The sequence below is a fragment of the Pongo abelii genome, chromosome 1 (genome assembly GCF_028885655.2).
Source record: "Pongo abelii isolate AG06213 chromosome 1, NHGRI_mPonAbe1-v2.0_pri, whole genome shotgun sequence".
Lineage (NCBI taxonomy): Eukaryota > Metazoa > Chordata > Mammalia > Primates > Hominidae > Pongo > Pongo abelii.
Genome location: NC_071985.2, coordinates 23,930,548 through 25,083,980, shown reverse-complemented (window position 1 = coordinate 25,083,980; position 1,153,433 = coordinate 23,930,548). Strand labels below are relative to the sequence as shown.

Here is a 1,153,433-nt window from a genome sequence, read left to right as displayed (position 1 = left end):
AGACCCCTTATATTTGGCCCCCACTTTCATCCCTACTCCCAAAGGTACCTGGGCTGGTTTAGGATTCAGCCTTCTAAGTCAGTGATCAGCCACTCATCCATCTGCTTTCCAGTTTCCGTTACCATTGTAAACCAAAAATATCTGACACAGGCCTCCATCAATGTAGAGGTTTATTTTGCCAAGGTTGAAGACATGCCTGGGAAAAGGAGACTTAAGCCACAGTAGGATCTGTAGCCTGTAGGTTTTCTGAAGAGGATTTTGAGGGCTTCAATATTTAAAGCTGAAAAGTGGGCAAAGGGGGAAAGGGCAAAGCAAAAAAAGGAGGTCGCATTCTTGTGAATCCACATGTTACACATGAAAAGGAGGGGTAGGCCAGTAATCCCAGCACTTTTGGGAGCCCAAGGTGGGCGGATCATGAGGTCAGGAGATCGAGACCATCCTGGCTAACATGGTGAAACCCTGTCTCTACTAAAAATACAAAAATTAGCCAGGCATGGTGGCGCATGCCTATAATCCCAGCTACTTGGGAGACTGAGGCAGGAGAATCGCTTGAACCAGGGAGTCGGAGGTTGCAGTGGCCACAGCCTGATGACAGAGCGAGACTCTGTCTCAAAAAAAAAAAAAAAAAAAAAGAAAAGGAGGGGTAGAGGGAACAGTTAATTATGTATTCACCTTGTGCTTAATGAATCTGCACTTTACATGAGATAAACATAGAGTAGAGAAAGCAGTCAAATATGTATTCATCTTGGGGTAGATGAGGACAATTCTAGTCTCCTCTTTTCCCATACCATGAGGATAGGTTGTTAATTTACGTCGTCAGGGTGAGGGAGGCCCCCGGTGGAGACATATAGCCTCTATCTGTGGCTATCAGTTTAGGAACAAAAGAAAATGCAATTGTTTTCTTTGTTTGTTTTTTTTGTGACTTGGCTTCCAAGCTTAATTTTTCCCTTTTGGCATAGTGAATTTGGGGTCCTGAAATTTTATTTTCCTTTCACACCATGTTGCTTTTGTCTTTGTCCTTTTCACTTTGTTCTGGGGATTTAGGCTTTACCCAAGTCTTTTTACGGTTTTGATGGTTTTTTTTGGAGAGATTGGAGCTGAGTGTGTTTAGTCTTCCATCTTTAACCAGAACCCTAACATTTCTTGAAGTAAAAAACGCATCATTACAGGGAAAAGACTGGAAATCATTGCTTAGTGATTCCTAATCAGTTCTCTTACTTTCTTCTACCCTTTTGAAAACCTTTTCCTTTCCTGTTTCTTTTTCACAGGTTTCTACTATGTCTTGATTAATCTGATTGTCTGTATTGACTAATTGAGTGGTACAAATAATAATCAGACACATGACAAAATGCTCCTTGCTCTTGAGAATACAATATGAAGAGCCCAAAGCATGTTGGATACCTGCTCCTGGGCTCCCTTTAAGAGAAGTAAATTGTGCTTCTTTTGAAAACAGCGCTATTGCATATAGTTGGCATCATGAGAGAAAAAAAGAATTGTCATTCTTATGAGCCCATTATTTTCTTATTGATTGGTTGGCTTTTTAAAGGTGACAGGCATCATTTTTCTTTTCTCAGAAGATGATTTAAGGTCATATTTAGCTCATCTTCTTTGCCAAGGATCTTTGGGGATAACATTTAAGTCACTTATAAACCTAGACTTTGAGAGACAGACTCCTCATACCTAAATTACAGGGGGATAAGGAGGACTCTGGGAAGCCTGGAGAGCAGGTAGCTGCAGCTGCACATCCTGGATGCCTTTTCACATCTCTGGAATCAGACTGAGTGTGTGAAAGGTTGTGACATTAAACATTTATCTGTACAGGTGATGGGGGTGGACATGCACAAAATAGGGAAAGAATCATGATAACAAAAATTGGACAGAGAGGGTGTAGGGAGGGCTGGGGAAGCTGGTTCTTCTTCCTGACAACCTTTGCATTTTCTTTCATAATGTTTACATACAATCCAGCTGTTTGCTTTGAGATGCTGAGGGCCTGGGGTTCCCTTCATCCTTTCTTTGTGCCTCCTCCGCCGTTCCTGGGTTTATTTATTTCTTTTAACTGCTATTTATAGTCCATAGGTAGCCACAGATGGCCAGGCCTTAAAGTGTGTTGGTGTATGAACAGAATTTTAGAGGTAAACATTTTCTTATTATGTGCAGAGACAGATGTGGCTGGGCTTTTCTTTTGTAGGGTTTGTCCATGACAAGTATGTTACATAAAAGAACAGAACATTTTTTTTTTTCCTCCCTGATGTAGCTACCAGCTAATTTTTAATCTAAAATAATGGTGATGGATCTTGAAGTGCTTGGGGCGGTAGCCTGTGTGCAATACACCTGGATCAATCACTGCAGAACTTCCTTCTTACGTGTACATGTAATGAAATGGAAGACTCTTTATTCACCCAAATTCCTCTTGGAGAGAAGGAGTATGAGTTTGGAAGAAATATTTTGAGAAGCCTGTTGAAATCAGGGTGGGGACTCCAAGTGGCATATTCAGGAATCAGAAGGTGTTCCCAATACCTTCTAAAGAGGCTGAGACCTGCCATCTGGAAGACTTTGGTTTTCTGATATTAAGATGGTCAGGTCTATAAGTCTGGAGGTTTGAAGCTGCCATGTATCTAAATTGCTCTTAATAATAGAGGGGAGAAAGAATTTGACTTTGTTGATTCATTTATCTATTCATTATTTCAGACATCTTTGTTGAGTCCTTTCTCTCCATGGTAATTGGCCATGTTACTTAAGCGGATGTGTTGCTGGGGGTTTACAGAAGCTTCAGAACATACATGGGCCATCTTCCAGGGGCATTAGTGGACTCCATAAATGGATTATGGAGATGCAACATTCATCTCTGTTTGTAAAAACATGACATTTAAAGAAGTTATTCTGGCTCCACTTGAGTCTGTGCTCTTAGATATTTCCTCCTCTTTCCTGTTATGTACTTACTGTCCCCAGGCACATGCAAAGTGCTGTAAGAATTCACAGGATGGAGAGAACATCTGTGGCAGTGGACAGAGTCATGAGTGACCACAGAAGGCTTTCTGGAGGCAGGACTTGAGGTGAATTTCAAAGGACTGGAAGTGTGTATTAGGGAGCAATTGGTGTATGTATGTTAGGGAGGGGGCCATGCCGGGTGAGGGAATGTCATCAGTCCCAGCTCAATGGTGGAAATGTCAACCAGAGTGGACCAGTTTGGCCAAACTATATGAGAGCGAGGGATAAAATCTGAATTGCATATGGAGATCAGTAGGTAAGAGACACCCATCAACTCTCCTGTTCATTATTAGAAATTTCTCATGATTTTGGACACCATCAAATAGACAGTTTAGGGAAGATAACAAGAGGATGGTAAGCTATGGTGGAGGGTGAGTTTAAATACCAAGTTGTTTGGTTTAGTGATTCCTAATCAGAGATGCACTTCAGACTTACCTGCAGAACATTTTAAACTAACAATGCTGGGACTCCTACCATTGGAGACTCCAGTTCAGTAGGTCTGTTGTAGAGCCTGTGGAGTCTGTATGTGGAAGAGCTCTTCAGCCAATTTTGTTATATTCCCTGGCTAAAAATCTGTGAAATAGGAGGTGATTGCAATGGCCTACTTTTAATGTAATGGAACTTGGATTTCAGGTGGTGGCAATGGAAATGGATAAGAAGGGTTGAATTTGAAAGACTTTGTAATACAAGAATAAGCAAGACATGAATTGATATTAGACCAGTCCCTGTTCCAATGTATGTGATGTTCTGGACCATACCCCACTTCCTGTCATATCTTCCAGATTAGCATAGCTAAGTTCTGCAACTCACTCACCACTGCATTAGCCTCGCTTATAGCCCTTTCTTTGGAAATAATTTCACTGACAGCATAGTTCTTTGAGAATTTAGTGGACAACTTTTAAAAAGGATATTTTTGCACATCATTATTGCTGACACTATTATTATTCATGTTTTAAAAGCTATTTTATTATAAATCTCAGCTTGAGTTTTGTTCAATTCTGCTCTTTAAAAGAAAGTCACAATACACAGAACAAAGGCATTAGAAAAAAGAAATTTTCAAGTTTCTATTGCATAGAGAAGTATACAGTCCCCATAAACATTCCAGGTCTAATTTGTCCTTGAACATCCTTAGAATAATGGGAGACTTAGAGACAATATTATGCCTGGCAGTATTTAAGATAGCAAGGCACTTCTTGATTTTGAACAAACTGGATTTAAGTTTTGTTTGGGGACTAGAAAAATAAATAACCAGTTCTATCACAAACCCTTTATGCCAGAGTAGACGATATTTCATTAAAAGACAGAGAAAAAGTGCTGATGTAAATCCTTCCTTTTTGGGAAGCTGATTCTTTTTGTCTTGGAACAAAGACTGGTAAAAATATTCACATTTGCAGTCATCAGGATGGCAAAACTTGAATTTGATGCAGAAATGCATTTATCATTTGATATATTTTTTCTGGCTGCATGATTCAGCATTTTGATTTGCATTGACCATTTTGGAAAAATGAAGCATTTCTTGGTTGTGAAATAATTTGTTTCTTTGGAATATTCCAGTTTGTGGCCTAGTTGACTATGTAGTGTTTTCCCCAGACTTAGTGTAAGATAAGAAAATGAGAATCTCAGCAATGTCATAGTGGGTTGGCCCAGCATTAAGTCTATGAGGATAGACCAAGGGACATCTTTAGGAATGGGAATGACACAGCTACATCTGCTGACATCAGCTTCTAAAGAACCCCTGAAACGTGCTGACTTATTCAATAATCTGTTAGAGACCAATAAAGCATGAATTCATGTGAAAAACTCTTGAAGAGCATTCAGTTTTCAGCCTGCATCACCTCTCTCCATTTCCCTCCCATTGAAACCCCAGCTCTGCAGCACATCACTTAAGTCCTTCAGGGTTTGCTGCAACTTACTTTTCCTTACCATTCCTGAGATGTCATTTTTGTTCATGCCTCATTGCCTTTGCACTTGCCCTTTGTTCATAATGCCTTCCTTGCCTGTTTCTCTAGATCAAATCCTACTCGCTTATTTTTCGAGGCCTGTCTTAACGTCTCCTCTACCGCAAAGCCTTCCAGACTCCCCAATCACTCAACACACGTAATGAGCATCTGCCATATGCCAGGCACTGTGCTGATGTTGTGACTAAAGATGCATAGGACATAGTCTCTTCAAGGGACCACATGTGTGCTTCCAGAGCCATATCCTATACATGCCCAGTAATATACCGGTGATATTAAACCAAAGCACAGCTCTTTTATTCTTTTTTTAAAATTATTTTTGAGACAGGGCTCTGCTCCATTGCCCAGGCTGGATTGCAGTGATGCAATCATGGGTCACTGCAGTCTTGAACTCCTGGGCTCAAGCGGTCCTCCTGCCTCAACCTCCCAAGTACCTAGGACTACAGGCACATCACCACACCTGGATAATTTAAAAACTTTTTTTTTGTAGAGATGGGGGTCTCACTATGTTGCCCAGGCTGGTTTTGAACTCCAGGGCTCAAGTGATCCTCCCACTTTGGCCTTTCAAAGTGCCGAGATTACAAACCTAAATGAGCCACCGCACCCAGCCCATTCATTCTTAAAAGTCTCCAGTTCCTGCACATACACATGAATCAATGGCTCAAAGGAGGATGTAGATAGCACAGGGGTCATGGTTTAGCTTTCAACTCCAAACTAGATTAGATTTTTAAAAATCCACAACCAGCATTAGTCTTGAAAGCCATACTTCGTTGAAAGAGAAAAGGGCTTTCTAGAGACACACATTTTCCCCTACATGGCAAGAGCCATGAATGAAGACAGAACTCAGGACATCATGGAGGAAAAAGGAAAGACTTCCTTCCCCTAGTACTGCAGAAACGAATGGGACTGAGTGGGAAGTTTTCATGTGAATGATCTGGTTCTCCCCATGGGATCTGAACCTTGAAAAGGGACCTGGTAACAACCAGATGATCTGGGGACTTTGGGAACTTTAGGGCCATGTATTAGCCTGTTTTCATGCTGCGGTTAAAGAGATACCCAAGACTGGGCAATTTACAAAAGAAAGAGTTTTAATAGACTTAAAGTTCCATGTGGCTGGGGAGGCCTCACAGTCATGGTAGAAGGTGAAAGGCATGTCTCACATGGTGGCAGACAAGAGAAGAAAGCTTGTCAAGAGAAACTCCCCTTTTTAAAACCATCAGATCACATGAGACTTATTCACTATCATGAGAACAGCATGGGAAAGACCTGCCCCCATGATTCAATTACCTCCTACGGGGTCCCTCCCACAACATGTGGGAATTCAAGATGAGATTTGGGTGGGGACACAGCCAAACCATATCAGGCCAGTACTTTGCTTCCCTGGGAGACTTTGAGCCTTAGAGAAAGTCTGGATTTGGCAGGACCATTGTCTCAGCATGATGTGTATAGCGGGTTGAATAGTGTCCCCCAAGTTTGTGTTCACCCAGAACCTCAGAATATAACCTTATTTGGAAATAGGGTCTTTGCAGATGTAATTAGTTAAGAATCTTGAGATAAAATCATCCTGGATTCAGGGTAGGCCCTAAATCCAATGACTGGTGTCCTTATAAGAAGAGGAGAGGACACCCAGAGACACAGAAAAGAAGGCCATGGGCAGATGGAGGCAGAGATTGGAGTGATGCTGCCACAAGCCGAGGAAACTGGAGAGCTGCTAGACATTGGAGGAGTTGAGGAAAGATTCTCTTCTAAAGACTGGCAGGGGAGCATGGCCCTGCTGACACCTCGATTTTAGACTTCCATCCTCCAGAACAATGGGAAGGAGAATAAAGTTCTGTTGTTTGGAGCCACCTAGTTAGTGGTAGTTTGTTGCAACAGCCCTAGAAAGTGAAAATTGTGTGGAAGCAGCAGGGCAGTGCTGGAGCTTTGGGTCATGCGCCTGGTTGCCTATACCCACACGCTCTGCCTGTGGGATTCACAATTTACACAGGCCTGAGTGAGAATGCAGGTGCGCTGAAGGAGCAGGCGATAGTGAAGAGTCAGGGTTCAGGAGGGGAACCAGAGACCCAGGACTTCAGAACTGCAGCTTTTGGGGTCAACACAACATCCAAGAACATCAAGACACCAAGACAGATCAGCTAGGACCCTGCAGTAGGATATCAGTGTCCAGATGAGACCAGAAGCCAAACCCAGTAGAAGCCAGCGGACAGTGTGTGGACCGCAGAATTCATGCTTGATGCCATCAAGGTAGGAAGCTGCTGCCTGCACTGAGGTACCCTCTTGGGAAGGAAGCGGGTGCCTGGCCAGAGCTCCTTTGGGAAGGGAGGGCACACCTGATGGAGAATTTGACCTTGGAAAATGAGTGCATGTTTATCTGAAAGAGGTATTTCTAACCTAGAAGAGCCTGGGCTACTTTTTATTGAAAAATTTAAGATCTGTGTGGTGTGCGTATATGTGTGTGTTGTCATTAAGGATTGATCACAGGCCGGGCGTAGTGGCTTACACCTGTCATCCCAGCACTTTGGGAGGCCAAGGTGGGAGGATCCCTTGAGCCCAGGAGTTTGAGACCAGCCTAGATAACATAGGGAGACCCCATCTCTACACAAAAATTAAAAAAAAATAGCGGGGCATGGTGGTGTGTGCCAGTAGTCCCAGCTACTCAGGAGGCCAAGGCGGGAGGATTGCTTGAGCCAGGAGGTCAAGGCCTTAGTGAGCTGTGATCGCACCATTGTACTTCAGCCTGGGTTACAGAGTGAGACCCTGTTTCCATTAAAAAAACAAAACAAAACAAAACCTAACAACTAACAAATAATTAATTACAAGATGAGACCAGTTATGGAAATGCATTTCTAGTTTTTGCCTATTTTAGTTACAGTATCTAAATATCAACTCCCATCTCACCCCATTCCTAGATATTTGCTGTATTCTGTTGTGTTTCCTCCCCACCCCCATGTTTGTTCCCTCCCTTGAACTGTCAGCCTCTTGTGGGTAGAGACGACATCAACTATCTTTTGACATATATTTGGATATCTGTGCCTGCAAGACCTAATAGGACAATTCTAACGCACGGTGTCATCTCACTGAATATTTGTTGAATGAATGAAAAAATTCAGAATGTATGAATAATTTTTAAAATTTTTCCTCAATAGCTTTCTTTTATATTTTAAAGGCTGTCTGGATTTTCTTAGGGCCTTTGCCTCAGACATGCATACAGCAGGAGTGTGAGATCTATGGAGTGGGCTCAGGTCATGGAGTAAGGAGGATGGCAGGGGCTCCGATGATGATGTCTGGGTAAGAATTCCCATTTAGGATCTTTCCAAGCACAAGAGTCATGGCCCAACGGCAGAGTGTCCTATGCCCACGAATAAATCAAGGACGAAGAGGATGTTTTTGAAACCAGCATAGTTTCTGGTAGGATCTTTGCCACTACTTAAAAAAAAAAACAACAAGCATTTAAACTCCCATAGTGTAAATTAATTCAGATGTAAATAGTCATTCAGAAAATCAGGAATCTGACAAGCAGAGGTGTCTGCCAACATGTCCTGAGTAATTAGCTGGATTTTTGCACTTTTTTCATTTTGCCGGCAGCAGTAGGCAACACTTACTTATTTCTTAGCTCCACTTGATGGTGCTGATTCTAGGAGTTAAAAAAAAGACTTTGGATAATAAAGGCCAGCTTCTCAGGCTTTGGAACCTGTTGTGGGAGTAAAGGCTGGGCTTCAAAGTTTCTGTTCTTAAGTCTGGAGGTGATTAGCATTAAGCCATGGGCCAAGCCACTACCTTCTTCCTGACCCCCTGTTTTTTTTTTTTTTTTTTTTGGAGCCATTTTACTGAGAATCATGACATCTATCAACTTCCCAGATCCCTGTGAGACTGGATTGAGGAGTCTGAGCTCCGGAGATCAAAGTGGCTAAGCGAGCACCATTATTGCGGTTAAGAAAACCTGCAATGCATGAGTTGAAACTTTCTAAGTTTGGATCTGCTTTTGCCTGACCTCTGCCTGGATGGTAAGGCAGCTGAGTGATTCACAGGCACAGAAATGCACCACGTTGCTATTCCCAGACCCTGCCACAAAAGACTGTTGAATTCCCAGTGTCTCCATGCTCACTTCCTGTCCTCACTGTGAATATGAGGCACTTTGAAGATTTAGCACATTATAGAAACACACAGCATCATTTTTATACTAAGTCTACATTCCGAATCAAAATAATCGTTTAGTCTTCTCAGATGAGAGGGAATATCTGGGGCTAAATGAGGGTAAGTCACGTACTTTTCTATGTGCAGGCAAAACTGATTTTGTTCTGAGTGAGCTGCAGCCTGCAGCCTCTTTTCAAAGCTGACTCCTAGGGGGTTTGGCCAGGGCTGCTTTTTGCATGAGTTGTTGACATTCGAACGCTTTTATCTCTGATGGCTGCTCTACAGCTTAATGTGATATTTCTGTCCAAACTCAACTTTTGATGAGAAGAAAAGATTTTTAATCCAAAGAATACACAAAACTCCCCAGCCCCAGGGAAAGGACTTCTTTGACTTAGTGAGAGCACTTCTTTGAGTGCTCTTTGGGTTGCTCTGTAGCTCACTTGCAGCATGGGATTGAGAAAGGAAAAGTGGAGCCCAGGGCAGGCAGGGGGTTTTCCAGCTCCTCTAAAGAGGGTGCTTACCAGTGGGACCTTACTGTTTTGCTTGGAAGTTTGAGAGTTACCAGTTCATCAGGATATCCACTTTTTTTTTTTGAGATGGAGTCTCGCTCTGTCACACAGGCTGGAGTGCAGTGGCACAATCTCAGCTCACTGCAACCTCTGCCTCTGGGGTTCAAGTGATTCTCCTGTCTCAGCCTCCCCTGTAGATGGGATTACAGGCATGAGCCACCAGGCCTGGCTAATTTTTGTAATTTTAGTAGATACGGGGTTTCACTATATTGGCCAGGCTGGTCTCAAACTCCTGACCTCATGATCCACCTACCTCGGCCTCCCAAAGTGGTGGGATTACAGGCGTGAGCCATCACACCAGCTGATATCCACTTTTAAATGCCAGTGCTGTACTTGGCATAAAGTAGACCGTGGATAAATGTTTGTTGAATAAGTGAATGAATGATTAAAGCCCAAATTCCACTATATGGCTGTATGAGAGATTTTTGGCTTATTGGTTCCTTTGGGTTGTTTTGCCTCTATAACTTCCTCCCTTTTTTGTGTAACTGCTCTCCAGCTTAACCTGAGCATGGATGTGTATGTGTGCCAAACAGTCTCCTTTTTCCCTGTTATCTTAGTTTGTTTGTGCTGTTATATCAGAATACCTGAGACTGGGTAATTTATAAAGAACAGAAGTTTATTATCTCACAGTTCTAGGGCTGGGAAGTCCCAGAGCATAGCACCAGCATCTGGTGAGGGCCTTCTTGCTGTATCATCACATGGCAGAAGGTGGAAGGTCAAGAGAAGGCAAGTGACCAAACTTGCAGTCTCAAGCCCTTTTTGTAATTGGCATTAATCTATTCATGAGGGTGGAGCCCTTGTGACCTAAACACCCCCACTTAGGTCTCATCTTCCAACACTGTTGCATTTGGGATTAAGTTCCTAACATGTGCTTTTTGGGGGACACGTTCAAATCATAGCTAATGCCTTTGTGCCTTTGGCCCTTGTTCCCCACCACCCCGCCCCCCCAACCCACCCAAGAGATAGATCCTGGTTATATTTCTGGCCTCTGTGTCCAGAGCCTGGTCGGACTTCTGGGGCTTCATTTGTACATTCCTTTTTCCTGTAAGACTTATAGGGTTCTTGCCTCAGAAACAGCTCCCACCCCTAAAGTTACATATATAGAAACATAATGTGGGAGGCAGTTGGAAAAGGTAGATCTAAGCTTCTCTTGAACTTGTTTTTATTTAATCCAGGTTAGCATTCAAGGCTACCTGATCTTACCTTTCTAATTATATTTCCAGTTTCACTTATTATTCACTCTAGCTAAGCAGGTCTGTTCAGTGATCAATGAAAACAACATGCACATTGACACCCTGCACTGCTTCACATATCTAAATTCTACCTGTTCTTCTAGCTGTGGTTGAATGGTTAGGTCCTCTGTAAAGTTTCTCCTCTATTCCAGCCACTGTTCTCTCAGTACTGGGAAGTCATTTATATTCTGCACTGGCTCCTTTGTGAAGTGCAAAGTTTGAGAACCCGCTCTTCAGTGGGACTCCCTGGGTTTGAATCCTAACCCCACTGTTTACTAGCTGTGTGTCCTTGGCAAAGTTACTCAACTTCTCTATGTACCTCTGGGTCTTACAATTGGCAGCTGAGAAGAGCTTGGTCTTACTGAAGAGATGAGTTTCTTGGAGGCCCATTTACATGATAAAGAGAGACCACAGACTGATCAGGCCCAGCTATCTTGGCAACTGCTCCTTCCCTGAACACCAAGACAAAAAAGTTGGAGAATGGTTCCAACTGGAGGACTTGTAGTTTTATAGGTTTCAGATACTATACCATAAAACAGCCCATTTTTATTCTCAGAGGCTTAAGCTGTCAGGTTGCTTTTACCTCTCTCCAGGAAGCCAGCATCCCTAGGCCTCCACCTCTGGGGTACAGGGAGGGAGGTTTAGAACTCAAGCTTTAGAGTCAGATGGATTTGGGCATGACTGCTAGCTGACTCTGCTATTTACTATATGACCTTGGTGCCTGATCTGTCTATCATTTTCTCATTGGTAAAATAGGGATGATAATACCCACGTTGCAGAGTGTGAGAATTAAAAAAGAGTGCAAGGCAAGTGCTTGCACAAGGTCTGATACCAGGAAGCAATCAGCATAGATTATTAATAGCCACTAATTATAAACTGCTTTTGTGGAACATAAAGAGTGGCTGTTGTTGTGGTTGGGTCATAATGACATCTGATGCTCATTCAGATGACACAGGCAGGACTTTTTTTTTGTTCCAATGTGAAAGCTTCTTCATTCCATGTGTCTGTATGTGTGTATGTGTGTGTGCATGTATGTGTGTGTGTATGGTATGTGTGTGTATGTGTGTGTGCATACATATATGTGCACAGACAGATCTTTATAACTGTTTCAGGCGTCCTTTACATGAACTGAGAAAAATGGAATAATTAAGCACCTCACAGCTTTTAAAAGCTGAGATTCTGGTCGAGCTTAGAGAAGTAAAAGACAAGAGAGCAGAACTCAGTGAGCAGAGAGGGCACTCTCAGGACATATTGAAGTCAGTGCCTAACAGGTAGAAAAAGGAAGGGAAATCACGGCAGTAATATTCAGACTGTAATATTAGATTTGACATCAGTCTTGTGAGTTGTGGACTTGTTAGTTGTAGGGTTAAACTTAGTAGCCTCAGATTTTCAGCAGGATGCCTGAAACAGTAATGAAAAATGGCACACCCGCTCATGGCTGATGGAAGAGCAGGAATATATTTCACATCTGACGGGAAAGCTCAGGACTTTAACTTTCCTACTGGAATTAGCAAATCAGAAAAACATGGCATCACAGAGTTATCATGCCCAGCCCTGTCTATTGACTACCTATGCTTTAGGATGGCAGAGGGCAGAACTGGGGATCTAGTGTTGACAGCTGAAGTTGGGAGGTATGGGCATTTGGCATGCACCAGGAAGCTCCCCTACTCAAGCTCCACGGGTTCTGAGTAGGACGATTCCCCTGACAGACATCTGCTTCTTAAGCAGTACCGTGAAAATAGATGATACATCTCCAGGTGTGGAAGGAGCCAGGGCCCAGAGCTAAATGGGGAGTTTCTAACAAAGGCTCATTGTGATCTGTTTACAGTGCCTGTTTAGTGGTGCTAATAATAGGAAAATCACTTAATTTTCATTGGTGGGAAGATGACATTTAGATGAGTGGGAAATGCAAGCAGGAAGCTACATCCCATTACTCTGTCTCCCCGGCCCGAGGACTCTCTGAAATGGTCAGTTCTGTGGCTAGAGGTTCTCCCCGATTCCCATCCCCAGATTGGCTATGTTACTTCTTCTTCTTTTTTTTTTTTTTAACTTTTTTTTTTTTTTTTTTTGAGACAGGGTCTCACTCTGTTGCCCAGGCTGGAGTGCGGTGGCATGATCTCAGCTCACTGCAACCTCCACCTCCCAGGCTCAAGCTATCCTCTGGCTCAGCCTCCCAAATAGCTGGGACCACAGGCATGTGGCACCATGCCCAGCTATCCACTCTGTTGCTTCTTAGGCAAAAACATGGCTTGCTGATTTGCTGCATCCGGTCCACACAGGCCAAGCTGGCCCATACCTGGTTTTCAGGTCATAACTGCTACACATCTGCGGGGCAAAGAGAAATTAAGTGGCTTGCCTAAAGTCACACAGCTTGAAAGTGGGAAGCTCAAAGCTTCCCAACTAGCTTGTCATCTGATTCAGTTCAGCTAAAAATGCCTCTGTTGATATTGAATGTTCCTAACACAAAGAAATGATAAATATTTGAGATAATGTTTATACTAATTACCTGATCTGATCACTGTACATTATATGTATCAAAACATCATATGGATCCCACAAATAGGTACAATTATTGTCAATTTTAAAAAAATTAAAAAATAAAAATAATGTCATTACAAGATGTGAGCAAATTTAGGAAAAAAGTACTTCCATTGAACACACACTCTATCCAGAGCCTTGTGCTGGGTGCATCCATAGACATTTGCTCCCCCCTGTTGCTGTTCTTATCAAGATAATAGATGGCTTCTGTGCATCTCTGTTAGATTTCAAGCTCCTTATAGGCAGGGATTGTGTTCAGTTTATTGTGCCTGCCAAGTAATAAGTGCTCTAAAGTGAATAAATGAAAGGTAGGCACTGCCCCTGCTAACCAGGTTACCAACGGCTGCGAGAAGGGGGAAATAGGAATTATTGTTTAATGGGTACAGAGTTTTAGTTTCAGAAGTTGAAAAAGTTCTGGAGATGGATAGTGGTGATGGTTGCACAACAATGTAAGTGTAAATAATGCCACAGAACTGAACACTTAAAAAGGTAAATTTTATGTTATATTTATTTTGCCACAATAAAACAAAACAGAAAAGTGCTCCACAGCCTGAGGATGAGTGACCCCTAGAGCCCAAGCCTGGCCCAGGTGGCCTGGACACTGCACGCTGACCCAGTCTCCGGAGCCCTTGCACCCCGGCTTGTCTGGAAGGGGCTGGAGCAGGTGTGGGAACTGGAGCAAATGGAGGTTTATGATTTGGAGCAGATCTTATCTAAGCTATAAGAGCTTCATTATACACATCCCCTTTCCAGAAGCCATGAGTTCTGTCTATAGTGGGTACTGTTCTATGTTATTTTATGTGATGGTTGGTCCAGTGCAGCCACATGGGGCAGGCTCTGGAAAAGGAAGTTTATTACACTCACAGGTCCTGGAAGCAGGAGGTGTGGCACACAGGGCCACAAGGGAAAGCACCAGTGTAGGTCAGGAGGCAGAAAGGGCCAGAGCGAGGGAAAATCTAGGCCATGGCCTTTACTGGGGTTTGCACAGGAAAGGTCAGGCAGAGCAGCGTAAACAGTTTTGGATTGGCCAATTTGCATTATAAATGGCAGGCTTTGGGCTCTCTAGGGATGGTCTTTAGTTGCCTGGTACCTGGCTCTGGGATGACTGAGGCAGAGGAATATTGCTTCTTGTAATGTACAGGTCCCATAGAAGAGATGTGACTACATAGGGCAGCCCCTGTAGGGGCAGTCTCTCTCTATCCAGAAAGAGTTTTAAGATAAACATCAAAATATACTGAAAATAAAAATATAAGCACACATTGTTTTACTGCACTTTGCTTTATTGTGCCTCGCAGATATTGTATTTTTTACAAATTGAAGGTTCATGACAACCTTGTGTTGAGCAAGTCTGTCAGCACCATTTCTCCAACATCATGTGCTTGCCTCATGTCTCTGTGTCACATTTTGGTAATTCTCACAATATTTCAAATTTGCCCTGTTGTCAGGCTGGAGTGCAGGGGTGTGATCACAGCTCACTGCAGCCTTGAACTCCTGGACTCAAGTGATCCTCCTACCTCAACCTTGCAATTAGCTGGGACTACAGGTGTGCACCACCATGCCTGGCTAATTTAAAAATTTTTGTAGAGTCAGAGTCTCACTATGTCACCCAGGCTGGTCTCAAACTCATAGGCTCAAGTGATCCTCCCACCTCAGCCTCCCAGGGTGCTGGGATTACAGGTATGAGCCACCATGCCCAGTCTGTGATCAGTGATCTTTGATGTCACTATTGTAATCGTTTTGGGGCACCACAAATTGTGCCTAAGAAGGCAAAGTTGATCAATAAATGTTGTGTGTGTTCTCACTGCTCCATCAACTAGCCATTCCCCTATCTGTCTCCTTCTCCTTGGACCTTTCTTTTCCCTGAAACACAGTAACATTCAATTTAGGCAAATTAATAACCCTACAATAGCCCCTGGTGGTCAAGTGAAAGAAGAGTCGCATGTCCCTCATTTTAAATCAAAAGCTGGAAATGATTTAGCTTAGTGAGGAAGGCATATCGAAAGTTGAGATGGGCCAAAAGCTAGGCCTCTTGTCAGTTAGCCAAGTTGTGAATGCAAAGCTGAAGTTCTTGAAGGAAAATAAAAGCACTACTCCAGTGAACACACAAATGAGAGGAAAGTGAAACAACCTTATTGCTGATGTGGAGAATATTAGATGGAAGATCAAACCAGCCACCACATTCCCTTAAGCCAAAGCCTAACCCAGAGCAAGGCCCTAACTCTCTTCAATTCTATGAGGGCTGAGAGAGGTGAGGAAGCTGCAAAAGTTTGAAGCTAGCAGCGGCTGGTTTACAAGGTTTAAGGAAAGAAGCCATCTTCATAACATATACGTGCAAGGTGAAGCAGCAAGTGCTGATGGAGAAGCTGCAGCAAGTTATCCAGAAGGTCTAGCTAAGATCATTGATGAAGGTGGCTACACTAAACAACAGATTTTCAATATAGATGAAACAGCCTTCTCTTGGGAGATGCCATCTAGGCATCTTTCATAGCTAGAGAGGAGAAGTCAATGCCTGGCTTCAGAGTCAAGCTCACTCTCTCATTAGGGGCTAATGCAATTGTTGACTTTAAGTTGAAGCCAATGCTCATTTACCATTCCAAAAAATCCTAGAATGCTTTATAATTATGCTAAATATACTCTGCCTGTGCTTTCTAAGTGGAACAACAAAGCCTGTGTGACAGACATTTGTTTATAGCATGGTTTACTGAGTATGTTAAGCCCACTGTTGAGACCTATTGCTCAGGGAAAAAGATTCCTTTCAAAATATTACTGCTCATTGACAATGTACCTAGTTATCCAAGAGTTCTGATGGAGATGTACAAGGATATGAATATTGTTTTCATGCCTGCTTGTACAACTCCATTCTGTAGTCCACGGATTGAGGAGTATTTTCAGCTTTCCAGTCTTATTATGTATTACATACATTTTGTAAGGTAATGGCTGCCATAGATAGTGATGCCTCTGATGGATCTGGGCAATGTAAATTGAAAACTGTTTTGTATATGTTTTTGCCTATGGTTCCTGGCTCATAACTCCCAGAACCCTTGTTATTTCCCAAATGACTAAAACAAGAAGAATATATTTTATTAAAGTATTTGGGCTTTTGTCCATGGGTCCCAAAGCAGCTTTGGAACAGCTCAGAGTGATAAAGGTGAGAGATAGTTTTTTGCTGTAATGTTGGGGCACTTTAGGCCACAGAAGCAGGCATCAAAAAACAGAATCTTGGCCAGGTGTGGTGGCTCACACCTGTAATCCCAGCACTTTGGGAGACCAAGGCAGGTGGATCACCTGAGGTCAGGAGTTCGAGACCACCCTGGCCAACATGGTGAAACCCCATCTCTACTAAAAATACAAAATTAGCCGGGCGTGGTGGTGCATGCCTGTAATCCCAGCTACTTGGGATGCTGAGGCAGGAGAGTTTCTTGAACCTGAGAGGTGCAGGTTGCAGTGAGCCGAAATCACACCGTTGCACTCCAGCCTGGACAAAAAGAGCAAAGCTCTGTCTCAAAAACAAACAAACAAAAAAAAAAAACAAAAACCAAACCAAACCAAACAGAATCTCTAACTGACCTTCTGCTCTCCTTTCACCTGCTCCTTTTTTACTTCAAAGGAGGGATCTCCCCGACCTTTCTGTCTTGGAGCTGGCCATAAAGAAATTATCTGACCTACCTTGTCTGATTGTGGATTATGAGACCTCCATTTCAGAAGAGGTCCCAGACCCTCAAGGAAGGAATGTTGCTCAGAGAGACCAAGAAGAATCTTAACAGACAGGCCTTGCTAGGTTTCCCTGCTCAGTCTATTAATATGAAATCATCCTCTTTTGGTCCAATCACATTTCTACACAGTTGTCCATGCTTCAGTCATGCCTACCCAAATAAGTCTTTATAAAAACCCCAAGAGTATGGGGGCGGAGGGTACAGAAAGCTTCCAGACAGCTCAGCTTCCAGACAGACTTGTGGAGAGTCCTAGAGGGTGATGTGTCCATGGAGGGCATGGAAGCTCCATCCCTTTCCCCATACCTTCCCTGTGCATCTCTTCATCTGTATCCTTTGTCATATCCTTTCTAATAAACTGGTAAATATAAATAAGAGTTTCCATGAGTTCTGTGAGCTGCTCTAGCAAATTAATCTACCCCAAGGAAAGGAGTCATAGGAGCCCTGATTTTTAGCTGGTCAGTCAGAAACACAGGTAAAACGACCTGGGGTTGGTAATTGGCATCAGAAGAAGGGGGTGGGGACTGAGCCCTCAACCTGTGGGATCTGATGCTATATCCAGGTACACAGTGTCAGAATTGAATTGAAGGACACCCAGTGAGAGTCCACGGCAGAACTGATTGCTCCCTTGGTGTGTGGGAAACCCCCACCCCCAACATTGTGTTGTGAGAGCAGAAGGAAGAATAGTTTGTTTTTGCCATGCAGAAACTTCCTGGAAAGGATTCACCATTCTAAGATGCCATTAAGAACATGTGTAATTCATATGAGGAGGCTGAAATATCCACATTAACAGAAATTTGGAAGAAGCTGATTGCATCCCTCATGGATGACTTTGAGGGGTTCAAGACTTCACTGGAGGAATTGACTGCAGATGTGGTGGAAATAGCAAGAGAACTAGAATCAGAAGCGGAACCTGAAGATGGGAGACAATTGCTGCAATCTCATGATCAAATGTGAATGTTTGAGGAGTTGCTTCTTATGGATGAGCAAAGAAAGTGGTTTCTTGAGATGAAATCTACTCCTGGTGAAGATGCTATGAATATCATTGAACTGACAACAAAAGATTTACAATATTACATAAACTTGGTTAATAAAGTAGTCACAGGGTATGAAAGAATTGACCCCAATTTTGAAAGAAGTTCTACTATGGGCAAAATGCTATCAAACAGCATTGCATGCTACAGCGAGATCTTTCATGAAAGCAAGAGTCAACTGAGATGGCAAACTTCATTGTTGTCTTATTTTAGGAAATTGACACAGCCACCCCAACCTTCAGCAACCACCACATTGATCAGTCAGCAGCCATCAACATGGAGGCAAAACTCTCCACCAGCAAAAGATTAAGACTTGCTGAAGGCTCAGATGACTGTTAGCATTTTTTAGCAATAAAGTATTTTCAAATTAAGGTTTGTACATTATTATTTTAGACTGAATACTATTGCACATTGAATGGACCACAGTATAGTATAAACATAACTTATATGCCCTGGGAAACCAAAAAATTCATGTGACTCCACTTTATTGTGGTGGTCTGCAACCAATCTCACAGTATCTCCTAGGTGTACCTGTATAAACAATACAGGTATCAGATAAAAGGTCACTTGGGGAATAAAGAACTTTTGCAGTTATCTATTGCTGCATAATAATATTTATTATTAACAAGTGGGACTATAAATCTGGACTGCAATGTATGCTTAATGTAGACATTATTATTTTATTGGCTACCATGCAGCAATAGATAACTGCAAAAACTATTTTAGATGCTCCAATTTCAGTTTTAAAAAACCACCACCCTTTATTTGCTCATAGTTCTGCAGTATGAAATGGGCTCAGCTGGGCACTTGTCTCTCCTCCAAGTGGTGTTAGCTGCACTTACCTATGGGTTTGTAATCAGTTGGCAGGCTTACTGAGCCAGGATGGCCTTCCTCAAATATGTGGCATCTTGGAAGCAAGACTGGGACAGCTAGGGGCTGGATGGGCCTCTTGTTCCTTATGGAATATCATATTTAATGAATTAGCTTTTATTAATTTTTGATTACCTTCAATCCATGGAGGTTTGCTAACAGCTTTTGGCAAAGTTGAAGCATTTAATAAATAGAAACAACTTAAAAACTCATTATGCCTTTTACATAATTTATTGGACAATTTAATAATTTGTCATTTAAATTATCATATTTATATTATATAGATTTATATAAATAAGTTCATAATTTATTTGATCACTTAATCATTTTACATAATTAGATATTCTAATAATTTTCTTATAATTTATAATTGCTTTGTTTCAAGTGGCATATTACATTTCTTTGCTTCTATAGTTTTTAAATTTATCCTTATATGCTTAATAACTTTTATTGATTGTTGAATTAAATTATTGATTTAACAGAAACATTTCTTGTAAAGACAGAGAAAGTATAGCTATCACTATTGGAATATTGTTTATTAAGGCTAATTCTCTAAAATATGGTTTAATTTTCCAAATGTTTACTCCCATTTCACAAGTTATGTTAAAATGAATATAAAATTTCTAAACTCTCTTTGCATTACAGCATTACAGGTTTTCTATTGGGGCTTCATAGAAAATTAATGAATGACATTTTACTGTATTGGTTCATAACTTCTCAAATAACTTACTTTCTCATTTTAGTAATGTTTTCCAACAAGTGGGTCCATAAATCTAGAATGCAATGTATGCTTATATAGATATTATTTCTTAATGCCTATTGAATATTTCATGTTTGAAAATGCTACTCTCAATTTTTAATTTCAATTCCAAGATTATCAGATATATTATTTAGTTCTCTGTTTTTCTCATGCACGGTTTTTTTTTTTTTTTTTTTTTGAGACATAGTTTCACTCTTGTTACCCAGGCTGGAGTGCAATGGTGTGATCTTGGCTCACCGCAACCTCCACCTCCCAGGTTCAAGTGATTCTCCTGCCTCAGCCTCCCAAGTAGCTGTGATTATAGGCATGCACCACCATGCCTGGCTAATTTTTTTGTATTTTTAGTAGAGACGGTGTTTCTCTATGTTGGTCAGGCTGGTCTCCAACTCCCGACCTCAGGTGACCTGCCTGCCTTGGCCTCCCGAAGTGCTGGGATTACGGGTGTGAGCCATTGTGCCGGCCATCTGTGGTATTTTTTAAAAGAGATGGGGTCTTGCTCTGTCGTCCAGGCTGGAGTGCAGTGCAGTGGCTATTCACAGGCACAATCATAGTGCACTGCAGCCTGGCCTCAAGTGATCCCCCCACCTCAGCTTCCTGAATAGCTGGGACTACAGGCACCTGCCCCTCTGTGCCCAGCCCCATTTATGGAAGTTTTTATGGGCTGAACTATGTTCTCCCAAAATTCATATGTTGAATACCCAACCACCAATGTAACTGTATTTGGAGAAAGTCCCTATAACGAGGTAACAAAGGTTAAATGGGGTCATAAGGGTGCAACCTTAATCTGATAGAACTCCTGTCCTTATAAGAAAATATACCAGAGATCTCTCTTTCTCCCCATGTGTGCACAGAAGAAAGGTTATGTGAAGGCACAGAAGGAAGGTGGCCGTCCACCTGCTAGTGTTACAGGCAGCGAATCCAAATGGGTCTGCAGCAACCTCAATTCTTGCCTCCTCAGAAGAGATAATTTGACTGAGAGGAATAAAGCAGAGTGAGAGATGGAGGCAAGTTTTAGAGCAGGAGTGAAAATTTATTAAGAAAGTTTTAGGACAGGAATGAAAGTAAAGTACACTTGGAAGAGGGCCAAGCGGACAATTTGAGAGATTCAAGTGCGCTGTTTGACCTTTGACTTGGGGTTCTATACGCTGGCATGTTTCTGGGGGGTTGCGTCCCTTCTCCCCTGAGGCTTCCCTTGGGTTGGGCTCTCCACATGCTCAGTGGCCTGCCAGCACTTGGAAGGAGCTGCATACAGAGTGTGCTTACTGGAGTTGTGCATATGCTTACTAGAGGTGTTTTTCCCTTACCACTCCAGAGTTCCCAGAGGAAGGAACACTGTATACCAGTGAACGCCGCCATTTTGCCTCTTAGTGCGCATGCTTGAGCCCATTCACCCAGCTCCTGAGATCTTATCGGGAAGCTGTTGATTGCACCAGTTTCAGGTCTTTTCTATCTATTGGGAGACTGGCTTTCCCTGGAGCTGGCTGCGACCAGTTATTATTTTAGAGAGACAGTGTGACAACTGCCTGACCATCACCTGATGGTCGCCTGACATTCCTAGTGTAGGGGGGTCATGTCTGCCTGACTACCTACTGTAACACTAGGATGAGCGCCCTCAAGAAAGACTTAATTTCACAGTACCTAGATAGTGGATTTCCAGCCTCTAGAGCCATGAGAGAATACATTTCTGTTGTTTAAGCCACCCAGTCTGTTGAGCTTTGTAACGGCAGTGTGAACAAAATAATATAGTAGTGAATAGAATGCTTATGAAGAAAAAATTAAAGTGATTTATTGGATTAACATCTTTCATTGTATCATCCAGTGGTGATTGAATACAGTGACTTAGTGCCAAATTAAAAATATGCAAAAATGTTTCTAAAACTTTGGCTGAAATGCCAAACTTCCTGTGTAGCATGCAAGCACTAGCACTATCTGAACAATATGCTTCCATGAAATATTTCTTGCTGGTACCATTCGTTTCCAACATTGACAATATAGTTTGTATATTATTTTGGATATTATTCCTTCCATGTTCAAAAGATCAACAAAGTTTTAAATGTCTCATTTAAAATACATTATTAAATGCTTTTATGTGAAACCATTTCATAGAAAATGAATGACATTTTACTGTCTTGATTTATAACATCTTAAGTAAGTTGCTTTCTCATTTCAGTAATGTTTTCTAAGAAGTGGGACCATAAATCTAAAATGCGATGTGTGCTTGCATGGATATTATTTTTTAATGGCTATTGAATATTTCATGTTTGAAAATGCTTATGTTTAAGTACATGCTGTATAGCAACATTTCAAAGGTTACTTCTATAATATTTTAAATTGTTTTATCAATATTTTGTCAAATTTACATTTTTTCTTTAAAATGCATTGTTTTCTGAAATTGATATTTTGATTGTTTTTGTCATTGATATTTACAGTTTAAAAAATTAAACTGTGAGCTTTGATAGAATGTGATTGCCATTCTGAAGAATATGTAAGTTGTCTGGGAAGAATAATAATTTTTCCTTCAACCCTCATAAGTCCTTACTTGGAAGTGACCCCTGTAACAAAAGACAGATTTATAAGAGAAAACAAAATAGAAGTGTATTAACATGTATATTTCATATGCACATGGGAGACACTGAGAGAATGAATAGTTCTCAAAGAGGTGGCTTTGAATTTCAGCCTATATAGAGTCTTCAACAAAAACCAGTATATTTTTAGAGAAGTAACAAGAAAAAGGAAAAGGACTTTGAATCTCTAGAGGTGGCAACTTCGGGAAAGGCAAATTAATGGCAGATAAAGGCTGGTTAGTAAAGCTTGTTAATGTAGCTTCCTTGGGTACCATCTTGGGCCTGTAAGGGTCTACAAACCAAAAGATACCTGAGACAGGTCTCAATAAATTTAGAGTTTATTTAGCCAAGGTTAAGGACATGTCTGTGGGGAAGAAAGCAACACAAAACCACAGAAACAATCTGTGAGCTATGCTTTTTTCCAAAGATGATTTTGAGGGCTTCAGTATTTAAAGGGGAAAAGCAGGCTGGAGGGGAAAGAGGGAGGGTGTAGTCACATTACTAAATCCACATGTTGCGAAAGAAAAGAAGGAGGCAGGCAGAGGAATAGTCCATTATGTATTTGTCTTGCATTCAGTAAATCAACACTTTACATGAGATGAACATAGAGTAGCTCCTGTGGAGATACCTGGCCTTTTATCTGCAGTTTATCTGCTTAGGAACAAGGAAAGGCAGTTTCTTGCATGACTCAGTCAGCTTCTGCTTAATTTTTCCCTTTGGCATAGTAAACTGGGGACCCAAGATTTTATTTTTCTTTCACAGTTTCAATGCTATCTTCAGTGATTAACCTTTGTTCTTCCTGGTAGAAGATGGGCCAGGATACCTTTTGTCTTTGTAGATCTTTGTCCTGCTTTTAGGCCAATAGAGGAAGGGCAGAGAGCTTTACCTGGATCTGCTTCTTCTTGATCACCTTCAGCTCAGCAGTCCATGTTTTGGGGTGGCATATGTTGGTCTCCCACAAAGCTTTTAACAGTGAACTCTGAGTGCCATTTGCATCTAATATTTACATCAGTAGCACCAGTGAGACACTTTTTTTAATGGTTTTTGTCAGTATGCAAGAGACACTTGTATTTTTGTTAAAATAATAAAATTATTTTGTATTGAAGAAATAAAAAGCATTGTGTTATTTTGTACTGACGCTTGCGTGGTGTAAAGGATGTCCGAGGTGGTTTGGATGATACTCTAGGCTGTGGTTCCTTATTACTATCACTACTTGTACTCTGTACAATCAGAAGATTGAGGTGTATGATCTTTAATGGAACATTAATACGTGTATCCACAGTTGGTTGTCTCTTTATTCTGAGAGTTCATTTTTAATATTTTATTCATAAATTCTTAAATGTATAAATATTGAAACACTGCCTTTGCAACTTACCCAAGAATTACAATGCACAGACAATACAAATAAAGTAACAACTATGTAGAACCAGTGGCAACCACATGATTTCAGTAGAGTGATAAAAATGTGATGTATATACGCAGTGCTTTGTGATTAATAAGCACACAGGAGGCCCATTTGTCAGTGGTCCTTGTGACATCCTATGACAATTAGCCTGAATTAACGAGTTTAATTTTGAATTTAATTATTAATAAATTCTACTGATTACTGCAATAGCCATTATATGATTTGCCAATCAGAACAGAAATCTTTCAATAGTATAGGAATTGCTGCAGTTATATTAATGAATATTGGCTGAATAAATTATAAGGTGGAAAGTAGAGCTTTAAAAACAAAGATTCTTTCTGGTTTGGCGAAAGGTTTAGGTTTTTGAAGAGATTCTGTCTCTGATGGGGAGGGGTGGGAGAGGAGAGAGAATGCCTTTGCCAACAGTCAGAGGGAAGTGAGAAGCAGCTTCCTGTGAACTGGACAGAGGATGAGGTGGAGCCTCTGAAGAAGAGGGGACCCCTACGCCGCTTTGTGCCAGTGACTTGTGGAAGAGACAAGTCCTCAGAGATGTGGTTATGTGGCACCAGGGAGGCTGGAGCCAGGGATGGGGCTCCCAGACTGCTTAGCTAGAGGAGAGCAGAAGGCCAGAGGTGAAAGGAACAAGGACCAGTCCGGCTGGTGAAACTGATGTAGGAATTTTCTTCTCGGTCACTTTGCAAGCCAGGGACCCTTGCCGGTGACACCTGGCCCAGGCGTCACTTGGCCATGCTGGCATGCCCCAGCTCGCCTGTGTTATAGCTTATACCCACATTCGGTGGTTCCTGAGCTCCTGTACTGTGCCCAGGAAGAATGAGGACACACTGGACATTGAACAGTGACGAGGGCAGAGAAGAGTTTTATTGAGTGACAAAATGGCTTTCAGAGGAGAGGGGACATGGGGTTGGTCCTGCTACCCAAAAGCAGGAAAGTTCCCTGTGTGGTTGGGTCCAGGGCCTTTTATGGATTCAGAATGGGGAGTGTGTGTGACTGGCTTGTGAGTAGGCAAAAAAGGCTAAAGCAAAGACACCACTCAAAGGTGGGCATGACAGTGTAGAAAACCAATTAGGAAAGAGTAGGTGTATGTAAAATAGGTGAAGGGTGGGGATCAGTCGGAAGAAAGTGCAGCAAACAGGAAGACAAGTTCTCAATCCTGTCTGAGAATTTAACTTGTAGCTTGGCTTTCAGGCTTTAAATTGTCTTTGGCTTGGAGGTGGGGTTTCACCAGGGACCCACCCTATCTGCCTCGGCATTTGGCTGCCTCCTGTTGCTATCAAAACTGCCTTTGCAAAAGTATGCCAGTAAGAGAAATCTGACATGTCTGACTCCATCTTGCTTCTAGCCCCACAGGCTGGCTGTCTTTGCTCATTCCTGGGGTGGGCCAAGCTAACTTTGGTAGAAATGCAGTTTATAGTTTAAATAATAGCCCTTCCCCAAAACTAAACTGTCCTTGTAAAACTAATGAAAGGCCACCAAGTTATGAGGATGAGAGAGGCCTGAATTCTACATAATTCCCAGCCATTATTCCAGAGGTCATAAGATTTGCAACTGCCCCAATTAATCTTGCAGATAACAGCACTACTACAGAACCTAAGATGGCCTTTTGAGATTTCTTTTCAGGTTTTTGCATTTCTGACAACTGGATGGCCCCACCGGGACCCGTGACTCAACCAGTCCTGAGGCCCTCCCCCAGAAGGGGACTCAGTGCATGAGGACTGTTTTCCACATCCCTATGATCGCCTCCCCTACCAATCAGCATTTTCCCTACCCTTGCCCCCTGCCCACCAAACTATCTTTGAAAAACCCCTAACCTCCAAGCCTTCAGGGAGATTGATTTGAGTAATAACTCTGTCTAATCTGTGGCTGGCCAGCCTTGTGTCAATTAAACGCTTTCTTTACTGCAATGCCAACGAGACAGGATAGTTCCCTTGACCACTCTGCAGGACTTGCAAAGGGGGTGACTCGTTTACTCAGCCCACAGCTCTCAATGCCTCTCAGGAAGGGGAACACGTAGGTGAGTGGGTGCCAGGGCCGGGATGAGTGCTTCTGGGTGCCGGCACGAGTAAATACTGTGTGGTCTCGCAGCAGTGTCTGGGGGTGGGTACTTGCGACCCCCCAGATCCCCAGAGAGCATGTGTTACAGTGTGCTCTTTTAGTTTTGCCATCCATGAATGGCTTAAGTGTTTAACAGCTCAGTGGAGGGTCAGGGTGACAGCCTTTGTACCTGCCCTCTTGGTACCTGAGTTCTTGTCTGGCATCCAGGAAGAATCAGGTTGTGTGAATGAACTGAAGGGTGGTGAATGTGGAGGATTTTACTGAGTGGTGGAAGTGGCTCTTAGTGGGATGGGGAGCTGGAAAGGGGATAGAGTGGGAAGATGGTCTTCCCCTGGAGTTTGGCTGTTCCCAGTTGAACTCCTCTCCAACCATAGTCTCCAATGTCCAGCTGCATCTTCTCCTCTTGACATTCAGTCACTTCTCTTCTCTCCTTCTCTGCTGCACCTCTGCCAGTGGAGCCTGGAATTTTTATAAATACAGGATGCAGGGAGGGTGGGCCAGAGTGGTTTTGGAAAAGGCAACATTCAGGTGGGAAAACATAAGTGCATGTTCTCATTTTGGGCTACAGATCCTGGCTTGAGGGTGTGGCCCTTGCTGGGGACCGCCATCTTCTACCCAGGATTTCCCTTCCTCCTATCCATATTGCCACGGTCTTGGTGAGTTGATTTTGTTTGTGCAGTGGGCAGGAGGAACCTGTTGGGCAGTTACACTGGGATGTCTCAGGAGGAACCAGTGTGGACCCAGGACCAATGGTGGAGGGAGGTGCTGCCAGGTGCTTTGGTGCTATGAAAGCCTCCCAGAAGATTTTCCCAACTTCTGGGGAGCCCCAGTGCAGGCTGATACTGAATTTCCTGCCAGTCAAGCGGGAAGGGAGCTCAAAGTTAGATTTAAGTTATTTTAAAGAAAAAGGTGATTTAGCCAGCACACATAAATCTGCAATTCATAGCTTCCCACACATGTGAATGTGTGCTAAGCAAGTTAAGTAAACAGAGTCCTAAGCCAGACAGTGCCATCTTAGGTATACAGGGGCATGCAGAGCAACAGACATTGGTTGGCAGTGAATTAAGTCCCTGTGCTTCCACACAGCTGACTGGCCCTTGGTCCTTTCCAATGGTACGCGCTGTAAATAAAAGAAAATGGTGGGAGGCAAGTCTCAATTGTTTTTAGAAGTTGATTTTGCCAAGGTTAAGGACACACCCAGGGAAAAGGCACACATAACCACTGGAACATCTGTGGTCCCTGCCTTTCCCAGAGGGTCTGAGAGCTTCAATATTTAAAGGGAAAAGAGCAGGCGGCAGGGGAAAAAAGAAGAAGAAAAAAGGGAGGATAGATAAAAGAGGCAAGCGGTTGCATTCCTTTGAGTCTTTTGATTAGCTTTACTGAATCCACATTTTTCATTTGAAAGGAGTGGTGGGGAAAGAGTCAATTATGCATTCCTCTGGTGCTTAGTTGGAATCTGCATTTTTACATAAGATAAAATAATCACAGAGTATAGAAAGCAGTCAGATATGCATTTGTCTCAGGTGAGTGAAGGGATGACTTTTAGGTCTGTTCATGGTCCTTACCTGTAAAAGTAAGTGGTTAATTTGCATTGTCAGGGTGAAATTCAACAGAACTGCTTTAGGGTAAAAGTCTTGGGGCCTACAAGAAGTTTCCTCATGAGCAGAAGGTGAGGGAGGTATGTAGCTATCTATTCAGGAAGAAAATGGGAGGTTGGTGTGTGTGACCCAATTCCCAGCTTGCCCTTCACCCTTTGTGTGATCCAGTTCCCACTAAGCCCTTCAGCTTAGTGAGTTTCTGGTCCTGAGATTTTATTTTCCTTTCACAGCACTCAAAAATTTTAAAAAGTTATTGCGTGGTAAATTACATGCAAGAAAAGGGTTAACATGTCCTGGTGTTAGCAGTTAGGGAATGTATCCAAGTCAGGCGGCACCAAAGCATGGGTCTGCAGCAACCTCAATTCTTGCCTCTTCAGAAGAAATGATTCAACCAAGGGGCATAAGGCAGAAGGAGATACTGACACAGGCTTCAGAGCAGGAGTGAACGTTTATTAAAAAGCTTTAGAGCAGAAACGAAAGGAAGTAAAGTACATTTGAAAGAGGGCCAAGCTGATGACTTGAGCCAGTCAAAGGCACGGTTTCACCTTTGACTTGGGGTTTTATATGTGGGCATACTTCTTGGGAGTTGCATCCCTTCTCCCCTTGTGGCATGACAAAACCCCTCAGACACTGAGTAAACAAGGAAGGGCTTTATTCGGCTGAGAACGTCGGCAAGACTCACGTCTCAAAAACCGAGCTCCCCAAGTGAGCAATTCCTGTCCCTTTTAAGGGCTTACAACTCTAAGGGGGTCCGCGTGAGAGGGTCGTAATCGATTGAGCAAGCAGAGGGTACGTGACTGGGGGATGCATGCACTGCTAATCAGAATGGAACAGAACAGGACAGGGATTTTCACAATGCTTTTCCATACAATGTCTGGAATCTATAGCTAACATAACCGGTTAGGTCAGGGGTCGATTTTTAACCAGGCCCAGGGCGCGGCACCGGGCTGTCTGCCTGTGAATTTCATTTCTGCCTTTTAGTTTTTACTTCTTCTTTCTTTGGAGGCAGAAATTGGGCATAAGACAATATGAGGGGTGGTCTCCTCCCTTACCCTGATGCTTCCCTTGGGGTGGGCTGTCCGCATGCACGGTGGCTTGCCAGCAGTTGGGAGGGGCCACGTGCACAGTGTGTTTACTGAAGTTGTACACGTGCTCACTTGAGGAATTCTTCCTATACCCAGTGTTCATATACCCTTTATACTCTGCCATTTTGCCTCTTAGTACGCATGTTTGAGCCCACTCGCCCAGCTCCTGAGATCTTATTGGGAAGCTGCTGATTACTAGTTTCAGGTGTTTCTATCTGTTGGGAGACTGCCATTCTCTGGCACCGGGCCACAACCAATTATTATTTTAGAGAGACAGTTAATCACCTGACCATGACCTGATGGTTGCCTGGCATGCCTGTTGTTGGGGCGAAGGTCCTCTCCTGCCCTGCTCATCTCTGCCTGCCTAGCTGCTGTAACACTGAGGGGTGAGAAAATCTTTAGATCCTGGTTTGAACAAACCAGCTGTAAAATACAATTTTGAAACAAAACAAAGCACAAAAATGCTAACAGTTGCTGAATCCAGATAGGTAGATGAATGTTCACTAAACTCTCTATTCTTCTACATCTTTTAAAATTTTATAATAAACACTCAAAGAACCCCAATTCTCAGGACATTCCAAACATCCAAACCCCACCAAGAGAGAAACAGTATTAGGGGTGGTTGCTTAGCCAGGGCAGAGTATCTTTGTGGTGGGGACTGGAGGGAGTGTTTGGATGGGGGTGTTGAGAGGTGGGAGTGAGAACTTGGTGAGCTGGATTTAAGCTGGAGGATGGGGAAAGCTTTCTGGGATTTCAACAGGGCTTGGCTGGGAAGCAAGAGAGTAACTTGATATATCATACCAGTTATTTATGGCACTGAAAAGTTTACAGAGTTCATTTATGGGGGAAAATACTGTTTAGGAGATACTCTCGAATTTTGTGTTAAATGAAACATATGGTCAGATTTTCCTGTGGGCAGAACAGGATGAGTGATGGGGCAGGAGGAGGCTCACAGCCCACTTAACTGAGCTTCCCATGAATCCAAAGGCATTCCCCTTTATGCTTTGACCATTTCTCTGATGGATGCTTGAGGGTAGGGTGGAGACAGGAATGTAAGGGGAGAGCAGATAGGAGATAAGGTTGGAAAAAGCTTCATGATAAACCAAGTCTTTAGTTGTGTGGGTACACTTTACAGACAGTCCCCGACTTACGACTGTTCATCTTAAGATTTTTCAACTTCACAATAGTGCCAAAGCGATACACATTCAATAGATATTATATTTCAAGTACCCATAAAACCATTCTGTTTTTTCACTTTTGGTACAGCATTTAATAAATGACATGAGATATTCAATACTTTATTATAAAATAGGCTTTGTGTTAGATGATTTTGCCCAACTGTAGGCTAATGTAAGTGTTCTGAGCACATTTTAGGTAGGTTAGGCTAAGTTATAATGTGTGATAGGTTCGATGTATTAAATGCATTTTGATGTACACTATTTTCAATTTACAAAGGGTTTATTGGGATGTAACCCTATCATAAGGAGCATCTGTGATATGGTTTGGTTCTGTGTTCCCACCCAGATCTCATCTTGAATTGTAATTTCCACGTGTGGAGGGAGGAATCTGGTAGGAGACGACTGGATCACGGGGGTGGTTTCCCCCCTGCTATTTTCCTGATAGTGAGTTCTCACAAGATCTGATGGTTTAAAAGTGTTTGGCAATTCCCTTTCACTCTCTCTCTCTCTCTCTCTCTCCTGCTGCCATGTAAGATGTGCCTTGCTTCCCCGTTGCCTTCTGCTGTGATTGTAAGTTTCCTGAGGCCTTCCCAGCCATGCTGAACTGTGAGTCAATGAAACTTCTTTCCTTTATAAATTACCCAGTCTCAGGTAGGATTTTCAGCACTGTGAAATTTCAGGTAGGATTTTCAGCAGTGTGAAAACAGACTAACGCAAACTGTATTTGCCTTCACCTTCAATAAACAGAGGTATTGCTATATATTAGGAGAAGGCAGAAAACCAAAACTAATTTATGTATAACAACTCAGGAGGACCAGGAATAGGTTAAGAATAGGTCAGGAAAACATGGAACATTCAGACTTACTTACAAGCAGAGAAAAAGTGTGATGTAATTTGTCTTAGGTTGCCACTTTGTGAACTTTCCCTGATCATACTAACCCCAAAGCACTGTATCTCTTATACACCAAGTTGTCAGCACAACTTGGGGCACCTGGAAATTGTATTAGGCTGCTGGTAATAGAAAACCTGACTATAGCAGTATAGCAAAAACGTGAACTGGCTGTTCAAAAGCTGCTCAAACTCCCCTTCCTTTGCCTTTCTATTTCATAAAGGCTGAAATGAGAAAACACTCACCTTCTCAGATTCACTTGCAACTAGGTAGTGGTGGCCAAATGTTAAGAGTTCTGGCCAATGAGATGTAGCAGATCTCTGGAGAGGGCTTCTTTTACTCTTCCCCAAAAGTTATGCCTTCAGACTGGGAGAACAAAATCCACATACTGAGGCTAGCAAGTCAGGAGGGCAAAAGAGCTTGGGACATTAATCATGTCTTAGAGCTGCTACAATAGCCATAAACTGATTATCTCAATTTCCTGTCATACCAGGATCCCTATTCCCGTTAAACCATGGCATCAGTTAAGAATTGTGTTCACCCATAAGTAACAGAATGCCTTACTTCCATGGGTTAAAACAAATGAGAAGTGTTATTGTCTGTTTCAAAAAGAAGTCAGGGAATAGGAAGTTAAGGCCTGGTAGAGTGGCTTGATCATGTTGTCAGTGGTCCTTGCCCTCTGTATCTTCTTAGCTTTTCCCTTCTTAATGCGTTGGTTTCCTCCTTATGGTCACAAGATGGCTGCTGTACCTCCAGGCATCAGGTCTGCATTTCAGGCAAAAAGAAATATTATCTAAAGAGTTCAAACTGTGTCATATGGCCTCTTCTGGCTGCATGGCAGGTGGGGAAAAAATCAAGTAATTGGCTTTTCAATGTCTACAGTAGAGAAAACAATGTAGGTTGGTCACTCCACTCAACATCCATTCCCAATCACCTTCTCCCTTGCCTTCCTCTACTGTGTCACTAGTACTTTTAGATTTTTTTAAACACTGCCTTGTGAAGGAATTACTGCCTCACCAATTAGACTAGAAACCTTGTGGATCCCTGACAGTGCCCAGAACTATGGACACTAAAATATTTTGAAATAACGAGCAGTAACTGCCTGGGGTTCTTATTTTCTGAAGTTTTGCAGTAACCTTTGCCAAGATACCGTTCTGTAACTAATAAAACAAGACAAAGCAGGGCCAGGTAAATGGCGAGAAAAGCAGTGGCTGAATGGAGACTTGAAAGTCACAGTCGTAGGGTAACGGATTCCATTTTTAAATTTGAAATTTTATTTTGATGTAGAGACTCCTGGTTCTGGTGATGCTGTGCTAGTGAATTCAGACCAGTTCTCCCACTGAGCACAACTTATAAAGCTCAATGAAATATAATAACATCTTCTTGAAAGCATCAGAGACCTAATAAGAGAGTATGGAATTACTGGGATCAAAAGCTGAGAGTGATTCAGAATCTAGAGGGGTTGGTTTAGCTCTTGGGGCCAGTTTTTTTTTTCTAGGGGCATTTCTTAATCTTGAGGAGGTGACTGAGGTATGCTTTTAGGGGCATTTCTTAATCTTGAGGAGGACACTGAGCTATGCCTTTAGTACTCTGTGGGGCTAGGGGCAAAAGTCAGAGTCCAAGGACCATCAAGGGTTGGGACTTGATAAGCCCTGTGTTTTGACTTGGGATCCAGAAGGACTGCTCCATGTGAGTAAGGCTGAACCAGAAATAAAGCAGCCCTCACACAGACCACAGTTATCTTGTCATCCTGGAAAATCTCAAATGCTGAATTTGGATTAAGGTAATCCTGAGCACTAGGTTCCCCTAGACACCTGGAAAAAGAAGTTGAAAATCCTCCCTGGAGAAAGATGACATCATTTTAGGCCTCAAATGACTGTAAGAAAACTTCAAAACAAGGCTGGCACAGTAAAAATCTACTAGATGGATAAGAAGCAAGGACTCCGTAAACAAGAACCAGCAGAAACAAAAGATCAGATTGGTCCCAAAGGGACTCAGAATTTTGGTGTCACAAAATTTTATGCAGTACAATTACAACAATAAAAAGAAATGATCTATATAAAATAAAAAGCAAAAAAACAGCTAGAAAGAAATATACCAGGATTGTGTTGGTGGTATCTGAGAGCAGCAAACTGTGGTGTTTATGTTTTCATTTTTAGATTTTCCAAATTATTTTATATTTTTGAGACAGGATCTCGCTTTGTCAGCCAAGCTGGGGGGCAGTGGCATGATCACAGCTCACTGTGCCTTGAACTCTTGGGCTCAAGCAATCCTCTGGCCTCAGCCTCCTGAGGAGCTGAGACTACAGGTGCGGACCACCATGCCTGGCTAATTTTATTTTCATTTTTGTAGAGACAGGGTCTTAATTATGTTGCCCAAGCTGATCGTGAACTCCTGACCTCAAGTGATCCACCCGCCTCAACCTCCCAAAGTGCTGAGATTACAGGTGTGAGCCACGGTGCCTGGCCTCCAAATTTTCTTTAATGACAATTTATACTGGAAGAAATACCTATGTAAAAGAGAAAGCAACATAGGGTATAACCCAGAGCAGGGCTAGATTCACAGGCATTCAGCTTCTACAGCTGTCCAGGGTCTTGTGCTCAGAAGGCCCTCATGCTTGGCTTAATGTTCTGCTGTTGCTGTCTTGAAATTATTAATTTTTAAACAAGAAGCTTGATATAGTTTGGGTATTTGTCCCTGCCCAAATCTCATGTTGAAATGTAATCCCCAGTGTTGGAGGTGGGGCCTGGTGGGAGATGTCTGGGTCATGGGGGTGGATCCCTCATGGCTTGGTGCTGTCCTCACAATAAAGAGAGTGTTCTCGCAAGATCTGGTTATTTACACGTGTGTGGCACTTCTCCACAACCCTCTCTTGCTCTTGCTTTTGCCATGTGACATGCCTGCTCCTGCTTCACCTTCTACCATGAATAAAAGCAGCCCTGAGGCCTCCCCCGAAGCTGAGCAGATGCTGGTGCCATGCTTGTACAGCCTGCAGAACGGTGAGCCAATTCAACCTGTTTTCTTTATAAAGTACCCAGCCTCAGGTTTTTTTTTTTTTTTTTTTTTTTTTTTTGGGACAGGGTCTGGCTCTATTGCCTAGGCTGGAGTGCAGTGGCGTGAACACAGCTCACTGCACCCTTGACCTCCTGGGCTCAAGCAACACTCTCACCTTAGCCCTGCAAGAAGCTGGGACTACAGGTGCATGCCACCACACTCGGCTAATTTTTGTATTTTTTGTAGAGGTGGGGTTTCTGCCATGTTGCCCAGGCTGGTCTCAAATACCTAAGCTCAGGTGATCTGCCCACCTCGGCCTCCCCAAGTACTGGGATTACAGGTGTAAACCACCATGCCTGGCCAGGTATTTCTTTATAGCAATGCAAGAACGGCCTAATACAAAGTCCCACATTTTCATTTTGCACTTGGCTCTCTAAAGTATGTAGCCAGTCCTGACCCAGAGGCAACAAAACGTTGATCAGTTAATTGTTCTGGTCATCAGCCTCTGGATTTGTTCTAGTTTCTCCACTTCTCACTGAAAGGCATCTAGTTTCTAAACTGGAGGAAGATATGAGGCCAGGCACTGTGGTGCACACTTATAATCCCAGCGCTTTGGGAGGCCAAGGCTGGAAGACTGCTTGAGGCCAGGAGTTTGGGACCAGCCTGGCCATATATTGAGACCTATGTCTGCAAACAAAACAAAACAAAAATTATCTGGGTGTGGTGGTGCATGCCTGTAGTCCTAGCAAGGAGTTTGAGGCTGCAGTGAGCTATGATAGCACCACTGCACTCCAGCCTGGGCAACACAGCAAGACTGTCTTCAAAAAAATAAAATAAAATAAATTGAAGGGCCGAGAGCGGTGGCTCACACCTGTAATCCCAGCACTTTGGGAGGCCGAGGTGGGTAGATCACGAGGTCAAGAGATCGAGACCATCTTGGCCAACATGGTGAAACCCCGTCTTTACTAAAAATACAAAGATTAGCTGGGCATGGTGGTGCGCGCCTGTAGTCCCAGCTACTCAGGAGGCTGAGACAGGAGAATCGCTTGAACCAGGGAGGCGGAGGTTGCAGTGAGCCGAGATCACGCCACTGCACTCCAGCCTGGCGACAAAGTGAGTCTCCATCAAATAAATAAATAAATAAATAAATAAATGATGTGGCCAAATAGCTGCAGGAATGTTGGGGCATAGTAGAAAGAGCCCAGGATTAGGAGTCCGCAGACAGGATTCCAGTTCTGTCACTGGAAAGCTGTATCTCTAGCTTACTGGAATTCATCCCTTCCAGCTCTCAAGGCATCGGAATCACATCTGTGAGCATGAAAGCTAGCACACCAGAGTCAGAATCAAGCCATAGTTATTTATCTAGTTCCCACTCTGTGCAAGGTACCAGGTGCTCTAAGATTCACTCCAATCCATGAGGTGCGTCTACTCTTTCACCGAGATTTGCCAGTCATCTTTCAGGGTATTTTTCTTTGCTTTCTGGATTTGATGACTTGTCTGAAACTGAAGTTCTATCTGGAATGACTGGACCTCTTTCACTGCAGCGTCAGGAATCTCTTGCAAAGCAAGCATGGGGAACTTCCAAGATGCTGGGCCACTGGGGGAAAAGGTGCAATTAATAATCCCTACCACTTATTGAATGTATACCAAGTGCTAGGTTTTTTACTTATGTTCCCTTTTAATCCTTTGAAATGGCTTGACTCTACTCTTATTTATGTTTTTCTGATAACGAAACTAAGGATTAAAGAGGTTAGGTAACTTGCAGCCAGAAAACGGTCTACCTCCAAAAGCATCCTCTTGACAATTCCACTAGGACCAACACCAATACCACCGAGCCCTCGTTGCTGCCTCTTCAGGCAGAATAGTCCACCAAGTCCACCTTTCCCTAGTCCCAAGGTCGGATGGCTGGGGAGGGTAGAGGATGCAACGGAAGGACGTTAATGGAGAATTTTGCAGGGTCTGGGAGCAGAGCAGTAAACGCAGCCCTAAGCACTGAGTATGCTACAGTTTGGTAAAATCCACCCAAGCAGCTTTGGGATCCAAGGCTTGTACTGTATCCCCAACCAACACCAGGCAACGCCCCAAGTCCCCACACTTCCCACTCCGATAGGCGAAACTGCAAGAACCGGGAGGGGCGGCTGCCGCGTTTAGGCGCGAGGCACACACCATACCCTTCCGCAGCTTCCCACCTCCTCCAGACGCACGTGTTTAAAGAGTCCCTGCTCCAACCGGTCCCGCCCCACCTCCGCTCGGCCTCCAGCCCTGTCTGTACTGCTGGCTTCAAGTTTCCTCCGAGAGGCGGGCGTGCACAGCTGCAGTGGCGGCGGCAGCGGCCACCAAGCGCCCGGCGGCGCTTCGCCACCCACCTTTCCTCAGCCCCCGGCGCTGCAGTCTCCGCCCGCCTGGGAGGGCGCGCTCAGCGGAACAGGAGTCGAGGGTGGGGCGCCGAGAGGAGGGAATCCCGGGTCGCACCGCTACAGTTCTCGCAGTGGCAAAGGCGGCGGCGGCGGCAGCGGCAGCAGCAGCAGGTGGAGCGAGCTACAGCGTTTGGCCTGAAACCCACTGCTACAGCCACCCGGGCGGGAGTTGGCCCGCTGGGTGGAGCCAGTGCTCGCCCCGGTCCGACCCCCAGTTTCCGGGACACTTGGGTTGCGGAGGCTGGCTGGCCAGAGTCGCAGTTGGGGACGGGCGCGCCTCGGAGCGCACGGCTGCGCTGGAAGCCGCGTCTGGGGCGCAGGACCAACGGGACCTACCTCCTCCCGGCTACCTAAAGACCCCTTCTCTCGGGAAAGAGCGCTGCCGGCTCTGGGATTTGGGAGGAGCTCGGAGGCCGCTCGGGCACCTCGCTGGACACTATCTGTTTGCGCCCCGGTGGCGCGGGAGGGTCCGGAGCGGAGCGCTCGTCTCTCCTCTGCGGTTTAGTGGAGGAAAGCAGAGAGTTCTTCCTGGGGCGGACGGGACCTCCTCCCTCTGTCCTCCTTGGAGTCGTCGCATCGCTTGTCGTGTTGGTCTCGAGGGGCTCACAGCTTGGCACTAATTTGCAGGTGTTCGCTGCTGATTTGGTTTCTTCTTCGATTTGCGGACGGTTCCCGCCGGCGACACTTGACACACATTTTCCTGTCTTCGCCGCAGGGCCGGGTCTGGGGTCGCCGGAGCCTGCGGGAATCCAGCGCTTATTCGCTGACCCTCGAGTCGCTCCGCTAGTTGTGCGCCCTCCTGGGCAGTAGCCTGGAGAGGAGCGTGCAGACGCGGCTCCTTTGAGGGATTGCGGTCCTCTAGGGAGACATCGGGTTCCTAGGGGCTTCTTGGAGTGTGTGGTGGGATTGGGGTCCGCCGGCCATGGCCTTCACTTTCGCTGCGTTCTGCTACATGCTGTCTCTGGTGCTGTGCGCTGCGCTCATCTTCTTCGCCATCTGGCACGTGAGTAACTCACTTTGGTCTCTCTTCTTTCACCCCAATTTCGCTAAATTTCCCCGATTTCACCCCACCTTTTCCACCTTGCGGGCGTGGGCGGACCGGAAGGTTGGACCTTCTGCCGCTCCTCTGTCCCGGGGCAGGAGGCAGTTCGCTGCATCCCGCCGGGCGGGCCTTCGGTGCCCTGGCTGGAGGCGGGGGGCCGCTGGTGCCCGGGTAGGACACCCTCTGCAGGGCCCGACCGCGGCTACAACCACATCTAACCCCTTCCTCTCCCGCCGCCTCCTCTCCTGCCGGCGGGAGGCGAAGGAGAAGCGCCGCCGTCGGTCCCGGCAATTAGTCAAGTAGCTATAATAACTAAACATTTAAAATGTCAACATCTGTGGTGGGTTGCATTTAGACATAATTGGAGACAAAGTGGAAACACGACGGGAGCGCCTTGTAAGAGGTAGGGAGAAGCCGAGCCCACGGAGAGGAAGGAGACCAGGCGATGGGGGTCGAAGTGGAAGGCGGTGGGGGAAAGGCGAGGAAGAGAAGAGCAAGGAGGCGAGGGAGACTGGGGAAGGGCAGGCATCATTAAGGCCATGGAGGAAAGTCACGAAGAGAGACCGTGGAGAGCGACGACGGTGTCCTCCTCTGCCCTCTTGGCGTCTGAAGTCCGACACCTGAAGACCCCCTGCAGCTGGCGAACCTCCGCTAGGCCCCCAGCGTCCCCAGCCCGCACAAGCTTCCTGTCACCCTTCCCGGGGCTACGCCAGGTGGAGGGCAGCCGTGGATCCCAGTTCTTTAGGTGTGGGTGGGAATAGAGGAGCGAAAGCTTCTGAATAGGGGAAGAGAAGTACTGAGAGAGAGCGCAGGAGTGCGTACGCCGGTCCTCTCAAAGACTGTGCAACATTTAGCGAGTGCATGCAACTCTCGAGCCTTCCTTCTCTGAGGTTGTTTAAGCCCCCTATCCTCACCCTCAGAGGGCTGGTGAGAAGAATGGCCAAGGCCAAATGTTTAGAAGGAGCACCCCAGTGCATAATTTCCCACCTTTGACAACCTTGCCCTGTCCAGCGTCTAGGTGACAGGGAAGGACCCTGAGACGAATTCCTGGAGGCATGGTTCTGGTGAGCATCACAGACTCTCATACTGTGGGGATGACCCAAAATGAAGACGTGAAGAAAATTGCAGGGTGGGTGAGATGCCCTTGTTTTCTATAAGTGGTTTGCAGAGTGAGAGTTTGTCTTAAAATAGAACTAAGCAGCTAGAGCAGCTCCTGCTACAGGGCTCTGACACAGAGGAGAGGGGAAACTCGGGGAGGAAGGTGGCTTCCGATTATGTAACCTTAGGAAAGACCCTTGCTGGCTTCCTTCCACGTCTCTAAAGTGAGAAAATTGACCTGGATAATCGCTAAGCTTTCCCCCATTTCTGAGATTGTGTAAATCCGTGCATCAGTAGACTTAGGAATCGGGGGGTGACAGGGAATCCAAACATAGATATTTGGGGGATGATTTAAAAAATTCCGCTGTTTAGAAGTAATGGGATTTTACACCGTCCCTTCTCTGCTCTGCAAGGCTGGGTCTAATCTATGGTAGAAAATTGAGGCTTGAAGTTGTTGACAGTTCTTAAGGGAAAAGGAAACTTACCTGATTTAGAATAGAAAGGAGTACAGATTAGATCATGCCCAAGCAGTGCAGCAAACCTCTGCTAATGTGCTTTAAAGGAACTTTCTCAGCTTCTTTGGATATGGGGAGTTACTTGGATTCTAGAAGGCCAACTACTCCCTTTTCTTCTGCAATACTTCATTTCCTGTTTTCTGTTTTTGCCTTGGCCAGAGGGTGTCAGGTATCAGAGAGCTCCCTCAAACTCGAGTCTGGCTTGGAGTTGTCTGAATTGGTCCCTGAAGCAGAGCAAGTAACCAGAAAGAATAATTTTCTCTCATTCAGGGGAAGATGATTAATAATTCAAGAACAGCTTAATTGAGTGGTTTGTGCAGCTGGTTGACATTTGAATGAAAATCAGGTGTTCCCTCATCCAGCATTGGCTCTGTCCTCCAGCTTCTCAATGCTCACCCCCTTATCGAGGGGTGGCTGAAGTGCAGTCAAATCCCAACTCAGGTTTTATCCAGATTCCTCGTGGAAGTGGCAAGATTCTTGTTTCTAATAATGAAAAGAATTTGTGCGTTTTGATTTCAAATTACAGTAATAATTTCATAGTCTCAGTCCCTCCTTTCCTAGTCTTTTCCTTCTCTGTCCCTTTCCCTCTCTCCAAATCAAACAACCCAAACCCCATCACACTGATTTGGTTCCTGAACATCGAACTGGGAAACCAGAGACACCCTGATTTCAGGGCACGGTTTGTATGTCTGGGTGTTAGTTACATGGTAGTAATTATTTCGACCAAAATTGAGGAGACTTGGTTTTATGTTAGACTGTTTGCCTTCTTTCCAGCTTCTTATATTCGTTATGTACTTCTTGATCGGACAAGGCATATTGATTGTGTGATATATATCAATACCCCAAAAAATGAATTGGGCACTTAACAACATATAGCAGTTAAAATGCCTGCCATGCTGCCATGCCTAGGCTGTAAGATATGAAGATGGCGTGCTTTTCTTGTTGAATTGTACGTACCTACTTAGGGGTAATGATGGTAGCTACTATGTATTGGCTGTCTGCTGTAGGACAAGTTTTAAGTACTTTACAGAGGATCTCTCAGTCCAATCGTTTTCCTCCCCTTTTTTTCCCACTGGATGTCTGGGAGTAAGGATAGATGTGGCCAGCCTTTCTTTCAAGTCTTGTTTTTTACTTTGAAAATTTATCTGCATTTGTTTTCAGTTGAAAATATTTCAAGTTACCCATTTATTTTATTTCAGCTACTATCTCTGAGTACATTTATCACATTTGGAAGAAGCAGAAGAAAACTGAGTTTTTTCTGTGGCTTTGCATATCCTCAGGCACCTGGCCTCTTACTGCCCAGGCAGCCCTTTAGTCCTCATAACGGACATTTCCCAGATGAGGAAACCGGATCAGAGAGATTACAAGGTTGCCTAAGGTTGCACAGCTGATATGTATTGGAGCTGGTATGCATGGACTTGAGCTAGGTCTGTGAGACTCTTAAGCCTAAGCCCTTTCTCTAACTGTAGTCACTATTTTTGGATTCATAACTTAGATAATAATTTATATCCAAAGGATTACCTTTCTCTGTATAAATGAAATTTTAGAGTTGGAATTTCTGATTGGGGTTACAATGGCAACAGCAACCAGACTCAAGACATGCTATATATCCTTTTTTAGAAGAGGAAAATTCTATTTATTTAAATTAGACTTCTGCTTATAAAATGGTACAGGTTCCGTGTCCAAAATTCTGAAAATACAATGATTTGTAATTAAATAAAATCATCAGTAATCTTATCCAGAAAAGATTATCTCTTGTGTACTTTAAAAAATTGCATATGGCTGGGCCCAGTGGCTCATGCTTGTAATCCCAGCACTTTGGGAGGTTGAGGCAGGAGGATCACTTGAGCCTAGGAGTTTGAGACCAGCCTAGGCAACATAGTGAGACCCCATTTCTAAGAAAAAAAATTGCATGTGGATGTTTAGAAGGAAAAAAAAGTGTTGTAAAGGGTTTTTGATGTGAAGTGATGTGTATTTCCAGCCAGTTTAAAATGAACAGTGTTTACTCACAAGAGCCTTCTCTGCTCCAGCTTGGTTAAGCCTGTTTGCAGCGTGTCTCGTTTATATAAACACAGATGAAGCTATTCTTTGAAAAGATCAAAGATTCATTACTGAATTTCAGGTTTTTAGCTTTTGAAGTTTTTATATTTGGAATCACTGTGAGTTTTGACAATTTACAAATAAAATTAATTCCCAATAAAATTCCCTAGAAAGATCTGATGCACCATCTCACCTTGAAATTTCTTTGGATTCACAGCAGCATTTGCTGTTTGAGGGTTTAAATGGCCCTGGACAGGGATGACATACATATTTGCTGAGAGGCAGTTTTGTTAGAGAAGATGTCTTCATGGTGGAGCCTTTTGCCAGTTCCACCTTGTCACAGACTCAGCCTCTGGAAATCTAGTAAACATCTCAGTTTCTCAGAGTACCCACCTGGAAACAAAAAATGGGTTTATGTGAAATGGTAGGATGCTTGGGGTTGACAATAAATAGCCTGTTTTTTTTATGACCCTGCCTTGGCCTACTCAGATGAGGGTACTGCACTCACTGCCAGGTCTTACTTGGTCTCCGCTTTTTGTTCTACTTGTGATGCCCCTGTTCGTTCTGGCATCTCACTTTCAGGTGGGATGTCTGCAGCTCCAGCCTGCTCCATCCCCCTTTTATCTCCTCCCTCCGTGACTGTCCATTGCCCCACAGCTGAAGTGGAAGGAAGCTCCATGAGAGCAGGGACGTTTTCTACTTTACCACTGTTTCTCCAGAGCCCAGAACAGTGCCTGACACATAGAGAGTGTTTGGTATAAATACTCGTAGGACAAATTCTTGTTTCCTTCTGGCTTGACGCATTTCCAGTTGACATAGTGATATGTTTTGGCTATGTTCACACCCAAATCTCATCTTGAATTGTAGCTCTCATAATCTCCACGTGTTGTGGGAAGGATCTGGTGGGAGGTAATTGAATCATGGGGGATGGGTTTTTTTTTGTGCTGTTCTCATTGATAGTGAATAAGTCTCATGAGATGTGATGGTTTTATAAAGGGCAGTTCTCCTGCATATGCTCTCTTGCTTGCTGCCATGTAAGACATGCCTTTGCTCCTCCTTCACCTTCTGCCATGATTGTGAGGCCTCCTCACAGCCATGCTGAACTGTGAGTCCATTAAACTTCTTTTCTTTGTAAATTACCCAGTCTCAGGTATGTCTTTATTAGCAGTGGGAGAACAGACTAATGGTAACTTGTTTCTGATTTGGCTTCTGGCTACTTTTTAAGGACTGCTTTCTAGGTAGTTTGGACAATGTGCATTTTCCCCCATGCTTGGCACTTTGAAACTTTGGAAGCTAATTATTGCAAAGAAGACTGGCCATTGCCATGGGGTACAGGACCCTTCTTGATGAGAGTGGAGCTGGTTCTCTTTCAGAGGAGCAGGCTGGGGAGAAGCACTGGCTATCCCTGGAGAGAACACCTGGAAAATGTAATGTCTGGGTTGATGCATGGCACCTTATCATTGTTTGCATTGCTTGCCACTTTATCCTTGTTTGCATTGCAATAACTCCCCCTGAAAAAGAAAGCTTACGTCATCATTGTATTTCCACTGCAGTCATGTGGGAGAGGAGAGGAGAGAAGTGTGCAGAATTCACAGGTCACCTAAAACAATCAGGCACCAGCCCCAATCCCAACTGTTTGGTGAGGTTTCAAGGCCTCACGGGTTGGATGTTAGAGACACTAAAGTAACTTGTCTTTGACTTTTGAGTTACTGAACAAACATTAAAGGCAGTGAATGTTGTGAGGCTCTTGCCAGGCAATTGGAGCTCTCGCCTACACTGGCCCTGAAGCTGTGCCCGGGCCCTTGCCTCACTCAAGCCCCTCTGGCTACCTGGTGCTTTTGCCTTCTGTATATCCACACGGCTCTGCGCTTTGCTCTCTGGACTTGTTTTCTGCTGTGGACCTCTCTCCCAGTAAGTCTGCAAACAGGTTCCTCTGGGGCCTCATTCTTCAGTAGCTGTGCTATCTGGATGGTGCCCTTGCCACCGTCATCTGACTCACTCCCATGGGCCCCTCCACTGGGCACCACTGAGGACTTGGCTCCTGGTCACTGTCCCACTGGGCACCACTGAGGACTTGGCTCCTGGTCACTGTCCTGTCCTTGCTGTCCTGCAAGGTGCTGAGTGCTGTTGGTTGTCTGACCTCCCCTCTGGTGACCACTTCCATCTTTGTGGTCCCTGGGCCCCCTGACCTGCCCTGGACCTGCCTCTGCAGTGAGCTCCCTGTTCTCTACTCCCGCACTCTGCTGCCCCAGGGGCTCTTGGCCCTCCTTTGACTGTGGCTTTTCCTTCTCTCAATGCATCGCTCCTGTAGGATTTACTTCCTCCTCTGTGTCATCACCCCTCATCATCCACCACTTAGCTCCTGCTGCTGCTCTCCACTGCTGCATCCTGTTTCCTGTTGCTCCTGTAGTGGATGCCTCAGTCTCCCAGGAATCCACTCTCTTCCCTCTCTTCTCTCACCCCAGGTACCCAGGAGCTGCTGGGACCCAGGTGGATGCACGGTTTGACATTAGCTGGCCTCAGTATTGCCTTCTAACTCATCAGCTGGATGTGAGTCAGTTCCTTCAGCTTCCACAACACTGTTCTAGATTGTTGTCATTTTCTCAGAGCCCCCTGAAGCTCCCCAAACTGCCCCCCACCCCTGGCCACCTCTGAGCAGATGACTTTAATTCCAGCTCCTGGAGAAGATAGAGATGATCAGACAGGGATGTCTTAGGATCCTGCCCCTCCCCAGACTTCTGATTAATGATTTATCTTTCCTTCTCAGACTCAGAAGCAGCAGAGTCTCTCCCTCATCTGAGGCCACTTCCTCCCCTCCTAGTTATCTGTGGACATTGCTCCATCACTTTTCCCCACCTGTCTGTGTCTTCAGCCACTGCCCTTCGCAGGTCCACCCGTCCCCACCCCCTGGCAGATTCAAAGGCTGTGGTGTCTCTGGGCTGCAGACAAGCCTTTGGTCCCCAGGCCCTCTAGATGCTGCTCAACCTCTCTTCCCTTGCAGAGCGGTTTTGTCTCACCACATCCTGCCTGCCATCACCTCTTTGGATTCTTACATCAGACACTCGGAAACCACAGAGACTAATAAAACAAAGCCCTCTGCATCCACCACTCAGAATTGGCAAGTGTCAGCATTTTGCTATTTGTGTATCTTATCTCTTTTCCAAAGACACTTATTTCCTTTCTGGCCACCTGGCTTGTGCCCCTGCCCCTTCTCAGCTCAGCACTTGATGATGACATCAGTGGTCTCCTGTGGCAATCTCTGGGCACCATTTAGTGCTTATCTTGGCCTCTCCATGGCTTTGAGACTGCTCTCCGTGTCTTCTTTGCAACTGTTTTCAAATGTTGTTTTTCTGGGGCCCTGTTTCTCCTCCATCTCCCCTGTGGGTTCTTCTTTCTGCACCTTCCTTTCCATGTTGGTAGTTTCCTGGCCTCCCAGACCTGTCCCCCGACACTGACCCGTGTGTCCATGGGGCCACCTGCCCCATGCCCTGCAGTTGGATCCCAGCCGAGCTTGTCTTCATGCCCTCCTCACTCCTCACGGCCCTAGTGGGTTTAGTCTTCACCCAGAGACCCTCTCTACCCCATCTGCTCCTTCTGTAGTCACCAGCCATGTCTGTCCCCTTCCTTCCATGCTTCCCTTCCTTGCCTTGGTTCAGGCCCCCATTTGCTGTTTCTCAGAGCATCGTGGTCCCTTCCAAGCTGGCCTCCTTGGTTATCATCTCCCCTGGACTAATCCTCCCCACGCATGGCTACCAAGAGTGATCTAATACCTGAAAGGATCCTTCCATGTTATTCCCAGACTAAAGCTTTTTCTGGTTTCTCTCACTTTCAAAGTTTAGAAGAGGGCTGGGAGGACCAGGTCCCAGTTAACTGTTTAGCCACATTTTGCATTTTCTGTGTTCCAGATATCCTCACCTTCTTGCAATTTCCAAATGGGCTATTCTGTCTCCCTGGAATGCTGTTCCCCACTTCATTCTTCACCTGACTGGCTCTGCTGCAGCCTTTGTCCTCTAGGAAGCCCCATTCTCCCTGGCGATCTGAGTCCACTTGTCCTCTGCACCTGTCCCTTGGTCTGAGTCCCACTGTTGTATTTGTCTCTGTGCTTGGACTGTAAGCTTCTGGAGGGCAGAAACTGTTGCCCTCACTTGTGGTCTCAGTGTCCAGCATGGGGCAGTATGGTGGGAACTCAGTGATTGCCGATAAATAAGTTAAGGATCTGGATAATTTATTACAGCCAGCTTAAGCTTGACAGACTCCTCCTGAATGAATACTTTCCAAGACTTACCTGGTTATGACGATCATCTGGATTCTTATTAAAAATGCACATTTTTGGCTGGGCGTGGTGGCTCACGCCTGTAATCCCAGCACTTTGGGAGGCCGAGGCAGACAGATCACAAGGTCAGGAGATGGAGATCATCCTGGCTAACATGGTGAAACCCCATCTCTCCTAAAAAAAAAAAAAAAAAAAAAAAATTAGCCAGGCGTGGTGGTGGGCGCCTGTAGTCCCAGCTACTCGGGATGCTGAGGCAGGAGAATGGCATGAACCCAGGAGGCGGAGCTGGCAGTGAGCTGAGATGGTGCCACTGCACTCCAGCCTGGGCGACAGAGTGAGACTTCGTCTCAAAAGAAAAAAAAAAAAAAAAAGCACATTTTTGGGCTCTGCTGAAGGCCCATGGAATCCTAGACTTGGTGGCTCTCTCTGTGTAAGGGAGGCTAACTGAGCTTCAGTCCAGAATTAAGTGGAGGGGAGATGGTGGATAGGATAGATCAGGGTGGTTGAAGGTGTGGAGGAGGGCACTGCTGGGGAGAGGCTGTGAACAACAGACACCAAAGAAGACAAGCTGTGACAGGAAAGGGCTGTCAGATGGTGACTGCAGCCCAGCAACCCATGTGTACGCCCAAAAGCAGAGGATGATGTCGAGGCTGACGCAGGGGGCTGCACGCTAGTCTCTCCAACATCACATATGTTGATTTTGTGCTTCAAGATAGCGATCCCACTGCTATCTTGTGGTACCCATTTTTTTTAAATCATAGATTGTGAAATACACCTTTCTTCCATCCTTTGACAACTAGGTGTAGATAGTCCCCTTGTGGGTTAGATAAGGCAGATATTAAATTCCAGGTTGAAATCCTTGCCATTCATATTGCTTCTGAGTTGCTTCTTCTTCTAGGACCTGGAGGGTGTTTAGAAAAATAAGCTGAACTGTTTTAATCTAGAGAAGAAGCATTAAATGAGCTCTGCTACAAATAGTGAGGTCATTTGCATGAGTGACCAACTCAGATCTGCAGGGTTGGAAGTGGTTGCTGTTTGGGATCATTCATAGCCAGAGTGTCTGCATCTTAACAGGGTTAGCTGAGGGTTGCCTGCATTTCTTAATGACACTTGGAATCTACGTAACTCCCAGAAACTGGTCACTGAAAACTCTAAATGCACAGCTAGATCCTGAACTGGTTTCTGAATACAAATCCAGGGCATAATGATCAGACTCGCAAATATTTTTAATTTGGCATAGAAAGAGAAGCAAACAGGAGACATTCTTGCATATGCTAAAATAAAGCCTAAATAAAAAACTAAAAAATATATCTAAAGATTAGGGTGATAGACTGTAACGGGGCCACCACCATTTCTGTGTGCACAGTGTCCTAGGCATTAAAAGACTTGAGAATCTTGGTTAAGATGATCCCTGCTCTAGGGCATGAGGATTGAAGACTAATCTTGGGGTCTCATGGGATCGACGTAAACTGCCTGTAGGATAACGTCCAAACCCCTCAATCTGGGGTTGGAAGCCTATTACAACGTAGCATTGACCTACCTCTCCAGGCAGTCTCCCACAACTCCCCATCTCACAGCCCCAACCCCACAGGTAGACTTTATTGCACCGTAGATATGTCTATTTATTCTTCTTTCTACAAGCAGAGCCTTCTTGCCTCTTGGATCTAAGTTTTCCATGTGCTGTCACTGACGAGCCTGGGTCTCACCATCAGCAACTTTACTCACTCCAACCTACCACAGGTTGTATGGGTTGTTTGTTCTTCTCCAGGTACAAACCTGTGTTCTTACACACTTCTGTGTGCCTGTGCCTGGACTTTCTAAGTGAAGCAGGGGTGGATGGAGAACAGGGCCCTTGGAGTCCAATATATGTGTTCACGGGACTCAGGAGGACTTGGTGGACACGTGTTGAGCGCATGACTGGTGGTGGCTCTCAGACTGACCATGAAAGCAGAGAAAAGTCACCTCTTTGGTAGCCTCATTCTGGCTTATGAACCCAGAAGCTTGTGGGTCTTATTCTTTTTTTTTTTTTGAGACGAGGTCTGGCTCTATCACGCAGGCTGGAGTGCAGTGGTGCGATCTTGGCTCACTGCAGCCTCTGCCCCCTGGGTTCAAGCAATTCTCCTGCCTCAGCCTCCTGAATAGCTGGAATTACAGGCACATGCCACCACACCCGGCTAGTTTTTGTATTTTTAGTAGAGGCGGGGTTTCACCATATTGTTCAGGCTGGTCTCAAACTTCTGACTTCGTGGTCCTCCCGCCTCGGTCTCCCAAAGTGCTGGGATTACAGGTGTAAGCCACCACACCTGGCCCGTGGGTCTCATTCTTTTAAAGAAAAGAGGGAGCTTGTGACTTTGGGGACGGTGGTGGCTGGCTGCAGGAGCCATGTCTGGCTAGGACGGTCTGTCTGGCAGTGTGCAGTGGGTCCTGTGTGCACTAGCAGACCCGTGGGGACTGAGGCCCGCTCCTGCAAATCTGCTCTGTGACTCTGGAAAGGGAGTCAATGCAGTGCCATCTCGGACCCACGAGTGAGTCTGATAATGAGGCTCAGAGGCCCAGGGTGCCATTGTGAGAGGAAATGGCTTCTCTCTCCAGGGGTTGCCTGCTTTCTGCCACTGCCACCATGGGCCTTGGCACTCCTGCTTGGGACAGGGGCTCTGAGAACAGAACCTTTCGTCACCACCTGAGTCTCAGAGGCCATTATCTTGAAAGAACAATTAGATTACTCCAGCCGAAGGACTGATACAGGCCCTGTTGCTGGTCAGCAAATGGAGGGCAGGGGCTGTCTCTTTTACCTCTGCCTCTGGAGTATGTATAGACACTAATTGAGTTTGAATCAGACTGGGTATTTCTGTTCAGACTCTATTGTTTAATAGTCTAGCCCAGGTCTAGACTTGACTAGACTTAGACTTAATAGACTAAGCCAGGTCTAGACTTAGCCCAGGTCTAAACTTAGACAAGTTATCCATTTTCTCTAGTTCTATCCTGCTTCTACGCTTCTCTCAACTGTCTCTATTCCCCTGGCTACCTGAGAGCGAAAGGGATCTCACCCTACCTTGCAGTTTCTACTTGGGGCTCAGTCTGGCTCCCTTAACTTAAAAAAATTTGTTGTAAAATACATATATGACATTTACTTTTTTTAAACCGTTTTTAAGTGTACAGCTTAATGGCACTAAGTACATTCACATTGTTGTATAACCATCACCACCATCCATCTCCAGAACTTTTTCCCTTCCCAAACAGAAACTCTGTGCCCATTAAACAGTAACTCCCCATTCTCTCCTCCCCAAGCCCCTGGCCACCACCATTCTACATTGTCCCTCTAAACTGATCTACTTCTAGACACCACGTATAAGTGGAATCATACAGTATTTATCCTCCTGTGATTGGCTTCTTTTACTCAGCATAATGTCTTCCAGGTTCATCATATTGTAGCCTGTGTCAGCATTTCTCTCCTTTTTAAGGTTGAGTAATATTCTGTAAACCAAAAATAAAACTCAAAGCCCACCCCCCCCACCAACCATCTGAATGGGCTCCCTCCCTGGCCAGGGCACTCAAAAGTTAACCTGAAAGGCTGGTTTAGGCCATGAGGGGAAGGGAGGTGGGACATGTGTCATTATGCCCTCCTCTCTTTTGGAATTCAGGAAACACCAACTAGCATTTAACATCAACACAGACCTTAAGTCTGATAAGCAATATTTACAGTCTGTTCTCTCTGAAGCCTGCTACCTGTCAATCAGAAAAAATTTAAATCTACCCAGGACCTGGAACCCCCTGCCCCAACCACCTGCCACCCCCACTTTGAGTTGTCCTGCCTTTCTGGACTGAAGCAATGTATATCTGTTTTTTTCTTTTCCCTCCCTGAGACAGAATCTTGCTCTGTCACCCAGACTGGAGTGCAGTGGCACAATCTCAGCTCACTGCAAACTCTGCCTCCCGGGTTCAAGCAATTCTCCTGCCTCAGCCTCCTGAGTAGCTGGGATTACAGGTACATGCCACCACGCCTGGCTAATTTTTTTGTATTTTTAACAGAGATGGGGTTTCACCATGTTGGCCAGGGTGGTCTTGAACTCCTGAACCCATGATCTGCCCATCTCAGCCTCCCAAAGTGCTGGGATTACAGGCGTGTGCCACCACGCCCGGCTGCAATGTATATCTTAAATGTATTTGATTGATACCTCATGTCTCCCTAAAATATGTAAAACGAAGTTGCACCCTCACCACCTTGGGCACGTGTTCTCAGGATCCCCTGAGGGCTGTTTCATGGGCCATGGCACTCATATTTGGCTCAGAATAAATCTCTTCAAATATTTTACAGAGTTTGACTCTTTCTGTCGACAGTTCCGTTGTATGGATAGACTGCATTTTGTTCACCACTTTGTCGACGAACACTGAGTTGCTTCCACCTTTTGGCTACAGTGGATAATGCTGCTGTGAATGTGGGTGTACAAGTATCCAGGGCTTGAGTCCCTGCCTCTAGTTCTCTTGTGTATGTATTCAGAGGTGGAATTGCTGGATCAAGTGTTTAATGTTTAATTTTTTGTGGCTCCTGTGATATTACAGGCAGAAACTCTTGTTCCTCAGTCTATGCTGCACAGACCCTCTGCTGTTTCTTGACCCTCTGGCCCCTGATGGTTGCTGTCTCTCTGCTGTCCTCTCTAGGCTAGAGCAACAGCAGGACCCACTTCATGCATTTGCTAAAGTATCTGGTCTGTTTTACTGCATTTCTTAGAACCTTCATGTCATAAGTGAACAAAATAGTTATAAAATCTTTATTGAAGTTTTTGCATTAAGGTCTAGTTGTGAGAAGTTACAAATGGTCCTTAAACAGAGATTTTATTGAAGACAACTCTTGGGCTTTGCCAGGGAGTTTGCCTCATGATTACAGTTGTTTCTTCCAGAGGATTTCACCAGGAAGAGAGTAGCGGTGTTTCCCGTGATTTTAGGGCTGTGAATGTTTTTGGCTTTGCGAGAACTGAGAAATGCACCTGCCATTAAGCACAAAGGGCATCTTGCCAAGAATTTTGTTATTGTTCATTAAAACCTTATTTGCATTTCTGTTCTCAGATCAGTGCAAAGGGTTAGCACATCCGTGGTTGAGGAGGAGAGAGTGTGGACCAGGCGGCCTTACCTGTGCTGCAGAGGAGCTGAAGTCTTACACTTCCATATTTGCCCCTAAGCTGGGGGTTGTTGGGGGTATGGAAATGAAGTAGGTTGTCAGCTCACTGGGAGACAATTTGGGGGATGATTTATTTTTTAATGTTTTTCAGCTGCCTTGAGTCACAAACGTGATTTAAAAAACAACCAGATTTGTAAAAAGGTAGTTTCTCTCTCACACATGTACACAATTACCACCACAACAAAAAATTCCATAGCAATGCACATCCCACACTTACCTGGCCATATATTTTGTGGAGGATAGAATTTGCTTTTCTTCTTCCTCCTGGGGTGAGGGTGGGAGGTGGAGAATGCTTATGTGCCCATTTGCAGTTAGCACTCTTTGGGCTGAATGCCTTAGTGGGAACAATTAATCACACATTTATTCAACCATCATTTGCTTCTCACTATCCAGAGGCTTCTGGCGAAGGGCTCCCAACTCTGTTTTTGTGGTTGCTTGTGAGTGTAATTAACACCTGAAACTGCCTTCACGTGAGTGAGGTGGGTGGTTTCTGCCCTTGGGGTATGTTGTCTGGCCAGAATGGAGCTGTAATTTCTGATCGTTTGCAGTGTCTGTAAAAACCGAATCCCAGCGCTTTGGGAGGCTGAGGTGGGCGGATCATGAGGTCAAGAGATTGAGACCAGACTGGCCAATATGGTGAAGCCCCGTCTCTACTAAAAATACAAAAATTAGCCAGGCATGGTGGTGCGTGCCTGTAATCCCAGCTACTCGGGTTGCTGAGGCAGGAGAATCACTTGAACCCAGGAGGCGGAGGTTGGTTGCAGTGAGCTGAGATTGTGCCACTGCACTCTATCCTGGGCGACAGAGTGAGACTCCGTCTCAAAAAACAACAACAAAACCAAAGGTGCATGCTCAGGACATGGGGATGACAGAATGACTCACTGATTCTCTTTTCACTGGATCCCTTTCATCCTAGTAAGGGAGGAATGGCAGGCCATGCCACCGTGAATCCACCTAGCGTTCCTCTCCATTCATCAGCTTTCCCATTCATATTCTTTCAAGGTTTTGGTTTCCAATTTGAACTCAGCTCCCACCACTGCTCAGTGGCTTCTCTGGGCAGTCTGGCTGGTTCAGAAGTCTGTGGTTGTTGGTGAGTCCCTGGCATTAGGGATTTCCCAGCCCTTGGGTATTCATTCTTTCTTTTCTCTCATTTCTTTTTCCCTCTTGTTCATCTTCCCTTCTTTCTCCCTTTCTCTTTTGCCCTCCTTTTATTCCTTTTCTTGTGCATACATCTTAGATCTGTGGAGGCTACACAATATTACTTAGCTTAGCTGGTGGGCCCTAGGGCTGGGAAGTAAGCTGACACCACCTCCCACCTCCACAGTGTCTCGAACCGTGGGCTGACATTTCCAGAGCATCAGTCTTAAGTATATTTTCTGGTTTTGTGTTCGCATGGTCCATTTTGACTCCGGGATGCAGCTCTCCTGCTGGGGAAGAATGCAGGGGAGGGAAGCAGAGTCTTGGCACTAACTACTTCTTTTTTTTCTTATTGGCAACTGATTCATGAACTCTAAAAAAAGAGTTGATAGCAACATAGCCAGCTAGCTGTAGCAGCCCAGATGGTCCCCTATATAATAGAGACATTTGTATCTTGGATTAAAAAAAATTTAACTGTGTTCTGTAAACCTTTTTAAGAAAAAGGAATTAGTAACTGCATTCCAGAGTTGTGGCTATGGAAATAGCCAAATGATTAGGTAGTTCCCCGGCATGCAAAGAGTAGGAAATAGGACTTGGGAGGTCCAGGGCCAGGGAATAAGGGGACACACATTGCGAGGGCACTGCGTTGTCCGTAGGTCTGAGATAACCCACTCTCGAGTGGGGCGCAGGGAGAGAGGTCCTGTCTGAACACACGTGCATGTGGATGTGGATGAGGAGCTACATATCTGGGCTTCTGTGTCTCCCTATGGCTACTGCAAACTGGGAGCCTTTAGAGCAGGTATAGGCAGACCGGGGTGGAAGAGAACACATTGTGTCAATAGCTTCTAAATTCTCCACTGAACAGATACCTAGGTTATCCTGCTTCCTTTCTCTGTGGTCGTTGGGAAATGGTACAGGCCACATTCTGCTACAGTGAATCCCATATCTAGCAGAATCTCATTGTTATTGTCTTATGTCATCAGCACGCCTTTGGGTGTAGCTTGAAAGTCCTTGTCCAATGGGGTTCTAATTGCAGTGGTCATTTCACAAGAGGATTGGGTAGGGGGCAGGTCTGGGAAGGGATTTGGAAGAGCCACTGGGATGCAATATGTGAGGGCGGGGTGGGGTGGTGAGGAGAGGTGGTCTCCCAGCTCATGTGAAATCATCTGGATCTGGGAACTGGCCCAGATGCTGTGGGATTTCAAGCCACTCGGTCATAACGAGATCATGACTTATCCTGGAATAATTTTTCTTACAGGTTCCGGAGAGTGATAAGAGAATTGAGCGGAGGCCAGCCAAGCATATGTGCGGACTGGAGGAAAATGTGTTCAGTTTTGACATCCTTTCCTCTTATTGGTTGGCAGTTTTAGTACCAAAAGTCATGCCCTAGAAAGGGGCTGGCAGCGAATGGGGCTGGTGGTGCTGCTGAGGGGCACTCCTTAGCAAACCTCTCTGTCTTAGCAAACCTCCCTGCATCCCCCTGGACCTTTTGTTTCCTTGTGTGTGAAATGAAGGAGCTCAACAAAGTGACCTCTAAGATCCTACCAGTCCCCAAATGCTGTGGTTCTCTATTGCTTGCTCCCTGCCCCTTATTCTTTCGTCTTTCTCCTGTTGTGTTTTGTTTCTTGATAGGCTTCCTGGTTATGAGGTGTCAGGTTTCTCAGTAAGGAATGTATCAGTTAAGATTTTTTTTTTTTTTTTTTTTTGAGACAAGTTCTTGCTCTGTCCCCCAGGCTGGAATGCAGTGGCGCAATCTCTGTTCACTGCAACTTCTGCCTCCCAGGTTCAAGCGGTTCTCCCATCTCAGCCCGCCAAGTAGCTGTGACCACAGGCGCCCACCACCACGTCCAGCAAATTTTTGTATTTTTTGTAGAGATGAGGTTTTGCCACGTTGCCCAGGCTGATCTTGAATTCCTGGGCTCAAGTGATCCGCCCGCCTCGGCTTCCGAAAGTGCTGGGCTTACAGGCATGAGCCACCAGGCCTGGCAGTTAAGATTCTTAGAAATCAGTTCTGGTCATCATAACCAAAAAAGGAACTTATGGGAAGGGAATTGGAGTACTCATAAAATGGATGGAAAGTCCAGAAAACAAGGCTTGAAACAATAGAATAGCCAGATTTAGATCTCTGTCCTTGAATCACTTTGAACGTCTAAGGCTGAGCTTGGGTGAGTGCTGCCTGTTGGCTGTACACAGTGGGAACTAGAAGTATGGCAGGGTCTCCAGGCATCCTTTTAATCTCTGCAGTGGAAGGGCAGGCCCCTGGATTATCCCCTCACCAGGAGTGCACTCAGTGGGAGAATTCTCCAGAGGAAATCAGACTGGTGTGGAAGTGTGGCATAAATGTGGGTGACCAAAAAATGCCAGATAATCACTGCTTCGGCTCTTTGGTTTAATTTTTTAGCTTGTCACCTCACCTGTGTTCAGGGAAAGCAAGATTTTCTCTAAAGTCAAGATTAACTTCTTGGTGCCACAGACTCTTTGATGTGTTATCCATGTGAGCTACAGAAAAACATCTTATTTCTCTTCCTTCTCAGCTTGATGAGGAGCAGCTGTGGTCTGGTGGGGGAGTATGGATTTACTGGACTTGTGGCCCTGAACATGTTTCCCTGAAAGGGGATGACTACCCACTGCCCCTTAGGAAAATCTCCACTTCTCATGAAAACATCCCCTGGCCGTGGAGGCAGTGTAGCATGCTTCCGTGGCACGTGTTTGTCCTTCTGAGCCTGCAGCTTTCACAGAATCCGCTTGGATGAGGGCTTTGCAGGACTTTAGCAGAGCATGTGCTCACTTGGAAGGAACAGCAGTTGTGTGAATTAAGAATAAGAAAAAAGAGGCCGGGCGTGGTGGCTCACGCACTTTGAGAGGCTGAGGCGGGTGGATCATGAGGTCAGGTGTTCGAGACCAGCCTGGCTAACATAGTGAAACCCCGTCTCTGCTAAAAATACAAAAATTAGCTGAGCATGGTGGCACGCGCCTGTAGTCCCAGCTACTCGGGAGGCTGAGGCAGGAGAATCGCTTGAACCTGGGAGGTGGAGGTTGCAGTGAGCCGAGATTGCACCACGGCACTCCAGCCTGGGCAACAGATTGAGACTCTGTCTCCAAAAAAAAAAAAAAAAAAGAAAAGAAAAAAAAGGTTTTTTGCTAGCTTGGTGTCTCCCAGTCAGTGCAGGCCCAAATTCTAGAGGATAAATGGTAAAGTGAAACCTAGCTCTTCCTTTCCTTTTCTTCTTACTGTCCCCCATGGAGCATAAGCCCCTGCCTCGCAACTCACTCCTCTTCCTAAGAAATGCCCCCCCGCCCAGTTACCCTGCATCTAGTCTGTGTTGAGCAGAGGTGCTCAATTTCACGTCCCTGATTCACACCAAGCCAGGGGTGGAGGCCCCTCCTCGGCCCTACCTGCACCACTTAATATGCCCCGCTGCGTCCCCGCCAGGAGCTGCTCACTCATAATTAGCAAAGTTGGTAGCTTCCAGCACTGTTCGGAGTATAAGTTGTTTTGCTCCATAAATGGGAGGCAGCATCCGTTGTCTCACGAGGGGTGTGTTAGTTCGTTTTCACACTGCTATAAAGAACCACCTGAGACTGGGTAATTTATAAAGAACAGGTTTAATTGACTCACAGTTCCGCCTGGCTGGAGAGGCCTCAGGAAACTTATAATCATGGCAGAAGGTAAGGGAAAGCAAGGGACATCTTACATGGTGGTAGGACAGAGAGTGAGGTGGGGGAACTGCCCTAAACACTTTTAAACCATCAGCTCTTGTGAGAACTCACTCACTATCATGAGAACAGCATGGGGAAATCCACGCCCATGATCCAATCACCGCCCACCAGGCCCCTCCCAGGACACGTGGGGATTACTATTCGAGATGAGATTTGGGTGGGGACACAGAGCCAAACCCTATCGGGGAGAGGTGATATTATGGCTCAGAGCTATACTGTGTGCTGGCACCTCTGTTAAAATGAGTTTCTTAAAGAAGCCAAATAAAGTTTGGTGTGGCAAGATTATTAAAATCAACAGAGAAATGACTGTAGGAACAGCAAGCATTTTCAAGAAGTGAGTCCTGCTGAGCAACAGGGAGGAAAATAAAGTGCCGGGGGCTTTGCTAGGACAGGGATGCTGACTCAGACCTCACAGCACAGCCGAGCCGGCCTTGGCCTTGGACATGAACAGTCAGCCCACAGCATGCAAAAGTTTGGTTGTTTCTGAGACCTACTTCTTAGCTTAGTCCATATATTTCTTCACTTTTTCCTCCCTTCCTTCCTTGTTAGAGACAGGGTCTCGCTTTGTTGCCTGGGCTAGAGAGCAGTGGTGTAGTCATAGCTCACTGTCACCGTGAACTCCTGGGCTCAGCTGGGCTCAAGCATTCCTCCTGCCTCAGCCTCCTGAGTAGCTAGGATTACAGGTGTGTGCCACCACACCTGGCTAATTTTTTTTTCTTTCTAGAGATGGGGGGGGTCTCACTCCGTTGCCCAGGTTGATCTTGAACGCCTGGCTTCAAGCGATCCTCCTGCCTCGGCCTCCCAAAGCACTGGGATTACGGGCGTGAACCCTCTTTTTTATATCAAAATACCAAGGGGAATGTTTCGTTCAAGAAAAGAAAAATCAACAATACAACGAGCCAAAACCCAAGACAGTAAAACGTCTGGGGTCAAGGGCTTAACCAGGAGCAGCTGTGGCACTCCGTTGTTAGAAGCGTTGGTTGCTCTGTGTTGGCACACCAGGTCTTAGCTGATGGCACCATCCTTCTGGTAATGGGGTTGGGTTGGGTGAGTTCGGGTTGCAGATTTGTTTTCTTTTAATTTGACTACATTGATGAAAGAGGATAGAGTCATGTAATCACATAGTCCTGGAATCCTGACACCTAAAGGGACCTAAGATCACCTGGTTCTGTCGTCTCATTTGGAAATGAGGATACTTTAACCCAGAGAGGTAAAGTGACTTGGCCGAGATCACGGCCTATTCAGGATGAAGCCCAGAGGGGAATTCTGTTTCCTAATTACCAGACCGGTGTCCAATCCCAGGAGCTTTCATCAGACAAGCTAGTGTGCTTTATAGCAACATCAATAAAGAACAAAAACTTGATCTTTTTGAGCTATGCTGTGTGCTGGCAGCTCTGTTAAAATGAGTTCCTTTAAGGAGCCAAATAAAGTTTGATGTGGCAAAGTTGTTAAAGGAGTCAAAGTTTGATGTAGTTACTTGATCTTTACAGCTGTGTGTACTTACTATTCCTCCTTCCTCCACGACTCTTAATTGGATTTTGTGGCATTGGTTGTTTTCTGGATGGGCTGAAGGAGAAAGACATTGATTGAATTAAAAAAAGAGGTACACATATAATATTCAGCCAATCTCCATATTTAAGATATTACTTAGCCCTGAGGAAGATGTGAATTAGAAGGTTGCTTTAAGATTTTTATTTATCTATCATCTATCTACACTATCTAATCTATTATCTATCATCTATCTGTTTTTGAGAGATGCATTCTTTTTTTTTTTTTTTTTTTTTTGAGACGGAGTCTCGCATGGTCACCCGGGCTGGAGTGCAATGTTGTGATCTTGGCTCACTGCAACCTCTGCCTCCCGGGTTCAAGCGATTCTCTTGCCTCAGCCTCCCGACTAGCTGGGATTACAGGCACATGCTACCACACCCGGCTAATTTTTTTTTGTATTTTTGGTAGAGACAAGGTTTCACTATGTTGGCCAGGCTTGTCTCGAACTCCTGACCTCGTGATCCACCCACCTCAGCCTCCCAAAGTGCTGGGATTACAGGCATGAACCACCACGCCCAGCGAGAGATGCATTCTTTACCAGTGAGCAGATGTTTCCATCTGAGAGGTCCCTGCACACACATGCAGCCCTAATTCAGAGTTGCGAGACAGGCAATGTGCTGCACCAGGATGCCAGTCTCCAACCCCCTCCCCCCGCCCCCAAAGTCAGTTCTCCTGTCTCTGCGTTGCATTCTCTAACTGTCAAACAAGGGGCAAAACAGTTGCTTCAGCCTCCTGATGTTCTGAGTCGGCGGGGTCACCCTCTCCTGCCTCAACATAGCAAGATGAAGATCGTGTATTTTCAGGAGCTGTTTAGCACTGGCCCCCTGACTTGCCTTCAGAAGATCTTTGTTAACCACCAACAAAACCACACCCTTTCTCCCTTTGTCATAGTGTTGTCTGGCTCAGTACAGTCTCACAGGAACGGATCATGAACAAGGTAACGGCTGGCTTATTACCAAGTGGCCAGTTGAGCTCTTATTGCTCACATAGTTAGCATGTTATGAATGTCACCAGCCGCTGGGTACAGGCAGTGCTCTGTGGTGCTGTCTTCTTGGGTGGCCTCTTGAGGCCCTTTCTATCCTCAGTGATCCCTTGGCCAGTCAACATCTTCTGTCTGCACCCCACCCCCCAGTCCCCCTGTCTGGCACTCCCTCTCTGCCAGTGGCACCTGTGACCCTTGCCTTGCGGAAGACAGATTTGCTGTGGCTTCAATGCTTTTAAAATTGATGAATAAGAAAAGTAAAATTAAGCAAATGGGCATTTCCTGTTTATAATGTCTCCAATGTAGAAAGCCTGCTTTTGAATGTAACTGAAATATTTCCTGCCCTAACAATAAAAGAAAGAAAAGTCTCATGCAGCGAGATGGAAGAATGCCTTGTGGCTGTACCTGTGAGCAGGTGCCAACATCCTAGAGACTGGGCAAGGCTAGCCTGCACTTTCCACTCCAGATTCCTTAGTGGCTGACCCGGCCCTTGGATGGCTTTACAGCCTGCGCACCCAGGGAGAGGCCGGGCAGTGTCAGCAGAGGATGCAGGTGAAGAGTTGAACACCATGGGGAGATTCCCAAGGGACAAGGGATGTTGACAGGGTTTTGGCCCAGCCCCTGCCTCCAGGATCAGCCTTTTTCAGGGGCCTCCAGAAGTCTCTGTGGATACCCCCGAGTCCCTCCCAGCAGGATGTGCATCCTGACAGGTGGATTCTCCTGTGGTTCATTCTTCCCCATGCCATTGTCAGACCTGAGCTTCTGAATTTGGGCTCTAGAACTCTCCTCTGGTTTGCCTTTCCTGACTTTACCAGCGGTGCCGTAACATTCTGGGCCCCAGTTTCCAGCTCTGTAAAAGGAGGGGTGGCAGGGTTAGTGGTTCCCATAGCTGGCACATCCCTAGATATTATCTCTCAGGAAGCCTTATGGGGGTTCAGGACTCTGAATTTTTAGCTCCCAAGTGATTAGAACATGCAGGTAGCATTAGGAAGCTTCAGGAAGCACTGGCCACGGGATCTCTCCAACATTCCATGATACTCCGTCTTATCCTCTCACGATCCTGCCCTAGGACCTCGCATTAAATGAAGTTCATCACCTTGTCAATACTTTATACTTGGTGTCACCTCTGTACCTGTAACATGCCATTATTTATTTTATTTGCAGTTCTACTTTTTACCAATCCATATTTCCAATTTCCTTCCTCCTCCAGGAAGTTTCTCATGATTTGCTTCTTAACCTGCCGGTTTGCCTTTTGACTGGGGCCTCCTGTACATCCTTAAGGTGATATGTATCTCTCGCTGTGGAAAGTGAGCCTTACTGTTTTGCTCAGGAATTGTATTCTTATGGTTGTTTGGTCTGCAAATTCTCTTTCCCCGATAGGAAGGTAAATTCCCGAGCAGCCTTCTCCCCTCCCAGCAAGGACCCCAGGGTCATGGGAGGCTCAGTACATACTATTGACCTTTGAGCTCTCTCTTCCTTAGGAAATTGGCAGACACTGCCTAGCATTCTCTTCAAGTGGATTTTCAAATACAAGAAGCCCCATTACCTGATGATGATGTGATTCAGACCTGGATGGAGTCCTCATGTCCCCCTCCTCCTTCAGGCCTTGAAGGAGATATGGCTGAAAAGGAGAAAGACCTGGTGTCTGTCTTGTGAGCCCTCTTAGGGGCCTGCTGGTCCCACCCTTGCAAGCTTGAAAATAATGGAAAGTCTTGAGTTCCTTCAAGGAAAATTCCAAGTACCTAGCTAGCCTTGAAAAGTAAAGGAACAGCCTGATAAGCAAGAAGGTGATAATAGCTTAAAACAATAGCCAAGGAAATTAGAGCCAGAACATGTTTGGTTCCTTTTAGAAAGTAAAGATAACATCTTAACATATGTCCCTGAGTTGTTTTTCAGAAACCTGGACCCCTACCAGATGGAAAATGGAAAATGCCATCCGCTGGCAGGTAGACCTCAGATAAAGGGGAACTGAGGACCGAACTCTGTCTGTCATTCTTTGTTCTAAATTTCTTCCTGAGGGCCTGGGGGGAAGTCACCCACAGGCCAGAGCTTAACATTCCTTTCTGCTGACCCCAAGATTATAGACAAAGCCTTGCTTCCTTAACCCGACTGCAGATCAGAGAACCTTTAATTCCACTCATGACCCATAAGGCTCCAAGATATCCCACCTTTTGAGGCCGAAACCGTGTATCACCTCCATGCATTGAATTAGGATTTTGCCTTTAACTTCTGTTTTCCTGACATGTAACCCTGCCTTTAAAAACCCTTGCCTGTAAACTGTAGACGAGGCCGGGTCTTGAGAGTGAGCTGCCCAGTTTTCCTTGCTTCGTGCCTTGCAAATAAATGCCCTCCTTTCTCCCACTGCAAAACCTCGGTGTGGATGTGAGATTTTACTGTGTGGGGCAAGTGGATTCTAGTTCAGTAACACCTTTCCATTTCCTCTCGCTATTCATGTGTGTGTGTGCAAACATGACAGGACACCCTCTGCTCTGCGACAGTGAGTGTGTGCTCTTTCACCAGCCTCCCCCACCTCTCTGAGCGGCACTTTTCTCATCTGGGTGGCTGGGCAGGTGACAGAACAGCCCCTTTCGGCTCTTGTGCTGTAGAGACGCTGTGACTCCCTCTTCATTCCTCACTGCTCCCAGCCCTTCAACAACAGTTGCCTTGAGAGGCAATTTGAAGCACGATGCTTGGAAAAGCCCTTTCTTTGCAAAGGAGGTTGGTGTCAAGTTTGGAGAAGGCACATGTGATCTTGGGTGATTCAGAGCTTAGCAGACTCTCAGACCCCTTTGTGTCTCTCCTTTTCTGTGATCTGAATAATTTATTTACTCATCAGCATCACCACTTCCTCTTCTAGCTATCCTCTGCTCATTAGTGTCTATGTCCAGTGTCTGTGCAGGCAGGGGCTGGAGGAACAAGTGAAGTGAAAAGCCCTTCACTGGCTCTCTGGCTGCTGTGTTGTGAGTTGGTGGGGGTCATGGCAGAGCCGAACCCAGAGGTGTTTGGGAGATAACAAGGGATCTCTGCCACCATCTGCCAAGGTTCCCCTTGTGTGTGTCACCCCTGAGACATGGCTGAGTGGTCGTTAAGGGGCAGGGACTGTTTGGGGCAGGCTGCAAGCCAGCTGCTTGTTGTGTTCTAAGCAGCAGATCTAAAGGTGAGGGAAGAAGGAGCACTTGATCGTGAGCAAGTGTGGAGGTGATATGTTTCCGGGAAAGAGTTGACATTCAGCAAAGATTACACTATAATCTTTTACTTTGCATTTGCTATATTTGCTTTTCCGATCAGGCAAGTGCAATTCCTCAGGGGCTCTGAGGTTCATTTTCAGTATAATTGGGATGTGAAGACGCTGTGATTGGAGTCTTCAGCATGGTAGCAGAGGGACCCAGGGGAGATGCCTGGGCTAAGCCTCGTCGGCATACGTCGGCACTACCCTGCGGCTGCCCTGAGCTGCAGCACCTGCTGTACAGCAAGAGGTTTAGCCCCACCTGCTGGGGAGGGGAAGAGAAGTTTCCCTTCTGAGGGAATGCTCATCCTTGCCCACCAGTCAATTCCCCGGGGGAACAGTGCCTAAGCTTGACATGTATGACTGGGCTGGGAACCCTCCCCTCCATCCTTCCCCACCTGGCCTCTTTGGATTCCCCACTTTTATTCACCGATGCCCCCTTCATCCCAGGCACCCAGGTGCAACACCCTGGGGTCATCTCCAGAGAACTCTTCATCTGGAGAATCGGGGTCTGGTTTGTACCTTCCAGCTATTGCTTCCCATTCTAGTCACCAGCCCAGCCCAGACCCTGAAGAAAGCCAGGAACCACCAGCCCTGGGACAAATCAACATCCTGGTGTCTGAGTGGACGATGTTGCTAAGAGCACAAATGCTGCAGATGTGGCCTCTGCCTAGGCAGCTCTATCTGGACTCCAGGGTCTATTTTGGGCACTGGTACACTTCTCAAAGGAAAATCGGCCAACTCTCAGAGGATGGGGCCTCTACCCACAACACACTTCCTTTTTTCTTTGTCATGTTCTGATTCCTTAGCATCTGTGTCATAGGATCTAGGATTGGGATAATGGCTTGCAACCATGTCTAAAATTTTCCTGATGCTCCCAGGCCCCCACCTTGGAAACTCGAGTTGTATTTGTAAAACTAGTGAAAACCATTGGTCTGTTCCTCATGCATTCAGGGTATTCCTTGAAGAGAAGTTTGTACACTTCAGCATGTGCATATGAATCACCAAAAAACATCTTCAAAATTCAGACTGTAATTCCTGCCCTTAGGATTCTGGTTTGGGAGGGCTGGTTATGCTCAGGTTGGACATAACAAGATTTGTTACGTGGTATTTTACTTATATTGCTATTTTGTTCAAGGATGTGAAGGATGGGCACCACCATAGTAATAGCTGATATTGATTGCATATTTGCTGTATCAGGCACTGTTCTAACTGTAACAACTCGTTTAATTTTCCCAGTGTTCTATTATGCAGATACTGTTTTTTTTTTTTTCCTTGAGGGTAGGGTCTTGCTCTGTCTCCCAGGCTGGAGTGCAGTGGTGCGATTATGGCTCACTGCAGCCTCAAAGCCCTGGGCTCAAGTGATTCTTCTGCCTCAGCCTCCTGAATAGCTGGGACTACAGGCATATGCCACCATATCCAGCTAATTTTTTATTTTTTGTAAAGACAGGAATCTACCTATGTTACCCAGGCTGTTCTCGAACTCCTGGCCTCAAACAATCCACCTGCCTTGGCCTCTCAAAGTGCTGGGATTGTCGGTGTGAGCCACTGTACCTGGCTGTAGCTACTATGATGGTGTCTGTTTTTCAGATTAGGAAGTGGAGGCACAGGTAGTAAATAGCTGAGCCTGGACTGATTCCCGGCAGTCTGACCCCAGAGCATGGCTCCTTACCACAGTGCTCCTCTACCTTTCTGCTGTATATTCTGGGTGACTCAAGCTCTCTGTGCTCTGTAGGTAGAGATTTTATTTTATTTAAGAGAATGCTTTGCGTTTCTGATTTCTCATTGTCTTAGAACTGCACATATATCAGAGAGGCTATTATGAAAGAAAACCCAAAGATATCTGGGTCTTGCATCTCCGCATTGAAAGCCTGGCCTTATGAAGTAAGATGCTAGAGAGCTAGGCAGGAGGAACAGCCGGGACACTGTGAACTGTTGGTGCTCTGAGCTGTAAACTCTCTGGAGAGAGCTCTAAAGGAGAGTACATTGTATCTGAGCATGCAGGCCAAGGTGTAGTTCTCCTCTGAGATTACTAAAGGGTCCTCCATTTCTGCCTGTGTCAACCAGCTAAGATCTGGCAGTGTGGACACATCTGCAGCCCTTCTGTGGCCTTGTTGATGGCCGAGGCATGTGTTTGGAGTGTATGCACTTTGGTATTCACTTTGTATTCCTGTCCTCAAACGCACCTGCTTATTTCACAACTATCAAATACCTGCCAAGGATCCTGGGCCTTGGGAATAGAGGGAGAAACAAAACAAGGCCTGCTCTGAAGGAGATGGTAGTCGACTAGAGAAAACAAATGTAGTATGAGAAATTACACTCCAGTACGGTGGTTTCTGTGTCTACAGTGCATTTTATTTGCAGCATCTTCTGGACATCGGTTCCAGTCACATCTACATGAGGCTCATCTAGATTTAAGGAAACTAGGGAAAATGCAGCGAGGTGTTCAGTGTAACCTGGGCCCCGCAGCCCAGTCGGCTTGGCTGGAGAGACCCTGGCAGGACAGTGAGTGGGTCATGAAGGCAAGGCCTGATGTGGTGGGTCTGGTGTGTGAGGAGAGAGCCTGCCTTCATGGAGGCCGGGCAGCCTCCCTCCTGTTATGGGACTTTTCCTTAGTTCAGCTAAAGATGGGGTCCTTGTCACACAGCCACAAAAGATTACACTCACAGACAATTGGAAGGGTGAGAATAATGGGATTTATTGGGCAAAAAGGAAAAAAAGCGGGGAAAAGGGACTCAGCAGAACGAGAGTCCTTCTAGTACAGGCTTCCTGCGTGATGGATGAAATCCCAGGTTCTACCCAGGAAGAGGAGGGGCCGGGCTCCTTCCTGCTGCACATGACGGGAACTTCTGAGGCTCCACCCCAGGGTGCATTCCTCCCAGTGCGCAGGTCGGCTGGAGTTTCTCTGGGGACCCCTTCCTCCCTGGCTGTCTCACTGCTATGGCTCAGACCAGTTGAGGCCGTCCTGGCGTTTCTGAGACTGCAGGTTGGGGGTTGGCAGCAACCCTGGTGGATCTAGTGGGGTATTAGAATTGTAGTAGAGGCCAAGTGACCTTGGGGACCTCTTAGACTGAAAGCTTCATGAAGGCAGGGCCGGAGTGGGGCTTATTCGTAGCCGTTGCTCCAGCACCTCAGCAGGGCCTGCACATTCAATGCATGCTTGGTGACCGAATGTGTTGAATGCCTTGGGGAGTGTTCCCTTTGGCCTTTGTTACAAGCATGTTGTTTGTTTGTTTTTGGTTTTGGTTTGAGACAGTGTCTCACTCTGTCTTCCAGGCTGGAGTGCAGTCATGGCACAGTCATGGCTCACTGCAGCCTCGACCTCCTGGGCTTTAGCAATCCTCCTACCTTAACCTCCCGAGTAGCTGGGACTACAGGGGTGTGCCTCCACGCCCAGCTAATTTTTGTATTTTTTGTAGATCTCTAGTGGATGATTCCCCATCCAAGGTGGCAGCTATGGAGCTAGACTACAGGATATCGGGGAGTGTGGGGTTGGACCAGGTGATGTCCGAGGCAATGTCTGGCTCTAATATTCTGCCTGGCATGCAGCAGGATGTATTTGTTGAATTAAACAAATTCTACAAATCAAGGGAGCAAAAAAGCATCCCTATGACCCTTATACCTTTAGCTTTGTTTTCATCCATTCTTAAATTTCTCCTGGCTGCCACAAGCAACAGTCCTTTATCCCACGGACACCTGACTGCTGTATGCCAAACAATTTTTTTTCTTCCACCAAGCTGTAATGCTCAACCATTGCCACTAGAGGGCTGAGGTTTTGCACAGCGGTGGTGCTGAAGACGCCTCCAAGTTCAAGGTCTTCTGAGATACCCAGAGAGGCTCAGGCAAATGCCAGTGCTGGAAACTTGCTTAAGCGTAAGCAGCCAAGTGCATGCACCTCTGAGCTGGGGGCACTGGAGAAGGACAGTGGCTTCTGTACTGCTAACAGACCCCGTGCAGGTAGTGGCTGAGATCTCTGTGTGGCCGACTAAGGACTGTGGAAGCATTTCAGACCCTGGGTGAGGATGGTTATGGAAGGCAATAGAGGCTGCCTCACCACTGGGAGCGGCGAAAAGTGTGAATCTCTGCTCGCCTTTTCTTTGAGTGCTGGGCATCTTTTATTTCAGTTTTAAAGATGCAGAAATACACAAGAGGGAGTGAGGTCTCTACCAAGGAAAAACTGTATGCTTACCTTGTGCCTCTCCCTACCATGTTTGATCAGCTCTCTCTCTCTCCTCCCACCACCTCCCCACTGCCCTGCTCTGCCCCCTCTCTCCTATGTTACTTTCTTGGGTCTTGCCCTGTTTGGTGTCTGGCCATTGCTTGGTGCTGCAGAGGAGACTCAGCCCCCAAGAGGCGGTACACTCACCTCTCGAAGGGCAATCCCCAGAGAAGTGGCAGAGAGACCTGGCTTGGCCTCCTTTCCCCTGCACCTCTGTTTAGCGTTGTACTGGATTGCACTCCTGTTACAGAGCGTGCTGTGGAAGATGCTGAGCCAGCGGTGCCGAGCGTTTCCAGCTCTCTGAAGGCAGGGCTGCGCAGCCCCCCATCACGTGGTGACGCTCCCTTTGTGCTCCTGATGTGCTTATTTCCAAAATATGGTGGGTGATGAGGTTTAGGCCCTGTTCCAATTCAAGGTAACATGTGGAGCAGGCTCAGCCCGGAAGGCTGTGCTATGGCAGCAGGTGCAGCACTCATTGTGGCCAGCGGATGTTCACATCTGTTGGAGCCTAGAAACCTAAAGAAAACCGCATCCAAGCTCCAGTCATTTCCACCACTCCCTACTGCCACTCCCCACCCCACAACATGGAGGAATTTATGTTGCAGTACATTTTCTTTCTGTGGCCATCTTGCTCCAAGGGAATTAATAAGGACCAAATGGCCAAAAGGCAGGAAGCAGTGGGGAGATGCAGTAGAGAAGCGTGGCCCATGTTTAATTTATAGATCAGATCATCTCTTCCCCTTGGCAGTATGCGGGCTATTTTGGGCATTGTGCTGGGTAGCCCTTTAGGGAATCCAGTTGTGTTTAATTGTATTCATATTTATTGAACACCCATTGATCAGTCACAGCAAGCACATAATTATGTGGGTTATAAAGAGTTAGATAAAGGCCCAGTCCTCAGGGTCTCACAGTCTAAGATAGTAACTCTAACATAAGACAGCAGAGGTTTTCAGTGGAGGTTCAATTCAAGGTCACGTTTGATCGGAGACATCACAGAGAGGTGGCACTTATATGGGCCTAACAGCATTTTGACAGATGAAGAGAAAGACAGAGGGATTAGTTCTGCCAACCTAAAGAAAGAACTGAGGCAACGTTAATACAGACAGTTTATCTGAGCCAAGGTTGAGGACAGCTGCCCGGGACACAATTCCAAGTTGCCTTGGGGAGTGCTCCCTTTGGCCTTTGTTACAAGCATGTTGTTTGTCTGTTTTTGTTTTTGTTTTTATTTTGAGACAGTGTCTCACTCTGTCTTCCAGGCTGGAGTGCAGTGGCACAGTCATGGCTCACTGCAGCCTCGACCTCCTGGGCTTTAGCAATCCTCCTGCCTTAACCTCCCGAGTAGCTGGGACTACAGGGGTGTGCCTCCACGCCCAGCTAATTTCTGTATTTTTTGTAGAGACAGGGTCTTGCTCTGTTACCCAAGCTGGTCTCCAACTCCTGGACTCAAGCAACTCTCCTGCTTTGGCATCCTAAAGTACTGGGATTACAGGCATGAGCCACCGTGTCCAGCCTATTACAAGCAGGTTTTTAAAGGCAAAAGGGGACAAGGCTGAGCCGATACAAAGTTGTTTGACAGAAGTTCTCACCGGTTGACAGAAATAACATTTGTTAGTGATTGGCCCTACACTGGTGAACTATAGAGTATGAGTGCTGGTGTCCAGTGTGTGACATTTTATGACAATCTGGTGTCAGTTAGCCTAGAGCCCATATAGCACGTGGCCTCAAGAGGAAATGATTTAGCTCAAGAGGGGAATGAGACATGACTGCTGTCACACATGGCCCTGTCACTTTTTTTTTTTTTTTTTTTTTTGAGACGGAGTCTTAATCTGTCATGCAGGCCGGGGTGCAGTGGTGCAATCTTGGCTCACTGCAACCTCCGCCTCCTGGGTTCAAGCGATTCTCCTGCCTCAGCCTCCTGAGTGGCTGGGGTTACAGGCACCCGCCACCACACCTAGCTCACTTCTGCATTTTTAGTAGAGACGGGGTTTTACCATGTTGGCCAGGCTGGTCTTGAACTCCTGGCCTCAAGTGATCCGCTTGCCTCGGCCTCCCAAAGTGCCGTAATTATAGCCGTGAGCCACTCTGCCCATCCTGCAGTGACATTTCAGTGCCTCTCTGGGCTTGATAATTAAAGGGGGCTTGAATTCCTCTGATAAAAAGTTTATTCTTCAGACCAAATAGTGAGGGTGTCTTGTGGAAACCCTGAAGTAGTCTGGCTTGCTTGTCCATGGAGGTGGAACAGGAGTGTCTGACCACCCCCCTGCCTGGGCCTGGGTGTCTGGGTAGAGACTGGGGATGGGCAGAAGCTGGGACAGCAGTCACTGCCAGGGACTGGGTTCTGTGTGGCCAAGGCTGTGGCAGGAAATTATTACCTGAGACCAAATGTTCATGATGAGAACCAAAGCAGTGAACTGGGTTAGGACCCTGTGGAGAAAGTGAAGCCTGGAAACTTGGGAGAATGTGTGTTAACCCCGCTTCTGGAGAGGACAGAGGCTGGGACAGAGCGAAGGATGTGTGGCTGGGCGGCGCAGGGGAGAAGAGAAGGTGGGCTGGGAGCCAGCAGGGCAGAGTGGAGGGAAGGACAGCAGCTGTGGTTCCCAGATCGGCATAAGGAGCCTGCAGGCACAGGGGCTGGGTGGGCCAGGCAGCTGGACAGATAGTGGCAGGTCGGTAAGAACAGAGTTAAAACTCAGCCAGGCTTTGGAACTGTTCTATCTTAGGGTACTGGTTATGGGAACGGGCAGGAATTTTTGGAGACATATACTGATGAATTCTATTTCGGGCATGTTGAGGTTCTGGAGGAACCTGGGATGGAAACTGGATCTGGAGCTAGGGAGAGAGTGAGGAACCAGCCATGTCCAGGTAGGAGTGAAGCAGGCTAGAAATGGTAGTGGGCGGCCGGGCGCAGTGGCTCACGCCTGTAATCCCAACACTTTGGGATTCTTACCAAGACCCCTAGGTGGGTGGATCACCTGAGGTCAGGAGTTTGAGACCAGCCTGGCCAGCATGGTGAAACCCTGTCTCTATTAAAATACAAAAATTAGCTGGGTGTGGTGGCGGGTACCTGTGATTCCAGCTACTAGGTAGGCTGAGGCAGGAGAATCACTCGAACCCGGGAGGCAGAGGTTGCAGTGAGCCAAGATCATGCCACTGCACGCCAGCCTGGGTGACAGAGTCAGACTCTGTCTCAGAAAAAAAAAGAAAAAAAAAATGGTAATGGGACCTGCGGGAAGGGATGAGTTAACCAAAGAAAAGAGCACAAAGGGAGAATATTTTCTGCTCATTTACTCATACATTAAATGTCTGTTTCATACCAGGTACTGTAATAGGCAATCTTCATTCTTCAGAGTCATTTAGGAGCAAAGTACACTGTTTGGGCTTGGGGAGTTTGCATATTGAGGCGAGATTAGAGAAGGATATTGGAATACCGATTTTGCCTTGGCCCAATTACTTCCCACCATGATGCTTCTGAAGATGGTGTAGACATAAGGAACAACCTGTAAGGCCTTATGAATATCTTGGTGCACAGTGATCCTGCCCATCAGTAAGCAAGATCTAGTCTGCAGTCAGATTAGTAACTATTCCTTCCTGGTAGGACAAGAGCAAAAGGAGGTTCTCAGTCCTGCTACAAGCATGAACTCCAACTACTACTAAAAAATCCCCCTTAGCAGAGAGGGAAATAGAATACCGAGAAGGTGTGATTTATCCTGAGTTGTGAAGAATCTACCACCCTTTGTTCCTAGAATTTCTTCCTTTCTGAATCCCTGGCTTCTTCAGCCAGCCCATCAGTGGTGGCTCCTTCCTTATTTATGGGGCTCACCAGTTGCACTAGGCAGACTGTGGGACCCCCAAAGATGTTCATGTCCTAATCCTTGGAACCTGTGACTGTTACACCTGGAAAGTCCCTTCTGCCATATAAGGTGATTAAGTCAAGGGTCTCGAGATGGGGAGATTATCCTGGATTATCTGGGTATAGCCAATGTAATCACAGAGGTCATTATAGGTGGCAGAGGGAGGCAGGAGAGACAGAGGAAGAGATGTGACATCGGAAGCAGAGGTCAGAAAATGCCGGTGGTCTCCGAGAGCTGGAAAAGGCAAGCAAACGGCTTCTCCCCTAGGGCTTCCAGAAGGAAGTAAGCCCTGCTGACACCTTGATTTTAGCCCTCCAAGACCCATTTTGGACTTCTGACCTCTAGAACTGTAGGATAATAAACTGTGCTGCTTTAAATTACTAAATATGTGGTAATTTATTATAGCAGCAGTAGGAACTAATACTATAATGTATACCTAATTTCCGGCACAGAGCCTGTTACACAATAGGTGCTCAGTGGAATTTATTGGATGAATTATGAATCCCATATTTAACTCTAACCCCCAAGTAGGGCTCTCTACAGTGGTTTTTGAAATCTACTTGGCTTCATTTGGATAGCTAGAAACTTGGGGAAAACTTTGCCCAAGGAAAGAAATCCCAGCGGTTCCTCCTCTGTAAATTGCAAAATGATCCATTCTCCAGCCTAGTCCACCAAATGCAGGGTCTGCCTGGGCAGTATTTACACCTGTGAGGATGGCTTTATTGCTTTGCATCTAGCTTGCTCTTCACTGTTTGTATAATCTCTCTGTTGTAAATCCAAATCGAGGAGAATGCGTGCAAGCTTAAACAGCCAGACAGAAAGACAACTGCACTAAATTGTTGTTCTTAACAGAATCTTAGAGGTCTTAGAGGTCTCTGAAATAGCGGAAAGCTTAGAGGTCTTTGAAATAGCAGGAACTTTGAAATAGCAAGCTGTGGTTTCTGCTTTCAAGGATGGTAGGTGTTATGCACAATTATCTACAAAAATGCTCTTCCTCAGGCACGAAGTTTTGTGTGTCAAGTGCAAGAGCTGAAGTTCTGCATTATACACAACCTAAGTGTCCTAAAAGTGACTAATTCTCCAACAGCAGACCTGTGGCCACACTGACCACACCCTTAACTAGCTTTTGAGGCTGGGGCGCATCTTCAGGGGTGGCTTGGGAGACTGGATAACCTATTCCAGGCTAAGGATGGAACCTCCACTGTGAAGACTGAGGAGTATGGGGCCAGGGCGCTCTCTGCCTAAGTAGTATTTTTCCACGGGATACAAGTTTCTCTGGACTCGATCAAGCAGGGAGACTGAGTACATACTTCCTGGAGGTTGCACAAACTAACCAGTTTGATTTTAAATATTCATACTTAGAGTAAGGCTTCTGGAGGCCAACATGCAAATTTATGTAAAAGAATGTGCAAATGAACACCAGAGCCAAGTGCCTGGCTCTGTTCCCTCACACAGGATAGCAGCCCCTGACCTGGCTGACCTTGTGTGTAGTTCTGTTCTTGGCTCTGGGACTTTGGGGCTGTTGTGTTGGCAAAACTTGGTGGGGGTGGAGGGGTGGGCAGTGGAGGGAAGGACTCCTCCAATTTAAACACCCGCAACAACAAAAGTTGTTTTAGCAAATTGGCATGCTGTTCGTAAACGGCTTTCTATGTATGCGAGGATTTAGAGGCTTTATAAACTCTCTTTTTGGGAGTAAAAGTCAGGAAAGATTCATCAGAACCCAGCTCGTGAGAGGATGACGGGGGAGAAGACTCCTTGGCTCTCTGGTGGAGCCCCCTGTTGTTGCTGCTGGAATTCAGGCAAAGCTCCTCACAAGGTAAAGATCTGGACTCCTTGGGCAAGGGAAAATGAGGTAAGTACAGAGCCCAGGTGCTCAGTGTAGACACTGGCTTGATGGGGTCTTTTGGAGCAAGTCCTCAGTTTTCTGTGTGGTTGTTCTACGTGGGGAAGCTCAGTTTTCCAGTAGATAGTGAGCTGGAGTGAAAGTGAGAAACAGAAAGAGGGACATGGACACACACGCGCGCGCACACACACACACACAAACACACACACAAACACACACACACGCACACACCCGAGCCCCAGTGAACATCGAGCCCAGTGCAGTGGGCAGCTGTTTCTATGATGTAGTTAATTTAGTGGGAAGTAGTGAGTTTGTAGTGACCATAGAGTTAGAAAAGCAGGGAAATAAAAAAGAAAACAGTGGTAACATAGTGTGGGGAGTATTTTCCTGATTATAGGAAAAAACATCACTTGTGCAGTGCAGGAATAAGGAAACTATGTAGTGGTCACCTCTGTTAGCATTCTGGTGACTGTACTTTCATGTGTCTTTTTACGGGCACACACGTAATTTTACATAATTGATAAGGGATTACATCACACATTCTGGTTTTCTTTACCATCACTTTAAAAAAGTTGTAGTTTTTGTTGCTGTCATTGCTTAACTCTTTCCTCCAGCCACTGTCCCCTCCATCCTCAGGGTTGCCGGTGTTAGCAGCCTGGTGTATATCCTTCATTTGTTTCCTCATGTTCATGTAATCTTACATAAACACTAATGCTTTTTAGAGTGTGTCTTGATTTTGGTTTTGCATCTCTGCATCTTGCTTTTCTCACTGAATAGCTCAGGGAGTCCCTCTGAGTTAATCGGTAAAGGTCTAACTCAGAACTGCGTAATATTCCAGATTTAGATGTGTCACTGTTTATTCAATCATGCTTTTTTTGATTGGACGTTGTGTGTTTCTAGTTTTTTGTGATCTCAGAAAGTACCTGGGCATATATTCTTACCTAGTGGTGTCTATTTCCGTGGGATAAATCCTCAGGGAATTGCTGAGTGAAGGATATATGTATTTTCATTAATAATAGATATTATTAGATTGCTTTCCAAAGGTTTTAGCAGTTCACATTTTCACCAGCCATGGGTGGGGGCTCCTTTTTCCCTGCTTCCTCAACAGTAACTTATCACAAAATTTTTTTAGTCCGTTAGGTGTAAAATGATATCTCCTTGTCACCCTTGTCGCACTCTCTAGCCAACCAGTGAGGGTGAGAAACTTTCATAACATTATTGACCTGTTGGATATTCTTGCAAAGCAGGGATACTGGCCTGAGATTTCGACCTGGAATTTCTGGGTTTTGAGGGATGGCAGGTAATGGGCCTTGTGACCTCACCCAGACTTTTCTTCCCTGTGTGCTGCCTCTGGCCAGAGGCATGACCAGATGGGAGCAAGCAGATCTGTATGGCGGACTGGGGTAACTTTAACATTCCTGGACTGGGACTGGACATAAGGTGGGGGAATATAACCTGGCTGCAATCCAGAGAGGCTATGGAGTGGTCTGTGCACAAGAGCTAACAGGTTTGATGAGTTTAGCAGGCAGGACTCAGACCTAGTGGTAGGGGAGTGCTATTGAAAATTTGGTTGGCAGAAGTGTCGGTTCCAAGCAGTGAGTCAGCTTGCCGTCAGCTGGACTCTAGCCAGTTGATTAGTGTAGGAAGAAAGGAAGTGAGGGAAGACGAAGGGACTTAAGGCTCCTTAGGAGAGGGGTAGGCAAGAGCTAAGTGGAGTGTCGGGCCCCTGATAGGTGTTCCAGCTATGGCGAGCCAGTCCTCTACTAGGTGGGCGGCTGGTGATGTAGCCTGGCTGCACACACCACATCAACGTAGAAGGAGCAGGAAGGACAGCAAGGGGGCTCCACAGATGCCCAGGGCTCATTTCTGGACTTCCAGAAACCAAGCCCACGGAAGCAAAACTAAATCCAGGTTGCACGAATTGGTGGGGCTGAGGCTGCTAATGGGTTTCTGTCCCTGGTGAGGGTTGGCACAGCACATGTGGGCTTCTTCTCTCTGCCTAAGCCCACATGTGAGGGTCTCAGCAGCTCTAGCTGCACAGGTGTTCAGAGGGTGAAGGTATTGGGAACGCGGCAGGAGCACAACTCACCGGAAATTCCCAGCTGGAGGGAGGCCACCGGAAGGCCAGCTGGAGGAAGGGGGCACATTTTGTGCCAGCCCTGGTGAGTCACTAGCCTAGGTTTGACAACTAAAATAAATTATTAATTAGGCTACATATTCCTTGTCAACCATATTTTGGCTCTCATTTTTCAAACTGGGAGGACCTCATCGTTAACAGACTGTAGTGGCTCATGCCTGTAATCCCAGCACTTTGGGAGGCTGAGGCAGGCAGATCACTTGAGGCCAGGAGTTTGAGCAGCCTGACCAACATGGTGAAACCCCATCTCTACTAAAAATACAAAATTAGCCTGGTGTGGTGGCGCACTCCTATAATCCCAGCTACTTGGGAGGCTGAGGTAGGAGAATCACTTGAACCCAGGAGGCAGAGGTTGCAGTGAGCCAAGATTGCACCATTGCACTCCAGCCTGGGCAACAAGAGTGAAACTCCGCCTCAAAAAAAAAAAAGTGACTATAGTTTATTAGACATTTCATCTAAATTTTATGTTTTTCTTCCTTGAATTTTGGAATCTGTGTTTCTCAGTCCAGTGTTTTAGATGAGGAGCAATGGGGTTTTGGGTATTTCTGTATTTTTATTGATCATTTTTTATATACTTCTCCTGTGAAGAAATCTATTAAGGAAAATACAAGTACTTTGCAGTCTCTCTTTAGTATTCACTCTGTGAACTGGTGAAGCTGTACAAACTCAATATAAATTCTCAGTTACTGTTGCTTTTTAATACTACCTCAAGAGTCAGTATGGCCTCCTATATCTGTTTTGAACAAAGGAAGGCAACTGGGCCTTAGCCTCTCTTCCTTTAAAGAATTTGAGGCTGGGCATAGTGGCGCGCACCTGTAATCCCGGCACTTTGGTAGGCTGAGGCAGGCTGATTGCTTGAGCTGGGAGTTTGAGACCAGCCTGGGCAATATGGTGAAACCCTGTCTCTATTAAAAAATGAAAAAATTAGCTGGGACTGCAGGCATGCACTACCACACCCAGCTACTTGGGAGGCTGAGGCGAGAGGATCACATGAGCCTGAGAGGTCAAGGTTGCAGTGAGCTGTGATTGTGCCACTGTGCTCCAGCCTGGACAACAGAGTGAGACCCTATCTCAAAAAAAAAAAAAAAAAAAAAAAAAAGATTTGGCTGGATGCAGTGGCTCATGTCTGTAATCCCAACACTTTGGGAGGCCAAGGCGGGCAGATCACCTGAGGTCAGGAGTTTGAGACCAGCCTGGCCAACATGGCAAAACCCTGTCTCTACTAAAAATACAAAAATGAGCTGGTTGTGATGGTGCACACCTGTAATCCCAGGTACTTGGGAGGCTGAGGCAGGAGGATCACTTGAACCCAGGGGGTGGAGGTTGCAGTGAGCCAAGATCACACCTCTGCACTCCAGCCTAGGCAACAGAGCAAGACTCCATCTCAACAACAACGAAAAAAAGATTTTAAGTTGCTTTTGAATAGCCCAGATACATGCCTCCTTGCTGTAGAGTTGGGTTTTGTTTGTTTAATAAAGAAGATATTCTATATGCTGATAAACAGCTTTTTCTTCCTTTCTTTGGTCATAAACTAGGTGTGACCTCAGTAGACACTGAGTTTAGCCACTGTTGATGCCTGTTTCTAAAAACTGAATCAGCAAATGCCTTGCAGGATTTAATTGGCTATACACAATAACTCCATACAGCAGGTCACTTCGTTTAGTTACTTAGGGACACACTTTGCAAATAATTCATTCTGGAGAATTCATTAAGAAGCTCTATTGCCCAAAGCCAGATAGTCTACAGGAGCATTACCAAGATTTTTAATAAAAAATACCTCTGCTTAATAACTAGTAACAAGTAGTACCTGCTTTGAAACTTTTCTAGGCCAAACTAATTCCAATCCCTATGGTGTAGAATGTTGAAAACTTTGATCGGCCATCCCTTTACATGCTGGAATATATCCGGAGTGTTTAGGAAATGCAACTTGACCTAACCTTCAGGTCTCTCTTTGGCTCATGTATCTTTTAGGGTCCCATTAGAAAACAGATCGCACATGCAAAGGGGGTAATTGAGGAAAGTTTAATGAAGGGACTATTTACAGAGGAGGTATAGGGTTAAGAAACCACCAAGGATGATGTGGCGCCAGGATCTAGCAACCCATGAAGCTGTTACCACCCCTGGGTGTGAAGGGGTGAGGGGAGGAGGCTGTTACTAGAACTTCATGGGAGCTGTAGTGGGTGGGGCTGTCTTCTGAAGGAGCTAGGGCCTCATGTGGAGAGGTAGAGACACCGTGAAGCCACAGTAGCAGGAAGGGAACTGGGCAAATAAGTACCCTAATAAGATCCTTGTGTCTTCAGCTGTTGCCTCCTGTTGGCCTAATGTAATGGGAAGCAAGAGGGCAAGGAAGGCCAGATGACGCATTCTTCAGAGCCTGCCAGGGCCGTGGGCAGGGTGGAGAAGGGTGAAGAGGATCTGGAAGGGTAAATGGAGGCTTTTCAGCACAGTTAACTTTTGGGCTGAAGGAAAATGGACATGCAAGCAGGAGGGAGAATCCTAGTTAGACTCCTCGGTTTTCACAAGTCATTGTCAATGTCACTGTCAGTGTAGTGGGCCTTCAAGCTATAGGGAGCCACTCCTAATGAGCAACACAGAACACTAGGCCTTTTCTGGAGAACCTCACTTCCACTTGTTTGTTCTCCAGCTTTCCAGACACCTAGTGTTAGCAAAACACCCAGGGATCCGTTGCTCACTGCATGGAAAGCCAATTACTGAGATAACAAGTATTGCCAGGGAAGAAGCCTTTTTATTAGGGTGACATCAATCAGTAAGATGAGAGATCAGCCCCAAACCCATCTCTCTCTACGGACTAAAATTGGAGGTTTGTATAGTGGGGAAGGAGTGTAACTATGCATGGGAAAGCAGGAATTAGGGAGGGGTAGTATGGAAGCAAACATGAAGGTTGTGGGGACTGGCGTCTCACTGGACGTGGTGATTGTGTGAGTTTCAGCTTCTTGTCCGATGGTCAGTTTCCTGAGGAAGGAACTCAGATGAGACAAATGTAAATTTCACATGTTAAAACCCGGGAGTGTCAATTTCCATGTTTATTCAAAAAACCAGAAGCATCAGTTCTGTTGAACAGTTGGGGCAGTTTCAGTTCCTCCCCTTTCTATTGATCAATTCCTCAATCATGGGGAATCTGACCATCAATCCTGGATGCTTCATGCCAAGGAAGGTCGTTGTGGGATAATGAGAAGGAATGAAAGCATTCCACTTATAATGGGAAATACTCAGAGTACCTGGCTGGCATCTGGCGCACTGGAAGACCATGATCTGTGTACTTTTATTTTGCTTTTTGAACAACATTTGAGGCCACATTGAACGAAAGTGATTAACAGCATAGATAAACCAAATTTTAAAATATCAGAATATGGAGTGAATCCACTGGGGAATCCAAGAGAACAATCCTAAGCCTACCAAAAACATCTTCCTGATTCGTTACATCCCACATGCAAAAAGCTAGGGTCTAGGGGAGAACAATGACTGGAAGAGTGCATGTTCCCTTTATGATTTCTTATCTAGGATCTTTGGTTGGGTATAAGGGTGGCGGGTGGCGGGGGGGCGGTGGTTGGGGGGCGGTGTTCACAAGACCATGACTGTTTACTCCAGAGGGATCCCAGAGGGACTGACTGGTTTCACCCAATCTGTGCTGGCTAACTTGACAGATGAGTGGGTGGTCAGCAGCATTTCAAAAGGGCTGACTTATTGTGCTTGTGGCTGGTCTTCAGCCTGTTGGGATTTCCAGGTCTTCAACCAGACTGGATCCTCCAGTTTCAAAGAGTGGAGAGGCACATCTATAGGGAACTGGAGCTTGTTGGGAGCAAGCTCAGAGACAGTAGTTAATATATTTCTTAATTATTTTATATATGATCTAGAGTTAGGAGTTGGAGAAATGGTCTTCCATACATTTCGAAGGGGCTAAGAGCCAACCCACTTCTGGGAGCTACTTGTATCTTCAGCAGGGCAAGAGGCAAGACCTTTTCCTAGACAAGATTTGTCTCTTGGCAACTGGAGTCCCCTTGGCTACAAGTGGATCCATTCAGTTGATGGGAGGCTTAGGACTTTGTTTTCATTTTGGTCTCTTTCGGTCTGGATATGCCAGAGGCAACATGGCCAAGCTTTTATTTTGTCCCATATCATTGCCAGGGTGGTATGGCTACCTGCCCTGGGTCCATCCTGTCCTTCAGTAGGATACCTATAGCCAATGCTTATAGCCAATTAAACATTCTAGGCCAGACAGGAATGGAGGTGAGCACACAGTCCTTAACCCTTAAATCAACATAAAAGCCAAAACCCCAGAGCCAAAAAATAAGGTTAATATGCTTGTCATCATAAAGCCAGTCCCCTATGGTTTGCGTACAAAGCATATATTAAGCCATAAAGTAAGAACACCACAAATAGTTTTCAAATTCTGGAGAAATAGGGGAGAGAGAGAGAGAGAGAGAAATATGCTTCACATTTTATTGATAAGAGTTTATTTTACTCAATTGTTAAAGGCTATAAATAGCCCCAAAGAAAAAGTGTTCTTGACCCTGAAAACCAAAACAAAAACAATTGGCAATATTTCAAATAAAAGACATAATAAAAAATTATTTCAGTCCTCTACTAGTTCAGTCCATGCAATTAGTCCTGTTCTGCTTGATATTGGGCCAGCAATCCTCATGAACACATCAGCCCTCCAACGAGAGTCCTGGATGTTTTCTCTCTAATCCAGTGGCACAATCTCCAAAGTTGTCAGAAATCTGCATTCAAGAGTCCTTTTCATGAACTCCCCTAAAGAAGCAAGTTTTTGACTGTAGCTGATTATAAACTGCTTTTTGAGAAGAATCAAAGTAAAACAATTGTGGATGACAAAAGTCTTAGGACAGTCAGGGTTGAAGACACAATTGACAAGGAAGATTGGTTATTTCTGTGGCATGCAACAATTTAACATAATCATAATTATTACTGATAACATATACTAAGATCAGAAATTTAGGAATTTCACATAATTTTGGAATATACATTAATAACACATTTATATAAACATAACCCAAAGAAAGTTAAACATTTACTACATGACAATGCTTTGTATATAATTTTAACATACCAAATAAGCCCAATATGTCTCTCTTGGAATTCAAGGGACCCTAATAGCTAAAAAATTAGTTTGTGGTCAAAAAGACTGAATGTATTTATTTATTTGTTTATTTTTGAGATCAGGTCTTGCCCTGTTGCCCAGGCTGGTGTGCAGTGGCACAATCATGGCTCACTGCAACCTCAACCTCCCTGGCTCAAGCAATCCTCCAACCTTAGCCTCTCAAGTAGCTGGGACTACAGGTGTGTATCACCATGCCCGGCTAATTTTTGTATTTTTTTTTTTTGTAGAGGTGAGGTTTTGCCATGTTGCCCAGCTGGTCTTGAACTGGGCTCAAGCAATCAGCCTGCCTCTGCCTCCCAAAGAGCTGGAATTACAGGTGTGAGCCCCTGTGCCTGGCCAAAAAAACTAAATTTAAAACTTGAAATTTTGCTTTTGGAAAATTTGTCAAATATCAAAGGTTTAATACACCTGATTTCACAAAATAGGGTCACAGTCACTATAGAATAGTTATTCATTTAGCCAGAATGGTAATTCAAATATTAAAAAACCCACCAATTCCTGACCTTTACTTTTTGATAGGAAATCCACTTTCCCAGATAATAAGACAGCAAAGACAGCGTGGGGCCAGCTAAACCTGTCTCTCTCTCCCCTCTTTTTTTTTCCTGCAGCTAACTCAAAAGGTAAACAGAAATCTCCCATTATCTCTTATTAATATTACGCATTTTGTTCAAAAGAGAAAATCGAATTTACCTCTGTATAGTGTATTATTAATGTTAAAGCTAAGTTCAATAAAACCTTATAAACAATTTTATCTAATTTTAATCAATTTGACATTTACATAAACCTTTTATAACCTTTTATAATTTTCTATTAGAGCAGATCAATGCTTCAAGAAAATCTTGTTATTCTGACACAGAGGCCCAGATGCTGGCCTTGCATCAGTGTGCTTTTGATGTTAATGTTTAGTTTTGAGAAAGACGGAACTAATTTTACTCCTCAAAATTGGCCTTGCAGTCTCACGTGCCCACCTCTTCTGCTATAGTCCCTGGGCCTAGAGGGATTGAATAGTTTTAATTTCTGGCCCTGTGTCTCATGAAAGCAGTTTGTTTTGTCACCCTCTCCTGGGTCTGAAGACGAGGCTTTGACTGGTGTCAGTGTTTAGGATGTAGCAGGAGTAGGTGCCTTTTTCAGACCCAGGAGTCAGTGCCCTGTAACTTAATAGCACAAGGACTTTAAAAGCAATACAGAAAGTTACATGGATATAAAAACCTTAATTCTTTTAAATTTCGGTTTTCCTAATTAATCAAAAACTTAATAATGATGAGATAGAAGCAGATTTACATTTTACTAAGAGAATTCCTTAGGCCAGTTACCCAAAGGCAAAGAAAGACCTTCTGCAGCATGATTGCTTCTCCTTATGGGAAGCTCATTTAGATAACCTGAAAGCCAAACCTGATGGGAAAAGAGTACTTGAATTAATCAGACACAGGAAGAGTGTGTCCAGGGTCATGAGTGAACCTTACAAAGGAAAGAAGAAACCGGGAAACTAGTACTTTGAGCAGGGGAACAACATGAGAAGTTTGCCAGTTACATGGAACAATTTAGACATAATCAAGAAAAGCCAAGAGTGCAGAATCAAGTTATACTGGAAGAAAACATTGCTTTTCTAGATCTTACAGATAAACATTTCAGCATCAGGCCACTGCAGTAGTTAGAACTGGAGGAAAAAAACTTAAAAGAGCTAGCAAAAAGGTTGAAGGAGAGAGTTAGCATCTCAGGCCTTTTCATGGGGAGAAAAAAGCTGAAAGCAGCAAGACACATTCTGAGACATGAATATGAGAAGTTTTCAAAAAGAAACAGTATAGAATCAAAATCAAAACCTGTTGTGATTTTATTAAGAGCAAATCGATATTTTAAGGGAAATTTTTTCTAACATAGGAGACCAATCTTAACTTTTTCACATCTCTCTCCCCTACCACTGGTTCCTTTCTACCTTGTTTCATAAATAAGCTTTCCAAGTCCATAATTAAACCTTTAGATAATGTATTAGTCTATTTTCATGCTGCTGATAAAGACATACCTGAGACCAGGCAATTTACAAAAGAAAGAATTTTAATTGGACTTACAGTTCCACATGGCTGGGGAAGCCTTACAATCACGGCGGAAGACAAGGAGTCCGTCACATCTTACATAGATGACAGCAGGCAAAGAGAGATCAGATCTCGTGAGACTTACTCACTACCACGAGAACAGTGTGGTGGAAATCACCCCCATAATTCAGGGATCTCCCACTGGGTCCCTCCCACAACACATGGGAATTATGGGAGCATAATTCAAGATGAGATTTGGTTGGGGACACAGCCAAACCATATCAGATAACTTCTGAATTAAACAAAATTATTACTTTTCTCAATAAGAACACATCTTCTTTGGCACATTTTATATACAATTTTTTTTTTCAGGAAAGAATGCACTGAACACATTTGTGTTTCTTTGTTTTAAAGCAAATGACAAAGACCCAGCTTACCAGCTTTACTTTTTTAAAACCCAAGCTTAACTTTGCATGTTTAAACAATTGTCAAGACCTACTAAATTGCCAGCATTTATGCACAAGTAGAAAACATCGTTAATTTATATTAAGCCAGAAGTATATTACCATTAACGCATTAATATCTTTCACTACTAAACACTGAAAAAAAATGAAATTGTTTCTATAGAAGGCTTGTCCTGGCAATATTAACGTCATAACAGGCTGACACTGCTTGCCTCACATTTCCAGACGTGATGGAAAAGCAGATCCATGCTGGTGTTAGTGTACAATCTTGTCCTACCACTGAAGAGTCAAGGCTCACCTTGGAGTATGTTTAATAAAAAAGCAATGTGCATACAGAGATTTACATTGATTTTTAAAACAAAAAGTCCTATTTTGTTGTCCCAACAATAAACTCAAAAGTCTATGACAAATAGGAGCTCGAGAAGCTGTTTATAAATACTTTAGGTACAATTATACTGAAAGTCGAGTTCATTGGATATCTTCAAAAACTGTTTTTGTTAATCCTCTAATGGTGCTTGTTATAGTTTAACATTTCTGTTAAGTGTGTGCATTGAATTCCTGGTTATCCAAGCGCAGCTGCTGCTCCTCACCATGTATCGTTAAGGACTTTAATTGGCCCTCTTCTTCAACTTCTGCTCTTTCTTGACCATTCTTGACAATCCTTTTTTTAGTAATTTTTTTGCCATTAACCATTTCAGTAGAAGTTGATACACATTTGAAGTTGCCCATCCCACTACTACCAAATGATGTGGAAGAGAATGAGTCCACTGTGACCTAGTGACCAGAATGAAGTAAATCCTGTATCAAAAGAAGAAAATCCACTTCCAAGGTATAGAAATCTACTGAATGCTGAGAAAAACAACCCATCCCTCAGCTTCTGCTCCCTCGGGGACCCCTTTGATTCCCAAAAAAGTCCTCAAATAGGTTTTCAAAGTAGTTGAATGGAAGTGGGTCTCTTCCACCAAAAAATTCACTGAAGACATCATCTACATTATGAAATGTGATGACAAACTCAAACGACTGTCAAAATGACTTCCGCCGCCTCCTCCACCATTTAATCCTCCTTCTGGTTTAATATAAATTAAGCTATCTTGTTTTCTAGCATCTGACACCACCTCACATGTCTTGGCTACTTGTTTGAATTTTCTCTCTGCTGCTTTATTCTCAGGATTTTTATCTCGGTGCTACTTCAGTGCCAGTTTCTGGTATGTCATTTTAATATCCTCCGGTAAGGCACATCTGCACACCTAGAACTTCATAGTAATCCACCACGTTTTATCAGATTGTTGGAACAGGTCGGAGGATGTGGGCAACTAGTGGGAAGCAGGGGAGGTGGGGCGGCAGCATGGCTGTGTTGGTGATTGTGGCCCAAAATTATATATTAGCTAGAATTCCTATTCTTAGTAACCTTAAATTTGAGTGATGATCTAGGAAGCAAGTAATTCTGAACTGTCTATCAGATGTTAGCATTTTATAGGTAAGAACATTCCATAATTTTTTACAAAAACATGTTTTGCCTATATTATAACCCTTTCTTAATTGGAAATGACTTAGACATCTAGTGAGCATCCAAAATAATTCCAAGATTTTAAATTACATAAAAAGTTCACTTATAGCAATTACCCCATTTACATTTCACTCATTTTTAGCAGTCTAGATTCTGTATGAGAGCTGAGATACTAGACAGAGCTAGTCATTATTTCCTTGTTGATTATTTTTATAACCTGTGCATATTAAGTGCTCACTCAAGAACCTTAAATATATGGGTATTTTCACCAATAACTCAGAAGATTCAGCTCTTTCTATTAAACTAATGATATTAGTCTTATAAAAAAATCACACAAAGATCATTTTGTTTTGGCTGGGTTTATAGTTTTATAACCTTCTGTGCCAAACTCTGACACTTTAAAATATCTAACAGAGACAAATATAAAACCCAGAAAAAATATGTTGACAATGCTGAAAACATTTCTATTTTAATCTTACCAATAATTTTAAAGCCCGCTTGTTTAGGATTTACTTAAGTCACATGAACTTGAAAAAGGCTTGGACTTATTTACTTAATTTGTGGGTTCCTTTTTATTTATAAGCCAATTTGGTACCATGTAAAGACAACACATGATATCCAGACACATATGTACACATATAAACAAAGATCCAATAGCTTTTACCTTGGAATTCTAGCCGTGAGATAGTAGTGCAGACTCACCAGTTTATGAACATGTTCATGTGGCTAAATTTTGCCCTGGTAGGTAATCCAGTGAAGCCTGTGAACCAAAATTTTGGGTTAAGCAATTTCCAAGGCAGTTTGATTTTTAAAGGCCAAACCTTCCCAGACTCCAAAGAACACTGGGGCCAAACAGCACCACAGAAGAACATCATGTATGAGGTTGGCGCAAAAATAATTGTGGTTTTTGCCATCTGAAAGCAATGGCAAAAACCGCAATTACTTTTGCACCAACTTAATACTACTCAGTCCTGACGCTTTTTAGATGAGCAGCATACAAGCCTGGATACAAGGAACTCCGACCCAGTTTCCCATTTAACAGTAAAATGAATCCAATTGTAAGACAGCCCTATGATTCAAAGACCTTCCAAGATGAGATGAGATCAGGCAGTCTGGGGTGGTATGGGTATGGCCGTAGACTTTCCCTTGCTCTCTTGGCCCACAGCTACATTCATACCAACCTTAAGAATGCATCCAAGCAGGCCGCACTGTGGGATTGAACCTCGACCTCCCACAGCTATGTTGACATATGCACAATCACCAATACACAATCCAACTGCAGCAGCAGCCACCATGCCCCAAGAGTGTCCAAACTGAAATAGTTGGGGTGCTTTCCTCCCTTGGTTGGGCTCATTCAACCTGCAAATGGAAATTTCTTCAGAATTCCCAAAATTGAGAGGAGCAGTTGTCACTGTTTGGCCCCACAAAACATACTTGTCCAGGCACAGATGTGTATACACACAAACAATTACTAACAGGCCCCAAGAGTGTCCAAACAAATAGTTGGAGGGCTTGCCTCTGTGTTGGTTACACTTGTTCAACCTGCAAATGGAAATTTCTTTGGAATTCCCAAAATTGAGCCATTCCCCTCGTCTGGTACCCACAAAAGACACTCACTTATCCAGATGCAGATGTCAAATTTCAAAGGCTGTTCTTCATAGGCAATCAGAAATGCAGTAGGGGCCACAGTAACAGAGTCAAAGAGAGAGACAGAAATCCACCTCCAGCCAAAAAAGGGCCAGGCAGCTGCTTAGGAGGGCCTCTGAAACTCTCCTGGCCCACGGCTGCAGAGCCATGAACAGGGCCTTCTGGAGGAACCAAAATCTGTTACTGAAATGCTAGGGGTTTGGTCTAGTCCTGTTACTTGCTGCACAGAAAGCCAGTTACTGAGACAACGAATATTGCCAGGGAAGAAAGCTTTATTTGGGTGATGTCAGCCACAGTGATGGGAGATTGCCTTAAATCAATTCCTCTCAGCCAACTAAAATTGGGGGTTTATATAGTGGGGAAGGAATGCAACCGCGTGCAGGAAAATGGGAATTAGGGAGAGGTATGGAAGCAAGCATGATGGATGAGGGATCTGGCATCTCACTGGATGTGGTGGTCTAGTGAGTTTCAGTTCCTTGCCTGAGGGTCGGTTTTCTGAGGAAGGAATTCAGATAAGACAAATGTAAGTTTCAAGTTTTAAGACCAGGGAGGGTCAATTTCCATGTGTATTCAAAAAACCATCAGCATAAGTTCTATGGGCAGTTGGACTGGTTTCACTAGTTGTGAAATAGATTGATGGAAGATGACTCAAGCACATTCAAAATTTGGACCACATTGCCTTGTCTTGCCTCCTCCATCAAATATTTTTGCTGGGTCATATTTTGTATTCAATACTTAGTCATTATTGAGGAATGCTACAACAAACAGTTTAATCCCTATTGCTGTGTGTGCTATGAGCGTGCAGTATTCTCCATTGTAGTTAAAATTTGTACAGAAAATAACTTTTAAATATGAGTTTGGAGAATAGTTTGTTTCCCCTGAGAAACTGGTATCCTTTTTCTTTATGGACACGAACAGCTAAGTAACTGATTTCTCTTTTCACTTCAGCTTCTGGGAAACTTATTTTTAATTTTTATTTTGTTTTAGAGACAAGGTCTCACTCTGTTGCCCAAGCTGGAGTGCAGTGGTGCAATAATAGCTCACTGCAGCCTTGAAGTCCTGGGCTCAAGCGATTCTCTTGCCTCAGCTTCTTTAGTAGCTAGGACTACAGGTGTGCACCACCACACCTGGCTATTCTGGGAAATTTAGATCCAAATTTTCAAGCCAAGGAATTTGGCTCTTCGGGGGCCCTGTGGTCTTGGTATCTCTCTCTCCCTCCCACCTCTGTATTTATTCCTGGGTCAAATTTTTATTTTCAATTATTTTTCTCTATTTTGTGTATTTCTGATCAAACCATCTGAAATAATTTTTTATAAGGTAGAGTGTTACACACTCTTGAATATGTATACATTCACTTAGTTAATTAGTAGGTCTTGGACAGCATGCTCTGGATGGAGGTTCTGAATCCTGGGACCTGCTGTGTGATGGATAGACATGTGACTGGGCCTCAGAACTGCCCTCTTGTATGCTGGATACTCCCAGGCTTTATCTTTAGTGAAGAGATAATTTGCCCTTAAGCACACTAGGAAGACAGTCTGGTGTAGAGAAGGAGCTAACCTACTTCATCTAAATGAAGAACTGGGTGAGTTGCTGTGATCAACTAATGAGGGATTTATGAAAGCATTTTAAACAGTTTAAAACGTTTTATATTTGCTCATTTAACATTTATTGCAAGCACTGGGCCAAGGATATGAAGATGGGTAAACTCATTCATTCTTTCAATAGATACTTATTGAATAAACACTGTGTGCCTTGCTCTGATCCAGGTGCTTGGAATGCAGCAATGAGCAAAACAGTGTCTCCTTATCTGGAGCAATACCTCCTGCAATCCTCAAGGCACTCATAACCTAGTGGGATTCTTTGCATGTGTTCTTTGCATTCTTTGCATCTACTCATATGTGGTAGGACTCACTTATGAGATCAAAGCTGTGTTTTAGATTTAGGGTTTATGGACCTAAGTTACGACATGGAAGATGTTTGTATTTGCAAAGAGATTTACAGTTCCTCCCTCCCCACTCTCTTTTTCCCAGCACCGTGGAATGATATCTACAGGTTAGAGTCGATAGGTTTAGTGATAAGCCCGAGGATTCTGTCTGTAGGTTCCCGAGGAGCCTAGTGTGCTAGGGATGCTTCAGGTGATGTGCAAACAATCCCCAAGTCACGTGTAACCGGTCAGGTGGCTCTCAACCGGCCTGGCCAAGCCACCCTCTGGTTTTGATTTAGCAGGTACAGGGCAGGGTGTGTGCTGCCTTTTATTTTGGCAACTTTCCCAAGGAGTTCTGAAATGTTTCCCACCCCTGTTCCATGTTCAGAGATACTGATGCAATGCAACGTGCTAATTTTGCACATGAGGACCTGAGACATAGGGAATAAAGGGATTGTTCAAAATCACACAAAGCCAGAACCCAAATTCAGGTTCCTGACTCCCCCACGATGCCCTTTTGATGAGCCCAGGTGACGGACCTTTCTCTGAGCATGCAGACAGCTGGTACTGTGAAGTGTTAATGGGCTGTGAAATAATCCATCCTGCTTTCTGACTGGCCTTGGCTCAGGTCTGGTAAGGGTTCCAGCAGGGTTGTGTCCTTTATGCTCTGGTTGTACTCAGAGTTGATACTGTGGTTGCTATTTTTCCATTGAAGTATTTTAATAAATTTGTAATGCCTGGCTCTTAAAATTTCCCAAAGTGGATAGTGCTATTTAGAAGAATCTTAATAAAGTACATAGGTATCCTCCTGGTTGGGGCGAGTTTTTCTGCAGGTGATCATTAGAGAGGGCACTTGTCTTAGGAGCCCATGGAGGTTTTTACAAAGGGCCATGGCTCAGCCTTCAATCGCCAGTTTGTGGGTTTCTGCAGGTTTGGAGGAAACTGCTGCCAAAGATTGTCTTTATACAGAAGGAGTCTGTCCATTGGGTACAACATGGAGTCTGAACCACTGCATTTTAGAAGTTTCTTCTTAGTAGTTGATTCCACATTTGGTTTTGAGAACTTTAGCCTTTATCATTCAAGTCCTAGTATAATTCTTCTAGACTAGGAAAGGAATTCTAGATCCCCCAACAATAGTCTTCTCCACTCTTGGGCTACCCCAAATGTTTGCATGGTTGTCATGTCACGTGCATGCGGTTGACATATGCCTGCTGAGATTGTGGTCTCTTCCTCCTGGGCAGTTTGCAAATTGAAATTTCATTCCTTCTACTTGAGGTTGCCCTTTCCTGACCCCTGTCATCTCCTGTCACATGGAGTTCTTAGTCACTTCTGTCATCCCGTCCAGGGACTATGCCTTGCCTTCTGTCTGCAGCTCCCAGAACAGGGCCTCATACGTAATACGTGCTCATTAAATATTCACTGAACGAAGTAACTCTGACTTGTGAGTTGACCTGGCACAGTCCCAGATACTGGCATCTGACGACAGGAGAGGACTAATTAGAATCCTCGAATTTCATAAAGAAAATATAAAATAATGTAAGAGTCTATCTTTGTGTCTTAGGGGCAAGGAAGAACTTCTTAAATAAAACTTCAGAAAGTATAAAATATGAGGCAAAAACGAGTGCAATTGATTTTCATTCAGTGAAGGACACCATAGCCACAGTTAATTAATCAACAGGTGACTGATGAGAGAAGGTGTTTAAAATGTCTAAAATTGAAAGGGGATTCACATCTACAACATACCAGCAACCAGTACAAATCAAAAAGAGAAAAAGGCAGCGATCTTGTTGAAAAATGATCAGAGCATCTAAGCAGACAATGAGCAGAAAAGGAAACCCCAAAGGCTAACGCTTTATTTAAAGAGTTGCTCCAACTCATATCTGGAGAGTTGCAAATTAAAACAAGACAGAGACTGCACTTTACCTATTAGACTGCAAACGCCAGAGAGCTGGATTCTGCCAAGTGTCTGAGGGGATGTGGGACAGAATCCGCAGCTCTGCTGGGGGAATGTAACCACTTTGAAGGGCAGTCAAAGAGGGCAGTCAGTCCAATTAAAAAAAAAACAACCCATGACCCTACAGTTCCACTCCTAGGTATAAATCACAAAGAAATTGGCATACCAATCCCTAAGGTGACATGCATTAGGGTTTTGTGACATTATTTGAGGTGACATGGTCAAGTCTGTGTTTCTCACTGGTAGCATGGATAGACAAAGTATAGTGGCCGCTCCCACAGAGCCCTGCAGCTACACTCCTGAGGGCAAAAGGTAAGAAAGAATGGGATACAAGTTAGGTAAATTTAAAATCTATGCACACATACAGAATACACATTTTGTAAGAACACAAGGAACAGAAAGATACACATGATACATAAACCAATAATTGCCAAGGATGGAGCAAAATGGCTAGTGGGGATAAAAGGAAATGAATGAATGAATAAATGAACAATTATATATGTAAGAGAGGGCCTTGCTCAGATCAATGATGATATCTCAAAACAAACTACAAGCAACCGGTCATCTACAACTTTTAAGTTGTTTTAACTTTTAAGTAATGCCGGAGCTGGCATTACTGCGTTCCTTTATACATATTCTGTCTTCAGTTTGATTAAAATAATCCATATTTAGGTGAGCAATTGATGCCTTGCTAAATAGGCTACCATGCCCAGAAGCCATTGTGTTTTCAGAGTCAACACAAAATGAACGGCAGCTGGTAGAGGCCAGCTCCTGTCTGCCTTGCTTTTTGTTGTATCTCCAGCTGCTACCACAGTGCCTGGCAAATGGTAGATGCTTAGTAAGTATTTTTAGGAATGAGTAATGATGGATCTTCTTGGAAGATACTTTGGGGAATCTTTCTGATGCACATCCACACTTGGGTGCATGCTCCCCCAGAGCTGGGCTAGGCTGGCCATGGACCCTTGAGGCCTAGGTGTCGGAGAAATACCCAAGGAGGTAGAGGACGCTGGACCAGAAGAAGGAGGGAGGCTGAAAACAAGGATCCCAAAAGGATGTGTGGAAGGTCACCAAACATTTGGGCCAGAAGTTGCTCCTGCATTCTTATGTTTGAGAACCAAGGATGCCAGAGGACGCACAAGTTTGGTGAGAGGAGGGGGAACCTGGGGCTGGGGGTGGTTACCTGGGGTAGGCTCTGTGGCCCCAGTGTACTTCATGTGCAGGGCCAGATGTAGTGCTGGTGGGTTGGCTGAGTTAGGGGGCTGGTGGAGCGGGGGGATTCTAGCCTGACTGCCCCAGGGAAGGTCCCAGCACACTGCAGGCTGCCCCCACTTCTTCCCAACCCCTCCCTCACTGCTTGAGCTATTCAGAGTGGCTGCCCGGCCTATGCCTATGACAAGTTAGCAGAAAAGGGCCTTCTCATTCCCTTCTCCTCTGTGGATTTCACCCTGACCCAGATGGCTGCTGGCTGGAGTTGAGGACGGCTGTGCTGTCACCTGAAGCAAGTCAGCTGGGGCTAGGTCTGCCTGGTGTCCTGCTCATTTGGCTTTAGTCCCAGAGTTGCACAGCTCTGGGGTGTCTTTGTTTCCTGTTAACTAGACGGGAACCAGGGAAGCTATGTCAGAACCAGCTGTGTCTGCAGATTCTGGCACACGATGGCAAATAAGCCAACGTGTCCCGTGTTTCCCAATTTGTACTCATCATTCAGGTCTAGGGACTCTTCCAGGGGCAGCTGATGCCTCTCTCCTCAGCTCACCTGCTGGTCTCCAGCTTCCGTCCTGGCAACCCTGAGTGCATGTTTCCACCTGTAACAGGATGGGCCATGCTGGCTTTATCATCCACCTGAGTCCTCAGAGGGGCTCTGCCGTGGCTTTTACCTACCCCCTCTACCCCAGCTTTCCCCTGCAGTGACTGGATTCTCCTGATTCAGAGGATGTGTTGCTAATGATCATGCTGAAGGCCAGAAAGGGGAAGAGAGCCCTGAGACCAGAGGGTTGGGCCTGAACATCTGCATGGTAATAATTATGGAAATAAAAGTGATAATATTAATGTTTTAACTTTACATGCTAGGCATTGTGCCCAGTCTTGTTGTACATTATTTCATTTAATCTTCAAAGTATCACTATGAAGTAGGAACCACTACTGTCTCCTCTTTATACTTGAGGACACCGAGGCTTGGAGGGATTAAACACCTTGCCCATAGTCACACAAACAAATGAGGTAGAATTTGGATTTGAACTGAGACATGCCAACTCGTGTGGTATGCGTAACAATGACACTGTTGTGCCTTTTACACAATGGCATTCCCCCCACCCCCGCACCCAACAGTCTTTATTTCTCTCTATCCTGGTGCTATAGTCTGTATCACCCCATTTTGCATTCATAGGAACCAGTTGAGGTGGAGATTATTCTCATTTTATGGATAAGGAAGCCATGACCTGGAGGAGTGAAGTGACAAGCTCCAGGTCACAGAGCTGGGAACTGGCAGGGTCAGGATGCAAGTGAGACCTCCTTCAGATCCAGGACTCTTCACTCTAAAGAGGCAGCACCTGTTAGGGGAGAGAGGTGTGGAGCCAGGGGTGGTCCATTTTGTGATGGTGTGAGGAAGGGATGTAGCAATGCAAGGACTTAGAAGATGGTGGCATGGGACGATCTGGACACTCGGGGCTGCTGCTCAGGTGTGGAGGGCGTGGTGGCAGAAGGGCTGGGTCTCATTTTCCTGACCAGCGGCTCTCCTCCTACAGAGTCTAAGAGACTCTTTATCCTTAAGGCTTAGCTTTGGAATTTGCCCAGCCCCATCCTTTTGTGGAGCCTGTTATGGGTAGCCCACAGCACAGATGGTCCCCACTCATGATGAGGGTGGACACTGCTCTTGAGACAATGATAAGCTACCCTGTGCAGGCTCTGAGGGTGAGAGTACCAGGACAGGTCTTCTTCTTCTCTGGTCCTGAGGCTCCTCATCCCTAAATGGAGGAGGCTGGGTCACACACTTTTCCCAACTTATTGTAAGGCAGCTTCCTTCCTAAGATGAGTGTGTGCCAAGATGTGGGATGCCATGACTCATGATGGTTTCTCACACGTGAAAAGGACCCATTGGTCATCACTCTGCCATTTTCCCACCAAGCCCCACTGGCCAGGGCCCAGCCTGGAGCCTGTGACAGTCCCTAGTATTGGGGGTTTGTGGTGGTTAACTTTGCATGTCAATGTGACTTGGCTATGATGTCTAGATATGTGGCCAAACGTTGTTCTGGATGTTTCTGTGAGGGTGTTTTTGGATGAGATTAATATTTAAATTGGTAAAGCAGATTGCCCTCCCTAACATAGGTGGGCCTCATCCAGTCAGCTGAAGGTCCAGATACAACGAAAGACCAACTTCCTCCGAGCAAGAGGGATTTCTGTCAGTAGACGGCCTTTGGACTTGAACCACGGCACTGGCTCCTTCCTAGGTTTCCAGCCTGCTGGCTGATTCTGCAGAATTGGGACTTCTCAGCCTCCATCATTGCATAAGCCAATTCCTTAAAACAGATCTTTTTCTGTGCATATATCTACACATATCCTGTTGGTTCTGTTTCTCTAGGGAACCCTGACCAATACAGACGTGAAATGGGGTGGAATTAGGGCAAGACTCTGAGCCTCTCCAACCAGAGCCTCTGTGCTGGTTGGACGTTTAACTTCCTCTCCTAGACTCTTGGTCATACGGGGATAAGCAGACCATTCATTTGATTGGGGGCCCTTAAAAGGCAGGACTCTGGTGCTAAGCCTGCTGTGTCCTGCCCTGCATGGCACCCCGTGTGGATGGATGCATTAATGAAAGTTCCTCACTCCCCCTTACATAAGAGGGTGAGACTGCATGGCCCAATGGAGTAAGCACAAGGAAGAGAAATGGGGAAGGTGAGGACTGGCCCCAGCTCTGCCCTCTATAACCAAGTAGCCCTGGACATTGCTAACGACCTCTCATTCTTCTTGATTCTTCATTTGCAAAGTGAGTGTCACATCATTTGGGATATTATATACAATGAACATAAAATCAATAAAACATGTGAAAACACTTTGGAAAGCTTCAACTACTCCATGACGTCTGGCATTGCACTTTTTAGAAAAGGGAGTGGGTTGAGAGACCCTGAGTCTTTTTCTAGACCACTTGGTGATGGGAGCTGAGCAAGGACTTGAACAGGTGGGTGGTACCCATGTAGAGTCCCCAAGAGGCTTTTGAGTTTGGAGCCAGTGCCACTTGCTTCTTGGAGGCTCAGAGATGACTAAGCAAACACTTGCATGTAGCAGTTTAGAATCAGTGTACAGAGAGACTTTAGGACTCTAGGCTATACTAGTTTCAGGCATAAAACTTGGACTAGATATAAGATGTATGTTATAACCAATAAAATCACTCTCATCTCTCATTTTTTTTCTCTCCAGTGGAGCTCTTTGTGCTTTAACAGGACCTTAGAAAGGGTCCCTAAAACTTGGGCTGTGGTTTGAAGACATTGCTCTTTGGGGGACAAGACAGAGGAAGTAAAAAGCAGAATTCTCTCTAAATTAGAATTGTATTCTGAGCGTGGGTTTGGGGGACTTACAGCAAGGTTTGGGGTGAGTATAAAAGCCTGCTTCCCTGGGGAGGTGTGTATTTTGGGTCAGAAATGCTCTTGTTTGCATCTTTCATGCTAACATTCTCAGGTAGCACCAAAAGCCATTCCTTCCAGATCTTAGATAACAGCAGCAGTAGTTTCAGGTATTTTGCAAATGGAGTGTATTTGTTCCCTAGGGCAGCCTTAACAAATTACCACCAGGTGGGTGGCTTAAAACAATAGGAATTTATTCTCTCAAAGTTCTGAAGGCTAGAAGTCTGAAGACAGATGGGCCATGTTCCCTCCAAATGCTCTAAGGAAGAACCCTTCCTCACTTCTTCCCAGCTAATGGTGGCTCCTGGCAGCCCTTGATGTTCCTCGGCTGATAGCTGTGTCCCTCCAATTGCAGCCTCTGTCTTCACATGGCCTTCACTGTGTGGCTGTTTTTCTATCTCATAAAGATGACCCCATCTTTTCTAATTACACCTGCAAAGACCCTATTTCTAAATAAGGTCACATTCTGAGGTTCCACGTAGATGTGAATTTTGGGGGTCACTATTCAACACACAGCATGGAGAAATCAAGAGAGAAAGGTCCGTTCAAAGTGGCCCTAATGCAAATAGGAGTATGAGCACAGAACTGGGTGAGGGAGCTGTCCCTATTCACAATTGGACCTGTAGTCAGAGTTTTTAGGAGGTTTGGGGCATGTGCCCACTCATTAGAAAACTGCGCAGCTTTTCTCAGTGCCCAAATGCTCTCTGAGAGGGGTTAACCCAAATCCGTCCTCCGAGTCCCTGGGTATGACTTGCTAGGATTCATGATCTCTTTAAATATTGCCCCTGAACATTGAGTTTTCATTTGGGTCAATTTGCTACTGCTCAGAACGGACTTGAAAACTGTCAGCCCAGCACCTGTTCCTCAGTCTGCACAACTGACACCAGTTTCACGCTGATCAACCTGTATCAGCAGTGGCCCCCTCGGTCATGTCCATGCAACTCCTTTTGTTAGAGTGAGAGACCACAAGCAGCAAACACAGTCCTGCAAGTCACGTAAGGGCCGCATCACCAATGGAATAGATGGGCTAAATGGCTTCATGCCACACCGTCTATTTTGGGGAGCTGCAGTTGGATGAATCCCGCACAGTTGGGATCCTGGCCAGCCCTGAGCCTCGACCTCCCCTCCCCCTGCTGTCTGTCTCACTCTCTGGCTTCCCCTGTGCAGGCCTTTCCGTGCCTCACACCTGCCAAGCTTATTTCCTGCTCTGGCATCTGCAGCATAATTTCTGTCTCTGGAAATTTCTTCCCAGACCTTTCCATGTCTGGCTCCTGGAAATTTCTTCCCAGACCTTTCCATGTCTGGCTCCTGGTCATTCAGTCCTCTCAGCTTAAAAGATACCTCATCAGAGAGCCTTCCTTGATCACTTCCCTCTCTACTCCCAATTCTGTTTCTTCCTATCAGCTGTTTTATTTTCTTCACACAGTCTGCCATTTTCTGATGCTTTTCTTACCTATTTGTTAATTATCTCTTCTGCCCTTACCATTGATTATAACTTCTGTGATGACAGGGACCTTCTCTTCTTTCTCACTCCTGTCCTAGAGAACCAAAAATGGTGCCAGGTACATCGTGGGTACCTAGTCAGTATTTGTTTTTGGCCTCTTCAGTAACCCAACATTTTCTTTTTACCCGTTCAAGTCACAGAGGGGCAGCACAGCATGCTGGATGGAGCACTAACCAGTCAAAGACTCAGAGACCTGGGTCCAGTGTGGGTTGTCCTTCATTCATCATGCAAGGTAAAGTACATCATTCAAACACTGTAACTGGGTCTCGGTCTCCTGAACTGTATGCTAGGGGGAGATTCCTATCCAGTTCACAAGAGTTCTTATGCAGATCAAGTTATGTTAATAAGATAGTGCAGTACACCTGCAAGGTAGTGAGGTCTCAACCATTTAAGAGCTTTCAGAAATAAGAAGAGCAAATGCAGGGAAGAGAAAGTCCCAGAGAAAACCAGCCTCTCCTAATGCTAAGCTCTCTGATGGGGCAGCCCTGGGGACTCATTAGCTAATGCATGTTGACATTTCAATTGTTTCTTCATCTTCCAGGAAGGTTTTTTTTTTTTTTTTTTTGCCATAGTACAGCATGGTTATTTTTAGCAAAATAATGATTTCAGACAAGTGAGATAACTTTTAATCTCCTAATTATAAATTCTGTGGACCCAAAGACAGAAGCATGAGATGCTTAATAGAGTGTTTCTATAGTTTCCCACCTCTTGAGGTGGGTCCCCCCTGCTTCCCTGCTGGTGTTCAGGCTGGATGGAATCCAGGCAGTCTAGACCTAGGGCAGGCCCAAGCAGGACTGACCTTGTTGTAGTCCTTGGTGAGGCTCCGCACAGTGAGCTTCCATGGATAGTTGCTTCATGGTCCTGTGGTTGGGGGAACAGGGAGGGGCAATAGGCTAGAGGGTTGGAGCAGCACCTTTTGGGCTGAACTTGCCTAAGCCTAGTGGTGGTAGGGATAGGGTTCAGTGTTCATAGAAACAGCTTCACTTCTAGCGTGTTCTCTGTTTGTAGCTGCCTTCCTTTCTGGACTTCTCGCTGGCTTCCTCTGGCTCTGCCTCTCCTGCAGCCTCCATCCAGGCTAGTACTCCACTAAGTTCTAGTTTGCCCATGTATATTGCATTATCTTACTGATATAACTTGATCCTTCTGTCTTCCTCTGGTGCTGCATCTCCTGCAAGACCTCCAATTTTCTACCCCAGAGCCTCACCCTTGCTCCACTTTTTCAGGCAGGGCCGGGCTCCAGGCAGCGTAGAGGCAATCTGGCTTTCAAGGACCTTAGTTATGCGGCTTGGGGAAGAACAATAGCCCTTGCTTTGTTTCCACTGCTTTGCTGCCAACTTTTCTTACATTTTCTGTGATCACTTAAACCTCCATCTCAAAAGTCTGGTGAGAAAAAAAGCAGGGGAGATGCCTGATGAGGGAGGATGAAATACAAAAATAGGGTGGCTCTGAATATAAATCTGCAGATTTGACAACTTTGATGAAATGGGCCAATTCTTTGAAATCACACTGTTAAAGCTCATGTCATAGGAAATAGATAACTGGAATAGTCCTAAATCTATTAAGTAAATTGAATTTGTAGTTTAAACCTTCCTACAGAGAAAAGTCAAGTTTTAGAAAAATATGTAAGTGAAAACCTCTGTGATCTTAGAAGTTCTTAGATTCAAAAGAGTTCATAGGTTGAATACCAAAATATGATCCATGAAAGAAAAACTGATAAATGGGATAAACTAGTGTTAAAATGAAAAATTTTTGCTCTGAGAAGCATACTGTCAAAAATGAAATGACAAGCCACAGCCTGAAGACAATATTTGCAAATTACATATTTGATAAGGGACTCGTATCCAAAATTTATAAAGAACTCTCAAAGATCATCAATAACAAAAAAATCAGCTAATTTTGTTTTAAAAGAGAAAATGATTTGGACACACATTTCATCAAAAAAGATGTACAGATGACAGCTAAGCCCATGAAAAGTGCTCAGCGTCGTTAGTCACTGGAGGAATGCAAATTACAGCTGTGACGATACCTTGACACACCTACTGAAATGACTAAAAAACCAAAACTAGGCCAAAAAACCCCCAAAACTAAACTGACAGTACTTCTGGCTAGGGTGTGGAGTAATGGGAACACTCATGTTGCTTGTGGGAATGCAAAATAGTGCAGCCACTTTTAAAACAGTTTTGTCAGTTTCTTATAAATTAAATCTACACTTACCACATGGACCAGCAATCCCCCTATTTGTCCAAGGAAATTGAAAACTTATGTTTAGATAAAAGGCCTTGTGTAGATGTTTATAGCAGCTTTATTCATAATTGTCAAAATCTGGAAACAACCCAAATGTCCTTTAACAGGTCGATAAATAAACCGTAGTTCGTTTGTATAATGGAATACTACTTGGCAGTAAAAAGGAACAAACCATTGATATAGGCAACAGTGTGGTTTAAACTTAAACACATCGTGTGTTTACATATGCTTACAAAAGAAAGCAGGCTCAGAAGCCTCCATACTGCATGATTCCATTTATGTGACTTTCTGGAGAAGGCAAAACTAGAGGGATGGAGAACAGATTAGTGGTTGCTGGGCAGGGGACAGGGGTGAGACATGGCGGGGGAGTGTCTTGATTTTGGAGGTGATCACATGACTGCATTTGTCAAAATTCACAGAACTTTTCACCAAAAAGAGTGAGTTTTACTGCATTAAATGTAAAAATGATTTTTAAAACGGGTGAGATATGAAATGATCTTATCGTTGGTTTAGCAGTTAAAGTTCACCTAAAGTTCAGCAGTTAAACCTGTACTGTCAGTTGCTGGGCTGAAGGGTGCAATGGAGCCTTGTAGGACACACACAGAGGCTGGTCTGTGCATTCAGCTGAATTAAACTATGTTGGCCGTTCATCTGCCCATCCTTACATCATTGTGTTTATCACACTCGCAGTCCATTGCCGATGCTAAGGCTTAGCTCTACATAGAAGTCTGCCACATTCAAAGGATGATACTACACTGTGGGGCCCATGGCTTCTATCCTCAGACAGGTCAGGAGGCTGAGACTGGGAATCTATTTATGAATTAGTGCTAAGTGGGGGGTAGCCTAACCCCTGCCTCCTCGGGGAAGCTTTGCTTTGTTTCCATGGGGACAGCTGTTCATTCTTCTGAATGTCTTCTGACTCCTTATTTACTTTTCTCTGTATGTACTTGGAGGCAGAATAACGTAATGGTAACACTCAGGTTTTAGTGTTAGGCAGGCCTTGGTTTGGATCCTGGCACCAAAGAGTAATCGTGAGCAAGTAACTTAACTACTTTGGGCCTCAGTTTCTTCTTCTCTGAAATGGGACCAGTAATAGTGAGGTAGGTACTATTAGTGGTTCCATTTAATCCTTTGGGTGGTCAGAGGATTAAATGATAAAAAAGCATGTGCAGCATATAGCCAGGCAGCTGACATGGTGAGCAGGCAATACATGAGAGCTGTCATTACAATCATCTTGATAGCCCTCATCACACTGTAGCACAGTGGCCTATCTACATGGGGGTCTTCCCCTCTAGACTAGGAAGTTGGTGAGGACAGGCACCGATCTTGTTGATTTTTGTGTCTCCAGTGGTTAGCCCATTGCCTGTGTATAAAGGATGCTGGCTGGATGTTAGGTGAATGGATGGATACGTTAGCGAGTAGCCACTGGGTGCAGGGACGCTGAAAGCCTTTGTCCTCATGGGTACACTGCCATCACATCATCAGAAAGCACCCATGAAGGACCTCTTATCTCATGGAGCTCAAAGGCATAAGCCACACTTCAGGCCTCCTTCCTCTGCGCCATCCTCTAGGTGAGGCGATGAGGTGGGCCAAGGTAGGGGTTGCCGGCTCTCAGCCTGGCTGAACAGCCCCAGATCCCATTGGCTCCTCTCTGCTGCTTCAAGCTCCAGCTACTTTTGCTCTATTCAGTCTAGACCCACCTCCCTGCACTCAGACAGAGACACAGGCCCTAGAGCAGGACTGGGGTTGGGGATTGCCCACAATGTGGGGGCTTGGCTCCCTTTCCTCCATGGGTGCCCAGTCTCTTTGTGGGGGGCCTATATGTGGAGCACTAACAGTTGTGGAGTTCTGCAGCTGTCCAGATACTTGCTTTCAGTGACTGGATCAAAATATAGTAAACCGTCTTTATAACTGGATAGATAATAGGTGCCAGGAAAACCGATGTCAGCCTCACAGGAGCTAGGAATGGTGAGCTCAGAGCTCTGGCCTTGGTCCTACTTGGTCTACATTTATATCAGGGTGAATGTAGATGTGGGTATTGATGATACTGTGTTTATTAGGATTTATATAATAGTTGGGAGATAGGTCATGTCTCAAAAGATTGGACCAGTAGACCAGATTGAATAGGGAGGAATTAACCAGGATAAATATTAGTTCCTGCTCTTAGGCCTCCAAATCCAACAATGCTTGTGCAGAATGAGGTGTACTGAGTTTAACTGAAGAACATGAAAAGACCTAGGGCTTTTAGTTAATGCGAATTCAGTATAAAACCAGGAATGTGATATAGCCACATAAAAGCTAATGCAATCAGATTGTATTAAAAGAAGCATAGACTATAGAACAGAGAAGGTGAGTGACATCTCTACTGTCTGTGCCAGCCACCCTCACCTTGAATCTAGTGTTTGGTACTGACAGTCACACTTTAGAATGGACATTTACAACCCGAAACATCCGTGGTGGACAATCAGGATGATGAGGCAACTTAGCGCCAGTTTATGTAAACAATGGTTGGAGAGATTTAGCTTGAAGAGGAAAGATTTGCTGGGTTCCCTGTAGCTGACAGTACTTAAAGGGGTTCTTTGTGGAGGAGCGATTTGACCCATGCTATGTGCCTCTAAAGCAGTGCTGTCTGATAGCACTTTCTGTGGTGATGGGGATGTTTTATATCTGTGCTGTGTAATAGCTACTAGATAGATAAGGTTGTTGAACAACTGAAATGTGTCTATGAACTGAATTTTAAATTTAATTTTAATTAATTAAAAGTTTAAGCTTCAATAGCTGCATGTGGCTAGAGGCTACCGTAGTGGAGAGGATAGCTCTAGAGGGCAAATGAAAGAATAGGCTGGGGTCAGCAGATTTTTTTCTATAAAAGGCAAAATAGTAAATATTTTGGGTTTTGTGAGCCTTACATCCTGTAACTACTACTCAACCCTGCCGTTGTGCAAAAGCAGTATCGATAAAAGAATGAATGCTACTATATTCCAATAAATCTTTATGGATACTGAAATTTGAATTTTAGTATAAGCTTCACATGCCACAAAATATTCTCCTTTTGGTTTATTTCAATTATTTAAAAAAATGTTAAAAACATGAAACCCCATCTCCGCTAAAAATATAAAATTTTTTTTTTTGTATTTGTATTTTTTTTGTACATGGTGGCACACGCCTGTAATCCCAGCTACTCGAGAAGCTGAGGCAGGAGAATTGCTTGAGCCCGGGAGATGGAGGTTGTAGTGAGCCGAGATCTCACCACTGCATTCCAACCTGGCTGACGGAGTGAGACTCTGTCTCAAAACAAAAACAAAAACAAAAAAACAAACCAAAACTTTCTTAGCTCACAGGTTGAACAAAAATGGGTAGCAGGCTGGATTTGGCCTTCAGGCTGTAGTCTGCTGACCCTGGCTTAGGCTGTGGGTGGAAGCTTCAGGGAGTCAAAAATTAGTTTAATAAGGAAAGTAATGATCAATTAGAGGAAGCCAGAAATGGAATGAGCATCCTCAGTAAGTGGTGAGTTTCTTATTACTGAAGCGTTTAAGTACAGGCTAGATAATTATCTGGCAAGGGATGATATAGAAATGTGTTGGTTTAATACAAGTTATACTGGAATTTTCTTTAAATTCTGTAGGAGGATTGAAATCAAGATGACATATGACTGCTTTAAAATTCTACTTGCTTTGTAGAGGGAAGTTGTTTTCTCTCACTTAATGCTTCCTCTCAGCCCCATGTTGCTGGATTGGGGACATTTGGGGGTGGGAAGCTGGCTTCCTTGCTTCAGCAATTCTACCAAGTGTTTGGGGACCCCTGGGATGTGCCTTCCTGGGGAGTTGGTTATGTCTGTTTATTTTATTTTCCTTTTTTTCTCCTGCCTCAGCCTCCCAGATAGCTGAGATTACAGGTGCATGCCACTACACCCAGCTAATTTTTGTATTTTTAGTAGAGACGGGATTTCACCATGTTGGCCAGGCTGGTCTAGAATTCCTGACTTCAGGTGATCCACCCGCCTCGGCCTCTGAAAGTGCTGGGATTACAGGTGGTCATGTCTGTTTATTTTCAAAAGGAGAGACTTTACTGGGAGCACCCAAGGCTTCCACACCCTAAGAAAGGACACTCCCCTGGCCAAATCCCACCTTGTTCTATTATGTATTCCTTCTGTAGCAGACAAGGTAGCTGTGGTGAGGATGTGGGCTTGTGAACCTTCGCCTGTCAGTTAGGTCCTTCTGTGGAGGGCCATGCCTCGTTCTGTGACTGGAAAAGGTCCTCTCCAGCATTCTTTCCGCCAGGGATATTGGGAAACTGTTGTTCTCTGGGGAGTTCTGAGTCTTCATCCAAAATGAACTGTAGGACCGAAGTCCAAAGGACTGTGCTTTGAAGCGCTGACTGCCCAGGAGCTGACCGTCCAGGCTTGTGGACATCTAGAGATTTGGTTATTTCTATTACTGTCAACTCTACTGCCTTGTTTTTCTCTTTTCCCTCTCACCTGACTTCTGTCTGTCTCACTTCCAATCACCTTTTCTGCCCAAATACACACAAATAAAAAATAAATAGTACTTCCTGGAAGGAAAGGGGCTAAAAGTAGTGGTTTGAAGTTTTAAATTTTTTGTGCTTTTATCTAAATCCCTACCTGCCCTCAGCACAGTAGACTTTCTGTACATCTTTGTAAAGCACAGAATACTTAAAAAAACTTACTGGGGACAATTTTAAGCATACACAGTAGATAGAAGAATATAATCAACCCCATGTGCTTATTGCCAGCTTCGACAGTGACCAGCTGCTGGCCAATCTCATGCCATCTACAGCCTCTTCCTTTCTCTTGTGTTATTTGGAAGCAAATCCACAGAAGCTTTAGACACGGTGTATTGATGCATGTGTGCACTAACACCTCAAATCTCTGTATTCTGTTTCAGATAATTGCCTTTGATGAGTTAAGGGCGGATTTTAAGAGCCCCATAGACCAGTGCAACCCTGTTCATGCGGTAAGTAGCCGGGTACTGGTGAGGGGAAGGTGCTGTCACCCCAGGCTACCCAGGGCCTGGGAAAGAGGGCGAGAATGTGAATGCTTTGAATGGGTAAAGAACATGCTTGCCCTCACTGTGCCTCTCTACCTGGCTCAAGGTTGTGGAGGAGCCTTCTCATTCTTGAAGTGTGCTGAGGTCTTGAGATATGTTGCAAATCAGATGTGACTGTCCCAGTAACCCAGGGGAATAGTCTACTGTGCTGTGGCCCTTGAGTCCTCAAAGCCTGGTGCTCATGTGTTTTGGTTACTCATCCTTAAACAAGGGGAGGCTCCATGTTGGCCAACATGCTTGCAGGCACGTGAGCACCATGAGTGGATGTCCGTGTTGCACTCTCCACTTGGGCACCAAGTGGAGATGTGGAGGGTGGGTTAATGCACAAAGTCCCTAGCACCATATCCATCACCCAGAAAGCATTCATCTCAGGTGGTTCTGTGGGCCTGAGGTCAGCTCACCTCTGCCTGGAGGATTTGGTGCAGTCTGATTTTCCTGGTCTGGGTTCGGGATGTGAAAGGCCACCTACCCCAGCATGCGTGGCTCCTGGCGTCTTCTGCTTGTCTGGCTTGGCAGGCCCTACATGCTGCCCTTCGCCTGTGCCCTGGCTGTGCCTCTGACTGGGAGCTTCTGAATGGATGCTGGGTGGGGATGGGTGTTTTGGCTGTTTGTTTCCCTGGTCAGTGTAGTCCATGTCCCGGAGCCAGAGACCAACCCTGTATGTGGACAGAGCCTTTTCCAAACTTACACCAGACCTGCACTTCTGAGTTCAAAGGGTGGTGCACATATAGTTCATTCAAGTGTGTTTCTCAGTCCAAATTCAGTGGTTCTGTGTTTAGTTGAAGTTCCTTCCAGGCCATGGTTTCCAGCGCTAAGGCAACTTTTTGCCTCTTTGAGTAGCTTTGTTGACCTTTTCAGCCAGAAGTTGTAGAGAGAACAACAGGCTCTGCTAGCATGATACCATCTTAGCTTGGAATGTTTATGGCGTCATTCGGCAGGGACAAAGAGGTCTCTTCTCCTTAGCTGCAGGCCCTATGAAGAAGGATATGCTTTTAGGGAAGTACCAGAAGACCATATGGAAGAACCAGGATTCAGTGTCCCTTTCTATAAATTAGAGAGTTATTACTGGAGTTGTCATTTTTTTGAGTTTTTATTATGTGCTAGGAACTTTATATACATAATCTGTAATCCTCACAATAATGCTGTGAGACAAGCATCATTAACCCAATTTATGAACCACAAAATGGACTCATTTGTACAGGGATTTATAGCTCATGAGTGCTGCAGCTAGGACTTGAACCCAGGCTTGCCTGTCTCCAGAGTCTCTCATCCTACCATCTACCCTGTGTTGCCTCTTTAAGAGACCTGATTTGATAATATCTGAGGCACACTTTGGCATCATATTTTTTGATTCCATGAAATAGAGATGAACTTTTTCAAGGCAAATTTTAATGCAAGTTTAAAGAACCTGCAAGATCCACTTGAAAACTTGCTGTATTTCATGAATTTATAACTATTAAAATCCATTTTGTTTCCATCTACCAGCCTCACCATGCATCTGGGATAATTTGGATCTGTCAGGCCTGAAAGGTTTCACTCTGGGTCTCATGTCTTTCTGGATGTTTTTGTGTTTGGCACCAACATTACACGCCTGGCCTGTCAATATCTACCAGGTGCAGTGAGCGGCTCTAGTCTGAGAGACACCTTCATTTAGGAATGCCAGGGAAGACAAGAACCTACTTTCCTTCCTTCTAATTGTTTGGGCTCAAATTAATAGGCAGCTCACTGAGAACACCCAGAGCTTTCTTGTCTGATTCCAGGGCAAATGCTAGGGAAGGAATTTGTCCTACCGCTCAATTCTATCATGCAAATTCCATGCTGGGTTGCAGGTGATTGGTGAAACCATGAAATATTTTTGTGGAACCCTTTCCATCTCACCATGGCAAAGAATAAGGAAATTTAGACAGAATAAAGAAAATCAGGACTAGTATATGCTCTCCAGGGAGCTTCTGTGAAAGGCCAGTGCAGGAATACAATTTGCACATAGTAGGTGCTCCATAGCTATTTGTCGATTAAACAATGGGTGAATATTGAAGTGGTGGCATAGAAGTTAAATCTCAGTTCACTTTTTTTTACTCCTATTATTAAAGGCATACTTCTAATTAGTAAACTGATTAATTAAGGAGCCTGGGCCCTATGAAGCTCATGGACAGAATAAAGACTTTAGGTGTCCCATGGGGAAAAGACTCTTGTCTCAGATTAAAAACAAAAACAAAAACAAATAAAAACCCTAAATGGAAGACTGCTAGACACATTTTCCCAGTTCTTATGCTGTTACTCCCTGGCAGGAAGTTAAATGCTTCAGATGCCTCATTTAACTCTTCTGCGAGCTCTTAGACCTCTATAGAGCCCCCAAAGCAGCATTTCAGACTCAGGTGGCTTAAAAAAGCTACTTCACTGATTGGTGACTCCAGCCCTGGAAGGACTTGTGTGTCACAAATAATTCCTGATCCGTAGGATGCGTCTCTCAATGAGGGCATGAGGCTCATTTGGATTTAAGATGCCCTGAAGCTCTCAATATTGTTGGACCCTCTGGGATGGAAAGGAGGAGGAATGCTCATTTTACTCCTCGTTTCTCATGTTTTCCCTTCCTTTTACCAGCTGGGCATTCAGTATTACTTTAAAGTAATGGTAGATGTTGTCCTTCAGGGGCTCTGGCTTGCTGGAGAAGGAGCTAGTGCGTGTCTTGTAGCATTCCCTTTTGTGTGTGTGTGTGCACATAAGTATGTGTGCTTGCGTGTGCACACATGTGAGGAGGATGCAGTGTATCTTTCCAGCCGTGTGGACACTAATTTGTCCTGATGTGGGCTCCTTCCTCTGGGCTTACAGGATGCACAGGAATCACTATATTTATGATTTAATTAGGGAAATGAAGTCCCAGCCACCTGTCCTTTCCAGATCCACGAGGAATCTCATTACCATTCCATCTACAGCAACCAAATTGCCTCAGTAATGAAGCACCGGGAGATGCCACAGCTGTGTTCAGTGTGGCTTTGGAAATCGTTAAAGTCACTGAAAGAAAAGGGAGGCAACGGCATTTAGTGCAGGATGCGGGCATCATCACCTGCCCAGCCGTGGGCCATCATCTCATCTTCCCTTGGCAGTGAGCCAGGCCTTGATAAACTCGAACTTCTTAAAAAGCCTTAGCCTGGGGGCATCATTGGTGTCTAATTTAGTAGGGAGATTACTTCCTCCAAGTAGACTCACTTTAGAAAAATAAAACCAGCAGGCAGAGAACTTGTCTACCTTAGATACTAATGAGGGCACATACTGTCTTCGAGACCTAAGTGGGAAGGCCTCCTGGGAGGGCCGGCTGCAGGCTTTAGGATGCTCCATGAACACGAGGTCCCATTCAGCAGTTTGACCACCTTATATGTACATGGAGGCTGAGAGGGACTTTGACTGTAGATAAAAGAACAGAAATCCGTGCTGGACTGAGAGGGCAGGTGAGCCCATGCTGTTTGCTGGGAGAGTTCTGTTAAGAGCAAATGACCATGACAAGGTACAGGAAAGAAAGTCAGAAACTCTGTTAGAAAAAGCCATTGGGTGGGAGCATGCTGGCCATGTGCCCAGGAGGGCTCTCTGGTGGCTTCTGCCTCCACTATTGGGGCTGATTGCGGGGCCTTCTCATGCTGTTTTAGCAGAACCCCTAACCTCCCTTCTCATTTCTTTCTTGTGCATCCTGATAGAGGGAACGGCTGAGGAACATCGAGCGCATCTGCTTCCTTCTGCGAAAGGTCAGTGTGGCAGCTTCATGCCGAGGAGGGAGGATCGCATGGTGGTGGGTGGGCACACAGTGAAAGAGGCTGGTGAGGCTCAGTGCCTGCTCCAGTCCTGTCCACCGGGGAGGCAAATGGTGGCAGGGAAAGGGGGAGGTGGGAGCAAGTGATCAGTTCTTTGGAAACCTCCAGAGACAAGAGGAGCTAATTAAAGGAGGTGGCCATCAATCAAAGTGTCAGGACAGCACTGGATATTTGCAAGTGCCCTCTGGTTGGAGTTATAAGCTCTTTATCTTTGCATGATGATGGATGGCATTTCCAGCTGCTATTGCCACAGAGCCTTTGTTCCTGTCTGGGGCTGGGCTCAGGAACACTCCCTGCCGACCTTGGGAAGTTTTTAACTAGATGCTGGGTTTCCTTTGAGGTTGCAGCCTGTCACGCAGCTTTGCAATTTGATTGTCAGCATCACTGGGAGTGCTGGATGGGTGGGATGAGGCGGTGTTATTAAAGGCAGAGTCACGTCATTCAGAGAGTTGCTCTGAATGGATGGGTAGTATGTTACACCTTCCCCAGACTCATTCAGGAAGCGCATGTGGGCACACACCGTTCAAACTTGGTATTTAGCGTAGCTCTGTGCCATAGCTGGGGGCCCCTGTGTCTCTTTCCCAAAAAAGTGTGTGCTTTTTGCAGCAAAATATGGAGAACGGCAACTTGAGGGTAAAATAACCAAAGGACATCCCTAACCTCTGTACAGAGTGGATGAACTACAGGCCATAAGAAAGCCACCGGTCAGCCCAAAAGGAGTTTTTGAGCCTTACATGAATAGGACAGAAATAAAATGTTATGCCAACATTGATAGAAGGGGAAAATACTTTGCAAGCTTTTAAAGTTTTTTCTGTATTTCAGTAATGATACCTTTCATTGAGAGAGAGCTTAATCAAGCAGCCAGTTATTTTTCTAGCTAACTACTTGTCTTTTAATATCTTCTAAGAGAGCCAGTGTGTTAGAATCCCATATCTTGTATGATACAGCAGGGAAATATGCTTGGATAAAACCTATATATGAAAATATTTGTGATCCAAGGAATAAAGAATGATTAGGAAAATAATGTAATATGAATTCACAAATTTATAAATTATTTTTCCAGATAATATCTTGGAGACCCATAACCTGCTCCAGCTAGTACTACTTTTTTTTCATACTTTAAGTTCTAGGGTACATGTACACAACATGCAGATTTATTACATATGTATACATGTGCCATGTTGGTGTGCTGCACCCATTAACTCGTCATTTACATTAGGTATATCTCCTAATGCCATCCCTCCCCCCCACCCCATGACAGGCCCCGGTGTGTGATGTTCCCCTTCCTGGGTCTAAGTGTTCTCATTGTTCAATTCCCACCTATGAGTGAGAACATGCGGTGTTTGGTTTTCTGTCCTTGCGATAGTTTGCTGAGAATGATGGTTTCCAGCTTCATCCACGTCCCTACAAAGGACATGAGCTCATCCTTTTTTATGGCTGCATAATTTCCATGGTGTATATGTGCCACATTTTCTTAATCCAGTCTATCATTTATGGGCATTTGGGTTGGTTCCAAGTCTTTGCTATTGTGAATAGTGCCGCAATAAACATACGTGTGCATGTGTCTTTATAGCAGCATGATTTATAATCCTTTGGGTATATACCCAGTAATGGGATGTCCAGCCAGTATTTCTATAGTCTCTGGTTTGTTTTTTAAGACTTGATGCCTAAGTGACATAGAATGGATCGAGACAAAATCAAAGTTTTGCCTTTCAGACTCCAAATTGCCCCTTTTTCTCCCATCCTGAATATACCATCCTGTATTCTCTGGCAGAACAATGTTCCATATCCATCACCTTTTATCCTTGCTTATTCTTTTATGATGCTTAACCACTGACTCCAGCCAGGCAGCAGGCAATGGCTAAGGTCCTGTGGCCCACAGACTTGCAGCCCAGAGCTAAGGGTATGAAAGTAAGCACACTATGCAAGAATTAGCGTTGCTTTTTGCAAATTTGCATATTGTTTGTATAAGCTTCTATAAACAATAAACTGAGGCATTTTACTCCAAGGAACACTGTACTCTACCTTTTCCTGCCTTTTGCCCCTTTCATTTGTACATGCTCGTTTTCCCCATGCCACTGCCTCTGCTGCAGCTTCTGGGAGGTCAAATGCAGTTGCTGCTCATGGTCATGGAAAATACCAGGGAGAAAAGGTAGACATCAGAGGACATGAGACAGTGACTTCAAGACTTTAGGTGTTGTGGCTGCGTGATCACACCTTCTGCAGCCTGACAGTTTTCTAGCTCCCACGGGGAGTGGCACTGGAGTGGCCAGCACCTCTTCACTAACTCAAGGCAGAAATAAGCCATGTACCTACAACTTTATTTATTTATTTGAGATAGGGTCTTCTCTGCCACCTAGGCTGGAGTGCAGGGGTGCAATCATAACTCACTGCAGCCTTGAACTCCTTGGGCTCAAGTGATTTTCCCACCTCAGCCTCCTGAGTAGCTGGAACTGCAGGCATGCACCACCACGCCTGGCTGACTTTTTTTTTTTTTTTTTTTTTTATTAAGTATTTATTGATCATTCTTGGGTGTTTCTCGGAGAGGGGGATATGGCAGGGTCATAGGATAATAGTGGAGAGAAGGTCAGCAGATAAACACATGAACAAAGGTCTCTGGTTTTCCTAGGCAGACGTCCCTGCGGCCTTCTGCAGTGTTTGTGTCCCTGGGTACTTGAGATTAGGGAGTGGTGATGACTCTTAAAGAGCATGCTGCCTTCAAGCATCTGTTTAACAAAGCACATCTTGCACCGCCCTTAATCCATTTAACCCTGAGTTGACACAGCACATGTTTCAGAGAGCACGGGGCTGGGGGAAAGGCCATAGATCAACAGCATCCCAAGGCAGAAGAATTTCTCCTAGTCAGAACAAAATGGAGTCTCCTATGCCCACCTCTTTCTACACAGACACAGCAACAATCTGATCTCTCCTTCCTTTCCCCACACTTCCCTCTCTTCTCTTCAACAAAACCGCCATCGTCCTCATGGCCCGCTCCCGATGGTCGCTGTCTCTTTGGAGCTGTTGGGTACACCTCCCAGACAGGGCGGCCGGGCAGAGGCGCTCCTCACTTCCCAGACGGGGCGGCCGGGCAGAGGCGCTCCTCACTTCCCAGACGGGGCGGCCGGGCAGAGGTGCTCCTCACTTCCCAGACGGGGCGGCCGGGCAGAGGCGCTCCTCACATCCCAGACGGGGCGGCCGGGCAGAGGCGCTCCTCACTTCCTCCAGACGGGGTGGCGGCCGGGCAGAGGCGCTCCTCACCTCCCAGACGGGGCGGCTGGGCAGAGGCACTCCTCACTTCCTCCCAGATGGGGTGGCGGCCGGGCAGAGGCACTCCTCACATCCCAGACGGGGCGGCCGGGCAGAGGCACTCCTCACTTCCTCCCAGACGGGGTGGCGGCCGGGTAGAGGCGCTCCTCACCTCCCAGACGGGGCGGCCGGGCAGAGGTGCTCCTCACTTCCCAGACGGGGCGACTGGGCAGAGGCACTCCTCACTTCCCAGACGGGGCGGCCGGGCAGAGGCGCTCCTCACTTCCCAGACGATGGGCAGCCGGGCAGAGACGCTCCTCACTTCCTATACGGGATGGCGGCCGGGCAGAGGTGCTCCTCACTTCTCAGACGGGGCGGCCGGGCAGAGGGGCTCCTCACATCCCAGACGATGGGCGGCCAGGCAGAGACGGCTCCTCACTTCCTAGACGGGGTGGCGGCGGGGCAGAGGCTGTAATCTTAGCACTTTAGGAGGCCAAGGCAGGCAGCTGGGAGGTGGAGGTTGTAGCGAGCCGAGAGCACGCCACTGCACTCCAGCCTGAACAACATTGAGCATTGAGTGAGCGAAACTCCGTCTGCAATCCCAGCACCTCGGGAGGCCGAGGTGGGCAGATCACTCCAGGCCGGGAGCTGGAGACCAGCCCGGTCAACACGGCGAAACCCCATCTCCACCAAAAACACAAAAACCAGTCAGGCGTGGCGGCGCATGCCTGCAATCCCAGGCACTGGGCAGGCCGAGGCAGGAGAATCACAGGAGCCCGAGGCAGGGAGGTTGCAGTGAGCCGAGATCACGGCAGTACAGTCAAGCTTCGGCAACAGAGGGAGACCGAAAAAAGAAGGAGAGGGAGACCGAAGAAAGGGGGGAGAGGGGGAGGGGGAGAGGGACCTGGCAGACTTTTTTATTTTTTGTAGAGATGGGTTCTTGCTTTGTTGTCCAGGCTGGTCTCAAACTCCTGGCTTCAAGTGATCCTCCCACCTTGGCCTCTCAAAATGCTGGAATTACAAGGATGAGCCACCATGCCCAGCCCAGCTTGCTTTCTTTCTTTGTGGAATCTCCCTCCTCCTCCAGTCCTCTTGCCCTAAGCACATCCACTTTTAACAATTAGTTGTTAGTTCTTCTGTGTACCCTGGATACCTGAGATTGTTTTCAGTGATGTCATCATTGTTGCAGGACCACCAGCTTCATACCAGGACCACCAGCTTTGCACCCTTGCACAGTAACAGACCAATACACTGAGACGGTGGGAGTTGCAGCAGAGAAAGAGCTTAATAATTGTATGGCAGCCAAACGAGGCATGAGGGAATCTCAAATCCACCTCCTTGAGAAGTTTTGGGCTGGGATTTTAGAGGGAATTTTGGTGGGCAGTGGGCTGAAGAACTGGGGGTTGCTGATTGGTTAGGACATGGGAGATGAAATCATAACGACATAGAAACTTCATTCATGTACTAAGTCAGTTCCTTGGAGGGAGTCCGCAGACTGGCTGGTGTCAGTGGGCCTGATGGAATCAGGATCTAGAAAATATCTCAAATGGGAAACTTGAGGTTTTTTAATGTTAAAGATGTTACCTATAGATGTTAGGACCTTGTGACAGAGGCAATGGGACTAAGCAGTAAGTGGCTATGAGGAGATGGGCTATAGGGCAAGCTGGCTAATGCTTAGTTATGCTTCTGTTTAAAGCTTATGCTTTTGTTAAAAGTCAAGCAATTTTGTTTTCTTAACTTTATGAGGATGATTTCAACATAATGTCTTTCTGAATGTAATTTCAAATTATAGGTGCTTCTGTCTGTCTGGCCCTTGAGGTCTGGCTGTAGCTCACATGTTATTTAGCTTAAGTTGGTAACACTATTCTCCCAAAGGCATTTAGGTCCTGGGCATGCAGGTCTGTCTTCTCTCACTAGAATGCCAGTTCTGGATGGTCAGCAATTTTGTTTCATTCACCAACACGGGCTGTGACATAGGATGTAGAGGAACGCATAGACCACTGAAGGTGCTCAGTGAGTATTTACTAAGTAAGTGAATGAATGAGTGCCAACTTTCTGGCACTTCCGTCATCTAAATCCTTCTTCTTGGGAACACTGGCTTAGTCAATAATCTTTCCATTTCTTCATTTCAGTACTGTCCGTGACATACTACAAAATTTACATATTTTACTACTTTTACTCCTTGTATAAGATTTATAGGCCAGGCGCGGTGGCTCACACCTGTAATCCCAGCACTTTGGGAGGCTGAGGTGGGCAGATCACCTGAGGTCAGTGACCAGCCTGGCCAACATGGTGAAACCCCCACAAATTAGCCGGGCGTGGTGGTGGGCGCCTGTAATCCTGCTACTCGGGAGGCTAAGGCAGGAGAATCACTTGAACCCTGGAGGTGGAGGTTGCAGTGAGCCGAAATCGCGCCATTGCACTCCAGCCTGGGCAACAAGAGCAAAACTCTGTCTCAAAAAAAAAAAAAAAAGATTTGTATTTAAAAATTGAATTTAACTCAATATTGTATTCATTATTGACACAGAAGATCTCTGACCTACAGTTTCTTCTGTCCGATTTTCTTCCATAATGCTTATACCCTCTGCCCCCTTGTAGTCTGTATTTCAACCATCCTAATATCTGCTCTCAGCCACTTCCGGGACTTTTATATTTGGAAGGTTTTGGTGAAGTGTGCAAACGTCTACTGCTTCCAAATCCTGCCTCTGCCCTTATTATCCATGTAACCCACGGTGTGTGCCTCAGTGTGACTGTAAACTGGGGTAAAAATAATAGGACCGTGCTCATAGAAGTGTGTGAGAATTAAATGAGGTAATATGGTACATCTGGCTCATAAGTGTGCAATGCATATTAAATGTTATTATTATCATCCTGACCCTTAGATTCTACCTAAAACCCTTTATAACATCGCTAAGCACACACTTGGCCAGCCGAGATAATCCTCGGCTGGTTGCACCCCCTCTTACCATCCCCTCCCATTTTCTTAGGTAAGTGCTGTTTGGTGTTTGAGAAGCATCACAAGGTGGGCCAGCCTGGGCCTCCTCCCTCTTGTCTCTCTCATTTTGAATGGGCTTCTGAGTTCCGATTCCCAAGCTGTGAGCACATGTTGGGGATGGCGGGGAGGGTTAATGGGTCTAGTTAGCAGCACCACCTTCTGGGAACTGCACCTTCCAAGAATTTCTTGGAACTAGCCTCCTAAACACCCTAGAATGTGATGCATCTCAGCAGCTGATTGTTGTTAAACCACCTCCTCAGCTTTCTTGGGAGAAAGGAAGGGATTTTCAAAGTGGATCCGTTTTTAGCTCTGTAATTATCAGAAAATGTGTTCTTTGGGTAATTGTCTGAACTGCAGGATTCTTGTGTTGACTTGTGCTCATGATTCATTTTTTTGTGGCAAAAGCCACTTGCCTCTTGAGCAGCTCTCCCCACCAGAGCACATCATAAGCTCTGTGGGGCCTCTATAGAGTGCAGGTTTGGGAGCAGGAAGCATCCTGGAAGGCAGAGGTTGGTGTGACTGCCGCTTTTGGGCATATAAAGGGTTCTTGTGAGGAGGAGGCTGACTCCTGTTGCATCTGCAAGTTTAGCGAGTGGTTCAAGGAAATTAACTTAAATGTGAGCCCAAATGATTGGTATGAGAATAAGGAGAAACGTGCTTCATCAGTGGTAGTCATCAAACTTTGGGACTGGTTGTGAAATGTTCACATCCCTTAGACCAAGTTAGTTATTTTCATTTTTATTTTTTATTTTTTGAGACAGAGTCTCACTTTGTTGTCCAGGCTAAAGTGCAGTGGCAAGATCTCGGCTCACTGCAACCTCTGCCTCCCAGGTTCAAGTGATTCTCCTGCCTCAGCCTCCTGAGTACCTGGGACTACAGGCATGCACCACCATGCCTGGCTAATTTTTGTATTTTTAGTAGAGATGAGGTTATGCCATGTTGGCCAGGCTGGTCTCGAACTCCTGACCTCAGGTGATCCAGTCTCCTCAGCCTCCCAAAGTGCTGGGATTACAAGCGTGATTACAGGCACCCGGCCCCTTAGATCACATTAGACAAGTTCATGTCTGAGATGATTTTGAGTTAGACTGAGGCTGCCCAGTGTTGGGGACATTTAGTTGCATAGTTTGGGATGTCCCTTCTGGTTTGACAATTCTGTGATTCCCCAATTCATGTCCCAATTTCCCCAAGGATTTGTCCAGTCCCACTGCAGGTTTTCCCTGACATTTGTGAATATAAAAATCTGTAGTGGGTGGATTATTTTCATTCTTCATTGGGCATTCTCATCACCACATGGAGGAGAAGGGTGTGTGGGTAGGGTTTGAGGGTGAGTGGGCTGTTGAGTTCATTGGAGAGCCTGGTGGGAAGGGGCAGGTACTCCAGGTTTAGTACCAGAAATGCAGTGGCGATATGACCACAGGTGTTCCCACTAATGGGCACCTGTGTCTGTTCCTTGTTAAAGCTTCCCAGAGCCACAGCTCTGTCTTATGGAGGAGTTGTGATGTGAAGTGAGGCTGCCAGTAGCAGCCTGAACCCACTGCAGAAATTCCATGATGTGGTTCTGAAAGCAGGGGTTGGAGGAGATGGGGAGTGGATATGACACTTTCACAGTGAAAAGTCAGTCTTGTTAAATGAGGAGATTGCATTATTATTAATGCTTCCTTACCCTCCCCTCTCTCCAGGACTGTCTACATAATTGGCAGGGCCTGGTGAAAAATGGCAATGTGAGGCTCCATGTCAGAAGCTGATGCCAAACATTCAACCAAAGATGGGGCCCTTCCCAGCTCAGGGCCTTGTGCAGCTGCACAGGTCACAGGCCCCTGAAGCAACTCAGCCTGGTCTCCGTGACCTTTGCACTATGATTTTGCAGTTCCTCCTCCTATAAGCAGAGTATGTTTCCTCTCCCCACTGATACTTGGCTCTTCCAGGTGACAGGACTTGTCCACTGCAAAGTGGGCAGGCGTGGGAGTGTGTGTCAAGGCTGTGAGAGTCATTGGATATTCCTGTTCTCCCTTCTGAAATTCTGTCATTGGCAAGACCAATGCACTGGTTCAAGGAGGATGAGAGGCATGGGGAACCTACCTGAGCCCACCTGTATCTCAAGGCCAAGCCTGCTAGAGCCAGTGACTGCCAACCATCCTTTAGAAGTGTGAGCAAGTATAAATGGTTATTGTTTTAAGGCACTGTATTTTGGAATGGTTTGTTACATAACATTCTTATGGCAACATTCCTGACATGCGTAGATGTAAAAAGCTGTAGTGGATGGATGATTTTCATTCTCTCATTGGGCAGAGTATCTTAGCTCCTGGTATCTCATTGATACTGTAAGCATGTGGCACTTCTAAAAGGGGAAAACTTTTTTCTTAAAGTGATTTTATTCTTTGCCAGAGGTCAGCCATTCAAATTTATAAATAGATGGTTTGTAAAAATTTACAAATAGATGGTTTCAAGCTTTGTCCAAATTTCTTTGACCTAAGTGGGGGCTACTAAGTACATTTATAAACCAGAACTTAGAGAAAGATCCATGTTGCTTTGGTGCACAGTATTTGTCATATGCTAACAACTGGAAAGGGCAGGGCACAGTGGCTCGTGCCTGTAATCCCTGCACTTTGGGAGGCAGGAGGATTGCTTGAGCCCAGGAGGTTGAGATCAGTGTGGGTAACATAGTGAGACCCCCATCTCTACAAAAAATTAATAAATTAAAATAAAATTAGCCAGGCATGGTGGTGCACATCTGTAGTCCCAGCTACTCAGGAGGGAGGGTGAGGTGGGAGGATCACTTGAGTCCAGGAGGTTCAGGCTGCAGTGAGCCAAGGTCATGCCACTGCACTCCATCCTGGGACAGTGTAAGACCCAGTCTCTAAAAACAACTGGGAGGAATGGAGAAGATGGTGCCTTTTTTCTCTAATTATTGGCACTCCTCGCCACAAGGGATTGACTTGATTTCAGTTCTTTTTAGCTGTTAATATGGTTCTTCCTACAGGGCTCTGGAGGGAATGGCATATTTTAATTGAGGGACATGATACAGTGAAAAGGGATACGTAAACTCAAAGGCAGTTGTGTGGAGTGCCTTAGAGAGACCATCCTTGACGCAGAAGTTTTCTAGATCAGAATTCTCTGTTTCTTGGGAGGGTTTCTAAAGCATGGAAATAGTGATGCTGACTACTGTATGCCTTTAAAAGTATTAACTCCTTTAATCTCAAAACAACCCTATGAAGTAGTCATTATTAAAAGCCACACTTAACAGAAAAGGAAATTGAGGCTTAGAGAGGTTAAGTATATATCCGAGAGTCTCCTATTTCTTAAGTGGTAGAGCTGGGATTTGAAGGCAAGTCCATGTGACCAGAGTCCACATTTCTGATCACCACATTATAAGGGAGATTGTTGCTTCTTTTCAAAACATGCTCTTTAAGGACCACCGCTACAGTAACATGGCTCAGCTGTTTTAAAGAGAAGCTACGGATACCGAAACCACATAGGGCCTCAGGGAGCCTGTAAGATGTTTGGCTCACTGTTGATGGGTCCGAGTGGATTCTTTTAAGGCTCTTTTTCTAATTTCATTTAACTTCTTGGTAGGGTAGTTCACTCCTGGAGGGAATATTTGAAGAGAAGTAAAAATATCCTGGAACAAAAGTTGTAACTAGTTCAGAAACCATGTCTCATGTATAATTTATTTTCAGACGCTTTCCGTGGCAAACTCCTTGTTAGTCAGAGGGAAAGAGGGAACATTTTCCTTGATGCGTAAACTGTGGTGCTGTCATGGGGTTGCTGAACCAGAAGTTGGAGGGGACTTGTCCTCACCTCACTCCTTCCCTAGGGCCGCAGCAGGTGAACTGAAGGACTTTACAAACAAATCCCTAACACATGGGCACTGGCTTTTCACTGGGGATCTGGGTAGCTGGTTGGCCCTATCCTTGTTAGTTCTCTATTGCCCTGGTAATAAGGTATCAAACCAGCTTACAGCAACCACCATTTATTTCTCATGAGTCCATGGGTCATGTGGTCAGTTCTGTTGACCTTGGTTGCGCTTGGGCAGGGGAGATGTTCTTCTGGTCTTGGCTGGAGCTCATTCTTGTATCTGGTGGGCAGAAGGTCATTAGCTCATCTCAGTCAGCCTCAGACAGACATATCTCGTCCTCCAGTGACCACGTGAGGCTTATTCTCCTGGTGTCATAGAGAAGCAAGAGAAGACGTGGAAATGCGCAAGCACCTTTTCAAGCTTTGGTCAGCATGGGGGGACTACAAAGTTAGGGGAAAAGGGTGTGGATATTCTTCTGTCAGACCTTGCTGCCTTGATTGTGAAAATTCCTGTGCTAGGATCGTATCAGGAAGTAGCAAATGTTAGAGTCTGCTGGTCTCCAGTATTCGTCATTAGTGGAACTGGTGGTTTCTAATTTTTTTGCATATCAAGATCACCTCTGGAGATGTTTCTACATATATCTGCTTAAGAATCACTTCCAGAAGATCTGCTCCAGCAGTTCTCGCGAGGGTCTAGTCATCTGTATTTTGAAAATGCCCCATGGGGGGCCACGGTAGAGAAACACTCTGGGAAATATTTGGTGACTTGAGTGTTTGGTAGATGTTCTGGTGATTCCTAAGCAGTGCCAGGATGGCTCCCCAGGGTCTGGAGAACTGGATCTGTGGAGGAGGAGAGGAGAGGGACAAGAGCTTCCACCCAGAAGGTTGACAGCAGACAGATGTTGCCAGCTGCCAGCTCCTTTGCAGACAGCCCAGGATGAGCTGAGCCCTGGACTTGAGGAGCATTTCCACAACTTGCTATGTCCTGGCTGTGTGTGGAGAGAACACCTTCCTCACCTGAGACACAACAGAAGGTTGGTTTTGAGATGAATGTGGGGCCGTCACAACCAGTTTCAAAAAGTAAAGAAGTCTAGCAGGCCTCATGGCAGCAGGAGGAGAAACCCTAAAACTGTCAGGGACTTTAGGATGTGTCATTGAGAGGGTCCCTAAACCTGGCTGTGCCTCACGTTGAATCTGGATTGATGATTAAACATACGACTCTGAAAGGTACATTCCTATCCACCCAGGATAGTTAATTTTATCTGTCACCTTGGCTAGGTCACGGTGCCCAGATATGTGATCAAACATTGTTCTGGTTGTTTCCGTGAGGGTGTATTTTTTGGATAAGATTAACATTTAAATCGGACTTTCATTATACGAAAAAGACACATGCACACACATGTTTATAGCAGTATAATTTGTAATTGCAGAATTACGGAACCAACCTAAATGCCCATCAGCCAACGAGTGGAAAGAAAATGTGGCATGTGTACACCATGGAATACTACTTACCCATGAAATGGAATGAAATAATGAAGTAAAGCCCTTTGCGGCAACTTGGATGGAACTGGAGGCCATTATTCTAAGTGAAGAAACTCAGGAATGGAAATCCAAATATCATATATTCTCACTTATAAGTGGGAGCTAAGCTATGAGGATGCAAACGCATAAAAATGATATGCCTTTGGGGATTTGGGGGGAAGGGCGGGAGGGGGTGAGGGATAAACGACTACATACACATTGGGTACAGTGTGCACTGCTCAGGTGAGGGGTGCACCAAAATCTCAGAAATCACCACTAAAGAACTTATCCATGTAACCAAACACCACCTGCTCCCCAAAAACTATTGAAATAAAATTTAAAAAATAAATTGGACTTTGAGTAAAGCACATTATCTTCCCTTCTGTGGGTGGGCCTCACTCAATCAGTTTGAAGGCCTTACTGGAGCAGAAAGACTGAGCTCTCCTGAGCAAGAGTGGATTTGGCTAGCAGTCGGCTTTCAGACTTCAACCACAACTTGACTCTTCCGTGGGTCTCCGGCCTGCCAGCCCACTCTGCAGATTTTGAACTTACCAAATCTCTACAGTTGCATGAGCCTGTTCCTTAAAATCTCTCTCTAACACACACACACACACACACACACCCCAGTTGGTTCTGTTTTCCTGGAGCACCCTAACTAATGCACTCCCCTCAATTCTGGTAAGTTCAGGTTCAGCAGGTTTACAGAGAGGCCTGGAATTGCTGTGAACTGAACCTTCACAGCAACCCTGTGAGTTGGGTGAAATTATCTGCTCACCAGATGGTCAGTACCTTGTTCAAGGTCACCCAGCTTATAGGTCTGGTCCCAGAGTCCACGTTCACAGTCCTCAATCCTTGCTGCTTCCAATTCCTCACATTCATAGGAGTCAGTTATTTTCCATAACTTTATAGAGCTTCTTACCACTACCCTAGGGGCCAATCTCTGCAGGGCCAGCGAAAAGAATGATGATCGCTCAGGCTCCCCTGTAGTCTGGACCAGATGAAAGTAGGCTGGTCCCCTTACTGCATTCATTGGCAGAGGCAGAGCATATTGTCACAGCCTGACCTTCTCAGCAATAAAGATTTATGGACTCTTGGGAGTTTTGCTATGATAAGTCACCAAATCATTGATTGTTCTGACAGAAACAATTTGGGTTTTCATAATATCCTTCTCCTCTCATTAATGTAACAAGGAACTCTGGGATTGTAGGATGTGTGAGAGGCAGGAAAGCGTATTGGGATATGGGTTTGGGGCTGTGAGTAACAGAGATCCACTATAACCGTGACTGAAACATGATGGGGCTCACTCTGCCTTGGGAGGCCTGTCCAGGCTGGAATGGGGTGGGTGGGACTCACAAAGCTGTCTAGAGACCCAGGCTCCCCCTATCTTTGGAGCTCTGTCATTTTTAGGGAATTTCCTTGTCCGTGTGGACCATGAGGACGTCACATCATGACCTCCTTTCAAGTAGCAGGATGGAGGAGGCAAGAGGAAAAGGGCCATTTCCTTGAAGGAAGTGACCCAGAAGTCACACACACCACTTCTCCTTAACTCTTTGGCCAGATCTTAGGCAAATGGCAGAATGTAGTCTTGATTCTATGGGGCTGTGTGCTCAGCTCAACATCAGGGACTTTATTCCAGAGAAATGGGAGTGAGGACATAGGAGGACAGCTGCAGATCTCTGTCTCATGGGGGAAGTCGGTCAGCAGCGCAGCCTGTAGGGCACACAGCCACTGATGTGCACTTTGGAAAACTAAGGCAGGAATGTGAGGTGGGAGAGGAGCAAGACGAGGTGTCACAGGTTGAATGATATTAAATGGGACCTGGAGGAGGCTGGGCATGGTATGGGTTGTGGGGAGCTGAGAAGTGCTGGCTGTTGGCTTTGCTGGAACAACCCAATAGGTACCAATCTGAATTTATTCATTCATTCAACTGGAATTCATTTAGCACCTACCATGTACATAGTTGGTTGTTATGTGCTGAAGGGGATTTGTGTGTGTGTGTGTGTGTATGTGGTGTGTCAGTTGTGAAGACATGCTCAGTACAGCTAAAAGAAATCTTGCTTTTTCTCTGCATTCCTGCCTGAGAGTCCCTCAAAGCCCTGATCACCTAACACCTTATATGATAGTTGCCTGTACACGTATCTTACACAGTTGTATTCTTGAAGACAAGGATCCTGTCCTTCTGGTTTCTGCAACTGCTACATTGCTTAGCATGGTGTCAGATTCATGTTAGCTAGCTGCAAGGATTAGTCAACATGAGACTGGCAACCACAAATACCATGGGCTATGATTTTTGTAATGCGTGAGCAGGAATTCCCACTGTTGAGCATGGGATAAAGGCATGTGGAGAAGACCAGAGAAAGGCCATGACAAGTGTGACGTGCTTGTCACATCAGAGCACCCTCAGTGCCCAGTGGGTGAGCATTGCAGTGGACATAGTTAGAGCGCTAGTTTTCAACCTTGGCTGTATGCTGAAATTGCTTGCGGAGGTTAAAAAATCCTGTTGCCTTTGTCCCACCCGCCGGAATTTCTGAAGTGCAGCTTGGCACTTGTTTTTTTAACAGCTCTCCAGATGATTCTAACGTGTAGCCAAGCTGAGGTTCACTGAGTAGGAGAATAGTGCAGGTGGGGAGGCATTTTCACTTTCTCCGTTCTCCAGGGTATGATTTAGAGAGCCATAATTTTCAAAATGGTAGCAGAGTAAAAGCAATAATTTGCCAACAGGTGCCCAAGTGGACTGAAGGAGTTACTTCCCAAATTCCAGGGAGATGGTCAGCCCGGCAGGATGACTCATTACGAGTCATCCACGAGCCACGTGCTTTTCATAGTGGGAACTCTGCTTCCAGATGCTTCATTTTCCAGAATGTGATGAGAAGTAAAGATTCTGTTTTTCAGCCCCCAGAATGCTCACCCTTCCAGGCACTCATTCTTGCCCTTTTCCAAATCGCTGAAGAAGCAAGAAACATTTCTGCGTCCTGTTTCTGGGCCACAAAATGGGCCAATCTTACAAATCCTAATAACCTCTTATTCTCGGTAGCATTATCTAGTCTCTGCCTCTCACTCTTTCCAACTCCTACTGCCTCTCTCTAAAGGTAAAACCATGCCAGCCTGTACCTAGGTGGGGACAATAAGAGAGAATTCCTCTGAGCTCCCGGCTTGTGCTGAATTAATTCGCATGCTCCAGACATATCTTCTCCCCGCGGAAAAGCTGCGTTGCCGAGTTATCATGCTGGCTCCATTTGTAACTTCTATGGGACTTGTTATTCCTTAAGCGATTTGGGACATTGGTCCTCCTCCAGAACTGAGTTTCACTGGCTCTGATTTCTAAGCTGTCTCTGCGGCACAGACAATTACACAACTCATGGAGTTTTGTTTCATTAGGATAAGACCCGGCAGTAGACAAGAAAATGCACTGAATAAGTTAAATGTGCTATACAAATGCAAAGTGCCATTATTATAAAGGGACAGAAAAGCCATCCTGTTTCCTTTCTGTATCAGCCAAATGGTCAAAGCAATGATGAGATTCTGGAGGACAATGATCACCAATTATAACACAAGGAGGTAGGTGGGGAACACGCAGCAAGAACAGCTCTGCTATTGTGGCCTTTTAGTGGTGACATCACTGCTGTTACCACTTAGCGCACCAGCATAAGGTAGCACTAGTGCCACTGGTGTCCTGGTGGGAACCAAATAAAGGAACCATTTAGGCAGGATTTACTGATAAATGACAAACTGTATGTCTTCTGAGAGAAACTGTAGAATTCTCCGCATGAGCTAGACTTTAATACATGCCATTGGGTACTTCACGTTTTTTGACAGCGGTGATACCAACTGCCAATGTTGGGTCGTTCTGAGTTATTGATAATGTATTTCAAGCACACATATTCTGGGCTTTAAAAGGAAGGTGGGTATAGGCAGAATTCAGAAGGTATAATAATTTGTAAAAAGTGTGCTTTCATTAGCAGACTAGAAGATGAGTAAGGGCACTAATTGTGAATCTCGTTCACTTGCGGAACTCTGCCTACAGCCAGCGCAGCACATAGCCAGTAATGCTTTGCTGATGGAATGAATGAATGAATGAGTGGAACAAACTCCATGGTGACTGCTACATGCTTTACATGTGCTATGTGCTTTACAAGTGTTTCACACTTGTTCTTACCACACTGCTGTGATGTGGAGATGGGGAGCTGAGACTCGGAGGGCTATGGGGTCACTTAGTAAGTGCAGGGTCTGGATTCACACCCAAATCCCTGCCCTTTCTAATAGTCCTTATGTTTCCATGCTCTAGGGATTAAAGACACGTTTCCCTACTTTTCCCAGAATACTTCCACATCTTTGAGTTTTTCAGACCAAGCTTGGCACCATCCCTGGACATTCCCGGGCATATCCATTCCCAGGATCCACCATTAGCCTCATGCGGATGGGCCCTGTTCTCTTCTCTACCATCTCTTCTCCACTGATTCTCACCCTCCAAGTCAAAAATGGGCTAAGAGGTTTTGACCAAAGGCATTGTTTCAACCTCAAGAGACTGTTGAAACTGATGTCTTGAGAGAAAGAACCTTCAGAGGACACTGCACCCTCCTTCTCCTGGCCCTTCGGCAGCTGCATGTCAGCCAGGGCTGCCATAACACAGCAGCTAGGTGGCTTTAGCCACAGGCATTCATCTTCTCACAGGTCTGGAGGCTGGAAGTACTAGATCAAGGTGTCAGCAGGGTTGGTTCCTTCTGAGGGTTCTCCGCTTGGCTTGTGGATGGCCACCTTCTCACTGTCTCCACATGATCATTCCTCTGTGTGTCCGTGTCCTAATTTCCTCTTCTTTAAGGACACGAGTCATACCAGGTTAGGGTCTACAGGGTAAATCCATCTGACAGCAATAATTTAAGCATAGCTTTAGAATGGCCCTATATGGCAGACGCATCTGAATGTGTGTTCCAAGCTGGGGAACCTGTGTGTGGCCAACCCAGAGACTCATACCTTATCTATGATAAAAATCTGAGCCCCTCAGCCCCTACCTGTCCCACTTGTCAGGGACATGCACTGCACAGGGGATTGAGGCCCTGAGCTTTGGGTTGAATGAGGGTTGCCATGTGGGGGTCATTAGGGGACAGTGTTAAGTGAAAATGTCTTATAAGCTGCATGATGTTTGCAGGAGGTTGTGGTTTTCTTGCCTACCCTGCTGCCACTGGGCCCTGTGGTTATCCTGTCTGGCCCACCGCCTACTGGACTGTAGGAAGGTGGATGTGTTGTCCAGCCCACTGCCACTGCACTGTAGGAAGGCGGATATTTTGTCTAGCCCATCACTGCTGGACCATTTTTGTATATAAGGCAGTTCTCCTGTCCAGCTTGCCGCCACTGGACTCTCTCCCCTGTATGGAGGCCCCTAATAAAACCCCATGTCTCATTTGCTAGCTCTGGGTCTCCTCTTCAGACTCTTGAATCTGGTACCCTCCCTACTGAGGTTAATAGGGTTTTGGCATAATAGGGCCCACCCTAATGACCACATTTAACCTAATTGCCTCTTTGAAGACTCTGTCTCCAAATACTTACTGTCCCATTCTGAGGTACTGGGGGTTAGGGCTTCCACATATAAAATTTGGGAGGACATGTTTCAGTCTGCAGCCAGATCTCTGCACCAGAGAAGAGTTTTCATGGAAACAACATCCCATTGGTTAGGAGAAATGATTTACCTGCCCTTGAATTCTGTTCTTTGGTGAATGGCAAATAGAGTGAATAGTGAGCTTCTGGGTTTTAATTTTCCTAGCACTTTCTCATTATCCCAGATGTGCTTCAGAGAAAGAAAGGGCAAGACTTGGATGCTCTTTCATTGGGTTTTATTGTGTTTATCAAGATCAAAAGCAAAGTTATCCTCAGTAAAGTCTGTGAAGACTTTCCCCCACCATTCTCCTGGAGAAAGGGCCCAAACAGAAGGGACTGGGTCCCGCCTCTCCATGCTACCACACCTCTTGCAGGGAGCAGAGTGCAGAGCCTGTGCCTTGGACCTAGATGGTTGGCTCAACACATGTTGGACAGGGCATGGGTCATTCGTCATTCTAATTAGCTCCAGTGCCTGTCTCCCCAGCAGGCACAGAGTCAGGACAAAATCCACATCTGCCATGTGAACTTCTGCAGAGGTGCCAATTGCTGAGTAGGGCCAAAGTCATGTCATTATTGTAACTATTTCTGTTTATAGGATGTCACTTCCCAGGAGATCCCAGGCACTTCATTGCCCAGAAGTTGTCACTTGAGAGCAGGACAGCATTGACCCATGCTGGGGCTGAAGGAAGTGATGAAGGGCCCTGACCACCCGTGGTGCTATGCTGGCTGCCCGGAAGCCATGGCATGCATAAGCTTCTGGAGAGGCCACTGGGGGGTGTCACACTGCTATGCAGGGAGTGGAAGGGGGGCTCGGGTTCTTTTTTTTTTTTTTTTTTTTTTTTTGCTGGAGGAGGCGAGGTTAGCTAGACGTGGAAGATTGGTTCTCAGTGGCTATCTTTGTGCTGCTATAACAAAATACCCTAGACTCAGTGGCTTAACAACACAAATGTATCTCTCACAGCTCTGGAGGCTGGGAAGTCCAACATTAAGGTGCCAGGCAATTCAGCATCTGTAGAGGGCCACTTCCTGGTTCATAGACAGCTGTCTTCTTGGTGCAGCCTTACGTGGTGGAGGGGCAAGCTCTCCTGCACCCTTTATCAGGACACTAATCCCATTCACGAGGGCTCCACCCTCACGTTGTCATCTAATCCTAATCAACTCCCAGAGACCCCACTTCCTAACACCATCACATTAGGGGGTAGCATTTCAACATGTGAATTTTGGGGGGAGATGAACATTCAGCTCGTAACAGAGGCTTAAGTGTTTTTTTCTATAACAACATTTATTAAGGTCTTATATGTGGTATAATATGCCAGACGTTGTACAAAGTGCTTGGTTGGATGATCTTACTCGCGACAGCCCTGGGATGTAGACATCATTATGGTCCCCTTTACACTGAGGAGGAAATTGAGGGACAGAGAAGTAACCTAAGCTAGTACATGCAAAGCCGGGGTTTGAATCCAGGCAGTCTTTCCTTGGGGCATGCTATTTCATTTTTTGTTATTAATTGTTTTAGTTATAAAAATAATGTGTTCATATTTTCACTAGTAAAATGGTGCAAAGTTGATATGAAGAAAATATTAATAAGCTGCCCCACCCTTGTCCTTCCCAACTCTCTGACACAAAAGCTGGGTTTGTATCCTCCCATCATGCTGTATCTCCACGCGCATTTAGACAGACAAATACGTGTATGCACAGATATACACTCCAGCTCAGTTTTTTTGTTTCTCTTTCCTAATAATGGAAAAGTTGTTTTCTTATAACTAGTTTTTTCCCCACATACCATTATATCACCGATACCCCTGTAGGTCAATAGCTATAGTTTTCTCTTAAAAATAATTATACAAGCTTTCATAATATTCCATAGTACACACAATTTATTTAGTCATTTTCATATTTATGGACCTTCTGTATATTTTCAGTTCTGTTTGTTTGGCCCCAACCCTGCAATAAACACCTTTGTGGGCTTATATCCCAGGAGTGACATTGTCAGGCAAAAGGGTATATGAATTTACACTTTTCTTTTTTTTTTCCTTTTTTTTATTATTATTATACTTTAAGTTTTAGGGTACATGTGCACAATGTGCAGGTTTGTTACATATGTATACATGTGCCATGTTGGTGTACTGCACCCATTAACTCGTCATTTAGCATTAGGTATATCTCCTAATGCTATCCCTCCCCCATCCCCCCACCCACAACAGTCCCCGGAGTGTGATGTTCCCCTTCCTGTGTCCATGTGTTCTCATTGTTCAATTCCCACCTATGAGTGAGAACATGCGGTGTTTGGTTTTTTGTCCTTGCGATAGTTTGCTGAGAATGATGATTTCCGGTTTCTTCCATGTCCCTTTATTGCGGCACTATTCACAATAGCAAAGACTTGGAACCAACCCAAATGTCCAACAACGATAGACTGGATTAAGAAAATGTGGCACATATACACCATGGAATACTATGCAGCCATAAAAAATGATAAATTTATACTTTTCTAAAAATTGTCAGATTACTTTCTCAAAAAGGTCAAAGCAGATGTATTCCCACCAGCAGTATAAGAGGGTGTCTTTTTCCCCACACCAGCATCACCATGACTGGATGCTCCGGGGTGCGGGCTGGCCTGTCGCAGAGGCAGCCTTCTGTCCTCAGCCCCAGGTGCAGCCCGAGGTAGATGCAGAATTGAGCAGTCAGGAACTTCTTCTCAGAGACCAGCTTTCTCAGTCTCAGCAGCACATTTCAACCCACTGGGGGATGTTTAAAACCCAAGGATCCAGATGCAGGACCCCACCCCCAGAGAGTCTCACCTGATTGGTCAAGGGGGCACAGACAGTGGTGTTTTCAAAGGCTCTCAGAGGATTCTGATGGCCTGCCAAGGTGGAGACTTCTACTAGAGACCTTGCAGACACCAAGATCCTAACTGCTCTTTCCCCTCTCTTCCCTTCCCCCTCATTTCTTCCCCACTCCTCGGGCCCTGTCCTTGCTGGTCAGGGGAGACTTCGATGATATAGCATCCTCTACCTTTACTGTCCTGGGCCTGCGGAAACACATTGGTTGTAAGGGCTAGCTTTTAATTTCCAAGTCCGAACCTCATCATTGAATTGGAAACTCAGAGGTGAGATTAGGGCCTCAGCATTTTATAAATGCTGCCAAGATAGCTCCAGTGTGCAGGCAGGGGCAAACCATTGCCCTGTTTCTTTCCAGAGCAGGAAACACTTCTGACCTCTCAAGGTCCATCTGTCCTGGCTGGTCAAAACCTTTTTTCTACCTGTTGGAGGGGCCAGGAGATTTTGAGGAGCCAGTGACCTAGTGTCTGCATCCCACATGGGCCTGCACTCATGAGGGGAGAGGGCTGGCCAAGGTAGACGTGACCACCAGACCAGCTGAGCCACGATGGGCAGCTTGAATGTGTTAATGAACATGAAGCCTGCTTAGCAGAGGGGCTCAAACTTTGCTGCACATTACAATCACCTGGGGGAAATTTAAAAAATCCTGATGCCCAGAATTCATCCCAAGCCAATTAAGTCATAATCTCTGGGGATGAGACTCAGCATCAGTATTTTACAAAACTCCCCAAGTGACTCCACTGTGCAGCTAAGTTGGAAAAATCAGTGCCCTAGGGAGCATTTTGCAATGTTAGTTATCATGGTTAGGGCACTGAGTTTCATCAGCCTGGCTGTGCTGATGGGCAGCTACTGCTTTCCTATTAGCATTGCTGCCTTTACCTGCCTGGTTGCCTCTTTCAAGCCTCCCTACCCAGTTCTTGAGCTAAGAATAGAGTTTCCAAAGCAATTTATTTCCTAAAAGATAGAAGTTCATCTTTTTTCATGAGGCAAAAATATTCCTAGTATTTTTATACATGTGAACATTTCCTGGTTCTGCAGGAATCTGTTGACTCTGTTAGCCCCATCACCCACTGCCAGCTCATTCAGCACGCAGCAGGTATTTAGGCAGAACAAGATGAGCACCTGCATATTCTCCCTGCAGCACACCTGAGTCACTGCTGCTCTGCAGGCCTCCCACCTCAGCCTGCAACGTATTCCAACTCAAAGCGAGCAGCGGTGTACCAATCATGTGATGAATGAGGCCAGAGTTTCAGTGGATTGGATTCTGTAATACACCTCTCAGAGGTGCGCCTTTGGTGGAGTAAGAACATGAACTGCTGTTCAGGAGGTAGGGGCATGGGCCACACCAGTGCACACTGCAGGTAGTGAGGAGGTAGGTGCGTGGGTCACACCAGTGTTTAGGAGGTGGGGGCATGGGCCACACCAGTGCACACCGCAGGTAGTAAGGTGCAGGGTGGCAGGTGGAAGGACGGTGTGTGTCCCGCCTGGTGTGAGCAGGCTGCATCACCTACAGAGCAGGACCTCCATGAGTCTCAGGTCATCAGAGAGGAGTGGAGACACAGCCCCTTTTCTCCTAGAAGCAGCGGCATGGGAACAATGAGAAGGCTCTCTCCAGGGCAGCGTGGCCCTGCAGGGTCCTAACAGCTCTGAAAGCCAGCAGGGGCTTTCTGCAAAAGCTAAAGTCAGCAGCAGATAATATGATGCAGGATTATGCACACTTGAATCCCCTGGGGAGCTTTTAAAACCCAGGGATCCAGAGGCAGGGCGCCATCCCCTGAGTCTCATTTAACATTTTATTTTGAAAAATGTCAAATATAAGGGGATGTTGGAAGAGCGGCATAATGAACACCTACGTAGCCTTCACCAAGATTCGCCGCTTATTCAGTTTGCCACATTTGCCTTCTCGGCTCTTCCCCATCCCCCGTGTATGTACAGCACATACTTTTTTTTTTGCTGGACCATTTAATTGTACACATCATGGATCTGCATCCCCAAATACATCCTCCGACATAACCACAATACCACTGTCACACCAAAGAACATGGCTATAATATTGTCACCTAGTCATAGTCACATTTCCCCTAGTTTCCCTATAGTGTTCTTTATGGTTGTTGTTGTTGTTTTTTAAATTCAGGATCCAATCAAAAAATCACACATTGCACCAGGCACGGTGGCTCATGCCTGTAATCCCAGCACCTTGGGAGACTGAGGCAGGTGGATCACCTGAGGTGAAGAGTTCAAGACCAGCCTGACCAATGTGATGAAGCCCCATCTCTAGTAAAAAATACAAAAATTAGTTGGGCGTGGTGGCAGACTACAGTAGCCTGTAGTCCCAGCTACTCAGGAGGCCAAGACAGGAGAATTGCTTGAACCTGGGAGACGAAGGTTGCAGTGAGCCGAGATCACACCACTGCACTCCAGCCTGGTCAAGAGTGAGACTCCCTCTCAAAAAAATAAAAATAAAAAAAATCACACATTGCATCTAGTTGTTGTGTTTTCCATAGTTTCCTTTAATCTAGAACCATTTCTCCACTTTTTTTGTGACACTGACCTCTTCTGAAGAGTGCCGAATGCGGGTAGTTTTTAAAAGTTCCCCATGTATTTCTAATGAGCAGCAGGATTAGGAAGCACTGCAATCAAAGGCTGCATGCTTTGCTTTCCCCATATAAATATGTGGGAAAATGAACAGGAAGCAGGGCGCTGGCCTGGGGCCCCCTTCATTCTTGGGAAGAGCCGCATGTGCCTTCCATGCACAGCCCTGGCCCCTTTCCACAGTGGTGTTTAGTTTTAGTTATGCAGAGTCACAAGCCACTCTGATCAATACCTTTTCTGGTGGCTCAGCACCTTCGCCTCTTCTTTTCCCCTCCCTCCTGGGATCCCCGGCTCCCATTCTGTGATTTTTGTGCTGGATGTTCAAGGTATTGAGCCTGTGACAGGAATCGCTTGAGCAACCTCACAGAGGACGGTGAAGGGAGGGGACATGGTGGTGTCTGCTCTCTCTGTAGCAGCAGCAGTGAGGGGTTGTTGTGAATGTTCTGCAGAGAGGGATATCTCTCCCAGGCTGCCACAGTACCCTACTCCAGCCATACTGAATTAAGCACCATTCACTTGCCCTTCGTCTTCCTTCTTCCTTCACTTTTTTTCTCTTTCTCTTTTTCTTTTCTTTTCTTTTCTTTTTTTTTTTTTTTTTTTGAGCTGAACCTACCCATTCTTTAAGACTCAGCTCACATCATCACTTCGGGGAAGCCTTTTGCTTCCTTCCTCAGTTGGAGTCTGTGTACTTCTGGGGCTCCCCTAGTACCCCAGGCTGATGACTACCCTAGCACTTACTAGGGAGCACTGCATTTTTCTTTCCGCAGCTAGACCAGGAGCTGCCGGAGGACAGGGACTGAGTCTGTTATGAGTCCAACACCAGTGCCCACACATTGTAGGTGTCCAGTAAATGTTTGGTGAATGAAAGCAAAAGAGGTGTGTTCAGTTCTGAGAATTCTACAGTCACAGTTCTCCAGGTTACAATAATAGAATATTAGGGCTAGGGTGGGGACAAAAATGACTTCATCTTGGATGCTGATCCGCCATGTTCACTTCTGATTAGCCCTAGTCCCAGGAATGGCTCTTAATTCCCACTTTACTTACTGTCTCCACAGTAAGAACATGTCAACCTTGATGTCATCAGACAAATTACAGGCAATGACGCACATAGCATCCTTGCCTGTTCTGGAGGGTCACCTTTGATTGTCTTGCTAGAGCACGTGTACCCTCTCCCTGTGGTATATAAGCCTTGGGTCTGAGGAGTAACAATGCAGAGATCTACCTGTCTTGTGGCTGCCCAAGACCACACTTTTATCTGTACATTCCCTCAGTCAATGACCCGATACCAACAAACTGGATTTGTCTGCCCCCTTCTTTGGTGTCTCAGCTCCTTCAGCATTTGGGAGGTTTGCATGTATGTCTCTTTAATGGAAAAGCTAGAAAGGATCTTAGTGAATTCTGGCCTCGCTCTTTCATTGAAGGTAAACAAAAGTGCAGAGAGAGAGACCTGCCTCAATGCCACAAAGTGGTAGAGTTAGTCAGGACTAAGCCTGTCTCGTGTTTCCCTGACACCAGTGTTTTTTCCCTATGATACCATTCACCTTTATTTCATTAGACTGTTTATTGATTTCATATGTCCAAATCCTATTGACTTTTCATTATTCACATGTGGATAATTTTTCATATTATTATGTACTTTAAAAATCCAACCTCTAATTGGCTGCCTCTCCTTTCCTTTCTTTTTTTTTTTTTGAGACAGAGTCTTGCTCTGCCACCCAGTCTGGAGTGCAGTAGCGTGATCTTTGCTCACTGCAGCCTCTACCCCTCTACCTCACGAGTTCAAGCAATCCTCCCATCTCAGTCAGCCTCCCAAGTAGCTGGGACCACAGGTGTGTGCCACCACACCCGGCTAATTTTTGTATTTTTAGTAGACATGGGGTTTCACCATGTTGTCCAGGCTGATCTCGAACTCCTGACCTCAAGTGATCTGCCCGCCTCAGCCTCCCAAAGTGCTGGGATTATAAGTGTCAGCCACCGCTGCCTTTCCTTTCTGACCACAAGAAAGAAAAGTTCATTTGAATCAAAGTTTAAGCACAATGTAATCAGGAGAGCAAATCTATTGGATGAAAAGCAATAAGCCCAAAACACACTTCAACCACCCCCAACCTCAAATAAGGAATTCTGTACTGCTTTGAAACAGCATGGAGAGACACCCCCTGCCCCCGCCCCACCCTCAATTGGTGTGGATGATTGAGAGTTAACCACAAAGTTCACAGAAGCAGCTTTTCTTCTCTCTCTACCCCATTGTGGGCTTGGCCAATGAGCAATGTGGGTCCTGGGATGGTCCGAGAATATTGCTATTCAAGTGGTCCATGACTTGAATAGCTTAGTGAACCAGCAGCTTTGGCATCACCTGGGAGCTTGTTATAAAGGCAGAATCTCATGCCCCACCCAGACCTGTGGGATCATAATCTGCATTTTAACAAGATCCTTGTATGCACATTATTTTGAGCAGCATGGCCGAGAACCCCAGCTGTCAAGTTCAGAGCTGGTAGGCTGTACCCGCTCTTCAGCACTTACTGGGCATCCACCTTGTGTGGCCTTTTTAGACGTCACCAAAGAAATGAACATCCTGCCCTCATTGTTATCTTGTCCTTATTGACATACCTTTCCCACCTCATCAGTTTCACTCCTCTGGGTGTGCCCCTGGTGCTGCTGAGACCCTCTCTGTCCACTAGAATTCCCACCATCTCACTGTTGCAGGGTCCTCCTGCCATGCAACTATCCTCTGACTCACCCCATCCTGCTCCCTGTCTCTGGTCATGCTGCCTCCATGGGCAGCTCTGGTTTTCTCTATCTTCCTTAAGTTCCCCAGCAATCCTGCCATCCCTCAACCCCTTCTCTCTCAGCCATGGATGCTCTTGAGTAAGTGGAGGTTGTTGATGCTGAGTTCCCTATTTCCCCCTTCCACTTCCTGTCCTCACCTCTCCAATCCTCTCCCATCTCAGGGCCCCTCTCCTCTCAGGGCCCCATTTTAATGCTGCCTCATGATTCAGTCCCCCTCTGACTCACTCTGGAACATATCCAGACCAGCTCCATCTTTTGAGTACCTTCTCTCTCTCATTGTTATCCAGCTCCTCTTTTCCCCTGTCTTAAAACACATTTCATCTTCCTTGTTCTAAAAAATTGCATTGGCCTTAGTAACCCTTCACGCTACCAACCCACACATTTCTTTTTTCATATGTTGCCCAATTCTGGAAAGAGTCCCTTGCACTCCCTGCCTGCGCTTCCTGACTCCTACGCATCTCAGAATCCCTTGCAGTCCGGCAGATGTGCCTCTCCTTCTATTGAAACTGCTGATTGAAGGTCACCAGTGACGTCCCAATTGCCAAATCCGATAGACTGACTTGTTTGTCCTGTTCCCCTTTGACCTCTCTGTAGTATGAGATGACTAGTCTCCTGCTCCTCTTTGGCTTCCTGGCATGAGACCATTTTAGTTTTCCTCCTGTCTTGTGCACTCATGTCTCTCCTTTTTCTCTCCTCCTTTCTCACACCCCAAATACAGGTGTTCATGCACCTTCTGCCCTTGTTTTCCTCTTGCCCTGTACTAAGAGTTTCTACTGGCAGCCTGTGGATCAGAGATGTCCTGCAAATTTGTTTTCATTTGACTCATTTAATATTTTAGGAACCTGAAAACCCCACACAAAAATCTGGGTTTCAAGCTGCTTTTGAAAAAACAAAACAAAACAGAACACAGGACCTGGAAATAGTGGATTCGTATTCTTCAGGACAACAATCAGCTGGAGTGGGTAGCTGATTAACCCTTTAGATGGGGTGTCTGCCCTCAGATCACTTCCATGACCACCATGTGCGTCTGTCTAGCACCACATGCTTTTGAGTGTGAGCCACTTGTGCTCCTGAGTAAGTGTGGGCCCTCGCCTAAGTGTGGGCCCTCCCCAGGGCTCATCTCCTCCAATGCCGAAACATCTATCATCGTTCATCTTCTAGCGGCTCCAAATCTATGCATCTTCTCCTGCTTTCTCTCTCTCTTGAACTCCAGGAATGTGCTTCTAACTATCTTGGGCATCTTTACCTGGTTTTTCTTATTGTACCTCAAACTCAGTCTTGGAGTTAGGAGTGCTTATGAATCACACTTACCCACCTCTTTGAGTTTTGAATCAATTGAGAACAGACACAAGAGACTAGATGAGAGCCGAAGAACCATGTGGTATCCAGCCAGCTGCATGGAAGGGCATGGCAGGACTCCAGCACCTTCAAGTGTAGGAGAGAGAGAGTATTGAAGAGGGGTGGGCCCGCTCCAGGCTTGTGTTGCCAAGGAGGCAGTCTCTGGACCTGACCACGTAAACCTACCACATACTTGCAGGAGTAGAGAAAGAGGGTGCCTGCAGTTTAAGGGCAGGCAAGTCCAGGAGCAAGAGAAGCCAGGCCACAGGCTTCCTGCCTAATACTTCCCCAAGATGTGGAAAAGTTGGTGGAAATTCCTATTTTATGGGTTGAAGCAGGAATACAGAAAGAGGAAGAGAAGGGTTCAGGGTTCTCTCTTCCTCCAACCTGCCGTCTACTCATTACAGTAGTACCCCCTTATCCATGGGGCATATGTTCTGAGATCCCTGGTGGAGATTCCTGAAGCTGCAGATAGTACCAAGCTGCGGTATATCCTATGTTTTTCCTATCCATACATATCTATGATAAAGTTTTACTTATAAATTAGGCATAGTAAGTGATTAATTTTATTAGTTATTATTAATAACTAATAAAATAGAAAAATTATAACAATATACTGTGATAAAAGTTATATGAATACGGTCTCTCTCAAAATGTCTTATTGTACTGTACTTACCTATTTTCAGATGTGGTTGATCACAGGTAATTTAAATAGTAGAAAGTGAGACTACAGATAAGGGGTACTGCTGAATTGCTTTACAGCATGTTCGTTCACCCATTTTAGTTAATTGAGACACTGTCTTCCATGTTACTTGGGATTTACACCACATCTCTTGTCTTTCTGTGGATTCTATTTCCCGAGTGCTTCGTGAATTACAGCCTCCTCCTCCAGGCCACTGCTCGAAGAGCTCAGACTCTCATTTCTTTGCCTGGACTATTACAGAGGCTTCCTAGTTTGTTTGCTTTTTGTTTTTCTTGGTCTTTGTTCAAGTCCTTAGGTCTCCTCCTCCATTCACCCTTCACATTGTTGGAATGATCTAAGCAAACCTTGATCATATATAATTTCCATACCCAGAAATCTCTGGATCCCAGTTTTGGAGAATAAGTGACCACTAAAGGACTTGGCATGGCTCCTAAGGTGCTCTGTGACTTCCCCTAACATATCTTTTAACCTTATTGCAATCTGCTTTCTTTCAAACACCCATTTTCTCAGCCAGCATTTATCAAGTATGTATTTGCTATGTGCCAAGGAGGGTGCCAAGTGCTGGGAAGAGAGATGCATAAGTTACAGTCACTGCTCTGTGATTTGCGATCCTCATGCCATTACTGACACCATTTTATCACTTGGAATGTTCCTCTCTGTTGGCTAAAATGTTATCTTTACATTTCAACTCAAGTGTCTTCTCTTCTATGAAGCCTTTTCTATTCCACTAAAGAAATAATTTCTGCCCTCTCTATTTTACTGGATTTTTTAAAGCATCTTCTTCCTGCATAATGATATCTTGTGTACATGCTTTATCTCCCTTACCTGGCTGTAGTCTTCCTGAGGGCCAAGGATATATCTTTTTCAACCTTGAGTTCCCCACACAGCCTGTGCAGTCCTTGCGCATTTGGGGCACTCCATAGATGAGTGTCTTTAAAATTGCATCTCCTCTGAAGCAGAAAATGAAACAAACCCAGAGAAAAATGTTTTAACACACAAATAGATTAAACGTGATCCTGGGTATTACTAAATATAGCTGTACAGAGATGAATATGTCATAATTAATAACACATTTGTGAGCCATCTACTATCCCTTTTGAAACAAAATGGTATTTAACATATTTAAATAACGTTTCTTCATCTCTTCCTTTTCATTCCTACTGCAACCAACTTAGGTTTTTAATCTTTCTCTCTCTCTCTTTTTTTTTTTTTTTTTTTTTGGAGACAGGGTTTTTGCTCTGTCGCCCAAGCTGGAGTGTCATCATGTGATTTTAGCTTACTGCAGTCTTGAGCTACTGGGCTCAAGTGATCCTCCCACTTCAGCCTCCTGAGTAGCTGGGATTATAGGCATGAGCCACCATGCCTAGCTCTAATCATTTTACTTTTAAGAACCAGAGGGTGGGCGCAGTGGCTCACATCTGTAATCTCAGCACTTTGGGAGGCTGAGGTGGATGGATTGCTTGCATCTAGGAGTTTGAGACCAGCCTGGGCAACATGGCAAAACCCTGCCTCTACAAAAAATACAAAAATTAGCCAGGCATGGTGATACCCGACTGTAGTCCTGCCTACTCAGGAGGCTGAGGTGGGAGGATTGCTTGAGCACGGGTGATCAAGGCTGCAGTGAGCCTTGATCATGCCACTGCACTCCAGCTTGGGTGACAGAGCCAGACCCTGTCTCAAAAAAAAAAAAGAACCAGGAAGTTTTGTTGGCTTCTCTAAAGCCTGTTGCCAACTTTTGCCAATCCATTTATCACGACTCCAATAATTATTTCTGCTAACACTACTGTGCATGTCACTCTCATGCTTAGGGGCCTTTGATGGTTCCTCACTGCCTGTTGCATCAGGTCCCAACTCCTTAGCCTGACCTTCATGGCTGTCCCCAAAGGCCCTTTCCCCAGGCTGTTGCCCTGGTTCTCCCTAGCTTCAAGCCCGGGCCAGCCGGGAACCTCCCCTCCATTCAGGTGCCATATCTTCCCTAGATGATAAAGGCTTGTCTAAAGTCCACTCACTTTCACGACATTGTTAATGACCATTTCAGCTGGGAATAGGTTCTTCTCTCACCTTTAGCAGTTGTTCCCAAACCTGGTTGCATATGCACAGCATTTAAAATACAAATCCCTGGGCCCCACCCTCTGGAAATTCTGAAGAGAACTTGGGAATTTGCATTTTTATTAATATCTATGAAGGGATTCTGATGTGCAACAGTTTTGGGAGCCAGTGACTCTTGGGACCCTACAAGCTGAAGGTCTTGTCCTGCTGTGTGTTGTGGGTATTTACGTATCTTTTTGATCTCTCCTTCTGGATTGTACTCTTCCTAAAAGCAGGATTGCATTTGGATCACCTGGCAGGATATCTATCTGGCTGTCAGTAATAGGATAAATTACTCAACAAATATTTATTCAATGAATGAATGAATACATGCATGAGAGACTCCTTTGAAGAGGTGAGACTTGAAGGGTAGCAGGAACTTGTAATGTAGCTGGGAGTTGAGAGGAGGAAATTCAAGCAGAAAGAAGAGTGTCTAGTATGAATATTTTGTGCAAGATGCAGGTGATAATCAGACCCCTGGAGACTCACTTTGAAATCTCTTTGCTTCCAGGGTTTAAAATATTCCTCATCGATTAAATTATTTCCAGTTTGGGAAGATGCTCATCATTTTAAGAATTTTCAATATCTGTCTTATTATTTGGTTGTTTCATTCTGGCTCTCGATGATCAACTGGGTGTTTTTAAAATAGAATGTTTCAGCTCTTCCAGGATCTAGTCCCTGAGGTTGCTCTGGCAACCACCTTGAAAACTCCAGAGAGCATTATCCTAAGTTGCCAAACTTCTCAGATTTTCTGGCTGCCACACCATTTTTCAGTAGTGCCCTGACAAAAGGTTAACATGAAATAATCTCAATTAATTAGCTCAATCTCCTAAAATCCTTTCAAAAAACCCAAGCATGCTTAACATCCTTGTTGTTGAATGTTCCTTTCTTGACTGTACTGTTATTGAGCTCTGGATCTTTAGCAGCTGGTCAACCAGGTATCAAACACACATTGCCCAGGAGACCTGCTGCAGTCCAATAGTTTATTGAAATCATAATCAGTGCACCTGTAGCTTCCAGAAAGTGTCTTTGGTTTTACTGAAAAGCCAACCAGAGAAAGAACATTTATCTGCTGAGACGTGTATGTGATTTTGATTATCATGGCAAAGTCTTTGCACAGTTCCAGGTATTGTTATTGACACCTCAGCTCTCACCTTGCTTTGATTATTCAATGTGCACATGGTGTGTGCAGGTTCAGGGGTTTATTTCTGTAAGTCCACATGTGCTGTTGGTACCAGAGTCAGGGCTGCAGTCCTGTTTGAGTCACTAAAAGGCAATATAACTTCAGGAAAGTTACTCTGAGTTCTCTGAGCTTCACTTTCCTATCTGTAAAGTAGGGATTATAAAAGCACCTACTTCATAGGTTGTTGCAAGGAATACATGTGATAATATAATAAAACACCACAGTGGTTGGGGCTGAATAAACATTAGCCACTATTATTATCAAGCAGCTTATATACATATAGCCCAGTTTATTGGAAGAAAAGAGAAAAGCATAAGCTCTTTTCTACCAAGATGAAATCTGTTTATTTTAGTATTAATACTTTAGCCTCACTGAGTTTTGCTCCTCTGGTTTCAATGCAACTTTTTTAAAATTAAAATTAAACTTTTTATTTTTTGAGACAAGGTCTCATTCTGCCACCTAGGCTGGAATGCAGTGGCATAATCACAGCTCACTGCAGCCTCAACCTTTTGGGCACAAGTGATCCTCCCACCTCAGCCTCTCGAGTAGCTGGGACTACAGGCATGCACTACCACACCCAGCTAATTTTTGTATTTTTTGTAGAGATGGGATTTCACCATGTTGTCCAGGCTGGTTTTGAACTCCTGGGCTCAAGTGATCCACCCCACTCAGCTTCCCAAAGTGCTGGGATTACAGGTGTGAGCCACCGTGCCCGGCCTCAGTGCAACTTTTAACTGGTGTATAACATAGAGCATTAATGTTGGCTGTCTTTTAAGCAGCCTCTACAAGGCCTGCACTCCCTGAAATTAAAGCACCCTTTAGTTGGAAGGTCCCAGACGAGATGACACTGTTAGCTCTGATTTTTCAGAGTTTTGTATCAGAACAGTGTCACAAAAACATATGTCTTTGTAAGACCCCACCCCCACCACTCCTTAAACTCACTGAGAATCAGCTTGTTGGGACCAACTTCTCAGGTGCCACCAAGGGAAAATATGAAAGATAATGGGGAGTCACCAGTGGTGGGAGCAGAGACAAGATGTGTGCTGGCTGTTTCCTTTGCTCTCTTCAAGGGAGCAAATATGCACATGGAGCCTCGCTTGTCATGGAGTGTTGGGAGCAGCTTCCTTTACACTTCCCAGTGTGTACAGAGGACATGTTCCATTGTGTGCCTTGCACACATTCCTTGTGCCATGGTTTGAGGTGATATAAATTCTGCCAGGCCCAGGGCTCTGGTACTGTTAGGCCCTGAATAATGTCTGTTGAGTGTGGATGGATGGAATGAGCTGCCCATGATTGAAATTCCAGGGAGAAGTGATTAATCAGACCTCAGGGTCACTCCATTCATCCACCAGTTGATTAAGTTATTATTGAACACCTACGCTAGGACCCATGACAGCCACGTCCCAGAGAGCTGTGGGGGCTCCAGGAGAAGCACGGACTGTCCCCAGCTTATAAATGGTTGTTTGCATTCCAGAAATTTACCTGTGGGTTGATCATTTCAAATGAAAACCTAACGTTCAGTCTTCAGACTAATCCAGATCTCACCTTACGTAGTAAGGAACAGGATCAATATTTCTGCAGCTGTCCTATCTCCACATCAAGTTGTGCTCATCTAATATGCCTTCTTGAAAACAACCAATCAACAAAAAACCCCTTGTTCCCACGCATCTCCCTAGTTACTGCCCTCTTCCTGCCTGCTTTCCATGGCCACACTTTCCTAAATGATGTGTGAAGTGGCAGTGACTCAGCGTCACCAAATCCAGGGGGCATTTTTCATTCTGCATGATATTCATCTTCATTAGCAGTGTCTGGCAGCCATGTCTCCATCTTTAAACTTTCAGTCCCCCTGGCTTTCCTGACTCCACACCCTCTGGTTTTCCCCTGTCCTGTGTCTTTGCTGGTCTTCAGCCTCCTTTTTCTGTGCTGCTTTCGCTACTCATTCCTTGAAGGTTGGTGACCCCAAGGACTGTGTCCTCCATCTTGTCTCACTCTCCACTCTCCCACCAGCCCAGGGTTTCATTTACCATTGATGTTTCCAGAACCTTCAAATTCCTCTTCTGAGAACCAGTCCTCAACATCCAACTGCCTTGGATGTCCTACAGGGACTTTGTCTTAGTCTGCTTTGTGTTACTATCAAGGAATACCTGAAGTTGGATAATTTATAAAGAAAAAAGGTTTATTTGGCTCATGGTTCATCTGGCTGAAAGGTTGGGCACCTGGTGAAAGCCTCAGGCTGCTTCCACTCGTGGCAGAAGGCAAATGGAAGCAGGCGTGTGCAGAGATCACATGGCGGGAGAGGAAATGAGAGGGTTGGGGAGGTGCCAGTCTCTTTATGATAACCAGCTCTCATGGGAACTAATAGAGTGGAGAATTCACTCATTACTGCAAGGACAGCATCAAGCAATTCATGAGGGATCCGCTCCCATGACCCAAATGCCTCCCATTAGGCCCCACTTCCCAGTACCACCACATTGAGGATCAAATTTCAACATGAGATTTGGAGAGGTCAAACCTAACTGCAGCACACTTCACACAGTGGCCCATGCTGAGTTCTTTTCTTTCACCCCTAAAAATATTTCTCCTCCCAATGCTGCTGCTCATTCCAGTAAATCGTTCACACTGATGTTCAAGATTTCTGAGTAATGCTCATACTCACCCTCTCATCCAATCAGTTACTAAGTTCTGTAGATGGTACCTCCTAAGTATTTTTCAAATCCATCAATATGACTCCATCATATTCTGCCCCTAACTACCTGTCCTGACCATCACCATCTCTTGCCTGGAACACTGCAAAGAAAGGTAGGGCCAAAGGATTACTCTTCTACTTCAGCTTTGAGTATTATTCTTCAGGGCAGTCTTCCTAGAATCCCAGACTCCAAACTCTGATCATACGTTTCTTCATGCATAACACCAACATTCTCCTTCATAAAAACATGTGTTTTCTACACTAGCCTATGAGCCTATAACTTCACGCAGACAAGGATGGTGTCTTACTTCTGTATACCCCACCACCACTACCACATAGGACCCAGTATATGATAAATGCTGAATGAGTGAGTGAATAAACACATGTCCTGCATTTTGCTTGGGAATCATAGAAATTATCTGTCACTTGCTGTGTCACTTGCTCCAAGAATGGGGGTTTTGGGGGCTGAGGGAGATGCATGGAGGACAAGATTCTTGGGATTAGCAGCAGGAATGGAAATTTGGGGAAGGAATGGGATGCAGTATGGGGACACTGGGAGTTTGGAAAGCAGGCTGATAACAGGGAATTTTGAGGCACCCAGGAGGGAACTGGGAGGCACTGTGATGGAGAAGAGGGAACTGTGGGGTGGGGGGGAAAGTTCCCAAGTAGAGTCTGCCTTCCCCTCCCTCTCTTGCCCTTCTCTGCTATTGTTGTGGTCACCTAGGGAGTGGGTGTAATGAGAAATGGAAATAAGAGAGGACGGGAAGTGCTGTCTTCTGGCAGTGATGCCGTAAAGCTCCTCATCCGGCCCCTTCAGAGCACCCACTTCTGCCACTGGAGAGAGGGGAGCCCTGCCAGGGTTCTGGAGTGGGGATATCAGGAGCTGTAGAGGGTTCTTTGCAATATCTGGGGACAGGTGACCTTTCCTTCCCTTCTCATAACACTGGCCAGCCTTTTCCTGCAGCTTTTCCTTCACCCCTTGTGCCGCGACAGTGGGGAACAGTAGGAGGAAGCTCCAGTGAGGCATTTGGTGTGTGTGTCTGCGTGTGTGCATGCACATGCGTGCTTGGGCTGCTGCAACGAAAAGACCATAGATTGGTGGCTTAACAGAAATTTATTCTCACAGTTCTGGAGGTTAAAACCTCAAGATCAGGGTGCCAGCATGACTGGGTTCTGGTGAGGGCCCTCTTCCTGATCTGCAGATAGCCACCTTCTCACTGTATCCTCACACGGCAGAGAAGAGAAGCTTGCTCCTTAGTGTCTTTCCTTATGAGGGCACTAATCCTATTCATAAGGGCTCCACTCTGATGACCTAATTACCTCCCAAAGACGCCACCTCCTAATGCCATCACAATGGGGATTAGGACTTCAGTATATGAATTTAGCGGAGGGCACAAATATTCAGTCCATAGCAGTGTGTATCCCAGCAAGGGCCAGTGTTGGCTGATCTACCTCCCTCCTTCTTTGACCCTACTATGCTTATCCTTCTATTTTGCTTCTCCCTATATTCAGCCTTGGATTATATAGTCACTTAGGTTTTCGGTTTATCTCTCCCGATCTATTGTAAGGTCTTTGCTGGGCCTCCTGCCATATTTAATCCAGAGCATTGGGTGCTCAAAGCTTGGAGAGTTGAGCTGAGTTTGAATTTGCGTGGATTCTTCTTTGTCCACACCCTTTGTGACCAACTGTACTCACCTGTAAGGGACCAGCCAGAGCTACAGCTTCAGCCTGTGGATGTACAACAGAGAGATACACTGAGGCCAGACCTACTGAACCTGGGGCCTGCTAAATTAGTGTCGAGTCAACACCATTTCTTAGTTACTGGGATGGCTGTTATGGCTTTTCATATTCAGAAATCAGCTCAATGATGGTGATAGCTATGCTTGTGTGGGGAATGACCAAAGGGCCAATTTGTTTTCTCACTCAACAACAACAAAATTGCACCGTGTGCCAGCCACTGTTCTAGGAATTGGGGGTAAAGTAATGAAAAAGACAAGCTTCCCTATGGAACATTCAAGTGTGGGAAATAGACAATAAGCAAGTAAACAAACGCACAATAGGTACATTTTCAGATAATGATGCTAAGAGCCATGGAAAAATTAAGGTAAATAAGGAGAGGGACGATACTGGATCGGCAAGGAGGGCTCATCTAAGAAGGTGACCTTGAGTAGATTCTTGAATGAAGAAGGCACTGCCATGCGAATATCTGAGGAGGAGCTCCCCAGTCAGGGGCGACAGCACGTGCTAAGCCTCTGAGGTGGGAACAGACATGCTGGGTTTGAGGAACAACAAAGGGTCGAGTGTGGCTGGGTGGAGTGAGCAGGGGAGCGAGTGGCGAGTTGTGGGGCCCAGGGGCACAGAGGCCAGATCCTGTGGGGCCTTAGAGACCATTGTAAGGAGTTTGGGTTTCGTTCTAGGAGGAGTGGGAAGACATTGGAGGGTTAAGCCAAAAAGTGACATGATCTAATTTATGTTTCAAAAAGATCACTTTGCCTACTGGTGAAAAATAGCTTACGGTGGAGTGAAAGTGAGGGGACCAGTTAGGAGGAGACTGGTGGCTCTGGTGGGAGGAGGCAGTGACGGGGGATGAGAGGAGGAAGAGGTGACACTTCAGGAGAAAGGGGCAGTTCTTTCCTCCTGCGTGAAGCCTGTTCTTTGATGTGGGAGCAGAGGGTTTTCCCGGGACTCGTGGCAGTTTGTCATAGTGATTCTCAAGACTCACAGATGGCCCCAGGTGTTTCCACCATTCTGCAGCGGGATCCCTCTCCATGTGTGCCTGCCAGGTTGCGTGTCTGCCTCTGGTTTCCCCACTACCTGTAGTTTATAGGCTGTGGCTTTTGACCCCTTTGCCTACTCACCAGTGTGTGAGTGCTGGCTGCGGCATGGTCCGGTGTTCAGCTGTCGGTCTCTCCCATCAGCCTGGGGGTGCCTGGAACATTGTCACCAGGCTCATTGAACTCATCCTGGCACCTCCAGTGCCTGCCACAGTGTTTGACCCTCTTAGTAGGCTCTTGATGCATATCTGTTAAGTGAATAAATGGGGAGTTTGCTGAACACCTACTATGTGCTGGCCGCTGTGCTGATGGAACAATTTTATGGAGAGAGACCCACAAAGACACACACAGACAAACCAATGGCACAGACACCTACACCTGCACAGTACTGACTCGAGAAGTGAGAAAAATCCTCCTTCAGGAGCATGGGGAGCTTTTATTACTTAGGAGTGGTAATTGCTGACACACAAAATGGTCAGACTCCCCAGAACACATGGTGTTTCTGGGGATAAAAATTATTGGAGGAAGAGGGTTTTTAAAATTTGCAAGCACTAGAGAGTGAAAAGGAAGATCTATTGATTTAATTTTCAAGGGAGTTGAATTGCTGCTTTTTAAAACTATATGGAGTATTTGAACTGAGAAGGACTGTAGAGATTGTACAGGTCAAATGCCTCCTCTTACAGGTAATAGTTATTATTTATAAAGTGTTACTCTGTGCCAGAAACTATTTTAAGAGCTTCACAGGTATTAACTCATTTAATACTCATAAAAGTCCTATGAATTAGATACTACTATTATTATTATCATTTTCATTTTGTAGATGAACAGACTGAGCCTATTGAGGTTAAATGGTTTACCAAAGTTTCTGTAGTTTCTTAATAGTCCAGGCTACAGCCCAAGCTTCTTGTTCCTTAATCTACTACTGTTTTCACTAAGACACTGGCACTCAATCCCTTGCTGGAAGCAAGTTACAATATTATTTTGTCTTTTCTTCAAAATATTAATTTGCTAAATCAGACTTGTGGTAAAGCTTGGCACAGTCCAGCTAATAGGAATTGTTGCCAGACTTTGGACAAACACATATGCATGTGCTCGAATTCAGACAACCCCCTTTGCCTGGGCCACGGGAGGGAGGGCTGTGTCCATTCGTCTTGTTCTTGCAGTTAGGGCTCTGGGTCAGGACGTTCAGCAAATTGCCCATTCCCCTGTACGTGCACTCGATAAATATTAATTGATGATGATGACAGCTTGTGTTTCTTTTGCGAATGCCAGAACTTCCCATTCTCATTCAATTCACCCTCTTTTCTTTGTTAGGGCAAAATTTTTCCAACCTGCTGAGTGTAACAGGTAATTAACACCACTTAATAAGCGTTAAGTAGGATAATCATCTTTTTTTTTTCCTGGAAAAGTTTCTTTAGAAGTTAATGGTGCTGCTGAAGACTCAGGCTTATACCAGGTTCACTCTGTTAAGGAGCACAGCGGTGCATGAGGTCAACTCCCTCCTCTGGAAACATCAGGTTCTTGTTACATAAGAGACCTGGCAGCAGAGCCTCACCTGGGAAATGCGGCTGTAGCGGGCAGTGGAAGTGGGGAGGTGTGGCCCTGGGGACTTGGAACCCTCTTCTCTAAGCAGAGTTGGGCTTCCTTCCCTTCACTCTGGGCTGGGTGGGCACCGTGGGTGGGACAGGTTGGAGAGGAGGGCGGAGCTCTCAGCTGTGCTAAATTCCCAGCGAGCTCTAGGCAGGTGGGGCTGATGTCGAGGCTCATTATCATCTGCCCCGTGCTGAGTAACTAAAGGCAGAAGATGACCTGTTTCTGCCCTTGTTCCCCTTCCTGTCACCATGCTCTTCCTTGTCAGGTAAAATCACTGTGACTATTCCCTGGAAGTCTCCCAGGTTTAAAAAGAGACTGGCAGAAAGGATTTCCAGTCGCCATGTCGTTTCCCTGGAAGATGTATAAGGGATAGCCCACGTGATGGAACGGAGATTTTCTTTCCAGGACTTAAAGGAAAAAGTGATTGTCTCAAGCCCCTGAATGAAAGGATAGCTCTGAGTGTCCCTTGGGAGCAACTTTGGCCACCACATTCTGCCTTCCATAGTGTAACTCATCCTTTAAATCTCCACTTGAGAGGCCGTCACCTCCAAGGGGCCCTCCTTCATTTCCTCACTCAGAACAATGGTTTCTTCTCTCCTTTCCTCCTGCATTGAGTGCTCCTGTGCTGCCTCGGTTTGTCCTCTGGCTTCCGTGTTTGTTGTTCATAGAGCCTGTGGTAAACCTGTTCATTTACATTGAGTCTCCCCAGCTGGATGGCTTTGCATTCACCACCTAGTAAGTGCTTCTAATAAATATTTGCTGAATGAGTGTGAAAATGGGGCTCTCCAGCACCGGAACAAGGCTTGTTGAACCCTTAATCCCACTGCCCTCCTCATTTTGAGAGGACAGGTGAGTGCCTGTCCTCTCAAACCATCTGAGTCTTTGCCTGATCACTCCCTATAGTCTGGGCATGATTTCTACTCCCTTCATCTCTGGCTCAAAGTAAAGAAGAAAAGGAGTGGGAAGCTACAAGTGTTAAGAAGCTCTGAATTGCCAGCAAGTTGTAGGAGAATTTTGTCCCTTAAAATATGTGGTATTATTTGAGAAAGCGCTTTTATTCTCATCTCCTCCCTGAGTGAAATCTTAGGTAGTTCAGTAATTTAACAAGCGTGTGAAGAAACTGTCAGAGGCTTTTGAAATTCAAGTGTGTCTTGATGCTGTATGAAAACAATTATAAAAGGAAGGCTGGGAGGAGTGGGCAGAGCACGGCTGGAGTCCAAAGGTTTGGTCCTAAAAGGAAGCTGTCCCCTTACAGATCTATAAAGTGTCCATTGAGACACCAGGAGGGCCAGAGACAGGTGGAAGGAGCTTGTGAGGCTGAATGAAGAGGTGGCCTGTGGAGGGTGGAAAGAATCTGGCCAGAACTGGAGTGGGGATTCTGGAGGTGGAAGGATGCTGGAGAGCTCACCTCCATCCCAGGAATATGCCAAAGTCAACGCCCCAAGACTAGAGACCACCAGCTGCAGGGCTGCAGGACCCCGGGGAGCCTCAGGGGTGCTCTCCCACGGGGTGGTGTGTGGGAGAGCCAGGAGCCAGAGACAACTGCTTTTGACTGCAAATGCTGGTTGCCCAGACTTGAGCCCCTGAAGCAGTAGTTAGTGAGCAGGGCTGTGTGTGCACAGGACCCTCATGATGTGGGCGAAGACCCACAGCCTCTGGGAGGGTTGGGTGGGAGGAGGCCTCATACCAGGGGTTTTAAAAAAGAAGCATCTGCCTCGTGTGCTCTTCAGATGGGATTGGGCATATTCCAGGTGTTATGGCCCGGCGACCCTTGTACGCTCTTCATACCTTGGGTCTATGAATCTCAGCTCAAGTGTTTAACAAAATCACCTGGAATGCTCTGAAAAATGCAGATTCTTGACCCAGAGAGTCTATCTAAAGAGTCTAGAGTGGAACCTGGAAATCTGCATTTGTAACAAGTGCCCTAGGCAATTTGGATGCAGGTGGCTGGGGGACCGTATTTTGGGAATCAGTGCTGGGCAGCCACTTCTCAAACTTTCATGTGCATGTAAGTCATCGGGGATTTTGTTACACTGCAGGCTTTGATTCAGTAGGTCTGGGATGGGGCCAAAATTCTGCATTTCTAACAAGCTCCCAGGAGAAACTGGATGCTGGCGCAGGGACCACACTTTGAGGAGCAGGGTTCTCAGTGGCTTACATGGGACCTTGTTAGAAAGGGGGACTCTTAGGCCCCACTCAGATCTACTGTATCTGAAACTTGGGGGGAGTGCAGTCAGCAATCTGGGTTTTAGCAAAAGCTCCAGGGGATTCTAAAGTACCATGAAGTTTGAGAACCACTGCTAAAAGATGGGGAAGCTTAAAGAAATGGGTGGGAGGCAGGGTGGGAACGGCCAGGCTGCAGAGCAGGGCACTAGGCCCAGTCAGTCACCTCCTGCCTTGGTTTCCTTCTCCTCCAGAAACAAGCTGAGACCCGTGAATTCTGATGGAAGAAGGCTTCTTCCTCATGGTGTTGTGCATACATGCTTTTCCTCTTGGATCAAAGCGGGAGAATTTCCCCAGTCGACTGGCTGGGATCTGTAATTTATGCAGGATGGTTGGGCTGCATCCCCTGCACAGGGTACATCTGGCGGTGAGGGCCCCAAGGGAAATGACAGTGGGGCTAGAGGTGCCTGAGCCAGTCAGTGTCAGTCAGGCTGGAAGCTGGTCCCCAACAAGCAGTGAGGACAAGAAGGGTCAGGCAGCTCCCAGGGTGCTGGGCAGGGCAAGAGCGGAGCCTGGAGCAGTCCACGAAGACAGTGTCTGGAGCATGTGTGGCCGGTTACAGATGTGTCAGGCACAGCTAAGTCCCAACAGGGGCCTCTGGGCCATCACACCCTGGGTGGCCAGGAGCAGTGGGCAGCAGGGGTGCTGGTTTTAACCCTCCTTCTCTCTCTGTGCCTTTTCCTCCCTGTGCTGCCTTCTCTCAGTGCAGAGGTGGAAATGAGTCCAAGTGGGTGCCAAGAAGCAACAGGAACATCCACAGTGTGGATTACATGTGCTCAAGGAGGGTAAGCGAAGAAAACATAGGGAGAAACCAGAGGCCCCATGGGATGGAAAAGTGGAAGGCCTGGAGAGAAAGCCCCTCTGGGGCTGGAAGCAGCCTGTCACTCCTCTGCCCTTCATGCCGTCACTGACCACTGGGCCTCCCCAGGCCAGGAGGAAAATTCTTCTGTCTTCAGGTCCTGGGTCACTCAGGAGGGCAACCGTCTCTTGCTTTCTCTAACTTATTTTCCTTCGTGTTCCTGGTGCAGGCCCATGGGGACAATAATCTGCCACTGGTTTCCCTTGAATAGTGGCCCAGGCCCCAGTGGTCAGCCATGAGGGTCCAATTCTGGCCATGGAAGGCCAAGATCAAAGCAATACTTGGTCCAGGCATTTAGGAGAGCTGCTAACAGCAAAGGGCTCTGAGTCACATCCACAGTTCCTGGTGTACATAAAATCAGTAGGTGTCATATTAATTTTATGGTGACTTTTTAAATTATTCTAGGACCAGACATGGTGGTTCACGCCTGTAATCCCCACAGTTTGGGAGGCTGAGGTAGGAGGATCACTTGAGCCCAGGAGTTGAAGACTAGCCTGGGAAACATAGACCACATCTCTTAACAAAAAAATTAAAAAAAATGTTAAATAAGATTATCATTCTAGACTAGGTGATTCTGTGTTAAGTTGCTTATGTAGCAGAGCCTTTGTCTTATGGCTTAAAACTATTTAATAAACTTTGATGCAAATTCCAGGAGGTCAAAATATTTAATATGCCAGCACCAACAAATAGGGAACACTCAAGTCGACCCAACCCAAGTCCCAGCTGGCGGAGTGTTCCTACTGTATCGTGCCATTTGAGGTTGGGTGCTAGTCCCTGACACAGCAGGGCCTACGGGGCTGGGCAGCCCTCCTGGATGCCCAGGCTGGTGCAGGCGGTCCAAAGACGACCTTCATCCAGAGTGATTAAAGAGCATGTGGCCTCCTGAGAGCAAAGGGGCCCAGAATGTGGTTTCCTGACAGTGCTTGGAGATACTCACGTGCATGATATTCATTTGGGAACAAATGGAGAATGATCTCCATGCTGGGAATATTGACTTCGTCCTGGGCATCCCAGAGGGATCCTCTGTTTTAGGGCCAGTTTAGTATGGGCTGAGGAATCAAATAGAAGATATATTATCTTTTTCTCCACACTCATTGGCTCCTGGGGCAAATAAACCTTAGGGCAGACACACAGAACTGGATTATTGCTGTTGAAAACAGGCAAGGACTGAGGTTTTTTATGATTTGAGAGGCAGGCTGTTGAAACAGCCCTTGGTTTCTCTTCCTACTTGAGGAAGCTGGAGCTTGGTTCAATCAGAGGGAGTCAGGAGACTGAATCGAAAAATCAGGAAACCAACTTTGGTTCTGGTCATTTCATTGCCTTTCACAGTAAGAGCAACAAGTTATCCACCTGAGAATGGTCATCATCTAGTGTATGATTATTAAAAATAATAATGACCGGCCAGGCATGGTGGCTCATGCCTGTAATCCCAGCACTTTGGGATGCTGAAGCGGGTGGATCACGAGGGCAGGAGTTGAAGACCAGCCTGGTCAACATAGCGAAACCCCAATCTCTACTAAAAATACAAAAATTAGCCAGGCATGGTGGCACATGCCTGCAGTACCAGCTACTCGGGAGGCTGAAGCAGGAGAATCACTTGAACCTGGGAGGTGGAGGTTGCAGTGAGCCGAGATTGTGCTACTGCACTGCAACTTGGGTGACAGAGCAAGACTCTATCTCAGAAAAAATAATAATGATAATAATGATTATGACACAATAGTGGTGTCATCTTTTGCTGGAGGCTTCTTCACTTTTGAGAGCACTGTCATTCATAGTATATCCTGTGTCCCTGGCTGGTAGGTATGGCATTTTACAGATGGGGAAAGTAAGACTCAGCATGGGTAGCTGCTTTTCTAAATAGTACACAGTTGAGTATTATATAACTGTAGGAATTTATATAATGCTTTGAGACACTGGGCTAATATATTGAGACTTATGGGATTACAGCTGTAAAGCTTGTTGTCTGAGTTGACAAGGGCATTCAGAGATGGGTGGAGACTCAGAGTCTCACAGCTTCCACTCTCTGCAAGATAAACTCAGCGCCAGGAGCTTCCCTGTGGCTTCCATAGTTGTGACTTTTAATGTGTTTGGTCCCAGGCATGCTGACACCAGCCCCTCAGAAATCCTGTGCCCTTGGAAGGCATGATGAGAGCCAGGAACAGACAGATCTCCAACAACAGGGGTGCTTGCTGCCTCTCCATCTCCCTCATCTTCTCCCTTCTCCTGATCTTAGGGAATCCCTTTTCTCCACTAGGAACATTATTCACTTGCTTCAACTCCAAGCATCCCCTTTCTACTTCTTTTCCTTTGGGGGTAAGAAGAATCTCTCCCACAACCCCTGATGCCCCTCTCCACCACAGTAGTGAAAATAAGACAGGACTTGGCACATGATTCCATTGTTTTCATAATCTATAAAGGGTACCAACCAGCTGCAGGTCATTGATAGGACAAAACAGCAAACAAATGGATACATGAATGAATGAGAGGATTCATAACTAGAAATAAAATATTTAGAATGCAGACAAGTAAAATTCCTGGAAAAACAAGATTGTGGACAACAGCTTAGAGTGAGCATGGCATATACTGCTCTGTTGGATGGAGGGCACATGTGTACAGGGATGGAAACCTGCTAGAAGGTTCTTGCACCAGCCTGGAGAGGAGGTCCAGGGGCAGGATAAATAAAAAGGAAGGAACAAATGCAAGTGGCTGTGAAGAAGCAAGATTTGGAAACAGACTCATATGGAGACTGATGAGAAGAAGGAGTCAGAGATGGTATGGTTAGTAGAAGTTGAAAATTTAGGAGATAAAGTTTGCAGGTACTGGCAGGAATGTGAATTTTAGCACAAAGTGGTTGTGGGATATCCAGGTGGAAATGTTTGCCAGCAAATGAAAATTGACTATTAGCATCTGGGCAGGAAGTCAGGACAGGTGGAATAAAGTTAGCATTTACACAGTCCTTACTGGTTATCATTAATGTCCTTTAATAAGGGCCCTTTGATGTGGCCTTGTTGAGGAGCCACCCCAGACCAGTGACTTCCATCTCTCTATGCTTTTGCTTTCACTGTTCCACTTCTAGGATGCCGACCTCCAGTTCCCATACGTGATTAAGTGTTACTCGACCTTTCCAACTTCCCTTTGATCACAAACCTTCCATGATCCCCGTGGTTGGAATGAATTGCAGTCTTTCAGTAATCCCATAATACTTATATTGAGATTTAGGATTTATGACTCTAGAAAGCAGGGTAATAATACATGGCAATTCAATAGGCTGTGGCTTGCATGAAACAGTTTCTCCATTTGTTGAGTGAAAGAATGAGATTGGCACCATTCAACAGCTTCTCTTATTAAAAAAAAAAGTGTTTTCCAAAGCTAAGGGATGACTCAGGGTCATGGGGCTGTGGTGAGTGCTTGCATCAGCATCTCTGTATTTTGCTTGGAAGCTTTAGGGGTGGTCTTTGTATAACAGACACTCTCAGAGTTGGGAGGGAACTCCTGGTCTGACTGCCCACACAGATGAATGAGCATTATGCCTGCCTGGTGGTTATTCAGCCCCTGCCCGAGCATATCCAGTGACAGGGGAGCTGTGTCCTGCCAGCCTCGATGGCTTGTTAAGGAAGGGCTAAGTGGATGGTTGGGGGAGGATAAAGAGTGAAGAACACAACTTTGCTTTTCCCATTGATTACTCAGTCTGGGGCTTGCTGACGGTATCATATGAGATAGGTTAAATCATGCTATGGCAAAAAAACAACAACACTCAACTCTTGGCAGCTTAAAACAACACAAGTTTCTTTACTGCTCACACTCTAGTCCATCATGAGTTGCCTGGGGGCCTCTTTCCTTACTTGTGGCTTCAGGATGATGGAGTACCCACCATCCTAAATGCTTTTTGCTTTGTCAGAGGAAAAGGAAAAGAGACTCTGGAGAATTTTGTATCAGCCGTTAAGTGGTCTGGCCTTCTCTCCACATCACTTCTGCCCACAGCCCATCAGCAGCCCCAACCCCTGAGAGCTGGAAAATGAGACCTTACCACCTTCCAGAAGGCTGAGTGCTGGGTGTGAGTGGAGGCAGCCGTAATGGCTATGGTGCAGGCCTCATGCAAATGGCCTGGCTGATTTCCATTTGGTCTAAAAGGAAGAGGTTCCTTACCTCTTCCACATCATTGTGACAAGAAGCAGCTGGGGAAGTAGGCAAGGATCAGTATGTGTATCAAAAGGTCACTGTCACTCCTAAAAGTCTCTGGATTAATTGGAGGAGCCTCTTCTACTTGTAAAGATCCTGTTCAGTGTTCTAGGCAGTAAGAGGTCATCTAGAGAAGCCACCTGAAATGGCAGAATAAATTCTTCAGCTTTTTTCCCAACCTCCAAAAGGCTGGAGACCTCCGTGACTAGCTGGCCTGCATTAAGCAGTTTTCCTCTACATGGAGACAGTGATAAATCCTCCCTGCTTGGAAGGTTGCAGCCTCCACAATAAATCAAGCCCCAAAGAGAGAAGAAGCAGTGGTGATTAAGAGTGGGACCTGAAATCCAAAGTGTAATCAGTCCGAGATTTGTCATTGGAATTGGAGATGGAGATGGAGAAATAATGGATGATTCAGGCCCACGGTGGCTGTCTCTAAACATGTTAATTGCCTCAGCTTAAGTGGCTGAAACTGATGATTAGAAAATGTAGAGATGTGCACAGCAGAACTCACAGCCACTGCCTCCCGGGGCTGGCGCACCCAGCTCTGAGAAAGTGGGCTTTCTCTTTGAATGGGAGGGGGTAGGGTGATGCCTTGGCTGGGGGTAGATAGGGTTGGTTAGCACAGCTCTGAGGTCCTGTAAGGAGATACAATAGGGACATGGCGTGCCCCTTCCTGCCAGGTGGTTGAGATTCACAGGGGCTGGTGGTACCCGCTTCACCCACAAAGGGTCACCACCTCTGGAATGATGGCTCCTTTGCTCTGATTCCTCAGGTGACTGCCTGAGAAGTCTAAGGTGAGGGTTAATGCAATTCATCTACACTGGACTTTGAGAATAAAGAAGGTGCCCCATAGTTACAAAATGTCTTACACGTGTGCTGTGCATGTCTTTATTTTTAATGTGTGCGTATGTGTTTCTCCCTCTGTGTCTGCCATCTGGGGTAGTTAGCTCATCTAACTAAATTGAGAGACCAAAGTCATGGTCCATACCCAAATGGGATGGTTTGAGGGAGTTTGTTCTCCACCCAAAGAAATCTTAGTTTCTAACCACAGGCTGCATATCTAATGCCAGCCAGCCATGTTGTAAACATATGCTCTTGGTCAGTTCAGTGCACTTTACCACGTATTTGTTAAGTCTCTCCTAACTGCCATGCATTGTACAAAGGCGCTTTGCAAATGGAAATGAGAAAAGAATAGACGTTGGCTAAGATGGCTTGCAGAATGCTGGACAGAGGAGTCTATCTGTATTGGAAGATGGGAAGAGGATGATGACTCCACAATGGATAGATTATGGAAAGTACCCCTGGGAGGGGGTCAGAAAACATACTGTGGGGCCCAGAGGTACAGGGGAGGGTGGAGGAACAAGGGAGGGTGGGCAGAGCTCCCGATAGAAAGTGTCATTTGAGGCTGGGGACGGTGGCTCATACCTGTAATCCCAGCACTTTGGGAGGCCGAGGTGGGCAGATCACCTCAGGTCAGGAGTTCAAGACCAATCTACATGGTGAAACATGGTGAAACATGGTGAACATGGTGAAACCCCCTTTCTACTGAAAAATGTGAAAATTAGCTGGGCGTGGTAGCAGGCGCCTGTAATGCCGGCTACTTGGGAGGCTGAGGCAGGAGAATTGCTTGAACCCAGGAGGCGGGGGTTAGAGTGAGCCAAGATCTCACCACTGTACTCCAGCCTGGGCAACAGAGCAAGACTATGTCTCCAAAAAAAAAAAAAAAAAAAAAGTAAGTGGCATTTGAGATGGGCCTTGAAGGATGTTTCAAAAGATTTTGATGGGAAGATCAAAGTATTCATGATAGCCTAAACAATACAAAGTATATTTATATATGACATAAATAAATATATTTAGTAATATATATCTATATCTCCCTATATAACTGGGTAAAATGGTGCATTTATATCTGTAGCCTTCCCTACTGCTGGTCTAGGTGCCAAATTTCTTCCTTACAGTTACCCTTTAGCTTACAACTTGGATTTCTGATAAAATGAAAGTACCCTTGGGAGCAGCTTTTCGATGATTTTAAGCTCCTTTCACCCATTTATACCAGGGTGGCTGGATTGGAGGTGGGAGAGCTTAGTCTTCCTGCTGGTCACACTTCCCACCATCAGGTCTTTCTCGGTCAGGATCAGTTTCTTCCCTTTTCCCCCAGAGGCTACACTGTCCCTCTTCATCATTGCTAATTGTTGTTTTTCTTTCGTTCCTCTTGCTCCATCCACCATCAGGCAAAATGCCACTGCCCCCTGAGGCTGGCCATTTTTTCCTGACCCTCCTATATTTGTGATAAATGTACATATTCACTTTAGGTTTGTGAGTTACTATAGGAGGATACACAGGGGCCAGAAAAACAAGAGCGGGGCAGTTGTGGATTCATTAGAAACCCTTGCAGTATTTCTCCTAGTGGTCCTGCCTTGGGTCAGATGACACATGGGCTGGACCAGCTCTTCCAGTCTTCCCAGTGGCCACCCATGGGTGACCCCTAGGAGCAAGCGTGGTATTCTATTAATAGTAAGTAGTGCACTGAGGATTTGTGTCATTTGGATTTGGGTATAATAAAAAGAGGAGTGCCATAAAAAGAAGAACTTACCAGAAATGGATCTGTGTTGGGGCAGTGGCTCTATGTTGCTGCAGGGAGGGCCTTTGTGTCAACCGCCTGTGAGAGGCAGTGTCCAGGCAGAAGTCAGCTGCCATAGGAGCAGGAGTGGCGTTTTCCTCCTCTAACTCAGGGCTGTGTCTCTGCTCCCTCTTCAGCTGGTGCTGCCAGAATACTCCATCCATAGCCTCTTCTGCATTATGTTCCTGTGTGCGCAAGAGTGGCTCACGCTGGGGCTGAATGTCCCTCTACTTTTCTATCACTTCTGGAGGTAAGTCAGACTGGGACTGGTCTATCCTTTGTCTTTTCTGCCAGGGAAGCCTGCTCTCCAGTGATGATGTCACCCAAATAGACAGCTTCTAGTGCCTTCCAATCATCCCTTCCTTTCTGGGTCTCTCTCTTTAAAGCCTGTTCCCAAACTGCTCTTAGGCAGCAGGTCCAATAAAGAAAGGCCCTTTTTGTTGGTTTCATTAGCCACAACCCCATCCCTTGTAGGTCAGTGTTAAAAGCATCTATAGTTGCATTCACAACAGCCAAAGAGTGGAACCAACCCAAATGCCCATCAGCTGATAAATGGAGAAACAAAATATGATCTATCCATACAATGGAATATTATTTGTCAATAAAAAGAAATGAAGCACTGATACATGCTATAACATGGAGCCCTAAAGAAAGTATCAGTGAAAAAAGCCAGACACAAAAGGCCACAGATTTCATGATTCTATTGATATGAAATGTCCAGGATAGGCAAATCTATAGACAGAAAGTAAATTCATGGCTGCCAGGGGCTGGGAGGGAATGAGAATAGGGAATGACTGCTAATGGGTCAAACGTTTTCTTTTTAGGGTGATGAAAATGTTCTGAAATTAGATAGTCATGATGATTACACAACTCTATGAATATACTAAAAACCACTGAATTGTACAGTTGTACACTTTAAAAGGGTGACTTTTATGGTATGTAAATTATATCTTAATAAAAAAAAAAGCACCTACCAGATGGGCTGGATTTTCTGGGACAGTTATAATTTCATAGATTCTATTCCCTGCTAAGACCGTGCGTCAGATCATGTGATTTTTGGCTTTTTGTAAAATAGAGTCACCATATGGACACAGGAGGCAGAGGTGGGGGAATATCAAAATAGTAGAGAAGGTATTTGTGCAGATAAGTTGCCTGCCCTTGACCCTTTGCTGCCAGAGCATTGGACCCCAAAGTGTTTTATCATTTTTATTGTACCATAAAATCTGGCTTGAATTTAGCCACACCTAAGACATGCATTCCTTCATTCAGAAAACATACGGGATACATACTACACACCAGGCATTGTGAGGGATTTCATGTTAAGTGTAAAGCAAAACTTTTACCCTTAAGGAACGTACATCCTAGTGGTGGAGGGAAATATGTTCTTAACAGACATATGAGGAATACTGGTAGGAGCATAGAGAAAGAAGCACTGAAATTAGACTCAAGAGTGACATTGGAAAAGCACATTCCAGGGCGAGGGCCCAGCATGTGCAAAGACCCAGAGTTAAGAGAGCACTTGTTGTGTTTGGGAAACAGTAGTTGTTCAGTGAGGTTGGATGGAGGGTTCTTGGAGGGAAATAAGAAGAGATAGGGTTGGCAGGCAGCTGAGAGTATGGTATGGAGGGCCTGAAATGATTTGATGGGGAAGGTGGAATTCATTTATTCTCTAGGTAATGGAAAATGATCAGAAGCTTTAGAAGAAGACGATGGCATTACCTGATCTGATTTTTAGGAAGGTAGCCTGGGAAGCAGTGTAAAGGATGGCTTAGAGGGTGAAATATTGAGGATGAAATCCAACGAGGGGGTTACGATGGGAACTTTAGGTGGAGAGGTGAGACAGCCTCGACCCAGGTAGTGGGAGTCAGAATGGTGAGAGAACAAGAGAACCTGTGGAGGTGAACTGGATAGGCCTTGGCCCGTAACTGGGTGCAGGTGAGGGAGAGGAAGCCTCCAGGCTGGGTTGCCGGGAGGTCGATGGTGCCATTGACCAGGGCCAGCAGGGTAGAAAAAAATCTCAGGTTTAGGGAGGAAGGAAAAAGATTCGGTTACATCGAGAAGCCTCACTTTAAGTAAAGGCAATCTGCTCTCATCTGAATTAGAGAGAAGTCAAATAGAAGATCCAGGATTCACAACAACCAAGTGAGCTGGGTTTCATTTTCTGTGTTTGATACATGGGGACACAGAGACTCACAAAGGTTAAGTCAACTTAACCTGTCTTGCTCAGCTCAGACGTGGCAGGGGTGAGGTTACGCCCCACCTCTGTACGAATTCCAGTCTGAGTCCCTGCCACCTGACACACTGCCCCAGGGGCTGGCCCTTCTCCCCCAGGAAAGGAGTTCGTCCCAAGGTCCTTCAAGTAGGGGGCTGTCAAGGCAGGGTATCAGAAATGTGATTAATGGACAAAACATCGATCAGGGCACTGCTTCGTGGGGCTAGCGCTTGTCCAAAATGGAGGAAAAGGAGAGGCAGCCAGTGTCCGTAGACTTGGAAAGTTGATCTCTATGGAGGAAGGGAGGGGCTGTAATCTCCTTGCCAATAGGGACTTTGTCTTACCTTTTTTCTGAATCCCTGACAGGATCTAGTCTAGTTCCTGGCAATTAGTAAGTTCTCAGAACATGAAAGAAAAAAAAGAATGAGGAGGGGAGGAGTCCTTTAAAAATCAGAGCCCTTGTACACCCTTTATCCCCCTTTTCACTCCCTCTCCTTCCCAACAGGTCCAGACCAGTGACGTTTCACATACAGAGAAAGTCCCCTCCTGCTCTGGCTCTTAGTTTGCTTAAAGGAAATAGAACTGTCTGCTGTTGACTCAGTACCTGTTCTTCCCAGGTTATTTGCATACATCACCTCACGTAATGGTCACAACAGCCCTTTGCAGTGGGCAATTCCATCCCCATTTCACAGATGAGAAAGTTGAGGCTCAGATGGGTTAATGACTGACCCAAGGAAAGTCAGTGTGGTGACTGGTGACTGGCAGGGCCTTTGCTCTTTCCATGGAGCCACATGGCCACCCTGCCCTTCTGCCTCTACTTAATGAGGTCACCTGGGAATAAAACCGCAGTGACAGCAAATAGCTTTTGAGATCGGCTCCCAGGAAGAGGAGAGATGAGTGGCCTGGAGGGCTGTGAGCTGGCAGTTGTCATCGAATCTGGCTTGTGATTTCTTTTCAGCACAGTGTCGGTGACAGATAACGTCAGTGCAATTCTCTGAAGGGGAAGGAGGAGGGAGCTGAGATGCCGGATCTGCGAGTTGCCACATTGCAGGATGTTCTTCAAAGCCAGTGTGATTAATCTCCCGGTTGGAGCCCTCTCCCTGGGCCCTTTACCACCGTTGAGAACCACTGTCTGTCCAGAACCCAGGGAAGCCATTTATTTGCACTTCTGGCCTCTGGGTGGCTTTACCAGAATGACTGAAAAAGGAACTCACTGAGAGATTCCAGTTGGACTTTGTTCTTGGGCTCGGCAGGAGGCTGTGGCCAGGTCCCTGGGGGCAGTGTCCTGGGGGCAGTGACCACTTCCCAAGGGACTCAGGAGGCTCAGACTCCTGCCCCAGGTCTCACCAAGCCTGACGGCTCCCCTCCTCAAGGGCTGTGGCCAGGTGAGCCTGGGGAACGTAGTATTTTGAAGTACACACAGTTCGCATTAGCTGCTCCCCCTCCTCCTCTTTCCCACCTACGTTCTACTCACCCAGCTGCCGTCTGGGGCCCACTCTCTCCCGACAGATGGCTGATGTTCTTTTTGAGTTCTAGGTCCCACTATCAAGAAGGAAAGCACCTGTAAACTGCTCTACACTCAAGTGAGAATAGGATGTCCCAAAGTATTCAGGATTTTCAGTAAGGGTCTGTGTAAAGTAGTTTTAGGGTAGAATGGAGGTATGGTGGTGTCCCAGCAGTGGTGGTATAGCCCCGTACCTCTGCCTGCACTTGTCCTGAGAGGCGGCTCTTCCTCAGACTCCCAGGCAACGCCAGGTGACACATTTCCCCTTCTATTGGAGCAGCTTTGTATATGGGTGAAATTGCCATGATGCCAGTGGATCGGAGTATTTGGGGATTTACTACCTGCTGGAAGATAGTGGCTGAGCCACTCTTCAGTGGCGCTTCAACTGTGATTTGGGCAGAAGGCAGGCAATTGCTTGGCAGGGATTGCTCAACAGAAGCCCTGCATCAGAAGGGCTTGCCCAGGTGACGCCAGAAGTACCAGGACCTCAGAGACAATGATGTCCTCTCTCCCTGCAGGTATTTCCACTGTCCGGCAGATAGCTCAGAACTAGCCTACGACCCACCGGTGGTCATGAATGCCGACACTTTGAGTTACTGTCAGAAGGAGGCCTGGTGTAAGCTGGCCTTCTATCTCCTCTCCTTCTTCTACTACCTTTACTGGTGAGTATCTGCCCCTCCTGGTGGTTTTGACTCCTGCAGCAAAAGGAAGAGAATTTCAGGCTGGCCTCTGGGAGGGGGCCTTTGGGAGATGGCGTGCGAGGGTGGGAGTCATGGCCAGTCGGGTGTGGTCCCAGCTGTCTGACTCTGGCTCAGGAGCAAGGGCTTCTGTATAAACAAGGGGGCAGGAGATCCTGCAGGAGGCCTTGCCTGCTGATTGGCACATCCTTAGGGCCACGCAGTGAAAACACCCTCTCAACATCCCTTTGGAGATAACTGGTGAAGTGCAGTTGGCTACTCCTTCTTCCCTATAGGGCTTCCTGCCTCTCACAACTCTGCAGCTCAGCCCAGCAGGTTGCCTGTGGCCACAGGGGCTCGGGCTCATCCTCACTGTCCCTTGCCCCGTGGCCTGTTTGCAAGGATTCTTGGGAACCATAACAGAGGCCCCAAACTCCCCTCCCCAGCCCCACAGTGGCTGTCACGGTTCATAAAGTGGCATTTTGGGTCGCTAAATGCTTCATTTACAGTTTTCCCAATATTACATAACACCATTCCAATTAAGAAAAACCTGCTGACTTTGCAGTCCCGTTTCAGGAGTCTCCCCTCTTTTCACCTCTCCGCTCAGAACATCCTAACTAAGCAGATAGCTATAAACAGACCGTCTTGTGGTTTGACACCCCAGAGAGTGCCTTTTCCGCAGATGTCTCCTCCTTCCTGCTCGTCTTTGGCTCATCTCTGGGGACTCTCACCTGTCACTTGTGATTCCATCATTACCTGTGGCAGGGCCATGGTGATCTCCAAACCTCCCGGTGATGTCTTCAAAAGGGCATGGTTGACAGCAGCCAGGTGAAGAGGAGAAAGGGTCGGGATGCTGGACTGCACACCACCCCTAGGTTTGGATTGGGCTGTGGCAGGCCAGAATGTGGCTGCATTTGTCCAGCATTTTTTATTTTTTATTTATTTTTAAATTTTTATTTAAAGATGGGGTCTCACTGTTTTGCCCAGGCTGGAGTGCAGTGGTGCCATCACTGCTTACTGCAGCCTTGAACTCGGCTCAAGTGATTCTCCCACCTTAACCTGAGTAGCTGGGACTGCAGGTGTGTGTCACCATGCCCGGCTAATTTTTTTTTTTTTTAATTTTAAAATTTTTTGTAGAGATGGGGTTTCACTGTGTTGCCCAGGCACGTCTCGAACTCTTGGGCCCAAGTGACCCTTCTGCCTCAGCCTCCCAAAGTTCTGACATTTAAAGATGAGCCAGGCTTTGTGCTCAGAGCTTTGTATGTATTGCTCAATTTATAGGATAAATACTATCCTCACTCACATATGAAAAATGAACTGAATCTGAGAAGTTAGATAATTTTCCTGAATTCCAGCTAATAGTGTCACAGCTGTAAGAGGTACATCTTGAGTCCGATTTCAAAGACTGAACTCCTTTTCCCTTTTTCCTTTTTTCTTTTTTTGAGGGTATCACTCTGTCTCCCAGGCTGGACTACAATGGCAGGATCATAGCTTGCTGCAGCCTTGAACTCCAGGCTCAAGGGATCCTCCTGCCTTAGCCTCCTGAGTAGCTGGAATTATAGGGATGTACCACCATGCTCGGCTAATTCTTGTATTTTTTTGTAGAGACAGGGTTTTGCCATGTTGCCCAGGCTGGTTTTGAACTCCTGGGCTCATGTGGTCTACCCGCCTCAGCCTCCCAAAGTGCCGGGATTACAGGCATGAGCCACCGTGCCCAGTAGCTCTTAACTGCTGGCTATCTTAGAAAACCTCTAGAAAAGTCTTTATCAAACTGCGGGGTAAGGAAAGGAGGAAGGTGTGCTTTTTAAAAATGCAGATTCCTGGGCTTATAGCTACCTATTCAAACTTTCCAGGGCTGGGCTCTGCGTTTTAAACAAGCTCTCTGGACAATCCTGAGGCGCACCTTGGTGGCTCTGGAGCATTCTACTTGGTTCTGCCTTCTCTCCCCTTTACATCCCCAGTGTCCGCAGACTCTGTGGGGTGCTCTGGGTTGTTTACTGCTCCAGTCTGCAGGGAGCCTGACGGTCTTTGAAGCCTCCAGAGATTTCTACGGTGCCCAGTGGGTTCACCTATGTCTTTCTGACTCCAAGTCTGAACTATTTAACAACCAAAGGCTTGTCAGATGGGTTCCTGTCTTGGGAAACCTACAGAGCGTGGACAAAGCCGTTGTGGGCTTAGGGACTTGACACCTTGGAGGTTAGGTTTCTTCCCTGCAGTGTGCTCAACACTGTTTTCTTTGTGGAGCCACAGACTTCCCCTTCTGCTGAGTCATGGGCTGAGTGGCCTGTCCCCAGAGACAGCACTGTCTCTCCTCTAAGCCAACAGAACGAGACCATTGTTTTCATTTGCTCCTGCCCCTTTAGCCTGGGATCCACCTCAGTGTGGATGAAGACAGAGGCGAGACATTCCCTCATTTCAGTTTTGTTGCAGTAACTGCTGGAGCTGAGGCGTCGCGGGGAAGAAGGCATATGAATTCACAGGGAGGGAAGCGGCTGTGTGCGCTCCGCTGCGGGGGTGGGAGGGGGCGGGGTGGGGAGGTCTTGGCAGCTCCTCTCAGTTAGATGGGTGTGATTGTTCTGTAACCGAGTGTGTTCCAGACAGTCTGTTTGACTGTTTGTCCTCTAGTTCATTACTTCAGTTTGGCCCTGCCTTCATGATACATGTGTTAATCGCTTTGTTTCTAAAACAAAATTGGAAACAGTTCCTGCAGCCTCACTGGGACCCTGGGTGGCCGCCACGGGCACGCACATTCTTTGTTGAATCTGGCCCCTTGGTACTCTTTAGGGCTGCTTAAAAGACTCTGTTTCTCCCACCTTAGGAGCTGCCAGCCCCTCAGATCCGGAGCTGGTGGAGAGCACAGCAGCGTCAGCGCAGCCCACCGTGGGAGGGAGGGAAGAGGACTCGTGTATGCAGAGCCATGTCTGAACTGAGCTCAGGGGCTAGAGACCCACACAACAGCAGGGAAGACGGGGTTGATAGTTTATAGTTTGAGCTTCCTGAGGGGCTCCTGAGGACTTTGGAGAGGTTAAGAAATGTGTCTCAGGTCCCTGCTAATCATTAGCAACATCTGGCTTCAGAGCCTGTGCTCTTTCTTCTATCCTGTTTGGACCGCATGGCGCCCATCGCCCCACTTCTCGGGTTGCCTTGTGGACCAGGTGATATTTGAGGATTGTGTTAGAAGAGGACTAGCTAATGCAGATACTAATACTAGCTAGTGAGCCCAGTGTGAACAGTGTCTGCTCTGTAGAAAGACTTTTTTTCAAACCTGAGGTAGTAGGACCACCCTCCTGCGTGGTTATTCTGGATCATGCCTGTCCCTCCTCAGGTTTATTTCTCTCCATCTATGTTATTTATGGTTTACTTGTTCCCTGACACTGGAGACCATGTTGGTTTCATTCACCTCTGCATCTGCAGTGTCCTGGCCCGTGCCTGGCACTCACTGAATCCTCGTGGTTTGTTGTTACAGCTTAGCTGTATGCTTCCTCAAGGCAGGAATTGGGGCTGCACACTCACCATTTTCCCCAGCACTGAGAATAGTGTCTGGCATAATGAATGAAAGTGAGTAAACAAAGGTATCCACTTGAGGCTTAGTACTGTCATGCAAAAAGCACTGGCTTTAGAGTTAGAATGTGGCTTTTCCCCCTGCTGTCACTCCTCATCTGGCCCTCAGCTTCCCCAAGTAGAGTAAGTCCCTCTTGCTCCAGGTCTGACCAGTGGTTCTCTGTGTACATGAGGTGTGTGAGGTTCCTGAAGATGGAACTTCAGCTACTCAGAGGAGCTTATTGGGCATCCACAGCTGCATAGGGTTAGAAGTCAAACCTTTTCTTTTCTTTCCTTTGGTTTTACTTCTTAGATGAATCTGTTTGTCTCACTATAATGTGAAAAGATAGTTGGTTTCTTTTTCTGCGAAATAGACAAAGAGGTATATTTTGGTGCAGATCATTCCTCAGCCTTGCAAAATTAACCTGAAGCCCTTACTAAGAGCACAGGGATACATGTCCCCTTCACCCCACTCTTAGTAGTATTGGGGTAATACTTTAGGTCACACACTTTTAATGCATGTTTAATTCCTGGAGTCCATTAAAAATAGGAGGGCCAGGGAGTTACCCAATCAAGAATTCATTGAGTTCCGGTGCCCAGAGGGCTTATGTTCCCACGCTGGCCTTTGCAATAGCGATGATGATCTTTCCCCCACCACTAACGTATTATCCAGCGTCATCTGGGAGCCCCTGGACACAGCCATCACGCAAGCACATGGCAGCTGGTGGCATAAAGAATCCACTGCACCCCCACCTCCACCCCTAGACCTGCCCTGCAATTGCACAAAAAGGAAAACAACATAATAATCATCCTGATGAGAATGATAATAGGCACTTAGAGCACTCACATCTTTTATCCAAGGGATACAATATGCTCTCCCAAAAAATGTTTATTCCAGTGTTGTGGGAAGTAGAAGGGCACAGTAGTGGAGTCGGCGAGATGCTGTAGTGACAGGAATGAGGGAGAAGCCAAGGGGTCTGGCCTCTGGAAGGTCCCTTTCCTGAGGGGCAGCCTGAGTCCTCTGTGGGCTTCTACTAACACCTTCTTCTTTTTTTTTTTTTTTTTGCATTCAGCATGATCTACACTTTAGTGAGCTCTTAACGCAAAGACCATGCACGTCATCAGAGACTGAGATGGGAGAGGCCTGAGACGGAGAGGTGTGTTTCTGCTGGTGACTGGAGGAGGGACCAGAATGAGGATATGTGAGAAATAGACCCGGCAGGCAGTCAGACTGAATGGGAGCTGGGATCACGCAGCAGCCGGGAGCCGAGTTAACCCTGCGTGTCTGTGTCACCCTGTTTGTCAATCTTTGGCATTCGAATTCCACACACGGGGTCCTAGAGCCCTTCTGAGCATCAGTGGTGTGGGGGAGTAGGTGACGAAACACTAGACCTTTCCTGAGAGAGAATTGCTGCTTCCTGAATCCACTTCATTGAACAGCACCTTGCAAGTTCACACTGAGTTCCTGGGCCATGGGAGCGGAGGCTGGAAGGCCGCAAGGTGCTTGCTAAGGAACAGAATGACCCAGAGTCAAGGCCAAGTCTGCAGGGACCTGTTGAAAGCCTCAAGAATGTCTTGGCTGCCCAAGACTCTTGTTGCCTTTCTTCCAAGCCGTGGCCACGCCCTTTTTCTCAAATGGGAGGGGCTGGAGGGTGTATGGGATTTGCCTTCAGCTGTAACCAGCCTTGAGCCTGCTGGGCTATTTTCAGCTGAGGAGGGGTGAATGTAGGAAAAATGGATTTTTGAAATGTTTGCAACATGTTCAAGGTGTTAGTTCTCCACCACATAAGTTGTATTCTTCTTTTGCCACCTCAAACCATCACAGAGCCATTAAATGCAAATCAATTGGTCAATGCTAGTCAAAGCTATGTTCTTACAAAAACCCCAGACAGCTCAGAGCTCAGAAAATCCTGTGGAGTGGCTGCTCTGTACCGTGGGCATCCGGCAGCCAGGAAGTGAGACAACATAATTATAACTTCGTTTTATGATGCTGCATCATTTGTACTGTTTAGGTCGACGTGGGGACATCATCTTATTTAGAATTTTCCATTTGGCATTCTCTTTTGGGTGGGAGTTATGCTGGGGGTTGTAAATAATGACAAGGCTGAGATTTTTATGATGTTTAAATTGGGCACAATGATTTTGACCTTATTCCCCAAACTTCTTTTCTTTTCTACTGTTTAACATACACAGGCTATTTATACACGTCCCCAGCTCCCATCTGAAACCTGTGACTCAGGTTTATGAATGGTGTTTGTGTAGCAACACATTGTGTGCTATGTTTATTAAAATGCAGCGACAACTTGAGTGTCTCACTTAACTGGCTCTCTCATTTCAACCGTTACAGCTGAATTTGTCTACATATGGTTGGAAAACTGATAGGAAGAAAAGGCAAATTTTCAAAAAGACATCATGCTGCTAAAAATTCTGTGGAAAACAAAATGCAGACTTTTACTCCGAGGTTTATGGTATAAAACTGGAGAATTTGAGGTGATGATTTTGGGAGAAGGCTTCCTCTTGGCCAGTGCCCTTTCTACCGACTAGGTAATTGTTGTTAGGGATAGAGTTACCTTTCGGCTGCTTGGGCCTGGCTTTGGCTTCATTCCTGAGAAGACTAGTGACCCTCATCCAGAGAGGCAAGCCTTGGATGGCAGGCTGCAGACGCTAATCTAACCACACAGCCGTCCTGCAAATGCAACTGGATGTAGAAGGTAAATGGTCCGTGTTACTTCTCACCATGGAGCTGTTTTGTTTCTATACTCTGCCTCCTTTCAAAAAGATTTGAAGTGGCTCATAATAGGAGACACAAGTACACAAAGACCATTAAAATGGAAGTAGAAATGTCTTTTTTTGTTTTGAGACAGGGTCTCACTCTGTCGCCCAGGCTGGAGTGCAGTAGTGCAGTCATGGCTCTCTGCAGCTTTGACCTTCCCGGGCTCAGGTGATGCTCCCACCTCAGCCTCCCGAGGAGACTACAGGTGCACACCACCATGTATGGCTAATTTTTGTATTTTTTGTAGAGATGGGGTTTTGCCATGTTGCCCAAGGCTGGTCTGAAACTCTTGGGCTCAAGCAGTCTGCTCACCTTCACCTCCCAAAGTGCTGGGATTATAGGCTGAGCCACTGCCACTGGCCTGACAGCTCCTATATTTACGAAAGAGAAACATCCAGATATTTCCCTCCCACAAGTTGTGACTGGGAAATAATTCTCGTGATCTGTTGGGAGTTTCAGTGAATTATCAGTTCCTGGGAGAAGCTAATCATGATGATAAAGATAAGAGTAAAGGGCACAGTTGATGGGGCACGTGCTGTGCGCCAGGCACTGTGTTAAATGCTCACACGGTGACCTCACCCACCCCTCACAGTGATCATGCACAGCAGGTAAACTGTTCTCGTCCCCACGTCACCCATGAGAGAACTAGGGAGCCTCAGGGAAGGTGAGTCCTCCCTAGGTGAAGTAGCGCAGAACAAGGGCTTGATGCTATGAAGAAGTGGCCAAATAATGACAGTTATAAACCAAGGCACCTGGCAGTGATCTAGATGCTTCATATGCTTTTCCCTGATCCTCATGACAGTACCACAAGGTGGATATGATCTCTCTTTTATAGCTGAGGAAACTGAGAAGAGGAGTCACTTGCAGAGATCCACAGCTAGCGACGGGTATGTCTAGCTGTAGCTGGGATTTAAACCCAAGTCCGCCTCTTCTCACATAATTTTGTTCTTATTGCCCAGTCTCTTATTGTGTATCCCACAGAAGTGACCGAAGGGAAGAAGAGAGGAAAAGCAGGAGAAACTCCTCTGTTTCCCAAAATACAAAGTGAATATTTTCCTTGAGAGACAAAGAGCTCACCTTTCCAAGCACGCGTCAAGGAGAGAGCTTCCCAGTGGGGCAGAGTCATCTCCTGAAGGTGGTGTTGGTGAACTGGTTCCCATTCTTCAGAGAGGTAGAGCTATAGACCTGGTGTGGCTATGCCCAAGGGGTCAGAGGGGAACCTGGAAGAGTCACTTAAAGCTCACTTTTCACTTTGCTAAGGTGGAAGAATAATGGCACCTACCACACTGGCTTTCTATAAAGATTAGATGAGTTCATACCTGCAAATAACTTAGAACAGTACCCTGCGTGTGGTCAGCACACTCACTGTAGAGGGCGAGTCTTCCCTGCCATCTGGGCCAATCCATTGTTGTGTTGCTATAAAGGAATACCCGAGCCTGGGTAATTTATGAAGAAAAGAGATTTACTTGGCTCACAGTTCTGCAGGCTGTACGAGCATGGCTCCTGCCTCTGGTGAGGGCCCCAGGAAGCTTCTAATCATGGTGGAGGACAAAGGGAGAGCAGGCGTGTCACATGGTGAAGAGCAAGAGAGAGAAGGGAGAGGTTTCAGATGCTTAAACAACCAGATCTCATGTGAAATGAGCGAGAGTGCACTCATCCGCAAGGGGATGGTGTTAAGCCATTCATGAGGGATCTGCCCCCACAATCCAGTCACCTCCTACCAGGCCCCACCTCCGATATTGGCAATCAAATTTCAATATGAGATTTGGAGGGGACAAATATCCAAACTGTATCACCATCCTTACTCTGCCCTGTGCCCATTCCAGGGCAAGGTCCCTCCCTTTGGGAGGACCATGAAGCCAACTGGCCACGTGGACCAGGAGTGAAGATTCCTGGATGCTGCCGCCCTCCCGAGGCCCCATTCCTGTCTATAGTATCCTGAATGGAGGTCAGGCTGGGACCCGACCCCTCTTTTCAGTGTCATATTCTCTGCTAATAATGATAACCGTTGCTGTCGAGTACTTGCTATGTGCTGGATGCTCTGCAAAGCACTTGACATATGCAGTCTCATTTAATCCCCACATCAGTATTATGGAATGGGAATAATTGTTGTCTTCAATGCATAGTTGAAAATATTAAGGCTTATAGAAGTCTAGCAATTGATCCAAGGTCACAATTGCTAATAAGTCATGGAGCCTAGACTTCCACCCAAGTCCTTTTGACTCCAAGGCTTTGACCATTTTCTCATTCCTAAAAGGGTGATAGAATCCAGGAGGACAGTGGGATGTGAGATAGAAGAGAAAAGGGAATGACGATGGGACAGCAGTGTGGCTCTGCTGAGCTCACATGTTTCACAGCAAGCAATTCTATGTGAATGATTATAATCGGAAGGATTTTGGCTACAGGATCTTGTGCAAACTTCTTAACCTTTAGAAACTCAACTTTCTTATCTGTAAAATGAGGCTAATAATACCTCCCTTTCAGTATTCTTGTGATAATTTAAGTAAATTATGTACAGAATGCTTGTTGAGCCTGTCTCACAATTGGTGCTCAACAAATCTCGATCGTCAGCGCTCCACCCGATGGCACTTCCATTCAAAGAGGGGAAGGGAGGATTATGTAGATAAAAATGGGTAAAATGCTTCTTCTGGTAACACATGACGACAGTCAATGAATCTTAGCCCTCTCCATCTTTGGGGTGGACCGTTCCAGGCATGCAACATGAGTAGCAGAGCTCAGCCCTCTCAAGAAAATCTCCCCTTTGCATCCTATTTTTAGGTTTGGTAATTGCACCAATGTTGAATAAAGTTGTCATCGTTACGACAGTTTTGTTCTCCTACATAAGAGATGAATGCAGCCAGCAAAATGCTTTGACAACAATTAATTGCACTCATGCTGTGTCGTTACACAGATCCATTTCCCTAACCCTTTCTCTTCCTGGACTTGGGCTGTTCTGTTTTCATCTGTGCTCTGGCAAATGACTGTTTGGACAGAGCCTTCTCCAGGCCTTGGAGCTGCCAGTCCAAGCTGGATATCTTGGGGCTGCCTGTGTTCCTGAGGCTCAGGCAGAAGGCAGTACTCACTGTGGGCATTTGAAGGGGGCATCCTGGGACATGCCCTGTGACTTGGCTCATCCCAGGCAGAGGAGAGGAGGAGCTGACCAAGGGAGTAAGCCTTCAGGACACACTCACACATTCTAGGGAAAGGTGGGGGTAAGTTTTAGCTTTTTTTTGTTTGTTTTTTAGACGAAGTCTTACTTTGTTGCCCAGGCTAGAGTGCAGGGGCATGATCTCAGCTCACTGTAACCTCCGCCTCCTGGGTTCAAGTGATTCTCCTGCCTCAGCCTCCTGAGTAGCTGGGATTACAGGTGCCCGCCACCATGCCCAGCTAATTTTTGTATTTGTAGTAGAGATGGGGTTTCACCATGTTGGCCAGGCTGGTCTCAAACTCCTGACCTCAGGTGGTCCACCCGCCTCAGCCTCCAAAAGTGCTGGGATTACAGGCATGAGCCACCATGCTTGGCCAAGTTTTAGCTCTGTCCAGTTTAGCAGGGGGCAGGCTTTCCTTGTGGGGAGCGGCACGTGATGGAAGCATTTCACACAGCTGCATTTGCAGAGGGAGACCTCAGTGCCCACATGTCGGATTGGGTTTCAGTTGCTGCCTATGAACCAGAAATAGAAATAGAAACAGGGTCAAAACAGCCACAACAAAATAGCATTTTCCAGGCTTTGCTCCCACCCACCCACTCTGTGGTCATTTCTGCCCCTGTTAAATTCTGCCCAGATAGTTTTGGATACACCAAGGATGCTATGAACTTGACCTCTTAGCTACCATGTGATGCCCACATTTCTTCCCAGCCAGTGGCGTGCTAAAGCTGACTTGTACAGGCTTATGCGAGCCAACTGTTTAGTTTTTTAGGGATTTTACTAAATAGTTATTAAACAGAGCCATTATTAAAACTGAAGTTACGTAAACTTACAATTAAATAAATAATTTTAAAAACAAAGGTAATACCTAGTCAAACTCACCACTTCCCAATTATTTTACTACATTTTACTTGAGGTTATGTCTATTGTATCTGTGGCAGAAATGCTGTGTGACGGTATGCTGCTGTGTATCTCTTCCCAGCTTTGCATTCAGTGATGACCCATTGATGGCTTGAAATTGGCCATGGTGAGAGTATTTACTCTCTGTGGATGTCCCCCTCCCTCGCCATTCTTAGGGCTATTCCTCTACATGCACGGCCTCCTCTAGGCAGGCCAGTCTCCTCACTGGACCCCAGAGTACCTCAAGGGGCAGACACATACCTTTTGGCTTAAAGAAGCAACAGTCTGAAAAGGTGGTTTTATATCCTGGAGTTTGACTGCCTGACAGCCAGCAGAGAGACTTAAATGCCACCACAGTGTTTCTGTTCAAACATCAAACAGGAGTCTGAGCAGTAAACCTTGTCCTTTTCAAAAATGCTTGACACATCGGAAAAACAAGATCACCTTTCTGGTGGTTTTATATTTCTGATCTTCTAGAGCAGAGGAGGTAGGGAAAATGAGAGCCCCACTAAATACCAGTCCCCACATCAAATTATAACGAAACCCATCAATCAGGCCCCCATGCCTGGGACAGTCTGTTTTGATTGCTGCAATCAAAACAGCAGGGCAGCACTAGAGGCTTTGGGGGAAGTTTTGTAAGTGGCTTCCTAGGACACATCTTGCGATGCTGTTCTTATTTTCCCAGAGCTAAGTTGAAAATAAATGTGATGTCGAGGTCACTTCCTAGACTCTATAAGCCCTCTCAGTGAAATGGAGATGCCCAGCAGATGAGCCAGATCCCCAAAGGACGGTTAGGAACCCTGCACTGTAGCAGACCAGTCTTTAAAATTGGCAGTTCTATGTTCTTCAGTAATATTTTATGCTTGCATTCAAAACACCTGTGCCCCGAGATGTAGCACATACCTGATGGTGTTACAGGTACTAGTGGAAAAATTAGTCATAAGGACCCAACGGCAGCTCTAGCATAACCACTTCTAGGTGAAAATAAGAAAATGAGGCCAGATCACATTTTTCATTTGAGACACATGCCCCCCAGGTCTGCATTACTGGGAAATCCCAACATAGATTTCAGCCTCACAGTTTGAGGGAGCCCAGCCCATGCCAGGTGCAGACATTCAGCCCCAGTTGGATAATGATACTTTCTAGGGAGCTAAGTAGTGGTAACCCAACAGCGCTGGTTCACGGGAGGTGGAAGGCCATCCTGAATGAGTACCGTGGGGCTTTGCAGTTGACCCTGTCCTCTTCACTGCTTATTATCAGTGACTTTCAGATGAAGGCAATTGATCAATTCTGGACTAACACAAAACTGAAAAGGATTCAATCAGGGCAGGAAGAGATTTTTTAAAAAATATCATAAGCTCAGACTCACTAGAGGAAATACAGTAGGCATACATGAAAGATCTTAAGATTGGGCTCAAAAAAGTCAGCAGCAAAATATAGAAGGGGTGAAGGCAACCATGTGCTTTAGGAGGGACATTGAGAAATCTGAGCCTGCCCATAGCAGGGCATCCAGAGTCAATTTCACAGGACTGGGGAGAGAAGTCTAAAAGACTGTCTTCAAAGACATGAAGGCTCCAAGAGGGTAGAAACCAGGACTTGGGTGAAAACAGCACCCCCACCCCACCCCTTGCTCTTCAGATGGTGTTGGTTGAAGCAGTTGCTTCCCAATGAGGATTCTGGAGAGGTGTTAGACGAAAGGACTGTTCTGTGGTCAAATGTGTGTGGAACTGTTGGGCTAAACACAAGCAGTCCTTTTCAAATCTGTCTCAGCGGGAACCTTTGGTCAGAAGCACCAAGAGGGGCACTGTTTGCAAAGCGCTTTTCTGTGAAAGGCAGCAGTGGAGACTCAGCAGAGAGAGGCATGAGGCAGAGCTTTCTGGGGTTGATGGAAGACTGAGGGATGAGTGTGTAGCATGGGATGGAATGGTTCCAAATATGGAACCAACTATCAGAAGTACTGTAAAGAAATAGGACTTGCCCCAAATTGAGCAAAACACAAGGACAAACTGCATAATTCAAATGCAGAAAAAATAGAAAGGGCTGAATTCAGGATACCATCAATTATAAGCCCTTTGAGGATAGGTATTTATTTAGAAAACTCCAGAGTTGGCTTTGTCCTTACTAGGCCCACAGTAAATATATGTTGAATTAAATTGAATTTTCGATGATTAGAACCAGCAGAAGGCAGAGATAACTTCATAGTAAATAGGAATCAGTATCCCAGGGAGGAATGTTAAGGCAACGTTGCAGCCCCATGCAGGCTGTGTCCTGGCAATATCCTGTCAGGTTCAGTAGCAGTAAAACAGGCAAGGGCATGCGAAGGGCATCAGCAGATTGTCCTTTACCACTGCAGAGATCACTCCAGACTAACGTGGAGTGGTTTCTTCTTCTGAATTCTTCTCTTTCTTCTCTGAATCACTAAAACATATGACTCCTAGGCCTAAAGGAACAAAGACGACTGGCTTTCTGGAGTTGCAGAGTGACTATCGTTAAACTCCATCACTTTTTTTACATGTAACAATTTAGAAAACATTAACCAAAAACAAAAACCCAAACAAACAAAAAGGCCAGGCCTTTGCATGTTGTTTATTGGCATGAGAGAGTCTGGCTTATGGCCAGGGGAGCAGCAGTTGGGGAGTGACACACAGGAAACCCGCCCACAGTGCCCCAGGTGTATAAGAGGTGGTCTGAAGTCCTTCATTGGCTCAGCTCTTGTCCAATGTTTCTGACAGAAATGGCTCAGTGGCTCCTGCTCTGCCCACAAACCCTTGGAAGTTCTCCAAGCTAGGGCTGTGAGAGGGGAGGGAGGGGATGAGAGCAGAGTATATGGACAGCAAGAGTGACTTTAAACTAATCACCTCTACAAGGTTTCCCTTTTTTCATATCCAACATTTCTGAGGGTTGGTTGGCCTGGTCCCAAGGGAAGCAGGGGAGAAGGCAGGATTGAGCTAGTTGGGTAATGTCATCTGAACTGGGCTCAGTCAAGGCACTACATGCCCCCCTCCTCCTGTACCTGGGAGAGGCCAGAAGCCTGGGAATGGGAGTGGTGGTGCTGAATGATGGGTGATCCCAGGGGTATACAGTTGACTCCAGGGTCCAAGGCTATTTGGGAATGATTGGGAACTCTGGGGTTCATAATCTGCTGCCTTCCTGAGCCTGGAGTTCCAACTGGGGCTGTGATGTTAATCAGGTGATCAGTGAACTCCTACCTCATGGAATGAGCTCTGGTCTTGGAATGAGAAGGACCTAAACTGGAATTCTGACTCTACTTCTTGTCAGTTGGGTGATGTTGGTCAAATTTCTCAACCTTTCTGAGTCCCAGTTTACTCAACTACAATATGGGAGCGGTAATGCATAATTTTGTGAGGATGATGTGAATACTAAATAAGCTTATTTACATGAAGTCAATTTACAGTATAGAAAATGCAATACCGATATGAGGGGTTGTTACTATTATAGTCACAGAAGGAGCTGACTTTTCTTCTGCTTTAAGAGTATGCTTAAAATATGGCTGTATCTGAGAATATTGGATGAAAGTGCTTTAGGAATTGGCTTTGGGACAAGAGGGAAAGAAATTGCTGCCCAGCTCTTGTTTGTTTTTTTTTTTTTTCAGGGGCCATCCTTGTCTTGTTAGAGGGTCCTAGACCTCTGTAAAGGTTGTTGTCTAGTTGGAATACAGGGCATCTTTGACACTGCAGTTTTGAATCCCCCAGGTCAATTTTTTACTCTGTATCTAAAAATACAAATTTTAAAATGAGAACCTTAGCAATCTTGATAGCTTTTCACTGAGAAAGATATTTCTAGAGTGAACTCCATTGGGCCAGTTTAATTCCTTGGATAATTTTTAATATAGAATTAATAAACTATTTCTAAATTTTTCCATTTTCATTTTTCTAAAATTATTTCCCTGAGATCGATTATTTTCTGTGTAAATTTTATGACAAAGATTAAATTTATTAGTCAGTTTTTGAAAGTTATAGCTTCTGCCATTATGAGTTTTCTATGAAACCACCAATTTACCAAGTTCAAATCCCCAAAGTCAAATTTTGCAACACCACATTCTTTTATCAATGTCTAGTCATGAACACATTTTATTATGGGATGTTTTAGCCACTGGAACTATTATTTGAACGTTTTACTAATTCCATTCTCTCTCCATATCAAATTGTGCGGTTTCCATTGTTATCAGTCAGAAGCAGTTCTTCAGTACATTCATCTGTCACACATTTTATCATGGGCTACTTTAAACATTGTCAAATTTATTTTATTTTGATTATTTCTACCAGAAATATCATTGTATTCAGGAATGCTATTTCATTTTTACTTCTTAACTCTCGTGTGTTACTGTTATTAGCAGTCGTCTTTGGACGTTTCTTGATGGCTCCTTTGGCTGGGATTGGCTGTGTCTTTGGCCAATAATCCAGTTCTGTTGTGCCCTTTCCGGTAGAGAAAGCGAAGAGGTCAGAGTCAATGTAAGGGAGGGTTGGAATGTCCAAATTTGATTGGAGCTTTAAAATAAGATGAGAAACATGGTCGGATTTGGCTTTAGAAAGTCCATTCTAGCTTTCAAATGGAGAATGAATTGGAGAAAACAAAAGTGGTTGGGAGATGGTTAGAAACTACTGCAGAAACCCAGGTGAGAGAAAAATTGCAAACATTTATGTAGCACTTACTGTGTGACAAGCATTAGTTTAAGCATTTTGTAAATTTTAACTCATTCTATCCTGATGACAACTCTGAGGAGGTAAGTATTATAACTATTTCCATTTTACAAATGAAGAAACTGAAGTACAGAAAGATTCAGTACATGTCCAAGATTACAAACTAGCAAGGAGGTAGGTGTGGATCTAGAATTTAAACCTGGGTAGAGGGACTTCAGGGACTCAGCCCTTGACCCCTCCAGTGGTTTTCTCGTCCAAGAAAGAAAAGGGTGGCAAGGAGGAGGTTTTTGAGAAATGCTATGAGAAAATGGAAATTTTGGGGCTTGGTGAAAAGGGTACGTTTCTGGCTTTGTATGTGGTAGGTGGTAGGGCTATTCCTTGAGAAAGGGAAGTTGTTTAGGGGAAAGATAATGTGTTTGGTTTTGAAGCTGAATAGGAGAATTCTAGCTATAGCATACTAAAGAGACTTACTCTGTTTTTGATGTTTGACTACTGACACCTTTCAAGCCCCATAACTCCCCCTCTTCCTTCTGTTTCCCATGTGAGCAAACTAATAAGAAAGTTTTATGCTCCCTCCCTTGACACCAAGGAAGTTCAAAACCTGGCCTACGTTGGGAACCCTCACCTTGGACCCAACCCCAAGCAACAGCAAAAGCCAGAGCCAGTCACCCCTCCTTGCTCTCTCAAGCCATTTTTGGACATGCTTGGGAGCCTGCCCTGCTCTCCCTGAAAGCCTCATTACGTGAGTGATGAGTCTGTTCATCCTCTCTTGGTGCATGTGAGGCATTAGTCAGTTCTCAATGTGCAAACCAAATTTTGGGTCAGAAGTTGGTACAACCTTCATCCCGCACAGCAGATTGGGAAATGTAGTCTAGGTGGGTTTTGGTGAGCATGTAGCTGTCCCCACCACGGATATGTTGAGTTTAAATGTCAATTGGTCATTGAGATAAGATGTTTAGAAGATTGTAGAATAGAAGTGTCTGAGGAAAGAGTTTTGAGCTGGAGCTGTACATTTATAAATCACCTTCTAGGTGATGAAAGGAGAAAAAGGAAAGAAAAGGAAAAAGAATAATTCTGTTCCTAATGTCCTTTTTGTTTAATTTTCATGTTCAAAGATTGCTTTCAAGAACCCCACCAGCAGTAGTTGGTGTTGGGGGGTGGGCGGTGGGGATTGAGTAGGAAGATGTTGAAACCATTTCAGAATGAGCAGCATTTATACACACACACCACACACACACACACACACACAAACACACACAGGCACGCACTTTAAAAAATGATTTGGCCCTTCCAGTTTCCTGCTCTTTTAAGCCTCCAGTGAGAAGAAAAAGGAAGTAGCAGGCTAATTGGAGAGAACTGTGAGGGAAAGGCAGAGTTGGTAAAAGAGAGAGGAAATCAGTTTGCTATTTTAAGGATATAAAAGTCTTCCCATAAGCCATTATGTCTTCTTGGCAGTTAATTTCATTTTGAATGAAGTTGAGAGGTAATCTGATAGGTTTTGTTATTTCTGCAAATAATTCATAAATTCAAATGAACTCAGAACTCTGGCATAGAATGAAGGAGGATTTCAAAGTCTGACAAGGTGATAATTACCAGGACTGCACTGGGACTGACAGCTGGTATTGGAATGATCTCCTTTTTATTGAAATCCTCGATTAGGAAAAAAGACAGTTAAATTCAGTTAATCTGAAGCAGTCAGCGGACCTGAATTGCTTCAGTGCAGACCAGCAGAGCTGATGTGTGTGGAGATGGCAGAGTCTTTGTGGCTGATTTAGAACATCATACATAGAAGACTCTCACATTTTACTGATGACAAGAACAGTTCAGATATTCAGAGAAGAATGGCATGTTTACTTCCAGAATCCTGGAGCAGCCTTAGAAAGGGAATCGGAATACATTTATTGCACTAGCAAGCTCATTTATAGTAGCTCCCACTTTGCTCAGGCTGGAGACATATTGATGCCTTAGTTGGTTACATTCATTCTGCCATCTCTCCCCTCTCCATTGCTCCCCTAGCAGAAAGTGAAGACAACATAAATATTTGTCTGAGGAACCAGAGGAAAGATGGGCTTTTGTAAGCAATAAAGTATTGCTTTATGGTAAGGATACTTAAGCAGATAGAATATCTTCTACAACCTGAAATATGTGTAACCTTATGAAAAAAACACAGTTTACGTAAGTTTAAGTTTCAAGATGACCATACAGGCATTGGATAGAGTGTGTATATTAGAAAATTAGTACCTGCAAGTTATTCATCTGTTTATTCATTCATATATTATTTGTCCACTCATTCATTCATTTATGCCATACAAGTTTATAAAACCTCTGCCATGTACAACATAAAATGCATAAAGATGAATAAGATGAGGCTTCTTCTCTCAGTCCCCCAGGAGTTCACACCTGTCCATTTCTCTGCCTCTGTCTGCATCCATCCATTCATCCATCTGATATGCCCACTGGGACCTCAGGGTCCTTAGAGGTTTAACCAAACTTCAAATCCTCACTATCATAGCTCTGTGAAACTCCGAAGTCCTCTTTATGGTTTCTCTGTGTCCCTGAGGCTTACTCCTTTTCCTGCTCTCTGCCTCTGTGCTTTAGGGTTTCCTGGGCGGTCTTTATTCCAATACATCAGCATGGACACAAAGGCTTGCCCCTTCACTAGTTTCCACTTCTCCAGTTGTGTCTCACCTATTTTGTGAGTTTAATAATTTTACCCAAGATGATAGGGAGGGGCAAAGGGAAGAGTCATATCATAGAGCCTTTGCTCTTCACCCCTTTCTTCTCCCTTTATCTCATTCTTGTGTTTCTTCTCCAGGTGCACAAATAAATGTGACTTCCAAACTCCCTCCCTCCATATATCCTATACTCTTTTTTTTTTTTTCTGAGACAGAGTCTCACTCTGTTGCCCAGGCTGGAGTACAGTGGCACAATCTCGGCTCACTGCAACTTCTGCCTCCCAGGTTCAAGCAATTCTCCTGCCTCAGCCTCCTGAGTAGCTGGGATTACACGCATGCACCATCACACCTGGCTAACTTTTGAATTTTTAGTAGAGACAGGGTTTCACCATGTTGGTCAGGCTGGTCTCGAACTCCTGACCTTGTGATCCAAGGTATGAGCCACCACGCCAAGTCTATATCCTACAATCTTATACCAAAGTAAATCATGCCCTGGAGGCTCAACTTTTACCCCAAGTCAGTTGATCAAAAAACCATTTTCTGAAAAACTTTTCCCCAAAAGGATTTCTAGAAAAGAAAATTTCTTGCCCCCAGTACCGTATATTTATCCATGTACTTCTATCTTAAAACCCCAGTCTTAAGACATAGCATGGATAGATGAGTGAACGTGAATGAAAATAGGTGGTTGACAGGCAGGTGAATAAGCAGTAAGCTTTGAAACTAGTGTCAGCTTCTGTGTATCTCAGAAAAAGAAAATGAAAAACTTTAACAATTATAGTTCTGTTCGCATTTCTTATTAAACTAATGTTTTTAAAGTAAGTATCTTGGCCTGAAATCATAGATAGCAAGGTACAGAAATGCACTCAATTCTGTTTAAACAAAAGAGCGTGTATCAGTTATCTATTTCTATGTAATAAATCACTACAAAACCTTGTTGCATAAAACAGCAAGCATTCATTATCTCATAGTTTCTGAGGACCAGGAAACTGGGAGATGCGTTGCTGGTGGTTCTGGCTCAGGAGACTTCTTGAGGTTGGAGTCCAGATGTTGGCCAGGACTGCAGCCATCTGAAGCCTTGATCAGGGTGGAGGATTTGCTTCTGAAGTGGCTCCCTCATAGGGCTGTTAGCAGGAGGCCTCAGTTCCTCATAATGTTGGCCCCTTTTCACAGCGTGGTACGTGGCTTCTACCAGAGTGACTGGAGAGAGAGGGAGAAGTCAATGTGTTTTATGACCTAGCTTGGGAGGACCCTGCACATGGGCCTGGTAGCTAGGAGGTGAGGATCAAGGGCCATCTTGGATCCTGGCTACCACAAGGCATTTACTTATGAGCATCAGAGTCAATTTTATGAACATCTGGGAGCCCAAAATCAGTTTTATAGGTGGACTGGGAAGACAAGAACTTGTGATCTCTTCCATTCTTGCTTCTTTTTAGTTCCTTTTCTTCTCCTAGTGCTCACAGCTTAACATGACCACTTCAGGATCCAACTTCATATGCTTTTCAGTTCAGCATTAGCAACAACCATAATAACAATGTGTTTTACTATAATTTTTTTTTGAGACAGGGTCTCACTCTGTCACCCAGTGCAGTGTTGCAATCTTGACTCACTGTAGCCTCAACCTCCTGGGTTCAAGTAGTCCTCCCACCTCAGGCATGGTGACAAATGCCTGTAGTCCCAGCTACTCAGGAGGCATGAGCCATTGTGCCCGGCCTCACTAATGTACTTTACGATTTTTATTTTTGCAATGGCTAGCATTTCTTTAGCAGTTGTTTGTCTATGCAGTATGTTAACTACATTGCCAAAGTGATTACATTTAATTCCAAAATCGTATGCCTATTTTGCAAATGAGGAAACTGAGAATAAGTGATATGTCAAAGGTTACAGTGCTAAAATTTCTGTGCCATTCATTTCAAGTTTCTTTACATAGAATCTCACTGGTCATTGCCAATCAAGTTTCCCTGTGTGGCCAGAAAGATGCATGTCATAGCAGAGAGGCTTCCCGGTTCTGAGGCTGTGGGCACAAATACTAAGCTAGATGAAAAAATTGAGCATGGCAGGAAAGTTGATTAGCATATCTGCTACAGGAAAAAAATCACTTCGTTAAGCCTAAGACCTTGCCTTAATTGCCACCATTAGTAAATAGAAATCTGCTTGCAGAGTGTGTAGATAGCAGCTAAAAGCATTAAACGTACTCTGAAAGATTTTCTCTCAGGATATCAGCAGTTTAAATGTATGCTACTTTTTTTTTCATGTTAATTTTTTGCCATCCTGTGGCTTGCTTTACAGCTAGTGAAGAAGCAGGGGGTTTTTGAATGAGATACGAGCAAAAATTCTAGAGGATGGGTCTATGGTGGGTGTGTTTTTCAAATATACCTCTAGCTCCCCCACCAATAGAGCAGATAAGAAGCCAGGATATCCCCATAAGAAGTAAAAAAATAACTTAAATACCAAGCACTTCATCCAACTCTATCATATTTTTGTCTCATTCCAACTTTATATGTATTTTTTTTGTTTTTCAGAAAACCAGGGTGGCGAATATCAGGAATGTGGATAAGTAGGAGACAGGAGTGAACGTTCATTCATTCATTCATTCATTCAACAAACACGTGTTGAGCTTTAGTGTGCAAGGTGTCATGCTGGGGGACGGTGTATTCAGAATTCATTCACCGTCTTTTGATAGTATTTACTGAGTACTTTTTAGCTCCCTGACACCCTGATAGGTGCTGTGAAGGTTTAGGGGAAAAAAAGTGAGTGAGTAAGTTAAGTGAGACAAGCTTCTTGTTCCAAAAATATCTTGAAATATCATTGGGAAAAGAGAATCAACATGAACCAATTGAGGAATGAAACAAAGTAGTCATTAAGTGCAAATTTTTGTGGTACAATCTCTGGGAGCACCAGGAATTTTTAGAGGAGGCTGATGAGGAAGGTAGGAGAGCTGGGGAGACTTCTTGGTGGAGGTGTCACTGCAGTGGGGCTCTGATAACATGCAGACCATGCTGCTGTTCTCATAGGGGGCTGCTGCAAAGAGCCAGGACAGAGAGATGGGGTCGTAAGTAAGAAAAGGGACACTCTGGAGAAAGTCCCATGACTCTGACTTGGTTTCGCCCTGAGTCAGACATTTTCCTGTGTACATCTCCCCTTCCCATTCCCCTCCAAAAGTCCAGAGCGAAACTGGGTGCTTGTGATGAACACTCAAGTTCAGACTAGGCCAGGTTAGAACCTTGTGAGCCCTGACCCTGCAGCCCACACTCCCCACTGGACTCCAAAGATGAGAATTCCACCCAGAGGTGGGGACAATCCCCTGGAGCCTTTGGTCTTTCTCTGGTTCTAACTGAGGGGCCAGGGGCCAGGATGGGGTGGGGTCAGAGGACAGTAACCAGGGAATATGGCATGACAGCACAGCTGGAAGGGACTGGTATTATTCAATCCGGAGAACACAGGAAGAGGAATAAAAATGATTCTTAATTACATCAAAGCTCTTATACAGTGAGAGGCTGGTGAATTGTGCTGTTTTCTCTGAAGGCATTTGAATAAATCAAAAGGGCCATTATAAAACAGTCAGAAAGTTTGGGGTTAGCACTGTTGGGCTTCCCCCCCACCTTTGACATGACCTGACACCTTGGCACAATCCACCTACGAGGGGACCTTTAGGATTTTCCTAGGGTGGCCAACCATCCCAGTTTGCCCAGGACTTTCAGTGCTAAAACTGGGATGGTCCTGGGCAAACCAGGGACCAAGAACACCTCTTGTATACTTACCTTCTCAGTTCTGCTGCTCCTCCTGGCCCTGGCTCAGGTGTGGTCCCCTCTAGCACTGCCCAAATAAGGGAATGGTGACCTCTCCAGATGGAAGAGAGTAGTCCCAAATTGAACTGAGAGGGAATTTGCCCAAGAGCACATGATCCGATGGATCAGGACAGATTCCTGGTCATAGCTGGAACCCACTGTGCCTTGCAGCAGACCTGGAGGGCACCAAGAGAATAAAACTGGAATAGTGAGCAAAGTCTGACACCAGGGGTGTTGGGCACAAGGAAGATGACACTGCAGAAAATGAATCTATTCTTTTTTTGTTTGTTTGTTTGTTTCGAGACGGAATCTCGCTCTGTCACCAGGCTAGAGTGCTGTGGTGCGATCTCGGCTCACTGCAACCTCCAACTCCCTGGTTCAAGGGATTCTCCTGCCTCCACCTCCTGAGTAGCTGGGATTACAGGCACGCGCCACCACGCCTGGCTAATTTTCGTAGTTTTAGTAGAGATGGGGTTTCACCATGTTGGCCAGGATGGTCTCGATCTCCTGACCTTGTGATCCGCCCACCTTGGCCTCCCAAAGTGCTGGGATTACAGGTATGAGCCACCACACCCGGCCGAAAATGAATCTTATTCTTGTGCCCAATTACCCCAGGGCGGGAAAACAGCCCCTGACAAAATGGGCAGATCCGCAGACTCCATTTTTCTCATTCTCACACGAGTGAACTTAGTCACGAATCTCGTGGCTCCTGCGAGACTTGTCAGGCACAGTTTCTGACAGTTAACAAGACTGACTTTCTACTGACTGAACTTACTTTTCAAGGGACCAAATTTCTTTGGGATAGTTTTAATTTTATCTTAAACAGAAATAAATTTTTAAATTTTTTAAATTTTATTTATTTACTTACTTATTTTTAGACAGAGTCTCACTGTCATCCAGGCTGGAGTGCAGTGGTGCAATCTCAGCTCACTGCAACCTCTGCCTCCTAGGGTTCAAACATTTGTCCTACCTCAGCCTCTGAGGTAGCTGGGATTATAAGCACCTGCCACCATGTCTGGCTAATTTTCATATTTTCTGTTGAGATGGGGTTTCACCATGTTGGTCAGGCTGGTCTCGAACTCCTGACCTCAAGTGATCCATCCGCCTGGCCTCCCAAAGTGCTGGGATTACAGGCGTGAGCCACTGCGCCCAGCTTGATTTTATTTTAATTGAGTAATTTTAATTACACTTAAGCATTTCTAAATGCTTGGCAACATGCTGAGTGCTTCATTTGAATTATTTTACTAAACTCTCACAATAATCCTATAGGTAAAGTGCCAATATATTCCCTGTATTTGCAGGTGAAAAAACTCAGGTCAGGGAAGAAATCACAAGGCCAGCAAGCTGAGAATCAGCCAGTGAGTCTGGCTCCAGAGCCCATGTTTTGAACTATGCCATGGGCCTGGGTTAACCTGTTGGCTGAAATGAGTTTTAGAGATTCTGGATTTTACTTTGCTGTCCAAGAGATACCCTGTATTTATAGTTGGCTTCAGTAATCAAGTTAATAACCAATAACAATTATATTTAGCTAATTTTATTAGAAACTATCAACAATCCTAAAAATAGTCTCTGTTGGTGATCATGTTGATTCTCTCTTTTTTTTTTTTTTTTTACCCCGAGGCAGAGTCTCACTCTGTTGCCCAGGCTGGAGTGCAGTGGTGCAATCTCAGCTCACTGCAACCTCTGCCACCTGGGTTCAAGCAATTCTCCTGCCTCAGCCTCCTGAGTAGCTAGGACTACAGGCGTACACCACCATGCCTGGCTAAATTTTTTTTTTTTTTTTTAGTAGAGACAAGATTTCACCATGTTGGCCAGGCTGGTCTTGAACTCCTGACCTCAAGTGATCCTCCTGCTTTGGCCTCCCAAAGTGCTGGGATTACAGGCATGAGCCACCGTGCCCGGCTGTTAATTCTCATTTTTAAAGGCAAGGACATGGTGGCAAAGAGAAACAAAGCTATGATTCTATTTAAAGGATCATTACTGTGATTTTGAACAATTTAAGATTACACTGAGGATGAGAGTTTACTAGTTTAAATGCTATTTTTCATGCATATAATTGAAAGGAACCAAGCTTAGGCTGTCAGAGGAGATGAAAGAGTGATTTGGGACCTGAGTGCTCACTTCAGGAAACTCGCAGCTACATCCTCCATGTTTAGACTTCAAGTTCCCAGACAGGATGCAGGAGAAGGAACTCGGCCTGTGCAGGCCTTTAGTTTGAAAAATTTTCAGTGGTTTGAGCCAAACCAAGCACCCCAGGTTACATCCCAGTGATAAAACTTAACTGGATTGTCTAAAACAGTCTAGTCTCTGGGAAAGCCTAAAGTTTTAAGATTCGGCATGACTATGTGTCAGGTCCTAAACAGGGGACAAGGATGTAAAGCCAAATAAGACATAGTCCCTGCTTCCAAGAACCATATAAGAACTTGTTTCCTCTGCGGGGAGCATGCACATAAACAAATGAAACAATGCAGCTGTGACCAAGATTTGTCCTGGCCCTAGAGGAGCAGATGGGAGGGCCTTCTAAACCAGCTCAGGGGTGAGAAGGCTTGGGATTAGGGAGAGTATTCTGGAGGAAGGGGGCCTGAGCTGAAATATGCACTTGGCCCATCTTGGAGCATCTGTAGCTACCCAGAGTTAAGAGTAGTGAAGAGCTTGGGCTCTGAAGTCAGCTAGAACTGAGGCTGAATCTTGGCTCTGCCAGTTATTAGCTATGTGACTTAGGTGAGCTACTTGTCCTCTCCAAGTCTCAGTTTTCTGATCTTATAGGAAGATGATAATACCAACTTTTATGGGGGTATTGTGATGAATCAATGTACGTGAAGCTCTTAGCTTCGCAAGAAGTGCTCAATTGATGGCAATGTTATAGTTGCTATATGGTTGTCTGAGAGTCCCATTGTTATAGGACCAACAGGTTCATGTGCTCCCTGTGCAATAATAGACCAATGCACTGAGACAGCAGTGTTTGCAGCAGAGAAAGAGTTTAATGATTGCAAGGCAGCCAAGAAAGGAGATGAGAGTAGACCATCACATTCATCTTCTGGAGGAGTTTTGGGCTGAGGTTTACAAGATAATTGTGGAGGGCAAGGGGCTGGAAAACTGGGGTTGTGGATTGGTTGGAGTAAGGAGGATGAAGTTATTAGGATGTTGAAACTGCATTCTTTGCGAAGTCAGTTTCTCATGGGGTCCTTCAGACCAGCTGATGTCGTAGTGTCACATGGTGTGCAGGACCTGAAAGAATATCTCAAATAGAAAAATTAACATTTCATAATGTTCAAGTTGTTATCTATAGAGCAGTAACGGGGAACTCTAATCTAGGCTCCATGTGATTCTGAGGCACTAGGCATCAAACAGCTCTGAGGAAGTGGGCTAGAGAGCAGGCTGGCATCACGATGAATGCTGAGTGTATTGCAAGCTGGATTTATTTTCATTTATCTCCCCCTCTTCTTCCCTGATTAACTTTATAAAGTTTATAGGTATGGTTTCACCATGTGATGGCTGCTGGGCAGGAGCTCAGTCTCCTGTGTGGGCAGCCAGGGCTGTAATTTCAGAAGAGTCAGGGTCACCAGATCCCTCTGGAGCCCCTAAGCCCCTCCTTTATCCTCTCTTGATGTTAGAACGCTATTGACACAAGACAAAGCCTTCCATTTTGTAATCCCATGAGCATTAACCAGGAAGCCATCCAGGAGAAGACAATTTCAGAGGATAAATCTGCTCCAGGCTTTTTTTCCTCAAAGTAGTTTCTGCACAAACAGTGTTACTACCACGTGGGGCATGGTGGAAGGTGGAAAGACAGGAAAAGAATGAGGAGAAAGACAATTGGGGGACACAGAATCAAAATTCCCCTGGATTTGTCCAGGTATATGCTTGGTGGTAGTGTGCTTGGGAGGAAAACAGATGGGGGAGCTGGCAGGGTCACTCCCTGGATGACTTGGGTGGACTTGTGCTCCTGGCTACCAGTCAGGTCTCATCCTAGGACCCTGCAGCCTAAGCAAGCGGCCAGCTCAGTGGGGGCTGGGAGTCTGGGCTCCTTGGGATGCTCCCTTGCTTATCTTGCTCCTCTTGGCCAGGCCCATTTCCTCATTTTTCCAAAGCTAGAGTCCAGGGATGTGGGGACAGACTGGTCAGACAGTGGCTCCTTCAGCTAAAGATTCTGTTGCCAACAGAAGCCTGAAGGATATGATACCAAAGGGCTGGGCAGGGGTGTGGGTTTTTCCTGATGGCAGCCTTGGGCATCGATTTATCTAATTTCTTTGACATTTTCTCCCAGTATTTCCCCCTCTTGGGGTAAAACGTTTCCCTGAATCACTGCTATTGCTTTCCTGCAATGGACTCTAAGGTATTGGCCAGTGACTCGCAAATTGCAACTGAACCAAGAAGACCTCATTTCTGGGGTGGCACTGTCCCAGTGAAGATCCTGGTCCTGGCCACGTCACTATCTCTGTCAATTCCCAGTCCTGACCTTCTGGTCTTTCATTCTCATATAGCCTTAAGTTGTGCCATAACACCTCTCTCCACTTGGAGTTGATTGCTTTTCTGTCCTTTGAGGCCAAGTGGAGTTATATAAATCACCCATTGCAGGTGAGCAGGAAAATATTTTACTGGAAGGGCTGACCTGTATCCAAATAGTCATGTCTAAGATGCAAAAGTGGTGGATAAAAATAAGCCATGCTCATTAGATGGCTCCCTGCCCTATATAGCTGCTCAAAAACCTACGTCTTGTTCTGCCCAAGTGTAAATAGTCTCCCTATTTAGAAATGGCACAGTGGGAGGTAAATGAATTGGCTAGGAGCAACCAGTCATAACTCATCACGTTGAGAAGCTTAAAAACTCTTTATGTGAAAAATACTAATGCTGTGAGTTGCTGAAAGCCAGGCTGTGTGCTAGGAGCTTTACATACATCATCTTATTTAATCCTCCCACCAACTCTGCAAGGTTCTTCTTATTCTATTTTACAGGTGAGGAAAGTAGGCTCAGTAAAGTTAGGTTAAGCTTGCTCAGGGTCATGCAGATAGTGACAGTGAAATTGGCAATCAAATATTGGTCACTCTTGTTGGGACAAAGCCCAGTGTTCTTCTCACTGGACCTCACTGCTAGGGATTGGCCAGGATGATGAGGTTATCAGGTGCATTTAGAGACCTGGTCTCTTATTATTGTCAGATGACTCTTGGTCTGATCCTTGGCTGAAAGGTATTCTGCAGTGAGGCTGCTTGTATGGAGAATAAAGCTTGAAATTAAATTCCCTCTTGCCGTGGTCATGTCCATCCCTGGCTTCCCTGGATCTCAGCCCGTTGGCAGGGCTCCTGTACCCTAAATGATGATCCATGTGGTAATGACACTATTGTACCCTGCCTGCCTCTATGCACTGATCTTTCCTGGATTTCCTAATGAGAATGGCCATTGGGATTTTGAAGCAGTCCGATAAATAGTGCCCGTATTCCCTGTCCATATTCTGAATCAGAAATAAGGCAGAGAGTAAGGAAGCTGTAGGCCAAATCTCATCTTAGTTATAAATAAGTGCTAGATCGGAGAATGTAGTTTACTGCAGGAGCAAAATGAATTTCTGTTGCAGAGGAGTAGGACACAAAATCCAAGATGAAGGTTGGCTTGCAGAAGTTTATTAGAAGTCCTTTTGAGATCTATACCAACAGGAGGGGAAGGAATGGAAGCAGGATTGGCAGAGGGAAAAGTCAAGCAGTGCTGCAGTCTTATCAAAGATCTCAACCGATTCTGTGGAGCATGTTGGGTCTTTATACTTTTTTTGTTGTTGTTTTAATCTAGTCTTCATTTTTACTGAAGTTACCATGTTGAAAAACTCTCAATTGTTGTCCTAGGGTTACTACAAACAACAGATCCTGGCTATGACCACTGCACCAATTGCCAGCTACTATGAGGCAATGACTTACAACTCTTCTGGCTTTAAAAAAATTATTAACTAAAAAAATGCTAATACTGCTATATGTGAATATTTTAGTTTGAAATAGTATCTGTTCATATTTTACTTTGGAAGATGACTCTCTGACACCCTCCCAAATGAGTTATATCGTCTTCTTTATTTGCAGCACTCACAGTTGTATTTATTACTTTTTTCATTGACAAATAAAAATTTTATACATTTCTTGTGTACAACATGATATTTTGAAATATGTATACATTGTGGAGGGGCTAAATTGAGCTATTTAACATATGCATTACCTCACGTACTTACCTTTTTTTGTGGTAAGAACACTTAAAATCTACTCTGTTAGCAATTTTCAAGACTCCAATAGATTGTTATTAATGATAGTCATCATGTTGTACAATTGTTCTCTTGAATCTTTATACTTCTATATGGGCTGGTCATTGCGTTCAGGCTGCTTCTGAAAAGGAGGTGTGACCTGGGGAGGCAGCAATCTTTGGTCAAAGGCAATTCCCAGAGAGGGCTATTCGCTGAGGGCTGTCAGCCAGCAGCACTCACCATGCAGGGAGAGAAGACCTTCAGTCCCCAAGATGGATCTTGGAGGCTCATGACAGCATTCACTGCATGGACCTCTATTTCATACATTTCCGGAAGCAGCGTCTCCAGCATTCCCACAGCCTTGTTCCCTGGCAGGGTAAAATAAAGATTAGTGGGACAAACTACAGCTTCCATCGCAACTGATATTCATTGTCTCCCTCATCCTCAGGAAACACCTCTCCTGGTTGAGTCACACTTCTTGACAGTTGGTGTGACTTAGACCCTCATCTCTAATGACTCCAGCCCCTGGACATTATGCCTTCCTCAGGCTCTGGTTGATGAACTTGCCCATTGATCATCAAAACTGGTCAGAGGAAGTGCCAGGAGGTGCACAGTGGATCATCTGGGTGCCAGATTTCTTTGTGTGCCTACTGGGCACAGCAGCTCTCTTTCCTCCTGCTGGTCAGGGCCAATTTCCTCTGCCAAGATGGTGACTCCACTTCTTGTGAGGTTCCTTGGCACAGGCCCCAAGTGTCCTGGCAGCATGTGCTACATCCTTTGGTAGGAATGTTCCCCCTCTGGAACCTGGACCTCTACACCTGAAAAGCCCAGAATAGAAGGGATAGGAAGCACAAAGTCCCCAGTGGGTTACGAGCAGTGACGGTAAATGGGGCCATGCCACTATGGTTTCCTACTACTGAACCCTGGAATTAGGTTTGGTAACTCACCCAATCACAGCCCAGCCGGGCCTGGGAAGGGTGAAGCAGGGTGGATCAGAGTTACATCAGCTTCCTCCTCCTCCCTTATCCCTGACTTCATTCTCATACAAGGAGTTCGCTCCTGGAAGAACAATGGAGGATGTGTACTCTTTGGGGACAGTCCCTTTTTTTTTTTTTTTTTTGAGATGGAATTTTGCTCTTGTTGCCAGGCTGCAGTGCAATGGCACGATCTCAGCTCACTGCAGCCTCCACCTCCCGGGTTCAAGCGATTCTCCTGCCTCAGCCTCCTCAGTAGCTGGGATTACAGGCATGTGCCACCATGCTCAGCTAATTTTGTATTTTTAGTAGAGATGGGGTTTCTCCGTGTTAGTCAAGCTGGTCTCGATCTCCCGACCTCAGGTGATCCTCCTGCCTTGGCCTCTCAAAGTGCTGGGATTACAGGCATGAGCCACTGTGCCGGCTGACAGTTTTATTCTTAAGAGGAAAAGGGAGCAACTGAACCAAGTATGTCCAATTTGCTCTTCCCAAGTTAATCGATGAGGTATCACATGACTTTCCCTGTGGCAGAGTGAGTGCAGTGGAGGAGAGATGCTGACAGTGTTGTGCTAATGGGGCTCCCTCCACTTGGAAGGAAACAGCAAGGATTGTGAAGAATTTTCTTTCTTCAAAAGCTCTGAAGTGTTGTTTATTGAGCACTTACTCTTTGCCAAGCTCCCTGCTCAGTATTTTTCTTATCTTCACAACAGTCTTTTGAGGTGGGGACTATTTTTGCCTCCAGTTTATTGATGATTAAGTAAAGTACAGGGAAGTAAATAAATTGGCTGAGAGTCGAACCCAGTCAGGCCCCCAGGCCTGGGTCAACAATGGTTGACCCAGGCTCCGAACCACTAATTTAGTAGCTCTTTGGCTGGTTTGCTTAGGAATCATCTGGGGTAGTTTGTGACAACTCAGATCCTGGACCCAGCTTCAAAGATTCTGATGGGCTTGAGGCAAGGCCCAGAAATCTGAATTTTTAAAAAAATTTAATTTAATTTAATGTTTTACGTTCTGGAATACATGTGCGGGACATGCATGTTTGTTACATAGGTAAACATGTGCCATGGTAGTTTGCTGCACCTATCAACCCATCACCTAGGTATTAAGCCCTGCATGCATTAGTTATTTATCTTGATGCTCTCCCTTTCCCTGCACCCCCCATGACAGGCCCCAGTGTGTGTTGTTTCCCTCCCTGAGTCCATGTGTTCTCATTGTTCAGCTCCCACTTATAAGTGAGAACATGCAGTGTTTGGTTTTCTGTTCCTGTATTAGTTTGCTGAGGATAATGGCTTCCAGCTTCATTCACGTCCCTGCAAAGGACATGATCTCGTTCCTCTTTATGGCTGCATAGTATTCCATGGTGTATATGTACCACATTTTCATTATCCAGTCTATCATTGGTGGGCATTTGGGTTGATTCTATGTCTTTGCTATCATGAACAGTGCTGGAATGAACATATGAATGCGTGCATCTTTATAATAGAATGATTTATATTCCTTTGGGTATATACCCAGTAATGGGATTGCTGGGTCAAATCGTATTTCTGGTTCTAGGTCTTTGAGGAATCACCACACTGTCTTCCACGATGGTTGACCTAATTTACATTTCCACCAACAGTGTAAAAGCATTCCTATTTCTCCAGGAATCTGAATTTTTAACAGGTTCCTCTTTACCCCTCTGCCAGGAGAATATGATTTAAGTGACATGACTTCCATCCTTTGAGAAATACTTCATGATACTATACTTTCTTCTCATGTGTAAGCCCAGGGCATGAAAATGAATAAATGCTACCCAATAATTGGGCATCTTTTCTGTTTCCACTGCTGGAAGGAGGGGCAGATGGGTTGGAGGAGCACAATGTGAGAATAGGCAGGCTCAACTTGCTTATGGAGCACAGATCACCAAAGATAATGCAGCACACCGTTGGCAGAGGGGCTAAACCATGTGGCTCGGACTGGAAACACACTAAGAATTTAGAAAGCGGAGCCGCCACTTTAGTGGGACCTGAGTGGTCAGCGAAGGAGTTAGTAGGCAAGCTGGGCTGGTGAAGGGGATACAGCATGTGGGAGAAGGACAAGGAGGAGCTACTTGGAGAATATGTCTAAGGGAAGGAGGTTAGACGTGGGGAGCTGTAAGAACAGATGTGATATGGGAAGAAGTAGAAGCAGAGACACATGAGATCATGCCGGCAGTAAGCAGGTGCACAGTAGCACGGGGGTGTCAGCCTCCTCATTGTGGAAAGCATGAGCCTCAGCCCCAGAAGAACAAGAAACATCCACAGAGAGCCTGAGAAACCGTGAAGACCAAAGAAGGGACAATGGAGCAGCAGCATCCGGTGGATGTTCAACAAGCATGTATTGCGCGTCAGGCATTGAGCCAGTACTTACGATGCAGAGAGGACTAAGACTGTGTTCCCACTCTCCATAAGACACTACCAAAGTGTAGAGTTAGGGAAGACAGCTTCAATGTGTTCATTTCTTTCATTTATTTAACTAAGCTTTTTTTTTTTTTAAGTTTTATTTTCTAAGCACATAAGGCAGACTTTGTTAGCTTTGAGGGGAATCTGTGCTGGGTAGAGAGGTGGTAAGAAAAGGATGAAAAGAGAAACAGTCCTTTCTCCAAGCAAGTTAATGCTTGAATAGGGGGAATAAGACATAGTAGGATGTAGACGCTAAGACTGGATTCTAATCTTCTGGGATTCCAAGTTCTTCTGCATGAACTTAATGACAATGAGATTGCTTGTGACTTCACTCCTCACCACACAGCTGGAAGTTTCGGCTGTGTTAGGTCAATGCATGGGGAAAGGTGTCAGCTTCCCCACCATGCAGTCAGTGTTGTGCAAAAGCAGAGGCAGGATCTGAGGGCAGGACAAACTGGAGGCTCCTGCTTGATTGTCTCACCTGCCCCTCTTTGTGTGTCCCTGGCCTTTTAGACCTAAGCAGAGAGGGAATTTCAAGTCAGGTGGTGCCTGTACAGTCTACGGAATAGGTAGGTAATGAGGTCTGGAGTTGATGCTGCCTGCCTCTCCTTTCTCTGATCACTTTCATGTCACTCACCCATCCCAGATGCCATGGTGTTCTCAATGCCCCAGTTCTGGGGTTTCCTGGCCCACTCCACCTTTCCCTTCCTGATCCTCAAGAAAACTGACTTCTTTTCCTAGGCCCCCCATCTCCACTTTGTGAGGGGCATTCTGAGCATGGAGGTTAATCAATATATTCTCAGTATCCAATGGAAGCCTAACGTGCCACCTCTTCCAAGGGCAGTGCATTTTAACTCAGACCCAATGCTCCAACCAAATGAAAGATCTCTAATCTGGAATTTTCAACAATGGGGCTGGTGGGTCAGGGTGCACCAGATCTCAGGAGGTTTTTCCAGAAGCCTTTCAAGTGCCCCGAGAGGCTGAGTGGTCCACCAAGTGCCTGCGTGTGTGCAGTCAGGAAGCTTGAGTCTGGGTTCTGCCTGGGGCAAGTCATTACAACTACCAGAGCCTCATTTCCACTATTCGTAAAATGGAGAAGACACCTCCTATGATATCAAGTCGCCAACTTGTTCCCAGGTAAAAATGAGATGGAAAGCTGTTTTGTGAACCAAAATGCGTGCTTTTCTTACAGTGCGGGGATGCTGACTGGCAACGGCTGTGAAGCGCAAGGCCGGGGGAGGCAAGAGGGTGCTGGTGGGAGGAGAGCTGCAGAGGCAGAGTAATCTGCAGAGCTAAAGCAGGCTGTGCAAGGAAGGGGAAGGTGGCCTTTCCAGAAATCTGTACACGGCTGTCTAATTGCACACAGAATGGGATTTAATGCAACCTGCATGACAGTTCCCTGCCTCCAGCCCCTCCTTCCATCACCCCTGCAGCTGATGGAGAAGTTGAGTTTAGGCATTAAAAGGGTGATTTTGCAGGAGCAGAAGTTATTTCTGCTACCATGTCTCTTATCATTAAAAAAAGAATAGAGAAACTTCCAGAAACGTTATTTTGAGGAGAGGGGCTTGGTTCACCTGCTGACAATGAGGCAGTGAGAGGAAGACACTAGAGAAGGCAGCTCCACATGTACCGTAGGCCTGAAGGACCCCACAGGACTGCCCGCTTGAGCTGACCTTAGCAAAGACTGGACCAGCTTGGCAATTATTCAGAGACTATTAAGTGCATGTTGCTTGTGGATTAATTAGTTTAGAAGAATGAAGGAATTAAGTGGCATCTTAACATGATGGGAGGCTTTACGATATTATGAACCACAATTAATCTAGCCTCTCTGGTAAATTTGTAAGCACACTTAGCAAATAATTGCATCCAATTATAATTGCAATTATGGCTGGAGGTAGCCACAAGTGGTCTTAACACAAGTAAGTCCCAGTCTCAAGGATGTGTAATTCACATCAAATATACAGGGCATTTCAGAGCCAGTGGGGTTGGGGGAAGGAGGAGGGGAAGAGCAGGAGGAATTGAACAAGGATGCAAGAGAAAAAAATGAAGAAACAGAGAGGGCATAACAATGTCCTTTCCTCTGCTGATTGAAATTCAGTAGAGAAGCAAAGAAACTGTGAAAACAGATGGAAATGCAGAGTAGACAATAAAGATTTAATCCCCAAATGAAATTAGGGTGTGGATCTTCCATCACAATGAACACAATGAACCTGTATTGACCTCTGAATTAATTTTCATCTCAGTTGAAGAAGCACTTGTTCTTTACCAGCTATCCAGAGACGACACACACAGTTGCCTTCATTTGGGTTGTGTTGATCCCAGGTTTCTGGAAAGCTTGTCCTTACTCACTTCAAAGGATTATAGTTTTTACCTTGACACTCGAAGAATAATCCGTTCAGCGGGGCGAAGAGAAAACCTCGCTGACTACAATCAGATAATGTTGTTAAAAGTCCTTCCAATAAGCTGTCTCATTTAAAGCTACATGAAACCTGAAGAAAAGGGCTGATAAAATTGGAACATACGGTCTTTCCACTGTGTCCAGCATGGGTAACAATGATGCCCTAGTAATACCTTAAATTATAAAGGGATTTCTCCTTAAGAAGATGTTTAGAGCTGGTGGTTTCCACCATTAGAATCACCCAGAGAGAAAAAAAAAAAAAAAAAAAAAGCCAAATGCCCCCACAGCTCCACTCCTTAAAGATTTTGATTTAATTGATGTAGGGTGGGTTGCGAGCATGGGTATCTGTTAATCTACCCAGATGGTTTTTAATACAGCTGAAGTAGGGAAATGCTGACTTATAGAGTTTACATGACTGCAGTTCCTTATTGCAGAGGCTGGGCTCACCCTTAGACGTTGATATTTAGTAGGTTTAGGGCTGGCCTGAGGATCTGCATTTCTAACAAGTTCCAGGGTTGTGGTGATGCTGTTGGACCTAAGAAACTCTCTTTGAGAACCACTGTCCTATAGTATTGTATATGGACCCTGGCCCTTCAGCTTTCTGATGGTTAAATGTGGCCATGCCCAGTGGCCTGCAAAGGTGAACTATGGCTACGGTTCCAGCACCATTTTGGATCCTCCCTGAGTTGCTCCAAATTGGCTTCTTTTCTCCTCTGGGTTCTACCTGGCTCCTGACCCATGGCATCCTTTCCCACTGACCAGCAGCGTTTGGCTTTTGGCTTGGCTTCCCTGGCTCAGACTCTTTCAGCACTTCTTCAGGTCTTGGCTTGGTCTTTCCCCTCTAACTCTGCTCCTGGATGGCTAAGAATGGATTCCTGGCCGGGCGCTGTGGCTCATGCCTGTAATCTCAGCATTTTGGGAGGCCAAGGTGAGCAGATCACCTGAGGTCGGGAGATCGAGACCAGCCTGAACAACATGGAGAAACTCAGTCTCTGTGAAAAATACAAAATTAACTGGGCATGATGGTGCATGCCTGTAATCCCAGCTACTTGGGAGGCTGAGACAGGAGAATCACTTGAACCCAGGAGGCAGAGGTTGTGGTGAGCAGAGATCACACCATTGCACTCCAGCCTGGGCAACAAGAGGGAAACTCCGTCTCAAAAAAAAAAAAAAAGAATGGATTCCTATCCCAAGCTGCTGTCCCTGGAGCAACCCTCCAGCACTGGCTCAGTTGCCATGCCTCCTTTGCCCCTACAAGGGCTGAAAGGAAGATGGATTGTGACATTGCAAACAGTGAGGGTACTGGTGTGTTTCTCAACATTGTTCTCATGTTTCTGACAGTAATCTTATATTCCCAATAACAATCATAATAATACTGATAGCTAAAGCTCTTTGAATCCACACCATGTGCCAGGCATATGGTATGCTAAATACTTACACGGATAACTTCCCATTCTGTTTTCTTGTTTGCCAAACTTTACTATAAGTCACCTGAGGCCAAGGGTTATGTAATACACAGATTGCCGCTGTAATATAATGGAGTGTCTTGTGTGTCATTTAGTCAGTCCCCTCACTTTATAATATGTAGTACTTCTCTGATTGACTTGAGAAGTTAAAAGAGAGAGGAAAATATGAAGCTATGTAACAGGGCAGTCATTTGCCACTGGACATTGCTGTGAATGTTCATGCTACTCCCACCAGCTGGGAGCATGCTGTTGACTTCCTGTCTTCTTGTGTAGTGGATACACCGCTGAGGCTGCTGTGCTGAACACAGGGCTGGTTGCAAGGTGGACTGGAATACTTCCCTTCACACTCTATTAGGGATCCACTACCCTCTGCAGTAAACACTGACGGCATGCATAGAAGTGACATCTATAACTACATCTCTCTTCATCTTGGGGCATCTGAAACATGAAGAAAGCCCGATGTTGATAGCAATTGTGTGGTTTAGCTGATAGGCAAAGACCCTCAGATTATTTGGTAGTCAAAGTTCTGGAGTTGCTCCCATCAACTCTCAGGGCAGCAAAGCCTTGTCCTAAGGCACAGAGTGAATGTCCAGTCTCCACTCTAATTTTGTGTTTACATATTTGACATGTGACTCACCCTTCTAATGGATTCGGGCTGTTTCTGAGAGTGATATCTGAAGGGCTTTCAAGTAGAGATAGTTTATAAAATTGGCTAAGGTGACATTAAGGAGAATAACTGTACATAAATTTCAAGTTAGTAGGTTTTAATTAAAATTTTAAAAATTGTGCTATGGGGCAACATTTGATTCCTCTGTTAGACTAAAGTAGAAATGACTTTTTTCTGGCTAGGGAGTACCAGTCTTAACATGTATGGAAACAATCGTAGCTGATTCTATTTTCATTTTATTCTATCACATCAGAGACTACATGTAGGGGTATCCAGGGATGGAATTCCCCTACAGTGGGTCTCCTAATTAATCCAGAGTCCTAGAAAAAGATCACAGATCTTTTCTTCAGCTCATTCACTCAGTCTAACCAGCATGACAGGCCACCTGTGCACTGGGCCAGCCCTCTGGTTAATAGGGTCAGACATCTGGACAGCAAGCTAATTTGAAACCCCAGTAGTGTGAGCACCTCAGGAGTTAGATTCTAAGGTAGGACTGGGAATGGGTTAGAAAGGAGTACCTTAGTTAAAATTTTTGTATTCAACTTGGGTTAGAGTAAGTGAATGGAATAGAACAGAAAAGATTCTGGAGAATGGATGGCAACTAATAACATGCGTTTTTAAAAATCTTGGAAGACTTCTTCACATTGTTACCTATTGTTTGTTATGCTTAGTCAATTTAAGTCTCAGTAAAGTTTTAAAAAATGTTTTAAGGCATGGAATTTTTTCAAGCTTTTAAGAAACAAATGACTTCCATGCTAATTTAATTTATAGAAGACGCAAAGCCCCGAATCTGTTCTACAAAGCAAAACAAAAGATAACAACAGAAAGCAAACGACCAGCTTCACTTCTGAATATAGACGAAGACATTCTAAATAAAACATTAGCAAATAGAATGCAATCTTATTTCCTGTAATGCAGTAGGGTGGATGCCAGGAATGATAGGAGAATTCAAATCAGCAAATACATTCATAGAGCTCATAAGAAGGACCTTAGTGGTGTTGAGGGCTGTCGGGACTACAAAGTGGGAGCCCTCACAAGGTCTTGAGCACAGTGAGGTGATGTGATACGTGGTTAAGTGGACTACTTTGGCTGCTGTGTGAAGAAGTGATTTAAGGGAGGCAAGAAACTGGGAGTGAGTTAAGAGGTGTGGTGAGCAGAGTAATGGCCCACAAAGATGTCCACATCCAAATCCTCGGAACCTGTGAAAATGTTATTTTACATGAGAAGGGGCAATTAAAGTTACAGATGGAACTATGGTTGCTAACCAGCTGACCGTGAGGTGGGGAGACAATCTTGGATTATCCAGGTGCATAAGGAAATCACAACGGTTCTTATAAGTGAGAGGAAGGCAGGAGAGACGGAGGCAGGGTGATGCAGTGTGAGAAAGACTCGCCCAGCCATTGTTGGCTTTGAGATGGAAGGGGCCATGAGCCATACAATGCAAGGCATCTGTAGAAGCTCAATAAGGCAAGAAAATGACTTTTGCCTGGAGTTTCCAGATGGAAAGCAGTCCTGCTGACACCTTGATTTTAGCCCAGTGAGATCCACTTCAGATTTCTGACCTCCAGAACTGTGAGAACATAAATCTGTGTTGCTTTAAGTTGCTCAGTTTGAGGAGTTTGTTGCAGTGGAAATAGGCTACTAACACAGGTTGGCTACTGCAATAACCCAAGTGGGAGTTGGCAGCGGCTTGGATGGGAGTGGTGGCAGAGAAAGTGCCAGGAAGAGGTTGGATTTTGGACATGATCTGAAGTGAAGTCAATGAGATTTACCAACAAACAATGTATTCGATTGGGTTTGAGAGAACGAGAAGTCAATGTGAGTCTCAGCGGAGAGGAGACTTTGAGTTTCTGTAAAGAGGCAGTAGAATTTGAAAAAGTGCCCCTAAGAGACTGAGCACTTTCTTTTTTCCCCTTCCAGCCCCACCCCTCATCATACCCAAAGACCAGTGATCCGGACTAAAACCATGCCCAGTGGGTTTTGTGGGCCATTTTTCTAGACCTACCCCCAAAGGTTGGCCTTTAAGATATTGTCACCTTGATGAAAAGAATGATCAAGAAACAAATTATTGAATTATGCGATTTACAGCATCGTTCCTATCCTCCTGACTGTGAAAGAAAGAGAATCCTTGAACCTCCCTCCTCCCTTTCTTTCCAAGGGAAACTTTGAATTTGTTAGCTCAATGCCTGGGCAGGAACATCTACTGGGAGAGGCCAGAACATTTCCATCAAAGAGGAGGCAAATATCTAGTGAGAGAAAAAAGTAGTTCCAAGAATGGGGGATGGGGCACCAAAGGAGTTGAGAGCTGCCTGCATGGTTTACTGGAGAAGTGTTGGCAGCAAGCTGGAAATGAAATGGAGAGAGACTCTTTGATCCACAAGGTCTATGAGCAAGATTGAAAGGAAAGAAAGGAAAAGAGGGTTTTAAGCCACGTTGTCATGGATTGGAACTGTATCTTCTGTGATATTCTTTGAGAACATCGGTAAACATTGGAATTGCTTTTAAGTATATAGGTGAAAAACATCTTATGCCCTATAACTCATTTGTTAATCCTCCTGTGCTACCCTTCTTTTTACAAATTGTAAGTCCACAGATTGTCAGTCTGTTCTGTTTTCTTAGATGCTAAAAAAATGAAATTACATTGCTTAGCATTGAAACTGTGCAACCTTTCAACTGCTGATGAAAACAACCTCAGCAAAATGAAAATTTCTCCATTTTCCTGAAACTATTCTGCATCATAAAATTCATTGCAGGTGGTACCTCTAAAAATAAAAGACTTGTAAAAAATGTTTTTGTAATTCTTAATGGTTGTCTTACTTAATAATTAGTTGTCCTGGTAAGGGAATAATGTTTAAGTCGATATCTCTGTTTTCTGAAAGGTGTCCATGTTGTAAGTTTTCACTGATACTTTCTTCTTCCACATGAATGGACATAAAGATAGGTAAAACCTAAGACTTTGTTAGGTTTCTTATTTTGAACAAAATGTTTGGGTATCTGGGTCTCATCCTTTGTTAGCAGACACTTGTGTTTGCTGAACCATGTTTCCTGGAATATAATGCTGAGCAGAGACTGGCCTCTGTGATCAACTGATGGGCTCAGAGAAATAACAATTTTTGTAAACCTGGGAGAGAATGAGACTGAGCTGACCTCTCTGTACGTCCTAGGGAGGTAAATAAGTCATCCTGAGCAGTAGATTTTCACCACCATTCCCACCCCAAGCTGCATAGGAAAGAAGGGCTGGAGGGCTCCCGAAGCCACTTGAAGAAGGGCCATTTGTCACCTGCTCCCACTAGAGGCTCCTCCTCTAGCCATAGCCCCTCAGCTCTGTCCTTGAAGCTGTCTCTGGTTTTGACCCATTTCAGGGAAGAGTAAAATCAGGGGAGCAAAAGCCTCACTTCTCCTGAGGGTAGTCAACTTTTCTCCCTAAATTTTTTCTTCTATTGACTCAAGGACTTCTTAATAGCCTGGACTATTGATGCCCCAGTTAAGAGATATCAATGGAATAGCAAGAAATTTTTTCCAAGTATTTTCATGAAACTCTTCCTCTGACCCTTCTCATGGCTTGCAGTATCACCTTTCTCATTGAAAGCTCTATGTATTAATCATGCATTTTAATCTTCTGTATTTTCTGGTATTTTGACATCAGTGGCTTTGCTGATCCCAAGGAGATGTTTACTTCCAGGGCTAACTAGTTCTTAGAGATAGAAAAGGATGGGTCTGCAAGTGTACTCCTCATCTGGCCACTAACAAACCCCAAGCCCATATTCCCCAACCACCACCTTTATCAGACACTCACAGGGCTCTCACACTCTGGGCTGGTATTCCCCTGTCCTAACCATCCCAGGACCAGGTCCCAGGCAACTCCAGACAGCTCCTAAACCTCACAGCCTGCCAGACTTATTCACGCTAACCAACCCCAAGTCCAATTATCCTGCCTTTCCTGTTCCTTCCTACAGACACCATTGTAAAGGCCCTTCCACACTTCCTCCCTCTCTCTGCCTGCTGACTGACCCTGGTGCTTCCCCATGTGGCCCTGTGTGGCATGGCATGCACCCTCCTCTGGGGAACTGTGGGTGACATACTATCTTTTCAGTGGCAGTCAACTCCTGATCCCAAATCATAATAAACTCACCATGCCCATATAATAATAAAGCTTGCATTTTGAAACACCCCAGCCTAGTGCTGGACACATAAGTGGTGCTCAATACATGTTCATTGAATCAATGGCCAATGAGATGAGCAACTCAGCAAATCAAGGCTCTTGGATGTAGCTGTTAGAAGACTCTGAAGGTGATCAGGAAATTATTTCAAATAGGCTCTACTCCAAGTTGACTAAATACCAGACCCAAAACTTACAGCCAAGGTTTATTTCACATCTCAAATTTTGTTTGGCCATGTCCTTCAACCAAGCTTGCCAGACCAAACTATACAAAGGTCCAGGTATGCATGGAAAGCTCTGGCACCCACAGCATTACAGGAGCAAGACATCATGTCCAAAATTTTCTTACACTCAGCAACACTGAAATACTCCTACCATTATCAAATCAATTCATTATTCTCTTAGAGGAACAGAGATCCGCCCCCCCTTCAAATTATAGAACATTTATGCCCTGTGGGGCCTTGGATCTCTTCTTCAGGAGCCTTGGGCATCTTCTACTTGAATTCACAGGGCTGTTTCTGCACTTTCAAGGTGGGCTGAGTCTAGGCCCAAGCCTCTTCCGAGGCTCCAGGGTGCTGCCATGGTACTCAAGAATGTTGCAGCATTATTTAGAAAGAAAATCACCAAATATCTCAACCAAATGTGACTGATGCAGTAGCTAATAATCTGAAGAAATAATTATCTTACATAAGAGATCATTAAGAAAAGACATCAAAATGGATATGATAAAATTGAACATCTGTTACTAAAAAACCTCTTAAAAATTAAGAATAGCTGGATACTTTCTTCAACTAATTAAAAAGTATAACATTTAATCATCAGCCAGCATCATATGAAACGGAGAAATAATGAAGAACTAGGCACAAAGTAAGGATGTTCATAGCCACCACCGTTTATTTTTTTGGGTGTTCTGGCCAATTTGATATAAATAGAATAAAAAAGAAAGAGGCCTAAATATTGTTAAGGAGGAGAAAAAGCTATTATTAATTGAAGGTAGAAATGCATCTATTGAAAATCCAAAGGAGTAAAACTGAGAAAAAAATATGAGAATTAACGAGCTCAGTAAGGCAGCTGATTGTGTAATAAATACATAAAATCAATAGCTTGCTTCTACAGTATTAAAAACAAGTTATAAAATATAATAAAAACTGGGATCCTGATTATAATAGCAGAAAAAGTACAAAATGCCTACAAGCAACCTTAATGATAAAATTGAATGATGTATTTGGAGAAAACTATAAAATTACAAAATGTTATTGAGAATTATAAAAGAAAATGGGTAGAATTTTGGAATATGTGAAATATGTCAATTCTTTACAATTTAATTGCCGTATTTAATATGTATTTAACTCAATAGTACAATGTGATATTTTCATAAGTTGAAAAAAATCATTCCTACTTTCACCTGACAGAATAAGCAGGCAAGAACAGCAATGGGTTAGGAAGGGAATATTAAATTATTAGATATTAAAATTCAGAAAACTTCAGAAATTGAAAGTGTGATATTTGTGCAAGAGTAAATCAGGTACTCTTGCTATGAGCCACCATGGCATTCTTCATATATTTTCTTCAAAGCTGTTAGAAATACTATAATTAAGTAATTATTGATTTAATTATTTGTTTAATAAGTCTGCTATCATCCTCCACTGTATCCAGACACTTAGACCGGTATCTGGCATGTATAGGCACTGAATAAATATTTACTAACTGGGTGAGTGGATACATAAAAGAAAGCAAAGAAACGTATTCTACTACATATAAGAATCTAATATTTGTCAATGGGAAAGAGAATATCTGTAATAAATGGATTTAGGGTCTATGGTTAGAAAATCAAGAGATAAATTAGTTTATTCTCATTCCACATACTAAATTCCATACCTTCACATGGTAGACTGAATTCCTCATGGAATAAAAAGTTAGATATTAACAAACTCAAACTATAGAAAAAAGCAGTGGATATTCACCAACCCTCCAAGTTTAGAATAGAAGGAAAATACTGACATTTGACAATATAAACTTTAAAAACTTTTCTAGGTCCAACAATCCTGTACACAAACATAAACAAATGCCCCAAATTAAAAATCTCCAAATGGAGGAAAAGACGGCAAAAATACTAGAACACAATGTGTGTCAAGATCCTTAAAAAATATTTACATCCTCTGATACAGTAAAGTACCTGTATCATCTGGACCAAAGGGAAGGGATCTTGGAACAATAAAGATCTGGGTTTAATTATTGCTTAGCTTTGCGTCTTAAAGCAAATTAATATCTGAATCTCAGTTTCCTCATCTACAAGATGGGGATATTATTATTTACTTTGAAAAGTTGTGAGTAGGGGTAATGCAAGTAAAATTCCTATAGTAAATGCTCAAAAAGTGATCATTATCATTAGCTATATTACTATTTTGTATCTAAAACTCTATTTTAGAACAAAGCTAACTATGAAATTAGCTTTATGCAAAAAGAATTGACATGAATTATTTATAGTAGGAAATATCCTAAATGTTCTCCTAAGGGGAACAGCTACATAAATTAATATTCATCTTCTCACTGGAATATCATCCAGCCATAAAAATGAATGTTTATGAGGGTTATGTAATATCATGGGAAAATGCTTATGGCCGTTTAGTGGGAAAAAGCTGAGTAAGAAACTGCATTTGTAGTATGTTTACAATGTTGTAATATATATATATATATATATATATATATATGCCTAGAAGGAAATATAATAAAATGTTAACAATGACTGTGTTTGTGAAGACTATGGATGGTTTATTTCTAATAGTATTTTCTGCATTTCCAGCTTTAAGACTGAGTATAGCATATTTTTGAAATAAAAATATATACATTTAGAGAAGGAAAAACAAAGACACTGAAAAAAATTGCTTTTGTAATCTGGATATTATTTAAAGCGTCAGTTTTGAGCAGTATTACTGAGGCTCAATATGACATCTCTCACCATCTGAAATGTTCTGAAAAGGGAGAAAAAAAACCTCTTAAGTTTTAAAACTGAAGACTTGTAAGTGACTTCATACATCATTAGAATCTCTGAGAATTCAGATGGGAATTTGAATTCCTGGGGAATTCAGAAGGATCAGAAGCACTGGTCAGTAGGAGCTTATTTTCTAGGAACCAAATTCAAGAAAATTGATTGGCATCTTTAAAGTGTACTTGGGGAGGGACAAGCTTCCAGGATTCATAAAGAGTAACTCAATAGTGCTGTCTGCATTGCGATTCTGTCTTTTCCCTGCTTTCTTTTTCTCACCTTCTTCCCACCCCTCTCTCTATCATCCTCCACCCCTACATAGTCTAGGGGAGAATGTAAAATAGTACAGAATTTCCAGAGGGCAGCTCAGCAATATACATTTTTACCCTTTAATTTTTAAATTTCAATTTATCTATTTATGGTTATTGTAGAGATGGGGGCTCACTATGTTGCCCAGGCTGGTCTTGAACACCTGGACTCAAGAGATCTTCCTAAAGTGTTGAGATCATAGGTGTGATCCATTATGCCCAGCCCCTACATCCTTTTTTTTTTTTTTTTTTTAGAGGGAGTCTCTCTCACCCAGGCTGGAGTACAGTGGTGCGATTTCAGCTCACTGCAATCTCCGCCTCCCAGGTTCACGCCATTCTCCTGCCTCAGCCTCCCAAGTAGCTGGGACTACAGGCACCCGCTACCATGCCTGGCTAATTTTTTGTATTTTTAGTAGAGACAGGGTTCCACCGTGTTAGCCAGGATGGTCTCCATCTCCTGACCTCGTGATCCACCTGCCTCGGCCTCACAAAGTGCTGGGATTACAGGCGTGAGCCACCGTGCCCGGCCTACATCCTTTAATTTAATAATTTCACTGCTATCAATCAATCCCAGTGAAATAAACAGAGAGGCATAGGGGAAAAGGTATTAAAAAAGATGCTGTTAATCAAGCTGTTTATCATAGCGGAAAGCAAAACACAAGATAAGGGCCAACATTGCTGGGGGAAGCCTTGGTTAAATAAATTAATGTTTATGTATTTGATGAACCAGTGTGTAGCCATTAAAATGGTTTTTATATTATTTTATATGTTAAATGGGAAATGCAGTAAACTAAATTCCATATACAATAGGACTCCAACTAAGTAAAAGAAAAACACACAAAATCACTAGATGTGTGCCTATGTGAGTATGAGTTGACCAGAAGGAATACCCCAGAAAGTTAACAATAGTTCTGTCTAGGTGGCATCAGGATGAGAGATTATTAATTTCTTTATTTTTTTCATGTTTTCAAAAATTCTTCTTACAATAAGGGCCAGCAGCTGAAAGATAAGTGTTGCCGACAGACTTTGTCAGTGTCTAGGAACCATCTGCATCAATTTGAGGCTAAGAAACATAGTATCACCCATAGCTGGAGAGGAGACTGTCCCTCTACTCTGCTCCCCGAGCCCACTTGGCTATGGCCATGGTACTTCTGGTACCCTGAGGACTCTGGGTTCAGCACTGAAAGAGACCTGAGTTTTGGAGGGAGAGTGTCTTCATATCTTCCTGGAGGCCACCAGCAGTGGAGGGGTCAGGAGGTTTGATGAGGAAACTGGAGGAGGGGACATGGGCAGACTTGTTTCTGATTACACGTGAGACACTCTCCCAGGGAGATCCAGAGAGAAGAACCGAGGGAGCTCTCAAAGGGCTTGTTTCTGTGTAGGTGGGTGGGTTAAGAGCCATGTGCATTAGGACAGATGAGGTCTGGGATATTCAGGTGACCTATACAACGAATAGATCTCTTCTAGCAATCCCATCAAAGAGTGTGGGCTTGAAGATGTAAACACTGATTTCACAGCCCACCTCCAACACAAATAAGGTGTGTTGGTGACACATCACAGAGTGAAGTCACAGTGTCTGCATCTGTGAAATGGACATGATAATGAATGTTTATCCAGTTGTTATTGAATTCCCAGGGTTTAGTCTAGGTCCTGTTGCTTGCTGCATAGAAAGTTAATCACTGAGACGATGATTATTGCCCGGGAGGCTTTATTCGGGTGATGTCAACTGAAGAGATGGAGACAAGCCTCAAGTCTATCTCTCCTCCCAACTAAAATTATGCGTTGATACAGCTGGGAAGGAAAAGAGAAGGGGCAAGGAAGAGGAGTTGGTCAGCAGGCAGCAGGTGGTCAAATGAGGGTTCTGGTGTCTCATTGTAATCACATGTGGGAAAACAGGAATTAGGGAGGGGTAAGGAAGAGGAAGTGGTCAGCAGGCAGCAGGTGCGTTTCATTGTACAAAAGTAAGTTTCTCAAGCTTCAGTTCTATGTCCGTCTGGCTGGTTGGAAAATTGGGCTAGTTTCACAGTTTGCAGAGCAATTTTAAATAAATGAGAGTCTCTAAGTCAAAGAGCAAGACTTTGGGGGAGGAGGGGGGCCAGGTACCAATTATATCTATACCTTTGAAAACATTTACTGCCTTAGCCAGTACTAGGAAAGTGAGAGGCATCACATGGTAAAACTTTAATCTCCTTATATTTGCCTCTAAACGTGATCTACACATGTTTAGAGCATTTTAACCAGGAATCCTGTCCTTTTTCACTGAGAAGCCTTTGGTTGGAAACACAGTAGAGTGGACATCTGTTTTTGTTTTTGTTTTTAATTGTTGTTTTTTCTTTTTGAGGAGGCACAGCATCCCTTATTTAGGGAAACTGCCTCCACAAATCCATGTAGTTCTGATGAGGCTGACAATGTCAGTATTCCAGGGTCCTGACCACAGCAATTGGCATTTAGCCTAAGCAGAGAATGTCAGTTTCTCTGGAATCTAATCTGGAACAGAGACACACAGGGCTAAAGCCCATTGGTGCCACATACAACGGCAATACCTCAGAGAAACAGAGACCATAAACTCCCACTGCTGTCCGTGCTGTCGCCATCGTTTCTGTATTTCTGAAACCATTTGTTAGCTTTTCCTTTTTATATAATACTTTGGATAACTCCCTCTTCCTGTTTATGTTAGAGTTTACTTGTGCCGCTCAAACCCAAAAATATCTCAACAGATAGATTTTTAATTTACGTCATGGAGAAAGAAATGCTATTTAAAACTAAAACTATAAAGCAGCTTTTGAGTTTAAAGGGGAGGGTGGTTTCAAGATGATGGTAACATATTTCTAGGCTGTCCCATTCCTCTTGCAGAGGCTGGTGGGAGGGTGAGAAAGGGAAGATGGTGCATCTCAGAGCAGAGCCGTGCAAAGGGAGGTGTGGGGATGGGTTGAGATAAGGGCTCGATTGCTCTGCCTAACAGAGTGGGAAAAGTTGCTGGAAGACAGTAGGCCAAGCCATATGGCAGGAGACTAGAACTTAAGGAGAAAGTGGCCAAAGGAATTTTGAGAAGGAGGATAACATATTTAAAGTTAAGTAGTTTGAATTGTTTCAGTGTCAATCCGACATCCATTTCCTTCTGGGGAAAGTCTGTTGCACACAACTTTGTGTATGATCAACTCTGTGTGTGTGCGCCTGTGTTGTGTGTGTTTTGTATGCATGCATTGAGGAAAAGGGGGCTAGAATCTATGTCTGGCATGATGTGGTGTGGGGTAGGGATGGAAAACAGAGGAAGGCAAGATGATTCATAAACGAAACCACTTTAGCAGAATGGGTGACTTCATTCCCCCGGAGAGATTGAGAAGCACGCAGCTTGCCTCTACATGTGGTTTCATTTTAATCTCAGAGGGCACAGTACTTTAGCTAACATCTGACTCACATGATTATATATTCACAATCAATACATGTACACTTTGATGCTCTGGAGAAGAACTTGGAAAACAAGTAGGAAAGAATCTTATTTCTCTAGAGAAGGGGCTGGCAAACTACTGGCAATTGATGTAAATAAAGTTTTTCTGCAACATAGCCAGCTCATTCCTTTGCGTCGACTTGCCACAGAGACCTTATGGACCACGAAGCCTAAAATATTTACTCTCCAGCCCTTCAAGGAAAAGTTTGCCTACTTCTGCTTTAGAGGCCAAATGAGGCCTTACAGGAAGGAATAGGTTAGCCTTGTTCTACAAGTTGGACAACTCAAACAATGTACCGTTGGCTCAAGGTTTAAAGGTCCTTCATATTTGGCCTATAAACCTGAGTTGAGGTCCCACTGTTTATTTCAAGAGAAATCAGATAAAATCTAAACCAAGTACAGAAATGCTTTTTACAAATTTTATTTTAACTTTTGTCTATGGATTTCTTAACTCTCTTCTTCTCTTTTCTACTGTTAAAAGCAGCATGGTAGACAGTCAAGGGCATGGGTTTGGGATTAAATAGTTACACATATGCAAGCTAGCTTCTCCATGTACTGCTTGTGTGACCTTGAGCAACTTTCCTAATTGAGAGCTATACCACTGTTTTCTCATCTGTAAAATGGGCAGCATAATGCTCATTTCATAGGGCAGTCGTAAAGATTGTAAAGACAATGTTCATTGGGTGTCTAGAATTTTGAAGATTCTCAACTTATTTACTCACACCCCTCCCCATCCTACTCCTGGTTCTTTGTTGTACTTTGCGCATGCAATGGAGGGCTTTGTACTCAGCTGGTTTCCTCATGGTCATCTTTTTGCTACTAAACACTCATACTGTCAATTGTTTGGATCTGTGCCAGCAAGAAAATTGGGAGAGGCTGAGGGAATAATGTTTACCTCCATTTGGAATCTTCATGTTATTCTAAGGAGGAATGAGAAATCAGACCTGCCTGGCTCCCTGGGAGTTCTTTAACCTACTAAGCCTAGATTTCCAACTCAGGGCCTCATTGTGAACCTGGAGAGGAGGAAGTCACGGTCAAGAAGGGTTTGGGGCCAGGTCTGTAGAAGCACTAGTGTCCTGGTATAAGAAAAGCCCAGACAGAGCATTTAAGATGATTTAGGTCAAACAACTTCCTTCTCAACTTGTGGACCAGGTTTAAGATCCCAGAGACCCAAAATAAATATAGGATTTCTGCTTGAGCAAGGCCGTACCCCAAATTATCCCCCACAGAGAAATTACCAGCCTAATGCTTGGAAAGCACTTCACAGATGAAAGTGAACAAATACCTTAGATACTAACGTGGCTAAAAAGTCTGGCCTCTTGGACTTGACTATGTCATGAAACTTTCATGCCCTCCACCATGACTCTGTGAGATAGGAAAGGCCTCTGCCACCTCAGGGCTCTTTTTTTGCCAAGCCAGCTCCCAATAGTGTTGAAGTTAAAGGAAATGCAATATCTTGTGTGAAATCCAAGTCTCTTCATTCCTGAATACAAATTAAGACCCCTTTGGCCTAATAAACATCGTTGTCATGATTACAGTACTGATAGCTACCATTGGCTGAGCTCATGGTAGGTATGCACCAGGTATTTTACACAGCTATTATTTCCAGGCTTCACCCAGCCTGAAAGTTTGGATTTGTTATCCCCATTTTAGAGAGGAAGAAATTGAGGCTCTAAGACATTAAATTCATTAAATTACTCACCTGAGTCAATAGGTAGTCAGATCTGTTTAACCCCAAAGCCACTCTCCCAAGCTTCCTTGCCTAAGCTGTTTTAGCTTTGCTCACAGAGGTCTAGCAATGCCCTAACTGCTCTGACCATTGTGGCAGGCACAGCTTCCCAGGTTCCTCTGCAGGAGAGTCTGATTCAGGGAATTTGGGGTGTAATAGGTGGTTCTTGTCATCGGGGAGCTTGAAAAACACTGGTAGTCACCACTCCCCTCCTCTTGCAGCTCCAAATGTGACTCATCCTGAGACCAAAGTGTAGACCTGTTTTTGAGACATGAAGCAAACAGGCTTCCCAAGACACCGTCTGATATGGTTTGGCTCTGTCCCCATCCAAATCTCATCTTGAATTATAATCCCCACTTGTCAAGGGAGGGACCTGGTGCGAGGTAATTGTGGTTTCCCCCATGCTGTTCTCATGATAGTGAATGAGTTCTCTCAAGATCTGATGGTTTTATAAGTTTTTGACAGTTCCTCCCTCACAGGCTCACACTTTCTCTCTCGCCTGCCACCATGTAAGATGTGTCTGCTTCCCCTTCTGCCCTGATTGTAACTTTCCTGAGGCCTCCCCAGCCATGTGGAACTGTGAGTCAATTAAACCTCTTTTCTTTATAAACTACCCAGTCTCTGGCAGCTCTTTATAGCAGTGTGAGAACAGACTAACACACCATCCCTATAAACTTTGAACATAAGGAGATAGAGAAGCCTAAGTGTGATAAGTTTCATTTCCTATGTGCTTGCCTTGATTTCTTGGGGATATGAGATGTAAGACATGGACCAATAACACAGGTGAGATAACTGTGCTAACTTAGTTGTTGTGGACTGGCTTTAGCAGTTGACAGCTGTGAAAACCAGCCAAAATAAACTGAGCAAAGCCTTCGAATGACTGAGACAAGCAGACTTCTCAGCTGTATGAACATTGTGCACTCTGTGATTGGTTGTAAATTGCTGAGATGATGAAGCTGCACAGAAGTTGACATTCTACAGGATGCTATTCCATCAGTGGAGAGCACAGAGAGAAAAGATTTAGAAATGCCTTTAAATCCAAACTTATGAGAAGTCTTCCATGTGGAGGCAATTACAAGGATTAAAACAAAATCACAATGTTTATCTCCCAGCAGATACAAGCCTTTCAAAAATAAAACAGAAAAAAAAAAAGGGATGTGGAACCAAGAGAAATTTTATCTCATGTTCTGAAGTGGCAAAAACAGAGATTTTTTCCCCCCGATTATCCAGAATAAAAATGTTTGGTCCTCCAACCATCCAGATAGTCTTCTCTAGTGGTATTTGGTGGCCGTAATAATTCTTTCTGAGTTAGAAGATGTATCTGTTAGGATTAGGTTCAAATGTGTATGATGAAAATAAACAGGTAAGCAAAACTGGCTTAAACAAGATAGTGTAGTTTTCTCTCTCATAAAAGAAGTTTGGAGGGATAGTCCAGGGCTACTGTGACCATTCACAGCCTCAAAAACCCGGGCTCCCCGGCTCCTTCTATTCAACTATTCTTCCATTAGAGTGTGGCTTGTACCCCAAGAAGGCTGTCTAAGATCCAACCATCATGTCCACATTCTAGTCCACAATAATGAGAGAAAGAAAGTGGCAAAAGGCATATGTTAGCTATATTTATTTTTATTTTATTTTATTGAGAAAGGGTCTTGCTCTGTCACCCAGTGATATGGTCAGGCTTTGTGTCCCCACCCAAATCTCATCTTGCATTATAAGCCCCACATGTCAAGGGAGAGACCAGGTGGAGGCAATTGAATCATGGGGGCAGTTGTTTCTCCCATGCTGTTCTCATGATAGTGAGTTCTCACGAGATCTGATGGTTTTATAAGGGGCTCTTCCTCCTTCACTGAGCACTTCTCCTTCCAGCTGCCTTGTGAAGAAGGTGCCTTGTTTCCTCTTCGCCTTCCACCATGATTGTGTGTTTCCTGAGGCCTCCCTAGCCATGCCGAACTGTGAGTCAACTGAACCTCTTTTCTTTATGAATTACCCAGTCTTGGGCAGTTCTTTATAGCAATATGAAAACAGACTAATACACTCAGGCTAGAGTGCAGTGGTGAGTGGTGTGATTATGGCTTACTGCAACCTCAACCTCTTTGGCTTGAGAAATCCTCTTACCTCAGCCTCCCAAGTAGCTGGGACTGCAGTACTGGTTAATTAAAAAAAAAAAAAAAATCTTTTTTTTCTTTTGTAGACATGGCAAGGGGGGGTGTGTGGTCTTGCTTTGTTGCCAGGCTGGTCCAGAACTTCCGGCCTCAAGTGATCCTTGCACCTCAGCCTCCCAGAGTGCTGGGATTGAACCACTGCACCCAGCTGTAAAGAATTTTCCTGGAACTTGCCACCCGGCACTTCTGATTTCATCTAATTGGCCAGCACTGAGCCACATGGCAACGGAAAATGGGAAATTGGTTTTTGGGCACTCATTTGCATAGCTGAAAATTAGAGATGCTATCACTAAGGCACAAGGGTTAATGGATAGTAGAGTAGGCAAATTGTAGTTTTGCAACAAAATGTAATGTCCAACCCACAAGGAAACAGGTTTGAGGTGATCATGTTACTGCAGTGATCATGCTTGAGGTGATCACGTTATGGTGAGACTATGAGAAGTATGGGCCAGGCAACTACAGGGACCTGAGGATAAGCCTATCGCTACCTGTTGGTTTCACCTGTATCATATGAGCAAATTACTGATTCAGAAAGGAAAGTCTTATCTGTGCACTGCCAGGTGCATTCAGACAACAGGTGCTACTCTAGTGCACTGACTGGCAACCCCATTGGTAATTATACCACTGGTTCTTCTCACTAGGACACTAGCTGCCAACCCAGCTGGCCTGAGATCTGGAACTCACACTGCCTCTGTGGCAGACATTGGCCAACCTGTTTTCTCTGGCCCAGAGTGTAAGGATTGGTCACTTAGCTGCCCCCGAGAAGGTAATATGATGAAGCGGCTAGAGGAAGAGGGTTGCACAGCTCAAAGGGTTGAGTTTTCAGGTTAATAAAAACATCCAATGAGCCTTTACTCTATGCCAAGCATCACTCAGCATTTTCTATTTAGTTCTCATAATAATACGGTGGAGAAGACGAACTCACCACACCCATTTTACAGTTGAGAAAACAAAGGCTTAATGAAGCTACTTGCTCCAAGTGAATAAGTGATATAGTCAGATTTTAAGCCTTGGGTGCCTCTGACACCAGAGAGAGCCCTTCATCCCTACATTATGCCTTCCAGCATCCTAAGGGGCATCTCAAAAACTCATGAGGCAGGCAACAAACTTCCTGATGCTGTTGACAATTCGATGCAGCCACAGCAGAAGAACTGCATGGCTGTGAGTGTTGTGGTAGTGGCAGGCTTCATTCTGCATTGCCATATAGGAGTCCATATAGGGGATTTTTAAGCAAAACTGATGCTGGCTAATTGCTCTAAATAAGACTCTGCCCAAGGTAAGCTTGAAAGTGGCAACTTTTTTTTCCCACTTTAGATTTCCACCTCTCTTGCTCTGCTGCTTTTGAGCAGTTGTCAGTGATACTAACAAGCTAGCAGGGGATGTCAAGAAAGGGATAATTTATTCCCCTTCTGCAGCAGTTGAGGACATCACCTCCCTGATGACAGACACTCTTTCTACAGGGAGAAAGAGTAAAATCTGGCATTCTAATGAGTGGTCAGCCAGGGTTTCCTGACTAATACTCATTGTGTCGAAAAGGGAAGGGGAAGGTTTTACTCCCAGATACGTTTCCATGCTGTCTGAAAGATGTTGGCTTCTGAGGCCCAAGGGCTGGCTCCTGGGACCACCAGGAGCAGAGACCCAACCGCCCAGTAAGATAGCTGAAGAGGTCTCTAGTCCAGCCAGCCCTGAATTCTTCTCTGAAACCATTGAAAAAGGATTGGCTTGGAAAACAAGAGAGTTTTTGTTTTTTTGCTTCCTTTTGTTTTTTTTCTTTAAGTTTGATAACAGAATTTGTTTGGTTTATGTAGCCATTTTCCTCATTGTTTATAGCCAGTCAGTACAACCATCTGATAGACTGGTGACTCTATCAGATTCAAACCAATGGGTAGACTTCATCAGAGTAACAACTTTTTGATAAAAATTCTCTTGTCCGAGTTGATTCCTCTACATGGTTCCTAGTGTTCACAAGGAAAAAAAAAGTGCATTAGTTGGCCGGGCACGGTGGCTCACACCTGTAATCCCAGCACTTTGGGAGGCTAAGGCAGGTGAATCACTTGAGGTCAGGAGTTTGAGACCAGCTTGGCCAACACAGTGAAGCCCTATCTCTACTAAAAATACAAAAATTAGCTGGGCATGGTGGCTCACGCCTGTAATCCCAGCTACTCAGAAGGCTGAAGCAGGAGAATGGCTTCGACCCGGGAGGTGGAGGTTGCAGTGAGGAGAGATCATGCCACTGCCCTCCAGCCTGGGCAACAGAGTGAGAATCTGCTTCAAAAAAAAAAAAAAAAAAGTGCATTAGCTGCTCAGAAGATAACATTACTCTTTCTGGATCTGAGACTTTAAAGGAATTTATTCTACAGCTCTTTACAAAGTGGCCTCTGTAGAACAGTGAACAAGATATCTAGTGATATAGTATTTTCATGATTAGGTTTGCCAGATTTAGCAAATAAAGATACAGGACAGCAGTTAAATTTGAATTTCAGATAGGCAATAAATGACATTTTGTTATAAGTTTATCCCTATGTAATACTTAGGACATAATTGATACCAAAAATTATTTGATGTTTATCTGAAATTCAAATTTAACTGGGGTTTCTGTATTTTATCTAGCAACCTGACTTATGATTAAAAAAACACTGAGGCTCATGAGGCTGCTTTTATTTTGTTTAACATTTTATTATCCATGCTATGTATATGCAAAGTTCAGGAAGTCATAGTTCCATATGGCTTGCTGTAAAACCCCACTTCCTCCATTATTTCCTTCCTTCATTCCCCACAGTCCAAAACAACCTTTTCGGCTCCCCTAACTGATTTCTTTCTTTTTTTTTTTTTTTTCTGGCAATGGAGGTTTAGCTCCATTTCTCTAAATGCCATGCTTGTATTGCAACATCTTGACTTCCTTCTATGGGAGATGAGAATTTAAACTTGTGCCACCCCCTCCTCAAGCTTACTTCCCTTCTCCACAACTTCCCAATATAGTTAGATGGTAATTTTAATCTGTTCAATATGCAGGGTTTACATTATTATGACCACGTATGTCCTATTCATAGCTGAGCCATTTACATTTCCTTTGTGGCATAACTTTTTGGTTTTTTTTTTTTTTAGAGTCAATAATTACCTTGCTTTGCATAGTTTTAAAGGTACTGATCACTAACTTGGCCCCAAACTCTCTCCTAGTTGTATAAATCTCCTAATATATTCAAAGCACGTTAGGTATCCTATCAATTTTATCTTCTTGAAGAAGTCCTACCCCCTTCTTACCTCCTCCAATTTGAATTGGTTGATCTCTTGTTCAGCTGCATTAGCCTCATCCTAGAATTCTTCATTACCAGTTGGGATATTCCCTTTGCCTCTTGTACTGCATCACCTATCCCCTGGAGGCAATCAATGTCTCCTATTTCTTGGATCATTCCTCTATCTTGACATAGAACATCTTCTAATAACTACTCAATAACTACTTGAAGAAAGAGTGCACGAGTTAATGAAAACCATCAATGTGTGATGAAGATTGCAGTCCCTTAAAAGTTGCTATAGGGCCCTTCATCTTGCTTTGAACATGTTGTTGTATCTAAGACATGCTCTAGATCCTACCTTTCTGTTGTCATCACCAGCCCCCTCATTCTTTTTGTCTCCCCAGAAGCAAGTATCAAGTTAGGATGTCTTCATTTTCCATATGAAATGTCAGGGCAAACGGTACTAATGAGTTAATTGATAAGAGGACCCCAAGGACACCTGAATGCTTTGCTGGGTTGGGTACTGCTGAGGGATGCCCAGCTTCTCAATTCTTCCTGAGCCTGAGTAGAATCTCACCTCTTTACTGCCCAAATCTTGATTGACTCCCACTATTTCAAACAAAACAGTCTGAACAAAGAGTCATTAAAATGCCATTAGAAGCAGTGGGCACTAGGTGTTGAAATTGATGAAATTACATTGAGAGTGATGAGTAATGGAGGTAAGAGGACACTTTCTGTTTTTTTTTTCCTTCTTCACTAGTAATTCATGAGTAATTGATTAAATAAAGGCCTAGCAATTTAATGGCCTTTAATGATTTGAGTGTGGATTGCTGTAAAGGGGATAGATCAGTTTCTCTTCTAATTGAGTGTGGATTGCTGTAAAGGGGATAGATCAGTTTATCTCCAAATTGTAGCTTGACAATGTTTCTGTTTTCTGATTGAAACTCTCAATTTTTGTTCATTCACTTTTCCTCCCCCAATAGAATAAACATGGTGCAGAATGAGAATCTGAATACTTCCCTCTTTCAATATGCCAGAGATGTGACCCCAACATCACCTGGTCTGACCAGCACTGTTGGCCACATTTGTCTAGTTAATAAAGATAATATGGCTTGGCTCCATGACTGCAGTGAAGATGTTTTATGGTCCATGCTATCCACATAGATCAAAATTTGATTTTGTTTTTTAAAGAGTAGAAGGGACTTTCTTACCTGGAATTGACAAATTGGTCATAAAAGACAATAGGAATCCAGACAAATTTTTATTCTGGTCTCTCACAGTCGAGCAAGGGCTAGGCCAGCCAGTTTTGTGGACTGAAGAGAAGCCAGTTTCGTGGATTGCAGAGACAGAGGCAGAGAATTCACATCTGCATTGAGAAGAAGCACAGAGAATTTCCTCTGGAACAACATAGTTAGAATGAAACCATGGAGCCCTGCTGGTGGCTGAGATTGCGCAACTTAGAAACCATGTTCACTGATGAACACTGTGAATTTCCATCTATTTAGGGAAAATAACTAATATACCTGCTTGTGTGGAATCTTGTTCTTGGAGGAAAGTATCTGCATGAAATTTATTTTATTAAAAAAGCACAATCTAGCTGCCTTTGGTTGTTAATAATAAAGTCCCAAACACAAAGACAATAATTTTTGGAAAAAATACTTTTTAGTTCTGTAGCCAGTTAGAAATGTTGAGTCTTTCCCTAAGGCCAGCTAGACAAAATGTCATAGATACTATCTGAGGAAAGAGGAAGGCAAGTTTTTAAAAGCAAAGAAAGGAAAAAAGAATGAAACATGGATGACAGCAAATGTTGGATGACAAAGAATATTTAGCCACGGTATTATTTAAAATGACAACAAATCCAACAAAGACCGGGAAATTGAGACTGATGGATATAAGTAGAGATAAGCCCTCAAACCACCAGCAAACTGGGACTAATCTCTCTGGATGGGCTTTTCCACTCTCTCTGTCTTTGCTCTCACTGTGTCTTTGGCCCAGGGCACCCTTCTTGCCTTGCTCCAGCTGGCAGGATGACACTCATTCTTAGAGGCCTATTTCAAATGTTCTCTCAACTCCAGAATTTCTGCTTGATTCTTTGTATATCAATTTCTTTGTTAAATTTATCTGATAGGATTCTGAATTCCCTTTCTATGTTACCTTAATTTTCTTTGAGTTCCCTCAAAACAGTGATTTTGAATTTTCTGTCTGAAAGGTCACATATGTCTGCTTCTCTGGGGTGGGTCCCTGCTACCTTAGTTTGTTTGGTGAGGTCTTGTTTTCCTGGATGGTTTTGATGCTTGTGGATGTTTGTTGGTGTCTGGGCACTGAAGAGTTAGGTATTTATTATAGTCTTTGCAGACTATAATAAATATCAGTGCATTTATTATGCACTTTGCAGACTATAATAAATAGGGCTTGTTTGTACCTGTCCTTCTTGGGAAGGCTTTCCAAGTATTCAAAGGGATTTGGGTGTTGTGATCTAACTTTTTGGTTACTGCAGCCATATCTGCATTAAGGGGAACTCCAAGCCCAGTTACACTGTCGTTCTTGCAGACTCAGAGGCACTGCCTTGGTGGTCTTGGATAAAATCAGGAAGAAGGCTGGGCGCGGTGGCTCACACATGTAATCCCAGCACTTTGGGAGGCCGAGGGGGGCGGATCACCTGAGGTTGGGAGTTCAAGACCAGCCTGGCCAACATGGTGAAACCCTGTCTCTACTAAAAATACAAAAAATTAGCTGGGTGCAGTGGCACGAGCCTGTAATCCCAGCTACTCAGGAGGCCAAGGCAAGATAATTGTTTGAACCTGGGAGGTGGATGTTGTGGTGAGATAAGATCATGCCACTGTACTCCAGCCTGAGCTACAGAGTGAGATTTCATCACACACACACACACAAAATAAAAGGAAGAATTATCTGGATTACCAGGCAGAGAATTGTTTTCTTCCCTTACATTTTCCCAACAAATGGATCTCTGTCTCCTATGCTGAGCTGCCTGGAGTTCGGAAAGAAGGGTGACAAAAGCACCCCTGTGGCTACCATTACTGGGACTGCGCTGGATGACTTGACACCAGCAAAGCGCTGGGTCTTGTCCAAGGCCTGCTGTAACGACTGTCTGGCTACTATCTATGTTTGCTCAAGGCCCTAGGGCTCCTTAAGCAGCAGGTGGTGAAGCCAGCCAGGTTGTGTCCTCCCGTTAAGGACCACAAGTTCCTCCATGCCCTGGGCAGGTCCAGAGATGCTACCTGGAGCCAGGGCGGGGCATTAGAAAACTTAGGAATCTACCTGGTGCTCTATACCACTGCAGCTGAGCTGGCACCAAAACCACAAGGAAAAGTTCTTCCCACTTTTCTCTGCCCTTTCCTTAGGCAGAGGAGTCTCTCCCCATGTCCACCACCACCACAGGCCCATGGGGAATACTGCAAGAGTACCATCAATGTTCACTTAAGTCTCAAGGGCTCTTTGTCAGCTTGTAGCAAATGCTGCCAGGCCTGGGACTCACCCTTCAGGGCAGTGGACTCCCCTCTGGCCCATGTTAGGTCCAGAGATGCCATTGGCCAAGGCCTGAAATCAGGGACCCCAAGATCCTGCTCGGTGCACTTCCCTATTGTGGCCAAGTTGGTACCTAAGCTGCAAGATAAAGTCCCCTTTACTGTTCCCTCTGCTTTTCTTAAGCAGAAGGAGTTTCTCCTCTTAGCCACCACAGCTGTGAATATGCTGGGTCACACCTGAAGCCAGCATGTCTCAGTCTCACCCAAGGCCTATGGCATGTACTACCTGGGTACCACTGCTGATTATTCAGGGCCCAAGTGCTGTTTAATCAGGAGGTGATAAATCCTGTCAGAAATGGGTCCTTCCTTTCAAGGCAGTAGATCCCCTTTGGCCAAGGTTGTGTCAAAAAATGTTGTCTGGGAGCTAGGGCCTGGAATGGGGGCCTCATGGCTCTGCTTGGTGCCCTATCCTACTGTGGCTGAGCTGGTATTCAAGTTGCAAGACAAAGTCCTCTTTACTCTTCCCTCTCCTCTTGAGTGGAAGGAAGAGTCCCTTTCAGAGCTGCAAGCTGCACTGCCTGGGGTTAGGGGAAGTTGGTACCAGCACTCCCTTAGCCACTCCAGCTGGTGTGTCACTAGGTTTTATGCCCCCCACATCTACTGTCTTAAAGCCCAGTACAGTACTAGGATTTGCCTAAGAGTTGCAGTCCTTGTCACCTAGACTGCCTGTCAAGTTTGTTTAGAACCTCAGAGCACTTTAGCCCGTGGGAGTGAGGCTTGGCAAAACTCAAATTCTGACTGCTGGGATGGTTGACTCCCCTCTGGCTAGGGCGGAATCCAAATGCTCCCTCCATTGGCATCAGCGGAGTTCCGTCCAGTGTCGACAGCACTGAGTTCCAATGCAAAGACCCACAGTCGCCATGCTATCCCTTCGCCAACTGCACAAATTCTCTCTCCATGTCATATTGCCACTGCCTGAGGGGTAAGGGGGGGTGGTGTTGGCAGTTCAAGACTGTCTTTCCTACCCTCTTCAGTGCATCTTTCAGTGATATGAAGTTAAAACCAGGTACTGTGATCACTCACCTTATTTTGGGGTCTTATGAAGGTACTTTTTTGTGTAGACAGTCATCAAATTTGGTGTTCCTGTGGACAGGACAATTGATGGAGGGTTCTATTCAGACCTCCTGCCTCACCTCCTCTCAAATGGCCTCTCTTCCGGAGAATCCTCATAAGGTGACTTGGGAGCTGCTGCAATATCTGTACCCACCTCTAATCTCACTGTGCTGTCACTGTTCATGTGTCTGCTTTCTGCTAGAAGTGTGCTACCTCTGAGACCATCTTATTCATTTTTATAGCCCTAGCAAATGCTATAATACTTGAAAAACAGTACTTAGTAAATAATTAATGAATGATTTAATAAATGACTTTACTTGTTATTTAATAATAGCTTGCTTTCTAATTGCACTTTATAATTTTCAAAGTACATTCACACACACTACCTCATTTGCTTTTTGGAGCCTACTGTGAAGTAGGCAAGGCAAGTGTTAGTATTAAATAGGGCATAAAACAAATTCAATCACTCCCTCCTAAGCTTTTAGAGAAGAAATGTGATATAGCCCAACTTATATTGGTTATTGTACAATGAGAAAAAACTGGGAACACTATATGCTTGATCAGATTCCCTTTTGTGGGATTATTGAAAAAAAAGTCTAGGTCATGTCTATATTCCTTCTAATTATCTTTAATTAGGAGCATATGGCCCTGCTTCCTGAGTCACGCTCTGTGAAGCCTAGGCACACACATAGAGATTATAAAACCAGTAGTAATGGTCCAAGACTTAAAAAAAAAAAATCTGTGTTCTTATCTGGGGTGTGAGCTATGGAGAACACTAAATTATACTCCCATTTCTTCATTCATCCCTCTGGGCACAGGAGAGTTGTGTGGACCACATGTTATGTCCTACTTGACTCCAAAGAAAGCTACTATTACAATGGAGAGATCCTTGGGATTGATGCTGAACTTTTTTTATTTACTTATTTTTTGAGATGGAGTCTCACTGTGTCACCCAGGCAGGGTGGAGTGCAACGACACATCTCAGCTCACTGCAACCTCTGCCACCTGGGTTCAAGTGATTCTCCTGCCTCAGCCTCCTGAGTAGCTAGAATTACAGGCGCATGCCACCATGCCTGGCTAATTTTTGTATTTTTAGTAGAGACAGGCTGTATTTTGTATTTTTAGGAGAGAAACCATGTTGGCCAGGCTGGTCTTGAACTCCTGACCTCAAATGATCTGCCCGCCTTGGCCTGCCAAAGTGCTGGGATTAGAGGTGTGAGCCACTGGACCTGGCCCAGTGCTGAACTTTAATATAGCTGTCTTTGCTCTGAGTTGTGAGAAGACGCTATAAAATCAAGATTCCAAAGAGATAATTGAGAAAAAAGAAAATGGGAATTAAATAAGGTAATGGACTTTTGTGCTTTTTTTGTGTCTATTTTTCATTCCTTCTTCTGACAATAACTCTGATTTTCTTTGAAGAAACACTGTTCACCCCATACAGTTTTGGTGGGGCAGATTTCCTGGTAAGCTGATAGTTGGGGTGGACTAGTTCCAAGGGCAACCATGTGACTTCAGCCTGGCCAATGAACGTCTTCCACCTCCATAGCCAATGAGCGTCTTCCACCTCCATAGCCACATTGATTGCCTCAGTGTTGTGCACATGATTCAAGTTTCTCCACTGAGATTGAGTTTTGAGGCTTTGTTAGAACTATTCTCCTTCTACTGGAGATGCTAACTAAAAGGAGACTACAAACCCAGAGCTGGCCAGGGGTCACTCTGGAGAGGTCCTGACTAAGATGAAGCCAACTGAGAGCTGAGAAGAGAGAGATGGGCATGGTCTGAATGATTTTTTTGAGCCCCTGTATGCAGTTATACCTAACTTTGGACTTTTCAGTTATATAAGCTAATACTTTATAACTGATATTTTTTTTTTTTTTTTTGAGTCAGAGTCTGACTCTGTAGCCCAGGCTGGAGTGCAGTGGTGCGATCTCGGCTCACTGCAAGCTCCACTTCCGGGTTCACGCCATTCTCCTGCCTCAGCCTCCCGAGTAGCTGGGACTACAGGCGCCCGCCACTACACTCGGCTAATTTTTTGTATTTTTAGTAGAGACAGGGTTTCACCGTGTTAGCCAGGATGGTCTCAATCTCCTGACCTCGTGATCCACCCGCCTCGGCCTCCCAAAGTGCTGGGATTATAGGCATGAGCCGCCGCGCCTGCGCTATAACTGATTTTTATATTTTTGTTTTGTTTGTGTATTTCTGCTGTTCAGAATCGTGACCAAAGCATGCAACTTGCAGTGGTATGGTGAGAAGGTCACATGAAACAGGAAGTTGTTCATCCCGGGTTTCCTATCTCACAGCATCTAGGTAGAAAATAGGAAAGGAAGGGGGATTAGAATTCTTATGCATCTTAAGAGGATAGTGTGGGTGTGTATAAATGCAGAGGCAGAAGCGAGTGATACAGCTAAACAATCACATGGCAATGTTATTGGCTGGTGCTGCAGGTGGGCACAATGCTAAAGGGGTGTATGGGAATGGTTCGTAAAGACACGTGGTTGGCATTGTCAATTTGAAATTAGAGGCAATATAGAATTGCTGTTGCTGTGTCTGTATCCAAGGAGCCTTCTTTTATGATCGAGTTGTAAGAAGTCCCTCTGCAATTTGAACGTTTACTTTGTGCAAATCATATTCATGACTAACTTTCCTGCATCTGTCACATATGGGAGAGGTAGAGGAGGTGCATTATAATAATAAAACTCTCTTGACCAGGGATGCTTCATCTGGGGTTCATGGCTTATGTCTATGCTTTAGAGGATCTATAAACCCCTTAAAAGTAGGTGTGAAAATTGCACATATGTGCATTTTTCTGAGAGGGCCCAATGCTGCAAAAGGTAGAATAAAAGACAGTTACTTGGACCTGGGATGAACACCTGACCACATTGGCCAATTGGCCGCCGCCTCTTGTGCATTTAAGACTTGAGAGTGAGCAACTTCCTGTCAGTTTCTGAGAGGCTGGAACTGAGGAGAGTAGACACGGGCTGTGAGCTGTTGTGATGGGGGAAAGCAGACACGACACTGCCCATCTGCGGGGGAGAAAGGCAGAACGGATGTCACAGAGTGAAGACATAAGGACGTGTGGCCCCGGAGACAGATGGTGAGAGCTGCTCTCTGAGTTGAGACAGCTTGCCAGCTCTTGGTTCAGGTGCCACGCGATGCCCTGAAGTCTGACTCTGCCCCTGTTTTGCCATCTGTGAGTTGCCCCTGTGCCTTTCCAGTACCATTTGATTCTTTTTTTGAGAGGTTGGGGGTGGATTTGGTTACGCCATTTGCAAGTAAAAGAGTCCCCAATGAAACAAGGAGTTACAGTAAAAAGACATAACAAAATCCTTGCTGGAAGGCAAAGGGGAGCAAGTGGGGGCTTTCCTGCACCCTTTCTCATTTAACCTTCCTGCCATTTTACAACTGAGGAAATGGAGCCTCAGAGTGGTTAAAAGCCTTCTCACGTTACATAGCTAAGAAGGAGAACATTATAGTGATGTTCTGGTAAACTTTGATGAATGCCATTTTTATTATAACAATAACTTTCTAGTGACTCAGGTATTCCTATTGCCTCCTTCTGGGCAATATGAGTGCAAATCGACACTCCTGGAATCTCTGGCTCCTCCCAAGAACTTTTCAACTCATTTCTGTCAAAAATTACTGATCTTCTTTCCTTATTTTAAAATTAATGTTGTCTTTTATCTACTAACTTTAATAACTACTTATTTTATTTGAAAATATAGTTATATGTTCATCATACAAAATTTGAAAAATGGGGGAATAGGAAGAAAAGCCACCATCCCATTATCCCAAATCAATCACTACTAACATTTAGATATATTTCCTTCTAACAGATTTTACTGTGCATAGTTTAGGATATTTTGTATTGTATTTTGTCTCTTGTCATTAGGAACATACTGTAATTATAAGTGTGCTTTACCAAGTTCCTGAGTGCAATAGAACTTTGAGATTGTAGGAAGCATTGGCTATTACTATTGCTACTGTTTTTTCTACTGCTATTGCTACTAGTATTCTTCTTCTTACGACCACTACTATCTCAATTTGGAAATGTGCCTTATATTTAGAAGGCACATTTATTTATTTATGTTTTATTTATTATTTTTTACTTATTTTATGTATTATTTATTTCCTTATATAAATATATGGGAATGTGCCTTATATTTATAAAAAGCTTTCTTATATGATCTTAACTCGTATTCATCATTCCATGATGAATATGAAGAATATTCATATTCATATGGGAACAATAAGGTAAATCCTTTTTGTTCCCATTTTGAGAAGAAGAAACTGGTGCTTACAGAAACCAAATGACTTGCTCAAGTTCATGTGTATTGAGAGAGAACTGGGACTAGACCCAGTCTGCTCACTGGGAGTGTAGTGCTGTTTCCATAGAACCACCCACTGCTTCTTTGTCCCACCGTCTCCTACAGCCATGGGAGGAACTGCTGAATGCCCAGTGTTCCTCAGAGGTGGATCACAAATACAAGATGAGGAGTATAGTTTCAGATGAAAGGGCCACATAAAGCCTTGGACACTTGATATAGGTTGGATTTTTATCCTCTCCAAATCTCGTGTTGAAATGTGATCCCCAGTGTTGGAGGTAGTTCCTGGTGGGAGGTGTTTGAGTCATGGGGTCAGACCCTCATGAATGCCTTGGTGCCCTTCCCATGATAATATATTCATGCAAGATCTCATTGTTAAAAAGAACCTGGGACTTCCCCTGCTACTTGTCCCCTCCCTTGCCATGTGACACACCTGCTGCCTCTTCACCTTCTACCATGAGTAAAAGGTCCTGACCAGAAGCAGATGCTGGTGCATGCTTGTACAGCCTACAGAACCATGAGCCAAATAAACTTTTTTTCTTTATTAATTACCCAACCTCAAGTGTTCCTTTATAGCAACGCAAAACAGACTAATACAACACTTCAGACATCATTTTGTATCTTCAGTCTCCTGTCTTAGTGGTTCCATGCTAAAAAGCTTGAGGAAAACATAGTGAGTACATCACCATGGTTCTGGCCCTCAAGAGATTAGGTGCCATTACCTGTCCTTTTTCTTGTGCCATTTGCTGCCCTCTTATTATTATTAAGCGATATCAAAAATTAAGTGATCTCCAGCCTATCTTGGTGGTTGCCATGGAACTCGACTGTGCATCTCTTTAGGCTGGTAAAACCAATTGAGACAGTAGTTGGCTGAGGGGGAGCTGCCTGCGATTGCCAACATGGGGAAGAGCTCTTCAGCAAGCCCACGAGATGATGCTTTCCAGTGGGAGGGAGCATGGGGCATAGCCACCCTGCCTGAGCCTGGCAGCATATTCTAAAGCAGAATCAGGGCCAAACATGTTCAAGGAAATTTCCAAAGAATCTTGAAATAATTTGGGAAATTTATTTTTTTGAGGAGACTGTATAGAAAATAGAAGAACAGATTGGGATTTGAACAAACCAGTGGCTTTCATATGTTTTCTGACATGACTCACAGTAAGAAATATATTGCGACTCTCTATATGTCTGTGTATGTAAATGAAACAAAAGCTTCAGCAAATAATACTTTTATTACATGCTATGTACTCTGATCATTCCATCCCAAACCAATCCATTAAGATAAATGTTAGTTATGGCCCACTAAATACATTTAGCACCCATTAATCCAGCAATGGGTAGTGACCCACAAATCAAAACATATTGAGATAAACCCTAGCTCAAGTTCTGCTCCTCTACAACTTTTCCATCAGTAAAAGGGAGAAGATGATACCCTCCTCTAGGTGGTTATGTTAATAAAATGCCACCCACATTGCATTAATACAAGAGCTGAGCTCTGCGCTTTGTTTTTTTCACAACAGTATCCCCTGCACTGAGTATACAGCCTAGTGAACAGAACGTGCTCAATATGTGGTAGCTATTTTCATTACAGTCCAGGCTGTTGGAAGCATGCAGGCCACATTAGGGCATCTCCAGCGGGATACAGGGCAGGAGACTTGAGACATAGCATTCTGTGGGCCAATATGAGGAGGAGTATTACAGAGGTTGTTGTAATCAACCAGTTAGCTAAATCTGTATCTATCAAGTGTAAGACCTTGGAGTGGGACCAGGCAGGACTCAAAATAAACCCTATTTTCTGTAGTCCCACTTACTAGGAGTTTACCTGGTTGAAGAAGTGACACAAACACTGGGAGATGAGTAATGGCACCAGACAAGCTAATCAGTACTGTACACAGAGGACACAGGGATAAAGACTGGAGGACAGAGAATGCCAGCATTTTTGAGTTGATGCAATTTTTGTACACAATTGACTGAGAATATAATAAGAAAGCTCCAAGGAATATATTAGTGATTAGATGAATCTATATGTTATTATTCTGTATAGAATATGTATATATTTTGTACTTAGTCCGTAGACAATGGATTTGAGGACTCCTAACAATGCCAGGGAGACATCGAGGTCTTACTGCTAAGAGTAAGGGCTTTGGAATCATTCTGATGTGGGTTTGTCCCAGTTCTAACACTTTCTAGGTCTGTGGCCTTTGGCAGGTGACAACCTCGGAGTCTCCCAACCTGCTAAATGGGGCTGGTAACTATACCTCCCAACAGTGTCTTTGGGATGATTAAATAGACAAAGGTGTGTAGAGCTCTCAGCAGGGCTTCTGGCAGAGTGAATTTGCAAGAAAGTTAGCTGGTGCTCTTGTTGCTGCCCTTCAGGGGCCAAGGCCCTTAGCAGTAGGAGATGAAAGAAGGGGAACACACAGCCAGGTGGCTGGCTTCCTCTGGCCCCAAAAGCATGTGGTTCTTTCAGAAGTCCTGCAGCTCTGCACGGACATTAGTCATCCTGTAGCAGGGAAGGTAGGAGGCAGCAGAAATTGTTTTCAAGATGGAGGGAATCTGGCACAAAGAGGTTGACTGAAGTTTCACATCTTAAAGAAAGTGGAGAAATTGAGCCACACTGAAAAAAGAACAAAACAACAATGGGTTTAAGCTCTGATTTCTCCACTTCATGAACTCTGTGATCCTTGGCAAGTCACGGAAACCATTTTGAGGTCCAATTTCCTCATCAATAAAGGGAGGATAACGACCCCTTCCAGGAACTCTTGGAGGGTGACAGAGGTGAGGGAGATGCAAAGAGAGTACAGTGAACAATTTTATTTTTGGTGACACAAAGTGGGTATAGTCAGCTTGTGCGTTTTCCCGGAATAATGCTCTATGTGTAATGCCACTCTGGATATATCTGCTTTCAACGTCCTTGTATCCTCCTGCCCTGCACTACTCTGCTTGCCTCACTCTCTCTCCTAATGAACTAAACTCCCGCCTCCACACCAGTACCTGTCCCACCCTTGGGAATTGCTTCTTCCTGCCTCAGGTTCTTCTCCAGCCCTGCCTGTGAGCCTGGAAAACTGACTTCATCTTTTCTTTTCTTAATCAAATCCCGCCCAGCCCCACACATGTAGGAGCTCTACATATTTAAAGCTCTTTTCCAGGGGATGAATTACTGAGGGGCCCAAAGGGGCTCTACTCTGTTTTGTGGGAGGATACATGTGAAGAAGAGGGACCCGCAGAAGGAGAGCCACACATACCCCAAGCAAACCACTGCCATCCATTGTAGGTGAGGTGGGGCTAAGGAGCTTGGTCTCAGGTGGCCGCACTGATGCTGGTCCGGAGGCAGTCATGGGATTCTTCACATCCAGCTATTCACTGCTAGGAAGATGGTTTTTGGGGAGTGAGAGACCTGCTCTGGGGAGACGGCTGCTGACCACCATCAGGAAACAGTGTGCTCTCTGAATGACATGGGAATCCAATGTATGACTTCTATTTCATTAGCACCTCTACAACCTACAAAGCTAATTAGATTAAATATGGCCACACATTCTTTGCAACAATCCCCATCCAAAGGGGGAGTCTTATTTCTCTATTCCTTTGAGCCTGGTTTGACTTTGTAACTTGTTTTGACCAATAGAGTGTGTCAGATGTGGCATACTATAATGTACAAACCTTGACCTCGAGAGGCTTTGCAGTTTCTGTTCTTATTCACTTGTAATGTTGCCGTTCTGAAATTGTCAAACTGTGAAGAGGACTGGGATTAAAGACCACGTGGTGCAGCCACCCAATTCAGCCCAGCCCCATGCCATCCCATTGGCTTTATGCGGCAGCCTGAGTGAGTCCAGGCAAGACTGGCAGAAGAACCACCCAGTCAATTCACAGAATTGTGAAAAATAAATCACTTAAGCCACTAAATCTGGGGCTAGTTTGTTATGTAGCAATAGCTAACTGATATGAGTACACCTGTAAATTAAGAGAAATGTGGTGTGTGGGCCTAGCTGGCAGTTAGTCCATGAGATTTAGGGGTAGCACAGGCTCAGAACCCAGATTTAGTGGCTTAAGTGGCTAATTTCACATCACTGTAGTAAAGCACAGGTCATGCCACAGGCCCCAGGGCAGAGATCTCAGCGGCTGAGCTGGTTCTCCATTTTCACTTAGGGGATCCAGCTGTCAGTTGGGTTCTAGTCTTGTGCTCTAGCATGCATTTCTTCTGCATGGGCTTGGGTCAACATCTATGGGTCTGCTTCTTTCACTGTTAAATTAGGATGATGACAGTGATCTTTCAGTTCTGTTATGATCTTGGGCAAAGGACTTTCCTTCTTTGAGCTTCTATTTCCTTGTTAAAATGAGAGGTTGGACTAATTGTTCTTCTGCATCCCTTTCGGCAATGAGTTTGTTTCTTTGATTTCTTGACAGGAACATGTTATGGTTTTTTTATTAAAAATATATCAAATGGTAAGTGTTGGGGAGGAACTACATTACACCTCAGCTTTAAAACCATTTTATGTGCTGTTGTCAGTTTAAAAGTTACATTCTAATCAATTTGAATAGAAATACCTTAAAAAGATGCATTTTTTTGGTAATGTGAGCAACTAGCATCTGTATTATATTTTTTTAACTTTATTTTGAAATAATTTCAGGCTTAAAAAACACAGCACAAAGAATTCCCATATACCCTTCACTTGGATTTCTCCCAAATTGACATTTTACCACAATTGCTCAATCATTTGTTCTGTCCACAGAAACACACACACACAATTATTTTTCTAAGATGTTTGAGAGTAAGCATTGACCTCTATATACTTGAGTGTATAGAGGTCAGTACTTCCCTAAAAACATGGACATTCTCTCACCTAACCACAGTGCAATTATCAAAATCACAGAATTAACATTGTCACAATTCTAGTGGAAGACCTTACTTAAGGTTTGCCAATTGTCCTACTAACATCCTTTCCTTGGTCCCTGATCACAAGCTGCATTGACTTGTCTTGTCTTCTTAGTCTTCTTAATACAGAAGAATTCCTTGGTCTTTCTTTGTCCTTCCTGACCTTGAGATTTTGAAACAGTACTGGCCAATAGTTATCTACAGCATAGACTTCAAGTTGGATTTGTCTGATGTTTCTTTAGGCTTAGATTCAGGTTATGCATTTTTGGCAAGAATGCCAAACAAGTGATGCTTTGTTCTTCTCAGTGCATATCAGGAGTCATAGCCTGTCAATTATTTTGATTACAAGTGATGTTGACTTTGATCATATGATTAAGGTGCTGTCAGCCAGATTTCTAAATTGTAAGTTAATGTTTTTCCCTTTCCAATTAATAAGTAGTTTGGAGGTAAATACTTTGAAACTATTAAAAATCCTGTTTCTCATGCTTTCTCCCACTACACTTACTTATGGATGAGTCTAGCCTGAAGCAGTTATTACTGTAGTGGCTTCCAATGTTGATTTTCTAATTCTATCATTTCTGCAAGAGCTGTTCCTTCTCTCTATCTATTTACACACTTATATCAGTATAGATTAATGAATTCTTTTGTTTTATTGGATACAGTCCATTGTTGTGTTGGTGGTGGTGGTGTTCAAAATGCCCCATATTGGGCCAGTGGGAACCTCTTCAAGCTCCCGCCCTGTTGTTTTGACAAGCCCTCATCCTGTTTTAAGCTTTCCTTAGCTTCTGACATCACAAGATGTTCCAGGCTTATCTTGTATTTTCAATGTCTCACCCCTGGAATTAGCCATTTCTCAAAGAAGCCCTGGTTCTTCTGAATGGAAAATGGTCTTAAGAAATCAAGTTCTAGGCCAGCGTGCAGTGGCTCATGCCTATAATCCCAGCATTTTGGAAGGCTGACACAGGTGGATCACTTGAGGCCAGGAGTTCGAGACCAGCCTGGCCAACACAGTAAAACCCTGTCTCTACTAAAAATACAAAAATTAGTTGAGCATTGTGGCCTACACCTTTAATCTCAGCTACTGCGGAGGCTGAGGCATGAGAACTGCTTGAACCCAGGAGGCAGAGGTTGCAGTGAGCTGAGATCACGCCACCAACAGAGCAAGACTGTCTCAAAAAAAAAAAAAAAAAAAAAAAAGAAAGAAAAGAAAAATCAAGTTCTAGGCACTAGGTATGCCAATGAGTTTTCCCTTTCCTTGGTGTCATTGTTTCTAGGCCCCCTAAGCAATCAGAGCTAGAAAAATATTTCTCATGTATATATGTATTTATCAATGTACACATATTCATTTCTACATTTGTGCATGTGTGTCTGTGTGTGGGGTGAGAGAGAGAGAATGAGCACTATGAGCCTAAGGTCATACTGATATCTCCCTAATTCCCCCTCCAAACCGTAGGGTTCATTCTAGCTTCCTCACTTTATTTATTTGTAACTCTTTGCCAACAGTGAGAAAGCTGGTTCTCTCGTTATCTGCACTATATTTAATTATTTGCTCAGTCTTACAACACACTTAGGGAAGTTTTGGAATTGGTAACGTATACCACTCTGAAAACAAATCTAACCTGAGTACATTACAGTGCTTCAAAATGTGTTCCTTGTATTTGTTCTGTGCCCTCAGATTCCCTAAGTGTAGTTATTTTACTCATTTGGAATATAGTTGGGGTCATTTGTTTCTGTTTGTATTCCATTTTGAATTCCCCCACCTTGCCCCAGTCCTTGATGATTTTGCTTATTTTTTTGAGTATACAAAATATTCTAAAAGTCAGAACTAGGCCAGGTGTGGTGGCTCACACCTGTCATCCCAGCACTTTGGGAGGCCAAGGCAGATGGCCAGGCACTTTTGGCCAGGAGTTTGAGACCAGCTGGGCCAACATGGCAAAATCTCGTCTCTACTAAAAATACAAATATTAGCCGGATGTGGTGGCGTGCTCCTGTCATCCCAGCTACTCAGGAGGCTGAAGCATGAAAATTGCTTGACTCCTGGGAGGCAGAGGTTGCAGTGAGCTGAGATCGTGCCACTGCACTCCAGTCTGGACAACAGAGTGAGACCCTGTCTCCAAAATTAATTAATTAATTTAATTAACTAAAAGAACTATAAAAAATACTGAGAAACGTGTTTACCCCTCTCCCCCCCATCTTTTCTACCCCATTCCCATCCTCCCACCCTTTCCTCTCTCCGGCAGGTAACCAATCTCATTTTTTTCTGGTTATCCTCCCTGTGATTCTCTTTTGTCAGATTAGCAGATACACATATAATTTCCAGTCCCTGCTTTCTTACACAAAAGACAGCGTACTATGGATACTCTTTTGTGCTTTGCTTTTCTCACTTAGCACGGTGTCCTGGGAAGTGCTCCACTTCAGTTTGTATAGCTGCAGGCTACTCCATTGCACTTCTGCTCATTCAACAATTCTCCAACATATGGGCATTTAGGTGGTTGCTGCTCTGCCACCTAGAACCCGCTGCTCACTGCCAGAGCTCCTAGCCTGCCTGATGTCTACCCTTGAGTATCACCTTCCCTGGAGTCCTCACTGTCTGGTCCAGCCCTCCAAGGCCTTGCTCCACCAGAGCTGCCTGTGGGCACCCCTTGACTTTGAGTGAGTCCAGGAGTGGCAGTGGCAGGGTTCACTGGCTTGACAAAGCACCTGGCCGAGAGTGTGAAGTGCAAAACATAAACAGGACCTAAAGGAGGAGGGTTGAGAGTTGGGAGAGGTGAAAAAGCGGGTGGCCAAACTGGAAGGTGTAAAAAGGATCAGAAACCAGAGAAACAAGCACCAGTTGAAATAAGTCAGGGAGAAATGAGTCTGGGTGTTGAAGTTTTGATCAATAACTATATTATGAGATTCTCTGGGCCAGAAGCATCTAAACTGTACCAGACACCCACAGCTGTGCTTGGTGTAACTATAGAGACCCTGCAGTCCACTGGCTCCTGGTGACTGTGACTTGCTGTGTCATGTGTCTGTGCACACCAGCGTGGCCAGGCTGAGCCCCTTTTGGAACAAGAAGTGCCTTGCTGGCTTCTGTCCCACCCCAGAGAGCTGGCCTATTTCCATTTGCGGTCTCCCAGGTGAGGCCGTAAGCACTAGGCTCTGCTTGGCTGAATTCTGAGCAGTGCAGTTCCCTTCCATGATCAGTACCACTCTCTGTGGAACAGGCAAGCCAACTTTGCAGATAAAAGGATGGGAACTTGTAAAGGTCATCTGACTTGCTCAAGGTCACCCAGCTACTTTGTGACACAGGATCAACTCCTCCATATTAGGAACAGTAGGTGCGGTGACTAAGACCCGTGACAGAGGTCTGCAAAAACGTTTTTATTTTCATTTCTTTTAAAATCAAAAGGAAGAAAAGAATATAATTCCAATCATAATGAATATGTGATAATGAATTCAGCCTGGATTATATTCATCTCTATACCAACACAGTTGTAAAATATAATCATTAATACTTTTGAATGGAGGAAGAGAATTGCAAAGGCACAGAAGTGCCTAGAGTCTCTGAAAGTCATAGCGTGGCCCTGTAGTGCCAGAGTGGGGACTAGAAATTTCCCTGTTCTGCGTGCAGTATTCTTTGGCCTTAACCGGTGAGGGTCACTACCTCTTGGGTCTTTAAAAACAGGAATCTGAGGACAGTGTCCATCAGAGCCACACAGGGACCAGGAGAGCCAAAGAGGAGAGGAAACTTCCCCTCCCCTGGCAGAGCTCTTCATTCCCATCCCCTGTGGTGTTGCCAGCAGCCTCAGGCCCCAGGTCAGAAGTGCATGTGGGAGAGTAGGACAGGTTACCCCGGTGGCACTGTGGCCCCAGCATGTGTTTTGAGTATATATTGACCATATATTGAAATGTACATCTAGTTACTCTTACTTGCTATTAGCTTTTGGAAGATTTTTAATCTGTAAAACAGATAATAATAATGATATGGTTTGTCTGTGTTCTCACCCAGATCTCATTTTGAATTATAGCGCCTACAATTCCCAAGTGTCGTGGGAGGGACCAAGTGGGAGGTAATTGTATCATGGGGGTGGGTCTTTCCTGTGCTGTTCTCATGACAGTGAATTAAGTCTCACGAGATCTGATGGTTTTATAAAGAGTTTCCCTGCACAAGTTCTCTCCCTTTGCCTGCTGCCATCCATGTAAGACACGACTTGTTCCTCCTTGCCTCCCACTATGATTGTGAGGCCTTCCCAGCCACGTGGAACTATGAGTTTATTAAACCTCTTTTTCATGACTAAAGACATACCCAGTCTCGGGTATGTCTTTATTCAGCAGCATGGAAATGGACTAATACAATTTCCCTCACATAATAGTTCAGAAGATAAAATGAAGTAAAGTGGGCCAAGTCCTGAGTGCTCTTCTACACAGCAGGTGAAGTTTAGCTCTTTTCCTCCCTCCTCTGTGCTTGCCACAGCCTGGGCACGGGGGTCAGTCTCTCTCTCCCTCTGCCTCTCTCTCCCCATTCTTTCCTCTCCCCATCCCCTGTCTTTGGCTGCCTGCAGCTGTCTGTGCTGAAGTTCTTATTGCCTTCTGTTGTACCTGTGACAAGTGGAATGTGAGAACACTCCACTGGATTCATTTTAGATTATAAATAGAAGAATTATTTACTTTTTTCTCAAGTCACTTGCATTTACTCCAACAGTTTGTTACTGAAACATGCAGTCCTGAACACAACAGGACTTGACAATAGAAAATGTAGCCTGAAGAATAAGTAATTATTTGCTGCAAAGAACCAAAATAACCACATCAGGTAGATACGGGGGGACGTTTTCAGGTTTCAAACAGCGCTGCTGGGTGGTGGAGAGGGAGAGGTAATTATAAATGTGACTTCACGTGGTTTGATGCCATGGCCTTCCACGTCGTTTGGTAGACTGCTGCCTCTTTGATTTCAGTGTGTTTGTGTGAGAAAGCGAACCTGAAATGAGACACAAGCCTGGAGGGGGGTCCATCTATTTGCCCTCTTGCCCTCATGCCTGACTAGAGAGGATGTGGTAGCTGGCTTGGTCCGGCCTACACAGGGACTCCAGCAATCCATCTTGCAGGTTTCTCCTGGGTCAACCTGAATGACAGGATGGTGATTTTTCAGACACATGGTAGCAGGAGAAAAACTTTCTGTGACTTCACATGGAGGCAAGAGCGAGCTGCCATTGTCACATGTGCTCCTTGAAAGAAGTGTGATGTCTTCCCGGTCAGGAGATACAAAACTCAACCTTGCATGAAGCACGGGGGCCAGTTCTGATGCCTCACACAGCTCCTCTCACCCACGGAAACTCAGCCTTGATGAAAGAGGACCAAAAAGCAGGCAGGAGAGGCCCAGGCTGGGCCCTTGGCTCCCTTGCACCATGGTAGTTGGCTGGTCTTCCACCCTGGGCTGTTCGTCCCAGGAGAGTGCTGGGAACACATCAGGAAGATTTGAATGTCTCTGTTCTCTCCAAATTTAGCTTCTAAATTATAAGGTGGCCTGACTTTCTACCTGTAAAATGGGAGTTTATTCAGGTTAACTGAGAAATAGAAAATAACCCAACCAGGTGTGGTGGCTCATGCTTGTAATCCCAGCACTTTGGGAGGCTGAGACAGGCAGATCACTTGAGGTCAGGCATTTGAAACCAGCCTGGCCAACATGGTGAAATCCTGTCTCTACTAAAAATACAAAAATTATCTGGGCATAGTGGTGCACATGTGTAATCCCAGCTACTCAAGAGGCTGAGGCAGGAGAATCGCTTGAACTTGGGTGGTAGAGGTTGCAGTGAGTGGAGATCGCACCACTGCACTCCAGCCTGGGTGACAGAGCAAGACTCTCTCCAAAAAAGGAAAAAAAAAAGTAACCAACAGGTCGCAGCAGCATCCTTGTCCTGCAACCCTGACTCTGCCCTGGCTTTCTGTTCCAGGTTGGCTTTGCCCTTCATCAAAACAGTTATAAACCTGGCTCCTTTCCTGGTACAAAAAAAGCCACTCACTTCAAGCACTGGGTGAGTGCATTTACTTTCATGAAGATTCCAGGGCCCCGAATGAGGTGCCCCAGAGCACACACATATCTCCTTCATGGCCTCCCATGGAGGAGGGAAGATCTATACTCCACACTGTAGGGTAGATTCCCCATCTTCTCAGCATCTGGGCATCACCACTATCAATGCTGTTCAGAGCCTCTGCCCCCGCTCAGAGCTTATTTGTCAAGATTTTCCTTCCTAAGTACATGAGGCTGTTTCTCTCTACAGATATCAACTACTTTGAGATTTATTGAAGCTTGTCTGTTTGGCTTTGTTCAACGTGAGGGACCATTTGTTCTTCAAGGTCAAATCAAATATCACACGGCAGAAACAAAACCTAATTGAGGGAGTTATTCACTATGTATTTCAAGTTCAAATACAGAGGGTTTGTAGCAATCCTGTGTCAAGATCGCTCACTGATTTTATTACAAATTGTTGAGAAGAAACTAGAAATCATTTGTTTCTATGTTTTTTTCAATTTGTGGTTTGCAAAAGCAACTAGTGGGTCAAGGACAGCATTTTAAGAAGTGAAGTAAAATGGAATAAAAACAATACAAAATAACACTGTGCTATGTTCTGAATGTTTGTTCCCTTCCCACCTCCAAATTCATTTGTCAAAACCTAATCATCAATGTGATGATATTAGGAGGTGGGCCTTCAGGGAGGTGATTAGGTCATCACAGTGGAGCCCTCAGAAATGTGATCTGTGCCCTTGTAAAAGAGGACTGAGGGAGCTTGTTTTCTCCTCCACCATGTGAGGGCACAGCAAATGAGAAAGCTGCCCCTCCCCCAGATACCATATCTACTAGCACTCTGATCTTGGGCTTTCTGACCTCCAGAACTGTGAGAAATAGGTTTCTGTTATTTATATGCTACCCAGTTTATGGGGTTTTGTTATAGCATCTCAAACAGACTAAGACACTGAAAACTATAAAACATTGCTAGAAGAAATCAAAGAAGATACAACTAAATGGAAAGACGTGCTGGGCTAATGGATTGGAAGACTTAATAATGTTAAAATGTCCATACTATGCAAAAGCAATCTACAGATTCAATGCAACCCCTGTAAAATTCTAATGGCATTAAAAATTATTTTGTTTTAAGTCCTGGGGTGCATGTGCAGGATAGGCAGGTTTGTTACATAGGTAAACGTGTGCCATGGTGGTTTGCTGTACCTATCAACCCATCACCTAAGTATTAAGCGCTACATACATTAGCTATTTATCCTGATGCTCTCCCTCCCCTCACCCCTACAGACAGGTCCCAGTGTGTGTTGTTCCCCTCCCTGTGTCCATGTGTTCTCATTGTTCAGCTCCCACTTATAAGCAAGAACATGCAGTGTTTGGTTTTCTGTTCTTGAGTTAGTTTGCTGAGAATAATGGCTTCTAGCTTCATCCATGTCTCTGCAAAGGACATAATCTCATTCCTTTTTATGGCTGCATAGTATTCCATGGTGTATAAGTACCACATTTTTGTTATCCAGACTATCATTGTTGGGCATTTGGGTTGATTCCATGTCTTTGCTATTGTGAATAGTGCTGCAGTGAACATACATGTACATGTATCTTTATAATAGAATGATTTATATTCCTTTGGGTATATACCCAGTAATGGGATTGCTAGGTCAAATGGTATTTCTGGTTCTCGGCCTTTGAGGAATCACCACACTGTCTTCCACAATGGTTGACCTAATTTACATTCCCCCCAACAGTGTAAAAGCATTCCTGTTTTCTCCACAGCCTCACCAGCATCTGATGTTTCTTGACTTTTAAATAATCAATCTAATAACATTTTTTAGAGAATAAAATCCTAAAATTTGTATGGAACATCAAGGGACCCTGAATAGTCAAAACAATTTTGAAAAAGAACAAAAAGTTTGAGGCTTCACATTCTCTGGCTTTAAAACACAGTACAAAGCAAAAATAATTAAGATGATGTGGTAGTGGTATTAAGATAGATATAGATGAATGAAACAGAATAGAGAATCCAGAAATAAACCCTTGCATATAGGTCAAATGATTTTTGACAAGAGTAGCAAAACTACACAATTGGAAAAAGACAGTCTCTTCAACAAATGGTACTGGGAAAACTGAATATCCACATACAAAAGAATGAAGCTGGATCCTTACTTTATACCATATACACAAATTAACTCAAAATGGATTAAAAACCTAAATCTAAGGCCCAAAACTATTAAACTTCTAGGAGAAGACATAGGGGAAATCTTCAGGGCATTGGATTTGGCAGTTTCTTAGATATGACACCAAAAGCACAGACCACAAAACAAAAAATACACAAATGGGACTATATCAAGCTTAAAAACTCCTGCACATCAAAAGAAACAGTGACAAGGCAACCTATGGAATGGGAGAGAATAATTGCACATCATATATCTGATATCTAGAATATATAGGGAACTTCAACTCAACAAAAACCAAACAAGCTGATTAAGAAATGGGCAAAGGATTTGAATAGATAGTTCTTTAAAGAAAGTATCTGAATGGCCAATAAGTACATGCAAAGATGCTTAGTATCACTGATTACTAGGAAGGTGCAAATCAAAACCACAGTGAGATACTACTTCTCACCCATAAGGATGGCCACTATCGAAAGAACAGAAAATAGCAAGTGTTAACAAGGATGTCGAGAAATTAGAACCTTTGTGCACTGCTGGGAATGTGAAATGGTGCAGCCATTATGGAAAACAACATGGGTTTTTTTTTTTTTGGAAAACTAAAACTGGAACTACCAACTGATCCAGCAATTCCACTTCTGGGCATATATTCAAAAGAACTCAAAGGAGGACACCAAAGAGATTTCTGCATGGCAATGTTCATCATGGCATTATTCACAATAACCAACATGTAGAGCAACCCAAATACCCATCAACAGATGAACGGATAAATAAAATGTGGTACATAAATACATACAATGAAATATTATGCAGCCTTAAAAGAGAAAACTCTGTCACATGTTACAACATGGATGAACCTTGAGGATATTATGCTAAATGAAATAAGCCAGTCTCAAGGACAAATACTATATGATTTTACTCATGAATTATCTGAAGTAGTCAAACTCAGAAACAGAAACTAGAATAGTGTTGTCTTAGTCAATTCAGGCTGCTATAACAGAATACCATAGACTGTGGCTTAAACAACAGAAATTTATTACTCACAGTTCTGGAGGCTGGGAAGTCTAAGATCAAGGCACTGGCAGGTTTGGTGTCTTGTGAGGGCTGCTCTCTGCTTCCAAGATGGTGCCTTGCTCTGTGTCCTCCAGACGGGAGGGATGCTGTGTCTTCACATGGTGGAAGGCAGAAGGGCAAGATGCCTGAATGCTGCAAGAAGCTTCCTTTATAGGGGCCTTAATCTCACTCGTGAGGGAGGAGCCCTTATGGTCTAATCACCCTTTAAAGGCCCCACCTCTTAATATTATCACGTTGGCCTTAAGTTTCAACATCTGAATTTTGGAGGGAACACATTCAAACAAGAGCAGGTGGTTTCCAAGGGCTGTGGGGAGAGGAGGAGAAGTTAGTGTTTAACAGGTATAGAGTTTCAGTTTTGCAAGATGAAAAAGCTCTGGAGATCTGTTACACAACAATGTGGATATACTTAACACCACTGAACTATACACTTAAAATGGTTAAGATGGCACATCTAATGTTATGTATTTTTTTACCATAATAAAAAAGTACAAAATAAATTGAATGCTTCATACAAGATGAGCCTTTTATATTACTTTTAATATATCTGTTTTGATTGTGTATATGTGAATATCTTTTATATATCGGATCATTGGATCATGATATAAAACTGGTTTCTTATTGAGATCATCCTGAGAAAAGTTTGAAAATCACTGATTCTATTTCATTATTTCTCAAACTGTTCTCTGGATTATTCACTTCAAAATTGCATTAAGGAAAGCTTGTTAAAAATGCAGATTCCAGGGTCTGCCTGCTTGGAGTCTGTGAGGTGACCCTGGGAATATGCACATTTAATAAGTTTCCCCCAGTTGAGTTTTATGTTTATGCACTTAAAATCTACTGGGCTTCTTACACTGTGGCAGGAACAGCTTCGTGCTTCATGTGTATTACCAAGTTGTTAATATGAATGGGAAGGCAAGATGTGGAAGGCTAAGCAGTGGGCTGGTATACAGATCAGCCTGGTGCTCAGTGCCACTTCCCTATGTTTCGCTGCCTCTGCATGGTGATAACAGCACTCAAATTTGTGGTCCTCCCATTTAAAAAATCATGGAGCAGAGATCCAGAGAATCCCGTGTAGCAATTGCCCAGAGTCACATTAATAGTTAATAGAAGAACCAAGACCAGGACTCAGGCTCCAACTACAGGCCCACCCCTCTGCTTCTGAGGGGCTGTCTTTCCCCCATGACTCTCTGGCTCCCTGCCTGGGAGACTGTGGTCTTTGATATCTCAAGGGATGTCAAGACAGACTTCCTGAGTAGCCTGTCCACAAGTGGCATTCCCCCTTCCCTCTCATTCCAACCTCAGCTGCTCTCTTGGGTGACACACTCAATTTTCTTCTAGAGAAAAGCGCTTCCCCGAGATCCTTCTACAGAATGGTCTCATTACCAGAGTCACCTCAGTAGCCATTTGGAGTTCCTGGAAACTGGCAAGTGTCTGAACTCAAAGAAGGACAAAACGTATTTCCTTCCAACTCTTGAAATTGAGGTTAGGAATGGTTGCCTTCATTTTCATATCCATGATTTTTATTTAGATATGACTCCCTGGAAGGATGGACTAAGTCATGGTAATTTATTCAAAAATTGAAACCAAATGCTATTCCACTCAGTACTTGTGATTTGCATTGCTTTGAAACAGTATGAATATGCAGAACTAACAGTGTGTCTTTAAATTTCCCCCAATGTTGAATCCCTATATTGCATGTAAAGTTTGTCCTTGAATTCCGTTAGCCGAGGGCCCCCATCCAGCTCCCTTCCCTTGCACTCTCCTGCCCATCAGACACTATGTGCAGGTGCTATCAGTTAATTCTTCATCAGCTGAGCCTCTTGGGGTGATGGGTGACTTGGGATTCTTGAGAGCAGGGATGTGATGATTAATTTATGTGTCAATTGCCTGGGCCAATTCAAACATTATTTTGAACAAAAGTTTCTGTGAGGATGTTTTTGGATGAGATTAACATTAAAATTAACAGACTTTGAGTAAAGAGGATTGCCTTCCCTAATGTTGGTGGGCCTCATTAATCAGTTGAAAGCTTAAATGGAACAAAATACTTCCCTTGAGCAAGAGGAAACTCTCTAGCAGACAGCCTTTGGGTTTCATCTGCGACATTAGCTCTTCCTGGTTCTATAACAGACTGTCTATAACTCAAACTGCAACTCCTTCCTGAGTCTCCAGTCTGCCAGATTCCTCCATCAGATTTTGGACTTGCAACCTCCACAATTGTATGAGCCAATTTTTTATAATAAGTCTCTTTCTGCCTTTCTATATATATGCACACACATCCTATTGGTTCTGTTTCTCTGGAGAACTCTGCCTAAAACAAAGGACAAGTGTGTTGCCACTGCTGTAGTCTTCTCCCCCATTAGGGGAACTGGGAGGGTTCTTGTGTTTTCTGTCTTTTGTACATGTAGTCAGAAAAACATTGTTAAGCTCTCAGCTGTTCCCTAAGTAGCCCAATATTCCCTAGAACTCATCCCCCATGAAGGAAATTAACAGGAATAATAACATTCCCTGATTTGTGTCCCAAGCAGCACAAAGAAGGATCCTCAGCTCTAATTTAAAATCTTGCCAGTGATTCCTTGAGGTTCCTAGGGGTTCTCTCATGAGAACCCTCAAAAGTCATGTCATGCACCCCTTGTTAGCCCATGAGGCTCACAGCTGCCACTCCAGGAAGGACCCACCCTCAGGGAGGACACACTGCCCATGAAGAGCAGCATCTCTGCTTCCCTGCAGTCTTCCCTGGGCTGGTTACCCAAGTCCCAAGCAGAAAGGACATGCATGCCCTTTCCACGTTCTGGTCAGTGTGTGTTCTCCTGTATTGTACAGAAGCCCCCTGAAACTACACCCTCAGCTTCTCCATGCAGCAACTCTCCATGACTGTGGAGTCCATGAGACCCAGCCTCTTTCCATCCCTTTCTCTTCCCCAAGCCCTGTCCACAATCATGGGCCACACAAGCTTCTTCCTCCCTTGCTAGATCACTCAGGCAAACAGATGCCTACAGATTCCCCCACTCTATACTCCTCAGATATGCCCAGAAAGGTCTGGATCCCAGGTGCAGGCACAGTGCAGACTGAGCCAGGATCCTCATTTAGCTGGGCATTGCATACATGTCCCAGTTGTCTCCCTAAGGAGTTTACAAGCACAGCGAGGCACCTACCTCTCCTAAGTACCAAACAGAGTGCTAGCACAGGCCTTCAGTTGTCTGTCATTGAGTGCAGGAAGCTCTACTTGTGCCTAGAGAGACAGAAAGTCATTGCCATGAGAAATAGGCAGTAAAGGGAAGCACCATCTTAGCATTTCTGTATGAGCTCCACTTCGGAATACATACAGTTTAACCTCTCAAAACCCAAATGCCTAACCAGCTTGTTGTATTCTTTTGCCTTTTGTACCTTGTGGAAGGGGTTGGATATAGCCAGAAGGAAGGAAATGGCACATAATCAGAGCTTCTTCCTAGCAGCCTAGTTTACTATAGTTGTGGGGGTGGAAGGGGGTGGAGACAGGTGGTTCCATGGCAGGGGAAGTAGGAAGTTGATTTTTTCTCCCTGAAAGTGTGTACTGCCCTCAAAGACCAAAATTATCTTCTCAAAAGTACCATTCTAATTGTGTCATTTCAGTGCCTAAAACTCTTCAATCACTTCCTGGGGCCTTAAGATAAAGACTCAAACCTTTAAAGTGACCTACCAGGCCCTGCGTATCTGGCCCCTGCCTCTTTCTCCCTGGCCATCTCATCCTGGGTGTCCTCTCCCCCAGACTTTCCTTCAGCTCCTTGAGTGCGCTCTTGTGCCTTCTCCCCACAAGCCTTTATCCTCTTAGCCCAGCACTCCTTCCTTGAGGAAGTTTTCCTTTATTCCCAAACCATCTCCCTGGTATACGGCCCTCGCAGTACCATGTGCCTCTTTTTGTTCTTATCACAGCGTTAATGTAAAATTCAGTGAATATCTGCCTGCCCGGTTAGCTGGCAAGTTCCAAGAGACTGAGGACACGTCTCCGTAGCCTCATTGTTTTCAGTTCCTAACCCAAGGTGGAGCACAAGGAGGCCTTCCATGAGCATCTGCAGATAACAACACTGGAAAAGTTATTTAATATCTTGCAACCTCAATTATGTTATCTTACTTGTAAGATGGGGATGATAATATTATCTACCACATAGGAGCATTGTGAGGCTGCAGGCTGATAATGTATAGAAAGTGCTCAGACCAGGGTCTGCCTCCTTAGAAAGCAAGCAACAAATGGCAGCCAATATAGTTCTGTTTACTTGGGGGTAGAAGCAGTGGTAGCACTAGAGATAGCATTATGATACAGCCCTTGCAACATTTTACATCAACCAAACACATTCTGAGAGAGTTGGTGTTCTGCTTAACAGACCACCATGGAACAGTGGTTTAAAATAATAATTAATATTTATTTTTGCTCATGTGTCTGGGGTTTGACTGGGCTTAGCTATGAGGATTTTGCAGACAGATGGTGTCTGCATTCATGTGTCTGGGGCTCCTCAGGATCTCTGTCTCTCTGGTCTCCCCATGTGGTGGCTTCGGGGTAGTTGAACCTTCTCACATGCCAGTTGGACTGAAGATTCCCAGAGCAAATGTCTCAGAAGATCAGCTGAAGCTGCAGGGCCTTTTCTGAGCTAGCATTGGAAATGACAGCATCATTCTGCTACATTCTATTTGTCGAGGCAGACAGAGGTTCTGCCCAGACTCAAGGGAAGGGGACATAGACTCCACAGCTTCGTGACAAGATGGCCAAAGAACTTGCAGACACGTTTTGAAACTTCCATGGATGTGGCAGGTGTGTAATGGGCAGATAATGGGACCACAGTCTCTTGGCATTCCAATGATGTTTCTGGATTAAACCCCTAAACATGAACTTACAATTTTAACAGTCTCATGCATGAGCCATAAAAATCAATCTTACCAGTCAATAATTCACAATCTTCATTAGACTTTAAATTGGCAAGACTTCCACTGTCAAGTCTTGGGCCTCAGTGGGACTGTTTCCTTAGATACAAGAAAGAAACACAACTTGCCTTTTAGCACATTTCTGTGTCTGTGAAGTGGGTTATTTTCCATCACAGGCAATTAGTTAGGTTTTGTTGCTTTTTTCCTTAAATGAAAAGTATCCCAAAGCATTCAAAACTACTACACAAATAAGTGAGCTTGTAAACACAGGGCTGGAGAGAGCTTTGGAAACATCTGTTAGGTGCATGGTTGTAATGTTACACTGAGAGCCAAGGATGGAGGCGCCAGCAGGTGGTTTGTGGCTAGTTATCTCCTGGTGGCCTGATCTCAAGGGGCTTGGCTCAGCCTGCTTTAGGACCGTATTGCTCATCTGGCTTCTCAGAATCTAGGCGTGAGGTTCTATACAAGACACTTAGTAACGTTTAAAAGCTACGCAGATGGAGGCAGTTTATTACTTTCCTTCCATAGCTCCTGATTCCAAAAGAAAGCCAAGCAAGGAATTCTTTAGTTACTGGGGGAAATTCAGTCCCCGATATTTCAACGTGGGTACTTTTCTATTTTCCCTAAGTGTCGGCCGGTCTGAGAAATAAAGGGAAAGAGTACAAAAGAGAGAAATAAAACTGGGTGTCCGGGGGAGACATCATATGTTGGTAGGTTCTGTGATGCCCCATAAGCCGCAAAACCAGCAAGTTTTTATTAGTGATTTTCAAAAGGGGAGGGAGTGTACGAATAGGGTGTGGGTCACAGAGGTCACATGCTTCACAAGGTAATAAAATTTCACAAGGCAAATGGAGGCAGGGCGAGATCACAGGACCGGGGCGAAATTAAAATTGCTAATGAAGTTTCAGGCACGCATTGTCATCGATAACATCTTATCAGGAGACAGGGTTTGAGAGCAGGCAACTGGTCTGATCAAAATTTCTTAAGCAGGAATTTCCTCATCCTAATAAGCCTGGGAGTGCTACTGGAGACTGGGGCTTATTTCATCCCTTATCTACACCCATAAAAGACAGATGTTCCCAAAGCGGCCATTTTAGAGACCTCCCATTGGAAACACATTCTCTTTCTCAGGGATGTTCCTTGCTGAGAAAAAGAATTCAGCAATATTTCTCCTATTTACTTTTGAAAGAAGAGAAATATGGCTCTGTTCTGCCCGGCTCTCAGGCAGCCAGACCTAATGATTATCTCCCTTGTTCCCTGAACATCGCTGTTATCCTGTTCTTTTCTCAAGGTGCCCAGATTTCATATTGTTTAAACAATTTGTGCAGTTAACGCAATCATCACAGGGTCCTGAGGTGACATTCATCCTCAGCTTACGAAGATGACAGGATTAAGAGATTAAAGACACGCATAGGAAATCACAAGAGTATTGATTGGGGAAGTGATAAGTGTCCACAAAATCTTCACAATTTATGTTCAGAGATTGCAGTAAAGACAGGCATAAGAAATTATAAAAGTATTAATTTGGGGAACTAATAAATGTCCATGAAATCTTCACAATTTATATTCTTCCGCCATGGCTTCAGCTGGTCCCTCCGTTCAGGGTCCCTGACTTCCCACAACATTTATTTTATTCCTTCAAGCCAAAAATAATAGGCCCTAGTTCATTCCACATCAATCTCTGGCCACATGAGTAGGATTCCTGGAACAGGCATGAGCAAAAGTAGACACTGACTCCCTTACTAAAAGTGCCAAGGAGGAGCAGAGCATTAGATGGAAACCTAGAAAGAGGTTGAAGTCTTGGTCAGGAGGGAAGGCCCATGAAACGTCTTCCATTTGAAACACAGCTCCCCTGATACAGATGAACCAGGTGTGTGATTGAATGCAGCAAGGTCAGTGAGTGAGCTGGTTTAGTTTTGACCCTGATCCACAGTTGCTAACTAAATACTAATTTGAGCCATTATTATATTTTTAGGATAAAATCTGTATCACTTATTCCTATCTAACATACTTTTTTTTTTTTTTGATACAGAGTCTCACTCTGTCGCCCAAGCTGGAGTGCAGTGGTGCGATTTCACCTCACCCAGCTTCTGCCTCACAGGTTCAAGTGATTCTCGTCCCTCAGCCTCCTGAGTAGCTAGGATTACAGGCATGCACCACCATGACTGGATAATTTTTATATTTTCAGTAGAGATAGGGTTTTGCCATGTCGGCCAGGCTGGCATTGATCTCCTGGCCTCAAGTGATCTGTCCACCTCAGCCTCCCAAAGTGCTGGGATAACAGGTGTGAGCCACTGCGCCTGGCCCCTATTTAACATACTTTGAATGACATTGTCGAAATATGACACTGTTGAAATCGCTGTTTCTCCTTCAGCACCACAGAGCTTCCTTTTAGGGGCAAATCACTTCTTAGGGATGCTTTCTCTGTGTGCCTTTATTATATGTTGTTCACCTAGGGCTTTTGACTTAGCCTCCCTGATTGATAGATGGTGTTGACTTCAGGATTTTCTTGCCTCCTAGGATATTAAAGGAGTAGTTTTTCTAAAAGAGCTTTTCCTGATTAAATTATGATTACAATGACTTGCAGGACTTAATAGAATGGCTAAATTGAAAACTCTACTTTTCTGTTTTCTTCTAAACTCTCTCCAGGTAAGACATGTAAGTTTGGAAAGAGATAAGTTCAAAACTATTCATCTGTATTCTGAGGTACAATAATGAATTTAAAGAAACTTATATCTTTACATGGGATAGAGGAGAGTATTCCTAAGAAATCTAAAAACTCTGTTAGGAATGCATAGAAGTGTTGATTAAATTCAATTAAACAAATGCTGTCTATTGTCTAAATCTATAGTGTATTCTGCTAGCCCTCGTGAGGGCAACAAAAAAATTAAATGGCCCTGTTTGTTGGATGCTTATAGTTTTATTGGAGAGATCACCAAGGGAACACACAGCATTAAATGATCATCCAAGGCAACTTGAATGAGTCATTTAACCCACCTGACTGAAGCGGGTACCTAGCAGTGCTCTAGGCAGTAGTTAAGGGTGCATATCAACATCACTCACCAATGGAGCCTTTGATAATATACATGCTCCATCTTAGAAGATTTTAAAAACTTCTTATTTTAAATTAATTTTAGACTTTAAAAAGATTGCAAACATAACATATAGAGTTTCTGCATATTGTTCACTCAGCTTTCCCCAAATAAGATCCCACTGCACACTTATATATTTTTTTTATTTCAATAGATTTTGGGGTATGAGTGGTTTTCAGTTACATGGATGAGTTCTTTAGTAGTGAATTCTGACATTTTGGTGCACTTTTCACTGGAGCAGTGTACACTGGACCCAATATGTTGTCTTTTATCCCTCATCTCTTTCCCAACCTCCCCCAACCAAGTCGCCACAGTCCATGACATCACTCTGTATGTTTTTGCATCCTCATAGCTTAGCTCCCACTTATACATGAGAACATGTGGCATTTGGTTTTTCATTCCTGAGTTACTTAGAATAATGGCCTCCAGTTCCATCCAAGTTGCTGCAAAAGACATTATTTCATTCCTTTTTATGGCTGAGTAGTATTCCATAGTGTATATATACATTTTCTTTATCTACTCATTTGGGTCAATGGGCACTTAGGTTGGTTCCATATTCTTGCAACTGTGAGTTGTGCTGCTATAAACATGCATGTGCAGGTGTCTTTGAGTGGGATTGCTGGATCGAATGGTAGATCTACCTTTAGTTCTTTAAGGAATCTCCACACTATTTTCTGTACTGGTTGTACTAATTTACATTCCCAGCAGCAGTGTAAAAATGTTCCCCTTTTACCATATCCACAACAACATCTATTTTTTGACTTTTTAATTATGGCCATTCTTGCAGGAGCAAGGTAGTATTTCATTGTGGTTTTAATTTGCATTTCCCTGATGATTGGTGATGTTGAGCATTTTTTCATATGTTTGTTGGCTGTTTGTGTATCTTCTTTTGAGAAATGTCTATTCATGTCCTTTGCCCACTTTTTGATGGGATTATCTGTTTTTTCTTGCTGACTTGTTTGAGTTCCTTATAGATTCCAGATACTAGTCCTTTGTTGGATACATAGTTTGTGAATATTTTCTCCCAATCTCTGGATTGTCTGTTTACTCTGCTGATTATTTCTTTTGCTGTGCAGAAGCTTTTTAGTTTAATTAGGTCCCATTTATTTACTTTTGGTATTGTTGCATTTGCTTTTGGGGTCTTAGTCATGAACTCCTTGCCTAAGCCAATGTCCAGAAGTTTTTCTGACATTATCTTCTAGAATTTTTATGGTTACAAGTCTCAGATTTAAGTCTTTGATCCATCTTGAGTTGATTTTTGTATAAGGTGAGAGATGTGGATCCAGTTTCATTCTTCTACATGTGTCTTGCCAGTTTTCCCAGCACTATTTATTGAACACAGGGTCCGTTCCCCAATTTGTGTTTTTGTATGCTTTGTTGAAGATCAGTTGGCTGTATTTGGCTTTATTCTGGGTTCTCTATTCTGTTCCATTGGTCTAAATGCCTATTTTGATACCAGTACTATGCTGTTCTGGTAACTATAGCCTCGTAGTATAGTTTGAAGTCAGGTAATGGGATGCCTCCAGATTTGTTCTTTTTGCTTAGTATTGTTTGGCTATCCAGGTTCTTTTTGGTCCATAGGACTTTTCAGATTGTTTTTTCTAGTACTGTGAAAAATGGTGATGGTATTTTTATGGGAATTGCATTCGATCTGTAGATTGCTTTGGGCAGTATGGTCAGTTTCACAATATTTGTTCTTCCTGTCCATGAGCATGATATGTTTGTTTTTCCATTTGTTTGTGTCATCTATGATTTCTTTCAGCAGTGGTTTGTAGTTTTCCTTGTAGGTAACTTTCACCTCCTTGGTTAGTATATTCCTAGGTATTTTATATATTTATTTATTTTGCAGCTGTCATAAAAGGGATGGAGTTCTTGATTTGATTCTCAGCTTGGTCATTGTTGATGTATAGCTGTGCAACTATTTGTGTGCATTGATTTTGTAACCTGAGACTTTACTGAATTCACTTATTATATCTGGAAGACTTTTGGATGAGTGTTTAGAGTTTTCTAGGTGTATGATCATATCATTGGCAAACAGCAAAGTTTGACTCACTCTTTTCCAATTTGGATGCCCTTTATTTCTTTCTCTTGCCTGATTGCTCTGGCTAGGACTTTTGGTACTATGTTGAATAGAAGTGGTGAAAGTGGGAATCCTTGTCTTATTCCAGTTATTAGGGGGAATGCTTTTAACTTTTCCCCATTCAGTATTATGTTGGCTGTGGGTTTGTCATAGATGGCTGTTATTACTTTGAGATAAGTTCCTTCTATGCCTATTTTGTTAAGGGCTTTTATCATAAAGCATTGCTGGATTTTATCAAATGTTTTTTCTGCATCTATCAAGATGATCATATGGTTTTTGTTTTTAATTCTGTTTATTCTGTTTATTGCACATTTATTGAAACCAAGAGATTAACATTGACATAATACTATTAATATATGGACTTTATTTAAATTTTTGCAAATTAGCCCATAAATGTCCTTTTTTTTGGCATAAGAATTTGTAATACATTAAGTTATAATGTCTCCTTAGTTTCCTCTAATCGGTGTTGATATGGTTTGGCTCTGTGTCCCCACTCAAATCTTACCTTGAATTGTAATAACCCCCATGTCAAGGAAGGATGGGACCAGGTGGAGATAATTGAATGATGGGGGCAGTTTCCCCCACACTGTTCTCTTGATAGTAAGTGAGTTCTCACAGATCTGATGGCTTTATAAGGGGCTTCCCCCTTAGCTTGGCACTCATTCTCTCTTCTGCTGCCCTGTGAAGAGGTGCATTCCGCCATGATTGTAAATTTCCTGAGGCGTCCGTAATCCTGCAGAACTGTGACCCAATTAAACCTCTTTTCTTTATAAATTACCCAGTCTTGGGTATTTCTTCATAGCAACTGAGAATGGACTAATACATGTGTCCTAAGACATTCTTATTTAATAGGTTTGCGGTGAGTCCTAGGAAGTTCTGTTTTTCTAAAGCTTCACAAAAAGCTTTCCCCAGTAGAAAATCTCTGCTCTGGCATATAAAGATAAATAATATTAATATTAATACTACTAACATTGCTACTTCTAATAATATTTAATATTTATTAAGTGATTTTTGTGTGCCAGACACTGTTGAATTGTGTTGTATTTTCCACCCACTTAAATCTCACTACAACCCTTAAGTTAGGCACTGTTATACAAGCCTTTCAGAAGAGGAAACAGAAAACTTTAAGTAACTTGTCCCAGGTTACATAGTTGCTTAGTGTTAGAGCTGGGACTTGAGTACAACCAATCTGGCTCAGAAGTCATACAAGATCTTAACTGCTGCAGTGTATACTTTCTCTGGTGCGAAATGGTCTTTTCTAGATTGCAAACCTCAAAGATCTGTAGTGTAGTAGACAAGATATGAAAGGTAAATAATTATAGCCCTGCTGTGACAGAATTATATGCACAAAAGAGCTCATATCTCTGCCCTAGAAAAACTACAAATGCTCCTCGACTTACGATGGAGTTTACATTTCTTGACTTACAGTCCGATAAACCCATTATAAGTTAAAAATACTATAAGTAAAACATATATTTAGTATACCTAGCCTACCGAACATCATAGTTTAGGCTAGCCTAACTTAGATGCGATCAGAACACTTTTATTAACATATAGATGGGCAAAATCATCTAAAACAAAGCCTGTTTTATAATAAAGCATTGAATATCTCGTGTAATTTATTGAATACTATACTGAAAGTGAAAAACAGAATGATTATATGGGCACTGGAAGTATGGTTTCTACCAAATGTGTATTGCTTTTGTACCATCATATAATTGAAAAATTGCAAGTCAAACCATCATTAGTCAAGGATTGTCTATAGTAAAAGCTTCCCAGAACAGACAACGGAGCTCATCATCATCGGATGAGGTGTTTACCTCATAAGAGAGTAAGGCAATAGAAGAAGGACCTCCCAGGAGGAGAAAACAGCACAAAAGTGTGGAGGGAGGGAAAGCAACCCACAAGGTTGGCCACAAGTAGGGTGGTGGAAGAGAAACAGGGGATGAGTCCAGAAAGGCAGGCATGACTGCTGGATAGATATGAAAGGGGCTTGAATGCCATGTGAAGAGCTTGGGCTGAACTCTGCAGGGGAAAGATCTGAAGCAGGGGAGTTTTATAAAGATCTCTCTGTCCACAGAATGGAAGACAGATCTGAGGGGTGGGCCTGAAAAATCCTATTTGCCTGGATTACATAGATACATCGTAGTACCAGAGGAGGCCAGAAATGAAAACCACTCAGTCTGAAATGGACACTCATTATAGTTGTCTGCAGGGAGGAGGAGAAGAGAGAAGGAACAAACCTCACATTAAGCCAGAACTCTGAATATAACGCCCTCACAGAAACCTGATGGGAAGTGCATTAGCTTTCTCATAAGGTAGCTGTTAGCTCTGTTACATGGTGTCCTGGTTTGGGTTACCTCAGAAGTAGACCCAGAGACAAGGACTCCAAGGCAAATGGTTTATTTAAGAGGGGCAGGAGGCACCAGGAGGAAAGAGTGGGTGATGGCACAGGGAAGAGAAGACAGCCCAGAGATAGTACATTATCAGGCCAGCTACCTTTGTGGGTGCCTGGAACTTAATCGCAAGAGAACATTGGATAATTATGTAAGACATATTCCTCAGATTATCCCACCTAAGGGGTGAGGGACTTGGGGTGTGTATACACCAGCTCCTGTTGGTTGTTGGTTGAGAGCTGCTCCAGGGAAATGGACTGCTCCTTCCTCAGGTCTCTTGGGCCACAGAGAAAGCTTTCAGGCAGAGAGATGCACATGTCTGTACTTGGAAGTTGGCAGGAGTTCCCCCAAATGGTAGATGCCCAAAGAAATGTTCAGGATCTGCTAACCACAGGATGGCTAATCTAGCAAATATGCTGTGTTGAGTGAAATAAGATTTAAGAATATGGATCTAAAATATTTAGAAATTGCATATTAAAATGACCTATTTTAATAATTCTACTTGTGAAAGTTTAACTTGTTAGTCACAGATTGTCATACAATGTGTAAAGGGCTGGCTTGCAGGGTAATCCCTACAAAAACTTTTATAAGTTTTTGTATAAGACCTGAGCAAAGGCAAAGACGGGCTCTGAGAGATGTAATGTGATAAGAATCACCAGAATGGGGCAATCTGGTATATCCAGACAGAACTTTTAGATGAGAGGATCTGAGAAGGTCTCATGAAGGACGTGGAATTTGGCCCAGGATCTAGGATGGTTAGGATTCTAAGAGGCAAGGGTGGAATCCAGACTGCAACAGCCCAAGTGATGGGAATGAGGTCAAGTGGTGAAGAAGTCTTCAGTTTGTTAGGGGAAAGGGTCTGGTGTAGGAAAACTGGGAGATAAACCTAGAAAGGTCAGGGCGAGACTAGGGAAGACTCTCAAATGCCAGATTAAGGTCTTGGGACTTGTGTGGCAGGCAATTGGGGATCACCTAAAGCTGAGAAAGAGAGGTATGCACGTGGAACAGTATTGTTGGAACACTAAGCTGGTGGCTTTTTAATCAGATAAATTTGAGGGTAGAGATGAAGGCCAGAACATCTTATTACATTATTAAAAACACTCAGGTCATAAGAAAGTAGAGTATGGAAGTAGCAGTCGAGGGGAATGCAATGAAAAACAGATGCGTGGGGCTTATAAAATAAAAATCAACAGGAAAGGGGTTTGGTTTGGTGGGGAAAGTGGTACTATCAGTGTCGAAAATGGACGGCATCGTTAGCAGAATAGAGAAGTCAGAAGAAGGGACAGATTTGGAGGGGGAAGCAGATGAGTTTGGAGTGGTAAATGTTGAATTGAAGCCTCGTGTCAAGTGCTTTGCTAGATGCTTTGGCAATTTCAAAGCTGAAACGTAGACATATACGCTATCTGGAAGAAACTCCTAGTCTAATAAGAAAATTAATACCTGTTCTTAAATTACTATAACACAAGGTAGGAAAGCTAATTGTGAGTAACTAGAGAGGTACAGATGATAAAGAGTCCACAGGAGGGAGGGAGAGGGAAGGGAGGGATCCCTTTCAGCTGCAGGGATTCGGGAAGGCTGCCTGGAAGCATTTTATAGGTAGGATTTGAACAGGTCAAGAGAATAGTGCTGAGGGAACATCAGGAACCAAGGTATAATGATTTTTTTTTAAGTGGACTCTGTTAGGAGATCTCAGTGGTTCATTTTGGAGGATTGTGCATGAAAAGAAACAACAGGAGACGAAGTTGGAACACAGTCTGGGACCAGATGTCAAGGGCCTCTACTGCTGGATGAATGAATGTAAGTTTTAATTTACAGCTACTGAAGGCTCTTGAACCGGAGACCACCCCTGTCAGAGCGTGGACTGGAGAGGGGACACAGAAAGCCCAGTCAGGTGGTTGCATGAGGCATGAGATAATAAGGCCTCTAGCAGAATGGAGACAGTAGAAATTGGGAACAGGATCTATTTCAGGAAGATTAATGAGCAGGTGTGTTCAATAAGATGAGTTAGCAAGCCAGAGTACATCTGCATTAGATAAACAGCCCACTTCCAATTTCATGGTGTGCCTTTGAAGCACACAGCAGAGCTTTGGCTTTACTTTTGAGGCAAATTCACTGGGGTTGGCCAATCTTGAGTATGTCTTGTAAGTTAATTAGTTTAGGTTTCCTTGCTTTCCAAAGTTTTCATTTTTACAAACATAGCCGTGGACTATGCTGAATCACTGCTTCATTCTCAGTGGGAAGCTTTAGACAGATCCAAGAGCACCGTTGGTTGAAGTGCACTGACATGCCTTCGACCAGTAATTCTGCAAGTAGTTTTATCAAGTGTTCACTGTGATATAACGAAAGTTTGCTGCAAATGACCTTGAAGAGAATTGGAGCACTGCCCATGTCAACCATGAACAGATGGAAATTTGTGTGCAGACAGCAAGAGAAAAATTTGTTTTGAAAGCTCTTGAAAAATCATGTCACCTACAACGTCAGAACAAGCATCAATGTAAGATCATGCTCTGTGCTGGCATAAAAAATAAGAATCTTATTTTATTCCTGACAAACTGTTTTTTTTAAGAAAGCATATAAATGTGTGTTGGTTTTCCTATAAATTATTGATAATTTTTGTTTTAATTTTGAACATGTAAGTCAAAGAGCAGGACATTTGAAGTTTGCAATTTGAGGTTGACCTAAGTACCCTTATGATAATATAAAATGTAAATAAATAAAATATCTTGATCAGGAGAGCATACAACATCATCACAAGAATCCCTATGGCTGACTGTATTTTCCCTAAATTGAACAGCAATATTTCTGCTTCCACATGTGCTCCCAGAAATTGCCAGTCCCCCATGAAGAGATGGAATCTATTTTTCCTCTTCTTGAAACTGGGGCTAGGGGAACATTGCAATTGCCTCAATCAGTAGAACGTAGTGGACGTGACACTGTGGGACTTCTAAAGCTAGGTCATAAAAGGTGATATGACTTCCATTTGGCGCTCTCTCTCTCTCTCTCTCTCTCTCTCTCTCATGACACTCACCTTTGAGACCCAGCCACCATGTGTGCAGAAGCCCAGGCTGCACGGGGAAGCCACAGGTGGTAGTTTTAGCCAACAGCATTAGACAAGTTGACAGCCAGCCTCAACCACCAGACACATGAGTAAGTTAGCCTGCAGCCGATTCCAGTTCCCAGCCTCAAATCATCCCAGCTGAAGCCAAGTGGAACAGAGGCAAGCCTTCTCCACCCAGCCCTGCCAAAATTGCAGATTCATGAGCAAAATAAATGTTGGTATTTTAAGAAGCTGAGTTTTGGGGTAATTTGTTATATAGAAATAGGAACTGGAAAAGTCCTTTAATGCCTAAGAGGAAGAGCATGCTGAAAGGGTGCCAGTAAGTGGTATGTGTTGGGCTGAAATTCTTGATCATAAAGAGGCCAGGCAGCAGGTGAGAAACAGAATAGTTACAGAGAGGATATGTAGCATTCCAGGCCACAAGAAACTTATAGTCTGGCAAGAAAGGGATACTTGTGGCTTCAGGTGAAACCTCCTAACCAAAGCATGTGCATGAGCAAAAGAGAATTCAGGGCTGCAAGGGTCACAAATGCCTGAGAGGATAGAGGCACCTGGTAACAAATATCCGTTTTCCAAAAGGCCCTAGTCACAGATCTTGAAAAGAACATTACCTAAATGCTCCAGGGAGGATAAACAAAGCAGGAAAAGCAAAAGAAGTTTTTTCTGTTCTCTGTCTAAATTGCAAAGGATAGAGACTTGATGGGAAAGATTAATCAGTAATCAATGAAAACATGACATCCACAAAGGCTCCTCTGGTGTGAAATATGAATGTAATAGGTAACAAATGGTGGGACAAAACCATTGCTTCGTGTTCACCTCCATTTCACCGCCAGGACAGCTTAGGCAAGTTTAGATAGTTTACCCCATCAGTAAAAAGATTTCAAATACATACCACCAATATATGTATTTTATTTGTAAATTATATTCATATACAACTCTACTGATATGGTATGTACATTTAAAAATATACACAAAATGAAGATACAAATTTGAATAGTATTTTTTAGTTAACAATGTCTTCCTCAATATTGAGTTATCTTGTGTCCCACTTTGGAGACTAATGGATTAAGAGTTTAGATTTTAGACTTAGACCTTAGTAATAATCATGATCAGGACACCACATTTCTGTATGGTTTTGTGTATGTTACTTAACCATTCTAGGTTACATCTCATTATAATAGGAAAACTAAGCACTGTACAAATAGATGCCATTACATGATGACTGAAAAACTATAGAGGCTTACCTTGTGCTCAGTTAATAGTCTAAGCAGCTGTTTGGATAGGCTGGAGGCTTTCTTCCATGCTGTGACTCAGGGAACTGGTTTCTTTTCTCTTGGGTCTCTACTCTCCCTAGGGGTCTTACATTACATGCATCTAGTCAGTGGAAGAAGAAACAGAGGGTTGAGGATACACCCTCTCTTAAAAGCTCTGCTCAGGAAGTGGCATCCATCACCTCTATTCTGCAGGAGAAAATTTAGTTATGTGCCTAGCTGCAAGGGATGCTGGAAAATGTAGTCTAGCTTTCTATGCCTGGCCATAGTTCTATAATTATGGAAGGAGGGAAGGATAGATGTGACTTCCTCTTTATAAATTATTATCTGCCTATAAATTATTATAATTTTACAAGGGAGCAAATTGAATGTGATCTCCTCACATTGAATGTGAGGAGATTATAAAATTATAAGTAATAATGCCTTATCCATGAGATATATTTGGAGGATTAAATGCAGAATATCCATGTAGACCCTTGGCCCAGTCCTGGGACATTCAAGATGCTAAATAAGTCTCAGCCTCCTGGGGAGAGGGGAGAAGCAGGAATGCTGGGAAGGAGGTTGATGAAAGGAGGAATTGTCTCTAAGGTGGGAGGCCTGGATCTTCAGTGTGACTTTGTCACCAGCCTTGGACAACTCACTTTCCCTCTGGGCCTCAGTTTTCTTACCTATGAAATGAGAATATTGAGCTTGTGATTTATGGGTTTCCACATCTTTCCACTTTTAGCCTTCCATTATTATCTCTTATGTTTTTGGGCCATCACTAGACTGACTCCCTTGAGGACAGAGCCTGGATCTTTTATCCCTAGAACCCTGTGCTGGGCTGGCTTTCTGCAAACCTGACACCTTTTCTGTTCTCTCCATTTGCTCCACCCCCATCCCGATCCTCAGGCCTGTTATGCTATCTAAGGCCATCCATGATGCAGGAAAAATCATTTGATGCCTACCTACCTATCTTATCTGCATGTTACAAGTCCTCATCCCATTGGGTTCCATTTGATCAAAAAGGCCTGAGGTTGGAATTTTGGGTACTTAATGACTGCAGGATCTTTTAGAGCTGGTGGCAGGGGGTGGGGAGTCTTCCTTCAAATTCTACTGCAGTGGCCTTCGCTGCTGAGACAGCATGGAAGGTATGCAGCCCAGAGGATCACAGCCTACTATGAGAAAAGACGTTAACTTCACTTTTCTTTCTCTTCCAATTAATCTTTAGAGTAAAACACTGTTTATCGATAATTTGGAAGCTCAGGCCTCCCTCCTTCCTCCTCCTGTGCCTCTGGACAACACGCCCATGTACACACTCTAGTTATAGAGCAAGAAAACCAAGACCAAGGTGGGGACAAACCCAACACTGCTTATAGTGTCCAGATGGCTCACCTATCCCTTCCACATGGGTTCTGAATCCACAGGCAGAATAGAAAAATTAACAGAAGGATAGAGTGCAAACATTTCTATTATTAGCTGGCCCATGATTTCTGTCAGACTCATTTTCATAAGGGAAATGTCTTGTCTCCAGTTTATCTCATCAGCAGGGAGCAGGGCTGTAACAAGCAATAATAATTGCAACATTCTACCATTTACAGAGAGCACTTTCACACTGATTACCTTATTTGAGACTCATCAGTGAGACTTATCATTGTGACTTGCCCAGCGTCACAGAGCTCATACATGGCAAAGACAGGACTGGCATCCATGTCTTTGGGCTCAAAGCTACTTTAAAATACAAAACTATTCAAATCAAACATTTTCCTTTCCAAAGGAAGAACCAATCAACGATGTAGAAAAATTGTTTAAGCTCATTGGCAGAACTTTCCTACCAAATTCTCATCCTAAACACAGTATTTATAGTCAATTGCCAGGCTGACAGTATTTCCTGCAAATGACAAATGTTTCCACCTGCTTCCTAAGTGCACCTGTGAAATCTACAAGACACCACTGTCATGATTCAATTACCGACCGATGTGAGGCCTGCTCCTATCCAGCTCTTCTCTCCCTGTTTCCCCACCCCTATCCTTTTGTTTCATGTAGGAAACAGAAAATATTCTTATTGGGTAAAGCCAGGAGATGGGAATGCAACATTTGCTACTACATCTTTCATTAGACTCCAAAGTTAAAATAATTCATGTAGATGGCAAGGTCATCAGGGCTCTGCCAGTGTATTTTAGAAGAGTCATTTTCTACAATTTAGATGACAGGCTAAATGTCAACTCTAATAAGGTAGAAAATTCTTACAGTGGAAAACTCAGTGTGTGCGTGTGTCTGACTACAAACTCTGAGGACCCACTGTGCATTGCCTTATTTAGAGATCATTTTTATTTTGTTCTTGCATAATGAAGAGGCTCGATTCCAATCTCAAAGGCAAATGCATATGGAGATATAAAGAATAAAAGGGGTAAGAGGGAGAAGCAATTTAAAACCCAACAGTATCTCTCTCAGCAAAATGAATAATTAAATTTCAGATTTGTCTTCTATCAAAAATGGTAATATGGGCAGACATTGAGGGAAGTGTGGCCATGGAATACTAATGATGGATGAAATGAAACATTATATCATTCTATTATTACTATGTGAAGCTAGGTGTGAGAGAAGAGGACCAGCTTATGGAAGCAGAGTGTCCCGGGAGATGAAAGTACACTATAGTTTTGTGATCCTACCTTGCCCTTGAGTTCCATTTGGACTAAGGAAAAATTTTATTCGGGTTTTATTATTATTGTTCCTTTCTCTCTCACTCTCTCCATAGCCCTTCACAGCCCTCTGTGTGTGAGTGCTTTTTTTTTTTTTTTTTTTGAGACAAAGTCTAGCTCTGTCACCCAAGCTGGAGTGCAGTGGCATGATCTCAGCTCACTGCAACCTCCCCTCCTGGGCTCAAGTGATTCTCCTGCCTCAGCCTCTGAGTAGCTGGGACTAGAGGTGCATGCCACTACACCCAGCCAATTTCTGTATTTCTAGTAGAGACGGGTTTCACCATGCTGGCCAGGATGGTCATGATCTCTTGACCTCGTGATCTGCCTGCCTTGGCCTCCCAAAGTGCTGAGATTATAGGCATGAGCCACCGTGTCTGGCCCAGCCCTCTGTGTTTAAGATTAGATTGGCTAAATTCAGGCCTGGTTAAAAAACTTTGACCTAGGCCAGGGGTGGTGGCTCACACCTGTAATCCTACCACTTTGGGAGGCCAAGGTGGGCAGATCACAAGGTCAGGAGTTCAAGACCAGTCTGACCAACATAGTGAAAACCTGTCTCTACTAAAAATACAAAAAATTAGCCGGGTGTGGTGGTGTGCACCTGTAATCCCAGCTACTCGGGAGGCTGAGGCAGGAGAATTGCATGAATCCAGGAGGTGGAGGTTGCAGTGAGTCAAGATTGTGCCATTGCACTCCAGCCTGGGGCGACAGTGTGAGACTCTGTCTCAAAAACAAACAAACAAACAAACAAACAAATCAAAACAAAACAAAGCAAAAAAACTTTGACCTATTCCTTGATGCCAAATAAATTAATAGTTTAGGAAATAAGAAACGTAGAACACTAGTTTTCATATTAACAGCTAACTGGATGTGTCATAGCAGCACTATTCACAGTAACTCGAAACTGGAAATGACCCAAATGTTCATCAAGAGAAGAATAGACAAATTCTAGCATATTCATCCAATGGAATGCTATGTTCCAGTGAGAACAAATGATCTACAACTTTTTGCTACAATATGGGTGAATGTCACATACACAATGTTGAACTGGAGGAGCTGGGCCCCAAAGAGAATCCACCATGGGAGTCTGTCGATAGACATGGAAAACAAAAACGGGTGAACCGAACTGAATCTCTCCTGTTAGAAGCAAGGGTTGTGCTTATCCTTGCAAGTCAGCAGTGACCAAAAGAGCCCAACAGGGGCTTCCTACGTGCAGATAACATTTTATTTCTGGATTTGGGTGCTGGTTAGTCAGGTGTATTCAGTTGGTGAAAATTCATTGAACTGTTCACTTCAGTGTCCTTTTCTGTATCTATATTCCAATTAAAAACCAAAAGACTTCACTGGGTGGACCTTTAAATGGTGTCTTTCACAAAGAGACTTCGCAAATTATAACATATGTTCATCTGGGACCCAGGATGGATCGATCTTGGTACAAACATAGTCCCACCAAGAAGTAAAGGTAAACAACTAAAAATAATTAAAATGCAATTCTGGTCTTTCCTCTCCTGTCCTCTCGTTTTTCCTCTCTCACTGCTCTGCTCTGGAGCCTCCTGTTCACTCAAGCCTGATCCCCTCTTTCCTCCCAGGCCCATCCTTGAGTTCTAAGCCCCATGGCCCTCACAGCTGCTCCTCTGCCTCTCTCCTGATTTTCCAGTCCTGTCTGTTTCAATGCATTCTCTCTCTTATTTCCTATTCTTAACACTTCTCTATGCTGCTTCTTTATTAAAATGAGGTATACAAAACCATTACAATAAACCTCTGGAGTAGAGCATTCTGAAAGTCTAAGGGACAAGTTAGCAAGCAAAGACATTTTAAAGGTCTCATCCAGGGAGGTAACCATGGGGGATTAAAAGGCCTTACTGTGCCGAGATAGTTTGCATCTTGTTTGATATACAAAAGAGAAGAGTTTGTTTGTGAACTTTGGGTGAAGGAAGTCAACTGCTAGAATAATAAGTATGATGGTTAAGTTTAGCTTAGAACTCAAGGACTGGATTAAGAAACACCTAGAGCACTAGCAGCCAGGCACGGTGGCTCACACCTGTAATCCCAGCACTTTGGGAGGCCAAGGTGGGCGGATCACGAGGTCAGGAGATCGAGACCATCCTGCCTAACATGGTGAAACCCTGTCTTTACTAAAAATACAAAAAAAAAAAAAATTAGCCGGGCGTGGTGGCGGGTGCCTGTAGTCCCAGCTACTCGGGAGGCTGAGGCAGGAGAATGGCATGAACCCAGGAGGTGGAGCTTGCCGTGAGCCAAGATAGTGCCACTGCAGTCCAGCCCGGGTGACAGAGCGAGACTCTGTCTCAAAAAAAAAATTAAAATAAAAAAAGAAACACCTAGAGCACTGGCAAAGCATTCCTTCTTGGTGTGTCTGTCAGGGTTACCAAAGGAGACTGGCATGAGAGACAGTGGACTGAGTGGGGAAGTCCTCCCTCAATGTGAGCAAGCACCATCCAATCAGCTGGGCATCCCAATAGAACAAAAAAGGCAGAGAAAAGGCAACTCCCTCCACCCCTAACTCTCTCTCTCTTGGAGCTTGGAGATGAGCACTCTAGGCTCTCTGGGCTTTGGATTCTAGGACTTACACCAGTAGTGCCCTGGATTGAGTTCTCAGGCCTCTGGCCTTGGACTGAGAATTACATCATTGGCTTCCCTAGTTCTCAGGCTTTCAGACTTAGGGTGAGCCACGACACCAACATCCCAAGTTCTCCAGCTTGCAGACAGCCTGTTGTAGAACTTCTCTACTTCCATAATCACGTGAGCCAAATCCCCTAATCCCCACTCAAGTTCTGTCTATATACGCTATTGGTTCTGTCTCTGGAGGACCCTGACTAATACAGTAAGCACTTGCAAGTTAACCAGAGGAAGAAACGGATGAATAGTAATAGGATGAAGCCAAAAAAAAAAAAAAGAAAAGAAAAAGAAACAACATTGTAAGCATAAGGTAAGATGAAATAAAAAGTTCTTGCCTGGATGAGAGCAATTACCTTCTAATTACTCTCCCTGCCACAAGTCTAACCTGTCACATACTTGACCTCCACACAAGACCATGGCAATCTGTGATCACGACCCGACTCCCCCTGTGCCCCTACCTTGTATGCTGAGTCATCCACTGGGCAAAGCCCAACTCTGGCCACACAAGCCTCCTTAGCTTGCAGGCTTGCCTTTTGTCACTCTCCTCCACCTTGGAACCTATTGCCAGGACCTCCTTTCTTCTGGGAATTGCTACCCCCCACACATCCACATGGTTACCATTTGAGCTGTGGTGTCTGTGTAACCTTTGGCCACAGTTGGTTGGTTCTGGGATGGGCACTTGACCAAATAGGGACCAATTACAGTCCCTTCTCCACATGACACCTCCCATACTACAGTTGGTTGGTCCAGAAGTCAGAACTCAGCTGAAGTGAGCGAATTACAATGCTTCTCCAGGACGTTTTGGAACTCGAATGGAGAAGGAGAAATAAGTCTTTTTCAGAAGTTAAAGCTATTGTGTTAAAATTTTAAGAACCTTGGCATCCATGTGTCCTGACGTCTGGAACGGAAACATCATTAGGAGAAAGAGAGGTTAGAAAGGAAAGAGAGAAAGAGAGATACCAGAAGAAAGCCGAGCTGAAGGTCGAAAGGACCTGACAGTGTTCAAGTTCTTCATTATATCCCTTTCTGAAGGCCTGTGGCTTCCTTGGAGTCCACAAGAAAGCCCAGTATGCTGGCTGGGCGCGGTGGCTCACGCCTGTGATCCCAGCACTTTGGGAGGCTGAGGCAGGTGGATCATGAGGTCAGGAGATCAAGACCATCCTGGCTAACACAGTGAAACCCCATCTCTATTAAAAATCCAAAAAAATTAGTCAGGCGTGGTGGTGTGCGCCTGTAGTCCCAGCTACTTGGGAGGCTGAGGCAGGACAATGATGTGAACCTGGGAGGCGGAGCTTGCAGTGAGCCGAGATTGTGCCACTGCACTCCAGACTGGGCGACAGACAGAGTGAGACTCCATCTCAAAAAAAAAAAAAAAAACGCAAAAAGCCTAGTATCCTGAGTATAACCTTCTGTCAGTTCTAACCAAGAGTCTTGTTACCTGTAAGATTTGCTTTGGTTCCTTGCATATAGTGTGCCAGTAAATGAGCTCTTCAGAAAACAAAAACTAAGAGCCAGCACCAGCTGCCACTGCACTGCCCCAAGGTTTCTGGCTTCCTTGTCTTGGTTTATCGGGTTCTCTCTCCTCCTAATGCCCTTCTCATCAGCTTTCTCCCTTGGCTTGGATACCTTTTCAAAGCATATTTCCTCTACCAGCTCTCCTGGGAAGCCTTTTCTAACTCCCTCCCTGTTCCCTTAGCTCCCTTTGTTTGCCATTATTGTAGTACTCAGCACATTAAACTGAATTTATATAAAGACTTATGTTTTCCACTCACGTCCGTGTGAAGAGACCACCAAACAGGCTTTGTGTGAGCAACAAGGCCATTTATTTCACCTGGGTGCAGGTGGGCTGAATCAGAAAAGAGAGTCAGCGAAGGGAGATGGGGTGGCGCCGTTTTATAGGATTTGGGTAGGTAAAGGAAGATTACAGTCAAAGGGGGGTTCTCTGGCTGGCAGGGGTGGGGGTCACAAGGTGCTCAGTCGGGGAGCTTTTGAGCCAGGATGAGCCAGGAGAAGGAATTTCACAAGGTAATGTCATCAGTTAAGGCAGGAACAGGCCATTTTCACTTCGTTTGTGATTCTTCAGTTACTTCAGGCCATCTGGATGTATACATGCAGGTCACAGGGGATATGATGGCTTAGCTTGGGCTCAGAGGCCTGACATTCCTGTCTTCTTATATTAATAAGAAAAATAAAACAAAATAGTGTTGAAGTGTTGGGGTGACGAAAATTTTTGGGGGTGGTATGTAGAGATAATGGGCGATGTTTCTCAGGGCTGCTTCAAGTGGGATTAGGGGCAGCGTGGGGACCTAGAGTGGGAGAGATTAAGCTGAAGAAAGATTTTGTGGTAAGGGGTGATATTGTGGGGTTGTTAGAAGAAACATTTGTCATATAGAATTATTGGTGATGGCCTGGATACAGTTTTGTATGAATTGAAAAACTAAACAGAATAAGAGGAGAAAAATGGGTATTAAAGGACTAAGAATTGGGAGGACCCAGGACATCCAATTAGAGAGTGCCCAAGGAGGTTCAGCATAGCCCTGCCAGCAAAGATTACTTATTTACTTTAAGAGGGAGTTAAGAGTGGCGGTTTGGGGATAGCACCAGGAGATATCAGCTGTGATGGCTTGGAGAAACAGTGTAAACCGGCAGTGTAAACAAGAGCAGGGCATTTATGAGTAATTGAGAATGGTGAATAGGAGTATGACTAGATAGAAGATATTAGGGATGACAAGTTTTTTTGGGTGCAGTCCAAGTTGGTCTGGTGTCTGGAATGAGACTGGGGCCTAATAAAAAGGAACGTCTATACAGGAGCTCAAATGGGCTGTACCCTGTAGCATTCTGAGGACAGGCCCGAATTCTGAGAAGGGCAAGTGGTAAAAGTATTGTCCAGTCCTTTTTAAGTTGGTGGCTGAGCTTGGTGAGGTGTGTTTTTAAAAGGCCATTAGTCTGTTCTACCTTTCCTGAAGATTGAAGACAGTAAGGAATACAGAGGTTTTACTGAATACCAAGAGCCTGAAAAACTGCTTGGGTGATTTGACTAATAAAGACTGGTCCATTATCAGACTGTATAGAGGTGGGAAGGCCAAACCGAGGAATTATGTCTGACAGAAGGGAAGAAATGACTGCATTGGCCTTCTCAGACCCTGTGGGAAAGGACTCTACCCATCCAGTGAAAGTGTCTACACAGACCAAGAGGTATTTTAGTTTCAAGGCATGTGAGTAAAGTCAATTTGCCAGTCCTGGGCAGGGGCAAATCCCCGAGCTTGATGTGTAGAGAAGTGGAGGGGCGGGAGGGGGTAATGCCGGAACAATCCCTGAGGAGTAGTAGAATAGCAGATGGAACACTGAGAAGTGATTTCCTTAAGGATAGATTTCCATGATTGAAAGGAAATGAGAGCTTCTAAGAGGCAGGCTAGTGGCTTTATAACCTCCATGGAAGAGGTTATGAAACAATGATAGAGTAGAATGGGCCTGTGAGGCTGGAAGGAGATATTTTCCTTGGTCCAAGAACCATTTGCCTTGTGTGGGAAGAGATTGGTAGGTGGAAGTCTCAGTGGGAGAGTAGGTGGGAGTGGCCAGGTGAGAAGGAGAAAAACTGCCATGAGGGATAGAAGTTGGAATGCTAGCTGCTTTTTTAGCTACCTTATCAGCATAAGCATTGTCCTGAGTGATGGGATCTGATGCCTTTTGATGGCCCTTGCAGTGAAAGACTCCAGCTTCCTTTGGAAGTAAAGTGGCTTTGAGAAGAGTTTTTATTAAAGAGATATTAATGATGGAGGACCCTTGCATAGTGAGGAAATTTCTTTCAGCCCATATAACAGCATGGTGGTGCAGGATATGGAAGGCATATTTAGAGTCAGTATAAATATTGATGCGTAGTCCTCTTGTAAGAGCAAGGGCTCAAGTTAAGGCAATGAATTTGGCTTGTTGAGAGATACAGGTAGTGGAGGGGGGCAGAGCAGTAGCCTCAGTGATAAGTGTGGAAGATACTATAGCATAGCCTGCCTTTGCTGGTAAGTGGCGATTAGGCCTGGTGGAGCTGCCATCAATAAACCAAGTGTGTTCAGGGTGAGGAACAGGAAAGAAGGAAATATGGGGAAATGGAGTGAATGTCAGGTGGATCAGAGAGATACAGTCATGGGGGTCAGGTGTGGTATCAGGAATAATGTGGGAGGCCGAACTGAAGTCCGGGCCAGGAACAATGGTAATTGTGGGAGACTCAACAAAGAGTGAGTACAGCTGAAGGAGCTGAGGAGCAGAAACTATATGCATCAGGTGGGAGGAAGAAAATAGATTTTGGAAGTTATGAGAACTGTAGAGAGTGAGTTGAGCATAGTTTGTGATTTTGAGGGCCTCTAAAAGTATTAAGGCAGCAGCAGCTGCTGCACGCAGATATGAGGGCTAGGCTAAAACATTAAGGTCAAGTTGTTTGGACAGAAAGGCTACAGGGTGCGGTCCCGACTCTTGTGTAAGAATTCTGACCACACTAACCATGCCTAGGAAGGAAAGGAGTTGTTGTTTTGTAGAAGGGATTGGGGTTTGGGAGATTAGTCGGACAGGGAGAGCACATGTGTTTTTATGAGAATTATGCCGAGATAGGTAACAGATGAGGAAGAAATTTGGGCTTGACTGAGCCTGTCTGTGAAGGCTTGTGGCAGTACAGCCCAGGAAATTTGCTGAGCCTGATGGGTGTCAGGGTCAGTCCAAGTGAACACGAACAGAGGCTGAGATGAAGGGTGCAAAGGAATAGTAAAGAAAGCGTGTTTGAGATCCAGAACAGAATAATGGGTTGTGGAGGGAGGTATTGAGGATAGGAGAGTATATGGGTTTGGCACCGTGGGGTGGATAGGAAAAACAATTTGGTTGATAAGGCACAGATCCTGAACTAACTTGTGAGACTTGTCCGGTTTTTGGACAGGTAAAACGGGGGAATTGTAAGGAGAGTTTATAGGTTTTAGAAGCCCATGCTGTAGCAGGCAAGTGATAACAGGCTTTAATCCTTTTAAAGTGTGCTGTGGGATGGGATATTGGCATTGAGTGGGGTAAGGGTGATTAGGTTTTAATGGGATGGTAAGGGGTTCATGATCAGTCGCCAAGGAGGGAGTAGACGTGTCCTATACTTGTGGTTTAAGGTGGGGAGATACAATGGGAGGATGTGAAGGAGGCTTTGAACTGGGGGAAAAGGTGGCAATGAGGTGTGGCTATAGCCCAGGAATAGTCAGGGAAGTGGACAATTTAGTTAAAATATCTCGACCTAATAAGGGAGCTGGGCAGGTGGGGATAACTTAAAAACAGTGCATAAAAGAATGTTGTCCAAGTTGGCACCAGAGTTGGGGAGTTTTAAGAGGTTTAGAAGCCTAGCTGTCAATATCCACAACAGTTACGGAGACAAGGGAAACAGGCCCTTGAAAAGAAGGTAATGTGGAGTGGGTAGCCTCCATATTGATTAAGAAGGGGACGGACTTACCTTCCAATGTAAGAGTTACCCAAAGCTCGGCGTCCGTGATGGTCCAGGGGGCTTCTGAGGTGATTGGGCAGCGTCAGTCTTCAGCCACTAAGCCAAGCAGATCTGGAAAGGAGTCAGTCAGAGAGCCTTGGGCCAGAGTTCCAGGGGCTCTGGGAGTGGCTGCTGGGAGAGTTGGACAGTCTGATATCCAGTGGGGCCCAGTACAGATGGGACATGGCTTAGGAGAAATCCCGGGCTGTGGGCATTCCTTGGCCCAGTGGCCAGATTTCTGGCACTTGAAGCAAGCTCCTGGGGGAGGAGGTTCTGGAGGAACCCCTGGAAGCTGCAGTTCAGGCGTTTGGAGTTCTTGTGTGCTGGAGATGTGGCTGGGGTTTGTTTCACAGTGGAGGCAAGGAATTGCAACTCAGAAATATATTGCTTCTTGGCTGCCTCTACTGTATTATTGTACACCTTGAAAGCAAGGTTAATTAAGTCCTGTTGTGGGGTTTGAGGGCCAGAATTTAATTTTTGGAGTTTTATTTAATGTCAGGAGCTGACTGGGTGATAAAATGCATATTTAGAATGAGACAGCCTTCTGACCCTTCAGGGTCTAGGGCTATAAAGAGTCTAAGGGTTGCTGCTAAACGGGCCATGAACTGGGCTGGGTTTTCCATATTTGATGAAAAAGAGCCTAAATGCTAGCTGATTTGAGAGAGGTAGGATAAAGAAAAAGGAGCATTAACCTTGACTATGCCTTTAGCTCCAGCCACCTTTTTAAGAGGAAATTGCTGGGCAGGTCGGGGAGGGCTAGTTGCAGAATGAAACTGTAAGCTGGACCAGGTGTGAGGAGGGAAGGTGATAAAAGGATTATAGGGTGGAGGAGCGGAGGCTGAGGAAGAATTGGAACATGGCTCGGCCTGGTGAGGAGCAGCCTGGGGAGGAGGGGAAAGGTCAGATGGGTCCTTAAAAAAAGGAAGATTGGAAAGACTCAGCAACATTTGGGGTCGGGACTGAGGGGACAGGTGGGAGGGAAAGAAGGAAGATTTGACATGAGTTGCATTGGGAACAGAGACTAGGGAGGGACCAATGTGTAAAAGAATGCCTGGACATCAGGCATCTCAGATTGTTTGCCCATTTTATGACAAGAATTATCTAGATCTTATAGGATGGAAAAATCAAAAGTGCCATTTTCTGGCCATTTAGAGCCATTGTCAAGTTTGTATTGGGGCCAAGTGGTGTTGCAGAAGAAAAGGCATTTAGGTTTTAAGTCAGGTGTGAGCTGAAGAGGTTTTAAATTTGTGAGAACACAGGCTAAGGGAGAAGAGGGAGGAATGGAAGGTTGCCCATAGTGAAGGAGGCAAGCCCAGAGAAAAGAGAGGGTAGAGACATGGAGAGAAGGGCTGGGGGGGAGTGCTTGACCCCCAGGAAAGTGGAAAAGGGGTAGAGACACGGAGAGAAGGAGTGGGGGGGTGCTTGTCCCCCAGAAAAGCAGTGCTTGCCTCCAAGGGTGAAGAACCAAGGCAGAAAAGAGAGGGTAGAGACACAAGAGAGAAGGGGTGGGAGGTGCTTGCCCCCCAGGAAAGTAGAAAAGGGATAAAGACACGGAGAGAAGGGGTGGATGGGTGCTTGCTCCCCAGAAAAGCAGTGCTTGCCGCCTAAGGGTGAAGGACCAAGGCAGGCGTCCCTGCATGGTCAGACACCTCTGAAACGTGGGTGAATAATCAGGCAGGTGTCCCTGCATGATTAAACACCAAGGGAAGACTGTTTTCCTGAGTCCTTGACCGGCACCGGAGCTTTGGGTTCACAGATAAAACGTGTCTCCTGTCTCTACCAGAAAATGAAAGGAACTGAAATTAAGAGAAAGGAGAGATTGAAAGATCGCGCCAAGATTGAAAGGAGAAAGAGGTTGAGGGATAGTGAGAGAGGTTAGAGAAAAGAGTAAAAAGAGGCAGCTTACCCAATTTAAAATTGGTGAGATGTTCCTTGGGCTGGTTGGTCTGAGGACCTGAGGTTGTAGGTGGATCTTTCTCATGGAGCAAAGAGCAGGAGGACAGGGGATTGATCTCCCAAGGGAGGTCCCCCGATCCGAGTTATGGCACCAAATTTCACTCGTGTCCGTCTGAAGAGACCACCAAACAGGCTTTGTGTGAGCAACAAGGCCATTTATTTCACCTGGGTGCAGGTGGGCTGAGTCTGAAAAGAGAGTCAGTGAAGGGAGATAGGGGTGGGGCTGTTTTATAGGATTTGGGTAGGTAAAGGAAAATTACAGTCAAAGGGGGTTGTTCTGTGGCTGGCAGGGGTGGGGGTCACAAGGTGCTCAGTCGGGGCTTTTGAGCCAGGATGAGCCGGGAGAAGGAATTTCACAAGGTACTGTCATCAGTTAAGGCAGGAACAGGCCATTTTCACTTCTTTTGTGATTCTTCAGTTACTTCAGGTCATCTGGATTTATACATGCAGGGGATATGATGGCTTAGCTTGGGCTCAGAGGCCTGACATTATGTGTCCCTCCAGGCTACCAAGGCTATGTCAGTCATCTCTGTAGCCCCCATGCCAGCCCACATACTTGCTGCCCAGGACTGACTTAGACTTGGAATAGCTCTGGGCGCTCTTTGGCAGAAGATCCCTGGCTGAGACATTGCAGTAGGAGCCAGGCCCTTAGGGGACAGCCAGCAGAGTAAAGCCTCAACTGGCCAGAGCCCTGTGTGATGCTTAGTTCAAGACAGCCCTGCTGAAATTGCTGGGGGCACTAATGAATCCAGTAAATAAATTATTGTCAGATGGAGCTTAGCTGTTCTCCTTGGAAATTGGCCATGGTCACAATGCAAGCAGTACCAGATGTGTCAGGGTGTCATACTCCAAGTATCCAAAAAATCAGTCTTTGTGGCTTGATATTACAAACCAAAAATAAAATCCTAAACTCCCCCAACCACCTGAATAGACCCTTCCCCTCCTGGCCAAGGATACCCCAGAGAAATCTGAAACACTAAATTCCAGGTCACCGATGGAAGGGAAGTTGGACATGCCTCTCCCTCTTGGAGTTTAGGCACAAATGACCAGCATTAACATTAAAATAGAGACAGAAGACTGACAAAACAGGCTCTTTGTGACAATAAGATACCAAATTCCAACCTGACTCTAGTATAGCATCACATGCTGTCTGAGGGCTGCTAGCTAAGAGCCTTCATCTACATAACAAGGGCCTTGGCTTCCACCACCCTCTTATCTTAGCTCAAATATTCCTTGCTACTGACTTCTTAAGTCTTTAGACAAAGCTTAACTCTTTCAAACAATTGCCAATCAGAAAATCTTTGAATCCACTAATGACCTATCTACTTCCTCCCACAAACCCCTGCTTACCCACCACCTTCGAGATGTCCTGCCTTTCTTGTAAACCAATGTATCTCTTACATGTACTGATTTATGTCTTTGCCTATAACTTTTGTCTCCCTAAAATGTATAAAACCAAGCTGTAACCTGACTGCCTCAGGCACATTTTCTCAGGACCTCTTGAGGCTGTAACACAGGCTGTGGTCACTCATATTGGCTCACAATAAGCCTCTAAATATTTTGCAGAGTTTGAGTTTTTTGTTAATAATATATAGGATAAAGGATGTGATGCTATTCAGTTCACAAGTCTGTGCACCCTTGAGGGCTGTGAGGCCAAGCCAGCTAGTCTGATTTATAGTGACTCTGTTTGCTAACATCTGAGGGTTTTTATCTATAGCATTCAGTTGCTAATTAATCATTAATTGATAATTAGTATTTGGATAACTACATACATAATTATTTTACAAACAGAATTTGTTATTACAAAACTTAATTTTTTTTTTTTTTTTTTTGAGACAGAGTTTTTGCTCTTGTTGCCCAGGCTGGAGTGCAATGGCACAATCTCAGCTCACTGCAACCTCCGCCTCTTGGGTTCAAGTGATTCTCCTGCCTCAGCCTCCCAAGTAGCTGGGATTACAGGCATGTGCCACCACACCTGGCTAATTTTGTATTTTTAGTGGAGACAGGGTTTCTCCATGTTGGTCAGGCTGGTCTCAAACCTCTGACCTAGGGTGATCTGCCCACCTCAGCCTCCCAAAGTGCTGGGATTCCAGGCATGAGCCACTGCGCCCAGCCACAAAACTTAATTTTTTATGTAGTTCTCATGGTGGTGCCAAATTTTTAAAGATCATGTGACCGTGGTTGCATCTTTCTCTATATAGTATTCCTCAGTGTCTTTCAGCACACATTGTAATCGGTTTTCTCCTTGAGTGCTCACCTGGGATGATGTTGATGGGCCTCCTCTTTGTGCGGGTTGGACAGCTGGGGGCCTAGGGGCCGGGAAACTGGAGAAAGCATTCAACCAGGCTCATTCATACTTCAGTGTGGCTGGAGTTTTCAAAATATGAGTTGGTCCTTTCTTCATATCTGAATTGAGTGTCATGCAAGACCCCTAAAATGCTGCCCAGTGACTGATTAGATGGAATAATTAATTTTACATGAGAGTGGAATTTCCTTTAACCTTCACACAGATGTCACATTATGATAATGTTGCTTAATGCCGTGGTTCTAGTTCTGAAGATGGTTTCAGAGGGAGAACTATCACAGAGACTTTCACCTCAGGTGAGACATTTGCACATGTAGGGTTTTGTCACAATCTGCTTAATTGTCTTGCAAATGGGGTTTCAAAAACAAGAGTGTGTAAATTAGTACAGCTGTCATGGAAAACAGTATGGAGTTTCCCCAAAAAGCTAAAAATAGAAGTACCCTATGATCCAGCAATCCCACTGCTGGGTATATATATCCAAAGAAAATGAAGACATTTGCACTCTCATGTTTATTGCAGCACTATTCACAATAGCCAAGATATGGGATCTACCTAAGTGTCCATCAACAGATAAATGGATAAAGAAAATTCAGTCTTAAAAAAGAAGGACATCTTGTCAGTTATGACAATATAGTTGAACCCGAAGGACATCATGTTAAGTGAAATAAACCAGGCACAGAAAGACAAATACTACATGATCTCACTTTTATGTGGAATCTAAAAAAGTTGAACTCATAGAAGCAGAGAGTAGAATGTTGATTACTAGGGGATGAGGCAGGGATTGGCAGGGATAGAGAAAGGGGAGATAATGGATCAAAATGTACAAAGTTTCAGTTAGGGGGAGTAAGTTCAAAAGATCAATCATACGTCATGGTGACCACAGTTAATAATAATATATTGGGTCAGATGTGGTGGCTCATGCCTGTAATCCCAGCACTTTGGGATTTAGGAGGCTGAGCCAGGAGGATCACTTGAGCCTAGGAGTTCAAGACCAGCCTGAGCAACATGGTGAAACCCTGTCTCTACAAAAAAATACAAAAATTAGCCGGGCATGGTAGTATGCACTTGTAGACCTAGCTACCCAAGAGGCTGAGGTAACAGGATCAGCTGAGCTTGGTGAGATTGAGGCCGCAGTGAGTTGTGGTCATGCCACTGCACTCCAGCCTGGGCTACAGAGGGAGATCCTGTCTCAATAATAATAATATATACTTGAAAATTGCTAAGAGAGTAGATTTTAAGTGTTCTCACCACAAAAAATAAGTATGTGAGGTGATACATATGTTAAATTCTTGATTTAGCCACTCCACATTGTATACATATATCAGAACATCATGTTGTATCAGAGGCTTTGAATCAGAGCTATTCCATCTTGAATAGAGGCTGGGTAAAATAAGGCTGAGACCTACTGGGCTGCATTTACAGGTGGTTAGGCATTCTACATCATGGAATGAGATAGGAGGTCAGCACAAGATACAGGTCATAAAGACCTTGCTGATAAAACAGTTTGTGGTGAAGAAACCGGCCAAAACCCACCAAAATCAAGACAGTGACAAAAGTGACCGTCTGGTCGCCCTCACTGCTCATTATACACTAATTATAATGCATTAGCATGCTAAAAGACACACCCACTAGCGCCATGACAGTTTACAAGAGCAATGTCAATGTCAGGAAGTTACCCTATATGGTCTAAAAAGGGGAGGAACCCTGAGTTCTGGGAATTGACCACTGTTTTCCTGGAAAACTTATGAATAATCCACCTCTTGTTTAGCGTATAATCAAGAAACAACCATAAAAATGACCAACCAGCAGCCCTTGGTGCTGCTCTGCCTATGGAGTAGCCATTCTTTATTCCTTTACTTTTTTAATAAACTTGCTTTCACTTTACTCGATGGATTCACCTCAAACTCCTTCTTTCACGAGATCCAAGAACCCTCTCTTGGGATCTGGATTAGGACTCCTTTCTGGTAACAGTTTTTACTTGTCAATTTAAAAAACATTTTAAAAGAGAAGAGAATGAGAGACTGAGTCAGCGATCATAATTCAAAAGCGGGTGGATCATGAGGTCAGGAGTTTGAGACCAGCCTGACCAACATGGTGAAACCCCGTCTCTACTAAAAATACAAAAATTAGCGGGGGTGGTGGTGTGCGCCTGTAATCCCAGCTACTCAGGAGGCTGAGGCAGGAGAATCACTTGAACCAGGCAGGCGGAGGTTACAGTGAGCTGAGATTGCACCACTACACTCCAGCCTGGGTGACAGAGCAAGACTCCATCTCAAAAAAAAAAAAAAAAAGCATCTTCCTTGTTGACATGGTCATTTTCCAAAATGAATGATACCATCTTTACACTTATCATCTGGTGCTAGATTGAAGGTGCTCTCCTCTGAAGCATTTACCTACAAATCTTACCTGATGGCTGCCTTTTTGAATTCTGTGTCTGACGACTGAGGGGTCACCATGTTATTGCACCCACACACACGGTTGAGATGCGGCCCAGGTAGCAAGGGTCTTTGCCTACTGTATCATTGAAGCTCAAAAGCACACGTGGAGTTTCCATATTGTATTTGGATCACTTTGGTGAACTGGAAACAATAATCTGGACGTGAGGGTAGTAGGTTTGTGGGGAAGATGCCCCCCTAACCACAGGCATCCCATTGGTGTGAAGAGAAATGAGCCAGTAGCTTTCATTATCATCAGACCATCAGATCACACACATGCACCCTCACACTCTGCTTCTAAATGCCCCGAGTGCCTTAATGGGAGAGAAAACACATTTTCTTTGGTTATGAATCTGTGGTATGAACATAAGCAGAGGGTGCTATCTCCTTTGCCTTGTTTTGATATTCATTTGTTCAGGGACCATTTATTGAGAGGTATCTACAAGCAGACACTGTGTTAAGCTGAGAGCAAATTTGGGGTAGAGCACAATAAATAGTCAGTGTTTGTGGCTTTTAGATTGGCGAGCAAATATTCACACAAATAAATGTTCAATTCATCGGGTTGTCACCCTTTTCCACCTCAGACTGAGCTCCAGAATGGGGACCAGGCCATTTCACCTCTGCACCCCAGCATGCAGCCCAGTGTTTGGAGGAGTGTGTGCTGAGAAGTCAGCTGAAAGCACCATCCTCGTGCTGTCTAATGTCAGCTCCTGCAAGGGAAGCTCTTGGGTCCCAGCACCAAGGGTAGAGGTCACTGTGGTTGTCCTGCCAAGATATGCTCTCCTGAGGTGGCTGTTGGAGGAGCGGCGTGTGGAGATATGGAGTGCATCTCAGACCTCAGACCTTGGCCGCTCCTCTGGGATGGTCGCAGCATCTCTCTTTCTGACCACACTACAAGGGTTGGTGACCTAAAGGAATGTTCTTTGAGCCTTCGGTAGTTACAGAAGTGAGGCCCTAAGCACTGCCCATCCAGTGCAGGCTTGGAATGGGGGTCGTTCCAAGGTGTCCACAGTCAGAGCACCTGCTCCAGGGTGGCTGAGAGCATGAGAAAAGGTAACTTGCTCAGAGTGCTCAGTACTGACCCATGCTGGTCAGTGACAGCTGCCAATAAACAAGGGGGTGGGGGCTGTGCCTCCCAAGATAGGCCAGCCTAACTCTGTAAAGCACTGTTAGTTTAACTGTCCCAAAGCGAGCTATGGACAAGAGCCTTAAAGTCCAGTTTTATAATGGGCATAAACACAAGGTGCCAGCTTGGAGGACTTTCTGCTGATGCCCTCAACAGAGCCAGCTCTGGCATCGTGCCCTCTGCTGGTGATGTGGATCCATGCTCAGCAAGCCCGGGGAAAAAAGGCAGGTCAAGACACTTTGAGACTCCTTCTCAGGCCACCACGTGGTGTTTAATGATTATTGTTATATTCTAAGTTGACAGAAGGGCACTCTGGCCCTTAGCTGGGGACCAAAGCAAAGGAGTGGAGAGGAGCTAGGAGGGCAGTAGCGGCACGGGGACACCCTCTAAGCAGCAGCTCAGCCCGTCCCTGCCCTGGCCTTTCAGCCCCTCACTCCTCCTGAGTCCTCTCAGCTCACTGCCATGAGGTGTTCTATGTTTCCTCCACTGGGCTGGGGGATCCAAGGGCAGGCACTACTTTGACTTTCTGCATCTGGAGGCCACAGTAGGTACTGAATACACCTTTGATGGAACGGCTCATCACCTGTTCCATTCCCACACTGTTTCCATGACAAATGACTGAATGCAGACTGTGCTCCAGAGGCTCGCATAGCAGGGCTGCTCCCACTGCCCTGTTGCTTAAACAGGAAAGGGTCCAGCCTAGGGCACTGAAGGCAAAGGAGCAGAGGGGGGTTCTCTCAATTCAGTGAGGGGCACAAAAGGCAACCCACCACTAGCTCATCCCTGGGAGCCCAGAAGCCCATGAAGAAGGCTTTCTGGAGTGTCCTGGTTGCCCAGCATGGTACGGACAGACAGTGGAGCTAGTGAACAGTAGCACACCTTGGTCTCCGTTGGATCTGGGTTTGAATCCTTGTGCTTTCACTTGCCAGCTCTGTGCCTGTTAACATCTCTGACCTCTGTTTTCTCATCTAAAAATAGAAATGATGATAATACAGTCCTTTTCTGAGGACTACGTGAATTTAGCTATGTAATGTGTCACCTAAAATGATGCTTAACACACGATAAGGGCTCAAAACCTGTCATGGCTGCCGATATGGCTATTCCTAGGAACGTTGTAGAGATGTGGGAGATTCAAATGAATCCAAAATTTTAAATTCCAGCCTACTGTTACCTAGAGTTACCTGCAATACACCATAGATATCATGAAATGGAATAGAACAATTTCAAGATGACATTAATATTTTAGTTTTTAACCCTTTCATAAATCACTTTGTATCTTTGGGTCTTGATTTCTTCATGAGGAAAATGATGTAGTATATGATTCAGTAATCACATGCTACATATAGTAATCATGCTAGGATCCTGAACATGAAATCATATAATACAAACCTAATCTAGGCATTCCCAGCTTCTTGCAAAGTTGCATTTCCCCTACTCAATTATTCATTTCTGAATATATATATATTCACATACATATATTCATATATATATTCACATACATATATTCATATATATATTCACATACATATATTCATATATATATTCACATACATATATTCATATATATATTCACATACATATATTCATATATATATTCACATACATATATTCATATATATATTCACATACATATATTCATATATATATTCACATACATATATTCATATATATATTCATATACATATATTCATATATATATTCATATACATATATTCATATATATATTCATATTCATATATTCATATATATATTCATATTCATATATTCATATATATTCATATACATATATTCATATATATATTCATATACATATATTCATATATATATTCATATACATATATTCATATATATTCATATACATATATTCATATATATATTCATATACATATTCATACACATATATTCATATATATATTCATACACATATATTCATATATATATTCATACACATATATTCATATATATATTCATACACATATATTCATATATATATTCATACACATATATTCATATATATTCATACACATATATTCATATATATTCATACACATATATTCATACACATATATTCATACACATATATTCATACACATATATTCATATACATTCATACACATATATTCATATACATTCATACACATATATTCATATATATATATTCATACACATATATTCATATATATATTCATATATATATTCATATATATATTCATATATATTCATATATATATTCATATATATATTCATATATATATTCATATATATTCATATATATATTCATATATATATTCATATATATATTCATATATATTCATATATATATTCATATATATTCATATATATATTCATATATATTCATATATATTCATATATATATTCATATATATATTCATATATATATATTCATATATATATTCGTATATATATATTCATATATATATTCGTATATATATATTCATATATATATTCGTATATATATATTCATATATATATTCGTATATATATATTCATATATATATTCGTATATATATATTCATATATATATTCGTATATATATATTCATATATATATATTCGTATATATATTCGTATATATATTCGTATATATATTCGTATATATATTCATATATATATATTCGTATATATATTCATATATATATTCATATATATATATTCATATATATATTCATATATATATATTCATATATATATTCATATATATATATTCATATATATATATTCATATATATATTCATATATATATTCATATATATATATTCATATATATATTCATATATATATTCATATATATATATTCATATATATATTCATATATATATATTCATATATATATTCATATATATATATTCATATATATATTCATATATATATTCATATATATATATTCATATATATATTCATATATATATTCATATATATATATTCATATATATATTCATATATATATTCATATATATATTCATATATATATTCATATGTATATTCATATATATATTCATATGTATATTCATATATATATTCATATGTATATTCATGTATATTCATATGTATATTCATGTATATTCATATGTATATTCATGTATATTCATATGTATATTCATATATATATTCATGTGTATATATTCATGTGTATATTCATGTGTATATTCATATGTGTATATTCATATATATTCATATGTGTATATTCATATATATATTCATATGTGTATATTCATATATATATTCATATGTGTATATTCATATATATATTCATATGTGTATATTCATATATATATTCATGTATACATTCATATATATTCATATATATATATATATATATATATATATATATATATATATGTATGTTACTGCCTGCTGCCTTACTTGACTGGTTTAGAAACCAAGCTTCAGCCTGATTTATGCTTCCTGGTTTTTCTTGGACAACTGAGTCAGCATTTCATCTTATAAGGTCCCCATCTAGTGGTGGTAAAAGAAAATTGCAAGGTGGTAAGCCCCCTTTTCCCATCTGCATTCCTGGTCCTTAGGAAAAGTGGGACAGTTATGAATGAACGAATGCTAAGAATGGGACGAATCAGGTAAAACCAACTCAAGATGTGAATTCTGAGTTGGGTCTTGAAATAAAATGGCAAACATAGATTGCTAAAGAAGCATTGTGAACTTTCCAGTTTGGAGGAAAGTCACGCACTAAAGCTCTGCATTGAGAAGAAGGGGAGTTTGGCATTCTTGGCCGAAAAAGCAACTGTTTGGGTGACAGTGGACGGCCCATCTTGGTTAGTTGGGAATGACAAGAATGGTGTAACTGGGCAGAAGAGTTTAGACTTGATGTGACAGTTTTCTAAGATGCCAAGTTGGTCTGTTACAGAATCAGCAACATATCAGTGGGGTTCCAAATCACACTCTCAAAAGCAGTGTGGCCAGTGCCCTTCTCTATGGGTCTAAGGCTCTCTTCTTAATGGCTTTTATAGAGCTGTTACCCTCCCTCTCAACTTCTGTTAAGTGCATGGGTTTTGGACTCAGAAAGTCACCTTATGTTCTTGAGAAAAGTATTAACTTCATTTTTCTCATCTGTAAAACTGCAGGAGGATGCAGGTTGATGTGAGGATTAAGTGATGTGGTCTGAGCATGGAAACTAGTGTACAGCCTGACACAAAGTAATAGCCCAATAAACAGCATTATGAACGCTTTTCTTTCCTCTCATGGATCACTTCATTTTCCCCTTCCTTTGAGTTGCTTATTTTTATAAAGGTCTCTTTTGTGTCATGTTTGTGTAACAGGATGTTAAACACAACTTTTTGTATCCTCTTAACGCTTTAGCAAAAGCACTGGGGGCCAAGAACAACAGGTGCTGCACTATAAATGCAAAAATTATGAAACCAGCTTTGACCCCTATCCCATCAGCCACCTGGCAGATATGTAAGAAAAGGCAAAGGTTTAATCAAGGGGTTCAAGAGGCCAGGAGAGGGCTGCCAGGATGCAGTGCACCACCCGCTGCCCCACCCATGGGGGCTGAGGAGGGGAGGGCCTTTTCCTTCTCTGTCAGCTCAAGAGAAAGAAAACACCAAGAGAAAACTCACCTGGAGACATTGACATGGGCTCTCTGGCGTTTGAGGGATCAACCTGAAAAGAACTGAAAGAACACTGCCCCCAAAAGCCTTTCTGCCAGGGTCAGGGGCCTACAGCAGAGAGAAGCTGGGGACACTGTTGAAAGCAGTGGCTGGGTTGGGGTGGGGGATGAGAAGCTTGTACACGGTCAGCTGGAGGACCACCTACACCAGGGAAGGGGATCCCCAGGAAGAGCATTCTTCTAAACCCATCAAAGCTCTCAGCCACACCCAGAAGGCCTTTTCTGTCCCATGCCTCCCCTCCAAACCCCTGAACCACACTGGAAAGGCCCCCAGGGAGGTAGAGAGTGAGAAAAAGAGGAGTCTAACCCCTGAGGGAGGTCCACGCTGGAGCAGGAGGGAAAATTTAGATTGAATGGGAGTCTAGGGTTTTGATAATAATTGCTGGAAGTCTAATTTTATTAGATTACATTTTATTAACTGTAAGTAGTCAGAGGAACTGTTATTACTAAAGAGTAATTAGAAAAGCTATGATACAAATCCAAGGTTCTATCCAAGGGTGGAGTGGTAGGGGTAATGAATTCTTCAGGAGGGGTGGGTTTAAAGGGTGATTGTAGCCTCAGAGTCCAACTTATTTAATAAACTGGTAACAGGTGTATTTATCCCATCATTGTTAGCTTTGCTGTAAGTTTAGGAGTTGGCTTTTATCCTGGGAGGACTATGTTGACATGACTCTATTATAATAACATAAATCTTCATGTCTCAGGAATTGTTGCATAATCCTGCCTGGAAACACAAAGATGAAGCAGACTTGATTATTCATTGATATTTATTGTTAATCTGCACTGTAATCAGACAATTAATACAACAGAAGAAGGGCTTTGGGGCATATAGAGCCCAGCTCAAATCCAGTCCCATTACTTCCTGTGTACTTATGTGCCCTGGGTTTCATCACCTGTGCAATGGTTATTATTCATGGGTTACCCTTGAAGAGTTGCAAGGATTTGATGAAATAATGTGTGTCAGAGACCCAGAATGACGGCTGACGTGAGTACAGTGCCTAACCTAGTCAGTGAATAAATGTGCCTGCTATTACTGTATAGGGTAGAGGGTTAAGCCCTATGTGTTACAGAATAATGCGTAGTCTCTCTGTTCAAAGAGTTTACATTCTGGGGAAAGGTAGATGAAATGTGTATATGTATAACTTATGCTGTCAGTTTTTGATGTAGGCTATTTATTTACCAAGGCTTTACTGATTTCTTTGTAGACAAAGTGGATAATTGGCTGGGTGTGGTGGCTCACACCTGTAATTCCAGCACTTTGGGAGGCCAAGGTGGGCAGATCACGAGGTCAGGAGATCAAGACCATCTTGGCTAACATGGTGAAACCCTGTCTCTACTAAAAATACAAAAAGTTAGCTGGGCGTGGTGGCAAGCACCTATAGTCCCAGCTACTTGGAAGGCTGAGACAGGAGAATCACTTGAACCCAGGAGGCGGAGGTTGCAGTGAGCTGAGATCGCACCACTGCACTCCAGCCTGGGTGACAGAGCAAGACTCCGTCTCCAAAAAAAAAAAAAAATGTGGGTAATTAGCATTGGGTGTCCATTTTCTCAGGCGAATTTGTAGCTGAATGAAAGACTAAACCCAAATAATCTTTAATTAATAGGTGTGATGCAAGAGACAGAATTAAGCAAAAATGATCCTGGGAACTTACCCTAAGTTGTCTGAACAACAAGCCAGCTGGGATTTGGGGCATCCCTTTCTCTAGTAGGGTGTTCCCATGGCGTCCTCCCTGGAGCAGATGGGACTGCAACATCCCACGGGCCTTAGGGTCTTCAGGCACTGGCATCTTGCTTTCCCCAGGAAGCTCCTGAGAACAGCTGGCACCCAAATCCAGACTGCCCAGTGCCCAATAAGTTTGTTCTCAGACTTGCCCCAAAAGAATAGAAAGCAGCTGGGGGCCAGGTCCCTCCCCTGGAACAACCTCCATGGTGGAGTCAGCTGTAATGCCCTGGTACCACCCACCTCTCATGAGGACAGTGGGAGAGAGGGAGCCCTGCCTTCCCTTGTTAGCTGTCATTTTGTACGTTTGCTTCATTTTCTAATAAAGTCAATTTCTTCCCCAGTCTACGTTATGTTGTGAAATTCAACGAAGCCTTAGTACATGACTCTGAAGGAATCTGCCTCAGATGAAAATGGGTTAGTTTTAACTGGAGAGGCAATTTCTTACAGCCTACCACGGGCTTTGTCCATCACAATGCTCTGCTAAGTGATTCAGCTTGGGTAAAGATTTGGAAGGCAAGCTGCTCAGATCTGTAGGGGATATGAAGCTAGGACAGCGTGAACAGAGAAACCCCTGGAGGACCAAGTCAAAATGCTAAAAGAGCTCAATAAGATCTTTTTAAAATGCTGGGCCCATACATTAAAGAGAAAATATCACAAGATCAAATGTAAATTAATTTGGGTTAAAAACATTATAAAGTACAAAATGGGTGATATGATTTGGCTCTGTGTGCCCACCCAAATCTCACCTTGAATTGTAATAATCCCTATGTGTCAAGAGCGGGACCAGGTGGAGATAATTGAATCATGGGAGCAATTCACCCGTATTCTCATGACAGTGAATTGAGAGCCCCCTTCACTTGGCTCTCACTTCTCTTGTCTGCTATCATGTAAGATGTGCCTGTTTTGTCTTCTGCCGTGACCGTAAGTTTCCTGAGGCCTCCCCAGCCAAGCACAACTGTGAGTCAATTAAACTTCTTTTCTTTATAAATTACCCAATCTCAGTTATGTCTTCAAAGCAGCATGAAAATGGACTAATACAAGAACTTATCTTAACAGCAATTCTTATGAAAAATATCTGAAAGTTTAGCAGACCCAAGTTCCATATGAACCAATAATATTATGTGGTTGACAAAGAAGCAAACTCAGCCTCTGGTGATGGAAAGAAGAGAGACAGAGTTAGTTCCCCCAAGCTCTCCACTGGCCTGGGCCAGATCTGGAACCAGTGAAAACCTGATCAACATTCTGGGGAGTGCAAAAAGAATGTTGTAGGGTTTTATGGGGAAAGATTTAAAGAGCTGGAGAAATTTAGCTTAAAAAAGGCAAAACTTCACTGTCACCAAACAGCTTTCTTAAAATATTTGAAGGGCTGTTATTCAGTTGCTCTGAATAACAATAAAAACAATAACAATAAAAAAAATCTACTGTCACACTGAAAGAAAAATGTAGATTTTTTTCAGTATGGTTTCATGGAACAGAACAAGTACAAATTGGTAAAAGCCATAGGAAAACAATCACCAGAGCCAAAACCAAACCAAAACAAAAGCTTTTAGACATTTATTGCTCCAAAAATGTGACAAGCTGATTCACAGAGAAGTGCCCTCCTTAGTGCTGAGCCTGGGGAATGGCCATCACAAGAGAGAGTCTGGAGAGGTCTCTGAGCTGTACCAAAAGGGAGACTGTAAGTCACCAACCCAATGTACATTCTTCCCTTCTTCAGTACAGAATCCTCATTTTATATGGGGCATCAATGTGCCTGGCCAAAAACCAGTGCCTTATTGCTAGGTGTGGCCACATATCTAAGTTCAGGACAAACAGTTATAAATGGAAGGGTTTTGTGGGAGGACTCATTAAAGAGGGATTAGCAGGGAAGTACACTTTTTTGCCCTGCCTATTTTATAAAAAGCTTAGAGTATGGATGTAATGGCTGGTGCACCAGCAGCCATCTTGGACCATGATGTAACTGTGAGGATAGAAACCTTGGTCAGGATAGTGGAGCAGAAAGATGAAAAGAAGCTGTGTATCTAATGATGATGGAGCTGCCATTCTGTACATATTTTGGGGGGTATTTACTGTTTTCCAAGCAGTGTTCTAGGCACTTGGTGAACAAAATAGTGTCTGCTTTCGCAGACTTTACACTTGTGAGGAAGGCAGGGCTCTTGCTGCATTATTCAAACTCTGGAGATAGGGAGCATTATCCTAGAATGCAATGATGGCCTCTGAAGTTATGCAGAGTGGTCCTGAGGGGAGCTTTCCTCATAGTAGTACACATATTTATTTATTTATTTATTTTTTGAGACAGAATCTCACACTGCTGCCCAGGCTGGAGTGCAATGGCATGATCTCGGCTCACTGCAACCTCCACCTCCCAGGTTCAAGCGATTCTCCTGCCTCAGCCTCCCAAGTGGCTGGGATTACAGGTGTCTGCCACCATGCCTGGCTAATTTTTTGTATTTTTAGTAGAGATGGGGTTTCACTATGTTGGCCAGGCTGGTCTTGAACTTCTGACCTCATGATCAGCCCGCCTCGGCTTCCTAAAGTGCTGGGATTACAGGTGTGAGCACTTATAATCTTGACTAGATAGATGAGAACATTGAGATTTACAGGTATTATTTCCCCAGGTTACTCAAAGAGTGATCAGACTGAGATTCAAACCCAAGTGTGTTGGCTCCAACCTCACTTTTGTAACCACTTCTCTCAACTTGTTCAAAGGCAAGAGATGGGAGAAAGAGAGGAACACACTCAGAGAAATAAGGAGGAGAACCAGGAGAGTGCACATTTTAGAAGAAAAGGAGGAGGAGAATTACAAGAAAGAGAGAGGTGAAGAGAAGGAAGGTGAGGACCAATAATGGGTGACAGGATTTGGAGAGTGGACATTAGTGACCTTCAAGAAAACAATTTTAATAGAGAATCTTCCTGGCTTACTTTAATTCTTTAAACCTGAGTCTTTTTTTCTCTCTCTCTGTAACAGGTTTACAAAATCTTTCATTTTTATCTATTATTGAGATTTATGTTAAAAATAGATTTCAGCAACTGTTTAGTAGTATAATTATTCCTATGACATCAGTAGTACATCCAGTACCAATTTTTTTTTCAAGCTACCAAATGCCACCAAGAATTGCATATTGTACAGTGGCAGCAGCTGTTTTGCAGGCATTTAAGTATAGAACTGAGACATTTTTCACAAAAAACTTCTTGTATCCATATCCATGGACCTGAAAGGTGTTTGCGCACCATATGCTTCATTTTCTTCAACTGTAGAGTAATAACATTGTCAAAATCACTACTGAAAAGTATGTGCTCATTTTCTTGGGGGTGGAGGGAAGTGGAGTTCATGTTTCTAAAACTATTTCCTCATTTGAATTTATCTTCATTGCTCAGGAGAAAACTGCCCTTCTAGTTGTCAAGGAACTGTGGTAGGTTGTAAACATCCCTGGAAATTCCAGTTTTGAATGATGTTTCCTATAATGTCTTGAGTCTGAAGGATGAAATGGAAGGAGAGGCAAGGTAAGCCGCAAACTACCCACGACTCTTTTCTCACCCTATCGTCTCACCTCCACCACCTTCGTCACTGATTTCCTCCCCCTCTACATACCCACCCTAACAAATTAAAACAGCAAGTTTATTTTCATATTTACCATTGAGAATGAAGGCTCTTTAGCATAACAGGTGTTAGTGCCACAAAATATTTCTTGGAAGACAAAGACCACACTTGTTTGGGGTTTGATGAATAAGATGCAGGGCATCTTAATAACATGCCCTGTGCCCAGACGATAGTACATGAGTAACTCCAGAAGGAGATACTTGCTTTCCTCCTAAGAGCTCGTGAAAGGGCTATGTAAATGTGCAGTGGGTGTGTGTAGCGGATGTGGGTGGTAAGATAAACTCTATCCTGATGAAGGGACCCATGCCAGTCTCCTGCTCAGGCTGTGGTCACCTGCCATGATGGTGATTGATTTGGTGGGGTCTGAGTGGTTACAAATTAGTCAAACCCAGAGTGGAAAGTACTATTGAATTTAAGATGAAGTTGGTTTTTTCCTTTTTAATTTTGTTTCTTTTTGTCATTTCACCCCGCATGAATTTATCTTATTATATTAGGGTTCTCTAGAGGGACAGAAGTAATAGGATAGATGTATATATAAAGCAGAATTTATTAAGGAGTATTGACTCACATGATCACAAAGTGTGGTCCCACAATAGGCTGTCTGCAAGCTAGGAGCAAAGAAGCCACTCTAAGTCCTGAAGCTGAAGAACTTGGAGTCTGATGTTTGAGGGCAGGAAGCATCCAGCACGGGAGAAAGATATAGGCCAGAAGACTAAACCAATCTAGTCTTTCCAGATTCTTTTGCCTGCTTTTATTCTGGCCATGCTGGCAGCTGATTAGATGGTACCCACCCAGATGGAGAGTGGGTCTGCCTCTCCCAGCCACTGACTCAAATGTTCATCTCCTTTGGCAGCACCCTCACAGCACCCAGGAACAATATTTTGCATCCTTCAATCCAAACAAGTTGACACTCAGGATTAACCATCACACTTATACTAACAAAGAGGAATTAAATGAGTAAATTCCCTGTTGGTTAGCCTACTGACTGATGCACTGGGGGTGGGGGGTGGTTCCTTTGCTGTGAGGACAGGTGCAGTGAGAGGAAGAGGGAGGACTAACTTTGCCTTCTTGAAGATGGACACTTGATACTTTGATGTATTACCTCATTTAATCCTCATGGCTTTGAGGTAGACATTATCCTCTCCATTTTTAGATTAATGAACTGGAATATCAAAAAGGTTAATGAGGTTCTTATGGTCACACTGTTAATAGACGTGAGCCAGAACTTAAATTTAGTATTTTTTCTCCCTGCTTTTAAACATATTCTTCTGCTAGACTACAACATCACCATGAAAGAAAAGAGTTTTAACAATGGGGAGGGTCTTCTAGGTAACACTCAGACCAGAATATATTCAACATCTCACTTTGTGTGGCAGAAAACTTCAAACCCTTTTCTTTCGCTGCAGTGGCTCAGAGGATATGGGAATTTAATTCACAACTCCTGCAGTGCCAGCATGGCACTTTTTCAATAGCAATTTGGGACAGAAATAAAAATAGCAAGGACAATGGCAATGCAGTTGCTGAGCACTCAGTAGTTGAAGTAGAATATCTGTTTAAGGAGAGGACATGGAAAAGTCACAGACAAGTTAGCACGGTGGATCAGCCTGGAAGCCAAATGGAGATCCAGACAGAGGACCCTGATTGGAGAGCTGGTTAACAAACTAGGAGACTCCAGATGGATGAGAAACACCGCTCCAGCCTCTTTTTTAAGGGCTTCATCAGTCCATTAGCCAAATATTTTGTACTAACTCTTAGAACTGCGTATGGCTCATTTCCAAAGAGTAATTTTGATTTCTTCACAATTCATTCTTTTGTTGCCTTTGAGAACAATGTCCAGATATTCTTAGGAGATAAGTGAATTAGATGGGCCCTCGTGACATTTATAACTACAATATCATCCCTCACAGAACAGTGCCTGAGCAATTACTGTCATTCCCATTTAACCAAATTAACCCTTACTTGGACACAACTTTTAATGCAATTTGACTTAAGGGTTGCGTGACTCATTAGGCATGTCTCAAACAGTTCCCTTTCATCTGTAATTCCATAATTAAGGTTTTGTTTTGTTTTTGGTTTTTTTTTTTCGAGACAGAGTCTAGCTTTGTCGCCCAGGCTGGAGTGCAGTGGTGCAGTGGCATGATCTTGGCTCACTGTAAGCTCTGCCTCCCAGGTTCATGCCATTCTCCTGCCTCAGCCTCCCGAGTAGCTGGGACTTCAGGCGCCCACCACCACGCCCAGCTAATTTTTTGTATTTTTAGTAGATGGGGTTTCACTGTGTTAGCCAGGATGGTCTCGATCTCCTGACCTCATGATCCGCCCGCCTCGGCCTCCCAAAGTGCTTTTTTTGCCTTTTAAAACCTGAGTCATCTTTTAAGACCTAGCTAATGACTTACTCCTTCTAGTTCCATTCTATAGATCTTATTTTCCTTGAACTTGCTATTCTTTCCACACAATGAATACTTAATCATATAGTGCAGGGGACCTCAGCTATCAAAGCATATCTGCAAAAATGGTCCTTCAGCTTCCTTGCAAAGAAAAGGAGAGACACGCAGTTCAAGGATGCTTGTTGATTGGCTCTGCTTGTCCCTGAATGTGGATATGGCCTGGTTGATGCTGAATTAGGTTCAAGAACCAGAAGAGTCCAGAATTTCCTTCAGTGGAAATGCATTCATTTGTGTAAGTTCTTCTTAACCAGTGATGTGAGCCCTCAGTTAAAAAAAAAAAAAAAAAAAAAAAAACCCAGGTACGGTGGTTCACGCCTGTAATCCCAGCACTTTGGGAGGCTGAGGCGGGCGGATCACGAGGACAGGAGATCAAGACCATCCTAGCTAATGTGGTGAAATCCTGTCTCTACTAAAAATACAAAAAATTAGCCAGGCGTGGTGGCGGTCACTTGTAGTCCCAGCTACTCGGGAGCCTGAGGAAGGAGAATGGCGTGAACCCGGGAAGCGGAGCTTGCAGTGAGCTGAGATGGCACCACTGCACTCCAGCCTGAGCAACAGAGTGAGACTCTATCTCAAAAAAAAAAAAAAAAAAAAAGGCATAGCTGGAGATAGGCTTCTCTGACCTAGCAAGACCTTCCTCCCATGAGCTGCGGCACAAACAGCTAGACACCTGTTAGGGACTTTGGGGACCCAGGGAAGTGTTATCAAGACAGGTTTCCTTTGCTTCTGTTGTGTGGGACCTCTGCATATCAGCTGCATTGTTCTGTCTTTTTAAAAATACATTGAGAACTTGGTCTAATCTTTGTCTCCCTCTCTCTCTCCACTCCCTATGCATTTATAGGTCACTGAAATGTTGCAGTAAAAAGCTAAATTAGCAACTTAATTTCTTTACCCAACATTATGTTTTTGAGATCTATCCATGACATAGAATGATAGATATACATACAGCCCATTCTCCTTTTTAACTGCTCTATAATAGATCATTGAATGACTCTACCAGATTTTATTTATTCATTTCCCTATGATGGACATTTAGATTGTTTCTAGTATTTTCCTAATGCAAGCAATGTAGCTGTCCATATCCTCATACCAGGTTCCTGAGAGTGGTTGTATGATTTATTCACAATTACTTATTTTCTCAGTCCTTGTCACTGAGCAATGGGTTTACTGTCTAATGTACATAGAAGCTAATACTATGGTACCAGCCTTGGGGAAAAAAAAGCTTTATTGCAAGGTTGACTGGCAAGGAGACGAGGCAATGTTGAAATGTGTCTCCCCAAGCAGGGGTCTTGTGGAAGGCTTTATAGGGAGGGATTAACTATGAGGAAGAAAGGAAAATGCAAAGTCATGATTTCTTTGGGTTTTGCAGAGAGGTGGTGCCTGGCCCTTGGCTCTTAAGTTCAGACTGCAACAAAACAGTGCTCCCCTTGCTCCTTAATTTGGTCTGTGCTCCGGAGTCCAGGTACTTAGGTTCTCTATGTGGTTAACTTTTTTTGTTCCAGCCACCTCCAGGGTCACTAAACAGGCATGCCTGGTTCAAGTGCACATGCTCAGGTTATGTGACTTGCAGCCTAGGAGTTCATTGCAACTGAAAAACAACTTATTCTGTTATTGACAAAGTTGAATCAGTTGGAATTGGTTCTGCAGCTACACCCTCGCTAAGCTTCCCTATGGGTGGAATATCCTTCCCTTCTGCATTGACTTTGGGCTTGGCTGTATGACCTGCTTTGGCCAATGGAGCTTATGCCATGTCTAAGCAAAATATTTCCATGTATTTAGTGTGGTTTGGCTCTGCTTCCATTGAGGGTCTATTCTCTGTTATAAGAACATCATACCCCAAATACTAGCTGTGCCTTTAGCCTGAGAGGCAGTATGAGATGATACACGCATCCATTTGTATAAGTTCTTCTTAACTAGTGATGTGAGTGCCCAAAAAGAACACAGGTCGAGATTGGACTTCTCTGACAAAGACCTTCTTTGCATGGACCACATCCCAAATGGCTGCCAAAATGAGCCCAGCCTACCCCGGTCAAGCCAAGCTGAGCCCAGCGACGCCCAGGGGAACCACAACCAACCTGCAGCCCTCGTGCTACACAAGGAAGAGAGAAATGTTTGTTGTTGTAATCCATTGGAATTTGAGGATTGTTAGTTGCTGCAGCAAAAGCTGATTGCTACAGACATAGGTCCCTAAGAGTAAGCTGACGTCATAATAAAACCTAAAATATGTGGCTTTGGCTTCAGGATACTGCTGATGTGGCAATCTATGTTATGCAGTTTATATGGTAAAACCATAAAAAATGTACCTAATGAACTTCTGGGTTTGGGAAAGGAGATTTCAAGGTAGAAAGCTCAGAATTATGAGTTGGTTGTTATTAGCTATATTAGATAAGGTACTGAAAGAAAGGGATATTCATAAAATAACCAGCCTATTTGTTTTGGGTTTTTTTATTTATTTTATTTTTTTTTTAGATAGAGTCTCACTCTGTCGTCCAGGCTAGAGTGCAGTGGCATGATCTTGGTTCACTGCAACCTCCGCCTCCTGGGTTCAAGTGGTTCCCCTGCCTCAGCCTCCTGAGTAGCTGGGATTACAGGCATGCACCACCGTGCCCAGTAATTTTTGTATTTTCAGTAGAGATGGGGTTTTGCCATGTTAGCCAGGCTGGTCTTGCACTCCCGACCTCAGGTGATCCACCTCCCTCAACCTCCCAAAGTGCTGGGATTATAGGCATGAGCCACCACACCCAGCCACCAGCCTATTTGTTTTATTGTGCTTTTTTGTTTGTTTGTTTGTTTTTTGGTGATGGAGTTTCACTCTTGTTGCCCAGGCGGGAGTGCCATGGCATGATCTCGGCTCACCGCAACCTCTCCCTCCCAGGTTCAAGCAATTCTCCTGCCTCAGCCTCCCAAGTAGCTGGCAGGCACATGCCTGACTAATTTTGTATTTCTTTTTTTTTTAGTAGAGATGGGGTTTCTCCATGTTGGTCACAGCCTATTTGTTTTAAGGTAGAATTTATTACAGTAAAAACCATCCTTTTTAGTGTACAGTCTGTGAGTTTTGACAAATGCATATAATCATGTGACTATCACCAAACTCAAGATACAGAACCATTCTATTATACTAAAGAATCCTCAAATTCCCTTTGGAGGCAGCCCCCTGGCCCAGCCCCAGCCCCTGGAACTACTAATTTGTTTTCTCTATATAATTTTGAATTTTCCAGAATGTCCTATAAATGGAATCACACAGTATGTAGCCTTTGAGCCTGGACTCTTTCATTTAGCACAATGCATTTGAAATGCATCCACGTTGTTGCACGTATCAAGAATTCGGTCCTTTTTATTTCTGAGTATTATTTTATTGTATAGGTGTACATTGATTTATCCACTTGTTGAAGGACATTTGAGTTCTTACCAGTTTGAGGCTTTTAAAAATTAAGCCACCATAAATATTTTCATACTGATTTTTTTTGTGAACTTAAGTTTTTATTTCCCTTTATAAGCATATAAGAGTGAGATTGTTGGGTCATAAGATAAGTATATGTTTAACTTTATAAGAAATGGTCAAATTGTTTCCAAAGTGGTTGTATATTGTACATTACCACCAGTAGTTGCTCTGCATTCTTGCCAACACTTGTTATTATTAGTCTTTTCCATTTTAGCCATTCCAGTAGCTAAGTAGTTGTATGTCATTGTGATTTAAGTTTGCATTTCCCTAATGACCAATGTTCAAATTATGTTGAACATCTTTTCATGTGCTTATTTGTCAACCATATATCTTTTTGGTGAAGTATGTGTTCATATCTTTGCCCATTGTCTTAGTTCATTTGTGCTATAATAACAAAATGCCAGAGACTGGGTAATTTATCAACAATAGTAATTTATTTCTCACAGTTCTGGAGGTGAAAGTCCAAGATCAAGCTGCTAATAGGTTCAGTGTCTGATGCAAGACCCAGTCTCTGCTTCCAAGATGATGCCTTGTTGCTGTGTCTTCCAGAAGTGATAAACACTGTGTCTTCACATGATAGCAGGGACAGAAACAGTGAACTCACCTCCTCAGACCCTTTTATAAAGAACTAATCCTATCTGTGAGGACAGAGCCTTCATTGTTTAATCATTTCCTAAGGGCCCTACTTCTTAATACTGTTGCATTGGGGATTAAGTTAAAATCAAGGGCATGGTGCCACAGAAACCTAAAGTATTCGTAATTAATTTAGAGAGAGAGAGAGGCAAGTCTCAAAAAGAACTATGGGTCTCCCTTTTGCCACAGGAAACCAACAGAAACCAAATAGATAGCAAAACAGGAAAGTTACTGAGAGAATGTTTTGACAAAAATGTTACCTGCCTGCATTAATACAGACAGTCATAGTTCAAGAAGTAAAAACATCTCTTGGGCACCTAACTTTCTATAGATGAGGAGCAGGCCAAGAAAGGTTCTCAGCTGCCAAGCTGGGCATATTCTGCAGTGGTCTCTTCAGACATAGCCAAAGAGGATGATGGAAAATAAAGGACATCTCAGAGGGCAGAGCCAACAGCTATGGAAAAAATGATTAGAAAACCACTTCCAGGAGTCAGAATCAGGGCCCAATCTAAGACCATGTTTTTACCCCATTTAAAGATTTTTAGAAAGGTAAAATAATGCCTCTCACACAGGTATAAAATGAACAAATGTTAAAAGATTTTATTTAACTATTATTAATGAGGAAACCCGGCAGATGTTGCAAAGAAAATTCTCAAAGAAGAATCTGAAAAGAAGACACCTTTATATATCAGGAATGTGCAAGTGGAGATGAAATCGGCATCTTTCACAGTTGGAGAGAAGTCAGTTAAAATTCTATTGGACAGAATTTTTTGCATGTCTATAGGTAAGAATTATTTTGCATTACTATCATTCATCTACAATTTACAGAGTTGTAAAACAGCTTAAAGACAATGAAAGACACAGAGCTCTTACAGCATCAGAGTCAAAGAAGAGTATATGCTCAACAATGGATCATTTTCCAATGAAGTATACATTTTTCCCTATAGCCCCCAAGATTTGTCCAGCAGGATTTAAGAATTGCTATGGACCAGTGACTGGGCTATTGTGCCTCCTTTTGCTCCCCTTTTCAACTGGGAGTATTTATTGCAGTTATCTGGTTCTACCATTGTATGATGGACACAGATTGAGTATCCTTTATCTGAAATGCTTAGGACCAGAAGTGTTTTGAATTTTGTATTTTTTCAGATTTTTAATTATTTGCATACACACAATGAGATATCTTGGGGATGGCACCCAAGTCTAAACATGTGTGGAAAACTTATAGCACAGGTGAAGCGGGTGGAAGAGTCTTCTTCCCTTGGAAATACTCAATAAACTGTGCATTGTGTGCCTGCATTTTGACTGTGTGACCCATCACATGTGAGAGGTCACATGTGGAATTTTCCACTTGTGGCCTCATGTTGGCACTCAAAAAGTTTCAGATTTTGGAGCATTTCAGATTTTAAGATTGTTAGATTAGGGATGTTCAACCTCTACATAGGTCTTTTATCGCTGGAGGGGAACAACCACTACAATCAGAGCCTGATGAAGGTCATGAGGTCCTGGACTTGAAGCCTGATGTGGAATTGGATGAGGCTCTTCTTGAGGTATCTTGGAAAGAAGATTAGTAAATTTTGTGGAGAGAAGTGAGTATTTGTGTCCAAGAAGGTAGACTGAGTAGACTATATCATTTTAGTAATTATTCATTAGAATGCATTGGGACAGATTCTTTAAAGGCATTTTCGTGGTTTGGCTCTGCTGCCCTTGATCTTCTGTTCTCCATCATAAGAATGACATGTCCCAGATAGTGACTAATACTCCAACCTAGGTCTCTGAATGGAAAGACACATGAAAGCTGGCTAAATTCAGTAGATCTCAGTCAAGCCCAGTGGAGTCCAGCTTAGTCTAGTAGAACTTCAGCTGACCTGTAGTCCTCAAGTAAATGAACAAGAAAGAAATATTTGTTGTTGCAAGCTACTTGTGGTAGTAAAAGCTAATATATTTCTTACTTGCATCCTTTTTAAGATAATTTCAAGGCATTTATCACATTTTAAAATGTTATCAGATATTGAAGAATTACTCTATGAAGTACTTACAGAAATTTACATGCCCAGCAGTAGTATATGGATTTCCAGACTCATCAACCTTTGGTATTTTCACGTATTTTTATTTTTGCTCATGTAGTAGTTGAATGTAACACTTTTATAATCTGAAACAACATTGAAATGTTTGCTTTAAAAATAAAGTGATGAGGTTCAGGCTGGGCGCGGTGGCTCATGCCCGTAATCCCAGCACTTTGGGAGGCTGAGGTGGGCAGATCACAAGGTCAGGAGTTGAAGACCAGCCTGGCCAACATGGTGAAACCCCGTCTCTACTAAAAAAAAAACAAAAATTAGCCAGGCGTGGTGGCAGTGGCCGGTAGTCCCAGCTACTCGCGAGGCTGAGGCAGGAGAATTGCTTCAATCTGGCAGGCGGAGGCTGCAGTGAGCCAAGATAGCACCACTACACTACAGCCTGGGTAAAAGTGAGACTCTGTTTCATAAATAAAAATAAATAAATAAACAAATAAAGTGACGAGATTCAAATGAAGGGAAGCCAACTCTGACGCCAGATCTAAAGGATGAAGATGGGGCTGACCCTGCCCTGGGAAATAGAAGACAGAAGGGAAAAATCTGGAGTCCTGCAGATGAGGACCGTGTGGAGGCAGTAGGGATAGAGAAAGCTCAGAAGCAAAGGTGGAAGCTGGTGACAACAGGGTCCAGGACGTGTATCATGAAAAGAACCAGCTTATCTAGCGCTCTCAACCCTGGGATGCCAGTGATGGATTATGGGCCTGCCCCTCAGATGTAAAAGATGCACTGGCTTAGGTACACATTGTTTTAATCTAAACTTGTTTCTCACTTTTTCATACCACAAGATTATTGTGGGATGAATGGTAGTGTCAAGAGAACCAGACTGGAAGTTAGAAGACCTGGGTGTAGGTCCCTCCTGATAAGCCGTGTCTCTCAGCAAGTCAGTGATCTCTACGAAAACGAGGGATTTGAACCATTTGACTTCTAAGTTTCTTCCAAGCCAAAAACAATGATTTTACTATTTAGTGAATCAATTTTTCTAGTCCACAATTTTGCTATGCTAGAACAGTAACCTGAAAATCTTCAGGGTCTAAAACACCCCAATCTTATTTCCTTTCACTTGTTTACCTTGCTGGATTACCCTGAATAAAAGGACAAGAAGGCATATCTTTTTAAAAGTCAGAGGCATGTTTATCCAAGTAAAAGAATATGTTCACAAAAAAACTAATACAAAAATGTTTGCAGCTGCTTTATTTATAATAATTGGAAATGGACCAGGTGTCCATCAACAGGAGAATGAATAAACAAAGTGTGCTGTAATCTTACAATGGAATACTACTTAGCAATAACAAGGAATGAACCATTGATACATACAACATAGATGAATTTTAAAACATTGTGCTAAGTGAAAGAAGCCTTACAAAAAACGGTACATTATATGATCCTATTGTGATTATAGAGCAGTCCAAAGAAATCTATGGTGGATGGTAACACTTTTATAATCTGAAACAAACAACATTGAAATATTTGCTTTAAAAATAAAGTGATGAGGTTCAAATGAAGGGAAGCCCACTCCAATACTAGGTTGGTGATTGCATCTGAGAGGTGGGGGCAGGGATTGACTGCGAAGTGGCGTGAGGGAATTTTCTGGGGTTTATGGTAATGTTCTGTATCTCAACAGAGGTTTGGGTTACAAAAGGTACAAAGGTTAATGCATTGTTCCAAATGCAGTGAATGTACTCTTTCAACGTATATACATTGAAAGTCTGTAAAATTTACATAAAATACTGCAAAAAATCAAACTTTATTATGACCTATATTACTTATATGCACACTGAAGTATTTCAGAGGAAGTCTACCGATGTCTTCACTTTACTTTGAAATGCATCAAGCAACAAGATGGATTCATGCCTGAATAAAAGGATGGCTAGACAGACATGTAGTAAAGCAGGCATAGTAAATATTAATAACAGTATTTAAGTGGTGAGTATACCAACATTTACTGTAGCATTCTTTTAACCTTGTTATTTGCTTGTAATTTTTCATGATAAAATATTGAAAGAAATCAAGGTAGTTTTTGTGTTTGTAATTTTAAGAATTGCAATAGATGATGATAAAAAGACATATATATGAGTATCATGAAGTCAGATTAAGAATCACTATTGTCTTATTTCAAAGGTCCATTAAAATCTGTTATTAAAATTAACAGATGCTGATGAGAATGTGGAGAAAAGAGAACTCTTACACACTGTTGGTAGGAATGTAGATTAGTACAGCCACTACGGAAAACAGTATGGAGATTTCTCAAAAACTAAAAATAGAACTACCATATGATCTAGCAATCCCACTACTGGGTATTTATCAAAAGGAAGAGAAATCAACATTTCAAAGATATATCTGCACTGCCATATTTATTGCAGCAGTATTCACAATAGTAAAGATATGGAATCAACCTAAGTGTTTGATAGATGAATGGATAATGAAAATGTGGCATGTATACACAATGTAAACTATTCAGCCACAAAAAAAGAATGAAAAATCATGTTGTTTGCAGCAACATGGATGGAACTGGAGCTTATTATGTTAAGTGAAATAAGCCAGATACAGACAGACAAATATTGAATGTTCTCACTCATAAGTGAGAGCCAAAAAGTTGATTTCATCGAGATAGGGAGTAGAATGATAGATACTGAAGGCTGGGAAAGGTGTCTGGATGGGATGGGGGAATAAAGAGAAGTTGGTTAATGGGTGCAGACAGTGAGATAGAAGGAATAAGTTCTAATGTTTGATAGCAAAGAAGAGTGACTATAGTTAGCAACAAAGTATTGTATAGTTGAAAATAGCTAGAAGAGAAAACTTGAAATGTTCCCAACACATAGGAATGATAAATACTCGAGGTAATGGATACTCCAGATACCCTCACTTGATCATTACTCGTTCTTGCATATAATAAAATATTACATGTACCTTATAAATATGTACAAAATTATGTATTGATTAAAAAAAACACCTTTGCAGAGGCAGAATTATGTATCTCTACATCTCCCAACAGTGAGCACTTTATTCCCGATTTGCCAGGGAGCTAGTTTGATGGACAGAAAGAAGTGTGGTAGACCTTCTCTAAGGTGGTCCTCATCTCCTGGTATTCCTGCACTGTGTCAGCAGTCCCCTTCTCTGCAGTGTGTCTGGACTTACCAATTCAGTTATCATGAATAAAACATAGCAAAAGTAATTGGATGTCATCACCAAGCTTAGGTTATAAAAAGATCATAGTTCTCATCTTCGGCATTCTCTGGCTTTCTCTCTCTCTCTCTCTCTCTCTCTCTCTCTTTCTCTCTCTCTCTCTCGGATCAGCAGTTTCCATGTAGTGGGGACACTCAGGTAGGTAGCTACCTGGGCATGCTACTTGAAATCTCTGAGCCTCAGTTTCTTTTTCTGTAAAATGGGGACAATACCCATGCCTACCTCATAAAGTACTAAATGAGATAAAGCATATAAAGCACTTAGGATGTGCCGGCATAGAATATGTGTTCAAGCAATTCATTTGTTCATTCAGTGTAGACTTCGTGGGCATTTAGTAGTCAATAGTAGATGCCTGATGCCATTCTAGGCCATGGGGATCCCGTGGTGAGTGAAAAAAGTCCTTGCTCGGATCGAGCTTACAGTCTGGCGAGGGGAAACATGTTACAGTGCAGGTAGCAATAAGGTCTGTGAAGAAAAGGTCCAGCAGGGGAAGGGGATCGAGTGTGTGAGTTTATAGAGGATGGTCACATTTGGGTGTGAACCTCTGCCTGCTTTGGGGAAAGGTGCTCTAGGCAGAGGCAACCACAGCTGCTAAGGTCCTGGGTTGGGGTCTTGTTTAGTATGTTTAGAATAGGAAGGAGCTGGGGCCAAAGCAGAGAGAGATGAGGGCAGAGAAGTCATGGGGGCCAGATTCTGCAGGGCCTTGAAGGCCATTGTTGAGAGTTTGTATTTGACTCTGAGTGAGAGGAAGCTATTGGAAGGTTTAAGGTAGACCAGTGATATCATCAGACTTATGTTTTAAAAGCATTACTTTGTCAGAGCAGGTGGATGGAATACAGGTTGATTGTTGTTTTTATTATTATTACTAGTATTCTTTTGTGTATCTTTCTTCTCTGGGAGATCCAAGTGTCTTTCTTTCCCTCAGAACAGGTATAAAAATGTGAATAAATCCCCCAGAGGTGCTGTCATATGGTAGAGAGCAGTATTTTGGGGCTGTCTTATTTTCTTATAAAGCTAACTTCTCTTCAGAGCCTATTATAATCTTTTAGTCTCTGGTTGAGGGACTTGAGAACAATATATTTAGATTATTTTCTCAAAGAGCTATTGGTACAGATTTTAAACAACAATCAGTGTGTTCAGTAAAATAACTCATGGCCTTATTAGTCATGCAGCACTTGTGGATTGGTCCAGAAAACAGAATTTAGAGGATGGGTGCATATGTATACGTGCAGGCTTGTTTATGTGCATAAGTGTGCATGTGTGTGCAGACGCACAGGTACGTGTATGCGTACTGCAGTCCTGGTGTAGGTATGTGAGTGAATGTGTTTCTATGTGCACACATATGGTACATGCATGTGTGGCATATGCATGTGTGTGCATACATACATGTGTGCGTATGGATGGCTGAGAGTGTATTCTGTATGTGTGTGCACGTATGTGTGCTTTATGTGCATTGTATGGCTGGGGTGTTGCATATTTATAAGCATGTGCAGTGTTCATGGGCCTCTGTTTGACGCAAAACTAAGAAGTGGCTCATCATCATCTCTGTCCTTGATATATTTTCAATCCAGTTGGGGAGATTCAATATAGAAGGAGCTGTGAAATAGCACTGCCATCAATAGGTCATCTTTTATTGGAATTTTTCTACAAAGTGTGTCATTATTCATGAGAGTATGCTGCAATAAAATATGGTCTTTGTTTTCTTTATCCATAAAGTTAAAAGGTGGAATTGAATAAGTTTTAGGTTCCCTCCTGTCTAAAGTATGATTTAAACACTCATTTTCCAGTATTGCAACCATCTTTTAAAAGTCTTTGAGAAAAGCAGCAACTGTAAAAATTTTGCAGTGTTGAGCACCCTGGCCAGCCTTCTGCAGTTTGGAGCATTTTCTCCAGCCTCCAAAGGGCTGTGGGGCTGCAGAGCTGAGGCAGGGTGGCTCCACCTCCTTCTCCAGAGAAGTGGCTAGAGCACCTTGAAAGGCTAGGGCAAGGCTAGAGGCTTTAGGGACTCATCCAGCTACTTCTGCCCAGGTCCACTTGTCACCAGGCTTGATGAGTGTGAGTAACCCATCACCTTCACTCATTGACCTCCCTGCATCACTCATTCATTACTCATTCATTTATTCCCTTTCCTTTCTCTTCTCTCTCCTTGTCTCCTCTCCTATTCGCTCCCTCTCCTTTCACCAACTCTCCCCTCTTCTCCTTCACTGAGGAGGCAGGCAAGATCAGACACCCAGGTGTGGGCTGGGCATAAAGAAACATGCTTCTGACTTTTCTACGTGATAACTGTGGAAGTTGCTGCTAAATCTTTCATACGATCTGCAGTTCCTTTCTCCCGCCTACAGATTACTCCACGCTTCCTATCTCTTGTCATAAATCCACAGATGCCTCGTTTCACAATAAGGAAAACTGAGCCGAGATGGGTTTTAGTGACTCATTTAAAATCTCACTGCTGCTTATGGCACCTCTGATTATCATCCCCAAATAAAGTTTAAAAGCCACCACATCATGGGCTATTTTAAAAGAGAAACTTAGGCACATTAAAACTTTAAAGAGTATATTTGAGTAGACAGGAATTCATGAATCAATAACACTAGACCACCCATGGTTCAGCACTCTACTGTGGGGGACCCGGGAGGCAGAGAGAGGAAAATTTGATAAGGTGTTTGGGGAAGTAAAAAATATTTACTTTTATATAAAAAAAATTTGGCTAAAGTGGAAAGTTCCTAGTTAGAGGTTAACTGGTGGTTTCTGATTCGTTAAGCTTAAGTTTCATTTTTCTGTTTATATTGAGCTTAGGTTTGCTTTTGCAGGAATCTGAGGCACAAGAGTCATTTCAGCCTAATGGACTCACAATTTTTTTTTTTTTAACAGCTACAGTCCATTTACAGGTTAACCTTTAGGTGAACTCTGGAGCTGAGTTCAAAGTCTTCCTTGTAATCCTGGGAAAGAAGAAATGAGAGGCCAGACCTGGCAATTTCTGAGCCATGGTCAGAGAGCAAAATATGAGGATCATGTTGACTGTAGACCTAATGCGTTTTTATTTTAAAATCCTTTTTCTTAACGAATCCAGACCATTGAAATCTATCTGTAATGGGTTTGCGATTCTACTGGATTTCCTACCCTCGCTCTTTTAAATATTGATTTGATATTGCCTTTAAAACTTATATTTGGGGCTTGGAGGATTTTAGACTTCTAATATAATATTCAGTAAAAACTGAAATACAGAGGAGATGTGATAATGAAATAGCTGGTGACAGCAACTTCCACAGTGTTCAGTTCATTTTAGAAACAATATGAATGATTATTAAATGAATATGTTGCTCTGTGTATATACATTTATATATAAAGTCCCATCAAAAGTGGGCAAATGACATTTATAAATAGTAATATTAAATGTAACTATTAAATATAAATATTGAGTCAAATTAACAACTAGTAGGGTTTTTATTTTTCTTTTGCAGTGATTTTTCTTTTGACATGAATGCCTGAATCGTTTCTGCCCTAAGCTGAATAAAGGGCAAGGCTTCCCCTCTGGCTGCCTGGCTGGGTGACCAGACTGCACACTTCAGTGCACCTGTGAAAAGCAGATTATGAGCCGTGTTAGTCTTGCGGCATCTGTTCTGGAGAAGGCTGTATTAGTCTTAAGGCCCCGAGAAGGCTATGTTAATATTAAGGCACCTGTTCACTGTTGGGAGAGGAACAGCCTTTTGCTCAAAATGCTTGATTTATTGCAGGAACAAGCCAGCTTTCTAAACAAGTCTGTCTGGCTTCTAGGGTGAGTTAGAAAAATAATCTAAATGGATCTATTACAAGCATAGAGACTGAGGCATGTCAAACAAGACAGTAGAAACCTAGAGCACCAGCCATATAGAAAAGAAGGGGCTATGGGCATTTGTTCTAAGTCTATAAAAAGGGTAATTACTTTGGAAAGTAGTTCATTTTCTGCCCCATAAAGGCAGCAGTAGATTGGTTATAAATAAGTAATGGCTCATAATTCATTAAAAACAAGAGGATGGAAAAAGTTTTAAGGAAGCATGAGTTTTAAGGATAACCTTTAAAATTCAAGACAATGCACTGGGACAGCACAAGTCCCTCCCCAAACAGGCATCAAAATAACCAAAAGGAGACATTGAGCTCCACATAGGGCAGTTTCTTCCAGCTCCCATCTGCAGTGGGCACATTCCTGGGTGTTGTCCTTCTTCCGTAGGCACAGGCAGAACACCACACTTGGAATCAGAGGAATTAAATTCAAGTTGCTCCCTGTAATCTTAGACAAATCACTTAATGTCCTTGAGCCTCAGTTCTTCAATTGCAAATGAGATAACAGCACCTGACTGACAGAGGGGTTTAAAGCTGCTTGTTTTATTCACTCAACAAATTCATGATTTGTAATTGAAGTCCTATTTTGTTCCACGTCCTGGGGAAGGTGCTGAAGATGAATCCAGTGCCCCAGAATTCAAAGTACCTCCCTCCAGGGCTCACCCTAGACCAGCAGGGTCTGAATCTCTGGGAGTAGGGCCCAAGCGTTGGTTTTTGGCTTTTTGTTTTTGAGACAGTCTTGCTTTGTTGCTCAGGCTGGATTGGAGTGGTGTGTTTGTGGCTCACTTTAGTTTCGACCTCCTGGACTCAAGCAATCCTCCTTGCCTCAGCCTCTCAAGCAGCTGGGACCACAGGCATGCACCACCATGCTCAGCTAATTTTTAAAATGTTTGTAGAGACAGGTCTCACCGTATTGCTCAGGCTGGCACTAGTGTTTTTTACAAGATCCCAAGGTGAGCTCAGGGCTAAAGATTACTGGTGTAGGCAATGGTGGTAAGTATCCCAATGGAGGTAACATTAAATGGAAGTCAAGAGAGGCTTCAGTGAGCTAAGTCTTGAAGAAGGAGTGAGAGTTTGCCAGCAGAGGGAACCCAGTGAACAAAGGCAGGGTGCATTTGATCTGGTAGTTCAGAGTGGCTGAAGCCTGGGATGCATTTTCTCAGGCTTGGGAGATGAGTTTGAGGTAGCAGTGAAGGCATAATGCTTGGGCAAAGGAGTGCTGGGCTCTCACAAAGGCAATGGAAGTCCTTGCAGGTTTTGATATTGATATACTACTAGGAAACTGGGGAAAGGATGCCCTATTCAATAAATGGTGCTGGGGAAACTGGCAAGACACATGTAGAAGAAGGAAACTGTATCCTCATCTCTCGCCTTATAAAAAATCAACTCAAGATGGATCAAAGACTTAAGTCTAAGACCTGAAGCCATAAAAATTCCAGAAGAAAGCATTGGAAAAACTCTTCCAGACATTGGCTTAGGCGAAGAATTCATGACTAAGACCCCACAAGCAAATGCAACAAAAACAAAAATAAATAGATGTGACCCAATTAAACTAAAAAGCTTCTGCACAGCAAAAGAAATAATCAGCAGAGTAAACAGACAACCCAGAGTGGGAGCAAATCTTCACAATCTATGCATCCAAAAAAGGACAAATATCCAGAATCTACAAGGAACTCAAATCAGCAAGTAATCCCGTCAAAAATTGGGCAAAGGATAAGAATAGACAATTCTCAAAAGAAGATGTGCAAACAGGCAACAAACATGAAAAAATGTTCAACATTACTAATCAGGGAAACACAAATTAAAACTACAATGAGATACCATCTTACTACTGCAAGAATGGCCATAATTAAAAAATTAAAAAATAAATGTTGGCGTAGATGTGGTGAAAAGGGAACATTTCTGCACTGCTGATGGGAATGTAAACTAGTACAGCCACTATGGAAAACAGTATGGAAGCCAGGCACGGGGGCTCACGCCTGTAATCCCAGCACTTTGGGAGGCTGAGGTGGGTGGATCACCTGAGGTCAGGAGTTCGAGACCAGCCTGGCCAACATGGCAAAACCCCATCTCTACTAAAAATACAAAAATTAGCCACACATGGTGGCTGGTGCCTGTAGTCCCAGCTACTTGGGTGGCTGAGGCAGGAGAATCACTTGAACCTAGGAGGCAGAGGTTGCAGCGAGCCAAAATTGCACTACTGCACTCTAGCCTGGGCAAGAGAGCGAGACTCCATCTCAAAAAAAAAAAAGAGTATGGAGATTGCTGAAAGAACTACCATTTGATCCAGCAATCCAACTACTGGGTATCTCCAAAAGAAAAGTCATTTTATGAAAAAGACACAAGCACATGCATGTTTCTTGCACAATTCGCAATTGCAAAGAAATGGAACCAACCTAAGTGCCTATCAACAAACCCAGTGTATAAAGAAAATGTGGTATATATATACACCATGGAATACTACTCAGCCATGAAACGGAATGAAATAATGGCCTTTGCAGCAACTTGGGTGGAGCTAGAGGCTGTTATTCTAAGTGAAGTAACTCAGGAATGGAAAATCAAATATCATATGTTCTCACTTATAAGTGGGAGCTAAGCTATGAGGATGCAAAAGCATAAGAATGATATAATGGACTTTGGGCACTCTGGGGGAAAGGTAGGAGGGGGTGAAGGATAAAAGACTACATATTGGGTACAGTATACACTGCTTGGGTGATGGGTGCACCAAAATCCCAGAAATCACTATAGAACTTATCCATGTAACCGAACACCACTTATACCCCCAAAACTACTGAAATACAGAATTTTAAAAGTTTACATTACATATATATATATATACGTTTTCATATACTAGGAAGATTGTTCTGACTCTAGAAAAGGAGTGCAAACTGAAGGCAGAGCACCCTGTTACAGTCTTCCAGGTGATATGGCATAGGAAACAGGTACACAGATGGGAGGAATTATTATCCCCAGTTAGCACTGCTCGTGCTCTTTCCTTGACAGGAGACACAAGGGGTGGAGAGGACTCCACACATTCTTCTTTTCAAAATCTGGAGCATCCCTAGGGAGCTGCCCCCGACCCCAAGGTAGGCTTCCTCTCAATGCAGCTTCTCTTCCAGACCTGTCCCTCTTCCTCCTTATTCCCAAGGAAATGATAATCTGTGCCTCTTGCTTTCAGAGCCCATTTGTGTGGAGTGGGTTTGGAGAGGTGGCCATGGCCCAAAGAAATGATCCTGATAGCAGAAATTTTGAGTACCTTTGTTCATACTTTTGTGAGATCGCAGTTTATTGTTTGTTTTGTTGTTTTATTTTGCCAAAGCATCTTGCTCCACCCAACACCAGAACGTGAATGACCCAACCACTATTCCTGTGACTCTGGGGGTTTTGTTCCCCCGTATGCTCTAGCAGCAGTGTTCCCCAGTTTGAGGTTGAAGCAGGACCACAAGGATGGGGATGGACATCTCTGTGCCTCCTGGTGGCTGCACCCTTCCCAATCCTCGACACATATACAAACACTGGTCCAGCTCCCTGCAATGTCCTTGCTTTCTCCACCTGGGCAGATAAACTGACTCATTAGAGAAGAAGCTTAGGAGTTAAGGGTGCACATTTGAGCTCCAACTGCATGGATACTATTTCTGGCTGGGTCACATATTAGCTGTGTTAACATTGGGCAAGTTTCTTAACTTCTCTGTGCCTCTGGTTTCTCACCTACAAATGTGATTTTTAAAAAACCCAACGATTGGCAGGGCACAGTGGCTCACGCCTGTAATCCCAGCACTTTGGGAGGCCAAAGTGGGTGGATCACTTGAGGTCAGGAGTTCGAGACCAGCCTGGCCAACATGGCGAAACACCGTCTCTACTAAAAACACAAAAATTAGCCAGGCATGGTGGCAGGCACCTGTAGTCCCAGCTACTGGAGGCTGAGTGGGGAGAACCTCTTGAACGCAGGAGGTGGAAGTTGCAGTGAGCTGAGATCGCAAAACTGTACTCCAGCCTGGGTGACAGAGCAAGACTCCATCTCAAAAAAAAAAACAAAAAAACAAAAAAAACCACGATTTTTATTATCTCATGGCAGTGTGGTTAAGACAAAATGAGCTCCTAATCATAAAGCACTTAGGGTAATGCCCAATACAGAGCTGGCAGTATGTATTTGTTATTGTCATTTCCAGTCCCAGCTCTAAAGCCCCTTCCTCTGTGAGGTTCATCAGTGTCCTGGGATGAATGGCCCCTCTGTTATCTCTTACCATTTGTATAGAAATTATCTGTCTATAGTAGTTCCTCTATCCACAGCTTTGCTTTCTGCAGTTTCAGTTACCCGCAGTCAACCACAGTCTGAAAATATTAAGTGGAAAATTCCAGAAATGAACAATTCATAAATTTTAAATTGCACATCATTCTGAGCAGTATGGTGAAATCTCATGCTGTCCTGTTCTGTCCTGGGCATCTCACTCCATCCTGCCTGAGACATGAATCATTCCTTTGTCCAGTGTATCCAGCTGTCTCTACTCTCCACCGTTAATCACTTAGTAGCTGTCTCAGTTATCAGATTGATTATCACTGTCTTGGGGTGTTTGTGGTCAAGTAACATTGTTAGCAATCAACAACAATCTTTCATTGTATTTTAAAGACTAAGATCTGATTCTTTCATATGTTGACAAAGGGCTTAGAAAGACAAAGACATTTCAATACTTCATTTTTTTTTCCATTAAAACTTTGGCCTTACTTGTGGCATTTTCTTGCTGCAAATCCTATAAAATATTTAGTTTCCTAAGCACCTTGAAATTGAATCCTCATAAAGGAACTTCCGTCTGGAAATGTCAGGCATAATTTATTAACTCCTGTTTTTTGCATGTTGATTGTGATAGTACTGCAAATTCTGCAGCTCTAATTGGGAATGGACTGCAAATACAATATAGATATTGAAATAGACCAATTGCTTTCAAGGTAGAGGTAGAGGAAGTGGCTTGGAATGACTTTCAACTTTGGTGAATATGAGATCTGATGCACAGGATAATTTCAGCTCTCCAGGGCCTTAGCTGTTCCCTCTCTCTGGTGCCAACTGGCTAATGCCTTCACTCCTTGTAGGACTTTGCTCAAATCTAACATTATTTCACCTACAACCTATTTCATCCTCCTCAGGCACTCCTGACCTCCCCACCCCCTGCCACTTATGCTTTCTACTTTTTCGTTTTTCCAAACCATTTTAATACCTTCTATAGTCCACATAATTTATCTCCTTATGTTTATTATCTGTCTCACCCCACTAGAATGTAAGCTCATGAGGGCAAGGACTTTTTGTTTTGTTTCAGGATGTAGCCCAAGTGCCTAGAGCATTTCCTGGCATGCAGTAGGTGCCCAATACATATTGGTGGTATCAAAAGAAAAACTTATAACAAATTTAATTTAAAGATCAAATTGGCTTTTATTTATGATTTCAGAATTAGGCGACACCTCATTCTGAAACAGCCAGGTTCAAAGGGCTCCCGGGAGAATCTCAAACCAGTTTGCACACTGGGAAGATGGGGTGGAGCCTCGGGAAGTTTGCGCAGTTTGTAGGGTGAGGAGCCTGGCCTCTGCTGTTTCTGAGTGGTAACCAGGGATTCAATCTCTGAGGTGGGAAGACTGCTAGCAGGATTCTCGCATTGCTGAGATTCCTTGTTTCCTTTTTTTCCTTTTCACCCAATAAACCTTGCCCTTCTCACCCTTCAAAGTGTCTGCGAGCCTAACCTTTCCTGGTCATGTGACAAGAACCGAGTTTTCCCTACAACAATTCTATAAAATAGAATGAATTTCCAATGAGCTGAGCAGAGGATGTTGGCTTTATAGACAGACAAGGGCTGAAGAAAGCAGATTGGTCATTTGAAAGTTACTTTCCATTTAGAATTAAAACAGAGGGGACTTTATTATACTGACACATATTGACCGGAATCTCCTGGTTTTCTTTGGGAAACTGGCCTGTTTCAAAGTTCAGTTTGATTAAATGACACAGCACAAGTGACTCCATTCTGGTTTGGTTTGGTCTGCCAGTGCCTAGTGCAGGAGATAATCTAAAACAATGGCCTATGGTATTAGTTTGTTCTCACACTACTATAAAGACATACCTGAGACTGGGTAATTTATGGAGAAAAGAAGTTTAATTGACTCACAGTTCTGCAGGCTGTGCAGCAGGCATAGCTGGGGAGGCCTTGGGAAACTTACAATGATGGTGGAAGGCAAAGAGGAAGCAGGTACAATCCTCACATGGTGGAGCTGGAGAAAGAGAAGGGGGAAGTAGTGCTACACACTTTTTTTTTTTTTTTTTTTTTTTTTTTGAGACAGGGTCTTACTCTGTTGCCCAGGCTGGAGTGTAGTGGCATGATCTTAGCTCACTGCAACCTCTGCTTCCTGGGTTCAAGCAATTCTCCAGCCTCACCTCCCAAGTAGCTGAGACTACAAGTGTGTGCTACCACACACAGCTAATTTTTGTATTTTTTTGTAGGGACGAGGTTTTGCCATGTTGCCTAGGCTGGTCTCGAATTCCTGAGCTCAAAGTGATTTGCCTGCCTTGGTCTCCCAAAGTGTTGGGATTATGGGCATGAGCCACTGCGCCTGGCCAGTGCTACACACTTTTAAACAACCAGATCTCATGAGAAGTCAGTCACTATCATGAGAACAGCAAAGGGGAAATCCACTCCCATGGTCCAATCACCACCCACCAGGTCCCTCCCACAATACTGGGGATTACAATTCAACACGAGATTTGGGTGGAGACACAGACACAAACCATATCACCTCTCATAAATTTTGTTTAACAATTCCCCCTTTTGGTCACTCTCACCTAGACCATTAGTGCTATTCTCAGTTACCATCACTTTGGGTTTCTAGTCTGAAAACATTACTTATAGGTTACAGTGTCCTCATTAACATACTTTTTTGGAGTTTTCTCAGAGCAAAGATAAATATCTAAGAGGGAAAAGCCACAGGGTTGGGTAGTGTAATGTTTTCACAATGTTTCTTTAATGCACAGAAGTTTTCTTGAGGCTGGCATGTACCCTAGTGTCAGAACTAACCCTTGCTGTGACTCAGCTTATCCTAACACAGGAGACTTATTTTTAGGTGGCAAATGCTTTAAGCAATGTGTGGGTGCCTAACACTTGCCCAGCAGTCAAGTTGTGGCTTTGGCCCTGAGATCCCTTGACCAACATAGCCAATGATTTCTTCCTACATGGGCACACAAGAAAAATAAACGAAGAGGAAAGAAGTGAAATCGCTCAGAATTTCTGAGCGCCAGAGTTGCATACCTCCTGTAGTAACAGACACTTTCTGCAACTGCTGTCAGTTACCTTTAAAACTGCAGCTCTTGCCAGTGACTCATCAGCCACCACAAATCCCAAAAGGTCATGTGCTCTGTCAGTACAAACTAACCCTGGATTTGAAAGCGAAAAAGATTGGAGAATTTCAGGGGAGGGAGGCAATGCAAAAAAAAAAAAAAAAAAAAAAAGCGAGTCCAACCCTAGAAAAACTTATTTACAACCCTTGGGGCTCAGTGAGGAAGGCAGGGGACCTGAAAAGGGGTCAGCAGTGCCTCTCCTGCACTCCCCAAGGGGGCTCAGGAATCATCAGCAGTCTCCCTTGGTTCCTTTTGTGGTTGCCCAAAATGGTCAAAAGACAAAATTATAACAAATTTAGCTTAAAGATATAATTGACTTTTTAATTGTTTTTGAGATGGAGTCTCACTCTGTCGCCCAGGCTGGAGTGCAGTGGCACAATCTTGGCTCACTGCAACCTCTGCCTCCCAGGTTCAAGTGATTCTCCTGCATTAGCCTCCCTAGTAGCTGGGAGTATAGGCATGCAGCATTATGCCTGGCTAACTTTTGTATTTTTAGTAGAGACGGGCTTTCACAGTGTTGGCCAGGGTGATCTCGAACTCCTGACCTCAAGAGATTTACCTGCCTCGGCCTCCCAAAGTTCTGGGATTAACAAGTGTGAGCCACTGCGCCCGGCCAGCTTTTATTTGTGATTCTAGAATTGGGCAACACCTCATTTTAGAAAATAGAATGAGTTCAAGGAGCTGAGCATATGAATGCGACTTCACAATAGACAGAAAATGGCTGAAGAAGGCAGAAATACTGAACAAAGAGCAGATCTGTTGTTTCAAAGTTACTTTCTTTAAAAAGATAAAACAGAGGGGATTTCTTTATCACACTGTCTGGTTGACTGAAATCTCCTATATTTTTGGAAAACTGGCCCCTTTCAAAGTTCAGTTAGATTATGTGACACTTGGCAAAAATGACTGCATTCTTATTTGGTCTGGTCTGCTGAGGCCTCATGTCAGAGGCTACGACAAAACAGTGACCTCCCATAAAATTTGTTGAATAGTTATATCAACTGCCAGGTCCCCAGCAATTGACCGTATTACCTACTAATAAGGCAAAGCTGAGTTTATTGCTCACTGTAGTGAAGGAGGCCACCTTGACCCATCTTACATAGGGTCTTGAAGGGAGAAAGAAAGACAAATTTATTGAGAACTTGAAGTTTGGTTTAAGGCAAGTCTTTCAATGGAGGGAGGAAAGCTGTTGATAAGGTTTTAATATCTTTATCTGTTTCTATTATCCCGCATGAAAATATAAGGATTCTGATATAGGGAAAGAATAACTCCCCTAGGTTCTAAACTGGATTAGACCCTGTTACAAAAGACAGATTAAATCAGAGGAAAACAAACAGAAGTGTATTAACATGTATATTTCATATATACATGGGAGACACCCAGAGAATGAGTAGTTTTCAAAGAGGTGCATTAGAATTCCAGTTCAAACAGTACATTTTTAGGATGTGACAAGACAAAGGAAAAGGACTTTGAGTCTCTAAGGGCAGCAACTTGGAGGAAGGAAATGAGTGGCAATAAAGGCCAGTAAGTAAAGCTTGTTAATGTAGATTCTTCTGGTATCATCTCTAGACCAATAAGGGTCCGAAGTTGTCTTTGATAGTTAATATTTTTGCTTTTCCCAGTAGAAGGTGGGGCAGGATACCTTTTGTTTTTGTAAATCTATGTCCTGCTTTTAGGCAAATAGAGGGAGGGCAGAGAGCTTTCTTGCATCTGCTCCTTCTTCACTGCCTTCGGCTCAACAATCCTTCATATGTTCCTATGGCATATTTCTGGTTTCCCACACTGGATCAAGGAAAATTATTATTACTTATTATAGCCGTAACTGCTGCAGTTCCCCACACCCCAGTTATTCCCTCTTCTGAGGTGATGTGATGAGGGCCAGATGGCTGGGCTCTGTGTATAAAGGGGTCTTCTTGTACTACAAGAGAGGAACCCTGAAATTATCCATCTGGCAGTTTACATAGGACAGCTTGCCCAGCAGCTTTTCTGAGAGAAAAAAAAAAAAAAAAAATCTCTGCTATAAAGAAAATCTCCTTGGAAAGAGAAGGGGAAGAGCCCTTTGGAATGTAAATACATGTCTCTGGGGAAAGATAAGACAAGCTTGGCAGAGTTTACAACCTTGGAATGGCTCCATGTCTGGGTTTTATTCTCCTTTGAATCTGGTTCTTACTCTCCTTTGAAATGTAAACACATACCTCCATGGAAGTACCTCCAGGGAGATAAATCTTTCAGGAGTTCTCCGGTGATCCAATTACCCTTTAACTTCCAAGATTTGTCCTTTAACCCAGATTCCAGTAAAATTTACTCAGGAAGAAGCCTAACAATGCAGAAACATGAAAATGTTTACTTCCTGACATGACCTTGATTAGGACTGGATAAGGATCATGATCTAACAGTTATGGAAATAAATGAAGGCCACTCAAGGGAGAAGAGGCAAAGGCTGTTTATCTGGAGCTTACTATAGCAAGGAAATCAGCCACCATCACTTGCAGTTGGCATTGACTCAAAGGAAGGCAGAGGAGTGGGAACACTTTATACTGGGAAAAAGGGCATTCATGCATGCCCTGATTGGAGGCTGTTGGCAATGGGAGGTTAAAGGCAGATTGATCAAAATTGGGGCATTCGATGATCAAAATTGGGGCATTCTATTGATTGGTTAGGGGTGCATATTTAGCTTTCTCCATTTGGTCCTAAGTTGGAAGCAGGAACAAAAATGAGGTAAGTTGGCAGTTATTAGTAAGTCCTGGCTGTTTGGGGTCAATTGTGACAGGGTTATTTTTTGGCTTCTTGGACTGTTTGTAGAGATAGTGGTCTGATTTGTTATATGTATGTATTAGTCTGTTCTCATACTGCTAATAAAGACATACCCGGGACTGGGTAATTTATAAAGAAAAAGAGGTTTAATGGACTCACAATCATGGCAGAAGGTGAAAGAGGAGCAAAGGCATGTCTTACATGGTGGCAGGCAAGAGAGCATGTGCAGAGTGTAAGGTCCTCTGAGCTGGCCGCACCATGGTGAAGCCATCGTGACATTCCCCCGCCCTTGTGATAATGTGCTTTGTGATATTCCCAGTCCTTGCGAATGTACTTTGTAACATCCTCCTGGCCCCTGTGACATACACCCTCCCCTACCCTTGTGAATGTACTTTGTAACATCCTCTCCACCCTTGTGAATGTATTTTGTAACAGCCTCCGCCCCCGCCCCCACACCCCCCCCCCATTGTGAATGTACTTTGTAACATTCTCTCTGCCCTTGAGAATGTACTTTGTAACATCCATCCCCTGCCCCCAAAAAATTGCTCCTAACTCTACCACCTACCCCAAACCTGTAAGAACCAATGACAGTCCCACCACTCTTCGCTGACTCCTTTCTCAGACTCAGCCCACTTGCACCCAAGTGAATAAACAGCCTTGTTGCTCACACTAAGCCTGCTCAGGTGGTCTCTTATACAGACGCACGTAATATTTGGTGCTGAAACCCCGGACAGGGCAACTCCTTCCAGAGAGCAGTCCCCTGTCCTCACACTCCCTCTGTGAGGAGATCCACCTACGACCTCAGCTCATCAGACCAGCCAGCCCAAGGACCATCTCACCAATTTCAAATTGGTAAGCGGTTTTTCACACTCAGGTAAGTGGTTTTTTCACTCTCTACCTAACCTCTCTCACTTCCCTTCAATCTCTCTCCTTTCAACTTCAGTTTCTCTCCCTTCCTGGTAGAGACAAAAAGCAGACACACTTTATCCATGCATTCAAAAACTCCGACGTCGGTCATGGACTTGGGAAGACAGTCTTCCCTTGGTGTCTGATCTCCGTGGGGACGCCTGCCTTGATCATTCACCCACATTCCCTTGGTGGCAGGTCAATTGCGGGGATGCCTGCTTTGGCTGCTCACCCACATTACAACCTAGGACTCAGTCAGGGATGCCTACCAAAGCCTGGTAGCTGCCCACCTCCATTTCTCCGTGTCTCTACCTTCCTCTTTAAACTTACCTTCTCCACTCTGGGCAACCTTCCGCCATCCATTCCTCCCTCTTCCCCCTTAGCCTGCATTCTTAAAAACCTAAAACCCCTTCGACTAACACCTGACCTAAAACCTAAATGTCTTATTTTCTTCTGTAATACCGCTTGGCCCCAATACAAATTCAACAATAGTTCCAAGTGGCCAGAGAATGGCACTTTTGATTTATCTATCCTACAAGACCTAGATAATTTTTGTTGAAAACTGGTCAAATGGTCTGAGGTGCCTTACATCCAGGCATTTTTTATACTTCGCTCCCTCCCTAGTCTCTGCTCCCAGTGCGACTCATCCCAGGTTTTCCTTCTTTCTCTCCCATCTGCTCCTTCAGTCTCCACCCCAAGCTCAGAGTCCTCTGAATCCTCCTTTTCCACTGATCCCTCTGACCTCTCTCCTCCTCCCCCAGCCACTCCTCACCAGGCTGAATCGGGCCCCAATTCTTCCACAGCCTCTGCTCCCCCACCTTATAACCCTTCTATTACCTCCCCTCCTCACACCCATTCTGGCTTACAGTTTCATTCCACGACTAGCTCTCCCCCACCTGCCCAACAATTTCCTCTTAGAGAGGTGGCTGGAGCTGAAGGCATAGTCAGGGTACATGTGCCTTTTTCTCTGTCAGACCTTTTCCAAATCAGCCAGTGTGTAGGCTCTTTCTCATCAGACCCCACTAATATACACAGGAATTCCAATATCTAACTTAGTCCTACAATTTAACCTGGAGTGACTTAAATGTCACCCTGACCTCTACCCTCTTCCCAGATGAACGAGAAAGAGTTTATTTTCTAGCCCAGTCCTATGCAGACACCTGCGGGCTTCATGAGCCACGCCTTCAAGAGGGCACCAGAGCAGTTCCCCGAGAGGATGGCCATTGGCAATACCAGATGGATTCCCCAGGTATAGCTAGGTGAGATTACATGGTCTCCTGCCTAGTTTAGGGGCTCAAAAAGGCAGCATACAAAGCTTTTAATTATGACAAGTTAAAGGAAACTACCCACGGTAAAGATGAAAACCCCGCCCAGTTCATGGCCCGCTTGGCAGCTACCCTTAGATGCTTTACAGCCCTAGACCCAGAGGGGCCAGAAGAATTCGTTATCCTTAATACGCATTTTATCACCCAATCCACTCCTGACATTAGAAAAAAACTCCAACAGTTGGATTCTGGCCCTCAAACCCCACAACAGGATTTAATCAAACCTCGCCTTCAAGGTGTTCAATAACAGAGAAGAAGCTGCCAAGCCGCAATGTATCTCTGAGTTACAGCCACTTGCCTCTGCTGTAAGACAACCCACAACCACATCTCCAGCATACAAAACCTTCAGAACATCCAAGCCACAGCTCCCAGGGGCTCCTTCAAAACCTCCTTGTGGACCTTGCTTCAAATGCCAAAAGTCTGGCCACTGGGCCTCATAATGCCCACAGTCTGGGATTCCTCCTAAGCCGTGCCCTATTTGTGCAGGCCCCCACTGGAAGTTGGACGTCCAACTCACATCGCTGCTGCTCCTAAAGCTCCTGGAGCTCAAATCCAATGTTCCTTGGCTGACTCCTTCCCAGATCTCCTCAGCTTAGTGGCTGAAGACTGACACTGCCTGATCGCCTCAGAAGCCGCCTGGACCATCACCGATGTTGAGCTTTGGGTAACTCTTACAGTGGAGGGTAAGTCCATCCCCTGTTTAATCAATACGGGGGCTACCCACTCCACATTACCTTCTTTTCAAGGGCCCGTTTCCCTTGCCCCTATAACTGTTGTGGGTATTGATGGCCAGGCTTCTAGACCCCTTAAAACTCCCCAACTCTGGTGCCAACTTGGACAACATTCTTTTATGCACTGCTTTTTAGTTATCACCACCTGCCCAGTTCCCTTGTTGGGCCGAGCCATTTTAACTCAATTATCTGCTTCCCTGACTATTCCTGGACTACAGCCACACCTCATTGCTGCCCTTTTGCCCAATCCAACGCCTCTCGTGTCTCCCTACCTTAATCCACAAGTATAGGACACCTCTATTGCCTCCTTGGTGACCGATCAGGCACCCCTTATCCCATTAAAACCTAATCACCCTTACCCTGCTCAATGCCAGCACCCCACCCCCACAACAGGCTTTAAGTCCTCTTAAAGCCTGTTATCACTCTCCTGTTACAGCATGGCCTTTTAAAGCCTACAAATCCTCCTTACAACTCCCTTATCCTACCTGTCCAGGAACTGGACAAATCTTACAGGTTGGTTCAGGATCTTCACCTTATTAACCAAATTGTCTTACCTATCCATCCCATGGTGCTAAACCCATATACTCTCCTATCCTCAATACCTCCCTCCATAACTCATTATTCCATCCTCGATCTCAAAGAAGCTCTCTCCACTATTCATTTGTACCCCTCATCCCAACCTCTTTTCGCTTTCACATGGACTGACCCTGACACCCACCAATCTCAGCAACTCACCTGGACTGTACTACCACAAGGCTTCAGAGACAGCCCCCATTACTTTAGTCAAGCTCTTTCTCATGATCTACTTTCTTTCCGTCCATCTGTTTCTCACCTTATTCAATATATGGACGACCTTCTTCTCTGCAGCCCCTCTTATGAATCTTCCCAACAGGATACCCTCCTGCTCCTTCAGCATCTGTTCTCAAAGGGGTATCACGTATCCCCTTCTAAAGCCCAAATTTCTTTCCCATCCATTACCTATCTCAGCATAGTCCTTCATCAAAACACACGTGCTCTCCCTGCTAACCATGTCCAGCTAATCTCCAAAACCCTAACCCTTCTACGAAGCCACAACTCATTTCCTTCCTAGGCATGGTTGGATGCTTTTGCGTTTGGATACCAGGTTTTGCCAACATAACTAAACCACTATATAAACTCACAAAGGAAAACCTGACTGACCCCGTAGACCCTAAGTCCTTTCCACACTCTTCTTTTCATTCCTTAAAGATGTCCTAGAAACAGCTCCCACATTAACACTCCCTAACTCGTCCCAATCCTTCTTCTTACATACGGCTGAAATACATGGCTATGCGGTCGGAGTTCTTACACAGGAACCAGGCCCACAACCTGTAACCTTCCTATCCAAACAACTTAACTTCACAGTTGTAGACTGGCCCTCATGTCTACGTGAGGCGGCAGCTACCACTTGAATACTTCTATACTTCTAGAGGCCCTCAAGGTCACAAACCATGCCCCACTTACTCTCTACATCTCTCATAACTTTCAAAATCTATTTTCCTCCTCACACTTGGTGCATATACTTTCTGCCCCCCGACTCCTCCAACTTTACTTACTATTCATTGAAACTCCCTACGTCACCATGCTGTCATATGGGCAGAAAGAGGTTTTGTCACTACATAAGTGTCCTCCATCATCAATGCTTCCTTAATAAAAATCCTCCTTAAGGCTGCTCTACTGCCCAAGGAAGCCAGAGTCATTCACTGCAAGGGGCCTCAGAGGTCACCAAATCCCATTGCTCAAGGCAATGCTTATGCTGATAACGCAGCAAAAGAAGCAGCTAGTATTCCCACATCTGTCCCTCATGGCCAGTTTTTTTCCTTCTCGTCTATCACTCCCACCAACTCTCCCACTGAAACTATTATCTATCAATCCCTTCCTACTCAAGGCAAATGGTTCTTGGATCAAGGAAAATTCCTCCTTCCTGCTTCACAGGCTCATTCTATCTTATCTTCCTTTCATAACCTCTTTCTTGTGGGTTACAAGCCAATGGCCTGTCTCTTAGAACCTCTCATTTCTTTTCCATCATGGAAATCCATCCTCAAGGAAATTACTTCTCAGTGTTCCATCTGCTACTCTACCACCCCTCAGGGATATCTCAGGCCCCCTCCCTTTCCTGTACATTAAGCTCGAGAATTTGCCCCCACCCAAGACTGGCAGGTTGACTTTACCCATATGCACCGAGTCAAAAAACTAAGATACCTTTTGGTCTGGGTAGATACATTCACTGGATGGGTAGAGGCCTTTCCCACAGGGTCTGAGAAGGCCACTGCAGTCATTTCTTCCCTTCTGTCAGACATAATTCCTTGGTTTGGCCTTCTCACCTCTATACAGTGCAATAACAGACCGGCCTTCATTAGGTCACTCAAGCAGTCTCCCAGGCCCTTGGCATCCAGTGGAACCCTCATGCCTCTTACCGTCCTCAATCTTCAGGAAAGGTAGAAAGAACTAATGGTCTTTTAAAAACACACCTCACCAAGCTCAGCCTCCAACTTAAAAAAGACTGGACAGTACTTTTACCGTTTGCCCTCCTTAGAATTAGAGCCTGTCCTCGAGAAGCTACAGAGTATAGTCCATTGGAACTTTTATATGGATGTACCTTCTTGTTGGGCCCCAACCTTGTACCAGACATCAGCCTTCTAGGCGACTATCTTCCAGTCCTCCAGCAGGCTAGACAGGAAATTCGCCAGGCTGCTAATCTTCTCTTGCCTACTCCAGATTCCCAGCCATATGAAGATACCCTCTTGCTGGATGATCAGTTCTTGTTAAGAATCTGACTCCTCAAACTCTACAACCTCGATGGACTGGACCCTACTTAGTTATCTATAGTGTCCCAACTGCCATCTGCCTGCAAGACCCTCCCCATTGGGTTCACCATTCCAGAATAAAGCTATGTCCGTTGGACAGCCAGCCTGATCTCTCCTCTTCCTCCTGGAAGTCGCAAGTACCCTCCCCTACTTCCCTTAAACTCACTTGCATTTCTGAATAACAGTAATAACCCTTATGAGCCTAATACATCCCTTCATTCTATTAGGTCTATTCATCCTTACCCTACTTTTTGCAACAGGGCTTTACACAGTCACCTGCACTACTTGGACTGCACCCCAAAAACTTGTCATCCCTACTATCTTCTGTCTAGTCATACTCCTATTCACCATTCTCAACTACTTGTAAATGCCTTGCCCTTGTTTATACTGCTGGTTTACACTTTTCCTCCAGACCATCATAACTGATATCTCCTGGTTTTGCCTCAAACTGCCACCCTTAACTCTCTCTTGGAGTGGATAGAAGATCTTCAATGGCAAGATACACTCCAATTCTTCTATCCTGATGAAGTGCTTTTTTTTTTTTTTACTTTTCTACTCACTCTTATCCTTAACCTCCATTCTCCAGTCACTCTCTACCTCTCTCTAGTTACCTCCAGCATACTATCAATCTCACCCACTCTCTCCTCACTGCCTCCAATCCTTCTCTATCAAAGAATTGTTGGCTATGCATTTCCCTTTCTTCCTGCTCTTACACAGCCATCCCCGCTCTATAGGCTGACTGGACTACCTCTCCTGTCTGCCTGCACCTCCGAACCTCCTTTAATAGCCCTCATCTTTACCTGCCTGAGGAAATTCTTTACTTTCTAGACAGATTTGGTGAGAACTCCCCAGACTTTTCACACCAACAAGCTGCCACACTTCTCCACATCTACTTACAGCACCTTTCTCCTTATGTCAATTCCATCCTCACCCCCCATATTTGGACCCCTCACCACACAAACAACCATCCCTGTGGCCGCTCCTTTATGCATCTCCCGAAAACAGCCTACTGGAATCCCTTTAGGCAACCTTCCACCGTCCAAATGTTCCTTTACTCTTCATCTCCAGAACCCAGCCACACACATTACCAAACAGATGGGAGCATTCCAACTTCGCATTACTGATAAGCCCTCTATCATTACTGACAAACTAAAAAACATTGGCAGTCACTATTGTTTAGGAAGACACCTACCCTGCATCTCACTCCATCCTTGGCTACCCTCCGTCTGCTCGTCTGACTCTTCTCCTGGCCCCTCCTCTTGTTTGCTTATACCCAGCCCCATGAATAGCAGTGAAAGGTTACTCGTAGACACTACGTGCTTTCTCATACACCATAAGAACCGAACCTCTCCCTCTACGCAGTTGCACCGTCAATCCCCATTACAACCTCTAACGGCTGCTGCCCTTGCTGGATCTCTAGGATTTTGGGTGCAGGACTCCTCTTTCAGTACACCCTCTCACCTTTTCACTTTATATTTCCAGTTCTGCCTGACACTAGGTCTCTTCTTTTTATGTGGCTCTTCCACCTACATGTACCTACCTGCCAACTGGATGGGCATATGTGCTTTAGTATTCCTTACCCCCAAAATCCAGTTTGCAGATGGGAATGAACAACTGCCTGTCCCCCTCATGACACCAACATGACAAAAAAGTCATCCCACTAATCCCTTTACTTGTGGGTCTAGAACTTTCTACCTCCACTATTGCACTTGGAACTGGAATAGCAAGCAGGCATCTCAACCTCTGTCACAACATTCCGCAGCCTCTCTAATGACTTCTCTGCTAGCATTAGAGATATATCACAAACTTTATCTGTCCTCCAAGCCCAGGTTGACTCTTTAGCTTCAGTTATCCTCCAGAACCACTGAGGCCTCGATTTACTCACTGCTGAAAAAGGAGGACTCTGTATATTTCTTAATGAAGAGTGTTGTTTTTACTTAAATCAATTTGGCCTGGTATATGATAACATCAAAAAACTCAAAGACAGCTCAAAAACTCACTAATCAGGCAACTAATTATGCTGGACCCACCTGGCCACTCTCTAACTGGGTATCCTGGCTTCTTCCAATCGTTAGTCTTCTAATACCCATCTTCCTCCTTCTTTTATTTGGGCCTTGTGTCTTCCGATTAATCTCTGAATTCCTATGAAAGTGCATCCAGGCTATCACTAATCACTCTATATGACAAATGCTGCTTTTAACAGCCCCACAATATCACTCGTTACCCCAAAATCTTCAGTCTAATCTCTCCCACTTTAGGTTCCCACACTGCCCCAATCCTGCTCAAAGCCACTCTGAGAAACGTCACCCTCACCCCTCCATACCACCCCCAAAATTTTCACCCCAAGTTTTCACTACTCTTTCTCGTTTTATTTCTTTATTATTAATATAGAAAGACAAGAATGTAAGGTCCTCTGAGCTGGCCGTACCATGGTCAAGCCATCGTGACATTCCCCTACCCTTATGATAATGTACTTTGTGATATTCCCCACCCTTGTGAATGTGCTTTGTAACATCCTCCCCACCTTTGAGAATGTACTTTGTAACATCCATCCCCTGCCCACGAAAAATTGTTCCTAGTTCCACCACCTACCCCAAACCTATAAGAACCAATGATAAACCCACCACCCTTTGCTGACTCCTTTCTCAGACTCAGCCCACTTGCACCCAAGTGAATAAATAGCCTTGTTGCTCACACTAAGCCTGCTCAGGTGGTCTCTTATATGGACGCGTGTAACACAGGGGAACTACCCTTTTTAAAACCATCAGATCTCATGAGAATTATTCCCTATCATGAGAACAGCATGGGAAAACCCACACCCATGATTCAATTACCTCCCACTGGGTCCTTCCTACGACACGTGGAGATTATGGGAGCTATAATTCAAAATGAGATTTGGGTGGGGACACAGCCAAACCATGTCAACATCTAACTTGTAGATGGCAGTTTGGATTTCTAGGCTGCTTAATGTCATCAATAAGTTGATTTCCTCAGCTGGCTGCTATGGATTGTAGATTGGAGTTTTATTTTTATGTATGGTCTGGCCATTGTCTATTTTCCTATTCAGTCTCTCACAGTTTAGAATTGGGGAAATAACAAGGCAAAGATTTTAAAGCAAGGAAGTTTTAGGACATAAGCTGTCTGTTGCTGTTCCCTATTGAAGAATTGATGAATACTTTGCAAAGTTCCTAGAATGAACAATCAGTTTGCTTGCTTGAGTGAGACTATCCTGAAATGGTAAAGTTGTGCTAGTGAGATAATAAAATAGTAAAGTTATGTTAATGTAGACAGTATGGTAGGGGACAGAGGCAGAAAGATAGGCAGTTTTGGTTTTCAGTTGAGTGAATTGAAAGCATAGGGACACGCATCTGTCTAGTTTAGCAGATATTCCTCAATGTTACTTCCTCTTCACTTCCACGTAGCTGTGCATGATGCTGTAAGAAAGGTGGGAATATTCCCATGTTACATAGATGAAGATTCAGAGCTTAAATAAGTTGTTCAAGGTCACACTTGAATTGTAGTAAAGTCAGAATTCAAGCCCAGTTCTGCAGGACTCCAAAGCCCCATGTTCTTTCCACAATACCATCATGCTACCTTACATAGATTTAAATATTACCCAAATCACCTTTTCATTGCTGTGCATGTGTGTGAATGTGTATATTAATATGTATGTTTTTTGGGGAAAGAAAAATAGTGAGATGGACCTTGGTGTGCCAAAAAATACATGCTTTTTGAATTTAGGGGGTTTTTTTCTGAGTTTTTTTGGGAGTGAGCTCAATATTTAAACTTGTATTAGCCCTTCATTTTAAATATTCTCTGTTCTAATAGAAGGCCCTTTTAGCTACTGAACTATAACATATATCTTCTTAATACATGCTTTCTGCCTTTTATTTAATTAAGAACAATTGGTAAAAGTAGCTAGATTTAACTTCAAATAATTAAAAGTTTGTAATTCTTGGGAATCATTTCAGATTTTGCAAGTACTATGCAGTTTTTAAGAACTATGGAAATTAGGCTGTGCCTAGATTTATAGTCTTCACAGTTTGTAGTCTATGCTGCTGGCAGTTTTACTTAGCTGGCACACACTCCACAGAACATCATTTTATCTTTTAAAAACAATTACAATTATAATTAGTATTTTTATTACTTTCTTAGCCACGGCAGGAGAATTTAATGATCCAGGCTCCAGTTTATCAACGTGAAATGCTGAGAATGCAGCCACGTTAGGCTGCCAGAATGGACTCCATGTTGCCTTCAGCTGAGCTAAACTCTGAAACGATGGGTAGGAAAAAACCTCAGGAAGAATATCACATTTGAGCAGAGGGAGTCCCCCCTAGAGACTACACTTGTAATTTTCTTTTCTTCTTCACTGAGAGGTTATCAACTTCATCAGTTGCACCCAAACCTGGCTGTACATTGGGAACACCTGGGGAGCTTTGAAAATTTCTGATGCCCAGGCTGTACCCCAGACTAATTAAATCAGAAGCTCTGTGGGTGGGGGCCAGGTGCGGTGGCTCACGCCTGTAATCCCAGCACTTTGGGAGGCCAAGGTGGGCAGATCACCTGAGGTCAGGGGTCCAAGACCAGCCTGACCAACATGGAGAAACCCTGTCTCTACTAAAAATACAAAATTAGCCGGGTGTGGTGGCACATGCCTGTAATCCCAGCTACTCGGGAGGCTGAGGCAGGAGAATCACTTGAACTCAGGAGGCAGAGGTTGTGGTGAGCCGAGATCACGCAGCATTGCACTCCAGCCTGGGCAACAAGAGTGAAACTCCATCTTAAAAAAAAAAAAAAAAAAAAAAAAAAGGCAGCTCTGTGGGTGGGGCAGGCATTAGTAGCTACTAAAGCTCCTGTTAAAGGAAATATTATTCAATGATATTTGTTTAAGTATTCCAAAGAAGACCTCATTCAGGACCATCATGACAGGTGTAAGGACCACTGCAATGGAATTTTGCAGCGTGGAAGAGAGATTGGGCTCAACTTTGACTACAGCATGGGCAAGTGGAAATGTAAAGCCAAGGAGCAGGGTGAGGCCCATGGATGCAAAGTTACTAAGAGGAAATATCAGGAATAAAGGAGATTCTAGCTAAACCAGCTTAATAGGATTCTTGCTGAAGACAGGCCTGGATGTCTTCAACCAGTGGGATGGTGGAGGATGAGGAACCCAATCCAATATTGAGGTTTGATCAGACATCAAGGGTGAAGGGATGACCTAGCAGGGATCTTTGCTAAAGCTGAATTGTATAAGTGCACAGATAGGCTTAGGAAGAGGTTCAGGAGTCTGACTAAAGTTTGATCAGGCAAAGAATCTTTGTCACTCCCTAGATGACTCCAACTTGCAGTCAAGTTGAAGAACCAGTGAATGACAGCACATTGCAGCCGGATTTCAGAAACTTGCTGAGAATCTCTAAGGGTAGCTCTAGATAATATCCTAGACAGAGGTGGACGATGGGGAGGCAATCATAGTGGATCTGGGCTGTGAGCTGTCAGATGCTGGTACCAGTCCTAAGTCTGCACATAGGGCTGGCTCGTGCTCTGGGATGTGGCTGCATGTAAGCATTGGACAACCTGACCACTACAGTACTCGACAGACACTGGATCCAAGCCTGCAGGACCTAAGGACTAGTGGGGATTGGCCTTCTTTGGAATACCTGCTTCTGTAGTAGCTGGCAGAGCTGCAGGTTACTGCTTTATAAGAGTGAGCACTACCTTGCATCTCCATAACCCACATGTCAGGTTGGAGAGACCTGACATCCAGGTTGGCCTTGGGCACTACCATCCATCCACATACCCAACACTTCTGAGCAGCCCCGGCCAGCCTCTACAGCCAGCTGTCCCCAGCTTCTGTGACCATGTTCAGGGAAGGAACCAAACAGGCAGCTTACAGCTGAAGGTTCGCATTTGTCTACTTAGGAGCAAGGACACATAGCCACATGGCATGCAAGGCAGCTTTTTAATAGAAGCAGTACACCTCCTCAGTAGACACACGTCCAGATGGGGCTACACCACACAGGATGCACTAATGACTTACATGCACTAGGCACCCCAGGCACATCAGGGAGAGAGATGTGGGGGCCTTGTCAGGGTAGCCTGGACTTTTAGATTTCCCTTCTTACTATGGTTGATGAGAAAGATCAAGTATTTACACACTGCAGACCAATGGTGCATATTTGTTGTATCCAAATGGAATAGAACAATTGTTTTCAATCTGTACTATTCTACAACATTAAGACTTTTTTCTATTTTCTCAAAGTTTCAGCAGAAGTGTTACAAAAGAGGCCCCAGAGAGCTGCTTTGCCCTTTCCACAATGTGAAGATACAGCAAGAAGATACAGTTTCTATGAACCAGGAAACAGGCCCTCACCAGACATCCAATCTGCGGTGTTTTGATCTTGCACTTCCCAGCCTCTAGGACTGTGAGAAATAAATTTCTTTTGTTTATATTCTACCCATTTTATGGTCTTCTGTTACAGCAACCTGAACAGACTAAGACAACCCTCATGACCAAATTACTTCCCAAAGGCTCCACTTCCTAATATTATCACATTAGGGGGTAGGATTTAAACATATGAATTTGGAGGGGACACAAACATTCAGTCCATAACAGATGAAAATGAGATTAGAAGGTTAGAGGAGGCAGTTGATCATAAATTATTTGAAACCATTTCTAGTATTCTGTGATTAAGAAACAGAAGCTATTTTAGAGATACAGTTTATGCCTCCACTATTCCCACTTTATAACTAGAGAAACCTAGCTCTCCAGCAGCCACATGCCCAGAGTCACAAAGTGATTAGCAGTGTGCTGGGACTACAATAATCATCTCTTAGCTCCAAGCCTCATGTGCTTTTCATGCCACTGGACTGACTCATAGTAACCTGACTGTCATAGGAATACTACTCCTTTCAACTGGATTCAGAAAATAGTTAAGCAGATTCTAAATCAGGCTAGGATATTAAATCCAAACAGCCTGTGTGGAAATAAAGACCAACCACATGAGAACAGGGAGTGGATATGCATTCAGAGATTACTATAGTGAGGGAGTCATCCCTTGCATTTTGGCAGAGATTCAAAGGCAGGCAGAGGAGTGGGAAAGCTTTATAGTAGGGAAAAAGAGAATTCATGTGTACCCTGATTGGAAGCTGTTGGCATGGGGAAGCTGCGGACAGACTAACTATAAATGAGGCATCCTATGTAATGTTTATGGGTGCATATTTGACTTTTTCTGGTAGTTCCTAAGTTGGAAGTAGAAAAATTAAAGAAGCTGTCAATTATTGAAGCAAGTGCTGGCCATTTGAGGCCAATTGTTACAGGAGTTATTGTTTGGGTTCCTGGACTGTTTCTTAGAGATAGTAGTCAAATCTCCAGCAAGTCTGACTTGTGGATCATAGACTGGCTTCCTGGGCTGGTTATTGTAGATAATAGGGTTGTTTCCTGGCCTGATTGCTGCAGGTTGTGGATCAGAGTTCTATTTTTATATATGTTCTGGCCATTGTCCATTTGTCTATTCAGTCTCTCACTTGTCTCAATCCATTTACCAGCCCCATTCTCTCACAACCCAGAATTTTTGTCATGCACTACATCTTCTGATTTATGTACTTGTGGTTTGCAAAGTTGTAGTGGGTGGGAGATTGTTTGGATCTTCTTATTCACAATGCAATGAATGTTTTAATGGGCAAGCAAAGATTGAATCACAAAAATCTAGCAGCTCTGAAAAGCTTCACTCTCTGAGAACTGCTGCTTGCTGTTCTCATGAGAACAGTTGCTAAGATAAAATGCAGCTTTTCTTTGAAGTATTATTGCTTTATTCATTCATTATGTCTTTGGAAAATACCTACATCACACAAAGAACTATTGCAATAGGGACTATAGGGTTATAAATATGTGTGTCCTTCAGGGGGCATACATATGTGAAACACCTAGATAAAAATAATGATGGTGGATTGTTCTGATTTTTAAGTAAATTGGAAAGCATGAAAACTGTTTTATTGGAAAAAAAAGCCTATTGGAAGAAACATCCTAAACAAATAAGAGATGGTTGATTATCCAGAAAAAATCATTTCCTCTCAATTTTATCAGACAAAAGATTATGCATTCCTTAGCCATCAGGGAAATGCAAATCAAAATCACAGTGGCATACCACTTTACACCCACTAGGATGGCTGTAATAAAAAGAGAGATAGTAACAAGTGCTGAAGAAATCAGAACCTTCATATACTCCTGGTGGGAAAGTACAATGGTGCAGCTACTTTGGAAAAATTTTGGCAACTCAAAAGATGAAGCATAGAGTCAGTTACCATAAGACCCAGCAACTCCTAGGTATCTACCCAAGAGAAATGAAAACATATATCCATATCATAACTTGTACATAAATGTTCATAACAGCATTATTTGTAATAGCCCAAAGTAGAAATCACCCAAACATCTATCAACAGATGAATACATAAACAAAACGGTATATCCATACAATGTTATGTAATTCACATGTGAAAAGAAATGAAGTACAAATACACACTACAACATGGATAAATCTTGAACATATCAGGCTAACTAAAGAAGTCAGTCATAAAAGACCACATATTGCATGATTCCATTGATATGAAATGTCCAGAATGGGTAGATCTACAGAAATAGAAAGTACATTAGTAGTTGCTTCATGGCTATGGGCTGGGAAGAAATTGAGAATGATTGCTAAATAGTATGGGATTTCTTTCAGGTATGATAAAAATATTTTAATATTGATTATGGTGATGGTTGTACAATTTGGTGACTATATGAGTACTAAAAACAACTGACTTGCACACTTTAAATGAATACATTTTATGGTATGTGCATTATATCTCAATAAAACTTATTTTTAAAAAGATGACATATTGTAGCACTATCTTATGTAGTGAACATAAGTAGTGAACAACACTTCTGTTAAGGAACATTACACAAAACTTTAGGGCTTTAAGAAGAACATTCATCTTATTTCATCATTATCATAGTCACATGCACATAGGAGCACAGTACTAACAGATTTGGTGAAAACAAAGTATATGAGGGAGATTTACATGGAATAAGAGTTGGCTGAACTACGTACGTATTTCCTGTAAAGTTCTTGTGTGTGTGTCCATTTTATTCACGGAGTCAGAATTTTCGGATCATCAATTGTCTATCAGATACTATGTTTGGTGCTGGGGAATAAGTAAACAAATGGAAAAAATATATAAGTATAAAAATATACACTTTGGAGGGCCTAGGTGGGAGGATTGCTTGAAGCCAGGAATTCGAGACCAGCCTGGGCAGCAAAGTGAGACCCTGTCTCTACAAAAAATAAAAAAAACTTAGCCGGGTATGGTGGCATGCACCTGTGGTGCAGGGACTTGGAAGGCTGAGGTGGGAGGATAGCTTGAGCCCAGCAATTGGAGGCTGCAGTGAGCTATGATTGCAATACTGCACTCCACTCTGGGTGACAGAGATACCTTGTCTCATAAATAAATAAATAAATAAATAAAGTGAGTCAATGCTATAGCACATGTGAAAGTAAAAGCTACTTGCTCTCAAAGAGAGCTTCCCATTTGAGAAACAAAAACACAGTTTCATGACCCTACTGGTTGAGCACCGGCACTAATTAGGATTATTTAGTAGCAGGTTGCATAAATCAGTTTGAGCAATCGTAAGTCAAAGGGTTTTTCTAAGAGCAGGAATGCAGCTGGGTCTCAGAAAGGGATGGAACTGGAAACCAGAAAACCTTCATCACCACCCCTGCCACTGCCCATAGTGTTTTCTTCCTGCCTCTTGGTTCTGTACCTCTCTTCCTGCTGCTGCTCTTTCTCTACAGGCTTCTGCTAATTTATCCACAATAAAGAGTATGGTCTCTCAGTTTATATGTCCAGCCACAGAGACAATCTATTTTCTTTCTTTCCTCTCTCCCAGCATCTTCAATTTTAAATTCCTTCTATAACCAAAAGCAAATTAAGTGACATTCTTTCCACTGAAACTAACAGAAAGCCCAGGAAAGAGTGGCTTTAGTCTTTGCTACTCCAAGTCTGTGGACCAGCATCATCAGCATCATCCATGGGCTTGCAAGAAAAGCAGAATCTGAGGCACTATTCCAGACCTACGAAATCAGGCTCTCTGCTTTCACAGGACCTCCAAGGGATTTGAATGAACATTAAAGTTTAAGAGCTGGGTTAATCAATTTAAAATATTTATTATCTCATTTAACAGGAAGGCCCAAGAATGGTGGTTCCAGGCTGGTTGATTCAGAGGCTCAACTGTGTCATCAGGACCAGTGATGACCAACAGCATCCTTCCACTCTGTTGTTTTCCTCTCAGTTCTTAAGAAGGTTGCAGCCTTTCCAAGCTTCCATCCATGCATAACAACGTCCAATAGCTGGAGGAAAAGGTATTTATTCTTTGGATTCCTTTTTAAGTGTGAGAAAAATCTTCCCAGTGTCCCCTCAGCCGACTTCCTATCACATATCACTGACCATATTGTGTCACACACCTGTTCCTAATGTAGCCACTAGTAAAGGAATGGAATTCTCATGATTGACAGACTAATCAAGATTCACACCCTGGATCTGGGGAGGGTCTTAAGTTCCCTAGAAGCACCTGGCCTCCTATTCTCTTAACAGAACTGGGATCTATAAGCAAGGAATGAGGGGAGAATGGGAGTTGGGTAGGCACCCAACAGTGTCTGCCACACCACTCCAGCAATAAGCACCCATGTGTGAAGCATAGCGTAGGAGGTATGAAGCAGAAAGTGCCTACGTGTGAAGCATTAGTAGCAGAAGAGTTGCTCTATCAAATGGAGACCGCACAGAAGGGTTCTTTGATCATTTCACACAAATTCCTCAGCAACCCCCATGTTCATATACTTGCCCAGCAGCCTTTGCTTCCTCATTTGAAAGCAATTTCTTCAAAGACAACCAGATTGAAAGCTCATTGCAACTATACTTTGGAGAGCTGGGAGAGGAATGAGTGAAACTGACATGGATATTTTCTGACATGTAAGTTCCCACAATGGGAGGTGGAATGTTTTAGTTACTCCATAACATCTTAATAAGCTGAACATTGGACTGATATATAAAATAATGGAAATTAAAATTTATTTAACATTCATTAGGCACTTGGCAGTATTCTAAACACTATACATAAATTAGGTAATTTAATCCTCCTAACAACCCTATAAAGTATATACTATTATTATCTCCAATTTATAGAGGAAATGCTGAGGCGGAGAAAAAAATAACTTGCCCAGTTACATACTGTGTAAGACACAGAGGCAGGATATTGGAAAAATGAGAAGCTATAGGCAGGCTAACTGGAAGTGGGGCATCCTATGTCATTGCTTAGGGGTGTGTATTTGGATTTCTCTGGCTGGTCCTAATTAGGGAAGCTGTCAACTATTAAGTACTGGTCATTTTGCAGGGGTTGCAGGAGTTATTGTTTGGCTTCCTGGACTGTTTCTTAGAGATGATAGTCTGGATTTAAACCCAGAAGGTCTAATGCCAGGGCTTGTGCTCACAATCTTTGCAGCAAACGAGCATTCAGTGGTTTTTATGCACATCTCCTTCTGAAACTGGAAAAGTCACTAGCTAAAAAGATCTCAGGTACCGTTACAAGAATCTGGGATTAACAGCCGAGGAAGATGTCTTTCTCTTAAGCCAATATTAAACCACACAAAAATTCATTGCAAAGTTATGAGCTTTAAGGAGCTTGCTGCCAATTTTATTTTACTTCATCCACCTAACTAGTGGTGTTATAGTTGATTTGTTCAATCAACTCAAGGGAAAGAAATGTGCTTGTTATCTAATAATGCTACCTACCAATTTGAACACTTGATAGCCTCTAAAAGCCTACATTTATATATCCCAATTACTGGATAATAATGTGGGGGAAAATGTATTAGAGCTAAAACAGCCAAGGGTTAGTATCCCCAGTTTTTTTCTCTCTTGGCTGCTGGTTTTTAGTAGCTACATTTGGAGGTGATTTAATAAAATTTGAAGCTAATTTAATCTGTACTGTATATGATAACTATAATTTCATTATTCTTAGGTTGTTTTTGTAAGAAAAAATTTAATAACCTTGTTGTTTTTCAATAAGAATGAAAAACCTTGCTATCTTGACTCAATAAACTCATTAGTTTTTTTTTGTTTGTTTCATTTTGTTTTTTCCTTATAGTACTTAGAGTTACCTAAAGTAATAATATATAATTCTTGGATCTTAGTTAGAAATTTTATTCTGTTAATCACATCCCTTGTCTCTGTGGTGAATTCCAATGGGCAAATATAAATTGAGTTATAAAATTTATGAGTTTGAAAAAATACTAGAGGATCTATTGGTTCACACATAGGAAATTGTTAAGGTATTGGCTAATCACTTATTCATAGAACTAATGAGGAGAAAATTTTATTGACCTCAAATTAAAAGGAAAAAGAAGAAAGAGAAGGAAAAATGTGGAATATTTTATACTTAAGTTATTTATTAAGTAATGATCTACCTAAGAAAGAATATTTGGTAGAATTGCATATGTAAATGATCTCATTTAAGTTATAATAACTAAATTTTTATTTGAGTACAGGTTTTTTTTTGCCTTTAGAGCATCTCTAACATCAATTAATTTAGCAAGGTAAAAACTAACCAAATAGTTTCTAATCACTTAGAGGTTCATTCAACTTGCCAAAGACTCCTGGTTTTATCTTCCCTATCATTATCTGGTTCACTAAGCACTCAAAGGAACTTTCTTTTGCAGAAACTGGAAATTTGATACAATATAAGGAAAGGTCAGATGTGGGCAAGTGTTCATAATCTAAGAGATAAACTGAAAAAAACACATATTAAAATTAGCTTATGAATATAAAAGCAGGGTTCCTTTCCTAAGTACATTGTTTTGTTTTATTTATTTATTTTTAGAAATCAGCCTAGGATGGTCTTGAACTCCTGGCCTCAAGTGATCTCCCTGCTTCAGCCTGCGGAATAGCCAGGATTACACGTGAGAGCCACCGAGAGCCACCGCACCTGGCCACACTTACTTTATTTAATTCAATCTTAATGGATTGATCAAATGGAATATAGCATATTAATTTTTTAATGGAACCTGAAAGCTTAATGTGAGACATTGTTGACAGTGAAACATCTTTACATGCTGGTTGGCCCCCCTGCGATGAGGTTGATATTATCATCTCGTATTATCAAACACTTTATTTTCAACCTCTTTTCCATCACTCAGTTTACTCAATGCATTTGCTTTACTCCTTGCAGAGTTTAGACTCAAACGGTAGCCTTTGAGGTTCACAGATAGTATGCCTGTGGCTCCTATGTCGTCACCCTTTCCCTTTTCCCAGACACTGGCAACCCTGCAGACGTAGCCTAAGAATTCTCCAAGTGTGCTCTGGGTCACCATGACCAACCTGTCAGGGTTAAAATGAAACTTGGCACTGGTTGCCCTTACTGCCCTAGAGCCTATCACAAGTTTCTCTTTCTGCTGAGCATGGTCTCAGCTAAGAATCTTCAATCTTGTCCACTTTTTCTTTCTCATTCTGGGTGACAGAATAACCCAGAAAAAAAATCAACTAACTACCAATGCACCCAAGCCTCTGCTTGGAAATTCTCTCATTGGTTTCTGGTTTATTTTATAGCATTTCCTTTTTTCTTTTCTTTATTTTCCATCACAACATCCACGATTCCTCTCTGTTGCTTTTTTTTTTTTTGAGACGGAGTTTCACTCTTGTTGCCCAGGCTGGAGTGTAATGGCTTGGTCTTGGCTCACTGCAACCTCTGCCTCCTGGGTTCAAGTGATTCTTTTGCCTCAGCCTCCTGAGTAGCTGGGATTACAGGCATGCGCTACCACGCCTGGCTAATTTTGTATTTTTAGTAGAGAAAAGGTTTCTCCATGTTGGCCAAGCTGGTATCGAACTCCTGACCTCATGTGATCCTCCAGCCTTGGCCTCCCAAAGTGCTGGGATTGAAGGTGTGAGCCACTGTGCCCAGCTTTCTCCATTGCATTTTTAACTGTTTCTCCTACATGTATCATATTTTGTTCTATGTTAACTTTTTGGTCTACCTATCTCTTCTCAATGGTAAAGACTTTGAAGAAATGTAATTGGTCACATCCTCATTGTTTGTTTCACAGCCCCTAGCATAGGCAGTGTTCAGTAAATATTTGACAACTATATTGTTGAATGTGAGGGCAGGACCAATTTGGGAATATCAGAGTTTGGGGTTCCGTGCAGCATGCCTGCATTCATTCACTCATTCATTTATTCATTTAATAATCATGCCCCAGGTGCTGCAGTGTGTGATGGCTCTTATGGAGTTTCATGATTTAGAGAAGTTCCACAAATGGGAAGATGGAAGACTCTTAGAAACAAACTGTTCCCACCATAGAACTTTGTCCAGACATTGTTGAGTGTGGAAGGACTGATGGAAACTGAGTAGGCTCACAGATTTAATTGCAAGTGTCTTGTGGCATTAGAAAGTTTAACATATTCTTCACAGTGTGATGAAGGGTTGTAAAATCTCGTTTCTAACGATTTCATGAAATCGTTATAGCATGTAAGAAAAATTTTTTTGCACCTACTGTCTAGATATACGGTTTCACAAGATTTTTTGGTTGGTTTAGTATCTGCTCTTCAATGCTGTGTTGAAAATACTCTTAAAAGAACCCCATTTTAACCTTGCAGAATGAGTTGCAGGTGTTTTTCATTTCTTTGCCCAAATATCAAGTTAAGAGAATCTCAGCCTTGTAATTATATACTAATACTACATGAGCTGCTGATTATCTGCATGCGATTCACTAATTATATTGTCTTTCCTCTTCCCTTATCTAAAGGTTACATTTACATAAAGGATATTCAAAGATAACACTTTATCATCAAAGTGGCTTCTGCCCTTAATATTTAAATTACAAAGTGTAATGAGAAGGACTAATCTGAGAGACATCTCAGTGATCCTGGATACAGGCTTTTTGACACTGTCATGAAATTATCTTCACTGAATAGCTATAAAATCCTAACGTCTCAATTACAAGCCTCCCTTCCCACACCTTCTGTCTTTCTACTCTGTCTTTTGTAATCCTCCACTCAATTAAGATCACAAAAGTGGAAGAATTACAGCAAACTTTTGTGCAGTTCCCAAAGTGAGCTGTGCATCAGAATCACCTGAGGGATTTACAGACACACACACACACACACACACACACACACACACACACACACAGAGAGAGAGAGAGAGAGAAAGAGAATATTTTGTAAATCTAAGTTGCGGCCCAGGAATTGTATTTTAGAAAGCTTTTCAGGTGCTTTTGAGGCAAGCAAGGATTGTAAAATAATGGCTTACTTAACAATGAAGCAAGTTACGTACAAGCTGCAAAAAAGCAGGGGTTTAATGGTGATACACAAATAATATCCCAGAATCCAAGGACTTCTAAAAAAATAAGGTGGCCTTTTTTTTTTTTTTTTTTCCAGTTGGGCTCATGCTATAAGCAAACGATTTCTCTCTAAGTCTTTTGGGGTATAAGTATCTCTCTACATCTTCCCTGCCCCTAACTACTACTGACTATAGCACCAGAGAATAATAGACGCAGCTGTACACAATATAAAAGACATCATTCCCTTAGTAAAAGAGGCAACCTCCATTTCAGAAAGATTCTGTGTTTGATTTTACATTTTTCTTAGCTCAGTTTCCCTCAGACCTCAAGACAAGGACTTAGATGCAAGAGAGAGAGTAGGGAAAGTGAGACAGGGAAGGGAGAAAAGCCAATAAAAGGTGCATCATTGAGCAGGCTGCTTCTGTAGATAACTGGGGCTCAGTCACCCTGGCTGGGGGATCTTCAGGGAACACTGTTGCCGCACCCCAAGAGTTCTCCATCAGAAACTGAGAAAGCTAGAGTATTTATCCAACAGTAGCAGTCTCAGGCTAATTGATGGTTGCCCCTGGGGGCATTAAATCCCAGTCCCCTATTCTTGGGGGATGCCCTGTCATGAACTAGGCATGCACCTAGAGTGCCCAAAGAAGCCTGGAGCAGAGAAGCAGAGGTGTGGGTCCTTGAGTGCGGAAATTGTCCATGTGCATAAACTGTCCACCACTGCTGCAGGTGACTTCAAAGTGGGCTGAGGGAATATGGGGCAAGGTGTCTAACATCTGTGACAACATCTAAAGCCTTCATTTCGAGACATTTCCAACTGGATATGTTGTATGGTGTTTAATATCAAAGGCCCAGGTGTACAGAAGTGATTCTGCCAGTACAGACTGATTTGGGACATGGTCAGCAGGAAAGAGAAAACAGGGGAGCACCAAGATAGAGACAGTTCCCTTCACTACAGCCATAGAAAGTGTCACTTAGTCCTAGGTAGGAGATAATGGATGGTGTTCTATTATTGGACTGTCTGCTCTCAGATCCTGTCTTTCCTATGTGCTGTATGTCAAGGAATACATTTTCCAGGCACATTTGCTTTCTGGCTTTCTAGATAGGTTTGGTGTTGCCAAAGACTGAAGGGCAGGAGGAAGGGAATGTCAGAGCATTTTTTTTTCCCATTTTTCCCTTCTTTGAGGGCTGTCTCCAGCAGTTCCTCTATTTTCTCTGTGATTCCTGCTCCCACAGGATAGCCCCACTCTCCTGGTCTCAGCTCCCGCCAGGCAGCCCTGGCCAGATATCTAGCTCCTGTTGGAAAGCCCCACACTCTGGGCTCTGGAACCCCATTCTCTACCTTACTTTATAGTTCTGGAGATCAGAATGCCGAAGTGATTCTCACTGGGCTGAAATTGAGAGGTTGGTAGAGCTGCATTTCTTTCTGGAAGATCTAGGAGAGAATGTGTTTTCTTGCCTTTTCTAGCCTCTAAAGGCTGTCCTCATTGCCCCTTACATTTTCAAAGCCAGCAATGGCTGGTTGAGTCTTCGTTACACGACACCTTTATGATCTATTTTTCTGCTTCCCTCTTCCACATTTAAAGACCCTTTGATTTCTTTGGTCCCACCAAGATAGTCCAGAATTATCTCCATATTTTAAGGTCAGCTGATTAGCAACCTTAATTCCATTTACTACCTTAATTCCCCTTTGCCATATAATGTAACATAGTCATAGTTTCTAGGAATTTAGACGTGAACATCTTTGGGAAGACGTTATTTGGCCTGCCATACCACATTTCTCATATATCAGCATCTCTGTTTCTTCTAAAAAACAATGCCTTCATGTCCTGGAAGTGTGCATAGTTATATCCCAGGAAAAAGAAGAGGCAGCTATGAGGAGCACAATGCAATAGTATTAAGAAGTGGGGAATTTAGGGGGTGATTAGGTTATCAGGGCATAACCCTTGTGAATGGGATTAGTGTCCTTGTAAAAGGGGCTCAAGGGAGATTATTCTCGCCTTCCACCATTAAGGACACAGCAAGAAGTCACTGTCTTTGAAGCAGAAAACCCTTGTCAGACACTACATTTGCTGGTGGCTTAATCTTTGACTTTCCAGCTTCCAGAACTGTGAGAAATAAATTTCTGTTATTTATAGATTACCAGTCTCAGGTATTTTGTTTGTAGCAGCACAAATGGACTAACACAACTAGTGATTCATGTATTTTCTTTTAGCTTAAAAGGAAGATGAATTCTCATTATATGTTTGTCAAATATTTAGTTCACATGAACATGATGTTTTGTATAAAACATCTTCCCAGTGTAACATGGAGTATATGAAGTTGGATCTGAAATGCTTTTACACTCAAGAAAACTTTAAATCTACCATAGACTTAAACATGTACACAATATAGAAAACCAAATGGAGGGAATGAGAAGAGATGAGTGAAATTCTGTGTGTTATCACAGAATTGCTAAATCAGTCTCAAACTTCTAAATTCAAACCCCGGTGATTTGTCGATAACCTTAGAAATGTCTTTTAAATATCATCCTGGGGAGTGGGTAAGGGAAACAAAAGCTCCTGGGAGGTTTGGTTACAGGAGGTGAAATATATTACTCTATTTGAATTTCAAATTAAATGTGGGTTTTATTTTCTAATCATTTGGAGTAAATAGGATGCTCCCTTTTTCTATCTCTTTTTACTCCTTATGAATTCATCTAACAAATAGTTATTATCATGTGCCAGCCATATGGATTTCTCTGTATCGTTTTTTCCTACTCTTTCAGGTTAGTCTCCTGCTTCTCAGTAACTTGCCTTTTACTATTCCCTGCTTTAAATCCTATTAGCTACCCCTCCTTTTGCCCTTTTCGATAGCTATCTGTCCTTCATTTCTGAATAAAGTATTCCACTTTTGAGAAAGAAAAGAAACTTGCTATCTGAAGAATGAAATCCCCCTTTAATGATTAGGCCCAAAGAGGCATTGAAATGCAATAGCAGGCATCTCACTTCTCCCCTTGAGCTAAATAACAGGTCATTGTTATGTGTGCTCTAGATTAACTGACACCAAGTACTCATAAAATGCCATATGCTGGACGCCATAACTCATATCTTATAGTTCAGCAATGCACAACTAATCACTAACTGTATTAGTCCATTCTCACACTGCTATAAAAATACTACCTGAGACTGGGCAATTCAGGAAGAAAGGAGTTTTAATTGACTCACAGTTCTGCATGGCTGGGGAGGCCTCAGGAAACTCACAATCACAGCGGAAGGTGAAGGGAAACTCAGGTACATCTTACATGGTGGCAGGAGGGGTGGGGAGGACACTGCCAAACACTTTTTTTTTTTTTTTTTTTTGAGATGGAGTCTTACTCTGTCACCCAGGCTGGAGTGCAGTGACACAATCTCGGCTTACTGCAACCTCCACCTCCTGGGTTCAAGCAATTCTTCTGCCTCAGCTTCCCAAGTAACTGGGATTACAGGTGCCACCATGCCCAGGTAATTTTTTGTATTTTTAGTAGAGACACAATTTCACCATGTTGGCCAGGCTGGTCTGGAACTCCTGACCTCAAGTGATCCACCCGCCTCAGCCTCCCAAAGTACTGAGATTACAGGTGTCAGCCACCGTGCCTGGCTGCCAAACACTTTTAAACCATCAGATCTCATGAGAACTCACTCACTGTCATGAGAACAGCATGGGGGAAACCACCCCCATGATCTGATCACTTCCCACTGGGTCCCTCCCTCCACGCATGGGGATTACAATTTGAGATGAGATTTGAATGGGGACACAGGGCCAAACCATATCATTCTGCCCCAACCCCTGCCAAATCTCATGTCCTTTCCACATTTCAAAACCAATCATGCCTTTTCAACAGTCTCCCAAAGTCTTAACTCATTCTGGCATTAACTAAAAAGTCCAAGTCCAAAGTTTTATCTGAGAAAAGGCAAGTCCCTTCTGCCTATAGCTTGTAAAATCAAAAGCAAGTTAGTTACTTCCAACATACAATGGGGTTACAGGCATTGGGTAAATGATTCCATTCCAAATGGGAGACAGTGGTTAAAACAAAGGGACCACAGACCCCATGCAAGTCTGAAATCCAGACAGGCAGTCATTAAATCTTAAAGCTTCGAAATTATTTCCTTTGACTCCATGTCTTACATCCAGGGCACGCTGATGCAACAGGAAGGCTCCCAAGCCCTTGGGAAGCTCTGCCCTTGCAGTAATGCAGGGTATAGCCCCTTTGGCTGGTTTCACAGGCTGGTGTTGAGTGCCTATGGCTTTTCTAGGCTCATGGTGCAAGCTGTTTTTGGATCTACCATTTGGGGGTTTGGAGGATGGTGGCCCTCTTCTCACAGCTCCACTAGGCAGTGCCCCAGTGGGGACTCTGTGTGGGGGGTTGCAAACCCACATTTCCCTTCTCCACTGCCCTAGCAGAGGTTCTCTATGATGGCTCCACCCCTGCAGCAGACTTTTGCCTGCACATCCCGGCATTTTCATACATCCTCTGAAATTCAGGCAGAGGTTCCCAAAGCTCAACTATTGTCTTTTGCTCATTTGCAAACCCAACACCATGTGGAGGCCACCAAGGTATGGGCTTGCACCCTCTGAAGCAATGGCCTGAGCTGTACATTGGCCCCTTTTAGCCACAGCTAGAGCTGAGCAGCCAGGATGCAGGACACCATGTCCCAAGGATGCAAGGAGCAGTGGAGGCCTAGGGCCCAGCCCATGAAATAATTTTTCCCTCCTAGCCCTCCAGGCTGTGATGGAAGGGGCTGTTGCCAAGATCTCTGACATGCCCTGGAGTCATTTTCCCTGTTGTCCTGGTGATTAACATTCGGCTCCTTGTTACTTATGCAAATTTCTACAGCCAGCTTTAATTCCTCCTCAGAAAATGGGTTTTTCTTTTCTACCACATGGTCAGGCTGCAAATTTTCCAAACCTTTATGCTCTGCTCCCATTGTAATCATAAGTTCTAATTTCAAATCATCTCTCTCAAGTTCAAAGTTCCATAAGTCTTTAGGGCAAGGGTAAAATGCCACCAGTCTCTTTGCTAAAGTGTAGCAAGAGTGACCTTTGCTCCAGTTCCCAATAAGTTCCTAATCTCCATCTGAGACCACCTCAGCCTGGACTTCATGGTCCATATCACTATCAGCATTTTGTTCGAAACTATTCAACAAGTCTTTAGGAAGTCCCAAACTTTCCAATATCTTCCTGTCTTCAGAGCCTTCCAAACTGTTCCAACTTCTGCCTGTTATTCAGTTCTAAAGTTGTTTCAACATTTTCAGGTTATCTTTATAGCAATACCCCACTCCCGGTACCAATTTTTTGTATTAGTCCATTCCCATGCTGCTATAAAGATACAACCTGAGACTGGGTAATTTATAAAGAAAGGGGGTTTAATTGACTCACAATTCTGTGTGGCTGGGGAGGTCTTAGGAAACTTACAATCATGGCAGAAGGTGAAGGGGAAGTCAGGCATGTCTTACATGGCAGCAGGAGGGCACGGGGGACACTGCCAAACACTTTTAAGCCATCAGATCTCATGAGAATTCACTCACTATCATGAGAACAGCATGGGGAAACCACCCCCATGATCCAATCACTTCCCACCAGGTCTCTCCCTTCACATGTGGGGATTACAATTCGAGATGAGATTTGGGTGGGGACACAGAGCCAAATCATATCACTAACCAATGTCATTTCTATAAATCAGTGAGGATTCCTGTCAAACAACTTTGTACAAGCCCATTCCTTGTCCCCTTTGCCTTTAAAGTCCTGTTTGTTGTATCAAAGGCCAAAGGGAAAACTCACTCCCTAAGGCAATTTGGAAGTGTATCCCAGTCTTCAATCTTGGCTTACATAAACTGTCTATATTAATTTTGCCTCAGTTTCTTTCTTTCGGTTGACACATCTGTTGTAAGTCAGCAGGATTCAGTGATCCTTCCACTCATGACCACTCAGCATTTCCTCTTGGACTTGGTGCTTGGCACCAGCATGAACCCATTGAGCTCCTCTAATTCCAGAGTTTCATTGGGTGGAAAGGGCGAGACCTCCTGAATCTGGAACCTCTCTTTCTTTTCAGGTGAGTTCTAGATTTTATTTGGGCTGATCTTTCCAATCCTCCCTTTCTAGAATGAAGGTTCCGTCTTTGTCTTGTGGATAAAAGATTAGGATTTCAGGGAAAACAAAAAGGAAAACTGCCTTTTCCACCTCTGCCTTAGGGCCTGAAGGTCTGGATGAAGGTACTAGAAGTTTTGCATAGATTTTTTTTCCTTTACATGGCACACTTTTAAAATTGAAGATGTTTCCTGTTCTTTAAAATATAGACTTGGATATTCATTTATGACCAATTCCTTAGTTTTAAACTGAAAGGTGAATAAAGATGAGTTCTTTTGCCCTGATGTTAAGGAATTTGAAAAAAATTGTTTTAGAGAGCTCTCCTTTAACTCCCCAGAAAAACTCTTTAAATTCCCAACCTGCCTGCAGGCTTTTCTTAGTCTGTTGGAGATGTAAATCTTGCCATGTCATTGAAACATTAACATCCAGAGAATAAGCTAAGCAATGTTCCAGCTGAGATCAGATTTGAAACAGAGTTAAAGTTCTTAAAATCCATCAGGAAATTCCTTTTCCTAAAGGATATCTTTAGTTCAGGAGAGAAACATATAAAAATTAATTTGTTTTAATTTACTTGTATGAATCTTGACTTTTCAAGGCATATGTTTGTAATCCTTTCCACTGAAGGAAACTAAAATATTTCTTTCTAAAATACTGAGGATTGTTGGGCTGAAAAAAGTTAAAATGCTGGGAGAAACATTATTTCTTACTCTGTTTGTCTGATGGCAGGATAGCAATTTACAAAGAGAAAGGGTTTCCTGCCTGCTTATTCCCACATAAAGATAGACCCATTTACAATGCTTGCTCATTAGCTAGGAGACAGCAATGCCAGGGAATTTAGGAGCAGACTTAAGTCTTCCCACAAATGTACCATCCTATATTTCCCTGCCTTTTGGCACTACCTCACGGGCACCATTTCCCCCCTACTTTACCAACTCTCTCTGTAAATATTCCAACTGGACTTTGTGTGTAGATGGTCACCTGAGAAGCTGAGACCCCAAAGAGTATAGTCAGGCAGATGTGGGTTGTACCTCACTTGCAACTAGTGAAACTTTCTTTTCTTTGAGCTGTCTTTGGGGTGGTTCTGGATCTTTTGAGGATTGCATTGCACATCTTTGGAGATGCCTGGTAAGTCCTTAATTAAGTCATAACCTCAGTTAAGGCGTATTGGTCTGGATGACTCATTTGAAAAGGTATCTTTGGTTTAAAAAGGAAAAAAAAGAAGTAGGAATAAGGCTGTTTGTTCTGGCTGAAATCTGATAAGAGTTTTGAAAAATTTTTTAAAGAGCTCTATAGCCAAAAGATGATTTAGGCTGGGTGCAGTGGCTCATGCCTATAATCCCAGCACTTTGGGAAGCTGAGGTGAGGATCACTTGAGGCCAGAAGTTTGAGATCAGCCTGGGCAACATAGTGAGACACCATCTCTAAAAAAAAATTTTTTTAATTAGGTGGTTGTGGTGGTGCATGCCTGTAGTCCCAGCTGCTTGGGAGGCTGAGGTAAGAGGATTGCTTGAGCCTGGGAAGTTGGGGCTGAGCCATGACCACACCACTGCACTCCAGCCTGGGTGATAGAATAAGACCCTGACTCAAAAAAAAAGTTGACTTAATTAAAAGCTGGCATTTAGTAGATGTGTGTGTGTGTGTGTGTGTGTGTGTCTGTGTGTGTGTGTGTGTGTGTAGACCTCTGTTGTCTCTATAGAAGCTTATCAGTAACTGAATTCATTTCTTCTTAAGCCTTTAATTATAGGCACTCCTTTGTTCTGCTTCTCTTTTGATGACATAATTTTTGCCAACGATAATGTAAAACTTCCTTGACCTTTTGGAAAGCTTAAATTCTCCCTCTATGAAATGTAAATTTGCTATCCTGTTTTCTCTAAAATTCAGTAAGAGCTTTGGACATAACTTGTTCCATTTACAGAGGTACAATTTAATCCAAGTGTTCTTTTAAATGAGTGAGTTTTACTTGTCTCATGGCAGAAATTATAAAATCTATACTATAAAATATTTATTTTATATTTTTACTATACATATATGCATGTCTGTGTTTGTATATTGCCTACCTGGTACCAAATTGACTTGTAAATAAATGAGTACTCATAAATTAAGTAAATATGTGCAAAAGCTTTTCAAGTTCACATGACTTTAGTAATCTTTGATAAATAAAGCTAGTTTTAAAACTGCTGATAAAATAAAACTTGAATGTCTTCAGAACAGTCAGTATTAAATACAATTCAGACATTTTGCCTGGGACTACTGGTCAGAAAGGTTTAGACTGTCTCTGATGAAAGTTTTCAGGTCATAAAACTGTTGTTTTCTGTGATATTTTTGATAGCTGTTTGGTTTATCTACGATCTTATGTGTTTGGTTTTGAGCCTTCAGATTGTAAGGTCTAGACAAGTGCCCATAGTGAGGTCTGGTGACTTAGGCCACCCCAGCTTTGGTGCAGAGCCAAGCCCAGGATGTCCTCCCTGACTCAGTTGTGCCTTCTAGCCATGCTGGGAGGAATCAGATCCTCCAGGACTTGTCTTCACAGCCTTCTCTGTCCTGGGTTCTACCACCTGGTACATAACAATTAAAATTGCTTACTTCCTAGGTTTTTCAGTAAGAATTAGGGTTACTAAGAGTTAACATTGTAATTAATATATGTGATTAAAACTACTAGATGTAAGAGAAACAATTCTGTATATAAAGTGCAAAAGAAAAATAGGATGTGTTTTGGTAAAGAAAGTTTTTTAAAAAGATGTTAAAATGTTTAACAGATAAGTACGTTTGCCTGACTTAAAGGTAATTTAAAAGTTATTTTAAAAAGATAGACTAAACAGATATAAAAAACTGGGGAAAAAGAAAATGGGAAAAATTGTAATAGGTTATAAAAGGCTTATGAAAATCTTATGCTGTGTGATCAAAGCTGATCAAGATTTGATGGATCTGTATATAAGGTTTTATTAAAATTAGATTTAATAATAATACATTGATACAAGGGTTACATTTGTTTTTTTCTTCTGAACAATATTTTCATATAGTATTAATAAGATATAGTAAAAGATTTTTGTTCACCTTTTCAGTAAATTGCAAAATTTTTAAAAGGAGAGGAGAATGGGAGAGAGAATCTGATGCTGCCTTTATTAGGTCTTTTGATTGGAAAACTGAGTTGCTGCTCTATTGAGTAAAAGTTTTTGCTTTCTGAAATCTTTGAATTATCACTTTAGCTAAATAGATGACTATTATTTTAGAGTGACCTGTGATTTATTTTAATATCAAGTGTCTTCAACCTTTGATATTTGACATACCTCCCAAAAACAAATTTCAAATTCTAAAATTGAGTCTTTTTGACCTCAAACTAACTCTTGGACATTCAAAAAAATGGAGGGCTCTTGAAAATCCAAGAGGGACATATTAGGATTATTGGGATGTTAAAAGGATGTTAAAATCATATGGGAAGTATTATCAAATAAGAAATGGTGTTTGACTTTCTTTGAATTATCTTTGTGTGGATGCTATTAATGTATGCTCCAAAATTGTATGAGGTTTTATAAAAATCTGATATGTCTTGATATATGCAGTAAATCACTTTTTATCCTAAAACCTTTTTGCAAATTCTAAAGCAGTGTGTCTTCGAGGAAATTAATGGAAAGGACTATGACAAGTACTCTTGAATACAGGTTTCTGATAACTTTGGAAATTATACCATTGGATTAGGTAAAAACATTCAGAACCATAATAAAAAACTGATGGGTTTATAAACATTGCTAACCCAATTTCAAACAGAGCAAAAGTTAATTACATAGGACTGAACGATAGAGGACTGAAATAATTTGTTATGACTTCATTTTGTTTGAAATACTGCTGATTGTTTTTATATTTTGCTTTCTAGAGTCAATACATTTTTTTCTTTTAAGCTATTTATAGTTTACAGCAATTGAGTAAAGTATACTTTTGTGAGAAAAATTGAAACATTTACCTTTCTCTCTACCTGAGTTCTCTAGAATTTGAAAATTGTATTCTCATTTTATTGCAATGTGGCTATTTGTATAAGTTCAATAAGAATCTCTTTTCCTTTTGTAACAGGACACATTGGAAACACTGGTTATTTTACTAAAGCTTTGACTGGGATGTCATATTTTCAAGTTTGAGCAGACTGCTTTGAGGGATTAATGTTGACTTTATAAAACCAAGACTTGGAAAAAATGGCCTGGTACCTTGTCTATATGGTTCCTTTGCAGGATCCTGACCTTGGGGTAAGTAACGTCACTTTCTGATAGGCACAGAAACCTCAAGATATTTGGGGATCTTTGGAAGACAGGATATTTTGGGACCTTTGGAAGATAGGAATTCAACCAATTTATGAGCTATCCTCAACCTTGGCCCAAATAAATTCTCTGTATCAACATTGCCTCAGTTTTTTTTCTTTTGGTCAACACTTTGAAGTCATCTTATCCTTAGAAACTCTTGCCCTTCTAGAGTAATTATTTTATATACTAAAAATTGATCTGCATCAAAAATATTACTGCTCCAAAGGTCCTTTTCATAGTGTATGTCATGGCCAGACTGAGATGACCATGGACAGAAGAGGAGAGGGGGAGCTAGTTCCAAGAATTAGACTAGAATGAAGGGGAACTATCAGGTGTCAGATAGGACATTTGTGTATAAGTAAAAGAAACCACCTTAAGCTATCAAGTAGCATCTGGAATTCATGAAAGGAACTGGAAAATAAGAACTGGAAAGACATCTGCTTCTGTGTGTCTGTTTTATTCTTCTTTATCTGCAGACTGGCTTTCTTGTCAATTCAGTCTACATTGTAGCATACGGCCCCACACACAGATTGGCTGTCTCTCAACCCCAATTCGAAATTCTGCAGGGGGTGAGGGAGAATCTGATTGGCCAGTTTGGGTCAAGCATCCAGCCAACTATGGTTAGGAAGGCAAGAGCATGACGTATGAATTGGCCATTCTTAAAGAAAGAATAATCCCTGAGAGATTTAAAAGGGCAACAACACTAAGTCTGGGCATGTTCAAGTTCAAGTCCAGAAAAGGCAGCTACCTGAAGTTAGCCAAATTTGAGTTTTAAGGCAGAGTCCTCCAGGTTGCCAAGTCTGTCCAAAACTTCTGACACAAATGTCAAGTTCACAGGTTTCCCCAGATTACCCTCAGGTTTGATAATTCACTAAAAAGACTCATAGAACTCACTGAAAGATATTATACTCATAGTCACATTTATTACAGGGAAAGGACATGACTTAGAACTAGCCAAAGGATGACACTGGGCAGAATCTAAGGAAGGTTCCAAATGGAAGCTTCTGTCATCCTTACAGGTTACCTTCTTGACATGAGTGAGTGGCAATACGCGTAGAATATTGCCAAGCTGAGAAGCTCACTCCAGTTTCCGTGTCCAAAGATTTCATTGAAGTTTCATTACCTAGGCATGTCTAATTGATTGCTCACATGTTTGAACTCAATCTCCAGCTCCCTTCCCCCAAGGTCAGGCTAATATCAGTGGCCCCAAACCCCAACTTTCTAAGCACACACAGTTGGTCTTTCTGGCATGGTACCCTAAAACTATTGGGTGTGACCCACCCCACCCTGAGTCATCTTGCTAGTATAAACTATTCACTGTAGGCAGAGGGGGCCACCATCAATAAAAAAAAAAACACTCTTATGAGGAAATTCCAAGTGTTTAGAGATTTCCTCTCAGGAGCTGAAGACAAAGGCCAGATCTCTCTGTATGTGGCCAAATTTCTTACTACACAGCAGCAAATACCGCCACTATTCTGTTTTCATGATCTTAACAAGAAAAGCATGGTAAGGTTGGCTCTAACCTTGACGTAAAGCTCGTGTTTTCTGCTCCGTGATGATTATAAAGAATAGAGTCAGAGGCCTGGTGGTGGACACCATCTTTAACTGACATAGGAGAGAGATTCTGGCAGCAGCTCGCAGTGGGATTTGTGGTAGTCAGTAGTCCATGATGGCTGAACGGGGGGGCAGTACTTGGCACACTAAAGGTATACAGGGCAATAGATGGTTCTGAAATCCATGGTGGCTGAACAAGGTGGTAGTACTTGGGATGCTAAAGGTATACAGGGCAATAGATGGTTCTGAAAGGTATAAAGGGCAATAGATAGTTCTGTTGACTGGGACAGGTTCCAAATGCTTTGGAGTAAGTGAATTTAACCTTCTAGATTCTCCCACATTCCTTTTCTATATTCTTTTCTTTATTCACATATTATCTTAGGTCCTCACAGCTACCTTCCCAAGGCAGTGGCCCAAACCCCAGGAAGATTGCTCTTCATTTTCTACAACCTGCTCCATTCACATGAACCCACACCCATCTTCAAAATCACTTCGTTTCCAGGGAGAATTGTAATCAGATAAACTAACGTGTATTTCAAGTTAAATTGTATATGTTCTTTGAAATTCCATTTCTGTTCTATCCGCAAAAGAGAGTCAAAGTAAGAATTCAAAGTTACAATCAGGGACCAAGCTGTGAAAGTTATAGAAAGCAAGAAGATTAATCTGTTTTTTTAAACAATTTGATGCAAATGAACAAAGCTGAGTTTAAAGAATAGAAAATTTAGCAGCATAAACGAATCAGGTGGAGAGGAAATTCTCTCTAATTGGAAATAGGGTTTTTCACAAACTCAAGTCACGTAGATTCCTGCCTACCTTTTTCTAGTGGGGTGGTAAACTGATTATTTTAGCTGAAAGATAAAGAATAGATCAGAGAGAGAGAAACCATTTAAATCAACAATTCTGTAAGGTAAATTTGGTGTAATGAGTCTCTGAGAAGGGACTTGTTCAAACTCTTCCCTTTTCCTGGCTTCTTCTGAATTTCGAGTATACTTCCTACTTGTGTACTGTCAAGAGTTTAGTTCCCAACTAAACTGCGTTAAGTGAATTGCATGGAAGTAGAGAAAGAACTAATCTAGATGGATTTGAGCACTGCAAGAGTTTTAACATTTAATCCTGTGTAAAAACAATACAGAAGTTGTAAAACTGAATAGAGATCAGCTTTCTCGTGCGCTATGAGATGCAAACCCCAGGATGGCTCCCAGGGTTTGGTTTGCCAAAAGGCTTTCTCCAGACTTAATCTCCAAGTCTGTAGGATTCATGTTTGAGTAGGTTAATCTGGGAACTGTCCATGAATTCAATAAGAAATCCAATAGAGTTTCCAAAAGACTGCCACATCTAAGACACTAATATTAAATAGCATAGTAGACTCTAACTAGTGAATTGAGAGAGATACCCTCTCTCTCTATATGTTACCGGTAAAGGGTCTTGACTGCAAGTTGTCCAGGTTCTTGGCGTTTTGAACAAAGAATTGGACAAAACGCACAATAAAGCAAGGAAAGAATGAAGCAATGAAAGCAGAGATTTATTGAAAATGAAAGTACATTTCACAGGGTGGGAGTGGCCTGAGCAGCGACTCAAAGGCCCTGGTTACACAATCTTCTGGGGTCCAAATACCCCATTGGCCACTTCATGTACACCCGGTGCAAATGAAGCAGTGGCCCACAACCAGAGGCCAAAGTGAAGTTACAAAGTTACACTCCTATGCAAACATCTGCTTGGTTGCTTTCTGCAACCAATCAGAGGTACTTTCAATTTTCCATCTGCCATGTACAAAGTGTTGGGGGAGGGGGGTTTGCAAAGGGAGTAGCCTCTGGTTCTTTTGTTACTTAGGTGTGGAAAGTTGGGGTTTTCCTTTTGATTTAGTTCTAGGAAGTCAGAGTCAACTGGCCTTAGGTTCCTTTCTCCACATACCCTATTCTCCTGCCTCATATTCACTAGATAATAGGATACCTCTACACAGGTATTCTCTCTCTCAATTCTTAAGGATAGTAAGATAGAGGATATCTCTACATAGTGGCTTGAATTAGCCCCTACCTGTGTAGAGATATCCTATATCCTACTATATTTGGGAAATATTCTGGACTTGGGTAAATGCTCTGACAGTGGCCTCTGTTACCGACATCAACAGCATGTTACCAGAGAGGAATCTGAGAAAACTCTTTATTTGGGTAACATTGATTTTTAACATGGCTCAAACCTGTTATTTCCACAGCTGGCATAGGGAAATCATTAGGTTTCTCTCCAGATGGATAATGATTTTTGTAACTTGATTTACATTTAGGAATTTAAGGTTCTTAATGAAGGTTGACATATTTGTGAATCCAAATTATTGCATAGTTCTATTGATGATAGTAGTCATCTTATATGCTTAGAAAATATTCCTTTGGATGGCTATGTTAATTGCTATAATTTTCTTCTGTCATTTTAAATCAATTTTTTCTTTGTGAAAACAAAATGTTACAAATCACCATTTTGTACTATTTAGCTGTAAATTACAGTGTATTGAACTAAAATGTTTCAGTTGTAACAAAGGATGGAGAAAATTACCAAAATTTACATCTATATTAAAATAGCTCAGTGCTTATTGTCTTTTGTAAACACTGAAATTAAAACAAATAGCTGGGTGTGGTGGCTCACACCTGTAATCCCCCGCACTTTGGGAGGCCGAGGTGGGTGGATCACCTGAGGTCGGGCGTTTAAGACCAGCCTGACCAACATGGAGAAACTCTGCCTCTACTAAAAATACAAAATTAGCCAGGTGTGTTGGCGCATGCCTGTAATCCCAGCTACTTGGGAGGCTGAGGCAGGAGAATTGCTTGAACCCGGGAGGCAGAGGTTTCAGTGAGCTGAGATCGTGCCACTACACTCCAGCCTGGGCAACAGAGCGAGACTCCATCTCAAAAAAACAAAAACAAAACCAAAAAAATCCCAAAACAAATAGCAATAATAAATGAATTTATATCTGTTTACAAACACAATTAATTCTATTGATCTATACTTTTCTGGTCTTTATGAACCCATTGTTCCTTTTGTGATAGTGGGATAGGTTTAGACTATTTTGCTAACTTTTATCTTAAATTAAACATGCTTGATAAATATTTATACAGGGCCTACAGTTGCTAGGCACTGCAGGGGACACAAAGGAAATAGATCTGCTTTTTTTGTCCTTAAATATTGAGACTCACATAGAGACATAAAGATTCAGGTTCAGAAACTATTGTCTAGAGATTTCCATATATCTTCATTTGTGTCACCAGACAACCTTTCAAGATAGATAAACTACTTTAGGTAGATATATATTATAAGGTAGATAGAAAACCAAGGCCTAGGAGTTGACTTGTTAATGTCACACAGTAAGCAAAAAGACTGGGATCTGACATGTGTTCTTTTCAGTGCTAGTCTTACACTTTCAGCAAAATTCAAGGCAGAACAGGGTGAGCGACACAGTGCAAAGAAAATGCTATGGGAGTTTGGGGGAGGTCACACAGAAACTTCTAAAAATTTCCCCATAAGTGATAATAATTTCCCCATGTGGGCTTTACTTTCCTCTTAATAGCCTCCCGGCTGAGGACTTTTGACCCCATTATTCTAGTTATTTCTCTGAGAAGAGACAACTTTGGTAGGTATGCCTTCACTTCTTTGACCTGCTTCTCTCTTATGGTGTCTCATCTTTTCACCTCTTTTTCCTCTGTATTCTGGGAGAACTGCTGGGGTTAAACTGCCACATCACTTATTCGCTTTTCTGCAGTAATAATTTTCCTCTGTACTGCCTCTAGTACAGATTCAAATGCTTCCACAACATTTTTGGTTTTTCTTAAATTTTATTTTGCTAGCTTCTTTTTAAAATTCTGCCTGCATCCAAGTCTATTCTCTTCTTATGTCTCTGTTCCTACAGGAAGGCTGTATTTTCTTGGTTCCTTGGGAAAACCAAACAGATGTTTTCTAAAATTTTCTTCTATATCTTACAAAAAATATTTGTTTAGAGGATGTTTTTCTTCTGAGTCTTTAGATTAAAAAATTTTCGAAATAAAGACAAGGTTGTATGAGTTACCTAACCTCACACAACTTCTTCATTAGAAAAATGATGTCAGTAATGGTACTCACCTCATACAATTGGTATGGGAAGTAAATGAACTAATACATGTAAAGTATTTGCAGTAGTCTGGGTCCAGTCAGGATACAGAAACCAGAGAGTAGGCTAAACGGGGAAAAGTTGATGTATAAATGTATCAACAAAAGGGTAACTATAGAATATAAGGAAACTACATGGTACCCTATGGTTGAGGGAGGCAGGAAAAAACAAACTTGGAAGGGGCTCAGACCTTGTGGGAGAAGATGTGATTCAGCCCACCGGATAGCAGAGAATTTTGTTGGCTTGGCCAGGCTGGAGCTGACCTGGGGCTGCTGGGCAAGCAACAGCCCCCCCTCTGGACTGCAGGCTTGCAACCAGCAGCCAGGGGTATGGGTCTGCAATGAGAGTCGGGTTATCTTCAGGGACAGGAGCCCTTCAGAGTACATGGGCTGTGTGGGTCTGTGGTGTCTGTGTCCCGAGGGCTGCAGAAAGGCTATTGCCAGGCCAAGTCTTCAAGGTCACAGAGACCAGTTCGAGGTCTGTACTGGAGCAGGCTCTGCCAAAATAGCCTCACACCTATACTGCTAACTCCAGGTCATGCTGGAAAGGGCAGGAGATCCTCTTCCTTTGACAATGTTCCTCTACTACCATCTACTGGAAGAAACATAACACTGCATTCACTTTAAAGAACTCAAGAATTTCATTATCACAGAGCTATAAACTGAAATGTGTATTCAAAGCTGAGCAATCCTATATTGATAACTGACACAGAACTTAAAATTGTGCCTGGCACATGGTAAATATCACATTGCTGGAGATAACATTTTGCTATTATTATTGCATTCTTTTCTTTGTTTAATAATCTTTGAATAAAGAGACATCTATCCAGCTTGGTGTGGGCCAAGAGGCCAGGTATACTGAGTGCCTTTAGTTCTTCTCAGTACTAATTTGAGAGCTAGTAGATTCTCTCTCATATCTAGAATGAGCCTTAAGGTTGATGTAAACAACCCTTAGTCACCCTTATAGGCATTGATCTGATGAGCTCTTCCCTACCCTTCTAGCTGATTTTCCTGATTATCAGAGGCTCATGTAGTTTGTAGTTTCTCTTTGTACAAATGTAAGTCAAAGATACAACTCCTTCACATGCCCAGCTCCCAGGGCCTGTTTTTTGGCCCTGCCCACAGTGCTTCCAAGATAGAATGCCTCATAAGATGTAATGCACCCTTTCCTCTGCTGGATGCTGTTGGTTCTGTGGCATCACAGGAGTTGCAGTCTCTGACTGGGTATGTGGGGACAGGGAAAGAGGTCATAAGTCCGCCTGAAGCATTAAATTATTCTGGTGCAGTAAAGACATAACTGTACGATTTTCTAGTCTGGCCATTCTAAAGACCAAACTTTTACCTACCTTCCTCGCAGCATTATATTTGCTCATCTATTTTAGAAGATGGGTAGCAGAGTTCAGGAACATATATCTCAGCCAACTGCCATACATTCCACTATTGATAGACCATCCCAATAGACTCTGGTTTCCAGAGTTGCAGCCACTGTTTGCCATTTTATGTATCATTTCAAAGATTTTTTTGAGAAGGTGAGAAAAAGGATATTAGGGAACATTAGCATGCCTTTTTTTCTTTTCTTTTAGAGATGAGGTCTCACTCACTATGTTGCTCAGGCTGGCCTTGAACTCCTGGGCTCAAGTGATCCTCCTGCCGCAGCCTCCCATGCCATTTTGTCGGAGGAGTTTGAACCAGAGCAACTCCAACTTAAATAGGGGTTGGGTAAAATAAGGCTAAGACTTATTGGGCTGCATTCTCAGACGGTTAGGCATTCTAGGTCACAGAATGAGACAGGAGGTCAGCACAAGATACAGGTCACAAAGACCTTGCTGACAAAACAGCTTGTAGTAAAGAAGCCAGCCAAAACCCATCAAAAACAAGATGGCGACAACAGTGACCTCTGGTCGTCCTCCCTGCTACACTCCCACCAGCTCCATGACTGTTTACAAATGTCATGGAAATGTCAGGAAGTTACTCTATATGGTCTAAAAAAGGGGAGGTTTGAATAATCCATCCTTTGTTTAGCATATAATCAATAAACAACCATAAAAATGGGCAACCAGCAGACTTTGGGGCTGCTCTGTCTATGGAGTAGCCATTCTTTCATTCCCTTATTTTCTTAATAAACTTGCTTTTGCTTTGCACTGTGAACTTGCCCTGAATTCTTCCTTGCACAAAACCCAAGAACCCTCTCTTGGAGTCTGGATCGGGACCCCTTTCCGATAACATCTTCTGTTAAATCATAAATTTTTCAAAGTATAAATAATAATAATAGCTACCACTTAATAAGTGCTTGCCATGTAGCAGCTGCCACCTTTTCTCATTTACCTTTAATGTGATACCATGCTGGAATTCAAATTCAGGTTACCGTAACTACAAAATCCATGTTCTACGTTACACTGTACAGCTATACTATTTTACATTTTCTTTTCTTTTTTTCTTGGAGACAGAGTCTCGCTCAGTCACCCAGGCTGGAGTGCAGCTGCACCATCCTGGCTTACTGCAACCTCCACCTTCCAGGTGCAAAGGATTCTCCTGCCTCAGCCTCCTGCGTAGCTGGGATTACAGGCACCCACCACCACTCCCAGATAATTTTTGTATTTTTAGTAGAGACCAGGTTTCACCACGTTGGCCAAGCTGGCCTCAAACTCCTGGCCTCAAGCGATCCACCCACCTCAGCCTCCCAAAGTGCTGGGATTACATAGGAGTGAGCCACCACCTATAATCTATTACAGACCCAACCTCTATTTTACATTTTCATTCCATATATTTTTACTTTATTTTTTCCTAGGAAAAGTGTATGGGCTTTGTGATAGGCAGAATAATCACCACCCCAAAAGATATACATAATCCCTGAAACCTGTGACTGTTACGTTACATGACAAAAAAAAAAAAAAAAAAAAAAAAAGGTGGCGGGGGGAGCTTTGTAGATGTGATTGAGTTAAGGCTCTTGAATTAGGGCATTATCCTGGATTGTTTGGGTAAGCCCTAAATGTAATCACACTTCCTTATAAGACAGAAGTGGAAGATATCTGGCATATAGGGGAGGATAAGGTAATGTGACCACAGATGCAGGGACAGGAGTGAAACAGCCACAAGCCAAAGAATGCCAGCAGCCACCAAAAGCAGGAAGAGGCAAGGAATAGATTCTCCCTTGGAGCCTCTGCAGGCAGTGCAGCCCTGTAGGTGTCTGATTTCAGCTTAGTGGAACTAGTTTTAGACTTCTGGTTTACAGAACTGCGAGCATAACATTTTCTTGTTTTAAGAATAAATCTGTGGCCAGGCGCCATGGCTCACGCCTATAATCCCAGCACTTTGGGAGGCCGAGGTGGGCGGATCACCTGAAGTCAGGAATTCGAAACCAGCCTGGCCAACAGGGTGAAACTCCATCTCTACTAAAAATACAAAAATTAGCTGGGCGTGGTGGCGGGCACCTGTAATCCCAGCTACTCGAGAGGCTGGGGCAGGAGAATTGCTTGAACCTGGGAGGCGGAGGTTGCAGTGAGCTGAGATCACGCCATTGCATTCCAGCCCAGGTGACAAGAGTGAAACTCCATCTCAAAAAAAAAAAAAAAAAAAAAAAAAAAGAACAAATTTATTACAATAGCCACAGAGAATGCTAACTGGTTTCTAGAGTGTCAACTCCAAACTGTTGGTGGTTTCCAAAGTATACACACTAGCTCAGTGGTAGAGGAGGTGGTGGAGTATCTGCTGTGGGCGTGGTTCATTAGCTCCACAGTATTCCATCTATTAATACTTGTCAGAAGGGATCTTATAACTCATTGAATGTATCTCATCCAATGTATCAACTTCCCCTTCGACATTCTCTTCAAATGATTGTCAGGCCTCTGCTTACACAACTTAGACAAGTCCCCTGATTCTGCTTCAAACAAGTCCTCCCACTGGCAGAGATTTCACTACTTTTCAAGGTGTGGGATCCATACTTAGACAGCTTGACTAATCAGACATTTTTTCCCTGATATTTAACGTCAATCTGCCCTCTTATAGTTTTCATGCATGGGCTCTGGTTATATACCCTGGAGCATCAAAGAATATGTCTATTCCCACTTCCTCAGGATAATTGATGAACTTTACCTCCAGCCAAATCATACTGTGAACTCAAGAAATTCACAATCAACTAAAACCCTTAAGATTTTGTTCATGATTACTACTGTTAAACCACATCTACCCCCATATGTTTTGGCAAAGTTAGTTTTTTGGACCCAACTATATTCTACACATACCCCTATGAAACTGGACCATGTTAGACTTGGTGCATTGTTTCAGTTTATAAAGATTCTCTTTGATCCTGGCTCATTTATTTACCCATCCCAGTTTCATGTTGTATGCACCTAAACCAGCATGCCATGATGTCAATATCGAACTCTTTAATAAAAACTTTGAAAGGAATTAGGCCAAGGAGAGCCTAGCAATATAGCACTAGAAACCTTTTCCCATGAATTATAAAATTCCTAAGCACAGTATCACTTTTGTATCCATAAGGATATCATGAGAATCTTTACCAAATGTCTTGCTAAAAATCCAAATAATACCATATCAATGTTATACTCTTTATCCATTTATACAGTTCATACTTGAAAGTGCTATTTGAATTTGCTCATATATCAAGTTGCTTTATAAAATTTAAGAGTCTTTATACTTATTCAAGAAATCCAGTGGCCTAATAAGCTTGTCAAAAAAAAAAGAAAATGCATGAACAAATTCTCAGAAGTTCACTTTTTATCATAGAATTAAAATATCTGGTAGTTTTCTTGAAGTAGAAAAAAGAGTAATATTTTTCAGTGATATTTATGACTATAAAAGGGCTACACAAAGGTTCATAGAAAAAAACCCCATTGCCGGGCGTGTTGGCTCACGCCTGTAATCCCCGCACTTTGGGAGACCGAGGCAGGCGGATCACAAGGTCAGGAGATTGAGACCATCCTGGCTAACACGGTGAAACCCCGTCTCTGCTAAAAATACAAATTAGCTGGGTGTGGTGGCGGGCGCCTGTAGTCCCAGCTACTCCTGAGGCTGAGGCAGAAGAATAGCTTGAACCCGGGAGGCGGAGCTTGCAGTGAGCTGAGATCACGCCACTGCACTCCAGCCTGGGTGACAGAGCACGACTCCATCTCAAAAAAAAAAAAAAAAAAGAAAGAAAAAAGCCCCATTAACACCGAAGCATTGGGTAGAAAATAATCTCCTGAGTATAATGAAGATGAGTGTTTGAGAGGTTCAACAATTCCAATCTTCTCTGCAACACTGTCCCCAGTCAGCCAAATCACAATGAGATACCATCTCACGCCAGTCAGAATGGTGGTTATTAAAAAGTCAAGAAACAACAGATGCTGGCGAGGCCATGGAGAAACAGGAACACGTTAACACTATTGGTGAAAATGTGAATTAGTTCAACCATTGTGGAAGACAGTGTAGAGCCAGAAATACCATTTGACCCAGCAATCCCATTACTGGGTATACACCCAAAGGACTATAAATCATTCTACTATAAAGATGCATGCACACATATGTTTATTGCAGCACTATTTACAATAGCGAAGACATGGAACCAACCCAAATGCCCATCAATGATAGACTGGATAAAGAAAATGTAGTACATACACACCAGGGAATACTATGCAGCCATAAAAAGGAACAAGATCATGTCCTTTGCAGGGACATGGATGAAGCTGGAAGTCATCATCATCAGCAAACTAACACAGGAATAGAAAGCCAAACACTGCATGTTCTCACTCATAAGTGGGAGTTGAACAGTGAGAACACATGGACACAGGGAGGGGAACAACACACATCAGAGCCTGTCAGGGATTGGGGAGTAAGGGGAGGGAGAACATTAGGACAGATAGCTAATGTATGCGGGACTTAAAATTTAGATGGGTTGATAGGTGCAGCAAACCACCATGGCACATGTACACCTATATAACAAACCTACACGTTCTGCACATGTATCCCAGAACTTAAAGTAAAATTAAAAAAAAAGTTTAGTACACTTTTGCCAATACAATTTTAAAGACAACATTTTTATGTTTTTCAATTTTTTTTGTCAAAACTGTGAAACTGTGGATTTAGCTCATTTAATTTATGGAAAATGTCTGCTGTATAATCAGCATTGTCAAATCAATTAGCCAAATCAGGTTGACTTTTTATCATAAAATCTGACTTCATTTTTCCATTGAAATAATTTCATTAAAAAACATTTAAAAAATGATTACAGAAAGCACTGGGAAAGAACTTATAAATGCATTTAAAAAATAGATTACTAAAACCAATCAAGTTAAGATGAAATACTATAGATATACTTTATTCACTTTTATAGTAAGTTATACAAAAAAGAATAAGCCTATATAACACTTCTCATTACTTAAATTATAATAATGCAATGCGATATGTAGATAAAATATAAATTATTGATAAAGGCAGGGGTGTGATTAAAAATACGGTATTTCTTTGGTAAATGTGTGTCAGGTGTGCACTGAATACTGATCATTGGCCCTTGTTATAAAGTGAGAATCATAGTGTCTACCTCAGAAATACTCCATGAATGTCATATGCATCATGATGAAAATATGCATATGCACCTACTGAAAAGAAAAGTTTATGAAGGCAAAAAACCCCTATTTGATACAGCACAGGAAATAAATTTTGTTAACAGTAGATGGAAAATATAACACAATGTATGAAATGAAATAAGATGAAGGTTGAATGTAACGGGGATAGATAGTTGATAATATAATTAGATAAATATATTTTAACTAACTTCATAGTCATATAATGAATGAATTTTAAATAAATCACATAACATTTTAGTCCTTCAGGTCTTATCCAGTGTGTTTTCAAGAACCTGGTGGTCTGGTTAAATTTAAAATAATTAGTGTCACTAACCAGTACTGCTTTATTGTTTGCAGGTGCTTTTATTTCTAGCTAATGAAATCTGGTAGAAATGAGTATTATGAACAGCTGAAAAACATCACTTGCATTTTAAGGCATGAAAGAAGCTTTATTTAGTGATTAATATTTCTTACTGATCTTCTCTGTTTTGCATTCATTAAACACTCCATTAAGAACAAATAATTTTTTGACACTAGTCAGGGTACAGAAGAGACAAGCCCATTAAAAGAAAGTCGTCATTAACTCCACTGCCCACACTGTACAATATATCTGATGACATGACGTTTCAATAGCTGCTTTTTCTAGCACCACTCTTCACAGAAATAAAGACAAAGACGGAGCCCTACAATATGCTATAGATGCTTTAATTGATTATTATAAGAGGCGCCTTATCTCCTGGTTATAATTATTTTTGTATTGGCTCTTTGGCATTTTTGCAGGTTTTTATACCTGGGCAAAGCACAATAGTAGGATTCCAGAGGGGTGAGAGCTTGTCTTTCTCTTGTAAAGTGAGTGAAGGGAGATTTTGAAATGGGGGTTAGGAAAGGCAAATCTTCATGATGTTAGGAAAGAATATATATGAAGACCTGGATGTGTAATTGGATTCTGATTCCTTTAAAACCATCAGTACCCTAAAATCCATGAAAGTCTGGGCTCTGCCCAGAGGTACTGGGTACTGCACCCTGGTTTGAAGACCACTGCTTTGCCTACAGTAGAAACAGTAGAAATGCAACAAAGTGGCAGACTAAACATATAGCTTGTGGATGGAATCCACAGGACTTGGCAAGAGATTGAATTGGGGTAGGTAAGGGAGTGGGAAATGTCAAGGATGACGCCAGTGATTTTTGGTTTAAGCAAATAGAATTGCTATTTACTGAGATAAGTAACACTAGATGTGAACTCGGGTGGCCCTTTATAGTCTGTCTTTTTTGTTGATCTTACTTTGTTTTAGACAGTCTATTGACTGATATTTTATTAAGTTACGACTCTCAACTTTTTGGCCAATTTTATTCAAAAGGAAATGATTATTGGCATATAAAAACATTATTTCCAAAATGTTTTTCCTTTTTAAAGTGACATATTTCCTTACCCTCAATACCTAAACCCGCTTACCAAACAGCATCTCAAAGACTCAAATTCATACATAGATTTTATTGTAATATGACGAATGGTTATATATTTAAACTTATTAAATACTGTAATAAAAATGGGAAGCTGATTTTTAAAATATTAATCACAGCTTTAGATGTAATAGGCCCCAACAAATCTCTACATTGTTTTTTTTTTCTGTGGATCCCACCAAGAAATATGAAGTCACCCAGGTATTTTTTGTGCCTAGCTCAGTGCCTGGCACATAGTAAGTGCTCAATAAATATTGTAGTTGTTGCGTGAGTGAAATATAGAACATTAACTTACTAAATTTTTATAAGACGTTTAAAAAGAAATGGGGTACATTAATATATCTGTAATTATTTTTACCTTAGAATTTTATACCTCTTAGACCTGTTTCATTGCATATATACGATCCTTCACTAGTAAGTGAGGCTTTTTAATGAAAGTTCACGCCCACGAGTTGTGAAAATCTTAAGTGTAAGTCACCTCTTTCAAAGGTCTCAGAGCCACCTGTTCTGCAAAGGCACACATTTCTCCCGCCTTTAGGCCATACCTAGGTAGGCACGCTCTGCACCCCCAACACCCCCCTTACCCCCAGCACCATTGGTGTCACATCGGAGGCCACCGCGTACCCGCGGTGGAATCTCGCAAGAGCCGGAGCCCCTCCTCACCTGCCCGGCACCCAGGATCCCTTGCGCCGCGTTCGGGACCCCACCCCCATTCTGGCCTCTTCGCTCGGGCGCAGGCGTGGCGCTTGGTCAGGCGGTTACGGCCAGGAGGCGTCGGAGCCTGGCGTGGTAGGGCTGTGCTGCGCGGTCCTTCCCATTCACCCTCTTCTGGCGCTCTCCGGCGTGGGCGGGCCGGACCTTCGCCGCTTCCAGGAAGGGCCACCACGGCCGTCCGACCACGGCGCGGCGGGTAAGGTCGTCCGCGTCTTCCTGCCAGCTGTCGGCGGAGCCTCGGCGGGCGGGGCGGCGCGTGGGGCCGCCGGTGTCGCACTGGGAGGGCTGCGTGGGCGCGGAGGGCCTGGGCGCTCCCCAGCTGTTGTGGGAGCGCCTCCGAGTCTCCGCGCGGAACCCTCACCAGGCAGATGCTGGCTCATCCACCAGGTGCCGGCGCTGCCACGCCGGGAGCCCCGACCGCAGGAGCTCTCACCGCGGGGGTCTCTTAGTTGCTCTCCCTCAGGCAGGCCGCGTTCCCTTCTATTCCTATATTTCTGAAGTTTTTTTAAAATTTTCCATTTATAAACGAATAATGAGCTCTTTGAAAAACCTTGCCATCACTTATTGTATAATATATACGTATACACTCTCAACACAAATATATATGGATGATTGTAAGTGATTTTTTATGTAGAGATATAACTTTTTTAAGAAGTTGATGAATTACATTAGGGACACTAATGGATATTTTACTTGCATTTGTGGGATAGACTACGCTAGGAAATATATGTATATATACAGTCATGTGCCTCATAACAGCGGTAGTCCCATAAGATTATAATGAAGCTGAAAAATTCCTGTCGCCTAGTGATGTCATAGTCAAGGCATTATGTGTTTGTGGTGATGCTATTGTAAACTGTGCTGCCAGTCATAAAAGAGTAGCACATACAATTTATGTACAGTACATAGTACTTGATAATAATAGATGAGTATGTTACTTGCTTATGTATTTACTATACCATACTTTTTTTTTTTTTTTTTTGAGACGGAGCCTGGCTCTGTCGCCCAGGCTGGAGTGCAGTGGCGCCATCTCGGCTCACTGCAAGCTCCGCCTCCCGGGTTCACGCCATTCTCTTGAGTGCCTCAGCCTCCGGAGTAACTGGGACTACAGGCGTCCTCCACCATGCTCGGCTAATTTTTTTTATATTTTTAGTAGAGACGGGGCTTCACCGTGTTAGCCAGGATGATCTCGATTTCCTGACCTCATGATCTGCCCACCTCGGCTTCCCAAAGTGCTGGGATTACAGGCGTGAGCCACCGCGCCCGGCCTCTATACCATACTTTTTAATGATTATTTTAGTGTACTCCTCTTTATTAAAAAAATGTTACCTGTAAAACAGCCTTAGGCTGGTCCTTTAGGAGATATTCCAGAAGAAGGCATTGTTATCATAGGAGATGACAGCTCCATGTGTTATTACCCCAGAGACCTAGTGGGACAAGATGTGGAGTTGAAAGACATTGATATTGGTGATACTGATCCTGTCTATGCCTAGGCTAATAATGTGTTTGTATCTTAGTTTATAATTAAAAAGTTTAAAAAGTAAAATAAAATTTTAAAATAGAAAAATGCTCATATTAATAGAATAAGGATATAAAGGAAATATTTCTGTAGAGCTGTACAATGTGTGTTTTAAGCTAAGTGTTATTACAAAAGAGTAAGAAATAAAGTTTGTAAAGTAAAAGTTACAAGAAGCTATGATTTATTATTGAAAAAATTTATTTTTATATTTAAATGTTTTTATTTGTACCAGATTATGAGGTACGTGAGAAATTTTGGTACATGTATCTAATGTGTAGTGACCAAATTACAGTACTTAGGTTGTCCATGACCTGAGTACAATATATTTTTGTTAAGTACATTTTACTCCACTATCAAACACTGAATTTATTCCTTATATCTTACTGAGTCTTTGTACCCTTAAGCCCACTTCTGTTCATCCTCCCACTTCTTGCCATTCACCCTTCTCAGTCTGTTATCTATTTGTCCACTCTCTACCTCCATATAGTATTCAAATTTTAAACTTAAATTTTACTCAAATTTTGTAGCTCGCACATATAAGTGAGAACATGATATTTATCTTTTTGTGCCTGGCTTATTTCACTTAAGATAATAACTTCCAGTTCCATCTATGTTACTGCAAATGATATGATTTCATTCTTTTTTATGGCTGAATAATATTTCATTTTGTATATATGTACCACATTTTTTATCCATTCATCCATCGATGGGCACTTAGATTAATTCGGTATCTTTGCTTTTGTGAATACTGCTGCAATAAATGTGAGTGCAGGTATTCCTTTTATATATTGATTTCTTTTACTTTGGTTAGATACTCAGTAGTGAATTGCTGAATTGAATGGTAATTGTATTTTTAGTTTTTTAAGAAATCTCCCTACTGCTTTCCATAGTGGCTGTACTAGTTTACATACCCAGTAACAGTGTATAAGAGTTCCGTTTTCTCCACATCCTTACCAACATCTGTTATTTTTTGACTTTGACTTTTTATTAATAGCCATTCTGACTGGGGTAGGATGGTATCTCATTCTGGTTTTTGATTTGCATTTCTCTGGTGGTGTTGAGCATTTTTTTCAAATACCTATTGGTTGGTTACGTGTCTTCTTTTGAGAAATGTCTATGCATGTCCTTTGCATACTTTTTAATGGCATTGTTTGTGCTTTTCCTCGAGTTGTTTCAGTTCCTTGTATATTATGGGTCTTGGTTCCCTGTCAAATGAATAGTTTGCAATTTTTTTCTCCCATTCAACAGGCTGTTTTTTCACTCTGTTGATTATTTGTTTTGCTGTGCAGAAACTTTCTAGTTTAAATCCCATTTGTCTATTTTTATTTTTATTGCCTGTGCTTTTGAGGTGTTAGTCACAAGTTATTTGCCTAGACCAATGTCCAGGAGAGTTTTCCCTAGTTTTGGATCTTACATTTAAGTCTTTAATCCATTTTGAGATGATTTTTGTATATGGTGAGAGATAGTGGTCCAGTTTCATTCTTCTGCATGTGGCTGGCCAGTTTTCCAAGCATCATTTATTGAAAAGGGTATGCTTTCTCCAATGTAGGTTCTTGTCAGTTTTGTTGTAAGTCAGTTGGCTATAAATATGTGGCTTTAATTCTTGGTTCTTTATTTGGTACAATTGGTCTGTGTGTCTCTTTTTATACCATTGCCATGCAGTTTGGGTTGTTATAGCTTTGTAGTATATTTCGAAGTCAGGTAATGTGATGCCTCCAAACTTTGTTCTTTTTGTTCAGGATTTCTTTGGCTATTCAGGCTCTTTTTTTATTCCATATGAATTTGGGGGATTTTTTTTCTAATTCGGTGAAGAATGATATTGGTATTTTGATAGGAATTGCATTGAATCTGTAAATTGCTTTCGGCAATATGGTCATTTAAGTGATATTAATTCTTCCTATCCATGAGCATGGGATGCTTTTTTATTAGTTTGTGTCGTATTCAATTTCTTTCATTAGTGTTTTATAGTTTTCTATGTAAAGATCTTTTACCTCCTTGGTTAAATTTATTTTTAGGTATTTTTCTTTTGTGGCTATTGTAAATTAGATTGCCTGCTTGATTTATTTCTTGGCTAGGTCATTATTAGTGTATAGAAATGCTACTGATTTTTGTACATTGATTTTGTATCCTGCAGCTTTACTGAATTCATCTGTAAAATCTAAGAATTGTTTGGTGGAGTTTTTAGGTATTTCTAGATATAAAATCATATGATCAACAGAGAGGGACCATTTGATTTTCTTTTTTTTCCAATTTGATGCCTTTTATTTCTTGCTCTGGCCTGAATGTTCTGGCTAGGACTTCCAGTATGAGGCTGAATGAGAGTGGTGAAAGGGGACATCCTTATCTTGTTTCAGTTGTTATAGGAAAGGCTTTCAACTTTAATCCGTTCAGTATGATGTTAGCTGTGGGTCTATCCTACGTGGCCTTTGTTACTTTGAGGTATGTTCCTTTTATGCCTGGTTTGTTGAGAGTTTTTATCATGAAGCAATGATGAATTTTGTCAAATGCTTGTTCTGCATTTATTGAGATTATCAAATGGCTTTTGTCCTTCATTCTGTTGATGTGATGTATCATGCTTATTGATTTGCATATATTGAACCATCCTTTCACTCCTGGTATAAATCCCACTTGATCATGGTGTATTATTTTTTTGATGTGCTGTTGGATTTGGTTTCCTAGTATTTTGCTGAGGAGTTTTGCAACTATGTTCATGAGGGATATTGACCTGTTGTCTTCTTTTTTGTTGTTGTTGTGTTCTTGTGTATTACAGATACCACTAACATTGTTTACAGCCAAAGAAATCATGTGGAGACTACACTAATACACACACACAGATTCAAAGTCAAAGTACCGTACCAGCCAGTACCATAGATACATCTTCAGGGAAAAGTCCTTCCCTATGAAAGTAAATTAAAAAATAGGAAGAAGTGACTGTTACACCAGATGCACAGATATCAGCATAAAAACATAAAAAACATGAAAAAGCAAGGAAATATGACACCTCCGAAGGAACACAGTAATCCTCCGTCAGTAGATCTTAATAAAAATAATTTTCAAAATCTCAGATATAGAACTCAAAATATTGATTTTAAAGAATCTCAGTGACATACAAGAGGATTGTTAAAAAATACAAATAAATCAGAAGAATAATTTAGGACATGAATGAGAAATTTCCTAAAGAGATAAGATTCTTTTGAAAAGAACCAAATAAAAATTCTGGAACTGAAGAATTTATTGAAGGAAATACAAAATACATTTGAAAGCTTCAACAATTGATTAAATCAGGTAGAAAAAAGAATCTCGGAACTTAACGATAAGTGTTTTGAAATAATTCACTCAGAAAAAATAAAGAAAAAAGTATAAAAAAGAATGAGAAAAGTCTTCGTGACATTTGGGACAACAAAAAGTGACAAAAGTTATGAATTATTGATATCCCCAAGGGCAAAGAGAGAAAGGATTAGAAAACCTGTTTTACAAAATACTAGATAAAAACTTCCCAAGTCTAGCAAGAGATTTAGACATTCAGACACTAGAGGCTCAGTGATCCTCAGGCAGAAACAATGTGAAAAGATCCCCATGGCACATTATGATCAGACTGTCTAAAGTCAAAGATAGAGAGAATCTTAAAAACACCAAGAGAAAAGATCCTTGTCACCTATAAAGGAAACCCCATTAGACTACTATAGATTTCTCTGCAGAAACCTTACAGGCTAGAAAAGAATGAATGATGTATTCAAAATACCAAAAGAAAAAAAAAGCCAACCGAGAATATATTATCAGCTAAAGTGAAGTGAAGAAGAAATGAAGTCATTCCTAGACAAATGCTGAAGGAATTCAGGATCACAAAATTGGTCCCCTAAGAAGTGCTCAAGGGAGTCCTAAACCTGGAAGTAAAAGGATGACATTTATCATCATGAACACACATGAAAGTATAAAACTCAGTGGTAAAGCAGTCACACAAAGGAGGAAAGGAAAGCACTCAAATGATACCACTGCAGAAATTCACCAAACCACAACAACAAAAAGAGAAAAGTAAAGGAACAAAGAATATATAAAACAACCAAAAAACAATTCACAATATGACAGGAACAAAGCCTCACATGTCAATAATAACCTTCAACATAAATGGATTAAATTATTCACTTAAAAGATATAGAATAGCTGAATGGATTTTAGAAAGATTCAGCTATATGCTGCTTACAAGAAACTCACCTTATCAGTAACAACACATATAGATTGAAAGTAAAGGGATAGAAAAAGATATTCCATGCAAATGGAAGCCAAAAGGGAGTAGGAGTAGCCATACTTAGATAAAACAGACTTTAAGTCAAGAATAATAAAAAAAGACAAGGTCGTTATATAATGATAAAGGAATTAATCCAGTAGGAAGATACAACAGTTCTAAATATATGCAACCAACACTGGAGCACCCATATTAATAAAGCAAATGTTACTAGCTATAAAGACTGCCATACAATAATAGTAGGGGACTTCAATACCCCACTCTCAGTATTAGACAGATTGTCTAGACAGAAAATCAAAAAAGAAACATTAGATTTGAACTGGACTTGAGACCAAATGAACTTAACAAACATTTACAGAATGTTCTGTCCAACGACTGCAGAATGTATATTCTCATTAGCACGTGAAATGTTCTCTAGGACAGATTAGATATTAGGCCACAAAACAAGTCTCAACACATTTTTAAAAATCAAAATCAAGTATGTTTTTTGGCCACATTGGAATAAAACTAGAAAGTAATAAGAACAACTCTGGAAACCATAAAAATACATGGAAGTGTAACAACATGCTCCTGAATGACCAGTGAGTCAATGAAGAAATTAAGACAGAAACAAAAAAAATTTTTGAAACAAATGAAAATGGAAACATAACATACCAAAACCTTTGGAATATATCAAAGTAAGTGCTAATGGGGAATTTTATAGCAATGAATACCTACATGAAAAAAAGAAAGATTACTAATGAACAATCTAATGATGTACCTCAAGGAACTAGAAAAGCAAGAACAAACCAAACCCCAAATTAGTAGAAGAAAAGAAATAATAAAGATCAGATCTAAATGAAATAGTGACTAAAAAACATAAAGAGGATCAATGAAATGAAAAACTGATTATTTGAAAAGAAACAAAATTGATAACTGATAAACCACAACCACCAGCAAGACAAACCAGAAAAGAAGACCTAAATAAACGAAATCAGAAATGAAAAAGAGACACTACAACTGATACCAAAGAAATATAAAGAATCATTAGAGATTATTATGAATAACTGTATGCCAAAAAAATAGGAAAACCTAGAAGAAACGGATAAATCCCTGGACATTTACAACCTATTAAGATTGAACCATGAAGAAACAGAGAACATCAACAAACCAATAGGTAGTAACAAGTTCAAAGCTGTAATAAAAAGTCTCCCATCAAAGAAAAGCCTGGGACCTGATGCCTTCACTGCTGAATTCTACCAAACATTTAAAGAATAATACTAATCCTACTCAAATCCTTCAAGAAAAGTGAAGAGGAGGGAATACTTCCAACCTCATCCTACAAGGCTGGCATTAACCTGAAGCCCAAACCAGAGAAGAACACACAAAAAAGGAAAACTATATGCAAGTATCACTGATGAAGATAGATGCAGAAATTCTCAACAAAATTCTAGCAAAATGAATTCAACAACACATTAAAAAAATTATTCTCCATGATCAATTGAGATTCTTTCCAGGGATGTAAAGATGGTTCAACATACACAAATCAGTAAATGTGATACATCACATTAACAGAACCAGGAACAAAAATCATATGATTATTTGATTAGTTATCAAAAAGCATTTTATAAAATTAAACATCCTTTTATGATAAACATCCTCATCAAAATGGGTATAGAAGGAACATACCACAAAATAATAAAGGCCATATATGACAAACCAACAGCCGACATCAGGGAAATATTGAAGGCTTTTCCACTAAGAAGTAGAACAAGACAAATATACCCACTTTTGCCACTTTTATTTAACATACTTCTGGAAGTCTTGGCCAGAGCAACTAAGCAAGAGAAAGAAAGGTCATCCAAATTGGAAAGGAAGAAATCAAATTAACCTTGTTTGCAAATGTCATGATCTTATATCTAGAAAAATATAAGGGTGCGACCAAAAAAACTGTTAGAACTGATAAATGAATTCAGTAAAGTTGCAAGTTACAAAATCAACATATGAAAATCAGTAGCATTTATATACACCAAAAGCAAACAATCTGAAAAAGAAATCAAGAAAGGAATCTCATTTACAGTAGCTACAAAAATATAAAATGCCTAGAAATCAATCTAATCAAAGAAATGAAAGTTCTTTACAAGAAAACTATGAAAATTTGATAAAAGTAATTGAAGAGGACACAATGAAATATATTCCATGCTCATGGATCAGAAGAATTAATATTATTAAAATGACAATACTACCCAAAGCAATTTACATATTCAATGCAGTCCCTAGCTAAATACCAATGATATCCTGCACAGAAATAGAAAAAACAATTCTAAAATTTGTATGGAACCACAAAAGATTCTGAATAGCCAAAGCCCTCCTGAGCAAAATGAACAAAGCTAGAGGCATCACACTACCAGACTTTAAAATGTACTCCCAAACTATAGTAACCAAAACAGTATGATACTGGCATAAAAACAGATCCATAGACCAATGGAACAGAAGAGAGAACCCCAGTATAAATTCACACATTTACAACCAACTGATCTTTGACAAAGTCACCAAGAACATTCAGTGGGGAAAGGCAAGTCTTTTCAATGCATGGTGTTGGGAAAGCTGGATAACTCTATGCAGAATAATAAAACTGGACCCCTATCACCATACACAAAAATGAAATCAAAATGGATTAAAGACCTAAATCTAAGAACTGAAACTATGAAACTACTAAAAGAAAATGTTGGGAAAATGATCCAAGTATTTGGCAAAGATTTTTTTGTGTAAGTCTTCAAAAGCACTGACAACCAAAGCAAAAAGAGATAATTGGATTACATCAAGCCATAAGCTTCCACACAGCAAAAGAAACAATCAACAAAGTGAATAGACAATCTACAGAAAGGGAGAACGTATTTGCAACCTATCCATATGACAAGGGATTAATAGCCAGAATATATAAGGAGCTCAAACAACTCAATAGCGAAAAAACAAGGATTAAAAATAGACAAAAGATATGAACAGACATTTCTCAAAAGAAGTCATACAAATGGCCAAAAGGCATATGAAAACATGTTTGACATTGCTAATAATCAAATAAATGTAAATCAAAACCATAGTGCAACATCATCTCACTTCAGTTAAAATGACTTGTATCAAAAAGACAGGCAATAACAGATGCTAGTGAGAATGTGGAGTAAGGAGAATCCTCATACACTGTTGGTGGGAATGTAAGTTAGTACAACTACTATGGAGAACAATATGGAAGTTCCTCAAAAAACTAAAAATAGACCTACCATGTGATCCAGCAATTCCACTACTGATTATATATCCAAAAGACAGGAAATTAGTATATCAAAGAGATATCTGTATTTGCATGTTATTGCAGCACTATTCATAGTAGCCAAAATATGGAATCAACCTAAGTTCCCATCAATGGATAAATAAATAAAATGTGATATATATACAAAGTGGAATACTATTCAGCCATAAAAAAGAACCCTGTTGTTTACGGCAATGTGAGTGGAACTAGAGACTATTATGCCAAGTGAAATAAGCCAAGCACAGAAAGACAGATATCACATGTTCTCACTCATATGTGGGAGCAAAAAAAGTGGCTCTCATGCAAATAGAGTAGAATGGTAGTTACCAGAGGCTGGGAAGGGGAGGGGGATGAATGGAAAAAAATATGTATTTATTACCACTGAACTATACTTGTAAAAATGTGAAAGATGGCAAATTATATATGTATATTTTACCTCATTAAAAAAGAGAACTAACAATTTTAAAAATATAATACTTGATTGACAGTTATTTTCTTCTCAGCATTTTGAGGATCTTAATTTATTGTCTTCTGGCTTCTGTTGTCTAATAAACCAGTTAAACAATACACTTTTTGTCTTTTTATTTTGAGAGAGTAAGTAGAACCCTCAGATGCACTGGATTGTACTCTAATCCTTTTCCCCTATACCTGGTCATCATTGATCTTGGCATGGCCCTTTAAAAACTAATCAAAAAACGGCCGGGCGTGGTGGCTCACGCCTGTAATCCCAGCACTTTGGGAGGCCCAGGCGGGTGGATCACAAGGTCAGGAGATCGAGACCATCCTGGCTAACATGGTGAAACCCCGTTTCTACTAAAAATACAAAAAAAACCACGAAAAATTAGCTGGGTGTGGTGGTGGGCACCTGTTGTCCCAGCTACTCGGGAGGCTGAGGCAAGAGAATGGTGTGAACCTGGGAGGTGGAGCTTGCAGTGAGCCGAGATTGCGCCACTGCCCTCCAGCCTGGGCAACAGAGCGAGACTCCGTCTCAAAAAAAAAAAAAAAAAACTAATCAAAAAACATGTTCAAATAATAAACATCTGCAAACCCACTGTATAAGACAAGACTTAGAATATTGAACAATAATTTTTATCTGTGAACCTCTTTGATATGGTTTGGCTCAGTGTCCCCACCCACATCTCTTGTAGAATTGTAATTCCCAGTGTTGGAGGAGGGTCCTGGTGGGAGGTGACTGAATCATGGAGGCAGATGAATCCTTTGTCACATATATGTTAAATGTTATTTCACTTATCTACTGCTGTGTGACAAACCACCTTAAACTCTAGTAGCTTCAATCAACAACAATTTACTCTCTCTTGATTCTAGACTGAGCTGAGTAGTTCTGCTGCTCTATGTGGCATTGGGTCACTCATTCAGCTGGCTGCATTCATTTGATGGCTGAGCTGGGCTGAAGTGAAGAAAGCTTCACTTATGTGTGTGGTGCTTTAGTGCTTTCCCACATACTATTCCATGTGGCTGATTTGGGTGGTCATGGTCATCTCAGGGTAGTCAGATTTCCCACATAGTGGATAGCTTTAAAAGGGAAAGTGGAACCTGGCAGGTCTCTTAAGGGCTGGGCCTGGAACTGGCTAATATTATTTTCACAGTATTCTGTTGGTCAAAGGAATTCACTAAGACCAGCCCAGATTCAAAAAGAGGAGAAATAGACCCCACTTTTTGATGAGTGGAGTAGCATCCGTGTATATCAATCAATTAATGGTGGTTATCTTTGGATACTGTGTATTACATGTCTTTTGTAAATATCTCACAGTATGCAGCTTGTCTTTTTATTTTCTTTAGAGTGAGGTTTAATAAATTCCTAATTTTATTTTATTTATTTATTTTTTATTATACTTTCAGTTTTAGGGTACATGTGCACAACATGCAGGTTAGTTACATATGTATACATGTGCCATGTTGGTGTGCTGCACCCATTAACTCGTCATTTAACACTAGGTATATCTCCTAATGCTATCCCTCCCCCTTCCCCCCACCCCATAACAGGCCCTGGTGTGTGATGTTCCCTTTCCTGTGTCCATGTGTTCTCATTGTTCAATTCTCACCTATGAGTGAGAACATGTGGTGTTTGGTTTTTTGTCCTTGTGATAGTTTGCTGAGAATTATGGTATCCACCTTCATCCATGTCCCTACAAAGGACATGAACTCATCCTTTTTTATGGCTGCGTAGTAGTCCATGGTGTATATGTGCCACATTTTCTTAATCCAGTCTATGATTGTTGGATATTTGGGTTGGTTCCAAGTCTTTGCTATTGTGAATAGTGCCGCCATAAACATACGTGTTCATGTGTCTTTATAGCAGCATGTTTTATAATCCTTTGGGTATATACCCAGTAATGGGATGGCTAGGTCAAATGGTATTTCTAGTTCAAGATCCCTGAGGAATTGCCACACTGACTTCCACAATGGTTGAACTAGTTTACAGTCCCACCAACAGTGTAAAAGTGTTCCTATTTCTCCACATCCTCTCCAGCACCTGTTGTTTCCTGATTTTTTAATGATCGCCATTCTAAGTGGTATAAGATGGTATCTCATTGTGGTTTTGATTTGCATTTCTCTGATGTCCAGTGATGATGAGCATTTTTTCATGTGTCTTTTGGCTGCATAAATGTCTTCTTTTGAGAAGTGTCTGTTCATATACTTCGCCCACTTTTTGATGGGGTGGTTTGTTTTCTTCTTGTAGATTTGTTTGAGTTCATTGTAGATTCTGGATATTAGCCCTTTGTCAGATGAGTAGATTGCAAAAATTTTCTCTCATTCTGTAGGTTGCCTGTTCACTCTGATGGTAGTTTCTTTTGCTGTGCAGAAGTTCTTTAGTTTAAATAGATCCCATTTGTCAATTTTGGCTTTTGTTGCCATCGCTTTTGGTGTTTTAGACATGAAGACCTTGCCCATGTCTACATCCTGAATGGTATTGCCTAGGTTTTCTTCTAGGGTTTTTATGGTTTTAGCTCTAACATTTAAGTCTTTAATCCATCTTGAATTAATTTTTGTATAAGGTGTAAGGAAGGGATCCAGTTTCAGCTTTCTACATATGGCTAGCCAGTTTTCCCAGCACCATTTATTAAATAGGGAATCCTTTCCCCATTTCTTGTTTTTGTCAGGTTTGTCAAAGATCAGATGGTTGTAGATATGTGGCATTATTTCTGACGGCTCTGTTCTGTTCCATTGGTCTGTATCTCTGTTTTGGTACCAGTACCATGCTGTTTTGGTTACTGTAGCCTTGTAGTATAGTTTGAAGTCAGGTAGCATGATGCCTCCAACTTTGTTCTTTTGGCTTAGGATTGACTTGGCAATGTGGGCTCTTTTTTGGTTCCATATGAACTTTAAAGTAGTTTTTTCTAATTCTGTGAAGAAAGTCATTGGTAGCTTGATGGCGATGGCATTGAATCTATACATTACCTTGGGCAGTATGGCCATTTTCACGATATTGATTCTTCCTACCTATGAGCATGGAATGTTCTTCCATTTGTTTGTATCCTCTTTTATTTCATTGAGCAGTGGTTTGTAGTTCTCCTTGAAGAGGTCCTTCACATCCCTTGTAAGTTGGATTCCTAGGTATTTTATTCTCTTTAAAGCAGTTGTGAATGAGAGTTCACTCATGATTTGGCTCTGTGTTTGTCTGTTATTGGTGTATAAGAATGCTTGTGATTTTTGCACATTGATTTTGTATCCTGGGACTTTGCTGAAGTTGCCTGTCAGCTTAAGGAGATTTTGGACTGAGGTGATGGGGTTTTCTAGACATACAATCGTGTCATCTGCAAACAGGGACAATTAGATTTCCTCTTTTCCTAATTGAATACCCTTTATTTCCTTCTCCTGCCTGATTGCCCTGGCCAGAACTTCCAACACCATGTTGAATAGGAGTGGTGAGAGAGGGCATCCCTGTCTTGTGCCAGTTTTCAAAGGGAATGCTTCCAGTTTTTGCCCATTCAGTATGATGTTGGCTGTGGGTTTGTCATAGATAGCTCTTATTATTTTGAGATATGTCCCATCAATACCTAATTTATTGAGAGTTTTTAGCATGAAGCGTTGTTGAATTTTGTCAGAGACCTTTTCTGCGTCTGTTGAGATAATCATGTGGTTTTTGTCATTGGTTCTGTTTATATGCTGGATTACGTTTATTGATTTGTGTATGTTGAACCAGCCCTGCATCCCAGGGATGAAGCCCACTTGATCATGGTGGATAAGCTTTTTGATGTGCTGCTGGATTCGGTTTGCTAGTATTTTATTGAGGATTTTTGCATCGATGTTTATCAAGGATATTGGTCTGAAATTCTCTTTTTTTGTTGTGTCTCTGCCTGGCTTTGGTATCAGGATGATGCTGGCCTCATAAAATGAGTTAGGGAGGGTTCCCTCTTTTTCAATTGATTGGAATAGTTTCAGAAGGAATGGTACCAGCTCTTCCTTGTACCTCTGGGTAGAATTCGGCTGTGAATCCACGTGGTCCTGGACTTTTTTTGGTTGGTAAGCTATTAATGATTGCCTCAATTTCAGCTCCTGTTATTGGTCTATTCAGAGATTCAACTTCTTCCTGGTTTAGTCTTGGGAGGGTGTATGTGTCAAGGAATTTATCCATTTCTTCTAGATTTTCTAGTTTATTTGCGTAGAGGTGTTTGTAGTATTCTCTGATGGTAGTTTGTATTTCTGTGGGATCAGTGGTGATAACCCCTTTCTCATTTTTTATTGCATCTATTTAATTCTTCTCTCTTTTCTTCTTTATTAGTCTTGCTAGTGGTCTATCAATTTTGTTGATCTTTTCAAAAAACCAGCTCCTGGATTCATTGATTTTTTGAAGGGTTTTTTTGTGTCTCTATTTCCTTCAGTTCCGCTCTGATCTTAGTTATTTCTTGCCTTCTGCTAGCTTTTGAATGTGTTTGCTCTTGCTCCTCTAGTTCTTTTAATTGAGATGTTAGGGTGTCAATTTTAGATCTTTCCTGCTTTCTCTTGTGGGCATTGAGTGCTATAAATTTCCCTCTACACACTGCTGTGAATGCTTCCCAGAGATTCTGGTATGTTGTGTCTTTGTTCTCATTGGTGTCAAAGAACATCTTTATTTCTGCCTTCATTTCGTTATGTACCCAGTAGTCATTCAGGAGCAAGTTGTTCAGTTTCCATGTAGTTGAGCGGTTTTGAGTGAGTTTCTTAATCCTGAGTTCTAGTTTGATTGCAGTGTGGTCTGAGAGACAGTTTGTTATAATTACTGTTCTTTTACATTTGCTGAGGAGTGCTTTACTTCCAATTATGTGGTCAATTTTGGAATAAGTGCAGTGTGGTGCTGAGAAGAATGTATATTCTGTTGATTTGGGGTGGAGAGTTCTGTAGATGTCTATTAGGTCCGCTTGGTGCAGAGCTGAGTTCAATTCCTGGATATCCTTGTTAACTTTCTGTCTTGTTGATCTGTCTAATGTTGACAGTGGGGTGTTAAATTCTCCCATTATTATTGTGTGGGAGTATAAGTCTCTTTGTAGGTCTCTAAGGACTTGCTTTATGAATCTGGGTGCTCCTGCATTGGCTGCATATATATTTAGGATAGTTAGCTCTTCTTGTTGAATTGATCCCTTTACCATTATGTAATGGCCTTCTTTGTCTCTTTTGATCTTTGTTGGTTTAAAGTCTGTTTTATCCAAGACTAGGATTGCAACCCCTGCCCTTTTTTGTTTTCCATTTGCTTGGTAGATCTTCCTCCATGCCTTTATTTTGAGCCTATGTCTGTCTCTGCATGTGAGATGGGTTTCCTGAATACAGCACACTGATGGGTCTTGACTCTTTATCCCATTTGCCATCTGTGTCTTTCAATTGGAGCATTTAGCCCATTTACGTTTCAGGTTAACATTGTTATATGTGAATTTGATCCTGTCATTATGATGTTAGCTGGTTATTTTGCTCGTTAGTTGATACAGTTTCTTGTTTCTCTAAACTTCTCTTCTCTCTTCATTTCATTCATTTGATCTTCCATCACGGATACCCTTTCTTCCAGTTGATCAAATCAGCTACTGAGGCTTGTGCATTCATCTCGTAGTTCTTGTGCCGTGGTTTTCAGCTCCATCATGTCTTTTAAGGACTTCTCTGCATTGGTTATTCTAGTTAGCCATTCGTCTAATATTTTTTCAAAGTTTTTAACTTCTTTGCCATGGGTTCAAACTTCCTCTTTTAGCTCAGAGTAGTTTGATCGTCTGAAGCCTTCTCTCAACTCATCAAAGTCATTCTCCATCCAGCTTTGTTCCGTTGCTGGTGAGGAGCTGTGTTCCTTTGGAGGAGGAGAGTCACTCTGATTTTTAGAGTTTCTAGTTTTTCTGCTCTGTTTTTTCCCCATTTTTGTTGTTTTATCTACCTTTGGTCTTTGATGATGGTGACGTACAGATGGGGTTTTGGTGTGGATGTCCTTTCTGTTTGTTAGTTTTCCTTCTAACTGTCAGGACCCTGAGCTGCAGGTCTGTTGGAGTTTGACGGAGGTCCACTCCAGACCCTGTTTGCCTGGGTATCAGCAGCAGAGGCTGCAGAACAGCGGATATTGGTGAACAGCAAATGTTGCTGCCTGATCGTTCCTCTGGAAGTTTTGTCTCAGAGGAGTACCCGGCCATGTGAGGTGTCAGTCTGCTCCTACTGGGGGCTGCCTCCCAGTTAGGCTACTCGGGGGTCAGGGACCCACTTGAGGAGGCAGTCTGTCTGTTCTCAAATCTCCAGTTGCATGCTGGGAGAACCACTACTCTCTTCAAAGCTGTCAGACGGGGACATTTAAGTCTGCAGAGGTTTCTGCTGCCTTTTGTTTGGCTATGCCCTGCCCCAGAGATGGAGTCTACAGAGGCAGGCAGGCAGGCCTCCTTGAGCTGTGGTGGGCTCCACCCAGTGGGAGCTTCCTGGCTGCTTTGTTTACCTACTCAAGCCTTGGCAATTATGAGTGCCCCTCCCCCAGCCTCACTGCTGCCTTGCCCTTTGATCTCGGACTGCTGTGCTAGCAATGAGCGAGGCTCCGTGGGCGTAGGACCCTCCAAGCCAGACGTGGGATATAATCTCCTGGTGTGCCGTTTGCTAAGACCGTTGGAAAAGCACAGTATTAGGGTGGGAGTGACCCGATTTTCCAGGTGCTGTGTGTCACCCCTTTCTTTGACTAGGAAAGGGAATTCCTTGACCTCTTGAGCTTCCCTTTCTTCGGCTCACGCTTGGTGTGCTGCACCCACTGTCCTGCTCCCAGTTTCTGACACTCCCCAGTGAGATGAACCTGGTACCTCAGTTGGAAATGTAGAAATCACCCGTCTTCTGCATTGCTCACGCTGGGAGCTGTAGACTGGAGATGTTCCTATTTGGCCATCTTGGCTCCACCTATCTAAATTCCTAATTTTAATACAATGTAGTTTTTGGAATTTTATATTATATTCTTGTTTGTAAGTTATTCACTATCTCTGGATCCGAAAATTGTTCAGTTTTCAAGTTTTACTTCTCACATTTCAGTCACTTTGAAAAACTTTTTTTGTCCTTGTTTTGTTTGTATATTTGGTGTGAGTCAGGAAATGAATCTAATTTCATTTTCTTCCCCTTATGGCTTTTTTTTTTCCTAGCTGTATTATTTTTCCAACTGATTTGATATGTTACTTGTTGTATATCAACGTTTCATCTACTTTTTGTTTTGTTTTTTTGTTTGTTTGAGACAGAGTCTCGCTCTGTTGCCCAGGCTGGAGTGCAGTGGCCTGATCTCGGCTCAGTGCAACCCCTGCCTCCCAGGTTGAAGTGATTCTCCTGCCTCAGCCTTCCGAGTAGCTGGGATTACAGGCATGCACCACCACGCTTGGCTAATTTTTGTATTTTGAGTAGAGACGGGGTTTTACCATGTTAGTCAGGCTGGTCTAGACTCCTGACCTCAGGTGATTTGCTCGCCTTGGCCTCCCAAAGTGCTGGGATTACAGGCGTGAATCACCGCGCCCAGCCTCGTCTACATTTGGTACTGTTTCTGTGATTTCCATAATGTTATCTGTGAATTTCTATGTTCCAGTACTATGCTGCCTCAGTTACTAAAGATTTATTATTAATTCTACTATTAGACTCTCCTTCATGTTATTTTTTTCTCAGAAATGTCTTGGCTATTCCTGACCTTTTATTCTTCTATATAAATTTTTAATCACCTTGACAAAGTCTATCAAACAAACAAAAAAACTGTTGAGATTCTGATTGGAGTTGACTGTAAAGAATTGATATCTTTGTTTTTTCTACTCAGTAATGTTTTGCTCTTTTGATCCTCTTGATTGTAGGTTTATTTTCTATTTTTAAACATTTCTGCTCTAATCTTTAGTATTATTCTACTTTGGATTTATAAAGTTTTACTTTTTCTAACTTCTTAATTTGAATACTTAATTTAGATAATATTTCTTGTTTTCTAGTATAAGCATTTTATGGCTGTATATTTATGTATGAGTACCTCTTTAGCTGCATCTCACAAGTTTTAATTTTAATATCTTAACATTTATTTCTTAATATTTTAAATTTTCTATCATTTCTTTTTTTGAAATATGAGTTATTTAGACATATATTTCTTAATTTCCAAATTTATGGGGTTTCATGATTCATCTATTTCTACTCTAATTGTATTGTGGTCATAGAATTTGGGCTATATGATGATAAATCATTTCAAATTTGTTGACTTACATTATGATCCAGTAGGTGGTTGATTTTCAAACCATGCCATATGTGCTTAAAATTATATGTATTCTGCACTGCTTGAGTTTTATATAATATATATGTTAAATCAAACTTTTAAATTGGGTTGTTAAAATCTGTATCCTTAATGTTTTTGTATGTTTGTTTGCTAGTTTTGGTAGGAAAAATTTGGCCTGATTAACTGAAATAAGTTTGTTAAAATGCCTCATTATCATACTAGATTTATTTTTTCTCCCTATGGTTCTTTCAGTTTTTGCAATATATATTATATGTTTACACATTTGCATTCTATATTTAGAAACCATGTTGTTAAGTCCAAATTCCAAACTCTTCTGTTTTATTTTCCTGGCAAAATGAAAATTTAGTCACTATGTAGTGATTATCTTTCTATCTAGTGACTCTTTCTGCTTGAGTATCTTTTTTCTGATGTAAATATAGCTATAGTATTTTTATTTTCTTTAACAGTTGCCTGGTATATCTCTTTCCTGTAGTTGCATCCTTGTTGTATCCTTATGTTTCGGAAATTTGTCTTTTGAACAGGGTATAACTGAAATTTCTTCCCAATTTTGCTATCATTGTCCTTTTAGATAATTTAGTTCATTTATATTGATTATAATTAGTAATATGTTTCTATTTATTTCTGCCACTTTATTTTGTACTTTCTCTTTTGTTCTGACTTTTCTATTTATCTTTCCGTCTCCTCTTAGACGGGTTGCTTATATATTTATTTTTATTTCACCCCCACTCTCAACTGTTAGCTTGAAATTATGCATTCTATATATACTTTAGTCATTACCATACAAATTTTAAGATGCATATTTATCAAAGCATAAGTTTAATCCATCTGTTTTTCTTCCCCCATAAAATGCAAGTATCTTAAAACACTTTAGTTCTGGTCATTCCCCCTCCTGACCTCTACGCTGTTATCGTTGGGTAATTTAGTTCCATCTCACTTTTAATCCCATAAGAAATAATTATTGTTTTATGCAGTGTTTGTTTAGCTTTACTCACATTTTTTGCTCATAATTTTTTCTTTCATCTGAGACCTTTCACTTGGGATCATAGTACTTCTTTTTTGAAGTCCTTTAGGATAATTTTTATTTGTGTTTATTGATTTTATTTGCCTAGCAATGTCTTTATCTTGCCTTTATTCTTGAAACGTATTTTTACCAGATATAGAATTCCAAGTTGATGGTTATTTTTCCTTAGCACATTGAAAATATTGTATCGTTTTCTTGGTTTAGATTTTACTGTCAAGAAGCCCATTCTTAGTCCAGTGATTTTCCAGCTTAAGTAATCTATCTCTAGTACCATTAGGATCTCCTCCTTGTCTTTGGCATTCTGCAGTTTCACTGTGTTGGGTGTGTGTGTATCCACATGTGGCTGCTCATATGTGTATATATATATATATATATATGAACATATGTTCATTCTGCTTAGAATTTGTTGGACTTTATGAAACTGAAGATTTATGTCTGGAAAATTATTCTCAGTCATTATGGTCCCTATTTCTCTCTTCTTCCAGACTCTTGATTTGTTTTGTCTGATTTATTACTTTATTCTTTGTAATAGTTAACCTGTCTTTTATTTTTTCAGATCTACCTGAATAAAAATAAGATTACTGTTTGGGAAAGTGAAGGAGGAAATGAATATTGTATGGGCAACCTATTAAAGTCAACCACAACTATCCTTTATTTTAAACTTTTTCTCATGTTTTTAATCCCTCTCTTGTATAAACACATAATTTGTTTTGCTTCTGATACTTTGGAAGGTTCATGCATTATTATATTTCTTCAAGACTTAATACATTATATTTCAACCTGTAGCTTGTGAGCTGTGTATTTTAGATAGCATCTATTGACTCTCCATTGCAAAATGAAGATATTAGAATATAATTCATGAATTTACCTTTTATCTGATGTCTCCTACTCCCAGATTTCCATTGTTTATGTTATAATTTTTGTTCTTCTTATGGATAATTTTATACTTTTTAATAATATATTTACACTTCTGTTATTTTATTTATCAGCCTTAACCAGTGTCTGTTGACCTCTGTATCAGAAAGATGAGGAAAGCAAATCACTTATGCTACCTACATTCCATCTACCTCCCTTTCCTCCCATCTTGATTTTTTTTTAGTACTTGCACTATTACTTTGATACTCATATTTAGATTTTATTTACTATCTAAATATAAGTATAGAAATAAAATTTTGTTCTGTGTTCATAAGTCTCTTCGTTGTTTTGACTTAGTTCTGTATTTAAATGAGTTTAATGCTGTTATTATTATTTTCTTTATTTACAAGTTGTCCTTTTTTTATGTCTGTGTTGGTGGGATTTATTGCCATGTGCCTTTATAAGAAGGTATTATGGGTGATATTTTTCATGAATTTTACATGTTTTGAAATGTTTATTATCTTCATGCTTAAATGAAAACTTGACTCTGTATAAAATTCTTAAGCTATTCTTTTTATTTCCCTTAGGAAATTTTCTGGCATTTGAATGTTTCTGTGGAGAAGTGTGAGGTTAACTTGATGTTTTTTACTTGTCTGATATGAAAAAAGTAGCTCGTTTAATTTTTTTTTACAGTTTGATTAGTAATGAGTTTGAGCAACCTTTCTTGTTTATTGGATGTTTGTTGGTAATGATGAGAGCATGAATATGTAAGTCACTCCAAAGTCAATGCTGAGGTTGGGGTTAGCATATACTCTCTTGAAGGAGTTGGCAAATGATGGCCTATTGGCCAAATCTGGCCTGCCACCTGTTTTTGTATGTCTACAAGCTAAGAATGATTTTTACACATGACAATTCACAACCACTTTAGTGATAGGTAACACTAACTTCGAATCCCAGTTAAGTGAAATGTTATCTTCCCCAAAAGAACACTATTTTTCTCATAGGCCTACTGTATTACAAAAAAAATACTTAATTATTATTACCACTTATTGAATTTCATCAATAAAACATTTGTGGCAATTTGTTTTCTCTTTTGTTATATGGTACCTATGTAATAGCCTCAATTTTGCCTTTTGACTCACAAAGTCTGAAATATTTACTCTTTGGCTCTTTTTATTTTATTTTTTGAGACGGAGTCTTGCTCTATTGCCCAGGCTGGAGTGCAGTGGCACGATCTCAGCTCACTGCAACCTCTGCCTCCTGGGTTCTAGCGATTCGCCTGCCTCAGCCTCTCAAGTAGCTGGGATTACAGGCATGCACCACTGCTCCTGGCTAATTTTTGTATTTTTAGTAGAGGTGGGGTTTTGTCATCTTGCCTAAGCTGGTCTCGAACTCCTGGCATCAAGTGATCCACCCACCTTGGTCTTCCAAAGTGCTGGGATTACAGATGTGAGCTACTGCACCCGGACTCGTTGGCTCTTTTTCAAAAAAGGTTTACTGACTCTTGCTTTATTGCAAGTCCAGAATGGATTTGATTTAGGGATTTTTTTTTTTTTTTAATCCAGTGCAATCTACTTCCCTTAGGCTCTGTTTCTTCATCTTATCTCCAGTTATGGTCAAAGTTGTATCCTTCAGTTATTGGCTGCAGTGAATGATCCTTCTGTGGCCTTTCTTGGTATTCTTTGGGTCATGACTAGGACTCTTTCTGCACCCTGAGTCTCGTCAATAGGTAGACTGTCCTACATTGATGTTATAGTTGTCAGCTTCATACCAACTGTGTAGATTTCTGGCTCTTTTTTTTATTGAGACGGAGTCTCGCTCTGTTACCCAGGCTGGAGTGCAGTGGCGCAATCTCGGCTCACTGCAAGCTCCGCCTCCCGGGTTCACACCATTCTCCTGCCTCAGCCTCCTGAGTAGCTGGGACTACAGGCACCCACCACCAACGCCCGGCTAATTTTTTGTATTTTTAGTAGAGACGGGGTTTCACCGTGGTCTCAATCTCCTGACCTCGTGATCCACCAGCCTTAGCCTTCCAAAGTGCTGGGATTACAGGCGTGAGCCACCATGCCCGGCTGGCATTTCTATTCTAGTAAGAACTACTCTTACCCCTGGCTTATTTCAGTCTATCTTACTTGATTTATCTGAAGCATATTCACTTGCCAGCTAAAACTTTTTCTATTCTTCATTGATTCCAGTCTTAAATTTTTGCCTTTAATTCTTCAGTTACAGTACACGGCCATGTAGCACATCACCTTATTTAGAGACTTTCTGTATCTTGTTAGATTTCCCTCAGTCATCAGAAAGAAACTCCCCTTTTTATATTTCATAACCCACTCCCTTTTGTTCTATTCTATTCTATCTGAAGAATGCTGGTAGTATATGGATGTGGCCTTTTAGTGCTTAGTGAATGATGAAATTAGTTCATCAGCTTCAGCTACCACTTCTGATGACTTTCCTAAGTTCTTTTTGATAATTTCCCCTAAGAAAATAATCTTAAAACTTATCATTATCTTTAGCATGCTATTTAATGTAAGCTAAAATTGTATGTACATAAACCAATGCATGTAAGATGGAAAAAAATTGCCATAGAGAGGAAGTTAGACAATATAGAGATTGCCCTGAGAAGGCTTACTAGCTTAGTGAAGGGTTTGGAAATTATACTGTGTATAAGAAAGAAAGGCAGTCAGGATATTATATTAAGCCTGTTGAGAAGCTGGGAACTATATATGCCATTTTGAATACCAATTGTCATAGTTGTCAGATTGTATTGTATATTAAATATAATAACGTGAATTTTGTTACAGCCAGTTCCTTTATAGTTTCGTTCAGAAAAACATATGGAGACATTTATACCCATTGATTTGACAACTGAAAATCAAGAGATGGACAAGGAGGAAACCAAGACAAAACCAAGGTAAAAGTAAGATAAAATATAATGAGTTTTTTTTCTAAAGTAAGATTTCAGCAGTGTGTGGCTGGTAGTAAGCCATTCTGACAGTGAAAGACTTAAAATATCTTATCAGAATTTATTGATGATTCTAGAGTTTAGAAAACCTTAGTTTCTCAGGGAGTGTGTTCTGACAAGACAGGCAAATTAACCCTGGTTGTTGGCTCCTTCCCCCAGACCAACCTTGGATATGCCAAAAAAGTGAGAAGGAGATTGTTGGATATGAGAAATTAACCAACAACTGAGAAATCCTAGGAAAGCAAAAGGTATCATTTGTAATAGTATCAAAAAATAGGTACATTAGATACATAGAAATACTTTTTTTTTTTTTTTTTGAGACAGAGTCTTGCTCTGTCACCCAGACTGGAATGCAGTGGCACGATCTTGGCTCACTGCAACCTCCGCCTCCCAGGTTCAAGCAATTCTCCAACCTCAGCCCCCCGAGTAGCTGGGATTACAGGTGACCACCACCACACCTGGATAATTTTTTTTTGTATTTTTAGTAGAGATGGGGTTTCACCATTTTGGCCAGGCTGGTCTTGAACTCCTGACCTCGTGATCCACCCGCCTCGGCCTCCCAAATAAATACTATTTTTTAAAATGATGTAATTATGACCTTTATGAGAAAATTATAAAGTTTAATGGAGAACTCAACAAAATTTATATAGAAGAGCAAAGGGCCAAGAATATATAAAACACTCCTGAAAAAGAAAATCTGATAATCTTGACCTACAACTATAAAAACTTATTATAAAGCTATCTTAACTAAGAATTGTGCTGTAGAAACAAGGATACACAAATAAAAAATAAAGAACCCAAGAACAGACAATTGTATTCATTTTAAGTGAACATAGACCTGGCGTTATAGGTTAGTGAGGATTGAGTGGGCATGTTCAATAATGGTGCTGTGACAATTGTTCCTTATTGGGTGGGGGCAGAGGAAGAAATGGAGTCTGTCTCTTACACTATACCGAAAAGTCAAGGATTTAAAGACTTATGTATTAATTAAAAGACTTGTAAAAGGTAAAACTTTATGTTAGGAAAACATATAAGCTCATTTTGTCATTACCTTGGACTAAGGAAAGATTTCTTAAGAAGCCGTAAACAATACAAACCATAAAGGAAAAGGTAGATAAATTATATTAAAATTAGTAACTTCTGTTTATAAAGACATCAAGAAAGTGAAAAGATAATTCCAAATCAGAGATACAAAGTGACAAAAGATTACTGCTCAAAATGTGTAAATAACTATTACACATTGTTAAGAAAATGGCAAAAAATTCAGTACCAAAAAAAAAAAAAAAAAGAGGTGGGGAGGACAACAGATATGGATAGACATTTTAATGAAGGGGAAAATTTTCAAGATGTTTATAAACAAAGAGGGAACTTAAAGTGCTCAAAGGAAAAAGATTTAAGAATAATACCTAATAAATGATCTATAAATAAGTTCAAAGACATTGTGCTTTCTTTGTCCTAGAAAAGAAATATTACTTTCTTAATGATATGATTAAGTATTTTTCTTTAATATACCAATAAAGTGCTTTTTTCCCCTTAACACTACATATAAGACTTTACAGAACCTAGAATTTTCTCTGCTTTGTAAAACTGTGATCTACCATATAAGTCTATTGTAGGCAGTAATTTTGGATCCTGTTCTTATGAAAAAGTTTTTCCAGCAGTAGACAGTTGGCCAATGTCCTGTGAAAAAAAAGGAAGGCAGTGTATGAGTATGAAATTTCAGAAAATTGTGTTCTGACTTCACTCTGCTTAATTGGGTAACAATTCTTCATCTCCTAAAATGAGATCAAGATTCATAAAGCCCTTCTAACTTTAAATTTTCCATGATAATTTATATTTATTTTTTAATGGTAACACCAGTTAGACCTATTTAAAATTTAACTAGACTCTCCATGTAAATGTTGCAGATCTTTTTCAAAGTGCCTATCAAAAATTACTTGAGTGAATAGATATTATATTGTATTGTACAGAATAAATATTTAATCTTTCAATTATGGAGCATGTTAACCATAGCATTTATTAAACCTAAGAAGCTGTTTTAATTATAAATGTGAAATTTTAGGTAATATGCTAATAGCTCAGTATTTTATTGGTGTGATTTTCCATTTATTTTCTTAGAATTGTTTGCTTTGTCATTTAGACTTTTAAAATATGAAGAGAAAAAATATAAAGATGTGAAACCATTAGAGACTCAACCAGCTGAAATAGCAGAAAAGGAAACATTGGAATATAAAACAGTTAGCACATTCTCTGAATCTTTGAAGTCAGAGAAAACAGAAGGTATTTATCGAGATTACTATTCTGGCATGTTGATTTATATTTTAGTTTATGGAAATTGAAAGAAATTTTTCATAGCATTAAATTAAGGAAACAAGTGAAACATATTGAAATATTAGTGTCTATTTTACTAACTTCATTAGTTATAGCAGTTAGCAGTGTCTTCAAATAACGGGAACATAATCTAACTACTCATAATAATAATAAAAGTAACAGGAATATTACTAATACCAGTGAAATGTCAGAATATCTGATATGTCTATAGCACTTTACAGTTTCCATCACTTTTTCATGCATATCATGTCATTTTTTTTGAGGTACAGACCTTACAGGTGGGTCACAGTTCTCCTAAGTCCCCAGTGCCTCTAGCTGTTTTGTGACCTCCTTTGTTGCTCTTACCTACTAGTGTCTAATTGCTCCCTCACATACTTCCATTTTTTAAGTCTTCTTTCCTTCTTCACTCAAATTCTACCATTTTCAAGATTTGATTTTATTTTTTACCACAACTTCCTTTCTCATCCAGCACTCTTATGTCCTCACTTTTATAAGCTTCCAGCCCCATTTATGGTGCTTGTGTGGGGAAAACTGTACCTCCTCTCCTTTAAAGTAAATCCCACCGCTTCTGGAGCTCTGCTTCTGCCATTTCCATAGGAAGCTGGGGTCCATCAGATATATTCTCTTATGTCTTTTTTTCTCCTGGCTCTTTTTCTGTCAGCACATAAACATGCTACATGCTTAAACACCTTAAACAAAACAACCCAGAAGCATCTTTAGTTCTGTATTAGCTTTTCACAGTTATCAGTCCTCTTGAAAGAGTAGCCTAGACTTCCTTACCTCTAATTCATTCCTCAACCTGGATTCTACCTCCTTCATTCTACTGATAAGACTCTTTCAAGGTCGCCAGATACCTCCTCGTGGCTAATCTTTATAAAAATTAATTTATAAATAAAATAATTTGTATTTTACTGCACCATTCTGCAATAGTTTATTATTTGACCACTTATTTCCATTTTTCCCCCTTGACTTTTAAGGAAATTTACTCACCTGGCTTTCTTTATACTTTTCTATCTGCTCATTTTCAGTCTCTTTTATGGGTTTTTACTTCTCTGTGTTCCCTTTAAATGTTATTGTTTCTCAGGTGTTTTAGGGTCTGCCAAAATTAGTGTTTCCTATTCTCTCTGGACTAGACTATACTTTGGTTTTAGTAATAATATATAGTCATGTACTGCATAACGACATTTTGGTCAATGATGGACTGAATATATGATGATGGTCCCAGAAGATAATAATACTGTATTTTCACTGTACCTTTTCTATGTTGAGATGTGTTTAGATACACAAATACTTACTATAGTGTTACAGTTGCCAATGATATTCCATACAGAAACGTGCTGTACAGATTTGTAGCCTAGGAATAATAGTCTATTCCATATAGCCTTGGTGTGTACTAGGCCATACCACCTAGGTTTGCGTAAGTGCACTCTTAGATGTTTGTGTGACAGAATTGCCTAATGATGCATTTTTCAGAATGTATCCCTGTCATTAAGCAATACGTGACTGTATTTCTTCCTATTTTACCTATTAAATGCATACCACAAACAATATTTAGGTATACCTTTAGTTGTCTTCATCCTCTGCCTGAAGATGGATATATTTGATTTCTGGAAGGGTCCTGAGCTTCCGGAATTCTGGCCTTCATTGGGCCAGAATGTTTTAATCTGTGGAGTGCCTAGACCTTACAGATAGCTGTGTTTGCAGGCTGGACAAAGCTTCCCCTCCAACAGAGTGAAAAGTAGGAGTACTCTGAGCCTTTTGCTATTTTTCTTAGGAAAGACGAAAGAAATATAAGGCTAGATAGGGATACAAGTGGTGGGTAAAGCAAAGATTTGGCCATGTTAAGGAATTTCGTCATAATACTTTGAAGATAAGAGCCATGGAAAGGTTCTAAGCAAGGAGTTAATATGAGGGTTTCTGTTTTGTAAAGATCACTCTGGCTGTATATTGAAGAACAGATTGGAAGAGAACAAGAATCGATATAGGGGGACCATTTAGGAGGCTGTAGATATTCTGAAGGTAGAATTATCAGTTACGGTGATGGGTTGGTGAAAGAGAAGCAGGTGTCAAAGATGATACCTACACTTTGGGCTTGCTTAAAATAATGAATAGTGGTTCCATTCACTAAGACAGGAAGTCCTAAAAAAAGGTCAGGAGTTTAGAGGAAGGATCATGAGTTCAATTTTGGACATGTTGAATTTGGAGTACCTTTGACACATGCCAGTGATGTCTAGGAGGCAGTTGAATATATGTGTCAGGAGCTCAGAGAAGTTAGGGCTGAGGTGTTGTATTTGGGAGTAATCATGTGTGTGGATGTTTAAGCCATAGTCATGGATGAGATTGACCAGGGAGAATGTATAAAGTGAGACTAAAACAGGGCCAAGGAAAAGTAGCAATTACGAGCCAGGAAAAGGACAGCTGCAAAGAACATGGGATTGGTCAGAGTTAAGCTGAATAGGATGACAAGAAAGAGTGAGGTGTCACAGGACTCACCCAAAGGAAACAATTGTATCCAAAAGGAGAAGGAGTGGTCTAAAGTATCAAATAACACTGGTAAGTAATATGAGGACTAGAAAATGTCCGTTGAATTTACTGACCTCAAGAATATGGCACGTGAGTGCTGTTTTTGTGGTGTTCCAAAGCCAGACCAGAGTAGAGTAAGAAATGCATAGTAAATGAGGAAATAGAGTTAGTGACTATATGCAACTCTTTAGAAAAATTTAGCTGTGAAGAAAGGCAGGATATAGACTGATAACCAGAGGAGCTGTGGTTTTATTTGAGGCAGGAGGTGCTTGGATATGCAAAAGAAAAAAGTAGTAGTTAATAGTGTAGGCATGAAGAGACATGATCTAAACAAAATGTGGAAAGGATTGGTCTTGGATGAGAGGAAAACCAGACACCTCCTTTACTAAGTCAGGAGGACAGGAGGGAAAGATGGGTGCACATGTGGGTTGCTTCGTTTGTTTGAAAATGGCAAGTTGAAGGAATTCCCACTGATGCTTTTTTTGTTCCCTGGGAAGTAGGCATTGAGATCATTTAGAGGAGAGAGACTGAAAGGTAAAGGTTTAGAGATTTGAGGAGCATGGGGAAAATCTGAAATAGTCATTGAAAAGGAAGAAGAGCAAGTTAACTGGACAGACAATAGGATTTTTGGTTTGTGTTCAGGGTCCATTTGTGGTTAATTAAAATGAATTTTGGGGGTTACCAATCCACATAGGGCCTCTTTCAAATAGCACTAGGATGTGCAGATGTAGGCACAAAGAACACATAGAGTTGGTTTTATCCAGGGGCAGTGTTTTGCCATACAGGTGAGGCCAACAGAAAGAGGGAGTTTAGGATGTTGGCAAGAGTGCTGTGTGGAAAGACATAATCTAAGCCGGATAAAGAGAAAGGTGAAATCAAATAGAGGGATGATGGATTGTAAGAAAGTCATGGGGCAATGGACTGGAGTTCCTGATGAGCTTAAAAAATGGTCATGTTGGGAGAATTAAACAAGCTGAGAGGGTGGAGGGCAAGTGATGACAAGCACTATTACGAATTGTGAATGTGGTTGGTTGATGTAGAGTTAGTGATGGGAGGACATCTAGAAAATGGGGGAGGAGAGCACAGCTTTAGACAGGTCTTAATTCATGAACACTGAAGTCATCCATGTGATGGCAGATTTAGTATGGAGAAAGTTGGCTTTCCCTTGAGCCAGAGTTCCAGATTGAGTGACTAGGCAGTTGGTACTTATCAATGAAGAGTGGAAGAATATAGTGGAATCAAAAGGCATGAGCTTCTAAGGAATAGGATTTTTTTTATTTATTAAAGAAAGAGGGCGAGTTGTAATGATTTGGAAGTGGTGAATGGAGAGGAGTGTTAAAACAAGCTCACTTTCCAATCTTGAGGTAAATGGAGTGTGGGAATATAAACAGCCTCTAACCAGAGGGTCGCATGTCAGTAGTGCCATAGGGAATAACTAGGTTTCAACTAAGGTAGAGAGGTTAGAGAAATTCTTGGAATAGAGCTTAAAGATAGAAGAAAGTTTTCACAACTACCTCACCAATCTTTCCACTAATGCCCACATTTGTTTCATTGTGATCTCCTGAACAGTCCTCTTGTTTTCTTATCTTTCTCTCATCCCCAGCCACCCTCCTCCTCGCTACCCCACAATTGAAAGCCTTACCATCATTCAACATTTGATCTTTGGAACAGGTCAGAGGTCTGTGGTCTCCTGATTATATAAGTGGGAAATTATCTCTCTCTCTTCTGAATTAGGACTATTGGTTGAAATAAAACTTACTGTTTATTTCATTTGTACCCCTTTGTTTTGTTTGTAATTATCGTGTCTTTTGCCTTACTAAATTGTAGCACAATGCCTTGCACTACAGAAATATTTGTTCAATGAACGAGAACAAGAAAATGTATTTCTTTCTTCAAAGCTCTGTTTTTAATATTTTCCCCATTCTTCTATGTGTTAAGTCTACCAATTAGGTAAGCCATAGACAAAATAAGAAATAGACCTTTTGTTACTTTTCTGTATTTATATCTAAATATTTTCTGTGCTCAGTTATCAAATTACAGTTAATAAACAGGGTCCTCTTCTGTATTTATTTCATGTGAGGATTCACACTTTAAAGATTTAGTATAATATTCAAAAACCACAGTTACTTTTGTATCAACCTAATAATAAAGTTACATAACATTTACCTTAGTAAGCACTTACTGTATGCTTTAAATGTATTAACTAATTTAATTCTTGTAACAACCTATGAGGTTCTTACTGTGACAATTCTCATTTCAAAGGTGAGGAAAGCAAGGCAGATAGGTAACTTACAAAGTAAATCATGTGACTATGAGTGTTAAGGATTGTATATGAGCTTGGAACCCAGGCAGTGGGATTCAGCCTGTGCTCTTAACTACCATGCTATACTGCCTTATATAATCATTAACTGTATTGCTGGGTATGTGGAATTACTATGGTATTATTTATAGCTCACACTAGTTATTCAGTTAATAATGGTTTTATTTTCAGATTACCTTAGAGAAAGTATAACTCAACAACATATGGTTTCTCCAGAGCCAGCTTCCCTTAAGGAGAAAGGGAAGTCAAGGAGAAAAAAGGATCAAACTCATGCTTGTCCAAATGTTGGTAAAGCCAGGCCTGTGTCCTATGATAGAACAGGTATGTGGTATCACTGAACCAATTGCTTAGAAATCACTATACTTTTTCAGATTATTCTGTGGTTTGTGTGCTTATATTGGACACTGACTTTAGAAAAAACAGTCTTACTGAATTTTATGTGTTTGGTTGCTTAAGGATTATTACAATGCTTTTTAAATTCTTTTTGAAAATCTAAAATATTATATTGAAAAATTGACAGACTGTTTAATGACTATTCTTAATTAAGAACAATATCTGAAGGCTATGATTTTAGAACTATAATATAAACTGTATGGTTTTTTACATACAACTGTAGTAAAACTTGATGATTTCATTTTATTTAACAATTTTATGCCTTTGAGTTTAAATCCCCAAATAAATAGTTTATTTAAATAGATTTTCTTCCACTAACATCTTCTAGTTTGTGTTTTCTCTATAACTGAAATTCTTCTTAGTATTAATATTTTAATTTTATAAAAGAAAGGAAACTTTTCTATTTTCACTGAAACACCATGGTACAGAGGTGGATTTATCATAAAGCTATTGAAGCCTAAGCTTCAGGGCCCCTCACTCACACAGGCTTCATCCCTTCATCCTTTCTTCAAATAAATATCCTCAAAATTATAAGTACCTCATATAGCACAAAACCTGCACAGACGTGGTGGTGTTCATGCCCTTGTATAATTCTCTCCCCTTGAATGTGGAAAGGACCTGTGACTGCTTCTAACTAATAGGTGATGGGCTGTCACTGCTGTGATCATATTACATTATCCAATACTCCATCTTGCTGGTGGACTTGTTCTAGAGTCTCTCCCCTTCGCTGGCTTCGAAGAGGCAAGCTGCTATGATTCCAATCACAAAGAAATGAATTCTTCTTACAACCTGAGGGAGCTTGGAAGCAGATCTTTTCCCAATAGAGCCTCCAAATGAGAATCCATTCCCAAGCAACACCTCGATTACAGCCTTTGAGACTTTAAGCAGAGGATCCAGTTAAGCTGTATCCAGACTCCTGACCCACAGAAACTGTGAGATAGTAAATGTATGTTGTTTGAAGCCACTAAATTTGCAGTAATTTGTTATGCATTGTATTAGTCCTTTCTCACACTGCTATGAAGAAATACCTGAGACAGGGTATTTTATAAAGGAAAGGGGTTTAATTCACTCGCAGTTCTGCATTCCTGGGGAGGCCTCAGAAAACTTACAATCATGGTGGAAGGCAAAGGAGAAGCAGGCACCTTCTTCACAGTATGGCAGGATGGAGTGAGTGCAAACAGGGGAAATGCCAGATGCTTATAAAACAATCAGATCTCATGAAACTCACTCATTATCATGAGAACAACATGGGGGAAACTACCCCCATGATCCACTTACTCCACCTGGTCCCATACTTGACACATGGGGTTTATGAGAATTACAATTCAAGGTGACATTTGGGTGAGGACACAGAGCCAAACCATATCATGCATCCAGGAAACTGATACAGTGGCTTTATTGCAACAAATGTTGCTGTACATTAAGAATTCTTAGTATTTTGTTGCATTGTCCTTTAGTGTTTTGAAATTGGTATCTAGTGTAAGAAAGGCCAAAAATTTAGGCTTAATGGCTGCCAGATAAATAAAATTCTAATTCTTTACTGATTGCACATCTTTAATTTGCTTCCCTCATTTAGCTTCTATAAATTCATGAATATGTAAACTGATAAAGACCTAAGTAGCATTTTGTTTAGATTTTAAAACAATTATTAAATATTTGAAATATACAATATAGAGAAAATAATTTAGTATTCATGTACTCATTACCAGAATTTAACAACATTTTGTCATTTTGTTAAAAAAGAAAGTTGTAGACAGAATTCTAATATGCCCTCCGGTATTCCTACCCTCTGGTGTACATGCTTTGTATAATTGCCTCCCCCTAAGTGGAAGCAGAACCTGTGAATATGATGGATTGTCACTCCCATGCTTTTATGTTATTTTATATGGCAAAGGGATTTTCAGATGTATTTAAGGCCCTTAATCAGTTGACTTTAAATTTATCAAAGGAGACTATTAGGGGCATGCCTGACCTAATCAGATAAACCCTTAAGAGACCAGAAGCAGTAGCAGAGGCCGTGTCACTGCCTTTGAGGAGCAAACTGCCATGTTGTAGAGAGGGCCACATGGCAAGAACCCTAAAGTTAGCTGAGAACTGTACCCAGCCAACTACCAAGAAAATGGGAACCTCAGTCATACAGCCATAAGGAAACGAATTCCACCTCAAACCTGAGGGGCTTGGAGGCAAGTCTTTCACTAGCCCAGCCTCTAGATAAGGGCATGGTCAGCTGACACTTTGATTTCAGCCCTGTGAGAACCTGAGCAGAGGACCCAGCCAAAATTTGCCAGACTCCTGACCTTGTTTCTTTTTAGTAAGCATTCTTGATTCTGTCATGAACTAACCTAACTCTTTTTTAGAAAAATGTTTTCTTTCCAGCTTTTGGAAGTTATGTGTTCCTTATATTTTACTATTTATTCTGAAAAAGCGTTCTTTATTTTATTTGCTGAAATTGCCTCCATTTTCGAACAGTCTTTGTGAGATCTATTGAATCTGCCAAATCACACTAAAAAATGGAAATGCTAATTTATGATACTTTCACGATATTATACAAGGGGAATACCCTTGCCAATAGTTGATATTTTCCAATTTTAAGTTTTTTGCCAGTCTGAGTGAGATATGTGTTTTCATTTTTATTTTAGTTTGCAATTCCCTGATTACTAATGAGGTTGAATACTTTTCCATATGTTTATGGGCCATTTATCTTTTCCTGTAAATTTTTTGTTCATCATTCTATCAAAATCTTTATTTTTTAATCATTAAGAATTCTTGAAATATTTGGTATAGTAATCTCTAGCCTGTTATATAGGTTATAAACGTCTTTTAAAAATTTGTTAATTATATTTTAACTTTATGTATGATAGCTTTTCTTGTGTATAAGTTGCTAAGTTTGAGCAAGTCAAATTTATCATTGTTTTCCTTTTAACATGCTTTGATTCTTTTTCAAGAGGCCTTCACTACCCCAGGTTTATAAACATATACTCCCATATTTTCTTCTAGTATTTCTATAATTTGTTTTTCCACATTTATAGCTCTAATCCATCTATAATTTATACTTGCATATAACCGCATATTTATTTCAAATGGCAAACCACTTTTGCATTATGATTTATTGAATAATCGTTCTGTTGATTTGAATTATCTTTTTCATTTATTAGATTGGCTTATATACATAGTTATATTTCAAGACTCTAATTTGTTCTACTTCTCTGCTCTTCTATGTCAATACCACACTATTTTGATTTCTAGAAGGTATATATTTTTATATCTGGGTCTATGATGTTACTTATCCTCTTGTCAGACATACACAGTTTGTACCATATCCTTAATACTAATTTTCAGTACCTCACCTAGGGCACAAAATGTAAAGAGGGACTCACTCTTAGAGTCATGCAAGTGCTTCATCCTAGTTATAATAGTGTCTTGTACAAGAGCTCAAGTCTCATTTAATCCTTAGCAAAGAAGTTGTTTTAGTCCAATGCTGTTTGTAAGTTCTAGAGGGCCAGAAATATAACTTCTTAGCATGGCTTTTTGTATGCTTCTCTTCCCATGATTTGTTCTATCAGGAAAGGAAGTTTAAGGGCCAACAGGATAACCTGTATAGCATGGTGAATAAAAGCCAAGAAAAGAGACTCTTTCAAGAAGGAGAAGGTTGTCAATTGTCGGCTAAGAGATTAAGCGAGAGATGTTCTGAAAGGTGTCTGTGGGATGAGCATCCTTAGGAAAAATATTTCCATCCCACACTGTCATCCCTACTTTTCTGATCCAACTGCTACTACCCCAGCTTAGGCATTTATTAAGAAAAGCCATATAACCAGTTCCTATTCCTAGTCTCTTCTCTTGTTACTACCTGGGTAATTATGAATTAGGTCTTTCGTGACATCTTTCTTAAATTGATAAATATTATTCCCTCTTTCCAACTTCTGTTAAAACTGAATTTTGAGCTATTTTTCCTCCTCTAATAATCGTTATGTATACTTTAAGTTACCATTTAAATTTTTCGCTATATAGAAATATTTGGAATATTATGCATTATCCTTAAGTGATGCCCACATTTGCACTTATATTGGATTTTTAAATTGTTCTATACCAGCACCAAAAGATGATGATGTGATAAGAAATATTATCAGGCTACGAGAAAAGCTTGGTTGGCAAACTGTATTACCGCAGCACAGTTTGAAATACGGAAGCTCCAAAATTGCAGTTCAGAAGATTACTTTAAAGGTATTGTTCTATTTTATTTAATTTTGATCTTTAAAAATCAATATTGAAATTATATTTTAATTTTTATTTCATTTCAGATATGTCAAAGTCAAACATTACATTAATACCAAGTTACAATTATTTCATGGTAAATGCAAAAGTATTTGACATCATTTCATTTTACTTAATAAATAGAGAATAGATAAAGCATATAAAATTTAAGTCTATAACACATCAAAATGTTTGTGTCTGTCCCCTCTCATCACTTTCTCTGAGTGAGCCCCCAGGAAAGGGGTGTCATCTGCCTGAAACTTGAATCTACTGTTTGGTTTCTGGATATCACTTTTTCTGTGATTTAAGAAGAAATTGTTAGGTAATGTAATATTCTATTCTTCTCACACTCTAACTCCCTGGTACCTGATTTTCTATCTCGTCTGGTCTGTATTTCCTTATGCTGTTCATTTTTTTCTTACCCATGAGCCTCTTTCTTCAGAGGAATTTTAGCTTGTCCAAGGTCACATGACCAGAGGGTGGAAGCTGTGGTAAGAACTAAGGTGTGTGTCCTGAGACCTCATTTATTACAGGTGCTCTAAGATTGAACAGGATCATCTCTCCCTACTATTAGATAGGGAATTCTCAAAATGTGGTCCCCAGGCAAGCAACACTGGAATCACCTTAGAACTTACTAGCCATACATATTCTCATCTGCACCCTAGACCCACTGAATCAGAAACCTTGAGAGGCAGAGCCTTGCAATCTATATTTTATTCAGCAATCTACATGATTCTAATGCACAATTAAGAACCACTGCTCCCAACCAAGGATCAGTAGATTTTTTTCTGAAGAGGACCAGGTAATAAATATTTTAGATTTTGAAACTACTCAACTCTGTCACTGTAGTACCAAGGCATTGATAGATAATACATACATAAATGGATGTGACTGTGTTCCAATAAAACTTTATTTACAAAAACAGGCACCTGGCCCTGGTCTACACTGTTACCATGAAGATAAATCATCTTTTAATCATTTTTCAGAGGCAACAATGTGAAGGAAAGTACATGTATAATCGAATCAGATTCACCTAGTTTTGAACCTATACACTCACCGTGTTATCAAGTTCCTAACCTCTTGAGCTTTCGTTTTTTGACCTTGAAATGGAGATAATTATAGTTACCGTTGAGGACTGTGAAAATTAAATATATGCCATGGTGCCTGGCAGGTAGTGGGCACAGTAGTTTAAAAACAAAACAAAACCATAGCTGTACATGGGTTCCTTGGACTCTCAAATAAAGTGAATTTCATTTGTGTGTGAAGAAAGGATTGAGAATATGATTAAACACTTGTTTTTAATTGAAAAAATAATTTAATTGGAACATATTCTTATGCTTTTATAATTGGATTTTTAATTATATATATGATCTATTTGGAAGATTTATATCTACCTTGTTTCTTAGTAATGTTTTGAAACCTAATTTAGAATATAAATGACTCAAATAGCCAAATAACTATTAAAAAGGTCATACATTATACAAGTCATCATTTAGAGCTCATTTATTTCCTGTTATTTGCAGTTTTTAAACTTGTTTTTGAGGGTTTAATATTGATTATATTAGAAGCTGAAATAAGAAAGTGAAACAGCTAAAATAATTGAGAAGAAACAAGTAATCTTCAAGGAAGACAGAATTTTAAAAAGTGTAAAACTGGATCCAAAATTTAAAACTACAGTGCTTGGAAACCATTTAGTTACACAGTAGCGTCTGAGGACATCACTAAATACTAAATGCTTTTTTGTGGTAAAATTTAATTATCCAGAAAAGACTAAAGTTTTCTTATGATTTTAGAATTTTTTTATCAGTAAAAGTTTCAAGAAACTTTTATTTTAAAGCTAAAATAAATAAATTTTACTTAAAATTTTCCTTAATGTGTAGTGGCTGATTTTTCAATGCCAAGTGTGGGAGAGGCATTATAGTTTATTGCAATAGCTCAGAATATGAGTTTAGAGTCAGACTTGGATTCACATCCCTACTTCACCATTTCCTGAATTTGTGACTTTTCTCAAATTATCTAACTTATCAAAATATTAATTTTTTAAAATTTGAAAATCAGGGTCTTTCTCTGTCACCCAGGCTGAAGCCACAATGGTGTGAGTAAAGCTCCCTGCAACCTCAAACTCTTGGGCTCAAGTGATCTCACCTCAGCCTCCTGAGTAGTTGAGATTACAGACGTGAACCACCTCACTCAGCTCCATCAAAGTATTAATTTCTGCAATTGTTTAATGAGGTTAAAAATATCAAGCCTTAGTTTCTTTAAATTTGAGAGATAAAAGTTAATAGATTAAACTCTTATGGTTGTAAAAATAATGTATATGAAAGAGTTATTACTCATTAAATATTTATTATTTAACAAATAATAGCTATTTTTATCTTATACCAAACCACCATCATTATCAAAATAAATGACAAATTTAATATGCCCAAAAGATTTCTGGTGTTGGCAGACAAATACTAGAAGATGGCATATATGTAAAAGGTATGTCATCAAGTTCTTTGGATTAGTAAGCATGTATTATTAAGTACATAGATAATTTTTTCTGAATTAAAGATCCTTTTTTGAAAATTAAATATATTAAATCTTTCATAAGATCAATCTTGTTGAACATTGTTTAGACACAGTTTGATGTTAGCTTTCTCCAAATATAGTATTCCTATTTTTAATCTGTATTAAAATTGTTTCAATTTAGTGGGTAATCTGTTCAGCCATTGTATTAATTTTGTTAATTTAGTCAAATTAATTAAATTTGTTTATTTTTATTCTTTTAAATCTCAGAAACCTTTGGAAGATGATGGAGAATTTGTATATTGCCTTCCTCGGAAAAGTCCTAAATCCCTTTACAATCCGTATGATCTTCAGGTAGTATCGGCTCATACCGCTAAACATTGCAAAGAATTTTGGGTTATTACTGCTTCATTTATCTCAAAGGTAATGTTTAATGGATGTTTTAAGCTTTCAGAATTATATTACAAAAATATTATCCAATGTAGAATTTAATTACATACATTTATCTTTGTGTTTCAGAGATACTTGGTCATTTGTGGAACAGTTTATATATAAGAATCTCCTTGGGAGAATGTTATTTAATAGTGAAGTTTTTCCTTTTGTGTAGAGATTTAGGTTTGAAGATTCAACTTTAATAAATTTTTTCATCTATCAAATACTTTGTTAATACTTGGTGTAAATTTTTAAAGGAAGAACTACAAAACAAGCATTTGCCAGCATAATGAGAACTATAATAATAAAGGAAAGAATATTCTTTATTGGCACATTTCTCAGAAACTTTATTGCCAGATGTAGTAATCCCCCTTTTACACTCTTATATAGCATTTTGATATTTATCACAAGTTGAAAATATACAATTACTTGTTTTAATGATTTGTTTAATGTCTGTCTGTCTTTTTCTGCCCTCCCAGCCTCCCAACTAAAATAAACTTTATGCGTGGGCAAGACCACATCTTTGCATGAGGTAGATCTGTATGTGCAGATAAAGAAATATCTCTAATATGCAGTATCAAGTGAGAATGGAGGAAAAACTTCTATAGATATATGAATATACACATAGATACATATGTGCTGATAAAAATATGTATACTTCTCTCTCTGGAATAAATTTTTTTACATGGTGACATTCAGATAGGGGAGGGGCACTCATGGGAAGAGAGAGAACTCCTTGATGAAGGGCATGTAGTTTTTGAATGTCAATATAGGGTATGTGAGTAGTGAGATTATAAGCCACTTTGGACTACCACATCTCTGTAGCTAAAATTAAGTTCACAAATACTACTTTTATAGAAAATGTAAAAATTATGAGACTCAAATCTGAACAGCTATTTGTGAAAAGTATCTCAGGGTGAGGAGGAAGTTTCTCTTCTCTCTGTTGGAGCACTAGAAATAGCATTAGAAAATGGCAAGTATAGAAGCAGTGTGTTGAGGGAAATCAAATTTGGATATAGATAAAGTGGCTGAGGATTGATACATAGAAAAAGCTTAATTATAAAGGCAAGAAGTTACAAGAAGTTATCAGCCAAATACAGGCTTTCTTAATTTCTTGAAAATGGTACATATTTTTTAAAGAAATAAAATAATGCTTTTGTGCTTTATTTTGTAGGTTATTAATATAGTTGGTAGTGTAAAGGAAGTAGAACTCATACCTACTTTGGAATGGCTATCAGAAAGAAGACATTACTATTTATTACGGCAATTCAAGATATTTTCTGATTTCCGGTGAGGTGAAAAAAAATGAAACCAATTCTTTGTAGTTTGATCCTGTTGAAGGAGCAGTTGCCTGAGTGACATCTGGGTTCTACTACAGTGTAATACCAGTAGAAGATAGTACTAATACCTTTATCTAAAAAATTTTTATGGAACACCCCATTTCCTCTGTAACTTATGAAGAAATGCCAATAATTTTGGCATTTAAGAAGCATTTTTCCTTTCAGAATTAATAAAGCATTTGTTACCTGTAACTTACGAGGAAATGCCATAAGTTACAGAGGAATGGGATGTTCCATAAAATTTCTTTAGATAAAGAAAGTTTACTCTTTTCAGTATTAAAACTCTTAATTTTAGTCTTTTTGGATAAATATTATAAAAATATTTTATAGTCAAGCAAACTTAAATACACCCTACAGTTGACTCTGGAACAACGCAAGGGTTAGGGGCCCTGACCCCCTACACAGTTGAAAATTTGAGTATAACTTTTGACTCTACCCAAACTTTGCTATTAATACTAATAGTCTACTGTTGACAAGAAGCTTTATCAGTAACATAAACAATCAATTAACATATTTTGTCTAGTAGATATATACTGTATTCTTACAATAAAGTAAGTTAGAGGAAAGAAAAAGGAAAATCATAAGAGAGAAAATAAATTTACTACTCATTAAATGGAAGTAGATCATAATAAAGTTCTTCATCCTCATCATTTTCACATTAAGTAGGCTGAGGAGGAGGAGGAAAAGTAGAGGTTGGTTTTTGTTGCGGGAAGTCAGGGACCCTGAATGGAGGGACTGGCTGAAGCCATGGCAGAAGAACGTGGATTGTGAAGATTTCATGAACATTTATTAGTTCCCCAAATTAATACTTTTATAATTTCTTACACCTGTCTTTACTGCAGTCTCTGAATATAAATTGTGAAGATTTCATGGATGCTTATCACTTCCCCAATCAATACCCTTGTGATTTCCTATGCCTGTCTTTACTTTAATCTCTTAATCCCGTCATCTTCGTAAGCTGAGGAGGATGTATGTTGCCTCAGGACCCTGTGTTGATTGCGTTAACTGCACAAATTTTTTGTAGAGCATGTGTGTTTGAACAGTATGAAATGTGGGCACCTTGAAAAAAGAACAGGATAACAGCAATGTTCAGGGAATAAGAGAGATAACCTTAAACTCTGACCACTGGTGAGCTGGAACAGAGCCATATTTCTCTTCTTTCAAAAGCAAATGGGAGAAATATCGCTGAATTCTTTTTCTCAGCAAGGAACATCCGTGAGAAAGAGAATGCATCCCTGAGGGTAGGCCTCTGAAATGGCTGCTTCGGGGGGGCGGCTGTATTTTATGGTTGAAGCTGTAGGGATGAAATAAGCCTCAGTCTCCTGTAGCACTCCCAGGCTTATTAGGATGAGGAAATTCCTGCTTAATAAATTTTGATCAGACCGGTTGTCTGCTCTCAAACCCTGTCTCCTGATAAGATGTTATCAATGACAATGTGTGCCCGAAACTTCATTAGCAATTTTAATTTCGCCCCGGTCCTGTGGTCCTGTGATCTCGCCCTGCCTCCATTTGCCTTGTGATATCTTATTACCTTGTGAAGCATATGATCTCTGTGACCCACACCCTATTCGTACACTCCCTCCCCTTTTGAAAATCACTAATAAAAACTTGCTGGTTTTATGGCTCAGGGGGCATCATGGAACCTGCCGACGTGTGATGTCTCCCCCAGACAACCAGCTTTAAAATTTCTCTCTTTTGTACTCTGTCCCTTTATTTTTCAGACTGGCCGACACTTAGGGAATATAGAAACGAACCTACATGAAATAGCGGGGGTGAATTTCGCCCGATATCTGGCTGAATTTCCCCCAATAGGTTTTGCTGTCTCAGGGGTGGCAGATGTGGAAGAAAATGTACATATAAATGGACCTGTGCCATTCAAACCCATGTTGTTCAAGAGTCAACTCTGTTGACTTGGGTTTGCCTTTTTTTCTGTGCATCTATTTATTTATATGAATATTTATTGAGAGTCTGTTAAGAACCAGGCATTATTCTAGATGCCAGGGATATTGTATTGAACAAACCAAACAATTATCCTGCACTCAAATATTTATATCATAGTAGGTGAGAGATAATAGAAAACATGCAAATATGTAAAATATTGAGTGGAGACTAAATGTAGTTGAAGGAAAATAAAACAGAGTAAGGGAGCTGGGGGCAGCTTGTTGATTCAAGTTCATGATTAAAAATTTATCTAGTTTTAAGGTACATTATGTTACATTATGTTATATCACATCACATTAGGATTCCCAAGACTCTGATTCTTCACAAAGTAGTTCCAGATTGTTGTTCTTTTAGTATGTATCTACTTCTATAATTTTCTGGTTTCTTCTCTAATGTCTGTGTTTTCTTGTGATATGTTGTTATCCATTGGGGACTAGGAAAACAGATAAAAAATATTTTAAATTGTTTATTTAATATGTAAATAGCTTAAATAACTAAGGACATGAGAAACTTTTTTTTTGTAAGAGAAGAAGGATTTTGTGACAGAGAAATTAATTACTAAATAAATGTTATCATGTACCTATTTTGTTTCACTGGTGTAAGAACTGGAGATAGAACTGTGAAAAAATATACAGGTTTCCGTTCCTATAGAACTTATATTCTAATGGAGGGAGATAGATAATAATAGGTAAATAAATAATTTCAGATAGTGATGAAGCCTAGAATTATAATAAAACAGAGAAATAGAGACATGTGTGTGCATTGCTTCTTTAGATAGGATGGTCAGAGATGTGGCACTGAAGCAGAGACCTAAATGATGAAGAAGAGACAGCCATGTGGGGGTGCCAGAAGGAGAATATAGCAAGTTTCAAAGTTGTGAAGCAGGAACAAGTTTAGTATGGATTTGACAGTAGAAGTGGTATTCCTGGAATGAAGTTGGTAGGAAATGAAGCTGGTTCTGTTATTTTCTGGGACCTGTCACATGTAGTGTAGGTGACTGAGTAACAGTTCTGAGAAGTTTCTCATCAAAGATAGGTGATAGTTGCATCCCTGTAATTTAGGAACTAGAATTGGAGCTAGATAGGTTTTTGATTCTGGATTATCAATTTAAGATATTATCCAAAGTACTATTTTCTGTATCTTTTTATTTGAAACTCTGTCAGTGTCAGACTTTCCACTGTTGTCCTTGCCTTCTGATAAATCCTCAGGGTCTGCTCTGCTCTAAATAATTATCATTTATTAAACTTTTTAAGTTCAACTGCAGATGGGACAAGAATCATCTTTTTACATTTGGCATCAAAGTCTATAGTCAAAATGATTCATTTTCTTTATTCATGTTAAAAATACAAATTAAATTTTGTATTTACTTAATTTGTACTTAATTTTATATTTACTTAAGTTGTGCAATTAATATAGACTTACTTAATTTTTAAATTTTATTATTTATTCATTTATTTTTTGAGACGGAGTCTTGCTCTGTCGCCCAGGCTGGGGTGCAGTGGCGCAATCTCGGCTCACTGCAAGCTCCGCCTCCTGGGTTCAGGCCATTCTCCTGCCTCAGCCTCCCAGGTAGCTGGGACTACAGGCGCCCACCACCACACCCGGCTAATTTTTTTTTTTGAGATGGAGTCTTGCTCTGTCACCCAGGCTGGAGTGCAGTGGCGTGATCTCGGCTTACTGCAAGCCCCGCTTCCTGGGTTCACGCCATTCTCCTGTCTCAGCTTCCCGAGAAGCTGGGACTACAGGCACCTGCCACCACACCCGGCTAATTTTTTTTTTATTTTTAGTAGAGACGGGGTTTCACTGTGTTAGCCAGGATGGTCTCGATCTTCTGACCTTGTGATCCGCCCGCCTCAGCCTCCCAAAGTGCTGGGATTACAGGCGTGAGCCACCGCGCCCGGCCAATTTTATTTTTAATATCTTTATAGTTTTTCTTAGATCACTATATTGTAAAAGGTAATATTTCAAATAGAAAAATGAGATAAAGATGAAGTGTTAACAACTTAAGCTGGTGATGCCAGTACAGGGGTGATTAGACCATCAGCATCATCGTTTTACCGCATGAAACTTTTCTGGTATATTAGTTTTTGTGACCTGGTGCAGATACTCCTTACACTATCACTGGGTTCCCCTCTGATTCTTATGGATTTTCAGGGATCTTCTAGGGTTCTGAGATACCGTGACTCTATGGATTTGGATTAAAGTGAAATAGTAACTTATGTGGAGTGCTTCTTTGGAGCCGGATTTAAGGTCAAGTTACTAGATTTTGATTGAGGCAGTCTTGATTTCCAAGGCCTCAGGTGGGCCTGTTTGAAGGATATCGTGGGATTCTCTTTGAACTGCTTGGATGGCTCCAGGCCTCTTTCAGCCTTCTTTGATTCAAAATTAGCCAACGTCATCACTAAGATTGGTTGTTTGGTTGGCTTCTCAGACACACCCCTATCCCCACTATTTTCCACTACCCCCTAGCTCTCACTAGCTGCATAAGTAATCTCACATTGGCAAACAAGTATCACATCTCAGTGTTTATTTAAAGGTGGTTGTTTTCCTCTAGATGCAAAGGCTACCAAGGGAGTGATTGTGATACTGCATTAGACTAGTCCCACACATGCATAATATAGGTGGCAATATTCATTTAGAGTTGAGAGAGCTTTGCAGAAACAGTTGGCCTGTCTTTTTTGGAATGCATGACAATTATTGATGATGAATAATAACCAGGGAAACTTTCCAATTCCTTCTCACGTAAGTTCTTTGAGTTTTAAAAATTACAAGTGCATTTTTTACATAAGTATTATATAATATCAAAATGACATACATTACCTTAATTTTTTACTTACCACTATACAGACTTTTTATCAATGTACCTTTTCATTATCACTGAAAATTGAATCTAGACTGTTCTTGAAATATGAAGTCTCTTTTCAAAGTAAGCCAATAAACATAAAGGAAAACAGTATTTTAAAAATAATTTTTAATATTTATTGGAATGTTGCAGCTAAGTGAATCCTGTATCTATGAGAATTATAAGGACTTTCATTTACCTTTTGCTCTATATTCTGTTGATAGTTTGGGAGAAAATTTATATGGCTTAGCATTTACTTTAGGTAACTCAGGATGAATGAAATATGTTCTAGAGAATATTCTGATATTACTAAGCTTTTATTAAATTTATTCCATATAAATACATGGTTTATGGATATGGAATATAAGAAGCATTTTTCCTTTCAGAATGAATAAAGCATTTGTCACCTGGAAATTGAATGTTAAAAGAATTAAGACAGAGAAGAGCAGGTAAGTTTTGATATGCAATATATTTATAAAAATTTCAAAAGGAAGCTGTATGTTTTACATGTGCTATGGAAGCAGATATAATTTCATTTTCATTCAGTGATTAGAAAGTCACATTCCATTGCTTTATGATTAAACTTAACCCATTTTTATTTTTTAAAGACTATTTAACACTGTATTTCACAGTATACCATTCTATGGTCATAGAGCTGTGGAAAACCTTGATGAGTTCCCTTGGTCACTTTATCTAACTTCTTGCTTCCAGGAAGAAGAATAATTAAGTCATTTAAAGTTCATTTAAAGTAGACAACAGTAATCTTATTTTGTAAGATCTCCATCAGCCAAATGTTTTTTAAAATTGTTTTTATTAAACTTTTTATTTTGAGATAATCGTGGATTGAGATGCAGTTGTAAGAAATAATAGAGATATCCCATGTACCTTTTACCCAGTTTCCCTCCCAAATGTTGCAAAACTACAGTCTATTATGACAGCCAGGGCGTTGACAATGATATATAATCAAGATATAGAACCCTTCTATCACCACAGGATCCCTTGTGTTGGCCTTTTATAGCTATACCCACCTCCCTCCTATTCCTACTCTCTCCTTGACCTTTGGCAACCACTAATCTGTTTGCCATTTCTGTAATTTTATCTTTTCAAGAATGTTCTTATGATAACAATAAATCAAGAGGAGGAAAGGAAACTTTTGGAGGTGACAGTTTATGGCATAGATTGTTCACAGATGTATACTTATCTCCACATGCACCAAGTTGTATACATTAAATAGGTACAGCTTTTTGCCTGTCAATCATACCTCAATTAAATGGTTTTCAAAAAAAGAATGCTGTATCTGCACAGCAAAGCAAATAATCCACAGGGTGAAGAGACAGCCTGCAGAATGGGAGAAAATATTTGCCAACTGTTCATTCTATAAGGGATTAGTATGCAGAATATACAGGGAACTCAAACAACAGTAAAAAAATAAATAATCTGATTTAAAAATGGGCAAAGGATTGGAATAGATGTTTCTCAAAAGAAGGAATACAAATGGCCAACAGGTATATGAAAAGATGCTCAACATTCCCAATCATCAGGGCAATGCAAGTCAAAACCACAATGAGATATCACCTCACTCCAGATAGAATGGCTATCATCAAAAAGACAAAAAATAAATGCTGATGAGGATATGGAGAAAAGATAACTCTTATACACCGTTGGTGGGAATGTAAATTAGCACAACCATATGGAAAAACAGTACGGAGGTTTCTCAAAAAAATAAAAATAGAGCTACCATACAAGCCGACAATCTCACTACTGGGTATTTATGTGAAGAAAGGAAATCCGTATATTGAAGAGACACCTGCATCCCCATGTTTAGTGCAGCACTGTTCACAACAGCCAAGATAGGAATCAATCTAAAAGTCCATCAACAGATGAATGAAGACAATGTATATATACACAAAATAGAAAACTATTCAACCAGAAAAAAAAGATTAAATTCTGTCATTTATGGCAACATGGATGAGCTTGGAGGACATCATGTTAAGTTAAATAAGTCAGGCATGGAAAGATAAATATTCTTGTTCTCACTAATATGTGGGAGCTCAAATATTTGAACTCATAGAAGTAGAGAGTAGAATTGTGGTTATTAGATGATGAGAAGGGTGTTGGGGAGGGGAGGATAGAGAGAGGTTGGTTAACAGCTAGATGGGAGGAATAAGTTCTAGTGTTCTATAGCTTTGTAGTAAACAATAATCATTACATTTTTTCAAATAGTTAGAAGAGAAGATTTTGCATTTTATTATTTCCTTTTTTTAGAGATAGAGTCTCACTCTTGCCCAGGCTGCAGTACAGTTGTGTGATCATAGCTCACTACAGCCTCAAACTCCTGCGCTCAAGCAGTCCTCCCTCCTCAGCCTCCCGAATACCTGGGGCTACAGGCATGCACCACCATGCCCAGCTATTTTTTATTTTTATTTTGTAGAGATGGGGACTCACTATGTTGCCCAGGCTGGTCACCAACTCCTGGCTTCAAGTAGTCCTCCCACTTTAGCCTCCCGAAGTACTGGGATTACAGGCACTGGTCACTGTGGCTGGCCCTTAAAAAAGAGGATATTGAATGTTACCAAGTCAAAGAAATGATAAAGGTTTGAGGTGATGAATATGCTAATTACCCTGATTTACTAACACATTGTGTACATTTATTAAAATATCACAATTATTTGGATTAAGGGTGGGGCAAGATGGCAGAATAGAATCCTTCACTGATCATACCTCCTGCAGGAACACCAAATGTTCCTTCATAAAAAAAGCATCTTCATAACCAAAACTCAGGTGAGCAACCACAGTACCTGGTTTTAACTTCATATTGCTGAAAGAGGCACTAAAGAGGGAAGGAAACAGTCTTGAATCACTGATGGCGTCTTTCCCCCATGCCTGGCAGTGGCTGTGTGGTGTGGAGAGATAATCTGAGCACTTAGAGGAGGGAGAGTGCAGTGCTTGTGGGACTGTTCATTGAACTCAGTGCTGCCCTGTCACAGCAGAAATCAAAACCCAGCTGAACTCAACTGACAGCCACCCACCGAGGGAGAATTTAGACCAGTTCTAGCCAGATTGGAATCGCCCATCCCAGTGGTTGTAACTTGAGTTCCAGCAAGCCTTGCCACTGCAGACTAAAGTGCTATGTGGTCCTAAATAAACTTGAAAGGCAGTGTAGGCCACAAGGACCACAATTCTTGAACAAGTCCTAGTGCTGTTTTGGGCTTGGAACCAATGGATGTGGAGGGCACCCAACCTAGTGAGACATCAGCTGGAAAGGCTAAGAGAGTGCTTGCACCTACCTCCCCTAACCCCAGGCAGCACACCTCACAGCAAAGAAAGTGGCTCCTTCCTTCTGTTGAGGAGAGGAGAGGTAAGACTAAAGAGGACTTTGACTTTGTCTTGCATCTTGGAGACCAACTCAGCCACAGTAGGAGAGGGTACCAGGCAGAGTCATGAGGTCTCCATTCCAGGTCCTAGATCCCAGACATTTATAGACATACCCTGGCCTAGAAGGGAATCCACTGCTGTGAAGGGAAGGACCCAGTTCTGGCAAGATTCATAATCTGCTGACTAAAGAGCCCCTGGGCCCTGAATGTCCAGCAGTGTTAACCAGGTAGTACACTGTGGCCTTGGGTGAGACTCTGAAACATGCTGGCTTCAGGTGAGACCCAGCACATTCACAGCTGTGGTGGCTATAGTGAAACTCCTTCTGCTTAAGAAAAGCAGAGGGAAAAGTAAAGGGGCTTTTGTCTTGCACCTTAGGTACTATCTTGGCCACAGTGGGATGGAATACCAAGTGGACTCTTGGTGTCCCCGATTCCAAGCCTTGGTTCTTGGATGGCATTTCTGGACCTGCACTGGGGCAGAGAAGAGCACACTGCCCTGAAGGGTGAGTCCCAAGCCTGGCAACATTCACCACAAGCTGACTGAAAAGCCCTTGGTGAACATCAGTGGTAGCCTGGAAGTACTCCCTATGGGCCTGTGGTGGTGGTGGCCCCAGGGATTTCCTCTGCCTGTGGAAAGAAGAAGGAAGAATGGGAAGGACTTTGTCTTGTGGTTTGAGAGCCAGCTCAGTTGCGGTAGTATAGAGCGTCACATCAATTTCTAAGGTTTTGGACTCCAGTCCGTGGCTCCCAGACAGCATCTCTGGACCTATCCAGGGCCTGGGGGAACTCACTGCCATTAAGGGAAGGACGCAAGCCTGGCAGGCTTTGCCACCTGCTGATTGTGGAGCCCTAGGTTCTTGAGTGAACATAGGCAGTAGCCAGGTAGTGGTTACAAGGCTTTGGTGAGACTCAGGCCTGTTGGCTTCAGGTTTAACCAGAAGGACACAAGCCTGGCTGGCTTTGCCAACTACTGATTGAAGAGTCTTAGGTCCTTGAGTGAACATACATCTGACCCAGTGCAATCACAGTGGTGGTGGCCACAGTGGGGCTTGTGTCACCCCACCCCCAGCTCCATGTAGGGGGCTACAGGAGGGATAGCATTAGGAGAAATACCTCATGTAGATGACGGGTTGATGGGTGCAGCAAACCACCATGGCACGTGTATACCTATGTAACAAACCTGCACGTTCTGCACATGTATCCCAGAACTTAAAGTATAATTAAAAAATAAAATAAAATAGCTGTATTGGATTTTGTCTAATGCTTTTTCTGCATCTATTGAGATGATCATGTGTATTTTGTTTTTAATTCTGTTTATGTGGTGAATCACATTTATTGACTTGCATATGTTAAACCATCTCTGCATCCCTGGTATGAAACCCACTTGATCATGGTGGATTATCTGTTTGATATGTTGTTGGATTCAGTTAGCTAGTATATTGTTAAGGATTCCAGCATCTATGTTCATCAAGGATATCAGTCTGTAGTTTTCTTTTTTGGTTGTGTCCTTTCTTGGTTTTGGTATTAGGGTGATGCTGGCTTCATAGAATGAATTAGGGAGGGTTCCTTCTTTCCCTGTCTTGTGGAATAGTGTCAAAAGGATTGGTATCAGTTATTCTTTGAATGTCTGGTAGCATTCTGCTGTGAATCTGTCTGGTCCTGGACTTTTTTTAGCTGGTAATTTTTAAATTACCATTTCAATCTTGCTGCTTGTTATTGGTCTGTTCAGGGTATCTAATTCTTCCTGATTTAAGCTAGGAGGGTTGTATTTTTCCAGGAATTTATCCATCTCTTCTAGGTTTTCTAGTTTATGTGCGTAAAGGTATTCGTAGTAGCCTTGAATGATCTTTTGTATTTCGGTGGTGTCAGTTGTAATATCTCCTGTTTCATTTCTCAATGAGGTTATTTGGATTTTCTCTCTTCTTTTCTTGGTTAAACTTGCTAATGGTCTATCAATCTTATTTATCTTTTCAAAGAACCAGCTTTTTGTTTCATTTATCTTTTGTATTTTTGGTTGGTTTGTTTCAATTTCATTTAGTTCTGCTGTGATCTTGGTTTTTCCTTTCTTCTGCTGGTGTTGGGATTCACGCAGGATTGTGGCAGAAATATTAAAGGGAAATATTAGGGAAAGTTATAGGGAATAGTTACAAACCTTTTGGAAGGCCGAAAGGTTACATAACTTGTAATAATTGAACAGGCTGAAGGCAGTCGGTTTTTACCTTAGAGCATTAGGTCATAGGGTAAATACTAGGGACAATAGAGGCTTCCCCAGTTAAGTCTGTTTACCCTACCTCCATTAACTAACCTTTGAGACAAATGGCCCTCTGGGGGGGAGGTCAACTAGGGATATTGCCACCTACTTGTATTTACTTTAGACCACCAGTACCTGAGCTTTAATCATTCGTAGAACTACTCTCTTAACCATGTTAATTATCCACAAGTGTATTGACTCAGAGCTTCTGTTGTTATTTGTATACTAAGTAAATGCCTGGAGTGCAAGCTGCTCAGGGCCGGCTGCAGTGTCAAACCTCTCTTGGCGTACAGGCAGTCTGACACTCAGCTGGACTGGCAACGCAGAATATCTGTGTGTCAGTGTACGTTTTATTCATCCGTCATTTGGGTCAGGGTCTGCTAATGCACTCTTGTGAGGAGCAATACCCAACTGGTGCCACGTGTGAGGAAAAATACAACAACTGGTGCTCCGTGTGAGGAAAAATACAACATGCTGGGTTTGGGTTTGGTTTGTTCTTGTTTCTCTAGTTCCTTGAGGTGTGACCTTAGACGGTCTGTTTGTGCTCTTTCAGACTTTTTGATATAGTCATTTAGGGCTACAAACCTTCCTCTTAGTACCACCTTAGCTGTATCCCAGAGGTTTTGATAGGTTGTGTTATTATTGTCATTCAGTTTGAAGAATTTTTAAATTTCCATCTTGATTTCGTTTTTGATCCAATGCTCATTCAAGACCAGGTTATTTAATTTCCATGTATTTGCATGATTTTCCATGTATTTGCATGATTTTGGAGTTGATTTCCAGTTTTATTCCACTGTGGTCTGAGAAAGTGGTTGATACAATTTCAGTTTTCTTAAATTTATTGAGGCTTGTTTTATGGCCTATCATATGGTCTATCTTGGAGAAAGTTCCATGGGCTGTTGAATAGAATGTGTGTTCTGCAGTTGTTGAATGAAATATTCTGTATATATCTGATAAGTCCATTTGTTCCAAGATATAGTTTAAATCCATTATTTCTTTGTTGACTTTCTGTTTTGATTACCTGTCTAGTGCTGTCAGTGGAGTATTGAAGTCCCCCACTATTATTGTGTTGCTGTCTATCTCATTTCTTAGGTCTATTAGTGATTGTTTTATAAACTTGCAAGCTCCAGTGTTAGGTGCATATATGTTTAGGACTGTGATATTTTCCTGTTAGACAAGGCCTTTTACCATTATATAATGTCTCTCTTTGTCTCTTTTAACCATTGTTGCTTTAAAGTTTGTTTTGTCTGATATAAGAATAGCTACCCCTGCTCGCTTTTGGTGACCATTTGCATGAAATGCCTTTTTCCACCCCTTTACTTTAAGTTTATGTCAGTCCTTATGTGTTAGGTGAGGTTATGATCAAAACCCTCAGCTAAATCAGCATACAGGGATATACCTTAATGTAATAAAAGCCGTCTATGACAAACCCACAGCCAACATAATACTGAATGGGGATAAGTTGAAAGCACTGAGAACGGGAACAAGACAAGGATGCCCACTCTTATCACTCCTCTCCAACATAGTACTGGAAGTCTTAGCCAGAGCAGTCCAACAAGAGAAGGAGATAAAGGGCATCCAAATTGGTAAAGAGGAAGTCCAACTGTCCCTGTTTGCTGACAATATGACCGTTTACCTTGAAAACCATTAGTACTCCTCCAGAAAGCTCCTAGAACTGATAAAAGTATTCAGCAAAGTTTCCAGATACAATATTAATGTGCACAAATCAGTAGCTCTTCTGTACACCAGTAGTGACCAAGCAGAGAATCAAATCAAGAACTCAACCCCTTTTACAATAGCTGAAAAAAAATACTTATGAATATACCTAACAAAGGAGTCAAAAGACCCCTACAAGGAAGACTACAAAACACTGCTAAAAGAAATCACAGATGACACAAACAAATGGAAACACATCCCATGCTCATGGATGGGTAGAATCAATATTGTGAAAATGACCATACTGCCAAAAGCAATCTACAAATTCAACACAATCCCCACCAAAATACCACCATAATTCTTCACAGTTAGGAAAAACAATTCTAAAATTCATATGGAACCAAAAAAGAGTCTGCATAGCCAAAGCAAGACTAAGCAAAAAGAACAAATCTGGAGGCATCACACTGTCTGATTTCAAACTATACCACAAGGCCATAGTCCCCAAAACAGCATGGTACTGGTATAAAAATAGGCACGTAGAGCAATGAAGCAGAAGAGAGAACCCAGAAATAAACCTGAATACTTACAGCCAACTGATCTTTGACAAAGCAAACAAAAACATAAAGTGGGGAAAGGACTCCCTTTTTAACAAATGGTGCTGGGATAATTGGCTAGCCACATGTAGGAGAATGAAACTAGATCCTCACCTCTCACCTTATACAAAAATCAACTCAAGATGGATTAAGGACTTAAACCTAATACCTGAAACTATAAAAATGCCAGAAGATAACATTGGAAAAACCTTTCTAGACACTGGCTTAGGCAAGGATTTTGTGACCAAAAACGCAAAAACAATTGCAATAAAAACAAAGATAAATAGGGGGGACTTAATTAAACTAAAGAGCTCTTGCACGGCAAAAGGAATAGTCAGCAGAGTAAACAGACAATCCACAGAGTGGGAGAAAATCTTTACAATCTATACATCTGAGAAAGGACTAATATCCAGAATCTACAATGAACTCAAACAAATCAGTAAGAAAAAAACAATCCCATGAAAAAGTGGGCTGACAAAGGACTAATATCCAGAATCTACAATGAATTCCAACAAATCAGTAAGAGAAAAAACAATCCCATAAAAAAGTGGGCTAAGGACATAAATAGAAAATTCTCAAAATAAGGTATACAAATGGCTAACAAACATATGAAAAAATGCTCAAAATCACTAATGATCAGGGAAATGCAAATCAAAACCACAATGCGATACCTTACTCCTGTAAGAATGGCCACAATCAAAAAATCAGAAAATAATAGATGCTGGCATGGATGCAGCAATCAGGGAACACTTCGACACTGCTGGTGGGAATGTAAACTAGTAGAGCTGCTATGGAAAACAGCGTGGAGATTCCTTAAAGAACTAAAAGTAGAACTACGAATTTGATCCAGCAATCCCACTACTGGATATCTACCTAGAGGAAAAGAAGTTATTATTCGAAAAAGATACTTGCACATGCATGTTTAGAGCAGCACAATTCACAATAGCAAAATCGTGGAACCAGCCCAAATGCCCATCAAACAATACGCGTGTAAAGAAACCCTGGTATATATATGATGGAATACTACGCAGCCATAAAAAGGAATGAATTAACAGCATTTGCAGTGACCTGGATGAGATTAGAGACTGTTATTCTAAGTGAAGTAACTCAGGAATGGAAAACTAAACATGGTATGTTCTCACTGATATATGGGAGCTAAGCTATGAGGACACAAAAGCATAAGAATGATACAACGGACTTTGGGGACTTGTGGGGGAAGAGCTGGGTGGGGGTGAGGGGTAAAAGACAACAAATATGGTGCAGTGTATACTGCTTAGGCGATGGGTGCACCAGGTTCTCACAGATCTCCACTAAAGAATTTACTCGTAACCAGATACCACCTGTACCCCAATAACTTATCGAAACATAGAATTAAAAAAAAATAGCTGTATTGAGGAAGCTCAAAGAAATTCAAGATAACACAGAGAGGGAATTAAGCAATCAGATAAATTTAACAACAAATTGAAATAATCAAAAAGAAGCAGAAATTCTGGAGATGAAAAATGCAGTTGATCTACTGAAGAATGCATGAGTCTTTTAATAGCAGAATTAATCAAGCAGAAGAAAGAATTGGCGAGCTTGAAGACAGGCTATTTGAAAATACACAGAGAAGATAAAAAGAATAAAAAAAATGAAGTATGCCTACAAGATCTAGAAAATAGCCTCAAAAGGGTGAATCTAAGAGTTATTGGCCTTAAAAAAGAGTTAAAAAAGAGTTAGGGGTAAAAAGTTTATTCAAAGGAATAATAACAGAGAACTTCCCAAACCTAGGGAAAGATATCAATATTCAAGTACAAGAAGGTTGTAGAACACCAAAGAGATAAAACCCAAAGCACACCTGAAAATACCAGTAACAAGTAACAAGATCAAAGCTGTAACAAAAAAAAGTCTCCCAGCAAAGAAAACCTTAGGACCTGATGGCTTCTTCTGAATTTTGCAAACATTTAAGGAAGAACCATAGCAATCCTACTCAAACTATTCTGAAAAATAGAGTAGTTGGGAATATTTCCAGACTCATTGTGTGAGGACAGTATTACCCTGATACCAAAACCAGACAAAGGCTTATTTAAAAAAAAAAAAAAAGAGAAAACTACAGGCCAATATCCCTTAAAAAAAAGATGCAAAAATCCTCAACAAAGTACTAGCAAACTAAATTCAACAGCATATTAAAAAGTTTATTCATCATGACCCAAATGGAATCTATCCCAGGGATGCAAGGATAGTTCAACATATCAACATTTGCATTTGCAACATTTGCATATTGATTGATATGCAAAGCAATCAATGTGAAACATTATATCAACAGAATGAAGGACAAAAACCATATGATCATTTCAGTTGATGCTGAAAAAGCATTTGATAAAATCCAACATCCTTTCATGACCAAAATTCCTAAAAACTGGCTATAAAATGGAACATACCTCAACATAATAAAAGCCATGTATGACAGATTCACAGCTAGCATTGTTGTACTGAATGTGGAAAAGCTGGAAGTCTTTCCTCTAAGATATGGAATACAACAAAGATGCCCATTTTCACCACTGTTATTCAAACTAGTACTGGAAGTCCTAGCTGGAGTACTCAGACAAGAGAAAGAAATAAAGGCCATCCAAATTGGAAAGTAAAAAATCAAATGATCCTTGTTTGCAGATGATATGATCTTGTATTTGGAAAAACCTAAGGACTCCACTAAAAATCTATTTGAATTGATAAACAAATTCAGTAATGTTACAGGATACAAAATGAACATACAAAAATCAGTAGTATTTCTATATGCCAACAGCAAATAATCTGAAAAAGAAATCAAGAAAGTAGTCCCATTTACAATAGCTACAAGTATATGTGGAGAGAGAGAGGAGAGAGAGAGACAGAGACAGAGATAGACCTGAGACCTGTAGTTGGTAAATTAGAGTCCCAGGAGATCTGATAGTATAGTATAGTTCCCCTTCTAGTCTGAGTCCAAAGGCCTAAAAACCAAGAGAGACAGTGATTTAAGTTCCAGTCCAAGTTCAAATCCAACAACAGGAGAAAGCCAGTGTCTCAGCTTGAGGACAGGAAGAGAGAGACAGAATTGTCTCTTACTCTGCATTTTTGTTTTATTCAGGCCTCAATGGATTGGATGAGGCCTGTCTCAGTTCATTTTGCATTGCTATAGCAAATACTACAGACTGGATCATTTATGGAGAAAAAGAAGCATATTTGTCTTATGGGTCCGGAGGGCTGGGAAGTTTAAGAACTTGACAACTGGCATCTGGTTAGGGCCTTTGCACTGGGTCGTTCCATGGAAGAAGGTAGAAGGCAGAAGGGCAAGCAAGCAAGCTTGTGAGACAGAGGAAATCAGGTTGTGAATTCTTTTATTTTAGTTATTGAGATGGAGTCTTGCACTGTCACCCAGGCTGGTGTGCAGTGGTGCAATCCCGGCTTGCTGCAACCTCTGCCTCCCGGGTTCAAGCGATTCCCCTGCATCAGCTTCCTGAATAGCTAGGATTACAGGCGCCCACCACCATGCCCGGCTAATTTTTTGTATTTTTAGTAGAGATGAGGTTTCACTATGTTGGCCAGGCTGGTCTCGAACTCCTGACCTCGTGATCCACCTCCCTTGGCTTCCCAAAGTGCTAGGATTACAGGTGTGAGCTAAGTTCTGGGGTACATGTGCAGGACGTGCAGGTTTGTTACATAGGTAAATGTGTGCCATGGTGGTTTGCTGCACCTATCAACCCACCACCTAGGTATTAAGCCCAGCATGCATTAGCTATTTTTCCTAATGCTCTTCCTCCCCCAGCTCTACCTCCAAGCAGGCCCCAGTGTGAGTTGTTTCCCTCTCTGTGTCCATGCGTTCTCATTGTTCAGCTCCCACTTATAAGTGAGAACATGCGGTGTTTAGTTTTTTTCCTGCGTTAGTTTGCTGAAGGTAATGGTTTCCAGCTCCATCCATGTCCCTGCAAAAGATAGGATCTTGTTCCTTTTAACGGCTGCATAGTATTCTGTGGTGTATATGTACCACATTTCCTTTATCCAGTCTATCATTAAGGGACATTTGGGTTGATTCCATGTCTTTGCTATTGTGAATAGTGCTGCAGTGAACATTCATGAAAAAGCTCAACATCACTGAACGTTAGAGAAATGCAAATCAAAACCACAATGAAATACGATCTCATGCCAGTTAGAATGGTGATTATTAGTCAAGAAACAACAGATGCTGGAAAGGCTGTGGGGAAATAACACTTTTATACTGTTGGTGGGAATGTGAATTAGTTCAACCATTGTGGAAGATGGTGTGGTAAGTCCTCAAAGCTCTAGAACCAGAAATACCATTTGACCCAGCAATTCCATTATTGGGTGTATACCCAAAGGAATATAAATCATTCTATTACAAGTATATTTTTTAAGAGAATCTCACTCTGTCAGCCAGGCTGGAGTGCAGTGTTGTGATCATAGCTCACTGCAGCCTCAAGCTCCTGTATGCAAGCACTCCTCCCACCTCAGCTTCCCAAGTAGCTGGGACTACAGGCATGTGCCACCATGCCTGGCTGATTTTTAAAAACATTTTTAGAGATAGGGTCTCACTATATTTCACAGGCTCATCTGAAATTCCTGATCCTTCTGCCTCAGCCTTCCATTACTGGGATTAGAGGTGTGATCCACTGTGCCCAGCCTGAACTCTTCTTTTTTATCAGGAGCCTACTCCAGCAGTAATAATGCATTCCCAGAATAATGGCATTAATCCATTCATGAGGGCAGAGCCTTAATTGACCTAATCACTCTTAATAGTCCTACCTTTTAATATCTTCACAATGGTAATTAAATTACAACATGAATTTTAGAGGGAACATTCAAACCATATTAAGGTCCAACCCCTCTGGAGAGGGCAATCTGTTTTACTCAGTTTACCTACTCAAATATTAATCTCATCCAGGAATACCTCACAGAAACACCCAAAATAATGTTTAAATAAAAATCTGGGCACCTGCCGGCCCACTCAAGTCGACGCATAAAATTAATCACCAGAAATGTTTTGTTAGATTTATGTCTATTTCATTTTATTTTGAGTAATTATAAATAGGGTTGAGTATTTAATTTACATGTTCATGCGTTCATTGCTAGTATATAGAAACACAATTGATTTTCATATATTGATCTTATATGCTGTAACCTTGTTGAACTCACTTAATAGTTCTAGGAGTTTTTAAATATATTTTTTGGGATATTCTACATAGAATATTGGTTATCTGTAAATAGGGACAATTTATTTCCTTTCTGATCTATATGGCTTTATTTCCTCTTCTTGCCTTATATAATGGATGGAACTTCCAGCATTATGTCGAATAAGTGGTGAAGAATGGACATTGTTGACTTTTTCCCTATCTTAAAGGAAAAGATTGAGTCTTTCACTATTAAAATGTTAGCTGTAGACTTTTGTCAATGCTCTTGACAAAGACAATGCTCTTTGTCAAGTTGAGGCAGTTTCTCTCTATTCCTATTTTTCTGAGAGTTTTTATCCTAAAAGTGTGCTGAATTTTGTCACATGCTTTTTTCTGTATAAATTTATTTGATCATGTGATTTTTTTCTTCTTTTGCCTGTTAACAATGGTAAAGTACATTGATAGATTTTTGAATACAAAACCAGCTTTGCATCCCTGGAATAAATCCCTATTGGTCATGATGCATAATTCTTTGTACATAGTTTAGAGAATTTTCTTGGATAATATTTTGCTATGGATCTTTGCATGAGGAATGATGGTCTGTAGTTTGTTTTTTTTTTTTTTTTTTTTTAACTTTACCTGGTTTTGATATCAGGATATTACTAGCTTCATAAAATGAACTAGGAAGTGTTTCTTCTTCCTCCTGTTTTCCAGGAGAGATTGTTGTAGATTGGTGTTAATTTTTATTTTTTTCTGACTTAAATGATATTATATATTTATTTACTTTTATTTTACATTGACAGATTATAGTTGTATATATTTATGGGATACAAAATGATGTTAAAGTTTATGAATACAATGTGGAATAATTAAATCAAGCTAGTTAACATATTTATCACCTCAAACACTTATATTTTTGGGTGAAAACATTTGAAATTTACTTTTAGCACTTTTGAAATGTGCCGTACACACCATTATTAACTATATTCACCACACTGTGCTGTAGACCTCAAAACAACAACTTATTCTTCCCATCTGAGGCTTTGTATCTTTTGACCATAATCTCCTCCATTTCCCCTACCCTCAGCCTGTGGTAAACACTATCCTACTCCCTGCTTTTTTCAGTTTGATTGCCTGAGATTTTGCTTATGAGAACGTGTGTCATTTTTTTTTGTGCCTGACTTATTTAACTTAGCATATTCTTCGATTCTATCCATGTTGTGTCATATGACAGAATTTCTTTCTGAATAGTATTCCATTGCGTATAGGTACCACATTTTCTTTACCTGTCCATCTGTTAATGGGCACTTGGGTTGATTCCATAACCTGGCTGTTGTGAATAGTGCTGCAGTGAACATGGGAGTGCAGATATCTCTTTGACATACTTATTTCAAATCTTTGGGTAAATATTTAGAAGTGGGATTGTTGAATCATATGGTAACTTTATTTTTAGTTTTTTGAGGAACCTCCATACAGTTTTCCATATGGCTGAACTAATTTATATTCTCACAACATTGTATAAACTTTCCCTTTTCTCCACATCCTTGCCAACACTCGTTTATTTTTCATTTTTTTGATAGTAGACTTTCAGAGGTGATATTTCATTGTGTTTTTTAATAGGCTGGACTTTGGCTAGATCATTATAGTTTTAATTTGCATTTCCCTAATGATTAGTGATGTTGAGCATTTTTTTTTTTTTTTTTTTTTGAGATGGAGTCATCCTCTGTTGCCCAGGCTGGAGTGCAGTGGTGCAATTTCAGCTCCCTGCAACCTCTGCCTCTCGGGTTCAAGTGATTCTCCTGCCTCAGCCTCTGAAGTAGTAGGGACTACAGGCATGTGCCACCACGCCCAGCTAATTTTTTTTTTTTTTTTTTTTGTATTGTTAGTACAGATGGGCTTTCACTGTGTTAGCCAGAATGGTCTCGATCTCCTGACCTTGTGATCTGCCTGCCTCGGCCTCCCAAAGTGCTGGGATTACAGGTGCCTGGCTGAGCATTTTTTCGTACATCTTTTGGCCATTTGTATGTCTTCTTTTGAGAAATGTCTATACAGGCTTTTGGCCCATTTTCTAATTGGCTTGTTTGTTTTTGTTTTTATTTTTGAGATGGGAATCTTGCTTTGTCACCCAGGCTGGAGTGCAGTGGTGTGATCTCGGCTCACTACAACCTCTGCCTCCCAGGGTCAAGTGATTCTCCTGCCTCAGCCACCTGAGTAGCTGGGATTACAGGTATCTGTGACAACACCTGGCTAATTTTTGTATTTTTCTTTCCTTTTTTTTTTTTTTTTTTTTTTCCCCAATAGAGACAGTTATCTATATGCACCATCCATGTCCCTGCAAAGGGCATGATCTTGTTCCTTTTTATGGCTGCATAGTATTCCATGGTGTATATGTACCACATTTTCTTTATCCAGTCTATCATTGATGGACATTTGGGTTGATTCCATGTCTTTGCTATTGTGAATAGTGCTGCAATGAACATATGCAAAAAAGGTCAACATCACTGATCTTTAGAGAAATGCAAATCAAAACTACAATGAGATGGTTTGACATGGTTGCAGTTTAATTCTTATGCATATGGATGTCCAGTTTCCCCAACACTATTTATTGAAGAGACTATCCTTTATCCATTGTGTATTCTTGACAACTTTGTCAAAAATCAGTTTGTACATGCATAGGTTCATTTATGGGTTCCCCTTTCTGTTTTATTGGTATATATGTCTGATTTTTTTTTCTGGCCAAGATCATGCTGTTTTAATTGCTATAGATTTAAGATTAGTTTAAAATTAGGTAGTTTGATGTCTCCTGCTTTGTTCTTTTTGCCCATGATTGCCTTGACTATTCAAGGTTTTGTGGTTTCATACGAATTTTAAGATTTTAAAAAATTTCTATAAAAATAACATTAGTATTTTGATGACAATTGCATTGAATCTGTAAACATTTTAACAACATTAGTTCTTCCAATCCATGAACATAGGATTTTTTTTATGTATTTGTGTCTTCTTCCATTTCTTTTATTAACATTTTATAGTTTTCAGTGTATAGATCTTTCTCCTCGTTGATTAAATTTATTCCTAAGTATTTTATTATTTTTTGTGTGGCTATTTAAATGCAGTTGTTCCCTTGAGTGTTTTTAGATGGTTTATTATTAGAGTATAGAAGCACTACTGATTTTTATGTGTGATTTTGTGTTCTGCAACTTTACCATATTTGTTTATTCTAACATTTTCTTCGTGGAATCTCTAGGTTTTTCTTTATTTAAGAACATGTTGTCAGGAAACAGCAAAAATTTTAGTTTTTTCTTTCTTATTAGGATGTCTTTTATTTCTTTTCCTTACTTAACTGCTCACACAAGGACTTCTACTACTATGTTGAATAGAAGTGGTGAGAGTTCTGCTACTATGTTGAATAGAAGTGGTGAGAGTGGACATCCTTGTTTTGGGTCTTAGAAAGTACTTTCAATTTTTTACTATGCTTACCAACAAGCATAGTGTTAGCTGCAGCCTCATTATATATGGCCTTCAATGTGTTGAGGTACAATCCTTCTATCCTTAATTTGTTGAGGATTTTATCATGAAAGAATGTTGAATTTTATTAAATGCTTTTTCTGCACCTAATGAGATGATCATACGGTTTTTGTCCTTCATTCTGTTAACGTGATGTATCACATTTATTGATTTGTGTATGTTGAACCATTCTTGCATCCCAGGGATAAATCCTAGTTAACTTAGGTAAATAATCCTTGTAATGCGTTGTTGAATTTGGTTTGCTAGAATTTGGTTTAAGATATTTACGTCCATGTTTAAGGATATTGTCCTGGCCTGTAATTTTCTTTCCTGTAATATTTTTGTTTGGCTTTTGCATCATGGTAGTGCTGGGCCTCATAAAAAGAGTTTGGAGGCATTCCCTTCTTTCCAGTTTTTGGAAGGGTTTATGAGGTATTGGTATTAGTTCATAAAATTTTTGGTAGTGTTCTGCTGTGAAGCAACCAGGTCCTGCACTTTTTTTTTGATGGGAGATTTAGTTACTGATTCAGTTGTCTTTCTTATTTTTGGTCTGTTCAGATTTTCTGTTTCTTCATGATTAAGTCTGGGTAGGTGATATGTGTCTAGGATTTATTTATTTCTCCTAGGTAATCCAATTTGTTGGTGCATAATTGTTCATAACAGCCTCTTAGGATCCTTTGTATTTCTGTGGTATCAGTTGTAATGTTTTCTCTCTCATTTTTGATTTTGAGTTTTCTCTCCATTTTTCTTAGTCTAGCTAAAGATTTGTCAATTTTATCTTTAAAAAAACCTAACTCTTAGTTTTGTTGATCTTTTAAATTATTTTTTCTAGACTCTATTTTATTTGTTGCTGCTCTGGTCTTTATTATTTCTTTCCTTCTGCTAATTTTGGCTTAGTTTCTTTTCTTTGTAGCTTCTGAAGGCATAACATTAAGTTGTTTATTTGAGATCTTTATACTTTTTTGATGTAAGCATTTATTGCTATAAACTTCCTTCTTTGAACTCCTTTTACTGCATCCCATAAGTTTTGGTCTGTTGCATTTCTATTTTTGTTTGTCTCAAGATATTTTTAAGTTTCATTTTTAATTTCTTCATTGGCTTATTCGTTGTGCAAGAACATGTTGTTTGATTTCTATGTATTTGTGAATTACCAAAAATTCCTCCTGTTATTGATTTCTATTTTCATACCACAGTAGTTAGAAAAAGTAATTGATACTATTTTAGTCCTCCTAAAATTGCTGAGACTTGTTTTGTGGCCTAACGTGATGTATCCTGGAGGATGTTTTGTGTGCACTTGAGAACAATGTGTATTCTGTTGCTGTTAGATGCAATATTCTGTATTTACCTATTAAGTCCATTTGGTCTAAAGTGTTAAGTTCAATTTTTTTTATGAATTTTCTGTCTGAATGATCTGTCCATTGTTGAAAATTGGTTATTGATATCCCCTACTATTATTGTATTGTAATCTATCTCTCCCTTTAAATTCTTTAATATTTGCTTGATATATTTAAGGTCTCAAATGTTGGGTGTGTATATAGTTATGACTGTTATATCATCTTGATAAGTTGACTCCTTTATCATTATTTAATGTCATTTTTCATCTCTTTTTATAGTTTTTGACTTAAAGTCTATTTTATCTGATATAACTATAACCACCCGTGTTCTTTTTCTTTCCATTTGTGTGGAATGTCTTTTCCATCCCTTCACTTTCAATCTATGTGTGTCCTTAAAAGTGCAGTAAATGAGTGTCTTGCAGGCATTCTATAGTTCAGTCTTTGTTTTTTAAATCTATTTAGTCACTCTAAGTCTTTTTATTGAAGAATTTAATCAATTTATATGCAAGATAATTATGGACAGGTAAGGACTTAAAACTGCTGTTTTGTTCATTGTTTTCTGGTTGTTTTATAGATACTTTGTTTCTTTCTTGCTGTCTTCCTTTGTGTTTTGATAGTTTTCTGTAGTGGCATTCTTTGAATTTGTTCTTTTTTTGTGTGTTGTGTCTAGTAGAGATTTTTGCTTGGTGGTTACCATGAGGCTTACATAAAACATCTTATGCCTGTAACAGACTATTTCAAACTGATAGCAACTTAACTTTGATTGCATACAACAATTCTACGCTTTTATTCTTCCTGAAACACGTTTTATGTTTTCGATGCCAGAATTTGCATCATTTTGTAATATGTATCCACTGACAAATTATTTTAGCTATAGTTATTTTAATAGTTTTGTCTTAATCCTTGTACTAGGAATTGCTTTACATGTTACCATTATAGTCCTACAGTATTCTGAATATGGTTCAGTATTATTTATAGCATTGAATTTTGTACTCTTGATTCATGTTATCATTTAGTGGCTTTTTTCAGCTTAAATAACTCTCTTTTACAATTCCTGTAAAGCAGGCCTGGTACTGATTAAGTTGCTTAGCATTTATTTGTCTGGGAAAGTTTTTATTTCTGCCTCATTTCTGAATGACAGCTTTGCTGGGGAAAATATTTTTGGCTTGCAGGGGTTGTTTTTCCCCCTTAGCATTTTTAATATATCATCCCATTCTTCCCTGGCCTACAGAGTTTCTGCTGACAAATCTGCTGATTGTTATATTGGGATTTTTTTTTTGTATATGATCTGTATATGTATATTTTTTGTATATGATCTGTTTCTTATCTCTTGCTGCTCTCAGAAATTTTTGTCTTTGATTTTGGTAGTTTAATTATTATGTGTGTTGTTGAACTCTGGGTTAAATTTAATTGGAGATCTCTGCACTTCCTGGATGTTGGTATTTTTCCCTAGATTAGGGAAGATTTTAGCCATTATTTCTTTAATTATTTCTGACCTGTCTTCTCATTTTTCTACTTTGTAACTTCTATTTTGAGACTCTTGGATCTCTTGACAGTGTTCTATAATTCATGTAGGATTTTTTCATTCTTTTTTATTCTTTTCCTTTTGCTTTTCTGACTGGATAATTTCACATGTACTGTCTTTGACCTTATTTATTCTTTCTTCAGTCTGACTGAGCCTGCTGTTGAAACTCTCTATTGCATTATTTAGTTCAGTCATTGTATCTTTATTTTTAGGATTTGTATTTTGCTTCTTTTATTCTTTTTATTTCTTAGACTTCTAATTTTGTATATAGTTTTCTGAGTTAATTTCTTACACATATCTTTTTGTAGTTTACTGAGCTTCTTTAAGAGGATATTGCTGAATTATTTGTCTGCTATTTAATAGGTTTCCACTTCTTTAGGGCCAAGTGATGGGGCTTTGTTAGTTTCTTTGGGAGGTGTCATGATTTCCTGAGTCTTTGTAATCCCATGTTCTTGTGTTGATGTCTGTGCCTGTAAGGAGACAGACACCTCTTTCAGCTTTTATAGTTATTATTTTTTTTCTTTTTTGAGACAGAGTCTTGCTCTATGGCCCAGGCATGATTGTGGTTCACTACAGTCTCAACCTCCTGGGCTCAAGCAATCCTCCTCACCTTCCTGAGTAGCTGAGACCACAGGTGCATGCCACCACATCCACTGAATTATTATTTTTTTTGTGTGTGTGGAAACAGTCCCTCACTGTGTTGCCCAGGCTGGTCTTGAACTCCTGGGCTCAAGGGATCTACCTGCTTCAGCCTTCCAAAGTGTTGGGATTAGAGGCATGAGTCACTGTGCTTGGTCATAGATTTTCTTTGGCAGAGATACACCTTTCACTGTTTACCTTGTTATTCTGAGTGGGCCAGCTGGTAATGACCTTGGTGAGGCAGAACTTGCTTTTGGGTTCTCAAGGTTGCTGAGCTGCTGTCTTTGATCTGAGTTAGGGTAGGGAAGCTGGCTGGGCTCTAGTCTCTGGTGAGACCCCGACTGAGCTCTGCAATCAAGCAGAACTGCTGGCTGGACACTGCAATTGTCTTTTATCTGGCTGAGCCACAACATATATTCCCCTGGCCTAATGGTACCACTGATTGAGTTCTGCAGTTGGATGGGCACTGCTTAGGATGGAGGGGACCAGCTGCTATGCTTAGTAGAAATACACAGATGAGGTTTGCCTTCCTGCTTATGCAGGGCCTTGGGGTGGGCTTTGAACCTGAACTGAGTGCTGTTTAACCTGCTGGGTGTAGAAGAACTAGCTCCTGTCCTTTGTTATATTGTGCTGTGGTGGGTATTTCTCTCTCTGTATGGGGCGTTGGGGCAGGGTCTGAGGCTGGACTGGAGGCTGAGCCATCTAGGGATATAAGCCAGGTAGAATTTCCCACCACTTCTGGGAGTGACCAGCTAGGATTTGTGAGGGAGCTATGCTGTTAGCTGGTACCTCAGATTGCATACTACCGCTGGCAGGTACACAGAGCTGCCACCAAGATCTGTAGGCTGGTTGCCATGGGCTCTGTCTCCTTGCTTTATCTCTACCTGAACCCGGGTGGTCTAGCCATGCTGTTACTCTCTGTGTTCCTTATGAAGTGAGACTGGAGTGGACTTCTTGGGAAGCATATCAGAATGCCAGGGAAACTGGATGTCTGTTTTCTATTCTATTTTCCCACTGTAGAAACTGTGGAACCTGGGAAATTTTTTCTTTGTTGCACTGAGCCATCTTGGGGAAAGGAGGGGCAGTGGGATCAAAGTGAGATAATTTCTCTTCTCCTTCAAAGGCAGGGGTTTTTTTTTTTGTTTGTTTGTTTTTGTTTTTGTTTTTGCTTTTGGTTCTGTGTTCTGTGGTCCCTGCAGCTTTCTCAGGCCTTTCCAAGTTTTGGGAACACAAGGGTGTTCTTGTCTGTGAATAGCTGCTAGTTGAACTTTCTGTGGGAGGTAATAAAGGCCTGAGACCCTGTATTTTGCCCTTTTACTGATATCGATCTGTGTTAATTCTTCTTTAAACATTTGATAGAAATGTCCAGTGAAATAATCTGGGCCTGGAGATTGCTTCTTTGGAAGTTTTTAAATTATGAATTCAATTTTCTTGATAGGTATAGGGCTGCTGAGATTATCTGTTTCACATTGGGTGAGTTGTTGTAGTTTGTGTTTTTTGAGGAATTGGTACGTTTCATCTAAGTTGTCAGATTTATATATAGAATTATTCATAATATTTCCTTATGATACCTTCGATGTCTACAGAATCAATCTTGATATCCCCTATTTCATTCCTGTTCCTGATCCTTTGTGCCTTTTCACTTTTTTTCAGTCTTATTTGAAGTTTGCTTTATTGATGTTTTTAAAGAATCAGCTCTTTGTTTCTTTCTTTTTTTTTTACAATTTTTTTTCTTTTATTATTATTATTATTATTATTATTATTATTATTATACTTTAGGCTCTATGGTACATGTGCACAACGTGCATGTAAGTTACATATGTATACATGTGCCATGCTGGTGCGCTGCACCCACCAACTTGTCATCTAGCATTAGGTATATCTCCCAATGCTATCCCTCCCCCCTCCCCCCCACCCCACAACAGTCCCCGAAGTGTGATGTTCCCCTTCCTGTGTCCATGTGTTCTCATTGTTCAATTCCCACCTATGAGTGAGAATATGCAGTGTTTGGTTTTTTGTTCTTGCGATAGTTTACTGAGAATGATGATTTCCAATTTCATCCATGTCCCTACAAAGGAAATGAACTCATCATTTTTTATGGCTGCATAGTATTCCATGGTGTATATGTGCCACATTTTCTTAATCCAGTCTATCATTGTTGGACATTTGGGTTGGTTCCAAGTCTTTGCTATTATGAATAATGCTGCAATAAACATACGTGTGCATGTGTCTTTATAGCAGCATGATTTATAGTCCTTTGGGTATATACCCAGTAATGGGATGGCTGGGTCAAATGGAATTTCTAGTTCTAGATCCCTGAGGAATCGCCACACTGACTTCCACAAGGGTTGAACTAGTTTACAGTCCCACCAACAGTGTAAAAGTGTTCCTATTTCTCCACATCCTCTCCAGCACCTGTTGTTTCCTGACTTTTTAATGATCGCCATTCTAACTGGTGTGAGATGGTATCTCATTGTGGTTTTGATTTGCATTTCTCTGATGGCCAGTGATGGTGAGCATTTTTTCATGTGTTTTTTGGCTGCATAAATGTCTTCTTTTGAGAAGTGTCTCTTCATGTCCTTCGCCCACTTTTTGATGGGGTTGTTTGTTTTTTTCTTGTAAATTTGTTGGAGTTCATTGTAGATTCTGGATATTAGCCCTTTGTCATATGAGTAGGTTGCGAAAATTTTCTCCCATTTTGTAGGTTGCCTGTTCACTCTGATGGTAGTTTCCTTTGCTGTGCAGAAGCTCTTTAGTTTAATTAGATCCCATTTGTCAATTTTGGCTTTTGTTGCCATTGCTTTTGGTGTTTTAGACATGAAGTCCTTGCCCATTCTCTATTGTTGTTCTTTTCTCCATTTCATTGATTTCTGCTCCTATCATTATAATTTCTTTTCTCTGTTTGCTTTGGGTTTCGTTTGTTCTTTGTTTTCTAAGTTCTTAAAGTGAGAGCCTAGATTATTGATATCGCAGTGCCTCTTTAATGTAAGCATTCAGTGCTACAAATTTCTGTCAGCACTGGTTTAGCTGTATACCACATATTTTGATATGTTGTATTTTCATTCAGTTCACTGAATTTTTAATTTTCCTCGAGTCTTTCTCTTTGACCCATTTTGCAGTGTTTTCGTTCAATTTCCAGTGTTTAGATATTTTATTGTTTTTTTCCTATTACTAATTTCTAGTTTGATTTCATTGTGGTGAGAAATTGGTCTGTATGATTTTTTAAAAATTTGTTGAGTTGTTGTTGTTGTTGTTGTTTCCAGGATATGGTCTTTATTGATATATGTTCCATGGGAACTTGAAAAGAATGTGTATTCTTCTATTGTTGGGTGGCATATTCTATAACACTGCTTAGATCCACTTGGTTGAAAAGTTGTTTAGCTTTCTGTATCTTTGCTGATCTTCTGCCTAGTTGTTCTGTCAGTTGTTGAGAGAGTGCTGAAGTCTCCAGCTGTAATTGTGGATTTGTCTCTTTTTCCTTTCAGTTCAGTTTTTGTTTGACGTTTTGCAGCCCTACTGTTTGGTGCATACACTTTTAGAATTATTCTGTCTTCTTGGTGGATTGATGCTTTTAACATTGTATAGTGTCCCTCAGTATTTCTGGTAGTTTGCTTTGTTCTTTGTTCTGGTAGTTTCTTTATTTGGTATTAATATAGCCACTATGTTTTCTTTTGATTAATGTTTACACAATATATCTTTTCCATCCTTTTACTTTTGATATGCCTATATTTGAAGTGAGTTTCTTATAGACAGCATATAGTTGTGCCATGGGTTTTTTTTTGTTTTTTTGTTTTGTTTTTTTTGAGATGGAATTTCACTCTTGTTGCCTAGGCTGGAGTGCAATGGTAAGATTTCAACTCACCACAACTTCCGCCTCCCGGGTTCAAGCCATTCTCCTGCCTTAGCCTCCCAAGTAGCTGGGATTACAGACGCGCACCACCACGCCCGGCTAATTTTGTATTTTTAGTAGAGATGGGGTTTCTCCATGTTGGTCAGGCTGGTCTCGAACTCCCAACCTCAGGTGAGCTGCCTGCCTCAGCCTCCCAGAGTGCTGGGATTACAGGCATAAGCCACTGTTGCCTAGCATATGCCATATTTTAAAATCCATTCTACCAATCTCTGTCTTTTAATTGCCATATTTAGACTATTTAAATTTAATCTGATTATTTATATGGGCTTTAAGTTGTAAGCCATTTTTTTTATTCTGTTCCTTCTCTCTGCTGTTTGTTTCTATGTTTTATTTTTCCTGCCTTGAACATTTTTAAGAATTCCATTTTTTATCTATAGTATTTTTCAATGTGTCTCTTTGTGTAGCTTTTTTAGTGGTTGCTATAGTATAAGATTATGTATATATTACAGTCTACTGATGTTATAATGTTATCAGTTTGAATGATATGTAGAAACTTTCATGTTTCTTTACCTTCCTGTTTGTAATATATTGTCTTAAATAGTTTTTATGCATACATTTGAAACTTTATCAAACAATGTTATAATTTTTGCTTCTGTCATCAAGTGGAATTTAGAAAGCTCATGAGAGGAATATTCTATTTGCTTATTTTTTTTAATCATGTACTTTCTTCCTTTTTAATGTTGCAGTATTCCCTCTTTTATTGTTTGGTTGTTTGATTTCTGTTTAAAGAACTTTCTCTAGCCATATTTTTAGTGTAGGTCTGTTAGTACACAAGTTCTTCTACTTTTCCTTTGTCTCAGAATGTCTTAATTTCCTCTTCATTCATGAACATTTTTGCTAGATATAGGATTCTGGGTTGACAGTTCCTTTCTTTCAGCACTTGAAAAACATTGTGTCACTTTCTTCTGACCTCCATGGTCATTTGAATTGTTTTTCTCCGATAGATAAAGTATTTTTCCTCTTGCTCATTTCAAGGTTTTTTCTTTGTGTTTAGTTTTCAGAAGTTTGACTTTGACATGTTTTTGGTGTGGATTACTTTGTCTTTATCCTGTTTTGAGTTCCCTTAGCTTCTTGAATCTCTAGGTTTGCGTTTCTTTTGACAAATTTGGAATGTTTCAGCCATTATTTCTTCAAGTATTTTTTTTTTTTTTAGCCCTGTCTTCTTTAAGCTCTCCTTCTGAGACTTCAGACACAAATGCTAGATCGATTTTGTAATCCCACAGGTGAATGAAGATTTGTTCTTTTTTTTTTTTTTTTCTTTTTTCTGAGATGGAATCTCACTCTGTTGCCCAGGCTGGATGGAGTGCAGTGACATGATCTCAGCTCACTGCAGCCTCTACCTCCTGGGTTCAAACGATTCACTTCCCTCATTTTTTTCCTGTTGTTTGGATTGGATAATTTCTGTTTTTCTGTCAGTTCACTGATTTGTTTCTCTGTCTGCTTCATGCTGTCATTGAGTTCATCCATTGAGTTTTTTTGTATGTCTGTCATTGTATTTTTTAATTCTAAAATTTCCATTTGGTTCTTCTTTATGTCTGCTATTTCTTTACATATTACCACCCAATGGGGACAAATGTCCAAGCTCCCTACTTCAGTTTCCCTGAAAACCCTCCATGGAGGCATTAAGGGTGCTTTATAACAATTCACCAAGAGTAGAACTCTAGGCTTCCCACTCACCCTTTTTTCCCTGTGGTATTTGGCTGGAATAGAACAGTTATCGAATAAAAGTTTCTGTCATGGTAGGCTGCCCCTTTCCCGGTCCTTTAGCTAGGCAATGGATTTTTTTTTTTTTAATCTGTACCCATTGGTGTTTCTAGGTTACTGGTTTCTTCAGCTTCAAGTCTGGGATATATTGGGCAAAAAGGAAACCCAGGGAACTTACCAGCATGTCATTTCTAGCCACCTTGCTTTTTCTTCCCCACCTTTCAATGTTTTTTTTATGTTTGCTTTAATGTAATGTCCAGAGTTTTTAGTTGTACTGAGCAGGAAGAACAGTGAACAGTATGTCTATTTCATTTTTCCTGGAATCCAGTACCTGAGTAGTAATAGTCTTTTGTGATATGTTCCCTAATACCCAGCAGTTCTAGTTTGTGTGTGAGTTATGTTGTGGATAATGTATTTTGTTTTCTTTTGTAATAAAATAGAAATCTGTGGTGAATTCCTTATAATACTTGAAGACAGTCATCAGTCGATGTGTTATTTTTCTCTTGTTAGATCATGCATTACAGCTATAAATTTTTTCATGTTTTCCATGTCTATAATTATTTTTATGTGCACCCTCCCCATTTTCATATCTATGTTGAAATATGCAAACCAAAATTTAATACATTTTTAAAAGAAAAAAAGAAAACTTTAAACAAATGCTGAATAATGTGAGTTTATTATTACCTAAATTTTGATAGTCACTGTCTTGTTAATAAATACTGAGATTGTGTTTGCTTTTTGTGATATTTTACTTTCTATGATGTACCACATGTCTTTAGCATAATCTCTTTTTCTGTATCAGATACTTAGAGGGATGTCATCAAATTCTTCTATGTCTAGGAGTAGTTTTATGTTATGTGAGGCTTATATAATTGGGGAGGGTTCTTTAAGATAAATAGTACAAGGCTTTGGAATAGGCAGTGTAAATGATGAACCCATGAAGCTTAAACTTCACTACCTTTATAATATATAAAGCCCTCAACTGTAAAATAGAAAGAGGGAAGAGATAATTTCTGATTTTTATATTTTCTGTATATTATGAGCTTGATAACCCTTAAAAATCAGCCACTCCAAAGGGATGATTCAGGGCAGAAGGCCCCCTCTTCTCCACGTTGCACAGGGAAGTTTGCTTTACTTGATCCAATTTTTAAGGAACCTCATCTCTTCTACTCTGCCCTTTTCTCCCCGAGTTCTGTCTTTCTATTATTTCCAGTGCAGTTAGTAGTGATTTGTCTCACCTTTGTGATCATTATTTAGACTAGTAGAAAAAGACAGAGAAAAGAAAAGGGCCCATCTTCTTTATTTTAGGATATAGGTAGTTGGAAATTTTAAGAAACATTCTCCCAGTGGTCCCTATTCCAGTTAGTATTTTTTCCTATAATTGGGAGAAAAGTACATTGAAGGAATTTATTTAGATTTAGTGAATTTAATACATCGAGGACATATAATTCATTTTATATAATATTTCCTCATATTTCAAAATTATTAGAACTCAGTGGCATAACAGAATGTCATTACTTGTTTCCCCCTCCTATTTTGTTCTTATTCAACACACCTAGCCCCAGAACCTTGCCTACAACATTATCATCCAAACACAACCCCTAGTGCTTACTAATCATTATCATTTAAAATGGGGTAGATGTAAAACATTTTGACTATGAGGATATTAACTAAACCATACTACTAACCTCTAAATTAATTTTATTCATTTTGAATGAGAGATAAATCTGTAGAAATTTTTTAACTTTCAGGTCATTTTTGTACCACCATCTTTTTTTGGCTGATGACTTATTTCAAACCTGTTTGCTTTATATAAGAGGACTTTGTGAAGATGCAATTAATCTCAAAAATTATAATGACCATGAAAATAATCTATCTGCCATATGCCTTGTAAAGGTGAGTAGAAGTATACTACTATAAGCTAATATTGGTATATAGAAACTAGGAAGAAAAATAGCATTTTGAATTAAAAACAGATTTCTAAATTCATAAATAAACCATCTCTTTCGATTACTACTGTTCTAAAATATCTGCAAAGAATGTGGGTTCCTTGCAATAAATTTTAATAGTTAACATTTCTTGTAATTTCTTCCTTATGCCTAACCTAAGTCTATAAGTCCCTTTATTTTCAAATGTATTTCTGAATGTGTAATATTATTTAAAATAATCAGTTATCTCTTATACATAATTGATATTCTTCCTCTAGTATAGCATGTCCAGATATTTTCATAAGCTTCAACTGAGAAGTTTTGGTTAAATTTATGAATTCTCCTATTTCAAGATTCTAGAAAAAGTGAGCCTCTTAATGGAATAATTTAATTTATATAAGATAGCTCTTTTGAGTGGTTAAGTACCTAGAACTAATTAAGTCTACAATTGAACAAGATTCTAGTGGATTTTACTTCACTCACTCAATGTATGGGGAGAAAAGTAAAATTGATAGAGTTATCTAGACTAAGAAAGAGGAATTGTTAAGGGGCTTGGACAAGTTAAATATTTGATAATTAGCTCGAAAATCAGTTGTGTTGACTACATGTAACAAGATCAATACTTGTAAATCAACATCGTATGTTTAGAATTGATTATGTGTAATGACTGATACATAGTAGTTGCTCAACAATAGTCTTTGAGTGAATAAAAGAATAAACTAATGAAGGAGGAGGAATTATCACATAGATGTATATTTTTTATACTTATATAGAGAATGTTTATGTTTCAAAAGGATTAAATTCACCTTAAGTAGGAGACATTTCACAGAGGAATCTTTTTGATTTGGTTTTTATGTAGAAGGAAATAGGATATGGTTTTCATGTAGAAGGAAATAAAATAATCTGTGATACCAGATTATTTTGTAAATGGCTGAGTGACAAAATTTATTAATTTTTAATGATGGGTGGGAAGGCATAAAAGACTTTAAAATACCTTTGAAGTCTGTGCCTTAAATGCTACCAAATGATAGAGAACATTACCAGTGATAGAGAAGAAGTGTTAGGGCTCTTTCCTAGAGACCTTAGGCCATGTCAGCTTTAATATAGAACATCAGGAGGAAGAGAACAGACTTTTCCAGACAATATGTAAGTATTTATTATCTATTATATGCAAAATGCTGTGCAAAGGAGATGAATACAAAGTGAAAAACAAAGCTTTGCTGTTTTCAATCTGCTTACAGTTCATGGGAAGAAATAATTCTTTATATATAAAAATGAAAACTAATTCTAGTTTCTTTGTTGTGCTAATCATTCTACCTAACCCATTAGCAAAGTATAAGGTAAGGAATGTTTACTGGCAAATAATACTTGTAAAACAGTCATGTTACAGAAATCCAGAGGAGGCAGAGATTAGCCTTATTTGGAATTAAAGTTAGGTCATGCCTCATATTTTGAGCTAGGCTGTGCTGGATTTGAATAGCCATAGAAGAGGAGATAAGGCTTTTAAGTAAATAATATAAATGTGAGTAAGGCATTCAATATGTATTTGATTTGAAAGTTAGATTGGCTCTTGAATGTCAGGCCAAGAATAACACAGTAGGGGAAAAGTAGGATTTCAACCTGCCCATAGGGCAGGGGCACTCCTAGTGGTGACTGTTATGAGGGCAATTTACAAGAATGGGAATTTCTGATACTGTATGTGGAAAAGCCAGGTTTAGATGGAGGAAGAGCAGAGATTGATATCCTGGAGAACCAAGCTGGGGTCAGGAGTCGGGGTGGCCAGTTGTGCATTAGAATCGGAAGGCTGTGCATAGCCCAGGGATGCAGACGCCAATGAAGACTGACAACGAGGATGTAAGGAGAATGAAGCAAGGTTATCAATGTGAAGAATGGGATTGTTCAGAAGTTAATGCCATTAATGGTGGTCATACGTGTACTCTGCTGGGATGAAAGCATACCTTTAAAGAGGGTGGAATTTCTCGAACTGGAAGATAAAGAACATATGTTCTTTGTTCAAATCTTCACTTTCAAATGGATGGAATATTATGTTTTTGTATTACCAGAGATTAATTCTTAGCTTAGTTGATGGAGATTTCTCCCAGCTAGATTCTGAATGAATTTTGAATAAAATTCACCTATTTGGACAAAACTTAGTTCTAGAGAGATTGCCACTTATCCAAGTTGACAGAATCATGTAGAGTTGAGACTTTGGATCATGTTTCATATTCGAGTGAAGTTTGTTTTATTGAGCAGTATTTGGGTGCTTAATAAAAATGTAAATATTTGTGTCCCACTCCTTTTGCAAGAGAGGGCAGTGAGTGGTGCTGGTAATCTACATTTTAAATCGGTTCCTCAGTTAACTGTTAGGCAGGATAAATTTTGAGAACTACTCTTAAAGAACAACTATTCAAAGTTTTTGAACATGGTATTTTAGGAAAATTATTGTGATATTGGTTTTTGGGAAAAATTGGTAGTGGAGAGATACTTGGGTAATAGAGATCAATTATTATAGTACTGGATAAATGCAGGTATAAGCAATAAAGACTGTAATTAGGATGTCGTCAGTAAGACCAGAAAGGCAGGGAAATTTTGAAAAATTTGGACCTGGTAGTCAGATATGGGACCAGGAGAATGGAAACTTAAAGAATAAATCCAAAATTTTAAGCAAGAGCAGTACTTTTCAATCTTTTTTGTTGTGGGAAGATACATTTATTAATTTTTATAATATAACTATATGATAAAAGATAAAGATATCTGTATATTTATTAATGAAAATGTATTTTGTTAATAAACACAGTAGTGGAAAAACAATACTGAAAGAAGGAAGAATGATGTAATATACATGCATGTATGGAACATTATGATTTTGTATTACCAGAGATTAATTCATAGCATAGTTGATAGAGATTTCTTCCTTGTAGATTCTGAATGAATTCTGAATAAAATTAACTTTATTTGAATTATTTAATTTTACCCTCTTTATGCTGTGTTGTGGGAAGTTGGGGACCCCAAACAGAGGGACCGGCTGAAGCCATGGCAGAAGAACATAAATTGTGAAGATTTCATGGACATTTATTAGTTCCCCAGATAAATACTTTTATAATTTCTTGTGCCTGTCTTTACTGCAATCTTTGAACATAAATTGTGAAGATTTCATGGGCATTTATCACTTCCCCAATCAATACTCTTATAATTTCCTATGCCTGTCTTTACTTTAATCTCTTAATCCTGTCATCTTTGTAAGCTGAGGATGTATGTCGCCTCAGGACCCTGTTATGATTGCGTTATCTGTACAAATTGTTTTTAAAACGTGTGTTTGAACAATATGAAATCTGGGCACCTTGAAAAAGAACAAGATAACAACGATTTTCAGGAAACAAGGGAGATAACCATAAGGTCTGACTGCCTGCAGGGCCGGGCAGAATAGAGTCATTCTCTTCTTGCAGAAAGCGAATAGGAGAAATATTGCTGAATTCTTTTCCCAGCAAGGAATAACCCTGGGAAGGGAATGCATTCCCAGGGGAAGGTCTCTAAAATGGCTGCTCTGGGAGTGTCTGTCTATTGCAGTAGAAGATAAGGGATGAAATATGCCCTGGTCTCCTGCAGCGCCCTCAGGCTTGCTAGGATTAGGAAATTCCAGCCTAGCGAATTCTAGTCAGATCGGTTTTCTGCTCTCAAACCCTGTTTCCTGTTAAGACGTTTATCGATGACAATGCATGCCCAGTGGGACATGGAACCTCATCAGTAATTCTAATTTCGCCCTGGCCTTGTGATCTTGCTCTCCCATTTGCCTTGTGATATTTTATTGCCTTTTGAAGCATGTGATCTCTATTCGTACACTCCCTCCTCTTTTGAAATTCCTAATAAAAACTTGCTGGTTTTGTGGCTCAGGGGCATCACGGAACCTGCCGATATGTGATGTCACCCCCAGAGGCCCAGCTGTAAAATTTCTCTCTTTTATACTCTTTCTCTTTATTTCTCAGACCAGCTGACACTTAGGGAAAATAGAAAAGAACATACTTTGAAATATTGGGTGCTGGTTTCCCCAATAATGCTGTATTTTGTCTTTGTGTTTTAAATTGTTACAGATAATGGTGACTTCAAAAGTAAAAGTAGTTTCTGGGATTGGTGGATTCTCTGCATGCATAAATGTTTCAACAACACATCAGCTCTTGAATTTTCTGCTTCGATTTAATCTTAATTATTATTTAAAACAGCAATGTATTTTTCTGTATTTTAATCAAGATTTAGTTAGATTAACAAGTGTTTAAATTTGAAAAACATGTAAGTCATATGGGATATACAGAAGAAAATGAAAAATATGGAGTCTTCTTTATGACATGAAAAGACCAAATATTTTCTCTTTTTTAAATATGAATTTTGACTTTCTAACACTGAACATTTACTATCATCTAATTAGCTGGATAGTTCTCGAACATACTCTCTAGATGAATTTTGTGAAGAGCAGTTACAGCAAGCTACCCAGGCATTGAAACAACTTGAGGACATCAGGAATAAAGCAATTTCAGAGATGAAAAGTACTTTTCTAAAGGTAATTCTTTAATTGTATCATATTTATCAAAGTTGCAATTTACTGGCTGAAGCAATTGATCCAAATTGCATCCCTGGAAAAAGTATCTGAAATGGAAAGATAAGGAACAAAGGTGATTAATTAACCAACTAACTGGTACTATGTATTTACTATATACAAGAATTTTTCCAGGTATGATATAAAATGCAAATGAATATATATTTTTATATATATGAATGCATATATGTGTATATCTATATACAACTTATGAAATTTAATATATTTAAATGCTAAGGATGATGACTCTCAAACTTCAGTGGCCAAGAGAATCACCTAGAAGGCCTGATAAAACAAGAGATTTCTGTTTCAGTAGGCACAGCCTGAGGATGTACATTTCTTTTTTCTTTTTTTTTTTTTATACTTTTAAGTTCTGGGATACATGTGCAGAACGTACAGGTTTGTTACATAGGTATACATGTGCTATGGTGGTTTGCTGCACCCATCAACCCATCATTTACATTAGGTATTTCTCTTAATGCTATCCGTCCCCTTGCCCCCAACCCCATGACATGCCCCAGTATATGATGTTCCCCTCCCTGTGCCCATATGTTCTCATTGTTCAACTCCAACTTATGAGTGAGAACATGCAGTGTTTGTTTTTCTGTTCCTGTGTTAGTTTGCTGAGAATGATGGTTTCCAGCTTCATCGGCATCCCTGCAAAGGACATGAACTCATTCTTTTTTATGGTTGCGTAGTATTCCATGGTGTATATGTGCCACATTTTCTTTATCCAGTCTAACATTAATGGGCATTTGGATTGGTTCCAAGTATTTGCTATTGTGAATAGTGCTGCAATAAACATACGTGTGCATGAGTCTTTATAGTAGAATGATTTATAATCCTTTGGGTATATACACAGTAATGGGATTGTTGGGTCAAATGGTATTTCTAGTTCTAGATCCTTGAAGAATCACCACACTGTCTTCCACAATGATCAAACTAATTTACACCCCACCAACAGTATAGAAGCATTCCTATTTCTCTATAGCATCTGTTGTTTCCTGACTTTTTTTTTTTTTTTTGTATTTTTAGTAGAGACAGGGTTTCACTGTGTTAGCCAGGATTGTCTTGATCTCCTGACCTCGTGATCCACCCGCCTTGGCCTCCCAAAGTGCTGGGATTACAGGCGTGAGCCACCGCACCCGGCTGTTTCCTGACTTTTTAATGATCGCCCTTCTAACTGGCATGAGATGGTATCACATTGTGGTTTTGATTTGCATTTCTTTAATGACCAGTGATGATGAGGGTTTTTTTTTATATGTTTGTTGGCCACATGAATGTCTTCTTTTGAAAAGTGTCTGTTCATATCCTTTGCCCACTTTTTAATGGGGTTGTTTTTTCTTGTAAATTTGTTTAAGTTCTTTGTAGATTCTGGATATTAGCCCTTTGTCAGATGGATAGATTGCAAAAATTTTCTCCCATTCTGTAGGTTGCCTGTTCACTCTGATGGTAGTTTCTTTTGCTGTGCAGAAGCTCTTTAGTTTAATTAGATCCTATTTGTCAATTTTGGCTTTTGTTGCCATTGCTTTTGGTGTTTTAGTCATGAAGTCTTTGCCCATGCCTCTGTCCTGGTATTACCTAGGTTTTCTTCTAGGGTTTTTATGGTTTTAGGTCTTACATTTAAGCCTTTAATCTATCTTGAGTTAATTTTTGTATAAGGTGTAAGGAAGTGGTCCAGTTTCAGTTTTCTGCATATGGCTAGCCAGTTTTCCCAACACTTTTAATTAAATAGGGAATCCTTTCCCCATTTCTTGTTTTTGTCAGGTTTTTCAAAGATCAGATGGTTGTAGATGTGTGGTGTTATTTCTGAGGCCTCTGTTCTGTTCCATTGGTCTGTATATCTGTTTTGGTACCAGTACCATGCTGTTTTGGTTACTGCAGCCTTGTAATATAGTTTGAAGTCAGGTAACATAATGCCTCCAGCTTTGTTCTTTTTGCTTAGGATTGTCTTGGCTATAAAGGCTCTTTTTTGGTTCCATATTAAATTTAAAGTAGTTTTTTCTAATTATGTGAAGAAAGTCAATGGTAGCTTGATGGGAATAGCATTGAATCTATAAATTACTTTGGGAAGTATGACCATTTTCACAATATTGATTCTTCCTATCCATGAGCATGTAATGTTTTTCCATTTGTTTGTGTCCTCTCTTATTTCCTTGAACAGTTGTTGGTAGTTCTCCTTGAAGAGGTCCTTCACATCTCTTGTAAGTTGTATTTTATTATCTTTTGTTGCAATTGTGAATGGGAGTTTGCTCATGATTAGGCTCTTTGTTTGTCTATTATTGGTGTATAGGAACGCTTGTGATTTTTGCACATTGGTTTTGTATCCTGAGACTTTGCTGAAGTTGCTTATCAGGTTAAGGAGTTTTTGGGCTGAGACGATGGGGTTTTCTAAATATATGATCATGTCATCTGCAAAGAGAGATAATTTGACTTCCTCTCTTCCTATTTGAATACCTTTCTTTCTTTTTCCTGATTGCCCTAGCCAGAACTTCCAATATTATGTTGAATAGGAGTGGTGAGAGAGGGCATCCTTGTCTTGTGCCAGTTTTCAAAGGGAATGCTTCCAACTTTTGCTTGTTCAGTATAATATTGACTGTGGGTTTGTCATAAATAGCTCTTATTATTTTGAGATCTGTTCCATTAATACCTAGTTTATTGAGAGTTTTTAGCATGAAGGGGTGTTGAATTTTATTGAAAGCCTTTTCTGCATCTATTGAGATAATCATGTGGATTTCATCATTGGTTCTGTTTATGTGATGGACTACGTGTATTGATTTGTGTATGTTGAACCAGCCTTGCATCCTAGGGATGAACCCGACTTAATCTTGGTGGATAAGCTTTTTAATGTGCTGCTGGATTCGGTTTGCCAGTATTTTATTGAGGATTTTTGCATCGATGTTCATCAGGGATATTGGCCTGAAATTTTCTTTTTTTGTTGTGTCTCTACCAGGTTTTGGTATCAGGATGATGCTGGCCTCAGAAAATGAGTCAGGGATGAGTCCCTCCTTTTCTATTGTTTGGAATAGTTTCAGACAGAATGGTACCAGCTCCTCTTTGTACCTCTGGTAGAATTCAGCTGTGATTCCATCTGGTCCTGGACTTTTTTTGGTTGGTAGGCTATTAATTACTCCCTCAATTTCAGAACTTGTTATTGGTCCATTCAGGGTTTCATCTTCTTCCTGGTTTAGTCTTGGGAAGTTGTATGTGTCCAGGAATTTATCCATTTCCTCTAGATTTTCTATTTTATTTGTATAGAGGTGTTTATAGTATTCTCTGATGGTAGTTTGTATTTCTGTGGGATGAGTAGTTGTCTCCCCTTTATCATTTTTTATTGTGTCTACTAGATTCTTCTCTCTTTTCTTCTTTATTAGTCTGGCTAGTGGTCTATCCATTTTGTTAATCTCTTGAAAAAAAAAAACAGCTCCTGGATTCATTGATTTTTTTGAACTTTGTTTTTGTGTCTCTATCTCCTTCAGTTTACTCTGATCTTAGTTATTTCTTGTCTTCTGCTAACTTTTGAATTTGTTTGCTCTTGCTTCTCTAGTTCTTTTAATTGTGATGTTAGGGTGTCGATTTTAGATCTTTCCCATTTTCTCCTGTGGGCATCTATTGCTATAAACTTCCCTCTAAACACTACTTTAGCTGTGTCCCAGTGATTCTGGTACATTATGTCTTTGTTCTCACTGGTTTCAAAGAACTTAATCATTTCTGCTTTAATTTTGTCATTTACCCAGTAGTCATTCAGAAGCAAGTACTATATGGTGCTGAGAAGAATGTATATTCTGTTGATTTGGGGTGGAGTGTTGTGTAGATGTCTATTAGGTTTGCTTGGTCCAGAGCTGAGTTCAAGTCCTAAATATCCTTGTTAATTTTCTGTCTCATTGATCTGTCTAATGTTGACAATGAGGTGTTAAAGTCTCCCACTATTATTGTGTGTGAGTCTAAGCCTCTTTGTAGGTCTCTAAGAACTTTCTTTATGAATCTGGGTGCTCCTGTGTTGGGTGCATATATATTTAGGATAGTTAGCTCTTCTTGTTGCATTGATCCCTTTACCATTATGTAATGCCCTTCTTTGTCTTTTTTAAATCTTTGTTGGTTTAAAGACTGTTTTATCAGATGCTAGGAATGCAACCTCTGCTTTTTTTTTTTTTTTTTTTCGCTTTCCATTTGCTTGGTAAATCTTCCTCCATCCCCTTATTTTGAGCCTATGTGTGTCTTTGTACGTGAGATGTATCTCCTGAATACAGCACACCGATGGATCTTGACTCTTTATCCGATTTGCCAGTCTGTGTCTTTTAATTGGAGCATTTAGCCTGTTTACATTTAAGGTTAATATTGTTATGTGTGAATTTCATCCTGTCATTATGATGCTAGCTGGTTATTTTGCCCATTAGTTGATGCAGTTTCTTCATAGTATCAATGGTCTTTACAATTTGGCATGTTTTTGCAGTGGCTAGTACTGGTTTTTCCTTTCCATATTTAGTGCTTCTTTCAGGAGCTCTTATAAAGCAGGCCTGGTGGTGACAAAATCCCTCAGCATTTGCTTGTCTTTAAAGGATATTATTTCTCCTTCACTTATGAAGCTTAATTTGGCTGGATATGAAATTCTGGATTGAAAATTCTTTTCTTTAAGAATGTTGAATATTGGCCCCCACTCTATTCTGGCATGTAGAGTTTCTGCAGAGAGATCCACTGTTAGTCTGATGGGCTTCCCTTTTCAGGTAACTCAACCTTTCTCTCTGGCTGACCTTTACTTTTTTTTTTTTCATTTTAACCTTGGCGAATCTGATGATTATATGTCTTGGGGTTGCTCTTCTCAAGGAGTATCTCTGTGATGTTCTCTGAATTTGAATGTTGGCCTGTCTTGCTAGATTGGGGAAGTTCTCCTGGATAATATCCTGAAGTGTGTTTTCCCACTGGGTTCCGTTCTCCCCATCACTTTCAGGTACACCAATCAAACATAGGTTTGGTCTTTTCACATAGTCTCATATTTCTTTGAGGCTTCGTTCATTCCTTTTCATTCTTTTTTCTCTAGGCTTGTCTTCACACTTTATTTCATTAAGTTGATCTTCAATCTCTGATATCCTTTTTTTCCACTTGATTGCTTTGGCTATTGATGCTTGTGTATGCTTCACAAAGTTCTCGTGCTGTGTTTTTCAGCTCCGTCAGGTCATTCATGTTCTTCTATAAACTGGTTATTCTAGTTAGCAATTCCTCCAGCCTTTTATCAAGGTTCTTACCTTCCTTGCATTGGGTTAGAACATGCTGCTTTAGCTTGGAGGAGTTTGTTATTACCCACCTTCTGAAGCCTACTTCTGTCAGTTCATCAGACTCATTCTCCATCCAGTTTTGTTCCCTTGCTGGTGAGGAGTTGTGATTCTTTGGAGGAGAAGAGGCATTCTGGTTTTTGGAATTTTCAGCCTTGGTGCACTGTATTTTCCTCATCTTCGTGGATTTATCTACCTTTGGTCTTTGCTGTTGGTGACCTTCAGATGGAGTTTTTGCGTGGTCATTTTTTTTGTTGTTGTTGATGTTGATGCCATTGCTTTCTGTTTGTTGGTTTTTCTTCTACCAGTTAGGCCCCTCATCTGTAGGTCTCCTGGAGTTTGCTGGGGGTCCACTGTAGCCCCTGTTTGCCTGGGTATCACCAATGGAGGCTGCAGAACAGCAAAGACTGCTGCCTGCTCCATCCTCTGGAAGCTTTGTCTCAGGGGGACCCACCAGATACCAGCTGGAGCTCTCCTGTATGAGGTGTCTGTCGACCTCTACTGGGAGGTGTTTCCCAGTCAGGAGGCACAGGGGTCAGGGACCCACTTGAGGAGACAGTCTATCCCTTAGCAAAGCTTGAGCACTGTGCTGGGAGATCCATTGCTCTCTTCAGACCTGGCAGGCAGGAATGTTTAAGTCTGCTGAAGCTCGCCCACAGCCACCCCTTCCCCCAGGTGCTCTGTGCTAAGGAAATGGGAGTTTTATCTGTAAGCCCCTGACTGGGGCTGCTGCCTTTCTTTCAGAGATGCCCTACCTAGAGAGGAGGAATCTAGAGAGGCAGTCTAGCTACAGTGGCTTTCAGGTGCTGTGGTAGGCTCTGCCCAGTCCAAACTTCCCAGGGACTTTGTTTACACTGTGAGGGGAAAATTGTCTACTCAAGCCTCAGTAATGGTGGATGCCCCTTCCCCCACCAAGCTTGAGCATCCCAGGTCGACTTCAGACTGCTGTGCTGGTAGCAAGAATTTCAACCCAGTGGATCTTAGCTTGCTGGGCTCCTTGTGGGTGGGATCTGTTGAGCAAGACCACTTGGCTTCCTGACTTCATCCCCCTTTCTAGGGGAGTGAATGGTTCTGTCTCGCTGGTGTTCCAGTTACCACTGGGGTATGAAAAAAACTCCTGCAGCTAGCTCGGATTTTTGCCATACCAGCCATCCAGTTTTGTGTTTGAAACCCAGGACCCTTATGGTGTAGGCACCTGAGGGAATTTCCTGGTCTGTGGGTTGCCAAGACCATGGGAAAAGTGTAGCATCTGGGCTGGATAGTCTTGTCCCTCATGGCATAGTCCCTCATGGCTTCCCTTGGCTAGTGGAGGGAGTTCCCTGACCCCTTGCACTTCCTGGGTGAGGTGATGCCCCACCCTACTTTGACTTGCCCTCTGTGGGCTGCACCCACTGTCTAACCAGTCCCAATGAGATGAACCAGGTACCTCAGTTGGAAATGCAGAAATCACCTGCTTCCTGTGTTGGTCTTTCTGGGAGCTGCAGACTGGAGCTGTTTCTATTTGGCCATCTTTCCTCACTAGTTTTTTTGTTTATTTTTTTTTTAATGTAGGCACTTATTGCTATAAATTTGCCTCTTAGTATTGCTTTTGCTGTGTCCTATAGGTTTTGATATATTATGTTTCAATTTTCATTTGTTCAAAGAATTTCAAAATTTCATTCTTAGTTTCTTCACCCATTTGTTGTTCAGGAACATGTTTAATTTTTATGTATTTGTATAGCTTCCGCTGTTTCTCTTGTTATTGATGTCTAGCTCTATTCCCTTGTGCTCAGGTAAGATACTTGATATGATTTTAATTTCTGAAATGTGTTGAGACTTGTGTTCTAAAATATGGTCAATCATGGAGAATGTTCCGTGTGCTGATGAAAATAATGTGTATTCTGCAGCTGTTGGGCAAAATGTTTTGTAAATGTTTGTGAGGTCCATTTAGTCTATTGTTCAGTTCAAATCTGTTGTTTCTTTGTTGGGCTTCTGTCTAGATCATCTGTTTGATGCTGAGAGTGGAATGTTGAAGTCCCAAAGTATTATTATATTAGGGTCTATCTCTTCCTTTAGATCTGACAATATTTGCTTTATATATCTGGATAGTCTAGTGATGTGTGCATATATATTTACAATTGTTGTATTATCTTGCTGATAATATTCCTTTATTATTATATAATGTCCTCCATGTCTATTTTTATAGGTTTTCACTTTAAATCTGTTTTGTTGATATAAGCATAGACACTTCTGCTTGATTTCGGTTTTTGTTTGCATGGAATATCTTTTTTATCCCTTCACTTTCAGTCTGTGCATGTCTTTACAGGTGTGGTAGGTTTCTTGTAGGCAGCATATAGTTGAGTCTTGTATTTTAATCACTCAGCCAGTCCATGTCTTTTAAATGAGAAATGTAATCCATTTACTTTCAAGGTTATTCTTGATAGATGTAGACTAACTCCTGTAATTTTAGACTGTTTTCTGGTTGTTCTTTAATATTCTTTGTTTCTTCCTCTCTTATTGTTATTTTTGCAGTTAGGTGGTTTTCCATAGTGATAAGGTTTGATTCATTTGCCTCTCTCCTGTGTATATCAGCTCTACTAGTGAGTTTTATAGTTTTGCATGTTTGCACGATAGTGGTTATCATCTTTTCATTTCCAGCTTTAAGACTGTCCTGAGTATTTCTCTTAAGTCCATTCTAGAGGTGAAGAATTTATTCTGTTTGGGAAATGTGTGAGGGGAGAAAAAAGACACACACACAATACCTTTAAGGGTAAACAACCTTTACCCCATGTAAATGGCAATGCAGATGTAATAAGCAAATGATATAATAATAATCAAATGATATAATAAGCAGATTGATATAATAAGCAAATTGCAATGGGAAGAGGAGAAGGAAAAGATATTTACACTCACCAGACTATGGAGGATTCACCACCAGACTGGGAAGCAACAGCCTGGGCTCCAGAGTTGGATACTGCACTCACCAGACTATGGAGGGTTTACCACCAGAGTGGGAAGCAACAGCCTGGGTTCCAGAGTCAGCCACTCATCTGTGCAGACAAGGAGAGGTCTCATGTAGCTTTGATGCAGTCTGGGACTGTAGCTTTTATTGTAACGAGTTTTTTGGCATGATGTCCACTCACGAGGGCCCTTCGTGACAGGGCTTAAGGAACACAGAAAGGTCAACTTTTTTTGGTGATTGTCTATTGTTTTTCAATAACTAATGTATAGGCTCTGAAACAGTGCTGGATGAACACCTCAAGGGGTTCACACAACCTGTTCTGGGACTTGGTGACCATTGTCCCTTGGTGTCCATGTTCAGTTGAGTTCAAATTTAATATTTAACTAACTTTTCCTCCTCAGAATTCCCTCAGTTTTTGCTTGTCTGTAAAAGATTCTATTTATTCTTCATTTCAGAAGAATTTCTCTGCTGGGAATAATATTCTTGGCTGATAGTTTATTTCTTTCAATATTTTGTATATATCATTCCAATGTCTCCTGGCCTGTAAAGTTTCTGCTGAGAAATCTGCTTATCTAATGGAAATTCCCTTATATGTGACTTGACGTTCTTGATGCTTTTAAAATTCTTTCTTTCTCTTTGACTTTGTCAATTTGACTATAATGTGCCCCAGAGAGGACATGTTTGAGTTTAATCTCTTTGGGTTTGTTTAGCTTATTAGACCTGAATGTTCATTTCTCTTGCAAGACATGGGAAATTTTCAGCTATTATTTCATTAAACATATTTTTCTTGCTTTTCTTCTCTCTTCTCTTTCTGCAACAAGCATAATCTGAATATTTGTCACTTAATGGTGTTCCATAAATCCTGTGGGTTTTCTTCACTGTTTTTTTCTTTTTCTTTTCTTTTTTTGTCTGCCTGTGTTATTTCAAATGCTTGGTCGTCAGGTTCAGAAATTTTCTTCTGCTTGGTCTAGCCTGTTGCTGAAGGTCTCAGTTGCATTTTTAAATTTCCTTCATTAAGTTCTTCAGCTCTAGGATTTCTATTTGGTTCTTTTCTATGATATGTATCTTTATTCAATTTTTTATTCAATTTATGAATTGTTTTCCTGGTCTCACTGAATTGTCTATTTGTATTCTCATATATTTCACTGAGTTTCCCTAAGATTATTATTTTGAATTATTTTTCTGGCATCTTATACATTTCTTTATGACTGGGGCCTGTTACTACAGTATCATTGTTTTCATTTGGAGGTGACATAGTTTCTTGTTTTTCAAGATGACATTCAGTATGTTGGAGGATGATCCCTTTATGTAGGAACACACAGATGTTTATTAGTATATACTTCCTTGTTTGATTTCCAAAACTTAAGTTATCTGCTTATAAGTGAGACACCAAACTTTATAGGCTTCAGCACATATAAATAGTCTTCTTTTTGTCTAATGTTTAAATACAGTATGAGCATGTAGTAAAAGTTGTAATGAAAGTTGTTGATAAAGTTAAATTCCAATATATATTAATCAGGCTAATAAAAATACTGTAGACTTTGCTGGACTGCTGTTGCCAGCAGCCACTGCCATTGTACTTTCTCATGAGGCCCCTGCTACCCCACTGGAGCACTTTTGCTGGCAGTCTCCTGCCAGAATGTGTTCACTCATGGCACCCCTGCTGCCCCCACCAGAGTACTTCCCACCTGTGGTGCTCATGCTTCCCCCATTGGAACACTTTTGCTGACAGCCTCCCACCAGAGCATGGTCACTAAGGACTCCACCACTGCCACATTGGAGTGTTTCCAAGCAGTGCTATTGCCTGCAGTCTGGGAGCACCTTGGCCTCTCCAGCCCAGCTGGGGCTTGCCCGTGAGTGATCAGAGCACAAAGCTATGGGCCCAGTCCTAGCCACCCAAGGTTAAAGCATGCTGCCCAGGAGTGTTGAAGTGACAGTTGGCACACTGAAAGCATTCAGAAACAAAGCCTTTCAACTTTACCCAACTTGCACCACAGCCAAATCCTTGAGGGCAATAAAGAACAAAAAAACAAAGCCCAGTCCAAAGAACAACAACTTCAAAGGATAAAAGAACATCAGCCTTCACAGATCAGAAACAGACAGCGTAAGAACTCTGCAACTCTAAAAGCCAGAGTGTCTTCTTACCTCCAAATAATCACACTAGCTCTCCAGGAAAGGTTCTTAACCAAGTTGAAATTGCTGTAATGTCACACATTTAATTCAGAATCTGGATGGCAAGGAAGCTCATCGAGGTACAAGAGAAGGTCAAAACCAAATCCAAGGAAAACAGTAAAACAATCCAAGAGTTGAAGGACAACCTAACCATTTTAAGAAAGAACCAAACTGAACTTCGGGATATGAAAAATTCACTACAAGAATTTCAAAATATAATTGGAGGCATTAGACCAAGCTGAGGAAAGAATCTCAGAGCTGGAAGATTGCTCACTTGAAGCAATGAAAAATAAAGAAAAAAGAAATTTAAAAATGAACACAACAGTTGAGAAATATGGGATTCTGTAAAGAGATCAAACAGCAAAGGTTCTTAAGCAGATTGAGTTTCCTTAAAGAGGAGAGCAAGTCACTTTGGAAACATATTTGAGGATATAGTCCATGACAATTTTGAAATCTTGCTAGAGAGGTCAACATGCAAATTCAAGAAATTCAGAGAACTCCTGTGTGAAGGAATTGATCATCCCCAAGTTAATCATCCCCAAGACATGTAGTCATCAAATTCTCCAAGGTCAACATGAAAGAAAAAATCTTAAAGGGAGTTAGAGAGAAGGGCAGATCACTTGCAAAGGGAGCCCCTTCAGGCTAACAGCATTCCTTTTAGCAGAAACCTTACAAGTCTACAGAGATTAGAGGCCTATTTTTAACATCCTTAAAGAAAAGAAATTCCAACCAAAAATGTCATATCCCACCAAACTAAGCTTCATAAGCAAAGGAGAAATGAAATCCTTGTCAGAGAAGCAAATGGTAAGGAAATTTGTTGCCACTAGACCTACCTTACAAGAGGTCCTAAAGGGAGTGCTAAACATGGAAATGAAAGAAGATTCCCTGCCACCACAAAAACACGCTTAAGTACATAAGCACACTTAAGTACATAAGCCATTGACATTATAACACAACTGTAAAATTAGGTCTACATAACAACAAGCTAATAACACAGTGACAAGATCAAATCCTCACATGTTAATATTGACCTTGAATGTAAATGGGCTAAATGCCCCATTTTAAAGGCCAACTGTGACAAACTGGATAAAGAAGCAAGACCCAACTGTCTGCTGTCTTTAAGAGACCCATCTCACAAGTAACAACACCCATAAACTCAAAGTAAAGGGTTAGAGAAAGACCTGTCTGGCAAATGGAAAACAAACAAAAAAAAAAGAGCAGAGGTTGCTATTCTTATATCAGCTAAAACAGACTTTAAACAATGATCAAAAAGGACAAAGAAGGCCATTACATAACAATAAAGAGTTCAGTACTAAAAGACTTAACTATTCTAAATATATGCACACCCAATATTGGAGCACCTAGATTCATTAAACAAGTACTGAGAGTCCTACAAAGAGTTTTAGACAACCACGCAATAATAGTGGTGGACTTCAACACCCCAATGACAGCATTAGACACATTGTTGAGGCAGAAAACTACAAAACTATTCAGGACTTAAACTTGATACTTGACCAATTGGATCTAACAGGCACCTACAGAACACTATGCCTAACAACAGAATATACATTCTTCTCATCAGCACATGGCACATACTCTAAGATTGACCACATATTTGTCCATAAAGTAAGTCTCAACTAAATCACAAAAATCAAAACCATAACAACCACACTGTTGGACCACAGCTCAAGCACAACCAGCTTCTGAGTGACTTTTGGTTAGAGAATGAAATTAAGGCAGAAATTTAAAAAAATTCTTTGAAACTAATAACAGACACAACATACCAGAATCTTCAGGACACAACTAAAGAAGGATTAAGAGGAAAGTTTATAGTGCTGTACGCCTACCTCAAGAAGTTAGAAAGATCTCAAATTAAGACTCTAATGATTGCACCTAGAGGAACCAGAAAAACAAGAGAGAACAAACCCCAAAGCCAACAGAAAAAAAGAAATTACAAAAATTAGAGCAGAACTGAACAAAATTGAGGCATGAAAATCCATACAAAAGATCAGCAAAACCAAAAGTTGGTTCTTCAGAAGATTAAACAAGTTTGATAGCCTGGTGGCTAGATTTATAAAGAAAAAAATAAAGAAGACCCAAATACACCCAATCAGAAATGACAAAGGTGGCATCATAACTGACCCCAGAGAAATACAGAAAAAATCTCAGTCGGGCAAGGTGGCTCATGCTTGTAATCCCAGCACTTTGGGAGGCCGAGGAGGGCAGATCACCTGAGGTCAGGAGTTTGAGACCAGCCTGGCCAACATGGTGAAACCTCATCTCTATTAAAAATACAAAAATTAGCCGGGTGTGGTGGCATGTGTCTGTAGTTTCAGCTATTCAGGAGGCTGAGGCAGGAGAATTGCTTGAATCTGGGAGGCAGAGGTTGCAGTGAGCCAAGATTGCACCACTGGAATCCAGCCTGGGCGACAGAGCAAGGCTCTGTCTAAAAAAAAAAAAATCTCAAAGACTACTATAAACACCTCTCTGCATACAAACTAGAAAACCTACAAGAAATGGGTAAATTCCTGGAAACACATAGCCTCCCAAGATTAAACCAGGAAGAAATTGAAATCCTGAACAGACCAATAAAGAGTAATAACAGACCAATTGAATCAGTAATAAAACACCTAAAAACCAATAACAGCCCTGGACCATATGGATTTGATTCTACCACATGTGCAAAGAGCTAGTACCAATCCTACTGAAATTATTTCCAAAAATCAAGGAGGAAGGACTCCTCCGTAACTTATTTTATGAGGCCAGCATCATTCTGATACCAAAACCAGGCAGAGACACAACAAGAAAAGAAAACTTCAGGCCAATATCCCTAATGAACACAGACACACAAATCATCAACTTAGCACAGCAAACTGAATCCAGCGAGCAGCACATCAAAAAGTTAATTTACCATGGAGAAGTAGGCTTTATTCCTGGGATGCAAGGTTGGTTTAACATATGCAAATCAATAAGTGTGATTTATTATGTGATCAGAATTAAAAACAAATACCACATGATCATCTCAACAGATGCAGGAAATGCTTTTGATAAAATTCAACATCCCTGCATGTTAAAAACTCTCAACAAGCTAGGCATTGAAGCCACATACCTCAAAATAATCAGAGCCATATATGGCAGGCACACAGTGAACATCATACTGAACATCATACTGAACTGGAACCATTCCCACTGATAACTGGAACAAGAGAAGGATGCCAAATCTTACCACTCCTGTTAAACACAGTACTGGAAATTCTAGCCAGAGCAATTATGCAAGAGAAAGAAACATAAAGCATCCAGATAGGAAGAGGTCAAACTATATGTTTGTAGATGATATGATTCTCTATCTAGGAAACCTTATAGTTTCTGTCCAAAGGCTCCTACATCTGATAAAATAACTTAGGAAAGTTTCAGCATATAAAATCAATGTACAAAAATCAGTAGCATTTCTATACACCAAAAACATCCAAACTGAGAGCCAAATCAATGCCATTCACAATAGCCACAATAAGAATAAAATATCTAGGAATACAGTTAACCAAGGTGGTGATAGATATCTACAATGAGAATTACAAAGCACTGCTGAAAGAAATTAGAGATGACACAAACAAATGGAAAAACATTCCATGCTGATGACTAGGAAGAATCAATATTGTTAAAATGGCCATACTGCCGGAAGCAGTTTACAGACTTAATGCTATTCCTATCAAATTACCAACATCATTTTTCACAATTCAAAAAGAAAAAACTATTCTAAAATTTGTGTTGAACCAAAGAACCTGAATTGCCAAAGCAATCCAAAGCAAAAAGAGCAAAGCTGGAGGCATCACACTACCCGACTTCAAACTATACAAGGCTACAGTAACCAAACAGCATGGTAAGGGTACAAAAACAGATACATAGACCAATGGAACAAAGTAGAGAACTCAGAAATAAAGCCACACAGTCTACAATGACAACAATGGAGAAAGAACTCCCTTTTCAATAAATGGTTCTGGGATAACTGCTAGCCATATTCAGAAGATTGAAACTGGATCCCTTCCTGTCACTATATAGAAAAATTAACTCAAGATGGATTAAAGACTTAAATGTAAGACCTAAATCAGTAGAAACCCTAGAAGAAAACCTAGGAAATACCATTCTGGACATCAACCTTGACAAAGAATTTATGACCTAGTCCCCAAATGCAATTGCAACAAAAACAAAATTGACAAGTGGGACCTAATGAAACTAAAGAGCTTCTGCATGGCAAGCAAAATTATCAACAGAGTAAACAGACAACTTACAGAATGAGAGAAAATATTCACAATCTGTGCATCTGACAAAGTTCTAACATCCAGAGTCTATAAGGATCTTAAACACCCCAACAAACAAAAAAACAAATAACTCCACTAAAAAATGGGCAAAGGATATGAACAAATACTTCTCAAAAGAAGACATACATGTAGCCAACGAATATATCAAAAATATGACTACCAATCATTAGAGAAATCCAAATCAAAACCGAAATGAGTTAACATCTTAAACCAATCTAATGGCTGTTATTAAAAAGTCAAAAAACAATAGATGCTGGTGAGGATGTGGCAAAAAGGAAACACCCTGCTTGTAGCAATGTAAATTAGTTCAGCCACTTTGGAAAGCAGTGTGGAGATTTCTCAAAGAACTTAAAAGAGAACTACCATTCAACTCAGCAATCCTTCTACTGGGTATATACCCAAAGGAAAATAAATTGTTCTACCAAAAAGACACATGCATGCTTATGTTCATTGCAGCACTATTCACAATAGCAAAGACATGGAATCAACCTAGATGCCCATCATTGGTGGACTGGATAAAGAAAATGTGGTACATATACACTATGGAATACCACCCAGCCATGAAAAGAATGATATCATATCCTTTGCAGCAGTATGATGCAGTTGGAGGTCATTATTTTAAGCAAACTGACACAGGAACAGAAACCAAATACCACATATCTTCACATATAAGTGGGAGATAAACATTGTTACACATGGGCAGGAAGATGGGAACAATAGACACTGGAGACTGCTTGAGGGAGGAGGGTGAGGGGAAGGTATGGGTTAGAAGGCAACCTATCGTTGACTATGCTCACTACCCATGTGATGGGATAATTCATACCCCAAGCCTCAACAATACACAATTTAACCGTGTAACAAACCTGCATATGTACCCTCAGAACGTAAAATAAAAGTAGAAGAAAAAACAAACAAATAAAAACAAAACAAACAAGTAAAAACACAATGTAATTTTCATATTGTTAAATTTAGATCTACTATTACTTGTTTTTGTTTTGCCTCCTCTGTCTTTTTTTTTTTCCTCTGTCCTTCCTCTTCTGGCTTCTTTAGTATTACTTGAAGAATTTTTAGAATTCTATTTTAATTTATCTGTTGCTTTTTAGGCCTACCCTTTAAATCATTTTTTGCTCGAGGTATTAAAATATCAATTCTTAACATTAACATCTAATTAAAGTTAATATTGGTAAAAAAAAAAAAAGCTGTAAACTAGAAATCATGCTATATTAACACAGAAAATCAATACTTGTTTCTCAATTGTTTTTTAAATTGTAGGTTGCAGAAAAGAATGAAATCAAAGAGTATTTTGAGTCAAAACTCTCTGAAGATGACACAACACATTTCAAGCTGCCTAAATATAGACGTTTATTAGAAACATTTTTCAAGTTTGTAATGCTGGTTGACTACATATTTCAGGAACTCATTTGTCAACTTATGAACACTGCAGTCACACTACTTTTGGAATTATTTAATGGTTCTGCTGGAATGCCATTTTCAGTGGAAAAAAAGAATGAAAATCTCATCAGGTAAATTACTTTTTTGAACTCAAAAAGTAACTTACAATTATAATATTTTAACATATTCCCACATATGGAGGAAATATTCAATAATTTAAGCTAGAGTTTGAAAATTCTCCTTGTGGTAGTGTACATGTACACATTTTTGCTATTAACAGAACTTATTATTTGGTAATACCTTACTTAATATTGGTGCTATAGGATGCCCAGTAAAATTTGAATTTCACATAAATGATACATAATTTTAGTATACTTCAAGTATTACCTGTGTTAAAATTATTGTTTATCTGAAATTCAGATTTCTCTGATAATTTAGCAAATATATTTTTTATTTGTTATATCTGGCAATTCTGTGCCTAAGTATACTCTGTCTTCCAAGTTCAGAGTTAGTTTTTAAAGATATGTGAGAATTCTGGAAGGAGCTACAAAGTCCAATTGCAATTTGAGTCAATTCCAAGAAATATCTGTTGAATATTTTCCCAATGAGAAAACTATCTGAAAAACATTTTTACCTTCTAAACACTACTGTTAAAAACAAAGCATTTTTCTTATTTTCCACAACTGGATATATCTACTGTAACTGGTGAAACAGGAATATTAATTGAAATGATGGCATACTTTGTAGCTGGTAAACAGGACTATGAATTGAAATGTTGGCATACTTTAATTTCTATTTATCAAAATTTAATAATATCATTTTAGGCTAATTAAAGTTTTATAACTAGGTAGCTGAAAATATATCAATTCAAAAAATTTTGAAGATTATTCAAGATAATATTTTGTTTTTCTAATTATTACTGAATCTACATAGCTAACATCACTTATCTAAGGACTTATAACTGGTTTGAGTCAGTGCCAGGATTTTAACCTATGTAAGAACACAACTATTTAGTGATAGTGCATTATAATTTTATTTCCTTTAAAACAATGTGTGTGTGTGTTTAGGAAAGGTCTTTATATTCTTAACATAGTTTTTGAAAGATATTATTATAATTAATTCGTCATATAGCAAATTTAGAAAACAAATATCCTTAATTCTGTCACTTAATTACAACATCTTATCATTTTTATATGATTTTTATAGTCTTTTCCTAAATGTTTTTCCATTGTTGTAATCCTAGTATACTAACTTATAGCTTGTTTTTTAAACACACTGTCTCCTGTATGCATTTTTTATGTTACAGGAAGAATATATATAGGTCAGGCACAGTGGCTCACGCCTGTAATCACAACACTTTGGGAGACCAATGAGGATGTATTACTTGAGGCCAGGAGTTTAAGATCCGCCTAGGCAACATGGCGAGACCCTGTCTCCACAAAAAATAACAAAAATTAGCTGTGCACAATGGCACTGGCTTATACCTGTGGTCCCAGCTACTTGGGAGGCTGATGTGGGAGGATCACTTGAGCCTGGGAGGTTGAGGCTTCAGTGAGCTGTGATCATGCCACTCCACTCCAGCCTGCGCAACAGAGTGAGATCTTATCTCAAATATATATATATGTAGGTTTAAGCACATCTTTTCGTGGAGTCAGACCACATGGGTTTTAATCTCTGATTTGACTCTTGCTAGTTTTACTTAGTTGAGCTATTAACCCAGCAGAGGTTGAATAAATTTGGCTGGGCATGGTGGTTCACACCTGTAATCCCAACACTTTGGGAGGCTGAGGTGGGAGGATCACTTGAATCCAGGAGTTCAAGACCAGTCTGGGCAACAAAGTGAAACCCTGTCTCTACAAAACAACAACAACAAAAAAAAACCTAAGAAAATTAGCTAGGCATGATGCTGCATGCCTGTAGTCCTAGCTACTTGGGAGGCTGAGGTGGGAGGATCGCTTGAGCCCAGGAGGTTGAGACTGCAATGAGCCATGATCACTAAATATATAAATAAATAATAAATAAATTATTTAGACTTCAATTTTCTCATCTATAAAATGAAGATAACAGTAATACCTATGCCATAATGTTGTTTGAGAATAAACACAGTAAATGTCTGATAAAAAGCATCAATCATTGTTGAATCTGTTTCCACTGACCTCTTAACAGTATTGATTAGTATAATATTTCCATAACGACTAATGATGTTGAATATCTTTGCATGTGCTTTTTGACCATTTATATATGTTCTTTGAGGAAATATCTATTCAAAATCTTTGTTCATTTTAAAATTGTGTTAGTTAATTAATTAATTCATTTAGATGGGGTCTTGTGTTTCTCAGACTTGTCTTGAACTCCTGGGCTCAAGTGATACTCTCACCTCAGCCTCCCACATAGCGGGGACTACAGGTTCATGCCATCATGCCCAGCTAAGTTATTTGTCTTTTGATTGCTGAGTTCTAAGAGTTCTTTATTTATTAGATTCTGTGGGTCATCTTTTTTTAATAGTATCCTTTGGAGTAAAAAAGTTTTTAATTTCTAATTTTTATTTAATTTTTAATTTTATTTTTATTTAATTTAACTTTTATTTGATTGATTGTGCTTTAAGTGTATCTAAGAAATCATTGCCTAATCCAAAGTCTTGAAGGTTTACTCTTGTTTTTATGTAAGATCTTATAACTTTAGCTCTTGCATTTAGGCTTTGATGCATTTTGAGTTAACTTTTGTAGATGGTATGAGATAGGGTCCAAATTTCTTCTTTTGTATATGAATATCCGGTTGTCCCAGTACTATTTGTTGAAAAGAATAACACTATTTCTCTCTCTATTGAATTGTCTTGGCACCCTCATTGACAGTCAGCTGACCAAAAATGTATGGGTTTATTTTCAGACTCTCAATTTCATTTCATTGCTCCATGTCTGTCCTTATGCCAGTACCATACTGTCTTGATTACTATAGCTTTGTAGTAAGTTTTGAAATTGGGAATTGGGAATTTTCTAACATTGCTCTTCTTTTTCAACATTGTTTTGGCTATTGTGGGTCCCTTGCATTTTCATATGAATTTTAGAATCAGCTTGACAATTTCTGCAAATATTCAGCTAGAATTTTGATAGAGACAGCATTAAAACTGGAGATAAATATGGGGAGTATTTTCATTCTAATAGTATAGTCTTCCAATCCATGAACATGGTCTGTCTTTCCATTTATGTAGGCATTCTTTAATTTCTTTCAATATTTTGTGGTTTTCAGTGTATGAGTCATGCATTTTTTTTGTTAAAATTTTTTGTAGATATTTTATCATTTTTTATGCTGTTGTGAATGGAATTATTTTTAAATTTTATTTTTCGGTTGTTCATTGCCAGCATATTGAAATACAAATGATTTTTGTATATTGATCTTATATCCTGCTACTTTGTTGAACTTTTTTTATTATCCCTGATAGGTTTTTAAAACTAATTGTTTAGAATTTTCTATATGCAAAATCATGTCATCTGCAAATAGAGATAATTTTACTTCTTTACCAATCTGATACCTTTTATTTCTTTTTATTGCCTAATTCCTCTGGCTAGTAAGTACTTCAATACAGTGTTGATTAGGAATGGTGAAAGCAAACATCCCTGTCTTGTTCCAGAGCTCAGGAGGAAAACATACAGTCTTTCATCATTAAGTATGATGTGCCTGGGGGTTTTTCACAGATGCTTCCTACAAGGTTGAGGAAGTTCCCATCTGTGTTAGTTTGTTGTCATATTGTCATAAAAAACTACCTGAGACTAGGTAATTTATAATGAGAAGAGGTCTGATTGGCTCATGGTTACACAGTCTGTACAGGAAGCATGTCTGGGAGACCTCAGGAAACTTATAATCATGGCAGAAGGTGAAGAGGGAAGCAGGCATGTTTTACATGGCTGGATCAGGAGGAAGAGATGTAGGGGGAGGTGCTACACACTCTTTAAAACAACCAGGTCTCATGAGAACTTACTATCATGAAAACAGCACAGAGGAAATCTTTCCCCTTAATCCAGTCACCTTCCACCAGACCCCTCCTTCAACACTGGGGATTACAATTTGGCATGAGATTTGGTTGAGGACACAAATCCAAACCATATCACCATCTATCTTTCTTGAATGTTTTTGTCATGAAATAGTGTTGGATTTTGTCAAATACTTTTTTTTTCTGTCTGTTGAGATGACCATGTGTCTTTTACTTTATTAATGTAGCATATTACATTACATACATACATTTTCATAAATGGAACCAATCTTGCATTCTTGAGATAAATCCCACTTAATTTTAGTTTATTATCCTTTATATATGCTGCTGGATTCAGTCTGGTATTATTTTGTTGAAAATGTTCACATCTATATTCGTAAAGGACATTGGTCTGTAGTTTTCTTGTGATGTGTTTGTCTGGTTTTGGATTCAGGATAATACTCACCTCATAGAATGAATTGGGTAGCGTTATTACCACTTATCTTCTGAAAATTTTATGAAGGATTGGTGCTAATTCTTCCTGAGATGTTTAAAAGATTCATCTGTGAAGTCTGGGCCTCAGCTTTTGTGTGTGTGTGGGATGTATTAAAATTACTAATTAAATCTCTTTACTTGTTATAGATTTGTTTAGATTTTCTATTTATTCTTGATAAAATTTTGGTAATTTATGTCTTTCTAGGATTTTGTCCATTTTATCTAACTTATTTAAACTGTTGGTATACAGTTGTTTATAGTATTCACATAATTGTTTTGATTTCTGTAAGGTCAATAGTGATATCTTCTCTTTCATTACAGATTTTAGTAATTTGAGGCTTTTCTCTTATTTTCTTAGTCTAGTTAAACATTTGTTAATTTTGTTGATCTTTTTAAAAACCAACTTTTGGTTTTATTGATTTTCTTGTCAACTAAAAAAATCCCAAACAAGTTAATTTTAAAATGGGTGAAAGATCTAAGCAGACATTTCATCAAAGAATAAACAGATAGCAAATAAGTGTTTTAAAGATGCTATAAATCATTAGACATTAGAGAAATGCAAATTAAAATCACAGTGAGACACTTTTACGTACCTACTAGAATGGCTAAAACAATACTAACAATACAAAGTGCTCATGAGGATGAGGAGCAACTGGAACTCTAGTACAAGGCTGGTGGGAATGCAAAAGGATACAGATGCTCTGGATAACAATTGGGCAATTTCTTATAAAGATAAACATAAACTTACCCTATAATCTAGCAAGCCTCCTCCTAGCCATTTACCGCAAAAAACAGAAAACATTTTTCTATGGAAAAAAACCATATGTAAATATTTATAATGGCTTTATTCATAATTGTTCAACTTTGGAAATAATTTAAATATCTATAAGTGGATAGCCATGAAGTGCAGTACTTCTCAGCAATAAAAATGAGTGAAATATTATACTTACTTATGCAACACGAATAAATCTCAAATGTTAAGTGAAGGAAGCCAGACTCAAAACACTATATATTATATGATTCCATTTATATGACGTTTTGGAAAATCAAAACTGGAAGGGCAGAAATCAAGTCAGTGATTGCCATGGGCTAGGTGGGGGTGAGAGGAACCTTCTATAAAGGGGCCTGATACAATTTTTTAGATGACAGAAATGTACTACATTTAGTCATTGTGATTGTAGTGGTTGATAACTGTGTGTGATTGTCAAAATTCATTAGAACTGCATACCTGAGAAGCATGAATTTTACTGGATATAAATTATACCTCAATAAACCTGACATTAAAAATAAAGTATTATTTATTTAGCACATATCACTTGTCAGATACTTTGTTAGATCCTGGACATACAGTGCTGAGCAAAATAGACAGTTTTTGCTCTAATGTAGTTTACAGTGTAGAGGAAGGGAGAGAGATTAATCTCGTGACCACACAACTATATTTAACATTACAATAAATGCCACAAAGAAGATGTTTGGGGTATTATTAGACTGAATCTGGTGTGGGAGAAGATTCATTGATAGGAGTTAATGAGGAAATCAAGAAGAAAGGGTGGTCAAGTGATCCCTGAAAAGTATATCATATATCCTACAGAACAAGAAGCATATTTGAAAAAGTGAGAAGAAGACAGTATGACAACAGTGAAGTGATAAGAAAATAGCATAAGACATAATGTGATTGGTCAAACTTATAAATAATAAATGTCTTTTCTACCATCCTAAAAGTTTCTGAAGAATTTTGTTATAAAATCAACTAATCCTAAATCATCATTGCAACCTATGCATACCAAGTGGAGAGTGTTTCAGAAAGTAAAAGTCTTCATATGTTAGGTGATAAAACAGATTTCAATAAACTTAAAATGATTAAAATACAAAGTATGTTCTCCAACCAACATAAATTAGAATTAGAAATCAATAACAGAAGAAAGTTTGGGAAAGGTCACAAATATATGGAAATTAAATAACATACTCCTAAATAACCAATGAGTCAAAGCAGAAATCACAAGGGAAATTAGAATAAAATGCAGTTTTATAAATGAATGAAAATGAAAACACAACATACCAAAACTTACTATAGGCAGCAAAGGCAGTGCTTAGAGGGAATATACATGTAAAAACTACATGATATCTGTGTTCTACAAATATTTTATCCCAGTCCATAAATTGTCTTAATTTTCTTAAGTGGCTTTTGATAAACAAGAGTTTTTAATTTTTATGAAGTCCAATTTATCTGTTTTTTCTTTTAAAGGTTTGGGCTTTTGGTTTCTGATCTAAAGCATTGTTTCTTAATGCAACAGCATGATGAATTTTTCTAAAATTTTCTTTTAGAAGTTTTATACTTCTGGATATTATATTATATCTGTGATCCTTTTTGAGTTAATTTTTGCAAATGGTGTCAGGTGTGGTTTGAGGTATATATTGTTATATGTAGGTATTTAATCACTCCAGTAGTTTGTTGAAAAGACTAATCTTCAGACAATTACCCTAACATCTGGTAGAAAATTGATTAATTAAATATATTCATGAGTCTATTTCTGAATGCTTTTTTCTAGTCCAGTGATCTGTGAATCTGTCCTTCCACCAATATCTCACAGTCTGCATAACTATAATTTTATAATAAGTCTTGAAATCAGTTAGTATGTATTCTTCAGCTTTGTTCTTCTTTTTCAAAATTGTTTTAACTATTTTAATTCATTTACTTTTTCATATATATCTTATAATTAACTAGCAGATTTATTCAAAAGGCCTACTGAGATTTTGATTGAGATTGCATTGAATATATAGATCAATCTGGGGAGAATCGACATCTTAACAATATTCAGTCTTTTGAAGCCCTGAACATGGTAGACTTTTTCCTTTATTTAGATCTTCTTTGATTTATCTCATCAGTGTTTTATAGAACTCAGTGTGCAAATATTGCACATTTTTGTTTTAAACTACCTATTGCATATTTTGATGGTATTAGAAATGGTACCCTATTTTAAATACAGTTTCTAATTATTCATTGCTAGTAAAAGAAATGCGACTGATTTTGCATATTGACCTTGTATCTGTAACCTTACTAAGCTCACTTATCATTTGTAATAACTTTTCTTTGGTAGACAATTTAAGAATTTCTACTTAGACCAAGTGTCAACAAAATATAGCCCATAGGCCAAATCCTGTGGCAGCCAGTTTTTATAAATTAGTTTTGTTGGACTATAGCCACGCCCATTTGTTTACCCATTGTCTGTGGCTACTTTTGCACTACAAAGGCAAAATTCAGTTGTTGTGACAGACCACCATATATGGTCCACAAAACGTAAAATATTTCCTATCTGGCCCCTTACAGAAAAGGTTTGCTGTCCCATGCTCTAGAGTAACCACTAAAAGATAATGATAGGATGTCTAAAAAGCTAAAAGGAAAAATATTAAAAGAATATAAAAATTGATTAATCTAAAACTAGCTATTCTTACAGGCTAATACAAATTATTTTTGTTACTTTTATCACTTCTATGGTACTGCTAAAACTTTAGAACTCTTCAACTCCATTTATTTTCCTCTTGCCTTTTACAGCATTCTTTTACTATATTTTAAATACATTTTTAGTTGTTCATATATTTTAACTCCAGAAGATGTTAAAAGTATTGTTTTGAATGGTCAATATCCATTTATCTTTATCCATATGATTACCATTTCTTGTGTTGTTTCCTTTTGCTTGTTTCTGTTTGTGTGGGGTCATTTTCCTTCTTCCTGAAAAACAATCTAGTATTTCTTTCAGTGCAGTAATGCTGGGAAAGAGTTCCCTCGGTTTTTGATTGTTGAAAAGGAACTTTATGTCACCATCGTTTATAAAGGATATTTTCGCTGGGTGTAGAGTTCTAGATAATGTGAGACTCTTTTGAAAGACTTCTCAGTTTAATTTTTTTTAAATTTTTATTTTAGGTTTGGGGGTACATGTGACGGTTTTTACATAAATAAACATGGGTTGTGGGGGTTTGTTGTACATATTATTACATTACCCAGGCATTAAGCTCAGTACCCAATAATGATCTTTTCTGCCCCTCTCCCTCCTTCCACCTTCCTGGCTCAAGTAGACCCCAGTGTCTGTTGTTTCCTTATTTGTGTTCATAAGTTCTTATCATTTCGCTCCCACTTAAAAGTGAGAACATACAGTGTTTGGTTTTGTGTTCTTGCGTTAGTTTGCTAAGGATGATCACCTCTAGCTCCATCCATGTTCCTGTAAAACACATGAACTCGTTCTTTTATATGGCTGCATCATATTCCATGGTGTATATGTACCACATTTTCTTTATCCAGTCTGTCATTGATGGGCATATAGGTTGATTCTATATCTTTGCTATTGTGAACAGTGCTGCAGTGAACATTGGTGTTCATGTGTCTTTATGGTAGAATGCTTTTTATCCCTTTGGGTATGTACCCAATAACAGGACTGCTGGGTCGAATGGTAGTTCTCCTTTTAGCTCTTTGAGTAATCGCCATACTGTTTTCCACAATGGTTGAACTAATTTACACTCCCACCAGCAGTGTATAAGGGTTCCCTTTTCTCTGCAACCTCACTAGCATCCGTTATTTTTTTACTTTAATAATAACCATTCTGACTGGTGTGAGATGGTATCTTATCGTGGTTTTGATTTGCATTTTTCTAATGATCAGCGATATTGAGCTCTTTTTCATATGCTTATTGGCTGCTGTATGTCTTCTTTTGAGAAGTGTTTGTTCATGTCCTTTGCCCACTTTTTAGTGGGGTTGTGTTTTTCTTGTAAATTTGTTTAAGTTCCTTATATATGCTGGATATTAGACCTTTGTCAGATACAAAGTTTGCAAATATTTTCCCCCATTATGTAGGTTGTCTGTTTACTCTGTTGATAGTTTCTTTTCCTGTGCAGAAGCTCTTAAGTTTGATTAGATCCTGTTTGTCAATTTTTGCTTTTGTTACAATGGCTTTTTGTGTCTTCATCATTAAGTCTTTGCCCATTCCTGTGTCCAAAATGGTACTGCCTAGGTTGTCTTCCAGGGTTTTTATAGTTTTGGGTTTTACATTTAAGTCTTTAATCCATCTTGAATTGATGCTTATATATGGTGTAAGGAAGGAGTCCAGCTTCAATCTTCTGCATATGGCGAGCCAGTTATCTCAGCACTGTTTATTGAATAGGGAGTGTTTCCCTCATTGCTTGTTTTTGTTAGCTTTGTCAAAGATCAGATGGTCATAGATATGGGGCCTTATTTCTGGGCTCTCTATTCTGTTCCATTGGTCTATGTGCCTGTTTTTGCACCAGTACCATTCTCTTTTGGTCACTGTAGCCTTGTAGTGTAGTTTGAAGTTGGGTAATGTGATTCCTCCAGCTTCATTTTTTTTTTTTTGCTTAGGATTGCCTTGGATATTTGGGCTGTTTTTTGGATCCACATAAATTTTAAAATAATTTTTTCTAATTCTGTGAAGAATGTCATTGATAGTTTGATAGGAATAGCATTGAATCTGTAAATAGCCATTTTAATGATATTGATTCTATGAACATGGGATGCTTTTCTATTTCTCTGTGTCTTCTCTGATTTTTTGAGCAGTGTTTTGTAATTCTCATTGTAGAGATCTTTCACCTCCCTGTTAGTTGTATTTCTAAGTATTTTATTCTTTTTGTGGCAATTGTGAATGGGAATTCATTCACAATTTGGCTCTTGGCTTGATTGTTGTTAGTATATAGGAATGCTAGTGATTTTTGTACGTTGATTTTGTATCCTGCAACTTTGCTAAAGCTGTTTATCAGCTGAAGGAGCAGCTTTGGGCCTGAAACTATAGGTAAAGAATCATGTTGTATGCAAACAGAGATAGTTTGACTTCTCTCTTCCTATTTGGATGCACTTTATTTCTTTCTCTTGCCTGATTGCTCTGGCCAGGACTTCCAGTACTATGTTGAACAGGAGTGGTGAGAGAGGGCGTCCTTGTCTTTTGCCATTTTTCAAGGGGAATGCTTCCAGCTTTTGCCCATTCAGTATAGTGTTAGCTGTGGGTTTGTCCTAGATGACTCTTACTATTTTGAGGTATGTTCCTTCAACACCTGGTTTACTGAGAGTTTTTAACATGAAGGATATTGAAATTTATTGAAAGCCTTTTTTGCATCTATTGAGATAATCATACGGTTTTTGTCTTTAGTTCTGTTTATGTGATGAATCACATTTATTGATTTGTGTATGTTGAGCCAACCTTGGATCCTGGGGATGAAGAAGCCTACTAGATCTTAGTGGATTAGTTTTTTGATGTGCTGCCGTATTCGGTTTGCAGGTATTTTGTTGAGGATTTTTGCATCAATATTCATCAAGGATATTGGCTTGAATTTGTGTGTGTATGTGTGTGTGTGTGTCTGTGTGTGTGTGTCTGCCAGGTTTTGGTATCAAGATGATGCTGGCCTCATACAATGATTTGGGGAGAGAAGTTCTTCCTCCTCAATTGTTTTAGCTTAATTTCTGTAGGAATGGTACCAGCTCTTCTTTGTACATCTGCTAGAACTTGACTGCGATTTCATCAGGTCCTGAGCTTTTTTGCTTGGTAGGCTGTTATCACCGATTCAGCTTTAGAGCTTATTATTGGCCTGTTCAGGGAATCAATTTCTTCCTGGCTCAGTCTTGTGAGGGTGTATGTGTCTAAGGATTTATCCATCTCTTTTAGATCTTCTAGTTTGTGTGCACAGAGGTGTTTGTAGTAGTTTCTGATGGTTGTTTTCATTTCTGTGGGGTCAGTAATAACATTCCCTTCATTGTTTCTAATTGTGCTTATTTGGATCATCTCTCTTTTCTTCTTAATTAGTGTAGCTAGTAGCCTCTCTATTTTATTAATTTTTTCAAAAACAACAGCTCCTGGATTCTTTGATCTTTAAAATGTTTTTTTGTGTGTGTGTGTGTGTGTCTCTCAATTTCCTTCTGTTTGGCTCTGATTTTGGTTATTTCTTGTCTTCTGCTAGCTTAGTGGCAGGTAGGTTGTATGTGTCTAGCAATTGATCCCTTTTTTCTAGGGTTTCCAATTTGTGGCATATCATTGTTCATAGTAGCCTCTAGTGATCCTTTGAATTTCTGCAGTGTCAGTTGTAATGTCTCCTTTTTAATCTCTGATTTTGTTTATTTGGGTCTTTGCTCTCTTTGTTTTTTTACTTAGTGTGGCTAAAGGTTTATCAGTTTCCGATATCTTCAAAAACCAACTCTTTGTTTCATTGATCTTTTCTGTAGTTTTCTTGCTCTGATCTTTATTGTTTCTTTTCTTCTACTAACTTTGGATTTGGTTTCCTCTTGCTTTTCTCATTCTTTAAGATTTATCATTAGATTGTTTATTTAAAGTTTTTTTTGTTTTTTTTGTTTTTTTGTTTTTTTTGAGGTAGAAACTTACACCTATATACTTCCCTGTTAGTACTGCTTTTGCAGTATCCCATAGGTTTGGGTATGTTATGTTAGTTAATTTCCATGTGTTTGTGTAGTTCCCAGAATTCCTTCTGTGATTGATTTGTAGGGTTTTTGTCTTGTTTTGTTTTGTTTGTGGTCAGAGAAGATGCTTGATATTATTTTGATGTTATTGAATGTTTTAAGACTTGTTTTTTGACCTGACATATGGTCTATCCTTGAGAATTATCCGTGTGCTGGGAAGAATGTGTATTCTGTAGCCATTGGATGAAATGTTCTGTAGATATTAGGCCCATTTGGTTTTTCGTGCATATTGTCTGATGTTTCTTTGTTGATTTTTAGTCTGGATGATCTGTCCAAGGCTGAAAGTGTGGTGTTGAAGTCTCTAGCTATTATTGTATTGGGATTTATCTTTCCCTTTAGATCTAATAATTGTAAGAATTAAAGAAAGAGGAAAGAAACATAAAAGGTGGCTCACCAGTCAAGACAGATTTATTTTAAAGAAAACAAATCTGAGAGGAGCCTTCTGGCTGAGTTAGGTCAGAGACCCACTCTCTTACAGAGAATTTTTTTAAGAGGTTTTTTTGGTGGTTGTTTTTGTTTTTGTTTTTTGTTTTGTTCTGTTTTGTTTTGAGACAGAGTCCCACACTTTCACCCAGGCTGGAGTGCAATGGCGAGATCTTGCAACCTCCGCCTTCCAGGTTCACACGATTCTCCTGCCTCAGCCTCCCAAATAGCTGGGATTACAGGTGCACATCACCACACCTGGCTAATTTTTTGTATTTTTAGTAGGCATGGGGTTTCACTGTGTTGGCCAGACTGGTCTCGAACTCCTGACATCGTGATCCGCCCGCCTCAGCCTCCCAAAGTGCTGGGATTACAGGCCTGAGCCACCACGCCCCGCCCAGACTAAGAGTTTTTAAGGATTCAGGGTGGGAGAGTTTATTAGAGGCTTGGACTGCTTCTGTGTCTCTTTGTTGAGCTTATCTGGGAGGGAGAGTTGTGTGTCTGTTCTGATACATCTTTCTGCAGCTGCAAGGCATACCCTCAGAGTCTGCTTTTAGCTTCCCTATCTTAGTGCACCTGAAGGGAAAGGAATATGCTTATTAAGGCCTACTATTTTACTGGGGTCCATTGTATGAGGGTGAAGTTTGGCAGTTACCCAAGAGACTTTCCCCTCACCTCCCTCTGTGCCTGAACTGTCTTGTCTGTGTTTTACTGTCTGCTCTTTCTGGCTGCTTGTAATTAGAAGAGAAGTGATTTCCGTGAAATGCATAAGGCTAGAAAGGGAGCTGGAACTTAAAGTGGCAGTGTTTGTCGAAGATGACAGTGCTCCTGCTCTGTCAATAATGCTTGCTTTTTATATCTGTGTGCTCCAGTGTTGGGTACGTGTATATTTACAAGTGTTCTATCCTCTTGCTGAATTGACCACTTTATCATTATATAATGACCCTCTTTGTCTCTTTTTATACTTTTTGTTGTATAATCTATGTTGTCTGATGAAAGTATAACTACTTTTCTTTTATGGTTTCCATTTGCATGGAATATCTTTTCTCGTAGCTTTATTTTCGGTCTATGTTTGTCAAGGTGAAGAGTGTTTCTTGTAGGCAACAGAAGATTGATTCTTGGTTTTCCATTCATTCTGCCACTTTATATCTTTTGATTAGAGAATTTAGTCCATTTACATCCATTCTTATTATTAAATAAGGACTTACTCCTGCCATTTTGTTGTTTATTTTTGATTCTTTTGTGGTGGCCCCTTCCTTCTTTTCTTCCTTCCTGTCTTCCTTTTAGTGAAGGTGATTTTCTCTGGTGATGTTTTAATTTCTTGCTTCTTATTTTTTGTGTATCTGTTGTATGTTTATAGATTTTAGGTTACCATGAGTCTTGCAAATAATATAACCCATTATTTTAACCTCATGACAACTTAATGTTGATTGCATAAACAAACATACAAACAAACAAGATAAGGAAAGTTATAAAATCTCTATACGTAATCTCTTTGCTTCTTAACTTTTATTGTTTCTTTTTATATCTTATTGTACAATCTGTGTCTTGAAAAATTGTAGTTCTTTTTGATCAGTTCTTCATCTTTCTACTTAAAATATGAATAGTTTACACATCACAGTTACAGTGTTATAATATTCTGTGTGTGTTTGTTTGTTTTCTGAGACAGAGTTTCGCTCTTATTGCCCAGGCTGGAGTGCAATGGCACGATCCTGGCTCACCGCAATCTCCGCCTCCTGGGTTCAAGCAATTCTCCTGCCTCAGCCTCCCGAGTAGCTGAGATTACAGGAGTGTGCCACCATGCCTGGCTGATTTTGTATTTTTAGTAGAGACAGGGTTTCTCCATGTTGGTCAGGCTGGTCTCAAACTCCTGACCTCAGGTGATCTGCCCGCCTCAGCCTCCCAAAGTGCTGGGATTACAGGCATGAGCCACCATGCCCGACCAATATTCTGTGTTTTTATGTGCACTTACTGTTACCAGTGAGTTTTGTGCCTTCAGATGATTTCTTATTGCTCATTAGTGTTATTTTCTTTCAGATTGAAGCACTTCCTTTAGCGTTTCTTGTAGGATAGATCTGGTATTGATGATAAGTGTCTGGCAAAACCCTCAGGTTTTGTTTGTCTGGGAAGGTTTTTATTTTTGCTTTGTGTTTGAAAGATATTTTTGCCAGATGTACCATTCTGTGGTTGAACGGTTTTGTTTTTCTTCTGTACTTTATTTATGTGTTTGAGACATGGTGTCACTCTGGCTTGATCTTTGGGAGTTTGATTATTAAGTGCTTTGGGGTAGTCTTCTTTAGGTTAAATCTGCTTGGTGGTCTATACTCTCCTTGTACTTCCAACCCCAGCCAACATTTATTATTTATTATTTTCTGTTTTTTTTTTTAATAGCCATCCTAATGGGTTATGAGGTGATACAGTATCTCAGTGTGTTATGGATTGCATTTCCCTAATGATTAGTGATATTAAGCATCTTTTCTTGTGCTTATTGTCCATTTGTGTATCTTCTTTGGAGAAAGGTCTAGTCAGGTCCTTTGCCTGTTTTTTAATTGGGTTGCTTTTTGTTGTTGAGTCGTAGGTGTTCTTTATGTATGTAGATATAAATGACTTTTAAATGATTTTTTTTCTTCCCATTTCTTAATCCAGAACATTCAAGGACAACTCTTTTCCTACTGGAAAGACAATAAATGATTGTGAAGAACTTGTTGATAATTCAAAGTCACATGCTATTTCTGTTCAAAAGTCAGAAGTAAAAACAGACACTGATATTAATGAGGTAAAATGATCTTTGAAAAATATAAACATAGATGTTTTGCTATAAAATGAATACATTTTGAAATTTAAAATGTGATTTATGATTAATTACCCACAACCCCTTACCCAACATACCCTCCCCAACACACACACACACACACACACACACACACACACACACACACTCTTACCTGGTCCCACTGTAAAAAGCCATAATGACACTTGTCTCATTTAGTTCATTCGTTCATTCATTCACCACATGGTTTATTGAGTACTTACTGTCTTCCAGGCACTGAACTAGGTAGGCACTGAAATAACGGCAGTGGGCATAACAAATTCTCTGACCTCTTGGAGCTTATATTTTACCAGGGGAGACAGACAAATGAAGTGATGAGTACTGTGAAGAAAAATAATGGAAAAGAAGGGAATGCAGGAGTGATGTTGTATGCTATTTTACATAGGAATGTTAAGGGAAGGCCACCCTATCTAAAGTAGCATCTACCCCCTCCTCCCACTGCTACACTACTCTGTCTTTGTTTTTGTTCAAAGGATTTTTGTTGTGTTCTTAACTTAAAAATGGGAGAAGCAAAATAGGAAACCTTGAAAGAATCCTAGATAAACTTTCATTAAGAAATCTTTTCTTGCCAGAATTGTTTCTCTCTCCATTGGTATTATTTTCTTGAGATTTAAACTTTATATGTTAAGTGCTTATCCTATTTGGTAAAAGTAGCCTTGTATAATATGGCCTTTATATATATCTTTTCTTTTTTTTTTTTTTCTTGAGACGGAGTCTCGCTCTGTTGCCCAGGCTGGAGTGGCGTGGTGAGATCTCGGCTCACTGCAAGCTCTGCCTCCCGGGTTCACGCCATTCTCCTGCCTCAGCCTCCCGAGTAGCTGGGACTACAGGAGCCCATCACCACGCCTGGCTAATTTTTTTTTGTATTCTTAGTAGAGACGGGGTTTCGCCGTGTTAGCCAGAATGGTCTTGATCTTCTGACCTTGTGATCTGCCCGCCTTGGCCTCCCAAAGTGCTGGGATTACAGGCATGAGCCACTGTGCCCGGCCGTATCTTTTCTTTTTAAAGTATTTAGGTAGATTTGATGACAAGGGAAAATATTCACATGTGTTAGTGAAAGCAAACATATACACATACACACTATGTAGTTTGAAGTCTGAAAATATATGCATCAAAATATTAACAATGGTTATCTATGGGTGGTAGGAATCTTGAGTAATTTTACTTTTGTATATATATATTTCTAGATAGTCTAAATTTTGTACACTGCATGTGTATTATGTTTATAATGTTTTTTATTAAGTATACGATACCTGCAAAAATAAGCAAACACTCATGTAGGCTTCATCCAACTTTAAAGTATTCAGTGTCTCGTATTCATTCTTTACTGATGAAACAGTTCACTTACCATTCTACTGTTGATAGACATCTGGGTTATTTTCAGTTTTTGTTTTTGCTATCACCTATAATTCTGCCTTGCACATTCCTGTATATTTCTCCTTTGGTGTATATGAGCAAGAGTTACTATTTATTTATTTATTGCTAAGGAGTGAAATTTCTGGGTGAAAGCATATGTTATTTTCAGCTGTATTGAGTAATATAAAATTGTTTTTCTAAAATGCTTGTACCAATTTCAATGACCTTTAGCAATTCATACATTTTTATTGCTCCATAAGCTTACTAATCCTCATCAATATTTAATGTCAATCAGATAGGTGTGAAATGGCATTTTGCCAAAGTTTTAATTTGAATTTCCCTTATTACTAGTTTGGTTAAGCATTTTTTCATGTAACTTGTATTAGTCAGGATTCTCCTGAGGGACAGAACCAATAAGATACACACATCTATTTTATATATGTATATATACATGTATGGGTTCAGTGCAGGCTGACAGAGTGGAGATTTGGACACAGGCTGCATGAATGAGCAGACTACCACTAAGGTGGCCTAAATTTATGTCCACTTTTGTCCCATAGCCCAAGTTTGGGCATCTTGCCCCTACTTTGCCCTCTAGTATCTGACCTTGGTTTGCTCCTCTTTTTTACTGTACAGAGCTCAAAATGTTGAAAATGTAGATCTGAATCTCAAGCGAGAGATAAGAGCTAAAGTTGTCGATATGGTAATCATTGGTGCTGCCTCCTCCTTCCCTTCCTAATCCCCGTTGTAATCTGTAAAATTTATAGTTTCATTTAGCTGTGGCTATTCCTCTCTTGTAGTTTACAATCTAGAGGAAATAAAACTATTGACTGGTTCATTCTTGTTGTCACAAAAAGCATTAACAGCTAAGAGATTTCTTCACTACAAAAATATTTTCAGGCCCCAGTTAGTTCATATTATAATGATGTAAACAGACCCATGAGTGAACTTCATTCAGCCTTACCACATGCTAGCAATATAGCCTTTGACAAATTAAGCTTCCAGGTTTTTTTTTTTGTATGTGCAATGAGAGTAATAATTTCTGTCTCTCAGGGTTTTTATGAGGATTAGGTGAAGGTAGTAACTTGTTTACTATAGTGATACTCATTCACTGTAACCATAATTACATTTAAAGAATGATTTAATGCAAAATATTTAAGTGCAGTAATGTTAGAAGGTATATATAGCTTGAGGTCCAGTATTCCCAGGGTTAATTAGAGGTTATTTTCCAGAATAAGCTAAGCAGCACATTATATATTTATTAAGAATTGTCTCAGTGGACTTTCTTTTATTGTGATAAAACATACATAACATAAAATTTTCCATTTAACAATTTTTAGGTGTACAGTTTGGTGGTATGAGGTACATTCAGTGTTAGGCAACCATCACCACTTTCCATTTCTACAGCTTTTTCATCATCCTGAACAAACACTATACCCATTTGTGTGAACATTTAAGATTTGCAAATCACCTTCAATATCTGCTCATGCTCTTTCCCCGGCAGCTTAATAAGGTGCTATGAGGTTTATTTATAACGTTAACTGCCCTAATTTGTTAATGACTGGAATTAGAGGTTAAGGTCCCAGCAGATTATTCAAGTGATCACCCTGAGAAACACAGAGGAGTCATTATGCAGTAGGTAACTTAAGCATAACGGATTATTTATGAGGTAGGAAGGAGCAATAGATTAACTGAGAACCCAAGCCCAGACAGAGCCTAAGAACAATTATGTTATATAAATGAGATATTTATCCCTTAGTGTTTTTCACTGGAGATGTCCATATTAGTATAAGTATATTAAAGTGAAGAGCTAGGACTTACTCTAGTGGGTTTAAAGTGTGTTTTCTTGATTTGTAGTTCTTAAACCCAGGTGCAAAATAGAGTCACCTGTTCAGCTTGTAGATGATTAAGAGTCCTGGGCTCTGCCTCTGACTTTTCAACTCAAAATCTCTGGGGATAGGACCTAAGAATTTGTATTTTAAATGGGCACACAGTGACTAGGACTAATGATATACTGACTCTGGCATCAGTTTACAGTCTTTGGGGGGAACTCCTTCATTACAATGTCATTTGTTTCACATGCAATTTACTTATTTTAACATGCAAGTATCAGGTATTTGATAATACAGTGTTACTCAGTTATACTGGAGTTATGATTTCTCATTTAAAATTTTGATCTGTATTATTCTAAATTAAATGTTCTGTAAGTTATATGTTGTCACTGGCACCCTCACATTATCTGTTTAAAAATTAGATTTTGAATAGTGTTGAAGTGGGGAAGGATTTGAGAAAAACGTATGCACCAATATTTGAAGTAAATCTATGCTTGAGAATTCCTGCTGAGAGTGATTCTTCAGAAAATTCTAAAGAGAACTTTGATGAGTCTGACCAGTGCCCTGAAGAGTATGTGATGTTTGAAGATGAAATGTCAGAAAATAAAGACAATTGTGTCAAAAAACACTCAAGTGAAGAATTGCTCCCAAAAGCCAAGAAACCAAAAGAAATTAGTTATAATCTTGAAGATATTATTTCAGGTAAGACAATTGAGACTATAAAGAATGAAGGGTTGCCAGGTGTGGTGGCTCATGCCTGCAATCCCGGCACTCTGGGAGGCCGAGGTGGGAGGATCACTTGAGGCCAGAAGTTTGAGACCAGCCTGGGCAACACAGTGAGACCTTGTCTCTTGGGGGGAAAAAAAAAAGAATGAAGGGAAATATCTTAACAATTGGAAAATAACAAATGAGAGATCATTTTAATAGTCTGTGTATTCTAATTTATAGATTATGATTTTATAAATCTTAAGGTAAATACTGCTAAAAGTAAGGATAAACTTACAGATCATTGTTGTGCATATAAGTAATGACACCATTATTCATTTTCATCTCAAAACCCAAAGAGTTTCTCACTGAAGCAGAGCCGAGGGCCCTGTTCATCAAAGGGAACAACATCTAGGATGTTTGTTCTCAGATCTCTTTAATCAGAACCTTGGAATGGGGTGTACTGCTTCAGTATTGTGTTTCAAATGACCTCTTGAGTTTATTCTTAGGATATGTGTAAAGCACTGGCATATATTAATTTGTCATTTACCTGACATAAATGTCAATCAATTTTGTATTTTCTCTTTCTTTCAATGGATTCTAATAGACACAGAAATTGAGACTGAGTTTGAGAATAAATACATGTATTATGAGTAAGTATTAGACATTTTAAAAATTACAAGTAATTGTATTTTATATGGTAGTTATTATATTCCTCTGAAATATGCTTTTATTGTTTTGTCTGTTAGATTTCCAGAATTTGCTACAAATCTCTTCATAGATCCCAACAGATTGGAGTTTTCAGTAAAAATTCAAAATATGTTGACTAATATGGAAAAATGTATAAGTAAGTGTTTTTAAAGCTTAGTGAAATGCGTTGTCTTATTTGGCAATATTTTCTTAAATTTAGGCATCTGATGCCTTTACCCAGGGATGTGGCAGATGTTACAGAATATTAGTATATCATAAATGCACAGTTTTTGGGATCAAACACTGAATTTGGAATTATTTGAGGATTTGTGAATTTTACACATAGCCTTAGAGTGCATAAAAGATGGGAATTAGGAAAATTTTCAAGGTTTGGATTTTTTCAGTTATGTTCTATACAGTGTTATGACACTTAATACAAATGAGCAAGCTCTTTTATGTGTAACAAAGATGTTGTTTCTACCTTAAAGAGATTTTAATTATTTTGCAGCTGTATGTACACAATCTGAAATTGCAGGCAATTACTAGCCTGACCAAAGAATTTATTCTTTTCTCACAATAAGTTTTACAAAGATCTTAAAACAGCGGAGTGTTGGCAACTTCTTAAAAGTTGCATCATTCTCCAGTCATGTCACTATAGTTTGCTGAGTTCAGAGGGCCCCTATTTCCAAGCTAAACTGGTGTCTAATGCATTGTTTGATTTTGTTTATGCAAGTCCCAGTAATTCAGTCTTTGCACTATGCTTTGGAACTACCACCACATATTAAGTTACTCCATTCCCCCAAACTGGCTGAAAGGTAGTCAGTATGTCCCTTGACATCTCATATTTATTTTAAAGTTTGCTTTGTATTATGAAGATGAAATGTGCATAAGAACATGGATTTGTTTTAAAATCAAGAATTATCACAAAGTTGTTATAGTTTTTTACCCAGTCCATTTTGAATCAGTTTGGTAAGGGTTTCTTGCTGAGTAAAATCCAGAGATATTAGTATCTTGCAACATTATACACTTACAGACATTATAAACAACTATGCTCTCTTGTTAGGATGACCCCTCCCATACTCATTTTATTCAGTAGCCCATAGATTTGTTCTGCTGCCTTCTAGCTTTTAATAATGTAAATAAGAAGTCTGATGCTACTGTGATTTTCCTTCCTTTGTATACTTGTGATTTCTGTCTAGTAATTTATCATTTGGAGTTAGGAACTTTTCTATAATAAAGCCATATATACAATTCTATGTTGATCTTTCTTAAAATCCAGTGAGGCTCTTCAGTCTAAAGAACTAAGTTCTTACCAATCTTTCCATATGTTCCTTCTTTCCCTTTGGATTTTTTTGTTTTTCATCTAAGATTTCCTGGGTCTAAACATCTGATTATTTCTATTTCTTTTTTCTTTGTTATGAAATGTTTCTACTCTTTAAGTTTCTATAATGAGATAATTTGAGACTTCTATAAGTTGGAAGCATAGTACAGAGTTTCTGTATACTCTTTATATGCTTTAATCTAACCACAGTATAGTTATGAAAATGAAGAAATTAATATTAGTATAATAGTATTGATGAAATGATAGATTTTATTTGGATTTTCCCAGTTGTTTCCCTAATGTTCATTTTCTGTGCCAGGATCTAATCCCGGATCACACATTGCATATATTAATAGTTGTTTTGTCTGCTAAGTCTTTTCCAGTGTGTACCAGTTACTCAGTCTTTCCTTGTCTTTTATGACCTTGAGATACTGGTAATTTACTCTACAGATTGTCCATCAATTTTGGATTGTCTGATGTTGTCTCATGATGAGTTTGAGGATATACATCTTGGGGGAGAATACCATACTGGGTGTGTGCCCTTTTCAGTACATCAACCTAGTAGTACATGACATTGATATACCTTTTTACTGGTGATGCTCACCATGACCACTTAGTTAAAGTCATGTCTGCCAGGTTTCTCCATGATGAAGTTACAATATTTCCTCCTGTAGCTAATAAACTTGGGGTGGGAGGAGAGATTTTGAGATTATACAGATATCTTGTTTCTCCTGAAAATTTTGCCCACTAATTCTAACATTTATCAGTGGACCTTGCCTTGCCTGCAACAGTTATTACTGTGGTGTTCTTAATGGTGATTTTCTGTTTCTTTCATCCCGTATACATTCATGAATTAGAATTCTTCTGTAAGGAGTAGCTATTCCTTTTCCATTTATTGAATTTTTCAGTCATTTATTTATATGAATATGGATTCACTAATATTTGCATATATATGATAATATGTATATATGTATATAAATATACATATGTATTATATATGTGTGTTTATATATTTACCTTACAAATAGTCATTTAAATCACCCCATTTCAACTACCCATATATAACAACTATTTCCTTTTGCAATTTACATTCATATTCATACATTAGTCAAATGTATATTTTAAATGTTATATGATCACTTAGCATTATATCATAGACATTACAAAGGTATTTAGAACCTTTTCTAAAAGGCTTCAGGATATGGTATCATAGTTAGAGAGGCCTTCCCAATGATCATATTATAAAAACATTCTCTCACTTATTTTCTAATTCTATTATTTCATTTTTATATTTAAATATTTGTTCACTCTGAGATTTATTTGGCGTATGTTATGAAGTAGGACTTCACTTTTAATTTTTTCTCAAATGACTAATGATCTGTGTGTCCTAGCATTGTGAATTGAATAATCCATTCCTTATCCCCACTGATTTGAAATGCCACATTTATCATTTTTTATTTTCCAGAATGTTTTCCATTGTATTTCTGGGCTATGCAGATGATATGTCTGTAACTTATGTACCAGTATTATACTGCGTTCGTTATTATGTAGCTTTGTACTATTTCTAGCATCTATTAGCCGTCTCCTTTTTCACTCTTTTTTCCCTGGAAATTTCCTGGGTTCATTGATACTTATTTTGGTCTTTAGACTATAATACAGTATTACTGTTATATATTTTGTTGCTCAAGTTGTTCTGGCTTAGTTTTGGAAGAGTAATTCTCCTCAGTTGGTTCCTGTGCCCTTCAGTGTACCTCCGTCCTTGTCTTGTGACTACTTCCTTAGTTTCCGTCACCTCAAGATACTTCAGGCTCATCTTGTATTTTCTCTGCCCCAGCCCTGAAATTAACTGTTTCTCCAAGGAACCCTGGATTAGAGAAGGAAATTTAGGAACAAAGATCTACGCACTAGATGTGCTCATTGCTACAGGAGTGTCACTACTTCCTGGCCTATCGGAGAAAATATCTAGAAAATATATGTATGTATACTAGCTCATGCATACACACACAACTGCATTTATTCCTAGATCTTTTTGTTTGTCCATTTTAAACTGTGAATTCATACTGATACCTCAGACCCCAATCCAACACTTCAGGGTTCATTCTAGCCTTTTCCTTTTCCTTATATATAACTTTTTTCTCTGGCTATGAGAAATCTGGCTGACATAATCAACAACGTAGTTACTCGTTTGTTATACAGTCATGCACTGCATAAAGATGGTTCAATCAATGACAGACCACATGGTACTCCCATAAGATTATAATACCATACTTTTCCTGTATCATTTCTATGTTTCAATATATAATCCTTACCACTATTTTACAATTGCCTACAATATTTAGTATAGTAATATGCGGTACAAGTTTGTAGCTAGGGCAACAGGGTATACCATATAGCCTAGGTGTGTAGTAGGCTATACCATCTAGCTTTGTGTAAGTACAATCCATGATAGTCACACAATTATGAAATTGCCTAAGGACACACTTCTCAGAATGTATCCCTGTCTTTAATTGCATTACTGTACATGTAATTTCAGAATTGCTACTCCTTGCTTCTGCAAAAAGCAAATGTATCAATTAAAATACAGTGTTTGTGTTTATGTACAGTTTTTTAAAAATGTAACCTTACAGTTTCCAGTCCAAACTTGTTTTCTAAAGTTGCTTAGGTCAACCCTTTACTTTCCCACCCTCTTCAGTGAGGTTATGTCGTTTGTTTGTAATACAGTTAGATTAATTTGTCACAGTCTCCATTCCAACTTGGATTCCCTTGGTAACCTGGTTGACGTTTTAAAATATATATAAAGCACAATTTTCTCTTTGTGGGTGGTGTTAAGGGTTTTGACAAGTGCACGGGTAGATATCCATCATCACAATTCCATACAAAACAGTTCCATCATCCCCCAGTTCCCTTGTGCAGCCCTTTTATAGTCACACTCTCTCCATTCCCTTATCTGTGGCAACCACTCATCTGTTTTCTGTCCCTATTGTTATGGCATTTCCATAATGTCATATAAATGCACATGTAGCTTTTTGGATCTGGCTTCTTTCACTTAGAAAAATGCATTTAAAATTCAGCAATGTTGGCCGTGTACAGAGGTTCACGCCTGTAATCCCAGCACTTTGGGAGGCCCAGATGGGTGGATCACTTGAGCTCAGGAGTTCAAGACCAGCCTAGGCAAGATGGTGAAACCCTGTCTCTACAAAATATACAAAAAATTAGCCAGGCATTGCGGCACGCACCTGTAATCCCAGCTACTTGGGAGGCTGAGGCAGGAGGACGGCCTGAGCCCAGGAGGTCAAGGCGCAGTGAGCCAAAATTGTACCACTGTACTCCAGCCTCAGTGACAGTGCAAGACCCTGTCTCAAAAAATAAAAAATAAAAAAAATTATCTATGTTGTTACATGATTCAATAGTCTTTTTTTTAATTGCTGTGCTATATTCAGCTGTCTGGATGTATCACAGATTGCTTATCCATTCACATCTAGGTTGTCTCCAGTTTGGGGAAATTATATATAAAGTTGCTATACACATTCACATATAGGCTTTTGGATTAATCCAAGTTTTCTTTTTTCTTGGACAAATATCTAGGGGTAGGATTGCTGGGTCATATGGTAGTTATATATATATATTTTTTTCTTTTTTTTATTATTATTATACTTTAAGTTTTAGGGTACATGTGTACAATGTGCAGGTTAGTTACATATGTATACATGTGCCATGCTGGCGTGCTGCACCCATTAACTTGCCATTTAGCATTAGGTATATCTCCTAATGCTATCCCTCCCCCCTCCCCCCACCCCACAACAGTCCCCAGAGTATGATGTTCCCCTTCCTGTGTCCATGTGTTCTCATTGTTCAATTCCCATCTATGAGTGAGAACATGCGGTGTTCGCTTTTTGTCCTTGCGATAGTTTACTGAGAATGATGATTTCCAATTTCATCCATGTCCCTACAAAGGACATGAACTCATCCTTTTTTATGGCTGCATAGTATTCCATGGTGTATATGTGCCACATTTTCTTAATCCAGTCTATCATTGTTGGACATTTGGGTTTCTTCCAAGTCTTTGCTATTGTGAATCATGCCACAATAAACATACGTGTGCATGTGTCTTTATAGAAGCATGATTTATAGACCTTTGGGTATATACCCAGTAATGAGATGGCTGGGTCAAATGGTATTTCTAGTTCTAGATCCCTGAGGAATCGCCACACTGACTTCCACAATGGTTGAACTAGTATACAATCCCACCAACAGTGTAAAAGTGTTCCTATTTCTCCACATCCTCTCCAGCACCTGTTGTTTCCTGACTTTTTAATGATTGCCATTCTAACTGGTGTGAGATGGTATCTCATTGTGGTTTTGATTTGCATTTCTCTGATGGCTAGTGATGATGAGCATTTTTTCATGTGTCTTTGGCTGCATAAATGTCTTCTTTTGAGAAGTGTCTGTTCATATCCTTCGCCCACTTTTTGATGGGGTTGTTTGTTTTTTTCTTGTAAATTTGTTTGAGTTCATTGTAGATTCTGGATATTAGCCCTTTGAAGAGTAGGTTGCGAAAATTTTCTCCCATTTTGTAGGTTGCCTGTTCACTCTGATGGTAGTTTCTTTTGCTGTGCAGAAGCTCTCTAGTTTAATTAGATCCCATTTGTCAATTTTGGCTTTTGTTGCCATTGCTTTTGGTGTTTTAGACATGAAGTCCTTGGCCATGCCTATGTCCTGAATGGTAATGCCTAGGTTTTCTTCTAGGGTTTTTATGGTTTTAGGTCTAACATTTAAGTCTTTAATCCATCTTGAATTCATTTTTGTATAAGGTGTAAGGAAGGGATCCAGGTTCAGCTTTCTACATATGGCTAGCCAGTTTTCCCAGCACCATTTATTAAATAGGGAATCCTTTCCCCATTGCTTGTTTTTCTCAGGTTTGTCAAAGATCAGATAGTTGTAGATATGCGGCATTATTTCTGAGGGCTCTGTTCCGTTCCATTGATCTATATCTCTGTTTTGGTACCAGTACCATGCTGTTTTGGTTACTGTAGCCTTGTAGTATAGTTTGAAGTCAAGTAGTGTGATGCCTCCAGTTTTGTTCTTTTGGCTTAGGATTGACTTGGCGATGCAGGCTCTTTTTTGGTTCCATATGAACTTTAAGGTAGTTTTTTCCAATTCTGTGAAGAAAGTCATTGCTAGCTTGATGGGAATGGCATTGAATCCATAAATTACCTTGGGCAGTATGGCCATTTTCACGATATTGATTCTTCCTACCCATGAGCATGGAATGTTCTTCCATTTGTTTGTATCCTCTTTTATTTCATTGAGCAGTGGTTTGTAGTTTTCCTTGAAGAGGTCCTTCACTTCCCTTGTAAGTTGGATTCCTAGGTATTTTATTCTCTTTGAAGCAATTGTGAATGGGAGTTCACTCATGATTTGGCTCTCTGTTTGTCTGCTATTGGTGTATAAGAATGCTTGTGGTTTTTGTACATTGATTTTGTATCCTGAGACTTTGCTGAAGTTGCTTATCAGCTTAAGGAGATTTTGGGCTGAGACAGTGGGGTTTTCTAGATATACAATCATGTCATCTGCAAACAGGGACAATTTGACTTCCTCTTTTCCTAATTGAATACCTTTATTTCCTTCTCCTGCCTAATTGCCCTGGCCAGAACTTCCAACACTATGTTGAATAGGAGTGGTGAGAGAGGGCATCCCTGTCTTGTGCCACTTTTCAAAGGTAATGCTTCCAGTTTTTGCCCATTCAGTATGATATTGGCTGTGGGTTTGTCATAGATAGCTCTTATTATTTTGAGATACATCCCATCAATACCTAATTCATTGAGAGTTTTTAGCATGAAGGGTTGTTGAATTTTGTCAAAGGCCTTTTCTGCATCTATTGAGATAATCATGTGGTTTTTGTCTTTGGTTCTGTTTAAATGCTGGATTACATTTATTGATTTGCATATATTGAACCAGCCTTGCATCCCAGGGATGAAGCCCACTTGATCATGGTGGATAAGCTTTTTGATGTGCTGCTGGATTCAGTTTGCCAGTATTCTGTTGAGGATTTTTGCATCAATGTTCATCAAGGATATTGGTCTAAAATTCTCTTTTTTGGTTGTGTCTCTGCCCGTCTTTGGTATCAGGATGATGCTGGCCTCATAAAATGAGTTAGAGAGGATTCCCTCTTTTTCTGTTGATTGGAATAGTTTCAGAAGGAATGGTACCAGTTCCTCCTTGTACCTCTGGTAGAATTTGGCTGTGAATCCATCTGGTCCTGGACTCTTTTTAGTTGGTAAGCTATTGATTATTGCCACAATTTCAGCTCCTGTTATTGGTCTATTCAGAGATTCAACTTCTTCCTGGTTTAGTCTTGGGAGAGTGTATGTGTCCAGGAATTTATCCATTTCTTCTAGATTTTCTAGTTTATTTGCGTAGAGGTGTTTGTAGTATTCTCTGATGGTAGTTTGTATTTCTGTGGGATTGGTGGTGAAATCTCCTTCATCATTTTTTATTGCAACTATTTGATTCTTCTTTTTTTATTAGTCTTGCTAGCGGTCTGTCAATTTTGTTGATCCTTTCAAAAAACCAGCTCCTGGATTCATTAATTTTTGAAGGGTTTCTTATGTCTCTATTTCCTTCAGTTCTGCTCTGATTTTAGTTATTTCTTGCCTTCTGCTAGCTTTTGAATGTGTTTGCTCTTGCTTTTCTAGTTCTTTTAATTGTGATGTTAGGGTGTCAATTTTGGATCTTTCCTGCTTTCCCTTGTGGGCATTTAGTGCTATAAATTTCCCTCTACACACTGCTTTGAATGCGTCCCAGAGATTCTGGTACGTTGTGTCTTTGTTCTCGTTGGTTTCAAAGAACATCTTTATTTCTGCCTTCATTTCCTTATGTACCCAGTAGTCATTCAGGAGCAGGTTGTTCAGTTTCCATGTAGTTGAGCGGTTTTGAGTGAGTTTCTTAATCCTGAGTTCTAGTTTGAATGCACTGTGATCTGAGAGACAGTTTATTATAATTTCTTTTCTTTTACATTTGCTGAGGAGAGCTTCCAACTATGTGGTCAATTTTGGAATAGGTGTGGTGTGGTGCTGAGAAGAATGTATATTCTGTTGATTTGGGGTGGAGAGTTCTGTAGATGTCTATTAGGTCTGCTTGGTGCAGAGCTGAGTTCAATTCCTGGGTATCCTTGTTAACTTTCTGCCTCGTTGATCTGTCTGATGTTGACAGTGGGGTGTTAAAGTCTCCCATTATTATTGTGTGGGAGTCTAAGTCTCTTTGTAGGTCACTCAGGACTTGCTTTATGAATCTGGGTGCTCCTGTATTGGGTGCATATATATTTAGGATAGTTAGCTCTTCTTGTTGAGTTGATCCCTTTACCATTATGTAATGGCCTTCTTTGTCTCTTTTGATCTTTGTTGGTTTAAAGTCTGTTTTATCAGAGACTAGGATTGCAACCCCTGCGTTTTTTTTGTTTTCCATTTGCTTGGTAGATCTTCCTCCATCCTTTTATTTTGAGCCTATGTGTGTCTCTGCACGTGAGATGGGTTTCCTGAATACAGCACACTGATGGATCTTGACTCTTCATCCAGTTTGCCAGTGTGTCTTTTAATTGGAGCATTTAGTCCATTTACATTTCAGGTTAATATTGTTATGTATGAATTCGATCCTGTCATTCTGATGGTAGCTCCTTATTTTGCTCGTTAGTTGATGCAGTTTCTTCCTATTCTCGATGGTCTTTACATTTTGGCATGATTTTGCAGCAGCTGGTACTGGTTGTGCCTTTCCATGTTTAGTGCTTCCTTCAGGAGCTCTTTTAGGGCAGGCCTGGTAGTGACAAAATCTCTCAGCATTTGCTTGTCTGTAAAGGATTTTATTTCTCCTTCACTTATGAAGCTTAGTTTGGCTGGATATGAAATTCTGGGTTGAAAATTCTTTTCTTTAAGAATGTTGAATATGGGCCACCACTCTCTTCTGGCTTGTAGAGTTTCTGCCGAGAGATCTGCTGTTAGTCTGATGGACTTCCCTTTGTGGGTAACCCGACCTTTCTCTCTGGCTGCCCTTAACATTTGTTCCTTCATGTCAACTTTGGTGAATCTGACAATTATGTGTCTTGGAGTTGCTCTTCTCGAGGAGTATCTTTTTGGCATTCTCTGTATTTCCTGAATCTGAATATTGGCCTGCCTTGTTAGATTGGGGAAGTTCTCCTGGATAATATCCTGCAGAGTGTTTTCCAGCTTGGTTCCATTCTCCCCGTCACTTTCAGGTACACCAGTCAGACGTAGATTTGGTCTTTTCACATAGTCCCACATTTCTTGGAGGCTTTGTTTGTTTCTTTTTGTTCTTTTTTCTCTAAACTTCCCTTCTCGCTTCATTTCATTCATTTCATCTTCCATCACTGATACCCTTTCTTCCAGTTGGTCGCATCGGCTCCTGAGGCTTCTGCATTCTTCACGTAGTTCTCAAGCCTTGGCTTTCAGCTCCATCAGCTCCTTTAAGCACTTCTCTGTATTGGTTATTCTTGTTATACATTCGTCCAAAGTTTTTCAAAGTTTTCAACTTCTTTGCCTTTGGTTTGAATTTCCTCCTGTAGCTCGGAGTAGTTTGATTGTCTGAAGCCTTCTTCTCTCAACTCGTCAGTCATTCTCCGACCAGCTTTGTTCCGTTGCTGTTGAGGAACTGCGTTCCTTTGGAGGAGGAGAGGCGCTCTGCTTTTTAGAGTTTCCAGTTTTTCTGCTGTGTTTTTTCCCCATCTTTGTGGTTTTATCTACCTTTGGTCCTTGATGATGGTGTTGTACAGGTGGGTTTTTGGTGTTGATGTCCTTTCTGTTTGTTAGTTTTCCTTCTAACAGACAGGACCCTCAGCTGCAGGTCTGATGGAGTTTGCTAGAGGTCCACTCCAGACGCTGTTTGCCTGGGTATCAGCAGCAGTGTCTGCAGAACTGCGGATTTTTGTGATCTGAGAATGCTGCTATCTGATCGTTCCTCTGGAATTTTTGTCTCAGATGAGTACCCAGCCATGTGAGGTGTCAGTCTGCCCCTACTTGGGGGTGCCTCCTAGTTAGGTTGCTCGGGGGTCAAGGGTCAGGGACCCACTTGAGGAGGCAGTCTGCCCGTTCTCAGATCTCCAGCTGCGTGCTGGGAGAACCACTTCTCTCCTCAAAGCTGTCAGACAGGGACATTAAGTCTGCAGAGGTTACTGCTTTCTTTTTGTTTGTCTGTGCCCTGCCCCCAGAGGTGGAGCCTATAGAGGCAGGCAGGCCTCCTTGAGCTGTGGTGGGCTCCACCCAGTTGGAGCTTCCTGGCTGCTTTGTTTACCTAAGCAAGCCTGGGCAGTGGCGGGCGCCCCTCCCCCAGCCTCGCTGCCGCCTTGCAGTTTGATCTCAGACTGCTGTGATAGCAATCAGTGAGACTCCGTGGGCGTAGGACCCTCCGAGCCAGGTGCAGGATATAATCTCCTGGTGTGCTGTTTCCTAAGCCCTTTGGAAAAGCGCAGTATTCGGGTGGGAGTGGCCCAGTTTTCCAGGTGCCGTCTGTCGCCCCTTTCCTTGTCCAGGAAAGGGAATTCCCTGACCCCTTGCACTTCCCGAGTAAGGCAATGCCTCGCCCTGCTTCGGCTGGCACACGGTGCACTGCCCCCACTGTCCTGCGTCCACTGTCTGGCACTCCCTAGTGAGATGAACTGGGTACCTCAGATGGAAATGCAGAAATCACCCGTCTTCTGCGTCACTCACGCTGGGAGCTGTAGACCTGAGCTGTTCGTATTTGGCCATCTTGGCTCCTCCTCCCGGTAGTTATATATTTAACTTTATGAGAATGGCCAAACTTTTGCAAAGTGGTTGTATCATTTTGCATTCCTACCAGCAATGTATGAATTCCAGTTGCTCTGTGTCTTTGCCAGCACTTGGTAATTGCCAGATTAAAAACAAAAACAAAAAGCTTTTAGCCTTCTAATAGGTGTGTAATGATATCTTATTGTGGTAATTTTCATTTCACTAGTAACAAATGATATTGTTCATCTTTTATTATGCTAGTTTTCCATCTGCATATCTTATTTTGCCAAATGTCTTTTTAGATCTTTTGCCTTTTTTTTTTTTTTTTGAGATGGAGTCTTGCTCTATCACCCAGGCTGGAGTGCACTGGCGCAATCTCAGCTCACTGCAACCTCCATCTCCCAGGTTCAAGCCATTCTCTGCTTCAACCTCCTGAGTAGCTGGGATTCCAGGTGCCCACCACTACGCCCAGCTAATTTTTTTTGTATTTTTAGTAGAGACGGGGTTTCACCATCTTGGCTATGTTGGTCTTGAACTCCTGACCTCGTGATCCACCCACCTCGGCCTCCCAAAGTGCTGGGATTGCAGGCAGGGGCCACCACACCCAGAACCTATTTTTTTTTAATTGGGGTTTTTGTTTTCTTATTGTTGGTTTGTGAGAGGTCTTTATGCATACTCTGAATACAATTGTTCTATCATACATATGACTTGCAAGCAATCTTTGTGAGATTTTCTCCCAATCTGTGCCTTATCTTTTCATTGTCTTTCACAGAGCTAAACTACTTACTTTTGATAAAGTACAGCTCATCAGTTTTTTTCTTTTATGGGTTATACTTTTGGTTTTGTTTCTAAAAACTTTTTACCTAACTCAAGATCACACAGATTTTCTCTCCTATATTTTCTCCTTGAAGATTTACGGATTTGTGTTTTATATTTAGGTATATGACTCATCTTGAATTGAAATTTTTTATAAAGTGTGAAGTATAGGTTGAGGTTTGTTTATCTATCTATCTATCTATCTATCTATCTATCATCTATCTATGCCTGTGGACATCCAGTTAGTTGTTCAGCTAGACTGAACTCTTGAGGCTGTGTCTCCTGATTTTTGTATCCTTGTAATGGTATAATACACTCCACATAACAGATACATGTCAAATATTTGTAAACTGAGTGACTTATTTTCAGTTTATGTTTCAATCATGCCTCTCATCACCTCCACTCAGTTACCTGTGAGTGGCTCTTTGTTTCTATAGTATTAAATCTAAATCCTTACACCTATTTTTAAATTCCAGTTGTAAGTATAGAATATTGTCTAACCCTCATAATAAATCAGCCCCCATTTTCAATAGTTCTAGATGTCATGGATAATTTTGAAGTGTTGCTTTCAATGGCATTTCTGAAGTACTGACTTTTAAATTATATATTTTAGCCACAATTACTCCTCTTTGCCAAGATCCCCAGCTGTCTATCTTCATTGATTTGGTTTCAATAATGGATTTACCTAATAAGACAGGAAGCATAATACATTATACAGAGCAGACCAGATGGCCAGATTGTCACATCCTTTTTGAAACAGATCCTGCCTACCAAAATATAGTAAGTTTTAAAACACTTCATTTTAGGGAATGTTTAAGGAGCAGAAACCCACTGAATTCTTAAATGAAATGAATTTATTGAAAAATTAGTGTGTCCTATTCATAGCAATTGGAAAATCATTCCCAGCTTATCTCCCCATTTGTTTTTCCCATGATGTGTCATCGCTGCTCACCTCTGTGTGATTTTTCCAACTTCTGTGAAAATAAGCTTTCTCTTTTATGGCTCCCTCATAATGTGGGCTCGTCAATTGTTGATTTGCCATGCCTCAACTCTTTCCATTAGCATCAACTGGGTATTTTTATACAAATTTACAAGAGAATCTAATTGGCTTAGATTGATTTAGGATTCTACCCTATCTAAATAGTCATGTCTTTGGTGAATTGGGTGAAGTCACATACTATATACCAGTGGCCCTTAACCCTTTTGGCACCAGGGACTGGTTTTGTGGAATACAGTTAGTCCATGGATGGCAGCTGAGGGGTGGTTTCTGGATGAAACTGTTCCACCTCAGTTCATCAGGCATCAGTTAGATTGTCATAAGGGATGCACAACCTAGATCCCTCACATGTGCAGTTCACAATAGGGTTCAAGCTCCTATGAGAATCTAATGCCACTTCTGATCTGGCAGGAGGTGGGGCTGAGGCAGTAATGCTCGCTCACCCACCACTCACCTCCTGCTGTGTGGCATAGTTCCTAACAGGCCATGGACTGGCACTGCTCTCTAGCCTGGGGGTTGGGGACTGGCCTTTTCTAGGGCTAAGCATAGTATACTCTAAAACAGGGTAACAAGCAAGAGGATAAATGATTGGTGTTTCCAGTACATGGCTCAAAATAACATGTTATTTATAAAGTTAAATAGCCTAATAAGTCTTCAGGTAAAAGCTAAATATTAGAAAGCCATCTAAATTTCTTAGTCTTGTGTTTCCAACATATTTTGATTTTTAATAGAGGTTCTTAAAATAAACTCCACATAGCACTATTATTTTATTTTCTCAGAAACTATTAGCATGTCAAACCATTTTTCACTCTTAAAATAAAAATTCTGACTAACATCTTAACATTCTTCTTTACAGATTGTGAATCTCCTGACTATTATTGGTAATTCAGTGGGCCTAGTTAATGCTTACAGCAACAAGTTTATAAAGTATTGTACCATGATAGAAAAGGCCAAAATCATGAGTATGAAAATATCATCTATGGGAGAATTAACTTCAAAAGAATTTGAAGCTATTCTAAATAGATTCAGAAACTATTTTAGACATATTATGAATATGGCCATTGAGAAGCGTATTGGTATTTTCAACGTTGTAAGTCTTGATTATCAATCAGAATGCTTACTGTATATTGAAAACGTCATACATATGAGCCACACCCTCATACGATCTGTAATTGAAAAAAAGAACAAAAATTTATTGGAAGTAAGTATTTTGAAAATTCTTGTTGTGTAAGAATGTTTCAGATTAGTAAATTTTAAATTTAAAATATATACTTAGAGAATATATGGTATCAGATGTCACATGCAGAGTATGATAAAAGTGAAAAAATGAAGATATACATAAATATTATACTCAGAAAATTTTAATGTGTATTACATTTGTTTGTATCTTTGATAAAATATCACTTCCTCAGAAAACCTTCTCTGATCACATCTATTGCATTCCATATCACTTTCCTGCTTCTTTCCCTGTTTTATCTTTATGACATACATTACTACCTGACATTATGTTATTTGTTTGTTTGTTGGTCGTCTATTCCATTAGAATGTAAGTTTCATCAAGCTATGGAGTATCTAAGATAAATCTTTGAATACAGATGAATATTGGAGTTTCACTGTATATTAGGGCTGACCTCTTTAAGGAAGTATTCTGGGTGGGCAGATCTCCTCTGGGACCACAGTGGTTTGGAGACTCTATGGAGATTCCCAAGCCGAGAAAGTATGAAGATCTGGGAGCAAGATAACCTGCCCCTTCATTAATTATTCCTACCTATCATCTATACAAGTTTCTAGGACAGCTTACATCCTAATAGACCAGCCATTGTCCACACAAGCACCCTCAGTTGTACCTCAGACCTGTTTAAGGATATGAATTTATAATAATACCTACTATTTGTTCATTTATTAAATCAGAGCACAGATATTTGTTGAGCATTGATTATATGCCAGGCATTGTACTAGGCCCCTGAAATATAACCATGAGAGGGATAGATTCAATAGAGTCTAATCTAGAAGAAAATGCTAGCTGAAATACCTAACATAACCCAGGTGAACAATCACAGACAATTTGCTAGGAAAAGTAATACCATCTAAAGGAGGAGTGGGAGTTGTGTAGCCAATGGGGGATGTCATGGAAACACTGGAAAGAAAGGTTAGAATATTGCAGGAATAGGTTGATTTAACTTAGATTCAGTTGCATACAACAGAAAGCCAAAGGTAACAGTGGCTTATACAAGTTTGAAACTAATTTTTCTCTCAGGTAAAATGAGTGGAGAAAGAGACAACATAGGGCTAGTATGGTTGGCTTCACGAAGCCGTCAGGGACATAGGATGCTTCTAGCTAACCACTCTGCCTTCCCTGGAGCATGATCCTCATGCACTGGTTATCATATCCTCATTCCAGGTAGCTGCATGGAAGAAGGCAGCAAAGAAAATCTCTGAATTCCACTTTTAAGGATATTTCCCAGAGGTACCCCCACACTTTTGCTTTTATTTTATTTACTAGAACTCAGTTATGTGCCCTCACCTAGCTGCAAGACTGACTGAGAACAGTAGTCTTTTAACTGGGAGCATGGTACCCCACACAAATTCAGGATTTGTTACTAAAGTGGTGAAGGAAAATGAAGTTTGGGGTAGGCATCAAGCAGAAACTGACATCACAAAATGGGGACAGCAAGTGAAAGGTCAAAAGAGAACAAGGCATACATGAAGAAGACCTGAATCGATCCAGTTAGGTGGGAATATAGTCTGTGAAAAGGCATTGGCAAGAGGTGAAGCTAAGAAATGGAGAAAAGGGCCTTGTAAGCCATGTCAGGGACTTGGAACATTATTCTTAAGACTATAGGAATTATTGCAAGGTTTTAAGCAGAGAAGTGACTGATGTAATTTGCATTTTTGTGTGGACCCTCTGGCTGCAGTGTGAAGAATAGATTGAAGTTGGGTAAAACAGGAGGAAAGCTGTTTCCATCATCTAGGGGAGAGGTGATGATAGTCTGATTCAGTGTAGTAACAATGAGAACTCTGAGCAATATATAGATATGAGATACATCTAGGAGATGAATCAACAGGATATGGCATTGACTGAATGTGAGGAATAAGATAAAGTTAATTATGTTTTCAGGTTTTGGGTTGGGCAACAGGGTGGGCAGTGATGCAAATTATTGGGAGGAGGAACATAGTACTTGTTAAATTGCATAATAATATTCAAGTACGGATAACCAGATATACATGTCTGGGTATCAAGAAAGTGTCTACACTGGAAATATATATATTTAAATGATCAGAAACAAGTGGTTGTTGAAATCAATAGAGTGAATGACAATGCCCTTGTTTATGTGTGTAGTGAGACTAGAAGAGAACCTACAATAGAAGCCTAAAGAACCAGGAAATTACAGTTGTCGGGTTCCCAGTGGAGAATCACTGAGAATCTGTGAGTGCTCCCCATGAGACAGAGTCAGCTCTAAACATCTGCCCAGCTCAGAGACGTTAATGCCGGGTCAGACAGTGGCAGGCAGTAAAGACATTTTCTGCCTCCTCTCTCCTCCTGTCTCCTACTATACCCCTGGAGGGTTCAGAAGGTGTGGGTAGGAACTGGAAGTAATTGAATAAATAAAAGATATAGAAATATAAAAGCAGCCAATTACATACCCACCTTCTCTACCACAGACATTAATTTTAAATAAATTTTGGAGGCTTGACTATTAATACATAGGGACTTGACATTTAAATTATGGATTTTTAAAATTAAAAGTGACCAGAGGACTTTTATTATCTGTTTGTGACCAGAAAAGTCTTGGGTATTGATGTATATTTTATCCAAATGTCCGTTCTTCATTTAAACCGCAAAAAGTGGGAGGAAAAATTAAGTTATTTCATTATAATACTGTCTATAAAGTTCTACTCTTTCAAATTAATGGTTTTAGTATATTATATATTTCCTCTATATCCTTATTTATTTTTGGTGTATCAGACATATATAAATCCTGAAAATCTGTTGAAAACTTCTCATTATAATTATGCTTTAAATGAATTTCTTCTTGCATTTCTGGTGGTTTTTCCTATATATAGTTAGCTTCTATACAGTATGGTTTATGACTGTTAAATCATCTTCACAAAGCGTGTCATGTATCAAAACATTATAGGAATCTTTAAAGTACTTTTAACTTGCCTGATAAAAACTACTTCTATTTCTTTTGTGTATGTATATTTGCCAAGTTAATTTTTGCCCATTGCTTTATTTTTTATATTCTTTTTAAGTGTGCTTCTTATAAATAGTGTAATTCTGAATTTTGTTTTATAACTCAGTTAATAATTATCTTTTAAAAAGAGAAATCAGTCTGTTAACTTATAACATTTAATGCACTTTTTTTCCATTTCACCTTATATTTTACTTTTTTCTTAAAGGTTTTGTCCTTATTTTTGCTCTATTGATCAGTTGATCTTCAGTGACCTCCCTCTTTTTTTTTTACTATATTCATTTTGGGAGTTTTATTCTACTTTTAAATTTCTTTGATGATAATCTTCCCTCTCCTGATTCTCATAATAAAATGTATTTATCTGCTATTAAGAGGAAACAAAATGTTTATCCTCTAAGATGCCGTATTCCTCCATAGCATTTCCTCATGCCAATAAAATGAGATCTCAAGAATGGTGTCGTTTTCTAATTCTCCCCTTCTCCAAAAATGAGATGTTGGAACAACCTAACTCCCACTCCCTTACCCAACAGTTATTCTTCACTGAGATAGCTTAGTACTTTCAGTTCTAGACTATTACTGGAATAGAAGTGTGTCTTTTCTTTATTTGCAGTGATGGGGGCTATAGTGCAGTGGTGATCATAGCTTACTGTAACCTCAAACTCAAGTGATCCTCCCACCTGAGCCTCCAGAATAGCTGGGACTACAGGCATGTACCACCATAGCTAAATTATTTTTTTATTTTTATTTTTATTTTTATTTTTTTATTATGCTTTGAGTTTTAGGGTACATGTGCACAATGTGCAAGTTTGTTACATACGTATACATGTGCCATGTTGGTGTGCTGCACCCATTAACTCGTCATTTAACATTAGGTATATCTCCTAATGCTACCCCTCCCCCCTCCCCGCACCACACAATAGGCCCCGGTGTGTGATGTTCCCCTTCCTGTGTCCATGTGTTCTCACTGTTCAATTCCCACCTATGAGTGAGAACATGTAGTGTTTGGTTTCTTGTCCTTGGCAATAGTTTGCTGAGAATGATGGTTTCCAGCTTCATCCATGTCCCCACAAAGGACATGAACTCATCATTTTTTATGGCTGCATAGTATTCCATGGTATCTTTGTGCCACATTTTCTTAATCCAGTCTATGATTGTTGGATATTTGGGTTGGTTCCAAGTCTTTGCTATTGTGAATAGTGCCGCAATAAACATACGTGTTCATGTGTCTTTATAGCAGCATGATTTATAATCCTTTGGGTATATACCCAGTAATGGGATGGCTGGGTCAAATGGTATTTCTAGTTCTAGATCCCTGAGGAATCACCACACTGACTTCCACAATGATTGAACTAGTTTACAGTCCCACCAATGGTGTAAAAGTGTTCCTATTTCTCCACATCCTCTCCAGCACCTGTTGTTTCCTGACTTTTTAATGATTGCCATTCTAACTGGTGTGAGATGGTATCTCATTGTGGTTTTGATTTGCATTTCTCTGATGGCCAATGTTGATGAGCATTTTTTCATGTGTCTTTTGGCTGCATAAATATGTCTTCTTTTGAGAAGTGTCTGTTCATATCCTTCGCCCACTTTTTGATGGGGTTGTTTATTTTTTTCTTGTAAATTTGTTTGAGTTCATTGTAGATGCTGGATATTAGCCCTTTGTTAGATGAGTAGATTGCAAAAATTTTCTCCCATTTTGTAGGTTGCCTGTTCACTCTGATGGTGGTTTCTTTTGCTGTGCAGAAGCTCTTTAGTTTAATTAGATCCTATTTGTCAATTTTGGCTTTTCTTGCCATCACTTTTGGTGTTTTAGACATGAAGTCCTTGGCCATGCCTATGTCCTGAATGGTAATGCCTAGGTTTTCTTCTAGGGTTTTTATGGTTTTAGGGCTAACATGTAAGTCTTTAATCCATCTTGAATTAATTTTTGTGTAAGGTGTAAGAAAGGGATCCAGTTTCAGCTTTCTACATATGGCTAGCCAGTTTTCCCAGCACCATTTATTAAATAGGGAATCCTTTCCCCATTGCTTGTTTTTCTCAGGTTTGTCAAAGATCAGATGGTTGTAGATATGCGACATTATTTCTGAGGCCTCTGTTCTGTTCCATTGATCTATATCTCTGTTTTGGTACCAGTACCATGCTGCTTTGGTTACTGTAGCCTTGTAGTATAGTTTGAAGTCAGGTAGCGTAATGCCTCCAGTTTTGTTCTTTTGGCTTAGGATTGACTTGGCAATGTGGGCTCTTTTTTGGTTCCATATGAACTTTAAGGTAGTTTTTTCCAATTCTGTGAAGAAAGTCATTGGTAGCTTGATGGGGATGGCATTGAATCTATAAATTACCTTGGGCAGTATGGCCATTTGCATGATATTGATTCTTCCTACCTATGAGCATGGAATGTTCTTCCATTTGTTTGTATCCTCTTTTATTTCATTGAGCAGTGGTTTGTAGTTCTCCTTGAAGATGTCCTTCACGTCCCTTGTAAGTTGGATTCCTAGGTATTTTATTCTCTTTGAAGCAATTGTGAATGGGAGTTCACTCATGATTTGGCTCTGTGTTTGTCTGTTATTGGTGTATAAGAATGCTTGTGATTTTTGCACATTGATTTTGTATCCTGAGACTTGGCTGAAGTTGCCTTTCAGCTTAAGGAGATTTTGGGCTGAGACGATGGGGTTTTCTAGATGTACAATCGTGTCATCTACAAACAGGGACAATTTGACTTCCTCTTTTCCAAATTGAATACCCTTTATTTCCTTCTCCTGCCTAATTGCCCTGGCCAGAACTTCCAACACCATGTTGAATAGGAGTGGTGAGAGAGGGCATCCCTATCTTTTGCCACTTTTCAAAGGGAATGCTTCCAGTTTTTGCCCATTCAGTATGATATTGGCTGTGGGTTTGTCATAGATAGCTCTTATTATTTTGAGATACGTCCCATCAATACCTAATTTATTGAGAGTTTTTAGCATGAAGGGTTGTTGAATTTTGTCAAAGGCCTTTTCTGCATCTATTGAGATAATCATATGGTTTTTGTTATTGGTTCTGTTTATATGCTGGATTACGTTTATTGATTTGTGTATGTTGAACCAGCCCTGCATCCCAGGGATGAAGCCCACTTGATCATGGTGGATAAGCTTTTTGATATGCTGCTGGATTCGATTTGCCAGTATTTTATTGAGGATTTTTGCACCGATGTTCGTCAGGGATATTGGTCTAAAATTCTCTTTTTTTGTTGTGTCTCTGCCCGGCTTTGGTATCAGGATGATGCTGGCCTCATAAAATGAGTTAGGAAGGATTCCCTCTTTTTCTATTGATTGGAATAGTTTCAGAAGGAATGGCACCAGCTCCTCCTTGTACCTCTGGTAGAATTCGGTTGTGAATCCATCTGGTCCTGGACTTTTTTTGGTTGGTAAGCTATTAATTATTGCCTCAATTTCAGAGCCTGTTACTGGTCTATTCAGAGATTCAACTTCTTCCTGGTTTAGTTTTGGGAGGCTGTATGTGTTGAGGAATTTATCCATTTCTTCTAGATTTTCTAGTTTATTTGTGTAGAAGTGTTGATAGTATTCTCTGATTGTAGTTTGTATTTCTGTGGGATCGGTGGTGATATCCCCTTTCTCATTTTTTATTGCGTCTATTTGATTCTTCTCTCTTTTCCTCTTTATTAGTCTTGCTAGCAGTCTATCAATTTTGTTTATCTTTTCAAAAAACCAGCTCCTGGATTCATTGATTTTTTTGAAGGGTGTTTTGTGTCTCTATTTCCTTTAGTTCTGCTCTGATCTTAGTTATTTCTTGCCTTCTGCAAGCTTTTGAATGTGTTTGCTCTTGCTCCTCTAGTTCTTTTAATTGTGATGTTAGGGTGTCAATTTTAGATCTTTCCTGCTTTCTCTTGTGGGCATTGAGTGCTATAAATTTCCCTCTACACACTGCTTTGAATGTGTCCCAGAGATTCTGGTATGTTGTGTCTTTGTTCTCGTTGGTTTCAAAGAACATCTTTATTTCTGCCTTCATTTCGTTATGTACCCAGTAGTCATTCAGGAGCCGGTTGTTCAGTTTCCATGTAGTTGAGCAGTTTTGAGTGAGTTTCTTAATCCTGAGTTCTAGTTTGATTGCAGTGTGGTCTGAGAGACAGTTTGTTATAATTTCTGTTCTTTTACATTTGCTGAGGAGTGCTTTACTTCCAACTATGTGGTCAATTTTGGAATAGGTGTGGTGTGGTGCTGAGAAGAATGTATATTCTGTTGATTTGTGGTGGAGAGTTCTGTAGATGTCTATTAGGTCCACTTGGTGCAGAGCTGAGTTCAATTCCTGGATATCCTTGTTAACTTTCTGTCTCATTGATCTGTCTAATGTTGACAGTGGGGTGTTAAAGTCTCCCATTATTATTGTGTGGGAGTCTAAGTCTCTTTGTAGGTCACTCAGGACTTGCTTTATGAATCTGGGTGCTCCTGTATTGGGTGCATATATATTTAGGATAGTTAGCTCTTCTTGTTGAATTGATCCCTTTACCATTATGTAATGGCCTTCTTTGTCTCTTTTGATCTTTGTTGGTTTAAAGTCTGTTTTATCAGAGACTAGGATTGCAACCCCTGCCTTTTTTTTTTTTTCCATTTGCTTGGTAGATCTTCCTCCATCCCTTTATTTTGAGCCTATGTGTGTCTCTGCATGTGAGATGGGTTTCTTGAATACAGCACACTGATGGGTCTTGACTCTATCCAATTTCCCAGTCTGTGTCTTTTAATTGGAGCATTTAGTCCATTTACATTTCAGGTTAATATGGTTATGTGTGAATTTGATCCTGTCATTCTGATGGTAGCTGCTTATTTTGCTCGTTAGTTGTTGCAGTTTCTTCCTAGCCTCGATGGTCTTTACAATTTGGCATGTTTTTGCAGTGGCTGGTACCGGTTGTTCCTTTCCATGTTTAGTGCTTCCTTCAGGAGCTCTTGTAGGGCAGGCCTGGTGGTGACAAAATCTCTCAGCATTTGCTTGTCTGTAAAGGATTTTATTTCTCCTTCACTTATGGAGCTTAGTTTGGCTGGATATGAAATTCTGGGTTGAAAATTCTTTTCTTTTAAGAATGTTGAATATTGGCCCCCACTCTTTTCTGGCTTGTAGGGTTTCTTCCAAGAGACAAGCTGTTAGTGTGATGGGCTTCCCTTTGTGGGTAATGCAACCTTTCTCTCTGGCTGCCCTTAACATTTTTTCCTTCATGTCAACTTTGTGAATCTGACAATTATGTGTTGTCACATAATTGCTCTTGGAGTTGCTCTTCTCGAGGAGTATCTTTGTGACATTCTCTGTATTTCCTGAATTTGAATGTTAGCCTGCCTTGCTAGATTGGGAAGTTCTCCTGGATAATATCCTGCAGAGTGTTTTCCAACTTGGTTCCATTCTCCCTGTCACTTTCAGGTACACCAAAGATTTGGTCTTTTCACATAGTCCCATATTTCTTGGAGGCTTTGTTCGTTTCTTTTTATTCTTTTTTTCTCTAAACTTCTCTTCTCACTTCATTTCATTCATTTGATCTTCCATCACTGATACCCTTTCTTCCAGTTGATCAAATCGACTATTGAGGCTTGTGCATTCGTCACATAGTTCTCATGCCTTGGTTTTCAGCTCCATCATGTCCTTTAAGGACTTCTCTGCATTGGTTATACTAGTTAGCCATTCGTCTAATTTTTTGTCAAGGTTTTTAACTTCTTTGCCATGGGTTCGAACTTCCTCCTTTAGCTCAGAGTGGTTTGATCGTCTGAAGCCTTCTTCTCTCAACTCGTCAAAGTCATTCTCCATTGAGCTTTGTTCCATTGCTGGTGAGGAGCTGCGTTCCTTTGGAGAAGAGGCGCTCTCACTTTTAGAGTTTCCAGTTTTTCTGCTCTGTTTTTTCCCCATCTTTGTGGTTTTATCTACCTTTGGTCTTTGATGATGGTGATGTACAGATGGGGTTTTAGTGTGGATGTACTTTCTGTTTGTTAGTTTTCCTTCTAACAGACAGGACCCTCAGCTGCAGGTCCGTTGGAGTTTGCCAGAGGTCCATTCCAGACGCTGTTTGCCTGGGTATCAGCAGCGGAGGCTGCAGAACAGCGGATATTGGTGAACAGCAAGTGTTGCTGCCTGATCGTTCCTCTGGAAGTTTTGTCTCAGAGGAGTACCTGGCCGTGTGAGGTGTCAGTCTGCCCCTACTGGGGGTGCCTCCCAGTTAGGCTACTCGGGGGTCAGGGAACTGCTTGAGGAGGCAATCTGTCCATTCTCAGATCTCCAGCTGCGTGCTAGGAGAACCACTACTCTCTTCAAAGCTGTCAGACAGGGACATTTAAGTCTGCAGAGGATTCTGCTGCCTTTTGTTGGCTATGCTGTGCCCCCAGAGGTGGAGTACACAGAGGCAGGCAGCCCTCCTTGAGCTGTGGTGGGCTCCACCCTGTTCGAGCTTCCCAGCTGCTTTTGTTTACCTACTCAAGCCTAGGCAATGGCAGGTGCCCCTCCCCTAGCCTCGCTGCCACCTTGCAGTTTGATCTCAGACTGCTGTGCTAGCAATGAGCAAGGCTCCGTGGGCGTAGGACCCTCCAAGCCAGGCGCAGGATATAATCTCCTCGTGTGCCGTTTGCTAAGTCCATTGGAAAAGCACAGTATTAGGGTCGGAGTGACCTGATTTTCCAGGTGTCGTGTGTCACCCCTTTCTTTGACTAGAAAAGGGAATTCCCTGACCCCTTGCACCTCCTGGGTGAGGCAGTGCCTCGCCCTGCTTCAGCTCACGCTCAGTGCACTGCACCCACTGTCCTGCACCCACTTTCCGACACTGCCCAGTGAGATGAACCCGTTACCTCAGTTGGAAATGCAGAAATCACCTGTCTTCTGCGTCACTCACGCTGGGAGCTGTAGACTGGAGCTGTTCCTATTTGGCCATCTTGGCTCCTAGATTTTTTTTTTTTTAAATGTGGTCTTGTTATGTTGCCCAGGCTGATCTCTAACTCCTGGCCTCAAGTGATTCTTTCAGCCTCCTGAATAGCTGGGATTATAGGCACAAGCCACCACACCTGGCTGTATTTTCTATTTTGAAAGTCCTTATATAACCCTTAAATTACATACGCCCAGAAAGTTCATTTTCATCCATTTAGCTATGTAGACAGGAATGAAAATGTAATGTTTAGAACATTGATTATGATGTGAGACTGCCTATGTTCAGAATCTCTGATCTAGCCATGATGGAGAAACAAAGACTGGACTTAACCTCCTTCTATAAACAACTAAATAAAATAAAGGAAAGAAATACTGGCTGAGTACATTGGCTCATGCCTCGGTAATGCCAGCAATTTAGGAGGCTGAGGTGGGTGGAATGCTTGAGCTGAAGAGTTCGAGACTAGCCTGGGCAATGTGGTGAAAACTCATCTCTACAAAAAATGCAAAAAAATTAGTCAGCCATGGTGGTGCACACCTGTGGCCCCAGCTACTCAGATGACTGAGGTGGGAGGATGGCTTGATCCCAGGAAGTTGAGGCTGCTGTGAGTGGATCGTGCCACTGCACTCCAGCATGGTCAACAGACTGTGTCTCAAAAAGAAAGAGAGACAGAGAGAAAGAAAGACAAATAAATAAATAAATACCTTCAGACACTGATTAGTGTCTGATTAACAGGTAGTACAGGATTATGATTCTCAAAATCAGGGAAACAAGTGAGAGAGAGGATTTCTGCCTGGGGATAGTTTTTGGACTACAAATATGTACAGGGAGGAGGAACTGGCCTCAATAAGTTGAGGAGATGGCTGAAATTTTTAGGGCAGTGTCCTATAAAGAAGGAAGCTATGACAAAAAAAAAAAAAGCCCCAGAAATCTGCCCTGGGGTCCTGTGACTCTGCTTAGTAGGCAGAATGTTCATAGAGTGAAAGTTCACAAAGATGAATTGGAACCAATAGTTGAAAGCAGAATTATCTTTCGAAATCACCAAGTTCTGACTGCCCAGAGTAGAGGGTCTCAACAATTATACAGGGCTTTCAGTGTGAACCCCAAATGGGTAAACCTTAGCAATAGAGCTAACTATCCCTAAAGGAAAGTCCATTTTATACCTACTCTTCCAAAGATTAAAGATAGACCTCAAAGAGATCAAATTGTTCTGCATTTAATTACCTGAAAAAATGAAAAACAACACTCTTTAAATGAAAACAGCAAAAATCAGATATATAACATGTAACACTGACAATGCCTGGTTGTCAACCAGAAATTACTAAATATGCCCAGAAGCAGTAAAATGTGTCCTACAACTAAGAGAAAAAAAATCAATGGAGACAGAAATGACAAGATGGGGCTATCAGAAAAAGACACTAAAACAGATTATATATTTATGAACAAGTATTTAAATGAAAACATGAACATAACAGACAAATGAAAGATATTTAAAAAAAGCAAAATAGCAAAACTTAAAGAGATGAAAAATACAATACAGTCATCCTTTTGTATTTGTGGAGGATTTGTTTCAGGGCTCCAAGGATACCAAAATCCACAGATACTCAAGTCCCTTATGTAAATCATTTATTTGCGTATAACCTACCCACATTCTCCTGTATACTTTAAATCACCTCTAGATTACTTATAATACCAAATACAATGTAAATGCTATGTAACTAATTTTTATATGGTATTGTTTTTACTTGTATTATTTTTTATTGTTATAATTTTTTTTATTGTTTTTTAAAAACACTTTCTATTTGTGGTTGGTTGAATCTGTGGATGCGAAACCCACAGACATGGAGGGCTGACTGTATCTTAAATGAAAATTTCACTTGATGAGATTAATTGATTAGACACTGCAGAAAAAAATCTGAACTTGAAATAATTGAAATAGAATCAATTGCAAAGGAAGCACAGGGATGAAAGAAGACTAAGAAACAAAAACAGAGACTCAGTTGCCTGTGGGATAATACCAAGTGATCTGTCATATGTGTAATTATAGTTCTATGGGAAATGAGAAGGTGGAGAGACAAAAGATATCTGAAAAATGATGAAATAGTTTCCAGATTTGATGAAAAGTATAAACCAATAGATTTGAGGAGCTCAGTGAAATCCAATGAAAACGAAAAAAGAAAACAATGCCCAAAACGTAATAAAATTACTGAAAACCAGTGAAAAGGAGAAAATTGTAAATGCAGCAAGACCTCCTCCCCAAAAAAGATAAAGAATAAAAAACAAACAAAAAAAAAGAAATTTCACAGACTTCTGGTGAGAAATTATGTAAACAAGAAGGCAATGGAATAACATATTTAGAATGAGAAAAATCTCTTTGGATTTTGTGTATCTAACAAAGGACTTGTATCCAGCATACATAAGGAAGAACTCTTACCAGACAAAGTACCAATAAAAATAACAAGACAAACAACCCAATAAAAAGTGGGCAAAGTATTTGATCAGACATTTAATAAAAGCAGATGACAAATAGATACAACCTATGCTAAACATCATAGTCATCAAGGATATGTACTTTAAAACTCCAATGACGATTCAGTATATAGCCATTGGAATGGCTAAAATTAAAATACTTACAATATCAGATGTTAAAAAGGGTATGGAGAAACTAGAATTTTCATACATTGCAGGTGATAATGCAAAATGGTACAGTCACTTTGGAAAACTGGCAATTACTTTTAAAGTCAAATACTCACCTACCATTTAATCCATCAGTTCCATTCCACATTATTCACCCATTAAAAATGAAAACAAGTCCACACAAAGACTTGCACCCAAGTGGTCAGAGAAGCTTTATTTGCAATTGCCAAAACCTGAAAACAATCCAAGTTTATATCAATAGGTGAACAGATAAGAAAAATTTGATACATTCACGTATTAGAATAGTATGCAGCATTAAACAAAAAAAAAAGAACAAACTACTACATGCAACAACTTGGATGAATATCAAAAACGTTGAACAAAAGAAGCCAGACACAAAGGAGTACCTACTGTGTGATTCCATGTACTCAGGTATGAAAAGACAAATTTAATCTATAGCAACAATAGCTAGACAGATTGTTTTCTGAAGCCAGGGATGGGAGGAGATTGGGATGGGTCACAAGGCATCTTTCTAGGACAGTGAAGTTTTCTATATTTTGTTTATGGAGGTAGTTACAAATATGTATGAGTGTGTTAAAACTCATCAAAATGAACAAATTAGCATTTTTCTATATAAAAATTATATTTCAGCACAAATGATTTTTTTAAAAACCTAGCTGTTCTGTTTGCTATTTGAAGGAAGGTATTAATATAGATATCCTGTCTGTACCACAGTTTCCTCAAAGGTAAATTGGGGATAATATTATTACCTCACCTGGAATGGTTGTGGAATTAAGTTAATGATTGCAAAGCTGTTTCTTAATTTTATTTTTTGTCTTTTTGAAAAGTTTTATTGCAAATGAACAAATTCATCATGAAATCTTTGCCCATGCCTATGTCCTGAATGGTATTGCCTAGGTCATCTTCCACGGTTTTTATAGTTTGGGGTTTTACATTGTTGTATATATTTAGATTGTTGTATATATTTATAGGGTACAAAGTGATTTAATGATTTTTGAACATAAGGAATAATTAAACTAATTAACATATCCATCATCTCAAATACTTATCATTTTTATGATAAAGACATTTGAAATTTATTCTCTTGGTGATTTTGAAATGCACAATACACTATTATTAAATATATTCACTATGCTGTGCAATGCATCTCAAAAAAAAACAACAACAACACACTCCTCCCATCTGAGGCTTTGCACCATTTGACCATCGTTCCATTTCCGCCACCCATAGCCTTTAGTAAACACCATTCTACTCTCTTCTTTTATGAATTCCACTGTTTGAGATTCTACATATAATTGAGAACATGTGATATTTGTCTTTCTGTGCCTTGCTGTGCCTAGCTTATTTTATTTAGCATGTCTTCCAGTTCCATCCATATTGACACAAATGACAGAATGAATTTCTTTTTTAAAGCTGAATAGTATTTTATTGTGTACATATACTACATTTTATTTGTCCATTCATCTGTTGATAGACACGTAGTGTCCACAATTGTCCATAAGTGAATAGTGCTAAAAGGAACATGGAAGTGCAGACATCTCTGACATACTTATTTCAGATCTTTTGGGTAAATACCCAGAAGTGAGATTGTTGGATCATGTGGTAATTCTATTTTTAGTTTTTTGAGGAACCTCCATACAGTTTTCCAGAAGGGCAGTATGAAATTATATTCCAAACAACAGTGTTCAGCTGTCCTTCTTTCTCCAAATCCTTGCCACATGTACTTTCATCATTTTGATAATAGCTATTCTGACAGGTATGAGGTGATGACTCACTGTGATTTTAACTTGAATTTCCCTAGTGATTAGTGATATTGAGCATTTTTTTCATATATCTGTTGGCCATTTGTATGTCTTCTTTTGAGACATATCTACTTTTTATTGGATTGTTTGTTTTCTTTCTGTAAAGGTATTTGAGTTGCTTATAAATTATCCCCTTATCAGATGTATAGCTTGCAAAATATTTTCTCCACATTCATAGGTTGTCCCTTCAGTCTGTGAATTGTTTCCTTTGGTTTGCAGAAGATTTTTAGTTTGATGTAATCCTATTCATCTCATTTTGCTTTTGTTGCTTGTGTTTTCAGGGTCATATCCAAGAAATCATTGCTTAGGCCAACATCATGGAGCTTTGCCCCTGTCTTCTTCTAGAAGTTTTACAATTTTCAGTCTTCATTTTTTAATTTTTAATTTATTTTTATTATGTATTTTTATTTCAGTAGTTTTGGGGGTACAAGTGGTTATTGGTTACATGGATAAGTTCTTTAGTGGTGATTTCTGAAATTTTGGTGCACCTGTCAACTGAGCTGTATACACTGTATCCAATATGTAGTCTTTTATCTCACACCCGCCTCCCACCCTTCCCACCTGAGCCCCCAAAGTTTATTATATTGTTCTTATGCCTTTGCATCCTTATAGCTTAGCTCCCACTTATAAGTGAGAACATATGATATTTGGTTTTCCATTCCTGGGTTACTTCACTTAGAATAATGGCCTCCAGTTCCATCCAAGTTTCTGCAAAAGACATTATTTTGTTGCTTTTTATGGTTAAGTAGTATTCCATGGTGTGTATATACCACATTTAATTTACCCACTCATTGGCTGATGGGCACTTAGATTGTTTCCATATTTCTGCAATTGTAAAATGTGCTGCTATAAACGTGTGTACTTGTGGCTTTTTTTACTTTTATTTTAAGTTCAGGGGAACATGTGCAGAATGTGCAGGTTTGTTACATAGGTAAACATGTGTCAAAGGAGTTTGTTATACAGATTATTTCCTCAGCCAGGTATTAATCCATTAGTTATTTTTCCTCTCTCCCTCCTCCCACTCTCCACCCTCCAGTAGGCCCCAGTGTGTATTCTCTATGTGTCCATGTGCTCTCATCATTTAGCTCCTGCTTATAAGTGAGAACATGTGGTATTTGGTTTTCTATTCCTGCATTAGTTTGCTAAGGACAGTGGCCTCCAGCTTCATCCATGTCCCTGCACAGAACATGATCTCATTCTTTTTATGGCTGCATAATATTCCATAGTGTATACATACCATATTTTCTTTATCTAATCTATCATTGATGGGCATTTAGGTTGATTCCATGTCTTTACTATTGTGAACAGTGCTGCAGTGGATATATGTATGCATGTGTCTTTATAATAGAACGATTTATATTCCTTTGCATGTGTACTCAGTAATGGCATTGCTGGGTCAAATGGTAGTTTCGTCTTTAGGTCTTAGAGGAATCGCCACGCTGTCTTCTACAATGGCTGAACTAATTTACACTCTCATCAACAGTGTATAAGTGTTCCTTTTTCTCCACAACCTCACCAGCATCAGTTATTTTTTGACTCTTTAGTAATAGCCATCCTGACTGGTGTTAGATGGTAGCTCATTGTGGTTTTGATTTGCATTTCTCTAATGATCAGTGATGTTGAGCTTTTTTTTCATGTGATTGTCGGCTGCATGTAGTGACTGTTCATGTCCTTTACCCACTTTTTTATTGAGTTGTTTGATTTTTCTTGTAAATTTGTTTACATTCTTTATAGATGCTGGATATTAGATCTCTGTTAGATGACTAGTTTGCAAAAATTGTCTCCCATTCTGTGGGCTGTTTACTCTGTTGATAGTCTCTTTTGCTGTGCAGAAGCTCTTTAGTTTAATTAGATTCCATTTCTCAATTTTTGCTTTTATTGCAATTGCTTTTGGCATCTTCATCATGAAATCTTTGCCCGTGCCTATGTCCTGAATGGTATTGCCTAGGTCATCTTCCAGGGTTTTTATAGTTTGGGGTTTTACATTTAAGTCTCTAATTCATCTTGAGAAAATTTTTGTATATGGTATAAGGAAGGGGTTCAATTTCAATCTTCAGCATATGGCTAGCCAGTTATGCCAGCACCATTTATTGAATAGGGATTCCTTTCCCCATTGCTTGTCTTTGTCAGGTTTGTTGAAGATCTGATAGTTGTAGGTGTATGGTCCTATTTCTGGGTTTTCTGTTCTGTTCCCTTGGTCTATGTGCCTTTTCTTGTACCAGTACCTTGCTGTTTTGGTTAGTGTAGCCCTGTAGTGTAGTATGAAGATGGGTAGTGTGATGCCTCCAGCTTTGGTCTCTTTGAGTTGGATTGCCTTGGCTATTTGGGTTCTTTTTTTGGATTTACTTGAATCTTTAAATAGTTTTCTCTAGTTCTGTGAAGAATGTCAATGGTAGTTTAATGGAAATAGCATTGAATCTAAAATTGCTTTGGGCAGTATAGCCATTTTCACAATACTGATTCTTCCTATCTATGAGCATGGAATGTTTCTCCATTTGTTTGTATCCTCTCTGATTTCCCTGAGCAGTGGTTTGTAGTTCTCCTTGTAGAGATCTTTTACCTCCCTAGTTAACTGTATTGCTAGGTATTTTATTCCTTTTGTGGCAATTGTGAATGGTAGTTCATTTATGATTTGGCTATCAGCTTGATTGTTGTTGGTGTATAGGAATGCTAGTTATTTTTGCACGTTGATTTTCTATTCTGAGACTTTGCTGAAATTATCAGCTTAAGAAGCTTTTGGGCCAAGACAGTGGAGTTTTCTAAATATAGGATCATGCCATCTGCAAACAGGGATACTTTGACTTCATATGTGGATGCCCTTTTTTTTTTTTTTTTCTCTTGCTCAGTTGCCCTGGTCAGAACTTGCAATACTGTGTTGAATAGAAGTAGTGAAAGAGTACATCCTTTTCTTCTGCCAGTTTTTAAGGGGACTGCTTCCTGCTTTTGCCCATTCAGTATAATGTTGGCTGTGGGTTTGTCAGAGATGGCTCTTATTATTTTGAGGTATGTTCCTTCAATACCTAATTTATTGACAGTTTTTAACATGAAGGATGTTGAATCTCATTAAAGGCATTTTCTGCATCTCTTGAGATAATCCTGTGGTTTTTGTCTTTAGTTCTGTTTATGTGATGAGTCACATATATTGATTTGTGTATGTTGAACCAACTTTGCATCTTGGGGATGAAGCCTACTTGATCATGGTGGATAAGCCTTTTCAGCCCAGCGCTGCTGAATTCGGTTTCCTGGTATTTTGTGGCAGACTTTTGCACTGATGTTCATCAAGGATACTGGCCTGAAGTTTCCTTTTTTTGTTGTATCTCTGCCAGGCTTTGGTATCAGGATGATGCTGGCCTCATAGAATGACTTAGGGAGGAGTCCTTCATTTTTAAGTTTTTGGATTAGTTTCAGCAGGAATGGTACCAGCCCTTCTTTGTTCATCTAGTAGAATTCAACTGTGAATCCATCTGGTCCTAGGGTTTTTTTGGATGATAGACTATTACTACCTCAATTTTAGAACTCATTTTTGGTCTGTTCAGGGATTCAATTTCTTCCTGGTTTAGTCTTGGGAGGGTGTGTATGTCCAGGAATGTATCCATTTCTTCTAGATTTTCTAGCTTATGTCTGTAGAGGTATTCGTAATGTTTTCTGATAGTTATTTGTATTTCTGTGGGGTCAGTGATAATATCCCACCTGTTATTTCTGATTGCATTTATTTGAGTACTCTCCCTTTTCTACTTTATTAGTCTAGCTGGCAGTGTCTCTTTTATTAAGTTTTTCAAAAAACCCAGCTCCTGGATTCATTGGTCTTTTGAATGGTTTTTCATGTCTCTTTCTCCTTCAGTTCACTCTGATTTGGGTTATTTCTTGTCTTCTGCTAACTTTGGGATTTGTTTACTCTTAGTTCTCTAGGTCTTTTAGTTGTGATATTAGGTTGTTAACTTGAAATCTTTCTAGCTTTTTGATGTGGGCATTTAGTGCTATAAATTTTCCTCTTAATACTGCCCTAGGTATGTCTCAGAGATTCTGGTACATTGTATATTTGTCCTCATTAGTTTCAAAAAACTTGTTGATTTCTGCCTTAATTTCATTATTTACCCAAAAGTCATCCAGGAGCAGCTTATTCCATTTCAATATCATTGTATGGATTTGAGTGAATTTCTTGGTTTTGATTGTGGATTTCATTTTGCTGTGTTGTGAAAGACAGTTTCTTATGATTTCAGGTCTCTTGCATTTGCTGAGGAGTGTTTTACTCCTGATTATGTGATCTATTTTAGAGTAAGTGCCATAGGGTGATGAAAAGAAGTATATTCTATTGTTTTTGTGTGGAGAGTTCTGTGGATATGTCTCAGGTCCATTTGATCCAGTGCTGGGCTCAGGTTTTGAATATCTTTGTTAACTTTCTGTCTATTAGACATATTGTCAGTGGGGTGTTAAAGTTTCCCACTATTATTGTGGCCAGGTCTCTAGAAACTTTCTTTATAAATCTAGGTGCTCCAGTCTTGGGTGCACATATATTTAGGATAGTTAGGTCTTCTTGTTGAATTGAACCCTTTAACATTATGTAATGTCCTTCTTTGTCTTTTTTATCTTTGTTGGTTTAAAGTCTGTTTTGTCAGAAGCTAGGATTGCAACCCCTGCTGTTTTCCATTTTCCATTTGCTTGGTAGATTTTCTTTTATCCTTTTATTTTTAGCCTGTGTGTGTCATTGCATGTGAGATGGGTCTCTTGAAGACAGCATACCAATGAGTCTTGATTCTTTATCCAGCTTGCCACTCTGTGTTTTTTAATAGGGACACTTAGTCCATTTACATTTAAGGTTAGTATTGGTATTTGTGGATTTGAACCTGTCATCATGATGTTAGCTGGTTATTTTGCAGACTTGTTAATGTGGTTGCTGTATAGTGTCACTGGTCTGTGTACTTCAGTGTGTTTTTACAGTAGTTGGTAATGGTCTTTCATTTTTATATTACTGCTTCCTTTAGGAGCTCCTATAAGGCAGGTCTGGTGGTAACAAATTCTCTGAGCATTTGCTTGTCTGAAAAGGATCTATTTCTCCTTCACCTAGGAAGCTTAGTTTGGCCAGATAGGAAATTCTGGGTTGGAACTTTTTTTCTTCAAGTATGTTGAATATTGGCCCCCAATGTCTTTTGATTTGTAGGGTTTCCACTGAGAGCTCCACTGTTAATCTGATGGGTTTCCCTTTGTGGGTGACCTGGCCTTTCTAGCTACCTGTATGAGTTCATTCTCACACTGCTAATAAAGACATACCTAAGATTGCATAATTTATAAAGGAAAGAGATTTAATTCACTCACAGTTCAGCATGACTGTGGAGGCCTCAGGAAACTTACAATCATGGTAGAAGGGGAAGCAAGCATGTTCGTATTCACATGATGACAGGAAGGAGAAGTGCCAAACAAAAGGCAGGAAAGCCCCTTATGAAACCATCAAATCTCGTGAGAACTTACTGACTACCACAAGAACAGCAGCATAGGGGTAACTGTCCCCATGATTCAATCACTTCCCACGACATGTGGGGATTATGGGAACTATAATTCAAGGTGAGATTTGGGTGGGGACACAGCCAAATCATATCACTGCCTTTAACATTTTTTCTTTCATTTTTACCTTGAAGAATCTGATGATGTGTCTTGGGGATGATCTTCTCATGGATCTTACTAGGGTTCTCTGAATTTCCTGAATTTTAATGTTGGCTTCTCTAGCTAGGTTGGGGAAGTTCTCATGGATGATATTCTGAAATATGTTTTCCAAGTTGGCTCCATTCTCTCCATCTCTTTCAGGTACACCAATCAGTCATAGATTCAGTCTCTTTACATAATCCCATATTTCTCAGATATTTTGTTCTTTCTTTAATTCTCTTTATTCTTGTCTGCTTGTTTTATTTCAGAAAGGCAGTCTTCAAGCTCTGAGATTTTTTTCTCTGCTTGGTTTATTCTACTATTAATACTTGTGGTTGCATTATGAAATTCTTCTAGTGTGTCTTTCAACTCTATCAGGTCGTTACATTCTTCTCTTTACTGGCTATTTTGTCTGTCAGCTCCTGCAATGTTTTATGATGATTTTTAGCTTCCTTTCGTTGGGTTACAATGTACTTCTTTAGCTCAGTGATCTTTGTTCCTGTCCATATTCTGAATTCTACTTCAGCCATCTCAGCCTCAGTCTGGTTCCAGAGTCTTGCTGGACAGGTATTGCAGTCATTTGGAAGAAAGAGCACATTCTGGCTTTTTGAGTTTTTAGCATTCTAGAACCATCATTTAACTGATGCTTTCTCATCTTTGTGTGCTTATCTACGTTCAGTTTTTGAGGTTGCTGACCTTTGGATGGTTTTTATTTTTCTTTAACAGTCTGGCCACTTTTCTGTAGGTCTGCTTGTGGTATGCTGGGGTTCCACTGCAGTTTCTAGTTGCCTTGGATTTTCCAGTATTTGGAGTTATCATCAGTGAAGTCTGTGAAGCAGCTAAGATGACAACCTGCCCCTTCCCCTGGGAGTGCCATCCCAGGGAGGTAAGGACCAGCTGCCAGCCTGAATGCACCTGCAGGACATGGCTGGAGACCCTAATTTGGTGGTCTCATCCAGTCATGAGGAATGGGATTGGGAACCCCCTTAACAAAGTAGTCTGGCCATGTTTTCATACAGTAGCCATCCTGTGCTGGGGAGTCCACTTCAGCCCCTTGTTGCCTCAGACACTAAAGCCTGAAGCCTGGCAAGGCTAAGTTGCCAAAACCTCTGTCAGCCAGAGAACACCAGTGGTGGTAGCCAGAGACCCCAGTTGGGAGGCCCCACAGGATGAATAGGAATGGGGTTGGGGACATGCTTAAAAAAGCAGTCTGACCATGTTTTTGTGGGGGTGTTGTGCTGTGCTGGGGTACCACTTTTACCCCCAGTCAGCTGGGGCTCTCTAAAGCCCGAAGGCTGGTACTGCTAAGTTGCCCAAGCAGCAAAGATGGCAGCCTGCCCCTCCCTCTGGGAGTTCCATCTCAGGGAGTTTTCAAATCTGTATAGGCCAGAGAACACTGATGGGGGTGGCTGGAGGCCCTGGTTGGGAGGTTCCACCCAATGACAAGGAACAGGATTGGGAACCCACTTAAAGAAGCAGTCTGGCCATGGTTTTGTAGAGCAGATGTGTTGTGCTGGGGTGCCGCCTCTGCCCCTGGTCAGCTTGGGCTATCCAGAGCCCAGAGGATGGAATGACTAAGTCACCCAAACAGAAAAGATGGTGACCCACTCCTCCCTCTGGGAGCTCTGTCTTAGGAAGTTTTGTTGTTGGTTTTGGTTTTTTGTTGTTGTTGTTTTTTGTTGTTTGTTTTTGTTTTTGTTTTTTGTTTTTTGACAGAGTGTTGCTCTGCCACCAGGCTGGAGTGCAGTGGCGCAATCTCGGCTCACTACAACCTCCACCTCCTAGGTTCAAGCAATTCTCCTGCCTCGGCCTCCCGAGTAGCTGGGACTACAGTGTGCCACCATGCCCAACTGATTTTTGTATTTTTAGTAGAGACGGGGTTTTACCATGTTGGCCAAAATGGTCTCAAATCTCTTGACCTTGTGATCCGCCTGCCTCAGCCTCCCAAAGTACTGGGATTACAGACATGAGGACTGCACTCAGCTGTCTTAGGAAGTTTTTAAACCTCTGTCCGCTGGAGAACACTGGTGGGATTGGCTGGAGAACCCGGTTTGGAGATTCCACCCAGTGAGGAGGAACAGATATGGGACCTACTTAATGAATAAGTCTGGTCATGCTTTTGTAGAGAAGCCGTGCTGTGCTGTGGTTCTGCTTCTGCCCCCGATTGGCTTGGGCTCTCCAAAGCCAGTAGGCTGGAATGGCTAAGGGGCCCAAACAGCAAAGATGGTGGCCCACCCTTCCCTTTGTGAGCTCTCTCCCAGGGCGTTTTCGAATCTCTATCACGTGGAGAACACCAGCGGGGTGGCTGGAGGCCCCAGTTTGGAGGTCTTGCCAAATGAGCAGGAACAGATAAGGGACCTGCTTAAGCAGTCTGGCCACCCTTTGGTAGGGTAGTTGTGCTGTGCTGGGGAACCCCTTCCACCTCCAGTCAGTTTGGAATCTCCAAAGCCTGCAGGCTATAGTGGCTAAGTTTCCCAAACAGCAAACATAGTGGCCTGCCCCTCCATCCAAGAGCTTCATCTCAGGTGCAACACTGCTACCTGTGGCTGGCTGGAATTCCAAGCCACTGGATCTTATCCTGTGAGGCATTGTGAAAGTAGGACCCCCAGACTATCACTGCTTGGGGCCCTGGATTCAGCCTCTTTCCTAGGGGTATATATGGGGGTCTAACCTCCCACTTTGCCAGCATTGCAGTTACTTTTGCTGGAAAGCCTGGAGCTGGAATATCTAAAGCTCCTGCGTTTCTGTGCATACCTGAGTGACTACTCTGCCAAGACTCCATGTAGCTCTGTGTGTCAGACTGAAGGCCCTGGTGAAGTGGGTTCACAAGGGGATCTCCTGACCCAAGGGTTGCAAAGATCCATGGGAGAAGTGTGGTTTCCTGTGGTCACACATTCACTCACCACTTCCTTGGGTGGGGGAGGTTCACTTGGCTCTGTGTCACTCCTGGGTGGACCATTGTCCTTCCTTGCTTTTCTCTGTTCTCCGTGGGTCAAGTTGTTTCCTTTATTAGTCCCAATGCAAGTACCTGGATGTTTCAGTTGAAGGTACTGTATTTACTCACCCTTTTCATACCTCTCTGTGAGAGCCACGCACTCTAGCTCCTTCTAGTCAGCCATCTTGGCCACTCCCTCCAAATTCTTAAAAATTATTTAAATCTCTTTGTTAAATTTCTAAATTTAGTCATTTATTGTTTTCCATATGTTGTTGAGTTGTTCCTGTGTATTCTTATGAAGTTTGCTAAGCTTCCTTAAAATAATTATTTTTAACCTGGGTGTGGTGGTGTTTACCTGTAGTCCCAGCTACTCAGGAAATTAAGGTGTTGTTATTGAGTCTAGGAGTTCAGAGGCAACATAGTGGGACCCTACCTCTAAAAAAAAAAGTTATTGTGAATTATTTCTCAGTCAGTTCATACAACTCTATTTCTTTAGGGTCAGGGATGGGTGCTTTATTTTGTTCCTTTGGTGATGTCATGTTTTCCTAATTATTTTTTATCCTTGTGGCCATGCTTTGGTGTCTGTGCATTTGAAGAAGCAGGTAATTATTAATTACATACTTTGCAGACTGGCTTTGTCTGGGAAAGCCCTTTACTAGTCAGCCTATCCAGAGATTCTGGTGAGGCCATCTGGTATAGTTCATGGGCCAGCTTGCTGCTAGAGCACTTAGGCTGGCTGGTCTGCAGCCTGGGTCAACAGATGGGAAGGCCTGGGGCCTGGATCCACTTGGGTGAACCTGTTGACTGGGTCTGCTGGCATGTGCCTTGAGCTTGTGACTGGGGGCCAGCCTAATGCTTGTGACTACCAAGGGTAGTATGGTGCTAGGTGGGCTTAAAGCCTGGGGTCACTGGGCTTAGTCTTCCACGGAGGGCTGTCTGGAACCCAAGGCCACTGAAGGTGGCATGGTAGTGGGGAGAACCAGAGATTGAGTCCAACATGTAGGCTTCAAAACATGGGACTGTGGGGTATAGTCTGGTGCCAGGGTGGGTCTGGAGGCTCAATCTGTGAGGACCAGCTTGGAGCTGGGTTATAGGTCCCTGCCTGGTGCTGAATTTTACTGTGATGGGCCTGGTATTGGAATAAAATTGTCCTTCCTACTGTCTTCAGTGTGCCTTTTCTTATTTCTATGCTACATGCAGATATTGTCATCTCTCACTTGATTTCCTTAGCACTTGTGAAGGTACTTTTGTACATGGATAATTGTTATAATTGATGTTTCTACAGGGGTATGATTGCTGGAGAGTACTATTCCACCTTCTTGCTCCCTATTATTATCTGCAAAGCACTTAAACAGTTCCTGACCCACATAGTGACACTATGAACCAAATTTCTGTAGTAAGAAAAATGATAGGTTTTGGTTCCAGAAGATTGTTTCTGAGCTGTTTTTCAAAGAATCTGTTCTGAAAGTTGTGTTTATTCATCCTCTTTCTGGCTGCTCCTTGTCCTGGGTGTATTTATATTTCCTGAGGGTTTTGGTAGCTTCCCTTTGTATAGTTAAATAAAATACTTTCTTTTTTTTAAGTTCTAGGGTACATGTGCACAACGTGCAGGTTTGATACATAGGTATAAATGTGCCATGTTGGTTTGCTGCACCCATAAACTCATCATTTACATTAAATATTTCTCCTAATGCTATCCCTCCCCCAGCTCCCCACCCTCTAACAGGCCCCGGTGTGTGATGTTCCCTGCCCTGTGTCCAAGCTGGAAACCATCATTCTCAGCAAACTATCAAAAGGACAGAAAACCAAACACCACGTATTCTCACTCGTAGGTGGGAATTGAACAATAAGAAAGTACTTTCTATTTTTAGTTTGATAAGAGTTTTTATTATAAATGAATTTTATCAAATGCTTATTCATTACATCTATTGAGATAATCTTGCAGTTGTTTTCCTTTAATCTTTTTCTGTGGGGAGTTATATTAATTGACTTTCTAAGGGTAATCTCACATCCAAATTGATAGATTTACCTTACCAGCATGTGCATACACAAGCTTACATATTATTTGTAAGATTTTTGTGTTTATGTTTATAACTGAAAATGGTCTATAATTTTCTTTTACCATCCTTATCTGGTTTTGGTGTCAATATGTTACTAGTGTCATAAATGAAGTTTGGGTATATTTTACCTTTTTATATTCTCTTGGTTTGTATGAGATTGGAATTATTTGGTTATTTGTGATATAAATGTGTATTTTAAAATTTTTTGGGCATTTAATTAGTATTTGTATTGGAGTCTAAATAGTTATGCTTACTCAGTCTACTGACATGATCATTCTTGGTGCACTTTCTATATGCCAGGTACACTGTAAGTCCATTACTAAATTATTTTATTTGATCTCCAAAGTACAGATGAGGACAATAAGTTTATTAGAATAAAGCTATTTGCTTAGGTTCACGCAGTTAGTAAATACTGAGGCTGGGTTCGAAAATAAGTTTCTCTGATTTTAAGGCCTCTTAATATAAACTCTGCAGCAAAGAGACACACACATGCCCCATAATAAAATTTCTGATGGGTTAACAATGGTAATCTCTGGGTAATGGAATAATAGTTGACCATCTGATAAACTTTTCCATCTTATAAACTTTTTTGTGTTGTGATTTTTGCATGAACATTTATTTTAATATCAAATTAGACACACACATATGTGAAATTAATTCAGGGCTGTAAAGATTAAAAATTGAACTGACTTTCATACCAAAATTACATAAAATTATGCAGGCATACTCCTTAAGAGCCCTTGAAACATGAAAAAATTGTAGTTCCAGCACAGAAATGCAATTACTTCAAGCATTTTATGGAGTAATTTATATACACTTTTGAAAAGTATGGTTATAAATATAATAGATGTAAGTATGGTGGAAAATAATGGGATTTGGAATCAATTTGGGTTTGAATCACAGTTCTGTAACGTACTACATTTCTGATCTTGTATAATAAACCCTCTGAGACTCAGTTTCCTCCTGTGCAATTAGAAAAAATACCTAATTCGCAAATATACTATCTGAATAAAGTATGATCATGTACCTAAAGAACCTATCACATACATGCCCAAAAAGTTGTAGCATTTATTATGCACCGTTCACATTTCAGTCATAATTTGCCATTTGTATTACATTTCTTGAAACTTGTTATTCATAACTTACTTATTTTATGTCTTAATAGCATCTATTTTATATGTGGGATACATTCAAGTGCCTTTTGTTAACAATAGAAGGATTTGGTCATGTTAATGCCCCAGTACTTAAATAACACTTAGAATTATGTCTAGATTATGTGATATGGTTTGGCTGTGTGTCCCCAACCAAATCTCATGTCAAATTGTAATCCCCACATGTTGAAGAGGGGGGGCACTGGTGAGAGGTGATTGAATCATGGGGGTGGACTTCCCCCTTGCTGTTCTCGTGATAGAGTTCTCAGGAGGTCCAGTTGTTTGAAAGTGTGTAGCACCCCCCCATTCTCTCTCTCTGTCTCTCTCTCTCTCTCTCTCTCTCTCTCTCCCCCCTTTTCTGCCTTGGTAAGATGTGCTTGCTTCCCTTTCACCTTCTGCCATGATTGTAGATTTCCTGAGGCCTCCCAGCCATGCTTCTTGTGCAGCCTATGGAACTGTGAGTCAATTAAACCTCTTTTCTTCACAAATTACCCGGTCTCAAGTAGTTCTTTATAGCAGTGTGAGAACAGACTAATACATGATGTTTTAATTATTTTCTGAAATTAGACTTATATAAGTCAGAGAAATTAAAAAGAGTAATTAGTCTTCCAAAATGGTGAAAAGTCATTACGCAATTATAATTGACATGTTGATTTCAGGTTGTGGAATCATCACTGCAGCAGCTGGAATGTGATCCCACTGAAATAGAAGAATTTGTGGAGCATTTTATTTTTTTGAATGCAATTTCCTCAAAAATATCTAAATTAGAAAAAGAGTTCTTAACAATTTCTCAGTTATATTCTGTTGTAAAGCATCACCAGATCCATATTTCAGAAGAGCAAATTGCCATATTCCAAGTTCTTCTTCTTAACTTTAATCAACTAAAATCATCTATGAAGTTAAATAAAATAAATAAAGACACTGCTATAACTAAATTCAGAGATAACTTGGAAGCATGTATCAGTGGTCTGCGTGTTGATGTTGGCAATTTAAAAGCCAAGGTAAGTTTTTAGGTTTTTTTTGGATTTTTTTTTATTAAAAACTTGATCTTAGTCTCGTAAGTCCAGGCATTTGGGTATTTGCCTTCAGTGGAATTTTGGCTAAATAATTTAATACAAGTATTCTTAAACTGGGATTCACAGACAGAATTTTGGTGATTTGTGAACTTGAATGGGAAGTAAAATTACATCTCTGTTTTCACTAATTTCTAACTGGAACTTAGCATTTTCTCAACTATGAATGAATGTAGGCAACAAACAGCAGCATGGCTGGTGACTTTTACCATAGGCTTCAAGAGACTGCCAAATGGGGCTCATGGCATAAAAGGGACTGAAACCCCCTGAAATCTTTCTGGGCCAATCTTTATCTTTGTCTGGGCCAAATGGTAATGTAGTTCCGGTTTCACTCACTTATCAGGTAAAAGCCTAGATTATATACTAAAATGCTTTCACTGCCAGTAAAACAGTATGTTCTAGACATACTGATTTCTCTTAGAAAGTCCTACTCTTATTTTTTAGATAAGAACTCCTCTTCTGTTATCTGCTGGTACTCAAGTGTCAACAGCAATGGAAATGATCCAGACTCTCTCAGGGGAAGCTGCAAGTTTAACTAACAAAGCTAAAGCATATTCAAGCTATCAGGATTGTTTCAGTGATTCTCAATCTCATATGCATTCTGTTAATGTGGAAGAAATTACACAGATTGTGCTTTCAGAGATCTCTGACATTGAATGTGACTTGACTTTGAGGAAAAAACTATGGGAAGCACAAGAGGAGTGGAGGCAAGCCTCTTGGGAATGGAGGAATAGTTCTCTTCAAAGTATTGATGTAGAATCGGTACAGAGAGATGTTTCAAAACTGATGCACATAATCTCGGTACTAGAAAAAGGTAAAAATGTGTTTCTCAAATTTTCCTACCTAGGTCTATATACCAAATGGCCTTTGGACATCAAGAGCATTGTCCTTGGCTTGTTTCTTTACCCATTCTCAGGTTGACCATTATGGCTAGAGCTACAATACAGGAGTATAGGCAGGAATTTTACTCAGGCAAAAAAGAGATTAAGTCCTTGTCAAAAAAGTTTTATTAACTAATTAACAATTTTTATGTCCTTTAAAAGTTGGTTCCCTGCATAGAACCCCAGCTACCTCACCCTGAGTAGGGCCCTTCTTAGGGCACTGGTCAGAGATGTTTTGATGATAAAGGACCATCTGCATAATCATTATCTTTTGGGCAGTGGGTAAACAGCTTAAAGAGTAATTTTTAGAGGTTTATTTTATTTTAATTATCAAATTTGAAATCTTGCCAATACAAAGATACTGTTTTTGTGAGAGCATTTCTATAAGATCATATCCTTTCCAAAAGGGATATTTTGTTTCACCTGGCCAAGAGAATGTCTTTGCTTTTTTTAAAGACTCCTCCCCTATCGCTCAGCTATACCTTAAGCTAAAATTTCTTCTCCAGAAAAGCCAGAAAAACACTTTATTTCACTTGTTTTAAAATTACATAAGAAATATAACAATAGCACAAAAGTTTAGAAAAGAGAACAATTGGGGGCAAATCATAGTCTCAAGGCTTTAACATAACACTCATTGTGTGCATCCCCTCTCAATATTTTGTTATATACATGCTTCGGAGAACAGTAAAGTAACAACTAGATGGCACCTTCTTTTACATGGTTCCCCAGATAAAATCTTGCTGTTTGCCAAAGTCTAAACTGGCAAAAACTAAAGTTACACTCTTGACCTTCTATTAATCAGGTCTTAAAAACATATTACTATTTAATATGGCTTTATAAAAGAAGCCCCATATATACAAATTGGTTTTTTGAGTGTATGGGTGAAGTTTTCAGTTCTCCTGAGTCCCTAACTTTGGCCCCTCCTCTTTATTTTATAAGTTGAGTAAAAAGGTTGTAAGAGTTGAACCTTCCACTCCATAGGTTTTGAATCCTGTACTTCAGTGGTTTGTCAATGCCAGAGGACAGACTAGTGCTGGTCTGTGGCAAAGCTGTCACCTACATTTCCTACATTTTGGTTTTAAAGAATTTTTTAATGAAATTGTAGTGATGGTATATTTTTTCCCTTGATGTTCTTCCATATTTACCAAAATTTAAAAAACCCAAACCAGCTGAGTACAGTGTCTCATGCCTGTAATCACAGCACTTGGGGAGGCTGAGGTGGGTGGATCATTCGAGGCCAGGAGTTTAAGACCAGCCTGGGCAACATAGCAAGACCTCATCTTGCTATGTTAAGATGTTAATTAAATAAATAAATACCCAGAATCTATGACAGTCTTCTGAATGTTTGTGGTGTGTGTGTGTGTGTGTATGTGTGTGCACATGCATATGTACCCATTTGTCTGTATATTTATCATGTCAGTGAAAATCTGGGAAACCTGTGGTAGCTGGCCACTCCTGGTATCAAATTTTCTAAGATAATTTGGTTGCAATAGTTGGGCTTTAGTCACCTGTCCTTATAACTATTTCTCTTTATTTTAATGTATAGTTGATTCTCATGGAAGGGTGATGTTAATAAAGCTCACCACTTCATGTTATTTTAATATAGTTTAATAACTGATAAAGTAGTGTTTAACAAATTTTAAAGAAAAAATCTTATTTCCTCAATTTAGTTAAAAAATATAATGAACAATAAAAATAATATATATATATATATATAAAATGAACATATTATAAGCCTACTGACCCATTGTTATTTATAGGTTTACCTAAAAGCGATATGGTAACACATCTTAAGCAAGTGGTAACAGAGTTTAAACAAGAGCTGCCTATCATTATAGCTCTGGGAAATCCCTGTCTCAAGCCAAGGCATTGGGAGACTCTCCAGGAGATTATTGGGAAGTCAGTTCCGCTTGATAAAAACTGTAAAGTAGAGAATCTTCTAGCTCTCAAGGTAAATAAAAATGGATTTAAAAAAAATTAGGTTGAAATACCAGATGGGCCAATTTTAAATAGGCAAGTAAATATACAATGAATAGGAATTAGGAAAGGAAGTTTATAAGAGTGCCTGGGAAAATAGTAGTACATTTGTAGAATAATAGGTGATAGGAAATTGTTTAATTGGAGATATTGGGTAAGCTATTAATTATTCCATTATTATTTAGGTGATTATAAAACAGTAATACTGGTTTTCATGTATGACAAAATTAGTGTTTTATTATTTAACAGTGCTATTTATACAGAATACATTTTATAGGAATGGAAATATCAAAACTATTGTATTCATTATATGTAAAATGAAAATATATTAAGAGCATGTAAGAATTGCCCTACCTTAACATATATATATAACTTGACATTATATTTAAAATGCATAATAAACAACTATTTGACTTTCCATGCAAGTTTTATTATAAACACATACTTTTTTCAATTTTTCCATGATTAAAAACTTTCTATTTTTATGTCTAACTTACAATAAGCTTCATTTATGTTTAGTGTTTCATGGCTGACAACATATAATCAAAACACATATTTTATACCTATAATTCTCTACTAAATGATCTGTTGTAATGAGGAACATGGGCACCTTTTTTAAGAATTTAAAAAGAAGAATTTTTTAAAAAACAACTTTTGTTTTTAAAAATTAGATTATTTTATATCGCCAGCCCTAATCTCAACTTTCTCCTGAACTCCAAATTCACATATGCAATCTCCTATTCAATATCTCCACTTATATGTCTAAGAAATACCTCGAAATTAACATGTCAAAAACATTCACCTTTCATTCTCCATCTCCCAAATTCTGCTCTTCCTCTGTGTTTCTTATCTCAGTTGATGGTAGCTCCATTCTTCCAATAGTTTACACTAAAAATCATGAAATAATTCTGAATCTTCTCTTTCATAATCCTCATCATATCTAAATATCTCATCTTACAGCCTCCTAACTGATATACATGCCCAACTGATATACATGCCCAAGAGGAATTCAGCAAGATAGCTAGATGATGTCAGAGCATAAGAGCAAATACCAACAGATGAATTTATTTCAAATCAGCATGCATAAAATCTAGCACAATTTTAGTGATATTTTTATATCCAGTCTTGGGTTATTGGAACTATTCTTGGATAAGTTAGATAAAGGGTGAGAATTTTGCAGACTAAATGTAGCAGCAAGCTATAAAAGTTAGGGTAGATAGGTACATATGATAGCAGCTGGTGGCCTACATGGGGATGGTGGCCTGTAATAACTCAAAGGGTTCCAATGAGCTATTACATGTCTAATATGAACAGACAGTTTAAAAAGGAAGTCCCATGCATTTTTTAGAGGTTCCCAATTAGGACAGTTTGACATATGAACAAAAGTGAACAAGGTCTTCAGCCTTTGAAATACTGTAGTGAGGAGTTAGAGGAACCCCTTCTTCTTCTTGAAGATAATTATAATAATAGAAGGGACAAGGAGGCAATCAGCTGGTAATTTCAAGTGAACTCTAAGAGTTCCTGGATGGTTTTGGCCATCCTGTAGAAATTTGACAATGTATCCAGTATAATGTAGATGCCAAAATGGACAGGATTTGGCCCAGAAACTCAGCCTTCATTTATTAAAACTTGTATTTTGGAGAATTGACCCAGAGGTGGTGGTCATGCTGCAAAACTTTCCAAGATAGGTCATATTAGAAGTTCTATTAAATGAATAAAGTATGATGGCTTGCAGTTATATGACAACCATTTTGTCCAAGATGTTGTGCAGGCTCTGAAAAACCTATCACATGAAAAGCATTTCATGAAGTAAATTAAGAGCAGGAGCTCAATGGTATGCATATGATGAACACTATCATTTTATGGTTGATAATTTTCACTTTGGAAAGCCATATGCTTTATAATAAAGTTAGATGATTAATTACAATCATCAAGATTCAGCTGAAACCACTCAGCTATTATCAAGTCAGTTGGAAGATCTGACTATTTGTCAGTCAGGTCCCATACTTTGACCATAAGACTTGACAAGGCTAGATTCACTTCACTGAAATTTTGCTTGACACATTATCAGTGTCTGCTGGATTTAGTTTTTAGCAATCTCAGAATGTTAGCATTAGGCACGAACTTTGATGGTTCTGTAGTTCCTTATCTGACTTTGGCTGAATAATCTATGTCAAAAGGTAGGCTTCTTTCCCAAAGCTGTTACTTAAGGCCATAAGAAGTAACTGATCCCACCATCCTTATAATTCATCTTTGGCAAGCATATAAGAGAAATGATGAAAACTAGTCATATCTATTCATAATCCCCACTGAGTTGCATTACTAAAACATAGGGATTGGGCATTATTCTTTAACACTATAGAGATGACATATAGGAATGGTGGTAGAGTTTTATCTACCAGGGATAAAACAATAAGTAAAAGCGTGTCACAAAGTAATTGAGCAGTTGGCATTAGGGCAGAGGAAAGAATGCTGAAGGAAATAATACCACCTACCCGTATACAGAAGGTATATACTCTTTATAACTGGCTAGAATCAGAGGAAAGTTGGAAATTTTCACTGATTATGAAAAACGTGAAACAGGATGATTTTAAAGTGCAAAGGGATATGTCATGAAGGTTAGACCATGAAGTTGCTGGTAAGTATATAAACCTGACTGGAATTAGGTCTTCAATATTTTTGATGTGCCTTTCAAAACATGCATTTAAAATTTCCATTTTAGACATATCAGGAATTATTTGCTATACTGGATACTAAAGAATAATTTGTTCATTTTAGATGTTTCAGTATGAAAATGAAATAAATGATATGTCAACCTCAGCAACTAATGAAGCTGCTCTTGAAAAAATGCTATTTAAGATTATTGATTTTTGGAACACTACTCCTTTGCATTTAGTTCTTCACCACACAGAGATTTACTCTATCTTCATAATTCCATCTATAGATGACATATCAGCTCAGTTAGAAGAGTCTCAAGTCATACTTGCAACAATTAAAGGATCTCCCCACATTGGGCCCATTAAGGTAAGTATTATGGCAAAGGAAAAATGTTTTCTTTTTCTGTAGTTTTATTTATTATTTCAATCTTTTGCAGTCTACAATTTGCCTTTGCATTGTATAAATCATTCATATACTTATATAAAAATTACATTGAATATTTACTAGTTTGAATACCAAAAATAACTTTTTGTGGAAGCCTTAATGGTTCATGAGAAAATGTCAAAGTTTAATTTTGGCAGAAAAGATAAATTTAGATCATAGAAAAATATGACCTTATAACCATGACTTATCACCAGTGTACAGTGTTCCCTAATAGTCCCTCACTGTACAACCCTACATGTGGTAATATACCTAATAATTATTATTATTATTATTATTTTTTTTGAGACAGAGTCTCACTCCGTTGCCCAGGCTGGAGTGCAGTGGTGCCGTCTCGGCTCACTGCAAGCTCCCCCTCCTGGGTTCACGCCATTCTCCTGCCTCAGCCTCCCGAGTAGCTGGGACTACAGGTGCCTGCCACCACGCCCAGATAATTTTTTGTATTTTTTTAGTAGAGGCGGGGTTTCACTGTGTTAGCCAGGATGGTCTTGTCTCCTGACCTCATGATCTGCCCGCCTCGGCCTCCCAAAGTGCTGGGATTACAGGCGTGAGCCACCGCGCCTGGCCCCTAATAATTATTTTAAAATGTCAAGAAACTCAACATGACATGTAATAATATAGAGATAGTAAGTAGCAAAATTAACATAATCATATACACACACATATGTATACATGCATCTATATAAATAGATGGGGAGAGAGAGAGTATATACACAACCAAGGGAACTCACATTATTTGTAATATTTAGGGAAAATGTCAGTTAATTGAAACTTTGAGGGAGAAAACTCAATAAATTACAGAAAAAAAAAACCAAATGGACTTTATTCTTTCATCACATGCAGTACAAAAAAAATGAACGGCAGAAAAACAGCAAAAAAGGCAGACAAAACAAAACACCCACAATAGAAATTGAAAAGCAACTATCAGAATATACAGAAAATGTAATCTAACTTTTTTTAACTTAAAAGTAAGGAACGGGAGAAAATCACATTTCAAACCTGTCACAATTGGCTAGAGCCCTATGAAAATGAATATTTAAGCATTAAATGCCTTCATTAAAAATGAAAAGTGAATTTAATAAATGATAAATTAAGCACACTCAAGAAGCTGAAAAGAACACCACACACACACACACACACAAACACACACAGCCTTCTACTTCTAAGCAAGATGGAGTATAAGGACCAGATTTACCATCTGTCTTAGTCCACTTAGTGTTGCCTTAACAATACCACACACTGGATGATTTATGAAGAAAAGAAATGTATTTGGCTTATGGTTCTGGAGGCCGGGAAGTCCAAGAGCATGGGGCTGGCATCTGGACAGGGCCTTTGTGCTACATTATTATCCTATGGTACAGGCAGAAGGGCAAGTGAAAGCACAAGATGGATAGAGAAAGGGGGCTGAATTCCCACAATAACTAATCCACCCCTGTGATCATGGCACTAATCTATTCGTTAGGGCAGAGCCCTCATGATCTAATAACCTCTTAAAGGCCCCACATGTCACCACTGTTACAATGGCAATTGAGTTTCAATATGGGTTTTGGAGGGGACATTCAAACCACAGCACCAGCTTGCCTGAAGTAGCCAAATCAGACTAGACAAAATATATGGAACAATGGTCTTCGGGACACTGGACATCAGGCGGTGAAGGACAAGGATCCCTGAGAGATGAGAAACAAACAAGGTAAGCCCTGTAATTCTACCAACTTATTTCCTTGAGTTTCCAGACCTTGGAGAAGGGAGATGGGGAGGAGTACAGGCAGAGCCTAGCAGACTTCTGATATGAGGAGATGATGTTGAAGGTCTGGAGAACCAATGGAGGCTACAGTATTTAGGATAAACCACCAGGAAAGATAAAGCTGCGGAGACAGGATCTTCATAGATTTGTGGCAGGCCCCTACACAAGCATTCAGCAGACCCAATCAATGACACGTGAAACTGCCAGAGGTCAGGGAAACAACTACTTGAGAAAATTAGAGGGAACAATGCGTGGTGCTCACACAAGGCTGGGAATAGTGCCTATATGCATGGTCAACAGAAAACCTCATAATTCATAAGCACTCAAAGAGTCTTGCCACAGTAATATGGAATAACTAGTCCTGAATTAAATGTTGCTCCTGTCATCCCTAACAGATCTTAAAAGCAAGACCTAAAATGATGAAACTGTAAGTAATTTAACTGCACCCAGAACAAAGCTCAAGACTATAGGAATATAATAATATCCAGTACCCAATAAGATAAAATGTACAATTTCTAGAATGCCATCAAGGATTAGTAGACATGCAAAAAAGAACCAAAAATAGAACTCATGATGAAAACTTAACCAATGGAAATTGAATCTGAACTGACACAGTTATTAAAATAGAGAAAAGGACATTAAAATGGTTATAAATTTATTCCATATGTTAAAAAGTCAAGTAGAGAGGTAAAAATATAAAAAGGACCAAAATTAAACTTCTGGAGATGAAAACTACAATGTCTGAAGTGAAAAATACATTGGATGAAATTAACACAGATTAAACAGGACAGAAGAAAAGATTGGTGAATTTAAAAATATAACATTGGAAATGATTCCATATGAAACATAGGGAGAAAGAGAAATGTTAAAAATGAAAAGAGCATCAGTGAGCTGTGGGAAAGCTTCAGGCAACCTACTAGACAAATAATTGGAGTTCCCCAAGAGGAGGAGTGAGAGGGAGAAACAGAAAAAAATACTGAGAAAATAATGACCAGAAATTTTCCAAATGTTTTGAAAACCATAAAGACATAGATTTACACTCAATAAATTCTAAGCACAAGAAACATCATAATTTCTCAAAACCAGTGGGGAAAATAGACAAATGACCAATACTAGGAATAGAAGAGGTGACGTTACTACGGATTCTGAAGATATAAAAGGTAAACTGAAATATTAAAAACAACTTTTAAGTTAATAAATTTAAGTTACTTAGATGAAATGGACAAATTCCTTAAAATACGCAAATTACTAAAGCTTGCTCAAGAAGAAATGGATAACTGGAATAACCATAATATGTACTAAAGATATTTAATTGGTAGTTAAAAACAGTTTAAAACTTTCCTACAAGGAATAGTCTTGACCCAGATGGCTTGTGCTATTTCTTTTTAAGGAATTTAATTTCATTTAAGGAAAAAATAATACCGGTTATGCACCAACTTTTTCAGAAAAGTGTAGAGAAAGGAATCCTCCCTAACACATTCTATGAGGCCAGTATTACCCTGATACCAAAGCAAGACAAAGATATTATAAGAAAACAGGCTGGGTGTGATGGCTCATGCCTGTAATTCCAGCACTGTGGGAGGCCGAGGCGGGCGGATCACCTGAAGTCAGGAGTTTGAGACCAACCTGGCCAACATGGTGAAACCTTGTCTCTACTAAAAATACAAAAATTAGCTGGGTGTGGTGGCAGGTGCCTGTGATCCCAGCTACTTGGAAGGCTGAGGCAGGAGAATCGCTTGAACCCAGGAGGCAGAGGTTGCAGTGAGCCAAGATCGTGTCTTTGCCCTCCAGCCTGGGCAACAAGAGCAAAACTCCGTCAAAAAAAAAAAAAAAAAAAAAAAAAAAAAAAAAGAAAGAGAGAGAAAGAAAAGAAAAGAAAAGAAAAAACAGATTTAGAAAGGAGATATTTAAAAAATTTTTAAAAACTAGAAATCAATAGCCCTCTTAAATATAGATGCAAACATTCTAAAAAAAATTTCCAAATCAAGTCCATCAATATATAGAGAATGTTGTATTATTAACAAGAGAGATTAATTTGAGAAATGCAAGGTTGGTTTAACATTCAAAAATCAATCTATAATTTGCCATATTAAACATAAACAGAAAAACCAGGTGATATTCTCAGTACATGTTAAAAAAAATTTTACAGAATTCAACATTCATTCCTGATTGAAATATCTCTCAACAAATTAAGAATAGAAGATAACATCCTGAATAAAGAACATCTATGAAAAACATATTGTCCTTAATGGTGAAAGACTGAACACTTTTCCCCTAAGATGAAATAAGGATGTTCTCCCTTACCAATTCTATTCTGCATTTTACTGGAGTTTCCAGCCAGTGTACTGAAGTAAGAAAGAGAAATAAAAGATGTCCAGATTGAAAAAGAAGAAGTAAAATATTATTTGTATTCAGATGACATGATTACCTATGTAAAAAAATCAAACAAAATTTACAAACTAAATAAAACTTATTTTAGCAAGTTTGCAGGATACGTGATTAGTATACAAAGTCAAATTCTTTGTATATACTGGCATTGAGAAATAGCATAAAAATAAGATATATAAACCTGAGAAAAATGTATAAGATCTGCACAAAAAAAGCTTCAAAACCCTGCAGAGAGAAAGAAGACTTAAAAAAATGGAAGATACATTGTGTTCATCCATTGAAAGACCTAATAAAGATGTCAAATATCACCAAATGGATCTCTAGATTCAATATAATCCTAATCAGAATCCTAGCAGACTACTTGTAGAAATTGACAAGCTGATTCTACAATTCTTGTGGAAATGTAAAGGTCCTAGAATAGTGTAAACAATTTTACAAAAGAAGAACAAAGTTGGAGGATTAAAACTACCTATTCAGAGGCTCATTATAAGGCCACAGTTATCAAAACAGTATTTTTTGGTTTAAAGATAGACAAGAAAGAGAGAGTACAGAAATAGACCCACATGCATATGGACAACTGATTTTCAACAAATATGCAAAGATAATTCAGAGAAAAAACAGCCAATTTTTAAAGGAATTGTGCTAGCATAATTGAACAATCATATGCAAAACAAACAAAAAACCCTTAAGCCACATCTTACAACATACACAACATTTAACACATAAAAGGATTATGGACCTAAATGCAAAACCTAAAACTATAAAACTTTGAGAAAAACATAAGAGATATTTTTGTGACCTTGCTTTAGGCAGATTTCTTCAATATGGCGCCAAAAGCACTATCCATAGAAGGAAAATTTATGTATTAGATTTCATCAAAATTAAAAATTTATGCTCCTATAAAGACACTTTTAAGTGAATAAAAATATAAACCAGAAACTGGGAGAAAATATTTATAAAGCATACATCTGATAAAGGACTTGTATCCAGAATATATAAAGAACTCTCAAAATTCAGTGATAAGAAAACAAAACAATCCTGTAAAGAGATGGGCAAAATATTAAAATAGAGACTTTACCAAAGTGGATATATGAATGGAAAAGAAACACATTAAAAGATGCTTAACTGCATTAGGGAGATGGTACTATCATGAGATACCACTACACGCCTTAAGAAATGACTAATGAAAGATCATCCCAAGTGTTGGTGTGGATGTTCAGGAATTAGAACTCTCACACACTGCTGTACGGAATGTAAAATGTTACAAGCACTTAAAAAGTTAAAAATACATCTGTCTTATGATCCAGTTATTTCACTCCTAGATATTTACCCAAGAGAAAGGAAAGCTAGGTTTATAGAAAGACTTGTAAATGGAATGTTCATAACAGCTTTATTAGTAACAGTAAAAACTGGAAACAGCCCAAGTGTACAACAGGTAAGTGATAAGCATTATCATACATGTATACATATACTTTAGAATACTACTTAGCATTAAAAAGGAAATTAAAAATAACCAAAAAAGATTAAGAGTGAACAAAACCTTCAAGAAATATAGGATTATGTAAAGAAATCAAATCTATGATTCATTGGTGTTCCTGAGAGGGAGAGAAAGAAAACAACTTAGAAAACATATTTCAGGATATTGTTCATGAAAATTTCTTCAACTTTACTAGAGGCCAACACTCAAATTCAGGAAACACAGAGAACCCCTGTGAGATACAATACAAGATGACCATTTCCAAGACACATAATCGTCAGATTCTCCAAGTTGGAAAAAAGAAAAAATAAAGGCAGCTAGAGAGAAGGGGCAGCTCTACAAAGGAAACCCTATCAGGTTAAGAGCAGACCTTTCAGTAGAAACCCTACAAGCCAAAAGAGATTGAGGCCTATATTCAGAATTCTTACAAAATAGAAATTCCAACCAATATTTGCATATCCAGCCAAATTAGATTTCATAAGCAAAGGAGAAATAAGATCATTTTCAGACAAGCAAATGCTGAGGGAATTTGTTACCACTAAACCTGCCTTAAAAGAGGTCCTGAAGGGAGTGCTAAATAAGAAAAGGAAAGACTACTACTGATCATTAAAATACACACTTAAATACATAGACCATTGCCACTATAAAGCAACTACACAATCAAGTCTGAATAATACCCAGCTAACAACACAATGACAGAATCAAATGTACACATATCACTACTAACCTTGAATGTAAACAGTCTACCCCTATTAAAAGGCAAAGAGTGGTAAGTTGGATAAATAAGACCCAATAACGTACTGTCTTCAAGAGACCCATCTTAACTGCAATGACATTATAGGGTCAAAGAAAAGGATGGAGAAAAATCTACCAAGAAAACAGTAAACAGAAAAAAGCAGGGGTTGGTATTCTAATTTCAGACAAAAGCAACTTTTAAAACCAACAAAGATCAAAAAAGACAAAGAAGGGCTTTACATAATGGTAAAGGGTTCAATTCAACAGGAAGACCTAACTATTCTAAATATATGTGCACCCAACACAGGAGCACCCAGATTTATAAAGCAAGTTCTTAAAGACCTAGGAAGAGACTTAGATATTGACACAATAATAGTGAGAGAATTCAATGCCCTGCTGACAGTATTAGATTATTGAGGCAGAAAATTAACAAAGATATTCAGGACCTGAACTTTGCACTTGATCAAATGGACCTAATAGAAATCTGCAGAACTTTTCACCCCAAAACAACAGAATCTTCTCATATGTACATGGCACATAAAACAATTCTCAGCAAATTTAAAATAGTTAAATCATACCAACCACACTCAGTCCACAGTGCAATAAAAATAGAAATCAATACTAAGAAAATTTCTCAAAACCATACAATTACGTGGAAATTGAATAACCTGATCCTGAATGACTATTGGGTAAATAATGAAATTAAGAGAGAAATCATCTGATCTTTGACAAACCTGAGAAAAACAAGCAATGGGGAAAGGATTCCCTATTTAATAAATGGTGCTGGGAAAACTGGCTAGCCATATGTAGAAAGCTGAAACTGGATCCCTTCCTTACACCTTATACAAAAATGAATTCAAGATGGATTAAAGACTTAAACGTTAGACCTAAAACCATAAAAACCCTAGAAGAAAACCTAGGCATTACCATTCAGGACATAGGCATGGGCAAGGACTTCATGTCTAAAACACCAAAAGCAATGGCAACAAAAGCCAAAATTGACAAATGGGATCTAATTAAACTAAAGAGCTTCTGCACAGCAAAAGAAACTACCATCAGAGTGAACAGGCAACATACAGAATGGGAGAAAATTTTCACAACCTACTCATCTGACAAAGGGCTAATATCCAGAATCTACAATGAACTCCAACAAATTTACAAGAAAAAAACAAACAACCCCATCAAAAAGTGGGCGGAGGACATGAACAGACACTTCTCAAAAGAAGACATTTATGCAGCCAAAAAAACACATGAAAAAATGCTCACCATCACTGGCCATCGGAGAAATGCAAATCAAAACCACAGTGAGATACCATCTCACACCAGTTAGAATGGCGATCATTAAAAAGTCAGGAAACAACAGGTGCTAGAGAGGATGTGGAGAAATAGGAACACTTTTACACTGTTGGTGGGGCTGTAAACTAGTTCAACCATTGTGGAAGTCAGTGTGACGATTCCTCAGGGATCTAGAACTAGAAATACCATTTGACCCAGCCATCCCATTACTGGGTATATACCCAAAGGACTATAAATCATGCTGCTGTAAAGACACATGCACACGTATGTTTATTGTGGCACTATTCACAATAGCAGACTTGGAACTAACCCAGATGTCCAACAATCATAGACTGGATTAAGAAAATGTGGCACATATACACCATGGAATACTATGCAGCCATAAAAAATGATGAGTTCACGTCCTTTGTAAGGACATGGATGAAACTGGAAATCATCATTCTCAGTAAACTATCGTAAGGACAAAAAACCAAACACCGCATGTTCTCACTCATAGGTGGGAATTGAACAATAAGAACACATGGACACAGGAAGGGGAACATCACACTCTGGGGACTGTTGTGGGGTGGGGGGAGGGGGGAGGGATAGCATTAGGAGATATACCTAATGCTAAATGACGAGTTAATGGGTGCAGCACACCAGCATGGCACATGTATACATATGTAACTAACCTGCACATTGTGTACATGTACCCTAAAACTTAAAGTATAATAATAATAAAATAAAATTTAAGAAAAGAAATTCTTTGAAACTAATGAGAACAAATATACAACATACCAGAATCTCTGGGATACAGCTAATGTAGTGTTAACAGGGAAGTTTATAGCACTAAACTCCCACATGAAAAAGAAAGAGCTCAAATTAACAACCTAACAACACAACTAGAGGAATTAGAGAAACAAGAGCAAACCAACCCCAAAGCTAGGAGAAGATAATAAATGACCAAAACCAGAGCTGAACTGAAGGAAATTGAGATGTGGAAAGCCATCCAAAAGACTGAGTTGAGGAGTTGGTAATTTGAAAAAATTAAGATACATAGACGTCTAGCTACAATCATAAGAAAAAATAGAGAAGATCCAAATAAACACAATTATAAATGACAAAGGGGACATTACCACTGATCTGACAGAAATAGAAGAAACCTTTAGATACTACTATGAACACCGCTATGCACACAGACTGGAAACACTAGAAGAAAGATGAATTTCTGGGTGCATACAACCTCCAAAGACTGATCCAGGAAGAAATTGAATAATTGAACAGACCAGTAATGAGTTCCAAAATTGAATCTGTAATAAAAAGCTCAAGAATAGATCACAGCCAAATTCTACCACATGTATAAAGGAGCTGGTACCATTCCTACTGAAATGATTCCGAAAAGTTCAGGAGGAGGGACTCCTCCCTGACTCATTCTGTGATGCCAGAATCATCCTGATACCAAAACCTGGCAGAACACAATGAAAAAATACTTCAGGCCAATATCCTTGACAAACATGCACATAAAAATACTAGCAAACTGAACCCAGCAGCACATCAAAAAATCTAAGCCACTCTGATGAAGCAGACTTTATCCTGGGATGCAAAGTTGGTTCAGCATACACAAATGAATAAATGTGATTCATTACATAAACAGAACTAAAAACAAAAATCACATGATTATCTCAATAGATGCAGAAAAAGCTTTCGATAAAATTCAACATTCCTTTATGTTAAAAACCCTCAACAAGCTAGGCTTTCAAGGAACATACTTCAAAATGATAAAAGCCATATATGACAAACCCACAGCCAACATCATACTGTATAAGCAAAAGCTGGAAGCATTCCCCTTGAAGACTAGAAGAAGACAAGGATGCTATCTCTCATCACTCCTATTCAACATGGTGCTAGAAGTTCTAGCCAGGGCAATTAGGGAAGAGAAAGAAATGAAAGACATCCAAATAGGAAAAAAGGAAGTCAAATTGTCTCTGTTTGTAGACCATGTGATTCTATACCTAGAAAATGCCACAATTTCTGCACAAAAGCTCCTAGATCTGATAAACAACTTCAGCAAAGTTTCAGGATACAAAATTAATGTACAAAAATCAGTAGCATTTCTATACACCAACAACATCCAACCTGAGAGCCAAATCAAGAATGCAGTCCCATTCACAATAGTCACAAAAAGAATATGATACCAGGAATACAGCAAACCAGGAAAGTGAAACATCTTTACAAGAATTACAAAGCATTGCTCAAAGAAATCAGAGATGACACAAAAGAGGAAACCATTCCATGCTCATGGATAGGAAGAATCAATATTACTAAAATGGCCATACTGCCCAAAGCGTTTTACAGATTCAGTGCTGTTCTTATCATGCTACCAGTGACATTCTTCACAGAATTAGAAAAATGTTTTAAAATTCATATGGAACCAAAAAAGAGCCCAAATAGCCAAGTCAATACTAAGCAAAAGAACAAAGCTGGAGGCATTACATCACCTAACTTCAAACTATACTTCAAGGCTATAGTAACCACAACAGCATGGTACTGGTACAAAAGCAGACACATAGAACAGTGAACAGAATAGAGAGCCCAGAAATAAAGCCGCATACCTACGACCATCTGATCTTTGACAAAGTTAACAAAAACAAGGCATAGGGGAAGAATTTTATATTCTATGGAATAAGTGGAATAACTGGCTAGCCATATGCAGAAGATTGAAACTGGAACCCTTCCTTTCGGCATATACAAAAATCAACTAAACATGGATTAAAGACTTAACTGTAAAACCTAAATCTGTAAAAGCCCTGGAAAATAACCTAGGAAATACCATTTCCTAGGAAATAACCTAGGAAATACCATTCTAGGGGCCAAGGCAAAGATTTCATAAAGTCACCAAAAGCAGTTGCAATACAAACAAAAATTGACAAATGGGACCTAATTAAACTAGAGAGCTTCTGCACAGCAAAAAAAAAAACAAAAAACAAAAAACAAAAAAAACAAAAAACACAACACTATCAACAGAGTAAACAGACAACCTATAGCATGGGAGAAAATTTTTGCAAACTATGCATCTGATGAAGGTATAATATCCAGAATCTATAAGGAACTTAAACACATTTACAGGCCAAAAAAACCAAACAACAACCCCATTAAAAAGTGGGTAAAGGACACGAACAAACACTTTTCAAAAGAAGACATACACATGGCCAACAAGCATATGAAAAATTTCTCATCACTAATCATGAGAGAAATACAAATCAAAACCATAATAAGATACCGTCTCACACCAGTCAGAATGGCCATTATTAAAAGGTCAAAAAATAACAGATGCCGGTGAGGTTGCAGAGAAAAGGGAATACTTATACATTGCTGATGGGGATGTAAATTAGTGTGGTGATTTCTCCAAGTACCTAAAACAGAACTACCATTCAACCTAGCAATCCCATTATTGAGTATGTACCCAAAGGAATATAAAATTGTTCTATCATAAAGACACATGCACGCTTATGTTCATCACAGCACTATTCACAATAGCAAAGACGTGGAATTAACCTAAATGCCCATCAACAGTAGACTGGATAAAGAAAATGTGGTACATATACCCCAAGGGATACTATGCAGCCATAAAAGAAGAATGAGATCATATTCTTTGTAACATCTTGGATGGAGATGGAGGTCATTTTCCTAAGCAAACTAAGACAGGAACAGTAAACCAAATATCACATGTTCTCACTCATAAATGGGAGCTAAACATTGAGTATACATGGACACGAAGAATGGAACAACAGACACTGGGGCCTACTTGAAGGTGGAGGGTGGGAGAAGGGTGAGAATTAAAAAGCTACCTATTGTGTGCTATGTTATTACCTGGGTAACAAAATAATCTGTATACCAAATCCCCGTGACATGCAATTTACTTGTATAACCTGTACATGTACTCCTGAACCTAAAAGTTATACAGAAAAAGGGAATGAACTATTGATATGTGTAACAATATGGATCAATCTCAAAATAATTATGCTAAGTGAAAGAAGTCAGAGCAAAGCGAATACATGTTGTATGATCCTGTTTATATAAAATTCTGGAAAATACAAACTATAGTTTCAGAAAGTAGATCAGTGGTTGCCTGGTGTTAGGGTAGGCAGGGATAGGAGGAAGGAATTCCAACAGGACACAAAGAATGCTTTCAGGGTAATGGATATGTTTGTTATCTTGATTGTAGTGATCATTTCACAGGTAGAAGAACATGTTAAAATTCATAAAATTGTATACTTTAATTAATTTATTTATTTTTGAGATGGAGTCTTGCTTTGTCACCCAGGCTGGAGTGCCGTGGTGCAGTCTCCGCCCACTGCAAACTCCACCTCCTGGGTTCAGGCATTTCGCCTGCCTCTGCCTCCCGAGTATCTGGGATTACCAGCACCCGCCACCATGCCTGGCTAATTTGTTGTTGTTATTGTTGTTGTTGTTGTATTTTTAGTAGAGACGGGGTTTCACCATGTTGGCCAGGCTGGTCTCAAACTCCTGACCTCAAGTGACCTGCGCACCTCAGCCTCCCAGAGTGCTGGGATTACAGATGTGAGCCACCGTGCCCGGCCAAAATTGTATACTTTAAATATGTGCAGTTTCTTGTGTATCAGTGATACCTTAATAAAGCTATTGAAATATAAAATAAAGTTAAAAAGTAAGAAATATGGAGGTAAGTACCAGAAGTCAAATATAAATGAGTTATAAATGGTTCCCCATGAGGAGCCAGAGAGTTAGGGGATGGGCAAGTCCACTGGTTTCCAAATAAGCCTTTTAGTATTAATTTATTTTTGACCATTTTCCTATTACTTTAATAAACATAGCAGTTGGAAAAAGACATTATAGGCATACAATGGAATTTCCTGAAATCATTAAAATACTGAAGAAAACGTATAAGTACTGACATAAAACCTCTCTAGAAGACATTATTTGTTATAAAATGCAAGTTATAAAACAATGTATATAATATGGTTGTATTTATATTTATGTAATACATTCAGGATATTATATGTGCATCTATATGTGAAATTATGCTTAAAGAAAGGACTGAAGTAATATGCATATCACATTCCTGGTTATGTTTCGTCTGTGATAAGAAGTAGGAAATAAGTGTTGAGTGCTAGACATTCATGTTAATTTCTACATATGTATGTGTGTTACTCAAATCTTTTACAAAAAGATTTGCATGTTGTATAATAAATATGACAGAAAATGGATGAACAGGACATCTTAAACCTCTCCTAAAACTAAATATAATTAGATCTGTATTCATTTATGTGACCTTCTATTAATTATTTTCTGTATGTCAATGACTGATAATCACCTTTGATCTGTTTCTGTTATGTAACTCTTAAAGAATAATTTTATATATTTAGATTTGTATGTGTGTATGTTTTTATCATTGTAGGATCTTGTGAATGAATGGGATCAAAACTTGACTCTCTTTTCTTACACCCTTGAGGAATGGATGAATTGTCAAAGAAATTGGCTTTACCTTGAACCAGTCTTTCATTCTTCAGAAATACGAAGGTAAAATACCTAAAATATACCATATACAGGTTAAAAATACATTGTGAGTAATTTATTTTCTTTAATTTTTGAGAAATCATTTCTTCAATGAACAAACTATCCTATCCTACCTACAGACATAGGAGTATAATTTGCTGAATCATTATTATTTTTCTTTCATAAGAGATTATAAGCATCATTTCTGTAAGCCTTATTACTTGACTATTGGTATAAAAATATAAAGAGCTTCAGAAAGAAGTGTTAATACATCATTATTGGCTGGGCACGTTCACTCATGCCTGTAATCTCAGCATTTTGGGAGGCCGAGGCAGGTGGATCACTTGAGGGCAGGAGTTCAAGACCAGCCTGGCCAACATGGTAAAACCCTGTCTTTACTAAACATAAAAAAACCAGGTGGGCATGGTGGTGGGCATCTGCAATCCCAGCTATTCAGGAGGCTGAGGCAGGAGAATCACTTGAACTTGGGAGGTGGAGGATGCACTAAGCCAAGATTGTGCCACTGCACTCCAGCCTGGGTGACAGAGCGAGACTCTGTATAAAAAAAAAAAGTGTCAAATACATCATTATAATCCCAGAACTACAATATTATGTGTCTCTTTCATTCTGGAATATTAATGTGGTTTTGATGTGAATAATAAACATGTTTTTAGTAGCATTCATACATTAATAAGAATTTCTTAGGCTGAGTGTGATGGCTCATGCCTGTAATCCCAACACTTTGGGAGGCCAAGATCACCTGAGCACAGGAGTTTGAGGACATCTTGGACAACGTAGGGAAACCCATGTCTTAAAAACAAACAAACAAACAAAACAGCCAGGTTTGTTAGCACATGCCTGTGGTCCCACCCAGCTACTTGGGAGGTCGAGGTGAGAGGATGGCTTGGATCCAGAAGGCCATGGCTGCAATGAGCCGTGACTGCACGATGGCACTCCAGCCAGATCCATACCACAGAGAGAGACTGTTTCAAGAAAACAAACAAACAAACAAAAAAAACAATTTATTACTATTACTTTGAGCCAGATGGAAGAATAGAGGGCCTGGGCAGTTGTTAAAAATTCTACCTTTAAAGAACAGCATACCATTCAAATTCATTGACCTCTAACTTTGTAAAGTGATTGGTCTTAAGGGTACTCAAGTTGAGACAAATAAATTAGGCAGAATTTAAACTATTGACAGCAAATCATACAAGCTAGTTTAGGAGCCATTCCGAAATAAGGTAGGAAAACATTGGGTGTGTATTTGAAAGGCCTATTATAGCAATGGAAAATCTTGAATAATATGTCAAGTATTTTGTATTTTATTTTGGAGACAAAGGGAAGCCGTTAGAAGATTGCAAAAGGGAACTGTTTAAATTTGAGTATTGCTTTGTGAGGAACAATATCCATTTTGTTATACATGTATATTTCTTATCATATGAATGCTTGGGATTATTCTATTTGATTGATCAGTAGTTATTCTGAAAGTTCTCAAAGGTGAAACCACATATCTAAGGTGTATGTCCTTATGGATACAACAACTTTGAGCCTTAAGTTTAAACTTTAATACTACCTTTTACTAAAGATTAGAATTCTAGGCAAGAGAGTTCAAAGTGTCACTAAATGGTTCCTTTATAGGATTTTCTGAAGTTGAAAAAGATGTTTTCAACTATGGATTCTGAAGGCATCTATCTAATAGGTCTAAAGAAAAGAAAAAGTGTGTCTATAGTGGATCTGCCTGTGAGTAATGGAGCAGGATGATGAGCCCTGATACCAGGGAGAAAGCATGAAGAAGAAGAATGGGACAAGAGATTCATTAAAGGGGCAGACTCTCTAATGGGAATATGTGAGAGTATAGAATGCAGTGCCATTTACCAGAGCTCCAAACTAACTATGAGGGCTGTGCTAGGACATCCCAGAGATATTGGAAGGGTGCTTAAGAGAAAGTGAGACTGAAGTCTCCTCCTTGATAGGATTTTTGCTGAGCTACAGAAAACTTTTAGGTCCATCAGGCAAGATAGAGAATGAGATAATAGTGGAAGGGTTCTTGGGAAATCTTGACATGTATTTCCCTAGAGTGTAGGGACATTAGAAACTAGCACTTGCCTCGTCTCTGGAGAATTCTAAAGCAGCCTTTAATAACAGGGCAAGGAAGAAGTGCAGGAATACATGGTTATCTTAGACCAGTGGTTTTCAACCAGAGGTGATTTTTTGACCTCTGGGGGACATTTCACAAAGTCTGGAAACATTTTTACTTGTCACAACTGAGGGGATACTACTGGCATCTAGTGGGTATAGGCCAGGATATTGTTAAACATTCTACAATGCACCAGAACCTCTCCCTACCCCCAGCCCCCCACACCAACCAGAATTATGTAGTCCAAAATGTCAACAGTGCAGAAACTGAGAAATGCTGACAGACATAGCAGGGGTTTCCAAGCTAGAGCCATCTTGAAAGATCTCCACCCAAAAATGGCAGAATAAGGGAATCCCAGAAGTATACTACTTAGAGCAGGAGCTTGAGGAATGGTTGTAAGAGGTCAGCTGGCAAGAGCCAATGAATGGTGCAATATAGAGGTTCCTGTTGGGGTACTCTGAAATCTCCAGCAATATACTTTATGGATACCTGCCATGACAGAGAGCATGTAAGAGGCAAAAGAGGATTCAAAGTAACACTAGCTGAGTGAAGAAAAAAAGTCCCTCTAAATTCCTCCCCTCTTCAACTTCAGACCCAAGAGGAGTTTGAATCAGGTTGAGGCTAGGGTGGGAGAGGGGTGGGAAATATAGGTGAACAGAAAAAAAAGAAAGAATGCAACTATATAATTATAGAAAATATTTCTCTCATTCAATTCCAACAACAACAGAAACAAAACTAAAATTAATATATTAATGGCTTATCACATCACATGTGGGTTTTGCTTCCCTTTTCCAAAGGAAGAAAATAATAATAATATTCTGTAAAGGAAAATTTATATACCAAGGCTGACATGGCCCTTACATTTTCTTATCCTCTAAGATGAGATAACCATTAATAGAGCTTCAGTGTTTTTATACATACCTCTATACTCTTGCTTCTAAGCTGAATGCCCTCTCTGTCTTCTATTCACATCAAAGCTCTACTCCTTTAAAACACAGATTAAATAATGTCTTCTCCAAGAAGCTCTTGACGATCCCATTTCTGCTCTAGAGTGTCAGTAACCCTTTGTTTTATTACATTTCTTAGGACACAGATTATTTCTACTTACCTTATGTAGAATTTCTATATATCTGTCTTCCACTGTATACTAAGTATAATCTTGTTAAATGATGGTTGTTGTGTCTAATTTATCCATTTCTTACCATGTACATCACTTGTACATAATAGGCACTTAAAAAGTATCTTTGATGATTTATCAAGAAAATTTAACATCAAATGTTTTATAACTCAAACAGTATTCCGTGGCAATGCATTACATTATCGATTTTAATTATAGTGCCTTCAAAAAAATAAAATGACATCTAATTTTGTTTTAAAGGCAACTCCCAGCAGAAACAGAACTTTTCTCTCAAGTGATTTCCATGTGGAAAAAAATAATGTTAAAAATACAAAACAAACAGAATGCTTTGCAGATAACCACTTCTGCAGGAGTCCTTGAAATTCTGCAAAATTGTAATATACATCTTGAACATATAAAGAAAAGCCTTGAGGTAAAACTATAGCAATTGTAAAGCGGTGAATCATTTAACAAAAGTGAAGTAAAAGTTACATAATGTAATCTACTGCAGAAGCTAATTCTAGTGCAGATTTTCTTTATTCTAGCTGCCAACAATTTTTTAAACTCTCACTACCTATAGAGTTAATAAAAATATTATTATCAAAAGGAAAAGTGTATGGACTAATCTAAATGACCATTGGTAAATTATCAAACTTTTGAGTGCCCAGGTTCCCTTACCTTTTATTTTTTAAAAGAGATATCCTATCTTTTTTTTAAATATAAGACATTACTTCCTTCAGGAGGTTAATACTTTTTAAAAATATTGTTAGTTTTTAATTTTTGTAGATACATAGTAGGTGTATATATTTATGGAGTACATGAGATGTTTTAATGCAGGCATACAATATAAAATAATCACATCAAGGTAAACGGGGTATCCATAGCCTCAAGCACTTACGCTTTGTGTTAAAAATTATCCAATGTTAATCTTTTAGTTATTTTTAAATATAAAATTAAATCATGGTTAGGTATGGTCACCCCATTCAGCTATCAAATACTAGACCTTATTCATTCTGTTTTTTGTACCCATTAACCACTTCTTCTTCTCTCTCCCTCATTCTCTCCACTACTCCTCCTATCCTCTGGTTATTATCCTTCTACTGTCTATCTCCATGATTTCAGTTGCTTCAAATGTTACCTCCCACAAATAAATGAGAACATATGAAGTTTGTGTTTTTGTGCCTGGCTTTTTTTACTTAACATAATGACCTCCAGTTCCATCCATGTTGTTGCAGATGACAAGAGCTCATTCTTTTTTATGGCCGAATAGTACTCCATTTTGTATATATATCACATTTTCTTTATCCATTCATCTGTTTACAGACACTTCGGTTGCTTCCAAATTTTGGTTATTGTGAATAGTGCTTCAATAAACACAGAGTGCAGATATGTCTTCAATATACTGATTTCCTTTCTTTTGGGTATATACCTAACAGTGGAATTGCTGAATCTTTTTTTTTTAATACTTTAAGTTTTAGGGTACATGTGCACAACATGCAGGTTAGTTACATATGTATACATGTGCCATGTTGGTGTGCTGCACCCATTAACTCGTCATTTAACATTAGGTATATCTCCTAATGCTATCCCTTCCGCCTCCCCCCACCCCACAACAGACCCAGTGTGTGATGTTCCCCTTCCTGTGTCCATGTGTTCTCATTGTTCACTTCCCACCTATGAGTGAGAACATGCGGTGTTTGGTTTTCTGTCCTTGCGATAGTTTGCTGAGAATGATGGTTTCCAGCTTCATCCATGTCCCCACAAAGTACATGAACTCATCATTTTTTATGGCTGCATAGTATTCCATGGTGTATATGTGCCACATTTTCTTAATCCAGTGTATCATTGTTGGACATTTGGGTTGGTTCCAAGTCTTTGCTATTGTGAATAGTGCTGCAATAAACATATGTGTGCATGTGTCTTTATAGCAGCATGATTTATAATCCTTTGGGTATATACCCAGTAATGGGATGGCTGGGTCAAATGGTATTTCTACTTCTAGATCCCTGAGGAATCACCACACTCACTTCCAGAATGATTAAACTAGTTTACAGTCCCACTAACAGTGTAAAAGTGTTCCTATTTCTCCACATCCTCTCCAGCACCTGTTGTTTCCTGACTTTTTAATGATTGCCATTCTAACTGGTGTGAGATGGGATCTCATTGTGGTTTTGATTTGCATTTCTCTGATGGCCAGTGATGATGAGCATTTTTTCATGTGTCTTTGGCTGCATAAATGTCTTCTTTTGAGAAGTGTCTGTTCATATCCTTCGCCCACTTTTTAATGGAGTTGTTTGTTTTTTTCTTGTAAATTTGTTGGAGTTCATTGTAGATTCTGGATATTAGCCCTTTGTCAGATGAGTAGATTGCAAAAATTTTCTCCCATTCTGTAGGTTGCCTGTTCACTCTGATGGTATTTCTTTTGCTATGCAAAGCTCTTTAGTTTAATTAGATCCCATTTGTCAATTTTGGCTTTTGTTGCCATTGCTTTTGGTGTTTTAGACATGAAGTCCTTGCCCATGCCTATGTCCTGAATGGTATTGCCTAGGTTTTCTTCTAGGGTTTTTATGGTTTTAGGGCTAACATTTAAGTCTTTAATCCATCTTGAATTCATTTTTGTATAAGGTGTAAGAAAGGGATCCAGTTTCAGCTTTCTACATATGGCCAGCCAGTTTTCCCAGCACCATTTATTAAATAGGGAATCCTTTCCCCATTTCTTCTTTTTGTCAGGTTTGTCAAAGATCAGATAGTTGTAGATATGTGGCATTATTTCTGAGGCCTCTGTTCTGTTCCATTGGCCTATATCTCTGTTTTGGTGCCAGTACCATGGTGTTTTGGTTACTGTAGCCTTGTAGTATAGTTTGAAGTCAGGTAGTGTGATGCCTCCAGCTTTGTTCTTTTGGCTTAGGATTGACTTGGCAATGTGGGCTCTTTTTTGGTTCCATATGAACTTTAAAGTAGTTTTTTCCAATTCTGTGAAGAAAGTCACTGGTAGCTTGATGGGGATGGCATTGAATCTGTAAATTACCTTGGGCAGTATGGTATGGCCATTTGCACGATATTGATTCTTTCTACCCATGAGCATGGAATGTTCTTCCATTTGTTTGTATCCTCTTTTATTTCATTGAGCAGTGGTTTGTAGTTCTCCTTGAAGAGGTCCTTCACGTCCCTTGTAAGTTTGATTCCTAAGTATTTTATTCTCTTTGAAGCAATTGTGAATGGGAGTTCACTCATGATTTGGCTCTCTGTTTGTCTGTTATTGGTGTAAAGAATGCTTGTGATTTTTGCCCATCGATTTTGTATCCTGAGACTTGGCTGAAGTTGCCTATCAGCTTAAGGAGATTTTGGGCTGAGACGATGGGGTTTTCTAGATATACAGTCATGTCATCTACAAACAGGGACAATTTGACTTCCTCTTTTCCTAATTGAATACCCTTTATTTCCTTCTCCTGCCTAATTGCCCTGGCCAGAACTTCCAACACTATGTTGGATAGGAGTGGTGAGGGAGGGCATCCCTGTCTTTTGCCACTTTTCAAAGGGAATGCTTCCAGTTTTTGCCCATTCAGTATGATATTGGCTGTGGGTTTGTCATAGATAGCTCTTATTATTTTGAGATACGTCCCATCAATACCTAATTTATTGAGAGTTTTTAGCATGAAGTGTTGTTGAATTTTGTCAAAGGCCTTTTCTGCATCTGTTGAGATAATCATTTGGTTTTTGTCATTGGTTCTGTTTATATGCTGGATTACATTTATTGATTTGCGTATGTTGAACCAGCCTTGCATCCCAGGGATGAAGCCCACTTGATCATGGTGGATAAGCTTTTTGATGTGCTGCTGGATTTGGTTTGCCAGTATTTTATTGAGGATTTTTGCATCGATGTTCATCAGGGATATTGGTCTAAAATTCTCTTTTTTTGTTGTGTCTCTGCCAGGCTTTGGTATCAGGATGATGCTGGCCTCATAAAATGAGTTAGGGAGGATTCCCTCTTTTTCTATTGTTTGGAATAGCTTCAGAAGGAATGGTACCAGCTCTTCCTTGCACCTCTGGTAGAATTCGGCTGTGAATCCATCTGGTCCTGGACTTTTTTTGGTTGGTAAGCTATTAATTATTGCCTCAATTTCAGAGCCTGTTATTGGTCTATTCAGGGATCCAACTTCTTCCTGGTTTAGTCTTGGGAAGGTGTATGTGTTGAGGAATTTATCCATTTCTTCTAGATTTTCTAGTTTATTTGCATAGAGGTGTTGATAGTATTCTCTGATGGTAGTTTGTATTTCTGTGGGATTGGTTGTGATGTCCCCTTTATCATTTTGTATTGTGTCTATTTGATTCTTCTCTTTTTCTTCTTTATTAGTCTTGCTAGCGGTGTATCAATTTTGTTGATCTTTTCAAAAAACCTGGATTCATTGATTTTTTGAAGGGTGTTTTGTGTCTCTATTTCCTTCTGTTCTGCTGTGATCTTAGTTATTTCTTGCCTTCTGCAAGCTTTTGAATGTGTTTGCTCTTGCTCCTCTAGTTCTTTTAATTGTGATGTTAGGGTGTCAATTTTCGATCTTTCTTGCTTTCACTTATGGGCATTGAGTGCTATAAATTTCCCTCTACACACTGCTTTGAATGTGTCCCAGAGATTCTGGTATGTTGTGTCTTTGTTCTCATTGGTTTCAAAGAACATCGTTATTACTGCCTTCATTTCGTTATGTACCCAGTAGTCATTCAAGAGCAGGTTGTTCAGTTTCCGTGTAGTTGAGTGGTTTTGAGTGAGTTTCTTAATCCTGAATTCTAGTTTGATTGCAGTGTGGTCTGAGAGACAGTTTGTTATAATTTCCGTTCTTTTACATTTGCTGAGGAGTGCTTTACTTCCAACTATGTGGTCAATTTTGGAATAAGTGCGGTGTGGTGCTGAGAAGAATGTATATTCTGTTGATTTGTGGTGGAGAGTTCTGTAGATGTCTATTAGGTCCACTTGGTGCAGAGCTGAGTTCAATTCCTGGATATCCTTGTTAACTTTCTGTCTTGTTGATCTGTCTAATGTTGACAGTGGGGTGCTAAAGTCTCCAGTATTACTGTGTGGGAATCTAAGTCTCTTTGTAGGTCCTAAAGACTTGTTTTCTGAATCTGGGTGCTCCTGTATTGGGTGCATATATATTTAGGATAGTTAGCTCTTCTTGTTGAATTGATCCATTTACCATTATGTAATGGCCTTCTTTGTCTCCTTTGATCTTTGTTGGTTTAAAGTCTGTTTTATCGGAGACTAGGATTGCAACCCTTGCCTTTTTTTGTTTTCCATTTGCTTGGTAGATCTTCCTCCATCCCTTTATTTTGAGACTATGTGTGTCTCTGCATATGAGATGGGTTTCCTGAATACAGCACACTGATGGGTCTTGACTCTTTATCCAATTTGCCAGTCTGTGTCTTTTAATTGGAGCATTTAGCCCATTTACATTTCAGGTTACCATTGTTATGTGTGAATTTCATCCTGTCATTATGATGTTAGCTGGTTATTTTGCTCATTAGTTGATGCAGTTTCTTCCTAGCCTCAATGGTCTTTACAATTTGGCATGTTTTTGCAGTGGCTGGTACCAGTTGTTCCTTTCCATGTTTAGTGCTACCTTCAGGAGCTCTTGTAGGGCAGGCCTGGTGGTGACAAAATCTCTCAGCATTTGCTTGTCTGTAAAGGATTTTATTTCTCCTTCACTTATGGAGCTTAGTTTGGCTGGATATGAAATTCTGGGTTGAAAATTCTTTTCTTTAAGAATGTTGAATATTGGCCCCCACTCTCTTCTGGCTTTCAGAGTTTCTGCCAAGAGATCAGCTGTTAGTGTGATGGGCTTCCCTTTGTGGGTAACCCGACCTTTCTCTCTGGCTGCCCTTAACATTTTTTCCTTCGTGTCAACTTTGGTGAATCTGACAATTATGTGTCTTGGAGTTGCTCTTCTCAAGGAGTATCTTTGTGGCGTTCTCTGTATTTCCTGAATTTGAATGTTGGCCTGCCTTGCTAGATTGGGGAAGTTCTCCTGGATAATATCCTGCAGAGTGTTTTCCAACTTGTTTCCATTCTCCCCGTCACTTTCAGGTTACATCAATCAGATGTAGATTTGGTCTTTTCGCATAGTCTCATGTTTCTTGGAGGCTTTGTTGGTTTCTTTTTATTCTTTTTTCTCTAAACTTTTCTTCTCACTTCATTTCATTCACTTGATCTTCCATTGCTGATACCCTTTCTTCATCGGCTTGATCAATGAAGTTGATCAAATTGGCTGCTGAGGCTTGTGCATTTGTTACGTAGTTCTCGTGCCTTGGTTTTCAGCTCCATCATGTCCTTTAAGGACTTCTCTGTGTTGGTTATTCTAGTTAGCCATTCGTCTAATTTTTTGTCAAGGTTTTTAACTTCTTTGCCATGGGTTCGAACTTCCTCCTTTAGCTCAGAGTAGTTTGATCGTCTGAAGCCTTCTCTCAACTCGTCAAAGTCATTCTCCATCCAGCTTTGTTCCATTGCTGGGGAGGAGCTGCGTTCCTTTGGAGGAGGAGAGGCGCTCTGATTTTTAGAGTTTCCAGTTTTTCTGCTCTGTTTTTTCCCCGTCTTTGTGGTTTTATCTACCTTTGGTCTTTGATGATGGTGACGTACAGATGGGGTTTTGGTGTGGATGTCCTTTCTGTTTGTTAGTTTTCCTTCTAACAGTCAGGACCCTCAGCTGCAGGTCTGTTGGAGTTTGCTGGACGTCCACTCCAGACCCTGTTTGCCTGGGTATCAGCAGCGGAGGCTGCAGAACAGCGGATATTAGTGAGCAGCAAATGTTGCTGCCTGATCGTTCCTCTGGAAGTTTTGTCTCAGAGGAGTACCCGGCCGTGTGAGGTCTCAGTCTGCCCCTACTAGGGGGTGCCTCCGAGTTAGGCTACTCGGGGGTCAGGGACCCACTTGAGGAGGCAGTCTGTCCGTTCTCAGATGTCCAGCTGCGTGCTGCTTTAGTCTTTTTCAACATGTGACTGAAACTGAGTTCCTTTTACCTGACACCTGGCTTTCAACAAAAACTTACTGATATGGCTCCGATGAGTGGAGGAACACCAAGGTTCTTTGTCCTCATGCCGGCTTAGACAAAACACCACGGACATACATGGAGTGGTTTTAAGGAGCCCAGAGTTTAGTAGGCAAGATAGAAGTGGGAAGAAAAAAGGAAGAAGCTCCTCTGTATGGAGACAGAGGCAGAGGCTCTCCAAAGCACAGAACGAGAACCCCACCTGCCATGGATACCTGAATTGCTGAATCTTATGGTATCTGTATTTTTAGTTTTTTGAGGAACTTCCGAACTGTTCTCCATAGTGGTTGTACTAATTTACATTCCCACAAACAGTGTACAAGGGTTCCCTTTTCTCTATATCCTTGCCAACATTTTTTATTGCCTGTCTTTTGGAAAAAAGCCATTTTAACTGAAGTGAGATGATATCTCATCGTCACTTTGATTTGCATTTCCTTGATGATCAGTGATAATAAACACTTTTTCATATACCTGTGTGATGGTTAGTATTGAGTGTCAACTTTACTGGATTAAAGGATGCAAAGTATTGTTCTTGGGTGTGTCTGTGAGGTTGTTGCCGAAGGAGATTAACATTTGAGTCAGTGGACTGGGAGAGCCAGACCCACCCTCAATCTGGGTAGACACCATCTAATCAGCTGCCAGTGCCGCTAGGATAAAAACTGGCAGAGGAACGTGGAAGGACTAGACTGGCTGAGTCTTCTGGCCTTTATCTTTCTCCCTTGCTGGATGCTTCCTGCCCTTGAACATCAGACTCCAAGTTCTTCAGCTTTTGGACTCTTGGACTTACACCAGTGGTTTGCCAGGGGCTCTCAGGCCTTCAGCCACAGACTGAAGGCTGCACTGTTGGCTTCCCTACCTTTGAGGTTTTGGGATTCTAACTGGCTTCCTTTCTTCTCAGCTTGCAGAAGGCCTATTGTGGGACTTCACCTTGTGACCGTGTAAGTCAATACTCCTTAATAAACTCCCTTTCATATATACATCTGTCCTATTAGTCCTGTCCCTCTAGAGAACCCTGACTAATACAACCTGGTTGCCATTTGTATGTCTTCTTTTGAGAAATGTCTGTTCAGATCTTTTGCCCATTTTAAAATCAGATTATTAAATTATTATTACATTTTTTCCTATAGAGCTGTTTGAACTCCATGTATATTCTATTAATAGTTATTAATCCCTTGTCAGATGGATAGTTTAAAAGTATTTTCTCCCATTCTGTGGGTTGTCTCTTCATTATTTTGTTGATTCCTTTGTTGTGCAAAGCTTTTTAACTTGATATGATACCATTTGTCCATTTTTCCTGTGGTTGTCTGTGCTCATGAGGTACTACTCAAGAAGTCTTTGCCCAGTCTAATAAACTAGAGAATTTCCACAGCGTTTTCTTTTAGTAGTTTAATAATTTGAGGTCTCAAATTTAAGTGTTAAATCCATTTTAATTTGATTTTTGTATATGGCGAAAGATAGGAGTCTAGTTTTATTCTTCTGCATATAGATATCCAATTTTTCCTGCACCATTTGTTGAGGAACCTGCCCTTTTTCCAATGTATGTTCTTGGCACCTTGGTCAAAAATGAGTTCACTGTAGATGTACGGATTTTTTCTGGATTTCTCATTCTGTTCCACTGGTCTGTGTGTCTGTTTTTATGTGACTACTTTGCTATTTTGGTTACTGTAGTTCTGTGATACAGTTTAAAGTCAGGTAATGTGATTCTTCCAGCTTTGTTCTTTTTGCCCAGGATAGCTTTGGATATTCTGGGTCTTTTGTGGCTCAGTATAAATTTTAGGATAGTTTTTCTATTTCTGTGAAGAATGTCATTGGTACTCTGATAGGGACTGCATTGACTCTGTACATTGCTTTGAGTAGTGGGGACATTTTAACAATATTGATTCTTGCAATTCATGAAATATGGAATATCTTTCCATTTTTTGGTGTCCTCATCAATTCCTTGCATCAATGTTTTATATTTTTTATTATAGAGATCTTTCACTTCTTAGGTTGATTCCTAGGTACTTAATTTTATGTGTAGCTATTGTAAATGAGATTACTTTCTTGATTTTTTTTTCATATTGTTCACTCTTGGCATATAGAAATGCTACTGATTTTTGTATGTTGATTTTGTATCCTGTAACTGTACTTGTTTATCAGTTCTAGTAGTTTTTTGGTGGAGTCTTTAGGTTTTCCTCTATATAAGATCATATCATCTGCAAACAAGGAGAGTTTGACTTCTGCTTTCCCAACTTGGATGCTCTTTGTTTCTTTCTCTTTTCTGATTGCTCCAGCTAGGACTTCCAGTGTTAACATTGAATAACAGTGGGGAAACTGGGCACCCTTGGCCTCTATGACCTTCCAGATCTTAGAGGAAAGGCTTTCATTTTCTCCCCATTTAGTGTGATACTAGCTGTGAGTCTGTCATATGTGGCTTTTATTTTGTTGGATATGTTTCTTCTATATTCAGTGTTGAATTTAATCAAATGCTTTTTCAGCATCAATTGAAATGATCATATGGTTTTTGTTCTTTATTCTGTTGATATGATGTTTCACACTGATTTATTTGCATATTTTGAACCATCATTGCATCACTGGGATGAATCCCACTTGGTCATGATAAATCACCTTTTAAATGTGTTGTTGACTTTGGTTTGCATGCATTTTGTTGAGGATTTTTGCATCAATTTTCACCAGGGATATGGGCCTGTAGTTTTCTTTTTTAATGTGTCTTTGTCTGCTTTTAGTATCAGGATAATACTGGCATCACAGAATGAGTTTGGAATTATTCCTTTCTCTATTTTTTGGAAGACTCTGTGAGGATTGGTATTAGTTCTTCTTTAAATGTTTGGCAAAATTCAGCAGTGAAGCATCAGGTCCTAGGCTTTTCTTTGCTGGGAGACTTTTTTACAGCTTTGATCTCATTACTTGTTATTAGTCTGTTCAGGTTTTATATTTCTTCATGATTCAATATTGGTAGGTTGTATATGTTTAGGAATTTATCCATTCCTACTAGATCTTCCAATTTATTGGCATATAGTTGCTCATAGTAGTCTCTAGTGATCCTTTGAATTTCTGTGGTACTGGTTGTCATGTCTCCTTTTTTATCTCTGATTGTATTTATTTGGGTCTTCTTTCTTTTTTTTTTCTTAGTCTGGCTAAAGGTTTGTCAGTTTTCTTTATTTTTTTTTTTAAACAACTTTTCATTTTATTTATCTTTTCTATAGTTTAATTTCATTTATTTCAGTTCTGATCTTTGTTTTCCTCTACTAATTTTGAGTTTAGTTTGCTCTTTTCTAATTCTTTCAGGTGCGTTTTTAGGTTATTTGAAGTTTTTCTACTTTTTTGACATAGACACAGCTATAAACTCCCCTTTTGGTATATCCCATAGGTTTTGGTATGTTGTGTTTCTGTTATTATTTTCCAATTTTCTTCTTAATGTCTTCATTGACACTGACATGGTCATTCAGGAGCATATGGTTTAAATTCCATGTATTTATATAATTTCCATAATTCCTCTTGTAATTGAATTCTAGTTTTATTCCATTGTGGTCAGAAAAGATACTTGGTATTATTTCAGTGTTTTTGAATGTTTTAAGACTTGTTTTATGGCCTAACATATCATTCCTTGAAAATGATCCATGGGCTGAGTAGAATGTGCATCCTGCAACCATTGGATGAAATGTTCTGTAATTATCTATTAGGTCCATTTGGTCTATTGTGCAGATTAATTCCAATGTTTCTTTGTTGATTTTCTGTCTGGATGATCTGTCCAGTGCTGAAAGTGGAGTATTGAAGTCTCCAGCTATTGGATTGTGGTCTATCTCTCTCTTTAGCTTGAATAATATTTGCTTTATATATGTGGGCCCTTCAGGGTTGGGTGCATTTATATTTATAATTGTTATATCCTCTTGCTGAATTGACCCTTTTATCATTATGTAATGACTTTCTTTGTCTTTTTATGGTTTTTGTCATGAAATCTAATTTGTGTGATATAAATAGAGCTATTCTTGCTCTTTTTTGGTTTCCATTTGCATGGAATATCTTTTTCCACCCTTTTAGTTTCAGTCTATGTGTGCCTTTATAGGTGAAGTGTGTTTCTTATCGGGAGCAGGTTGTTGAGTCTTTTTTTAAAATCTATTCAGCCACTTTATGTCCTATTGGAGAGTTTGGTCCATTTACATTCAGTGTTATCATTCATAAGTAAGGACTTACGCTTGCCATTTTTAAAATTTGTTTTCTGGTTGTTTTGTGGTCTTCTCTTCCTTCTTTCCTTCCCTCCTGTCTTCTTTTTAGTGAAGGTGATTTTCTTTGGTGGCATTTTGTAATGTATTGCTTTTTCTTTTTTATGTATCTATTTTATCTTTTTGGATCTGAGGTTACCATGAGGCTTGCAAATAATATCATATAACTGTTATTTTAAATTGGTGACAACATTGATTGCATAAACAAACAAATGAGCAAAAACAAAGCTAATAAAAACTCTACAGTTTAACTTTGTCCCCCTTTTTAACTTTTTGGTTTTTTCTATTTATACCATATTGTGTGATCTATGTCTTGAAAAGTTGTTCTAGTTATTTTTTTATTACTTTGTCTTTTAGCCTTTCTACTTAAGATATGAGTAATTTACACACCACAATTATAGCATTACAATATTTTGTGTTTTTCTGATTGATGGACTCTCTTCAACATTTCTTGTATAACATGTGTCATCTTGGTGAAATCCCTCAGCTTTTGTTTCTTTTGAAAATCTTTATGTCCCCTTCCTGTTTGAAGGATATTTTGGACAGATATACTATACTAGGGTAAAAGCTTTTTTTCCTTCTGCACTTGAAGTAAGTCATGCCACTCTCTCTTGGCCTGTAAGGTTTCCACTGAAAAGTCTACTGCCAGATATATTGGAGTTCCATTGTGTTTTATTTGTTTCTTTCCTCTTGCTACTTTTAGGATCCTTTCTTTATCCTTGAATTTTGGAAGTTTGAATATTAAATGCCTTGAGGAAGCCTTCTTTGGGTTAAATCTGTTTGGTGTTCTATAACCTTCTTGTACTTCAATACTGATCTCTTTCTCTAGGTTTGAGAAGTTTTCTGTTATTATCCATTTCAACCCCTGTCTTCATCTCTACCTTCTCTTTAAGGCCAGTAACTTAGCTTTTCTATTTTTAGGCTATGTTTTATTTTTCTAGCTGCTATTTTATAGATCTTGTAGGCATGCTTTATTCTTTTTTATTCTTTTTTTCTGATGCCTCGTCTGTATTTTCAAATAGGCTGTCTTGAAGCTCACTAATTCTCTCTTCTGCTTGATCAATTCTGCTACTAAGAGACTCTGATGCAGTCTTCAGTATGTCAATTGCATTTTTCAAATCCAGAATTTCTGCTTGATTCTTTTCAGTCATATCAATTTCTTTGTTAAATTTGTCTGAAAGGATTCTGAATTCCTTTTCTTTGTTATCTTTAATTTCTTTGAGTTTTCTTAACATAGGTATTGAATTCTCTATCTGAAAAGTCACATATCTCTGTCACTTTGGGGTTGCTCCCTGGAGCCTTATTTAGTTTATTTGGTAAGGTTATGTTTTCCTGGGTGGTCTTGAGGCTTTGTTGGTGTTGGCATTGAAGAGTTATGTATTTATTGTAGTTTTGCAGTCTGGGCTTGTTTGAACTTATCATTCTTGGGCAGGTCTTCCAGGTATTTTAAGAAACTTGGCTGTTACTATCTATGTTATTGCTCACTGCAGCTGTATTTTCATTAGGGAGTATCCAAAGCTCAGTAATGCTGTGGTTCTTGCAGACAAGGTACCACCTTGGTGGTCTTGGATAAGATTCAGAAGAATTCTCCAGATTACCAATCTTGTTCTCTTCCCTTACTTTTTCCCAAACAATTGAGTCATTCTCTGTGTGCTGAGCTGCCTGGAACTGGTGGAGGGGTGACACAAGCATGCATGTGGCCACCATCACTGGAGCTGTGGTGGGTCAGACCTGAAGCCAGCACTGACTGAGTCTTGTGCAAGGCCCACTATAATCACTACTTGGCTACTGCCTATGTTTGTTCAAGGCCCTAGAGCTGCATAATCAGCAGGTGGTGAAGCCAGCCAGGCTTGTGTTGTTCCCTTAAGAGTAATGAGTTCCCCCTGGGCCCTGGGCGGTTCCAGAGATGCCGTCTGGGAACCAGTATCTATAGTCAGAAACCTTAGAAATATACTTCTCTATTCTACTACACCTCAGCTGGCACTCAAACCACACGACACAGTCCTTCTCACTCTTCCCTTCCGTTTCCACAGGCAGACGAGTCTTTCTCCATGGCCCTCACCACCACAAGTCCATAGGGAGTACTGCCGGGGTACCGCTGATGTTCACTAAAGCCCAAGGGCTCTTTAGTTACTTTGTAGTAAATGCTGCCAGGCTTTGGACTCACCCTTCAGGGTAGTGGACTCCATTCTAGCCCAGGGAAGGTCCCGAAATGCCATCCAAGAGGCAAGGCCTGGAATCAGAGACCCCAAGCGCCTGCTTGGTGCCCTACCCCATTGTAGCCAAGCTGGTACCTAAGCTGTAAGGGAAAGTCCACTTTACACTTTACACTGTGCTTTTCTCAAGCAGAAGAAGTCTTCCCTCATAGCCAAAACAGCTGGGAACATGGTGGGTCACATGTGAAGCCAAAATGTCTCAGAGTCTCACCCAAGGCCCATGGCATGTACTACCTGGCTACTGTTGCTGATTATTCAGGGCCCAAGGGCTGTTTAGTTAGCAGGTGATGAATCCTGCTAGTACTGGATCCTTCTGTTCAAGGCAGCAGGTTCCCTTCTGACCCAGAGTGTGTCTAGAAATGTCATCCAAGATCTAGGGCCTAGAATGGGAGCCTCATGACTCTGCCAGGTGCCCTATCCTACTATGGCTGAGCCAGTATCCAAGTTGGAAGAAAAAGTCCTCTTTAGTCTTCCCTCTCCTGTCCTGAAGTGGAGGTAACAAGTCTCTTTTGGAGCTGGGAGCTGTGCTGCCTGGGGTTGGGGGAGAGGCGATGCAAGCTCTCCTTTAGCTGCTTCAGCTGGTGTCTCAATAGATCATGTGTCCCCCCAGTCCACTGACTCTGAGCCCAGCACGGCACTAGGACTTGCCTAGGACTTGCAGTCTTTATGGCCTATCCTGCCTTTCAAGTTTGTTTAGAACCCTAGACCACTTTAGCCCACAGAGGCAAGGCTTACCAAAACTAAAGTTCTGACTGCTGGAATGGATGATTACCCTCTGGCTAGGGCTGGTCTAAATGTTCCGTCTGTGGGCTTCAGCTGAGTTATGTCCAGTGTTGGCAGCACTGAGTTTCAATGCAAAATCCCACAGTCACTGTGCTCTCTCTCCCCCAAGCACACTCATTCTCTCTCTCTGTGCCACAAGTCCACCACAGGGGGTGGGGGAAGGGTGGCTTCAGCAATTCAAGACTGTTTTTCCTACTCTCTTAAGTGTCTCTTTCAGCAATATAAAGTTAAAACCAGGTACTATGAATGCTTACCTTTGTATGAAGATGCTTTTTTCATAGAGATAGTTGTTAAATTTGTTATATCTGTGGGGAGCACAATCAGTGGAGGAGTCTATTCAGCCATCTTGCCTTCCTTATCTTAAAGTTGAGAATAATGATAGTGCTACCTTGAGGGGTTTTGTCACTGAGATGATGCATTTAAAGCACAAGTGCTGACAAAAATAATTGCTTTTTCCCTAACAATGGAGACTCTCTCTGTGTGCTAAGCTGCCTAGAGCTGGCGGAAGGGTGACAAAAGCACCCTGTGGCCACCATCACTGGAGCTGTGGTGGGTCAGACCTGAAGCCAGCACAGCACTGAGTCTTGTGCAGGTTAACTATTTTTATTAGCACTATTAAGTTGACAAATTCTGCAAAAGTTGAAACAATGTTTTTATGAGTCTATAAATTAAATTACTGATTCCATATATTTATACATTCTCAGAACATTAAAGTATAAGCTAGACATGTATCCTAAAATACTACATTTTAATTTTTGAGATTTGTGGTGTACGTATTCACTTTACCTCATGAACCAAGATTTTTATTCAGGCATTAATTGCTTTTGCTTACTGAACACAAGTAACAGTGGTTGTGATGAGCCCTCCAAAACAACTATAGGCAATCACAGCCTATACAAAATTATCTGCCCATATAGGCCCTCTTCTATTGAAATCTGCACTCTGGAGCAAGCATAAGGGGCTGCAGCCAGATTGATTCTGGTTAATAATAGCTGGTTTACCAAGTCATCATTGAGATAAGGCTTCCAAATATTTCCAGCACATCTTTAGACTATTACTGAGGATCATTACAAACCAATAGCTTTCCATTTATTCATGTATTGAGCACCATTTTTTATCAGGCATTGCTGCTATGTGTTGGTACTACAAAGATAAAAGACATATTCCCTGCTATTACAGAACTCAAAATCTATTTTAGGAGACAAAAAGAGTAAGGAGATATTACAATGTGATGTATGCTATGATGGGTTGGATGGTATGGCCATATAAAAGAGGAGAAATTAACCCAGCCTGTGGGCAATGATAACTGGCAATGATAACTGGTCTTGAAAGAAATGTAGGTGTTAGATAGATAAAAGAGTTAGATTAGAGAAGGATGGGTAGGTGGGAAGAGTATTTTAGGCAAAGGTAAAAAGTACAAAGACATGGAGCCATGAGCAGGTATGGCACATTCTGGATTTGTAAGCAAGATGGTACAGATAAAACAGTTTGCAGATGGGAAAGTGGTGAGAGATGAGATTCTCCAGTCAGGCAGAGGACAGAGGGTGAAGGGCCTTGAATATCACAATGAGTTTTTACTTTTATAAGTAGCCACTGAAGGATTTTAAATAAGAGAGTGAAATAATTAAATCAGAAATATCTCTCTGGAAAGAAGCATAGAGTGGATTGGAGGCAATGAGAATAGATATTTAAAAATCAGTTAAAAGACTAGAAATATTGGAGGCTAAAGTAAGGCCATGAGGAAGATGAGAGAAGGTAGAGCTTGGAGCATCAGATAGGAAGTAGAGAATAAAAGAAAGAGGTCCCAGGTTATGCCTAGATATGTTTGGTTCATATTGAAAATCTAATACTTACAGGACATTCAAGTAAACATCTTCAATTAGCAATTGGGTATGTAGATCCAGGGCAGAGAGAAGTGATCTGAGCTGAAGAGCAAGTATGTCTGTATCAAATAGCTCAAGAAGAGCATAATGAGTAGGAAAAGTGATGAGGTTGGAACTTAACAGATGTCAGCATTAAGATGTATGGGTCAAAGAGGGACTTTTGATGGAAAATAATAAGATGTAGCTTAGGGATGGAAGAGAGTGAAATTTTAGAAGTCAAAATGAAGGGCAGAGTCAACAGTATCAAATGCTATGAAAATATCATGTAACACAAAGACTGAAAAGCTCTCGGTAAATTTGGTAGTAGTCAGGGCCAGGTGGCAGAGCACAAGACAACTGAGAGATACAAAGAATCTGACTTCACAAGTTCTTTTCAAGAACTTCGTGGAGAGAAGACAAGCAAGTAGACAGTAGCTAAAGGAGAACAAAGACAGATGGAGGGCTTCTTATATTGTTATAATGAGAGCAATTTAGGGGGAGGCCTATTGCAAGGGAGAGATTGAAGTTACAAGAGAGTAATAAATAAATCAAGAGTATCTTAGTCTGGCATAAGTTAATGGGTATCTCTTCCTCTGAAGAAAAGGAAAAGATTGAGACTAGTGTTAATGCCTCTAAGTTATAGAAAGGAGTGAGAAATATAGAAATTCTCTATACAGTGAATGTAAAGTTATCTGTGATATGGTAACTTAGTCTATAAAGTGATAACTCCACCTATAGGGAAATAAGAGCAGAAAGTCAGAAGTATGGGAAAGCAATGTTGATAATACCAAAATACAATACTTTATTGTTTTGATCAATAATAATAATAATTATTATTATATTGCCTGCTCCCAGGCAATAATGACAAACTAGAATAAAATGGTATATGTGTGTCTAAGGGTGGGGCTTTCTTGTTTATTTTGATTTTGGTTTCATTTGTTTTAGTTTAGCTTTATTAAACTTTTTTTAGCAATTTAAGTATCACTTTCATTAAGGATGGAATGTTATTTTGACTGATACTACTATATATACTATAACTAATATTGTGGCTTTTGTTTTTAAGTATAGGTCAAAATGAGGATGTAATTCATATCATAATTAAGCATATATTCTGAATTGCATTTCTTTTGATTCTGGACAGGATTACCTTGAAGTTAAAAGATTAATTTTCCCAAGATTTTACTTTCTTAGCAATGCCGAGCTTCTTGATATTCTAGCTGATAGCAGAAATCCTGAGTCTGTACAGGTAATAACATCTTTCTCTGCTCAGCAATATTATATTAGCAATATTCAGATCACAATTCAATAATATTACTGACATTTGTTTCTGGTTCACAGCCTCATCTTGTGAAATGCTTTGAAAATATAAAACAATTATTGATATGGAAACAAGACATTGGCCCTCCTGCTGTAAAAATGCTAATATCTGCTGAAGGGGAAGGTCTCGTGCTGCCAAAGTATGATAAATGTTACAAACTGTTTAGATTCTGTACAACCTCATTATTTAAAATCTCTGCTTTGAAATTTTTGATATATTATAAAAGTATGCTAAGCAAACTATTTCTTCAAAGATTATATCCTTACGTAAATATACTTTTGCCTTTCCATATTCCCTACAATACATAATCTCACCTTTGCTCTAATTAAAAGTTGAGAAAGCAGTCTTCAAACTCCTGGGTGCATTCTAATTTGCGCTTACATTTTGTTCTGTCATTAAATTCTGCCTTAAGTTTCCTACTCTGTTTTTAGTGCTTTTTCCCTTTTTGGTTTTATTATATGAATATAGATAAGAAGAAAATTGGCTATTTGGAGTTGTCGATGCTACTCCCACTACTGCTTCTGCTGATCTCTGGTTTCACTGTGGTTTGCTCCCAGGCAATAATGACAAACTAGGTCCTTCCATTACACTGGTTCAATTTGCCAGCCCCAGCAAGGGCTCTCTAACCTTTGGCAAGTGATCCTGATGTAAGTTGATTTTTTAAAAAATGCTGTGCCCAACCCTTCTTATCTACCAAAATCCCTATTCCAACCCTGCTGTTTAAAAGATCCAGTGAGGAAGGCTGGGTGCAGTGGCTCACGCCTGTAATCCCAACACTTTGGGAGGCCGAGGCAGGTGAATTACCCGAGGTCAGGAATTTGAGACCAGCCTGACTAACATGGTGAAACCCTATCTCTACTAAAAATACAAAAATTAGCTGATCGTGGTGGCAGGCACCTGTAATCCCAGCTACTTGGGGGGCTGGGACAGGAGAATCACTTGAACCCAGGAGGCGGAGGTTGCAGTGACCCAAGGTGGCACCATTGCACTCCAGCCTGGGTGACAGAACGAGACTCTCTCTGTCTCAAAAAAAAAAAAAAAAAGAAAAGAAAAGAAAAATTCCAGTGAGGAATCCAGAACTGTTTTATAACACAATTTGTTTATCTTGTAAATACCATTTTACATGAAACTTATTTATTTTGTAAATTCATATTTTGATATCAGAATTTCCTAAAGCATGTTCATGTTTTTCTGCATAGTTTTCCAAATTAAGATTTGGAAAAACCAAAAGGCAGTAGTAATCCTTTGGCCCATAATATTATTAAAGTATGTAGAAAATTTAGTCTACAGGCTTGTCAAAGGACTGAAACATGAATTAAAAAATAATTCTTCATGACATTATTTTTGAAACTAATTTTAGGAAAATCCGTGTAAGAAGTGCTGTAGAACAGTGGCTGGTAAATGTAGAAAAAAGCATGTTCGATGTGCTAAAAAAGTAAGTACAATTTTCAAATCCTAAAATTATATATTTTATATATATACATATATATACATACATATATATATATATACACACACACATTTTTAAAAACTCACTTATCTACTAATCTAAGTGAGAAATATCCAGAAAAGAATATGGAGTCAAATCTCTTATGAAATGGGTTTTGATGGAACATGATGGCACATGATGACTAAATGGAAAATAATCACTTTTACAGTGTAACTGTCAGTTTGAGAGTGTTTACATGAACAACCTTCAGATAGCTTTTGTGTACGTTGAGATTCAGCTGTATCAGAAAACTGTTCAGGATCTGAACTGTGCTCAGTAGGGCTCCCGTTTGAGCACACCTCACTACTTTGCATTTTGGTTCTACTTTTACTTCCTAGGACTGTTTACTTGGCTTACTCTTTCTAACGTTCTCCTTTTCATATATAAGTCTATCATTGCATCTGTTTAGAATGAAGGAAAAAACCTCAGAGTGTGAACTTTCAAAACTAACTTGACTAGAACTGTTATATTGTATTTCTAATTATTCATTGTTGGTAATAGAAAGGCTATTGACTTTTAGGTTTTTATATCTATAGTTGTTAATATTATTCTGAAAGCCAATACAAGGTTTCCAGAGCAGAGAAGATTATGATTTACTTACATAAATAACCATTCTGGCTCTCCTTTTCTTCAATTCTTGTAACCACCCAGTGGGTTCACCTTGCCTGCTGTCTAGACAGAGCCAATTTATCAAGACAGGGGAAATGCAGTGGAGAAAGACTAATTCACACAAGCCAGCTGTGTAGGAAACCAGAGTTTTATTATTACTCAAATCAGTATCCCGGAGAATTCGGGGATCAGAGTTTTTAAGGATAATTTGGCAGGTAGGGGCTCCAGAAGTGGGGAGTACTGATTGGTCAGGTTGGAGATGGAATCATAGAGGGGGTCAAAGTGAGCTTTTCTTGCTGTCTTCTGTTCCTGGATGGGATCCCAGAACTGACTGAGCCATATTACCGGACTGGGTGGTGTCAGCTGATCCATCAAGTGCAGGGCTGGCAAAATATCTCAAGCACTGATCTTAGGCTTTACAATAGTGATATTATTCCCACTAGTGATATTTTGGGAGGTTCAGACTCTTGCAGCAAGAGACTGCATGACCCCTAAACCGTAATTTCTAATCTTGTAGATAATTTGTTAATCCTGCAAAGGCAGACTGGTGCCCAGGCAAGACAGGAGTCTTTTCAGGAAAGGGCTATTGCCAGTTTTGTTTGAGTCAAATTGTAAACTAAATTCCTTCCCAAGGTTGGTTCAGCCTACACCCAGGAATGAAAAAGGACAGTTTAAAGGTTAGGAGCAAGATGAAGTTAGTTGCGTCTGATCTCTTTCAGTGTCATAATGTCCTAAGTTAAAATTTTTGCAAATGCAGTTTCAGTCTTACCCCTGGGGTGATGTGATAAGAACCAGAGTTATCTTGTATGTAAAGAGAGATTTCTGTAGGCAAGAAACCCTGAAAAAATGAATCTGGGCATTTAAGCAAAAAAGACAAGCAGTTTTTCAATTGTTGTCCTGGGATTTTTCTGGTTAGACAATTATATCATTTGCTAATAATGATAGTCCTATCTCTTCCTTTGCAATTCTTTTTAAAATGCCATTTTTTCATGTTGTTTTAGATGCAAATTTTATTTAACATCGAAAAGTACAACTGACAGCATCCTTTTTTTGTTCTTAATTTTATTGGAAAAGCTTCTAGTGTTTGACCATAATGCATAGGTTTCTGGAATATACGCCTTATCAAACTAAAGATATTTCATCCTATTCATAGTTTGCAGAATTTTAAAGGGATTTAATTTATTTTTAACTTGTAATTGAGAAATAATAATTGTATCTATTATGGCATACATTGTGATGTTTTGATACATGTATACAATGTAAAATGATTGATTCAAGCTAATTAAAATACTCATCACCTCACATGCTTACTTTTTGTGATGAAAACATTTCAAGTTCACTTTTAGCTATTGTGAAACATAAAATACATTATTAACTATAGTGACCTGCTGTGCAGTAGATCGCTAAAATTTATTCCTAGTCTAACTGAAACTTTGTATCCTTAGACTAACTTCTCCCCTTTCTTCATCCCTCCCCACTTTCACCCTCTGATTAACACCATTCTACTTTCTACTTCTGTGAATAGAGAATGTTTTTTAGATTCTCCATATAAATGAGATCATATAATATTCATCTTTCTTGGCCTGGCTTATTTCACTTAACATACATAATGTCCTCCAGGGTTATTCATGTTGTCACAAGTGATAGAATTTACCTCTTTTTTGGGATGCTGAGGTGGGTGGATCCCCTGAGATCAGGAGTTTGAGACCAGCCTGGCCAACATGGTGAAACCCTGTCTCTACTAAAAATACAAAATTTAGCCAGGCATGGTGATGCACACCTGTAGTCCCAGCTACTTGGGAGGCTGAGGCAGGAGAATCCCTTGAACCCGGGAGGCGGAGGTTGCAGTGAGCTGAGATTGTGCCACTGCACTCCAGCCTGGGTGACAGAGTGAGACTCCATCTCAAATAAATAAATAAATAAATGAAATAAATAATAAATAAATAATTTTTTTTCTAAAGAGAATGTACAAGTACATTCATCAAATGTAACAGATCGTTGGCAGTACTTTATCTTACCAGAAAACATCAATAGAAGATTTTTATACTCCTAAGTCATAGGTCTCACCTGGCTGAGTGATTGTCAGACATCATTAATTATAAGATGCTTTCTGATTTCAAAAAGATTAAAATGTAGAAAAAAAGTTCTGTCTTAGAATTGATGACATAATTATTTTAACGTTTTCTTCCCTCTCCTTTTATTTTAAAGTTAGTACTGCTTTATTTTATTTTGGGGCTATAGACTTGTGTTCTTTTTGATGGTACTAGTTTTTCTAAAATATCTGGTCATTCTTGGTTATCTTTTCATATTTGTACTGGTGAGTCCCTCTTCTAAAAGCAAATACTAGTTTCTAACTACAACAACCTATATGTTGTGGTTGCAGCTGACAAGCAGGGTATGTGGAAGGACCTAGTCTGTGAGTAACTTGCCTTTTAGTGCATGAAGTTCCTTCCCATTTCTCCTGGAGGTCACAAACTACTTGTGATACTCTACTGGGGCTCTAGGTCAGCATGTTTTAAATATTCCATATACTTATAGTATATCAATGTGAGTGTGCAGTAAGATCTTCATTAAAAGATTTTGTCAAAAGAGAAATGTAACTATATTTTGTTTGAGAGATGTATAGCAATGTGACAAAAAAGTTATGAATAAAAGTCATAAGGATTTTTCATGGAACTGCCAACAAAAAGTGTTTAAAAATAAAATGAAGTGCCAAAGGTATTAAATAAAATAAAGAATCATTTGTAATTGATGGAAGAGACATTTCACACTGATACTGCTTTGAAATGTATAAAAGTTGTTATTGACATATTTCTCCTCATCAGCAATGATAAATAAGAAAACAAAAATAGATACCATTTGTAAGCACAACAAAAATTAAAAGGTTCAGTACTTCATTTCAAATATTCAAATACATTCTAAATGAATTTTAAAGTGATACATAAGAAAGAAAGCCAAATTAGAAGAAAATAAAATGAAATTTAGTGTTGAGAATTTCTAAGAGATATAGTATCAATGATTAAAAAAAAATGTATCATTGACCGATTTGACTATAAGGAAACTTAAAACTCCATATGGAAAAAAATGACAACATTGAAACCTATACTGTTGGTGCACATTAACTGTTGTCTTAAATAAAATTGTCTGGATATTTTTCATGAATCCTATTCTGTCCATTATAATTAATTTTAAAAGCTACATGCAGGGCTTTACTGTTACTCATCTGGTAGTTTCAGCCCAGTATTCCATTTTGTAGAAATTATTTCAAATATAGATTTTGTCATAAATACTATTAGCAATTCAGAGCTAATATGCGTCATCTCTTTGTATATATTTTTACCATCTCAGAAACTCATTGACCTTATTAGAAAAGTACAGATAATCTCAAAAAGGAATTTAAGGAGTATGCATTATGCTTCATTAAGGCTCTGTTACCTTTATTTGGTCTGATTTCTACATTAGAACAAAGAAATCAGAGATCTTAAAGGAAAACTCCCCTGTGACCTTGTCATGTTTGGTCATTAAATGGCCACAATCAATGATTAAGTATAAATAACATAAATAAATTTTTTAATTTATAGATTTTTAAGTCAAGGGATTGAAGACTGGAACTGCCAGATGTTTTCCCAATGGGTATTATCTCATCCAGGACAAGTGGTACTTACTGTGGTAAGTTAATGCTGCTTTGATGTATGTATACAGGGACACCTTGGAGATATTGCAGGTTCAATTTCAGACCACTGTAATAAAGAGGATATTCCAATAAAGTGAGTCACATGAATTTTTTTTCCCTAGGGCCTATAACAGTTATGTTTACACTGTCCTGTAGTCTTTTTTTTTTTTTTCTGTCACCCAGGCTGGAGTGCAGTGGTACAATCTCAGCTCACTGCAACCTCCGCCTCCCAGGTTCAAGTGATTCTGCTGCCTCAGCCTCCTGAGTAGCTGGGACTACAGGTGTGCACCACCACGCCTGGCTAATTTTTGTATTTTTAGTAGAGATGGGGTTTTGTAATGTTGGCCAGGCTGGTCTTGAACTCCTGACCTCAGGTGATCTGCCCACCTCAGCCTCCCAAAGTGCTAGGATTACAGGAGTGAGCCACCATGCCTGGCCTCCTGTAGTCTGTTAACTGTACAGTAGAGTTATGTCTAAAAAATGTGCATGCCTTAATTAAAAATGCTTTATTACTAAAAAATGCTAACAATCATCTGAGCCTTCAGCAAGTCATAATCTTGTTGCTGGTGGAGGGTATTGCCTAGATTTTGATGGTTGCTGACCGATCAGGGTGGTGGTTGCTGAAGGTTAGGATGGCTGTGGCAATTTCTTAAAATTAGATAACAATGAAGTTTGCCACATGGCTTGACTCTTCCTTTCCCAAAAGATTTCTTTGTAGCATGCGATGATTTCTGCTAGCACTTTGCCCACAATGGAAATTCTTTCAAAATTGGAGTCAATTCTCTCAAACTCTGCCACTGCTTTATCAACTAAGTTTATGTAATATACTAAATCCTTTTTTGTCATTTCAATAATGTTCACAGCAACTTCATCAGGAGTAGATTCCATCTCAAGAAACAACTTTCTTTGCACATCCATAAGAGGCAACTTGTCTTCCATTCAAGTTTTTTCATGAGATTGTAGCAATTCCGTCACATCTTCAGGCTCCACTTTTAATTCTAGTTCTCTTGCTATTTCCACCACATCTACAGTTACTTCCACTGAAGTCTTGAACTCCTTAAAGTGGTCCATGAGAGTTGAAATCAACTTCTTTCAAAGTCCCATTAATGTGGCTATTTTGACCTTCTTCCATGAATCATGAATATTCTTAATGGCATCTAGGATGGTGAATCCTTTCCAGAAGGTTTTCTATTTACTTTGCCTAGATCCATCAGAGGAATCACTATCTATGGAAGCTATAGCCTTATGAAATGTATTTCTTAAATAATAAGACTTGAAAGTCAAAAGTACTCCTTGACCCATGGGCTACAGAATGGATGTTTTGTTATCAGGCATGAAAACAACATTAATCTCCTTGTACATCTCCATCAGAACTCTTGGGTGACTGGATGTGTTGTTAGTGAGCAGTAATATTTTGAAAGGAATCTTTTTTTCTTAACAGTAGGTCCCAACAGTGGGCTTAAAATATTCAGTAAACCATGCTGAAAACAGATGTGCTGTCATCCAGGCCTTGTTGTTCCATTTATAGAGCAGGGGCAGAGTAGATTAAGCATACTTAATTCTTAAGGGTCCTAGGATTTTCAAAACGGTAAGTGAGCATTGGCTTCAATTTAGAGTCACAGGTTGCATTAGCCTAACAAGAGAATCAGCCTGTCATTTGAAGCTTTGAAGCCAGGTATTGACTTCTCTCCAACTACAAAAGTCTTGGATGGCCTCTTCTTCCAATAGAAGGCTATCTCATCTACCTTGAAAATCCGTTGTTCAGTGTATCCACTTTCATCAATTATGTTAACCTAGTTCTTCTGGATAACTTACTGCAGCTTCCACATCAGCACTTGCTACTTACCTTTGCGCTTTTACGTTACTGAGACAGCTTCTTTCCTTAAATCTCATGAGCCAACTTCTGCTAGCTTCAGACTTCTCTTCTGCAGCGTTCCTTATCTCTCTCAGTCTTCACAGAATTGAAAAGAGTTAGAGCCTTGCTCTGGATTAGGCTTTTTCTTAAGGAAATGTTATGGCTGGTTTGATCTTCTATCCAGACACTAAAATTTTCTCCAAAACAGCAGTAAGGCTGTTTTGCTTTCTTATCATTAGTGTGTTCACAGGAGTAGCACTTTTAATTTTCTTCAAGAATTTTTTTCCTTTGCATCCACAACTTGACTGTTTGGCAGAAGAGGCCTAGCTTTCAACCTGTTTTGGCTTTTGGCATGCCTTCCTTATTAAGCTTAATCATCTCTAGCTTTTAATTTTAAGAGAAGGATGTGCAACAGTTCTTTTTACTTGAACACTTAGAGGCCATTGTAAGGTTATTAGCTGGACTAAATTCAACATTATTGTGTCTCAGGGATTAGGGAGACCCAAGAAGAAGGACAGTGATGGGGGAATGGCTATTTGGTGAAGAAGATAAGACACAAACAGCATTTATCAATTAAGTTTGCTGTCTTACATGGGCATCATTTGTGGTCCTCTCAAACAATTACAATAGTAACATCCAAGATCATTAATCACAGATCACCATAACAGATATAATAATGAAAAGGTTGGAAATATTCTGAGAATTACCAAAATGTGATGCAGAGACATGGAGTGAACACATACTATTGGAAAAAATGACACTGATAGACTTGCTCAATGCAGGGTTGCCACAAATCTTCAATTTGAAAAAAATGCAATATCTGTGAAGTACAATAAAATGAAGCACAATACAACAAGGTATGCCTGTATAAGTATTTAGTTTGTGGCTACATTGCCAAGAAAGAAATGATTTGGAAAATAAATCATTATGAAGGGTACTGGTGTCTGTAGCTTACTTTGAAATGCATAAGATGGGTAGATGTATAGATTCATGGCAAATATAGCAAAAAGTTAATGGTAGAATGTAGGTGGTGAATATATAAGTATTCATTGTATAATTCCTTCAACTTCACTATAGTTTTGAAAATCTTTATAATTTTGAATGAAAGTAGAACTATTTTCTTAAGAACATCACTATATTGTATTGCATTAGTTTTCTACTGCTGTTATTAAAAAGTTACTAAAAACGTGGTGCCTTAAAACAACACAGCTTTATTATTTTACAATTCAGTAGGTTAGAAGGCCAACCCACAGGTTTCTGTGGGCTAAGATCAAGGTGTCAGCAAAGCTGTGCTCCTTTCTAGAGGCTCTCGGGGAAAATCTGTTTCTTTGCCTTTTCAGCTTCTGGAGGCCATTGGCATTCCTTGGCTCACAGCCCATTCCTCCATTTTCAAAGTCAGCAATGTGCATCTCTCTGACTATTCTTCAGTAGTCCTAGCTCCCTCTGCTCAGAGGCGGAAAAGTTACCCAGTTTTATGATTACGTGTGTTTTATGGGTACATTTGACCCACCCAGATAATCCAGAATAATCTCTCTAGCTCAATTTTCTTAATTCAATTCCATCTGAAAAGTCCTTTTTGCCATTTAAGGTGACATATTCACAGGTTCTGGGAATTAGGAAATGAATATCTTTGTAGAGAGCCATTCTGCCTACTACATGCATATTTGCTAGAGCTAATTATTGTTTTTCTGGGTCTCCTAAGAGAGAGGGAAAACTAGGAAGTTGTGATGTCAATAAAACAAAAATTGGCAGTTCTTTTGAGAAGTGTGGTTGGAGCCAGGGGAGTGATAAAGTTTCCCCTAACAGCATGTGTAGAATAAGAGAAGAGGGACAAGGAAAGACTCCAAGAAACATGAACAGCTAAGGAATAGGCAAAAGAAAAGGACTGAAAAAGAGTGGCCAAAACAGAAAAAAAATTTATAAGAGTTGTCATGGAAGCTAAAGAGGAAGAAAGGTAGGTTTTTGTTGGTTTTGTTGATTTTTCTCCAGAAAAACTGAGTAATCATTTAAAAAAGTGAGTGGTCATCATTTTTAGAGACTACAGAGATCTGTAAACTATATTATATCTGTCAACAGTAGTTTTCTGGAGTGACGAAGATAGAAGCCATATTGCCAGGAGGTACCATTATCAAGTTGTTGTTTTTTTTTTCATCAACTTTTATTTTAAGTTCAGGGGTACATGTGCAGGATGTTCAGGTTTGTTACAAAGGTAAAGGTGTGCCATGCTGGTTTGCTGCACAGATCATCCCATCACCTAGGTATTAAGCCCAGCACCCATTAGCTGTTCTTCCTGATGCTCTCCCTCCCTCTGCCCCTACAGCAGGCCCCAATGTGTGTTGTTCCTGCCACCCCCCACCCCATGTGTCTGTTTTCTCATCATTCAGCTCCCATTTATAAGTGAGAAAATACGGTGTTTGGTTTTCTGTTCCTGCATTAGTTTGCTGAGGATAACGGCTTCCAGATCCATCCATGTCCCTGCAAAGGACATGATCTCATTCTTTTTATGGCTTTGTAGTATTTCATGATGTATGTGTACCACATTTTCTTTATCCACTCTATTATTGATGGGCATTTTTGTTGATTCCATGTCTTTGCTATTGTGAATAGTGCTGCAATGAACATACATGTGGGCATGTATCTTTATAATAGAATGATTTATGTTTTTTGAGTATGTACCCAGTAATGGGATTGCTGGATCAAATGGTATTTCTGCCTCTAGGTCTTTGAGGAATTGCCACACTATCTTCCACAATGTTAAACTGATTTACACTTCCACCAGCAGTGTAGCAGCATATAGATGTTCCCTTTTCTCCACAACCTCACCAGCATCTATTTTTTGACTTTTTAACAATAGCCATTCTGATTAGCGTGAGATGGTATCTCATTGTAGTTTTGATTTGCATTTCTCTAACGATTAGTAATGTTGAGGTTTTTTTCAAATGTTTGTTGGGCGCATGTATGTCTTTTTTTTTAGAAGTATCTGTTCATGTCCTTTGCCCACATTTTAATGGAGTTTTTTTTCTCTTGTAAATGTGTTTAAGTTCCTTGTAAATTCTGGATATTAGCCCTTTGTCAGATGGAGAGATTGCAAAAATTTTCTCCCATTCTGTAGGTTGTCTGTTCACTCTGATGATAGTTTCTTTTGCTGTGCTGTGCAGAAGCTCTTTAGTTCGGTTAGATCTCATTTGTCAAGTTTTGCTTTTGTTGCAATTGCTTTTGGAATTTTTGTCATGAAGTCTTTGCCCATGCCTATATCCTGACTGGTATTGCCTAGATTTTCTTCTAGGGTTTTTATAGTTTTGGTTTTTAGATTTAAGCCTTTACTCCACCTTGAGTTAATTTTTGTATATGGTGTAAGGAAGGGTTCCACTCTCACTTTTCTAGATATGGCTAGCCATTCTGCCAGCATCATTTATTAAATAGGAAATCCTTTCCCCATTGCTTGTTTTGATCATGTTTGTGGAAGATCAAATGGCTGTAGGTGTGAGGTTCTATTTCTGGGTTCTCTGTTCTGTTACGTTGGTCTGTGTGTCTGTTTTTGTACCAGTACCATACTGTTTTGGTCACTGTAGCCTTGTAGTATGGTTTGAAGTCAGGTAGTGTGATGCCTCCAGATTCGTTCTTTTTGCTTAGTATTGACTTGGCTATTTGGGCTCTTTTTTGGTTCCATATGAATTTTAAAGTAGTTTTTCTAATTATATGGAGAATGTCAGTGGTAGTTTAATGGGAATAGCATTGAATCTATAAATTACTTTGGGCACTATGGCTATTTTTATGATACTGATTCTTCCTATCCATGAGCATGGAATGTTTCTCCATTTGTTTGTATCCTCTCTGATTTCCCTGAGCAGTGGTTTGTAGTTCTTCTTGAAGAGGTCCTTCATTTCCCTTGTTAGCTGTAATTCCTAGGTATTTTATTCTTTTTCTTTTTGTAGCAATTGTGAATGGGAGTTCATTCATGATTTGGCTCTCTGCTTGCTTGGTGGTATATATAGGAATGCTAACAATTTTGGCACATCGATTTTATATCCTGAGACTTTGCTGAAGTTGCTTATCAGCTTAAGAAGCTTTTGGGCTAAGATGATGGGGTTTTCTAGATACAGGATCATGCCATCTGCAAACAAAGATAATTTGACCTCCTCTCTTCCTATTTGAATATCCTTTATTTCTTCCTCTTGCCTGATTGCCCTGGCTGGAACTTCGAATACTATGTTGAATAGGAGTGGTGAGAGAGGGCATCCTTGTTTTATGCCAGTTTTCAAAGGGAATGCTTCCAGCTTTTGCCCATTTAGTATGATATTGGCTGTGGGTTTGTCATATATAACTCTTATTATTTTGAGGAATGTTCCTCTAATACCTAATTTATTGAGAGTTTTTAACGTGAAGAGATGTTGAATTTTTTCAAAGGCCTTTTCTGTATCTATTGAGATAACATGTGGTTTTTGTCTTTAGTTCTCTTTATGTGATGAATGACATTTATTGATTTGCATATGTTGAACCAACCTTGCATTCTGGGTATAAAGCCAACTTGTTCGTGGTGAATAAGCTTTTTGATGCGCTGCTGGATTTGGTTTGCCAGTATTTTATTGAGGATTTTTGCATCAATGTTCATCAAGGATATTGACCTGAAGTTTTCTTTTTTTGTTGTATCTCTGCCAGGTTTTGGTATCAGGATGATGCTGGCCTCATAGAATGAGTTAGGAAAGAGTCCTTCCTCTTCAATTTTTTGGAATGGTTTCAGTAGAAATAGTACCAGCTTCTCTTTGTACCTCTGATAGTATTCAGATGTGAATCCATCTGGTCTTGGGATTTTTTTGGTTGGTAGCCTATTTATTACTGCTTCAATTTCACAACTCATTATTGGTCTATTCAGGGATTTGATTTTTTCCTGGTTCAGTCTTGGGAGGTGTATTTGTCCAGGAAATTGTCTTTCTTGTTTGTATTTCTGTGGGGTCAGTGATGATATCCCCCTTATCATTTCTTATTGTGTTTGATTCTTCTGTCTTTTCATCTTTATTAGCCTAGCAAATGGTGTATCTATTTTTTTTAACAGCTCCTGGATTTTCTAATTTTTTAAAGGGTTTCCCGTGTCTCTATCTCCTTCAACTCTGATCTTGGTTATTTCTTGTCTTCTGCTAGCTTTGGGGTTTGTTTGCTCTTGATTCTCTAGTCCTTTTAATTGAGATGTTACGTTGTTAACTTGAGGTCTTTCTAGCTTTTTGATGTGGGCATTTAGTGCTATAAATTTCCCTCTTAACACTGCTTTAGCTGTGTCCCAGAGATTCTGGTATGTTGTCTCTTTGTTCTCATTCGTTTGAAAGAACTTCTTAATTTTTGCCTTTATTTTATTATTTACCCAAGAGTCATTCAGGAGCAGGTTGTTCAATTTCTATGTAGTTGTATGGTTTTGAGTGGATTTCTTAATCTTGAGTTCTAATTTGATTGTACTGTGGTCTGAAAGACCATTATGATTTCAGGTCTTCTGCATTTGCAGAGGAGTGTGATCACTTTCTATTATGTGATCCTATTATGTGACCAATTTTAAAGTAAGTGTTGTGTGGGTATGAGAAGAGTCTATATTCTGTTGTTTTGGGGTAAAGAGTTCTATATATGTCTATTAGGTCCATTTAGTCAAGTTCAGGTTCTAAATATCTTTGTTTATTTTCTGTCTCAGTGATCTGTCTAATATTGTCAGAGGGATGTTAAAGTCTCCCACTATTACTGTGTGGGAGACTAAATCTCTTTGTAGGTCTCTAAGAACTTGCTTTCTGAAGCTGGGTGCTCCTGTTTTGGGTGCATATATATTTAGGGTAGTTATCACTTGTTGAATTGAACCCCTCACCATTATGTAATGCCCTTTTTTGTCTTTGTTTATCTTTGTTGGTTTAAAGTCTGCTTTTTAGAAACTAGGGTTGCTACTCCTGCTTTTTTCTGTTTTCCATTTGCTTGGTAAATTTTACCTTATCCCTTTATTTTGAGCCTGTGTGTGTCTTTGCACGTGAGATGGGGCTCTTGAAGACAGTATACTGATGAGGCTTGACTCTTTATCCAGCTTGTCATTCTGTGTCTTTTAATTGGGGGCATTTAGCCTATTTACATTTAAGATTAGTATTGTTATGTGTAAATTGTATCCTGACATCATGATGCTAGCTAGTTATTTTGCAGACTTGTTTGTGTGGTTGCTTCATAGTGTCACTAGTCTGTGTACATCAGTGTGTTTTGTAGCAGCTGATAATGGTTTTTCTTTCAATATTTAGTGCTTCTTTCAGGAGCTCTTGCAAGGCGGATCTGGTGATGATGAATTCCCTGAGCATTTGCTTTTCTGAAAAGGATCTTCTTTCTCCTTTGTTTATGAAGCTTAGTTTGGCCGGATATGAAATTCTGGACTGGAAATTCTTTTCTTTAAGAAGTTGAATATTGGCCCCCAATCTCTTCTGGCTTGCAGGGTTTCCAGTGAGAGGTCCACTATTAGTCTGATGGGTTTTCCCTTGTAGGGGATCTAGCTTTTCTCTCTGATTGCCTTAATTTTTTCTTTCATTTTGACCATGGAGAATCTCATGATTATGTGTCTCAGAGTTGATGTTCTTATGGAGTATCTTACTGGGGTTCTCTGCAGTTGCTGAATTTGAATGTTGGCCTGTCTTGCTAGGTTGGGGAAGTTCTCCTGGATGATATGCTGAAGTACGTTTTCCAACTTGGTTCCATTCTTCCCATCTGTTTCAGGTACCCCAGTCAGTCATAGGTTCGTTCTCTTTCCATAATCCCATAATTCTCAAAGGTTCTGTTCATTCCTTATCATTCTTTTTTCATTATTATTTTCTACCTCTCTTATTTCAGAAAGATAGTCTTCAAGTTCTGAGATTCTTTCCTCCACTTGGTCTATTCTGCTATTGATACTTGTGATTGCATTGTGAATTTCTCTTGTTGTGTTTTTTATCTCCATTAGGTCAGTTATGTTCCTCTCTAAATTGGCTATTCTGGCTATCAGCTCCTGCATTGTGTTATTATGATTCTTAGCTTCTTTATATTGAGTTAGCACATGCTCATTTAACTCAGCGAAGTTAGTTATTACCCACCTTCTGAAGCCTTATTTCTGCCAATTCATCCGTCTCAGCCTCAGCCCAGTTCTGTTGAAATCATTTGGAAGAGGAGAAGCACACTGGCTTTTTGAGTTTTCAGTGTTTTTGCATTTATTCCTTCTCGTCTTTGTGGGCTTATCTACCTTTGATCTTTGAGGTTGCTGACCTTTGAGTGGGGTTTTTGTGGGGTCTTTTTTCATTAATGTTGTTGTTGTTTTCTGTTTGTTTTTTGTTTTGTTTTGTTTTAAGATAGAGTCTTGCTCTGACACCCAGGCTTGAGTGCAGTGGCACAATCTCAGCTCACTGCAACCTCCATCTCCCAGGTGCTAGTCATTCTCCTGCCTCAGCCTCCTGAGTAGCTGAGATTACGGGCATGCACCACTACACCCAGCTAATTTTTGTATTTTCAGTAGAGACAGCATTTCACCATGTTGGCCAGGCTGGTCTTAAACTCCTGACCTCAGGTGATCCACCCACCTCAGCCTCCCAGAGTGCTGGGATTACAGGCATGAGCCACTGCCTAGCCTCTGTTTGTCTTTCTTTTAACAGGCCACTCTACCATAGGGCTGCTGTGGAGGCTAGGGCCCCCCGGTGGAAGATGTCACCCAGTCAGGAGAAAGAGGATCAGGAACCCACCCAATGAAGCAGTCTGGTTGCTTCTTGGTAGAGCAGGCGTGTTTCACTGGGGAGTGACCATTCTTTGTAGACCGCCTGTATTTTCCGCAGCCAGCCAGGTAGAATGGCTGAGTTTACAGAACCTCAGAGAGAGTGCTGCCTCTCACCCGGGGATCTCCCTCCCGGGAAGAGATCTCTGTCCACAGAACTGAAGACCCCACTAGTGAGGAGGAGTGAGTTGGGCCCCAGTTAAAGAAGCAGTCTGGCCATGATCTGGCAAGGCAGCTGCACTGCACTGTGGGAGGGCCCCTCTTCATCTCCACAGCTGAGACTAGGGAACTGCGGATATGGCAGCTGCCCCTCCCCCTGGGAGTTCTCTGCTAGGGAGAGATCAGAGCTCTGTCCATGGAACCAAGGACCTGCCCAGTGAGAAGTAGTATGTCAGGGCCCTGGTTAAAGAAGCAGCCTGGCCCCAATCTGGCAAGGCCACAGCATTGCACTGTGGGGGGCCCCTCCTTGTCTGGACCATCTGCACTCTTCACAGCCTGCCAGCTGGAACAGCTGTTTCCCCCAAACCACAGAGATGGCAGCCACTCTCCCCATTGGATCTCAGTTCTATCCCTGGTGGACTTCAGCCCTCTGCCATTGGCTGACTGGGATTCCAAGCCAGTGGGTCTTAACCTGTGAGGTGCCATGGAAGTGAGGCCTACAGAAGGACGCTGCTTGGCTCCCTATATTCAGCCCCCTTCCTATGGATATGTATGGGCAGATTTTCCACCTTGGTGGGGATCCTGGGGCTGGAGCATGCAAAACTCCTGGGTCACTGTGTGCACCTGAGTGGCTCTTTTGCAGACTCCACACAGCTCTGTGTACTGGACCCACAGCCCTGGTGGCATGGGCTTACAAGGGGATCTCCTGCTCCACAGGCTGCAAAGATTCGTGGGAAAAGCATGGTTTCCCGGGTGGGGTTGCACAATCACTCACTGCCTCCCCTGGCTGGGGGTGGGGGTTCCTTTGGCTCCATGCTATTCCCCGCTCAGCTGTTGTGCCCCCTCCCCAACCCCACTGCTTCTCCTCACTCTCCTTGAATCCGAGCTGCTTGCCCATTCATTGCCAATGTGAGAACCTGGATATTTCAGTTAAAGGTGTTGAATTCACTCGCCCCTTTTAATGCCTCTCCGTGAGTGTCATGGACTGCAGCTGCTTCTAATCGGTCATCTTAACCCTCCATAATCAAGTATTTTTAAGGCATACTGGACTTGTAGTTCTCTATTCAATTTAAAATTAACATCATATCCTTTTACTTTGCCTTGACTCACAATTTTCAAGTCTTTGTTAAAATAACCTTGGATTGTGGACACAAGTTATTATTATCAAATCTTCTTTGTCCCTTTTGTTCTTCACTTGACTGAATATTGAAAATATCCACAGATCTTAAGCTGATGAACTTACCTAAACTGTTCCTTACAAAGGTGACAAAATTGTAATGAATCAATCTGCACACTTCTGTAGTTTAACAGGAATTCAAATAATCAGATCTGCTCTCCTAAGATAAGATGTTTCCTGGATCCCTGGTCTTCCAAACATGCTTAATGATAAGCAGCCTGTATTCTGTTTCTAGAAATACTTTATGATAGACTTCAGCTTCAATCATTGAATGTTCTTTTGCCAAAGTTTTTCCCACATCTGCCTTACCTGCTGCTCATTTTCCATTGATGCACTTTACAACTCCCCTTTCTCTTGCACTTCTACATATGTCACATGACTAGGAGTTGTCTCTGAATGGATATAAAAAGACACATATGGGGGAATGGGGATAATTAGATGTCCGCATGCATTGGCCACTGAGGGAATTTGAACATGGAATTAATAAAGATATAGTAATTAAAAATTCCTTTATAAATAAATAACAAACAATAATTAAAAACTGGTTCACAATCTTGCTCGCCAGAACCAAGTCCTCCTTTACCCTACACTGATGCAGCCTAGGGAGGGGTCTCCACCTGTTGGGTGTTCTCTCCTGAGGCTGCAAATCTTGAATAAATGTCTCAAGGACAGCACTACTGGCATCTGACCAGACTCTGCCGTGACATGGCCTTGACTGTGATTCCTCTTGTCTTCCCAGACTCTTGGTCCTGCCCACTTTCTAACTCTCAGTCTCTAGCCTCCTTTTGATCTGCTCATTATGAGCTTGCAACATCCTTTAAGAAAGCCAGTTCATTTCTGTTGCATGTAACCAAGAATGCTGTTGCTATAACAGTTTTCTCATCCTGTATGTTCCTATCTCGATCTGGAAAAATCTCACTCTATTAACTTTATGCTAATTATTCCCACATTCATATCTTGATAGCTCTTATGTTTCTTGAGCACTTCAAATTTAATATATCCCTGAATGAATTCACTGTGCCCCCTTGCCCACAGCATCAACAGGTACTATCTTAGTGAGTTACTGGAATCACAATTTACCCAATGTAAAGCCCAGAAACCTATAAGCTGCCCTGATGTATCCCCCTCTTTTAACTTTCAGAGTCAATCTGACCTTAATCCAGTAGACTTCTTAAAGCAGCTCTGTTATGTATGACAAGAGTGAGTGTCAAAAGATGGGCCAAATAACAGAGGTCTGTAAACTTTCTGAAAACTATGACTACATACTTACTGTGTTCTAGGTATATTACTTCTGAGTTCAGCAGAGAAAGTAGCACTAATTTCATCTTGGAGTTTTCCACCATTTTTACTGTCCTCGGGTTATTACTTAAGGTTGCTGGTATAAGAGTTAGGAAGATTTAAGAATACAAGATTTAGGAAGTACAAATGGATAAGGCCCCCATAAGCATCAATCAAAATTCAATCTTTAGCCCTCAAATACACACAAATGTGTAAGGTCTCTTACACAAACACTTATATACACACCACATAAACTTTATGAAAACATCCACTTTAATTTCAATTATATGTATAGAGATATATATATAACATTATCTTACTTTTTCAGAGCCAGATCATGTTTTATAATGATTGTGTTAAAAGTTTTGTGAGTTCTTATTCAAGAGAAAAATTGGAAAAAGTCCACGCTGGTCTGATATGTCATCTAGAAGAGGTTGCAGACCTGGTAGTGCTGGATACTAGGAATTCTCGAACAAGAGCTGTACTAGGGGCACTGCTTACCCTTTATGTTCACTGCAGAGATATAGTGATAAATTTACTACTTAAAAATATCTTCAATGCAGAGGATTTTGAGTGGACAAGGTAGGTGGATCTAAATTATAACTACATACAATAACTTCTCATAAATATGTCTTTAGGTAAATTGATTCTCTACCTCACACTTAGTCAAACTTGAGTTTTAATTTTGGGGGCTTTACCAAAATTCTAAGCAAACTGTACCAATCTGAGTACAATAGTTCCCCTTTATCTGCAGTTTTGCTTTCCAGTTTCAGTTACTGTGGTCAATTGTGGCCCAAAAATAAGTGAGTATATTACAATAAGATATTTAGAGAGACAGATCACATTCACATAACGTGAATATGAGTGTATTTTTCTACTGTTCTATTTTATTATGTCATTGTTGTTCATCTCTTACTGTGCCTCATTTATGAATTAAGCTTTATTATAGTTATTTATGTATAGGAAAAGGCATAGTATGGTTTATAGAGGGTCTGGAACTATACGTGGTTTGAACTATAGGTATCCTCTGTTTGGGCGGGGGCGGTCCTGAAACATATCCCATGCAGATAAGGGGAGATTACTGCACCCTACTACTGCTTTTCCTTCTTTCTCTTTTCTACTGTCCCTCCACCTCATTTTTACTTCTTTCTGCTTTGTCTTCCTGACCTCATTAGGCCCTTTTGGTAGTTACATTCTCCCATTTCCATCTAGACAGAGGGCAGTATCTTTCCATGGGCATTCAGAGCTCTACCTCCAGCCTCTTCTTTCCGCTGTGCTGTTGATTCTGGAACAGACTGAGGGGAAACAAACTGAAGAACATTTCCAGCCAGCTCCCTAACTCAAAACTGCCTTCCTCCTACCTGGAGTCAATTAGTAAAATATGAAAGTATAGAAAAATAGAGCCGTTCTCACCTTTGGTGAGAAGAGATTGAGCATCAAGCTCTGATAATAAATGTACGGATAGCATAAATTCTGCAGTTAGCATAAAAGTCCTTATTTTAGGTATGACAGTTTCCTTTAAACTCTAGAAAAATGAAGCAGACAGAGGCTTAAGTATGTAACTGAGGCCACTGTTGACTATATTTTATCTGAATACTTTATATCTGATATATATTCATATGTTCATTAAAGCATAAATGTATACTTTCTTAATTGCCAAAGAGGATATATTGTGTTAATGAACCGTTACTCTGGAAAAAGTCTAGTGTGTCATTATTACTTTTTATTAACTCTTTTTAAAAATGAGAGTGAAAAAGAGGAAGAGCATATATAGAAAGGAAAACTAGAAAAGAGAAGATTCTAATAAGACTCTGTAAGTGTCTATGAGTTTAGGGCTATAGTTCCCAAATTGTGTGTCAAGGTACCCTAAGCCACCATGGAGAATTCACAAGGGCACTGCAAGATATTTTAACCTTTTGAGGGAATCACAGCAATGTACAACATCTATCAGACACCAAACATACTAGCAGCTCAAAATAGTTCCATTTTAACATCAGATCATGTTACATACCTTTCAGTGACTTCTTATCCTTGCAAAGCTAGGTTTTGGCAGTTGCTCTCATAAAAAGCAAGTATCCCATGAAAATCAATGTAGCAAACACGATTGGAAGTATCCAATCTGATCCCAAGGTTTGGTAAGTGGTGCAGTACACAATAGGCCTATCTCATTAAGTAACTGGTTATTTAAAAATGAAATAAGGCCAGGCATAGTGGCTCACACCTGTAATCCCAGCACTTTGGAAGGGAGGCCAGTGGATCACTTGAGGTCCAGAGTTGGAGACCAGTCTGGCCAACATGGTGAAACCCCATCTCTACTAAAAATAAAAATTAGCTGGCCGTGATGGTGCACACCTGTAATCCCAGTTACTCAGGAGGCTAAGGCAGGAGAAGCACTTGAACCCAGGAGGTGGAGATTGCAGTGAGCTGAGATCGTGCCACTGCATTCCAGCCTGGGTGACAGAGCAAGACTCCATCTCAAATAAGTTAATTAATTTAATTTTTTAAAAAAATTAATGAAATAAAATTTTTTTTCTTTCAATTCATTTGTGTACCTTGTTTCAAGCAACCTACTAAATCATTAAGACAAAAATACTTTCTAAACTGTTTTGGACCTAAAATTAATAAAAGAAACTATTAGATATTCCTTTTGGTCTCGGGTCATCATGAAAAAATTACTGAGTTACTAAGTGTGCAGTGAACTGAGAAAATTTGAGAAGCTGTGTTCTAAGGGAATACTAATGGAAAGGCAAAGGCTCTGGAAATTGATTTTCTATCAAAATAATGATTTAGCAGTCTACTTGAATCATAAAACAAATACTGGTTCTTAGGATAACAAAATTTCTTCTTTAAAAAAACATTTTCTTCCACAAGTATTATACTTTTCTCTCTCTCGTGGATATATGCTCTCTCATCTGAGACTTTGCAAGGTAGTAGCTTATAATTTTAAATTTTTCTTGTATTTCTAATTAAGTTTATTTTTAAAATTTACTCACTTTTCCAGATTTCTTTATAATATTCCCTGTTTTTCCAGAAAGGATTTAAAAGGGCTCACAAAGATATACACACTAGTACATGATAGCATATGTTGAGAGTGAGTGGAATGAGTGAAGAAAGGCAAACAAAGGCAAAAACTAGTGCCTGTGTAAGAGCTTTAATGACTAAATTCTGAGAAGATATTTTACCTGCCTCCATTTGTAATTCAAAATCAAAACAGCACTAAACAATTAAAATTGTTTAGTAGGAATGAGTTTTCGCTTGACAATGTTTTAATATTTAAAAAAAACAAACGTAAAATTCTGTACAAAATATTGTTTGATAGTTTTTCATTGATAGTGCTCAAATGTGTTTATTTTGAGAATTGAGTTAGCACTAACTGGGATATAAAATAGAGTCAAGAATTCATACCACAAAGCTACAAATAGTTCATAAATGTAACTCAAAACCTTCTAGAGGTGAACATTTATGGTTAGCTACACAATTCACAGTGCTCATGATATAAATACAAATCAATTTCTACAAAGTTCAATTTGTTTTGATACATAGAACAAATAGCATTTCTCTTAAGTACACTCATAATAAGGATCCAGATTATGATAAACATCATCTTCAATCACAGTCTTATTGGAAACCATAATAAACTTCAGAGGGCTGATTCTTATATAAATCCTCCATTTGGGCTGACATCACACCAAAGCAGCATGATTCAGCAAGGCCATTAGCCTCAGAGGGAAGCATGTTCACATGTTTGTATTCTTCAGTTCTACTATTTCATACCTCATATGATCAGTCATTGATGAGTTTTATATAACACTCATTTGATTTTAATTTTTTGACTTCTATTTGTTTTTTTAATCAGTGCTCCATTTTTAATCCTGATTCTTTTTCTGCATGTGAAAATAAATAAAAATAATTTAACCAAATAACATGAACATTTAAAATTTGGTTTTCAGACATTTGCAATATAAATGGAATGAAAAACAAAAGTTGTGCTATGTGTCTCAAGGAAATGCCAGCTTTACTTATGGCTATGAGTACTTGGGCTGTACCTCAAGATTGGTTATTACGCCTCTCACAGACCGATGCTGGCTAACTCTCATGGAAGCACTACACTTGAATCTAGGAGGCTGTCCTGCCGGTCCAGCTGGTACAGGAAAAACTGAGACTGTCAAAGATCTAGCAAAAGTAAGTGGTTTCTGTATCCAGAATAAAAACTTTTTTTCTTTTTCTGTCACACAAACTTTGATGGTATCTTAAATTTACACTATTCCTGCTATTAAGATGTTCATTGCATTAACAAGCACATTCATTAATTCACATATAATTAATTCATCAGTGATGTTTTGAATGCCTATTGTGTGCTGGAGCTTAGAATCTCAATAAGCCAACATATGCTTTTTATTTAGTTGGAATACTACTTTACTGACTAACATGTGAATGATTAATATCATTGTGTGTGTGTGTGTGTGTGTGTGTGTGTGTATGTGTGTAAGAGAGAGAGAAAGTGAGACCAAAAGAGAGGGACAGAGAGAGACAGAAAGAGAGAGACAGAGAGAGAGAGAGAGATGGAGAAAAGCAGTAGTAGTTACTGATGAAAGCAAAGGATATAGTTAGTGACCTAGAATTTTTTCATAGTTTTTTATTCATAGATTTATGTAAAAACATGACCTTAATGCTCTATAAACTAATCAACTGAACTGTAACAGTATATGTACATTTATACTATTATATTGAGTTTTGTGAATCTGTAAATTTGATTTTTAATTCATCTCCATATCGCAAAGTTTTCTCAAAAGCATAAAGACATTTTATTACTCTAGCAGTTTTAACATTAGTATTTTGTGTCATAATTCAAGAAAGATACTAAAATATTTTCGTTTCCCAGTCCTTAGGCAAACATTGTGTGGTCTTCAACTGTTTTGAGGATTTGGATTATAAGGTAAACCTTAAACATATGTGTCAGGAAGAAATATTGTACACATAAAACATAAAACAATTCATTGAAGAATAAAAGAACAAGAAAAATATTTATCTGAGACAAACATCAAGTATTAACAGAACTTTAAATGCTATTACTTCTTTTAAACTAATGGACTAGAAACCTAGAATGTAATAGAAATTTTAAACATTATATACGATGCTTTTATTCAGGTGAACTACTTCTTAAGACAGTGGTTTTCAAACTTTTTTCAACAGTTGGATTCTTTTCAATAAAAAAACTTACATGGAACATGAATATATAAGACAATTAAGAGTACTGCTTTATTAACATACATTTATTTTAAGTCCTAACCCCAAACATTTATTTACTGAAAAGGTAATCATTAAGACAAGATTATGATTAACACAAATATTTGAGAGTTTATATAGATGATGATTACAAGTTTATGTCAGTCTTGTTTCGTTTGCACATTATCTGACATATCTCATAACATTCTGAAATATGTCTCTTACAAATCTACTCAAAGTTCAAAATACTGCAATTTGTTTTGCATGTTAAGTCCAAACATTATACATTTTATTGCTGTCATTTTATTTGTGTTCAAAGCATATTACCTCTGAGATCCTGCATTTCCAACTTGTGCTCACTTACTACATTAAAAATATCAACAGAAATAAGCTGATCAATTATTATTTTTAAGATACTTACCAAATAGACTCTCTTGCCTCCTTCCTGAAAACCACCAGTGGGGCCTATGAGGGCTCCACATGAGTGAGGCCAAAAAGCCTGCTAATTAAGATAAATAATATTTAATGCAATATTTTAAAAGTCAAAATTAACGCCCCCAAACGTCCCATGAACAAAATACCAAAATTTTAAATTAAGACAAGATCTGATTCCTGCTGCTCAGTGGAAGGAACAATCTTCTACATCCTTCTCGGTCTGAGGCTCTCACTTACTCGTTCCGATTCCCACTTCCGTTCCTCCTTGCCATACCTAGCAATAGAATTCAGGCACCCCTCAACTTGCATTCAGCCCACAGAAGTTAGGCCTGTCAATATTTTTGTTTGTTTTCTTGTTTTGTTTTAGTTGCTAACATTTACAAACCAATAGATTTCAATCCCAGACTTTCAGCCTCTCACAGGACACTGGTGCACCTGGCCAGCCTGGGCCTGCACTCTGGCAAGTGGCAGAAGCCCAGCAGCAGCTGCGTGCTTTTGCTGCACCCACTGCAGTCTTGCCTTATCTGGGCCTGTGGTTCAGTCTTTTGCATTGCCCATCAGCTGCCTGCCACTAAGCCATAAGACATCTTTGCCTGATCCAGAAAAGGCAGCCCCAGATTCACACACTTTACGCCCATCTGCCGGAAAGTTGTCCTGAAGATTCTGCCCCAGGGTGCAGCTCTGTGAGGGAAATGGCTGTCCAGGGAGGGATCTGGTGCATCTCTGTGCAATCCCTCAGAAGCTGTGGCCCTGTCTTCACGGTCCCTGTGAGCATCAGAGTTTGCTCTGCTGAGTGTTTGGGCTTTTAGAAGCAAAGGGCAGAATAGTTGACTTGTCTAGCGTCTAAGCAGCTGCTGCTTTCAACCCTATAAAAATGCCTAGGAGGGGGAAATGCAAAAGGCCTTTGCTTGGTTTGGGTAGCATGGGGAGAACACATACAAATTAATATCCCAGTAAATTTTCTCACCATTATAATAATTTTAGTAATCAATCTTTTTTTTTTTAAAGATAGTGAGAAAATTCTTCTTTGGACTAGTTCAGTCAGGAGCATGGAGTTGTTTTGATGAATTCAATCTAATTGATTTGGAAGTTCTCTCTGTCATTGCCTCACAGATCCTAACAATTAAAGCTGCTAAAGACAACTATTCTGCCAGGTATTTGTCGAATGTCTTTATACCTTTTGAACTGAAATCTGATACACACTTAATGTTTAGTTAATTATTGTTAAATATTTTTCCCCAATAAGTGTTTAGGTCTTTGGGGTGTTTTTTTTTTTTTTTTTTTTTTTGAAGCACATACCGAAAGGAATGGCAGTTATCTTGAATGTTTCCATTACTTGGCAAGTAATGTGAATATATTTATAACTCTAACTTTCAGGCCAACTTAGAGGTACCCAAATTCTTGCCCAAGCTTTGGAACAGTCTCCTGAGCTACCAGGACTCTGATGCAAATATATTTTAATTATTTTTTTCAGCTTAAATTCTCATATTATCTTTTTATCTTAGAATATTGCATTTGAAGAACCCAAACAAATGCTGCTTTTTTTTATTTCCACATTTTTTAAACCTTTATTTTAAGTTCAGGGGCACATGTGCAGATTTGTTATATAGGTAAACTGGTATTATGGGGATTTGTTGTACAGATTATTTAATCACCCAGGTATGAACTATTACCCATTAGTAAATTTTTCTGATTGTCTCCCTCCTCCCCCCTTCCACCCTCCAGTAGGCCCTATAGTATCAGTTGTTCCTCACTATAAGTCCATGTGTTCTCATCACTTAGCTCCCACATACAAGTGAGAACATGAGGTATTTGGTTTTCTACTGCATTAATCTGCTTTGGATAATGGTCTCCAGTTCCATCCATGTTCCTGCAAAGGACATGATCTCATTCCTTTTTATGGCTGCATAGTATTCCATGGTGTATATATACCACATTTTCTTTATCCAGTCTACCATGGATGGGCATTTGTGTTGATTCCATGTCTTTGCTATTGTGAATAATGCTGCAATGAACATACTCAGGCATGTGTCATTATGAGAAAACAATTTGTAGTCCTTTGGGTATATAGCCAGTAATGGGATTGCTGGGTCAAATGGTAGTTCTGTTTTTAGGTCTTTGAGGAATTGCCACACTGTCTCTCACAATAATGGAACTAATTTACACTCCCACTAACACTGTATAAGTGTTCCTTTTTCTCTACAACCTTGTGAGCACCTGTTATTTTTTGACTTTTTAGTGATAGCCATTCTGACTGATGTGAGATGGTATCTCATTGTGGTTTTGATTTGCTTTTCTCTAATGATCAGTAATGTTGAGCTTTTTTTTTGAGACGGAGTCTCATTCTGTTGCCCAGGCTGGAGTGCAATGGCACAATCTCAGCTCACTGCAGCCTCCGCCTCCCAGGTTCAAGCAATTCTCCTGCCTCAGCCTCCTGAGTAGCTGGGATTACAGGCATGCGCCAGCATGCCCAGCTAATTTTTGTATTTTTAGTAGAGATAGGGTTTCACCATGTTGGTCAGGCTGGTCTCAAACTCCTGACCTTGTGATGTGCCCTCCTTGGCCTCTCAAAGTGCTGGGATTACAGGCGTGAGCCACTGCGCCTAGCCTGAGCTTTCTTTTTTGTATGCTTGTTGCTGCATATATGTCTTCTTTTGAAAAGTGTCCCTTCATGTCCTTTGCCCACTTTTTAATAGAGTTGTTTGTTTTTGCTTGTAAATTCGTTAAAGTTGCTTATAGATTCTGGATATTAGGCCTTTGTCAGATGCATAGTTTGCAAAAATTTTCTTCCGTTCTGTGGGTTGTCTGTTTACTCTGTTGATAGTTTCTTTTGCTTTGCAGAAACTCTTTAGTTTAACTAGATACTATTTGTCAATTTTTGCTTTTGTTGCAATTGCTTTTGTCAATTGAAAGATTTCATCATGAAATCTTTGCCCATTCCTTTGTCCAAAATGGTACTGCCTAGGTTGTCTTCCAGGGTTTTTATAGTTTTGGGTTTTACATTTAAGTCTTTAATCCATCTTGAGTTGATTTTTGTATATGGTGGAAGAAGGGGCCCAGTTTCAATCTTCTGCATCATTTGTTGAATAGGGAGTCTTTTCTCCATTGCTTTTGTCATGTTTGTCAAAGATCAGATGGTTGTATATGTGCAGCCTTATTTTGGGGCTCTCTGTACTGTTCCATTGGTCTATGTGCCTGTTTTTTGTACCAGTACCATGCTGTTTTGATAACTGTAGCCTTGTAATATAGTTTGAAGTTGGGTAATGTGATGCTTCCAGCCTTATTCTTTTTGGTTAGGATTGCCTTGGCTTTTCAGACTCATTTTGGTTTCATATGAATCGTAAAATAGTGTTTTTCTAATTCTGTGAATTAAAATGTCACTGGTAATTTGATAGGAACAGCATTGAATCTATAAATTGCACTGGACAGTATGGTCATTTTAGCAATATTGAGTCTTCCTATCCATAAGAATGGAATGTTTTTCCATTTTCTATTTGATCAGTGTTTTGTAGTTTTCCTTAGGAGAGATCTTTCACCTCCCTGGTTAGCTGTATTCCTAGGTATTTTATTGTTTTTGTGGCAACAGTGAATGGGATTGTGTTCCTGATTTGGCTCTTGGCATGGCTGTTGTTGGTGTGTAGGAATGCTAGTGATTTTTGTGCATCGATTTTGTATCCTGAGACTTCACTGAAAGAAGCTTTTGGGCCATGATGATGGGTTTTTCTAGATATAGAATCATGGCATCTGCAAACAGGGATAGTTTGACTTCTTCTCTTCCTATTTGGATGCCCTTTATTTCTTTCTCTTGCCTGATTGCTCTGGCCAGGACTTCCAAGACTATGTTGAATAGGAGTGGTGAGAGAGGGCATATTTGTCTTGTGTCAGTTTTCAAGGGAAATGCTTCCAGTTTTTGCCCATTCAGTATGATGTTGGCTGTGAGTTTGTCATAAATGACTCATTATTTTGAGGTATGTTCCTTCAATACCTAGTTTTTTGAGAGTTTTTAACATGAAGGATGTTGAATTATATCAAAAGCCTTTTCTGCATCTATTGAGATTATCATTTGTTTGTCTTTAGTTTTGTTTATGTAATGAATATATTTATTGATTTGCATATATTGAACCAACCTTGCACCCCAGGCATAAAGCCTAGTTGATCGTGGTGGATAAGCTTTTTGATGTGCTGCTGGATTCAATTTGCCAGTATTTTGTTGAGGATTCTTTCATTGATGTTCATGAAGGATATTGGCCTGAAGTTTCTTGCTGTTGTTGTTGTGTCTTTGCCACGTTTTAGTGTTAGGATGATGCTGTTCCCATAGAATGAGTTACAGAGGAGTCTCTCCTCCTCAATTTTTGGAATATTTTCAGTAGGAATAGTACCACCCAGCTCTTCTTTGTATATCTGGTAGAATTTGGCTGTGAATCTGTTCGGTCCTGGGCTTTTTTTGTTTGGTAGGCTATTTATTACTGATTAAATTTTGGAGTCCATTATTGGTCTGTTCAGGGCTTCAACTTCTTTCTGGTTCAGCCTTGGGAGGGTGTGTGTGTTTAGGAATTTATCCATTTCTTCCAGATTTTCTAGTTTGTGTACCTAGAGGTGTTCATAATATTATCTGATGGTTATTTGTATTTGTTTCCACATACATTTTTTTTTTTAAGGCAGACATCTCACTCTGTTGCCCAAGCTGGAGTGCAGTGGCATGATCTCGGCTTACTGCAACCTCTGCCTCCCAGGTTCAAGCAATTCTCATGCTGGTATTACCGGTGGCGCCACCATGCCTGGCTAATTTTTGTATTTTTAGTAGAGGTGGGGTTTTACCATGTTGGCCAGGCTGGTCTCGAAATCTTGACCTCAGTGTGATCTGCCTGCCTCAGCCTCCCGAAGTGCTGGAATTACAGGCATGAGCCACCATGCCCAGTGAGATAAAAAGCAAAGTGGGTATACTGGCCACATACCTGAAGAGCCCTCTTGTCTTATTACTCTGAATTAGTGTGCTTTTATTGAAAAGCTCTGTAATAACAGTATTTATTAGTATTACTAATGTTTAGTAATAAAAGCAAAAATTTTTTCTCTTTAGGTAATTTTAGTACTCATATGATTTATGGACATATAAAATTGTATTATAATCTAATATTTCTAATGCAAGCTAATGGATACTAACTTGTGGCTTTCCTCTTATGGATTTTGTCCAAACTGTTAAAGCTAGTATTACAGGACTCATAAATCTGTGGATATAGTTGGGGGTGGGGGGGTCACAGTAACATTTCACTGACTCTTCTACACCTCAGCCTCTGCAAAGTTTTCCCCATTTATGTCCAGCGAGTTCCCCAGGTTTTGTCCCAATTGTTTTCGTGTTTTGACCACCCTCTTTGGTATCAGCTGTCCAAGAAATCACTGTAGGATTTCTCCCATTGTCTCTACCACTGATGCTGATTGTAAGACACTGATATTCATGCCAAGCATTCTATCTCATAGTGATCCCAAAGTTTTTAAACCGGGGCTAGCGACACTTGGGAGACAGGCTGTGTTCCATGCTGAAGCAGGATCTCTCCCCATTTTGTGTTCTACTATATCTTCCAGGCAGAGCTCTTTTATTCCCTAAGTGTCTCCCCAGGTTCCTTTTACTTGTAAGTCAACTCATTCAGCTAGGTATCTTCCAGCCTCAGGTCCCAGACACATCTTTGGACATAATCAAATACATCTGAATCCCAGCAGGGGTGACAACTTTGGCTCAGCATGAGTCTCTTATTTCTTCTTTTTTCTCTCACCATTGTTTTTTCCAGTGTGCTCTGTTTGCATTTAAATGTAACACAGCCTTAATAAAGTTTCCAAACTCACTTATAGTTTTAACATACTTTGGACTAGAGAAAACAGTGCTAGTGATGAATACTGTAATGTCTTTTAGGTTTGTACTGGAAGGAAAAGAAATTCGTATCAATATGTCTTGTGCAGTATTTATCACCATGAATCCCAGGTAAGTATCAGTGAATCTAGTGGGAATAGACACAGACAAAAATCATTTTCTTTAATCTTATCTACAGATGGAGTTGCTTGACATTTGCATCTATCCATATATCTGCCTCCACCATCCTCTGAACACTTCCACTCCCCACACGTTTATGAACAGCTGCACTCTGCACCTGTTCATATGGATAAGGATAATCTCACATTCATTAAGCTACTGATCAAGACATATTTTTACTTCATGAATACCCAGAGAGAAAGGAAAAAGGGTCAGCAGTTTTTCACAAAGAGGACACAGGCAGAAAAGCTAATGAGAGTGGCAGGAGGAATAAGACAATAGTGGTTGCAGGGAGTGGAGGTTGAGCAGATTCAATAAATATCTGATTGAATGCTGTAATAGTCAGGGAATCAGAGGGAACTAATATGAGGTCAATTGTGGGAGGAGGAACAGGAAGAAAATATGATAAACCAGGAAGCTCTGTAAGATGAAAGGTACAATAAAAACTATCTTGTAAACTAATTTTCAGATAAAGGTCACACAGAACACCAATATAATTATTTTGGGGAAAAGTATGTGATTCCTTATTTGAAAAATTGAGAAGTGGTGTTTTTATTGTTTGTTTTTCTTTTCCTCTTCAGATACGGAGGTGGAGTAGAGCTCCCAGATAACTTAAAATCTCTGTTTCGCCCAGTGGCAATGATGGTGCCCCATTATCAAATGATTGCTGAAATAATATTGTTTTCATTTGGTTTCAAATCTGCAAATTCACTCTCTGGAAAGCTAACTAACGTTTATGAATTAGCGCGCAAACAGCTCTCACAACAGGTAAATAGCTACTTTTCTCAAAATATTTAAAGATGATTATATAAAAATAACTTTAAGTGATACTTTTCTGGTATTGGTCCAGGGATGACCTGGGACTGTACCAAAGAATGGAGCTAGAATTCCTATCAACACATCAAAATAATGGAGCTAGAATTTCCATCAACATATAAAGTCTATGTATGAGCTTCGTATAAGGCAAACTGTAAAATCAGTCAAGATTCTAAGTCTTTCCGCCAAGATCTGGAAAGAGTAATTGAGCATTTGTTATTTTAAATTATGGACTATTTTTTTCCATACAAGGAAGTTAATATCTAGAGCAATCATTCTCAAACTTTATTGTATACCAGAATCATTTGGAGGATTTGTTAAAACACAAAGTGCTGGGCCTTACTCCTGAGTTTCTAATTCTGTACTTCTGGTGTGGGGTTGGAGAATTTGTGTTTCTAACAAGTTGTAAACTGTTACTGATGCTGCTGATCTGGGTTCTACACTTTGACAATTATTGTTCTAGCATATGCCAGAGTATTTGTTGCTAATGCAAAATGGTTTGGACAGCTAACCACATTTTCTCCAAAAGTCCTCCTCTTTTAATTTTCTTTCAATTTATCTCATTCTAGTTCAGGGAAAACTTAATTCAGATACTGGTATTTCTTAACACCTTTAATACTTGTTAGTCTTTAAGAGTGAGACTTTAGGAGCATCACTTTGGGAGATAAATGAGAACATTAGCAGTATAACCAAGGGTTTTTTGGATTCATATCACTGTTTCCCTGCATAGCATAGATTACCTGTAATTTACCTATATACTGTATGCATTTGTTTTCACATTTTTTCTTTAGAAACTTTAATAATTCAAATATTTTAATGTTTGATAGGATCATTATAATTTTGGCTTGAGATCTCTGAAGATAGTTTTAATAATGGCTGGAATGAAGAAACGGGAGTTTAAATGGTCAGTTGAATTTTGAATTGTTAGGTCAAAGGGAGTTATATACTGCTGGGAAAATAATTTGTAGAATTACAGGTGATGATGCCAGGTTAAAACAGGGAGCCCCCCAGACTGTCATAGTAAAGTAAGGCATAGATTATTTAAGAATATGAAAGAAGAGTAAGAAAAAAATGCACAAAATCGGGGTACTTTTCCCCAATAGAGAGCCTATTCTTTTAAAAAAAAAGTGTTTTACATAATAAAAGATATAATGGAACAAAAGACCTCATTTAGAAGAACAATAACTCAATGAGAAATGTAAAGACTATATGAATATACCTATGTGACAGATGTGTAAAACTCAAATGAGGAAAACTTTAAAGCAGGATTGAAAGAAATGAAAATGTATTTAAATGAAATAATATACCACATTAATAAAATCATAACATCTTAAAGGACTTAACATCATAATGATTAAATACTCTAAACATTAATTTACGAATGGAAATGCAATCTCAGTAAAATATTAAAAGGATATTTAGTTTGTTATTTTGCTTGTTTTTTTTTAGGCAAGCTGGTCCTAAAGTTCACATGGAAAAATGAGACTAGCTAGAAAAATATTAAAAAGCAAGAGCAATGAAGGAGAGATATCCCTTTATGTATTAAGACATATAACAAAGCTTCAATAATTAAAACACTGTGGTACTGGCTTATGAGTAGAAAAGCAAACCATTGGAACAGTATAGAAAGTCCAAAAATAGAACTATATGCTTTGGGCATTTATTATATCATAAATCCATGGGGAAGAATGGACTTTTTAATGAATGCTTTTGGGAAAACTAAACAGCCATCAAGATAAAGATCAAGTTGGAACCATTGTCCACATCATTTACTAGGATAAACTCTAAAAGGATAAAATAATTTAAATGTAAAAAATGTAAATGTATTTGAAGAAACAAATGTCCTTTGTTCTTGGAGTACAGAAGATCTTTAAAACTAAGACTCTAAATCTAGAAGCCACAAAAGAAAAGATTTATAAATGGTCAAAAATACATTTTTTGAAGTCCAAAGACAATTGATAAACTAGGGAAAAAATTGTAACTCATATTACACATAGCTTATCCTCTTAATATATAAAGATTTTCTAGACATTTGGGGAAAAGATCAATAGGAAAATGGGCAAAGGACATCAACAGATAGTTCTTGGAAAAAGAAATATGAAAGTGCCTTAAATATATGAAAATACACTCAACCCCACTCGTAATGAAAGAATGCAAATTAAAATGACACTGAAATTCTGTGTTTCACTTAACAGATGGGCAAAAATATAAAGTTGGGCAAAACTTTGGTGAAACTATAGGGAAGCAGACATGCTTTTTCCTTTCTGGGTAGAAAGGGACAAGATATACCTTTTCATATTGGTATGATTGGGGCTATATTAATGTACTGCTTATTTAAAAATGAAAAAAAAAGATGAATATGTTGCAAAAGGCTCTATCAACATGATAACTGTTTCCCTTTTAAAGCATAATAATATGGATTGCTGACAGATACATACACATGTAATAAGTATAAAAAGGGAGCAAAGGATAGGGGATAAAGCTATAATAATTTATTTCTTAAAAATAAAAGAACTGAGGCATATATTGCAAAATGGCCTGTATAATATTGATGGCATGTAAATAGGTGTCTGTTGTTAAATGTTTTATGATTTTTTTTTTGGTAATTTTTTTTATTATTATACTTTAAGTTTTAGGGTACATGTGCACAACATGCAGGTTAGTTACATACGTATACATGTGCCATGTTGGTGTGCTGCACCCATTAACTCGTCATTTAACATTAGGTATATTAACAAAGATAAATAGCACTCATATATGAAACCCAAGTATAGCTCCCTGATATCCTCAAGTCCTCTGGATTTTATAGTCCTATAGTCACCTAGTTCTTTACATAAGTATTCCAGTGAAAGTAGTACTGCTCTCCATTCAAAGCACTTGATTGTCTTCAAATGACAGGAAATCTAAAGTTCTCATGGGCACCCTTCAATGAGAGTTTCCATTTCCAGTATACAGGAAACTGTCTCCTGCCACCGAAAGCAGCTCCCTTCTCTCCAGTCTGTGCTGCCCTAAATGTGACAGCCCCATTTCTTTGATTCCTTTAAAGCACCACAGAAGCCATGTGATTGTATGAAGATGACTATATTTTAAGAGGGTTGATGAATTTTTTGTTATCAGAGTAAAGCACAGTGAACAACCAAAAAATTAATATTAGACAATTTTGCTTTTTAAAAGTTTCTTTGACCTTCTTGACACCAAAATAATAATTATTGTTCTTGCCTGTTTCCTCCTCTCTTCCCTGTGCCTTCCTTTCCTTCTATCCCACGCTATTCTTCCTAAGGCCTCTGACCTTATTTCTTAGCCACCCAAGAATACTACAAATTTGTCTCATTTCCCTGGCATAGTAATTCATCCCTCCCTTTTTTTTCTACTTTCTCTTTCTAAATCATGTTGGAAGAACCTAATGTTAATTGTCAGATATACTTTCAGGGTGTTTAAATTAAAATGGAAAGCAGTGTATTAATTTCCTTGGGCTGCCTTATAAAATTATGACAAAGTTGTGTCTTAAAAAAACAGAAATGAATTTCCTCACAGGACCTGCGGCCAGAAGTCTGGCATCCAGGTTGTGGGCAGGGCTGCTTTCTCTCCAGAGACTCTTGGGCAGATTCCATTTCTTGCCCCCTCCAGCTTCTGGTGGTTGCCTGCATTTCCTGGCTTATGACCACAGCACTCTAATCTGTTATTGTTCCTTCAAATTACAGGAAAGGTAACGTTTTCAAATAGTCACTGAAGTAACATAACCTCAGCTCTAGTCAATCAGTGTATGGCAGTCGCTTGGACACAATGACTCAAAGGTAGACACACTGTCACATCACCTACTCCTCTGTGTGTCCCTGCATCTCTCTGTCTCTTATTAGGATACATGTGATTTTATTTACATCTGGATACTCTAGGATAAACTCCTCTTAAAATTCTTAATCACCTCTTTTGCCATATTAAATAGTATTCAGATTCTGGAGATTAAAAAGTGAATATGTCTTTGTAGGGGGCATTTTTTTTTCTTTTGAGGGAAAGAGGGAGTTTTCTCCCTCTTTCCTTTAAAATAGGTTTCCAAATCTTTTTGTTTAGAAAACAAACTAATTATCCAACAGCTGAAGTCCTAGGACCCTCGTGGTAGGAAAGATTTTCTTGGCAACGTCTAGAGAATTAACATCTCTTCAAGTATACACTTAAAAGATTTATGGTCCTTACCACAATATTGGTCCACAAAGTGGATCTCAACTAATTCCAAAAAAGTGGTATCATGAAGACAATCATAATGGGTACAACAAGGTTACATTAGCTATCTTATTCTTAAATTTTAGTTAGATATTGACATTAATCTGAAGCTTTCATTATTTATTCTTAAATTATGACAGATAGACCTATTGGTAATTTTGCATGCCATTTCCAAAATTACTCTTCTGTAATATTTTAATGAACTGTTACCTTTGTCCAATAACAGAATATTGTAACAATATTATAATATTTAAGCTATTTTCTCTCCATATCTATATTTAACACTTGCCCTACTACCAGACATATTGGTCACCCCTGATTTTTTTCATTTTCCTTTAAGATAAAGCAAGATCTGTCTTGAAAAAAATATATTAAAAGGCCATTGTCATTCCCTAGGACCCCAGCAATAAAGTCTGGAACCCTTTTCCGCTCTGATGTGGCCCCCTCCTTTTGACTTCAAGTGGACTCTTGCCCTCTCTTAGCCAAAATACATTCAGAAGAAAGACTCAGCGAGGTATTCTCAGGGAAATGTAAATGACTCAAGTCAATTCCAACCCAATATAACTCTCCCATTATAATAATGGAGTGGTTATAGGAATACAATGAGTACAAAATCACAGATAGGCGGAATGTTTTCAGTTCTATTGCTGTGTAAGGTGACTATATATAGTTAACAGTATGGTATATTTCAAAATAACCTGAAGAGAAGATTTTGAATGTTCTCCTCAACAAAGAAATGATAAATGTTTGGATACCTTTGCAGGGAACAGTTTTCTTCTTTTCTATCTCTAATATGGTATCATAGCATGTGTAGTTACTTATTTTTCTTTTGATTTCATGTTTAATATATACAATATATACTGAAGTGTTTAGTATTTGAAATATTGTTATTATAGAGTAACACATGTAGTATAACTTACATCAGTATGCTTTTGTTAAAATTAACAGAAAATTCAATTTGGCTTAAATAGTAGAGGGAACTGTTGTTTTATCCAATCAGAAAATTCAGAGATGGGGCAGGGTATGATCGCTTTGACTAAGGTTTCGGTTTAATTTGTCTGAGATATTCTCAGTACTGCAGTCCTCCATACACTGGCTTGCTTTCAGGCTGGCTTCGTTTTTGGTGTCAGGACACCTTCTAATAATAACTGGGGCTGTCCATATTACTGAACTAAAGGCCTGAACTTTACTCTGAATGGACTCGTCACTTGTCTACCCTTGAGTCACCATGTCCAAGTGACTGCCATACACTGATTGACTAGAGCTGAGGTTATGTTACTTTAGTGAATATTTGTTATGCCATATACTTGATTTTCCAAACTCTCTTGTGACTGTGGCTTTGACACACAACCTTGGCAAGTCAGACACAGCTGCATTAGAATCTGAACCTGAAGCTAGTGAAAAAAGAAATGGATATACACAGAGTCCATTCTGCTGAGGGTGACAGCAGTGGCAGTAGCTATAGCCATTTACCAGAAATAGCAGAGGCAGTGAGCAGTTCCAGTGCCAGCATCAGTCATGTATTGGTATGACAGTCACTGCTATCTGGATCCATTGATGATGGCAGACATGTTTTCATAAGACCAGTTCTGTAGATGATTTCGGCCATTGTTCCCAGCTGGATAGCTTGCAAGCCTAGTTCTGGCCCTCCTAGAGATTTTTAAATAAATCAGTATGTTATTTTTTATTTTACATTAGCCTAAATTCATTTCTGTTATTTGCAGCTAAAAACCTTTACTGATACAGTACCTTTCTCTGATTCAATGTCTGGGGATTGGTGTTGCTCTTATTGTTCTAGACCAGTCAGAGCCTATTTCTGGAGCTGGGGATCTGATTAATTCCACCCAAACCATATGGCTGCTATCCAGTGAGAGAGAGGAGGGAAGGACATTGGGATAGCCACCCCTAAAACAGAATGTTAATGGTCTTTAATGTCTGCAAAGCAGACTCGCTAATTTGTTCTCTGTGTTTGTTTTCTTCTACCATTAAAGTGATACCAGTGACAATCTTTCTGAAGCAAATGAAACCTTGATTGTTATCGAGGCTATAAGAGAAGCTAGTTTGCCAAAATGTCCTCCTGAAGATGTCCCACTTTTTGAAAATATTATAGGAGATATTTTTCCAGAAGTGACAGTTTTAAAAGTAAATCAACTTGCCTTGGAGGTAAAAAGACCTTTGAAAATCATCACCAATTATTTGGATGTGGAATATCAATTAAGAAACTAGATATGGATTAAAAATTTTACAGTTCTTCCTAAATTCTTTATTCATGTTATAATTGAGGGGATGAAAATACTTGGAGATATATAGTGCCCCTTGGGGGAAAAAAGAGCTTTCAGTATATTATGTCCTAATGGAAATAAGAATGAACCGTGTACCTTTAGGCAAGGATGATCATTATATATTTTGTTTCTCAATTTTTTCATTTTTTGAAATGAGGATAATAGTGTCTGTTCTTCCCACTTTGAAAGGGTGCCTAGAGAATCAAATTAGATCAGTGTTATGAAAAAACTTAAATTGTAAGTATTCTGTAATTATTAAAATTACATATTATAATGACAAATTCCTTTATTGTTTCTCTTACATCTGTAGCCTCACAGTCATTGCCTTGGTCTAGGTAAGAACTCAATGTCTCTTGTTAATATTTTTACATAGCTTCCTACCACACCCTGCATTCCAATATTTTCCCATATGGCCACCAGAGTTGTTTTCCTAAAATATACATTGGTCCACGTTAACAAAGCAACTGTTGGATTAATGTTGTCTGCAGTACAAAATTGAAATTAAGTATTTTGACATATAATGCCCTTCACAATCTGGCTGGACCAGGTTGTCTTTTCAATATATCCTGTTCTTCCTTCCTCTGTCTCTTCCTTTCTTCCCTGTTCCTTCTACCTTGAGCTTCTGTTCTCTGACATTTCCAGGATTTTATCAGGTGTCAGGCCATTAAACATGTTGATTTCTTTCCCTGAAACCCAACCTGTCTTCAAAAAAATACTTTTAAAATTTGTTTAGAAAACAAACCACTTCATAATTATTTGTTCTTTAAATATAACTAATAGGCTATGTACATAACTTTATACACAACAAGCACAGAATTCATATATTTCTGAGCACACATGAAAACCTTACACACACAGAAAGACCATTTATTAGGTGATGTAGGAAAGTTTGAAAGACTCCCTTGAAAACCATCTGGACCAGGAATTATGAGAGGATGGCTCTTTCATGGTTCTAATCCTTGAAATTAAATCTAAAATTTATGAATTTAAAATTTACATCTCTTCTAGTATCAATTTTGTTAAACAAGACAGATACTCCCATTTCATTCAAGTTTTAAAATATAGAGTTGAACAAACCACTATCTTAAGATTCTTTCAGTTTCATGTTTCTGAGATTATTTTCCCAGTCATTTCTTATTTTCCTAATTTGTGTCTTCTTCCTTGATTACATTATCTAACAGTTTATCTGATATATTATTTTTTTCTCAAAAAACTAGCCTTCTTTCTGTTCATTTAATATATATTTTTCTGTTTCCAAACTCTTTGGTATCTGTTTTAAACTTTTAAAATATCCTTATTCTTCTGGGTTTTGTGTTTTTATTCTGTTTCCAGCTTTTTTAGTAAGAAGTCTAATTCATTTGTTTTCTTCTTCTTTTTACTAATATAAGCTTATAAGATTTTCAGATTCCCTCTAAGTGCTGCTTTAGTTATGTATACTGTAAGTTCAGATATGTAGGAATTTCATAGTCATTTTCATATTCATATTCATCCTGTTGTGATATCAAATACTAGGTCTTATTCATTCTATTTTTTTGTGCACGTTAACAATCCCCACTTTCCTCCCACTCCCTCACTACCCTGCCCAGCCTCTGGTAACCGTTCTTCTACTCTGTATCTCCGTAAGTTTAATTGTTTTTATTTTGAGGTTGCACAGATAAGTGAGAACATGCAATGTTTGTCTTTCTGTGCCTGGCTTATTTCACTTAACATAATGACCACTTCCATCTATGTTGTTGCAAATAACAGGATCTCATTGTTTTGTATGGGTGAATAGTGTTTTTGTGTGTAATTACCACATTTTCTTTATCCGGTCATTTGTTGATGAACACTTAGGTTGCTTCCAAATCTTGGCTATTGTGAACAGTACTGCAGCAAACATGCAGATATGTCTTCAATATCTGATTTTCTTTCTTTGGGGTATATACCCAGCAGTAGGATTGCTGGATAATATGGTAGCTCTGTTTTTAGTTTTTTGACCAACCTCCAAACTGTTCTCCATAGTGGTTGTACTAATTTACATTTTCAACCACAATGTATGGGGGTTCCCTTTTCTCCACATCCTCACCAGCATTTGTTATTGCCTCTCTTTGGATATAAGCCATCTAACTGGGGTGAGATGATATCTCATTGTAGTTTGATTTGTATTTCTCTGATGATCAATAATTTTGAGCACCTTTTCATTACCCATTTGCCATTTCTAAGTCTTCTTTTGAGGAATGTCTATTCAAATCTTTTGTCCACTTTTTATTAGATTATTAGATTTGCTCCTGTAGAATTGTTTGAGCTCCTTATATATTCTGGTTACTAATTCCACGTCAGATGGGTAGTTTGTAAATATTTTCTCCCATTCTGTGGGTTGTCTCTTCACTTTGTTGATTGCATCCTTTGCTGTGCAGAAGCTTTTTAACTTAATGTGATTCCATTTACCCATTTTTGCTTTGGTTGCCTGTGCTTGTGGGTTATTACTCAAGAAATTTTTGCCCAGACCAATGTCCTAGACATTTTCCCCAGTGTTTTCTTGTTAATAGTTTCATAATTTGAGGTCCTAGATTTAAGCCTTTAATCCATTTTTGTTTGATTTTTATATATGACAAGAGATAGGGGTCTAGTTTCATTCTTCTGCATATGGATATCCAGTTTTCCCAGCACCATTTATTGAAGTACGTTCCTGACACCTTTGTTGAAAATGAGTTCACCACAGGTGTGTGTATTTGTTTCTGGATTTTCTGTTTTGTTCCATTCGTCTGTATGGATATTGGTCTGTGTGTCTATTTTCTGGTCTTTTCCATTGGTCTGTGTGTCTATTTCTCTGCCAAGACCATGCTGTTTGGGTTGCTATAGCTCTGAGGTATAATTTGAAGTCAGGTAATGTGATTCCTCTAGTTTGTTCTTTTTGTTCAGGATAGCTTTGGCTATTCTGGGTTGTTTGTGAGTCCACGTAAATTTTAGAATTGTTTTTTCTATTTCTGTGAAGAATGTCATTGGTATTTTGATAAGACTGCATTGAATCTGTAGATTGTTTTGGGTAGTATGAACATTTTAACAATATTGATTCTTGCAATCCGTGAACATGGAATATCTTTCCATTTTTTGTTGTCTTCTTCAATTTCAGTGTTTTATAGTTTTCATTATAGAGATCTTTCACTTCTTGAGTTAATTCCTAGGTATTTAATTTTATGTGTAGCTACTATAAGTGGGATTACTTTTAGTTCTTTTTCAGGTCATTCTCTGTTGGCATATAGAAATGCTACTGATTGGCCAGGTGCAGTGGCTCACACCTGTAATCCCAGCACTTTGGGAGGCCGAGCCAAATGGATCACTTGAGGACAGGAGTTCGAGACAAGCCTAGTCAACATGGTGAAACCTTGTCTATACTAAAAATACAAAAAATTAGCAGGGCGTGGTGGCACATGCGTGTAATCCCAGCTACTGGGGAGGATGAGGCAGGAGAATCACTTGAACGTGGGAGACAGAGGTTGCAGTGAGCCAAGATTGCACCACTACACTCTAGCCTGGGAGACAGTATGAGACCCTATCTCAAAAAAAAAAAAAAAAAAAAAAAAAAAGGAAAAAGAAATTCTACTAATTTTTTTATTTTTGTGCATTGCTTTTGTATCCTGCAGCTTAACTGAATTTGTTTATCAGTTCCAATTGTTTTTTTGGTAGCGTCTTTAGGTTTTTCGAAATATAAGATCATATCATCTGCAAACAATGATAATTTGACTTCTTCCTTTCCAGTTTGGATGCTGTTTATTTCTTTCTCTTGTCTGATTGCTCCAGCTAAGACTTCTAGTGCTATGTTGAATAACAGTGGTGAAAATGGGCATACTTGTTGTGTGCCAGATCTCAGAGAAAAGGCTTTCTGTTTTTCCCAATTTAATTGTGATAGTAGCTGTGGGTCTGTCATGTGGTTTTATTGTGTTGAGATATGTTCCTTCTATACACAGTTATTTGAGGGTTTTTATCCAGAAGGATGTTGAATTTTATCAAGTGCATTTTCAGCATCGATTGAAATGATTATATGGTTTTTGTCCTTCATTCTTTTGATATGGTGTATCCCATTGATTGATTTGTAATATGTTGAACTATTTTTGTATCCCTGGGATAAATCTGACTTGGTCATAATGAATGATTTTTAAATGTGTTGTTGAATTTGGTTTGCTAGTATTTCATTGAGAATTTTCATGTCAATGTCCATCTGGAATATTGGCCTATACTCTTCTTTTTTTGATGTGTCTTTGTCTGGTTTGGGTATCAGAGTAACACTGGCCTCGTGGAATTGGTTTGGAAGTATTATCTCCTCCTCTATATCCTGCAATTTATATATTTAGCCTTTTGCATGTATCAGGTTTCCTACATTACCTAATAAATGGTCTTTTTTTAGTGTTTAATGTATGCTAAAAAAATAATATGTTCTGTGCCTATTGGGTATAAAGTTATAAACAAGTATATATAGCCTATTAATTGTATTTTTCAGAGCTTTAATGTCTCTAATTATTTATCCATCTGTTTCTGCAGGAGGTATGTTAAGATTTTAACTAAATCACTGAGATAGCTATTTCTTCTGCACATCTGTCAATTGTTGTATATACTTTAAAGTTGTAAGTTGTATATGTATTCCTATCTTCTCACTCTTTTACCATCATCCTATATCCCTCTTTGGCCCACTGGTGATTTCTTGCCTTAAGATCTATTCAGTCAGATATTAAAATTTTATCCAACTTTTTGATGCAAGGTTTATCTTCAGAAGTTCTTTTTCCATCCTTTTGTTTTTCAAACTTTCTATATCTTTGTTTGAACTGTCTATCTTATAGGACATATATTGGTGGCCTTTGTTTTCTTATAATCAAATCTGTGATTATCTGTCCTGTATTTACTGATTTTTAACTTTTTCTTTTTTTTTTTTTTTTTTTTTGGAATTTTACAGCTGGGCCTCTAGGGGTGACATCACATATCGGTAGGACCGTGATGCCTACCTGAGCCTTAAAGCCAGCAAGTTTTATTAAGATTTCAAAAGGGGAGGGGGTACAAGAACAGAGAGTAGGTCACAAGATCACATGCTTCAAAGGGCAAAAGGAGAACAAAGATCACATGCTTCTGAGGAAACAGTACAAGGGCAAATTCAGAACTACTGATTAGACCTTCCTTACAAACTCAGTAAACTCAGTTTCTCATTCTTTAGTATTTTATCGCTTTCGGGAAGGAGATTTATTTCTTCTTAGTTTTCGTTGGATAGAGCGTTTTGGTTTTTTTTTTTAAAGGGACCCTTTATGGCAACATAATCAGTCTTTTTTTTTGAGAAGGAGATTTCCTCTGTCGCCCAGACTGGCGTGCAGTGGCGCGATCTCAGCTCACTGCAGCCTCCGCCTCCCAGGTTCCAGCGATTCTCTTGCTTCAGCCTTCCGGGTAGCTGGGATTACAGGCATGCGCCACCACGCCCGGATAATTTTTGTATTTTTAGTAGAGACGGGGTTTCACCATGTTGGCTAGGCTGGTCTTGAACTGACTTCAGGTGATCCACCAGCCTCAGCCTCTCAAAGTGCTAGGATTACAGGCATGAGCCATCAAGCCCGGCTACAACAGAATTTGAATGCCGTCGTTTTCAGCATGAGAAAGATCAATGCTTTATTTCTAATTAGAATACTATTTTCCCTTTATGGTATATCTATTTAAGCAAAGGCATTAGAAGCCTAAACAAGACAATTCGGGGCGTAATGAAGGCAGAAAGCTTGAGGACATTTATCCCAGACTCTTTTCTGAAACTAGTCAATTTCAATTTTAAAACTCCTTTCATTAGTATTTTAACTACTGTTTTTGACTTTGCCTAGAAGAAGTGAGGAAAAACAAGTTCCCCCTTATTCAGGTTGTCACAAATGAGAACCAGTCACCCAACAAACGATGTTGCTCTAGGTTGTAACTTCAGTCATGTGTCTCTTAGGTAAAAATCTAAGGTCTATAAAGCATTTGGAAGCTCCCACTATGATTTTTAACTTTTTCTATACAATGTATCCTGTTGTCTTAAGATACATTACTGTTATTATTAAATTTATTTTTGCTTCAGTATTTTGTCTCTTTTCCTGCTCACTATGGGGTAGATCGAGTTTTCTTCTTTGTTTCTTATGTTTATTCCCTTTTAGCTGAAGACTGACATTCATGCCTCTTTTAGCTGATGCCTCTTTTAGCTGAAGACTGACGTTCATCATTATTTGCCCCTAGGATCAAAATGTTTTCATATCTATATTTGTCCCTTTCAAGATAAGTACTTTAGTACACTCTTTGGTCTTCCCCACACTTCCACTCTCATTATGTTGATGCTATGTAGAATTATAATTCCTGGTTGTTATAGAAATGTTATATCTCTCTTTTTTCCTTGGACTTCTGCACATTCATGCTTGTGCTCTCTCTCTCTGTCATAGAAAATAGTAAACTCATAAGAAATTGTTTCAAACTTACTTTTTATATCTATTATAGGCTTATCTTCAATTTATTCCTCTGAGTACTTCTTCCAAGAGAGTTTTCAGAGTAGGTTTTTGTGTAGCAAACCTTCTGAGAACTTTAATATTTGAGACTGTTTTTGATATACCCTCATATCTGAATGGCAAATTCATTATAAAATTCTAACTTTAAAGTTATTTTCCTTTATTATATTAAAATCTCTAATTCCTTAAAAATATTATTCCATTTTCCTGTTGCTCCAGGGTCACTCCGAAGAAGGTCAATGTCACTTCAATATTTATTATTTTATAGTGTATCTACTCTTTCTCTTCGTATGCCCTTAAAATTTTCACTTTGCCTTTAATGTTCATAATATCACTATAAATTCTCTAGTTGTGAGTGTTGGTACTCTATTAGCCGTTTTAATATATACTCTTTTATTTTTAGTTCTCTAAATTAATAGGAGTCTTAAACTGTGAGATCCTGTTTCACATGATTGAATGAGTTGAACTTCTCTGTTTCAAGAGTTTGCAGCATCCAAGCTCTAATAAAACTAAGCTTAGTTATTTTCTTAGTACTTCCATGTGTTCTGGATTTTATAGATTTTCTTTGTTTTGTTTTGTTTTGTTTTGTTTTGTTTTTACTTGTTTGTTTGGTTGGTTGGTTGGTTGGTTGGTTGGTTGGTTTTTGAGACAGGGTTTCAGTCTGTCACCTAGGCTTGAGTGCAGTGACCTGATCTCAGCTCACTGCAGCCTCGACCTCGGGCTCAAGCAATCCTCCTGCCTCAGCCCCACAAGTAGCTAGGACTACAGGTACCCACCACCATGCCCAGCTAATTTTTTATATTTTTTGTAGAGACAAGGTTTTGCCATGTTGCTCAGGCTGGTCTCGAACTCCTGGGCTCAAGCTGTCCATCTGCCTCAGCCTCCCAAAGTGCTGGGGTTACAGTAGTGAGACACCGCGCATGACCTCATATTTTTCTATTTTAGTGAAAATGCAATTTGATATTTTTTTCCTTGTTGCTCTGTGAGATTTTCAGAAGTACAATAGATACTTGTCTTCAAACTGGTGCCCATATTTTGAAGATTTTGATTTATATTTATATTTTCAGAATTTTCATTTTGTTTTTTTTTTTTAAGAAAATAAAAATATCAGTTGGCAAGTTTTGCTTTCTCTCCCTTTTATAAGCATTCTTCCATCTCTTTCTGGCAGGGCCTACAAACTTTCCGCTCTTCTCCAGTTATAAGTTTTGGGTGCCTCTTGTGTTAGTTTTAACATTTTTCAACAATTTCCACATGCCCGTCAATGGTTTTACTTTTGAGCCTTATTATATATTCATCTTTTCATCAGCTTTACAAGTCTTTATATGTGGCAGTCTGAGCTTATGGAAAAGTTTTCTATATAAACACACCAGTTTATTCAGCTACCCCATTTGTATTATACCCACATTTGTATAATTTTTACATTAATAACTATGCAAGCTGTCAACTGTTTAATAAATTGTTACTCACCAAATTGTAATATATGATTATTAGAAATATAGAAATGTGACAAAGATCATAATTTAAAATTATGATCGTTTTAATATTAAATTTGGAGTAATCCAATTTTTTATTTAAGGTTGCGTTTTTGATGGCTTACACAGTGACCAGCCATGTGTAACAAACCCACATAGGAATATATCCTATTTAAAAATATTCTGTAGTTGTGCTATTTATACTGTTTGCTCACTTGAGATACAAGAATCTGAATCACATTTAATAGGCAATTGTGATCTGTCTGACTTATTTACATATCTGTCTCTAACATATCCAAAGTGTATGAGTCATTATCTCCAAGTAACTAAAAGATTAACTGAGAATTATTGAAACCGCATCATTGAATAAGAACTACATACAGTTTGCCATCCAGCTGATTCTAAGGAACATCATATACAGCCACGAATATTTTATAGTAGGATTATGATTTTATTTCAAAACATTCCAAAGTAAGAAATTTGTGAAACTCATTAGCCAGGTGGGATAACCTGTCTGAGTATCTCTTTAATTATCCCAACCCTACGATCTGTGCATACAATGCTATTCTTATTCTATACTTATGTGACTTCTTGCTTATATTCAGGTAGGTATCTAGGCTTATGTTATTAATGGCAGAGGATTCATAAGTTCCGGCCTAAAGTGGGCAGTCTCATCATTTCCACTTAAGAGAGCAATTCCATTTGATCTTTTAAAAAATTCTGTCAACTGATTGCCTACCTCCAGTTACTGCCATAGAAGTTGCCTTTTTCTCCATTGTACAGTCCTACTGAGTATTTCCTTCACCTGCTTTGTTCTGTCTCGATGTAGGGTTGCAAGGAATGAAAAATGGAATGGAAGAGATCAGTGAGAAAGAAAAGATAAATCCAACTTTTTTCTGTAGACATAGTTACCAATTCTATGTACAGTGAAATAAACCCTCCTTGAGAAGGAAGCATGGTTTCCCTTATAATACCTTGGTTAAAATATTAAGTATCTTTCCAAGCTGCAGCTGCTCTTTGGAGTATTTTAATTTATAACCACATCATGTCTTTAATCTTGTAAATTTTATTTACTGTCTTAAAATATTCTTAACATTGAAACACTAAAATAATCATTACAAAATTGAAAACCTATCTTAATAATGATTAGAATTACAAAAAGGTCTGCAACCTTCTATGTTTTCTTTTAGTGTAGGATAATTAGATGTTTATACACTGGTAATCTCTTATAACCTCTGGTTTTTAAATGTTAAACAATGGGTTCTTAATCTAGGGAAGGATCTATGAATTTGCTATCAGGTGTCTGTGAACATAAAATTTTGTGTTCACTGTATTTTTCTGCAGATAGTAGTAATAGTTTTTACTATTCTCAGAGACAGAGGTTGGTGAACTAAAAAATAAAGAATTACTATCTTAAAGAGTGGTAATTGGTACCTAGTTAAGAGAGATTTTGGAAGATAAAAATTTAAGAGTTCAATTTGCAATGCATTTTAAATTTATGTATTTATTTCCTTTTAGAAAGTAATATATACTGCAACTCAGCAACTGGGTTTACAAAACTGGTCATCTCAGAAAGAGAAGATTATACAGTTTTATAATCAACTTCAGGTAAGTATAAAATGGCATGTTAGCAATCCTTTGCCTGTGTTTCAATAGGAATTAATAAAATAAAGGACAAAAATAATAATAAAAGAGAGATGTTACAGGTATAATATTTTTTGAATTAAAGTCATTTATTAATTGTTAGTCAAGGCTTTATTATTTGGGTTCCAAGATGGCCGAATAGGAACAGCTCCAGTCTACAGCTCCCAGCATGAGCGACGCAGAAGATGAATGATTTCTGCATTTCCAACTGAGGTAACGGGTTCATCTCACTGGGGAATGTTAGACAGTGGGTGCAGCACAGTGGGTGCAGGACAGCGAGCGTGAGCCGAAGCAGGGCGAGGCATCGCCTCACCCAGGAAGCGCAAGGGGTCAGGGAATTCCCTTTCCTAGCCAAGGAAAGGGGTGAGAGACGGCACCTGGAAAATCGGGTCACTCCCACCCTAATACTGCACTTTTCCGATGTTCTTAGCAAACCACACACCAGGAGATTATATCCAGTGCCTGGCTCGGAGGGTCCTACGCCCACAGAGCCTCACTCATTGCTAGCACAGCAGTCAGAGATCAAACTGCAAGGCGGCAGCGAGGCTGGGGGAGGGGCGCCCGCCATTGCCAAGGCTTCAGTAGGTAAAGCGGCCTGGAAGCTCAAACTGGGTGGAGCCCACCACAGCTCAAGGAGGCCTGCCAGCCTCTGTAGACTCCACCTCTGGGGGCAGGGAGAGCCAAACAAAAGGCAGCAGAATCCTCTGCAGACTTAAATGTCCCTGTCTGACAGCCTTGAAGAGAGTAGTGGTTCTCCCAACATGCAGCTGGACATCTGAGAATGGACAGACTGCCTCCTCAAGTGGGTCCCTGACCCCCGAGTAGCCTAACTGGGAGGCACCCCCAGTAGGGGCAGACTGACATCTCACACGGCCGGGTACTCCTCTGAGACAAAACTTCCAGAGAAATGATCAGGCAGCAACACTTGCTGTTCACCAATATCTGCTGTTCTTCAGCCTCTGCTGTGGATACCCAGGCAATCAGATCTCGAGTGGACCTCCAGCAAACTCCCAACAGATCTGCAGCTGAGGGTCCTGACTGTTAGAAGGAAAACTAACAAACAGAAAGGACATCCATACCAGAACCCCATCTGTATGTCACCATCATCAAAAACCAAAGATAGATAAAACCACAAAGACGGGGAAAAAACAGAGCAGAAAAACTGGAAACTCTAAAAATCAGAGTGCCTCTCCTCCTCCAAAGGAACGCAGCTCCTCACCAGCAATAGAACACAGCTGGACAGAGAATAACTTTGAGGAGTTGAGAGAAGAAGGCTTCAGACAGTCAAACTATTCTGAGCTAAAGGAGGAAGTTTGAACCCATGGCAAAGAAGTTAAAAACCTTGAAAAAAAATTAGCCGAATGGCTAACTAGAATAACCAATGCAGAGAAGTCCTTAAAGGACCTGAAGGAGCTGAAAACCAAGGTACGAGAACTATGTGACTAATGCAGAAGCCTCAGTAGCCAATTCGATCAACTGGAAGAAAGGGTATCAGTGATGGAAGATGAAATGAATGAAATGAAGCGAGAAGAGAAGTTTAGAGAAAAAAGAATAAAAAGAAACAAAGCCTCCAAGAAATATGGGACTATGTGAAAAGACCAAATCTATGTCTGATTGGTGTGCCTGAAAGTGACAGGGTGAATGGAACCAAGTTGGAAAACACTGCAGGATATTTTCCAGGAGAACTTCCCCAATCTAGCAAGGCAGGCCAACATTCAAATTCAGCAAATACAGAGAATGCCACAAAGATACTCCTCAAGAAGAGCAACACCAAGACACATAATTCTCAGATTCACCAAGTTGAAATGAAGGAAAAAATGTTAAGGGCAGCCAGAGAGAAAGGTCGGGTTACCCACAAAGGGAAGCCCATCAGACTAACAGCTGATGTCTCGGCAAAAACTCTACAAGCCAGAAGAGAGTGGGGGCCAATATTCAACATTCTTAAAGAAAAGAATTTTCAACCCAGAATTTCATATCCAGCCAAACTAAGCTTCATAAGTGAAGGACAAATAAAATCCTTTACAGACAAGCAAATGCTGAGAGATTTTGTCACTACCAGGCCTGCCCTAAAAGAGCTCCTGAAGGAAGCACTAAACATGGAAAGGAACAACCGGTACCAGCCACTGCAAAAACATGCCAAATTGTAAAGACCATCAAGGCTAGGAAGAAACTGCCTCAACTAACGAGCAAAATAACCAGCAAACATCATAATGACAGGATCAAATTCACACATAACAATATTAACCTGAAATGTAAATGGGCAAAATGCTCCAATTAAAAGACACAGACTGGCAAATTGGATAAAGAGTCAAGACCCATCAGCGTGCTGTGTACAGGAAACCCATCTCACGTGCAGAGACACACATAGGTTCAAAATAAAGGGGTGGAGGAAGATCTACCCAGCAAATGGACAACAGAAAAAGGGAGGGGTTGCAATCCTAGTCTCTGATAAAACAGACTTTAAACCAACAAAGATCAAAGGAGACAAAGAAGGCCATTACATAGTGGTAAAGGGATCAATTCAATAAGAAGAGCTAACTATCCTAAATATATATGCACCCAATACAGGAGCACCCAGATTCATAAAGCAAGTCCTTAGAGACCTACAAAGAGACTTAGACTCCCACACAATAATAATGGGAGACTTTAACACCCGACTGTAAACATTAGACAGATCAACGAGACAGAAAGTCAACAAGGATATCCAGGAATTGAACTCAGCTCTGCACCAAGTGGACCTAATACACATCTACAGAACTCTCCACCCCAAATCAACAGAATATACATTCTTTTCAGCACCACACCGCACTTATTCCAACATTGACCACTTAGTTGGAAGTAAAGCAGTCCTCAGCAAGTGTAGAAGAACAGAAATTATAACAAACTGTCTCTCAGACGACAGTGCCATCAAACTAGGACTCAGGATTAAGAAACTCACTCAAAACCACTCAACTACATGGAAACTGAACAACCGGCTCCTGAATGACTACTGGGTAGATAACAAAATGAAGGCAGAAATAAAGATGTTCTTTGAAACCAATGAGAACAAAGACACAACATACCAGAATCTCTGGGACACATTCAAAGCAGTGTGTAGAGGGAAATTTATAGCACTCAATGCCCAAAAGAGAAAGCAGGAAGGATCTAAAATTGACACCCTAACATCACAATTAAAAGAGCTAGAGGAGCAAGAGAAAACACATTCAAAAGCTTGCAGAAGGCAAGAAATAACTAAGATCAGAGTGGAACTGAAGGAAATAGAGACACAAAACACCCTTCAAAAAAATCAATGAATCCAGGAGCTGGTTTTTTGAAAAGATCAACAAAATTGATGTTCTGCTAGCAAGACTAATAAAGAAGAAAAGAGAGAAGAATCAAATAGATGCAATAAAAAATGATAAAGGAGATATCACCACAGATCCCACAGAAATACAAACTACCATCAGAGAATGCTATAAACACCTCTATGCAAATAACTAGAAAATCTAGAAGAAATGGATAAATTCCTCAACACATACACCCTCCCAAGACTAAACCAGGAAGAAGTTGAATCTCTGAATAGACCAATAACAGGCTCTGAAATTGAGGCAATAATCAATAGCTTACCAACCAAAAAAGTCCAGGACCAGATGGATTCACAGCCGACTTCTGTCAGAGGTACAAGGAAGAACTGGTACCATTCCTTCTGAAACTATTCCAATCAATAGAAAAAGATGGAATCCTCCCTAACTTGTTTTTTGAGGCCAGCATCATAAAAGACCAAAGCCTGACAGAGACACAACAAAAAAAGAGAATTTTAGACCAATATCCCTGATGAACATCGATGCAAAAATCCTCAATAAAATACTGGCAAACCAATCCAGCAGCACATCAAGAAGCTTATCCACCATGATCAAGTGGGCTTCATCCCTGGGATGCAAGGCTGGTTCAACATACGCAAACCAATAAATGTAATCCAGCATATAAACAGAACCAATGACAAAAACCATATGATTATTTCAATAGATGCAGAAAAGGCCTTTGAGAAAATTCAACAACCCTTTATGCTAAAAACTCTCAATAAATTAGGTATTGATGGGACATATCTCAAAATAATAAGAGCTATCTATGACAAACCCACATCCACTATCATACTGAATGGGCAAAAACTGGAAGCACTCCCTTTGAAAACTGCCACAAGACAGGGATGCCCTCTCTAACCACTCCTATTCAACATAGTGTTGGCAGTTCTGGCCAGGGCAATCAGGCAGGAAAAAGAAATAAAGGGTATTCAATTAGGAAAAGAGGAAGTCAAATTTTCCCTGTTTGCAGATGACATGATTGTATATCTAGAAAACCCCATCATCTCAGCCCAAAATCTCCTCAAGCTGATAAGCAAATTCAGCAAAGTCTCAGGATATAAAATCAATGTGCAAAAATCACAAGCATTCTTATACACCAATAACAGACAAACAGAGAGCCAAATCATGAGTGAACTCCCATTCACAATTGCTTCAAAGAGAATAAAATACCTAGGAATCCAACTTACAAGGGATGTGAAGGACCTCTTCAAGGAGAACTACAAACCACTGCTCAATGAAATAAAAGAGGATACAAACAAATGGAAGAACATTCCATGCTCATGGGTAGAAAAGAATCAATATCGTGCAAATGGCCATACTGCCCAAGGTAATTTATAGGTTCAATGCCATCCCCATCAAGCTACCAATGACTTTCTTCACAGAATTGGAAAAAACTAAAGTTCATATGGAACCAAAAAAGAGCCTGCATGGCCAAGTCAATCGTAAGCCAAAAGGACAAAGCTGGAGGCATCACACTACCTGACTTCAAACTATACTACAAGACTACAGTAACCAAAGAAGCATGGTACTGCTACCAAAGCAGAGATATAGACCAATGGAACAGAACAGAGGCCTCAGAAATAATGCCACTTATCTACAACCATCTGATCTTTGACAAACCTGAGAAAAACAAGCAATGGGGAAAGGATTCCCTATTTAATAAATGGTGCTGGGAAAACTGGCTAGCCATATGTAGAAAGCTGAAACTGGATCCCTTCCTTACACCTTATACAAAAATTAATTCAAGATGGATTAAAGACTTAAATGTTAGAGCTAAAACCATAAAAACCGTAGAAGAAAACCTAGGCATTACCATTCAGGACATAGGCATGGGCAAGGACTTCATGTCTAAAACACCAAAAGCGATGGCAACAAAAGCCAAAATTGACAAATGGGATCTAATTAAACTAAAGAGCTTCTGCACAGCAAAAGAAACTACCATCAGAGTGAACAGGCAACCTACAAATGGAGAAAATTTTTGCAGTCTTCTCATCTGACCAAGGGGTAATATCCAGAATCTACAATGAACTCAAACAAATCTACAAGAAAAAAACATACAACCCCATCAAAAAGTGGGCGAAGGATATGAACAGACACTTCTCAAAAGAAGACATTTGTGCAGCTAAAAGACACATGAGAAAATGCTCATCATCACTGGCCATCAGAGAAAAGCAAATCAAAACCACAATGAGATACCATCTCACACCAGTTAGAATGGCGATCATCAAAAAGTCAGGAAACAACAGGTGCTGGAGAGGATGTGGAGAAATAGGAACACTTTTACACTGTTGGTGGGACTGTAAACTAATTCAACCATTGTGGAAGTCAGTGTGGTGATTCCTCAAGGATCTTGAACTAGAAATAACATTTGACCCAGTAATCCCATTACTGGGTATATACCCAAAGGATTATAAATCATGCTTCTATAAAGACACATGCACACGTATGTTAATTGCGGTACTATTCACAATAGCAAAGACTTGGAACCAAACCAGATGTCCAACAATGATAGACTGGATTAAGAAAATGTGGCACATATACACCATGGAATACTATGCAGCCATAAAAAATGATGAGTTCATGTCCTTTGTGGGGACATAGACGAAGCTGGAAACCATCATTCTCAGCAAACTATCGCAAGTACAAAAAACCAAACACCGCATGTTCTCACTCATAGGTGGGAATTGAACAATGAGAACACATGGACACAGGAAGGGGAACATCACACACTGGGGCCTGTTGTGGGGTGGGGGTTTGGGGGGAGGGATAGCATTAGGAGATATACCTAATGTTAAATGACGAGTTGATGGGTGCAGCACAGCAACATGGCACATGTATACTTACGTAACTAACCTGCACGTTGTGCACATGTACCCTAAAACTTGAAGTGTAATAAATTTAAAAAAAATTAAAAAAAAACAATATGAATTCTTGCAATCCATGAACACAGGATATCTTTCCATTTATTTGTGTCCTCTTTACTTTCTTTAATAAGTGTTTTATAGATGATGATATATGTTTTGTAGAGATCTTTCACCTTCTAGGTATTTCATATTTTTGTAGCTATTATAAATGGAATGCTTTCTTAATTTCTTTCTCAGTCAGTGTTGCTACTGGCATATAGAAATGCTACTGATTTTTGTATGTTGATTTTGTATTCTGCAACCTTATTAAATTCATTTATTAGTTTTAAAAGCTTTTTGGTGGAGTCGTTAGTACTTTCTGTATAGATGATCATGTCATCTGCAAACAGGACAGCTTAAATTTCTCCTTTCTAATTTGGATGTCTTTTATTCCTTTCTGGTGCCTAATTGCTCTGCCTAGAACTTCCAGTAACATTTTGAGGAAATGTGGTGAAAGTGAGCATCTTCATCTTGTCCCAGATCTTAGAAGAAAGGCTTTCAACTTTTCCCTGTTCAGGATGATATTAGCTGTGGGTTTGTCATATATTCACTTTATTGTGTTGATGTGTGTCCCTTCTATGCCCAGTTTGTTTAAGGTTTTTTTTATTATAAAGGTATGCTGATTTTTATAAATGCTTTTTCAGCATCAATAGTAATGATAAGGTGGTATTTGTCCCAGATTTTATTAATGAGATATATCATGTTTACTGTTTTGCATATGTTGAACAATCCTTTCATTGCTGGGATGAATCCCACTTGATCATGGTTAATGATCTTTTTAATGTCTTGTTAAATTAAGTTTGCTGGTATTACATTCAGAATTTTTACATCTATGTTCATCAAGGATATTAGTCAGTGGCTTCCTTTTTTGTTGTGTTCTTGTCTGGTGTTGATATCAGAGTAATGCCAGCTTCATAGAACACATTGGGAATAATTTTCTTGAAGAATCTGAGTAGAATTGGTATTAGTTGTTTTTTAAAAGTTTGGTAGAATTCAGCAGTGAAGCCATCACATCCTGGGCTTTTCTTTGATGGAAAACTCTTTATTACTCATTATTGACCTGCGTAGATTTTCTTTTCTTCATAATTCAATCTTGATAAGTTGTATGTGTCCAGGAATATATCAATTTCTTCTAGGTTTTCTAATTTGTTGGCATATAGTTGTTCATAGTAGTCTTTTATGATCCTTTATATTTCTGTGGTATCAGCTATAATGTCTCCTTTTTCTTCTCTGATTTTATGTATGTGAGTCTTTTATTGTTAGTCTAGTGAAAGATTTGTTGATTTTTAAAAATCTTTTCAATAAACAAGGTGTTTGTTTTATTGATCTTTTGTATTTTTTACTCCCTTTTGCTGTTTATTTTGGATCGTTTTACTTTTTTGATGTAGATGTTTATTGCTATAAAGTTACTTCTTTTTTTTTCTTTTGAGATGGAGTATCGCTCTGTCCCCCTAACTAGAGTGCAGTGGTGCGATCTCAGCTCACTGCTGAGACTTAGTATGTCTCACAGGATCTGATGGTTTTTATTTTCCTGCACAAGCTCTGCAACTCCAGGGTTCAAGTGATTCTCCTGCCTCAGCCTCCTGAGTAGCTGGGACTACAGGCACCCACCATGCCCGGCTAATTTTTGTATTTTTAGTAGAGACAGGGCTTCACTATGTTGCCCATACTGGTCTTGAACTCTTGACCTCGTGATCCACCCACCTCAGACTCCCAAAGTGCTGGGATTATAGGTGTGAGCCACCACACCCAGCCAAACTTCCTTCTTAAAGGAAATGCATTATGTTTATCCAACTTCCTTCCTTCCTTGCTTTTGCTGTATCCTATTGGTTTTGGTATGTGGTGTTTCCATTTTCATTTGTCTCAAGGAATTTTTTAAATTATTTTTTAATTTTTTTCATTGACCCATTGCTTGTACATGAGCACATTGTTTAATTTCCACATATTTGTACAATTTCCAAAGTTCCACCTGTTACTGATTCTTAGTTTTATTTCATTGTTCTCAGAAAAGATATTTGATTGGATTTCCATTTTTAAAAAATAGTGAAGACTTGTTTTATGGCTTAATATATGGTTTGTCTTTGAAAATGTTCCATGCGCTGTTAAAAATAATGTCTATGTTATATCTATTGGGGGAAATATTCTATTAGGTTCACTTGGTCTAGATTGCAGTTTAACTCTTATGTTTCTTTATTTTCTGTCTATATGAGTTATCCATTGATGACAGTAGGGTGTTGAAATATCCTACTATTATTGTATGATATGGTTTGGCTGTGTCCCCACCCAAATCTCATCTTGAATTCCGTGTTGTGGGAGGTAATTGAATTATGGGGCAGGTCTTTCTCGTGCTGTTCTCGTGATAGTAAGTCTCATAGGATCTGATGGTTATTATAAGGGGGAGTTTTCCTGCACAAGCTCTTTTTGCTTACTGCCATTCCATGTAAGAGGTAACTTGCTCTTCGTTGCCTTCTGCCATTATTGTGAGGCTTCCCCAGCCATGTGGAACTGTAAGTTCAATTAATCATCTTTCTTTTATAAATTGCCCAGTCTTGGATATGTCTCTATCAGCAGTATGAAAACGGACAAATGCAGTAAACTGGTACCAGTAGAGTGGGGTGTTGCTGAAAAGATACCCGAAAATGCGGAAGTGACTTTTGATCTGGGTAACAGGCAGAGGTTGGAACAGTTTGGAGGGCTCAGAAGAAGACAGGAAAATGTGGGAAAGTTTGGAACTTCCTAGAGACTTGTTGAATGGCTTTGATCAAAAGCCTGATAGCAATATGAAAAATAAGGTCCAGGCTGAGGTGGTTTCAAACAGAGATGAGGAACTTGTTGGGAACTGGAGTAAAGGTGACTCTTGTTGTTTTAACAAAGAGACTGGTGGCATTTTGCCCCTGCCCTAGATATTTGTGGAACTTTGAACTTGAGAGAAATGATTTAGGGTATCTGGTGGAAGAAATTTCTAGGCAGCAAAGCATTCAAGAGGTGATTTGGGTACTGTTTAAAGGCATTCCATTTTATAAGGGAAGCAGAGCATAAAAGTTTGGAAAATTTGCAGCCTGACAATGCGATAGAAAAGAAAATCTCATTTTCTAAGGAGAAATCTAAGCCAGCTGCAGAAATTTGCATAAGTAATGAGGATCCAAATGTTAATCCCCAAGACACTGTGGAAAATGTCTCCAGGGCATGTCAGAGGTCTTCATGGCAGCCCTTCCCATCACGGGCCTGGAGGCCTAGGAATTAAAAATGGTTTCATGGGCCAGACCCAGGGTCTCTGTGCTGTATGCAGCCTGAAAGGGGACAACATAGAGCTCTGGCCATGGCTTCAGAGGGTGCAAGCCTCAAGCCTTGGCAGCTTCTATGTGGTGTTGAGCCTGCAAGTGCACAGAAGTCCAGAACTGGGGTTTGGGAGCCTCTGCTTAGATTTCAGAAGATGTATGGAAATGCCTGGATGTCCAGGCAGAATTTTGCTGCAGTGGTGGAGCTCTCATGGAGAACCTCTGCTAGGGTGGTACAGAAGGGAAATGTGGGGTTGAAGCCCCCACACAGAGTCTACTGGAGCACCATCTAGTGGAGCTGTTAGAAGAGGGCCACCATCCTCCAGAACCTAGGATGGTAGATCCACTGACAGCTTGCACTGTGCACCTGGAAAAGCCACAAACACTCAATGCCAGCCCATGAAAACAGCCAGGAAACAGGCTGTACCCTGCAAAGCCACAGGGGCAGAGCTGTCCAAGACCAGCGGAACCCACCTTTTGCATCAGCGTGATCTTGATGTGAGACTGAAGTCAAAGGAGATCATTTTGGAGCTTTAAGATTTGACTGCCCCACTGCATTTCAGACTTACATGAGGCCTGTAGCTCCTTTGTTTTGGCCAATGTCTCCCATTTGGAATGGCTATGTATTAATCTGTTTTCATGCTGCTGATAAAAGACATACCCAAGACTGGGAAGAAAAAGAGATTTAATTGGATTTACAGTTCCACATAGCTGGGGTGGCCTCAGAATCATGGGGAGAGGCAAAAGGCACTTCTTGCATGGTGGCAGCAAGAGCAAAATGAGGAGGCAAAGGCAGAAACCCCTGATGAACCCATCAGATCTCATGAGACTTTATTCACTATCACAGGAATAGCAGGGGAAAGACCAGCCTCCATGATTCAATTGCCTCCTCTGGGTCCCTCCCGTAACACATGGGACTTCTGGGAGATAGAATTCAAGTTGAGATTTGGGTGGGGACATGGCCAAACTATATCAGGCTATGTTTATCCAATGCCTGTACCCCCATTTGTATCTAGGCAGTAACTAACTTGCTTTTGATTTTACAAGCCCATAGGCAGAAGAGACTTGCCTCGTCTCAGATGAGACTTTGGACTGTGGATTTTTGAGTTAATACTGAAATGAGTTAAGACTTTGGGGGTGTTGGGAAGGCATGACTGGTTTTGAAATTTGAGGACATGAGATTTCGGAGGGACCAGGGGTGGAATGATATGGTTTGGCTGTGTCCCCACCCATATCTCATCTTGAATTCCCATGTGTTGTGGGAGGGACCCAGTAGGAGGTAATTGAATTATGGATCAAGTCTTTCCCATGCTGTTCTTATGATAGTAAGTCTCATGAGATCTTATGGTTATTACAAGAGGAAGTTTTCCTGCAAAACTCTTTTTGCTTGCTGCCATCAATATAAGGTGTGACTTGCTTCTCCTTTCCTTTCTGCCATGATTGTGAGGCTTCCCCAGCCACGTGGAACTGTAAGTCCAATTAAACCTCTTCCTTTTGTAAATTGCCCAATCTTGGATGTGTCCTTATTAGCAGTGTGAAAACGGACTAATACATCATATTGCAGTCAATCTCTCCCTTTAGATCTGTTAATATTTGCTTTATATAATTAAATGATCCAGTGTTGAGTGCATATATATTTACAATTATTTTGTTATCTTGTTGTGTTGGTACTTTTATCATTATATAATGTCTTTTGTCTCTTTTTACAGTTTTTGACTTAAAATCTATTTTGTCTATATAAGTATAGCTATTCCTTCTGTTTTGGGTTTCCATTTGCATGGAATATCTTTTTCTATGCATTGACTTTCAGTCTATTTGTGTCTTTATAGGGGACACGAGTTTCTTACAGGCAGCTTGTAGTTGAGACTTGTTTTATTTAATCTATTCAGCCCCTCTGTCTTTCAATTGGAGAATTTAGTTCATTTACATTCGAGGTTATTATTGATGTGTAAGAACTTGCTACTGCCATTTTGTTACTTATTTTCTGGTTGTTTTTGTAACTCCTCTTTTCCTTTCTTCTTTTCTTACTTTCTACCTTTGTACTTAAGTGATTTTCTCAGGGAGTATGCTTTAGTTCCTTGCTTTTTATTTATAGTATATGTATGATAGGTTTTTGCTTTGTGGTTCTGAAAAAACATAATAAGTTAAACTCATAACAACATAACTTTAATCACAACGAAAAGAAACAAACTAAAAAACTCCACATTATAACTCCATCTTCCCCACCTTCCAACTTATGGATATCTCCATTTACATCTTTTTATATTGTCTATCTCACAACAAATTGTTTTAGTTATTATTTTTGACATTTTTCTCTTTTAGTCTTCATATTAAAGATATGAGTATTTTACACACCACAATTACAGTATTAGAGTAATCTGAATTTTGGGATACCTGCTTTTATCAGTGAGCTTTATACCTTCAAATATTTTCTTGTTACATGTTATCATAATTTTCCTTCAGATTGAAGAACTCCTTTTAGCATTTCTTGTAAGACAAGTCTGATGGCGATGAATCCCCTCAGCTGTTTCATGTCTGAGAAAGTTTTTAACTCTCCTTCATGTTAGAAGAATGGGTTTTCTGGCTACAGTATTCTCAGTTGACAGGTTTTTTTTTTTTTTTTTTTCTGTCAGGACTTCAAATATATGATCCCACTGCCTCTGGCCTGTAAGGTTTCCAATGAAAAGTTTGCTGCCAGATGTATCAGAACCCCTTTAAGTGTAATTTGCTTCTTTCTCTTTCTGCTTTTAGGATCCTCTCCTGTCCTTGATCTTTCAGAGTTTATTATATGCCTTGGGATAGTCCTATTTGAGTTAAATCTGCTAGGTGATCTTTGACCTTTCTGTACCTGGATATTTATATCATTCTCTACATTTGTAAAGTTTTCTGTTATTATTTCTTGATATAAGCATTCTACCCCTTTTTCTTTCTCACTCTCTCTCGAAGGCTAGTGACTTTTATATAGGCTCTTTTGATGCTATTCCACAGACATCATGAGCATCCTTCATTCAATTTCATTGTCTGTTATTCTACTTTCACTGTGTGTCTTGGTCTGTTTTGTGTTGCTATAAAGAAATATCTGAGGCTGAGTAAATTATAAAGAAAAGAGGTGTATTTGGTTCATAATTCTGATGGCTGAAAAGTTCAAGATTTGGTACCTGGTGAGGTCCTCTGGCTGCTTCCAAGCATGGCAGAAAGTGAAAGGGAGCTGCCTTGTGTAGATGTAACATGGTAAGATAGGAAACAAGAGAGAGATGGGCAAGATGCCAGGCTTTTTTTAATAACCAGTTGTTGAAGGAACTATTAGAGTGAGAACACATTCACCCCTGAGGGAAGGCATTAATCTATTCATGAAGGATCCCCCACAAGATATAAACACTTCTCATTAGGCCCCATCTCCATCAGACATCAAATTTCAACATGATTTATGAAGGTGACAAATATTCAAACTGTACCACTGAGTACTTTCAAATAGCCTGTCTTTGAGCTCACTGGTTGTTCTGATGGATCTGCTGTTAAGACCCTGTAATGCATTATTTTAAATGAAGTTTTTATATTAGACTTAACAGGGTACATGTACAGGTTTGTGACATGGTTATATTGTGTGATGCTGAGGTTTGGGCTTCTATTTATTCCATTATCCAGATGGTGAGCATAGTACACAATAGGAATTTTTTCAACCCTTGCTCCCTTCCTTTCCTCCCTCCTTCTGGAGTCCCCAATGTCTGTTGTTCCCAAATTTCTGCCCATGTGTACTTAAGATTTACCTGTTACTTATAAGTGAGAACTTGTGATATTTGATTTTCCATTTCAGTGCTAATTTGTATAAGATAATAGCCTCCATCTGCATCCATGTTACTATAAAGGACCTGATTTCGTTCTTTTTTATGGATGCATAGTATTTTATGGTGTATATTTGTGACATTTTCTTGATCCAATCCACCGTTAATGGGCACCTAGGTTGATTTCATGTCTTTGCTACTATGAATAGTGCTGCAATGAACATATGAATGTAGATACCTTTTGGTATAATGATTAATTTTTCTTTGGGTACATACCCTGTAATAGGATTGCTGGGGCAAATGGTAGTTCTATTTTTAATTCTTTGAGACATCTCCAAACTGCTCTCCACAGTGACTGAACTAATTTATATTCCCACCAACAGTGTATAAGTATGCCCTTTTCTCTACAGCATCACCAGCATATGTTTTTATTTTACGTTTTAGTAGCAGCCATTCAAATTGATGTGAAACCAATTCATTGTGGTTTTCATTTCTTTTCTCTGATAATTAGTGATATGAGCATTTTTTCACATGTTTATTGGCCTCTTATATGTCTTCTTTTGAGAAGTGTCTGTTCATCTCCTTTGCCCACTTTTTAATGGAGTTATTTATTTATTTATTTATTTATTTATTTATTTGTTTGTTTGCTTGTTGAATTCTTTAAGTTACTTATAGATTTTGGATACTGGACCTTTGTCAGATGCATAGTTTGCAAATATCTTCTCCCCACTGTTTATTTTTGTCAGTTTTGTTGAAGACCAGATGGTTGTAGGTATATGGCTTTATTTCTGGATTTTCTATTCTGTCCTGTCATTCAGATAAATAAACCAAAAGAATAAAATATAGAGTAAATCAGTCTGGGTGCAGTGGCTCATGCCTGAAACCCCAGCACTTTGGGAGGCCGAGACAGGTGGATCACTTGAGGTCAGTAGTTTGAGACCAGCCTGGCCAACATGGTGAAACCCTGTCTTTACTAAAAAATAAAAATACCAAAAAAAATTAGCGGGGCATGATGGCATGCACCTGTAATCCCAGCTATTTGAGAGCTGAGGTAGGAGAATCACTTGAACCCTGGAGGCAGAGGTTGCAGTGAACCAAGATCGCATCATTGCACTCCAGCCTGGGCAAGAGGGTGAGACTTCATCTCATAAAATAAAATAAAGAGGACTTAATTAAGAAATTAACCTTATTAAATGTGGACACTTCATATATGATAGAAGTAGCAAACCAGTAAGGAAGAGTCTTGGAAAAATGATTATTCACATAGGGAAAAATAGATCCTCAACTGGCACCTTAAAAAAATTCCAGACAATTTAAAAATGGGAAATGTGAATATCTAAAACTTTTAGGGAGGATGAGGTAGAGCAAGATGGTGGAATAGAACCTTCAAAGAATCATACCCTTGAAAGAGCATCAAATTGAACAACTATCCACACAAGAAAACACCTTCACAAGAGCTAAATAATTAGGTGAGAGATCAGAGTACCTAATTTTACCATAATAACAGAAAAGACACATTGAAAAAAGTAGAAAGAACAGTCTCACACTGCCTACACTAGCCCTACCCCAACCCCAGGCAGCACAGAGCCCAGGGAAAGATTCTGTCCACTTGAGAGAGGGAGAGGAAAGTGTGTGAGACTTTGCATTTAGTACTGGCCCTGCCACGATAAAAGACGACACCAGGCATAACACCATGGCCCCTGATTCCAGGCTGGTGACCTCAAACACAGTATTTAGACTCACTGTGGACCAGAAAGGAATCTGTCATCCCAGTGGGAGAAACTCAAGTCCTGACCCAGTTCACCATTGGCTGACTAAAGTGGGCTCAGGTCCCAAATAAAATTCTGTGGTAGGCAGGCCATAGTACAACAGTCCTTGGGTGATGCCAATGCTGTGCTAATCTGGCAGGCTGGGGGATTTGGGTGTGGCCCTGCATGAGATCAGCTACAGCAGCTATGCAGAGCCCATGTCACTCTTTTCCCAGCTCCAGGCAGTGCAGTGTGAAGAGAGACTCCTTCCACTTAGGAGAGGAAAGTATGCAGGGGACTTTGCCTTGGAACCTAGTACCAGCTCTGCCATTGTAAACTAGAGTACCAGAAGAGCCTTGTGGACCCTGATTCCAGGCAGATACTCCTGAACAGTACTTCTAGACCTAACCCAGGCAAGAAGGGAATCAGCTGCCTTGGCAGGATGGATCAAAGTCCTGGCCAGCATCATTACTGGCTAACTAAAGTGGCCTCAGGCCATGAATAAATATCAATGGCAGGTAGGTAGTGGTGGCTGCAGGCCTTGGGCAAGCCCCAGTGCTGCAAAGGTCTAGAGGCCATGGGCAGTGTGGTACCTGCTCTAGGATGTGACAAAAACAGTACTAAGAGGAAAGTTTATAGCACTGAATGCCTACATTAAGAAGTTAGAAAGATCTCAAATTAGCAATCTAGCATTGCACCCAACTGTACTATAAAAACAAGAACAAACTAATCCCGAAGCTAGCAGAAGAAAAGAAATAACTAAAATCAGAGCAGAACTGAAGAAAATTGAGAGATTGAGACCCAAAAATCTATACAAAGGATCAATGAAACCAAAAGTTGGTTTTTTGAAAGGACAAACAAGATCAATAGACCACTAGCTATATTAACAACAAAAAAAGGAAGATCCAAGTAAGTACAATCAGAAACAACAAAGATGATGTTATAAGCTACCCTACAGAAATACAAAAGATCCTCAAAGACTATTATGAACACATCTATTTACACAAAATAGAAAATCTAGAGGAAATGGTTGAATTCCTAGAAACAAACAACCTCCCAAGATTCAATCAGGAGGAAACTGAAACCCTGAAAAGACCCACAACACGTTCCAAAATTGAGTCAGTAACAAAAAACCTACCAAACGAAAAAAAACCCTGGACCAGAAAGACTCACAGTCAAATTCTACCAGATGTACAATGAAGAGTTAATACCAATGGTAATGAAATTATTCAAATAAAAAATCAAGTAGGGATTACTCCCAAACTCATTATATAAAATCAGTATTATCCTAATATCAAAATCAGGCCAAAACACGCTATATCACAATGAAAAAAGAAAACTACAGACCAACATCTTTAATAGACATAGATGCAAAAATCCTCAACAAAATACTAGCAGACTAAATCCAGCAGGACATCAAAACCAGTGAATTCACCATGATCAAGAAGCCTTGATTCCTGGGATGCAAAGTTGGTTCAACATATGCAAATTAATGAATGTGATTCACCACATAAACAGAATTAAAAACCATATGATTGGCTGGGCACAGTGGCTCACACCTGCAATTCCAAGACTTTGGGAGGCAGAGGTGAGTGGATCGCTTGAGGCTAGGAGTTCAAGACCAACCTGGCCAACATGGAGAAACCCCATCTCTACTAAAAATACAATAATTAGCCAGCCATGGTGGCACGCACCTGTAGTCCCACATACTCAGGAGGCTGAGGCACGAGAATCGCTTGAACCTGGGAGGCAGAGGTTGCAGTGAGCCCAGATTGTACCACTGCACACCAGCCTGGGCAACAGAGCAAGACTGTCTCAAAGAAAAAAAAACAAAAACAAAACATATGATTGTCTCAGTAGATGTAGAAAAAGCATTTGATAAAATCCAACATCCCTTTTTGATAAAAAGTCTCAACAAACTAGGCATCAAAGGAACAGATCTAAAAAAAAAGAAAGAAGAAAAAAAGAAAGAAGTCATACTGAATAGGTGGAAGCTAAAAGCATTCCCCTTAAGAATTGGAATAAGACAAGGATGCCCACTCACACCACTCTTATGCAACATAGTACGGGAAGTCCTAGCCGGAACAACCAGGTAAAAGAAAGAAATAAAAGACATCCAAATAGGAAAAGAGGAAGTTAAATTATGCCTCTTCACTGATGGTATGACTCTGTACCTGTTATTAAAATAAAAAATAAATAAAAATTTAAAAATCATAGCCAAGAGGCTCCTAAATCTGGTAAACAACTTCAGCAAAGTTTCAGGACACAGAATCAATGTTAAAAAAAAAATCAGTAGCATTTCTATACACCAATAACATTCATGCTGAGAGCCAAATAAAGAACACAAACTCATTTATTATAGCCACAAAAAAATAAAATAGTCAATGGATATAGATATATTGGTAAATAAACTTAAAATCATTAATGAATGAATAAATCTGTAAATTTTGTTTTAGGTTTGTGTTGGTGTGATGTTAGTGGGCCCAACAGGTGGAGGAAAGACAACAGTCAGAAGAATTTTGGCAAAAGCATTAACACTATTACCAATTGCAGACTTCTTATCAGTTGCAGAAAGAAAATCTGCTTCAAAGGTAAATGTTCTGTTAAATAAAATGTTTCTCTATTTGTTCATATCTTATTTTACACTTTAATATTTTATGTTCTCTTTATATTGGTATTTTCATTACTTATTAAACTTATTGCTAGGAATTTTGTAGTTAAGAATCATGAGTGGGATTTTTAACTTAAATCTCAAACTGATTGTTACTAATTTAAAGAAACTATTGTATATTTATTTTGTATCTAGGCATCTTAATAAGTGAACTTTTAATTTCTTATTGTTTTTAGGTGTCAATTGAATCATCTTCAAATGAAAATAATTTTGTCTTTTTTTGAATACTTATATAACTTCTCTTCTTAATGAATTAATTTTCCAAGTTAATTTTAATTAATTTCTAAGTTAACATTAATACAATGTTAACTGTAATATTCCTTACTTTATCTGGAATGTATTTAATATTTATGCATTTAATATGATATTTGATCTTGGTCACTGATAAATATTACTTTTCACACTTTGGAATTTTCTATTCCCATTACACGTTGTTTTTTTTTTTTTTGGCTGTTAGAATTTATTAAATTGTTTTCAGCATCTATTTTTTAAATCTTTTAACTGATTAATGTAATAAACTATGTTGATTTATTAATGTTAATTTGTCTTTGAATTCCTTGCATAGTGCCTACTTAGTCATGATATATTTTTATTCAATATAAAGTCAGACTCCACTAAATAATATGTACTTCAATTACTTAGTTAATGATTTATTGTTGGTAACATATTCCAAAAATTTACAAATTCAGATTCTTGGTTATGTGGATTTTTTTTCTGTTAGTGGGAAATATCCTGCTTCAAGATTATACATGTAGGAGTTCATAATCTTTTTGCTTTTCCCTTCATGCAAATTTTCCTTCCTGAAAGATCTCAATTAGTTCTTATACAGTTATTATAACTAATAAGAGGTGAATTATCACAGCAATAATAACTAATATGTATGGACTACCTAAAAAGGTCCAAGCAGGGTGCTAAAACACTTTGCTTGAATTATCTTATTTAATTCTCACAACAACTGTGAAGACAGTAATTTGCTTTATTAAAAACAGTTTTTTAAGTACAAAAGTAGTATATATAATTGTGAGAAATTTGGAAAATAAAATGTGAAGAAATAATAATCGCCTAGAATAATAATACAGTAAAATGTGAAAACATGTTACTGTATTAGCTTTGATTATTTATTCTACACTAAATATATTTTGAAATAACTGAGATAGTACCATGTAGAAGAAATCTTAGTTTTTCCAACCTTGGAATTTTCACGTAATGTTATATGCTGAGAATTAACCTCATGACATTAAACATTTCTGACAAATATCCCCATTACTGTATTCTGTATATATGACTATACTATAATTTATTTAATGATTCTCACATGTTTAATAGTTTTAAATTTTTGTTTTTTAAAGATATAATTGTAATAAACATACTTAGGAATGGTAGTAGGACCTGAGGTGATGGAATTATTTTGGTCATCCTTAGTTTATGACTTTCTTCTTACTGGTCTGTTCGAGGCCTTCTCTTTATTTTAGTTTAGTTTTGTTTAATTTATTTACCTTATTTCCTTATCTTTCTTTTTCCTCCTCATCATAGGAACACTCCTTGCTATATGCCTTTAGATATATGTGTGTCCTTAAAAATTTTATACCCAATAATGTAATTGCTGATTGGCATGGTATAACTTCACCATGTACTGCCAGGTAAAATTCACACACATGAGATAAACCATTTTAAAGTGTACATTTTGGTGACATTTAATGTATTCACAATGTTATGCAATTACTACCTCCCTCTAATTTCCAAATATTTTTATCACCCCAGGAGAACACCCCTTTCTCATTAAGAAATTACCCCCTATTCTCCTATCTTCCCATTCCCTGGAAGCCACTAATTGGCTTTCTGTTTCTGTAGATTTGCCTCTTTTGGCAGAGATGTGTATATAGATATATATCTGGGTTGTTTCTACTTTTCGGATGTAATGAATATTACTGTTGTAAACATTTGTGTACAAGTTGAGTAGACATATGATTTCATTTCTCTTGGATATATACCTAGGAATAGAATTGTTGGGTCATATGGTAATTCTGTGTTTAGCTTTTTGAGGAACCACCAAAGTGTTTTCCACAGTAACTACATCATTTTAAATTGCCATTAGCAATGTATGAGGCTTTCTGTTTCTCCATATCCTCACCAACATTTATTATTTCCCATTCTAGTGGATGTGAAGTACTATCTCATTGTAGTTTTGGTGTTGAATACCTTTTCATATGCTTATTGGCCATTTGTGTATCTTCTCTGGAGACATGTCTGTTCATGTCTTTTTCCATTTTTAAATTGTTGTCTTTTTGTTGTTCAGTTTTGAGAGTTCTTTATATATTCTGGACACAAAACTCTTATCAGATTGTGATCTGCAAATTTTTTTTCCTGTTTTGTGAGTTGTCTTTTCCCTTTCTTGATGTGAAGTGTAGGGGTCCAACTTCATTCTTTTACATAGGGATATCCAGCTCTTCCTGCACCATTTGTTAAAGTCTATTATTTTCCCCATAAATGGTCTTGGCATTTTTTGTTGAAAATCAGTTGGCCACAGATGTTTGGGTTTGTTTCTGGTCTCACAGTTCTATTTCATTGTTCTATATGTCTTTCCTTATACCAGAATAGATAGGTTGTGATTGCTATATAGTTTTATATAGTAGTCTCCCTGTATCCATGGTTTTACTTTGCACAGTTTCAGTTACTCATGGTCAACTGTGGTCCAAAAACATTAAATGGAAAATTTCAGAAGCAAACAGTTCATAAGCTTTAAACACTACATTACAATGCCTACATCATTCACCTTAGTTCATCTCTTTAAATTGGCATTTTATCATATCATCATCACAAGAAGAGTGAGCACAGTGCAATAAGACATTTTGAGGGAAACAGAGATGACATTCATATCAGTTTTAAGTTATTACATCATATTGTTTTAATTGTTCTATTAATTATTGTTAACATCTTACTGTGCCTAATTTCTAAAACTTTATCACAAGTATGTATCTATAGGGAAAAACATAATATATAAAGGGTTCTGTAATATCTGTGGTTTCAGGCATCCACTAGTTGCCTTGGAATGTATCCCCTGGGGATAAAGGCAGATTATTGTAGTAAGTTTTGAAACTGGGAAGTGCCAGTTCTCCAACTTTGTTTTTTGTTTTTTGGACATTTGGTTATTTGGGGCTCTGTGCAATTCCATATGAATGTAAGGATTGGCTTTTCCATTTCTGCAGAAAAGGCCATTGGAATTTTGATAGGAATTACGTTGATCCTGTAGATCATTTTGGTGAACACTACCATCTTAATAATAAAGTTTTCTGATTGGTGAACACAGATGTCTTTCCATTTTTATATCTTTGATTTCTTCTGCAAAGTTTTCTAGTTTTCAATATACAAATCTTTCTCCTATCATTAAATTTATTCCTAGGCATTTTATTCTTTGGAATCCTTGTCTTATTCCTGATTTCAGTCTTTCACCAATTGAGTATGGTGCTAACTGTGAGTTTCATAAATATTCCTTATCATGTTAAGGAAGTTTACTTCTCTTCCTAGTTTTCTGAGCGTTTTTTACCATGAAAAGGTGTGAAATTTTGTCAAATGCTTTTTCTGTGCCTTTTGATATGATCGTGTGGTTTCTTTCCTTCGTTTTACTATTGTAGTGGGTTACATTGATTGATTTTCTTACGTTGAACTACCCTTGCATTCCTGGTCATGGTGTATGACCAGGAATTGTGCTTGGTCATGGTGCATAATCTTTTAAATGTGCTGTTGGATTCAGTTTGTTAGCATCTTTTTGAGGATTTTTGCATATATATTCTTAAGGGTTATTGGTCTGTAGTTTCTTTTTCTTGTGCCATCTTTGGGTATGCTATCGTAGTAATGCTGACCTCATAGAATGTATTAGAAAGTGTTTCCTAGTTTTCTTTCTTTTTTTTTGCAAGAGTTTGAGTAGGATTAGTGTTAATTCTTCTTTAAGTGTTTGGTGGAATTTATCTACCATTTGTAGTTGGACTGTTCTTTGTTGGAAGTTTTTGATTATTGAGTCAAACTATTTGTTATGGGTCTTTTGAGATTTTCTATTTCTTCTTCAGTTGGTTTTGGTAATTTGTGTGTTTTTAGGAACTTGTCCATGTCATCTTTCTTGAAAAAAACTTTGTTTTACTTTCAAATTGTGTATTTGAACTATTGTCTTTGGGTCTAAAGTCAGTCTCTTGTATGCAACACATATTTGGATCATGTTTTTGTTTCTTCGCTATGCCAATTTCTTCTTTTAATTGGCAAACTTAATCTATTTTATTTTGATTACTGATGATGGACTTTTGCCTTTTTGCGATTTTATTCTATGTCTTATATCATTTTTGTTTCTCAATTCCTCCAAAATTGCCTTTTGTGTTTGATTTTTTTCTAGTGTAACATTTGGATTCCTTCTTCATTTCTTACTCATTTTTAAAATAGCTACCTGGGAGATTGCAGTTAACATCTGTTAGGGTCTGAATTGTGTCCCCCTACCCAAAATTCATGTGTTAAATCTCCAACCCACAGTACCTCAGCTTGTATCTCCCCTTATTCATGGGGAATACATTCCATGACCCCAAGTGGATGCCCGGGGCCACAGATAGTACTGAACCCTATATATACTATGTTTTTTCCCATACATACATATCTATGATGAATTTTAATTTATATATTTGACACAGTAAAAGATGAACAATGAAAACTAATAATGAAATAGAACAATTATTAAAAATATGATGTAATAAAAATTACGTGAATGCAATCTCTATCTCTCAAAATATCTTATTATACTGTACTCACCCTTCTTCTTGTGTCTGTCAATCTGATAACTGAGTTGTTACTGAGTGACTGATTAGCAGGTAGATTTATGTCCCAGGTGGGACAGAACCAGATGGTGCAAGATTTCATGAAACTACTCAAAATAGCATGAAATTTAAAACTTACAAATTGTTTATTTCTAGAATTTTCCATTTAATATTTCTGGACTGCAGTTGACCACAGGTAAATGCAACTGCAGAATGTGAAACTATAGAGAAGGGAGGATTACAGTATATTTGGAGATATAGCCTTTAAAGAGGTGATTAAGTTAAAATTAGGCTATTACAGCAGGCCCTAATCCAATTTGACTTGTGTACTTATAAGAAAAGGAAATTTACAGACACAAAGTGACATCAGAGGTGTGTGTATGCACAGAGAAAAGACCACATGAAGACACAGTGAGAAGGCAGTTATCAGCAAGTCAAGGATTGAGGCCTTGAAGAAATCAAACCTGCTAACAACTTGATCTTAGACTTTTACTCTTCAGAGTAAAAGAGAAAATAAATTTGTTGTTTAAGTTACCCAGACTGTGGTATTTTGTTGTGGCAGCCCTAGCAAACACATAACTACCAATCCAGTAGAACTGATACCAACTTAACTTCAATAGCAGACATTAATTCTGCTCCTTCCCAGCTCTGTTCCCTGCTTTATGTTGTTAGTGTCACAAACTATATCTTTATATATTGTGTACCCATTAATATAGATTCATTGTTATTGTTTATGCATTTATTTTTTTAATTATATAGGAAAAAAAGAGGAGTTACAAATCAAAAATAAAATAATAGTGGCTTTTATATTTACTTTAACCAGAGATCTTTATTTCTTCAAATGGCTCTGAGTTACTATTTATTGTTTTTTTTCATTTGAGCCTGAAGCATTTATCCCTTTATTCATCCCTTCAGCATTTTCAGTAGGGTAGGTTTCCCAGGGATGAACTATTTAGCTTCTGTTTATCTGAGAATGCCTTAGTTTCTCCCTCACTTTCATAAGATGGTTTTGCTGCATATAGAATTCTTGGTTGACAGTTTTGGTTTTTAGTTTGTTTGTTTTAGCACTTTGTATCATCCCATGCCTTCTGGCCTTTGTGCTTTCTGATGAGAATTGACTTTTAATTTTGCTAGGATCCCTTGTATTGCCTCTCTCCTACTACTTTCAAGATTTTGCCTTTGGACATTAATAGTTTGATTATAATATGTGGATCTCTTTGTGTTTATTTTTCTTTGTGTTTCATGAGTTTTTGGATTTGTATTTTATATCTTTCATTAATTGGAAAATTTGGGGCCAGTATTTCTACCAACTTTTTTTTTTACTTTTTCTCTCTTTTCTTCTTCTGGAATTACCATAATGTATGGATTGATATGCTTTATGGTATTCCGTAGGTCTCTTGGACTCTGTTTATTTGTTTTATTCTTTTTTCTTTCTTCTCTTCAAATGGGTAATTTTGGCTTCCCTGTCTTCAGGTTTGCTCATTCTTTTTTCTGTCTGCTCAAATCTGCTATTGAATGCCACTGTTGATTTTTATTTCAACTATTTTATTTTTCAGCTCTATAAACTCTATTTGGTTCCCTTTTATAATTTCTGTATCCTTAATGATAGTTCCTACTTGTTCTTACACCGTTTTCCAGTTTCCTCAGACTTGATCTTTGCTGGGGTAGTTTTTGACTGATTAGCTGGGCCTGCTCTGAGTCTAGTGATCAAGCTTAAGATGAAAATTTCAATTCACCTCAGGTCTTTGTGCATACATCTTGATGCATATGGGTTTCAGAATTCCCCCATATGAATGTCTTAATTTCTCAAAGATTTTACCCAAACTTCTCCCTGAGGCCTTATGTGGTCTGTCATATGTTTCTACCTGTAATCTCTTGCCCTGGGCTTCCACAGGTCTGTAATCTCTCTGAAGAAGTGCCTGCCAATTTTTCTGCCTGACATCTAAGATACATAAAATGAGACCAGATATTCTGGCAAGACAGGTTAAAATATTGCAAATAAGGTTAATTTCAGTGTCAATTCTGACCTTAAGCTTAAAAGTGTATTCTATTGTCTCTCACTTCTATACTCAACTCTGTCCCCAGATACATTACATGCCAGTTTATATACTGTGTTCCTGGATTAGGCACAGATTTTTTTCCACTTTTTCTGGGGGTACTTTTTGTAGTATTACAATTTTTTTAAAAGAATGATTTGTATATTATGGCTAATTTTAAGAAGTCAATATTTACTGTTCCTTGCAAATTGCTACCTTTATATAAAATCTTTTTTTGGTGTGAAAGAGTTCTCCTATAACCTTTTAATAATAAGAATGCAAATAAACTAAATAATTGTTCCATAGTTAATGTCTTTTAAAACTACACTGGATTTTTCCCAGATTTCAGGAAGAAAAGGAAAAGTAGACATTTGTGTTTTAAATCCAAAGTGTATCACTCTCAGTGAACTATATGGACAACTGGATCCTAATACTATGGAATGGACTGATGGATTATTATCAGCAACAATTCGAAGTTATGTATATTTTAACACACCAAAGAACCCAAAGAAAGACATTGATCTCAGACTAAAGTCAAGAATCTCAGATTTATCCAATGTAAGTTTAGTATTGAATGGATATTTTTATTTAACTAATGTGGATTATTTAATTGCTTATGCAAAGACTGATATTAAAACATCATTAGACATCTATTAGTGTAAAAGTAAATTTAAAAGTGTTATGAATAGTTTTTAAAAAGAGAAAAATTATAAGTTATTAAAAAATGGAAAATCTCCCATTGAATTTTTAAATGGTCAGTAAATGATAGAATGAAATTAAAGATATTTGCTTTTAAAGGAGCACAAAGTGAATTAAGTTTGAATGGAAAATGATCTAGTGATTCCAGCACCACCAAAATACCTTACAAATTAACGAGACTAAAAAACCCTTTGTTAGAAAAGTGAATAAAGTATTTGATACAAAATTCATCACAGAATAAATACAAGTGGCAAAAAGGAAAATTTTTATTCTCATTAGCAATAACTAGAGATTGCTGGTAAATATCATTAGATAAAACACATTAACAAAAAGATGATGTTTAAAACCAAACAGAGAAGCCAGGTGTGGTGGCATATACCTGTAATCCCGGCTCCTCTGGAGGCTGAGGCAGTAGGGTCACTTAAGCCTGGCAGTTCAATACTAGCCTGGTCAATATCACAAGACTCCATCTCAAAGAATAAGAATAAATATTAAAACTAAATAGATTAATAAAGATTTTTAAAATGGGAAAACAATATTTCACATTTACTAGATTGTGAAGTAGAAATTCATATGTGTCTGGAGATAATATCGGAAATATGTATTGAGATTTAAAACCAGACATTCCTTTTATTTAGAAGTTCACTCCTAATAATTTATATGAAGGAAATAAAATTTTAGTGGGTTGTTGCTATTTTTATATTGGTATGAGAATCCTTTCTACATTAAAAAGTAATTAATCATGTATCTGTCATATGTGCTACACATATTTTCTCCAATCTATGAAAATGTTTATCAGTATATTCCTTGGTAGATTATAACTTTTCATTCAAACCCTGAAAAGGCTATTCTTAGTCTAAGATTATTCTGGTAAATTGATAGTTGCATAATAACAAACATACAGTAAACCTATTTAAACCTTTGATCTGTGTGTAATTTATTTTAGTGTGATTTTTTTTCCCAAATGGAAAATTGTTCTGACACAATTGAGTAACTCATCTTTTTCCCACTAACATAAAATGATACTAGATACTTATATTTGGGTCTGTTTCTACATTCTTTACTCTGCCTGTCTGTGACAAGCAAAAAGAAACAAATTATACTGACTTTATTATAGGTTTTACTATCTAGAATAATAGTCTGTCTTTATCAGCCTTCTTTTTCAAGATTTATTTCGTAGTTGTTCTGCAACTTATATTTGTTTCCCCTTTGCAAGAAATGCTTGAGTTTTTTTTAAGTTCTCAGGTAGTAGAATCTTTACGTTGTTGCTGATTTTATTATTACATTGTCTTTTATTGCATTGTAATTAGAGAATATTGTCTCTGATGTTTCTCTTATTTTTAGAATAGTTTAGCATTTGCTTAATAATATGAAATAATATTTGCATTTTTATAGGCAGATTTATTCCATTTACATTTATTGGTTATAAAATAGTATGTGCCTATGACATAATGTGAAAATATACAGAGAAAAAGTTGACAGAATATAATGGAGAAATTGACAAATTTGCAATCATAGATTTTATTACATCTTTCTCAGCAATTGATAAGCAATATGGCACAGTGGCTGTGATAAAATTCTTTGTACTAATAATTTTGAGTTAGAAATTGAAATAGGAAAAATTATACTAAAAGTGGTACAAATCTATAAAATACATTCCGATAAATGTAGAAGAAAGGAGCTTGTCCTATGGAGAGTGGGGCAGGGAAACCTATATAATTGAGAAAACTCAAATAAATGAAAGATGCACCACATTCCCATATGGAAGACTTCCATCATAAAAATACCAATCCCTACCAAATTAGTGTATACAATAATATCTTTCTAACCAAAATCCCAATTTTTTAAAAAAACTGATAAGGGAGGCAGAGCAACATGGCCAAATAGAAGCCTCCATAGATCATCCCCACTTCCTCACAGGAACACAAAATTTAAGAAATATCTACACAAAAATTCACCTTCATAAGAACCAAAAATGAGGTATGTGATTAAAGTACCTGGCTTTAATTTCGTATCACTGAAAAAGGCACTGAAGAGGGTAAGAGAGACAGTCTTGAATTGCCAATGTCATCAGTCAGCCATCCTCTGGCAGCAGCCGTGTGGTATGGAGAAGAAATCTGTGCACTTGGGAGAGGGAGAGCATAGTGACTATGGGATTTTGCACTGGAACTCAATGCTGCCAGCACCAGGCAGAACTCAGCCAATGCCCATGAAAGGAGTACTGAGACTTGCCCCAGCCAGAGGGGAATTGCCCATCCCAGTGGCCAGGACTTGAATTTCAGCAAGCCTTGTCGCTGTAGGCTACAGGGCTCTGACATCCTAAATTAACTGGACAGACAGTGTAGGCCATAAAGGACTGCAACTCGTAGGCAAGACCTAGTGCTATGATGGGCTTAGAGCCAGTGGACTTGGGGGGCATGAAGCCTAGTGAGACACTAACTGGGGTGGCAAAGGGAGTGCCTGCACCACACCTTCCCCAACCCCAGGCTGTGCAGCTCACAGCTCCAAATGTGATTCCTTCATCGTGCTTGAGAAGAGAGGGAAGAGTAAAGAGAACTTTGTCTTGCAACTTGAATACCAACTCAGTCACAGTAGGATAGGGCACCAGTCCCTAACTGTTGGATGACATATCTAGGCACACCCTAGGACAGAAGAGAACCCACTGCCTTGAAGGCAAGGACCCAGTCCTGGCAGGATTCATTACCTACTGACTAAAGATCCCTTGGGCCCTAAATAAAGAACAGCAGTAGAAAAAAGAAGTTAAAAAAAATTTTTTAAAAGAGAAAAATACAGAATAAATAACCTAATGATACATCTTAAAGAACTAGAAAAGCAAGAGTGAGCCAAACCCGAAATTGGTAGAAGTAATAAAGATCAGAGCAGAAATAAATAAAATTGAACTGAAGGAAACTATACAAAAGATCAACAAAATGAAAAGTTGATTTTTTGAAAAGAGAATGAACATTTACTCTAAGAAAAAAACAGGACCCAAATACTTAAAATCAGAGATGAAAAAGAAGACACAACAATCAATACTGCAGAAAATCAAAGGATCATTAGAGGCTACTATGTGCAACTATATGCCAGTAAGTTGGAAACCCTAGAAGAAATGGATAAATTCCCATGCACAGACAATCTACCAAGACTGGATCATGACAAAACCTGAACAAACCAAAAACAAGTAAAATTATCAAAGCCATAATATAAAGTCTCCCAGTAAAGAGAAGCCCAAGAACTGATGACTTCACTGCTGAATTTTATCAGACATTTAAAGAACCAGTACCAGTCCTGCTCAAACTATTCCAAAAAATATAGGAGGAAGGAATGCTTCCAAACTCTAAGGCCAGTATTACCCTAATACTAAAAGCAGACAAAGACACATCACAAAAGAAGACTGCAGGCCCATATCCCTGGTGAAAATTGATGCAAAAACCCTCAATAAAATATTTGCAAACCTAACTCAACAACACATAAAGAAGATCACTCATCATGACGAAGTGGAATTTATCCCAGGGATACAAGAATGGTTCTACATATGCAAATCAATCAGTGTGATACTGATTGATTCTGATACATCACATCAACAGAATGAAAGACAAAAAACATGGTCATTTCAATTAATGCTGAAAAAGGATTTGATAAAATTAACATTGCTTTATCATAAAAAACTGTCTAAATACTGGAACATACTCCAACACAATAAAAGCCACATATGAAAGACCCACAGCTAGTATCACACTGAATGGGGAAAAACTGAAAGCTTTTTCTCTAAGATCTGGAACAAAAAAAAGAAGCCCTTTTCTACCACTGTTATTCAACCACTGTTACTCACTGTTATTCAGCTCCTATCAAGAGCAATCAGAAAGTGAAGGAAATAAAGCCCCTCCAAAGTGGAAAGAAAGAAGTCAAGTTATTTTTGTTTGTAGATGATATTATCATATACTTGGAAAAACTTAAAGACCCCATCAAAAACTATGAAAACTGATAAACAATATCACTAAAGTTGTGGGATAAGATCAATACACTAAAATCAGTAGGATCTCTACATGCCAACAGTGAATAATCTGAAAAAAAAATTTAAAAGGTAATACCTTTTATAATAGCCACACATGAAATGAAATAGCTAGGAATTAATTTAACCACAGAAGTGAAAGATTTTTACAATGAAGCCTATGAAACATTGATGAAAGAATCAAATAGGACAAAAAAATGGAAAGATGTTCCATGTTTATGGATTGCAAGAATCAATATTGTTACAATGTCCGTACTACCCAAAGCAATCTACACATTCATTACAGTCTCTATTAAAATACCAATGACATTATATACAGAAATAGAAAAAACAATTCTAAAATTTATATGGAGCTACAAAAGACCCAGAATAGCCAAAGCTATCCTGAGCAAAAAGAACAAAACTGGAAGAATCACATTACCTGACTTAAATTATACCACAGAGCTATAGTAACCAAAACAGCATGGTACTGGCATAGAAACAGACATTGACTCATGCAATAGAATAGAAAACCTAAAAACAAATTCATATAGATCTATAGTGAACTCATTTTGATAAAGGCACCAACAGCATACTTGGGAAAAGATGTTCACTTCCATAAATTTTGCTGAGAAAACTAGATATCTATATGCAGAAAAATGAAACTAAACCCTATCTCTTGCCATATACAAAAATCAAGTAAAAAGAGATTAAAGACTTAAATCTAAGATCTCAACCTATGAAATTACTAAAAGAAAACATTGAGGAAACTCCAGAACATTGGACTGGCAAAGATTTCTTGAATATCCCACAAGCACAGAAAACCAAAGAAAAAAAATTAGATCACATCAAGTTAAAAAGTTTTTGCACAGCAAAGGAAACAATTAACAAAGTAAAGAGACAACCCACTGAATGGGAGAAAATGTTTGCAAACTATGCATCTGACATGGAATTAGTAACCAAGATATATAAGGAGCTCAAACAACTCTGTAGGAAAAAAAATCAAATTATCTGATTTAAAAATGGGCAAATGATCTGAATAGACATTTCTCAAAAGAAGACATACAAATGGCAAACAGGTATTTTGAAAGGTGTTCAACATCATTGATCATCAGAGAAATACAAATCGAAACTACAAGGAGAGATGATCTCACTGCAGTTAAAATGGTGTTTATCTAAAGAGAGGCAATAACAAATGCTGGAGAGGATGTGGAGAAAAGGGAATGCTTGTACATTGTTGCTGGGAATGTAAATTAGTACAACCACTGTGGAAAACATTGTGGAGGTTCCCTAAAAAACTACAAACAGAGCTACCATGTGACCCAGCAATCCCACTGCTGGGTATATACCCAAAAGAAAGGAAATCAGTATAATCAAGAGATACCTGAACTTTTATGTTTATTGCAGCACTATTCACAATAGTCATGAATTGAAATAACTTAAGTATCCATCAACAGACGAATGGATAAAGACAATATGGTACTCACACAAGGGCGTACCAACCAGCCAAAATAGAAATGAGAACCTGTCCTTTGCAACAACATGGATCGAACTGGAGGTCATTATGTTAGGTGAAATAAACCAGGTACAGAAAGACAAACTTTATATGTTCTCAATTATTCGTAGGAGCTAAAAATTAAGAAATTGAACTCATGGAGCTAGAGAGTAGAATGATGGTTACCTCAGGCTGGGAAGGGTAGTGTAGTGGGGTGGGGAATTGGCTAGTGGATACAAAGATATAGTTGGATACAATGAATAAGACCCAGTATTTATTAGCATGACAGGGTTACTATAGTTGATAATAATTAAGTGTACATTTTTAGTAACTAAGAATATAATTGGATTGTTTGTAACACAAGGGATAAATCCATGAGGTGATGGAAGTCCCATTTACCTTGATGTGATTATTACACATTGTATGCCTGTATTCAAATATCTCATGCATCTGATAAATATATACACCTACTATGTACCCACAAAAATTAAAAATAAAAAAATTTAAATGCAAAAAGAGAAAATTAAAAGCCAGCTCCACCAGCATAAGTAAACAAACAAATAAATACAATTAACAAATAAAATTGTATATATTTACAGTATACAACATGATATTTTGATAAATGTTTACACTGTGGAGTGATTACCACAATTGAGAAATTGACATCCATCACCTTACATAGTTATCTTTTTAGTGAGAATATTTAAGATCTACTCTTAGCAATTTTCAAGTATGTAATACTTTATTGTTAACTGTAGTCACTATGCTCTAGATCTCCAGAACTTATTTAGCCTGTCTAAATGAAACTTTATATTCTTTGACCAACATCCCCCATTTCCTCTCACCTCACCCCCAGCCCCTGTTAACCACCATTCTACTCTCTGCTTCAATTAATTTAATTTTCTTAGGTTCCACATACAAGCAAAATTATGCACTGTTTGTCTTTCTGTGCTTGGCTTCTATCACTTAACATAATGACCTCCAGGTTCATCCATGCTGTCACAATTCACAGGATTTTCATATATATATACCACATTTCCTATCCATTCATCCACTGATGGACATGTAGGTTGATTCCATATCTTGGCTATTGTGAATAGTGCTTCAATGCACATAGGAGTATAGATTTCTCTTTGACATACTAATTTTATTCCTTTGGGTATATAGCCATAAATGGATTACCAGGTCATTTGGCATTTCTGTTTTTAATTTCTCGAGGAACCTCCAAATTGTTTTTTATAACATCTAATTTACATTCCCACCAACATCATAACAAAGGTTCCCTGTCTCCACATCCTCACCAACATTTGTTATCTTTTGTCTTTTTGATAATAGCCATTCTAAAAGCTGTGAGATGATAGATCATTGTAGTTTTAATTTACATTTCCTTATGAGCATTTTATCATATACCTGTTGGCTATCTGTACGTCTTCTATGAGAAATATTTATTCAGATCCTTTGTCCAATTTTTAATTGGGTTATTTGTTTTCTTGCTGTCAAGTTGTTTGGGTTCCTTATAGATTTTGAATACTAACTCCTTATTAGACATATGGTTTGGAAATACTTTCTCTCATTTCATAGGTTGCCTCTTCACTCTGTTGTTTCTTTTGCTGTGCAGAAGCTTTTTAATTATGTAATCTCATTTGTCTATTTCTGCTTTTGTTGCCTATGCTTTTGGGGTCACATCCAAAAAATTGCCCAGACCAATGTCATGGAGCTTTTCCTGTATGTTTTCATCTGGCAGTTTTATAGAGTCAGGAATTATATTTAAGTCTTTAATCTCTTTTCAGATGGTTTTTGTATAGATGTTAGATGAGTTCAATTTCATTCTTCTGCATGTAGATATACAGTTTTCCCATATCATTTATTGAAGAGGCTATCCTTTCCTCATTGTGTGTTCTTGGCACCTTTGTTGAAGACCAATTGACTATTAAGATGTGTTTTTTTTTTCTTTTTAATTGGGTGATATTATTTTAAGATTTATTTGTAAGTATAAGTGTCCAAGGGTTTGAGAAAATCTGGGCAGAAAATCATAGTACTTTAGAGTTCTAAAATATTTTAAACAAACTTTAGAACAAATCCAAACTGTAATCACAACAGGTACTGACACAGAATAGAGTCCAGAAACATATGCAAACATAAAAAAAATGATAATACAACTAAAGTAATATTTCTAATCAGTAAGGAAAAGCTTTGCATATTTAATCCTCTGTAAAGTTTGCTATTTTCCTATGTTAAAACATAGACCTCTATCTCTTCCTTAGGCAGAAGTAAACTTCCAGATGAGTTAACAATCTAAATATACCACTAAAATTATAGACATACCATAATAATTAAGGACATATTCTCAGTTAGGAAATCCTTATCTAAGACTGGACACCCAGAAATCATAAAAAATAAAAGAATTTGACTATAAATATATATGAAATTTTTTGCAATAGTTAGAACAAACAAAGTTAAAGCAAACCACAATCAAGAATAAAATATTTGCAAAACTGACAGACCATGAGTTAATGTCCCTAATATGAAAAAAGAACTTCAAAAATGAATAAGGAGGAGAGAGCCAAGATGGCTGACTAGACGCCGCAAGGAGGAACATCTCCCACTGAGAGAAAAGAACATAGAGTACACTCTGAGCATCTCTTCAGAGAGAAGACATTGAGGGTGGACAGGGGAAGGTCACAGACTGTGGGCTGAAGGGGGAGGAAGCTGGGAACCCTGCATGGGGCAGCTGAGCACTGAGACTGGTCTTAGTGTCCACTGTGTAAGAGGTGAGTTGAACAGGCTGTCTTCAAGAGACCCATCTCACAAGCAATGACACCCATATGCCAAAAGTAAAGAGATGGAGAGAAATCTACCAAGAAATGGAAAACAAGAAAAACCAGGGATTGCTATTCTAGTTTCAGACAAAACCAACTTTAAAACAACAATGATCAAAAAAAAGAAGAATATTACATAATGGTAAAGGGTTCAATTCAACAAGAAGACTTAAGTATCCTAAATGTATATGCACCCAACACAGGAGCACCCAGATTTCTAAAACAAGTTCTTAGAGACCTATGAGGAGAGTTAGATAACCACACAATAATAGTGGGAGACTTCAACAATGCACTGACAGTATTAGACAGATTATTCATGCAGAAAACTAACAAAGATATTTGGAGCTGTAACTTGACACTTGACCAAATACATCTAATGGATATCTGCAGAACTCTCCACTCAAAAGAAACAGAGTATACATTATTCTCATCTGCTTATGCCACAAAAAGCTAAAATCAACCACAAAATCAGCCACAAATTTATTCTCTGCAAATTCAACAAAACTGAAATAATAACCACACTCTTGGACCACAGCACAATAAAAATAGAAACCAATACTAAGAAGATTCCTCCAAGCTATACAATTACAAGGAAATTAAACAACCTGCTCCAGAATAACAATTAAACTAAGGCAGAAATCAATAAATTTTTTAAACTAATGAGAACAAAGATAAGACATACCAAAATCTCTGGGACACAGATAAAAGCAGTGTTAAGAGGAAAGTTCATAGCACTAAACACCAACATAAAAAAGTCAGAAAGCTCTCAAATTAACAAACTAACATTATTCCTAGAGGAACTAGAAACACAAGAGCACACCAACCCCAAGGCCAGCAGAAGAAAAGAAATAACCAAAATCAGAGCTGAGCTGAATGAAATTGAGATGAGAAAAAAAACAATAAAACCAGGGGGCTGATTCTTTGAAACAATAAGATTGAAAGACCACTGGCTAGACTAATAAAGAAGAAAGAGAGAAGATCCAAGTAAACACAATCAGAAATGACAACAGGAACATTATACCTCACCCCTCAGAAATACACAAATCCATCAGAGACTATTATGAACACTTCTATGCACACAAACTAGAAAACCTAGAAGAAATGGATACATTCCTGGAAACATACAACCTCCCAAGATTGACCCAGGAAGAAATTGAATCCCTCAAGAGACCAATAATGAGTTCCAAAATTGAATCAGTAATAAAAAGCCTACCAACCAGAAAAGGCTGTGGACCAGATGGATTCACAGTTGAATTCTACCAGATGTATGAAGATGAGCTGGTACCAATTCTATTGAAACTATTCCAAAAATTTGAGGAAGAGGGACTCCTCCTAACTCATTCCATGAGGCCGGCATCATTCTGATATCAAAATCTGGCAGAGGCACAAAAGATGGAAAACTTAAGGCCAATATTCTCAATGACCATAGATGCAGAAATTCTCAATAAAATAATAGCAAACTAAATTCAGCAGCACATCAAAAAGCTAATCCGCCATGATCAAATAGGCTTTATCCCTGGCATGCAAGTCTGGTTCAAAATACACAAATTAGTAAATGTGATTTATCACATAAACCAAATTTAAAACAAATACCACATGATTATTTCAATAAATGCAGAAAAGGCTTTTGAGAAAATTCAACATCCCTTCATGCTAAACACCCTTAACAAGCTAGGCATTGAAGGAACATACCTTAAAATAATAAGAGCCATCTATGACATACCCACAGCCAACATCATACTGAATGGGGAAAAGCTGGAAGCATTCCCCTTGAGAACCAGAACAACACAAGGATGCCCACTATCACCACTCCTATTCAGCATAGTATTGCAGTTCCTAGCCAGAGCAATCAGACAATAGAAGGAAATAAATGACATCCAGATAAGAAGAGAGGAAGTTAAACTATCTCTGTTTGCAGACGATATGATTCTATATCTAGAAAACCCCATAGTCTCTGCCCAAAACCTCCTAAATCTCATAAACAACTTCAGCAAAGTTTCAGGATATAAAATCAAGGCACAAAAATTAGTAGCACTTCTATACACCAATAATATCCAAGCTGAGAGCCAAATCAAGAACACAGTCTCATTCACCATAGCCACAAAAAAGTAAAATACCCAGGAATACATCTAACCAAGGAGGTGAAAGATGTCTATAATGAGAATAACAAAACAATACTGAAAGAAATCAGAGATGACACAAACAAATGGAAAAACATTCCATGGTCATGGATTGGAAGATTCGGTGTTGTTAAAATGGCCATACTCCCCAAAGCAATTACAGACTTAATGCTATTCCTATCAACTACCAGTGACATTTTTCACAGAATTAGAAAAAACTATTATAAAATTCTTAGGAAACAAAAAAGAGCCTGAATGAAGCTGAAGGCATCATGTTACCCAATGTCAAACTCTACTATAAGGCTACAGTAACCAAAACAACATGATACTTATACAAATGCAGACACATAGGCAAGTAGAGCAGAATAGCCCAGAAATAATACTGCACACCTGCAACCATCTGATCTTTGACAAAGTTGACAAAAAGTTGCCAAAGTTTGAAAAAATAAGTAGTGGCGAAAGGAATTCCTGTTCAATACATGATGTTGGGATACCTGGCTAGATGTATGCAGAAGATTGAAACTGGACCCCTTCCTTTCACGATATACAAAAATCAACTCAAGATAGATTAATGATTTACATGTAAAACTTGAAACTATAGAAGAAACGTTTCTTCTATATATATAACATTTCTTCTATATAAAACCATTCTGTACATGTGCCCGGGCAAAGATTTCATGATGAAGACACCAAAAGCAATTGCAATGAAACAAAAATTGATAATTGGGACCTAATTAAAGAGCTGCTGCACAGAAAAAAAAAAAAGGCTGTCAACAGAATAAACAGATAATCTATAGAATTGGAGAAAATATTTGCAAACTGTGTATCCGATAAAGGTCTAATATCTGGAATCCATAAGAAACTTAAACAAATTGGCAAGAAAAAAACATCCCCACTAAAAAGTGGGCAAAGGATATGAACAGACACTTCACCAAAGAAGATATTCATTGAGCCAATAAGCATATGAAAAAATGCTCATCATCACTAATTGTTAGAAAAATGCAAATGAAAATCACAATGAGATACCATCTCACACCAGTCAGAATGGCTATTACAAAAAGTTAAAAAATAACAGATGCTAGCAAGGGTATGGAGAAAAGGGGACATTTATACACTGCTTGTGGGAATGTAAATTAGTTCAGCCACTGTGGAAAGCACAGTGATTTGGTGATTTCTCAAAGAATTTAGAACTACCATTCAATCCAGCAATCCCATTATTGGGCATATATACCCAAATTAACATAAATCATTCTACCATAAAGACACGTGCATACATATGTTCATTACAGCGCTATACAGAATAGCAAAGACATGGAATTAACCTAGATGCCAATCAATGGTAGATTGGATAAAGAAAATGTGGTACATATACAGCGTAGAATACTACAAAGCCGTAAGAATGAGATCATGTCCTTTGCAGCAATATGGATGGACCTGGAGGCCATTATCCTAAGCAAACTAACTCAGGAACAGAAAGTCAAATACTACATGTTATTGCTTATAAGTGAGAGCTAAACATTGACTACACATGGATACAAAGATGGGAACAATAGACACTGGGGCTTACTTGAGGGTGGAGGATGGGAGGATGGAGAGGATCAAAAAACTACCTATTGGATACTATGCTTATTACCTGGGTAAAACTCTGTATACCAAACCCCCGAGACACACAATTTATCTATATAACAAACCTGCACATGTACCCCTGAACCTAAAATAAAAGTTAGAAAAAATAAATAAGGAACTATCAACTAAGTAAATGAGGAAAAGCTATAAATAGAAAATCGATAGAAAAATTACAGTTGTCATTAAATATATGAATATATGAAAAAATGCTCAGCCCAGCTATTATTCAAAAAAAAAGTTATAACAATGATAGGCACTTTTTTTTTCTCATCAGGTTTTCAAAACTTAACAATATTGATAGTGAATATTTTCAGTGTTAGCAAGGATATGTAGAATGATGGTAGGAGTGTTATTGCCACAAACTTTTGTAAAGTAATCTAATGGAATTTATTAAAAAATAAAATATGTATAACTTTTGACCCACAGTCTCACGTTTTTAAAAAACTTATTTATTTGTTTATTTATTTATTTATTTATTTTTATTTCCATAGGTTATTAGGGAACGGGTGGTGTTTGGTTACATGAGTAAGTTCCTTAATGGTGATTTGTGAGATTTTGCTGAACCCATCACCTGAGCAGTATACACTGCACACAGTTTGTAGTCTTTTATCCCTCACCCCCTTCCTACCCATTCCCCCTGGATCCCCAAAGTCCATTGTGTCATTCTTATGCCTTTGCATCCTCATAGCTTAGCTCCCCCTTATGAGTGAGAGCATATGATGTTTGGTTTTCCATTACTGAGTTACTTCACTTAGAATAATAGTCTCCAATCAAAAGCAATGGCAACAAAAGCCAAAATTGACAAATGGGATCTAATTAAACTAAAGAGCTTCTGCACAGCAAAAGAAGCTACCATCAGAGTGAACAGGCAACCTACAAAATGGGAGAAAATTTTCGCAACCTACTCATCTGACAAAGGGCTAATATCCAGAATCTACAATGAACTCAAACAAATTTACAAGAAAAAATCAAACAACCCATCAAAAAGTGGGCAAAGGATATGAACAGACACTTCTCAAAAGAAGACATTTATGCAGCCAAAAGACACATGAAAAATGCTCATCATCACTGGCCATCAGAGAAATGCAAATCAAAACCACAATGAGGTACTATCTCACACCAGTTAGAATGGCAATCATTAAAAAGTCAGGAAACAACAGGTGCTGGAGAGGATGTGGAGAAATAGGAACACTTTTACACTGTTGGTGGGACTGTAAACTAGTTCAACCATTGTGGAAGTGAGTGTGGTGATTCCTCAGGGATCTAGAACTAGAAATACCATTTCATCCAGCCATCCCATTACTGGGTATATACCCAAAGGACTATAAATCATACTGCTATAAAGACACATGCACATGTATGTTTATTGTGGCACTATTCACAATAGCAAAGACTTGGAACCAACCCAAATGTCCAACAATGATAGACTGGATTAAGAAAATGTGGCATATATACACCATGGAATACTATGCAGCCATAAAAAAGGATGAGTTCATGTCCTTTGTAGGGACATGGATGAAATTGGAAATCATCATTCTCAGTAAACTATCGCAAAGACAAAAAACCAAACACCGCATGTTCTCACTCATAGATGGGAATTGAACGATGAGAACACATGGACACAGGAAGGGGAACATCACACTCTGGGGACTGTTATGGGGTGGGGGGAGGGGGAGGGATAGCATTAGGAGATATACCTAATGCTAAATGGCGAGTTAATGGGTACAGCACACCAGCATGGCACATGTATACATATGTAACTAACCTGCACATTGTGCACATGTACCCTAAAACTTAAAGTATAATAATAATAAAAAAAAAAGAAAAAAAGAATAATAGTCTCCAATCTCATGCAGAGCTCTGCAAATGCCATTAATTCATTTTTATGGCTGTGGTATTCCATAGTATACATATATATACAACAGTTTCATTATCCACTCGTTGATTGATGGGCATTTGGGTTGGTTTCATGTTTTTGCAATTGTGAATTGGGCTGCCATGAACATGTGTGTGCAAGTACCGTTTTCATGTAATGACTTCTTTTCCTCTGCGTAGATACCCAGTAGTGGGATTGCTGGATCAAGTGGTAGTTCTACTTTTAGTTCTTTAAGAAATCTCCACACTGTTTTCCATAGTGGTTGTGCTAGTTTACATTCCCACCAGCAGTGTAAAAGTGTTCCCTGTTCACCACATCTACACCAACATCTTATTTTTGATTTTTGATTATGGCCATTCTTGCAGGAGTAAGGTGGTATTGTATTGTGGTTTTGATTTGCATTACCCTGATAATTAGTGATGTTGAGCATTTTTTCATGTTTGTTGGCCATTTGTATATCTTCTTTTGAGAATTGTCTATTCATGTCTTTAGCCCACTTTTTGATGGGATTGTTTGTTTTTTTCTTGCTAATTTGATGTTATTGTTTATTTTTTTTCTTGCTAATTCACTTGAGTTTGTTGTAGATTCTGGATATTAGTCCTTCATCAAATGTATAGATTGTGAAAATTTTCTCCCACTCTGTGGGTTGTCTGTTTACTCTGCTGACTGTACCTTTTGCTGTGCAAAAGCTCTTTAATTAAGTCCCAGCTATTTATCTTTGTTTTTGTTGCATTTGCTTTTGGGTTCTTGATCATGAAATCCTTGCCTAAGCCAGTGTCTAGAAGGGTTTTTCCAATGATATTTTGTAGAATTTTTATGGTTTCAGGTCTCAGATTTAAGTCCTTGATTCATCTTGGGTTGATTTTTATATAAGGTGAGAGATAAGGATCCAGTTTCATTCTCCTATATGTGGCTTGCCAATTATCCCAGCACCATTTGTTGAGTAGGGTGTCCTTTCCCCACTTTATGTTTCTATTTGCTTTGTCAAATATCAGTTGACTGTAAGTATTTGGCTTTATTTCTGGATTCTCTATTCTTTTCCATTGGTCTATGTGCCTGTTTTTATACCAGTACCATGCTGTTTTGGTGACTATGGCCTTATAGTATAGTCTGAAATCAAGTAATACGGTGCCTCCAGATTTGTTCTTTTTGCTTAGTCTTGCTTTGGCTATGTGGGTTCTTTTTTGGTTCCATATGAATTTTAGGATTGTTTTTTCTAGTTCTGTGAAGAATGATAGTGGTATTTTGATGGAAATTGTGTTGAATTTGTAGATTGCTTTTTTTGGCAGTATGGTCATTTTTACAATATTGGTTCTACCCATCCATGAGCATGGAATGTGTTTCCATTTGTTTGTGTTTTCTGTGATTTCTTTCTGCAGGATTTTGTAGTTTTCCTTGTCTTTCACCTCCTTCGTTAGGTATATTCCTAAGTATTTTATTTTTTTGCAGCTATTGTAAAAGGTATTGAGTTCTTGATTTGATTCTTAGCTTGGTCACTGTTGGTGTATAGAAGAGCTACTGATTTGCGTGCATTAATTCTGTATTTAGAAACTTTGCTGAATACTTTTATCATTTCTAGGCGTGTTCTGGAGGAGTCTTTAGGTTTTCTAGGTAAACAATCCTGTCATCAGCAAACAGTGACAGTTTGACTTCCTCTTTACTGATTTGGATGCCTTTTATTTCTTTCTCTTGTCTGATTGCTCTGGCAAGGATTTCCAGTACTATGTTGAAGAGAAGTGGTAAGAGTGGGCATCCTTGTCTAGTTCCAGTTCTCAGAAGGAATGTTTTCACCTTTTTCCCACTCAGTATTATATTGGCTGCAGGTTTTTCTTAGATGGCTTTTATTACATTGAGATATGTCCCTTGTATGCCTTTTTTTTTTTTTTTTTTTTTTGAGATGGAGTCTCACTCTGTTGCCCAGGCTGGAGTGCAGTGGCGCGATCTTGGCTCACTGCAAGCTCCGCGTTCTGGGTTCACACCATTCTCCTGCCTCAGCCTCCCAAGTAGCTGGGACTACAGGCACCCACCACCACACATGGCTAATTTTTTGTATTTTTTAGTAGAGACGGGGTTTCACCGTGTTAGCCAGGATGGTCTCCAATCTCCTGACCTCGTGATCCACCCACCTCAGCCTCCCAAAGTGCTGGGATTACAGGCATGAGCCACTGCGCCCAGCCCCTTGTACGCCAATTTAGCTGAGACTTTTAATCATAAAGCAATGCTGGATTTTGTTTAGTGCTTTTTCTGCATCTATTGAGATGATCTTGTGATTTTTGTTTTTAATTCCCTTTATGTGGTGTATCACACTTATTGACTTGCATATGTTAAATCATCCCTGCATCCCTGAAACCCACTGATCATGGTGGATTACCTTTTTGATATGTTGTTGGATTCAGTTAGCTAGTATTTTGTTAAGGTTTCTTGCATCTATGTTCATCAGGAATATTGGTCTGTAGTTTTCTTTTTTGGTTATGTCCTTTCCTGGTTTTGGTATTAGGGTGATACTGGCTTCATAGAATGATTTAGGGAGGATTCCCTCTTTCTCTATCTTGTGGAATAGTGTAATAAGATTGGTACCAATTCTTCTTTGAACATCTGGTAGAATTCTGCCATGAATCTGTCTGGTCTTGGACTTTTTTTGTTGGTAATTTTTTCTGTTACCATTTTATTCTCACTGTTTGTTATTGGTCTGTACAGGGTATCTAATTCTTCCTTATTTAAGCTAAGAGGGTTGTATCTTTCCAGGAATTTATCCATCTCCTCTAGATTTTCTAGTTTATGCACATAAAAGTGTTCACAGTAACCTTAAATGATCTTTTGTGTTTCTGTGGTGTCAGTTGTAATATCTACTGTTTCATTTCCAATTGAGCTTATTTGGATTTTCTGTGTTCTTTTCTTGGTTAATCTTTCTAATGGCCTATCAATTGTATTTTTTCAGAGAACCAGCTTTTTGTTTTATTTATCTTTTGTATATTTTTTGTTTCAATTTCATTTAGTTCTGCTCTGATCTTGGTTATTTTCTTTCTTCTGCTAGATTTGGGTTTGGTTTGTTCTTGTTTCTCTAGTTCCTTGAAGTGTGACCTTAGAAAGTCAGTTTGTGCTCTTTCAGTCTTTTTGATGTAAGTGTTTAGGGCTATGAACTTTCCTCTTAGCACTGCCTTTGCTGTATCCCAGAGGTTTCAATAGGTTGTGTCACTACTGTCGTTCAGTTCAAAGAATTTTTAAATTTCCATCTTGATTTCATTTTGACCCAGTTGTCATTCAGGAGCAGGTTATTTAATTTCCACGTATTTGCATGGTTTTGAAGGTTCCTTTTGGAGTTGATTTCCAGTTTTATTCCACTGCGGTCTGAGAGAGTGCTTGATAAAATTTCAATTTTCTTAAATCTATTGAGACTTGTTTTGTGGCCTCTCATATTGTCTATCTTGGAGAAATGTCCACGCACTGATGAATAGAATGTATATTCTGCAGTTGTTGAGTAGAATGTGCTATAAATATCTGTTAAGTCCATTTATTACAGGGTATAGTTTAAATTCATTGTTTCTGTGTTGACTTTCTGTCTGATGACCTGTCTAGTGCTGTCAGTGGAGTATTGAAGTCCCCCGTTATTATTGTGTTGCTGTCTATCTCATTTCTTAGGTCTATTTGTAATCATTTTATAAATTTGGGAGCTCCAGTGTTGGGCACATATATATTTAGGATTGTGATATTTTCCTGTTGGACAAGGCCTTTTATCATTATATAATGTCTCTCTGTCTTTTTTAACTGCTGTTGCTTTAAAGTTTGTTTGTCTGATATAAGAATAGCTACTCCTGCTCATTTTGGGTGTCCATTTGGTTGGAATGTCTTTTTCCACCCCTTTATCTTAAGTTTATGTGAGTCATTATGTGTTAGGTGAGTCTCTTGAAGGCAGCAGATGGTTGGTGAATTCTTATCCATTCTGCAATTCTGTGTCTTTTAAGTGGAGCATTTAGGCCGTTTACATTCAATGTTAGTATTGAGTTATGAGGTACCATTCCAGTCATCATGCTATTTGTTGCCTATATACTTGGTTTTTCATTTTTTTTGGTTTTTTAAATTGTATTTTTTATAGGTCCTGTGAGATTTATGCTTTAAAGGTTCTGTTTTGATGTGTTCCCAGGATTTCTTTCAAGATTTAGAGCTCCTTTTAGCAGTTCTTTTAGTGCTGGCTTGGTAATGGTGAATTCTCTCAGCATTTGTTTGTCTGAAAAAGACTGTATCTTTCCTTCATTTATGAAGCTTAGTTTCACTGGATACAAAATTCTTGGCTGATAATTGTTTTGTTTAAGGAGGCTGAAACTAGGGCCCCAATTCCTTCTTGCTAATAGGGTTTCTGCTCAGAAATCTGCTGTTAATCTGATAGGTTTTCCTTTATAGGTTACCTGGTTCTTTTGCCTCACAGCTCTTAAGATCCTTTCCTTTGTCTTAACTTTAGATATCCTGATGACAATGTGCCTACGCGATGATCTTTTTGCAATGAATTTCCCAGGTGTTCATTGAGCTTCTTGTATTTAGATGTCTAGGTCTCTAGTAAGGCTGGTGAAGTTTTCCTCGATTATTCCGCCAAATATGTTATCCAAACTTTTAGATTTCTTTTCTTCCTCAAGAACACCAATTATTCTTAGGTTTGGTCATTTAACATAATCCCAGACTTCTTGGAGGCTTTGTTTATATTTTCTTCTTATTATTATTATTATTTTGTCTTTGTTGGATTGGGTTAATTTGAAAACCTTGTCTTCGAGGTGTGAAGTTCTCCCTTCTGCTTGTTCAATTCTATTGCTGAGACTTTCCAGAGAATTTTGCATTTCTATAAGTGCATCCACTGTTTCCTGAAGTTTCGATTGTTTTTTATTTATGCTATTTCATTAAAAATGTATCCCCTCATTTCTTGTATTATTTTTTGACTTCCTTAAATTGGGCCTCACCTTTCTCTGGTGCCTCCCCGATTAGCTAAACAACTAACCTTCTGAATTCTTTTTCAGGTAAATCAGAGATTTCATCTTGGTTTAGATTCATTGCTGGTGAGCTAGTGTGGTTTTGGGGGGCTGCTAAAGTACCTTGTTTTCTCATACTAACTGAGTTGGTTTTCTGGTTCCTTCTCATTTGGGTAGGCTCTGTCAGAGGGAAGGTCTAGGACTCAAGACTGTTGTTCAGATTCTTTTGTCCCACAGGGTATTCCCTTGATGTAGTACTCTCCCCCTTTTCCTAGGGATGTGGCTTGCTGAGAGCCAAGCTGTAGAGATTTTTATCTCTTTTCTGAGTCTAGCCACCCAGCAAGTCTACCAGGCTCCAGGCTTGTACTGGGGGTTGTCTGCACAGAGTCCTATGTTGTGAACCGTCTATGGGTCTCTCAGCCACGGATAGCAGCACCTGCTTCAGTGGAAGTGGCAGGGGGATAAAATGGACTCTGTAAGGGTCCTTAGCTTTCATTGTTTAATGCACTATTTTTGTGCTTGTTGGCCTCCTGGTAGCACTTTCTTTCTTCCTTTTTTTTTTTTTTTTTTTGGAGATGAAGTCTTGCTGTTGTCCCCCAGGCTGGAGTGCAATGGTGCAATCTCAGCTCACTGCAACCTCTGCCTCCCAGGTTCAAGCGATTCTCCTGCCTCAGCCTCCCCAGTAGCTGGGATTACAGGCGTCTGCCACGATGCCTGGCTAATTTTTGTATTTTTAGTAGAGACGGGGTTTCACCATGTTGGCCAGGCTGATCTCAAACTCCTGGCCTCAGGTGATCCACCTGCCTTGGCCTCCCAAAGTGCCGGGATTACAGGCGTGAGCCACTGTACCTGGCCCAGGAGGTGGCACTTTCAAGAAAGCCTCAGCTGTGGTAGTATGGGGAGGAACAGGCAGTGGGCGGGCCCTAGAACTCCCAAGAGTATATACCCTTTATCTCCAGCTACCAGGGTGGGTAGGGAAGGACCATTAGGTGGGGACGAGGCTAGGCGTGTCTGAGCTCAGACTCTCCTTGAGCGGGTCTTGCTGTGGCTGCTGTGGGGGATAGGGGTATGGTTCCCAGATCAATGGAGTTATGTTCCTAGGAGGATTATAGCTGCTCTGCTGTGTCATGCAGGTTGTCAGGGAAGTGGGGGAAAGCCAGCAGTCACAGGCCTCACCCAGCTCCCACACAACCCAAAGGGCTAGTCTCACTCCCACTGTGTCCCCCCAATAGCACCGGGTCTGTTTCCAGGCAGAGGGTGAGCAGGGCTGAGAACTTGCCCCGGCTACCCATCTCCCAGCTGCAAAAGCAAGTAGGGCTTTCGTGCTTCCTCCGCCTATGGAGTCTGCACACTGGATTCATGCCCTTCCCTGAGTTCTGACCAGGAGACTTCTCGATCAGTTCAAATTGCTACAAAGTTGAGCTAGAGGTTTTCTTCTCCCTGTGGCCTTTTCTCAATGCCTCTGTCAGCCCCCCACAAGGACCCCTGTGAGGCAAGGCAGAAATGGCTTGCTAGGGGACCCAGTGAGCCCACAGGGCTTTTCCTGCTGCTTCCTCTACCCCTGTATTTTGCCCAGCTCTCTAAGTTGACTAAGCTCCAGGTAAGGTCACACAACTCATGCAGATCTTCTTTCATGATCTAGACCTTCAGGTTCCCTAGTGAGGGTGTGTGTTCAGGGGCGGATGATCCCCCTTTGCCACTTCCACAGTTTGGGCACTCTCAGTATTTCGGCTGTCTCCCCAGTCCTGCAGGAGCAATCCACTTTATTTAGAGGGTCTGTGGGTTCTCTCAGCTTTCCTGATTTATTCTTGCAGTCATTCTGGAGCAAAAGTTCATGATGTGAGCCTCCACATGCTTCTCTGTCCATCCAAGTAGGAGCTGAATCTAGTCCTGCCTCCATCTGCCATGATCTCTGCAAGTCAAAACAATCTATTTAGAGAAAGAAATGCACTAGAGCATAATGATGTATATCCAAGCATAATAATTACTTTTGTAATAGGAATAATAGTTGGAAATAGCCTAGGACTTGCTTACTTTGTGATGAGGCTGGGAATTAGTAGGAATTGGTTACTATTTGCTGGGACCTAGTTGAAACATGAGCACCTTTGTCTCTTTTAGAACCTACACTGTGCCCCCAGCATAGCTCTATTGTTCAGTTTTCTCCCTGACTACTATTGATGGTTAAGGAAACCAGTGCCAATAAGCTGATGATGTATTACTCAGCTCTTTTACAGAGATGAATAATTAAGCCTCCCCATCTCAAAATAATAAGGAGTTAATACGTTAATATACATACATCGGAATTTCTCAAAGGTTGGCGTAAAAATGACATGTATTAGAATAACTCAGGATGATTTAATTTTCATTAAAAGTGAAAAATTCTGGGCTTCATCCCAAACCTATTCAATTAGAATCTCCAAGGATGAGGTGTTACAATCTGTAATTTAACAAACTGCAGGTAATTCTACGTATTCTGAAACTTGAGAACTGATATGAAGGAAAGTCTAGGAAAAAAAAATACACCAAAATATATATGGTGATTGTCTGTGGGTAATGGAAATTCAAAGAACTTTTGCTTTCTTCTTTGTGTTTTTCTGTTTTATTTGACATCCTACAATAAGCATGTACTGTCTTTGCAGGGGGGAAAAAGAAACCAAAGTAAAATAGTTTTCCAAAGTAAATAAGCTATCGTCACAAGTCAGTTACATTAGACTATGCTGGTTATATGTTGGTCTTTTCCGTTACAGAACCCTCTGCCTTTTATATTTTTATCACTCAAGAAAGCATATTGACATATAATCCATTGTAGTTGAAAAGTGTTATTAAATAAAAATTTAAACATTATTGATTACATATTTTAGGTTTTCAAACTTGAGTCCTCTGATGCAACAGAGACTGATGATAATATTTTGGAGGAGATAGAGAAAGTTGTTAAAATTCCAGAAAATCACAGTAAGTGTTACTAAATTCAAGAAAGATGATTAACTAATATAGAAGACAAACTCTGAACCAATATGAGCTATATTTATATGTTTAAACATGTTTTTTGACTGGTAATATTTTGTTCCTGTACCATTTATTTGTTCGTATGTTTATTTAAAATTTGGGTAGTGTTACCACATATTATATTACAATGTATACATATATATATATAATTACATTATATAAGCACTATGGCTTAAATAGTCCTTCAGTTTATAAAAGAACCAAGTGGATATTAAAGGTAGAAATAAATAATGATGTGATAAGCACCAGCGGCAATCTACAATTTGCCACTGATATTGCCTCTGAAATGGGACTCCAGACAATTTGTACATTTCCAGGCCAAAGCATACAACCCAAGTAGATTTATCTAAAGTGAACTGCCACCTGTAATATGCCAGACACTTTACTATGTGCCATTGGGACAAAATATGTATATGACCTTGTCAGTCTACTGGAGGAGCACTGACCATTGCTTTCCCCACTCCAGGTTGCACCTCATGTCAACACATCCACCATTAGTACATATATGATCCAGACTTTAAAAGAGATTTCTGCTTCTGCTTCTACTTTACTGAATATTTGTGTGTTATTTTGGGGAGAGTACAGTGATTAGGCACCATTAGTTTCCTTCGTGGGACTTTAAGGCTGTTCCTAGGGCAGGTATTTGTCAGAGCACCTCTTAGCAGTAGTGGCTATATGGATCCTAACTCTACTCTTGGATTCTTCTGGGATATTTTAATATCTCTTCAGTGGTTATCTATTTTCTGTCTTCATAGTGACCTATTCATACCTCCCCTACCCTGACCAGTGGATTTTCTAAAACTGTGGAGCACAGTGGTGGGTGTACCATGTGTGCTATGGTCTAAAGGTTTGTGTCCCTCCAAAATCCATGTGTTGAAATTCTAACTCCCAAGGTGATGGTATTAGGAGGCAGGGGGCCTTGGGGAGTTGATTAGGTCATGAGGGTAGAGCCCTCATTAATGGCATTAGTGCCCTGAAAAAGGAGCTCAAGAGAAATTCCTCACCCCTTCCACCATGTGGAAGAATGTGCCCTTCTGTCAACCACGAAGATAGCACCCCCAGACAAGGAATCTGCTAGTGTCATGATCTTGGACTTCCAAACCTCCAGAACTGTGAGAAATAAATGTCTATAGTTTATAAGCTACCCAGTCTAAGGCTTTTTGTTACAGCAGCCCAAATAGACTAACACCCTGTGGAAAGAGGAGTAAATGGGTTCCAAGTATAGTATACTTTAAACTCTGTTTGATTATTTCTTCAAAGAACATCTATTTCCCTTTGCTATTCCCCAAGGGCAATATATCTAAAAAATATTCTGGGGTAGAAGGGCAAACTTACAAATCATATTATTATGCAAAAGGTAAAATTATAGCTGTTTCTCCTAAGAAAATTGTAAGGGTTAATTATCTAATTCAACAATCTAAGAATGTCTAAACAATGCTTAAAGCATTATTAAGTATACTGTATGAATATTTATTCATATTCAGTTATACCAGGGACTACATATAAACACATTCACTCTAGTGTTTTCTAGGATATCTTTCCTCTTAGAAAATATTTTCTAAGTAAAATAGAAAATTTGCAAGATTGTAATGAAAGATTACTCACATTAGTTACATAAAAATATTTTTATCTCCAGATTTTGATTGGCAGTGGATTATCCTAGATGGCCCAGTGGACACCTTTTGGGTAGAAAATCTGAACTCTGTGCTAGATGATACTAGAACATTGTGCCTAGCAAACAGTGAGAGAATAGCTTTAACTAATAAAATAAGAGTGATTTTTGAAGTGGACAGTCTCTCTCAGGCCAGTCCTGCTACTGTCAGCCGATGTGCCATGGTCTATATGGTAAGCTTTCAAAAACAAATGTTTTAACAAAGCAGAAATGCTGTTTATGATAGTAACTATTTATTATTTACAGCATTTTATGTTTATTTTATTTTTACCTTTGTATCCAGCAGCATGAACCCAATAGTTCCAAACCTTTGTGTCTCCCAAAGCCTCATAATCCAGAATTGAATGTGAATTTAATTATTACTGTTTTAATACTACTCTTAGTAATTAGAGTGTTAGTATTTTCCACAACTGTGAGTAAACAAATAGACAGGTTAGGCTGCTGATATGAATTATTTTTTCAGTAGAGGAAAATCATCCTGAGGCCTTTTCATATTCACTCTGACTCTTAAGAACTTGGGAAACACACTATGAAGACAGTGGGAGGGAAGTACAAAATATAACATGAAGTTATTAGCTATAGTCTCTGTTCTCTATACATGAAGTTATTAGCTATAATTAGCCCTATGCTCTAATCTACTTAACTGAATGTTATGAATAAATATAAGTATAGGGCTTACTTCTGGGTAAGCAGTACCCCTCACCACATACACATAGCCTCAATACACCTTCCTACACATAATCCCCCAACTGTTTTCTTGTAAGACCATAGTTAGAAATGACAAATCATTCCAGAGAATGTTAATTCCTTAAGCTACTTTGATCATTTGCCCTTTAATGAATGACAATTCTAAGTCATATTTATCAGAGGACAGTGGTGAAGTAAAAAGAGAGTAAGAAAGTAGGAGGATACCATATTTTTATTTATTTACATAAGATTATATTTTGCTTTTTATTATTAGGATCCTGTTGATCTGGGATGGGAGCCTTATGTTAAGTCATGGCTTCTGAAAACTTCTAAAATTATAAGTCAATCAGGAGTGGATTGTCTTGAATTCATGATTAAAAATAGTGTCCCAGACGGACTACAATTTATAAAGAATCATCAGAAATTTCAGCCATATCCTATGGAGGACATAACAATCGTCATGACCCTCTGCAGAATTCTTGATGCTTTCTTTGACTTCATGGGTAAAAATGGAGGATTTGAACAAAGTGAGTTTTTTTCTCTAAGTCGTATCAATGATACATCTTAGCTAGTCAATGCCAATTTATCACCTTCTATTAGATTTTAGAAAATTTCTCAAAGAGGAGGCATTTTTAGTCTCTTTGGACCAACAACAGATCTGCACATGGAACAAATTAAAAACCATTTATAGAGGAACATATCAGAAGTAAATTAGTATCGTACAACTGTTGAAGGATCACAGGAAAAATGATTGTAAAGAACCACTAGAGGGTCTCTATTAAAGAACAATGTTTTCACTGTATTTTAAAGATTCTTAGAGTTAGAAATAGTGAAAAAAAACCTGTTCAGAATTCCAGGTGTAAGTTGTAATCACACAAAGGCATAATCATGAAAAGTAGTAAAACATATGTTAAGGAGGGATAAACAGATTCAGAAAATCATATAGTATTATAGATAAGGTATTGGAATTGTCTCTGAAGTCAGAATCCCTACATTCAAATACTAGTTTTATGCAGTTTTTGGTAAGATGGCAGATTAGCACAGGCTCCCAATTCTCTCTCTGAAACCAATCTCGAATTCATCAAACCAATATAGAAATCGTTATAAATCCCTGAGGTGTGACGTAAGATGGTTAGATCCCAACAAGAGGAAGCAGCAACCCTGAACAACCCTGGATGCCATGAATAGGAGATAAAGTGGAAGAAAATATTTAGGTGTGTACATTCCCCATCAACTCAACTCTGAATGGGCTATTGTCCATCCTTTGCCAGTTAGCACACCACAGCACAGCCAGGGGCAACAACAAAATGTCCCATTGGCAGGGAAGCCTAACTAGGTTAGGGAGTAGGTAAAAACATATTTTCTCCTACTGCCACCCCCCTTCAAATCTTAAACCAAGATTATTAAAAAAAGAGAGACCACACTTAGAAAAAGAACAGTGCCAGAGTAGATATAAGTTGTTAACACACAAGTGACCTGCTTTGAAGAGTGACTACTCCCTCTGCAGATTCACACTTCTAAATTCATCAGAAGTGCAACCCAGTAAAGTTGCAGTACTGGAAACAAAGCAAAAAGAATCAGTTAAAAAAACAACAACTGGAGGTCAGAAGTAAAAAAAAAAAAAAATGTATTAGTTAAAATAACATAATAGATGGGTTGAATGCTGGATTGGTTAGCTGTATAACAGATTAGTGAGAGCCATAACAACAGTCAAGGAACTCTCAGAATGCATCAGGAAGAGCTAAAGAGGTTAAATATTATGTATTTTAAATATACAACAAATATGTTTCTATAATACAGAAATGTGTGTATATAGTTGAAAGATGAATAAAAATTGAAAGGTTAACGTTCATATAACAGAACCTCCAGAAAGATACAGTAAAAATAGAGGGGAAGAAATCTTTCAGGAAATAATTGCCTAGGAGTTCAGAGAATTAGAGAAAATATGAGACCTAAGATTGAATAGGATCCTTGAGTATTAAACATGACAAAAAGTGAAAACCCACATCTAGAAATGTTAGATAGATATATTTTCCTACACCTTTTGGATGTTCTGTTCTTTTTTGTTTGTTTTCTTTTTTCTTTTTGTGTTTCTGTTTGGTTGATTTCTATTGACTTGTCTTCCAATTTACTGATTCCTTGCTCTGCTGCATGCAGTCTGCTGTAAGCCCATTGAAAGAATTCCCATATTTGATATTGTGGTTTTTATTTCCAGCATTTCCATTGACCTTTTTATAGTTTTCATCTCTCTGCTGGAATTCCCTCTTTGTCCATGAATGGTTTCTTCCTTCAACATTAGATCTTTTACATTTTAATCATACTTTTAAAAAAAAAATTCCTGTCTGATAATTTCAACATCTGGCCATCTCTGGGTCTGTTCTTTTGACTGCTTTATCTCTTGGCAACATGACTTTTCTTAATCTTGCTTATTTTTATGTCTCATAATTTTTAATTGAATACCAGATATGTGTATAAAAGAAATTAGAGACTGAGGTATATAGTAGTTATACCTGGAAATTAGCATACTTTTTCTTCAGCCACATTGTTCAGGTAGTGGCACGGTAGGTTGAGTCAATATTGACCTAGATTTGGCTGTTAGTGTTACTATAGTTACCTTCAGTGCACCACAGACTTTAAATTTTCCATGTGCCTGTACCTTTCCTGGCAATAGATTGCTGTTGTTTGTTACTTGGTTCAAGGCTCATGGTGGGAACAGGGGAGATTTACAGGTTCTCATGTTATAGCCTCATTTTAAGGCAGGGTCTGTGCACCTGAGCCTCAGGCATGGCATTTCTCAGCAAAGAAACAATTTATTGTGAATAGCTATGTTCAATATCAATACATGAATAATACCTAAGATTAAAGAACAATTCTAAAGAATTTCAGAGTGAGAAAGACAACAATAACAAGAGAAGATGAACAGAAGATTTGTTAATATCAATATGGTTCAAGAAGAAATGAGGTAGTATTTTTAAAGTGTTTTATATTTAGCTAATATATGATTTAAGCGTGAGAAGTGCCAGTCTGCAGGTCCCAGCGAGATCAATGCAGAAGGTGGGTGACTTCTGCATTTCCAACTGAGGTACCCAGCTTATCTCATTGGGACTGGTTAGACAGTGAGTGCAGCCCACAAAGGGCGAGCAGAAGCAGGATGGGGCATCACCTCACAAGGGAAGTACAATGGGTCAGGGAACTCCCTCCCCTAGCCAAGAGAAGTTGTGAGGGACAGTGCCATGAGGGACAGTGCCATGAGGAACAGTGCATTCTGGCCCAGATACTATGCTTTTCCCACAGTCTTCGCAACCTGCAGACCAGGAGATTCCCTTGGGTGCCTACACCACAAGGGCCTTGGGTTTCAAGCACCAAACTGGGTGGCTATTATGGCAGACACCGAGCTAGCTGCAGGAGTTTTTCTTCATACCCCAGTGGGGTACTTACTGGCCTGTAACTCCAGTAAGACAGAATCGTTCACTGCCCTGGAAAGGAGGCTGAAACCAGAAAGCCACATGGTCTAGTTCAGCAGATCCCAACCCCAGGGAGCCCAGCAAGCTAAGATCCACTGGCTTGAAATTCTTGCTGCCAGCACAGCAGTCTGAAGTTGACCTGGGACTCTCGAGCTTGGTATGGGGAGGGGTATCCACCATTACAGAGGTTTGACTAGGCAGTTTTCCCGTCACTGCGTAAACAAAGGAACTGGGAAGTTCAAACTAGGTGGAGCCCACCACAGCACCGCAAAGCCACTGTATCCACACTGCCTCTCTAGATTCCTCCTCTCTGGGCAGGGCATTTCTGAAAGAAAGGCAGCAGCCCAAGTCAGGGGCTTATAGATAAAACTCCCATCTGCCTGGGACAGAGCACCTGGGGTAAGGGGTGGCTGCTGCTTCAGCAGACTTAAACATTCCTTCCTGCTGGCTCAGAAGAGAGCAGTGGATCTCCCAGCACAGTGCTCGAGCTCTGCTAAAGGACAGACTGCCTCCTCAAGTGGATCCCTGACCCCCGAGCCTCCTGACTGGGATAAACCTCCCAGCAGGGGCCAACAAACACCTCATCCAGGAGAGCCCCGGCCGGCATCTGGTGGGTGCACCTCTGGGATGAAGCTTACAGAGGAAGGAGCAGGCAGCAATCTTTGCTGTTCTGCAACCTCCACTGCTGATATCCAGGCAAACAGGATCTGGAGAGGACCTCCAGCAAACTCCAACAGACCTGCAGCAAAGAGTCCTGACTGTTAGAAGGAAAACTACCTAACAAACAGAAAGGAAGAGCATCAACATCAACAGAAAGTAAGTCCACACAGAAGCCTCATCTGAAGGTCACCAGCATCAAAGACCAAAGGTAGATAAATCCATGAAGATGAGGAAAAACCAGCACACCAAGGCTGAAAATTCCAAAAACCAGAATGCCTCTTCTCCTCCAAAGGATTACAGTTCCTTGCAAGGAAGGCAACAAAACTGAACGGAGAATGAGTTTGATGAACTGACAGAAGTAGGCTTCAGAAGGTGGGTAATAACAAACTCCTCTGAGCTAAAGGAGCATGTTCCAACCCAATGCCAGTAAGCTAAGAACCTTGAAAAGTGGTTAGAGGAATTGATAAGTAGTCTAGCCAGTTTAGAGAAGAAAATAAATGACCTGATGGAGCTGAAAAACACAGCAAGAGAACTTCATGAAGCATACGCAAGTATCAGTAACTGAATAGATCAAGCGGAAGAAAGAATATCAGAGATTAAAGATCAATTGAATAAAATAATGCATTAAGATTAGATAAAAAAGAATGAAAAGGAACAAACAAAGCCTCCAAGAAATATGGAACTATGTGAAAAGACCAAACCTACATTTGATTGGTGACCTGAAAGTGGTGGGGAGAATGGAACCAAGTTGGAAAACACTATCCAAGATATTATCCAGAAGAACTTCCACAACCTAGCAAGACAGGCCAAAACTCAAATTCAGGAAATACAGAGAACAATAAAAAGACACTCCTCAAGAAGAGAAACCCCAAGACACATAATTGTCAGATTCACCAAGGTTGGAATGAAAAAAATGTTAAGGGCAACCAGAGAGAAAGGTTGGGTTACCCACAAAGGGAAGCCCCTCAGACTAACAGTGGATCTCTCTGCAGAAACACTACAAGCCAGAAGAGAGTGGGGGCCAATATTCAACATTCTTAAAGAAAAGAATTTTCAACCCCGAATTTATTTATTTATTTATTTTTATTATACTTTAAGTTCTAGGGTACATGTGCACAATGTGCAGGTTTCTTACGTATGTATACATGTGCCATGTTGGTGTGCTGCACCCATTAACTCATCATTTAACATTAGGCATATCTCCTAATGCTCTCCCTCCCCCCTCCCCCTACCCCATGACAGACCCTGGTGTGTGATGTTCCCCTTCTTGTGTCCATGTGTTCTCATTGTTCAATTACCACCTATGAGTGAGAACATGCAGTGTTTGGTTTTTTGTCCTTGTGATAGTTTGCTGAGAATTATGGTTTCCAGCTTCATCCATGTCCCTACAAAGGACAAAGGACATGAACTCATCATTTTTATGGCTGCATAGTATTCCATGGTGTATATGTGCCACATTTTCTTAATCCAGTCTATCATTGTTGGACATTTGGGTTGGTTCCAAGTCTTTCCTATTGTGAATAGTGCTGCAGTAAACACACGTGTGCATGTGTCTTTATAGCAGCATGATTTATAATCCTTTGGGTATATACCCAGTAATGGGATGGCTGGGTCAAACAATATTTCTAGTTCTAGATCCCTGAGGAATCGCCACACTCACTTCCACAATGATTGAACTAGTTTACAGTCCCACCAACAGTGTAAAAGTGTTCCTGTTTGTCCACATCCTCTCCAGCACCTGTTATTTCCTGACTTTTTAATGATTGCCATTCTAACTGGTGTGAGGTGGTATCTCATTGTGGTTTTGATTTGCATTTCTCTGATGGCCAGTGATGATGAGCATTTTCTCATGTGTCTTTTGGCTGCATAAATGTCTTCTTTTGAGAAGTGTCTGTTCATATCCTTCACCCACTTTTTGATGGGGTTGTTTGATTTTTTTTTCTTGTAAATTCGTTTGAGTTCTTTGTAGATTCTGGATATTAGCCCTTTGTCAGATGGATAAATTGTAAAAATTTTCTCCCATTATGTAGGTTGCCTGTTCACTCTGATGGTAGTTTCTTTTGCTGTGCAGAAGCTCTTTAGTTTAATTAGATCCCATTTGTCCATTTTGGCTTTTGTTGCCATTGCTTTTGGTGTTATAGTCATGAAGTCCTTGCCCATGCCTATGTCCTGGATGGTATTGCCTACGTTTTCTTCTAGGGTTTTTATAGTTTTAGGTCTGACATTTAAGTCTTTAATCCATCTTGAATTAATTTATGTATAAGGTGTAAGGAAGGGATCCAGTTTTAGCTTTCTACATATGGCTAGCCACTTTTCCCATCACCATTTATTAAATAGGGAATCATTTCCCCATTTCTTGTTTTTGTCAGATTTGTCAAAGATCAGATGGTTGTAGATGTGTGGTATTATTTCTGGGGGCTCTATTCTGTTCCATTGGTCTATATCTCTGTTGTGGTACCAGTACCATGCTGTTTTGGTTACTGTAGCCTTGTAGTATAGTTTGAAGTCAGGTAGCATGATGCCTCCAGCTTTGTTCTTGGCTTAGGATTGACTTGGCAATGTGGGCTCTTTTTTGGTTCCATATGAACTTTAAAGTAGTTTTTTCCAATTCTGTGAAGAAAGTCACTGGTAGCTTGATGGGGATGGCATTGAATCTATAAATTACCTCGGGCAGTATGGCCATTTTCACAATGTTGATTCTTCCTATCCATGAGCATGGGATGTTCTTCCATTTGTTTGTATCCTCTTTTATTTCATTGAGCAGTGGTTTCTAATTCTCCTTGAAGTGGTCCTTCACATCCCTTGTAAGTTGGATTCCTAGGTATTTTATTCTCTTTGAAGCAGTTGTGAATGGGAGTTTACTCATGATTTGGCTCTCTGTTTGTCTGTTATTGGTGTATAAGAATGCTTGTGATTTTTGCACATTGATTTTGTATCCTGAGACTTGACTGAAGTTGCCTATCAGCTTAAGGAGATTTTGGGCTGAGACAGTGGAGTTTCCTAGATATACATTCATGTCATCTACAAACAGGGAAAATTTGACTTCCTCTTTTCCTAATTGAATGCTGTTCATTTCCTTCTCCTGCCTGATTGCCCTGGCCAGAACTTCCAACACTATGTTGAATAGGAGTGGTTAGAGAGGGCATCCCTGTCTTGTGGCAATTTTCAAAGGGAATGCTTCCAGTTTTTGCCCATTCAGTATGATATTGGCTGTGGGTTTGTCATATATAGTTCTTATTATTTTGAGATATGTCCCATCAATACCTAATTTATTGAGAGTTTTTAGCATGAAGCGTTGTTGAATTTTGTCAAAGGCCTTTTCTGCATCTATTGAGATAATCATATGGTTTTTGTCTTTGGTTCTGTTTACATGATGGATTACGTATATTGATTTGTGTATGTTGAACCAGCCTTGCATCCCAGGGATGAAGCCCACTTGATCATGGTGGATAAGCTTTTTGATGTGCTGGTGGATTCAGTTTGCCAGTATTTTATTGAGGATTTTTGCATCAATGTTCATCAGGGATATTGGTCTAAAATTCTCTTTTTTTGTTGTGTCTGTGCCAGGCTTTGGTATCAAGATGATGCTGGCTTCATAAAATGAATTAGGGAGGATTCCCTCTTTTTCTATTGATTGGAATAGTTTCAGAAGGAATGGTACCAGTTCCTTCTTGTACCTCTGGTAGAATTCGGCTGTGAATCCATCTGCTCCTAGACTTTTTTTGGTTGGTAGGCTATTAATTACTGCCTCAATTTCAGAGCCTGTTATTGATCTATTCAGGGATTCTACTTCTTCCTGGTTTAGTCTTGGGAGGGTGTATGTGTCCAGGAATTTATCCATTTCTTCTAGATTTTCTAGTTTATTTGCATAGAGGTGTTTATAATATTTTCTGATGGTAGTTTGTATTTCTGTGGGATCGGTGGTGATATCCCCTTTATCATTTTATTGCATCTATTTGATTCTTATCTCTTTTATTCTTTATTAGTCTTGCTAGCAGTCTATCTATTTTGTTGATCTTTTCAAAAAACCAGATCCTGGATTCATTGATTTTTTGAAGGGTTTTTTGTGTCTCTATCTCCTTCAGTTCTGCTCTGATTTTAGTTTTTTCTTGCCTTCTGATAGCTTTTGAATATGTTTGCTCCTGCTTCTCTAGCTCTTTTAATTGTGATGTTAGGGTGTCAATTTTAGATCTTTCCTGCTTTCTCTTGTGGGCATTGAGTGCTATAAATTTCCCTCTACACACTGCTTTAAATGTGTCCCAGAAATTCTGGTATGTTGAGTCTTTGTTCTCATCGGTTTCAAAGAACATCTTTATTTCTGCCTTCATTTCGTTATCTACCCAGTAGTCATTCAGGAGCAGGTTGTTTAATTTCCATGTATTTGAGCGGTTTTAGTGAGTTTGTTAATCCTGAGTTGTAATTTGATTGCACCGTGGTCTGAGAGACAGTTCGTTGTAATTTCTGTTCTTTTACATTTGCTGAGGAGTGCTTTACTTCCAACTATGTGGTCAATTTTGGAATAGGTGTGGTGTGGTGCTGAGAAGAATGTATATTCTGTTGATTTGGGGTAGAGAGTTCTGTAGATTTCTATTAGGTCTACTTGATGCAGAGCTGAGTTCAATTCCTGGATGTCCTTGTTAACTTTCTGTCTCATTGATCTGTCTAATGTTGACAGTGGGGTGTTAAAGTCTCCCATTATTATTATGTGGGAGTCTAAGTCTCTTTGTAGGTCACTCAGGACTTGCTTTATGAATCTGGGTGCTCCTGTATTGGGTGCATATATATTTAGGATAGTTAGCTCTTCTTGTTGAATTGATCCCTTTACCATTATGTAATGGCCTTCTTTGTCTCTTTTGATCTTTGTTGGTTTAAAGTCTGTTTTATCACAGACTAGGATTGCAACCCCTGCCTTATTTTGTTTTCCATTTGCTTGGTAGATCTTCCTCCATCCCTTTATTTTGAGCCTATGTGTGTCTCTGCACATGAGATGGGTCTCCTGAATACAGCACTCTGATGGGTCTTGACTCTTTATCCAATTTGCCAGTCTGTGTCTTTTAATTGGAGCATTTAGCCCATTTACATTTCAGGTTAATATTGTTATGTGTGAATTTGTTCCTGTCATTATGATGTTAGCTGGTTATTTTGCTCGTTAGTTGATGCAGTTTCTTCCTAGCCTCAATGGTCTTTACAATTTGGCATGTTTTTGCAGTGGCTGGTACTGGTTATTCCTTTCCATGTTTAGTGCTTCCTTCAGGAGCTCTTTTAGTGCAGGGCTGGTGGTGACAAAATCTCTCAGCATTTGCTTGTCTGTAAAGGATTTTATTTGTCCTTCACTTATGAAGCTTAGTTTGGCTGGATATGAAATTCTGGGTTGAAAATTCTTTCGTTTAAGAATGTTGAATATCGGCCCCCACTCTCTTCTGGCTTGCAGAGTTTCTGCCAAGAGATCCACTGTTAATCTGATGGGCTTCCATTTGTGGGTAACGTGACCTTTCTCTCTGGCTGCCCTTAACATTTTTTCCTTCATTTCAACTTTGGTGAATCTGACAATATGTGTCTTGGAGTTGCTCTTCTCGAGGAGTATCTTTGTAGCATTCTCTGTATTTCCTGAATTTGAATGTTGGCCTGCCTTGCTAGGTTGGGGAAGTTGTCGTGGATAATATCCTGCAGACTGTTTTCCAACTTGGTTCCATTCTCCCTGTCACTTTCAGGTACACCAATCAGACATAGATTTGGTCTTTTCACATAATCCCATATTTCTTGGAGGTTTTGTTCATTTCTTGTTACTCTTTTTTCTCTAAACTTCTCTTCTCACTTCATTTCATTCATTTGATCTTCAATCAGTTATACCCTTTCTTCCACTTGATCAAATTGGCTACTGAAGCTTGTGCATCCATCATGTAGTTCTTGTGCCATGGTTTTCAGCTCCATCAGGTCCTTTAAGGACTTCTCTACACTGTTTATTCTAGTTAGCCATTCGTCTAATCTTTTTTCAAGGTTTTTAGCTTCTTTGCAATGGGTTCGAACATCCTGCATTAGCTCGGAGAAGTTTGTTATTACTTATCATCTGAAGCCTTCTTCTATCAACTTATCAAAGTCATTCTCTGTCCAGCTTTGGTCCATTGCTGGCGAGGTGCTGCATTCCTTTGGAGGAGAAAAGGTGCTCTGATTTTTAGAATTTTCAGCTTTTCTGCTCTGGTTTCTCCCCTCCTTTGTGGTTTTATCTACCTTTAGTCTTTGATGATGTTGATGTACAGATGGGGTTTTGGTGTGGATGTCCTTTCTGTTTGTTAGTTTTCCTTCTAACAGTCAGGACCCTCAACTACAGGTCTGTTGGAGTTTGCTGGAGGTCCACTCCGGACCCTGTTTGCCTGGGTATCACCAGTGGAGGCTGCAGAACAGCAAATATTGCAGAACGGCAAATGTTGCTCTCTGATCCTTCTTCTGGCAGCTTCGTCTCAGAGGGGCACTGCCCTATGAGGTGTCAGTCGGCCCCTACTGGGAGGTGTCTCCCAATTAGGCTACTCGGGGGTCAGGGACTCACTTGAGGAGGCAGTCTTTCATTCTCAGATGTCAAACTCCATGCTGGGAGAAGCACTACTGTCTTCAAAGCTGTCAGACAGGGACATTTAAGTCTGCAGAAGTTTATGCTGCCTTTTGTTCAGCTATGCCCTGCCCCCAGAGGTGGAGTCTACAGAGGCAGGCAGGCCTCCTTGAGCTGCGGTGGGCTCCACCCAATTGGAGCTTCCAGGCTGCTTTGTTTACCTTTTCAAGCCTCAGCAATGGCAGATGCCCCTTCCCCAGCCTCACTGCCGCCTTGCAGTTCAATCTCAGACTGCTGTGCTAGCATTGTGTGAGGCTCCATGGGTGTGGGACCCTCCAAGCCAGGCGCTGGATATAATCTGTGGTGTGCTGTTTGCTAACACCATTGGAAAAGCGCAGTATTAGGGTAGGAGTGTCCCAATTTTCCAGGTACTGTCTGTCACGGCTTCCCATTGCTAGGAAAGGGAATTCCCTGACCCCTTGGGCTTCCTGGGTGAGGCGATGCCCCGCCCTGCTCCATGGGCTGCACCTGCTATCTGACAAGCCCCAGTGAGATGAACCTGGTACCTCAGTTGGACATGCAGAAATCACCCGTCTTCTGCATTGGTCACACTTGGAGCTGCAGATTAGAGCTGTTCCTATTTGTCCATCTTGGAACCTCCTAGTCCCAACCCAGAATTTAATATCCAGCCAAACTAAGCTTCATAAGCGAAGGAGAAATAAAATCCTTTATAGACAAGCAAATCCTGAGAGATTTGGTCATCACCAGGACTGCTTTACAAGAGCTCCTGAAGGAAGCACTAAATATGGAAAGGGAAAACTAGTACCAGCCACTCCAAAAACATACCAAATTGTAAAGACCATCAACACTATGAAGAAATTACATCAACTAGTGGACAAAATAACCAGCTAGCATTATAATGACAGGATCAAATTTACACATAACAATATTAACCTTAAATGTAAATGGGCTATATGCCCCGATTAAAAGACACAAACTGGCACATTGGATAAAGAGTCAAGACCCATCAGTGTGCTGTATTCAGGAGACCCATCTCATGTACAAAGACATACATAGGCTCAAAATAAAGGGATAGAGGAAGATCTACCAAGCAAATGGAAAGCAAAAAAAAAAAAAAAAAAAAAAAAACGGGTTGCAATCCTTGTCTCTGGTAAAACAGACTTTAAACCAACAAAGCTCCAAAGAAACAAAGAAGGGCATTACATAATGGTAAAGGGATCAATGCAACAAGAAGAGCTATCTATCTGAAATATGTATGCATCCAATACAGGAGAACACAGATTCATAAAGCAAGTTCTTAGAGACCTACAAAGAGACTTAGACTCCCACGCAATGATAATGGGAGACTTTAACACCCCACAGTCAATATTAGATCAACAAGACAGAAAATTCACAAGGATATTCAGGACTTGAACTCAGCTCTGGACCAAGTAGGGCTAATACACATCTACAGAACTCTCCACCCCAAATCTACAGAATATACATTCTTCTCAGCACCACATCACACTTATTCTAAAATTGACCACATAATTCGAAGTAAAGCACCCCTCAGCAAATGCAAAAGAATGGAAAGCATAACAGTCTCTTGGACCACAGTGCAATCAAGTTAGAACTCAGGATTAACAAACTCACTCAAAACCACACAACTACATGGAAACTGAACAACCTGCTTCTGAATGACTACTGGGTAAATAACGAAATTATTAGCTGGGTAAATAACAGAAATGACTAAGTTTTTAAAATGAATGCGAACAAAGACACAACCTACCAGAATCACTGGGACACAGCTAAAGCAGTGTTTAGAGGGAAATGTATAGCACTAAATGCCCATGTCAGAAAGCAGGAAAGATCTAAAATCATCACCCTAACATTACAATTAAAAGAACTAGAGAAACAAGAGCAAACAAATTCAAAAGCTATCAGAAGACAAGAAATAACTAAGATCAGAGCAGAACTGAAGGAAATAGAGACACGAAAAACCCTTCAAAAAAATCGGTGAATCCAGGAGCTGGTTTTGAAAAAAAAAAAAAAAAAACAAAACAGATAGCTAGCCAGAATAATATAGAAGAAAAGAGAGAAGAATCAAATAGATCAAATAGACACAATAAAAAATGATAAAGGAGAGATCACCCCTGATCCCACAGTAATACAAACTACCATCAGAGAATACTATAAACACCTCTATGCAAATAAACTAGAAAATCTAAAAGAAATGGATAAATTCCTGGAGACATATGCTCTTCCAAGACTAAACCAGGAAGAAGTTGAATCCCTGAAGAGACCAATAAAAAGTTCTGAAATTGAGACAGTAATCAATAGCCTACCAACCAAAAAAAGCTCAGGACCAGACAGATTGGCATCTCAATTCTACCAGAGGTACAAAGAGGAGCTAGTACCATTTTTTCTGAAATTATTCCAAACAGTAGAAAACAGGGACTCCTCTTTAACTCATTTTATGAAGCCAGCGTCATCCTGATACCAAAACCCGGCAGAGATGCAAAAAAAAGGAAAATTTCAGGCCAGTATCCCTGATGAACATCAATGTGAAAATCCTCAATAAAATACTGGAAAACTGAATCCAGCAGCACATCAGAAAGCTTATCCACAATGAACAAGTCAGCTTCATCCCTGGGCTGCAAGGCTGGTTCAACATATGTAAATCAATAAACACAATACATCACATAAGCAGAACCAATGTCAAAAATCATATGATTATCTCAATAGATGCAGAAAAGGCCTTCGATATAATTCAACACACCTTTATGCTAAAAACACTCAATAAACTAGGTATTGATGGAACATATCTCAAAATAATAAGAGCTATTTATGACAAACCCACAGCCAATGTCATACTGAATGAGCAAAAGCTGGAAGCATTCCCCTTGAAAACTGGCACAAGACAAGAATGCCCAGTCTCACCACTCCTAATCAACATAGTATTGGAAGTTCTGGCCAGGGCAGTCAGGCAAGAGAAAGAAATAAACCATATTCAAATAGGAAGAGAGGATGTCAAATTGCCTCTATTTGCAAATGACGTTATTTTACATTTGGAAAACTCATTGTCTCAGCCCTAAAACTCCTTAAGCTGATAAGCAACTTCAGCAAAGTCTCAGGATACAAAATCAATGTGTAAAAATCACAAGCATTCTTATACACCAATAATAGACAAACAGCCAAATCATGAGTGAATTCTCATCAACAGTTGCTACAAAGAAAATAAAATACCTAGGAATACAACTTACAAGGGATATGATGGACCTCTTCAAGGAGAACTACACACCACTGCTCAAGGAAATAAGAGAGGACATAAACAAATGGGAAAACATTCCATGCTCATGGATAGGAAGAATCAATATCATGAAAATGGCCATACTGCCCAAAATAATTTATAGATTCAATGCTATTCCCATCAAGCTACCATTGATTTTCTTCACAAAATTAGAAAAAAAAAACTACTTCAAATTTCATATGAAACCAAAAAAGAGCCTGTATAGCCAAGACAGTCATAAGCAAAAAGAACAAAGCTCGAGGCATCACACTGCCTGACTTCAAACTGTACTACAAGGCTTACAGTAACCAAAACAGCATAGTACTGGTACCAAAACAGATATATAGACCAATGGGACAGAACAGAAGCCTCAGAAATAACACCACACATCTACAACCAGCTGATCTTCGAGAAACCTGACAAAAACAAGCAATGGGGAAAGGACTCTCTATTTAATAAATGATGTTGGGAAAACTGGCTACCGATATGCATAAAACTGAAACTGGACCCATACCTTACACCTTATACAAAAATTAACTCAAGTTGGATTAAAAACTTAAACGTCAGACCTAAAAACCATAAATGCCCTGGAAGAAAACCTAGGCAATACCATTCAGGACATAGGCATGGGGAAAGACTTCACAACTAAGACACCAAAAGCAATGGCAACAAAAGCCAAAATTGACAAATAGTATCTAATTAAACCAAAGAGCTTCTGCACAGCAAAAGAAACTATTATCAGAGTGAACAGGCAACCTAGAGATTGGGAGAAAACATTTGCAATCTGTGCCTCTGACAAAGGGCTAATATCCAGAATCCACAAGGAACTTAAACAAATTTACAAGAAAAAAAAAACCATCAAAAAGCGGGTAAAGGATATGAACAGACCCTTCTCAAAAGAAGACATTTATGCAGCCAACAAATGTAAAAAAAAGCTCATCATCACTGGTCATTAGAGAAATGCAAATCAAAACCACAATGAGATACCATCTCATGCCAGTTAGAATAGTGACCATTAAAAAGCCAGGAAACAACAGATGCTGTGTAGGAGATCAGTCAGGGTGATGGGAGAAATTATAAGGAAAGATGCAAACCTTCTTGGAAGGCTGGGAGGTTTTGCAAAGCTTCAGGGAAGAATGAACTGAAGGCAGCTGTTCTTACCCAGGGTCAAAGGGCATAGGTACAAAGGAATGCAGAGGAGTTTATCTAAATAGGTTTTTTACTCATGTTGTCCTAAAACACACCTTTGATTGTTCACACACAGGACTGCTCTCAATTCAGGTGGTCAACTATGTTTATTACCCACAAATTGTTTTTCTCCAAGCCTTTGTCATTAAATCTGTACTGAATAAATGTGAGTATTGCCAGCTTATCGGGGCTGCACTCTCTCGGCTAGTGGACTCTTGGTGGTGGTGTTGAGCTTTGTGATCCCCTAGCCATGCTGTCAGGCAACCTGTGTCAGCATATTTCTTTCATCTGTCACTCAGCCAGAGTCTGCAGGACAGACTTGGCAGGTGGTGCCTCGTGTGAGGAGCACTGCAATGGATCATGTTGGAACCCTCAAAAATGAAGGTAAAGAGACTGCACTGTCAGTAAGTCAGTAAGTCATTGGTGCTTGCTTGGGATATCCAAGTTTGAGGAAATTGTTCAGGCTTTCATCATGGGACAACAGTTATCAGCTCAACAGCAACAGTATATAAAATATTGAAACAGCTGTGTCTGGAGTTGGTTCCTTCCAGTGGGTTCGTGGTCTCACTGACTTCAAGAATGAAGTCGCAGACCTTCGCAGTGAGTGTTACAGCCCTTAAAGGTGGCACAGACCCAAAGAGTGACCAGCAGCAAGATTTATTTTGAAGAGTGAAAGCTTCCACAACATGGAAGAGGACCCAAGCAGGTTGCCGCTGCTGGCTGGGGTTGCCAGCTTTTAGTCCCTTATTTGTCCCCACCCATGTCCTGCTGATTGGTCCATTTTACAGAGCGTCCGTTTTACAGAGCACTGATTGGTCCATTTTACAGTGTGCTGATTGGTCCATTTTACAAACCTGTAGCTAGCCACAGAGCACTGATTGGTGCATTTTTACAGAATGCTAATTGGTCCATTTTACATACCTCTAGGTAGCCACAGAGCACTGATTGGTGCATTTTTACAGAACACTGTTGCATTTTACAAACTTCTAGCTAGCCACAGAAAAGTTCATCAAGTCCCCACCCGACCCAGAAATCCAGCTGGCTTTGCCTCTCACAGCTGCTTAAAGCTGGCAGAGCCTCTGTTTCGCAGGCTCAATTAAGGGACCTAATGCAAACTGTTGTGTCCCATAACCCATGGATCCCAGAAGAGGGTACACTAGACGTAGAGCTCTGGGAACAAGTGGGGAGAAATTTTAAACAACATCATGCACAAGGGCAGTGGGTCCCAGTAACATCTCTAATATTATGGGCTTTAATTAGGGCTGCTTTGGTCCACTCTACACAGAAGAGCCTAAAAAGGGAAGGGAGCAGGAGCCATCACCTACCTTACCACCTCCTCCTTCTCCAGCCCAGCCATTACCGGGCAAAAAATAAGAAAGAAAACAGAGGTTTTGCCTGAGCCCCCTCCTCCTGTAAATTGGAAAAAAGACAAGGGATACACTACAGCTATGGGACTCTGTCTTAGGCAAGCGGCATTAGAAGGGGAGCTCTTAGCCTGCCCAGTAATGCAAGATTGACAAGACAATCAGGTATACGAATGCATTTCTTCTGACACTTATAAAGAGATAAGAAAAAGTATTAAAGAAAATGGAGCCACTAGCCCATTTACAAAAGGGTTAATTGAGGTCACTTTGCAGAACTCTTTCTAGTAATGGCCACTGTCATTCCTCCTCTACCCCTGATGTAGCTCTCTCAAAATCCTATTTGGGTAGAACAGTGACCTTTAAAGGGAGAGAAGTTACAAAGAGCCCATGAATTAGTTGAGGAGCAATTAAAAGTCGGCCATATAGAACCATCAAACACCCCTTGGAATTCGCCCATTTTTGTCATTCCCGAAAGATCTGGCAAATGGAGACTTTTGCATGATTTACAGGCTATGAATGCTAATTTGCAACCTATGGGGCCTCTTCAACAGGGCCTCCCTTCCCCCATGGCGATTCTTGAAGATTGGCCTCTAGTCATTATTGACTTAAAGGACGACTTCTATACTATTCCCCTTGCAGAACAGGACAGAGCAAAACTTGCATTTACCATACCAGCTGTCAATAATGAAAGGCCAGCTCACCAACTTCATTGGAAAGTGCTTTCTCAAGGGATGCTGAACAGTCCTACTATGTGTCAGTATCATGTAAATCAGGCTTTGCTCCCAAGTAGAAAAGAATTTCCTAATTGCAAAATTTTTCATTTTATGGATGATATTTTACTAGCAGCCCCAACAGAGCCAGTACTTTTAAGTTTATATGCTTCCATCCTAAAGAATACACAGTTAAGAGGTTTAATCATAGCACCTGAAAAAGTACAATTTTCAATTTTCCTCTCCTTGGAAATATCTTGGATACATACTAACTTCCCGGTCAATAAGACCTCAAAAGGTTAAATTAAATACTAGCAACTTATACACCTTAAATGATTATCAAACATTACTGGGTGATATTAATTGGCTTTACCCCACCTTGGGCATAATTGATAAGTTACAAATCCTGTTTCCTATCCTAAAGGGCAATACAGCCCTAGACTCTCCCACGTATTTAACTCCAGCAAAAAGGGAAATTGAGGAAATAGAGCAAGCTATTTCTCAGAGGCAACTAGATTGCATAGACCCGCAATATTCAGTTCAATTGTTTGTTTTCCCTACTAAGCATTCCCCAACAGGATTAGTAGGACAGATAGCCCCCGGGTTGCACTTTCTAAAATGGGTTTTTTTACTCACATACCAGGACTAAAACATTATCTCCCTATATCCAGCTAGTTAGTAAAGTCATCTATACAGGCCACAGATGATGCAGTCAGTTGCTAGGTTATGACCCTGATGTCATCAGAATTCCTTTGAGTAAAAGGCAATTCAAAGCATACTGCCCCTATCTCTAGATCTTCAGATAGCACTCTCTGATTATGCAGGCCATACAGAACATGCCCTTCCTGCTGATAAACTAATTCAGTTCTTATCTCATACTCCTGTAGTTGTGCCTACAAAACTAGTTCACTCCCCCATACTTAATGCTTTAACGGTTTTTACTGATGGCTCTGGTAAAAATAGAAAAGCGGCTATTTGGTGGAGACTGCATAATTTCCTCACTCATTCTGGATTTACTGGCACTCAGAGAGCCGAGGTTGGAGCCTTAATATTGGCCCTGGAGGCCTGTTCTGCTTAGCCCATCAATATTGTTAGTGACTCTGCTTACTCTATTTATTGCAGAACCTTGAAACAGCCCTCATTAAGTCCACTCTCAAGCCCACCCTGTGTGCACTTTTTCTTCGACTTCAGCAATTGCTGGATCAATGTACACATCCTATTTTTATCACACATATTCGACCTCACAGCTCACTGCTTGGCCCATGGACTTTTGGCAATGATCAAGCAAACCTGCAAGTTATGACATCACTGCTTGACCAAACCACCCAATTGCATCTATTTTTCCACCAAAATTGGAGAAATGTACCTAAACAATTTCAACTTACCCAGAGACTAGCTAAACAAATTATCCTGCAATCCCCAGATTGCCAGCTCACAGATACGTTCCCTCCTTCAACAGGTGTTAACCCTAGAGGACTAGCACCTAATTAGTTATGGCAAACAGATGTTAAACACATCCCTGAATTTGGAAAACTAAGATATGTACGTGTATCCATTGATACCAATTCTCACTTAATTAGTGCTCATGCTCTTCCTGGAGAGTCCACCCAATATGTTATTAAACATCTTCTTTTAACTTTTGTGTTTATGGGGTGGCCCACAAAAATTAAAACTGATAATGGTCCAGCTTATGCCAGCTCACAATTTCAACAATTCTGTCCCACGTAGAACATCCAACATTCCACAGGCATCCCATGTAATACCCAAGGGTAGGCCATAGTAGAACGTGTCCATTCCATTCTTAAAAATATGCTCAGAAAAAAAAAGCGGGGAATATGAGTAAAAACCCTTCAACACTACTAGCACAAGTCTTATTTACCCTTAATTTTTAAAATTTAGATGATAAATTTCAATCAACCATAAAAAAGCATTTTACTAAAGCCCCTCAAAACATAAAACTTATTGAAGGGGGAGGAGCCAAGATGGCCGAATAGGAACAGCTCCGGTCTACAGCTCCCAGCGTGAGCGACGCAGAAGATGGGTGATTTCTGCATTTCCATCTGAGGTACCGTGTTCATCTCACTAGGGAGTACCAGACAGTGGGCGCAGGTCAGTGGGTGAGCGCACCGTGCGCCAGCCGAAGCAGGGGCGAGGCATTGCCTCACTCGGGAAGTGCAAGGGGTCAGGGAGTTCTCTTTCCAGGGGTGACAGATGGCACCTGGAAAATCGGGCCACTCCCACCCGAATACTGTGCTTTTCCGACGGGCTTAGGAAACGGTGCCCCAGGAGATTATAGCCCGCACCTGGCTCAGAGGGTCCTACGCCCACGGAGTCTCGCTGTTTGCTAGCACAGCAGTCTGAGATCAAACAGCAAGTCGGCAGTGAGGCTGGGGGAGGGGCGCCCGCCATTGCCCAGGCTCACTTAGGTAAACAAAGCAGCCTGGAAGCTTGAACTGGGTGGAGCCCACCACAGCTCAAGGAGGCCTGCCTGCCTCTGTAGGCTCCACCTCTGGGGGCAGGGCACAGACAAACAAAAAGACAGCAGTAACCTCTGCAGACTTAAATGTCCCTGTCTGACAGCTTTGAGGAGAGCAGTGGTTCTCCCAGCACGCAGCTGGAGATCTGAGAACGGGCAGACTGCCTCAATTGGGTCCCTGACCCCTGACCCCCGAGCAGCCTAACTAGGAGGCATCCCCCAGCAGGGGCAGACTGACACCTCACACGGCCGGCCAGGTACTCCAACAGACTTGCAGCTGAAGGTCCTGTCTGTTAGAAGGAAAACTAACAGAAAGGACATCCACACCAAAAACCCATCTGTACATCACCATCATCAAAGACCAAAAGTAGATAAAACCACAAAGATGGGGAAAAAACAGAGCAGAAAAACTGGAAACTCTAAAAACCAGAGTACCTCTCCTCCTCCAAAGGAAAGCAGTTCCTTACCAGCAACGGAACAAAGCTGGATGGAGAATGACTTTGACGAGCTGAGAGAAGAAGGCTTCAGACGATCAAATTACTCTGAGCTACGGGAGGATATTCAAACCAAAGGCAAAGAAGTTGAAAACTTTGAAAAAAAATTTAGAAGACTGTATAACTAGAATAACCAATACAGAGAAGTGCTTAAAGGAGCTGATGGAGCTGAAAACCAAGGCTCGAGAACTACGTGAAGAATGCAGAGGCCTCAGGAGCCGATGCGATCAAATGGAAGAAAGGGTGTCAGCCCTGGAAGATGAAATGAATGAAATGAAGCGAGAAGGGAAGTTTAGAGAAAAAAGAATAAAAAGAAACGAGCAAAGCCTCCAAGAAATGTGGGACTATGTGAAAAGACCAAATCTACGTCTGATTGGTGTACCTGAAAGTGAAGGGGAGAATGGAAACAAGTTGGAAAACACTCTGCAGGATATTATCCAGGAGAACTTCCCCAATCTAGCAAGGCAGGCCAACATTCAGATTCAGGAAATACAGAGAACGCCACAAAGATACTCCTCGAGAAGAGCAACTCCAAGACACATAATTGTCAGATTCACCAAAGTTGAAATGAAGGAAAAAATGTTAAGGGCAGCCAGAGAGAAAGGTCGAGTTACCATCAAAGGGAAGCCCATCAGACTAACAGTGGATCTCCCGGCAGAAACCCTACAAGCCAGAAGAGAGTGGGGGCCAATATTCAACATTCTTAAAGAAAAGAATTTTCAACCCAGAATTTCATATCCAGCCAAACTAAGCTTCATAAGTGAAGGAGAAATAAAATACTTTACAGACAAGCAAATGCTGAGAGATTTTGTCACCACCAGGCCTGCCCTAAAAGAGCTCTTGAAGGAAGCTCTAAACATGGAAAGGCACAACCGCTACCAGCGACTGCAAAATCATGCCAAAATGTAAAGACCATCGAGACTAGGAAGAGACTGCATCAACTAACGAGCAAAATAACCAGCTAACATCATAATGACAGGTTCAAATTTTAAAATATTATGTTTTTATATAATTTATATCTTTAGATAAAAGCCCATAAAGAAATGCATCAACATATTACTAGTTGTTATATTTAGGTGGTGGAATTATGGGTGATTGTTTTCTTCTGTACACTAAAAGAAGCATTTTTTTAATATTAAGAAAACAAATATTATAAAAATAAGCTACAAGGAAGAATGAATAATTACTCTTTGTGTTTCCCTGTGGAATGAATTAGTTGGACAAAAAAGGTGGGTAATGGTAGTGAGAGGGGGATGACTACAATCTGCCTAATATGCCCCAGCTGAATGTTTATTTTAATAAATTTGTTACTTGAAAGCATGCAGCTTCTTTTTTTATTGCCCCACTTTATGAGGGCCCATTTATTGTTTAGCTTGTAATGAGTACCATATTTGGTCATAGTCACTTGAATGTTTGAAAGTTTACATTTTGGAACAATCAATCTTCTTTAAAAAAGGATAGAATAGAATAAAGAACAAATGTATGCAGCTTTATGCTTCAAATAAATAAAAATCAGTTCTGACAATGTAAGAACATTCTCTGCTCCTCTAATTCCCACTTTGTTTTGATAAGTTAGTTCTCAGATATTGTATGTTAAATAAAGATATTCTATGATAATTCACAAACTAAACAATGTTAAAGGTTAAACCTCATTAGTTTACCAGATAAATTTTACGTCTGTTGTTAATTATGGAAAAATACTCTTTCCTTTTTAAGGTGATGATTTGAATGACACGTCATCTAAGGAGGCAAATTCTCGAAGAGAGTCTGTCACATTCAAGGATATAGAAAAGAGGTCAGTTACATTCCTTCAGAAAACATGTTTTAATAACCATTAGGTGCCAGAGCCTCAAATATGCACAAGATTACTTCTCAATAAATCAATACTTTTGTATTTTCATAGTATCAGAATCCACTTAAGTTTATTTTATTCCAACTTAGAGTTCTTTGTATAGCTAATATAAGATCACCAGATTTTATGCTGCATTTTGAAGTAATATGCATTATAGGAATACATTTGTCCAGCCTCTATACATATTTGAGAAAGGAATAAAATTGACATGAATTTATTGCATGAATCTGCCATTTATGAACTGTGAAATGTCGAATTAGTTGCTAAGTGTTTTTAAGCTTTAATTTTTTTCATTTATAAAACTGGAATAATAATGTGATATGTTAGGTATCCAGAATAGAGCCTAGCACATAGTAAGAGCAATGTAAATTATTTGTTGTACATCTCTTCAGCCATTTTGTAGGATAGAAGAGTCACTGTTGGGCATCTTATTATGAGTCCTTAAAACATTCATGTCACATTTGCTTTCGAATGATAAAACATTCACTTGTGGTTTCTACTCTGCCTGTCAGTTCTGCCTTAAAATCCACTGACTTATCTACGTCTCGATTATGGCATTCTAACCCAAACCTCCATCATTTCTTGCCTATACTGTTTGTAATAGCTTCCTAATTCGTTTCCCCAATTTTTCCTGCTCATTCTCAATGTAACAACAAGAAATTAAATTTTTATTAAATAGTGAATAGCCAAAAAGAGCATTTATAAAATGTGTATAGTACATAAATAACAATACCATAATGACTCATATATATACTACTCAGCCATAGAAAAAGCATATTATTTTATTTTTGAAGTCCTCTGTATTCTCTCCTAGATCTCAGGGTATCCCATCATCTGAGATAACTACTATTCTGGATTTTGTACTTATTAATATATTTCAAAATAATATTTTTTAGCTTTGTGTGTTTTTAACTTTAAATAAATGAAATCATCCTGTATGATCTTCTGCCACTTGCATCTTTTGTTCAACATTACATGTTTAGTCCATTGTGCATATAGCTATTCTTATTTCTTTTCACTGCTACCTACTAGTCCGTTGTCATTATATATATAAACTGTGATATATATATATATATATACATACACACACACGTGTATCACAGGTTATTTATCGATTGGTAAACATTTAGATTTTCAATTTGTTATTAACAATAGTAATATGATTAATATGCTTGTACATGTCTCTTGGTACTTATATGCAAGAGTCAATCTTTTTAAAACATAATTTAAAATATTTCTTTTCTCTTTTGTAGTGATTTAAGACTTCCCATTACTCTCAAAGTGGAAGAAAAAAATCTTGGTACAGCCTAAAAAGGTCCTGCCTACCTTTCCAGATTCATCTCCTAATCTCTTGCTCTGATTGTGCTTCAGTGACACTTGCCTTTTCTTCAGTTTCTCAAACAAGCCATGATCCTTTGACCTTATGGTCTTGGCGCATGTATTCCTTCTGCCCAAGATGTTCTTTCTCCTATATTTTGCCGAATATCACTGATTCTTTGGTCTCAATTAAATGGTTACTTCTTCAAAGATACCTTCCCTGACTCCCACATCTAAACTAGTTTTCCCTACTATTATTCTTCATGCAGTGCTTGATTCTTATTTTAAGTTCAGGGGTACATGCGCAGGATGTGCGGGTTTGTTACATAGGTAAATGTGTGCCATGGTGGTTTGCTGCACAGATCCTACCATCACCTAGGTATTAAGCCCAGCATTCATTAGCTATTTTTCCTGATGCCCTTCCTCCCCTGACCACCACCCTGACAGGCCCCAGTGTGCATTGTTCCCCTGCCCATGTGTCCATGTGTTCTCATCCTTCAGCTCCAACTTGTAAGTGAGAACATGTAGTGTTTGGTTTTCTGTTCCTGCATTAGTTTGCTGAGGATAATGGCTTCCAGCTCCAACCATGTCCCTGCAAAGGACATGATCTCATTCCTTTTTATGTCTGCATAGTATTCCATGGTGTATATGTACCACATTTTCTCTATCCAGTCTATCATTGATGGGCATTTAGGTTGATTCCATATCTTTGCTATTGTGAATTGTGCTGCAATGAACATATGTGTGCATGTACCTTTATAATAGAATGATTTATATTCCTTTGGGTATGTACCCAGTAATGGGATTGCTGGGTCAAATGGTATTTCTGCCTCTAGGTCTTTGAGGAATCACTACACAGTCTTCCACAATGGTTGAACTAATTTACGCTCCCACCAACAGTGTAAAAGCATTCCTTTTTCTTTGCAACCTTGACAGCATCTGTTGTTTTTTGACTTTTTAATAATCACCATTCTGACTGGCATGTGATGGTAGCTCATTGTGGTTTTGATTTGCATGTCTCTAATGATCAGTGATGTTGAGCTTTCTTTCATGTTTGTTGGCCATTTTTAAGAAGTATCTGTTCATGTCTTTTGCCCATTTTTTAATGTTTTTTTTTCTCTTAAATCAGCCTAACTTCCTTGTAGATTCTGGATATTAGACCTTTGTCAGATGGATAGACTGCAAAAACTTTCTCCCATTCTGTAGATTGTCTGTTCACTCTAATGATAGTTTATTTTGCTGTGCAGATGCTCTTTAGTTTGATTAGATCCCATTTGTCAATTTTTGCTTTTGTTGCAATTGCTTTTCGAATTTTTGTCATAAAATTTTTTCCCATGCCTATATTCTGAATGGTATTTGCCTAGATTTTCTTCTAGGGTTTTTATAGTTTTGGGTTTTACATTTAAGTCTTTAATCTATCTTGAGTTAATTTTTGTATAAGGTGTAAGGAAGGGGTCCAGTTTCAGTTTTCTGCATATGGCTAGCCAATTCTCCCAGCACCATTTATTAAATAGGGAATCCTTTCCCCATTTGTTTTTGTCACATTTGTCAAAGATCAGATGGTTGTAGATATACAGTCTTATTTCTGAGTTCTCTATTCTATTCCATTGGTCTCTGTGTCTGTTTTTGTGCCAGTACCTTGTTGTTTTGGTTACTGTAGCTTTGTAGTATAGTTTGAAGTTGGACAGTGTGATGCTGCCCAGGCTGGAGTGCAGTGGCAGGATCTCGGCTCACTGCAAGCTCCGCCTCCCAGGTCCACGCCATTCTCCTGCCTCAGCCTCCTGAGTAGCTGGGATTACAGGTGTCCACCACCACACCTGGCTAATTTTTTGTATTTTTAGTAAAGACGGGGTTTCACCATGTTAGCCAGGATGGTCTCCATCTCCTGACCTCGTGATCTGCCCGCCTCAGCCTCCCAAAGTGCTGGGATTACAGGTGTGAGCCACTGGGCCTGGCCAGCTTTGTTCTTTTTTCATAGGATTGGTTTGGCTATTCAGGCTCTTTTTTGGTTCCATATGAATTTTAAAGTATTTTTTTCTAGTTCTGTGAGGAATGTCAATGGTAGTTTAATAAGAATAGCATTGAATCTCTAAATTGCTTTGGGCAGTATGGTCCTTTTCACGGTATTGATTCTTCTTATCCATGAACATAGAATGTTTTTCCATTTATTTGTGTCCTCTCTGATTTCCTTGAGCAGTGGTTTGTAGTTCCCTTTGAATAGGTCCTTCACTTCCCTTGTTAGCTGTATTCCTAGGTATTTTGTTCTTTTTGTAGCTATTGTGAACAGGAGTTTATTCATGATTTGGCTCTCTGCTTGCCTGTTGTTGGTGTATAAGAATGCTAGTGACTTTTGCACATTGATTTTGTATTCTCAGACTTTGCTGAAGTTACTTATCAGCTTAAGAAGCTTTTGGGCTGAGATGATGGGGTTTTCTAGATATAGGATCATGTCATCTAAAAAAAAAGATAATTTGACTTCTTCTCTTCCTATATGAATACACGTTATTTCTTTCTCTTGCCTAATTGCCCTGGCCTAAACTTCCAATACTATGTTGAATAGGAGTGGTGAAAGAGAGCATCCTTGTCTTGTGCCAGTTTTCAAGAAGAATCCCTCCAGCTTTTGCCCATTCAGTATGATATTGGCTGTGGGTTTGTTATATATGGTTCTTATTATTTTGAGGTTCCTTCAATACCTAGTTTATTGAGAGTTTTAAACATGAAAGGATGTTGAATTATATCAAAAGCCTTTTCTGCATCTATTGAGATAATCATGTGATTTTTGTCTTTAGTTCTGTTTATGCGATGAATTACATTTATTGATTTGCATATTTTGAACCAACCTTACATCTCGGGGATGAAGCCATCTTGATTGTGGTGGATAAGCTTTTTGATGTACTGCTGGATTTGGTTTGCCAGTATTTTTTTTGCAAGGATTTTTGCCCTGATGTTCATTAGGGATGGCCTGAAGTTTTCTTTTTTGTTATATCTCTGCCAAGTTTTGGTATCAGAATAATGATGGCCTCAGTAAAGGAGCTAGGGAGGAGTCCCTCATTTTCAATTGTTTGTAATAGTTTCATTAGAAATGGTACCAGATCTTCTTTGTACCTCTAGCAGAATTCAGCTGTGAATCTGCCTGGTCCTGGGCTTTTTTTGGTTGGTAGGCTATTTATTAATGCCTCGATTTCAGAACTGATTATTGGCCTATTCAAGGATTTGATTTCTTCCTGGTTCAGTCTTGGGAGACTGTATGTGTCCAGGAATCTATCCATTTCTTCTAGATTTTCTAGTTTATGTTCATAGAGGTGTTTGTAGTATTCTCCATTGGTTGGTTGTATTTCTATGGAGTCATTGGTGATATTCCCCTTATCATTTCTGATTGTGGCTATTTGATTCTTATGTTTTCTTTTTTATTAGTCTAAGCAGTCTATCTATTTTATTAATTTTTTTCAAAAAATCAGCTGCTGCATTCATTGAGTTTTGAAGGATTTTTCATGTCTCTGTCTCCTTCAGTTCAGCTCTGATCTTGGTTATTTCTTTTCTTCTAGCTTTGGGGTTTGTTTGCTCTTGATTCTCTAGTTCTTTTAGTTGTGATGGTAATGTGTTGAGCTCTTTCTAGCTTTTTGATGTGGGCATTTAGTGCTATAAACATCCCTCTTACCACCACTTTAGCTGCATCCCAGAGATTCTGGTACATTATCTGTTTGTTTGCATTAGTTTCAAAGACCTTCTTGATTTCTGCCTTAATTTCATTATTTACCCAAGAGTCATTCAGGAGCAGGTTGTTCAATTTACAGTAGTTGTGTGGTTTTGAGTGAATTTCTTAATCTTGAGCTCTAATTTGATTGTGCTGTCATCTGAGAGACTGTTATGATTTCAGCTGAGGAGTGTTTTACTTCTGATTATGTGATCAATTTTAGAGTAAGCACCATGTGGCAATGAGAAGAATGTATATTGTGTAGTTTTTGGGTGAAGAGTTCTGTAAATATCTACCAGGTCCACTTAATCCAGAGCTGAGTTCACATCCTGAATATCTTTGTTAATTTTCTGTCTCAATGATCTGTCTAATATTGTCAGTGGGGGTGTTATCTGGGTGCTCCTGTATTGGGTGCACATATATTTAGGATAGTTAGCTCTTCTTGTCAGATTGAACCCTATACCTGTGAAGAATGTCAATGGTAGTTTAATAGGAATAGCATTGAATCTATAAATTGCTTTGGGCAGCATGGTCATTTTCACAATGTTGATTCTTCTTATCTATGAGCATAGAGTGTTTTTCCATTTCTTTGTGTCCTCTCTGATTTCCTTGAGCAGTGGTTTGTAGTTCCCTTTGAAGAAGTCCTTCACTTTCCTTTTGTGATTTCATAATCATATGTAATCATGTACATAATCATATGTAATGCCCTTCTTTGTCTTTTTTTTATCTTTGTTGGCTTAAAATCTGTTTTGTCAGAAACTAGGATTGCTACCCCGCTTTTTTTGTTTGTTTGTTTTCTATTTGCTTGGTAAATTTTCCCCCATCCCTTTATTTTCAGCCTGTGTGTGTCTTTGCACATGAGATGAGTTTCTTGAAGACAGCATACCAATGGGTCTTGTGTGAATTTAATCCTGTCATCATGATGCTATCTGGTTATTTTGCAGACTTCTTTATGTGGTTGCTTCATAGTGTCACTGGCCTGTGTACTTCAGTGCATTTTTATGGAGGCTCATAAAGGATTTTTTTTTTTCCAGATTTAGTGCTTCCTTCAGGAGTTCTTGCAAGGCAGGCCTGGTGGTGATGAATACCCTCAGCATTTGCTTGTCTGAAAAAGTTATTATTTCTTCTTTGCCTATGAAGCTTAGTTTGACTGGATATGAAATTCTAGGTTGTAAACTCTAGGAATGTTGAATATTGGCCCCCAATGTCTTCTGGCTTATAGGGCTTTCTCTGAGAAGTCTACTGTTAGTCTGATGAGCTTCACTTTGTAGGTGACCTGGCCTTTCTCTCTGGCTGCCCTTAACATTTTTTCTCTCATTTCAACCTTGGAGAATCTGATGTTTATGTCTTGGGGTTGATTTCTTCATAGAGCATCTTACTGGGTTTCTCTGCACTTCCTGAATTTGAAGGTTGGCCTGTCTTGCTAGGTTGGGGAACTTCTCCTGGATGATATCCTGAAGTATGTTTTCCAACTTGGTTCCATTCTCCCCATCTCTTTCAAGAACCCCAATCAGTCATAAGTTCGGTATCTTTACATAATCCCATAATTCTCAGTGGTTTTTGTTCATTTCATTTCATTCTTTTTTGCCTGTCTTATTCTTGTCTGCCTGTCTTATTTCAGAAAGATAGTCTTCAAGCTCTGAGATTCTCTCCTCTGCTTGGTCTATTCTGCTATTGATACTTGTGATTGCATTGAGAAATTCTAGTATTGTGTTTTCTGGCTTTATCAGGTCGGTTATGTTCCTCTCTAAACTGACTATTCTGGTTATCAGCTCTTGTATTTTTTTTGTATGATCTTAGCTTCTTTGCATTGGGTTACAACATGCTCCTTTAAGTCAGCAAAGTTCATTATTACCCACATTCTGAAGCTTACTTCTGTTAATTCAGCCATCTCATCCTCAGTCTAGTTTTGTGCCTTTGCTGGACAGGTGTTTCAGTCATTTGGAGAAGAGGCACTCCGGCTTTTGAGTTTTCAGCATTTTTGCATTGATTCTTTCTCATCTTTGTGGGCTTATCTATCTTAAATCTTTGATCTTGCTGACCTTTGAGTGGGGTTTTTGTGGGGTATTTTTGTTGATGTTATTATTGTCGTTTTCTGTCTCTTTTTCTTTTAGAGTCAGACCACTTTTCCATAGGGCAGCTGCAGTTTATTGGAGGTCCACTTCAGACCCTACTTGCCTCAGTTTTTTCCTTACCTGGAGGTATTACCAGTGAAGGCTTTGAAACAGCAAAGATGGTAGCCTACTCCTTCCTCTGGAAGCTCTGTCCCAAGGGGGTACTGACCTGTTTCCGGCCTGAACGCTCCTATAGGAGGTGTCTGGAGACCCCTGTTGGGAGGTCTCACCCAGTCAAGAGGAACAGGATCAGGAACTCCCTTAAAGAAGCAGTCTGGCTGCTTCTTGGTAGAGCAAGTGTGCTGCATTGGGAGTGGCCCCTTCTTTCCCAGACCACCTGGACTCTCCGTAGCTGGCAGGCTGGAACAGCTGAGTCAATCAAACCACAGAGACAGCAGCCAGCCCCACCTCCAGGAGCTTCATCCCAGGGAGAGATCAGAGTTCTGTCCATATAACTCTGGGTGGAGTGGCTGAAACCTCTGCAGGGAGGCCACACCCAGTGAGGAGGAATGGATTGGGGTTCCCTCTTAAAGAAGCAGTCTGGCCACAATCTGGCAAAGTAGCTGTACTGTGTTGTGGGGAAACCCTCCTTGTCCTGACCACCTGGACTCTCCGGAGCCAGCAGGCTGGAACAACTGAGTCAACCAAGAGATGGCAGCTGCCCTGCCCCCTGGGAATTTGGTCCCATCTCACACAGCCTCCAGCCTATTGCCATTGGCTGGCTGGAATTCCAAGTCAGTGGGTCTTAACTTGTGAGGTGCCTTGGAAGTGGGGCCCAGAGAATGATGCTGTTTGGCTCCCTGGATCCAGCCCTTTTCCTATCAGAAAGTATGGATAGATCTCCTGTCTTTCTGGGATTCCTGGGGCCAGAGTACATAAAACTCCTAGGTCTCTGTGTGTGCCTGAGTGGCTGCTCTGCCAAGATTCCCCACAGTTCTGTGTGTGGGACCCAAGCCCCTGGTGGCATGGGCTCACGGGGGATCTCCTGATCTGTGGGTTGCAAAGATCCATGGGAGAAGCAGTGAGGGAGTGGGGTTGCACACTCCCTCACTGCTTCCCTTGGCTGGGGGTGGAAGGGGGTTCCTTTGGCTATATGCCACTCGCAGGTGGACCATCACCTGCCTCTGCTTTTCTTCGTTCTCCATGGGTCGAGTTGTTTGCCTAGTCAGTCCCAGTGAGAGAACCTGGATATTTCAGTTGAAGGTGCTGACTTCTCTCACTGCTTTCATTCCTCTTCGTGAGTGCCAAGGGTGGCCGCTGCTTCTAATCGACCATCTTGGCCCCTTGACTGACTTTTTTCTTTACACTTACCATTGTTTAGCATTAATTTTGCTCTTCTGTAAAAAAGGGATCATATCTGTTTTGTTCAGAAAAATCAATACATAATAACCACTCAGATATTTGCTAAGTGAACTATAACATATGGCTAGAAATTTCAGATAGAATTGTACAAATGAACTGTACATTAATGATTGCTAATAAATTCCAGTTTAGTGACATATTTTAGGTTTTTCATAATTTATAAATAGTTTTATGATAATACTGAATTCTGAACTATATGAAATGTCTTTAAATCAGGCTCAAATCTCATGTTCAGCCCCATCACCATCACCATAGAATTTCATGATCCTACCAACCATGGATGATCTAGGTTAATCCAGAGTGGAGAAGACTCTCCAGATTCAGACTGCCTGGCTTTAGCCAGGTTGAACTAAATCAACCTCTAGGACTTGGCTGAGACGAATACAGGGTGAATGACTATTCACTTATGTCTTTCCACATAAAATTAAGAATTATAATTTCCTCTTCCAAAATACAGATAAACTGTCAGCTAATAAACTGACCTAAAATAAAAATGAAACATTTTTACATAAATTAAAATATATACATATATTAAGCATATGTATGTATATTAAATAACATACTAAACATATATTAAAGTATATTATAAATAAAAACATATATACATAAGTTAAATAAAAACATATTAAAGGTATATTTGAAATAAAGTTTGACTACACAAGTTTTATACATATGGTACTTTAAAAAAATAGTGATTGTATCATTTACATGATAATTATCAAAGGAAAAAATTTACATAAACTCTGAAACTTTTATGTTAATACCTAACTGCATTACAATTTTTAATAATGAAACTTTAACATTATATTAAAGTAAATTTCTATTCCTAAACTGCTTTCTAAAAATGTTAACCTTCATTCTTCCATACCTGTCTACCCCAGGGATGAAAATACATGGTATCCAGAGAAAAATCCTGATAAATTAACAAAAATTATTCAAAAGCTTTTTGTGTTTGCTTTTACTTGGGCATTTGGAGGAGCTTTAAACCGTGAAGATGAACCCAGAGAAAATATACCATTTTGTCCAAGTCTTGAATCTGATTCTCTTGCAAAAGTAACATACGATTTTGACAAACTTGTTCATGAATTATTTGGAAACAGTTCACAAGTAGGTAAGTTCTGTGGGAAAAATCATAACTATACTTATTTTGAAATATTAATTTAAAGCAATGCTTGGCTTATAATGATTAGGTTCATATTTTAAAATGTTAAGATTAAAGGAAAAAGAAGGTTTATAATATACCCAATACCCTCATTGTAGTGAAAGAAGCTGAAGAAAATTACATTCCTGTTTGATTTTAGGTTCTACAAAAACCTATAATGCTAGTAAAGCAGAAGGTAAAGCCATAAAACTATGAATTCAGTTACTCTGAGCTCATTTGCTGTGTTTCTGGATCTGTATTATCCATACCACCATGTAGCAAGAAGTTCTGTAGGATCATAATATTATAGTCTTATATATATTTTTTTTTAATCCAAATTATTTTATAAAGCCTTAGATTTCTTTAGTACTTGTGCTTTTTGAATCTAACAAATGGAATCCATCCTATTACTTTGAAACAGTAAACATTTGCAATTAGCTGTTGTTGACTAAAAGAACTTTGAGTAGGTAAAGTGATTGTTGATGCAGGTACCAAAAAGAGACAAAATATTAAGCATAAATATATTTAGAAGAACTTTGTTAAATAAAGATGAATGCTAGCAACATTATACCAAAAATACAAATCCTACTGATTTGTCTGATGTACTTGTTTGAGGTTACAGTCATACATTGCTGAACAACTGGGATGTGTTCTGAGAAATGTGCTGTTGGGGGATTTTTTTCATGGTGTGAATGTCAAAGAGTGAACTTACACAAACCTAGATAGTGTAGCCTACTACACACCTAGGCTATATGGCATAACCTATTGCTCTAAGGCTACAAATATGTACAGCATGTTACTGTACTGAATACCGTAGGCAACTATAACAAACTAGTATTTGTGCATCTAAACATATCTAACCATAGAAAAGGTACAGTAAAAATTCAGTATAAAAGATTTAAAATATGGCAAACCTGAATAGGGCACTTACCATGAATGGAACTTGCAGGACTGGAAGTTGTTCTGAGTTAGTGAGTGAGTGGTGAGTGACTGTGAAGGCCTCAGACATTACTGCACATTACTGTAGACTTTATAAATACTGTACACTTAGGCTACACTAAATTTATTTGTAAATTTTTCTTTCTTCAGGCTGTGTGCAGTAGCCCATGCCTGTAATCCCAGCACTTTGGGAGGCCAAGGCAGGAGGATTGCTTGAGCCAGGAGTTCAAGACTAGCTTGGGCAACATAGTGAGACCCATCCATCTCTAAAAACAAATGAGTGAATAAATAAAGAGCCAGGCATGGTGGTATGCTCCTGTAATTTCAGCTACTTGGAAGGCTGAGATGAGAGGATCGCTTGAGCCCAAGAGTTGGAGGCTGCAGTGAGCCATAATCGTGCTCCTGTACTCCAGCCTGGACAACAGATGAAGACCCAGCCTCAAAAAAAAAAATTTTTTTCTTCAATAATAACCTTAGCTTACTATAATTTTTTTTACTTTATAAGATTTTAATTTTTTTCACTTTTGACTCCTTTGAAACAACACTTAGCTTAAAGCAAAAGCACATTGTGTAAAAATATTTTCTTGATATCTTTATTCTATTTTTATATTTTATTTTATTTCTTTACTTTTTGAACTTTTTTGTTAAAAACTAAGACACACACACATTAGCCTAGGCCTACGTGGGATCAGGTTCATCAATATCACTGTCTTCCGCCTCCATATATTGTCCCACCGGAAGGTCTTCAGGGCAATAATACACACAGAGCTGTCATCTCCTAGGACAACAATGCCTTCTTCTGGAATACCGCATGAAGGACCTACCTGAAGCTGTTTTACAGTTAATTTTATATATAAATAGAAGGAGTGCAGTCTAAAATAATGATAAAAAGTATATTGTAAATACATAAACCAGTAACGTAGTCATTTATCATCATTATCAAATATTATGTACTGTAGATAATTGTATATGCAACTGGCACCACAGTAGGTTTGTTTACACCAACATCACCACAAAGAGAATTAGTGCATTGTGCTGTGACATTATGACAGCTACGATGTTATGATGACTATGATGTCACTAGGTGATAGGAATTTTTCAGCTCCATTATAATCTTATGGTAACTTCATTATATATCCAGTCCATGATTGACTAAAACATCATTGTGTGGCACATTACTGTATTTGTTAAAAATTCTATTTAAGACATCTGGATGGCAAAGATTCTATGTTATTTCCTGTGGAAATTAACCTTTAATCCAAAAGCATTGCACATTAATTTGTTGTTGAAATGAATGATTCAACTCCATGACTCTAACTCCTATAGATAAATAAATTGCCTTAATTTATTTGTTAGGCAGAAATACCTAAAATTGTGTTTGCTCTTCCTGTAAACTAAAAGGCAAGTTAACAAATTATTCATTATATTTGAATGCTTATCTTAAAACAATGAATATGAAATTTTGCTTTGTCATCTGAAATATCAGTATAAAATTAGGTTAGAATAGGAGGGTAAAAAGGGAAGGAAAGGCAAGTAGAAGCAATTATAGAACTATAAAACCACCAAAGTAGAAATGAGGAAAAAGAAAAAAAGGGGGAGAGCCAAAAAAAATTATAATTACATTGCAAGAAAAAATTGTAAAACACATAAAGAAAACCTAATCTGTTAAGGAAGTATACCACCAAAATGGCCCATCATATGAATTCATCTCAGGGAAAATTATTATGACCTAACACAGATTTGAATGTAAGTGTTTAGGGTTCTAAAAAGATAAATGAATGGCATCCATTTTTAATAAATGACGAATTATGGAACAACAAGTAGAAACAAGTAGAAATTTTAAAAGAACATATAGCTATGAAAAAGAATGAAATAGACATCTGGAAATGAAAAATTTAGTCATTTACAAAGAGAAAGTCTTATCAGCTTAAGGAGTTTTTGGGCTGAGTCGATGGGGTTTTCTAAATATACAATCATGTCATCTGCAAACAGAGACAATTTGACATCTTCTCTCCCTATCTGCATACCCTTTATTTCTTTCTCCTGCCTGATTGCCCTGGCCAGAATTTCCAATATTATGTTAAATAGGAGTGGTGAAGAGGGCATTCTTGTCTTGTGCCGGTTTTCAAAGGGAATGTTTCCAGCTTTTGCCCAGTCAGTATGATATTGGCTATGGGTTTGTCATAAATAGCTCTTATTATTTTGAGATGTGTTCAATCAATACCTAGTTTATTGAGTGTTTTTTAGCATGAAGGAGTGTTGAATTTATCAAAGGGCCTTTTCTGTATCTATTGAGATAATCATATGGTTTTTGTTACTGGTTCTGTTTATGTGATGGATTACATTTATTGATTATTGATTTGCGTATGTTGAACCAGCCTTGCATCTCAGGGATGAAGCCAACTTGATTGTCGTGGGTAAGATTTTTAATGTGCTGCTGGATTCATTTTGCCAGTATTTTATTGAGAATTTTTCATCGATGTTCATCAGGGATATTGGCCTGAAATTTTCTTTTTTTGTTGTGTCTCTGCCAGGTTTTGGCATCAGGATGATGCTGGCCTCATAAAATGAGCTAAGGAGGAGTCCCTCTTTTTCTAGTGTTTGGAATAGTTTCAGAAGGAATAGTACCAGCTCCTCTTTGTACCTCTGGTAGAATTCGGATGTGAATCCATCTGGTCCTGGGCTTTTTTTGGTTGGTAGGTTATTAATTATTGCCTCAATTTCAGAGCTTGTTATTGGTCTATTCAGGGATTCATCTTCTTCCTGGTTTAGTCTTGGGAGGGTGTATGTGTCTAGGAATTTATCCTTTTCTTCTAGATTTTCTAGTTTATTTGCATAGAGGTTTTTATATTAATCTCTGATGGTAGTTTGTATTTCTGTGGGATCAGTGGTGATATCCCCTTTATCATTTTTTATTGTATCTATTTGAGTCATCTATTTTCTTCTTTATTAGTCTGGCTAGTGGTCTATCTATTTTGTTAATCTTTTCAAAAAACCAGCTCTTGGATGGTTGATCTTATGAAGGGTTTTTCATGTCTCTATCTCCTTCAGTTCTGCTCTGATCTTAGTTATTTCTTGTCTTCTGCTAGCTTTTGAATTTGTTTGCTCTTGCTTCTCTAGTTCTTTTAATTGTGATGTTAGGGTGTCGATTTTAGATCTTTCCCACTTTCTGATGTGGGCACTTAGTGCTATAAATTTCCCTCTTAACACTGCTTTAGCTCTGTCCCAGAGATTCTGGTACATGTGCCTTTGTTCTCATTGGTTTCAAAAAATTTATTTATTTCTGCCTTAATTTGATTATTTACCCAGCAGTCATTCCAGAGCAGGTTGCTCAGTTTCCATGTAGTTTTGTGGTTTTGAGTGAGTTTCTTAATCCTGAGTTCTAATTTGATTGCAATGTGGTCTGAGAGACTGTCATGATTTCCTTTCTTTTGCATTTGCTGAGAGTATTTTACTTCCACTTATGTGATCACTTTTAGAATAAGTGCTGTGTGGTGCTGAGAAGAATGTATATTCTGCAGATTTGGGGTGGAGAGTTCTGTGGATGTCTATTAGGTTCGTTTGGTCCAGAGCTGAGTTCAAGTCCTGAATATCCTTGTTAATTTTCTGTCTTGTTGATCTGTCTAATATTCACAGTGGGGTGTTACACTTTCCCACCATTATTGTGTGGGAGTCTGAGTCTCTTCTGCAAAGTCTCCAGACACAAAATCAATGTGCAAAATCACAAGCATTCCTATACACCAATATAGGCAATATATTGACAATAATAGACAATAATATAATAGGACAAACAGCCAAATCATGAGTGAACTCCCATTTACATTTGCTACAAAGAAAATAAAATACCTAGGAATACAACTTACAAGGGATATGAAGGACCTCTTCAAGGAGAACTACAAACTGCTGCTCAAGGAAATAAGAGAGAACAAACAAATGGAAAAATATTCCACACTCATGGATAGGAAGAATCAATATCGTGAAAATGGCCATACTGCCCCAAGTAATTTATAGATTCAATGCTATTCCCATCAAGCTACCATTTACTTTCTTCACAGAATTAGAAAAAACTACTTTAAATTTCATATGGAACCAAAAAAGAACTCATATAGCTAAGACAATCGTAAGCAAAAAGAACAAAGCTGGAGGCATCACACTACCTGACTTCAAACTGTACTACAAGGCTACAGTAACCAAAACAGCATGATACTGTTACCAAAACAGATATATAGACTACTGAAACAGAACAGAGGCCTTAGAAATAACACCACACATATACAACCATCTGATCTTTGACAAACCTGGCAAAAAAAAAAATAAACAATGGGATAAGGATTCCCTATTTAATAAATGGTGTTGGGAAAACTGGCTAGCCATATGCAGAAAACTGAAACTGGACCCCTTCCTTACACCTTATACAAAAATTAACTCAAGATGGATTAAAGATGTAAATGTAAGACCCAAAACCATAAAAACTCTAGAAGAAAACCGAGGCAATACCATTCAGGACATAGGCATGGACAAAGACTTCATGACTATGACACCAAAAGCAATTGCAAAAAAAGCCAGATTTGACAAATGGGATCTAATTAAACTAAAGAGCTTCTGCACATCAAAAGAAACTATCATCAGAGTGAACAGGCAACCTACAGAACAGGAGAAAATTTTGCAATCTATCCATCTGATAAGGGGCTAACATCCAGAATCTACAAGGAACTTAAACAAATTTACCAGAAAAAAACAAACAACCCCATCAAAAAGTAGGTAAAGGATATGAACAGACACTTCTCAAAACAAGACATTTATGTGGCCAACAAACATATGAAAAAAGGTTCTTCATCACTGGTCATTAGAAGAATACAAATCGAAACCACAATGAGATGCCATCTCGCTCCAGTTAGAATGGCAATCATTAAAAAGTCAGGAAACAACAGATGCTGGAGAGGATGTGGAGAAATAGGAACACTTTTACACTGTTGGTGGGAGTGTAAATTAGCTCAATCATTGTGGAAGACAATGTGGCAATTCCTCAAGGATCTAGAACCAGATACCATTTGACCCAGCAATCCCATTACTGGGTATATACCCAAAGGAATATAATCATTCTACTATAAAGAAACATGCACATGTATGTTTATTGCAACACTATTCACAATAGCAAAGACTTGGAATGAACCCAAATGCCCATTAATGATAGACTGGATAAGGAAAATGTGGCACATATACACCATGGAATACTATGCAGCCATAAAAAAGAATGAGTTCATGTCCTTTGCAGGCACATGGTTGAGGCTGGAAGCCATCATTCTCAGCAAACTAACACAGGAACAGAAAACCAAATACTGCATGTTCTCATTCATAAGTGGGAGCTGAATAATGAGAACAAATGGACACAGAGAGGGGAACATCACACACTGGGACCTGTTGGGGGGTGGGGGCAAGGGGAGGGAGAGCATTAGGACAAACACCTAATGCATGCGGGGCTGAAAACCTAGATGATGGGTTGATGGAAGCAGCAAACCACCATGGCTCATGTATACTTATGTAACAAACCTGCACATTCACAGATGTATTCCAGAACTTAAAGAATAATAAAAAAATAAAATAAATAAGTAAATAAAAAGAGAAATTCAATAGGATAAACTCCACTCTGGTCACCATCAAAGAAAGAATTAGTAAGTTGAAACCTAGAGAAGAAAAAGGTATGGAAGAACAGTGATGAGCGAGAGGATCTGCCAAGACATTTCAGAAGAATCTCTCATTCTGGAGGGGAATGTCAGAGAAGAAACATTCGACGATATAATATCAGAGAATTTGCCAGATTGACATAAATACTGATATTAAACACATTTAAACAATTTATAGTGAAACTGCAAAATGTCAATAAAAAATATTTAAAGTTTTTATAGAGAAAAGACAATATCTACAAAGGAATAATAATTAGACAAATTTTTGGCCAGGTGTGGTGGCTCACGCCTGTAATCCCAGCACTTTGGGAGGCCGAGGCAGGCAGATCAAGAAGTCAGGAGACCTCCTGGCTAACACAGTGAAACCCCATCTCTACTAAAAATACAAAAAACTAGCCAGGCATGGTGGCGGGCGCCTGTAGTCCCAGCTACTTGGGAGGCTGAGGCAGGAAAATGGTGTGAACCTGGGAGGTGGAGCTTGCAGTGAGCCGAGATCGCGCCACTGCACTCCAGTCTGGGTGACAGAGCAAGACTCTGTCTCAAATAATAATAATTAGACAAATTGTTATTAGCAACAATAGAGATTAGAAGATAATGTAGTAATGTCTTCAAATGGATGAAGGAACCTAAATTTTTATCCTCAGAAATTATCATTTAAGATAACACCAAAATAAAGATCCATTCAGACATATGAAGACTGAAATCGTCAAACACCTGTAACTCATGTATAAAAGAAGTATTAAAGGATGTGCTTCAGCAAGAAGACTAATACACACAGTGGGATGGTGACCAATATAAGAATAATGATGAGCATAGAACTTGGTAATATAGATCAATAGACTGATAAAACTATTGATTATAAACTAACTTTTTATTAAAAAGACAAAATCAAAATTATACACAAAATAAGATGGAAGGGGGGGTGTTCAATAGGTGGTGGAAGTGTGCTAAGATCTTTGTTGTGTTTGAGAATAGTGTAGAAAGATCAGATAACTTTAGATTTGTTAGAAAAATGTATAAATCTAATAAGTTAATTTGAAGCACACAGAAAAGTTTAGAATGAGTAATTAATAATTACATGTAATGCAAATACAAACCAAACGAAAACAGAGTATATACCCAGGTCAGTATATGTACATATATTTCTTAGCTCTGTCTGCTGAGAGAGCCTAGAAGAGTGACAACTAATAACAATGAGCACCCTTAGCATTCAGATCTCAGGAAGGAAAAGGCAGTTCAACTTGAGGAAGGACCTGCAATGACATAACAAATAAGAACCTAAAGTCATTTATTAGAGTTACTATAACTAGGGAAAAGGGGAACGCCAGTTCTTTGAAGAATAGTTGGATACAGGATTTGAGCTAATAGTTACACCTGTAGAACCAAAAGAACATCATGGTCCCTCTATTAGAGTGGGGGCTTATAGAGGAAAGGTGATAAGGTCCTGGTACAACTCCATTGCAGTTTGTTCATGGACTCATCCAGTGCTCATTTCCCCAGCACTTGGGTGCATAATCAGAATGGATATACTTAGCACTGGCAAACACCTTCACCTTAATTTCCTGACCTGTGAAATTAAGATTTATAATGGCATAAGAAGCCAAATGAAAGCCCCTCCCAGAGCCAATCCTCAGTCCACAGACCTCAAACCAATACTGCATCCTGGAAGAAATGGCAGATATCAATGACATCCTCAGGGCTTCAAAGATGCAGGTATGAGTTATCCATTATATTCCTACTTAATTCACTAACCTGATCTTTTGAAATAAAAAAGATGGATCAAGGTGGGTGATGGTGGACTATAATAATCTTAAACAAATAGTAATCCCAGTCACATTGGCTACTGTTTTTACCAGTAGGGACAATCTCTGGCATTTGGTATGTGTTCTTGACCTGGTGAATACATTTTCAATCCCTATCAAGAAGGAAAACAAGAAGTATCCTCATTTATTTGGGATGGACAGTAATAAATCATGGCCTTGCCCCAGGGAGTAAATGAGATGAGCCCTATGATTTCCCCAGCCCTCCACCTGGAGGAGCTTTCCAGGTGGTGGCCCAGGGAAGGGAACCTAAGAAGAGCATAATGGCCTTGCTGAACTGAGAAGACAGAGCTTGATAGAGGTATATTTTACATACCATCAAATTCACCCACTTCAAGTATATGTATCAGTGATTTTTTAGTAACTTTACTGAGTGGTGCAACCATCACCATACATCAGTTTTAGAATATTTTCGTCTTTCCATTATGATCTCCGTTCCCATTTACAGTTAATCCTTATTCCCATCCCCAACCATTGGCAATAAATTTGCTTCTTAGTAAATTAAGCCTCAATAAGCATTTTAAGAAATCAACTCCTACAATATATGGTCTGTTGGGTCTGGTTTATTTCATGTATCATAATGTTTTTGAGGCTCATCAATAATGTATCATTTATCAGTAGTTAATTTGCTGAATAGTATTCCATTCTATGAATATATCACATCTTGTCTATCCATTTACCCATTGGTAGACATTTAGATTGTTTAAAGTTTGAGACTATGATGGATAATGCTTTTATGCATCATATGCAAGTCTTTCTGTAGACATATGTTTTCATTTCTCTTGGGTAGATGCCTAAGGCAAGAATTGCTGGGTCATATTGTGGTAGTTTTAGGTTTAACTTTTGAGCAACTGCCAAACTGTTTTCCAAAATGTCTACACTATTCTACATTCCCACCAACAATATATTAGGGTTCTTGTTCTCCAAATCCTCCCTAACATTTGGAGGCAATTTGTCATTGTCTTTCTCATTTATTATAGCCATTCCAGTGGGTGTGAAATGTATCTCACTGTGGTTTTAATCTGCATTTCTCTAATAACTAATGATGTATAATAAAGGGACACTTAATTAAACCAGGGATTAGCATACTACAGCCTGTAAGGCAATTCCAGCTTGTAGCCTACTTCTGTACAGACTGTAAGCTAAGGATGATTTTTATATTTGTAAGGGATTTGTAAAGGAAAACAAAGAAGAATATACAACAGAAATCGTATGTGGCGTGCTGTTTTAACCATATTCCCTTGGGTGAGGTATGGTGAGGCCAGACTCAGATGAAGAAAAGGGAACTGGAAATGGTTTTACAGTTTTGTTATACTCACAGATTCCTGAAGAGAAAGAACATGACACATTGGGCCATTCAGGATGGAAGCACTGGGGTCAGTCACAGGGCAGAGGGAGAAAGGGGAACTGTGGGCAAGTACCTTTATTGTGGTTTCTGCAGGAAGGAATGGGCAAAGCAGTGTAAATGGGCTTGGGATTGGCTAGTTTGAATAATTTCAGCAAGTTCTGGTGAACAGGGCTGTCCCTGGCTATCTGGTACCTGGCCTTGGTGTGATTAGGGTAGGTATATCATTGCCAGGGAGTGTGAGAGCTCCATAAGGGAGATGCCTGGAAGTGTGGCCTTAATCCCATCTGACTGGCATCCTTAGAAGAAAAGGAAATTTGAACACACAAAAAACAACAGAAAATAAATTTCTGTTGTGCAAGCCACCCAGTCTATAGTATTTTGTTATGGCAGCCCAAGCTAACTAATAGAATAGTCTTTTCAGCAAATGGTACTGGACCAACTGAACATTTATATGTTTAAAAAAAGGAATTTGACAGACTAAGATTATACACTAAAATGGATGCTAGGCCTAAATATAAATTGTAAAGCTATAAACTTTTTTTTTTTTTTTTTTGAGATGGAGTCTTGCTGTTGTCACCCAGGCTATAGTGCAATAGCGTGATCTCAGCTCACTGCAGCCTCCGCCTCCCAGGTTCAAGTGATTTTCCTGCCTCAGCTTCCCAAATAGCTGGAATTACAGGCACCTGTCACCACGCTCGGCTAATTTTTGTATTTTTAGTAGAGACGGGGTTGCACCATGTTGGCCGGGCTGGTCTCAAACTCCTGACCTCAAGTGATCTGCCCACCTTGGCCTCCCAAAGTGCAGGGATTACAGGCATAAGCCACCACGCCTGGTCTAAATTATAAAATTCTTAAGAACGACAAGAAAAAATCCTTTGTGTCCTTCAGTTAGACAAAGAGTTCTTATGTACAACACTAAAAGCATAATCCATAAGAGAAAAAAATTTAATTAAAACATTTGCTCTGAAGAACATACCATTAAGAGAATAACAATAATAGTAAGACAAGCCACAGATTCAAAGAATATATATAAATTACATATCAAACAAAGATATATCCAGAATAGATAAAGAACTCTGAAAACACAACAATAAGAAAACACAATTTTTAGAATGGTAAAAAAATTTGCACACACACTTTTCCAAAGATTTGTTTACCATTCAAGTGATAAATAAGAATATATGAAATACTAATACTGTTATTACCTTATGGTGAATCCATGGCTAAATTAGTTTACTTTTATTCTATATTTTCAGAATTTTGTGCTAAGAAAATGTATTACTTTTATAATAGAAAGATAAGTGTGATTTACAAATAACAAAGTTCTCTGATATATTGGTTTGACCACAATCAATACGTTACTGGCATTTAACTGCATCCAAACACATGGTAATAATCAAAACTTTGGGGTAAGATTTCAAGGAATATCAGATCATACTTCACCTTGCTTTCTGGATATAAAGAGGACAAGAAGTTAATAAAACTTCATTTTTACACATTGAAGATTGAGGGGAAAACAGGCCTATACAGTTGGATATACCCTGGCTAAATACTTATTATTTCTTGTTCAACAATTAGATCTTTCAGAGAGAGTTTACATGGTTAGTGAAACATTCCATAACTGAACCCCTTTCTTAGTTGAATTTATTATTTTCGGTTGTAGGCATCAACCTACCAACTGGTGAATGTTCCATCTTTGGATATTTTGTGGATATAGAGCAATGTGAATTCATACCTTGGTCAGATTTAGTTCCTAATGATCAGACACTAATTCAAAGAGGTAAGAATAATTATAAGAATCATACTTGTAACGTTAGAATATTGGGAATAGTCTATTTATAAAAGTAATTATATCTACTCTATTTATAAAAGTAATTATATCTGCAACTTTGAGGACTAATATAAGTTTGTGTAGAGACCAGTTTAGATCTATGTTTACAAAACATATCTTTAAAAACATAACCTTTGAATATTACTTTCTGAGAAATTTAGAGTACATTTTATTGAATTAAATGCACATTGTAAAACTGTAGCACATTGAAAGTCTTCCTAAGAGCACTATTTATTTCAATTAGCTGTAATTATTGGGACAAGAAAATGGAAAGGACTACTTGTAAAATGTGAAAAACATATATGTTATATAAATTGTATAAAGGTATATATACAATTGTATAAAGGTATATATACAATTTACTTAATTGTAAATGAAAATGCTAATTAGAAAAGAATAATCATAGTTTCACAAATATCCATATATGCTAAATTATTTTTATTCCCAATCTTCTGCATCTACATATAGCAGAAAAAAGAAACTTGCTGCACTTCGAAAGCTTGGTAGAAATTTGAGGCAGAGGCAGGAATCTAATAATCAAGCTTCTTTAGAGTTCCTGCAAATATTAGAAATTTAATAAATACAAATCGAATTGCCTTGAAGTCAGATTTCTCTCATAAAAGAATTTCAGAGTTGGTTGTAAGAGCTTTTGACAGCAAACAACCAGAGCTATCAGAATGCTAAAGCATCCAGAGAGTTTTAACTCTGCATTTGTTTTCGTTGGAAATGCCAAGACTATTTTATTCAATATTTTGTTACAATAAATATTAGTGGGCAATCATATTTGTTTACAAGCTCTGAATTGTATTTCACACGTTAGTGCTGATATTGACTCAGAGCCTTAGCTTTTTACCACTATGTAGAAAAGTATAACTGAATATCATTTGCATGTGACTCCACATCTTAGTATACCACTCACATGGGAAACCAAAGCTGTTTTCTCCAAATCTAGAACATTACTTCCTCTGGCTGCCACTTACTCTAATTGCAGGCAAAGAGCTTAGAAATAACTAAAACATTCCCTGGCTTTCAAACCCAAACCTGTAACAAGAATTTAAATGTCACCATGTAATTTTTTTCATGGTAAACCACAATATGATAAATTGTTTGGACATCCTAGATGTGCTTCAAAAGTCTCCTTTTATGGTTGAGTAGGATATTTTTTCTTATACTTCTTTACTTAAAAAGAGTAATCCTAATCTGTTATTATCAGAAGATGTGTTTTGAAGGTCACCCAACATTCATTAATTTCCTTATTCATCCCACACGTATTAATCAAGCTATTTTCTAATGTGCTTACCCTGTTTCTTGTGTGGGATTATAGAGAAACATATAAGTGGTTCTTTCTTTAATAACAAGGTGGGAAAATATAAAGGAAAATGAGGAAAAATTAAATATTAATGTTACTTCTTGCATCAATACCCTGTGTGGCATTCACTGCTGCTTGTCACTCCCGTCTCTATTCTTTCCTGTTTCTCTATCATTGGAAGATTCATCTAGGCACTTCATCATCCAGCTAAACCTCCCTTGTAGAGCAGGGTGGTTATGTGACCAGATTAGATCTAGAGAGCAGGATATGACTAGAGGTGAATCATGCAAATTCTAGATTGTTCAATTAAAAAGAAAGGAATGTACACATGTTCTTCTATTTTTTTCTCCCCCTTCTTGCTCCTGAGTTGTGGTGATGAAACCTAAAGCAACCACCAAGAACCTAGATATGGAAAGTGCAGGCTAAGGATGGCAGGAAAAAAGATAATAGAATCCTGGATTCCTAACACTGTGGAGCTGACATATAGACCATGGGCTGTTACATGAGAGAGGAATCAAATTCCACCTTTAAAAGCCATGGTTATATTTGGATCTTTGTTAAAGCAGATGGAACTTGTATCATAATTAATACACATTTCAGTAGCTAGAAATGACACAATCACATAAAAAATCCTGAAATACCTGACATTGACTTAAAAGTCAGATGCTGGGCAATGAAGACACAATGTTGCAGATGAATACAGGTGATCCTTTATATGCCATGGCCAAAAAATTGGCAACATTGTTAGCTGTGGTATCTGGGAGACAGATCATGTGCTGTAACTCTAGGGAAAGTGGCTGGAAGATCAAAACGTTGGTGTGAACTGGCTACTTTTTGTCACTTTTACTGAAGTTCAATAAGAGAGGGATGAATTTAGATAAAAGCTAACTAGTTTTTAAGCAAAGATGACAGATAATAGAGTTCAGGCAAGGGAGACTCTCTCTACCTGAAGCATACAATCTAAAACTGAGAGTCCAGTATATTGGGCTTTCACAGTTTCAAAAATGTTAACTGTTTCTATCCCCCAAACATCAAAAGGAAGACTGTGGACCTAAGTTTTTCTCCAGAGCCTCACATTAGATGCTGTCTACTAGGTAGCAGCCAGCTCAACAGCAAAGGTCATATTGAGGTATTGCCTACCCACCCAAACCTATTGTTTCAAATGGCCTCATGGTAGCGACTACTGAGTATAGAAAACAAAGAATAAAATAGTCAGAACTATGTTTAGACAAGATCTTTTGGTGTGGTTGTTTGCACAGGGAACTAACTGAAAAGGGAAAAAAATTGAGGCTCTCTCTTCTGGAATCTGTACTCTAAGGGTTTATAAGATATTGATATATAAATCCCAATATTGAGTACTGATGTGACAGACCATGACACAGAATTCTCTTTCTTGCTATCATGGCGGCGGGGGTGGGGCGGTGGGGGTAGTTATTGGAAGGAAACATTTGCTTGCAGATTAAGAGTTGTGTGTTTTATTTTGATTTCTACTAATGTTTGAGGAGTTTAAATGTGAATTTTGTAGTAATGTTCAATCCACAACTAAGAGTGCTGAAAATTCTCCTTTATAGAAATTATTGAGGCTACAATATCCATTTAAAGAATTACATGTGATTTTGATTGAATCAATCAAGTCATTGTATCATTAGGTTGACTATTCAAGGATTAAGGATGACAGAAATCAAAGCTTCCTTCCCTCCACTCTTTCTCACATACACATACACGTATAATTTAATCTGGGCTAATGAAGAGCTACACTCTCTATGTGAAGGTGAACTGGATTAAACCAGCCCTTACATATCCAGGTACCCATAATCTGAGGCCAGATACATTATCCTACATCATCTAAGGAATCTCCAGTCTTGAACTGGGATTAAGGGAATCCCTCAGTAGTCTCCCAGCATCCAGTTAGAAGCCAATGGACATACTTTCTATAGAGTGGAACTATTATCCTATACTTTATATTATTCCTACAAATAATATTTTCAAATTTAATACCCCTTTAAAGATAATTAGCAGAAACAAGATTGCAGCCACAAATTAATGAGACTTGGATGACTGGAATAAAGGTATATATTCTCAGACAGCCATGCTTACCATTTTTAAAGAAATAAAAAGAAAGATAGAAAATACCTGAAATGCATGAGAAACTATTAAAAGCTGACACAATTTGAAAAAGAACCAAGTAGACCTTCTGGAAATGAAAAATGCAACAGAAGTTAAAAGTTCGATAACAATAACAACAACAGAGTCTACTTAAGGGGAAATACTTGAAGCATTACCATTAAAATCCAATTTTTAACTCAATACTGTTTTGTATATACGAGCCAATGCAATTAAAAAGAGGAATTAGAGATAGAAATTTGGAAAATAAGTGGTTAAATTTTAATTATTTGCAGAAGTTATAAAATATCTGGAAAACCAAAGGATCAACTTAAAACTACTATAAGCAATAAGAGAATTTAGTTTTAGTCTAATTACAAAACAATATATAAAAATAATCTTCCACATATATACAAACAACAACCAGTTACAAGGTAAATAATAAAAGATAAGATATTATTTAAAGTGGCAAAAACAGAGAGAATTAGTCCGCACATGTTGGTCATCCAGAAGTTATCACAGTGGTGGCTGGAGTAAGGTAGAAAGCCGGAAGTAAACATTGCAAGATTGGCTTTGCTTCTGTGGGATGGATTTGGGGTCAACTGCAGCAGGATTGGGTAAGAAAATAAATAAAATAAAATGGCAAAAGCAAAATTTTTAAAAAGATGAAATACAGAAAACTAAGCTTAACAAGAAATATGCAAAAATCAATATGAAGAAGACTTGGAAACACTCCTGAGACATAGAAATAAAAAAGCATGCCATGTTCTTGGACAAAAGCTATCGTCCTAAATGGGTTAATTCTTCCTAAATTAATCCGTGAGGTAAAGATAATTCCAATAAACATACCACATTATAGGTGTGGTGAGGACTAGAGAAGCTGATTCCAAATTCCATACAGAAATGTTAAACAAGTAAGAGAGTAAGAGTAGCCAGGAAATGATGAGGACAGATCAGCTCAGTCAAATATAATAATCAGAGTACTTACATAAAACACCAAGCAGATTACAAGAGCTAATTTACTTAATATATAAAGGGCCTTTACAAATCAAAGTAAAAGACCAGGAGCCCATTTGCTATTTAAAAAAAAAAGTAGATAAAGACAGAATCTCTGGGACATAACTAAAGCATTTTAAGAGGAAAATTGATAGCACTAACTGTCCACATCAAAAAGTCAGAAAGAGTGTGAGTGAGGGATAATTTCTGAGATCAGCAGAGACCCCCCAGGCACTTGTAACAATTTTGGCTTATTTATGTATGTTTAAATTGTTTTGTAATGTGCAGACTTTTCCAGAAATTTTTACGTATTGAGGACCTAAAAGATTAGGTGAATACATCCAATCCACCATAGACTGCGTCACTGCTTTGACCTCTCCAGGATTAGGGCATCCACCACTGGAGAACTGCTGTAATGTGGAAATGCATGAATTTCTGTCGAGCAGCTAAAAGTGCCTCTAGTGTCCTCTGTGGTGATGAAAGTGATGATGAAAGTGACTTGCAGAATGACTTTAATTTAGTGGAAATGATTGCTTCTCCAATACATGCAACAGTTAGGAACTCCTGGACATAATCAATGGAGTTTTCTCAGGAATAGGAAGACTTTTAAGAGTAATGAACTAATAACTTTTATGATTGACTATATTGTGACATGATTACATTTTCCTGAAACAAATCTTAACATATTTTATTTCTGCATAGCCATGTACTTTTCTTTTCTTTTTTTTCTTTCTTTTTTTTTTTGAGACAGAGTCTCACTCTGTCACCCAGGCTGCAGTGCAGTGGCACAATCTTGGCTCACTGCAAGCTCCGCCTCCTGGATTCAGGCCATTCTTCTGCCTCAGCCCCCCAAGTAGCTGGGACTGCAGGCGCCCGCCACCTAATTTTTTGTATTTTCAGTAGAGATAGGATTTCACCATGTTAGCCAGGATGGTCTCGATCTCCTGAACTCGTGTCCGCCAGCCTTGGCCTCCCAAAGTGCTGGGATTACAGGCGTGAGCCACCGCGCCCAGCCAGCTATGTACTTTTCATATGTACAATTAATGAAAATAAAATAATCCTAATGACTTAAAAAAAAAAAAAGATTAGGTGAATAGTACTTTCTAGGTCATTTGAAACTTTTTTTTAAATTTTAACTTAGGAACTTCATTACTAACTAATCTTCAAAGATCTGGCGAAAACTTCTTGAAGATAACAGAATGTGGAGAATGCATTAATTATACTGCTACCAGAGACACAACATGCCTTTCTTTTCTCATGAGCCTTCTTTTAAAGAATTCCTGCCCTGTACTTCTGACAGGTATTACAAATATTTAATAGAAGGAGAATTTCGGAGTTAGAAATGATTTACAGATATTTGGTCTAACTATCTTACTTTGTAAGTGGGAAAAAAATATACGCTGAAAAGTTTTGGTTACTATATTAATTGATTTTCTTACCAGCAGTTTATGAACACCCATTTTTCCACATATTTGCTGAAATAGGACATTATAAATCTTTTTCATCTTTTCATTACCTGCAGGAGAAATTCCAGAAGTAGAGCTATTGTATTAATAATATATGTTTGGCCTCTGTAGCCTGGGGGCTGAGGTTCTTATTAGTAACATTGATTGGTTTACTTACATGTACACACTCAGTGAGATTCCCCAATCCAATATTAAGATTTTTCTATCTTTTACCATTATCAAAATAGTAATTCAATACAGCTCCTACTCTATTTTAATGCGTATTTCAACCCATCAATTACCTTTTCCAATTATCTGACTTGTGTTGCATAGCACCAGAGGCAATAGTATCATTTTCCCAGTTCCATATTCAGAGAATTAAGGCAATGTAACTCTCAGATAACACATACCTTACCTCTAATTTTGTCTAAGAAAATACTTATCTTTACTTTAATACTTAATGAATTGTAAAATCATTACAGAGTCCCTACTCTGATTCAACAAAAAGTTTATCATCAAATTTCTTCCTCAAATTGGGTTGGCAGAAATTTTTAAGGAATTATGTTTCATGTAGTTCTGTGCTAAAGGATTAGCGTGAACATTAGATAAAAATAATAGTTAACTCTTAATCTATTCTTTTGTAAGAGGTGTAAATCAAACAATTTGAGAGGGTTTTATATTAACTTCCTCATTTAACCACTCTTAACCACATTTTTTTAAAAGGGAAGAACAAAAACACACTTTTTATGCAATTTTCAATTGAGGGAGAATGTTATTGGTTCATTTTAATGTTTTAACATGTATCATTTTCTTGCATATACATCTAACCTTATGTATTTGTTTCCTTAGGAGAATCTGGTGTTGGGAAAACTGCTGCCATTAATCAAATGCTTGAAAAGATAGAGGGTCCAGGAGCATTTGACATAAAACATGGTTCAATTTTAGGAGACACCCTATTATATAGTGAAATAAAAAAATCAAGGTTGTATATACTAACTTCTAAATTAGATTTGTCTGATTTTAAAAAGTGTGCTTTAATATATAAATGTGCCTATTTTTAAAAAAAGCAAATCTGTTATATAAAAATGCAGAATCGTTCAAAAGAGGAGATAAGAAGAAAATCCATTTTTCCTGATTTCTCTTTTATTTTTTCCATTTAAACTTTTATTTTTAATTGACAAACGGTGATTGTATGTATTTATGGGGTACAATGTGATGCTTTGATGTATATACATATTGAGGAATGATTATATTATGTAATTCACATACCATTACCTCACATACTTATGATTTTTTAGTGAGAACAATTAAAATCTATTTTTTAGGAATTTTGAAATATACAACACATTATTAACTATGGTCACCATGCTGTGCAATGGATGCGGAATTCTTATTCTGCTTGTCTAACTGAAACTTTGTACCCTTTGACCAACATCTCCCCATTCCTTCCCACCTCACCTGTTGCCCCTGGCAACCGCTAGTCTACTCTCTGCTTCTATGAGTTAGACTTGTTTAGATAAGTGAGATTATATAGTATTTGTCTTTCTGTGCCTGGCTTATTTCACTAGCATAATGTCCTCCAGGTTCATCCATGTTGTTACAAATGACAGAATTTCCTTCTTTTTAGAGACTGATAGTATTTCATTATACATATAACGGAATATGTATATATATGCACCACATTTTAAAAATCCATTTAAATGACAGGATTGCCTTCCTTTAAAAGACTGAATAGTATTCCATTATATATATATATATATATACACACACACACACACACCACATTTTAAAAATCCATTCAGGCTGGGTGCAGTGTTTCACACCTGTAATCCCAGCACTTTAGGAGGCAGAGGCAGGTGGATCACCTGAGGTCAGGAGTTTGAGACCAGCCTGGCCAACATGGTGAAACCCCGTCTCCACTAAAAATACAAATGATTAGCTGGGCATGGTGGCAGGTGCCTGTAATCCCAGCTACTCGGAAGACTGAGGCAGGAGAGTCGCTTGAACTCAGGAGGTGGAGGTTGCAGTGAGCCAAGATTGCGCCATTGCACTCCAGCCTGGGCAACAGAGCAAGACTCCATCTCAAAAAAAAAAAAAAAATCCATTCAGCCATTGAACACTTAGGGTGAGCCCATATCTTGTCTGTTGTGAATAATGCTGCAATGAACACAGGAGTGCGGAATAGCCAAAGCAATTGATTGTAAATGTGTGGGTTTATTTCTGGGCTCTCTGTCCTGTTTCATTGGTCTATATGTTGGTTATTATGCCAATGCCATGTTGTTTTGATTACTATAGCTTTGTAGTACATTTTGAAATCAGGTAGGCTGATGCCACAAGCTTTTTTTTCCCCCTCAAGATTGCTTTGGCTATTCGGTATCTTTTGTGGTTCCATTGGAAAAATGAAAAATGATGTTGGTAGAGATTGCATTGAATCTGTAGCTCACTTTGGGTAGTATGGATATTTTAACAATATTAATTCTTTCAATCCATGAACACAGGATATCTTTCCACTTATTTGTGTTTTCTTAAATTTGTTTCATCAATGTTTTATGGTTTTCAATATACAGAATTTTCACCTTCTGGTTATATTTACTCCTAAGTACTCTTTTAATGGTCTTTTTTAACAGTATTGTAAATGGAATTGTTTTCTTTCTTTTTCAGGTAGTTCATTGTTGGCTTGTAGAAATGTGACTAATTTTTGTATGTTGAGTTTGTAGCTTGCAACTTTATTGCATTTATTGATCAGTTCTAACAGTTTTTTGGTGGCATCTTTAGGGTCTCTATTATTAAGATCATGTCATCAGCAAGCAGATAATTTCACTTCTTCTTTTCCTATTTGGATGCCTTTTATTTCTTTCCTTGCCTAATTGCTCTGGCTGGGACTTCCAGTTCTATGTTGAAAAGAAGTAGTGAGAGTGGGTATCCTTGTCTGGTTCCTGATCATAGAGGAATAGCTTTCAGCTTTTGCCCACTGAGTGTGATGTTAGCTGTGATGTATCAGACTTGGCCCTTTATTGTGTTGAAGTACATTCCTTCTGTACCTAAGTTGTTGAGAATTTTTTATGAAAAGGTATTCAATTTTGTCAAGTGCTTCATCTGTATTTATTAAGATGACCTTATAGTTTTTGTTTTTCATTCTGTTAATATGGGATATCACATTTATTGATTTGTGCATGTTGAATCATACATGAAATTATCTTAGGGATAAATTCCCACTTGATCATGGTGAATAATCCTTTTAATATACTATTGAATTTGGTTTTATTAGTCTTTTGAGGATTTTTGCATCTATGTTCATCAGGGATATTGGTCTGTAATTGTCTGTTCTTGTAATGTTCTTTTCTGGCTTTGGTGTTAGGATAATGCTGGCCTTGTGAAATGAGTTTGGCAGTATTCCCTCCACTTCAATGTTTTGGAAGAGTTGGAGAAAGAGTGATATTAGTTCCCCTTTAAATGATTGGTAGAATTCAGCATAAACCAATTCTGGGCTTTTCTTTAATGGGACACTTTATTACTGATTCAATTTCTTTACTATGATTGGCCATTCCTATTTTCTATTTAGAAGAAAATATATACTTTTCAAAAGTATTAACAACTAGATTCATTTCTTTAAATGAGAAATTCTACCCATGGCCATACCACCCTGAAAGTGCCCAATCTTGTCTAAATGAGAAATTCTTACATTTATTTTTTAAATAACCAAATTTTAAGTTGATTTTTTTAATATAAAGGGCAGCTATAAACTATTTTCCTTCTGGAAAAATGCATCTAAAACATACAAATAAAGCTTTGCATAATATTGGTTTTTGTTGCCTTAGAAATATATGTCCTTATCAAATGTAAAAATACTCTATTCTTCTTTTGAGAAGTGGCTGTTCATGTCATTTGCCCACCTTTTAATGGGTTTTTTTTTCTTGCTAATTTGTTTGAGTTCCTTGTAGATTCTGGATATTAGTCCTTTGTCAGATGCATAGTTCGCAAATATTTTCTCCCATTCTGTAGGTTGTCTGTGTACTCTGTTTATTATTTCTTTTGCTGTGCAGAAGCTTCTTAGTTTAATTAGGTTCCATTTATTTATTTTAGTTTTTCTCGCATTTGCCTTTGGTGTCTTAGTCATAAATTCTTTGCCTAGGCCAATGTCCAGAAGAGTTTTTCCTAGGTTTTTTCCTAGAATTCTTATGGTTTCAGGTCTTACATTTAAGTCTTTAATCCATCTTGAGATCATTTTTGCACACAGTAAGAGATAGGAATCCAGTTACATTCTTCTATATGTGGCTATCCAATTTTCCCAGCACCATTTTTGAATAGCGTGTATTTCCCCAGTGTATGTTTTTGTCTGATTTGTCAAAGATCAGTTGGTTGTAAGTATTTGGCTTTATTTCTGGGTTCTCTGTTTTGTTCTACTGATCTATGTGTCTACTTTTATACCAGTACCATCCTGTTTTGATTACTCTAGCCTTGTAGTATAATCTGAAGTTGGGTAATGTGATGCCTCTAAGTTTGTTCTTTTTGCTTAGGATTGCTTTGGCTATTCAGTCTGTCTTTGATTCCATATAAATTTTAGTATTTTTTTAATCCTGTGAAAAATGACATTGATATTTTTTATAAGAATTGCATTAAATCTGTAGATTGCTTGGGCAGTATGGTCATCAAATGTTAAAATGCTCTTGACAAATAACTTTGTCTCTGTCATTCTATCTGTTTCTTCCTGAAGAAAAGAAAAGAACAAACAATAAATCTACCTCATGCAAATACAACTAAAAATGTTTTAAGTTCCCAAGTCTGTTAAAATATTAGAGAAGCCTAGTATTGTTTGAATTACATAAGAAGATGGAATTGTGGAAATGCACATATCAGACTAACTTTTCCTCTAATCATTAGACACATATATCCTACTATGTGAGATATATATATATGTATATACGTATATATATATATACACATATATATACACACACATATATATATATGTATATACATATATATATATAATACTTGGATATCTTATAAACATTTCAACCTTAACATAACCAAAACATAACTCTTGATTTCTCTTCCAAACCTCTCCTTCCTCTAGTGCTTCTTATCTCAATAAATGGGACCCAGTTATGCAAGCCTGAGACCTAGGAATCATCTTGGAATTTCCCCCTTTCCTCTCACCAATCTATCTCTTATAGCCAGTCGGATTCCTCCCAACCCCTAGGTCCCCATTTTTGCCCTGCACTACATCTAATATTCTACTAGTCATGTCTGTTCTATCTTCACATATATCGTGATTTCCTCTACTTCTTTTCCAATGCCTCTTTTAGTCCAAGCCACCATCATCTATGTCTTACACTAATGATTTTGGAATAGAATCCTACTACACTTAAATAAGGCCTTAAACATCTGAGAAATAATTTTGAAATATTTAATACAATAAAAATCATTCTTTAAGTATCATAAATAATGGAGACTGGAAAAAAGTAAGTTTTACTGTATACTCAATATTTAAGCTGAAGTGAGTTTTAACAATAGAGAAAGACAACTATTTTCTATCAAACATAAGAAAAACAAACACCTAGAAACAAGACCAAAATAAGATAAATGGGTCTTTGCTGAGTGATCCATAAGGCAAATCACATTTTATAAAGGGGTAATTGAGGTAATGTCTTACTATCCAGAGAAAATATCCAACCGTCTGGCATCCTAGGAATTTGCCCAGTTTGTTTTATAAAGTTAGCTTATGTTTTGTTCAGTTTGGTGTAAGTTCTAATGGTGACACTAATTTCATCTGAAAAGGTGGAAACAGAAAAAAAAAATTTCTTGTAAGAGTTAGAAGTAAAATTCACAATATGCTGTTACTTTTTTGTTGTTGTTTAATATACAGATTATGGTAAACAAACTAATTTTGAATCCTTAAAATATTTCATTCCAGTAGCCTAAAGCAAAATATCACCATCTTGATTCCTGAAACTCATAAGACAGCAACTGGAAGTTCAGGTATGTATTCTAGTACAGTTTCAAAGCTATGCTATGTTTCAAAACTTCACAACCATGTGTATATTATTTCTTACATTCATGGATCTCAGAATAATAATTTCAATTGGTAATTTAAAATAAAAAGACTCAAAAACTATCCCACACCCTCTCAAACTGTTCTGTCCTACTCAAAAGTTAGAATGGTTCTGGTAGAGGAGTATTACATCTGCTGATATACTAGGTATATTACCTGATACTTGGTGGATATATCAGTGGAAGAGTAGACTAAGTCTAGAGGTAACTAAAGGCAATATCTGTCTATTCTACTGTTTGATGCTTTTAGACATACTGCAATAGAAAAAGTATGATTCTGTAGGACTTCTCAAATCAGACCATGCAATAGAAACATATGTGGAGTTTCAGGAGGCTCATCCTTGAAAATTCTGACTCACTAGTTTTGGGAACAGCAACTCCATTTCTCAAGAGGAAAAGATGGGATGGCCTAGAGATAGCTGTAGAAAGGGGAAGGATGCCAGACCACCAAATCTTGCCAGAAGAGGTTTTGGTTTTGTTTTCACTTTTAAGTTGCTGTAGCTATAGCGTCTGGATGATTCTCACTCAGGGAATATACCCTAATTTTAATGCCATTAGTGCAGACAGCTGCATGCTGCTTTTAGATCTTAAGAAGTTATATGTGTCTATCATGCATAAATGTATGGAGGACTCTTTGAGCTTTTGTACTGTTGCACTTGGTTGCAAAAAGACGCTGTTTACCACAAAACAGCAAAGAAATATTCCAAGGTTCTATTGGAGTAATTTCTTGAAAATGACAACAAAATAGTAAAATTATGTAATTTTCAAATTTCATGACACATTAAAATAAAGCAAAAATGTTCTTAAAGTGTCCTAAATTTGTTTTTTCTTTCCATATTTGGCATCACAGATAATCCCACTAAAAAGCCAGAAGTTAGAACTGATAAAAAGTTACTTAAAAATAATGATCATAAAGGAGTTGTAGTCTCTACGATAAATTTTAGCACCAATATAACAGCTGCCAAAACCAAGGAGATGATTCTTAAGAAGTTAATAAGAAGAACTAAAGATACTCTTGGAGCACCAAAAAACAACAGGGTAAAACACCTCTCATACCTGTTCAATAATCTGCTTAGGCTATTCAAGTGATAGTTTATTTTAATTAATACTAATCAGAAGAAAAATATTTGTGTAACACACACTTTTGAACATCCTAGAAGATGCAATGTATAACAGAAACTTTGGTTTTCAGATCAATATTATTTTATTTCCAATATGTTGAATTATACTGATTCAGAATTATTAAGGCCAAAAGAAGGTACTGAAATCTTGCTAAGATAAGTAGACTGGAAAATGGGTTAGATGCCAACTGCTTTGTTACTACATATTCTACCACACTTTCTTCCTGTGACCACGGCTTGGGACTCTAAGAGTTTCAATTCAATTTCAGGAGCTTTTAAGGGTTTGCTTCACATTTCCTTGATTTTAAATGAAGACACAGATAAACTTGGTCTTTGCCTACATGGGTAAACTTTCGGGATTTTGAAAAGGTGAATAACTGAGCAACCTAATCATACCAATAGAAAATGCAAGCAAGAGAAATTTCAGATAGTTTGTGATACAAAAGGGGAGAAACTGAGTGTCTTACTAAATATATATATATATATTGACAGTTACAGATTAGGTAATTATGTAATTCCAAACATATGTCTATTTGTGGGCTTTTTACATTGCTTTTGCAAAAATAAACACGGTCTAAAGGAGCTAGTGCACACAGAGATTACAATCAGTACACTTCAATGCACAATATTTTCAAAGGTGGACATTAACACAGGTTTAAAATTTGGAAATGGGTCTGAATTTTCTGCTTGTTGTTCATGACAACAGCATTTGCAGCAGAATTTTTTAAGTCTAGTTCCAGATGATAGCCTTATTCCTAAACCAGGGTGCATATGGAATAAACAGCTAAATACTACAATAGTGCCTTGCCAATAGTAGGCACTCAGTAAGTAAATCTTGAATGAAAAATAGCCATGTTCCTGTGTAATAGCCATAATTATATTGCTTTATCCAGCATCAAATACATTTCTAACTATTGTCAGACATAATTATTATAGATCTATAGAAGGTGAATAGAGTGTCTGCTATTTTGAAAACTTACTGTTTTTAAAAATCATATCTTCCAAATAGAATTCATTCTGCTATTTTTAAATAGGAAATCAGACATGTTATTACATATGATTTTGTGCTTACTCCATAGCATAATATTCCTAATTTGTGCTTACCCCTAACCATAATATTCCTAATTCATAATTTAAAGAAAGGTGTACTAATGTATATGTTTAAAACCTTTTGTCTTCCTTAAGATTCTAATATTTATTGATGATATGAATATGCCAGTATCAGATACGTATGGAGCACAGCCACCCCTGGAATTGATAAGACAATTGTTAGATTTGGGAGGAGTTTATGATACTAAAAAAAACACATGGAAGGTACAGTATATACTAAGATTTTGTTCACATTAAGTATTATTTCTTACATGAAATTAAATGTTTATAACAATGTTGAGTGAATTCCTTGAGAAAGTTAGAAATTCTGGCCATATAGACGTGTTAAGCAAAGTTGAGACCCTAAACTAACTATATTAATCATATATTTGCAATGTAGGTCCATGGGTTTATAGAAATCCTACTTTTAATAGGTTTAAATCTTAGTAAAAATTGCATGTATATCCTCAAGATTTGGTTTCCGAGTCAAATAATGCTCATTATTGTTAACTGCATCAGTAGTTAATCAAATTTTTCAATGCATCAAATTTTAGTTAGTTATGAGAAAAGCCAGTGAAAATGTGGCCCACCAGATACATCCTTAATGTCTATATAAGATTACTCTACATCTTTATCTTAAGATCACAGTTACAGCATTTTAAGGAATATCACAGTCAAAAAAAAATTCCCAAGGTGGTATTTCTGTGCAATTATTTTTGTTACATTGAACCTAAATCAGAATGGCTTACTTTTTTTTTTTTTTTTTTGAGATGGAATCTCACTCTGTCACCAGGCTGGAGTGCAGTGGCGCGATCTCGGCTCACTGCAAACTCCGCCTCCCAGGTTCACACCATTCTCCTGCCTCAGCCTCCCGAGTAGCTGGGACTACAGGCGCCCACCACCACGCCCAGCTAATTTTTTGTATTTTTAGTAGAAACGAGGTTTCACCATGTTAGCCAGGATGGTCTTGATCTGACCTCGTGATCCGCCCTCCTCGGCCCCCCAAAGTGCTGGGATTACAGGCCTGAGCCACCACGCCCAGCCAGAATGGCTTACTTTTTAAACAAATATAGAAATTCAAATGCACTTTTCTCTCTGTTCGGGTCCTTCTCTGGAAATCATAAGCCCTATATTTCAGAACTGACTGCCACTTAAACTTTCTAGGCCTCAAATTCCTCATCTATAAAATTAAGTGGTTGCATTACAAATGGTTTCATGTCTCAGACAAACTTGGGCCCAGGATCCTGAATAAGGCAAACTAGCATGTGAGCGCTATCAGGTCAGACGTCAGTCAGACTGAAACAACCCTCAAGCCAAGGCAGAGGGGAAGAATCCAGGTGCAGCCCACCAGGGATAATCCAGGAGACTAGAAAAAAGAGAAGGCAGGAAATAGGATCTGGAATGCCCAGCCTGGACAAGTTCCCTGAACTGACCAGAAAATAGTCACAGCAGGCCTTTTATGGGATTGCTGTGGCCTTGAGCCTGGGTATAAGCAGGAACAAAGCCTGGCCATTCTAGAGACACACTCAATTGGCTCTTCTGATTTCTCACTTATAACCAGAAGCCTCTTTGCTAACCTCAATAACATATTGATTATTTTTAAATGATTGCTCTTTTTGTTATTTGTTTTATTTTGTTTTTAAGTCAATAAATGTAATCCATCATATAAAGAGAGCCAAAGACAAAAACCACATGATTATCTCAATAGATACAGAAAAGGCCTTTGACAAAATTCAACAACCCTTCATGCTAAACACTCTCAATAAATTAGGTATTGATGGGACATATCTCAAAATAATAAGAGCTATTTATGACAAACTCACAGCCAATATCATACTGAATGGGCAAAAACTGGAAGCATTCCCTTTGAAAACTGGCACAAGACAGGGATGCCCTCTCTCACCACTCCTATTCAACATAGTGTTGGAAGTTCTGGCCAGGGCAATCAGGCAGGAGAAATAAATAAAGGGTATTAAATTAGGAAGGGTATTAAATAAAGGGTATTAAATTAGGAAGTCAAATTGTCCTTGTTTGCAGATGACATGACTGTATATTTAGAAAACCCATCGTCTCAGCCCAAAATCTCCTTAAGCTGATAAGCAACTTCAGCAAAGTCTCAGGATACAAAATCAATGTGCAAAAATCACAAGCATTCTTATATGCCAATAACAGACAAACAGCCAAATCATGAGTGAACTCCCATTCACAATTGCTTCAAAGGAATAAAATACCTAGGAATCCAACTTACAAGGGATGTGAAGGACCTCTTCAAGGAGAACTCCAAAGCGCAGCTCAACGAAATAAGAGGACACAAACAAATGGAAGAATATTCCATGCTCATGGATAGGAAGAATCAATATTGTGAAAATGGTCATACTGCCCAAGGTAATTTATAGGTTCAATGCCATCCCCATCAAACTACCAATGACTTTCTTCACAGAATTGGAAAAAACTACTTTAAAGTTCATATGGAACCAAAAAAGAGCCCGCATTGCCAAGACAATCCTAAGCCAAAAGAACAAAGCTGGAAGCATCACGCTACCTGACTTCAAACTATACTACAAGGCTAGCGTAACCAAAACAGCATGATGCTGGTACCATGACAGAGATATAGACCAATGGAACAGAACAGAGCCCTCAGAAATAATGCCACACGTCTACAACCATCTGATATTTGAGAAACCTGACAAAAACAAGAAATGGGGAAATGATTCCCTATTTAATAAATGGTGCTGGGAAAACTGGCTAGCCATATGTAGAAAGCTGAAACTGGACTCCTTCCTTACACCTTATATAAAAATTAATTCAAGATGGATTAAAGACTTAAATGTTAGACCTAAAACGATAAAAACCCTAGAGGAAAACCTAGGCAATACCATTCAGGACATAGGCATGGGCAAGGACTTCATGTCTAAAACACCAAAAGCAATGGCAACAAAAGCCAAAATTGACAAATGGGATCTAATTAAACTAAAGAGCTACTGCACAGCAAAAGAAACTACCATCAGAGTGAACAGGCAACCTACAGAATGGGAGAAAATTTTTACAATCTACCCATCTGACAAAGGACTAATATCCAGAATCTACAATGAACTCAAACAAATTTACAAGAAAAAATCAAACAACCCCATCAAAAAGTGGGCAAAGGATATGAACAGACACTTCTCAAAAGAAGACATTTATGCAGCCAACAGACACATGAAAAAATGCTCATCATCACTGGCCATCAGAGAAATGCAAACCACAATGAGATACCATCTCACACCAGTTAGAATGGCGATCATTAAAAAGTCAGGAAACAACAGGTGCTGGAGAGGATGTGGACAAATAGGAACACTTTTACACTGTTGGTGGGACGTAAACTATTTCAGCCATTGTGGAAGACAGTGTGGCAATTCCTCAAGGATCTAGAACTAGAAATACCATTTGACTCAGCCATCCCATTACTGGCTATATACCCAAAGGATTATAAATCATGCTGCTATAAAGACACATGCGCACGTATGTTTATTGTGGCACTATTCACAATAGCAAAGACTTGGAATGAACCCAAATGTCCATCAATGATAGACTGGATTAAGAAAATATGGCACATATACACCATGGAATATTATGCAGCCGTAAAAAAGGATGAGTTCATGTCCTTTGTAGGGACATGGATGAAGCTGGAAACCATCATTCTGAGCAAATTATCACAAGGACAGAAAACCAAACACTGCATGTTCTTACTCATAGGTTGGAATTGAACAATGAGAACACTTGGACACAGGAAGGGGAACATCACACACTGGGGCCTGTTGTGGGATGGGGGGAGGGGGGAGGGATAGCATTAGGAGATATACCTAATGTAAATGATGAGTTAATGGGTGCAGCACACCAACATGGCACATGTATACATATATAACAAACCTGCACATTGTGCACATGTACCCTAGAATTTAAAGTATAATAATTTTTTAAAAAGGACCATTTCCTGATGACATTTAGAAAGTCTTCAAGAAATAATGTATCTTGAAATTATATTTTAGGATGGGTTATTTCTAAGATAAATTTCTATTACCACTGTAATCTTTGTTTTTGCAATACATAGTAATTAAATCTTTTTGTCTAAATGTTTTTAAGTGTTTTTTCCAATTTGGGACAGAGACGTAGATACATACTTCACTTCCTACAGATACATTCAGTTACTCTTCCTTTTTATCCTTATCACAGAATATTCAAGATCTGTCTATAGTTGCAGCTTGTGTTCCAGTTGTGAATGATATCAGCCCACGTCTTCTCAAACACTTTTCCATGCTGGTATTACCTCATCCTTCACAAGACATCTTATATACTATTTTCCAGGTAACACATCTAGTTCATTTTCTACTGAAAAAAATTAATTCCCTAGAATAAGGAAAAATACGAAAACTTAAATCCACTAATATTGAAAGAAAATTACTTTAAGGGGATAGATTTTATTTCCCCCTATGTTTTCTGGCCTATTATAATTTGGTTCTACATATCAAAAGCATAAGTTATTGTGTGTAAAATAAACACTTGTGGTGCATGTCCAATGCACGTTAAAATGTAGATTTTAGGACTTTATCCTCAGAGATTCTGATCCAGTATATCTGGCCTGGCATGCAGGAATCTGCATTTTTAACACACATACCCTGATTTTTGCCAGAATTGATTTGCTCTTTTCATTTTCTTATGGAATAAAAAAATGCTACACAAACTATTACCTTGGTCCCAATTGGCATACAGGTAGACTTTCTTCTAAAACAGGATTTTTTTTTCAGGTGTGAACTATTTACCAACTGTATCAGAATTACCAAGTGCTTTTTGAAAACGAGTTTAAAAATGAATCTTTAAATTTTATATTAAAGAAGAAAATAAGATTCATGTTGATGAATTTCCTAATCTTGCTTAAGATTTATTTTTCTAGTCACACTAGATTTCAAGTTGAGTCATCTTTCCAGTAAGATATTTCAGAATTTTTCGAAGAATGTATACCTGTATCGTCAATCCAGACTGAGGCAATAGTTTTGTCAGTTTACACTTCCCGTAACATCTCCTGGAGAGCAAGGAGATGGAAGAATTCCCAGCACACCTGGTGTATACAGAGGTGAAGCATAAATTGTCCCCAGAGAAAACGTATCACATCCTTTTAGACCATTCAACATACTAGGACCAAATGGAATTTTCTCCAGTTTGCAACCCCTAGAGTGTTTTGTTTTTACTAATCTACCATCCTATGTTAAATGGATTTTAATTTTAACATGTAATGAAATTAATCCTCCATTATAATACACAAGTCTGCTTTTTAGTGGAAGGTAGCCAGAAGTAGTCTATACCTAAAATTTTTGGCAAACTAAATTATAACATTTCTTTCTAAAGGTTCATTTGGGAATGTATTTCTCCATCAATAACTTCACACCTGAAGTTCAGAAAAGTAAGGATCAGATAATATCTTGTTCCCTAGCTATATACCATCAAGTACGTCAGAATATGTTACCAACTCCAACAAAATGTCACTACATGTTTAATCTTCGAGATATGTTTAAGGTTTGTTTTATTGTTCATTCTCTAGTTTATTTTTTAAATATAAGTCGCTCTCTCTCATACTGTCAACATTAGATTGTTAGAAGGGGAAAAAAGGGAAATGAATGTTGGTTAGTTTTGCTATTTATTAGCAGCTTATGTCATGAGTTAGTTGAAGAAAATTGTTAAAATAATTCCGTGCAAATAATTCAATGATGAAATCCCTAAGAGTGTTAGAATATTGGCTAAGATCCTCAGCAGAGAAATAAGTGACAAGGTTATAACATAGATTTGGGGTTTGCTTTATTTCTGAGACTTTATTGTGGCTGTCAGAAAATGAAAGCATGTATGCATTTCATAAACATGCTTGAATTTTAACAGATTTTGCCAACAGTGCTGACTTAGTTATCAGCCATGGCCAAATAATTTTCAAAATTGAAAATCAATTCTTGAATTTGATATCTTTCTCCCCTAACTGTGGGACTTTAGCCCTAAATAGCACATGTAATCTGTGAAATGGGCTATAACATTTTTAATCCAAATTTAGAATGTTAAAACATATAAACATTAGGAAGTACCTCGATATCACATGCAACACCCTGCCTCCATGTCAGCACTGTAGTCGAGACTCCCATCCTAGCAAGGCCTCCATTAGATGTGGCTGAGGAGTCCCCAAGTCCCCCTCCCTCTAAGAGTGATTCCATACCAATTTTCCCTATCTTATCACTTTCACATCTCATCAAAACTTCAGATTATCACTTGTAGAAATTCACAATTCTTACTTTGGATAATTGCTTCTATTTTTATGGATCATAAACCTGCAAAAACTGAGCCTTTGCTTCACATACTACCCTGCTAATTTTTAAAAAGAAACGTTATTTTTAAATCCCTAACAGCTTCTCCTAGGATTGCTGCAAGCTGACAGGACTGTTATTAACTCCAAAGAGATGGCTGCTCTGCTCTTTGTTCATGAAGCCACCCGAGTATTTCACGATCGCTTAATGGATTTCACTGATAAAAGCCTTTTCTATCGGTTGCTTTCAAAGGAACTTGAGAACTATTTTCAGGTAAATTTATATTTTAAAAATTATTGGCCGGGTGTGGTGGCTTACACCTGTAATCCCCGCACTTTGGGAGGCCGAAGCGGGCAGATCACGAGGTCAGGAGATCGAGACCATCCTGGCTAACACGTGAAACCCCGTCTGTACTAAAAATACAAAAAAATTAGCCGGGCATGGTGGCAGGCGCCTGTAGTCCCAGCTACTCAGGAGGCTGAGGCAGGAGAATGGCATGAATGCAGGAGACGGAGCTTGCAGTGAGCCGAGATTGCACCACTGCACTCCAGCCTGGGCGACAGAGCAAGACTCTGTCTCAAAACAAAACAAAACAAAATTGTTTTAAGTGGATTATTGGACAAAAAATGTTGTTTCGTGAAAGTCCTCAAAAATTTATGTAATACTGAAAGAAATGTAATTTTATTAACAATTCCATTTCCACTTGAAAATGTCTAAAACTATAGATATGCTGGAGAGGATAAAATCATCATTGATGCCTTTGCCCATGCTTTTGGCCCCTTAGCAACCTCAAAACTGTTCATTTTTCTCCAGGACTCGCAGAACTGTCCACTCTCTTGATACCTCAACAAGACTCCTCGTCCTTCTCCATCTCTTTGAACTTTAGTTTTCTTACTGCTGTCTTTCAATCTAGGTCACAAAGGAAAGTGTTTCAATAAACTGATGACACTAAAAGAATGTGACTAAATGGAGCAGTGATCTAGGCTCCATTACTAGAATTTTTTGCCATCTCCTTTCAAGATAATTAAGGAGAACATTTCCTTCCCAAAGGTGGACTCTTTTCTTTTTCTGTCTTCTCTGGTGGTGCCAACTTCATTCTTCTCATTAACAGAAGCCCAGGAAATATGAACATATGTGTGAGTGTGTCTTTATGATAAAACGATTTATATTCCTTTGGATATATACCCACTAATGGGATTGCTGGGTCAAATGGTAGTTCTGTTTCTAGAACTTTGAGGAATCACCACACTGTCTTCCACAATGGTTGAACTAATTTAAGTTCCCACCAACAGTGTGTAAGTGTTCCTTTTTCTCTGCATCCTCAACAGCATCTGTTATTTTTTGACTTTTTAATATTAGCCATTCTAACTGGTGTTAGATGGTATCTAATTGTGGTTTTGATTTGCATTTCTTAAAGAGAGCTTATTACTATCTTGGGAGAAGTTCTCAAACTCCCTATAAATGCCAACCATAATTCAGTTTTGAGATTTTACCGGACTAAGGAATAGATACAGAGGCATTAGAAAATGAGCAAGCAAATAGAGAATTGAGTTCTGCCCTAGCAGGGGTCAGTCCTATGGACAGCAAAAGCAACTACAGTACCCCAAATTCAAGAACATATTGACCAAATCTTTCTTAAGGATGTAAGGATGTAAATTATTCCTGTGAGAATTTCAGTTTATACAGTATCACTTAATTGGTCAGTTGATTCACTTAAAAAAAAAACTCTAATAATGAATACAATGTGCCAAGCACAGTGTTAAGAGCTTTACATATCATTACTCACTTTAATCTTAATTCATAACACCCTATGATATAGGTCCTGTTATTATCCTCATTTTACAGATGAAGAAACTGAGCAGAGTAAGATTAAGATCTCACCTAAGGTCACCCTGCTAGTTAAGTGTTGGAGTCATTATTCAAACCTAAGATACCTAATGACATATATTTTCGAATTGTCATACCATACCACCCCTCATTCTTCATTTAGCCATTTGCCAAACATCCATCTTCTGAATGCCTATCAGGAATTCCCAGTGCCAGATAGCAAGTGGGATAGGTGCTGAGGACTACCTAGGACTAGCATGGACCCTGCCTCCAAGCACATTACAACCTAAGAAGTGCGATACATTTCTGTCAGTGCTGTGATGTCAGTGCTGTGACAGACCTATGCACACAATATAGTGGTGGAACAAAGGAGGAAGGAGTAATTTATTCTACCTGATTTTAGGGGAGAGGGAGATGGTCAGACTTCAAATAAGAGGTAGCCCATGACCTTGGTGTGAAAGATAAGCAAGAATTTGCCAAGTAAACCAGGAAGGGACATGTGGAAACTTGCAGAACTGTAGTGGTAAACTAAGGGAAGATTCTTTTTCTCAGACTGTTGCTGGAACTACAAGATATTTCTAGCAACAGGAGTTCTTAACCTGGGATCCACAGACCCTCAAAGCGTTCTTAAATAAAACCATATTCTAATATATTTGGGTTTTTTTGGTAACCCTTGTATTTTGCTATATGCATTTTAAAATATTATTCTGAGAAAGGGTCCACAGGCTTCACTACCACAAGGAGTTTATAGCACAAAAAAAGTTAAGAACACGTTAGTCCTAGATCCACTGTGCCAGGAGCTTCTCCAACACAGATATATGCTATGAGTTTTGATAACAAGTAGAATTGTGCTATTAACAGATAGTGTTAAATTCTTTTCTTACAATAGATTCAGTGGACCCAAGAAAACCTGATGAATCATTCAACTGTATTTTTGGACTTCTTGGATATAAACAAGACTCACAGAAAAAAGATCTATCAGAATACCAGTGATTATAATAGACTTGCCAGTGTACTTGATGAATTCCAAATGAAGTTGGGTTCAGTTTCTTTGGAGGTAAACACATATACTATATAAAAATCTGAGGAGTGCTATATATGTATGTATGTATTTATTTTTACATACAAACATGTATGTATATCAAATCAGTATTTTTAAGGGATGTGTGTGTTTGTGTGTGAGAGAGCAAGAGAGAAAAAGAGAGAGAGAGGTCAGGGAAAAATGCTTACCTTCATATTTTAAAGCAGACCGTTAGAAGTACAGTTTTATGTTATTTCATCTTATTTGTCTCGTTTGATAGGGTATAATTTTAAAGACAAGGAACACAACTGAGGTTATAGGAAGTTGAATGAATAGAGTTCATGAAGATAAATGCAAAACAGAGTGTGGCAACAGGGTCCAAAGTAGCAACAAAGGACAGCAAAGTGTTTGTGGCTCTTTACATCTTTCCCATTGTTGTGGGCAAAGAACAGAGACACCAACAAAACTACACACACTGTAAACCAATTTTCTGCATCTCTTCCTCCTACCACTTATCCTACTTGCCAAGACAGAACAATAGAAAAGCAGCCTAGGCCAGGTGTGGTGGCTTGTGCCTGTAATCCTAGCACTTTGGGAGGCTGAGGCAGGAGGATCACTTGAGCCCAGGAGTTTGAGACCAGCCTGGTCAACACAATGAAACCCCGTCTCCACACACACACACACACACACACGCGCACACGCACACACACAAAAATTTAATTAATCAGGCATTGTGGTGCCAGTGCCTGCTTGTAAGTCCCAGCTACACAGGGCTGAGGCAAGAGGATTGCTTGAGCCCAGGAGGTTGAGGCTGCAGTGAGCCGTGATTGTACCACTGCACTCCAGTGTGGATGACAGAGCAAGACCCTGTCTAAAAAAAAAAAAAGAAGAAAAAGGAAGGAAGGAAGGGAGGGAGGAAGGAAGGAAGGGGAAAGGAAGGGAAGGAAAAGAAAGGAAGGAAAGAAGGAAGGGAAGGGGGAAGGGGAAGGGGGGAGGGGGAAGGAGGAAGGGGAAAGGGGGAGGGGGAAGGGGAAGGGGATGGGGAAAGAGAGCCTAAATACTATTGTTCGCCTCTTCATTCTCTTCTCTCAATTCTACCACCACCCTTCTAATCTCCTCGCAAGAATATTAGCATAGGGACAATCCTTATTGCACAAATTTACTTTCCCTAAATGTTAATGATAACCAGCTTACTAGATCTAGAGCTCTGGATTACTAGTTATTCTCCTTTCTGTAAGTAAATTGTATGTAAAACCACAATGCACATTTGATTTTTCTGTACCTATAATCCATTTATTTGTCACATTTCCTCTGCTAGCTTTCTCATTCCATGGTGTTCTTCAAGGAAGCCATAGAACACATCATAAGAGCAACAAGGGTTCTTCGACAACCAGGGAGTCACATGTTACTGGTAGGAATTTAAATTTTTCAAGTGGTTTTAAGTTTGCAAAATAAAATAAATCCCAATAAAATCTACTGTACTTACAGAAGTTTTATTTAGCCACACTTTGTGAAAAATCACAATAACTGAGTCATAGGACAGGACTCTTGTCCTCTCTACAGTTTGCATATGAAATTTGTCAGCAAATAAAAATGGTATTTGTTTTTGGAAGGCACTTGATGTGAATAAAACTGCACCATTTCTAGTGTTCGCAGCATTAATACAGTAGCTGTGCAGGTGGATCCTGACTTCAAAAATAGTGCACTTACTTGATTATTGATTTAGAAATGTGAGTTTTGCACAACGTTTTGCTTCTCATGAGAACAAGTGGAAGTTAAAATCTTGGAAAATTCCCAAATATCCTTTGAATAGAGAAAATCTTTTGGAAAACTAACTAAAATTCAACATATTTAGCCAATTACATAAAGCATATTAATTATTTTAATTTATTATTTATGACTTGTTGTTTATTTTATACTTTATTTACTACTGTTTGGTTATTTAATTTGTGCCCTTTTCTCAAAAAGAACTTTTTTATTCAGAACAGCTAGAGCTTTATTTAAACACTCTTTTATTTAAACAGATGTGCAAAAAGATTAATTAAAAGGAATTAAAAACTGGAAAATAGAATCAAGAAAAAAATATGAAGCAAATCTTTCTAACACCAAAACTATTCTTTTATTAACCTGTCTAACTCATGAATGGTATCACCATATATCCACTGGTCTAGCCAGAAACCTGGGAGTCACTCAGTTTTGTCACTTTTTCATCACTTGTCACATTCAATTCATCAAGAAGTCCTGGTGATACAACTTGCAAAATGTATTTCAAACCTGCATACTTCTCTGCATCTCCACAGCCACCACCCTATTTAAGCCACTGTTATCTTCACCTGGACCACTGTGGTTTTCTCTGTTCCCTAACGCACCTCTTTTCTTCCCCTCAGTCCCTATTACTCTGTCTCCTTATTCTGCTTTATTTTTCTTCCTGGTCCTTAGCATTATCTTATATAATATTACACATTAATTTTTCATTTATAATCATCTGTCTCCACATTTAGAACATAAGCTCTACAAGGGCTATGATTTTTGTCTGTTTTATTTCAATTATTAGCAGATTATTTTTCTATTCCTAAAGTGTATATGCTCTCAGTTTAGTTATTTTACTACAAAGTGACTCTTTAGCATGTCTTTTCTAGCAATAGGTACATTTACAAGTTCTCAATTCTAAAATGCCTGAGAATGTATTCAGAGCAGTTTTCAAAAGCCTACACTCAACTGGAATCTGGCCTTAATAGTTTCTCTATAGATGTGTTCTCATGAACCTATCTTCCCTCTCAGAGCCCCTATTAAAAATACAAGGTAAAACACGGCAAATTCCTGATTCCTCTGATCCTATTACTGTTGGGTTTTTTTTGTTTGTTTGTTTGTTGTTTTTGTTTTTTTAGATGAAGTTTCACTCTTGTTACTCAGGCTAGAGTGCAATGGCACAATCTCAGCTCACTGCAACCTCCACCTCCCGGGTTCAAGCGATTCTCCTGCTTCAGTCTCCTGAGTAGCCTCCCGAGTAGGGATTACAGGTGCCTGCCACCACACTCAGCTAATATTTTGTATGTTTAGTAGAGATGGGTTTTCACCATGTTGGGCAGGCTGGTCTTGAACTCCTGACCTCAGGTGATCCTCCAGCCTTGGCCTCCCAAAATGCTGGGATTACAGGCGTGAGCCACCGCACCCGGCCCCCTATTACTATGTTTGCCCAATTCAACATTATAAATAGATCTTTTTCATGGGTCAAGCTGACACTAGGGTTCAATTTTGCAAAACAGTAATTTAACTGAAGGCTAGTCTAGCATGTGGAGCTTCTGCAGGGAGAAGCAACTGGAGGGAGTGTAATGACTTAATTAAGAATATGTAAGACAGAGAATAAATAATAAAATAATGGTTATCTACATTGGACAATTCAAATGAGATCAGTTTAATTCAGTAAAAAAGTAAAAGAAGAAATCATACATGAATTTTAAAAGTAAATATTACATAGTTCAACTGGATTACATTGTTGAACTACCACAACTACCAGAGGAAAAGAAGAAAACTAATATTAATTAGTATTTCAATTTAAGGCATTGGTTTAAAAGATTATTGCATACAATCTATCACATAAATGTTCAGTTTTCAACAAAAGTTTTTTTTGTTTGTTTGTTTGTTTTTTTCTATTATTATTATTATTATTATTATTATTATTATTATTATACTTTAGGTTTTATGGTACATGTGCCCAATGTGCAGGTAAGTTACATATGTATACATGTGCCATGCTGGTGCGCTGCACCCACCAACTCGTCATCTAGCATTAGGTATATCTCCCAATGCTATCCCTCCCCCCTCCCCCCACCCCACAACAGTCCCCGAAGTGTGATGTTCCCCTTCCTGTGTCCATGTGTTCTCATTGTTCAATTCCCACCTATGAGTGAGAATATGCGGTGTTTGGTTTTTTGTTCTTGCGATAGTTTACTGAGAATGATGATTTCCAATTTCATCCATGTCCCTACAAAGGACATGAACTCATCCTTTTTTATGGCTGCATAGTATTCCATGGTGTATATGTGCCACATTTTCTTAATCCAGTCTATCATTGTTGGACATTTGGGTTGGTGCCAAGCCCAACATATGGATCCCCTTCAAGACAGTTCCTATTAACTACTTTTTCTCCCCATGTATAGCTCACACTTTCCTATCTGTTTTCATGTCTTGTAACTTTTGTTGTTGTTGTGTTGGAATCAACAAAAGTTACAAGACATGAAAACAGATAGGAAAGTGTGAGCTATACATGGGGAGAAAAAGTAGTTAATAGGAACTGTCTTGAAGGGGATCCATATGTTGGGCTTGGCAGATATCCGAAATACAGCTCTTGTAAATATACTCAAAAAGCCTAAAGGAAAATATATATTGTTATTTATATTAATATATAAATTAAAGGAAAGCATACAAAAATGACTCTTCAAATAGAGAATACCAATAAAGGGATATAAATTATTTTACAAATTGGAATGTCTGGGGTTGAAAATTAAAATAAATGAGATGAAAACTTCACTAGAGAAGCTCAACAGCAGATTTAACATGGCAGAAAAGAGAATCCACAAACTTAAAAATAGATCTATAAAATTTATCCACACTGAACAAGAGAAAGAAAAAAAATGAAGAAAAAAACAGAACATCAAAGCCCTAAAAGACACTATCAAGTGTATCAAAATATGCTTAATGGGACTCCCAGAAAGAGAAGAAATAGAAGGGGGCAGAAAAGATTTCATAGAAATAATGCCTCAATACATTAATCTTCACATCCAAGAAGTTTAATCACAGCTGGACGTGGTGGCTTACACCTGTAATTCCAGCACTTTGGGAGGCCGAGGCAGGTGGATCATGAGGTCAGGAGATTGAGACCATCCTGGCTAACATGGTGAAACCCCATCTGTACTGAAAATACAAAAAATTAGCCGGGCATGGTGGCGGGTGCCTGTAGTCCCAGCTACTCAGGAGGCTGAGGCAGGAGAATGACGTGAACCCAGGAGGCGGAGCTTGCAGTGAGCCAGGATCACGCCACTGAACTGCATCCTGGGTGACAGAGCGAGAGTCCATCTCAAAAAAAAAAGAAAAAAGAAAAAAGAAGTTCAATCACAGCTCAAGAAAGTCTAAGAAGAGTAAGCACAAGTAGATTAAAGTAGATTAACACCTAGACACATCATAGGCAACCATTCAAAGACAAAGAGAAAATCATGAAGGCAGCAAGAGAAAAACAACTTCTTATGTACTAGGAATTCTCAATAAGATTTACAGCTGACTCTTTATCAGACACAATGGAGACCAGAAGGCATTGGAGCAGCATATTCAAAGATAAAAGGAGGAAAAACCTCAAAACTTTTATGTTCAATAAAACTATTTTAAAAATGAAATAAAGACATTTCCAGATAAACAGCTCTGATAATTTGTTACAGAAAATACTAAAGTAAAATTTTAGGGTGAGGGTGAAAGACACTGAATGGTGACTTAAATCCATGTGAAGAATGATAAGCACCAATAAGAGCAATTACATAGGTAAATATAGGGCTGTGTGTTTGTTTTTCACTGCCTATGAAACACATTATTGCAAATATGGCAACTTAAATTATTATCTTACAGTTTTGCAGGTCAGAAGTATGACATGAACCCACTGGGCCAAAATTAAGGTATAGGTATGACTGCATTACTTTCTGGAGGCTCTAAGGGAGAATCTGTTCCTTTTCTTTTACTAGCTTCTAGAGGCTTTCTGGATCCCTTGGCTTATAACTGCCTTTATCCATCTGTAAAGCCAGCAACATCACATCTCTTTGACCCTTCATCAGTCATAACATCTCTCTCTCTCTCTGATCAAAGCCAGGAAAGGTTCTCTGCTTTCAAGGACTGATGTGATTTAGACTGGGCCCAGCCAGATAATCTAGGATAATCTCACTATTTTAAGGTCTTTAATCTTAATCATGTCTGCAAAATCTCTTGCCATGTAATATAACATATTCATAGGTTCCAGAGATCATGATGGGGACATATTTGTGGGGAATAGGAGTGGCAAATGCATTATTCTGCCTACCACAGACTATGTAAATATATTTTTCTTCTTTACTCTTAACTACTTTAAAAGATAATCAGATGAAATGATAATTCTAAAACTATTGTCAGGCTTATAATATATAAAGATGTAATATATGTAACAATGAATAGCACAAAAGAGGAGGGAAATGGGGTTATGTTGAAGAAAACTGTCTATATTTTACTGGAATTGTTAGTATTAATCTAAAATAGATTGTGATTAAAAATAAAAATAAAATAAAATAGATTGTGATAAGATACATAATGTAATTCAGTTATGCAAGATGAACAAGTTCTGCAGAACTAATGTACAGTATGGTAATGATAGTTAACAACACTGTATTATATACTTGAAATTTGTTAAGAGGGTAGATCTTAATATTCATACACACACACACACACACACACAACCTATGTGAACATAGGCAACCTATGTGAAGGTAGTGGATATTTTAAGTAGTGTGATTGTGATGATGATTTAACAATGTACACATATATCAAAACATCAAGTTGTACACCCTAAATATATGTATAGTTTTTATGTCACTATCATCTAAATAAAAATGCTTAAAATGCTCAAGGAAAAGGGATAGTTTAACTGTGAACCCAAGCAAGTCAGGGCCAAACACACCGATGGCAGACAAGTTTCAAAGAGAACTGAAGGAAAGTAGACCTGCAGGAGGTCCATGAGCCAGAGTTCCAGGCTTGGGACAGCTATGAAGTTTTGTGCCTGGCTGTGGTCTGGGCCCCCAGCCATCAGGCCTGATTCAAAGCCATCGGGCCCCTTCTTCTATATGCATTTTAAGGGAATCTTTAGCTTCTTTTCTGTGGAAAGTTCCCATAGAGTGTCAGAGCTTAGACCCTGTCCAGTGCTGGAAAGGAAGCTTGAACAATTTTATCTTAGTTTAGGTTCTCCCATAAGAAGGCCCCAAGGAAACTATTCAATGTTAACTTGAGACATGGTCCCAGAAAGCAGGTAGAGAAGTGAGAAAGTGAGACACAGAAGAGATGGTAATCAATACAGGGTACATGATCAGGCCAGTTACTATTGTTAGCAACTGGAAGTTAATTACATAAGGGAATCTCTAGGAAATGCTGTAGGAAATGTGCCTCAGAAAGGTGAGAGGGCTGAAGTATTTGGCCTATCTATGCAGCAAATTTCAGTCAGCCATTACTGAGAGTTGCTAAGGGAGAGTTTGATAGTTACTGCAGGGGCAAACATAGAGATGCAGATACTGGTTGATCAACTTTTCATTTGTTTATTGGTCATTCGGGTCTTCTCTTCAGTGAATTGTCCATTCATGTGCTTTGCCCATTTTTCTATTAGGTTATCTTTTTCTTATTGATTGGTAGGGGTTATTTATATATTCAGATACTAATATTTTCTTCATTATATATGTGGCAAATATAATTTTCCAGATTATGGTTCATCTTTTTACCTTATGGTATCATTCAATAAATAGTTATTATTTTTAATGTAAAAAAATTAGAAGAGAACTAAAAATATATGTAATAAAAAAGCCAAGAAAATGAAGATAGAGCTCTGGAAAATATTTATTTAACACAAAAGAATGGAGAAACAAAGGGGAAAATAAACATAAGACATATGGAAAATAACAGTGTGGCAGACAAGCCCCAAATATAAATGCATTAAAAACTCCAATAAAAATGCAGAGATTATAAAACTAGATTTTTTTAAAAGAACAAAATCCAACTATATGCTATCAACAAAAGCCACACTTTAGATTCAAAGATCCAAAATGGCTGAAAATGACACGATGGAGAAAAATAATCCATGCAAACAATTACCACAAGAAAGTTGGAGTGGGTATACTAATATCAGACAAAGTAGACTTTCAGGAAAAAATTAAGTGTTCTGAGACCAGAAAAAAAAAAAAAGACATGCTATAATGATGAAAGGTTCATAAGAGTTAGAAACATATACACATCTAAAAACTTAGTGCCAAATACGTGGAACCAAAACTGACAGAATTTAAGGGAGAAACAATCAATTTAACAATAATAGTTGGACACTTCAATACCTTCACTCTTAATAACTGATAGAGAAACTAGACATAAAATCAGCAGGGATACAAAGACTTCAACAGTATAGTAAAACAACTTGAACTAATTGACATGATAGAAGACTCCACCCAACAACAGCAAAACACATATTCTTTTGAAGCAAACATGTAACATTCTTGAGGAGAGACCGAATGCCAAGCCATAAAACAAGCCTCAGTAAATTCAAAGGATTGAAATCATACAAAGTATGTTCTTTGACCACAGTAGAACTAAATTAGAAAGTTTCCAACAAAAGGAAAGTTGGGATATTAATAACTATGTGGAACTTTTATAACATACTCCTAAATAGGTGAAAGAAGAAATTGCAGAGAAATTAGAAAATACTTTGAGATACATGAAAACAAACAAAGACATAATATAAAGCTGTTCTTTAAGAGAAATCTACAGCTATAAATACTTATATTTAAAAAGAACAACCTCAAATCAATAACCTAACCTTCCACCTTAGGAAAATGTCAAAAGGAAAGAAAACCAAACTCAAAACAAGCAGATGGAAGAAAATAATAAAGATTAGAGAAGAAAGTAGAGAATATAAAACCAGTAGGGAATATCAATAAAATCGAAAGTTGGTTCTTTGAAAAGATCAACAAAATTGACAAGTTCTTTGCTAGACTGACCAAGAAAAAAGGAAGAAAAGACTCAAATTATTAAAATCAGGAATTAAAGAGGGAATATTACTATCAATATTACAGAAATAAAAAAGATTATAAGAGACTATGAACAATTGTATGCCAACATATTAGATCACTTAGATAAAATGTCTTTCCTAGAAATACATAAGTTACTGAAACTGAAGAATTAGGAAATCTAACAGACCAATAACAAATAAGAAGATTTAATTAGGAATTTTACAACTTCCCACAAGAAAAGCCCAGAGCCGAATGGCTTCACCAGAGATTTCTACCAAACATCTAAGGAAGAATTGACACCATTCCTTCACAAACTCTTCCAGATAATAGAAGAGGGAATACTTCCCAATTCATCTATAAGGTCAGTAACATCCTAATACCAAAACTAGACAAAGTCATCACAAGAAAAGAAAACTACAGGCTAATATCCCTTATGAATATAGTGGAAAAAAATCCGAACAAAATCTTAACAAACGAAAACCAGCAACATATAGCAAGTATTATACATCATAAGCAAGTGAGATTTACTGCAGGGATGCACATTTGGTTTAATATTTTCTAAAAGTCATTAATGCAATGTATCTATTAATGGAATTAAAAGCAAAAACCACACAATAATCTCAGGAGATGCAGAAAAGCATGACAAAATCCAACACCATTTTTTTTACTCTCAGCAAAAAGGAAAAGAAGGAAGCTTCATCAACCTAATAAAGAGCTTTTATGAAAAACTTACAGCTAGCCTTATGCTTAACAGTGAAAGACGAAATGCTTTTCCCCTAAGATTGAGAGCGAAGCAAGAATGTTTTGCCTTACAATTTCTATTCAACACTATACTAGAGGTTCTACCCAGTGCAGTTAGGTAAGAAAAAGTGGGGAAAGGGCATCCAGATTAGAAAAAATAAAGGAAGCAAACCCATTCTTATTCACATTCCACATGATCCTGTTTGTGGAAAATCCTAAGGACAAACAACCCAATTAAAAATAAACAGGCCGGGTGCGGTGGCTCACGCCTGTAATCCCAGAACTTTGGGAGGCCGAGGTGGGTGGATCACTTGAGGCCAGGAGTCTGAGACCAGCCTGGCCAACAGGGTGAAACTCCATCTCTACAAAAATACAAAAATTAGCTGGGCATGGTGGCGCACACCTGTAATCTCAGCTACTCAGGAGGGTGACGCAGGAGAATTGCTTGAACCCAGGAGGCGGAGGTTACAGTGAGCCAAGATTGCGCCACTGCACTCCAGCCTGGGTGATAGAGCGAGACTCTTGTCTCAAAAAATAAAAATAAAAATAAACAGATGCTGGCCCCGTGTGGTGGCTCATGCCTATAATCCCAGCACTTTGGGAGGGCAACACAGGAGGATTGCTTGAGGCCAGGAGTTCAAGACCAGCCTGGGCCACATAATGAGACCCTTTCTTACAAAAAAAAATAAAAAGCCGGGTATGGTGGCATGTACCTGTAGTCCCAGCTACTCAGGAGGCTGAGGCAGGGGGATCACTTAAGCCCAGGAGTTCAAGGCTGCAGTAAGCCATGATAGCACCACTGCACTCCAGCCTAGGTGACAAAGTGAGACCCTGTCTCAAAAAAATAAATTAAATTAATAAATGAAGAAACAGATACTTTTTATGGCTGAATGGCATTTTATTGTACATATATACCACATTCCCTCTATCTATTCTTCTGTTGATGGACATTTGGCTTATTAGCTCTTGTGAATAGTGCTACAATAAGTGGCAACATGGAAGAGCCTGGAAGGCCTCATGTTAAGCAAAATAAGTTAGGCACAGAAAGAGAACTACTGCATGTTCTCACTCGTGTGAAAACTGAGAAACAAAATTTGAACTCACAGAAGTAGAGAGTAGAATTATGGGTATTAGAGGCCAGGAAGGGGAGAGGAGGGGAGAATGGGAGAGTTTAGTTAATTAATACAAAATTATAGCTACATAGGAGGAATGAATTCTGGTGTTTTGCAGCACTGTAGGCTGAATATGGTTTACTATAATTTATTGAATGTTTTCAAAATGCTAGAGGAGAGGATTTTGAATGTTCACAACACAAAGAAAGGACAATGTTTGAGGTGATGAATGTATTTACTCCAGTTTGGTCATTATACTTATATGTTCATATGGAATTATCACTCTGTATCCCATAAATATGTACAATTATCACATGTCAACTAAAAAATAAAAGGAAAAAATAAATACCTTACAAAAGCATATGAAAAGGTGCTCAATATCAGTTGTCATTAGGGGAAACAATAATGAGATACCACAACATCCCTATTAAAATGACCAAAATCCAGAGAACTGATAATAGCAATTACTGACTAGGATACAGAGCAATAGGAACTCTCATTCATCGCTGGTGGGAATTGAAAATAGCACAGCCACTTTGGAAGACAGCTTAGCAGTTTCCTACAAAGCTAAACATAGTCTTGCCGTATGAGCCAGTAATCATGCTCCTACATATTTACCTAACTGATTTGAAAATGTACGCCCACATAAAAACCTGCGCAGGAATGATTATAGCAACTTTATTCATAATCACCAAAAACTGGAAGCAACCAAGATTCCTTCAATAAAGCAAATGAATAAACACACTGTAGTAGTACATTGATACAATGGAATATTATTCAGAGATAAAAAGAAATGAGCTCTCAAGCCACAAAAAGACATAGGTGAATTTCAAAGGTATATTGCTAAGTGAAAGAAGTCAGTCTGGAAAGGCAACATATTATATGATTCCACTTATATGACATTCTGGAAAAGCCAAAACTATGGAAATGGTAAAAATATTTGTTGCCTAAGGGTTTGGTGGAAAGAAAGTAAAGTGAAACACAAGATTTTTAGGATGGTGAAAATTCTGTATACTATAATGGTGAACACATGACACTATATATTTGTCAAAGCCCATAGAAATTGACGACACAAAAAATGAGCCTTAATGTATACAAATTTAGAAAAAAATGATTTTGGAGTTCTGGTAATCCCAGGATGAAATGCAGAATTTGAAAGAACAATCAAACCATGTTGCAAGTGTGTAACACAAACTCACTGAAGAGGATTAGGGGAAAAGGAGCCAGTATAAAAAGCAGTTTGGGGGTAAAGTTAACCATTCCAATACCACAATACACATATACTGGAATTGAATAATGAAGTAAATGAATGGCAGATGTTGGAAACCAGTTTTCTCACTATTGGAGGGCAGAGCTAAACAAGGGAAAGAGGCTAGAATGATCATGTAGTAACAGAGTTGGAGATATAAGTTGAACTTATGTTTAGCTCAATATAGGTGATTGGATATAGAAATTTTATAGGAATGTGTGTCTATAAGGGTTAGTATACAAACATTTATTTATTTGCTGTGTCAGCTGGGAGGGCTTACAGGCAGTGATCTCCAGTAGCAATGAGTACACCTAGCTTCCAGATCTTGGTTTCTAATATCATTCTCCAATAAAAGGAACCAGGACTCCTTGGGAAAATTGCTGATTACAGGACTGGGACAGGAAATGTACAATATGAGCCTGGAGAATCCTGTAGTGCTACAAGTGAAGTGCTAAAATAATCATGGCGTTATGTCAGAGGGACACAAGAGCCAACTAAAGAGTTCACAGTGGCCAAAGCTGGAGCAAGAAAACAAAGAAATAAAGTGGTATTAAATTATAATCTAAAGTGTATAATAAATATCCATGAGCCCATACTTATATAAATAAATGACTAAATAAATAAGTAAATGAGGGAGAATAGACAAATCTCCCATTCAGAAGATATTCACATAATGTACATAGGTAGTCTACCCTCAAGAAGCTGGAGCATAACTCCTCACTCCTTCACTGAGGGCTGCACATAGTGACTTTCTCCCAAAGAGTACAGTACAGAAAGGGGGAAAAAAAGAGTAACTTCACAGTGGAGAAACCTGACAAACACCACCTTATCTAGGTGATCAAGTTCACCATCAAAAATGATAAATCATGGTGAGTATAATCTTGAGAAAAACAGCACGAAAATCCTAGTTGAGTGACATTCCATAAAATACCTGATCAGAACTCCTTGAAACACTTAAGGCTATCGAAAATAAGGAAAGTGTGAAAAACCGTCACAGCCAAGAGTAGCTTAAGGAGATTTGGCTACTAAATGTAATATAGTATGCTGGAGGAAATTCCGAAGGAGAGAAAAAAACCTTAGGTTAAAAACTAAGGAGATCTGAAAAAAGTATGGACTTCAGTTAATAATAACTTATCAAATATTGGTTCATTAATGGTAACAAATGTAATATACTAAGGTTAGATGCTAATAGGGGAAATTGGATGTGGGATATATGACAGTTCCCCATACTATCTTGGCAATTTTTCTGTGAGTCTAAAACTCTTCTAAAATAAGTTTATTTTTTAAAATAGACAAAGATTTGAATAGATGTTTCACCAAAGACGATACATGAATGGTTAATCAGCCCATGAAAAGATGTTCGGCTTCATTAGTTATTAGGGAAATGCAAATTAAAACCACAATAACACTGAACACCCACTTGAATGGCTATAATCAAAAAGATAGCTAATAACAAGCATTGGCAAGATTGTGTATAAACTGAACTTTCATACACTGCTTGTGGGAGTGTAAAATAGTACAACTACTTTGGAAAATGGTTTGGCTATTTCTTATAAAGTTTAACATAGATTTACCACATAATTGAGCAATTCCATTTCTCTGTCTCTACACAAGGGAAAATAAAACAAGTGTCCACTCAAAGACTTGTACGGAAATGTTCATAGCAGCATTATTCATAATCAAGAAGTAGAAACAACCCAAATGTTCGTCAATGGATAAATAAAATGTGATATGTCCATACAATAGAATACCATTCAGCAATAAAAAGGAACAAACTACTGATACACATACAACATGAAATAACTTATTATGCTAAGTAAAATAAATCAGATACATTAGACTTCATGGTATATAATTTCACTTACATGAAATGCCAAAAATAGGCAAATCAATAAAGATGAAAACGTATTAGTGATTGGGCCTGAGAGTTGGATGGGGATTGACTGCCAGGGGGCTTGAAAGATCTTTTTGGGGTGAAGGAAATTGTTCCAAAACTGAATTGTGACAAGGATTGCTTAAGTCTGTAAATGTACTAAAAAGCATTGAATTATCCACTTAAAACAGGTATAATCTGTAAATTATACCTAAATAAAGCTGTTTTTAAAACAATACTTACTTTGCCATTATTCCCCAAAAGCATTTATTAAGTACCTGTTGCTCAAAATAAAAAGGAAAAGATCTATCTAGTTACTTATAAATGAAGAATCAAATATTGACAGTGACATAAAGATAGTTTATAAGCCTATCTGTGCTATTTTTCAAGATTATGTTCTCTTTCCAGTGAAATTTTCTCATATATTTCAAGAGGCTATGGAAAGATGAAAATATTGAATGTGGATGAGTGCCTTATAAAAATTTTGATAAAATATTTAAATTATGTTTAATGTGACTCCCAAAAGGTTATAAATAAAAATAGTCTGGGGTATTTTTACTGTCAAAATTTCTAGCACAAATAATAAACAGAAAACTATATGTTGAAAGATTCCCAGAGAATATATGTCATATGTTGGATTTCTTTTCTCCCAAAGATTGGAATAGATGGATGTGGGAAAAAAACATGTGCAACCTTGGCCTGTTATTTGACAGATAACAAATTATACCGAGTGCCTATATCTCACAGATGTGCCTACGTTGAATTCAAAGAAGTCTTTAAAAAGGTGTTTATTCACGCAGGATTAAAAGGGAAACCCACTGTTCTGATGGTTCCCAATTTAAACATAGAACAAGTAAGTACTTTTTGTCTTTGTTATTTGCTTAAGTTTGATATCTATGTGGCTACCCCCTCCCCAAAAATTTAATATTTGAAAAGAAAACAAGAAAATATTTATGAATGGTTCTATTAGCCTACAATATCAGTTTTCTTGCAGTATTCTCTGTTCTTACCTAGTCATAGCCCACAGAGTTTATATATTTGTAATGATGCCATAGGTAGTTATGAATAAATATTTCAATAAAGGTATTTTCTATGTCATTATCATGTTCATTTTAATTGACAGATTGGAAGTAATTTATCTATGTAGCTGAAGTCATCTGTCTTATATCAGAACTAGCTTTATAATCTATATTTTAAAAACCTTTCATCTATATCCTTTCATCTATATCTGTATCTACAGTTAGGTATGTAATCTACAATCTGCGCTTACAGCATCCAGGCTTCTGTTTCTCTCCATTACTCTTCTTCTGCTCTATTTTCACTGTCAGATGCAGGACTTTCCTTACAGAATATGTTATTTTTGTCATATATGTGTATGTGTGTGTGTGTGTGTATATATATAGTGTGTATATATGTGTGTGTGTACATATATATATATATATATATTTCCTCCAAGTCTGTGGCTTGTCTATTTTCTTTTCAAATTAAATTCAATTAAATGTTTTAAATTGACATTATAATTGTACATGTGTTTATGGGGTATAGTGATATTTCAATACATGTAAGAGCAGATTACCATAACTAGCATATTCATTATCTCAAACATTTATCATTTTTGTGTTAGGAGCATTCAATATCCTCCTTCTAGCCATTTGACACTATATAATATATTATTGTTATGTATGGTTATCCTACAATGCTATAGGTTAGTAGAACTTACTCCTCCTCTCTAGCTGTAATTTTGTATCCCTTAAAAAATCCCTCCCTATCCTTCTCTCCCTTTCCCCTACCTTTCTCAGCCTCTAGTATCTTCTGTTCCACTTTTTACTCCCATGAGATCCACTTGTTTTTAACTTTGATATATGAGTGAGAGGACGTGGCGTTTAACTTTCTGTTCCTGGCTTACTACACTTAACATAATCACGTTACCACAGTGACAGGATTTTATTCTCTTTTATGGCTGAATCGTATTCTATGAAGTATATATACCATATTTTCTTTAGTCATTCATTCATTGGTGGACACTTAGGTAGATTCTGTGTCTTGGCTATTGTGAAAAGAGCTGTTATAAACATGAGGGTGCAGATGTTTCCTTGATATACTTATTTCCTTTTCTTTGGTTAAATGCCCAGAAGTGGGACTGCTGGATCTTATGATCATTTTATTTGTAGTTTTTGTTTTGTTTTGTTTTGTTTTGTTTTGAGACAGAGTTTTCCTCTGTCACCCAGGCTGGACTGCAGTGGTGCAATCGTGGCTCACTGAAGCCCCGACCTTTGAGGCTCAAGTGATCCTCCCACCTTAGCCTCCCAAGTAGCTGAGACTACAAGACTGCACCACCACACCCAGCTAATTTTTTTATAGAGGTGGGGTCTCACTGTGTTGCCCAGACTCATATGTAGTTTTTTGAGGAACCTCCATACTATTTGCCATAATGGCTGTACTAGATTACATTCCCACCGACAGTGTACAAGAGTTTTTCTTTCTCCACATCTTCACCATCATTTGCTATTTTTTGTCTATTTGATGGTAGCCATCCTGACTGGGGCGAGATGATAGCTTATCGTGGTTTTGATTTGCATTTCCCTGATAATTAGTGATATTGAGCATTTATTCATTTTTTTTGGCCATTTGTATGTCTTCTTTTGAGAAATATCTGTTCATATCTTTTGCCCATTTTTTAATCGGGTTTCATTTTGTTTTTTCTTTATTTTTTGTTTTTGCTGTGAATTTTGAGTTCCTTGTATATTCTAGATATGAATCCTCTATTGGATGAATCATTTGCAAATATTTTCTCCTATTCTGTAGTTTGTCCTTTCATTCTATTGTTTCCTTTGCTGTATAGAAGGAAATTTACCATGCTTTTTAGTTTGATATAATTCCATTTGTTTATTTTTGCTTTTGTTGCCTGTGCTTTTGAGGTCTTGTTTATAAATTCTTTTCCAAGACCAGTGTCCTGAAGCATTTCCCTTATGTTTTCTTCCAGTAGTTTTATAGTTTCAGGTCTTACATTTAGCTCTTCAATTAATTTTGAGTTGATTCTTGTATGGGGTGAGAGGTGGGGGTCTACTTTCATTCTTCTGTATATGGATATTCAACTTTCTCTGCACCATTTATTGAAGACCGACTTTTTTCCATTGTATGTTCTCAGTGCATTTGTCAAAAATGAGTTGGCCATTGATACATGGATTAGTTTCTGGGTACTCTATTCTATTCCATTGGTCTATGTGTCTGTTTTTGTTCCCATACCATGCTGTTTTGGTTACTATAGCTTTATAATGTATTTTGAACTCTGGTAGTGTGATGCCTCCAACTTTGTTCTTTTTGCTCAGAATTGCTTTGGATTTTTGAGATATTTTGTGGTTCTATTTGAATTTTAGGAATTTTTTTCTATTTCTGTGAAGAATATCATTGGCATTTTTCAGAGATTGCAACAAATCTGTAGATTGCTTTGGGTAGTATGGTCATCTTAACAATATTAGTTTTTTTGATTCATGAACATGGGATGTTTTTCCATTTGTTTGTACCCTTTTCAGTTTCTTCTATCAGTGTTTTGTGGTTTTCCTTGTAGAGTTCTTTCATCTCCTTGGTTCAAATTTATTCCCAGGTATTTTATTTTATTTATTGTAGCTATTCTAAATGGGATTGCCTTTTTAATTTCTTTTTCACCTAGTTTGCTGTTCATATATAGAAGCATTACTGATTTTTGTGTCCTGCAACTTTGCTGCATTCATTTATCAGTTTTAAGAGATTTTCGTCAACCCCATAGAAAAGTGGGCAAAAGACATGAACAGACACTTTTCAAAAGAAGACATACATGGAGCCAACAATTATATTTTAAAAAGCTCAACATCACTGATAGTTAGAGAAATGCAAATCTGAGATACCATCTAACACCAGTCAGAATGGCCACTATTAAAAAGTCAAAAAATAACAAACGCTGATGAGGTCGTGGAGAAAAAGGAATGCTTATACACAGTTGGTGGGTGTGTAAATTGGTTCAGCCATTGTGGAAGACAGTGTGTCAGTTCCTCAAAGACCTAAAGACAGAAATACCATTCAACCCAGAAACCCCATTAGTGGGTATATACCTAGAGGAATATAAATTATTCTATTATAAAGATACATGCATGTGTATGTCACTGCAGCACTATTCACAATAGCAAAGACATGAAATCAACCTAAATGTTCATCAGTGATAGGCTGGATAAAGAATATGTGGACATATACACCATGGAATACTATGCAGCCATTAAAAAAACAAGACCATATCCTTTGCTGTGACATGGATGGAGCTGGAGGTCATTAGCAAACTAACACAGGAACAGAAAACCAAATACTGCATGTTTTCACTTACAAGTGGGAGTTAAATGATGAGAACATATGGACACAGAGAGGAACCATACACACTGGGGCCTTTCAGAGTGTGAAGGGTGGGAGGAGGGAGAGAATCAGGAAAAAAAACTAATGAGTACTAGGCTTTATACCTGGCTGATGAAATTATCTGTACAACAAACCCCCATGACACAAGTTTACCTAGGTAAAAAATTTGCACTTCTACTACTGAACTTAAAATAAACGGTTTTTTTAACAAAAAAGAGTTTCTTGGTAGAGTCTACATATTTATAAGACCATGTCATCTGGAAATGGGGCAATTTGACTTCCTCCTTTTTAACTTGGATGCCCTTAATTTCTTTCTTTTATCTAATTGCTTTGGCTAGAATTTCCAGTGCTATGTTGAATAAGAGTGGTGAGAGTGGGCATTCTTTTCTTGTTTTAGCTCTCAGAGGAAAAGCTTTGAGCTTTTCCCTATTCAGTATGATGTTAGTTGTGGGTTTGTCACATATGGCCTTTATTGTGTTAAGGTACTTTCCTTCAATAGCTAATTTATTGAGAGTTTTTATCATGAAGGGATGTTGGATTTTATTTAATGCCTTTTCAGTATCTATTGAGATAATTGTGGTTTTTTTCTATATTCTGTTTATGCAGTGTATCATGTTTATTGATTTGCATATGTTGAACCATCCTTGCATTCCTGACATAAATCTCAGTTGATAATGGTGTATTATCTTTTTGCTGTGTTGTTGGATTCAGTTTGCTAGTATTTTGTTGAGGATTTTTGTATCTAGATTCATCAGGAATATTGGCCTGTAGTTTTCCTTTTTCATCATGTCCTTGTCTGGTTTTGGTATCAGCGTTATGCTGACCTCATAGAATGAGTAAGGAATAATTTCCTCTTTAATATTCTGGAATAGCTTGAGAATAATTAATATTAATTTGTCTTTAATAGTTTGGTAGAGACCGAGAGTAGTGGCTCATGCCTGTAATCCCAGCACTTTGGGAGGCCAAGGCAGGCAGATCACCTGAGGTCAAAAGTTCAAGACCAGCCTGGCCAACATGGTGAAACCCAATCTCTACTAAAAGTACAAAAAAAATTAGCCAGGTGTGGTAGCAGGTGCCTGTAATCCCAGCTACTTAGGATACTGAGGCAGGAGAATTGCTTGAACCCAGAGACAGAGGTTGCCATGAGCCGAGGTGGCATCACTGCACTCCAGCCTGGGTGACAGAGTGAGACTCCATCTTAAAAAAAAAAAAAAAATAGTTGGTAGAATTCAGCAGTGAGGCCATCCAGTAGTGGATTTTTTGTTGTTATTGTTTGTTTGTTTTTGGGAGAGTTTTTATTACTGATCAATCTTGTTACTTATTATTAGTCTGCTCAGGTTTTCTATTTCTTCTTGGCTCAATCTTGATAGATTACATGTGAATTTAATCATTCCCTCTAGGTTTTTGAACTTATTGATGTGTTGCTGTTCATAATAGTCTCTAATAATCCTGTGTATTTCTATGGTATCCATTGTGTTGTATTCTTTTTCACTTCTGATTTTATTTATTTGGATTTTTTCTGTTGTTAGTTTGTCTAACTAATAGTTGTTCAGTTTTGTTTTTCTTTGCAAAAACCTTTTGGTAGTGTTGATCTTTGATTTTTTTTATTAGCAATTTCATTTATTTTGCTGTGATTTTTATTACTTATTTCCTTCTACTAATTTTGGGTTCGTTTGTTCTTGCTTTTTCTAGTTCCCTGAGATGCATTGTTGGGTTATTTATTTGAAATCTTTCTTTTTTATATAGGCATTTATTGTTATAAACTTGCCTCTTAATACTGCTTTTCCTGGACCCCTAGGTTTTGTTATGTTGTGTTTCCATTATCATTTGTTTCAAGGAATTCTTAACTTTCATTCTTAATTTCTTCCTTCATTCATTTGTTGTTCAGGAGCATACTGTTTAATGTCCATGAATGTCACAGTTTTGAATGTTGCTCTTGTTATTGATTTCTAGTCATATTCCATTGTACTCAGGTAAGATACTTGATATGATTTTGATTTTTAAAAATTTGTTGAGACTTGTTTGTGTTCTAACATATAGTCAGTCATGCAGAATGTTCCATGTACTAATGAAAAGAATGTGTATTCTGTGGCTGTTGAGTGAAATGTTCTTTAAGTGTCTGTTAGGTCCACTTGGTCTATGGTGCAATTTAAATCTGATGTTTGCTGATTTTCTGTCTAGATGAACTATTTAATGCTGAGAATGGGGTGTTGAAATCCCCAACCATTATTGTATTGGGGTCCATCTCTTCCTTTAGATATAATAGTTGATTTATATATCTGGGTGCTCCAGTGTTGGGTACATATATATTTATGATAGTTATATTCTCTTGTGGAATTGATTCCTTTATTATTATATAATGTCCTTTGTCTCTTTTTATAGCTTGACTAGAAATCTGTTTTACCTGATATAAATATAGCTACTCCTGCTTGTGTTTGGTTTCTGTTTGCATGGAATATCTTTTTCTATCCCTTCACTGTCACTCTATGTCTGTCTTTACAAGTGTGGTGAATTTCTTGTAGGCAGCATATAGCTGGGTCTTGTTTTTCATCCATTCAACCAGTCTTGTTTTTTATCAATTCAGCCAGTCTATATCTTTTCTTAAAAATAGAGACAAGTTCTCACTATGTTGCTCAGGCTGGTATGGAACTCCTGGGCTCAAGAGATCCTCCTGCCTTGGCCTCCCAAAGTGCTGGGATTATAGGGGTCAAACACTGCACCTGGCCAAATCTATATCTTTTAAATGGGGAATTTAATCCATTTAAATTCAAAGTTATAATAGTTTGGTGAGGAACTATTTATCTCATTTTGTTGATTGTTTTCTGGTTGTTTTGTATATCCTTCCTCTCTTATCATTTATTTTTGTGGTGGGTGGTTGTTTTTTTTTTTTTTTTTTTTTTTTTTTTTTTTTTTTTTTTTTGTAGTGATAGGATTTGATTCCTTTCTTTTTCCCCCTTTGTGTATTGGCTCTACCAGTGAGTGTTATAGTTTTGCATGTTTTCATAATGGTGGTTATCATCTTTTCACTTCCACTTGTAAAACTCCCTTGAGCATTTCTTGTAAGGCTATGCTAGGGGTGATGAATTCCCTCAGGTTTTGCTTGTCTTGGGAAGATTTTATTTCTCATTCATTTCTGAAGGATAGCTTTGTTAGATATAATTTTCTTGGCTGGCAGTTTCCTTCAGTTCTTTGAATATCCCATCCTATTCTCTCCTGTCCTATAAGGTTTCTGCTGAGAAATCTGCTGTTGTTCTGCTGGGGTTTCCCATTTATATGATGACATTTTTCTCTTGCCATTTTTAGAATCTTCTCTTTGTCTTTGAATTTTAACAGTTTGACTGTAATACTCCTCAGATAGGCTTTTTTGGGGTTGAATCTACTTGGGGACATTGGAGCTTTGTGGATCTGTATGACTAACACTCTCTGAAGACTTGGGATTGTTTTCAGTTATTATTTAATTAAATGCTTTCTACACCTTTTCCCTTCTCTTCTCCTTCTGGAATGCCCTTAAGTTCAGAAATTCTTTCTTCTGCTTGGTCTTATCTATCGTAGAAGCTCTCAATTATATATATTTTTCATTGAAATCTGTAGCTCTGGGATGTGTTTTTGATTCATTTTATGATATATATCTCCCTATTGAATTTCTCATTCAAACCATGAACTATCTTCCTGATTTTGTTGAGTTGTCTATCTTTATCTTGTATCTTACTGCATTTCTTTAAGATTATTATTTTACATTTTTTTCTGGCATTTTGTATATTTCCTTATGATTGCGACCTGTTACTGGTGAGCTATTGTGTTCCTTTGGAGATTTCATGTTTCCTTGCTTGTTCATGTTTGATGTGTCCCTTCATTGATTTCTATGCATCTGGAAAAACAATCACCTTTCCAACTTTATGGAGTAGCTTTCATAAGGAAAGACTTATTCATAGGTATGGGTTTTACAGTGTCAGTCATTGGGTGCATGGCCTTGATTCTAGATGGATACAGTAGTGTAGTCTCCATGTAGTTTCTTCAGTTGTAATCCATGCTGGTGACATTTGCAAATGTCTCAGCAGCCTAGGCTGTGAGAGTTTGTGGAGGCAATGGTGCAACTTTGCTGGAGGTGGGCTCACCAGGCTGTTTCTCATGTCAAGGGCATGTGCATGCATGCAGTGAATCAGCCAATTTGGGATCTGGCTCACTTAGTTTGGGGCCATAGGGCTATTGCTCTGTCTGGGGGCATGGGCATACAGTTACTTGGCTGGCCTGGTTGTGTGTCTGCCAGAGTTGCCCACGGGGTTGTTTCTTAGGCCCTTAGCACAAGCACAGATTCATTAGGCAGGCCTGGGGCATGTCTGCAGCATGTGGGATATGCCACAGGGCTGTTTCTTAGGTCCAAGAGGTAAGCACAATACTTCTTGGCCAGCCTGGGAGTGTGCCCACCTCCCACCACCAGGGGTGGCCCATAAGGCTATTTCTCAAGCCTGAGATATGGGTGCATGGCTGCTCAGCTGACCTGAAGGGAGTGTGTCTGCCAGGGGCAAACCATGGAGCTATTTTTCAGGCCTAGGTTGCAGGCAAAGGTTTGCTTGGCTAGCCTGGGGGTATGTCTTCCAGGGGTGACCTGTAAGGCTGTTTCTCAGGACCTGATTATGGGCACAGAGCTGTTGGGCAGGCCAGGGGGCATGTCCTTAGTGGAGGCACTTGTGGGGCTATTTCTCAGGTCCTGGGCATGGGCATGTAGCACTCTGCCAGCCCAAGAAAGTGTCAGCTGTTCAATGGCTCTGGGACCCCTCCTGCTTCAAGAAGGGTACACAGCAGTTTGGCCAGCTCAAGGGTAGGGTCACCCTAAATGGGACTGCCAGATTGTTCCTCTGGCTAAAAGTACAGGCATTGGGGATTGGTTTCCCTGCTGGCAGGACCACAATCACAGCCAATCCTGGGCCCAGGCTCTGCACAGCTGGGGTTGTGGCATAGAGCCAGCCATGTAGACTTGGTGGAAGAATGAAGATGAACTCCCAGTGCTGGAGAGGTGCATGGCTACTGGCCCCTAGAGCGGGGCACACTCCAGAGGTAGCTCTGGTCTCAAGATGGTGCCATGCTACTGTAGCTTGGCTCGCAGGGGGAATGAGGGTGGGTGGGAAGTACACACCTTGTGCTCCCAATCCAGAGCAATGCAGCTGCATGAATTTCCAGCAGCTCCCTAAAATGGGCCCAGGGCTAGAAAGGACTCTGGGATTGTCCTGTATAATGACTGTAGGTGTTTCAGTGGCAGTGGGGCTGGTGGGGTTCTTCTGCTTACCTTTTCTCCACAAGAAGTCCCTCTTGACTCCTAGTTGATCTGGACAGGGGAGACAGGGCTGCAGAGGCAGGATGACTCCACATTGCCCTCCTGGGCTTCCAGTCACCACAGGTACCTCTCCATCCTCTCACTGTACTCATGCACTCTCCTATTGGCACTCTAGTCAAATCTTAGCTGTTTAGTTGTTACATTGGTCCTTTCTAATGGGGACGACTACTTCCACGTACTTCCAGCCAGCCATCTGGCCAGTCGCCAGGCCCAGAATATACTATATTTACGTACAAGCAAAAATTGCTAATCACTCACTTTTTTTAGTTCTGTTATTCTTCACAAACTGTACCCTTCCATGTCCAAGACAAAATCAGGAATGCCACCTCAGATTGTATTTACTCTTTTGTGACAAAATTTCAAGGGAACATTGTTTATTGTTTATGATCCAGACATATATAATTGTTGAGTATTGTTTCAACCCCTCATCCTGTTTTTTCTCTTAATGCTGGGCCTTTCTCCATTGAGTTATTTTTTCATGTCATATTTTTGAGGGCAAATCCAAGTGCCATATCATATCTACTAAACTCTGTAATATCCAGGGTTTCTGCTATATCTGTATATTCTTCCTTCACCAAACTTAAATATCCAGTTCTGTTGATCCAGTTGAGGTTTCTGCCACACAATTTCTTTCTGGATTTTAGAAGATATAGTTTCTCCCATGCCAGGAGCCCATTGTTCTAATTTAATAAATCAGTTTCAGAAAATCGTTTCAGGCCAAAGTTGAAATGAACATGGCTCCTCTACTCTCATGTTAATCAGGACTTCAAGATCATTGGATCTGTTTCCCACACTTTCCAGGCTTCTTCTGGCCATATCATTGCTTTTCATGTGACTCAAAAAGAGTGGGTAACTATCAGTGTGTAACAAGCTTTGGCAGTTCTCCATCACATATGAGGTGAGACAGGAAATACGTTAGCTCTGTGTCACCTCTGTTGGCCTCTACTGGAGAACTCCCCACAAGCTCTCTGCCCTTCCCCACCTGAACTGAAATACCATGAACCTATCAGTGTCTGAGTCTCCTGAAGAGAGTCACTAATGCTACCTACTTTTTTAAATGCTTTTTTTAAAAAGAAATCTTGGATTTATTCTCAAAAGCAAAATGTCCTTACATTTATAATAACTCTCCTGGAAGAGTTTGTTTCCCTACTTTTTCTCATCTGTTACCTTTTCCATTGAATTTGAGGCCCTATATAGACATGAATTCAGTTAAATTAAAATAATCCTTCAGCAATGTTATTTCTAGTTCGTCTACTACTATTCAAACACAAATGTAGATGTATTGAGGGCTTCTGTGAACTGCCTGAGCAGGGTTCCTGCCCAATTCATTATTGTACCCACTCCTCCATACCTCTTTTCTCAGTGCCTGTCACAGCTATTTGGCATACTCTCCGTACCAAGTATATGTTTCTCTAATGTTTAAATGTACGAATGGATGAATGAAGCTTATTTTGACTCAGAAAAAAATATTCTGATGGGTTTGAATGAAAACGTTAGTTTTAGGACAGGCACAGTGGCTCATGCCTGTAATCCCAGCACTTTGAGAGACCAAAGTGGGAAGATGGACCAGCCCGGACAACATAGAGAGACCCAATCACTATAAGAATATTTTAAAAATTAGCCAAGCATGGTGGCATGCACCTTTCATCCTAGCTATTTGGGAGGCTGAGGTGGAAGGATGGCTTAAGCCCAGTAGTTCAAGGCTGCAGTGAGCCATGACTATGCCACTGTACTCCCGACTGGGCAACAGGGTGAGACTTTGTCTCAAAAAAAAAAAAGGTGGGGGGTGGGGGAGATTAGCTTTAAAAAAAAAAAAACACTTAGCCTCAGTTCTCCTTAATCACTGTTGCTTTCTTGCTTCCTCAAATTGATGTGGTTAGGGTAGAATATATGAATAATTTACTCTTGCTCATTAAATATGTGTTTTGCCTAAGGATTCATTTTTAGAAGATTTGAACTACATCATCAATTTAGGAAGAATACCTGACCTGTTTGAAAATGTTGAGCTGGATTCTATTGCAATGAAAATCAGATCTCTTACTGAACAATCTGGTCATATGGATAATAGGCAATCTTTACTTTCATTCTTTCAAAAGGTACTTTTTTGTGACTTGGCTTTATCAAATTGTCATGTTAAAAGTAGACCATGTTTATAATTCTGTACATGATTTTCAAGTTGATATAATTTATTTAGATCTTTATATGAGTTTTTAAGGTAAAATAATGAGTACCCTACCTTCAGACAATACCATACCCTTAGGTAGGTCAAAAACTAACAAGAATCTGAGCCTGTCTGGCTATCAGTGGTTTTAAAAAATAATACCAGCTGGAGGCAATAAAATGAAAAGTAAAATCCCAAGAGTATTTCTTACACAAAGATTCTTTCCTAGATAATGATGTTCTTATTTCATCTTTTTGGTAACAAATCTGGAAAGGCAAGAAACAAGAATCATTTCATCCTTTTGAATAGTCCTAGAATTGACCAAGAGGTGATGGATAAAAAAAGAAATTGACTGGATAGAGCAGGCACTATTCAGAATGAACTCTGCAGCAGAGGAGCTGTGAACGAACTGGTTTGATGAGAGATATAGATTAGTCAAAATGAACTCAACTTTCTGTGTCTTTGAGACATGACGAATGACCAGTGGCTTAGTGAATATATGGACATGATTACCCAAACTAGAATATTCACTGGGGGAGGACCACAGGTGGATTTATTTCTGGTGCTAGTTTTTGTCTATCATAGGGCAATTTAAAAATTGAATCTGGCCATCCACCATTTCTCAACTTAGTAACAACATTACTAAGTATCAAACAGATACTTAGTAATCTGTCACAAGAAGATGTTTAAAAAGTTCCAAAAATGACTCCACAGTTGATAGAGAACCAGGTAATATGAGTGGGTATCCTTAGATTTAGTTATATTTTTTAATACCATGGTAGAAAGAAGGATAGCATTTATCCTGACAATTGTGACACTCTCGTGCCTTGTTACTATATTTGGTTTATTCATTAGATTTGAATAATAAAGAAGAAAAAAGAAATTTCAATTTGGAGTGCAGAGAATAGTACTCCAGAAAATAAATAAATAAACCAAGAATCTCAGTTAGAAGTCAATTTTAATTATATATATTATATATGCATAATATATATAATACTATGCTTCCAAAAGTAATTTGACGTGTCCTACAATAATAACAAATAATAAAGGCACACTTTAAACTGCTAACATTTGATATATCTAGGTAGAAGTTTTGGGAATGTGTAAAACAAAGAGAGGTATTTTCATTTTTACTTTAAACATTTCCACATTATATGAATTTTGCACTGAGCAGTTTTATTTGCCTTTATAAATTGGTTAAAGACAAAAAAAAAGACAGGAAAAAAAATCTTGCCTTTTAGTCTTCTTTCAGCTTTACCATATTTATTTGACAAAATAAGTTGCTTGATACTTATTATCATTTTGTACAATTAGACTCTGAGTTAAAGGGAACACTAACTCACTGAGGCTATTTTCAGTAATGCGGACTTATTGCAAAGTGATATCTGGAAATAAGGAAGAAGGAATCTGTGCCCTGTTGCCAGTCTTGCCAAGAACCCAGCAACAGCAGCAGCACAGCCAGGTCTTATAAGGAAAAGAGCTGAAGGCAAATTGCAAAGAAACTAGCACTTAGCCTAGGGCCTGTAAAATTATGTAGGTCTCATGTTGCTTAGCTGTAATCCTTTAGCTGTAGGAGTTTTATTACTACCTCTGGTGCTCTACCCTTATTGTCAGTCTGTTTCTTTCAGCTCTAATTCATCTGACCATTTTCTCACTTTGAGTTTCTGTGGGTCTTAAATGCACACCACCCCAGAGGAAAGAGTTAAATAGTCAGACCCAGCACCATCTGATATAAAGTCCCCTACTGAACAGAACTCTAGCACCAGCCCCTGTCATAAGAGTTGGTTTATGCAAGGGGTGTTCTGGGTCCAGTGCCTCCCCTACTGTTAGTTTCCCTTGGAAGGGCTCTGTTTATGGCAGGCACTCCATGCACAAATGATCAGTCCCTGATCTACCCACTAAGGAAAGATCTGAAATATGTTTTCCATGGAATTTTTAATATAATATTTTTTCAGAACAGTGGATTACATTTTAACAATTTATATTTTCATTAATTTTCAGAGAATATATAAAAATCTTCATATTTTTGTGATCATGAGTCCTGAAGGACCTAGCTTCCGCCAAAATTGTAGAGTATATCCTTCTATGATTAGCTCCTGCACGATCGATTGGTACGAGAGGTGGCCAGAAGAAGCTCTTCTTATTGTAGCTAACTCATTCTTAAAAGAAAAGGTCAATTTTGAGAACAGAGAGGTAAATATCTAATGCAAGTGAAGGTTTCAGTTTATTGACAGCATCTGATGGTATTATGCCTCTGACGAGCAACAAACCCTAGATGGACAAAAATAGGCAGTTCTAAGTTCATTTATAATAAAATGGATCAAGTGTTTACATTGACTCCCTATTAATTCCCCATCTCTTGTACCCCTGAATTCACCCTATTTCAAAGATGCGCAGATTCAGATTCTGCAATGCCTGTGTCTCTTCACTATGCTGTCCACATGGTGGAACAGCAGATTTCCGTGAAGGAAAACAGTCTCCATTCTGCATACCAGATTCTATGGTAAGGATGCTGCAACCTTATGTGTATTCCTTGTAAATTGCGCTGGCTTGGCTACAAATAGCAAGTCAGCAAAGCAGTGAGAGCACAAGCCACAACACAAAATTAACTCAGAATTTATGAGCCAACAGTAAGAAAGAACCTATTCTGGAGTGACTAAACTGAACATCCCATAGGACCTAGCTGACAGCAAAGGGGGTAAGAAGTGTTGACCAAAGGAGCATTAAATGCATAGAGAACTGAAACTCAACATAGGACATTTCTAGGTCCTACAGGACCAATGGGATTGCATCCTTACTTGTCTAAGTGATCAAGGAAAGCAAAGGCCAAGGAGGACAGAGACAGAGTAGAACCAGAAGAAAAAAAAATGCCACTGAGTTAAAAGTGACCAGTGACTGGTTAGACTTGGTGGACTGGAGATGAATCATCAGGACTAGGTTATGTCTAAATCAGAATTATCTCCCAATCCAGGCAAAGAGAATATTCTTCGCAGTCTGGTTTTGCTCATCTGCACATCCTTTGGGTCCTTACATTTTTGTAGCTTTATTTTACTCAAGGAAATTTCCTTGAGTATCTTGCTATTGATGACCACTTTAAGAAAAAAATATAAAAGATAAAGAAGGCTGGGCATGGTGGCTCACACCTATAATCCCAGCAGTTTGGGAGGCAAGGCAGGAGGATTGCTTGAGGCCAGGAGTTCAAGACCAGCCTGGGCAAAATAGTGAGACCCTGTCTCTACAAAAAATTTAGAAAATTAGCCAGGTGTGGTGGCACACATCTGTAGTCCCAGCTACATGGGAGGCTGAGGCAGGAGGATCTCTTGAGCCCAAGAGTTTGAGGCTACAGTGAGCTGTTACTGCACCACTGTACTTTGGCCTGGGCAAAAGAGCAAGATCCAGTCTCAAAATAAAAAATAAATAAATAATTTCAAGATAAAGAAAACATTATAACCCTTGGCCATTGATACTGATGCCCAAATCTTTGGATGACTATAGCAAAAGTGAGAGTAACATACGGGTAAAGCCTAGAAGAATGAGTGTGGCATGCCATTCATAGTTAGCTCTACTGTTGCCCCACCACCATCCCAACCATCAAAACTCATATTTTCTTTGTCCTGCTCATCCAGGAGCTCTCTCTACATCTCCACATCTCAGAAATAATAAGCTATTTTAATTAATTCTAAGTGTTCAACTTTCTCTTTTTGTGTATATTTGGATTGCTTTCTCTTAATTCTTAAAAATTATTATTCTTCAGAACTTGAAAGAAAAACTTGCCCCAACGTGTGTCCAAATCCACAAAAGCATGAAAGACTTGAACAGAAAATACTTTGAAGATACTGGAAGATTTTATTATACCACTCCCAATAGCTACTTGCAATTTATAGAAACATTTGCACACATTTTGAGGGCACGAGAGGAAGAGATGCAAACAAAGAGGTAAGACTTTGAGAACAAATCATAAATATATTTTATATTGGTGTTTTTGTTTGCAAAAAGAGACACAAATGCAAAGTGGTGAGCCAAATCTGCCTTTTTGGTGGGACAAAAAGCCAGAAGCTGCAGAAGATCTTAAAAGAGATAAGGTTGACATTCCCCCTGTGTGCCTTCAAAGGCCGCCCCTGTCAAGGCAAGGCTTGACAGACTTGGCCAGTAAATAAACAATTAGTCCCTGTTGGATTCCGACAGTTTATTTCTTACATGGGCAATGAAAGCAAGAGTAACGAACAGTGCCACTCCCCATGTCCTTTGTCTCATGGGATGACACCAAAATAAAAGGCTTCAGATGACTACAACACAGATAGTGGAACACCTACTAAGCAGTTTTATAGCCAGCAGTGGTACCTGAGGAGGCATGGGAAGAAACATGAAGCAGAAGGCCTCACCCCTAATCAGAATACAGGAGACATTGAGAAACTATCTTATGACAATCTTCCAGGAAGTTGGGGAAATGAGTGGGAAATGGCCTGGTAGCATCTACTCACAAGTGCCCCACATTTTCATGTTCTAGAAAGATCAGGGGTGTCCTGCCAACACTTAGATCAGCTGCAGCCAAGCCTTGTCTATATAACCTATATGGAGACATGAAAGGCTGCCAAGGCACCATGGTGGAACTATTCCTCTCCAAGTCCATCTCCTAAACCTGTCATGTATCCAGCTAATAATTATTTTTTAAAAATAGCCCACTCCATCAGATACTGTAACTAATTACACTGACTGGGGCCTGGGCCAGATCCATTCCATTTGCCATAGGGAACACTGCATGAGAGTGATCATGACTATGACTCCCACTTGGAGGATAGACCACAGCCAAGCTCCGTGTCTGGAGCCAAGCCAGTTAAAAATGTTATTAATCCAAGTGCATCAAGAGGTATTGGCCATTGCACCTTCTCTGTCTCAACTGGCCAGCAGGAAGTCCAGGGCAATGTGATTTTTCATCAGCACTCATGCTGGAGAGTGTGAACTAATTTGTGTGCCGCAGGCAAGTATAGGCCTGACATTTACATAAGGAGCAGCAACCTCAATAGCAGCATTTTGCTAATGTGGGGTCAGGGTCTAATTTTATTAAGTTTTCGTTAACAAGGTCAGGTGGGGCATGATAGATCCAATAACAGTTCATTTTAGAGCAGTTGAGGTAGTCTGTGAATATAATAATGAGGCTAAAGAGAATCATATCAGTGCTCAGAAAGCTAATCTTGTTCTGTTTCAAGGAGAGGCTGTTCACTCCTGGGGTCAGCAGATCCTAGGAGGTTCCTGAGAGTCCTTAGATTGAGATTTTTGTTGGTCAGCAGTTAAATTAAGGATGATGTCAACAGTCTGAGAAAATTGGCCAGATGCCCTACAGGCAAGAGGCAAGAGAGTTTAATGAACCTTCCTCTCACTCCTAACCTCCTGGGATCTAAGGTGTCCCCTCCCCTTCATCCAGGGTTGTTGCTCTCCATTCACAGCCATGTAATCAGTATGACCAGTCCCTCCCACAGTCATTCACCCCTTTTCCATTCCTCCTCATGTCTTACCCACAACACAGCTCTAGATCACTCAGTAGTTTCTTCCTTACATACCTTGTACTATCCTAGAACATCTCCCACCCCCTAATGCGTGGGCCATGCCAGGACAATCTTAAGAGCTATCACCTTATATGCATAATCATTATTATTAACATCCATAACTGCTTACATCCAGCAAGCATATCTCGGTGGCAAAAGACAGGTTACAGTCCACCACTGCCTGGCTCTTCTTTGCTACTTGAAAATTTCAGTAGTCCAGTTTCCCAGGGGTAGATGTGCGGGGAGAAAAAGTGAGAAGGGTTAATTATATGGTTTGGGTCTCTTACAGCCTATCTGGTTCTCTTTCCCACCCCGAAACTTATAATTAAATATTCTGTTTAAATGAGAGGTACCCTTATGGGGAATTAGTACATTTAAAGCCCAATTTGCCTGTCTTAAGTGTGCTCCAGTGGGAGCTGAACCTCAGATGCCCAGTTCTCATTATTAGTTTTTCCTTTGAGTCCATTTTATTTTAACAGCATCTGTTCTTCATCAAGTTGAGAAATTTCCCCTCTATTCCTAGTTATCATGAATTTTATCAAATGTTTTTTCTGCATCAATGGATACTGATGCAGCAGTGAATTTTCTTCTTTATAGCTTGTTAATATAGTGGATTATATTGATTGACTTTCAAATAGTGAGCCAGTCTTGCATCTCTAGAATAAACTCCATTTGGCCATAATTTGGTGTAATTCTTTTTATATATTATCAAATTGTATTTGCTAAATTGTGTTATATCTTACACCTTCTTAATACTTTTTCTTCCTTCAGGGATCGCTTCCGTATGGGTCTATCCACAATCCTGGAAGCAACCACTCTAGTTACAGAAATGCAAGAAGAGCTCTTGATTCTTGGCCCTCAAGTAGAACAAAAAACAAAGGTATGTTTGCTTTGAAATCTCTTTTAAAGATTTTGTAGTCTAATATAGAACAGTGTTTGAAAGCAAAGGCTCTGATACCTGACAAAGACAGGCTAGAATTCCAGCTTTGTTACCCTATAGTTGTGTACACATGAAAAAAATGGCTTTTTTTTTAGTCTTAGTTTATCTGTAAAATGAGAAGAATAAAAAAGCAATAACAGCAAAATAGTAACATTATTACATTTTGATAATTAAGTGTAATAGTAGGTATATAGCTAACTGTAGAAGCTTATGTAGAAAGATTCCCTAGTCAATTAGTTAAATCCATCTGAAATATGCTGTGGTAACTTGCAGTCTCAACTATTCTAAAAACCATCATTCATCATCACTCTTTGTGTGTAATGCATGAAATATTTACTGTAGTCATCCTAGGCAATATCCCAATGGCAGACCAATGGTTGAGAGCACCAGTGGCAGAGAGCTACCATCAAGGATGGTGGATGACAGAGCTTCTAAGAGGGGGCGCAGCTGAGAGCTGGCCAAATGGTGAGAGCTCTTGCTCTCTCCGTTTTATTCATCTCTTGCTGTCTCTCATTTTATGCATCTATTAAATATATTTCAGGCTTATTTTAATAAACTTTACCATAGTGAAATGAGATATTTGAATTGCTCTTTTAGAAAAGAGATCATGTCTCTTAAAATTCATTCTAAGAACAATTATGTGCTTCATTAGGAAACAGAAGCTCTAATGGAAAAATTACAGAAAGATTCACAAGTAGTTGAGAAAGTTCAGATGCTTGTTAAACAGGATGAAGAAATTGTGGCAGAAGAAGTAAGAATTGTGGAAGATTATGCTCAGGTAAAATTAAAATATTGTCAATAAAAATAATTTGGAGATTTGAAAAAGTATTCCCTAACCTTCAAGTTTAAAAGTCAGACTGACTAGTCTTAAATATATAGTGCCCCAACTATGGTTACTTTTCATTGTAATTCCAACAACTATTTATTGAGTCCCTACTACACACAGGATAACATTAAATGAAAGTATGAAGTCCAAACATGCATGGTCCCTGTCCTTGAGAAACCCACAATCCTAGGAAGCTTTTCTGATTACAATGAACAGAAACTCATGCAGGCTATACCAAAAGCACGTTTGGCCTTCAAGAGTAACATCTGCAAGAAACGAGGCAGCTCAAGGGACTGGGTATTTGGTGTGTGTCACTTCTGTTGCTGACTGAATAATCCTCTCTTTTTAAATTGATCATTCTCCTCCATACATTCCAGTCGGGTTCTTAGCAGGAGCCAGTGTGGTTTAGCAAATCACTGAATGCTCAACTCTCGTCTGATCAGTAGCTATTCCTGCTCAGAGCAAGTCGAGAGGAGAGCTTGTCTTCCATGTACAAAGGTTTTTAATCAAGCAACTCTATCAATTAAAATACATATGTGAGCCTATACTCTAGTATGTGTGTAAATTATTTATAGATAAATTATATCTCTGGGCTACTACCATTAGCTAATAGCCCAAAGCTCAACAAATACCTAGGACAAGGTTTATTATGAATAACAGTGAATATAAATACAGATTGCAAATAGTCCTTTCAGTCATTCCAAAATTTTCTTGTTGGCCTCTTGTCATACCTAATTAGCTCATCATTGTTTTTTACCTTATAACATGGTTGAAGAAAAATTTATATCAAGAATAAAAGAAGTGTCAGCCTGCCTTTTCCTTGTGGTTCACTTGTGCTTCCATTATTAGCATTGCCTTCAATCCAGTGTTTCTTTCAGACATCTTTTTAAGCTACCTGCCCATGTTTTAGGAGCTAACATTTCAAACTAGGTAACAGAATAGGCAAATCCCTCACTTGGATACGAGTAAGCTGCAAGGCTTCCTCGTGTCCTGAGTGTTAAGCAAATAGGGGAGGCCCCACTCCTGAGCCTTCTCAGATGGGGAGCTTCCCCTCTTCCATTAAGATGCCACCTATCTCACTGAGTGATCCAGAACTTCTGCGATGCCAACCACCTGAAGGTGCCACAGTTGATCAATATGTTAAATATGAGTACGGGGCTGAGCAGGGTGGCTTATGCCTGTAATCCCAGCACTTTGGGAGGCCAAGGCGGGCAGATTACGAGGTGAGATCATGACCATCCTGGCCAACATGGTGAAACCCCGTCTCTACTAAAAACACAAAAATTAGCTGAGTGTGGTGGTGCACACCTGTAATCCCAGCTACTTAGGAGGCTGAGGCAGGAGAATCACTTGAACCTAGGAGGCAGAGATTGCAGTGAGCCAAGATGGCGCCACTGCACTCCAGCCTGGTGAGAGAGCAAGACTCCGTCTAAATAAATAAATAAGAGTACAGCTTAATTTCGATATTTAATATTTTATGCCAAATAAAAATTGATACAGAGAAATTCATGGGGTTTGTTTTTGCTTTTTGTTTTGCATTGTTTTGTTTTGTTTTGGTTTTTGCCATACCACAAAGGATAATCTTTTTTTCTCCCTGGCTTCAGCACAAAGCACATTAGGGCCTGGGGCCATATTTTTAAAAAGAATACAAAATTACAGTACACAATTAGATATGAAACTAAATATGTACTTAGAATAAGTAAAGAAATCACAACAAAATATAAAAATTTTTAAAGCTGATAATTATCACAAACATCACAAAATCTAGAAAATTACCTCACACACTCCTATAATACTCTTTTTTAATTTTTTTTATTATACTTTAAGTTCTGGGATACATGTGCAGAATGTGCAAGTTGGTTACATAGGTATATACGTGCCATGGTGGTTTGCTGCACCCATTAACCCGTCATCCACATTAAGCATTTCTCCTAATGCTATCTCTCCCCTAGACCCTCACCCCCCGACAGGCCCCGGTGTGTGATGTCTCCTCCCTGTGCCCATATGTTCTTGTTCAACTCTCACTTATGAGTGAGAATATGCAGTGTTTGGTTTTCTGTTCTTGTGTTAGTTTGCTGAGAGTGATGGTTTCCAGCCATAACCATGTCCCTGCAAAGGACATGAACTCATCCTTTTTTATGGCTGCATAGTATTCCATGGTGTATATGTGCCACATTTTCTTTATCCAGTCTATCACTGATGGGCATTTGGGTTGGTTCCAAGTCTTTACTATTGTGAATACTCCCGCAATAAACACACTTGTGCATGTGTCTTTATAGTAGAATGATTTATAATCCTTTTGGTATATACTCAGTAATGGGATTGCTGGGTCAAATGGTATTTCTTGTTCTAGATCCTTGAGGAATTGCCACACTGTCTTCCACAATGGTTGAACTAATTTAATACACTCCCACCAACAGGGTAAAAGCGTTCCTGTTTCTCCACATCCTCTCCAGCATCTATTATTTCCTAACTTATTAATGATCACCATTCTAACTGGCATGAGATGGTATCTCATTGTGGTTTTGATTTGTATTTCTCTAATGACCAGTAATGATAAGCTTTTTTTTCATATGTTTGTTGGCCACATAAATGTCTTCTTTTGAAAAGTGTCTGTTCATATCCTTTGCCCACTTTTTGATGAGGTCGTTTGTTTTTTTCTTGTAAATTTCTTTAAGTTCCTTCCAGATTCTGGATATTAGCTCTTTGTCAAACAGATAGATTGCAAAAATTTTCTCCCATTCTGTAGGCTGCGTGTTCACTCTGATGATAGTTTCTTTTGCTGTGCAGAAGCTCTTTAGTTTAATTAGATCCCATTTGTCAATTTTGGCTTTTGTTGCCATTGCTTTTGGTGTTTTAGTCATGAAGTCTTTGCCCATGCCTATGTCCTGAATGGTAATGCCTAGGTTTTCTTCTAGGGTTTTTATGGTTTGGGGTCTTACATTTAAATCTTTAATCCACCTTAAGTTAATTTTTGTATAAGGTGTAACGAAGGGGTCCAGTTTCAGTTTTCTGCATATAGCTAGCCAATTTTCCCAACACTATTAAATAGGGAATCCTTTCCCCATTGCTGGTTTTGTCCAGTTTGTCAAAGATCAGATGGTTGTAGATGTGTAGGGTTATTTCTGAGGCCTCTGTTCTGTTCCATTGGTCTATATATCTGTTTTAGTACCAGTACCATGCTGTTTTGGTTATTGTGGCCTTGTAGTATACTTTGAAGTCAGGTAGCGTGATGCCTCCAGCTTTGTTCTTTTTGCTTAGGATTGTCTTGGATATACAGGCTGTTTTTTGGTTCCATATGAAATTTAAAGTAGTTTTTTTCTAATTCTGTGAAAAAAAGTCAATGGTAACTTGATGGGAATAGCATTGAATCTATAAATTACTTTGAGCAGTCTGGCCATTTTCCTGATATTGATTCTTCCTATCCATGAGCATGGAATGTTTTTCCATTTGTTTGTGTCCTCTCTTATTTCCTTGAGCTGTGGTTAGTAGTCCTCCTTGAAGAGGTCCTTCATATCCCTTGTAAGTTGTATTCCTAGGTATTTTATTCTCTTTGTAGCAATGGTGAATGGGAGGAGTTTGCTCATGGTTTGGCTCTCTGTTTGTCTATTATTAGTATATATGAATGCTTGTGATTCTTGCACATTGATTTTGTATCCTGAGACTGCTGAAGTTGCTTATCAGCTTAAGGAGTTTTGGGGCTGAGATGATGGGGTATTCTAAATATACAATCATGTCATCTGCAAACAGAGACAATTTGACTCCCTTTCTTCCTATTTGAATACAATTTATTTCTTTCTCTCGCCTGATTGTCCTGGGCAGAACTTCCAATATTATATTGAATAGGAGTGGTGAGAGAGCATCCTTGTCTTGTGCCGGTTTTCAAAGGGAATGCTTCCAGCTTTTGCCCATTCAGTATGATATTGGCTGTAGGTTTGTCATAAGTAGCTCTTATTATTTTAAGATATGTTCCATCAATACCTAGTTTATTGAGTGTTTTTAACATGAAAGGGTGTTGAATTTTATCAAAGGCCTTTTCTGCATCTATTGAGATAATCATATGTTTTTTGTTATTGGTTCTGTTAATGTGATGGATTATGTTTATTGATTTGCATATGTTCAACCAACCTTGCGTCCAGGGATGAAGCCGACTTGATCGTGGTGGATAAGCTTTTTAATGTGCTGCTGGATTTGCTTTGCCAGTATTTTTTGAGGATTTTCACATCAATGTTCATCAGGGATATAGGCCTGAGATTTTCTTTTTTTGTGGTGTCTCTGCCAGGTTTTGGTATCAGGATGATGCTGGCCTCATAAAATGAGTTAGGGAGGAATCCCTCTTTTTCTATTGTTCGAAATAGTTTCAGAAGGAATGGTACCAGCTCCTCTTTGTACCTCTTGTACAATTCGGCTGTGAATCCGTCTGCTCCTAGACTTTTTTTGGTTGGTAGGCTATTAATTATTGCCTCAATTTCAGAGCCTGTTATTGGTCTATTCAGGGATTCGACTTCTTCCTGGTTTAGTCTTGGGAGGGTGTATGTGTCCAGGAATGTATCCATTTCTTCTAGATTTTCTAGTTTATTTGTGTAGAGGTGTTTATAGTATTCTCTGATGGTAGTTTGTATTTCTGTGAGATCAGTGGTGAGCTCCCCTTTATCATTTTTTATTGTGTCTCTTTGATTCTTCTGTCTTTTCTTCTTTATTAGTCTGGCTAGTGGTCTATTTTGTTAATCCTTTCAAAAACTCAGCTCATGGATTCATAGATGTTTTGAAGGTTTTCTTGTGTCTCTATCTCCTTCAGTTCTGCTCTGATCTTAGTTATTTCTTGTCTTCTGCTAGCTTTTGAATTTGTTTGCTCTTGCTTCTCTAGTTCTTTTAATTGTGATGTTAGGGTGTTGGCTTTAGATCTTTCTCGCTTTCTCCTGTAGGCATTTAGTGCCATAACTTTCCCTCTAAACACTGCTATAGCTGTGTCCCAGAGATTCCGGTACGTTGTGTCTTTGTTCTCATTGGTTTCAAATAACTTATTTATTTCTGCCTTCATTTCATTATTTACCCAGTAGTCATTCAGGAGCAGATTGTTCAGTTTCCATGTAGTTGTGCGGTTTTGAGTGAGTTTCTTAATCTTCAGTTCTAGTTTGATGGCACTGTGGTCTGAGAGACTGTTTGTTATGATTTCCATTCTTTTGAATTTGCTGAGGAGTGTTTTACTTCCAATTATGTAATTGATTTTAGAATAAGTGCTATATGGTGCTGAGAAAAATGTATATTCTGTTGATTTGGGGTGGAGAGTTCTGTAGATGTCTGTTAGGTCTGCTTGGTTCTGAGCTGAGTTCAATTCCTGAATATCCTTGTTAATTTTCTGTTTCATTGATCTGTCTAATATTGACAGTGGGATGTTAAAATCTTCCACTATTATTGTGTGGGAGTCTAAGTCTCTCTGTAGGTCTCTAAGAATTTGCTTTATGAATCTGGGTGCTCCTGTATTGGGTGCCTATGTATTTAGGATAGTTAGCTCTTCTTGTTGCATTGATTCCTTTACCATTATGTAATGCTCTTTTTTGTCTCTTTTGATCTTTGTTGGTTTAAAGTCTGTTTTATCAGAGATGAAGATTGCAATCCCTGCTTTTTTTGCTTTCCATTTGCTTGGTAAATCTTCCTCCAGCCCTTTATTTTGACCCTATGTGTGTCTTTGCACGTGAGATGGGTCTCCTGAATACAGCACACCAATGGGTCTTGACTTTATCCAATTTACCAGTCTGTGTCTTTTAATTGGGGCATTTAGCCCATTTACATTTAAAGTTAATATAGTTATGTGTGAATTTGATCCTGTCATTATGATGCTAGCTGGGGTTTTTTTGCCCATTAGTTGATGCAGTTTCTTCATAGTGTTGATGGTCTTTACATTTTGGTATGTTTTTGCAGTGGCTGGTACCAGTTTTTCCCTTCCATATTTAGTGCTTCCTTCAGGAGCTCTTATAAGGTAGGCCTGATGGTGACAAAATCCCTCAGCATTTGCTTGTCTGTAAAGGATTTTATTTCTCCTTCAGTTATGAAGCTTAGTTTGGCTGGATATGAAATTCTTGGTTGAAAATTATTTTCTTTAAGAAGGCTGAATATTGGCCCGTACTCTCTTCTGGTTTGTAGGGTTTCTGCAGAGAGATCCACTGTTAGTCTGATGGGCTTCCCTTTGTGGGCAACCCGACCTTTCTCTCTGGCTGCCTTTAACATTTTTTCCTTCATTTCAACCTTGGTAAATCTGAGGATTATGCATCTTAGGGTTGCTCTTCTGAAGGAGTATCTTTGTAGTGTTCTCTGTATTTCCTGGATTTGAATGTTGGCCTGTCTTGCTAGGTTGGGTAAGTTCTCCTGGATAATATCCTGCAGAGTGTTTTCCAACTTGGTTCCATTCTCTCCATCACTTTCAAGTACACCAATCAAATGTTGGTTTAGTCTTTTCACATGGTCACATATTTCTTGGAGGCTTCGTTCATTCTTTTTCATTCTTTTTTCTCTAATCTTGCCTTCATGCTTTATTTCATTAAGCTGATTTTCAATCTCTGATAGCCTTTCTTCTGCTTGATTGATTCGGCTATTGATATTTGGGTATGCTTCATGAAGTTCTTGTGCTGGGTTTTTCAGCTCCATCAGGTCATTTATGTTCTTCTCTAAACTAGTTATTCTAGTTAGCAGTTCCTCTAATCTTATATCAAGGTTCTTAGCTTCCTTGCATTGGGTTAGAACATGCTCCTTTAACTCAGAGGAGTTTGTTATTACCCACCTTCTGAAGCCTACTTTTGTCAACTCATCAAACTCATTCTCTGTCCAGTTTTGTTCCCTTGCTAGCAAGGAGTTGTGATCCTTCAGAGGAGAAGAGGCATTCTGGGTTTTGGAATTTTCAGCATTTTTGTGCTGGTTTTTCCTTATCTTTGTGGATTTATCTACCTATGGTCTTTGTTCTTGGTGACCTTCAGATGGAGTTTTTGTGTGGTTGTCCTTTTTGTTGATGTTGATGCTATTGCTTTCTGTTTGTTAGTTTTTATTCTAACAGTCAGGCCCCTCTTCTGCAGGTCTGCTGGAATTTGCTGGGGATCCACTCCAGATCCTCTTTTTCTGGGTATCACCAGCGAAGGCTGCAGAACAGCAAAGATTGCTGCTGCTCCTTCCTCTGGAAGCTTCATCCAAGAGGGGCACGCACCAGATGCCAGGTGGAACTCTCCTGTCTTGTCGATCCCTGCTGGGAAGTGTCTCCCCATCAAGAGGCATGTGGATCAGGGACCCACTTGAGGCAGTCTGTCCCTTCGCAGAGCTCGAGTGCTGTGCTGGGAGATCCACTGCTCTCTTCAGAGCCAGCAGGCAGGAACATTCAAGTCTGCTGAAGCTGCAACCACAGCCACCCCCTCCTTCAGGTGCTCTGTCCCAGGCAGATGAGAGTTTTATCCATAAGCCCCTGAGGGGGCTGCTGCCTTTCTTTCAGAGATGCCCTGCCCAGACAGGAGGTATCTAGAGAAAGAGTCTGGCTACAGCGGCTTTGCAGCACTGAGGTCGGCTCTGCCCAGTCCGAAATTTGGGGTGGCTTTGTTTACACTGTGAGGGGAAAACTGCCTACTCAAGCCTCAGTAATGACGGATGCCCCTCCCCCACCAAGCTCATGAGTCCCGGGTCATCTTCAGACTGCTGTGCTGGCAGCAAGAATTTCAAGCGAGTGAATCTTAGCTTGCTGGGCTCCATTGGGGTGGGATCCACTGAGCAAGACCACTTGGATTTCTGGCTTCAGCTCCCTTTCCAGGGGAGTGAACGGTTCTGTCTTGCTGGCATTCCAGGCACCACTGGGGTATGAAAAAAAACTCCTGCAGCTAGCTCGGTGTCTGCCCAAATGGCCACCCAGTTTTGTGCTTGAAACCCAGGGCCCTTGTGGTGTAGGCACCCAAGGGAATCTCCTGGTCTGCGGGTTGTGAAGACTGTGGGAAAAGTGTAGTATCTGGGCCAGAATGCACTGTCCTTCTTGGCACAGTCCCTCATGGCTTCCCTTGGCTACTGGAGGGAGTTCCCTGACCCCTTGTGCTTCCCGGGTGAGGCGATGCCCCACCCTGCTTCAGTTCTCCCTCCGTGGGCTGCACCCACTGTCTAACCAGTCCCAGTGAGATGAACTGGGTACCTCAGTTGGAAATGCAGAAATCACCCACCTTCTGTGTTGATCTCGCTGGGAGCTGCAGACCGGAGCTGTTCCTATTTGGCCATCTTGGCCCAATCATGCCACACTCCTATAATACTTTTTTCTACATTTTCTCACTGCATACTCTGTGATCATTTCTTCATATTATAGTGATTTTGTAATATCATTCCCTAAAATATCTTTAGCAGAATTGATCAAATGTATTTTTCATTTTTGATAGTTTAGAAGTTTCTTTCAACTTTGTAAGTTATTATTGACAATGACATGAATATTTTATAGGACTGCTATTACATTTGGCATAAGCAGCAATGGCTTTTCAAGAGTTCTTGTGCAGTGATTAATTTCAAATACTGTTTGAATCAATGACATTCATTAACCAGTTTTCCATCAATGTCCTCATTATAACAGTGTTTTCTGATATTTATGTTATTTTCATTAATGTCAATATTTCTTGAAAATGCAGCAAGAAATTTAAATTCTTCCAATGTGATCATATGATTCATTCTTCTTTATTACTTGGATAATTAGACAAAACAAGAGCCACTTCATTACTTATGTTCTAAATTTATTTTTTCATTTTAATAAATTTTTGCTTTTGGTATGACCTGAAATTTTTCATTATGATTTGCTCCTCAATATCAGAATAACCTCTACTGATTTTAGCACTCACCTTTATTTCATATTTCACATGTTTTTATCTTAATTATATATATGTAAATAAAATTTTTAAATTCTAAAATAAAGCACCTCTCATATATCTATATAAGAAATCTGTAATTTCTCACTTACTTCATTGAAACACTCCAAAACATCTTGCCAAATGCAGTAAGTATTTCTTCAAAACCCAGGAATTCTGATGAATTTGATTTTATACAACTCCCAGTAAAAAAGAAAAAAAAAGTATAGCAGATTTAGAATAGTATATACTGCTTATCAAGTATACTCAAAATGAAGTTTCATTTTGCAAAGGTATCAGTGAAAATCTAACCCTCCACTTACAATTTTATACATCTAATAAGTGGAAATATTTACACAGAGTAGCTTCTAGATCCATACATTGTAAACCTCATCTCTCCTATACTAACCCACAAACTTCTGGCACCAGATCCTATAGGACAAGTTTCTATTACAATATGACCTCTGGGCTTAATGTTACCCCACCGGGAAAGTTGGACCAGCAGAAAACAAAAGTATTTCTGGAAGTCATTTCTATTTCAGACAGCTTACAGTAGTTTTATTATACAGGGAAGTAACTGTGAGCAATATAAATATAATTCCCAACTCAACTTTTTAGCCAGATCCCAAAATGTCCACAGCCACTCCAGCACCTGATGTGATAGGAAACCTGACAAAGAGTTAGGCAAAATGCAAAGAGAAATCATTCCTAATTTTTTTTTATTTTTTTATTTATTTTTATTATTATTATTATTATACTTTAGGTTTTATGGTACACCATGGAATACTATGCAGCCATAAAAAATGATGAGTTCATGTCCTTTGTAGGGACATGGATGAAACTGGAAATCATCATTCTCAGTAAACTATCGCAAGAACAAAAAACCAAACACCGCATATTCTCACTCATAGGTGGGAATTGAACAATGAGAACACATGGACACAGGAAGGGGATCATCACACTTCGAGAAATCATTCCTAATTGATTGCAGTTCAAACGTCTTACTTTTGCAAAATGAAAACATATGACCCTGCAAACATAATGGCAGGGCTGCTTGCACGGCCTTGGAAGGGGTGTGTGCAAGTGAGAGGCTGAAGTTTAAGCTTCATGGCTTCACAGTAATTCTACCCTCAACTGGGCCATTCCTCAAAAGGGCATTGTTAATTCTACACTGAGTCTAAGAGGTAAGGCAGAAATCACTCCGTGTTTTTGCTTCCCGTGTATACCTTCTCATCAAGGATTGAATCATACACATTTTAGGACTATGATACACCTTTCCAACAGTACAAGCATGTGTGCACATATCTAAGTCATACAAGATGCATAACTTATGGGCATTGTAAAAATATCAAATTATATTTTCCAAGTTCAGCATACAAAAATTTTAAATATGCAACTATATTGATTCATATGTATTTTGGGACCTATATTTTTATTGCAGAAAACTGCCAATGAACTAAAAAGTGTGCTGCCAGCCTTAGACAAGGCAATTGTGGCTCTGAATGCCCTGGATAAAGCTGATGTCGCTGAATTAAGGTAACTCTCCTAAGTTTCTTTTGAGTTGGAAAAGCTCAGAAAAAAACGTAAATTCATGTTTACTAAGCCCATATTCCATTTTTAGCCTATATACTAAGCCTATATTCCATTTCTTAATCTTGGTTTAAGATTTTTTACCCATCTTGGTTACTTTAAGTGTTCATTCTGTATGGTATATACTGTATCTTATCAATTTTATGATGCCTTCAATTGTAAGGCATACCAGTGTTTTTTGTATCCTTAAGAAAAAATGCTGGGGGGAGGAGCCAAGATGGCCGAATAGGAACAGCTCTGGTCTACAGCTCCCAGCGTGAGCAATGCAGAAGACGGGTGATTTCTGCATTTCCATCTGAGGTACTGGGTTCATCTCACTAGGGAGTGCCAGACAGTGGGCGCAGGACAGTGGGTGCAGCACACCATGCGCCAGCCAAAGCAGGGCGAGGCATTGCCTCACTCAGGAAGTGCAAGGGGTCAGGGAGTTCCCTTTCCTGGTCAAGGAAAGGGATGACAGACGGCACCTGGAAAATCAGGCCACTCCCACCCCAATACTGCGCTTTTCCGATGGGCTTAGGAAACAGCGCACCAGGAGATTATATCCCGCACCTGGCTTGGAGGGTCCTACGCCCACGGAGTCTCACTGACTGCTAGCACAGCAGTCTGAGATCAAACTGCAAGGCAGCAGCGAGGCTAGGAGAGGGGCGCCTGCCATTGCCCAGGCTCGCTTAGGTAAACAAAGCAGCCGGGAAGCTCGAACTGGGTGGAGCCCACCACAGCTCAAGGAGGCCTGCCTGCCTCTGTAGGCTCCACCTCTGGGAGCAGGGCAAACAAAAAGACAGCAGTAACCTCTGCAGACTTAAATGTCCCTGTCTGACAGCTTTGAGGAGAGCAATGGTTCTCCCAGTACGCAGCTGGAGATCTGAGAACAGGCAGACTGTCTCCTCAAGTGGGTCCCTGACCCCTGACCCCCAAGCAGCCTAACTGGGAGGCACCCCCCAGTAGGGGCAGACTGACACCTCACACAGCCGGGTACTCCTCTGAGACAAAACTTCCAGAGGAACGATCAGACAGCAGCATTTGCAGATCACGAAAATCCGTGGTTCTGCAGACACCGCTGCTGATACCCAGGCAAACAGGGTCTGGAGTGGACCTCTAGCAAACTCCTACAGACCTGCAGCTGAGGGTCCTGTCTGTTAGAAGGAAAACTAGCAAACAGAAACGACATCCACACCAAAAACCCATCTGTACAACACCATCATCAAAGACCAAAAGTAGTTAAAACCACAAAGATCGGGAAAAAACAGAGCAGAAAAACTGGAAACTCTAAAAAGCAGAGCGCCTCTCCTCCTCCAAAGGAACGCAGTTCCTCACCAGCAACGGAACAAAGCTGGACGGAGAATGACTTTGACGAGTTGAGAGAAGAAGGCTTCAGACGATCAGACTACTCTGAGCTACAGGAGGAAATTCAAACCAAAGGCAAAGAAGTTGAAAACTTTGAAAAAACTTTAGACGAATGTATAACTAGAATAACCAATACAGAGAAGTGCTTAAAGGAGCTGATGGAGCTGAAAGCCAAGGCTCGAGAACTAAGTGAAGAATGCAGAAGCCTCAGGAGCTGATGTGACCAACTGGAAGAAAGGGTATCAGTGATGGAAGATAAAATGAATGAAATGAAGTGAGAAGGAAAGTTTAGAGAAAAAAGAATAAAAAGAAACGAACAAAGCCTCCAAGAAATATGGGACTATGTGAAAAGACCAAATCTGCGTCTGATTGGTGTACCTGAAAGTGACGGGGAAAATGGAACCAAGTTGGAAAACACTCTGCAGAATATTTTTCAGGAGAACGTCCCCAATCTAGCAAGGGACACCAACATTCAGATTCAGGAAATACAGAGAACGCCACAAAGATACTCCTCGAGAAGAGCAACTCCAAGACACATAATTGTCAAATTCACCAAAGTTGAAATGAAGGAAAAAATGTTAACAGCAGCCAGAGAGAAAGGTCGGGTTACCCACAAAGGGAAGCCCATCAGACTAACAGCAGATCTCTCGGCAGAAACTCTACAAGCCAGAAGAGAGTGGGGGCCAATATTCAACATTCTTAAAGAAAAGAATTTTCAACCCAAATTTCATATCCAGCCAAACTAAGCTTCATAAGTGAAGGAGAAATAAAATACTTTACAGACAAGTAAATGCTGAGAGATTTTGTCACCACCAGTCCTGCCCTAAAAGAGCTCCTGAAGGAAGCGCTAAACATGGAAAGGCACAACCGGTACCAGCCGCTGCAAAATCATGCCAAAATGTAAAGACCATCAAGACTAGGAAGAGACTGCATCAACTAATGAGCAAAATAACCAGCTAACATCATAATGACAGGATCAAGTTCACACATAACAATATTAACTTTAAATGTAAATGGACTAAATGCTCCAATTAAAAGACACAGACTGGTAAATTGGATAAAGAGTCAAGACCCATCAGTGTGCTGTATTCAGGAGACCCATCTCACGTGCAGAGACACACATAGGCTCAAAATAAAAGGATGGAGGAAGATCTACCAAGCAAATGGAAAACAAAAAAAGGCAGGGGTTACAATCCTAGTCTCTGATAAAACAGACTTTAAACCAACAAAGATCAAAAGAGACAAAGAAGGCCATTACATAATGGTAAAGAGATCAATTCAACAAGAAGAGCTAACTATCCTAAATATATATGCACCCAATATAGGAGCACCCAGATTCATAAAGCAAGTCCTGAGTGACCTACAAAGAGACTTAAACTCCCACACAATAATAATGGGAGACTTTAACACCCCACTGTCAACATCAGACAGATCAACAAGACAGAAAGTTAACAAGGATACCCAGGAATTGAACTCAGCTGTGCACCAAATGGACCTAATAGACGTCTACAGAACTCTCCACCCAAAATCAACAGAATATACATTTTTTTCAGCACCACACCACACCTATTCCAAAATTGACCACATAGTTGGAAGTAAAGCTCTCCTCAGCAAATGTAAAAGAACAGAAATTATAACAAACTGTCTCCCAGATGACAGTGCAATCAAACTAGAACTCAGGATTAAGAAACTCACTCAAAACCGCTCAACTACATGGAAACTGAACAACCTGCTCCTGAATGACTACTGGGTACATAACGAAATGAAGGCAGAAATAAAGATGTTCTTTGAAACCAATGAGAACAAAGACACAACGTACCAGAATCTCTGGGACACATTCAAAGCAGTGTGTAGAGGGAAATTTATACCACTAAATGCCCACAAGAGAAAGCAGGAAAGATCCAAAATTGACACCCTAACATCACAATTAAAAGAACTAGAAAAGCAAGAGCAAACACATTCAAAAGCTAGCAGAAAGCAAGAAATAACTAAAATCAGAGCAGAACTGAAGGAAATAGAGACACAAAAAACCCTTCAAAAAATTAATGAATCCAGGAGCTGGTTTTTTGAAAGGATCAACAAAATTGATAGACCGCTAGCAAGATTAATAAAGAAAAAAAGAGAGAAGAATCAAATAGACGCAATAAAAAATGATAAAGGGGATATCACCACCAATCCCACAGAAATACAAACTACCATCAGAGAATACTACAAACACCTCTACAAAAATAAACTAGAAAATCTAGAAGAAATGGATAAATTCCTAGACACATACACTCTCCCAAGACTAAACCAGAAAGAAGTTGAATCTCTGAATAGACCAATAACAGGATCTGAAATTGTGGCAATAATCAATAGCTTACCAACCAAAAAGAGTCCAGGACCAGATGGATTCACAGCCGAATTCTACCAGAGGTACAAGGAGGAACTGGTACCATTCCTTCTGAAACTATTCCAATCAATAGAAAAAGAGGGAATCCTCCCTAACTCATTTTATGAGGCCAGCATCATCCTGATACCAAAGCCTGGCAGAGACACAACCAAAAAAGAGAATTTTAGACCAATATCCTTGATGAACATTGATGCAAAAATCCTCAATAAAATACTGGCAAACAGAATCCAGCAGCACATCAAAAAGCTTATCCACCATGATCAAGTGGGCTTCATCCCTGGGATGCAAGGCTGGTTCAATATACGCAAATCAATAAATGTAATCCAGCATATAAACAGAACCAAAGACAAAAACCACATGATTATCTCAATAGATGCAGGAAAGGCCTTTGACAAAATTCAACAACGCTTCATGCTAAACACTCTCAATAAATTAGGTATTGATGGGACATATCTCAAAATAATAAGAGCTATCTATGACAAACCCACAGCCAATATCATACTGAATGGGCAAAAACTGGAAGCATTCCCTTTGAAAACTGGCACAAGACAGGGATGCCCTCTCTCACCACTCCTATTCAACATAGTGTTGGAAGTTCTGGCCAGGGCAATTAGGCAGGAGAAGGAAATAATGGGTATTCAATTAGGAAAAGAGGAAGTCAAATTGTCCCTGTTTGCAGATGACATGATTGTATATCTAGAAAACCCCAGTCTCAGCCCAAAATCTCCTTAAGCTGATAAGCAACTTCAGCAAAGTCTCAGGATACAAAATCAATGTACAAAAATCACAAGCATTCTTATACACCAATAACAGACAAACAGAGAGCCAAATCATGAGTGAACTCCCATTCACAATTGCTTCAAAGAGAATAAAATACTTAGGAATCCAACTTACAAGGGACGTGAAGGACATCTTCAAGGAGAACTATAAACCACTGCTCAATGAAACAAAAGAGGGTACAAACAAATGGAAGAACATTCCATGCTCATGGGTAGGAAGAATCAATATCGTGCAAATGGCCATACTGCCCAAGCTAATTTATAGATTCAATGCCATCCCCATCAAGCTACCGATGACTGTCTTCACAGAATTGGAAAAAACTACTTTAAAGTTCATACAGAACCAAAAAAGAGCCCGCATTGCCAAGTCAATCCCAAGCCAAAAGAACAAAGCTGGATGCGTCGCGCTACCTGACTTCAAACTATACTACAAGGCTACAGCAACCAAAACAGCATGGTACTGGTACCAAAACAGAGATATAGATCAATGGAACAGAACAGAGCCGTCAGAAATAACACCGCATAGCTACAACTATCTGATCTTTGACAAACCTGAGAAAAACAAGCAATGGGGAAAGGATTCCCTATTTAATACACGGTGCTGGGAAAACTGGCTAGCCATATGTAGAAAGCTGAAACTGCATCCCTTCCTTACTCCTTATACAAAAATGAATTCAAGATGGATTAAAGACTTAAACGTTAGACCTAAAACCATAAAAACCCTAGAAGAAAACCTAGGCATTACCATTCAGGACATAGGCATGGCCAAGGACTTCATGTCTAAAACACCAAAAGCAATGGCAACAAAAGCCAAAATGGACAAATGGGATCTAATTAAACTAAAGAGCTCCTGCACAGCAAAAGAAACTACCATCAGAGTGAACAGGCAACCTAAACAATGGGAGAAAATGTTCGCAACCTACTCATCTGACAGAGGGCTAATATCCAGAATCTACAATGAACTCCAACAAATTTACAAGAAAAAAACAAACAACCCCATCAAAAAGTGGGCGAAGGATATGAACAGACACTTCTCAAAAGAAGACATTTATGCAGCCAAAAGACACATGAAAAAATGCTCATCATCACTGGACATCAGAGAAATGCAAATCAAAACCACAATGAGATACCATCTCACACCAGTTAGAATGGCAATCATTAAAAAGTCAGGAAACAACAGGTGCTGGAGAGGATGTGGAGAAATAGGAACACTTTTACACTGTTGGTGGGACTGTAAACTAGTTCAACCATTGTGGAAGTGAGTGTGGCGATTCCTCAGGGATCTAGAACTAGAAATACCATTTGACCCAGCCATCCCATTACTGGGTATATACCCAAAGGACTATAAATCATGCTGCTATAAAGACACATGCACACGTATGTTTATTGTGGCACTATTCACAATAGCAAAGACTTGGAACCAACCCAAATGTCCAACAATGATAGACTGGATTAAGAAAATGTGGCACATGTACACCATGGAATACTATGCAGCCATAAAAAAGGATGAGTTCATGTCCTTTGTAGAGACATGGATGAAATTGGAAATCATCATTCTCAGTAAACTATCACAAGGACAAAAAACCAAACACCGCATGTTCACATTCATAGATGGGAATTGAACAATGAGAACACATGGACACAGGAAGGGGAACATCACACTCTGGGGACTGTTGTGGGGTGGGAGGAGCGGGGAGGGATAGCATTAGGAGATATACCTAATGCTAAATGGCAAGTTAATGGGTGCAGCACACCAGCATGGCACATGTATACATATGTAACTAACCTGCACATTGTGCACATGTACCCTAAAACTTAAAGTATAATAATAATTTTAAAAAAAGAAAAAATGCTGCCAGTTAAACTGTGATGTGCTGTTTGTTATAAACTGAATCTCAATCTCTTTGAACTAAAAATGTGCATCTTAAAATTGACAAAATACAATATTACCTGGCCTGCAGTTCCAAAAATAAAAGGACAATGTTTACACATTATAAACGGCTGCTTGTACCAGTTTAGCTACAGCTTTTGGGAATGTACTAACACATATCTGAGACTGCAAAGTTGGACATTACCACAAGGTGTCACTACAGGAAGTGCAGGAAGTGCTTCCCCTTGCCGTGCCCTGTCCCAAACTTGATCCGGGTTAGGGCTAGGGGTTAATGATTAAAGAGAATACATAAGAAAATACAGGAAGAAATGAAACATTTTAGGCTACAAAGATCTGAGCCTATTAGTGCTAATTTGAATCTTTGGGTGAGATAATTTTTAGCTTGAGCTCCCCAACTCAACAAACAATGGGAACCTGCCTATAACATCTTGGAATGTGTTGAGTTTTCCACTATTTGTAGAAAATAGTATTTTAATAAAAGATGTGGAAATTTGGAGCAAACCTACCATGATATTTATAACATATTATTAGCTTTTGTGATAAGAATAGAAAATAGCAGAATTTTTTTGATCAATATATTTTTATGATGAACAGATCATATTACAATGCTGAAGTTAATACCCCTGAAACTGAAAAAATGCAAAAGAGAAACAAGCAAGAGAAGGAGGGAGAATTCTTGACTTCTTTTCCTTTCATTCATATGCACTCATTCTTATGCACTCATTTATTTATTTATCAATTCAGCAAATATCTTGAGCACACACTAAGTGCCATGCCCTGTTCTGGGCACTGAGGTTGTAGCAGTTAACGGTTGTGGAAACTGTTTCTGATGAGGTGATATTGGAGCAGAGAACTGAATGAAATTTGGAAGTAAACTAGGCAGGTATCCAGTGGAAGAGTGTTCCAAGCAGAGGAAATGGAAAGCACAAAAGTCTGAAGACAGAAATGTGCTTCTTGGGTTTCAGGAACTGCAAAAGACCAAGATGACTAAAGTTCAGTGAGCAAGAGGGAATGTCAGGAGATGACATTAGAGAAGTAACAGGGGCCAGTTCTTCCCCAACACAGCCCCTCATGTACCTCATGACTTTGTTCCAGAAGGTTCTATCCTCTTAGCTTTTTTTTTCTAGCAGATATTCCCTAGAGAGTGATCAGTTCAAATTCCCTTTAGCCTAATTTCTGAGGGGCAGTGTTTCATAGTGGTTAAGCACATGGGCTCTGATACCAAGCTTCCTGGCTTGGGATCCTGGCACTGCCACTTTCTAGCTGTATAAGCTCTCTGTGCCTGAGCTTCCCTTTTGTGCAACAGTGATTGCAGATGTTGAAAGGACTGAATGAGTTAATACAGGTAAAATGCTTGTAACAGAGGCTGGCATAAGGCAAATGCTCAATAAAGGTTACTTTCATGATAAGAGATTTCCTCTGATCAAGTAGGCCCTTTTCCCTGCCCTAGTAGTACTACAAAAGCTAAGAAAACCAGCCTTGTCTTTGAACTCTTTGAGTATGTCTTGTTTGTTGTTTGTTTGTTTTTAAAGATCCTCCTTTGTTATATTGATAATGTGTATTTCACTTTGCTCACTCCAAAATGCCACACAAATGAGGATGCCTTATAACCTGATCTCCACTGCTATTCTTGGACATGCAGCAGAGACATCTAGCAGATGCACAGCTTAGTCCATTCTCTTTCCAAGCTGCTATTTCTATCATCAAAATGCCAACAATTGCCCCATTATACTTTCATCCTTTGCCATTTTGCAACATGAACCACTAGAAGCAGAAAGCAGATAGTAGAAAATGCAGACTGGAGAAAATGAGGAAAGATCCAAGACAGACTAATTCTGTGAAGTAATAAAGAATTTTAAAGCAAATTTCCAGTAGACACGTCTCACTTTGAATCAAATATTTATTCCTGGAAAGTGGCACAAAGATTGTACTACAGTCGGTTTAATCCTGTTTCCCCTTTAATTTAAATTAAATTTCCTAGATAATACATTTTATCCTAGTATTATATTCACATCATATTTGTTTTAAACAGAGTCAAACCTGGGTAAAATTGAGGAAAGCTTCCTTATTGGAGCTCTCACTTCTCCTTTGTGGACCTTTTCTCTTTTTCTAGTTCCTCTGTTATCTTTCCCATTATTTCAAAAAGGCCAAGCTGATAATCTCAGAAAAGCAACCTGAAAAAATTATTTCAGAATAAGGTGCTAATGCTTGAATTATTCAAATGTGAAGATGATCTTCATTTTAAAATTAGACTGTTAAAGAGACTAAAGATTAAATCAAATGAACACATAGGTTAGAATTTCTAGTTGTACAGACACTGGGGCCTGCCTGAGGCTGAAGGACGGGAGGAGGGAGACAGTCAGAAAAAATAACTATTGCGTTCTGGGCTTAGCACCTGGGTGATGAAATAACCTGTACAACAAACTCCCATGACACAAGTTTACCTATATAACCAACCTGCACATGTACTCCTGAAACTAAAATAAAAGTTGAAAAAAAATTCTGGTTGTGAAATTCAAGGCAGGGGACCTTCTTGGTAAGCCCTGTGGATAATGTCATGCATATAAAGTTGGCTTGGTTGCCTTCCTTCTTTGGGAAGTCTGTGCGGTTTTCACTTGGGGAGGCTCATTACCCATGTGTGGACCTACCCTGCCTTGTTCCAAGTTCCGAATGCTGGTGCACAGCAACCATCACCCCCTTGTGATTTCTCTTTGAAACTTGCTTCTTATAAATGTTATTCTGAACCTGACTTTCCAAAGCATCAACTTCTTACCTAACAGTCCAGTGGCACGTCAACTGATTAAGACATAGTGAAGAGACCGCCTCCAATGTTCCAATAACAAATACATTATTAATGACTTGAAAGACAAATTCCCATCCACCCTTCCTCCCCTGACTCTGTTTTATCTGTGATTTTTACAGTGGGAATCTTAGATCAGGAAGAAGAAATGAGAGCATGTGTTTAAGGGGAGTTGGCTGTTATACCACTTCTTAAGTCACAAGAATACGGCTGACTCCCAACGCGTACACATGTACAGTGTCTCTGTGAAGCAGTCATCAGGAAATCAACCCTGGACTGAAATAAGAGAGGGGTTTCTATACAGTGAAGACTTTTTTTTTTTTTTTTTTTTTGAGACAGTGTCTCACTTTGTCGCCCAGGCTGGAGAACAGTGGCGTGATCTTGGCTCAGTCCAGCCTCTGCCTCCTGGGTTCAAGCAATTCTCCTGCTTCAGTCTCCAAGTAGCTGGGACTACAGGCACCCGCCACCATACCCAGCTAATTTTTTTATTTTTGTAGAGGCCGGGTTTTGCCATGTTGGCCAGGCTGGTCTCGAACTCCTGACCCCAAGTGATCCGCCTGCCTCAGCCTCCCAAAGTGCAGGGATTACAGGCATGAGCCACCATGCCCAGCCCAAGACTTTTTATAATAAAACTAATTAGCCTCTAACTCAGATGTAGTACTTATTTAAGTTTTATGCATTTCATCTTCCTAAAACTATAATATCCTTATATTTAAGATACCCAATTTTTAAAAGATACCTAAGTAATTAAATAGCTATATGTTGACAAATAGTTTTCCTTATCCAAATGTGTGTTAAAAATCTGTGTATATTGTCTTCTGAGATATTTACAGGGTGCATTTCATTTTTAATTGTGAAGTTGGTGAGATTTTCATCATCTATTACAGAGTATACACACGGCCTCCCTTCCTTGTACTGACTGTCATGAATGCAGTGTGTATTCTTCTGCAAAAGAAACCTAACTGGGCAACGGCAAAGTTACTTCTTTCAGAAACTGGTTTCCTGAAAAAATTGATTAACCTTGACAAGGACAGCATACCTGATAAGGTAAAAAGTTGATCTCTAATTGATGCATCTCATATTTACAGTCTGTGGGATCAAACAGACCACCTGCCATCTAAATTGTTCTATTCTTAGATGGAGAAACTATTTTCTAGGAAAATAGCTCTATTCTTCCAGGCAAGAGAGGAGTTGCCTAGTTGGATAGGGAAAAGAAATCCCAGTCTGAGAAAAATTTCATTCTGATTATGGCTCCCAAAAGTAGATGAGAAATACTGTATATCTAACTCCAAACTGTGTGATACCATTTAGAAATAGAGGTGGACCTGTGGGCATGTGACACAGCTAAGGTAGAGAACATCCTCAGTGAGCCCCAGCATGCCCCAGGCCATACCACCATTACTGACCAGACCGACCTTTGAATAGGGACTGTGCCTTGCCAATATGCCGCCTGGGGGACAGAAGGAAGAGGATGGTATTCCTAGTCACCTCACACCTGAAGTGCACAAGGAGACTTCAGAATTTTTAGATATCAAATTCCTGAAGCTGGAGAAAGTTAACCTGTTTTGTTTTTGTTTTAAAAGTTTCTTTTTAAAAAGTATAGCAAAGCTACTGCAACAACAGTAGCAATAGCAGGATGTTAACAAAGGCTTTTTCTCTCCTGATACTAGGTTTTTTTGTTGTTGTTTTGTTTTGTTTTGTTTTTTGTTTGTTTTTTGTTTTCTGTTTTGAGACGGAGTCTCACTCTGTCACCCAGGCTGGAGATCTCAGCTCACTGCAACCTCCACCTCCTGGGTTCAAGCGATTCTCCTGCCTCAGCCTCCCGAGTAGCTGGGGCTACAGGTGCCTGCCACCATGCCCAGCTAATTTTGTATTTTTAGTGGATACATGGTTTCACCATGTTGGTCAGGCTGGTCTCGAACTCCTGACCTTGTGATCTGCCCCCCCCCCCTTGGCATCCCAAAGTGCTGGGATTACAGGCAGGAGCCACCTTGCCCAGCCACTAGGGTCATTTTTGTACCCAGGCATGTGTCTTTGATTCTACTATTAAAGATAAGTTAATTTTTATGTTTTTTTAGACAGAGTCTCACTCTGTGCACTCGCTGGAGTGCAGCAGCATGATCTTGGCTCACTGCAACCTCTCCCTCCTGGGTTCAAGTGATTCTCGTGCCTCAGCTTCCCTAGTAGCTAGGATTACAGGCGTGTGCCACCATGCCCAGCTAATTTTTGTATTTTTAGTAGAGACGGGATTTCACCATGTTGGCCAAGCTGGTCTCGAACTCCTGACCTCTGGTGACCCACCCACCTCAGCCTCCCAAAGTGCTGGGTTTATAGGCATGAGCCACCGCCCCCGGCCTGAATATTTTAATATGAAATAAAATTTCAATCTAGTGTAGACTGGGGAAAACTTCAGGTGAATAATATTTCTTTCTCATGTAATACATTAACTGTGTTCTCTCTAGGTTTTTGTGAAGCTAAAAAAAATTGTAACCTTACCTGATTTCAACCCAAACAAGATTGCGCTGGTTTCTGTTGCTTGTTGCTCCCTGTGCCAGTGGGTTATAGCTTTGAATAACTACCATGAAGTACAGAAGGTATGCTTTTCCTCCTAAACATCTGTCATGATTTGGAAGTGGCACATCAATGTCCCAGAAATAATTTTTATTTAGCAATACTCAAATGAACTTGAGTGGAAAGGATACCTAAGGAGAAACACTTTAATCAAGTATGTTATTCTAACTCACACAGATGTCAAGTGCTCCCATTAAATTTGTTATTTATTGACAACTATGCTAGTATTTGTGTATTTCATTTTATTGTTTCACCATAATAGGCTACTTTGTACCCCACATATACATATAGTCCTAGGAAAGTTTAATTGTAACAATTGACATCTGTAAATGTCTTTCAAATATAAATGGCATTTTTTACAGTAAACCTGACGTTTTTGACACTTAAATGTTCTGACATTCTCTTTAAGGTTGTGGGCCCTAAACAAATCCAAGTAGCTGAAGCTCAAAACGTCCTTAAAATTGCGCGACAAAGACTTGCTGAGAAACAAAGAGGTTTACAGCTGGTAAGAAATACAGTTCAGTTCTCAAAATAAGACAAAACACCAGGACAATGTAATTATCTCAGGAGAGCTTATCAGTTTCAGATAAGATGGAAATAATAATATAGGTAGTGAAAAGATTGTGAGGATTAAGTAAATAATATTATTGGTAATATTATTAATAATATATATAAAACTTGTAGTGCCTACCACATAATAAAACACTCTATAGAGTTCATTATTATTGTCTTCATAATATTTTAATTTACTATTTCACCAAATTTCTCTCAGGAGATCTTTACAACTTCAGTTTACCAAAGCCTTAAACAGTATCAATCTGTGTTCTTTTTTTTTTTTTTTTTCCAGTCTGTGTTCTTTAAAAAAACTGTACTTTACTGGGCACAGTGTCTCACGCCTGTAATCCCAGCACTTTGGGAGGCTGAGGCAGGTGGATCACCTGAGGTCAGGAGTTTGAGACCAGCCTGGCCAACATGGTGAAACCCCATCTCTACTAAAAATACAAAAATTAGCTGGGCATGGTGGCAGGTGCCTGTAATCCCAGCTACTTGGGAGGCTGAGGCAGGAGAATCTCTTGAACCCAGGAGAAGGAGGTTGCAGTGAGCCGAGATTGAACCGTTACACTCCAGCCTGGGCAACAAGAGCAAAACTCCGTCTCAAAAAAAAAAAAAAATCCAACTGCACTTAACCTGTTTATATCATTACCCTGTTGCTTTGTAAAGGCATGATTATTCCTTAAATGTCTTGATTTTAAATTAAAATACAGTAACATTATCATTATGAGAACTGGAACTAGAATTGATATCCCTGTTACCTATTTAGCTCACATACATTTTGAGAGTGAGCAAAGTAATACATTTCAGAGATGGCAAACAGGCAAATTCAGTCCATTGACATCTTTTGACTTATTACAGTCTTCCCACCCCTCACCTCATTTTGATATAATCAACATTTTAAAATATGGAGATTTTACTTAATATCCGATTTTCTGTCTTTTCCTGAAAACTCAGATAGCTGGCAACTCTGGGCTAGCATTCCCACTTGTCTGTAGGCAGCCCCCACTCACTTCAAGCGTTTCTGCTACCTGTTTGGCCCCATAGGCATTTCTGGCAAACTGAGATATATTAAAAAGGATTGGATATTTTTGAAGGAAAAAAACAAATTTGAACTGAATTTATATAGATATATCATTTCTTGCTGATATTTGTTGTAGCTTATAGTCTATAGAGTTTTGTTTGGATGGATGCTGATAATAGTTAATGTTTATTTAGCACTTACTGTGTTCCAAGCACTGTGGTCATTTAATCCTCATGTAATCCTCACAACAACATTTCAAAGTAGATGTTTATAAATGAGAAAACTAAATTTTAAAGATTTAGTAAATTTGTTCAAGATCTTAAGCTAATAAGTGATGGTGCCCATGTTCTAACCTAGGTCTGTCTAACTCTAAAGCCCACACACTTAACAGGCTTTTAAACTGCTACATTTTAAAATATTTATATCCAGAAGTGATATCCAAAATATCTAGCAACCAGTGTGGCATAGGCACCAAACTGATCAGAATGGACATTTGTCGTGCGGGTAGAAGCAGAGTCTTGGAGGCCTCCAGCTGAGTTTGAAGAGAAGGTATGGGGCCAGGGTAGGCAATGTGTGGCTATAGAGGTGCTTCCTGGGACATGGAGCAGGACCCTTTAGCAATCACTACAGAAATACGTCAACATTTTCACAGTTGTTGTGCCTGTGTAGTATATACCACTGAATATCAGCCCTATTTCTGTCTCAGAATGGAAGAAACCCAAGAAAGAAAAAAACAATTTCTTCAAAACTTTAAGAATAATACATTTAAACATTATACAATTTGGAAAAACAGGGCATTCAAGAAGAAATAATTTTTAGTTTAATGAAAGTGTTTGTTCCTTTTTTGCAACAATTACTAGAAACTCTATGTAAACAAATTTAAAAACCTGAAGGATATGCCCTGTTTTCTAGGACATTTTTAGTCACTGAAAGTCCATTTAAAAAAAAAACAAACAAACTTGAAAGCTTAAACAGTCCAAAAATCATGGATTTAAAAAAGAAGTCATAGATAGAACAACCAGAAGGAAGACAAGGAAACAGAGAACCTGAACAACTCAGTAAACCAACTAGACCTAACAGACATATTCAGAATACTCCACCCAGCAACAACAGAATACACATTCTTCTCAGTTGCACCTGAGATATTCACCAGGGTAGACCATATGTTTGGCCACAAAATAAGTCTCAATAGATTTTAAAAGACATATGCCATAAAAGCATCTTGTCTAGCAATAATAACATGAAGGTTGAAATTAGTAACTTTTTTTTTTTTTGAGACGGAATCTTACACTCTCACCCAGGCTGAAGTGCAGAGGCGCAATCTCGGCTCACTGAAAGCTCCGCCTCCCGGGTTCACGCCATTCTCCTGCCTCAGCCTCCCGAGTACTACAGGAGGCTGTAGTCCCCTCCTGGGACTACAGGCCCCCGCCACCACGCCCGGCTAATTTATTTTTTTGTATTTTTAGTAGAGACAGGGTTTCACCGTGTTAGCCAGGATGGTCTCGATCTCCTGACCTTGTGATCTGCCCGCCTCGGCCTAGCAAAGTGCTGGGATTACAGGCGTGAGCCACCGCACCCGGCCGACTAACTCATTCTTAAACAACCAGTGGGTCACAGAAGAAATCACAACAGAAATCAGAAAATACTTAGAGACAAATCAAATGCAACAACCAAAACAAATGGGATACAGCAAAAGAAATTCTCAGAGAAATTTATAGTTGTAAATGCCTGCATTTAAAAAGAAAAATATAAAATCAATAACCTAACTTCACACCTGAAGGAACTAAACAACGAAGAACGAACCAAACCCAAAGCTAGCAGAAGAAAAGAAATAATAAAGATTAAAGATAAACAAAATAGAGAATAGAAAAAAAAATAGCGAAAATCAATGAAACCAAAAGTTGGTTCCTTGAAAAGATCATCAAAATGAACAAACCTCTAGGGGAAACAAAAAGAGAGAGAGAGAGAGAAGAAAGAATTTCTAGACTTCAAGACAGGTCTTTTTAAATGACCCAGTCAGATAAAAAAGAAAAAGAAGAAATAATTTAAAAGAATGAGAAAAGCCTTCCTCACATATGGGACACTATCAAGTGAAAAAAGATTCAGATTTTGGGAGTTCCAAGAGAAGAGATGAGAAACGGCATCAAAACCTATTTAATAAAATAATTTCTGAAAACTTCCCAAGTCTTGAGAGAGAGGTAGACATTCAGATCAGGAAGCTCATAAATCCCCAAAGAGATTTAACCCAGTTTCTCTCTGAGATACATTATAGTCAAACTGTCAAAAGTCAAAGACAAAGAGAAAATTCCAAAAACAGCAAAAGCATTATGTTACATATAAGGGAATCTCCATCAGACCAACAGCAGATTTCTCAGCAGAAATTTTACAGGCCAGCGGAGAATGTGTATTTATAACACTATCATTTGTTTTTAATTACAATATTTTCAAATGGTAGGGAGAAAAAGACAAACTGTACATTCCAGCCAGAGCCACATTACCTTCCATCTCTCAACCACAGGCTTCATGAGAAGTTTCTAGTATTTGAACTCATTAAAATCCAATTAATATACTTAAAATGTATATTTTTTACGCTTAATATTTTAAAATTTAGCTTACTAGTTAACTCCATCAGTTTTAAGCCCTTCGTGGAAATTTTCTCCTCACTCAGCTACATACTTCCTTCCAGTTAAAAATAGGTCTTTTATTTGCCTGGACCCTAATATAAAAAATATTTCTGGAAAATCTAAGGAACTTTGGGGAAAAAAACAATACCAGAACTTATCAAATCACATGAACATTCATCAAAAACATTACCTTTGGGGACTGCAATGCTCATCATATAATAGACATTTCATATGTTTAAGTTAATCAATAGGCCCCATGCGTTAATATTTAAATAACTCACTAGGTCGTAAGTAACACGAGAGGAGTTTTCTCAAAGGAATCGAAATGGGTGAATGAGCAAGCAGACAAAAACAACATAACATATGAAAGTGCAAACAACCCATAATTGTTATGGGTGAGCCAGGAATAAATTCTAAATCATTAAACATGCCAAAAGTAGCATATATATACACATATAAATTAGGTATATATTTTCACCAGGATAGCATCTTAAAAAAAGAGAAATTACCAATCATAATAAGCACAATTTTGTCTTTATAATTGTGTTGTACATACCATGTTCAAGTCTCCCTGCTAAACTCTCAACTTAAAGGTTAATAAGACTGTAAGACCACAATCCAAGAGATGATATCAGGAAACTTAAAATTACTTCTCAAACAACTGTTATAAACAAACATCAGTGTAGATTTGACAAGGCTGAGACTTCATGACAGCTGGAAGTTGATCAGGATATTACACAATGCCTAGGATTTATACCCCTTTAAGGGAAGGGCCAAGGTACAAAGGATGTGAGCCAAATCCCAGAGACAAGAAGCTTAAGGAATGTTGGGGAGATAAGGAATAAACCAATTTGGATAAAGAGTAATACAATTGGAAAGGAGTAATAAAGGAGATGAAATTGGGAAGGAAGGTTGGGGTCACGTTGTGGAGGCATTATTTGATAGCCAAAACTCTGGACTATATCCTTAATCCATTATTTCTGTAAGAATTCACCAAATGCTTTTGAGCAGGGGTGTAATCAAGATAAGTGATAATTTAAGAAAATTATTTTGGGGAAAAGACCATCTCTTCAATAAATGGTACTGGATATCTATATCCAGAAGAATGAAACTAGACCCCTATCTCTCACCATACACAAAAATCACATCAAAATGAGTTACAGACTTAAATCTAAGACCTCAAACTATGAAACTTCTTGAGAAAACATTGGGGAAAATCTCCAGGACATTGGTCTGGGCAAAAATGTCTTGAGTAACACCCCACAACCACAGTTAACCAAAGCAAACACGGGCTAATGGGATCACATCGAGTTAAAAAGCTTCTGCACAGTAAAGGAAACGCTCAACAAAGTGAAGAGACGGCCCACAGAATAGGAGAAATTATTTGCAAACTACCCATCTGACAAGGGATGAATAACCAGAATATATACAGAGCTCAAACATCTCTATAGAAAAAAATCTAATAATCCAATTTGAAAATGAGTAAAAGGCTTGAATGGATACTTCTCAAAAGAAGACATACCAATGGCAAAAAGGCATATAAAAAGGTGCTCAATATCATTGATCATCAGACAAATGCAAATAAAAACTACAATGAGATATCATCTCACCCTAATTAAAATGGCTTTTATCCAAAAGACAGGCAATAACCAAATGCTGACAGGGATGTGGAGAAAAGGGAACCCTTACACACTGCTGGTGGGAACGTAAATTAGTACAACCACTATGGAGAACAGTTTGGAGGTTCCTCAAAAAACTAAAAATAGAGCTACCATATGATCCAGCAATTCTACTGCTGGGTATATACCCAAAAGAAAGGAACTCAGTATATTGAAGAGATAACTGCATTTCCATGTTTGTTGCAGCTCTGTTCAAATAGCCAAAATTTGGAAGTAACCTAAGTGTCCATCAACAGAAGAACGGATAATGAAAATGTTGTACTTATACACAATGGAGTATTATTCAACCATTAAAAAGAATGAGGTCCTGTCATTTGCAACAACATTGATGGAACTGGAGGCCATTATGCTAAGTGAAATAAGCCAGGCACAGAAAGACAAACATGGCATGTTCTCACTTATTTGTGGGATCTAAAAATCAAAACAATTGAACTCATGGAGATAGAGGGCAGAAAGATGGTTACCAGAGGCTGGGAAGGGTAGTGGGAAGGTATGAGGGAGGTAAGGATGGTTAATGGATATGAAAAATAGAAAGAATGGCTCCCTCTCCCTCTCCCTCTCCCCTCCCCCTCCCCCTCCCCCTCCCCCTCCCCCTCCCCCTCCCCCTCCCTCTCCCCTTTCTTCGGTCTCCCTCTCCTTCTTTTTTCGGTCTCCCTCTGTTGCTGAAGCTGGACTGTACTGCCGTGATCTCGGCTCACTGCAACCTCCCTGCCTCCGGCTCCTGTGATTCTCCTCCCTCGGCCTGCCAGGTGCCTGGGATCGCAGGTGCACGCCACCATGCCTGACTGGTTTTTGTGTTTTTGGTGGAGATGGGGTTTCGCCGTGTTGACCAGGCTGGTCTCCAGCTCCTGGCCTTGAGTGATCTGCCCGCCTCGGCCTCCCGAGGTGCTGGGATTGCAGACGGAGTCTCGCTCACTCAATGCTCAATGTTGCTCAGGCTGGAGTGCAGTGGCGTGATCTCGGCTGGCTACAACCTCCACCTCCCAGTCGCCTGCCTTGGCCTCCTAAAGTGCTAAGATTACAGCCTCTGCCCCACCGCCACCCTTTCTAGGAAGTGAGGAGCGTCTCTGCCTGGCCGCCCATCGTCTGGGATGTGAGGAGCCCCTCTGCCTAGACGCCCCATCTGGGAAGTGAGGAGCGCCTCTGCCCGGCGGCCATCCCATATAGGAAGTAAGGAGTGTCTCTGCCTGGCCGCCCATCTTCTGGGATGTGAGGAGCGCCTCTGCCCGACCGCCCCGTCTGGGAGGTGAGGAGCGCCTCTGCCGGCCGCCCCGTCTGGAAAGTGAGGAGTGCCTCTACCTGGCCACCCCGTCTGGAAAGTGAGGAGCGCCTCTGCCCGGCCGCCCAACGTCTGGGAAGTGAGGAGCGCCTCTGCCCGGCTGCCCATTGTCTGGGATGTGGGGAGCGCCTCTGCCCGGCTGCCCCGTCTGGGAGGTGAGGAGCGCCTCTGCCTGGCTGCCACCCCATCTGGGAGGAAGTGAGGAGCGCCTCTGCCCGGCTGCCCATCGTCTGGGATGTGAGGAGCGCCTCTGCCCGGCCGCCCATCGTCTGGGATGTGAGGAGCGCCTCTGCCCGGCCGCCCATCGTCTGGGAGGTGAGGAGCGCCTCTGCCCGGCCGCCCCGTCTGGGAGGTGAGGAGCGCCTCTACCCGGCCGCCCCGTCTGGGAGGTGAGGAGCGCCTCTGCCCGGCCGCCCCGTCTGGGAGGTGAGGAGCGCCTCTGCCCGGCCGCCCTGTCTGGGAGGTGTACCCAACAGCTCCGAAGAGACAGCGACCATCGGGAGTGGGCCATGAGGACGATGGCGGTTTTGTTGAAAAGAAGAGGGGGAAGTGTGGGGAAAGGAAGATCAGATTGTTGCTGTGTCTGTGTAGAAAGAGGTGGGCATAGGAGACTCCATTTTGTTCTGACTAGGAGAAATTCTTCTGCCTTGGGATGCTGTTGATCTATGGCCTTCCCCCCAGCCCCATGCTCTCTGAAACATGTGCTGTGTCAACTCAGGGTTAAATGGATTAAGGGCGGTGCAAGATATGCTTTGTTAAACAGATGCTTGAAGGCAGCATGCTCTTTAAGAGTCATCACCACTCCCTAATCTCAAGTACCCAGGGGCACAAACACTGCAGAAGGCCGCAGGGACCTCTGCCTAGGAAAACCAGAGACCTTTGTTCATGTGTTTATCTCCTGACCTTCTCTCCACTATTATCCTATGACCCTGCCATATCCCCCTCTCCGAGAAACACCCAAGAATGATCAATAAATACTTCATAAAAAAAAAAAGAGAAGAAAAATAGAAAGAATGAATAAGACCTAGTATGTGATAGCACAACAGGGTGATTGTAGTCAATAATAATTTCATTGTACACTTAAAATAACTTAAAGAGTATAATTTGATTGTTTGTGACACAAAGGACAAATGCTGGAGGGGATGGATACCCCATTCTCCATGATGTGATGATTACATATTGCATGCCTGTATCAAAACATCTCATGTGCCCCCAAATATATATATATACCTACTATGTACCCAAAAATAAAAATAAAAAATTATTTTGTCAGCTATTCATGAAAATATATTTTCCACTAACACTGTAAGGAAGGTTTAACAGTTGATTCATCATACAGCTTAAATTTAAAAATTCATTCAGTCCTCTGGTCTGTTCAGTACATCTGAAGTGAAAAAAGTTCAACCATTTTCTTAGAAAAAGAATCTAAATAAGATATAAAATTTCATTTGCAAAAAATAAATCAGAAATTGATGAATCTACAAACGCTAGGATTGTAAAAAAAAAAAAAAAAGCCTATTAAGGAAGCAAGATGGCATTTAAAAATATACAAATTTCAATATCAATGAATCATTTCATTTCTACAATGTCCATTTTCATTGGTAATATAATCCCTCCAGAAAGATTTTTCAGGATGTGAAAATGAAATGGTAACACTATATTTATATAAATGACAGCTAAAGTCTTGAAGCAAAATGAGAGTAAGATATTTTTCTCAATAATGAATTATCTTTCAGGTTGAAGAACATTTGCTGTTTTTACAGGCAGCTTACAAAGATACCATTGCTGAAAAACAACTATTAGCAAATCGGAAAACAATGGCCAGCAGGCGCTTTCAGTGTGCGTCAGTCTTACTAACTGTCCTGGAAGATGAGAAGGCATGACTTTCTTTGGTCTTATATCTCCTCCATAATTCCTACTGGGCCCAACAACCCCCAAGATGTTATTTTCACTGCAGGCTGTATCATATACCTTCTAAAACTATCTTACTATCCAGTTTCTTATTGTGATCAGTAGACATCCTATTCACATAAAGAAATCCTGTTTGAGTCGTCTCAAAACAGAAGTAACAGACTACAAGTATCTGACATTATTTCCTGTTCTGAAGACATCAGCACGCTTTTGTCTGATGAGGCCCAAAGTAAACCTTTCAATGAAAATGTCATTAGTTTTCCTTTTCTAGCACTGGGACAACCTAAGCTGAACATATAAAACATGGGTGGAACCACAAAGGAGAGATGTCATTAGTAAAGAAAAAGAAAATTCTCCCTTTTTTTTTTTTAAGTGAAAGTAAGTTCATTAAGAAAGTAAAGGAATAAAGAATGGCTACTCCATAGGCAGAGCAGCCGATAAAGAACATTTTCTTTTGTTCTGTCAGCCTTCTGAACCCTTTTAGCTCACCTTTTTATTTCTCCTGTGGTTCATCTGGCTTCTCCATGGTTGAATCTCTAGTAAGCTAACTAGAATCTCAGTTTAGTTACACTTCAGCTATCTCAAGGGATGTTATAAAATTCTCAAGATAATTTTAATTTAGTTTAATTTTTTAAATACATATCATAGAAAGTCAAGGGGAAGGATTTTATGAAAACAGACCAATCAAAGGGAGGTGATAGCTCTCAAAAGCAGATGGATGTCCCTGAGAGTCAAGTGTATAGATGGAAAGGCAGTGGAACATCAGCATATCCCAGATGGTGAGCACCAAAAGAGAGGGCTCTTGCTTAACATGCTTTATTTATCGATCAGTCAAGCACATACGTGATCAAAGAGGCCATATACAGCCAGAGAATATGGGTTCAGATCCCAGCTACACCCCTTAGAAGCTTAGTGATCTTGACCAAGTTGTTTAACTTCTCTAAACTCCAAAGGCGGTGTCAAATGAAGTTTTCAAAGTAAAATGTCTGGCAGATAAGTAAAGATTCAGTAAATATGGGTTGTTGTTATTATTGTTGTTGTTGAATACTATTAATAGTATATTATAATAAATTGATACTTTATAAACTGTCCTGCTTTGCCTGGGCATGGTGGCTCATGTCTGTAATCCCAGCTCTTTGGGAGGCCAAGGCTGGAGGATTGCTTGAGGTCAAGAGTTTAAGACCAACCTGGGCAATGTAGCAAGATCCTGTCTCTACAAAAAAAAAAAAAAATTAACTGAGCATGGTGGCACATGCCTGTCATCCTAAGCCACTCAGAAGGCTGAGGTGTGAGGAGGATCACATGAGCCCGAGATCAAGGCTGCAGTGAGCTATGATGGTGCCACTGCACTCCAGCCTAGGCTACTGAGAGAAGACCCTGTCTCTAAAAGAAAAAAAAAAAAATTGTCCTGCTTTATTACACAAAGGATTTTAAATGGCTGTGTATCTATCTTAGCAAAGATGACACTATTAGCAAACCCAAGAATAAGACTAATTTTCCCCTCAGAAAACAGTTTATTTTTCAATATTATCCATTATTAACTTTGATACAGCCACAGCTTGAGAACAGCAGTAGTAATTGCAATGATAGATCCAACTGGAAATCATTAATTTTAAAATATCTAATGATAATATATTTTATATAGAATAACTCATTTCTATTTTAACATTTAGACTCGATGGCAAGAAACAATCAATCAAATAGATAACAAATTAGAAGGAATTTTGGGTGACATACTTCTTTCAGCAGCATGCATTGTCTACAGTGGAATTTTAACACCAGAATTTCGCCAGTTGATTGTGAATAAATGGGAGACATTCTGCATTGAAAATGGCATTTCTTTGTCTTCCAACTTCTCTTTAATTAAAGTTATGGCACAAAAATATGAGGTAATAACATATTTCTATTATCCAGTTAAGTGGCTATTATTGTTTATTTGGATTTTAGCTGTATGTGTAGTTTTGGACTTGGATGTTGTCCCAAAATTATTTTGATAAATGAAAATATTTTGTTAATAGTTTGTTGCAGACCTTAATTTTTTTATTTATAGCCCTAATGCCTCAGTAAGTTATATCTCTCCTGTTTCTCATACTGAGCAAAAGTCACAAAATATCCCTTTTCCCATTGTAATCCTACTACCCTGTCTCAATGAATATAGGCAGTTTCTCTCCCTGAAACCTCTTTCATTTAATACAATTGATGAACTTATTGAATCACAGGGAGTATTCTTAGACACAGCCAAAAATATAGAACTACATTTATTAACTTAGATACTTATTGTCTGTTTTTGTAAATCCTATGCTGATGTTTAAAGGATAAAAGATAAATGCACCTAGCTTTTGTTAATCCTCCGAGAATAATTTTAGATTGGATCCCCACTGATAATTTCACTTAAATTGACCATGCAACCTACAAAATCTTAGAAACAAATACTGTCTTCACATTTTCATAATGCTACTAACCAATTTAAACTCAAATATAACAGTTATTACATTAGGTGTAAATGGACTAAATGTTCCAGTAACAAGTCTAAGATTGTGGCCAGGTGCAGTGGTTCATGCCTGTAATGCCAGAACTTTGGGATGCCCAGGTAGGAGGAACCCATGAGCTTAGGAATTCAAGACCAGCCTGGGCAACATAGTGAGGCTCTGTCTCTACAAAAAATAAAAAATTAGCCAACCTGGGCAATGTAGCAAGACCCTGTCTAAAAAAAAATGAAAAAATTACTGAGCATGATGCCACATGCCTGTCATCCTAAGCCTAAGCCACTTGGAAGGCTGAGGTGGGAGGATCACATGAGCCCAAGAGATCAAGGCTGCAGTGAGCTATGATGGTGCCACTACATTCCAGCCTAGGCTATTGAGAGAAGACCCTGTCTCTAAAAGAAAAAAAAAATTGTCTTGCTTTGTTACACAAAGGATTTTAAATGGCTATGTATCTATCTTAGCAAATATGACACTATTAGCAAACCCAAGAATAAGATTAATTTTCCTCTCAGAAAGCAGTTTATTTTTCAGTATTATCCATTATTAACTTTTATACAGCCACAATTTGAGAACAGCAGTAGTAGTTGCAATGATAGATCACAATCATTGCAATGATTGCACATACACAATGGTGGCACGTGTCTATAGTCCTAACTACTTAGGAGGCTGAGGTGGAGGTGGGAGGATCGCTTGAGCCCAGGAGGTCAAGGCTGCAGTGAGGCATGATCATGCCATTGCACTCCAGCATGAGAGACAAGCCAAGTCTCTGTCTCTCTCTCTACATATATATATGTATGTGTGTGTGTATATATATATATGTATATGTATAGCATATATGTATACGATATATGTAGACAGACCTCAAGCAATCCTCATATATAAAGTTATAAGACTAAACATATATACTATATATACACATATATACTTATATGTATATATACACATACATACTTACATGTATATATACACATACATACATATATACACGTATATACATATATACATATGTACATATATGTATATATACACATATATATACACATATATACATATGTACATATATACACATATATACACATGTACATATACACGTATATACACATGTACATATATGTATATACGTGTATATGTACATGTATGTATATACACATATGTACATATATACATGCATATGTACATATATAAGTATATATACACATATGTACATATACGTGTATGCATATACACACATATGTGTATATATACGCATATATATACGCATATGCACGTGCATATATGTGTATATATGTATATGCACATGTGCGTATATATACACAAACATGCATATATGTATACATACATACTTATATATACATATATGCTTATACATATATGTATAAGACTACACATGTATATGTATATATGTAGTCTGACCTCAAGCAATCCTCATATATATATATAAAGTTATAAGACTATATACAACAGTATAAACCAAAGCACAAAACAGAAAACATACATTATTTATAAAATAAAACATACGTTATTTCTAAAAGACACATCTAAAACATAAAAATTGAGAGTCAGAAATGGGAGAGAATTTACCATAGATTACAAAAGCAAAAGGACAAAACAGATGTTAAGGCATAAAAGGATTACTAGACTTAAGCTCATTTTACTATAGGAATTGGTTTAATTCTCCAAGCAAATGTTAACAGTTCTAAATTTGTACCTAATAACATGACCTCAAATAATATAAAGCAAATATTAAAAGAACTATAGGGAAAAAATAGACAAATCTACAATCGTAGTTAAAGATTTTAACACCTTCTGTAACTCAGAACAAGCACACAAAAATCAGTAAGAATAGAGAAGCTTTGAACAACATGATCAACAAACGGACTTAATGAGAATATATACAGCACTGTAGCCTATACCTGCAGCTGACACGTTATATGCAAACACATATAGAACATTGCCAAAATTGGCCATATAACAGGCCACAAATCAAGTTTCACCAAATGGTAGCTCTGCTTCTTATTCTGGTAGTATAACCTTAGGCTAATGTCTTTTAGCCTCAGTTCCTCCATCCAAGAAATAAGGGTTATTATAGTAATTTCACTACGTGGTATATATGTATGTGTGGTTGGCAGTTGGTAGGTGCAAAATAGACTATAGCTGTTATTATATTTGTATATTTTGTATATTTGTATATCCTATCTGTGTAATTCTATATTATATGCATTAGAGTCTACGAGCCTTGGAAGCAGGTGCTGTATCTTATTTCCTTTGTGTCCCCCATGGCATCTTTGTTGTGATGGGCATCATAATGCCCTTATTGTTGAACACAAAAGTGTAATTTAGTGAATAATTACCTTCCCAAAAATTTCATATCTAAGTTGCTTTAAACTGTTCATTTCCTTAGCACTTTTAAACAGTATTTCTTTTTCTAAAGGCAGTGATTCTGTAGGATCTTTTAGTACCCTGTAGGATACTAAAGATGTGAAGACATTTACAAAATAGTGAAAGTACTAATAATTTCATTGCAGATCAGCCGATGGCATAATCAGGGACTACCTCATGGTCAGTATTCAGTAGAGAATGCCATCTTGATCAAGAATGGCCAGCAGTGGCCACTGCTGATTGACCCACATAGGCAAGCTCACAAATGGATCCGTCAGATGGAAGGATCCAGGCTGCAGAAGCTCTCCATTGAAGACAGCAATTATACCAAAAAAATTGAAAATGCTATGAAGACAGGAGGGAGTGTCCTCCTGCAGGTAAGCGGGCAGTATGGCCTAATTTCCCTTGCGGCTGATACGTATGTTGTATGCACTGAGCATAAAGGCCAAAAGTTTTCAGTGACACATAACTGTCAGGGAAAAAACAATAACAGACATACACACATATATACTTACAGACAGAGAGTGAGTTTTCAATGCTCAGTTCTCTTACAGCTGTCTTTCACTGGAGTCCAGATATTTAATAAAACTTAAATTTATTTAAATTTTAATTTTTGTGGGTACATAGTAGGTGTATATAGTTATGGGGTACATGAGATGTTTTTGAAACAGGCATACAATGTGTAATAATCACATCATGGAGAATGGGGTATCCATCCCCTCGAGCATTATCTTTTATTACAAACAATCCAATTATACTCTTAGTTATTTTTCAATGTACAATTAAGTTATTATTGACTATAGTCACCCTGTTGTGCTATGAAATACTAGGTCTTATTCATTCTTTCTAACTCAACATTTAAATGTTTCAATGCTGCTTTTTTTTTCAACCAATTTGTTTTAAGATGATTTTTCTTATTTTTGTCTATTGGGTTTTTCAGAATCTCCTTGAGACATTAGCTCCAGGCTTAAAGGCAATTCTGAAAAAGGATATCTATCAGAAAAAAGGACACTATTTCATAAGGGTTGGTGATGCTGAGATCGAATACAATTCAAATTTTAGGTAATGTGCCACAGCTAAATTGAGTCAAATGTCTATGCTTTTTAAGATAAATAATATTGAATGCCTTGTATTTCAGTTCTGCTAAGCTTCTACGTGGAGGAAAAAGTAAGATTGTCTTTGGAATATTCTTTTTGTTTTTGTGTTGGCAGTAGTATTCATCAGTATACAGAAAAGATAACCGATTTTTATCAAGTCACTCCAAACCAACACTTTCAAACTGTGCATGATGAAATCTGTGGGTTTTATGAGGAGTCTTCAGAAGCTATGCAGAGGGGAGCAAGCGAGAAGCCTGGCTCTGCTTCATCTGGAGAAGCTCTGTTTGTTCTTTTGCCTAACATTTTATTTGGGCGAGAAAAGTTTCTGCCTCTTTAAAAAACACACACACACAAAATCCATATTTAATATCTAGAGCGAAAAGAGATTTTTGCCTAGGAAGATAAAAAGCTTTATATCCATGTTCCCAGCAGTAAAGGGACTCCAGGAAATCCACTTGTACTAGCCAATTTCACACACCACTGTTACATAGATTTGATTACCACAAAAATGTGATTCCCAAGAAATAAGATGTTTGAATTGTTAATGTGCATTCTCTCCTTGTACGCAAAGCTACAGGAAAGGCCACTTATAGTAAGAGCCTTGCTGGGTAAGCAAGTAATTGGCAAAGGAAACTAGAAGACTTTAGCCATCCTTAGGCTGGTGCTTTTAACTTCTTCCCAGGAATTCTGACGGACTGCCTCCTTACCAAGCGGTGCTGACTCTTAAACCTGTTGGTCAGTGTGTCCTCCCCCCTGTGCAGGGCTGCAGAGTCTCTCATCAAATTATTACTTCTTAGAATTCTCTCTTCTGTGGCCGGGCGTGGTGGCGCACGCCTATAATCCCAGCACTTTGGGAAGCTGAGGTGGGTGGATCACCTGAGGTCAGGAGTTCGAGACAAGCCTGACCAACACGGTGAAACTCCTGTCTCAACGAAATACAAAAAAAAAAAAATTAGCCAGGTGTGGTGGCGCATGCCTGTAATCCCAGCTACATGGGAGGCTGAGGCAGGAGAATTGCTTGAACCTGGGAGGCAGAGGTTGCAGTGAGCCAAGATCGCACCATTGCACTCCAGCCTGGGTGACAAGAGTGAAACTCTGTCTGAAAAAATAATAATAATAATTCTCTCTTCCATTAATAAAACAGTTTCCAAAGTATGTTCCTCAAAACATTTCCATGCTTTAATAGGTATCACTCAAAAAAGGGATCCCATGGCTTTTTAAAGTGGGCTGAAGGTAACAGTCCTACAGGACTTTAAAACCCCTTTATTCACCAAACCCTCTCCAGAAAATAGTGTTGTATAGACTACACTTTGGAAAACACTGCATTAACCCATTCTTTTTTCTTGCTAGATATAATTTGCTTGATTAAGTAACAGTGCTAAAAATGCTAATGAAGTTACATTTTCCTGAATAGACAACCTGGTCCCCATGTTAGGAATGTGTGTTGAGAAGGTGCTGGAGGGCACTGTTGTAGAGGGCAGGCTTCAGTGATAGACCTCACTCTGTCACTTTCTGGCCATGTGATATGGGCAATTTGTTTAATATCATTAAGCTTCATTTTCACCCTTCATAAAGTGGAATGAAGAATTGTCTCTGCTTTATTAATCTGCCCACTCTTCACTATGACTGCTGCTGACACCACCCTGCTCCACGCCACCATCATTTCTCACATGTAACCCAGTCTGCCAGCTTCCGTCTTCCTCCTCTGCCTCTCCTCCCAGGCTATTCTCAAGATGGCTGCTACATGTTGGGTACAATGTACACTGCTCAGGTTATGTGTGCACGGAAATTTCAGACTTCACCACCATACAATTCATCCATGTAGCTTTACCCCTAAAGCTATTGAAATTTTTTTTAAAAATGATAGCTGCTAGAGAAGTCTGATTTAAAAAGACCATGTCACTCCTCAAATCCCTCCATTGGCTTCTCACTCACTCAGGGTAAAAAACCTGGTTTTCACAATGATCTAGTGGCAAGTCAAAACTTCTACTATTTAACATTTTTCTGTACTCTGTCCTTATGTGTAAACTAAACATAGTATGTACACAGTCTGTGGTTGTATTTTTTTAAGACTTCAATGCAAATGTATTCATATAGTATAAATTGAAAGTGTACTTTGTATACAAAGCTGAAAAACACTAAAAATCTTGTGTACTTCCAGGAAAAATGCTTTATGTATTTTTAAATAAATTGGTTTCATTTTTTTCTTCTACATGTTCTTTGAATAACTGGTGCCTTTCTCATGTTCAGGTTATACTTATCTACAGAAATAGACAACCCCCATTTTCTTCCATCAGTTTATAACTTTGTTACTATGATCAATTTCACTGTAACATTCCAAGGTTTGCAAGATCAACTCTTGTCTACTGTGGTAACTCATGAAGTTCCTCATTTAGAAGATCAACGTTCCAAGTTACTGGAGAGTATTTCCCTTGATGCCGTAACTCTTGAAGAACTAGAGGAAAAAACATTAAATTTACTGCAGAAAGCACTAGGTAAGTCAAGATATTTAGTGATAGTAAGAGATCTTTGCAAAGGATAGAATAAAAAGTTATAAGAACCAAATTTTGAATTCGAGCCAAAAATACCAAATCTCCATTTCCACCAGATAACTGATAAAGGTAGGTGAATCACCCCATTTCTAAACTTAAACATTGTGAATTTTGGTGTCCCTCAGTTTCACTTTTGCTTTAGCTCATTGTGTTGTAGAACATTTGCCACCCTGTAACTGGTATAAGTTGTAAGACAAATCTTACGGAATCTAATTAGTTCCCTCCAAGGCTCTATGCCTGTACTTCAGGTACAGACATCTGTTATATGTCTCAAGTTAGATTACAGAGACTGAATGATTGGGTTTTCCCCAAGTATTAATAATGAAAAGATATTTTATTTTTTTCTTTATTTTTTATTTTTTTTAGACAGTCTTACTCCATCACCCAGTCTGGAGTGCAGTGGCGCAATCTCGGCTCACTGCAGCCTCTGCCCCCTGGATTCCAGCGATTCTCCAGCCTCAACTTCCTGAGTACCTGGGATTACCAGCGCATGCCACCACACCTGACTTAATAACTAAAAGATATTTTTAAAGAAAATAATCCAGTGACTTTTATGTATCCCATTAAAACATGCTGTTGGCCGGGCACAGTGGCTCACGCCTGTAACCCCAACACTTTGGGAGGCTGAAGCAGGCGGATCACCCGCGGTCAGGAGTTTGAGACCAGCCTGACCAACATGGAGAAACCCCATCTCTACTAAAAATACACCAGCCTGACCAACATGGAGAAACCCCGTCTCTACTAAAAATACAAAATTAACCAGGCTTGGTGGTGCATGCCTGTAATCCCAGCTACTTGGGAGGTTGAGACAGGAGAATTGCTTGAACCCAGGAGGTGGAGGTTGTGGTGAGTCAAGATGGTGCCATTGCACTCCAGCTTGGGTTAAGAAGAGCAAAACTCCTTCAAACAAACAAACAAAAAAGGCTTTTAATTAAAGTAGCAGTAGAAATTATTTTCTTCTTCAGCACAAAAAATATCTAAGAAACCACAATCTTTACTGCGTCTAAACCTAAAGAAACATAAATTCCTGAGTCACACTGATGTATGCCCCTAAGTCAACTGTGATAAAATACAGTTTATCTAACAATGGACTGCCTTTCTATTTTAACTTGTGACTCATTGAAACTTGAAGGTTTCTCAAACACTTTAGTCCTCAAGAGTATGTATAGAAATCATCTGTAGAGTTTATTACTTTTCTTTCTTTTTAAAAAATACAAATGCCCAGTGGGTACCACCACAGACTTACTGAATCTGAACTTCTGCACATCGGGCCCTGGCTTATATTTATTTTTGAAGCTCTCTATACAATTATAATGTCCACTTCTGATTACATATTATTTGTCTAATCTAAATGGTCTGAAATGCAAGTCCATTGTTACCAGATACTGTAGTAAAACAAATTAAAAGCTAGTTTTTTTAAAAAGGCAAAATTTTACCAATAGTAATAATTAAGAATATAATTTTTGAAAGGGGAGGAAACCAAGTTTGATAGGGCATGAAGCACCCATATCCTGGGAGCAATATTGACCATTTCAAACATAAAAGAACCCAGGGAATTAAAAACAAAACAAACAAAAACTACTTGCTAATGAGGTCTCACTGAATGAGCAATCAAAATCAGAAAGTGGAAGGAAACCTGAGTGCAGTCACCTCACAGTTCATGCAGAGAAGTCAATCCATCCTGTTTAAAATTAAATATATATTTTTATTTTTTAAAGTAAAGATTGAATTCTTTAATTGCTTTCATCATCTTTTCTTATAACCTTTGAATAATGTTTTAGAAACAAATATATATGATATTCAAGAAATGTTTATCTGAGATTCAGCAATTCCATTGATTCTTTTTCTTAATGCCAGTAAAGGTAAATTTACTAGTCACTTAAAACACAGTATTTATAGTAAGATCCATTTCTCATAAACACACACACACACACACACACACACATTCTATTTATCAATCTATTCACTTACCCTTCTATCTGCACATATGTATATAGAGAGATACTTTGGATGATGTTACCTATGTGTTAACACTGGAACTTTTGGGGCGGGAATGCCATGGGTCCCACCCCCACCCCTCACAGCCTGGGTCCACACTTGCCCTCTTGCCCCTCCTCTTGGCTGGCGCTCACAGGTGCTACTAGGTGGTAGCCCATTCCTTATCATCCAGAGCTGGAACCACATTCACCGCGCTGCCTTGGACTTCCCGGAAGCAAAACAGATCTGCCTGTCTTGTATCAGTGCAATGTCTTGTATCAGTGCAGTGATGAATTTAAGCCGTTCCCACATTGTGGTTACAAACTTTTCCCCACCGAAAGGATGTGGGTCCCCACTGTTAGACATTGACCTTAATGTTGACATTTCTTCCCTAACAAATTGCTGCAAGTAACAGCACTTTGCTGAGACCTGTGGCCAAAACAAGAATAACTGTGATGGGGAGTTCCGGTATTGCCTCTTTAAGGTCTGCTAAGATGTGCAGAAAACACTGACTTGTTCAGCATGTTCTTAACCTTTGACAAAGAACTTACGTTTTTATGGCATACAACTGCCTTAGTTTGGGGAAATGATTAAGACCTTACGAGACTTTACATTTTGTTTAAAACCTCAAACAAACACAAACTTAAGTAGGGAAAGTAGTGGGGAGGGCGTGCCTTTCCTCCTAGGATCCTCCTGAGTGTTGTTGCCTTAGCGTGCCATTGTCTTGACCCAATTCCAAAAAGAGATATGTGTTAAATGGAGAATTTTTAAGAGAAATAAAGTCTGTAACTCAATTTTTGCAACCATGTTTACCAAAAAAAGAGCTCAAATTTAATCATATTTTATATTAGAAATACAGGCAAATCCTCACTTAGAAGCATATTTTTTATTATGAAATTTTAAATACACATTTATGCCTGGAGGACCTGACTTTATTCCTTTTCAATGTTAATTATACCTAATAAGCTGTTTCTTTATAACACATGAATAAATTGTGCTTCTAGTAATAAGGCTAATTACATGGACAAGGCTTCTGTATCTGTTTTTTTTTTTGTAAGACTGGAGCCATCGGCTGGTAATTTCTTAGGGAGCAAAACATCTAAGTATTATGTAATATACATAGAAGGTGACAATCAAGATTCAGAAGCACAGCCACTCCCATTTTATGAACCACTCTTATAACAAGTCATATTTTGCTATAAGCTTCACCTGAATTGAACAAAAGATGGATTTGATGAGATAAGTGAAAAGGTGTTTAAGATAGCGAACATTAGGGCACTATATGCTTTTATTGTGCCTTTGCTGTTTATTCTCTACCATTTGCTCCTTGTAGTAGAGTCTGGGGTATTTTTTAAAGACTGTGATCTTTGAGTAATAGTGGTTTTAGTAAAAATTGTTCTTGAAAAAAACTAAATTAAAAGATGCCTTGATTATATACATAATTTTTCCTCCTCCTTTCTAGGATTTGGTAACACTAGGTTTTTTTTTTTTTTTTTAACTTTTAAGTTCAGGGCTACAAGTGCAGGTTTGTTACGTAGGTAAACTTGTGTCATGGGGGTTTGTTGTACAGATTATGTCATCACTCAGGTATTAAGCCCAGTACCCATTAGTTATTTTCCTGATTCTCTCCCTCCTCCTACTCACTACCCTCTAATAGGTTCCCGTATCTGTTGTTCCCCTCTATGTGTCCATGTGTTCTCATCATTTAGCTCCCACTTATAAATGAAAATATGCAGTGTTTAGTTTTGTGTTTCTGTGTTACTTTGCTAAGGATAATGGCCTCAAGCTCAATCCATGTGCCTGCAAAGGACATGATCTTGTTCTTTTTTATGGCTGCATCGTATTCCATGGTGTGTATGTACCACATTTTCTTCATCCAGTCTATCATTGATGGGCATTTAGGTTGATTACATGCCTTTGCTATTGTGAATAGTGAAAACTAGCCATTCTCTTATTTATTTATTTATTTATTTATTTATTTATTTATTTATTGAGACTGTTTAACTCCATCGCCAGGCTGGAGTGCAGTGGCACAATCTTGGCTCACTGCAACCTCCACCTCCCAGGTTCAAGTGATTCTCCTGCCTCAGCCTCCCAAGTAGCTGGGACTACAGGTGTGCACCACCACACCCAGCTAATTTTTGTATTTTTAGTAAAGAAGGGTTTTCACCATGTTGGCCAGGATGGTCTCGATCTCTTGACCTCATGATCCGCCTGCCTGGGCCTCCCAAAGTGCTGAGATTACAGGTGTGAGCCACCACACCTGGCCTTAGTAGCCATTCTTGTTGCCTCTTATTTTGTCTTTGGTGTGATTGCCCAAACTCTGTGGGAATTGGTGTGGTAGGGTGAGTACTGTGAGAGATGGTCCATGACTTAGGTCCAAACATTACTGCAAAAGCTTCACCTGCATCAGTAAGAATATGGTACACAGATTGTGGAATATACTAATTTCATTATTCCCAGCAATGGTCATATCAAGCTGAAATACTGTGTTTAGTTCTAGATGCCACATTTTTAAAAGGCTTGTTTCAAACTAAAATGTGTCCAAGGGCAAGAATCAAAGACAGCGAGGGCTCTAAAAATCATATCATAAGAAAAAAGCAGTTGAGGAAAATGGGAATGTTTAGCCCATAAAACAGAAGAGTTTATAATGGAAACCTGAGAGCTCCCTTAAATATTTGAAGGGAATAGATTTATTATCTGTACTTTCTAGAGAAGTGCTTTTTCAAAAGGTGAGTTGCAATCTATTAGTGGGTTGAGAAATAAATGTCATTGGTCATGACCAGTTTCATATGTTTAATAAAATAGAATACAATACAAAATATCAGAACACATCACATGAAATAATGGCACACTTGTTATTTTTTGAAAATTGATTTTAATATTCTATGTGTATAGTGGGTCATACTGTAAATGTATTCCTTATCATGGAATGGTTACTTATTATATGCCTGTAATAAAAATAGGATCCACCAATACTAAAGTAATACAAAGAAGAGATGAGGGAGTGGGAAGTGAGGTGTACGTACTACTAATCAAATTTATTAATCAAATTCTTATTAGAAATATTACCTAACTTCATTTAAGAACCCATCTCCGACATAAAGCCAATAAGAAGCCAACAGTAAAAACCCTTACACAGAGTGCAGAGTGAGGAAATAGCCGTTTACTGTTACAATAGTCTTTATTTAACTTCACTTTTTGTTTGTCTTTAGGATCCGTATTAGATGATGAAGAAATTATAGATACCTTAAGAAAATCCAAAATAACATCAAATGAAATTTCAAAGCGCATCGAAGCAACAAAAAAAGCTGAAAGTGAAATCCAAGCAATACGTAAAAACTATCTCCCCATTGCGACCCGAGGCGCCCTGCTCTACTTCCTAGTAGCTGATCTCACGCAAATTAACTACATGTACCAGTTCTCCCTAGACTGGTTTCATCAGGTTTTTGTTTCATCAGTAGTTTCCAAAAGCAAAGAACAAGAACATAGTTTTAAAAGGGAGAAAGTGTCTCCAAAAGAAGTTCATGAGTTTATAAATATTTCAAAAGAACCCAACTTGGAAAATGAGAAAAATCTCTTAGATAAGCATATTAAAAGTGCAATAGACATGTTGACAAAAAGTATTTTTAAGGTGAGATATACTTTAGTGTGAATTTTACATGCTTGTTTAATCTCACTGGATTAATATGTTATATTTTCCCTATAGGTGGTTTCTTCATCTCTGTTTAATGAAGATAAACTTTGCTTCTCTTTTCGGCTTTGCACTGCAATCATGCAAAATAATGCTAATGGAAATCTAATACAGGATGACATTGGATTCCTACCAGAAGAAGAATGGAACATCTTTTTATATTCTGGCATATTGATAAATATTAAAAGTGCATTATCCCAGTCTAGACTTACTAGTAAGTAAAAGTTACTATTCCGGATTCAGTAAAAGTCCATTAAAAGTGTGTTTCCTTCCTCTAAGGTTCTCCAAGTCAATGTCTCTATAATTGATTAAAGTAAAAGTAGCTTGAGGTCAAGCACCTCCACTGTTACTCAATAATTTTTTAATGAATGAATGAATACATAAATGATAATTACTATGATTATTATAATCCTAATCTAGAAAGCAGAATATCTAATGGTAGTCAACAGGAACACACCCAAACATAAACATTTAATTGGATACCTTCAGGAGTTAAACCTTCCCCCACACCCCAATTACAGTTGCCTTCACTTTCTTATGAAAACCTGGTTGAAAATTTGAAACACAAAAAGCATGTTTATCCAAAAAGGTTAGACACAATTATTTAATTATTGAATCTTTTAAATGTTTCTGTGTTGTATTTTTAATATGTTTATTATCTAAACTGTGGTCAAATATATATAGAATTTATCATCTCAATTTTTAAGTGACATTAAATACATTCACGTTGTTATGCTGTGTTGTAAGTTTTAAGTCTGGAAGATGGCAGACTAGGATGCTATCGGCTCCCTTCCTTCACAGAGATACCAAGTTAACAACAATATACAGATCAGAATACCTCTGCAAGAACTCTAGAGATCAGTTGAGAAGCTACAGCATCCAGGCTATTGTAAAACCAAGAAGAGATTCCAGTGAAAGGGGTAGGAAATTTTGCATCATTTGACACATGCCTATTCATGCCCCTCCCTCTTTGTGGTATAATGTGGAACAACTGACAGGAAATCCCCACATATCAGAGCTCCTCCCTCGGATAGAAACAAAAGAGTAGACTGCATCCAGTGTTGTGGCTTGTATAGGGGCCTCCCAAGGGACTAGTTTTTGTCTTGCCTGACTCAGAATATTGACATCAGAGTTTGGAAGCCACTAAAATCCAGACGCAAGCAGCACATTAGACCTGCAGTTTCACAGGGAGAAATTAGGAGGAGCAAGGGATTAGAAAAGGTTAAAAAGGTCTTAGAACCTCCGACTAGGCTGATTGGTGAGGGTTTTCCCCTGCACAAAGCCAGTACCAAAGACTGGGAAAAGTGGTCATTTTTTCAAATGCCAATCCTGGAAAAAAAGATACATAAGGCAAACAAAGAAACAGGGGAAAATGGCCCAATCAAAGGAACAAAATGAAACTCCAGAAACCAGTCCCACAGAAATGCAGATCTATGAGCTGCCTGACAAGGAATTTAAAATAACTGTCATAAAGTTGCTCAATGAGCTAAAATAAATAAATAAATAACAGAGAACTAAATAAAGTCAGTTAAATGATGCATGAACAAAATGAGAATATCAGCAAAGACATAAAAACTATAAAAAAGAATGAAACAAATTCTGAAGCTGAAAAATGCAAAAACTGAACTAAAAAATTATTACAGGGATTCAACAGCAGACTTAATCAGACAGAACAAAGAATCAGCAAACTTGAAGACAGGTCATTTGAAATTATCAAGTCAGAAGAGCAAAAAAAAATAAAAAATTAAAAAGCAAAGAGATCCTAAGGGACTTACAGGATGCTATTAAGTTGACCAATATATGCAATATGGCACTCCCAGAAGAAGAAAAAAAGAGAGAAAGGGGTAGAGAAATTCTTTGAAGAAACAATCGCTAAAAACTTCCCAAATCTAAGGAAAGAAAAAAACATACAGGTTCAAGAAGTTCAAAGAACTCCACTAGGATAAATTCAAAAAGAAACACACCAAGACACATTATAATCAAACTGTCTAAAGTCAAAGACAATGACAGAATCTTGAAAGCAGCAAGAGAAAAGTTATTTATACATGCAAGGGAGCTTCTATATGATTACCAATGATTTCTCAGGAAAAACTTTGCAAACTAGAGGGAGTGAGATATATATTCAAAGTGCTAAAAGAAAAAACTCTCAACCAATAATACTGTATGTGTCAAAACTGCCCTTCAAAAATGAAAGAAAAATTAAGGTTTCTCAGATAAACAAACATTGAGGGAGTTTATTACCACTAGAACTGCTCTACAAGAAATGTTAAAGAAACTCCTTTAAGTTGAAGCAAAAAGATAATACACAGTAACATGAAACCATATGAAAAATGTAAGGTTCTTCAGAAAAGGTAAATATGTGGATAAAGATAGTAACCTGTACTATTGTAATTTTGGTGAATGTAACTTAAATTACAAAAAACATTTTTTAATCTATAATTATGTTAATGGATATGCAATATATAAAAATGTAACTTGTGACATCAATAACATAAGGTGGGGTGCTAAAGCCCTAAATTAGTAGATTTGGGGTTTATTTTGAGACATAGTCTCACTGTCACCCAGGCTAGAATACAGTGATGGGATCATAGCTCACTGTAGCCTCCAACTTCTGGGCTTAAGTGATCCTCTCACCTCACCTCCCAAGTAGCTGGGACTGCAGGCACATGCCACCATACCCAGCTAATTTTTTAAAATTTTTGGTAGAGACGAGGTCTCACTATGTTGCCCAGGCTGGCAGTAGAATTTTTGTATGGGACTGAAGTTAAGTTGTTGTCAGTTTAAAATAGAATGCTATAAAATTAAGATTAAATTATGTAATTGCAATAGTAACCACAAAGAAAATATCTATAGAATATGCACAAAACAAAATGAGAAGGGAATCAAAGTATATCACTACAAAAATCAACAAAATACTGAAAAAGGCAATAAAAGGGGACAGGAAGGGAGAAAGTTCCAAGACATACAGAAAACAACAAATGGCAATAGTAATTCCTTCCCTAGGAGTAATTACTTTAAATTTAAATGGATTAAAATCTTCAATAAAAAGGCATAGATTGGCTGAATTAACTTAATAAACAGTATCCAACTATATGCTGTCTACAGGAGACTCACATCTAAAGAAACATATAGGCTGACGATGAAAGAATGGAGAAAAATATTCCATGCAAGTGGTAACCAAAGAGAGTAGGAGTAGTTGTACTAATATCAGATGAAGTAAACTTGAAATAAAAACTGTTACAAAAGACAAAGAAAGACATGAGATAATGATAAAAGGGTCAATTCACCAAGAAGATATGTAGTAATAAATGCTTATTCACTAAACCTCAGAGCTCCCAAATACATGAAGCAAACTTTAACAAATTGAAGGGAGAAATAAGACAGCGACCCAATAATAGTAGGAGACTTCAGTACCCCATTTTCAATAGCGAATAAAACAATGAAACAGAAGGTCATAAGGAAATAGAGGACTTGCACAACACTATAGATCAACTGGATCAAACAGACATACACAGAACTGTCTTCCCAATAACAGCAGGGTATACATTCTTCTTAAGTGCACAAAAACATTCCCCAGATAGACCACATGTTAGACCATAAAACAAGTCTTAACAAATTCAAGAAGAAGTCATACCAAGTGTATTTGCCAAACACAATGGAATGATACTAGAAATCAACAGAATGAAAACTGAAAAATCCACAAACATGTAGAAATTAACACACTCTTAAACACCCAGTAGGTCAAAGACTAAATCACAAGGGAAATTAGAAAATATTTAGAGACAAATGAAAATGCGACATATTAAAACTTAGGGGATACATTGAAAGCAGTGCTAAGATGAAAGTTTATAACTGTAAATACCTGCATTAAAAAAGAAGAAAGTGTACTTAACTTTTACCTCAAGAAACTAGAAAAACAACATATTAAACCCAATGCTAGCAAAAGGATTGAAATAATAAAGACTAAAGCAGTGATAAACAAAATAGAGAATAGAAAAAAATAAACAAAACTAACGGTTGGTGTTTGGAAAAGATCAACAGAATTTGCAAACCTTGAGCTCAGTTAACTAAGAAAAAAGAGAAAAAGAAAAAAGAGAGAAGATGTAAATAATAAAAATCAGGAAAGAAAGGGACGACATTAAAGTAGATGCAGAGAAATAAAAAAATTTCTAAAAGACTACCATGAACAATTGTATGCCAATGAATTGGATAACCTAGAAGTAATGGATAAATTCCTTGTAGTCTGCCGAGACTGAATCATGAAGAAATTGCAAATCTGAACACACCAATAACAAGGAGATTTAACTGGCAATCAAAAACTGTCAAAAAAAAAGAAAATTTTAGGACCAGATGGCTTCATTGAATTCTACCAAACATTTAAAAATTAACATAAATTTTCCTGAAGCTCTTTCAAAAAATTGAAGAGACAGAAACACTTCCTAACTCATTCTGTGAGGCCAGCATTATTCTGATACCAAAGCCAGACAAAGATATTAGAAGTAAACTACAGACCAATATTTCTGAATAACATTGATGCAAAAATCCTCAGCAAAATACTAACAAACCAAATTCAACAGCACATTAAGAGCATTGTACACCATAACCAACTGGGGTTTATTCTCAGTTTCACAACAGTATGAATATATTTAACACTACTGAACTGTCCACTTAAGAATGGTTAAGATGGCCTGGGTGCAGTGGCTCATGCCTGTAATCCCAACACTTTGGGAGGTCAAGATTGGGAGCAGATCACTTTAGGCCAGGAGTTTGAGACCAGCCTGGCCAACATGGCAAAAAATACAAAAAATAGCTGGGCGTTGTGGCACACACCTGTAATCCCAGCTACTTGTGAGGCTGAGGCACAATAATCACTTGAAACCGGGAAGCAAATATTGCAGTGAGCAGTGATGGCGCCACTGCACTCCAGCCTGGGTGACAGAATGAGACTGTGTCTCAAAAAACAAAAATAAAAAAAGGTTTAGATGATAAATTTACTTATATTTTTACCACAATAAAAACAATTACCTCTTACGTAATTTTTATATAAAGTAGCTTTTTATATTTTATTTTTGTAAAATATATTTTTATTTCTATAAAGTAATTTTTATATGAAATAGCCTTAACAGCACATCTTTGTCAAGTATCTACTTTGTAATGAATAACTAAAAGGTAAAAGTTTATCTCTTCTAATGTGATCATTTTTCTTTTTTTATCAGGCACCTTTGAAATAGATGAAAGTCAACATCTTCAGTGGCTGTCAGATTCCAGGTGGAGGCAGTGCCAATATGTCAGCACTCACCTGGAACCATTTTCACTTCTGTGCAAATCCCTTTTATCAAACGTACCACAATGGGATACTTTTAAGAACAGTAAAGCAGTTTATTCTCTGATCAGCACACCTTTTTCTTCAGAAAATGCTTCATTGGAGGAAAATACAAAACCACCAGAGGAAAGTAAGAAAGCATTCAATGTTTTAACCTAACTTAAGTACGTGTGTATGTGTATGGATTTTCAATTTGTAAATGTCGTACAATATCTTACATTATGAAAAAATTGAAGGGAGGACTATAACTACATTTTAAGCATGCACATGTTATTCAATATAATCCTCATAACAATCCCTGAAAGGATGATAATGAACTTCATGAGAAAATCTGATTAGAAATCAGAATTTCAGAGAGATTGAATATACCACAGTAGTTTCATTACACCATGCTAGTTTTGAATCTTGAATCTGAACAAACCTACATATATCGTTCATTTTAACAAATGTGTGTTTTTAAAATTACATGGGAAAGGATCTTACCTTAAATTCAAATGACTTTCTATTTTTAGCACATCTTTTTCTTTTTCTCTTTCCACTTCGAACTCCCCTCCGTTTTCCCTACTACCTTCACTCATAACACCCCCACTCAGAATACAACCTAATTTGTTTCCTTCCACATTTTTCCCTACTTCACTTCCTGATTTTTGCCAAAATAGACAATTATATTATGCAATAACATAAACATCCTTATACATTTTTCCTTTGCTTTTATTTCTATAAGATAATCTGAAGTGGAATTGCTGGAACAAAAGGAAATTATTTTTATGTTAACAGTTGCTGCCAAGTTGCTTTCTTTAAAAGTCTATGATAATTTATATTTCCACCAGCAATATGAACGCCCATTTTCCATAGTATTGATTTTTTTTTTAATTTTGCCCATCTGAAAAGTTTAAACTCCCATTAGTGTTATAGATAATTCGCTTTTGTCTTATTATATTATTAACATCTATATTCAAATATTTTTCTGAATTTTTATTGTCTATTGAATTTGTTTTTATAGTACCTATGCTATATGCGTTTAAATGTTTGTATAGTCAATTATGCCTATTTTCTTCTTTTATACATTCTTGATTTCAAGTTCTTATTAAGAAGGTCTCCTCCTCCCATAGAGTTTTCTCTCTTTGAGTCATTATCATTTTATTTTGTTGCATTTATCACTAATATATTTGGGACCCATAATTTATTATACTGTAAGAGTCAGTTACTTTTATTTAAAAGAATTCTTTATTGACCCTTTTTGTAAAGTGAAGATCTTTTTATTTTGCAAATAACCCCAAATTATCCATTTATAACTATACCTTCATGTATCATGAAATTTTTTTAAGATCAACACCTCAATATTATCTGCATTCAAAAAAGCCATTTCTATAACCTAATTTGTATTTAAAGTTAGACATTGGGAAAATACCATAGAAATAAGAGGTAAGTAGAAATGATAACTGTATCTGGGACAGCTGGAAATGAAGACTAGAAGGCTTCCCACCTTGCAAAACATTGTAATCCAGTAGGACTCTATTGTGGCAATAAGAGGGGTCAGTATTAAATATATGTAGATAGATATCATATTTAATTTTTCAAAAATTTTATAATCTGGTTGCATTTCCATTTGATTCTCATTTCCCATATCTGTTATAGCTGGATTATGAATAGAAATCTCCAGCCTCTACACTTACTAGTTTACATTCATCAGAAAAACACCACATACACAGGAACAGGTTATAATGTGTTGGCTGGCTATGCCTTTGGCTTCTCATTTTATTTCTTCATCAGTCCATCATCTTGTTATATTACTATTTATTCACCACTTCAATTGGTCCAAGTTGAAACTTAAATCTATCTTAACGTCTCTGTCTTTTGAGGTGTGAAGTGTAGCTAGTGATGCCTCAAAGCTTATGGAAATAAAGCTGGCTTTAAAAGTCAGCCATGTTTAGAAAAAAAAAAACTTCACAATTTTATGACAGAAATTTTCATTGTGATATCTTTTAATGATAAAAAGTATTTGACTGTTAATCGCAGTTTCTTTCTCTAAATTATATCTAGCTGAACTTTTGAATGAAAATAAAGAAACGTGTAATCCTATAAATTTTCCCTGGGAGAAACTCACTTCATTTCAAAGACTTATTTTGGTAAGACATCTTATGATGAAATATTAATATTCTAAATATTTTGAGTGTTTTATTAGTAACTTAAACCCTTCAAAATTAAAATTTTACAAGCAAAATGTATTTTTGAAGTACATTTCATGAACGTTAATGTGAGAGGAAGCACCTACGCCTCCCCTTAATGCTTCTTTCATGTGGAGAGTCCAGTGTGAGTAACATTCCTGGAGTCCCTCTGTCCCCTCATTTATTCTTCCCCAGAGAGGAGGACTCATAGCCCTGTCCCTTTTGGGATTTGTCTGCCTACAAAGAGCATACTTTCTGCCTGCTTCTCCATGCCATAAACCATACAGGAACAGACCTTGGTCCTGTAGGGAGAGGCCAATGGCTGACTAGCATTGCTTGTGACAGGTAAGTCTGTCTAATTCTAGGTTCTGTATGAGGAAGCACATTGTTGCCTCACACCTAAACCACATCCACCAACATGACCTTTATTAATAAAATGATATTTTCGCCCAGCACCTCTATTTCTCAATTGTTTCAGAAACTGGCTGAGGGTAGAGGTTGGTGGATTGTGGGTATGCATGGGTGTCATTTGTGAGCACCCCTAACACGGGAAAAGTTTAGTATGTGTTAAGCACTTTACATATGTTCTTCTATTTAATACTTACATAGTCTTGGAAGGTGGGCACAATTATTTCCCTCGTTTTACAGATTAGGGAACCAAGGCTTATAAATTGCCTAATAGAGCCAGGATGAATCTCACACAGCTTGGCTCTCATAGCTGTGTTCTTGGTAGTCATACTATATTATACTTTCCAGGGTAGATCATCCTAAATTCATCCTTATTGTCTTAAAAAAATCTTTATTTTGACATTTGCTCCCCAATTTAGTTAGGGGAAAATCTCTCATCTCATTTAAATTCCTTAAATTTTTAATTTCCTGAAATTCTTGAAAATGCTAACCTGGACAACCAGTAATCCTTTTGATTTCTGCCTTAAACTTTATTTTTGCAACACTTTAAAAATTCTCTCTATGTCGAGATTGCAAAATATGACTGCATCTGGCTTATAAACATGTTTTATTTGGCCTGAAGTTTTGTTAGGTTTTTTACAACTTTTCAGGTGCAATTTGTTACTAATCAAATGGATTTGAACCTATGATCTTGCTTAGAAGACTTCTGTCTTAATTCATTTGGGTTGCTGTAACAAAATAGATTGCTAAAACCCAATAGATTGGGTAATTTATAAACAACGGAAATGTACTGCTCACCGCTCTGGAAGCTGGGAGTCTAACATCAAGGACCCAGCAGATTCAGTGGCTGGTGAGGGTTTACTTCATGAGTGGCATCATCTTGCTGTGTCCTCACAACAAGAAAGTCTTTCTCTTTTCTTTCTTTTTTTTTATTTTATTTTTTTAATTATGTCTCACTCATCTCACTCTGTCATCCAGGCTGTAGTGCAGTGGTGTGATCATAGCTCACTGCAGCCTGAAACTCCTGCCTCAGCCACCTGAGTAGCTGAGACTACAGACTGTGCATCACCATGACAGGCTAATTTTTTAAGAGATGAAATCTCACTATGTTGCCCAGGTTCCTCAAGACTTCTTTATAAGGGACCTAATCTCACCCCGAGGGCAGAGCCCTCATGACCTAATCCTCTCCTAAGGCTCCACCTCTTAATACTAACACTTGGAGATTAGGTTTCACCATATAAATTTAGAGGAGACACCAGCATTCAGACCATAGCAACTTCCAAGTTTTTAAGCAAAAATAACTAAAATAGATATCAGATTTTTAAAAAATATATATGTATACATATCTTGAAGTGAGTTGTTTTCTGGGTTTTATTGTGATAAAATATAGATACATTATTTCATTTAATCTTCATAATAATCCCTTTTAAACCTTTAAGCATGCAGTTCAGTGATATTTAGTATATTCACAATGTTGTGTAACTATCATCCCCATCCATTTCCAAAACTTTGTCATCATCTTAAATAGAAATTCTGTACCTGTTAAATAATAACTCCCCAGTCTCTCCTCCTCACGGTTGCTGGCAACCACAATTCTACCTTCTGCCTCCCATCATGCTTATGTCTGGCTTATCTCACATAGCGTGATGTTTTCAAAGTTCATCCATATTGTAGCATGTGTCAGAATTTCCTCCCATTTTAAGGCTGAATAATATCCCATTGTGTGTATATATCATGTTTCATTTAGCCGTTAATCCATTGATAGACAACAAAGGTTTGTTTCTACCTTTTGGCTATTGTGAACAATGCGGCTATGAACATTGATACACACATTTGTTTTTTGTTTTGGTTTGAGTTTGGGTTATTTTTTATTTTTGAGCCAAAATTTGAAAATTGATAGATTTCAAATAAAAATCCAGATTTCTGGCCTTAGGCAACACTGAGCCCACATTCCTCAATGGCAGCAATAGCTAGAGCTGAGTAGTGTCTGTCCCTTTGGCCCAGTGCACTACAGTCTTCACTGCTCCCTGCTACTTCCTGACACTGCAGTTGAATGTTAGCTGCCATTTGTCATCATATTTGCATCTTTATTTTTCTTTTAGAAGAGGATTTTCTTCTTCTATCCAACCCACTTCTCTAATTTTTGTTATCTATCTGACAACTTTAGACAGATTGATACCTCAACTCTACATGTGGATTATTGACATAGTAGTGACATGAAAATATATTTAAGCTATATTAATTGACAAATACAAAATACTGAACAATCTGTATAGAACAACTTCATTTGTGGAGAAAGGGAGGGACATGGAGATATGCCTGTATATGTGTTGAAAATATCTAGAAGGAGCCACAAGAAACAATATATCTGGGGAGTAACAATACAAGAAACAATGTATCTGGGGAGTAAGACCTTCACTTTTCATTTTTACCTTTTTGCATTGCTTGAATTTTATGTAGCAAGGATGAATTACCTGAACAACAAAAATAACTAGACTTTAAACCCATGCCACATTACCTTCCCCCAATAAGGTCCCAGTGATTTTAGTTTATGAACTAAAAATTTTATGAGTATAGTGATCCTATCTTCCAAACCAGAAGTTGGAAGACATGGTCTGATCAAGTGTTGAGTGTACATATAGGAAAACTAAGTTAGATATTTAAAACTGAGCCTGACCTGTAAGAGTTAGAAATTGAGATTGTCACATAAAAGATTAAGTTAAAATATATTAGAAAGAAGCTTGCCCTAGAGAAGGAGAATTTCTCAGAGTTCCATGAGGGCAAGGACTTTGCCTAGCTTTTTCACCCCTCGCCACTGCTATAGCCTATTGGACTGAAAAGAGGGGGTGAAAGAGGACAGTGAGGGAATATAGACATGCAGAAAATTATCAGAATGATTTGTGGTTGCTTACAAAGGAGCTAGTGAAATTGAATTCAACAGAACTCTGTTTCTTCTACCTTCCCTTTCTCTCGTACCTCTAAAAAAAAAAAAAAAGTCCTCAAGGTTAAAATTTACAACAGTGGAGAAATGTAACAAAATCTTGATTGATCAATAGAATAAAAGAGGAGCTAATGGCATGTTGGTGACAAAAAAATTATGATGACCATTTGGGAGCATAGATTCTCTGCAGTGATGGTATCGGGGAAACACCTAATCATTTGTTTCACTCAACAATTCTAACACCGTCTCACTAACTGGATATTCTGAGTGAACTCTGCTATTAGACCTAGAGTCTTTGTGTGCTGCCTCTTTTCATTTTTAAAAATATGTGATGCATATAATTAAAAGAAAATTTTAAGAATAATTTTTCCAAAACATAACAGAAAAGAGCAGAATTCAGCATAATGATTAAATGTGCTGTGTTAAACATATAAAATTGCCAATATTTGACAGTTTTTGAAAGGTAAAAATGGCAACTTCCCATGGTCCAACCTGGTACATCACACAGGCACACTGACATGTGTAGCTTCAGTTTTCCTTTAAATGATGGAGTACCAGATGTTGAACATGTTCAGGACATATTTTATGGTCATTGTGTAGAGAAATATCATGTAAGTGATTTGTATAAAACAGTTTTTATGGGAAAGGTCTTTCCTCTGAAATTTTCAATGATTTTCAGTATACCCTGAACCTCTGTTTACTACACATTTATACTGTTTCCAAAATCTTTTAGTCCATCTAGCATTCTTTTCAGATTTGTATTCTAATTGCTTAAACATATAAAGATTGTGCCATTTGTTTTCATTTTATTAATGGAAGAATTAATACTCTTCCAGTTGTGTCATCCTGGATTTTCATCCCTCCAACACCATGGGGTTTTCTTGCTCTAGACATGCAGAGCAGAGCAGGAAGAAAACCGAGGGGAAAAAATTTCTTTTTGCAGAATTAGGGAGTATAACTTGGATCTTTACAAACAAAGCAAGAGCTCACTCAGAGTGTGAACGAGATAGAGGCACAGGTAGCCCTGGTATCTAGGAAGGGCCACATGATGGCCACAGGAACATGGTGGCAGTTTCCCCTCCATGCATAGACTCTCCCATTAAGCTTCCCCAACAGGAAAACTCTGGCTGAAAAGCTAAAAAATGAATACTTCTTATTTTTGTTTCATTTTACCATAGGGAATATCTCCCTGGGTGGTTTTTAATTTTACCTTATCGTCCATGTTTTCTTTTTTAGGTAAAAATTCTTAGACCAGAAAGTTTAAACAATTCAGTGAGAAAGTTTATAACTGAAAAAATGGGAAATAAGTATCTTCAAAGAGCTGGAGTTAATTTGAAAGATGTATATAAAGGATCCAATGCCAGAACTCCGCTGATACTTATTCAGTCTCATGGTAAGCTATTTGTGAATAGTTAAGATGATCGATATGGTTTGGCTCTGTGTCCCCACCCAAATCTTACCTTGAGTTGTAATCCCCATAATCCCCATGTGTCAAGGGCGAGACCAGGTGGAGGTAATTGGATCATGGGGATGGTTCCCCCCATGCTGTTCTCATGATAGTGAGTGAGTCTCTTGAGAACTGATGATTTTATAAGCACCTGGCATTCCCCTCCTGGCACTCACTACGTCCTGCCACTCTGCGAAGAAGGTGCCTGCTTCTCCTTTGCCTTCTGCCATGATTGTAAGTTTCCTGAAGTTTGTAAAGATCCATGCAGAACTGTGAGTGAATTAAACCTACTTACTTTTTAAATTACTCAGTCTCAGGTATTTCTTCATAGCACTGTGAGAACAGACTAATACAATGATGATACAATATCAGCCAAGAGATATGGAGAAGTAGGTTCTGTGTCAGATTATTCTGTGTTTAAAATATTTTCCTAGTCCTATTTAAAATTTTTGGAAAAGGAGCTAATTACAACTTTATACTAAGAATAAACCTCTCTTAAAGAGACAACAAAGAGGAATAAAACCTCTCAGATTCACAAATGAAAAATTTATCAATGGTGATTTTCTGCACAGAAAATACCTTGCAAACACATACTGTTGCTCTGGAAGTTGGAATCGCCCTTATGTCTATGCACGTGTTTAATAAATATTTGATAGTTTACAAAATAAACTATCAAAAATTGGCCCTGATCTCCAGCCCTTGTATTCCTCAAAATTCCAAATGCTTTTTTTTGTTTTTCTTGTCTTTGCACTGCAGATCCAAAGTAAAATATTTTCTCCCAAGCAAATATTTTTGTTCCAAAAATCAAATGTGTCTTTAGAATTCATCATTTCAAACTTTGATTTTATTACATAAAACCTTGTCTGGAGTGCCTCCACCTGGAGGCTTCTCACCTAGAATGTTTCCATGTAAAGCACTTGGCTAGATGCCTGACACACTCATAGTAGGTACTATCCATTTCTTGAAGACTTAGCCCATAATGGTGGCTAGGGCTCTAGCCATCATATTCACGTTCCAAACAACAGAATGGAAGCAAGGAAGAAAGGCACACATCCTCCCTTTAAGGAGATATACAAAGTATTATACAACACTTTTATTTTAATTTAATTTTGTTTCATTTTAAGTTCCAGGATACATGTGCAGGACATGCAGGTTTGTTACATAGGTAAATGTGTGTCATGGTGATTCGCTGCACCTGTCAATCCATCACCTAGGTATTAAGCCCCACATGCGTTAGCATTTATCCTGATGCTCTCCCTCCCTACAACCTCCAACAGGCCCCAGTATGTGTTATTCCCCCCACATTTGTCCATGTGTTCTCATTGCTCAGTTCCCACTTATAGGTGAGAACACATAGTGTTTGGTTTTCTGTTCCTGTGTTAGTTGGCTGAGATAGTGGCTTCCATCTCCATCCATGTCTCTGCAAAGGAAATTATCTCATTCCTTTCTATGACTACATAGTGTTCAATGGTATATATGCACCACATTTTCTTTATCCAGTCTATCATTGATGGGCATTTGGGTTGATTCCATGTCTTTGCTATTGAGTATTACACAACACTTTTGCTAACAAAATTTTGCTTCCAAAATCTATCACAAAACCTAGATGCCCACAGAAGTTAAAAATGTATTATTTTAGCTGAGTATACAGCCATCTCGAACAACACTGAGGTACAGCTACAGAGGAGGAAAGGACAGGTAAATGTCGGAGAAGACAACCAGCAGGTGCTGCTGTCGTTAGATATTGTTATCATCCTCGTGTGTTAGGCTAGTAAGTGGCAGGGCCAAAATTTAAACTCTGGGCTCTAATTTCAAAACCTGTAGTCTTTCTGCTATGACTATACCTTTTCCCACCACTACTCAATAAATGCTGGGTTGTGATTTTTAAAAGGAAATTAAATGAGCTTACAGTTTTATATACCTCTCCACGTTGTTATACAGGGATCGACCTTACCAACATCCTCCTGAGATTTGCACAAGAGTTAAAAGGAACAACACATCATGTGACCATAATTTCTCTGGGCCGTGACCAGGCAGCTAAAGCTGAAGACCTCATTTTAAAGGCACTAACAAAAACACAACAATGGGTCTTCCTCCAGAACTGCCATCTTGCAGCATCGTTTATGCCAAGGCTTTGCACAATTATAGAATCGTAAGAGTTTTACATTTATCTGTAAGGGATCAGATTGGTTACCAAAACTATAAAGTAAAACTGGAAATGGCAATGTATACTGTGTGTAAACAATAGCAAAATAATGTGCTGAGCCACTCAGGTGAAATTTAACCTATCTTATATTGGTTTTCTTTTCTCCAGGAACTTGAAAACTACACTAAGAATACATCAGTTTTTATTTTTTTAAGGCCTCTTTAGTTTTTGTTCTCTGTCTTGTTTATCAGTTTCTTTCCTCAAACTCTTACTCTCAATAGATGTACAAGCATACACACACATTATATGTACTGATGGATACATAGTTTTTAATATTCGATGTGATTCCAAACAGCAGAGCATAATACCTCATATCTATCCTTTCGGTGATGATTCATTTTATGGCCTTTGCTTAGTATCTATTCTGACTTTCTCTAGCTCAAAATACTTTTCTAGGCTGTACCTCCCAAAGCACCTAGTCACTCCTGCAGAAATTTTTATACGTTCAGCTTTCTTGTTTGCAGTGGAAGTATTTGAAAGTTTATTGCTGTAATTTGAGTGAAGAATTAGCAATGTTTTGAATCAATAATGTTTCGACCAATTACATTCTATAGTTTTTCTCCAGCCTTGGTTTTCTTTCTCCTTTACTTTGCATGGCCACTATCCTGTGCTAAAATTCTTTAAATGAGGGTCTGTCTCTTCATGCTGTTATTTTTATTTTTATACTTTGAGCATGCACAAGGAAATTATAAAACCAAAAAGCAACTGCATGACTTAAATTTCTAAAAACTTTCCTGATATCACTCATGAGTTATCAGATTGTTATTCTTTTAGCAGTTTAAAAACTATACCAGCGGGGCGCGGTGGCTCATGCCTATAGTCCCAGTGCTTTGGGAAGCCGAGGGAAGATCATTGTTTGGGGCCAGGAGTTCAAGACCAGCCTGGGCAACATAGCGGACCCCATCTCTACAACAATCAATCAATCAATCAATCAATACTATTAAATAATTTCTCTTTTTCACATTTATTTCATGACTTAAGAGAATTAGAAGACAAAGATTGCTTAGTTACATGACTTTAATAGATATAAACCTTGAAATTATTATTTCTACCATGTCTTTCATTCATTATTCATCCAAAAACTATTTATAGGGCATCTGCTATTTGTCAAGTATTGTGCTAGGCACAGGTGACACACCATGGACCAGGCAAACACTGTAGCAGCTTTCCAGAGGACACTAAGGTACAAAGAGACAATAGTATGGCACGTAGCACTGTGCTAATAAAAAAAAAAGAAATTAGAGAAAGGTTCCTCAGAACAGAATTTCAGTCTTAATAAGAGTAATTAATGATACATTAAAAATATTCAACATAATCAGAGTATTATTAAAAGAAATTCATACTTCCGGGCCGGGCGCGGTGGCTCACGCTTGTAATCCCAGCACTTTGGGAGGCCAAGGCAGGCAGATCACCTGCAGTCAGGAGTCTGAGACCAGCCTGGCCAACATTGGGAAATCCCATCTCTACTAAAAATACAAAAATTAGCCAGGCGTGGTGGCAACACGCCTGTAGTCCCAGCTACTCAGGAGGCTGAGGCAGGAGAATCGCTTGATCCCGGGAGGCGGAGGTTGCAGTGAGCTGAGATCGCGCCACTGCACTCCAGCCTGGGCAACTGAGGAAGACTCAGTCACGAAAAAAAAAAAAAAAAATGCTTAGCATCACTAATCATTAGGGAAATGCAAATTAAAACCATAGTGATCTAGCCAAAGTCCAGCCTATTAAAAAACAAAATGAAATATCACTTCCAAAAGACTACTATCAAAAAAAAAAAGAAATTCATACTTCTTTATTAAATCAAGCCTTTAGATATTTAAGATGACCACTCTACCAGCCCACAGTAGGAGAGGAAAATGTGAAGAAAAAAACATTTCTTAAACTTAAGAGTTAGAGAAATATGTTTACAACATATTGCTAGGAGAAAAAATAAAAAACTACAAACAAAATATCCAGTATAATTATTTTTAAAATGAGAGACACAGAGAGGAAGAAGGAGGAAAAAAAAAGAGAAAAGTGTACCTAAACTCATTTAGCGGGATTACAGGCCATATTTGTTTTCTGTTTCATTTTGCATTGTTTTTTTTTTTTTCCTTGTAATGATTTGGTTTGTTTTGCAAATTTTTTTAAAATAATTTCACACTTGCAAAGAAGTTGCAAGAACAGTACAGAAACTCCCTTATACCCTTCCTCTCTATTTCCAAATTCTTAACATTTACCCTCTCATTTCTCTCATATATATAATGTTTTTCTGAATCATTTGGAAGTAAATTGCAGACATGTTGCCACTTGACCCCTAAATATTTCAGTGTGCATTGTTGATTATTTACTCATGTTTAGTTTATTGTTCCAATAATATCTTTTATATCAAAATAGAATAAAAGTTTTGGTCAAAGTTTCAATTCAAGATTTCTCATTGTATTAAGTTTTCATGTCTCTTAAGTCTCCTAATAAGTATTTTATTTGTTTGTTTGTCTGTTTGTTTAGAGGTGAGGTCTCGCTATGTTGCCCTGGCTGAACTTGAATTCCTGGGCTCAAGTGATCCCCTTGCCCTAACCACCCAGGTAGCTGGAACTATGGGTGCATGCCACCATACCCTAAATCTCCTTTAATCTATAATAGTTCCTCAGTCTGCCTTTGTCTTTCATAACTTTGATGTTTTTGAAAAGTACAAGCTAGTTACAGTGGTCCCTGACTATCCACAGGGGATTGGTTCCAGGACCCCCTGTGGATACTGGAATTCTTGGATATTCAAGTCCTTATATCAAATGGTGTAATATTTGCCTATAATCTGCACACATCCTGCTGTATAATTTAAATTATGTCTAGATTACTTATAATACCTAATACATAGTAAATGCTGTATAAATTGTTATTAATCTGTATTGTTTAGGAAATAATTACAAAGAAAAAAAGTCTGTATAGGTTCAGTACAGATGCAGACATTGTAGGCCTAACTACATAGTACAGGTCAGCAATACCTTAACATTTTCTGAAATTTTTTTTCCTGAATATTTTCAATGTGAGGCTGGTTGAATCCATGGATGTGGAACCCATGGATCTAGAGGGCTGACTGTATTTTGTAAAGTGTCCCTCAATTGGGATTTAGCTGATATTTTCTTATGGTTAGATTAATTAAGGCTATGCAGTATTGTAGTAATATCATAGAGGTAATGTTATCTCATTCTTGGTACATCATATCAAGAGGCCTGTGATATCAATCTGTCTCATTACTGGTGATACTAACTTTGGTCACTTGGTTAAAGTGGTTTCTGCCACTTGTGGGAACTTTCAGACCATGTACATACATTAAACTTTCACCTACTGGTTTTTAAAGTTCATTGATAATTTTTGACTGAATTACTACTATATTGTTTACCACAAGGTAGCTTTCTAACTCCACAACTTCTTCTAAATTTATTTAATGATGTTCTCCTATACAGGAAGAGCTTTTCTTTCTCTTCCCTCTGTTTATTTATTTATATCAGTATGGTCTCATGGATTTCTATTTTATTCAAGGATTATAATTGGTTACCATCATCATTTATTTTGACATTCGATTGTCCCAAATTCAATCAGTGGAACTCTTCATTTTGTTCTTAATTTGTAATTATTTCCAGATTTTTTGCCATGAGTATATGATCACTTTTTGTACTTAGGGGAAAGAAAGCTACTCTTTTAAAATGGTAACTGATGGGTCGTGTGCAAATTCTTGCACAACATGGAGGCTCTTCTGATAATATGGTAGGATCTTCGGTATTAAAATGATTCGTAAGGCCACTTCAAACAGTGAAATGCTATGATTCTGAAAACATGTTGGTTTACATTTTTCACATTAAAATATTTATAAATTTTTTATTTTGCAGTTTTAATAGTCCAGACGTGACAATAAGCCCTGAGTTTCGGCTATGGTTAAGCTCAAAACCATACAGTTCTTTTCCAATTCCTATTCTTAAAAAGGGTTTAAAGGTAAGAACAAAGTATAACAGATTTAATATTGACTGAGGAGCACTGTTTGAATGTAAGTCATCTTACATTCAAAACTCTGAGTTTAAAAGAGAGAGCTAATTCTGATAAATTCTGAAATGCTGAATTTCTGCTTTGTGCTCAGCCCTATACTGGGGATCAGGAAGAACACTAAAGTAGATTCCTACTTGCAAGGAATTCACAATTTATATGTTATTTTCTCAAACAAGGATGTTAGACCTCCAATTATTATAAAGCAAAATTTACAATTTGTGTTGTTTTCCTGCCCTTTACTTCTCTAGCATTTCTTATTTCTGCCCTCCTTAACCGTTTTATCATTAATTCTCTAGAAAGGGTCTGACAGAAAGCAGGCTAAAACTGTTTACTAAAAAGTCCTCATTAAAGATTATCTGGGACTTCTCATATCCACTATTGAGGCTGAATAAGTAGTAAGACAGGCAATTCTATTAGACCAGGGTCCGGTTGAGCAAAAGGTGGAGTCCTAATAGCAGAGAAAACTGACCTGACCGATGGCATAGGCAGAAGGGGGTACCCAGACTCCCAAGCACGTGCACACTACCAGCTTTCACAGAAGTGCGTGGGCATGGAGAAAATCAGGTGGATGAGGCACTTTCCAGATAGAGCCCCAATCCAGCCTAAGAAACTTCCTGCCACACTGCTTCCCAGCTCTGCCCGTCTCCTGTTTGTATCTACCCAAACTGACAGTACTGAGCCACTTCCCAACAACTCGGTTCCTGGGGCAGACAGAACAGGGACTGGAGAAACCCACAGCTCTTAGTCTGAGACTTGAAAGATTCCACTTATCTCTCAGAGAGCAGCAGACCATGCTCTCAGACAGCCTTTTATCTTTGGTCAGGAGAGGGGAATTGGGGGGTGGAGGTAGTGGAGGTAGGGGAATGAAGGGTGTCAGAGAGGGACAGAGATAGCGCTTCAGGGAATATTTCATCTTAAGTAGTCCATCGCTCCACCTCCACTTTAAGTCTCCATCAGCATTTTAAATGTGGCTATAATTAGTGCATACATAAAACTTTATGGGAGTTTTTCATATGCCATTATTTATACAGACAGAGATGATAATTTTCTTGATATATTAAAAGAGCACCTACAAAGAAGTCAGAAAAACATTAACATTCCATACAAAATGGGCAAAGGACACAAGAGGTCAATAAACATATTTTAAAAATAAAAGTTCAGCCTCTAGATATCAGAAAAATACAAGTCAAAAATTGCATTAAATTGGCTAAGACTATAACTATGATATAGTTAGTGCTATTAAGGATATGATGAAATAACTACTCTCACATAAGGCTGACAAGGTAATACCAGGGAGATATTAATCCAGAAAGGAAGGTAATTTCACAGTATAGAGATAGTGTTTATAAATTTCATACGATCTGATCATGGCCCACTTCTACTAAAAGGCCAAATAAATTATGATGCATTTGTGTGATAAAATAGTATGCTGTCACTAAAAATCAAAATTAACACACTCTCTCTCTCTTTCTCTCTTCTCTCTGTCTCTGCCCTCCTTCCACTCACTTTCCCCTTCGGATATAGTTCTGAAGGTGGACAGACACCTACTTCTAGAGATATGAAAATGAGTTCTTTAAACAATCAGTCATAGCAGTCGGGAAACAGAGCTCTATAAATATTTTCTCATTTCTGCACAATTAGGGCTAAGTAACAATTGCTGGCAACCTGAATTAAAGGATGTTTGAAAGGCAGACATGCCTTGGAAAATAGAGAATATCTCCTCTACTGTGCACAGAGCCATTTGCTCACATTCTAAGGGTGATAGAGTCAGAGAAGCTCATCTTCCATCTCCTGGAGCTACTTACCTTCTCAGGGTGATAAAACTTAAAGCCATTTGCTTACACTCCAGGGGATGTAAAAACCTAGAGACCTCCTCTTTCCCCGAGAAGATTTGTTTACATTCCAAAGCAAAAGTCTGTCTCTCTTTCTCTATCTCTGAAAAGAGGAAAGGCTGCTTTGCCAGCCATTCTGTAAGCTCCAAGTTTCATAATTTGAGTCCTCCTCTTATGTTACAAATCACACTATACACACACAGGACATGGGAATCTGATCCCTGGTCCAAAAGTCTCATGTTCATACACACACACACACACACACACACACACACACACAGCTCTATGCCATATATACATATATACATACATTTATATATCATATATAGATACCCACACAACTTACGTGTGTATGTGTGTGTGTTTATAAACTGTGCAAGGAGGGTAACATTTCAGACCCTTCACAATTTCAGACTTAACAGCCACACTCTCAAAAAAGCCCTCCAGTTGATTCCATCCCCACCTTACCCTCAGTCTCGCATCATTTCCATTATTCTAGTTAAGAAGTCAACCAAATGGACTTTCAATGCAATCAAAGAAATTTAGTAACACACCCAGTTAATTGTTCTCCTTCTGATGGTTCAGTTAGTGCTGAAGCTGCTGTTGATTCAGTTCGTGCTGTTTCCCGTGATTTGGGACCCTCTGTATCTGCTACCTCGCAGAGGCCATGCAGCCTGGGTCCTGTTACAGCCTCATAACTGCCATTGACCCTAAGTTTAGGCTCCCATAACTCTTCATTGTCAAAGTTCCTAAAATCCCAAGCCCTATGTTCCGAGCAAATAAGAGTGCTTTTAATCACAACATTATACTTCCCATTTCAAAATATGAATTGGAACAATAGAAAATCTGGGACAATCCTTTTAGAGACGTTTTTACATGGCAAAAGAATAACACGAGATTTTGGATTTGCCACTGAATCTTGAAAATAGTTACATTCTTGCCCAGTTCTTTTACCAGTGTTGTAGAAAGACAAGTGCCCTGAAGACCAGTGCCTGCATCTGTCCTCACATGCCATTTTACTCACATCTGTTTTCAAGATTGCCATGGAATCTCCCCAGGGATTGAAAAGTAACTTACTTCAGACATTTGGATGTACTGGGAGTGGAGAGGTAACAGAAGAGATATTTGAAAATCCTGACTGTGGACAATGGTGGAAAAGACTTTTATTTAGCCTATGTTTTTTCAATGCTGTAATCAATGAAAGAAAAAATTACGGAATATTGGGCTGGAATATTGCTTACAAATTTAATTCTTCAGACTTGGGGGTAAGTGTAGTCTCTTCAAAACAAACAACAAATAAGTAACAATAAGATACAAATTGAGAGCCTACTATGTGCCTACACAAATACTAAGTGTTTTACATGGTGGTAAGAAAATGAACTCTATAACTAGGCAATAAGGGCTAACTTTTAGAAACATGGTCTTTGATGCCAGCTTTTCTGGAATCAGTTTGCAGCTCCACCACTTATAGCTGTACAAGTATGTGATCTATTGGGCAAACTAACCTCTCAGAGTGATAGTTTCCTTGGCCAAAGAAAGCAAACTGAGGGAGACCAAATGTCAGTACTGACTCCAGAGGATCATTATGTAATTATAGGCAAACTTGTTACTGTAAGTAAACCACTTAGAAGAGTGCCTGACAGACATAATTTACTATAAAAATGTTTGTTTGTTGGTATGACTTATTCATTTAAAGCAAGAGAGATTCCATTGACCCATTGTGTGGGGAAAAGTTTAGCTCAATGGTCTTCCTTTACTATTCTCTGTATAGAACCTTCTATTTGTGCTTTATTGCAGGGTGTTTTATTTATTGCTAAATTAAACACGTGGTAGCATCTGCTTAAGTTTTTCCCGGGTTAATTTTCTTGCAATTGTGCTTCCAGCATACAACATTACACCCTTGATTACCCATTCATTTATATATTACAACAATTAAAAAAAAAATACTTTCTGAGGAAAATCTTGATTCTGCTTCTGGGTATCTATAACCTAGGCCCCCTCTAGATGGGTAGCCTTCTATGTCTTCTATATGTTCCCATTAGGCTTTCCAGTTTTGAAAAGAGGCTGTCATACTTACTGCAAGCTCAACTGCCTATCAGACATAATACTTCTGTACCTAACCAGGAACATAACATAAAACACTGCATTTGGGATATTTATTTAAAAGTATAAGCTCAAGCATGCTTCGGTCAAGGCCTTATTCAAAGCTCAATCAAAAGGCAGATAATATATTAGGGGGAAATATTTGAACCATATATTAGACATGTTGGTGTCTAATGTAAATAATTGGTATTTTTATTTAAATCAGAAAATGAATTCAAAGAAAATAAGTCACCTTTAATAGAAACAGTATAATGTCTAAATCAACAAAGAAAAAAAGGAAAATAAATAACAATTTGATCAAGATATCAAAATAAAAGGGAGAGAAAAAACAAAGCAAAATAAAGAATAACATAAAGCAATATGGAAGGAATGTTATCAGTCATTTATTAAGTGTAAATGGATGCATTTTCTCAATAAAAGGCAAGACTGTTAAATTGGGTTACAAAACAAAACCCAGAAATATGCAATTTATAAGAAAAAGTGAAATTAATGAAGAAATTTTGAAACTATCAAGAAAATAAAAAAGAAGAAAGCAGAAATGGCAATATTAATATTAGAATGTAATGACTGAGAGTGCTATATTCTTCAGACAACAGCATATTGTAGCATATATATATACACACATATGTATATATACACTGGCATACATGTACATATATATGTATATATGTATATGCAATTATTGTGGGAAATTTCAAAAAACCTCCATCAGGATTGGACAGCTCTAATAAACAAAATATAAGACAAAGAATAGAATAACGTAGTCAACAAATTTGATTAACAGATAGATCGAGAGACTAACATCCCTCTAATAAAAAGTACATATTTTTTCAGGTATCCAAGGAGCTGTTACACAACTCAGTCATGAGCATGGCCACAAAGAAAAACCTTTAATGATTTTATGGGCCACGTTATCTGAACACAATTTAATATAATAAAAATTTGACCCCTAAAAATCTTAACAACTTGGATATTAAGAAACATAACTCTAGATAACCTTTTATCAAATAGGATATTAAAAAGGAAATCAGCCAGGCTCGGTGGCTCACAGCTGTAATCTCAGCACTTTGGGAGGGTAAGGTGGGCGGATCACCTGAGGTCAAGAGTTCAAGACCAGCCTGGCCTACATGATGAAACCTGCACAGTGGCTCACACCCATAATCCCAGCACTTTGGGAGGCTGAGGCGGTTGGATCACCTAAGGTCAGGAGTTAGAGACTAGCCTGACCAACATGGAGTAACCCCATCTCTACTGAAAACAAAAATTAGCCGGGCGTGGTGGCACATGCCTGTAATCTCAGCTACTCAGGAGGCAGGAGAGTCACTTGAACCTGGGAGGTGGAAGTTGCGGTGAGCTGAGATGGCAGCACTGCACTCCAGCCTGGGCGACAGAATGAAACTCCGTCTCAAAAACAAAAAACAAACAAAAAAAAAAGGGAAATCACAGCCTGTGCAATATAGAAAGCCCTGTCTGTAAAAAAAGTAAAAAAAAAAAAAAAAATATATATATATATATATATATGGCCAGGTGGCACACCTGTACTCCCAGCCACTCGGGAGGCTGAGGCAGAAGGATCACTTGACCCCAGGAGGTTGAGGCTGCAGTAAGCTGTGCTTGGGCCACTGCACTCCAGCCTGGGTGACAGAGCAACACCCTGTCTCAAAAAATAAAAATAAATAAAATTACAAATATCTCAAACACAATGGAAATGAGACTACTTCATACCAAAAATTACAAGACAGAACAAAAGCTATACTTAAGAAAAAAAAAGAATGGCCTTAAATGTCTCCACTATTAAAGAAAACATACAGGAAATAAATATCCATCTTAAGAAATTAGAAAACAAAAGAAAATAAAAGCTAATAAAGGAATTCTTTATTAGCTGGAGTAATAATACAAAAGCTAATATTAACTAAATATACAAAAAACAGTAAAAGGAAAAATACATTTTAAAATTGGATTTTTAAAATTCTTTTCATATATTTTTTAAAGCTTACAGCTATAAAAAATTGGATTTTGATAAGACAAATAAAATTTGAAAATCTAGATGAAGCCAATGATTTCTTAGAAAATATGAATTATCAAAATTGACTCAAAGAGAAATGGAAATTTTGGTTAGGCCAATTGCCACAAAAGGCATTGCAAATGACACCAGAATGAGATGGTTTTACAGCTTAATTCACTCTGAACGTTAAGACACAGATAGTATTAATATTATATATTCTAGACCTTAGTAAAAGATCACAATCTCCCTAGTTTATTTTATGAAACCAGCATAGTTTTAATATGAATACCTGATAAAGATATTAATAATATACATAAGAACTATAGATTAATTTTACTCAGGACTTGAGATGTAAAAATTCTACATAAAATATAAATCGATCTCAGCAATGAAACAAAAGAATAATACACTGTAACCAAGTTGAGTTTATTCCAGTAATGCAAGAATGACCCAGTAACTGGAAATTTATAATCCTAATGTATATGATCATCTCAATAGATGTAGAAGAGGCATTTGTTATGAATTTTGGAGCCATTTCTAGTAAAAACCTAAAGTAATAGGATTAAAAGGAACCACTTAAATATGAAAAAGACTATCTAAAAATAACAATGAATATTATTCCACATAGTCAAACACTGAAATTGTTTCAAATAAAATCAAGAATTAGATAAGGATGCCCATTATCACCACTGTCATTCAACAGTGTCTTAGAATTTCTAGTAAATGCAATGAGATAAGAAAATTATAATAATTCATATTAACATTGTAAAAAGAGAAAAAACTATCTTTTTGTTGATTATGTAATTGTATGTCTAGAAAACCTAAGTTACTAGTAAAACAAAATCTAGTAATTAGAGAATTTCGTAAAGTAACTGGGTAAAAATGTAAAGATGTAAAGATCAATAAAGGCTCCCTGGTAATAAACACCTGGGAATGGAAGTAGGCAAAACCATACTTTCACAGCAGTGATGAAAAAATTTAAATACTCAGGAACAAATTTAACAAGAAACATATGGGTCCTAAACAAAGAATAGCATAAATTAGGGAGAAAAGAGGCATAACATTTGTTGAGAGCTTAAAATATTTCGATTGCTTTATCTAAATTATTTAATTCCCACAACAACATTATGAGGTAAGAACACTAATTATCCTCATTTTACAGATAGGGAAATAGAGGCACAGTACACCTAAGAAACTTGCACAGGTTACATAGGTAATAAGTGGAGGTCCTATTCCACAGTTCGTTTTTTTAATCCTGCCTTCCCTAAATAAATGCATCCATGTTCTTTATGGGAAGGCTTCCCATATCATAACTATCAATTCTTCCAAAATTAATAATCAGATATAATGCAGTTCCAATTAAAATCCTATTAGAGAAGTTTTGGAATTAATAAAATTCATATGGAAGAACAGATGCTGAAGAATAAGCTAGAAATGTACAAAAAAGAAAAATCCTGAAAGGGTCTTCCTTCACCAGATATCAAAACATGGTAAAAATCCACTATACTAAAATCAATATTGTTTGGCAGAGAAGTAGACAATAAATCGGTGGGACATAGTTGAGAGTGAAAAATCTAAGTTTTTATGAGATTTTAATATTTGACACAGGTAATATTTCAACTGAGGAAAAAGGGATTTTCAAAAAGTAAATGATACTGGCACGACTGGCCATCCAGCTGGAAGAAAATTACTAGTTCCTTTATCTTATATCCTATATAAAAATAAATTCCGGAATGGAATAAAATTTAAATGTGTAACAACACAAATAACCAAAATAAATCTAGGAGATTACATGTACAATCTTGGAGTTGGGAACAAGTAACCCGAATTGAAAATCCAGAACCATGAAAGAAAAGATAGGCATATTTGATTACAAAAAACTTTTATATGGCAAATGGTGGCAAAATAAAGTCAATGGACAAATGCCAGATTTAGGATAATGCAAATGACTGACAGAGAGTTAATATCTGTGACATACAAAGAGCTCTTATCTATTAACAAGAAAAAGACCAACAAGCCAAAGGAAAAACAGGCGGTGTATAGAGGATTGTACTTAAATGACCAACGGACATAAGAAAAGATGCTCAAAATAACCAGTACTAGTAGGTGAAATACAAATTAAACTAACAGCAAATGTGCCGCCCATGAGACTGGCAAAAATTAAATAAACCAACATTTCCTGTTAGTGGCAGGGATGAGAGAATAGTGACAAAAAAATTCCTTCACACACTGTTAGTGTAAATATGAATTCTTACAGCCACTGAACCTTGATAGCCGAAATGTATTGTCCAGTTGCAGCACAGTGTGTATGCTAAACTAGCATTTGTGGAAAAAAAAAGACAGGAAAACAGAAAGAAAGGGGGAGAGAAGGGCCGGGCGCGGTGGCTCACGCCGGTAATCCCAGCACTTTGGAGGGCCGAGGCCGCCAGATCACGAGGTCAGGAGATCGAGACCATGCTGGTTAACACAGTGAAACCCTGTCCGAGCGTGGTGGCGGGCGCCTGTAGTCCCAGCTACTCGGGAGGCCGAGGCAGGAGAATCGCTTGAATCCGGGAGGTGGAGGTTGCAGTGAGCCGAGATCGCGCCACTGCACTCCAGCTGGGCGACAGAGCAAGACTCCGTCAAGAAAGGAAGGGAGGGAGGAAGGGAGGGAGGGAAGGAAGGGGAATAGGAAGAGGGAGGCGGAGGTGAGAAATAGTTGAAGAGCACAGGGAGGATAGAAAGAAGGGAGAGGAGAAGCGAAGGAAGGAGAGAGAAAAGAAGTCAACCTATGTGCAAATAGAATGTCTCTGTAAGGATACACAAGAATTCTGTCAATGGTGGCCTCAAGGGAGAGGATCTGATGGCTAAAGTCGGGAGTGGAAGAAAACTTACTTTCTCTTGTTTATCTTTTTGTGCTTTTTGAATTAAGTACCACGTGCCTGCTTTGCCTATTCAAACAACAGCAATTAAATAGCTCAGTGCCTGTTCAACAATAACAAAAAAGAAGAACTAGTGGATAAAAGTGTATGTCCCAGGGCAGGCACGGTGCCTCACGCCTGTAATCTCAGCACTTTGGGAGGCCAAGGCAGGCAGATCGCTTGAGCCCAGGAGTTCAAGACCAGCCTGGGCAACATGGCGAAAGCCCAACTCTACAAAAAAATACAAAAATTAGCCAGACAGGGAGGCTGAGGAAAAAAGCTGAGGTGAGAGGATCGCCTTAGCTGGAGAGGTCAAGGATGCAGTGAGCCAAGATCACGCCACTGCACTCCAGCCTGGGCAACAGAGTGAGACCCTGTCTCAAAAAAAAAGGTGTATGTCCCAATATTTGTGTCTTACTATATATATATATACTATTCTAGTAAATATAAACTATTCTAGTAAGACAAATGAAATATATATAATATATATTTGTCTATATATATATATACATTATATATTTGTCTATATATATATATATATATATTTTTTTTTTTTTTTTTGGAGACGGAGTCTCACTCTGTCACCCAGGCTGGAGTACAGTGGCGTGATCTCAGCTCACTGTGATCCCCGCACCCTGGGTTCAAGTTATTCTCCTGCCTCAGCCTCCCAATAGCTGAGATTACGGGCACATGCCACCATGCCCGGCTAATTTTTGTATTTTTAGTAGAGACGGGGTTTCACTATGTCGGTCAGGCTGGTCTCGAACTCCTGACCTCAAATGATCTGCCCGCCTTGGCCTCCCAAAGTTCTGGGATTACAGGCGTGAGCCACTGGGCCTGGCCTATTTCTATATATTTTTTAAAGAGAAAATATATGTAGCTGTTTGAGAGTTGATTTTATGTTAAAAAGTCAGAGTGAGTAAGCTGGAAACACATACTGAAATAATAAAGACTCATGGGTTTTCTAAAGGTCGCCATTAAGGTGTTGGAAAATTCCCTGAGAGGACAGCCCAGCATTTCGTGGCAAGCACTGCGCTACCTGATTGGAGAAGTGATTTACGGTGGCCGGGTGATTGATAATTGGGATAAGCGATGCTTGAAGACCCTACTCTACAAATTTTGTAATCCTGAAGTGCTGAAAGATGACTTCAGTTTCTCCAGTGATGGGGTAGGAAAAGAATTAGTCTTCTTGCATTTCTCAATAATTTTAAAGTAAACATTGTTGCATTATTTAAAATACATATTTAAATAAATTTTGATGTTCATTTTTAAAGGGTTTTATTAGCTTTCAGTATTATAAAAGTAATTTACCCATGACTCTATTAAATACAACATTATGCAGGGCAGTAAACAAAAAGAATGATTTAAAAATCGTTCATGTCCTCCAAGAACGTAGAGTGTAAGATGCAAAGCACAAGGAAGCTAACATTTATAAATCAACAATTCCATGCCAGTCACTTGATATATGTTTCTCATTTAATGCTCAAAATAACCATGGGGAATAGATGCTGTTATCAGTTTTCAGAAATCCCACATCTCTTGTTCTTTATCCCCTCTTCTCCCCCTCAGTTTCTATCCTCTATCCAAGCCTTCACATTTGTGGAGCAGAAAACTCCGTGTTAGACACCAGCAGCTGTGTGTGCCTGTTGAGTGGCTGCTAGCAGAGGAAAGAATCCTACAGACCTCTGACCTTAGACTGTGGAGGGTTGGACTTGACATAAACTTTGATGGGTGGGAATTTGGATAAGAGAGGTGAATGGAAGATGAAAAGGAAGACGACAGCTGTGGGTGATCATTGTGAGCTGGGAGTGGGCCTGGTATAATCAAGAGAAAGAGAGATCATATCCAGGTTGTCTGTCTGGGGTCTTGAGGATATGGATAGATAAATAAAATGGTAAAAACATTTTAGGGCATCTATATTTGTAAGGCATCTATAGAATGGATAGCAATGGTCTATGTTGATGACCCTGAGTCAATAAGAAGGCATTAAATTATATCCTTTATGTACTATTTGCTAAGGCAGAAAAAGCTATGAGGGCTTTTTTTTTTTTTTAAGATTTCCATCAAAAAAAAAAAAAAACTGTCTTAAGGCCGAGTGTGGTGGCTCATGCCTGTAATCCCAGCACTTTGGGAAACCGAGGCAGGTGGACCACTTGAAGCCAAGAGTTTGAGAGCAGCCTGGCCAACATGGTGAAACCCTCATCTCTACTAAAAATACAAAAATTAGCCAGGCGTGATGGTGTGCACCTGTAGTCCCAGCTACTCAAGAGGCTGAGGCCTGAGAATCACCTGAACCCAGGAGGTGGAGATTTCAGTGAGCCGAGATCACACCACTGCATTCCATCCTGGGCAACAGAGCAAGATCCCGTCTGAAACAGAAGGAAAAAAAACTGTTTCAAATAACATTTTAGTTAAATTTAGGGTTCTTTGGCCAAGTGTCATGGCTCATGCCTATAATCCTAGCACTTTGGGAGGCCGAGGAGAGTAGATCACTTGAAGTCAGGAGTTCGAGACCAGCCTGGCCAACATGATGAGACCTTATCTGTACTAAGAATACAAAAATTAGCCAGGCATGGTGGCTCATGCCTGTAATCCCAGCTACACGGGAGGCTGAGGCATGAGAATCACTTGAACCCGGGAAGCAGAGGTTGAAGTGAACCGATATCATGCCAGTGCACTCCAGCCTGGGCAACAGAGCAAGACTCCATCTCAAAAAAGAAAAAAAAGTTTCGGGTATTTTAAATTGCCCAGAGAATACAGTGTGCATGGTTTTGTACAGAGTATTACATTAAGTATGCACTAAGAGAATAAGGTATACTGTAACATACAGCATACAATTGCATTGGCAGAATTATATCAGATGACAGAAGGGTATTCTGAAATTTATATTTCAATTGTTCAGTTGCTTTAAAACACTAGGAATTTTATGACAGTTCCAGCTTGCCAGCTCTTCCTGTTTTTTGTCATAATCTTGCTTCTTCTGCAGGTAATTTTTTTTATCAGTGACTGTTATTTGATTTTTCCCTCTGACCTTCATTAATTCTTCAACATTTTCCTTAATGATATCAAGAAAGCCACCATCACCCACTTTCCTGACCATATGAACAATGCATTTCTCTTCTTGGTCAGTGGTCAATTATTCTTAAGATCATTCTCACATTCCTTCTGTAGGTTTTACTAAAGTAAAATGATTGTTCAAGCCTTATTGCATTCATTATCTATGGGTGGTCAGAATCACCCTCACCTTTAAAGTGTTTGTTTTTCTTTCTCTCTTTTCCCAAAAAGAAAGTTATACATGCATATCATATGCACATTACAATACAGTAGTCCCAGATGTTGCTTTTGACAGCGTCTAGAATATACCACATGCAAATAAGAAAGCCTTCGGTATAAAATTTCATGGGAAAATATTGTCTTCAAGCATTACTGAAAGTAGGTATCTTACTCGGGCAAAAACCAACAAAGTGTTCAGAAGTAACCGGATTGAAGAAAAAAGCTAACAAAATGGTTAAATTTTCAGATATGTCAGCCAGTTCCAGGATCTGCAAGCATAAAGGACTACATACACATTATCCAGTCCTTACCTGATGATGACCCTCCCGAGGTCTTAGGAATACACCCAGAGGTCATCAGGAGCTGCTGGGAGACCCAGGGCGAAAAGTTTATTGAAAATCTGATTGCCATGCAACCAAAAACTACTACTGCCAACTTCATGATCGGGTAAGAACTCACTAGGAAAAATTGTTGGTCAAAAATTATCAGGCTGGGTCTGGCGGCTCACGCCTGTAATCCCAGCACCTTGGGAGGCTGAGGTGGACGGATTGCTTGAGCTCAGGAGTTCGAGACCACCCTGAGCAACATGGTGAAACCCTGTCTCTACAAATAATACAAAAATTAGCTGAGTGTAGTGGTGAGCACCTGTAATCCCAGTAATTTGCGAGGCTGAGACCCTGTCTCAAAAAAAAAATTCATTTGAAGAGATATATAGAAAAGTATAGTCTACATGGTAAAGAAACTAAATTCTACTTCAATAAGTTCCTTATGTATTTAAGTTCTAATTTTTCAATTTGTACGTCTAACAAATTTTAACACTTTTAAAAGATATTTGAATGTTTGACCCCATTTATAAATTTAAACATTTTCAAATATATTAATATTCATTATAAAGTTAATGTACTTCAATTTGTCTTCCAGACCTTCTCAAATCTTTGAGTAACTTTTATAAATCTAATAATCAAATAAATATGGTGAATCTTAAATTTTCTTGTTCCCTAATATTTTATATCAATCTAACAAGATTTCAACCTAAAATCATAAATCAGTTTCTCAATTATCTCTTTTAATTGGGGTCACAAGACTGACCCCAATCTAACACAAGGTATTACGAGGCCCAATTCTCTTAAACATTACAAATATTTAAGATACCAACATATTATAAGGAAATGCTTTTAATAAACATACTAGATATGTTTATTAATGTCCCTTTGGTCACTTTGAGAGGCTGTAATTATCCCAGTCTTGCTGCCTTTGCTTATTAGAGACTTGTCTGTGGGACTTAATCCAAACATCTATCATATTCAATGTAATTTCCTTAGTGGTAGCAAATCTTTGCCCTCTGAAGGTAAGTTTGATTTTTGACACCTTTGACCTTTTGAATTATTTGAAGCTACCTGGGTTGAATTCTATGGAGAAAATCAACTTTAAAGTCAAAACAGTGTGATGACAAAGTAAGGAGCCATGTGACCTCAGGTGATCTGTAAACTGGTTCGGAAGCAGCACTGTTGGACTAAATACTTCTTGGCAGCTTTAAGGTTATTGCTTACCTTGAAGGATAATATTCATTTGACTGTGAAACCTGGAGTGTTTGTTGAAAAATCAGTCCTGGCTGGGCGCGGTGGGCTCACGCCTGTAATCCCAGCACTTTGGGAGGCCGAGGCAGGTGGGTCACGAGGTCAGGAGTTCAAGATCAGCCTGGCCAAGATGGTGAAACCCCGTCTCTACTAAAAATACAAAAAATTAGCCAGCATGGTGGTGAGCACCTGTAATCCCAGCTACTCGGGAGGCTGAGGCAGAGAATTGCTTGAACCCGGGAGGGGGAGGTTGCAGTGAGCCGAGATCGTAACACTGCACTCCAGCTGGGGCGACAGAGCAAAACTCCATCCCAAAAAAAAAAAAAAGAAAAGAAAAAGAAAAATCAGTCCCTACTAGTAAACTAGCAACAGAACTCAAAAGAGATGTGCCCCATTTCCTACTCATCCACTAACTGTCTAAGGAGGTCCTCCCACCTCCCGGGGCCCTGGTTTCATCATCTTTAAAAGGATTCCAAAGAGCTCTTCCAGCTCTAGTGTTTAGTGGTTTTGCATAGTATCGCAGCCTCACCTAGGCCTGGACACACACTCCTCCCGTCACCACCCGCGGAGTGTGTGATTAAGAAGCCCTTCGTGTCAACACAGGAATGAGGCAAGCAGTGGAATGTTCCATGCGGCTGCTTCCTCATGCTCTGTTTAGTTGCCTCCTCTTTTTTATTGTCTTGCAGATGCATGCAGATGATTATTTTACAAAGAAATCCTAAAAAAGCTTTTATAATACATATTTCCTTGCAAATGTCTAAAGTACATTGGACAGTTTCTCATCTATAAAATGGAATGAAAAAAATAAAAAGAAAAAAATAAAAATAAAAAATAAATAAAATAAAATGGAATGAATTCCATGGTCTCTGTAAGATCATCCATAGCATAATTTTGTGGTTCTGTGAAGATACGTTTATCTTCAGATGGAACTTAAGCAGAGGGCCCTCTAACATTAGATAGATCTGTAGCTTGTTTTTCTCTTGATTTCTTTTATTTTATTTTCCTTTCCTTTTCTTTTTTTAATTTTTTTTTTTTTGAGATAGAGTCTCGCTCTGTCACCCAGGCTGGAGTGCAGTGGCACAATCTTGGCTCACTGCAACCTCTGCCTCCCGGGTTCAAGTGATTCTCATGCCTCAGCCTCCTGAGTAGCTCAGACTACAGGCGCCCACCACGCTTGGCTAACTTTTGTATCTTTAGTAGAGACGGGGTTTAACCTTGTTGGCCAGGCTGGTCTCAAACTCCTGACCTCAAGTGATCTGCCTGCCTCGGCCTCCCAAAGTGCAGGGATTACAGGCATGAGCCACTGCGCCCAGCCAATTTTTATTTTTTTAATTGACATAATAATTGTACATATTTCTGGGGTACATAGTAATGTTTCAATACATACAATGTATAGTGATCAGATCAGGGCAATTCATAGGTCCATCATCTCAAACATTTATCCTTTGTGTTGGGAACTTTCAGTATCCTCTCTTCTAGCTATTTGAAGATATATAATCTATTTTTGTTAACTATACTCATCCTACAGTGGTATAGAACACTAAACATATTCCTCCTGTCTACCAGTAATCTTGAATCCTTTAACAAATCTCTCCCCATCTCCCCATCTCCCCCCTTCCTGTTCTGTGTCTCATTCTTCTCTTGGTTTTTTTTTGCAGACCTGAGCAGAGTAGGGATGAACTGGTGATGGAAATTCTATCCGACTTGCTAAAGCGGCTGCCACTGACAGTGGAGAAAGAAGAAAGTGCTATTGGAACTCCAAGCACATTGAAGAGCATGATGTCAAGCTCCATTTGGGAGTCTCTTTCTAAAAATCTCAAAGGTGAGCATGGGACAGGAGCTTTTTCCCCTTACCTCACTCTCCTCAAGAAAGGACTCTGGCATCAGGAGTAAGGTAAAGATAGGACAAAAATTCTGTAGAAGTGAAAAGACTGAGATAAGATGGAAAACTCAGTCTCTGCCTCCTCTCTCCAAGTTGAAAGACAGAGAGCACAGAAGAGCACAAACTAAAGCACGCTTTAGTTTGGGGGTGGGTAGCATGTGGCACTGAAATCAAAAGTGAAGAAATAACAAGTGTAGCAAACCATAAAGCAGCAACTCTGCTTTGGAGATTCTCAAGAGTTCCTAGGTGCCTGTTCTCTGCCTCTCTGCCTTCTGGAACAGCGGAAGTTTAGATGGACCTTCTGCTGAAAGACCACTTGACTCCAAGAAGCTAAGGGGAATCAGGGCAGGCCCAGGAAGACAGAGGAAGCCTGATTGCCCAGAGATGGCTCCAAACCCAGCTCTAAGCGGCTAAATTGCTGGACTATGATAATTTTCCCAGTTAAATTTTAATACTCATATTTTATCCCTTTGCAGAAGTTTATTTGGGAATCAAATATTGAGCAATAGTCTATCAAAACAGTGTCATTGTTGAGTCTCAATCAAAGGTCAGCAAATTAGGGCCCGCAGGCCAAATCCAGCCCACCATTTGTTTTTGTACAGCCTGTGAACTAAAATGGCTTTTGCATTTTTTAATGGTTGAAAAAAATCAAAAGAAGGAATATAGTTTGTGACACATAAATGTTATATGAAATTCCAATTTGAGTGCCATAAGTAAAGCTTTATTGGAACACAGCCACACTTACTCGTGACATATTGTCTATGCATCCACACATAGTAGATAGTGTGGCTATACCAGTACATAGTGTGGCCGCACCCACACTACAAGGGGAGAGCTGAGTAGCTTTCACAGAGGTGGTGTGGTCCCCATACCCTAAAATGTTTGCTATCTGACCTTCTACAGAAAATGTTTATCAATCCCTGGTCAAGACACACAAAATTCCCTTATCTTTCAAAGCCTAAGTCCCTCCATGTAAAGCCTCTTTTTAATCTGTAAAATATAAAAATTTTATCTCTTTTTAAAATCCAGATCACGACCCCCTTATCCATTGTGTCTTGCTAACCTTTTTGAAGCAAGAAATTAAACGATTTGATAAGTTATTATTTGTTATACATAAATCCTTAAAAGATCTTCAACTTGCTATAAAAGGAGAGATCATCCTCACCCAAGAATTGGAGGAAATATTTAACTCTTTTCTTAATATGAGAGTGCCTACATTGTGGCAGGTAAGAAATTATTATTATTTCCTATTTTCTTGCTTGCTTGAAATAAATGTCCAAGTTCAAGGGAATGGTGAAGTTAAATGGTGCATCTGTGTGATGAAATATGTAACTCTTAAAAGATGCTGACGTACTTTTTCATATTTTCACATCTCTGAAGTTGGAATGCCTCTTAATGGTCACTGTTAGCCAGGCGGCACCATCACTTAGTTCTCACTATCTGTGTGTGTGAACTATGTATCATGGCAGTTCATGTCAAAGTAGGTGCACTCTTGGTATTACTATAAGTGTTGAGTTTAATTGCTTTTAAAATAAAAACAAAGCTAAACAAGATGATGAAGAAATTACTGGGTCATGGTCTTAAACAGAAGACCAAATTGTAAAAACACAAAATGTATTAGACCAGGAATAAAATAAGCCATAGAAGATCTGGCAGCACAGAGTAGGAAATTAACAAGCTTGATGTTGGACACAAACACTGTTTCTCCAGAAATGAACTTCTCCCCTTAGGATTAGCACTGGCCTTTTCCAGAGCCCTGAATCCTATACCAGATTGAAAACCTGTGTAGACACGTGAAAAGATGTTCAACAGCATTTGCTTTGGGGGAAATGCAAATCAAAACCACAATGAGATACAACTTCACTCCTACTAAGACGGAGAGAATTAAAAATACATAAAAACAAGCATTGGGAGAAATTGGAACCCTCATGCACCACTCATGGGAATGAAAAATGGTGCAGCTACTTTGGAAATAGTCCAGTAGTTCCTCAAAAAGTTAAACAGATTTACATTTGACCCAGCAATTTCACTCCTAAGAATATATCCAAGAGAAATTAAAGCATAAATCCAGGCCGGGCACGGGGCCTCATGCTTGTTTGGGAGGCCAAGGTGGCGGATCACCTGAGGTCAGGAGTTTGAGACTAGCCTGGCCAACATGGTGAAACCCTGTCTCTACTAAAAATAATAATAATAATAAAATGGCCAGGCATGGTGGTGGGTGCCTGTAATCCCAGCTACTTGTGAGGCTAAGGGAGGAGAATTGCTTGAACCCAGAAGGCAGAGGTTGCAGTGAACCAAGATCATGCCATTGCACTCCAGCCTGGGCAACAGAGGGAGACTCCATCTCAAAAAAAAAAAAAAAAAAAAAAAGTCCACACAAAAACTTGCACATGAATGTTCATGGCAGCATTATTTATAATACCCAAAAGGTGAAAACAACTCAAATGTCCATTGACTGATTAATGGATAAAATATGGTATGTCCCTGTAATGAAATATTATTCAGCCAGCAAAATGAATGAAGTACTGATACGGGCTACCACATGGATAAACCTTGAAAACAGTAGTTCTTCTGTGCTAAGTGTAGGAAGGCCATCACAAAAGACCATATATTGTATGATTTCATTTACAGGAAATGTCCAGAATAGACAAATCCATAGTGACAGAAAATAGATTATTGGTTGCCTCAGTTTGTGGGTGACAGAGAATTGGAGAATGGATGCTGAGAGGGTTTTCTTTTGGACTCATGAAAACATTCTACAATTGACTACAGTGGTAGTTGCACAACTCAGTGATTACACAAAAAACCATTAATTTGTACACTTTAAATAAGTAAGTTGTATGGCATATGAGTTATATCTCAATGAAGTGATTTTTTAAACCTATGTAGAAAACATGAGACAGATGAGAGGAAATAATAACAATTATAATTCCTTAAAATTGAATACAAGCTGTGATGAAAAATTGAGATGTGGAGACACATCCAGAATCATAGGACTTCAGAGCTTGAAAGGATCTTAGGAAACCCCCACTCCAATGACCTTATTTAGATATGGAAACTAAAAAGCAGAGAGGCCTTATTACATTCTTAGCAAGCCCTGTGGTGAAACAGCTAGGACTCTACAAGTGCAGTTAGGCTGAAAGAACATGGCTGAGTTGGTACACTCTAAGTACAGTTACATGTGGCTGAGACCGTTGCTCACTTGACAGAGTGACAAGAGGTGAGATGAGTCAGGTAGAAATGTCTGGCTTGGACAAATGGGTAGGAACCAGTGCATTCAGAGACAAGGTGAGCAGAAAGACGTGCTGTGTGAGAAACAGATGAAGACATCCTGTTTTGGACATGGAAAGTGTGAGGAGCTAGAGGGGCTCTAAAGTGGAGCTATTGAAAGGCAATGGGACCGATCTTAGTTATTTCTTGCCTTCTGCTAGCTTTTGAATGTGATTGCTCTTGCTTCTCTAGTTCTTTTAATTGTGATGTTAGAGTGTCAAATTTAGATCTTTCCTGCTTTCTCTTGTGGGCATTTAGTGCTATAAATTTCCCCTACACACTGCTTTAAATTTGTCCCAGAGATTCTGGTATGTTGTGTCTTTGTTTTCATTGGTTTCAAAGAATATCTTTATTTCTGCCTTCATTTCGTTATGTACCCAGTAGTCATTCAGGAGCAGGTTGTTCAGTTTCCATGTGGTTGAGCGGTTTTAGTGAGTTTCTTAATCCTGAGCTCTAGTTTGATTGCACTGTGGTCTGAGAAACAGTTTGTTACAATTTCTGTTCTTTTACTTTTGCTGAGGAGTGCTTTACTTCCAACTATGTGGTCAATTTTGGAATAAGTGCGATGTGGTGCTGAGAAGAATGTATATTCTGTTGATTTGTGGTGGGGAGTTCTGTAGATGTCTATTAGGTCCGCTTGGTGCAGAGCTGAGTTCAATTCCTGGATATCCGTGTTAACTTTCTGACTTGTTGATCTGTCTAATGTAGACAGTGGGGTGTTAAAGTCTCCCATTATTATTGTGTGGGAACTAAGATCAGAGCAGAACTGAAGGAGATAGAGACACAAAAAAAGTTCAAAAAATCAATGAATCCAGGAGCTGGTTTTTTGAAAAGATCAACAAAATTGATAGACTGCTAGCAAGACTAATAAAAAAGAAAAGAGAGAAGAATCAAATAGATGCAATAAAAAATGATAAAGGGATATGACCACCGATCCCACAGAAATACAAACTACCATCAGAGAATACCATAAACACCTCCATGCAAATACACTAAAAAATCTAGAAGAAATGGATAAATTCCTGGACAGATACATCCTCCCAAGACTAAACCAGGAAGAAGTTGAATCCCTGAATAGACCAATAACAGGTTCTGAAATTGAGGCAATAATTAATAGCCTACCAACCAAAAAAAGTCCAGGACCAGACAGATTCACAGCCGAGGTACAAAGAGGAGCTGGTACCATTCCTTCTGAAACTATTCCAATCAATAGAAAAAGAGGGAATCCTCCCTAATTCATTTTATGAGGCCAGCATCATCCTGATACCAAAGCCTGGCAGAGACACAACAAAAAAAGAGAATTTTAGACCAATATCCCTGATGAACATAGATGCAAAAATCCTCAATAAAATACTGGCAAACCGAATCCAGCAGCACATCAAAAAGGTTATCCACTATGATCAAGTTGGCTTCATCCCTGGGATGCAAGGCTGGTTCAACATACACAAATCAATAAACATAATCCATCATGTAAACAGAACCAAAGACAAAAACCACATGATTATCTCAATAGATGCAGAAAAGTCCTTCGACAAAATTCAACAACCCTTTATGCTAAAAAATCTCAATAAACTAGGTATTGATGGGACGTATCTCAAAATAATAAGAGCTATTTATGACAAACCCACAACCAATAGCATACTGAATGGGCAGAAACTGGAAGCATTCCCTTACAAAACTGGCACAAGACAGGGATGCCCTCTCTAACCACTCCTATTCAACATAGTGTTGGAAGTTCTGGCCAGGGCAATCAGGCAGGGGAAAGAAATAAAGGGTATTCAATTAGGAAAAGAGGAAGTCAAATTGTCCCTGTTTGCAGATGACATGATTGTATATTTAGAAAACCCCATTGTCTCAGCCCAAAATCTCCTTAAGCTGATAAGCAACTTCAGCAAAGTCTCAGGATACCAAATCAATGTGCAAAAATCACAAGCATTCCTATACACCAATAACAGACAAACAGCCAAATCATGAGTGAACTCCCATTCACAATTGCTTCAAACAGAATAAAATACTTAGGAATCCAACTTACAAGGGATGTGAAGGACCTCTTCAAGGAGAACTACAAACCACTGCTCAACAACATAAAAGAGGACACAAAAAAATGCAAGAACATTCCATGCTCATGGATAGGAAGAATCAATATTGTGAAAATGGCCATACTGCCCAAGGTAATTTATAGATTCAATACCATCCCCATCAAGCTACCAATGACTTTCTTCACAGAATTAGAAAAAACTACTTTAAAGTTCAAATGGAACCAAAAAAGAGCCCACATTGCCAAGACAATCCTAAGCCAAAAGAACAAAGCTGGAGGCATCACGCTACCTGACTTCAAACTATACTACAAGGCTACAGTAACCAAAACAGCGTGGTACTGGTACCAAAACAGAGATATAGACCAATGGAACAGAACAGAGCCCTCAGAAAATAATGCCACATATCTACAACCATCTGATCTTTGAGAAACCTGACAAAAACAAGAAATGGGGAAAGGATTCCCTATTTAATAAATGGTGCTGGGAAAACTGGCTAGCTATATGTAGAAAGCTGAAACTGGATCCCTTCCTTACACCTTATATAAAAACTAATTCAAGATGGATTAAAGACTTAAATGTTAGACCTAAAACCATGAAAACCCTAGAAGAAAACCTAGGCAATACCATTCAGGACATAGGCATGGACAAGGACTTCATGACTAAAACACCAAAAGTGATGGCAACAAAAGCCAAAATTGACAAATGAGATCTAATTAAACGAAAGAGCTTCTGCACAGCAAAAGAAATTACCATCAGAGTGAACAGGCAACCTACAGAATGGGAGAAAATTTTTACAATCTACCCATCTGACAAAGGTCTAATATCCAGAATCTACAAAGAATGTAAACAAATTTACAAGAAAAAATCAAACAACCCTATTAAAAAGTGGGCAAAGGATATGAACAGACACTTCTCAAAAGAAGACATTTATGCAGCCAACAGACACATGAAAAAATGCTCATCATCACTGGCCATCAGAGAAATGCAAATCAAAACCACAATGAGATACCATCTCATGCCAGTTAGAATGGCGATCATTAAAAAGTCAGGAAACAACAGGTGCTGGAGAGGATGTGGAGAAATAGAAACACTTTTACACTGTTGGTGGGACTGTAAACTAGTTCAACCATTATGGAAGACAGTGTGGCAATTCCTCAGGTATCTAGAACTAGAAATTCCATTTGACCCAGCCATCCCATTACTGGGCATATATCCAAAGGATTATAAAGCATGCTGCTATAATATAAAGACACATGCACACGTATGTTTATTGCAGCACTATTCACAATAGCAAAGACTTGGAACCAACCCAAATGTCCATCAATGATAGACTGGATTAAGAAAATGTGGCACATATACACCATGGAATACTATGCAACCATAAAAAAGGATGAGTTCATGTCCTTTGTAGGGACATGGATGAAGCTGGAAACCATCATTCTGAGCAAACTATTGCAAGGACAGAAAATCAAACACTGCATGTTCTCACTCACAGGTGGGAACTGAACAATGAGAACACTTGGACACAGGGTGGGGAACATCACACACTGGGGCCTGTCGTGGGCGGTGGGGAGATGGGAGGGATAACATTAGGAGATATACATAATGTAAATGATGAGTTAACGGGTGCAGCTCACCAACATTGCACATGTATGCATATGTAACAAATATGCACGTTGTGCACATGTACCCTAGAATTTAAAGTATAATAATAAATAAATAAATAAATAAGAAAAGCAATGGGACAAGAGCACGGGCTGCAAAGCAAGCGCTTGGTGTCATCAGCCTAGACAGAGCCATGGATTAAATCTGGGAGAAGGAATATAAAGTAGCAAGAGAAGAGGGCTGAAGGGATTCCAGGCAACACCAGCCTCGAGGGAGGGAAGAAGAGGTGCCAATGAATGAGACCTAAAAAGAAGTAGTTGGAGAATTCAAGAGAAAGCCAGGATGGAGAATTCAAGAGAAAACCAGGATGGATCACAGAAGCCTAGGGGAGAAAGCAGGAGGAAGCAATGAGCTCCATCAAAAGCTGAAGAGGATACAGGTGCAGGGAGTGAGGCTTGAATATGGAAAATAGAAGGTCGCTTGTGATTTCTAATGAAGACTCCAGAAGAGGGGACAGTAAACAAAAGGAGAAAGGGGCTAGAGGGCTGCAAGAGTCTCCTCCTCCCCACTTGCAACAAACAGGTAGGATTGAGTGTTGGGTGGTTTGTGTAGTTAAGATGGAAGGGAGCGTTAATAAACAGGGCTGGAGAATGGAAAGCTGAATCCACAAGGGGCAGGGGCAGGGGCAGCTGGGCTCAGAACTGGAAGGCAAAGGTAGGTAAGGGAGTAGACAGTGGGTGGGATTTATAGAACTTTGTATAGGGGAAGGTCAGGAAGCTGAAATTGCTCACACCTAATAGCATGTGAAGGTAATCTCCCCAGAGAGGAGGAAAGGAAGTGAGGAAATGATTTGAGAAGAGTGATAAAAGCCTCCAGCCAGGATGGAAGCGTCCAAGCATTTTATCCAAAGCACTGTTAAGATAATGTTGTTTTGCCCTGGTAATAAGGTTTAGACTTTTCATTATATGCTTTCAGTTGGAAAATGACATCCTCCTGCCAAGTTATTTCTCCCTGGCAATTGAGTCTATTACCAAGGTTTGCAGAAATGTTCCTAATGACCCCAAAGACAAGGAAAAAAAATGATGTGACTGTCTTTAAATCCCAACAGAAACATGCCTACAGATCTTGTAAGCCACTGAGTTCCTGGATTGATGATCTCATCCAGCGACTGAATTTCTTCAATACTTGGGCCAAAGTGGCTTATACTGCAATACAGCGTCGGTATGGATAAAAGCTGCTTTGCATTTCTTCCTCATTTTTGCTTAAAGCCCAAAGGTTTATGACATCATTTCCTATGCTTGGTCTCCTTGGGTTCTCACAGTAATGTGTGAGTTAAGCAAGGTAGGGATTCTTATCTTCTGTTTGAGCTGAGAAAGTGAGGACCTAAGATGTTGAGTCCTGAGTAAGCTCCCTCCACTCCAAGAGACAGTTACAACTACAGCATAGTACATTTCTCTTTCCTAAGAAATGCAAAGGGTGAAGTGTGAAAGGAAATAATTTGTTACATGTAATTTTTTTTTTGAGACAAGAGTCTCACTCTATCACCCAGGCTGGAGTGCAGTGGCACGATCTCGGCTCACTGCAACCTCTGCCTCCTGGGTTCAAGCAATTCTCCTGCCTCAGCCTCCCTAGTAGCTGGGATTACAGGCACCTGCCACCATGCCCAGCTCATTTTTTGTATTTTTAGTAGAGAAGGGGTTTCACCATATTGGCCAGGCTGGTTTTGAACTCCTGACCTCAAGTGATCCATCTGCCTTGGCCTCCCAAAGTGCAGGGATTACAGGCATGAGCCACTGCGCCCAGCCACATGTAATTTTTAAATGTGTTTTTAGTTATAATAAAAATAGCTGGAGAAGCGTTAGAGTAGCGACATCTAGCAAGTGCCTCACAGGATGTGGAGCATTTCTCTAGGAGCTTTACTCACAGCAGCCCACTCAGTTCTCACAGCAGCCCTGTGATGTGAAGTAGGTGCTATCATTAGCATCATCCCCATTTTAGAGATGAGGAAACTGAGTCCAAGGACATGAAGTGCCCAAGGCTTCACAACTAGAACATGGAAGTATTGAGATTGAAACCCAGAACTGGTTCCAAAGTCTGTGCCAGGCTGCCTCCTATACCGTTTAACTATAAGTGTAGCAACAGCACTGCAGACATCTGACCCACATTTCTTTATATCCTTTGGGAGAAGTCTGTGCCTCAAAAACAATGGACAAGATTCTGCGAGGCGCAGGCAGGATTCCCACTATAATAATGACATCTCTTGTTACCCAAATCTGTTACCTTCCAGCCTTTGTGGTCCCCCTTTTCCCTCATGAGCTTAAACCCATAGCTGGCTTCCATTCAAGGGCCTGATAAAAGTCCTGCATTGGGGGAATTGAAATGAAAAGTAAAAGAAGTGCCCTGGGAGGGGAGGGACTGGAGGAAATGGCCCACATCACCCAAAGGTGTGCAATTATTATGCCCTTAACCCCCAACCTGTGGTCTGCCTTCCACTAGGTATATGAGATTTGTCACAGTTTGGAAGCAGTCTATTCCATCATCTAGCCAAAAATGCAAACACCCTGAGGATTCAGAGAACAATTTCTTTGAAGGGTTTCCTTCAAGATACTGGCTCCCAGCTTTCTTCTTTCCACAAGGTGAGCATTAGAACCAAGGTCAGCTCCAGCCCTGGCCCAGGCAAATTTGCACTCAGTCCCTCCGTCACTCACCCTTTCCTCCTCCCCTTTAGGATGACAACACCTGCGCCTCCACAGGTGCCTGGGTCTCTAGTGTGCACTAGAGCAGTCTCTTCTCCCTCCCCACCCACTTCCGTCCGTCACCCCAACCTCCTCACATGCCAAATCCACCCACCCCTATCAGATTTCACCTGCGCCTTGGCAGGTCACTGTTATCATCTCTCTGCCATTGCTTCTATGATGTCAAAGGTCAACACTGCACCCAGCCCCTCCAAAGGCCGTGACAAAGGAGTGGAGATGGGCAACTTCGCAAGGTTGACTCTGAGCTTCAGCCATTCATTCATTTATTTCTGTAACAAGACTTGATGACTGAATGCTGGGGCCTAGGCCCTACCTGCTCAGCACAAATGTCCAGCAGGGAAGGCAGACATGAACTGGAGTGCATTCCAACGATGTGTGGTCGTGGGGTGGAAAGAGTGTTGTAAAGGGGCAACACTGGGCTGTGAGCTCCATGAAGGCAAGAACCAGGTCTGTTTTAACTTCTGTGGTGTCCCTACCACCTGATACAGGCCCCAGCACACACACACAAAAAGCTCTCAATAAATATTTGAAGAATAAATGAGTGGTATTCTGAATAGAATATATGAATGGATCAGTACTTGTGGAGCATAAAACAGGGGGACCTTCACTAAGAACCAGGCAGGCCCACTAAGGAAATAACGTCTAGAATGAGTCTTGAAGCTTGCTACCAATTAAGTATTATCCAGGTGCAGACAGAGGAAGAAGAGAATAATTCGTGGAGCTTACATGGTACTTACTGGGTGCCATGCACTGTTCTGAGGATTTTGTATAAATGAAGTCATTTAATTCTCATGACAGTCTTACGAGGTTGTTACTGTAACTATCCCTGTTTTCAGAGAGAAAACCTTAGCACAGAGAAGTTAAGAAATTTGCCCCAAGTCATATCACTAGCAAAAAGTTGAGAGTCTCATCCAAGGTCACTCCACTACTAAGTGGAATGATTCTTGGCAGGAGGAAAAAACTAATAGGTGACTGAGTCAAGATTTGAAATCAGCCTGACTTAAAAAGTTAAGTGTTTCAATGACTGGACTAAGCAGGGACAGCATTCTTACTAGAGAAAACACCATTCACACTAGGAGAAACCAAATGTTCATTATGGCCAAAACAAAAGACCCCAAAAGGGAGAATGATGCAGCTGCAAAGTTGGGCACGGCTGGCCCCCGGGGCTGTGTAAGACACACTGAGGGAGGTGACTCCATCCTGTGGCAGCAGAAACCACTGAAGTGTTCCAGGCCAGAGAGGTCATGATCCAGCAGCTATAGGAAGGAAGAAGGGCAGGGGTACATTGGAGAAGAACAAGACTGGGTCCTGGTCATTTAAGGAGTCTGCAAATTAGCCAGGTGTGGTGGTGCACACCTGTAGTCCCAGCTACTCAGGAGGCTGAGGCGGGAGGATTGCTTGAACCCAGGAGGTCGACGCTGCAGTAAGCCATGATCGTGCCACTGTACTCCAGCCTGGGCAACAGAGCAAGACCCTGTCTTATCAATAAATAAACAAAATAAGGAGTCTGCTTTATTCTCCAGGCAAGAGCTGGTGGTGATCACAGTAGGGCCGTGGTAGTGGGCAGAAGCAGGGAGTAGGGGGCATTTAGGAAGCAGAACCAACTGGACTCCGTGTTTGGAAAGACAGGGGTTGGGGGAGAAGGAGGTTAAGCATGACTCCTGGGTCTCTGGCTTGGAAACTGGGTGGCTGCTGGCATCATTCACTGAAATACGGAGCACAGGGAGAGTGACATCATAGTGACAGGCATGATGAGTTCGAGATGTTCTCATTCTTTTCCTACTGCACGTAGCCTTTCCCCGTGCACCCAAGAGGAAACATGGCCACAAGCACCTCAGCAACCCTAGAAGCAACAGAGCCTTCCTTTTCCCAGTGTCCATATGTCATTTCTTGAGGAAGACTCTGACACACTTGGTCTTGTACTTGCCCCTGGGTCCCATCTTTGTTGCCGAGAGCCAAGATTAGCTCAGAAATGGAGAGGGTCTCAGAATTTACAGCCCCTCTATCCCCACAATGAATACAGGAGGGGTGCTGGCCTTGAAAAACAACCCACGTTCACCAGGAGGCTCCTGCAGCTGGCCAGACCAAAGTCACCAAGGCCTGAGAGGGTGGGCGAACTGGTCCTCTGCTCCCACCCAGCCCATCTCTTTTGTTCTCTCTTTTTCCTCCACTCTTCTCTTTCTTCTCCATGAGACATCATTGTTGCTAAACCCAGCAGGAGGCCCTGAGACTCACAAGGAACTTGATGGTGTGTGTTCTTCTCCAAAGCCTTTCTTGCTGCTGTGCTTCAAGACTATGGGAGGTCCCGAGGAATCTCTGTGGATGCCCTCACCTTCACCCACCATGTGATTTCCGACACCACTGACAAGGATGAGAAGTTCTCCGTATTTATGCCAAAGAAACTCAACATAGTCAGGAGAGCGTTTAAGGTACTGGAATACTTCAAGGATTAGAAAGGGTGATCATTCATTCATTCATTCATTCAATCAATTATGCCCTCTACAAACCTTTACTCAGCATTCACCACATGCCAGGCACTAGACAAGCAGATCAACAAGCGCTGCTTCAAGTCCAAATGCCCTCAGACTTCATGTCTCCCACTCTCTTTCTGGGGGGAAAAAAAAGATTATAAATCATGAATAAAAGATTTAAGTCAATATAATCAACAGACTTTCTAAGTATCCCCTATTATAAATGAAGACAGAATGCTGCTGAGGTCAGCATCAAAAGGTGATATTTTAAATCAGTGGGCAAACCTGTCCCAGCTGCTCTTGGCTGAAATTCCTGCCCCCAGCAACCAGCTTATTTCAGAGCTCAGCCAGGTGCTAAGTGGAAACCTACACCTACCCGGCCCTCAGCAGTGCAGTGAGGGGGCCCATGAAGGCGGCTTGGGCTGGAGCAGAGCACAGAGCACCAGCCAGCCAGATGCACCGCGCACCCCAGCCCTGCCACTCCCATGCCACTGTCCCCACTGATTTGAAGGGCCACAGTTGTCATTTTCTAAATTCCAGTTTGTTCTGGGAATCTATTTTTCTGCTCCAGGACTAATGCTGGCAAGGAAGGGGAGACAGGGTTGGGAGACATTGGTTTAAAGATTTAAAAAAAAAAAAAAGAATTTGAAAGGATGCTCAATATCTTTAGTCAGAGAAATGCAAATCAAAATGATAATGAAATACCATTTTATACCCAGTAGGTTGGCTATAACCAAAAGAATTGAAAAAATGGTAATAAATAAATAAATACAATCATGTACCACTTAACGATGGGGATACATTCTGAGAAATGCATCGTTAAGAGTGTACTTCCACAAACCTACATGGCATAGCCTACTGCTCACCTAGGCTAGATGGGATAGCCTATTGCTGCCAGGCTACAGACCTGTACAGCATGTTACTGTATTGAACACTGCAGGCAGTGTAACACAAAGGTAATTTGTGTACCCAAACACATCTATACATAGAAATGCATAGATGCATTCCTTTACATCATCACTAGGCGATAGGAATTTTTCAGCTCCATCATAATCTTACAGGACCAGCTTGGTATATGTGGTCTGTCATTGGCACAAATGTTGTTATGGAGCTCATGATTAAATACACTGAGGGTCATACATGGCCATATGTTTAGCTTTGGTGAGGATACTGCCAAATGGTTTTTCAATGTGGTTGTACCAATCCACAGGCCCACCAGTAATGTAGAAGATTGCTTCACATCCGTGCCAACACTCGGTATTTTTAGTGTTTTAATTTTAGTCATTCTAGTGGACATGCAGTGATATATCTTTTTTTTTTTTTTTTTTTTTGAGACAGAGTCTCACTCTGTTGCCCAGGCTGGAGTGCAGTGGCGCGATCTCGGCTCACTGCAAGCTCCGCCTCCCAGGTTCACGCCATTCTCCTGCCTCAGCCTCCCAAGTAGCTGGGACTACAGGCGCCCACCACCACGCCCGGCTAATTTTTTTTGTATTTTTAGTAGAGACGAGGTTTCACCATGTTAGCCAGGATGGTCTCGATCTCCTGACCTCGTGATCCACCCACCTCGGCCTCCCAAAGTGCTGGGATTACAGGCGTGAGCCACCACGCCCGGCGCAGTGATGTATCTTTATGATTTTAATTTGCATTTCCTTGATGATTAATGAAGTTGGGCACTTTTTAAAATGATTATTGATATTTGGATTTCCTCTTTTGTGAAGTTTCTGTTCAAGACTGTGGACTGTTTTTGTCTTATTGATTTATAGAAGTTCTTGTGTATTCTGAATATAAGCTGTCAGGTACATGTATTGAAAGCATCTTCTCCCAGTGTGTGACTTTCCAAATCACTTTCTTAATGGTGTCTTTTGATGAACAAAAATTTTTTTGTTGTAACAAAGTCCAGTGTATCCATCTTTTATTTAGGGTTAATGCTTTTTTATGTTCTGTTTAAGAAATCTTTGCCTACCCTAAACTAAGTTCATGAAAATATTCTCCTGTTATCTTCTAGAAACTATATTGCTTTACCTTTCATTTTCTATGATCTATATATAATTGAAGGCCAGGCACGGTGGCTCACACCTGTAATCCCAGCACTTTGGGAGGTCGAGGTGGGCGGATCACCTGAGATCAGGAGTTCGAGACCAGCCTGGCCAACATGGCAAAACCCCTTCTCTACTAAAAATACAAAAAATTAGCCAGGTTGGGTGGTGCGCATGTGTAATCCCAGCTACTTGGGAGGCTGAGGCAGGAGTATTGCTTGAACTTGGGAGGCGGAGGTTGCAGTGAGCAGAGATTGTGCCACTGCACTCCAGCCTGGGTGACAGAGAGAGACTCCATCTAAAAAAAAAAAAAAAAAAAAAAAAAAGGAGAATTGAGTTGTGTATGGTGTGAGGTGAGATCAAAGTTCTTTTGGTTCCATATGGGTACCCAACTGACTCAGCACCATTTCTTTTTCATTGAAATGGCCCTTTCCCTACTTCAACTTTGTCATAGATCAAATAATTCTACATGCCTGGGCCTGTTTCTGTTGAAATAATCAGATAGTTTTTATCCTTTATCTCATTAACATGGTGGATTACATAGAACTATCTGGAGTGTAGTTTGTTATAAGGTATGATTCCTATATTAGGAATTTTTTAATGAAGAATGGAAGCTAAATGTGATGAGAGAGCTTTTCAGGGTTTATGGAGATTATCACATAATTTATCACTTTTATCAATATGATTTATTAAAAGATCCTAAGTTTGAATCATCTTAATTGTAATATTTTATTCAAGATTTTTGTATCAATATTTTATTTGATATTATTCTGTAGGATTAGGCCGGGCGCGGTGGCTCACGCCTGTAATCCCAGCACTTTGGGAGGCTGAGGCGGGCGGATCATGAGGTCATGAGATCGAGACCATCCTGGCTAACACAGTGAAACCCGGTCTCTACTAAAAATACAAAAGTTAGCCGGGCGTAGTGGCAGGCACCTGTAGTCCCAGCTACTCGAGAGGCTGAGGCAGGAGAATGGCGTGAACCCAGGAGGCGGAGCTTGCAGTGAGCAGAGATTGCGCCACTGCACTCCAGCCTGGGCGACAGAGCGAGACTCCGTCTCAAAAAAAAAAAAAATTATTCTGTAGGATTGGAGTGGGGGGGCTTGGAGAGAGTGATGTTTTTAATTTTTATTGTGCATATTATTGACGGTGGTTTCCTTATTCTAATCCTGTCTGCCTTCTGTCTTTAGGGTTCTCACAGTTTCTGGTCCACTGGGGATACTTCTTGTTTTCCAGTGCTTTCATAGTTGCATTCTGGGATTTGGAGTGGGAGGAGGTGGTGGACACTCATGCTGTTTGGCCTCTGGGTCCTGGTCTTCCTCTCCTCAGCACTCATCAGACTGCACTAAGATGATTCCGAGACTACCCAGAATTAGTGAACGTTAGGAACATGTCAGAAGAAGGATGGAACGGGGAGAGTTTGTCCTACAAGGCAAAAGACTCTGAGGAGAAAAAGAAATATTGAAAAGGGTGATACACGAAGAACTAGACTCTAATTCTGCTGGAACTCCAACCAGCGGTCCTCCAAGGGGAAGACACACGTAGTTGATCTAAATCGATGATGATGATGGTGCGTCCTTTTATAGACCAGGAGTGCCTGTCACTGCGGCTTTAGGAGATGGCGGCGCGTCCTTCTATAGACCGGGAGTCCCTGTCACTGCGGCTTTAGGAGATGGCGGCGCGTCCTTCTATGGACCAGGAGTGCCTGTCACTGCGGCTTTAGGAGATGGCGGCGCGTCCTTCTATGGACCGGGAGTCCCTGTCACTGCAGCTTTAGGAGATGGCGGCGCGTCCTTCTATAGACCGGGGGTCCCTCTCACTGCGGCTTTAGGAGATGGCGGCGCGTCCTTCTATGGACCGGGAGTCCCTGTCACTGCGGCTTTAGGAGACGGCGGCGCGTCCTTCTATGGACCGGGAGTCCCTGTCACTGCGGCTTTAGGGGACGCGTCACTGCGGCTTTAGGAGATGGCGGCGCGTCCTTCTATGGACCGGGAGTCCCTGTCACTGCAGCTTTAGGAGATGGCGGCGCGTCCTTCTATGGACCGGGAGTCCCTGTCACTGCGGCTTTAGGAGATGGCGGCGCGTCCTTCTATGGACCGGGAGTCCCTGTCACTGCAGCTTTAGGAGATGGCGGCGCGTCCTTCTATGGACCGGGAGTGCCTGTCACTGCGGCTTTAGGAGATGGCGGCGCGTCCTTCTATGGACCGGGAGTCCCTGTCACTGCGGCTTTAGGAGATGGCGGCGCGTCCTTCTATGGACCGGGAGTCCCTGTCACTGCGGCTTTAGGAGATGGCGGCGCGTCCTTCTATGGACCGGGAGTGCCTGTCACTGCGGCTTTAGGAGATGGCGGCGCGTCCTTCTATGGACCGGGAGTGCCTGTCACTGCGGCTTTAGGAGATGGCGGCGCGTCCTTCTATGGACCGGGAGTGCCTGTCACTGCGGCTTTAGGAGATGGCGGCGCGTCCTTCTATAGACCGGGGGTCCCTCTCACTGCGGCTTTAGGAGATGGCGGCGCGTCCTTCTATGGACCGGGAGTCCCTGTCACTGCGGCTTTAGGAGATGGCGGCGCGTCCTTCTATGGACCGGGAGTGCCTGTCACTGCGGCTTTAGGAGATGGCGGCGCGTCCTTCTATGGACCGGGAGTCCCTGTCACTGCGGCTTTAGGAGATGGCGGCGCGTCCTTCTATGGACCGGGAGTGCCTGTCACTGCGGCTTTAGGAGATGGCGGCGCGTCCTTCTATGGACCGGGAGTGCCTGTCACTGCGGCTTTAGGAGATGGCGGCGCGTCCTTCTATGGACCGGGAGTCCCTGTCACTGCGGCTTTAGGAGATGGCGGCGCGTCCTTCTATGGACCGGGAGTGCCTGTCACTGCGGCTTTAGGAGATGGCGGCGCGTCCTTCTATGGACCGGGAGTCCCTGTCACTGCGGCTTTAGGAGATGGCGGCGCGTCCTTCTATGGACCGGGAGTGCCTGTCACTGCGGCTTTAGGAGATGGCGGCGCGTCCTTCTATGGACCGGGAGTCCCTGTCACTGCGGCTTTAGGAGATGGCGGCGCGTCCTTTTATGGACCGGGAGTGCCTGTCACTGCGGCTTTAGGAGACGGCGGCGCGTCCTTTTATGGACCGGGAGTCCCTGTCACTGCGGCTTTAGGAGATGGCGGCGCGTCCTTTTATGGACCGGGAGTGCCTGTCACTGCGGCTTTAGGAGATGGCGGCGCGTCCTTTTAGGGACCGGGAGTGCCTGTCACTGCAGCTTTAGGAGAAATCAGGTGGCCGCTTGGCAAGAGTACTGACGTGGAAGAAAGCTCAGGTTCAGATGTGTTTTCGACTGGAGGTTTATTCAACTGTTTATTAAAAATATGGGTCCAGAACCGCTCTGGCTGTTGGAAGTATCGAGATGAACAAAATAAGGCCTCTGCCCTCTGGAAGATCCCAATCTACCTGATAATGATGGCACTGATGCTTGCTAGCCAACACTGACCGAGTACTATGTGCTAAGCTCTTCACCTGCATTATTTAATCCTCACAAATTAGCCTCATTCTGTAGGTCAGGAAACTAAGGTTCATAGAGGCAGATCATAAGCTTTGAGCCCAAGACTAGCTGACTCCTCTACACCCATAGCCTAACCTCTTCCTACATAACCCATTAGACATGAAAAGGCTACCGAGAGGCAGATGTGCACCAGGGCCTTTTCTTATGACTCACAGAGGGAGCGCAGGGGTATGGACTGCCCGCCTAAGTTTGCTTTTTGCCTCTATCCATCTAATCAGATGTTCTCACTTATTTCTGCTTTATACAAACAACCAGCTTCCACTGAGTTGAAGATTACTTCCATTTATTCTGAGTGGCTCTTTGAAGAGTTAAATCACTCCAAAAGGGGCTGTTTACAAATTACCTACAGTTTAGATTTTTCAGAGGAAAAACCCATGTAAGCTATGACCAAGTTACACAAGTATAAATGGAAGTGACATTGTCAAATGCATTAGATTAACTTATTCCAAGATTGTTAGGAAAGGACAACACTAGAACAAATGCAGTACAGGAAAATTTGCATTTATATAAGTTAAGGGGAAGAGAAGTAAAAATCATTATACAAAGCAATTCCCAGTAAAATTACTATTTTTTTTTTGAGACGGAGTCTTGCTCTGTCGCCCAGGCTGGAGTGCAGTGGCATGATCTCAGCTCACTGCAACCTCCACCTCCCGGGTTCACGCCATTCTCCTGCCTCAGCCTCCCAAGCCCGGCTAATTTTTTGTATTTTTGGTAGAGACGGGGTATCACCATGTTAACCAGGATGGTCTCGATCTCCTGACCTCGTGATCTGCCCGCCTCAGCCTCCCAAAGTGCTGGGATTACAGGTGTGAGCCACCGCGCCCGGCCAAAATTCTTTTATAGAATAAGCCAAAATAGGAAGTGCTTAATATGAGTTCAGCTTGCACCTCCAGGTAGTCACATTCCAGAGTGGACAACACAGAAGGCGTCACCAGGCACAGCACAGGCTGTTCCACACGGCTGCCCCTGTGTCAACAAGCTGGCCCAGGCTGCATCAAAGAAGAGCTCGGGACAGCGGTGCCCACCCCTTCTCTTCAGAGACCTGCCCCATCAGAGGAGATGGCAGAGCCCTCCCGGGTGGCCTGGTAGTTGGCCACCAGCTCCTCCGGGCTGGGCATCCCTCCAGCACACCTGCAGGAGAGCATGTGGCTTCACAGGCCTACCTCAGGCACACCTGGAGTCACCTAGAATTGGAGCTGCAGGCAACTAAATTTTCTACTTCACAGACCTCATCAGAAACTCATTTTACTTAACCCTTTATCATTAAAATGCAATCCTCTATTTAACCTATATCATTCAAAAATATATGGAACCCGGCTGGGCATGGTGGCTCACACCTGTAATCCCAGCACTTTGGGAGGCCAAGGGAGACGGATCACTTGAGGTCAGGAGTTCGAGACCAGCCTGGACAACATGGTGAAACCCCATCTCTACTAAAAATACAAAAATTTAGGCGGGTGTGGTGGTGTGCTCCTGTAATCCCAGCTACTCGGGAAGCTGAGGTGGGAGAACCGCTGGAACCCAGGAGGTGGAGGTTGCAGTGAGCCAAGATCACGCCACTGTACTCCAGCCTGGGCAACAGAGCGAGACTCCATGTCAAAAAAAAAAAAAAAAAACCCTCCTCTGCCTTTTTTACATTTCTAGAGCCTAAAACAGTAGTTATGGCCACTATGGTAAAGGTAGGTGACAAAGTTTGAGCACAGTGTACTCTGTCACCTTTTGTAACTGTTCTTGTTCTGTCCTAAAAAGCTCAGCTACACGATTACAGTTGTAGAAATTTGCATATTTATTGTGTTTGAAGGTCTTTGTCTTCATGCTGAGGAAGGGTGTCATGGAAAAAATACATATATTTCAGTTCAGGATGATTATATAGATACACCTAAGCCTATGACGTTTTTAAAGCGCTCAGAATAGAAAAAAAAAAATAAGTATTCACCTTAGAACTTGGGCCAACATGCCTTAGGCAGGATGAGCCCCTCTGGATCAGTCGGCTCAATTCCGGACAGAGCCTCCAGTTGGTCGCTGCTTCTCCTGGGGACCCCTGACACCACCTCTCTTCCATCTTAGGGCTCAGCTTCCTCTCACACTGGAGTTTACATTTTTGGTTTATTCATCGAGGGAGCAAGATGGAATCGCGAACAAAAAATACTGGAAGACTCGCTGCCTCTCGAGATGTGCTGTGATTTTCCCGACATATACTTTTTGCCAACAAAGGTAACCACCCTGCTATTATCCTGAAGTCCTAAACCTCTAAGCGTTCCTTCAGTAATATACAAACCACTCTTCTTCCCATTCCCTACAATTTCACAAGGGAGATGTGATAATATACTCAGACAACAAAGATTTTAAATCTCCCAAAATATTACTAAAATCTAAAGTACATGCTATACTTACATCCCATGTTCTCAATATGTACTATAAAGCCATAATACTCTTTAAATTCTCCAGGTATAATTTCCACATGCTGTTACATTAACCATTTAACCTTAAATGTATCTAACTCATAACAAATCCCTCAAGCCTAGCATATAGAAAATGTGAGCTACTGATTCACTTGAACTATGCAATTTGACTACTGGATTTTTTTTTTTTTAAAGATTTCTACCGAAACACCAAATGCTTCCAACCAGACAGATTCAGAACTCTATACTTTTGAATGCCCAGTTTACCAGACACCTGAGAGGTCAAGAATTTTGGCAACTACCGGTTTACCAACAAACTTTTTAACATCAGTGTATTTATCAACGAGGAAGCCTCCTAGTCACTGGATCACAATGCGGGTTGCATTGCTTTGTGAGAAGAATGAAAAATAAATGTCCATACCAAACCATTTTAATTTTTGACCCTAATCAGACTTACATGTTTCAAGACATTCACGTGTAGTCAACACCCTTTATAAAATATTTGTGTGTTCAGCCAGACTGGGCAGGTGCAGTCTATTTCATTTGTACATGAAAGCTTCAACACAGAGGGGAATCTTGCAGCTGCATTTTATTCTAAGTACATGAGACCTGACCGTGCCATGTCCCTGTGGTTGGGCTCTAGTACAGGTCAGCACAACCCGGAATACAGCAAATTTGACTCTCCTAACAGTAAAAACCACAGCACCTGGCAGGATATCAGGGCATGCCTTTATGAACGTTTTGGTAAAAGTGATTTATAAAAGTATATACAATAAACTAAATATACACATGTAGACTAGATCTTTGGAATACTTCCCCTGGCTTCTCTAAGTAAACACAGAATACTACACTGCTGACCTAGCTGCAGACTTCTGAAACAAAAGGGCCTTTAAAGAAATGCAGTCAGTCTGGGCCAGGCGTGGTGGCTCACACCTGTAATCCCAGCACTTTGGGAGGCCAAGGCAGGCGGATCACCTGAGGTCAGGACTTCGAAACCAGCCTAGACAACACGACGAAACCCATCTCTACTAAAAATACACAAATTGGCTGGGTGTGGTGGCACAGGTCTGTAATCCCAGCTCAGGAGGCTGAGGCATGAGAATCACTTGAGCCTGGGAGGAAGGCAGAGGTTGCTGTCAGCTGAGACTGCACCACTGCACTCTAGCCTAGGTGACAGAGCAAGACTCTGTCTCAAAAAAAAAAAAAAAAAAAAAAAGGAAAAAAAATTGCGGTCTGGCTGGGTACAGTGGCTCATGTCTATAATCCCAGCACTTGGGGAGGCCAAGGCAAGAGGATCACTTGAGGCCAGGAATTCAAGACCAGCCTTGACAACATAATGAGACCCTGTCTTTACAAAAAAATTGTTTAAAAAATTTTAGCCAGGCATGATGAGGCATCTTTAGTCCCAGCTACTCAGAGTCTGAGGTAGGAGGATGGCTTGAGCCCAGGAGGTTGAGGCTGCATTGAGCTATGATCATGCCACCACACCCCAGCCTGGGCAACAAAGCAAGACCCCATCTCTTTAAAAAAAAAAAAAAAAAGTGCAATATGGTTCTGACTTCACTAGACCTCTCTGACCACTAAAAGCCAAATCCTGAGAATTTGGTAAATTCAATGTTCCTATAGGAAGAATGTTATTCTACTAATAATGGCTATCATAACTGAGCACTATGTTGAACACTAATAACTCCTATATCATCCTCAGGCCCCTCTATGCTATGTGGACATATCAGCCAGATTTTATACATGAGGAAACCAGTGCTCAGAGAGATTAATTGCCCACACACACATTGCTAAGAGAGAACACAGCTAGCATTTGAAGCCACATCTCACTGTCACTTTATCGTGGCAATGGTCCATGGGCAGAAAGCATAACCCACGTGTACACAAATGAAGATCCCAATAGTCCCTTCTCTCCATAGTAAGGGGGGGGTAGAAAGGTGAGACTTGTACCCAGCACTAGACTCTTTTAACAGCCATGAACAAAACATGTATTTAATTGTGTCTAGGAAACTGTACCATCTATATTTAAGTAAATTGCACCCAGAAACACTCCACCTTGTATCTTTTGTTAAAATCCCATATTTCATCATTTGCTCCAAACAGTGCAAAACTAAACACCAAAATATAAATCATATACTTGGTATTGGTGCATATTCTGACACACCTACATTTTGCAACGTAATGTCACAATGTAACGTCACAGCAGGAAGAAATGAGAGGTGAAGCTGTCTGATCTCATCTCATCTCACAATTCAGGCTTAGAGTTAACTGGAAATCCAAACGAGCACTAAAGCACAATCAGCAGGCACAGTACATGTGTGTGTCTCTCACACATGTACTGTCTTTCAAATGCACAGATGCTTCTGTGATTCACACAAATGCATTTGAAAGTATGACTGGATCTACAATAGTTTTAGCATTTCTGTATTTTCTCAAACAGCAAATACTAAACATATGACCATTTTCTGGGAGTTAGGATTCCCAACTAACCCCTTTGAGTTCCAACATTCTGAGAGTCTTAAAATAAACAGCAGTTGGCCAGTGGTCCCAAACAGATGATCCTAGGAAAACAGGAGGCTGGGTAGGGGTGGGAATCTAAGGGCTCCTGTCTTGGTCCCAAAAATCACAGTGTTTCAAGCAAGAAAGGGAAAAAAAAAAAAAAAAGGCTCCAAAGTGATCAAAATGTTGCTACATTTTATTCTCAACTTAAAACTTCATTATAAAATTTGCCAAATAAACATGTCAAAAACAAAATTAAAAACAAAGTGTAGCTGATATCCAGAAATTGCAGCCCTGTATTGGTAACGGGCTCTTTTCATTACCAGGGAAAGAATTTAATGTCCTTCCTTCCTCCCCAAAAGCTTCCTTGGTGCAATCCAGTACAGAAAACGCTGGGACACCACTTTCTGATGCCAGGAGAAAAGCAAAATAAAAAAACTGCTTGCACACATTAGCACTGATAAAACAATGACAATTTCACTAAAAGAATGTTTAAAGACTACAGGATGCTAGAGCAAACCAACTTCATGACTGCATTAACATAAGCTAAGTTACATACACTTCAAATGCAGTATAGAATTAACACTGCATATATCTAAATGGCTCATATATAAAATGTGTAATTAAAACCCAAACATACACACTATGTTTATTACATTCCCCTATATTTAAAGTACTGAGAACAATTTAACTCTGAACACAAAAGTTTAGTGAATTTGCTACTGTTCCATTACAGGACAATTAAAAATGAGACTATATCAACTTCACTAGAATTTAATTGCTAAAGCTACCTTATGCACATCAATTAAACTAAAAGAAACGACTTTAACCCCTTAAGTTGTTTTTAAGATAGCACTCCTTTACAGGGAGTACAGTTTTGTAAATATAAAGGAGATATAAAAAATACAGTATAAACTGCATAAGCTTAACAGTAGCAAAAACACTGATGAACTTTTAAAAAGTCAAAAATATATAAAAATATTAGCCTGAAATGGCAAATTTTCAAACACCGATCTGTGTAAAAATGTTTAAATATTGATGTTACTCCAAAAATATATACTTATTCTATTTTTTTTTCTATTTGCAACAGTTTATAAAGGCTAACAAACACCTGCAATTGAGGTAGCAAAGCCAAATTCACAAACTTTGGATCAAGAAAAATACCCTTCCTATGTTTTAACAGCATCTTCTATACAACAGTGAATGAATTCTAATTGTTCCAAAATTTTTAATTCACATTACTTTACAAAACTTTATTTAAAATACTGAAAATGTTTTGTTAAAAAGACAGTTAGTCCTGACAATCACCTCACATTCAAAATACTGTACAAAAAAATCTGAAGTCACCATATATTACAAAAAACTAAGCTATGTATTTACATTTTCAAATGTAGTTTTAGAAGTTGAGGTTAAGCCAACTGCTACAAATGGTCTCCCTTAAGCAGTGTCTGCTAATAATCTCATCGCTTTTCACTTTCAGCATTTAATATAGGCCCTTCTTTTTGCTTTCAAATTATATAATTAGTAAAGGATTTAAAGAAAAACAAATGAAAATTCTATTCTCTTACTGAATAAAACATAAATGTACTTTAAATGGAACAGTGTTTTCATTTAAGAAAAGCCAACTGGCAAAAAAACATCAAAATTTGAAAAGTAATCAGAAACCATAAACATCAATAGTATTCTTCACAGTACATTTATATTAAGACTGTCTTCTGTTTTCAGATTTTTAAGAGTTGAAAATTTCCCATTAAAATGCAAATTCTCACATCCTTACTTGTATTTTTCCTATGTTAACTGTAATTTAATAAAAGTAAACACGGCTATATTAAAAGATCAACTACTCGGCTCTATAGTCCTGACTCAAAAAGAAAAAAAAATTTACAGATCCTGTCAGTGCAACAAAAGAAAATTTCGGATTTTCTTCCTTGTTTTTGCAAATGGCAGCTGGAATTGCAGGAGTATTTTGTAAATAAGCCAGAAGAGCATTAGTAGATGTATGGAAATATACGGTAGGGCACACGCTGACAGTACTTTTCCCAAGCCACGCCGTATTTCTTCTTACAGTGGTACTCGTCACGAGCTTCTCGGTGGACAAGCAACATGGTGAAATAAATTATGTAGAAATAAGGCAGAATGTGGTTAAAACCTGGGGATAATAACAGTACATAGTATTAGATATTTTTATTATCACTACAATGTATTTTTTCCTGCTTTCCCCTAAATTCTCTAAAAATGAACCACAAGGTACTTCATTTTCTCCAATAATGAGGAGGATAATTAAACCAGTCTGTAAAATCCCACTGGTAAGTGGCAGAAGGTCGTATCTAAATTAGAAGCTACTCAAAGACTGATGAATCCATTCTAACAATCCATCACAATCAAAACATCTGTCCTCATAGTTAATATACATCTCTCCATTTCTCGCCCTTCTTCCCCCAGCGAAGAAGAAAAACTGCTGTCCTCCACCACAGGCCAGGCCACCAAACAGGCAGCAGGCACGGGCCAGCTCCCCCACCTCCACCAGCTCCCCTGGATCCCCCTGCTCCCCCAGTTCCCCCAGCTCCCCCAGCTCCACCAGCTCCACCAGCTCCCCCAGCTCCCCCAGCTTCCCAAGATCCCCCTGCTCCCCTAGTTCCCCCAGCTCCCCCGGCTCCACCAGTACCTCCAGCTCCCCCTGACACCCCAGCTCCCCAAGCACCTCCAGCTCCCACAGCTCCCCCTGCTCCCCTGCTTCCCCAGCTCCCCACGAGGCCAGACACACAAAAAGAGAATCTCCTTCTCTTCTTAAAAACCAAAGTTTTTCCCAATCTATGTACACTGAATCATGAATTAAGAAGCTGAATTAATTTCTATATATTCTACTTAGAAAAAAGCTATCAGGCACAGTTGAAAACTTAAAATATTGCTTTTAGGCTTAAAGTAAAACTTCAGGCTCTGTGAATTCCCAATTCCCCTCAGAAGCCAGAGGAGCTTCTACAGAGGCCAACCTCACAGTAGAAAACGGCGACAAAAAGACTCACACCCACCTTGGCCACACTGTCCCACACAAAGGACACACACACATCTTTCCGGCGGCTAAAAGAAGGGTCAAACTAGCACTCTTCTGAAATGCTTACCACATGCGAGGGACCACGCCAAGGCCATGATGAGGTCACCCAAGTAATTGGGGTGGCGAACAAAGCCCCACCATCCAGAAACTAGAAGATTTTTTCCTGTTGAAGTATGAATGGTTTTTAAATCTATATAAAAATAAAAGTACATTTTTAATGATGTCGAGACAAAAAGAAAAATAAAACCTTCATGTAATATATATAATATAAACATAAATCAATACTTACGTGCAAGCTTTGGATCACTGGGATTTTTCCGGAATGCATTTTTCTGAGAATTTGCACCTCGGAAGATTACATAACCACAAACTGCAATTTTAAAATATTTTCCTATGTTAATAACTTAGTTATACTCTAATGCTTAATAGCATCTGTAATTTCTCTTAAAAATGATTTCTATGCTCTGAGGAAATTTCCAAAGCAGACTCCGAGGCTCAAGAGATCCTCCTGCTTCAGCCTCCCAAAGTGCTGGGATTATAGGCATGAGCCACCGCACCTGGCCTGATTCTTAAGAACAACTCAAAAACTCTAAATCCCACTATGTAAAAAGATGGTAACCCTTCCGAAATCTATCATACTACTTTAATCATCCACCTAGGAAACATTCTGAAGGCAAAACAAATGTAGTTACATCCATGAAAGAGATAAAATCTAAGACAGCCTACATTACAATAAAATCAATACTAGAGTTCAGTATAATCAAAATTACAAACTATATCATCTGTTAGTTATACCTACTGGCCATGGCACAAACATTTTATTATCAAACACTAGCTTAAAATCAGCACCAGAACATCCTGCACTTTAAATACATGCTGAATCCCACTGTAAGTCTATAAGTTCCTAATTTTATCCAAATTTCAGAATGTCAAAAATCAATTTATCACTGACATTTAACTATTATATAGTCGATCCTCAATAAACTAGTAAGAGAATCACTTTACTTCCTGCTTTGGTTTGAATGTGTCCTCCAAAGTTCATGTGTTGGAAACTTAATCCTCAATGCAAGTGTGGAGAGAGAGCACCTTTAAGAGATGATTAGGTCATGAGGGTTCTGCCCTCATGGACAGATTAATGTGGCTATCACAGGAGTGGGCTCAGTATCTCGAGTGGGTTTGTTATAAAAGTATGTTCAGCCCTTCTTGCTCTTCCTCACTCTCTCTCGTCCTTCCACCTTCCACCCTGGGATGCTGCAGTGGAAGGGGCCTTGCCAGATTCCAGCACCATGCTCTGACTTCCTGGCCTCCAGAACCATGAGCCAAATAAATTTCATGACAAATTACCCAGTCTCAGCTATTCTGTTCGAGCAGCACAAAACAAACTAAGACATTCCCCATTTTTAGCTGAACTATAAATACACTGTCTTGAATAATAAAATGGATGACACAGACAACCAAACCACTGGTGAAACTAAATCTTAATTTTAACCAACGGTTTGAACTTCTTCTACCACAGATACTAACTAGTGTAGCAAAACTATCTGTATTTGCAGTTCACTGCTAATTTTCCCTGCTCAACCTCTAGTAGAAGTGTTCAATGAACAGTGTAAAGACAATGAAAATTCATCCTGAAGTAAAATCCATGACTGACCCTGGTGGACCGCAGCTGCAGCCAAACTGGACTTCTCAGTCTTTCCCAACCTCATCTCACACTTCTCCACCACACACCCTTGCTGAGCTGTTCCCAGTGCCTGACTTTTCAATCTCCCCATCCCATTTTACCCTCTAAAACTCAAATCGAACACCGTATCCTCCGATAAGTTCACACTAACGCTCCCCAGAGAGAAGTTCTCTCTCTCTACCTTTAACACCCGTCATCTAAGCCCCTCTTAGTGCTCACTCACACACCTCACAGCAAGGCAGGAATGTCTTATTTCTCCTGTTAGAATGTGAGCTCTATGAGGGCAAGACAAATCTTCCTACTTTATAAGATGCCTACCAGAAAAAGCAGGCACTCAAGAGAAAAGACGTATGGTTACCAAAACAAATTAAAACAACTTAAATTAAATTTAAAAGATGGTTTAAAATAATCTGTTTCAAGTACTACTGAGAACCCAAGTACGAACCATCCATTCTCTTTGCAAAATGCAGACTTTTTATTACTCATCATAAATGGCCTCAAATTGAGCTAATGCTGGCCATTCAAAATGGCATGTTTCAAGTATGTAGACAGCAGAGCATAAAAGCCTCAGTACATAATATTTAATAAATTAAACTGAGACTAAACTTAATACTCACATTTCAGAACAATAATTAGAGAAGCCATTGGCCAAGACACTTCATTTGGATGACTGACTAAGTAAAAGGCTTGGAAGCTGTAAATAAACGGAACCCACACCAAGTCTCCAAAAGCCAGCATAAATCCAAATCCATCGTGGATGATGTCCATGGTTGTCAACAACGCTTCCTATAAGGATACAGACGGGGAAAGGGAGAAAGAGCTTCTATGTTTAAAGTATTCAAATAAAGTACTAGTTTACAGGCAAATGTATAAAGTGCTATGGGCGGGTCCACAACCAACATTTTTTTGTTAAAGGGGAGAGAGATCTGGCTCCCCTGGCCTGCTAGGTCTTTCTGCCGTCACATTCTCCTGTCACGCCAGCCTCTCGCTCATGCTCCCGATAACAGATCTCTAAAGCGTTTCCCATGCCCCCATGCCCAGGCCCTCCCCTCTGCTGGCAACCCCTCCTCCAACCTCCACACAGGCCCTACACCCTCTGCTGCCCTCCTGACCTGCTGCTCAGACCTGGGAACTTCTCAGATGTCACCACCCACCAGCAGGCTGCAGTAATTGGGTTACTGTATTTGTCTAGTCACTCTCCACTACACTAAAAGCCTCTAAAAGACAGAGGCTGTGTGTTTTCACCTTTGCCACCCCAGTACCTAGCACAGTGCCAGCCATGGAGAGAAGTGTTCAAAATATGCTTGCTGAAGGAATAAGATCACCAACTCTTTTTGCTTCAATTCCACATGGACCAATCTAATTTCTGTTCATAATGTGGCATTTCATGTAGATTTTCCACAGAAGAAATTAAGCTGCCTGGCAACATGGTGAACTGACAGCTTCGCTTCTCATGTAAATTAATGAAAGTGCATTACTCCCTGGTGATTTGGTTACCATGAGCCAGATCGCCTCTGGACCAGGATACAGGCAGGCCAGACTCTAGAATACCGAGACACCACCAAGGTCAACACTCTGAAGGTCTGGCCTGAGGGAAGCTCTAAACTACCCGGAACCTCAGTACAGACCACTGATGTAGAAATATTAGCCAGTATAAGCTCTGTTGGAGAATCAAAGCTCTAGGTTAAAGAAAAAGAGTGGTACCTCCAAATAGCACTTTTTTTCCAGAAAAGAAAGCAAATAGGCCATGGAACAGAAAAACAGATGTCACATGGAACAGAAAAACCAATCTCACAAAATCTAGCTCCTTAGGCTTATACTCTTTAGTTACCACAGTACTTTATTCTCTTTAAAAAAAAAAATTGACATGTAATAATCGTACATATTTATGGGGTACACAGTGATGTTGCAATACATGTAATATATAGTAATCCAATCAGGGTAATTAGCATATCCATCATCTCAAACACATTATTTCTTTGTGTTAGGAATATTCAATATCCTTCTAGCTATTTGAAACTATGTATCACTGTTAACTATAGTCATCCTACAGTGGTATAGAATACTAGAACTTAGAACTTACTCCTCCTATCGAGTGGTAATTTTGTATCCTTTAACAAACCTCTCCCTATCCTTCCCTTCCCCCTACCCTTCCCACCTTCCCATATCCTCTGTTCTACTTTATACTTCTATGACATCAACTTTTTTAGCGCCCACATATAAGTGAGGACACGCGGTGTTTTAACTTTCTGTCCCCAAGAGTGTCTTATTCTTATCTCTCAAGGCCTGTGATCTGATTCCTGGTCCAAAAGAGGATAAAGGCGACAAATTGGTGGGAGCAGATAAAAGCAGGTGTGGTGAGTGGCAGTGAGAGGGCAAAGGGTAAGCACCCAGTGCTGGGTCGGGGGAGGACCTTAGCCCCACCAGCTCCTGAGCCCCAAGGCTTTCACAGGACGGCTCAGAGGAAGGGTCATACATATTTAAACTGGTAGTCTCAGTTTTCTTAAGGTATAGCACATTCTTGAATACAGAGGGATTTCTATCAAGTGACCTGACAAAAGTTATTAAGCATCTGCTAATTGCCCCGTGGCATGCCAGAATGCTGAAGAAATCATAAAATACAATCTTTCCTCAAGAAGCTTATTATCATCTGGCTGAGATACTGAGAACAGACAGAAAACAATTTCCTAACTCTAGTTCTCTACCCCTGGGGCTATGTTAATATTGCTTTAAGCGTTTTGCCTTAAGATGCAAAAAACTTTCTTTTAACAGAAGTCAATGTTTGGCTAAATCTATAGAAAATATGAACTTCTAAGCCAATTAAAAAGTGACGACCACAACGTGGCAGAAAGCTATTAATAGAAGAAATCAGAAGAAATAATCACTCATCAACGGAAAGCTACTAGAAAGGAAGGTTTAAAGAAGCCTCTGAGGTGAGCAAAACTGTGAAATATCATTTGATTTGCAAACTGTAATCTATATGCTCTTTTGGCAACTCATTCTATAACAGCAAACAAAGCTACACTGGTAATAGTAAGTGCATTTACAAAACAGTTGTTTTTTAATTTCAAAAACGTTTAATCTTGGGTCGACTTGGAATTTTTCAAGTCAATTTGAAGTGCTATCACCACCTTCACAGCTTCCCAAGCTCTGAGCCAGGGTCTGTGAAGTGGCAGGAGCGCAACAGGAACCCGTAATTAGCGGATAGCACTAATCCCACCGCTTGTAATTGAGGTTTACCTCAAAGTGGCCCTAATCTTCCTAAATAACAAGGAGATCATCGAAACACCAATATCAAACTTGCGAAGTTGTTCTGACTAACCATTCTCTGCGATTTTGCATAGAAGGACAAAATTAAAGACCAGCCGGCAGGGGTGGGGGAGATACATAGTATTGATGACAAAATAATACAATTTTTTTAAATGTTCCAGGCTTAAAGAGAAAAGGTCTTCTCTCAAAATGTCAGCAGATTGTCTCAACCGACTGTCATTAAAACTTGTTTTGGAACATTATGATGTACAGCTGCCAGATTTGTTTTTAATATGGAAAGAAAACTAGACTTGGAATTTGGAGATAATTACAAAGATAATAGTAAATATGATAAAATACTTGTAAAATAAGCCTGAGGAAGACAAAATTTTTTAAAGGAATATGCTGGCTGAGAGAGAAAACAATCAAAACATTGACCAGTCTTCAACTAGTAGAAAGACCAATCAATGTATGAAAAAAGACTCGAGATGGAAACTTAGCCTTATTTCAAGTGGTTTCCTCAATGCATCTTGATTTCTGATTTTACATTCATCTAATTAGAGCTAGCCTTTGTATTTTAAAACCTTAACAATAAAACGTCTCCCCGATTATTTAAAAACTAGGTGACTCTTGACAATCCGAGAAACACCATTCTAATTTAGTAATCATCCATCCATTTTCATGTGATACCATAATTACCACCACCCACAAAAACAAAACCAAGATCCACCAATCTTAAATATTTAGAATATTACTTTGAAACACAAGAACAGCTGATAAACACCAAAGCACTCCCAAATGCCTAGAAACTTCCCACCTGTCAGCACTCCCTCGTCAGCTTCGCATGGATGGCCTCGTCCTCCTCACAGGCAGCCTTGGAGGCAGGCCGTGCTCCCCTCACTCTGTGTGCAAGAAGCCGAGGCTCTGACAGGTCACTCACCCACTCAAAGCCATCTGACTCCAAGGCCTCAGCTCTTAAAATTAATTACCTCATTCCAGAGAGCATCCACCACATAGAGAAGCTGGAAACTATTAACTAAAATCATGGCCAAGGATGGAACAGCGCGGTCCTGTATTTTCATTTCAGCCAAAAGCATCACCAAGTTAATAACCACCTGAAATAAAAGGGGAAAGTATATAGCCTCAAAGCACCTCCCCAGAGACCTTAGCACTACAAAGGCATGAGTGAGCTTCACAGCTGAGACACCTGGCAGACGCCACCTTAACTCCTACCCGCCACCAGGAATAAGACATCTCAGCACCACAGGCCCCTGGACCCAACGCACTGAGAAGGACACAGCTATCATTTCTGTGTTCCTGTCACAGTGGGTAACTTCACCCCAATCAAAGAGAACACTGAAATGACCCAAACTGAGGGACACTCTTACAAAATAACCAACCAGTACTTTCTAAAAAGTATCAAGGTCATGAGAGACAAGAAAAGCCTAAACAACTATTAGACTAGAGAAGACTAAGAAGAAATAACAACTAAATGCATCGTGGAGTCCTGTCGAGGTTCCTGGAACAGAAAAAGGACAACAGCGGAAAAACTGGTGAACTCGACTGAGGCCTGTGGACTTGGTAACTAATGCTGTCGCCATGTTAATCTGCTGTTCTTCATCATTACACTATGGTTTCCTCCAAGGTTAACGTTGTGAGAAACAGAATGAAGGGTGGAAGGGAACTCTTTGCTCTATATCTGCAACTCCAAGCCTAAAACCAGGTAAAATTTAAAAAGGAGGAAAATGCATTTTTTCTTACATCACTTCATCTACACTATCACTTTCCTACATAAATATAAACTGATATAATAAAAATAAAGCAAAGAAAAGTTACTTAATTTGTCATAACCTGTAACAGGGCATCTTAAACCTCTGGAAAATACTTACAACAAAATATTTTGACAGATTTATGGAAAGCCATAATTATCCCTAAAAATATACCACCCACTGCTTATTTTTGAATGGTCTACATTTCTTTCTAGCAATTAATTAGACCTATTGAATTGAAATTTAGAAAGAAAAAAAAACAGACATACCCATCCAATCAATCCAGGGCGCAATTCACAAAAGTATTTGAGATCAAAAGTACCAATTCGAGGGTTTAATTCACGGCCAATGAAGAAATCATAGACAGCATTTCCTGAGAAAGGAAAAGTGTTTACCCAAACAGCGTTCCAAACCCAGTCAGCAGGCTTTAAAATGGCACTGCTGCCCACTATCCAGGCTCACAATTCAACTGCCCGCAAGAGCCTGAGCAGGGCTCTGGTGTTGAGAGGCAGACAGGACGGCACAGACGAAGGAAGCCAGGAGATGCCTGCCCAACTGAAAGGGCAGTTGCTACAGCCTTTGGGGGAGCCAGGGGCCCAGATACCCCAGGTTTCTTTAAAAAGTTAACTAAAATCATGGGGGCCCCCCCAAAGGACTTCACACTCCATTTTTTTAGATAGGCGACATTTTTTTTATATTGAAATACTTTAGGTCAGCATCAACCAATTTGTAACCTCTTTTTTGTTTTTCTTTTGTTTTTTGTTTGTTTTGTTTTGAGATGGAGCCTCGCTCTGTGGCCCAGGCTAGAGTGCAGTGGCACAGTCTCGGCTCACTGCAACCTCCACCACCCACGCTCAAGCGATTCTCTTGCCTCAGCCTCCCGAGTAGCTAGGATTATAGGTGTGCACCACCACACCCAGCTGATTTTTGTATTTTTAGTAGAGACGAGGTTTCACCATATTGGCCAGGCTGGTCTCAAACTCCTGACCTCAGGTGATCTGCCCGCCTTGGCCTCCCAAAGTGCTGGGATTACAGGCATGAGCCACCTCGCCCAGCCAGTAACCTCTGTTGTTTTGTTTTTGTCTTTTAAAGAGTGTTTACTATTTTGGACAAAGAAATAATATTTGTCATAAGTCAAAATGCCTGTAAGTTTACTAAACGTCTTACTGTCATCAAGCAACTGCAAAAAAAAAGAAATGAATAAGAAAGTATGAAGGAAAAACAAAAACATTTTCTTCCTTTAAATTCATATCTAACTTTTTTCTTCATCTTTTCATTTTTTCTTACTTCTTTTCATTTCCCAAAAAATGAAGTTAGAAAAAAAGCAATCTACTCAAATCTGGAAATGGCTGCTGGAGGGCTCTGGGACACATTCATCCAACACGTGATTCATCGCTGCTCACCAGAGCTGGCAGGCGACAGGTCATTCCGGGGCGCTTTCAAAGAGCGCATGTAGAGATACACACTCAAGACCACACAAAAAACAGTGGCCGCAAGTGCAAACTGAAGAAAATGACTGTACACGTAATGAAACTCTACGCCCTGGAAGAGAGATGTTCCGATGACTGCAGATGTCAGGATAAAAGCATAGAATCCTTTAAAAAAAAAAAAGGAAGGGGAAAATTAGTGTTAACCCAAGGCTCACATGAAACTTATACGCCACTATGAAACAATGCAACGTTCATTTTTAAAGTCTTACTTTCATTATTCAGACTAAATACACACAAATATGCAAATAAGCAATGTCCTAAGGTATAATTTTCAATATACATACCATTATCTCTTGTAGAACTTTCCAAATAGTTTAACATATTGATTCTTTTTCAGTTCAAATGGTCATTATTTGCTTTTAATTAAGGGAAAACTGACAAGAAGTGCAACCTGAAAATTCCCACAATCCAAACTCTCAGGCACAAAGTCAAATGGCTAATTATTAACAGAGCTGGGCCAAACACACATTTTAAAGTCTAATGCCATTACCTAAGGGGAGGGTATTATGCACCCACCAGGGGTCAGGCACCGAGCTAGGTTGGTAGTTACAAAATTATAAATATTTATACTTAACCAAGTTGTCAATAATGGTTTCAAAAGATTCTAGTAAAACTCTATCATCCAGAACAGAGATCTTAACATGCCACCCACAGAAAAGATGCCACAACACAAATGCCCGAGGCCAGGCAGGGGACTGCGAGCACCTGGGGGGTAGGGACAGCAGGTGGGGACATCCACGTGCATTGCCAAGTTAAAAAGCACCCGCCCTGTGAGGCTCCACAGAACTCTCGTTCCGGGCTAGTCCTGCAGCCACACAGAAAGGCTCACTGGAAGATCCAATTTTTTCTTTTGGCTAAAGAAATAGTTTTGCTTTCAAGGGAGGTGAGTGCCTCAAAAAGAGCTGTGCTCCTAAAAAGTCATCAAATCACATTTGGATAAATGGTCAAAAGCAAAAAAGAGGTAGCTGTTATTTATATGAGAATTCTAAAAACAAACTTTTTGTAAAGTAAAATAGTTGTCTCAAATTATCTGAATCCACATTTTCCACAAATACTCCAAACAATAACTTCTAATTTTAAATTCTGACTTTTAAAAATACTCATTTACCTTTCATAAAATGTATATTTTTAAAAAGAATGGTTAGATAAAGCAGTCTTTTCTCTCTAGCCTATATGGATTAAAAATAATCATCCAAAATGTCTTAGGAACCTCCTTAGTTAATAATCGTAAAATCTCGAAAAGAAATCTCAATACTTGAACCAGAGTAATTAGATGAGGAAATTTTTAAAAAGGATCAAGCAACTTGGCCAGCCACTCCCCCACTGGCTCCAAGAGCTCTATGTCCAAGTACTGTGCTCAGTCTCTGAATGTACCACACCCCTCGGAGGGAAGTGAAAATATAACACAAGAATACTTAGAAAAGAATCGGTGCCTACAGGGAAACACACAAAACACTGAAATCAAAGGACCTGGTGGCAAAGTCAACAACCCACCTCACCCCAGACTCACCTTCCCTGGTGTGGCAAGTGAACCACCAGAGGGAGGGAGGCTGCCAAAGGTTCTAAAACTTGCTCCATCAGCAAAGAATTTGGTAAAAGCAACAAAAAGTCTGACAATACCAACGACAAGTATTAAGCACCCACCATCTGGAGCTAGGGGAGACGCCTTATGACACGACTGGCACTAAAAGGCAGAAGGTGTCTAAACTATCTTTGGCTTCCCCTTTAGAACCCAGCAGAGTGATTGCAGACAGAGTAGATGCTGGGTAAGTCTTGAAACAAAGTATCCAAAGTTAGAAAATGAAGAATTGAAAGGATAAAAAGTTCAACCATTAAAATATACAATGTAATTCTCAAGAAAAGGAAAACACTCTATTCCATCTTGTTAAATGGAAAATCATTCAAGGATGACTACAAAATAGATCTGTACTTTGCCAAAGTCTTCAAATGACAAAGCTGGACTGACGCACTCAGCACATGCTCTTATAGTGCGAGGTGCCGGACCCAGAGGGAGCAACGTCTACCCATTTATTGAGCTGCCCAGCAAGTTCACAACTCATCCATCCAGCACTCCCATATGAATGAGCACCTACTATGTGCCCATTTTCCTGGCAGCAAGGGCGTCACAATGAACACAGCCAAGTCCTTGCCCATGAAGCCACATTCTAGTGGAGAGACCCTAATGAAGAGACAAATACACTGATGTGTGGAGGCACAAATGTCAGACAGAAAAATAAAACAGAGCAGGGGAGAGAAAGGGACCTGAAGGTTTCTCTCAGCAGAGACGAGATGGAGGTGAAGATGCAGGTGTCAGACATTTGGGGGTAAGTTTTCCAGGCAAAGGCCCAGGAAGTGTGTGTGACGAATATTCAAGGGACAGCCCAGAGGACATGAGCAAGGACAAGAGCAGCTCATGCAGCAGGAGTGGCCTGGATGCCCGCATCCGGGTAACACCTCAGGTGATAAAATCCTAGACAAGCACAATGATTTCTAACAGTGATGAACACTATTAAGAAAATAAAACTGGAGAGTGGACAAGAGTGACGAAGAGGCTATGTTACTTTACATGGCATAATTTACACAAGTTGGCTACAGGTATAAACAGTTGCCCTTCCGACTACTAAGAGATAATTTACCACTTACTACTCTGGTCTAATCAGCTTTAACAAAGAGTTTAACACTTAGAAGTTTAAGCTATCAAATCATCAATTTGAGTCTTAAAAAAAGAAAATCACCATTTAATCTATACTTGAGTCTTCTTCCATCAATAAGAGGCGTTCCTTCTACAACCTTAAAAGAAAAAAAATTTACAAATTTACAAAGCACATCACCATCACATATACATATATACACACACATATATATATATTCTACTATCACTTAATTTTCAACACGCCCAAGAAGGAAGATATCTTGTAACAGGGAAATTTAGTAATGTTTCAAAAACCCTAGTGGCAAGCCCTTTAATGATGCAATCCCACCTTCAGGAATTTATCTTAAATACAAATTCAGTAATGACTTCCCAGTGTAGGACCAAGCAACTGCAACAGCCACACTCCCTGCCACACTCCTGTGTACCACCTCAAGACTAAATGTGCTTAAATACCTTTATATCTAGTGGATCCCTAGCTCAAACATCTACCGATGGCTGCCCACTGCTTACAAAGTAACAGTACGATTCCATTGTCTTCCATTTGTGGGGTCCTTTTCAGTTGGGCTCTACCCTGTTTATCCACTCTACTATGACTCAAGGGCTATTTGATGATGCATACTCATATGCTTACTTGCTCTGCTATATATTATATATATATTGCCCATCCAGTTATTGAAGCATTTCATGTGATTCTTTTCTCTGCAATAAGAGGCTGTGAGAAAGCAGGTTGGTGACTCACGCCTGTAATCCCAGCACTTTGAGAGGTCAAGGTGGGAGGGTCACTTGAGTCCAGGAGTTGGAGACCAGCCTGGGCAACATGGTGAAATCCCCTCTCTACAAAAATACAAAATACAAAAGTTAGCCAAGCCTGGTGGCACGCGCCTGTGGTCCCAGCTACTCGGGAGGCTGAGGTGGGAAGATGACTTCAGCCCAGGAGGAGGAGGTTGCAGATTGTGCCACTGCACTCCAGCCTGGGCAACAGAGCAAGACCCTGTCTCAAGAAAAAAAAAAAAAGAGAGAGAGAGAGACTGTGAGCACGCGTCATGCATCAGAACCACCTCCTCTCTTCATTTGGCATCACCCACAGCATTCAGCACAGAGATACCCACAGGCATGGCACCCAACAGAACTATAAATATAGTATCATTTGCTCTGGGCTAAACTACTTTATCCTATCATTAGCGACAGATTTCATTAGCTAGCATTCCTCCTCTCCCAGGAGAAATGTAAAAGCTGTTTGAGATCACAGGATTAGTAAAATCCCACATGCTAATTTCAGATGATCCTTATCTATTAAAGGAGTCTAGTAAATGCTGTGTTAGGCTTTAATCTGTGAATATACAGATCCAAATATACAGTCAGCTCTCCGTATCGACGGGATCCACATCCATGGATTCAACCAACCAGATCCAAAATATTTCAGAAAAAATTGCATCTGAGCTGAATATGTACAGACTTCTTTTTCTTGTCATTATTCTCTAATACAGTATGATAACTATTTACACGGCACTTATGTTGTATTATGTATTATAAGCAACCTAAAGGTAACAAAGTATACAAGGAGGATGTACACAGGTTATATGCAAATACTACACTATTTCTTATCAGGGACTTGAGCATCCTCAGATTTTGGTATGTACAGGAGGTCCTGAAACCACTCCCCAAGGATATCAAGGGATGACTGCATAATATTAATATATATTTTAATATATATGCTTTTAGTCACTTTCGTCTATGAGTATATACATATATGACTTTAAACACCAAAACTGCTTTCCTTGACACTCTGAAATCACCTTACCCTAAATGAATCTGAATTTAACTGTAGAGCCTTACCATAAAAATGACTGAAGGTCTTTATCACAAAAATCCTTGCTAGAGCCACTAAAGTTACGGTCTCACTCTACAGTATTAAGCCTGCAGCTCTACCCTCCTATCACTGGCATTCACCAGTAAAACCAATCCTTTGGTTTACAGACAGTTGGCAAACTTGCAAAGTCCTAAGAATAAGATCTTTAAATAAATTATTTATTACTTAGGGAATCTCATGTTTCTTTAAATATATCCAAGTAAAGGATTCTACTGAAAGAAGAAAAAACTACACTTAGCAATGGAGAGACAAATGTTAAAGATATTGCAGGAATCTGAAAACAACGTAAAATGTTCTTGACAACAAGCTTCTGAAAGAGATGAAAATTAGAAACTTTTCATACTTTTTTAAAGTAAAAGATGTAGACTGAAGTCCATCGAGCCCAGTAGCCTATCAATTAATCATTTAAAATGCTGCATCTGAAATGACACATACTAAGAGTGAATTTTTTTTCCACAGCAACCTCCACTGAGAGTCAGCTACTTTACAAAATAGCCTATTCTTTTCTATTTGGTTTGAAAAGTTACACAAGAAATCTCAGATTTTTTTTAAGTTCCTCTTAATAGGCAAGTGTTATACAGACAGCACAAGAGAAATGGCTTCATGAACTAAGTTTTGGGAGTTATGACCAACAACAGCCTCTAACCTTTAAACTACTCTAAGGCTGGGCAGCATGGCACAGGCCTGTGGTCCCAGCGACTCAGGAGGCTGTGGCAAGAGGATCACTTGAGCCCAGAAGTTGGAGACTCGCCTGGGCAATATAGTGAGACCTCATCTTATTAAAACAAAACAGAATTACCATAAACGTACCTTTCCAATTGGCAGCAGGTAGAACACGACTTGAATCAAAAACCACAGGAGGTAGACCCCAAATACTCTGGTTTCCCATAACTCATACAAAGCTGGCAAAGGAGGAGGGAAATTCAGAAGACTGGGATCTTTCTGTTTACACATCAACAGCAACAGGAAGAGGAACACAGGCAGGCCAAACATGATGAGAAACACACCTGCAAACAATTCATGAACATTCGAGGCTCAAATTTCAATCTGGTTTATTTATTTAAGAATCATGTTAGATTTTTTAAGATCAGAACTCGTATCTGGCTAGCTGTCTGAAACCAATTTCTAATGTACCATCAAAAACTCCCATCTCTACCTGTCACCTCTGGTGGCCTGGCAACCACGGGCATCAAAGTAGTAAAATAAATAAATAAATAAAAATTAAAAAAAAAGAAAGAGGTCCAACACTGAATAGCTACACCCACCTCAGAAACCAAGCTCTAAAACATTTGACCTCCAACCACTAAGAAGCAAATGTGCTGAAACTCCAGCAAACTGATGATCAGAACATCTAAAAATTATCAGCCTAATCTTAACAAAAAACTTTATATTCCCCAGTTTCTAACAATTAAAATAGTGTCACGTTCATGTAATGTGTGCAGATTTTAAGTGATGCTGGACAGCATCTGTAACAGACCAGCTAGTCAAGGGTTATAACAAAACACAAAGCAATTAAGCCATGCAGGATTTTGAGCCATTTAGACAAGAAGTCTTTTCTTTTACTAGCTCATAAAATTTCATCAGTTCCACCCACTTAATAACTCCAAAACTCTGCACACTTCAGATCTTTGACCCTCACAATCAACCTGCCTAGCAGGTAGGGCAGCCTCCGGGATCCCATTTTATGCAGGCAGCTGAGGCCCGCTGCTAGCCCCTGCCGCCTCAGGTCTGATTATTAGCAGAGCTCTCTGTCCCTGATAAGTAACCATCTGTGCTATACAAACTCCCAGATCAACCTTCCTTTATCACTTCTTTGTACTTCTGTGCTCAAAACCTCTGAACAGACTGCTAAAAGTTTTAAACACAACTACAATGGCATCCTTTCTACTCCATAATCCCCCAAAATGCTCCCACCTCAAGCCTTTGCACCCACTGTTCCTTCTTTGGAAGGCTCTTCCGCAGGTTCCCACCAGGCTCATTACCTTGCCTGCCTCAGATGTCTTCAGAGAGGCCTTTCTAGTTCACCTTGTGGCAACCACCCCTACCTGCCCTCTCTGGGCCCAGCTCTGAGGCCTACCAGGTACTCCTCCAAACTCCAAGTCCTTTGCCCGGATGGGGGTCACTTCAAAGGTTCTCACTGCCAGTTCTTTTGCAACGAATTTTTCTTCCTTAGAATCTATTTCTTTTAATTTGACTTCTTCTCTTTTTGGACGAAGGCTATACTGTGTAGCTATGTAACTGCTTTCTTGTGACAAATTGAATTTTTCCTAAATGAAAAATTTAAAAATTAAATATCTGCAGTGAACAATTACCACTAATGCTACTGCATTAACTATTTCAGCATCTCAACACAGCTATACACTAATAAGAATAAATTTGTGAAATTATATTCAGTCTTAATTTAGGGACAGAATTTTAGAACAGGTTATAAAATATTACAATTTTCAATGTGCTTCTCAAGGGAGAGTCACTTTTAACCAAAAAAAAAGAAAAAAAAAACCAAGATGAAAGTGAACACTTTCCCACCTGTGTATTTTTATGAGGTACGTCATTTCTCTCAATGTGTTCAGGCTCCCCATTATATCTGCTGATGCTATTTCCAAATGGCTTCTAAATTGAAGAATATAAACATTTAATCAAAAGAACTGTAACTTATTAAAAAGAAACATGATGGTAAAAACTTACTATTTTGGAATCAAGCAATAAAACAGATTTTTCACAGCCTTAATTCTGAAGAATTTAACCCTCACTTTGTTAAAAATGAAAAGGAATAAAACTGACTAGAATTTTCCAGTCTCTGAAATATTGGATAGATTTCTACATAAAATCTTTCATCTGGCCAGGCACGGTGGCTCACACCTGTAATCCCAGCACTTTGGGAGGCCAAGGCGGGTAGATCACCTGAGGTCAGGAATTCAAGACCAGCCTGGCCAACATGGTGAAACCCTGTCTCTACTAAAAATACAAAAAAATTAACCACACATGGTAGCAGGCACCTGTAATTCCAGCTACTTCGGAGGCTGAGGCAGGAAAATCTCTTGAACCTGGAGACGGAGGTTGCATTGAGCCAAGACCGCGCCATTGCACTCCAGCCTGGGCAACAAGAATGAAACTCCGCCTCAAAAAAAAAAAAAAAAAAACTTTCATCTTTCACGTAATCAGACTGAATGTTATCATTTCATTGATAGATTTTAGGGGTATTTACTATGAAAGGCAGAGAAAGTAAAAATTGGTAAATTAGTTCATTAACTGGATAAAAAACAAAAGACATTCAAAAAGACATTCACTGCTCCAAAACAGCCAATAATGGAAAACTAAGAAATAGTGGGTACTTATGCAATACACAGTAGGCCCAAGGCTCTACTAGTAAGAAGCAAAGCTTCTGTGGTTCTTGTGACACCAGGACTGTAAGATTACACTGTAAAAATACGGCAGTCACTAAATATTAAAAATGAAAGAATAACAAAGTATCACACAGCATCTGTTCCTGGAGTCCCTGGGTGGTAAAGAGAGCCACTAATAGTTAAAATGTTCGAATTCAAAATGTTAGTTAGAACAGTAAGTTGAAAATGTCTGACAGCCACATTCTCCAAAAAAAAATATATATATAATACTCGGAATGAGAAACTGAGCATTCATACACTGATACTACTATAAACTTTCTTGATGCAATCTGGCAATAAGTATTAAAAGCCTCAAATCTGCACCATACAGCTGACCTAGCAGTTCCACTTGTAAGAATTCATCCTAAGGAAATAATCAGATGTTAGATAAAAATACTTGTTTGTAATAGTGAAAATATGGAAGGAAAAACACTAAATGTCTATCATTGACGGAGCTGACTTTAACAATTAAGTTACAGCTATACAATTTACCATATATCCACACTTAGAATACAACAACAAAAATGATGTAGAAAAATACACTCTGAAAGGTTATCCCAATATTTTAAAATCTCTTAAAGCTGACTTCAGAGCAGTATGTATATAATCCAGTTTTTAAAGTTTATTAAAAGTCTGTTGCCAGGCACAGTGGCTCACGCCTGTAATCCCAGCACTTTGGGAGGCCGAGGCGAGTGGATCACGAGGTCAGGAAATCAAGACCATCCTGGCTAACACGGTGAAACCCTGTCTCTACTAAAAATACAAAAAATTAGCCGGGCATGGTGGCGGGCGCCTGTAATCCCAGCTACTAGGGAGGCTGAGGCAGGAGAATGGCGTGAACCCAGGAGGCGGAGCTTGCAGTGAGCTGAGACTGAGCCACTGCACTCCAGCCTGGGCGACACAGCAAGACTCTGTCTCAAAGTCTGTGTGCCTTCTATCCAGAAAAGAGGTTAACATTAAGTGAACAGAAGTTTACTTTTATTCTTTTTACTTAACATACTTTGTCTTTGGTCTACTATCTAAAATACTATTTGTACAAGATCTACAGGCTCCATGCACCCTGATATTTCAAAGCTTACATCTTGAAAGTAATTCCACTAAAATCATCATCTTTGAATAGGTAAAGTGATAAAGTATAATGATGCTAAGAGTAAGAATGTTTCTGTAATACGGGTTTGTCTTACCATTTCATACATGATATGAACTTTCATACACTGTAAAAACCTTACTCAGTTCAATCTACAAGCTACATCTATTGCAAATTTGAACACTGCTTTTTTAAAAACTAAAACATTAAATAGCATTTCTGGTAACTGAAGGACATTCTTTTCCACTGATATTTAAAACTTTCTATTCCAAACATTTGTTTTTTATGAAAACTTCCAAAGTCATCACCTTAGATTTGATGTTTCAGTGACATTTTAATATTATTAACTGCAAGTAACTTGAGTAAATATATACATAAAGGGGAAGACAAAAGGCTGTATAAGGATAAACACAAGTACCAGAATCAGCGGAGTCAATTTAACTTCCACTTCCCTCCTTGCTTCCTTAATGTCGGCCTGGTGGGAAGCAGAAGCGGATCGACGGGCACTTTTAGGTGGTCGACCAGGGGATCGGGAGCGTGACCTTGATCGACTCCCTCGGCGTCTGGAAGGGGAACTGGAAGTTGAGCCACCTTTCCTTTGCCTAAAGGAAGTTAAAGGCTAGAAAGGGGGAAGAAGGCAAAGAGCTTTACCACAAATCATAACACATACAGACAGACCCAAACTAGAAGAGGATAACAAAGGCAGGAACTGCTACCATTAACACTAAAATCAGCACGGGAAATGTTAGGATCTGAGAATGGATCAAATGAAGCCAACGGAAAATGCTTTCATAATGATCCATCTTTCATGAGACAAATGCAGCCTTTCCATTCCTGTTCTTTGAAGGTATTTCCATGAAATGAATGTATCGAAACCAATTAGCTGTACTTATTTCCAACACCATATGCAAGAAGGGTAATAATTAACATGGATTAAAACTGAGACGATAGGACAAAATAAATTAGCACACAGACCAAAAAACAAAACAAAACAGTACCACAGTTTCACTCTGAACAAAACACATAAGCAGATCTTGAAAATAAAACATGAGCTTGGATGACTGGGAACTGTTTCACCGTGTCCCCACCTACTCCGAATCTCCTTATGTTGCTTCTAAGGATGTAGATAAATTATGCCCCAGGCCAAGTCCTTCACCCCAGTTTTTGTGTGGTCTTCCTACTAAGAATGGCTTTTACATTCTTAAATGATTACAAACAAAATCAAAAGAATACTATTTCCTGAAGTGTGAAAATTATCCAAAATTCAAATTTCACTGTCCATAAAGTTGTACTGGAACACTGCCATGTCTGCTCCCTTCCATACTGCCTGGAGCTGCTCCCATAAAGTCTAACATATTTACTTTCTGTGCTTTATTCCTGGTCTAGAGCACTCAAAGTGTCATCCTCAGCCATGGGTCCTAGAAATGCTCGTTACTAATCTGTGCAAGTACCAAAATTGAGAAATAGGTGTATGGAAACGTTTATAGCATTTTGACAAAGTAATCTCCTATCTATTGAATCTGATAGTAAAACTGTAAGTCGTTTATTTTGTATGTCTTTATTTTTCTAGTAATTCATTTTTATGGCATTTTATATAAATGTTTGTATACTACGGATCAGATATCTTAAAACCCAGGCCCTCACCAGACAGGTTGAAAAGCCCTGGGCTAGACTCGAATCTAATTAATGTCACTCTCCTGATTAAATCCTTAGTGTTCAGGATGAAGCCCAAACCCTTGGGCATGGAATATAAAAGCCCCTCCAGCCTGGCTCCTGCTTAGCCCTCCCCTACCACCCCCTTCCAGCACTTGGCTGACTGTGTCCCCCAGACCCCCAACTTTGCCATACTGCCCTCTCTGCAGAAGCAGCCCCATCAACTGCTGTTTTTCCTGTTTGTTCTCAGCACTTGGCTAGGTGTCACTGCCTCTGAAAGTCTGCCCTGAAGCCCAGGGCTCTTCTCTACCCTTGATACACTCAACACCACCCACGGCAAACTCCAGACACAGAACGTAGTAAACCCAGGGGACCAACAGATGCAAATGGCTGTCTTTCCCAGTAAGTGTGAGCTTCTTGGGAACAAGGCACTATGCCTCATTCATACATTCCCAGAGCCAAAAACAGTATGTGACCCAAAGCAAGACCTCAATCCTCTGCCTTCAAACCGAGCTGAACTATCCTGAGCTTAGAAACCATACTTAAGAGTTATTTCCCACTTACTGTAAACATACTCTGATAAACCAAAGGAGCTCTTACCTTAATATCATTCTCTTTCAATTCAAGCTCTGTTCCATCTTTATACTTTACAGTGTAAAGCTGGGAGGCGCTGTCATGGCTCAGAATTTCTACTTCATAATAAAGTGAACTCCCAGGCCATCGACCTCTTACCACTTCACCATCCGCAAATTTCCTACTTGGCATTTTCTATAATTAACCTGAATAGTTTTAAAGAAAAAAAGTTGAGTCAATACATACACATTTATGTATTTGTCTTTTTCCACAGGCTGATCACTAAAATACAACTTTCCAGAATTGACTGGTCAGGATTTTAGGGCCAGAAAGGCTACATTCAATCTCATTTGGAATAATTTTAGAGGATGATTTAGCCACTGCGTTATCTATGTAAGTGACACTAAAGATTAATTATAACAATGTATATAGGCGCCATAAGTTTACACTATGTAAAATGTTACCCACCTACAGTGATCATAGTTCTTGCTAATCAAAAAATGAGGCACAATCTCACAAAGGACACATTTTCTCATTTGTAAATTTGCATATCAACTTACAACGGCTTTAAAAATGCATTTAATTGTATTTTTAACAAATTGCCTTTATTAAAAACAGCAAACTATAAACCAGACTGGGAAAATCAAGGATGTACAATTAACATGACTATAACCCAACAACAGGAAGAAAAATAATTCCAAGTCTGTAATGAATAAATTTGGGGGTTTAGCTTTCAACTCTTACAGCTAAAGTACAAACGCATACCAAGTGACTCTGCCAACCACCCACCTAAGCCAGGGTGGTTGCCTTCATCCAAGTTCACCTCTCTCAAGCCTACAGCAGACATCGACCCCCAATTATAACATTATTTTTCTCTGATTCAAAACATAGCCCACAAAGCCCCACAATACTCCAAGAATCCACAAGCAATCTGCAAGAACTGCCACTTACGTGAGGCCTGCCTGCCACCCTTTTTGAAATATCAATTTGAAATATCAATTGATAGCTGGGTACTTCCAGCTGCCAGACAGTAATGCCGCTCCACCGGCTGACCAGCGGAATCACATTTCCACACAACAAAACTAGGGCTGACGACCTTCCCCAGTACCACATGAACTAGCTTAGCTGGTGCCACGTCCAAGGGGGAGCCAGTAGGACAGATATGAGCTGTCCCCCAAATCACCTTCATTTCACCAACTAAGCACTTCTTGATGTATTATCCAAGCATATCAACGTACATTCCTCACTGGCTGTTGTTAAGAGCTGATGATACAATAAAAGCAACATTTAGGAACCTTTGAAGACTCTGGAATTAAGGAGAAAGTTGAATTACCTACCCCAAGGGAGCAGTGGGAGGGTGGGGGGGAGGCGGGGTGAGGGAGGCCTTTGTTAACCACATTTTTTCACTGTTAATCGTCTGTGAAAAAACTTAACAAGCTCTACTAGTTTACAGAGACGGCAGCTAGGTTGGTAGATGAAAGAAAACACAAGTACTTATCTGGTGATTAGAGGATGTCAGTCAATTAACACATTAGGTAAGAAAGCCAGCTTTCTTCCCTACACATATCTGAGACTGGGCATCACTGGGGTAATGAATGGGTTTAGGCTTGGAGTAGTGGGGAGGAGCCCACAAGTTTTCAGGATGAAGTCAGGCCTGGCTGAGTCACCTGAGGGGCACTTAGGAAGCAGGGGGGGCAGTGAACACCTCTGCATGAGCAGGGGCATAAAAACGGAAGGTGACAACATCCAGCTTTGCCTATTTCAACATTTAGCTCAGAGCCTCCAAGTACAAAGAAAGAGGAAGGAAATGTACCCTCCTTCTCTCTTCTCTTGAGCCCCCTCCTCCTCCCTAGGCCCCCCAAAATCAAACCACTCTTACTAGTACTAGCTCTCCTACACTGGTCAGCCAGAGTTAAAAGAAGGCAATTATGTCTTCCTACAGGAAGATACTCAAGTTGCAAAAAACTCTTTATAAACTTTTGAAACACAAGCCCTTTAGGACGCAGGGGCTACTTGAGGTTTTAAAAGACCCTTGAACAGTTTCTGCGTGTTCTTAAAAACTTATTTACTGGCATCTTTCCACTGCACTTACACACCACATACACAGTATCTGTGTAATATAAACGCAGGCCAGTACCAAAAAGATTCTTATCAATTATTCTGGGTTAAAAAAGTTAACGCATATGGTGGATACCTGTTAGGTCTCTAAAGCTTATTTTTTAAAAGAAGAATTAAGATTTGCTTGGAAAACAAACAAAATGAACCAGCATTCTTCTTAGAAGACCATTATCTTATACACAAATGTTCCAAAAGATGAAGCCAGCAACATGATGTGCACCCCCACTTTACACAAGATCCACACACAATTGTCAAACGTGAGGATACAGTGCAATCACATCCTAATATACTCCCCCACAGGAGTGAAATAGCCAGGATGGCACACAAAAGCCCCACATTTGTTCATGTCACTATGCACTCACCTACAGGAGTCAAGATACACACAGGCTTTTCTTACAAGAGATGTTTTAGGCAAGAGTGTTTGTAAAGAAAAATTTTGTTCACTGCACACAATGTCCTCATTCGCCATAAACAGGAAAAACACGGAGACCCTCAGGCTTTTCTCTATTAAGCCAGATGCCCGCTAACTTCAGAGTCAACTGGCACTGCAATCCTCACACATTCCAGCTTCGGTATGTTACTGTTTATGAACACAACAATTATCTGCTCATTAGCATTACAAGGTGTCCAGCCATCTTTCCTTCACTTCTCCAAATTCATCTAAATGTGGCATAGAGCAAGACGCTCGAATGAAGTTCGACAGCTTCCTTTTCACACCTCAGCCCCGGTAGCCCTACTAGGCAAAATGCAAACAGGAACCCCGGGCCTTGCTCCGCGCCCTTTGCTTCATGAAGCAACAGAAAGGCCACCTTCCTGGCTGTAAAGGCAGAAGCGCCTTCTTCCCCATAAACATCCTTGGGCAGCTCATCGTTCCCCTCCTACTCGTTCTTCTCCCTCTTCCCAGGCAGCCTGAGAAACAAAACTTAAACTGGACTTGTTGCCTAGTCTAAATTAGGATCCCTCTGCTCTTCTCCGTAGCTCCATCTTCTCCTACACAGCAGTTACTACAATGCGTAACTACAGATCTACACGTGTTTACGTGCAAGGTCCCCGGGGGCCTGTTCACCCTGGCACTGCCCAGGCGCCGCGCCTCGCGCTGCAGGTGTCCACGCGCGGACCACGGTATCTACCGCGCCCTCGTGTGAACACCCGACCGGGCCCCGTAATCACTCGGGGAAAGCGCCTTCAACAAAGCCCTCCGCAAGCAAGTGCTTACTAAGTGCCCCTTGAGGCTACTGGCAGTGCGAGGCTGGCTGTCACTAGAACATTTTTCTGAACCCTCAAAAAGGTGAAAAAGCAGGACCGTGCTTTAGCAGGAACACGCACACCCGCCTAAATACCCGATTTTTGAGACTGTCCGGGCGAAGGAATTCAACGCATCGGATCGAGCAGCCCTGCAATGTGCCTGGACAATCACCAAACCGCGACGACCACGACCCTCAAAGCCAGTGACAAGCAGCGCGAATCTAAGCCCACCTCGGCCGCAGCCCCTTCCCCGTCCCGCCAGGCCGCCGCGCCCTGTCAGCCTCCTACTGCAGGACCGCGGGGCCGCCTGCTCATCTGTCAGACCGGCGCTCAGAGGGGCCGGGAGCCAGGCTGCGGCGGGACAGGACAAAGGCGCCCACGAACCCTCCCTGTCGCCGCCGCGCCACAGCCGCGCCGCGCTGCGCCGCCAACATGGAGGGAAACGTCCACAGTTTAAAACCCCCAGCTCCATTTCCGCAGCGGGCCCGGCTCGGGCGACCTCCAGCCTCGCCCGCCGCCGCCCCGACCACCCGACTGGGCCAGAAAAGGCGAGGGGGCGAGGAGGGGAGGAGACGAGGAGGCGAGGAAAGGAGGGGAAGGCCGCCGCGCCAGGCCCCGCGCCCAGGGACCCCGGCCCGGCCGCTGCGCCGGCCTCGGGCCTCCTCCCTCAGCGGCCCCTCGAAGAACGCGCCGCGGGGAGCTGGGAGCAGGGCGGGGGTGGAAGCGCTCACCTGCGCCAGGCTCCGGCGGTGACACGGACGGCTCCCGGAGAACAGTCGCACAGCAACCCAGCTGCAGTTCCGCGCGCGCGACGCTATCCGGCCGCGCTCTCGCGCCCCGCAGTCCCGCAAGCCGGGCGCGCGCCTCCCCGGCCCCGCCTCGCGGCGCTTCTCCCCTCCCCTCGCCTCCCCTCCCCTCCGGCGAGGCCGCCCGGGGCTCCCATTGGCTCCTCGGCCTTTTGAATCATTCCCGGCGCTGTCGATTGGTCCCGGGCCGTGGCGCGTCCTCCCCGCCCCACCCTGCCTTGGGGAGGGGGGGAGGCCGGTGAGCGGGGGAAACCGAGTCTGGCGGGACGGCCCGGAGCCCGACGTTTGCCACCGCCTTATCTCAGCCGCCCAGGCGTCCTCGCAGCACACGGAACCCGCGCGCTCCCGCCCTTTCCCTCCCGGCGCTCGCAGCAGAGTGTTTGGGGTGCCAAGTGGCTTGGCGAACGAGATTTTTTTTTTAAGCTACAAAGAAAACTAATACATTCTTAAAGTGATCACCGAAGATCCGAGCTCGAAAGCGTTTCTCGGTGAAACACTATGAGTGCCCTCCTTAGCGTGTTAAAATCCCACAGAAGCCCCTGGACCAAGCAGCGGCATCGAAGGCGAGCAGGGGCGCTTTTGTCTCCGCGGCCGCTGAACCTGCGTAGAAGCGAACCCGGACCGGTGCTGGGACCGGCGGCGGGAGGGAGGGGGAAGAATGGCCGAGGGCTCCTACGACTCACGCTGCGAGGAGGGGCTCGGTTGTTAACCGAGGTGCTGTCGAGATGCAGTAGAAAATCCCCAACACCGCGGAGCGTGGAACAAGAAGTTTTATGCCTTACACACTGAAACACAACTTGACCTGCAACCTACAAGCCTGGTTTTAATTGAACCCCAAAATGCTGAATCATGTCATTGTTGACTCCGAATCTGTTACGGATCCTAAACTTTTTTTTTTCTGCTAGTTTTCATTATCGGTTAGTTGATTTCCTTCCTTTGAGGTCGAGAGTTTAAAGCAGTCCCTTGAAGTTCCCTATTTTGCAGTGTGGTTTTAATCAAAGTATTTCTTAACACCCTAACTAGGTATATTTAAGTGAATTGCTATTTTGGAAGCACTATCTGTTAAATTGTAATAATGAATAGAACTTTTCATCTATAGCCTACCTTCAGCTTTCATTTTCTCATAGAACTACAAAACACCCAGGTTTACTTCTTTAAAAAAAAAAAAAAGTGAAAATACATCGAGTTTTTTCAGTCATTCACATGCAGTGTGAATGAGTTCATCAGAGCCTTTCCCGAGAACAAGTTCTGACATCGAATTGTCATTGCCATCGAATTTGCCCTTGGTGGAGATCTGTGCAACAGAAATGCACATTGCACTCCAAAGTCAGAAAATCTTTTATTTTTGACAAACCCCTAAGTCTCAATTGTCTTAACCCTTAACATAAGATAATATTAGTCCTACCTCACAGAGTTTTGCAGTAAATTACACAGAAATAAAAGCGCTTATGGGGACCTAAGACAGATACTATCCCAAATAGCCAAGCAGTGCTACACTATTCTTTTCTCATATGTTCTACCCAGAATCAAGATTTCATTGGATTTCCCTTGAGGTGCCCATTTCCTGGATGATTTCCACTTGTGAAATAGAAGAAGATTCGTTTCAAAAAAAAAAAAAAAAACACCTGGCCAGGCGCCATGGCTCACGCCTATAATCCCAGCACTTTGGGAGGCCGAGGCGGTTGGATCACCTGAGGTCAGGAGTTCGAGACCAACTTGGCCAACATGGTGAAACCCCATCTCTACTAAAAATACAAAAATTAGCTGGGCACGGTGGCGAGCACCTGTAGTCCCAGCTACTCGGGAGGCTGAAGCAGAAGAATCGCTTGAACCCGGGAGGTGAAGGTTGCAATGAGCTGAGATCATGCCACTGCCACCCAGCCTGGGCAAGAAGAGCAAAACTCTGTCTCAAAAAATAAATAAAATAAATTTTTAAAAATTTTAAAAACCTTATTTTAAAGATCAGGTTTATAAAGTCTCATCATAACAAAATGAAGCCAAAACTTTGTAAATTAACTAGAGTTAGCTTACCTAACATTTTACCTAATAAATTACTAAAGACATTTTTAAAACAAAACTGATTTGATATCAGGGAAACTAAGGAATAATTTTTGTTCATTTCTACTTCATGGACTCAAACATACCATGAACAATCAGATCTATATGTAGGCTGCTTTCTCAACAAAGGAACTGTTTGGTATTTTTCTCTTCTTTTTTAAGACTACTAAAGGCTGTGTAAACTTGGAAGTGGGGAATTATCAGAAAGTTCTCAGAAAGATGCTTGTCACCCACAACTAGCAAGTTGTGCGTTTTCAGAATCTATAAAGTAAAAGTCACTTAAAGGTCCGCATCTTGGCACCATTGTTGTTAATGAGGCCATGAGTGGCGAAGCCCCTTTCCCCATTTACATAACAAAAGCAAAGCAAAACCCTTCAGTCCTGCCACTAAAGCCAACCAAAACACACATGCGGCCAAGAAGCTTTCATATATAAAATACAGGAACCCCCAGTGGAATGCATTCCAATGTGGCAATTATTTGGCTCTGGTCTCCAGAGGATCTCGGTTCCCAGGATTGAAACATCTCTTTCAGGAAAGAGGTGTAGGTAAAATTTCACGCGGCATGAGATCCAGTTGGATTCTTTTGGTACTGTTACATAAGGAACAAACTTCTGTATGCCGCAAACTGCAGAAAGCCTTTATTCATAAGGTAGAGGTACCTCAAAAGCTGTCTGATAAAAACACATTTCTATTGATGATGTTTGATATGGTTTCTATTCACACAGAAATGGAGCTCACAATTAACATGATGCATTATGTCCGTCTCAATAGCAATTTAAAAATTATTTGAAACTTCTTCTACATACTATATGTATATTTGCAGCACTTATCCTCTTTTTTTTTTTTGAGATGGTGTCTCCCTCTGTCACCCAGGCTGGAGCACAATGACACGATCTTGGGTCACTACTGCCTGTGCCTCCTGGGTTCAAGCAATCCTCTCACCTCAGCACCGAGTAGCTGGGATTACAGGTGCGCGCCACCATGTCCAGCTAATTTTTGTATTTTTAGAAGAGATGGGGTTTGGCCGTGTTGGCCAGGCTAGTCTCCAACTCCTGACTGCAGTGATCTACCCACCTCGGCCTCCCAAAGTGCTGGTGAGAGGTGACAGCGTGCTGGCAGCCCTAGCAGCCCTCACTCGCTCTTGGGGCCTCCTCTGCCTCGGCGCCCACTCCGGCCGCTCTTGAGGAGCCCTGCAGCCCGCCGCTGCACTGTGGGAGCCCCTCTCTGGGCTGGCCGAGGCCGGAGCCGGCTCCCTCACCTTGCGGGGAGGTGTGGAGGGAGAGGCGTGGGTGGGAACCAGGGCTGAGCACGGGGCTTGCGGGCCAGCGGGAGTTCCGGGTGGGCGTGGGCTCGGCAGGCCCCGCACTCCGAGCGGCTGGCCGGTTCGGCGGCCCCCGGGTAGTGAGGGGCTTAGTACCCAGGCCAGCAGCTGCGGAGGATGCGCTGGGTCCCCCAGCAGTGCTGGCCTGGCCCACCGGGGCTGTGCTCAAATTCTCGCTGGACCTCAGCTGACTCCCCGCGGGGAAGAGCTCAGGACCTGCAGCCTCCATGCCTGAGCCTCCCCCACACCGTGGGCTCCTGAGCGGCCTGGGCCTCCCAGACGAGCTCCGCCCCCTGCTCCACGGCGCCCAGTCCCATCCCGACCGCCCAAGGGCTGAGGGGTGCGGGCACAGGGCGTGGGACTGGTGGGCTACCTGATGCGGGATCCGCTAGGTGAAGCCAGCTGGGTTCGAGTCTAGCGGGGACTTGGAGAATTTTTATGCCTAGCTAAGGGATTGTAAATACACCAATCAGCACTCTGTGTCTAGCTCAAGGCTTGTAAATGCACCAATCAGCACTGTGTATCTAGCTAATCTGGTGGGGACTTGGAGAAACTTTATGTCTAGCTAAGGGATTGTAAATACACCAGTCAGCACTCTGTGTCTAGCTCAGGGTTTGTGAACACACCAATCAGCACCTGGTGTCTAGCTCAAGGTTTGTAAGTGCACCAATCAGTGCTCTGTGTCTAGCTAATCTAGCGGGGACTTGGAGAACCTTTATGTCTAGCTAAGGGATTGTAAATACACCAATCAGCACTCTGTGTCTAGCTCAAGGTTTGTAAATGCACCAATCAGCACCCTGTGTCTAGCTCAGGGTTTGTGAATGCACCAATCAGTGCTCTGTGTCTAGCTAATCTAGTGGGGACTTTGAGAACTTTTGCGTCCAGCTCAGGGATTGTAAACATACCAATCAGCACCCTGTCAAAACAGACCAATCAGCTCTCTGTAAAACAGACTAATCAGCTCTCTGTAAAAATGGACCAATCAGCAGGATGTGGGTGGGGCCAGATAAGGGAATAAAGGCAGGCTGCCCAACCCAGCAGTGGCACCCTGCTCAGGTCTCTTTACACTTTGTGGAAGCTTTGTTCTTTTGCCGTTTGCAGTAAGTCTTGTTGCTGCTAACTGTTTGCGTGTGCACTGCATTTATGAGCTGTAACGCTCACTGCGAAGGTCTGCAGCTTCACTCCTGAGCCAATGAGACCAGATACCCACCAGAAGGAAGAAAACTCTGAACACATCCGAACATCTGAAGGAATAAATTCTGGACACGCCACCTTTAAGAACTGTAACACTCACAGTGAGGGTCCGCGGCTTCATTCGTGAAGTCAGTGAGACCAAGAAACCACCAATTCCGGACACACTGGGCTTACAGGCATGAGCCACCATGCCCAAGCCTATTTAAACATTCTCAATATTAAATATTTATTTGTTAATACATAAATTAGAAGGGGAAAGTATACTGCTTCAGTGGAGGAACTTAGAAGACATGGGATATGTGTGCTTTAATGACTCGTTGATAGAGGGAAAACAGCAGCAGGATATGATGTAATAATGATAAATAATCTTTGTTCAGTTTTTACTTCGCCTCCAGCTGTTGCTCAAAGTGCTCCCTGTGTTCTAACTGATTTACCCTCATAAAAGCTGTCCCAGGTAGGTGATCTTATAGCTGAAGAAACTGAGGAGGTACGGGGAGGTTAATACTTCCCCAGACTTACCCAAGGCAGTCTGATTCCATTGTCTCCCAAACCAATTAGCAAAGTGCAGGAGTTCTCAAGGTATGGTCCCTGCTCGGCAGCACAGCTTCTCCTGGGGGCTTGTTAGAAATGCAGCTTCTGGCTGGGTGTGGTGGCTCATGCCTGTAATCCCAGCACTTTGGGCGGCCGAAGTGGGCGGATCACTTAAGGTCAGAAGTTCGAGACCAGCCTGGCCAACAAGACAAAACCCCATCTCTAATAAAAATACAAAAATTAGCCGAGCATGGTGGTGCACGCCTGTAATCCCAGCTACTCAGGAGGCTGAGGCAGAAGAATCACTTAAACCCAGGAGGCGGAGGTTGCAGTAAGCCAAGATTGTGCTGCTGCCCTCCAGCCTAGGCGATAGAGCAAAACTCCATTTGAAAGAAAGGAAGAAAAAGAAAGAAAGAAATGCAGCTTCTCAGGTCCGCTCCTGAAGCTTGAAGCTTGGGGTGGGCTCAGCCATCCAGCTATCCAGAGGGTTCTGATAGAAGCAGGCTCCAGTTGGAGAACCTCTGGTGAAAAGATAGGTCATGGTGACCTTAATGATTTATTTTCCTTCACGGTTTCCTGTCTGAGGCTTTAAACCACTTACTTGATTTATAGAAAGAAATACTAGAAAGCTGTTCTGAAGCTTGTGCAGCACCCGAGTGTCTTCTCAAAGGACTGATGATACGTTGAGCCTTAGATTAAGGGTCCATACCTACTGGCCAGGCTGAAGAGACTGGCCAAGAGGTAGGGGGGGTAGAGAGAGGGGGCTGTCAGGGATGGGAGTGGCTGCCACCATACAGCCTTCTCCTCCACTCTGGCCAGAGCATCATGAGATTAACTGCTCTGGCAAAGTGTGCTCTCTTGTTTCGGAAAACTATTTCTTCACTGGCTGTAGAATTAATGTATTCTGAAAACTTCTAAGGAAATTTACTTTTTAAAAAAATAATAATAAAGAATTAAAACTAAGGGTAAAGGACGTTTAAACTGAATGAGGACACTGAGAATCAGAAAGATCACACAGTGTGTGGCAAGCTGTGCTTCAAACCAAGTTTTTCCGGGCTCCAAAGCATATGTTCTCATCATAGGTTCTAGAGCAGGCACCTGCGTTAGCAAGAAGGTCAGATGCATAAGCACATGCAACCTTGATTTACGTTACTTATTGCCAGCCAGAAAGAGGAACACAGTTCAGTACCAGAATTTACTAGATTATAATTCTAGTGAAACCAGGTCTATGTTGCTTTTGTTGATAGTTCTTGGCACATAATAGGTGACTATTTGTTGAATTAATTGATTGATTTGGTGATCGATTGATTAGGTGGAGAGAAGGAGGCAGACAATTCTAAGATTGTTCCAACACTCAGTACAAGGAGAAATTAGTGAAGACCAGCCTGGCTGGGGTGGAGTAATAGCTCATAATAGGAAAAAACTATGAGAATGATTTCAATATCAATCTATCAAAAGATCCTCCTGCCTTAACTAAAGGGCATAGAGTGACCGTGGAAGTGACACTGGGCCAGGAATGCAGTGTCTGAAGCTCCAGGGCTGCCACTCAGCCCTTATCCAGCAAGTTATCTAGGTCCTGATTTCCTCATGTGTAAAATGGGGATAAAAAGTACCCATTCTGGCCAGGCGCGGTGGCTCACACCTGTAATCCCAGCACTTTGGGAGGCCAAAGCGGGCAGATCACTTGAGGTCAGGAGATTGGCCAGCCTGGCTAACATGGCGAAACCCCGTCTCTACTAAAAATACAAAAATTAGCTAGGTGTGGTCGTACATGCCTGTAATCCCAGCTACTCGGGAGACTGAAGCAGGAGAATTGCTTGAACCCAGGAAGCAGAGGTTGCAGTGAGCCAAGATCCCTCCACTGCACTCCAGCCTGGACGACAAGAGTGAAACTCTGTCTCAAAAAAAAAAAGTGTACCCATTCTGCACGAGGTACACTAGGTAATTGTGAGGATTAAATGCTATATACATGTTAGAACATATCAGGCAATCATAACCCTTAGTGTAATCACTTTATTTCAAGTTCATTAAGTCACCATTTTTAGTCAACTATAAATAGATGAAAGAGTGTTCAATAGTAGATATGTCAATAATTTGTTAATGTGTTTGTTGTTTTTTCTTTAACCTCCTAAATCCTTTGAATCATCCCGTAGTGCACACTTAAACATAAAAGACGTACCTTCGTCTTTTCTTCCATGCTATTCTAACTGCAAAATCTAACCTACTGGATTAATCTTAAAACTTAAAGATCCTTGGACTGTTCAGGAAGTGAATATTATTCACATTTATTTTAATGTTTGCTAATTAATAACTGTTTTTTAAAATTAGCCTAAAATGTGTTTGGATATGTATGGAGTCCTGAAATACTTATCTGCAGGAAAAAAAAAAATCAAACTTAGTAACGTGACACAGACAAGGCCTTCAGAAACTCACCCTAATGGATTTCTGGTTGGCTCAACATCCTTTTCTCTTTCCTACACCTGCCTTCTCTTTCCCACCCTCTCCACCCTCAGTTCTACTAAATTTCTGATGAGTCCTCAGATAAGCCTTTTCCTCTCTTGTTGCTTGGAATGCCTCCCCCTTCTTTTGAGAGTGGCCTGTTCTTGCTCATCCCCAGCAAAACTTCCTAGGGCAGTCCCCACATACATCTGTCACTGCCTTCCCATGTTATGGGCATCTGCACTCCTCGAAGGCAAGAAGTATATTTAATTTCTCCTTGTATCTCTCCCCATTAAGTAAATGAATGTGTTAATCATGACACTGTGTCATATATGTTCTCCTAAAGGTCAGAAGGTAGTAAACTCTCTTGTTTCAGTTACTGAGCTGCCACAGGCTGGAATGAGGCAAGAAGAGATAAAGCCTCCGCTGGCACTGACTGTTCCCACTGGCTGGAGAGGTGCGGAAGCCTATCTTCGGTGTCTCTCTTGCTGTCTGCCACAGGCTCACAGCCCCATGGTGGGGACTCGGCTGTGCTTAAATACCCTTCTCTCCACCTGGGTTGCCACCATCTCTCTTAATTCAGAATATGTAACTAAATGTTTCTTTTTAAAACCTACAGGGAACACAGGTGCACGGCTTGTTTTGGCATGGTTGCTAAAACTGCCAGTCCCAGAGGGCAGCCTTCTTCCCCACCTCCCACCCAAAGTCTACATTCAGAGGCAGACGGGGGCTCAATTGTGGAACAGAAAGTACCATCTAGGTAACATGTAATTACCATGTTGCTTCCCTTCTGGACAAGATAAGGTTCAGCCCATCAGTGTTAATGTTTAGCACTTCATGTCTGTTCAGCAATTGCTCCCACTCTATCAACAAAACTACACCCTACCCTTTAGGAAAAGTGTGTAGCAACTACAGTTGGCATCAGAACAATGGAGAAAGAGAAGGAAAGGGAAGGGGACTCATTTCTAATGAGGCCCTGTTCTGTGTCACTTACCAGTCCTTACCTTATTTATGGCTCAAATCAACTCAACGAAATAGGCATCACCCCCTCTTTCAGGACAAGGAAACTGAGACTCAGGTCAGCAAAGTTGCAGTACGGCACACCCACCAAATAGGGGCTGGAAAAGAAATTCTAACCCAGTTCTCTGGATTCCAAAGCATACGTTCTTTCTACCCTCCAAACCCATTAGGGTCCCCAAGCAGCCTCTTAGTTCCCTTAGCCATTGACTTCCGGTCGCCACACACAATTCATATTACATGATCCCACTGTCATTGTCAGCTGGAGACATCCCAGACTAATGAGAATATAGCTTGTGGACGTTTTGTCTACATTTCTGGGGCAAAGAACACTCATCCCTGCTCTCTCAAAGAGCACCATGCATGTGAACTTGTCCTTGTCTCTCACCCTTTGATTCTTTCTTCCATGGTTGGTCTGTTTTAATTCTGATACCTATTCTGGATTCTGTAGGATAGTCTTCCTTTCCAGGGACTATCTTAGAATATTCACTTGTAGGTATTATATCAAGGGCAGGATCACTGTAATCTTTGTACTACACTTAGTACAGTACCCAATGCAATTAAATCTGTTTAAAACACATTTAAGGGGAATAAAATATAAAATATTTTAGATGAATATTTAAAACCAAATTTGCATAATTGTTTTAAATTTTTTCATTTTACTTGAGCAAGAGGATCCTAATTGATGGCACAACATAAAACCTATTTGGAGCACAGTAGTGTATTGAATCATTTTAGTCATAACACACACCTACATAAATGACTAAAAATATCAATATTTTATCCTTTTAAACAGATGACATATAATTGCAATGTAGATTTATTTGAAAGTTGTACAGAGTTGGCTTGATAGTTATTCAACAATAACTATCAAGTATTAATTGGCATGAGTATTGCAGCAGAAAAAAACTATATATTCATACTAAGTTGCTGAAGATATTTTGCTTGCTTACTTTAGATACAAGAGGCTAGGATCCCAGAAATTTCACTGCTGTAGCAAAGCAAGTCATGTTACTCTGAATTGACAGTTCCCAGTCATTCTCCACGGTAAGTCATATTGCCAAACACAATGCCATTTTTAGGTCTACTTTAATCCTATTTGACTATACAGATATGGTTTTTATTTACTTAGTCCTATGGTTTGAATGTTTGTCTTTGCCAAAATTCATTTGAAATTTAGTTGGCATCGTAACAATGTTGAGAGGTGGGACCTTTAAGAGGTGATCAGGCCATGAGGGCTGCACCCTCATGGGTGGCATTATTGCCATTATAAAAGGGCAGGGTCAGCCCCCTTTCATCTCTTAGCCCTTCCACCTTCTGGCAATGGAGTGACACACCAAGAAGGCCCTCACCAGAGGCAGGCACCTAGATATTGAACTTCCCAGCCTCCAGAACTGTGAGCCAGTTTAGTGCTGTTCATTATAAATTACCTGGTCTGTGTTATTCTGTTATTCAAAAATGTCATTTCTGCAAATATATAGTTCCTCCCTTTTTAAAAAAGAGTTCTACTTCTTTTTTCTATTTTACTTTTACTGATGTTTTGTGTATTCATCTTCCTGGTCCTATAGAGAACTCCTATTGCTCCATAAGTGAAGGCCAGAACTCCCAACCTGACCAGAAGGAAAGATGCCCAGTTCCCACATCTCCTTTGCTAGTCCTGCCAGAAGGGGGCTCCTCTCCCTGGCCATGGCAGGCTACTCAGATCCCTTTGTGTTCATTTTTGAAAAGAAGTGCCATATCCTTAAACACACTTCGGCTGTCCTTGTGCCTGCTGGATAATGTATGAGCTTCTGGAAAAAATTCTGCAGCACTGAACATGAATTTAACAGGATATCGCTCCCTTCTTAAGGTTTTCAAATCATAAAGTCAGATTAGGGATTCCCATTAATAATTAGTCTTCTTTATTACACTCAAAAGGACAACATAAATTCCTGTCAGTTACTTTGAAAATACTTTGCTTATTAATACCTACTCAACTCAACGATAAATACTACTTACAAAAATTCTCTCCTTAACGAAACTCCACCCAGGCTCCTCTCAGCCCTCTTCTCAACTAAGTTCTATCCCTGGTCTATAAAGACTTGATCAGGCCAGGTGTGATGGCTCACGCCCTAATCCCAGCACTTTGGGAGGCCAAGGTAAGTGGATCACCTGAGGTCAGGAGTTCGAGACCAGCCTGACCAACATGGTGAAACCTCGTCTCTACTAAAAATACAAAAATTAGCCAGGCATGGTGGAGCATGCCTGTATTCCCAGCTACTTGGAGGCTAAGGCATGAGAATTGCTTGAACCTGGGAGGCGGAGATTGTAGTGAGCTGAGATCATGCCACTGCACTCCAGCCTGGGCAACTGCCAGAGCGAGACTCTGTCTCAAAAAAAAGACTTGATCAAATGCTAGCATAGTTTCTAACAGCTCAAGGACCCTTCCCTAGGATGGCCCTAGCTCCTCTTAGAGTGCCTGCCTGAGAAAACTCGAAGCTGCCCAGGGAATTTACTGTTGGTTCCAGCCAACACCTGAAGACAAGGCCCCCATCTCCCTGCCTCTGTGGGAGGGTAGGAGCCTAACTTCCATAAGCACCAGTAAGTAAACACAGGTGGGTTGCACATGGACCAACCCCCACTTCCTGCATTTTATAATTTTTTTCGCAGACCCTCTTGAGCCCCTGCTCACCCACTCCCTATTCCCTCATCCTCCCTTTTTTTTCTGAGACAGAGTCTTGTTCTGTCACCCAGGCTGGGGTGCAATAGCGCCATCTCAGCTCACTGCAACTTCTGCCTCCCGGGTTCAAGCGATTCTCCTGCCTCAGCCTCCCAAGTAGCTGGGACCACAGGTGCATGCCACCATACCGGGCTAATTTTTTTATTTTTAGTAGAGACAGGGTTTCACTATGTTGGCCAGGCTGGTCTCGAACTCCTGAACTCGTGATCTGCCTGCCTCAGCCTCCCAAAGTGCTGGGATTACAGGTATGAGCCACCGCACCCGGCCCATCCTCCCTTTAAAATGCCATCACCTCTGTACACATTGAAGTTGAGTTTGGAGCACACTGGACTTTTTTCCCTATTGCAATAATAATAGTATATTACTGATTAAAGTCTGTCCTTCCACTTTACCGAGTATCCAGCCTTGTTTATCTTTGATACTAACCAATCTTCTTTTACTAAAATAAATATTATGATTTCTAAATTTTTTAATCAACTGAGTTATATCAGATATGCTTAGCCAAAGCATGTAGAACCCCATTGAAATTTTGATTTAGCATGTGTCCATTAGATTAAGAATTATTGCTCCAGGAGTCTAAATGGTATTTGCATCATGCATTTTTTTCAGTACAATACAAAATGGCTTCATATATAATATACTTCAAAATGTTGTTAATTTCTTCAGGCCAAGGAACATGCAAGCAAATGAAGAACTCTTCCGATTTCCTAGGGAAAATACGGTTTGAGGATGGCTTAAACATAAAATATTAACAGGAGTTAATTAACATAGAAGCGAGCTGTTACCTCAAGTTGCTTTCATCTCAGCATAATTCAAGGTGGAAAAGAATTGAGCTTCAGAGTCTTTTCTCTTCCATAGATTGTCCTTTGCAAAGCAAGAAAACATTTTTCCAATGGTGAATGTGTTAGTAAATGCCAGTGAAGCTATAATTAAGTGATCTGGATTGCCAAGGAGGAAAGTGAAGTTTCAAACCATGTTTACTGTACACAGTTTTTCAGGGCAAGTACTTTGGACACATAAGACACATAAGCTTTTTTTTTTTTTTTAGGGGTCTTGCTGTGTTACTCAGGCTGGAGTGCAGTGGCAATTATAGCTCACTGCAGCCTTGAACTCCTGGGCTCAGGGGATGCTCCCGCCTCAGCCTCCAGAGTAGCTGGGACTGCATTTTTAAAAAGTATAATGCTACATCTACCAAGAAAATAACTCAGGTGGAGGATGGCTTTTTTCCAATGAGAGCCCATGATTGAAAGACTTAGAGGAATCCTAACTAGCAGAACTCAGTAACAGAAAGCACATGGACTTTGGAGTCAGAAACACCTGCCTTTGATCTTAGGCAAGGTACTTACATTTTATTTTCAGACTGTTTCCTTATCTGTAAAATGAGAAAACTAATAATACCTGCTTTTCACAGGGCTATTGTGGGGCTTAAATTTTACAATAAGCAATCAATAAATAGTTCTGATTCATTGCTTTAACCATTCATTCATTCAGCAAATATGTGTCAAACTCTTACAGTGGAAGAAATTTAAAACAAATTCCAGGACTGCCTGGGATTTTTATATCTGTCAAATGGCATTCAGGTTAATGAGGGAGAGTGAAGAAATGAAGTGCACTGTTCTTGAGGAATTATTTAAAAGCTTTTCCAAGAGGATCTACATGGCTGTAGGACATTTAGATGCCTAGAAAGTCCAGTAAGCCAGCTGGGTGTTGCTCAGAACACGGCCTCCCACAGCAGGAGACCATTTCCCAGTTCTCTGAATTAGTACTTTGGCTGGAAAATCACCACACTATGCCTGATCCCTGGAGCAATGGACTGAGTATATAGTTATAGCTAGATGAGTTCTTTGACATCCCTAAATTGGAAAAATGTCTTTCCTAGAGTTTGGAAATAGCTCAAAACCAAAACCACCATTTTCCCTAAATCTATTTGTAGTGCTTGAGCCACATGATATTGTAAAATACAAGGGACCAGTTGGCAGGAAGTCTCTTAGACTACTTGAACATGCTCTTTGCCCCTCCATGTACACACCCTGGCCTCCTCTCCGTCCCACCTTTTAAATACAGTTAGCAGTAAGAACTCCCTGAATTCACACCAGGGCCTTTAAGACCTCACCCACAGGTCAGTAACAACTAAGGATGGATCTGAGGCTATGGGAAGAAAGTGCTCACCTCAGATGGCGAGGGGATGGGAGATGGGTGCATCCACGTTCAGCAATTGGACTTATGGCTCCTGAGGGTCACATTGCCACCCATGCCCATGTTGAAATCAACTTGCTTTGTCAGGCCATTGACTCAGGCATGTTTCATGACAATTTCGCTCCCTGTTGGTAAGACCTGGGTCATTTTTGAATGTTTGCAAACGTTAGAAACTCTGAATACCATGAATTAATAATTGATGACGTCCCTGAGCTCCCTCTACTGGCTCTGCCTCAGCCAACTACAGCAGGGGGTATTTCTGTTTATATTTCTTTCAAGAAAAGAATAATTTATAATCCACAAGCAGGGATGATAAGGCAAAGACATAAAAAATGGAGGATTTTTTTAAGTAGTTGGAAGTTGGTGGACACTCCCGGGTAGGCTTTACACTTCCAAGGCAGAAGTCTGGGTTACGTGTCCTGCTCTTGGCCTGGGCAGATGGTGCACAGCTCAGGAACCCTTCTAGAACGTCATTACTGTGTGCAGATAAAACCGAAAGCAAAGGGGCTGGAACCCTTTCCGTTTGTTCTGCACCTGAAGGAGTTCAGAGAGAATAAAACAATATCTGGGCCATTTTTTTTTTTCTGTTTCAAGTGTCTAAACAGAAAGAACAACAACAACAACAGAAAACTGATTCGTATGGGAATCACTCCAGGCATGACAGGATCAGGAGGCACTTTATCCTGAGGTTCCTCTGAGCCATTCATCGCCATTCTGCAGGTGAAGAAACTGAAAGAATGGTTGAATGACCTGCTCCGGTTGACACAGGGAGTGAGTGCCTTCTCCTCTGGAGAAGAAGGAACGCCCTCCACCATGATGCTCTCCAAAACACCTGCACAGAGCACCCTGCTGGATGCCAGAGCCCTGTGAGGGCTTCCCGGTGCAGGTGAGGCCCATCATAGCAGAAGGACTTATCCTGGCTAACAAAGACTTGTGTTACATGTCCCCCTTCAAAACATGCTCACCTACCTGCTGGCCTCTCTGCTAACTGAAGACAGGCACTATTTCCCCACCATAGTGGTCTTTTTGTCCTTCTCATGATTTATTGGATGCATAAAACAAACACATGAGCTGGCTCACACCTGTAATTCCAGGACTTTGGGAGGCCGAGACGGGCAGATCACGAGGTCAGGAGTCAAGACCTGTCTGGCCAACATAGTGAAACCTGGTCTGTACTAAAAATACAAAAAATTAGCCGGGCATGGTAGCAGGCACCTGTAATCCCAGCTACTCAGGAGGCTGAGGCAGAAGAATCATGTGAACCCGGGAGGCAGATGTTGCAGTGAGCTGAGGTCGCACCACTGCATTCCAGCCTGGGCAACAGAGCAAGACTCTATCTCAAAACACACACACACACACACACACACACACACACACACACACACACACGGAGGGCCAAAAAAAAAAAAAATGGTAAGGAAGAAGGAGAAGAATGGAGGCAGAAAAGATGCCACCCTGGAGAAGTGACCTGGCTGCTGTGGTAACGTGGACATGCTCAGCGCGTTTCAGGACTGTCAGGTTTCGGTCTACCTACCTGCCTCTCCTGAGTGTGGGGGTGACAGAGAGCTGGCTGAGTGCAGGGCTCTCCTGGGAATCTGGGTTCTCAGCCAGGCCACCCCACAGAAGTGTTCAGGGGCAGGGAGTTGTATATCCTGGAATGACTATTTAGAAAGGATATAACAGAGGCAAGAGAAAAATAAGGAAATGTGAGGAGTTAGGTCATTACTTGCCCCTTCCCACGGGCCCACCCACGGTAACGCTGTGGCTCGCTGCAGGCCAGCCAGTATCTGGGAATACAGAGACACACGATAGTGCCTTTCTACTCTGATTACAACTCCACTAGGTGCCAGCATTTTGCATGCAATCACTCTATTAATCCTTTCAATGCCCCTGTGAGGTAGGTCCATTCATCCCCATTCCGCAGGTGAAGAAACTGAAAGAATGATTGAATGACCTGCTCCGGCTGACACAGGGAGTGAGTGGCTGAGCTGGGAAGAGAGACCAAGGACGTGTAACTCAGAGCCCATGGTGTGTGATGTATGAAGGACTAAGAGAGACCAGTCAGGAGCAGCTGGAATCCCACCTGGAGCCCGAAGAGTTGTCTTTGGTGTAGAAAGTGTCTACCCCACCCCTAATTATATATCCAGTGATGGTGGTTGCTTAACGTGGCTGTTGGCTCATAAACTGTAAGCACTACGAGAGCAAGTCTTGTCATATCTGTGACCTCGATGTCCCCCTTGGTGCCATGGGCTGTGCCCATGTGCGCTAAATACACATGATCAGCCTATTGCTGTTTGGCCAGCTGTCTTTTTTTTTTTTTTTTTTTTTTTGAGACAGAGTTTCGCTCTTGTTGGCCAGGTTGGAAGGCCATGGTGCAATCTCAGCTCACTGCAACCTCCGCCTCCTGGGTTCGAATGATTCTTCTGCCTCGGCCTCCCAAGCAGATGGGATTACAGGCATGCACCTCCATGCCAGGCTAATTTTGTATTTTTAGTAGAGATAGGGTTTCACCATGTTGGCCAGGCTGGTCTCAAACTCCTGACCTCAGATGATCCGCCCACCTCTGCCTCCCAAAGTGCTGGGATTACAGGTGTGAGCCACCATGCCTGGCCACCCAGCTGTCCTTTTAGGACACTTTCTGTACCCTCTGTAATAACAGAAGTCCCACACCAGGGCTGACTTTATAGAACCCTAGTTCCAAACTCTCTTAGTTCTATCAGGAAAGCATTTGCTTTTTTTGTTTGTTTTTTTTTCTCCCCCTGAGACAGGGTCTTGCTCTGTCACCCATGCTGGAGTGCAGTGGTGTGATCTCAGCTCACTGCAGCCTCAAATTCCCCCAGCTCAAGCAATCCTCCCACCTCAGCCTCCCAAGTAGCTGAGACTACAGACATAAGCCACCACACCCAGCCAGAAAAGCTTTTTCTTTCTTTCTTTCTTTTTTTTTTTTTTTTTTTTTGAGACAGAGTCTTGCTCTGTCACCCAGGCTGGAGTGCAGTGGCTCGATCTTGGCTCACTGCAACCTCTGCCTCTCAGGTTCAAGAGATTCTCCTGCCTCAGCCTCCCAAGTAGCTGGGATTACAGGCATGAACCACCACGCCCAACTAATTTTTGTATTTTTAGTAGAGATGGGGTTTCACCATGTCGGCCAGGCTGGCCTCGAACTCCTGACCTCAGGTGATCTACCAGCCTTGGCCTCCCAAAGTGCTGGGATTACAGGCGTGAGCCACCGCACCCGTGCCAGAAAAGCTTTTTTCTTAATAGCTCCCCTGGGAACCTCAGTTCTACCACCGAAGGTATACAATCACTCCAACAGAAAACAAATCGAAATTGTCGTGCATAAATGTAGAGCTGATCCGTAGTTCATGTCAAAGGCCTGGACTGTGTGAAATTTGCTGGTATTTGTTCCAGAAGCACTTGTTCGTGTTGAAGATGGGGCAGTTCTGAGTGGGTTAGCAGGCTGGCGAGCTTGGCTCAGGAGCCGCTCACTATTGTTTGGGCTTTGCTTTTGACTTCACATCCTGAAATAAATGGTCGTTGCAGACCAGGCACGTGAGCAGGAAGTGGGCAGGGCTTAAAACACAGAGAAGTCATAACCTCTGCGGTTTGGTTCATGTTGTAATATGAAAACCAGGAAGCTTATCTTGCAGGAGGCTGATGTGTAAAAGTTCAGAACGGAGTGGAGCCCTCCCTCTTGGCACCCTATGCGGGGAGTCACCCTTTGTCTGCCACAGGAAGCACCCAGGTCCTGGCAGCTAGAAAACTATAACAACTTGGAAATATTTCCCAAAATGTCATCATGGCATCAAAATGAGACAATCAATTTCTTGCAAAATTGTTTGCAAGAATACAATTTGATCAAAAGTAGAGTTAGACTTTTTTTTTTAAGACGGAGTTTCGATCTTGTCACCCAGGCTAGAGTGCAATGGCGATCTCTGCTCACTGCAACCTCTGCCTGCCAGGTTCAAGCGATTCTCTGCCTCAGCCTCCTGAATAGCTGGGACTACAGGTGTGCGCCACCATGCCTAGCTAAATTTTGTATTTTTAGTAGAGATGGGGTTTCACCATGTTGGCCAGGCTGGTCTGAAACTCCTGACCTCAGATGACCTGCCTGCCTCGGCCTCCCAAAGTGCTGGATTGTAAGCGTGAGCCACTACTCCCAGCCGAGTTAGACTTTCTGTAAGAACAGCCCCTCTGTGTGTTTTAACTTAAGTGAGAAACAACATGGGTGAGTCAGTGGTTGAAGGCAAGAGAGACATGGGAGAGACACTGATGCCCTGTCCATCCCTTCTCTGGGCCTCAGGGCATTCCAGCATGTAGAGAACTCTGCCCTCCTGCCTGCCTGTCAGTCCGCTTGGTCTTGAAAGTCTGCTGCACAGAGTGGTAGTGGCCATCTGAATCAGTGCTAACACAAAAGCTAGACAGCAATGCTTACAGGTTAGCCAGGAAAATGTTTTTACCAGAAAATTGCTTGAGAAGAGAACACAGAGTTTCAGTAGGGACATGACGATTGAGGCTAGAAATGAAGCAGAACATCCTGGCATAGCCACAAGAAAACACAATAACCTTAACACAGTCACATCGAAGGCATCCTGGAGCCCCAGGCAGGGAGAATTTCACTTCACCAAGGCATCTGGGGCCACCAAGTGGGAGAAAAAACTGAAGCCTAAAGCTCCTGCTACTGCCCTCTGAGCTCCCAGATCCCTGTACCTGACACCTGCCACACCTGGCTGGGCAGGTAGCTAAGACTGGAAGAACCAGATGAGGAGTGGCTCTGCCACACTTATTTGAGAAAATGTCTGAGTAGTATCTGTCCAGCTAGGTCTTCCTGAGTTTCCCATGGCTCTTAAAGATTAGACATCATTAACTGAGTTTCCCAGCAGCACACCTGCCCGAGGTAGATTACAGTGTGGACTATTCTCTGTGAGAAGCTTCCTGCAGCCTAGCGCCAGGGAAGGGCTAACCAAGATTGTGTCTTTGCAAAACACCGTTCAGACTGCAGCACCCCCAGGGTGAACTTCAGAGTCACTTTGATCTCAATTAGCATTCTTGGATATTATAAATAAACACCTAGACTCCCAGGGAGGGGGAAATCAGTACCCCAGGAAAATCACAGGAGATGGAGTTCTCAGGGCTTTGTCACAGGCTGGCCATCGAAGGCCACAGGGAGCCCTTAGGCTAGCCAGGGTCACATCTCACCTCTGCCCAGCCACCCCAGGTGTTTCCTAGAAGCCCCCCGCCCTTTTCCCGCTTTGACCTGCCTGGCTCTTTTTGGCTTCTGAAAACAAAGAGAAGAGCTGTGTGCAGTCAGCCTGAGACACGTGGGAAGATGGTTACTGCCCCTGCTGGCCCTAAAGCTCCAGAAAGACACTGCCACCGTGCATGCGATGGAGAGCATATTCTGATATGGGAGGAGGAGGTGTCCGCAGACCCCTAGTTCCTAACTTTGGGTCATGGCCAAGGGACCTCCTGGGGAAAACTGCGTGCTAGAGAGCCGGTGAGCATATCTTAAGTTAGGCCCAAAGGGGACTGGGCGGGTTTCTTCCTCCAGCACCCCTGCTCTTCCCAAGAGGAGCCCCCTTCCTTCCCTGAGCTTCCCCTTCCCAGGCTCCTGTTTTGACAGGATGCCTGGGTCTGATCACAGCCACAGGCCCATTTTGGGCTGTGTTCCCCTGGAGTGTATCAGCCAAGGAATTCCTGGAGCATTTGAGGAAAGGCCCCTTCCCAGGGGCAGTATTCCTCCTGTAATGAAAAGGTTGCATTTCAAAGACACTTTTAATGACCCCAAATGTTGTTGCCAGAAAGAAAATGCTACAGAAGACATGACTGAGGGATTGCAGGGAGAGTGTTCAGCCCAATGCTGGTGCAGATCCCCGTGAGGACACAGGAGCAGGGGGTTTTGTCATCTTGAGGACCCATAGCTGGCCGATGTTCATGCATTCATGAGCATGTGTGCCAGCCACCAGTCTAGTGGGAGAGTCAGAGGAGGTTGCAGCGGGCACAGAGTGGGTGTGCTGTGGTGGAGGCCAGGGGCCTGCAGGGGAGGACATCCTTATCTATGGGACCTGGCAGGTAGAGGGGAAGGCACTCCCTAGAGAAGGGCCAGAACAGACCTTAGAAGGATGTATACTTGGGATGTAGATGAAGGAGAAACCTCCTTTCCTCTCACTTCCCTCTCTCGTTGTTCTTCCCTCCCCGAGGGCCCCTCCTAACCCACTCCACTGCACAGCCTTCAGCTTGGCCAAAGTTCCTTCCCTCCCAGGACTCACTGTCTCACTGGGGCCTTGAACCCTCTCCCTCCCCAAATAAGGTGCTGGTCTGGAACTGAGCACACACCACAGTGGCCAGTTATGGTCAGTCTGTCCCTCTGTTCCTTCTCATCTGAGGACTCGGAAAGCATTCACTGTCATCGGGCTGCGATCCCAGAACAGCCACTATTCAAAACATCTTTATAAGGTCTGATTCTGCCTCTGCCTCACCCCAGCCCCGCAGAATTCGACTTGGCTCTGGAAACATGATGGATTTTTATTCAGTGTTTTATTGGCCAAACACATATCTTCGGGATAAGATCTTCGGAAACCCACAGGGTTTCATGGAAATGCTCACAGCCTTCTTCCACACACATCTGTGTCATCGCTGGCTTCTGGACTTTTCGTTACTTTAGCCTGGGATAATATTCATCCTTCGCTTCATCTAACCGAGACACAAGGAAAGTTTATACCTCAAACTATGCACGAAGCAGAGGAAGTTAAGTTTCAGGGATCTTTATGAGGTTGTCCTGGATAAGGGTCCCGTGAGTCTCTCAGAAATTTGTCCCCCCAGAGTAAATTCAACCTGGGGACTTGTCATAGCTCTGTGGCCTCAAAAGCCTCTCATTCCCAGGCACTGTGACGGGAACACTGGGCTATTGTCTGACAGGGCTAGCTAGCATGTGCATAGCTCTCGGCTGGGATCAGAGAGAAGTTTGCAGGCAGACCCAAGGTTTCAGAATCACAGAAATCTTCACATCTCTTCCCTTCCCAGGACCCTCCATCCTGGCTTCTGGCTGAGATTTTAGGAGAAGGATGCTCAGTCAAGTTGGTTTTCAGGTTGTGTCCACTCTGGTGAGAAAAGTGTCCGGCTTGGTGGGGGCAGGCAAAGGTTAACCCTCTCAGGGTCTGAACTTTGGGGTGGCCTCTGGGTTTCAGCGCCTCCCTCTCATTGAGTCCCAGGCTGCTGACCCCCCTGTCTGGATGTCTTCATGGTGCCTGGGGCATCCTGCCTTGGGTGCCCACTATTTCTGCACCCCAAGGGCAAATTCTGTGTCTTGCTTGGTGACCCAGGTGCCACCTTCAGAGTAGGAATTTTATAAAGACTCCCATAAAGCTGAATGAGGGAAGGACCCAGCAAAGGGTGGAAAGCTGAGATTGAGGAGCTGTGCTTGGGGAAAACCCCACATAACTGTGCTCTTTTCAGCCTCTCTGTTTGCTTGGATCTCAGCTTGGATCTCAGCTTAACACAATTTTGGGTTTCTTTTTTCTTGTTTTGTTTTGTTTTTCTGAGACGGAGTCTTGCTCTGTCGCCCAGGCTGGAGGTCTGTGGCGCCATCTCAGCTCACTGCAACCTCCGCCTTCCGAGTTCAAGCGATTCTCCTGCCTCAGCCTCCCAAGTAGCTGGGACTACAGACGTGTGCCACCACAACTGGCTAATTTTTGTATTTTTAGTAGAGATGGGGTTTTGCCATGTTGCTCAGGCTGGTCTAGAACTCCTGACCTCAAGTGATCCGCCCACCTCGGCCTCCCAAAGTGCTGGGATTACAGGCATGAGCCACTGCGCCCAGCCACAATTTGTTATTAAAAAAAAAAAAAATGCCCACTCTTCACTACCTCAATTCAATCATAGGGCCACCTGTATCCTCTATGCCACCTCGTAGGCTGGGCATTCACCCGTTGAGCTTACAGGATGAGTCAGAACCCATCCTTGCTCTCCCAGAGCCTGAACTCTAGATTGGGTTGGGAACAAGGAAAGGCAGGTGCCGACCGCCAACCATACGGGTGCATATCTCAGCGTAGTCACACCCTTCTTGCCCAGACCTGCCTCTGCTCTGTCCTCCTGGCCCCTGAGGAGCACCTGGGGCGGAGGAGGAGCCCCTAGGAACCTTCCATGATAGAGCACAGGAGTCTGCAAGCGGTTGATTTGGTCTCCTCTACCCGGCCCCTCCCTCTCTCTGGACCCTGCAATGTCGAGGTAGAGAGTGTTATTCCCATTTTACAGATGAGGACAATCAGATTCAAATAGGTCAGATGACATGTCCACAGTCGCACAGTGGGAAGATGGCAGAGCCAGATCTCTGCCGCCTGGAAGGGAAGCCTGTGCTCTGCTCATTGGAGAGCACTGCCTCCCTCAACCACTGCCAAGCTTTGATGGCAAAGGAGCAACAGAGCTCACGTGTCGGGGACTAGCAAGCAAGGGTGACAGGAGGAGGTGGCATTCCAGAAGGGCCTTGGAGTATGGGCAGGAGTTTAGAAGACAGTAGAAAAGATGGGAAGGTTGACCTGGCAGGGGGCACAGAGAGAGCCAAGTCGGGGAGGCAGGATGGTGCAGGCCATGCCCCGCAGCAGCTGATGATCCAGGTTACCCAGGGGCGGCCCCTATGCCTCACACCTCCAGGCCCCCTCCAAGGCATAACAAGCTCCTGACACATTTCTCATGATTCTCCAGAATTCCAGGGGGCGTCTTTTCCAGTTATCTAGGGCTATGACATTGTACCACACTGTGAGATAAATAAAATATGTATAAGCATAAGCCACTGTTTCTTCTTCTTTTTTTTTTTTTTTTTTTTGAGACAGAGTCTCGCTCTGTTGCCCAGGCTGGAGCGCAATTGCGCGATCACAGCTCACTGCAACCTCCACCTCCCAGGTTCAAGCAGTCCTCCTGCCTCAGCCTCCCGAGTAGCTGGGACTACAGGCAAGCACCACCACACCCGGCTAATTTTTTTGTATTTTTAGTAAAGATGGGGTTTCACCATGTTGGCCAGGCTGGTCTGAACTCCTGACTTCAAGTGATCTGCCGGCCTCGGCCTCTCAAAGGGTTGGGATTACAGGCGTGAGCCACCGCACCTGGCTGCAACTGTTTCTTCTGATGAATGCAGCTGTGCCAGTTTCCAGGGAGCCTATGTGAAGCTCTGCCAGCTCATCGTCATGGTGTTGCAGCCCTGGGGCTTCCTGTCAAGGGGAAGGTCACAGTGGCCCGTGTAAACCCTCACTCTGTTCACACAGTTGTGAGCAGGGGCACTCTCCGAACTGCAATGTATATAACAAACAATAAGTAAACTGCCAAGAGAAAAGGGAAAAAAGGAAATTGCTTTCCTGGCACATAACCAAAAAGTCTAGGGACAGATCTGGTGCTTCCAGCTCAACTTGACCAAGGGACTCATATGATATCACTGGAGCCACAGTCTCCTAGCCCTTGCCTCCACTTCTGCTGGAAGCTTGGTTTCATTGTCAGGCCACAGCAGCTCGAGGACACAGCCAAACCATATCACCATCTTTTACCAAGGTGCACACAGCCCTTCAGAATCCACCTCCCCTTCACTAGCCTCCTCTTCTGACCCTCTTCCTTCTGCTCACTCAGCTCTAGCCACAGTGGCCTCCGTGCTGTTGGATTCCACCTCAGGGCCTTTGCACATGCTGCCCTCATGACTGGAACACTTCCCCAACACTCCTGAGGCTCTCTCCCTCTCTTCTTCAGGTCTTGCCTTTGCAGTGAGGCCTTTCCTGACTGCTCTGCTGAAAACTGCAACCCATTACCAGACCCAGTCTCTTTCCTTCCCCGCAGAGCACTTTCCACCACACACGTATGTCACTCCTTGTACTCCCATCAGTCTGTCTGGGCTGGAAGAATAGCTCCTGCGGGACATGGGTTTGTGTCTGTTTTGTTCACAGCTGCATTCCCAGTCCTAGAGCAATGCTTGTGGGGCCTAGCAGGTGCTCGCTAAGTGCTCAGGGACTGGCTGAGAGCTGAGTTGACTCCACAGGCTATGCCACAGAGTGGCCCTGGGCAGCTTGCTGTCCTTCCTCCACACGGACAGAGGCGGTTGTGGTTTGGTAAGATACCCTCTGAACAGCTAATGTGGGTAAAGAAGCATCTCCCTGTGGGCAATGGTAGCCATCTGCAGGCCCCTGTGGTTCAGCTCCCTGCTCTGGAGGGCTGAGTCATTGACGCGGTGGCCTTTTAGAGACACACCTTGCGAGACTCCTTTGTTAGGACAGAACAGTATCTCCTGGAATCTTTATTTAAATTTAAAAAAAAAAAAGTTTCTAAGAACCAGGCCTTCAGAAAACTTCAGACTGCCCTTCACTTTGTCCCCACTTGTCAGAGATGGTCTGGGAAGAAGACAAAAAAAGACACCGGGAAGGGAAACAGGGTCAGGCTGCGGGGGCAGCGCGGGGGCCTGCCTGGATTCCTGCGTGTCAGCGCCATAGCGCCTTCTGAAAGTGGCACCCAGCTGGGTTAGGGACGCTCGGTCCAGCCATTCTGGAGTCCAGGAGCAGCAGCGCCCCCTAAAGCAGCCTGGGAGTGGGTGCTTCCCAGTGCCAAGCGGGCTGCAAGTGTCTGCCCGCTGTCCACGCCCGCGCCCACCCCGCTTCGGGGTGCTCTCCCTAAATCTTGGCGCTATTTACCTGTGCCGGGCTCCGTTCGGCAGTAGTGCTGAGGCCCCTCTCCTGGGGAACTCGTGCACCACAAGAACTGGAGCTTGCAGGGGCCAGCAGCGGGGGCGGTGAAGCAGCAACAAAAAACCCCAGTCTCTGTCCTGGGGCCTCACTGTCTGGTGGGAAAGGCAGCGGTGTAGCTATGGCTAAGGGCGGTGGTAAGTGAGGAGGGTACAGGACATGAAAATTATGGCGCCTTCTCCCCACCAGCTCGGGGGCCACCGGCAGACAGGTCACCCTCAGGACCCCAACTGCCCTTCGAGCCCCAGGACACATTCTGGGTGAGGCCTTGATTTCCTTAATTAATACATAGAACATGCTTCTTACACCCATGTTCATAGCAGCATTATTCACAATAGCCAAAAGGGAGAAGCCACCCACGTGTCCCTCAGTGGGTGAATGGATGAACAAAACGTTGTATTTACATACAATGGAATATCACTCAGCCATTAAAGGAAGACCATGCCCCCACCTACCACAACATGCACAAACTTTGAGAGCATAATCAAGTAAAAGAAACCAGACACGAAAGACAAATACTGTAGAATTCCACTTAAACGAGGTTCTTAGACTGGTCAAAATCATCAAGACAGAAAGTAAAATGGGAGTTGCCAGGGCCTGGGGTAAGGGAATGGGGCGTTACTATTTAACAGATAGAGTTTCTGTCTGTGAAGATGAAAACGTTCTGGAGCTGGACGCGGTGGCTCACGCCTGTAATTCCAGCACTTTGGGAGGCCGAAGCTGGTGGATCGCGAGGTCAGAAGATGGAGGCCATCCTGGCTAACACGGTGAAACCCCGTCTCTACTAAAAATACAAAAAAAAAAAAAAAAAAAAAAAAAAAGCCGGGCATTGCGGCGGGCGCCTGTAGTCCCAGCTACTCGGGAGGCTGAGACAGGAGAATCGCTTGAACCCAGGAGGTGGAGCTTGTAGTGAGTGGAGATCGCGCCACTCACTCCAGCCTGGGTGACAGAATAAGACTCCGTCTCAAAAAAAAAAGAAAAAAAGAAAACATTCTGGAGAGGGATGGTGGTGATGGTTACACAACAGTGTGAATGTACTTAATGCCACTGAACTGTACACTTAAAAATTGTTAAAATAATAAATTTTGTGTATATTTACCACAATAAAAATGAAAAAAACTCATTTCAGGTGCTTAGGAAAAAAAGTGTTTGGGTGCATCTTATCTGCAGAATAATCCACTGGGCTGGACACTTCTAGATATTCGTTTGGAGGAAGGGGCATAGCATCATGATCAAGAGCATCAGTTTTGGAGACTGTATTAATCTGTTCTCATGCTGCTAATAAAGACATACCTGAGACTGGATAATTTATAAAGGAAAGAGGTTTAATTGACTCACAGTTCCACATGGCTGGGGAGGTCTCACAATCATGGCGGAAGGCAAATGAGGAGCAAAGTCACGTCTTACGTGGTGGCAGGCAAGAGAGATCTTGTGCAGGGGAACTCCCATTTATAAAACCATCAGATCTCATGAGCCTTGTTCACTACCATGAGAACAGTATGGGGGAAAATGCCCCCATGATTCAATTATCTCCACCTGGCCCTGCCCTTGACACGTGGGGATTATTACAATTCAAGGTGAGATTTGGGTAGGGACATAGCCAAACCATATCAGAGACATATCTCCTGGATTGAGAATCCCAGATTCTCATCTGGCAACAGTGCGACTTTGGGCAAGTGAGTGCTTCTAGCTGCCACAGTGTCCTCATCCATAAAATGAGAATAATGATAGCACCTTCATGAATATGACTTGTTAGAGGTAAATAGGAATAATGCATTAAGCACTGGGCATGGCTTCTGACATGTAGCAAATCTCACAACAAATGTTAATGCTCACTAACTATTATATATTATGCACAAAAGAACACAGCACTCTACAGAAAGAGCAGTTACTAAAACCTGCACTCTTGAAAATGTGCCTCACAGTCTAACATTTGGATTAAACAGAACACCCATCAGAAGTTGGCAATGCTCCATCACACACAGTCATGTTTATTTGCTATAACAGGTGCCAGGATCAGTAGCTAAATTTGGTAGCAGTTGATGCTGCACCATTAGTTGATTCAACATATATTTACTGAGAACCTGTGCTGGGTATGAGAACACAGATGGAACAAGACAGAGTACCCCTGCCCTCTGGGAATGTGTGTCCTCGTGGGAGAAAACAGAGATCAAACAAAAAGTGAACAACTCCTCACCTCTCTCCATTAGTGAGTAATAAGCAAACAAGGTTGCATCACAAAAATATCCACAAACGGGAGAGAATGTGACAAGAACACAGCTAAAACATAAAGATGGTCATTCCTGGAAGAGAATGTGGCTCAAGTCAGCTTAGCACAGATACCCTTAGCAGCAAGCCATCCTGAGGTTGGCTGGGCAGGGGACTCTCATAGCCACAAAAGCCTTCTCAGTGGAGGCTCCCTCTGGTCATTCAGATCTGAGCTGAAATGTCATCTCCTAAGAGATCTTCCCTCGGCACCTGATCTGAAGTAGCCCTCCTGGTACTCTCTGGACATTACCGTTGTTTTCTGCAATTAACATTGGCATCTGATGTTTGCTTGCTTATTACTGGCCTTTTCTCCACTAGAGTGAAAACTCTACAGAGAGAGGACTTAGCATCTCATAGGAGCTCAGGATGCCTGAATGATGAGCTCCAGGAATCTGCATTTAATAAATGCCCACAGAGATTCAGAAAGGCACTTACATTCAGGCTCCAGTCTGTCAACTACCTGACATTTCTCCACTTGTGATTCACACACTGGTGACTCAGCCGCCCATTCGACCAGGGTGATGGAGAAGTCAGAGAAACGCCAGGATTGTTGTTCAACACAGGCTGGCTGCTCCTGTCACCTCTCCCACGCCACCCACCCCTTATGTCTAGTCTCAGAAAACCAGAACCAGAGTGACAATTGCCCCCAGAGTCCACAGGAAACAGAAGAGCTCTTTAAACAAAAGAATCACTCAGAATGATTGTTAATTTTGAGTGTTGTTCTAAAACACAAGAAAGGGAAGACGTGTGTTTCCCCATTAAAGGTAATCAATCCATTTGTAGATGGATGATGACAGGGAAAGGGAGGAGGAGTTAAAGTATCTTAAAAGGGTCAGGAGCAGTGGCTCACACCTGTAATCCCAGCAATTTGGGATGGGAGAATGGCTTAAGCCCAGGGGTACAAGACCAGCCTAGGTAACATAGTGATACCTCATACATACGAAAAAATAGAAAAATAAAAATTAGCACATCTATAGTCCTAGCTACTCAGAAGGCTGAGGTGGAAGGATCACTTGAGCCCGGAAGGTTGAGGCTGCAGTGAGCCATGGTCACACCACTGCACTCCAGCCTAGGTGACAGAGCAAGACTCTATCTCCAAAAAAAATAAATAAATAAAGCATCTTAAAAGGAATTGCCCATTCATGTAGATGTTCAAGGGACGCAGGATAGCCAGAACAATCCTGAAAAAGAACGAAGTTGGAGGACTCACAATTTCTGTTTTCAAAACTTACTACAAAGCTACAGTAATCAAGACTGTGTGATACTAGCATTAGAATAGAGATATAGGCTGGGCGCGGTGGCTCACGCCTGTAGTCCCAGCACTTTGGGAGGCTGAGGCGGGCGGATCACGAGGTCAGGAGATCCAGACCATCCTGGCTAACACGATGAAACCCCGTCTCTACTAAAAATACAAAAAATTAGCCGGGCGAGGTGGCGGGCACCTGTAGTCCCACCTACTCCGGAGGCTGAGGCAGGAGAATGGTGTGAACCCCGGGAGGCGGAGCCGGCAGTGAGCCGAGATCGCACCACTGCACTCCAACCTGGGCGACAGCGAGACTCCGTCTCAAAAAAAAAAAAAAAAATAGAGATATATAGATCAATGGAATGGAACTGAGAGTTCAGAAGCACATTCTCACATTTACAGCCAATTAATTCTTGACAAGGATGCCAAGACAATTTTCAATAAATGGCGCTGGAACAACTTAGACATCCAAGTGTAAAAGAATGAAGTTGGAACACTGCCTCACCTCATACACAAAAATTAACTTAAAATGGATCAAAGACTTAAATATAAAAAGTAAAATTATACACTTCTGTGATGGTTAATACTGAGTGTCAACTTGATTGGATTGAAGGATGCAAAGTATTGATCCTGGGTGTGTCTGTGTGGGTGTTGCCAAAGGAGATGAACATTTGAGTCAGTGGGCTGGGAGAGGCAGACCCACCCTCAATCTGAGTGCACACCATCTAGTCAGCTGCCAGTGTGGCTAGGATATAAAGCAGGCAGAAAAAGGTGAAAATACTAGAGAGGCCTAGCCTCCCAGCCTACATCTTTCTCCCATGCTGGATGCTTCCTGCCCTGGAACACTGGACTCCAAGTTCTTCAGTTTGGGGACTTGGACCAGCTCTCCTTGCTCCTCAGCTTGCAGATGGCCTATGGTGGGACCTTATGATCGTGTGAGTTAATACTTAATAAGCTCCTCTCTCTCTCTCTCTCTCTATATATATATATCTCCTATTAGTTCTGTCCCTCTAGAGAACTCCGACTAATACAACTTCTTTGCAGAAAATATAGTCATACTTTTTTTACTGATACATAATAATTGTACATATTTATGGGGTACATATGATATTTTGACACATGCCTACAATGTGTAATGATCAAATCAGAGTAACTGGAATATCCATCACCTCAAAGGTTCATCGATTCTTTGTGTTGGGAACTTTTCACATATCCCTGTCTATTTTGAAATGTATAATAAATTATTAACTATAGTCACCCTGCTGTGCTATCGAACATTAGAACTTATTCCTTCTGTCTAACTGTATGTTTGTACCCAATAGCTCAACCTCTCTTCATCCCACCCCCTTTCCCAGCCTCTGGTAACTATCATTCTACTCTCTACCTCCATGAGACATGAGATCAACTTCTTTAGCTCCCACATATGAGTGAGAGGACATTTGTAGTTCTGTGTCTGGTTTATTTCACTAACACAATGATCTCTAGGTCCCTCCATGTTGCTGCAAATAACAGAATTTTATTCTTTTTTATGGCTAACTAGTATTCCATTGTGTATATATATACCACAGTTTTTAATTCATTCATCTGTTGATGGACTTTTAGCTTGATTCCGTATCTTGGCTATTGTGAATAGACAAGGGTGGTGCAGGTATTCCTTTAATATATTGATTTCCTTTCCTTTGAATAAATACCCAATAGTGGGATTGTTGGATTGTATGGTAATTCTAAAAATAGAAACTCCCATACTGTTTCCCAGAATGGCTAAACTAATTTATTTCCCCACCAATAGCATCTAAGAGTTCTCTTTTCTCCACACTATAGACATAAATTTTGACATCAAGGTAGGCAATGGTTTTTAAAATATGACACCGAAAGTACAAGTAACCAAAGGAAAAACATGGATAAATTGGGGTTCATTCAAATTAAAAACTTTTGTGTTTTAAAAGACACTATTAAGCCAGTGAAAAAACAACCCACAGAATGGAGAAAAGTTTTGTAAATCACACGCCTAAGAGACTTGTCTCTAGCATATATGAAGAACTCTCACAAACCAATAATAAAAATATAAATATTCTAATTTAAAATGGGCAAGGGATCTGAATAGACATTTCTCAAGGAAGATACACAAATGGTCAATGAGTACATGAAAAGCTGCTGAACACCATTAGCCATCAGGCAAATGCAAATCAAAACCATGAGATACCACTTCACAGGCATTAGGATGGCCACAGTCAAAAAGACAGATAGTAATGAGTGTGGGTAAGGACGTGGAGAAAGTGGAACCCTCACACTTTACAGGGAGGATTGTGAAACAGCACAGCCACTTTGGAAAACAGTTTGCCAGTTCCTCCAAAAGTGACATAGAGTTACCATATGACTAATATGACTGCTAGGTATATTGAGCAACAAAAACATATGTCCACACAGAAACCTGTATAGGAATTTCATAGCAGCATTTTGTATGGACTGTGTGTAATAGTTAAGAAATGAAAACAACCCATGTATTATTCAGTTGAGCAGCTGGTAAATGGATACACAAAATGTGGCCTAGTATATCCACACAATGGAATGTTATCTGACCGTAAGAAGGAATGCTACTTGTTAAACAAGAATGAGCCTTGAAATATGCTAAGTGAAAAAAGCTAGCCACAAAAGACCACACAGTATAGGGTTCCCTTAATATGAAATGTCCAGAATAGGCAAATCTGTAGAGGCAGACAGTAGATTCGTGGCTGCCTAGGGGTGGGAGAGGGTCAGGAGGCAGGAATGAGGAGTGAGTGGTAATGCACACAGGGTTTCTTTTTGAAGTGATGAAAATGTGCTACAAAATTGGTTGTAAGGCTGGGCACGGTGGCTCACACCTGTAATCCCAGCACTTTGGGAGGCTAAGGCGGGTGGATCATGAGGTTAAGAGATTGAGACCATCCTGACCAACATGGAGAAACCCCGTCTCTACTAAAAATACAAAAATTAGCTGGGCATGGTGGTGGGCACCTGTAGTCCCAGCTACATGGGAGGCTGAGGCAGGAGAATGGCGTGAACCTGGGAGGCGGAGCTTGCAGTGAGCTGAGATCGTGCCACTGCACTCCAGCCTGGGTGACAGAGCGAGACTCTGTCTCAAAAGAAAAAAGAAAAACAAAATCGGTTGTGGAGGTGATCACATAACTCAGTGAATGTGCTAAAAGCCATTGATTTCTACATTTTAAATGATTGACTTGTATGGTATGTGAATTATATCTCAATAAAGCTTTTTATTGTTGTTGTTATTAAAAAGGAATTATTCACCGAGATGGGAGTAGGGAGACCACGGCGGAAGAAAGACCAGTAAGGAGGCGACTGCAGCTGCTGAGGGTGGGAATGGGGAAGGTCGGAGCCAGCACCGTGGCAGTGAATGGGACCTGGATCTGGAGATGCGGAGGAGCCCACAGGACTGAGTCACTGGCTGAGTGTGCGTGTGTGTGTGTGTGTGTGTGTGTGTGTGTGTTTGTGTATGTGTGTGTGTGTGTTTGTATGTGTGTGTGTTGGGGGAAGGGGATTAATAACAGGTCATTTTTACTGAGCGCTGTCTGTATGGCCACTTCTAATCGAATATCTCATTGTTTCCTCACTAGAAGTCTATAAGAGGAGCACTGATACCATCTGGGAAACTGAGGCACAGAGAGGCTCAGGAACTTGCTAGGATCACACAGGAGGTGGTAGAGCCGGGATTTGAGTCCGGTGGTTGACTCCAAAGCCTGCATTCCTCTGACCCCAGGGCTTCTGGGCTGGATGTTTAGGAGGTGACATTACTCTCCGAGTAGAGGATACTGAAGGAGAGGCAGGGATGTGGGAGAAAGGGGACCAGTTCAGTTTGGGACACAACGGAGTTGAGATGCCTCTGGATGTCCAGTCGCAATTCCTACAATGAGTTATATGAATCAGGAACTTTACAGAGAGGAAGCCTAGAAACAACAGATTTCCGAGGCCTGGGCACATGTCTGTTCTCCTCGGGAGTGGACAAGCTCAGGTACAAGGGTCTGGTTGGGAGAGAAGAGGCTCAAGGATGAGGACCTAAGGTCCTTGCTACTGAAGAAGGGAGCCCGAGGAGAGGACCCAGACGCGGAGGCGGAGAGCAGTCCCGGGGTAAAGGCAAGGCGGGAGGGAGCCCCGGAGCTGAGCATGGCCAAGCAAAAGGTGCAGGACCTCAGCGATCCGTAGGATGAGGACTGACAGGATCCACTCTGTTTAGCCACAGAGCTAAACAGGCACAGTCAGATTATCCCAGGGGGAGGAACGAATGAGGGTGAGGAAGAGGTGACAGGGAGGCCGATCTGGATTTTCCCACGGAAGGAAATCCCTTTTCAGGCCCCTGGTGGGGAAAGGAGGAGCAGAGGGAGCATCTCCAAGAGTTCTCGGCAGCTGCCTCTGGTACCGCCCACCCCCCCCACCCCCCCCCACCCCCCCCCGCCGCCCCAGGCCTCTGTCGGTGTCTATGGTCTGGGGGCTCCTGGGGCCATCCTCCCTGCAGCCTAGGGTGCGGACAGCCACCACCTGCCACCCAGATCAGCAGTCGTGTCAAGGGCTTCTGTTGAACTGGTTTAGGAGCATAAACTATAGCTGGCTGAGGTCTGGGGATTTTTTAAGCTACAGAGTATTTTACGGGGTTTTGCCAAAGGTTGCATTCTGCTCAGAAACCTAGCCTGTCCCAACTATTCTTTCTTGCCATGCTTCAGGAAAATCTAATCTACCGTAAAAGCAGCAACCACAGCTATGAGAGCTAAGCCAGGTGCCACCTTGGGTTAAGGTCCCTCAGCTGACTTAACCCCTGCAAGCTCCTTTCCTTTGCAGCCACCTCTTGACACCTCATATGACACTACCCACCCCACAGGGCCTTTGCCCATCATTTCTTCTAGATAAACAATTGCTGAATGAATGACTCATCCACCAGCCAGCTCCCCCTGCCAACAGCAAGGAAGCGGCAAGGCCCCTCCCCTCTGTCACCCACACCTCTCACTGTTACCCCAACAAGGGTGCCACCCAAGGTTTCTAGTTCGAGAAACAAAACCTCCCGGACTCGCATTGCTAATCACACCTACTGAGTATAAGTAAAAGCAAGTGTGGCTCTCTCCGACCAGCGGGGGACAGTGGGGAAGGGGTCTTTCCTGCACAGCTGGCCACAGGCACCCCTGGCTGCTGCCTTGCCTGGGCTGTGGAGGTGATTTCACTTCTCCTGCAGCCTCTTCTCTCCATGTCCAGCTGTCCTTGCCTGTTTGATGCGGGACAGCACAGGGAGCTTGCTGCTCCTGCCTGGAGCTAGCTGGAAGGATAAGGTGGCTTTGGAAGGACTTGGAGGACCTACTCTCCACTTCATCCTCATCCACGGTTCCTCTCCTTCCAGGTTTGCTGATGTTTACCGGAGTCTGGAGGGCAGGCAAGGGGCACAGCGGCAGCCGGCCAAGGCCCAGAGGGGTTGCAAGGTCACATAGAGGACCCTGGGCTTCGCTGCACAGCTTCAAACACATTAAAACCCTGAAGGTCCAAAGATATATGAAACAATCCCCTAAAAATGAAACTGCCCAGGGGAGCCCTCTTTGTAGCTCACCTGCCCTTGCCGCCTTTCTCGTATTTCTTGAGGCTGTGTGCTCTGCTCTCTGGGACCAGATGGCCTGTTGGAGACTTCTGGCAAACGCCCCAGCTCCTCTGCCCAGACGATGCTGCAATCTCCACTCCCTGCCTGCCCACGGCCAGGCCAGGTTGCAGTGTCTCGAGCCTGCTGGGCTCTCAGACCAGGCTAGAAGAGTCCACTGGGTAAATTGTTTTGTCCCAAAGCCAGAGATGTCAGGAGGCGTCTGTGCCCCCTCTGCCCCGCCCCATCGCCTGCAGGAGCAGCACAGCTTCATTTTATAAAACCAGGATACAGAACGGCCTGGCCCCAAGCCACCCTGGACCCAGCAGACCAGTCCTGCCCCTGTCCCCTCAGCCCCTTTGTCAGGACTGGTGAGGGCCAGGGAGGGGGCTGGCAACTCTTCAGGGGCAGCCAAGGAGCACAGCTGCTGGGATGTGGGGGTTCAGTCACCCAAAGCATGACAGAATATCTGGTGACTTGGGGACCCACCTACTTGTCGGGAGCAGCAGCTCAAGGGCACGAGAAGGTGTTGAGGGAAGGAGGGTCAAGGTGGCTGGGGCTGGAAAGCCTGGATGACTGGCCATGGGGCCACATCACTCATCTCCCAGGACCTCCTTCAACATCCAGACAACAGGAGCACTGCCCCTGCCCTGCCACCCCATGGCCTGCCCCAGGGGGCCTGGAGCCCGGGGCCACCTCCCACTTCTGACCCTGCCTGCACAGCTCGCCTTCCCCGCTCTCTTCCAACCCATAGCCGCTGCTGTCTCAGGCCCCGTGGTGGTGGGAACGGCCTCTCCCATATCCCCCTCATGCAATAAAAGCCCATTTACCTGCAGGCCAGCTCAATCCAGCTCCAGATTCCCAGGGAAGAAACTGAACAGCCCACCCTGGCTGGGCTCATGCTCATCTGGGTGGAGGGTCTCATTGAACCCAGGGCAGTGACACAGACCAGTGAGGGAGGGTCTCACTGGGCAATGGTGGAGGACTGCTCTGGCTAAGGGGTTTGCTGTGGACTAGAAAGATGCTCCCAAAATGTGTTCACCTCAGATGCTCCAACCATCCCTATAGGCTTTATAAAATGAACCTGGGAAGTAGGGAGCGGGGGAAGGAAAATAAACCCAGCTGGCAGCACATCCAGCGTTCGGCACGAGGCCAGCCTGCTCCCAGACCCGCTTTTTCAGAGGTGTTTGCCTATTGCCCTAGAATCACGTAGACCCTGTGACAAGATTAAAGTTCCCCATCACTGTTCTATAGATAACAACTTGAACACTACAAAATGGTAAGTTTTTCCATTTGAGATATTCTTTCAGGTCCTTGCATACCAGTGACACTACTGATGTCAGCTGGTCTCAAGGACCCCACGGGAACAGACTCACAAAGAATGGAGTTTCCACCTCCTGGTGGCTTCATTCCCCTCACTCCAACCAATCAAAGACCCCAGTCTCCCAACCCCTTACCCTCCATGATCCCCTTAAAAATCCCAGCCCAGAACTCCTCAGGGAGATGAATTTCAGGGCTTCCTCCGATCTCCTGGCTTGGTGCCCTGCTATTATTTCCCTGCTGCCTTGATGTAATTGGCCTGTTACTGCACAGCGGGTGTGCAAAGCTGTCAGTCCTAGAGCAATGCCATTTTACTGCACAGCGGGTGTGCAAACCTGTCAGTCCTAGAGCAATGCCATCTTACAGAGGGAGATTTCAGGAGAAGGCGCAGGCGTGGGGAGAAAAGCAGTGAGTCTGAACAGCCCCCGCCGCGTGGAGTGTCTGGTGGGATCATGCTCTGCAGAGGCCCAGCTGGAGGCATGGATCTGGGAGCCATCAGTAACCAGGTGGGGAGTGAGGTCATGGGGGTGCAGGTCACCCCAAGGAAGAGAGATGAAGGGGCTGAAGAAGAGGCAGAAAGAAGCATCAGCAGCTGAGAACACAGTGGAAGGGGGCAGAGCAGGAGCAGTCAGGGAGGCGGAGGAAAACAGGCAAAACAGCCTCCCAGGGAAGAGGAGGGAGGGGAGGGGAGGGGAGAGGTGCACAGGGCCTGGTGCTGCTCAGAGGCCAAGCAGGATAAAGCCTGTGAGGGGACAGGGCTGAAGGAGCAGTTCTCAGAAAGGCCCCTGAGAGGGGTGGGCTGAATCTGTAGGAGCAAGTGGGAGATTTTCAGGTGGAGAATCAGGCAGCCAGGTCTGCAGGATGAGAACGCATCCTGTGCAAAGACCCCAAGGAAGCAGAATGCCTCTGGGCAACTTCCAGGGACAAGGAGTTGGCACAGGGTGTGGTGGTGGGGAGTGGTAGTGGGTGTGGCAGGTGAGACACTGAAGAGGTAAAAAAGAACCACACTCAAAATACTCACTGCACTGCTGAGCAGAGCACACCTTATTCTGTAGACCAGAACCGCAGCCCTGGGGCCAAATCTGGCCTGACACCTGTTTTTGTGGATAAAGTTTTATTGGAACACAGCCCTGCCTGTTCATTTGCATACTGCCTGTGGCTCTTTTCACCCCATGATGACCTTATGGCCTGAAAACATTTATAAGTGGCCCTTTAAAGAGAAGGTTTGCCTGCTCCTGCTGTAGACAACGTTTCACCACTGAGCCACTCTGAGAAGTGAACGAGAAGATCAGACCTCACTGGCTGCAGTGGAGGCAGCGCTGGAGGGCAGGAGGCTGGAGGCAGGGGGCCAGGGACCCGGCATGGCTGTCATCCTGGTGACAGCTGATGCCAACCTGAATTCAGCCAGTCAGGATTGAGGGCACTTCACGTTCCAGGGAGAGTAAATAAAATCCTTTGGTTAGGCCAGGTGTGGTGGCTCATGCCTGTAATCCCAGCACTTTGGGAGGCCGAGGCGGGCAGATCACCTGAGGTCAGAAGTTCAAGATCAGCCTGGCCAACATGGTGAAACCCTGTCTCTGCTAAAAATACAAAAATTAGCCAGGCATGGTGGCGGACACCTGTAATTCCAGCTACTCAGGAGGCTGAGGCAGGAGAATAGCTTGAACCTGGGGGGCGGAGGTTACAGTAAGCCAAGATCACGCCACTCCACTTCAGCCTAGGCAACAAGAGCAAGACTCTGTCTCAATAAATAAATAAATAAACTTTGGTTAGCACTGGCTACCTGAAGTACTGGGTTGAGAAAAACCCCGAGCATGCAGCTTGGCTCAGCAATGAGTTCACTGCATCATTAACGTCACATGGAAAAGGGACCAGGAGCGGGTAGCACAAGACCACGTAATTTTTCCCCAATTTAAAATATCTATTTCCGTTTCATTGAGAACTAAAGCTTGGCCACTGGGGTTTCTCCTCTGCTGAAAGATACTTTAAAAATTCATCTTAGGATTTGCTCACGTCTGAAATCTCTAGAATCCCCTGGAGACTCTTAATGGCAGGACCTGGGAGGCTTGTCTGGGCTTATACGCAGACAAAGGCCTCTGTCTGCAAGTCAGTCCTGCATTCCAAAGAAGGAAAGGAGGGGCGCTGGGGTCTGACCTCACACAAGGGCTGCAGGGTTCAGCTGCAGAGGGAGGCTGGGCTTCTGAGGCCACTTGCGCTGCAGACTCCAGGAGCCAGGGCTGGGCTTTGACTGGCAGAGTCCAAGCAGAGGAAGCTTGCCGGACCCCAGGAGAGCCGCCACCTGGACAGAGGTGGCCAGACGCCTGTGCATGGGCCACAAGGAAAGAAGGCACAGCCTAAAGTAAGCCCAAGGAACTTGGCAAGCGCCTGTGTAGCCTCTGGAAGGGCTCACCCAGAGAAGCAGGAGCACGGCGATCTGGGTGTTTGGTGACATTTCCATCTGAGAGCAGGGCCCAGGTGGAAGAGGCAGCTGGGTGCAGGTTAGTGGGGCCGGTTCCATGGACATTTGGGGCTGGGTGGGACAGGAAGTGGGATCTAAAAGAACAGTGTGACCATGCACAGTTAGCCAGGGCTAGGGAAGGAAATACAAAGCCTTTTACAAAGTTTTTTTCTGGGTGAGCAAAATGGGGACAGCAGGGTGCTCCTGTCCATTGAGAGCCTGGTGATGCAGGCAGGGCTATGGGCTGGGGCCTGGGGCTACCACGTAGGACTCCAGCATCAGATGTCTTTTCCTGATCCACAGTGCCATGAGACGTCTTTGGTTGAGCACCTGCCAGATGGCTATGAAATGAGCTGTCTGTGCACAAGAAACGAGGTGAGAAGAATGTGCCTTCCCCCAACCTGGAAGGACAGACAGGACTTTGTGCTCCTCCGCCAGGCTCCCAGAGTGGGAAGGAAAGATGGGCTTGGGAGCTGATTCTCTGTGCTTCAGGGGCTGCCCAGGCAAGAAGGAACCACCTCCCACAGCCAGACCAGAGAGGAATCACTTGAGTTGCCCAAGGCCCAGCAGGAAGGGGGCCTTGGGCTTGGGGTCCTCCGATAGGAAAGGCCTGCCTCCTGCCCAGGCAGCCAGACTGCCCACGGGCCGTGGCGTGGGCCCTGGAAGAGCCACAGAGCTCCCCCGTCTCAAGAGCCCTGAAGGGGTCCCTGGGCACAGTCTGGCCACCCAGAAGGACCCCGTGGGGACATCTCTGAGCCCCTGGAGGGGGGGACACTGTTCAGGGAACAGAGGAGCCACAGTGAGTGCCCAGGATTAAGCCAAGGCCGGCGCTGTGCTCCTGTTCCCCCAAAAGCTTCAGGACTCCCACATAAGCCCATGTGTTACCAGAAAGGGGTCCGGATCCAGACCCTAAGAGAGGATTCTAGGATCTCTCGCAAGAAAGAATTCAGGGCGAGTCCGTAGAGTAAAGTGAAAGCAAGTTTATTAAGAAAGTGAAGGGGCCGGGCATGGTGGCTCATGCCTGGCATCCCAGCACTTTGGGAGGCTGAGGCGGGTGGATCACCTGAGGTCAGGAGTTCAAGACAAGCCTGCCCAACATGGTGAAACCCTGTCTCTACCAAAAATACAAAAAATTAGCCAGGCATGGTGATGGGCACCTGTAATCCCAGCTATTCAGGAGGCTGAGGCAGGAGAATCGCTTGAACCCAGGAGGAGGAGGTTGCAGTGAGCCGAGATCCCACCACTGCACTCCAGCCTGGGCAACAAGAGTGAAACTCTATCAAAAAAAAAAAAAAAGAAAAAAGAAAGTGAAGGAAGAAAAGAATGGCTACCCCATAGACAGGGCAGCCCTGAGGGCTGCTGGTTGCCCACTTTTATGGTTATTTCTTGATGATATGCTAAACCAGGGGTGGATTATTCATGCCTCCCCTTTTTAGACCATATAGGGTAACTTCCTGATGCTGCCATGGCATTTGTAAACTGTCATGGCGCTGGTGGGAGTGCAGCAGTGAGGACGACCAGAGGTCACTCTCATGGCCATCTTGGTTTTGGTGGGTTTTGGCCAGTTTCTTTACTGCAACCTGTTTTATCAGCAAGGTCTTTATGACCTGTATCTTGTGCCGACTTCCTATCTCATCCTGTGACTTCCTTAACCATCTAGGAATGCAGCCCAGTAGGTCTCAGCCTCATTTTCCCCAGCCCCTATGCAAGATGGAGTTGCTCTGGTTCACACGCCTCTGACACATGCAGTGAGGACCCCTCCCAGCCCAGGAACCCAGTGGATGATTCCTCTCAGGAAATACGGCTGGGATTTAATTTAATTTAGGGAAATGATGTTTGTTTCATGTTCAAATGTTCTGGAGCAGTTACACCAGTGACAGAGACCCTCTGAACTTACACACACAAAAGGCAACTCATTAGCAGGAAGAAGAGAAAGCAGAAAGAGTCTCAAGACAGGAAGCTCGGCTTGGTGTCACCCAAATGTGTCTCCCCTTGACAAGTCACCTCCCATGATCTGCCGGTCCCCGGGGAGGACAGGCGAGAGGTGGTGATGGGCTGTCAATGTGCATCTAGGCACGTGGCAGTTGACAGGGCACCTTCATAGGTTTCTTCTCTGCAACTTCACTGCCACCCCCTCAGAAACTGAGACCCATCAGCGGCCGGCCTGAGGCACCCGCAGCTGCAGAGAGCCGGGCACATCCAGGGCCTTGGGTGTGTCTCTCCTCTACTGTGGTGGAGGCTCCCCTCCACTGTGCCAAGCCCAGGGGGGCTGGCAGGCCCCGTGGATGTGGCCCAGAAAGACTGGCAGTGTCTGTCCCAGACCTCAGGGCCACAGACACCAGATAAGCACCCACTGCACTCAAGCCCTCTCTGATCAAGTCCCGCGCCCAGGCTCTCCAAGTCCTGACACTGCAGAGTCCCCCAAAAGAGGAGGATGGAGCAGGGGGCAAGGCTCTCAGCTCCGGGGACTCACACCCAGCTGCAGAGGCAGTGGGAGCTGCCCTTTCTGTGGCCGGGGAAATTGAGGTCACTTCCTGTCTCACTTCCCTCTCTCTGTGCCGGGTGCATCCTTCAGAAGGGGGGTGGGTGGCTGCAGGGCAGCGCCAGGCAAGGCTGCCGAGAAGCCGGTGCTCCCTGTGTCTAGGATGAACAACAGAGCAGGGGGCTCCTCGGCAGTGTCCCTTCACCTCTCTTCCTGCTCCTCGATTCTCTTCACCCCCACCACCGGCCCAGGTGGAGTTTCTCGGTGATGAAGGTGCCGGCAGTGAGGGGCCTGCAGAGTCCGCGTCTCTCTGCAGCTCAAGGGGCTCTCAGAGGCCACTGGGAGCTGGAGATGGAGGAGGTCAGAGGCCTACAGTTGGTTTTCCTGCTTGGAGAAAGAACAGATAGGAGCTTTCTAGGGCTGCGGCTCCATAAATAGCTCTAACTGTCCTTTCTCTCTCTTTTATGTTCTTTCAAACATGAAGAAAGAAACAAGCTCTAGCAAGGAACTCAAGTTAGACCTGCAAGTATTTGCCAAAGGTTAAGGGGCCAGAAAGCCAGAAGGGGGACATAATCTTAGGGACCCTGGGCCATGAGCTGTGAGACCTCTAGGATCAGCAGGGCCCAACAGGGCCACGCAGGAAGCCCTAGCTTCAAAGCTACAGGCAGCGGGGAGTGGGTGGGGCTCCCCAAAAATCACACACTGCTCCCCAAACTCCTTTTAGAAGCGCCCCAGAAGACCTGGACCTGGCTGTGCACAAAAGCACCATGCTCTCCTCTGACCAGATCCCTTGGATGAGGTCCTTAAAGACCCCCTGGAGCTCAGTATCCTCATCAGTAACTGGAGAGGTTTGCACCAGGTGGTCCTTGAGGGGCTCCCCATCTCTGAGCCCACGATGGTGCATTTCACCCCCTGGACTGTGTCTGAAAACTTGAGAAGGAGTAGGGAATAGGACAGATGCGAACTGAACTTCTTGATGGGGTCCCGTACCTGCCCCATATCTACTGCACTAGAAGCAGGGCCTGGAATCCACACTTCAACAAGCTCACACTAAAATGGGAGACCGTGCCACGCTGGCCTTTGTGGGGCTCCTCAGCCACGTTTTTGCACCTGCTGTTCTCTCTGTCTCCATTATTTCCCCTAGATCTGCACTGCTGTGTCCCTGATTTCACTCAGATCACTGCCCAATGTCCTCTTCAGAGAGGTCTTTCCTAACTGCCTCCTCTAACAGGTAAACAAGTAATTTTTAAATGTAGGTATGTCCCATGCAATGTTTGGAAAATACCGATACTAAAACATTATTTGTAATTGATCTGAAATTGAAATGTAACTGGACATCTGGTATTATTATTTGCTAAATCCAGCAACTCTAGCAACAAGGACTCTTCGCCCCAGCCCCCAGACTATAGGCCATTTGTGAGCTTGAGTCTCCAGGGGCGGCAGACAGGGCTGCAGCTGCTACCCCCGCCCAGCCCTTCCCTTCTGCTCCCCTCCCAGAAAGATGCATAAATGCCCGGGGTGGCCTAGGCAATTAAGGCGATTGTCTTCTGGGCAGTCCTGCATACCTGCAGAGGAGTGTAACTGCAGAGGTGTGCACAGGAGTTTCTGGGCCAAGAACAAGACCTCAGGGCTTTCTCCTCCCATTCTCCCCTCCCCACCTCCTACCCCACATGTTTAAGGTGCCTTGAGTCCCCAGATGATCACACACCCTAGCCAGCTGTACATAGCCGTACACACTACAATCAGGCAACTGCTGCATGTGAGAGCCCCTGCCATAGGTAACAGGCACCATAGTTCAGACATATAAATAGAAGGTGAGGCTCCTGCCAGTAAGCATGGCAACCTGGAATTGGGATGTGTTATAGGTTAAACGGTGTGTCCCCTCAAACTTCATATGCTGAAGTCCTAACCCCCAGGACCTCAAAATGTAACCCTATTGGGAGATAGGGTCTTTACAAAGGTAAATCAAGAGGGCATGAGGTCATTAGAGTGGGCCCTAATCCAATATGACTGGTGTTCTTATACAGAAAGAAACCTGGGGCTCACGCCTGTAATCCCAGCACTTTGGGAGGCCAAGGCGGATGGATCACCTGAGGTCAGGAGTTCAAGACCAGTCTGACCAATATGGCAAAACCCCGTCTCCACTAAATACAAAAAATTCACCTGGCGTGGTGGTGTGCACCTGTAATCCCAGCTACTCGGGAGGCTGAGGCAGGAGAATCGCTTGAACCCGGGAGGTGGAGGTTGCAGTGAGCTGAGATTGTGCCACTGCACTCCAGCCTGGGTAACAGAGCGAGACTCCGTCTCAAAAAAAAAAAGAGAAAAAGGAAGAAACTTGGACACAAATGCATGCCATTGGAAGACCGTGGGAAGACACGGGCAGAAGGTGGCCATCTCCAAGCCAGACAGGGACCTCAGAAGGAGGCCACCCTGCCAATGCCTTGGTCTTGGACTCCAGCATCCAGAACTTCGAGATGATGAGTGGGGGTTGTTGAAGGTGCCCAGGCTGGGGAACTTTGTGACAGCTGCCCCAGAAATCTGATCCACTGTACCTGGCCTCAGAGTTCAGGTTGGCTCCACCCTCTCTCTCCTGGCACCTCCCATCAGGTGGGGACCTGCAGCCTATTCCCAGGTGGGGGTCTGCACAAGGACAAGTTTGGGATGAAGCCTCAGGTCACCTGGCTTCCTGGATCTATAAACTGTCATCTAAGCAACAGGCTTGGCTCAGGAAAGCCGCTCAGTGCCAACCAGCTTGAGAGCCTAGCTCCCGGGGGGGAGGCCACCCTGCAGAGAACACACACACTTTCATAACAGCCTTGCTGGGGAAATTTGGCCACTGGCTGCCAAAACCTCACTGGAAGTAAAAAATAGGATTGTCAGATCTTATAGCTGAATGAAAGAAATTTGGACCAGCCAGGGTTAAGGAAGACAGACTTTCTGCTCTCCAGAGTCTGCCTGTACTCTCAGGACAGGCCTCAGTGGGGCAGCATGTGAGCCAGTGGCAGGCTGTTTTTCTTTCTTTCCATGTTCCCAGCACCTGGCATACGGTAGGTGCTCAGAAAGTGCTAAGGACTTCCTAAATTCAAACATACACGTCCTAGCAGCAGAGAACGGAGATCACTGGGCACTCGGGAGTCATCCACTCGGTGGTGGGCAATTTGAGCCGCTGTCTTCAGGACCCAGACCAGGCATCAGGGACCCCAGATTCTGGAGCAGACAACAACGCCAGCTGACCTCAGATGACGTCTCGTCCAGTATTCTGTGTCTCGTGTCCTCTGTGAAATGGAAGAGCCTCCATCCCTAAGGGGACAGAGTTTCGGGCTTGGTGAATGGAGCCTGGTGCAAAGCAGGAAGGAAGCCCCTTGGCTCCCACCTGCCAGCCACTCCGGGGCACTCCCCCGACCTTCCAGCCGTCTCCATTGCTCAGAGACCCACTGTGGGAGGTCTGAGCTCTCAGAGGCTGCAGTGAAGAGTGACAGGGATGACACCCCCACCAACCGCATCAGGGTTCCTGGGGGTGCGGATGACACGCGGGCCACCTGGGCTCGTCTTTAGCATTTTGGGGAGATGAATAGTTTGAGTGACTGTCTGCCTTGCACCTGCCTCAGGACAGAGCAGTGAGGGGTAGGAGGAAGGCGTGGAGGGGAAGGAGCTTCAGAGGTAACCCCTGACTGAACCGAGGGTGCACAGGTGGTCATCCTGCACCCAGTCCTCCTGTCAACACCAGTAAGTGGGCGGGCCCCTCCCTAGGCAGGGCAAGACCCCTGGCCCTGAGGGAGGTGGGAACGAGTGCAGGTGGCAGGGGTGAGCATCTCCACAGGAGGCAGTGCCTCCGGTCAGCCCCTACTGCTGGGTGTAATGGGCGTGAAGGGAGACATGTGGACCGGCACCAGAAGGGGAAGAGACCTTGCAACCCACAGGCGACCAGCACGCTGGGCCCAGGCGGGGGCCAAGGACCAGGTCTGGAGGTGAACAAGAAGCTCAGGTCTGACACTGTCACCCTGAGAGAGGCAGGTGGCCTTTTTCCGGCCACTTCCACTCTGAGCTTTGCCTGCCGATCACACCAAACTGCAGGTGGTGCCGCCGCCCTGCACTGCCACTGCCTGAGGCCCTATCCAAGCCATCCCTGATAGAGCTGAGCCTGGAGGGGCAGGACTCCCCTAAAAACATCCCCTGTCTTCAGCAGGGGTCCAAGGGCCTAGACAGTTGGGGGACCACCCCTTGTTACGGAGTGACTGGGAGGGCCACCCGAGGAAAGCCAAGCAATGGACCACCCCTCTTGGCATGGGCAGACCTAGCAGGGCAGCCCCAGGACTTGGGGCATGAGATCCGACTTCCTGAGGCTCCACTCCTGGCGGGGGGCAGGCCAGGCCACCGTGGCTCTCCAAGGAAGGCGCACTGCCTAGCTGCGTGGAGGGTGGTTGGCCTCCAGCTGTTGGCTTCCTCAGGGTCAGCATCCTTTCTGCCTTTACCAGGAGTCTGAGCTAGGTGAGGGTACAAGGGCCTGACTATTCCACCCCTCATGGGCTCCTCTGATGGGCAGCACTGGCTCTGCATGCCCACTGGGCTGCCAGAGAGTGTGGCAGATCCACATCGCGGCCTACCCACCCCTCCTGCACTCTCTTGCAGCCTCTCTTTTCTTCATGGGTGTTGCTCCCTCATAAATATAAATATAAATATATATATATATATATATATATATATAGTTGTTGTTGTTGTTGTTTCTGAGGCAGAGTCTTGCTCTGTTGCCCAGGCTGGAGTTCAGTTGCACAATCACAGATCATTGCAGCCTCTGCCTCCTGGGCTCAGGTGATCCTCCTCTTCAGCCTCCCGAGTAACTGGGACAACAGGTGTGCACCACCACACCTGGCTAATTTTTGTATTTTTTGTAGAGACAAGGTCTTGCCATGTTGCCCAAGCTGGTCTCAAATTCCTGGACTTAAGCGATTTGCTCCCCTTGGCCTCTCCAACTGCTGGGATTACAAGTGCGAGCCACCATTCCCAGCTAATTTTTGTATTTTTTTAGAGACAAGGTCTTGCCACATTGCCCAGGCTGGTCTCAAACTCCTGGTCTTAAGCAATCCACTCACCTTGGCCTCCCCAAGTGTTGGGATTACAGGTATGAGCCACCGTGTCCGGCTCCTAATACATCTTTTGCTCCCCTGACTCTGACTCAGGGTTGGCCTCCTGGAGAATCCCGCCTGTGGCACCATCTTCTACACTCCTGTCCCTCCGTTTCCACCTCACAGGTGGTATCCATGCCTCTGACCCAACACTGCAGCAGTACTGAGCCAGAACCCTGGGCCGCGCCCACCTTCCCGAAGCACTCTGACCTCATGATTCCCCTCCTGCCCAGTGAAGAGACGAGACAGCCTCGTGCCCACCCCACAGCACTGGCCATGCACGCCTCCTGCCTCGTTCCTAATGATTTACCTGTGTCTCCTAAAGAAGCTGTGAGCACCTTAAAGGGCCTTCCCATATTTATTCTAATTCTTCCAGATCAGTCAGCAAGTGGCCAGCCCGGCACTCTCTAGGCCCCTGGTGAGTGGGATGTCCACTTCATGAGGATGCTCCCTCCTCCGGAGGACAGCCTTGGCCAGTGGAATGTTCTGGATTGCAGAAACCTGCCACCCCATTCTTTCCATTGTTCCTCACACGACTGGATTTGGAGTCCCCCACCACTCTGCCCACGCAACCTGAACATGTTGTAGTTTGCTGATGAACTTCAAAAGTGGGGTACCCAGGGCTCAACACAGCTCCCTGGAAGCAGCCGATCAGCTGAGCGGAGAAAAAAGGCTCTGTGGACACATTTGTTGACATAACCAAAGGTCATATTCGTTACCCTGGACTTCATGCAGACTCTTCAGTCAGAATACCTGCATTCATATATTTTCTCAGTCAGCTTCGCCTCGGATGCATTACTTCACTTCTGTGCCTCCGTCTCTCAGCTGTGAAATAGGATCCTACCAGTACCCTCCAATCCCAAACTGAGAGGCCGGGAAAAGGCAAGGACGCCCGTCGGCCGGCAGAGGGCGCTGCGCACCCGTGTTGGACGGGACGCGCTGCCGAGCATGACCGCCAGGGGTCGCTCGAGCGCCGCCGTCCAGGCCCCGGGCCCCGGCAGAACCCGGCTGGCCTTAGGCGCCCAGTGGACCTGCACGCCTGGGGCCTTGAGACTTGCCGCCCTTCCCTGCTCCTCACTCTCCCCGCTCCCCTGGGAGGATCCGAGTGGTTCCCTGCAAATCCCCACACCAGCCCGGCTGCGGTGGACGAGGGCAGGTGGGCAGGCTGGGTGAGATTGGTGGGATGGTGTAAGCAGTGATGCCAGCCTTGGAAAGGATGGAAATGACACTGCACAGAGTACAGCAGACCCACCACCTCCAAGGACTCAATGGGGTCGAGGCTAGCTCCTCTCCCCAGCAGTGTCTTCTCGTCAGCTGCTCCTGAGGCCTGTCCTGGCCCAGGACCTCATGTGCTCCTCCTGGCCAGGTGCCTGTACCATCCACCCTGCCCGGGGCGCCCTCTGCTCCATTAAATGCCCCGCCCGGGAGCCTGCGAACTCCCAGGACTGCCCCTCTATGGAGGGTCAAGGAGGCAGGCTGGCTTTAGCGGGAACTGCAGAACAAACAGACGGATCCAGAGCCGATGTTAGAATTCTCCTCCCCTGGGCGCGGTGGCTCACCCCTGTAATCCCAGCACTTGGGGAGGCCGAGGCTGGGAGAATCACCTGGGGTCAGGTGACCAGCCTGGCCAACATGGCGAAACCTCGTCTCTATTAAAAATACAAAAATTAGTCGGGCGTGGTGGTGCGCACCTGTAATCCCAGCTACTCAGGAGGCTGAGGTAGGAGAATCGCTTGAACCCTGGAGGCACTGAACCCTGGTTGCAGTGAGCCAAGATCGGGCCATTGCACTAATTGTTAGCCTGGGTGACAAGAGCAAAACTCCATCTCAAAAAATAAAAATAAAAATAATTCTCCTTCCCCTTGGTGAGGAAATGGAGATGACACCTCTTTCTGGCCAGATGTTAAATGGCAGTAAATGGTCACATTTCCCCTTCCTCTTGGTGGCCAAGGAAGCATTTTGATTGGGCCTAAAGTCGAGGAAACTCCCATTTCCAAAGTGCCTGCTGGGTCCTTGTCAGCCAAGGGAAGACCATCACATATCCATGAAGGTTCATTTTCAGTGTCAACTTGGCCATGGGATGCCCAGGCATTTGGTCAGACATGATTCTGGCATGGCTGTGAGGGTGTTTCTGGATGCAATTTGCATTTGAATGGGCAGACGGAGAACAGCAGATCGTCCTCCCTGGTGTGGGTGGGCCTCGTCCAATCAGTTGAAGGCTTGATAGAGCAAAAAGGCTGACGCTCCCACAGGTAAAAGGACATTACCTGCCTGACTGCTTGTGCTGGGACATCTTTTTTTCTTGCCTTCAGACTTGCACTGAGACTTCAGCTCATCTCACATCTTGAGCCTGCTGGTTTTTGGTGTTTTTTTTGTTTTGTTTTGTTTTGTTTGAGATGGAATCTTGCTCTGTCGCCCAGGCTGGAGTGCAGTGGCGCCATCTGGGCTCACTGCAAGCTCCGCCTCCGGGGTTCACGCCATTCTCCTGTCTCAGCCTTCCGAGTAGCTAAGACTACAGGTGCCCGCCACCAAGCCCGGCTAATTTTTTGTATTTTTAGTAGAGACGGGGTTTCACCGTGTTAGCCAGGATGGTCTCGATCTCCTGACCTCATGATCCGCCCGCCTCGGCCTCCCAAAGTGCTGGGATTACAGGCATGAGCCACCACGCCCGGCCAAGCCTGCTGGTTTTTCGACTTGAGCTACACAATTGGCTGTCCAGGTCTCCAGCTTGCCAACTCACACTGCAGCCTCCATCATCAAGTGAGTCAATTCCTTATCACAAGTGCATGTGTGGGTGTGTGTGTCTGAATATACTTGTATGTATATGTCTGAATGTTTATTTTCCCCCAAAGTTCACATGTTGAAATCCTAACTCCCAAGGTGATGGTATCCAGAAATGGGGCCTCTAGGAGGTGAGGTCGTGAGGGTAAAGCCCATGTGAATGGGATTAGTGCTGTTACGAAAAACATATGCATACCACATCCTCTTCGTTCTGCTTCTCTGGAAAGCCCAGACTAAACATCCAAACCAAAAGAGCAACACGAGAGGCCGGGTGCGGTGGCTCACGCCTGTAATCCCAGCACTTCGGGAGGCTGAGGCCAGGCGTGTTGCTTGAGTGTAGGAGTTCAAGACCAGCCTGGGCAATATAATGAAACCCTGTCTCAACCAAAATACAAAAAATTAGCCAGGCGTGGTGGCACACACCTGTAATCCCAGTTACTCTGGAGGCTAAGGCACAAGAATTGCTTGAACCTGAGAGGCAGAGGTTGCAGTGAGCTGAGATTGCGCCACTGTACTCCAGCCTGGGTGACAGAGTGAGACCCTGAAAAAAAGAGAAAGAGAGAGAGAGAGAGAAGAAAGTCTACTTAAAATTGTCCCTGAGGTTGAAATGACTGTGTCAAAGTGTTCATGGCAAAATGTCTTGTATTGTTCTCTATCCCTCCTATGTTCCAGCTAAATGGGAATTTTCCATTCCTATTCCCTGATTTCGGTGCTCCTACAGTACTCTCTGCCTGGGGCGCCCTTCACCATTCACCCCCAGGGTTGCACTCAGATGCCACCTCCCGCATGAAGTCTTCCTCTGCACTCCCACACACCCTGCTTGTGTCTATTAGGAATCCTTCTGGCTGCAAGCAACAGAACCTCTGACTAGCAGTGACTTAAACAAAGAGTGGTTTATTTTTCCTTAAATGAGCACGGGGGTAGGTGGTTGCCAACATGAGTGTGGTAGCTCAGAGATGCCAGGTCTGGCTCTCTGAGATTCTTGACCTTCCCCTCATGATTACAAGATGGCTGCAGCTGCCCAGAGCATCATACACTCCCATCAAGTTCAAGGAAGAGAAGTGAGGGGGTGGAGCAGGGGAGAGCTTTCTCATTTGCCTTCCTCTTATCTGGGAGAAAAAAAAACCTTCCCAGGAGCTTCCAACAGATGTGCCCAGAACTAGGCCACAAGGCCCCCATCACAGACCGAGGATGGATCTGCATTCCTGAGATCAAGGGAGCTCCACCGAGGCCTACACGGAATGGGGTTCTGGCAGCAGGGAAGAAGGGAGGGGGAGGCTTTTGAGGAGGCAGCTTCTCCCACATTGCCAGCTGTCCCTTTCCTACCTCCCGCTGTAGATCACGGGGCTGACCATAAAAGGCACTTAAAACATTCAGACTTCATTTTGATTACAGTCTGTGAGCCTCAAAAGGCCTTGAGCAGGAAGAGGCGTGTTCTGACATGCGGTTCACACGGCTCCCTCCGGCCACAGTGGGCTGTATGCAGGGCGAGAGAGGAGGAAGCGGGAGGCTGCTGCGGAGGTCCAGTGAGAGGTGGAGGGAGGTTGACAGGACTTGGCAGCAAGGCTGGAAACAAGTGGAGCTCCGGGAGGACCATAGGGGAGACAGATCCACGGGGCCCACTCACTTATGGCCAGGGGAGCCCAGGAAAGAGTAAAAACTGCCTGGGGATTAGAACAGAGGAGGAGTGTCAAGAGTTTGGTTTGGGTCATCTTGGATTTGAGATGCTGCAGGGCTGTCCTGGAGTCTTGTCCCCAGTGGGCAGGACAGTGGCTCTGGTGCTCGGGAGAGAGGACAGGGCTGAGACACTCCTTGGAGTCACTGGTATGTTGATGGAGAAAAGGCAAGAGAAGACACGGGAGAGGACAGGCTTTCCCAGGGAGGCTGAGAGGTGGGTGAGGAACAAAGCCTTCAAAAGCACCAATAGCGGCCGGGCGCAGTGGCTCACGCCTGTAATCCCAGCACTTTGGGAGGCTGAGGCGGGTGGATCATTGAGGTCAGGAGTTCGAGACCAGCCTGGCCAAAATGGTGAAACCCCGTATCTACTAAAAATACAAAAATTATTTGGGCGTGGCGGCGGACACCTGTAATCCCAGCTACTAGGGTGGCTGAGGCAGGAGAATCACTTGAACCTGGGAGGTGGAGGCTGCAGTGAGCTAAGATCGTACCACTGCACTCCAGCCTGGGCAACAGAGCGAGACTCCATCAAAAAAAAAAAAAAAAAAAAAAGCACCGATAGTGGGTGACAGCTCCAACAAGGAGACTGAGAAGGAGCCCCCTCAAAAAGAGAGGAGATGGCAGGGCAGGACAGCTCCCAGGAAAAGGGCTGACACAGCTTGGACTTTATAACTCACAGCGTTCTCATTCCTCTAATTCTGGTCTCCAAGAACCTACAGTAAATCCAAAATTTACTGAACTTCACTGTAAGTTCAGCTCTACGGATAGAACTTAGCTCTAAAAGGAAATATTTCAGCTGCTTCTCCTGAACCACAGTAGTCAGTGTGGTGCACGCTTGAGCCTTTTAAACAGTCACTCAGTCTTTGGAGATAAGCAACTAATCTCGGTATCTACCTTCTTTCAGTGTTGTAAGAACCATCCCCAGTTCCTTAGGTTCCTCACCTGAGACTATTTCACAAATCTTTTACATACACAAGCCAACAGACACAGCTAATCAGTTTTTGGATTAAAACATTTTGATTTGTGGTTCATGCAAATATTAATATATTCTGCCAGCCAGGCATGTTGGCTCGTGCCTGTAATCCCAGCACTCTGGGAGCCTAAGGCAAGAGGATCGCTTGAGCCCAGGAGTTTGAGACTAGCTAGTGAAACATAGTGAGAACCCATTTCTACAAAGTAAAGATAAATTAGCCAGGCATGGTGGTGTGCGCCTGTAGTCCCAGCTATTCGAGAGGCTGAGGCTGGAGGATCGCTTGAGCCTGGGAGGTTGAGGCTACAGTGATCTGAGATTGCACTACTGCACACCAGCCAGGGAGACAGAGCGAGACCCTGTCTCAAAAGTATAAATGTATGGCTGGGCATGATGGTTCACACCTGTAATCCCAGCACTTTGGGAGGCTGAAGAGGGCAGATCACTTGAGGTCAAGATTTCAAGACCAGCCTGGCCAACATGGTGAAACCCTGTCTCTACAAATACAAAAATTAACTGAGTGTGTTGGTGTGTGCCTATAATCACAGCTACTCAGGAGGCTGAGGCAGGAGAATCGCTTGAACCTGGGAGGCGGGGGTTGCGGTGAGGCAGTATTGACCACTGCACTCCAGCCTTGGTGACAGAGCGAGACTATGTCTCAAAAAAAAAAAGTGGCCGGGTGCGGTGGCTCATGCCTATAATCCCAGCACTTTGGGAGGCTGAAGCAGGCAGATCACCTGAGGTTGGGAGTTTAAGACCAGCCTGGCCAACATAGAGAAACCCCATCTCTACTAAAAATACAAAATTAGCCGGGTGTGGTGGCGCATGCCTGTAATCCCAGGTACTCGGGAGGCTGAGGTGGGAGAATCACTTGAACCCGGGAGGCGGCGGTTGTGGTGAGCCGAGATCGCGCCATTGCACTCCAGCCTGGGCAACAAGAGCAAAACTCCTCCGTCTCAAAAAACAAAGAGGTATAAATATATTTATTACTGCCTACCAGACCATGGATCCAAGTTTTAGCACAGAGGTGTGATACACATCAGTGTGGCTTTCCAGAACTCCACTTTCCCTAGCCTTGCTTTGGGGTGAAGATGAGGCCCTGGGGTGCCTGCCTCACAGCCACATCCACTGCTCCTTGCTGGGCAGCAAGGAGCTCAGGAAAACAGGCTGGGTCCTGAGAGGTGCATGGTAATTCGTCTGAACCGATTAAGGGAATCTCTCCTCTTTGCAGATGAAGAGTAGTGGGATGGGGCCAGCTCTGCCTGAGATCTGCAAGTCACCAGGGGCCACAGAAAAGTTTCCTGCCTGAGAAGAACGGAAAGGATGCGCAAGGAGGAAACCTCCTCCCGGGAGCTGAGGCAGTGACAGTGGCCCTGAGGAAAGGCAGGAACCTAGCGGTGGCATCCAAAACTGTAGAATTAACCAACCCGGGCCCTCCTACCTCAGGGTTGAGTGTCACGTGTGCTAATAAACCTGTAGGGTAAGACCTAAAATTCAAACCGAACACTATGTGCTGCCTTGACCTCGGCTCCAATCGGAAGGGCCAGGTGTGACCGAGCTGCAAGTTCCCCTCCTCACTCTGTTCTCGCAGATAAGGCCCCCCAGCCAAACATCCCTCCTTACCCAGGGGACCAGGCAGCGCTCCTGCTCACCCACCAGTTGTGGGTTTCACTTCCTTACCAGCCTGTGGAATTACTTAAACAAGTCAGTCATATTCTCCGGTGGGAACCAGGGGTCACCCCACCCTCTTGCTACTACCAAGCCTGCCTCCCACAGCCTCGGCTGGCTCCCTCTGTTCCTGAGTGCAGTTCCCATGGGGCCCTGTGTGGGGCACTGTCCTCCTCCCCTGAGCTGTGAGTTCAGGTTACTAATAACCTGCTGTCACTCGCACCTGTCCAGTATCAGGTGCTGTGTGTTTGGCCATTGCTACGATCCCAGGGCAGGAATCCTTCCCTCATTAACAGGTGGATAGGAGGAAATTAAAACTGTTATTTACATAAGCTGCTTTAAGTCAGGTGTTATTTATGGTTGGACGCAACCTGTCATCTAAGCCCAGGTGCTCCCATCATACCAGTTACTCCTACACTGAAGGTCTCCCACTTGTACTCGCTTGACATGGCCTCAGGAAGGCATCAAGCCAGTGGGTTTATTTCCTGCACCCATAGCGTGACAGATCACAGAACTTGATTACCATGTGGCACATCCATGAATCCAGGTAGCACTGGCACGGCTACTCTCAACCACTGTCCAGGAAATGAGAGGCCATTCTGTTTCCTAAAGGGGCCAATATATTATTTTTACTCTCCCTCTGGAATACTTAAAAACAATTTATACTGGTGGTTTTTAAAAGGCTTATATTTTCTACATTCTAAATGTGCAGAAGAACGTGCTTTCTGGCAGACAGGGAGTATGTCACACATTTTTATATCTTCTATGCCAGAACGTTAAAATCGTTTTCTTTTTAAAATCAGACTAAAACACTCATTAGGACCTCTGAAGCGCCCTAGAAACCATGCAGTCTAATGTAGCATGTGCTGGATTTCAGAGGACAGAGCAAAATGCTTCCAATTCTTTCCTAACCTTTCCAGCTCACCTCCCGCCTTGCCTCCACCCCACGGCTCATCTCCAACCTCGCCCATTTACAGGGCCTGTTGCAGAACGGCCCATGCACTCTCACACCTGCAAACACTGCTGGTTGCTCTGCCAGAAATACCCTTGCCCCTTTGATGCCCAAGAACATCTGCTCATTCTTAACAGCTCGTCTGTTAATTCCAGGTGAATTGACTTATCCATCACCACCAAGCAGCTGACATTATTTCCTCATCTGTTTCTATACCATTCTGTATAATTTATTACACTCACATTGTAATTTTTGTTTTGTAAACCAATTTAAGCCAAATTGTTCACTGATCTACTTGTCTGCCTCCCACTAAACACATGTGGACTTAGGGACCAAGGCTATATTTTAGAGGCAAGTAAATGCTTCTCCCTCTCCCTTGCCTTACAATTCTAGGGAAAGAAGTGTGTCATTCCATTCGTATCTGGGTGTTGAGGCCCTTGTGTATTTGTGATGGGGGTTATTATGGGAAGAGAACGTTAAGCTGATCTACCTTCTTGGGTAAAATCTTTTCAAGCTCATTCACATAATTTACAAATTACTTGGCACTGGCTCCTGTCTGAATTCCAATTACCCTCCATCCTCCCCACACTTAGAGCTTCCTCTAAGTGAGATCTGGCAGGGTGAGGGGACTGGTGGGGGAATGAGGCACCAACTCTGACAAGCTGCCTCTTTGAGCTGTCGCTGTCTGGCAGGGCTGGAGCTAAAGATTTCTATGGTTACCCCAAATTATGAACTCTGATCGTTCTCAATCCTTGGCCCTTTGACATGCTCCTTTTATAATCATGCTTTTTGAGTTTACAGTTCCAGCCCCATCCTTGCTGTTCAGTACCCACTCCTGCTACGTTAATCCACGAGGATTCCGGAAAGCAGCTCTGAAATTTGGAATTCCAACAATGCCTGCATTTGCTCATTTGGAGGCATTTCAAGCAGCTATTTTTATTCTTTGTTCACATCACCAGGTTTCAAGAAAGCACCCGAGACACTGTGCCATTAAGTGTTGAGTCAGGACAGGAGATCTGCAAGGCAAAAACAAATTCCCCTTCCAGTTCCACCCGCTGTGCACACTCACAGCTTCTGGACCCTTGCTGACCAACACGTCTCAACGTTCACAAGATAATCTGACACATGGGATTGATATTATGTGGAAAAAGTATTTTCCCTTTTTTTGAAAACCTAGGAGAGCTAGAGGGCTTTGGGACTTGAACAGCTCCCAGTTAAGTAATAATAATAATAAATAATCTTTGGCAGTGGCTCATGCCTGTAATCCCAACACTTTGGGAAGCCAGAACAGGAGGATTGCTTGAGACCAGCCTGGACAACATAGCAAGACTACATCTCTAATTACATTTTTAAAAAGAAAAGCACTTTTTTTTTTTTTTTTTTGAGATAGAATCTCGCTCTGTTGCCCAGGCTGGAGTGCAGTGGCATGATCTCAGCTCACTGCAACCTCCGCCTCCTGGACTCAAGCGATTCTCCTGCCTCAGCCTCCTGAGTAGCTGGGATTACAAGCGCCCACCACCATGCCCTGGTAATTTTTGTGTTTTTAGCAGAGATGGGGTTTCACCATGTTGGCCAGGATAGTCTCAAACTCCTGACCTCAGGTGATCCGTCGATGGGGTTTCACCATGTTGGCTAGGCTAGTCTCAAACTCCTGACCTCAGGTGATCCGTCCACCTTGGCCTCCCAAAGTGCTGGGATTACAGGCATGAGCCACTGCACCCAGCCACTTTTTTCATACTGCCAAAAATTATTGGTACTTAACACTGGAGATTTGTATCTAACCATCCACTTCATGCCCTAGATTACTAGACAGAAAGTGGAATCATCTCCTTTAATCAAGCAAATTCCCGTCTCATAATGGGGCTGTGGGAATTTCTCTAGAGGACATCGTTTAGGGAAAAACTAAGAAGGCAGCCACTTCCTTGGCCTTTGGGTATGTGCGCTTGTTTCTTGTGCCCTGAGAGTGAGACCATTTTATAATCTGCAGGTCAGGAAGAAATGTCTGATCCATCAATCGGCAACTTGTTAAGAAGCAATTCTAAATGAACTAAAAAAAATTAATTTCATTGAGTATAAACTCACCTTATTGGAGGAAAATAGGCCTTATCTTCTAAGTAAATGCTTACAATAAATGTAGACATGAATAATATTGTTGTTAAGAGGGAAGGAAAGTTGTATTCGAAACTTAATTCCATCTTTCAGGGAAACAGAATGAGACCACAGTTAGTTAGCCGTCCAAGGCAGGTTCGGTTCTTTCATTGGATTGTTGCTGCCCGTGGGGCCATTCACAGAAGGGAGCTACGATGGAGGGAGGCTTGCAGCCCTGCCAGCTGACATGCCCATAAATGGCTCCAGCACTGCTAGGCACGTTTAGAAGTGGGTCAGGATCTACTGAAGCTGAACGCAGGCATACGCTGTGACCCACCAACGCTATTCCTAGTCACACACCCAGAAGAAACACATCCATATGTTCACCAAAGACACATGCTAGAATATTCATAGCAGGACTACCCATAATAGCCCTAAGCTGGGAACTACGATATCACGAGGACAGACAATCCACCACTACACACACTACGGATGATCTCACATGCAATATTGGGAGAAAGGAACCAGGCACAAAATAGCAGGATTCCTTCACATCAAGCACAAACACAGCAACCTTGGGGGTCAGAAGTCAGGAGAGGGGTGATGCTGGGAGGGAGTGGCTGGAAGGAAACACGAGGGGGCTTCTGGGGTCTTGACAACGTCGTTTCTCGCTTTCGGTGCTGTGCAAATGGGTGTAGTTTGTCAAGACAGTGAGCTGTATGCATACGTACACTTTTCTGTCCATATGTTTTACTTCAATAGAGTTTTTTTTAAGGCCGAGCATGGTGGCTCATACCTGTAATCCCTGCATTTTGGGAGGCTGAGGTGGGAGGATTGAGCCCAGGAGTGAGACCAGCCTGGGCAACATGGCCAGACCCCATCTCTAAAATTAAAAAAAAAAAAGTTTTTTTAAAAAAGCCAAAACGTGGTGGGCAATCCCAGCTGTGGAGGCTCCTGACAGCAGCCCTTTTGTGGGGTTTGAGTGGCCTCATCAGTGGGGCCCCATCTGTCCTAGGAGGCCTGCTCACCTTGGCTTCCCAGCTGGCTGCGACAGGACCTGTCTGTAGGGTTCCAACACTTCACCCAGCGGCAGGAGCTGTGGCAGGAAAGGCCCAACTCAATGCGACACATTTTTTGCAAACCAGCTTCCTGGCTTCTCAGACTCGTTTTTGTCTTGGGGGTTGGGAGTGATGACTTACAGCTATAATCATCCAAGAAAGATAGAGATCACTGTCATATCCCAGGTGACTTTTAAAAATGCTTTGAAGCATACATCTCCAATGCCTTTACCCACAGGAGTGGCTTTACAGTATTAAAATTGGTTCAACGCTGTGTTACTCCTCAGCCAGAGGCCTTTGCCATGATAGCCTGTGGCCAAGGAGAAATGACAAATGAGTGGTTCTTTCTAGCTTGTTCACAGAGAGAAGCCTTGAACTTCACCCACATAACCCCTCCATACTGGTGTCTGCAGCTGTCAGTGTGGTGACAGAGGCTATCTCGCACTCTATGATACTGTCACTGTCAGCTGGGCCACCTGGGTGGGGAGCCTCAGCCAGATACCCCCAGCATATTGAAACCATAGAAGCTGGAGCTGGAATGACCTTTGAAGACCTAAACACCTCACTTGACAGCTGAGAGGAGAGAAGGCTAAAATACAACTCCCGGACTCAGTGCCCAGGCGCCACGGTGTCCTTGCCCACACTGCCCAGGGCTAGGGTAGCAATCTCATGACAATAAGTGCCAAAAGTTACTGGGAACTGAGGGGCTTCACAGATCTTTTCAGCATATAGTCTCTTAGCGTCTGGCCTCTTTGCCATAACACAATGGGATTCAGCCTAGAATGAAAACATCCAAGAGCTGGGTCAGCTCATGACTGCAGTGGCAAAATGCATTCCCCTACAGCCCCTTTCCGCTGTACGCCAAGGGCTTCTCAGTTGAAAAGGAGAGGAGAGGTAACAGACATTCAGTCTATTTAGAAATGAGGCTGGCAAAAAAGGAGGTGACAAGTTACTCTGGTTCAGTTGATGAACCTTCTTTTCACCTGAGCCTTCTTTTTACCTCCCCGACATCAGAGAATGAAAACAAAGACATTATACAGAAAAGTGTGGCCATTAAAAGGATCACACCCTTTACGCTAATGTGCCAGCAAGCTCCTCACAAACCACAGACTCCCAGATGTTCTTAGCTGAAAGGCACTTGCCTCTAGGGACCTCCAGTGAGGGGCAGGATGGTCACAAAGTGAGAACACCGAGTCCTTTTTTTTTTTTTTTTTTTGTAGAGACGGGATTTCGTCATGTCACCCAGGCTGGTCTTGAACTCCTGGACTCAAGCAATCCGCCCACCCCTCCCAAAATGCTGGGATTACAGACATGAGCCACCGTGCCTGGCCTGAGAACACTAAGTCTTATGTATGTCTTCAGCTCTTCAAAGCCCCAAAGCACTTGCACCATTGTGTAGTTTTGCAGTGGTACCAGTACTGGTTCCTGCAGTAAGTACGCTTAATACTAAAATGCACAGGGCATTTGGTCCTGGAGGAAAATGGCACGTGCATGCAGCTCGTTCATTTACCAACAGGCTGTTCACTGGCCTTGGACGCCTCCAATGAAGAGGTCACCAAGCTTTCCGTCATAGAGGAGCAGCAGCATTCAGGGAAAGGATGGCAGATCGCAAAACATTCCCCTTGGTGACAGGTTGAAATGCAGAAGGACCAGTATAGAACGCTCCTCAAGCTTTTAGAACTGAGCGTATTTTAAGGTCAGAATCACAACCAAGACAACGGAATGCAACTCTTTTCATGTCGTATGCCTTTGGTAAATTAAGAGCAACTGGTAAAATAAATACAAGTCTCCTTTGAATTAAGTATTCCATGTTTTTATTTCAAAAGAAAAAAGGATACCAAGAAGCAGAAGAATGAAGCAGTTAAAACCAGCAAAGCTGCAAAGTAGGAAAGAAAGCTGAGGGAGAGATGGATCCGATTTCAACGATATGGCCACTTAATGCAAACACAGGGGTCTGATGCTGCCAACCTAAGTCACATAAGTCCACTGACTTCAGCAGGTCCACTGATCCACCACAGTGACAGGGCTAGGCCCCTTCCTGCTGAATCCTAACTTTACACATTCTAGACACATGTCATGCACATACAGGTTACACTTTATGGTTACATGAAATTGCATGCAATTCACACAGAGAATCATTTTGAAGGCACTGTATTTTGCAGCAGGAGCTGCTACTTTCTGGCAAGTCCTTCCTAGGTTGGCTCACAAGTGGTCCTCCTTTTTATTTATTCCTGTATGAAACTTTGGTCCAAAAATCAGGTGCGGTCTGATCCTACCCTGCCAGCTGTTTTAGTTTCATGTCTTGCCCTCTCTTCCACGTTCCCTTCTTAAACGTAGATGTCAAGCTTAGAAGATGTTTCCTGACAATGAGATCCTGTTTAATTCAGATTTTCAAACAACTTGAGTCAAGCAAGCAGGAGCTTATAGTATGTTGATTTAAAACAAGTTGTTACCAGTTTCCCTTACCCTTGAATTCGGCAAGGCCCATTAATTCACAAATTCCACGATAAGATACATGAGGTTCTGTATGCATAGTAAATGATTTCTAGTCACAATTAAAATACAGCCTTGTATATGCTTAAGTCAACCTTAACTTTTAAAACGTGATTTCAGTATACGCAACCTTAGGCTCACTTCCAGATTATCAAGTCCCATTCGTGGGGTGCAAATGTTTACATCGTTAGCAAAGAAAATAGCTCTGCATAATCTTTTGACATACATGCACATTTCTAGTTCTAAAATTCAGAGCAAAGCAAGATGACAAGAGATTCCAATTCCAGCATATACTATGAAAGGTTATTGACTGTGACTATCCATCCTTTTGGACCATAAGAAATTCACTTTTTTTTCTACTGTGCTGTTCTACTATATACTTTTGGTCTGTCAACTTGGTAGGCATGAAAAAAATGTATTTAACCTTCTAAATCTCATAATAGAAATTATGTATGTTGTTCTTTAACCAGAAAGGTTCACTGCTGACTCCCCCATCTCTCAAAAAACAAACAAACAAACACCACCAAAGCTTTCCGCCATTCATGCACATGCTTATTCTGACCCCAACCCCATCCCTACAAAGGGGCAGCAGAAAGCACAATGGTCAAGGACAAGGTTTGTATTTATTTATTTATTTATTTATTTATTTATTTTTTAAGGAGACAGGCCTCGCTATGTTGCCCAGGCTGGCCTCCAACTTTGGGCTCAAGTGATCCTTCTGCCTCAGCCCCGCGAGTCGCTGTGCCTAGGAGCACACACCACCACACCTGGCTTAAGTAGAAGGTTCTGAAATCTGCCAGAGGCTGAGCAACAGAAAGCTTCCAATGAGAACTCAGAAGGCATTCACTCTGCCTGAAGTTGTGCTCTGCTCACAGCACGAGTGTGGCTGTCCCTCTCTCTCTCCCACCAGCTACATAATAGGGACTTTCAGGATGCTCCTATAAATACAGACTCCAGAGAGGCTTCCTCAAAAATTAAAAAAAAATTCTATGCAAATATGTAAGTACTGTAATTGAGGATTACAGAAATACTTTGCATCAACTACAGATGTCTCAAAATAGAATTCTTTCTAGCTCATTCAGTTTTGTTAGAAACACTTCATGTTCTCCAAAAAAGAAAAGCACCTAACGGAAAGCATGTCCTATTCATGCTAGCAAGAAATGAATCACAAAGGACACGCACCAAGAACCAAAGTAAAAGAATGTCAGCAAAACAGGACCCATCTTTTATCATCCCAAACTGCTATTTCCATCTCTGACTTTCTGCCAAATTATCTTTATCTTCCTAAGACGAAGCGAAGACTCAGAGCCCTCAAATGGCACGGAAGCGGCACCCGGTCTGCCAAGACATTGCTGTCAAACAGAGTCTTTTGGATTAAAACCAGGTAACTCGGAAGGAATGACTACATGGATATAGATGGATAAGATGGAAGATATAAAATAAGAAGGGCAGGAGGGTAAGATTATTCCTTTTTTCCTTTCGAGGATGACAGTGATAGAATAAACAGCAGCACAGCAGGTTCAGATGATATGAAAACCACGGAATTCTGCCCAGGAATTGAAAGAAGGGCTTCTTCACTTTGTCGAGCTCTGGAAATGTTTACTTAGAAACAGCTCTTGAAGAGTCAAATGGACCTTCTGTTATTCATATAATTGGAGCATGGATCTCGTGTGGTCCCATTACATGACTGGAATCAGTCTTTCTGAATGGCAGAATGTGCTTCCAGGTTGAAGCACACTGGAGAATGTACTGAAGTCACCACAGAGATGCCTGTAATTCAAACTGTGAAAGCACGTGGTGCAGAGGAAACTGACACAGAACACCACTGGTGCTTTATGCAACATCACTGACCTCAAGATGGTCACTCCATTGATTTTTCCGCATTGTTTACATCCAGGATGCATGCCGTCCAGTGCAATAGAGTCTATGACTATAAAACAACTAAAAGCTGCACTTAAGATGGGAGAGCCAAACTCAGGTCTTTTTTCTCCTTCTCTTCAAAGATCAAAAGAAGAATAAACCGAAAAAGATAAAAAAAGAATAAACCAACTAGTAGCTGCCAAGAATACACTGAAAGAGGAAATTCAGAACTAAACTTTATTGGGGACGGGCACGGTCGCTTACACCTGTAATCCCAACACTTTGGGAGGCCAAGGTGGGTGGATCACCTGAGGTCAGGAGTTCGAGACCAGCCTGGCCAACACGGTGAAACCCTGTCTCCACTGAAAATACAAAAATTAGCCGGGTGTGGTGGCGCATGCCTGTAGTCCCAGCTACTAAGGAGGCTGAGGTAGGAGAATCACTTGAACCCGGGAGGCAGAGGTTGCAGTGAGCTGAAATCACACCACTGCACTCCAGCCTGGATGACAGAGCGAGACTGTCTCAAAATAATAACAATAATAATAAAAAGCTTTATCTATCCTTGCTTGTATAGTGGCAAGGAAAAAATAAAAAAAGAATTTAAAAAAAGAACTAAACTTTAGAGGTAGAAGGCTCAGAGAGAATGACTGACTAGCCCCACAGCCTGAAAACTGGTGAAGTCAGTCCCAGTCCAATGACCTGCCCACAACTCCACAAGCAAAAAGGACAGACTGAGAGAGACTGAGGGCGGGAGGAACACAGAGAAAGGGAAATCAAGTCCAACAAGGTGGCAAAGAGATGGACTCGATGACAATCTTTTTATCATGTTTTCTTTCAGAAACAAGGACATTTTATGTGAGGATCAAATATTCTCCCTTCAAAAACTTCTGCAATTGAAGGCCAAGGCAGGCAGATCACCTGAGCTCAGGAGTTCAAGACCAGCCTGGGCAACATGGTGAAACCCCATCTGTACTAAAAATACAAAAATTAGTTGGGCATGGTGGCACGAGCCTGTAGTCCCAGCTACTCGGGAGGCTGAGGCAGGAAAATCCCTTTGAACCCAGGGGGCGGAAGTTGCAGTGAGCCAAGATCGCACCACTGCACTCCAACCTGAGTGACAGAGCAAGACTCCGTCAAAAAATTTTTTTTGCAATTGAAACTTAAAATGATCAGGCCCAAAGTACCTCTGGGAAGGACACCAAATTGTAAAGTCCTGACTCAGGCCTGAACCTCCCATCCCTCTAGTAATAAAGAAGGAAATGCTACCTAGATTTTAACAGGGCTTTCTTCTCAATACCTAAGCCTTCCCAATTACTTTCCTCAGATAAACTACAAGCTATTCTTCTCCTGGAAATTTAAGTGGCAAAGTCAACGTCTATTACCAACCATCCATGGGCTGTTGCTGAGTTGCGGAACTAGCCTACAGCTAACTCAAATTCATCACCTCAGACTCACTGTGATGCCCAACCACTGGCACTGGGGTGGCCTCATGACTTACGACAATCAAATGGGGTTTGTGATTTGATTACATGGTTAAGCTAGCCCACCACCAAGGATGGACAAACCTCAGACTTGATCAAAGGGTGGAGGAAAACTCCGTATTTAAAACGCCCAGTGCCTCGGTCAGCAGAACCAACCAAGTGACACCTGAGATCAACTGGTAGTAACAATGAAAAGCTGGTATTTCTCACATAAAACACGTTGAAAAACATTTATTTATTTAGAGATAGAATCTCGCTCTGTCGCCCAGGCTGGAGTACAGTGGCGCGGTCTCAGCTCACTGCAACCTCCACCTCCCGGATTCAAGCGACTCTTCTGTCTCAGCCTCCCGAAGAGCTGGGATTACAGGTGCCCACCACTATGCCCAGCCAATTTTTTTGTATTTTTAGTAGAGATGGGGTTTCATCATGTTGGCCAGGCTGGTCTCGAACTCCTGACCTCAGGAGATCTGCCCACCTCCGCCTCCCAAAGTGCTGGGATTACAGGCGTGAGCCACCATGCCCGGCCATGAAACATTTATTTTTAAAATGCCTTTAATCTTTAAAAAAAGAAAAGAAGTTTCACAGATGTGACTAAAGCATGGAATGTTAGGCGCTTAAGAGACCAAATTTTTAAAAGCTTTCTATAATGTATTTCTCTTGTGTGGTTACAACAATGTATATTTTAAGTGTAAGCCAAGAACCTTTTCTCTCAGTTTCTATAGACTTGGATGGAAACTTTTGGACTTGATGGGAAAATTAACTCTCTCTCAATCTAAACACTAGTCAATGTAGACTTTTTCTTGAGTGCTTTTTCCTATTGAATTCAAAGTACCAACTATTCAATTTTCTCTATTTTCTAAGCCTTCTTAGAAGAATAACTATTTACTAAAACCCAACCAAACCAACCTATAACATCATCCATCTCCTTTATTAGTTATTTCTTCATGCTTTTAGAATTGTCATCTACTGCTGAAGAAATCTTTCTTGGAGTTGAAGGGGAACAGTTAAATCAGATTTACAACATGATAAACTATGAGGTTGTCATTTTTATATAGAACTTTTACGGAATAAATGTAGTCCAACCAACTGGGCTCTCTAATGAAATATGTAAGCTTTTCTAATAATTTCTATGAAAAGCTATATTCTCTTAGAATTTTTTTTTGAGCTACAGGTTATCGCTCTGTCACCCAGGCTGGAGTACAGTGGCGTGATCACGGCTCACTGCAGCCTTGTCCTCCCTGGGCTCAGGTGATCCTCCCGCCTCAGTCTCCTGAGTAGCTGGAATTACAGGTGTGCACCACCATGCCTGGCCCAAATTTTTAAATTTTTTTTGTAGAAACGAGTCTCCCTGTTACCTAGGCTGATCTCAAAACTTCTGGCCTCAAGCAATCCTCCCGCCTCTGACCAGTTTACTGAGCTATTTAGATGTCCTAACTACTAGGAATTATGTGTCTTTTAAAACTGAGGAAAAAGAACAGCACTACTCAAATAGTATATTCTTTTTACTCTCAGCCACCAACTGGGGCCCCTAATTTTCTCCCTCTGCCTAGAATTCCTGTGTCCTACACCAGAAGCGTCTACGGGCCCTGCTCTCTGCTCTTTATGAGTATTTAACATGCTTCACAGAACTGGGGTGCAGCTCAGTGACTGTGATTCTTTGGTTCACTTCATTGGGGCTTCATCTTCGATTTTTTCTGTATGTTAATCTGCAAATACTCAAGGCCTATTATGTGCTTTAAATGATACTAACACTTCCATTTAGAAGGTTGTGTGCACCACCGAATATCTGTAATGGAGACAGTCCTATTTCCCTTTCTCAATTTCCAGATGTATCGATTCCTTCAGATTTCAACAGAAATAACCAATAAATGTGGCAGACATTCTTACAACATCCTAAGTCATTATGACGGTCATTTATTTACCCTTTTACAATGCTTCTGTTACTTTATAAAGAAAACTATTTAGAAAGACAAATTTACAGCGAATTCTTTAGCAGTTGTCAAATGTGTCTCCTCACCAAAAGATTTAATTTTACTCTTATGTGACTTGACCATTAGTATTCCACAAATAATTTATCCTAGAACTCCATTTATTTATGTTGATGGTGAGTATCTGTAACCATCCTAAATTTACTGCATTAGTATTTTACTTTTCTTTCTAATCAATTTTAGGTTTTAATTTGAAGGTTTCATCTTTCCAGTATTGATATTTTAAAAAATCTTGATGTCTCAAAAATTATCGAGAGATAACATAAAGGGGAACACACCTAATAATCCACAGCTTTTGATGTTGGGAACAGAAAAACCTGCATCACAGACCTCCAACAGTTCTTGGCTCCTATAAACGGCCTTTCTTGAGGGGTTACTGACTTCAGCTGCTTAGTCAAATCTACAAATCCTCAGAAGAAAACTCTTCTTATAAAAGTAATTGTCTTCTACTATGTCTTTACATAGCCAAAGCTACCTACATCAATTTCATTCCTTCAGTCATGGAGATTCCTTATAAATACCTGTATGTCAAGTTTTGACTTTAAAAATATTAAATGGCTTTCAGTGAAAAGGCAGAGGTATTAAACATCAGTAATTTCAATACACTAGGATCCTTTTCTCATTCCTTAGAGCTTTGGAGAGATGTACAGATATGAACTCATCTTTCTATTAAAAACAAAAGTGGTGCTACCAGAAAAAGGTTTGGCGTTTGGAAGTGAATGATAGAGTAAAAGTCTTCAGGAAAGTGAATTTTATGATAGCTACATAAAGGAATTAAGAGCTCCTGCAGAGTTCCTTTGCGATGTTTGCTTTATATAGTTACTTTTACGCTGCTTATAGTCAGTAGAATTTAAAGGGTAATGGTGTTATAAAGTTATAGTGGCTACACAGGAATTAAAGAGACCCTGTAGCATACCTTTGCACACTGTGCTTCATAGGGTAACACTACTTAGAATTAAAAGGCCAATTCTCCACAATGGCACTGAAAGTATATATAAATTTAGAAGAGACATAAATGTTGTAGCTAGGCAAATTTAAAAGATTATCATGTTACTTAACTCATTTTTGAATGACAAGTGACTTTTAATTTGTAGACAAAAATACTGACTTACATATGAAGAGAAGCAAGAACATGAGACAGGCTAGAGCCAAAAAAAAAAAAAAAAAAATCAGCTGAAAATGTTACAACTGTGAACTCTGTAATGGCTGCAAATGTTAATGAATATTGGGACACGCGGTCCACGAGAAGTGGAGAGGAGAATGGAGGGGGGAAAGGGGGAAAATTTGGGTCTGGTCAAAGAAAAAAATACAAGGATTGTATTTTTGTATTTCTAATGAAGACATCAGAATTATAAAATAGAACTCAAAATTAATACTTTATAATAGAGAAAAAGTACTACTGCTTATATGTAGGTTTTAAGAAATCAGCATCATGTATAAACACTATACACATTTTGCTGTACTTAAAATTCATTGCTCGATAATGCCCTTTACCACACAATGTCCTTTACCATGCAAACTACATAAAGGAAAATTCTACCTGCATGAATGAGTTTTAAGTATCTGAACGTGTTGCAGAACAAAATGGAATAAAAATCAAACACTTAGCATCATCTTGACTGTAAGAGGAAGTTACTGTGTCAAGGTGAGCAGAGAGAAAAGAAGAAGAGGAAACACCCAACAGTTATTTCAAACAAAAAGTAGACACATCGTCACATATTATTTCTTTTGTATACATTACTTAGTATTTACGACTTCTATGAAATCTTTAAAGAATAGTGACGTGACATGTAAACTTTTAAGTAGTAAAGTCTTGGACTTTAAAAGGTGTTTTTCATATCCAATGTAACTTACTTTAAAACAAATTATTTCAGAAGATTATCTAAGTGTCACAAACAAACAACATATATATACTGCAATTTTATTTCAATCGCACAAACGAAGTTAGCGTGTAGGAAACTTAAATGAAACAAATTTAAACGAAATAGTTACGGTAAAAATAGCAGAAAACTGAAAATTCTAAAAAGGAAGTACACCTAAAAGCATGAGAATTCAACATTCATTAGTGTTTCATCTTCAGTTTTGATTGACACTTGATGCTTGCAAATTTTTAAACAAACTTTTAAATCATGATGACTATTCTGAAGAGATTTCAGCACCAGCACTAAGATTTGTACATTCAGTTTGTTTGCAATTGACTTGTGAGCCATTTACATAGTGGATAGTACAGATTTGTCACAGGTCAGATCACAGTGTTGAGGAAAGCAGTACCTTCCTGTCATTAGAAAGGATCCCCTAAACTGTACTCAGCTTAAGACATCCAATGTACAAGAGCACAAAAACCATCATAATAATGTGGTTCCAAGGAAGAAAGTTTTGATAAGGTAAATAACTTAGGCTTCTGTTTCCCGTTTTAATTACTGAAATCTCTAATAATGACACAACTGTCATGTATGATAGCAAATGTATGTAATAATTCATTCAGACTTCTTGGAAAGAACACATTTAGCAATCTGGGATGATGGAAAATATAGCATGATTCAACACTGTTTTGTTTTGTTTTTTTGTCATTTTACACAGACATCATGTTAATATTAGACCAAGGCACAAAACGTTTAGTGCATAAACCCAGTTTCTTTTAAGATTTAGCATTTTATTTTAGTCTCTTATCTTAGTTTGGACCACTTGTACCCAGTACTCTACCTACTATAGACTATTTAAAACTATTTGTACCTACCCAACAAAATCAAAAGAGGTTGCTGACCAGATTTAAAGGGGACATAACTGTTTATATTATCAAAGTGTTTGCATAACCAAAAGTACAATAATAAAGATGAAAATGCCTCCTATTTCTTTTAGAAAATAATACTTAACAAGCTTGCTGCATCTTTGATGTTTTTACTACTACTGCATGACAATGAATATCTGATAGAAAAAAGAAATGTATACTTAATTATGATAGCTCATCCATCACAGTTTAATCTAAAAATGAAATTTCTACAGAAACAGGAACTATTTTGACAAAGAAAAAAAAAATCCCTCATCCAAACTTCTTTGTAGTGGTAAAGGCTGCAAATTTGCAGCGTTTAGAAAACTACACTATCAACAAGCTTTGCTTTATGGACTGAGATGTACAAAATCTAGAAAGCAGATGAAAGTGAATTATTTCAAAATTTTAGTAAAACTTCTGATAATCAGAGTTCAAAGCAAATATGGCACATAACAACTCAAGCATAAATCAAGATGGAGAGCCTGGAAAGTTTGATTTCTTAAATTTTCCAAAAAGCTATCGTTGCAACATATGGGATTTCTCCCCTATTTTAACCTTACCAGTTTCAAAGGAAAGAAAAGGGAGTGGCTTCCATATAGACAGCACGTGCCCGAGAGCACACACACGCAGGATGGCAGGCAGAGTGTCTAATTCCTTCTTCCCACCACCCAAGTCTCACTTTACTTATTAAAAGAAAACTGCAGAACTCCTCATTGGTTTTCCTTTACCTAATGATTTCTGTGACCTTAATTGCTGCCATCATTGTTATTTCTTGCATTTCAACATAACAAAATTCAAAAGCAGCTTCATTCAGGAACACGTATCTAAACACTTGTGTTAACAGCAGGGGTACCTAGGTAATAATAACTGCCAAATTCAGTGATCAAACTTTTGAGTTCCACAGTTAAGATATTATGTGAAGCTCAGAATCATGTTTCAGACCATTGAAATTACTGGTTAAAATACAAATAGCTTCTGAAGACATGATGTAAAAGATTAAGTACTTGGTTTTGTAACATATTTACCAATTAAAGTCACAAAATATTCCTCATTATTATTCATGCAGGTAACTGAGAAAAAGATAGTGCAGAAATCAACTTTAAATAAAAAATTATTCCTCCCCTTCCTCCCACTCCCCTATATTCTACAAAATGTTTTCCCTGGGACTAGGCCTTGAAAAGGCCACTACGTATTAGTGTGACATGCATTACTGTCTGCAATTAAAAAAGCTAACCTTGTGGTGATTGTAATTACATTATAAAAATGTCCACATGCATAAATCTAAAAAAGGTTGAAAACCTACAGTAAATCTACAATATAGTGTTTACATTTGACCACTGGTTTGTGTTATGTAGAAGTCATAGATTTGGTAAAGCGTTGTAACAATTTAGGAAGGCATCTAAATCTTTAGGTTCTGGACAAATTTTATGTTTTAATCTACAAAATTGCATGAAGGCTAACTCAAGAAACTTCCTATCATTCTAAAATTCCTCAAGCTGAAGAAACATTTTTCGGACATTTTCTTATAAATATTACCCTTTGAAAGCACTTACAATGCCATTTGTTCCACATATTATGATCTTAACTTACACAGGGCTGATCTCAATTATTCATGGAATATCAAACATGATAGGAAGAACAAACCTGAGAGAAACATTACAATACAATAGCAAACTTGCTCAATTCTTTACCAGCACTCTCTGCAAAAAAACTTCCTAAGCCTTTCTCCTCTTTATTTTAGCAATGTATTGTGGAAAATGTGCGACTTTATCTTGATATGAAAATATTTCAATGCGTGGTGATCTTGCCTGATGGGTTTTAGTATTTTCTGCATAACTGTTACAGGAACTCTTATATGATTCTCTTCCATTCTGTTGTAAAGGCCAGAAAAAAGCAGCAAACGGAGAGGGAAAGAGCTTATCACCAGAGTCATAATGTCTGAAGGCTTTCAGAGTAGGTTGGTTTTTCCCTCCTTCTGTTTGTCTCCATTTTCTTCTTACAGCTCATAAAATGTAGGGGTTTGCTGTTGTGAACAGGTGTTGTTTGTAGGATATTTTTCCTCCAGATTAAAGTCCTATCTCTCCTTAGTCTGTTCCTCTATGCAGTATTTGACTTGCTCAGTTCCTGCCTGATTGCTGAATGGAAAAGAACAAGTATTGAAAATAAATATAATGATAAAGTAAGATAAATGAGTGATTCATTCTTAAGAAACTTTAAGGATTGTGCTCAAACTCACAATAATAAAAAGATTAACTTTGCATCTTTCATTGCACACATCTTTAATATTAGAAAGATGATACTAATTTCTATATATTTATTTTCTCCTTTCATATATAAAATGAAACACTGATTATGTGGGCTCAAAAACAAGAGGGCACTGGGATAGGTGAGTAGAGGTAACCTAGAGAAAGATCTGTTCATGTGGTTTTCCATCTAAGAAAAGACAACACCTGAAATTTAGGGATATTGTTTAATCCCTATTTATAAAAATAATTTCCATTATATGAAGGAGAAACCTCCTCCCCAAAACCCTAATCCTAAAAGGGCAGGACTATGGAAGTCATTGCCCTCAACTAATCAGCTGGGTATTTCCTTATTTGCATTTTCTTAAAAATGGTGAATCTTAAACATTGTTTTATAGGAATAGTAAATTTGTCCAGACACTTACCATCAATGAGCTCTTCTTTTAGCTTTGTTAATTCCTTTCTCATTTCATCTAAAATGTCCTAAAATATTAGAGAAAAATATCAGAAATACAGAACAAAATTACCACTAAAGAGATTCTTACTCATATAAAATTTTAAGAATGTCATGAAATATGATGTGTAGTTTTTTTGGTTTCCAGAGCCACAATTCTATTTCTTGGAAGACTAGCCTTGGTGAATTTTGTTTTAATATTCTGCCCTTCCCAATCGTGGCTTATTCTAGCCTAGCAATATGTGAAATAGAATGCTTCCTAAAATTAAGATAATTACTCTGTCATCCAGTGAAACGTATGAATCAGATAGTTTCTAGAAATGATAACAGCTGTGCTTTTAATCTAGTCCTCTGGGAACAGTCTGAGAGGTGATGCAAAGGAAGTTTAGAGGAGGAAGATATTACAGTAAACTGAACAATTGGCTCTTGGCAAATCTGTCCTTTTGTCTGAAGTATGTATGGAGATTTCTTAGCAATCACCATAGCTGCCAAACCATATTTCAAGGAGTCTAGGATTTCCCTGAAGGGACCTCAGGGATTGCCCTAAATGGGTAGGCAGGAAGGTGGATGAGGCCCTGGTTGACCTGTGCTGTCTAATACGGCAGGCACCAGCCATATGCAGCTGCTGAGCCCCTGAAATGAGGCTAATCTGAAATGAGATGTACTGTTAAGTGTAAAACACACACCAGATTTCAAAGATTTAGTATGATGAAAATAATGTAAAATAACTCGTTAGTAATTTATAAAAATTGACTACATATTAAAACATAAATAATTAAGTAAAGTTTTAAAATTAATGTTGTCCTTTTCTTTGTTTTGTATTTTTAAAATGCAGCTACAGCCAGGTGCAGTGGCTCATGCCACTGCACTCCAGCCTCGGCGACAAAGCGAGACTCTGTCTCAAAAAATAAATAAATAAATAAATAAATAATGCAGCTACTAGAAAAATTTTAAAATATATACGTAGCCCACATTATACTTCTATTTAACTGTGGTGCTCTGGGCCCTCCTTCAAGAACTGCAGATTTGGCCGGGTGTGGTGGCTCACACCTGTAATCCCAGCACTTTGGGAGGCCGGGGCAGGAGGATCACTTGAGGCTGGGAATTTGAGACCAGCCTGGCCAACATGGTGAAACCGTGTCTCTACAAAAACTACAAAAGTTAGCCGGGTGTGGTGGTGCACACCTGTAATCCCAGCTACTCAGGAGGCTGAGGCAGGAGAATCACTTGAAGCCGGGGAGGTGGAGGCTGCAGTGAGCAGAGATCACACTACTGCACTCCAGCCTGGGCAGCAGAGTGAGACTCTGTCTCAAAAACAAGAAACAAAGAAATAAAAAAACCCCTGCAGATTCAAGATTAGAGGTCCCATGACAAAGTGACACAATTTTAATGGGTGAAAAGTAACAGCTGTCCTTTGGAAGAATTAGTTTTGAATTGTGTGACTTTAACACTGAATACCCCAGGAAAAATTAAATTGCTCTGTTAAAGTTTACCTTTTGAAAAGCTGCTCATGTTTAAAATAAAACTATCAGTTTGTCTTCATTTTAACAATGGAAAAGACTGAGACACAGAAGTTATTAAATAGACTCACAGATGCCCTGATCCAAATTACTCTTTACATCTCATCCCCAAAATCAAATCTATTCCTCTGTTATCCTCCAATTCTTCAGATGACCAAGAATTGACCATGTTTTGAAGTGTGTGGAAGTGCTCTATTTTAAAATATTTTTCAAGAAAGCCATATTCAATACACAGCAAAACAAGGGCTTGATTTTCAATGACCACGTGCTCCCCTTTAAAATTATATAACTCAATTTAACTTTTCAAATAGCTTTGCAGTATGAAAATTCAGTTTATCTAAAAAATGTATTTCACCTCTTCTGTGAATAAGGTATTTTAAATCACAATCTTATCACTTACTACTTTTCCTGAGTACATAGGTATTAACTATAAGGCATATGAATCCAAATGTGGACAGTATCTTTTTCTTTTTTATAAAATTGAGATAACTGTACACATTTGTTTTGTTACCTAACACAGGCAACTGTTCACAATTTACTATTAAGCATACTAAATTATGATCCCCTGAAGCCTACAGAGCCTCTACTCCACCCACTATACATTCGTATACTTCCACAATATTTTCTTTAAATAAATTCCTGGAATTCATATCACTGAGTTCAAGGTAAGACATTTATTTTTCAGGCTTTTGATTCTGTTTTCCCAAACTGCTTTTTAGAAAGCAGAAGTATAGAAGAGTGCCTATTTCCTTGCACTCTTGCCAAAATCAGATTTGTTGGGTTCAATTTTGCCAATACAGTCACTGAAAAGTAAAAGCCCATTGTTTTCTTTACAACTGCGTACCATGCACTTACATTTACACCTTATGCTGTTATCACTGAACCACAGCCCCACCCTCCACTACCTCTGGACCTTCAGGCTAACTCAATGAACCGGAAGTGTAGATTTGAAAAAATACAGTACTACTAATGCCACTGTTTAATTTGTATAACAATAGCTCTATCGTCTTTCTAAGTACATTCAGGATCCATATCAAAGATATGCATATGGGGTATTTTTTAAAAAGAAACAAGTACAAATAAAGGAAAGCTGCCACTGAGCACCCACCTGCTTCAGCCTGTCATAGTCAAATCCTTCCGTCTGGACTCCATTGGCACTAGGCTGTGATAAGGGTGTGGATTTTGGTCTGTATAAATGAGATTTCCAGGACAGGTAAACAACATTCTTAATACTTAATGAGTTCATAAATAATTGCAAATTTACCAACCCAGCACCAGATTTAAATAGATTTCTTTTAAAAAGCCATTTTCTTAAAAAATTATCAAAATTGTAGGGCTGATTAGAACATAAAACAAAATTTTTTCACTTCTCTCAGTATATCTTATTTATAAAGGAACTAGAAAAAGGTGACAAGATGGTGAGACTTCTTCAGAAAAGAGTAGAAGACGGTATTCTTTGGGCATGAGGTAACCAGGTAACGTGGCACGTTGACCAAGACAGTGATGAAGAGGCCAGCTGAAACATCTGAGGCTCAAATAACACAATCTTGTTTTGTCTTTCTTTTGAACTTTTACATTATCTACTTAAATACCTGGGCAAACCAGTGAAAGGAGAAACATAAAGACTTGAATGTTTTACACTAACATAAATCAGCTTACAAAGTTGATGCCTTGGATTGCAGGAAGAAAACATTTTTAGTGAGCATGATTTGCTTTATACATATTATTCCATTTCAAGCATCAAAATAAAAAATGTTTTAAAAATGTTTATTAGATTAGACTATGTGACTATTTCCTTGTGAAATTTTTATGGAGACGTCATTTGAATGGTGTGTTTCAGGCTAACTACTTCCATAAATTTATTTTATTAAATAACAAGGAAATGCCAGACAGAAGCAGATTGTCAATTATTATTGCACTTTCAAAAGTTTAGTTTCTATTATAATTCTTAATAAGTCAATGATTAGGTATATTTTAAACAAGTTTCAACACCAAATAAACCAGTCATGGCGCCCTCTCCAAGTCTGGCAATAAAAGAATCCTCAGAGGAAAACCTAGAGTTTAGGAATTGGGCACTCCTCTGGGTTCTGGTTTAGTCTAGTAAGTGCCCTCCTTTATGAGCCACAAATAAATGCAATTTAAAACCATCAGGCAAATCATATATTCCCAATTTTGCAGAGTACCAGTGTTAGCAATCTGAAGCAAGACCCAAAAGGCATAATAAATTTTTTCAAAGTTATAATTTATAATTCTTATAAGACATAAAATACTTTAAACCCATAGGCATGGTTCCTGAAGATTAAACACTGAGTTAATCTGCTTTTTGTTGTTGTTGTTGCTGCTGTTTATGAGATGCAGTCTTGCTGTGTCTCCCAGGCTGGAGTGCAGTGGTGCGATCTTGGCTCACTGCAACCTCCGCCTCCCGGGTTCAAGTGATTCTCCTGCCTCAGCCTCTGGAGTAGCTGGGATTACAGGTGCACCACAACGCCTGGCTAATTTTTTTGTATCTTGAGTAGAGATGGGGTTTCACCATGTTGGCCAGGCTGGTCTCAAACTCCTGACTTCATGATTTGCCCACTTCAGCCTCCCAAATTGCTGGGTGTAGTTGTGAGCCACCACGCCTGACCTGTTAATCTGCTTTACTATCAAAACGTATTACTGCTTAAAAGACTGTTAGGAAGCAAGTCGTCCAATTTTACTTTATTAGGTATCTGCTTATATGAATAGGGGGAAATAATAACTTCCAGAAAATTTCATTCAATAAGCACTGAGCTAGGCACTGTAGGGAATAATATTTATATTAAATATTTCCTTTCCTCTTGTGAGGCTATACCTTCTTACTTTGCTAGGGAAGACTACTGAATTCCAAGGTCACTTAAGATTTACTTAGATCCATAAAATGCAGTCACGTCTGGCAAATATTCTTAAAGTTTAGGATGTTATTTCATATACTCACTCATGCTACCTATTCCTGTTCTCTAGAATTAAACTATAATTCATACTCTGCTTTTCTTTTACATTTCCCATTTAAGTGGCCCATTTAGCTAGTTATTTTCTCAAGTTATATAATGAATACCTCTGAAATTCACATGAACTACAGTCTGCTATTTAATTGGGCAAGTATGTTATTAATATATCCATATTTACTAGGCAATGCAAAAAATTATTGTTATGTAATAAACAATTGTGGAAACATGCAAATTTTTAAAAATTTAATTCATGCTAACATGCAATCCATCACCACCACCACCATGATAATTAACTAAAGGGGGGAACTTTTCATACTGAAGGAAAGATGTAATCACCACTTTTTTTCTTAACTTTTACCAAAAAAGTTTATCAATAACATTATCCCGGGGGTACTATGTGTGAAAGCAGCAAGATAACTGAGCAGATTTACTACATTTAAAATATATATATATATTTTTGGACACAGGGTCTCATTCTGTCACCCAGGCTGCAGTGTGCATGATCTCAGTCAGCTCACTGCAGCCTTGACCTCCTGGGCTCAAGTCTTCTTCCCACCTCAGCCTCCCACAGGCACATGCAACCATGCCCAGCTAATTTTTGTATGTTTTGTAGAGACAGGGTTTAACCACATTGCCTAGGCTAGTCTCAAACTCCTGGACTCAAATGATCCTCCTGCCTCAGCCTCCCAAAGTGCTGGATTATAGGCATGAGCCATGGCACCCAGACTTAAAAATCTCATTGTTAAATGCTATTTTTCTACGTACTAGCAAATTTTCTAAAGAAATCTTTTGGCCAAAACAAACCACCTCAAAAAAAAAAAAAAAAAAAAAAAGGCAGAAAAAACTATTTCACTACTGGAATATAAACATTTTGCGAAGATTTAACTGGCTGACAAAATTAACTTGTCAAGTATTTTGATCATTAATAGCATAAAAATAATTTTAGCAAGTAAGAATTTGGCCAGAGTCTGCTTACAGAACTCCCAACTCACAGCAATAGACATGCACTATGAACACCATTTAATTCATATTCCCAGTGAACTTGATGTATATTTTTTAAAAAAATAGATGTGTAAAATAACATAAATATATTTCAGTTATTTCTAACCTATGGGTTTTCATCATAATTGATCACAAAATGAGGGTTTCTCAGGTTTTTATTTTACTTTTTTTTTTTTTTCCTAAGAGAGGGTCTCACTCTGTCACCCAGGCTAGGGTGCAGTGGTGTGATCATGGCTCACTGCAGCCTCTAACGCCTATGCACAAGATATCCTCCTGTCTTAGCCTCCTGAGTAGCTGGGACTATAGGCACAAGCCACCAGGCCCAGTTAACTTTTTTTATTTTTTGTAAAGATGGGGTCTCGCTATGTTTCCCAGGCTGGTCTTAAACTCCGGGCCCCAAATGATCCTCCAGCCTTGGCCTCCCAAGGTGCTGAAACTATAGGTGTGAACCACCAGGTGCTGGGTCAGTTTTTATTATTTTATGATGAGAGCGTTGCCTTTAAACATCTGCCTATAAAATGACTGTACTACTATATTTAAGTCCCTATTCTGTCAAATTAATTGTGTAAGTAACTGAAAAGCATTGGAGGATTATTTTTAGTTGTCAATTTTTTTAATTAAGAAAAAACTAGTTCTTAAGTCTTCTTAATTAAAAAATGGTATAATAGGGCTCATCCTAGAAAACAATCTACTCAGGGTGTTAAATGTTAAATTATCCAAGATAATTCACTACAAAGTATCTAGGAAACAGAGATTTTCCTCAAATAATCAATTATCCACAACCATGGCTTTAATATTAGTCCATGTTCCAGTAACAGATGGAAAAGGATCTTCTATTCAACTTTTTTGAAATCTTGTCTTATAATCATAAGGCAAACAGCCTTTAAAAGAAAATGCTTAAGCTACAAATGGCCTAGATAATACATGTGGCCTTAGATTCCCAGTCTACTATTTCTAATATGTTTACCATTTGTATTTATCCTTGAATCCAACTGTGAAGTGATGGCAGAATTTTTAAAAGGTATTCAAAATAAAGAAAAAAAATCTCCCTTGTGGTGATTACCAATCCAGGTAGAAAAAGCTCAGCCCTATCCTGAACATGTTATTTAAAAGTCTCAAATCACAACGTCACAGCAGGATGATACCTGTGTAATGAATCATAGGACCTGTTGTCAAAAACAATCTGATTTTTCCTTGGAGAATCCCGTCTATGAAGGGGAAAACCATTGAAAGGGATACACAATAGAACTTTAAAAAATAATTCTCATTATGTTACTGTTTTATATGTTGTTAATAGCAAACAAAACAAGAATTGAGTCTATTAACCTTAAAATAACCATTTTTTCCCCAACAAAAAAGATATTTTAAGACACTTTTAGTTATGTGAAGATACCAGTTACAGAAAATTTTAAAAATCATTACACAATGGCTACTTTTTATATAGGTTGTAGGCACAGTAAGTATATAAAAGTATACAAAATCAACTCTTCTCAGGAGGCATGTAAAGGACTAGTTTTCCCATCTTGAATACAAGATCTGTAAGGTCTTAATAACCACAGATAAATGCACCAACTTCCCAAATGTTATAATCCAGTCATAGTTTAAAGCATTTTTAACCACTCTTGCTTTTACTCTGACATCTTCACTTAACAAATACAGCAATATGCAATATCTCATGCATATTATGGGACATTAATCCATCTTACCACTAACATAATTTTGACAAAGCTATTCCAAAGAGAAACGGGCACCTTCACTACAACGCAAGGATAAGACATACTTAAAGCAGCTAATACACTTGCTTTCCGAAGGAAAAGTTATTCCGAAGAGATAACTTACGAAGAAAAGCAATATAGTTCTTACTCTTTTAAACATATTTTTAAAATCCTTTATGGTTTAAAACAGCTTTTGGTGAAATTTTAAAACCTTTATATCAGTAATTGGATCAAATCTATCAAAAGATATATGAGTGGTCAGGAAATAATCAGGAGTTTCAGAATTTCTATTTTGGGAAAGGGAAGGAAAACCACCTAACAGAATTGGAACATGATTATGGTGCACTACTGGATATTAAGAATCAAGATTCAACTCATCTATATAAAATTATTTTCAAAATGGTGACCTTTAGATAACTTATTAAATTTCCAAGTCTGAAAAAAAAATCTTTTTTTCCCTACCCTGGAATTAGGAAAAATAAAAAAATCTTTCAAAGAACAACTTTTCCTTTACTAAATGGACCAAATACATCAAAGAATGTATTCCACTTGGAGAACCTCGTCCATGTCCCTTCTAAGACACGACTTCTGCCATCAACGTAGGCTTAGCTTTTAGTTCACTGTGGAATGCAGATCAATGAAGTATGATGAACAGAAAGGACAAATGACACATGACAGGTCTGCAGAGTGGAGTGCAATAGCGCGATATCAGCTCACTGCAACCTCCGTCTCCCAGGTTCAAGTGATTCTTGTGTCTCAGCCTCCCAAGTAGCTGGCATCGCAGGTGTGCGCCACCATGCCCAGCTAATTTATTTTTAGTAGAGATGGGGTTTCATCATGTTAGCCAAGCTGGTCTCGAATTCGTGACCTCAAGTGATCTACCCACCTCAGTTTCCCAAAGTGCCGGGATTACAGGCATGAGCCACCACGCCTGGCCAGCTCCTTGTTATGGGCTTAATAAATCAGCACTTCATAATGTGCTACTGAAGAAAATCCATAACTAGTAGAGATGTGTTAGAAGGCCATCTCAGTTAGGAGTCTGAGAAACATAAATGTGCAATTTTTCTACTCTACTGAAAACACATGTCCACCAAAAGCAATTCCTCCTTTCTTCTAAAGTAAAATATGATCATCTTTCAATCACTTAGAAACTAAAAGCTTTTATACATTCCAAAAGGCCTAGTTTCTTTGTGGAGCTTAAACAATTGTGTCATTACCAAATCTTCTTTCCTACTAGCAGAAAGAACCACATAGAAAGCCAAATCCAAATTCAGACTTAGACTAACACAGAACGGGTCTGTGATAATATAAAGTCTATCCCTGTACTTATCTTTATTAGGTTTCTATAATTAGAGTCAAGTTACTTTTTACGAGACAAAAATAAGGCAAATAGCTCAGAAAGAAAAGACAAAATACCTTTTAGTTTCTAAATGCATACTTTTTTTTTCTTTCTGGGAAAAATACAAGTCCTTTAAACGGTCTCATAAACCAAGAAAAGGTTTCATCTATGTTCAGGAGCTGTGACATAAATTTAGTCATGAAAATAAAGTATGACTAGCTAAAGGAAGAACAAATTTGCCTAAATATGCCCACATGTACTTGTAGAAACAAGTATTAACTAGCCTTGTTTCTGGATACTATCTTTTCTAACTTGATTACACTTACAAGTTTCAAATGAGATAGGGAAATACATGTTTCTACTTTACAAATTCAAAGATGTATGTTTTATTTCGCTCTCTTTTCTCTCCAGTTGATATTCAGGTTTAAAAAAGGCTTCAAAAATTATTTATATATATATATACAATGTATGTCATTGGGACTCATGGGGAAATGTGATTATATACTATAGTAGATAATATTATTGTTCAATGTTAAATTTCTTGAAAGTAATAATGGTATTCTGGTTACATAGCAGATGTCCTGGTTCTTCCAAAAAAACACTGAAGTATTTAGGGTGAAACAGTTCTTATTTGTGAATTGCTTTCAAACTAATCAGAGGGGAAAAAAGTGTGGATATGTAGATAGTTAGGTGGGGCAAAATGTTGACAACTGTTAAACCTAGGAAATGGGTATATGCATATTCACTGTACTATCCTTTTAATTTTTCTGTAGTTTGAATTTTTCAAAATACAAATTGGGAAAGACAAAGCTATCTTAAAATCTCAGATCATCTGGTTAATAAACGTAGGGGAGAATTTATCAATCACTAGTAATGTAGATGAGTAATATATAATAAGGCCTGGTGGTTGTCCAATACTAGGAGGATCACAAGAGTTTTATGGGCTCCTCTGTATAATTTCTTACCATTCAATTTTTTTCTACACTAAGAATGCATTAATTTCTTTTTTTATACAAATAAAATATAAAACTTAGAGAAAAAAATTGATACCTGGAGATAACAGGTGACTTGCTGCCATTCATTGTATTTGTTCTTTCCCAAGGTTTTCTTGCCGGTTCTTTAAAAATAAAAAACAAAAACTATTAAATATATGCTTCCAGAGTTATTATAAAACAAATAACAAAATACTAAATCTCATTATACCTGTTTACATAGTAGTAATATAAATATTTAAATTCTAAACTTTAATTGAAATCTGTAAGGACTCTAATTTGCACAATGCCAGACCTTAAAATAAGAAGAAATTATAAGCTAGTACAGTAAGTTTCCAAGGAAAACTTACATTGTTAAGTCTAAAATATTATGATTCTATAACCTGGATAGTAAGGAGTTTCTCTAATAAAGAAAGGACAGTAAGATAAAGTAGGATAATTTTAAAATTAGGATAGTTCAATTAATTAAAATGGAATAGTATTACCGACACTGTTTTAAATTATTTTTTAGTGCCAATGATAAAAACAGTAAGTATAACTTATAATATGTTCATGTATTTCAACATTTAATCTAAATCCAAGTAGTCCCTCTTGGGGAAAAAAATAGGAACAACTCAAAATAAATATCAGAATCCTGAAATTCTATTGTACTTCCCTGATTCTTAAACAATTAATTCTTGGGCCTTAGCCGATTATTCCAGTTAAATATAAACAAGCTCGCTCTAAGCTCTTATTACAAAAGACACTATGTAGTCAGTGACTCACTAGTTGGCTGTCTATTGTGCTTGAATTGTTTTTCTAATCTGGGCTGACTCACTGATGCTGTCACTGGCCTCACTACATGACTGGGCAAAATCAGAAGTGGAATCTTCTCATGGAGGAAAGAATTTGGGCCACAGGAGAATGAAGTCTATTCATGAATTGTGATGTCATTGTATAGTTTTAACTAAAACTGCTCTGAGTTCCAATGCAGCTCCTCAACTGGCTTTTGCACATTCTCAGGTAGCTTACGGTCTCTTCAAAGTACACTTAACGCAAAAATAAACTCACACTCTTCCATGAAGCCCTGCTTTTGGTTCTGGATTTCTTGTTGCATGAAGGCATTAGGTGTGAAACCTTAAAGTCATTATTGATCTTGCTTTACTCCTCATCAACCAAATTCCTTCTTTTGTATTCTAACAGCTAACACAGTCTCTCAATGACCGCCACAGTGGTGGCAAGTTCCACACTTGACCAGGAAGATCAAATAATCGGATGGGGTTTGGGACAGGCCGAATCAGAAACATACCCAACTGACACCAGCCCAAGCAGGTGAAAAAAGGGAAGTCCTGAATGAAACTGAGGGACACCTGGACAGGGAAGGGAATGGTCATCGGACACTGTCACTAAAGAGGAGGCAAGTGGAAGGATGAGGGAGTAATTCCAAAGTGCTTAAGATGTAGCAAGTGCTACCTTTTAACAGCTGGCTGAGGTCCTTCCTCAATCAGCCAAACCAGAACTATCTTTTAGTCTTAAAAGGGCTCATCTGGTTCAGCTGGCCCTGCGGAAGCTGAGAAGCAAGGGCCTCTTCTCTCTAAGGAGCTCGGGTGTGTTTCAGGAGGGGCAAGGCTGGGTTCCCTTCAGAGGATCTTCACTGGCATGCGTATAGAGCTTCCTAACTGGTCTGCCTATCTCAATCCTCCCTAGTTTCAATGGGAAAACCACAAGTGCCATTTTAATGTGCCTCAAACAGTTTTAGTGGATTAAATGTCCACTGAACTCAGTACTTGCAGGATAAAGTCTAAACTCTTAATAATTTTATAAAAGGCTCTCAACATTTTTGTTTCTAACTCGTATTTTCAACCTTTTCCCTACAATACTCCTCAAAAAGAATTCCCCATTCTAGTCTATTTCCTATTTCCTAATCTCTTCTTGCTCATCTCCAACTCCATACCTTGCTCATGCTATACTTACATCCTGAAATATCACACCTTCCCTCACTTTCAGCCAAACTAAATACTCTTCAAGGAATACTAAGATGTCACTTTTCTCTACAAAGATGACTCAGGTGACTCGTATGTGTCATTTCCTCCCTCTTTGACACACTACTTACTATTCAACAAGTGGCTGTAACAAGGTTAACTTCACACCTGTGTGTCTCATCTTCCCAGCTGTACCATGAGTTTTTTTGGGCTTAGGACATGTACCTTTCACTTCAGGTGCCTGACAGAATGTCAGTTTAAAAACGGAATGAAACAAGTGACAAAAGAGGCCCTGCCCTTTTTGATTTTATATATATGACACACACACAAAACCTGTGCCTTAGTTTTTCATATTTTATATAAGGGGTTATATATTAGATAAGGAATTTTTAACTTGGAGTCCATGGATAACCTTCAAGAAATTCATGAATATTCTGAAATTATGAACAAATCTGAATAAAAATACAATTTTCCTCCCTGGAAAGAGGATCTATAGCTCTCATCATATTCTAAAGGTTCTGTGAGCCCAAAATATGGTTCAGATTTACAACATCTATGCGGTACTAATGAGAGTATATATAATTAATTTTGGCTTACAGAAAGAAGGATAAAGCTAAAATAAGTGGGTCACAAACCAGTGAATTTTTAATGAAAATAACATAAACTGAGTCCTATTCAGAGGGAAAACAAAGCCATGATGTTAATTATGGTATAGCAATCAACCTACTGAAGAGTCACTATTTAATAATGAGGAATGGGGGGAGTGGTGAAAAGATGGATTACAATCACAAAAACAAAAACTTCAGAGGTACTTAAAAAAAAAAAAAAAAGGAATTCCAGGTGGTGCACTGTGGCTCACACCTGTAATCCTAGCACTTTGGAAGACTGAGACAGGTGGATCACTTGAGTTCAGGAGTTTGAAAACAGCCTGGGCAACATGGTGAAACCCTGTCTCTACCAAAAATCCAAACAATTAGCCAGGAGTGGTGCCATGTGCCTGTGGCCCCAGCTACTTAGGGGGTTGGGAGGCTAAGGTGGGAGGATCACTTGAGCCCAGGAGGTGGAGGTTGCAGTGAGCCAAGATTGCACCATTGCACTCCAGCCTGGGCAACAGCACAAGACCCCATCTCAAAAAAATTAAAAAAATGAAAATTCAAAAGGGAATTTGTAGATGCAGCTGGTTGTCTTTAAATCAAAACTGTAGGAATATAAGCATTTCTCTATAATGGTTTCCTATGGACCACTCTAGATATTAACTCATCAAGTTTATTTATGTTATTTCATTCCAGAATAGATAAGGAGTTCAATAGATAGTCCAGCCCTTAGTCTTTAATCAAATATGAAGAAATAACATGTGAATATGTAATGAGTTCGTATTCTCATCTTGGATACAGTACTCATCAAGTACCTCTAGTGAAATATACTTTGTTAATATTCTAGGTGATTTATCAGATGCTCAAGAATTCTCAATGTCAGAAATTTCACTGAATTCAAGAACACTTCCCCAAAATTTTAAGGGGACTTTTTAAGTTTACAAATCAGAAACTTTATTCTCTTAATTATCAATATCACCCAAATGAATGGCTAGGACATCCTTCTCAATTTGAGAATGTTCTGAAGCAGACTGCAGTACTAACTAACATGCTCACTTTATTTTTACCTCTACAAAAACAATTATGAAAAATACTCTCGTCATCTAATAGTACATTAATATTTTCCTTGTTTTAGTAAGTAACCTCAAGAAAGTAACAGCAGCTTCCAGGAGGAAAAAAGTTAATGCTTTCGGGTGGGAACAAAGAACTCTGGCATTTTAGTGTCCAGTCACTTGGTCCAAACATGGGGAAAGGGGGAATTTTTAACTGGGGAGTATTAATATTTAGAGAAAGTTTATAAAGGTTAAAATATTTATCTTGAACTTACCAGGTGTACTTGTTGAAGAGGCCTTAGAAGTTACAGGCTCTGAATCTTCCTAAATATACATATATATATTAATATCACATCTACCAGTCCCCTGTTGCTATATACATTTAGTGTTTTACATGTCCACTTCTAATATTCTTTCTGCCACTCCCCACTTTCTCTTTCATCGGTCTTCTCTCCCTTTCATTTCAGCTTAGACTTTCTTCTCCTGTATTCAACCACCTTCCCTTCGACCCTCCCCACAGCTCCTTTCCTCATGTGTTCTCCCTGAGAACTTTCACTAGCCAATGCTACAAAGCCAGACATGAGAGACAGATTTGAGGAACGGCATCTAAGGTGGCCAGATGGAGCAGGGGGAACATATTATTTGTTGCACACCAATATACAGCACAGACAAAGCAGAGTTTGCCCAGCTGAATCAGGGAGGAGGGCATGAAGGTTACACTCTTAAGGGGCACAGCCAATAACCATCAAGCTCCTAAGGGAAACATATGAATTTAGGCGAATTCCTTCCTTTTAAATTAATGCAAGGGAACTGAGATTCTAAGAGATGAAAATAGTAGTGAAATGTCATTCACTCATTTAAGGAACAGGATTAAACTCCACAGGTTTGAACTTCAATGCTTTTCCCATAATTCCACATATTCAACTCATTTTACTAAGACTGCCGTTAAAAATTTATAAATAAGTCAGAACAAGCCACTTCACATGCATAGTTAAAAATTAGCAAATATAAGTTCAAACTAATTAAGCCCAAATTAAATAAATGCTGACACTATTTCCTGAATGAGCTGTGCCTGAATTCCATATTTTAAGGTATGGTAGACTATCTTTATTAACTTACACCTTTGTCCTCTTTTTGTTCTGTTTCTATTGTTGACCCCTTTTCAGCAATTCTTCTCCTACAAAGAAGGCAAATCCAATTTTTAAAAATATTATCTGATTCAGTATAAAAACCACTTCTCTACAAGGAAAGAAGTGCATCTAGTTAGTTGTATTTGGAATAAAATTAAAATCCTCTCAATTCTGGGCATGTCCATTATAATGAAATTCCTCACCTCCTGGCCAGCAGGGCACTCATTTCTTCCATTAAACCACTACCCCCTAAAGGAAGGGGTCCATTTCCACGGCCTGTATCTGTTTTAGATGAAGCCGAGTTCACACCAATAGCATTCCCTCCACTTGGGAAAGAGGTATCCTCCATCTTAATGAGAATATACAGACATAATCAACTCCTATGTTAGACAACCATATTTTTATTAATATATTACATCTAAAACAGAAGGAAACATCAGCATTAATTTTTAAAAACCTAAATATTATTTTTTAAGCTTTAAGAACCAATAGATTCTTAGCATGACTTTATATATCAACAAGAGTTTATCAAAACTACTATCACCAAGAATGCAATGAAACAGTATCATTTATCTCTTCCTGTGCTGCCATGAAAAGGGCATGACTTTGCTTTGATAATATTCCTGCTAAAACAACCCCGGCATAACTAGAATCTAATCTTGAGGAAAAATCAGATAAGCCAAAGTGAAGGATAACAGGCAAAATAATTGTCCTACAGTCTTCAAACATGCCAGTATTATGAAAGACTGAGGAACTGTCATAAAGTATATCAAAGAGACATTATAACTAAATGCAATAAATGATCTTGCACCAGGAAAAAAACTGTCACTAAAGATGTCATTGGACTTAGATGAAATTTGAATAATACATTTGTAGATTACAGTATTCTATCAATGTTAACTTTCCTGATTTTGATAATTATACTACTGGTTATGCCGGTAAATGTCCTTGTTCTTTTAAAATTCACACTGAGGTACTTAGGAAAATAGAAGCTTGTGTCTCTGAGTTACTCTCAAATCATTCAAACAAAAGTGCATGTGTAGGCCGGGTGCGATGGCTCACACCTGTAATCCCGGCACTGTGGGAGGCTGAGGCGGGTGGATCAGGTCAGGATTTCAGGACCAGTCTGGTCAACATCGCGAAACCCTACCTCTACTAAAAATACAAAAATTAGCTGAGCATGGTGGTGGGTGCCTGTAATCCCAGCTACTCAGGAGGCTGAGGCAAAATCGCTTGAACCTGGGAGGTGGAGGCTGCAGTGAGCTGAGATCGCGCCATTGCACTCCAGTCTGGATAACAAGAGTGAAACTCCGTCTCAAAAGAAAAAAAAAAAAAGTGCATGTGCAAAGAAGGAAACATATCTGAAGGGATAAAAAAGCAAATACTGGTAAAATGTTAATGGGTGAATGTAGGTGATGAATTTATAGAAATTATTTATACTATTCTTACAACTTCACTATAAAAATTTAAATTCTATCAATTTTTAATTTTTATTTATTTTATTTTTTGAGACGAAGTCTCACTCTGTCACCCAGGCTAGAGTGCAGTGCCACGATCTCGGCTTACTGCAACCTCCACCTCCCGGGTTCAAGCAATTCTTCTGCCTTAGCCTCCCGAGCAGCTGGGATTATAGGCATGTGTCACACACCTGGCTAAGTTTTGTATTTTTAGTGAGATAGGGTTTTACCATGTTGGCCAGCCTGGTCTCGAACTCCTGACCTCAGGTGATCCGCCCACCCCAGCCTCCCAAAGTGCAGGGATTATACAGGTATGAGCCATCGAGCCAGGGTAAATTATTTCAATTTTTTAAATCAATGAAGTTCATAACAATTCATAAAATTAGAATACAATAAATTCAACATTTTAGATATTTAGGAAGAATAAGATATATTAAAAAAATTTTTCAGAATGGTATTTACCCGTGACACTTTCCTAAGTTTTGCTCCGGCAATTGCAGCTGCAAGTCCAGTTAAAGGGCGATTGTCTTCTGACATGGATGCCAAAAAGAATCCAGATGCAGGGAGGGGTGGGGCAGGAGGTGGTGGAGGAGGAGGGGGTACTTGATTAGGGAGAGGAGGGGGAGGAGGGGGCGGTGGAGGCCCAGTGGATGGGAGTGGAGGAGGTGGAGGGGGCCCTGGGGGAGGAGGGAGGGCTACTGAAGCCTGTGCAGGCCCTGGTGGGAGTGGTGGAGGAGGTGGAGGTGCAAGTGGTCCCAAGACAATGCCTGAGAGAGAGAAATGTTAAGTAAGACCATCAACAATAGAGCTGAGTGATATTATTTTATGTGGGAAGGTACTCAGAATGCCATGCTAAATTAAACTGACTCATGTATTTACTTAATGAGTCCAATTTATCATAGTTGTAAAAGTCTAGATCAGTTTTTGAAAGATACTGAAATGTAAGGTCCAAGTATATATAACTACTTACTTTAGGTTAGAGCTTTAGTAATAGAACTATGCAACAGATCATCTAATTAAGACTTTTTTTTCATGGGGATTTGGTAAATAAGCAAAATAAATACTTATAAAATTTGGAAGAGAGGTAAGCATCCCTGAAAAAACAAACTAGTATATAGGATGGCAGTTAGTACTACTTGAAATAACAGACCCGAAATAATCCACATTTAACCTTAAGTGTTGAGACAGTAAATTCAGTAACAGTGAACACATACATTTAGTTGTTTACAAAGTGGCTGTATTAAAAACATGAAGGAGGAGTAAGTCCCAGCTTCAGCATTTTAAAAAATACTTCACATTTAAATTCAATGGATAGCCAAGGCTGAGAATCACTGAAGTAAAGGAATTTACTAGTACAAAGTAAAACCTCAAAATAACGCTTGGAAATAATTAAATACCATAGGATTTGAAGTAGAGTTGTTTTTATCCCGCAAAATGGGGGGCAAGAAGAGAAATGTTCAAATGTTATAAAATCACAAAGGGAGTGAACAAGAATTTATTTAATAACAGAATCCTGAAACAGTAGGTGCTCCTTTAGTTAAGGTTTAAGAGGGGTGTTTTCAGAACGAATAAAATGCTATTTTGCACACTGGGTAGTAACTGCTAACTTTTTCAGCTTGAACAGTTACACAAGCAGAAAACATAAATTGTTAAAAGAAGCATCTAGAAATAGTCTGTCCCTTCTGAAGGGGTTGTTAAGAGTTTTGAGGGTACAGCAGGTCACTTTGTCAGGCTGGCTGTGCCCATTTTGTACAGTATAACTGTCATGGTGAAGCCAAACTGAACATCTTAGAATTCTGACTAACCTTTTAAGCAAATTTGTTAGTCAACAACAAAAATATATATATACAGCAATAACAAGCCTTGCGATGTTTAAGTACAAATTTGTTTTCAGTTTTCTTTCTGTAGTCCTCCTTAAATCACATTTTAAAAACTAGGGTTGCCAAGCATCTTCTTATTTACTTACAGAACCGGGTCCTTTTCTACTTACAAATAATCCACTTAGAGATTACATCTTCCCTTCCCTGTTACCGTAACAATAAGGTGGGGGACACGGAGAATAACTACAGAGGATGCTATTCTCTCTCGATTACCCCTTCAAGCCACTACTTATTGTAATTTTGGACCTTGGAACCCTTTAGGGCATATACGAACCCTGCCATCCTCTCTACTCCTCCTGCAAAGTCATAATGCTCCAAGGGTTAGGGTGACAACTATCCTGAAAGTCCAACATGGGGCATCTAATATAGGAAAGGCAAGAAGGAAACAGGGCCCAAGACCAGAACTGCTCCAAAGGAAACTCTGGGATGACGTATCTAATGACTACAGTTGGGCACTAAATATCTCTCTCTAAGTCTCCCAGAAAATGAAGGAAAACAATTTAGATCATGTATTTATTGTGTGGTAGATCAACGTGTCAAGCAAAGTTTTCCTAGTGAAAGAAATGTTATTAGCTGGGTGCGGTGGCTCACACTTGTAATCCTAGCAACTTTGGGAAGCCGACAGGGCAGATCACATGAGGTCAGGAGTTCAAGACCAGCCTGGCCAACATGACAAAACCCTGTCTCTACTAAAAATACAAAAATGAGCCAGGCGTGGTGGCATGTGCCTGTAACTCCAGCTATTCAGCTGGCTGAGGCAGGAGAATCGCTGGAACCCGGGAGGCGGAGGTTGCAGTCAGCTGAGATCGTGCCACTCTACTCCAGCCTGGGCAACACAGCAAGACTCTGTCTCAAAAAAACAAAAAAAAAAGAAAAAAAGAAAGAAATGTATTATGAGGGGCTCTTAAATACTAGAAAACATCTTTAACTGCAATACTATAAAAGATATAAAAACCTAGTTCAATATGGAAATTCCTCCAAATGCAATTAATCCAACAGGAAAAACATTTTTCTACTTTAATTTTTTTTAACTAAAAAAAAAAGCATGGCATTATGGCATATAAATGTTCAAGGATCAAAACCATCCTACCCATCCATTCAGGCAATTAAAGTCGCTGCTATATAACATTTTCAAGTGATTAGCTGTTAGTAGCAATAATGAAAGCCTTACCCTGTTGGGCTGGAGTCTCGGCCGGCTGAGAGGCTGCCTGCAAGCCTGGCTCAGAAGCAGAAGAGTCTCCCAGCACAGAGTTTAGAGGAGTCTCAACAGAGGCAGGGGCAGCTGCAGAGGGAGAAGGGAGAACACTAGGCTTGGATGAGGGAGTTGAGGCAATAGGGGTGCTTGGAGGAGGAGAACCTTGAGATCCACAGTGTGAGAGTGATGCGAGGGAAGGCAGTGGAGGCGGCGGCGGCGGAGCTGCTGGCCCTGAGGTAGGCGGTGGAGACACTGGATATGTTACAGAGTCAACCAGCCCATTGGGTGCTGTCGGTGATGGAGGCATTTGGGGCACAGGAGAAGAAACACAAACAGGGAGGACAGGCCTTGGACCAGTAGCTTTGCCTGGGGGGCTGCTAATCATTATTGGAGGAGATGGAGGGAGGGGCGAAAAATTGGAAGTAGACCAGGCACAGGGCTTCATAGCTGGAGGCTGAGAAGAGGGTGTGTTCACAGGAGAAGAAGGTCGAGAGTTTTTGTTCAGAGGACGAGGAACTGTAGCGTAATGGGGAAGAACAGGGTGGAAGGCTGAACCTAAAGATGTTGCAAAACGTGTCGCTGAGTGTCGCAGTGGTGGTGTAGGGGGTGTGGAAGTAGGTGGCAAAGCAGTCACTACAGCATAATCAGGAGTGGCATCTGACACTGGAGCTGAGATGACTTTAGCGTATGATGGAGGAGGTGCTGAAGGAGGCTGGCAACTGGAATACTCAGGAAGTGGAGCGTTATACAGGGAGCTGTCTGAAGATGGAGCTGGACAGAAGGTGGAAAGCAGCAGCAAAAGACAGGATAAAAAAGGAGAGAGAAAAAGGGAGCTAGTGAAGCCACAAAACCAGCATTCAGACACAATGTATAAATGTAGACTACAGTTAGTATCAGAGAATTAGGCACAAACGCAAATAACTATTTTCACCCAAGAATATTTTAACTTGTAAATACATTTTGAGATTCAGAAGGGGATGAAATGTTTCCTTTTATCTAATAAGTGGATTAATAAATTTAATCGACTAATTTCTTTTACAAGAAAAAGCTAGTATTCGTCTTAATTTTTATTTAGTTCACAAGAAAAAGGACATTAAAATCACATGAATAGGACCATAAACAGAAGAATAAATTTAGTTGTTTTTTTAAAAACAACAAATAGCAAAACTAGTAAAGCTGGCAAAACATTTAATACGAAGGGCTCAATGCTCCTATTCAATGCTAATTTGTGGAAAAGTTTTGTTTTGTTGGCCATAACTCCAGAAAATAATTAGGTAGCTAAAAATACATAAATTAACTTAATAAACCAACCAACCAACCACTATTTAATCAAACCACATTGAGACTTTTTATATAGGCCATAAGGAATATTCCTAAATCCTATAATGAATGTTAATTTTAATAAACGTTAAAATACCTCAAACTTTCAGTCATATATTAACCCTTATGTCTTTCAGTAAATTCCAGATTCCATAATTTTCACTAATTTTTCATAATACTAGAAAGCATATTTAAATAACTAGTCTTAGAGAATATTTCTCTAAAATAATTCTTCCTCCAAAATCTTTAGAATGCAATCAAGCAAATTTCTTGCTGAATGGTACTACAGTACTATAGTATTTGAGACAATTTAAGTGATCTCATGAGGGAAATATATTTGAAGTTCATCCAGTATAAAAAATTTCCCATAAAAACACTTACACTTTATAGCCATTTTATAGGGAGTTAGAAGAATTAGAATGGCAGAATAAAAATTTCCAAGAGCTTTCTTTAAGTCTCCAAGCAATAAAAGCAATACAGACAGAAATAAAAAGAAAATGTTAAAGTAGTAATTGCTGCATACTTTTTCATAATTTCAAATTGTATGGCTTAATCCCAAACATCTCAAATGTGAAATATTTTAACACATGACTGTACAAGAGACATCATCCAAGCTCAGATACAAGAACACAGAAGAGTTTGTAAACTTCTTACCAGCACTTGATATTCTGCGCTCTCTCTCCCATTCCAGCTGTTCCCTTTCTAACTGCTCTTGTCGTTCCCTTTCTTGCCTCTCCCGTTCCAGTCTCTCCAGCCTCTCTCTTTCTTGTCTTTCTTGCCTCTCCCGATCCAGGCGTTCCTGCCGCTCCAGGCGTTCCTGCCGTTCCCGTTCTTGTCTCTCTCTCTCCAGCTGTTCTTGTTCCAGTCGCTCCCTCTCCAGCCTTTCCCTTTCTAACCTCTCTCTCTCCAACCTTTCTCTTTCCATTCTTTCTCGCTCCAGCCTTTCCCGCTCCAGCTCCTTTTGCCGTTGCTGTTCTTGTAGTTGTCTGACAAAAAAAAAAAAAAAAAAAAAGGTAAAAACATGCATCTATGGCTACTCATCATGAAAAAGCGATTCTTTTCACCTATGTACACTATTTCTGAGTCAAATAAAAGCAATGTAGAGCATGCAAACATCTCTCCTCCCACATGAAGGCTACCTTGGATAGAGACTGTTTCATACAAATAAAAATCATTTCTCCTATTAGCATCATATTGGCTGAATGCTTCAGCACATTACACTAACATTTCATTTTATTCTGTACTTTTTATGAGTAGTGTTGCAAGTAAATGAATTTTCCAAATAACATATCACTTTAATAACCAAGTCATTATTTTAATTATTTAGTGAAAACATTTGTAAAATTGTAATATCCTTAATATCAAATTTAATTGTACAAATAATAATTATTTCACAAAATACAATGACTGGCCACAGCAATAGCTCAATAAATATTTACTGAATGGGCCGGGTGTAGTGACTCACACCTGTAATCCCAGCACTTTGGGAGGCCGAGGCAGGTGTATCACTTGAGGTCAGGAGTTCGAGACCGGCCTGGCCAACACGGTGAAACCCCATCTCTACCAAAAATATAAAAAATTATCCGGGCGTGATGGTGTGCACCTATAATCCCAGCTACTTGGGAGGCTGAGGCAGGAGAATTGCTTGAACCTGGGAGGCAGAGGCTGCAGTGAGCCGAGATCGTGCCACTGCACTCCAGCCTGGGTGACAGAGCAAGACTCCACCTCAAAAAAAAAAAAAAAAAAAAAAAAAAAAAAAAAGTTTACTGAATGAAAAAGAGTCAAGAAAGAAGAAATAAACTTTAAATGATTGAAATCTCATATCCAGAGGCAACTATCATCAACATATGTATATAAAGACACACACATCTATATATACACATATACATACACATACGCACACACACATACCCCTATATACCTCTAGACTTCCCCTTGTGTAAAAATACACATATAAACTTTAAAAACAAAATAAAATGTAACCATTTCCCACTACTGTGAAATCTGCTTTCCTTTCTCTCACTTAATATATTGTGAAAGTTGGTCTGGGAGAAGTGGCTCAGGCCTGTAATCCTAGCACTTTGGGAGGCTGAGTGGGAGGATTGTTTGAACCCAAGAGTTCAAGATGGGCCTGGACAATGAAGCAAGACCCATCTCTACAAAAAATTTTAAAATCAGCCAGGCATGGTGCCATGCACCTGTATTCCCAGCTACTTGGGAGGCTGAGGGTGAAGGATCGCTTTGGCCTAGGAGTCTGAGGCTACAGTAAGATAAGATTGCATCATCACACATCAGCCCAGGCAACAGAACGACACCTTGTCTCCAAAAACAATGAAAGAATAAGAAAGGAGGAAGCAGGGAAGGAAGAAAAAGAAGGGAAGGAAGGGAAGGAAGGGAGGGAGGGAGGGAGACATAAGTTAGTAAAACTGAGGATATCTAGGATGAGAACCTGCCTGTGTGTACAACTCTGGCTGGACACACACACACACACACACACAGTTAGTTATCCTAACACTATTGGCAACACTGCAATAACATTTGTCTTCATCTTTGAATCTTTTTCTGTTTCTATAGGATCAATAACGACATAAATTTTGCTAGGTGAAAAGGTATGAATTTAAGATTTTTGACACATGGTTCCAAACTGTCTTTAGGAAAAGTTGTGTCAATTAACCTTCCCTAAAAAAAAAAAGTTATCTTTGCCGGGCACAGTGGCTCATGCCTGTAATCCCAGCACTTTGGGAGGCCGAGGTCAGGAGTTTGAGACTAGCTTTGCCAACATGGTGGAACCCTGTCTCTACTAAAATTACAAAAATTAGCTGGGCATGGTGGTGTGCACCTGTAATCCCAGCTACTTGGGAGACTGAGGCAGGAGGATCACTTGAACCTGGGGAATGGAGGTGGCTGTGAGCTGAGACTGTGCCCCTGTACCCCAGCCTGGGTGACAGAGTAAGACCCTGTCTCCAAAAAAAAAAAAAGTATCTTTATCTTACACATATATATTTCATAGCACTGTGGGGAAGATTAAATGAAGTAATATCTAAAAGCTCTTTAAGAAGTACTTGAAACATAAGAATGCTCAATGTGGGCTATAACAGTTTTTTTGTTTTGTTTTGTTTTGTTTTCCCCGAGACACAGTCTTGCTCTGTCGCCCAGGCTGGAGTACAGCCACACAATCTTGGCTCACTGCAAGTTCCACCTCCCAGGTTCACACCATTCTCTTGCCTCAGCCTCCCAAGTAGCTGGGACTACAGGTGCCCGCCACCATGCCCGGCTAATTTTTTGTATTTTTAGTAGAGACGGGGTTTCACAGTGTTAGCCAGGATGGTCTCGATCTCCTGACCTCATGATCCACCCGCCTCGGCCTCCCAAAGTGCTGGGATTACAGGTGTGAGCCACCGCGCCCGGCCTAACAATAGTTATTATTTGGAAATTTCAAATTGGGACTTTCTGGACTGGCTAATAAACTAGGTGGGTCTAGTTAGAGACAAAGCTAAATGACAGCACATGCATGCTATCCCTTTGTTCCTTCCAGCAGTACCAACGCACCAGTAAGATCTTTCCAAAAAGCGCTCTCCTTCATGTTTCCTAAGCTGGCTATACAACAAAAGAAAAGGCCCATTTGACAAATACATCAACCCCACTGCTCTCACAAAACACACACCCTCTCCTGGACATACCATCACACTTAACAATGACTGCAAGAGAAAAACACAAGAAACTGACTTTATTTATGAGTAGTTATTTATTTATGAGTAGTTGTTTGAGATACTGACTACTAATAAGATCAGATTTTCAGGATCTAGTACTGACTTCATTATGCTATTTGATAAATCACTAGCTGCCAAAGTTTTTGAGGGATAACAATATCCCTGCAGGGATGAGGGGAAGAAAGTAGATGTATTCAAAAGAATGTTTTTAATAATAAACAGAGAAAAGTCAGGTTTGGTTGTTGTTGCTGTTTTTCCAGTAACCTGCAGTTAATAAACTCAGCTGGAGCCTGTATTAAATTTCAGATATTCAACATACATCAAAAAATATGGGCCATTTTAAATATAATGCTCTAAGCAATCTGTTGGGCCCAAAGGGCAAAAGATACACCCATATTATTCTAATTAAAACAAATTTAAATACAGAAGCTAAAGAAAAATATTTAAGAGCACAGTAGCTGTCCCAAGAAATCTGACAAAAAGATCTAAGTTTTTAGATCTTTGAGCATTTCTGTTACTTCTTCTATTTTATCAAAACAACATAAATACATAGTTTTTAAAGCTTATAACAAAAATCAGTAGTTCACTGCCCCAATCCTCCCACCCGTTTCCTACTCTTGTAGCTGTTTCTTACATTTTAGCTTTCGTTATCTACTTTCTAACAGGAAGATGCCTTCTACAACTCCCTCACTACACTCATGCCTCTCCCAATATGGAAAATCAATATTCAGGGCTTACATTATTAACATGATGATGTAAATACTGCTCACAGCTGAACCAAATAGTATTCTATGACTACATTTCATTTCTCATTCAAGTTCTTAGTAGTTAGGTTTTTTTTTAAACCACCAAGTTAATGGCTGTTTCTCTAAGCAATACAATGCTTTTAACACACAAAAAGTAAGCTTAAGTCACAAGCAGAAGGCCAGGCATCGGTGAGGTGAATCTGAAAGAATTATTGGTAACAGCATTTACAGCTAGGGTGTATTGACTTAAGAAGTTTGTTCCACATGTCATCATATTCCAGGGTTTTCAGGCTATAAAAGATAAGGAGTGTCTACTGATATAGGAAAAGGACACAATGCTGGAGAATATTTCTAAGTTCACAGACAGATGATTCAAGCAGGCAATTCATATAGCTGCAGGAGATTCTTACTATTTTCTTGTTCTGAAGGTAAGAAAAGAAAATGTTGAACACTTTAAGCTAATTTTTAGCCTGCTTGCTGAAAAGATGCCCATCTAAACGGATTTCCCAAAATAGTGATTCAAGCAGAAAATCTCTGGCTTCCGAATCTTGTGTGGCATGAATAATTCCCACCTAAATTGGATGGTTTATAAATTTGACTCTCATGTTTTGACCTCTAAAGCAAGACATTTGTGTAGCTTTCTAGGAGGAGTTTCCAAATTTATAAACTTTGCTTTTCCTCAGAATTATCACTGCCAATTCACATACTGGAAATGCACATGGCTCCTCTTCCTAGAGTTCTCTCTCCAACTGTTCTCTTCAGTCATTAATAGAATCGTCTGAGGACTTTTTTCAAAGAAAGAGTGCCTTAATTCTGAACCATGAAAAATCCTGACGGACTACTTTAATTTTTCTTTTAAGCTAGGCATATATATTCTACAATAATTTGAAAGTTTCTGAGAATATAAATTTTTTTCAGAAACAATTATAGTGCAGATGACCAATATTATTTTTTAAGCATTTAAAAAATATCAGACACAGTTCCTCCACCACCCAAATACCTATTTCTCTCCAAAACAGCTATCCCCAAATGTAAATAGATGCACAAAGCACCAGCCCACATTGAGATTAATAGCTTTTTAAATATATATTCATTATTTAGTTTATGTTGACTCAAAGACATTTCTTGAAGCAAGTAAAATGTAAGTAACATCAGTTCAAAATACATTTCACCCAGCTTTACCTATAATGAATAGCGTTACTAGGTAAATAAGAATGATTTCGATTTTAACAAAATGAAGTAGGAACAGTCTAGGAAAAATGTTCTGAGTTGGTAATATTTAGTAACACTGTTATTATTGACATTTCTCAGAAAATAAAACTACACAGATATAGTTTGATTGTATAACATGAGCATTTCACTTCACTATCAGTAAACAAATAAAAAATGGATAAAATGTGATCAGACAGCTAAGTTTTAATATTACAAAGCTGCTGAGGCAAGAGTTGATACTCACAAGAGAAGGCGGTCAACTTTTGGTCCATCCTGCCTCTGAAGGCCAATACGAGGGCTATACACTCTCATTGTTCCAACTGCTCAGTTCTGTGCTGCAATTATTATTCCCCTTTTATAACTTTCAGATAGTACTGGTGGTTTGCGAACTATTTATAGATATTAACTATATTAAGGTTCTATGTGGAGACTAACATAGGACTGACTCATGTTTCTTAGAATATGTTTCCTCATCATGGCCAAGTCAAATATTAATTATATGAGTAGGAACCAAAAACTATTTAATAAATGACATAATAATAAAGGGTATTGGACTAATAAGAATGAACGCTTAGACATTTGCTCTATTGACTCTACATTTATTAAAAATAAAAAATTAAACATAACAGTAGTAATAACTTAAAAAGCCAAATTATAAGACTTAAAACAGTAATCCTCTTACTAACGCTCACCACTTCTGATTTTGCTCCCCAGAAGCAATTATTTTCAATACTCTGGTACTTATTACATGTTTCTAAATACAGTAATTCATTTAGAACTATTACTTCTAGACTTTTCATATTTAGATGTTATCTACTGACTTCCTACTATACAAATGATTTAATTCCTATATCTCTAGCTCCCCAAAACTTTTTCTTCTCCATTTTCCCAATAAACTCATAACACCACTTTGGATACACCAATATTCACATATCACATAATTCACGGCTGATCACATTTACTTTCTAGAACAATTTTTTTCTTACTTTGGTGCTAAAAAGTAGTACTTTTTAAAATTTGATTCTTTTTCTATATACCTGTCCCTACTTCACCCCAAACTCTCCATTAGAACTGTAATCCCTATCAACATGGTCCAACATAGCAGAACCATGGTCAGCTTTTTCTATTCTTTTGTTTTGCTTTCCCTCAGAAACAACCTGTTGGGAGCCTTCAGCCCTCCCGGCACCAACCAGACGGGCTGCTCCCTAGGTTTTGCTTTGACCTTAGTCATGCGGGAATTACCTATCTCTTTCCTAAGTTGGATTCCTTGTCTGCTGGATGCTGTCATGGGTTCATCATTCTTGCTTTACTCCCTCATCTTAACAGAACACATCTTCCAATAGCTTCTTAGGAAGTTGTGCTGAAGAGGAGATTTTAGACTGGAAAGAGATTCTCTTAGGATTTTGAAGCTCCCCCACCTTGTCGCTCCCACCACCCCTTACCAAGCATTTGAAATCTTACTTATTCTAGGACAGCATTCTAAAATACCATAGTGAGAGGCCTTGGTGGGAGGTCTTTGTGTTTTTCCCACTTACTGGGCTGGACTTTGGGCGAGCTTTTTTGACCTAGACCAGAAGCTAGCAAACTGTACACAGCCCTAGGGCCAAATCTGGCTACAACCATTTATTTCCATTTTGTCTATGGCGAGCTACAAAGGAAGAGTATAGCAAATGACACAGATAGCCTTTCCCAGAAAAAGTTTGCGGACCTTTGATCTAGACAATCGATGAGTTCCAGCAAGTTTTCTTGTTATTTATTTGCAAATTCAATTTCTTCACGTATTTGTTCTCCTTCCCACTCCCCCAGAAATTCTATTATTTGGATGCTGAATCTTCTAATCTGATCTTCTTACTTTACTTTCTTTCTCATGTGCCACCTCTTTGTTTTAGGACTATTTTCAGAGAATAAATTCCTCAACCTTAGTTCTCAAAACTTCTATTTCTTTCTTTCTTTTTTTTTTTTTTTTTGAGACGGAATCTTGCTCTGTCGCCAGGCTGGGGTGCAATGGCACGATCTCGACTCATTGTGACCTCGGCCTCCCGGGTTCAAGCGATTCTTCTGCCTCAGCCTCTCAAGTAGCTGGAACTACAGATGCATGCCACCAGGCCTGGCTAATTTTTGCATTTTTAGTAGAGACTGGGTTTCACCATATTGGCCAGGTTGGTCTTTAACTCCTGACCTCGTGATCCGCCCACCTGAGCCTCCCAAAGTGCTGGGATTATGTAAGCCACAGCACAGGCCCTTCTATTTCTCGGGGGGGGGAAAAAAAAAGGTGGTTTTTTAAAAAAGTTTCCAAGTTTACTTTCTTGTTCTCTGAATGATCCATTTAAAATAACTACCAATTTTTATTTCATCAATGAAATATATTCTCCTAGTTCTCTGAAGCTATTGTAGTATATTTTTAGGTTTTCTTCCGCTCCCTGCATTACATCTATTTCATACAATTTCAACTCTTTGTTTTGGTCCTTCTTTTATAGAAGTTGGCCTGAAAGGTTTGATGATCCTTGGCTGTCTGTTCATATTTATAAGCAGCACCAAAGTTGATCAGAGCCCCTTAAGTAAATGAGCTTCGCTGGCAAGGACGAGTTGTCAACATCTCTGTCTTCTCTTGGCCATGGCAATTTTCCCACAGAGGAATCTTAGTTTCTTGCTGGGCTCTACAGGTCTGGCTGCCAGTGTCTAGGAGCTGAGCAAGGGAAAGAAACCAAGTTGGCCAACTTTCACCTAATCCCTCTTTCCATTTGGCACCTCATCCACATCCTCACAGCTGTGAATTTATAATGCAAACTGATAATGTTTTTCATTACACGTTCCAGTAATAGTATAGAAAAAGGTCAGTTAAACAGCCAAAGTTAATAGGACAATTTCACTCAGCTTATGAAATATAAAGTTGGCCTGAGGGCATTTTATTTTGCCTCTGAAGATTAAATCAAGTTTTAAAAAATGATTTTCATATAAATAACCACATGAAATAAATTTTGGAAATATAATTTCTACTGGGAACCAAACTTCACACTAGACTGTGCTATACATCCTTCCCGTTTGCTAGCCTACACAACCAGATCCAACCATGCACTACTGTCAGCTGAGAGAAAGTGAAAACCAGTACTAAGTGTCTATATAAATATTTAGTAGATATTTAGAGTTTTGTAGTATCTTTTTCCAAGTATGGTTTAACCACAGGCAAAAACAGATTGTACGGGATATATGTCAAAGAAAAATGACAAATACCCTTTTTATAATTGTATATAAGGCCCTTACAAGGTGGACGCAACCTCATCTAACCGTACCATTGGTCCTGGAGGGGGAAGGAGGAAGCGTACTCACATTGCACGTGTGTTTGCATCGCCTTGCCTTTACACGCCTACTCTTTCTTCCTGGAATGCTTTTCTCTTCTATGACTGGAAACTCCTACTTTATTGCCTCTTTAGGCACAGCTCAAAGAGCACCTCCTCCGTGAACCTCCCACCAACTCCCAAAAAACACAGAAAATCCTAGGCAGCAAGAAAAGAGTGTGTTATCTTAATCAACTCAACAACCTTCCTAGGTAATGTCTTCCCTAGCACCTGGGAAGTCTCTAAAAGGCATTTACCAGCTAAACATCAGTAATTTCTCCTCCAAACCATGGGTTTAGAGTGGGGAAAAAATTAGGCAAAAGTGAAGAAAATTACTACATTAAAGGTCAAATATATACTTTCTGTCTTATACCCCAAAACCTGCATATAAATTAATTCAGTACCAGAAACTTCTTAACTTTTTATTAGAAATTTTATTGAGGTTTCTACTCTCAAATTAGCCCATAATGTTCACTGTGGAGGTAATACTCAAATGTAAAATAAACAAGTAGGAAGAAAATACAAAACACTGTGTGATTAAGTTACAGGAATTCAGAAAAGAAGAACATCAGTGTGCCTGGAGAAGAGTCTACAGAAAATGACAACGTAGAAAGGATATGAGAAGGACACGTCAGAAGAGGTGAATGCTACACACAAACACGAGGGAAAGATGAGTATGGTGTACACAGAGACAGTCATGGGGGGTGAAACACAAACATGGGGTGAGTTCCTAAATGCCAGGCCAAAGAAGTAAACTGATGTGAGCAGAGGCAGCCATAAGGAATGCTGAGCAGGGAGATGACAAGACAGGAGTGTCTGGACTCTTATTCAGGTTGGTAGATTGAGGAGTCCTGTAATCTTCCCCAAAATTCTACTAAAATTCCAGAAACATCATTAAAATGCATATGAATAAACCCATGACCAAGTAGAAAACTGAAGGTGGTGGTCATTAGTAGGGCAAATTTATCATGAGATTTCCGGAAGACAGAAAGGGTAGGAAAGAGTTCTATGTTTAGAATTCTTCCTTAGTCTCCTAGAGACTAATGTTCAACATCTCTACTTACATGTCCAGTAAAAAGCTCAACCGAACATCCTCAAAATTCAATTCTGACATCCCCCAACAAGACCTGCTCTACACAGTCTTTCACAACTATTAATGGCAACTCCATCCTTCCCACTAGCTTAGCCTAAAAACCTCAACCCTTCTCCTTCCCTCATACCCCACCATACAATCCACCAAGACATATAAGGATCTGACTTCTCAACAACCACTTCTATTATCTGGGAGAAGCCACCATTATCTCCTGCCTAGTTCACTGCAACAGCCTCTTAACTGGATTTCTTGTTGAGCTGCTGTCACAACCCTGCACCTGCCTCAAGTTGTCTCTCAATAGTGTAGGCTCAATAGAGCAGCCTGACTGATTCTGCTAAAATTTTAAGTCAGATCACGCCTATGTTCAAAACTGTACAATGGTTCTCCTTTCTCTCAGAGTAAAGGTTAAATTCTTCACAGTAGCCTGCAAGGTCCTGCATGATCTGACCTCTATTACCTTTGACCTCATCTCCTAATACTCTCTTGTGCTCCAGCCTCCACGGCCTCCTTGTTTTCCCTTGTACACACAAGCACCAACCTTCCTTAAGGCCTCTGCACAGAATGCACTTACATAGGTATCTGCTTGGTTAATTCCTTCTTTTCATCTCAATGAGATCTACCCTGACCACTCTATTTAAACTCACAAGTACTGAGACTGGTAAGTAATGGACGGAAAAATAAAATAAAATTACAACCAGCACTTCCCTCTGCCCCTTCACAACATATAATCCTCCTTACTCTGAAGCATTTTTCCCCATAGCACTTACCATCTTCTACCTATCATGTCACGTTTATTGTCTGATGAGTTTCAGGCTTTTTGTTCCCTCCACTCTCCCCACCCTTCCAATATAACTTAAGCACTTAGAACAAAAAATGCCTGTGACATAAATAAATGGAGCAGCGCAGGCATCCATAACCCAGAACACATACTGAAGACGGTCAAAGCAGACATGGGAAGAGGAACCTGGGAAAGTTCTAACTTGAGGTCAGCAGGCAGAGAGAATGGGAATGAGCAGTGCCACAATAATCACGCTGATTAATAAGTATATACACTGTCCGAAGAACAGCTGTACCAGCTCCTCCCCTGTCCTCCCCAACCCCAGCTCAATGGATGGAATGGCATTTACCACAGAAGACTGTTCTCTAAAGAAACTGAACAAGCTGCCTCAGATGAGTTGGGGCTTCCGGTGGAACTTTAAGCAGCTCAGCATTTCTGCGGTTCTGAGGCCTGCCTGCTCGCCATCCTGGTACTCCAAAGGTTAGCCTGTCAGCCTACATACTCTGCCCACTTTCAGAGAACTCCCAGTCATGGAAGAATGCTGCCCAGTAGAGAATGATTTTGTATTCTACTACTAAACCCTATAGTAATATCTGAAGATCAATGTGTTACAGAAACAGCCAACACTATTTCAACTTTTTAGTTAAATTCGTCACATGAAAATCATAGTAGTCACAGATCACTTTATAATTACAAAAGTAAGACTTCTTGAACCATAAGAAGATTTTGAATTCTGTTAAGTGTATTTACAATATTTTAAACGTACCTTGAGTATAATTTTTACAAAAAAAAAACACGTATGAAATTTTATAACATCTCATGTCCAGCATAACAAGTATCCGGTAACTTACTAATGATAGTCACAAAACTTACTAATATAAGAATAAAAGTTGTGACTCTTAAACAGCTGATAAGACATAATCTACTTTAAACACAGGATGTTCAGTTTTGTCTTCTGAAGCATAAAGAAAAAGTACAAACAATAACTTGAAAATTTACCTTCTTTGAATTTCCAATTCTTCTTGGGATGGGCCATTTTGAACTTGAGCAGGTAGTTGTGAGTTTTGTCTAGGCAATGTTGGCCCTACAGAGGGAGAAAACATTACAGATGAACATTATCTTCATATCTAGCTGGAGAGAGGAGATAAAATCATGAGAATAACATAAAACCATCACATATTTACAAACGTGTCTTCTTTTTGTCTAGCAAAATAAAATATAAGCTTTACATAACACAGAGCAAATGAAAGACTGCAACATAATACTGTCATCATCTCCAGAAGGCTTACTTGAAACAAATGGAAAACATCAACAATAAGGAAAAAGAAACATTTATATATGAAGAGCTTGAGTAAAACAAGTGTTCGATGAGCATCTGAAGAGGCACCTAAGCTTGACATTTTCTAAGACAATGAGACATTCTCTTTGGGGTAGTTATTCATGAAGTGGAGAGGGAGAACTTAAATGAAAAATCAGAATTCAAAAACTCACCTAAATAGAACACTGGAAATGAAAAACAGGAGAGAGAGAGAGAGCATGAGAACCTTACTACTAGACTCCAGTATGCTAAAGCATTTATCAAATCTGCCCAATTTAAGCTGCCATTTTTGTCTAATGGCCTAGCATTTCCAGCACTGGTGAAAACAAACATTTGCTAAACTTTCATATAGTAATTAACCTACTGAACTGAATTTTTAACTTAACAGGTAATTTTAAGTTTTCATTTAGGGTAAGAAGGAAAAAAAAAACTTGCATTCATACAACATGGTTCTGTCATGAGACACTAATGACCATCCATTCCCACATACCATGTACAATGCAGACCTGTTTTTTGCATCTTAGATAGAATGCCACTGAATTATGGGACATCTTAATGTCATTGGATATAAAAATCAAATCTGTCACAAAATGAGATAAATACTGGAGCTAATATATAATACCTAGGGTTAAAATAGAACAATCTTAAAGTCTAATCCAGTAAACAAGAAAGTAAAGAAACAGTAGTTATCTTCCACTCTTGGAGAAGAATATATGAGTAATGACATACTACATATATTTGTGAATTCTAGTGTACCAGCAAATGCTCCTAACAGATATTCTGAAAGATTTGTAGACAACTTATTTAAAAGTTACGAAATAAGTGCTTCTGTGTACTGAATTCTTGTAATCTATGGGCTAATAGTGCAAAGTATTTTATACTAGTGGAGTAGATTTCACAACCGGAAGTAAAGATTTATGAGGATGTAATGCAGTACTGGTGTATCCCAAGTGTGGAAAAACAGAATTAATTTGATCTGAACTTACCTACTAACTTTTTTTCTCACCTCTTTACAAATGTTTTTAGATTAATCACTTTATTTGTCCTCTAAAGACAAACTGATGACAACTGCAGTGATATATTTCATTAGATTTCCTAAGAGTCTGCTATTTTGAGAACCAAATAAAGCAAATATAAAAAAAATTAATCCCATGTAATCAATAACAAAAAAAAACCAAAACTTTTGAAATTAAATACACACGTAAATGTTTGTATAAATGAAAATACATGATTGCTGTCTAGTAAACAGACTAGAATTCTTTTCTTGGGAAATTAAAATAATGATGTAAAAACAGACTCTCCTATTAGGCTATACACAAACGTTTAATACTTTACAGGGAAAAGACCTCTCTTCTGGGGACACACAAGCGCGGGGAGGGGCGGGTGAATCTGAGGTAGCATGAAATTATTTAGGGAATGTACTTTATATATCCAAAGTACTAAATGTGAGCATTTAGCATGGGCAACTCACAAGACCATTATGTTTTAACTATTTTTTAAAATAATGTTTACTTGAGTATTTAAGTTGAAACCCTCAGGCTGCTTAAATAATGAAACAGCTGAATGTGAGTAGGTTAGACCTGTTTGGCATCTACCTCAAAGAAGAATGCAATTACACCAGTCACACACCTAGGACAGGTGTTATATATCAAAGGTAATATTAATGGATTAAATTTGCCAATTAAAATCTCAGTTTTAATTCAAATATATAGATTCAAAAAAGACGTCAAAATTTCAACTCAATCCTATTTATTTTATTTAACAGGTTTTTAAAAAACTAACACAAGTTTAATTTAACTCACAAAAGCTGAGAAAAGAAAATCTTTTAGCAATTTACAGAACCTGCTTTGGAATATTTTTTTTAAAGCTTTTAAAAGCTTACTAAGCAAATCTGTTCAGAAAGGAGATTTTTAAAATGTGGGTAATATTTTGTGGCTGTTATCATAATTATAAAAAAAATTTACTACAGTTTATTCCTGCAGCTGAGATGAAAAGCTTCAAGGAAGATCCTTTTAAAATGGGGAGAATTTTGATCCTAGAACAACTCTTAACAATTCTTTTCTACGTGGTTCTTTGTGATGATAATGGATTTTTGGGCTTTTTGTCTTTCCAGACATCCTTTAAGAGGGGGGGGTGTGTGTGTGTGTGTGTGTGTGTGTGTGTCCGTGCACGGAATCACTCCCCTTGGCACTTTTTCACATCTACATTTAATCTGGTTGTTCTGTTTGTTTCTTCTTCAAATTGTCAGGTTGCAGTAACTAGCACACTGAAATTTATGTGCATTTAAAAATTAATACAAACATACTATAAACATTAAAAGTTCCAGGTAAATATAAATTTAAGGTACACAATTACATTTTTCCTTCTTGTCAAACATTCTAATGGGCTATAAAATTGGTAAGTAATACCAAAGGCACCCCACATGACATGAAGCAGCAACTAGGATCAGGCAAAGTCTGTCAGCTGCCGCTGTATGTTCAGGAATATAAACATTACTTTACACAGGTCACATTCCCAAATGAGTGTGTTCTCATAAAATGCAAAATAGGTACTTTCATAACCATTTCAGTGGGCAAATGACAATATTTTATGAGCATCATGTGGTGGTTAACAGCCCTTTGGGGAGGGGAAAAAGAGGGAAGAACAACCAAGGTTAAGAAACTAGTGAACCTGCTTTGCTCTTTCTATGTTATCATAAAGAATAGCAGCTGTTTGAGAGTTTGTTCTCTCCCTCACAGCCAAAGATAGTGGCTGATCTTAATTTGTCCTGGCTACAAGAAGGTATATAGCAAAGTGTGTGAGTTACTGTTTGTAACAGAGAAATGTGGCAATGTCACTGATACAGTACCCTATAAGTGATTAAAATCAGATCAGGAGACTCTATAAAAGGAACTGCATGTCAGTCTTGCCTTCAATATTGAGTTTTGGTTAAAGCACATTCCACTTACTGTCACATTTTAATTTTCACAGATCTGTTTTCACAATTAGCCACAGACTATTTAAAAACACAGGACTAAAAGACAAATCGGTGTTATTATATACACAATACAATCAAGTTTAAACTTAGCAACGTGGTAATTATATTGTTTGCACACAGTTAAATTAAAGGTAATAATGGGGGGAAATCTGTTTTTTAACACGTTATTTTACAACTTTAAAGATTCACCTTCACTTAGGTCAAATCAATATTTTCTCTGCAATTGGGTAAAGTATCCATTATTCTGCATATGGACCTCAACATATTAAATAGAAAGGTATACAACATTGGATGGGTTTTCAAAATGAGCTAAAGAGAGTCCTAATAACACAAATATCAATAATCACTCATGACTAGTTCAAAAGATAGCCCGGAAAAACCCCCAGGAGGAGGCAGAAAAATGAGGAGAAAAAGTTACTGATTACACACTTAATCTGCAGTGTTTCATTGTGGGATCTGGGAGGGAGAGGAGGGATTTATGAACAGCCACACAATAGGCTCACTGCTGTAACTGTGTCCTCTGGAACAATCCTAAAATATAACTTTAAGTGACTAACAAATACATTAGCCCTTTCTTTTCTTTCCTTTTTTCTTTTTTTATTTTAAAGAAATTTGCAACACGTACTTCTTTGCCTAAACCAGAAAGTACATACATTTTAAAATAATTCTCTTCATAGGTAAAAAAACAATATCATTAGTATTGAGGAGTCACGGTAAAAATTATGAGTCACATAAAGTACATACACAGAGCTGAACACTTTATGTAAAATTGGAGCAATACTGTTTATCATTTAATAACTTTATCTCTCTCATAAATAATCTGGCTAGCAAGGTACACATGAATCAAAAAAGTATATATGAGGTTTCTTTTCAAAGCTCAAGTAATTAAAAGTAACTCTTTGGAACTTGGGTTTTTAAAACAAAGTTTCAGAAACAAATGGAAATAAAAAGAATTTAGACAAGGATATGTATCTATCTGTGTTTATAGATAGATACGTATCCTTAGGTATATATCTTATTATCTCTAATTTGGGGTGGCTACGTGACATACCTGGTTTGTCCATGCAAACAATACATATATGTGCACACGTGTGTATATGAGAGTGAGAGTGAAAGAAAACACTCAATAAGCCTAAATTCACTCTTAAGTCACAGATTTCTAATCTACTGAATAAAGGAGGCTGTCAATCAGAAATCAACCTATTAAAGCAAGTAATAGCTTACATCTGCCTCACAACATGCACACCTAAAATTAATTCAAGGTAAGCAAAAGTTTCCTTTGCACAAGGCACATTTACATTCCTCAAATCATATTAAGATGGACATAAATTTTTTCCTTAAATTCTAAATCAAAAATTTGCTCCCAAACAAAATAATTAAAAACAAAAAAGTACAAACAAACAAAAACCCCTCTCATTTGTGTTGGAAGAGGTGGACAAGAATAGTTTTAAGATCCTAATTCTAACTAATTCTAATCCTCACTAACAAGCCAACTCAAACCTGACCAAATCACCTACATGAACCACAACGAATATCACAACATAAAAACAATAGCTTGCTATATATCCCAAATATCACAAACCAGACTATGGCCTAAGAAAACAAAAGTTATGGAAATGCGCAAGTAGCATGTACCACAGCTTGAAAAAGTAATGTAAACATAATGTTGCTTACCACAGAAAATACATCGCAAATTAGTGCTGTCCTGGGTAGCAGTAACCTTGCTCTGGGCTGCAACAGACACCTTGGTGTTAGAAGCTTCGAAGGACAACGGGGCCATCTGAAGAACTTCACATAAACTAAAAGGTGCTTTGAAATGTTCAAAATGTATTTATACATACGTCCTATCTAGATCCTCATCCTGGAAGCTCTGTAATTTAATAAAAACGCATCCTCTTTAACATAGGCTCTTAAAAAAAATTTATGCAATCGTTCTTTTGTGGAAAAACCCTGTAAGCAGCCATAGATCAAATGATGCACTTATAACTTAGTTATTTCCTAAGTTATACGGTCAAAGAGTGCAACCAGCATTTTAGGGTTATATATTTTTAAAGTCAATGAAGATAAGGTAGAGGAAGTCAAGATCTATGGCTATTAGTGTTAATTTCACAAGATCTATACTCTCATTTAGGAGAACTGAATCCGAAAAAAAATTTAAGCTTGGAAGTGCTTAAGATTAACTCATTCCTACTAGTTGGAAAGAGACCAAAGCCATTATAAACGGCACACTGCAATAAAGAGTTTTATATTCATTGATACAAAATAAGAATATCTTTGGTTTGCTAAAAATCAGCTATTCATTTTTTACCAAGCCACGTTACTATTTTTTTCTCAATATATATATACATGCTTGACAAAATGTCATATTAAAAATGTGTGGCCAGATCAAACAGCCATTTATTTAGGCTATTTACATTAAATTTTAGCTTAAGTGTCAATGAAGTAAATTCTCTTTAGGAGAAAAAACTCAATGAGAAGGTGATGATCTATGAAAAGGGGAAGGGTTTATCTGAAATCAAAGTGACACTCAAAATTGGGATGAGACAAACAAATTTTTTTTTTACTATTACTTTAGTGACATCCAAAACTTTACATCAATAATTTTCTGTAAAATCCTAAAGAAATTATTTTCAGCATGGGAAAGATTTTCTTTTTCCATTGGTATTAACCAAGAAACAATTAGTGGTTAAAATGCACTGGGGCTTAAGAAAGCCCACATAAAGGCAAACAAGACAGTGTTTTAGATCTCCCCTAAGACTGTATTATTTAAAACATACAACTCATGCTAACTAAAAGTTTTAGAAAAATCAGAACCAAACCAATTTATATTTAAATAACACACATCTAAAAATGGTAATGTCTTAAATAAGAGAATTTTTCATCATTTTTAGAAATTAGATTTAACATAATCCAATTAAGACTTGCTTTGAAAATATTACATACACTGTATTTTGCAAACACAAAATAAGATTGATAAATGTCACCTTTGCTAAGTACTTCCAACCACCCAATCTATTAAAGTTGCATGCACAATATTTATTTACAGTAATGACATAAGATATAGAAAGACCACAGGCGTACATATAAAATGTCTACCAAGCTAATGAGATTATTCCACAGCAGATAAACAATTTAGAATATTTTCAATAATTATAAGTTTAAACTGTTTTTTAAAAATCTGTCTTACCGATGTTTGCAAATGGCTACTTCTATAAAACCTTTATTAAAGAAACATGCCTAGTCTTCAGGTTTTACCCTTCAGTTCCTTTATTCCATATTTAAAGAAAAAACCCATAAGGACAATTTTTAAAACTTACAAGAAAAACCTGAGAAATTATCTCTTCTTTGACAGCAAAGAAACTGCCACATCCCATTACCAATCATGTTGGCAAAAAGTCATCTGACAAGTGTCAGAATGCAGGTAAACCATTATTGCTGCGTAAGACAAAACATTTCCAATAAAAAATTCCCAGTCTTTCTCACAGTTTAAACTATTAACATTCTTCACTTGGTATCTTTAAGCATCTTCTTTCCACTGACTTTAATTTCATACTATCATGTAAAATATTGATCTAAATTCTGATAGGTTGCTTAAATTCTACTGCAGTTTGCATTTCCTGAAGATGCTAAATTATTCATTCCATCATATGCATAAGCCTAACAGAACTTCCTGCTTAATACTGATACCGTTAACTCTTTCTTCATTCAGTCAGGGCAACAGAGCAGAATAAGGGAAAGAACACTTATTGTCCAGGTTAAGTAAATTCAGTAATACGATGTTTTCAGCACAGTTTTTAACACTAGCACTGATGTTACATAAACCTTACATTTTACCTATGAAAGGACATTTCTCTTTAAGTTAGGCATATTGACTTTTTTTTTTTTTCCATGGCTGTCCCTTTATTGCTAATGCAGTTGTCAAACAGCCATCCTGCAGGCTTACCCCTGCCTTTAACATACTTTACCATTAGGTGTTCTGTACGAGCAGGGAAATGTAGAAACGCTGGGTGAGTCAGCAGTAGTGGAAAATGACAGGCTGTTTAGATTTGATTGGCATGACTGTATTTTATTACTGTATATAATTACTATAGTAGACTCTGCATTCATGATTTTCACAACCAGCAGTTTCTCCTATTAACAATTAGTCCCAAGGCAATTGGTAATACGGATATGACCCATCTCAGCATTGTTTCTTACGATTAAATGAGATAATGTTTGCTTAAAGACTGGCTTGAATCTGATTTGCATTCTCTGGAAGGCTGGTCAGTTGAGTGGGTGAGTGAGCACAACATCAGCATCTAAATTAGTGGTGTTCACACTTCGGACCATCAGTAATGCCCCCAGGTATTTCTCTCATGTTGCAATGTTCTACGAACTACATTTTTGAGACAGAATGAAAGCAAATGTGTTTACGTTTGCTCAAAGGTATCTAGAATAGAAGGGAGGCAGATACTGCAGTGGTACAGTTGCTGCATTAAAAAAAAAAAGTTACCACATTGCAGGACACTGTGCTAGGAGGCATAAGGATTACAAACAGTAAATTTTATTCAAAGCAATGCATTTTTAAAGTGGCATTTTGAAACATTTTCAAAAATATTATTTTGAATTTTGTTTTAAAATGGGATAAACTTTTCTGTATCTCAGGAAATGGAGTGTCATCCATATATAGGTATACATGAAAATGTACCATCATAAACATCTTTTTTTTTTTTTTTTTTTTTTTACTCAACCTTAAGGCAAAACTGTATATATGATTGGGTTTTTTCCCATCCTTTATTTCTTGTAATCCTCTCCCAACTTATGACCCGAATGCATTTTATTCTCTTCTAAGCCAATATGAAAATCACTGCTAACAGTTGATAACTTGCTGAAAAATTATTCGTCTGCACTGGCAATAGTCTTAATATGTTCCTCAGTCCACCGTGTTTTGTAAGCCGTTTATTTTTAATTGTGAAATGAATGGCCCTGCCTCTAGCTAAAGACACTTGAAGAGGCAACTGGAAATTGAGGGGCCTATCATTTACCAATCCTGTCATACCCTAATGCCTCCAAAGGCAAGAGTAACCTGTGTCCTCAGGTTCATTGCTCTGCTTCCTCTTCCTGAACACAGATCAAGACTTGCCCATCAAATGCCCTCCTACCATTTGTTACTAAGGGCATTATTGAGTATATGCTCAGAGAAACCACCACATTCTGGTAGAACGCTACTTTAACACAATTAGCGTCTATCAGAGTGTTTGCTGACTCTTTAATCAGTGCTCTTATCTATTCAGTTACACAAACCAGAAATCTACTACCTTTTCTTTTACTCCTATTTAACCAGTTTTCAAGTCCTGTTAATACAATCTCCTAATTTCTCTCTCCAAACTATCTCCATTGCCACTGTTCCTGTTCCATGATCTCTTGCTTAGTCATGTTCAGGGTGGGGCAACATGTATCCCAGAAGCTTAACATACATCAGTTGGCACAGGGTAGAAAATAGTAGCACTTCCATTCATTAATTTTTCTCATCCATTTTACTGTTTTTTAATGTCTTATAATGTACTCAACATGTCAACAACAAAGTACATATATATAAATGATAAACACACATGTATCAGGGGATAAGCTCAAAAACTGAGGGACCACCAACCTAGACAATTACATTAGCATCATCTAATTAAGTTGCCCATTCCAATCTTGGTATCTGTCCCCCTCCCCACAGTAGCCAGTGATACTTTAATAATTAACTAGATCAAATCACTGCTCTTAGTAAAAGCTCTTCAATTGCTGCCCACTGCTCTTAAGATAAATACCAAAATCCAGTGCTCGCCCCCCATGATGTGATTGCCACATATCTCATCCAATTCCTACTCTATTGTTCTCTAGGCTCCAGGTACACTCGTCTCTCAATTTCTCAAATATGCTGTATTGGCTTTCCTCCGCAGAGCCTTTCTGACACGTGCATGTGCCTTCTACTTCTAATATTATTCTCTTGCTCAACTGGCATGCCTCTTTTTTTTACCGACTAGAACTTTCTGGCAGTCAACACTCAGAGTTACTATTAGCCCTCATAAAACTAAAATAATTAGTTCTTCTTTCACTTGGAATCTCACTTCCTACTTCAGGTTTTATTGTATACGCTTTTTTCTGATTAGCCACTTCAAGAGATTCGAAAGGAGAGAAGTATAAACATAAAATTAGATAATATCAAATTTCCTAGGAAATATGAGAAATCTGTCTAAAGACTCTCAGGAGAAAAGTTTTAGAATGATATTAAAATTAAGCAAAAAGGTTCAAACTTATATTTGGGTACAAAAGAAAGAGGGTTTGTTTTGGTTTCTTTCACTCTGGATGCGAGTGGGCAACAGAGAGAAAATAAACCTGAAATAGCCTAAAAGCTTAAAGTTTCAGGGGAAAATGATAAAAGCACCCAATTCCATAGCGTTCAAGATAAGAGGATATCTCACATCATTTTAAGGAAACACAATTTCACTCTCTTATCCACATGTAAAAAACTGAATCTCCTTTAACCAAGATAGGTGTTTTTATTCTTTATAAGTAATTTTAAAAGACTTCAAGAATTCATCCCTGTTTACATTCAATCTGGCATTGAAAATGCTACATAGTTCTCCTTTACACAATTTACCAAGCTTTAAAACATTTATTAAAAAAAAAAACAACAACTAAAGAATCTGAGGAAGGCTTCTTGCTTTGATTTTAATCTTTGCTTTAAAAAATTCTTAAGATTTAGCCATTACTTTTCACTATACACCACACTCACATAATTAAAATAAGAGCCAATAACTAAAACTAAGAAAGCATGCCTAGATACATAAATACATGCTTTTTAACTAAGATTTGCTTTTCAAAATGCCATGCATGATAAATGCTACAAGATGTATGAGCCCTGAAAACAGTACACTAATTGAAAGCCAGTCACAAAAAAAAACCCACATATTTTATGATTCCATTTATATAAAACGTCCAGAACTGGCAAATCTTCAGTGATAGAAATTATGTTAGTAGTTGCCAGATGCTGGGAGGTATGGAGGAATTGGGGTAAAGGGACAATGACTTAAGGGTAGAGGATTTCTTTCTGGTGTGATTAAAAATGTTCTAAAACTGGCTGTGCATGGTGGCTCACGCCTGTAATGCCAGCACTTTGGGAGGCCAAGGCGTGCGGATCACGCTGTCAGGAGATCGAGACCACCCTGGCTAACACGGTGAAACTCTGTCTCTACTAAAAATACAAAACATTAGCCAGGCGTGGTGGCATGCGCCTGTAATCCCAGCTACTCAGGAGGCTGAGGCAGGAGAATTGCTTGAACCTGGGAGGCGGAGGTTGCAGTGAGCCAAGATCGCGCCACTGTACTCCAGCCCGGGTGACAGAGTGAGACTCAGTCTCAAAAACAAACAAACAAAAAAAATGTTCTAAAATTGTGGCAAAGGTTGCACAACCCTGTGAATATACTAAAACCAATGAATTGTACCCTTTAAATGGGTAAACCGTATGGTATGTGAAGTAAAGCTCAATAAAGCTGTTACGGAAAATAACAAGTGCCATGCTGTGCATCTGTTCTTCATCTCACAATTGTTTATAACACAAAGTTTAAAAATATCCCAATGCCTACTGCTTTTTCCATTTTGAAAAGTATTAGAGGTGATTGGTGGAATTTTCGGCATTTTTATTTTCTTCTTCATGCTTTCCTGTACTGCTTAAATTTTTATAAATAGCACATGACTTTATCATCAGAAGAAAAGAAATTTTCACTTGAAAAACAAAATGCTATGGAAATTACAGTTCTGTTAACAAGAGTGGTTCTAGATGGACAGAGCTCTAACTGGCTCTAGTTGTTTTTTGTTTTGTTTTGAGGCAAGGTCTTACTTTGATTGCCCAGACTGAAGTGCAATGGTGAGTTCCAGTGCAGTGGAACCTCAAACTCCCAGGCTCAAGTGACCTTCCCACCTCAGTCTCTTGAGTAGCTGGGACTACAGGTGCATGCCACCACAACCAGGTAACTTTTTAATTTTTTGGAAGAGACAAGGCCTCACTATGTTGCCCAAGCTGGTCTTAAAATCTTGGCCTCAAGTGATCCTTTCACCTTGGCCTCCCGAACTGCTGGGATTACGGGCATGAGCCACTGCGCCTGCCTAGCTCTAGTTTCTAACAGGAGAACTGGACATAAAGAATGAAGTGACTCTATGAATAACACCAACATGACCCCAAATGTTTGGAAAGACTGCAAAGCCAGGACCTGAATACCCTTTCCAAACACCAGAGCTGGCTGAGAGAAGGCATACAGTGGCTGTTCTGCCATCACACTACTTTCCAGGAGGAATCAAACCCAAAGGCATTTTTTAGGTCATGACTCTCTCAGTACATATCCATTCAGGATGGTTCATCAAAAACCAGGACTGTCCTAGTTAAATAAAGACAGCTGTCTCCTTTTCCATGAGAATCCTACTGCCCTTGCCCTTCTCCATCTCTCTGCACGATAATTCCTGGTATTTCAAGAAGCTGCTTACCAAGAAGCAACCTCTATCTAAAACAACACAGGACAGCTAATATTTAAATGACAAAATTGTCCACATTTACTTTTTGAAATTCAAAAATATGTAAAATTCTATTAAAATAGTTTGGTTGAATACATAAAAATTAAATAAACTGGGTTTGTCTCACATGGGATTTACTAAATAGAATTAAAGATGGCCAGGAGCGGTGGCTCATGCCTGTAATCCCAACACTTTGGGAGACTGAGGCAGGACATTGAGGCCAGGAGTTCAAGAGCAGCCTGAGTAACGTAGTAGCAAGGTCTCATCTCTACAAAAAAATTAAAAATGAGCTGGGTGTGGTGGCATGCACCTGTAGTCCCAGCTACTCAGGAGGCTGAGGCAGGAGGATCCTTTGAGTGCAGGAATTCGAGGTTACAGTGAGTTATGATCGCACCACTGCACTCCAGATTGGGCAAGAGAGCAAGACTCTCTCTTAAAAAATAAAAAAGTTCTGTCCGTTATTCTAAGATTGATAGGAAGCCATTGCAGGGTTATCGCTGCATACTACAATAGTTATGCAAAAACCCACTCTACCATCTTCCTAGCAATATAAGGCTAATTCCATTAGTTATCTGCAGAAGAGACTGGAGACACATTTCCTAGGCACCCATATCATTCATCCAGTCTTCAAAGTGAGACTGATTTCAAGGCTTGAGGAAAACTTTAAATCAATGGGAAACCAGTGAGTATTTCTGAATAAGAAAAAGTAATTCTCTTTGTTACAATATTACCACAGCAAAGAGCAGGATAATATTTGCAAAATAAACTCCTTCATAAAAAATGTATTTCTTCCTACATGAATGACAATGTAATAGCCAAATACTCTTGAAATTTTCCAGAAAACAGAAGTCATTTGTTTTCTCATGTGAATCATTTCAGAAATTACAAAAGCTCACAGAAATAGCAGGTCTACCTTGTAAGAATTATTTTTGGTACCTTTACATGAGTAGCATTCTATATTTGTTTCCTAACTACCATTCTGCACCATTCATGTTACTTACACTGCCTTATGGATATTTTTGACCATGACTTATCCTCTCTACACAATTAACAGCCCCCTTAAGATCAAAAATTTTAAATTATTTGTTTCTCTCATCTCATGTAACATAGTACCTTAACAGGAGTACAAATAATTCCAGTTAACTACAGCATTTCTTCTCTTAGATTAGAACAGCATCTACCTCTTAGGAATTTTTTATGTATTAATGAAATAATGTCACAATATTTTTCATATATGAAATACCAACTAACTTCAAAGATACTGCTATTCAACACCATCTTCGAAAGACTCCTTAGAATTTTTCTACCTTGCCTAGATTATGAAAACAGGAATGCCCAATGTTAACTCAGAGGCAATGCCCCAAAATATGCACATGGGCAACCTGACAGGGCACCATCACGCTTCCAAATGCACGAAAGCACAGCCAAGATTAAGCTGTAAAAATCGTGGAACAGATTTGGCTGCTGCTGTGTGTTGTGAATGGTCTCATCAGAGTGGAAATGGTTCCTGCAATTCATCTCTTATCATCAATGGAAAACAAGACAGACTATTAAAGCCTCTCTTTATTCTTGTTTTAAGAGGAAAACGTTCCATACAGAGGTATCAAAATTTTTGACTATTTAACATCCAGCAAAATACTTCTTCAATTTATGAGCAATAAAGGATAAAAATTCATGAATAAAGATAAAGTAATTACATGCAAATTACTATCCTCATGTAGGAAAGCATGCAAATAATCACAGATGACATCCTCAGGTCATTGTAGCACCACTGAATAAAGATCAAGCCTATTGTAAAATAAGCCTGGAAGAACTGAAGTCACTAGCTGGACATGCATCAGACAATAGATTATAAGGTGCCTAACTGGCAGAGAAACAAGGAAGCAGAGAAAAGGGAATGAAAGGCAGACAGAATACAGTGTCTGTATGACAACAAACTCCAGGCTAAAATAACTTGCTATAAGACATGAAACCCATATTTATCACAAAAATAGTAACTGCCTCTTTTTAGCCATTTAATCATTCCCACCTTGGAGCAGGACAAGATGTCTTAAGTCCCACAACGTAAGACTAAAAGCTGTGCTCATGAAAAATGAGGCTTCATAAGCTAAAGCAGCTTTCCCAGACAGTTAGTGAACAAGAACTTAAAAGTCATAGAAGTTAATATATTAAAATGTATTTATTGTAATTTAGTATAAACAATTTATAAATCCACATATATGAATATGTAATTCAGATATAATTATGAAAAATCACAAAAAAATCACAAAAAGAAAAATCACAAATGTACTGAGAGCTAGAAACAGCTAGTAACAACAGTTACTGCTATTAAATAGATGGTGGTTACAAAGCTAATTGCTGGGCAATTTTTATATATTAAGCATCAAAAAGGCCATCAGACCTATATTTTCCCTTTCGTTGACAGATGATGACAGCAATTAGGAATAATTTTTGCCACTTCTGTGACTTGCAAAGTCCCACTTCTGGCCAGCCCTCCATGATGTCTTCATGGGGGAGGAGAGAAGATGAAATACAGAAAGGAAAAAGACAGGAAGAAAGAGTTCTGTGTTACAGGCAAAGCTAGGCATGTCCACCTACATTGAAGGGACAGAAAATACGGAATAATCAAGCCCATCTGACAGACAGCCTTTAAGATTTTTTTGCTTTGCTAGTCTGTTTGGAAAAGATAAAAAGACTATAGAAATTCCATTCTTAGTCAATGCTGTCCCTGCTAAGTTATGACAGTAGTTTTCAAAGGTCTTGTTCCTAGGATCCACTTATACTCCTAACAATTATTAAAGACCTTAAAGAGCTTTTGCTTATGTGGGTTACATCTATCATTATTTACTGTACTAAATAACTAAATTACATGTTTTAACTTTTAGGAAGTCACTTTTAAAATAACTAAAAAGCAGTTATATTTAAAATAAATAACATTTTAATGAAAAATATTTCTCAGAACAAAAAATATTAAGTGATTAGAATGCCATGGTTTTACAAATCTCTTTAAGCATTTAACACTAAATATTAAATAATAATCCAGACAGATTATTTCATTTGCTTTTGTATTCAGTGTGCTGTGGCATGCTGTTCTGGCTGAAGTATAATGAAGAAGATCCCTTGAAACGGTCCAGAGGAAGACTCTCAAGAGTTGCCATGGACCACACTTTTTGAATCCCTGAGTTAGAGGTTTAAATTCAAGATTCCCAATTTTACACCTGATTTAGCCCAAAGGAAAATTAAAACATGGAGAAGCACCAAGTACATAGTAATTTAGGCCTTATTAGCTCTAATGATTAGGACATCTGTAAACCTTTTTTTTTTTTTAAAGACACAGGGCCTCACTGTAGCCCAAGCTGGAGTGGTACAGTGGCATGATCATAGCTCACTGTAACCTCAAACTCCCAGGCTCAAGTGATCCTCCTGCCTCAGCCTCCAAGAAGCTAGGGCTATAGATTTACGCCATCATGCCCACCTAATTTTTAATATATGTATTTTTAAAGACAGGATCTCACTATGTTGCCCAGGGTGGTCTGAAACTCCTAGCCTCAAGAGATCTTCCCAAAGCACTGAGATTACAGGCCTGAGCCACCATGCCTGGCCCTAATGAGAAGAGAATCAGCCTGGCCTGAGGTCTGTAAACTTTAAGAGGATAAGCTACTATCAAATATTCATTCAAACTTTCCTTTTAGTGACTATGAATTATTAGATATAATTTCAAGCATTAATCAACACAAATATTAGAAGATAAAGCTATAGTCATTTTCTGGTCCCAATTCCAACCCAGAACTTCAAGGTTGTTCTTGTGTGTAAATGGAGGATCATAAAACAGAAGCACAAAGGGAGGGCAAGGAAAGAGAACAGAAGAGAGGCATCTTTCCAAGAGAGCCTGGCCCTAACACATCCATGGTAGGTAAAGAATACCTAAATACAGTCCTCGGGAGAAATGATTTAGTTACTCAAACAATTTTCCTTACAGCTTAACTGTCTCACAACCCTGGTTGAGAAAGGCTAAGGAAGGGGCTGAAAATTGAGGCTTTGAGGTATAACAGGTAGGCCACATGATCTGGAGGCCTAATTCAGTAGCTCCCAATCTTTTCAACAGCTAGAAATCCTTTTATACTGTAATTAACCCCCTTGAACTCAATATTTAGAGTGAATCTGCCCAAAGAAACTGTATTTATCATTAATCTTAAGAAATTAATGAAGTTTCTTTTGCCACATTGTGAACTATTTAAAGCCAGAATTGTGTCTACGTACCTTTCTTTCTAAAACCTGGACTGGGGCTCACAGTGAAACTCAAACTGATGCTGAATTACATTTTCATTTTTACCTGTTTCTCCCAAAGTACTGATTTTCTTCATATAGTAGAAATAATTTTAGGTGTCACACACATTATATTCAAACATATATGATACTTTCCCGGAGACATCTATTATTTGTTGTTGCTTTTTTTTTTTTTTTTTTGAGACTGAGTCTCACTCTGTTGCCCAGGCTGGAGTGCAGTGGCGCGATCTCGGCTCACTGCAACCTCTGCCTCCTGGGTTCAAGTGATTCTCCTGCCTCAGCCTCCTGAGTAGCCGGGATTACAAGTGCACACCATCATGCCCAGCTTATTTTCGTATTTTTAGTAGAGATGGGGCTTCACCATGTTGGTCAGGCTGGTCTCGAACTCCTGACCTCGTGATCCACCTGCCTCGGCCTCCCGAAGTGCTGGGATTACAGACGTGAGCCACTGCACCCGGCCAAGACCTCTACTATTAACATGTGAGAATGGGTAGCCAGAATTCTTTTTTAATGAAGAAGTTACCTAAGTGAAGTACAATCAGAATCATATTGGTTTCCTGTTTAAATTCACCTCATTCTACCACTGTTTGAATTTTCTTCTCTATTTCTGCCTCCACTCAGGAACTGAATGCTTTACTTACAGCCTCCAGTAGCTCCCTTTTCAAACCACAGCTAGCTTTCTGGAGTACAGCTTTACTCACATTATCACTCTTGCTTGAAAACTTACACTGAATCTCTATCACCCAAAGGTCTCAAACTCCCTTCTTGATCACCTACCTTTCTGAATTTATTCTCACCAGGCCAAACAATTCCCTGCTCTACAAACACAGCTCATTCTTCCCGCTTTTTGTACATGTATGCTATTCCTCAGGCCTGATATGTCTTTCCCCCTCATCTTCCCATGCCTACAGTATGTCTAACTTTCAAAATCCAGACCTGAAAGTCAGCTTGTCACTAATATGTTCCCGGCTGCTCCAGTGAGAAGAAGGCTCATCCTCTTCACACACCCAATACAGTATGTTATCTGTCCTCAGACAGGGTTTCTCTTGTGTGTTATGGTTGTGCCTTATCTCCCCTGTAAGAGGAGAAAGATCTGTGAGGACAAGACTTGTGTCTAATTTGCCCTGGCATATAGATGCACTCAAATGATGGATGAATTAATTTTTCTATAGGAAAAAAAAAACCACCACCCAAAAGATATGTCTTTACTGGGCAGTTAAGACAAAGCAGATGTTGGAGAAAATTTGAAAGTCTACCTTTTTTTTTTTTACCTCTAAGTTAATCTACATAGAATTTTCTTTTTTTTTTTTTTTTTGGACATTAGCATTCAAAATAACATTTTCTAGTTTAATACTATGCCTTTGCCTTGTTTAATTCCCACGATATCCTGACATAAATATTCTCATGACTCACATTTTATAAATTAGGAAATAGCTTTAGAGAAGGCAACCTGCCACCAGAGAGAGACAGAACAAGACTCTTTTGACTCTAAACTCAAGTTCTTTCTACTAAATCACAATAAAGACTTTAACATTTTACTTAAAAATACAAAACTAAAAGTAAATTCAAATTTTCTCTTTCCTAATTTCTCACTCTAAACTGACTTCCCTCAAAGGCACTTTAAAAAATGCTTTGAAGATCCTGAATTGAAGGCCAGACAAACGCAGTAAAAAGAAATGGCCTGAAGGCTCGAAAACCCAATCCCCTTTGTGCCTCCCTTTCTAGGTATGGACAGCCTGGGGAAATCCCAGCTTTCCATGTCAATCTTTCTAATTGGAAACTGGGAATGACAACAGACATATTAACCTCACATTACTGTGATTCACAAAAGCGAGGACTGTGATAGGTAAGTATGAGAAGAAAGTAGAGCAGGCAGACCTACGAAAAGACTGTCCCCACCTACCCAATCCCCAAACCTGTTACTCACTGAATACTTAGTGAACAGATTTTTTTTTTTTTTTTTTTTGAGGCAGAGTTTTTGCTCTTGTCACCCAGGCTGGAGTGCAGTGGCACGATCTCAGCTCACTGCAACCTCTGCCTCCCGGGTTCAAGCAATTCTCCTGCCTCAGCCTTCCGAGTAACTGGGACTACAGGTGCTCACCACCACGCCCAGCTAATTTTTGTGTTTTTAGTAGAGATGGGGTTTCACCATATTGGCCAGGCTGGTCTCAAACTCCTGGTCTCAAGTGATGCACCCACCTTGGCCTCCCAAAGTGCTGGGATTACAGGTGTGCGCCACCGCACCCGACCGAACAGATAGGTTTTATAGGGTTCAAAATGTTAATTCTCCAATAAGATTTGTTGTTTCGGAAAGCTAAACTAAAAACTTTGTCCAGGTTTATCTTTGGGATTCTGCTCAGGTCCAAATTTTTAAGATTTCAGGAAAGCATTAATAAAGAACCCCAAATGCAGTATATCCAGAACCAAATATGTTATCTACAGCACAGTATTTCCTCTTCCATCCTCTTCCACTCTGTCTCTGGTTAACAGTACCATCTTTACTGGGGGCCCAAACTGACATACCTGGTCATCATTTTAAAACACTGTTCTCTCCTTCCCAGCCTACCCGTTACATCTTACTGACAAAGAGAAAAGAGGCTGAGTTCTAAGATCTCGGTACAAAAGCCACTAATGCCACTGTCTAGCTGTGGGTCCTCGCCTCACTACAGTGACCTTCTGTAAGTGCCAATCTCATTTCTAAAACAAGGATAATACCACCAACCTTGTAGGGTTGTTATAAAGATGACTGGTTATGTATATGCCAGATTAAGACCAGGCACACAGAAGGTGACCAATAAATAGATCATTATTTCTGCCTCAGAATGGCTTTAATTTCTATGTGAGGACAAAGGTAGAAAGCTAGAACACTGCCGTGGCAGGTACAGCCAGCACTAAATGAAAGCTGGTCGTCACCTCTTCATTCTGCTCCTCTCCTCTCTCTTTGTCAGTTCAGGCCTCATCTTTCTCACTGGTATTATTACAACAGTGTCCTGAATTGATCTTCATGCTTGTAAACTTGCATGCTCACCACACTTGTCCTAAAGCACAAACTCGATCACATCAATCCTTTATTTAGCATCCTTCAATGACTCTTCACCACCTCCATGATAAAATGCACACTCATCAGCACCAGGCCCTTCCCAACCTTATCTCTTGGGATGCCCTGCTCCTGACCCCCACCACATAAATTCTCATGTCCAAGCCACATCATGGCATATTTGTTATTTCCCAATTGCTCCATGCTCTCATGCTTCCAAACCTATCTAGAATGTTCTATCACTGATGAACCCTCCCCATTCTTCAAAACATAGCTGAAATATCACCTTCTCTTCAAAGCTTTCCCTGACCCTAGAATTTTCTTTGGTATTCCGAAGGCCTTTCTTCACACTACATTCGCAAGCTGTATCCTCATTTTGCTGGCCTTGTTTCTGGCAGCTGTAGCCCGACTGTGACATCAGGCAAGGGACAGGCTTTATTTATCATTTTTGTATTATTCCCAGTGCCTAACACAGTTTGTAAAAAATACGCTTTACTGAAAATATTTTTGTGATATAAGCTTAATATTGTTTGCATTAATATCAACAATCTGGAAGACTAAAAAACAAAACTGTCACTATAAAGTATTTCTAGAAACTATTGAGATTTTTTTAATCCTATTAATTCCAAACATAAAGAGATTTTTAAATGCTGTGATAAAACTCATACAAATGCACATACTGGAAGGTATGTCAGGCCAAATTATCATTAAAAAAGTGAAATCTCAATATTATAAAACCCCTAGAAAATTTCAACCATAATGAAGGTATGACTTTTGATCATGTTCTCATGTTCAATAGATTAAAAAATAAAACCCAGCAAAAGTAGTCTTTTAGATAATGGTAAAATACTTATTTTGGGGTGTTCTTTTTGAAAAGGCATGCTTCATCTTAGCTGAGAACAAAAGCAGTGGGATAATCTTACTGGTTATGCATATAATTTTCTTTTTTTTGGATTTAAAAATTATTTCCTATTTTCAAATGATTTAAACCTTTTAAAAAAATAAAACAGTTGGGCAAATTTGCCTCCACCAATTATCACAAAAATTAACTTTGTAGTTTATATAATCCATAACTATTACCTATAAAAATCTATAAATGTACTGGATAAATAATAGAGAAATCAAAAATATAACTTTAGGTAATACACCCATTTAAAATTGAATCCATTTCCATGGAGAAAGGAAAAAATACACTGTAGCATTTGGTATAAAAGGAAGAGCACTAATTCAGCTCTTCTTCAAAAATGTTGGAACATGTGATTTGTGTTTTTTTAACTTCCAAATATAACTCACTGTATTTAGCACCTTCTGTACTTTCCAGTATATTAGATAATTGCATACCAAGTTAAAAACAAAATAAAGGAAAACATTTCTGCCACCCACCATTTTCATTAAAAAAAGGAAATATTACACAAACACACAGAGCACCTTGTAAAGGTTGGTATGACTAGCCCCCCAGAAAGCTGTTTTTTATAAATTTAAAAAATTTGAGGACTTAGGGGACATGGGAGAAGAGGAAAGGAAAATTATGTGATTATTGGTTTTAGCACAAAACGTGAGCTAGTAATTTTCAAATTCAGTTCTAGAGAACCACGGAGGCATCTCAGTGGTTGCGGATCCGGAACCCTACATCAATCAGAGAAGCTCCATATTTTTTGTCCATTTATACACTGAACTACAAAGAACTACCAAAGTTATGGCACAAAAATGTCCATAACTTTTAAAAGTCTGAAAATCACTGAGAAGGATTAGCCAATGACAACAGTGGATAATATTGATATTAGCACCTAATAAATAAAAATACAAACAGAAATGTTTAATATGGAAAAATGTTTTAAAAAGTGGTAAAACATTAAGAAACAGGCAAGACTAATATTTGTAGTTGCTTTATCAATAAGTTTGTTCTGCTTCTCATCAGTTTTATCAGGCTACAGTTTGTAAAGGGAAGGGAAATGTAAGTTAAGCTTTTTCAATTTGGTTTTGGAAGAAAGACAGTAGATGATTTCAGCAGCGAATTGGCTGTGAACCCAAAGCAAAGATTTTTGGCAGGGTGTGATCAAGCTGAGAGGTGACATTATTGGGTATGTTTGTTTAGACAAAGGGGAGGTGGCCCATATAATGTTGGGGTAGGGTACATACCTTTTCTACACTGGAGAATCTATGTAAGAAATTATATCTATTCCCAAGAACACTCCTGATTCTTTTTTTTTTTTTTTTTGAGACAGAGTCTTGCTCAGTTGCCCAGGCTGGAGTGCAGTGACACGATCTCAGCTCACTGCAAGCTCCGCCTCCCAGGTTCACGCCATTCTCCTGCCTCAGCCTCCCGAGTAGCTGGGACTACAGGTGCCCACCACCACGCCCGGCTAATTTTTTTGTATTTTTTAGTAGAGACAGGGTTTCACCATGTTAGCCAGGATGGTCTCAATCTCCTGACCTCGTGATCCACCCACCTCGGCCTCCCAAAGTGCTGGGATTACAGGCGTGAGCCACCGTGCCCGGCCCTGATTCTTAACATCATACTCTCTCCCATGCTTCTACTTCCACACTAATTAAGGCCATCAAAAATAAGAAATAGTACTTAACTACAGTAATTTATGAAAACAGACATTTTCTAAGTAAATCACACTATTTAGAACTTAGCCATTCTATATGGTTTTTTTTCCATGATGAAAAACTACAGAACTAAAAGCTTCCTTGCCAGTGACCTGATCCACAATGCCAGGAGGCAGCTGTGATGGACTCATTTCTTCCACCATTATCTCTCTTTCCTCAGCCCCTAGTATGAGTGGTTGAGATTGTGACTGAGAAGAGAATAAAGTATCAAAATCATCTAACAAGAAGCCTTTTTCCCACGCTAAAATGCTTGTGTACTTTGTAAAATGATGGCCGATTTTCCTATTTGCCAAACTTTCTATAATGTGGAACATTGTTTCTTAATGCTTATTACTGTACAATAGAGAATGTAATTGAGTCTCTCCACATTAAGATTCATTAATTTGAAAAGATCAAGATTAAAAAAAGGCTGTGCACGGTGGCTCATGCCTGTAATCCCAGCACTTTGGGAGGCCGAGGTGGGCAGATCACTTGAGGTCAGAAGTTTGCGACCAGCCTGGCCAATATGGTGAAACGCCATTTCTATTAAAAATACAAAAATTAGCTGGGCATGGTGGTGCGCACCGGCAATCCCAGCTACTTGGGAGGCTAAGGAGGGAGAATCACTTGAACCCGGGAGGCAGAGGTTGCAGTGAGCCAAGATCACGTCACTGTACTCCAGCCTGGGCAACAGAGCTAGGCTCCGTCTCAAAAAATAAATAAATAAATAAATAAATCAGAAAAAAAAAAAACCCATTAATTAGCATTTTCACTTTGAAATCAAACCATACGACTACTCATTGAGAGAAACAATCTTTTCCATTTGGCTAAAAACTAAAAATCAAAAGTCAATGATGAGGAATAATAATTTTAACTACTTTTAAAAAAGGAACATTTAGTTCCCAATATAAGTTCTTAATATCAGTAACATTTAGTTTCTAATATCAACGGATACACTTTTGAAAGTTTAGAAATAAAAGTAATGCTAGTTTGTTCTAAAATACGGGATAGTCAAATGTCTACTCTCCAAACTTTGGTACCTTAATTATTTATCACATAACTGACCTATCCAACCAGATATTAAGAAAAAAAAAAAAAAAGAATAACAATTCTAGCTTCTTCCCTATGGTAAAACTACAGTAAATGAAAAGCAATTCTCTATCTATGATAGCATGCCAATAAAATACTGACACCTACAAGAGAAGTACAGAGACTTAGAGAAATGACCTACATACAAGACTATACAGACTTTCCTATGCTATTTTCTGGACTTAAGAGACACACCAGGCCAAGTTCTAGTGGTTTATTTTCTCAAACTAGACAAAATATGCAACCTATGTATAAGTTATGTATTGATATTAATTTCCTCAAAAGAAGATCTGATACAAAACATCTAAAGGCATAACAACTTTAAGTTTCTGCAAGATCCCAAAATGTCTTCTTGCTCTGAAATTAGTATTTGACAGACTAACACACAAGCTATATGCTTCAATCCTTTTTAGTATAAGGCAATATATACATCTTTAATGTATTTATAACACATTTTGAACAGATTTTGATATTCTATACTTTCAACAAAGTATCAAATTTTCATCTGACTGCAACTCTTTCCTCTTAAAATATATATTGTTTACAGTACATTTATATCATTAAAATCATTACTAAATATACAATATAGGCAAGAGTAATCGTATTTGTGTTTTTATGTATAACAATTATTTCCTGATTATAAAATCTATCTCTTCGAAGAAATAACCACAAACTGGTACATTTTTTTGTTTTTTAAACCAAGACAAAACTGAGCTTATCCTTGACATATACACAGTTTTTAAAAATTGGGATTTTTTAAAAAGTGATTTCTATATATATTTCTAACCAATATGCACTATCAGAGGAGATGCAATTCATGACTGGTACCACCTGAGGGCACTCCTAAAATCTTAAAAAAAACCGAGAATCACATTTTTACCTACTGGGAAGGAGACCCAGTCCTACTTCAAGTTCATGGTTTGAAAAATGTCTTTCAGAAAACGTGTTTCTTTACACAAAGATGATAAATAAGCATAATTCCTATCCACTGCATATTCTCTGGGCTTCATGTACTTGCAACAAAAGTGTTTCTAAAGCAGGATGAAACACATCTAAATACTTCAAATAAAAGGGTTACAGAATTAAAGAGAACTAAACTCACAGGATTATCTTTCTAGATTATACATTTATCATCAATAAAAAGTTCACATTTCTATAGAAAATAAAAATTCAAGAACTACTTCAAATATATACAAGATCTAAAAGTTAACAAACAGGTTTGTTTTAACATATACATGGCACTTCAGTTCAAGAATACAAGTAAACCTTCAGCTTTGCTTTGTCTCTGGAAAAAGAAAGAAAATACAAGTAAACCATGGGCACCTTACCTGTTTCCTGTGAATTTAACACTTCTAAGGCATGCATCATGGCACTTGCGAAGACATTGGCATCCTCTTTGCTGCCAAAGTTGAGACCATACACTTGTCTAGCATCTCGCCACTGGTGGAAGGTCTGTGTAGCTTGATTGTACTTCAACCCTTTAGGAATGGCACAATTTATCACGACCTAAAAAATAATAATTCTTTATAAAGTCAAACCAATAATTGGCAAAATCAAGGATGTCAACAAATGCTGATTCTATATATTCATTCAAATGTGTTCCTAACAGACCTTGGCAAAAATCGCTTAAACAATTATCTGGGTAAAATCTACAGAAATATCAGTCTGATAGAAGTTAAGCTTTTTGCTGATTACAAAGGTCTGCCATAAAACAGTAGATCAGCCAGGCACGGTGGCTCACGCCTGTAATCCCAGCACTTTGGGAGGCCAAGGCAGGGGGATCACGAGGTCGGGAGATCGAGACCATCCTGGCTAACATGGTAAAACCCCATCTCTACTAAAAATACAAAAAATTAGCCAGGCGCGGTGGCGGGTGCCTGTAGTCCCAGCTACTCAGGAGGCTGAGGAAGGAAAATGGCGTGAACCGAGGAGGCGGAGTTTGCAGTGAGCCAAGATCGTGCCATTGCACTCCAGCCTGGGCGATAGAGCAAGACTCCGTCTCAAAAAAAAAAAAAAAAAAAGTAAATCAGCAAAACAAAAAAAAAATTTCCTCATTAAATATATTTTAACTTGTTTGCTGAAGTTTTACAAATACAAAAAAGTATACACAACCTAAGAGTGTATCTCCGTGAATGTTCACATGAAGTCAGTACCCTGATTAAGAAATCAAACAGCAACACCAGAAGCCCCTCTTCTTAATTCCTTCCACCTCCCAAAAGGTACTAGCCACACTTCTAACATCATAAATTACTACATTTATATGAAATCCAAAAACTAACATATCAATCTGAGGAGGGTCTTGAGTATCTATATAGGGGTCTTACATATCTTTCATTAGATTTATTTCCTATTATTAATCGAGTTTTGTAGGTTTTTGGATTTTATATAAATGGAGTTATACAACATGTATTATAATATATCTGCTCTCTTATCCTCAAAATTATAAGAGCCATCCACTTGTTGCATGCAGCTGTGGTTTATTCATTTTCATTGCTCTATGGTAGTCCTTTGTATAAATCATATTTATTTAACCATTCTCCCATTAATGAACAATTGGATTACTTGCAGTTTGGGCTATTAAAAATTGCGATGTTATGAACTTTCTACTGCATGTCTTTTGGTACAAACAAGCATTCATTTTTGTTGGGCATGTACCCAGGAGTGGAAATATCACAGGACATGTGTTATATGTTCAGCTTTAGTAGAAAATTCCAAGTAGCTTTCCAAATTGCTTCTAGTAATTTACACTTCCACAAGAGTATACAAGAGCTTGTGCTACTTCCACATACTATGCAACATTACAACTGGTACTGTCAGTCTTTATTTTAGCAATTCTGGTGGGTATGAATGCTTTATCACTGCAGTTTTAGTTTGCATTTCTCCAATTTTTATTAGCTATCTAGATGTCTCTTTTTATGAATATCTGCTTGAATTAAGTCTCTTGTCCATTTTTCTCCTGAGTTGTCAATTTTTTTCTTCTTTGATTTCTAAGCCCTTTATATATTCTACATATGATATCATTGTTGGTTATCTGTGTTGCATATATCTCACACCATTCTATGAATCGCCGTTTCACTCTTAACGGTGTCTCGATGGATGTAAGTTCTTCACTTTGATTCTGTTCAAATTAGCAATCTTTTCCCTTATAGTTACTGCTTTAGTGCCCTGCTTAACAAATGTTTCTCAATCACAAGGTCATGAAAATATTGTCCCATATTATCTTGTAGAAGCTTTATTATTTTACCTTTCACATTTCTATCCCCAATCCAACTGGAATTGATCTATGCCTATGGTGTGAGGTAGGCATCAAGTTTGCTGTTTGTTTCAATATGGCTGTCCAAATGATCCAGCACTATCACTGTGCTGCAGGTTTGCCTGCAGCACATAAATCAAGTGTCTATATGGCTCTATTTTCTCCTACAGATCAATATGCCTTTTTGCCAACTCTACAATGTCTTAATTGTTGTAGCTTTATATGAAATCTAGATGACTATTAGAGTGTGTCTTCCTGTTTCATTCTTCAAAATTGCTTTGGCTCTTCTCAGTCCTTTGTGTGCAGCTAGTTTTACATTCTGATTATCAGTTTCTACCAAAGAAATTTTGGGGACTTTGAGGTTGCATAAAAGCTAACATATCAATCTGAGGAGGCTCTTAAGTATCTTTATAGGGGTCTTGAGTATCTTTCATTAGATTTATTATTTTCTATTATTAATTGAGTTCTAAGTATTAGAATCTTCTAATAATCCTAATAATTTACATTTAGGTTTTTTCCTCTAAATACACAACCATGTGATCTGCAATGGACAGCTTTATTTCTTCCTTTCCAATCCATTCACAATGTATTTACCTTCATACACTGGCTAGAAATAACAATACAATGCTGAAAAAAAGTGTTCATAACAAGTATCTTTATTTTCTGATTTTAGAGGGAAAGCTTTCTCAATTAAACTGTTAAAAGTATGATCTTTCACACCAGGCGAGGTGGATCATGCCTGTAATTCCAGCACTTTGGGAAGCCAAGGCAGGTGGATCACTTGACGTCGGGAGTTCGAGACCAGCCTGGCCAACATAGTGAAACCCCGTCTCTACTAAAAATACAGAACTTAGCCAGGCGTGGTGGCATGTGCCTGTAATCCCAGCTACTTGGGAGGTTGAGGCAGAAGAATCACTTGAACCCAGGAAGCAGAGGTTGCAGTGAGCTGAGACTCTGCCACTGCACCTCAGCCTGGCAACAGAGTGACACTCTGTCTCAAAAAATAAATAAATACATAAATAAATGACCTTTCATGTAATAATTTTATTGATATATTTTATCTGGGGGAAAACCCTATTACTTAATAGCTAAGGGTTTCCATCATGATTGAATACTGCATTTTATCAAGTCCTCCCCAACATCTCTTGAGGTGACTGGTTTTTCTGTTTTTATGCAGTAAATTATACTGATGATTTTCTAGTATTAAACCAACCTTACATTCCTAGGATAAACAATCTTGGTCCTCACATATCAATTTTTATAAATCTCTGGATTTTTGTTTGATATTGCTGTTTGAAATTTTTACATGTACTTTTATGAGTGAGATTAACCTGTAATTTCCTCTTTATTGTATTCATACCAGGTTTTGATACCAAAGTAATGCTGGACTTAAAATGAATTGGCACTGTAGAGTTGACAAAAAGATAGGCATCCTCTTTTTGTATTCTCTGGAAAAAAGTACGTAATATTGATATTCTTTAGTTGTTAAAGGTTTGGTTGAAAAGGACACCACCAGTAGAGCCAGCTAAACGAAGTTTTCTTCCTTTTACTTCTTTTAATGATAGTCTTAATTTCTTTAAAGTGTTTTCGTAGGAATTTCTACATCTACATTTTCAAAATTACTAAAATAAAGTAGCTCAAAATATCTCCTTAATCATTTAAATGTCTGTAAGATTCACAGTGATGTCCCTTCTTTCTTCATAATGGTTAAACCATTTTTTTTTTTCAAGAGCTGTCCTTCACAAGGACTTTAGAGACAAACCTCTCCTCCTTAGTGTGTTTGCTTTCTACTGCATTAATTTCCGCTATTTTTTTTTTTTTTTTTTTGAGATGGAGTCTCACTCTGTTGCCCAGGCTGGAGTGCAGTGGCGCGATCTCGGCTCACTGCAAGCTCTGCCTCCCGGGTTCACGCCATTCTCCTGCCTCAGCCTCCCGAGTAGCTGGGACTACAGGCGCCCGCCACCACACCCGGCTAATTTTTGTATTTTTTGTAGAGACAGAGTTTCACCGTGTTAACCAGGATGGTCTTGATCTCCTGACCTCGTGATCCGCCCGCCTCGGCCTCCCCAAGTGGTGGGATTACAGGCGTAAGCCACCGCGCCCGGCCTGTTTCTGCTCTTATCTTTATTGTTACCCTCTTTCTATTAATATTCTATATGGCTTTAATGGCCTATTATTTAATTTCTTGAGAAGCATCCTGAGTCTGGCTGAAAAGTCAACAATACTTCTTTTTCAAGATAAACATTTTAGCCTCTAAATTTCACTTTAATCACAAGTTTAGTTGCATTCTATTGGTGTTAATATGTGGCATGTTCATCATTATTCAGCTCAACCAATTTTTCTTATTTCATTGTGATTTCTTCTCTGACTCATAGACTATTCAGAAAGGTATTTCTTAACACCTACACCTATGGGATTCTCTATTATCTTATTTCTAGATTAATTCTGAGGTGACCATACACTTTGTATGATTTTAATCCTTTGAAATTTGTTGACACTTTCTTTAGGGCCAAGCATATATACAATTTTGAAATTGTGACATGTACATTTCCAAGGTATGTGGTATGTATGTCAATTAGGCTAGGGAGGTAATTGTATTGTTCAAACCTTCTATACATTCTTATAGACCTTTTTTTCTGACTGCCTGTTCCATCAGTTACTAACAGAAGTAAGTTAAAGTCTCCTGCTATGACTCATAAATTTGTAACCAGAACAAGAGGAACTGTGAGATGTCTGGTTCCAAAATGGCAGCGCAGAAGCAACCTATGGCAAAAACAGCCATCACTTTTGCACCAATCTAATAGTTCCCTACTCTCCCTGCCCCCCCAACAAAACAAAATCAAGTATACAGCACCAGCAATATCCCACAACTCAAATAGGAGCAGCAGACAGTTCCTGGAGACACAGAGAAATAAAAAAACTCTCAGCAGACAGTAAGAGAATCAAACCTCCATATCCACAATGGCCCTCCCCACAGCCTGCTGGCACCAAGCACGCAGAAAATCTCCCCCAACTCACGCCTTCTACACTGGAAAAAGTGAGATCAAGGTAAACAACAAACTTCTCCACCATCCTGGGTTCATGGCAAAAGACCCATCTGTCATCTCAAACCATGGGAAGCATTGGGAGTGCCAGAAGGGAGAAATATCCCTGAGAACAGCCAGAGACAAAGTCGGGAAGCAGGACTGGCCCAGAAAGTCTGCTCTGTAACTTGGCCAAAGGAGACACTGAGTCAAAGTGGCTGTTCAGCAGCACCATAGCCAGCCTTCCCACACTACCAGGACATCCCCACTGGGACTTCCTCAATTTGGGATGGGTAGCACTCTGTTTACTAGAACCTAGGCAAATCTGAACTTTTTTTTTTTTTTTTTTTTTGAGACAGGGGCTTCCTGTTGTCCCCCAAGGCTGGAGGTAGCTCATGGTAATTCCAGCACTTTGAGAGGCTGAGGCAGGTGGATCACTTGAGGTCAGGAGTTCGAGACCAGCCTGGCCAACACGGCAAAACCCTGTCTCTACTAAAAATACAAAAATTAGCCAGGCGTGGTGGCACATGCCTGTAATCCAGCTACTTGGGAGACTAAGGCAGGAGAATCACTTGAACCCGGGAGGCAAAGGTTGCAGTGAGCCAAGATCACGCCACTGCACTGCAGCCTGGGTGACAGAGTGAGACTCTGTCTCAAAAAAAATAAAATAAAATAAAATAAAATAAAATGTTATGCACATTTTACCATAAGGCTGGAGTGCACTGGCTATTCACAGGCACAATCATAGGATATGACAGTCTTGAACTCCTGGCCCTAGGCAGTTATCCTGCCTCAGCCTCCCGAATAGCTGGGACTATAGGCACAAGCCACTGTGCCCACCCTCCTGATGTTTTTAGAAATATTGGGGTGAGGTTGTCACAATTCCTTAGAAGACACTAGAACCCAAAGCTACTAAATTTTAACATTATCAGAAAATGAGAAGACCCATTTTAAGGCAAATCAATATCCCTGCTTGGCAAATAGCTTAAAATGGCAAACAAGAGAAAAGATGTGTTACATTTACTTTTTCAATTGTTCATAACAGAATGCTAGAAAAAGTTGTGGAAAATATTACTAGGATCAAAATTATATAAACTACTATTTCCTTTTTCCAATATAAAAATTTGAAATCTGGGGCTGGGCGCAGTGGCTCATGCCTGTAATCCCAGTACTTTGGGAGGCCAAGGCGGGCAGATCACCATGTCAGGAGATTGAGACCATCCTGGCCAACATGGTGAAACCCTGTCTCTACTAAAAATACAAAAATGAGCTGGGCTTGGTGGTGCATGCCTGTAATCCCTGCTACTCGGGAGGCTGAGGCAGGAGAATAGCTTGAACCAGGGAGTCAGGTTTCAGTGAGCAGAGATCGCACCGCTGCACTCCAGCCTGGCGACAGTGAAACTCAGTCTCAAAAACAAAAACAAAAACCAATTTTTTTCATCTGAATTAATTCTTTCACTCATCTAACCATTGAGGATAGACAGTACTGCAAATAATCTTTAAAAGTATTAAAATTAAATATTTTCAGGCTGGGCGCAGTGGCTCATGCCTGTAATCCCAGCACTTTGGGAGGTGGAGGCGAGGGGATCATGAGGTCAGGAAATCAAAACCAACCTGGCCAACATGGTGAAACCCTGTCTCTACTAAAAATATAAAAACTAGCCAGGCGTGGTGGCACATGCCTGTAATCCCAGCTGCTTGGGAGGCTGAGGCAGGAGAATCGCTTGAACCAGGGAGTTGAAGGTTGCAGTGAGCTGAGATGGCACCACTGCACTCCAGCCTGGCGACAGAGTGAGATTCCGTCTCAAAAAAAAATAAGTATTTTCACTTAATAACTACTTATTGGGTGTCCACTGAGCATGCTGTCAGGTTTGGACTACATCATAATCCTAAATTCTGTGCTTCAGATCCAGTGAGCTTGAGTCTAGACTGGTTGTGATGTTCCATTTCACACATGCCTATCCATTTTTAGCCTGACCATAACAGAGTAAACAGTGCAGTAAACACCCACACTTCCTTGTGACCTGGCTCACTATCTTATCCTGTCTATGAGGTCATCCATGACCCTTTCTCCTGTCTTCCCAACAAACTGATGATGCTTTTATGCCCTCACTGTGCTCTATTTTACACTTATCACAACTGCAGCATTTTACTGTGGTTCTTTGCTTATGTGCTTAACATCTCCATCCTGCCTCAGCCTCCTGAGTAGCTGGGATTACAGGCGTGCGCCACTACACCTGGCTAATTTTTGTATTTTTAGTAGGGACTGGGTTTCACCATGTTGGTCAGGCTCTTCTCAAACTCCTGACCTTGTGATCCACTCACCTCAGCCTCCCAAAGTACTGGGATTAAAGGCGTAAGCCACTGCGCCCAGCCAACATCCCCATTCTTCACTGCATCTTTGATTCAAGGTCAGGAACAATATTCTATATAAAACCCAAGCATAGGCCGGGCGCAGCGGCTCACACCTGTAATCCCAGCACTTTGGGAGGCTGAGGCGGGCAGATCATGAGGTCAGGAGATAGAGACCATCCTGGCTATCACGGTGAAACCCCGTCTCTACTAAAGATACAAAAAATTAGCCAGGCGTGGTGGTGCGTGCCTGTAGTCCCAGCTGCTCAGGAGGCTGAGGCAGGAGAATGGTGTGAACCCGGGAGGCGGAGCCTGCAGTGAGCTGAGATCGAGCCACTGCACTCCAGCCTGGGCGACAGAGCGAGACTCCGTCTCAAAAAAAACAAAACAAAAAAAAAACAACAACAACAAGAAAACACACCCAAGCATAGTACCCATAAGCACTTAATAAATGTTAGGCTGGAAAATGAAGTATTTTTTTATATAACATATTTATATAATTGTACATATTCAATTTTATAAGTAAATGGTGGGTGGTTTTAACAGCTCTTACTATAGAAAGTTTAGATGTTTAGTAAATTATAACAACATGTGCCCACTTACAACAGACTGATAACCATTAAGATACGTAAGAATGATGGCCAGCCACAGTGGCTCATGCCTATAATCTCAGCTACTCAGGAGACTGAGGCAGAAGGATCACTTGAGCTCAGGAGGTCAAGGCTGCAGTGAGCTATGGTCACACCATTGCATTCCAGCCTGGGCAACAGAGCAAAACTCTGTGTCAAAAAAAAAAAAAAAAAAAAAGCAAGAATGAAAGACAGAAAACCAATTATTTATTAGAGATTTATTCTTAGGGATGGTGTTTCCTTAAGTATCATTATATTAATAAAATTATATTTTCTAATTGTTTATTGCTTATACAAAAATGCAAGTGGCTTTTACATACTGATCATGTAACCAGCAACCTCACTGAAAATCTTGTTAGTTCTAATAGTTTATCTGCAGATACTCCTGGGAGATTTTTATGCAGACAATTACATCATTGGTGAGTAACAAGCTGTTTCTTTCTTATCAATTCTTACTGCTTCTATTTCTTAAATTTGTATGGCTAGGTTATCTAGTACCTCCTCTGTATCACTAAATGAAAGTGATTAGAGCTGAAATGCTCAATTTATTCACAAGTTTAATGGAAATGCTCTCGACACTGTACAATCCTGTAAGATACCTGCTGTATGCTTCTATTATCCACCCATATCAGCTTAAGAAGATTAATTTTATGCCTAATGTGATGAGAATTGTTATGTATTGATTCAAATTTTATCAAATGCTTTTTCCAGAACCTCTTGCTTTTGTAGGTCTTCTCCTGGGAAATAACATTAGTAAGTTATCTAATGTTAACCATCCTTATATTACTAAGGCAAACAATGATAAGCCCTATTTGATCAAGAAGCGGTTTTGTTTTTTACTCATTACTACATTTGGTCTGCTAATATCTTATTGAGCACTATTATATCTAGGTATATATTCATAACTGAAGACTGGCTCCTCTCCTAAACGTGTTCTATGTTTTGGATTTCAAAATTATACAAGCCTTATAAAATATCATTCTCTACAATGGTTGCATAAAACAGAAAATATCATGACATTTTAGATTTCATTTGAAAATGCTCTGTACTCTCCTGCAGCTTTTTAAAATTTGGGGGGCAGATTGTTTACTATTGATTTATTTCATGATTGTAGGTCTATCATGTTTTCCTATTCAGTTTTAAAAAGTTACGTTTTTCTACAAAATGGCCCACTTATTGGCATAAAGTTTTTTATAATATTGTATTTCCTTCAGTAACTATAGTGGTATTCTTTTTTTCATTCCTAAAATTGGTTATTTGTACTGTTCCTTTTTTTTGTTTGATTCTGCAAGGTTTTTGTTTTTTTTTTTTTTTTGAGACATGGTCTTGTTCTGTCTCCCAGGTTGGCGTGCAGTGGCACAATCACACTCACTACAGTCTCCACCTTCCAGGCTTAAGTGATTCTTCCACCTCAGCCTCTCGAGTAGCTGGGACTACAGGCACACACATCACACCCGGCTGGTTGTTTGGGGTTTTTTTTGTTTTTGTTTTTTGTTTTTTTTTTTTTTTTTGAGATGATGTTTCACTCGTTGCCCAGGCTGGAGTGCAATGGCGCAATATTGGCTCACTGCAACCTCCGCTTCCCAGGTACAAGCGATTCTCCTGCCTCAGCCCCCAAGCAACTCGAATTACAGGCATGTGCCACCGCACCCGACTATTTTTTTTTTTTTTTTTTTTTTTTTTTAGTAGAGACAGGGTTTCACCATGTTAGTCAGGCTGGTTGCGAACTCCTGACCTCAGGTGATCCACCCGCCTTGGCCTCCCAAAGTGCTGGGATTACAGACAAGCACCACCACGCCTGGCCTGTTTGAGTTTTAAAAAATAGTTTTGTAGAGACAGCGTCTCATTATGTTGACCAGGCTGGTCTTGAACTCGGGCAAGCAATCTTCCTGCCTTGGCCTCCCAAAGAGCTGGGATTACAGTGTGTATGAGCCACCGAGCGAGCTAGTTTATCTTTTCAATGAAGCAGCTTTTGTATTAACAAATACTATTTATTTTTATTTAATTAATATCTTTTTAATATTTTCTTCTGCTTTCTTTGGGTTAAGCTCATTCTTTTTGAGTTTCCCTTTTTTTCCTACTACATGCAATTAAGACTTGTCCATCTAAGGACAGCTTAGATGTCCTACAGGTTTCTATATGTAATATCACTCAGGTCTCAGTGTTTTCTTATTTTCTAAATATTTTCTAATATTCATAATAATTTCCTCTTAATGTCACAATTTAGAAGCACAGTTTTAAATTTTTAAATGTTTTAAGAAACATTCTATTTGCCAAAATCTAAGAGTCACAGGATAGTTTACTTCTCCTAGAAATAAAAATTTTGGTATTTCATATGCAAATTTCCTAGCTTAAATTTCTTTCCGGGCCTGGCACGGTGGCTCACGCCTGTAATCCTTGCACTTTGGGAGGCTGAGGCAGGCAGATCACCTGAGGCCAGGAGTTCGAAACCAGCCTGACCAACATGAAGAAACCCCATCTCTACTAAAAATACAAAATTAGCCAGGCAGGGTGGCACATGCCTGTAATCCCAGCTACTCTGGAGGCTGAGGTAGGAGAATGGCTGGAACCCAGGAGGCAGAGGTTGCAGTGAGCTGAGATCGCGCCATTGCACTCCAGCCTGGGTGACAAGAGCAAAACTCCGCCTCAAATAATAAAAAAAAAGAATTTCTTTCTGATTATCTTCAAATATTCTTTTTCATTTCTCTAAATGTAGGATTGTTCATCAGTACTTTCAAATAACCAATTCACTAAATTTACCAAAAATGTAGTTTCTTTACAGCTATTAGTTTGGAATGTTGTATTAAGAAGGTTCAACAATTTCTAAAAATTTTAGTTGTCTAGTTTTCTTTTTTTCCCCCCATAATAACATCTTGGGGTGTATTTGATTTATCTCTGGCCTAAGTCGCTGCTGGAACAAAGACAAAGATGAGAGAGTGCTCCCCAGAACCTGGACTACAAATGGGACAGAGGAGGCTCTTGGTAAAAAGCCTGGGAGACCAGAAAAAGGCTGTGCAACACAACAAGGAAACTGGAGCCTAGAGGAAAAGGCAGGAAGACTACGGAGGGAAAAGAAGAGGGTAAGAGGGCGGGGCACAGGGGAGAGACAGACAGAAGGGAGTCGGAGAGGGCAGAAAGAGGGGCAGGCCGAAACCGTTTGTATAAATGGATACATCTGGTAAATTCAGAGAATTGCTCTTTCCACAGATTGACTCAGAGCTGTGAAAGTTCATCTCCACGCAGGCACCACATTTGTTTTTACCACGTGCCCCAACAGTTTCAGTGCTCTACAACCAGTGTTTCCTAATTTCTTGGCTTAAGTTGCTTAAGTAAAGGAGTTTCTCATTTCTCGGGGGAGCTTCTAAGCCAGCTAAGAAAGCAACAAACTCCTTTGCTTCCCTGTGCTGATAGGAGGATTTCTCTTAGTCCGCTTTCTACGGGGTGTAGCCCCTCTAAGAGTGCTAGTTTTTTGTGTGGTTGTTTTTTTTTTGTTTGTTTTGTTTTTTTTGCCAAAATACCAGTTTCACAGCCCAACCTCTTGTAGGCCCACAGCCCCTATATGCATACATGACAAATCTTACCAATCCATAATCACCATCCTAAAACCCAGGGCTAATGCAGCATCTGTTTACATCACACTACCACACAATGTAGGGGAACCTAGGAACCTACCTTTCTTTATAAGAGCTCAGCTGGGCAATGAAGAAGAAAATTTGTTACATTCTTTCTGCATGTGTAGCAGGATGATTTTTAAAGTCAGTTGATTCCAACATCTTTGGTAAATATTTTTTCTCAAAGTATTTTGTAAATCTACTCTTTATAAAAGTTCTTACTATTAGTATATAGTTAATGCTAGTAAGAGCTTATCTGCCTTTTCCTCTCTACTGCTCTTGATCTGTTAAGGCCCAAGAAATCAAGTAATCAGATAATCCAGCTACTTTCTAAGAAATCCGGAGCGAAGAATTAGTAAAAGCTTAGCTGTCGCCCCAGACATGAACTGCAAAAGCTGAACTATTCCAGCAACCTCAATACCTACTATTTTTCTACCATATGTGAATTTAACAGTATTTTCTGAAACTATCTATACTTTCAACTCCCTCCTCTAACCCCACATCCCAAACTTTGGCAGGAAATGAATTCCATAAACATACAATCTGCCACTTAAGTAGAGTTTTGTTTCTGTTTGTCCTTAATGTGCTTTAGATTTCAAAAACTAATTGAAGGCCAGAAAATCTAATGAAAATTCATCATCAAAGAACTCGTATTTCTCTTTTTGTACAATTTGTTCTAAATCTTCGTTTAAGTTCAGGCTTCATAAAAGGTAGAAAGGGTGGAGAGACAGTTTTATATTCCATTTTTCCCAGAGAGACTATTTTGATTAGAGTTTTAAAACTACTTTATTTTACGGAATATACCAAGTCCTTCTGTAATACTAAATCATTTTTAACAAGAATTGTAGTAAAGCCTTACCTGATGGTCCTGAATCTTCCTGCCCACCACTCTGAACGTGTTGTTGCCTGTATGGTGATAGATATGAACTCTGCTGAATCCAGTTGAGCCACCAGCTGGCACCCACTTCTTATTGGCATCGTCATAAACCATCACAGCAGCTCTTGCCTGACAGATACTCTGTTCACTGTAAAAATAAAATAAAATATTCAAACTTACAATATTTAAAATATGCTAAGTGTTTCACATAGCCACATAAACCTAGGAGTCAGTCAACAATCAGTGTTGTTACTGGGTGCTGGAAACAACAATGGACAAGACAGAGGCTTCCTGTCTTTATGCGTAGAGTCTAATGGTGAAGACGAACCAAAAAAAATAAAGTATAATTAAAAGACCAAAAGGAGAGCAGGATCCACGAAGAACACTTAGATAAGCAACACAAGAAGTGGTTCTTCTGAATCTGAGTATCTAATTCATTCACTAAACTGAACAGAACTATTACGTTGGTTCAAAAGTAATTGCACTTTTTGCTATTTTAATGGCAAAAACCGCAATTACTTTTGCACCAACCTAATACAAGTGTAAATTAATCATTATTTGCTTAATTGCATACATGTTTAGTATATTGATGACCTGTCTGTGATAACACCTTCTTTACTGAGAAAATTATTTTTATCCTCAGGCTTGCCTTAAAGTCTGTAACAAAGTCTGATATCAACCATCTGCCCCTTGAGACATGGAGTGGCTGCTAACAACCAATGGATGGCAGTGTAACTAAATTCCTCATTCCCCTTGGGCAAGATAACATCCTGTGCTTCAAATTTCTTCATTTAAAAATGAAAATGTAAAATGAGATAATTTCTAAAGACCCCACTAGATTTTAAATTCTAGCCTCCACAGATAAATATTAAAGGGGAAAAGGCCAATTCTGTCATAGAATCTTTAAATATTAGCTTCATCTATCTCAATTATTTGTTACCAAGCGAGACTGAGATACACAAATAAATAAAATAGAGACGCCAGGCACGGTGGCTCAATGCCTGTAATCCCAGCACTTTGGGAAGCCAAGGTGGGAGAATAACCTGAGGCCAGGAGTTCAAGACCAGCCTGGGCAATATATCAAGACCCTGTCTCTGTATTTAAAATAAAATATAATCTCAATTTCATCTTAAGCAATGGGTTCATCTTTCAAATATTTTAGGATATTAGAATAGGCACATCAACTCTATGCTATTAACCCAATTAAAATAACTCAACCTCAATACAGACAAGCCTTCTGATACTCCTGATGACTTAACAGTCGTTAATGGAAATCCTCTGAAGCAGTTCATGCAACCACATCCTTCACAAAAGCACTGCTTATTCTACCAATTTTATCTCAAAAAATTTAAACAATAAATCATGTGGGTTCTTTCCTAAAAATTCTCAGAAACAGAAAGTCACCCTCACACTCTCCCCTCTTGCTCGTGCCCCACCTCTTAACCCATCCAAGAGGGATAATGAAATGCAACTTTGCAGGAGATACCATGTGTTTTATTCTTGTCCTTGATGACAGAAGATCACTGAAGGCCTAAAGAGGTCACAGCACTGAGTAATAAAATTGCTTCAGAACAACAGGGTTATAATTATTTGTAATTTTCCATTAGAAAAATGTTTACAAAAACTAACTTGTAACAGTATTTGTGCAGCAAACCCAATGGTAATGTCTAAATTTTTATGCTGCACTGACATTTTTGGTAAAATACTTCTGGGAATGAAAACAAGCCAATGACTAAAACTTGAATTATTTTTAAAAGATAGATTAAAGGGCATTTGTCAGTAGCAGTTGAAAAATCTCTCCATCATTCACAGCAGAAATATTTTTTATGTGATGACATTTACATAACCCTATGGAAAGATTACACAAAACAAGCTAAGGCAAAGTGCCTCTTACCGCTTACAATTCAAGCAACAAATTTACTGCTAAATGTAAATAATTCAATAAACAAATCTAGAATAATACAGGATAGTAGTTTCCAGTTTTCAAATAATATTTTTGCAGCTACATTGTTTCTAAGATTCCAAAGATTCAAGAGATAATGTCTTGGGATGTGGGGAGCTGGGCTTAGGAGAAATACCTAATGTAAATGACGTGTTGATGGGTGCAGCAAACCAACATGGCACATGTATACCTATGTAACAAATCTGCACGTTGTGCACATGTACCCTAGAACTTAAATAATAAAAAAAAAAATTAAATCATGTCTCTTTAAGTGTCAGTAAGATCATATAAGCTAAAGCAATACCTCGTTTTGTAAATAGGTCACTTCATGCCTCAAAAAAATTTTTTTAAGTATAAGAAATCTAAAACAAGAAAAGTTAGCTTTAATGGCCCCAAAGTTTTCCTCTACTTTTTTTCTCCAAATGAACATATCCAAGTAGCCAAGAAAAGTCAAAAATGCAAAAAATTAATTGGTTTTCTGATGAAGATGAAAAGAAATAAAATGAAATGTTAAACATTTCCAATTCTAAACAAAGCTGAGAATAAAGAGAAGAAAAAATAAGCTATGGGTAAGAGCTGAGGTGTTATTGGAGAGGTAGTAATAGCCACGTGGGTATGTGGCACACTGTGAAGGGATTGGCTAAACCCAAATAACTGTGTAGTCCTAGAAGATACCAGGCACTGGTGGGGCATAGTGGCTCACACCTGTAATCCCAGTACTTTGGGAGGCCAAGGCAGGTGGATCACCTCAGTTTAGGAATTCGAGACCCGCCTGGCCAACATGGGGAAACCCCATCTCTACTAAAAATACAAAAATTAGCTGGGTGTGGTGGCAGGCACAGGCTGAAGCAGAAGAATCATAATCACACCACTGGACTCCAGCCTGGGTGACAGAGCAAGGCTCCATCTCAAAAAAAAAAAAAAGTCATTAGGCACTCAGAGAAGCCCCATCAAGGCCCAGCCAGGAAAGGACGGCACTGCCTGCTGGGGTTTAGCAACAAATGCAACTCAGTCCTCTTATTCCTTTCCACAGCATCTGAGGACCTCTTCTCACTAGAGACATCCTGTCATGTAATAAAAAATACAGCTGACCACTGAACAACATGGGAACTGCGCAGGTCCACTTATACATGGATTTTTTTTTCCAGTGTGTTTTTCAGTATTTTTTCCAGTGTTACACTGGAAAAACTGTGCCTGCCTCCCCTTCCATCTCCTTCTCCTCTCCCACCTTATCCTTCCTAAGACAGCAAGGCCAAGCCCTCCTCTTTCCTGCCCTCCTCAGCCTGCTCAACATGAAGACAAGGATGAAGATCTCTATAATGATCCATGTCCACTTCATGAATAGTAAATATATTTTCTCCTTCTTGTGGTTTTTAAATTTTTTTAAAATAACATTTTCTTCTAGATACTTTAAGAATACAGGCCGGGTGTGGTGGCTCAAGCCTGTAATCCTAGCACTTTGGGAGGCCGAGGCGGGCAGGGCAGATCACCTGAGGTGAGGAGTTGGAGACAAGCCTGACCAACATAGAGAAACCCCATCTCTACTAAAAATGCAAAAAAAAGTTAACCAGGTGTGGTGGCGGGCGCCTGTAATCCTAGCTACTCGGGAGGCTGAGGCAAGAGAATCGCTTGAACCTGGGAGGCAGAGGTTACGGTGAGCTGAGATCGCGCCACGACACTCCGGCCCAGGCAACAAGAGCGAAACTCCGTCTCAAAAAGAATATGGTATAAAATACACATGACATAACAAAACGTGTTGATCAACTGTTTACGGATATCCATAAGGCTTCTACTCAACAGTAAGCTATTAGTAGTTAAGTTTTTGGGGACTCAAAAGTTGCACTTGCGCCAGGCACAGTGGCTCATGCCTGTAAACCCAGCACTTTGGGAGGCCAAGGCAGGCAGATCATTTGAGATCAGAAGACCAGCCTGGCCAATAAGGTGAAACCGCATCTTTACTAAAGATACAAAAATTAGCCAGGCATGGTGGCATGCACCTGTGGTCCCAGCTACTTGAGTGGCTGAAACACGAGATCGCTTGAACCCAGGAGACGGAGGTTGCCGTGAGCCGAGATCACGCCGCTACACTCCAGCCTGGGCGACAGAGTGAGACTCTGTCTCAAAAAAAAAGAAAGAAAGAAAAGAAAAGTTGCACTTGGGGGCCAGAGTCCCTAACCTCCTGCACCCCTCTACTCACCTTTTATAACTCTACTGTTCAAGGGTCAACTGTATTTGGTCTGGGGTCCTGGGTTCCTAGTACAGGGCTCCTCAAAGTGTCTTTGGTATACTGAGATGATTCTTGGCTGAAGGGGCTTCTAGATGGCTTCAGATGGGGCCAAGCGGCCAGAAATATCACGGCATGATTGGAAGGCTGGAACTCAGGCCCACACTTCCCACCTCATTACTGCCCCCCGCCAACAACTGGGGAAGGGAGATGGACTAGAGATCGAGTTCAATCACAATGGCCAATGATTTCATCGATCATGCCTATGTAATGAAACTTCCATAAAAACCCTGAATGACAGCGGTCAGAGGGCTTCCAGGTTGATCAACATACGAAGGTGCTGGGAGAGTTGCACTTGGAAAAGGGCAGGAAAAGACTCAACCCCCGCACCCTCACGCCTTGCCCTGTGCCTCTCTTCCATTTGGCTATTCCTAAATTATATCCTCTATAATAAATGGGTAATAGTGAAGCGCTTTCCTGAGTTCTGGGAATCATTCTAGCAAATTATCAAATGTGGGTTGGATGGTTTCAGGAACCTCGGTATTTGCAGTTGGCTAAGCAGATGTGGGTAGCCTGGGCACTCCATTTGCAGCTAGTATCTGAAGTAGGAGCAGCCTTATGGAACTGAGCCCTTAACCTGTGAGGTCTATGTTAACTCTGCATAGTGTCAGAGTGAACTAATTGTTGGACACCCAGCTGGTGAAGGAGAAGAGACTGCTGAAGTAAGGAAAAAAGCTACTCACATACTAACTCCGATTACAAGTGTGATACACAAAATAAATTGGCGGTAAGCAGTTTTAGACTTCATGGAGCCATGAACATCAAAAGCAGACTAGATAATACAGAACTGGCTGCCAATATTTTGCCCTACTTGACAGGTATGCGATGGGGCGGTGGTGGGGACCAACATAACTTATTTAAAATGATATTTTTGGAATCTAAAAATAGGAATATTTCAAAACAAAGACAAATCATTAAATGCAATAACTTGAGCTTTCTAGACAATTCCCTCTATTATCTGTAGATTTTGTTTTCCCCCCGTTTCTCCCTGGTCCAGTGAAATGCTTAGCCAAGGGCCTGCTTTAAAATATGGCTGGCCTTAGCCACAAGAGACAGTACTGCTGCATGGACACTGGTGAACAAATAATAGAGCAATGCGCATCATTTTACTACCATCCTATCTGCATCATGACAAGCCTCAAAATGAATACCCAGTCAAAGTCTTCGAGATTCTGAGTCAGTGAAGCAACTACGCAAAAGATTAAATTAGTAAATTACCAAGCTGTACTTTTGTGAAGATCAGGCAGTAAATTAGTTATAAACAAAAACTTCATTTTTATGACCCAATGCAATTGGTATATATAGTTAATTATACTTCATCTTCTAATGTTAATTTTGGTATTTTAAAATAAAATATGGCATTAAAAGGCTAGAGACAGCTGGTTTAAAAGAGAAGAAAAAAGGTCTAAAAACCAAGACTCCAAATTAAAATTTTGTAGTTTTGTCAGGTAGTTCATTTCTGAATATAGTCAAGTTGACTGAGCAGGTATATGTGATGAGAACACTTGCCAAGTTCTATTCTCACAGGTACCAGTGAATGAAGCACTTCCTGGTATTTAAGCAGACTAAGGATTGCTAGGCTAGTCTTGTATATACTATTTGTTGAGACTGCAGTAAAACCAAGTTGTTAACAAATATCAATTTCTTTTCAAAGATATCACTTATTAATCATTACTTGTCAAAGAAAGCATGAATATGACAATATGTAGCACATAGTAGGCACTCTTTAAGTGCTTTTTCAGCACATACTGTAATCTAACAAAATCCTACTCATCAAGACCTGGATCAAATACTATTCCTCTTATTAATTCTTTCTGCGGTTCCCAAAGCCAGAACTAATTGCTCCTTCCTCCGAGTTCTCAGAGTATTCACTAATCTCTCAACAAACAAGACTCTCTGAGGAGGCAATATTTAAGCCATGAGAAAGACTTGAGTTTTACTCCAAGTGTATACCAGGAAGCCACTGAAAGGCTTTAAGCAGAACGTGGCCTACATTTTAAAGATAACTGTAGCTACAATGTAGAGAAAGAATTCAAGAAAGTGGCAGCAAAATCAAGAACAGAAGCACAAATACCGGATGAGAAAAAAAGGAGGGAGAGGAAAGCACTGGGGATGTATGTTGCAAGTACAGCAGAAAGGATCTGTAGATAGATAGGATGCAAAGGAAGAGGCAATCAAAAGGAGGAAAAAAATTATGGATGCACCTAGCATTTTAATGATACTCCCAGTTAGTATGTGATATGCTGTAAAGTATTAAAATGTACCACCACTGAAAGTCATGGCCCAACTCACTTATTTAGAAACATGTCTTCATCATCTTTGAAAATGGAAAATATGTCATCCCTTCTTGAATCCCCTATGTGCAGCACAGAGCCTAGTCTGTAGTGAGTTATCAACATGTGCACAATAACCTCTACTATACTATCAGCCTCTTAAGAGAATATATCCTAAAGAAAGAGAATTAGCTTCACGTCTGTTATGATACTGAGTCATTCTATGAACTAAGATGTCATTTATTCAGAAGATAAAATACTAAGAAATAACACTAAAAACTTTGTAATTTTAAAGACAGGATTTCCATCTTATTCTCTGATGTCAATTTATTGGGCTAAGTCTACAATATTATGACATTTCAAAGATTAAAGAGGCTCACAGTAAACACAATTGTGTTAGGTTTCAACTCAATTCCACAAATATTGTTCACATTTATAACACAGGTCCTGGCATATAGTAAAAGTGGGCGAGACCATCTCAGTTATATAAGATTGTGGGCCGGGCGCGATGGCTCACGCCTGTAATCCCAGCACATTGGGAGGCTGAGGTGAGTGGATCACCTGAGGTCAGGAGTTCGAGACCAGCCTGGCCAACATGGCAAAACCCCATCTCTACTAAGAATACAAAAAATTAGCCGGGCATGGTGCCTTGTGCCTGTAGTCCCAGCTACTTGGGAGGCTGAGACATGGGATTCGCTTGAACCCGGGAGGCAGAGGTTGCCGTGAGCCAACAGTACGCCACTGCACTCCAGCCTGGGTGACAAAGTCAGACTCTGTCTCCAAAAAATATAAAAAATAAAAAAATAAAGATTGTGCACTCAGATACGAATAATAAACATAGTTTTCTCAAATAGTAAAGTGAACAATAAATAGCATGTGCTATACATTGTGTTAAGCACTAGACGAGCTTTTTCCTAGTCCATAGCACCAACACCACCACTCTGAAATCACACCATCCTACAAATGTAGGGTTCACTCCAGAATCCTCCGTGACCCTCACTGCTCCACACACACACAGTCACCAAGCCCTGTCAATTCTATTTCCAAAAGACTCCTACAATGCATCAGTACCCTTTGTTCACAATGCTCAAAAGCTTTAATTTGGGCCCTCCCTAGTTCCTCAACTGGATTATTTCAAAAATCTCCTTACCTGTATCTCTCACTGCAATCTTATTCTCCCCTCCCAATGCTTCCAGAGGGATATTTTTATAAATAAAATCTGATCATGCCACTCTTCTGGTTAAGACACCTCAAAGACTCATTTCAGGATAAACTCTGGCTTCACAGCATCACGTACAGGGTCCACTATAATTGGGCCTCTGTCTTCCTCAACATTTATTTTTTCTTTAAAATACTTATTAAGCATGTAATGTGTGCCAGACATTATTCTACCATCCTAGTACTGGGAGCACATTGGTGTTCAAAATAGTCTAAAACTACAGCAATAACACGCCTTCCCCTCTTCCTATCTGCCCCATTTTCATCTTCCCAGATACCTTCTAATTCTGATCTGTCCTTGAGAATTCAGAAAATCACCTCTTCTTGAAAGCTTTTACGCTCCCCCAAAACAAGAACTTATTTCCTGTGCTCTCACAATATATTGTGCTTATCATCTCTGCCAATATCTGATGTTAAACCCATGAAGAACTGGCACTGTATCTCTCCTAATTAAAGATTTGTGAGAGAAGGGGCCTGAAAAGTGGTGAGAGATACTAAGTGTAAAAAGTACAAATCTGTAAACTTGGAGTAAGAGCCCTGAAATACGACAGTGAAAGCTTCCTTTTCTGACCTCCAGTGCCCAAATGGACAATCTCTCCACTCCTCCCCTTCCCATCCACAAACCATACCACTAGCACTCTAAATGCTCAGAGCTCCTCAACTCATCACTCTGCACTGTTCTGTTCCCAGAGGTTAGACTGCGCTTGAGAATCAGCTATGCAGCCTGGGCAACATAGCAAGACCCCCACCTCTACAGAAATGAAAAATTTAAAAATCAGCTGGGCACCGTGGCACATGCCTGTAGTCTTAAGTACTTGGGAGGCTGAGGTGGGAGGATCACTTGAGCCAGGAGTTCGAGGCCACAGTGAGTCATGATCATGTCACTGCACTCCAGCCTGGGTGACATGACTCCAGCCTAAGACTCTGTCTCAAAAAAAAAAAAAAAGAAAGAAAACCCCCAAAAAACAAAAAGAATCAGCTGTGTCTGTGACCAAATGTATTCATTATAATTGTACTTGTAAGTCTGCAATCTAAATATTATATAAATTGATATGTGAGTATACAGAAATACTATAAAAATTAAGTTAAATGTTTTGAAAAATCTTTATCAAGGTGGGTCACTAAAAGGATCATACAAGTCTAATAGAATTCTGTATTCAGAATGCTTTGCATACGTCTAAGTTCTCTCTCCACTTCAAAGAAACCAAAGCTGAAACGTCATTATCTGCTGGGGCATGCTTTAGGAAGAAAAACAATATAGAGTTCTCATCACCAGACTAACACTAAAGAAAAAGCTTTACAGCAAAAGACTAGAGAATTAACACATATGATATAACAGAGACTAGAGTATTTAAAGAGTGAGAGGCACCACAGGAGCAAGCACACAGAGGAACAGCCATATGAAGAGGCAGCAAGAGGGCGGCCATCTGCAAGCCAAGGAGAGAGGCCTCAGAGGAAACCAGCCCTGCCAGCACATCAAGCTCAGACTTTTCAGAGCTGTGAGAAAGTAAATTTCTGGGCCAGGCGCAGTAGCTCACGCCTGGAATCCCAGCACTTTGGGAGGCTGAGGCAGGTGGATTGCTGGGGCCCAGGAGTTCAAGACCAGTCTGGGCAACATAACAAAACCCCATCTCTACAAAAAGGACAAAACTTAGCCGGGCAGGATGGCAGGCATGTGTGATCCCAGCTATTCAGGAGGCTGAGGTGGGAGGATTACTGGAGCCTTGGGCCAAGATTGTGCCACTGCACTCCAACCTGGGTGACAGAGTTAAGACCCTATCTCAAAAAACTTTTTAAAAAACTTAAAAATCTGTTTAAGCTTCCAAAAATAAATGAAAAATAAATATTTAAAGTTATATGTCATTTTTAAGGATACCAAACTTTATTTCAACTAACTAACCACTATCACCAGTAGACCAAATTAGAAACTTATCTCCTTTGCCATTCCGTTAAAAAAAGAAAGAAAGAAATCTTGCTAAGAATCAGGGGAAAAAATTTGCTTGCTAGTTACAATTCGGTTCTGCCACAATGGCTGAGAGATTGAGGAATACAACAAAAACACTGTGAATGCCACTGACAAACAGCAGATGCAAATAACGGCAGCCTACAAAGTTATTTTCTGCAAGGCAAGAAAACCATCTGGAATGCAGCAGCACCAAATATGCAGAAAGGCAAAACTTCCTCTAAAGACCACACTTATGTTTCATTCATCTTTCTGAGAAATAGAATAATAAATAAAAGGTAAAAACATCAATATGGCACTATTAAACTCTTTGTTCTACAACACCTATATTCATGTGCAAAGTACAAATGCAGTCTAGTATAACTGATCCAGATTCACCAAAGAAAATGGTCAGTCTAAATGATCATCGAAAGCAAGATGGCGTGATTTAAAAGAAAACATTTCAGCAAACCTATTGGGTCATTCTGTAGGATGAAAAAACCTCTTAAAATAGGCGAAAACGTTAAGGTTAAATAAAATGATATGTAGAAAAAGTACTTTAGAAAATCTGCCTACCACATGTAGTCACGTGTGCTTAGGAGTAATCTTTTTTTCAATAGGGAGTAATCTTTTTAGGGAGTAATCTTTTCTCAATAATTCTTATGGTACTATTTGACTTCAATCATGAATTCCTCTTACTTAAGCACAGAATCTGCAAAATTCAATAAATGTGACTCAGGCAGTAAAAAGAACCTGTCCCTATCTGCAACATACCTGGAGACAGAGAATAATAAAGACAATGAGAATGCACAGTTTCCATATTCTTAGAACCACAAGAGAGACAGAGAAACTTGTAAAACTTACAAAAGCTCTGGAGACCAAAAAACATAAAAAGAAACATTAACAGGCTGGATACAGTGGCTCAGGCCTGCAATCCCAGCACTCTGAGAAGCCAAGGCAGGAAGATTACCTGAGCCCAGGAGTTAGAGATCAGCCTGGACAAAACAAAATGAGACTCTGTCTCCACAAGATATGAAAAATAAAATAAATTAGCCAGGCACAATGGTGTGCACCTGTAGTCCCAGCTACTTGGGAGGCTGAGGTAGAAGGATCACTTCAGCCCAGGAGTTCAAGGTTACAGTGAGCTATTATTGAGCCACTGCATTCCAGCTTGGGCAACAGAGCGAGACACTCTCTTAAAAAAGGAAGAAAAGAAAGAAATATTAACAAACTAGTAAGATTGAGAGTATCTAGGGTGGGAACCTGCTCTGTGTGTGCAACTCTAGCTGGCCACATAATGACGAAGACAGCCTGCTGCTAAGGAGCACAGAAAAAATTCAAGCAATGCTCTCTTTCTTGTAATATGAAAGACTAATTAACAAAGATAAAGCAAACGTTACTTGGAAAAATTAAAACCAACAGTTTCAGAAGAATGCACTCTACAACTGTCTATAAATATTTCAGAGCCCATATTTCAGAGTATTATTTAACTGTAGGCACAAAAAAATCCTATCAATGAGGAAAAATGTTATCAGTGAATTACTATCTAATAGAGACTAACAGCTCCCCAGTTAGGCAGTTATAAAGAATCCAAATCTCTTGGTTTATGTTATGAAAGACCTAAATCCCAGAGACAATTGACATAAGCAGTTACTGAGCCAGTGTTGATACTAATAATAAATACTACTAATAACAGTAAAAAATAAGGATATGTATATAGTACTTACTAAGTGCCACATATGGTTCTACGTGCTTAGCCTTTATTAATTCACTTATCTCTTCAACAACCTTATTTGGTAGGTACCATTAATATCCCCATTTTACAGATAGGAAATGGAGACACAAGAAGTGAATTAACTTGACTAAAGACATACTGTAGGGAGAGGCAGAAATGGGACCTTAAAGCAGCCAGTCTGCTTCCAGGTCTGGACTTGCAACCACTCTACTAAAAAAAGAAAGATTCTGACTATAAACTATATTAGTTCCACAAAATTACCTCTTCATATATTTTCTATTATTTCCACATTATACTTCATGTTATATTTAATTTGAAGCTAAGAGGAAAGAATTTATTTGCCGAAATTTATGTTCTTTTTAGAAATAACCAAGATTTACTTTACAAGATTTCATTACTGAAGATATAATGTTAACCTATAACAAAAACATGTCTAGAATATCAGATTTTTTTAAGGCAGTAGGAAGAAACTTATTCATAAAATTAATACTCCAGGGAAAGTTTCCTTCAAACAGAATCTCAACTTTCTTCAAAGAATTCATGAAAGACAAAATCTGTGGGAAACATTTTAGACATCAAACTACAGATACAGACAGAGATTCACACAGACATGCACACAGAAACATGAAGAATAGAATAGCAGCTATCGTTCCATTATTTTATTTAAACTACTCCAATTTTGTTGCTACACAATGTATGAGTTTAGCACATTACAGCAAGCACAGGAAGCACATGAACTTTGAAATCTATTAGCCAATTAGAAGAATATGTCTTTCCATCTTTCAAAAAGAATAGGTAAAAAGAAATAATATACTTTCAGTTATAAATATTTTCATCCAAGTCAGTGTAGAAAAATATTGACTAGAAAATTAAGATAAAACTTCAACCTAAAACTACAGAAAAAGACCCTTTCAATGTTTAAAGTTTTGTTATGTTCCTTTATTTGAGATGCTTTGCTGTTCTTCCTATGTAAGACATCACATAGCTTCCTAGTGGTAAACTTTGCTTTTAAAATTTCTCACCCTGCTGTGTGATTCTGGTTCCTACTCTAAGTATACACTGTAAGAAATAAAAATTTATACCACCTTCTTCTTCCCCACACCCTCAACTCATCAACAAAAAAAATAGCTATTAATAATCTCCACACCTCCTAGTATTCATGCCCAGAGACTTACCTCTACTGAACAGAATATGGAAAAAAAAATACATACATATATATATATATATATATGGAATGTCACTTTCAAGGTTAAATTATGAAGTGACTCTAGCTTCCATCTAGCTTGCCACCACCTTATGGAGAGGCCCACAAGAGACAATTATCAGGAATAAAATGAGGCCCTCAGTCTAACAGCTGGCATGCAACTAAATCCAACCCATTAATGTGAATGAGCTTAGAAGCAGATCCTCCTCGCCCCGTGATGACTTCAGTTGAGACTGCAGCCCTGGCCAACATTTTGACGGCATTTATGAAAGACCCTGAGCTAGAGGATCCACCTAAGCCAAACCCAGAATCCTGACCCTCAGAAACTGTGTAATAAATATGTGACATTTTAAGCCACTAAAACTTTTAGTGTAATTTATTGTGTGGCTATAAATAACACACTACCCCTTCACTCCCTCGTGCCTGACCCCAAGACCTTAAACTACTTAAAAGCCAAGATTGGGCCGCGTGCAGTTCACGCCTGTAATCCCAGCACTTTGGGAGGCCAAGGTGGGTGGATCACTTGAGATCAGGACTTCGAGACCAGCCTGGCCAACATGGTGAAACCCTGTCTCTATTAAAAATACAAAAGTTAGCCAGGCATGGTGTCTCGTGCCGTAATCCCAGCTACTTGGGAGGCTGAAGCCTGGGAGGTGGAAGTTGCAGTGAGCCGAGATCGCATCACTGTACTCCAGCCTGGGCAACAGGGCGAGACTTTGTCTCAAGAAAAAAACCAAAAACGAAAAAAAAAACAAAACAAAAGCCAAGATTACCTCAGATTTCATAAGCTCCATGACTTTTAGCACACGTATAGGCACACAGGGCTCAGATTCTTCGTCTGGCCACCCATCTTTTTTTAACTGGACTTATAATTTTCAAAGATCAATTCCCAGTGCACCAGCAAACCTAAACCGTCATTTACAGCATGAGAGTTCACAAAAAGTACAGACATCTAGAAATGGTCACAGAAAAAAAAGAAAAATGTGGGAAAACACTTCACCTGGCAACACATACTTCCCTATCTTAATAAATTCTCCCATTAATAAGAAACTTTTCTCAGTAACTGAATAGATTATTTCACCTGTTTCCTGTAGTTCTTCTTTTCCTCACATTATTTTCATGAGGTTATATGGCAAAGCCTCTCAAAATACTTTCCAAGCACTGTAGAGTTAAAAATATCAAGTGTGGCTAATTTTAGCTATAAAGGCACCAGGCAGAGCCAAGTTAGGACAGACGTGGAAATAAAAACAGGGGATGAAAGATGGGGTGCGGGTGGAGGGTGAGCCACACTGACTTTTTATATTCTTATTTTGCAAGGTTATTAATTTCAATGAATGAATAGTGTCAGCAAAGACAAGTACCATATGAGATCAAGAAAGAAAAACTAAAGCAGAATACTATAGAATCTCAATCTATTTTTCTCAATATGTAAGCAGGGAGGGTTCTGCTTCTGGCCAAGTAATGGCCAACTTTCCAAATGACCCTCCCATAGATAAAACTATGAACTCTGGATTAAAATTAAAAAGAATTTTTTTCTGAGACAGGGTTTCACTCCATCACCCACACTGGAATGCAGTGGTGCTCACTGCATCCTCTACCTCCCAGGCCCAAGCAATCCTCCTACCTCAGCCTCCCAAGTAGCTGGGACCAACCACAGGCACGCACCACCACACCCAGCTAATTTTTTTTTTTTTTTTTTAATTTTTAGTAGAGACAGGATCTCCCTATCTTGCCCAGGCTGGTCTCTAACTCCTGAGCTCAAGCAATCCTCATCTCTGGATAAAATTTATAGAACAACTATATGAAATGTATGGTTTGGATCTGTGTCCCTGCCCAAATGTCATGTCACTGTAATCCCCAATGTTGGAGGTGGGGCCTGGTGCAAGGTGACAGGATAATGAGGGTCGTCCTTCCTGAATGGTTTAGCAACATCCCCTTGGTGCTATTCCTTTGATAGTAAGTTCTCATGAGATCTGGTTGTCTTCCCCCTCTCTCTCTCTCTCTCTCTCTCTCTCTCTCTCTCTCTCTCGCTCCTGCTCCAGCCACAGTAAGTGCCAGCTCCCCCTTTGCCTTCCGCCATGACTGTAAGTTTCCTGAGGTCTCCCCGGAAGCCAGCATCATGATTCCTATAAAGCCTATGGAACCGTAAGCCAATTAAACTTCCGTTCTTTATAAATTACCCAAGCTCAGGTATTTATTTATAGCAGTGAAAGAACGGACTAATGCAGGAAGGCACTGGAGAACGAGAATAAGGGAGTCAACTCTTTTAAGAAAGGAATAATATGGGGAGAGTTCTCTGATGTTTACAGCTTTTAGCCTGACAACTGGTCCTGGTCTGTGCTACATGGGAGAGCTAAAACTCCAACAGAAACCCCCACAGACTTTCTAGCTTAAAGATAAAAGGATAGAGTTCAGGGCAATCCACAGCTGCTGCAAAATGAGAGGAAATTCCTGGGAGGAAAATGAGCCAGTGGGCAGGAAGGAACCCGAAATTCTGTATATAAACTCTGCCTAAATCTCTGGATGATCCCTGATCTACTCATGTGTAGGGCAGTTTCCAAGTAACTAGAAGAGCTGAACCAAAATATGACCTACTGCCTAAAAGACAGAATTTGCTGTTTTGAGTCCAACCAAGTTATACAGATCTGTGGGACAGGATCACTGGGGCTAACATATTAATATGTGTAACAGTCTGGGACAACTCCCCACTCTCCGCAAAAAAGAGCAAAGCATATTCAATCTAAAAACAACCACAAGTAGGTATATCACAGTTGAAGACGAAGATACTTGAAATGGCTAGAGAAAAATGAAACTTTACATACAGAAGAACAATAAATTGGATGACCACAGACATCTTCATATTGTACTGCAGAAACAAAAGAGAACAGAGACAATAAAACGACATCTTTAAAGAGCTCAAATACAAAGCTGCCAATCCAGAATTCCACATCCAGGGAAAATATTCTTTAAAAATGAAGGCAAATAAAGATATTTTAAGAAAAAAGAGGCCAGGCGAGGTGGCTCACACCTGTAATCTCAGCACTTTGGGAGGCCAAGGCGGGCAGATCACCTGAGGTCAGAAGTTCAAGACTAGCCTGGCCAACATGGTGAAACCTCGTCTCTACAAAAATACAAAAACTAGCCAGGCATGATGGCGGGTGCCTGTAATCCCAGCTACTCAGGAGGCTGAGGTGGGAGAATCGCTTGAACCCGGGAGGTGGAGTTGCAGTGAGCCAAGATCGTGCCATTGCACTCCAGACTGGGCGACAGAGAAGACCCTGTATCCAAAAAAAAAAAAAAAAAGAGAGAGAATTATTCAAGTTGAAAGAAAATGGTACCAGACACTCAAATAGTCTGTAAGAAATGAAGAGCATTAGGCTGGGCACGGTGGCACACGCCTGTAATCCCAGCACTTTGGGAGGCAGAGGCGGGTGGATCACCTGAGGTCAGGAGTTCATGACCAGCCTAACATGGTGAAACCCTGTCTCTACTAAATACAAAAAAATTGGCTGGGCTTAGTGGTGCATGTCTGTAATCTGAGCTACCTGGGAGGCTAAGTCAGGAGAATCACTTGTACCTGGGAGGTGGAGGTTGCAGTGAGCCCAGATTGCGCCATTGCACTCCAGCCTGGGCAACAAGAGCAAACCTCCATCTCAAAAAAAAAAAAAAAAAGAAAGAAAAGAAATGAAGAGCATCAAAAATGGTAAATATAGGCCGGGCACAGTGGCTCGCACCTGTAATCCCAGCACTTTGGGAGGCCGAGGCAGGCAGATCACTTGAGGCCAGGGGTTCAAGACCAGCCTGGCAAACATGGTGAAACCCCATCTCTACTAAAAATACAAAAATTAGCCAGGTGTGGTGGTGCACACCTGTAATCCCAGCTATTTGGGAGGCTGAGACACAAGCATTGCTTGAACCCGGGAGGTGGACGTTGCAGTGAGCCAAGATTGTGCCACTGCACACAAGCCTGGGCGACAGAGCAAGACTCTGTTTCAAAAACAAAAAAGGTAAATACAGGGTAAATATAAATTAGATTGTGTTCTTTTAAGGTAAAACTTGTAACGTTATCTTAAGAAGTTTCAAATTATGCAGATAGGATATATCAGACAAATACAGCAAAACAAACTGGGGGGAACAAACCTAGAGAGTTGCAAGGTTTCTACGTTTTATGCAAAGTGCTACAACATTAACTCTAAGTAAATGGTAAAAGTGAAAGCAATAGCTAACAGGGGAGAGAAAATGCAAAGAGGTATAGCAAAAAAGTCGGTAGAAAAATTAAAATAGAATTCTAAAGGTATTCAATTTATCTCCCAAAAAGGCACAAAAGGAATAACAAAGGACTGAAAACAGAAGGGACAAACAGAATACAAATATTAAAATGGTAGACTGAAGTCCAACCTCTCCATAATTACATTAAATGTTAATGACTAAACACTCTCATTAAAAGGCAGACATTAGATAATAAAGAATCAATTACATGCTGCCCACAGAGATGCACTTTAAATATACAGAAAGCAGGTAGGTTCAAAGTAAATAAACATTGGTAAGCAACAAGATCTTCAAAGTAACATAAAAAAAGGAACAAAGTAAACAAACAAAATATTATATGCCATGAAAACAGTACGCATATAGTAATATCAGAATTAATACATTAGTATCAGATAAAGTAGACTTTTAAGCAGAGGAATTTTTCAAAATTATAAAATGGTCAATTCATCAGAAACAAGTAACAATCCTGAATGTGCAGCCACCTAATCACCATCTCTAAATACATAAAGCAAAAGTTGACAGAATTAAAGGGAAAAATCTCAGCACTTTGAGAGGCTGAGGCGGGTGGATCGTTTGAGGTCAGGAGTTCAAGACCATCCTGGCCAACATGGTGAAATCATATCTCTACTAAAAATACAAAAATTAGCCAGGCAGTAGTGGCGTGTGCCTATAATCCCAGCTACTCAGGAGGCTGAAGCAGGAGAATCGCTTGAGCCTGAGAGGCAGAGGTTGCAGCGAGCTGAGCTCATGCCACTGCACTCCCATCTGGGTGACGGAGTGATACCCTGTCTCAAAAAAAAAACAGAGAGAAAAAGACATTTTCACAGTATTAGTTGTAAATTTTAACACCCCCTTAAACTGATAAAACTAGACAATAGAAGTACACAAAAAAATTTGCAAGCACTTAGAATAAATGAAGGTTATTAACCACTTTGACTCATTTGATATTTCAAAGACACTATACATAACAACTGCAGAATACACATTCTTTTCAAGTACACCTATAATCACTAAGATAGATGATATGCTGGGTCATAAAAAAAATATTGAATAAATTGGCCAGGTGCAGTGGCTCATGTCTATAATCCCAGCACTTTGCGAGGCCGAGGCAGTTGGATCACCTGAGGTCGGGAGTTTGAGACCAACCTGACCAACATGGAGAAATCCTGTCTCTACTAAAAAAATACAAAATTAGCCAGGCGTGATGGTGTGCACCTGTAGTCCTAGCTACCCAGAAAGCTGAGGTGGGAGAATTGCTTGAGCCCAGGAGGCTAAGGCTGCAGCGAGGCATGTCTGTACCACTGCACTCCAGCCTAGGAGACAGAGTGAGACCCTGTGTAAAAAATAATAATAAATAAATAAGAAAAATATCATGAGATGCAGCTAAAGCAGTGACGAATGGGAAATTTATAGTTGTGAATGCATATATGAGAAAAGAAATGCCTAAAAGCAAAGACTTAACCTTCGTTCTTAAGTTAGAAAAGAATAGGCATGGCGGCTCACGCCTGTAATCTCAGCATTTTGGGAGGCCAAGGTGGAAGAACTGTTTAAGCCCAGGAGCTTGAGACCGGCCTGGGCAACAAAGTCATACTCTAACTCTATAAAAAAAATTTAAAAATTGGCCAGGCATGGCTGTGTGCACCTGTAGTCCCAGCTACTTGGGAAGAAGAGGTGGGAGGATCACCTGAGCCAAGGAACTCAAGGCTGAGGCATAAGAATCGTTTGAACCCGGAAGGCGGAGGCTGCAGTGAGCCGAGGTCGCACCACTGCACTCCAGCCTGGGAGACAAGAGTGAGACCGTCTCTCAAAAAAAAAAAGGGAAGAAAAAGAAGAGAAGGAGGGGGAAGAAAAGAGGGGAGAGGAGGGGGAAGGAAAAGGAAAAAGTAGAGGGAAAAAGAAGAAAGAAATTGATATATGAAGCTCCTCACAAACAAAACTCCAGGCACATGGTTTCACTAGTGAATTGTGTCAAATAGCTCAGGACAAAACAGCCCTGATATTATATAAACTCTCAAAAAAATAAAGAAGAAAACATTTCCAGCTTTATTCATGAGACCAGCGTGATCCCAACATGAAAGCCACACAAAGATATTACAAATAAAGAAAATTGTATTATCCTTCAATAATACATGAAATTTCTTAACAAAATAGTATCAAAGTTGGCAATATTAAAATACTAACACATCATGACAAAGTAGGGTTTATTCCAGGAATGCAAGATTGGTTTAACATCTGAAAATCAAGGTAATTCACCGTAACAGAATAAAGGAGAACAACGTAATGCAAAAGAGGCAGAAAAAGGCCGGGCATGGTGGCTCACCCGTTATCCCAGCACTTTGGGAAGCCGAGGCAGGCCAACCACTTGAGGACAGGAGTTCGAGACCAGCCTGGCCAACATGGTGAAACCCTGTCTCTACTAAAAATACAAAAAGTAGTCGGGTGTGGTGGCACATGCCTGTAGACTCAGCTACTCAGGAGGCTGACCATCTCAAAAAAAAAAAAGGTGGGGGTGTGGGTGGCTGGGGGGCAGAAAAAGCAGGGATAAAATGCAACGTCTGTCTTGACAAAAACTCTCAGAAAAGTAGGAAGAGAAGTGATTTCCCCTAATGTTATAAAGATCATATACAAAAATATCTAGAACATCATACTTAATTTTGAAATACTGAACTCCTTTCCCCCTAAGGTCAGGTAGAAGGCAAGGATTAACCATTTCCATTCAACATTGTATCAGTGGTCCTAGCCTTTGCACTAAGGCAAAGAAAGAAAAGAAAAAAAAAGAAAGGACAGAAAGGGAAAATAGCCTCTACATGCAGATGACGAATTGTTGGTTATGGAAAATCCTAAGGAATCTACAAAGCAGCAAATTTAGTAAGTGAATTTAGCAAGGTCACAGGATTCAAGTTTAATTTAAAAAATCAGTTGCATTTTTTATATAGTAGCAACAACAAACAGGAAAAATAAAGTTTTAAAAACTGCATTTGCAATAGCACCCAAAAAAGAAAATCTTCATAATATCATGTGTAAAATCTTTACGCTGAAAACTAAAAAACACTGGTAAGAGAAATTTTAAAAAACTTAAACATATACAATGTTCACGGATTGGAAGCCTCAATATTGTTAATATGTCAAGTCTCTCCTAAATTAATCTACAAGTTAAATGCAATCACAATGAAAATCCCATCAAGCCATTTTTGTAGAAATTGACAAACTAATTATAATATTCATATGGAAATTCAAAGAGCACAGAATATCCAAAACAACTTAAAAAAAAAAGAATAATGATAGAAGGCTAATAGTATCTGATTTCAAGATTACAAAGCTACAGCAATTAAGAGGGTATGGTAGTGGCCTCAAAAATAGACAAATATATCAATGAAACAGGACAGAGAAATCAACACATATAAAGACAACTAATTTTTTAAAAAGACATCAGTGGAGAAAATGATAGTCTTCAATAAATGGTGCTGGAACAACTGGATACGCATGCAGAAAAAAAATCTCAATGCATACCTCACACCATACAAAAAAATTATTCAAGATGTATCGATTTAAAACTAAAAGCTAGACACATAAACTTGGAGAAGGAAACCTAGGAGAAAAATCATCGCGGGTAGGCAAAAGTTCTTCTCAATAATCATAGGAAAAAAGGCAAATTAAAATTTTCTCCCATAAAAAGACACCTTTAAGAAAATGCACAGAGTATATAAATTTTCTCTCAATAAAGCTGTTACAGGAAGAAAGAGAGGGAGGAGGAAAAAAAGGAGAGAATGCAAACACAGGCAAGACACAGATGAAGAAAAAAATCTACAAAACATAAATCTGACATGAATCCAACATTTCTGAAACTCTGACAACCAATAAAACATTGGGCAAATAAGTTGAACAGATGTCACAAAACATGATATATAAATGCTCAGTAAATTTGTGTTAAATCATTAATCATCAGGGAAACACCAGTTAAAATCACAATAAGATGCCACTACATAACCAGCAGGATGGCTAAAACATGGTTTAACCTTAACTCCCACACAGCAATGGTGAGAGTATAAAATGGTTCAACAAACTTTGAAAGAAAAGTTGGGGCCGGGCATAGTGGCTCACGCCTGTAATCCCAACACTTTGGGAGGCCAAGGTGGGTGGATCATGAAGGCAGGAGATTGAGACCAGCCTGGCCAACACGGTGAAACGCCGTCTCGACTAAAAATACAAAAATTAGCTGGGCTTGGCGGCGCATGCCTGTAGTCCCAGCTACTCAGGAGGCTGAGGCAGAATCGCCTGAACATGGGAGGCAGAGGTTGCAATGAGCCAAGGTCGTGCCACTGCACTCCAGCCTGGCAATAGAGCAAGAGTCTGTCTCAAAAAAAAAAAAAAAGGAAAAAAGTTGGCAGTTTCTTACAGAATTAAACAAACACCTACCCTCTGCCAAGTCAATTTCAATGTTAGGTATTGCTCAAAACTGGAAACAGCCCAGGTATCCATCAACAAGAGGATGGATAAATTGTGGTGTATTCACCCAAAGATTCATCAGAAAACAAGAAAAGCAAACAACTGATATACATGACATGATAAATTGCAAAAACATTATGCTGTGAAGAAAGCCTTACACAAAAGTATATATTTTACGGTTCCTAGATGAATTCTGGAACAGGAAAAAAAAGCTAATCTATAGTAGAAACAAAACAGTATGGGCAGCAGGGGAGGCAAAGCGAGGAGTGACATGGGAAGGAGCTTCAGGGAATTTTGCCATCACCCCCAGAACATTCTGTAATCTTGAAAGGAGTTTGAGTTACACATGTTTGCATCTGTCAAAACTTTCCCAATAATCTGTGCATTCTGCTATATATATATCACAAAAAGAAAAAATATATATAAGCATTATTGAACCCTAGGTAACGATATAAATACTGACATACTTAGGCAATAGTGTGCTGATGACTACAACTTACTTTTTATTTAGAAATGCATCTAAATAAATAAATAAATAAATTACAGTCAGCCCTCAGTATCCTCGGAGGAATTGGCTGCAGGACTCCCACAGATACTAAAATCTGCAAATACTCAAGTCCCTTACATTAAATGGTATAGTATTTACATATAACCTATATACATCCTCTGGTATACTTTAAATCTCTGGATTACTTATAATACCTAATACAATGTAAATAGTTGTTACACTGCATTGTATTTTTATGTGTATTATTGTTGCATTGTTTTTTAATAGTTTTTATCCATGGATATGAAACCCATAGAGGGCCAACTGTATACAGAGAAGGATGGAGAGACAGATGTGTGATAAAGCAAATATAGTAAAATGTTAATATTAATAGTAGGCTCTAGATTGTGGGTATACATGTAAACAGAAAAATTCAACCACTCTGTATTCTTGAAATTTTTCATAATAAAATGTTGAAGGGAAAATTAAGCATGTGTGCACTCCCCGTGCAGCTTTTTCTAATAAAAGAACTAATTACGCACAGACTTCATTAGAGGGGAAAAGAATGGCATGTTTTGTTTCTCCATATTCATTCAAGTAAGTATTCTAAGAATTTTAAATCAAATGGGTTGAGAAACAACATATAAATGATAATAAAATTTGGTAGATGCTGTGGTGACTAATCGCCTCCCCTCATCACTCAACACACACACACACACACACACACACACACACACACACACACACACAAAGCGCCATGGTTTAAACACAAATTCCAAATTCACCATTTCAACTAATACCTGTTAAAAAGTGCCAAACAGGGGCCAGGCGTGGTGGCTCACGCCTGTAATCCCAGCACTTTGGGAGGCCGAATCACTTGAGGCCAGGAGTTCAACACCTGCTTGGCCAACACGGTGAGACACTGTCTCAACTAAAAAATACAAAAATTACCCAGGCATGGTGGCGCACACCTACTCAGGAGGCTGAGGCTCAAGAATCACTTGAGCCCGGGAGGTGGAGGTTCCAGTGAGCTGAGATCGCACCACTGCACTCTAGCCTGTCTCAAAAAAAGAAAAAAGAAAAAATGCAAATAGGTATTTACAGTCCATACTTCTCTCCTGAGCAACAAACTCACATAAACAGCTGCCTATTATGTGTTTCTACTTAGATATCATACATACCTCAAAATACAACCTATTTTTCTCCCCTCCATTCCCTTTCCCAGATGAAGGATACCAAAACCATACTGTCTGGCCCGAGCTAGAAACTGGAGTGCCCTAGATGACTCCTCTGCCAACATCCCTATGTCAGTCTCCAGCCCTGTCAATTCCACCACCCAAACATCTCTACTAACACCTCTTCCACTCTGTTCCACTGTGCCACTACATTAATGAATTCTTTCTTTCCTAGATTACAACAGCCTCCAAAACAGCCTTTCTACTGCCAGCCTCTCCACCTAGAAGCCCCATAATCTACTTCCTGAGCAAGAATAAGCAGCTAAATATTACCTAGAAAATATAACATCCTACAATTTCTGCATAGGAGAATCTAGTTAGGAAGAGTTCAATTAGGACATTTTACAAAATACATTTACATTTCCGTTGGCTTCATTGGTCTTATTTTCAGGTAAACCATTAAAGACAGCTTATTAATGCTATAACACTTTTTAAGTTAAGACCAGATGACAATGATGATTTTATTATAGAATTGTTGCTAAGCATATTTTGTGTTATCAGAATCATTGGCACATGGACTATACATTTTTTTCTCACACATTCTATACCTCAACAAAGCTTCAGGCCAGGCGCGGTGGCTCATGCCTGTAATCCCAGCCCTTTGGGAGGCCAAGGCAGGGGGATCACCTGAGGTCAGGAGTTCAAGACCAGTCTGGCTAACATGGTGAAACCTGTCTCTAACTAAAAATACAAAAATTAGAAGGGCGTGGTGGTGATGCCTGTAATCCCAGCTACTCAGGAGGCTGAGGCAGGAGAATCGCTTGAACCCCAGAGGTGGAGGTTGCAGTGAGCAGAGACTGCACCATTGCACTCCAGCCTGGGCGACAAGAGCGAAATTCCGTTTAAAAAAAAAAAAAAAAAAAAACAGCCGGGTATGGTGGCTCATGCCTGTAATCCCAGCACTTTGGGAGTCCAAGGTGGGCAGATCACGAGGTCAGGAGATCAAGACCATCCTGGCCAACATGGTGAAACCCTGTCTCTACTAAAAATACAAAAATTAGCCAGGCATGATGGCGGGCGCCTGTAGTCCCAGCTACTTGGGAGGCTGAGGCAGGAGAACTGCCTGAACATGGGAGGCGGAGGCTGCAGTAAGCCGAGATCGTGTCACTGCACTCCAGCCTGGGCGACAGAGCGAGACTCCGTCTAAAAAAAAGGCTTCAAAAGTCTTTCTGAAATGTTTAACATCAGTACTAAATTCTTCAGGGCAGAGTGTTAGTCTCTTTAGAAGCACCAGAGTGTGGGGATTAAGAGGAGGCAATATGGAGTTAAACCTAAGTGAATTACAATCCCAGCTCTGTCATTTCCTAGTTGCGTGACCTTAAACAAGTTTTTATTTAGCCTCCTTAAGCCTCTGTTCCCTGATTTCTAAAGTATAATAATAACAGTAATACCTCATGGATCTGTTGTGAGAATAAAGCCATATACATGAAGCATTCAAGTATCTGGCACATGTTAGGTACTCAGCGATGTTACTCATTACTATTACTATCAGCAGCAACAGTATTTTGGTAAATGGAGACTGCAAATAAATAAATCTAGCTATTTGCTAGAACCACAAGTGAGCTCAACACTATCAAACAGTACACCTTTAACATTTGATTTGTTAACAAACAAGCCCAAAGACCCACATGCCTTGAGCCATCCTCTGACCAATACAAGAATCTAAACTTCCCATTCTGCCAGTCTGATACGTGGGGAGTGAACGTGACCAATTCCCTATCCAGCAAATGAGCTTGGTGAACTTCCTATGAAGTGCATCCCAATGAGGCTCTCTTCATTTTTACTCTTCCCTGGATACTCATTTTATGTGGTGGGTATTCTAGGCTACAGTGGTTATCTGTCAATCTGGGAATCCGCGATGTTTAGCACATCTCTATGAACTGAAATACAATTCTAACTTCTTGCTTCAATTTAAGTTAACTGCTACTATACGTGACTTAAGGTTTATGTACTTTTCAAGTCCTAAGAAATTGTCTTTTGTTATATTTTACTATTTGGATTAAAAGTCAACTTGAAATAAAACATAAATGAATATAACAATCAATTATGAACTGCTGCTTCTTATGCTTAAATATAACAACTTGAGGAAAGCCTGGTTTTACTATTATCCTAAGGAAACCCTTAATTTTCCAAGAGCCTTTCTTGGACATTTGTGGCTGCAGACCATATATTTATAGTTTGGCAAATACATACAACATTTGCCAGCTGCCAACTCCTGCTCACAACTACTTTATGAAAGTTGTAAAATTCTGTCCTGAAAAACAGCCTGTCCACTACAGCTGGGGAAACGTATTTATTTCTCTTGCTCTCTCCACATCTAGTTCCTCCACACAGATGAGGAATACAGCCCCTAAACATGACATGCCAGATGACCCCTGGTACAAATTTGCTATATCAAACGAAGTTCAAAATACTTTAGTTCCAAGGACTAGACTAGCTATAACTACCATATAACAAAAATGCCAGAAAAGATTATTTGATAAGAGATAGCACATAGTAGACCTTCCACACACGCACAGACTAGAGACGTCTAGCCACCCTGAAGAGCAAACGGATTTCTCAGGAGTTTCATAGTTCACATTAAAATTGAATGAGTATTTTATAATTCACCCCATTACACTGCCTATCTTAATATAATGTTCTCTCCATAAATCTTTCAGTAGAATTGATCTTCCAGGTAGATATGCCACTTTTGTCATCTACAGTGTGCTCCATATGCTTGCACACTGCAGCCTGCCCCTGTGTGTGTGTGTGGGGGGGGGGGGGGGGGTGCCCTAGTATGAGAACCCAGAAGTACCAAAGAGTGTTTGTGACAAGAAGAAGACTGAATGTTAAGGTAAAGACCAAAACTTTATGCTTTGAGAGGGGTGGAAGAATAAGCATAGAATGCAGTGTCACGCAGTTGACACTACCAACAGAACAAATATGATGAAAGCTAAGAGTGATTTGGGAATCACTAGCATATGATGTTTTGTTCACACACTTTGGCAATGTGTTCAGAAAGTAATTTTAGCACAGGCATAACCAAAGAGAATTACTGGCCGTAATCTGAAAAACAGCAGCCCACTTTTATCATTTGTCTTCAGCTAATTACGAACTGCATGACATTCAAAAGATTCTGGAACTTATTGTCCTGTGCTTCTACAAAAGGTTAAAACAAGGTAGAATAGTAATTATTACAATTTTTTAAAGCTGCTTGACTAGAAGAAGGCCTTAATGTTGTGCTTTTCTGATAATATCAATAAAGTGTAGTTATTAACAATCAACAGTTGCTTGCAAAGACTACTGGAACCTACTGAAGAAGTAACCAAATTGATGTGCCTTGAGATTACACTTGGTATTCTTACATGATTTTCAGCTATAAAAATTCCCTTTTCAATCTGCCTTAGGAAGAAGGTGAAATGAGTGTGCCTGCCATAAATGTTGGCATGAGGCTAGAAATTCAGAGATGATCTTGTTATCTTGAGAACCAATCACATTGCTTCTCTGGAACACTGCTAGATTCAAAGTTTAAGGACAAACTGTTCTTAAATGGATGTGAAAGTGACAGGCACATGCAATATATTTTACTTCTAATTTGAGTAAGGACATCTTCAAACACTGCGCAGAGTCTCAGTTTTGGGGAAATTTCAATGAAATTACATCATTACAACAATCTATTAAATCCTATCATTCCTACTGGGGCAACAGTCTCTCTTCTCTTCACTCATTTAATCATGCTATTCCTGATTGTCAAATAAGAAAATCCTTCCTTTCCTCCATCACCTTCTTAATTGTTACTGCTCAATTGTATCTCCCAGTTCACATCCAAGTAGTCTACTCAGACTGCCTTCTTCCAAAAACATCCCTCCAGGAGGTCTCCAAGTGCCACAGAACTGCAGGGATACTCCTACCATAGCATGATCCTCGCTCTATTACGATGATTTGTTGATGAGACTATACACTTACCAGTGTAGAGAACTGCATCACCTCTATCTACAATATTAATATCTGAAGCATATTCAAGCATCTGCTGAATGTCAAATTAGTAAATGGAACACAATGCCCAGCAGGAACCACGGATAACCACTATTTTAATCTTTTTAAACTTTCTTTAGTAGAGATCACTTTCAATGAAAATAACGCAATTCTGCATTTGAAGTTTCTCTTTATGACATCTTTGCTATAAGCACAAAATACTTTACACACAGCTTTGCTCAGAGCATAATCAATGAAGGTTAGAAACTACATATGCTCTCAATAAATGCAGAATTAATACAATCAAGAAAAAAATAGGTATACGGAAAACACATACAGTATCAGAGCTATTTAATTGTAGCTTGCGAGCAACTCAATCTTAACACTACTAAATCAACCATGGCATGAAGAATCTAAGTATTTAGGTAAATTTTAATCAGCTCAGGCGCGGTGGCTCAAGCCTGCAATCCCAACACTTTGGGAGGCCAAGGCAGGTGGATCACAAGGTCAGGAGTTCGAGACCAGCCTGACCAACATGGTGAAACCCCGGCTCTACTAAAAATACAAAAATTAGCCAGGCGTGGTGGCACACACCTGTAATCCCAGCTACTCAGGAGGCTGAGGCAGGAGAATCGCTTGAACACGGGAGGCGGACGTTGCGGTGAGCTGAGATTACGCCATTGCACTGTAGCCTGGGCGACAGAGCGAGACTCTGTCTCAAAAAAAAAAAAAAATTATCAAATGAAATACAAAAGCTGAAGTTGGTAATGCAATTTATCTTGACAGGAGTAGCTGGTCCCAGTTACTCTAACTGCTATCAAAATGAGGGGAGAATACTCTCAGCTCTCCAACAGAAAACCTAAAGCCAGTCTCCTAATCATGAAATGTGGTATGTCATGACAAATAGTTAGGTGCCTAAAACAAGGGCAGGCACTACCCAGAACATTTTAAAATATGATATTCATACCCTTTAAGAATTTTTATTCCCATGTGTTAGGATCTCTTCATTTGTAGCAGCTGACTTTCAGCTGGCATAGGACCCAAATCATGATCCTACTGCTCCAAGTAATTCACATACATCTCCAAGCAACAGCTGTGTAATCTTTATAGTATAGCTAAAAATATAAAGTTCAAAACATTAAATGAATTTCATCTAACATTTAGGAATATGACTGAAAAAGAATACAGTTAATTCATGCTAAAGGAGTAATTTAGCAGAAGGCAACATTCAAAATGATGAGTAATCCAATTCATAAAAAATAAAAATGTTATGGGCTATATTTTAATTTTAGAAGTGTCCTCTTTTTTCAAGATATGCAATGTCTGCAACTGAACTTAAGCATTTTTTCTTATTATTATTTCCTTACTACTAAAGAGGATACCCTTTTGGTTAAAAATTTAGAAACTATAGTTTTCTCAGCATCTTGACATAATTCTATAGCCTCCCACAATTTTTCTAATAACAAAGAAACACTCTTCTGAAGCTGGCTTATTTTTTTATTCCTTGACTGACCTCATAAGCTGCTTAGCTGCAAAAGACTCATGATATCTTTAATACTCTACCCTGGAAATCCCATTGCTAGTGAGACAGACAGCTATGTCTAACACAAAGTACTCCTCATTGAAAAACGGAATTTTCAGATATTTTACCCCCTTAGTGATAACCAGGAATTTATATTTTACTTAGGGTAAGCCTGCCAGGCAAACCCACCTGACTGATCCTTCTACGAGTCAGAACTAGCACTTAATCAGCAAAGAGTCAGGACTCAAGTTGAGTTTAGCCCTCTCTGGTTTTCAATGTCCTGATCTCTTAAACAAAAGCGTTCCTGAAATTACACTGGCCTCATTACAAAACTAGGAGGACCACATACAGCCATAGTAAAACTAAACAGCTTCTGATTAAGAAGGAGGAAGGGAAAAAAACTGACTTCCAAAGTACTCTATTCAATTTTAACTGTACTCCTCAAATAGCATTTAAATTATGCAACAACAATAAAAGACTAGAAATATTCTTCTCCAATTATTAAGCCTGAAAAGTGATTTAGCATATATACATTGCTCTAAATCCATTGTAACGTTTCTATGAAGTTTTATTTATTCTAGAAATACACTTTGAAAACTTGATTTTACAGATAGCCACAAAATAAAAACATCATAATCATGCAATACAGGTACAACTTGGGCAGTGAAGGGTTAAAAACTACTGTTTATCTGCAGTTGGACAGCCTACTCCTTACACACAGCTGACATCTTAAGACTTCAACCTTTCTTTAAATGTTCAAATGAAAATTAAAACATCTGACCAGTGGGATAAAAATGGCAAATAAATTGAACAAGTGGCCACAGCTGTTAGGTGTACTGTTTCTGTCATTCTGATGAGATCTAGGATAGAAGACTTCCAAATCCCCTTCCCACCTCTCCCCTTCTTTTGCCCATACTTTTTAAAAAGACAATAAAAGCCTTCAAGTCAAATACCAAACATCAATCCTACATGTAGGACGTATACCCAAAATAGCCTATTATTTATGTTTCCATTCCGCCGTGAACCAAGTATTCTACCCATGGTAAAATATAAGAATTTAAACATTAATACCATATTAAATCATGAGTCTCCATGTTTCATAATGGTAGTGCCTTGGAACAAGGTCAATACTGAAATAAAATATAACCTAAAGTGGGAGATGTTAGACAAAATAGTCGTTATTCATCAAAAATGTCTATGTTAAGACTGAGGAACTGTTCTACATTAAAAGACACAAAGAAGGCCAGGCATGGTGGCTCACACCTATAATCTCAACATCTTGAGAGGCCGAGGCAAGAGGATCTCTTGGGCCCAGGAGTTCAAGACCAGCTTGAGTAATATAGAAAGACTCTGTTTCTACAAATTTAAAGATTAGCTGGGCATGGTGGTACACACCTGTAGTCCCAGCTACTCAGGAGCCCGAGACAGGAGGATCACTTGACCCCTGGGAGGTAGAGGCTGCAGTGAGCCATGACTGCGCCACTGCCCTCCAGCCTGGGCAACAGTGCAAGAGCATCTCACAAAAAAAAAAAAAAAAAAAAAAGACACTAAAGAGATGTGACAATGAAACCCAATGTGCCATGTGAATTGAATCCTGGGCCAGAAAAACAAAAAAGAGTATTTTTCTTCTTTTGCTACACTGAAACTGAACAAAATATTAATAGATGATGCATAAGGCCTACCGAAGGTCCATTCTAAGATCATATTCTACTGAGAGCTAGATCTGAAATCAACCTGTTTAACTTTTTATTTAAATCCTTACTTTCTAATCAATGACATTTTAAGTTTCTCTCTACTTTTTTTTGCAAATATTAATATTCTTTTCTAGTTCTATGCTTCTGTGTTACCGGAATCCTCACAAAACCTCTGCAGTCAGTATTCTTCACTCCTTTTTTAAGATAACGAGACAGTTAACGTAAAGAACTGAAGAAACCTACCTTCTTCAGAGCACCCAGCTGGACCTACAGCCACTTCCCAGTGTTTAACACTAATGACTCATGCACGTGGTAGAGTTCTTCCACTTACAAGAGGATTCCTATCCTTGCATACACACATATCAAAAATTTTTAATTATTACTTTAATCATTTGGAAAGAGAATATAAAGTAAATCATATAATATCTTGCTGTTTTCTAAAAGATAATCTACCCAAGAGTGAAAAATACAACAGGAAAGTGAGAAAGAAGGAATGAAGGGAAAGAGAGTAAAGGGGGGAAGCACAAATACAGAGAGAGTGAAAAAGGAAAAGACAAAAAGTATATCCATAATTTAAAAAACTAAAAATTCTAGATTAACATCAACTTGACTGGGTGAGGGGAGACCTTGCCCAAGAACACAGAATGAAATAAAGTACTTATCTTATTAAAGAGAAGATAGTAACATTATTGAGTTTTTTTTAATAAACAGGAATAAACATCTCTATGTTTTAAGGGCAAATGGCTAAGAATACACACACACAAAAAAAATGTATAACCTTTAAACCAGAGAAAGAAAATTCTATCCATCTATTGGAAAACAGAACAAAAAGGGATGGACAAAAAATAAAAGAATGGAAAAAGGTATAAAAGACAAAGGAAAGCTGGAATAGCAATCTTAACACCCAGTAAAATATAAAGACAAAATTATAGAAGAATGGCAGCTAACAAAAGAATAGAAATGGAAAATCACCATTTAAAACTACTATAATAATATTTGATTCAGGCAAAAAAAAAAAATCAATGGGTGCTAAATCACTGAGTTAGGGAGTGTTAGTTATTCAGTTTCAAAGCATCACTCTACAGTCCACTGAGTAATTAGAGAAAAGGATGTCTTTAAAATGGAGAGATCTGGTGGACACTACCTTAACAAAATAATCAAACTTAATTTCCCAATATTGGGAAAACTGCCATCAGGGGCCTCCAGATGATGGACTGAAAAGCACACATCACTAGGTAATAAAATAAACAGTCCTGCCCAAAAATGTTTAGCCTGAATCCATTCATGCAAAAACAACGAAACAAATCCAAAACGAAACATATCAAAGACAATAGATCTTTTACAAAACAACGGGCCTGGCCTCCTAAAAGTGGCAACATCAAGAAAGAAAAACAAAGCTGAAGAGACTGAAGAGACATGAAAATGAAATGTAATGGTAGAATCCTGAATGGAGAAAGAGGAAGGCTAAAGGGAGAAGGACAGTAAGAAATATCATTGGGAAATCTAAGAAAATCTGGGTATGGAAAGTATATTAGATGATATTCAATTTCCAGAGTATGATAACTGTACTGTGATTACGTAGGAGAATGCCTGTGTTATTCACACTGCGGAGTAAAGTGCTGTGACTTAAATGATTTGGATGTTTGTCCCCTCCAAATCTCAAGTTAAAATGTGATTGCCGGCTGGGTACAGTGGCTCACACCTGTAATCCTTGCAGTTTGGGAGGCCACGGCAGGGAGATCACCTGAGGTCAGGAGTTCAAGACCAGCCTGACCAACACAGTGAAACCCCGTCTCTACTAAAAATTCAAAAAAATTAGCCAGGCGCCTGTAATCCCAGCTACTCGGAAGGCTGAGGCAGGAGAATCGCTTGAACCCCGGAGGCAGAGGTTGCCGTGAGCCAAGATTGCACCACTGCACTCCAGCCTGGGCGACAGGGCCGAGACTCCGTCTAAAAAAAAAAGTGACCCCCTTTATTGGAGGTGGGGCCTGGAGGAAGCTGTCTGGATCATGGGGGAGGAGGATCCCTAGGAATGGCTTGGCGCCCTCCCTGTAGAAATAAAGTAAGTTCTTGGTCTGTCAGCTCACTTGAGAGCTAGGAATGCTGGTTATTTAAGGGAGCCTGGGTCCTCCTCTTCTCCCTCCCCATGTGACATGCCTACTCCCACTTCACTTTCTGCCATGAGTAAAAGCTCCCTGAGGCCTCACAAGAAACCAACCAGATACCAGCACCATACTTCCTGTAAAGCCTGCAGAACCATGAGCCAATTAAACCTCTTCTCTTTATAAATTACCTAGTCTCAGCTATTTCTTTAGAGCCACACAAAATGGACAAACACTGTGACTAACTCTCAAATGGTGCACTCAGCACACACGTAGAAAATGAGTAAGACCGCTATTCGGGAGACTGAGGCAGGAGGATCACTTGAGCCCAGGAGGTCAAGGCTGCATTGAGCCATGTTGGTGCCACTGCACTCCAGCCTGGGCAACAGTCAGACTCTTGTCTAAAAAATAATAATAAATAAATAAAAAATAGATGCAGCTAAAGTAATGTTTACTGGGAAATTTGTAGTTTTAAATCCTTATGTTAGGTTGGTGCAAAAGTAATTGTGGTTTTGCCACATTTAATGGCAAAAAACGCAATTACTTTTCCACCAACCTAATACAAAGGCCTAAAAGCAACGACCTAAGTAAACTTCCTTCTTAAGTTAGAGAAGGCTGAGCATAGTAGCTCATGCCTGTGATCTGAGCACTTTGAGAAGCTGAGGTGGGAGGACTGCTTGAGCCCAAGGGTTCAAGACCAGCCTGGGCAACAAGGTGAGACTCTATTTCTACAAAAAAATTAAAAAATTAGCCAGGCATGTGGTGTGCGCCTGTAGTCCCAGCTACTGGGGGAAATGAGGTGGGAGGATCATTTGGGCTCAAAACTGCAGTAAGCTATGATCACAACACTGCACTGCAGCCTGGGAGATTTAAGAAGAAAATATATAGCTTTAAACATTTACCAGGAAATAAAAAAGACTAAAAAAAAGAAAAAGAAAGAATATTAATTGGTAAATCTATATGATGAGCAAAATAATTTTCTTTGTAACATTCTTACAACATTCTTAAAGGTCTGAAATTTTTCCCCAAAAAAAGCAAATTAAAAGGGATTTAAAAATACATGAAGAAGAGGCTATATACTGAGGAAAATGACAAGAGAATATATCTACCCACTACAAACAACAGGTCTTAAAATATATTCAACAATTAACAGAACTGTCAGAGAAAAATCAACAATTACTCTTAATCAACTCTGTTCAGACTACTGAATCAAGCAGACAAAATATAAGCAAAAAAATTCAAGTCCTCAACAGTACAAAGAGAAGATTCCAACTACTGCCAGGCGTGGTGGCTCACGCCTGTAATCCCAGCACTTTGGGAGGCCGAGGTGGGCGGATCACAAGGTCAGGAGATTGAGACCATCCTGGCTAACACAGTCAAACCCCGTCTCTACTAAAAACACAAAAAATTAGCCGGGCGTGGTGGCGGACGCATGTAGTCCCAGCTACTTGGGAGGCTGAGGCAGGAGAATGGCGTGAACCTGGGAGGCGGGGCTTGCAGTGAGCCACGATGGCGCCACTGCACTCCAGCCTGGGTGACAGAGTGAGACTCCACCTCCCAAAAAAAAAAAAGAGAAGGTTCCAATTACAAAATACTTACATTAAAAAAGAAAGGCCTAAAAGCAATGACCTACACTTCCTTAGGTCAAAGAAATACATCCCAATGGATGGGAATACATTTTTTTTCTCACATACCCTAAACATTTATATTACTAAACCATGTACTAGGCACAAGGGCATACAGACTATGTTCTGATATAATACAATGAACTCAGGAATCAATAATTTTTTTAAATCTTCAAATTTGGAAACTAAAAAAATATAACTTAATAACCCTTACGTTAAAAAGGAAATCAATAAAAATCAGGAAACATTTAGAAAGTATATGTTAGAGCCAAGGAAGAACTTAAGAGGAAATATATGGCTTTAAACATTTACCAGAAATAAGAAGGTGAAAAAAAAGAAAAGCCTAACAAAGAAAAGCCAAATAAATAAAAAGGAAAGAAATAATAAAGAACAGAAATCAATGAAAATCTTGTCCAAATGAACAATTAAGAAGATAACAAAACCAAAAGCTGTTTCTTGGTAAGTATTAATAGCCTAGATAAATAAAACTCTAGTAAGATTCATCAAGAAAAAGACAAAGAAGATCCAAAAGAAATGACAAAATTATCACAAGATATAAAGAGGATTTGAATAGAGAAAGAAAATAGGTTGAAAAATAGATCAAAAGATTAAAGCAACTGAAATGGCAATGCTCTTGTCCAAACAAAGTAAAACAAAACCAACTCCGCGATGAGACTTTTTTTAATAGGTGGATTCCACTAAGCTTTTAAGAAACATTCTATTCTTATCTTATACACGTTGTTTCCGAAAGTTAAAAAGAACAAAAGCTACCTAGGTCATTTTTATCAGGCTAGTAGTGAATCTAAAACCAGATAACAATACTATAAAGTTATAGCCTAAATAAAATACTGACTAATCAAATCCAACAGTGTTTTTTTGTTGTTAATTATTAAAGGCTAAAAGAAAAAACTCAGGTGGTTATCTTGATAGAAGCAGGAAAAAACTGGACAAAAGAAGAACCTACTTAATAATTTTTTTAATCTATGCAAACCTGGAATAGAAGGGAGTTTCCTTAATTTAGCAAAGGATATATATATATAAACCTGTAACAAATATAAAATAGAGAAACTTCAAAAGTCTTTCCCTAAGTCAACAAATATGACCATGCTGTCTAGCACAGTGCCAGACTGGCCAACACTGTAAAAAATTAGAGTGTAACATTTGAAAAGAAAGAGGTAAAACTGTCACTGCTGCCGATGACATCATCATCTATCTAGAAGAACCAAAACAATCCACAAATAGAATAACATTTCTCCACCAAAATTAATCTATAAATGTAATGCAATCTCAAACTGCCAGTTTGATTCTTTAAAGAATTCAGTAAACAGCCTAAAATGTTCATGCTAAAATAAAGGCTAACCAACAGCTAAATCAACCTCAAAAAAATACATAAACTTGCTTGACCAGATATTAAAACATACTATGAAGTATAGCCAACAGTAAGAGATATGAGCACAAAAACAAATGCCCAAATAGAACTAAATAAGAACTTATTCTGGGACACAAAGAACTAAATGATAATAAAGGATTAAAAGGTACCCACAAATCAATGGCAAAAACAATAGAAATTTGTTAATGGTTCTCGGCTATCCAAAATGTGAAGACTCAACCTTTAAACAGTCATTCTCCCTAAGTAAAAATAAATAATTAAGCAAATATTTAGAATTATATGTATAACTTCTTAAAAGCTCAAAAGTTTAACTACACAGATGGCTCTTTATTATATAGAGTTTGAGATACATATTTTAAAGCTCCTAAATTATTAAAAGAATAACCCCTGAAATAAATTGAAATATGGTAATTTGCAGCTTCTATAAAATTACTTTTATTAATTTAATAATTACACATTAACACTCAAAAATAGTCAATGAAAGTTAGAAAAAAGTGTACCTGCAAATATAACTGTGCTTTTCTCTTTCTCCAAAACTAAGCTCTGTTCATCTTTAAATTCAGCACTAGTATCAAACTTCCATTTCAAAAAGGAAAGGAACTGCTATGTTTATTCTACCACAGCCTCAAAATGTACAGAGGCATTCATTACAGGCATGCTCTGGCTACCCAAGTGCTATGAGTCATGTTTATTTTCAAAGACAACACTTTGAAATCAATCAGAAGGACTGTGAAAAAGTACATTAAGAAAAACATTGGTATCTACCAAATGTAAAGTTTTCAAAATTGGAGCATCAGCCAAGATACAAACCTGTAAAACTGAAATCACTAAAAAGAATTTCACAAATTTAAGTAGCTAATGGCTATGGGTTTAAATGGTCAAAATAAAAATTGCTGATCACTTAGAATCAACCATAAGGAACAAAAAGAGTATGGTGAAATCACACGTGTTGTATAAAATTAATGAAATTATTACCCAGTAGCCTTTTGCATACCAGGTTTTCAGGGGTCACTCACTCTAAATCTTATTTATTCAAAACTTTTTGTGAGTGCTATAATTTCAACTAGAAACTTCTAATAAGCAAAAACTTGCATGCATGCCAAAGAATCTTTAATAACAGTACACGCTATAAGTAATAACACTGCCATTCTACTAATTAAACTCAAATTTAAACAAGCTACTTTCAGTGGCAGACATAAAAACCAAAATTCCTTATCACTTTGACTTTGAAAATAACACTCTTAGGAGGTATTCTAGGCATAATTAAAGTCCAGGCTCTCTCACTATTTTTATTCAGTGAAGTTATTACTGTTTCTCCTAACTTTGGAAAATGTCAATGACTTGCTGAGGGAGAAGAGGCAGGCAGAGCTAAAGGAGGAAAATGAGGGCTTAATATAAATGGGGGTAAATAAATAGGTGGGAAAATATGCCCCAGACAGCTATTAAACAAAGGGAGACTACTATTGTGTGCCTTATTCACTGGAAAAAAACAATATTTTAAAATTGTACAAATGTGGCCAGGCACAGTGGCTCACGCCTGTAATCCCAGCACTTTAGGAGGCCGAGGCGGGCAGATCACTTGAGGTCAGGAGTTCGAGACCAGCCTGGCCAACACGGTAAAACTCCGTCTCTACCAAAAAAAAAAAATTAGCCAGGCATGGTGGTAGACACCTGTAGTCCCAGCTACTTGGGAGGCTGAGGCAGGAGAATCGCTTAAGCCCATGAGGCAGGGGTTGCAGTAAGCCGAGACTGCGCAACTGCACTCCAGCCTGGGCGACACAGCAAGACCCTGTCTCAAACAAAAACAAACAAACAAAAAAAGGACAATTGATAAAAGATTTAGAGAGGGCTGATAAAGATATGAAAAACATTAAAGCTAGCTAGTAAAGAAATGCAAGTTAAATAAAACAAGATATCCTTTTAGACTTTGATACTTAGGAGAAAACAGTAATGTTAGAGTGGGAAAAGGGCATCCTTATACCTTGTTGATAAAAAAGTAAAGGCTCTTGTCCTTATGCATCAAGAACCTTTGAAACGTGAATATCCACTGACTCAGCAGATTACACTTCTGTAGGTTTCACTTAAAGTATGTAAAATGTTAAACTGAACTACATGATTGGAAATTCTGACAAGCGACTGGGTAAATACATTTGTAGATTGAATCTTAAGAAACTGCTCATATTCAACCACTTGTGAATAGAAAGACTAAGCAATTTTAAAATGATATATATCTACACTCAAAATTGACACCTTCTGATATTAAATAAGGGGGAAGGATACAAAACACTACTTTGGGGGGTGGGGGAGAGAAAAGACCAGTAAGAACATAATATTTAGAAGTCAACTCGATGTCAGGCACTTTTAACATACATCGTCCTTAATTTCTTACCATCACTCTGTGATGTACAGTTACTCCCAGTTCATAGATTTGGAAGCAAGTCTCAGAGAAGTTACAAAAATTTAGGGAACTATTAAGAGGCAAGGCTAGAGTTCAAACCAGGCCTACCTATCTGACTACAATGTCCGAGCTATTTCCACTTCATCACACTAATACATTCCTTTCTGAAGTGTATCAGAAATGACACTCCTTTAAATGCATGAGATAATAAAAATATTTGTTATGTGCTGAGCTGTGCCCCTCCAACCACCACCAAATTCACATGTGAAAATGCTTACCCCCATTACCTCAGAATGTGACTGTATTTGAAGACAGGGCCTTAAAGAGGTAACTGAGGTAAACTGAGTATACAGGTGGGCCCTAATCCAATATGAATGGTGCCCTTATAAGAAGACAAGATTAGGACAGACACACACAGAGGGAAGATCACTGTGGACAGAGAGAGGAGAGCCATCTGCAAGCCAAGAAAGAGGCCTCAGAAGGAACCAACCCTGCCAACACCTTGACCTTCTAGCCTTCAGAATTGTGAGGAAAGTACTGTTTAAGCCACCCGGTCTGTGGTATTTTGTCACAGCAGCCCTAGCAAACTACTACAACACTCTTACCTAAAAATACTGAACATCTTAAAAACCTAAACTTCACATTCCACTTTTATTATTATTTTTTAATGTTCCTTTTGGATAGATTATGCTTAAAATACCAAAATGGAATTTTTCACAAATACTTTTAATGTTAGACCATTTAAAAAAATACACCTGAATGTGACCTATTAAAATTACCATATTTTGGCCGGGTGCAGTGGCTCATGTCTGTAATCCCAGCACTTTGGAAGGCCAAGGCAGGTGGATCATCTGAGTTCAGGAGTTCGAGACCAGCCTGGCCAACACAGCAAAACCCCATCTCTACTAAAAATATAAAAATTAGCCATGCGTGGTGGCAGGTACCTGTAATCCCAGCTACTCGGGAGGCTGAGGCAGAAGAATTGCTTGAACCCAGGAGGCAGAGGTTGCAGTGAGCTGAGAACGTACCACTGCACTCCAGCCTGGGCAACACAGAGCGAGACTCCATCTCAAAAAAAAAAAAAAAAAAAGGAATTGCCATATTTTAACATATTAGTTGATAAGCACTCGTAGAATCTAGTTAAGCTATAATGTAGTCCATTCAAAATAAGTCAACTTTTGGCCAGATGCAGTGGTTCACGCCTATAATTCTAACACTTTGGGAGGCCAAGGCAGGCAGATCAGTTGAGGCCTGGAGACCAGCCTAGCCAACATGGCAAAACCTCATCTCTACTAAAAATACAGAAACTAGCTGGACATGGTGGCGTGCACCTGTAGTCCCAGCTACTCAGGAGGCTGAGGCAGGAGAATCCCTTGAACCCAGGAGGCAGGGATTGCAGTCAGTCAACATAACACCACTACACTCCATCCTGGACAACAGTGCAAGACTCTGTCTCAAAAAAAAAAAAAAAAAAAAAAGTCAATTTTCAATAAACTTAACCAATCACAAAACTAGCCCTTCTCACACAAATCCAATAAAACAACTATGCACACCCCAAGGTCCTGAATAATGCAGCTGAGAGTGCCAGGCACACAGACCTGGGAAGGCCTCACCACAACAGCTCACCCTTTCCTCGGCAGAGTGGAGCAGAGTGTTTCTTACAAGTCCAACACTAAATAATAAATAATTTATAAATGCAGAGACTACAAACAAACAGAAGAGGACACTACAGCAGACTCTAGATCAGGAGTGTGCAATCTTTTGGCTTCCCTGGGCCACACTGGAAGAAGTGACTTGGGCAACACATAAAATACACTAACACCAACGACAGCTGATGAGCTTAAAAAAAACAAATTGCAAAACAAAAATCTCATGTTTTAAGAAAGTTTACGAATTTGTGTTGGGCCACATTCAAAGCCATCCTGGGCCACATGTGGCCCACAGGCCATGGGTTGGACAAGCTTGCTCTAGATATAAGCACAATTTTGAAAGCTGAAAAGCAGATGGATTAGAGGTAACTGACTTAGTAGACTGAAGAAAACAGAAACTGTCTAGCAGAATTACTGAAGGAATGTACCAAGAATAAAGCCTAGAAAAGTTCAGGAATCGGGGGGGGGGGGGGCCAAAAAAAAAAAAAAACCTGGTTGAAACTCTAGATAAGGAGCCATTCATCGAAATCCCAGATATCATAACCCAAACAATGCCATCAGACACTCAGCCCATTACTCTCGGAAGTTTACACAGGAGAGACTGTAAACAAAGGCATTCTGAGGGAGGTATGATGGGAATTAAATGCCAACCTAAATACTGAATGATAACTAACCACCCACCCACCCCCCTCCTTTTCCCCAATTCACCACAGAATTCTAGCAGTCAAGCTTAGACAGGAAAACAAAACAGCCTAAAAAAGAGAGACCTGAAGACACTGACAGCTGAGGGTCCCCACGGAAAGCCAGATTCATCAGTTCATCCCTCAGAGAGGAAGACCATGTCACAAGCCCATACCATGGAAAGACTTCCCAACTTGCTTTAAAAATAAAAACTTTTTTAAAAGCCTCAGGCTTAAGTCTGAACAGATAGGCAAGGAACATCAAACATTTAAGAAAACCTTTAATTTGAAAGATAGGAATCAAAACAGAGCAAGGGTAAAAAAGAAACAACGCAAGGAACAGAATCATAATATCCTCAAAGGGTCGAAAAAAAGATACGCATCCGTGAAATAAGAATGATTAAAAGAAACATTCATAAAACAAAAGAAAAGCTTTTCAAATTAAAGACAGCGGAAACTTTAAATCCAATAAAGGAGTTGGAATATAAAGAACAGGAAAAAAAAAAAAAAATCAGACAGCAAAGAGTAGATAAAAGAATTCAGAAGACCCAAAAACCCCCTAACAAGGAGTTCTCCCTTTTCAGAGTCCATTACCAAAGAAACAACTTTCTAAGCATTGAAGGGCATATGTTTCTAGAATAAAAAGATCCATCAAGGGCACAGCACAACGGACTTTTTTTTTTTTTTTTTTAACAAAGACTCACATTAAGAAATATCATTATAAAATTGCAGAACACCAGGAATAAGAGAAGATCCTAAAGGTTTCCAGAAAGAAAAAAACAGCTTTCTTAATAAAGCTCTTGGAGGCCAGGCACCGTGGCTCACACCTGTAATCCGAGCACTTTGGAAGGCAGAGGCGGGAGGATTACCTGAGGTCAGGAGCTCGAGACCGGCCTCATCAACATGGCGAAACCCCGTCTCTACTAAATATACAAAAATTGGCCAGGCGTGGTGGCAGGCACCTGTAATCCCAACTACTCAGGAGGCTGAGGCAGGAAAATCGCTTGAACCCAGGAGGTGGAGGTTGCAGTGAGCACAGATCACACCACTGCACTCCAGCCTGGGCGACAGAGCAAGACTCTGTCTCAAAAAAAAAAAAAAGGGAGGGGGGGGTCTTGGAATCAAAATAACATCAGACTTTTGAGAGCAACTCTAGAAACAAGTCACTTGAGTAATGCCTTCAAAATTTTGAAGAAAAATAATTTCCAACCTTGACTTGTAAATACAGCCAAGTTATCTACCAAGAGTAGCCTCTAATAGATATTCTTAAATATTCTAGGTCTCAAAGAATTTGCTTCCCATGCTTCATTTCTAAGGGAGCTACAATGAAAAGCAACAGAATAAGGCTGAAAGAATTCCCATGAAAATGGTAAAAATCCCACTCCAGGAAGCAAGCCAAGAAGGCAATCAGTTCAACTGGAACACAAAGTTAGAGATATCCAAAATAAAAAATAAAAAGAAACTGAAAGATTACCTGATGTGTTTATTATATTAAAAGGAGAGTTAAACTTTAGTAGGATAGTCTGAGCTGAGTAAGTGATGAATGCATGCAAAACAAATAAACACAAAGATTCATTAAATCCAGCTAAAACAAAAAGCTGTTTCAAAAAAAAAAAGTAACCATATTAAAACAGTACACAGCATGGCTCCAATGTGAATAGTTATATAAACTTTGATTAACCAAAATTGGTTATATAACCATATAGAGAAGATGGAAAGTATGCATCGTGGGGAGGAGAAAATGTAAAACAGCTAAACCACTATCTTCCATCACGGCAAGTCAAAAGATAAATCTAAAATTGAAAGAGTCAAAAAAGGTTAGTTTAAACATGTTATCTGGAAATAAAAAACTACCAAAGAAACATGTCAATGTTGATAGTGGTTCCTCTTGAGAGCTGGATACTAGCAGGAAAGGGAATCGATTTTTTTTTTTTTTTTGAAATGGAGTCTCTCTGTCGCCCAGGCTGGAATGCAGTGGCACGATCTCGGCTCACTGCAACATCCACTTCTCAGGTTCAAGTGGTTCTCATGCCTCAGCCTCCTGAGTATCTGGGAGTATAGGCATGCGCCACCATGCCCAGCTAATTTTTTATATTTTTAGTAGAGACAGGGTTTTGCTATGTTGGCCAGGCTGGTCTGAACCCCTGGCCTCAAGTGATCCACCTGCCTCAGCCTCCCAAAGTGCTGGGATTACAGGCATGAGCCACCACCCCCGGCCTACTTTTTTTATTAGCCTTGTAAAACTACATGACTTTATAAATTATTAATATATACATGTATACCACTTTGATAAAAATTAAATTTTTGAATCATGCTCTAATTTTTTAAACCCATGCTTTAGAATAATATTTAATTACAGAGGAAAAGTATTCACAGTATATTTAGAGGAAATCACATTATAGAACATTATGTTCAATAAAAAAAGCTAGTATTACCTAAAAACAAACAGGAAGTGTACATACTAAAGTGGTTTTCTCTCAAGTAGTGGCATTATTTTGATTTTCTTACGTTTTTCAAATTTTTTATAATGTGTATGCATTATTTTGTAATTTTAAAAGAAAATAAGAAAAGATATAGAAGGTTACTAGAGCTCAAAGACCAAACAATTAAAACAATATTGCTTTCTGTTCCAATTAGTGTCTAGGACCTACTGTGGGGTTATAATAAATTTGTGATTTTATAATTACTATAAAAATATTGGGGGATACTCTTAACATTTGGTAAGAAAAGAATGATAGGTCCCCAGTAAAAAAAAAAATTCTCTTTTTTTCCAAGTATGCTTGCATTTCATTCATCTTAAACTTCATACCAAGATTATGTGACTCAGAGAGCTGACTTCCAATTTTAAAACTCTGGATGAAGGGGTCACAATCCAAACATAAAACTAACCAAATAAATGAACAAAAGAAAACCACTTACAACTTCTCCGTGCCTAAACAGAACTAAAATTAAAAGAAAAAAAAGAAACAGCCAACAAAGTAGAGGAATTATTTACACCAATGGCGACATTTTAACGCTAGTACAATCAACCACTCCAAAAGCTGTATTTGGCCCACATACACGCTCAAGAAAAAACAAATAGCAGAATATTCATGACATCATAAGATCCAAAAACTGCAACCAATCCAAATGTCCATCAGCCTTAGAATGAATAAACTAGTATTTCACACAATAGAATAAAATGAATGACACAGACGAAAGGCACAAATCTAACATTAGGCCGCAAAAGGCAGATACAGAATATGTACTATGTGATTCTATTCACATGAGTACAAAAGCAGGCAAAACTAATCGACGCTGTTCTGGGTCAGGTGGGGTTACTCTTTGGTGAAAGACTGTGACTGGAAGAGGGCATAAAGTGATGGTTACATGGGTGTACTGAGTTGGTGCTATGTGCCCTTTTCTGTACATCTTATACTTCAATAAAAATTTCAAGTTGAAAAAAGATAATAGTCCCTATAATCCCAGCACTTTGGGAGCCAAAGGTGGAAGGACTGCATGAGCCTGGGAGTTCTAGACCAGCCTGGGCAACCTTGTCTCTACACACACAAAAAAAAATTTATTTATTTATTTATGTATTTATTTATTTATTGAGACACAGTCTTGCTCTGTTGCCCAGGCTGGGGTGCAGTGGCGTGATCTCGGGTCACTGCAACCTCTGCCTCCCAGATTCAAGTGATTCTCCTCCCTCAGCCTCTCGAGTAGCTGGGACTACAAGCGTGCATCACCACGCCCAGCTAATTTTTATTTATTTTGTAGAGATGGGGTTTCACTATGTTGGCCAGGCTGGTCTTGAACTCCTGACCTCAGGTGATCCACCTGCCTCGAGCCTCCCAAAGTGCTGGGATTACAGGTGTGAGCTACCATGCCCAGACAAAAAAAAAGTTTTTAATTAGCCAGGTGTGGTGGCCCACACCTTTGGTCCTGGCTACTCAGGAGGCTGAGGTGGGAGGATCAGTTGAGCCCAGGAGGTCAAGGCTGCAGTGAGCTGTGTTCACACCATTGCACTCCAGCACGGGTGACAGAGTGACAGAAAGATAATACTCAATGGCCAACAAGCACATGAAGAGATGCTGAACATTTTTAGTCATTAGGGAAATGAAAATAAAAAACCACAATGAAATCAAAAATCACACTCACTAGGATGGCTATCATTAAAAACAAAACACAAAAAATTTAAAAATAACATATTTGTGAGGATATGGAGAAATTAAAACCCTCATCCACTGCTGGTGAGAATGTGAAATCACGCAGCCAAGGGGGAAACCAGTTTGGCCAGTCCTCAATGAGCTAAATGGAAAATTACCTATCATGTAACCCGGCCAATTCCACTCCTAGATATATGTCCGAAAAAACTGAAAACAGTTATTCAAATACTTGTACATAAATCTTCATAGCAGCTCTATTCACAAGAGCTAAATGGTGGAAATGACCCAATGTCCATCAAGAGATGAATAAATAATCAAAATGTGGTATATCCAAACAATGGAATATTAGCCACTAAAAGGGAAGACGTACTGACACTGCTATGACACAGATGAACCCTGAAAACTTTATGCTTAGTCACAGCAGTAGCCAGACACAAAAGGCCATGTACTATATAATTCCATTTACATGGAATGTCCGGAATAGACAAATCCATGGAGAGAGAAAGCAGATTCATGGCTGCCAGGAGTTGATGGGGAACAGGGATTGGGAAATGATTGCTTGGTGGGTACAAGGTTTTCCACTTAGGGTAATGAAAAAGTTCTGGAAGTAGATAGTGGCAATGGTTGCACAACACTGTGGATTTATTTAATGCCACAGAATTGTACACTTTTAAATGGTTACCATGGTAAATTTTATGTTATCTGCATTTTCCCACAGCAAAAAAAATTTTCAAAACAAAAATAATACTTAATGCCGGCCAGGATACAGTAAACACTCTCTACACTTTGGTAATTGGAACATAAACTAAAGCTTTTGCCAAATATTCTGGCAATAAATACTAAATAATTCATATCTTTGCCCCAGTTTATATTTTGCCTTCTGAGGACCAACCGTAAGAAGCAAAAAAGTTTTATATCCAAAGTGCTCACTGTAATACTTATAATAATGCAAAAAAAAAAGGGGGGGAGGGATCTAAATGCCAAACTATTGGGGAATGGGTAAGTCAACCACGATACATTTACAAAATTAACTGTGTCAACACTAAAAATGTTTACTAAGATATGAAATGAAGAATGTTCATATTATGAAGCAAATATTAAAATAGCAGAATGCAAATTCTATAAATACAAGCCAAAGTATACATCTACAAAGACTCAAAGTATGTGTCCTATGGTTTTGCTACGGACACTATTTTCTTCCTACTTTCTGTCCCTTGAACAAAGCAAGCTCATTTTCATTGCAAGGCCTTTGGACCTCTTCTGCTTAGAGTACTCTCCTCCCTGCTCTCCAATGACTGCCTCCTCATCTTTCAGAGCAACTCAAATGTCCCTCCCTAAGAAGCCTTCCGTGACCACCCCAACCAAGTTAGGCCTTGCCTTCACCACCCATCTTTTCTCACTACACATTTTATCTTCTTCACACTTACTGAGAATAACGGACTTATTGGTACATCCTTCTCCTCCATTCAGCTACCAGAATGTAAGCCCCCTGGGTACATGACTTGTTTAACTCCATTTCCCCAGGGCAGAGAACAGTGCCTGGCGGTAATAATAAATATTTGTGAAGATAATAAATATTTGTTGATTAACTTGTTCCTTCTACTTTTTCAGTTTGTCAATTTTACGTGTAATAAGCACATATTTTATTTTTAATACTATTTTTAAATATACAACTAGATCAACAAACAACACATTGAACTAAAGAAAATGTATAACTTTGCTAGATATTTTCTAAGAACAAAGCAAAGGTCTGGTTCAGCCATAACAACAAAAATAACTAATTATAAACTCTTCCTAATAAGGGATAATGCTCTACTACACCTTATAGCATATTTTATTATTAAAGATAGGGGAAAAAAACAGTGTTTTTTCTACTCTCACACAACACACTTCTGACACCAGATTCTCTGGCAGACACCAAGTGAGTTATGATTTAATTCAATTCTGACACTATGTGGAAACAACATCACATCCCATAGGTTAAGGGATCAGTCCCAGAAGACCACCCCAACTTCTAATGCCAGTTTCATGCCCCGGGTTGTGACCTGTGCTTCTGGCCCAATAGCTCTAAATCAGGGTTCCCATAAGCTCTCCCCAGAGTTTAATTTGCTAGAGCAGCTCACAGAACTCAGGAAAACACTTTACTTATGTTTACCCATTTATTAGAAAGATTTTTTTTTTTTTTTTTTGAGATAGAGTCTCATTCTGTCGCCCAGGCTGGAGTGCAATGGCACAATCTCTGCTCACTGCAACCTCCACCTACTGGGTTCAAGTGATTCTCCTACCTCAGCCTCCTAAGTAGCTGGGATTACGGGTGCCCACCACCATGCATGGCTAATTTTTGTATTTTTAGTAGAGATGGGGTTTCACCATGTTGGCGAGGATGGTCTCAAACTCCTGACCTCAGGTGATCCACCCACCTCAGCCTCCCAAAGTGCTGGGATTACAGATGTGAGCCACTGTGCCCAGCCAATACTAATATTTTAAAGGATACAAATGAATAGCCAGAGAAGAGATAGATGGGGAAGGTCTGGAAGGGTCCTAAGAGCAAGAGCTTCTGATCTCCTGTAGCTGGGATGTACCCCCAATCCCTGCACTTGGATGTGTTCTTGCTCATCCATCTGGAAGCTCTCCAGGCTCTATCCTTTGGGTTTGTACAGAGGCTTCATTATGTAGACATGACTGATTAAATCACTGGCCACTGGTTATCAACTCATCCTTCAGGCTCCTCCCCTTCCCCTCCCAGGAGATAGGTTGGTTGGTTCCCCTAGCAACCAGCTCCCCCACCCTGAAGCTATCCAGGAGCCCCAGCCACCAGTCATCTCACTAGCATACAAAAAGACATTTATTACTATACTTTGGTCAGTCCAAGGGTTTTAAGAGCTGTGTGCCAGGAACCAGGAACAGAGACCAAATATGTATTTCTTATTATATTACAATACCACATTTACCTATTTTCAGACACTCAGAAACCTGTCTCAAATTTCCGATTCCATAAGGTAAGTAACCCTTCCTCCAACACCAATCCTACCTCTATTCCACAACCTCAATACCCTTCTCCATATACAAATAAATCCTTAAGAGTAATACTTTGAAACAGTCACATTTAAGGCATGAGAATTATTTCAGACTCACTGGTGACAATATGCCAATATTAAATAATGTTGAGAAAAAAATTTTAATGAATGAGTTTATTCATACAAGTAAATTTCAAATTAAAATACATTTAAAAAGGAACCTAACTACAACTACTCTATGTTGATGTATGGTTGAAATGCGGATTCACAAGTACATGTTATATATTTATAATTATATATTGCATCTATATATAAAAATTGAAGATAAAATATTCTTCTATGAAAAGATAAGCTAATTGAGATGCTCAAAAATCAAAAGTGATACCACCAGTCACAACTACAAAGTCAATCTAAATATCTCTGGAGGTGGTAATTCTAGACTCCAATAAAATACAAGCATTCAAAACTTATGGTTACTGAGTTTCTATTAGTGATTGGAAAACTAACTCCACCCATTAAATTAAGATTTGAAACCAGGCATGGTGGCTCAGGCCTGTAATCTCAACACTTTGCGAGGCCGAGGAGGGCAGATCACCTGAGGTCAGGAGTTCAAGACCAGCCTGGCCAAGTGGAGAAATCCTGTCTCTACTAAAAATACAAAAACTAGCCAGAGGTGGTGGCAGGCACCTGTAATCCCAGCTACTCGGGAGGTTGAGGCAGGAGAATCGCTTGAACCTGGGAGGTGGAGGTTGCAGTGAGCAGAGATCATGCCACTGCACTCCAGCCTGGGCAACAGAGCAAGGCTCCATCTCAATAAAAAAAAAAAAAAAGATTTGAAGATGTCCAACTTAAGTGCTGACCTCAGACCAACAAATGCAAATGCATTCTCAGACATGAAAAAGAAAAGGACATTTCCATCTGTCATCCTTATAGTTAGCTGAAATATACATGTACACTGACAACTATGACATTATTTCTAAAAGTGAATTTAAATTCTATTCACAAAGTAACAACCTAACCAAATAAGCAAATATGTAAATGTACTTCCAGGCCCTGTACATTATCCTTCCATACCACAAAAGACGTTCTAGTACTGAGTGACAGCTTTTAGGCTATGCTTAGATAGAAACTGGGGTTATTAGGATCCCAGCTCAGGATTTAGACACATTATCTGATACATAAAGGTCAGGCGTAAACCCAAATTAAAAGCACCCATTGCAGGTTCTTATATCTGTGGTATTAAAAAGGTATTTTTTAAAAAAACTTAAAACTTAAAAAACTGAAAGGATCTTAGCTGTACAGTGCTAAGCGGACAGTGTGGTCACAGGAAGGCAATTAATTTAGTCTCTTCCTTAAACTCGACTTAATTTGTATTATCATAACTGGTCAGAGGTATGATTCACCCATGCAACTCCAACTTACTAGTAAGCTTAAGAATAGCCAGCTAAGTAAATTTTACTACTAATGCTTCCAAAGGTTATTAGAATTTACATTCCAACACACAATATGAATAAATCTCATGTGATACTGCCATCTAAACCACCAGAAAGCACCTTAAGTCTCTCCCATTACCAAAATGGTTAGATAATATACAGTTAATTTTGAACTGAAACGTTCTGTTACCACCAACCTATGATTAAATCCTGAGCAAAATCTTAAGGGAAGGCATAACATTTTTAATTGTTCATCGTAGCTATCAATTATTCTTTCAAGGAAGCTCTCTTAAAAGAGAAAAGTTATCAGTTAGAAGCATTACCAGCCAGAACTAAGTGAATATAACTGGAATGAGCAGGAAAACATTTATCCTTGAGGCAAAGGAACATAATTTCAGGAACCAGGAGGCAGATTTCCACTACATACCAACTTGCACCTAATCCTAAACAGATTGTTCAGCAGCTGTTGCCCTTGCCAAACTGGTCTCCATTCTCATCCAAACATCCCCCTGGAGGAAAATGACAATTCCCTGAAAGCAATCAGCCTTACTAGCAATCAACTTTTCCAAAAACTGGGAAGAAAGAAAAAGTGAACCATGGACCAATATCCCTAAAACCTAATAAAACAATATCCTGCCAGCAGCTCTTTATATGAAAGGCTCACGCATCTCTCTTAAAAAAGAATGGTCATCCAGATACAAAATTGGCCGCAGGGACTTCTTTCAATCATCCAGTGGCCAATGTGGAAGCTTTTTCTCCTCACCTCTCCAAGACAGTACAGCACAGAAAAAAAGGGGAAGATAATCACCTCTCTGTTCCCACTATCACTTCTGCTTCATATTCACTAATACGTAGTTCACTGATTCTAGACAGGTGCTCAGGACTGTCTCCATCCATTCCACAAATCTATCAAGTGCCTACCTACCAGTCTTTCTTGTTTTCCTCTGAAATATAGATGAATTCTCAGTGATCACTCTACAAAAACTCAACTTAGAAAGTTTCATGTTCTACTTAAAACACTTAAATGAGAACACTATCTCTGTGCTTTAGGTTTTCTGTTTTTAACCACCTTTATACCAGCAACTACCAGGAATCACCTTTAAAAAAATTCCAAAGGATTCTACTCTATACTAAATTACACTGCGTTACGTGCAGGTAAAGGAAAGACATGAGCCAGAGTTCAGAGGAGTTTGATGGCACCAGTGGAGAGAGAGAAGGCCTACTTTCTGGCCCACAATAGGAAGGCAGAAGGTTAAAGAAGTCCGAGGACCCCTACAATGGCTTACCTTCAATCCCCAAGATGCCAAACCTACATCAATTCATCTCCCAAACCAGCATTACTCAAATGTTTAAGGCCTGTGATAAATAAATACACTGCATATACAACCCAGTATATACACATACACACACACACAAATGCACAGGGACTAAATGTTTCATGAAACAACACTTGCCATTACCATGTGCAATGTTTCTTGAATATTTTCTATTCTTTCATTTGTGATAAATCCTGTTAATAACCTACAGTTAGAAAAACTAACCTACAGTTAGAAAATCACCACCCTTGCCAGGTGCGGTGGCTCACGCCTGTAATCCCAGCACTTTGGGAGGCTGAGGCAGGCAGATCACTTGAGGTCAGGAGTTTGAGACCAGCCTGGCCAACATGGTAAAACCCTGTCTCTACGAAAAAATACTAAAATTAGCTGGGCATGGTGGCAAGCGCCTGTAGTCCCAGCTACTTGGGAGGCTGAGGCAGGAGAATCACTTGAAACCGAGAGGCAGAGGTTGCAGTGAGCCGAGATCCTACCACTGTACTCCTGCCTGGGCAACAGAGTGAGACCCCATCTCTCAAAAAAAGAAAAGAAAAACACCACCCTAAAATACTCCCACCTCCCTAGTCTTATTTTGGGGATCAGGGGAAGGAGGATGACTATAGAGAGAAAACCCATCAGAACCTTGGGATTAAGGAGAATCCCTGGGGCAGAAGGGCCTTCAATCTCAGACATCCCAATTTAAAACCCTGAATGGTCTCAGAGAAATGCTTTTAAAACACAGCTATCAGGTCAATTCTGCAGTCTCAGTGTTTTGTCAAATAAATTATAGACATCAAATGTCTGGTGATACCAAAAACTACTTGTACCCTAAAAGTATTGAAATAAAAAGTACATAAATGATAATAAATTTTAAAAATTCACTAAACTAAAAAAAAAGTCTGGTGATAATTAAATGTAGTGGATTGAACCATGTGAAACTGCCAACATCTGGTGATTTGCGACTTCCAAAAACAGTAATTTCTTATAGTTTAGCCTAATAGTGTAACACATACTTGAAGGATACGATGCATTAAATGGCCTTGTGTGTACTACCTGAGAACCTACTAGCCCTCATTATAACACGGTTCCCACAGAAAGATATGTGCTAAGCTCCTACCAAAAATCTGATTTGAAAGCTGGAACTATCTGCAATTAAGATGTAATGTGATCTAGTATCTCTGAATGCTTTTCAATGTGACCACTACTGGTTTCAACACTTCATCACTAGAAAAGTCCCAGGCCTCTCGTGGTGGCTCACACCTGTAATCCCAGCACTTTGGGAGGCTGAGGCGGGTAGATCACAAGGTCAGGAGATCGAGACCAGCCTGGCCAACATGGTGAAACCCCGTATCTACCAAAAATACAAAAATTAGCTGGGCGTGGTGCCGCGTGCCTGTAGTCCCAGCTACTTGGGAAGCTGAGGCAGAAAAATCGCTTGTACCCAGGGGGCGGAGGTTGCAGTGAGCCCAGATCAGCCACTGCACTCCAGCCTGGGTAACAAGAACAAAACTCTGTCTCAAAAAAAAAAAAAAAAAAGGTCCCAGGCCTCTAATACAAACCCACTACTTTTCCATGCAACTTGGGATACTTGATTCATTCTTGTTTTCACACAATTACCAAATCTGGAGCCTCAATCTCAGCCTGCTACTTTCTATCAGATCTATCTTATTTTCTGAAGGTATGTTCACTTCAATCAGATCATAAGTTCCTTAATGTGGAGATAGGGCCAGGCGCAGTGGCTCACACCTGTAATCCCAGCACTTTGGGAGGCCAAGGTGGGCGGATCACCTGAGGTCAGGAGTTCAAGACCAGCCTGGCCAACATGATGAAACCCCGTCTCTACTAAAAATTCAAAAATTAGCTGGGCATGGTGGTGGGTGCCTGTATTCCCAGCTACTCAGGAGGCTGAGGCAAGAGAATCGTTTGAACCTGGGAGGCAGAGATGGCAGTCAGCCGCCATCTCGCCACTGCACTCCGGCCTGGGTGACAGAGCTAGACTCCGTCAAAAAAAAGAAAAAAAAGTGTGGAGATAGTCCTTTGTAGTCTTTGAAAGCCCCCTTCTTTATGGTGATATACTATCATTTGATAAAATGTATCCCGAATTAAAACAAATCTCCTTCGGAAAATCCTCGCCCATGTCCACTTGCCTAATCATCTTTTTAAGAGTGAAAATGCTATCATCCTATTACCAAATTCCAGAACCTTGGTGTGACCTTTCACACCAACCATTCTCATTATACTTACCACCCTTCTGACTCAGTATGGCCATGGGAATTACTTCTTTAACTCTATCTCTTAATCAACCACTAAGATTATTTTACATATACACCATAAGGGCCCAGTCACTCAATCTCCCAAATTCTTCATTGGCTTTTGTTAACTGCATACATCAAATACAAACATTTCCCACCTGCTACATGGACCTCTAACTGAATAAATCCCAAGCAGTCACTCTTAAATTTACCATTTACCTCAGTACACAGCTTCAGTTTCACCTAATCAGAAATTAGTTGCTCTCTGTGACATACCTAACCGCCTTCTCAAAGCTCTACTCAGTCCTTGGAAACAGGAGTATTTGCCTTGGAAGAGGGGAGACCATTGAGAACTCTCTGTGCTCTCTTTGATTCTCTCATAGCCTCTCTCTTCATATCTCTCACTTCAAAAGAAGCTGAAAATGTTTCTACTTCTAACATGAAACTATGTACTATCATCTTAGATGTGTAAAGAACATGTTTTTAACATGCCACTGCTCAACTCTTTAAAAAGTCATACTATTATTAAGACCATGTAACAACATGGAAAAGTGTCCATGGGTTATGTTCATTGAAAAAGGACACCGAAGGTTATTATGCATATTGAGTGTTAGGCTTATGGGGTGATGTCCCTTCAAATTTGTGTTCATATGTTTATATATTAGGAGTGATAGATATGTTTGCTATCTTGATTGTACACCTTAAATATGTGACATTTATTGTATGTCCATTATACCTCAATAAAGCTGTTGGCCAGGCACTGTGACTCAAGCCTATAATCCAGCACTTTGGGAGGCTGAGGCAGGAGGATCCTCTGAGCGCAGGAGTTCGAGACCAGTCTGGGCAACATGGCAAGACCCCATCTCTATTTTTTTTTTTAAAGCTGTTAAAATGTTATAAATTGTATTAAATATTTGATAAGCTATGTGTCTTAGTTATTCCTGCTGCTACAACAAAATACCTTAGACTGAGTAATTTATAAACAACATGAGTGTACTGCTCACAGCTCTAGAGGCTGGGGAAGTCCAAGATCAAATTGCCAACAGATATGGTGTTTGGTGAGGGCACGCTGTTCATGGATGGCACCTTCTATTTGTCCTAATATGGCAGAAGGGCAAAAGGGGCAAGCTCCCCCGACCTAATCACCTCCCAAAGCCCCTACCCTCTTAATACCATCACCTTGGGGGTTAGGTTTCAACCTAAGAATCTTGGGAGCATACACGTATTCAGACCATAGCACTATGGCAGAATGACATAACCACAAGCCTTCAGCATGTAAGGGCGGCTTGTAAGAGCTGGGGGATAGGGGATCATCAGAGAGAGTAATTTGCACCAGGAAGTAACTCGAAGGATGGATTTCAAAAGGAAAAAACTAGAAACAGTGAGGGGCACAGGGATAAGACATAAAGAGAAATCCTGCACCCCACCACCCCCACCATGGCCAAGTTTACAGAACCTTCTCAACTTGAAGCAGAAAAACTTGCAAGTTAAGGCTTTAAAAGTAGGGGAACTTTTTATTACAGAAAAGGTTCTGGATTATGCTAAAATGCAAAAGAAAGGCAGCTAGAATTTTTCAAGACACTAGAGTTCTTACTGTGGATTTAAGAGATCTCCGAAAAAATAGGCTTAGAGAAAAATAAAGGTGGTTTTAATTTTGTCTATAATTAGCAAAGTAAGTTCATTCCTTTGTTTTTCTAAATTATATTTCCCAATTTTTCTGTTTGGCTTAATATTCGTAAAAATGCTTCCCCTAAGGCTGTTAGATTACAGGCTATCTCATTTATGTTGTTGAGCTCACCAGTACTAACCTGGTGACTGAGAAAAGAAAAAAAGAAATTAAGTCTTTATCAGCAAAGACTCATAATTTCACCTGTATATTCAAAAATATGATAATACTTCCATTAACAAATTTTTCTTTTTTTTAGATTCAGGGTTATGCAGGTTTGTTACACAGGTACATTGCATGATGCTGAGGTTTGGGCTTCCTGCCCCCCAAGTTGTGAACATAGTAGTGTTTTTTTGTTGGGTTTTTTTTTTTTGGGGGGGGACGGAGTCTCGCTCTGTCGCCCAGGCTAGAGTGCAGTGGCGCAATCTCGGCTCACTGCAAGCTCTGCCTCCCGGGTTCACACCATTCTCCTGCCTCAGCCTCCCAAGTAGCTGGGATTACAGGCGCCTGCCACCATGCCCGGCTAATTTTTTTCTTGTATTTTTAGTAGAGATGGGGTTTCACTGTGTTAGCCAGGATGGTCTCGATCTCCTGACCTTGTGATCCACCCACCTCGGCCTCCCAAAGTGCTGGGATTACAGGCGTGAGCCACTGTGCCCAGCCAGTACCCGATAAGTAGTTTTTCACTCTTGACTTCCTCCCCTGCTTTTGGAATCCCCAGTGTTTATTGTTCCCATCTTTGTGTCTGTGTGTACCCAATGTTTAGCTCCTACTTATAAGTGAGAACATGCGGTATTTGGTTTTTTGTTTCTATATTAATTTGCTTAGGCTAATGGCCTCCAGCTGCAAAGAACATGATTTTGTTCTTTTTTTATGGCTGCAGCAAATCTCTTGAAAAACACAAAAACTTTAAATACTAAAAGCTTCATAGGTTGGGTACAGTGGCTCATGCCTATAATTCCAGCACTTTGGGAGACCAAGGCAGGAGAACTGCTTAAGGCCACGAGTTCAAGACCAGCCTGGGCAACACAGCAAGACCCTGTCTTCAGAAAAAACAATTTTAAGATTAGTTGATAGAGGAAGAAAAGGACAAAGAAATATTTTTAAAATAAATATGGCCAGGCATGGTGCCTCACACCTGTAATCCCAGCATTTCGGGAGGCTGAGGCAGGCAGATCACTTGAGGTCAGAAGTTTGAGACCAGCCTGGCCAACATGGTGAAACCGCGTCTATACTAAAAATACAAAAATTAGCTGGGCGGGGTGGTGGGCGCCTGTAATACCAGCTACTTGGGAGGCTGAGGAAGGAGAATCGCTTGAACCTGGGAGGCAGAAATTGCAGTGAGCTGAGATCACACCACTGCATTCCAACCTGGGCAACAGAGTAAGACCCTGCCACTAAATCAATCGACAAATAAATAAATAAATAAATAGATATTTTAAAAATAAATTAAAATTCCCCAGGTATGGTGGTGCAGGTCTGTAATCTTAGCTACAACCTGTCCTAGACAATGAAAGGATGCTCTGATCTCAACACTGGACTCTATCCACCAGGGATGAAGAAGCCGAGATTAAGGTCCCCTAAAAGGAAAATACCCCAGGATTCTGCTTGTGTTATCTGTCACAGGGTTGATTCTTCCCAGGTCACAATCTTACATGGTTTCTACATGACTGCATCACCAAATAAACGGGAAAGCTAAGGACTAAGTGCTCACCTAACCTGGTGGGATGTGAAATGGCTCACCCCCTAATGTGACAGACAGCTCATGGTGAAGAACTGTGGTCAACAATGGGGATGTTGGATGTTCGGAATTCCAGTGTCCCTATTCTCACACATAACCTGTTCCTGAAAAGAATGTGAAAGCAGAAGAGCTGAGCAATAGGCTTATTTTCAAAATGGGTTTTCATTCCAAGAGTCAAAAGATATGAAAAATCCTTAGTTAGGCTATGAATGTTTAGTTTTAAAAGCTACGGTATAAGCGATCACTTAAAACAAGATAAAGTAAACATGAAATGCAGATAAAGTTAATTTTCTTAAATTCTTAGCTCAAATTCTAGTCTTCTTGGCACACCTCAAGCAATATTTAGCAGACAAAAATAATTTTTAAAAAACTGCTCAGACACTTTGCAAGAAATGAGACGTTGTCTTATCAATTTTCTTTAAGAAATATCTTAAGACATAGTTGAACTCCCGCTTTTTCTTCTTTTTAAAAAAAGAAGTCTTGCAAGCTACATTCCTCCACAAACTCTATGGTCCTGTCAATATAAAAGATTACTAAAACAGTCAACACGTTTCCTGTATTTTTGTTTATTTTTTGAGATGGAATTTCGCTCTTGTTGCCCAGGCTGCAGTGTAATGACATGATCTCAGCTCACCCCAACCTCCACCTCCTGGGTTCAAGCGATTCTCGGCCTCCCAACTAGCTAGGATTACAGGCATGTGCCAACATGCCCAGCTAATTGTTTGTATTTTTAGAGAGACAGGGTTTCACCATGTTGGTCAGACTGGTCTCAAACTCCTGACCCCAGGTGATCCACCCACCTCGGCCTCCCAAAGTGCTGGGATTACAGGCATGAGCCACCACACCTGGCCTCCTGTATTTTTAAAATATAACTTAATTTTGCTATTGTCCTCTTTAGTTGAATTATCATAATAGATATCCATTGCCAGCATTCCTTCTTCCATTTTAGAACTCTGTTCCTTCTACTCATTGGTGCCCATCACAGTACCTCATCTTCCATTAGAGAAGAAGGGACAAAGATGCAAGTCGGACCTTACCAGTCTTCTTCAGGATTTTCCTCCCTGAAGATTACAGGAAACATCCTTTGACTCTCCACTTATGAAAGCTGGAATAATGGCAATCTAGAAAAACCATGAAGAAAGACTGCAGGGAAAAAAAAAATAAAGCTAAGCAAATATGAGAAAGTAACTCCTACTTAACCAAAATGGTCAGCTCTGTTCTCATCCTTGAGGTCCTCAAGCTGCCCTAGCTCTAGCAACTCTCACTTTGACTCTACCAGGAGAACTAACTTGAGTTTCTATCAGTGCCAACAAAAAAATCTTGTCTGATAAACAGTCAGCTTAAGTACAAACTGGGTATCATTCTACTGAGATTAAATGCTACAGTTTGAATGTATGTGTCTCTCCAAAATCCCTATGTTGAAACTAATCACCAAGGTGATGATATTGCAAGGTGGGGCCTTTGGGAGGTGAATAGGTCACAAGGCCTCCAACCTCGTGAATGGCATTTATGCCCTTAAAAAAGAGCTAGGCCCTCCTGCCTTTGCGCCTTCTACCATGTGAGAATGCAGCAACAAGGCGCCATCTATGAAGCAGAGAGCAGCATTCAACCAAACACCGAATCTCTTGGCAACTTAATATTGGGCTTCCCAGGCTCCAAAACTGTGAGAAATAAATTTGTGTTTATAAATTACCTAGTCTAGGATGTTGTGTTATAGCAGCAAGAACAGACTAAAACACCGAAGCATTACCACTTTGGAAAACCAAGTGACTTCCATCTTTATCTCAACTGTGTTAGCATTAACATTTCCTTTCTTCTATTCTCTACTCTTTTTTATAAAGGCAAAACCACAATAGCATCCAAATAAATACACTACAAAGGCATTGATACTAGTGAAAATGAGCTGAGTGGGCAAATTGTATCACCATGCAATACAGTTCAAATCACTGTCAGCTGACATATGAAACGCTAAACTGAGAAAGAGGAATGGCATTTCATGACACAAGTACATATCATATGAGAAAAACACATAAATAAAATCCTCTGAGAATTTTTGTTCTCAGTCATTGGGAAAGAAATAGGTAAACTTTCTTCTGGCCTATCAGAAGAAAAATTGTGGGCTCTACAGTTTACAAAATGAGAAAGATGGTTTTAATACAATATGTCTTAAATTGATATTATCTATAATTTAGCCCCCTACGTTATTTTTATGGTTGAAACTTTGGGAAAAATGTTACTCAAACACCTATCTAAGTATAAGCATGTATGAAAATATCACAACATCCTGATTTGGACACCTGGTATTTAAGGTGCCTATTAGTTATACAAAGAAAATTAAGGTGCCAGTTTATTTATCTAGGGCTCAGGAGCAAGAGCTAGGTAAAAAATAAATCTAGGAATAAGCAGCACACAGGTTGTAAAGCCCAGGGAATGAGTAACATTGTGGAGGAGGGGAAGACTGATGGGGAGAAGAAAATGAAAAGGGAGGAAAGGAACAAGAGATACAGCCAATGAGATAAGGAGAGAACCAAGGGAGCTTAAAATCACTGCAAAGTGGCTCGAGGCCAGAATGGTCAACGGTGCTGAATGCTGTTATGAGGCCAAAGGAGACCAGATAAGACCTTCCTGTTATCAACTTTCAGTAGGAATGGTGTCCCCTGACCCTCCTATTCAGGGAGAAAATTTTCCATCCATACTTAATACTAAATTATCTAACAAGTTCTTAGGGAAAAGCTACTTTACCTCCAGAGTTGTTAATGATTTTCTAGCTAAAGAAGTAGCAGTGACTCAGGCTACATCTAATTAGCACCCCTGGACAAGGTGGCTACTGAATGTAACTTTCAGACGCCCCCAGACACACCAAGCCCAGTGGTGGAGTGGAGAAGAGAGCCAAACCTACCCCAGCAATCAAGGGAAATGTCATGTGAAACATACACTGTTTTGTCCCCTACCAACCTATAAACATACACTGTTTTGTCCCCTACCAACTTATCAAAATTATTAAGGGGACTGAAAAGCAGAAAAAGGCAGTTACTTCATGTTTCCAAAAGAATTCACCTTAACTGGGCAAAACAGAATATAAGCAGCTGAAGGGGCAGAAACTGGTAAACCAGGCTTTCCTTCTTTCTAATCCAATCTCAACCACGATTATAATTCTGGGTGTAATTCAGGATAGAAGCCCAGCAGAGCTGTAAATCAATTCTTAGATTTAAAGGTCAGCATCAAAACATTCCCTCCTATTGCTGGCTGAGGTGAAATGGACACTCCATATATTTGCTGGCTGGCATGAAAACTGGTACAACACTTTTGGAAAGCATTTTGGCAATAAGATTCGAGAGCTTTTAAAACCGTTTCTATTTCTTCAGGGATCTAATACTATTTCTGGAAATCCATCTTAAGGAATTAGTCTGCAATTAGGAGGGGAAAAAAACCTTTGGGTTCATAAAAGCATTATTCATTACACAAAATCACTGCAAACCACATAAATAGCCATTTTAAAGGAAGCAGGTAAATTACAGTGAAATATACAACTAATAAAATTCTAAGTTTTTTAAAAACATAGAAAATGCAAAACATATCAAATGAACAAGGCAAAAAATGTATCAAGTATAATCACACATATATAAACGCACAAAAATAAAAGAAGAAAATTTTTTTAAAAGATGCTGCAACTAGGCCGGGCACAGTGGCTCACGCCTGTAATCCCAGCACTTCGGGAGGCCAAGGTGGGCAGATCACCTGAGGTCAGGAGTTCGAGACCAGCCTCAACATGGAGAAACCCCGTCTCTACTAAAAATACAAAATTAGCCGGGCATGGTGGTGCATGCCTGTAATCCCAGCTACTCGGGAGGCTGAAGCAGGAGAATTGCTGGAACCTGGGAGGCGGAGGTTGTGGCGAGTGGAGATCGCGTCATTGCACTCCAACCTGGGCAACAAGAGCGAAACTCCGTCTCAAAAAAAAAAAAAGATGGTGCAACTGTGAACAGATATGAAAAGCAAACTGACTAGAGAGTAAGTCTGGTTAAGCAAGACAGAAATATGGGCCAGGCGCAGTGGCTTACAACTGTAATCCCAGGACTTTGGGAGGCCAAGGCGGACAGATAACGAGGTCAAGAGTTCGAGACCAGCCTGGCCAACATGGTAAAACGCCATCTCTACTAAGAATACAAAAATTAGATGGGCGTGGTGGACAGTGCCTGTAATACCAGCTACTTGGGAGGCTAAGGCAGGAAAATCGCTTGAATCCGGGAGGCAGAGGTTGCAGTGAGCTGAGCTCACGCCACTGCACTTCAGCCTGGGTGACAGAGCAAGACTCCATCTCGGAAGAAAAAAAAGAAGGCAGGGAAAGGCTGGGCGCTGTGGCTCACGCCTGTAATCCCAGCACTTTGGGAGGCCAAGGCAGGTGGATCATTTGAGGTCAGGAAATCGTGACCAGCCTGGCCAACATGGTGAAACCCCATCTCTACTAAAAATGCAAAAATTAGCCAGGTGGTAGTGGAGTGCACCTATAATACCAGCTACTCAGGAGGCTGAGGCAGGAGAATTGCTTGAATCCGGGAAGCAGAGGTTGCGGTGAGCCGAGATCATGCCACTGCACTCCAGCCTGGGCGACAGAGTGAGACCCTGTCCCAAAAAAAAAAGTAGAAGGTGGGGAAAAAAAAATCAAAGAAGGGAAGGTAAGCTCCTTAAGGATGCTTAAGAATGGTAGTAGAGATATTACATGGCAGAAAAAAAGCAGAGTCTGCAAAAACTCATCCCTATTCATCAATTGGAAGTTAAATGACTCCTTGCAATGTTTTTCTCCCTTTTTACTCCTCCCTATTGCTCTTTATTCTAAACTGCCAATACTACAATTAACTCCAGATTATTCATGAAAAAGAAGATCATAAATTTAGAGAATACTAAGTAGATGATGCAATGCCAACTGGCTTTAGTCTTTGGATGGCATAATATTAAAATTCTCTAACAACAAGTGTACCTTCCTATTTATATTAAATGACCAGAAAATGATTTGCATTCTCTATTGGAAGGAATGGCATGAAAAATGGTCCAGAAACAAACTGAAAAAGGAAAGTAAGTCCTTTCTATATAATTAACCATAATATGTATAATTTCATATACAAATAACACAATATAAAATAATATAAACTGCATCCTTTTGAACTATTTAGAAAAAAAAATGTCTAGAAGATTGCAGAGGTTTATAGCCAAACTAAATTCGTTAACAGTCCAAAATGCTGTTAAACTGTATTAACTTTACTTGGAAAAGCTACAGAAAGTAATTTTTTTTAAATCAATGCTCTTACCCACTAAACAAAACAGAAAGTAATTCCAAAAGAGGGTAACATCGCATAATAGTTGAGAGCACAGAAGAGTTGGACTGTTGGTGTTTGAATTCCGACTCCACTAATTACTACTTTTGTGTTCCTTTTTGTGCCTCACTCTTCTCATTTGGAACAAAAGTACTTATCATACATATAGGGTTCTTATGAAAATTAAATGAATTAAAGGATTTAGAAGACAGTCTGGACTAAGTTACTAAATGGGATGCAGAAGATTGTTATCCAGGAGGTGAACAGGTGATATACGCACAACTATGTGAAACACTCGAAATGGTTAAAATGGTAAATTTTGTGTTATATATATTTTATCTCATTTTTAAAAGGCTATTAGCTATCACCCATTTGCTATAAGGGCATTTTAATTTCTCCTGGCAGAAAATAAATTATCATACATGAGACTTCATACAAGTTTAGGGTTCCTATTAAAAAAACTTTATCACTAAAAGCGTTTCTTTGGGTTCATGTTTTTCAAAAATAAATTTTAAAATAATATGATGTGCTTACAATAAACTTCTGATGTTCAAATTATACAACTTGAATTCTCAAGCTAAAATTTACTCTTTGGAAGTTGGCAATATTACCCGTTACAGCAACAAAACAAAAATATACTGCTCTAACCTGAAACAACTTGGAAACAGATCTATAAACCCTTTGAACACTAGCATTTTATTGTATCTTCTAATAAGTACAGAAAGACTTCACAGACCTTAAATATAACCAATTACAAATAGCAACAAAATTTTTTAAATGCTTGTTTTAAAATAAAACCTTGCAAACTAGCCCCAAACCACTTCTCTCAGATTACAAAATGAGCATGTGGTGAAAAGGGACAGAGAATACCAATTTACTATACCCTATACTGACTGACAATTTTTGTTGCATAGCAACAAGATTCTGCAGTCTGAAAACAGCACAGAACTCCTTTTCTTGATTTGCCAAGCCACAATTAACCCCACCAAGGCTGAGAAGTATGCAAAACAAATCTGTATAAAGGCCAGACACTTTGGCTTATGCCTGTAATCCCAGCACTCTGGGAGGCGCGTGGATTACCTGAGGTCAGGAGTTTGACACCAGCCTGACCAACATATAGTGAAACTCTGTCTCTACTATAAAAAAAAAAAAATTAGCTGGGTGTGGTGGCACACGCCTGTAGTCCCAGCTACTTGGGAAGCTGAGGCAAGAGAATCACTTGAAATCCGTAGGCGGAGGTTGCAGTGAGCCGAGATCGCACCACTACACTCCAGCCTGAGTGACAGAGCAAGATGCCGTCTCTCAAAAAAAAAAAAAAAAAAAATTGCATAAACTAATATCTAATATTAAAAGTCTAATGATATAAATTCTAAAACTATAAAATCACAAGCCCAAATTCCAGCCTATTTACAACTTGAAAGTATTAATATGCCTTCACTCTCAAAGTTTCTCCATGTACCAGCAAAAAGTGCCAGTGCTCATTTTTCGACTACATTTCTTTTGAAAGCATCATCTAGCAAGAGTTAGTTGTTTTGTTTTTTTAATCCTAGGTAATAGCATACCCACAGATTTTGTTTCCTAATTTTAAAGACATCATTTGATCCTTTCAGTTTATTTTCTAAAAATTATAATTTATAAGAAAAGACTATAATGTCCTAACAGTTTAAGTTTTTTTCCTACTCACAATTTGTTTGTACTATTTTTATGGATTGCCTTTGTAGGTAACTAGTAACAATTCACAAAACATTTTGGTTTTTTCACAAAATTCTACTTCACCTAGAGAACAAAAAACAAGATTGCAGTTATTCTTGCCGTAGCTTTAAATACTTTCATTGTTTAGAGGTTTCCTCCTTTATTTTGAGAATGTTAAATGGCTGCCAATATCCGCCTAAGAAACAGATTAAATAGAGAAAAAATCTATGTAGAACACTGGTTCTCAGCTGGGTGCAGGGGCTCACACCTGTAAGCCCAGCACTTTGGGAGGCCAAAGCGGGCAGACCATCTGAGGTCAGGAATTCAAGACCAGCCTGGCCAAGTGGAGAAATCCCATCTCTACTGAAAATACAAAAATTAGTTGGGCATGGTGGCAGGTGCCTGTAATCTCAGCTACTCAGGAGACTAAGGCAAGAGAATCTCTTGAACCCAGGAGGCAGAGGCTGCAGAGAGCCAAGATCGCGCCACTGCACTCCAACTTGGGTGACACAGCGAGACTCCGTCTCAAAAAAAAAAAAGTGGTTTTCAACATTTCCAAAGATGAAAAGACCCTTCAACTTCATGAATAATTGCTCTACTTTTAATACTGTATATGTTGACTGAAAAAAATGTGATTTAAAAGCACATTAAATTTGCAAGCTTTTAAATGAATCTATACATTATCAGAAAAGCATCTACATATACTTGAAATATAATGCATGTAAAGGCTGGCATCTTTGGATTACAGACAAATCTTGCTATACCTCGGGGTTCAACTATTCTTTAAAGGAATGGCGCAGATGCCCCCCAGGGCTCACAAACTGGAAGTCATTAATCCACTGGAAAAGTTCAAATTATTTTGAATAAAACACTTAGGGTAAGGTGCATATAGGCTTGGAAATGAGACAAAGCTGGGTTCAGGTCTAGGTGCCACTACTTACTAACCATGCAGGCTTGACATTAATGAAGACATGTCCCCTGTATGGTGGCTTGTGGACCGGAAGACATAATGTACAGGAAGTATGTGGCATGTTAGTTCTGTTCCTTAAACTGTCACTCAAAGTCTTTTTTTTTTTTTTTTTCTATTTGAGATGGAGTCTCGCTCTTTCGCCCAGCACCCAGGCTGAAGTGCAGTGGCGCAAGCTCGGCTCACTGTAAGCTCCGCCTCCCAGGTTCACGCCATTCCCCTGCCTCAGCCTCCTGAATAGCTGGGACTACAGGCACCTGCCACCACACCTGGCTAATTTTTTTTTTTTTATTTTTTTGTATTTTTAGTAGGGACGGGGTTTCACCATGTTAGCCAGGATGGTCTTGATCTCCTGACCTCGTGATCCGCCTGCCTCTGCCTCCCGAAGTGCTGGGATTACAGGCGTGAGCCACCGCGCCCGGCCAACTGTCACTCAAAATCTTTAACACCCCAGCCCAACTGCCATATTTCCTACTGCTTCCAACACAAACTCCAACATGAGACTTGAGACAGCGCTGGATGTGATCTTAAGGATGAAAAATGAAATTTGAGAAACAGCATTGAAAGGTAAAATAATAAGAGGCTATAGAAAGTATTAAGAGCAAGGACTTTGGAGTTATGCAGGACTTAGATCTGAACTTCAGCTGTCATTTATCTACTGTATGACTTCAGCCAAGTCACTTAAGTATCCTAAGCCTTGGTTTTCTACACTGTAAAATAGCAATGATGACATGAATCTCATGGCTTATTCGAATCCATTAAATGAAATGATCCATGTGAAGTTGCCTGGCCTATCTTTAAATATTCAACAAATAATATCTATTAATATTACTTATCAAAGTTATCATATGTAATTGGTTAGACCACTTAATTTGCACCAGATGTCAACAAACATTACCCAAAGGTTAGCCTCAGAGATACTCTGGTCTGTGGCGAAGGACTTATACCCTGTGGCAGGCATGTTTTGGATATTCCGCTATCAGGCCTCTGGATCAGTAAGGACATTTAATATCAGGTCTTTGGAACTCAAAAGCTAATCTTTAAAAATAAGTTTATTTTAAGTACTTGCAATAAATTAACAATGAAGTACCTCAACTTCTTTAAAAGTGTTTTATTTTTTCCATTTCACTTACGTTAAAATTCAAAAGCTGATTTTTTTTTTCTTCAGTCAGTTCCAATTTATAAATGAGCTTATGATATTTAGGATACAAACTGATTTTCTTTCTTGAAACTGCTTATAAATTGTGGTTGGGGTACTAGGCTAGCCTATTAAAGTCTAAGCAACCAAACAGATATGTGCATTTTGTAATAAAAGTAGGAAACGGCATGAATGCCACCTCATCTAACTTAAACATAAAGCATTTAAGAGTTTAAAATATGTTGAACATATTTTTTTAAATGTGTAACTTATATAGTAGTTGCTGACATTTGACAGAATTTAAAGAGGTTCTCCAAGAGTGATTTTAGCCCTCATAAACATCTGGCAGTATGTAGAGACATTCTGGTTGTCTCTTCTGGGAGAGAAAGGTTAAGGGGTGTGCTACTGGTATTTGGTGGGTACAAACTAGGGATACTGCTAAACATCCCACAATTCACAGTACAACCCTGTAACAGGGAATTATCTGGCCCCAAACATCAATAGTGTTGAGGTTGAGAAACTCTGAAAGTAGGCACTGATGTTTTAAGAAAAAAACACTAAACTCTCTTTGAAAAGACCTGGGAATATCATTTCCCTAGCGTCATCTGAAAAGATTATCCATTCTCTCAGGAGAAAGTTCTTGTCACCATCATCAAAAATCTATTGAATGTGAGGGTTTACTGGGCTCTCTATTCTATTCACTGGTCTATAGGTCTGTCCTTACTATGCCTTTACTTGTTTTGATTAGTGTAACTGCAAAGTTTTGAAATCGGGAAGTGTCTCCTCCAACTTTGTTCTTTCTCAAGATTATTTTGGCTATTTGGGGTCCCTTCAAATTCCGTATGAATTATTTTTGCAAAAAATGCCATTGGGATTTTGATAAGGATTACATTGTGTCTGCATATCAATTTAAGTAGTACTGTCACCTTAACAATATCAAGTCTTATCAAATATCATGTCTTAACAATTATCAAGTCAATATCAAATTCATGAAGACAAAGTCTATTTATTGAAGCCTTTTCTTTCAGCAATATTTTATAGTTTCAGTGTATAAGTTTTTTACTTCCTTGGTTAAATTTATTCCTAGGTGTTTATTTCTTTAGATGCTACTGTAAATGAACTTGTTTTTATATAAAATTTATTTTTAAAGAGACAGTCTATGTTGCCCAGGCTGGTCTCAAATTCCTGGCCTCAAGTGATCCTCCCATCATAGCCTCCCAAAGTGCTGAGAATTACAGGCACAAGCCACCACACCTAGCCTGAAATTGGTTTAATTTTTTTCAGTTGTTCATCGTAGGTGTATAGAAATAACTGATTTTTGTGTGACGATCTTGTACCCTGCAATTTTGCTGAATTCGTTCATTAGCTCTAGCTGCTTTACTGTGGAATCTTTGCATATATTTATTTTTAATGTGTGCATGCATGTCTCCCTCTGTATCTGACATCTGAGACAATTAGTTCATCTGACTAATGAGAGAGATGAATGAGATCATTGTGGTCCATACCCAAAGAGGAAACTCAGGCAAGAGGTTGATGTTGAAGTCCTAACCCTCAGTACATCACGATGTGACCTCTTTTACAAGCAGGGTCTTTGCAGATGTAATTAGTTAAGATGAGGTCACACCGGACCCCTTAATCCAATATGGCTGGTGTCTTCATAAGAGGAAGAAAACATCAACTGAAGACAGACAGGAAAAGACAGCCATGTGACTGCAGAAGCATGAGACTGAAGTGATGGACCTAGAAGCCCAGGAATGCCAAAGACTGCCAGCAAACCCAAGCCAGAGAAAGCAATTCTGTCTCAAAACTGTAACACAGAAATCCTCCTGTTTGAGTTTCCAGCTTACTGACCTGCTCTGCAAATTTCAGACTCAAGATGCAACATCAATTCTTGCCTGAGTTTCCAGCCTGCCTGTTGGCCTTACAATTTTCAGACTTACCAGCTCCCATAATCATGTAAGCCAATTCCTTTAAATAAACAAATAATGGTTCTGTTTCTCTGGAGAACCCTAGCTGATAATGATGGGAGCATTTATGAAAACAGGGTAAGAGTAGATGTGGAGGTCACAAAAAATTAACTGCCTACCTCAGAAGTGTACCCAAGATCTGCATAAATTTATGTAAAGTTTTTGTAAAGCCCTTACTATATTAGTTTCTAATTTAGTAACTTTTTACAGACTCAGAAAAAACTAACAGTCAATATGTTAAAGGGAAACAGAACTGCTGATTGGGTGACAAGATTCTTATTTTGTATAACATTTCCAGGCAGGAAAAATAAAACCAAATATTTCTGATGTCTTGTCTTTACATTTTCAAGTGCATATTGAAAATTTTGGTTAAAATGTTATACACCATGACATCTTCACTTTGTCACTTACCAAAACATCCTATGTACAATATAAAATTGTTTAAAGTACTGTCCCAATACCTTTATTAAAAATCAGATGATTTAGCTAAAGAATAAAATGAGGGTGCAGTGGCTCACAGCCATAATTCCAGCACTTTGGAAGACTGAGGTGGGAGGATCGCTAGAAGCCAGGAATTTGAGACCAACCTGGCCAACACAGCAAGACCCTCATCTCTACAATAAATAAAGAATAAAATGAGAAGGCCAAAAACAATCAATAGTCAAGAGTTTAGTTTTTTAATTTATTCAAAAAAGTTATTAATAGTGTCTCATTGAACCCAGCATGATATAAAGCAGTCAGAGAAATGTGTCATGAGCTTATACTCCATTTTTTTAAGGGAAAAATGTATGTATGACATACCAAAAGAGCCAGTCAACAAAGACTATGAAAACAGAGAGACTCAGCCTGGAACGATCACTAAAGACACACCAGAAGAGAAAACTAAAGCAAGAATGGGATTGAGGTGAGCACAAAGAAGGCAGCTTTCCAGAAGACAGAGAGAATAAAAGTAATGAAACTGAAACTTCACGGGTACCTTTGGAAAACAATAAACGACCATTCTGAAGTGAATTCACATGGGGAGTATTGAAAGGCACTGCTGAACTGTTTCTCGAGGGCCCTGAATGCCAAGTTAAGACATCTCTTCTGTGTGCCCCAGGGTGCAGGGGAAGGTTTTTTTCAGTAGATGGTTTTTTGTTTTTTGTTTTCTGTTGTTGTTGCTTGGTTGTGAGACAGGGTCTCACTCTGTCGTCCAGGCTGGAGTGAAGTGGTGCAATCTCTGCTCACTGCAACCTCTGCCTCCCGGGTTCTAACTAGTCTCATACCTCAGCCTCCCGAGTAGCTGGGATTATAGGCATGCACCATCAATGCCCAGCTAATTTTTGTATTTTTAGTAGAGACGGGGTTTCACCAATTAGCCAGGCTGGTCTAGAACTCCTGGCCTCGAATGATCCACCCGCCTCAGCCTCCCAAAGTGCTGGGATTACAGGCGTGAGCCACCGTGCATGGCCTTTTTTTCAGGAGAAAGTTTAGATAGGATGGCTGACCACACGGGAACCACACATTATGAAGGGAAGGTAGGGTGACAGATCTAGGGGGAGAACTTGTTCTAAGTAATGCAAATAACCATTCTATGTCTGGGTGCTGGTTTTTAATTTAAATATTCATCTTAAATCATAAACATTTTAAAATACAGGTACTCTAAGAATTTAACTGGCTATTTGCTTTCAGAGTGCCTAAAAAACAGAAACTTTCATATTAAAAGTTAAAAAAACTTTCATATTAAAAGTTAAAAAAAGGCAACAGTGGGTGTGATGGCAGGTGCCTACAGTCCCAGCTACTTAGGAAGCCAAGGTGCAAGGATGGCTTGAGCCCAGGAGTTCCAGGTTGCAGTGAGCTATGATCGCACCACTGCATTTCAGCCTGTGTAACAGTCAGGCCCTGTCTCAAAACAAGAAAAAGCAAGCAAGCAAGCAAGAAAAAAGGCAAAACAACATTCAGAAGCTTGAACTTTATTTTTTGTTTTAATCTCATCATACAACACAAAGAAAACAATAAACAGAATATGCCCAATCCATAAAAACTCTAACTACATTATGGCAAATCTCAAAACAAGGCAATGAATTATTAATCCCATTTTGCAGAAAAAGAAATTAAGGTTTGGGAAAGTCAAGGTTTCACAGCCAGTAAATAGCAGAATGGCTCTGAAGTCAGTGCTGATTCTATTAAACTTGACTAACCCCAAAATGCAAACACCTTGAAAAAAAAGCAGCCTCAACCTTCCAGGCTCAAGTGATCCTCCTAACCTCAACCTCCTGAGTATAGCTGGGACTACAGGTGTGCACCACCACACCCAGCTAATATTATTTTTTGTATTTTTTGTAGAGATAGACCATGTTGCCTAAGCTGGTCTTGAACTCCTGGGCTCAACTGATCCACCCACCTTGGCCTCCCAAACTGCTGGGATTATGGGCATGAGCCACTGTGCTCTGCCAGCTCTTGAAAATTAATGTCTCCTCCCCCACTAAACTGTAAGTCTAAGGCAATGGGTCATTTCTACGTACATTTTTACTTTTTTGTAAGTTATTGTTGAGGATTTTTCTTATTGGGTCATTTTACTTACTTTGGAATCACTGAGAAAGTAAAATCATGCAGGACTTAGGCCATAAGGAGGAGGAAGTTGGTGGAGCTTGGTCTTAATTCCAAGAGCAATGGGAAGGCACTGAAGTAGCTCAGACTCAAGGCTGAGCTGATCAAATCTAAATTTCATAAAGATCTAACGGCTCACAGCTAACAGATTGCATAGGAGTAATAGACCAATGCAATAAATTAGAGAATCTAGAAAAACATATATGTAAAAATGTAATACAGAACAAAATAGGTACAAGGGTCTTAAAATGAAAGTTCATTATCAGACACAGAAGCTGCCAGGGAAGCGAAAGTATTCTTAACACAAAAATATCCACTAATGAACTAAACATTTATAATATCAGTCCCCATTAAACATCCCTCCCAAAGCAGCATTAGCCTCTACGTCAGGCCATTTCACCTTTGCCCTGTCAGTCTCTCAATGATTGACAGGTTATTTCAATTACAAAGCAACACAATGCATATCATCTACAAAGTGAAAGTGCAAACATTCCAAAAGATGCAGGCCTTTATGAAGTCACTGAAAATGATGAAAACTCTTTACAAAGCAACTGAAAAAAATGAGTATTTGGAAAGATACTGACTGGGAAGGGGCATGAGGGAACTTAATGGCCTAAGTGTGTTCTATATCCAGACCTGGTTGGTGGCTACACAGGTATGTATACATAGTAAAAACTTACCAAGCTATATGTATACATGATTTATGCATTTAGCTTTATGTAAATGATACCTTAAGAGAGTTGCTATGGTTTGAATCTTTGAAACTCATGTTGAAATTTAACTGTAACAGTACTAAGTGATTCGGCCATGGGCATTCCACCCCCATCAATCGATTAATAACATTATGACGGTAGTGGGTTAGTTACCACAGGAATTCAACCCCTTTTTTCTGTTTTGAGCATACACCATCTTGCTCTGTGACGCCTTCCACCATGTTATGAGACAGCAAGAAGGCCCTCACCAGATGCAACCCCTTGATCTTGGACTTCTCAGCCTCCAGAACTGTGAACCACATAAATCTCTTTCCTTTATAAATTACCCAGACTGTGGTATCTGTTATAGCAGCACAAAATGGACTATGGCGGGATTAAAACACACACACACACACACACACACACAAGAAGGATGGTCCTACTTCCTCCAAGAATTACTGGGTCTCAATGTGAATCCTGGAAGCCCTATCGTCTACTTGTTACCAATATAAAGATGAGTGAACACCAAAGATGGCAAAATGTACCTGTGTCCTCAAAGACATCAGTGACCCACTGACTGTAGTATGTGTGGAGCCTACCCTACCTCTGGACCTCTAATTACATGAGACAAATTTTCTCAATATTTAAGCACTGTAAGTCTTAAACAGTTACTTGGAGCTGAAAGCATTTTAACAGATTGTAAATTAATAACTGGAGAACTAACAAAGATGACATTACCAGGACGTCAAAAGAAAATCTGAGAATCAAAGTAAAGTTAGGAAAACTAATGAAGCCCTTGAATATTTTGGCAAAAAGGACTGTCTTTATGATCATACTGCAAAAGTCCACCATAACATGGATAGTTTCATGTGATCTTACAATTTTCTCAGAAAAATTATGTAAGATTTTTTAAGCAACCAACACTTGATTCATTCTTCTTTCGTTCTAATAATTTAACACATAGTTGCAACCATAACATGAATGTTTTCATAATTTTGTTTCATTTTTCAAGATTAAACCCAAATAAAGCCTTTTCTCCCGACCCCAACTATGTACTATTATCTCTGAAATGTTCTAGGTCAATTCATCCTACAAGATCTTGTTCTTATGCCAATCATTTTCAGAAAGTAAAGACCCCCTAAACAATGAAATCACAAGGAAAAATAAATTACTCACTCACACATTAACATTTGGAAAATTCAAATATAAGCTTCAGTTCAAAAGTTAACCATTACAAAGAGTTATGTATAAGAGCTTACTGGTTAAAAACCATGGGCTCTGGAACCAGACTGCCTGAGATGGAATCCCAGTTCCACTCTCTACTGACTGGGTGACCCTGGGCAAGTCACTTAACTCTCTGTGGCTTAATTTCCTCATCTATAAAATGGAGATAACAGTTCTATCAGTGTTAAATGAGTTAATAAAGGTTTCATACAGTAAGTACTCAATAACAGCGATTACATTTTTTTTTAAACTCTAAGAAAACTGAAGAATATAAATGCCAACACTGAAATTAAGTTAATTAGCAAAGGAAAAACATTTTTAAAAACACAAGTTTTATGGTATAAATACAAGTACATACTTTTTTTTTTTGAGACAGAGTCTCGCTCTGTTGCCCAGGCTGGAGTGCAATGGCGCGATCTCGGCTCACTGCAAGCTCTGCCTCCCGGGTTCACGCCATTCTCCTGCCTCAGCCTCCCGAGTAGCTGGGACTACAGGCGCCCGCCACCACGCCTGACTAATTTTTTGTATTTTTAGTAGAGACGGGGTTTCACTGTGTTAGCCAGGATGGTCTCAATCTCCTGACCTCGTGATCTGCCCACCTCAGCCTCCCAAAGTGCTGGGATTACAGGCGTGAGCCACCGCGCCCGGCCAAATACAAGTACATACATTTTAAATAAAATTAAGACAAAGAAAAATGAGAACAAATGTACTTATGATAAAAAAAGCTAAAAGTATATTACATATGCTTTTATATGATGTCTATATAGTAAAAAATTATGCATTTTACTTCTAAACATGTAACAATTTTTTTAAAGGTACCATGTCAAACCTAGAAACTAAGCCAAGCACTGTGGTTCAGTAATCCCAGCACTTTGTAAGGTCAAGGCAAACAGATCACTCAAGGCCAAGAGTTGAAGACTAACCTGAGCAACACAGCAAGACTCCATCTCTAAAAAAAAAAAAGTTTTTAATTAAAAAAAAGAAATCAATGAGTTGCCGTACACTTCACTAAAGATAAAGTTTTAAATCTTAATATATGGAGGAAAAAAAGAATGGAAAACTCGGTATTACAGAAGATACAAGGCTGAACATGGTGGCTCATGTCTGTAATCCTAGCACTTTGGGAGGCTGAGGCGGGCAGATCACGTGAGGTCAGGAGTTCGAGACCAGCCTGGCCAACATGATGAAACCTCATCTCTACTAAAAACACAAAAAAAGCTGGACGCCATGGCTCACACCTGTAATCCCAGCACTTTGGGAGGCCGAGGCAGGCAGATCACTTGAGGTCAGGAGTTCGAGACCAGCCTGGCCAACATGGTGAAACCCTGTCTCTACTAAAAATACAAAAATTACCTGAGCGTGGTCTCATGCATCTGTAATTCCAGCTACTCAGGAGGCTGAGGCAGGAGAATCACTTGAACCCAGGAAGCAGAGGCTGCAGTGAGCCAAGACTGCACCACTGCACTCCGGCCTGGGGGACACAGCAAGACTTCATCTCAAAAATAAAAATAAGAACAAATACAAAAAAAATTAGCCAGGCATGGTGACGCACGCCTGTAATCCTAGCTACTCAGGAGATTGAGATGGGAGGACTGTTTGAACCCAGGAGGCAGAGGTTGCAGTGAGCCGAGATCACATGACTGCACACACTCCAGCCTAGGTGAGAAAGAGTGAGACTCCATCTCAAAAAAAAAAAAAGAAGATACATATAGTAAAGTTTACATTATGACCACCAATGAATAGCACCTCTTGATCTGTCCTTGTGTAATCGCCTCCCCCACTGACTTTGGGCTTTACCATGACTTGTTTTGGGCAAAGAAACATAAGCAAACAGGATAAAAGCTGAGGTTTGGTAAGAGCTTTCATACTAGGGCATGCTGTCATGAGGAGCGATGAGGCAGAGGGATGGGATAGACACACCAGATGAACCTATGTGAAGGAAAACACACGAATGAGTCCAGGTAAGAAGAGCTGCCCAGCCAATCCGTAGCACATCTGTAGTCTCAGCTACTCAGGAAGCTGAGGTGGGAGGATCACTTGAGCCCAGGAGTTCAAGGCTGCAGTAAGCTATGATTGTACCACTGCACTCCAGCCCGGGTGACAGCTTTACTAGGCTTTGAGATGCTTTGTTAAACAGCAGTAGATATCGGATACGATATATGTATATGCACTATGAAGAGTTAATATCCTCATTATTATAAACCATTAGAAGAAAAACTACACATCTCATTGGGAAAATAGAAAAAGCACATGAACAGACAGCCACACAAAAATAAAGATGTCCAATAAACAAATAAAGAGCCCTACAAGTAATCAAAGAAATACAAATTAAACCAATGAGGTAACACCTTTTGCCAATCACATTGGCAAAGATTAAAAGACCGATAATGGCCTGAGCTGGCCAGAATGTGGGGTAACTAGAAATCTCATCTACTCTTGCTTATCTGGTAATGTGTATCAAAAACGGATACAATTCCCTTTAGTCATTTTGTTTATTATTCACTCAAATACTTACTGCATACTCACAGAGGCCTGTGCTGGCAACTTGGAATGCAGAGCCAGGTCATGCAAGACCTTAATAATTTTGGTTTTATGACTAATTTGGGTTTTAGCCTAAGATGCTGCCAAAGGCTTTACGTGGGAAATAACAATATCTGATTTCCACTTTAAGAGTATTCTGAGTGATGCATGAAGAATAGGGGACACGAATGGAAATGAGGAAACACTAATAGTTCAGGTAAGAGATAACAGTGGCCTGGACTTGAGGCAGTGAGATGGACAGAAGCAAGTGAAGGTGACCTGGTAGGACAATGATAGACTGGATACAGAAAAGTAAAGAAACAAAAAATAATTAAAACAAAAAAAACAGCACTACTTCTTGATTTTACTTCTAGGAATGTATCCTAAAACAGTATCAGATATGTACACAAAGACATATAACCAAAGATGTTCACAGCAGTGTTTTTTATAACAAAAATAATGGAACAAATCTAAAAGTCCATCTTTAAGATTTAAGTAGACAAAGTCATCCATCCAAAGCAATGGAATATTATGCAGTCACTTAAAGTTATGTAGCTATATAGTTAGGAACAAGAATTACTGGCTGGACACAGCAGCTCATGCCTGTAATCTGAGTGCTTTGGGAGGCTGAAGTGGGAGGATGACTTGAGGCCAGGAGTTCAAGACCAGCCTGGGTAACATAGGGAGACCCTGTCTCTACATAAAAATCTTAACAATTAGAGGGCGTGATGGCGCACATCTGTAGTCTCAGCTACTCAGGAGGCTGAGATGGGAGGATTGCTTGAGCCCAGGAGTTCGAGGCTGCAGTAAGCTACGACTGCACCACTGCATTCCAGCCTAGGTGACAGTTTAAGACCCTATTTAAAAAATAAAAATAATAAAATGTAAAAAGTATAGATATTATATATATGGAAAGGGACGAGTTACAAAATACACAATACAAATATAGTATAATTCCATTTTTAAATAGTATAATCTTACTTTTATATATAATCATATGCACATGTACAATGATGGCTGCAAATGCACTACAAAAAGTTTAGAAATCTACACATTAAAATATTAAAATACTAGATGGCTTAGATTTAACATTTCATAAATAAATGTTTTATACTTTCCATGCCTTCTAAAATCTGTTCAAAATCTGTACTACTTTACAATGGAAGGAAAAAAGTAATTTAAAAAAATACTGACCAGACATATGGACAACAGTAATTGATTTATTTTTCTAAAAATACTGCAAAGACCACAATTAAGTAGACAGTAAGTAAAAGTTTTAAATGAAAACTTAAGATACATAAATCTTAAATTGTTAAAAACTGAACAGTCACAATTTTGCTTGCAATATCAGTCTAACACGAGAATTCGGGGGAGGAGGAGAAAGACTGCAGAACAAAGCAGATTTTCAAATAACCAGTATTTAATAATTATTAAGCCTGCATAAAAAGATCCCTTCACTGAACTGTAAAAGGAGCAATTTGGACTCCCTTGAGATTTGACCTAAAGAGCTATTCATTTTATTTTACTTAAGTTCCTGGTTCTTTATAAAGTTCCCCCCCGCCAAGTTGCAAATATAACAGATACCAAAAAGGACAGAAGACTGAGGACCTCTAAGGCACAGTTAAACGTAGTCATTTTGATTTCACATCATCAGATGTATTCTTACCACGACCAGATGTTCTATAAGGCCTTTACCACCGGAAAAGGGCTCAGTTTATTTAAAAATATCATGATTACCTCATTCCCCAAAGACAAAACTTTTGGTATTTGAGACTACTGTAAACAAATCCCAGAAAATCACCACCCAGATTTAAGTTTTCTGAAGATTCTGATGGATTTGCTTCACCACATTTTACTGGTGACTTTAGTCATCCTTACTTACAACAGGCCTACCAAAGAGATGGCTGGCTGTCTCCTTAACACGAAGATACAGCTCCAAAATTTGTTCAGGCCTTTCAAAGGCACCACTACCAAGCTTTCCACCTCAGCACTCCCACCTGCTTGTTTCCCTACAGAGAAATGTCCAGTGGTTCTATCTTCAATCTCTCTTCTTTAAATAGCACGAAGATGTCAATTTAAAATATTAATCCAAAGTAATAAAAATGTCAGAAACAACTCATGTAAAAAGCAAATGAGATCTTCTTCTGGTGTTATCATATAGATCTGCCTATGCTGGACATTTCATATAAATGGAATCATGGCATATATCGCCTTTTGTGTCTGGCTTATTTCACTTAGCATAATGCTTCCATCTATGCTGTGGCATGTATCAGAACTCCATTCCTTTTGATGGCCAAATATTATTCTGTTGTATAGACATACCACATTTTGATGATCTATTCATGAAATGAGACACATCTGGGTTATTTCTGCTTTTTGGCTATTACGAATAACGATACTAGAGACATTTGTGTACAAGTTTTTCTGTGGACAAATGTTTTCATTTCTAGGAATGGAATTGCTGGGTCATATGATAACTCTATGTTTAACTTTTTGAGGAACTGCCAAACTGTTTTCTAAAGCAGCTGCACCATTTTACATGGTTTTTCACATTCTTAACATAAACTTGAGATGTCAGACTTTCATAGAAGTAGGGGATTTACTCTTATCAAGCTCATTTTGTGTGCCAAGTGTTATGCCAGAATTTTATTTAATTTTCCCAACAACTCTATAATTCACAAAGTATCTCTATTTTACATAACAAATTTGATCCCAAAAAATGTTTATAACCCACTCAAAAATAAATTATTTAGTAAATGTCAAACTAGAGTCAAACCCAGAGTTAACTTCAAAGCCTGTCCTCTTTACCCTACACCATTCAATCTCTACACTTAGATATACGTACATTGCCTCATACCCAAAGTAGTCTTTGGGAAAGTTGCCTCTTAATAAAACTTACTTAAATCATTGTAAAATAGAAGTTTCCCAATGTAAAGATAGTTCTAGAAAATTTAACAGATATCTTGTATAAATAATCAACTCCCCTAATTTATCTTCTTTAGTAAATGATTTTTGGTTACTTAAAACTTATCTAAAATTCACCTAAACATTAAACAAATTATTTTCTTCCAAAGTTGTACACACTGACCAAAAAAAAAAAAAAGTAGTTATCTTCTGCTATAGACTGAACTGTGTTCCCCTAAAATTTATATGTTTAATACCCTAACCCTCAACGTGACTATATTTGGAAAAAGGGCTTTTAGGAGGTAACTAATGTTAAATTAAGTTATAAGCGTAGGGCCCTAATTTAATAGGATTAATGGCCTTATGAAATGAGAAGAGAGAGATCCCCCCCCCCCATTTCCCCGACCCCAGGATTCCTATACCCACCCTACCATGTGAGGACACAGAGAGAAAGATAGATATCTTCTGCAAGCCAGGAAAAGAACCCTCACCAAAACCCATCCACACTGGCAACCTGATCTCTGACCTCCAGCCTCCAGAACCTTAAAATAAATTTCCAGGCCGGGCGCCATGGCTCCCACCTGTAATCCCATGAGATCAGGAGATCGAGACCATCCTGGCTAACACAGTGAAACCCCGTCTCTACTAAAAAATACAAAAAAATTAGCCGGGCGTGGTGGCAGGCGCCTGTGGTCCCAGCTGCTCAGGAGGCTGAGGCAGGAGAATGGCGTGAACCCAGGAGGCGGAGCTTGCAATGAGCCAAGATCGTGCCACTGCACTCCGGCCTGGGAAACAGAGCGAGACTCTGTCTCAAAAAAATAAATAAATAAAAATAAAAAATAAATTTCTGTTGTTTGGTCTATGGTATTTTGTTATGGCAGCCCACACTAACTAATACTTCAAGAGTATCATGCACTACCCAATGATTGGTATTTGAAGCACCGATAAGAATCAAAACAAAGTGGGGCTGGGCACGGTGGCTCATGCCTGTAATCCCAGCACTTTGGGAGGCTGAGGCGGGCGCATCACGAGGTCAGGAGATGGAGACCATCCTGGCTAACATGGTGAAACCCCATCTCTACTAAAAATACAAAAAATTAGCTGGGCGTGGTGGCACGCACCTGTAGTCCCAGCTACTCGGGAGGCTGACGATGGAGAATTGCTTGAACCTGGGAGGCAGAAGTTGCAGTGAACGGAGATCACACCACTGCACTCCAGCCTGGGCAAGAGTGAAACTCCATCTCAAAAAACAAAAACAGAAAAAGAATCAAAACAAAGCAAGCACTAAATGGGGTAAAAATAAATTAAATCAATAGAGATGCATATGCTTGTTACTTGAAAATATTTTCAAGTACTTTGGTCAAAGAGACTTAAAAACAGATTGATGGTCCTTTCAGTAATTCAGAATTTAATCATGAAGTCAAGTAAACATGGTATCCTCCAAAGGGCTTAGAATTTAGACAATCCTGACACTTGTACCAACTTCTGAGCTCTGTGTTAGAATAAGAAATAAATTCTGGCCAGGTGAGTTCAAAACCTGACTGGTCAACATAGCAAGACCACATCTCTACAAAATAAAAATTAAATTAAAATTAAAAAAAGAACGAAAGAAAACCAAATTCTACACCTATTCCTGGAGTCAGGATGTGAGTTTTTGCTTGCTTAATTAAATTATGTTATTAACATTTAGTATCCACCAAATACTACACTACACCCTACAATATCCAGTAGAGCTTCTAGAACACTACAGGTATTCCAAAAATGGGATTGCTAGTGAGTAGATTCTATAAAAGAGCAACACAGTCAAAGTCAAACACTTACACAGGCCACCCACTATTTGCCAAGTATTTTGCTAGTACCATGAATATAAAAATGCAGTCCCTGTCTTCAAGGAACTTACAATGAAGAGGGACAAAAAGAACCACATAATTATAAAACAGAATAAATGCAATAGCAAAAAAACATGTAAAGTGCACTGGAACACACAGGAATAGTGGGGGACGAGGGGATTGGGGGAGCATGTTAGGGGCAAGTCAAGGACTATATCCCAGGTCTGACAAGGAATCCCCTTCTTGTTTCTAGTCAGGAAAATTTCGTAAACCCTTATCTGAAGAGGCATCCACTGAAGTACAGCCTCAGCTCATATTCTCTAACTTTTACTTCCACTCAATTCCATTCATCAATTTCAAACGAGGAGAAAAAAGAGGAAAAGACAACTTTAAGTTGGCACAAGTAGGGTTTAAATACCCTTTTACTCCCCTACAACCATATAAAAATTGAAATCACATTTTTTCAAACCTTTCTTACACTCATGATAAAGATGAGATGTTTTACAAGTTATACAATCACCCATTTTAAGCCTTCTGTAAGATAAATCACCAAAACCTATTCAGTATGTAATTTCTTCTATACCAGCCAAATGGTGCCTCCATAGTTATTCTGCTCAATCCAACTGGGCCAACAAGGTATCCAACACCTTGAATACTGAATAAACTTTAGTGAATTTTCTCTATTAATCCACACTCTTATTCAAGATTTATTCACTTAGTAAATTCCTACAATACTGACATTCAAAAAATGAAGATTTGGCTCTTGCTCCTAAAATAAACCTCTGTGGGAAAGTCACACATCCAACAGCTACGAGTATAAATGAAGACCCATGGGAACAAAGAGACTACTATTTGTATCCTTTCATGGATATCTCACTTGACACTTCACAAAACAATCCTGTGAAATGTAAGATTATCTCCTTTTTTTTTTTTTTTTTTTTTTACCAGTTTACTCAATTAACAGGTCAGCATATAAAACCTGGATCTTCTGACCCTTGATTGTACCACACTCTAAAATGTATATAAAATTTATGATTACCACAAATGAAGATACTTCAAAGACCCTAAGGAAGGAAACACACAAGAAGGAAACAGCTTCCTCACCTATAAAATAATAAAAATGTGGTCTTTTTGACATTCTTGAGCTAAATAAGGTCTCAAGATGGAGCCAACCGCCCAGAAGTTTTACCCAAATAGTCTAATACAGAAATAGGCCTGGAAACAGGAGGAGTAACATAAATTTAAGGCTTACTAGTGTATAAAGTACCTTCTATTATCATTTGATCCTCACTACTCAGTTAAGAATTATCTCTATTTTTACATATTTTTAAAAAATGCATCAGTGAAATAATGTGATTAGTTCAAGGTCACCCAGCTAGTAAATGGCTTGGACAAATCCTCATAACCCTATTACACCTTTTTATATGAGAAAGTCAGAGTAGCTAGTGGAAGCCTGGACTATTTTAATACGGATCCAAGAATGTAAATACAAAATCTTCTGAGTTCTCCTTAGCCACTAGGCTACATGCAACTATTTTAGATCAAACAAGCTCCTCTTTCAGTTAAAAAAAAAAAAAAAAAAAACCTTAAGTAACAAACCAACTAATTTTAAAAATGCACTTAAAAGGCACACACTGTACATGCATACAAACGCATTCACATACATACACGCACACTTTAATCACATAGCATCTTACACTTTTGAAACACTGCATAAATGAAAAATAAGAATAGAACTAAACAGTCAGACAGGACACTAAAAGTACCAGCTTTTTGGTCTCAACCTTTCCGCTGTCCTGTATAAGTAATAAGCTTTTTCATTTTTTAAATATTCATCTTTAAGCAAAATATTAACAAGTAAATCTATATACTGCATTTTACTCAAATGCCTATGACTGTTTCAGGAACATAAACTATCATTCAGTTCTCTTCTGTATAAGATTATACACAGTGATCATGCTATCCCTAAAATTACAGTCATCTGACAGATATCACTAATATTTATACCATAATATATTCATCATATCCTCTGTTCAGGATTCTGACCCACTTAATTGGAAATTCCTGTTCAGGCATTCCTATTTCTGGATGGCCTTTGAAACATCAGAACTACCTCTTAATATAACCAAAAAGGACTCAACTTAAAAGACTAACATTAATGTCCCACAGGACTTGAAAGCATGAAGACTAAGCATATATTAATATAACCTGAAAAGCACTTTCTTAAGCACCAAAATATCCCAAAGAATATTCCAAAGACTTTTGCAAGCAGCACAAGAACGTTTTGTCCCATACCAATCTCACTTTTATAGGTATCTAAGCAAATCTAAGTACTACCTAACCACCTACCAAATAATCCAGTTCCTTCCAAAGTGAAAAGCTGACCCTCTTTCCTGCTCTTATTCAAAATTAGCCTACAAAGAATTGCTGTAGACTGCTTTAACTTTTCAGACCTGCGTACCAAGTTCTATATTTACGTTACTGGAAAACATCAGTGTGGTTCCTCTCTCTCTACACTTCATAAGGAACAGAGCAAGAAAAGAACTTGAAAAACAGAAGTTACTTTTTATTAGAAAAGGAACTTTCAAGTGAAGACATAATTTACCTGTGACAGACTGACATCTATACATGACAGTGATTAAACTTTACTGAATACCCAAAACGGTAACTTTTTTTTAGTTCACTATCTTTGAATTAGACTATTCCTGTTTTTATTTAAAAATAACCCACTTTTGGCCAGGCACGGTGGCTCACGCCTGTAATCCCAGCACTTTGGGAGGCCGAAGCTGGTGGATCACGAGGTCTGGAGATGGAGACCATCCTGGCTAACATGGTGAAACCCCGTCTCTACTAAAAATACAAAAAACTAGCCGGGCGTGGTGACACGCACCTGTAATCCCAGCTACTCGGGAGGCTGAGGCAGGAGAATCGCTTGAACCCAGGAGGCGGAGGTTGCAGTGAGCCGAGATCGCGCCACTGCACTCCAGCCTGGGCAAGAGAGCAAGACTGCATCTTTAAAAAAAAAAAAACTTTCCCTGTTTTATATTTCTCAATGTTAAGATAAGTTTATCCAAAGTTTGAAACAACTGATAACTTCTGGTCTGCAAGATCCCTACGGCATTAGATCTCTAAAACAGAAACCAACAACATATAATATTACAAGATATAACAGTATGTATATTATAGTTCCTGAGTTTTCAAGGACATCAGTAACTTGATTAAAAAAAAAAAAAGTCATGCTCAAACATATGACTCGAAGTTTGCAAGCCATATTTTACAAAGATTGTGTTTTTTGGTTTGTATGCTATAATTACTATTTAAACTGATCGCTTATATTTGAAAATAACTTGTGTGAAATCATCAAGGGAAAAGGGGTCAGTCGCCTAGAGACACCACATTAAATTCACTCTTTAAGGCCATCATAAATACAGGTAACTTGGAATCAGAGAAAAAAATTCAAATTCACAGTAAGCCTAAGTAAAAATTCAACAAAGATATATCACAATATATATATAAAAGCAAAATGGAAACACGTTTAACCTTGATAGAAAAAAAAATGAAAAGCAAAGTTTAAAATGGAAACTACCGAAATTGAGAAAGAATTCCAATGACATGACATTTTCTTGCCAAAGCGAAGGAATTTGTAGATTATATCATTCAAATCTCATTGTATTACATTATAAAGGTCTTAGCAACGGTTGGCTATTAATCTTTAACACAAAGGAGATTCAAATCCAAATGAACTGTAAGACTATCTCTTCCAGGAGACAGAAATGGAGTAATTTACTTTATCCACAATTGTTTAACCCAAAAGGAAGGCCTTTAAGGATGATAACGCAGAATGGATCAGCCTTCAGTCTACCAAGTCCCATTTCTCACGAAGTCTTGCACCAATCCGAAATGAGAAGGTTATGGACACAAAACAGGTTTAGGAAAGGCTGGAAAAAAAATCTCCAATGAATGACACACCACATCATGGTTTATTCTCCTGCACAATTTGAGAAACAATAAAGAAAAATATCACACCATATGTTTCATCGTATCAATTAAAAAAATATTTTACGACAGTACATTCAATTCTCTTCTTCGGGGCCGCAAAAATAATTTAGCTCCTGTTTTATTGATTACAGAGCAAAGGGAAAAAGCAGCTGCTGCAATGCAACACAGGCTGCTACAGAGAAAGGGGAGAAAAGGCTTTTCCAAACAGATCCCTTCCCCGCCCCCGCTTACACACCCCTACCAACTTACTTATCCCAGTCTTTTACTGCCCCCACCACGTGAACCTAATCAATTCTTTCCCTTCCCCCACCATCGTGAAATTGCACCTTTCACAGCTCCTTCACTTACCCCTACCAGAGGCACTTTATTACCCGCAGAGATTTCAGACCTTTCAAACTTTTCTTCCTTTTTTAATTAAAGACGAGAGTTCGGAGGCAAAAGTGCATGAAATTTTTACATATATACGAAAAAATACCTGTTTCCCAGCAACACGCACGCTTCGATTCTCGAACCCCTCCCCATCTCCCGGGTTTCGCTTGCAAAGGCTTGGGGGAGGGAGCCAGGCGCAAATTAAATTTAGGAAGGGAAATCCTGGGTGAAAGAAGAGCATTTGAGGAAAAATGAGAGAACGATGAAGCGAGACCCCCAAACCACACGGGTTGGGGAGGTTTCCAAGAAAGAAAGAGAAATTGGAAGGGACAAAAGGGGGAGGGGGGAGGAACAGACCGGAGACCAGGGAAGACGCGCCGGGCCGGGAGAGGGAAGGCGGGGTCCGAGGAGAACGGGGGTCGCGGCTCCCGCGGCACAATGGCCCGCCCGGCCCCCGCCCCGCGCGCCCCTCACCTCATGGTGCCGGCGGCGCAGAGGCTTCCCCACCAGCCGGGAGACGCAGAAGGCGCCGAGCCGAGGGGGGTCTCTCCTCCAGGGGTGGGGAGCAGCTCGGAGACGGGAGACAAGTGTCCGGCTCCTCCTTCGGCGGCCAGGGGGCTACACCATCTCCTCGCACAAAGCCGAGGCGCCGGCCGGGAGTGTGGGAGAAGAGGGCGAGAGAAAGGCTGGGGAGGGGGCGGAGAGGCCGAGGCGCCGAGCTGGTCCCCAGGCGGCCGCCGCCTCCCACCTCCTCGTGGTCCTGCTCCTCCTCCCGGAGCTTCCTCGGCCGCCCTCGGAGGGGTGCCCGCCGGGGCCGCGCGCCCGGCCGCCGCTCCACAGGCCCGCGCTCACCGCGCCGCCGCCGAGGCCGTGTGCAACCGGCAGCTGCTGCAGCCGCGGGAGGAGAGTCGGGATCGCCGCGAGGAGCCCGGGAGGAGGCGGGGCGCGCGGCGGAGGAACACGCAGGCGCCGCCCTCCTCCCCTCCTTCCCCCGGGGGCGAGGGGGCGGCACGGGGGGAGGGGAGGGAAGGGGAGGCAGGGGGCCGGGCGCGCTCCCCCGCGCCGGCGGCCGGGCCCCCGCCGGACTGCGGAGAGCGAGGCTGGGAGGGAGCGAGCGAGACGGCGGCGGCGGCGGCGGAGAGAGGCTCTTTGTTGCCTCCCTACCCCGCCCCCTGCACCCCCCTGGGATTCGGGCGGGCCACCCCCCCCCCCCCCGCCCAACACCTCCCGCCAGTTGTCGGCCGAGGTTCCTCGCCCGTGGTTGTCCTTGACCGTCGGCCCCCTCCCCGTCGCCTCCCGCTCCCCAGAGGCTTGGGGAGCTCCGAGGCCTCCCCCACGGCCGCGGTGCGGAGACCGAGGCGCCGAGACCTCCTGGGCGCCGGACCCGTAGGCACCGGCGTGGGGAGCTTGGACGCGTGACTGGGCACAGGGCCGGGCCAGGAGACTCCGGGTCGGCTCGCGGCCGGGTGCCCTCGCGCGGGGCGAGTGCTCAGCCCGCCCTGTTGCGGTCTCAGGACGGGTATGAGGGAATCGGGGGGCATCCCGGTCAGCCCAACTGCCCGCCCTCGCCGCGGCTGCGCCCAGCGATTCCTGCGGAGTTGAGGAGGGGCATATAAATGGAAAATATGGTCATCATTGTTCCCTTCGCTCCTTTTCTTCCCGAGGAATCCCAGCGTGCTGCGCCGATGGAACGAGTTGATGTGCACACTAGGTCTAGGGATGACTTCATCCCCAAACGAACGCAGCCGACTCTCGGGGAAACGCAGTCGCCGGGGGACGCGCGCGGAACAGTGTGTTGCCGCAAGAGTGGAAGAAGAGAAACGCAGCCAGTGGAGCCGCTTTCCAGCGTCATTAGCAAAGAGGGAATCCCGGGCAGGGGGCGGGGAGAGAGAGGAACTAATGATAATTTTAAATTTTTCGTCATTCCCAATGGTCTTGAAGTCACCTCCCTTAAAAAGTAGATATAAAATACTGGCGAAGCAATTTCATTTCAAGTCAAGTCCGGGAGGAGGGCATCCAGGAAGCCAGAATTGATCGTTGTTGAAGGTTTTGTTTTCGGTTTTTTTTTTAATCTAAAAACAAATCCAATAATAAAATGTTTAACTGTACGAATTACGGCCCCCTTTTAGTCCAGAAGACAGGGATGTACTTTCTGTGTAAAAGATGAGGAGGATGGAAAAGGGTTGTTGCTACAGGGATCCTATTGCTGAAGGATCTCATCCAAAATGGAGGACCTACCATGACTCCAGGAATCCATTCAAAAGTTTTGGTGTTTTGTTTTAAGATGCAGGTACTATTCAAAAGATAGTTAGGAAGGTTGGGATAATGTACACTTCCAAATGAAAAGACAAGTTATAGTGATCCGTGGTCAATGCCTGATTTGTCTATAATAGAACTGTGTAGCCCATTTTTAACCATAAAAAAAGCTTCCTGGTTTCAGCCGGGTGCGGTGGCTCACGCCTGTAATCCCAGCACTTCGGGAGGCTGAGGCAGGCGAATCATCTGAGGTCAGGAGTTCCAGACCAGCCTGGCCAACATGGCGAAACCCTGTCTCTACTAAAAAAAAAATAGCTGGGCGTGGTGGTGCACGCCTGTAATCCCAGCTACTAGGGAGGCTGAGTCAAGAGAATCGCTTGAACCCGGGGAGAGGAGGTTGTAGTGAGCTCAGATCACACCACTGCACTCCAGCCTAGGTGACAGAGCGAGACTCCATCTAAAAAAAAAAGAAAAAAAAACTTCCTGGTTTCAGAGCTCAATACCGAGTTATTTTCTTTTTGGAACCGGCAGCCTTAGACCAACAGCCCTATAGAAGCAGTGACCTGGAGCTATGGCACAGAATCAAGGTGGCCTCAGGTAGTAGAAAGCATGATGCCTCTGCCTTAAACATGGTGTACTTGAAGAACGCTAATTTCCACCCACATATCTAATTACAGCTTACCATTACAGAGGGCATTTTATTCAAGGATCTCCAACCACTGGAGAGAAAACAAACTTGCCAGTCAAATGTCCTAGTTGCCATATTGCAAGTAGAGACGGGGAAACATAGAGCTCAAGTAACTGGATCAATTAGTGCAAAAGGCATGATTAAAAATCATGGCTACCAACTATGAGGGTCATTGTCTTACGTAAGTTTCTCCCTGTAGTTTGAAACACATACCTCAAGTATTTGAACATGTGCTGTGGAGACTTTTTTCTTGGAAAAATTAAAACATATTGAACCATCTTGGAAAAGTATTAATAAAACATATTCGACCACAAAGAAGTTACACCAATTTGCCTTAGTCCATTCATAGCAATACAGTAAATCCGACAGAGCTTATGTTTCAGGGAAAACTGTTACAAAGGGCCAAAAGGGGTGGAGAGAGTGCTGTAATGACTCAAGCTATCTCCTGCCAGACACAAGAAACAAGGATAAAAATTCCTTACAGATGACTCCATAACCTACTTCTCATTTGTGAAAGTTAATCCATCCTGCGCTAAATAAGTGATATATCACATCATCTTTATTCTAACAGCAAATGTTCCAATGGTATGGGCACCAAATTAAGCAATCCAAGTGGAAAATGCTGTTCTTATTTTCTATGTTTATTAAAAATGTACCAGCCAAGAATTTTGGCTGCCTACAACCATTTCCATCCTTTTGGATGGCAGCCTGCCAGCTCACAAGTTGGTCATAGCATTGCCTTTTGGATTTAGATATTGCAATGGGTGGCCTAACCCCCAAAGGTCATTCTGTGGAAGGGCAATTTGTTGGCTGTGACAAAATGTTATTGCTTCTTCTTCATATTTGGTTTAACATTCAAAGAGGGCAAAGGGATACTTGAGGTAGGAAGTCACAGACTAATTTTGATCACAAAGGAAATGCTGTGGAATGTGTTACCATATAGAATAAAAGAATTTTAGAGATGGAAGGAATCTTAGGTCCAGCCCACTCATTTTTCAGAAAAGAAACGTGAGACCCAGAGAGGTTAAGTAACTTGCCCACAACTTAAACTCAGGATTTCCAATTCTTGGTCCATTGTTCCTTCGACTATATCAAACTACCTTCCTATGGGATGAGAGTGCACTAAGGCAATAAAAATTAAAGCTGATTCTCTTCTCATAAACTCTGCTTAAAAATTAGGTCTGGGCCTGGCATGATGGCTCAGGCTTGTAAACCCAGCACTTTGGGAGGCTGAAGCAGGCAGATCACTTGAGCCCAGGAGTTCAAGACCAGCCTGGGCAACATGGCAAGACGCCGTTTCTACAAAATTTTTTAAAAATTAGCCAGGTAGCCGGGTGCGGTGGCTCATACCTGTAATCCCAGCACTTTGGGAGGCCAAGGCAGGCGGATCACTAGGTCAGGAGTTTGAGACCAGCCTGGCCAACATGGTGAAACCCCATCTCTGTTAAAAATACAAAAAATTAGCCAGGTATGGTGGTGGGTGCCTATAATCCCAGCTACTCAGGAGGCTGAGGCAGAAGAATCACTTGAACTCAGGAGGCAAAGGTTGCAGTGAGCCGAGATTGTGCCACTGTACTCCAGCCTGGGAGACAGAGCGAGACTCCATCTCAATGTGAGCCAGGTATCGTAGCACGCCCCTGTGGTCTCAGCTACTCAGGAGGCTGAGGCAAGAAGATTGTTTGAGCCCAGGGATTCGAGGCTGCAGTGAGCTATGATCTGGCCACTGCACTCCAACCTGAGAGACAGAACCTGTCTCTAAACAATTAAAATTAAAAACTAAAAATTAGCTGAGGTTGTGTTGGCTTGGCTGAATAGTGGAAATCATTTGAACTCTTCTGTCATAAGGGTTGCTGGCCCAAGGCCCAATGGCTGGCCCATCATGTAGGCACCTAGGTATTTAAAAGGTGAATGAATAAATGAGTGAATGACTTCTCTAATTAAAGAGAAAACTATTCATTAAAAAAAAAAAATACTCTGTTGTTAACATCAAGTATATAGACCTCAACTTTCTCTCAGATAAACTTTCACCCATGCTTCTTTTTTTTTTTTAGACGGACTCTTGCTCTGTTGCCCAGGCTGGAGTGCAGTGGTCAGAGCCCTGCTCACTGCAGCCTCCTCCCAGGTTCCAGCGATTCTCCTGCCTCAGCCTCCCCAGTAGCTGGGATTACAGGTGCCCGCCACCACACCCAGCTAATTTTCATATTTTTAGTAGAGACAGGTTTTAACATGTTGGCCAGGCGGGTCTCGAACTCCTCACCTCAGGTGATCTACCCGCTACAGCCTCCCAAAGTGCTGGAATTACAGGCATGGGCCACCGTGCCCAGCCACCCCTGCTTAATATCACAGTAGGAGGCCTGCTCCAAGCCCTAGGTGTACAGTACAGGGCCATCACACTGGCCTATACATTTGTTAGCAGTGTGTACTCAGAAAAGGAAATAAAATTTGCTTCTGTTGAAGATGAGTTTGCTGCAGGAGTGTTGTCAGTCTGGCTCTGAGGGTTCACTTGGAACATGCCTTGTTTAAATTCATCTGATAGCATCAGTGTAGGCTTGTCCTCCATTTATGGGCATGAGGAGGATGCATGACTAATGCTACTCAGCAGTTAGGAAATCAATGCTAAGGATTGTAGGCACCATCTCCCCCATCACCCAAAAAAAAGGCTCTCCCTCGAAAAATTAAGTTACTTTACAGATGGGTGAGGAAGAGAAGGTAGTTTGGAGTGAACTTGATTGTACACTTTCTGCTTACACCTAACAGTATTTTGTTTTCTTTTGTGACAGTTAGTTCACAGTGTAATTTTTGTTTGTGTCCCCAAGAATGGAAAAAAAAAAATAACGTAGAACATGATATTCCGGTAGGATTCAAGATATTTTTATTTCTCCTCTTTCAGCTTTAGCTGCCCATATATAATGTCGGCTCTAAAATATTATCAGGAGACACAGACATTAGAGGAAACTATTTGCCTCTCTGCCTTTTGCATTTTTCTTCCATTTGTCATTTTTCTCCCTTCCAAATTAGGATTTATTCAGTTAATTTCATTTCGTCTTCCCCAGAGTCTCTTTCTTTTCTTAGCTCTACAGTGTTTAGATTTGGCAGAAGATTCCCATAGCCTGAATGGTTTTGGAGTAACATTAGTCTATAGAGGCCATATTCTATAAAATGCAATGCGTTTTTTCCCACAAAATTCAGCTATGGCCACCATTTAAAGAATATGGCACGTGGGCCCCATATCTAGATAACAATCAAATTATAGTGCTTTAGAAATTGGATTGAAAATAAGTATCGAGCCTGGTGCAGTGGCTCATGCTTGTAATCTTGGCCCTTTGGAAGGCTGAGGCAGGAGGATCACTTAAGCCCAGGAGTTCGAGACCAGGCTGGGCAATATAGTGAGACTCCATCTCTCTAAAAAATAAAATTCTAGCTAGGCATGGTGGCATGCATCTGTAGACCCAACTACATAGGAAGCTGAGGGTGGAGGATGGCTTGAGCCAGGAGGTTGAGGCTGCAGTGAGCCATAATCACACCACCGCACTCCAGCCTGGGTGACAGAGCAAGACCCTGTCCCAAAAAATAAAAAGAAAATAGAAAAGAACCATCACCATCCGGGCGTGGTGGCTCACACTTGTAATCCCAGCACTTTAGGAGGCCGAGGCAATCGGACCACCTAAGGTCGGGAGTTCGAGACCAGCCTGATCAACATGGAGAAACCCTGTCTCTACTAAAAATACAAAAATATTAGCTGGGAGTGGTGGCGCATGCCTGTAATCCCAGCTACTCGGGAGGCTGAGGCAGGAGAATCGCTTGAACCTGGGAGGCAGAGGTTGCAGTGAGCCGAGGCCACGCCATTGCACTCCAGCCTGGGCAACAAGAGCAAAAGTCCGTCAAGAAAGAAAGAAAGGAAGAAGGACAGAGAGAGAGAGAGAGAGAAAGAGAAACGATCATCATAATCTAATTCTGAACTCTTAGCTCCTATTTTATAAAATCTAGCTGGTAGCTAGGAAAAAAAAAAGATTGGTACCCTCTTTCTCTCATTGAAGTGATTTATTGTAATAAAACTAGAGAATACCACTCAATTTTCACAGACAATACGATCAGGTGACAACTGACCTTAGAGTATTTCCTCAAAGGAGATCAGAAAAAATGTTATTAAATAAAAGATTATTTTCTGGCTAATTACAGTAAGAAGAAAGATATTACCACTAGGATGTATCCTAAACAAGCTGTCTAAAATTAATTCACAGGCCGGGTGCGGTGGCTCACACCTGTAATCCCAGCACTTTAAGAGGCTGAGGTGGGCAGATCACGAGGTCAGGAGATCGAGACCATCCTGGCCAATGTGGTGAAACCCCATCTCTATTAAGAATACAGAAATTAGCTGAGCATGGTGGTGTACGCCTGTAATCCCAGCTACTTGGGAGGCTGAGGCAGGAGAATTGCTTAAACCTGGGAGGGGGAGGTTGCAGTGAGCCGAGATCGTGCCATTGCACTCCAGCCTGGGCAACAGAGTGAGACTCTGCCTCAAAAAAAAAAAAAAAAAAAATTAATTCACACTGCTTAACACCACACTTTTATCCCACCTTTCAGGTAAGTTTCAAAGCTCATTAAAAATCTCAATTATCTTTCTCTTTGAAACAGTTGCTAAGCATGGTGACCTGGCCAAATTCTACTTTGAGAAATTATCTTCAAATGTTCATTTTCTTGGGTTTAATGTCCAAATTCAGCCTCTAGTCAAGTCTTTCTAAAATTGAAAGGCAGGAAATAATCAGATAAATAATGTCATTATGTGTCACTAGTTATAATACTTTCATTTGGCCTCCAAACATTCTAATACCCTTAACTCATTTATCATGAGTACCAACTTTTAATGAAGTAAAATGTTGATATTGTACTTATTTCGTATATGAAGCTGTTGGGTTCTTTGATCAAAGTAGCCAGTGATTGAATACTCTATTTGGTAGTAAATGAATTGAACTGCAAATCAATAATTAAAGCCATTGAGGGAAAAATTTAAATTTAGCCTCTTATTTCAGGCCCCTCTCTGTGGGAATACCTACCTTAGATGGAGTCTGACACAAACAAGCTTTATATTTAAGAAAAATAATGTTATTTGAGTGGCAGGAATGTAAGAGATGAATGTAGCTAAGTGATTGGTTGACCAATAGTCATATTTACTCACCTGCTAGGCACTTACTTATATTAACTCCATTAATCTTCACAATATTCCTATGAAGGGTATCATTATAGTCATGCCTGCTATACAACTCATGAAAGTGAGACACAGAAAGGTTAAGAGACTTGCCCAAAGTCACACAGCTAGTAAATGAGAAAGCCAGAAAGGCCAGTTTCATAGCCCACACTCTTAACCTCTGCACCACAGGATCTCTTCTATTTCACTTTACTTCCTCTGATTAAAAAAAGAAAAGAAGAAAAAGCCTCAAGGCCCACTTAGGAAATGGAAGGTAAAAATAAAACAAACAAAATACTCTCAATTCCTTAACTTCCTCATTCTGCCACTAGAAACTACAGAGATATCCTATCTGGTAAATCATGACACTTCTATCTCCCAAGCAATAAATAAGGCCTTCCCTTAGGCACAGATTTGATTCCTAGTGCTTAGGCTTGTGGCTTTGTGCACTGTAGGGGCTCAATAAATGAGTTAAATGAGCCTCCAAATTACAACTCCAAATTAATGTTAGGACTTCATTTCCAGAACAGTAATGCTACTGAGAAGTAGCCAGTAGCCATTCATTCACTCACCACTCCTTCAACTTAGATATTTCAGGCATACAACTAGTGGAGGTTTTATAAAGCTTATAGGGGTAGAGTTACTTAAACCAACTCAGTAAACAAAAAACTCATAGAAATGCTAACAGTTTTTGTTGAACACAGGGTGATAAACAAAATAAAGCCAAGCCTGTGCGTGTGTGTGTGTTGTCTCTTGTGTTTTTGTATTTTTTAAAAAAATAACTGCCTATATTTAATGTATACAATTTGCTGAGTTTGGATATATGCATATACCTGTAAGCCAATGTTTTTGTTTTTGTTTTTATTGGGTTTTTTTTGAGATGGAGTGTCACTCTGTTGCCCAGGCTGGAGTGCAGTGGCGTGATCTTGGCTCACTGCAAGCTCTGCCTCCCGCGTTCACGCCATTCTCCTGCCTCAGCCTCCCGAGCAGCTGGGACTATGCCCGCCACCACGCCTGGCTAATTTTTTGTATTTTTAGTAGAGACGGGTTTTCACCGTGGTAGCCAGGATGGTCTCGATCTCCTGACCTCGTGATCCACTCACCTCGGCCTCCCAAAGTGCTGGGATTACAGGCGTGAGCCACCGCACCCGGCACCAGTGTGTTTTTAAAGGTGTTCTGAGAATGCCTAGCATTCTCTTTATTAACGTTCTAATTAGATTCAGAGAGTAGCTAAGGGATACTGTACCCCAAAAGTAACCTGATGCTATATTTAGCTTTGGTTGTCTGCAAAGCAATTTGCCATAAAAGTCTTACTCTAGGATGAGATGTACCAAAATCTTTGACAATAACTCATCTATTTTTTCATTTATATTCTTGTGAAAAACTTTTTTTTAGGACTTGCTCATTTAAAATTTATCACCAATGAGGGTGCTTATATTTCAGGGAAAGGCCCTGAATAGAAAACCACTATCCTAGCTTCCCATTCAGGTTTTCTTGTCTAACTCAGGTGGCATTTTATATCTGTCAACATCTCATAATTAGTCATTAAATAGGTCCTGTTTTGTGCGTTTTTTTGTAATGTTCACTGAGCAACTCATTGTACTTGATTTTATTCAGTGTCTCTCACTTGCAAATAATATTTCCCTTCAAAAGTTCACAGTCTGGTCTTTTCCTTCTTATTTTTCACTTTATTTTCTCTCGTCCTACTAGTGAGATGGTGATTCTTGATTTGCTTTATTTGAGTTATTTATATCTTCCGGCCTCTGTTTAATATCAAGTCTGGCTTGGCATTCTTTTCCTACTGAATGATGCCCAAATTAAGTTAAGAAGCAATTTCTAAGAAAGCTGGCCTGTGATTCTTCATGGTCTTCTGGTATCCCAAGCATCGGACAGTCTGTTTAATTTTGAAAGTTGATGTAACTAGCTAAGTTAATAGTTTATGTCAGGTTTGATTCAAGAGTTGCTTTCCAGAGTAACTCTGTTCCAAAACTAGATGAGGAGATAGAGTAGGGAAGGAAGAATTAAAGCAGTCTAGGTAGAGGTGGCTCACACCTGTAATCCCAGCACTTTGGGAGGCTAAGGCAGGCAATTGCTTGAGTCCAAGAGTTCAAGACCAGCCTGGGCAACATTGAAAAACCTTGCCTCTATAAAAAATACAAAAATTAGCCGGGCTTGGTGGTGCATGCCTTGTAGATCCAGCTACTCAGGAGGCTGAGTTGGGAGGATGGCTTGAGCCCAGGAGGCAGAGGTTTCAGTGAGCTGAGATCGTGCCGCTGCACACCAACCTGGGCTACAGAGCCAGATCGTGTCTCAATAAATAAATAAATAAATAAAGTTAGTGAGGCAATTTGCTCTCTTGGTTAAGTTCTATTCATTTGGCATCAACCAATAGAATATAAGGCCCTTCGTGGTAGCAGGTACCTGTTATCCCAGCTACTCAGGAGGCTGAGGCAGAAGAATCGCTTGAACCCAGGAGGCAGAGGTTGCAGTGAGCCGAGATGGGCCGCTGCACTCCAGCCTGGGCGACAGAGCTAGACTCTGTCTCAAAAAAAAAAAAAAAAAAAAACTATAAGGCCCTTAACTGGCTCTCAATGATGGGGCTCCAAGAGAGAACAGTCAGTGAAGTATAATAACAAGGGGACCTGATGCCAACTTAACTACTGCCACCATTACACCACCCCCATCAAAGAAAAAGAGCTTTTCTGCTTTTACCTTCTATCTGGTCTTTTTGTTAGAATTCTGGTTGCCGGTGATAGAAATCCAATTCAAAGTAGCTTAATGTTACTGTATATTTTCAGTATGCTCTTCCGGCTAGCTAGATCCAGGGGCTCAAACAATGGCATCCTCTCCATCTCTTAGTTCTGCCTATCTTTGCCTTTCTTTGTGTTTTGACCTATTTTCTCCTCCTATATATAGTCCCAACTTCACTTTCTACCAGTACTGTGATCCCAAAGCTGGACAATCTGTCCAAGTTGCAAGTTCTCTCTGATTGGACCAGAAGTCACATGGTCATCCTGAACCACTGGCTGCAACCAGGGTGAAGAGGTTCTCTTATTGGCCAGAACCAAATCATGGGCCCACCCTTGGTCAGGAAGACAGCTCTCTTACTGGAAGGGGTGGGACATAAAATAGTATATTGGGCAACCAAATCCAAAACTACTCAAAGTGCCTCCAGCTAGGGAGCGTGGGTTTAACTAAACAAGAACAACATTCTTGAGTCGGGTAGGAGGAATGGGTGAGGGAATGATTTTTCTTTGGTGGTAGGAGTTAATTTACAAAGAACAGATACCCGGCCGGGCCAGGTGGCTCACGCCTGTGTAATCCCAACTCTTTGGGAGGTCAAGGCGGGCAGATCTCCTGAGGTCAGGAGTTCGAGACCAGCCTGACCAACATGGTGAAACCCCGTCTCTACTAAAAATACTAAAGTTAGCCGGGTGTGGTGGCACATGCCTATAGTCCCAGCTACTCAGAAGGCTGAGGCAGGAGAATCGCCTGAACCCAGGAGATGAAAGTTGCAGTGAGCTGAGATCGCACCACTGCACTCCAGCCTGGGAGACAGAGCAAGACTCTGTCTCAAAAAACAAACAAACAGACTGGGCACGGTGGCTCAGGCCTGTAATCCCAGCATTTTGGGAGGCTGAGGAGGGCGGATCACACAGTCAGGAGATGGAGACCATCCCATACCGTCTAACATGGTGAAACCCCATCTCTACTAAAAATACAAAAAAATTAGCTGGCTGTGGTGGTGCGCACCTGTAGTCTCAACTACTTGGGAAGCTGAGGCAGGAAAATCACTTGAACCCGGGAGGTGGAGATTGTAGTGGGCTGAGATCACACCACTGTACTCCAGCCTGGGCGACAGAGTGAGACTCTGTCTCAAAAACAAACAAACAAACCCAGAAAGCAGAAACCTCTGAGGGTAATATTTCCACAGGTTCAAACATAGCCATAGGTGCTTCCACAGATGCCCTGGGCTCCTTTGAAGTTAAGCTTGTGCCAACAGCCTGCTCACCTCAACAGAATGATAGACCAGAGTAATAGAGGGCGCAGCACCACAAAGTCCCTGGATCTCCCTCATTTTCTTCCTTCCCTTATCCTTCCCTCCTTCTTAACTGTGGAAGATTTTTTACAAAAATTGTCACAATCATTACACTGTCAATATCCATGCTTTTGGTTGGCCTCTCCCTCACTAACCCTGAGCTTGGCCCTGTGACTTGCTTTGGACAGTGGTACAATAGCAAATGTGCCACAAGCAGAGACTTGTAAAGGGCTTTTTGCATCAGGGCCCACCCTTTCTTGCTGCTCTCTGGAAACCTATGATGGCCATGTGAAGAAGCCTGGACGGGTTTATTGAAGAATGAGAGACTTCATGGAGTAGAATCAAGTTGTTCAAGCTGAGGCCCTGGACCAATAGCCTGCCAACTGAAAGACTGCATGAGACCATTCTAGACCATCCAGCCCCAGGTGAGCTCATCTAGACCAAAATAACTGCCCAGTCAACCCATTGTTTTAAGGCCACTAAAGTTGTGGAGCAGTTTGTTTTACAATAAAAGCTAACTGATAGACCCATTCTCTTCTTCAACAACTTCCCATAAGTCCTTGAATAGAGCAATGGCTCCTGCACTGAGAGAAGTATTTGTGGTTGAAGCTCTTGCTCCAACTGAAGGATGTTCACTTTCAGCTGGGTGTGGTGGCTCACACCTGTAATCCCAGCACTTTGGGAGGCCGAGGCAGGTGGATCACCTGAGATCGGGAGTTCGAGACTAGCCTGACCAACATGAAGAAACACCATCTCTACAAAAATACAAAATTAGCTGGGTGTGGTGGTGCATGCCTGTAATCCCAGATACTTGGGAGGCTGAGGCAGGAGAATCGCTTGAACCCGGGAGGTGGAGGTTGCAGTGAGCCGACATCACACCATTGCACTCCAGCCTGGGCAACAGGAACGAAACTCTGTCTCAAAACGCAAAGAAAAAAAGAAAAATATTCACTTTTGCCCAAGATCTCATATCCAGGCATATTCTTAAGATGTCGCAGAGTCCATGAGCCTTGATGTACCACAACTACTCACCACTGGTTCGTTGGCTGATATTCTTTGGAGTTCTTCCTCCAGAAGGGGGCAGGAAATCCAAGATGGGAAGGATGAGAATAATAAAAAGGTGGAACCACTGAGGACACCAGATTACATGCAGTTAAGGCAGGAGTTGTTATTTATTTATTTATTTTATTTATTTATTTTGAGACAGAATCTCTCTCTGTCACCCAGGCATCATGCAGTGGCGTGATCTCAGCTCACTGCAACTTCCGCCTCCCGAGTTCAAGTGATTCTCCTGCCTCAGCCTCCTGAGTTGCTGGAACTACAGGCGCCCACCACCACACCCAGCTAATTTTTGTATTTTTAGTAGAGACAGGGTTTCACCACGTTGGCCAGGATGGTCTCGAATGCCTGACCTCAGGTGATCCACCCCCTCGGCCTCCCAAATTGCTAGGATTACAGGCAGGAGTCACCGTGCCCGGCCCTATTTATTTATTTATTTATTTATTATTTTATTTTTGTCGAGACAGAGTCCCACTCAGTCACCCAGGCTGGAGTGCAGTGGCGCAATCTCAGCTCACCACAGCCTCCATCTCCCTAGTTCAAGCGATTGTCGTGCCTTAGCCTCCCAAGTAGCTGGAATTACAGGTGTGCGCTACCATGCCCGGCTAATTTTTGTATTTTTAGTAGAGACAGGGTTTCACCACGTTGGACAGGCTGGTCTTGAATTCCTGACCTCATGATCCGCCCCCCTCAGCCTACTAAAATGCTGGGATTACAGGCCTGAGCCACTGTGCCCAATCCTGTTTATTTTTGAGACAGGGTCTCACTCTGTCACCCAGGTTGAAGACAGGAGTTCTTGAGACCATGAGCAAGAGCTGTAACTTGATATCAGGTGATCTAGATTCTTATTTCCCTCTCTGCTTATTTTCCTTTTGTTTTCCAGAAATCTTTGGTAAAGTCTTGTTGGAATGTTCCAAATTGCTCTCAGCTGGTCCACAAGGTAGTAAAGGAAGAGTCTTTGTCCATGCTCAAGTTCAAGTTTCTAAGGAGAACAGCACCCCTCTCATGCTATCAGGTTGATGGCAGAGGAAGATATTCTCTCTAGTCCACCTAATAAATTCCTTAGGAATAAACACTTAGGAATCAGCTCCTACTCAGGTATGCTTGGCAGAGTTCTCAGTGAGAGTCCATTGTCTATATGTCATGGCTAAGGAGACGGGCATGAGTTGGGATGAAACTCATGTTTCTTTCCAATTTGAAAAAGACACTGAGGTCATCCCTCAGAAGAGTTCAATGAGGCCATTTCTCTCGAACGGGGGAAGAAGGAAGGAAGCTGATATTCCTGGAGGTCTCAGAACAGTATTTTAGATCTTGGCCTCCAGACTTACTAGGCAGCAGTCCAGTGGAGTAACTGCAGTGAAGTTAGATTATTTGAGATCCAAGAAGGCTGTAATAAGGGAACGGAGAGCTCAAGACACTTATATCTCAATAGAAGCTGATATCTGGGTCAGGAAGAGGAAAGAATTAAGGCTAATAGGAGGGGGAGGGAAATTCTTTACTAATCCATGGTATGCAGCCATCTGGAAGGGGTTCTGGGAACCAACTATATTGCATATCAATATAAACCCAACCTCACAGGAGGAGCCCTCAGTTTTTTTCACTAGGGAAGCAAGCCACCCTTTGCTGCTTTGGAAAGATTGACTATATTATAATCTATGCCAGAGGACTATATATACATATACACACAGACACACACACACACACACACACACACACACACACACACACACATATATATATATGTTTTTGTTTGTTTGTTTGTTTTTTGAGACAGAGTCCAGCCTGGAATGCAGTGGCATGACCTTGGCTCACTGCAACCTCTACCTCCTGGGTTTAAGCAATTCTTCCTGCCTCAGCCTCCCGAGTAGCTGGGATTACAGGCACCCGCCACCACACTCAGCTAATTTTTGTATTTTTAGTAGAGATGGGGTTTCGCCATGTTGGCCAGGCTGGTCTTGAACTCCTGACCTCAGGTTATCCACCCACCTCGGCCCCCCAAAGTGCTGGGATTACAGGCATGAGCCACCGCACCCAGCCCAAGAAACCTATATTAATTACTCATTTTAAAAAAGATTTCAATGACAGCCAGCTTGAACTAAGAGAATTCTTTCTCATGTAATGAACTCTCAGGAAAGGCAGGGATGAACAGCATCTCAAACAGGTCAGAACTCTTTCTGTCTTTCATTTTTTACTTCTCTGTGAGTATTACCTTCTTTCTCTCAGGTTGGCTTCTTCACAAAGCTGTAACCACAGCAGCCAGCAGCTCCTGGCTCACCTCTTCCTTGGCCACCAGAGAAGGATGGACTCTTCCCCCAATAAACTGTAGGCAGGGGGAAACTGGGGAAAGGCTCTGATTGACTTACTTGGGTCATGTGCCCATATCCACCCAAACACTGGTCAGAAGGTGAAGTACTTTCACTGATTCTTCTTGGGTCACGTGCCCAGCTTCAGAGCACTCCTAAAATCATACCCCTGGAGGCAGGGAAGAGAGACTCTCCTTCAGAGAAGGGAGGGATTACTCTCTGAAGATAGAAATAAAACAATGTGGCCAGGTGCGGTGGCTCATGCCTGTAATCCAGCACTTTGGGAGGCCGAGGCGGGCGGATCATGAGGTCAGGAGATCGAGACCATCCTGGCTAATACTGTGAAACCCCGTCTCTACTAAAAATACAAAAAATTGTGAGCTGAAATTGCGCCACTGCACTCCAGCCTGGGTGACAGAGTGAGATTCCGTCTCAAAAAAAAAAAAAGAAAAAAGAAGTAAAACAATGCTAAGTTCTGATTTTCTTACCAGGTTCTGCTGCTTCCCAGTGGATCACACATTAAGGAGTAAGATGGAAAATAATAGAGAAAAACCTAAAATAATGGCATAATAAGTTCTGAGCGATGTCATTCTCTTTCTTTCACTTTATCACCCTATTTTACTTTTTCCCTAGATTACTTTTCTGAGCAATGTCATTCTCTTTTTTCACTTTATCACCCCATTTTACTTTTCCCCAGATGTGTAATAAAAATTGTGAAAAGAAGAATGAAAATAAAAAAGAATAAATAATTTTTTGAAATCAGCAGTATTAAAGATAACCCGGTCATTGTATTAGGCCTAAATACATGAATAAAGCAGCAGAGATGCACTTGAATGTAGAAAAAATGACATCATCAACATTGAGGGAAAAAATAAATAAATGCAGAAAAATATTTTTAAAAAACTTTTCTAAGGAGTGGAAGGGGGTACAAGAAGCCCTTAAAATAAATTCTTTCCAGTTTTAGGGGAGCTTATTAATATCACATTAACATTTAGTTGAGTTGTTTTTTGCTAACATTGGAACTGGAGCTCTGTATCGTATTGGCTACTGAATTTTACTGCATAAGTCCCTCCCCTTGATTAGCTGAAGGGAGTGAGAATCCTTTCTAAGTTTGTTTCCATCTGTTTGGACTGCATTAAGACATCAATCCATAATTACATAGAAAAGGGAAAAGCCTATAAAATCAGATCAACTACCATGTTGTCAGTTTATTCCGTTAACCATCTAAATTCAATTATTTTTAATGAAACGTATTGTGATATAACTTATATATAATAAAACGTTCCTGTTAAATGTACATTATCAGTTTTGACAAATGTATATGATCATGTGACCACCATCACAATCACGGTAGAGAACAACCCCATTACCCCCCAAAATTTCCTGTAATCCTTCCTAGTTAATCTTTCTCTCACCGTCAGCCTGGTCTGCTTTCTGTTACTATAGATTACATTTGTCTGTTCTAGAGTTTCATACAAATGTAATCATGTAGTATGTACTCTTGTGTCAGTTTCTTTCACTCAGCATAATGGATTTGTGATTCCCCATGTTACCATGGGTATCAGCAGATCATTCCTCTTTACTGCTAAGTAGTATTCCATTGTATGGATATCCTACAATTTGTTTAAATTTGTTGATCCATTTGTGTATTGTTGGACATTTGGCTTGTTTCCAGTTTGGGGACTATTATGTATACAGTTGGTATGTACATACATATACAAGTCTTTGGGCATATATTTTCATATACCTTGGGTAAATAATTAGGATTGGAATGGCTAGATCACATGGTAAGTGTATATTTAAAGAAAACTGCCAAGCTGTTTTCCAAAATTGTTGTGTCATTTCACATTCCCACCAGCAATATATGAGTTTCATTTGCTTCACATCCTGGCCAACGCTTGCTATGATCAGTTTTTAAAATTTTGACCATTCTGGTGGATATGTAGTGGTATCTCACTGTGGTTTATTTTTATTTATGTATTTATTTTTTGTTTTGTTTTGAGACAGAGTCTCACTCTGTCACCAGGCTGGAGTGCAGTGGCGCGATCTCAGCTCACTGCAACCTCCACCTCCAGGGTTCAAGTGATTCTCCTGCCTCAGCCTCCCAAGTAGCTGGTACTACAGGCGTGCGCCACTATGCCCAGCTATTTTTGTATTTTTAGTAGAGATGGGGTTTCACCATGCTGGCCAGGATGGTCTCCATCTCTTGATCTCCTGATCCGCCTGCCTCAGCCTCCCAAAGTGCTGGGATCACAGGCATAAGCCACCGTGCCTGGCCTATTTATTTATTTATATTTATTTTATTTACTTGGTTTTTGTTTGTTTGTTTGTTTTTGGGTTTTTTTTTTAAACAGAGTCTTCCTCTGTCTCCCAGGCTGGAGTTCAGTGGCGCTATCTCAGCTCACTACAACCTCCACCTCCCAGGTTCAAGCAATTTTCATGTCTCAGCCAACCAAGTAGCTGGAATAACAGGTGCACACCATGGCTGTCTAATTTTTCTTTCTTTCTTTCTTTTTTTTTTTTTTTGAGCTGGAGTCTTGCTCTGTTGCCCAGGCTGGAATGCAGGGGCGCCATCTCGGCTCACTGCAAGCTGTGCCACCTGGGTTCACGCCATTCTCCCGCCTTAGCCTCCCGAGTAGCTGGGACTACAGGCACGTGCCGCCACACCTGGCTGATTTTTTGTATTTTTAATAGAGATGGGGTTTCACTGTGTTAGCCAGGATGGTCTCAATCTCCTGACCTCGTGATCTGCCCCCCTCGGCCTCCCAAAGTGCTGGAATTACAGGCGTGAGCCACTGTGCCCGGCCAATTTTTCTATTTTTAGTAGAGATGGGGTTTCACCATGTTGGTCAGGCTGGTTTCGAACTCCTAACCTCATGTGATTCACCTGCCTTGGCCTCCCAAACTGCTGGGATTACAGGCGTAAGCCACTGCGCCAGCCCTCATTGTGGTTTTAATTTGCATTTTTCTGATGACTAATGGTGTTGAGCATCTTTTGATCTGCTTACTGGCCATCCATATACCTTTTCTGTTCCTCGTTATTGCCACTCTTCCACATTTAGGCTTGTGATGGTTAATATTGTGTGTCAACTTGATTGGATCGAAGGATGCACAGTATTGTTCCTGGGTGTGTCTGTGAGGATGTTGCCAAAGGAGATAAACAATTGAGTCAGTGGACTGGGAGAGGCAGACTTACCCTCAGTCTGGGTGGGCACCATCTAATCAGCTGCCAGCATAAAAGCAAGCATGGAAAGAGCAGACTTCCTGAGTCTTCTGGACTCCATCTTTCTCCCATGCTGGATGCTTACTGCCCTCTAACATCAGACTCCAAGTTTCTTCAGCTTTTAGACTCTTGGACTTACACCAGTGATTTGCCAGGGGCTATTGGGCCTTTGGCCAAAGACTGAATGCTGTGCTATCAGCTTCCGTACTTTTGAGGTTTTGGGACTTGGACTGGCTTCCTGGCTCCTCAGCTTGCAGACGGCCTATTGTGGGACTTCACCTTGTGATCCTGTGAGTCAATTCTCCTAATAAACTCCCCATTCATATGTTCATCTATCCTATTAGTTCTGTCCCTTTAGAGAACCCTGACTAATACAAGCCTCTCATCATCTCCTGTCTAAAATGTAAAATTCTAATTCATCTCCAGCATAAACCAAGGTCTGATTGTGTCCTAGCCCTACTTATAAGCCTTCCCTGGAGCCCTATTTTCTCAGAATAAAGTCCACACTTCTTAGAATGACATTCAAGGCTTTTACCAAATTAGCCACAAAAGACTAAAAGACCAATTTCCTTTAATTGGGGTAATTTGGGTAGGGTAATTTTTCTTCCTCACCTTTTCTGCTTGACCCCACACCCTCCACACTTGCACATTGGACTGTTGACTGTTCCCTAATTTTCTCACACATGCTCATGGGGTTGTGGCTTTGCTCATGCTATTTATCCTACCTGCTACCCTTTGCTCTTTTCTACATGATGGCATGTTCATTCTTTAAGGCTCAGCTCATAGGTCTGCTCTTCTGTGAAGCCGTCTCAGCCTCATGAAGTAGAATCAACAACTATTTGTGCTCTTTGGTAGCTCTTAGTCTGTAATGCTCACAAGCTCCTCACCACAGACTCCTTACTGTATTAGCTGGTTGAGGGGCTCCTGTCTCTCTTTGCTAGAGCTTAACTCCTTAAGAACAACGGTGGTATCTTACTCTTTTTACATCCCGAGGGCTTCACATTAACTCCTGCTTAGTAACATGCTTGACTGAATGTGTGGAAGAATAACCGAGGAAATAAATGAAAAGAAATCTGCCTTGGCCGGGCATGGTGGCTCACGCCTGTAATCACAACGCTTTGGGAGGCCGAGGTGGGTGGGTCACCTGAGGTCAGTAGTTCGAGACCAGCCTGGTCAACATGGTAAAACCCCGTCTCTACTAACAATACAAAATTAGCTGGGTGTGGTGGCGCAAGCTTGTGATCCTAGCTACCTGGTATGTTGAGGCAGGAGAATCGCTTGAACCCGGGAGGCGGAGGTTGCAGCGAGCTGAGATTTCGCCACTGCACTCCAGCTTGGGTGACTCCGTCTCAAAAAAAAAGAAAGAAAGAAATCTGCCTTTAAGCAAATTGTTTACCCTCTCTAGACCTCCATTTCCTTATCTGTAATTTGAGAGAGCTAGAATCGTTGATTTATAATACCTTTCCAGTCCTTTTCTTTTCTTTTCTTTTCTTTTTTTTTTTTTTTTTTTTTGAGACAGGATCTTGCTCTGTCACCCAGGCTGTGGTCATAGCTCTGCAGACTCCAGCACCTGGCTCAAGCAATCCTCCCACCTCAGCCTCCCGAGTAGCTGGGACTACAAGTGTGCACCACCACATCTAGCTAATTTTTAAATTTTTTTTGTTTTTCATAGAGACAGGGTCTTTGCTTTGTTGCCCACCCTGGACTTGAACTCCTAGCCTCAAGTGATCCTCCTGCCTCAGCCACTCAAAGTGCTGGGTTATAGGTGTGAGCCACCATACCCAGCCTCTTTCCAGTTCTAATATATTTGATTTGTTTTATTTTGTTTCTAATGTATTTTAAATTCTATGTTTATATTTTCAAATCCAGTAAAATAGTATATTTGAATGTATCCCAAAACTGGATGATGGATCAAATGTGCTAATTAGATAATGCTGGATTATCAGTGACACTTTGAGGGGACACATCTTATTCCCTGTGAAGTATAAGATGAAAATAGTGAGACCTTCCTCAGTTAACTTTGCTAGCAGATGTGATCATGAAGAATTATGATTTGTCACTATTTTTAGTCTGAATCTACAATGCAGCAGCAACAGCACATTCTCACACATTCCTATAAGTTTATGCCTTTATATATGTCTATATATTGTGGTTTTTTTCTTCTTTTATTGTCTGGGAGAAGACAAAAGGAAGAAGAATGATAATACTTAAAAGCTGTAATCTACCGTTTAGTTTTATAAGGAATTATTACTTAAATTGTAATTTATAGTATTTATAATGGAAAAAAGTTGTTTACTCAAGTATATCAAGTTTAAAATATATAATGAAGGCCGGGCACGGTGGCTCACGCCTGTAATCCCAGCATTTTGGGAGGCCAAGGCAAATTCAAGACCAGCCTGGCCAACATAGTGAAACCCCATCTCTATTAAAAATACAAAAATTAGCCAGGCATGGTGGTGGGCACCTGTAGTCCCAGCTACTCGGGAGGATGAGGCAGGAGAATCACTTGAACCCAGGAAGCGGAGGTTGTAGTGGGCTGAGATCTCACCACTATACTCCAGCCTGGGTGACAGAGTGAGACTCCATCTCAAAAAAAAAAAATAAATAAATAAATAAATAAATAAATAAATAATAAAATATATGATGAAGACTTATTTTCATATAAAATATAACAAATATTCCATTTTATTTTTAAATTATGCAAACATTCTATAATTTTTTTTGTCCTATAAATCCAGGAGTTTCTTTTCTACGTGATTATCCTGGATAAAGTTAGACATTGAGGCAGTCTGTGATAGCTTCTTAACTTCTTTCCAGTATTATAGCTTCTGTTAGCTGGCAACAACCAGAGCCAAATCTACAATTTGGATTTCAGATTTAGTAAGTGGTAAATCATTTGTAAGACCCAAGACACACAAAGCTGCAGCAGTGACAATATCCTCCCCAAGCATTTCAGAAGCATCACAAGCACACTGCCAACATTTATTAATTGCTCTATAAAAAGACACACATGAAGGCATGAGCCCCAAAAGGTCTGACAATGTCAAAACATCACTGGGATTACTGTTAACTGTCATTTAATTCTGAAGCAAAAGCTGCTCATGGAATTATAGGACAATTAATAAACCTCCAGGTCTCCTTCATATATTTAAAGAGTTTTTGTCCAAATTACGGATTTTCTTCCTCCTCTGTCAGTTTGAATGCTGCATTGAATTAACCTATTCTGCACATCTCTTTCCCATACGAATATTGTAGCCCAATAGTCCTGCCATTTAGAATCCAGGATCTAGAGATCCTCTGTGGGTGTCTTTCACATCTGCGAAATGGAGGTAACACTCTTGCAAAAGAGTCTACCTAGCAACGCTCCTGTAAAAACTAAAAACAGGTTTATTAATTTACTTTTTTTTTTTTTTGAGCCAGGTGGTCTTATTATGTTGTCTAAGCTGGTCTCAAACTCTTGGCCTCAAGCGATCCTCCCATCTCAGCCTCCTGAGTACCTGGATTATAGGCAGGAGCCACAGAACCTGTCTTAATTTTTTTTTTTTAACTCTGTAGTATCCCCAAGAAAGTCAAGTATGTGAAAACCTCCCAAACAGATGATGAGTGATTATATTTTAAGGATTCTTACTATATAGCTATGAATCACACCACAGATACAAATGGTAATCACAGATACAAATGGTATGTATCTGAAGATTATGTGAAGATATGATGACATAGGAAATGCTCTTAATGTATTATGAAATGAGAAAACCAGGCTACCAAACTGTAAGAATGGAATGACGACAATTTTTAGAAACCACGGTGTGTGCACACATAGATGGATGTGTGTGTGAATGTATGTGTGTATATATACATATATAGAATGCAGGGGATGCACCAACACGTTCATTAAAATGATCTCTGAACAGTGGGATTATTGGTGACTCTTCTTTTATTTACTTTTCTGTAATTTCCAAATTTTCTACAATGAACACCTATTATTTTGTAATAAGTTAATTTTCAAAAGATATTTTTAAAGAATCCATTATAGGCTTCTTTTAAATAGCTAGATACTCTGTACATTTAAAATATGATTTTTGGCCAGGCACAGTGGCTCACTCCTGTAATCCCAGCACTTTGGGAGGCCAAGGCGGGCGGATCACCTGAGGTCAGGAGTTCAAGACCAGCCTGGCCAACATGGTGAAACCCCGTCTCTACAAAAAATACAAAAATTAGCTGGGCATGATGGTGGGTGCCTGTAATCCCAGCTACTTGGGAGGCTCTGAGGCAGGAGAATCTCTTGAACCAGGAAGGCGGGGGTTGCAGTGAGCCAAGATCACACCACTGCACTCCAGCCTGGGCGACAGAACAAGACTCTTTCTCTCTCTCTATATATATATGTGTGTGTGTGTGTGTGTATGTGTGTGTGTGTGATTTTTATTATCACAACTACTATGCAAAGTGAGACATATCTACCTAACTTACTGATTCATGTTGGAAACACCCCCACCAATCTAGAGATCTGAAAGCCAGTAATTTTCACTATCTAAAAGACAACTGAGAACCAATAAATTAGCAAAAAAGGCATCTGTGAGAAAAATAATAAATGTGGGTGAGGATTTAGAGAAACTGGAGACCTTATGCACTGTTGGTGGGAATATAAAATAGTGCAGCCACTATAGAAAACAGTATGGCAGCTCCTAAAAAAAAATTATAAATAGAATTACCATTTGATTCTGCAATTCTACTTCTGAGTGTATACCCAAAAGGACTGAAACCAGGGTCTTAAAAAGATATCTGCACACACATTTTCATAGCAGCATTATTCACAAAAGCCAAAACCCAAGTGTTCCTTGATGGATTAATGGACAAAGAAAATGTGGTCTATTAATACAATGGAATATTCTTCAGTCTTAAAATAGAAGGAAATTCTGACACGTGCTACAATATGCATGAATTTTTAGAACAGTATGTTAAATGAAATAAGCCAGTCACAAAAAGTCAAAAACTGTATGATTCTACTTACATGAGGTACATAGAGTTGTCAAATTCATAGAGACATGAAGTAGAATGGTGATTGGCAGGGACTCCGGGGAGAAGAGAATAGAAAGGTGTTTAATGGGCGTGGGGTTTCAGTTTTGCAAGATGAAAGTTCCAGAGATGGATGGTGGTGACTATTGCACAACAATGTGAACTGTCTTAATGCCACTGAACTGTATACTTAAAAATGGTCAAGACTGGCCAGATGCGGTGGCTCACGACTGTAATTCCAGCACTTTGGGAGGCCGAGGTGGGTGGACCACTTGAGGTCAGGAGTTTGAGACCAGCCTGGACAACATGGTGAAACCCGTCTCTACTAAAAATACAAAATTTGGCTGGGCATGGTGGCTCACACCTCTAATCTCAGCACTTTGGGGAGCCGAGGCAGGTGGATCACTTGAGGTCAGGAGTTCAAGACCAGCCTAGTCAACATGGTGAAACCCCATCTCTACTAAAAAAATACAAAAATTAGCTAGCCGTGGTGGCGTGTGCCTGGAGTCCCAGCTACTTGAGAGGCTGAGGCAGGAGAATTGCTTGAACCTGGGAGGTGGAGGTTGCAGTGAGCCAAGACTGCAGAGATCACGCCACTGTACTCCATCCTGGGAGACAGAGTCTCTGTCTCAAAGAAAAAAAAAATCAAGATGGTAAATTTTATGTTATGTGTATTTTGCCACAATCATTTAAAAGAATGATAATTTTAAAAAGGCATTTGAATGGTTTTAAAAATCGATGTACAAGAGCTCAGCCTTGACATATTCATATGAGGACTTCTTGGGCTATTTATTTATTTATTTATTTGAGACAGAGTCACGCTCTGTCACCCAGGCTGGAGTGCAGTGACACGATCTCCGTTCACTGCTACCTCTGCCTCCCAGGTTCAAGCAATTCTCCTGCCTCAGCCTCCCGAGTAGCTGGGATTACAGGCACCTGCCACCATGCCCGGCTAATTTTTGTATTTTTAGTAGAGACGGGGTTTCACCATGTTGGCCAGGCTGGTCTTGAACTCCTGACCTCAGGTGATCCACTCACCTTAGCCTCCCAAAGTGCTGGGATTACAGGTGTGAGCTACCGTGCCCGGCCTTCCAGGGCTATTTATTAGTGTTACTTATTAATCAATTCTGAGAAGTTTGACACTGGCTCCCTGGCCCTATACAAATTAAAGACAGCAAAATAGAGAAAAAGGCCTCAAGAGGTAGCAATGGGTGCGACAGCAGAGCGAGCCGGCGCCTACAAACAGGTGGAGAGGGTGGGTGGGGCAGATGGTGGTAGCAGAGGAGCCCCGCACACCTGAGAGGTTCTGAGCTGGAACAGTGAAAGAGCCTCAGGAACGAGGACCAAGAGCCTGCCACATCAGGGTAAATGAAAGGAATACATATTTCAAAAACAAAAATGTTTTAAAAATTTGCAGCTTCGGTTCTTAAAGAAAGAAGTTGCAGTTACCCGGAAGATTCATCAAAATTCACCAATACCGAGAAGTTTTTTCTCCACCCCTAGTGCTAGACAAAGGAGATGTGATTTGTCCATCGCTCGCAGCCATTTGAGCCACCCCACACGGAGGCGAGCCTCGCTAGCGCCTCGGTCACAGCCTTTCCCGCAAGGCTTCATTCAGTCGCGCCGGCTCCGGGGATGCTGCCTTCTCTCGGGCAGGTGCTTCGGCCCTCCAGACTGGGCCCGGACTGACCCCCACAGCAGCCCAGCCTCTCCGAAGGGCTGGAGGGGGCAGGCGCAGCCACAGCCGCTATCCGAGGGTTGGTTCCTCGGACCCTGGGGCCTTCCCGGGAGCCGCCGCCGGCCCTTAGGGAGAGAATTGATGAACTCGTTGAAATCACAAGTTGCACACGTTACTTTCCACTCCACCTGCTCATCGAAAGGGAGTCCCTTGTTTCTCCTTTCTTTCCCTCTGGATGACAAACCATTTAATACGTGTAGCGCTTAGTATTTTAAGTGCTCGACGACCACTTAAGGCTGGTCCCAGGGCGATCATCAGAAACAGAGAGATACAACCCCATTTGGAGTTGGGTGACTTTCTTAGAGCAAGCAGTTTTGAAGGATTCGCGGGGGCCGTGGAGCGGGGAGGTGGGAAATAACCAGCTTTGCCGCACAAAAGGTAAATGCCACCCTGATGGCTTGAGGGGAGAGAGGGCGCCAAAGTGAGCTTCCCTAAGGCTTATAAAGGCTTGGGAAGTTCTGGTCAAACTAACAAGCAGTTGATTCCACCTAGGATCCCTTAGGTCAACCTGTGGACAGCACCCCCCTAGGGGAAGTTTCTGGAGTCCTTAGCCCCTTGGATCAGAGCAGTTTTGCCTTTGTTAGTTTTAAATTCTGAATACTCTTGTCTTTGAAAAACCATAAACAAAACTTAAAAAAAAAAAGTTTCTGCTTCTGGAATGTAGGTAAAAGTTGAGGACACTTCAGTTGGAAGTTTGGGTTACATTCTATGCTCACTAATCCCCAGGCAAATCAGCTACTTGAGCCCTAGTTTCCAAGGATGAGAGGTGGAAATGATGTTATTTATCTCACATGAGATAACATGAAAACAGCTTGCAAGCTAGTAATACTTCACCCAGTCCATAGCGGTATTCAGCCTACCTCTGTCACTTCTCCCGGGATCAGAAACACCCAGCCTTGCTGGTCTCGAACTCCTGACCTCTAGTGATCCGCCTGCCTCAGCCTCCCAAAGTGCTGGGATTACAGGCAAGAGTCACCGCGCCCAGCCCCAATGCTGCCATATGTTAGGTACATAATCTTAGATATGTCATCTAGCTCTTCTTAAATGTAGTTTCCTTACTTGTAAAATGTTTGTTAATACCTGCCTTATCCTCCACATAGGGTTATTGTGAAAACCAAATGAAGCAACACTTAAGCTTTCGTGTTTAAATTGATGTAAAAATATTCATGTTGAATGTGTTAATGTACTGAAATTGTCAATATTTTTACTTACAGAATGTCTTACAGCATAATTTGCCCAAGGCCTGATGTTATGAACTGCCTGCTTTTTTTTTTTTTTTTTTAAATTCATGAAGAACTTGTAACATAATCCCATTTCAGTCAAATTGAAAACTCAGGTTTAAAACATTGCTGTTCAGAGGTAATGGGGGATTGGAACTTGCATTCCCTAATTGCTCATCTGGACAAGATTAAAATGGTCACACTATACTCTGGTTTCTCTTCAAATGGTATAAATCTTTCGCTTTAAAATTGTCACACTGGCTTTATTAGTTCTGTTAAAGGTTTTTCTGGTAGGCTTCTGTGGAATTTTATTAGTTAGAAATATTAACGTAATTTTTTTTTTTTTTTTTTTTGAGAAGGAGTTTCGCTCTTGTTGTCCAGGCCGGAGTGCAGTGGCATGACTTCGGCTCACTGCAACCTGTGCCTCCCAGGTTCAAATGATTCTCCTGCCTCAGCCTCCCGAGTAGCTGGGATTACAGGCATGCGCCACTACGCCTGGCTAATTTTGTATTTTTAGTACAGACGAGGTTTCTTCATGTTGGTCAGGCTGGTCTCGAACTCCTACCTCAGGTGATCCGCCCACCTCAGCCTCCCAAAGTGCTGGGATTACAGGTGTGAGCCACCATGTCCAGCCAGAAATATTAATGTAATTCTAAAGACATCTAAATCTCTCAATCTCTCTCTCTTTTTTTTCTTTTTCTTAAGACAGTGTACCACTCTGTTGCTGAGGCTGGAGCGTGGTGGTGCAATCGCCACCCATTGCAGCCTCAAGCAATCCTCCCACTTCAGCCTTTGGAGTAGCTGGGACTACAAGTACTCATGCTCAGCTATTTTTTCTTTTCTTTTCTTTTTTTTGAGATGGAGTCTCGCTCTGTCACCCAGGCTGGAGTGCAGTGGCGCCATCTCGGCTCACTGCAAGCTCCGCCTCCCAGGTTCACGTCATTCTCCTGCCTCAGCCTCCACAGTAGCTGGGACTACAGGAGCCCGCCACCACGCCCGGCTAATTTTTTGTATTTTTAGTAGAGATGGGGTTTCACCGTGTTAGCCGGGATGGTCTCGATCTCCTGACCTCGTGATCCGCCCGCCTTGGCATCCCAAAGTGCTGGGATTACAGGCGTGAGCCACAGCGCCCGGCCTATTTTTTTTTTTTTTTTAAGAGACAGGGTCTGACTATTTTGCCCAGGCTAATCTTGAACTCCTGGGCTCAAGCAACCCTCTAACCTCAGCTCCCAAAGTGCTAGGATTACAAACGTGAGCCATTGTGTCTGGCCCTGAATCTCTTTAAACCAGGGGTTCTAAACATGGGGGTAAAAGGATACCTATGATAAACTGCTGCTGGTAGAACTTTTCTGGCAGATCTTGCTGCTGCCTACCTGGCCTCTCAGGGTAACGGAGCCTGAATCGAGCATGGTCCTCTCTGCCTCACTCCGCATAGCATAGACATGTGGTCGCCCACACTGCCTCCTCTTTCTCTCCTCACCTGCCTCACCTCCAACACGTCCCCTACTCCGACTCCCCAGTTGTGTCCAGCTCTGTCTAGCGATCTGGAAATGGGAGACGTCAGAAAATGAAAAGGTATGGAAAGTAACATCTTAGGTGAAAACAACCTGTGTCTATTAATGGATTAATAGATAAACACATGTGGTCTATACATGCAGTGGAATATTCTTCAGTCTTAAAAAGGAATTAAATTCTGACGCACGTTACAACACAGATGAACTGTGAAGACGCTATGCTAAGTGAAATCAGCCAGACACAAAAGAACAAATATTGCATGATTCCACTTTCCACTTATATGAGGTACCTAGAATAGTCAAATTCATAGAGACAGAAAGTAGAGTGATTTTTGCTAGAAGTTGGGGGAGATGGGAATGGGAAATTATTGTCTAAGGAGTATAGCTGCAGTTTTCGCCAGATGAAAAAGTTCTAGAGATGAATGGTAGTGATGGTTGCATGACAATGTGAATATACTTAATGTCACTGAATTGTACACTTAAAAATGGTTAATATGGTAAATTTTATGTTAGATATATTTTACCATAGTTTTTTTTAACGTAACATCTCTTAGCAGAAAGTTTAAGGACACCCAGTGACGTGCTTTTTTTCTCCCACCAAAAGATGAAACTCAGGACCAATTCAAGTTCCCTGACCAAAGTGTTAGAAATTAAAGATAAGTGCTTATTACTTCTCTAGAATATCTTGCTTTGTTCCACTTATTATAGGACTGGCTTAGCCAGTAAATTATATCTTTATTTCTCACTCACCAATCAGCAGGAATTATAAGTGGATAAGTAGGATTTAGTCAGATACTGAAAATATAATTGTGCTGGTAACCTAAACTCTAGCAAATACTCTTAGCAATGCAGGAAACTGCTAGCTACTTTTCCCTATAAAATGTCTCAGTTTTCAAAAATCTCAGGTGTCTTAGTACCCTTTCAAAAAATTAAGACAGTATTGTGGTACTTTACTACCTGCTCATTTATAAATTCATTTGTATTAAAGGCAAATAATGTTGATAGGAATCCCAACATTCAGTACTTTGAAAGGCCTGAATACACTGGGCTGTATAACAAGGAATGCAGACGAATACTTGATTTAATTATAATGTTTGGTCCAATACTCCTAGCCTGGTTTAAAGGAGAGATTGCTTTGTTCAGTGGAATGACTTCTTTAACAATGAGCCATTCATTCACTTGTGATAGCACCAGAAGGAGAGAATTACTGGTTCTTCAAAATCGCTTTTTAAAGCAAGAAATTAACCTTTTGGGGTGAGGAGGGCTAGAAACAGGTAAAGGTTAGGAAATCAGATCTAGAATAATTGGACCTAGACCACCTGGGACTTGGAAGCCAGTTCCCAAACTCAAATTATCTGAATTCTAAACTAGGGACCCTATTCCTGTGTTTCATTGTTGTTGTTGTTTTCTCACCCTGTCACCCAGACTGGCATGATCATAGCTCACTGCGCCTTGACCTCCTGGGCTCAAGCAATCCTCCCACCTCAGCCTCCAAAAGTGCTGGGATTATAGATGTATACCATTGCACTCAGCCCTATTCCTGCTTTTAATATAAATAAACCTCTATCACACTGAACACAACTGACACTCATGAACACTTTAGCTGGTCTCCCCAGCAGAAGAAGCAAAAGCTAAGGGGGCCAAGTGACCTTCTGCCCCTCTGTCTCGAAGCCATGGCTGAGGCGGTGAAAGAAGGAGAACACGTTCTCATCCTCTTCAGAGGACAGTTGTTCCTCCAGAATTGTCTACGTAGCATCCTTCATCTGAATTGAAGACTCCTCAAAATAAAACAGCTCTATTTGGGGGCATGAGGAATTTGTAATGAGGAAGAAAAATGAGGTTTTGGATGAGGACAAGAGACAGTTCTGGCACAAAGAGCCAGTTAGAATGAGGAGAGGACTGGCCAGGTGCGGTGGCTCACACGGGTAATCCCAGCCCTTTGGGGGGCCGAGGCAGGCGGATCTCTTGAGGTCAGCAGTTCGAGACCAGCCTGGCCAACATGGTGAAACCCTGTCTCTACTAAAAATACAAAAATTGGCTGGGTGCGGTGGCCCACACCTCTAATCCCAGCTACTCGGGAGGCTGAAACAGGAGAATCGCTTGAGCTCAAGAGGCGGAGGTTGCAGTGAGCTGAGATTGTGACACTGCACTCGAGCCTGGGTGACAGAGTGAGACTCCATCTCAAGCTAAGCCTGCTCACAAGAGAAGGAATGGGCAGGCACCAGCCAATAACTCAAGCACTGTACCCACATTTTATACATGAGAAAGGAAACCATCTCCTTCCATTTCCAGCCATACAGTTTGGACATGAGGACCAAAACCACATGCTGTCTACATTAACCCAACTTTATGATTCTATCGTGTTTATCAGAATTGCTTTTCTATTTCAGGGGATTTCCCAGGCAAATAACTTTATTGTTTATTACAGAAACTTCCAACTCTTTTAATAAAAAGCATCAACAGTTTATGTCCTAAGATTCTTTGAAACCCTGTCTCAAAATCCTCAGCCAACTGTTGCCACCAACACTAAACCACCCTTTCAAAAAATTAAGAATTGGGTAATTCTTACCTAATCCTACCAAAGCCACATCGAAAGACCTGCACTAAACCAAATTTCAAATTCTCGACAAATTCCAACCTTACCTTTCCCCCTCCAAGACCCTATCAAAGCTCTATGGATGAGGTGTTCTCCCTAACCACAGTAAGCAATAAACTCGGCTATGTCTTATCAACAGGCTGTGCTGGTAGTATTTGGGGATCCAGCATTCAACATCCTAATATGTACAGTACATTAGAAGGTTAATTGATAATCATTGCCGGCACTTCAATAGATGAAAAATAGAATATTTGACATAGTATTGTAGGGCTTTACAATTTAAAGGCTTTCCCATGGGTGACTTCACTGGGCTCACTTACAGTGCACTGTGAGAGGTGAGGGGTAAATATCAGTATCATGACCAAGTCACACATGAGAACACAGCCCAAAGACGGGACATGACTTATCTGAGGCTGAACGGACCAATTAAAAGCCAGAGTAGAATCTTTATTCTAGGTCTCCCGATTTTAAATATTGACTGTTAACTTACGGAAGTCCTAACGGCAATATTTAGTATTTACATTAAGAGATGAAGCACTTTCTTAAATCTTAAAGAACCAAAGTGTATTTGTTTGGTAAGGCTTCTGAACAAAGTCCCACAAATGGGGTGACTTTGTGGCATCGAGGGGTTAATTTGATCAGGTCTGCCTGCCCTGCTTGCTTTTGCTCACTAGCTTTTTCTTTTTTCCTTTTTCCATGAAGCAGAAGGCCGTGGTAGTTGAAGGTCTTGCCACTGAACTCTGAAACTTACCCTTCACTGGCTACTTTATATATAACATTCATACATTACCATGGTAATGGCTGCTTCGGTTGTTTTTCAGGAACTTGGGCCGGCTCCTGTTCAGTTCAAACTAGTTGAGACCACTGACTGCCCCTTCCGCCTACCTCGGCCTCCCAAAGTGCTGGGATTACAGGCGTGAGCCACCGCACCCGGCCAGTCCTCTCCTCATTCTAACTTGCTCTCTGTGCGAAAACTGTCTCTTGTCCTCATCCAAAACCTCATTTTTCCTTCTCATTACAGATTGCTCATGCCCCCAAATAGAGCTGTTTTATTTTGAGGAGTCTTCAATTCAGATTGAAGGATGCAGGCACCGGGCCCGCACGAGTGCCTGAGAGGTGGCCTTTTGGTGTTGGAGGGCCCAAAACTCCACCCTCCTGATCATGCTAACAGCACCATTTTCTGTGCATATGTCCTATAAAATGCCACAAACCCCAACTATGTTTGCACAACATGAACCCATTACTTCATTTTTCCCCACCGCCAATCACCTCTCCCTGCACCTTAGACAACCCCACTCCCCTAACCCATCAATATGCCTAAGCTTTATCTTTGGGGAGGCAGATTTGAGAACTGTTCTCCCACCTCCTTGCTTGGCAGCCTCACAAATCTTTTCTCTTTTGCAAAACCTGTGTCACAGTGATTGATTTACTGTGCACAGGCAGAACGGACCTGGACCTGGCCGGTGACATTAGAACAACCAAAATTTGTTGTCTCACAGTTCTGGAGACGAGAAGTCCAAGAGGAGGGTGTTGGCAGGGTTGGGTCTTTCCGAGGGCTGAGAAGGAGAATCTGTTTCAGGCCTCTCTTCTCACTTCTGGTGGTTTGCTGGTTTGCTGGCAATCTTTGGTGCTCCTTGGCTTCTGTCGCATCACCTGGTCTCTGCCTCCATTGTCACGTGGTATTCTGCTTGTGTGTGTGTCTGTGTTCCCCCAGCTTTTTTTTTTTTTTTTTTTTTTTTTTGAGACTAGGTCTCCCTCTGTCACCCAGGCTGGAGTGCAGTGGCACAACGATAGCTCTCTGGAGACTTGACCTCCCAGACTCAAGCAATCCTCCCGCATCAGCCTCTTGAATAGCTGGGACTACAGGCGTGCATCACTACACATGGCTAATTTCTTATTTTTTGTATAAGCGGGGTCACGTTTTGTTGCCCAGGGTGGTCTCAAACTCTTAGGCTCAAGTGATCCTCCTGCCTCCACCTCCCAAAGTGCTGGAATGATAGGCATGAGCCACTGCACTCAGCCACATTTCCCCTTTTTATAAAGACACCAGTTATATTGGATTCAGGGCCCAGCCTACTCTAGTATGACCTCATCATACTTTAACTAATTACCTCTGCAATGACCCTATTTTCAGAGCCCCGATGCTAAGCATTACACAATGACCCTATTTTCAAATAAGGAAATTTAAGGTACTGGGCTTAGGACTTCAACATGTGAGCTGGGGTGGGTAGGGGGAACATGCAATTCAACCCACAGCACAAAGATAATGAAAGTTTGGTCCATCTCTGCAAGCCCAACAGTTCATAACTGATCCTTGTATTCCAGTAAATCCTTGGGACCAGGGATGGCTTTTAAGACAGGAAAATTTGCTTTAGTGCAGTAATGCTTATTACCTTAGGCAGATAAATATCCTGGGCTGCTATGTGGCTAATTTTATTCTCACTAATAAGTAATCATGAATACTTCATGAATTATTGAGCAAAATGCATGCCTGAAAGCCACTGCTTGTATTTGGTTTAAAGAATAGGTCCATTTCAACTGAATTTTGAGTGATAGCAGTAAATAAATTGTGTCTACTGGTGACTCACACCTGTAATCCCAGCGCTTTGGGAGGCTGAGGCAGGAGGATCATTTGAGGCCAGGAGTTCTATACCAGCCTGGGTAATATAGCAAGATCCCATCTCTACAAAAAATTTAAAAATTAGCTGGGTATGGCAGCACACACGTGTAGTCCCAGCTACTCAGGAGGCCAAGGTGGGAGGATCACTTGAGCTCAAGAGGTCAAGGCTGCAGTGAGCTGAGATTGCACCACTGCACTCCAGCCTGGGTAACAGAACAAGACCCTGTCTCAAAAAAAAATTGTGTCTGCAAAAGAACCTGGTCCAGTCTGGTGCATGCTACATGCTACACTCCTACTGGTAAAGATGGGTTTGTGTAAAAATATAGCTTGAAGAAAATGATGTGTTTTAGTCTACAAAAGTAGACAGGGAACATGGTCTGTTACTAACTTGGGTGAATTTATTCTGGAACCTTTTCTGCTTTAACATTCAAAGGTTGATCCCAGGAGAAAACATTCTACTCCTCAACACGGGTCTCGCCTGATTCATTTACCAACTATGACAGTAAGTACTGATCCATGTAGCCAATGCTTTAAAAAAAACCAGTGACAACAGCCTAGACAGGCTGTTCTTTTTCTTCCTCTCCTTTTTAGTCCATTTTTGTTGATTTTGATGGAAATCTCTATTTTGAGAGAAAGAAATATATTTGCTTACTGTAATCAGATGTTTTTTGAGCCAGTGCATTAGACATTTTCATGGTTATATCAATTTTAGTTTTATGTAATATCAAATAGATTTAAGTATTACATACATGTATATATACATATGAAATCTATCTGTAAATTATAAACTAATAATAGAATAAACATATGGGAAAACCACTTTCGACACCTTAAGAATCAGAATATTACCAGTAACTCTCTTCTTTCCCCCAGGGGTTAATCACTCTCCTAAATTTGTGACTTCTTTGCCTTTAAAAAGTTTTATCTTTTTTAATCGATATATCATAGTTGTACATTTTTTGGAGTAAATGTGGTATAAAAAAAGTTGGCTGGGCACAGTGGCTCATGCCTGTAATCCCAGCACTTTGGGAGGCTAATGCGGGCGAATCACCTGAGGTCAGGAGTTCGAAGCCAGCCTGGCCAACATGGTGAAACCCTATCTCTACTAAAAATACAAACAATTAGCCGGGCGTGGTGGCAGGTGCCTGTAATTCCAGCTACTCAGGAGGCTGAGGCAGGAGAATCGCTTGTACCTGGGAGGCAGAGGTTGCAGTGAGCCAAGACCACACCATTGCACTCCAGCCTGGGCAACAAGAGTGAAACTCCATCTCAAAAAAAAAAAAAAAAAAAGTTTTGCCACATATGGAGTATGTTGTTTTGTTTAGTTTTGCTGGTTGGGGGTTTTATAAAAATAACATACTATTTTAGTCTTCTGTGACCAGCTCTTTTCTCTCAATATTGTGTTTCTGGGATTCACTCACATTGTTGCATGTAGCAATATAGTTCATTCCTTTTCATTGTTGTGTAATAGACAATTGTGTTAATGCTCCACAATTTATTTATCCATATTCCTGGCAATGGGCATTTGAGTTGTCTGCAGTTTTTTGCTCTTGTGAATTATGAACATTCTACATTTCTCCAGGTATGTATGTCAAAGAGTTACACTATAGGACATTGGTTTCCAAACTTTAAAAAACTGTAATATGTTTTATACACACATATTTTACAAGTACTATAAATACTTTACATCACAAGCTGTACACACATGGTGCATACATATGTGAAACCAACAATTTATGAAACAAAACTTACTCTTTTTTCTTTTTTTTCACTCCAGCACTCAAGTTGGAGTGCAGTGGTACAATCACAAGGCTCACAGCAGCCTCCACCTCCCAGACTTACGTGATCCTACCATCTCAGCCTCCCAAGTAGCTGGAACTACAGGCATGCATCACCATGCCCAGCTAAGTTTTGTATTTTTTGTAGAGACAAGGTTTCACCATGTTGCCCAGGCTGGTAAAACTTACTCTTACTATACTAAGTTTTTCCACTCTATTGAATTTTATTTTGCTTGTTTAAAAAAAAAAGTTGGTTGAGGCCAGAAGCAGCAGTTCACATCTATAATCCTAGTGCTTCGGGAGGCCGAGGCAGGAGTATCACTTGAGGCCAGAAGTTCAAGACCAGCCTGGGCTGGGCGCAGTGGCTCACGCCTGTAATCCCAGCACTTTGGGAGGCCGAGGCGGGGGGATCACGAGGTCAGGAGATCGAGACCATCGAGACCATCCTGGCTAACACAGTGAAACCCCGTCTCTACTAAAAAATACAAAAAATTAGCCGGGCATGGTGGTGGGCACCTGTAGTCCCAGCTGCTCGGGAGGCTGAGGCAGGAGAATGGCGTGAATCTGGAGGCGGAGCTTGCAGTGAGCCAAGATCGCACCACTGCACTCCAGCCTGGGCGACCCAGCGAGACACCGTCACACACACAAAAAAAAGACCAGCCTGGGCAACATAGGGAAACCCCATCTCCACAAAAATAAAAATAAAGTTAGCTAGGCTCGGCTTAATGGTGTGTGCCTGTAGTTCCAGCTACTCAGGAGGCTGAGGTAGGAGGATTGCTTGAGCCCAGGAGTTGGAAGCTGCAGTGAGCTATGATTGCACCACTGCACTCCAGTCTGGGTGATAGAGCAAGACTCTGTCTCTGAAGAGAAAAAAAAAAAAAGGTTGTTTGTACCACCAAATTGTAGATGTTTCAAAAAACCCAGATCTAGAATACTATACCCAGGAGTGAAACTGCTAGGTCTTGGTTATATGCATGTTTGCCTTTACAACAAAATGACACATCGTTTATACCAAACTGTTTATAAGAATTTACATGCCCATTAGGAATGTGAAACAATTCCTGTAGTTTCACATCCTCTCCCACACTTGGTATCATCAGCGTTCTTAATTTTTGCTAATCTGGTAGATGTAAAAGAATATCTTGCTGCATCTGCATTTGCAATTACCTGAGGAATAATTAGCTGGCAGATCTTTTTTTTTTTTTTTTTTTTTTTTTCCCTGTTTGAAACAGGGTCTCACTCTGTCACCCAGCTGGAGTGCAGTGGCTCACTCAGCCTTGACTTCCTTCTCAGCTCACTGCAGCCTTGACTTCCTGAGCCCAAAAAATCCTCCTACCTCAGCTTCCCCAGTAGCTAGGACTACAGGTAAATGCCACCACACCTGGCTATTTTTTAAATTTTTTTTATAGAGACAAGGTCTTGCTATGTTTTTTGGCTGGAGTCAAACTCCTGGCCTCAAGCAACCCTCTGGTCTTGACCTCTCAAAGTGCTGAGATTACAGGTGTGAGCCACTATGCCCAGTCAGCTTGAATATGTTTTGGATCTATTCACCCACTTTGTGAAATGCCTATTCATGTTTTTTGCTCACTTTTTCTATTGGAATTTTTTTTTTTTTCAGACGGAGTCTCATTCTGTTGCCCAGGCTGGAGTGCAATGGCACGATCTTGGCTTACTGCAACCTCCGCCTCCTGGGTTCAAGCGATTCTCCTGCCTCAGCCTTCCGAGTAGCTGGGATTACAGACACCCACCACCACAACCGACTAGTTTTTGTCTTTTTAGTAGAGACGGGGTTTCACCATGTTGGCCAGGCTGGTCTCGATCTCCTGACCTCAAGTGATCCACCCACCTCAGCCTTTCAAAGTGCTGGGATTATAGGCGTGAGCCACTGTGCCTGGCTCTGTTGGAATTTTTACAAGGCACCTGTTGGAGAATTTGCATCACATTCTATGGCATTTTGTGTATTTAATCCAGGCATAAATTGGAAGATTATTCCTTTGGGGAGGGATTAAGAGTCAAGAAACTTTATTTGGTCTGACCGGGTGTAAGAGGAAAACTGTGGCCCCATTTTTTGTTTTAGCCTTGTATTTCCTCTTGTCAGGAATCAATCTGTGTCAGAAATACTCCCCTCTCTTAGCTAGGCCTGGTACCTTTTTTTTTTTTTCTTTTTTGAGGGTATAATAGCTGCTGAAGACAGTAGCAAGGAGAGTGTCAACCATTCTTCATTGATGCTGCTTCAATATGAACAGCGGCCCGCTCCCCATTTCCCGCCTCATTTCTCCTTGACCTCAACTGAGTATCTTACTCCTTTGCCCATCTGGCACTGGGATTATGGGCTCCTGAATGCTCCGGAGCTCCTTTTAATGTCATTCATAATTTAATCTTGAGCTGCAATTCTGGGTCTTTTGGTTCACACACCTCATTCTTCCTGCATATTTCACTATAAGTAGAGAGAAAAATGCTGGTCACTGGGTGCTGGTGGTAGCCATGCTCTGACCAGAGAGCCCCTGTTCATGCCTTTTGTCCAGGTCCCTGCAGTGCTGTTCTGTGACTGTCTCTGGGCCAGGGTGGGCCTTTTCCCACCAGTGCTTTTGGTAGCAGTGCATTCCATGCAACCGCTTCACAAAGCAGATATTTTTCCAGGGTAACCATGTTATAATTGGGGTTTGTGTTATTAACTAAATCAATCATAATATAAAGCCAATCCAATATCATAAAAATAAAAATCAAGTGACACACAAGCCTCTGTAATAATTATGACCCAGATTAGGAGTACAGCTCATATCTGACACTGGTATGATCTGGAGCATGATTTCATCATTGTAGTGTTCATAGGTGGCGTTAGTTTTGCTTTGATGAATCATCCTTGGTGGTAGCATTGGGCTCTACTTCCCATATCTCAAATTGGGTTTCTTGGAACCCAACTCTTCTGGAGGAAAACTTTTGAGTTGACATTGAGCCCCTCAGTGTCATTCCCTAAGATACCAAGACAATGAAAGCAAGGAGGATGTGTGGGTGACCAGAGCCTTGGGCCCTCTCTGTTTCAACCATGACAAAATGTTTGACCACATTTTACAATCCTTCTGGAGTTTCTTCCCTAGAGCACTGCTCTTAGCTGGGTGGCCCCCTTCTCCATCTTTTGGCACTCTCTGCATTCCCTCCCTCTACTTAGCAGACCCAGCTTTCTGATTGATCCTACTCCCTGGCCTCTTGCTTTTTTATATATATTTTTTTTTCTTTTGAGACGGGGTCTCACTCTGTCATCCAGGCTAGAGTGTAGTGGTGCAATCACAGCTCACTGTAGCCTCAACCTGCCAGGCTCAAGCAATCCTCCCCACTCAGCTTCCTGAGTAGCTGGGACTACAGGTGCCCACCACCATGCCTGGCTAATGCTTAAAATTTTTTTTGTAGAGACAGGGTCTCACTATGTTGCCCAGGATGGCCTCACACTCCTGTGCTCAAGCAATCCTCCTGCCTTGGCCTCCCGAAGTTCCACAACTTCTTTTCTCTCTTTGTCCTATCTCAGTACAGCATAAAAATGGGGAGTAACAAGGGATTCCTCAGACGTCAGCCCATAAGACACCAAGACAAACAGGGACAGATTACTGAAAAGCACAATCTAAAGAAGTCCAGGCCAGGCGCGGTGGCTCATGCCTGTAATCCCCGCAGGATCACTGGGATCGCAGTGGCTCATGACTGTAATCCCAGGTGGATCACTTGAGGCCGGGAGTTTGAGACCAGCCTGGCCAACATGGTGAAACCTCATCTCTATTAAAACACAAAAATTAGCTGGGTGTGGTGGCAGGCGCCTGTAATCCCAGCTACTCGGGAGGCTGAGGCAGGAGAATTGCTTGAACCCGGGAAGCAGAGGTTTCAGTGAGCCAAGATGGCGCCACTGCACTCTAACCTGGGCGACAGAACAAGATTTTATCTCAAAAAATAAATAAAATAAAATAAAATAAAAAAGAAGCCCAGGGACAAATGAGCCCACCTCCACTGTAGACACTGGGAGCCACATTCTCAAAATGAGTAACTACAGAGAAGAGACAGAATTCTCACAAGAGGGCATATCCTCCGCCCTTCATACATTTCTCCTGTAACACCTTTCTGGTTGAAAAGAAATAAGAAAGCTGTGCTTGACTTTCGCTCTGGTGCTTTTTAAGATCAAGCAGTAATCTTATATTCTTTCATTGCCTTCCACATTTCTTTTCCTTCTTCCCTGTCCTCTTTCTTTTTAAATTCAGATCATTTAACAGACAAGGGTCATAGCTAAAAATAAATCTTCATTGTACTGAGCTACCTATGATGTCATTTACTGTATTCATAGGTCTTCAGAGTCAACACTCCAGGCATGTAGACACACACAGGAGAATAAAACCTCAGTTCCCAGGCAGCTTCCAGAAGCTGTGGCATTGCTGTGGCCTGAGGCCTGGACTTTCCCAGGGGATAGGTATCCAGATGGTTTGTGCCCTTCCATATCACCTTTCATTCAGAGGCCTTACCTGGATTGGTAGCCAGCATTGATACTCACACCTCCCCAAAGAGGTAAGTTTTAGTAGGAAACTGAAGGAAACCAAGGCCCAACAAAATGAGGCGACTAGATGGAGTGACTGGGGAAGTTTCCAGCCAAGTCAGATATAAAATTTGTGCTGTGAAAAACTGTTATCTGTATTTTGGTATTTACCAAATAACAGTGAGCCACGATCACTCCATGCAGTGGGTTAAACTTGTGGGAGAAGTAAATTCTGTGGTATCAGCTCAGAACAGAACATATTGGGAATGCATAATAGAAAAGCAGTACTCTCACTCGGCTCCATAACTCCAGCAAATTTGCGGATTGGGGTTAAGCAAGTCTGGAATTCCAGAATTCAAGTTACCCAAGTGTGGCAGGCCAGGGGAATTTCTGCGGGCCGGATGGGAAATCTTCAAAGTCAGCATTTATTTTCATCTGTACTCAATATTTTGGCCCAATATGTAAGTAACTTGATTTCCATTCTTGTGTTGATAAGGAGCCTAAAATCCTGGAGCAGAGAAAGGAAAAGTTGGTCTCCACTTGGGTCTAAATGTGGTCATCAGTCATGGAAAATGCTGACTATGACCATTCCCAATCAGCTCCTCATGCCTGGCACTAAGAGACACTAGACACCTTGGGCTGCAATGACTGCATTGTGCATTTGTCACTTTACCATAAGCTGCATGAGTCCCCAGCTGGCTGTGTTAAAATGCTCCATCTTCCCAATAGCCATGTGTCCCTTGAAGGCAGGAACTCTTTTATGTTGCTTCTGCAGCTCTCATGGTGCACCATGTTGCTTATTCTTTTTTTCCCTTTTTAAATTTATTTATTTTTAGAGATGGGGTCCTGCTATGTTGCCCAGGCTGGTCTAGAACTCCTGGCCTTAAGACATCCTCCCACCTTGGCTTCCCGAAGTTTTGGGATTACAGGCGTGGGACATCACGCCCAGCCCATGTTGGTATTCTCTCTGTCAGGACCCAAACAGGGAAGCGGAACCATGTGTAAATTTTGAAGAATATATTAGGCAATGGTGGGAGAAGCTAAGGAATGGTGCATGACAAGGAGTTAAAGGATCAGTCACAAACCAGCCTTCCTGAAGCACTGGTGTGGATGGAACAAAGTTTGCCAAGGAATCTAATAGGCAGCTAGGCACATCCAGTTGCTGAAGTGGGACCATGAAAGTAGAGCTGGTAGAAAAGCCTATGTTTCTGATGGTGAGCCAGCCCCATTAATGGTCTTAGGAAGAGTTGCTAGATGTGGAACGGGAAACTGAACAAACTGGAACCCACCAGCACCCCTGCACCTGCCAGCCAGAGCATCAAACCACAATGACCTTCAGAGAGTAGTGGCTGTTGCTTTACTTCCACCTTCCTAATCTTGGACAAATTTCTCTTTTGGCCAGCTCTCACCCAGAGGCATACAAAGAAAGGAACTTGAGAAAACCATTCCAGTTAAAGCAAGTCGACCCAGCACAGTCCAAAATCCATGCAGGTATGTACTAGTTGCTCAGAACTCAAGCAGTCAGTTTCTAGCATTGTGAGAAAAGCCCTAATCTAAAGTCAGGATATCTAGGATTTCCGGTCATAGTTCTACCTCTAAAAATGTGTCCTGGGCTAAATTGTTAACCTCTCTGCCCCTCAGGTCCTTAGGGAAAGAAAATGATGACTCATCACCTCTTAGAGGGTGCATACAGAAGTGGAGGAGTTAAAATGTTAGCAGTGAAACTGTCAAACAGTACACAGGGGAAAAAAAAGAAACTTCCATCCAAAGGTTCTAAAAGATGCTAGATTCTGCAATGTTATTTTCTCTGATTTTCCTACTGTGCATGTAAAGCATGTTTATTTACAGCTGAGTCTCCCTGCTAAAGCATGGGTTTGAAAATGAGAAATTCTAGGCCAGGCGTAGTGGCTTACACCTATAATCCCAGCACTTTGGGAGGCTGAGGCAGGTGGATCATCTGAGATCAGGAGTTCAAGACCAGCCTGGCCCACATGGTGAAACCCCATCTCTACTAAAAAAATACAAAATTAGCCGGCATGGTGGTGGGCGCCTGTAATCCCAGCTACTCAGGAGGCTGAGGCAGGAGAATCACTTGAACCCAGGAGGCAGAGGTTGCAGTGAGCTGAGATCGCACCACTGCATTCCTGCCTGGTCAACAAGAGTGACACTCCATCTCCAAAAAAAAAGAAAATGAGAAAATCTAACTATTTTTTCCTGTAACTATAATCTTGGTGTGCTATGAAATTTGGAGCAAGTCATTAAACCATTTTCTGTCAACATTTACTTATATACAGAATGGGATTAATAATATTCTAACAATAGTAATTGACCATTAGCTAAGTCCTTTAAAGAAATGAAGTCTCCAGCATTTGTTGCATCAAGGCCCTGCAGAGCTGTATAAGCTTCAGCCCTGCTGTGTTCTACTAGACTCCAGGGCTTGCCTCTGTTATCTCCAACAGATAACATCATGCCAGAGCACATGACGTCAGCACTCGCCCCATTTAACCTTAAGTCAACACTACAGGGTTTGCTTCCTTTTACCAAGTACCAGCAAACATAGAAAAATAATCAGTTTCCTGGTTCCAGTCTGATCTGCTGCAAAGAACAAAGAAGGGCCCGCCTTACCTTATCCACTGGATAAAGGGAATGGGGAGCCAAAAAACGATGTAGGAGATGGTGCCAGGCCAGGGTTGAGGAAGCAGGACAGAACCCAGGAATTTGCTTTCTCCCTGGACCTACTGCTTTCTACAGAGGGTCAGAGAGTTCGGCCAGAAACCTCCTCCAAGACCAGGGTTATGTGTGTGCCTCCTTAATTAGAAAAACAGGCCAGACACAGCAGCTCACACCTGTAAGTCCAGTACTTTGGGAGGCCAAGGTAGGAGGATCACTGGAGGCCAGAAATTCAAGACCTGCTTGGGCAACATAGTGAGACCTTAGAATTACAAAAAAAAAAAAAAAAAAAAAAAAAAAGCCAGTCTATTAGTTCATTTTCACGCTGCTGATAAAGACATACCTGAGACTGAGCAATTTACAAAAGAAAGAGGTTTAATTGGACTTACAGTTCCACGTGGCTGGGGAAGCCTCACAATCATGGCAGAAGGCAAGGAGAAGCAAGTCACATCTTACATGGATGGCAGCAAGCAAAGAGAGAACTTCTGAAGCAAAACTCGCCCTTATAACAACCATCAGATTTCGTGAGACTTACTGTCATGAGAACAGCACGGGAAAGACCTGCCCCTATTCTGTCCGGAATTGGTCGGTTCTTGGTCTCACTGACTTCAAGAATGAAGCCGCGGACCCTCGCAGTGAGTGTTACAGCTCTTAAGGTGGCACGTCTGGAGTTTGTTCCTTCTGATGTTCGGATGTGTTCCGAGTTTCTTCCTTCTGGTGGGTTCGTAGTCTCACTGGCTTAGGAGTGAAGCTGCAGACCTTCGCGGTGAGTGTTACAGCTCTTAAGGCAGCACGTCTGGAGTTGTTTGTTCCTCTCAGTGGGCTCGTGGTCTCGCTGGCATCAGGAGTGAAGCTGCAGACCTTCGTGGTGAGCATTACAGCTCATAAAAGCAGTGTGGACCCAAAGAGTGAGCAGTAGCAAGATTTATTGCAAAGAGCGAAAGAACAAAGCTTCCACAGTGTGGAAGGGGACCCCCAGCGGGTTGCCACGGCTGGCTCGGGCAGCCTGCTTTTATTCTCTTATCTGGCCCCACCCACATCCTGCTGATTGGTAGAACCGCGTGGTCTGTTTTGACAGGGTGCTGATTGGTGCGTTTACAATCCCTGAGCTAGACACAAAGGTTCTCCACGTCCCCACCAGATTAGCTAGATACAGAGTGTCCACACAAAGGTTCTCCAAGGCCCCACCAGAGCAGCTAGATACAGAGTGTCCATTGGTGCATTCCCAAACCCTGAGCTAGACACAGGGTGCTGATTGGTGTGTTTACAAACCTTGAGCTAGATACAGAGTGCCAATTGGTGTATTTACAATCCCTGAGCTAGACATAAAGGTTCGCCACCTCCCCACCAGACAGGAGCCCAGCTGGCTTCACCCAGTGGATCCCGCACTGTGGCTGCAGATGGAGCTGCCTGCCAGTCCGGCGCCGTGCGCCGGCACTCCTCAGCCCTTGGGTGGTTGATGGGACTGGGCGCTGTGGAGCAGGGGGTGGTGCTCGTGGAGGAGGCTCAGGCGGCATAGGAGCCCACGGAGGGGGTGGGAGGCTCAGGCATGGCGGGCTGCAGGTCCCGAGCCCTGCCCCACGGGAAGGGCTAAGGCCCTGCGAGAAATCCAGCGCAGCGCCGGTGGGCTGGCACTGCTGGGGGACCCAGTACACTCTCCGCAGCCCCTGGCCCGGGTGCTAAGCCCCTCGTTGCCCGGGGCGGGCAGGGTCGGCCGGCTGCTCCGAGTGCAGGGCCCGCCAAGCCCACACGCACCCGGAACTCCAGCTGGCCCGCAAGCGCCCCGCGCAGCCCGGGTTCCCGCTCGCGCTTCTCCCTCCACACCTCCCTGCAAGCTGAGGGAGCGGGCTCCGGCCTTGGCCAGCCCAGAAAGGGGCTCCCACAGTGCAGCGGTGGGCTGAAGGGCTCCTCAAGTGCTGCCAAAGTGGGAGCCCAAGCAGAGGAGGCGCTGAGAGCGAGCGAGGGCTGTGAGGACTGCCAGCACGCTGTCACCTCTCACTATGACTCAATTACCTCCCAATGGGTCCCTCCCACAACACGTAGGAATTCAAGATGAGATTTGGGTGGGGACACAGCCAAACCATATCACCAGGTGTGGTGGCATGCTCCTGTAGTCCCAGCTACTCAGGAGGCTAAGGTTGGAGGATTGCTTGAGCCCAAGAGTTTGAGGCTGCAGGGAGCCGTGATCGTGTCACTGCACTCCAGCCTGGGTAACAGAGCGAGATCTCGTCTTAAAAAAGAAAGAAAAAAAAGACAACCCCAACAGCTCTGAAGGACACAAACTTCACACACACACACACACACTTCATGAATTTCACCCCTTATATCTGGAGGGTTAACTTCATGACAAACATAGGGGTTACGAAAATAACGCACCATAGTATTTCCCCCCGCAGTTTTTCATTAACAACATGAGCCTTCCTAGGTCTGAGTACTTTGGTGTCTGTCCTTAATAATTAATATCTGGGCATTAAAAATTTCAGCTCTTTCTACCTAGCATGTGTAAGCGTCAACCAGAACCTACTAACAAATGTGAACATACAACATTTGAACATAAAGTAATATCTCTGGCCTTCAAAGGTGACAAAGCTCAGAGTAGCATTTCTCATCCTAAGCTTCCAGCTGTTGGCCTGAGCATATTCACAAAGGTGAAGCCTTGTACTGCACCATCCACATTCTCTCCCATGTCTCTGTAGGCCAGGAGCATGCTTAAGCAAGTTGGCTGATGATCTGAAGAGTTACATAGAGTCAAGGATAAACATATTTTGGACTTTTTAAAACCCAGCATAAAAATAGCAGTAAAAATATTTCACAATAAAAATAATCATTTCTGAAGCCCTTTATTAGTTTGCCCCCTTTCTTAACTGGAAGACTTTTAAGTGACTTACAGCATTTAGGTCCAATGTCATGTTTGCTATGTTTATATAGTAACCAAAAACTCTGGATAAATATTTATGTAGTTACAAAACTTTTAACGGGCCCCAAACTTGGAATAATCCAAAAGAAACACAACGCTCCATTTTGGGCAGTTGTAAATCCCCTGTTGTCAACATAACTCGGACATTGGAAAGGAAGGAGTAAGCCTGAATGGCTCCCATATGTTTGCCATGAGCAGGCTTCAAGGGATGGGGGTGGAGGGGAGAATGGAGGAAGGGGCTGCCATGGCTGGCCTGCGTCGAGTGCCCTGACAGTCTGGTAATGTGCAGAGCATTGTTTTGCGCTTGTCAGCTGTTGCCCAGGGATGCCTGTGTGATAAATGAATAATGGGCTCCACAGGGCTCCCCTTACACTAAAAAATTCAGCACTTATGGTTCTGGCCAGTTTTCTATCCCATCCTGTCTTTTGGTCATTCTGGAAGGTACATTTGTTCCCTGGGCCATAAAAGAGAATATTATAGCTTTTAGGGAAAATTGAGGCCAGCAATTCAGAGCATCAGTCTTTAGGGACATGACATAAACAAATCATATTTGAAACCTGGATGCAAGATCATCTAGAAAAGTACCCAGGATCAATGGGGTGGGAGAGTGGAAATAAAGGAAAATAATTTAACAAAGGTTGCTCCCTTGAATACATAAAGACCCAAACTTACTTATTTTATTTTATTTATTTTTTGAGACAGAGTCTCACTGTTGCCCAGGTTGGAGTGCAGTGGCATGATAATGATAGTTTCAAATTCCTGAGCTCAAGAGATCTTCCTGCCTCAGCTTCTAGAATAGCTGGAACTACAAGTGCATGCCACCAGGCTTAGCTAATTATAAAAAAAATTTTTTTTTAGAGGCAGGGTCCCAATAGGTGCTTGGGCTGCTCTCGAAGTCCTGAGCTCAAGTGATCCTCCCATCTTGGCCTCCCAAAGCACCAGGATTACAACCCTGAACCACTGCACCTGTCTGGCTCAAACTTGCTTATTTTTAACTGGTAATCATTTCAGAAATTTTATGAGAGAGAGAGAGAGAAAGCAAAGGATGCTCCTAGGCCTGTACATACAACAAGTTGGCCGTGGAGTCATAGTAATTTGGGGCCAGTCCTCTATAAAATAGTAATAATAACTGTATCTACCTCATGAGGTTGTTGTGAGACATATCTACAGCAATACAGAAGTTGCTTAGCACAATGTCAGGCACAGAGTAAGTGGTAATCAATGCTAGCTAGTATTATTCTTCCTGAACTCTTCAGACACTGATTCACTACCCTCACTGCAGGGAAAGAGTTAAAACTAGACGTATTTAGCTGGAACGACTAGAAAAATTGAGCAGAAAATCTTTCCAAAAAGTTTTGACTTGGAGAAAGGAGGTTTATGGTTCTGTTCCCTGAAAGCTATGGCCTAGCGGGGGGACAGTCTCTGCCCAGCAGGAGAGAAACCCTACCGTCACTGAGGCTAAGTTAGCAGAAGGCTGGTCTCTTAAGAATGGAGGCTGGGAGGGCCTTTTGGTCTTTGGATAGTTCAAAGCATTTCTCAAAGCTTTGCTAGTGGGGCAAGAAATACCCAATAAAACCTGAAATAGCCCCTGCCAGGGCTGATGGCCAACAGCTGTGGGAATGGCAGCTGCTGTGACCCACGTCACTGCACCTGACCCAGGCATGGGGATCCCTGACAAGTGGTCATGAGAGTCTCACATTTTTAATCTGTCTGGAAGCCAATGGGAGGTGTAAGGAAGCCAGATTCTGATCCCAAACAGTGGCATCCAATCAATTTGCATAGATTTCTCATCATGATCCCTTCTTCCTTACCATGGAGTTGGAGAGAAAGGGAGAATTCCCATACTTTGGCAATATGAAAGGACTATTCCGTAATTCTATTCTCAGGACAGTTTTCCTTCCTTTTAAAAATTCAGGTTGGCTGGGCTTGGTGGCTCATGCCTGTAATCCTAGCACTTTGGGAGGCCAAGGTAGGCGGATCACGAGGTCAGGAGATCAAGACAGGTCTGTGAAACCCCGTCTCTACTAAAAAATACAAAAAATTAGCCGGGCGTGGTGGTGGGTACCTGTAGTCCCAGCTACTTGGGAGGCTGAGGCAGGAGAATGGCATGAACTCGGGAGGCGGAGCTTGCATTGAGCCGAGATTGCACCACTGCACTCCAGCCTGGGTGACACAGAGAGACTCCATCTCAAAAAAAAAAAAAATCCGCCTATAATCCCATCACTCTGGGAGGCCAAGGTGGGTGGATCATGAGATCAGGAGTTCAAGACCAGCCTGGTCAAGATGGTGAAACCCCGTCTCTACTAAAAATACAAAAAAATTAGCCAGGCTTGGTGGTGGGTGCCTGTAATCCCAGTTGAGGCAGAGAATTGCTTGAACCCAGGAGGCAGAGCTTGCAGTGAGCCGAGATCACACCACTGCACTCCAGCCTGGGTGAAAAAGCGAGACTCCATCTCAAAAAAAAAAAATTTTCAGATAAATTTCTCATCAGAATAGAATTCTATACCTGGGGCCCTTTGAATACTGTTTTGAATGTTGAACATCGTTTGAGGTGAAATAATGATGCTAACTCACATTTATTAAGCATTTACAATATGTCTTGCACCCCCTGCAGGCACTTTATATCTATTTAATTTAATCTTATAACGCTTATCTCTAATACCAACGTTACATACTAGTGAGTGCCAGAGGTGGAATCCAACTCACCTTTTTCTTTTCTTTTTTTTTTTTTTTTTGCAGTGGTGTCTCACTCTGCCACCCAGGCTGGAGTGTAGTGGCACAAGTTTGGTTCAGTGCAAAGTTTGCCTCTTGGGTTCAAATGACTCTCTTGCCTCAGCCTCCCGAGTAGCTGGGATTACAAGTGTGTGCCACCAGGCCCAGCTAATTTTTGTATTTTTAGTAGAGACGAGGTATCACCATGTTGGCCAGGCTGGTCTTGAACTACTGACCTCAAGGGATCCGCTGGCCTCAGCCTCTCAAAATTCTGAGATTACAGGTGTGAGACACTGTGCCTGGCCTAACTCACCTTTTTCTTTATAGAAAGCTGCCTTGTTTTTGAAGGAAGTCTTGAAACATTTTTTTCTTCTTAAAAGTATTTTATAAAGTCTTTTGATTATAAAAATAATGTATGTTTATAACAGAAATTTTGGAAAATGCAAAATGTGTAAAGAAGTAGTAATTCTACTACTCCACATATAACTGCTGTTAATATTTTAAATTTTCCTAAGGTATTTTTCTGCACATATATTGATAATATTTCTTTTTTCTCCAAATTGTGATCTTAAAACTTTTAGACTTTCCAAAGATTTTTTAAACTTCTTTGAAATACCAGGAAGCCCATCTAACCCAGTGAAGCAAGTACGGACTTTTGAAGTTCAAACATAGTTTGGAAAATTGACCACACGGTTTCCAAGAGGAAACTAGAATTGGCAAAATGTCCTTTTCCACCCTGATAGGGGCTTTAAATCCCTAACCATTTGTTTTGCTGGCAGCAGGACCACTTTTTAGTGGCAACCAATGACTATTAGTGCCAATAAAAGTTCTTAAACCCCTTACAGCATTAATCATGCTCCAGATGTTACAAAAGTTGAGTGACCGAAAATGTACATACATTAAAATCTTCAGCTGCTGCCTCAAGGTCATGGGGATTTCAGCTTCATTCTCTTAATTCAGAGTTAAGCCAGACCCCATCGGTGAGATTTCAGCCTCATTATAAACCACAGAGGCTTCATTTTGCATATATTTCAGCATTTTCTATTTTCCTTTGGCCACTCTCATAGTGTATGTGTTCCTTTAAAACATCTCCTCTTTGATGAATAGTCCTTCCTGGGGCCCTTTTGTAGGCATGAGAGATTATACTCTGTTTTGATTCTATCTTTGCCCCTGAGATACCAACCAGTAGCATTCTTCCCACTTTGTCTGATCAAATGGAATTATTTTTAGAAGAAGCTGCTGTGTTTGAAAGACAGCTTATAATCTTAGAAAAGCCCTTTACATTGCAGACATATGGGCTTCTTGACAGTGTGTGTTAGAATTGCAATGTTTTCTCTGCCCAGAGGACTACCTTTGAATTCACCCTTTCTGCTTGTGTGTGTCTGTAAAGATAAATGAATTGCTTTGGCACTGAATATAGTAACTGTAGCGTGCATCATTTCTGACAACTACTTCCTGAACTTCTTCCCTGAATTTTGTACCAACTGTTCTCATTGGTTCTCCGCAGAGCTCGTGGCACAGAGGAAAACGGACATCAGGTAGCGGTAGCAGGCTGGCGACTGTGGCTTTTACACATTGTTTCACACAACCCCGTCCAGTAGTTTTACACACTCACTAAACAAACAGAAGGCACCATCCAATTCACTGGAGCCCCGTTGGATAAATACGGAAAGAATGTGGGAGCTATGTCATGAACCACAATGGTTTTGTGTTCTGTGTAATTTGAAGACGAGATTCCTTTGCTGTGTGTCACCTCCCATATTACCACTGTCGCCCAACATTTCATAACCATCAACTCTTTGCCAGTGCCCACATGCAAAGATGGGTTTGTATTAAAAAATAAATGAGAACAGCACATTCTGATGTGGTGTAGTATATCAGCATTTTCCACGAAGCCTCGTCGCCGGCCTTCCCCTTTTAGGAAACAAAGGACCCGTGACAGAGCCTACTTATCCCGTTACAGCTCCTGGTGAGAAGGGCAAAGCGATGTCAGAAATAATAGAAAAGGCTTTTTCCTTTGAAATATCTAAACGTTCAAAGATGGGAACAGCCGCAGGGGGGAGAATACTGTGCTGTGCAAGTTGATCTGATTTTGTGGACCATCCATTTCCAATTGGGAAGCTCACTTACTTTCAACTTGAAGCATCAGAAAACCAGACATACAGCAGCTTCAGCCTATAGGGGTTTTTCTCATGTAACAAGAAGAACAGAAGTGGACAGAGGCCGAGTTCTCAAGGACTCAGTTTCTTTCTGTCCCATCAACCTTACCATGTTGGATTGTCATCTTTGTGCTTGTTGCCTCATGGTGGCAAGATAGCTGCAGCACCTCTGGGACTCACGACTGATTTTTAAGGTAGGAAGAAGGCGACAGGACTGTACTAGCCAGACGGCTTCCTTTCATCTGGAAAGCAAAAGGTTTCCCTGAATCCTCAGCAGATTTCTGCTGTCTTCCCATTGGCCAGAACTGTGTCACATGGTCACATTTTAAAATAGGTTTAAAAATGAGTTTTTCCTGGGAATATTGCTGGCTTGAACTAAATTGTGGTTCTGTTAGTGCAAAAGAAGAGGAGTGGGTGGAGTTTGGTCACATACCTCACACAGCCGCTCTTCTTAAGATGCTACTTAGAGGATGGTAGGGACTGAGAGGAGGAGGCAGAAAGAGCATAGTGACCTCTTTGGAGATGTAAGTGACTGTCTACATCATGTGTTTGTAGAGCCATGGGAATCACAAATAACTCTTGGGATAGATTAGCAGCCCCAAACCTTTTGTTCGCATGCGAAAATCTCTGTAATGAATTGTTAGTTCCCTGTTACAATTATTATGAAAATCTGCTGTGTTTAAATTATTGGGAAAGTAAAAGTATGATTTTTAAAAGGTAAATCTGACCATTTTGCGCATCCCTGGCTTAAAATCCTTCAGGAGATTTCCATAGCTCTTGAGATAAAATGCACCATCCTTGGCATGGGCTCTAGAGACCTGCAGGACACTATTTCAGCAGCCTCCTGTGTGTCTCTCTGCTCCAGGGCTCTCTCTCTCTGTCCCTCCTTTTCCCTAGAACCCTCTTTCCCCATTTGGGGCCCTGTAGCCCCTGCTTATTCTTCAGCTCAAAGATGAAGGGTTCCTTAGAGAAGCATTCCCTTACCCATCAGCCTAGCTTTGGGCACTCCAATAGGAGCGCTGAGTATTCCAATCGTCTCCTTAGCATTAATTTTTAATTTTTATTTATTTTATTTTATTTTTGAGATGGAATTTCACTTTTGTTGCCCAGGCTAGAGTGCAGTGGCACGATCTCAGCTCACTGCAACCTCCGCCTCCCGGGTTCAAGCAATTCTCTGCCTCAGCCTCCTGAGTAGCTGGGATTACAGGTGCCCGCCACCATGCCCGGCTAATTTTTTTGTATTTTTAGTAGAGATGGGGTTTCACCATGTTGGCCAGGCTGGTCTTGAACTCCTGACGTCAGGTGATCCACCTGCCTTGGCTTCCCAAAGTGCTGGGATTACAGGCATGAGCCACCATGCCCAGTGTTATTTATTTTTATAATTAATTATAAAAATTAATTAATTTTCAGTAAATTGTTTCAATTCTCTTTCCCTGCTAGAATGTTAACTTTATGAAGGCCCCGTTGTTCTTTTTTCCTACTTGATTTGTAGCACCTAGTTGGGTGCCTGCTATGTAGTAAGCACTTAAAAAATGTGTATTGAATGAATGAAATAAAATTTTAAAAGTATGAAGCTGCTTTGTTGATACCACATGTTGGTGCCCATCAAAATACTGTCCTCGAACTGGTGTTGGCCTGCAAACTCTTCACTATTCATCTGCAACAAGATAAGTCAGAAATTGAGAGGATTTAGAAACTCTTATAACAATTATCAAATTGTATGCAATGATTAGGAGATTTTTTCTTTTTTGAGACAGGGTCCTGCTCTGTCACCCAGGCTGGGGTGCAGTGGCACGATCAAAGCTCACTGCAATCTTGAACTCCTGGGCTCAAGTGATCCTCTTGCCTCATCCTTCTGAATAGCAGCTGGGACTATAGGTGTGAGCCACCACACCCAGCTAATTCTTTTTTTTTTTTTTTTAAGAGACGGGGGTCTCATGTTGCCCAGGCTGGTCTTGAACTCCTGGGCTCAAGGGATTCTCCCACCTCAGCCTCCCAAAATGCTGGATTTACAAGTGTAAGCCATTGTGCCTAGCCAGATTTTTTTTTTTTTTTTTTTTTTTTTTTAGATGGAGTTTTGCCCTTGTCGCCCAGGCTGGAGTGCAATAGCACAATCTCATTTCACTGCAACCGCTGCCCCCCGGATTCAAGCAATTCTCCTGCCTCAGCCTCCCGAGTAGCTGGGATTACAGGTGTCCGCCACCACGCCCAGCTATTTTTTTGTATTTTTAATAGAGACGGGGTTTCACCATGTTGGCCAGGCTGGTCTTGGACTCCTGACCTCAGGTGATTTACCCACCTCAACCTCTCAAAGTGCTGGGATTACAGGCATGAACCACCACGCCCGACCCCCAGAAATTTTTAAAAATAAAATCAAATTGGCTGGGCGTGGTGGCTTGCCCCTGCAATCCCAGCACTTTGGGAGGCCAAGGCGGGCAGATCACGAGGTCAGGAGATTGAGACCATCCTGGCTAACAAGGTGAAACCCTGTCTCTACTAAAAATACAAAAAATTAGCCAGGCGTGGTGGCGGGCACCTGTAGTCCCAGCTACTCGGGAGGCTGAGGCAGGAGAATGGCGGGAACCCGGGAGGCAGAGCTTGCAGTGAGCCGAGATCACGCCACTGCACTCCAGCCTGGGTGACAGAGCGAGACTCCGTCTCAAAAAAGAAAAAAAATCAAATTAGTCCTTCGCACAGTTTGAGAAACACTGCTATGGGTTAGATACTGCAAACTATCATTACACTAATAAAATGTAAACATTTTTGAAGCTTCAGGAGCTCAGAAGCCACTGTCAGCAGCATGGGAAGCTGGCAGGTCAACAACAACCTCCTGCAAGAGGGAAACCATATAGCCCCCACACCCCCCACTTCCTGAGTGGAATCCTAACTCCTTAACTTCCCAGCAAGTTATTTAATCCAGCTGCCTCAGTTTCCTCATGTGTAAATGGGGATTACAAAAGAACTTTCTTCACAGTGTTATTTTGAAAGATTACGTGGGGGCAACTATATGCAAAGCGTTTAGTGCAGAATCTGTCTCCAGTATACACTAGCTAAGCGTCTGCTATTATTATTACTTGCAAACCATTTTGCAAAAAATAAAAGATTTAAAAAAAAAAACAGTTTTGATTAAAATAACACCTCAAATATAACAGCACACTGAACAGAGATGGTATCAAGCCTACACTGAGAGCAAAGTGCTTGCTGGGAGGATATGCAGTTGTGTGTGTCTGAGGCCTGGCTCTGACCTCATATCAAGGAAAATATTTGCACGGCAGAGCTGTTATATTCATGTGTGATTCTTTTTTCTTTTCTTTTCTTTTTTTTTTTTTTTTTTGAGACAGAGTCTTGCTCTGTCGCCCAGGCTGGAGTGCAGTGGCGCGATCTCTGCTCACTGAAAGCTCCGCCTCCCGGGTTCCCGCCATTCTCCTGCCTCAGCCTCCCAAGTAGCTGGGACTACAGGCGCCCGCCACCATACCTGGCTAATTTTTTGTGTTTTTTCAGTAGAGACGGGTTTTACCGTGTTAGCCAGGATGGTCTCGATCTCCTGACCTCATGATCCGCCTGCCTTGGCCTCCCAAAGTGCTGGGATTACAGATGTGAGCCGCCACACCCGGCCTCTTTTTTTTTTGGGGGGGGGGATGGAGTTTCGCTCTTGTTGCCCAGGCTGGAGTGCAATGGTGTGACCTTGGCTGACTGCAACCTCCGCCTCCTGGGTTCAAGTGAGTCTCCTGTCTTAGCCTCTGGAGTAGCTGGGATTACAGGCACACAGCACCATGCCCGGCTAATTTTTTGTATTTTCAGTAGAGACAGGGTTTCACCTTGTTGGCCAGACTGGTTTCGAACTCCTGACCTCAGGTGATCCACTCTCCTCAGCCTCCCAAAGTGCTGGGATTACAGGCATAAGCCACTGAGCCCAGCTTCATGCATAATTCTTATAGGGGAAAACTTGCAAACTGAACAGAGAGAGAGAGGGATGACTCTTTTTTTGTTTTTTCATTACTATTATATTTTTTTCTAACTCAGGAAATGGCTGAAATTCTATCATTAAGACTGCAGGCTGGGTGCAGTGGCTCACGCCATCCCAGCACTTTTGGGAGGCCGAGGCGGGAGGATCACCTGAGGTCAGGAGTTGGAAACCAGCTTGGCCAACATGGTAGTCTCTACTAAAAATACAAAATTAGCTGGGCATGGTGGCGCATGCCTGTAACCCCAGCTACTCGGGAGGCTGAGGCAGGAGAATCGCTTGAACCCGGGAGGCGGAGGTTGCAGTGAGCCAGGATCACTCCACTACACTCCAGCCTGGGCAACAAGAGTGAAACTCCATCTCAAAAAAAAAAACATAAAAAACAAAAAACAAAAAACTGCATCTTCTTAGTTGAAGTCTTTAATGTAAAATGCAAGTACAACTTAAATAGGTTACATTTTTAGTCCTTCTCAGTCATTTACACTTTAATATGAAGAAAACCTCTGAAGGCATCTTAGATGGTAGAGGCCTTGCTCCTGTCTTACTGTAACCTGGCACTTGCTCCCCAACTCCACCCCAACTCCGCAAAATCCCGCCCATCATAGAGTTTAGCTTAGCTCGTACCTTAAGCTTCAAGATTTCTTTGCCTGTTCCAGCCTGGCTGTTCTCTCTCTTCCCTGGTAGGAAGCACAGTCTGTGCCACATAACTTGGCACTTATATTCTGCCATCCACTGTTCAGTAGAGTTCCATGCGTGTATCTTAGTCACACCTCTGAGTTCAGAGGCCACTTTTTGATAACTTTTCCTTCCCCACCACCGGGCTGCACACAGAACAGGTGCTCAATAAACCCTTGTTGGACGATGGGGAAGGTGAGGCAGAAACCTAGGGCATATGTGTCAGTAGAGAGTAGGGGCAAGCCTCGAACATGAGCTGGACTAAGTCATTTGTGACCTTAAAGAAAGCGTGTTCGGCTGGGAGCGGTAGCTAACGCCTGTAATCCCAGCACTTTGGGAGGCCGAGGCGGGCAGATCACGAGGTCAGGAGATTGAGACCATCCTGGCTAACACGGTGAAACCCCATCTCTACTAAAAATACAAAAAATTAGCCAGGCATGGTGGCGGGCGCCTGTAGTCCCAGCTACTTGGGAGGCTGAGGCAGGAGAATGGTGTGAACCCAGGAGGCAGAGGTTGCAGTGAGCCGAGATCATGCCACTGCACTCCAGCCTGGGCAACAGAGCGAGGTTCCATCTCAACAACAACAACAACAAAAAAAAAAAAAAAAAAAAAGAGAGAGAGAAAGTGTGTTCAATATAGACGGGAAGGAGAGGGGGCCAGGAGGAAAGAGCGAGAGGGTGAAAACAATGATGGAGGCAGAAAGTATAGTGGAAGATCCCTTTTGAAATAATTTGTTGGCCAGGTGCAGTGGCTCACACCTGTAATCCCAGCACTTGGGGAGGCCAGGGTGGGCGGATCACTCAAACCCAGGAATTCGAGACCAGCCTGGGCAACATAGTGAAACCCTGTCTCTGCAAAAAATACAAAAATTATCCAGGCATGCTGGCACATGCCTGTGGTCCCAGCTACTTGGGAAGCTGAGGCAGGAGGATCACTTGGGCCCAGCAGGTAGGGATTGCAGTGAGCTTTGATCACATTGCTGCACTCTGGCCTGGGTGACAGGAGTGAGAACCTGTATCAAAAAAAAAAAAAAAAGAAAAAGAAAAGAAAAACTCACAATGTTTTCAAGATAGAAGAGACTTCATTCAGCTTGTATATCTGTAGAAAGGAAGGAGACCACAGAGAGGATGCTGTGAAATGGGAAGAGAAGGGGACAATGGGTGCATGATGGTTCCTAAGAGGCATAACACCAAGGATTCTCATAGAAGGGCTAACCTTGGCTGGAAGGAGGCACCCCTCCTCTTCTGACGTAGAAAGGGAGGCAAGGTGGGTAAGTGATGATACACTGATGCTGAGGGGTGGAGAAGAAATGAATGAGGGAGGGAGCTGGTAGACTTGACCTCAGAAGAGACAGAACCCACGTTCCTCTCTTCCAAAGGAAGGTCACCCCACCTCTTCTCTCCTCCACCCCTGGGCTCAGAGTTTGAGGCTTGGCAGTGGAAAGAATGTGTGGGTCAGTGATGAGCTTTCAGAAAAGAGGTGCTTAAAAAGCTTACGCAGTAACCTCCAAGGACCAGGTTTCTACTGGCTACATGGATATGTAGAAGAACCAGTGGCCCATTCATTCACCCAGCAATCACGTGTCCTCCATTTATGTACCCAGCATTCACGTGTCCTCCATTTATTCACCCAACAATCACCTGTCCTCCATTCAGTCACCCAACAATCACGTGTCCTCCATTCATTCAACCAGCAATCACGTGTCCTCCATTCATTCACCCAGCAATCACGTGTCCTCCATTCATTCACCCAACAATCACGTGTCCTCCATTCATTCACCCAGCAATCACGTGTCCTCCATTCATTCACCCAGCAATCACGTGTCCTCCATTCATTCACCCAGCAATCACGTGTCCTCCATTTATTCACCCAGCAATCACGTGTCCTCCATTTATTTACCCAGCAATCACATGTCCTCCATTCATTCACCCAGCAATCACATGTCCAGCACCTACCTCGAGCCAGGTGCTACTTAGAGCCTTGTTCAGCAGTGAACAAAAGAGGCTGAGTCCCTTCATCAAGGAGTTCATAGACTAGATGAGAAGACAGGCAAACAGGCAATTGGGGCACAGTGTGGGGAATGCTACAGTAGGGTAAATAAGGGGAGCTGTTGGGGGGATGGCCCCAGTGGTAATAAAAACTTAAGGCTGCAAAGATTAATCTATTTAGAGTGAGTGGCAGAATCAAAGGCCCAAAGACAAGAAGGAGCCTGGCTTTTTGGAAAGTAAAAGTGGAGCTGTGTGGCTGGAGCAAAGGGTAGGTGGCGAAGAAGAGAAAAGACCTGAGGTCGGAGAGGTACGCAAGGGCTGATCACAGGGAGCAGAGCCTGCCCCTCCAGTCCCACCCAACCTGCCTAGAGTCTGTGTTTTATCCTGCAGAAGGGAGGGAGTTGGAAACAAGAAGGCCAGTTACAAGAGAGTAGTGACTGTGTAAGTGAAAAGAAACAAATGGAGTTGAGAGATTTATAGGCGGGATAATGGGCAGGGCTTGTTAATTGATGGGATAAAGAAGAAGTAAAAGGAGACTCTCAAGTTTCTAGCGTGGGCAACTGGGTCAAGGGAGATGCTGTTCACTGAAATAGGAAACAGGAGGAAGGACTAGTTTATGGGGGAAGATGAAGAGCTTATTTTGAGCATGTGGATGTTGAGGGGCCTGTGGGGAATGTAAATGGGGAATGGCAGCAGACAGCTGGATTTATGTGTCTGGAGCCTGGAAGAGAGGTCTGGACTGGCGGCACTGGATGATTGATCTCCAGCTTTGGATGATAATGGAAGCCTCAGAATCATTGGGATGAACCAGAGGAGAGGAAAGAGCAAGAAGAGAACAAAACGAGGGCTAGACCAGCAGAGAATACAGCCACTTAGGGATGAGCAGAAGCCGAAGAACTCACAAAGGGAGAGGAGCCCACACAGGACACTGGGAGGAGGGGCTGGGAAAGTAGGAGTTAAAAGAGTTAAAGAGCCGGACGTCCTGAAGTCAAGGGATGAAAAGCACATTAAAGGGGGAACAATAAGCAACTTGGGAAGCTACTGAGAGGTCAAGGAAGAAAAGACTCAAGGCAGTCACTGGATCAAGCCACAGAGAGGTTTTAGTAACCTTGCTAAGACTGACTCCGAGGAGTGCTGGGTGGATGCAGAAAGGAAGAGAGGAAAACAGTATCACAGAGACAGCGAATGCGAGCTACTCTCCAAAGATTGCAGTTGAGAAAGAATGACAGATGGAGGGGCAGGTGAGGTCAAGGAAAGTTCTTAATTACGTTGTCATTTTTAAAGATTGAAGTAAATTGTATTTGTTTATATGGTGATGGGTAGGAGGCTATAGAAGAAAGGCTGAAGGAACAGGGTGAGTGAATAACTGATAAGAGTGGAGTTTCTGAAAAGGCAAGATACCATGGAAGGCATTGGCCTTGGACAGAAATGATAAGAATAGTAACAGCAATATTAATAATTAAAGAAAGTTTCTTGTGCAAGGCACCATGTACCTTTTCCATTATCTGTGTTTGTTTGTTTGTTTGAGACAAGGTCTTGCTCAGTTCCCCAGGCTGGAGTGCAGTGGTGCAATCATGGCTCACTGCAGCCTCAATCTAGACTCTGCCTCAAAAAAAAAAAAAAGTGGGGGACAATCTTTAACTGAGGCCCTCACAATTGCTCCATGTCACAGAGCTAATAAATGATGCAGCTGGGGCTCGTTCCATCCTTTACAGAGAAGTAAAGGGGAAGATGGACTCAGGTGCAGTAATGTTGCAGGTTTGGTGACTGTGGGCATTGTCCTCTGATTACCTCTATCTCCTGTGAAGTAGGAGGTGGGGGGGGTGGTGGAGGGGTCAATGGGAGGGAGAGGTTACCCAATCACCTGTAGTGAATGCTGTGACAGATGAGCAGCTGTGAGGGCCACATCTCCAGTAGCTCCGGCAGCCAGCGGGCAGAAGAAGGAGGAGTCGGTGACACAGGACTGGGACTGGTTCTCACTTGTCTCTCCCTGTTCTTAACCTTCCAAACCTGAGGGAGGACCTGCCTTAGAGGTGTACTAGCTGGAGTGCCAATTTAGTTCCAGAAAGGAAGTGGAATCTCTGGTTACCTGCCAATGTTAATACATGTCAGAACAATAGTCCTGCTTGGGTCCTGGAAAATTGTGGTGCAACACCCATGTCATTATCATCCTTATAATTTTTCATAGGCTTTGTAGCAACTTTGTAATTTGTGCTGAATTTCATTGACATACCAAATCTCAACAGCACAATACTTTTTAGTTCTGAAATGTTTCATTCATTCCATCTTTCATTTATTCATTCCACAAATATTTATTGAGAGTCAGGCAGTGGTGGCCAATACATCCAAGGTTCCTGTCCTCACAAACCAGGAAAACATACCTATTTTAACTAGACTAGATGTGCGTCCCATGAGGTCATGGGCTTTGATTATTTTATTCACCACTTCATTCTGAGTGCCTGAAACAGTGCCTGGCATGTAAGGGATGCTCAATAAATGTTTGCAGAGGTGCATTTATCATGAAACTAAACAGAGTTTAAGCTTCATAGCCCCTCAATTGCACGCCCTCTTTCGTGGCTCTGGGAGGGGACTACTGTGTGCTCTCATGGTAATCTGTTTTTATAAAAATTTCAAAGGTAAGATACTTTAACTAGTTCTCTGTCTCTACCCTAACTTCCCCTCTACCACTTTCCGCTGATGTCAATGACATTGGAGAGGCCATGGGCATTCTGGATATCCAGCTAAGAGGAAGTTGCATTGGGACTACCTTTAGTATGGGATGTTGGGGACATATTTATGGGATGTGGGAGACGTATGTGGTATGCTGTCACTTAGGTAGATATGAAGTTATTGCTAGCTATATCAGTACAGGGATGACGTCCAGGAATACTCCTTTACTCACTGTAAAGACCCACCTGGCATGTCATAAAGGTACAGAGTCAGATGTGATGTCACAAAATAAGCCTGTCCTGGGCTCCTGGCACTAGAAGTTTGGGGGTGGTAGAGAAACAAGAGCTTTTTTAAAAGAAAGCCTCCAAAATTGTCCAAGCTTCAGGCCCCTCAAAATGTGACTCTGCCTTTGACTGGATATGGATAAACCTAAATCAGCTCATACTTTATTTTCTCTCACATTTACAGACTACAGAGCCTAAGTCAAAGCTTGTTCTTGGACCTAGGAAATATGTCAAATCCTTCCAGTGAATGGTATGTCTTCCTAAATGACGTACTTGTGAGAACAGCTGGACCTACCTGTCTAAAGGACAGCTAGCTTCCAGCCCGATTTTCAGAGCTGATACATCAAAATCTAATTCCTTTTACAGAATAGCCAAATAAATATTTTCACTGGCAAATTCTTCACACCAAATGCTGTACAAGCAAAATCATTATACCTTAGATAATGACTGTATTATATTCGTAGATTTCTAGTGGTGTTCATTTACTCACTCACTCACTTGATAAATACACAAAGTCCTTACTACAAGTCAGGTATTGGGGGTAATACATTAACTAAGACACAGTCCCCTTCTTCAAAGAGTCTAGTGGGGGAGTGAGACATTTAAACAGGCGATGACAATCCATGATTCACACTAAGATTGGGGTTGATGATGAGCACAGCATTTTCGAAGCACTTGGGTGGAGCTCCCACCTTGGCAAGGCAAGTCAGGGAATGCTTCTTGGAAAAGCTGAGTCAACCTCTTGGCAGGGATGCTGGAGCACTGGGTGGGAGGGTGAACCGGATCAAAGGTTCCCAAATCTGGCTGATCATCAGAATCACCTGGGGGAGCTTTGAGAGTCCCAGGCCTGCCCCCAACCTCCTGACTCAGAATTTCAGTGGGGTGAATTTCAGGAATCTGTCTCTTAAAAAATAAAAGCATGCCTGGTGGGTTTTTGATCCACCAAATTTGGTGAAGCAGGTGACTTGTGATTTTGGGGAGAGGGCCCAGGGCAGGAAGGGGTAGATAAAAAAGCCCACAGGAGGCTGCAGAATGCCCTATGGAAGAGGCAGAGTAAGGAGGGGCTAAGGCACAGGTAGGCAGAGGAGACTCCAGGCAAGGGGAACAAGAACCTTCTACATGGGCTGTTTGAAGGAGCTCAGGCCCTTTTAGAACAGTCACTCAGCATGACTGGCCGCTCACAGGGCCGCTGGCTAACTCAGGTTCTGAAAATCATTTAGCAACCTGATAGAGACCACAGAGGTGGCTGTGTTTCATGTTGGGGAAAGGGGCAGGAATGCCTGCACTGTGGGGCAGGAAGGAAAAGGCTCAGACTGCCCCTGTGACCCTGCAGGGACTTTGGTCCCCTGAAAGCTTTGCACTAGTCCAACTTCCAATGCTCTGGTTTAAGAAACCTCCGTGTGTCATTTGCTTCTTTTCTTTTTATTTTTTGAGATGGTCTTGCTCTGTTGCCCAGGCTGTAGAGCAGTGGTGTGATCACAGCTCACTGCAGCCTTGACCTCCCAGGCTCAAGCTATCCTCCCACCTCAGCCTCCCGAGTAGCTAGGACCACAAGCATGCACCACCACACATTTTTGTATTTTTTGTAGATATGGGTTTTTACCATGTTGACCGGGCTGGTCTCAAATTCCTGGGCTCAAGCAATCTTCCTGCCTTGGCCTCCGAAAGTGCTGGGATTATAGGTGCGAGCCATCACACCCAGCCTTTTTTCTTTTTTTTGTCTATATATATATATATTATATATATAGACAAAAAATACTTTAAGTTCTGGGATACATGTGCAGAACATGCAGGTTTGTTACATAGGTATACATGTGCCATGGTGGTTTGCTGCACCTGTCCAACCGTCATCTAGGTTTTAAGCCCCACACACATTAGATATTTGTCCTGATGCTATTCCTCCCCTTGCCCCCTACCCTTTTTCTTTTCCTTTCTCTTTTTTATTTTTTAGAGATGGTGTCTCACTATGTTGCCCAGGCTGGTCTCCAACTTCTGGGCTCAAGCAATCCTCCTGCCTCAGCTTCAGAAGTAGCTGGGATTGCAGGCATAGGCCAGCACATCTGGCCCCTTTTCTTTTTCTAATAACGGCTTTACTTAGATGTACTTTACATGCCATAAAATTCACCCTTTTAAAGCGTACAATTAAGTGGTTTTTAGTATATTCACAGAATTGTGCAACCATCACCACTATTTAATTTTAGAACATTTCATCACTCCAAAAAGAAACCGGCACCTATCAAGTCACTTCTCATTTCCCTACCCCGTCCCCATCCCCTAGCAACCAACAATCTACTTTCTATCTCTATAAATTTGACTATTCTGGATACTTCCTGTAAATAGAATAATACAATATATAGTCTGCCTGGTGTCTGGCTTCTTTTTTTTTTCTTCCTGAGACAGAGTCTTGCTCTGTCGCCCAGGCTGGACTGCAGTGGTGCGATCTCAGCTCACTGCAACCTCCGCCCCCCGGGTTCACGCCATTCTCCTGCCTCAGCCTCCCGAGTAGCTGGGACTACAGGTGCCCACCACCATGCCCGGCTAATTTTTTTGTATTTTTAGTAGAGATGGGGTTTCACCATGTTAGCCAGGATGGTCTTGATCTCCTGACCTCTTGATCCGCCCACCTCGGCCTCCCAAAGTGCTGGGATTACAGGCGTGAGCCACCGCGCCTGGCCATCTGGCTTCTTTTACTTATTAGCATGTTTTCGAAGTTCAACCATGTTGTATGTATCAGTACTTCATTCCTTTTGGTGGCTCAATAATCCTCCATTGTATGGATTTGGTTTATTCATCCATCAGTTGATGGACATTTTGGTTGCTTCTACGTTTTGGCTGTTAGGAATAACACTGCTATGAACATTTGTGTACAAATTTCTACATCAACATAGGTTTTTAATTCCCTTGGATATATAAGTAGGAGTGAAATTTCTGGGTCATATGGTAATTTTATTTAACTTTTTGACGAACTACCAAGTTGTGTTCCAAAGCAGTTGCCCTGTTGTATGTTCCCACCAGCAATGTAAGAGGGTTCTGATTTCTCTATATCCTCCCCAACACTTTTTTTTCTTTTGAGACAGAGCCCTGCTCTATCCCCCAGGCTGGAATGCAGTGGTGAAATCTCGGCTTACTGCAACCTCCACATTCCTGGTTCAAGCCATTCTCCTGGCTCAGCCTTCCGAGTAACTGGGACTATAGGCGTGCGCTACCACACCCGGCTGGTTTTTGTAGTAGAGACAGGGTTTCACCATGTTGGCCAGGCTGATCTCGAACTCCTGACCTCAGGTGACTGGCTCGCCTCATCCTCCCAAAGTACTGGGATTACAGGTGTGAGCCACTGCGCCTGGCCCCAACACTTGTTTTTATTCCTTTTTTTTTTTTTTTTTTTTTTGAGACGGAGTCTTGCTCTGTCACCCAGGCTGGAGTGCAGTGGTGCAATCTTGGCTCACTGCAACCTCTGCCTCCCAGGTTCAAGCAATTCTCCTGCCTCTGCCTCCCGAGTAGCTGGGACTACAGACGCGTGCCACCACGCCCGGCTAATTTTTTGTATTTTTAGTAGCGACAGGGTTTCACCATGTTAGTCAGGATTGTCTCAATCTCCTGACCTCATGATCTGCCCACATCGGCCTCCCAAAGTGCTGAGATTACGGGTGTGAGCCGCCGCGCCTGGCCCTCCTTGTTTTTTTTTTTTTGTAGCTGTTCTAGTGGGTTTAAAGGGGTACCTTATTGTGGTTTTGATTTGCATTTTTTTTCTTTATTTCTTTTCTTTCTTTCTTTTATCTTAGAGTCAGGGTCTTGCTCTGTCACCCAAGCTAGAATGCAGTGGCACCATTACAGCTCATTACAACTTCAAACTCCTGGGCTCAAGCAATCCTCCTGCCTCAGCCTGCATTTTTCATATGACAAATGATGTTGAGCATCTTTTCATGTGCTTATCAGCCGTTTGTATATTATAGAAATGGCTATTTAGATCCCTTTTAAAATTGGGTTGTCTTTTTACTACCAAGTTGTAAGAGTTCTTACAAGAGCTATGTCTATATTCCAGATATAAGTCCTTTATCAGATATATGATTTGCAAATCTTCTCTCCCAGTTTGTAGGCTGTCTTTTCACTTTCTTTATGATGTCCTTTGAAGCATAAAAGTTTTAAATTTTGATGGAAATTCAATGTATCATTTTTTTCCTTAGTTACTTGTGCTTATGGTGTCATATTTTGAAAACCATTGCATAATCCAAAGTCATGAAGATTGATTCCTATGTTTTTTTCTAGGAGTTTTGTCATTTCACTCTTACATTTAGGTCTACAATCCTTTTTTTTTTTTCTTTTTTTGAGACAGAGTCTTTCTCTGTCGCCCAGGCTGGAATGCAGTGGCGGCACGATCTCGGCTCACTGAAATCTCCGCCTCCCGGGTTCAAGCAATTCCCCAGCCTCAGCCTCCCGAGTAGCTGGCACTACAGGCGTGCACCACCACACCTGGCTAATTTTTTTTTCTTTTTTCTTTTAGTAGAGACGGGGTTTCACCATGTTGGCCAGGATGGTCTCGACCTCCTGACCTCGTGATCTGTCCTCCTTGACCTCCCAAAGTGCTGGGATTACAGGCCTGAGCCACTGTGCCCAGCATTTTTTTTTTTTTTTTTTTTTTGAGATGGAGTTTTGCTCTGTTGCCCAGGCTGGAGTGTTGTGGCACAATCTCGGCTCACTGCAACCTCTGCCTCCCGAGTTCAAGAGATTTTCCTGTCTTAGCCTCCTGAGTAGCTGGGATTACAGGTGTGCACCACTACGCCCGGCTAATTTTTGTATTTTTAGTAGAGACGGGGTTTTGCCATGTTGGCCAGGCTGGTTTCAAACTCCTGACCTCAGGTGATCTGCCCGCTTCAGCCTCCCAAACTTCTGGGATTACAGGTGTGAACCACTGTACCGGCCTACAATCCACTTTGAATTAATATTTTTTTTTTTGAGAGATAGAGAAGGTCTCTCTCTGGCACCCCAGCTGGAATGAGGTGGCATGAATATGGCTCACTGCAGTCTCAGCCTCCTGGGCTCAAGTGATCCTCCTGCCCCAGCCTCCCCAGTAGCAGGGCCCACAGATTGTACCACCATGCCAGGCTAATTAAAAAATATATATTTTTTTGTAGACATAGGGTTTTGCTGTGTTGCTCAGGCTGGTCTCGAACTCCTAGGATCTTCCTGCCTCGGCCTCCCAAAGTGCTGGGATTACAGGTATAAGCCACCACACCCAGCCTTAAATTAATTTTTATATGATATGATATGATATGATATGATATGATATGATATGATATGATGTAGGGGGTTCAATTTCATTGTTTTGCATGAGGAAATCCAGTTACCCCCACACTATTTGTTGAAAAGATTATTTTTCCTCATTGAATTGTCTTGCCACTCTTGTTGAAAATCAGTTAACCATATTTGACAGTGTATTTCTGGACTCTCAATTATATGCCATTAATCTCTATCCTTATTACAGTACCCTGCTGTCTTGACTATTGTAGCTTTGCAGTAAGTTTTGAAATCGGGAGGTGTGAGTCCTCCAACTTTGTTCTTCTTTTCCAAGATTGTTTTGGCTATTCTGAGTCCCTTATATATTCATATAAATTTTAGGATCAGTTTGTCAATTTCTGCAAAAAAGTACAAAAGGGTAGCTAAAATTTTGATAGGGATATTGTTGAAATCATTTATTATTGAAG

At 40.5% G+C, this 1,153,433-nt stretch overlaps 4 protein-coding genes, 5 long non-coding RNA genes and 1 pseudogene across 58 annotated transcripts; 3 read left to right on the top strand and 7 right to left on the bottom strand.

Annotated features, from left to right (window-relative positions):
- The first annotated feature begins 36,006 nt into the window (after nucleotides 1–36,006).
- CNIH3 (cornichon family AMPA receptor auxiliary protein 3) lies at nucleotides 36,007–162,550 on the top strand. Of its 3 annotated transcripts, XM_024245264.3 has the most exons (7): nucleotides 36,511–36,623; nucleotides 93,721–93,818; nucleotides 100,735–100,803; nucleotides 104,586–104,633; nucleotides 152,448–152,560; nucleotides 156,545–156,688; nucleotides 161,317–162,550. In XM_024245264.3, exons 2-7 carry the CDS (start codon nucleotides 93,741–93,743, stop codon nucleotides 161,342–161,344), a joined length of 480 nt encoding a protein of 159 aa, XP_024101032.1. In that variant the 5' UTR covers nucleotides 36,511–36,623; nucleotides 93,721–93,740; the 3' UTR covers nucleotides 161,345–162,550. The 3 variants fall into 3 exon arrangements, with proteins under 3 accessions (XP_024101030.1, XP_024101032.1, XP_063572637.1); XM_024245262.3 differs by lacking the exon at nucleotides 93,721–93,818 and having other exon boundaries at nucleotides 36,007–36,999; XM_063716567.1 differs by lacking the exons at nucleotides 36,511–36,623; nucleotides 93,721–93,818; nucleotides 152,448–152,560; nucleotides 156,545–156,688; nucleotides 161,317–162,550 and adding exons at nucleotides 36,883–36,999; nucleotides 115,540–116,156.
- Nucleotides 80,975–89,290, bottom strand: LOC100443323 (dnaJ homolog subfamily B member 6-like; annotated as a pseudogene).
- Nucleotides 123,119–134,874, bottom strand: LOC129047812 (uncharacterized). The gene is made up of 3 exons (XR_008509580.1): nucleotides 134,683–134,874; nucleotides 132,931–133,055; nucleotides 123,119–123,243 (listed from the first exon to the last, which is right to left on the bottom strand). It is a non-coding gene; the product is annotated as an uncharacterized LOC129047812 (long non-coding RNA).
- A 157,898-nt stretch (nucleotides 162,551–320,448) lies between the features above and the next one.
- LOC129047774 (uncharacterized) lies at nucleotides 320,449–350,811 on the bottom strand. The gene is made up of 2 exons (XR_008509523.2): nucleotides 350,395–350,811; nucleotides 320,449–320,651 (listed from the first exon to the last, which is right to left on the bottom strand). It is a non-coding gene; the product is annotated as an uncharacterized LOC129047774 (long non-coding RNA).
- Nucleotides 350,505–849,622, top strand: DNAH14 (dynein axonemal heavy chain 14). Of its 26 annotated transcripts, XM_054519536.1 has the most exons (88): nucleotides 350,505–350,641; nucleotides 372,860–372,969; nucleotides 375,161–375,300; nucleotides 380,366–380,515; nucleotides 384,678–384,808; nucleotides 387,617–387,769; nucleotides 388,953–389,068; nucleotides 394,288–394,350; nucleotides 421,284–421,428; nucleotides 425,881–426,012; nucleotides 442,020–442,270; nucleotides 457,139–457,268; nucleotides 460,933–461,212; nucleotides 461,823–461,868; nucleotides 461,965–462,062; nucleotides 474,411–474,577; nucleotides 475,651–475,995; nucleotides 502,776–503,117; nucleotides 503,634–504,003; nucleotides 505,831–506,021; nucleotides 508,826–509,071; nucleotides 522,203–522,324; nucleotides 525,816–525,987; nucleotides 542,811–542,915; nucleotides 543,008–543,126; nucleotides 544,348–544,422; nucleotides 548,667–548,754; nucleotides 561,300–561,553; nucleotides 564,922–565,153; nucleotides 565,854–565,907; nucleotides 567,641–567,786; nucleotides 572,538–572,606; nucleotides 573,236–573,422; nucleotides 574,298–574,374; nucleotides 579,680–579,851; nucleotides 589,440–589,529; nucleotides 607,074–607,208; nucleotides 614,460–614,675; nucleotides 636,560–636,650; nucleotides 638,341–638,549; nucleotides 639,338–639,590; nucleotides 660,969–661,047; nucleotides 670,473–670,702; nucleotides 682,187–682,303; nucleotides 687,904–688,062; nucleotides 689,057–689,189; nucleotides 694,125–694,189; nucleotides 695,112–695,299; nucleotides 696,568–696,696; nucleotides 700,684–700,815; nucleotides 701,854–702,021; nucleotides 702,894–703,064; nucleotides 705,508–705,675; nucleotides 706,958–707,050; nucleotides 720,044–720,241; nucleotides 731,035–731,196; nucleotides 733,263–733,454; nucleotides 735,016–735,197; nucleotides 737,576–737,684; nucleotides 738,397–738,522; nucleotides 748,861–748,955; nucleotides 759,103–759,262; nucleotides 760,678–760,809; nucleotides 761,196–761,291; nucleotides 769,681–769,821; nucleotides 771,529–771,744; nucleotides 774,867–775,097; nucleotides 775,661–775,782; nucleotides 778,068–778,312; nucleotides 783,562–783,980; nucleotides 784,056–784,254; nucleotides 789,257–789,493; nucleotides 791,407–791,492; nucleotides 796,117–796,273; nucleotides 798,269–798,479; nucleotides 802,394–802,496; nucleotides 805,417–805,644; nucleotides 812,358–812,555; nucleotides 814,908–815,107; nucleotides 817,896–818,059; nucleotides 819,149–819,345; nucleotides 826,142–826,254; nucleotides 827,530–827,669; nucleotides 830,058–830,218; nucleotides 837,916–838,062; nucleotides 847,770–847,842; nucleotides 848,258–848,418; nucleotides 848,917–849,622. In XM_054519536.1, exons 2-87 carry the CDS (start codon nucleotides 372,893–372,895, stop codon nucleotides 848,281–848,283), a joined length of 13,737 nt encoding a protein of 4,578 aa, XP_054375511.1. In that variant the 5' UTR covers nucleotides 350,505–350,641; nucleotides 372,860–372,892; the 3' UTR covers nucleotides 848,284–848,418; nucleotides 848,917–849,622. The 26 variants fall into 26 exon arrangements, with proteins under 26 accessions (XP_054375511.1, XP_054375508.1, XP_054375569.1 ...); XM_054519533.2 differs by lacking the exons at nucleotides 847,770–847,842; nucleotides 848,258–848,418; nucleotides 848,917–849,622 and adding an exon at nucleotides 838,446–840,913; XM_054519594.1 differs by lacking the exons at nucleotides 784,056–784,254; nucleotides 789,257–789,493; nucleotides 791,407–791,492; ... (13 more) ...; nucleotides 848,258–848,418; nucleotides 848,917–849,622 and having other exon boundaries at nucleotides 778,160–778,312; nucleotides 783,562–783,747.
- Nucleotides 840,928–867,466, bottom strand: LBR (lamin B receptor). 2 transcript variants are annotated; one of them, NM_001134061.1, is given in 14 exon segments: nucleotides 840,934–842,901; nucleotides 843,872–843,994; nucleotides 844,094–844,174; nucleotides 846,103–846,271; nucleotides 849,724–849,849; nucleotides 850,773–850,876; nucleotides 851,907–852,098; nucleotides 854,729–854,783; nucleotides 857,327–857,523; nucleotides 858,594–858,783; nucleotides 859,043–859,126; nucleotides 861,405–861,605; nucleotides 863,240–863,418; nucleotides 867,307–867,388. In NM_001134061.1, coding segments are annotated over 13 exon segments (1,848 nt in total). In that variant the 5' UTR covers nucleotides 863,405–863,418; nucleotides 867,307–867,388; the 3' UTR covers nucleotides 840,934–842,740.
- A 65,519-nt stretch (nucleotides 867,467–932,985) lies between these two features.
- ENAH (ENAH actin regulator) lies at nucleotides 932,986–1,088,559 on the bottom strand. Of its 22 annotated transcripts, none has more exons than XM_063716436.1 (17): nucleotides 1,088,425–1,088,556; nucleotides 1,088,057–1,088,172; nucleotides 1,005,109–1,005,274; nucleotides 992,710–992,887; nucleotides 973,516–973,572; nucleotides 968,546–968,630; nucleotides 957,327–957,658; nucleotides 955,329–956,123; nucleotides 952,740–953,044; nucleotides 951,024–951,169; nucleotides 950,810–950,867; nucleotides 949,966–950,014; nucleotides 946,143–946,209; nucleotides 943,184–943,246; nucleotides 939,176–939,254; nucleotides 936,519–936,576; nucleotides 932,986–935,985 (listed from the first exon to the last, which is right to left on the bottom strand). In XM_063716436.1, exons 2-17 carry the CDS (start codon nucleotides 1,088,101–1,088,103, stop codon nucleotides 935,948–935,950), a joined length of 2,523 nt encoding a protein of 840 aa, XP_063572506.1. In that variant the 5' UTR covers nucleotides 1,088,104–1,088,172; nucleotides 1,088,425–1,088,556; the 3' UTR covers nucleotides 932,986–935,947. The 22 variants fall into 22 exon arrangements, with proteins under 22 accessions (XP_063572506.1, XP_063572523.1, XP_063572508.1 ...); XM_063716453.1 differs by having other exon boundaries at nucleotides 955,329–955,439; XM_063716438.1 differs by lacking the exon at nucleotides 1,088,057–1,088,172 and having other exon boundaries at nucleotides 1,088,425–1,088,559.
- On the bottom strand, nucleotides 1,073,761–1,088,050 carry LOC134760246 (uncharacterized). Its single transcript, XR_010137335.1, has 2 exons — nucleotides 1,087,930–1,088,050; nucleotides 1,073,761–1,087,570 (listed from the first exon to the last, which is right to left on the bottom strand). It is a non-coding gene; the product is annotated as an uncharacterized LOC134760246 (long non-coding RNA).
- Nucleotides 1,088,560–1,106,665: 18,106 nt separating the features above from the next.
- On the top strand, nucleotides 1,106,666–1,139,828 carry LOC129047717 (uncharacterized). Its single transcript, XR_010137336.1, has 5 exons — nucleotides 1,106,666–1,106,993; nucleotides 1,121,838–1,121,906; nucleotides 1,127,507–1,127,724; nucleotides 1,129,095–1,129,183; nucleotides 1,137,499–1,139,828. It is a non-coding gene; the product is annotated as an uncharacterized LOC129047717 (long non-coding RNA).
- Nucleotides 1,139,713–1,146,382, bottom strand: LOC129047718 (uncharacterized). The gene is made up of 3 exons (XR_008509471.2): nucleotides 1,146,271–1,146,382; nucleotides 1,143,847–1,143,887; nucleotides 1,139,713–1,139,807 (listed from the first exon to the last, which is right to left on the bottom strand). It is a non-coding gene; the product is annotated as an uncharacterized LOC129047718 (long non-coding RNA).
- Between the last annotated feature and the right edge of the window lie 7,051 nt (nucleotides 1,146,383–1,153,433).

Excerpts from the sequence above, each read along its gene's own strand:
- CNIH3 (XM_024245262.3), top strand. The coding sequence starts at position 36,919 with ATGGCCTTCACTTTCGCTGCGTTCTGCTACATGCTGTCTCTGGTGCTG. Across the intron at positions 37,000-100,734 it reads TCTTCTTCGCCATCTGGCAC|ATAATTGCCTTTGATGAGTT; the intron begins GTGAGTAACTCA and ends ATTCTGTTTCAG. Across the intron at positions 104,634-152,447 it reads TCTGCTTCCTTCTGCGAAAG|CTGGTGCTGCCAGAATACTC; the intron begins GTCAGTGTGGCA and ends CTCCCTCTTCAG.
- LBR (XM_024242521.3), bottom strand. The coding sequence starts at position 863,404 with ATGCCAAGTAGGAAATTTGCGGATGGTGAAGTGGTAAGAGGTCGATGG. Across the intron at positions 861,606-863,239 it reads TGAAAGAGAATGATATTAAG|CCTTTAACTTCCTTTAGGCA; the intron begins GTAAGAGCTCCT and ends CCCCCTTTCTAG. Across the intron at positions 857,524-858,593 it reads GGAGTTTGGAGGAGTACCTG|GTGTGTTTCTCATCATGTTT; the intron begins GTAGGCCTCAGA and ends AATTGTTTGCAG.
- ENAH (XM_063716436.1), bottom strand. The coding sequence starts at position 1,088,103 with ATGGGGAGGGGTTCGAGAATCGAAGCGTGCGTGTTGCTGGGAAACAG. Across the intron at positions 951,170-952,739 it reads AACTTAGGAAAGTGTCACGG|ATGGAGGATACCTCTTTCCC; the intron begins GTAAATACCATT and ends ATTCTCATTAAG. Across the intron at positions 935,986-936,518 it reads AAAAGAAGAGCTCATTGATG|CAATCAGGCAGGAACTGAGC; the intron begins GTAAGTGTCTGG and ends TTTTCCATTCAG.
- DNAH14 (XM_054519533.2), top strand. The coding sequence starts at position 372,893 with ATGGAGACATTTATACCCATTGATTTGACAACTGAAAATCAAGAGATG. Across the intron at positions 561,554-564,921 it reads GAGGATTTTGAGTGGACAAG|ACATTTGCAATATAAATGGA; the intron begins GTAGGTGGATCT and ends TTTGGTTTTCAG. Across the intron at positions 694,190-695,111 it reads GACAGCAACTGGAAGTTCAG|ATAATCCCACTAAAAAGCCA; the intron begins GTATGTATTCTA and ends TTGGCATCACAG.